The sequence below is a fragment of the Amphiprion ocellaris genome, chromosome 17 (genome assembly GCF_022539595.1).
Source record: "Amphiprion ocellaris isolate individual 3 ecotype Okinawa chromosome 17, ASM2253959v1, whole genome shotgun sequence".
Classification (NCBI taxonomy): Eukaryota; Metazoa; Chordata; class Actinopteri; family Pomacentridae; genus Amphiprion; species Amphiprion ocellaris.
In genome coordinates, this window is record NC_072782.1 from 27780325 (window position 1) to 28923453 (window position 1143129).

At 38.3% G+C, this 1143129-nt stretch overlaps 23 protein-coding genes across 52 annotated transcripts in view; 10 read left to right on the forward strand and 13 right to left on the reverse strand.

The window, feature by feature from the left end:
- The window catches only part of akna (AT-hook transcription factor), a 31553-nt gene extending 2712 nt beyond the window's left edge, over nt 1–28841 (reverse strand). The window contains exons 1-22 of one of the 7 annotated variants that reach the window (XM_055004122.1): nt 28688–28841; nt 20248–20821; nt 18026–18951; nt 15332–15406; nt 13219–13281; nt 11943–12099; nt 10918–11018; nt 10200–10259; nt 10007–10125; nt 9729–9894; nt 8734–8903; nt 7606–7770; nt 7152–7386; nt 5915–6021; nt 5489–5721; nt 5267–5390; nt 4592–4726; nt 3438–3574; nt 2027–2152; nt 1116–1199; nt 838–936; nt 561–666 (exon numbers count right to left, since the gene is read on the reverse strand). In XM_055004122.1, coding sequence (XP_054860097.1) covers nt 561–666; nt 838–936; nt 1116–1199; nt 2027–2152; nt 3438–3574; nt 4592–4726; nt 5267–5390; nt 5489–5721; nt 5915–6021; nt 7152–7386; nt 7606–7770; nt 8734–8903; nt 9729–9894; nt 10007–10125; nt 10200–10259; nt 10918–11018; nt 11943–12099; nt 13219–13281; nt 15332–15406; nt 18026–18951; nt 20248–20590 — 3731 coding nt within the window. In that variant the 5' untranslated portion in view covers nt 20591–20821; nt 28688–28841. Of the gene's footprint in view, nt 1–560; nt 667–837; nt 937–1115; nt 1200–2026; nt 2153–3437; nt 3575–4591; nt 4727–5266; nt 5409–5488; nt 5722–5914; nt 6022–7151; nt 7387–7605; nt 7771–8733; nt 8904–9728; nt 9895–10006; nt 10126–10199; nt 10260–10917; nt 11019–11942; nt 12100–13218; nt 13282–15331; nt 15407–18025; nt 18952–20247; nt 20822–25884; nt 26131–26211; nt 26346–28295; nt 28651–28687 lie in introns of those variants that run through there. The other 6 variants (XM_055004121.1, XM_055004117.1, XM_055004118.1 and 3 more) reach the window with 6 other exon arrangements.
- Nucleotides 28842–51048: 22207 nt separating this feature from the next.
- Nucleotides 51049–255405, reverse strand: whrna (whirlin a). Of its 3 annotated transcripts, none has more exons than XM_055019461.1 (12): nt 253893–255405; nt 170324–170542; nt 162002–162127; nt 112748–112956; nt 107318–107354; nt 81823–82035; nt 76469–76690; nt 72085–72159; nt 69232–69811; nt 65942–66114; nt 60583–60705; nt 51049–51798 (listed from the first exon to the last, which is right to left on the reverse strand). In XM_055019461.1, exons 1-12 carry the CDS (start codon nt 254634–254636, stop codon nt 51616–51618), a joined length of 2904 nt encoding a protein of 967 aa, XP_054875436.1. In that variant the 5' UTR covers nt 254637–255405; the 3' UTR covers nt 51049–51615. The 3 variants fall into 3 exon arrangements, with proteins under 3 accessions (XP_054875436.1, XP_054875435.1, XP_054875437.1); XM_055019460.1 differs by having other exon boundaries at nt 112748–113019; XM_055019462.1 differs by lacking the exons at nt 65942–66114; nt 69232–69811 and having other exon boundaries at nt 112748–113019.
- Nucleotides 146462–151270, reverse strand: LOC111565396 (girdin-like). Its single transcript, XM_023265449.2, has one exon. The coding sequence runs from the start codon at nt 150393–150395 to the stop codon at nt 148650–148652; it is 1746 nt and encodes a 581-aa protein (XP_023121217.2). The 5' UTR covers nt 150396–151270; the 3' UTR covers nt 146462–148649.
- A 7295-nt stretch (nt 255406–262700) lies between the features above and the next one.
- On the forward strand, nt 262701–265715 carry LOC111582695 (myosin-9-like). The gene is made up of 2 exons (XM_023291520.3): nt 262701–265113; nt 265683–265715. Exons 1-2 carry the CDS (start codon nt 263545–263547, stop codon nt 265713–265715), a joined length of 1602 nt encoding a protein of 533 aa, XP_023147288.2. The 5' UTR covers nt 262701–263544.
- Nucleotides 265716–280122: 14407 nt separating this feature from the next.
- Nucleotides 280123–320598, reverse strand: man1b1a (mannosidase, alpha, class 1B, member 1a). 8 transcript variants are annotated; one of them, XR_008604560.1, is made up of 17 exons: nt 318409–320598; nt 318201–318305; nt 310993–311101; nt 308961–309166; nt 307411–307556; nt 307096–307214; nt 306570–306761; nt 303495–303643; nt 301900–302088; nt 301199–301389; nt 300075–300195; nt 299667–299861; nt 294972–295103; nt 292688–292775; nt 285989–286044; nt 285572–285884; nt 280123–283957 (listed from the first exon to the last, which is right to left on the reverse strand). XR_008604560.1 is itself a non-coding variant. In XM_055019342.1 (16 exons), the coding sequence occupies exons 1-15, from the start codon at nt 318529–318531 to the stop codon at nt 286004–286006; spliced, it is 2106 nt and encodes a 701-aa protein (XP_054875317.1). In that variant the 5' UTR covers nt 318532–320598; the 3' UTR covers nt 284120–285884; nt 285989–286003. The 8 variants fall into 8 exon arrangements, 6 of the variants coding, with proteins under 6 accessions (XP_054875317.1, XP_054875316.1, XP_023147286.2 ...); XR_008604561.1 differs by lacking the exon at nt 280123–283957 and adding an exon at nt 284123–285474; XM_055019342.1 differs by lacking the exon at nt 280123–283957 and having other exon boundaries at nt 284120–285884.
- A 1440-nt stretch (nt 320599–322038) lies between these two features.
- Nucleotides 322039–461933, reverse strand: si:ch211-196i2.1 (collagen alpha-1(I) chain). Of its 3 annotated transcripts, XM_055019253.1 has the most exons (68): nt 461624–461933; nt 424386–424533; nt 424025–424183; nt 420168–420360; nt 411631–411765; nt 411240–411320; nt 391609–392256; nt 388814–388858; nt 388386–388505; nt 385652–385690; nt 385504–385557; nt 385363–385416; nt 381082–381189; nt 380931–380984; nt 378299–378352; nt 377893–377937; nt 377385–377438; nt 376854–376898; nt 376723–376776; nt 376220–376264; nt 376056–376109; nt 375910–375954; nt 374885–374938; nt 374342–374386; nt 374202–374255; nt 372413–372520; nt 371965–372018; nt 370619–370672; nt 370353–370397; nt 368058–368111; nt 367261–367305; nt 363507–363560; nt 361511–361564; nt 361356–361409; nt 360009–360062; nt 359769–359822; nt 357148–357192; nt 356351–356395; nt 354892–354999; nt 354704–354757; nt 354566–354619; nt 353777–353830; nt 352065–352172; nt 351438–351491; nt 351232–351339; nt 349398–349451; nt 349241–349294; nt 347079–347132; nt 346923–346976; nt 346312–346419; nt 345314–345367; nt 345171–345224; nt 344936–344989; nt 342385–342438; nt 342012–342065; nt 341865–341918; nt 341642–341695; nt 340385–340438; nt 340110–340163; nt 339913–339966; nt 339397–339414; nt 339161–339214; nt 336544–336606; nt 336169–336334; nt 334038–334147; nt 329216–329296; nt 327608–327790; nt 322039–326014 (listed from the first exon to the last, which is right to left on the reverse strand). In XM_055019253.1, exons 1-68 carry the CDS (start codon nt 461742–461744, stop codon nt 325865–325867), a joined length of 5457 nt encoding a protein of 1818 aa, XP_054875228.1. In that variant the 5' UTR covers nt 461745–461933; the 3' UTR covers nt 322039–325864. The 3 variants fall into 3 exon arrangements, with proteins under 3 accessions (XP_054875228.1, XP_035813685.2, XP_035813686.2); XM_035957792.2 differs by lacking the exons at nt 411240–411320; nt 411631–411765; nt 420168–420360; ... (1 more) ...; nt 424386–424533; nt 461624–461933 and adding an exon at nt 401098–401269; XM_035957793.2 differs by lacking the exons at nt 411240–411320; nt 411631–411765; nt 420168–420360; ... (1 more) ...; nt 424386–424533; nt 461624–461933 and having other exon boundaries at nt 385504–385564; nt 391609–391819.
- A 1754-nt stretch (nt 461934–463687) lies between these two features.
- On the reverse strand, nt 463688–724923 carry cacna1bb (calcium channel, voltage-dependent, N type, alpha 1B subunit, b). Of its 8 annotated transcripts, XM_055019121.1 has the most exons (53): nt 724776–724923; nt 722945–723260; nt 714950–715270; nt 712772–712877; nt 701192–701331; nt 625739–625830; nt 625353–625505; nt 618043–618230; nt 586140–586243; nt 583948–584063; nt 583745–583834; nt 577797–577886; nt 574526–574744; nt 574333–574445; nt 574130–574242; nt 572424–572555; nt 564204–564233; nt 560653–560725; nt 560298–560415; nt 554167–554234; nt 553931–554037; nt 550199–550261; nt 549460–549501; nt 545716–546402; nt 541239–541444; nt 539125–539254; nt 537527–537656; nt 536788–536847; nt 533565–533671; nt 532612–532623; nt 525525–525621; nt 519960–520120; nt 518804–518941; nt 516273–516474; nt 515644–515808; nt 513084–513194; nt 511059–511142; nt 507778–507894; nt 507035–507100; nt 504028–504119; nt 503796–503946; nt 502969–503096; nt 498426–498522; nt 492512–492617; nt 492277–492384; nt 490673–490782; nt 489483–489655; nt 487892–488021; nt 487682–487792; nt 484250–484288; nt 480676–480934; nt 470169–470392; nt 463688–468138 (listed from the first exon to the last, which is right to left on the reverse strand). In XM_055019121.1, exons 1-53 carry the CDS (start codon nt 724834–724836, stop codon nt 467575–467577), a joined length of 7620 nt encoding a protein of 2539 aa, XP_054875096.1. In that variant the 5' UTR covers nt 724837–724923; the 3' UTR covers nt 463688–467574. The 8 variants fall into 8 exon arrangements, with proteins under 8 accessions (XP_054875096.1, XP_054875097.1, XP_054875098.1 ...); XM_055019122.1 differs by lacking the exon at nt 532612–532623; XM_055019123.1 differs by lacking the exons at nt 498426–498522; nt 532612–532623 and adding an exon at nt 500207–500303.
- Nucleotides 724924–726508: 1585 nt separating this feature from the next.
- ehmt1b (euchromatic histone-lysine N-methyltransferase 1b) lies at nt 726509–753486 on the reverse strand. The gene is given in 27 exon segments (XM_023289625.3): nt 726509–727893; nt 728898–729073; nt 729218–729296; nt 731629–731715; nt 731968–732083; nt 732170–732247; nt 732348–732492; nt 733805–733975; nt 734130–734284; nt 734373–734477; nt 737612–737713; nt 737954–738076; nt 738177–738283; nt 738434–738516; nt 740356–740571; nt 740661–740893; nt 741941–742218; nt 745584–745703; nt 746194–746299; nt 746404–746475; nt 746768–746920; nt 747432–747580; nt 747713–747965; nt 749518–750002; nt 750084–750174; nt 753285–753353; nt 753355–753486. Coding segments are annotated over 27 exon segments (4074 nt in total). The 3' UTR covers nt 726509–727703.
- Nucleotides 753487–773610: 20124 nt separating this feature from the next.
- ssna1 (Sjogren syndrome nuclear autoantigen 1) lies at nt 773611–776094 on the forward strand. The gene is made up of 3 exons (XM_023289624.3): nt 773611–773900; nt 775102–775301; nt 775847–776094. The coding sequence occupies exons 1-3, from the start codon at nt 773849–773851 to the stop codon at nt 775937–775939; spliced, it is 345 nt and encodes a 114-aa protein (XP_023145392.1). The 5' UTR covers nt 773611–773848; the 3' UTR covers nt 775940–776094.
- A 2687-nt stretch (nt 776095–778781) lies between these two features.
- tprn (taperin) lies at nt 778782–806828 on the reverse strand. Its single transcript, XM_023289623.3, has 4 exons — nt 804464–806828; nt 785730–785931; nt 782872–782999; nt 778782–780005 (listed from the first exon to the last, which is right to left on the reverse strand). Exons 1-4 carry the CDS (start codon nt 806633–806635, stop codon nt 779943–779945), a joined length of 2565 nt encoding a protein of 854 aa, XP_023145391.2. The 5' UTR covers nt 806636–806828; the 3' UTR covers nt 778782–779942.
- A 1769-nt stretch (nt 806829–808597) lies between these two features.
- Nucleotides 808598–813179, reverse strand: tmem203 (transmembrane protein 203). Its single transcript, XM_023289635.3, has 2 exons — nt 813035–813179; nt 808598–810214 (listed from the first exon to the last, which is right to left on the reverse strand). The coding sequence occupies exon 2, from the start codon at nt 810028–810030 to the stop codon at nt 809614–809616; it is 417 nt and encodes a 138-aa protein (XP_023145403.1). The 5' UTR covers nt 810031–810214; nt 813035–813179; the 3' UTR covers nt 808598–809613.
- Nucleotides 813180–813287: 108 nt separating this feature from the next.
- On the forward strand, nt 813288–822599 carry alad (aminolevulinate dehydratase). Its single transcript, XM_023289632.3, has 12 exons — nt 813288–813445; nt 814935–815060; nt 816447–816497; nt 817990–818086; nt 819449–819584; nt 819667–819750; nt 819983–820071; nt 821048–821103; nt 821194–821281; nt 821366–821452; nt 821556–821685; nt 822157–822599. Exons 2-12 carry the CDS (start codon nt 814942–814944, stop codon nt 822213–822215), a joined length of 996 nt encoding a protein of 331 aa, XP_023145400.2. The 5' UTR covers nt 813288–813445; nt 814935–814941; the 3' UTR covers nt 822216–822599.
- Nucleotides 822600–826391: 3792 nt separating this feature from the next.
- npr2 (natriuretic peptide receptor 2) lies at nt 826392–911247 on the forward strand. Its single transcript, XM_023289615.3, has 22 exons — nt 826392–827383; nt 845288–845469; nt 849427–849540; nt 850814–850949; nt 851886–851980; nt 859257–859392; nt 862949–863033; nt 870501–870621; nt 871844–871918; nt 872830–872907; nt 877261–877365; nt 880021–880092; nt 880834–880993; nt 881085–881240; nt 885529–885697; nt 898705–898851; nt 899455–899578; nt 902549–902617; nt 903999–904173; nt 907461–907559; nt 909823–909914; nt 910651–911247. The coding sequence occupies exons 1-22, from the start codon at nt 826690–826692 to the stop codon at nt 910711–910713; spliced, it is 3147 nt and encodes a 1048-aa protein (XP_023145383.1). The 5' UTR covers nt 826392–826689; the 3' UTR covers nt 910714–911247.
- spag8 (sperm associated antigen 8) lies at nt 895664–954544 on the reverse strand. Of its 5 annotated transcripts, none has more exons than XM_023289617.3 (9): nt 954455–954544; nt 953715–953857; nt 922166–923229; nt 920218–920377; nt 919919–919964; nt 918249–918363; nt 914957–915019; nt 914340–914451; nt 895664–899206 (listed from the first exon to the last, which is right to left on the reverse strand). In XM_023289617.3, the coding sequence occupies exons 3-8, from the start codon at nt 922232–922234 to the stop codon at nt 914344–914346; spliced, it is 561 nt and encodes a 186-aa protein (XP_023145385.1). In that variant the 5' UTR covers nt 922235–923229; nt 953715–953857; nt 954455–954544; the 3' UTR covers nt 895664–899206; nt 914340–914343. The 5 variants fall into 5 exon arrangements, with proteins under 5 accessions (XP_023145385.1, XP_023145387.1, XP_054875204.1 ...); XM_023289619.3 differs by lacking the exon at nt 895664–899206 and adding an exon at nt 910770–914246; XM_055019229.1 differs by lacking the exon at nt 895664–899206 and adding an exon at nt 946608–946661 and having other exon boundaries at nt 910770–914451; nt 954455–954543.
- Nucleotides 923247–931146, reverse strand: LOC111581443 (girdin-like). The gene has a single exon (XM_055019227.1). The coding sequence runs from the start codon at nt 931132–931134 to the stop codon at nt 929908–929910; it is 1227 nt and encodes a 408-aa protein (XP_054875202.1). The 5' UTR covers nt 931135–931146; the 3' UTR covers nt 923247–929907.
- pmchl (pro-melanin-concentrating hormone, like) lies at nt 939190–939915 on the forward strand. The gene has a single exon (XM_023289633.3). The coding sequence runs from the start codon at nt 939253–939255 to the stop codon at nt 939775–939777; it is 525 nt and encodes a 174-aa protein (XP_023145401.2). The 5' UTR covers nt 939190–939252; the 3' UTR covers nt 939778–939915.
- A 34246-nt stretch (nt 954545–988790) lies between the features above and the next one.
- Nucleotides 988791–992970, reverse strand: ccnb1 (cyclin B1). The gene is made up of 10 exons (XM_023289614.2): nt 992813–992970; nt 992443–992571; nt 991602–991700; nt 991320–991508; nt 991062–991220; nt 990729–990965; nt 990501–990641; nt 989774–989884; nt 989529–989629; nt 988791–988996 (listed from the first exon to the last, which is right to left on the reverse strand). The coding sequence occupies exons 1-10, from the start codon at nt 992831–992833 to the stop codon at nt 988933–988935; spliced, it is 1251 nt and encodes a 416-aa protein (XP_023145382.2). The 5' UTR covers nt 992834–992970; the 3' UTR covers nt 988791–988932.
- Nucleotides 992971–996060: 3090 nt separating this feature from the next.
- On the forward strand, nt 996061–1005020 carry zfand5b (zinc finger, AN1-type domain 5b). The gene is made up of 6 exons (XM_023289636.3): nt 996061–996388; nt 999797–999981; nt 1000108–1000264; nt 1001076–1001179; nt 1002102–1002230; nt 1003429–1005020. The coding sequence occupies exons 2-6, from the start codon at nt 999825–999827 to the stop codon at nt 1003575–1003577; spliced, it is 696 nt and encodes a 231-aa protein (XP_023145404.1). The 5' UTR covers nt 996061–996388; nt 999797–999824; the 3' UTR covers nt 1003578–1005020.
- Nucleotides 1005021–1010100: 5080 nt separating this feature from the next.
- On the forward strand, nt 1010101–1030298 carry tmc2a (transmembrane channel-like 2a). Its single transcript, XM_023265984.3, has 21 exons — nt 1010101–1010237; nt 1012285–1012489; nt 1015083–1015121; nt 1015223–1015664; nt 1017725–1017880; nt 1017972–1018062; nt 1018143–1018224; nt 1018319–1018425; nt 1018570–1018668; nt 1018907–1019049; nt 1019937–1020084; nt 1020255–1020443; nt 1020537–1020716; nt 1022457–1022615; nt 1022712–1022840; nt 1024950–1025017; nt 1026432–1026671; nt 1026941–1027066; nt 1027325–1027403; nt 1028595–1028706; nt 1028833–1030298. Exons 2-21 carry the CDS (start codon nt 1012453–1012455, stop codon nt 1029075–1029077), a joined length of 2871 nt encoding a protein of 956 aa, XP_023121752.2. The 5' UTR covers nt 1010101–1010237; nt 1012285–1012452; the 3' UTR covers nt 1029078–1030298.
- A 1860-nt stretch (nt 1030299–1032158) lies between these two features.
- LOC111565877 (annexin A1-like) lies at nt 1032159–1042190 on the forward strand. Of its 2 annotated transcripts, none has more exons than XM_023266368.3 (12): nt 1032159–1032306; nt 1032662–1032773; nt 1033868–1033973; nt 1034146–1034240; nt 1035230–1035343; nt 1036610–1036700; nt 1036931–1037067; nt 1037345–1037438; nt 1038845–1038940; nt 1039774–1039832; nt 1041082–1041204; nt 1041328–1042190. In XM_023266368.3, exons 2-12 carry the CDS (start codon nt 1032705–1032707, stop codon nt 1041382–1041384), a joined length of 1041 nt encoding a protein of 346 aa, XP_023122136.2. In that variant the 5' UTR covers nt 1032159–1032306; nt 1032662–1032704; the 3' UTR covers nt 1041385–1042190. The 2 variants fall into 2 exon arrangements, with proteins under 2 accessions (XP_023122136.2, XP_035802174.2); XM_035946281.2 differs by having other exon boundaries at nt 1032244–1032306; nt 1032695–1032773.
- Nucleotides 1042191–1042925: 735 nt separating this feature from the next.
- Nucleotides 1042926–1056460, forward strand: slc30a5 (solute carrier family 30 member 5). Its single transcript, XM_023265862.3, has 16 exons — nt 1042926–1043452; nt 1043949–1044071; nt 1044187–1044253; nt 1044824–1044909; nt 1045035–1045122; nt 1046154–1046241; nt 1046362–1046438; nt 1046545–1046715; nt 1047453–1047741; nt 1048925–1049133; nt 1050425–1050582; nt 1050660–1050789; nt 1052682–1052931; nt 1053009–1053235; nt 1053833–1053961; nt 1056172–1056460. The coding sequence occupies exons 1-16, from the start codon at nt 1043382–1043384 to the stop codon at nt 1056340–1056342; spliced, it is 2334 nt and encodes a 777-aa protein (XP_023121630.2). The 5' UTR covers nt 1042926–1043381; the 3' UTR covers nt 1056343–1056460.
- A 256-nt stretch (nt 1056461–1056716) lies between these two features.
- On the reverse strand, nt 1056717–1076525 carry LOC111565806 (MAM domain-containing protein 2-like). The gene is made up of 15 exons (XM_023266096.3): nt 1076303–1076525; nt 1076082–1076192; nt 1069784–1070064; nt 1067790–1067874; nt 1067499–1067636; nt 1066574–1066851; nt 1064966–1065059; nt 1064454–1064600; nt 1062682–1062801; nt 1062381–1062526; nt 1060881–1060977; nt 1059367–1059525; nt 1057849–1058102; nt 1057157–1057241; nt 1056717–1057063 (listed from the first exon to the last, which is right to left on the reverse strand). The coding sequence occupies exons 1-15, from the start codon at nt 1076331–1076333 to the stop codon at nt 1057017–1057019; spliced, it is 2073 nt and encodes a 690-aa protein (XP_023121864.2). The 5' UTR covers nt 1076334–1076525; the 3' UTR covers nt 1056717–1057016.
- An 8308-nt stretch (nt 1076526–1084833) lies between these two features.
- On the forward strand, nt 1084834–1117058 carry LOC111586680 (amyloid-beta A4 precursor protein-binding family A member 1-like). Its single transcript, XM_055019324.1, has 13 exons — nt 1084834–1085123; nt 1091604–1093606; nt 1095797–1096201; nt 1098443–1098482; nt 1098663–1098808; nt 1106252–1106284; nt 1106513–1106599; nt 1107499–1107699; nt 1110254–1110433; nt 1112870–1113082; nt 1114056–1114175; nt 1116064–1116204; nt 1116610–1117058. The coding sequence occupies exons 2-13, from the start codon at nt 1091681–1091683 to the stop codon at nt 1116679–1116681; spliced, it is 3564 nt and encodes a 1187-aa protein (XP_054875299.1). The 5' UTR covers nt 1084834–1085123; nt 1091604–1091680; the 3' UTR covers nt 1116682–1117058.
- The last annotated feature ends 26071 nt before the right edge of the window (nt 1117059–1143129 follow it).

Below are 1143129 nucleotides of genomic sequence, written 5' to 3' on the forward strand. Positions count from 1 at the left end.
GAACATTTTGATTGAAAAAGAAGAATATTGCACAGAACAGCAATAGAAGAATGTCAATATCCATTTTGTTGACATTTTTCTCTTCTTTTCCTCCAAGTTTGTGCATTATCTCTTGCATGATATTATCAATACAGCTTTGTGTCATAATCCAAATATTACAATTTATTTAAAAGTATAAACGGTAGATTAAAAATCTAAAAGAATGATGTCAAAAACATGTTTCTTGAGGAAGAGCTGCAATATAAAGTGATAAAAACTTGTCATTGCAAAGATATTGCAGGAAAACGACTTCATCGGGTCATTTTTGATCCACTTATGCATCTAAGGGTTAAGAAATTTCAGGTTGTTCATTATGTTCTGTTCAAACATACTTCATTAAATGTGAACATTATCAGGATGTACTTGTTTGCACTAAAACAAAGGGAAAAATGTGGAGTTGACAGTATTTTTGGTTATGATGTCCTGATTTTATTGGTCTCTCGAGATCAAATTGGGCTGAATGTGGCCCCTGGACTATAATGAGTTTGACACCGCTGGTCTACGGAGTTCAGTTTACTTACAGGAGTGGCGTTGGACCGACCGGCCTGTATTCCAGCAGCTCAGGTGAATCTGCAAAGTATCTCCTGCTCATCGTTCTGTCGGGAGACTCTGAGTGTCGGTGGCAGTCTGAGAATCACAGAGCAAGTCAGCAGCTCCATTCAGGTAATTAAACTCGTTTCAGTTACTGCAGACTCTGATCATTTATGTGCTGAACAACAGCGACTGTACAGAAAAATGTGCTGCTGACACACAAACTGTAGCCTGGAGTTTACAGAGATAACACGTCTTGTCTCTCACCTGGCTCAGTGCATGTGTTCGGTTCAAGGCGTCCACAAAGAGGACACCGACGGCAGCAAGTGGAGGGAAGAGTCGACTCTCTGATGCCACCAGCTGGACCTGGAAGTCCAGAAAAACCAAAGGAGGCTGATCAACTACTCAAGCAGGACAGGTAATGTGGACAACGGCTGCAACATGGGTTTTAAATAAATCTAAAAAAGCAGATTTTACCCCCTTTTCCCTGAATGTAAAGGAGGTTATGTTTGCAGAGATTTGCTGCTCAGTATCGGTTTTCTTACGTTCAGTTCGTCGTCCCCTGCGACCCGACAAACACTGAGGACAAAGAAAGGCTCGACTTCTGCTGCTGTCGGGTTCATCTGCTGCTTCAGACACAAAGAGAGAACATTTAGAGGACAAAACTGTGTGCCAAAAGCTTAGTTAATTTCTATTAATACAAACAATAAATAAAAGGTGGTGACAATTTATGTGCTGACTTTAGCCACACTTCGTCCTTTTTTCATTTGATTTTTTAAAACAATTTCAGATAAATGTATGTATAGCATAAATATTGGCAATGGTGTGCATCTCTCAGAATGTTAACAATATCCTGTGTATACAATAATATTAATACATAATATTTTGTTACATTTAGGTATTGAGGTCAGAAATGTGAGTTTATTTAAATCTCACAATGCACAAATAAATAATAATGCATCAGAATGAATGTTGTTGCTGATCGCTGATATATTCCAGACTGTGCTAATTGAAAAAACTGCCTATTAAATGCGAAATAAATCAGTTTTAGTGTTTTTTCTTCATAACATAAATGAAGATGATATCATGTAAACTTTATAAAATCTTAATATACTGAACACTATGTATTTCTAATTGGTTCTTGTATTTAAAACATGTAAACTAGCATGAACCCATGTACCCAAATCTAAAGCCAGTTCAGGAAATTTTACTAGTTTTATGTGCTTAATATGAATGTGGCAAAATGCGTAAAAAAAGAAATTCTGCCATGATTTGCATGTATTTTGAATTAATTCAGGGCACAGTTGTAGGTAATGCTGTTCTGAAATCCATCAGTAAGACAAGTAAGGTTCTTCAAGTACTGCATCGAAGACACAGGTTGTGTCAGAATCAATCAAAGTGTCTGAAGTTACATTAGAGGTTAAACTATGTACAGTGGAGAGCCAGATGTTCTTACCGGTTTGTGTTCTCCTGCTGCGGACTGAAGTCGTGTGTTGACAGCTGCTGTCTGGTGCTGCAGATGTTTGAGGACATCTGGACACCTGAGGATGAGGAGAGGACGAGTCCAGCTCGGATTTTCTCACTGAAATAAGAAACGTCAGATGCATTAAGTGACATGTCGTCATGCTAATACCACACAAACTTTCATAGGATCAGTGTGTCAATTTATAGAAATTCTACCGTGTGTATCTAAGTTTGAAATGCAGCTTCTTTACTGGTTTGGTTTTTCACGGACCAAATTTCAGACCAAATCCCTTGTTTGAAATATCTTAGGACTCATGTTTGTATGTTATAAACCATTTTTTCTGCACATTTATATATTCTATGCCATCTGGACCTATAAGCAATAAACGACAAGGGGGTTACAAATTTGAAGGGACGCTTCGATTTTAACCGAAACAGCTTTTCTACTGTTTATGGTCGGGAAACAAACAGACCAATTGCATGCGAGTTAAGCCATCCCACCTGACGCTATCCAGCCAATAGGACGATGGAAAGAAAAATAAAAATAAAGAGAGCAATACAAGGGAATTAAAGAGAAATTGTTAAAGATTGTTAAGATTTATTGAGATTTATTCACTACTGTTCAAAAGTTTGGGGTCACCCAGACAATTTCATGTTTTCCATGAAAACTCACACTTTTAATCATATGCTAACATAACTGCACAAGGGTTTTCTAATCATCAATTAGCCTTTCAACATCATTAGTTAACACAATGCAGCATTAGAACACAGGAGTGATGGTTGCTGGAAATGTTCCTCTGTACCTCTATGGAGATATTCCATTAAAAATCAGCCGTTTCCAGCTAGAATAGTCATTTACCACATTAACTATGTCTACACTGGATTTATGATTCATTTAATGTTGTCTTCACTGAACAAAAACTGTGTTTCTTTAAAAAAATAAGGACATTTCTAAGTGACCCCAACTTTTGAATGGTGGTGTAAGTTGTACAGTTGGTTGAGGCTGTTCAGCGAAGATGTCAGACAGTTTAAGAAATAGGGGAAAAAGCTGTGGTTAAACTTTATTTTTGTCAAGTTATGAATTTTATTAAGACGCAAAGTTTTTCAGACGCTGTTATATTTATTTTCTCATATCTTTAAATGCAGCCCTTCTTATACTTAGTGAGAGAAACACATCATACATATCTACAGTCTTATATTTCTGTAAATGTTAACAATAAATATTGCCAAAATGTATTTTAATCATATTGAATATGCAACTACTAGGCTACCTCAACATATATCACACTAACTCAAGTTAGACGTTGTGATGTTCTGAACCTTTGCTTTAATAAATTTTCTCTATGAATCCTACTTCTGCTCTAGGTGCTACTAGTAAAATGTGGATTATACCGTGTACTTACAGATGTCTTGTTGTGTTTTTTGTGTTTGTGCAGAAGCTGATCTGGTTGTTCGTCTCAGCACAGATTCCTCTTGTACTTCATCAAGTGACCGAGCTTCTCTTCTTCCACAGCTGGCTTCTCTTCGTTGCTCCACAGTCCTGAGCAGTGACAAAAAAGTCAAATAAATACCAACACACATAAAAAGAACAGATTACAGGTAAAGTATATAAGGGTTTTTCTGCCTCAACTCACAGAATGTCCAACACCTGACCATATTCAACTTGACAGACTTTTTTTTTCGTTAGGTGTTGAATATTGATTGAGTTGAGGTGTTTGGTTTTTGAGTTATAAATTCTTAAAGAAAGTGAGGTCATATCCATTTTGGCGGCATTTTCTATGCACAAATAGACAGATCAATGTTTAAAGTGGCATAACTTGGGAGATAATGTAGCTGAAGTCCTGAAATTTTGCAGCATCATTGATAGTCTTCAGTGGTACAACCCTGCTTTGATAGAATAACACAAACCAGTTACATGATGGTGGAAATTTGGTCCAAAACTGTAGAGTATGGTGCTAGTCAGGCAAACTTTATGAGAAAAAAAATATTTAAATTATGTTTTTTGGAGGGCTGCACAGTGGATTGGTGGCTAGCAGTGTTGCCTTGCAGCTAGAACATCGCTGGTTCGCATCCCAGCCTTCCCGGGATCTTTCTGCATGAGTTTGCATGTTCTCCTGTGCATGTGTGGGTTTTCTCCAGGTTCTGCAGGTTCCTCCCACAGTCTAAAAACATGCTGAGCTTAATTGGTAACTCTAAATTGTCCGTAGGTGTGAATATGAGTGTGATTGTTTGTCTCTAAGTGTAGCCCTGTGACAGACTGGTGACCTGTCCAGGGTGTTACCCGCCTTCATCATAAGTCAGCTGGGTTAAACTCCAGCCCCCCATGACCCTAATGAGGATTAAGTGGTGTATAGATAATGGATGGATGTTTTTTTTGCATACATGGCCAACATTAGGACAATCACTGATCAGGTGTGATGGTGAAACCACTCCAGTTGTATAATATTGTTACTGGGCTAAAAGAAAAATCATGTTAATCCTCTTGTTTCACTCTACAGACAAACTCTCAACATCTGTCCAAAAGTGTGTTGCTACACTTTGCAGGGTAAAAACCCACCTGATGCGCGGTGAGGAGGTGTTGAGAGCTGAACGAGCTGCTTGCACAGAGCTGAGAGGTTTCTTATTCTTCAGACAGCTTTCCAGTCTCTCCTTCAGTCTGGTTACTTCAGCCTGTAGTGTCTGGATGGCATCACTAAAGAAAAAACAACACACAAAAGCGGACAAAAAAGATGTTTAAAATCACGATAAACCATCCAGTTAAAGGTCAGAATTATTCCTCGTCACACCAAGTTGTAAAGTCAAACTGCAGTAAAGTCCAGGTGCTTTAAATTTCTGTGCAGGTGTCAGTCCAAATGTATTCACACACACTTTTTAAAATGAATCATGCAGAACCACACCACGCAGGAAACAACAGAAGGTACCTCCTAATATGTAACCTCATTCAATAGCAGCAGATTCTGTAATAAAGATACAATAATAGAAACATTCAGCATGGTGGAGCATTTCATGGACTTTCAGGTATTATTGTAATAACCGTTATCCATGAGAAATCATTCACTGTGTGATTTATAGTATCACTGTGGCTCTGATCATATATTTTCTGCAACATTCTGCACTCTTTGGTAATGTGGCTTTTTCACTTGTTCACTTTGAGTCCCACTCAGGAAAACGTGGCCTTGTTTGCACAGTATCGCCATGGTAGCAGCTGCTGCACGCACACACACACACTCACTTGAAGTTCGCGGCCTGAGAATTGCCATGGTGATACCGAGCAGCCCGTGAGGAGCTGGAGGGGGGGCTGTGGAGGGAGTCGATGGATCTGTAGCAGTGGTCAGAGTCCTCAGAGCGAGTGGACGCTGCAGAGAAAGGAAAAACTAATAAATAATAAGAGTATAAGGACAGCAGGTTTTAGTGTTGATTAAAAACAGTCACTGGATTCAAACTGGAGACTCACTGCTGTCACCGTCGGCCGGTGTTTGTTCTCTCCGACTGACCCAACGTTGTGGAGAACAAGAGAAGGTTCGTCTCCTCCGTCCTGGTCTGGTTCTCCTTGGCTGATCTGGGTTAAACTGGGAGTCCAATTTTGGCTCTGTTGCTGTTGGACGATGTGATGATGATGAAGATGGAGTAGAGACCAGCCCTGTCTGAGGCCTTCCAGAGTTTCCCTCCTGAGGCACTGAAGCATTGCTGCATCACAGTAGAACATTAAAACACACAAAAACAGATGACCTGTGAGAAACAGACTAAAAACTAGACACTGTGTCACACTGAGGAAGAGGAAACATCAATGTGTGGCGTGTTTATTACATGGTGGGGGATGAGGTGAAATGTATGGTGCAGTAAATAAGGGAGGTGATGTGAGGCAGTGTTCTCTGCTCACCTCTCTGATGCCCTCTGCTGGACAGGACTGGAAGCTGCAGCAGGAGTCAGGCGGCTGCTCTCTGAACCAACAAAACCGCTGTCCATCTCTGGAGAGATGATCCCATCCTGGTCGACACAAAACAGATAACACAATATTTAATACATACACTATCAAAAGTTTGGGGTCACCCAGGAAATTTCATTTTTTCCATAAAAACTCACACTTTTATTCAAGTGCTAATATAATTGCACAAGGGTTTTCTAATCGTCAGTTAGCCTTTCAACACCATTAGCTAACACAATGTAGCATTAGAACACAGGAGTGATGGTTGCTGGAAATGTTCCTCTGTACCTCTATGGAGATATTCCATTAAAAATCAGCCATTTCCAGCTAGAATAGTGAATCTATGAGCCTAATATAGTTTACTACAACTGTTTTTTCTTACTACCTGTTCGAAAACACTTTAAATCAATGTGCACTGAAATGTGTAAATACTGTACCTTGACTTTTAATACATTTATTATGTCTATAGATATTAAAATTAGGATTGTTCGTTTATTGCATTGTAGAGTCTTCTAGAGTATATATTAACCTTTAATATTGATGTTAGTCTAGTTACTAACCTGCCTTTTTTCATCTTTTTGGTTTTTTTTGTTGTATGTAACCTGTTGAATAATTGACTTTCCCTCAGGATAAATAAAGTATCTATCTATCTATCTATCTATCTATCTATCTATCTATCTATCTATCTATCTATCTATCTATCTATCTATCTATCTAGACTGTATTTCTACAGTTTACTACATAAAGTCTGGAAGCATGTAAATGTTTGAATCGCTGTATAGAGGTTAAGGTTTAATGTTAGTTTAAGAAGCAGATATCTGCAAAGTTGCAGTTGTCTTTGTGGAATTAATACATTTCATCTTTTCACTTAAATAGAAGGTTTTATTAATTACTGCTGCGGTTAAATAAGTGAACATTTAGAAATCTGAATTTACATGATCTTCTTAATGTAAATCATATAATATCAGGAGAAATGGTGCTTATTCCCTCTTCCCCATTACCCTAAGATGAAGAACGTCACACTGAAAAGCCAGAATTTTACAATTCCTGCTATTATTAGTATAATTATACTATAAGTTATGAAGTGATATATTTTAAACCTTACCAATGCATGAAATGCATTGGTAAGGTGCATAAATAAAAAATCAATGACAGGTTGTTATTTATGCTGGTAGTTTACAACATGACTGACCTGAGAATGTGCTCTCCTGCTCCCAGTTTGACCCTTGGAGCTCATCCTCTCTGCAGGAATATCTCCGAGGCTGCTCAGACTGCTGCTGTGGGACTTTCTCAGATCCAACCTACTTCTGCTACTGGGAGGAACTGGGGTGGACAGACTGGAGGCGCCGTATGAAGGAGGACTGGACCTGCTGCTCCACTGTTTACCGGTGTCAGCTGGAGAGTCGGGAGGGTCTGAAGTGGTTTCACTGTCAACAGAGAAGCACAATTTAGTCAATAAAGCCAGTGAAAACAGCTTCCTTTAAAAAAAAAAAAAGTCCGTTTGTAGATGTGGTTTTTGCATGTTTTCATTTTTAATTTCTATTTAATCAAAAGGTAGGTGAAAAATCAGCATCATGTTACCATCAAAGCTAAAAACATATATTTTTAGATGCAGGAACATCTCAGAGCTGCTTTCTAAGACTAACCTCTGTGGGAGAGTTTTCCAGACTTTGCTGTTTTCAGGTTCTTGATCCAGTGTCTCGTGCTTCTTGTCCTCAGGCTGCAATTCAGTTTTTAAAGCAGCAGACGGAGGAAGTCCTTCCCCTAAACTGTGGTCTAGAAGTTTAGGAAGCCACTTGAAGCTTTGGTAGCTAAACAGAAAAAGAAAGAACATTTAGTGTGAAATATGATTTAAGATGAAATAACTTCAAGCTACAAGGCTCCTTGTTTTCCACATTTAACCCTCTGGCATCATTTTTAAAAGGTGACACAAGACAAGAATGCCCTTAAAAAAATACTCTCCTACAAATATCTTCTAATAATATTATCAATTACTTTCACGGATTTAGATTTTTTAACCAACAGCAGTGTTGATCATAACTACCAAAAATTCATTTCTCAGAACTTTAGCCCTTTAAGTGACAGTTTGTCTACAAGGTGTCCCTCTTGTTTTTTTTACGGCTTTTTTGATAACCACAATCTGGGATACATCAGTGATAATCCACACCATTAATTCTGACACATTATTGTTTTTTGTACAGTGTCAGATTTGAAAAAAACAAAACAAAACACACTTACACCGCGAAGGACCAAAATGTCCTCGTTAAAAATCTCCTATAAACCCATTTCAACCCTGTTATTGCTTCTTTTTTTTAAGAACAAAACCCCCACAAAAACTGATATATTTCCCATAAAATAAGTCGATTTTTTGATAATCACATTCTGGGATATGTAAATGATTAACAACACTGAGTCTGATGCATCATAATTGTTTGTGCAGAGAACAAGTAAAAGTTAGGACCTTAAGGGAAAAATATCCCTATCAGAAACTGCCATAAAAATATTACACATTGCTCTTTTTTTTAATAACAGTGTATTGCTGATGCATTCTTAGAGCCTAGGTTAAAATTTCAAAAGTCACACCTTTGCCAGGTTTTAGGCCACGTATATTAATTAAGCTGGAATTACTTGAAAAATGAAACATTGAAGAACAAAGATGTCACTTATGATCACATGATGTTTAAGAAAATCACAAGATTATTAAAGACCTGCAAGTGCTGAAGATTTTTTTTTTTTTTTTTTTTTAAGAATAAAAGATTTAAAACATTACTCACTGATCTGGCATGGAAAAGTTATGCTCAACATATCGGAGTTCAACATTTGGAGGGTTGAGGTGGAGAGAATTCAGAGTTTCTTCATCTTCCAGTTCGCTCTCACTACTGACTGAACTCTCTTCTATTTGTGCTGCTTCACCAGGATCAACCAGCAAAGGCTCAGGAGGGATCTGGAAGGAGATGAAGTCAAAATTTTATATAACATTTAGTGTTTTTTATAGCTGGAGACTATCTTTAAAAAACAAAATGGTCAAATAATTTAAATAAAAAACAGCATATGGTACTTTTTTTTTACTGTATAGTTGCATAAAACATCTACATTTACAGACCTCGTATATTTCTGTTTACATTAGAATTACTACAGTCATTAGCATAATAACTGTACAAATTTCTCTTCGTGGCTAAGCTACAGAATGCTGTTATTATTATTATTATTATTATTATTATTATTATTATTATTATTATTATTATTATTATTATTAATAATAATAATAATAATAATAATAACTTTATTTCTATAGTACATATAAAAAAACAGAGCTTACAAAATGTTTTCCAGATTGGGCAAAAAAGGAAAGAAGGATAATCAGGAAGACCACTGAACAACAGAAGGCTGGGTTGTCCAAATATGGTAAAAGATTTTCGGAATAAAGTAGCACAACAACAGCAGATAAAACAATAAAATGTCATAATCAAATAAGGAAAAAAATTGCAAAGAAAATAGAGTATAAAATCATAAACACAAAGCTAAAATGCTAATAGTAGTAGTAATGGTAAATTAGTAAAATAAATAAGTAAATATATGAAGGCTAAAAAAGAATAAATTGACGAATAAAACAAAAAAACCCAAAAATCAATTAGAGGATAATAAAAAGGCGTGATGTAAAAGAAGATACTGAAGCTGTTAACTTGTGATTTCATAGCATTGGCACAAAAGATGGATTTTCACTACAATAGAGTGCATTAATGTTCAGAATAATTGATGGTGTTGCTACCTGTGGATGAATCAGGGATTCTGCGGCTGCAGAAAGTGTAAATGAGGAGGCGGGTTGAGGAATGGGTGGAGCCTCACAGGTGGGTTGTTCCCATCTCATCTGCTCCACCTGCTCCTTCAGCTCATCCATGCGAAGCCCACACTGAAAGATCAGCCCCTCCAGCTCCCTGATGCATAAACATGAACACACAAACAGAGTAAAACAACTAAAGCTGCAGTGAACACAATAATAAAATGCAAAATCTCTGGCTGTTAATGCATTTTGGACGTCACTGTTACCGTTCAGGGTCAAAGTCGCTGATTTCTACTCCTCGCTGCTGCAGGACTTTGTGTTCATCTCTTGCTAACAGGTAGCCTTTTTCTAAAGAGTCGAGACCCTCAGACAGCTGAGTGAGACCCTGAAGAACAGTGTCGGTTCATTATACTGAATATGAGGTGACTATTAGGAGTTAAACTGTATGTTTGTTCTTACCTTCATTTGCTCAAAAGGTTTGAGTTTCTCACTTTTCAAGAGATGCTCAAAAGTCTGCAGCTAAAAGGAAAAACAATATGATTACTTTCCTGAATCTCCACCTTCAACATCCTGTAAATTAAGGATCGACCGATTTATTAGGGTTTTTTGTTTCTGGTTTAATGTGGGGCCGATACCGATATTGATTATTGATTAAATGTAATGTTTTAACAGGATGTGAGAACCTATCATTCATAACTAGACTTCTTCATTAATAAAGGTGACTGTAACTGAGTATGTAAAATAGAAATAGGAGTGATTAAATTATCGCCTCTGTTTATGAGGGATCGACTGAGATTGATGTTGCAGTGACATATTCTCTAATATCACTTTCATTTCCCACTAAGGTCCATATCTTCAAGCTTTATAAATTATTATTTCAGACTCTGCTCCAGGTTGATCTGTGGCTGTCTTCTAACTCAGGAACCGGCTGTTAGCATAGCATTAGCCACTGTGAGAGAAGCTAATTTCCTGGTTTGTGTTTCTTGTTCAGTTTTTGCTGCTTGAGAGACATTTCTGAGAGCACAGAGTGACGACAGAGAGAGAGAGAGAGAGAGGAGGCTGAATCAGACCTGAAGTATTTCATTTATCAATAATTGGGCAGGCTGGTAATCGGTTGATCCCTACTGCAAAATCTGTAAGGAGTTTTATCTCTGGTGAGTTTTAATAAGCCAGTTACCTGCTGGAGGAACTTGTCAGTCTGACTGAAGATAACAGAGGTGACCTGCTGTCCTGGCTGATGAACTGGACTTCTGGGAGATGCACAGGCAGCTGAACTTCCTGTTTAATGGACACAAGTTACAGGAATAAAGATTTATTTGATGCAAGTTAAAAACAAAGATGCAACTTAAGCAGCAGCTGAAGAACCATAATTGAGAGTTATCTTAGCAACTGAGTAAAAGGATTGATGTAAACAGGAAATACGAGATGCAATGACAAATAGCGGATAATAAGTTACACTTGATTATACTTATTTTCAGACATTATTTTAGGTTTTGGATTTGGTTTGGCAGTTTTTTGTGTATTTTACTTTCTCTTTTGCCTTAATGATAATGTGGCATGTCTGAAATAAATCAAATAAACAAAAAATAAATAACTGGTTGCTAGTATAGCTGTGACTCAGCATTTGCTGTTTCTTCTATACTGATGAATCAAAATTTGAAATCTTTGGTTCAGTAGGAGTAGGCGACAGGATGGTTCCTCAGTGTGTGACATCAACTGTCCAACATGGAGGAGGAGGAGGTGTGATGGTCTGGGGCTGGGGTTTTTATTTTGTTTTTTTAAACAGATTTTTTTAAACTTCATTTGTTTATTTGTTCTATGCTTTCATTTCAGAGTACAATGACACATTAACATGAATAATTTGCAAAAAAAAAATGAAAAAATTGGGGTGTTCTAAAACTTTTTATCTGTAGTGCATGTTATATGTTGGTTATTTGCTCATTTCTGTTTGCAATTTGTGCTTTTGTTGCAGTTTTACGGTGAAATATGATTCTCCTTTGAACACATGAAAAGTTGAGTCAAACTGTTAGCTAGCCGTCTACCTCAATTCATAGCACTTGTTTGTATGAGCATCTTGAGCCATGAATGTAACATCACTGTGGTTCCAATAGTTGAGATGAAGCCTATAAGACTTGACTTATATGATACACAAAATAATACATTTAACAGCAAAGATGTTAATATCAAATGGAATAAACATACCTTGATGAGAGCTATGTTCATTTGGATGAAGAGAAGGCGACGTGATCTCTGCTTTCTGAGCCTGAGGAAAATCCAGCTTTATGAACTTTGAGGCGTCGTGGTTCAGTCCGGCCTGAACCAAATGACCTGGCTTTGGAGGGTCTGAGTACAGGTTGACCTGGTGGACACATGAAAAGAAGGAGCATACATGATCTATATGGAATCAGCAGTTATTACTATATCTGCTTGCAGCTAAACTTCTCATTTGGGTGACATCCTGGCACATTTTTTTCCACCAAAACGGTAACTTTAACTGCAAGACGTCAACATTTTTAGATTAATTTCTCACTCTAGAGATTGAATCAGGCTGAATTACATCCCCATCTAGTGTCTTAAAACTGCATTTTTTCTGCCCATTAACACAAGTGAGACCAGCTGAATTTAAACTAGACGATGCGACAAAGGGGTTAAATGCACACACCACCACCCTTGCACTTAACACAAACGCAGAATGAATGAGAATGAATTAAAGCTCCTCGCCGATAAGCCTTCAGCAGTAAATCATATTGACCTCAAACTGACCTCAGCAGACACACACACACACACACACACACACACACACACACATTCACACAAGGCAAAACATACAGAGAAGGCCGTGAGCTGTATTTCACCCACAGAGCCACTTCCATTATACAGTTAAGAAACATAAAATGGATCAGAAAGATATATAACCCAACCTAATAACCTCATTTTCAGATTGGAATGATCAAATCTTTTATCAATTGGATGCAAATTAAGCCTCAAAAAACATCAAATAAACTGAAAAACTGAAGGATTGGAGATAAAATGTACTAGAATATATTTATGTTATGCAATTTTGCATCAAATATCTTCAATCAAAGATGATATACTTACGTCTCAAAACCAATTTCAGCAAGTAAAACTGCCTTCAACATTGTTTTAACAGACTATTTTACAGGATTCATCCATTAAAAACATCAGAAAAACCTCCTCTTTTGAATCTATCAGTATATTTCAGTGTTAAAGCCACTCCTGAAGCCCTGGATGTGCAGTTTTAAAGGGAGACAGATGGCGGTTCGGCGTTTGCGTTGAAGGAGATGGAGGAGAGGTGGGGAGCTCGGTAAGCTGATTTTAGTTGGCGCTGATTGTGGAGCTGCTGCTGCTCCGACAGAAATGGGCCAACAGTTCGTTAAAGGAGCTACTTCACAACACTCCAACGCTGCTCCCGTCTCCCCTCCATTTATTTCTCAGACTTCTAATCATTTTGACGTACTGCTCTGTCTGTGATGTCCTGACACTGTCTGGACCTGCACTGCTGGTTCGCTATAATTCTGTCCTGTGGAAATAAATACAGCATAGAGGTAAAAACACAAACACTATTGAACATTTAAAGCTAAATCTGTGACTATATTTTATGAACACTGCTTAAAAAATGAGTTTTCTTAGACACTACACTTACCTTGTTGACCATTTAACTAATCTACCATTGATCATTTCATCTCATGAAGCAGTGACAAGGTAAATTACACCCTAATTCTCTGTTCATGACAGCTGTACGGGGTATGAATATTTATGTACCTCACCTGCTTTTTATTGTATTAAAACCTAAAATTATCCATAATTAGGAGAGTGGCAGGTGGATGCTGGAGTCACACTAACTGCTGTTTAGTAAACCTACAGGTGATGTCACATCCAGTTTTATATGTATTTTATATTCACATTTTAACAGCTTGGTTTCTTTCATGGCACCATATAAATTATTATTCCTTATAGCTGATTAATAATAGAGCTCTGCCTCTTTCTCTTGCAAATGATGAAGGCCTTGTAACAAAATTTATAGCAGATACAGAATATGTGGATATATCTTGGATTTATTCTGAAAGAATTTACCCAGAGGCTTTTACTACAAAGCAAGTCTTAGGTTTATTCTTTCAGCTGCTTAGGAAACCATTATAAAATCATTTTTCAAACCGATAAGTATCATAACTGCAAGTCTTTTAAGGTCAAGGAGGCTTTAGTGTTTTCATCAGGTTTTGTTTTAGGATTATATCCCTCTATAAAGGCACATAGAACAATAACATGGAGTTGAAATCACCTGCAACTCTAAAAACTCTTGTCTTTCCCTTTCACTGTTTTCCAAGAGAATCGATAGGTGAGTAGATGTGTTGTTTTAATACGTGTTGATCTGTTATCTCAAACATAACTTGTTTTGAAATAGGTTAAGAGTTTAGTATAAGTTAGAAGTAAGAAGTGAATCACGTCATAGTCCTGAGAACACAGAGTTAAACCTGAAGTTACCTCATTAACCTCAAATCCTGTTTCGTAGTACGGGCCTCTGGTTATTAGGCAGTGAGGTACATGTAGTGCACCATTACCATTTATTACACAGTATACTTCCATATTGATTTATTTTCTTAGAGCAATGCATCTTTTACATTTTATGTTTGTACTTTCTCTACTTATGTTTATATTTTAAGGGCATGTTTGTCTACTTATGTTGACCTACACTACTGTTCAAAAGTTTGGGGTCATCTAGGCAATTTCTTGTTTTCCATAAAAAGTCACACTTTTATCCATGTGCTAACATAACTGCACAAGGGTTTTCTAATCATCAATGAGCCTTTCAACACCATTAGTTGACACAATGTAGCATCAGAACACAGGAGTGATGGTTGCTGGAAATGTTCCTCTGTACCCCTATGGAAATATTCCATTAAAAATCAGCCGTTTCCAGCTAGAATAGTCATTTACCACATTAACAATGTCTAGACTGGATTTCTGATTAATTTAATGCTATCTTCATTGAAAAGAACTGCTTTTCTTTCAAAAATAAGGACATTTCTAAGCGACCTCAAATTTTTGAACAGTAGTGTTTTTTAAATTTCTAATATTTTGAATGGGAGCAACTGTAACATAAGCAATTTCCCCAAAACAACAGTGTCTCGGTAACATAAATAATACAATGAATGAATAAGTTTAACGTTAAATAGAGAAAACAGACTGTGAGAAGATCAAATTTGCCTTTTTGATACTTTTGGCTCACATGACTCCTAATATCAAGCCCTATTTTGAAAGTAACAGTACTGTCACAGCTGTTCCATTATGTAATAAAAGCTGCATCATTACTGAAGTGACTCAGCGTTTCTGGTATTTATACATGATGCCATCTGTCCCTAAAGACTAATTCAATAATTCAATAAAAACGCCCGTATTTGAAGACAATAAACTGTCCATCATTGTGAAGCTTTCTATTAACTCAGATCTATTATAATGACTTAAAAGTGAGATCAGTAATAAATCCGTATTTGCTGTTTTTTAAAAAACCCGCACCAGTGCACACCATTAAAAAGTTGATAGATTAAAGTTGAATCTGTGGATTAAACTACCTTGGCTTCCACACGCAGACGATCAATCGTGTTCTCTGCCTCAGCGTACTTAGTCAGCAGACTGTTGTAGGCTTCCTGCAGAGAGAGGAAATAAGAACGTTTAGGAGAGAGAGCAAAAAAAAAAAAAAAAAAAGATGAATGAAACAGAAAGGGAAGCAGGGCAAGAAATGAGAGTATTGAATGAACAGAGCAGGATGTAGGTACTGTTCAGTGTAGTTCACATTGTAAGGCTGTCGATAATAAACACAGAACCACCCAGTGGACAAACTTCTGTGTTGATTTGTGATGGATTTTTTAAAGATTTTTTAAGATGTTTTCAGCGTTCTGCAATATTTTAAATAACAGTGTTGTGCAACGCAAAGCACATTTTAAAGAAATATCCAGACTTATCCATCCAGAAAAGTGATTAACAGGTAACTTCTATATTACAGAATGACTAAATTAAAAGTAATTTGTGTTTGCTTATTGCCTTCATCACTTCCAATCCATATCTCTGTAGAAAGAACCATAAATACAGAAAAAAATAAAGCTGTAATAAATATTTTCATTCAATCTTAAAATTCCACATTTTTTAGAGCAATTTTTGCTCAACCATCTCTGTTTTGCCTGGAATTTTGATTGCATAAAATATGAATATTTATAAAGATATTTTTGGATATTTTATAAAAGTGGGGTCAGAAAATGAAACATATGCACATATTGAAAACCATGAAGAATAAAGAACCACTTTTCAACTCCTGAACTACATAGATTACATTATGTACCATTAGTTTTTGTTTTGGTTTTTTTTTGGTCAAACCTGCTCAATCATTTATAAAAGTTGAACAAAAATAACTTTCTTTTTTAAAATTTCTGTGATCAAGTACTTCACATTAAAAAGTATTCTACATGTTTAGTTTTGTATTCTTGAGACGTGGTTCAGAAAAATCACTAGTTGACTTCTGGATGTTATTTTTTTTGTTAATATGCTCAAATATGGGACTTTTCATAACTTTTTATTTTTAACTCACCCATAATCGGACACTATTTTATCTTCTTGTCCAATATTGCTGATTCTACATCAATGACATAATAAGAAATAACACTGAACATTTTAAACTTTTACCTTTAATAGTTCCTGAGACATTTTTTAAACAGCCTCAAATTTCAAATGTGTGAAACGGTGCTGAAAGTGGTCAACAGGCAACGTTTCTTAAAATTATCACTCCACATATTTGATTTATAAAGCTGAAAATTCACAGAAATAATGTCAAATTATCACAGTTTATAATTAAATTATATTAATAACATGTTTTGTGTTCTGAATAAATATCAGACTTGTACTGTCATGCCTGTTTCTGCAGGGTTTTTTCCTACAATACTACAACTTATTCAGTGTTATTAATGTCATAGTACGGTGTTTCAGGTATAAACATAAGTCTAATGTCCTTATTGTAGTAAACTGATCAGCAATGAATCCTCATACAGGGCTGATAGCTTTAAAAAAAATAAAATCTCTAAACCTTTTAAGACTTCAATCTGAGGGAGATTCGCTGTAATCTAGTTACTGTAATTACTGTTTATGGTTCATTACCACTTCTAAATTTCATTTCTCTTCTTTGTGGATGTAATCATTTAAATCTCTTCAACACGCTCAATATAAAACAAACTTTGAAACTGAATTCCCCCTCAGTGCACCCTGTGTACCTTCCTGCTCGGTACATTGTGTCTTGTTATTTGACCTGAGCGCTGCTACAGAAACAAGGAGAATATAAAGTGGAACAGCTGCTGTAATTGCTGCCTCTGGGAGCGAACAACGGTGGCAGAGAAGTGGCTGCAAGCTGCAGGTGGCACTTTGTTTCCGATATGAGGCCTAATTTGAGACTGAAAATGGAAGAATAAAGCGGCGGGGGAGTGAAATTATATCCACAGAAATACTGACTCGGGAAGGTTTGCAGTGTTTAAAACCAGCCTCAAGGTCGATCAAAATCACCTCATATTTATTTTATTATCTCATTTATTGTGTTGTTTTCTGTAGTGTACTTACTGTTCTGTGGTTGTTTTTGTGTTAGTGCTTCGGTATAACAGATAAGAATTAGCTGCAAATTAACTCGAGTGTGATTACTGTTAAGTGCTTTCTGTGAAAAAACAAGGAATAAAATTAAATGAAATGAGGACATTTCTATCCTAAGACATTTAATGGCAGTCTTCTTTTTAGGGATCCTGGTTAATTAAGACATTTTAGATGATTAACATAATGCGATATAAAGCATTTGTCACTGTTTTATTATACCTTGAGCTGGTCATAAAACACATTTTTAAATGTTCTTCAAGTTTGCAATTTGTCTAACGAAGTGGTATTCGGTCTTTAAATGCATGATGGATCCTGTGCGATCACACAGTTAGGGGTGCAAATGTCTAAAATATGCAGAAAAAGAAAACAATTTTGGTAAACTATTTCAATGTATCACAAGTTTCTTGCTCAACTTTCTGCACAGGAGCATTAAATTCTAGGCGCTTGTGTCACTATTATGTTTGCATTGTTGCATCCTGTGAGACATTTTCAGCTTTTGAAACCAACTGAGCCTAAACCAGTCCTTTTTTTTCATGATGAGATCCACTGTCTACTTTTGAAAGCAATTTTGAAAGCACCCACACTAGTTTTTTCATGTAAATTTCTAAAGATCACCTTTTACTTTAAGTCTCTACTTGTACCTGAAGGTGTTCCATCAGCGTGGTGGCATTTCGCTTGGACCTAAAATCCAGAGGCACAGTGGAGTTGGCGGCACCGGCTGGAGATCTGTCACAGTCTGATGAAGCAGGAGATCCATCGGTGTCCAGCAGGACTTCCTTCACGATGTCCGCTGGGGATTTAAACATTAAGGCGGGCTCAGGAGACAGAGAATCCGATGTGACGGTGTGTGAGATTCGGCTCTTGGGGGGTTTGTAGGAACCTTTGGGGAAGCGAATTTTGGATTCCACTTTGGAGAAATCAGGCGTCTGGTAGCTCAGAGGTGCTTTTCTGCTCTGTTTGGATTTAACGGAGTTGTCACTGATTGTACTGGCAGCATGAGTCCTTGAATATCTAGCATTTGGAGAGAGATTCACTGTCCTCCTTGGCTGCTTGTGACCTGACTTTTCTGAAACTTCTCCAGGGTTTTTACTGACTCTCCTGTAATGATTTGACACAACTTCCTCTGAAACTCTTGCTTCCGGCTGAGGAGAAGCTTCAAGGTTTATCTCAGAACGGCGAGGACTCAACTTGAGGCTTTTATGGCTGCAGTGAGATTCTGAAAGACTTTCTGTGAAGCCCATTTCTGGAAACGTTTCGGCTTCGATTCCTGGTGCAGCAGCTAATTCCTCAGGGGTGAAATGCAGAAGATGGAGCAAACTGGGGGAAGTAACTGAAACTGGGCAGTGATGATTGGAGAGTCCAGCAGGTTCTAGACTATAAGATGTTGAGCTGATCTCCTCTCTTGTCAAACCATTTGTAGCTCCAAGCTCTCCCGGTGTGCTCTTATATCTGTGTTTATTAGTTCTCCTGCCTTTCCTCTTTCCCTCTTCCTCCTCTGTTATATCCAGGTGTCCGTACCTCTTCTTATCCTCTGTTCTGGCTTTTAACCTACCTATCACGTCAAAACCTGCCAAAGACAAGAAAATATTAATGCTGGGATGAAAATGATTTCAGAATATGCAGTTAAGAATAGTCTCAGTGCAGCATGTTTTCAGGCTTTTCCTCCCAAACTACAACCCACCCCTTTTCCATAAAAAGCTTCAAATGCAATCTAACTAGGTTGTATCTAGTAATATTTTGCAAAACTGCAAAACAAATTACATGAATCGAGTTGTGTAAACACATTTGGGGAAGCCGTTTTCCACATTTCAGCACCGATATTGGTCCAAAAACATCCCAGAGAGCGAAATGGCCACAAAACATCTTTCTCATTCATTTTGCTCTTCAACTTCATATCTACCACAAACCTAAATGTCCATAAGTAATAGATCTTCACTGCGATGAAGACAGACTGGAACAGGTCAGATTAATGAGACTCACCAAAAACTACTATAATGTTGAGATTGAAAAAAAAAAAAAAAAGAGCTACAGTGTTGCTTCCAGCTGTTTGTAGGAGTCTTTCAATTTATTTAATACCTGCAGCAACAAATAGCAGCAGGATCCATAAGACAGAGTACATTAAAAACTTATGAATATAAATGATCCCTTTAAGGATCTAACAGCAAGTCACACTTTTCTGACAGTTTATTGGCTGCTGTTAAATATTTTTTTTATACAGCAGCTGTCCTCAGGTTGAGGTCGTGATATTTTTACTTATTTGTTGGTGAAGTAGTAGTTAGATTATCAGTGATATAACTTTCACCATTCACTTTTTGTTATTTCAACAGTTTGATAAGTGTATTATTTTAGTTTAGATTGTGCAATCTTGTGTGTATGAACAATAATGTGGAGGTACTGTGGCTTTGTGAATTACTGTGGTGGGCATATCTGAATGAGAAACATTAACAAATTAAAGCAGGATTTGACAGATGTCTCTTTAACAGACAGATGATGATGAAAAGGGCTTTCTTCAAGCTTCCCAGTTGTCAAAACCTGCTGCTTTTCTTTGTCCTGTAGGATTGTAAACATCTTTTTTGGATTTTAAACATAACAAAACATGCAATCTGAGGTTATTATTGTCAGCTTTAGAAAATTGCAGTGGGCATTTTCATTATTTTCTGAGGTTTTATTGAAGAAACAGCTAATTAGGAATATACTGGGTGATTTTGTTTGATAATGCTGCAATCCTAGATAACATAATTCAAGCAGCTTTCAGGGAAATGGTCTTTGAAATACATAAGGACAGGAATTACAGCAATAAAAATTGTTAAACTGAGATATTAAAGGCTAAATGAAGACTCACAGGATGGCAGTGTTTCCTCACCTGCTGATTCTGTGTTGGACAGACATTCACTCAGGTTGTAGTTCAGCTCCTCAGGTGGTTTATTCCTCTTACTTCCACTCAGGTCCGCCTCCTCTTTAATGTTGGGTCCAGGATCCCCTTCTGGATCTACATCACCATAATCTTCCCCCAACCCCACATCCTCAAAAACCTCTGACAGTCCAATGATGCCATTCTCATCCATCTGGCTCCCAAAGTCATCCTCCCTCGCCGGCTGGCCTTCGTCCTCATCCTCCCAGGCGTCGTCGGAGCTGTTCAGTGAAGGCCGGACCGGGGCAGGGGTCCAGAACGGAACCCCTGCTGTGGTTTTTCTTCTCGTTTCCATTCACTTTCCACCAAACTAATGCCTCCTTTGGTGAATCAACCAGGCATAGGAACCTTTTGCATCTTTTCTAGTTTCTCTTCCTCTGCAGTTAGGGACACTTCTAAAGCCATGCTGGATGAAGTTTAGACTTTGCAGTACATGTGTTTAAGCTGGTGGAGGTTCAGACGTACAGCTACAGACTCATCTACTTCCCTTCAGTGTCGGGGAACAGGAGGCCTTTGGATGCAGTGCCTGAAACACAAGATAATAACTGATATAGTGACGTTTGTTTGGCATCAATAACCACGTAAACCATTAACTGTCAGACAGAGGACAAGTTTTAATAATAAAAAAGCTGCACGGCATGATGAAATATACCCCCCTCCAACGGATTATGAGGATATATTATTGTATTTTTAGCACTAGCAGTACCTCTAATTTTAAAGACACTGCTTATTTCTAACCCTATAAGTCGCTGAGAAGATATAAATTAGATGTAATATAAAATGTGTTTCAAACATTCTTACTGTGAAATATGTTTTAAAACTTCGACAATGCAAGACCATGATACACACGAAGATGTACTAAGAGCCGCTGCATGTTATATTTCCACAGGGGAAGGCGCACTTCACATTTCCTAGAATAGCATTTTCTTGACTTAAACTTGGCTGTTTTGAACTGGACTCGACTAATACACTGATTTAACTACTTTCTGCTCCATTCTCCACTTTGTCTGCTCTTTACATTATTCCCTTTCTAGCAACTGGCTGGAAAATTGTAGAGCCTCTAACTTAAATGCAGGGGTATGCAACTGGAAAAATAGCAGAAGCTGAAAAGCAGCTGCAATAGCACAGATTAAACTTGATATAATTAGTCAATTAAGCAAACAATGAAAAAAAAGTGGTGGTTTTCATCATCTAGGACAGTCTGTCGTTTTGTGTTGGACTGCATTTTTATAATCTAAATCATTAACCGAGGAAACAATAGCTAAATTAATTGCCATAACTAAACATACTGTAATTAAGAATAACTGTTAGCTGCAGCCTCACAATAGATGAAAGGGTTTTGGTGCAAAAATGTTGGTTATTTTGGCTCATAATTCCTATTAATCTAAAATTACATTCATTTACACCAGGACAGCAGCCCAGTAGTTAAAACTGTGCTCATATCAAAAACTAGAAGAAAAAACAGACTGTTAGAGACACACAGCTGTTTTCCACTGCAAAAAAAATCCACACATATATTAGTTTACTGCATTTGTCATAAATACTGTATATATCGGCTACCGTGGAGGAACTGCTGCTGTGTAAAGCAATTTTAGATAAAGGAAGCTATTTCCAAACAAATATATAATTTCCAAACCCAACAACTGACAAAATCTTAATTCTCAAGTCATAATGTAGTTAAAATTACCATAACATAATTCATAAACAATCATATTAAAGCTTAATTTATTCAAAATAGGTTGAAGCCAGACTTATTAAACAGTTTTAATAAGAAGTACTTAGGTCAACTGTACGCTTTAAGCAATTATTTGGCTTCTGTCAGTAAAAAACATTTATAAAGTCTTCATTAAGAACCCAGGTTGCATAATTTTCCCAAGAACTGCACACTTTCAATGCATTTTACTCACAAATATAGAGATCATCAAAAAACATTTGGCCTTTTCATGTAGAAAATAAGAAGGACGTGGAAGCAATCAGGCAGACTGAGCAGCCAGAACTGTTTTACTTGTGAAAATGTGCAGTACAAAAGTAAATGCATATATTGTAGGATGTCATGGTTACTTTTTGCCTGACATCTGGTGTGTGTTGCATCACTTAAACACTTGTTTCCAAGACGACGTGAACTCTGTTAGTCCAAACCATTGATAAGCTTCACTTTATTGCCCCCCTGCTCAAATCCTGCACTATCAGTTCACAGCATTCAGCATTTACCGACACAAATTTACCAACACCATGTAATTTGTCTCGTACTTTGACCACAGTTCTTTAGTATAAACATGCACAGTGCACACGCAACAGACGCTGGATTAGACTTCTAGTTCACAATGTAAATTCAAGTCCCCCAAGTATTTGCCTGGAGCAGCGATGCTCACTATGGCAACTCCACAACAAGAACCCGAGCTGCTTTCAGCGTCTGCAATAAAACACGTCTGACGAGTCTAAATGTCGTGTACTAAAGCTTTAATGCAAAGACCTCACCCCCAAAACTTTCTACTACAATACTATAAAGAGGGAATTTATGCCAAACACAGATTGTCAAATGTTATCAAAAGACATCAAGTCAGTTGGTATTAAACTTTGGCTGGATACATTCTAGTGAAATGATCATCATGGTGTAAATTTGTATTTGTTGCCCCCCACCTCCTAAAAAAATGCACTAAAACACATTGTTCTGATGTAACATAATAGTGGCTGATACACCAGCTATTGCATATGACATAAATTTATACAAAAAGGCATAAATTTACACCCTGCATTGGTTTTTAAACATGTATTTTTAACACATGCAGGTTAAAAAAAACCTCAAATCACAGACCTACAAGTACAAACTTGCTCTAAACTTCATGCAAGGAAATCAGGATTTTAAAACAGAACAGAACGTGCAGTGCTTTCTGTACAGTAGAGCTCAGATTCAGAAAAGTGTCCCCATGTCTCTGTCAATATCCCAGATTACCAGAAGAAGATTATTAGCCTGGTGCTTCTTACTCCACATGCAAACCCATCAGCAGAATTAGGTTTTTTCTTTGCTCACACTCAGGGGTTCATCCCCAGACACTTGTTGTGATTGTGTGAGAAACAAACACAAGGCTCAGTGTGTAGCGCTAACAGACTCACGGCGTGTTCGGTCCTTTCATACACAAATCAGCAGCGAGGCTCCACACGGGCCAACATGGCAAGACTCACCATGCATTTAAAGTAGACCACAGGGAACGAGAGTATGCAGCTCCGAGAGGCAGGTTCAGAAAAACAATGAGTTCAGAATAGAAAAGATCCAGAGCGCACGGTATAATTATGACATTATTTCTACATCTCCTTCTTCCTCCACAGAAAACACAGGAATGTAAAGTAACAAAGACTAAATCACTGTCAGGAGACAAAACTAAAAAAACATGAGCTGTTGCTTGAGTAAAACTTCAAAAGTACAACTTTTATAACAAAAATATTAACACTTGTACTTTGCCTAGATGTCTCATGTTATGCAATTATAACTGTATGTGCAACCTCAAGTTTTAGTGGGAATAAATATTATTTCACAACATTTATAGCCAGGTCATTATCGAACATGAGAACTAGTTCTCAACTAACTTATCTGGTAAAATGAAGATTAAATAAAATAAATAAATAAAATAAATATCTACAAATTCTAGTTGAACTGCAGAAGATTTTACATGCGAATTACGAGAGAAGAAAACAAAAAATGATGCAGTTATTGTTTAAACAGGCCAACAGCACAACGGCATACAAGTATTTGGACAAATTACATATTTTGTTGATTTAGGGAGTAAACATCAACAAAATTACTTATTTTGTTGATGTTTACTCAACTAAATATGCAATTTGTTGTTGATTGTTGTAGATTTTCGGAATAAACATCAACAAAAGTACATATTTTGTTGATTTTTGGAGTAAACAGAGATAAATACAAGTCTTGCAGCAAACAGATATCTGAAGAAATAAAGAACAACATTTCTGTTCTTAATGTTTTCAATACCGATATACTTTTAACCTAAAATTTCATGAACCTAATCAAAAAAAACATCACACAGTATTTGTGGTACGTGCAAAAGCTTGGGCTACTACTAATAATACAGAACTTTATTCATTTTTAAAGCCTAAAAAGACTCATTAATAATTGTCATTAGGAACAGTCTGCTGAAAGGTTCTAAAACTTCACTGACTCATAGACTCTTTAAGTAAACGGCTCAGAATCTGAAAATGAATCTAACTGATGCCGACAAAGCATTAGAACGCAGAAAGAAAAGCCATGAAAGCGCTTATATCATCCAATTTCCAATGTTTGAAATGTTATCAGGAAAAGGAACTGTGGCAGTCAAGACAAGATCTGTGACAGCAAGAAAAACTTTCAGATAAAACTGCACATATACGGGGCAGAAACAGAAAGCAAAACCTCCATGAGACTGTAAAGTAGCTGCAGGTAGTTTGTATAAACAGAGTCTGCATGGAAGTTATCTTATCAGGAAAGACAGCTGAAGTACAGACAGCAACATCTGGATGTAGATAAAATGATCTCTCTGACAAGTTGTGTTTGAGAAGAGAAAGAAAGAGCCTTAGACGAAAAAAACACACACAGCCAGCTGTTCAGCCTGGAGGAAGAAATATTCTGCTTTAGATTTATATTTCAGCCAGTGGCAAAGAAAAAGCTGCACAGACAGGCAAGAATAGATTTCACTAAATATTAACAATTCTGGATGCAAATCTCTTGCAGCCAGTGAGGATAGTAGAACTGAAAGAGGCAGCTTTGCACAGGACATTTATCTAATAAACAGGGATGCATACTGTCTGGTGCTACTTAAAATCTGAACAAGTACCAAAAACCTGGCAATCAATAGACCAGAATTTGTAAGAAGTAATTACTTTGCTGATTTTAATCAATACTTTGCAAGCGTTAGGATATTTTCTTTCAAAGTAATTCCTAAAGACATGTCTGAGGCATAGACGGCTATAATGATAATCATGATATTTGTGGTATTGTATGCTCAGATCAACACTAAGTTTTTACAAAATCAGGCTTTTTTGACTGTAATAGTAGGAAAAGTGTAGCTGTTTAAAACGACAACTCTGTTGTATTCAAATTCTCCAGTGTGCCTTTACAATGTAAGGCTGATCCTGACAGTGAAGCACACCAATGGAACATATTCACTGTTAATTTAACCACTGACAGCTGTGCAATTCCTACAGTAACACGCTACAATGTCTCAATAATGTTATTAAAAATAGCACATCAGTCCCTCTAAAAACAAGAAACCTTATTCATAATATTGAAAATGCTTTGGTATAATTTGTTAAAATGTTGAGCACAGCGCTTTTAGTTGTGTATTTCTGCATTTTGATATTCATACCTCTACTAGCAATGGTTCTTAGCTGCCTCTAACCAGCCCTGTTACCTTTTACAATTGGATTTTCAGCTCTATATTGTTTCTATATCACAGTATATTGGGCCAACAATAGCTCTATGAAGAACAACCCCAAAGGAGCAGCAACAAACCCCTCGTGAAGCCGTTACTAAATCTTGTAAAGCTGAAAGTCTGAGCGTCTCTACAGTAACAATAAAGCAAAGGAACAACTCACCTGTTGCTCCGCTCGAACTCCACGTTCATTCCCCAAAGAACTAAGGATTTATCTCAGCTACCAGATGGGGGGAATTAAGCTGCTGTAAATCCCTTAGAGGGGGCTTCACCAATTGCAAACAGACAACGATGATCAGCAAACATGCAGAACATGAAGCAGACAGCAGGAGTCTAATCATCCGACTGTCAGGGAAGCTGAGACCGAGTCCAGGACGGACAGGTGGAAAGGGTGGAAAACCAACAAGAGGAAGGAGAATGAGACAGGAGAAACGGGAGGAAGGAGGAATTTCTGCCAGGTTCTACTTTCCGAGTCAAAGCTGTCACAAACCTGGCGAGCCCAGTCAATAGGGACACCGCATGAATGTTCACAGGATGATAGCAGCTGAATGTTGAGCTCGGTGAACAGAAGTGTAGCTGGAGCCGCCCCAGAGAGCTACAGTGATCTGTTTAGGATGGCCGAGTGACTAAGATATGACAGCTAATCTCCTTAGGAGGCACAAGGAGAGCCGAAGACACCGGATGCATGGTGCAGATGGAGCTGGCAAAGACTCTGACTAAATAAAGCTCTATGAGCATTCAAAATACTGCTTAATAACAAACTGACCGATCAGTCCATTCCTATTGCTACTTACACAATATAGCACCAAAACTATGGCTGAACGATTTTGGGAAAATATGTAGTTGAGCTTTTTCATTTCCAACATAAATTTTAAAAGTCAAGCTTAATTCAACATGCATCATGTGAGGAGCTTTGTAGGAGCTTGCCTACAGGAGATAATATCAAAAGCGTGACTGTCACACAAAGATGACAGCAAGAAATTCCACAATATTAACACACCAGCTAAAGCCCTGGGGCAGAAACGCTTCTTAATGTCTGTGAGTTATTCCATCTCAAATCATCAGCAGCCTTCTGATGAACCATCTTCGACGTACGAACCATTTTTTATCACAAAATATAGACAATTAAAATGGTATCTGTTAAATTATAGATTGATATATTATATACTCATTGACCCATTTTTCTGAATGACAATATCTCAGGAACTATTACAGACAAAAGACTCAAATTTTCACTGTTATTTTTCATCATATCATTCATTCAGAATCTACTATATTGGACAAGCAGATCAAATAATCTCTGACTATAGAGGAGTTGAAAATTTGAGAAAAAAAATAAGAGCGGTCATTAGAAAGTCCCATCTTTGAGCTCACAAACAACAACAAAAAAAATAACACAGATGTCAAGCAGTGATATTTTATTAATCATATGTAGCTTCATGCCACAATAACACAAAACAAAACATATAAAATATTTTTTAAGATGAAATGCTGAGTCACAAAAATTACAAGAATGTCTTTTCTGTTAAACTGTTATAACTGACTGAGCAGGTATAACAAGCTGCACCACAAAAATAAAATACTGCTAGGTAGTCTAATCCAAATAGAACAGAACAATAAAAAACATAGATTTTCTTAGTTATATTTTGAAACTCTATTTGGATTAGACTGTTAAGCAATATTTAATTTTTGTAGTAAAATCTGGGCAAATAAACTGCTGAAAGTGGGTTTTTATCGCTAAAGTATTTGATATATCAAGCTAAAATTTCACAAATATACTTTTAAATATCCATACTTTATGCTAAAAAAAATCCAGGCATATCCGAGGTGCGTCAAGCAGAATTTTTTCAGCAAAAAAATTTGATAATTTGAGATGAAATGACCCCTATAATAAATTGCAGCCTCATCAAATTGCAAACTGCACTCTTTCAAAGCATAATTTCAATTTTTAAAATAATAAATTCTTCAGCTCTAAGCCAAACTCGCGTATAAAACCGACGCTGGTATACAAAAAATTTTTAATATAATACACATGACAGACCTGCCTTATTTATTCACAAAATACAGTTGAATTTGGTCGCATACAGAAAACTGTATCCCATTTTGCTATTTAAATATTCATCAGACTGTATTGTAAAAATCAGTTGGAGGAGATTTTCTGAGCTGATGTGTGTCTTACAAAAAAAAAAATCCTGTTTCCTGCACGGACCTTGTGAAAACATATTTTCTCTGCCTGAGAGCTATGTGAGGAAACCCTTACAATGAGCCCACAGAGTCTTTCTAATATAGTTTCAGGCAATGCATGGATTAGAGGAGAAGCTACAGCATCAGTGCACTTTTAAGAATGATTTCCCACAAGCAAGAAGTATAAAAACACTTCTACAGCTTTGCAAAAAACAAACAAACAAAAAAAGAAACACTACCAACTGTTGAACCAAGTTCTAAAAGTCAGGTTGGTGGGCTGAGGGTCAAAATAACAATACCATTTGAAGAAAAACCACACAAATAAATCTAAATAACCATACTGTGAAGGTAAATTAACTCTAGTAAGAGTTGCAGTGCATTTAAACTTACCTCATATTAGATGTGCAAACCTTCACATCGTGGACAAACAGACAGGTTGGCTTAAACTGTAGACACGCAGATTCAACAATAGGGGGTCGGTTGCCTTGAAAACCGCAAAACTAAAGAGAGTAAAGACCCACCCCTGTGTCACCATGACACACACGACCACAACAAACCACCCAGACACCAGAAAAGCTGCCTAAAACACTCCGCAGCTTTTAAATTTTACTCAATTTTACCAACGTCTGAATTTCGTTAGTCTCTGAGTAACGTCAACGGTCAGGAACTGTAAGCTAGCTAGTACCAGTTCAAAAGTTACTTCACGTTACTTACTCCTAAACTTGAAGCAAACACGTCAAAAACACAACTTAAAACACGTTCCCGCCACTTAGTGTCGATACCTTATTTTTGAAGTTGGTAGACTGCGGACTTTATCCACAGAAAGCCGGTTTTTGTGACATTTATGAGGCTAATTATCATCTTTTGGAGTCTGGCACTGACTCTGCTGCAGACTAGTTACCCGAGGCAGATACGTGGGGGAAAACGTCTCCTCAGTTTGGTTCGTCAGGCATTTTTTAAACAACCAACTGACGCGAACAAGTATAAATTTTTGATGAAAAGGGTGAAAACTACCTGAAAATTCACGTTTCGAGACTCAACCAAAACGTAATTGTTGAATTTGTGTAGTTTGTGGCGAGTAGTGATACCTGACAGACAAGAATGAGGAATAAAGGCTCAAATTACCTTCGGACGCTGGAGTCAAATTCTGAGCAATGATTGCTTAAGATGAGGCCCAGGGGCGGGAAGAAGCTCTGATTGACATTTGGAAGTCACACTGCAGGATGCAGTTCAAAGATGACGCCACTAGAGGGCGCCATGTTTCAGTCTTCTCCTTGTGTGTAATTATATCAAACTTCATAATTACGTTTGATATATTTTAGCCTTTTATATCACAGGTTTGAATTAAATATATATATTTAATAACAAATATAATTTTAATTCATTAGATTTTTGTCTTCAGGGTGGCAATGGGGAGCCATAACTTAATTTCAGGAATTTCATTATAAGGCTGTAGCACAGAGGCTAGTTGAAAAATGAGTCAATATGAGAGTTGAGAAATCACACACTGTTCTAATAAGTAAAGATTATTAATTATATGATGTGCACAAACTAATACAGGGACAGTTAGGGTAAGTGTTGCTAAATTTGGACAATTCCGCAAAAGATATATCTTCAAGGAATACATAAAATAACCCAAAATCAATACTTCATAACTATAAAGGTAAAAAATTAGAAGTAACATTACATTTCACATAAATATTTTAATTGTGACATTGGATTTTTATTGTGTCCTTATCTGAAGACATTAAAATGCTGACTTTACTTCTGTTCTTTAATTTGTCATTATTTTTTTAATATCAAAATAGAAGTTGTCCCATTTTGCCAGTAGCTCCTGTAAGAAAAAAAATGTTTTTTTGTTTGAGATGTTTAGTTTATTTAGGATTTCAGTGTTGACAATTCTGCCCATGTGTTATAATTCATCAAAAAAACAGCAACTTATTGTTCCATAAATTGTGTTTTCATTGTTCATTTGCTACCTGTTACCACATTTTCACATTTAATGAATAGAGAGATCACATTTTATCATGCATGAGAAAAATAATGTCAATTATCCTTCTCTTAAATGGAAAAATCTCCCAAATAAACAATTTAAAATGAGCGAAAAGTATTCTGATTTTGATAAATACATCAGACTTTGACAGTGAAATAACATCCAGTTGTGATGCAGCTGAGGATGCAAGGTTCTAGACTAATTTGATGAAATTTCTCTGGTTTCCATTTGTCAGATTGTGTCTCAGTATCGAAGGAGCTCAACCTAATCAGTGTAAAAGTCTTCAGTTCAGGTGAGAAATGACTTTTTCAACATCCACAGTTTGTTTTATGGCTGTACATGAAAATAAATTGAACATGTCTAATAATAACCAATAAAAACAAAAAAAGACAAGAAAAAGTGCTTTGTTTGATAAATAATTGAAGAGAAGTATTGAAAGTTTGAGTTGCTGTTTATTGAAACGGACCTTAACGTGTATTTTAACTTTAATATTTTAGATGGATACGAGAAGAGTCTTTGCCGTGGAAATGACTCCAAATGTTGCTTTTTCAATCCAGGTAGCTTTGATATGACCTGTACTAAGGCCTGCATGTTGAAAAAAAGCTGCAAAAAATCTGGATTTTGCTCTAAAATGTTGATGTAAAACAGAATCCGAGAGAACAGAATTGGACAGATCAGTACAAAAGTGACTTACTAAGTAACACTAAAAAAAAAAAAAAACTACTTAAAAGCTGAAAAATTGCAAAAAGATGTGTAGAATTTCCCAACATGCAACATGCATAATGTTACAACTTGGCTCCAAAAGCCGCAACAAAACCAGGAGACAACAATGGTGTGGTGACTAAAAAACAGTTTATTGAGTGTGACAGGCTCCACCTGCCCACCTTCAGCATTACTTTTTACAGGACATTCAGCTTTCCAGTGGCCTCTGCCTCTACAGAAGTGAGAGATGTTCTTCTGATCCCTCTGTGCCTGACTGCACACAGACTTGTCTGTTCTATTCTTACCTACTGACTGATATTTACCACAGTCCTGAGCTCTGTAGTCACCCCGATGTGTTAGCACAGGGGTGGCCAATTAATTTTCATACGGGGCCACATGAGAAACTCTGATGGTTGTTAAGGGCCGGACCAGTACACTTAAAAGCTATGCTCAATATATATCTCAATAAAAACAGTAAATGAAACAATACAATAATATAATGAAAATGTGGAACACAGAACACAACTATTTCATGAAAGATTTTGTTTTTTCATTCAAACTATGACTGCTGCCTATTGAGTTGTAGATATTTACTATCATAAAGACATACTTAAATGTGAAACTGATTTTTCAAGTGCTTTAATTACTTTTCAGCAGTCACTGTTTTTACAAGCGAAGTAAGTAAGCCATCACTCAGAATTTATTCTACAACAATATGACCATCAGCTGGCAGAGATTTGAAACTTGCCTTACATCATGTCAGTTTTTGTTCATCATGAACGCTATGAGGTGTTGTCAGTTTTTCTAAATCTACATTAAGATGACTGTGAAGCATAGAGAAAGACAACAGCTCCCCACTACACTTAGAGTAATGTTCAATATATCTCAATAAAAACAGTAAATTACACAACACAATGATGTACAATGCCCAAGTCTTGAATCTCTGCAATCAGATCCCAAACTCGTTTAAGCACCTTGTCCAGGCTGATCCATCTGACAGCTGTCTGGTAACCAAGGTTACCATGTTCACTCTCATCTCCTCCACAAAGACAACAAACTGTCTGTAATTCAATGCTCTTGCCCTGATGAAGTTAACTACTTTAGCTACAACATCAGTCACGTGGTTGATTTTTAGCACTGACTTACACAGCACCTCCTGATGTATAATACAATGCAAAAATATCAGTTTCTGTTCTGGATTTATTTCAGTCACTTTATCTTGCATCCGTTTCAAAAGTCCAAAATTTTTCCCTGTCAAATTTGGACAGCCATAAGTTGTAACACCAACCAAACTCTCCCATTTTAGTCCCAGCTTGTTCATGCGTGTATTTACCTCAGTGAACAAATCACTCACCGTCGTGGTTCCCTTCATTGGCTGAACAGCCGACAGCTCCTCCGTCATCTCAAAGGTTTCTGTTAGTCCACGTACAAAGATGAGTAACTGGGCTGTGTCACGGACATCACAGCTCTCGTCCAGAGCCAAGGACAAAACGTCAAAATTGTCCACTTTGTTTTGCAGCTGAAGCTCCAGATTCTGGGCGCTGCTCTCCACCCGCCTCGTTACGGTTCGTCTCCAAAGGGTTACATTAACGAACGCTCCTTTTTTCTCCGGGCATATAAACGCTGCAGAGTCCACCAGACATTCTTTTATAAACTCTCCATCAGAGAATGGCTTATTGTTTTTGGCGATTTTGTAGGATACTAGAAAACTCGTCTTGACTGCTGCATCCCTTGATATGAGCTTTGGTAAAACAAAGTCATTGCTGCTTTAGCAGTTTAGCTAGCAAACCTTCAGATATCCTCCCCGCTCTGCATCAGTCAAATGTTTGTACTTCTCCGCCATGTTTGGTCTCGTAATGTCGATTCAGATTATAATCCTTGAGCACCGCGATCTGTTCTCCACAAACTAGCCCACAGCTTTACCTCTGACTTCAGTGAAGAAATACCTGGAAGTCCATGTCTTGTTAAAAACTCTGCATTCGGAATCAATCTTTCTTTCTTTGCCGTTAGCTGACATCTTCCCGGGCTGAAGCTGACCAACAAACCAATCAGCATAAACCTTATGCTAAGTACGGAAAGCACGCGCGAAAAAACGTTAACTTACCAGATCTTTCAAAATAAAAGCAGTGCAGGGGTATTGCTTGCATGTATTGTGATGATATATATTTGCATCGACTTTTAGTATTTTCCAATGACTTCATACGGGCCAGTCAGGGTTGTCCGGTGGGCTGGATGTGGCCCGCGGATGCCCAGGTCTGTGTTAGCACATAGTCATCAGCCAGAGTCGCTGCTTCCTCTGCTGTCTTCACCTTATGTTCACCTATATAGACTGCAATGTGAGGAGGAACTGAGTCCTTGAACTGCTCCAGGATTATTAAATCACACAAAGCATCATATGTATGAACATTTAGTGAAGAACACCATCGATGGATATGAGTACTCAGCTCCCTGGTGAACTCCGTGTGCATCTGGTGACCAGACTTTTCCCAGGACCTAAATCTCTGCCTATACGCCTCAGGCACTAACTCATATGTTTTAAGAACAGCAGCTTTGACCAAAGCATAGATTTTACTATCTGCCACACTGAGGGCACAATATGCCTCCTGAGCCTTACCTGTTAGAACACACTGCAGGAGTAACGTCCTCTCAGCATCAGACCAGCCTCTGGTCTCAGACACTCTCTCAAACAGAGAAAAAAGTGTATCAGGATCACGTTCACAAAACTGAGGGAACAAATGTAGATTCATGGACACGTCAAATGAATGTGGACCAGAGGAACCCCCAGGAGTCTGACCCACGACCCCAGCAGAACTCAGATTCAGTCTGCGTTCCTCCAGCTCCAGTCTTTTAAGCTCGACTTGTAACAGCAGCAACCTCTCCAGCTGCTCAAATGTTAAAGTCGAGCTGCTCAGAGCAGCTTCACTGTCAGCAGCATCAGCCTCACCAGAGTCTAAACTAGCTTCAACAGCAGTCATGACTCAAACAGACTGACTAAACAAGCTGATACAAACGTGCTTAACACAGCTGATCTCTAAGCTGACCTCTGTAGCTCAAACAGCAGACTGGTCACCGTGGTTCCGTCCTTCTGACTGCCTCAACCAGAATCTAACTGGACTCTCCCCCCTAGTCTTCAGGTGCTACTTGTGGCGGGTATTTATGCACTATACTCCCACAGGCCTGGTGAAGCAACCAAGGATCGGCAACTCCACCTGCAGCCTCAGACGTGCTCCCAAGACAACTGCTCCAACCACGTTCCCACCACACTACCGACCCCCCAACGGACTCAAAACCACAGCAACTTACCAACGCTGCACAGCTACAGAACTCAGAAAAACCACCACTGGCATCACAACCTGGCGACAAACTTCCCCTGAGCAACTAAACAGAATATTCCAAGAGCTGAGTGCTCACTCCAGAAAATACTCACCACACATGTCTCAGAACAGCCGCAACGCTTCGTTCCTCATTAACTGGTGAATGAACAGGTCGCACACAGCGTCACTCCTGACACTACAAAGCACCTGTCTTCATACACAAAGCACAGTCTACACCCACAACAGTACTCACCCAGAAAAGCTACCGTTGTTTACCCTGGTTAGGACTGTTAGGATGAGCCCCCGTTTGTTACAACTTGGCTCCAAAAGCCGCAACAAAACCAGGAGACAACAATGGTGTGGTGACTAAAAAACAGTTTATTGACACGCAAAACAACCAAATGGGCATTAAAAACCAAAACCAAACCCAGAATCATGCTGCTGGAGCCCCCACACAGCAGCAGCTCCTGTCAGAAGTGGGAGACGTTAAGTCCAGCTGAGCCACTAGATCACAGGTGTGGCTCAATCAGGTGACGACTGGAACAAGCACACCTGGTGTCCAGGTGGAGGGTCGGCACAATAATGAGTTAAAACTTGTGGGTGTACTGGTCAGTTATGGGGATTTAAATTAATAACAAATACCAAAATATTGACTACAAATTTTATTTACATTTTTTATGTATTTGTGCAACATATGTGCTGTTATGTAGTGATTTTAATGTCAGATTTAGTCAGATTTAAGCATGTGCAAGCTGCCAACAAGCTTTTATCTCTGCTTTTTAATGCTAATTATTAGTTTGAAAGTCTAATTACATGTTATTTTTAAGCTAGGGCTTCAATATTGCTATTTTGCTATGAGCTCAGATTTATATTTGAATGTTTGAAATGTGTCTCTGAAAAATATAGTTGCACCAAAAGGCACTAAAGGCTCATGAATGCTCTTGTTAGAAATCATAAAAACAACATTGACATATTCATATTTTTTCCCACAGCATCATGATTTATTGTTTCTCTGTAATCTTTCTTTCTTTCCATAATTTTAAATCTTATTTTCAAAAGATGCTAATGTGTCATTTTTATATGGAGCTTTAGTGCAACAATAAAGCATAGAGGTTTGAGGGTTTGTGCATAGAATTATTCATACAGTTTGATTTCATGGTTTTGTTTGTCACTTAGTCTGATGAGTGCATTTGCAATTACACACAAAGTCGGTGTTTAAATGACTCATTAGGCTGGTTTGATGCAGAACAATCCGGCATTTAAGTGGCTGAAAGATTTGCACATCGTTCCTAAAGCGATGCATTGAATTTGTCAGGAACAGAAAAAAAATCATTGTTAACTTGATTTCAGATTGTCTGCTCCGCCTGCAAACATCCATTAAAGGCAGAATGCCAAAAGAAAATATTCTTTCCTAAAAAAGATCCCGGTCCTGCTAGAATTGGCTGTGGTTGCCATGGTAACAGCATGTGTGGTTTTTAATACTACGGACTCAAAAATACAGCCGGTGTTTCTGTTGACAGAGAAAAACAGGAGTTATTAACTCCACATCTACTGTAAACACTAATGCATAGAGCTGTAATGTAAATACACTCAATAGGTGCAGAAAACTAGCATCAAAATGCTGATAAATACTATAAATTTTCGGTTTGCGTTCAGGAAGATCTAAAAAAAAACAAATACACTAATTTTACAGATCATATTCCAAAATATCCAAGTTTCAAAGGTATTTAACATAATTCTGAAACACTGAGTCCTGCTGTTTGCTGAACAAATAGCATTAAAATCTCAGTTAAAATATTTTCTGAACAAGACTGATGAATTTCTGTAGCTGCACTATGTTGTTTTTTGCCCCACGTTGAATTTCTATGTTTTCTGGTTCATTATGAAGGTTTAGTGCTTCTTCAATAAGCTGCACTTCTGCATTTGAGCCTCTAGATGGACCTTTGGTTACTTTAAAATAAGATTCATTCAGTATATTAGAGCTAAAACACCTGCACAGGTTATATTGCTTTACAGAGATGCAGACAATTACTTGGGTTTATATGACTTTATTCATTTTAACTTCCTGCTGAATGAAATTCTCTTCTAATGAAATGCAAATTGCAAAAACAGGTGAAGAACATTTTTATTATTATAGTTTACCTGCAGAATTTACGCCTGTGTGCTGTAATTCTAATTTCTCCTGCAACTTTAATTGTTTATTCTCCTTTTTAATATAAAAATGACAGTTTTTCCATTCTGTTTTCATTTTAATTCCATCTCCCTGTAGCTAAACTTAATCTCAAAATTACTCAAAAACATGGAAGCTTTTGATGAAAAGCGGATTTTTATTCAACTAGCACATTTATTCTGACTGAAAATGACAAACAACCCACAAAATGATATTGTGATGATGTTGATGCAAAATTTAAACTATTTCCATTTCTAAAATTAATCACACGTTAAAATTGTTTCAAACTATAGAAATAATGCAGCTTCAATATCTTTTAAAACAGTTCAGCTAATTTCCAGTATGTTCCACGGCATTCTACTATATAACATAATCCATAAAATGAGAACAGCTGATGCAGTTGTTCAAATAAAAGCCAAATAGCTTAGAGAACTTCTATTAGGGTCCATTACAGCTGCTCACAATGTTCACACTAGAAACTGATTCTAAACAAGAACCAAACAGAGTGCTCCACCCTGCAGTTTGACGTCATCTGAAACTGCATTTTTTATCAGTAGACTGCAGTTTCAGGGTGAAAATGTTCATCTGTGGAGTTGACATCTTGTTTTGGTCATCGGCCAGTATATTAAAAACACCATATAGGCTCGTTGACATTGTTAAAAGCTTGATTTTCACTGGAGGGGGTCTTTAAGTTGTCGATATATTTCAGGCTAAGTAATGTCCTGAACATGTGCACATAGTTCTGCAAAGTTCTCATAATGTTTGCTGTTGGATATTTATATATATATACTCATTATCATTAAAAAATTTGGGGTCACCCGGACAATTCCATGTTTTCCATGAAAAGTCACACTTTTATCCATGTGCTAACATAACTGTACAAGGGTTTTCTAATCATCAATGAGCCTTTCAACACCTTTAGCTAACACAAAGTAGCATTACAACACAGGAGTGATGGTTGCTGGAAATGTTCCTCTGTACCCCTATGGAGATATTCCATTAAAAATCAGCTGTTTCCAGCTAGAATAGTCATTTACCACATTAACAATGTCTACACTGGATTTCTGATTAATTTAATGTTATCTTCATTGAAAGAAATTCTTTCAAAAATAAGGACATTTCCAAGTGACCACAAATTTTTGTTGGTAAGTCATTGGAGGACTCAAAAAGGTCTTGAAACATTGAATGTTGGTTTGAGAATGTTCTTCCTTTATCATAGAACATAATCTGACAACGTCCTCCAAATATCCTATGAACATCACAGTTTATGTCAGAACTGACTTTTAATCTCACAGAAACTTAGAAATGAATATCCTTAAAATGTTCTAGAAAATAATTTATCTAGAACTTGGAGGTAATGTTGGCCAATGTTGGGAAAACAGTCTCTGCTTGCCACAACACAAGGCAACACAACTAATTAGTTTAGTTTTTGTTTAAACTTTCTATACAGATGTCCTTATAAAATCACCTCAGTTATTCAGCAATGATAGACTTTCACAGGGGATCTGGTATATTCCTGCCTTTTTTCATATCAATTCATTTAGCAAAGAAACAAAACACTGCAATTCAGCCTTTTTCCAATATTGTGCAGCTCTAATGCATGGCTACCAATAACAACCTTTAAAACCAGGTTCTGAGAGGTGATTTTGAGTGCAGATGACAGACTGAAATCAGTAAAGGTGTTTTTCAGTCCATACATGAAACTAAATACTCAGTAACAGCATCAGCTCCAGCAGTTTCTCATTGTTGTTGGGCAGAAATGCAAAATGGCCAGAAAGCTTGTGGACACTTGAACGTTATACCAATATTTGTGCTGAACTCTCCACTTCTAATCCACAAGCATTAATTGAGAGCAGCAGCGACAAGAGGCTCCACTCTGGGAAGGTTTTCCATCAGATTTTGCCTGCAGTTATTTGCTCCCATTCAGCCACAAGAGCTTAAAGTGAAGTCCAGAACTGATGTTGACCAACCGGCTCACAGTCGGTGTTCCAGTTCATCCCACAGGTGGTTTGCAGAGGCCAGACAGGCTCTTTCACATTAAATTAGAGAAAGGTTTAGCTCTTTAGGGATACGCAAGTGGAGCAAACTTCAATCTAGTGTCTGTAGTATGTTTATATGCTGTAGAATTAAGATTTCCCTTGAATAGGACCAACAGATCAAGCTCATTTCATGAAAAACAACTTGCACAATTTCAAAATAAAAGCACACAGTTTGCGAGTTTTTGTGCAGTAATCTTTATTGAAAAATTAAACACACTTTCTGTACAAACAGCATGTCGACACGCCTCGTTAACAGGAAGTAGGCGGACTGACAGGAAGTGGAAAAGAAAAACCATCAAAACCAGTTAATAAAGCAGGAAACCAAACCGGCATCAACACTGGAGTCAACAGGTTGGTTTATGGGTGCAAACCGTCGCACGTCGCTACAGCAACAAGTTCAGTGATGGTGTTCGGTGTCAGAGTCGAGGACAGAACCTCTTCGTCTCAGTGTCTGATTAATGAGACTGTCAGGTGCTGCCATCGCTTCCCTCCATCATCCTCCCTGCTGGATGAACCTTTAATATCGGGCCAAAGAGAAGGTCGAGGCGCTATCGACATGCTTCTGCCATGTGGGTCATCACGGAGGGAAGTCACGGAAACTTGGGGCGATTCTTCAGGTAAAACACAGTTTATATACGTCTAAGCAGATAGATGTTGGTTTAATGTCTTCATGGCTCTTCAATTTCCTTCATTTATCAGTTTTCACACCTAACTTTCTATAAAACACGTTCAATCAGTGTCTTGCTAAAGGAACTTTGGCATTAATGGACACCTTTACAGCTGTTGGAGAGTCTGAACCAGCAACTCTCAGGTGACTGGAAGGTCTTTACTACAGTTGATACATCTTTAATGAAATTAAAAAATGGAAAAACAGAAACAAATCGATATTGCAACTTGTCTAACATTTTGCTGCAGTCCTGTGAAAGTCATATCTCCAAAATGCCAGCCTTCAAAATACTAAAGAAAAGTCACATTTGTACTTTGTGTGTAACTAGGGTTAGGTGTTAAATTTTTTATTTATTTTTTTTTTGGCATTTTGGTGCTGACAAAACTTGTTCTTAGAGCTAAGTGTCAAAACCTGGATTCTTTTTTACACATTTTTTTTTAATAAAACTGGGACATAAATTGAAGTGTGCCAATTTAAGACTTTATTTTCGAGATGTTTTTGTCTGGTTGGTTGTGTGTAGACAATTTTTATATGTAGGATGTGTGTCTTCTTTACTAAAAGATGAAACCATTCTTTTATAAACCCTAAACAAATTTAAAAGACCAAAACCAAGGATAATTTGACCCTAAACTCTACATTAACCAACATGAATGCACCAGTTTGCATGAATCTTTTTGAGTTACACCAAACTTCAAATGAGATCATGTTCAACTAACCAATTACACTGAGTTCAGGGAATTAGGTTTTCTTCTCCAGTCAGTGGCATTTTTGAAATCTCTAATTATCCAGGATGTTAAACTAGAGGAGAAACATCAAAAATAATGTTTGCAACTCAATGATTAATTTAACTCAACAAATTTGATTTCTTATCTTGCAAACATCCATTTAATGAAGTGTTTTATATTTGAAAATATAATCAGAAGGACACCATCTGTAAAAATTGGCTGTGATTTCAAAAATGGCTAATGCAATATGTTTTCCAAAACTCTGAATTAAAGCTTCAAGTCTACATTTTAGTCACATCTTGATCGCTTCATTTCAAATCTATTGAGGCAAAATTACAGAGAATCCAAAAAAATAGCCTCCAGCTGATGTTCTGTTTACTTCTGTTTGAACCGCATTTACCACAAACTTTAGTTCCCGACTCCTCTGGGAGTTGATTTAGCTAAAATAGCCATTTTTTAAAACTAATTTATGTCTTCATTAGGACCCAAAAGGCTCGAGGCCAAGTGTTGCAACAACTGTGAAATTAACTAACACAATGGAAGCTGGTTGTTTGGTGATTTGTCAGCAAAATGGACATTGAATAATATCAGCTGAACCCTTTAAACAGGAAAAGTTTGGCACCAAGTGTTCTTCTGTTGCGCGTTATTAGGGTCCGAGCACCGAATGGTGCGAAGACCCTATTGGAATGCAAGGAATTATTATTAGGGTCCGAGCACCGACGGTGCGAAGACCCTATTGGAATGCAAGGAATTATTTATTATTAGGGTCCGAGCACCGAATGGTGTGAAGACCCTATTGGAATTGGTCGGGTTTCTTATTATTTTTATTTTTTCTCCGGGACAATGAATTGCACTTTTGGCGGCTTTATCATACCCCAAAACGCGTCAAACTTGGCATGCTCATCAGGACTGGTGAAAAATTTGATATTTTAGGGGAGGTGCGCATGTGTGTGGCAAAAAGGCTCCATAGCGCCCCCTACAAAGTTGCAAAAAGTGGTCATTAGGCCAACTGGCAAAGTGTTTCATCTACAGCTACAAAATTTTTTATGCATATTCAGCACATCAGGAAACCCAAAAAAGTCAATCATGGCCATGCCCTAAACCCAACAGGAAGTCGGCCATCTTGAATTAGCTGTAAATTTTTTGAGATTAATAACTCAGCGGGGGTAAGTCCGAGAGATGCCAAATTTGGCCAGTATATGCAACAGCCCAACCTGATAAAACGTTATCAAAATGCTCTGCAAAAGTCAAGGGCGTGGCCATGGCGACTCCCAAAAATACTGATCCTTTGCCATGAAACAGGAAGTGGGGTCTAAATCTCTTGTACATAATCCAGTCTGCCAGAAATTTTACGGCTGTGATCAGAGTCCAGCCCTCCTCGCATCCATAGGCTGAAATGCACTCTTGGTCGCAGCGCCACCTGGTGGACGTGCGACCTGGTGGATGTGCGTGGATTCGCCGACCGGCAAGGATGCGAGGACCCGTCCAACGCTGCTTGCAGCTTTAATTTTTAACTTGAGTTTGGACTCGACAGTTTTTGTCAGGAGGTTGGACTTTAGGCTTTGTGCTGGAGGGTTGAACCCTGATTTCCAAGATTTTCAAAGTGTACAGACCTCTTGAGTCCTGAGGAGATGAGCTTTCACACAGTCTGAGGACTGAAATGTGCAAAGTGTCTTAGTACTTCTGTGTTAGTTAGAAATTTCAGTTTAATCGAAGCCTTAAAAGTTGTGAACATGAGTCTTGATTTCACATTTAGAGTATCTATTTGAGTTTAGGTGAGATGTTCACCTGTGTGCTATTTAGAAATGGTGAAGAAACTTTGATTGTATTCACTGAAAAGTATAGTTAGTGGTGATCAGAAGGTAACATTAGTTTGATCAATGATTTCAACTATTAGTAGACTTTATGAGGGAAGCAGTTTTGAGAAAAGAGTTATTAGTAAATCAATTCATAGTGCAACCCAGAACATTGAAAGAGGAACTGTTTGAAGAAACAACCAGATGTTTTTGTTTCAGAATAGAAAACGTTTTAAGATATGTAAATTTATTTTTGTTTTTCTGGATTTTGTTATTGTGTCTTCTGTGTAATTAGATATTCAAAAGTGTCACTGGTGTTTTTCAAATTTTTTTTCTGTATTTAGATTAATCTTAAAAGTTTAGTCTTGGTCTTTTGTCATTCTTCATGATTTTATAATATTAGATGTACAACTGTTTTGTCTTTTTAATGTGTAATTGTTGAGTGAAAAGTATTATTGGATGTGATGAGTTAAAATATTATTTTCAATATTAAATGTTTAGATAAACTGTTGTAGTTTGTAATTTTAAGAACTTGTAGTAGATTTTAATGTGTAATTGTATATTTAAAGTTTTCATAGTAAATAGTGTTTAATTCTTAGTAAAAGTGTTATTGTCTTTAAGGTGTTTATTTGTAAATAAACATTTAACTATTTAAATAAGTGTAGTAGTCTCTTTCACTTTTTGTTTGGATAGGCGTAGTGAGAGACAGCCAGACAACGGGGTTAGAAATAAGAGGTAGGCCAGCGCATACAGCATGGGGTGTACAAGCGGGAGTCGAACCCGGGCCTCAGCGGCAGGGACCAAGTACATACGTCAGAGGCGTAACCCGTAAAGCTACATGAGCACACATGTTCTGGCCTTGAAAACGTGTATAAATCCAATAGTAAGTCCAGGGGTGGGGTTAGGGTTAATGATCAAGGTCCTTACAGCTGTAATACAAAAATCGGGAAATTTAATATTACACAAAAATATTTTTCATTTTAATACTAAGCAGCCGAATATTCAGAGAAATTAATTCGCGGTTTTTCCGTCCGCATCGTGGTTGAAAAAGTAGTACCTTTAGGTTAGCTATATCGTGGTTGAAAAAGTAGTACCTTTAGGTTAGCTATATCGACGATGCGGACGGAAAAACCACAACTTTATTTTAGGAATTTTTTGGTTGTACTGACTTATTATTAAATTATGAAAAAAATGTTAATTTTTTTTATCCATTCTTTTGGTACATTGCTACTGTCAGGACCTTCGTCTGTAGCCCTAACCCTACCCCTAGACTTTCTATTGGATGAATACACGTTTAAATGCACATAACATGTGTGTCCATATAGCTCTACGGGTTAAGCCACTCACGCATGTACTAGGTCCCCAACGCTGAAGCCCGGGTTCGATTCCCGCTGGCAACCCCCAGCTATATTAGTTGTTCTCATTTTTTTTCCTACCCCATTGTCTGGCTGTCTCTCACTACGCCTATCCATCAATTAACTGCAAAACACTACAACACTTATTTACAAATTTCCTGTTTATTTATTAAATACAATTCTTAAATTTCTTACATCTTTTTTTCCCCCCCACACTTTATTAAAGTTTAATTGTCTTTACTTTTTCCCATTTATTTAATTGTTTCTTTTTTATGTCTTTGCTTTCTTTAATCTTCTTCTTCTTTCTAGAATTTAACACCAACCTTAAATTTTGGGTAATTTTTAGACATTTTGAGAAGCTATAAACTCAAACAGAGTAACACCGACAGATATGAAATTCAGACAGGATGTACTCCAGGCATGGGTGATCAAAAGTTATCAAAATGCTCCGCAAAAGTCTGAGGGCGTGGCCATGGCAGGCTCCTGAACTTTGATGCTTCGACATGACACATCAACTGCTGTGTAACTGCCCTAAACATGCTCCAATCTGCCTCAAACTGTGCATGTGTGATCAGAGTCTGACCCTGATCACATCCATAGGCCAATATACACTCTCGGTCGCAGCGCCTCCTGGTGGACGTGCGCGGATTCGCCGACCAGCAAGGACGCGAGGACCCGTCCAACGCTGCTTGCAGCTTTAATTTGTCAATGTTTTCTTGGCGTGATGAACAATTTTGAAAGATTTTAATTAACCTGAGAAAGAGTAAAAGTCCCAGAAAGAGGAACAATTTATTCTGCAGCTTGTGTTAAAGACCTTACACAGCAAATTTAAATGAAGCCATTTAGAGATGCAGCATTTTGGGTTTTTACTGGACAGATTTACCATCTTTTTATTATTGGCATTAAAATGTTGGACACTGTGCATGTTTTTTTTTCTCTCCTTCTCTTGTGTTTCTGATGGGAGGCGTCATTTATGCTTCCACATTAGATTGTTCAACACAATTTATTTCCACTGAGAGAACAAACTCCAGCTATAATCTGCTTAAATATCTCACTCTGTATTATACTCATATACAGTTAAGTACACAAACAAACACTGATGCAGCCTGAATTGTAACTTTATAACAGATTGTCTTCTAAACCTTGTGCAGCTTAATTACAACCTTTCCTTGGACGCCCAAAGGACGTTTGATAGGGGGGTATATACTCATCTGGATGAACCTTTGGAGCCGTTCACTGCTGCATTTAGTGCAAAAATTGGCATTAAATGTGTCTCACAAGGATGTTTTTGGATGCACATTATTGCATTACGTTCCCTGAACCGCTAATATTTTATTCACAGTTGAATCTCCTCAAAAAATATCTGGCAGCAGCACATGTTTGCAAAAACATCTCAAATCAAGAAGGTGCTTTCAATCACTTACTCCAGCTAGAATGGTCCCACTAATTCCAAAAACAAAATAAAATCTGAATAAATGGAAATACAGAACCATTTTCAAGGGAATATTTAAGGATTCATGATTGAAATGTGTCAGTAAATTGCAAAAAAGGCAGAGAATTGCTCTAAGAAAACTGTTTTCCACAACAGATGAAGGAGAAAAACACTCATGCGCTTCATCTATTTTTGTAGAACTGTTATTAATAAAAAGCACATAAAGTCAGAGAAAAGGAAAAAGATTTTCCTACAACCCTCCCAGCGGATTCAGGCAGGGGAATTATCAATTTTGGCAAAATCACAATGGAGATAGAGTCACTCCTCCATAATCCTCGAGGGGAAAGACCATTCTGACCTCTGTGGAGATAATAATGTATTTATGCCATTTGTGGAACTCAAAGAACAATTTAGGCCAATAAAACCGATAAAAGGGACATTTTTAGAAGAGAGAAGCAGCGAGAGGTTTGTCTTTGGGCTAAAGAGGGACGAGAAAGAAGAGAATAAATGTCTGCTTGCATAATATAGAAAAAACAGCAAGTGCTCAAATTAGAATATGTAAAAGCCTGAGATTAATATTGCAAAGGGAGTTGGAGAGAAGAGAAGATTTTGGTCAGGATGTGATCGAAAATATGGGATGCATGCCAAAAATGAAGGTTCATCCATTACAACAGATTACTTTATTTTACTATGTTGTCAATTTATTTTCAAATAAACGCATAAATGTACCAATTTTGCCAATCAGTCTACACTCAGAACCCCATAATGCCAAAGTGAAAGCATGTTTTTAGAGATTTCCAAAAGGCTAAAATTGGAAATCTGTCATTTATTAAAGTATGTAGATCCATAACTCAGTGTAAAGAAAGGAGCTATTACAGATTAAACCCATTTGCTGCCAAAGAAAGTTTGTAGTAGCCCTTTTATTAGAAGTTTTAGCTTACAGTCTTCTTTGGTTCATCTCTACAGGCTTTGTGCACCTGTTTTGGGAAGTTTATCCCATTTTAACCGGCAGATCCTCTCAATCTCCATCAGATTGGATGGGAAGCGGATGTGAACTGCCATCTTTAGATGCCTTGAAGATGTTCTGTGGGTTTTTAGTCCGGGTTTGGTTGGACCACTCAGGGCAGCTAGAGTCTACGGTTTCTTTGTCCCAGTTCCATCCATGAGATAAACTCACTTTATGCTTTTGGTGGTTCCAAAACCTGGACATTAAGAAGAGCAAAGCATTCTTGTCTAAGCAGTAAAAGGTGAAGGTGTGGTATCCAGCTCATTTTCTAACCTTAGCACTTGCCTTCAGATAAGATATCCCTATGAAGATGTATATTATGACATCCAAACTTATTTATTGAAGGGGGAAATATTCTTTTTTTTTTGTAGATGTTATCTTTGTGTGTCCAGTGTGCAATTGGTAGGGAAACCTCCCAGTCTCAAGCACTGAAAGTATTGTTGTTTTGTTTCTTTTTCAAACAAAGTACTTCCAGAAACAAGGGGAATATTGTTTATTGTTGCCTCTAAAGCTTTGGAACACTTTACCCCTTAACATCAGATACATACTACATTAGCTTAGCATTTACTTCAGCTTGAGCTAACATTTAATACGTTCTGTTCATTTGTGATTGTCTAATTTACTGTTTCTGTTTTATACTATAGATGTGCTCCATAAATGAACCAGACTTAACTCTACTTGAGACCTGTCCAGTATTTTCTTCGCTATGTAGTTCAGTTTAATGTTGTCCGAAAAGTTTAATCATCCTCCCAGTCTGTGTTCTCTGCACTCTGGACCTCTGTATTTAGCTGTGATCATCCTTCCTATTATTTCTAAACAGCCTTCATGTTGCTGCTGCTGCTGCTGCTGCTGCAAAAAACGACCTCATGCATGATTATGCCACCACCACGCTTCACTGTAGGGATGATATTAGCTGTACCAGGCATCTAAATAACTCCATTTTTAATTTACAAGGTCAGAGAATCTTCTTCCTCATGTTCTCAGAGTCCTTTAAGTGATGTTTGACACCACTCAATAGTCTTCACCTTCTTCTGTTTAGCTCTACAAAGGTATCGAGCTTAGATGGTCATCCTTTAATAAGTTCCAAGTCCAGGATGTGTCCCGGTGGTTTCGAACTTTTTTCCACAGTGAGGTCATTGCACTGCTGGGAACTGTCAAAACTTTAAATGATTTTATAACCCTTTTTTATATCCTTGTCTGTGTCTCACCACAATTTTATTATCAAGGTCTAAGCTACATCAAAATCATAAAAAATTTGCCACAGGTGGTCCGGTTAAATCTTAGAGACAACTCAAGGACAATTAAGGAAAACTCAGTGCAACTGACTGCAATTTGTCACAGCAAATGAGAAAATTAATTGTCTTTATTTCAATAAATTGCCAAAAAAAAGTCTCTTTTTATGCTGTCAGTATGAGTTATTGACAGTAGATCGGTGGGAGGAAAATGCAAACTGTATCTGTTTAAAATTAAAGCTATGGAACAATTAAGCATGCAAGAAGTGAAGTGGACTGAATAATTTCTATTTTACACATCAGAAACTGATTAATATGGGCATAACCCCAACAATAAAGGCTGAAAATGCACCAAAGGAGTATGCAGGTTTCTGTGTCTGTGGATATCTCCCATAGTAACCTTTTTGGAGGGATGTACTAAAAAACAGTGAAGTGGCTCCAACAGCCCCTGACAGAATCCCCATTATTATATCTGCTGACCAATAGCAAAGATCACCTATAAAAACATTCAAATCCATCCTGCAAAAAGAATGATTGTCACTGTTGAAGAGTTATAGTCAGACTTACAGAAGGCTGAATGCTAAATATGCAAACTCAGTGTTTAGTTGTGCAAAATCAATTGACTCCAATTTGGCAAATTTGACTTATTTTTTAACATTTATATAAAACTTAATTACAACAGTAAATCTATTTTGAAGGAAGTCCGATTGCAACTATTTTATATATTGAATCTCTATCAACATATTTGGTGAGTCAGGAATATGTAAATACTGAACAAATCTGTGACTTTTCAGCCAAAATATTGGATCGTACAGTGCAAAATTCACAATAACCAGCAAAAACGAGAACATTTCACTAAATTTAACTAGAGTTCTCAAAGCGGAGTTCATACAACTTGAATCCTCCAAACCACCTTCCATGCAGTTTAGAATCATTCATTTAGAAAAAAGGCTGCCTCTCAATATAGCCTGGGGAGAGATTATGTTGCATCTAAATTTAAGTGGGAAAACTACTTATTTGGTTCAATATAAATGCAATTTCTAGGAGACCTAACTGGCACAAGGTAGGAGCCAGTTTTTCTGTTGGATAATTAATGCAAATTGCACCATTCGATTCATTCTCAAAACTGCAAGGTTCCAGATGTACATTAGCTGTAAGCTAGCAGGCAGTGGATGTACCAGTCTAGACACCAACTGATCTCATCTTGTCTTTGCGGCTTTTAGAAAGCCCTGTGATACATGGAAATCTTTGTTGATAGAGATCCATGATTTCAAATCAGTTTTCCATAATACATCCCTCACATTGTTGGAATAGGGTGACTACTACGACTAATTCCAAATATGCCTCATATACACTACCGTTTAAAAGTTTGGAGTCTGTTTGTACAGGGAGAACATGCAAACTCCATGCAGAAAGATCCCAAGAAGGCTGGGATGTGAACCGGTGAACTTCTAGCTGCGAGGCCAAAGTGCTAACCACCAAGCCACTGTGTAGCCTTGATTGAAATCCATTTAGCTAAAGAAATGTTGGTAGTTTTAGCATCAGAGCAAACTACGTTCTAACAGATGACTCTAAAAACTTTAAGTGAACTGTTGGATTCTTTCAAAGCTACATGTCCAGTTCATAATTGGACATTACACTTAGAAACATGCCGGATATGGGTTTGACCTTTAAGAACAGACTCCTATCACTGCGTCCCTAACATTTGTTTTTTATTCATTAAAGGCTGACATTTTGGCAACAGACAGGCGGCGGCGAAAACGTAAAAACAAAGCCTGAATGCGCTGCTCTCCTCTTTCTGCTGTCAGCACAATGATTCAGGAGTCTTTGATAGCGATTTCTCACAGAGCAGCACCGCCAGGATTCTTCAAAAAAAGCCCAGATGACCAGACTGCTGCTTCCCTGTTTGTGTCTCATACAACAGCTCCCCCGGTGACCTTTACGTTCATCTTTATTTGTTTTCCCGCATCTTTTTTCCCTCTCCTCGTCCATCCATTAGCTGCAGACAGACACACTCTGCTCACAAGCGTTGGATTAATTACTGTAATTACTTCATATTTCTACCTGATGTTTGCTGTACATCTGTAGTCCTCAGAGGAAGCAGAGCATCTCCACAACATCTCATTTGCTGCTTTGGTTGCTCTCGCCGTCATTCTCTCTACCTCATGGCTTATCTCCTAATTGCTTTTCTATAAATGGATAAAATATGAGCGTGCACGAACACGCCACATTTTCCACGTGTGAAGGAGCGTTTCAGAAAATCTTTGGCAGTGTCGTCCTCTAAATGTCTCATTACTCCCTTCTCGATTGTAATTGCTGCAGCGAGCGTGGCTTCGAACCCCCCCCCCCAGGGTGAATATAATTAAAACTATGAAATTATGAAGTAAAATCATGAATTGTTATTCAGCTGAGTGGTCATAGGGGGGAGAGGACATCCACAGAGCTGCCAAATCTGAAAAAAAAACATATTGTTTTACGCATAAAAAGGAATTAAAAATTATTTTAAAAAATACATTTTTACGAAATGAAACTCAATTTTTTCTGCTATTTATGCACATTTTGCTTATCTACCTATTAGAATATAGTGTTTTTGTGTGTGCTGGATTCAAATTAGCCACATATGCACACAAAATTAATAATAAATGATGCCCAGCAGCACTGAACTTTCCTCTGACTCATGTTGTAATTCGCTGCTGATGCAAACCGAGCATGCTTCTTGCAGTTCTTTCAAATTAAAAGCATTCCAAAGGCAAAACATGGAGTGGCTTTTATTGTGAAGCAATAAAAAGTAAAGTAAGTGTCACAGTGGTTAGTCTAAACTAAATAAAAGGAAAAATAGAGCATTTTTTGGCATTTCTTTGACACAGGAGGGGATTGAAATGTTGGAGGGAATCAAAAACTGAGCAGCAGCTGCAGTTAGATGAAGATTTGTTTGAAACTGTCTGTTTCCACTGCAGGAACTTGTGGAGAATTTTTAGGAAGCCTGAACCTTTGAGGGTGTTCTTGTAGTCTTTGTTTGTTCATGTCAGATTTTAATTTCTCAGGTGTAATATTTCAGTTTCATGTGAAATATTTAATTTTTCTTTTTTTTTATTTTTCAAGTGCAATATTTCATTATCATGTGGGATTACTTTTTACCCCGTACAAATGCCAGTATTACTTCTAACTTTTCTATTCTAGTTTTATTGTAATTTACTTATTTTAGTCATTTCAGTGATGTATCGAACAACAATGCAAAATTCACCATAAGGGTGAACAAAACAAACATCCAATGATTTATTTCCTACATGCTCACAAAGCTGAACTTACATTCAGTCACTATTGTTAGTTGAGTCATTCCAGAATTGGAGGACATTTGGGCTTCGAAATTTTTGAAAAATAAACCTTCTCTTTTACAATTTTCTGCTCCATATTCATCAATAATAGGTAATAGGTAATCCATGCTAATGTTAGCATTCACTAGTTTCTTCTTCTTCTACCAGCTAAAAAGGTCATGCTAACAGGGTTGTTGTGGGACACATGTTCCATGCATAATAATTATTATTTAAAATATTATGTTGATTAAAAAAATGTTCCCACAACTATAAGAGGCATCAATGAACAATATAATACCAAAACAGGAGATGTAAATTTCATCTTAACTGTTTTGTTTGAGATTCAATTTGGTCATCTGGAGGATGTGACAAGAGAAAAATGGCATTTTAGGGGGAACTCCTGACTTATTTGGCATTTTGGAAATATTTTCAAACATTCTTTTCTCGCTTTTTTTAGATTTGGTCTCAGGACACGTACATTTACACAAGAACTGCAAGTTTTAGTATTTTGTAAATGGGTTATCTGAAATTTGATGAGTGGGATGTAAAATATCCTTCAATTCTGGAATGACCCAGTTGCTGCATTGAGGTTTGGTGTCCATGTTGCTGTCAAAGAAACCCAAAAATAGCCAAATATGGAGCCCTTTCTGGAATTTTTCGCACCATTTTGCACCAACACTAAGTTCCTGCAGTGGAAAGCAGCTTAATGTAACCTTCTATTATTGCTCTACGCTCTTATTTTGCTGAAAACTACTTCTGCTGTGTGTAGCATAATGCTAATATCAAATTATTGACTGATTGCTGTGTTTGGCTGCAGTGTAAACAGATATAACAGCTGCTTTTAGTGATTTTATTGACGCCTGAGCGGCAAACACTTCTCCTCGTTGACATTTACTGTTCCCGAGCTGCACTCAAATCATTATTTTATACTAAACTTCAGGGATCTTAAAGCAGACGCAGAAACATATATCTATGAGGACGACTACATAAAGAGTTTAGGTGTAATAAAACACAGAATAACCAGATTTTCTGCTCTGCAAAGCAAAAAATGTGTTGTTTTCTTGTGGAAATAGAAAAAAGCTTTTATTGTGGATGCATATTGTTTTCACACATAAACAGCGTTTTGAAATGTGGCTGCTTAGTGTGAAGGACTCACAGATACACGAGCAGAAGTGCAAAAGAACATAATGCACATTAGTTTCCCGTCATTCACGTGTGCAGTTCTTTTTTTAATGTCAAACAAATGTGGATTTCTGTCAGTGTTTTAATAATTATTCCTTTGTGTGAACAGGTGGTAATAATAGGAGGATTTCTGTAAAATTTGTAGAATTCTGAAATGCGGCGACGGCCTGAATTATCTTCATCTTTCAAATATATTACTATATGTTGACGATGCAACAGAGGTTACAGGTTTTTAATTCATATAGGAGTATTTTATGTGTACAGTATATATATATATATATATATATATATATGCATCTGTATCTACATTTGTCCATTTTTACATATACAAATCCAAACTTGTAAAGTCAAGCGTCAAATCAGTCTCACATGTGCGGTTTTCTCTCAGACAGAAGCAAAAGTAGGTCAAATAAAATTAGTTTTGGGAGTGTTCTGAGTAAGTTCCGGTGTTTGGTTTTTTTTTTGCAAATCCACTAGTTTTAACGCTGAGAGAAGAAGAAAATTTAAAAAAGAAGAAGAAAGTGTAGGTTTCACAATTTCCCACTGCAGTGCTTTAAGGTCTCACAGTGGGGAGGTAAGAACGTTGAGGAGAATCCTGGAGGGAATCCACAGCGACAGTAATGCCTTGTAAATCGAGTGTTTCGGGGGTTTGTGAGAGAGGAGGAGGGCTCAGAGATCAGGTGGTGGTTTTTTTAATCTACGAGTTGTGCCTTTAAAAATCAACAGACGCTCGAATGTCTCCCCCTCGTCACCATCATCCTCTTCTGTCGGTGCTACCTTCAGCTATAGGGCCACATTGAACTCAGTCACCAGGAAGTCCACGTGGTCCCTCTCTTTGGTCTTGAAGGCCTCGGCGATGAGGCGGGCGGCGTCCCTGTGCTCGCGGCCCCTCAGGGAAACCCCGTTTACCTCCAGGATCACCTGACCCACCTTCAGCTGGCCGCAGTTATGAGCCGAACCTCCCCTCTGAGGAAAAAACACAGAAAACAAGTGAACTTTAATGGAGAATTTCTTGAAAATGAACCACTTGTAACAATAGATGTGTTCACAAATTTATAACAACAAAAGCACTCAGAGAGCGCAGTACTCTGCCAAGGCTGGTCAGTCATTGTATCATTTCCAGTGGAGCACAGGTGTGTGTTATGCAGGTGTACTTTATGTATGGACACCGAATCAAGCAAGAAAACCAATAATAATAATAATAAACCAATAATTCTGGTACATAAAGTGCTTCAGTCTTCATAAATTGCTCACAGACAGATATTTATCCTCTCAACATGAAAAGCAACACTACCTCTTCCAGTGGCACTAAAATTGCTTCAAAGTAGAGACTCCAGAAATGTCCAGAATGAACGTTTAATAGAAGTAATTTCCACAGAAACTGGTCTGAGTGGTTTGGACTGTGATTAATACTGTGGAGGCTGCTGGTGGTTTCCAGCAGTCATGACTTCGTCACTTAGAGCAGATCAGAAATATGACTTTTTATTCAGGGAAACAGTGGTGGCATCGAATATTCGGAGGATCTACGTTGTTCCAGTGGCCTCTGAAGCTCACTGCAGGCAGAAATGAACCTCAGTTTGTATTTTTTTTGCAGATACTTCAGGTGTCATCTGATTTCACTGCCAAGAACCTGAAGCCTGAATCCACTTTGTGAACAGACAACAGAGTTTTTTTTTTGTTCTCTGTCTCGTGTTTTCCCTCCGGGTGTCTGTTGGAGATAAAAATCTTTCTAATCACAGAAGAAAAATGTGAAAACATTTCATTTTGTTGATCACACACTTTGTAAAGACATGAGGCTGCATAAATTAGCTGTGAGCTCAGAGCGCTGAGCTGCAGGGCAGAGTTTATATATTATAGTAGATAAATCAGTGCTGCTGATTTCTCACCAGCATTTTATCATTTAAAAGCTGCCATAAAGTTTATTTAGCTTCTGTTCACTGCTGTGGAACAAGGAAGGAGATTTAAGCAGCGATCTGCAATGAGAAGGTCTACATTAACGGTTTGTTTTGTGCTTATTTGCTCAAAAATGACAGTAAAAGAGCCAGACATTATCTGACTAAATGTAGTTCTATGAAGGAATATGATTTGAACCATTATTCCAACTCAAATCATCAGTAAACTTCTGCTCAGTCATCTCTAATTTACTTGATGCTTTATTATAAAGTTTGGATATTTAAAATGGCATCATTGAAATTGTAGCTCAATATATCAAGGACTCTCAAGGTTTATTGGGTAAAAGAATCAATTGTATGATATAAAATTTAAACTTCTAACATTAAATGTAAAAATATGTATTTTTCTGGGTGAAAATACATTTCTCTAAATAAAAGTAAGCAAACATTCAAAACTCAGACATAAGAGATTTTAGCATATATTTTTCAAACAAAACAATTCATAGCTCTAACTTAAAGTAAAAAAAAAAATTCAATTGAGATACAATCTTAAAATGTTGAGCTACTAAGAATCAAAACTCTGAATAAAATTCAAACCGTAAGATTAAAGATTTAAAAACTGAGATATTGTCTCAATATTTTGGTACAACTTCAGATGTGACAGATAAATTATTGACAAAAATGTTGACATGAAAACTAATTAGATAAAAAAAATCCACTGCAAAATTCAAAATAACAACATTAAATGTAAATACACCAGGTAAAATCTATGTTTCTTTATTTGTGTAACATTAAAGTTTTAATCTTTTATTTTTTTTTTTTTACTAAACAATTCAGGGTTATCATGTGACATAAAAACATATTTTTAGGTAAAAATTCAGAAATGTCACATTAATTAATTTTTAACATAAAATGCAATGCATTTATTAGTTTAAAAATCAACTATAAAGTTGAAAATTCAAAATTATACACAATTATTATGAGGTGAAATCAAAATTTCATTACTTCTTTAACATTAAAGATTTCTCCTTTTTTTGAAAAAACAATTTAGGGATATTACATTAAAAAAATGACAAAAAGTGACAAATTCTAATATAGTCAGGGTTATAACATAATAATAGTAATAATAAAATCTTAAAATATTAGGTTAAAAAAAGGTTAAAAAAATAAAAATCTAATCCTTAATATTAGAGACTTAAAAACTGTGATATAGTCTCATTTTTAAGTAAAAATCCAGAAGTGACATAAAAATTCAAAAATCTAACAAAAAATGTAAACAATTTGACATAAAATCTAAATTGATTCAATTAAAAACATCAACTGTATAAGATTCTAAATGATATTAAATGTAAATATAAAAGGCAAAATCAAAAATGTTCTAGCTAACAATTCAAAACTATAACATAATCGTCCATTTATTTAGCGTAACTTTGAATACTGATAATTTTGCTGAGATAAAGTGTCACCGGAGAGTCTCTGCTCCTTGGAAAAAAAATACTCAAATGTTGCTTTGAATTTTATTTGAAGCCCCCCAAACTATTTCTTCTTAAATTGGACGCAAAGTCGTGTTTTCCTTTAGAGCGACTCTGACTGTGGACCTCATTTCACGCAACTATAGTTGGTTCTGAACTAAACTGGATCATCACGTCTGTAATTTAGGCTTCAGTCAATGATTACCTTTAGCTGGTGGAGCGGTCAGTCATAATGGGAGGACGGCAGCGATAAAGAGCTTCAGCAGCAGCGATAGTGGCTGATAATGACCAGCAGCAGGGTTTTATCCGTATTTCATCCTTGTCGTGCTGATTGAGGCGACCGGAGACGAGAACGTCGGCGCCCAGAGAGACAGAAAGCACAGAAGCCGGCGGTTTGTTGTATCACTGAGTTTATTTTCAATGCTGCAGAGAGACGCCGCTGTAAAGGCCACTCGCTTTGATGTGATGCCATCATCTGTCCCCAGGAAACCGCCGATGCCCAGCGGAAAGCCGAAAACCAAATTAACCTTCTTCTTCTTTCCTCCTTCCAGAGCGGGTTTATCATCCTGCTGCTCGGTTCTGACGGATGCACGGCGTCCTGCCTTGCTCAAGGGCCTAATATCGTTGAGTTACAGCTCCCCGGATGACAGAGCAAAACTTTTCTCGGCTTTTGTTCCCACCTTGATCGTGTCCTTCCTCCTCAGTAACCTCGAGGCTGTCGTGTTATTAATGACCGTAAATAACTGTGAGGCCGAACTGCGTTATTGTTCGGGGATGTAGCAGCGGTGTTGTGTAGCTACGTAGCTCGTGGCTCTAAACATCAATACAGTTCAGAAAAGTTTAAAAAAAAAAGAAAAATTGACAACTTTACTCTGAAATTAAACTCACCTGAATAGTTTAAATGATCCTAAACTGAGCCCTAACTGAGACTTAACCTTGTTTAAAGTGGCCTCTTCATGTCTTCCTCCCTAAAAACCACTGACGCAGGGCTAGAGTTCCCATTTCCTCTGCTATTAACCAGCGCAATGAGGTGCAATTTTTTTATGGGTGTCTCAGTGAAGAGTCCGTGAAGTCGAGAGGGATTCGTCAGGGGTCAAACCATTTCAGTGGCATCATTTCTTAAGGGGACCACATTATGCAAAACACACTTTCTCATTGCTTTTGAACATAATTAGGCGTCACCAGTGTGTCCAGAGAGGCACAAAACACGTTAAAAGACCTTCCATTCATTTATTTTCTGTCTCTATAGATCAGAAAGTGCTGCTGAATTAGTGTTGTGATTATCAAACAGGATAATCTGGCTCCTCCTATAGAGCAGATTTAGAATAAAAGATACTGGGAGTACCACAGACATGGCAGAATAAGTGATTTATATCGTATTTTGAGCTGACATTTGAAAAACACATTTGGGTTACACGTCAAAATTACATTAACTGGTTAAAAAGGACCCAATATGGGAAGTTTAAGTCTCTGTGTGATTTTAAAACCTTTAAAATTGAAGTTAAGATTCTTGACCTGTATATTATTGTGATGATTTAACTAATAAATGAAGGAATCTCAGTGTGTATGTGTGTGTCTGTTCTTTGCATATCACAGCAAACACATCTGGTCCGCGTCAAACTTTCCAGGTGTTTTGCTGAGGACTTGAGGAAGTGCAGCAACCAAGTCTGGACTCCAATATTACATTTCTACACAACTAAACTTCATTCTCAATTACGTTTGGAGAGAAACTACGTACGACTGCTGGTGACGTAGTACAAATACATTTCAAACCAACCTCTTCCATGTATTTTACTGCTTCAGTGTCGCTCTTATTTATTCAGCCGATCAAATATTACAACGGGTGGGACTTGTTACCACGGTAACCCAGAAAATGGAGGAGGCACTTGAAACATGTAGTAAATGGGTTGTGATTTTTTAAACCTAGCCAAGTAGTTTTGCCGCTTAAACCTACTCAGAAAACTGAAAGTAACACGGCAGAAAATGAAACTTCTTGATAATCACAGGAATTGGAGTTAAATGGTCGCTGGTTTATACCATCATCCACCCCTCCTTCCTTCCGACTTCGGTGTTGTTGTTCTTTGAAATGGCCTGCCTTTCTCACTAGGTCGCAAATTTATTTCAAAACAAAACGTTCCCTTCGAAAACTGTTTGAGAATGAAGTTTAGTTGTTCAGGATCATAATTTAGTCCAGGCATTATTGAGTTTGAAGTACAATGGATGACCATTTTGGGGGAACAGCGTGTTGTACTTCACAGTTTTGCAAGGATCCACGTGACTTCAGCTTCATCATCTCCCCAAATCCGCAAAAGTCCACGTGCAGACATTCGTGTGCAGCCCAAAAACTATCAACTATGCTACAACAGCCATAATGCTACAATGAAATAGGTAGATACAACCAACGGCTGATGTACACAACATTCTCCCAAGCAGACTCCAACGGACAAGAATTGTAATGTATTAGCAACAGCTGAAGTGTTTGGAAGCAGAGTGGTCTAACTCACTGTCTGTAGTTTTTGAGATAAATGGGTTCAAAGTTTTGTTTTTCAAGACTGGTCTAACATTCCACTGTAACGCTATATTTGAGGTGTGGGTTAGACCACTTTGTCACTAAAAATTAGTCCATAAAAGATTACAGAAACTATATAAACCTCAGTTTGGATTTTTTGTGGGTTAGACCACTCTGTTTCTAACCCCTCACTATGAGTCTATGAGTAGTAGAAACAAGGCTGAAGTTGCTCGTAGGGAACTTCCATGACTGATAGTTGGAAGCCAATCAACTATCAATATCTCAACAACATGAATTTAACTCAGTTATCATGATGCTTCCTGGTTTTGAGTATGCCATGTGCTGTTTGCCACATGAATGACACAAGTAATCAACCCACAGCTTTAGGTAACCCTGAGTTGAAACACTTGTTCTTCCCAAAAACTCAAGAACTCTGGTTGCTGCATATTAAGCATCATGACACACTTTCTCATGGTGGCCCTTTACTAGTTAAACTCCCATAATGCTCTCTGCTTGCCAACACAGAACTGAGGGAAGTCCAAGTGGCCACCGTCTCTGGTTACTACAGTGTTAAATGGTAAGAAACTCCACCTGGTGGCACAGTGAGGTACTGCAGCTGAGCTCGAATACATTTTAAAACTTGTATGTCTGCTGGATTATTGGCTCATATTTTTCAATCAATTAAATTATTAACAACAGTTAATCGATTAATGATTAATCATTAACGTCTGTAGTTGCTAGGCAACAGAATCTAGTTATATTTCAGGCCTGTAAAAGGTTAGTTTTATACTATACTTGGCCTTGTAATGTCTATCTCTGTAATTCGTGTGTCCTCCTGCTAATATGAGCATCTAGCGGCTATAATGGACCAACGCTACCAACTTCCACTGTTTGTGTCAGAAAAAGACACGAGGCGGAAAAAAGAAATCCACTAAAGCGAAACAAACTGGCTCTGATAATTAGACGGATGGTTTCACTAAATGCTTTACATCTTATCTGCAATTTGCTGTTCATTAAAGAGCCGTGCCTTGTTGTCCGGCTGAATGAACCACCGAGGAATATATAATAACCAAAGACACAGCTGTGATATAAAATTAGCTGAACAGTGTTCAAAAAACAAAAACCAGAGCATGGCACAACATTCTCCTGCATTTGTTGTGGATTTGTATCAGAAGCGCTAATGGGAACAAGAGCAGTTTTGCGATCTTATCACAATGACCTTCCCTCCACCAAATATCCAAATTACCGCTTAAACCCACAACACCGAACCTCCACTTCCTCCTGTGAACAAATCCTCCTCATTAACGCTGCTCTCGCTTCTTTTGCATCTTTTACTTTACACTTGCTGTCCCCCTTTTCTTTCCGGTGCGCCATTTGATTTTGAATGTGCTGATTTCCAATCCTTTTATCCGTCCCCTCGCAATCAGCCACCCTTTTTTATTTCAATCACCACCTCTGTGGAGTGGGAGGCTGAGAGGAGCTGAGAGCAGGGTGTGGACTGGAGTCTGAAGCTGGTCACTGCTCTGATCTTGAAATTGTAACTCGCTGGTTCTCCATGTTTGGACAGCGATTAGTGCTGCAGATAGTCCCGAGCTAATGCAGCCTTTGTTGACTTGCAATTCGCCATGTGAGTCACAGCAGTAGCTTCCTTCAGAGGTGACTCATTGCTAGCTAAGCTTTCAATATTTGGATTTCACTCTGCAGCATTGAAAACTCGAGGAATGTCGCTGTTCTCGCTATGCAAATGTCAAATCTTTGCTCAAGATATAGCAGCACCTCTATTTAGTCTCGTCACAACTGAACAGAGGCTATCATTTAGATTTTACATAGAATAATCTGTTCTTTCTACCGCCTGCTTTTATACGTTAACATCGCCACACATTCTCCCTCATACAGAACAAGTAATTGCCCAAATCTCCAGGCAGCCAGGCTTTATTCTTGTAAGCCATTATTGTTGTAATCATCTTTGCAGACCCCCAATGAGGACAAAATTAGCAGGAATCTCAGTGTGAGTTCAGCTGCAGTCCAAGTCCATAGAAAGCCTTAAAGGACATCAAATCCCACCTGGAATGTGGGTGTGTGGAACCATGACGGAGAACCCAAAATGCTCCCAGGAAAGCAAACACAGGACGACAATATGAGGAGAATATTAATGAAAATGGAGCAGACTGTATGATAATAAGTATACTGGTTTCAGAGAGGTGAGCCTAGTGATGGTTTTATTTTAAGGATTAATTTCAAATGGCAATCTATGGAGAAAACTGCAGTTCCTTAAATGGCCACTAGAGGTTGGATCCAGAAGTGAGTCAATCCCCCTAGACCCCCATGTTAAAATGTCCCAACTTTATAGAACAAATAAACATGTTTACAGCCTGGTACATATAATGCTTTGGTCTGTTTAGCTAATTTTGCTGTTAATGACAACTGCACATGGGGGGAATATTTAGAGAACTCATCCCAAAACCTGCCAGTGGATTTGAAAGGCATGTGTTCTTTCTAAAAAAAAATCAACAAATTACATAATTTGTCATAGCGAGATGCTGCAAAAATTTCTTCAAAAATGGTAAGATTTTCAACTTTCTAATTGTCTTCAAATCAATCATATGTGACATGCGGTTACGTTGTAAAAATCAACCAAGTCTAAACTTAAAATCGAAATAACTCAAGACTTTGTTCAACATGTTTCTTCTAAAAATTCAACAAAATAAATAATTTGCAACAGATTCTGTAAAAACAACTGGGAAAACCAGGAGTGACTCAGCGAAAATCAATGGTCACATGACAAAAATTCAGTTGAACTGCAGGCCGTGTTTTCACAAAGCAAAGAAGAGGGAAGAACTGAAGCAAATCAAAGAGATGAAAACTAAACCTACTTGATCAGTAAAATCATTAAAGCGTGGCTCAAAATTTGTATACCAAGGAGCAAATTGCCAGCAAGTTGTTGGAAAATACACTCAGTATAATGAAATATCTTTGTAGAAATTATGTACAGAGTACTGAGAAAAACACCCAGAACAAGCACACTCCCTCATGCAAATGGAAATCCCAAACATCACTGGTCTACCACCGTGGGAAAATGCACCCCACCACATCACAAAAACATCAAACAATCAGGAACATCTTGAGGAACATGACAATTACCCAAGATGTTGATTTGATCGGCAAACTTCCTAGACCTCATTCTGATTAAACATCAACAGGTTGCAGTGGAAGAAGTTTGATTAACTGCACAACCCAGACTACCTAAAGGATCCACTGCCAACATCCTGGTTCCAGACCCCCTTTTTCACCACATAAGGGGGACCAACACAGTGTAAGACAGGTGGTTTTAATGTTATGGCTGATTGGTGTATATAAATATGGTCTCCTTTATGCTGCTAAAACGCCTCTGATCCAGTTGGGCATGGACACAGGACCTCTGGGGATGACCTGTGACAGTGAATTCTGTGGGTCCTGTGGGTTGCAGGGTGGGACCTACATAGATCAGGCTTATCCTGGCACACCCACAGATGCTCAGTAAGATTTGGATCTGGGCAGTGTGGAACCCGGGTGAACACATTAGCTCTGTCATGTTCCCTGGGCCACTCCTGAGCTGTTTTTGTGGTGTGTCGGGGTGCATTGTCCTGCTGAGCGTGGCAACTGGGATCAAGGACTGCTGCTGCAATGGGGGGTGGGGGGTTGCTTGATCTGCGATGTTTAGGTGGATGATAGATGTCAAACATCCACATGAATGTCAAGACTCAAGGTCTCCCAGCAGAACATTGCATTACAACAAGATGATCGATGCTACTTCACCTGTCAGTAATGTTGTGGCTGATTGGTGCATATAAAGACAAGACACTTTTTGTTCAATGACTGTTGCGTGTTCTTGACTCACCTGTATTGTGACAATCCGTGGTAGCGGTTGGCGAGTGTTGGCTCCGCCCTCGATGGCGATTCCCAGGGTGCTGGCACTCTTAGCCACCCTCACTAGTGTAGACGTGGGCTCCAACAGCCCCGGCTGAAGCAAGGGAGAAATTTAAGAAAAAGAACAGCATTAATGCATATTTATAAACCTCAATATATTCATAACATTACACAGCCTCTTGTACCCGTCTGCCGCCTCTTTGTGCGCCATGCATATATATTTTTTTCCACCTTTGTTTGTTTTCTCAGAGCAGAAACACTCAAGAGTCTTCTTACGCATCCATAGAGGCCACGACTCTACATTAGCATGTACATATTCAGTCCTGGTCATATATTCATCTGTCAAGTGAGAAGACAAAACACTCACACATTTTTAATTTTCATTCCATTTCCAATATTTAGTCATTTTTATGTCAGCTCTTGTTTAGCTTCTGTTCCCCTACAGGGTTTTATTTCCTCCTGTGTAAATGAGCTGAAGCATGTTTCTGGGGTTTTACGTCCAGGTTACAGTTTACAGTGTCAACTAAAAACATCCTGCTGATTTAGTGGTTAAGATGCATGACGTATAAGTGCAGACTCTGCAGTTTGGCCACTCTTCCTCCCCCCACCCCATACATTTAGTGCTACACTGCAGCTGTAAAGTAAGTAAAGCTACATTAATTTCCTCTTTATGTCACAGAAACAGGTCCAAAGCTGACAGAACCAGAAACACCCTGCAGAGTAGTCAACATATTAGCAAACAGTTGATCATTTACTCCTCCACCAGACACATAGCAACATTAGCATTCATGTGTGGATTCACTCTCCTTATAGCTCTGCTTAATTTCCATCAGCTCCGGAGAAAAACATCATTTTTACCTGCTTAATGTTCAGTCGCTAACTTAGTCTGTCTGCCGTTTGGTGTTGGCAGGATATCAGAGCTGTTATTGCTGTGGCTTTAAAACCACAAAAACTACAGAATTTCTTGCTATGACTGACTCTTTTCACATTACAGAGTTGTATAATATATTGTTAATCTAGAAATTCTTAACACATTCAAAGCTGTGAATATTTTACACATTTAAAAACCCTGTGCAATATCTGTTTTTCTATATAGACTAGAATATGCGCTATATCTCTATTTTTCTACTTAAGGACAAATCTCTGCAATATAGATAATCTGTGCAATATTAATACTTCTCTATCAGTACTCTTTCATGTGAAGTATCTTTTTAGAAGACAAAGAATCTGTGCAATAGCACTGATATGTGCAATACTGTTATGACTAGAACTAGTACTTTGCTTGAATATATGCATATATTTTTTTGTACTGATATTCCTTAAATGTTTGCACACTACAGATTTCCCCCTTCTGGGATTAAGAAAGGTTATCTTTTCTCATCTCATTTTATCTTATCTCCATCTCATCTCATCTCATTAATTAGTGAAGGTTAAGCCAAAACTGATGATTTTTTGTTGACTTTCAAGAACTATACATATCGACAACATTGCTATGCCGCTAAAGGTTGCTTGGCTGTTAAATGCTAATTAAGGAAAGTTGTGAAAAGCTTATTATCTCGTGCAATAGCAGATGTTAATTTATGTAAATATATGAACAGAAACCCCCAAGCATGTTTTAGCATTTTAGAACATGACACTTTTCTTCAATGACTCTCAGCCATTTTTCCATGAATCTGCTTTCTGTAGTGTTTCGTCTGACATACAGATGAGAAGACTATAACAACGCTTAAAACCGTCTTCCATAACTTCACCGAGGAAAGTCTTTACGAGCGTATAACTTTGCTCTTTTCAGCTAACCTCTTGTTTGACACTTTAGAACAAGCACAAGGTAAAAGCCTCTGCTCCATGGTAATAAAAAAAGCAGCGCTTTTCTTTATGACACTAGTCCATTCAGCCTTCAATTCTCCTTGGAAAAAAAAAAAAAAGAAACACTGAATCTAACAGCCCCTCTTATCATAAACAATCAGACTACTCTCATCCCTACTTGTTATTCCTTCCATCAATCAATAGGAACCAGAGAGCGATTTGAGGGTTTCATTACATTACACTGCGGCGAGTGATTAAATAAATGATGGAGCATGTGACTGGATGAATGACATGAGTGAGACATAAAAAGAAAACAAAGGAAACAGAGTGTGATTGAGTGAACAGGGGGAGGAGAGAAGAGATCACAGTTAGGATTAAAGAACAGACTCTGGAGGAGGATTAGCAATAAAGAACATTGATTTGTCAAACTGCAACTCTGGGCTTGTTTTCCAGCTGACACACAGACACAGACACACAGACACACACACACACCACACACCACACACACACAGGGTAGTACTTCTATTCTTGTGAGGACCCGCAGTGACATAATAATGCATTCATTACGCTTTAAAAAACCCCTACGGTAAAACTCCAGGTGTTTTTTTTTACCTTGTTGACATGACTAAATGGTGTTGTTTAAATGCTAGATGACGCATCAGGAGCGAAACAAGCAGTCAACACCATGATTGAGCAGTTTTCTACCTTGAAACAGCAGATGACAGTCTCAAAAATACCGATTTAGACAGCAAAGATTTCATATGTATAAAGAACCAATCATTATTCTTCTAGATCAGGGGTCACTAACTGGCAGACCGCGGTCCGGATCCGGACCCAGACGCCGTCTTATACGGACCAGACCTGTAATCAGTAAATTGTAACGGGATTTTAAATTTGACCGGTCGCTTCTGTTTTACCGGCACAGCTTTCCCAGTGTTTACGGCATTAGTTAGCAGCTCAGGAAACACACAGACCAATTACGTACGAGTTCAGCCATCCCACGTGACGCTACTCAGCCAATGACGTCTCTGCATTGCAGCTGCTAAACATCACAGCTCTGCGTTCAGAAAACAGTTGAGAGGTGAGAGACAGACAAAAAAGGAAATGTGACAAACATGACAAAAGTGAATATGGTTCCAGAGTGACCAATGAGCTCCAAATGTGTTTGAGAACGACCCTGACACCATTCAGACCACAATTCAAAAAATACTGGCAGGGCAAACTGCAGCTCAGTTCTCCCATTAAGCAGCAGGGACATAAGGGGAGTAACAAGACAGGGAAAAAATGTTAAAGTGTTCAATTGTTTACATTTTTTGAGATTTAGGTATTGTTAAAGATGTATATAAGCTGGTTTGGGTTGTTCAGTCATTATTTTTTCAAGTTCTGCACTTAATTTTAAGATGTACAGTTATATCAAAAGTTACTTGTTAATAAATGTTGTCAAAATGTTTTTGAACCGTACTGAATTTATTTGATTTGATGGTCAGTTATTGATTACATGCACACGCTAATAAAAATTCTAGGTTACATCATCATATATCGCACTAATTGAAGTTAGACTTTATGATGTTCCGGACCTTTGCTTTAATACATTTTCTCTGACTGGACCTCTTTGAATTTTAGTTAAATACCCCTGTTCTAGATTATCAGTTTATGGTTCTAACATGTACGCCTGAATAACTCTAATAATACAGCTTGTTTCTGCGTGCTGTATAGTAGGTTTGCAGTGTCTGAGCAGAGTCTGGTAGAATCAGGAAACCCTAAGAAACTCTGAAGATATTTAAGGAACACTGCTCGCCTGAAGGGTTCCTGGAGGAACCTTTAACAGCTCAGTTAAGGGAAGACGTTGCCGGAGGAACCTTGTTAAAATAGGTTCCTGGAGGTCTAACAGACACTTTTATTTTAGTTATTTTACTTTATTTTTTTGTATTGTTCTTTTGTACACTCCACTATTGTTTGAATATATATGTATACATACAATACAGTTCTAAAGTTTGGCATCACTTAGAAATGTCCTGTTTTTTTCAATGAAGATAACATTAAATGAATCAGAAATCCAGTCTAGACATTGTTAATGTGGTAAATGACTATTCTAGCTGGAAACAGCTGATTTTTAATGGAATATCTCCATAGAGGTACAGAGGAACATTTCCAGCAACCATCACTCCTGTGTTCTAATGCTACATTGTGTTAGCTAATGGTGTTGAAAGGCTAATTGATGATTAGAAAACCCTTGTGCAGTTATGTTAGCGCATGGATAAAAGTGGGAGTTTTCATGGAAAACATGAAATTGCCTGGGTGACCCCAAACTTTTGAATGGTGGTGTTCATGTAAAATAGCTCATTTTATGATAAAGGGATAGTAAGGTTGAAAGTATTACATGGTTTATTCATAGTCAAGTAGAAATTATTTTTCATTACCCACTAATGAAGAAAAACATACTAAGAAATTATTTTAGGTTATAGCTTTTTTGTCATTAAATTATGAAACCCTTGATGTTGCAGATGTTACCTACGAAATGCAAATTTTACAACGTGGTTTTGTATTTTTGGGCAAACAAGGATCCTGTCCGACTTTTTTTGGGCCACTTTTTGGCTTTTGTTTGACAGGTTTAGTTGAGAGGCAGACAGGAAAGTAGTGGAGAAGAATGGGGGGGGAGACCTGCAGCAAAGGGCCATGAGCTATCTGGGCACAAGGCTCTTGTCTGATAGGATCCTGTTGGTGGAAAAATAAGAAAAGTTTCCTCATATTTTTTAGGAACATCTGCAATACTGTTTACTCATCTGGATTATGTTAATAATAGGTTCATAACAGAATCCTACACATCTCAAAATTAAACTTTTTAAGAGGTTCCACAAGTAACCTTTGCCTCCTCAAGGAACCACTTTTAACTCAAAAGGTTCCTTCACAGTGGTGAAGAACCCTTAAAGTTCCCCAAAACTCTTCTTATTTTAAAAGTGTAGGTGAGCTGATCAAACACGTAACTTTAATTTGCAGAGATGAGGTTTCAGAGAGGCACTTTAACTCTAAATCAAGTTCTGACCTTAAAACAAAATCATAAACGTCAGAGAACTCTTGGAAGAGGTGAGGATTTGACCAAATGTCACTAATTCACATAAATGTCCTCGTTTTCCAGAAACACCTGTCGCCAAAGATGTCTTGACTTTCTAAAAATGCTCTCATTTTAAAAAAAAGTCCCGTCTTCTTTGAAAAGGTTTTCAATTACCAATAACTAAGTTTACTTTCTAAAAGTGCCCTTGCTTTCCTAATATGTCCTCGCTTCCCTGTTTCCAACAAAATGTCCCTAAAAGGCCATAAATATTGAAAATTGTCATCACTTTTCAAAACTGTCATCGTTCTTCAAAGTAAAAGCTTTGCTGAAATTCTAAGTTGTTTCAAACAGCGGTCCTCACAAAGACAGAAACACGACGTCAGTGGCTGCTAAATCAACCAACCACACATTCACTCCCTGCAGCTGGAGCATCATCCATCCATGTTTGAGCTCCTCTGAGTCGCCCCCTCACCGGTTTGGAGGGGTTGCTGTTGTCCCCCCCGCCCCCCTGGGGGTCTCGGGGGAGGCGGGTGCGTGAGGAATGGGGGCTACTGTCTTTGCTGACGTGTCCTGACTCAGCTATGTCCACGCCGCTGTCCTCGCTGAGGGTTTGTCCGCTGTCTGACAGCTGAGACAAGGCGCCGCCTGAGGGGAGGCAGCAGACGAGATGTCAGGAAAACTTAGCACAACACTGGACCTCGGATATCATGTTCTAACTCGACTCTTTTACATCAAGTTTAGTGGAGGATTAAAACACTTTTTCTTCGATCAAAATGTTCCCAAATAAACAAACTGCCCACATTTGATCTGATTTTACACAAAGGCTTGTTAAGATTAGTGATGTTTTGCAAACAGCAGCCATCGTACACAGCGTTCTCTATAATCACTCATTTAAGCCCATTAAGCCCAAATAAATACAGATTATACACACAGTATTAATACGCTTCCTCATAACTGACACAGCATATTTTTGATAATTAAACCTCAGAATCTACTCAGTATCAGTAAATTAACCCCAAATGCACTTCATCTAATCTGAATTTTTCATGATAAAGTCTGAATCTTCAAAGCCTTCATAGTTATTTATAGATTTCTTAGTTCTTAGCTTAGCATTAGCAGCATAACAGGATTTTGTGCTAACAATTATGATAATCAGATGTTCATAATGTTGTGATATCTCTGGCATCCTCTAAATACACAGCGCAGAAAAACATTGTTTGTGTTTTGTTGATTTAAATGCACAATCAGGTTTTCCCAGGTTATGAAACATCAAAAGTGATTGCAGGATGTGGAATGATAATCTGTGTTTGTCATAAAATTATTACTTGATAAACAGAAAATGCATTAACCAGGTAAATATAAGGCCTGGCTCCAGAACAAAATAACTTTAAGTGGATCTGAAATAGCTGGACTGCACCTACAATTGATTGTCGTCTACCAAAAACTGATTATCGTCCAGTTTATATACATTGACAGCTGCTTTTATATGAAATAAACTGCCAGATTCACAGAGATATATGTGTGTCTGTAGAAAAACAAGGCTGTCTTTGTGAAACTTTTCTTTAACCAAATAATCCAAGTAAAAGATATAACAAGACATGTTTCAGTGTCCTCAGACATCACATTTACATGGGTATATGCAATAGTAATGTTTGTTTCCAATGTTTATATTTGTTTTTTTTTCAGATTCATGTCCGTGTTTAGGACGCCTACAGTATACTTGGAAACTAGACTGTGACTAACATGATTCATGGATGATTTATATGTAAAAAAAAAACTCCAGCAACAGCAATGAAAAATAAGATAAATAGGTTGTTTCAGCTGGAGAAAAGCTATAAGGAGCAATGTGTTTGCAGCTGCAGTTCTCTTTATGAGTCAGAAATGCGTATTTCCAAACATGTAGCACAATATGGCATCGTTTCTGCAGGAATATTCTTGAAATTCTGTTATTTAAGTATGAGATACCGAAAAAAACACCTGTATTGATGACTTGGATATTGGTTTAGACACATTTGCAAAGGTTATGAGTTTGCCTCGCACTTGTTGAAGTTTTGATTCAAGATGTACAAACTACACTTGCAACCCAGTTTCCACAAAACTGCGTTCCTATATAATTAAACTGCATTCTTGGATGATTCTTCTATCACAAACCTGTTTCTAATTTGCCCATTTTTGCCATTTATTTTACTGCCTCACTGTCGCTCCTTTTCAACCAACCAATGACATATTAGACGAGGCGGGACTTGTCACCTTGGTAACCCAGAAAATGAAGGAGACGTTTTAAACATGTAGTTAAAGGGCTGTATTTGAACCCAAACCATGAGAATTTTCTCATCAACCAAGTCATTCTGGAGCCTAAATGTAACCAAGCATCATACATGTTTAACCAGGCAGTTTTGGTACATAAAGGGGAGAAAATAATAGTTGTAAAGGTATGATCTCCTAACCATCATGATCTATTTTTCACAAATTACTGATTAAATAGATATAAACATGCTATTACAGTTGTACAGAGATAAAGGAGTGGTGCTTTCTGTTATGGCCTGGAATTGTGTTGGTGATGAGCCCATTGGATACACAGACAAAAGCTAGAGAATGAACTCAGACTGATGTAACTTAATGAATGAAAACTATACTTTGTTATTTTTTGAGTGTTTTTGTTGTGTCTTCCTGAACCAGTAGAATTTACCGGAGGGGGAGTGAAAACTGAAAGTAAACTAGATGAAAGTTAAAGCTAAGGTTGATGGTTTCTTGCCCATCATGAGACACAAACTCTGGACTTCCGGGGTGAAACGCTGGTCACTAGTTCCATCCATCCGCCCTTTCAACCCCTTAATGTAGACTTTCCCACCACTTTCATTGGAAAACAAGATTACACTTCCTTTAAAACATAACTGAGAATGCAGTTTAGTTGTGTAAGAACATCACTTTGTGAAGACGATTGAGATGGTTAGTCTAATTTTGACTGCAGTCTTTTGAACAACTTACTATTGTCTCTATGATCTGAGCTGAAGTCTGCAGCTGTCCAGGTTATTTTGCTGTTGGTGTTTGATTTCCAAACACTTTCAACTTTTCCTGTTAGGACATTTGGACATTTAGCAAACACTAGTACCCTGAAGGGGATTAGCTGCAGTTAGAAGCACCTGATGCATCAAATCTGTTCATTGTTAATCACCATATTAATCAGTGGTGTCCCCAATAATTACTCTCAATTAAATGACCAACCGCTTGTTTTTAAACTTTTAACAATGCTTTGGCACCCTTTGGAGAACCAGGCTTGATAATAACTGTTGGTTTTACATTACTGCTGCTGTCTTTTAGTTTCGTCATACTTGAATGTATTTAGATTTTATTTTTCAACATTTTTTGGACATTTTTTTAGAATAAATAGCTCATAAATTATTTGAAAAATTTATAGTTGCGACCCGTTATGCCACACAAACAACTTTTAAAAACCTTCATGTTGGATACACCATTATAGGGTGGCTGCTCAGGTGTGTTGTTCACTAATTGCAAGGTTGGCGGTTCGATCCCCCGCCCCCTACATGTTGAAGTTTCCTTGGGTAAGACATTGAAATTGGTGTGTGAATGTTTATGTGACTAGGTGAATGAGAAAAACACCGTAAAGCACTTTGAGTACTGCTAAGGTAGAAAGGCATTCTATAAGTTCAAACCATTTACTACATATTTCCGGTTCTATATTTGCTAAACTTTCATCCTGGACATACTTCAGGTTCTGACCTGCAGCTCTACCTTTCTTACCTCGAGCTTGAGGCAGCGGTCGAACCTCGTTGACGTCAGGTTCTGCATTGGGCCTGTGAACCTCCACTGTAACAAACTGCTGCTTAGTGGCAGCAGATGAAGCAGGGGAGGCTTTAGACATAGAGGCTGGTTTAAGGGGCAGGGCAGGGGGCAGAGTAGGAGCAGGGAGTGGAGGTGGAGGTGGAGGTGAAGGGGACGGAGCGGCAGGTTTGGTGCCTCTGCTGGGGGACTGAACTCTAGGAAAAGGGCCAATGTTGTGCTGGGCGACTCTGGACAACTGAGCGGATGCTATTTGCTCTTTTTTGGGCGGTACGGTCGGCTCTCTCTTTCTGATGGTGGCGTACTCCCGAGACGAGTCCTTGGGGCGTTTGTGGTGCAGTGAGGGTGAGGCGGCGGACTGTCCCGGATCTCTGCTGTGGTTGTGAGAGGTCGGTGCAGTGAAGTACAAGCCTGAGTGGGAGGATTCGGACGAGGGACACTTGTTGAGCAGATCTCGTCTACTTGGACGCCTCTGCACCCCTGGAGGGGGAGGAGGCTTGAAGGAGGGGGGAGACTCGGCTGTGGTGGACTGAACGTCATCCTGAAGTGAGAGGATATATCCGTCATCATTGATTAGGGGTGTGACAAAATACTGCCATACAAGATGTAACCTTGGAGCTCAAAACATACAGTCTAATCAGCTCCGTCTCTGGAGATGTTCTCATTTTTATATGCATTCATTAAATTTCAGAGGTTATAATTAAATCTGTCCAATAACACTGTCAGGCGTTTTTAACAACTGCCTTAATATGTTTACAGTAGAGTTGGGCGATTGGATGAATCTATCGGCTATCAAGTTTCTTGGGGTGAGTTTGGTGATTTTACTTTGCAAATTAGATGATTTGCTTCCTTTAGAATTCAACTCAGTAACTGATTAACCTGTAAAGCACAATCCAAAGCATGCGTTGATAGGAACTGGTCTTTGGACTGCAGGTCAACAGAGGTGATCCAGTTACTGTTGCAAATTTGAGTGTAAGGGATATCAAAATGTTGTTTACTGTGTTTGCAGCCCAAAAAAATCCATTAAGGCTAAGTTTGTGCAATGTTTTCAAGGTGTCCCTCTGTCTTTTTGGTCCCAAAAGTAAAGGATAGTTATCAACTAGGAGTCAGGCCACTAGAGGTTTCCCTGCCACAGTTAGGAGCTGCAGATGATACTAAAAAGGTAACATGACACTTTACTACATTTAATAACTGAGTTGGGTCTCCGATTGACCGCTCTGTGTAAAGAACAGATAGAATTACTCATCAGAGTTAATTTGAATGCATCAGATATGGATTAATTTGTGCAGAGATGTTCATGATATCAACTATTCATGAACTACAGATTGAATGCATTATGATTCCAACGTGTCTAAGAGACAGTAGGATGCATTGCTACAATTAAATAAGATTATACCCATTTTTAATAATAAAGAAGTTGAAAATCAATGTGTGGCAGCAATGTTGATACTGCGGCGAGTCACCACAAATGAATCAGAGGATGGGAAATGCTCATCTGTTGCTATAGGACTCCTTGATCTTGTTGGACTAATTTTAACAAATAGCCCAATCCCAGTTCACAAACTTAAAGTCTTAAAAAAAAGTCCTGCTCCACACTATAAAATTAGTTTCTGTGAAGATGTTTTCTCCAAACATTTGCTCCTTTTCTGTGTATTAACATCAACAAATTATAAACAGTTAACTTTAGCTCTGTGCAAAAGGAATCCATTTACCTGTAGTTGGATCAAGTGTTGCTTTTATATCTCAGAGTTTTTTGATAATTTTGCTACCATCCCAATACAGTGCAGCTGAATGTTTACTCCATTGGCGGTTAACGACTACAAGTTCAGTTTTTGGCAATTTGGGTTGAATTCCAATTTAACATATTCTATTGTCTATAATAACATATGATAAATAGTTGGATAGGTGGAATTTGAATTTTACAGCTAAAAAAAAATTTGATTTATAACTTAAAAAACATGAAAGCTTTATCCAAAAATGAATGTATTGTTACACCCCTAATATGTAACATGCATTCAGAGAACAGATACTGAAAAGCAAAGAGTGTTTAGAATGTTTCATCATGACTCGTATATACATTCAGTCTTGCACTCAGTTCTACCATTTCACCAGCTTTAGTACCAATGAAGAAGAATTGAAGAAGTTAAAGACTTCCAAACCAGGTGGAACTCACTGCTGCTTGTTGGTTTGATGCCGCTGGTTTCCTGTATTTCCAGGTAAAAGTGCTCAAACACAAACCAAACAGTGGGATGAACAACACCGAGAGTGAGACACGAAATGAGCGTAAAGGAAAGTTTAACAAAACAAAAAGTAAGGTATGATTTGAGTGGCAGGTAGCCTTGGATGACAGCAGACTAAAATCTTTCTCCTTTACCTCCCTATTGCCTCCTGCTGTTCACCATAAACAAATGAGACCTCCTGATTGATTGCTTTGGAAACCGAGGCTGCCATGCAATCTCTATTCCGTGACTCTGTGGTGCAAAGTGTAAATTCAGGAGAGAATTGGAAAGGCCACAGAAGTCACGTCTTGATTCACTTCTTTCTACGGAGAAGAAAAGCTACATCGGCACTTACAAAGCGCTCCTTCTCTTTCTGTTCCCATTTGGCGCCGACACTTGTTCCACTCCAACCTCTACTAATACAAAGCCTGCAGGTCAGCTACGTCTCAAGCACCTCTATCCATCCAAAACCCCCTCCACCGTTTTTTTTTTTTTTCCAATCTCCCTCCCACCCCTCTTCGCTGTGCTCCCCAGTGCAGTATCCATCTTTATCAGGCCGAAGCAGGGGCTGTGTTGGCCTGTCTGCAGGGCTCACCAGAGAGATGTCGGTCAGCAGCGTGTTCAGACTCTCCGGAGGATCCTCCTCATTAGTCTCCACCACGCTGTCGTTCTGAGAGATTCAGGGGAAGAAGTGGAGGAAGAGATGTGGAGGCGAAAGAGGAAAGACAGAAAAACAAGAAGAAGGGTCGGGTGTGATTAAAGCGAGCCAGAGAGAGCGACAGATGTGTGTTTATCCCAAAACAAATGTCAAATTAGATTTGCTGGGGAAAGACGTCACTTCTGCTGCTTTGCTTTTTTTTTTCCTTACCAGAGACCATAAAGACAGCAAGCAAAAGAAGACATGCACACACACACACACACACACACACACACACACACACACACACACACACACACACACACACACACACACACTCGCAGCTATAATGTCTTCTTTCACAAGCAAAACACACATGCTGTGAAATCGATGAAGAACCATCAACCCAGTTCAAAGCAGGATTTGCAGGCTCGGTCCCAGTGGCGTGGTGGAGAGGAGGTAATTTGCAGCAGATCTGAGAGCGATTTCAGAGCAGAGGAACTGAGTTCAGAGAAACGCTGCCCTTCATTTAACTCTGCCACTAAACCAAAACAAAAGCCCCATCAATTCAGCTTAATTACCCCTCGCTGCCGCATGTGGAGCACTTACAGCCAATATATCTATCACAAGAGTCAATCGGCGCGTTACATATACAGTAAAGCTGCTGTGCACGATAAGCAGTCAGAGCACGTTATGTTTGTGCGTACGGTTTGAATGATCATCCAGTTATAATCCAACATTCAGGAGACAGTTGGGAGTTTATGTGTTGTACTGGTTCATTATTATAGGAGACATCTGATCCTGCAACAGCCATTGTTTTGTTGCAATATGGTCCTTGAGGCTTCAAATGCCACCATTGTGGACATTTCTGACGGTGGAGGTTCGTCCCCGCTTGCAGCAACCGACAGACTGCAAGCTGTAACTGGCTCTACATGTAGCCTGACATGGCTCTCACACCGCAGGAGTTTCAAAACAGAATCTCAAATCAGTTTCGCACATAACGAGCAACTTCGCAGACATTTTTCTCTCTAATCTCAATCTTGCACGTGCCGCAGGATTTGAAAATAACAGGACATCACACACTGCAGGATATTCTGAGGATTATCGTGTCAGAGGTGATCTCACGGGGAAACTGATGGAAACAAAATGGAGACTGTGGTGCGACAACTTGCTGAACACTAATTATACGTTGTGGGAAGAAAAAACAAAAGAAGACGTCTGACAGAGTTTGAATGAGATTTTCTCCACATGGGCTGCTTATTCTGTACTTGAGATTGCATCTGTCGCTAACGTTAGCCTCAAGAGCTAGAATGTCACTTTATGCAGTTGTGATAATCCCGATTTTCACTGCTAAATATCCAACATGTTTGATATTACTGAGGTGGCCCTTTCAGATTTGTAAACTCGTCACATTATCAAACACCAGTTCAGGCCAAGATCCCAATTCCTTCGGCTATGGAAAGAGATAGTAAAACTCCTTGTAGTGTGAACTATTCTGGACAAAACGTTTTGTTCCAAGATCCGAAACTTATGATTGTTTGGAGGGGCTAAAACACCCAGCAACTTGTTTAGAAGAAGCCCAGCGTAAGTCACAACAGGAACTGAAACTACACTATTGCACTGTCCATTGCACTGCATTGCTTGTTTCTTAGTGTCTTCGGCTTTTTGCTTTTTTTTCTGCTGTGCCTTGAATGTTTAAAACAGCATTTCAATCCCACCTATGTTTTGCATAAATGACAGAACTGACAATAAAGTTGACTTTGAAAGCATTGTGATAGCCCAAACTGACATGTTTAAAGGTAAAAACTGTGCAGTCCCTCAGTTAACTGCACATATGTGGGGGCTAAGCACAACTTGCAGTCCCATTTACCAATAGTTGCATGCAGTGTTGTTTTTATATCTCAGGGTTTTTGAGATTTTTGCGACCATCCCATCACAGTGAAGCTGATTGGTAGTGGAAAAATGGTGTTTTGCTAAAATATAACATATTTCATTCCATTGCCAGTGAACAGCAACAGTTCAGTTTTGGGTAATTTGGGTGGAATTCCAATTCAAAACATTCTATTTTCCATAATAACGTGATAAATAGTTGGACAGATGGAATTTGAATTTCACATCTGAAAATTTTTGACTGCCAAAAACCATGAAAGCTAAATCCAAAAATTAATGAGTTGTTACACCCCTAATATGTAAGTCCAAGATCCTAGAACTGTGATTGTTTGGAGGGGTTAAAACAACCAACAACTGCTTTAGTCTATGCCCAGCATAAGTCACAACGGGAACTTAAAACACTGTGACAGCCTAAACTGACATCTTAAAAGGTAAAAATTGTGAAGTACTGCACAAATATTGACCAAACTGTGAAAAATGAATACTGTTAAAGGAGGTTATCCTTCTCATTCTGATTTTACTGGCAACCCAGGTTTGTCTTCATCTGCAACGCAGAAAACCTACCCAGGAATTAGTCTGATTCTTAAACCCTGTGCACATTTACAACCCCATCTTCATTCCAGATCTGGACCATACACCTAAACTTGGTTCTAACCCTCCAGGGGTTAGTGGGAATGGTTGGATACTTAGCTGTGATGGTTAAGGTCAGGCTGATGGGCTAGGAATCAGTGAATGTCCTCAAAAAGATAGCTATGTGAACATATATTTGTGTTTATGTGTGTGTGGATGCATTGGTATTCACCTGACTGTATACCTGGATTTGAGTGTGGCTCTGAAATCCAGTGTTTTTATCCTCCCCAAAACCACCCAGCTCTCTAATCTGCTTTACACAGCAGTGGTTGCAGCCACCCGTGGGTCCAAAACAGCACAAACCGACACACAGGAAGAATTACCGACCACCACACACACAGTCTCGCTCGCACATGTAAATGTCGCTTCTCAGAGGGGAATGTAGAAAGGCAGCAAAACCCATCTGAAGCATCTGAATGAGAGGTTCTGTTTGGTGGATAAATCTGTAGACAGTCAACAGCTTATCTCTGCTGTCAGCTTAGACGCTGTGTTTACTGTACATGTATGTATCTGGTGTGCGTGCCATCACTCATCTTCATCCAACCAAACACACAATCTGACGCATTAGCCACATGCTAACACGTTTGAGCTGTGCAAACTGAACAAAAAGCCCCCAGCTGTAATTAAAGACGCAAACAAAACACGCTGGGACTGACAGAGCAAACCGCCGTCTCTCATTAGAAATAAATCAAAATATGAAAAGTGAGCATCTTTCGAGCATTTCACTGAAGACTTAGAGCCAAGTTAATGTGCTTTGCTCGATTGAAGCAGCCTTGAACTGCCAGGCGGGAACAATGGCTTCCTCTGTGGAGCGGCTGCAGTACGTTATAGAATATATTAAGCTCATTAGGTTACTGTCACGAAAGCGTCTGTTAAATGAATGTAATGTAATGACTGCTGTCACTGCTGTCTTGGGGTAATAACATTAAAGAGAAAAATGGGGGCCGGCGCGTTATTTACCGAAAACTCAGCTCCTCCGAAGGAAAGAATAAAAACCTCAGGTGCTGCTTTGTTGATGCCTTGTAACAGGGATTTCATCGACACAGAAACAGCGAGAAGCCTAAGACAAGGATAAAAGCCTGACTCGCCACAACCTGGACTCCGTTCTAGACACTTTCTTTAAAAGCACTACAGTTTGTTGTCCAAATCAAGGTAAAGAAAGAAGAAAAGCACTCCAAACAAATTCACTGCAACAAAAAAAACCCCCAAAAAAACCCCAAACCGAGGTGAGCTGCTGTATGTGTGCTTGGTTCACGTCTACCTGCAGGGAAACTTTACATCTCTTTGCTCTGCTGTGTATTCTGTAAGTGTGGGTTTGTGATGGAAAGCATTCATCACTTTGGGCAGTAATTCCTACCTCCATCATATCTATCAGCCAGAGCAGCCTCTCCTGCAGAAGAGGTAGGGGGGAGAAGGTGTGTTTTTTTATGGGAGAGGAGGGTTATTGAGGTGGAAGAAAAAACACAACCTATCAAACATCAGCTGAAAGACTTTTCAATCTCAGCGGGGAGGCAGTGAAACGTGTCATTGTGCAGCCCAGCAAAGTCCAAACCCAAACTGGATATTTTTTTGGAGGAGAATCTGGTATAATCTATGGAAATATATCACACTGTCCTCTCACAGAAACTAAAAATGCAACACTCGTATCTTACTATTTGCAGGCTGAACTGCAACTTTGCCTTCAAACGTGTAAGAAAATCCTCAAATTACAGCTTCAGGTGTAAAATTAGCAATGCTTTCACCCAAAAAAATTTTCATTTTTGACGGTTTAAGCAGACGTACTCTTCAGAAAGAGCCACATAATGATTCTACTGCTGCCTACCCGTGCAGAGCTGAGGGTGGTGTTGGTCATGAAGCTGGCCGAAGACGACGTCAGGGTGTCCGGGTACGACACCATGGACAGGGAGTCCGGCTGCAGGGCCGAGGCTCCGGCCGTCCCCTGTCGAGCTTTCAGAGCCTGAATCTCACGTCGAAGCACCAAACCGTCGAATCGCTCCAGATCCTGGGCGGTTACCAGACCTCGAACCTCCGACAGCAGAGAAAACTGAGGAGAAAAGAGGAAAGAGACGGTTGATCTTTGGATTCTTCAGCATAACTTTAGAGCTAATTCTTGTTGTTTCTGCAGGTTAGAAATGTGTTTTGTTTATCTCTACTCTTGTTGAACGTCTAATCTTCGCTGTGCAGAACAACATATGTCATTTATAGTGTAGTAATACTGTATTTAGACTTGTCAGTTAAACTTTATCGCCTAATGTACACATCTGGCACCACATTCCAGCTGTGCTTAGTCAAAGCTCCGTCGTAACATTCACCGGCGATGTTTCAGACGTGCTGTGTCTGCTGTTCGACTGTCAGTTTAATAATGCAATTTACAGTTGTGGATTTAATTTGGTACCAGATGTTTTGTACATGAGTTAATTCTCCATCTACAGTCATAAATGTAAATCTACAGTGGCAAGAGAAGTGTGCAAACCCTTTGAGATAACCTGGTTTTCGAGATTAATCAATCAGAAAAAGTGATGATGGACAAAAAGTGATGGAAGTAAAAAGTTAATTTAATTCTCAGGTGTAAACAAACTCGATGCTGTTACGATCATTTGTGTTTTTATTGAACGCACTCATTAAACATTCACAGCGCTTGCAGAAAAAGTAAGTGAAACCTTGGATTTAATAACTGGTCGAAGCTCCTTTGTCAGCAGGAACGTCCAACAACTGTTTCTTGTAGCTGGAGATCAGATAATCAGGAGCAACTTTAGACTATTATTCTGTACAGAACCATTTCAGCTCAGACATGTTCTTGGTGTGAAGATTTAGATTTAGATTTGGGGGCGGTGGATTCCTCCTCAGTGTCCTGCCATAGACACCTTTAAAGTTCAATGATTTGCATACAGTAGAGAGATTGTCACCATTTCTAATAATTCCTTTAAACTTTAGCTGGTGGCTTCACTGACTGTATATCAAGATAAATGAACCCTCCGAGATGTGACCCACAGGTTTCGCTGATCAGTGGATTTGAAGCGCCAGTCGTTGCCTTGGCAACTCCTACATTCTCCAATACAAAAATGAGCAAAGTGGTGGAGTATAAATGGAGCTGAGGTGTCAAAGAAACATTTCTGGGCCATTGATTGACATATAAAACAGGCCAAGTCATTAATTATATAACATTTTAAGCCTTAATACAATTTAAATGGGTGAGTTACACATAAATTTACCACCTGTACAGTTGTCATAAAAGAGAAATTAGCTAAAGAGACCAAAAATGTTTTTGTACTTGCTGTAAATTAGTTTATTTTGGCTGTAAAGCTGGATATTATAACATGGGAGTCTGTGAGGATTGACTCGCTTTTGATATAAGCCTCAAGTGGCCATTTGTGGAACTGCAGTTTTTATCATTTCTGTATTAGTTCCAGATGTTGCTGCTTGATAATTCGTAGGTTTTCACTGATGATTCTGCATTATGTTGTTGGATTATCTAAGCTGGATGCCCACTTCCATGGAGAGGAACCACAGAACTGAATCATCTCCATTTATAAACAGTTTGTGTAACTGTGGATGGATGAATATCTGTCAGTATTAGTCATTCTCTATCAGTATTTGTATTCTGAAAGAATACTATTTATATATTCAATACTGTTATTTCCGCATCCAAAGGAATTTGGACAATGTGAATATCTGCATATGTAAGAAGTAAAACTTGTCTAAATTTTTTGGTTTATTTTAATTTTTGTATTGATATTTGCACTATCCACTTTGCTGCTTTAACAATGCAAATTTCCTCACTGTGAGGCTACTAAAGGCTTATTGTATTATTGAGATTATTCTACAATCCTTTCCAGCTTCATGCAAATGAACAATTCCCGGTGTTAAATCTTCTGAGATGTGTCGAAATGTTGGAGTTTTTTAAGAAGTCAAAGTAACTCTAACCTCCACCTTCTCTTGCTTCATTAACTGGACTTCAGATTTGCCAAATCTTGACTCTAAACATATTTTTCTTATATAAATGCCCTGAGGGTTCAGATATATTTTCTATCCTACACTGTGAATATCTGAATATTATGACTTCAGTGTACACAAAAGCAGTAAAATGAGTTACTGTTGTTAATTTAAAAAGATTTTGTATTGTATATATTATAGGTTAGACAAAGATGCCGGCATAATTGAACACATTTCTACACAACTCCAGAAGGTTTATGTGTGTTTTCTTGCTACTGTTTCTGTCAGTAACTTGTAACTGCTCCTTTTTTGTCTGTTCATGTCATGATGGAAAAATAAAAAAAATAACCTGCACACAGTTTTAACATTAAATTATTGAGTTTGACTAGCTAGAATTAAAATTGCATATGTCAACAATGTAATTTTGAACAGTTGTAATTACACAATTTTTATTCCAGATTTCTGTAATAGCATTTAGAAACAGTTAAAGATATTGGGAATTTAGTTTTGGCTGGTCAAATAGTACTTGCAAATATCTCAAACATCATTATGATTAATCTTAATTGTTGTGCGTGATGCTGCTCATCTTGTTTTCCATTGGATATTGGCCCAACAAAGCATTTAACTAGTGTTAGCAGAAGTAATGGTGGAAATTTTGGTGGATACGACCACTAGAAAATACTGTAAAATAGGAGGAGGTCATCAGCATAATGAGTGTGGATGATGAAAGTTTCCCCATGACAGATTTGTGGATCAAATTTACTAGTTCTCTGCTCTGACATGGAGTTAAACAGCTGCCATATGTAGTTAAGTTTGCAATGCCACAGTGGGCTGTAGATTCTGATGCCACGACAGATAAAATATATCTACAACTTCATTCTAACTACTTCAAATTTATCTACAGTTGACTTGTCGATGTCTGTAAAGAGAAACTGCATCGCCATGAATGGTAAAAGTGACGTCATAGATATCAGCAATACATTCAGTCTAGTTAATAAATGCTAAAACAGCAGCTGAGCAGCTTGGTAATGTCTGCTGGTCAACGTAGGATTTATGGGCTGCGACCAAATTGCAAACTGGTTTTGTTTGATGGAAATGGAAAGATATGTACAACGGAGCAAACTATGATGTAAAGTATTGTGAATATGGTTGTATTAGTCATTAAAGAGAGCAGAACAGAAGTTTAACAGGCTGTCTCCTTCCCTTTTAGACCTTTATTATCTGCTTCATTCTCACTAACTACAAACAATAAAACAGATCTGCTGTGTTTGCGTGCAGACGAAGTCAAAAACAAATGAAATGCGTCATTAGGGGCCAACTTTAAGTTAATTGCCAATAAGTTAAGGCATTTGTATGTGAACACGAGCGAATATTAGCACCTCAGAGCTGCCTGAGGAGAGCGGATCAGGGAAAAGAGCTGCAAATGAGTCGATATATCTACTGTATGTAGGGTCCTGTGTATATCGTCTATTAAAATGAATACTGCAGAGGGGACTTCTACTTAGATAATTGGACTCTGTGCAAACTATATCAGACATAATATGATATTAAAGCAAGTGATTTTACTTGTTTCAAAACAGATCTTTAAGAGGTCTTTAAATATCGGTTTGGTTATCTTGAAAAATTACACTGAAATACGAACCATTGATCCCAACTTTTAAATATGACAAAGATAAAGCTGATCATTTTTGAGGTCATTTAACCCAATAAATGCCTGGATTTGTGAAGGGTGAGGGAAAAACAACAGAAGAGCCACCCATACTGACTTTTAAGATGATTCTGAATTATATTTTTGTTAGATTTTTGAGAATATCTTATTAGGGTCTGAGCACCAAATTGTGCGAAGACCCTATTGAAACCCATGGACTTTCTAGACTTACTTTTTCTGACTCTTCATTTGAACTTTTGAAGGCCTAAAAAGACTTGAAAATGCGTGAAACTTTGCACACACATCAGGACCAGCAAAAAAAATTTGATTTTAGGGGAATAGCATAGGTGTGAGCCAGAATAGCTCCATACTGCCACCTGGAAAATTTCAAACATTTACTACAGCCAGTACGTGTCACCTAGAGTTATGAAATTTGGTACACATATATAACTCATCAATATGCAGTGACAGCCATACCCAAAACCCAACAGGAAATCAGCCATTTTGAATTATGTGTCATATTTTGGATGATTTTGTACCAATTTTGCACATTTTTAAAAGCTATAAACTAAAACAGGGTAACTCCGACAGAGCTCAAATTTGCCCAGGATGGGTGATCAAAAGCTATCAAAATGCTCTGCAAAAGTCTGAGGGTGTGAAAATGACGGCCCACAGAATTTCAATGTTTCGCCATGAAACAGGAAATGATGTATAACTACCCTGTACATAGGGCTGGGCGATAAATCGATTTTATCGATTAATTCGACTTTGTACTTAATGTCGATTTGTTTTAATGAAAATCGATTTTCTCATCAACATCCGCCACCAACGCCTTCCCGCTGGGCTCCCGTAGTTCAGAGTGCGGCCCCCTCCCCCCCACGCTTGACACGCAAACAACATGGCGGTGAGCGGGGGCGCGCGCTCTGAACTACGGGAGCCCAGCGGGAAGGCGTTGGTGGCGGATGTTGATGACAAAATCAATTTTCATTAAAAAAAAAAAATCGACATAAAGTACAGTCGAATTACTCGATAAAATCGATTTATCGCCCAGCCCTACTGCAAGGATGCGAGGACCTGCTCAACACTGCTTGCAGGTTTAATTTTATTTTGAAGTTTTATCATTTCCACTAAATTTCTAATACATGATCCAACCACAACTTTGATTTTGATTCATTTCTGTGTCATTTTTGTAAAAATCCAAATAAAACTTAACCAAAAACAACCCACGTACTAAAGAAGCTTTACAGTATCTCCAAATTCTGTACAAGGCAGCTGGAAAAGCTTTCTGCGGGCTTATGAAACAGCAGTGTATTTGAGAAATTGAAAATAAAATGCCTTTGATTTATTGTGTTTTCTTATATGGTGAACTGCTGCCGACTGTGAGAAAATCCAGAGACTTAAGAGGCGGCGAGGACGGAAAAATACAAAACAGAGCTGTGAGCGTTGGCAAAAAGCCTTGGCATAAATCTCAGAAGGGTTCATAAAACTTCAATTCAAACCACACAGCAGCCGCACACAGGTTCCTACAGAAAGAAAACTGATTATCTTCTGATCTTTTCTCTTTGCCTTCTCAGACAGACGACCAGCCTCCTCACCTTGGCGTGGGTGTTGAGCAGCTCAAACAGTGCCATGACCAGCTGGTCCACGCCGATGTGCCCGTCCCGGTACTCCTCCACGTAGTAGCCCATGGTCTGGCGCTCGGCCTCCGTCAGCAGGTGGCGGGCCTGCTCCTCCAGCATGGCTCTAGACTGGTTCACCAGACTGGACAGGGTCACCTGGGAGCCCGCCACGCCTTTATAGAACCCCGGCTGGAGGAAACAGGAAAGAGAAATGAAATAAGACCAAAAAATCAAACAAGTTTTTTATTTCTTATTTTATATATGTGTGACTGAGGGAGGAGGAAGCTGAACTGAAGGGGTAAAGAACAGGTCAGGGAGAGAACAGCGGTGGTGGTAAAATGGGATTAAAACTCAGAACTTTAAGCAGTTTCAGTTAGTACTTTTGCTCCTGAGACATTTCTACTCAGTGTGGGTTCAGTTTTCACTGCAATATAAAGTCCTGCAGCTCTATGGAGACAGAACAACCATTGCTATAATCCTGGCTAACAAAGCAAAATATAAGTCATTTTCTGTGTAGTATGACACAGATATGCCAAAAATCATAAAAAAGAGAAAACAAATGTTTAATTTCTTTATTTATTTCACAAAAATAGGGAAAAATAACTATGATTACAAACAGAGAGAACTAAAAATCATCTTCTGTGCAGCATGATACAGACATACTGCCAACAATCATAAAAAAAAGAAAAAAACAAATGTTGAATCTCTATTTATTTTACAAAAATAGAATCAACATGTTCCAAGTTCATACAGGTGTTACTAATACTGGAAAAAAAGGTGAATCTACATACTACACAAACCTTCATTTTGAATGTCTCCATACATCAATTTGCTCTACATAAACGCAGCTTGCAGTTCATCCGAGTAGAGTTGAAAAGTTCCTGATTTTTTGTCATGTGACTGCTAATTGCAGCTGCATCACTCTTGGCTTTACGGTTGTACAGAATAAAGAAGGATTTTTAGGTTTTTACAGAATCACATTGGTCCAAATGCTTTATTTTTGGCAAATTTTTTGAAGAAAATGTAGAATAAAGTGATTTTGACAAAAAAAGTCATGATTCTAAGGTAAGATCTGGGTGAGTTTTAATTTAATTTAATTCTTCTAAGAGTTATTTTAAATCTTATTTTATGACAAACTCTGCAGTGTAACTTTTAAAATGTCCTTGCTTCCCAACTTTTGTTTTTGATTCTTTTACTTTTCTGCATCCTTAAATTTTAATGACCTTTTTAATGATTTTATAAATGTTTTCTTTCTTTTTATAATTGTGTTTTCATCTGCTGTTTTAATGTCCTTGTGAAGCACTTTGAATCACCTTGTTGTTGAAATGTGCTATATAAATAAACTAACTTTAACTTTAATTTTGGCAATTTATTATTAAAAAAATCTTTTATTCACGTTATCTTTAAATGTGGCTTCCCAGTAACATAAAGGACAACAGAATTTTTAGGTTATAACATAGCTTCATTTTTGGCCACTTTTTAAATGCAACATGTAGAACAAAGTGATTTTGATGGAATACTCAGTTTTTAAGCTGAGATTTGGTCAAACTTCCTGATAAAAACACCACATCACAGATGGGTTGTTGCAAAGTTGACAGTCTGATGATTCTTTCTGTTTTTACAGTTTGTAGCTTTGATAAAACGTGTAACTGTTGGGATTTTTCTAAAGATAACACGTCACGGTTAGTTAGTCAGGTTTTAAAGATAGCATGTCTTTTGAATAGGAAGGTTTTGGGGTTCAGATGGTTAGAAGATGTTTTCAACAATGATGAGGAAATGATGAAAGAAAAAGAATGAGGACTGAAAGAAGGAATGAAAATAAAAAATTAAGGGGGCAAAGGGAAAGGGAGAAATGTGTTGTCAAGTATGAAGGTAGAAAAGATGTAACGCAAAATTGAGGAAAGAAAGGAGAAAAATGAAGTCGAGGGAAGTTTAATGAAAGGGATGGAGGAAGAGGACAGGCAGATGTTGATTTGACATGAGCAAAACCTGTAAGAAAGATGGAGGAGTAGAGGAAGAAGAGGAAAAGAAGGAGAAAGAGGTGATGGATAGGGAGGAAAGACCGGAGATGGAGGAAGATAGCGGCCAAGACCCAGATGTGACAGAGGAGCAGGAGGGTTAGAGTGGAAACAAAGGCGGGAGACAGATCAGGGCGGACAGAAAAGGAACAAGAACATAAATTACACCCACATACATCGAACTAACCATCAGTCTTTTTATCCCAAATGTATAAATTATCATCCTACTTCCTTCTCCCTCCTGTCCCACTGTCATCCATTATCATTAAAGCTTTGTGGCGCTAACACCACAGCTTGCAGCAGGACAGAAACTGTGCTGTTCACACATGTGGGTGGCAGGTTTCTTGTGGTTTTTTTTGCTTTCATATCTGTCCCCGTTGTGCCAGCTGGCTCCTCTGCCAATCAGAAAAGACTCGACTCTGGCACTTGAGAAACTTACGAGCTGCCAATATCACTTCTGCACTTCTCTGTATCTGGCTCCTTTCTCCCCCTATCGCCGCCCGTTCCTTTTCTTTTTTCTCCAGTTATCTGCTCGCCTGCATGTGGCTTTTTCTTTAATTAACTCCTTAATCAAAGACGCCACTTCAAAGTCACAGCTTTAGGGTCCGTGTCTGCCTGTGCGAGGCGGAAACAGGAGAAAAGAAACAGGCTCGGTGCCATATTTACCCTCCTCCGTCTCCACTCGGCACCTTCACCTCCTCCTCAACTCTCGGCCGACTGTATTATCAGCTGTAGAGTCCTGGTTTGACCAGAGCCAACAACTGTTTAGCGCCCAAGGTGAACGGTGACGCTACCTCGCACGAATCCTAATCGCTGCAATGCTTACCGCGAGCGTTTCTCTGAAAGGCTCGTGTCCTGGATGCTAAACTCAAGGGTGCATTGGACCACAAAAGTCTGTCTCTGGCTGTCGTATTAGAGGGCAGATTGGCACTTGAGGGACTTAATGAAATCGGTCGTCACTCAACTGGAGTGGAACACCTGCGGCCTGCTGCTAACGAGGCCTGCTGGAGGAAGGCGACGCCCAGAGACGAAGAGCTTTCTTTTTTAGGACTGCAGATCTGGTAAGGCGGGTCGGTTCGCTGGATCCGGTCCAGGTGTGAGGTCATGCTTTGGCTCGGTTTTGTTAAATGCCAGATAATCTGATTATTCCTCTTATCGCAGTGACAAACAACAATGCCGGCGACCACCGCGACACCCAATCGATACAGAGGCAAATCAGATAAAGTCGGATCCAAAACTGGCTCGGTTAAATGCCATGTGCTTTATCTTTGCTATAGCTTAATTCCACTGGAAAATACAGGGCAGACATATAGTAGAAAGACAATTTTACAACAGACATGAGGCAGTTCTTTGATGTGTTTCATAAACCTCTCTTTGCCGGCACTCTGCTGGTGTCAGGGTCACATCAATGTACTGTACAGCACATTACACTTCCACTGCGCCTTACTTTTCTGAAAACCTGCAGCTCAGAATAGCTCATCTAATGACTTTTATGCAAAACCATCCTGAAAAACAATAAGCAAATGGCTGGCTGAGCTGCTGGGTATAATAGACCTGCATGGTGGTCAGAAACCTCTTTGCACAAACAAGCAAGAAAAAAACCAACCAAAAAACAGCGATGACTAATCCTGCTGGATTGGAGGATGGTGCTAAAAACATACTCCAGAAATGAAGCACAAGACTCACTGCTGGTTGAAAAGATCCACTTTGCAGAGATCCAGAGAAACAAACAGGTCGGTGACTGTGGGTTCTAAAAACAGCCTGAACTGTTTGTCACTTCCTTCAAGCACTTAAAAGCACTTTAGCATGTTAATAACTTTGAGCTTTGTCCCTTCTGTCCTTTCTTTCTGTACCTGAAAGTATTTCTGGTTCTGGAGCTGAAGCTACTGGTTCCACCAATTGGTCCATGGTTGATGATCTTTTTGTTTGTTTTCTGTTTGTCTCTGTCATCCTGTTCTCTCACCCCTTTAGCCTCACCCCGACTAGTCGAGGCGGATTGCCGCTCTCCCTGAACCTGGTTCTACTGGACATCTCTTCATACTGAAAGGGAGGTTTTCTTCTTCTTTGTCCCCAATTTTCTGCTCAAACTAAATCTTTGTCAAGTCTTAACATTAACATTGAAGTTTGTCATTGAAGTTAGCTTGAATTTCCCTCGGGAATAGTAAAGTATCCATCCATCCATCCATCCATCCATCCATCCAGACTAATTTGTATTATACAGTTTTGGAAAAAAATACTTGAGCACCTGCTGTTTTCTTTACAAAGTCTATTTAACAAGTCTTCAACGATATTTTGTTTGACTTTTATCGTAGTGGTTAAGCATTTACATCTTCTTATAAAAGACATGAAAAAGTCTACATAAAATTCAATACATACAGTGAATTATGATGTTTTGAAACTGTAAAATTGTCAATATTATCATTAGATGGATAAAAACATTCTTCCAATCATCACTATTTTGAGCATAAACGGCATATATAAAGTCAACAGATAATCCAACCTAAATTATGGTTCAATAAGGTCTCAAAGAAGAGATTTATGAGGTGACAAGAATAAAGCCATCTTAGTGCTTAATGATGACAGATACAGCATTAGAGCAATAGTTAACCAGCTCAGAATAAGCAAAATTAGTCAATTAAAAACTTAAGAAAAAAGGGGCAGTGTGGCTCCACCAAGAATCACAAAGGAAAAGGCAGAAAACTGTGGTCAAAGTGGTGTATTATTATTTCCAGAGCTATTTATAATATTGTACGGTCGTATTTCTCTACTGGAAAACCACTTTGGCTCAATGCCTGTTGTTTTAAATGTGCTTTATAAATAACACTGAATTTACTTGACGTGGCTCAAACTATTTTCCACACAACCCGGTTTCATAGAAGTCAAGATGATCTGTTGCTAATTGATTTTCAACAATTATACCAACAAATTGTGATTTTTGCTGTGTTCTGTTCTGTATTAATCGACCATAACAAAGTCACAGGGAGGGGCTAATGATGGTTAATTAACAAGACTTGATTTACTGTGTTCAGTAGCAGCATTTACCACAAATTATATTTCCATCCATCCATTATCTATACACCGCTTAATCCTCACTAGGGTCGCGGGGGGGCTGGAGTCTATCCCAGCTGACTCAGGTGAAGGCAGGGGACACCCTAGACAGGTCACCAGTCTGTCACAGGGCTACATACAGAGACAAACAATCACTCTCACATTCACACCTACGGGCAATTTAGAATAATCAATTAACCTCAGCATATTTTTGGACTGTGGGAGGAAGCCGGAGTACCTGGAGAAAACCCACGCATGCACAGGGAGAACATGCAAACTCCATGCAGAAAGATCCCGGGAAAGCCGGGACGCGAACCAGGGATCTTCTCGCTGCAAGGTGAAAGTGCTAACCACTATACCACTGTGGAGCCCCGCAAATTATATTTGTTATTGCAAATGAGTTGCATGCAAAGGTAATGTTTCTGAGACGGGTATGTTTGAATAAATTAATTAAAGCATGGCCGATGACAACTCTCGATTCTGACTGGTTGGAAGGTGTGGACTAACTTTTATTATTTGGATAGTTTAATCAAACATCTACAACACAGGTGTTTGCAGTTTTAAATTATGTGCTTGTATTAAAATGAAGGTAAGAAAATCAAGGCTTTGTTAAAACACTGAACTGTGTCCATCTCTATTAGATGTGTTTAAAACGCTGATAAAAACTGGAAAGTGGACTTTGTGTTGTCAAAAGTATTGATGTCAACACTCATTTTTAAATTGATTGTTATCAGCATGAACCAAAGCTTGATCCTTTGTTTATGTCTGCTGTCACACAGTTGTTGTAAAAGGAGAGCTCAATTTGTGGCACAAAATTAGGGTTTAAATCTTTTAATAATTTTCTTCAACAATAGTCCACAGTTTTGTCAGTAAATCTACGATTAATTGGTAGCACAATTTGAGTATCATGGATGTTTATCTTGTGCCAATGTTGTGTTTATTCAACAGAAACATATCTTTAGCTACGAACATGCACATATGCAACTGGGATATAGAAATGTGTTTTAGTCAATCCCAATTTATTTCAAACAAATGAGCACTGGCTGGAGGTCATTAAGCGTCTCAGAATTCTTTGTCATGGTGGCCCTTTATTAGCTAAACGACAACCCAACAAAGCTCTCTGCTGCCAACACGGTACTGTCTGCAGTCCAAGTGATCCCGTCCATGGTCGCTACAGTTTTAAACAGTAATAAGCTCCACCTGGTGGAACAATCAGGTACTACAACACATTTTCTGGCATTCATGTAAAGAAAACAAATTTCTGTAATTTTTTTTGGAGCTTGTGGGGTCACTCTACATCCTCTCAACACTACTTTTCAGACGGTTCTTCTCTACAGCTTTACAGCAAGGTTTGTGGTCAGCTATGTAACATTCAGGAACAGCTTCAAATGTAGTTTTTTTTTAATGCATTGCAGAGTTATTAACTTGACAGGCATTGTCACATTGGATTGATTTTGATAACTTTAATGCACTAATAACTCAGACTGGATCAGGGCAATCTAGCATATTAATATCGCATAATAGTGATCTGTTAACTGTCTAGATACACCACCGTTCAAAAGTTTGGGGTCACCCAGGCAATTTCATGTTTTCCATGACAACTAACACTTTTATTCATGTGCTAATATAATTGCACATGGGTTTTCTAATCATCAATTAGCTTTTCAACACCATTAGCTAACACAATGTAGCATTAGAACACAGGAGTGATGGTTGCTGGAAATGTTCCTCTGTACCTCTATGGAGATATTCCATTAAAAATCAGCCGTTTCCTGCTAGAATAGTCATTTATCACATTAACAATGTCTAGACTGATTTATGATTCATTTAATGTGATCTTCATTGAAAAAAAAAGGTTTTTCTTTCAAAAATAATGACGTTTCTAAGTGACCCCAAACTTCTGAACGGTAGTGTATAATGGGGTTTAGTAACAGCTGGGTTTACGTTCCCTGAGGTTTAAATTTGTTCTTCAACATTCAGTCAAATTACAAGAACTGTTTTAAATAGTTGTAGAATAAAACAAATCATACATTATTAACCTTACTGCTAATTATTGCAACAAACCAAGAACAACCAACCAATAGTTCGTACACTGCAAGGTCAGAGTGTGTGTTTTCCAGCTCTCCTTCCATTAACAGTCAGATAAATTTTTTCTTGCTAAAGTGAAAATTTCAACAGTTCCTCACATCCCTGCACTCTTTGAGTCTGTGAAGAAGATTATGAAATTATTTTCCTCACAGGTGCTTTCCTCTAAAAATAACAGGAAGAGGAAGATGACTGGAGATTGCCATGTCAACGCTGTAAAAACTGACTGCACACGATGATGCCACAGATTAAGTTTGACCTCGCAGGACACAGCTTAGTATTAAAACACAAAGCCCACAGAGAGAATGGGGGGGAACCTCTGCCATGTTGTAATAATACAACCGCAAAAACACCCAATAAATTAGCTCCATCGCTGGATCCCGGCTGACAGAACTTCAGGGTCTCTGTGTGTTAACTTTATAATGGCAGTTCTAACAACATATTTACTACACAGGTGTTCAAATTTAATCATATTGCACGCTATGAAGCCATAAAAGAAATGAATGATGGAGTCAGATCTTGTCCTCTGTGCACACATCGCCAAGAAGGGAAGTCAACTGTGCACTTATCTCGGTTTAGGACTTCTAATCAGCTTCATTAAAGCGATAGGTGGTGGTCACTAATCACCGCAACAGTTTCCTTTCAGCCCAGTGTGCTATAAATCAGTGTGTGTGTGTGCGTTGTTTTGCTGAGAGCGCTGCCACATCAGCGAAATTCTTCCACACGCCAGAAAATAAATATTATTACACGTCTGACTAATAAACAGAAGCAGAGATAATTTACACACAATTGAAATGACTACCGGCAGAAGAGATTTGGTGCTTCTACTCAAGTAATTTTAATCCAATTCGTGTCTGAGTGAAAATATTCAATTAACGATATCCACAAACTGTGCTGATTTAGTTGAAATATGCGGCCAAATACAGTTCATTAAAGATTTTGGATGTGACTGATAAATCTGTGAAAATTAACTAGGAGAAAAGTCTGCATTACAGCTTTTCTTTGTTACAACAGTATTATTCCAACACAGCCAATTAAACAGACTCTAAAGTATCAGATGGATAAAACCAAAAAGACAGTAGGTTGAAATGAATTCAAAGTTGATTCTTCTTTCAGCACTAGCATCTGTGATTTGTTCTCTTTTTTCCAAAGAGAACAATGAGGTGTAGTTATGAATATCCTATGTAAGATGATTCAGCTGATGCGAAAGATGAAAAGAAGAGTTTCACAACGTCAAGATATTAGTTAAACAAGCTAAAATATGCTAATTAAATGCAATAAATTCAAAATACAGACGGGAAACTTGACCTGTTGATGCCGCAAGATGAAAAGTTTCAAAGTTATCACACTTTTTTGCCGGATTTGAAATTTTATAGCCCATTAGATGAATAGAATCAGCTGCTTTACACCTCTAGATTCAACTGTGCTGTAGCCGTTTTTACTGTTCCCTGGCTTTATTCTTATTTTTTTGACACGATTTTCAGCTCCTAAGAAAACCTGTAATTATATATTAAATCCTGCGGCTCGATTGGGAATTGTGAACTATGACTTTTGAGTGACATATCATATAATTTTTTTACGAAATACGTAAAAAAAAAAGGGGGGGGGGGGGGTTAAAAATAGGATTTTGGCATCACAAGTGTTGCCAAAATCAAGCCATTTTTGGAACCCTGCGGCTCTGATATATTTTGCAGTAGAAACTTAATTCAAAGTTTAAACAGTTCACAAAGCCTTAAATGTTATTCCTCTAAATCTGTGTTTTGATGTCTTTTATGGTTTTTACGCAGTCGCAGTTTAAGTTTTACAAATTTTTGTAATATTCAGATTTTTGGTTTAGTTAAAGTGGGTGACATCATGTGACGTGCTGGATTTTCAAAATAAAATGGACTGATATAGTTTAACTGAAGAGTTTGGAAGTAGAGTGGTCTAACCCACTTTCTGTATTTTTTGAGAAAAATGGGTTCAAAGTTTAGTGTTTTCAAGAACTGTCTAACATTGGAGGCACCACTGTAACGCTATATGTGGGTTAGATCACTTTGCAACTAAAATCTAGACCATAATATATTACAGAAATGATATAAAAGTCAGTTTGGATTATCTGTGGGTTCGACCACTCTGCTTCTAACCCCCTCAATTATAGCAGGCCATGTCAACCAGAAAAAACTGCATCTGACACTTTGCTGCACTGGTTTTAAACCTCAGCCAGATTTACAGCAACTCTATTACTGAGGTAGATTGCAGCCAACAAACTTTGTCTGTTGCACTTCTGTAAACTATTATGCTAAAGTATGTTAAACATATGAGTTTGCCACTAGAGGCTGGTCAGGTTCTAAGTTGCTGCTGCTACAATCATCCACACTGTAGTTGCAAATACAGTTATTCAATCACACAAGAGGTGCTACTCCCTGCTGTAATTCCTGCTTAGGCACAGGAATTAATTTAGTTCTTTTGTTTTAATTTATTTATTGGATGTAGTCTGCATCCCTTTGTTCTTCCTCTTGAGCCCTTTGCTGTTACCCAGAGCCCCTATTCATTAAAATATATTCAACTGCATTCATCTGTCTGTTTACATGTTGCTCCCATTTCCTCTGGTGAGATGGGACGTAGAAACCAGTAAGTGCCCTCCTGCACATAGAAAACGCATTATCCTCCATTGTGATCTTTCATAAATAAAAAATAACCCCGATTACGCAGGTCACCTCATGTATTCATGTGAATAATTGCATGTAAAACCCACAAAATGTAGCTTGTAACTGTGGTTATCATAGCAAACACACAAACCATGAAGGTTTTTGAACTGATATTCAAACTTTGATCAAATCAAGGTTAAAATCATGACATTTTATTAAATAAATGACTTCATTCTACATGTCTACTTTAAAAAAATGCCAAAAATAAACTTTGCTCTGACCAGATTCTGAACAAAAAAATGTAAAAAATTCTGCGATCTTCAGTGCAGCTGTGAAGGAATAAACAACTAAACTGTGACCAACATTTACACGAAAAAAGTTTGGGAACTCTTTAGCAGAACTGGATTGAACTGCAGGCTGTGTATGCATGAAGCATATAGGATGGAAATATGGAAACGAAAAAACGTACTAGTAAGTGGTAAAACATCTATCGTATGTTGTCAGTATTGGCAGCACCCATGGGCAAAATGCTGTTTCTAGGTTTTTAAAGACTTTTGTAAAATAAACTATGAAAAAAACTGCTTTTATTGTATTTTTCTAATAACTTATGGTAATATAATTCTTCTGTGATGCAAAAAGACAATCTTGCGCTCTCTGTATGTTCATGTTGCTTTTAAAAATGAGCTCACAGTGACGAAAAATGTAACAGGATAAAAAAAACAAAACAAAACACCAAAAACTGCCTTGAGTTCAGAGGGTTATTAAGTTACTGAGAACAAAAATAGTTGAATTCTTCACGGGAGGAATTTGGATGTGTGCAACAGATACAAGAGCAATCCATATAGTTTTGACAAAGATATGGAAAGTCAATTTATTCCTGTCACAACCACAAATGTCAACTTCATATCAATAATTCAGAGAATCACCACAGTAAGGGATCCCTGTGTGGGAATTATTACATTTTGACATCATTTTATTCCAATCCATCCAACAGTTATTCCAATATTTCATTCTGGATTGAAGCTCTGTGCCAACCAGCCTCTAAACTGCACCACTAACACAATTAAAAACTGGACTGTATTCGTAACAAGGTGATAAATGTGTCGAGGACAGGTTAAATCTGTCCTGAACATCACAATCTCACTGAGGTGAAAACACGCATACAGTACCAAAAAGTCATCTTTTCTGTGACAGCCATGTTCCAAATGCTGGAATGAAATGTCAACATGAAAGTCAGAGCTTTAGATTCCCGCTGGAAGACAAGGTGTCTTGTTACCGTCACAGACCTCCTGCTTCAGAGCGTCACCCGTGTAGTTCCCAGGAGAACCTTTTCATTCTGTTTACTCTTACAGGCTCTATAAGTCTTGATCAGACTCGCTGTCAGAGTATTTATATTGCTCCTGAGCTCCTTCCAGCAGCTTTCTGAGGCCATCATGAGCTGCGGTGCAGACATATTCGGCTTTGACTTGAGAGCATCAGTGCAGAAGGACGACAGGAAGGATCTGTTGAAATCAACCCTCCAGCTCTGAGCCCAATCAAGCATAATCCCTGTGATAGTTCCTGCTTATGGTCGGCAGAGTTTAAATCTGGATATTATCTGTAGAAGGAATACAGCAAACAGGCTGCATGATGCTGTAAATCTGAACCACGTCATCCAACATGTCTGTCAGATACACAGTGCTGCCTCACTTATGATTTATTTTCAGGCTCAGATGAGCACGATATATAGTTTATACATCTGTTTACAAGCTTGAAAATCAAAAAAATATAAAAATATCAGCTTTGATTTTGTGCTTGGTATCTGTGTCTATGCTGACTTGACACTGTAAACTTCCCCCGTTGTGATCCGACAGCCGTGTAGTGGCATTTAACTGCTTCACAATTAGCATCCAAGCTTTTTGAGCAGCTGCCCTTTAAGAGGTTTGTTATTTAAATCTGCATTATTATTATGGCAGATCATCCATCCATTATCTATACGCTGCTTAATCCTCTGCAGGGCTATGACAGATCATATGCATCAATATTTTAATGATAGGTAGTTTATTTAGCCATATTTGCAATGATTTAATAATTTATTTTATTTTATTTTAGAAAGAGCTGAACTGGTACTTCTCAGTGGACGTGACGGATGGACGTACAGAAAGATAGTAGATGAATTTAACGCATGTCATCCAAGGAGGATTCCACTTGGCTTTTCCACGGTGTTTAAAGAAACAGGCAGTGTCATGGACGAACCCTGTTCTGGATAACCAACTGCATCAGCCGAAACTTAATAACTGGTCATGGCTAAAATTCATGCTAGCCCGAAAAAGATCACTTCTGTAACCCCATCTTTCCATATGTCCATCCTTCACATCCACTGAGAAGTACCAGTTCAACTCTTTCTTCCTTTGACAAAGCCATAGAGTTAAAAACATTATAGTTAATGAGTTTTCCTATGTGTCCAGACTTTAGGGACACCCTGTATACTGTCAGAAAATTCCAAGTCATGTAGTTTCATTGGATGTGTGCTACATTGTGGCTGCAACATATATTTCAAGAGCAGTTTTACTGAGATGAAGGGATGTGAATTTAAATGCAAAACATGCCAAGGCTAAGGTTCAGCTTCATAGTTTTCAGTTTTAAACAGCAGCAATTTGTGAATTTTGGTAGTTTTCATTTGAATTCTGGTTGTGGCACAATTCAAGCTCTTCAGCTGTGGTCCTGCAAGATTCCATTCGTTTTGTTTTTGCTCTTGAATCATTTTATAAAAGCACTTTACATTCTAAACACCATGCGTTATATTTGTAAAATCATCTCTACCTTCTTATGTCATTTGCACATCCAAGCACATTCTCATTTGCATGCTGTCATTCTCATATATTCTGTTCCTTTGTTCTAGATTATATTTTACATTTTTTTAATCTTCTTTCACTTTATTTTATTTCTTTAAATTTGATTTTACAAATTTTTAAAAATTGTATTAATTATTTAATTTAATTATTGAATTTATTTTAATTGAATTAAATTATTTTATTAATTTAATTATTTAATTTATTTAATTGTATTCTTTATTTTAATTTAATCATTTTTATTTTATTAATTTAATTTATTTTGCCTTCACGTTACATCCTAATATTCTGTGTTGTTTTGCTGTTTACCCCTTTGCTGAATCTCCATGCTCCTTTAACTACTTAATTTCCCTCCGGGGATTAATAAAGTCGTCTAAGTCTAAGTATTAGTCTGACCCACCGGGTATTATAAACCAATCATTTCACTTGGCTTTCTTCCTCTCATCTGTGTATTACTATTTTCCATCGCAACAGGAAACAACAACCTCCAACCAACAACCTGCCACACTTTTGCTGAGGATTTGAATCTTGCAATGAGGCAGCAATGATAGTTTTTTTTTTTTTAAGTGAATCATCCATTTTAATCACAGCGCTCATCACTCTCCACCAAAACAAATCCACTCATCGCTATTTTGAGGTAGCATCAAGGCTGTATCCTTCCTTTACCTGTGAATGGTTTGAAAAAAAACAAACAAGAGCCATTTTTTCTTCCCTTTTAGCAGAATAATAATATGGTGCAGCCAGATCTTTACATCCTATAGAAAAGCAACAGCACTCTTGAATTGTTTTCATCACCATTTATATCTAGAAGTAGTTCACCAAACCTCTAAGTGATCGCAGACTTTAACAGGTAAAACTGTGTTTGACAGACAAAAGCGATATTTACTCTGATTATTTGCTGTAATACATATTGCTGTCACTGGAACACCATTCATTTGCTGCAGATCAGGGCCCAAATGGGGTCAGAGTAGAACTAATGATTGAGGATCGCTGTGTGACTTATCCTTAATTAATTAGCTTATCGGTCTGCTTTGGCCTTTGGGCTTCAATCACAGGAGGGAGGACCGACGACGTGACCGCCGGGATGAACCCAGTCTGCAGGCAGGATACAGAAAATTAGAAGACAAACACAAAGCTCTGAGCCGGTTTAAGCGGCCCAATCAGCAGCAGATCAACCTGAGAGGGATTAATATTTATGCTGAGGACGTGTTGACACAGTGTGGGGCTGGCGGTGGGGGTCGGAGGCTTCCTGGCTCACATGGAGGAGCTGCAGTGCCGTGAATTATCACCTTCCTCCCTTCTGCTGAGCCCTGAAGCCCTGCTGCGATATATCTTACCCTCCTAATGCTTCCCTGCTCACACAGTCAGTCTGTATATCTGAATACCGCCACACAGCAGACGCTCCACCTGCATGGACTTTAAGTGTTTAGGCTTTTACTCTTTGACTCTGCTCATCAGAACCGTTGTTTTTATGTCCAACGTTTCTTTACTTCCTCCATCTGTGCACCTACAGAGAACACTTGATGTTCTTATAATCTACTTAGGGATTTAAAGAGGTGCTGCAGAACAGACCGCTGGTGATAGCAGCTGGATTTGTAATTCTATATTAGAGAACCTGAATATAAAACATGATGAAATATGTGGTCAGCTGGGAGCAGATGTGTTTCCAGAACTTATGTTTATGTGCATTTTGAAGTATTTGATGAGGAAAAGTAAAAGGAAATGGTGAAATTAAAAAAAAAGGTCTAATATCACAAAAAAAAGTTGACTTACGATGGTTTTGGAGTCTTTCAAAAAGGATTTAATGCGCTTGACATGTTTTCTGAATAAGTTCTGACACTTAACTCATATGACTAATGGGCTGTTTCTGTTTCTTTCATTGTCTTTGCTTCTGGACACCCTGAAATGTGGTTATTAATGAAAGTATTTTTCATGCTTTTTATGTTGTTTTTTTTATTTATTGTGGCTTTTTTAGCCTATTTATTTACTTATTAATCACAGGTCTATCTTAGATTTTGACTGCAAAATGCATGCTGCTGGACCAGGGTAATGAATTTTGCTCAGTCCACATTTTCATATCTGTTTTCACATCTGGAACAAACTCCCTGAAAGCTGTAGGTCTGCTCCAACTCTCCCTTCTTTTAAATCAAAGCTCAAGACTTTTCTGTTTGCCACTGCTTCCCTATTATAGCTTTTTTTAAAAAAAAAACTTTTTAAAATGCAAATTGTAATTTTATTTTTTAATATATTTCAAATTTTCCATTTCTTTTATGTTTCATTATATTTGTCATTTTAATTGTGCTCTTTCATGCTTGTCTGAATGGTTCCAATGCTTTGAATGTTTTAATGTAAAGCATATTGAGTTGCCCTCGTGTATGAAACGTGCTACAAATAAAGCTGCCTTGCCGTGCACATTTTTGAATGAAAATAAACTGAACAGAATGTAGTTTTGTTGTGAAACCAACATAATTTCTGGCCTGTCATGTGGCGGGAAAGGTAAACAGAGTCCAAAGGACTGGACTGGACCAAGTTCAACATAACCAAGCTTTCTTTGTGTAATTCGGCTCGACAAAAACTAAAGCCTCAGTCAGCGTTAACGGGTATTACAAAGGTGATTATCAACTTTCTTTGTTAACTCAGGTTTCCAGCTTCAAACTATGTGTACCTTCACATAAAATGAGAATTTTAACGCATCATTTGACTCTTCTTCCACACAAAATAAAATGATTGTGTATGACGGTTAAAAGCTGCTACTGGAAATGATGCAAGATGGGAATGCTGGTAGAAAAGTGTTAAACATGTTAATATATATATTTTTCCAAACAGTGCAGCTGCACAATGAAGTTATTAAACTTTAAAATTCATATATTTATTCATGATATTATATTAAAGTGCATGTAGATCTGACACTGTCCCATAATGAAGGAAATAATTTCAATTTGTGGCCAAATCAAAGTGAGGCTAATGTTACTGACTGAATATTCTCTGTAATAAAACCAGTAGAATTATTAGTGTTCCAGTGTTCTATCAGCTGTTGTACCAGCATGGAAACAGACCAAACATAAAAACATATTAATACGATTTCTGCATCACCAGCTGAAAACATGTTGGGTTCCCATGGCAACGTGATGCAAACAGTGTGTGATACCGTAACTGCTTTATTCAGTGGTTTTAGTAACGTACAGCTCAACATATTTACAGATAAAATTTTTTCCTTCAGCTAAGAATCTGTATCGCTCATAAATAATCGCCAGTAAAAGCTAGTACAGCCCTCAAGTCTTAGGAGAAGATAGAAGCCTTAAACTAACATCCCATGATGGACCAATGAGCATTAGTCTCGGTAATAAGTTTCCTTTTATGTCCATCTTTACTTTCAGTTTCAACTGGTTTTCTGGTTACGTTTAGGCCCCAAACTACAAGGAGTCCACTGTCCTCAGTTTGAGGCTGATCAAGGAAATAGCGCTTAATAGGAGAGGAAAAGTGGACATTCAATACAAACATCCTCCTTCATACACAAACCCATAGAAATGCATACACATTAACATGTACACACATATATATATACACACAAAATGGCTTCCTCCCCACAGGATTCTTTGACCTGGAGGGTCCGAAGGTACCACTTTGACCAAATAACATGAATTTCATGGAGGTCAGTCTATAGGACGAGGGTTTCAAATGGACGCACAGCTTGTTTCTAACAGCACGATAGAACACCAATGATATCACGGTGTTGACACTTTAATAACAGTGTCAGTGTTAGTATCAGACCGCCTCAGTGGCCATGAAGAGTCCACGTAGAGGACAGAGCAGAGGGGAAAATAGCTGGTTTACAGATCAGGTGGTTCAGTCCAAGGGTGAACGCATTTATTTCTATGGGGACATAAGAGTCCAGTGTATTGTCCAGAGAACTATGTTGCCATGGATTGTTTTTAAAATTAGTTTGATGTTAACGAAGTGTTTGATGCAACTTACGTATTTAGTTTTCCAAAAGTTAGCCCTATTTTCATTGGTTACTAATCTAACTATGAATTACCAGAACGTAGCATCTCCCAGTCTTGAAGTCCCTCTCTTGTCATTGATTAACCCTCTAAAAATTCATCTATGTGCATCAAAGTTGCATAAAAATAATTCCTTCAAGCCTTAAAACTGCTTCAATCAGATCTATAAAGTCCCTGCTATGGACAGAAACATATTACACAGGCCAAAGGGTTCAAATTATGAAAGCCTGGAGGATCAATGAGCTCCGACGTTAACGGTTCTGCTCTCGTACTGGAGAAATTAAAAACATAGATTTCCTATTTAATATTGCTACATAAACATTATCTTGCACATTTTTTATCTCAGCAACTCTGCTTCTGATTTGTCTATGATGCATTTTCAGAAGGAGTCTCTGAAGCTGAAGCGCAACAAGTCTTGAAACACAATCAATCTGTGGAAACATACAGCGAAAGTCCTTCACACACAGTCAGAGAAATGTTTTCCACTGCTTAGCTTCTAGTTTTATACATATTTATATATGGGTTCATGATTATAAGTGACCGTTGTGCAGCTGATTGTTTAGCTAGAGCATATTGTTCATAAATTCAGTTTCAGTTGCAGAGCAGGAGCAGAATTAATGATTTGAAGGCTGCAGGAAAACTGTCTGGATGTTGGTGTTGGCAGTGGTAGAGGAATTGCCCAAAACTTTATTCTTAAGTATTAACAGATGAGCAAAACTGCTAAAATCACAATGATATGCATCCCTTCTCCTTACCTCACCAAAACCTCAAACACTGTAAAACTACTCCACACAATTCACTAATACATGTTCAAAGGATATACTGATTCTGGAGAAGAATAACACACGACCATTCAAGTTGACAGGACTGGTTCTTTAGTAAAACCTAAAAGTCTGAATCTGTGTTTTTGTCATCGATGCAGTTTCAATGTCTAAATGCTCCGCCATGGTGCATAAAAACACCTAAAGGACATGCTAACACTTTTTTTTTCTCGAGAAGTAGTCTTTAAGGAGTTCTTGAGGATGTTCCAAATGGATGTTGCAGTTTTAAGTGACATGTCTCAAGAACTATCACATGGATTTTCATTTAGTTTAAGATGAAATAAGATTAGCCTTGATTAATGCCACAGTTGGTAAATTTACAGTGTACAGTAGCAAAGGGGATAGTGCAAACATGTAGGAAACATCAGCAGGAAATAGAACTAAACTGGGGTCACTTAGAAATGTCGTTATTTTTGAAAGAAAAGCATTTTTTTCTTTCAATGAAGATAGCATTAAATTAATCAGAAATCCAGTCTAGACATAGTTAATGTGGTAAATGACTATTCTAGCTGGAAACAGCTGATTTTTAATGGAATATCTCCATAGCGGTACAGAGGAACATTTCCAGCAACCATCACTCCTGTGTTCTAATGCTACATTGTGTTAGCTAATGGTGTTGAAAGGTTCAGTGATGATTAGAAAACCCTTGTGCAGTTATGTTATCACATGAATAAAAGTGGGAGTTTTCATGGAAAACATGAAAGCGTCTGGGTGACGTCAAACTTTTGAACGGTAGTGTAATTACCGTCACTTTGGGCGTATTAGCGAGCTGATGTTAGCACTTAGCTACAAGCACAGTGTCCCAGAACAATAACTTCCACAGTTGTCGTCAATAACAACAAAGACAATGAAATAATTCAACAAAATTGCTCTCAAGCCGGACTGACTAGAAAATTATCCCATTTAAAAACCTGCTGCAGAGCATCATAACCTCGACTAGTCGGAGCATAAATACCATTTTAAATAGCAAAATGCGGAATTGCTATCCATGAAGTCCAGGGGCACAGCGTGGATTGTTCTCATGGATTGTCTTTGCAGTGCAGGTTGAACACCAGCTTGTTTTATTACCTTTGCCTGTTTCTCTGCTCTGCTGCAGATGGAAAAACAGGAGGCCAGATAGCGGAGTGGAATTTATTAGGAAAGTAAAAGCAAGTATCAGATGTTTCCTCAAGAAGAAGCTCGACTGGACGAGACGATAACGGATGGAGTTTACAGATCAGACAGTCACGCTATAGGGGATGTTTACAAGTTTGGAAATAATCAGGAAAATCCTTTAAACTGATTTTTGTATTAAATTTTCCAGCTCTTGTGGTATTTGTGTCTGGCAGACGATGAGATGTGAAAACTTGTAAAAGCGCAGGTGTTCTTGCCAATTCAATTTGCAAAGACACCAGTCAAATAACTGCAACATCAAAGCCTCCGATCCAACCTGAACTTTTGTCACGTCACCTCAATTTCACAACGAAGCGCGGAATAAATCAGAAACGCCAAACAAACAAACTAAAAGGCACAGAAATGAAATAGATCCCACGCATGGAGCTGTGCAGAAGGAGGGGAAATATTTATGAATTTTCAGCAAGGAGAATGCAGAGAAGCAGTATTTCTGACCTGATGTTTTTAACAGCATCATAGTCTCATATCAGCGCTTGCTGATGGGCTCTTTTGGCAGCAGTGCTAGCAGTTTTTCATTTCTTTTTTTTTTTTACTGCACACATGGAGAAGAAGCCAGTAAGATGGTGAATGTTCTGTGAAATCTCAGAGCAGATGAAAGACACTAAGTGTCATGAATTCTCCAGGCTGAACAGAGGAGGATACTGAGCTGAGATGGTTTTTCACACATGACTGATTGTAATGCAGCGAGTCCTACAGGCCCAGAATCCACAGATTAAGTCTCTATACGCTGCAGGAGCTGCAACACTTTGGCATCAATAAATGAAGTATTATAGTATTAGAGTTAATAGGTAGAGAATAAATGCATTAGTTATAGGTTGAAATGCTTTGAAATAATCAATGATATACTATCATGCAAATAACCTCATGCAAAAAACATTTCAATTAACCCCACAAAGAACTCAGCTGTTTTAATGGTAATTTCTTTAAGCTCTTCTCTTGGTCATTAGAATGGTTTTCTATACAAACTGTACTTTGTTTTGTTTTTTAAACAGCTCATTCTATCCAAATCCTGCATATCTGACATAATAATGTTAGCAGAATGTTTTTATATTAGTCTTTTTGTTAAAGAAAAACATCTTGGGTTCTGAAAGTGTTCTGTTTTTACACGTATCTCTTCATAGAACGCTGGTAGTAGAGATTTATTGTCAGCATAATTGTGTAGGAGCAATATCAAAAGCACGATGGTGGGATTCTCAGATTTAGAAATTGGGGAAAGAATATACACAGTAAAAAAATGCAATTTCTTTGATAATTTACTGTTATTTTAAAGATTTTCTCTGCTTTGTTAAATTATAGACAATAACAAGTATAATTACAGAAAAAAATATAATTCACAAATTGACTATAAAAACAGGTAAAAACTGTAAAAGTCATTAAAAATCTGTAATTTTATAAATAGTTAATATTTTATACTTCTTTTTTTTACACTGTTTGGCTATAAAATTACGCCTTTTTTTACTGTATTTTAATCAGCAAAAAACGCTAACTATTTTACAGATATTGATTACAATACAGATCACAGATATGTCACTATTTAAAAGGAAACTTAGGTAAAATACAAAAACAAAAATATGGTCAATATTTTTTTAAATCTGTTTTGTTAAATTACACATAATATCTAGTAAAATCAGAAATAAATAGTATTAATTGACACATTGACTGTAAAAAACAAAACAAAAAAGTGTAGATAAAGTCCACATCAAAAGTGTGTATTTTAACAAATAGTAATTAATATTTTTTACAACGTGAGACCATAAAAATACAGAGTTTTATCATATTCAAAGCTGCTAAAACATGTCATTATATTTCAGAAATTTGCCTCAATTTTCACCATTTTTATTTCTATTTATTTTTATGAATTATTATTTTTTTTTTTTTTTACAGTTTTTTATTTAACTTGTTTTGGCACCTTTGCTGCCAGATTTTCACTATTTTCTCATGAATTAAAAAAAAAATTATCTTTTATTTAATCTGTCAATAATTTATTGTCTAAAGTATTCACATACTGTAGGTTATTTGCTAACGTGGAGATTTAACCAATTGTTTGACCACAACTTTTACATCATTACAAAGAAAATCAAATTCATAATTTTGCGTTTATTTTTTATAAAAAGTGGGATACACCATCAGCCTCATATATACTTTATGGTGCACAGACAACGAGTGTGGAGGAAAAGTTGAGTTCTGCTGGTTGTTTTGATATGCAGTAAGACGACTGTACGAATCGATCTGAACTTCATGACTTATTCAGCCCAGAAGCAGGAGTGTGAACGGCTGAGTGAAGTTGTTATTTCACATCTGTCTTCATAACATTATTACTTGGGAAATATGGAACCGGCATAATTACAAAGTTGCTGTTCTGCTCTTTCCATTAATATGATTTTAACATATCTATGCAACGACAAGACTAATATGTGTGGAGATGAACAGAGAGCCGCAATGAAGGTTGCAACTCTGATTAAATTTGATGGAAATTCAAGATTATTTTCACACTTTGTCTCACAAACGTGCAACTGGAGTAGCTGGAAAGGTCAACTCACAGCGTTTCATTTAATATGCACCACACCTCCCTGCAATGAATACTTCGGGAGCAATTCAGCCGAGGAGAAGGGATGTGGATTTGGATGCAAAGTGCGTCCAGTGGGAGTTAATAAACAGCAGATAAAATCGACCAGCGGATTTGTGGAATAATAAAAAGTAATGAAAGGACAGGAGTTTGTAGTCATACCAGGGATCCTATAAAAAATACACATAGCGAAGAATGATGAAAAGTGGATGTAAATGGATGCAAATGTGAGTTAGAGAGAGTTTCAGCAACAAAAAAAACGATAAAAATTTTTTTTTGCTGATAAAAATAAAAGAAACAGAAGGAAAATAAGAGAAAAACTGAGCTTTCTCTAAGTTTTCTGTGACACTAGAGACTCCAGTTTGCATCTTGTCTTTCATGATTCCCAAACTGTCACTTTTCAGATGAATTTACTTGTTTAAACTTCAGATCCTAACCATAAAGTTGAAGTGTAGTGACCAATTTTGACTGTTCGGCTATTTAGACAACTGAAATTTAAACACTGCAACCTTTAACAAAATCTATGTAAAGGACATTCTGAAATTTGTTTGTAAATATGATAAATGTCAGGAAAAACTTAGAAATAATGAAAACCGACTCTCAGTATAATGCTAAACTGGATTAGCATTAGCATCGGCAATTCTTTCACTCGTTTCCTTGTTACTGCTGCAGCTACAAAACTTTTTTCTAATAAAAATAAGAAAAACAGAAGGAAAATAATGTGAAGTGAGTTTATTGGAAGCTTTTAGACACCAGTTTGCTTCATGTCTTCTACTGAAACTTCAGATCTTACCCATAAAGTTGACGTTTAGTGACCAATTGTGTCTCTGGCTATTTAGATAACTGAAATTTAATTGCATACAGTGGAAATACTGCAACTTTTAATAAAATTGCTGCAGAGGAAATTCAGAAGTTTGTTTCTAAATATGATAAATATCAGGCAAAAATTATAAATAACAATGCAAAAAGGCTCTCTCACTATAATGCTAAACTGGATTAGCATTAGTGCATTAGCATCAGCAGTTGTTTCACTTGTTTTTGAGTTACAACTGCAACTGTTGTTTGCTAACTCACTACGCAAACTTATCTTTCCTGGATGCCACAATTTGAAGAAAAGCTCTGTATTCTTGTTTAAACTTCCTAGAACTGATGAGATGATGAAAAGGTGAATCGATTTTGTCACATTGATGGAAAACTGAGGATCACCATCATTATTCACCTCGAAATATATGAACTTGTTTTTAATCTTTTAAATTCAGCTGGGTGGTTCAGTCTTCTGCAGCATGACAAACCAAAAAGAACACATACTTTTTTCCCGCTATAGCTTCTGACTTTAACATTGAGGCTAAACATTTCTGCAGAGTTTCCCTTTTATCTCTGAGCTCTTGATCAGTTAGCGGCGCCTTTTACCTCACACGGAGCATCGGAAAAGGGAAAAGCTTCGACAGTAATCGCAGACACCACTCTGCGGTGCAGCTAACGGGTCAAAACAAAGTCTACAAATTACTTTTAAACCCCGAAGTCTGGAGGAAACAAGCTCCCCTTCTTCTAGAAATGCCTTCGATCTATGTCCTCGCTTACAGTGTTGCTTCCTGGCCTCTGTCAGGAGAAGACTGTCCATCAGAGTTTCCATAATGAAAAGTGAGCTTTCCCTCTCACCTTCCTCCCCCTCGTTCTTTCTCTGCTGTCAGCCGCTGTCTCCTCCAACTTTCCTCTCATTTCTACATTCAAACACACTCTCCTGTTTTGCAAAGTCACGATCAAAGTCAGTAGTAAAGACAGTGGAAGTGCGCTTTCTGAACGGAGGATAGCTCTAAGATACAAGCTAATAACGCAGTCTCTGGATTGATGATATGGTGATCATCGTATTTAGCATACTGACTTTAAAAGGTTTCAACATGACGTCCTACTAATACACTCTATTACACAAAACTCCAGGTGATCTTATTAGCCCAAATCTGAGCTTGAAGTGCTGTTTAGCTGAGCAGCTCTAAACCCCAAAGCAGAAAACCTACTGTGACAAACCAAGACATTAAAGCACATAAAAAGGTGAGACCTGACAGGTACGGCTTGTTCTTTCCCAATCAGTAGCAAAAAATAATCATTTCTGGTGGCATTTTTATTCCTTTTGTAAAAAAATTGAAACAGCGGAGAGGGGCAGGAAAGTTGAAGACCAAGAATTAGGGAATGAGATGCAGCAAAGGATCCCAAGGCAGGAATTAAACCAGGGGATCGCTCAGGACGCCAACCGCTCAGCTAAAGGTCACCTTACTCACTAAAAATCTGCAACAAGAATAGCTTCGCTTAGTCAGATCATTCTGCAGTACAGAGGCAGCACTTTATGCTTTAAGATTGTTTTCCAACCCACACTGCCAGACATGATTTATTATGATATATGCATGATGTGGTGACATATTTATGTTTGACATGCTTTAATTTTGGTTTTAGGTAAAGGTGCAGTTAGACAATTCTGCAGTACAGAAGCAGCAGAATGTTTTTAGATTATATTCGAACAAACACTTCCACTTGTGGTTCATTATGATACAGGCATAATGTGGTGATATATTTATGTTTGATATGCTTCAATCTTGATTTTAGTTTGAGGTGGAGTCAGACCATTCTGCAGTACACAAGCAGCAGAATGTGCTTTTAGATTATTTCCCAACACAAACTTCCAGCTGTGATTCAATATGATACTCAAAATGTGGTTACATATTTATGTTCGATATGTTTTAATCTTGATTTTGGTTTGAGATGCTGTCAGACCATTCTCTGGTACAAAAGCAACACTTTATACTTGTAGATTAATTTCCAAATCAAATTTCTACATGTACTCGAATATGATATACGTGTAATGTAGCAATATATTTATGTTTAACAAGCTTTAATCTTGATTTTAGTTTGATGTGCAGTCAGACCATCCTCCAGTATAGGAGCACCACAATATGCTTTTAGATTATTGTCCAACCTTCACTTCCAAATATGGCTGATTATGATCTATGTGGTTTTCTATGCATGTTTGGCATGCTGAAATCTTGATTTTAGTTGAAGAGCTGTCAGACCATTCTGTAGTACGGAAGCAGCAGACTATGCTTTTACATTATATTCCGACCCACACTTGCAGCTGCGATTCTATATGATATATGCAAAATGTGGTAACATATTTATGTTTAACAAAATGTAATCTTAATTCTAGCTCCAGGTGCAATCAGAGCATTCTGCAGTGCAGAAACAGCAAAATAAAGCTTTAAGATTATTTTGCGCCCCACACTTGCAAATGTGGTTCATTATCATATATGGGATTATATATTTATGTTTGACATGCTTTCATTTAGACTTTAGTTTGAGGTATAGTCAGACCTTTCTGCAGTACCGAAGAAGCAAAATAAAGCCTTTAGATTATTGAAATTTATATTTCCCAATGTGATTACGTGATTGATTATATGTACATAATGTGGTTACATACTTGTTTCATATATTTACATTAGACAAGCTTTAATCTTGATTTTAGCTTGATGTGCAGTCAGATCATTCTGTAATACATAGGCAGTAAAATATGCTTTTAGATTATTTTCCAACTTACACTTCCAGATGTAGTTAATTAAGATGTATAGATAATGTGGTGACATATTTGTTTGGCATGTTTTAATCTTGACCTTAGTTCAACATAAAGCCAGACCATTCCTCAGTACACAAGCAGCACAATAAAGCTTTTAGATTATTTTCAAACCCACAATTCCAGATATGGTTAATTAAAATATATAGATAATGTGGTGATACATTTGTTTGACATGATTTTAGTTTGTTGTATTGTCAACCTATTCTGCAGTGCAGATCACAACACCTCCTTTTTATTCTGCTATAGGGGAAAAAAACCTCTGACTTTTTTTTGCGTGACTTTAAACTAATCACGGTTGTATGAGGCAACAATAAGTCCATGATTCAGCAATGGCCTAGCATTAAAATAAGAATGGGGGCTTGTTTTGGTGGAACATTTGCACGCAAGGTGGCGAAAACTGTAAAAATGGCTAATTCGCAAAAAAAAAAAAGAGCAGAGATGCCTTACTGCATGAGCCAAAGAGTTCTCGTTGTTTCCCCGTCATGAACGAACTTTTGAAAATGTTTGGCGAGTCAGACCACTGCAAGAGTAACCGACGACCTCAACATTGTCTCCTTTCCATACCATTCTCCAGGTCAGCATTGGCATTAACAGAGAATTGGACGACCGGAGAGATAATCACCCCCCTCGGGTACTTAGCGCACGCACATACAAAGAGGAAATTACTTATGAAGCTCACCTTTCCTGCTGCAGACGCTCCTTGGTCCATAGAGAAGCTGCAGAGAAACAGATGAAGAGGACAAATTAATCACCGAGGGAGAGTCGAGTCTTCCAATTTAATGCGCACCAACAAATTCCACGCATTATAGTCACAGAGAGGTCATCCTGCAACATACTCGAAAACCAAGAGTCATCATATCTGACGATGTAAGAAAAAATCATGATCCATTCAATAATGCAACAGGTGTAAAAACAACATAATTATTTCTATAGGAGGCCTGATGCTAAAGAACTGTACATGTACTTAGATGAAAATGATGAAAATAGTAATAAAGTCATTAAACTCTAAATAAAGGGGAATGATTCTAGCTCTGTTCAAACTGCAGTAACGCTCTTAAAGACAGCTTACAGAGCATGAGCAGATTTTATTTCCTTATGACCTCTACATTTGACACATTTCGCTGGATTTAAGATGTCTTTTTGGCCTTTTTACAGACACTAATACAAAAAATGATGTGCATATACAGTCAGTAAACATATATGAGTGTTTCATAATCAGCATTAAAGACGTGAACTTCCAGAGTGACTAAAGAATTAATAGTGAATAATATATTTCACCAGCTTCCTAACATATTTGAGCTTGGCGTGGAAAAGAGGATTTGAAACATCTTGACTGACAGCTTTTCATCTTTTTTAAATGTATTTCTTATTTAATGGAGACTGGTAAGTGCACGGTACTCCAGATTTTTAAGTCTTCATCGTGACTTTTTTGTTCTTCAGAGATGCTGGACAGAAACGCATTTTAACAGGGGAATGTGAAGCGTCTGCCAGTGAGGCTTTTCAATACATTTAAAGCACGGACAGTGAAATGCATGTCGTGAAAACACACCAACACTTTTTTCCTCTCTCTCCGATGACATAAAAGGAAGGATTTTGAAACGTATGTCATTTTTTTTCAGCCTCATACTCCCGCTCCACTCGAGTAGATGTCTTCACATCCTCAAGCGCCCGTAAAAAGTTAAAAAAAAAAAAAAAAAAAAAAGGCTCTAAATCCACGAGCGAACGTGACAACTCAAAGCACAGCCTTCAGGGGCTGAGAAGTAACAGAGAATTAAACCGGAGACCAGAAAATACTGCAGTCCCACAGAAAAACAAAGCGCGTTGACCTTGTTTTGGGATTCAAATTCAATTAGTCCAGCTGACTTTGGAGACCAACTCAGCTGTTTATTCTCTCTTTTTTTACTGATTCTGCAAATGTCTGCTCCCCGGATGCCCTCATTCATCGCAATGCCAGATAATTATCAGGCTTTAAAGAGAAGATATTTAATGAAGCAGTGTGAATGTGTGCAGCACTTTAAAGTTACTGAATTCAAATGTGTAAAATAGAGCAATGAAACAAGCAGAAAAATTCCTTTTTTAAAAGCTAAAACTGCAATCAACACACCAACTTTTAACTTAATCTCCTGTCCCTGATGCAATTACTATCATTTAGAACTAGAAAGACCTGAAACAGATGCATCCAATAATGGACATTTATGTACAGCCAGTTATGTATCACAGTAAAGATCGACATTAAGTAGTAAAACATAATTGTAGGGCAGTGGGGCATCTAAAATGTCAACTTTTTAGCTTCCTCCTGGAGCATTTTCTGAAAAATTTATGGAAATTTATGTGTGCATCCAACATGCTAAAGTGACGAATGAAGGCAAAGACGAAAAAACATCAGTATATCCAGTTTTTTGCCAAATCTCCTGCTTTATATTCCATTTTTTCTTTATATGCTATTAAATAATCTCAAATGAAATTTCAAGACTCTTTGGAAATTTGGAACTCAGTTTGCATTTGTGGAACTGCTGAGCCACGATGCTGACTGCTCATTTTGCTCATTATATGTCTTTCATAGTCCAAAAAACATCATATGGACATGCTAACATGGTAAATAACATTCTCCAGAGGGGGTTGTTTCACTTTCTCATAACCAAGCTAATCAATAAAACTCTTTTTTAAGGCCAACACATCAACTTTTAACTTAATCTCCTGCTCCTGATGCAGTTATTCTCATTTAAAACAAGAAAAACCTGAGACAGATGCATCCAATAATGGGCATTTATGTACAGTCAGTCATGTATCACGGCAAAGATAGACATGAAGTAGTAAAACATAATTGTAGGGCAGTGGAGCATCTTATGTCAATTTTTTTAGCTTCGTCCTAGAGCATTTCTGTATTTATAAAAAAGTGCATGAAAACACAATTTCAAAATTCATATGTGCATCCAACATGCTGAAGAGACTGTACATCATCACAAACATACCATCAACGTGGTAAAGCATGGTGGTGGCAGTATCATGATGTCAGGGTTGGCAAGAACTTTCAGTATTTCAAGTTGCATGCACCAGTTTTTCAGTTATATGCTATTAAAAAACCTCAAATCAAATGGGACTGTTAATTTATTTATTACATTTATGCAAATGTGCTGATATTAGTAGTAGCAGTTTAACCTAAACTTTACAGAGTGAAATGAATCAAAAACCATCTGTCACTTGCTTCTGCTGGAAACTGCGGTAATGACTCTGATGATACATCTGGGATGGAGGGAGCCGAGCAGAAATTCGTTGTTACGTAAATATTAAATGCTTCTTATTGTTTTGGAGAGGAGATCCATGTTGTTGGTTTGGTTGTGTGTCACTGAGCTGATGAGAAAACGAGTCTGGCATTTCCATGACACTTTAATTTGGTTGTTGGGCAGCACATTTCTTCCAGGTTGTGAGCAGCAGATGCATGTTGTTCAGGTGTGGCGTTTTGAAAGAAGCTGCAGATTGCATGTTTTTACCACAAAATAAAACGAGCGAGAGTGTTGTCATGTGAATGATGGATGTCTGAGCACCCTAGATGGTTAAATTCTGTGACTATATTCAAAGAAAAACATGATGTTTTACCGTGTGTTCACTGACATCAGCACACCTTCATTTGTTGGCTTTGGGCTTCAGGCTTTCAATGATTTTAGAGGTGAAGAAGTCAATTTGCAGTATTTTTCTGTGTTGATAAGGCGACTAATTACAGTTTTTCTGTGAAGCATTTCCATTCCACCATGTTACCTGCACTGAGGCAAGTTTAGTGAATGTCAGAGCAACTGTTAATAATGAAACTCGTGTTTTTTTAAAGGCCAAAATCACTGCTGACATATAAAAATTAATTAATCTTCATTTGGTGATTTCTGCTGATATTCACCTTTGATTCTGACATCTTTTGAGACAAAAAAAATACAGATTCTACATCTTCTCTGCTAATTAATGCTGCACCTACAAAATCATCATGTGCAGTTTCTAAACCTACTGTGACACATGTAGCAGCAGAAGTGGAAAAATACCATAAATCACAATATGTCACTTAAATTTCCAGACCAATATTTAATATACACTATTGCATATGTTATTCTAGCTCAAGAAAATACACAAAATTCTCATGTATTCAATAAAATCTTTACAAAACTGTACAGTGCAGTAATACAACAAGTTTATTTTGACCTACTTTGTTTCTTTAGTTCTGATTCTCAGTCCAGCCTGCAGAAAATACGCTTATTCTGAGACAAATCTAATGTACAAAGATTGATATCACTCTCATGTCTGGATGTTTAATGGAAGCTACAGACATGAGAATGAACTAAGTTTAGCATTAAGTGCAGAGATTTCAGGAAATTAGAAGAAACTTTCCAATCTTCTGAAAGTGCATAATGTGTTGGTTTTACACGACAAAACGTCATTTACGGTCCATCTGCGGTCATTGATTAGCTCCTGAAAACTCATCTCTGTGTATCAAGGTTACATATTTAAAAATTTATTTCCCTGGAAATGATACCTGTCTGCTTTAAAATAGTGTAGATGTAACTCTGCACCGCTACTTTCTCTAGAATTGGCAGATCTATGAATCAAATCAAATGCATTTATATAGCATGTTTAAAACAACAAAGTGCTGTACATGTTATATGACATACAGCAAAAAAATTAAGTGCAAAACATCAACATAGGATAAAACTAGTAAAATCAAATTTCAAAGCTAAATAACTAAGAATGAACACTAAAACAGGCGAAACAGGGTAACAGCTTGTAAGATCAATTTCTAGGCCCTGAGGAGTCGCCAAAAATCATCAGAAACGTGGACGTCTTAAGGCTTTTGTTCAAAACATCAATGGAGGAGGAACATTTGATTGAAAGAGGAAGCTTTGGAGCTGCTACTGCGAAGCTAATCCTGCGACTTGCTGCAGCTCGAGCACAATAGCTCACCTACAAGTCTACTTAAACACCATCTATGCTACATGGAAAAGCACATATTTGCTGTAATATTGAACTAATTCAGTCATACAGGTTCTAAGTGGAAACTGAAGGCAAATAAGGAAATATTAAGTTTGGACCTGCAGGTTGATAAGACAGGATCAGTTCTGTAAGTTTGTTATGTATGACACCTTGGAAGTTTTGGAGATTGTTGTCAATACACCGCATTTTAAATGTGGAAACACTGAAACCATGGTTATGACTGCTTATTTTACTCATGATATTGTAGCATATAAAAAATATTATATGGATGTGTTAGCATAACTAATTTGAAAACTATTAAAAAGAAAAATCTAGAAATCTGTTTCATCGAGACAGCTATGACTCCTCTGAAGGTCTTACAAGTTTCAGCAACTCAGACATCCAAGTTTCTTGGACTAGAATTGAGCTCTTTGGCCTCAGACTAGACGCTACGTTTGGCGTAAGGAACACACCATCAACATTGTGAAGCATGGTGTCAGGGTTGGCAGCAGGCCCTTTAAGGTTAAAATGAATGCTACAAAGTATAGGAAAATCACTGGAGGACAACCTGATGGAATCTGTGAGAGTGAAAATTACTGCTGTGGCACATTTTTAATAGGTGTCCAAAAGCTCTATTTACCCCAGTAGTACACCACCAAGTGTCCACTATAGAGGACGTAAAGAGGCACTGCCGAACCCTTGACAGAATGAAGCAGGTGTTGCAAATGGATGTTTTTTTTTTTTTAACTTTCTATTAACCAAACCAATTAATAAATTGTAAAAAAAAAAACTACAATTAAAGTGGAAATCTAGAATCTACAGTTAAAGGTTGATGTAGCGCCACCATCAGCAAGTCAGAATGACCATCAGAATGCAGGGTTTAATGGGGTCCAATCACAACTCACCCTGCCACACTGCTGTTGGCCGAGCTCTCTATTGTTTGAATTTGTGTTTTTGAGAAACCAGTATGCTTCACTTTCAACGGTGAAGTGCTGAGCCATGGACTACTTATTTTGCTGACGATATATCTTTTACAGTATGAAAAACATCATATGGACAACAAAGTAAAAAACATCCACTAGAGGGGTTCTTTAATTTTCTCGTACCCAAACCTATTAACAAACTGTAAAAAAACTACAAGTTACCAGTCAAAACTCACCCTGCCACGCTGCTGTTGGCCGAACTCTCTGCGATCTGTGAGCTGGCGATCCACTTGGTTTCGCCCACCACCGTCCTGGCGTGGGGCAGCCGTCCGACGTCCTTCACCGTCATCATCAGGTGCCGCGACGACTTCAGGACCCGGACGGCTTCGTCGTGGGGGATGCTGAGGAAACTGCGGCCGTTCACCTCCAGGATCTGGTCGCCGATCTGCAGGGAGGGAAAGTCACAGAGAGGCGAGGTCGGGGGGATTGAGGGTGGACCAGACAGAGACTGTCAACATGCACAGGTATGGAGGTCGGAGAGAGGTAACGTAACAGACGGAGGTGGCAGAGGCGTACGAGAGGTTTAATAATAAGGTTGTAGGGTTCTCGTTAAAAGTTGTGGCTCGCTCAGGTTTGGGCAGTGAACAGAAATAATTACACTAAGATTAAAGGAGTCTCTGCTCGCTGACAGGTTCAAGACTAGAACTGTTTAATATGTAATTGAAAAGGCTTTCATATGTAATTTCACTTTCTATCAAAGAATGGAGCCTGGAGGTAGCGGCAGGAGGAGAATAATGATGTCCATACTAAACACCACCTTGGACTATACCTTTTGTCTCCTATAATGAGCTGATGTATTGTAGCTGTAACCCTCTGAGGTATGAATGCAGCTGAAGGACCATCTTTTGATTTGTATGTCTACCTTGCTTGGATTAATCTCACTGGTATTAATCGTGGCTCTGACATGTTGAGCTGTAATCTCTCTCTCACATTAGAGGTCTGCACATCTACACAAAAAACCCAAGAAAACCAAAACATATGCAGTTTGTACTCTGCAGCACACGTGCAAGACGAGTCTTTATTGCAACCTTTCATCACAAGTGGCACCATGGCAACAAAGTCTGCTTTGTCACTTAAATGTAAATGAATGTTCTGGGTAAAGGAATAATTTGCTCATCTTAGTGCCTTACACTGACTCTATTAACTTTATCTGTCACTATAAGTTTGTATTAAATTAGTCACAGGGGACAGACTTGCTACTCCTCTTTTACAAAACAGCAAAGAGTTGCCAGTCTTTTATATTACTCTGTCTGGCATTTAGGCGTGACGTACTGCTTAGCATTTTAGAAAAGTCCCAAAATGTCACTTTCCATCGCTTTTGTTTTATTCTATTTTATTCCAGCCAGCCAACCGAACCTCACAATCGTTCCAGCGTTCACCGGGAGCAGAAACCAAAGCAAACTGGAGATTAAAGACATTCACATTCTCATACGTTTCAGTTTCTTGGGCGTTTTCCAGCAACCTGAGGTCACCTGATGCCATATCTGTCACTATTAATGCACAGCAGCAGCACATCTGAGGTCATTCGCCACATAAACCTCCACTGCTATCAGCTTTTGCAGTGTACAATCATTTTTAGCTGGGCTGTTTGATTGCAAAGGACACAAAAACACAGACTGTATTTACAAAAAGCTATGAGAGAACAATACATACAAGCACCACTGCAGTAAGAACACACTCTGAAGCCACGGCAAACACTTTTTATTTGAGCTGTGAGGTGGAGCTGAAGCCTCAGGGACGAGAGACAGATTTTAACACAGATTACAAGCTGTTTGTTCCAGCTGTTTGCATTACAAAGAGGCACTAAAAAGGAGTCAACTATCCGCTGCTTATGGCTTTTTACAGTATTTGACAACCCTGGAGCGCAGTTTACTCTGAGCTCAGATCAGTTTATCAAAGTTCCGTTTGGATTTGACACAGCTTGAGAGCAAACATCTGCAGAATGTACACAAAAGGAGCAGACACACAACACAAAGCCCCTTTTCTCGCCTTGTTAGTATCCCCGCCAACATTCCCACTTCAGTGTGGTCATGAAAAAAACATTATATGTGTGTGTGTTTGCTCTAAAAACTGAGCGACTGTGCAAGAAAGACACTAATGGAAGAGGCCACCAAGACACCTATGACTCCTCTGATGTAGTTATAAGCAAGACTACAGTCAAAACTTTATGGGAGAGTGTTCAAAAAGTTCATATTAAATCTCAACAATAGTTTGCCAGAAAGCATGTGTGAAATATTTTTTTGTTTTGATGAGACTAAAATTGAGCTTTTTGGCCTCAACGTTATGTTTATCGAACACAAAACTCAGGCTATCATCACAAATACACAGTTCACATTGTAAAGCATGGTGGTGGCAGCATCATGATGCTAGGGTTAGCAGCAGTTCCTAGAAGGTTTGTAAAGGTGGAGAGTAAAATAGCTGCAGCAAAGTATATCCTGGAGGACAACCTGATGCAGTTGACTAGAGGACTGCAACTTGGGAGAATATTTGTTTTCCAGCAAAAGTGTGTAAGTATTTCCTGAATATTGAGTACACTACAAAATGTCTGTTATAGAGGGCATAATGAAGGATTGCACAACGACCCTCTACAGGATAAAGCAGGTGTAGTAAAAGGATGGATGAATAATGAAAAGCCCTTTTCAGACATATGTTGTGGGGAGTTGCTGGCGTCATGAGTCTCTTAAAGTGACAGAATTGTGACATTTTGACAGATTTCACTTTTATCTTAATGTTCCTCACAGCTTCACTCAGATATAACCAACACAATGATGGAGAGAGCAATCATATGTGAGTGATATTTGTCATTCACACATGATTAGACAATATGCCAAGTGATGTATGATGCACAATTTTGAAAAAACAAACAAAAGACTAAATGGAAACTAACAGCAGCTCATCAAAGTGTCAAAATTACTAACAGCTGAATTTATTCATGATTTAAACTGGAAAATTCTGTCCATACTTTGCCAACAGGAAAAGAAAACTGTGACTTCCTGTTAGAACCTGATCAATCCAGTTTCCATGCTGAAGATCATTTCTAATTCTCAGTAAATAATAAAGTTCCTGCTCTTGTTTTGCACTGTGTGCAACTCTTTTGCTATGGAGACACTTAGATGGATCCGATGCTGCAGGTATTCAATAAACTCAGAGAAAAGACTTCTAAAAACAGCTGGAAGCAACAAACTGAAGTGTGATTCTGTCTTGGAGCCCATCTAATGTAAAGAAAAGTACACTGGGACCTGCCATTAGATAAGAATTGGGATAATTTCTACCTACTAGATATTAATTTACATCACAGCAGTGTTGTTTCACATCTGCAATTGCTTTGGAGACGCTCATGTGGATTTTACTGCTGTCTATTGCTGCAGGTATTTAATAAACTCAGAGTAAAGAGTCTCCCTGTGATGTTTTCAGATGAATAATGGTGCTGAAATGTTGAAAAATTGGAAACGCCTTCCATTAATCACTTTTCACAACTCAAATTGCTGTTGTTGGTAAATGCCCATCTGTTAATGTGACTGAATGCAGTTCAGACGTAAACCCAACACTATCAGTTGCCATCAGATTAATGGAAAGGAGTGCAATTCTGAAAGGGGCTACAGATTAAACAAGGTAACTCTTCAGGCAACTCTCTGTTAGGAAGCTTGTGCAGGACTTTGACCAGAAATTAATTTTGTTTTTACAAGTGAAATGAGCCAAAAGTTATTTATAAATTAGGTGTCTTCTTGAAAAATGCTCCACTTCCCCTTAAGTAATTTATGTTGTACTTCATGTTGGCTGCCATTGTTCTGTTATTAATGTATTTATTTAGTTTATGCTACATACCATGACATTATGGCCTTGAGTGAATACATCAGAGAAGATCTGAGGTTGTTAGGAATCGAAGAAGAGAATCTGCTCAACTATGCATCCTCAGACCGGAGCAAAAGTGTTTAATTCAGTGAAACCTGAGGAGGTTGTCGGGTTCACGGTCGTTGGTTTTGTTGCTGCTCTACCCTCATTACTTTCACTTGTGCCTTACTCCTCACCTGCTTCAGGATATTCTCCCCATTTGTTAGATTATCTCTTAAACATCCTTGTATTTCTTGATTCTGTTGACTTGGATTTGTTTTATCATTCATCAGCATTTGTTCTTGAACTCCTGAGCCACCTTTTGCTTTTTCCCATCTAATTTTCATACATTTTCAAGTAAGTTTTCTGGATTAAAGTTTACCTTTTGTTCCCTTATTTCCTGCATTTCAGTCCTCTTGATGAACTAATCATAACACGCACACACTTCTTATCCAATGAGGCAGAGCTTGAGAGGATTAGTCCGGAAGAATGGAAGAAAATGCTTGAATTCAGGAGCGTAAAGCTTCTAAACACTCGTCTAAGAAGATTTAAGGGTGCAGACATTTCTTCTAAAACTTACTCAATAAAGGCATTTAATGCTCATGTAGATGAGAGTAGGGTTGCCACTAAAGACCATTTTTCTAATGACTAATTTTCCACCCAAGAAAATACTTCATTTACGATAATTTTATTTTAACAAACTGTAGTAAATCTAAACAAAAGTTTAGATGTGAAAGTGCAAAACTGGAGAGTTAAACTATAAACTCCAGAAACGTTAGCGGTGCAACACCAAAACGAAACCTTACCAAACCCCTTAACAAAGTGAAAAGTTTCATCTGTATATTAAACAAATTGCAACATGGACGCGGTGGATATTTTAGAAACACGAAGCAGCTAAACAAGTTGTTTTATTCTTATTGTGTAGTTGTTCATAGAGCTGCTGTTGCCTTTAACTCATCTGTATGATAAGTAAGCTAGACATTACAACACTCAGAGCACCGACTTTGAGTCGTAATAAATGTGTTTTAGTCACTATTTCATGTTGTTCGGTTGTCTGACAGCAAAAACACAAAAATATGCCAACGAGGACAGCTTTAATAGGAATTTAGCTGTACTAAAATACAGCATTTGTCACTGACTAGTTTCTATATTTTTTCTTCATTGTCCTACTGCCTTCATTGAAATTCTGCACAGTGTACAACCACCTTCATGATCCCGTATTTCTGAAGCTTCTGGTTGGAGTCACCAAGTTGGACTCTGCTGCCACCATTGTCTAAAACTGTAGTGTGACTTCAACTGACCAATGAGTGCTACCAAAAGCGACAATTATGTAGTGACACTGCAGAAAAACAGATTAAAGGAGATTAAAATCACTGCATTTTCAGCGTTGGCGTTATGGCCCGTGTCGACTAATCATAGCACCTCTAGATGAGACAGTTTTTGATTAGCATCCTGTTACATCACGGCTGCTTCCTGCCCAGGATGACAGAAGATGCAGGTGTAAACAGTTAAATTAATAACTCAGATTAATGATTGCTGGGAGGACCAGACAGAACACCATCAGTGTTAATGTTATGAGTAGCACCTGTGCTTTACCTCCTCTGACACATCAGACATCTGTGGTGGCAAAAGCCTGTTAATCACTGCAGTGAAAGAAAGAAAGCTGGAATCAAACTGAGAATGTTGCACCTCCAACACTCTCTATTCTTTATTTTTTTTGGCTTGAATGAAGGCATGACTCTGGCAGAATAGGTAGCAGTGACGGTAAAATCGTTTTCAAACACAAAAATGTGATTAAAACTACAGGAGGTAAAAACACCTATTGACAAACCCTCTACTGGTGTCAGGACCGATAGAGTTAAAGCTCTGTTGTGTGTCAGCAGCAGTTAATCAAGTCAGATTATTTGCACCTCTTGTATTTGACAAATGAAACCAACTTTGATTCTGATTCTAATTGCACGCTGATTAAGTTTTATGACCCGGCGAGCTACATTCAAACGCCACATCACTAATTACAGAGGAACGGATTAGAGGATGCCGATATACAGTATTAAGTGTCAGATCAATCTGGTTATTATTCTAAAGGTTCAAGATGGGGGAATCGATATTTCAGAGCAGCTTTCAGTTCTTTTTTTTTTGGCATCTTCTTTGGTAACTTTACGGAGAAACAAGAAATCTTGTGATAACATTAGCTCCACATGTGGTTAAAGGTGGTGCAGCTGCCATCATTAAGTTGCCACTGATGTTTTTTTCCTCTCGCCTCATTATTCTGCTGCTCCATGCTCCCCTCCTCTCCCTCATTACACTCCTATTTGAGAGTAGATGGGCCCTGTCCAGAGTTACAAGCACTTCATTTTTTGTGATCAATCTCTGCAGCACACATGAGGGGCCGCTGCAACGACGAGTTCTGGGCAGTGAAACAACAACCGGTGGCAACGCCGTTTAATTCAAGTGCTAATCAATGCGCCAGTTTCATAATAACACATTCTTCATACAGAAGGGAAAAACAGCTCCAGCAGCAGAGCACAGTCCTGTCGACTGCAGGGAAAATCCACCAAAACTTTCCCAATTATGAACCCTAAATGTTGAAAATGCTTCTTCTTGTGTGAACACATGTGACAGGAATCACCAGAGGGAGGGGAAATTGTGTAGAGAAAAGTTTCTTGCATGATGGATTAATACAGTACAACTACAACATCCTGGAAGTGCGGCAGTGGCATCTCAGCTGGCGTATTTAAATGATTTAAGCAGCATTTTATAGCTTTTGCAACAAAATAAAGTCCAATAAACTGATACATGCTGATATCTAGTAATCATACTGCTGCGTAAAAGGCAGTCTTGCTAGAAAAAGACCAAAATAAAATATTGTCTGTGTAGTTAAAGCCTCATCCACAACTTTAAAACCACCGAGATGCCAAGTGAATAACCTTGATAATTTTATTGCATCATATCCATCAAAAGATGGGATGTGTTAGGCACCAAGTAAATTTTTGAAGTTGACGCACTGCAACTAGGAAAAATGGGCATCATGAGGATCTTAAAAGCCCCAAACTGTGAAGGCTGGAAGGTTGGGCAGAGTATCTAAGTTAGTTCCTATCAAAAGTGGTCCAAAGAGGGACAAATGTTGAAATGGCATTGGAAACAATGGCGCCACCAAACTGTTATGGCTGAAAGGTTGTATGAGAGCGTCTAAGGGTATGCAGTGCTTAGTTCTTTCCAAAAGTGGTCCATGGAAGGACAAACATCGGCTTGGCGTTGGAGGCATGGGCGTCACCAAACTGTTAGGGCTGAAAGGCTGGTTCGGGACTTCTCCTTGTATGCAGTGATTAGTTCCTACCAAAACTGATCCAAAGAGGCATAAATGTCAAATTGGTGTTGGAGACATTGGCACCACCAAACTGTAATGGCTGGACGGTTGGGTCAGAGCATCCCCTGGTACGCAGTGGCTAGCCAAAAGTGGTCCATAGAAGGACAAATGTTTAATTGGCGTTAGAGACATGGGTGCCACCAAACTGTGACGGCGGAAAGGGTCAGTGGTTAATTCCTACCAAAAGTGGTCCATGAAAGGACAAACGGTGAACTGGCGTTGGAAACATTGGTGCCAAAAACTCAACAATGAATGTAGGAGGTGAATGCAGAAGAACTACTGCAGCACAAATTGTTAAAAACCTTCATGATATGAAAGAAAGGTGTTACTAAGTAGCTGTATATCGGTGCATACGCTAAGTCCTGTCCACCCCTGGAAGTACCTACAATGGGCAAGTGAGCATCAGAACTGGACCCTGGACCAATGGGTCTGATCTGAGAACTCTCATTTACCAGATGTGTTGCTTCCGTGGTGACAGGCAACAAAAAGTACTATGAGGAGAAGGTGATGATTTGGTGAAACCTTGAGTCTCAGCCTTCATCTGGATGATGATCTAAACACTGTTCTGAACCAAACATACCCCTTCATGAGAACAGGATTCCCAGACAGTGGCCTCTTTCAGCAGCATTATGCTTTCTCCCACTCTGCAAACATTGTTCAGGAACGATTTGACGAACTTGACAAAGAATTCAAAATATTGACTCCAAATTCTTTAGATCTCAAACTGATAGAGGATCTGTGGGATGTACTGGCAACACCTGTCAGATTTCTAGGTCAGTTTTGGTGCCTGATACATGTGGACTAAATGGGTCAGAGCTGTTTTGTTGGTACAAGATGGACTTACTGTTCATATTATTCTGCAGGTGGATTTAATGTTGTGGCTGACTGGTGTATGATGTATATGTAGCTTATCTCTGTTATATGGAGCTCCAATGTTATTCAAGACTATCAGTTTTCACTAATTTTCTAGATAGCTTTAGATACAAAAACTTCATAGTTAGGTTTAGAAAAATACCCCACTTCTTCAGACATTTTTACACATCAGAGGCTTTTTTTTGTTAAGGTTGGGAAAAATGTCATGATTTGGGTTCAAAGATGACCCTTTCACTACACATTTGAAGCTTCTCCTCCATTTTCTGGGTTACCATGTTGACAGTCCCCCTCTGTCTAATATATAATTAGTTGGCTGAAGAGGACCAACAGTAAAGCTATGAAATAAATGGCAAAGATACGTTGGTTAGAATCAAATCTGTAATACTTTACAAACAAGCAGAAAACAAGTTTCCCTCAAAATGTATTTGAGAATGCTGTTTAGACGTACAAGAATGTAATTTTTTGAAGACAGAGTTGATTCAGTTACAGTAATTCTTGTCAACAAAGAAGCCTAGTTATGAATAACAGATTTTCTGCTATCACATGCTGTTACAATATAACATTTAATTTTTCAAAATATTGGTTATTGGTTTTACTTGATTACCAGTTATCGTTGTCGTCTCTGAATAAAGAAAATATCAGTTGATCCCTGGTGTGAATTCACAGCAAATGTAGGTAAATAAAAGATTTCCACTACTCTGCATAGCAACATCTGGAAATGCCAGAGTCATTTGGGCAGTAAGTGGTGCATTTTTCTTGTTTATTGCATTTCAGCAGTCTTTTGCAACATGTTTATTGCATGTGACGATAAAAATACAATTTATCTGTCAGCGCTGGTTCCTTTATTACCTCAAACACACATACTATAGTTCTTTTTTCTCCTGCTGCTGTAGATACACCAGAGAGCAACAGCTGTGTCTTATTATGGGCTTCTTTTGAACAGTGCAAGTATACAGTTAAAGAATTGATATAAAAGTAATGCAAGGGTTTGAATTTTGAATTTCCCAACGTCAAACGCTCCACATCTTTTTTGACAGCTCTCTGTTGCCCACATCCACAGAGTTGGCATCCTCTGCTGTAAGCTACTTTCATTCATTAGATCATAATAAATTCCGCCATCTACTCCCTAATGTCAGTGAGCCTGCATTATGCCATACAATGCCACTGCAGCAATATCAGCATCAGGAGGGAGTCGGACTCATTAATCAGCAGGCAGATCACTCTATAAGCTCTGCAACATGATCCGCAATAATAAAATGAGTAAACATATAAATCGAGTAATATAAGTTACAGAGCGACTGACAAACAGGCAGTAAAAAGATGAAAAAAACCCTACAGAACCCTTCACAACTATCCCCTCCCTCCACAGTGCCGCCTTACAAATGCTCCCTAAAAGAAGAGGATTCTCTCCATTTGTAGACAGATTTAAATGCAAATTAAAGTACATCACTTGGCAAGTGGTAAGTGATGAATCATATCCCCTATCTTCCTCTGCTCACACTAATTGCTCCCAAAAATCTATTCTGGCTGCTTCCTCGTCTCTCTCGCTTCTCTTTCGGCTGTTCCCAGGTGACTCTGCCATCACAGGAACACAGTTTTATCAAATTAAGCCTTTATCCAACTGTTAATCCACTATTTCTTTCTCAAAATCTGGCAAAAAAAAATGCAACAGTAGATGCGACGTGAAAGAACAGTCGTCAAGAATTGTTAGCTGATGACATTTGCAGCACTTGATGAATCCTCTGACTCATCAAACAGTGAGGTAACACTTCATAACCATGGACTCCTCTCAGCAACTGACTGAAAATTAAAGCTATTTGATGCCTACGAAGCAGAGTACGGCTATAAAAAGATGCGGCGCGTTTCTGGCTTGCAATTTCCACTATGCGAAATGTCATTAGGAAATGGCAGGTGAGGGGAAGTCAAGACAAGATCTGGGAGGAAGGTGGCTTTGAAAAAAACTCCATAATACTGTATAGGAGCTGTAGGAAGGTGTAGCTGATACAGGAGGGATGTTGCATTGATGCACAAGAGTAAAACCTTACATGCAACCTCATCACAAAAGTCAGCAAAGCAACTACTGGAAAAGTCATTTTGGAAGCAAATGGCGTGGACAGACAAGGTTAAAATTGAGCTCTTTGGCCACAATCGCCAATAATGTGGAGCAGTATCTTGCCAATTTTTAAGCATTGAGGTGGAACTAATCTGCCTTAGTTTAGTGTCGAAGTTAGTAGCCCAGAAAACACTGTATGGATACAAAGAAGGGTAATTTACACGTAATATCAACAATTTCTGGATGCTAATATCATGCAGGAAGTGACGCTAAAAACAGACGCCTTCTACCTTAAAATCCACTGTGAACTACATCAAGAAAAGCAATCAAGAAAAGAACTTTCTCTAATCTTTAACACCGATGCACACTGACAAATAAACTTCCTCACAGGCAACCTCATCACAAAAGTCTAAAGTCTGCAAAGCAACATCTGGAAAAGCCCTTTTGGAAGCAAGTGATGTAGACAGATGAAGTTGGACACAATCAGAAAGATGGGGGGGCAGCATCTGGCTTTTAAGCACTGAGGTGGAACTAATCTGCTTTGGTTAGGTGTGGAACCCAGTAGCATAGATAACAATTCATGGATTATTAGTAGTAGCATCTGGATGCTAATATCATCCAGGAAATAAAAGTAAAAACAGGTGCCTTCTACCTCAAAATCAAGAAAAGCAATCAAGAAATGGACTTTCTCACACCTTAAATCCACAAGACAAGCTAGAAATATCTCCGGGAGTCATCTGTGAGAGGAGAAAATGACTAAACCATGAATAAAAAGATCAAAAAGCATTTATGAGCTGTGACATCTGCAGTTCAGGGGTTACTAAGTTACGATGTCACAGGTTGACCAACGTTTAGCACTGATGAGCACTGATGCATTAACTTCTTTACCTGCAACCTCACCACAAAAGTCTGAAGCCTGCAAAGCAACACCTGGAAAAGCCATTTTGGAACAAAGTGATGTGGACAGATGAAGTTGGTCACAATCGCCAAAAATGGGGAGCAGCATTTTGCCAACTTTTAAGCACTAAGGTGGAACTACTCTGCTTTGGTTTGGTGTGGAACCCAGTGACATAGAAAAAAGCGTATAAATTAAAAGAAGGATGATTTGATGTTAATGTCTACAACATCTGGATGCTAACATCACGCAGTCGGTGCAGGAGCTGAAACCATAAACAAGCAACTTCTACTTCAAAATAAAGAAAAACAATCAAGACAGCAAAATTCTGTCACACCTAAAACCCACAAAATAACATACAAATATCTCCTGAAGTCATCTGTGAGAGAAGAAACTTGCTAAATCAAGAATAACAAAACTCAAAAAGCCTTTGAGATGTGATATTTGCAAGACGGGTTACTAAGTACAGATGTAGCAGGATAAACATACTTGATCACATGCCATGATTTCATTTGTTTTTCTCTATTTTTTCAGTTCATAAAATAACAACAGTGCATTAAAACTGGACAAAAGGCTCATTTTGTACTCTCTCCATTCTGTAAGGGTTGTAGCCTGAAGCTTTACATGCAATTGAATGCGACTGAAAGCACCAAAATCATCAATTTTTTGCAGCTAATGCTCAGTTGAATCGACATGTCTGTCTTTGAACCTCTTTTCTAAAACCTTGCAGTAGTTTTGTGTGCACAAGAAATCAGAAGAAAATGATGAAATCAAGAATAAAAAGACTCAAAAAGCATTTGTGAGCTGCTAAATCTGCAATTTTGGGGTTACTAAGTACTGATTTGTAGGCTGCCTAAACCTCTACACATGCCACAATTATAGTTTAATTAGTTTTTCTTTACTTTATCAGTTCACGAAACAGCAAAAGTCCATTAAGACCATAACAAAAGCTCACTTTGTAATGTTTATTTTCTGCTCAAGTTGTTGCCTGAACTCTTGCATCCAACTGAAAGCACCAAAATCACCCATTTTTTGCAACCAATCCACATTTTTTATTTCTTTTTTGAAAACCCCACAATACAGCCACATAGTTCTGCTTCTGCACCACTATTTCATGAACCGTTGTCCTGGTTGGTACAAATGTGGAGCTGTTGCAGGAAACAAGAGGGCACAAGCAGACAGACTATTACGCTACCTTTGAATTGTCAGATTCATCCGACATTATCGGAGCTCAGTGATGAACAGTCGGGGTCAGACGGCTGAATGGAGGCCGACACACAGAGCAGAGATACAGGGATAAAGTGACTGCCCTCAGACAACTGATCCCTGAAGCTGCGTTAAGAACAGTGAAGCAGCTTTATCGGCTCCTTTGGCTCTTTTTTCCCTCTCAGATACTTCCTTTTCTGTCTCAGATCTTTTTCTCTGTCTTTTGTTCATTCATATATATATATGTATATATATATATATATATATATATATATATATATATATATATATATATATATATATATATATATATATATATATAAATGTAGAGAGAGAGATTCTTTCTAGATCACTCACACTCGCATTTATAAATCAACTGCATGAATATTGAATCGATAAGAAGTGAAGCAACAATAATCTATTTCACAAGTTGAGCACATTTTTATGCTTTAAGCTCATTTCTTTTGATCGATTGTGATTTTGGCTAAAACACGACTTACTGTAGACACAGATGAACGACTGAAGCTGCTCAGATTACACATTGCATGTAGTTTAATTGAAAAAAGAGGCATGTGAAAGACTATTTTACATACACTCACTGGCCACTTTATTAGGTACACCTTGCTAGTAAAAGGATGGACCTCCTTTTGCCTTCAGAACTGCCTTAATTCTTGGTGGTATACTTTCAACAAGGTATTTAAAACATTCCTCAGAGATTTTGGTCCATATTGACACAGTTGTTGCAGATTTGTCGGCTACACATCCATGATGCCAATCTCATGTTCCACCACATCCCAAAGGTTCTACTAGATGGAGATCTGGTGACTGTGGAGGCCATCGTAGTACAGTGAACTCATTGTCATGTTCCAGAAACCAGTCTGAGATGATTTGAGCATTGTGACATGGAGCATTATGCTGCTGCAAGTAGCATCAGAAGATGGTCCACTGTGGTCATAAAGGGATGGACATGGTTAGCAACAATACTCAGGTAGGCTGTAGCATTTAAATGATGATCAGGGGTCCAAACTGTGCCAAGAAAATATCCCCCACACCATTACACCACCACCAGCAGCCTGAACCGTTGATAGAAGGCAGGATGGATCCATGCTTTCATATTGTTTATGCCAAATTCTGACCATCTGAATATCACAGCTGAAATGGAGATTCATCAGACCAGCCATCTTCTATTGTCCAGTTTTGGTGAGCTGGTGTGAATTGTAGTCTCAGTTTCCAGTTCTTAGCTGACAGGAGTGTCACCAGTGTGGTCTTCTGCTGCTGTAGTCCATCTTCTTCAAGGTTGGACGTGTTATGTGTTCAGAGATGATATTCTGCATTCCTTGGTTGTAACCAGTGGTTGTTTGAGTTCCTGTTGCCTTTCTATCATCTGGAACCAATCTGCCCATTCTCCTCTGACTTCTCAAATCAACAAGGCATTTTGGTTCACACAGCTCACTGGATATATTCTCTTTTTCAGACCATTCTCTGTAAACTCTAGAGATGGTTGTGTGTGAAAATCCCAGTAGATTAGCAGTTTGTGAAACACTCAGACCAGCCCATCTGGCATCAACAATCATGCCAAACTCACTTAAAACCCCTTTCTTCCCCATTCTGATGCTTGGTTTGAACTTCACAAGTTGTCTTGACCATGTCTACATACCTAAATACATTGAGTTGCAGCCATGTGATTGGCTGATTAACTATTTGTGTCAACAAGCAATTGAACAGGTGTACCTAATGAAGTGGCCAGTGAGTGTATCTTCCTTCTAACAGCTTTTAAATGAGTATAATTCAACATTAACTGTGCTACAGGTAGCCTACATGTAAATATTCACTCATTTCAATGCTGTAAAAGACTGGAAAAACAGCATTTATAGCTCAGTTTATTCAGGATTTTGTTGTTCTTGGTGCAAGGATTTGCTTTTGGAGTAATCTAAAAGGCGACTAGATGTCCCATCGCACAGTGTCACCGCTTCAGTCGCTTTGTGTCACGTCTTGCCATCTAAATAATCACTTTCTCAATCACAGCTGCATTCAGAGCCGCTCCATCGTGTGCTTTTTCCAGAAGAAGTGGAGGAAACTGCGTGGGCCGCCTGTGTTCAACTGCTGCCTCTCACATTTCAGCCCTCCTGACATTTCCTTCTCTTCGCCTCGGTCCCTCAGCACAGTGGCAGATAGCTTCAGTATCGACTCGCAACAGATTGCAGTTTGTAGATGGACCACGGCTGCTTCTTCCAAAATTCAGTCCAAAAGTCTAAAGTCTAGACACCACATTTATCTTAAGTTTGGAAACGATTAAAGTTTAATTAGACCCTTTGGCTCCCTTACCTTTCATTGTATTGTTCATAATTGTCTGTGCTGCTTTTATTAACAAGTCATTTCTTGATTTCTTGACTTTTATTATGTGGACTTGTCTTTCCGAACACAGTCTGGTTCTCCGCTGTTTAATTTTCTCTCCTTTACCCTTTTTTTCCTTCTTTTCTACTCCTTCGGTCCTCCTTTTGTCTTTTTAAAATCACCTTCCACATCTCCCTCACACTCTCTCCTTCCTCTGACCTTTTTTCTTTCCTCTCATTATGTGTCGTCTCCTTTGTCATCTCGACTCCAGAGCTCTGTGAAGCTAAATTACATAGAGATGTGTGTGCAGAGAACCAATGAGGTGCCTAAAAAAGCTGAATATTCCACACTGCATGTGTCAAAAGTGCTTTTAGGAGGATATTATCACCTCCAGAGGTCGACCGATATGCTGTAAAATTGGCCAAAAAGTAACCATTTGCAGCAGATTGTATAAAAATACTAAAGATTCTGGGCAAAAATCATGATAGACTCAACTGCAAGCAATAGTCACATGACACAACCTCAGGAACTGTTAGGTTGAACTGCAGGCTGTGTTGACAGAGCATGGAGGAGATAAGTATGGAGGTAAATCACAGTGATTCAGTGCAAATAAAACCAACTTGATCAATATAAAAGTGCAATATGATCTAAAAAATGCAACACAGAGGAGCATATTGATATATTCAGCATGGTGAAACATCTTTCTAGAGCTGATGTGAGGATTGGTGCAAAAACCAGCCAACATTTACTGTAATTTTTGGGCAACACCAGTGGGCTATACCTAAAGACTTTAACTTTAGTTTTTTCTTTTGCATGATTTATGGCACTCCAACTTTGTCATACTGCCCAAAACACATTTCTGAGTTCACTCTATTTCCAGCCATGTTTGTGCTGTTTCCATAGAGGAAAAGGTTTTATTATCGCAGTGAAAAATAAGTCCACAGTGAGTTAAAAAAAATAAACACCCAGAAACCATTTGGAGCTCAGAGAGTTAAGACGGATCATGACTATATTTCGTCTTTCTGATATATATGTCCTATTCAAGACTGTGTAAATTAAAGTCAGTCCATCAAAGACTACTACAGACCCATAAAGAAGTCGTTTTTATTTCTACAACCCAAAATTACAAATCACACATTGGCTCAAGGGGCTTTTTGATCTGCTCAACATACAAAATGTATTGCAGCTAAGGCAGAGAATATTTTATATAGGATAACAGGACACTTCTGCAACTAGAAATGATTAGTCATAAACCATCCACAACAATCCCTCAGTCAAAAAGATGTCACATCACTTATGAGTACAGCAGACAAAGTAGTTTAGCCTCAGTGAGTTAGTTCATCCTCATACAGCAGAGTGTAGTAATGGAAGAGAACGCTGGTATTGATCGTTTTCTGCTTTGCTGATTCATAGCCGTGATATTCAGGCTATCATGCTTTATTAAAAAGGTCACTGCATTTTTCAAACTGACAAACACAATCCTGAAAGCAGATAATTGTATCCAACTATAGTCCTCCCAAGTCCCTGCTTTCAATAGCTCTAATTCTCATATCTTTTGAGCTACTCATAACCTATAATATGCAGAAATTAATTAATCGAACCATCTGTATGCGACGGCTGTAAACCATTTAAAGGTTAAATCTTTACTCTAAGTAAAAGCTGAGCTGTTATCTCCAGTACCCTTGAGTTGTATGATGAGATTTTAGATTATCATGGATTCTGAAATGCCAGAAAGAAGGAATATCTTGGATTTAGCAGGTTTATAAAGTTTTCCTTCCACCTCCTGATAACTTCCTCACTTGAGGTCAAGTTTCTCCACCTTTGGTTCTCCAGAAACTCTTTGAGGCCGACTGAAATTTATTTTCCAAGGCCTCTCCAAACTCCTTGCTTTGGATTTTCTGCAACTGTAATCACTGCTGCCTTTTGCCTGCCAACATCTATCAGCTGAGTCAGGAGTCCTATGAGCCAACTGGGCCCAACAGAACTCCTTCCTCAGCTTCCTTCACTACTGGTGTCCGCCAGCAGGTTCTTGGGCTGCTGCCCCAAACTCATGAAGATAGGAATCAAAATCACTGCAAATGGGAACCTCTGCTATGTATTCCCAGAACATCACTGCACACTTCCAGTTTTATCTACAACTTGATCCAACCCACCACCAGAAGGTGACAGGTTGACAGACTAGCATCTTTCTTCGCCCATATTCCCAGAACATACGATCTCAGGTCAGATAAAACAACAATAAAGTTCATCCTTGTGTCACGGTTATGGGTTTATTTTATTTTGACAATCCCTGTCCTTGCATGTCTCTTGCTGTTTTATTTCCTCCCTTTATCCATTTTCCCTTCCTTTTTGATTTCCCCAATTGAAGGGTTTGGAAGCAGAGTGGTCTAAACCCACTTTCTGTAGTTTTTGGAAAAAACTGATTAAATTTTTTGTGTTTTCCAGAATGGTCTAACATTCGAAGCGCCACTGCAGCGCTATATTCGGGTTGTGGGTTTAGACCACATTGCCATTAAAATCTAGACAATAAAATATTACAGAAATTATAAAAAACTCAGTTTGGATGTTTTTTGGGTTAGACCACTCTGCTTCTAAGGCCCTCAATCAGTCTCACTGGTGTCTAATGCTGTGTTGATATACAATCCTGCATCTTCCTTTGTTTTCCACTGGTTCGGCTCGTTTTGTTTCACTGTCTCCTACTGTAAAGGTAATCTGCCTGGTTTTTCTCATGTTCCCCGTCTGCTTGTTATTCGTACATTTAGTCTTTTGTATCCAGTCTAGTTCCCTTGTGTACTCTGCTATCTGCCAGTTTTGCTTTGTGTACTTCATGTGTTTTTATACCATTTTTTTTGCACTTCTGGTTGTTTGGATTCAGTTTTTTGGATTACTTCTATAGTAATCCCTTGGACTTTGAGTTTAAATTATTCTTGACATTTAGTCATGTTCTGTTTGCTCCACTGCCGTTGTTGGCTCGATTAAGTTCAAAGTTTCTTTTGTTTCACCTGCCCGTCTGTGGTGTCTGCATTTGGGTCCTTTCCTAAGCAATCCCTAACACCTTGAACTTTGGCTAAAGGAGATCCTTGAGTTCAAACATGGTGTTTGTTCCAGAGAAACCACAGATAGCAATGAAGTCCCAAACTATTTTGCCATTCTTTCCAATTATGCCACTATAGATTTACCAATCATTGCCAAGGTAGCAATGAAATCCTCCCAATAATCTATTAGCGGCTTTCTTCCAAAACCCTACCTACTCGCTCTAGGAAGGTTGAAAATTAACTTTTGGTTTAATGCATCCTGAATAAGGAGGGACCACCCTTTATCGAGAAGTTTGGTTCCAGTGTCGACTGTGACTGGACATGAGCTCAACTATATCTAATCTCAACCTCCTGCACAAGCTGTGGCTCTTTTCCCAACAGCAAGATTAGATCTCATGTGCCAAGAGCCAGTTTTTGCTGCAAAAGTCTATCATGCTATCTTAACAAAAAAGGTCATTTTCAATCAAAAAATAACAGAAGTGATTTACTATTATATGGCTTTGCATCCCCTAACAAAGTGCTTCAGTCCAAAAAACAAATCTATTTATCAGGAATGGATGTGTAAAATTCTTAGTTGTGACTAAGCTGGCTCCAAAAAGTCCTTGGCTCCCTTCAGCAAGCGGCAATTTCTCTACAGACGCACTAAATCAGTCATTTTTTCCCAATAAGTATATTCTAAATAGCTAAATCCCGTCCCTCTATTAAGTGTGCTGATGGTCATTTTGGGAATTATTGATCCGTTAATAAACTTTAAAAGCTTGTAGAAGACTTTGATGTTTGCCAAGTGTCTGTGGATTGACAGTTGTGATTGATAGTTAGCTCGACTGATGGTATAATGGGCTCTTTATACTCACTTTGTCTCTGACTTCTGGTGTGTCGGTTAAAAGAATACACAGCAAGTTTTCCCTTAGAGGTCCAGTTTGACTGAGTTTGTGGTTGAGGAGTTACATTAACAAGACCCTCACTGTAGTCAGGCAAGATTTTGGCTTGTTTTTGGTAAAAATACCTGCCTTATTTGTGCAATTTATCCAACATCGGCCCATTTACAGACTAGTTTGTGCTTCCAGTAAGCAAAGAATCTAAAATTAGCAGGTTTAACATGTTATTGATTAATGTGAGAGCAGATTAAGGCCATTTAAGGTCTCACTTTGGTCTGTTTAGGAGTCTTTTCTATAGATATATCATTGCATCATGTATACCCATTATATAAACTCCATATGAAATACATTAGGAATTAAAAAGTGAAGTTCACTCAACCAGAGGAGGAACTGTTGTTTATTGTGCTAGGTTTCATCCTTGCTCTCCTGTATATTTATATATTGACTGTCTTTGCACCACTACTGCTCTTTCAAAACAAGCTGATCAATGAAGCAGGAGGAACGTCTTAATGATGCAACTGTGACAGCAGAGAAGCTCCGTGGAGCGAGACTCACTCAGTGAAATCTGAGTGAATAAACCTGACTGGCTGATCCTGTCTGAGCATACTAATAACCCACTCATCCAGACTGCATCACATAATCCCTCCAACACACTCAAGTGTTTAACTTGTGGCCAAAAGCTCAAATCGATGTGAAGATTCAGACCATGTGCGTCAAAGCAGCAGGAACTTGTTCTACTGTCATCAAGCTTTAACAAAGAGGTGATGTTGGTCGAGGACACAGTTCCTCAACAAAACAAACCCATTATGCAGCAGGAGCCACAGTCTGTGAGGCTTCTTTTGAGGGTTGGGGAGCATAATGGACACTCAAAGATGTCTGGATAACATCCCCAAAGACAAAGGAAACTCCTGATAACCTGGAATCACTTATTTAATGATCCACTTATTGTTTAATCTATGAAATATGTGAGAAAGAAAATCTAAGAAACCTTTTTACTTGACAAAATGCCTAATTTCTTCTTGAAATTTAACATTTTCATTACTTGATACTGCACTTATGCAGAACCTTGTGAAGCAACCTTTCATTCATTTAGTCGTCAATAGACAAGAGCTACAGTAGACATCCATGTTAGGCTTGAAAATGCTTAATGAACGATATTTAATGTGTTAACCTGCACTTAGTGACAAAATATGTGGATTTACTTTTACCTTTGTGGAACTGTACTGCTTACTAAAATGGGGTTATTTTCTGCCCAGAGATTTATGGTCCACACAGAAAGAGCTCTACAGACTTTGGTGATTGTCGGCTTTAGTCTGAAGGTTTACATTTGTGGTTCAGATGGAAAAATCTTCACAGCTATTGGACAGATTGCCTTGAAATTCCTTAAATATGTTCTAGGATGAATTCTAATAACCTTTCTGACTTTTCTTCTAGTGGAATGTTAGTTGATCGTTTCCCATTTTGGTCCAGATTGAAACATCAAATTGACTGATTGCTGTGAAAGTTTCTACAGTTCACATTTTCAGGACAATGTATTCTTCTGACTTTGACAATCCTCTGGCTTTCCCTTTAGCCTGAGGTCTTTTTGGTTTTATATTGAAATATCTTGACAATTATTCATTAGCATGGATTTACAGGAAATTTGATAAAGGTTTTTATATGATAATTGTCCAATACTTTATGATGGAACACCTACAAAATAAATGACATTAAATGACAGTCTGAACAGTCATGTTGGAATTAATGCAATTTTTACTCCACTACAGATGAACATTCGTCCAAATTCTATGCTGGCCAGAGTTATTCAGTGAATACAAACATGTAAAACTGCCGTGGAGGTAGTCAGTAGAGCGACAGTGTGGTGTTAGATCTTAGAAGTCAGAATTTTGCTGATTTTCACTGCACATCAAATATATAAATGAAACAACAAATGCTGACTTCAGTGGCCTTCATGTCCAAATCTTACAGTTTTGACCAGTTCTATATCATGAGGAATGGACTCTGACATGGATGACATTTAAAAATAGTGTCAACGGCCAAACAAAACAACAACAGCAACAAAAACCTCAGATCCAAGCAATGAATTCAAATGAAACAGCCAGTGTGATCGTTATGCAGCCTTTATCTTGGTATGTATACGTGCAGTTTCATTTCTAACTTTCCATTTCAATAAAGTGGCTCAGATTTAATATTTTATGCTCTATGACTATAATCACTGATAAAGTCATAAATTTATGACCATTAAAACATTTTGACAAATTACTTTCTGTGACTGATGCACTTCAGCTAATTGATTATCTAATGATGGAAGCGATTAGCTTCCTTTTAAATAGAGATGTAGAAACTGAAAGCTATAAACTGTGTGCATGATTTCAAATGTTTTACAAGCAGGACAGTGCAATTTATTATTACTTTTCATTTACATTTAAAACATAAAAGTGCACTAATAATGTCCTCAACAACCTTGGAGGTTCTGAATTAGTCAATGTAACTTCTGACAGTTGTTCTATAACTTGCTGACAGTTCATGGATCTCATTCTTTGTAGTGTTCATCCTAACGGTTTTCTGAAATGGGAACGAAACCTTAAAGATCTACATTTCCTCACCGGAAAGGCTTATAGAGAAGAGATGGGTCAAGAAACAGAAGGTAGATATTAAAACAGAGCGGTGAGTGAGGAGGTTTCATGCCGTTTTAGGTTCAGCTCCCATCTTGATCAAAGAAGTTCGTAACTGTGAGTGAGTCTGTTTTTCTGCAACGTTTGTATTTACTCAACACCTTACAAAACCTTCAATCAAATTCTCAGTGACAGGTTTAGTAGTCTGGACCTCAGCTAAAAGGCTCACAGACGAATTATGCTGATCTACTTTGACTATCCTGTTAAACATTTTAAGGGATCCACTTCTGGAATCAATTAAAGCTGCAGCAAAGAGGGTATGTGAGTTGTTTTCCTGTTACTGAAACTAGAAAAAAAAAACATTTCCAGGCTTGTAAAAGGTGAAAAATGCAGACAGAACATTTTTTTAAAAAAGATAGATCGCTTAATGAGTGGAGAAGCAACAAGGACGCAGCACAGGTGTAATACATCTTTTCAGATCCTCCAGTCTTTATTATATAAGAGATAAGTTATATATGAGGTCTGAAAATTGCTTTCTGTTAGTAAACAGATAATCTGGGAACTATTCAAGTCTTTTTTTGCTCTAAATAGTTATTTAAATCAATACAAAGTCTGTGCGACCAGATAAAGTCATTCAGTCTGTTTAATGGCAAACTTAGTGCGACTGAAAGGCAAGTTCACTTCATAGACGGTATAAAAAATGGATGTGGCCACTGTGACGCCACCTATGGGTTTGAAGCCGACAGTTTTGAAGCCTTGAGCTTGGACTTTAGCCTTGGTCTTTGGGAAACCAGACGTACCAATTAAAGGGGATCTCACTGAGAACTAAAACACACCTCTCTTTATCATCTATTTTCCTCTAAATGGGACCACAATTTACAAAATAAACGTCATGCTGTACTTGAAAAGTCTTAAAAGTACCAATTGAGACCATGAACTCATTAGGAAAATGTTTACTGAAGTAACAAACCAAGTGAGAAGTTGGGTTATTTTCTCATTGATGTCTATACAATTAGACTCATTTCTGCGACTGGAGGAGTTGCCTCCTGCTGGCTGTAAGAAAAAATGCAGGTTTGAAGCACTTTCACAGTCGCATCACAGTCTGTGGTTTCCTTATACTCACTAAGCTCCCCTTTTAAAAACATTTTTTATTGATTTAATAGTTCATTTTAGTCTCTTGAACCCACTATTTACTTATTTCTTTACTCATTTAATATTACTACTATTACTAACATTTTAAGCCTTGTGTTGTTGGTTGTATCCTCTTTTTTCTTGTAATTAACTGTTCTTTCCCTTATTTGGATGTGGCATTTTATTATTCTATCTGGTGGTGTTGTACTAATTTCATCTGAGAATCTTTCGCCATGTTTAGACTGACCAGCCTTCTGTTGTTCAATCCTGAGTATTATGTCAACCCTATTTTTAAAATATGCTACATAAATAATAATTATAAATAAATAATTATTATAGAAACACCTGATGAGGTACATTAGATCCTGAAAATCATGCAAAGTTGCTCTCCTTGCATTAACTGAACCCCTAAAAACTCACTTCTGATCATAAAAAATACATATTTAGAGGTTTTCCCAATGAAAACACACCCTTCATCCTTTAAAATGGCTTAAACATTACTTTCCACCTTTCCTTTAATATTCATAGTGCCATGAATATTCAGGTTGGTCCCTGTATACCCAGAAGGCAAATAACAGCAGGAAGCCAGACAACAAGGCCAAACGAAGCACGGCAAATGAAGATAAAGTTAAACCAAGATGCAAAATGTCGATATGAAGTACAAATGAAACAGTAGAAGCAATCAAAATCCTGAAGACGACATCAGATAAAAGCAGCTCTATAAAAAGTCATGAACTTCATCTCCAGGTCATTTCAGGGCTGAGGGGTCCTGATGGCAGGAGCTTGGTCACCCTCACATCTAAGCCACGAGGCTCATATGAGCTCAACGTCTCTGCTGAACCAGATGTGCTTTAAAGGTGGGCAGTAAAATCAATTCTCCAACAAACAGGAGGTCGGTGGGGGGAAGGAAGGATTGGAGCGATGTGATGTGAGCTCTGCTTCTTGTTTTAGCAGATCTGCTGCTTTCTGAACTAGTTAAAGGTGAGGAGAGTTTTGGTTTCTGCCAGAAAGAAGGCAGTTAGAGCAGTCAAGAGAAAACATGTGTGATTGATGTTTTCCAGGTTGGAGTGTGAGAATATCGATTAAAGTTTGGAGAAAGTTCTTAACTGAAGGAAGCAGGACTACCGAACAACTTTCTAACTGACAGGACTGGTTCCTTAGGCTGGGTTTATCTGGAACCACAAAGTTTTTCAGACTTTCATCGATACACTGGAGCTTCAAAGCAGAAAAGCTCAGCCAAAGCACAGACTGTTGATTTCACGTATTGTTTGTGTGTTTGTGTGATTTTGTGTGGATGCCACTGCAATACTAGATTAAAAAAAAAAATGTTTTTTCCATGTTTATCAGTTTAAATTTTACACCAAAAGATAAAATACATCATCACAGTTATCTTAACAAAAAAACATAAAAACACACCACCGGCTCAGATTCCTAGACAAAACTGCCAATAGTTAATGAAAACCTTGTAGCAGGTTGACTGATATTCCCAGTTCTACATAATCCAGACAGCAAATCTTTTAAATTTTGGTCAGTTTTTGCATGAGGAATATTTGAAAGATATTCCAGTGACCCTGAGTCAATCAACCCTCAACTGTTGGTACTTTTTCATCAATCCAAAGCAGTAAAATGTTCTTCCACGAAGCATGAGTAAGAATACCATACAGTCTTTAGATTATTAGAGTAATATGTCTATTTTGAAGGCCAAGGATGACACATTGGGTCTATCTCCAGCTCCATATCCAACATTTTCTTTTAAATTTCAGATAAAACATAAGACCACTATCTTTGCAGCTTATAGCTTAATCACAAACAACGAGCCAAAGTACCAATTTTGGTCTTAGATTTAAGGTACAGGGTTATTCAAAAAGAATGAACCAATGTCATTCCGTAACATTTTAATAAGGAAAGCAATAGAAAACTCCAGCCAAGTCACAAGTATTCTACTCACTGTAGCACTTGTTACATTAAACTATAAATATGTTAAAGATAGACCAGTATCAGAAGAATAGGACGCTCAGAGCCTGAGGTCTGAACATCAAAAGAGACACAAACAGAAAATTTTGCCAAAAGGTGTATAATAAACAAACGTAGTGCGGTTGACTGCACAACAATGACAGTACAATTAATGAAAAATAATAAAGCGCGCACAAATGACAAAAAAACCCCAAAGTGTCTGAGTCCAGTCTTTTAGTCTTAAGTCGTTGGATTGATCGTTGGGACCCAATCCAGGTGTGTGTGTCTTTTATGTGTCCTACCGCACTGTGAAGGCAGTAAATCCTTTGTAGGAACAATCATCCTTCTCTCTGTCGCTCAGGTTCTTGTAGGTTGGATCGCCATCCAGTTAACTGGAATCTCGGTTCTCTGACGGATGAATCCTTTAATGGATGCTCTGCTGGATGCTGGACAGGTCCAGAAATCCACCCTTTACCAAAACCTGACCTATAGACAGGTCATACATCCATATAAAGTGTTGTCCACATATCAAATTAGGCTACACCTTACTTCAGCACTTGGCATGAAACTCTACCAAGCATCAGAATAACCTCTGATTGAATTCACAAGTTTCAGTTACATCTGTTGTACAACAATTAGCAATTTCTCAAACTCAATTGCATCCTAAATCATCACAGTTACAGTTTTAACAATATTAACAACATGAATTACCCCGGTTTAAGGTTAGAGATAATTCATTTCCTTCTATAAGACACATTATGACATTTTACCAAACTGTAAACTGCTGAAGCTCAGTGTGAAAAAGCTAAACTCCATAGCAAGACAGTATAACTGACTAAATTCAGTAAACATGCATCAAACTTAAACCTAACTTATTTACAGTAGCTCAATTACACATCATGGCCTTAACAGAGTCACTTTTAACTTCATGGTACAAATATTCACACTTCCACATGCTAAATACATGGATTGCTAAGCACATTTTTCCGCGGTCCAAATGCTAATGCTATTAGCATAGGCCTACGGGATTTCCCATTATATCCGTTAGCATCGCGACTAGCGCGAGACAATTTTTCACTCGGAAATTTCCTAAACACTACCAACAGATAGCGGACTTTTCTTGACTCACCAGTGAATCCGACAACTGTACCCTCAGTCATGGACAGTAAGGTCGAAGTTAACTACTCTTAAATATTCAGTTTGAACAGAGTTTAGCATAGCAGGAAACGTGTCCGAAGCATGATCAGCAAGACCATAGACACATACACTAGACGCCGCGGAGCCTGTCCCCGCCCACCGCTTTGATACGTCAGAGCGGCCGCCATTTTGTGAGGGTCAAGTCTGCCCTGTCAATCTAAACAAGTCGACGTGACAGCGATGCGTTGTATATATGTCTATGAGCAAGACGATCTTCAAACGACACAGCAAGGGATGCTGGGAGTATCGCCTGGCTGATGAGCGTAGTCCAGCCAACTAGCTCCCCCTAGTGTCAATTTGTGGTAACCCTGCTAAAAACACACCATTAACATAGTTTGACAGCTCCAACCAGCAATCTCTTTCTCATTATAGCCTGAGCTACATCACAATCAACTTTTATTTGATGTTTAAGATCATCAAATGACATCGAATAACAACAGCGATCAACTCAGTGGATCGTAATATGCTGATATGCCTCTGGGAGGAATTCTCTTATCGCAACGATGTTGCCCGTGCTGCAGGTGGCATCATTGAACACTTGTAAGACAGGACATAAAAGTTGATTCTGAATAGAAAACTTGTGACTTGGCTGGAGTTTTCTGTTGCTTTTCCTTCATAAATATTGCATAATGAAACCGACTCATCCTTTTTGAATAACCCTGTACATTAGAGAATGAACAGGGTTGAAGGGAACTCTGTGGTTTGGCAGATATATGCAGTGTGTTTATAATCTTAAGCCTTATAGCTTTAGCATCATTAAAGACTGAAATTGATTTGGCACATCTCCAAGTATCTTCACTCAAAAACAGCATCAACTATTGATGCCGCTACTAGTAGCAGCCTCACTGCTGATCACTACTTGTAGCATATTAAAAAAAAAAAGCATAAGGACATGTTAACAAGGTTAAAAAACTTAATTTGGACGGGTCTTTAATCAAATTATTATAGGTGCTGGACTTCTGCATAGATAAAGAACTATTTTCTACTCAAGGTAACAGTTTTTCTGTGGTTATTTGCTCAATTTCTGCATTTTTTTCTGTGGTTGGAAAGGAGTTGAATTTTAAAGGTTTATCACTTAATAACTGATTATATTTTTTAGTCTTAGTCACAAATATGCGAAACACCTAAGATCTGGTGAGTCTGAAGCTTTATGACAATAAAAAGCTGAAAATACATACATAAAATAAGTAAAATATTATGATAACACAACACTAACAAGGTACCTACTTGTAAGACGGAACTACAAGATGATTTAATCTTAACTGAAAAAAGCTGATTTCACTTTTTCCCTCTTAACCATATTTATTTTCTCTTTACTATAATGTATTCATAGTATTTCTTATGAATATGGAAATTGGGAACTACAGATAAACTGCATTTCCCTCGTGTACCTGCATGATGAAGCACAGGAGTGTTGTTCTTTTAGTTCTTTTCTGTAAAACATTTGCTTTAAAAAGGATTTTGATAGTTTAAACACTTGCAGCTACACCTGGAGTTATCTTCCGAGTGCAATCAGTTCTAAAAAGTAGTTTTAAGATAAAATAAGCATAAAAATAAAGCAAATTTGCCAGATTTAAAAGCAGGTGAACAGCAGTAAATGTGCCATCTGGGAGGTTTCTGCTTGAATTCCAATGAGGGACCAGTTTACATATTTTAAATCAAGGTTTCCTCCAAACTGAACACAGAAAAACGTGTTACCGCTGCAGACTGTCCAAAAACACCCAAAACTGTAAGAGAGGAGCAAACTGGGATGTAGCGAGCATCGGTTCCTTCTGTGTTATTGCCTCTTTCGGAGCTGGGATGTGTTTGCATGGAGCCATTCAGTCGGCAAACACGACCCTTGGAGCTCAGTTACCAAGAGTCACTTTCACACAAAATGTGCCGTTTGCATTTACCAGAGGCGCCGTCTGAAAATCCACCGAGCATTTCGTGTTTGTCGTCTGTGCCGTTCACGTGACAGAGCGGTCGCTGCGACTTTGTAGCCTGTGCCAGCAGATACGATACAATTAGCAGCGTTTGGCTCAGTGGGGCGATTGATAATGTGGAGGGAACTCTGCAGGAGCCACATCACAGAGAAACAGATGGGATGGATGAATCCCTGCTTGCTCCTTTAGTCTGAGTCTTAATGTGGAAGAACATCGCAGTGTGTCTTCAGACCTCTCAGGGCCGATACATGACCTAAGTAGTACAAACAGAGCTGCAATACTCCGTCTAATCTGAGATCACATACTACCGGTCAAAAGTGTTAGAATGCCCCAATTTTCCCAGTTTTATTATTGAAATTCAAGTAGTTCAAGCTCATTGAATAGCTTGAAATGGTACAAAGGTAAGTGGTGAACTGCCAAAGGTTTTAAAAAAAAGGTAACGTTACCAGAAACTGAAAAATAAAGTACATTTCAGAATTATACAAAAAGGCCTTTTTCAGGGAACAAGAAATGGGTTAACGGCTTAAAGCTGTTCTGCAGCAATGGAGGTTGATCAAGCCTTGAAAGTTGGTGCTACCAAGTCCTACAGGCGTCCCAACTTTTCTAGATTACTTATAACACTAACAATATAATAACTTTATTTGTATAGCACCTTTCAGAAGAACATTCACAAAGTGCTTTGACCGGTAGAGCATAGCAATAAAAGAAAAATAAAAGAGAACTTTAAAACAAACAAACTGGGGATTCTTTTTAAACCTCATACACGGTGCAGACTTTTAAACCTCATGCACCAGACAAAACAGCGACTATTCTGTGTTTTGCAAATTTTTAGTGCCTATTAATCATATAACCACCAATCAGGCATAACAGCGATAAGTTAAATACGTTTTAATACGAGCTCTGTTACATTTTTCACAAATCTATACTTTCTAAAGAATTTTCTTTCAGTTTTTGTTTAATTAATGCATTTAAAAATCTAGAAAATAATCCAAACTCCACTGAAAATAAACGTTTCTTGGTTTAAAGTATCACTTATACTGGCTATAAATTGTGCTAAATGCAAGTCTGTTGAGAACAGAACAAAAAGTTGAAAGAAAAACAGTGAGAGAAAAAAAGGCAGTAGTGGTTAAATGTGAAGAGCAGCAGTTGTTATTTACTCCTCAGTGATCTCCAGCGATTTGGGGAAATGAGGAAGCCCAGGTGTCTGTCAACAGGCCAGACTTTGATCAATGGGCCTTTGGGTAGCAATGCCACTTTTCTGTTGTCTGTGTGGTTCCACTGTTGGTGCATTTACTATTTGAATCTCATGTTTATTAAAGCTGGAAACAAGGGGCTGCATTCTCTCTTTTTTTTTCCAGCACAGCAGGTGCTTTCTATTGGTGTGGGCACCACAGTTATATATCTATAATAAGTACAAATAAATGGCTCGCTTGCTTTTAAAGTGGTTTCCAGCTGTGCAGCCAGAAATAGTCTAATGTGGAACTGCTTCTATTCCACACAGAAAACACACGACAGCCCAGTTTCTACTGTACCAGCAGCCTGGATGTGCAATTAAAGCACTTCATTTTTGGTGTAAATGTTAGCTGATGAATTGTTTATTGCACAGAGAAACAGATTTGAGACACAATTTGTGTTGTTGTGTTGGTTTGAAATGAGTTTTAGCTGACGTTAGCTAGTTGCTAATTCTGGTCCTTGGAGTGGCAGGAACCCAGCAGCGTTCCTTATTGTCTTAACCAGCTAATAAATTAGATTTATGTAGGACTAGAAGAGTCCTGTCTCTATGTTTATTTTAATCATAGCATTGAATTGAATTTATTTATTTATTTAGCTTATCTCATTTTATTTCATTGTATTTTATTTGATCTCATCTGGTGTTTCTTCATTGCATGTGTATTTAGGACAGCATTTCTTCAGTTCCTCAATCCATTCATTGATAACTTGATTATAGGAGGTTGTTTGTACTGTTTTATTGCATTTCTATTTCTGTTACCTGCAAATTACTTTGTGTTGCATTTCATTTGTATGAAAACTGCTCTACAAATAAAACTTCAGTGATTGATGACATTAAGGGAGGTGCTTTTTTTTCCCAGCTTTAATCATGTAATTCATTCATTCATCGTTATAGTTAACTCTTATATCGAAGCAGTTTCTGGATGTTTTTTCTTTGCTCCTGTCACATTTTTGGACTTTTATTGACTCCATTTAAAGTCCTGCATCACTATAGAAGCACCAGAACAAAACTAGAAGTAGAGAGAAAATGTCTTTTGTGCAGTAAAACACAGTTATATTGCAATAAATAAATAAAAAAAAAGAAATCAAATTTCTTTGTCTATTTATTTTACAGAAATGGAGAAAAAAAATGGAATCAACATGTAAAGAAGTTTAAGTGCCCAAAGGTGCTGGGAAAAAAAAAAAACTGTCCTGATAAGATAAGCAACAAACTAAAACTTCACTGCAGTAAAGTTGGATTTTTATCGACATTTTGATGTGTAACAGTTGCGAAAATATTTTTAAAAGTACATTTTTTTGTAGTATATTGTTTTTTAGACTTTTTAAAATGTATCTAGACATTGCAAATCTGTTAATAATCCCAATTTTTACAACATTTATTTTTTACTTTTTAACCTTTACTTAACGCCATTCCATGTGTTTTATTATTTCCCAGGTTTCTCAAATAAACTAGATTTTCAAAACTAAACCTCATTTATTCCACATTAAAGTCATGATTTCTTGCACTAATCAAGATTAAAGTAACACAAATCGAGGATAACCGTGTTCTGAAAACAGTAATACGCTGGAGGGTTGTTCAGCAATGTGTCATTTTTCATTTTTATGAAACCTGTAATTTTCAGATTGGACACATTTGGCTGCAGCTCTGCTTTATTCGTCCATTGAACCGACTATGAAGACACCTCATTTCTCTACAAACGATACAGAAAAGGGTCACATTCCCAACACTCTGTATCTTTTTTTTTTTTTTTTTTTTTTTTTGGCAGAAAGGCTCTTTCAAAGATTACTTTTATGACACTTGTGCTTTATTAGACCACTCGCGGTGAAAAAGAGGTGGAAAAAGATGGGCAGGAGGAAATGTAACAAAGCAACAAAAGGATCCCGGTCAATTTCAAAGCCATTACAGCAGAACCGCCATGATGGCACACGAGTTGTTGCTATTTCAGATTCTGTTTTATACCCTTTTATCTTTCGAAGTAAAGTGAATCGATCTGAATCTTCTCTCCTCTCGGCAGAGAAATGCTTTCTGAGGAAGCAAAAGGGAAAAGTGAACAACCTTCTCTTCATGTATGTTTCAAGACGGTTCTGATATCTTTATAAACCTGCTGCAACATCAAGCGCTTCATCACCAACAGCAGTTTGAAACAGGTTTGTTATACACTGCCCGTCCAAAAAAAACAAAAACAAACTCATATACACATTTTGTTGGACCACCTTCAGCTTTGAGAATGGCACACATTCCCCGTGACATTGTTTCAATAAGCTTCTGCAAAGTCACAGCATTTATTCTTGTCCAGAGTTGCATTAATTTTCTACCAAGATCTTTTATTGATGATGGGAGAGTCGGATGGCTGTGCAAAGTCTTCTCCAGAACATCCCAAAGATTCTCAGTGGGGCTGAGGTCTGGACTCTGTGGAGGTCAATCCATCTGATGCTCCTTGATCCACTCATTCACAATGTGACCCCATGAATCCTGGCATCGTCATCTTGGAACATGTTCATGTCATCAGGGAAGAAAACCTCCACTGGTCATTCAGTATATTCAGGTATCAGCTGACCTCATTCTTTGGGAACATAACGTTGCTGAACCTGACCAACCCCAGATCATAACTCTAACCCCCACAGGCTGGTAGACACTAGCCATGATGAGGGCATCACTTCATCTGCCTCTCTTCTTACCCTGATGCCCCCATCACTTTGGAACAGGGTAAATCTGGACTCATCAGACCACATTTGTTCCTCAAAGATGATGGTTCTCCACAATCCTTCCAGGTTTTAATAATGCGTTGGACGGTTCTTAACCCCATTTCAGTAGTTTCAGAAATCTCCTTAGTTGTTTTCTTTGCTTGATGCAGGCCAATAATTTGACCCTTCTGAAACAGATTAACATCCTTTCCATGACCACAGAATATGTCTTCCTACATGGTTGTTTAAGAAGTGAGAAGCTCCTCACTGCATCAGCTAGAGTTCAATAAGTTGTTGCAGCTGAAACATAATCATCATTGCAGTAATTATCCAATGGAAGGCTTTTACCTATTTGCTTAGTTGAATCCAAGTGGCATCTTTTTTTCTGGACAGGCAGTGTATTTCTGTCAGCAGTTGAGATGCTGTGTTTATGCATTGCGTGGCTCATCTTAAATCCTGACGAAGTGCCAAACATTCAGGGTCAGCTTGAAGTAAGAAATTCACTTTTTGAAGCTGTCGTTATAATATATTATAATGCAATAACCCTTCCTCATTGTGGATTTGCTTGAAGCGAGATCTTTTAAGCTGTTGTTCTGTTATGAGACACACACCTGAAACCTCGCTGCTCGCCAAGTGCCTTTTTTGTTCTGATTTGTTTTGTGCTCTTTCTGCAGGACTGCTTTATCATCGAGGAAGGATGGAAAAATCACCTCTGTGTAAATTGAAAATGCTTGGCTTTAATCCAGCGACGTGTTCGGCCCTCTCTTTATTCACTTAGACATGCTTTGTGTGCACACAGTGTATAGGTGCACAAAAAATGGACTAAAAGCAAAGTGTAGGGCCGAGTATATCCATTCTCACTTGCAGATCACTTGCAGAGACTTGCAGATTCTTAGTTTTGAGTCCAGTAGCAACAAAACAAAGAGATCTTAAAGAATCAGAACGGGGTCCGGTTGTTTCTCTGGTTACCTTCATGTACTGACAATCAGAGAAGTCATGACCTTTTCCCCCTTGGCTTTAATTAAATCAAACCAAAGCAGGCAGATGTCAAGAAAAGGGCACTGGGCAAGGCTGACCTTTCTCCTCCTTTAGAGCTGCAGTGAGCGTCCAGAAGAGCAAGGAGACCTCATTCACTAAACAAACACTAATATATACTCAGACATTTTTTGCATGTATTTTAAGCGTCTTTTCTCGCTTGAAGCAACAGGAAAATATCGGAACGAAGGCTGTTTTTTGAGAGCACAGCAGCGTTTACACAGCAAAGCTTTCATATCGGGAGAGGCCGAAGGCCGACGCGGCGACATCTCGGTTGGTTGTGATGATTATAGAAGTCTGGCAGTGATATAAGTCATCCATCACAGTCGTACCATTCAGATGAGAAGCAGCCAAAAGGCAGAGAAAACAGTCGGCTGCAGGGTGAGAAAGTGAAGCATTGAGGAAGAAAAATGTTGAGTCGGTGACACTGTTGATGGTGCACAATAAATCGCTCTGATTTGTCATGAAAAAGTATAAAAATTCACAATCAGATGGAGTAAAAAGTTGACTTATATCAACAAGTGGTTTATATTGACTATTAATGACATTTACTGACTCTGGCCATCGGTGTCATTAAACAGATGAATAAATACACTTTACTGTCCCACAGGGAGACTTCTATTGGGAATTCATATAAGTATTTAGCACCTACAACAATTCATAGCCCACAGAATTGTGTCTCATTTCACATAGGCAACATTTACAATTAATAAAACGAGAAAAGAGAATATTATTATTAATAATAATACATATTATGCATATGGTGCCCTTTAAGACACTCAAAGATGCCTTGCAAAGGAGGAAAGATTGCAAAAGATAAATAAAATGGACTGGTAAATAAGCAGCTATAATCACACTACTGCTGCTGTAAAATAAGAGGTAAAAATAAATGGATAAAACTGATAAATGAAAGTGTATAGTAATAACAAAATTCGAGAATGAATACTAATAAGTATGATGTATGAAATCATATGATCCTCCCACTTCTTGCTATTTAATATCTTGATGGTAGATGGCATCTTACCTAAAATTCTTACAAGAAAAGTGCCTAATTTCACATGAAAAATGGCTACAAACCCCCCCCAAAAATCTAAAAGAGAGTAGTTTAGTTAGTGATTCTGTATAATAAAAGGTAACAAAATAAATAAACAGATAAAATTGATAAATGGAAACTAACAGACATAATAAAACTTTCAAACTAATGTCACTGACTAGTGATAAAAACCAGGTTCAGCTTTTATCTTCAGGCTCGTAAAGGTGTGTTTCACATGTTTGATGACATCGTGTCCATCTTATACACTCAACAGCATTAGTATTATAGGAAGTAGTAAAGGGATGTATCACCAGTTCTAAAAATACAGATTTTTGACATGGACTATGTTTTTGCTTTTTTGTTGTTTTTATTGTGATTTTCACGGTACAATTTTTAAAGCTTCACTGCATGTTTTTCACACTTCATATATTTTTACATTGTTTTTTTAATTTGAGCACAGTCTTTTAAAAAAAAAATTGCATAGTGTATTTTTGCCATATATATATATATATATATATATATATATATATATATATATATATATATATATATATATATATATATATATATATATATATATATATATATATATAAAACCTGTATATATAAAACCTGTTGCATAGAGGATAATTTTTTTACACTTTTTGCATATTGTCTTGATTTGCATTTTTACATGACATGTTCCTTTGCACATTTTATGTGCTGTAAATTTTTGCAAACCTTTGTTTTTTTGCATCATAGGAAGTAGTTGAACACTGTAAATGAATAAAATGCTGTTTCAAAGAACTTTTTTTCTTATATTTTTCACATTGTACATTCTTTACAAAACATGTTTTTTTTTTAAACCTTTTGCATGCTGGATATTTTTAACACTATATTTTTTGTACATTGTGTAGTTTTATTTTGCATATTTCTTTAAGTTTAAAATAATCTTGTTTTTTTTATTGCATATTTGTATGATGCATTTTCAAGAACTAGCATTATGTTTTACACTCTATACTTTTATTATACATTAAAAAAAAACTTTTTCCACACTGGATATTTTCTACACTGTGTATCTTTACATTTTTGTAAAATTTTTTAAAAAGTATATTTGTACAATACATTTTTTTTGGAACTTTTTGCATACTAGATATTGTTAAAGCACATACACTGTATATTTTTATGACATATTTCTTTGCACATTTTGTGTACTGTAAATTGGTACAAAACATGTTTTATTTTTCATATTTGTATATTGCATATTTTTACCATATATATTTTTAACCATTTGTATACAGGATATTTTTACAGTCAATTTCTAAATTACATTTACACTTTTGTACATTTTTTACAGTGTGTATTTCTACAATACATATTTTAAAACTTATTGTACAGTAGATATTTTTTAATCTGTATATTTTTGCATTAGATTTGTTTCATCATATTTTTACATGACATATTTCTTTGCACATTTTGTGCACTGGAAATTTTTACAATACATGTTTGTTTCTTTTTACTTTTTCTACTTTAGGAAGTAGTCAAACACTGTCAATGAACAAATTGCCATTTCTAAAGATCCAGATTTTTAATGTGAACCTTGTTCTGTTTTTCATATTTTTTTACATTGTATATTTTTGCAGTACCTAAGTTTTTAACCTTTTGCATACTGGATGTTTTTCATATGCTTTGTATGCTTGTTTAAATTTCATTCTAGCATGCTGTGTATTTTTTATATAGCATATTTATGCCGTACATATTTATACCATTTGTATTACAGGATATTTTTTACATAGTAAATTCTAACATACTGGATATCTTTACAACTCCTACACTGTATATTATTAGATTGCATAAATTATTATGTTTTTTACACAGTAACTATAAATTGTTGTATATAGTATATATGTATATTTTCACATTACCTTTGTTAAAACATTTTTACACACTGTATATTATTTACACTGTTTACTTTTGAAATTGCATCTTACAAGTTTTTAGAATGTTTTAGTACTTCTGTCAGCAGATTCTCTGTCTAAATGTTTTATGTTCAGTAGTAGATGTGCAGTCATGATTGTAGCGCCTGGAACAATTTCCTGCAAAGAATCAAAACACTAAACACACATTTATAATAACCTTCACAACGTTAGTTTTGTTGACATCAGAACCAACAGTTTGTACAACAACCAGCAGCCACAATGTGGTGCAGTTAGTTGTATTTTACCCATAGAGGCAGACAAATGCTGAAATATGTTTAGTTGTTTGTTTTATTTTTGATGATTTTATTTTTTTTTTTTTTAAAGTTGAGATAATTTAGAGTGTCCAATTAGCCTAATTTGGTTTGTGTTTTTTAATGGTGTGGGAGGAAACCGGAGTAACCCGGGGAAAACCCACGCTAACACGTGGAGAACACAGAACTCCACACAGAAACAGGAGGAGGTGTTTCTGTGAGGCTACAGCGCTGAACACTGAGTCACCGTGCTGCCCTTTGGATAGGGGAGGACAGAGAGGTGAGAAAGGGGTGAGAAAAGGCTGAGAAAGGGGTGGAGAATGGGGGATAAGGTGGATGGAGAGGTGATGGTTGGAGGTGGCAAGATAAGAAAGATGGAAGTTAGACTGGAGAAAGATGAGAGGAAAAGGTGTGTAAGGTGAAGAAAGATGAAAGGAAAAGGTGTAGAAGGTGAAGAAAGATGAGAGGAAAAGGTGTAGAAGGTGAAGAAAGATGAGAGGAAAAGGTGAAGAAGGTGAAGAAAGATGAGAGGAAAAGGTGTGGAAGGTGAAGAAAGATGAGAGGAAAAGGTGTGGAAGGTGAAGAAAGCAGGTTTAGTGGAACCAGCTCCAGCAACCTGCTGACTTCTTCTCTTTTTCCTGCTTTTCCATCTTCTGCTCTTCCTTCTCTTTTGGCTCAGTGTGTTTGAAGAACCTGAAGAATTTCTTCTTCTTTTTCTTGCTGAGAAGCTCCTGCAGCTCCTCATTTTCTTTCTCCAGTATTTTAGTAACTTCCATCATCTCTTCGCTCTTTTTGTGAAGGGCTTGACATTCCACCTCAAGTGCCTTCTTATCCAGGTTCAGATGATCGTTCTCTTTCTGGAGGTCTCTAGTTTTGGTTTCCAGATTTGCTTTTTCTCTGAGAAGGTCTTTGTTTTCAGCCTCCAGGTGCTGTTTTTCGTTCTGGAGGTCTTGTGTTTTGGTTTCCAGATTTATTTTTTCCAGGTGAAGGTCTTTGTTTTCAGCCTCCAGGTGTTCATTTTTGATCTCGAGGTCTCTAGTTTTGGTTTCCAGATTTGCTTTTTCTCTGAGAAGGTCTTTGTTTTCGGCCTCCAGGTGCTGTTTTTCGTTCTGGAGGTCTTGTGTTTTGGTTTCCAGATTTATTTTTTCCAGGTGAAGGTCTTTGTTTTCAGCCTCCAGGTGTTCATTTTTGATCTCGAGGTCTCTATTTTTGGTTTCCAGATTTGCTTTTTCTCTGAGAAGGTCTTTGTTTTCGGCCTCCAGGTGCTGTTTTTCGTTCTGGAGGTTTTGTATTTTGGCCTCCAGATCTTCTGGCTTCGTGGTTTTGTTCTGCAGATCCTTCTTCTCCATCTGTTCTTTACGTTTGGCCTTCAGATGTTCGGTTTGCTTCAGGAGATCTGCATTTTTTGCCTCCAGCTCAAGCTTCTCCAGTCGAAGCTTGTGACTCTCTTCCTGGAAAGCCTTTTTGTCATCCTTCAGTTTTTGCTTGAGCTTCAGAAAGGCCTCTTTCACCTTTGTATCTACAAGCTCTTGCTTTTTGTCGTTGAAGACGATCATCAGCCTCTCATTCTCATCCCCCAGTTCTTTGGCCTGCTTTTGCAGAGCTTTTGTACTGGATTTGAGTTTTTGATTCTCAGAAATCAGAGACATCATTTCCTCTTCAATTTGTTTTTTTTCAGCCAAAATACTTTCTTTGTTCTCAAGCTTCCTCTTCTGTACCTCCAGTTCTTTCTCTAATTTTTTATATTTTTCCTGGAGTTTCTTCTTAGCCTCCTGCAGCTTCTTAATGTCCTTCTGAAATTCTTTTTTTTCTTCTTTGAAGGCTTCGTCGTCTTGCTGCATGCCAAGAAAGTCATTCTGTTCCATTTCCTTTTTCATCTCCAGGGCATGGATTTGCTTTTGGAGATCTGCCACTTTTGCCTCCAATTCCATTTTTTCTTTCTTCCAGAGAACTTTTTCGTCCTTGTTCGTTTCCTCCAGGCTTTTCTTCTCATCTGCCCTTTTGTCCACTTCAACCTCCTGGATGTTTGCAGCTTGTTGTACCTTTGGTGGAAGGTCCTGGTCCTCTGCTGAGGCCTCGTCCATTTTCTGGTCATTGGCCTCCAGCGGATTTTCCATGGCCTTTCCCTGGATCTTCAGAAGGTCTTTCAGCTTGTAGACCTCTCTGGTGAGCTGCTTCTTACTATCCATAAGCTCTTTAATTCTCAGCTCCATTTCTTCATTATGGCCCTTCAGGGTCAATATCTGCTCCTGATGACCAAATGAGCAAATTTCTTGTTCTGAGACGCCACGTTTTCCATTTCCTCCACGGCGAGAGGTGTTCCTATTTTTTTGTGCCATTGCACCGATAAACAAAGAGGTGTGTGTAGAAATTAAATTTCAGAGATTGAAGTCCAGAAAATTAATCCTGCGTAGGTGTCCTTGGTTTTCTGTGTTTGGTTGCTCAGTAATTCCAAAGTAAATCACTTGGCGAAGGTCTGGGAATGAGTGAGTCCTCACTCATCAGCCCAGTTTATATACCTTTGGATTCTACTGTGACATAAATTATGTCACTGTGACATCATACACCACTGCTCATACAACAAAAAGAGTTTTGGTGTATGATGTGATGAAATGATGATGCAATACATGGTGATGTTGCCCAACAACAGGGTGGAATTATGCTAATGTTGATGCTAATGGCCCCAAAACAACCCCAAAAACACTGCACTGCACTTCCTGTGGTCGTCAGCGACATAGCTGCTGAGTTTGAAGTGGATCTGATGCAACCTTGTTGAGATATGTGAAGATAAAACACATCCTGAGACTCATTTCTCAGTGAGATCAGAAACAGCAGAGAGTTCTAGAATCCTCCCTGTTCTCTGCATGCATTGGAATCAGCCAAAGAATGCTGGAGGCTTTTTGGACTTTTCACACATTAGTTTGGTTTTCTTTTCTGTCTTTTCTCACCCTCTACTCTGGATATATTTCTGGTTCCAGAGCTGCACTTGTTTTATCTGCAGTTACTAGTCTCATTCACCTGGTGGTTTTATTATTATCTCTCTGCTCATCTTTTCTCTCTCCAGGCTTCTCTCAGCCCAACCAGTTGAGGCAGATGGCTGTCCTGCACAAAGTCTACTTGGACAAACTACCTGAAACACGTTACCAGAGATGTTTCAGGGATTTTGAGTCATTCTGCGCTGCAGATGCTTTAATTGCGTTAATTTTTTAAAAATTTTTTTATCAGATTAATCATGATGATGGATTAATCCACGTTATTTGACAGCCCTAATAAATACTAAAGTCTCAGTGTATGAAACCCAATGAAATCACTCTTACGTGTTGCTATTTAATATTTTGATGGATACCTGTCTCCATATTGGGGATAATTTACTCTTGTAATGAACACACATTCAATAATTAAAGTACAAAAATTCATGCTGAAAAAAAAAATCACATCAACAATAATTACAATCAATAAAAATCTGAATATAATCGACCAGCAGTCTCTCAGTTAATATAAAGTAATAAAAGACAGTAATTTTAAATAGCAAAGACAGCCATAGTTAATAAGAGTTAATAAAATAGACAAAAAAAAACTAATAGAAAAACAGTGGACTTAATAAAACTTTATAATGAATACTAAGAAATATTGAAGTCACAGTATATGAAAGTCAATGAAATCACAGTCCTCTTACTTGATAAATTATCCTTATAATTACATTAAATTCATAAATTTATGAAAAAATAAATTTTAAAGAAGTGCCTAATATATGAACAATATTAATTACAAACAATAAAAAAGAGGATATAGTTGATCAGCAGTTTTACAAGTAATAAAAATGAATAATAAAATTATAAAAAAGAGTCGTTAAATATTAAGAAAAGACATAAAATCAAATGATTCTGTAAAATAATTTCAATAATAATAAAATATTAATAATAAGCAAAGGCACTTGGAGAGCAGTACTCCACCAAGGCTGCTCAGTCGTATCATTTTCAACAGATAAGTCCCAGCAAGTCCACAGCGGTGGATTTGTAGCAGGATCACAATCATGTATCGTCAGCAGGCAGCTGACGTAGTGTTCACTTGTTGTCATGGTTACAGTCACGCCGTGATGCTATCTGGCAATGATACAGAAATCTTTAACAAATCCACAGATCCAGACTATAAGCTGCATCACTGCCATGATTGAATCACTTGGTCCTTGTGTCATTCCTGATCTTCCCTGAAAACTTCATCCAAATCCATTAATCTGTTTTTGAGTAATGTTACAAACAGACAGACAGGCAGACAAACGTATGCCGATTGCCACATAACTCCGCCGTGTTCCTTCGCAGACTAATAAAATGGACAAACAGATGAAATTGATAATGGTAAGCGGACGTAATAAAACTTGATAACATTTATTAATTCATAGAAAAATTCTTCCAAAAAAGTGTCTAATTTCACATGAACAATAGTTACTATCAATAAAAAGAGGATATAATTGACCAGCAGTTTCTTAATTAACAAAAAGTAATTAGAAGACAGCTATGGCCGACCTAGTGATTCTATAAAAGGTCATAAAAAATAGATAAAAAACAATAATGAATGAATGAATGTATGAACGTAATTTGCATTTACAGTCACAGCTATTTAATATGTCAGTGGTTAAAGGGAGGAATAAATTCTCACACTGGTTCACTTTAGCGTCCTGAACCTTCTCATCCTCAAATTATAGATTCAGAAAGTGTTTTCTATCAGTCAAACTACTGCGCCTCCCTGAGCATAGATTTCTCATTAAAAAAGACTGAGGCTAGTAATTAATTCATTGTTAGTCCCATGATCTTTGTGGCCGTTTGATAAAACCTGCAAGCTCAGAATTTAACAGTCCTGACAGGTTACTTTACTCGTCTGCCATATTAAATTAGACTCTGGAAAATGATTTGATAAGACAAAAACAACACTATTTACACCAGCTAAGTAAAAGTCTGCTCTCAAATTAAATTTTCCATTGCTGCCCAGATCGAACGCTTCAAACATGAGCCGTCAATGCAGACACCGAGATATTCATATATTCATATCCAAACGACAACATGTGAGGACTTCAAGAGCTCTTCTGCTCTAATCTTTCACCCTTCAAGGCTTTTATACTCGCTAACACACGATGCTCAGTCTCAGATGTGCAAAAAAAAAGGCTGGATCACAAAGAGAACAGGCTGTTAACCTCAGCAGTAAAAGGAAATGTTGTCCAGATGAGATGCAGAACAAAGACAAGACCATTTCAACACATAGCAGTGGAGCTAAGTGAGGCTAATACAGACGTGAAAACACCTGTCTGTCACCTAATACATGACCTTCTGCTCAACAAACAGACACATGATGTCTAAATGTCAAGGGCTTTTAGAACAGCTGATAGTCTTATGTGTATAGAGATCAATAATAATCGTGTCTCATACAGCCAGTCTTCCACCTCATCAAGCATTTATAAAGTTCAGGATGCATCTTTATGCTGTGAAACATGAAGGTATAGTTTCCACAAATTGGTGTTTTTGGAAATGCTACAATTTCTAAATTGGTTTCATTGCTAATAAACACTTTCTTTAAAGCCCTCCTTTACTGAAAACCTAGTTGTTGTTTTTTTTTATCTTAAGTTTATATGGTGTTTTTTATATGCTATAAGACATATCATGGACAAAATAAGGAGTTTTTGTGATGGCTGAGCATTTCCACCAAGAAGACACCATGGTCTTAAAAACTTTCCGACATAATAAACCTAAGAAACCAATCCTGAACTTGCAGAGTGGAGCTTTCTGTATCTTTATTTTTCTTAAAAACAGGTTTCTGGTTCTAACGTGATTGGCTGAAATACCTCAGTATAAGTATTTAGGGGTTTAATCATGTCTGAAAGGGACTTTAATTACATGTCAATCCTATAAAATGACAAAAAACAGTAAATCACATAGCAGTGGGGATACGTGAGGCTAATACAGATGTTAAAACTCCAGGATATGTTACTATACGGTCAGAGATGAAGGTATAGTTTCCACGTGGGGTGTTTTTAGTAACACTACAACTTCTGATTGTTTTCATTGCTAATAAACACTTAAAAGCCCTCGTTTACTGAAAATCTAGTCTTTTTTTCCTTTTTTTTTACCTTGTTAACATGTTTATATTGTGCTTTTTATATGCTAGAAGACATATTGTGGATGACATAAGCAGTTTAGGTAATGACTGAGCATTTTTCCCGAGAACCTTCAGTGTACTGATGACAGTCTTAAAGACTTTCCTACATAATTAAGAAACTTGCGATTTTGCAATTTAAAATGTTTAAGTGTTGAGTTGTAGGTGAGCTGGTGTGCTTGAGCTACAAAGAAAGAGGCATGGACTTTATAGATCTGCATTCTCTAGAGGAAGCAACAGTGGAAAGTTGCATCTACGACCTTTTAATGCATGAAGGGATTACTTTAATGGAGAAAATAATGCAAATTTGGTACACAGAAATGAGTATTTAGAAGGCTAATCATGTCTGAAATGGAATTTAATTACTTGTCCATCCTATAAAATGCCTATAAAAGGACATAAAAAAATCTGTTTTTGTTAACATGTCTGTATGGTGTTTTTTATGTGCTAGAAGACACATCTTGGACAAAACAAGGAGTTTATGTGATGGCTGAGCATTTCTGCCTAGGATCTTCAGTGTACTGATGAGAGTCTCAGAAACTTTTAGATGCAACAAACCTAAGAGACCAATTCTGAACTTGCACACTGGAGCTTTCTGTATCATTTTTTATAGAATTGGTTTCTGGTTCCAACATGTATGAATTACTCCAACATTACAACTTGCAATTTTGCAGTGTAGTTTTCCAGTGTTTAATGCATGAAGGGACTACTTTTATGGATAAAATAATGCAAATTTTATACAAAGAATGGAGTATTTAGGGGTTTAATTATGTCTGAAAGGGACTTCAATTACTTGTCAGTCCTATAAAACGCTAAAAAATAAATTATGCTGAAGAAGGCAGATGGTGGCATTTTAAAGAGCCTATATTATAGTTTTGGGGGGGGGGGTTCTCTTTCCTGTGATGTGTTGTTTAGCTGCTTTTGTGTGCAGGTCAAACTTACAAAGCATAAAGTCCCATAGAAAACACTGCTCTTTACCAGCCTCAAATGCCTTGTTTGATGTCCAGGCTTTTCCTGTTACTTACTGACATCATCATGTAACAAATCTGCACAGTGCCTGTCTAGCAGCTTCCTCGTATTTCACTATTATTTCCTCACTAGAGCTGCTTCTATCACTAAGTACATTACTATAAACAAAAATCTGGGATTACAAAACTCAAGTAATGTTGCTTTACTTTGTCAGGTGATCTGACCAATCACTGGGGTTTTTGAGAGTGGGTCCTTTAATACACATTAGCTAAAACAAAATGCTATGAAAGTTATGCTGCAGCAATGTATGAGAAAAATAATGTGTTTTTTGAACATTAAGGCAGCAAACACAGTCTAATAGAGCCAAAACACAAAATTATAAACCTGCAAATGTGCATAATGTGGGCTCTTTAAAGTTCCAAATGCGCTGAAATCAGAGTAAACCCTCACATTTAAGAAGCGAGAACTGTGGCTGTTTAGACTCTGTTTATAGCAATTCAAATGTCTTATTTTTGAATATTTAAAGTACATTTTGTCTGTAGATATGCAGGTCTTCATTAGCCTGATGGCTGCAGCTGTACCTAATTACGACAGTCCTTTCTAGCTGTGCCAAAAGTCTCCAAAAAAGAATTAATTAAAATCTAATTTGGCAAATTCAGGCTGTTTTTATTCACATGGTGCGACTTTTGATTGATTTTTAAATGTCTTTTTAACTTGGAAACAACCCGTGAGCAGCATTCAGAGATTCTTTTAGGGAAAGTAGATATGTTTTATTCATCTTTCCGAAGTCGAGCTGAGGAAGAGTCAGGTTGACATTAATAAACTTGTTAGAGAAAAGGGTCCCTACTGTAAAGAAGAGGTACAGTTCAGGGCAAACAGATGCGATAAATCACACAATTTGACGTCTTTTAAGGAGTCTAAACTGGGAGCAATTGAACCTTCAGTCTCTGGAGGCAACAAGAAGCTCATCAGTTAATGTTAACCAAGCTGCCATCTACCAGCACAAATACAGAAACACAGACAACAGGGGGAGAACACATCGATATTAGAGTCAGCATTTTTCCCGAGAACCTTCAGTGTACTGATTAACTATTGATCCATACAGCTCAGATCATGAGGATGTGAAATGTGTATTATTGTGAACTATTATCCAACAACAGCAGATGTTTAATTAGGCACTTTCAGGAGCAACAGCTAGATATTTCTTTATTCCTGAATGCCTGGATTCATATTAACTCTGCATATTCTGACGGACTTTGTTTGCAGTAAAATGTATTTTAATGATCTCAGCCAGAGACACCAGTGACTGTGCTGCGAGTAATTATTGTAAATCTATATTCCAGGTGCAGATGAGTCCCTGACCCATTTTAATGGCTAAACCCCATGATGAGTTGTTTTTTTCCACCTGTTCCCTTCCTTTCTGAGTGCAGCCTCAGTACAAACTGTATCTGTGGGAGGTTTCGCTGTGCTTTTTCCCCGTCTCTTACTGTTTCCTGACCTCCCCTTCAATTTGTCGAGACGCTGCCTGGCATTTTGGCCCTGCAGGTAAATCCAGGTGTCCGCCGGAGCATCACTCTAAATCAACAAAAGCCTGCACGCAACACACCCTGCTTTATTCAGATCTTTGTTTCTCACACAGAACCCCCGATTCAAGTGTAAATGTGCTGGCGTCAGAAGTGCCTCGTGTTTATTCGAGTGTTTCCAAATGAAGAAATTCTTCCCCAAACAGGAAGCCACAAAAACAAAGAAAAGTGGGTTAAATTGGGGCAAAAGAAGAAGCCGTCTAAGCTCGGAAAAAATCCGGTTTGACAGTTTGTGAAACACTCTCTTCAAATATGGACAAAAGAGCGCGGCACCAGAAGCAGCGTTAAGGACTTCTTACATATGAAAGAGCAGAGAAAGTCGAGAAAATGCACTCGTCAGAACAGACAAAGCCTTTTCTGCTCTTTGGTTTCTCTCTTTTGAGCAAAAATGCTGCTGGAAACACTCGACATCAGGAGCTGATTGCGTATGCCTGTGTGGGCTCTCTAATGGGCGTCTGAGTAATTGGCTGGTTGACTGGCTGATCACTAACAGGATGAGATGAAGGGCTCAGGGGAGGAGATGTCCGTCCTCGCTCTGCTTCCGTTGCCATGTCACTACGACAAACACAAATCTGAGAGTAAAGCTGAGCTCTCCGAGGACGAACGTTTGTCTTCTAAAACATCACAACATCTGTTTGTGCCCAGTTCACGTGTTGTACAGGAAACAATCCACTGTATGTAACTGAAAACAGCATCTATTAGTAATTATGATAATAAAAAATGAACAAAGATATTCTCATTTTTATGATGCCCTACAGCAACCACACACAGCTCCAGCTCATTGCTGATGTTTGAAATAATTTGTTTTTCCAACAATTATTTATTTCTGCAACACTGTTTGCTTTTCAGAACCCAAATCAACTTTTTTTTTAACATATGCAACTTTTTTATTTGCTCAAACTTTTAAGGCAATTAATTTTTAACAGCCCATATGGTGAAGAAGAAGAGGCAGCGGCAGTTTGAGTGAAAATACCTTAAAAAAAAAAAAAAAAAGTGACAGAAAAAGTGGTTTGTTGTGAAAAGCTTCCCATCTGTTGTCATGTCAATGCTACAGATTCGGTGAAGAAGCTCTTAAAAGGAAATGTCACCAGAGATGCCTGAATTCTTTACAGAGCAAACAGGAGATGTGAGAACCAAATCTGACTCTTCCAAGAATGTGTGCAGAGACATCAGTTAGAGATGAAACCACTGAGAGCAACAAGCACCTCTGTGGATGTTTGGAACTTTTTTTTTAGCCCGATTCAAACATCATCAGGCAAATAAACGGACATTATCTGTAGTTGTAATAGATATTAGCAATAATATATATGACTAGAGCAGAAGATGTGTTATAATCCAGGTCGGTTTTATACATTTGCTGATGCTGTGCTGAAAAAGTTGAACCTATCAATGGATACTAGCTTGAGATACTTTATTATTTGGTCCTAATTGTGGAAACCTGCTTCAGAAACATTAACACAACTAAAAGATGTATGTCTGAAATCTTGTCCGAATGTTTTATTTAAATTTTTCGTGTAGTTTTAATGGTGTTTCCTGACAAACGGGGAAAATAAATGTTCTGTATGACGTGTGGCCTTTATTCTATTGGATTGGTGTAGTTACAGTAATCAGTGAAAAACAGAAAATAAGCCAGTTTATGTAGGCAATGTGAATAAAGCATATGTGAAATCCACAAAACAAAGCTTTGGATCATGTGGATAAGTTGCAAAACATCTGATCTTTATCTGAATTTAACTGCCTGAGCTTCCACAAACTTCGACTAAAAGTAAAAACTAAACAGAAGTGAAAATATAATAAAATGTTTCCAGACAGGACTCAGACTCCAGCCTCTCAGGTGAGACACTGCTGACCTTTGCATCAATTCTACACCTCCGTCGTCCTAATGCAGTCATTTATTGTTCTGTGAGAGGAAACACTGAAGACCACCATTAAATTTGGTGACAGCATCATTAAACAGGGTGATATCAGCTGGTAGCGGCCATTTAATGGCTGACAACAACAAAAACAGGTGCACTTTTAATACAAGCACTATATAAAAATACATTTTTTAAGAGTATTTAAGAATTATTTAACAGATTTACTAGTTCTGTGAAATTACATATCTTGTGAAATCAAAGAATGAAGTATTACTTAACATATTAACCATAAAACACACTAAAATGGTAAATAACGTCCCCATCAACAATCGATATTCTTACAACATTTGACAATAAAATGAGAGTTTTATTATTATCTATTAATATTTCAGAAATGGTAAATTATTTTTTTAGCTGTTATTTTACAGGTTTTTCCTATTTTTTTTAATATTACAGATAATACTAATAATATATATTATAAATAAAATATAAAGTGTGACCATAAAGCTACTTAGTTTTACTGTATTTAAATAAGCTAAAAAATATCATTATTTTACAGATATTTGCAGTGATTTCCACACTTTCTACAGTTTTGCACAATTACAATATTGTATATTCAATAACGCACTGATTTCCATTGTATATTTACAGATGGTGTGGAATTAAATCTGTACCAGCAGTTCTATATCAGACCTCTGCATGAAAAATTGATGACTTCCTGCAAAGTTATCAAAAGTTATTACAAGCTGGTTGGCTGATAATATTTAGTGGTAAGTAAGGTTTTTTGGGGGTTACATGGAAGTTAATGGGTGGCTGCTATGATTATGTTAAGTGTTTGTGAAAGGATTGATAGATAGATATTTTAGTTTAAGTAGAAGTTCGCAGATGTTTGGCAGTTTTATTCCAGGAGGTTGATCTGGATTCTCTCAGCTGCTGTAGGTGGTTACTAAGAAGCAGCCACAGTGGGTAGTTGCTTGTGTTTTTGGATTGATTAGTGGAAAAAAACTGACCTTCACAATCACTTGTATGTGTAGATTCTCAGTCATCAAAGTCATGGTGACACTAAGAGCTTCAGTAAAAAAAAAACAAACAATTGATTCTTCAACACCTCAACAGATTGGCAGATTTAAAACCTGGCGTTCACTGGGAAGAAGGTCCAAGAAAAAAACAGAAGTAGTCACATGAATAAGAAACTTGGATAACACAAATTTGTAAAATTTGTAAAAAACAAATGAATCAACTGACACAAGAATGGCTGGAAGCACAATAAGATGAAATTAAAAACCTGAATTGCCCCGAAGATGAGAAGGAATGTAGATTGTTTTGCAGATTATTCCAGGTAAATGTTCTGTATTCTACACTGATATAAAGTTAACTGAAGGAGGAAATTGCATATAATATATTTGGTGGTTTCATGGAGCTTCAACTGCTTTTGCATTCATTTAAAGTAATATAATTCCGGTTTCTGTCTGGGTAGACTGAGACTTTATTTTGATGAAGTCAAACGCTGCATAAAGCAGTAAATTAAGCTTTTTGTTACTGGCAGAGCAGACGGTCTCACTGAGCCAGACAACAGCCTGCGACACAACACAAACTCTGAACCACAACCCACATTAGCTTCCTGCCAAGCCTCCGTCTTATCCAACTTAATGATACGAACGAACATCTTGTCCTGCACCTCGGCGTGTTGAACAAGTCTTCAAACAAAACACTCACCGCTATTAACATTAGTTTTCCTGCAGGACTGCAAATTAGCCGCTCAGCTGCGACACATTAAACAGCATGTGGAAGCACCTGCAAATACCACCTCAGTCTCTAGATGCTGCTGTGCTGCTTAATCTTAAACACAACCAACAACACACCTTGTAGCAACGACCTGCAGGTCACAGAGCAGATTTGTCTACTTTTTCTTTTGTTGTCAGCGGTGTAAAATCTGGCAGACCGGCAGTTTGTCAATCAAACACAAATACTGAACCGCCCCTCCAGCTGCTTGAAGCAAGCAAGATTTTTTTCTTGTCTATAGGTTACTTGAACGCATTTGGACCTTTTGAGCCTTGGCTGGTTTTGGGCTTTGGTCTCAGTTGTGATCAAAAGTTTACATTCTCTTCTACGTCATGGCAATCATGAGGTTCAGTGACTACTATAACTCTTAGTTTTTCTTCAATGGAATGATTGAAACACAAGCATCTTTGTCACAAAAAAAACCAAAACAATCGTGCATTTTAGTTATTTCACAGATTTTACAGGTCTTCTGGAAGTAGTTTGCTGCTGATCACATGGACAAAGAAAAGGACTTCTGGAGAAAAGTTCTGTGGTCAGACGTAACAAAAAATGAGCCACAATGACCAGAAAAAAAATGCTTGGAGGAGTAAAGGTGAGGGGTTTTAACTTCAAGAACACTAAATCTACTGTCAAGCATGGTGGTAGTAGTATCATGCTCTGAGGCTGGAGCTTTACACAAACTAAATAGATTAATGAAGAAGAAGGATTAGCTCAACATTTTTGAAGGAAACCTAAAATCTTCAGCCAGAAGGTTGGAACTTGGACACAGCTGGGTGTTTCAAAAAGACCCCAAACACACATAAGAAGTGGTAAAGAAATGGTTCATTCAGGCTAGAATGACGGTTTTTAGACTGGTCTCCCAAAAATCCTAACTTAAACCCAACAAGAACAAGTGGACTGTGATGAAGAAACAAGTCTGTGTCAGAAAGACAACAAATTTAGTTGAAATGTGCTAATTTTGTCAAGAGGAGGGTCAAAGATACAACCAGAAGCTTGTGGATGGAAGTCAAAAGTAAAATAGCCAAAGGACATTTAATTAAATATGAGAATTGCTGGAAGTATATTTTGATTCAGCAAATTTTGTCATATTTGCCAGAAGACCTACAATAAAGTTATGAAAGAATCAAAATACATGATTCTTTTCTATGTAAAGTTTTGTTTGTGTTCATTTTTATTTGCATTAATTTTTTTGTGTTATCCTTGAGCCAAAATAATGTAATGCAGCCGTTGAGAGAACAATGACATACTGTTTGTTCTCATTTAGTGCTTCATCTGCTCGCAAACAAAAGAGAGCCTGAACCGAATTTTGTTCTGTGCAAACCGCAACAAGCTGACAAATATATTAGCCTACATGTGTTGAGGCTTTATGTTTTTGTATAAAGATGTTAACATTCAACATGACTCTGCAAAAAACAAGCTTTTTGCAAACTTTTGCAAAAGTTACACAGCCCAAAGTAGTACGAATTTGCTAAGTATAGGAGAGTTATGTGCATTCTCCTGCAAACACATCAACAAAGAGTAAAGCATACCTAAACCGTTGTATAAAATGCCACAGAGGCCACTTGTGTGAGACAGTGAGTGAAAAAATAAAAAAAATAATAAAATCTCTACCTTAAGTCCTCCGCACTCTGCTGCTGATCCTTGGTCCACTCCAGTGATGTAAATACCCAAAGCGTACTCCGCTCCTCCTCGGATCATCAGACCCAGAGACCGGCCGTCATCCAAAACCAGGTTGACCTATTTAAGGCAGACAGAGAAGCAGATAAACGGCTGAGGATAAATATCTGAGATGGTACAAAGGGGATGCCTCTGAAATATCAATGTTTTAAAGGACATTTCTGAGTCCCAGCTGTTTTGCTTGATGGGCTGCTAGAGTCGCCTGTGGTGTCAGGCTGCTGTGAGGAAATGAAGATGTGAAATTCAGCGCATGGAGGAAAAGAAAAAGAGAGTTTCTGGAGCTACTTGAGCGCTGGTGAGTCAAGGTTAGATATATGGAGGCTGGATCTGTTTAAAATGGAAGAACTGGTTGATCAGTTTGTTCACAGTGTTAATTCCCCTGATAAGCAGCTTGAACAATACCTGACACAGTTTGAATTCAAATAAATCACCAACTGGAATTATCTTCTCTGCGGCACCAATAAATTAAATGTGCAGCGAATTACTGAAGCCTATGGAGTTTATATGACTAATCAAGGTTTTAAATTTAGTTTGTTTTAAAGGTAACTTATTGTTTTACTGTAGAATTAAATGAAACATTATCTTGTGCCGCCACCACCATGCTTCACATCATGATGCCACCACCATGCTTCACATCATGATGCCACCACCGTGCTATACATCATGATGCTGCCACCACCATGCTTCACATCATGATGCTGCCACCACCATGCTATACATCATGATGATGCTGCCACCACCATGCTTCACATCATGGTGCTGCCACCACCATGCTTCACATCATGGTGCTGCCACCACCATGCTTCACATCATGATGCTGCCACCACCGTGCTATACATCATGATGCTGCCACCACCATGCTTCACATCATGATGCTGCCACCACCATGCTATACATCATGATGATGCTGCCACCACCATGCTTCACATCATGGTGCTGCCACCACCATGCTTCACATCATGATGCTGCCACCACCATGCTTCACATCATGATGATGCTGCCACCACCATGCTTCACATCATGATGCTGCCACCACCATGCTATACATCATGATGCTGCCACCACCATGCTTCACATCATAATGATGCTGCCGCCACCATGCTTCACATCATGATGCTGCCACCACCGTGCTTCACATCATGATGATGCTGCCACCACCATGCTTCACATCATGATGCTGCCACCACTGTGCTTCACATCATGACGCTGCCACCACCATGCTTCACATCATGATGCTGCCACCACCGTGCTTCACATCATGATGCTGCCACCACCATGCTTCACATCATGATGATGCCACTGCCATGGTTAATATTGCATGCATGTTTAATATTCTATTAAGATAAGGCCAGAGGGAGTTTTATAATTAATCAGTTTTATTTGATAAAGTGAAGTCTAACCTGCCTGTGCATTTATTCAATTACCCTGCACGTTTATTCACTTAATTATAATTCTTTTCTAATTAATTCTATGGCATATTTTATCTTTTACATGTTATTTATAGTCAATCAGTTGCAATTATTCAGTATGCACTTTTCTCTACTTCTCTGTGTTGTTTGATTTACTTAATTTATATGTTTTCACGCTCATGCATTTTGAATTTTATCATTTATGTGTTTTATGTTTTGCCTTTAAAGCACTTTGAATAACTTCTGAGTGTAAAAACATGCTATAAAAATAAACTTGGAATTGCAACTCGAATGACCTGAAACCTATTTTCCCTTCTCAAAATGCTGCTTACAGACGATTCGGTTGAGGACATACCAGCCCAGCGAACTGCAGCTAAACAACCTCCAGTTAAAGGAAAAGAATGAACACAGCAGAGCTTAACTGGATCCAAGGAGGGTGCAGTAGTTTCTACCCAGCAGGGTTCATCTGAGAGGTTTCCCTCCTTCAGAACACACACAGCTTTGGGCTGAGTGTTAAATGTGCTTCTAAGGAGGGCAGGAAACCCCAAACACTTTCTTTTTCACACCAGTTTTTTAAAATACTATGATATATTTGAGACAGTGCTGCTCGCCTCAACAAGGACTTACTAATCCATTTATTATTTTTATTTACTAGTGAAAAGTTTACATGCAAACAACAAACTATAGACAATCAGGGTTCACTGACTGTTTTCTGCACTGATAAGATGTAAATATGATGCTTTCACATCACAGTAGAGCTGAACTGACACATCTCATCAAGAGTAGCCCAACAAAAAGCTGGACCTACACTCCCTTAAAATAATCTGAAGGCATCTTAATGTTCTGCTGAATAGTAACTTTTCATTAAAGTCACAACAGTAATCTTGCTAGGTCAGATGTAGTAGCATTTCTGTATGATTTTTCAACACAAGTTTGAACTGTATGTTATTTAGCGATATAGGGATGTTATGAACTGTCACAAACAAGGTCATAGTTTCTGAATCATGTGTTACACTGTGGTTGTTCTAACTCCACCACAGCTGTCAGTATTTTTATTTATATGTATTTATATGGACAGAATATTCCGGGTTTAAAATAATAGGCTATTAGTCATCCAGACAGTTTAATAAACTTGCTTTTATTTTAGATTTATACTTCAGTTTATGTACTGTCCAGTCTTGTAGGATCTTTGTGTCACTGTAGTGGGAATGTCTAAATGAGACCATGGGGAACATGAATCTGTCTGAATGACAGAATGCCTTCACTTTAACACACTGATAATGGTACCACTCAATGTCTGAAAAGGGCTTCTTCTCTGCACATAACTTCTCAAAATATAGTCCGGAAGCAAGAAAGAAAGATGAATGAATGAATGCTAATTAAAATAGTTACTAAAATCTAGCATAAAGATGGATGCAAGTGTGTCCTAAAGCTACAGATGTTTCTTATATTTATCATACATATTCTTAAATTGCATTACTTTCTGTAATTACTAAGATGAAGCTGAAATTCTACAGATAACATAAAATGACTGCTCCAGTAGTAGTAGTCGAGCAGCTTTAGTTATTAACCGCCCTGCTGCCTTGATCTATGAGCGACTTTGAAACACTCGGGTGGATCTCGTTGCAGTGTGTGCTAGCAGCGATGCGGTTTGATGAAGGGTTCATTTGTCTGATAAAAGTGCTTTATTGTAACCCAGCGGCAGAGATTCTGGGAGGTTTAATCTGCTCTCTTCTCCGGGTCGACTCATCAAGGGCGTCTCTTTACTCCTCAGCTATTTGCTTTGGCCCGGGAGCCTTCAGTTCCCTTAACAAAGCCAATCTTTTAATGTCAGAGTTGCATTTTTCATGGGTTTAAACAATGCTGTTTCTGATTTTTTTAACCATTTACAGAAGGTCTTCAACATATAAAAGGTTGCATAATTAGTCAAAAGAAACTTTGCAGAGTTATGTGACGATCAGCGTTGGTCTGTTGTCTGTCTGTTTGCAACACTACTCAAAAACAGACTAAGGGATTTGGATGAAATTTTCAGGGAAGGTCAGAAATGACAAGGACCAAGTGATTAGATTTTGGCAGTGATGCGGCTTTTAGTCTGGATCCACGGATTTGTAAAAGATTTCTGTATCATTGTGAGATAGCAGCATGACGTCACTGTAACTATGGCAACAAGTGAACACTACGTCCGTGGATCCAGACTATAAGCCGCATCACTGCCAAAATCTAGTAACTTGGTCCTTGTGTCATTTCTGACCTTTGAGTAATATTGAGAATGGACAGACAGACAAACAGACAAATGTACACCGATGGTCACATAACTCCACCGTTCCTTGGCAGAGTAATAAGCAAATGCTGCATTTCTAAAGAAAATATGCTGCATTTCTGACAATGCCATATGGGGGAATGAACAACCTTGGCGGAGTACTGCACTCTCTGAGTGCTTTTCTATTTTTTTTCTATTTTCCAGTTTTCTAACACTCTACATGGCAGCGCTAAACAAGTCATGTAAATGCATCACCAAGGATAGATAAAAATGTTGTGCTTAATCTATCTTTCACTAAAATTTTTACATTTAAACAGCAAAAAAGACCACATTAAATCCCACAGTATGCACAGGTAGAAGTTCTTAGCTGCACCAAACTTTAAATCACACTTTCCCTCCATCACAATAAGGCCCTTGATTGCTTGGTTTGATCCTAATGCAGCTGTCTCTTGCCAAGATTGGAAAAAGAGCAGGGGGGATCAGTTGCACCCTGACAGCTACAAGATGGCACATATGCAAATATCTCTATGAAACAATGTCAGTTTCATCCCTCTCATAAACCCGCTGGCACAGATTTGGCATCTGGCTCAGAAGTCTTACTTTCATTTGCTGCATATTGTGCTGCCGTCCGTCATTTTTTTAATAAGAATTGTCGGCCGACTGGAGGTGAGCCAGCCACCTCGGCTCGCCTTCAGGAGGCATTCATGTTCTCTGTGACATTTATGCCGGACATAGGGAATAGTTTTAATTACCATCCTACTTTTTATTGGCGCCACATCGCAGCTCTTAAGGCTTGGAGTGTTTTCTGGCATCAGTTGTTATCATGGAATCAGTATGCTCGTTGTCCCTAATAGGAGTCCCAGTGGTCTAGTGTCTCTCTTTTATAAGCAATGAGATCTGAGGCGCCGTTCGTGGAGTCTTTTGTCTGGGAGCCCATTTGATCACAGGACGGACTTGTGAATTGCATTGTACGTGTTATAGTGAAGGAAATTAGTAGTGTGTCTGTAAAAAGCTTGATGTCATGATAAGACCGGAGTCAGCGCTTGTATCATGGTAAACAGCTACCACATAATGAAGAGGTAAGTGCGGTAGTAACATTCAAACACCAAGAGGTTTGCGATTGTGATAACATTATTACATCATGCGCTTGCTTGTTAGAAAATAAAGCACAATTGGAATTTGACGACGCAGTGAAAGGCAACCAAAACACCAGTTACAGTGCATATAGAAAGTATTCCCCCCTCCACTTGCAAGTTTACAAGTACCCTTTTATTGCTTTTCAAAAATAAATCTTGGGGAATATAATTGGGTTATTTTCTGGCAAGAATTTACAAAAACATACTCTTTGCTGTCAAAGTGAAAAAAGACTTCAACAAAGTATTGAGTTAAAAAAAATAAAACAAAGTAAATGTGACGCATTTTTGGCCACAGTTCAGCATTGGTTTGTGGGAAGAAGTCTCAATCAGCTTTGAACATTTGGACACAGTAATTTTGCCCCATTTTTCTTTACAAAGCTGTCAAGTTTCACAGGGATTGTGAGTGAACAACTCTTTTCAAGTCCAGAAACAAATTCTCAGTTGGATTGACCTCTGAGCTCTGACTTTGGCGACTCCAGAACATTCACCTTGTTCTTTTTAAATCATTTCTGTGTAGTTTTGGACGTATGCTTCGAGTTATTCTCTTGCTGGAAACCAAATCTCCTCCCTAGTCACGGGTTTCTTACAGACTGCATCAATTTGTCCTCCAGGATTTCCCTATATGTTGTTGCATTCATATTACCTTCTAATTTTACAAGCCTTCCAAGCAGAGAAGCATCTCTACATGTCCTGATGCTGCCACCACCATGCTTCACATCATGATGCTGCCACCACCATGCCTTACAGTGGGGTTGGTGTGTTTGTAATGACGTATTTGGCTAAACATAACGTCTAGTCTGAAGGCCAAAAAGATCAATTTTGTTCTCATCAGACCAAAGAAATCTCCTTCCAGTTGACTTCATGGTCTCCCACATGCCTTCTGACAAACTCCTGACAAGATTCTTTCAACATTTCCACTCTCCAATAGTTAGATTTACATATGTGCTATATTCCATCCATTTCTTAATAATGGATTTAACTGTACTCCAAGGAATATTCAGTGACTTGAAAGTTTTCTTGTATTCATCTCCTGACTGATGTTTTCAATAATCTTTTCATGAAGTTGCTTGCAGTTTTCTTCACTGTACTCAGATGATCACGATTACTGTAAGTGTGTGACTTCTACTTCTTGCACCTGTGCTGAATTAGGTGAGTCATTTTAAAGGCTGGCGAAAACTTCTGCAATCACTTCTATTATATTTTATATTTTTAAATAATTAACAATATTTTATAGAAATCTGTTTTCACTTTGACGTGAAAGAATCATTTTTGAAATTTCTTGTCCAAAAAAAACAAATTAAATTGATGATTCAATGTCAAACAGCAATAAAAGGGGAAAACTTCTAAAGTGGGGTGAATACTTTTTACAGGCACAGTAAAATATCAACTGAATTCTTGCATAAAAAGTGAAAGTAGGTGATTAAAATGTGCACTAAAGGACTGCCTGAAGTTATCTCTGACAGGATGTAACCTTTTATAAGCAGCAGTGTGGCGTGTGAAGGTGGAACAATTGGTCTTAATGAAGAGTTCCTCCACTTATGGTTGGATATGAAAATGCATGAACACACTGTGAAGCAATAATTCACTTCTGCTTTTTTAAGGCTTTTTTCCCCACATCCTTCACTGCGTTGTATTGATATATTAATTTTTATTTAACAATTAACAAAAGACATACTTTCAACTATTATTCCATTACTTTTACAGATGTTTTTGGAGTTTTGCTGTGGTAATAAATAATCATTTTGATATTGTGACAGTACTAAAGTAGAGCAAAGTTTATTATTCATCCCTCCAGCAGAGCCAAAGTACTGTTAGAAGTGATTTCAATACTAAATGGACTTAAAATAATGACATATTTTCTCCTGTCATGTGCAGAAACACACCAGACAAGCAGCTTTAAATCGCTGACTTACAGATGACACACATACATTATTCAAATACTGGAAATAGACCTTAACATCTAAAGCAAAGTAGCTAAAACAAACTATCTACTAGAGACTGGATTAATATTTCCTGAACGTTATCGTCCTATACAGGCCGTATTAATGGAGCTGACGCAGTTAAGATTAATGTGCGGCTATCACCAGCTGAAAAATTGAAAGTTCTGATGTAATAAATCTTTTAAACAGCTCTGACAGCTCCTTTCCTGCAGGTCATGAGGTGATGACAGGGTGAGCTTTTTGGTAGCAAAACCCCCGTTACTGTTCAAGGTTTTGATTTTGTTTTTACAGTAATCATCATCGTTTGCTCATTACTGAAACTTATTATTTATATATATATATATATATATATATATATATATATATATATATATATATATATATATATATATATATATATATATATATATATATATATATATATATATATTTCACTCTGCCAGAGGTCAGAAGGTTGAAACTAGATGATAAAACAGTTTGCTGACTATACATACAGTTAAAATTCTGGAAATGTGCCATCTTAGATATACACAGTGTGGCTTTGATGGATAGTTTAGAACAGGGGAGTCAAATATGTGGCTCGCGGACCAAAACCAGCCCGCCGGAGGGTCCAATCCAAGCCTATGACAAGTTGTTTTGATCATAAAGTAAAATATTATATTCTTCATTGTTCTTTTGTGCCTCATTTTTGTAATATTTTGTCTGTTTTTGTTGTTTTTTTTTGTCCGATTTTTTTGCACTAAAACAAAGGAAGAATTTGGAGTTGTGGTTATTTATAGGTTATGATATGATTTTACCGGTCCAGCCGACTGAATGTGGTCCCTGAACTAAGATGAGTTTGACACTCCTGGTTTAGAAGAAATCTAATGCAACCACAGCAACCATCATGTCTTTTTAGATTAAAAAATACAGTTGTTTGATGTGTTTGTTCAGTCAGCTGATGGAATAGTTAATATTCACTATTCATGTCTGACTGAAACAAAAGTTACCTTCATGTTTATACAATTAAACATTAGTCAACAATGTTGCTCAGGAGGAGCAACAGAATGAAGAGTGTAGATCGGAGTCCAAAGACTCAGAACTGTAAAAAGGATCTTTGCTCCTCCAAACTCTTCGCTGTGAATAGAAGACTCCCGTCTCAGCGTTAAGGTCGTCTCACAGCGTGACGCCTGTTTCTGAAGCAACGTTTTAGTCGACACCAGTGGAGGATCTGACTTCTTTTTAGGATATGTGTTACAGTGTTTATGATCTATGGATCAAACATTTTAAGATTTAGTTGCTTACTTTAGCTCAGCTTAATCTGTCCATAAATAAATATTTGATTTTATTTGAATTTTTTTCATCATTACTTTCAGAGTTTTGAGGAAATTGTAGCAATTATCAGTTGCAAGTGCAAGATAGTAACTTTTTTGGAACATTCAACCTATCAGAAGGGCATAATGTATGCACTATGAGGTAAAATGTGTAAACGCTGCTCTGTTGTTGCAGTGTTTTGCAGGTAATGCTGGTACCTTTTTCTCGTCTCCCTCCTGCAGTAGCTGCATATTGCTGCGTCGCTGGCTCTCAGTTCGTCTCAGGGTGGCACTCCGATGCTCCGGCAGGTCCGGAGGAGGCGACACGCTCCGGCCCTGAGGGTCGACCCAGGTATAAACATGGTTGGTGACGTAGCCGCCGGGAATCCGCCCAACTGAACGGACCTGGAGGCAAAGCTTTTTACTGCCCTTCAGCACCTGGGGAGAAGAGAAGAAAGAATACGGGTCTTATTTAAAAAAAAAAAAAAAAAAACTCAAAAATACGTGTTTCCCAGGACATGCATGAGTGTAAGTTGTCAGTTGGTTTAATTTGACTGGATAAAGCCATGAACACAAATGCACCGTGAGGTGTTAGCAGGAAACACTGAAGCATGACACAACTAGTGACGATTATCAGCCTGACTGATTATCATGGCCAATATTTGGCATTTTTCAGACTGTCTGTACTTTTATTGACAAATTAAATGCTTTACTTCAGGTCTGATGCAGTCTCCTCTCTCTAACTGTTGTCAATCTGTTGTCTTTAAAGCAGAAACTGCAAAAATTGAACAAGTCGTTGCCACAAAAAAGTAAATTAGCTCCTTTCACAGTGGGTAATGCTATGCTAATGGCTCGTGGCTAAGTTAAAAGGCAGACAGATTAACCCGAAGCAGAGTCTGGAAAACAATAATTAGTACAATCAGCTTTAGGATCTGAACTTTAGGGGGCAATAAAAGAGATAAAACCGAAAGATTAAGAAAACAGAGAAGAACAGAAGGAGACAAACTGATCAATCTCAGTCGATCAAACATAAACAGAGGAGAAATGTAATCACTCTTATTTCTACTGTACATATTCCGTTATAGTCACCCTTATTAATGAAGGAACCAAGTTATGAATGACGGGTTGTCTGCTATCACATGCTGTTAAAACATCACATTGATTGTATATCGGTCCCAAATATTGGATATCCTTGATTACGGATAAGTGGCATCGGTATCGGCTCAAAAATCCCACCATCGGTCAATCCCTAGATGCGACATATAAAAGAGGCTGAAAACAATATTTAAAGATCACAGAGAAGAGTAACCAATTCTTGCAGCGTTTCACCAGAATCCAAAAAACACCCCAAATTACCAAACTCCCACACAAACACACTCGCACAATTTCTGAGGCATTTCTAGTGAAAATTGCTGCCGGCTGTGCCTCATTGCCTCCTGATAGCCTGCTGTATGTGCAATCCTCCTGCAGATCAATGCATTCCCATGAGCCCGGTGGCCTGGAGGAATCAAAGTGAATGGGGTTGAGGCTCTTGATGATCAAACAATCCTTGTGAACCAGCAACACAAACAGGACTCTCCGGCTTTCTTCAACACTACTAGTTTTCCAGGTTTGTCAGCCTGAGTATAGACGTAGAATCTCCGAGGTTGTGCAGAAATGTCATCCAAACTTGAGCGAAAATTTCTAGGATTATAAATACAAACACAGTATCCCTCTAGTCTCTCCTTCAGTGTCTCTCCCGGCAGTCTTTCTTCTTCCTACAGTTAGTGCAAGAATCTGCTAAACGTTCCTGCTGAGCTGCCTATTAACATACAGTACGCTGGAAGCAGCAACTCAAATTATTACTTGTCGGAGCGCTGTGGATTGCAGCGGAGGCCAATCTCATCGAGCACAACGATTTCGTCGAATCAATTTCACAATCTTGATTTGTGCCGAGAGATAATAACTTCAATTCAGAAACTCAGACAGCACCAAAGATCCCTGATTGTACCAAAGACGCCTTTCATCAGTTTCTGCCTCGTCCAACGCCTCGTCTCTTTGTGGTCAATGTAAAAGTTTAGATAAAAACTATGCAGCGGATAAGTTCGGCAGCACAAGAGCAATTGCACTGCGAGTGGCCTTTACTCACACAGGGAGGGAAGATAAAGCGAGAAGCAAAAGGACACAAAAAAATTTCCAGATAAAAAGCGAACAAAAGAGCATGAGGGTACAATGGAAAATCGGCGGAAAATGTTCAAATTTTGAGTGTGGATGACATCTCCATGATTAATGAACAATGTAAATCACCAGTATAAGATTTGTGTCACATCACCCAACCAGAGAGTCGAAAAATACAACAAGGAGAGCACAATATGCAGGTTTGTTTATGCTGCAAAACAGGAAACTGGACTGACAGTCTGACTGGTGTCCATCAACTTTTATCCATACGAAGCAGCAAAGTAGATGTTTTTAAGCACTATATTTCCCCACATCATGACGCTGCCACCACCATGCTTCACATCATGATGCTGCCACCACCATGCTTCACATCATGATGCTGCCACCTCCATGCTTCACATCATGATGCTGCCACCACCATGCTTCACATCATGATGCTGCCACCACCATGCTTCACATCATGATGCTGCCACCACCATGCCTCACAGTAGGGAAGGTGTGTTTGTGATGATGTGCACTGTTGCCAAACACAGCTCTGATGGTCAAAAAGCTACATTTTGTTATCATCAGACCAAAGAACCTTCTTCCACTGCACTTTAGAGTCTCCCACATGATTTCTAACAAACTTCAGTCTACATTTTTTTCAACAGTGGTTTTCTCTTTTCCACTCTCCAATAAAGCTTTGACTGGTGAAGAACAGCCAACAGTTGTTGCATGAACAGTCTCTCAGAACTCAGCCACTGAAGCTTCTAGCTCCTTCAGAGAGTCATAGATATCTTGGTGGCCTCGGTCTCTTTCTCATAGTTTATGAGGACGATATGATGTAGTTAGATTTACACTTGTGCGATATTCTGCTAATTTGTTAATGATGGATTTAACTGTACTCCAAGGAATATTCAGTGACTTGAAAATTTCCTTGTTTTCATCTGCTGTGTCCAAATTTTGAGTGTGGATGACATCTCCATGATTTTTGAACAATGCAAATCACCAGCATATGATTTGTGTCACAACATCCCACCAGGGAGTCGAAAAATACAACCAGGATGGCACAATATGCAGGTTTGTTTATGCCGCAAAACAGGAAACTGGGCTTGAAAAAAACAGCAACTTTAAGCAAAAATGTGGAAAGTTCAGGCAAAAAATTAAACCTGTTAAAAGTTGACAGTTTTATTGATGACTATCAACTTTTATCAATACAAAGCAGTAAATTTTTTTTAGTGTTATAACTGCAAGAATGATGCAATGTGAAGGATGTAGGACATTGTACACTGTTATTATGGAACTGGGGCAAGGCTATAATTAAGTTGGGATTAGTTGTTTTAGAGGAGAATAGATAGCGGTGCAGAAGAACCTTTCGAAAATACAGTCTGAAGCAGGTATTTAACTCAAATTACTGAGGTGACGTTTTATGTGTTGATTATTTGCTCCGAGCTCACCGGCTTCTCTTTCAGACGATTTGCCAACCGGCGAGCAACACTTTGATTTATAGCTCCAAACACGTTCCATCGAGGCATGTGCTGGTCTGAGAAACTTAACTGCATGTAAAGGAAATGGAGAAAGAAGGCAAAATGAGCAGTGTTTAGATGCAATAAGAAGCCGGAGAGCAGGGGGAGTCAAAGATGGAGGGTAATGGAGGCAGCCGAGGGAAGGCAGTGGGTTTTATAGGCTGCTGCATCCTGTGAATCAGAAACAGTGGTAATCAACGAAGCAGCTGTGGTACAGTGGTCCTAATGCCTCATCCCCGGAGGAAAGTGCTGATGAAGCTCACCATCGCCGCCGCTCAGGCAGGACAAACAGCGCTGGGAAGTAATGGAATATACGGCAGGGTGTAATCAGAAATGGCAACGGCAGGTAAACGGCTCCGAGACGACGCCACGGGAGAAACAAGGCAGTCTCAGGAGGGTCCAGGTAATCCATTTCATACCTCAGAGCTGACTGCACAGAGACCACCCAGGTCCATCACTCAGAAATACACAGTCATGGTCTGTAGCAGGTTTAAAGGTACCTGGTGTCGGGAAAATTACCCAGGAAGAAAGTACTCATGAGCCCCGGGGGACTAAACTATGAAGCCTGGTGATATAAAGACTGTATTAAATGGGCCCAGTGGTACTGCAAAGTATTTTCAACAGGAATAGCTAAAGCTCCAAAATTAATAGAAAATCAATAAGGGACATCATACGCATGTGTGATGCAAATGTATAACTATTTGAATGGTGTCAAAAAGTCCACCGAAATCAAATAAAGTTGGGAATTTACACATTTTAAAGTTTGAATTCATTTTTTACCAATCCTAGCTCATCTGTGGTGCACCAACAGTTAAAGCATACAGACAGAAATGCGTAAATAATACAAATATAACTGAAAAATGATAAATCAGTCAGTAAATCTGGGGAAAGTGGACATCAGCGCTGGTAGTTATTGATAAGGAGCAGCTGGATGCTAATCTACAAAAAAAAAGTCTGTCTGATTCCTGGTTCTAGGAAACACTGACTTTTTTCATCTTCATTTAAAACAAACAGTTTAACATACAAGTTCCACCTGTGAACATCAAAATTTGTGAAGTACATGAGCCAAATGCTAAAAAGGAAAATCTGGTAAAACAAACACTAATAATGTGGTGGAAACTTACAGCTAGGTTCTAACCCTAAATAATAGAACAAATACACTGCTGGGTTGTCATTAAATGTAATATTGTTTAAAATATAGAGAACATAAGTGCATCTCTACGAAGAGGAGGAATTACAGCTTATATACCCTACCGTTCAAAAGTTTGGGCTCACCCAGACAACTTCATGTTTTCCATGAAAACTCCCACTTTTATCCATGTTCTAACATAACTGCACAAGGGTTTTCTAATCATCAATTAGCCTTTCAACACCATTAGCTAACACAATGTAGCATTAGAACACAGGAGTGATGGTTACTGGAAATGTTCCTCTGTACCTCTATGGAGATATTCCATTAAAAATCAGCTGTTTCCAGCTAGAATAGTCATTTACCACATTAACTATGTCTAGACTGGATTGCTGACTAATTTAAAGTTATTTTCATTGAAAAGAAACTGCATTTCTTTCAAAAATGAGGACATTTCTAAATGATCCCAAACTTTTGAACAGTAGTGTACATCATGACAGTGAATCCAAACTCTTTTCCTTTTGGTTCGATGGCAACTTTCAACCTGGTTGTACAGTTTTCCTGACTATGTAAGCCTCCAACTCCTACATTCTTGAAACAGAACCTCTTCCTGGGGATAAGACGTCTTGTTAAAATAACCTGCGGCCTCAGTTACACTCCATAAATTGACTAAGGAGCTTCTTTAGACTGAAACCTTATCTTTAAATCCTGTTGTACTGTGATGCTCAGAAAATGACTCATACAACCCAGAAGAAACTGATCATTAATAAAGGACTGATAAATAAACAAATAAATGACAACCTAAAAGCTCAAAATTGGTTTGACTTTCGTATAAGTATGGAAATATTTTGCCTAAAGAAAGGATGACATTGACCAAAAATTGAGACTTTGTCTGCAGTGTCTTTTGGCAATAGTTTCCCCCACACAAAGCAACAAAGCTAATTTGCTTTAGCATTTAAATCAGCAGAACAAAGCTTACTGTAAACTTGCAAAGATGTGATAAACACACAATTTAGTCATTTGACAAGTGGTGCCATTATGCACCTATTTATCTCAAGATACCACCTAGAGCTGTATGAAAAATACAAGACATGAAACAAAGCTGTCATGAGTGGAATATTACACACCTACTAACAGCTGCACATAAATCTGACTGTCCAATCAATCAAAAACAAGAAAAAACTGAAAATCCACTGTTTGGCAGCCCTTCCTCTCTGCAGTAAAACCACCAAGCCAATTACTATTTAGAAAATATTTCATGTTTAAAATGAATTTAATGAAAGTAAAGAAGCTTTGTACTGACTGGAAGTGAGTTATTAATATCTGACAACAAGAATAACTACTGCACTTCTTTCAAATAAGAAAATGAGGTAATGGTACAGAAACGGTTTTCTTCCTTTAACTAAAAGATTGAAATCAAACAAACTCACTAACTGTGTCTTAAAAGTCACCGAACCACGCGACAAAACTGCTCGGATGGCAACTCTGAGCTCCAAATGGAATTAAACTCCCACTTGCTCGTCCTTTTTCAAGAACACAAAGTCTCTGCTTTCATGAGAGTTCAGATGAGGTTTGGGTTTGGACAGGCGGATTTATGAGAGTAAAAGAAAATGCTCTGCTTGTCTTCTGTTGCTTCTGTTAAAAGCATTTCTTCTTCGCCGCTGGCAGATGATTTGGCTACGGAGCTGAAACCACTCACTGTTAATTGCTGCTGCTAATTTCACGCGCTTGATAAGCTGTCATGGGCGCACACACACGACTCAGATGCATCAAAGTGTGCAGTCTGAAAGCACAAACAAATGCATGAAAGCAACACGCACAGAACAAGTACAATCAACCGACACAGCAGACAGGTAAATTACCTTTCACCTTGTTTATTTACTGTTGTCAGAAAACACCTGTCACCTACAGGAAATGTGTAGCACACTTTAAAAAACACATCTACTGACATGAATCCACCTCCGCACCACGACTACAAACACATGAGGCTTAAAGTGTATTTTTAAAGTTCATTCGTTCATTTATAGGGTCATTCCAGAATTGGAGGACATTTGAGCTTCAAAGTTTTTGAAAATTAAACCTACTTTTTTACAATTTTCTGTAAAATATTCATCAATAAAATAATAAATTATCAAAGGCTTGATTGGCTCAGCTTACATATCAATGGTACCATTTTTATTCCATGTTTTCTGTGTTGTTTGCTAACCTTACTCTAATCACAGTAACAGGGCTGCTAATCCATGCTAATGTTAGCTTTTTCTCAGGAGTAGAAGCTAAATATTTAGCTAGCTGTTACTGCTGACCAAGAGGACAAACTGACTGATGGAAAACAGTAAAAATAATTTGTCTTATCCTGATAATATGAGGTAGAGTGAGATATTCAATCAAGGCTGACAATGTTATGAAAATATGAAGAAAAGCATTCACAGCGCAGTACTCCGCCAAGGCCGCTCAGTCGTTGCATGATTTCCAACGGATAAGTCGGCAGTGGTGGATTTGTAGTAGGATCACAATCGTGATCGTCAGCAGGCAGCTGGCGTAGTGTTCACTTGTTGTCATAGTTACAGTGACGCTGTGCTGCTATCTCGCAATGATACAGAAATCTTTAACAAATCTGTGGATCCAGACTATAAGCCGCATCACTGCCAAAATCTAATTACTTGGTCCTTGTGCCATTTCTGACTATCCTTGAAAATTTCATACAAATCCGTTCGTCTGGTTTCGAGTAATGTTGCTAACAAACAGACAGACAAACATATGCCGACTGTCACATAACTCCACCACGTTCCTTGGTGGAGTAAAAACAGAAAATAGGACATAGCTTTGCTCTACCCATTCTTTAGGAAAACTGTTTGATGATGTTAATTCCAGTGTTCATTCGCTGTTTTCTTCTTCTTCTACCAGCTAAAAAGGTTATGCTATATAGTTAATGAGATCTTCTACGTGTCCAGACTTTCTTTGTGTCACTTGGTACAACAGACCGAGTGACAGAATCTTGCTGGTGCAAAGTACAAAACAGAAGGACAACAACCAAATTAAGAGAGTAATTCTGTCCTCACATTAGCTTAGAAAGGGTTGGGAGATTAAAATGACTGATTACTCTTCGCTGGCTCTGCTGCATCGTGGGATCGTAGAGTGTTTGTTCAGTGGCTGCAGTGAGTTGGAGCAAAACGGGAATGCTGTTTGTTTGATGGCTTGTTGGAAACCGGCGTATGGCCAGGAGGAAAGCGGATCTGTCAGCAGCGCAAATGGATCATAACCGTCGATGCTGTGCAGCGTTAGCACAATTTTCAAAGTCCGATCCATCTATCAGCTGCATGTGTTTGTGCCTTTGGGAAAACGGCAGTGGGGCCCGTCGATGAAGCGTTTCCTCGCCGCTGAGCAGCAGCAGAAGAATAAACGCAGGGATCGCATGCGCTTATTTCTGCATTGGCTGAGTTTGCATGCACTACTCTGACAGGTAAACCAACGACATGCCAGTTTTACAACACATTGAAGTCAGTATACGGTGCAACAGCAATATTCTATTCCCAACGCAGGACTGACATTATTGCCGGTGGTGTTTTTTTTGACAATGCAGCAGATCAGCAGTCAAATCAAAGAAACCCAACTACATCTACTTGGAGAAAAGCCCACAAAGTAAGCTTTAGGTAAACACGGTAGTAGAGGATGAGCAAGGAAAAGAGCTGATGTCAGACTAAAAGACAAATACTGAACATGAGGGCCTTATTTAATTTAGTTCCAACTATTCCAGTCACTTTTTGTCCAATAAAATTGGAGGAATATGTATAAAAAGGACAATAATTCCTTCCCTGTTCATCTGAGGTTGACACAAAGACCCTCAAATTAAGTGGACATTCTGGTATTTGTCAAACTGGGAGTCGTTATCTCATATTTTTGTCATGTAGGGAGAAAATTTCATTCAGATTGCAAGAAAAGGTAGAAAAAGTGGCCACAATCTGATTATTTTTTACTCAAATCTGTTTTTTTTTCTAATAATATGAACAACACAAACCATATGATATCTAATCTGTTCCATTCGGACTTGATCCACTTCTATATGTAGTCCTAAATAAGATTTTCAATGCTCAGTCTAAACAGTTACATGTTTTACTATGCATAAGTTTAATTCTTGATCTAAATTAAACAGAAGACTTATAGAAAATTTCACATCCTGTACACTGGTCTGGAAAAAGAAAAATCGCTCGAGACTAAAACTTTTATTTGTACCAGGCTACAAACATGTTTATTTGTGCTGTAAAGTTGGACATTTTTGGAGACAGCCTCGAGTGGCCATTTGTGAAACTGCAGTTTTTGGTACTTCGGATTTGGCTTCCTTTTTTCCCCAATAACCTAATCTGTTCCATTCTGATTTGTACTAATTCTATATGTGGTTCTACATCAGACACAGTTTTTGTGTAAAGCAGCCCCAGTCTAAACAGTTATATGTTCTACTACGCTTATGTTTAATTCTTAATCTAATTTAAACAGATGAGTTCTATAAAATATCAGACCCTATACACTGGTCAAGAATCTGAAAAGTAGCTATAGAGACTAAAAGTTTTATCCGTACCAGGCTGTAAACATGTTTATTTCTGCTGTACAGTTGAACATTTTAACATGGGGGTCTATGGGGATTGACTCATTTTTGGAGACAGCCTCTAGTGGACATTTGTGGAACTGCAAATTTTGGTACTTATACATTGCTTCTATTTCTTTTTCCAGGCTTGGAAGTCGAAGCTGCTATTATAGAATAAAATCTTGGAAAATCCAAATTTCTTGTATTGTGATATCCATAATCATGACTACATAGCAATAATTCACTGCTGAATTATTACGCAGCGTTTAGCTGCACCCAAAGTCTCCGTTTACCAAATTTTATACACACAGTCAGTAAAACCTAAACTATATGGTACTTTTGCCATTTTATTTTTGCAAAATAAAAACTTGTAGAAATGAACCATCCTCTCATGTTTACCATTACTTCTTTAGCACATGAGTTAATAAGAAATATGACCTCCAGACACTAGTTTATGTGTTTACCTTCAGTTAGACTCCAGAACAAGTTTATCTGGTAAGTTTAGCTTTCTTAAAAGCTTTTGGAGCTGTTGGTTTGTCCCAAAATCTTAAAACAAAACAGCCACAAAAATATGACTTTAGCAACCAGGTTCACAAGCATTAAAAACTCCCTTTAAAGCATTTAACTTCATAGTAACAGCTCATTCACTGCCTTCTGACCGCTGTGTATAATGACCCATTCGTCTTGTACATTAGTCCTGTTTTGCCACATGCGTAAGCCTGCACATGCACATTTGTTGGGACACAGAGCAGCAGTTTAGTCCGCAAATGAAGTAAACACTTAGAAGGATTAATGAGTAATTGACAAGGCCGCAAACACAGAGACTTAATGGAGCCAAGTCATCAATCACAGGGATTAGCCAGAGGAAAACATCCACAATGCACTGCCCGAGCCATCTCCGCTAATCCTCCCATTCCCCCAATCCATCCCGCACCCGTTTCCTCGCTTTAATTTGAATAATGGCCTCAACCACCTGCACAGGTTAATGCGCACGTCTCAGCAGGACACATAGAAAATACAAACAAGTCTGACAGCGAATGTGCCGGGAGAAGATTCAGGATGCAGTGATTAACAGATCAGAATAAACGTCTACATCGGGGCGTTTTTTTATCTCTTCTTCATTCAACATTTTCCGCAGTTCAGCCCATCCTTCCGTCACAATTTGGGGCGTCGCGCTCTAAGATATGAATCATAATGCCTACAATGCCGCTATGGTATTGCTATTTATCATTTTAAGGTGAACGGAGGGAAAGATTGATGCTGGCTTTATACAAATGACAGCGCAGATAACAAAGAATAGCTGTTATCACTGACGGTGCAAGAAAGGAGGCAACTCTGCAAATCTGCCGTTAAAGACTTGAAAACAGACCCGTCAACAGTTTTTTGTCACACAAAACTCTTTCCCACCGTCACGCTGTGCACTAGGACATCCGAGGAGGGAGTTCTCGCTGTAAATTGCCTCTGCAGAGACTTTTTTCTTCCCGAACTTTAGGGTTAATGATTTCTTTCTTGAGCAGCTTCTAGGGTTGGTGAGGAGCACAGGTTTCTGGATTTAATTGGTTTTTATATCTAATCTTTTTCACACAGTATCCGTTAGCGAGAATGGAAATTGACATAAAACATGAGAAACATACAAACTCAGTACAGCTTGAGATTTCTGGACCTGCAGGCTGATACATTAAAGATAGAGTTGTCATGGACATTTTGAGAAACATTATGTGAATCTCCCATATTTCTGCATAAATATGGACGAAAACATCATCAGATTTACACACAAATTGAAAAAGCAGCTCAAGAAAAATAAATTAAACAAATGAGATAAAAACGTTTGGTCATTTAGTGAGGAAATTGGGCCATTATTACATATTTGTAACTGGCAAACCTTTGATTTCAGTATCTAGTGTGCAGAAATAACCACAAGTTGTTGTTTCTGATCAGTCCTGCACATCAGCTTCATTAGTTTTTAGTCCATTTTTTCATTTCCTCACATGAATTTTTAATTTTAGCTGCCTCTGCAACATTTCGAATACCACTGGCATGTGCAAGAATGTTATTTCTATTTAGTAATTCGGTAAATCTTGGTTAATTACTCCACCAAGGAACGGAGTGATATGACGATTGGCGTTGGTTTGTCCATCTGTTTGTTTGAAACATCACTCAAAAATGGACAAACAGATTTAGATGAAACTTTCAGGGAAGGTCAGAAAATGACACAAGGACCAACTGATTAGATTTTGGCAGTGATGTGGCTGATAGTCTGGATCCACAGATTTGTTCATATCATTGCGAGATAGCGGCACAGCATCACTGTAACTATGGCAACAAGTGAACACTACGTCAGATGTCTGCTGACGATGACATTACTGAGATCCCCCCCAAAAAAATCGACCGCCACGGACCACAAATTTTGTAAAGATTTGATCCATCGGAAATCATTTCTGATATTTTTTAATTCTGTACTTAATATCCTTAATGTACTACATTTGCTGCAGTAACAGAGTACATTTCCCCACTGTAGGATTAATAAAGGCTTATCTTGTCGGAATAAGATCAGGAATTCATTCTTATTTAGGTGTTCTTTAGTTGAACAACTTGTGTGTTCATGTTGGATGTCATGCTGTGTGACCCACTTTCTCTTGAGACTGAATTCAGAGACCAATGATCTGACATTTTCCTTCAGAATTTGCAGCTATAATTCACTTTTCCTTCAATTATGGCAACACATGCATCAGGACTTTAGCAAGCTAAGATATTAGCACCACCCTAATTCAAAGATTAAATCAGGTTCTTATGTTAAAATGCATTTTTTCCCCCTTTTTCCAAACATAAAATTTTTCATTCTTCTTCTTTTAAACCAAGAACTCTGACAGCATTCCAGTATAATCTGGCACCGAAAAGGAAATTTGGCTTTAAAAAGAAAACCTGAATTGAAAAAGAAACATGGGAACTGAATCGATTCATATTTTACTTTATGATCAAAACAATTTGTCTAGAAATGATTTTAAATTTATAGTTTTACAAATTTACAATTTGCAGTTAATGTCTTCTCTGTAATTTTTACACATTGCGAAGTTGTACTACTATTGGACCCTCTGGTGGCCTGGTTTTGACCCGTGGGCCGTATGTTTGACACCCCTGTTTTAGAAGGATGGTTCTGTAACCTTTTCTAACTCTTATTCTGAGATTCTCTGTGTTTTGTTCCTTGGTGTGTGTTTGTGAGTAGGTTGTGTTTTTTCAGTTTTTTCCCTTTTTCTCAGGTTACGCCTGGCAGGAGAGTCCAGGTGAACCTCCTTACAATCAGCAGGGATGGTTAAAAGCTGCGCTAATATGATCACGGTTGCCAGTGGGCCGGATCAGCTGCTAGTGTGTTGAGTCGATGTTGTAGCATTCTGCTAAAAGCCAAGAGTGCGGTGCTTTGATTATGGAGTGGCTTTGTGTTTAATAAGCTTGCCTTGTGTTGAATTTTGCTTTTTTTTTTTTTTTTGTAAGTAAGTAATTTTTTTGTTACACCTCGGTTTACGATGTCCTCGACCTACGGCATTTTGTCAATACTTGGCACTAGATGGCGAGCGGCCATGTGTGCTGTCTTCACTGCAACATAAAAGCTGCAACTGTCCAACTAGTTAAACTCGTGCTTGCAAAATGAATCGTAACAAACTTGACTTCTTTACTGTGGCTATTGATACATATTACAAATAGAGTGAAAACTGCAACAAAAACAGAACACAATAACATAAATACATGTAAATAAATCATTTTAACTTAACCAATTAGTCCAAAAACTACGTTAATTACTTGTGTCATTGCCTCTGTGGTGTTTACAAAGTAGAGAGTTGTGCAGTCAGAAAACTATGTACGTGTGTAAAGCTACACATCAAAATAGCAGACAGGAAGTGGCAACTGTCAACTTCAAAATAAAGGCTTTTTCAAAATAAAAATATAACGATGATTCTGCCTTAAGGGCAACACACCCTGAAGTGAAATTAGATATAATAAAATACTTGGAACAGGGCGAAACACCGATGAACATCGGCATTATTAGATCAAGTTGTTAAAACAGCGGAACATATTCTGTTATATTCTTGTAAGATGAGTCATACATGCATGAAAGTCATTGTTATTCATGACTTTCATAAACTGATCAATATCATGACGTCTGTAACGGCTTTGTTTCCATTTTCTCCGGAGGAAGTCGAGGACCCCCTGTACTTGTTACTCCTCTCATGCCCTAGTTCTCAGGGACATAGCACCCTGAAATCTTCTTCAACAAACTTCCATTAGCACGTGTGAATAGATGTCTGTTCTCTAAATACTTAATCCCACTGACTGAAAACTCCCGACTCTAATTACACCTTTAAATTAATTGCTAGTCTTGCAATTTCAAACATACTTCAGGCACTAACAGACATGCAACACTGATAAATAACCATGTGCAAAACATTAGTCGTATTTAAATTAGTTTCTGTTTATTTACTTGTAGCCTTTATGCAAGAATCCGATGATGTTTTTTGGTCATATTTAACAGGAAATATTGAAACTCCAGCACTTTCCAATGTAAATGACTAATTATGTGTTCATCAACGTGGACACTGAAGTGCTTGAAATTGTTCAAAAAGAAAGAAAGTGTCAAGATGGCGAGCAGGGCTATGGATCAATCCTCCCCCTTGGTTCCGTCACCCCACTGCATTAATCAAAGCTCCCCGGCTGCCGCTCATATCTCCTGTATTGAGCACCACATCTCTCAGTGGCTGTTATTTACGGCGCCTCCTCCAGGACACAGACGCCCGACATCTTTCAATGATATTTACTCAGACCGAGAGAGAGCAAGACAAAGAGGGAGGACAGATAATGAGGGCAGCCGATGCCAATTCACTGCTCAATCTCTGCAGTCACAGTCCCACAGCTCTTTAATGTGTCTCAAAATAACGAATCTTCTCTCCGTCCCAAAACTGTACAGCTGAGAACTGCTGCATTCATCATTCAGGTTTTCTAAAGGCGCGCTGTACAATAAGAAGAACAAATATCTGTAATATTCCAACGGGAAAATCTGGCAGCAACGGTACCAGAATAAAATACTTAAAAAATTGTGGAACAATGCAACATTGAAAAACTGGAGAAGCCAATTAAATGACTGCAAGCATGTGCAAATTTTTTTTTTTTTTATTTGATTCAGATAAAGTAAAATGGTGTAATTTTACAGCCACACATTATAAAAGAACAAATTACTATTTGATGTTATGTACAGTTTTTCCTGTCAACATGTAAATGAATACTTCTACATTATACTGTATATTATCTGTAATTTATCAAAATAGGGAAAATCTGTAAAATAACAATTAGTTTTTAGCCATTTTTCCATCCCTATATACATTTTATAGTTTTACATTACATTGCTGTACAAAAGATTTAGTATCTATATAATTAATTGTGTATATTTTTGGCTGAGTTAAATACAGTAAAAGTAGTGTTATATTACAGTCGAATTTTGTAAAAGAATGAATCACCATTTGTAAAAATACAGATTTTTGATGTGAATGTTATTTACAAGTTTGCCCTGTTTTGTTTTTTTCCAATTATCATGTAAATTACTTTTCAATTAAAATATTTTTTCCGTGGTTTTACTAGTTATTATATGGAATTTAGCAAAACAGGGAGAATCTGTAAAATAAAAGTAAATTATATAAAAATTCAGTTAAAAACTCATAAGACTTGTTTTTGATGTTCTTTACAGCAAAAATCTTCCTTACTAATTTTCTCTTAATGTCTGTATTTTTACTGTAGAGCTGGATTGTTTCACACACTGACAGAACCGGACGGACCAGATCGGTGAAGTAGACATTTTATCTTTCACACTCTCAAAAAAGATATTGTTTTACAGTGCATTATTAGCAGAATGAATCTGCACTCAACTTCGAGAAGCAGCAGCAGCAGATGAAAAATTTGCATAATTAAACACGTTCAGAGAGGAGCTGTTTATTATGCCTGTCTGCTTCTGGTTTGACATCTGGGAGGCCGTCACGCTTTGCATTAAACTCACCGCTACGTTAACAGACTTTGTGTTGTTCTCAAGTCCACAGCAGCAGATTTTCATGGCTGCAGGTGACGGCGGCTACTGATGGCTTCACATGAATCAATTAAAACGCTCAGAGGCGCATTGATGGAGCTCCATGTTTAGATGAGAGTTCCGCCCGGAGCCATCGGAAATGTGTCTGAGATATCAAATGGGCTGGTTCTGAGTAATTATCGCTGCTTTGGCTAAGAGCCTTACTAAAGGATATGCCAAGACGAATTGAGTTACAACAGTCACAACTGTAAATCCAGAGAAAAGAAGTGAGAGTGCTTAACTTAGAGTGAAAATGTAAATGAGGCATAATGCATTCCTTAATGAAGCACAGTGCTGCCTCATTCTTTCAGCTTTAGGTTTCAGGCTAAAGATGCACATTATCACAGTTCTAAAGTCTCTCTGGCCATTGATTAAACCCTTAAAGATTCATTTCTGTGCATCAAACTTGCATATTTTGAAGTTTTGCCCATGAAAATAATCCATTTTTATCTTAAAATGGCACTTTAGATGTAACTCTACACTGATGCTGCCAACAATTCTGCTAAGTCTCTGTAAAACTACAACATAGAGTGGTGAGTTGTAACACTGGAGTGATTCAGTCAAACAGCTAGAAACCGATTCTGCATAATGACAGGATTGTATCCTCAGGTTTGTCTGAATCCATGTTTCAGAGATAGTCATTAGGACACTACAGTCATGGCCTTTTTCACTCATTATATGTCCTCTCGCATGGAAAAAAAAAAACACCACATGGACATGCTAACAAGGTCCACAAATCGATTTTCACTGGAGGCTGTCTGTAATAAACTGACAAATCTGACATTAATAGAAGATAACAAACAAAAATAATCATCTTCTTCTCATTACCTCTATGCTGTACCATCTTCTTTCCCTTTTGGTGTGTGAATTTGGTGGAAAAATAAGGATGAAAAAAAACGATTAATTCAGAATGGCTTTCCCTTTATCTTTATCGAGCACTTGTTACTCATGGCTTGTCAACCAGACCAGAGAGAAGCAAATCTCCAATTCATAAGCTTTTCTGCAAAACATTTTTGGAACTACTTACGATTTATCACCACAGTTGGCACTTAAACATTTATATGAAGAAGAAAGTTGGTCATTAACTTCCTTGGATGTTCAAGCTTGTGCACAAACTAACTAGGGATGCACATTTAAGCAATATTCATAACTGATAGACAGCGGTGTTAATAATAAAAAAAAAAGATTAATTGATAAAACGAATGTACTCCAATCCATTTGAAATTATAGAGATCTGGCTGAAAGGCATTAACCACCACAGAAGTCTTTGTCATGGTGCTCCTTTACTAGCTAAACTCCAACAAAGCTCTCTGCTCGTAAACACAGAACTGCTTAAAGTCTGAGTGAACATCTCATCCAGGAAATAAACAGCCAATTGACCACAGACTTCCATCTCATTACATGTGGTCCTCGGTTTACGACGTCCTCGACCTACGGCGTTTCATTGTTATGTCGGAACTGGTTACATGGAACTAGTTGGCGAGTGGAGCAAATGAATACGTTGTCATGTGGCACTATAAGACAGCTTTGTTTACATTCGCAGGTTGTACGCCACCTTGGATTGTGCTACATTTGCAAACTTTTTTCCCTTCATTATGGCTCCCAAGCAAAAGTCTGACTCTTCTGACGGGACATTATCAGATCAAGTTGTAAAGACAGTGCAACATATTCTGTTATCTTCTTGTAAAATGACTCACACATGCATGAAAGTCATTGGTATTCGTGATTTTTTTTGAAGAACTGATTGATATCGTGATGCACGCTTTGCTTACATTTTTGCTACAGTTTTGCTGGAAAAAAAAATTGACTTATGGCTGTAGGAACGGAACGCCGACGTAAGTCGAGGACCCCCTGAATATAGTAGGAGGTGGCACCTGCAAGAAACTACAACTAATATGCATTATTTTTTTTATCTTCGGTTAATATATTTTTGTTGGTGAAATTATTAACATAAATGAATCAATTAGTGATTAAACACCCCTAAAACTAACCTTAACTGTAGATAACAAGTGACTTCATAATGATCAAGTGTAAGTATTATTTTGAGATCAAATCGCTGTGAAAAGATTAATCATGTTACAGGTTATAATTCATCTTAGTAGTTAAAAACTATTTTATTCAAAAACATTTAGTGTATTTTATTAATTTCAACAATTAGCGACCAGGGAAATTTGTATTTCTACGTCTGTTTTCATCTGAAAGAACAGACACTCAAAAGGCAAAAGTAGGTTTTTACATTTCACTCTGCATGTCAGCTGCAGCACTTTCAGCTGGATTAATGGATTATAACAAACAAAGATATTCATCCTCTTCTCATTACCTGTGTGCTTTACCATCTTCTTTCCCTTTTGGTGTGTGAATTTGGTGGAAAAATGATGCTGAAAACTTGGCATTGTTAGTCACAGCTTGTTGGCCAAAAAGTAGAAGAACCAAATCTTCCATTTTTGAGCTTTTTTGCAGAACATTTTTGGAACTACTTATGATTTATCACTACAGATTGGCACATAACCACTTACATGAACCCTTTTTTAAAAAAAAAAGAAAATGCCACTTTGATGCTGTCTTTCATACCTTTGAATATGTGTTGTTACAAAGTCTTGTAGGTTTTAGGAGAAATTATAACGAGTAAAAGATTTGTGCAACAGAAACCAATTTCATCCCACTTGCAGGTGGAATGCTGTCAGATTTATACACCTGTGTCATCAGGGTTCAGTTTCAATTCCACAAAATCCTGACAGCACATGATGGTGAACAGAAATTGATGTAACTCATAATCATGAGGCTCGGTTGTTTGAAATGTTCAACAATTCCTCTTCGCTAATCCCAAATATTCTCAGGTATTTGTCAAAAAAAATAAATAAAAACTTAAGTGAAAAAAATGGTGGTTGCCACAGCAACCGGTCAGCATGACTGTAATTATCTGTAGTCTGACGCTCGACAAACCCATTTTTTCATGCACTACTAATCTTTAAAAAAAAAAAAAACAAACTAAAAGATTGCCGAGGCGAGCTGTGCTTCAGGATAATCTGTTAAACAGAAATTAAGTGTCGCCATGACGATGATGTCAGTCGCTAAAGGACATTTTCAATCACTGCGTTCAGGGCTCGAACATCGGGGGTCACATCTCTGTCGGTGGGTGGCAGTTTTAAGCAGCAGCAGGCCACCTCGCTGCCCACAAACACACCAAACAAGCTTGTCAATCTGAAGGCTTTATTCATCTGCCCTCATTTCCTTAAAAGACACCACTGCAGGCAAGAGACATGAATTATGGAGAGGAGCGACTGCAGCACCTAGGCAGGAGCTGGAGCATGTCTGAACAGTATATAAGCCGGTCTCATTACGCCCCACAAAACTGTGAGTGTCTGCAAGTGTGTACGACTCACGTGTGTTTCCCCCCCCCATGTTTGTGTGTTTATCTTTGTTTTCAGGCGAGTTTGTTTGTTGTGTGTGGGAAGATCAAAAGGCGGTGGAGGCTGTGAAGTTTCTGCCGCGGTACCTGGATGGGAATGTTTTCACGCCCGAAGAGAGAAAAAAATGCACAGTTTTCGTCTCCATACATAAGCCGTCCGAGAGTCAAATCTGAATAATCTTCTGTCTGAAATTAAATTGCATTATTCCCATGTGTTAGAAAATGTAAATCCAGAGCTGGCAGCTGACGAGCCTTCGTGCTATTAACCGATGTGAGTCCAAAGACGTGGGCTCGCCGCTGTGTTCAGGCTGCCAAGCAGAACAAGAAGAGGAAGAAGATGACCCAGGGTGGTGATCGGCAGTCTGGTTTATATATGGCAGGAAGAAAAATTAAAGTTCGTTTGAAGCGGTAAGAAGTGAGTTATTAACCACCCAGACTAATTTGAAAAGTTAAAAAGAAAAAAAAACATCAGTAACTATGTAGGATTAGGTTAACTGTTCAGAATGATCTGAGTTTGTGGCAATGTTTAGATTTCCATCAGTTTGCTGCTTCGGACTGCTACTCGCAATAACAAGAAAAGCACAGTACTCTGCCAAGGGTATTCATTCCTCCATATGGCAGTGTCAGAAATGCAGCATTTTTTTTGTAGAAATGCAGCATTTTTTAGTTAGTTATTGATGATCAGAAATCACAGCAACATAAAAACCTAAATATGTAGTGGGTGGTGGGAATTGATGAGACTTAGAAACACCCCCACAATTTAATCAATTGTTTCTCACATCATTTCAAATGGATAAGTCCCGATAAGTACACAGTAGTCGATTTGTAGTAGGATCGCAATCGTGATCGTCAGCAGGCAGCTGACGTAGTGTTCACTTGTCATAGTTACAGTGACGCCGTGCCGCTATCTCGCAATGATACAGAAATCTTTAACAAATTCATGGATCCAGACTATAAGCTGCATCACTGCCAAAATCTAGTCACTTGGTCTTTGTGTCATTTCTGACCTTCCCTGAAAATTTCATCCCAATCCATTAGTCCGTTTTTGAGTAATGTTGTGCACAGACAGACGTACACCGATTGTCAAAAAAACCCACCGCGTTTCATTGGCGGAGTAAAAAACTAAAAATAAAAGGCATTTTTAAGTTAAATCAGCGATTCTAATTCAGTAAAGTTCATGTCAAATTCAGTCGATATCTCATCATGGCGTGCTGAAAAATGTTTGTGCACAGTTCTGGCTCTGTAAATTAGTATTAAAAGTGCAATTACAAGAACATACTACTCAATATTTTGTACTATTTTTATTTAACTATATTTAGATCCTATGCTGCTTAGACTTTGCATGCTGCTAAAAGACACTTGCCAAACATTTTACATGATATTTTTATACACAATCACCATTAAGTGTTTATTCTAACAGAGGAAAGTTGCTCAGACCGATCCACACATCACTGTTTCATTAACTTCCTTGGATGTTCAAGTTTCTGCATTAACTAAGGATGCACATTTAAATAATAGTCTTAACTGATAGTCAGCAGTGCTAATAACCCAAAAATGATAAACTGCTAAAACGAATAGACTCCAATCGGCATGAAAAGACAGATGTCTGGCTGGAAGGCATTAACCACCACAGATGTCTTTGTCACGGTGCCCCTTAACGAGCTAAACTCCAACAAAGCTCACTGTTCGTAAACACTAAGCCCTTCAAGTCTGACTGACCATCTCATCGAGGAAATAAACAGCCAATGAACCGCAGACTTCCACCTTATTAAACAGTAAGAGGCTCCATCTGGTGGCCCAACCAGGAACTACAGGTAAGATTTAGTACATTTTCTGACATGCATGTCATTTGTTTTTTGTCTTATTGGGTAATGTATTTAATATTTCAATGGAAATGGATCCCTAAAGCTAATATTAACTACCGTGAACAAGTTAACCCATTATGTAGGTCAGATAGAGGATTATTTTGACATCAGACCACTGTGAAGAGATGAAAAATTTTGCTGGTTATTTACTGTAGAAAATTGCAGCTTGCTTGAATTTTCCAAAGTGGATAAATAAAGTATCTATCCATTTATATGCTTGTTGTGTTTGATGCTTTGAATTTTGTTGATCCAATCCCTGAACAACACAATTTTAGTGGTTAAAAATTATTTTATCAGGATATTCCAAGACATTCACTGTACTTCATTCATTTCAACTATTATCAGCTATTTAAATTTGCATTTCTACCTGTGTTTCCACCTAAAAGAACATACACTCAAAAGGCAAAAGTAGGTTTTTACATTTCACTCTGTGTATAAAACAACTACATTGAGTTTCTTGTCAGCTGCAGCACTCTGAACTGCTGATCTGAAAACATCCGAATCAGACAGTTTAGCTGGTGAACCTTGTTCTTCAATGAAACTGATAACAGAACACTGTTGTTGGCTTCTATGCTACAGTTAGCAATGTGAGTGTGTTTACACTGAACCTCTGTGCTGCTGCCAGCTCAGCTGTCAATCACACAGGGGCTCTGGTCCGCCTCCTCAGGAGCCTGAAGCTCAGGGGAGTTCTTTAATGAGAACTGACCACATCCAGGGATCACTTCTGCAGCTTCAACCAGCCTTTAAGCGTCTCCGCTGAGAAAAATCTTAGTTTAAATAGGTGTCAAATAGATTGATACCTTCGTCACCTTTATCCCGCAGAGCAGAGAGGAAGTAAGCAGCTGCAGGCTTCTCATCAACATGCCTGTCAAACAGGAAGCAGAGGCCTCGGGAGGTCCCACATCACTGGGGAGGACGACACACAAACACACCACACACACACACACTTCAGGTACACAACATGAAAGGTCTGTTTCACATTGTTGTTTTATTCCAGCAGACACGCCAACACACAACTCCTGCAACATGCATACTGTATATGACACAGCCTTCGTCCTGGGTCACCTTTCATGTGCACAGCTGTGTTTCAGAGTGACACCGGGAACAAATAATGCCACAGATAATTACTAAAACACAATATCGCAAGCCAGTGAACGATGAAATAACCAGAATATGGAGTGAAATTATGCGCATGATGTTAAAAGTGGGCGTTTTTGCAAAAATGAAGTAAAGTCATATTTTAGTGAACTAAAAGGAGCATCTGGCCTCATGTTGGATGATAATAACAGCATCATAAACCAGAACTGCAAGTCTGTTAAACTCTGACAAAGATCTATCAGTTGCACCATTCTTGCCAGATAGTTTTGCAGGAAGATGACATCCACATTTATGATCCAACTTGCAAAGCTCTAACTGGTCGACTCTTTCTACACCCAGTGAAATTAACCTTTAGGTGGATTCTTGGCAGTTCGAGAAAATAAGGAAATCATTGATAGATGAGTCCTTCCTGTAGTCATAACTGTCCTATATAACACAAGAGTTTTCTGATCTGACAACAGCTTTAGAAGGATGATAAAATATGTACGTGCTTAGTAAAACCACTACAAATCACAGGATCTGTTTCAAATTGTGCTGAAGTTTTGGTTTGGTTAGGCTGAGGTACAAAAACACCACCATCAAAGCCAAAAAAAAAAAAACCTTTTTTGGGTTAGAATGACAAATTTATTAAGATTTGAATACCTGCATTACTATTATAGTAACTACCTCTCTGACTACCAAGAAATTCAACAGTGACCAACTGTTCTTGTGGTAAAGTCCAATGTTTTGTTGAGCCATCCATCCACCCAACTTCCTCTTCATGCAGATTTCTTGATTCAACCTCACCTAAATACCTTATTTGTCATTTCAGGCTTAACAAATGTTATTTTCCATGTATGGATCCTGTTGCTTCAGAGACATTTATGAATCATTCAAACTCTGACCCGAAGATGGGTCCAGATAAAAAGTCAACAAGGTTCTTACAAGTTACCCCAAAGGAGACACGAACACCGAAATCTCACACAAAACCACAAATTCACGGTGGAGGTCAGACGGATCTCTAGAGTCAGCTGGTTTTTATTCACTCTGGACCAAAGACCGAACAGCAAACACATAAAAGACTCGATTCCTATCACACTAAACAAATACGACTTCCCACAGCACACAACAAGGACACGCAAAGCTCCGCAGCTTGACGGGATTTGATTTACCGTCCTGCTTTACTGCGTGTTTGATTTAGGTTTATACATCAGAGGAACAAGGATGGGAGGATCTTCAAATGAGCCAGAGAGAGAGGAAACATATTTGTTCTGCACTTTCCCCTAAAGTCTTACGTGTCTTTTGTTACAGGGAAAATGACAAGGCACTCGGAGACTCACGGCTGTAAACCGTAAGCCTCTGCATTATCCTGCATTAACGCTGCATCAACGCTGCATCATCTCCAAACATGAGCCGGGAGAATCAGTAGCAACAGCAAAGCCTTCGTGCACGCAAGCTGCTGCCAATAACATCAGTCAATCATAAAAGGATTACACATTTGTTTTTCGATATTACATTGATTTAATGTCTTAAATTAAATCATCCTTGTGTGGCCGGTTCTTCCCCAGCACACATGATATTTACTATTGGAATCTTAATCAGCCACGGCACATGTTAATCAATACCATGAAACCGAGAGCCTCTGCTAAACCAACAGATTTTATCTTTTGGCCGTTTGTTTTTCAGCCACAGTAAAGAAATGTAGGAAGCAGCTCTGGAGAAACATCGGTGGGACTCTTAGTTCATCTCAAAACTAAGAATGAACACACACAAGCACAGCCAAACATCACAAAAGCATCCAGGTAATAAACAACTCTGATCATCGTCTGCCAAAAACCCACCTGATCCACTTCCTGCTGAACAACCTCAGTGTGGGAAACCTTTCAGGGACACGAAGAGCTGCCACAAGCTAAAGCTGCATCATCAAAAAACAAAAAGCACCTCTTCTAAGAAATCCTTAACTTTGTGTTCTTTATGAGCGCCCGTTTCCCCCACGTGTCTGTCGAGTTAAAAGGCATTTAGAGCTTTTATTCGTTATGAGTTTATGAACATACCGAGGCCTTTTACGGGGCCGGTAGTAGGCTGGGCGAGCTGTCAGGAACACTGCAGTCAGCACCAATAAATAAACAGCGCTCAGGACTGAGTGGGAGTGGATGGCACACAGGTCCGTGGAGGACACTTAGGGTCGCAGCCAATTAAAACATACAGCTGAGTGGGACAGCTGGTCATGAATAATGCCTCGCAAACCAACGCAGTTTACACAGGTGAGCAACCTGTGTTCACTCACAACGCTCAAGCTGCTGCATCTAAACTGAGAGAAACACTATCACAGCTCAGTCTCTTTTCTGCCGCATTGACTCTCTTGTTCTAAAAGGATAGAACCAGTGACTGTGGCAGATTTGAAAACACAATCTGTGCAATGGGGTTTGATGGAAAAATCCAAATGTGATTTTTGATTTGTGCTGAGTCAAGCTTCAGATCAATGTTGTAAAATCAGACGAAAAGCAATGAGAATGAAGTTTACTAGCAAAACCACTGACATGACAGTTTAAATCCAGGGTCATCAACGCTGCACAACGGGGAATCCTGAATTGCAGCCTTTGCGATTTGCTAATTACATTCTTTCAAAAGGCGAAATCAATTAAGCCCTCGAAGGTCCTGACAAATAACCTGTTTGCTATTTAGATAGAATAGGAGGACTTGTTAAAGAGACCACAGAGCCTCTTAAAACTGTACGGATTAAAGGTATGATTTATTGCTGGTGTAGGAAATGAGCTGCAGTGTCTGTGCACCTCAAACCACTTTCAGTTGACTTGAAAGCTACAGCATCTTAACATGACAAAGATCTGTCAGTTGCACAAATGTTTATTATGATTGTTGTGGCAATTTTGTTGCCATTTTTCATCATTCTTCATTTGCAGGAAGAAGACATCTAAACTCTCCATCCCAGTTGCAAAGGTCTAACTGGTTAACTCTTTCTACAGCCAGTGAAAATGACTGTGATTGGGATTAATGCAAGTTGTAGAGAATCAGTAAATCAGTAACAGGACTGAGAATCAATCAAGTCCTACCTTTTTTTGTAGCTTTCTAATAATACCACAAGAGTTTTGTGATCTGACAGCTGCTTCTGAAGGATGATAAAATGCATGTGCCTAGTGAAACCACTACAAATCACAGGATCCGTTTCATATTGTGCTGAAGTTTTGGTTTGGTTAGGTTGAGGCACAAAAACACCACCACCAAAGCCAAAGAAAATTTGATTTTATGGGCTAAAATAACAAATTTATTAGGATGTGAATACCTGCATTACTATTATAATAATTACTTCCATCTGCCTACCAAGAAACTCAACAGTGACCAACTGTTCTTATGGTAAAGTCCAATGTTTTCTTGAGCCATCCATCCACCCCAACCTCCTCTTCATGCAACCTCACCTAAATACCTTCTTTGTCATTTCAGCCTAAACAAACACCATTTTCCATGCAAAGATTCTGCTGCTTCAGAGACATTTATGAATCATTCAGACAAAGTCTGACCTGAGGATGGCTCCAGATAAAAATTCAACAAAATTCTTACAAGTTACCCCAAAGGAGACACGAACACCGAAATCTCACACAAAACAACAAATTCATAGTGGAGGTCAGACGGATCGCTAGAGTCAGCTGTTTTTTATTCACTCTGGACCAAAGGCCGAACAACAAACACATAAAAGACTCATTTCTTATCACACTAAACAAATTCAACTTCCCACAGCACACAACAAGGACACGCAAATCTCCGCAGCTTTTGACGGCATTTGATTTACCATCCTGCTTTACAGCGTGTTTGATTTAGGTATTCAGCAGCAAGGAACAAGGATGGGAGGATCTTCAAATGAGTTTGGTTTGGTTGAAGTACAAAAACACCACCACCAAGGTGAACAAAGCTTGTAGGTTGGGTTAAAATGGGAAATTTATTGGGATTTGAATAATAATTACCTTTCTATCTGACTTTCAAGAAACTCAACAGTGACCAGCTGTTCTTGTGGTAAAGTCCAGTGTTTTGTTGAGCCATCCATCCACCCCTACCTCCTTTTCATGCAGATTTTTTTTTATTTAACCTCGCCTAAATACCTTCTTTGATAGAAGTAAATTCAGCCTAAACAACTGCCATTTTCACTAGCAATCTCCATGCAGAGGTTTAGTTCCTTCAGAGATATATACGAATCATTCAGTCTGAGTTAGATGACATCAACAACAGCAAATTATTAGAGTAATTAAATGGGAAATGACTCAACCCATTAGTGCAGAAAACAATACAGACCAATATTAGGGTTTTGAAGATTTTGTCTTTGTGTTCTTGGAACTCATTTGTCACCGGGAGGCAATTAGCTTCTCTGCCCTCCCAGTAGGAGCTGCTTAAGCCTTCAGTGGTTTCAAATACTTATCTGAACTGTTCAATCCAAACTGCAAAGTCTTCTATCTTTCAGCCAATCAAGCAACTGAGGAAGAGTGATGGTTCCTGCAACCAGCACAGGCTTTAAAATCTGAGATGTTTCATGTCTCATTTCTATTCTGAGTTTCATCAGCTGAAGTTAAGCTCAGCCACAATAAACATCTAGTTGACTGACATGGTACAGGAGGTGCTTTGAGTACACCTTGTAATTTTTTCATGATGTGGGAAAATATTAAAAAAAGAGAGGGGCCTTATTCACAGCGGATATTTTGACTTGTCATAGCAGGAAAAGCACTAGTAACACTAATAACATCGGTAATGGCTGCTCCAGTGGCCTTCGAAGCCATGACAGAGAGACAGCACACAATTGCAGGACCCTAATACTGAAGCAGCAATTATAATTCTATTACCTGTGCTTGCCCCACTATGACCAAAGATGTACATAAAGACGAATGAACGCTCCATGACGTCACCTGCAGGTTTCCTGAGCAACAGTTATGAAGATCAATGTGGCAGCTGCAGATATTAGCACCTGGCAGTGACTTACTTTCTTCTAATTCCTAGCTAATCCAAAAACTAGCAAAAATATGAGGTGTAAGAAGAGATGAGGTGGACCATGCAAACCTCATTTAGCCATGGACTGCCAAGTGACGGTCACACACCTAATTGTGTCCATCTTTAAGCCCTAATACAATTTAACGGGTGAGCTGTATAAAAATTAATTACCCCTACAGTTGTCATAAACAGAAAAATTTGCCATAGAGACCAAAACTGTTGTTTTTACCAGGCTGTAGATATGTTTATTTCTGCTGTAAAGTTGCCCATTTCAACATGTTTTGTCCACTCACTTTCACTCCAACCCTAAGTGGCCATTAGAGAAACTGCAGTTTTTGGTATTTCCACATTGGCTTCATATTTTTCAGTCCCAGATTTTTCCAGTTGATTATAACATGTCGAAATGTCTTCCAGGAAATAAGTCTACTGCCAGACTTTCTCAGAACAGTCCAGGGATGTTCGTTTTTAATATTCTAACCCTCACCTGTGGTCATGAAATCTGATAGAGGGAGGTTTTGTCTGAAGGGTGCCTCGGATCAGCCTTAGAGATATAATGAGGAGCTCGGTCATCCTTTAAGTCATGAGGAGCCAGCTGAGACAGTGTGTTCATCTGATTATGAAACCTCCTCAGTGCCCTCCTTTGGAAGTTTTCTGAGCAAGGCCACTTAAGAGAAGACCCTGAGCTAGACCTTGAACTCGCTGGGAGGGATTACATGCCTTATCTGGCATGAGAGCACCTTTAGATCCCCTAGAAGGAAATGAAATGTCACAGGGGAGATGGACATGTGCAATGACCTCTTCTCTTTAAAGACATTCTTGCACTATTCTTATATCTGTTATCTTATTATTCTATATACATTATTTGTGCTGTAACAAGATAGTTAATCAATTGTGTTGTGTGATGACAATAAAGGCATTTGCATTTGAATTCTTTGCCTGCTGCCACCATGACCCAACTCCAGATAAGAAAAAAGAATGGATGGATGTTACTTCAGAAAATGCCTTGAAGAGATAAAACAAGCGTGTCTGAAGCTATATTTAGACTAGATTTGTTTCCCTTGGGCAAGCTGGCTGATTTTTATCATCACCTGTGCTGCTCAGTGAAAACCTGTAAGCAGCGAGGGTTTGAAATTTCAGCTATAAGCAAGTACTGATATTCTCTTTTAACCAGTCCTGTACATTGTTCATATCTATTTAAAATCTTACCAAGGAGCTCACGGATTGTTTTAGTCCCGAGCTCTTCATGTTATATGCCAAAAAATATGCAGTTTCAGCCACTGTTAGATCCATTATTTATATAATTTCAGCGTTAAAATCAGAATTCATGCAAATAGAGCACAATAACCTGGTCAAACATTTGATATAAAGATACTTCAAAGCAAGACAAAACCTGCCTGCAGCTTCTTTTCCATACAGATTCACTGCACTACTCAATAAGTAAAACAAAAGCGCTCAGTTCTCAGATGTTTCAAAGAATACAAGACCAAGAAAAACAAATGCACATGTTCTTTTCAAAATAGTGAAAAGTGCAAATATAAAAGGCAAAGTGCTAAAGCTGAGGATCTTTCTTGATTGCAAATGTGAAATGTATTCACATTTATTTTACTCATCTACAAAACAATCAGGGAAGACACCTCAATAGCTCTCCAACCTCCTACACCCCTCCCATAACAACTACCAGCTGAGGTCCAGTGATTTCTTAACACTCTTTATCCCCAAGGTTTGCACTGTCTTTGGCCGGAATTCCTTTCGTTTGCTGCAGCGATCGATTGGAATTCCCTCCAAAAATCTCTGAAACCGTCATTGCTTCCATCACCTTACATCTTTAAGCAGAAGCTGTAGCAGACTCTAGTTGACCACTGCACATGCTGACTGTTTTCATTGAATTGCTGGCATTAATTTAGAGTGTTTTTAATCTCTGTTTAAACATTTGCGTGTCCTTTTTTTGTATATGTATTGTTTGTTTGTTATCCTTCTGCCTGCTGAGGCCTCTTGCCAGTTTATAAAGAATATATATATATATATATATATATATATATATATATATATATATATATATATATATATATATATATATATATAAAAATAAAAAAAATTGATTAGCATCATGGCTAATCATTTTGAACATGGCTCAAATCCAATACTGGATATCTATGTTTGCTGCTACTCACACATGACAGCGTAGAACAACGTATTGTACTTTAACTTTCTGACTTTCTCTACACTGTTCTGCAAGTCACTGCTCTGCACTCCAGAAAACTCACTGCTGCTGCTCCTGCTGTTCATTTCATTTGGGTACAGGAGTCACAGGGTCAAAGCCAAGGAGCCACGTCAACACTCGTATACATATTCTGCATTCCCATAACATTCCATGGGCTGACTGAGGCACAGATGAGACGGTATTTTTACTTGTTTACAAAGACGCTGCAGCACTATGGTGATACCCAGCCAGCTATTCACTTTGTGTTTTATATATTTAATGTTATGTGCCATCCGGAAGGAGCTGCAGTACAATATTTCTGTTACAGTAGGTGCTTTAGAGTGTAGAAAGATGAAACTCAAACTGAAAACTTAGAAATTTCAAATCTGCATTTGAATATGAGCTCACCAATCCAGTGAACTGGGTTTATTTCAAAAGCCGGTACAATTAAATCTCTTGTTAAACTGACAAGTGCCCACTAACATCAGAATTAATTACAAGCAGGATGCGAAATATATTCCAGCGATTCGAGCTGCGCTGTCACTGAAATTTCACGGCTGTCAAACAGAAATCTGTCAGAATCGTGGACCTGTTCACACTCCACAACTCTGTCCTCTGTAGACCTCAGAGCAGGCGGCACTGCAGTAACTTCCCGAAGACATCAGCATCCTGTCAAACAACCCTTCCAGCCTCCCGCAGTGCTGCTCTGTCCTACAAGCGGCGATCGCCCTGCAACACACAGCTGTTTTTCAAGCTTTCAGTGCTCAGCTATGCAGAAAATTAACTCCAGCGGCTACAGCACATCCCCGCAATCCCGTCTAAACATTCTCCACGTCTATCCATTTCCCTACATTTCGCTTCCTCCTCCTTTCTCTGCCGCGCGCACGATCGAGATGACATTTCCTGTACGGCCTCAAACATCCATCAGCACCTTCACATCAGCGGCAGTCAATCACCTGTCCCGTGTTTTCATTTGCAGGCATGCATGAGTCGAGCGTCAGCTTAATATTCACAAACGTCATCAGTCAAGGAGCCAACAATTCAAACAGCGTTGAAAGCGCATCATTGGCAACACAAGACCAGTTCAGCAAAATCTTCTTGACAGCTTGGTGATTTTATGACTTTAATTTGGGTTTGATGCTGCACCGAGAATTTATAAATAATGAAAACTGGTCTTCTGGCTTCAGGAGCTGACCATGTAAACACAATATTCCCCTCGTTGCATGTCTTGCACCCTTTGTTACCTCTCCAGCATCCATGGAATGATAAAAGGCATGAAAATAAGAGTCCTAAAAGTACATTTTTTGCAGTAGTTTGCGCTGCTGTGGGCTGGACTGTAGTGTAAGGAGGCAGATGCTGCATTTTCCCAACACACAGTGCATTAATTGAGTGAAAAAAGTTAATAAATAACTTTAGACGACTACCACGAGGAAATAAAATCAGACTGAACATACCAGCTGGGATGCAAAGATCCCTTCTAGTGCTTCTCATCATCTCTCAAACAGTTTGCCTCGGCAGTGAAAGTGATGCCAGGCAGCAGGCCTTTAGAGGCGAATGGGCACACACATAGAAACACACAAAAACACACACACACACTTGGTATTTCATTCTGCTGTCAGCTGTCTCCGTCGCTGCGAGCTCCTTCCCTCCTCCTCCACACACACTCATGGCTGTGGCAGGTCTAAAAAGACGTGGGAGGACAGGGGATGTAGAAACAGATGGGTGCTGGCACCAGCCGAAAAAACCCAGAGTCTGACAGTAATGGGCCTGAAGAGAGACGGGAAGGGACGGCCCCATCTGGGCCCCGATACCGGTCGACCAGCCAGAAGCAAAGCACGGATTTAGAAAGAGACAATAAAATGTCCTGTCGCCTCAACTCAGTCGGGCTGCAGAAAGTGTTCCGCACCTCTGATCCGATTTACATGAAAGTCTTGGCCTCCAGCATGTAATAGCGTGAGGCTGTAAATCTGGAGATTGTTGCGTTAATGTTTCTGCCTCACGCATGGTTTTTAGTGGCCATAACTGTATAGAAAATTCCTGCAATACACAGGTGCAGCAGTACACTACAGCTGACCGTATTATCAAGTGTGTTTATGGTTATTTTCTGCCTTCCAGGGGGCCACTCCTTTCAGCACAGCGATAAAGTCGACGTGTTGAGTGTTATCAGAGATAGTAACATGAGGTCTGGCTTTCTATATCATTATAGTGACTCTAAATACAGTGTTGAATCCTGTTATTGTATCATTTCAAATGTATGAGAATAGCATCTGTGAATACACATAATCTTTCATTTCCCAGTGAGTTTCCCCTCAATCATCCGAACAAATGGATTCATCAACTAAGAATCTGGACCAGGATCAGATGTATAAAAAGGTTTAATACATACAAGAGTGTGTTTTACAGCAAAATTACAGGCTGGTGACAAATTAAAGGAAAAATCTGAACCCTGGTGTCTCTGTTATGCTGCAGGAAGTAATCTACCACCATGGTTTGGGTCCATTTGTCCCCTTAGAGGAGCGGTATCCAACCACTGGGCTGCAGACCGGTACTGGGCCCCATCCTTCAGAGTCTACACTGTTTTATTTTGAAAAATGACTACATCATTTTCCTGTCACTTCTGTCTGTGCTTGTTTCCCACACTTGACACTGCCAAAATTAATAAAAAACAAATGTCTCTGGAGAGCTTCTTTGAAAAGACCGAAAGGCTGAGACAGAAGTAAGTAAGAAGTAAATACATATTTAGCAATAAAAAGTAATTTTATTAATTTAGGACACTTTATGTGCGCGATGGCCGGTTTGCAGAAGATTGTCTTCCTTGAAACTGGTCCATGATGCAAAAAAGGTTGGAGACTGCTGCCTTAGAGGAAAAGGTCCTTGCAAATAAAAGCAAAGTTGCTATGAGTGATCGCTTTTATCCTACAGGGTGCGATCAAAAAGTTCTGGGGCTGTCCGTGGTCAAAGTGCAACATGAGCAAGTCGTAACAGTCATAAGTCAGAAGACCAAATGACACAGCAGGATTTGTGTTACACACATTTTTGTGACCACTTTTAGATGCCCAGTTGTGATTTTCCCAAAGGCTGGAACAAATAAATGTCTCTTTTTCTGAGTCGGGATGAGCCAACCTTCATGGTGAAGATAATCACTGGCAATAACAGGTTTGTTGGTGTCTACCAACAAGAGAAGAAACGGCAGTTTTCACAGTGGAACAGCTGCAATGTCCAGAACCAGAAAGCACATTCAAATTAAGGTTTCCATTCAACACTTGTATGTAAGAAATTGGCCACATATGGCTAATGTACAACCTTTACTAATACACATACGTCATTAATTAAGGTGGAGTATGACTGAATAAACTATTCAGAAAGACCCAGTAAGGCTGCAAAGACAACAGAATAATAATAAAGCCAAGTAAATTTAGTGCTTATGAAAGCAAAGTAAATAAAGAAAAAATGCTGCTGAGTATGTCTGAAGCAATGAAGGCAACATAAAACAGGCTGAGTGGAAAATTTGATTGTATGTTTGCTATATTTAAGGTACTATGTGAAGCTCTATGATAAACTCATCCAAATTGTCCAAGATGCCATTAGTGCTGCTCAGCTTCATGTCTTATTGTTATTGTACAGCCTTGTGGAACAGTCACTTTACATTTCCTGTACTGATGAGCATGTGAAAAGTTGTTTAAATTTTCTTGAGAACATACAGAAATATAAGACAGAAACATTTCAATACTTTAAAAAAATCTCCCATACCCTACTGGTTCCCAAATCTCCAGAATGTTAAATTCTAACATATTATCGAAGTCAGTTTTTCTGAAAAGCTAAAACCCTGCATTGTTTACATTCCCATTTAGCAGCAAGCAGTTTTCCATTTCCTGCTGTTGCTGGTGAACCGATCCACATCTCTGCACATTATCACCACGTATTGATCGGTGTAGAAGTGTGAAACCAATGCACACGTGAATGTGAATAATGTGTCCATATGCACAAGACAAACACAACAGGGAGCCATTTCTAGAAAGCAGTGCCATAGAGGTCAACAATTTGGCAGTTTGCCTTTAAATTTTGGCAAAAATTTGCTGTTCCAAACACATAGGAAGACACGTATGTACAAAATATACTTGGTATATGTTCTGCCAACACATTATAGTTGCTCTATCAGATCAAAAGATGGAAGCTTAATTAACCAACACGTAATTAAAAGGACTGTTGAAGCAGATTATTGCTCAGATTGCTTTGCCAACAGCTATTTTCCTCTCAAAGACACAGAGAATCTAGATAATAAACATTGACAGAAAATATATTGGATTGTTAATACAGTAAAGATGATGAATTTTCTCATTCACATAAAGGAAACCGCCTCTCCCCAGGATTTATTGTGATGAAACAGGATAGCGTGAACGCTGCATTATTGTTTGATCAGAATACGTGTGATTAAGGAGGACACTTTACAGGGAATTATTAATTTCCATCTGATCTGCGAATTGGAGATGAAACCGAGCACAGGGGGGAAAGTGATGAGAGTTGGGTGGAAATCCGAGATGTCAGGTGATTTCATCAGTCTGTCAAAACTCGACTTATTTAGAGTTTCAAATATTCTGTCTTAGTGACCCTCCGTCTAACTTTCACCATCATAAAAGGCAAGTCTAATTACGTTCACAGTCTAGGAGGATGTAGTTAATTTAAAACAGATCATTACACACTGATACTGCAAACTATTAAACAGTGGCTGAGCTGCTTGTAGGCTATTTCCACTGCAGACATCTTACCTTGTTACAGTGGAAAATAAAGAGAGCAAATAATAAAAATAAGATGGATGAGTTCCATTTAGCTTCATCAATTTAAGGTCCTGGCATTGGACATGTTTTGGCTCACTGAGAAAGAGGCCCAGTTAATAATATTAGCATCACCTGTCTACAAACAATGTCTACAGTCTTTTATCAGATCCAGTATTCAGGATTTTTCCAATTACCACTATTCTTTTGAACCAATTCTGATAAAAAAAACAAAACAAAAAAAAAACTTGTCCTTTGGCTCTGATCTCTATCAGTAGTCACGACACTGTAGTCTCAAGCAAAGAATTAATGTTATGAAGTTCTCTTTTGACTAAACATTTCTAAAACACAAAAAACCAAAAGCATTTCTGTGAAGTTTTTCATTGGATTTTGTGGTATTCTAAATTTTTACATCAGGATTTTCATTTTCACTGCAAATGTATTTCGGTTCCAAAAGCATACTGGTTGCCAATGATTGGTATTGGCAAAGATAAAACCTTTTTTTCAATAGAAATTTAATTTACATCTAAATTATTTTTACAAAAATATTTAGTGACGAACTGAAAACAAACAAAAAAAGGGTATTTTAGAGCCAAGACCACCATTAATTTTGACATGAATATTGCAATTTCAAATCTACGCAAATAGTTAAAATCTCTCTCTAGTCATTAATTTAACCAATAAAACCTCAACTCTGTGTAACAAAGCTGTATATTTATACATTTTTACCATGACAACAACCTTTCCTGCTCCAATGGCTGAGATATAACTACAGAAAGTGCAAATTTATGAAGTTCCTGCCTTTGTCCACTAACTGCAGCTCAAGCACAATATCTAGAACTCTGTAGAACTACTTACGCTACACAATGGCAAGCTGTAATATCAGAGTGATTCAGTCAAACATGTTCAAGCCAGAAGCCAATTCTGAAGAACAACAATGATACAGAAAGTCCCACACTGCGAGTTGACAGAAGTAGATTGTTTGGTTTGTTCTGTATGAATCCTTAGAAATCTGAATTCTTGTTTTGTTTTGTGTAAATGTGTCATAAATACACATTTGCACATAAAAAAACACCATACAAACACATTAACAGGTTAAAAGCTTGATTTTCACCAGAATGGGTCCCTAAATAACATTAAAATACCACCTGGACATATCTTTTCAAAACCTTTTTTGGCCTGGTAGCTTGTGAATTACACCAGAATGTTGTTAAATGCCAACCAAAGTTTAGAGCAACACTTCATAAAAATATGTGGTGATATTTCATTATAGTACAAAAAAAATGTGCTGCTTTCTTTGATTTACCATAAAATATTAGCTTTATGAGCTTTATTTTTCACAATATACTATAAGCAGTTTTTCGACAAATAGAGGAAAGGTAATAAAATGATGAATTAGTCCTTCAGTAGACAAAAAAGCAAAAACATCCAAATATCTTAATTACATAAATGCATACACACAACTGTAGCAACTGAAAATATTTCCTGTATGTCTAATCTGTATAGAAACAGCTGTTGAAGGTCAACATCTTTTCAAGTAAAGACAAAACTTTGTGTTTTAGAATAACTTGACAAATTGGTGCACAGTTATTCCACAGAGCAGCCAGATATTTAAAATAAACTTGTGATTTTACTATAATAACTGTTCAGCGATGACCGAGTCCGGAGACGTGACTCAACAGGCGACGTGTCATCCAGAGTGACTCACCACAGCCAATTAAATACCAAACAACTACCTCTGCAAAACACAATTAGCCTGTAAGGTAATCTGCTTAACACAAATCGCAGGACAAACAAGCGCTGTGACATTTACACACATCTCTCAACTTTTACCAAGTGTGCGACAAAGAAACAAGCAGAAACACAATCTCCAAGTCCTAAACTCACAGGATAAGACGTCAATACTTGCCTAAATCATTAATGATAAATTCAAGCAACTAATTCTGCTCGGTTAGAGTTAGAGAAGGATCATGTGATCAGAGTTGGTTGGAGATCAACCCGAGGCCCCCAGCAACCCAAGGTGCCAAAGGTACCGCAGAAGCCCAAGGTCTCCCACCAACCCAAGGTCCTCCAGCAACATCAGATACCCAAGTACCAGCTCCAGCGAGCCGAGATGGTACACTATCCATTCAAGAAGCCAGGCTACCAGCCCAAGGTGTTATGCCAGAAGCCCCATTAGACCAGTCACTGACCTTAGCAGTTTCAGGTTGTTAAGGTTAGAGTTGCTAGGGTTAGAGCTGATCTTGTTCTCTTAACTATGAAGTGTCTCCTCATAGTTAAGCGATGCTATTTCTCACTTTTGGGAGGTATTTTCCATTTTTTTTTTGTTTGCTTTTTACTTTATTTTTCTGTTTGCTCTAACTACAGTTTGGAGAGATGTCAAGGAAACTGAAATTTTCTAATTAGAATAAAGTTTTGTGTCCAAGACTTGTATGTAAAAAAAAAAAGCAACATAGGATTAATTTACAACCTTATACATATCCCCATATTCACCTTTACCCCATTAAGTTGGAGTAAGAGTAAATAAACTATTCAGAAAGACCCAGTAAGACTGCACAGAAAAACGATGTAATAAAACTGAGTAAATTCAGTGCTCAAGAAAGCAAAACTAATAAAGAAAATGTGCTGTTGAGTAAGTTTGAAGTAATAAAGCTACAATCAAACAGGCTGAGTGGAAAATTTGAGAAAAACCTTTAAGATTGATGCAATCTGTCAAACAAAAGTAGAACATAAAAGCTGGTATATTTCTAACATACGTTTGACTTTAATTATCCCCACATCAGAACATTTAATAAAAAAAACAACAGCCTGGTACAAATACAGAATATTAAAAACACATAAAACCAGTTCAAAGCTGCTTCTTTATGCCCCGTGTAAGTCCTGAATGTCTCTTTCAGACATTTCAATTTATTTCATGACATCTCCTGAAATGCTTATTCCAGCATTAGATCACTGGAGGGAGAAAAATGGGCTGCGAACGCACTGCAATGTTGTGGAAAATCGATCTGTTGAATATGACAGTTTGATTTCCATTTACGACAATATTAAACCGTGTACTGTGTGAACATTTCAAGTGCCCCGACAGTTTTTTTTTTTTTTTAATGAGAGACCTGTACAAGAGGAAGTAGAGCCACACAGCTTCACTTTCCAGCTAACCAGGCGGCGCACACTCCTGGCTGACAGTCCAGAACAAATCTTTTCTACTTGAAATGTAGCTTGAAATTAGCCACAGATGCGCCTGCCTGCCTCAAAGTGCCTTAATGTTTGATTTTTGGCTTTCCTGGCTCTTGGACTCGCAACATATAGAATATAGTGTGTAGAGAGATCTGGGCTGCAACCTAAAACACATTCTGTATTTGTGAGAAAGTTTAATTAGAAGTTTGGCAGAAAACAAGATGAATCAAGTAGGTGATTTCAAAATAAGGTGGGCAGCATGGTTGAATTATGTACCATGGTAGTTGCAGTATCACGATATGTGTATAGTGATGATAGAGTCGCGAACAAAAGTTTACTTACGCTTGTAAAAATTACATATATCATGCCAGTTCTGAGTTTCTAATGACTTTTACAACAGAATTTTAAGTGATGAAATCATTGAAACACATGCTTCTTTGTCACGAGTCAGACGAAACAAAAATTTGAGGTATTTTGGTCGCAATATGCAGAGATATGTTTCAAGGAAAGAAGGTGAGACTGTTAACCTGAAGAAGACCAAACCTACCATCAAGCATGGCAGTGGCAGTATTATGCTCTGGGTGAAACTTTACACAAAGTAAATGAAATAATAAAGGAGGATTATCTCCACATTCTTAAAGAAAACCTAAGATCATAAACCAGAAGGTTTAGTCTTGGATGCAGTTGGGTGTTTTAAGACAGAAGACAATGACCCAAATCACACAAAATAAGGTAAAGAAATGGTTAAATCAGGCTAGAATGATGGTTTTAGACCAAAGTCCTGACTTAAACCCCTTCAAAAACTTGTTGACTGTGCTGAAAAACCAAGTAGATGCCAGAAAGCCAACAGATTTTAGTTTAACCAACCAGAAGCTTGTAGATAGTAACAGCATGAGGAGTGAGCAGCAGTAAAAGTACATGCATACCTGCACATTAATGTTAATAAGATGCTCCTTGAATAATCAAAGCTCATGAAGTCTTTCAGATACAGATATAGAAGTGGAAAATCTGTTTTCTTCTATTTAAAAGCAACCAAACCAAAAAAATTAAAAATGTTTAAAGGTTGCATATTCTGTCCAAAATCAGATCTTCATTCAGGTGTTACATTTTTAATAATCAAACATTCAGACATCACAAATAGCCTGCTTTTTTTAAACAAACTTTCAATGTCCCGTGTTAATAACTAAGCAGCCCATTTAGACATCTCTCTACACAAAAAAACAGCTTTTCTAAAGAATTCCAGCAAAAAAAGGAGATCTGAGGATGCAGACAGCAAACAGAATAATAAAATCTTACCCAGTCATCACAAAAATGACACATCAGAGGATTTAATGTTGCCTGTAAGATGTAGCCGCATCATGTAAAAACAAAATGAGATGCGAAGCTGAAAGTTTTCTGAATTTACGCCTCAGAAAAGACTCTTACTGATGTTACCACTCTGATGTGATGATGCTTAACATGTAGATCTTAAAGTAAAAACTGCAGAAAAGCCAAACAGTTCACTCTCATCTTACATTCAGGGAGTTATTCAGGCTCTAACTCAAACAATCAAGTCCTAAATTTGACTAAATTTCAAGCTGATTGGTTTCAATTGTAAGTTTTAACAAATAAATTGAGAAAAAGGCTGAACGAGGTGATATGAAGTTCAGAAAAAATAAAACATTCATATGAACACATAAGGAACTCTTCATTGTGTGAAACTGAGGACGTCACTCTCACCCACATAAATGGTAAAGGTTAGTAAAAAAAAAAAGCTACAGACAAAGATATAAAGGAGCATATTCATAAAATTGATTGAAAAACCAGTTGTTTAAAGACCCAGACAGACTCTATTACCACAGAATTTAATGTGCTGCTGTACAAATGGTTCATGCAAACCTATTTTACTCACCAGGTCAAGACAAATGTTCCCTAATGTTCCATAGATTTGTGCAGAGAGGAAGATGGTTACATTAATTCAGTGTTTCTGTGAATGCACAAAGTTAGAGCGGTTCAATGTACAAAGCTTTATAACTGGAAAGGAAACACCCTGAAGACCTTGTTGTAACTCCGCAGCAGCAGCTGCTCATCGACTGTGAAGTTTTATAGGCCAGGAGGATATAATTGGAGTAATACAGGAGAACATGGACATAATCTAGCTTCTTCTGGAGTGTGGATGAAGGAACTGGCAGCCTGTCTGACTGTGGACAAAAACGTGGCTTCTCAGTCATGAAAACAATGCATTGATATTATTTCTTTTGAATGCATGTATGTTTTTTGTCTTTGTATCAGGGTGTGTTGGCAGAACTTGTTGCCGAGTATTGGGGTGTTCGACATTTCCTTCTGTGTGAAATTTAATGAATCCCATGTTGGACATGAATAGACGTCCGCAGCCACCACAAGGTAGGGTAGTGGGGTTCAGGGGGTGGAGAGCTCTGGCTTTTCTTTGGGCTCTCTTCATCTCTTCTATTTGTCTTCTGGAGATTTTGACAGATGTTTTGTGTGGATTGTTCTTCTCCAATTGGTTCATTCTACAGCTTCCAATTGACTGGATTGATTTCTGTCCTCAGCAAGGAGTTTCTGATCTGATCCACATGGTTTCTTGCCAGATGCGAGGTCCGAGAAGATTTCTTTGCGTAGGTGTCTAGCATTCGGGCAAGGTTTCTAGGCTCTCAATCTTTGAGTGGAGGAGAACTTCATTGTTTGTGATCCTGTCCTGCCATGTTATCCAAAGCATCTGATGAAGTTTCATTTGATGGAATTGTTCAACTTTGCGGCTGTCCCCTCGGTAAAGTACCCAAGTCTCACAGGCGTAACGGCGAGTCGAGACTATAGCAGCTCAGTAGACCATGAGCTTGGTGGTTTGTGTTAGCCCAGGATTGCTGATGGCTCTTTTGAACAGCTTCCTGCATGCTACATCTTAATCAGCAAATGCATTTGATGTTAGTACGCTGCCAACGTATGGAAATTGTTCAACATTCTCCAGGTCCAGTCCGTTGATGATTTTGGCTTCAGGTGGTTGTTGATGCTCCGGTTGTGGTGGGAGCAGGATTTTGTATTTTGCCACGTTGATGGTGAGTCTGTAGTGCAGGTACGCTCTGGAGAGGTTGTCCGCATGTATTAGGGTAAAATACGTATTAACCAACTTGCCAATGTTTAATGTACAAAAGACTGTCAGAGATGACTGGTCCACTGGTTTTTTGATTTATTACAAATGGAGGCTCTGTTTCAGTGGTGGAGCTGGAACAACATAAATTGACTCCACACTGTGAATTCACCATTTTAACTGGACCCAATTCAAATGGCTGATTGGAAAAGTCAGTGAGCATCTGAGCCAGGGTAAGTGAGCGTGTCTGCCAGTAGCCAGTCAGCATCAGCTACACCTTTACAGCCTCAGAAAAAAAGGATGAAACTGGCCCTGATCTGAAAGTGATGATTAATGTAACACCAATATTTTTCAGCTTTTCATCTGAGAATGTACTGGCACAAATGGCAGACGAACCTTATCCAGGATGAGGGGTTTACTGTAGAAAGTGTGTTTGAGCTGCAGCTGAAGCACAGTATGTAATTTATCTCTCCCTTATCTGTATTTTGCCCTCTTAAAATGATATTCCAAAGTGCAAAAATGACTGTGTTTACTTCTCCTTTAGCACTGTGACTCTGATATTTATGTTTTTTTCATTTTTTTCCTCCAGAAACTCAACTATTTTCTTCGAGAAGGAATACAGAGTAGAGAAAATGAAAGAACAGTGAGCCTGAGGACAAGAAAAATCATGTTTTACATTTGGGCAGTTGGAAAAACTGAAAACTTCAAGCTCACTTTTGTTAAAATCAAATTATGGCAATGCAGATTGAGAGGAATCAAATAATTTAATTTCATCTAACTCAAACCAGTGGCATTAATATCACTGGATAAACTTAAATTGGTTGCATGTAACAAATTGAAGCAATTAATTTAAGCAACACCAGAAATTCTCTGTTATCAGTGCATGACAAAATCTGATTTCTCATGAGGAGTCTGTGGAATATTCAAAATCCTGAAAACCAGACTGAATAAATGCACCTTTTTGAAGGTATGATGTGCTTTTAGAATCACAGAAACAACATGGACACTCAGAAAACCTCATATCTAAGACCCACTTGTGCATCCGACAATAACAACAGAATAAATCAAAGGAAGAGACCAACAGGTACTCGGTCTACCTTCCTTCCCAGCTTTCTGTGAATGTTGTGCATCATTTGTCTCACCAGGAAACTGCCGAGCAGCAACACCGACGTCCGTCACACTTCCTGATTATGAGTCTTAATGTTCTGCTGTAGCTGCTGAATCCTGTGTGTGTTGAACCTCCTGTGTATGCTGGGAACCACATCTGTCTACATGAAAGTCAGCTAATTAAAAAAACATATTAAATCTTTCATCCCCATGTTGATAAGAGAGCAGGGGCACAACATGCGATGACACTTCAGAGGAATCCGCTCAATAATCCGCTGACAATGTCAAGATTGTTTCCGGCCTTTCGGCAGTTCGATGTGAAGAGGAAATAAAATGTGTCACTTTAGATACGAGTCGACTTACAAATGACACCTCGAGCTCTAGTTCAAATCCTTTATATTCAAAATTGCTGGAATTTTAACTCCATTATCTCAGTGTAAGATACATTATGATCCTATTTAGAAAAAATCTGCAGTTATGCCTTAATAACAAGAAGGTTTTGCACAAAATTCACATTATTTCGAAGTTATTCTATCATTCCACAGCTGTTATATTCACAGATCATTACCATACATACTATAAATATTGCACAAGCTTCTCTGTTGTATATTCATAGTGGTTATCTCAGTATGTATGCGTAGATACAAGCAATTAGAGTGGATAAATGAACAAATTCCTTTAAAAGGTTAATCATGACACTCGGTAGAGACCAGAGAAATGAGAATTTCTACGCACTGATATTTTGTTCTTGCTGCATACGACACGAAAGTCTTTGAATCCTACAATTTGAATAAATGTGGGACAGCAGGACCTCCTCCACCTTCTAATAGACTCAGTCACCCATTATCCCCCCTTTAATAGAGCTCCATTATCACCTGATTTAATAGTGGTTGTGCCACAATTTTGCTCTTACATAGAGGTACAAAAGTCCACATTTAAAGGCTGAAGAGAAGTCAATGGACTCTCACTTTCACACACCATCTTGGACCTTTATTTTCTGACTGGACTTTCATTTTAACACTTGTTTTCACTACTTGTATACTTGTATTTCTTGTGGTTTGACTGAGTTTTAGCAAAAAAAAAGTACTTTGTTAAGTTTAGAAAGCTACATTTACTACGTGTTACACAGCTCCATTTTAGGTGGCATCTACACTCAGAAAACAGATTTCACGTACACTATTCAAGCCATTTACCACCGCATAAACTCAAGAACCGTTTAAAGTTGGACCAAGCTTTTGTGCATGTTCTGACTGCAAAAGATGCCCCGCTAGGACTTCATTCAAGGCCATTTTTGGTTGAGGAAAAAAAAAGTGGCCCTGAAAAAACTATTTTGTGAAGCTAAATGCTGGTTGATTGGTTAAATTTGGTGAGGACAAAAACAACAAGCGTCATTTTTCTGCCTCATTTAGTAGCGGTTTTGTTCTCTTAAACATCGCCATCAACAACGTAAAACAAGCCAACATGACAAAACCTAAGTTGTTCTATTTCCTGTTTGTTTATAAAACTGGAGTTGCATCCAGTAACTTCAGTGTGGTGTTGTTTTGGTGCGTTCAAAGTTAAGGTAGTAGTTAAACCTGTTGGATACTATACTGCAATGGAAGTTTACCATTTCTGAAAACATTCATGCTAACTTGCACCTGTTCCTACAGTGGAAAGCAGCCATTTTTCAATAATCAGAATAGTTGAAAAAGTGTTTTCCGGCCACCTAGAAGCTACAGGATCTTGTTTCTGGTTTTTTTTTTTTTTTTTTTTTTTTTTTAAATAGAAATGGGAAACGAGGGAAAGCAAGAAGATATGTATTTTCCTATTTTTTCTTTCACGTTGCTGAATCTTGTAAAGTAGAAGAACAAAAGAAAAAGCAGAATAAATTTCTTCTATTTTCCTGCCAGCACCAGGGGACTGGACGCTGAATATAATAAAGATGTATGGTTTAGTGCTATCCTTAGGAAAATGTTTTATTCTGATCTTACCGGCACACCTTCTTCATCTTTTGTTGTCTCAGATATACCTGTCATCTGTCACATAAATAAATTATCAATGTGCCAAGTTACGGGCCCAAAGAAAGGCAAACACTCGATGTTGTACAAAGACTCACAACACTGCAGAGCGCTACCTCGAAAAATACTGTCCATTCTTCTTTATTACATTTAGGACTTTTGGAAAAAAGCTACAAGCCCAAACTGGCCAATCATCAAGCATGGTTCACAAGTTCTGCAAAAACTGACAAAGGATCAAAGTAAATGTCTGAGTGATCTGAAACAACAGGATTCCTGTGGGTTGTGTACATTTTAGGTGTGGGCTCTTTTGTCGCTTTTGTGTTCAAAGGAAAACAACTATCAATGCAATGAACCTGTCACATCAGTATGCTGCCCTGCAGCTTGGACTGACTCTGAGGTGTCTGGAGGCAGCCTGTAGTCCGCTGCCAGCTTTATCTGCAGGCAGGTCGGCTGTATAATGCAACAGTCAAGACCAAATGTGAGGATATAACAAACCAATGCATCACTGTGTGCTTAAATGAAGTTGTAATCTAAAGCAAAAACAATCAGAGTTATTATCTCTTTTGTTGAATGTCACTATGTTCACAGGTTTGCAGAAGTGTTTGGACTTAATCAGTATGATCTGCTAATCATGATTATTTTGATCAATATTAAACACATATATTTATCACAACTATTCACTGATGTTCGCACATTGACATTTAAATAAATAGAGTGCTGGTTTTACTTTCATGTTGTGCTACACTCATGCACAAATCTTTGCATCAAAATAAGACAGAAAATAAGGTTCTTCTTCACCTGAATTCGGCACAAAATGGCAAAATATTGATAAAATTGTACCCAAAGTGCCTCACTTGTTGAACATTTGCTTATCGATAACCACTATAATTTGTCGTTGTTCCAAAAAAGCCTTACATGCAGGCTACAGTAGAAGCCAGCTGGGCAGCTGTGCAGAGAGAAGCCTCGAGTCTCCACTCAGTTACTGCAGCACAGCAGCTCTGTGACCAAAAATTAGCAAGAAAAGAGCAAAAAACCGCATTCCAATGTCAGATTTACTCAAGTTAACCCCTTGACGCCTGAATTTATTTACAATTAAATTTTTAAAAATGTGTGTTTTTGCTTTCCAGTGGATGCTAAAATAAGTGGAGATTGTTAAGTTTTCTATTACACATAGAACAGATATATAAAAATAGTAATAATAACAGATACGCTATCTCGGCTGCAGTCTGAACGAAAGTGGAATGTTGCGAATTCATGACAATAGGCGTCAAGGGCTTAAAACCAAATGATGCTTTCTATAATTGATATGATATGGAAAAAAAATGAAGATTATGATGATGGTGAAGCCCTGAAGTGTAACATTACATCAAAAACATGTTATAGTAGAAATTTAAGTGAAGTAGTTAGTTGCAAAATAAACATATTCACGATCTAAAATGGATTGAAAAGCATGTTTGTAAATGAAACTATAAATCTGTCCATAAATGTGATGCCAACTTTAATTCATATTGTCAGGATTTCAGGAACATTACAAGCACAATAAATCCAAAACTACAGAGAAAACAAGAGTTAAATAGAAGAATGAGTAAAATGCTTTGCTGTTTTAGAGAGTGTATCCATTCGGGACTTTGCTTTGGACCTTTTCACCCACAAAATAAACTCTCACTGGCCCACATAAAGAAGAAAATTGGCAGGTCAACACCAAAAGAGGGCTACTATCACCCATGAGCCTTGCAAAAAAGTGTTGCAGCGCTTGTGTAATACAGAATCAGTCCTCCCTCGGCACACGGTCACATAAAAATTCTGTCACAAAGGAAAAAGGAACACTCTAAAGTCAAACTAGGTGGAACTAGCCAGGGATGACTGATGGAAATGAGCCAATAGTGCCAACTCTGGTTCATTTACAGTCACTTTTCTGTTGATCAATGAACACTACCCTTGTTAAGTAAATGAATAAATGGAATAAAATGAAGACACAAAACAAGGTTGCCAGGTTGCACGCATGTTAGGTGTAAGGATTTCATATTACCAACGGTGGTTTAATGCCATTGTGCCGCATTGGTGACTCAAAACATTACAATCACTAACAAATAAACCAAATAAATCAAGTGAAGGACCAACAGCATATTAGGCAGAGTGGTCATAATGTTTTGGCTCACTGGTGTAAAAATGGTACCGATATTTTAATGTCTTGTATCCTTCCGGGTGGTAAATAATAATACTTGACTTCATGCCAGCCACTTTATGGCCACATCTAGAGTGAAATAAAAATAATGCTGCAGAGTGGATGTTAAATCACTTTACTAAGTCGAGCATTTTAGACACATTTTCTCATTTTAGCTTGCCGTTTTACGATGACACATTGATTCCTTCGGTTAAAATGGAGGTATGTTTCCTGACCCTCGAGCTTTGCCTCTCGACTGCGAGGCTCGAAAATGTGGAGTGGGATCAAGAGGGGCCACATCGGAACGAGTCCAGCAGACTGTGAAAAAAACATGTGAAATCACAAAAGGAAAACATCCAAACCGCTTTTCTGCAACGCACCTGAGACCAGACCGCACATCGAGATCGGCTTTTGTGAGGTATTTAAAAGTCTAAAGAGATAAAGAGACGCTGAATAAAAGGCAGGCAGAGAAGGACTCTTCAGAAAAATAGCTCAACTGAGGCGGAAGTACAGCAATTATAGACTTTAAGTTCAAATCTAAACAACATCAAAGACAGGCAAGTTCATCAAAGACAGGCAAGTTCACAGATCAAGTTTCAGCTTATTCATCCATAAAATCATAGAAATTCCTCTGCTGGCATTAATATATTTAATAATAAACCAAAACATGGACCAGCAAAGATGCATTAAAAACATTCAATTAATATGAGACAACCATATAAGAGTATACTACTAGTGTAAAGATGACAAACTGATTTACTAATCTGCATTAACTACAATTTTAAAAGTCCTTTTATTGAATAGTGTTTTCTAGTAATCAAATATGAGTTGTCTACTTTATATAAATTTAGTATCTTTGATGCCGAGTCTCAAGAAAATGAGTAATGGCTAGATTACTGGACTCTGTTATATAGTTAAGGGCTATTATTCTGGTGGGACTCATTTAAGCATCATGGAGCTTTGTATTTAAGGTTTGAACAGGGGTTTTTTAAGCACAACTATAACCTTTTCCTCACGCTAACCAAGCAACATTGGTGCTCAAACTTATTCAAGTAGTTTTGGAGCATAAACAAAAGCAAACAGAAACTAAAAATTAAAGTAAACAGTAGGTATGCAAATTTTTGAACAAAATTATTAGCTGATAATTAACTGGTAAATCGAAATGAACATTGTTCGTGTGCCGCGTGCCACTGCGTCTCCAATGGCGGGTTTTGTCGGCCACTAGGTCTCAAATACACCATTTTAATGCACTTTTGCTTCACTACAAAGTTAAGTGTTCTGGCGGGTAGGCATTAAACGTCACAGAGGACTTTGTCATGGTGGCCCTTCACTAGCTAAACTCTCACAGCATTCTCTGCTTGCTGAAATGGCAGTAGACCAAGTGACAAGCTCATCTGGTAGTACAGTATCAAACAGGAAGAGGCTCCATCTGGTAGCGTAACTGGGTATTACAGCTAATCTACAATTCATTTTCTGACCTGTATGTCCTTTGCCTTCTGCCTTATCAGTGAATGGTTAAATACACGGCAAAAAAACGATTGACCGATAAATCACTAACATCACAAGTAAACAGTGACTGAAGAGATCTTTTTCTGAAACCTAACCAAGACTTTTGGTGCCTAAACTGAACAAGGTAGTTTAAAAGCAGGCAAAGCCAACTACAAACAAATGTAAACAGCAAGTGGAAATGTCACAAAACAATGGTTCCACACGAGACTTGACCTCTAGTATCCAGAGTATGGGTCCTGTAGTCTTTGCTGCCTTTTTTATGTGTAAAGTAAAACATACTCACAAGTTGCACAGCGTAAAACTAGTGTATCGCATTATGTGAACACAGGGAAATGGAAAGAACAGGTCAAAAGAACTCAGGCATCTCAGTTTAACAGCCTCCATTGTGAAGCTAATCTATTTTTTGTGCTACTGACCTCATTATGACACATTTTGTTGTGCCACTGTGTTGATTATCCACATATTAATTATCACAATTGTAAAACAGCTGCAGGATTCATCCCTACAATCAAGCATCTGCATTTAAACAAACTTTGCATGAGGACGTCACCCACATCTGATGTGATTACTCACAGGCCATTGATCTCGGTTTCCATCTCTGCCTCTCCGCTACCATTCCTTTTAGTCTCGTTTGGTAACAGTGATTATCTAAAGCTAATTAAGCTTTGACCACACTCCAATGACTAACGCTGCTAAACAGCGCAATAGCACACCTTGTTGCTTTCTGGCACATAAAAAAAAGCCTCGGAGGGAACAACTTATGAGCCATGAGAGCACATCTTGCACATGTACTATACGGATGTGTCCTTTTCGTGATGGCAGCTTCTGTGCTCATGTTGGGAGTTTGTCTGTATTGACGAATGGTCCCCGCTGCGGTGAGGTGATGATGATTTTATGGCCCACATTGCCACAGAGTAATCCATTCCTCACTGTGCTGGTGGATCCTAATGGCCCGTCAGAGGGTGGTCGGTGTGGAGGGGATGTTCTGCCCCGGCACAGATATCGACTCCATTGACTAACTGTGGCCTCTGAGCCTGGCCTACTTCTCCTGGGTGCATTTAGAGAAACACCACCGAGCTCAGGGGCAAGCCGATAAAAAAAAATAAATAAATAAAAAAAAAAAAAAAAAAAAAAAACACGGGGCGATGACGTATCGATATCCACACGTGCTTCTGCATATTGATTTGCATTCAAGGACATGTGTGCAGGGACAAGCTGGATCATCACAGTACACACTTAGTTTATTAAATTGTGTATTCAAGATCTTTTTGGTGCCAACTTTTTTTTAAAATTTTCACCTCCTCTGGTGCCTCCATGCACCTCAAAGTTACTTAAATCAATTACTCTCTCATTTATTAGATGATTAAACATCATAATCTGCAAAAAATAGAACAGTTCAGATGAAAGAAAAGATAGAAAAATGAGAGAAAGCAATCAGCAGAGTGTGTATTTAAAAGTCTGGCTTCACCACCTTCTCTCCTGATTAAAATATAGTCATGTAGTGTTTTTTTTCCCTGACTGAGCCGCTCTAAATACCCTCACTAGCTGTCTGACACCATATGTTCCCCCTCCATCCCTGACAGGATATATTATTCACAGGACCACGTCACTGTTACCATCAGGAGAAAACAACTTCTCTCTGATTGACGACATTTTTAGACAATATCATGTTGACTGTTGACGTTAAAGTGATAAAAGTCAACAGGGGAAGAGTAACTAGACAAGGAGGACAGATGCTTGTGCCAAATGTTTCTGTTCAGATTGTGAACGCTGCCATGGTTTCACTAAATTCGACTCCTCGCATGCTGAAAAAAAGACGACAACAGTGTACCTTTACTCGTGTATTTCTTGTTGAAACAGGGGAAACACGATGAGAAGTCATCAGAAACTGTGAGGCGACAAAAGAAAAGCCGTCTGACTCGACAGATTGGACCGCCTGGACCGATTCCTCGACAAAGCGAAGGTGATGGTTTTATTGGCCGGAGATTTATTTCTTGTGCAGGATGAGGTCGGCGTTAAAGGATGGCCATTTTTCCCAGAAGTGACAGTTTTCCGGGAGTTTTTTCACTTCCTGAATCAGCAGGCGTACAAAGATATGCAAGCGTTTGATGTATATGTTTAAAGAGCAAAACGGCAGCTTGGCAACTCCTGTGAATAAATTTTTGACTAAAATCTGTCTATATTCACACTACAATAGCAGGTTGATTAATTTTATACTCGCCTCAAAAAACACAACTTTGTCATGATGTCACAAAAGTAAGAATATAGATACTGTAGGGGTTGAAAATCTATATTTATACTCATATGACCGACTGCTGTGTGTTAAAGAGACCAAGAACCAGAGACAGATTATTTCTCTAGTAGCTCAGACCATTACTCACAGTGGGGGGCACACAAACTGACATCTCATTAACTTTTTTTTTTTTTTTCTGTGTGGAAAATCGCTGTAGGTCAAACGGTCCTTTTATTTTTTTTTTCTATCATTCGCTGATGGAGTCTTGACTGCTATATAAACGTACACCATGAGGATACAATAAGGTTTTTTTTTTTTTTGCAATGTCAAACTGATTTTACAAAAAAAAATTGGAATGATTGTTTTATTTTATGTTTTTTTTGTGTTTAATTTTTGATATTACAATTTAACTTGCATTCGGGTTCGGATAAAACTCCAGTTCTGCAAGCATGTCGAGTCAAATCTAATTTTACGAGTTTATATCACCCATGTAATTAGGTATATAGCATATGAAGCACATTTGAAACAACAGGAGTTGAACCAAAGTGCTGCACAATAACAAATAGCAACCTGTAGGACATAGTGACTAATCTGAGTAAAAATATAATAAAATCAAGAAAAACAAGAAAAGCACCCAGAGAGCGCTGTACTCCGTCAAGGCAGCTCACAATCATGTGATCGTCAGCAGGCAGCTGACGTAGTGTTCACTTATAGTCATAGTGACGCCGTGCTGCTATCTCACAATGAAACAGAAATCTTTAACAAATTCGTGGATCTAAGCTGCATCACTGCCAACATCTAATCAGTTGGTCCTTTTGTCATTTCTGACCTTCCCTGAAAATTTCATCGAAATCCGTTACTCTATTTTTGAGTAAGGTTGCCAACAGACGGACAGACAGACAAACGACCAATCGTCACATAACTCCACCGTTCCTTGGCAAAGTAATAAAAGATACAACTTCATAAAAGAGTAAAAGTCAGGGGGTTGAGTGTTGACAAATTATTTCAGAAGTTTCTAAAGTCACAGCAATTCTTATATGAAGAGGCAAACTGTTCAAGAGATCAGAAACAGCTTCAGCAAAAGTTCGATCCCCTCTATATTTGTATCTAGAACTCGAAAATTCTAAGAGCATCTGGTTGGTCGACCTCAGATCTCTACTCGGGTACAAAAATGTAAAAGTTCTGCTAAATAGGGAGGTAATATCCCATTATAAACCTTGAAAACAAACAATAAAATCTAAAAAAAAAAAAAAAAAAAAAAAAAAAAAAATCAATCCGGAAACTGACAGGAAGCCAGTGGAAGGAAGCCAATACGAGCATTTCATGATCATGTTTTCTTTTTCTTGTTAAAAAAAGAGCAGCGGCTGCATTTTGTATCAAGTGCAGGTGGTTTGCTCCCACATACAAAGAATTACAACAGTCCAGCTGAGCGGTGATGAAGGGATGAAGAACTTTATTGGCTATGACAGTAAATGGCCCTATTGGTTGTGTGTGGAGGCCAGACTTTGGTGCCGCCGCTGCCAAAAAGGAATGATTGGGAAAAATTACAGCCATCGGTGAACAATTCATTTCTGCTACATAACAAAAGTATTCTTGGCCCTACATCCCATTCCAGGTTGCTCCTGAAGCAGCTTTGTGCCCTGAAGGAATGTCTACAGCTATCAGCCTGACCCAGTCCTGCTCAGACATCCCATCCACAAACCCATCGTATCTCAGGGAACTTAATCCTCCTCTCTGAAATGAGCGCCGCACATGACTGCATCTACTTCCACAAGTGCTCTGAAAAGAAGTGTGGACTCCGTGTCCCACAAGGATGGAGTTATGTAAGGTAAAACTAGCAAACAACAAAGGTCACTACAACAATACCACCTAATACTGCACAGTCACCACAACAGACAACACTCTTATGTGTGTAGTATGGCTTGTAGTGAACAAAGAAAGACACAAAGATACAAAATACCAACTTTTTTCATCAGAATTTCTGCCTTAGTGCAACCTGCTTACACACAAGAATTCACCATTATGGAAAATCATGCAATGTGAAAAAAATTAGTGAACACCAACTTACTACATCACAACCACTCAGATTTAAAACCGCATAATACTGTAAAGTCACCACAGCAGAGACAACTCTTTGATATGGTGCAATATGGTAAAAATGCAGTGAAAAAAAACAGTTTTATCAAGACTACTACTCAAAAATTGACTTTTTCATCTTTAAGTCTTACAAAAACATATAAAAACAAAAACATATAAAATCATCCATTAGATCTTTTTTTAAGTACGTGTTTGTGCAAGCTGCTCAAACACGATAGTTCACCAGAACAAAATCATGAAATGTAAAGTAAAACTAGCAAATAGCACCAGGGTACTGCATCATAACAACGCTTTTTTGGTGGAATATGTTGGGAAAAAAACAGTGTTTTTAAGAACACTGCTCAAAATGTTGACTTTTTCTTGTGAATTTCTGCTTTTTAGGCTTCGAAAACATATAAAGTCATTCTGCACTGTTCGTGCAATCTGGTTAAACACAATTATTCACATCAATAATTCAAATATGTACAATATTTATACTTGTCTATCAGTATTTCTACTCATTAAAGAGTCTGTGCAATACCATTGATGTGTGCAATGTTGTTATTTCCACATCCAGAGGAATTTGGACAATCTGAACTAGTGCTTTTGTACTTAGATGAACTGTATTTGTAATGTGACGATCATGACCGTTAATCAGCCTCATAATAGACCAGTAGCTTTCTCTTACTTTGTTATGATATGGAGGTCTAATAAAACCGAGGTCGTGAGACTCCTCAGCCAAGGAGTTATTAGACCGTGAAACTCTGTTGTCTTTTTTCCCATTTTTCGACTCATATCTCTTTTGCCGCTGTAACAATGTAACTTTCCCCACTGTAGGATTAAAAAAGGCTTATTGTATCATCATCACCACGCTGAAGAAACAATAAAAGTTAAGTTAAAACTCCAGAATCACGACTATTTAATACTGCATAATCACTACAACAAAGACAAACTCTCCTATGTCTTGTAATGTGATGGTTTTGTTTTGTTCTTCCTTCTGAATTTCTGCCTTCAAGTCTTAGTAATTGTAAAATATTAAGTATGACAAGGAATATTGAGCATGAATAATGTGCAAAATTCACCCTGCAACTTGCTCTTTACAGCTTATCTCATTAATCCCACTCTCCATATGCTCGCACACTAAAGTAGACAACAACTAGCCATGAGACAAAAGCTACATGCTGCCATAAAGTTATCAAATCACTGATTTATGATTCTTGTAAGAGGAGAGACGTCGTATAAAAGGGGGGAATTATTGCATCCTTAACCGCAGATATCACAGCAACAAACAAACATTAAAATCTGTTCCAGACAAAGCTGCTTCCAGCCAGTTTTTCAAGAGTTAAGCTGATTAGCTGGCCGCTGGCACTGATGTGTGTGTCTGTGTGTACATCTATCTTTGTGTGGACCAATCGGAGTTTTAGGCCTTGGGATGGGAGGACGTTTTGGGGAAGGGTGGGGGTGGGGCTGGAGGGGTGGGGGGGGTGGGGGGGGGGTATTTTAGTCAGGATTTAGTTTGGGAGTTTGGTTTAAGGGTAGAATCAGGGCTAAGGTAAGACTTGGGGTTTAAGTTTTGAGGTGAATTTAATTAAAGGTTTCAAACTATATGCTTAAATTTGCTGCTTCTTCATGTATTAAGACATAATTGCAGATTACAAATCAAAAAAAAAGAAAAGAGAAGAAGGGATTTAGAGGGAACACAGTGCTTTATAAGGATTTATCAGCATCCAGCAGCTTGAGAAGCTCCAAAAGAAACCTGTATTATAAAGTGTAGAAGAAGAGCACAAAGACAGGTAAGACTGGGGGAAAAGGTAGAACTAAGAGAGCAGCCAGTTCTCTGAGTTTGTTTCTAATCCAGTTTAATTAAATTAAAGTCCTGTGGCATTTTATCACAGCAGGCAGAGTGGGGAAACAAAGTAGGGCCGACGCTTCCAGAAACTCCTCTGAAACACAAACACTAGAACAAACCACACACACTCTGAGATCACACTAAGTCACTCAGCTGGACTCTATATAAAGCCGTGTGGGCAACGTTGTGGTCATTCAATCATCCCTCTCAATCCACTTTCCCCAGTTTCTCAACCGACCTCCTCGACAGAAGACATGTGGGATGTTTTTCTGAATTGCTCTTTGGTGCAGCAACAATTGCTCCATGACATCCTGTCCATCAGTGACTCACTGAAACAAGCTGGTCTGCCTCCGACTGGATGAAACATCTGCAATGTTCATATGTGCAAAAAAGGCCACTTGGCCAAAGAGACATCTACCACATAGCCTAGTTTTTGCACACATGCATATTTTTCTGTTTACCACTGGTAAACACTTGTGTATATTGTTTATACTGCTTGTAATTTCCCGAGCACCAAAGGTGTGTAGGACCCTCTTGAAACCCATGAGTTTCTTCTTTATTTTTTGTCCCATTTTTTGAATGGCAATTTTAAAGGACTACAAAAACTTGAAAAAAATACTTACAAATACTAAAACGTGTGAAAATTTGCACACACATTAGGACCGGTGGAAATTTGATATTTTATAGAACTTGCAAAAGTGTAAGCCAAAATGGCTCAATAGTGCCACCTGGTGAATTTCAATCAGGCTCTACGACCAGGACGTGTCACCTACAGCTATGAAGTTTGGTATGCATCAGTAACTCATCACAGACGCCTAAAAATATAATTGACAACCATACCTAAAACACAGCAGGAAGTCAGCCATTTTGTATTATGTGACATATTTTGGACAATTTTGGACCAATTTTTGTATATTTTCAAAAGCTATAAACTCAAACAGAGCAACCCCGACAGAGCTCAAATTTGGCCAGGATGCACACCAAGCATGGGTGACTAAACATTATCAAAATGCTTCGCAAAAGTCTGAGGACGCGAAAATGGCATCTGGCGGAATTTCGACAATTTGCCATTACACAGGAAATTCTGTATAACTAGCCTATACATGCTCCAATCTGCCTCAAACTTTACATGTGTGATCAGAATCTGGCCCTGATGTCATACCTAGGCTGATACACATTCACAGCGATAGTGCAACCTGGTGGACAGGTTTGATAGGTCGCCATCAAAAAGGCCTTAGCCCCAATTAAACCCTCAGTCACAGTGCCACCTGGTGGACGTGCTTGGATTGCTGACCAGCTAGGATGCGAGGACCCTTCCAACGCTGCTTACAGCTTTAATCTTTCGTTGACTTCCCTGAGTACTAATTTCGTGCCACCTCGTGAATACGTGTGCTGGCATGGCAATAAAGCACCTTGAATCCTTGAAAGTCATTGTGTCATATTTAGTGTTTCCCATACATTCTATGCACAGCAGTGGCAGTATCATTAATCAATACAGCACATAAAGTGATTACAGCAAGAACATAACTGAAAAATAAACACTTCTGATCCAGAATCTCTTCCTCAGGACAAGTTCTTTCAATTCTTTGAAGATATGAAGATCTAACTTTTCTACCCATTCTTCCCCAACTCACAGCAGCTCAAGCACACCAGCTTTGCTACTACTCTACAATACACAACGTCAAGTTGTAATATTGCAGTGATTCAACAATACATGTTTGAACTTAACTATTCTGAAGAAGAACAATGCTGCACATACAACGCTAAAAGTTGACAAGATTGGCTCCTTAGCTGTGTTGTTTAAGAAACACCAAACGTCTGAATCTGTGTTTTTGAGACTGTTCTGCTGAGCAATGGTGCTGGCTGCTTATTTTGCGCACAATATGTCTTCTAACATACAAAAAAAAACACCATCTGGTCAAGCTACCAAGGCGAAAAAATGTTTTCTTTTTAGTCCACAAGGTCTTCGGGATTAACATGACCCACTTGCACAAGCAGCAATGTACAACTTGGAGACCCTGCTTTAAGAGAACTTTTTGTATTCATTCGATGGTAACAGCTGAAGAGATCGAGGAAAACAAGGAAAAGAGAGCAGATGGCGTGAAGCAAAGACCTCAGCTTTAGTACATAGTGTTCAGCTGTACCAGGTGAGCTACAGGGACATGACCCCAGCTGTATACTCATGTTAATTTATAGCTGTTCTGACTAACTAAGCTCCATATGTGTTCGGTTGTAACTTATTTGAGGAGCTGGAGGTCCAAGATAAACAGGCAAGAACACAGAGAATATCAGAGGTAACCTGAATGTATAATTTTTGGATGAATTTGTGCAGAGTTGTTCATGATACCAACCATTCATGAGCTCTAAACTGATTTGATTTTGTGGGGAAAAGCCGACAGCAATCCTTCTTCCAATGCATGATGATGTTTTGTTTGAAAATGTGTGACTTTGTTTGTGTGAGAAAGGAGATAGTAAATCCATCAATCAGCTCTACAACTAAATGAGATTTTACCCCTTTTAATATGTGGCTGTCAGTGTCGATACTGTGACGGCTCGCTACAAATACATCAATGTATGGGAAACACTGATACCGGTCCCTTTCACAACAGACATTGGTCTTGTCTCAGAAAAATACAAATTAACAATGACTTTGTTTCATTTAAGTGCTTCAGTGACAGCGTGTCGACACGGGATCAACGCAAGATGGACGACTGAAAAACATGGCTGAAACGCCTCTGTTGTAGATAAGACGCCAGAGTTTCTTTATCACACTTCTCAACAAATTAATAGTCTAAATCCTACAGAGGGAAACAGAATAGAACAGAGCAGCAACAATCAATGATGTCTAACCAACTAATCAGTGCAGTGTTCTACATTGGTAAATCTTGGGTTCTGACATTCTTGTGGATGTTATTACCTTATGTTCCATCTTTACTTTATGCACCTTGTATTCATTTACTGAACCTACACATCACTTTTTCATATATGTTCTGCAATGTCCAATATTCAGAACGCCAATATCAGTAACATGATTAGATACACCTGTACATCGGACTGTTCTACTAAAGTTCTAGATTTTGTCTGATTTTGAGATGCACTGACAGGACTCCAGCTTAATTACGTTGTGCACTGGCCCATAACAATAAAGGAACTCTTTTCTATTCTATTCTTTGCATGACCCCTATAGCAAAAACAGTCCCCAACACCAAAGTAGTAGCACAATGCACCCCATAACACCACAAAATCTGCTCAGAAACAGTTCGAGGACCACGGCAAAGAGAATGGCTTGGAAACAGAGTGGTGTGTCAGCTCCTACAACCCTGAAACATCAATGGACACCCCAAGAGGTTCATGCCCCAATGGGTCAGAATTGTTATGACAACATAAGGGGAACCTAAGCAACATTAGACCGGTAGTTTTAATGTTTTGGCGAATCAGTGTACTGTCTAACTGCAATGGCAACGTATACTATGACTTACAGGGATCATTACCTCTATTGATAAGAATATGAACAATAAAAATATAGATAAAAAGTACCTGCTGCAGTTTGCGTTTGGCACCAAACGTTTGATTTGTTCCTTTTGTGTTGTGGCATTTGGCATCAAGAAAACTTGTTTTAATCCCGATCTTAGACTTAAAGTGACTGAAATTTATCAGTGTCGTCACGCTTTAGTGGTGACAGCAAGAACAGCGATCATGCTGGTATCTTCATTAAAAAGAATCAGCAATGGAATAAATTGTACATCAAGAGCAGTTTAATTTTACGCATGATCTGCAGTATGATGATGATACAGACAAATATGAAAAATTTGCATATTGTTAATATTTTAGAGGTCCCCCAGAATGTCACAAATCGAATGAAAACATCAGTGGAGGCTGCAGTTTGCACACTTGTTAGCCTTAGGTTAAAAGAAAAACAAAAAAATGGAAATCAGCATATTAAGGCCGTACCAAGGAGTACCAAGTGGCATGCGTCTGTATCAAAAAATGACAAAGAAAATCCCAAATTGTCATTGAAAGTCTGGTCAGATATTTCCTGATTTAAATTATTTCAAAAAACTTGAAGTATTTTTGCAATGTTCTTGTGCACTGTAGCTTGACTTTTTTTTTTTTTTTTTTTTTTTTAAAGATCATCCTGTTATTTTAATGAATCTTAGAAATGCTAATTAAGTAAGTCAGCCTGAAGAACAGAAGGTTTTTATTGTGAATCTCTGTATCTGGGACATACGGATGAACTAAAAAGACGTTTCTCTCACACCTTTGTATTAGCACCATACATTTTTTAAAAATAGTCAAAATACACTATAAATGTGGTAGCAACTTGTAAATTGAAAGTCATGTATCGTGCTTAAACAAAAAAAAAAATGTTGAAATTTTTCAACTACATCCAACCCTAAATCATATAATCATCCTGTTATATAAAGCTCAGCCCTTTGTCATCCACACATTACAATAATACTGGAACTGCTGAACAGGCTGCTCGGTTTCATGCATCACCACACACTTGAACACTGTGTTACGTTGAGTCACTGTCCTCAGGTAAACCGCTCGGCAAACTCAAACAGAACCCCACAGTTTCTTGCTTTTACCTTGAAATTTCTCGCTTTCTTGCATGACAGGAATACGCCCACTACTTCCAGTCTAATGACTCACATGCAGGGCACTCAGTGAAAGCTTTAAATGGCGATGCTGTTACATGATAGCGGCGACGCAGACTGACACCATGAGTAAGTGTTGGAAGTGGGTGACGACGGCGCTGAGTGCCAACGAGGACCTTTTATGATATAATGAACCTGACGACTGCTTCACTTTGCATTCATTACACCCGTCAGGTACAAACCGACACCTCCTCTAGTGCTGCAAAACTGCACCATTTTTGTTGTTTAAGCAGTTACTTGTGCATTCAAACCCGTCACTCTGAAGTAACAGCTTCCATATTAAACGTCCAAACATCTTCTCACTCTGGTTGTAGCTTTATGTTATGTAATGTATTGTTGTTGTTTTTTTTGTATATTCTGGGCATTTTTGCTTCAAACTTACCTTCTCCTGACTCTGACTCACATGGAGGAGTCTAAATTGGCTTTCGAGGGTCTACTTCCTGTACTCGATTCTGTCAGCGATTACAGGGAAGTGGTGACGTCTTAGGAGAGAAAAGGTGTCTGAAAGGGTTTTACAAAGATTATATCCGACCCAGGTGCTAAAGCTTTCGATCAATCCAGCCCAGTTTGAACAATCTTTTGACCTGTAAATTACCAGACTCAGCGGCTAGTTCGACCACTTTCCCTATTCTCCCAGTCTGCTCTTCGTTGTAAATAAGTTCTAGGGACTCTAAAGCTCTGAACCCCAAGATATCTGGGCATTTTTTTGTTCTGGTCACTGTGGCTTCCTTTTTCACAACAATACCTCTATAGAAACAGCACAACCTTGGCCAGAAGTAGAGAGACCTCAAAAATGCATTTTGTGCAAGTATGGAAGAGCACTTATTAAACATGAAGTCTGTCTGAGTTTACATAAAGAAGGTCTCCAAGATAATATCTACCTGCCACGTACCTTGAAAAACTGTGCTAGGAGGGGAACTGGTGCTGCCTTAAAGGGCAAAGCGTGGTGACAACAAATACTGATTCGAGTTGCTTTGAAGTTAATTAATAAAGGAAAATCTATTCACTGTGTTATTTTTGAAGTGCTCTTTCTCGGTGGAGGTCTCACTGACATTGATATCTCTTTTCCAACAGAGATCTCAACAGAATGAGCAATGATGACTATAAAATGATGTTAAAAACGGCTTGCTGTTCCTCTCCCTCTCATTTTTTCCCCCCAGTCTCTTCCCATCTTTTTTCCCTTGCATTTCTTCTACACTCCATCCATTCGCTCTCGAAGCCCTTATCCGTCAAGCGGTTGTTGCCCGGCTGTCGGTCTTCTAATGTGAGGTGGGAAAGGCAGGATGAGAGGGGGGGGGGATTGTAATCAAGGCCAGACACCAAGTATGAGTCAAGAAAAGCCATCCGGAGATGTCACAGAGAAACTGACTAAACGCTTCCTCATCCCTCCTGGAGGTGTCGCTTACAAATGCCTCCCGGCAGGTGTTCAAGACCTCGATGTGGGTTCCTGTCCACAACCATCACATGCACACACACACACACACACACACCAGCAAAGGCACCTGCTCGTCCTCATTCTCGTTTCCCAGCTGGCTTTGCTCTCTCACAATGACGGAGGCAAAAAAAAAAAAAAAACAACTCTGCAGAAAGGTTAGCAGCATATCTCCAAGAAACAAGACTCAGGTATGATGTCTATGCACCAACCAGCCACAACATAAAACCACTGAAATATGAGAATACTACACATCATCTTGTCAAAATGCAATGATATTTTGACACGTAAAATCCATGTAAACACTGTTCCAGGTCAAGCCAATCCCCTCTGCTGAACAATATGCTCCAACACGCTGCAAAAACTGCTCAGGAACACGACAAGGTGTTGACCAGGCCACCAAACTCCTCAGTTCCTAATCCAATCAGGCTTCTGCAGGATGTGTCGGAACAAACCTGATCCGCAGAGATTTCACCCGGCAGCCCACAAGACCTCAAGGATCTGCTGGTGTCAGACACAACAACACACCTCCAGAGGTCCTGTGTTTGTACCTTGTCAAGTCTGAGCTGTTCTGGTGGCACAAGAAGGAGTTTATTATACAACTAAAGTGCATTTTTTATTACGTTTTGAGGAAAACTATCACAACTGTGCTTCTAATCAACATATCTTTGCTATTTATTTTACAACTTCACTGTCCCTGCTTCTCAAACAATCAATTATATATTAGATGGGGCGGGATTTGTCACTTTAGTAACCCCAGAAATGGAGGAGAAACTTCAAACATGTAGAGAAAGAGTCATATTTTAACCAAAAGAATGATATTTTTCCAATCCGTAACTCAGTATTTTTGATGTCTAAACGCAGAACAAAGCGTGATCGTTTCCTAAGCCTAACCACGTAGTTTTTCTGCCTGAAACTTAAGAAAGAAAGTGATAAAAGAAACTTAACAAGGCCAGAAAACAAAACTTAATTCTGGTCTCTTGTCCGTGTTTCCGGTGAAAGTCTCTTCTCTAGTTTATACCAACTACGCTTCCTACCTCCTAAATAGATTTTATCACAAAGTCTCTTTAAAATGTATTTGAAAATGCAGTATAGTTGTACAGAAAATTGTGCTGGTAGGTATTTAGATATATATTTACACACATATACAACCCATTAATAAAGAAAGCAACACCACAGTTAAGAACTTGACAACCCAATTGTTTCAAAACTAGTAGTTTATGCTTTTTCTTCTGCAGACTGGACCTTCAAGCCAATTTTCTGAAATAAAAATGTAATATTTTTAAAATGAGTTGCTGCATTCTTCCTTAAGAAACTTTACACATTTTTTTGTGTCATTGCTCTTTATTAATTTTTAAAAACTGTGCTATCTTCCGATTAGGTTTAACTTTCTTTACCAGTATTACCATGTAGAGCTGCAACAATTAATCAATTAGATGTCAAGTACAAAATCATTTGTCGACTATTTAGATCATCACGTAATTAGTTTGAGTCTTTGTGAATATTTTCTGGTTTCTTTACTTCTCTATAACGGTAAATTTTACAAAACAGATGTTTTATTTTGGCTTTGGAAAACATTGATCGACACTTTTTACCAAATTTCAGACATTTTCTAAACCAAATAACAAATAATAAGCAGCGAAAATAATAGACGCAGCCCTATTTTCGTGTCCTTTTTATACTTCACCCGACAAAACACTTTGTAGCCTGTTCTTTAAACAGTAATCCACAATTACTGTAGAATTTAGCAATAAGTTATTATTATTATTACATTTCAGCCGAGCGTGTTCGGCACAAAGCAGCAACAAAACTGAAGGACGTTTCTTTTTTTTATTGCTGTCAACCACACAATGTCTGTCTTTTTTATTGATATGATTACTGATTAAATCCTAATAACGTTCTACTCCTTTTTTTACCCCCAACAGGTTTTTGGCAAACACAACGTAAATGTAAGAGTGTGTGTTTGAGCTAACATCCATGTGGGCGCCAACATGTGTGTTTGACCACAGTTCGTACAGGGCCGGGACAGAAAGGCTATAATGGGTGGTGAATGGCGTAATTGCTCCACCGAGGGAGCCAATGATCAGAGGTCCGCCGAGCTATTATCACAGCCTGGGCGAGACCAATTGCTCCTATGAAACCTCCTCTCTGGCTCGTGTGGAAAAAACCAGAGCTGACAGAAGGCCTCAGCCTCTCGTGGCGTGATGGGCTCTCCAGACAAGCAGGGACTAATGGCAGACGGCGGAGGTCAAAGCAGAATATCAAGTATTGATGTATTAAAACCATGGGCCGAGCAGATATCCAGCTGCTTTCATAACAACACGACTGAATGCATGAGAGGCAAATGAGAAAACGTCCCGCAGAGACGCGAGGCAGAATGACCAGAAATTGAGCTGTCTGTTGGGGAGAGGGGTCTCACATCGCTGCCTATGGTCTGCGGTGGGGGTGTGTTGTTGCTTGCATGTGTCTGAGGCTGCCTGGTTAAGGTGTAATAACTCTGTGCTGCTGATAGCCTTGGGCTCAGAGAGGGAAGGTAATAAAGCATAAGAGTACTCACCCGGTTCAGACGAGGCCCCACAGAGACTGTTACATCTCCCCAACACTTGATCTGTCCTGAACCTGAACTTGACTTCCACACTCGCTGTGGAAAATTCTGCACCGACGCACAGCTCCACAGCCGCAGGTACACTACAGCTGCTGACTAAGCTCCACACACACACACACACACACACACACACACACACACACACACACACACACACACACACACACACACACACACACACACACACACACACACACACACACACACACACACACACACACACACACACACACACACACACACACACACACACACACACACACACACACACACACACACACACACACTCTCAGGGGAAGTTAATGGGGTGACAAGCTGAGGCCAAGGCCTGCATTACAACCTGGGCTCGACGCCATGTTAGCCAGCCACACACTCACGTTGTTATTCTGTACAAAATGATTAAAGACACAGACCAAACAGAAGCAAAAGACCTTGTAAGAGGAACGAGCTGTGATAGGTATAGATAAACACTGCTAGGTGGGAACAATGAGAGCCCAACCTGCTGCTAAAAGATAAATCAGACCATATTCAAGACTAGGTTTTCGTTCTGGACCACCAACTCTGTTTTTTTTAGGAGAAATGAGCTACTAGTTACCTAACTGAACCTTTTGTTAAAAAAAAAAAAAAAAAGTAACCATGAAAACAAACAGCTAAAATGTTCCCCCGAGAGTCCAAATTGAATTTTTTTTTCAGTTGTTTCCAACAAGGACAGTGTGCATGCACTGTTGTAAGAAAAAAAAGAGATATAAACTGTGAAAATCTGGCAGGAAATGGCGCCAGAAAAAAACTAAACCAGTGAAGTACTGCAATGTTTAAAAACTACGGGGAAGAAAGTGAAAATAATGGCAAAAATCTGTAAATAAATTATATTTTTAGTGAAATTAAAAACTGAGAGACTGTGTAATTTTACAGTCACACATGTAAAAGAACCAGTAAGCATTTGTATAAATACAGATTTTCAATGTGGACATCATTTACAGTTCTGGCCTATTTTGTTTCTGTCATTTTTGTTAGTCAACATTTTTCTTCTGTGATTTTACGAGACATTATCTGTAATTTAACAAAACAGGGAACACTAGTAAAGTAGTTGTTTCAAATTTATTGACCATTTGTCAATCTTAATATACATAATTCTTTATTCAAATACACCTGAAAATGCAGAGTAAGAACAGAGTAATTTTATGGTCAAACACTGTAACAACAACAACAACAAAAAAAACCCACTATCTATAAAAATACAGATTTCCAAGGTGGACACTACTTACAGTTTTGGCCTGTTCTTTTTGCAGGCAGCATGTACATTGATATTTCAATTTTCCATGATTTTACTAGATATTATTTGTATTTTTACAAAACAGGAAAAATCTGTAAAACATCAATATTTATGCTGATTTAAATATGGTAAAAATATCATAATATTTATTGCCAAACACTGTAAGAGAACAAATTACCATTTAGATAAATATAGATTATTTACAAGTAAATTAATATTTTTTTGTGATTTTATGAGCGTAACTAATTCATTGTACCTGCTTTTTAGCCAAACAATCATATATAGATGTGGCGGACAGAGGAGAAGCTTCTGAAACGAGCAGTAAAAGAGTCGTATTTTGACCCAAACCAGGACACTTTTCCAAACTCTAACTAAGTAGGTTTGGTGATTAACCTTAACCAAGCTTCTAACACAAAGCATGACATTTTACCAACCCTAACTACGTAGTTTTGAGCCTAAATCGAACCAAAAGGCAAGTGAAAACCCAGAGTAATAACAATAACAAGAAAGTCATTCAGAGTGCAGTACTCCGCCAAGGCTGCTCAGTCGTTGCATGATTTCGGACAGGATAAGTCCGGATAAGTCCACAGTGGTCAATTTGTAGTAGGATCACAATCATGTGATCATCAGCAGGCAGCTGACGTAGTGTTCACTTGTTGTCATAGTTACAGTGACGCCTTGCCACTATCTCGCAGTGATACAGAAATTAACAAATCCGTGGATCCAGACTATTAGCTACATCATTGCCAAAATCTCATCAGGTGGTCCTTGTGTCATTTCTGACCTTCCCTGAAAGTTTCAACCAAATCTGTTGGTCCCTTTTTGAGTAATGTTGCTAACAGAGAGACAAACAGACGGACAAACATATGCCGATAATCACATAACTCCACCGCGTTCCTCGGCAGAGTAATAAGAAGATAACAAAAGTTTCTAAATTGAAAGAATAATTTCAGGTAATTTAGGGCAGTGGTACCCATCCAATAATAAAAAAAATTAAACAGTTTATTTTTTATATTATTTCCGGCAGAGTCTGCGGAGTGTTTTATTTTGAAAAATGACTAGATCATCTTCCTTTCACATCTGTCTGTGCTTGTTTCCTGCACTTGTTTCCTGCACTGCCCATTAAATAAGAAAGCTATCAATCTAACATCTGCCAAAAAAAAAAAAAAAAAAAAAACATCTCTGGGGAGCTTCTTTGAAAAGAGGGAAAGGCTGACAGAAGAAAAAGTAAATACATATCTAGCAATAAAAAGTAATTTTATCCATTTTGGACATTTTTTTAAAAAATAAATGAAAATTTAAAAAAACGATTATTATTTGCTATGTGACTGGTCCATAGAATATTAACTTGCTTGAAACCGGTCTGTGGTGCAAAACAGGTTGTAGACTGCAGATGTAGGGGATAAAATCAACCGTTAAAGCAGACTTCAGTGGTGTGTCGACCTTTCTGTGTCGCCTGCTCAGCTCCACACACTGTCATTCACTCTCCCTTTCACGTAATTCTCTCCTGTTCAGGGATCGCATGGGTCAAACCGGTCGAGGACACGCAGGACTGAACAGGACGCTGGTGATAATTGTCTATTGGATTCTGACAAAACACACCAGCTGTGGACGGATGAAAACGTCCAGCTCAATCTCCCAGAGTCTCCCCCCTTCTCTCCCTCCCGCAGTCCGTTAAAGCATCTCGACCAGAAATAATCCAAAGATGAAATAATCATCTCCCCTCAACACAGAGTCAATTATACATCCACAGCTGGTTTAAAGTCTTTAAACCTGCCACCTTGTCTTCAGTCATAATCTGAGCCGAATCTGCCTTTATCGTGATCACAGCTGCTTAGTTTGACCCTGAGAATATCAGAGCAGAATTACTGCCCATCATGTGATGCCACCCTTATTGTCCTTCAATCTTCCTAACACCCGCCAGCCGTCCTCTTCTATCAGGGTAATTGTCTCTGTGTTGCAGTGCAGACAGATCAGCCGCAACCACTATGATTTAAAAATGGAGAAAAATATGTGAAAGCACCTAAAATGTTACATAACTTTTCACTCCCTTTAATTTAAATCATTTACATAAGCGTGGGTTGCAGCCATGCTGTGTTTACTAGAAATAAAACTTATTTATTCGACTTATATTGACCTTAAATTAGGCTTTTAAAGTATGAATATATTAGATTTTACACTTCAAGCAGTTCCATTTTTACACACACAAGCACTCACTTCTTATAGAATATCTCAGTAAATGCTCTATTAAAACAGGACTTAATGATGTATGGTTTACTGTACTATGTGTGAGTGTTGTGGTATTTTATTTTTATTTTCATCTCATTGTATTTCCATTAATATGTTTTATCTCTGTTTTAATCTGCAATATAAAAAAAACAGTGACTTGATTCGACTATTTTTTTTGTACCGACGGCTCAACAACTCAAATTCGTCTAAACTTTTAAATGTTCCAACAGTGTGTAAAAAAAAAGACAAGCAGGACTTTAACTTCTGAAACTGTGGATTTTGAACAAACCTCCCTTCCACTTTGCAAGTCAAAGGCCTTCGCTAACGTCCTGTGTGAAGCTGTTTGTTTTAAGATTGAAAACCACACCAATAAAACGAGCATTAATCAACTCGACTCACAACAAGACAACACCCTCTTAAATTATTCACACTCAGGAGCCCTGGTCAGGCTCGGCTGATAAGACTACAACCTTCCATTAATGTGCGTCACTTGTGCAGGGACTCAACGCCTTATCAAATAATTACACGGATCACTTAAAATGAGAAACAAAGCTCGAGCCGATTCTCACCGTTACTTTCACACCTCCTCCTCCGCATTCTCAACTCTTTTTTTATTATTAATATTATTCCTTATGTGTCTCCTTCAGGGTGTTGAAAGGCAACAGATGGTAAGGAGGCTGGAGGAGAGTGTGTGGGGCTGAAGATGGGTAAGGCAGCCCCATGGTATCAGATGACCAGCAGGGCTCCTCTCTGGTTGTCCCAAACATAAAAGTGACGTCTGGGCCTGTTAACGGATCACTCCTGGCCCTCATTGTGTGCGCCGTGGAGGAAATAATCTAATCTGACAGATGCACAAAAGAGGATTTAGGTTTTCGCTGGTGGTCTCTATCTCTGTATGTTAGTAATTAAAACTAGATCTTCATTACGCCCATGTGTTTCTACTCCGCCCCTGCCCTGATAACTCGCACATCAGAGAGCTCCACAACCTCCCAGGAAGTCCTTTTCTCAGGAGGAGATTATTTAAATCATCCTGTCTTGCACTTACGTAACTCGGCTAAATTCTTCCTCTGGTAGAGCAGTCGCTGAATAGCTGCTTGCGTCAGGCGGTGGAGGAAAATCTGCCAGAATGTGTGCGATTCAGAGTGTGCACATCTCTATTATGGTGTAGTAGGACTCACAAACCACAGCGGGAACCGCAGAGCTGCCATTGCGAGGACACAAAAAGTTACTAGCAGCTCCTACAGCAGCCGAGCTGACAATAACATGTAACCGTGCAGTGGATATGTTAAACTTGCCTGGTGCTGTCCCTCGCTTTACACGATCAGTACGACAGGACTCTTTTTAACCCACTGAACCCCAAGCAGTTCACTGTAATATAAAGTCCTGCACTTCTATGAAAGCAGCACAACCATAGCTAGAAGTAGAGAGAACTCAGAAATGCACTGACACAGTTATAATGCCATATATGATGGAAAATAGAAGTTGAATTTCTCTAAATTTTACTTTGCAACTACATAAAAAAAACTTCAGCATTAGCATATACAATGTTTTTCAAGTGCCAACAGATGTTCCTAGTACTTGAAATAAAAGCAACTCTACATATTGTAGATGTTTTATTAACTTATATTTTTAATTTTCCACATTTGTCTCCTGTTCAGTCAGTCAGAAGGTTCCTGAATTTTTGCTACTTCATTTTCTTTCACAGTTGAGTCACTGATGGTTTCTCATTTGTGCCAAAGATTGCAGAATTTTTAGTTTTTTACAGAATTTGGTTAGAGAAAACAATTTGTTTTTTGTTATTTTTTAAAAAAATAACACGTGTAATAAAATTATTTTGATTTGGTTAAGTTTCTCGATCGAACAGCATGCCAGAGTTTAGGAGGTTGAAGGACAGTTACAGAGATCAAAAGCAAAAAATTCTCAGTTTTTACAATTTTTGGCTTCAGTAAATGGAAATAAATGGAAAAGTTTGGGCCTTTTTTTTAAAAGACAGTACACTTTTTAAACATGGCTGCAGTTTTTAGGGTTCAGAAGTTAAATCCAAAGTTGAATCGGGTAGAAGACTCAAGATACAAGATTAGAGATGTGGTCTTACCATCTTGCTTGTAAAAATAAACTTTTTTAAAGATCTTTAAAGCGGCATGGTTGAGTTAGGATAGGTTTAAATCAACTACGACAAAGATTGAGTTGAGTAAACAGCTGAATTCAAAACAGAATTAACTGTGCTGCTGCTCCACATAATTGGAACTGTAGTAGGTTTCTTTTAGTTCAAAGTGCCACTTAAAAGTTGGGTCTAATTTCATTTTCCAATCCAACAAACCAGATTAGACACATGGATTAGATTAAAATCAAACTTACTCCTGTTTCAGATTCCCTTTAGAAAGTTAAAAAAAAAGAGAGAAAAATTGCATATCTAATTGGAAAAAAAAGCTTCCTCTAATCATGTATCTGTCATTCCAGAGAGGTTTCTGTATCTTCCCTCTAATTGACTGCCTGAGCAGGATAATAATCACCTGTGTGTATATATGGTATCTGCATACACACCTCTGCATTTCCTCAGCTCATAATTACACCTGCCACAAAACCAAAGTAACAATCAAACCTGGCAAGTCTTTATTGATATTCAAAGCAGGCCTCCTGCAGCCTCATGACTCCCATCATTGATGACATGGAGCCTCAGAGAAAAACACCCCACATAAACCCCTCCTGAGGTTAGGGCGAGTGGTGCTACCTCTAATCTAAGTTATCAGCCTATACTGCAATTTGCATTCGAATGAACCCGGCCTTTGTCCTACCATGAATGTTTTACTTTAGAGCCTGAATTGTAAATCCAGTAGTAAATAATAGTCTCATACTCAGTTTATGTAATCAGCTTATTTGAAGTGGTGAAATTTAAATGACAATCAGCCACTGAAAACAAGCTACAATGAGTAACACTGATCATACTGTTGCAATCCAGTGTTCTGCTGGAAAATCTTGAGCCCTGGTTTTCATGTGGATGTTAATTTGACATGTAACAACCACCTAAATATTGTTTCAGGCTACGTAACCCACCATGGCAACAGAACAATGCACCCTTACCACATTACAAGGAACAAAATCAGGAGTTCAAAGTGCTGACCGAGGTTCCAACCTCTAACCAGCAACCCTCAGGACCAAAACATCCAGAAGTCTGATGATTCAGAACCACTTTGGCTGCACAAGGGCGACCTGTATATTATTACAAAAGTGGTTTTAATGTTGCGTTGGGACACGTACCACCAATCTCAATATTATTTCAGATCAAGTAACACTCCTTAGCAACAGCACAATGCTGAGCCACCCCAACGCGAAAACTACTCAGGAATGGCTCGAGGACCATGACCAAGAGTTCTCGGCATTTATTAAGCTTCCAAACACAATATTACACAAGTAGTTTGAATGTTGTGTTGTGACACTTAATACCAACCTAAACAATATTTCAGGTCATGTAACTCTCCATGGCAACAGCACAATGCACTCCCACCACATTGCAATAGATCAGGCATGGCTCGTTGAACATGGCCAAGAGTTCAAGTACTGACCCAGCTTCCAAACACTAACCAGCAACCCTCAGGACCAAAACATCCAGAAATCTTGTATCTTCGCCCCGCGATGGTTCAGAGCTTTTAGGTGACAGAACGGGAACATGAACAATATTACCAAGGTGGTTTTAATGTTGTGTTGTCTTCCGTACCACCCACCTAAACATTGTTTTGGGCCATGCACACCCTCATAGTGATAGCACGATGCACTACCATCACACTGCAACAGCTAAGGAATGACTCAAGGAACATAACCAACAATCCAAGGCATTCATTATGCTTCCAAACTCCACCTGGCAACCCACAGGACAGAAACTTTCAGAAGTCTGGTGTCTTTGCCTTGATTGTTCAGAACTATTTTGGCAGCACAAGGGCAACCTGTACAATGTACAGTGTATAATAACAATAACTCAAGTCTGATCAAATATTCAAAGGTATATATTCATTTCTTCTTTCTTCTGTGTATCTGTGGACGAGTCATGGGGCAGCAGGTCATTCCAGACATCCCTAATCCCAGCAATGCTTACCAGTTTCTCCTGGAGGATCCCAAGTTGTTCACGGGCCAGATGAGATATACAATCACTCCAGTGAGTTCTGGGTCTACTCTGAGGTTTCCCTTCCATGTTCAAACTGTCCAAAGGAAGTCGCCCAGGAGACACTCGAGTCAGATGTCCGAACCACCTCAAATGGCTCCTTACAACAGACCACGTTATTGGACTGAGGCAAAAAAAAAAAACAAAATAAACAAACAAACAAAAAACCCAATGTGGATATCCTGATTTACAAAACAGATTTACACTAAAAGCCTTATTGTTTTCTTCTCAAACCTCAGCTTCAATTTCACTGAAGTCCAACAAAATAAAACAATCCATATGTCTATGTGCGTGATCACCATACAGTTGAATCCACACTTGTTCAGTATAATCTTCATGAACCTTCATCTCAGGAGTGTTATATGAAGTAGCAAGCTTTATTTGGTAGCTAGGAATACCTAATAAACTGGCAATTGAGTGTATACCCACAGGCACCTCTGTGTACCATCTGTGCAAACACTACAAATGCAAACAACTTCATTTTCACATGAGGTGTGACTGCTGTGGACTCTCCCAGGCCTTAATAAAAGCAGATTTCTGCTCAATTCAAAGCACTCTGGGGACTAACAGAGTAAGTCATTTCCTGCCTGCAGACTGAAGTGACTAGAAATGGAGGGATTCAGCTCATTGACCGGATATTAATGGCTGCTTCCGGTGATTTAGCGCCATGGAGTCCAGGTGATGGATTGGGGACACCTTCGCTGTGAACTGAAGCATTTGGTGGCTCCATTGTGAAGCAATTAGACCGTTACAATAGAGTCACTTTGGCAGGGAATCTGTCTCAGGGACCCCAGGTGGGCCAAGCAGAGGGGAATAAAAATGGTACGTTAAGATGGACAAAATGATGAGATATTTGACACCAAAAGGAAAAAGAGAAAAAGATGAGATGCTTCTGATTCAGTTTCAGAAAAAAAAGCTCAGAGGCTAAAACTGTAATGTGCACGTGTAGCTTTTCTCTCATGTATTTGTGCAAGAAAGCAAAAGAATTAAAGACTGTCATCTTCTGTTTGGTATGAAAAACTAAAACACAAAGGATGAAGAAGCAGAGGATCAAGAACAGCTGGATAAAGTACTAACAAGCGTAAAAGATTATAGCTTAAAATTCTGCAAAGGACATTGTGTCCTGCCCTAAATGGGACTGCATTTAAGCAACAATAAGAACTCCTCTTAGTATGTTTCCATCATCTCCCACTTACGCTGAGGCCCCAAAGCCAGTAAACATTTCAATATTCATCAGTACAACCTGCCACAACACAAAGCCAGATGAAATTGGTCCCCACCCACTTAATTAAAGCAATTTATAAATATTTCACATTATAATTACAGAGACAAATGCAACCGAGGAGCTACGACAAACCCTTCTCGTTTTCCTAAAATGAATGGACAATATTGTTAAATTCAACAATGACCGTGATATAAATGACAATATTTTCACATTGCTATTGATATTCACTACAATATAGCCAACGTCAGCGAAAAAAAATCCAATGTAAAATGATCAGCTAGTGGTGTTTCTATGCACTGGACTGTGTTCCATTGTTATGTATTACAGACAAAGCTTCATTATTCATTGTTCCGCTCAGCCATTATGTTTCTGCTTCCTTTCCCTTCCACACTCTCTTCCCACTGCAAACTCCTTAACTGCAGTCAAAGCATCGAGCCAGCATTCAATCTCCTCCACCCTCCCTCCCGATTAAAACTTTAAGAGACCTGCACTCCTGTTCACTACCAAAGTAAGCTGAACAAATGCACCCTAAAATAGGCCGAAGCAGATCAAAACGATGGTGACGTGAAACTGCCACGGACACTTTATCAACAGCAATAGAAAAAAGATGCATTAGATGCCATTAAAGCACAAAATGAAAAGTTCCAGCTGCATGAAGACATCTAAAGTGTGCTCTCCGTCTGGTTTACAGCAATCCAGCATTCATATCTCTTTATAATGGAGCTCCTTGACCCTCCATCGCTTTCCCTGTTGTTTTCATGCAGGTTTCCAAGAAGCATTAGTCCACGGGCCTCCTTTGGTTGGCAAGAAACAGTGGTTGCACTTGCAATACAGCCTTCACGGTCAAAAACTATTTCTCCTCCCATTACCTCCACCTAGGCGGTGCACACCCAGCGGTTTGACAGACTCAACGCTGGGGAGCATGGAGGCCGATGCAGGATCCCTGAGTTTAACCTGCAGTCTTATTTTAATGAAAAACAGAATGAGATGATTCCTTTACCGTTATTCATATTTATTCACATGTAAATTCAACTATTTATACGTTTTTCATTGTTGTGCTAACTTTAAAATGACTTTATGTGTAAAATGATGATAGGCTAATGTACAAAAGAGAAGACAAATTCTTGGAAACAGGGGAGAGCCTAAACCCCACTTCCATCAGCGAAGGCGTTAGAAGCAGAATGGTCGAGTGTTATATAATTTCCGTAATATTTTATGGTCTAGATTTTAGTGGCAAAAGTGGTCTAACCCACAACTCAAATATAGCGATACCGTGGTGCTTCGAATGTTAGATCGTTCTTGAAAACACAAAACTTTTGATCCATTTTTCTCTAAAGCTACAGAAAGTGGGTTAGACCACTCTGCTTCCAAACCCTTCTAATTATGCAGTCAAGAGTCCCACTTTAATGGATTTCGCAGTGAACCACCTTTTCATAAGTAAAAACCTTTATGTCCCTTTCTTTTACTAAAACTGATCAATTATTGGTCAATAAATGGTCCAAATGGATCAATATTGGCTGTAATGGAGCATGTTATCTTGTTAAATTTTCCAGCTATATCGCCCATTCCTCATCTCATATTGTAGAGGTGCTTTTGTGGAGAGGATGAGAGGGGGTAAAGGACTTTTTGTCCAGGTGCTGTTTATCAAAATGCACTTCTGTTGGTTAGTGGGAATAACGCACTTCGCACTGTTAACATTTATTCACTGTAGGCCGAGAAAATGTTTCTCAGTGGGATAAAGCTTCCAGCATTTCGAGTGAAAGCTGTAATTCCGAGATGGTCCGATGTGTTGTTTTAACCTACAGAGTAATTGGGGTGACAAAGGAGGAGTCGCTTGGGGTGAAGTCAGATTTAGAGGCTTCTTCTTTGGGAAGTTTTGGCTGACGTGACGTTCCAGAGTCTCACACAGCAGAACTGGAAATTTACCTCCGTCCTTGAGGAAGACGGTTCAGGCTGTCAAATGGGAGAATGATAATATGGAAGAGAAGCGCTGATCGTCCAAACTCCAGCTGTGAGTCATATACAAGCACACAGAGTCACAAGTGGAAGCCGGCCAGTTCAAGCTGGTGGCCAAATATCTGCTGGCCAGTGGAGCAGCTAGGTGCAAAGTGTCTCTCTGAAGGGTAGCACAAGGGTAGTTTTTGAAGTATCACCCCATTCATGTTGTTAAATCAGAGAGTCCCAGCCGGTGCAACACTTCAATCTACCCTTCATTACAGGGAGCTGTAGCCCAAACACAAAAGTCCTGAAACAGCTCCATTGTTTATTTTGCAACTTCACCAAAAACCCAACAGTGAGAGCAAAGTCGGGGTGTATTTTCAAATCATTAAACTTAAATGTGTTGGAATTTTAACAACAAATTGCCTGTTAAATGTCACAAAGCAAAAGTTACATAGCAATCACCAACTTGTGTTTAATGGGGCCTCAGCTGTGCTACAGTGAGCTGCAGACACTTGCTGAAAGCTGCAAAATGTTATACATCAGCACTTGTTCATTTGAATTTGTTGACTGCCCTTCAGAACAAAACAAAGGATGAATTTGCAGTGACAACAAAATTGCCAGCACACTTTCACTCTCACTGGGAACGCTGAATACTACAAATTGAGTCTTTACGCCAGTTACATGACGGTCTTCTTCCTAGCGCATTTGTACCGAGAGAAATAATACATGACGAATACTCGAAATCTAATTAAGCAAAAACTAATAAGCAGATGAAACAAATGGAAATTGCTGTCTTGAGATACTGCTAAACTGCAATTATGTACTGCAATTAAACTGAATGAACTTTTATTAAATTCATTGCGTCGGGAGAACGAAAAGCGAAAGTTCTTTAATCGTCATGTCAATTTCCCCTGACAAATTCGTACTGACAAGTCGCCAGTTATTTATTCTTTTTGCAGTTGTCTTTTCTGCCTTTGCGGCATGGAAAATCGATTCTAATTAATACTACCATGTAAAAAACAAACATAATTAACTCTGGCTAAAGCCTTTAGTGTTCAGATTGTTGTTTCTACATAACCCCTAAAATATTTTCAACATTAAAGCTTTGAGAGCGAGTCGGAGGTGCCTTCATTTAATCTAAAACACAGACTGTCTCTGCAGCTTACACAAAGCTCCTCAATGAAATATATTCAGTGCAAGACAGAGGTGATGTTCTCCAGTGTTCTTCCAGCCATTTAGACGGCACACCTTTCATACAAATCACCGCATAGCGAGCTCAACCTGAACTGTATACTGCAGACATAAATTATTTGTAGGAGTGCAAACATTCACCCATAAATGAGGCTCTTGTGATATAAAATGCCATCTGAAACTCCAGCAAAGTGGTTATGTAAACCAATTGGCTTTCAAAAGACTTTAATAAATTGAGCCGTGGCAAAAAAGAGGCCAAAAAAACAACTTATCAACTTGTTTAGTCTATTTAGTGAGCATTTTGTATATCCTGGAAGGCTTGCTGAGCATTTTTCAGCAGTGCTTTAACACATATTACTGTCGTGCATGCTTTACTGAATGATACTTGATCAGTTAACAGCTTTAACTGTGTTGCTAAAGGGTGTGTTAGGCACAGTTGTTGAAGGATTGGATTAAAGAGAGAGGAGAAGCAGTGTTTGGTGTAGAGTAAATAGCACAAATGGCAGCCTTCAGGGTTCCTTTAGGCAACAAGATGCTCTCTGAACTTTAGTGACTTGGTACGCAAATCTGTTGCTCAGTGTGATTAGATAAATAACAACACGAGTATGTAAACACCAGGCCAGAGGGCAGGCCGAAAGGAACTCAAGCTCATTTATTCCAGGCTGATTCATGCAGATGTTAAAGTTGCAGTAGGTATACATCTGGGAATGGCAACAACAAACAAACAAACAAAAAAGAATTTGAAAATATACAACCCTACTTCTGGGATAAGAGGGAAAACAAATCCTCAAGATAAAAGTCAACATCCATTTGTGGCTTCACAATGGACTCAAACCCTGCTCTCCAGATTGAAAATCATCTGTCAGAACCCATTTCACAACAACTTCCTGCTCTTAGCACCGATGTTGCTCTTTTCTTGCTTAGATTTTCCTAAAAATGGAGGATGAGGCGCATAAGTCGAAGGACCAAGTGATTAGATTTTGGCAGTGATGCAGCTTATAGTCTGGATCCATGGATTTGTTACAGATTTCTGTATCATTGCAAGATAGCGGCACGGCGTTACTGTAACTATGACAAGAAGTGAACGCTACGTCAGCTGACGACCACATGAATGTAATCCTACCACAAATCCACTGCTGCAGACTTATCTGTCGGAAATTATACAAGGCATAATTGATTAAATTGTTTGGGCGTTTCCGAGGCCCATCAATTCCCGCCGCCCACTACATATTTAGGTCACGCGATTTGGTATCCATACATAACGTTCACATGCATAACACACGCCTGTGGTCAGCGCAAAGCAGTTTTTAATTAAAGATTTCATTGGTTTGAAATGATACGACTGAGCAGCCTTGGCGGAGTACGTGTGGGCACTTGTGGCACATTTTAGGATTTTTCTGTAAATGTTTGTAAAATAAACAAGTACAAACATGCTTTAATTTTTCCTTTTTTAGGACTTACAGCACTATAACTTTCTTATTCTGCTTAGAAGAGACTTTTTAGTTCTCTCGACTTCTAGTCATGGTTGTGCTGTTTCCATTGAGGTGCATCATTTTATTTTGCAGTTAAAAATGCATCTACAGTGAGTAAAAAATGACGGTTCAGAGGGTTAAGTCCAATATCGCACCGCCAAAGGCCCTCGGATGCAGGCAGTGAACCCCCCAAGCCTGACAAACGGTCTGAACTGTACGGATGGAAAAGGACTTTCTGAAGATACAAAATACTTCCTGACTAGTCCTGCTGGAAAAGTTTTCCACGTGTAGCTTGTCTGTCAGTCTCCAACTTCCACTTTCTCCTGTCAGTCTCTTATAGTGGTCAGAAATATTTTCTCTTTTATCATTTCTCTCTGTCTTTTTTTTCCTTGCCATGACAGTCTCTGAGAGCAGTGATTCTTGGCAGCTTGGCAGATTATTCAGTCTGTGGTCTCTCTCTGCAGTAAAAACATCAGGAGCTGCTTTCAATTCATGATTCCCGCTTTAAAGTAGTTACAGAAACAGTCGGAAACTCTGGTAGGTTACAATATCAAACAATGTATAACTTTTTTAAAACATACAGTTCAAAACATATTAAATGTGTGTTAAATTAGTCTAATTTCTCCATACTTACATTCAGACCTATTAATAAGGGTCACTTTTCCTGAGCTTCTTGCACCATCTCCACATTATTGCAGATATTTTTCTGGACAATTTCCATTTTAAAACTAAAATTCTAACACAAAAATTACTACAAACGTGGCAACAAGCACACCAGGCCTGTCTACATCAACAATAGATCAAACACCAGAGAAAACTGTCATTTCATCGTCTCTGTGGATTTCAAACCAGGGATGCAGAGGCTTTTGCATGATGACGAAGTGGTGCAGCAATGCTAAAACTTGTACATGCTAGTGCTGAACATAAAGTGTTGTATTTGTCCAGCATCGCTGTTGCTGCTGTAGACAAGGATAAAACTCTTGCTTGCAAACAGAGTCAAAAACCATTAAATGCATGCTATTAAAGAAAGAATCTTCAGTTCTGAACTTTCCAATCAGACGAACACTATACAAAACCTGTTCAGCATCAAATGTGAAAGTTAGCGACAAGATAGCGAAGAAAGTACAAGTTTTGGCAGATAAAAAGCCACATATTTTTCTAAAACGGCGGAAACCAAAGCAGATATGAGAGGGGGGTGAATATTCACACTCCAGGCTCATAGCAAACACGACTGCAAATGATAAACGATGTGTAAATAGTCTGTTTTTTAGCAAACATGTCAGGTATAAACTCTTGCCCCCCGAGCAGACAAAAACAGGCCCGACACAGCTCCAGAAGGTCAAACAACACAACTAATCTGATCATTCGGAAAAAAAGTTTGGACTCTGTGTGCAGCTGAATTTAATAAGTCCTTTCCTCTACTACCACTTCACACCCACAAACAGCATCAATAATCCCACACAAACAGCATGATTGGCTTTAAATAAGCCTTTGCATCTCATTTTGTCTGCAGCACATTACTCATTCACACTGTTCTCTGCCTGCTGTATGCTTCCACTCAGGCTTAATCCACTGTACTTTAGCGAACTTGTGCTGCCTCATGACTTTGGGGACGGCCTCTGAAAGCAGCAGCTTGTCGCTTTGCCCAGACGACGCGTCAAAAAGCTTACAGCTGAATTTCTTTGCATCTCTGATTTTCTCCTCCTCCTCCTAAGAGGCTGCCTCGGTCTCGGAGTTAGCTACCGAGTCAGCATTTAGCCGGAGCAACCTTTTCATTATTGTCTTCTCCACTGGATGGTCAGGAGATATGACAGGATCGGGATAAGAACATAAATTGTGTTATTCTGGAGCCACAACAACAAGACAAGTGGTCTTGTCTCGCCATCAGCCTGCACAGACTGCATGTCTCTTGGACTTTTTAATTAGATTCAACACTGGGGAGGGTGTGAGGAAGAAACAAAAGGGAAAACATGGTGTAGCGAGACACAGTGAAGAAGATACAAGACAACTTTGCTGTCTTTGTTAGTTCTGAACTCTCTCTACAGTATTCCCAGGAAATCTGTGGTGTCTTTTGAACTGTTGCTTCTATCGCAAACATGCAAAAAGAGCAAAGGGGTGAGAGGATTTTAAAAAAAAAAAAAAGATGACGGCTGATCGCTCAGTCGACACCTTGGCTGCTGTCTGGCCGTGACATTGACATGCACAGACTTGGCCACCAGTTAGAGGAATGCGAGCCGATTGGCCTGGAGCAGCTCTGCAGACTGCTAATGGTCAGCATGTTGATTAGATGCTAGGAGGCAGATAGGAATCTCGTTATACTATTAATTGATTCTGCTCAGAGCCGATTGCGAGATCGTGACAGCGGTTCGTCCTGTTTGATGCTGTCAACATGCAGACCGGCGCCACAGAGTTTGCAGATGATAAACACACTTTGCATTTTATTATGGGACCCCATGCAGCATTTATCTATCAAAAAAAAAAAAAAAAAAGATGACTCTAAACTGAAACCCAACTGATTAGGAGTTAATGAGTTGGTATGATTTCACCAGAAGGCCACAAAGCTTCAAACAACCACCAATAATTCCCTCATAAAAGGTTTTGTGGCCTCATCGCATGGTGCTAAAGTTTGAGACACAGTTATTTGTGGAGCCAGAGGTTGCTGAAAGTTTCACACTAGCGTTAATATAAGCTGATTCTTGTGTCGAGTTAATGAGAGAACTTTAACTGAACCGTGCGCCATAAACTAGCTACAAGAGGCTAAAGATGTTCCCGGAGCTGCAGAGTCGAGTTCATCACTACACCCACTTCCACATCATAAACAGTCATTTGGCTGAGCATTAAAATAAAAATACTGATTATGGAGAGGAGTTCAGTTCGAGGCGAGGAGACAGAGTCGCTGTCGCAACCGGATTCATCAAAAGCATCCAGACGGTGGCTTATTCAAAGGTGACATTTCATCTGTCACATCCGCCAGAAGCTTACATTCACTGAGCTAATCATCCACTTGGCTGGTAGATTTTAATAAGAGAGCAAATTTTAAAAAAACAAAGAACTTTATGATGAGCAAAAATGGTTGAAATGAAAATACAATGAAGAAATGTATCAAAATCGTACATGTTAAATCAGAACTTAAAGAGAAGTGATGTCCTTTATTGTATAAGGATTGCGTAACACTGATTCAGTCATTGATTAAATGCAGTATTTAGGATGTTCAAACAAGGAGTGAGTGCTTTTAGAATCCATCAGCAGCTCAATAGTCTGACTACATCTCCCCTCGGTGAAAGGTTTGCATAATACAGAGGTAGTGGAGACGCTCCAACTTAAATTTAGGACAAGTGTTTTTCATATTTCCAAAACTACACACGGAATCGCATATTCTGCTTGTACAAACACATAGCTGAAAGTATATAAGGCGGCACTGCACAACAAACTACAAACAACATCCCCTCCCATCTTCTCCAGAATATTAATCGCAATGCACAATGTTTGGCTGCACCACACGATGGACTCGATGGTGAGCCTGGCACAGTTTAAGAGGTTAAAATGATTACAGTTCTGAAAGCCTGTCACATTTTCGACTAAACTGAGAAGGTATAAAAATAACTGAACTCAAGCATTAATGACCTCCAGGGGGATTTTTTTCTTAGGTGGTTCTCCTGCTGGCTGGGTGCCTGGTTTGTCGGGCTAATAACAGCAGCAGTGGACGCACGATAACTAGTAGTCATAGTCCTAGGCTTCATGTAGCCATTATAGACAGCAGGGATTAAAACAGAACACACAGCAGGATGAAAACAGGATTTGCACATATGGGAATAAAGGAACACTGAGAGGTGATGACAGGTGGGCAACACATACTAACATGTTTCATTCATCTTCTGAAAATCAAACACATGATGGATCTAAGAAATGACCTGCACTTCTTCATTTACAGTAGAGAAATGGACGTCCTTCGATCCACAGATGAGAGAAATGTGTGTAAAACTGATAGAAGAAAAACAAAAAAAAGTCAATTTTGTCATTAGTATTCTGTCCGATGCGGTTTGAGATCACGTTTGAGACTTTTAGGCTGCTGGTCAGTTTTTAAAAGACTATTATTGCTTCTCTTCAACATACACTACCTGTCAAAAGTTTGGGGTCACTTATTTTTGAAAGAAAAGCTGTTTTTGTCAAAGATGACATTAAATTAATCAGAAATCCAGTCTAGACATTGTTAATGTGGCAAATGACTATTGTAGCTGGAAACAGCTGATTTTTAATGGAATATCTCCATAGAGGTACAGAGGAACATTTCCAGCAACCATCACTCCTGTATTCTAATGCTACATTGTGTTAACTAATCGTGTTATTGATGATTAGAAAACCCTTGTGCAGTTATGTTAGCACATGAATAAAAGTGTGCGTTTTCATGGAAAACATGAAATTGCCTGGGTGACCCCAAACTTTTCAACGGCAGTGTACATCTCTACAAAAAGCCACGTATCACTGCACAGGGACTTCCTCAGTAAGCTAAGAAAGTTACAATATGTTTACACCATGAGATAAATCAGAACACAGTGGAAAAATAACAACAAATTCCAAGTAAAGCAGTGTAAACCAGAGGAGCCATAAATGTCAGGGGGTTAACATAAAATGCATCAAGGGATTTTTGACCCTGTTAAAGCCTGAAATCTTCCCAGACGTAACCAGTGAGGGGAAGAAAAATACATGACATAAAACACCCCCCTCATCTCTTAGCATTAAGCAAAAGCCTATAGGTGCAGTATTTTGGATTACATGCAGGTGGGGGGATTGCCTTAGGCCTGAGCCCTGCATAAAGTGAATTACAAAAACCCACATGAGAAGAGATGGAGCATGGGTGACGTTTTCGAGACCAGTGAAGGTTAGAAAGTACTCAGTGTGAACTATAATCCACAGTTGCCATAAGGGAACACACTGGTGACCTTTCAACTGCAGGCGAATAATCACGATTTTTAAAAAGCAGCTTACATATATCTGGCGCTTCTGGTAGCAGTGAACAGAAAAATAACTCTTATGTTCTCTAAGTAGAGGCTAGAGCATGGAACCATATCTTATTTTTGTCTTGATCAAAGTCTTATTGGGATTAAAATCTTATTTCTATAAAGGAAAATGCTACAAAAGTACTTTTGTATATTACATGTCCAGATGTGCATTAAACTGAAAACAACTTAAAAAGATAAAAACACCGAGTGCTACTTTACAGATCTGCTAAAACTGACTTGTTAAAGAACTATGAAAGCCTGTGAAATGCAGTGAAGCGCTGGTGTGAATGAGCGTAATCACAAAATCGATCAGCACTGAGGACAGCGGCGAGAAAAATGGAGGTAAAAAGCAGTCGGAATGAAGAGGAGAAAACGCCAAGATGATTTTTCAGCACCACGGACGGCTCACAGGACTCATAACCACCAAGGTCCTCACAAGGTTTCCTCCTCAATCAATCCTCGCCGTGCACAAATCAGACGCTCTTTTATCACCTCATTTACTAATAGGCCTTCTTTACTCTGAGTGACATTAACAACACAGCTCGGGGAGAAAGTAGTCTTCATGCTCGCCGCACAAACACACAACCCAGCAAGCAGCAAACATTCCCAACATCACCTTTAGGTCCAATCTAACCTCCAAAGAAGGTTTTAGGGATGTTTAAGTTTACAAATAATGTTCCTGTAATGCTAATTAAAACAACATTTTAGCTGCAACATTCAGAGGATGTTTGGAGAATGTGGTCAGAATACGTTCCATGATAACAAAAGAAGGAACGTACATTCAAAATAATAGTAGGAGTCAGCTGACTTCAGTAGAAATCAATTGGACTTCTCCTGTAGGTTCTTGAAGATGTTTTATCTTCATCCAAGCCTTCAGAACTTCAGAACTAATGTCTTCAAGAACCTACAAGAGAAGTTCATCTGATTTTTTACTGAAGCTTCTACCATTATTACAACCTGGATGACTGAGAATCTACACAGACATTCAAAAAAGTGTTTTCCAGATGACAGAACGTGCAACATTGTGCATGCAAAGGTGTTGCAAAGGGTTTAGGGATGTTTATCTTTCCAAATAATGTTCCTGTTGCATTAAAAGTTAATTCAAACAACATTTTAGCCACAACTTTCAGATAATATTTGGAGCACTTTGTCAGATTATGTTCCACGATAACAAAAGAAGGAACAAACATTCAAAAAAAAAAATGTCTTCCAGATGGCAGAACATGCAACATTCTGCCTGCAAAGTTGTTGCAAAAGTTTTAGGGATGTTTATCGTTTCAAGTAAAGTTCCCTGAATGCTATAAGTTAACTAAGACAGAACATTTTAGCCGCAACAGTCAGAGGACGTTTGGAGGAGGCTGTCAGATAAAATTCCACAATAACTCAGGAACAACGTTCTCAAAACAACATTTTTAAAAAAATGTTTTCTAGATGACAGAACGTGCAACATTTGGCTTGCAAAGTTCTTGAGTGAACAAGTTACAGAACGTTCTTCTAGAAAATGTTCCCACATTGTTCCAGGATGACAATAAAGAAAGGTAAATTTGCAATGCAACACTCAGAACTTAACATTAGAGCATAATGGTCCTCGGACAATTAAAACAGAATTTCCCTCTAAAAATCTAGCTAGAACCTTCTTAGAACACCAGAGGATGTTGTCAGATTATGTTTCATAATAACAAAAGCAGAATGTTTTCCAACCAACATTCAAAAAAAAATTTTGCCAGGTGACAGAACGTGCATCATTCTGGAGGCAAAGTTAAGCGAGAACAAAACAGAACTTTCTTCTAGAAATCATTCCAACAATGCTCCACAACAGTGACAAAGGAAGAACATTCTCAACGCAACACTCAGAAAACTTCAGGAAATTTAGAGTATATTGGTTCTAGAGTACAATTTCTGTAGGTATCTCACTTTTAAAAGGAACATCCTGGGAATTAAAACAGAACCTCCCACTAAACCCACTGCCATAACTTTCTTAGAACAATACTTTCTTAGAATGGTACTTTCTCAGAACATTGGAGGATATTGTAAGATTATGTTCCATGATAACAAAGAATGTTCTCAAACCAACACTAAAAATCTAAAAATGTGTTTTCTAGTTGTTATCGAGGCCTCAGATGACAGAACGTAGAACATTCTGCCTCCAATGTAGTTGAGAGAACACGTTACAGAACGTTCTTCTAGAAAATATTCCCACCATGTTCCAGGATGATGTTAAAAGTAGAACATTTAGAAAACTTTAAGAATGTTATCGCCAAACATTTGGAGAATCTCTGCAGTTATGACACCTTTAAAAGAACACTCTGGGAATTCAAACAAAACTTCCCACTAAAACTGTTGCTAGAACTTTCTTGGAACTTTGCTTTCTCAGAACATTGGAAAATGTTGTCAGATTATGTTCCAACATTGAAAACATATTTTGCAGATGCTATCAAGGCCTCAGAGGACAGAATGTGGAACATTCTGCCTGCAAACTTTCTAAGGGAACATATTACAGACTGCACTTCTGGAGAACATTCACACAATGTTCCACAATGTGCTGGTACATTCATAATGCAACACTCAGAAAACCTTTTTAGAACCTCCTTAGTTATCCTTCCTTTATTAAAACCATTCTTGGATTTAAGAGAACTTCCAACTAAAACCATCGGTAGAACTTTATTAGGATGTTACTTTCTTAGAAGGTTGATGGATGATGTCAGATAATGTTCCACTATAGCAAAGGAAGAACATTGTCAAACCAGATGACAGAGCATGGAACATTCCTGCAAAGTTGTTGAGGGAACACATTACAGAACGTTCTTCTAGAGAACATTCCCACAATATTCCACAGTGTGCTGGCACACACATAATGCAACAGTAAGAAAACTAATGCAACAGTCAGAAAACTTTGAGAATGTTACTACCAAACACTTTTAGAACCTCTGTAGTTAAAATAAAATCATTGCTAGAATTTTCTTAGAACACTTCATTAGAACGTAGGAGGATTGCTGTCAGAATATGTTCCATGATAACAAAGGAAGAACATTCTCAAACCAGACAACAGAACATGCAACATTCTGCCTGCAAAGTTGTTGAGGGAACACATTACAGAACGTTCTACTAGAGAACATTCCCACAATTTTCTGATACATTCATAATGCAACACTGAGAAAACTTTGAGAATGTTATCGACAAATATTTTTAGAACCTCTGTAGTTATCCTGCTTTTAATCGGAACACTGTGGGAACTAAAACAGAACCTCCTGCTAAAACCACTACTAGAACCATCTCAGAACGTTACTAGAACAGATAAACTCTAGCTGGGGCAAACCTCTAGGGTTACCAGCTGCTCTGAAGGTGTCTGATTACAGCTTCCTAGAAGCAGTAGAGGACAGTGTACGCTCCAGTGCTGCCACAACACATGAACACTGATCATACAAAGAACCACAACAGCTTCCAGGCAACAGAACTAATTTCCCTCAACAAATAAAGGCTGTTTTTTTAAGGCCAAACGCATAATTAACAAGGAGCAGGAGCTTATCACCCAAAAGAAAAGTAGATTTAGAGGTTCCCAGGACTCTGATGCTGCAGGGAACGAGAAATGTGCAGCGTGAAAAAGATGATTAGGAAAAAGAAACTTGCCTTCACTGCTTCAGCGTGGGTGACTTTCTCGAACACTTTGTCGTTGACTTTCATGATCTGGTCGCCGATCCGGAGCCCCTCTTTCTCCGCCAGGCTCCTCGGCTCCACCAGGGACACGTAGATGCCGACGCCGTGCTCCGAGCCGCCGCGGATGCTGAAGCCGAGGCCCTCGTTGCTCTTGTGCCTCTTCATGGTGACCTGCCGCAGCTCTCCAGGCGGCTCGTGGATAAAGTTCCTCCCGAGTAGCGGCACCAGGGGAGCTGTCCCGTCGCTGCTGGTGCTGAAGCTGTCCGGCGAGCCCCGCAGCGCCACCTGGAACTCCGGCGGGTTGTTCGGCGAGAAATGCCCGGGGGGCGTCGGGCTGGCGCTGGGGAAGTCTCCCGGCGGCGGCTCGGCGTTGCCATTGCTCGCAACTAAATCCGATTTCAAATAGAGGCCCTCCGAGGTGTACTGCTCGAACAGGAGCTGGTCGGAGCGGGGGATCACCAGCCGCAGCATGGGCAGAAGTTGCCGCTTGCTGGGCGCGTTGAGGATGACGTTGAGGGTCTGCACCAGGTCGTACACGTTGCGCTTGGAGTGGTACACGTTGAGGCAGTGGATGAACTGCTCCCTCTCGAAGTCGTTGAGCAGGAGGTTGAGCGCGTTGTGCAGCTTCTTCACGTTGGCCGACAGCGTCCGAGCGCTGGAGGCCAGGGAGTTTGCCGAAGAGCTGAGCGACATGCGCTCCAGGTCGGTGCTGCTCATCCTGGCGGTGGGGTGACCGGGACGCGGCGCCACACTGGTGCGGGGTTAGAGGGGGCGCATTACGGGCTGGTGGCGCGGGATCACACCGGCGCTTGGCATCACGACCGCTGGAGGACTTGCGCTCCGGTTCTAGCCATGGCTCTGACGGATGAACCACAATTTGAATCGAGTCCAATTAATTTGTTTTCCCACCTGACACTAATTAATCAGCAGTTAGCGTGAAATCCAATCACCGGCTGTTTTCTTCAAACTTCACCTGCGGATCGGTGCGTCGGGACAGAACATGCAACAGCCTCGTGGAGCCTCGTCCCGCTCCGTCACAGAGCTCAGTAATGCGCCACGCAAAGCTGTGAGCCTGCGTGTCATTAGCTGCCGTCTTATTTTCCAGGAGGTCAGGTGGCCGCCGAGCCGCCGCTTCTCTGGTGTCCGCCTCTCCGGGGCTCGACAAACAACACCACAACTGCAAATTACTGGATATCTGGTCCAGCGCTGCGCAACCAACGCTACAAAAGAGATTCCCTCGCTGCAGAGGAAAGAGAAAAAAGGGAAAAAAGTTATTTTTGTGCTCCTGCGCTGCGTCCTGAGGAGTTCACAATATCCAGCTCCGGTCACGGTTTTAGTTCCAAACGACGCCAAACCGCGTAAAAGCGTGCGCGTGTATATCCAGTTGTGTTTGCGCAAAAGCTAGCGCAGTTTGTTTGTCTGTTGGTGGTGGTGTTGTTCTCCGGCAGATCAGTGTGTCCGCTTCAGACGTTACTACAGAGACTGAAGACAGCGGCTCTGACCGTCCTCTGTCAGGAAATGACGCAGAGCCGCGCAGCCAATAACCAGCAACATGCGCTCTGGAACAACCGACCGCTAAGTTACAGCATACAGGACTTTAATTAGACTTAAGTCAGCGGCTTGTGAGTTTACGCTAAAATGTCGATTCTTTCTTTGTTTTAATTCTTCAACTCATAACCAATAAGCAGGTGTGGCCATCAGTGTAGATTTGTGGGTGGAAACTGAAGATCTGTTCCCTCATGACGCAGCAACGTCTCCAGCAGAGACAGGTCTGATCAGCATGTCCAACACATATGTTCTGAACATGCACATTAAACATGAGTAGAAATCTGCACTGTTAACGTCCAGGAGGTCATAAATTAACAAAATTCATTTAGATGTGAAAAGGTGCAACAAGAACATCTGAAAAGTTTATTCCCTCAATTTAGGTCACAAAAGAACACAGATAAGTAAATCATGGCTGCACACTGTAAATAAATGCTTGTAAATTTACCATGACTGGATCTGTCTGAACCAGTTTACAAAACACCGAATCACTGTAAATAAGTTAATCAGGAGAAAACTGTATTTTTTTTTAGGTTTTTTCGCTTGAAAAAATAGATTTTACTACTCTTATTTAATATGTGCATAACATTAATATTGTAACTGTTGCACGTATTTCTCCAAAATAATACAGTTTATCACAGTTAAATGTACATACTGTTGTGTGGATAATGGAAACATGTTGTAATATTTTTAACAATTAACATATTTGGGGAGGACGGGGGACACACGACATGTTTTTTTTTTTTTTTTTTTTTTAAATGAATTTAAATGCCCAATGAGCTGGGTACAGACCTGAAAAGGAGTAAGTCAGACACGTGGTCAGGATGGTCCAGAGGCAACAGAGAAACACCAAAAAGCAGATCTGCAATGAATTAGAAGCTGCTGAAACAGAGCTGTCAATGTCCACATCAACATGAACTGAGAGGCTCCATGAAAAAGGAAGTTCTTCCTCTAGAATCAGAACCTTAAAGCTCCACTAAAGTGTTGATCACATGAACAAAGAAAAGACCTTCTGGAGGAAAGAATAGGGTAAAGAATTATCTAAAGTTTAGCTATTTAGCCAAAATGAGCAGAAATATGTTTGGAGGACAGAAGGTGAGGCATTTAACCCCACAACACCAAACCTACTGTTATGCATGGCGGTGGCAGAATAATGCCCTGGGGCTGTTTCACTGCCAGTGAACTGGTGCTTTAAATTGAATAATGACAAATGAGGATTACCTCCACATTCTTCAGGAAAACTTAAGATCATCATCAGAAGATTGGGTCTTGGGTGTTCCACATCAAAAATGGTAAAGAAATGGTTAAATCAGGATAGAATGAAGGTTTTAGACTGGTCTACCCAAAGTCCTGACTTAAACCTCATCAAGAAACTGTAGACTGTGAGGAAGAAACACAGTTGTGTCAAAAAAGTCAACAAATTTAGTTGAACTGCACCAATTCTTCAAAGAGGAGGGTCAAAGATACAACCAGAAGCTTGTGGATGCTACTTGGTTTAGGCACAAATGACGAAAGGACATTTAACCAAATACTAGAACTGTTGTTTGCATATTTTTGACCCAACAGATATTGTCCTTTATCCGGAAGATGGATAGTTAGTCTAAGAAAGATTCAAAAAACATGATTGTTTTTAGTAACAAATATGCATGTGTTTAAAAGATTCCAACATAGAAGATTCTGAGTTATAGGAGTCATTGGAAACTCGAGTCCCATGACTCTTTACAAATGTATATAAACTTTTGTTTACGACTGTATGTCTAAAAATAGTTTTCCTGACCATTCCTTCCGTTGCTGGACAGACATCCATCTTTGTCCACGGGTCTCTTGGAAGCATTTAACTAGCTGCTGGAATCCCTGATCCATGAGTCTTCCAGCTGGAACCAAAAAGCAGCAAAGTGGAGTCAAACTCCCAGAGTGATCAGTCACAAGTACAAAATGGTGATGATATCAACTGTAAATGAAGCCTGAGCTCTGAGGCCACTGTGTTGACAAATGGCCCTGTGTGGTTTTGGCAGAGTTTCAGAGCTGAGCCTCCCCTAAATTCTACTGCAAATATTCTATCTGCTTTATCAACCAGTAACTGAAGCGGTAGTAAGGTTGACCGGGGCAAACTGAACACCGTCTGTTGCTTTCAAGAATGATTGTGTCATTTTAATTTGAAATTATGACCCATGATGTGCTGGGAGATGAAATCACGAATGTCAAAGCAATTAACGAGGTTGAAAATGGACCAACGGACTTGGAAAATGGGAACTAGCTCAGAAAATGAAAATGTTCTTTGGAAATGAATCAATAAGACTGAGAATGCAGTGAACAACAGAGGAGAAAATGAGGTTACGGCAGAGCTCTACTGATATCACAGATGAAGTCAGCACTATGCTTCTTGAAAGTGACACAGCAGAACTGTCAGCAAGCAGCAACCCAGGCAACAGAGATAAAAGCAAGAGCATCTGATAGTATATGCATGAATTTAGAGGAGGAGATTTATCAGTTAATGATTTCCTTCACTAGGTCAATCCTCCTCCTCCAAATAAGCTCTTTGGAATGCTGATATTCTTTCAGTTTATGGTTGAAAGTGTTTATTATTAGGACAGCAACTACAATTATTTTCATTAGAGATTAATCTGAAGGGAATTTTTTACATGAATGGATTAATCGTGCCTACTTGTCTTATCAAAAACTGTGAAAACCCACCCAAAAATAATTGAAATGCAAAGAAAAGCAACAAGCCCACACATGCGAGAAGCTGAGACGAGAGAGGATTGCCTGACAAATGACTGAAACAAGTCACTGATGATCGAAACAGCAACAATCAATCAGCAAATTAGTTCATCAAAGACTTGTTGCTACATCAATGAGCAAATGCTCCCAGGATCCGTGATATCCAATCAGTATGAGTATTTTTAATGCATAAAAAGAAAAAAAAAAAGCAGTGATGATGATGCTAATTAAACCCGCCATTTCAGATGTCAAATAAGGACACACTGCACAGCCAGAATGCATGAGAGCACATTATCTTTTGTCCAACTTAAGGGAAATCCCAATACAACACATGCTACATATTTTTCAAAATAGCGTGACTTCTATTGTCAACCGACATGCCGTTGCCCTCTAGTACAAAGCAAGATCTGTAAAGAAATGCTTGTCACAATTTGGTGTCTGAGATCCTGACTGACCTGCACAGAACTCTGATCTGTACTCCATCCAACACCTCCATCCCAGGCTTTATCACCCAACATCAGCTGCACACCTCGGTAATGCTTTAATAGGAGAAAAATGCCTGCAGCCAGAGTCCAAACTCACATGGAAAATCTGCTGTTAGAACAGCATGTTAATGGCTTGGTCTTGGTTTGGGACGCTATACCCAGGTATCACATTGACCCTGTAACACTTTAATGTGCACTATCTGTTTTGGTCATGAAATTATGTAAGTGTGTTTGACTCAGGTGTATGACTAGCCTCATGGGCACTTCTGTAGTCACCAGAGAGAAGGAAAGATTATCTAAACTTGTCTGAGGAAATAGAAACTGTATTTTCTTTAACAATTTTAATGGTTTTGAACATATTTGAGCAGGAAAGCTAACAGTTAGCTAAAAGGTATGGATAAGCAGTAAAAAAAAAGTAGACAATGCATAAATGGCTAAATTAGATAATGCTGAAAATGCTACCTACAATGTGACTAAAATTATTAGCTCATGGTCCAGTTAAACAGGTAAACTTGTTTGCTAAAAGTCTGAATAAATATAAGGAACATGATAAGTAAAATTATGGATTAACAGTCAAAATTGTTGGTTAACAGTATACAAGGTGAGCCATAAGTTTCCATACATAGGAAAATATATAATGTATATTTTTTATGTTTCACATACCCTAGAAGATGCATTTGACGCTATCTTTGGGGGCACTTGAAGGCCACAGTGTATCAGGTGAAGATACGAGACATAAATCATCTCAAGGAACGTATCACCAACACCATTACAAGCATAACTTCAACTGTGCTAATGCGAGTTCATCAACAGTGGAAAACACATATTAATATGTGTTTTCGAAACAATGGTAGTCATATAGAGCACATTATATCAATAAAAATGGTTGTCCAACATAAAATGTTTATTTTTCCCATGTATGGAAACTTACGGCCCACCCTGTAGATAAATACATTTAAGTAAGCTTGAATAAGTAGTTGAAATAGCTAGCTACAATTAGGAATAAACTGCTTGTAATTATTAGCTAAAAGTACAGCTAGCAGTTGAAGCTATTAGCTAATAGTATGGATAAACACAGGAAACTGCTCAACATAATAGATAAGTAGCTAGAATAGCAAGCTAAAATTAGTAATACATTGTTAGAATTTATTAGCTCAAAGAATAGCTAGCAGTTGAAGTTGTTAGCCAGCAGTATGATAAACAAATTTAACTGATAGCTCAACGTAATAGATAAGTAGCCGGAATAGCTAGCTAAAATTGGAAATAAACAGTGGCTAAAAGAAAACCTAGCAGCTGAACTTGTTTGGTAACAGTATTGATAAACAAATTAACCTGTTAGCTCAACATAAGATACAACTAGTTGGAATAGCGAGCTAAAATTAGGAATAAACTGTTGGAAATTAGTAGCTAAAAAACAGCAATCAAGTGAATTTGTTAGCTAACAGTATGGATAAACTAGACAGACTGTCAGCTCATCAACTGTAGCTAGCTGGAATAGCTACAGTTAGGATTAAACTTTTGGAGATTATGATTAAAAGTACAGCCAGCAGTTGAACTTGCTAGCTAACAGTATATTTTTTAAATATATTGCTTAAGCTAATAAATAATTAGCTCAAACCAAACTGACCTGACAGTTCAACTGGATAAAAAAATATTTTAACAATAACCAATTTTAGATAGTTAATTCTTGAATAGCATCCAATTTACAATGAGTTCAAATGAAAGCATGAGGCATGGTGTTGATGAAGGGTTGTGGTGTCCATCTGACAGGCCTGTGGGGATACATCAAATTAAAAAGGTTGAAAATCACTGCTGTACGTAAAAGTGACTGTAGCTGCTGGGGTAATTTATCATGACCATCATCACAATGACCATCATCAAAATGAAAATAATGAAATAAATTGTGGCACTGCACACAATGCAAGGTATCACAAGTCTAAATGAGGGTAATCTGTAGGAAGAGAAAATGATTTGAGAGTCTTGGTTTCCTAAATAAACTTCTTGTCCAATGGCACAAACTGAGCCAAATCTTAACAAGCTCTTTGTGTGTGACAAGAGTTATCGGTAGAAGCAGCCTGGTCAGACATTAATCAGCAGCAAGGACGAAAAATACTGTCGAGCTGAAATGACACGCTGCAGAAAACAATAACCAAAATGTTTTCAATTACAGTTTTCACAGAGACAAACAATAAAACGTGAATATGAAGCAGTGCAATTACAATGACATGACCAATTGGAAAGTAGTAATTTTAAGGTTTGAGACATCACAGTTTGTCTGCATCGATTGGGTCTAATTGATCCTTCGGGAAATGAAAACAACACAATACCACTAGATCAGTCCTACACATTTTCTAGCTTATCTAGTGAGAATCAGTCCACCACAGTTTTCACTGAATGACTACATTATACTCAGCACTTAAAGGGTCAGCTCAGGACACCAAAATATTTTCTCTGTAACCAGTAAATGTATAGTAACTGGAGGTTGTGAGACTGAAAAAAAAAATGCAACATACATGAATACATTGTACTTAAGTACTACAGTATGTCATTCTTAAACAAATATATTTATTATTACCATGCAATAAATGTCAATGCAATGCCTCAACCTTAGTACAGTGTTCTACTATTAAAGCCATTTTCAGTCCAAAAATCCACTTAACCTGTTTAATCCCAAATTTTTCCCTGCAAAATAACTGCATGCATTTTACTCCTTAGACCTTCCTAACACATAGTATGTATTTTTTTTTTCATTTCATATTGGTTTTGTTTGTGAAAATGCAGGTTTTATACTTGGCAACAATTGTTGCCAGTGGGAAACCGCATAGTCTAAATTTACACAAATTCTTCAGAGTGACCTATTTACACATTTTTTAAAAAAGGAAGAATAACACTAATACGTGTAATATATTATAACTAGGCATGGTTATAAATGTGTTCACAACTTTATAAGATACATAGATACCATGGTAATGCATACCAAAGAGAACTAAAATTGACAAAATTGCAATTATTGCATTTCAGTCTCATAAAAAGATGCATTCAGGCATAAAATTCTCATCATATATCAGTACACGACCCTTTTAAAAATGTATATATAATATCTCAATTTTATCTGTTAATTAAGGTATTTAAACAAATTATTCTTGTCCAAGTTTGAGGCAGACATCTCCTTCCGTCGGTGCAGGCAGGAAGTAAAGAGGCCTAGTCATGTGACCATTCACACTAGCTACATGACATTGATGCAATTTAGAGGAGACAAACTATTCTTTGATTTTAAAACTAGCATGAGCTGTCCAAAGCCAAAACGACACTTTTAGAGAATAAAAATTAAAAGAACAATGAGCGGCAACAACTGTTGCCAGTGGGATTAAACGGTTAACAAGATCTTCTCAGCATGAAGCTGAAAAATAAATGCCTACTGGTGGTATTAGTGTATTTTGCCACATAAGAGACGGATAATTCAATTGGAAGTTAGCAGAGATTTAAAGCCCAGCTAAAAGAGAGTGACCATAGCACTGTAAATATCCAACTATTTGCTAATATATCAATTTAGAAGGTGTCAATGTGTCTATGTTGTGTTCACAGCTTGTTTCTGCTGCTACCAAGCAGCGAAAATAAATCAGTTATTGCAGGTTTAAATAGTTCAATGTATTTTTTATGCCTCTGCACCAGCATACATTTATCTGTCTACTTGTCCTATTTTCATAAACTTGATAGCTCAAGAATAGCTTGAGGAAATTTCTTCAAATTTGGCACTAACATTAAATTAGACTCAACAATGAACTGATTATGTCTGTGTAAAGTGTAAAGCCTCAGTAATGCAGGTCATTGCAATCCTGGGAGATTCAGTAAAAAGCAACTGGACTTAAACTAAAGAAAAAGTCCAGTTGCTTTTTACTGAATCTCCTGGGAATTAGCGTTAACATGAGCAAGACTGAGCAATATTAATTTTCATTTAGTGTAACCTTTATGTCCAACTGATGAGTTCAGGTTCAAGATTCACTCTTATTCTGTTCTTTTTTGTCTCCTCCATCTTTTCTTTAGCAAGTAAATGCACGAAAACTTCAGCTTTGTCAGGATAAAAATGTTCAGCAGAACCAGGTTTGTGCAGAACAGCCATCTGCCTCAACTGGTTGGGCTGAGAGAAGCCTGGAGAGAGAAAAGATGAGCAGAGAGATAATAATAAAACCACCAGGTGAATGAGACTAGTAACTGCAGATAAAACAAGTGCAGCTCTGGAACCAGAAATATATCCAGAGTAGAGGGTGAGAAAAGACAGAAAAGAAAACCAAACTAATGTGTGAAAAGTCCAAAAAGCCTCCAGCATTCTTTGGCTGATTCCAATGCATGCAGAGAACAGGGAGGATTCTAGAACTCTCTGCTGTTTCTGATCTCACTGAGAAATGAGTCTCAGGGTGTGTTTTATCTTCACATATCTCAACAAGGTTGCATCAGATCCACTTCAAACTCAGCAGCTATGTCGCTGACGACCACAGGAAGTGCAGTGCAGTGTTTTGGGGGTTGTTTTGGGGCCATTAGCATCAACATTAGCATAATTCCACCCTGTTGTTGGGCAACATCACCATGTATTGCATCATCATTTCATCACATCATACACCAAAACTCTTTTTGTTGTATGAGCAGTGGTGTATGATGTCACAGTGACATAATTTATGTCACAGTAGAATCCAAAGGTATATAAACTGGGCTGATGAGTGAGGACTCACTCATTCCCAGACCTTCGCCAAGTGATTTACTTTGGAATTACTGAGCAACCAAACACAGAAAACCAAGGACACCTACGCAGGATTAATTTTCTGGACTTCAATCTCTGAAATTTAATTTCTACACACACCTCTTTGTTTATCGGTGCAATGGCACAAAAAAATAGGAACACCTCTCGCCGTGGAGGAAATGGAAAACGTGGCATCTCAGAACAAGAAATTTGCTCATTTGGTCATCAGGAGCAGATATTGACCCTGAAGGGCCATAATGAAGAAATGGAGCTGAGAATTAAAGAGCTTATGGATAGTAAGAAGCAGCTCACCAGAGAGGTCTACAAGCTGAAAGACCTTCTGAAGATCCAGGGAAAGGCCATGGAAAATCCGCTGGAGGCCAATGACCAGAAAATGGACGAGGCCTCAGCAGAGGACCAGGACCTTCCACCAAAGGTACAACAAGCTGCAAACATCCAGGAGGTTGAAGTGGACAAAAGGGCAGATGAGAAGAAAAGCCTGGAGGAAACGAACAAGGACGAAAAAGTTCTCTGGAAGAAAGAAAAAATGGAATTGGAGGCAAAAGTGGCAGATCTCCAAAAGCAAATCCATGCCCTGGAGATGAAAAAGGAAATGGAACAGAATGACTTTCTTGGCATGCAGCAAGACGACGAAGCCTTCAAAGAAGAAAAAAAAGAATTTCAGAAGGACATTAAGAAGCTGCAGGAGGCTAAGAAGAAACTCCAGGAAAAATATAAAAAATTAGAGAAAGAACTGGAGGTACAGAAGAGGAAGCTTGAGAACAAAGAAAGTATTTTGGCTGAAAAAAAACAAATCGAAGAGGAAATGATGTCTCTGATTTCTGAGAATCAAAAACTCAAATCCAGTACAAAAGCTCTGCAAAAGCAGGCCAAAGAACTGGGGGATGAGAATGAGAGGCTGATGATCGTCTTCAACGACAAAAAGCAAGAGCTTGTAGATACAAAGGTGAAAGAGGCCTTTCTGAAACTCAAGCAAAAACTGAAGGATGACAAAAAGGCTTTCCAGGAAGAGAGTCACAAGCTTCGACTGGAGAAGCTTGAGCTGGAGGCAAAAAATGCAGATCTCCTGAAGCAAACCGAACATCTGAAGGCCAAACGTAAAGAACAGATGGAGAAGAAGGATCTGCAGAACAAAACCACGAAGCCAGAAGATCTGGAGGCCAAAATACAAAACCTCCAGAACGAAAAACAGCACCTGGAGGCCGAAAACAAAGACCTTCTCAGAGAAAAAGCAAATCTGGAAACCAAAAATAGAGACCTCGAGATCAAAAATGAACACCTGGAGGCTGAAAACAAAGACCTTCACCTGGAAAAAATAAATCTGGAAACCAAATCACAAGACCTCCAGAACAAAAAACAGCACCTGGAGGCCGAAAACAAAGACCTTCTCAAAGAAAAAGCAAATCTGGAAACCAAAACTAGAGACCTCGAGATCAAAAATGAACACCTGGAGCGCGAAAACAAAGACCTTCACCTGGAAAAAATAAATCTGGAAACCAAAACACAAGACCTCCAGAACGAAAAACAGCACCTGGAGGCTGAAAACAAAGACCTTCTCAGAGAAAAAGCAAATCTGGAAACCAAAACTAGAGACCTCCAGAAAGAGAACGATCATCTGAACCTGGATAAGAAGGCACTTGAGGAGGAATGTCAAGCCCTTCACAAAAAGAGCGAAGAGATGATGGAAGTTACTAAAATACTGGAGAAAGAAAATGAGGAGCTGCAGGAGCTTCTCAGCAAGAAAAAGAAGAAGAAATTCTTCAGGTTCTTCAAACACACTGAGCCAAAAGAGAAGGAAGAGCAGAAGATGGAAAAGCAGAAAAAAGAGAAGAAGTCAGCAGGTTGCTGGAGCTGGTTCCACTAAACCTGCTTTCTTCACCTTCCACACCTTTTCCTCTCATCTTTCTTCACCTTCTTCACCTTTTCCTCTCATCTTTCTTCACCTTCTTCACCTTTTCCTCTCATCTTTCTTCACCTTTTTCTTTCATCTTTCTTCACCTTACACACCTTTTCCTCTCATCTTTCTTCACCTTCTACACCTTTTCCTCTCATCTTTCTTCACCTTCTACACCTTTTCCTTTCATCTTTCTTCACCTTACACACCTTTTCCTCTCATCTTTCTCCAGTCTAACTTCCATCTTTCTCATCTTGCCACCTCCAACCATCACCTCTCCATCCACCTTATCCCCCATTCTCCACCCCTTTCTCAGCCTTTTCTCACCCCTTTCTCACCTCTCTGTCCTCCCCTATCCAAAGGGCAGCACGGTGGCTCAGTGTTCAGCGCTGTAGCCTCACAGAAACACCTCCTCCTGTTTCTGTGTGGAGTTCTGTGTTCTCCACGTGTTAGCGTGGGTTTTCCCCGGGTTACTCCGGTTTCCTCCCACATCATTAAAAAACACAAACCAAATTAGGCTAATTGGACACTCTAAATTATCTCAACTTTAAAAAAAAATAAAAAATTCATCAAAAATAAAACAAACAACTAAAAACATATTTCAGCATTTGTCTGCCTCTATGGGTAAAATACAACTAACTGAACCACGTTGTGGCTGCTGGTTGTTGTACAAACTGTTGGTTCTGATGTCAACAAAACGTTGTGAAGGTTATTATAAATGTGTGTTTAGTGTTTTGATTCTTTGCAGGAAATTGTTCCAGGCGCTACAATCATGACTGCACATCTACTACTGAACATAAAACATTTAGACAGAGAATCTGCTGACAGAAGTACTAAAACATTCTAAAAACTTGTAAGATGCAATTTCAAAAGTAAACAGTGTAAATAATATAAAGTGTGTAAAAATGTTTTAACAAAGGTAATGTGAAAATATACATATATACTATATACCACAATTTATAGTTACTGTGTAAAAAAAATAAATAATTTATGCAATCTAATAATATACAGTGTAGGAGTTGTAAAGATATCCAGTATGTTAGAATTTACTATGTAAAAAATATCCTTTAATACAAATGGTATAAATATGTGGTGCTTAAACTAAGTCTAAATTTTAGCATCACTGGTAACAGACCTTACTTTATTGTCTATTTTCCTCTAAACTGCTTCATAATTTATGGGTGGGGGAATCTGGCTCCAAGCCTTGGGAGATTTAGCTTCATACATGCTGTGCGTGAAAAGCTCCTAATGCACTCAGCAGAAGTCTGAACAAATACGCCTAAACTACTTGCTAGATTACATGTCGGTCATCAATGGTCTTTCTGGGATTTGTCACAAAACACATTTTTGGCTGTAAATGAAGAGTTCATGCACCAAAGAAGACAAAAATTCACACAAACATCTCATAAAGTAATAACTGGTGACATTTTCTATCCAAAAAAATTAGAGATAAACCTAACTGTGGCATCATTATGTTCTGCAAAAACACTTCCTTGGCTATTTCCTGCCAAAAACTCAGGAAAAGAAGGTGAGGTGGTAAGATTTCACATTTGGTGGGAAATGGAGACACTAATCTTGGATAACAACCTTGAAACTGTGGTGACTGTAGAGATTTTTTGTGCTGCTGGGTTAAAAATGTATGTGAAATATCCATGATTTGGAATTTGGAACTTCTTTGCAGCAATACCCACAGTCTTAATACCCATTTTGTTTGCGGTTGAGGCCATGTTTTGCTTTGTTTCCTGAACTTTAAAACACCTCTAAACACACTATGAACACACGCATCCACAGCTACACTTCCAATGCAACTGATTATTTAAAGTGTGTGCGAGTTAAAATTGCGAGTGGTTGCATTGTGTTAGTGCACGATGATCATTAAGCTGTATTGGTGTCGCTCTAATCGGCACAATACTTATTTAACTTTGGTGTACTGCAGTATTTACAGCTAAGAATACAGTTTTCTCATGAAATCCAGAGTGTACTTACATGTGTTGTTTTTTCCACTCATAGAAAAATATCCCTCACTTTCATCTGGGACAAATCTGACATTACATTAAAATGCCTCAGTTTAACTCTTTTCAAAATATTTTTTGGTCACACACTTGTCTGAGGACACTGCAGCCACCAAGCAGCAACTACCGCAGCTTTCAATGAGGGGCATTTAGGGAACTTCGGTAAATTGTAGTGTCTATCGATAAGAAAATGTTCAGCAAGTGATGTGCTTTGCCTGTAACAAAGTGGGAGGTGCGACCAAAAGAAAGTTGGTCACACCGGTGCTACCAGAGTGAAGCCCTGATAAGCCCTGATATTCATCAGTTGTTCTTGTTAATAAAGACTCTTTTTTTCTAGTGTTTAAGCATCTGATTCACCAGGTTATGACACCTGCAACTTCACTGGTGGACAGATGCATAAAAGCATGAGGCAGGGATCCTAGTTTTTTGTCTGAGCAGGAGGTCAGAGTTTGTGTTTAAAGTTGATCGATGACAGAAATTACAGGAGTTCAACAGTGGGACACAGCGTAAAGCCAAACTGCACAATAATGGACAGAGACACGCATTGCACAACAAAGCAGAGAGGTGGAAAAGACGCTGAAAAATCACAGTGTGGGACAGAAAGTGAATGACTGAGAGAAAGAGCAGGACAGACAGAAACCACAAAAGGAGAGTCAATGAACACAATGAGCTCCTCTGAAACACCCACAGAGCTAATGATTTTGGCTCTTACCAATTTTCACTGCACAAACTCGGCGCTGAACTCCCAGCACTGCGATCCCAGGGATGGACAAAGACAGACTCTCTCATGGTGGCAGAATAATTACTGCGTTAATGAAGCGAGGGCTGCTGCGAGCCAAACCACTGCATTGCATATGATTTGTATGTGACCGCATATGAATGTCAAACAGAAAGAAATGCAGCTTCTTCCCTTTACCTCGTCAGTAGGATCAGGGCACGTTGCTCCAGAAAAGAATTTCCCAAAATAAATAAAGGACACCTACTCACAATTAAATTTCATGGTTAAGTGTAATCATTTTGAAGGCTCAACAAGGATTAAATACTTCGCTTAATAGGCTTAACTGCTTATGATTAAATGCTTAACAGAGTCATCAATTTTCATCAAATGGGAAATAAATAGGCTCTAAACAGGTATGTATGTATTGAAACAAACGTCCATTACGTTTAAAAGTATACTAATCAATATATTTATGTTAATTACTGGTTAAATGGCTAGGGATAATGTGTATTTACCCAGTGAGGGATGAACAAAATTTATCTTATCTAATCTTATTTTAAGTTATCTTCTCTTAAAGGGCTTATTCAGAAAGAATTACAACACAACTCTGCAGTTCCTGTCTGTGTTTTAGGTTCTTTTAGCTCATTGTTTGGGTTTTAGGGCCCACAGCTTTGCGGTTTTGGTTTACTCTCAGCGCTATTAAAACCAACAAATATACGGAAGGACAAACTTACAAACTCACTAATGAATACAGTGAAGCATTTAGCAGCTAAAACACGTTTTTCCTCAGGAGCTGGTGGAGACCAAAGCAGGGTTAAAACTAGAGCAAATATTCAATACAATTCAATTAAGTCCAATGTTATTTATAAAGGACCATTCACACCATACGTCATTTTAAAGAACTTCAATAGATTAGTAAAGACCTTGCAAATTTTAAAAAGACAGACCCAACAAATCCTGAATATCTGTTTACTGAGTAAACAGTCTATTTAAATGGCATTTTTTAAAAATTTAATATTTGATTTAAAAGTGGTTATGAGGTTTTTCTTTATATATATTTTAGGACGTTTTAAATAACAAAAACTTTATAGTGTCTCCTGCACCCATAATGTGGCCTGCATCTGTACCTCGTATAAGAAGTATTTCAGTTAAATTTCATTGTGTTGTTGGGTAACAGCTAAGGCTCAGTTCACATCTGTGTCAGTGTAGCATCATTTATTCTCGCTTGCTCTGTGTGAATAATCCGGCATAAAACATTTGGTTTTTAACTCCAACTAGCTGTTTGTTCTTGCCATCCAGACTTATATCAGGTACCTTCATAATAAGAGATCTCAAAATAAATATTCTGATACCACCGTAACAACTGAATATTAAGATATTCGGGTCCAACCCTAGAAACTACACAGGATATAGCCAGCTAACAACATAATGCTGCATATTAACAAAATTAAACAACAGCAGCTACACAGACTTCTACCCGACTTAATGTTATTAGCTCCAGAAAATACTAAAACACATCAAAAAGGCCTTTAGTTAACTGTTGTTTAGCTAATTGTTTGTTCGTTACTTGTAAAGGTAAAATCAAGCTAGCAGTCACCGACAACGTGGTGAGTTTGCCAATGTCTTTATCACAAGCTGATCTTCCCAAAAAAACATGACATGAAATAGACCTGAACCTATTCTGAACTCGTACACTCCATTTACTTCTTTCAGCATTGCCTGCACACTTGGAGTAGACTATATTAGCAACCAACCGTAAGAAAAAAAAATACCACCAGAGTTCAATCAGCACAGTCCACCTCCTCTAATTTAACAAATTACACACATACAAGAAACTGGTGTATAAAAGTGTTTGTCATCTGTATGTGAGTCAACAGCAGAGCAGTTTGTAATAGAAGGCCGACAGCAGGGAAGTGGAATTGAGAGTCTGGAAGCATTAACGCTCTCAGACTGCAGTTCCACCGTAATGAGTCACAGAACATTGAGCTTTTCACACTGATTAACTTTAAAATACAACTCTGACTGTTCAGCTGAGGAGAGGTTTAATTTGGTTTTAAAGATGCCCCTACAGTGAAACTCAAGTTCCTTACCTTGTTAACACGTTCATATTAGGTTTTTATATGCTGAAAGACATATTAATGGTAGAAATAAGCAGTGCCAGGGTTTAGCAACAACACTGGAGGACAGTCAACATGGATTTACACTTCTAGGGTTTTACATGTAATCGACTAAAGGAAGCAATCATGTCAACTAGCAGGGTGTGGCTTTCTGTATAATTATACTTCTTAAACACGGTTTCTGGCTCAAACATGTATGTCTGAATTACTCTAATATTTAACTTGTCATTTTGTTTATAGTGGTTTTACTGAGTTTGTAGGTGAGATGAGGAGGAAGACGCTTCATGGATCTGCAAATTCTAGAGGAAGCAACAGTGTAGTTACTTCTAAACCATTTTAAGACAGAAGGGATTACTTTCAAGAAAAACCTTTTAATAAACGTAATTTCAATACACAGAGATGGGTTTTTAAGAGGTTTAATCAACGACTAGAACAGAATTTAAGTTGGAGCCTTCATATTTGCATTAACGACACTGCTCTAAGTATAAAAGCTAGAACAAAATCAATTCAGTTAAAGTGTGGAGACTTCTTTAAAGCTTCTATTTTAAATGTCATTTCAAAAACTGAAATGTTTTACGCAACTCAAAAACAGTAACTCTACCATCTACCAATGTTAAATAAACACACCGAAACTACAGCAATGCTAGCTGATCTGGACCATAGATGAAGGCAACTGTTATGTGCAACAATAACATGCACAAAGTGACAACCTAACATACTGATGTTTAAGAGGTGAAAGGTTTATTATACTGACCATCTTTATTGATCATGTCAGCATTTTAATGTAGAAAGTATAGCTGTGGCTGGTATCAATAATAGGTTCAAAGTTAACTTGTCATAAAGCATAATGATGCCACTCCAATTGAAGTGAGGAGATCCTGGTGATCTTGAGGTGTAAATGAATATCTGTACAAACTTATTTGTGATCTAATTAATAGTTGTTGACATGTTTTAGGGACTGATTAACACACAGGCATCTCAATTATCTCTTTGATCCAGTTGATTAAACCTCTAATCACTAATAGCTGGGTATCACATATTTACTAGGGCTGGTCCGAATAGCAATTTCTTCTTCTTAATGAGGAATATCCGGTTTGTCAGGGGAGGGTGCAGTTACAGTTTTGTTTCCACAATCTAAGTGGGTCAGACTGGACTCTAGTAGAGTCCGCCACATACTACCTTTGTCTTGTCTTCATGACAGTAAAGCAGCTACTCGGTGCGGCAGCGGCGTTGACTAGGGTGGGTTATGGGTGATGGGAGAGATTCAAGCAAGTATTCGGCTCTCAAAATTAATATTTGGATACCATCACAATGACCAAATGTTCGGGTCCAGCCCTAAGACTTACAAGTTTTTTTAATTGAAAAAAAAAAAAAAAAACTTCCTGCCTTAAAACTGTGTAAATCCCACCTTTCCAATGCAGCTCAAGCACACCAGCTCACTTACAACTCAGCACAAATACAGTAAAAGAACTCTACGCTACTCTATTCTGTAGGGCTGGGCGATATGGCCTAAAAAAAAATCTCAGATTTTTTCACAAAAAATCTCGATTCACGATTTATCCGATTTTTTTTTTTTTATCCCCTACCTAATCTCTGCACGCCGGAGTCCAGTCTACTTTATGCAATTGAGCTGCAGCCCTCTTCGGGTAAACACACTGGATCGCAGCTGGAAATGCGCCGCATGTGGCATGCTGGTCCGGTTGCCGTGTGTTTCCAGCTGTGATCTGGTGTGTTTACACGGAGAGGGCTGCAGCTCATTTGCATAAAGTAGACTGGACTTCTACTTTATGCAAATTGCATGCGGCGTGCGGAGATTCCACGCATTGTGAAACTGTCCTCAAATTTCTAAACTAGGCGTCGGTGACATAAAATGAGGACAGATTCAGCTGCTGCACGGCTTATTTCTCGCCTCAAATGCTTTCAGAAATACTTTTCGCTGACGTGTTTTTGAAATAAAAGGGGAAGTTTGCGGCCGAGCCGCTGTGTTTATCCGACTTGTCTGCAGGACTGTCCAGCTGAAAGCTCGGTCACATGACCACGTAGCGGCCTGCTGTTGCTCAGCGCTGTCATGTGACCATGTTGTGGTCCGCTAGTGACCGCCGTCCGTGCGATTTTCAGATGTGGTGCGTTGCCGTGCGGGAAAATAGCATCTAGTGGACACGTGTCTTTAGATCTGCACCGCTCGCCGCCATGTTGTTTGTGTATCAAGCGCGGGGGGGAGGGGGGCGCACTCTGAACTACGGGAGCCCAGCGGGAAGGCTTTGGTGGCGGATGTTGATGAGAAAATCGATTTTCATTAAAACAAATCGACATTAAGTACAAACTCAAATTAATCGATAAAATCGACTTATCGCCCAGCCCTACTATTCTGTAAAGTTGTAAGAAGGGGAGGTTCTTTGACTCCTTCCAACTTTCATCAAGTGCTTGATCACAGGGAATCTAAAGGGAACTTTGGATTTGTTGGATACTGTTTAAAATGTGAAAAGTCTTCATCTTAATATGTGAAGTGCTATGAGATGACATATGCTGTGAACTGGCGCTATATAAATAAAATTCATTGAAATGAAAAGAACAGGAATTCTTTCATAAATGCTGGAACCAGAAACCAACTCGGAAGAAGAATAATGAATGAAAGTCCCAACATGTAAGTGAACAGAACTGGTTTCTTAAGTCTGTTGTGTATGAAACTCTGGAAGTCTGAATCTGTATTTTTGAGGTTGTCATGCCTGTATGTGTCTTATGGCATACAAAAACATGACAATGCTAACAAGGTAGTAAACTAGATTTTCATACTAGGGGCCTATAAAAGTATTGCGAAGAACCAATTTAAATTTCTCCTCAGTGCCGACACAAAACGTGAGTTTTGGTAGCGACTCCAAAATCACACTTTTTAAAATGCCTGTCTTTGAGCAACACATAACCCTTTTGTTCCTCGACAAGAGACGACAATATCAGGAACTATGCGATCGCCAAAGAGAAGTGAAATGAATTTCAATCTGCAGCTCAATAATCTGCTTCGCCCTGTAAGAGTTCGGCGATGACATCTTTGATAGTCTCAACAGAAACTGAACAAGCTTTACGATGTTGCAACTGCTGCAGTGTATTGATTGAGTGTGACGGTACAATAGATGGCAGAGAGAGCAGGTGTTACTTTTATTGTGCCCACTTAGATTAACTGTGGCATTAGAGAAAGGCTTTGCATCAATACAACAGGCCGGTAATAAACTATTGCAGCAAGTCTTTAGTGATTTCTGTTGCCGTTTGTGTCGTCTGCACTTAACCTTCTAGCATAGCTAAAGCATAAGTCCATTCTCCAAAAAATAAAACTTAATATTTTCAGGTATTGTGTCTAAAATCAAAAGAAGAAGACAGGAAGGCAGATCCTGCTGCGTCAGGATGTGAATGAGCTGTACTTCCTTGACAGGTGTTAAAATATAAATGCCTTTCTGACCTGAACTGAGCAATATAAAATTACACACACTTTAGTTTTTTAAAATGCGGTTTAAATTTCTATAAACAGATGTTGAAGATACAAAAGGGCGGCACTTTTGTGGATTTGCTCTCTAGTCTATCCAATTTTCTACGTGAGCAGCTCCCCTGCGGTGAAGCTTTGATGGAGTTAAAAGAAACACCTCGACAGGCTGCGAGGAAAACCAAAGACAGTCAACATGTGAAGAGAAATGAAGCTTTAATTCTGTCTTTTCTTCTTTAACGAGGCGGGCTGCAATATGAAATTGATCCACGGGAAGTCCTTTTAAATGTAGAAATGCATAAAAACAAACACAGAGGAGCTAATAAGGTGAGAGGACGTGTCAACTTGGATGTTTTACTGTATAAAACAAGCTAATTTCTGTATATATTGAGCACATAGAAGCTTCATAAGTTGATGTATTTTGTCTTCCTACATCTAGCTAATTAAAACAATTCATTTCTGTTGAGGTAAGTATGGTATTACAATGTTAAGATGGTGGTAGAGCTGTTTTTCTACTTGCCAACCTACTTCTGATCCATCTCACCCAACAACAACACATCGATCTGCATCTAAAAATAGACTGTGATTGATTATTTGATCTGACGAGGGGTAACTGCTGCTGCACTAACAGCAGCCCTGGATGGATGGGTGACACACTTTCAGACAGTTTCCAGAGACAAACGGAAGCACAGCTCATCGTACAGGCCTGTCATTTAGCTCACTGGAAAGGGCCTGGTCAGATAATCTGCAGAGATAAGCTGGACATCAATCATGAATCACAGTAGCGCTGTTAAAATCTGCACATTCACATCCCTGCCGCCGAGCGGATACAGCCAATCTCCCTGATCTGGCTCTGTAAACAGAAACCTGGCAGCTCCAGCCCTGCGGCACCATACATGACTAGAAATAACCTGCAGGCTGCATTTCAAAGCCGCAATCAGGAGCTCAGCTTTGATCACAGCTCCTAGTCTGGCAGCTTACTGTTCTGTATGAGAATGAGAAGCAATTACGTAATTAACTGTACCTGAAAAAAAAATACTCTGACACTTGTTTTCCTTCCAAATATAACCTCCATCTCTCTCCAGCGATGGATCCAGGACTGCAAACTGAGCTCCAACCAAGACTCCTGCCTTCATATTTACATGTATGCACGCTTTTTGTAAACTGAACAAGTGTAGAACTAAAAGATAAAACATTTTGGCTTAATGAGCAGTTTACTAATATATGCATCTCAGGAGACGTGTCCTCGTACTGAAGCTCGTCTGACTTTTGATGTACTGCTGGCTAGTTAACAAGATGCATGTAAATAATGCAATTTTAGAGGAGTCTTGTCTCTTCCACTAGACTAAACACGACCTGGACACTTATCTCTACTCTCTAAATCTAGCTGTTGGGTTCATTTGCTAAACTATACATGTGATTATAACTTATGTTTGTACAATAAAGCAGGTAAAGTGCTGTGAAAAGGCTCAAGCGGTGAGATCTCGCTCTTTTGCTTTTTTTTACAGCTAAAATAAAGGGTTCTCATTTTAGAAACTGCATTTAAAAGAAAAAAAAGAAAAAAAAATATTTGGCTGCAAGACTAAAATATGCATCAATCTCATACAATGTTGACACCTCTTTTGTGGAGTTAAACAATGAGAACATCCATCCATTATCCATTATCTATACACCGCTTAATCCTCACTAGGGTCGCGGGGGGGCTGGAGCCTATCCCAGCTGACTCGGGCGAAGGCAGGGGACACCCTAGACAGGTCACCAGTCTGTCGCAGGGCCACATACAAAGACAAACAAGCACTCTCACATTCACACCTACGGGCAATTTAGAATAATCAATTAACCTCAGCATATTTTTGGACTGTGGGAGGAAGCCGGAGTACCCGGAGAAAACCCACGCATGCACAGGGAGAACATACAAACTCCATGCAGAAAGATCCCGGGAAAGTCGGGACGCGAACCAGGGATCTTCTCGCTGCAAGGCGAAAGTGCTAACCACTACGCCACTGTGCAGCCCGCACAATGAGAACAAATGCAGACAAAAAAAAAAAAAAAAAAAAAAAAAAAAAAAGCGTTTTCATCCTCTCTGGAATAATTTAGTCCAGATTTGACTTGTCAACAAGTATTGGTTTGGATCTGGATCTGGCCTAATGTGTTCCAGTGGTGTCAAAAAAAAGCAAAGAAATCATCTTTTTTTTTTGCATTTTTCAAAGAGAATAAACATTTCACAAATCAAAAATTATGTTTTAAAGATCATTTAGTCTATCTGAGATAACGTAGTCCAGGTTGGACCCGTTTAAACAAAGCGGTTTTTTGATCTAATGTGGTCCAGACGCACAAAAAGCAGTGAAACCTCTCTTTATTCACACATAGGATAAAAGGTTTCACAAATCAGAAGCTGTTTTAAAGACTGTTTAGTCTCTCTGGGATAATGTGTTCCTCATTTGACCAGTCAAAGAACAGTGATATATAATCTGGATCTGATCTAATATGGTCTAGATGTGGATAAAAAGCAGTAGAATCTTCTTTTTCCATTTTCAGATAGAAAAAAAAGGCTTCACGAATCAGAAACTGTGTTTTAAAGAATCCTTAGTGCAATAATCTAGTCCACACCAGTATCTTTAGTGTTGTTGTTTTTTTTTTTTTAAATCTGCACATAGTCTAATGTGGTCCAAAAGAGACAAAAAATGTAGTAAGATGTCATTGTTTTCATTTTTACAAGTAGATTAAATGCTTTAAAATACATAAACTGTTTTTAAAGATTGCTCAGCATCCCTGAGATAATGAAGTCTAGTTGATCTGACCTGTCTGTGGAGAGTGGGTTTACTGTGGTCCAGATGCAAAGAAAGAAAGCAGTGAAATGTCCCCTTTATGGCAGTTTAACAAATAATATAAAGGTTTAACAAAATCACATTGCATTACAGGCACCAATAAAACTTTACCTACAGTGTCTAACACGGTTTTACAGCACTGAAATCATAGACTGTGAATAAAATGTGGAAGAAACAATCGCCCGGCTTTGGAAGTGAACTTCCAGTTGACTTTTCCCTGAACGGCCGAATGGGAAGCAAATTTTAGAATGGTCACAAAACTCTAAATGACAGTTTATATACATTATGTTAGCAGCAATAAACAGCATGACAGTATGCTAATAGTAGGTTAGGACAGTTATAATTGTCAAACAAAAGTAGACAGCAGCTAATGGACGCCAACCAGACAGCTCAGCCTCCCCGCTGTCCAATTTGTTTGCTAATCAAACTGCGTCACAAATTAGCTAAACGACTCGAATTAAATTGTTGGCCCAAAACAGCGAACTCACCTCGGTTACACGAAGCCGGGAGTCCGGCAGGTTGTATACGAGAGTCTCCAGAAGTCCAAAAAATCCTGTTCACCGCCTGAAGTGTCGTGAAAGACGTTTGAACTTCCTCCACAAACCTCCGTGAAGCGAAACGAGTGTTAAATGCTACCGTGAGCAGCGCGAGCTAGCTAGCTTAACTTTTAATGTTACACCAGCAGCAGCCGATGTAGCATCAAGCTAACTTCCTGTTTACAGCTAAAAGGCGTGAACAAATTCTTAAAAGTAAAACCAGAAATAACATTTAAGTAACATAAAGTTGACACGTCGCAAGAAATTCATCGTTTAAGGCACAATAAATATGAGGGAACAACATTACTCAAAATAATAATGTCATTAACAGGGAGATAGTTTTTAAATGGGAGTTAAATTAATTTTGAGTGCCAAATGTTGCCATGAAAATGTTGAAACTGACCACTGAGAAGTTTTTTTTTTTTTTTTTAAACTGAAGAGCAAGTGTAAATGTGCTAAAATTGCACAAAGCTGAAGTAAAATATTCTGTGTGTTACCAAAAAAAAAAAAAGCACATTTCAGTAATAGATTTTCTGAGACTTGACATATTTGGTACATTTTTTACTCTCAGCCATATTTCTGGGGCATAATTTACAGTAGAATATTGTAAACAGAAACAAATTAAATATTGAAATATCAGGTTTAATAGAATATATTTTAATGTACGCAAATATTTTCAAAAATGACGTAGCTAGCTAGCTTAACTGTTAATGCTACACAAGTGGAGGCTGCGCTAGCAAGCTAATTTCCTGTTTCCAGCAAAATCGAGTGAACAAATTCTGACAAAAAAACCCAGAAATTACACCCAAAGAACACAAAGTTGGACAAATAACACAAGAAAATTAGCGTTTAAGGCACAATAAATATATAAAAAATACATATGTATATATTAGTTAAACATTGATGTAAATAATGTCATAGTTCAGTGTTAAATGCAACCCTGAATATGTACAAATGAACCAGAAAATAGTTTAAAATGTGAACATGCAAGACTGTAAATATGATCATACTGTACAAAGCTGAAGTAAAATAAAGATTCTGTGAGTTACAATGAAAAAATAACCCAAAATGTATGTTTCAGTTGTAGATTTTAGGGGTCTGGGCTTAGTTGTGACATTTTTTACTCCCAGCCATATTTCTTGGGCTTAATTTACAGTGGAACATTGTAAACAGCATCATCTAAAAGATAGAAATATCATTTTTAATAAGATATATTTTATTGTACACAAATGTCTTCAGAAATGAGGTGATTTGGGATTAAATTCATGTTGTGCTCCAACTGGTTAGCACAATGCTACAATATAAATATTCACACCATTGTGAAACCTGTAAGAATATTTTTTAAATTTATAAATGTTTGCCAAATAGAAAAATCTCATTTAGAACAACCACATTTTCAAACTTACAAATTTATTTTTCCAGATCAGGAATTATGTAATTAAAATAAATAGATAGCTAAGCAAGCTAACAATTAATTGCTAAGTTGCTAAAGCTAGCTTTAGCTTCTTTTGACAGTTTTTGGATAAAATTTTATCATCCAGCTACCATGAATCGTTTTAAATTTTCCTTTTTGTCATTATTAAAATGTAGCTGAATACTTTGCATGCTAGCAAGAAGCAACATATTTTCAACATCTCAATTTAACACAGATTTATATTTCCTTAAGTCACTTTTAAAACCACTTTTTTTTTTTTTTTTTTTTAAATTTAGGCTATAAAACTGCAATGTTTGCAAAACCAACCTCTGTCTACAGTACAGTCTATAGTCTACGTACTGCATAAAATAATTTCTGGGATAAATTAGGATATTGATAAAGCCATAGCCATTTTTTTTCCTGCAGATGCATGTATGAAAAAGGTTTTTAATAATTACCATAAAGCTTATGTTTATAATATATACAGTGCAGTAACCTGGTTGCGATCAATGAATTCCTACGGTGATCTTTGTCAAATTGATTTTACTGTAACTCAGGTTATTTTGGACAAACAGCAACCAGAGCTCTGCCTCCTCCCATCTTTTCTCTTAATTTCTCATCTGAGAGACCACAGGGCTGTGGCTGACATTCAGCTGATGGATGGCGGCTCACAGCCCAGCCAAGTGCTGAGGTCTCTGGATGCCCAGATGAGTTCAGCTGCCTGCGATCAGAGCTGCACCACCCATGGATCATCCTGGTGGAGGAGAAGCCTGCAGGATGGAGGACAGTGGAGGGGAAAGATGGTCGACTTCTCTGACAGCCTGGAAAGAAACTGAACCAAATGCCTCCAAAAGCAAACATTCTATGCAGCTCCATCATTTATTATGTGGTATATCCATGTTAAATATCAAGACCCCACATTTTTAGACTTAGATTAGACTTTTATAGATAAACAAGTGTTTGCAAATGCTTTTATTTTTTTTCATTTAAAGAGTTTTTCTGAGTGATATATAGCAGCTGAAGTATCATTTAAACACCTTTAAAGTTGAACTGTGAGGGTGTCCTGTGTTGATTGCAGTTCTGTCGTAATAGGATATTTTAATATTCCAAATTATGCAATGTTTACATCTATGTTTGCTAGTTTACAGTCTTCTTTTATATTGCCTTTAGAGCTGCATTGACAGTTTTAGTATTTTCCAGGCACAAATTGCAGACAGATTATTGACTTGGACGATTATCTCATCCAATATTCAGCATTTTTTTTCAAATTTTTGGTATCATTATTGCTTTATTTCTGATTAAATAAATTACTTTTTAAAATGTTACAGCCGAGTTAAAAAGCTAAAAATCTGGCAGCAAGGGTGCCAAATAAAATACGCTAAATAAAACAAACAGTAAATGAATAAATAAATATGACAGATGGTCAAAATAATGGCAAATATTTGATATATAAACAGAATTTTTCTGTAAAATAGCAGCAAGTATCTGTTAACGAATAATGTTTTTGCTGACATTTTACAAACACTGTTAAAAATAAAACAAAATGAAACAACTAATCACCATATCTAAAATACAAATCTTTATGTGGACATTATTTACCGTTATGGGCGTTTTTATGGTTAACATGAAAATTCATACTCATGTCTGTGATTTTACTAGATATGATCTAAAATTCAACACAACATGGATTTTCCCTGTTTAAAAAAATAGTTCAACACATTTAATCCTTAATATACATATATTTTCATTTAAATAACAGAAAATATCTGTACAATAACAATACTGTGACCATAAAAAATAGCACAATTTCACAGTCAAACATTGCAGAGGACAAATTACTATCAGTTCACCCTGAAAACATAAGATAAATGATAAATCAGGTGACAACTTGTGCATTTACCTTCATCCTCTCCAATAAAGACACTTTGGTTCCACCTCCTGTTGACCCTGAAGAAGAATTACAGTCTGAACCAGGCTTCTTCTGTGACCTTTAACATTTTACAATCACTGACTTAAACACCTCGCCCCATTAAAACCGGGTTAATGACCAAAGTCATGGCGATCAAAGGCACAGAACGACCATGAAGAAGCCAGTGTCACATTTGTTCTTTAGATGCCTGACAAGACTTTTGTAGCAGCTTCAAATCCAACCTTCATGCAGCCTCATCCCCTAAAGATCCATTCTGTACACACAGACAAGGAAATGTGCAAAATACCAGATTGTTGAGAAAACACTGAATATGTTACAGTCAAAGTAAAGCAATTCTAAGACTTTTTTTGACCCAATTTGTTGGCAAAAAGCTGCATGTTCTGAGTGAAAATCCCTCTAAACTCAACCTGAGGCGACAATTAGTTTCTGAAAATGTATTCTTCATATTCTTCAGGGAGGAGGATGCAGCTTTTAGCCTCGGGCTAACTCTGTGAGCCAAAGCACTGACTACTACGGTACAGCCCCACAGTCTCCCTCCACAGCAGCACAGACCTGAGAAACACCCAAATCTAATTATGCACTGAAGAATTAAAAGATGTTGGATTATGTTTGCAGTCGGAACCATCTGGCTGCAGCAGTGATTCCCACACAGGTCGCTGCTAAAAACTCTAAAGGGATCAATGCAAAGTGATTTCATGTGGTTGCACAGAATCAGGGCTTCTATTGACATGTCGGTTGGTTTGCATCATTTTTTATTAAAAGTTATTTTTTTGGCCTTTTTGTGGGCTTTATTAGATAGGCGCAGTGAGAGAGAGAGACAGGAAACAGGGGAGAAGAGTCAGGGGAAGACATGCAGCAAAGGGCCACGAGCGGGAATCAAACCCGGGCCAGCTGCGTCAGGGACCAGCCCCTGTACATGGGTCACCTGCTCAACGCGTTGAGCTATGCGGGCACCCGGTTTGCATCATTTTTAATCCGATCCACCGATGTATTTTGCCGCTGACATCATTTCTCATGATAGGAATTTTCAGCATCAATATTTATTAAAAGCACTTTTTGTTTCAAGTGGACTCATATGAAAGCTACTGGATAACTGGAACCGGCCAAGAAGACTGTTCTCAGGACTGTAACCACTAAAGACACAGACTCTAACCCTTAGTATTAGATATAGGTTTGGAAAGATTTAATTTTGTTACACAGTCAGTGAAAAAAATGAGCAACAAATAGAAAATGTGAAAAAGTACAATAATTAAAATGTTTGGCAAATACATATTTAGTCGTTATTGTGATATTTTTGAGTTTTGAAGACCCCTAAAGGGGATTGGGACTCTAAAAGACCACATAATGCCATGAAAGTTGGAGCCTTTAATGCAGAAACAGCTTAAATTATCTGTTTTCTGATGCAGGAAAGCCTCATGTTTTCACTTATGAGGTCTGATTAAAATCCTTACATTTATATAACACATAAACACACATAAAGAGTTTTACCTGCAGCGAAACAAACCAAACAGTCCTTTTCTATTCGAAGCAGAGCCCCATTTCTGCTTGGTCACTGCTGTGTTTGTGTCCGGCATGGTAATCAGATGTATTCTTGCTCTAACCATATGTGATATTAAACATGCGGCCTGAGATGAAAACCTCAGACAGAGAAAATGTCAGAAGACGTGCGTGTTGTACATTTATTGTAGTCTCGGATTTAAAGATTTAGAAATGTCACACGGGGCTGCAGCAGCTGTCACGAGAGAGACGACGCAATAAAGGTGTCGGGAGGCTGGAAATTACCCGAGTGTTTCCTGCACATTCAGACTGTCACACACAGCTTTGGCCTGTTATTGTGGCCTCCTGCGTTATTACGTGGATTTCTGTGTCACTTTTCATTCTGATTTGCGACACCACAACCCAGAAAGAGCGAGTGGACCTTTTATATTTGGATTTTCATTTACTTATGGCCTAATTTGATCATTAAAACCACACAAAAAACAGTTTGGCCTCCCGGAGTCACTTTAAAACTTTAAATTTTAACTTAAAACACATGAAAAAGTGATCATGTTAAGTGCCGTGTTTGCTCCAGCTGCATATGCATCAATCTTCCCTTTCTCTAAAACTACTAGGAAACATAATGCAGTTAAAAGTACATTTTTTTCTGTGTGACATATACTATAGTTGAAGAAGAAGGTAGTAAAAAGTATAAATATCCAAGTCAAAGTACCTTAAAATTGAACCCAGAGAGGGGGAGCGAATCTTTTATAATTGGATTTTCATGTATTTATGGCCTAAGTTAATCATAAAAACCATATGAAACAAAATAAAAAATTTTAAATTTAACCTCAAAACACAAAAAAGGATGATTATGTTAAGATCTGGTGCAATACAATGTACTGTAGTTGCTCTAGCTGCAAATGCATGACTCTTCTAGACACTGACTGAGGCTGAGCTGATTTTACTGACTTTATATACTTTACCATATAGTAATTCATTGTACTATACATCAATAAATTAATAAAATCTGCCGTAATGTAACTACAGGTACATGTAGTGAAGTATAAAGTACATTTTCTCTCTCTGACATGTAGTACAGCTGAAGCAAAAGTTAGCATAAAGTAAAAATACTTCAGTAGCACCTAGATCTGTGTTCAGAGGTGAAATCTGCAAGATTTTGACTGAATTTCTGTGGATTTCTGTGTCAGTTTTCATTCTGATTTGCGACACTAGACAAAGCGCATCTTTCATATTTGGATTTTCATGTATTAATGCCCTAATTTGATTATTAAAACCACACGAAGAACAGTTAAAACTTTAAATTTACACTTAAAACACACAAAAAGGTGATTATAATAAGAGCTGGTACAATACAGTGTCCTGTATTTGCTCCAGCTCCATATGCATGACTCTTCTATTGTAGCTCATTGAGGTAGAGCTGATTTTACTCACTTTATATACTTAATTGTATTTTATATTTATAAATGAATAAATTCTGCTGTAACGTAACTACAGGTAAACGTAGTGAAGTATAAAGTACATTTTCTCACTCTGACATGTAGTACAGTTGAAGTAAAAGGTAGCATAAACCAAAAATACTCAAGTAAAAATACCTTAGAATTGTGCTCAAAGCTGTAATATGCAAGATTTTGAACTCAAAAAAGCAGCAAATAACCATCTGCTATGTAAAAATGTAGTGAAGTAATGCCATTCTTGGCAACGACTCAAGTCTCACCTCAATGTGGGTGAATTTTTATTCATTTATGGCCTAATTTGATCAGTAAAACTGCATGAAAAACAGTTTGGAGTCACTTTGTGCAAGAGTTTAAAATCTCGAATGAATCGCTGCATGAAGAGAAGATGTGTGGAGAAATTTTAAAGGGGAAATGTTTATTCTGTTACGAGTCTCCTCTTTCTCTCGTTTATCACTTTCATTTCATACCTGTATCCCCGTGTGCAAAAACTATGACTTCTGTTATCTGAAGATGGAAAAACATTTCCTGGCAGAGCGCTGCTTGGTGCATTAACAGGCGACTGTGAGCCCATTCATTAGAACCATTAGTAGGTGCTTCCAGTGCAGACGGTGATGGATGGTTTCTTCTGCCCCCTGGCGTTGCAGTACTGAAGCTATCTGCAAGTAATTAAGACGACAGCAGCTGCAGTTGGTGTTTCAGTGTGTGAATACTTGGCATGTTATTCCTCAATTCGTGGGCGTTAAACTGCTGCTGGAGAAGAATTTGTTCTATTAGGGAGAGTTTCAGCGAGATTTTCTGACTATTTCTTTAACAATCACACATACTGGCCACATATGAACTAAGAAATGCTGCAAAAGTCCCACATTTCAAACTTTATTTAAGTATAAATATGTAAGTACAAACAGCAAAATGTACCAAAAATGTGAAACTAGTTTGTCAGTATTCTATATTTTTTATGTTATACTCTTGAGTTATTATTACTTATTCATTAACACACAAACAGCATTTAAACATTGCAGCTCCCTGATGTACAACTGATTTTACTCACTTTATATACATTCAGGTGGCTTCCTACCCTTTATAGAAATTCATTGTATTTTACATCATTCATTATGTCATAATATTTAAAAGTTCTAATCTGCTGTAAAGTAACTACAGATAAATGTAACAGAGAAAAATTTAAATATTTGTCTCTGAAATATAGTGGAGCTGAAGTAGAAGGTAGCATAAAGGTAAAATACTCAAGTACAAGTAGCTTAGCAATGTGGTCAGAAGTGTGGAAGATGCAAGATTTTGAACATAAATATAGCATTAATATTATAGTAAACAGCAACCAGCTATGCAAAGATGGAGCAGAGAATGAAGTTACACAGTCTGAACTACGCTGTTCAACGTTTTGGCAGCTGGTTCCAGCTGTGCATATATGCTTGTGTATGTGAGTCCCCCCCACTGAAATTTTTAAAAAATAAACACACTGTGTGGCCTCCCACATTACAAAGTAAATGCAAAAGCACAGTCCAGTCTTCAGTTGGTGCCCTAAAAATCTAAAGAAATGAAAACCAAAGCACTTTATTCATGTTTTTTTTACCTAATTTATGTGCACTTGTTTCATTTTCAGCTTATATTCAGCAAAATGTGCTTAAAGTATAAAACTAGTTTGTCAGTGGTCTATTTTTTTCTATTGTTTGATTCTGGTTATTGATGATGCATTAACACACAAGAAGCATTTTAATATGAAGCTAACTGAGGTAGAGCTAATTTTACTCACTTGAAAGAATTCATCAGTTTGGCAATTCATCATATTTTATCTCATTCATTATGTTTGAAAGGTTTTAAAGCCCTAATATGCTGTAAAGTAACCACAGATAAATGCAATGAAGTCAAAAGTACAATATTTCTTTCTGAAATATAATTGAGTTGAAGTAAAAGGGAGCATAAAGTAGAAATAATCAAGCACAAGTACATTAGAATTGTATTTATATGTGTAATATGGAAGATTTTGAACACAAATATAACATTATTATAATGACAAACAGCTATCTGTTATGTAAAGATGAAGGTTTGAGCTTCTCTGTTCAACGTTTTGTTAGCTGATTCAGTGTGTACATGCGGGATCCTCCCATTGAAACTGTTGGCCTTTAACACAGTTTTAAACACTGTGTGGCCTCCCACACTGCAAAGCAAATGCAAAAGTGCAGTAAAGTGTTCAGTCAGTGACCTAAAAATCCCCCCAAAAATTAAAAGCTAAGTATTTCACTCATGTTATTTACCTAATTCATGTGCATTTGTTCCATTTTTAGCTTCCTGTGAGAGCTTCTGCTGCTGTTTTGAGGTTTTCTTCTGCCTTTTCGTCTCCGCTCCAGGCTTTACTTGTCTATTTCAAGGTCTGTTCCTGTCCAAAAGATCATGAAAAGAGAAAAACACGAGCACAGAGAATGACAGACAGATGAAATAATAATAATGTTACTTAACGCTGACAACTCTCTACGGCCAGTCAACGCTAGCGTGGACTGATGGTTGCATCTGGATTATTTTTTGTTGGCTCCCCTTGGGAAGGTGTTGCTAATGTGACATCCAGCAGTTCTGAAAGTTGCAGAGAAAATGTCTGAGTACAGTATTTTAACTTAGTTACTTTACACAATTGCAATTGTGTGCATGTGGGCAAAGTCTGGGCTTTTTCCACAAACCTTTTCTCCCATTTTTCACAGTAATTCTACAGCATCAGTGTAGCATCCAAAATGCCCTTGAGGAGAGATTTTCAGAAAAGATACACCTTTATCAGTACGATATGAGGCTGCAAAGACACAGATTTCACAGGAGAGAGAATTCAAAGGCAGAGAAATGCAACCAGGCTTTTCTAAAACATGTGCAATTAAATACAGATCAAGAAAAAGACCAGAATGTTCACTGAAAAGCTTTATTGAAAAATTCTGTGGGCATGAAAAAGTCGGACTTGAGTGAACATTGCAATAAGCCACGAGTTGAGTTGCAAAGTGCTGAATCACTCGTCTGTACAGTGAATGCAGATTTGATGAATGGCACATTAAAGGAGGAAAGTTTTGCAAACAATGCACTGTGGAAGCTAAAAAACAAACTGCTCCCAGCTCCAAAAACTCATTTCAGTACAAAAACGGAATAATTACAGGAAGTAAATAAACACTTCAGCATGTCTTCAGAATATGCAGATGAATTATCGACTCTCAGACTAACATACTTGCTGGTCATCATGGAGCAACGTGACCGCTGTGTCAAGGTGTGTTTTTTTTTCCTCCAACATGGCTCAATTAGTCGATGCAACCAGCAAAAACAATATTGATCCGAGTGTTTGGACCCCGACAGGGTCACAGTTAGTGAAGCATCGGCCTCAGCAGGCAGGAAGCTACAAACACCGTCGCTTTATTGCCCGCATCTCTGGTGAAATAGTCGAGCTGTCATTCTGCTATGGCTTGGATTCACATTAATCAGAATAATCAGCATCACACGTGTGCGATTCAAGCAATCAGCTCACAAAATACTGTACAATAAACCCTCCGTTTGCTTCAAAAGACAAGATTTTGCAGTGCAACACTGGCAGAATCAGGTGTACGACAATTTTATAAAAGTGTGAGATCAGGTTGCCCAATTTGCTTTTAGGAAAAAAAAAAAACAAAAAAACACGCCGTTCTTTTATGTGGAAGAATCAGCCGTGAAAAATAATTAGAGAGTGAACTGAGAAAGCAGAGTGATTTTAAATAGCCTCTGTGGGGAGCTTAGTGTGCAGCTAAATGAGTCATTTCTGGTCTTTTATCTTCCCTGTCACCATCATCAACAGAAAAATCATGAATATGTGGCCTTAAAAGTGGTTTGTCGCTAAAGATAAGCAAGGTTTAGATTATTCATAGTCTATTTTCTAACATCCTGACATTTACTGAATCTGCACATTATTCCACTTCTGTGTGTCGACACAGAACACGGTGGAACTCTCGGCTTTATGAAGGTTTTTCAGTAGCAGTAAAACTTAATATAGGTCAAACTACCAACAAAAGGTTTCCTTACATCTTAAAAATCGCTTCTGAAAAATCCCATCTCGTAATAAGACACTACAGGTACCACATTTTTCTTATCAGTAAATCCAGTGAGAGTTTTACCGTGCATCTAAAGCCCCGTTTATCTTTTCCCTCCGTGCTGTAGATCTTCATTGCAATCCAGAAAAGATTAAAAACACATCAGTGAGACGCGCTGTTGCACCGGATGACATGTAGACTCCTGGTGAGCATCAAATGTGTGTTAATCCACTGCTAAAATAGTCCCTGACAATTGTGTTATTTGAAAAAAACAACAGTTTTGAGCCATTTTCAATATTAAAATACAGTTTATTTCATGTATGTGAACATTTTTAAGGTTTTGGAGCTTTAGTTGTGAGCAGATTTGGGACTAAAATCAGAAAGTACTGAGACTCTGACTAACACATTGTTGGTTTTCAAGGGATTTGAGGAGAATTAAAAAACACAGAATAATGCCAGCCTTATCCTTTGAAGTATGAAAGGTTGCTGGCAGGATTAATTGTGGTGTAATTAAATTGGGAATAAAAAACCATATTCAGACTAAGACGTCAGTGGCTTTTTCTGCAATCCATGAGATCTGGAGATGCATCTATCAGTTTCTTTTAGACGTAGACTTCATTTTGTCAACATGTTGGCATTTTTGCATGACTGAAAGAGATTTTTAATGAAAGAACTGGAGATTAAAGTACTCAGGACTTGTCTTTTCTGTGAAAGTCACACCGAACATTACAGACAAGCAGCGACTCAGTGACACTTCTAACTGCCGTAACTCTTCCTTTACAGTCAAGTCTAGTCGTCTGGTCACATTAGTGCTCAAGGTTAATAGAGAAATTAAATGTATGTCTTGTTCGGCCTCTTTGCTCTCGAATAAATTCCTCATTTTAATCGTCGCTACTTACGCAGCAGGAATTAAACAGATTTAATAAACCATGAAATACTGTAAATGACACATTGTGAGTCGGAGAACAGATGTTAGCATACGAGCATTTTCATTTTTCTCACTTTGCTGTGGAGGACGAAAAAATCATAAAAATCAGTCAATTATCAGACTCCATGAATGTTTAAGAGCCATTAATGGTAGCTGCATGCAGGACTGAAGTCTTTACATAGAAGATTTGGGAAAATATTGGGATTTAAATCAAGATAAAACTGAATTTCTGGTCATTTTTGTTCATATCTGGTGGAAATTTCTCAAAAACTCTTTGATGGGTTGCAATGAAAACGTCTGATTTTGGCGATAATTCTGTGATTTTTCCTCTGGTGCCACCATGAGGTCACATTTGGATGGAAAGACCATAAATTTAGCCATGAAAAACAACCATAACACCAGTGTAAGTAGCTTAAAACTAAGTATTTTTGACATAACAGTAAACAAAAGACCAGAAAGTTCTCAGATTGATTCAGTAGAAACCATTTACACAAAATATTTACACCCATGTTGTGTTGTCACCCACCCCGAGTAAAAATACAAGCCTTAAATTAAACTTTTCACTCAGAAATAAACACCACTGATGCAGCAGTAATTAAGAAACCAAACCACCATTGATAGCAACAACATACATCTATAGAGGCACAGCAGAGCAAGTGTAGTGCACATTCAATGACGTGGGTCCGTATGGCTCTCTGGTGGACGATTTGGTGCAAAATGGCATAAAAAATGGGGTTTTGGAAGCAGAAGGCTTTCAAAACTGATGTTCCAGGTCTGACACATGATAAAGAAGCCGCCTCACGCTGCTCTACATCAACATCTGACAGGGACTTGGGGTTTTGCAAAACAGCGATGAATCAAATTCCTTCAACAATCCAACAAAAAGATAGAAATTCACTCCTTTAAGCAATAGCCTGTAAAAAGAGGATGAATGACTGACTACGGGTCCAAAACATGGGGCGACTATGAGCCACCGCTCTTTACCAAAGTCTGCTTATGAGAAAATACAGTTTCCCTGAGGTATCATTAGTCATCTCCATCACTGAACAGCAAGCAAAACTTTAAATACTAACCAACAGTGTATCTTGAGGGGATTTGGACCATTTGAATCTTCTAAACATCCACGCCATAATTCTTCATAATTCTTCAAAGTAAACATGTCGGGAGACTATCTGAACTCAGTCATCGTTAATTTATTTCTATTTTCTACTTTGTCACATGAAACTCCTGCAGGATCACAACCCTCCGACTCCCAAAGACTCGCCATAAATGCATCCGACAGACGATTTATGTGCTACGCTTGCAAGAGCTGCGGCCATTACTGCAGCAGCAGAACTAAACGCATTTGCACTGATGGCGAAATCTCGTTTTTCTGGGTTAATTGCAGTCAGCTGTGCCTCCTCCAACTGACCAACCTCCAAAATCAAGTGCTGAGAGGAATAAAGTTCAGTGCACCGACTAAACCCAACAGGAATTTCTTTCTAGGCTAATTAAATAATCAATCTTGATAATTTAGTGCATTGCAATCAGGTGAAATAGAACACTTCCTACAAAACCCTGAACGCATGATTGTGTCAAAGTGGAATCAATAAGCAGAACCGAGCTGTGGTTGGTTGGTTGGTTGATTACAGTCTTATTCCCTCGACATGAAGCTCAGAATGCCACTGAAACAAGCGGATTCACTGGAGGTTTGATAAAAGTTGAATATATTACACAGAGTAGAACTTTGTGGCTTTTACTTTCTCACTAAACTTTACCAAAAGTTTCCTTCTGGAGGAATAGAGAGCAGCACAGAGCAGGACTGGATAGATTTCTTGATTAAAAAAGATCCAAACAGCAGTTCCCTGTACAGTTATTAGAGTGTTTTATGCAGGTTACTAGTGAGGTGCCACCGCAGTAATGGAGGGTACATATACTTCACCTTATAGCCTGTATTTGTCTATGAAAGAAGTGAAAAAACCCAGCAGACTGATAACATTAAGGCCACAGACAGTCCATAATTCAACAGACTCTGTACAAGACAGTGTGCTACACAGTCTCCATACCAAAACAGAATCTGATGCTGTGAACACGCAACAGTCGAGTCCTTGAATATAACAAGACTCCCACTTTTTTCAAACCTTAACTTCCACAAAAACAAACACTGTCTCACACTGAGATCAATACCGTATAATGTCGCCATGTTTGTTTTGATCTAACTTCACAGCTAATTTAAGACTGCGTGTCGGCCCTCGTTAGTTTTCCTTCATATAATACAAAACAAGTGTGAATATATTCAAAATCACAAACCGGGACCAGAGATGACGTAAATAAGCCAAACGACAAATGCTCCTTTACAGCAACAATGCAAAATAATAAAATCACAGAATATAGGAATGTATTCATCACTGAAACAAGCTGTTATTAGGCGTGTAGCTAAAATCCTTCAGGACGCATTCATTTCTTAGACAACACTGATCAGCCACAACATTAAAACCACGGCTATTTGAGGTGAATAATGCTCATTGCATGCAGCATTATGGTGGGAAACGTTGGGTCCTGGTATTTATGTGGATGTTATGCCGATACCCATCATGTATCTAGATATTTTTGTAGACTAAACACATCCACCATAGCTTCCCGCTCAGGACCTGCTTGAGGAACACGACCAAGAGTTCAAGGCGTTGATGCAACCTCAAAACCTTCCAGATCCAAATTAGCTTGAGCTTCACAAGATGTGTTGAAACAAGTTTTATCTACAGAGGATCTACTCTGCAACCTACAGGATCCAAAACATCCCCTACCATCCCAGTGCCAGACACCATAAAGATGCAAACAGATGTTCCTCATTCATACCCCAATAGTTCACAGCTGTTTTACTGGCAAGAAATTGACCTACACAATATTAGGAAGGTGGTTTTAAAGTTGTAGATAATTGGTGTAGACATGAACGAAAGAACCGCAACAACTCTGTCTCTAAATGGAGAAATCACAAGAAAATTATCATGAATGTCTTCGAAGCATTACCATTATTACCTTTTATTTTTCCAGATCTAAAGAATTGCAGCTACATCAGCAAAACTGATGCCATCTATCACTAGTCTGTCCAATCTTAGTAACAATGACCAAGGTAACTAGTGTTGTTTTCATCTGGTAGCTTAACAAATCAAGCACAAGAGGACTGAAGTCTGAAAACACCCAATGAGAATCAACTGGAAGCTGGACGAACTAAAAGAATAAAATCTGTCTGCAAATAACCAAACAGGGTTTAATTAATTATACCACCAATATGGTTTTAATTTATTATAGCTCGCCATAATTGTACTAGTACTATACTTGAAGTCTTTAAGACAATCCTGCCTTCATTTAAGACATGCATGTTCAGTATTATATTCTACCGTTCAAAAGTTTGGGGTCACTTAGAAATGTCCTTTTTTTTGAAAGAAAAGCATTTTTTTTCAATGAGGAAAACATTAAAATAATCATAAATCCAGTCTAGATATTGTTAATGCCGTAAATGAATATTCTAGCTGGAAATGGGTGATTTTTAATGGAATATCTACATAGGGGTACAGAGGAACATTTCCAGCAACCATCACTCCTGTTGTGTTAGCTAATGGTGTTGAAAGGCTAATAAATGGTTAGAAAACCCTTGTACAGTTACGTCAGCACATGAATAAAAGTGCTATTTTTTATGGAAAACATGAAATTGTCTAGGTGACCCCAAATTTTTGAATGGTACTGTATATATTCTGAATTTACCTCTCAGTTGGGTACTGATCTAGTCCCTTGGTGCTGCACTAAAAACCCTTTAAACGCAGTTTTTCATTTGTTAGAAACTACCAATGTAAGACAAATAAATGCGACTCCTCCACCATAACTATCTGTGAAATATACATTGCTGAACAGTTGAACATATTTCTTATCTTTTGATCACTGGCTATTGCACCTTCAAATATCAGTGGTTTAACACAATGAATTTGTTCCTTCGCAGCCAGACGATGCAGGACGAATGAGGGGGCAACAGGCAACAAACATACAAAAACTACCCCAGTCACCCAAGTAATAAAGTGTGCCAGCTCGCCTGATCTGATTGTTAAAAAGTTTTACATTAGAGACCAGCTCTGTCACGAACCTTTTCCTTAGGAAAAATAAAGAAAATCACAAATAAAGACCAAAAAACCCCCCAAATCAAACTCCTTCACATATTAAAGCAGGGGTGGACAGCACAGATCTGCTTCAGTCAGCCTGGACGGTTGCTTTCAGACTCTGTGGTCCTGATGTATTTTTACAGACGTCTCCTGCAATACGACTTCACTTCGGTGGCGACGGCCATATGGGCAGAGGGTGAGCCTCTGTGTTGAAGATATATTTGTCTAGACTGAGCAGCTTCATGTCGTCAGAGAAGAGCAGATATAAGTACTTGAGCGTCTCACCCAGGAAGAAACTCTCCATCTTGTCCCGAGGTCCGGGGTTAACGGGGTCACGGACGTTGTTAATGGACGTGTAGCCACCATCAGGGATCTGCAGGAGTAGTGGAGATGTTTGGTCAAGAAGTTAATAACCCCACTAGGAGGCAGAGGAATCTATCTGGATGCAAGTTCCCCCAAAAACAACAAACGGAAGACATGTTTCAGACCATTTTCTATTTTATTATTTTGGAGGATGTTTCTCCTAGCCAGGCAGTGGCAGGGCAGATAGGACTTAAGTGATCAGGTACCTCTGTTCAGAAAGACAGCTTTTATTTATTATTTTTATCAGTCTGCTTTCTCAGTTAAAGCAGTGAAAAGTGGAATTCCAAAGTATTAAAGATTCATGAAGCTTTACGGTGTTTAAGACCAGCCTCAACATCTGGCTATAGCCAGGACAACACAGTCATTGCCAATGCTTAACTTTTATCTATTGCTTTTATTGATTGTATGTAATATCTCACACTGATGGACTTTCACGTTTTGTATTGTTTAATATAGTTTTGCTCTGTTGTTCTCTTTTTCTGCTCCTGCCCAGTGACAAAAGATGCTAATTGGCTGCTAGCTAACTCTGGTGCAATTACTGTTAATAGTGCACTGTCCTTTCAAAAATAAATGAATAACCTAAACTAACCCTATGTGCCCAAGACTAGTAGTACATGGGGACCTCTGCTAATTTGTAATATTGTGGAGGTTGCTTGTGTTTTTTTATGTAAAAATTCCACCACAAATCACCTGCCACATAGAATTAGCCCCGTGGGCGTTGGCTTCTGTAATTTAGGGTAATTTTAGTATTTTTTTGGCTTTTTTTTTGTTTTCTCTACATATTTCTTTGCCTATTTTCCACTTGTGAATTATGGAGGATGCTTTGGCAATTCCAAATGAAATCTGGTAATTTGTAATCATCCTGGAGGTCGCTTGAGATCCTATTACATCAAATTTGCAATATCTGTAATTTTTAAAGTAAAAATTCTACCACAAATCCCCTGCCACACAGAATTAGTCCTGTGGGAGTGGGCATCTGTGTGATTTGGGGTAATTTTTTAGTTTTTTTGGTGCATTTTTTTATTCTCACTACATCTTTCTTTGCCTGTTTTTTCCCCCTCGTGAAATATGGAGACTGCATTGGTAATTCCAAATACATTCTTGTAATTTGTAATAATTGTGGACATCGTTTATGATCTTAATCCTAAGTGAATTTACTATAGCTGTAATCTTTTAAGTAAAAATTCTACCGCAAATCCCCTGCCACATAGAATTAGTCCCAGAATTAGTTATTTCTGATGTTTTATTTCAGTTTTTTTGTTTGTCTGTATCTTTCTTTGCCCATTTCCTGGCTCATGAATAATGGAGGGTGCAGTGGCACTTGTAAATGTATTCTGGTAATTTGTAATAATTGTGGAGTTCGTCTGTGATCATAATCCCATGCCAGTTTGCCATAAATGTAATTTGTAAATCATACATTCCACTGCAAATCATCACCTGTCAAGCAGAATCAGCCTTGTGGGAGTTGGTCTATGGTGCTTTGGAGCCATTTTTTAATGTTTTTTTTGCATTTTTTTTGTTTCTCCACTGCGCTCTTCTGCCTGTATCCCTCTCCTGAATTACAGAGGCAGCCTTGGCAATCTTAAATGAAAACCTGGAGCCTTTTTGGTGCAAATTGAGGCGTCTCGTGTTGCTACAGACCATGGAGACCCATTCGCAGAAATCCCAAATCCATCAGAGGAGCGAAATCTCCACGGACGATTAGATGGATGACATGCACAGCAGCATGGGGTAGGGAACATTCTGCTGTCTTTCAACAGGCTCGACAGCTATTATGTGGCAGCTTATTAATAGCAGATCCGTGGATAATGACTTCCCTTATGCTGTGAGAATACATTGCACGATTCACAGACGTGGGGGGGTAATTTCTCAATTTACACGACATCCCCAGGTGACACTGTGCAAATAGAGCTTTCGTTGTAGTTTTCTAATTTAACCTCCATATTTCCCCCCAATAATCTGTTCACACTGTTTTACATGTAATTTTGATGTTGGAAGAAATCTTGTTCAATTAAATCCAGATTGTCAGCGCACTTTTATGATTGAAAATCCACCTTACGACGACGGAACTGGACTGTATAGAGTGCACGCAATACTTTTTAGCACTTCTAGGCAATCAGAAGGCAAGATATAAGACTTTTAGATGTAATTAAGCTGTTAATAAAAGTAATTAAACTTGAAGATAAGGCTGGTCTGTGCTCTGTACCTTGGTGTATTTATTGAAGTTCTGCAGTATGTCCCATCCCCAGTCTCTGTACTTGGTGTCCTTGGTGAATCTGTACATGTAGAACAGACTTTCCACCGTCTCTGGTCTCAGCAGGTTGTGTCTGTCTGCAGGCTGGAGGACACGGGAGATGTTGTCAATAAAAAATTATAAGAAAAAATAAATAAATCAGATAAAGATCAGCTTTGTAGTTTGACTCCTAATTTAACCAGAGAGTCTCACAGAAATTGAAAATGCCACTTTCAAGAGCTCTTATCATGAGAGCAGCATCAATGAGTGGAGCTACATCTAAGATTAAATGCAAGTCGAGGGGCAGACAGATTCAAAATTCAGCATATGACTGAAATATGATGGACATCTTGGACAGCTGTGGCATGCGGATTTGTGATGCTTTCTTCAGAGAACTGAGATAAAAGTAAAACAAAAGCAAAATAAAGATTGTTTTGCTGAGATTAGTTATGGCTTCAAGCATGGAGAATCAAGAAACAGCAATGTTTTCAAAACCTCCTGTGAGTCTAGAATCTTTAAAACACAAAAATGTTACCCTTAGGTTCACTTTTAGGTCTTCTTATGCACCTCTTTTTGTCAACAATGGATTCAAGTGAATAAAACAACACATAAATAGACAAACAAACTATGGAGTGGTTATGAAAACGCTGCTCACGGGAGCAGCCAATCAAACTGTGATGGTCTGAGGCCGGAGGAATTATCTTTTACATCTTTCTAAAACAAACCACAGTACTGAGAAGTCCACAAACATAGCCAGGCATTGTATGTTCTCAAACAAAGCCTGACTTCTATTCCTTTGGCTGTATAATGAAGGCAGAATTAGAATTGGAAAACAGCCCCGAGTGTCATGCAGCATAATTCAACAGCACCACAAACCACAGCCCTCAAAATTAATGAACACCTTCGTGATACAGTTTAAAACCACACTGTAACCTTTCTGGAGGTAGAATTTAGATTACTTTGGCCTCCAGCTCTACTGTGAGCAACCTTGAAGCTATTTCAGACCAGGATATATCCTTTAACTCTCACAGAAACCAAGTCTCCAGTAGGGCTTTTTCCTCCTACATAAAATTGTCACAATCAGGAACATCAAGTCTCAGACTGATGCTGAAAAACTATTCAATGTGTCTGTAACTTCTAGGCTGGACCACTGTATTCCCTTATTACCAGGATGTCCCAATGCCTTGTTGAAGAGTTAATCCAAAATTCTGCAGCTAGAGTCCAGACACAAACCAGAGACAATGATGTTGTTTCTTTCACATTAGTTTCTCCATGTAAAATCCATAAGTTATCCATATCCAGTACGTTGGGAAGGGCATTATGAGAGTTTCTGGATATGATTTAAAAACTTACATTTAATCTTATATTGGCCGAAAATTGGGAACTTTAATTGAAACAGAGCCTCTTTTCCTCTGTTCTGCAGGAAGCAAATATTTAAAAGCATGTTTGAGACTATGTTCATGTCATCTCTACTCTCAGTTTACCGCTCAGCCCTCAGATTCACTACCGGTGACAGTTATGCCACTCATCATTGCTTATTGTAGGAAAGATTTGGCTGGCCATCCTTAGCAATAAGGTGAGAGACATTGGTTTCTGTTTATTTATAAGGCACTGAATGCTGCAACACATAACTTTATTGTTAAACTGACTCCCAAAATAATCATTAAACTCGTTTAGATGACTGATTAATGCTAAAAATTTGGCGTTCTCACACCAAAATCGATAAAACTGCTTTTAGCTTCTCTGCTGAACACACTTTAAACATTTTGCAGCAAACACTGAAGCTTCTCAATGTGACAGTTTTTAACTTTCTTTGTGGTCTCGTTGATTTTCATTCTGCTGACTATACTCTTGACCTCACTGTAAATGAAGGCATGTCTTCAGTGATTCCTGGATATTTAAATAAAGGCTGAATGAATGAAAGGATGAAAAACGTTCCTTAATGTTCCTAGGCTTTTTCATTAATAAGGGTGACTATAACTGAATATATAAAATAGAAATATTAGTGATTAAATTATCTCCTCTGTTTATGTGGGATCAACTCAGACTGATCATTTTGTCTCCTGCTGTTCTTAATATTAACTGTTTGATCCCTTTTATTGCCCACGAAGGTCCACACATTAAAGCATTATTAATTATTGTTGTCCAGACTCTGTTTCAGGTTAATCTGTGGCTCCCTTCTAACTTAGCCGCTAGCTGTTAGTATAGCATTAAGCCACTGTGAGAGAAGCTAATTTCGTGGTTTGTGGCAATGGCTTCAATTTTTGCTGCTTGAGACACATTTCTGAGACCACAGAGTGAAACAGGGAGAGGATACTGCATCAGACCTGAAGTAGCACATTTAAGTTATCAATAATCAGTCAATAAAGACACAGACATCGATAATTAGAAAAATGCAGAATATTGGCCCTGATAATTGGTCAATGGTTAGAGCTGCTCGTGTGAGGTGACCCTGAACCATCCTTTAGTTCTGCTGCTATAGGAGCTCAGTCTCCTTCACTGTCCTCTCTGTAAATTCCATGAATTTATAAACCTCTGCTGCATATTCTGTGTTCTCTCCCTCTGTAGGTTGAGCTTCGTCCTCTTTGTCCTCTTTCTACCTTTCAGCTTGTATCTCTGGCTGCAGAGCTGCATGTTTCTGATCCTCGGTTACCGGCCTAAACAACCTGCTCCGTGTTTGTTGTTTTTCAATGCTCATCTTTTTTCCTCACCCCATCTGGTTCGAGGCAGTTAGTCGACACAATCCCTGAGTTTTTTCCTGCTAAAATAGAGTTTTCCTGCTCAACTGTTTGCTGAAGGGGGAATTGTTTCTCTCCGTAATATTGTATAGTCTTGACCTTACTATAGTAACGTCCCCTGAGTGAGCATCTGTTATGATTTGGTGCTATAAAAAGAAAATTGGATTGAAAACCTGACATGAAAAGCTGAATTAGTTTTATCTATGAGGACCAGATGGATAAAAAAAAGTCTGTTTTATATTAAAAATCTGTTATAAAATAAACATGAGCAGGCGGGTATTTAGCAGTGGTTAGTTCACTCTAAATTACTCATGAGGAGTAATAAAGCCCTCAGGATCTAACATTTGTTCCTTTAGTCTTTAATCTGAGAATATGAATGAGCTGAAAATATGCTAAAAGTGTTTCTTAATTATATTTGAGGTTAATGAAGGCAGCGGTGGGAGAGAGGAGCAAGAAAATACAGGATGTGTTGATAAACCTGAAGCTGTTAATGAAAAACGAAATGAGTCCCGTGAGGGTGAGGAAGGTGATGGTCACAGCTCTCATAACAAACGATTGCAATTTTAGTCTTTTTTTCCCACGTTTGCTCAAAAATACGTAGCGAGTTCCAGCTCTTCTTGTTTAAAAATTGCTGATTGTGTTTTGAGCAGTGAAAGAAAGACATCAATTTGAATTCACAGAAGATGAAGAGACTGGAATGAGAGGAAACAGTTGCTGTGATTGCTGCTCAGTAGAACATTCATTGTTGTATTTATTTATTTGTTTGGGTCTTTTAAAAAAAATCATCTGCCATTCTTGTTATTTCTGGATTTAGAGAAATGTTAAATTGAGTTTTTGGGATTTTTAAACAAACTTTGAACAGCAACAGTCATGTAATATAGTCTACATGCACACACAACTGTATAATTAGGGAGGGTTGGTAGTAACAGAACTTAAATGAGGAACACCTCGACTGATACAAGGCCCCACAAGACTAGCATCGTTTCTGCATTAATGGATCAGACCACGATATGTCCTTAACTTGCACATAAACCAACTCTTTAGCATGAAGTGTCTCCTTCATTCATTTATGTAGGTCATTTTTGTGGGACTTTAGCTAAATTTTATCATGAGTTTTTGAGAATTTAGAAACAAACCTAGAGGGCTTCAGTCAGACACACCCGACTCAATGAGATTACATTTGAAAAGCACCGCTACTGCCACTACTGCAACTACAACTACTACAAATAATGATCAAAACATTAATAAAATTGAGAAATTAAGTTAGAGGACAACCAAATAACATCTTTGCTAGGGACAGACTGATTTTCGCAGCCGATATTTGATAGTTTCCAAATCCTGGCAAATTTTTGACCAATTATTGATGATTTAAAGCTCTACTTGAGGTCTGATGCAGCCTCCTCTCTCTGTGTGTCGTCACTCTGTGCTCTCAGAAATGTTCCTCAAGCAGAGTCAAGAAACAAGAAACACAAACAAGGAAATCAGCTTCTCGCACAACGGCTAACAGCTACGCTAACGGCTAGCAGCTAAGTTAGACGGCAGCAACAGATTAACCTGAAACAGAGTCTGGAAAACAATAATTAATAAAGCTATAAAATATAGACCTTAGTGGGCAATACATGTGATAGAACAGTGAAATATTAAGAAAATAGAAGAACAGCAGGAGACAAACTGATCAGTCTCAGTCAAAAGCGTCCTAATTTAAGCTCTCCTATTTCTATTTTACATATTCCCTTATAGCCACCCTTATTAATGAAGAAGTCTAGTAATGAATGAAAAGTTCTCTGTTATCACATGCTGTTAAAACATTACATTTAATGGATATCGGTTCCAAATATCGGTCATCTGCCTTTCATGGTCAGCAATAATCGGTACTGGCTCCAGAAAACCCATATCATTCGATCCCTAATCATTGCCCTCTCAGCCTCACCTTGACGACAACATCTCGCCCGTCACTGGACTGCAGGCTGAAGTGTGCGATCTCAGGGCTCAGTCCGGTCTCCATCTGGACGTACATCTGGTGGCAGGTCTCCATCAGCTGCACAGCCAGATCCATGTGGTCCCCTGGGAGACCGTTATGGGCCCCCAGAGCCAGAGTCCCCGGCAGGAAACACACCAGGTGATCCTGATCAAAAAAGGTACAATCACGAGAAAAAAGAGGCAGAGAAAGAATTAAAAAGTCACGATGAGAGCTGGAATTGACTGGACTGACTGCAGATTGATTGAACAAGATAATCATTAACTGTAGATAACTTGGAAGTGTATAAAATAACCTACGACCATCATGTTCCTGTGCTGTGCTTTCTAAACACAGTAAACTTTGGAAGAGCATCTGTACCATCTTGGCGTTGAAGCGGTTGTGGGACAACTCTCCAATAAAGGTCAACATGTTGGGCCCCGTCTTCCTCACAAGGTGTTTTTTCACTCCCTCTATGGCCTGAAGGTAATCCTCCAACAGACTGGACAAAACACATAAAGAGTCAACATTAGTGGCATAAATACGAGTCAGGATTATATCAGACCTATGAATCAGTCTGTAATGACTCGGTAGGAGGCTGGGTAATAAGATGTCACAAATAACACAATAATAGATTTGTCTTTGGTGTCTGATAATGACTACAGTGACAGGAATAGCAGAAGAAGTAGAAGAAGGACGAGAAGGACAAGAAGGAGGACAAGAAGAAGAAGAAGAAAAAGAAGAGGATGAAGAAGTAGAAGTAGAAGAAGAAGTAGAAGAAGAAGAAGAATCCTGCAACAGGTGGTTTTCTCTCCAGACCTCTGACAGCAACCAGTCAATGTCAGTCAGGGATTACATGAGGAGAAACTGGACAATGAAAGAACCAATCAGGTATATCAGGTATCAATCAGGTATATCAGGTATCACCAATAACCGATGCCGGTTATTGGTGATAAAGACAGACTGAGAACCAATATTTTTAACTGATAAACAGTAAATGCTGTATATTAACATGTGACACCTGCAATTCAGTTTCTCATAACTAGGCTCTTTTATTAATAAAGATTACTACAGCAGAATACGTACATAAATACATTATATGTTATGTATTAACAGTGAAGACAAACTGTCATTCATAACTAGGATTCTTCATTAACTATGTGAGCTGTTAGTGTAGCTTTAGCCACTGTGGAAGTAGTACAGAAGAGTACAAAAGTGAAAAAGCCTACAAAAAAACTACGAGAGAAGTCCATTGAATGAATGAATCTTTAATATTGCATCTTTATTACATGACTTTGATGAATTCTTGCCTCACAAGCCGACTATTCTGACCTAATGTCATGGAAGACATACTGATGTTTTGTACTTTGTAAAGTGATTTTAATTTTGTGAATTTACAGTAAGCTGGCTTTTTAATGGCTCTGTTGTTGAAGTTTTTACCATCCATTATTTCCTCTCGGAGCCACAGAAAAATTAATGCCAAAAAAACTTAAAGCTGCACTCACTCGTCTTCAGTTTTTCCTCCTTGGATCCACTGTTTGAGCAGGTATTCGTAGTAGCTGTCCGCCCTGGCACCGAGCGTGAACACTCCTTTGTGGGTGAACTGGCCGCTGTTGGTGTTGATGAACATGGGCACCAGGCCGTCGTGTTTTCCCGGCAGCGTGTGGACCATCTTCATCACCTCGTTGACAACCTCCTGGAAAAGGTAAAAAGAAAAAGAGTCGACATGAGATAATGAACCCACCAGCTCCACTTCAGTTACCGCAGCTATTATGTTTGAAAAATACCGCCATAAGCAATCTATCATCAGAGAATTATTAGCAATTTCACACTTTGATAACACTGAGCTCATCAAAAGCTTATGTCAGACAGTGACTCTGGCTGCGGTTATGATGGGAATTATTCAGCTTCCTGTCAGGCTGAGTTGGAACATCTCCGGTTTTGGGAATTACTCATAAACTGACAACGTGACGGATTTAAAACAAATCTTTGCTCGTGCTTGTCACTTCAGTCCCATGAGTGCCGCTCAGACGTACTTAATGCTGGGTTTTAACTGGACTCCAAACCCTCCATCTTAACCCAGGAAACATTCATATTAACTGCCTCCGATCTTCGTCCACTCCATCTCAGAGAAATCAAAATGATATGAGCCACTCGTTCACACATACAGGCTGGACTGTAACGGAGCCCCTCCTGGTGTCCTGACCTGGTACTGAGGTTCCTGAGTGAGGCGGCTCAACTCTCTGAACTCCAGCTGGATGCTCGTAACTTCGGCCACTGTGCTGTCCGACGTCCATCTCGGAGGGTGAGCCGTTCCTTTTCCGATGTTGACGTCCGAGAACGGGATCTTTGAGGGTGTTTTGAAGGCGGGCATCAATCTGGACCCAAGGTCTTTCTTTAAAAGTAGAGAAGAAACTGAATTAAAAACACCATATATCTGTTCCAAGACTAAAGTTTTATTGAATTTGCTGTAAAAAAAAATGCAACTGTCTTGCAGAAACATTACAACAACAAATCAATTTCCTGATAGTGATTAATCTAAGAACTTGGGGACGCTTTTTGTTTCTAAGAATGCTGTTAAATTTCTACATTTTCCTCAAACGTCTCTTTCCTCTTAAGCTCTACTAGAACTACTATATATGTAAGCGTTAGACAAAATAAGCACCAAAACTGAAAAGAAAAGACTGACCACTTCAGATCTACAGTGAGTCACTTCTGATCAATCCTACACCCTTAATTTGCACACTGGTGTTCTTAAAAACAAAGGAAGGTAAGAATTAAGGAAGAGGAAAATACCATTTGTCTATGTATGTTCATATGTATTGAAAGACTTAAGTATAATTGAACTTGTTTTAAAAAAATGCAACTGTCTTGCAGTAACATGACTGAAAACAACTTAGTTTTCTCATGACTTTGGATTGTTTTGTTTTGAAGAATGCTTTTAAATTTCAACACGAGTTAAAAATTCTTAAAGAAGATGAGGTCATGCCAACTTTTCAGTAGTTTTCTTTGCACCCATTTGTGAATCAACGTTTGAAGAGCCACAACCTGAGAAATAATGTAGCTACAGTCCTGGAATTTTGCAGATTAATTGATATCTACATCTGGTCTCCAGTGGTTCTTTAAGCAGCTCCTTCAGCAGCAGACTGAGACATCCACCCTGCAAGAAAGAGCGCTATCGCAGGTCCTTCATCCCATCTGCAATAAGACTTTACAACATCAGCATCACTGGCTGATGTTAACATAAACTGGACTATATCATTACCACCCCAAACCATAAAATTTGCACAGACATTCTTGCACTGCACATCTTTGCACTTTTAAACTTTATTTTTATTTTTATTTTTTCTGTTAAAAATTTTGCCACCCTTGTATATATTGTAAATAAAACTGCTGTAACAATGTAAATTTCCCCTGGAGTGGGGAGAAATAAAGAACTTTATCTTTATCTTATCTTACAACCCTGCTTTGGTAGAATAATACAAGCTAGTTATATGATGGTGCAAGTTTGGTCAAAAAATGTCAATGTTTCTGTCTATTCCAATATTTTACCAACAATAAAAACATTATTTTTAACCCTGAGAGGCAGATTTTCACCAATAGGAACTTTAGAAATGTAGAGTACGGTGCCAGGCAGAAGCAAACTTCACAAGAAAAAAATATTAAAATTACATTACTAACATATTTATGCAAAAAAAAAAAACAATGCATGAATTTTTTTGACCAATCCTACACCTCGTTTACACGGTCGTGTTCTCGGAGACATAGAACAGTAGGAATGGCCGATGTGGGTCAACTCACAGCTTTCTCCAGGAACAGCTGGTCTCCTGATAGATGGTAGCAGCTCAGCAGCCCCCCCAGGATACGTATGGTTGTTTCAAAAAGGTTCACGTCCACATTCTTGTCGAAGGACAGCTCCTTCTCTACCCAGCGCCTCGCTTCTGCAAACTCTGTGTCAATTGAGATGAATTACACCCGCGTGAAAAGGAGGGGAAAAAAGAGGACAAGAAAGAAATACATTTGTGTGGAGGAGTTTTTGCCTCAGGTGACGGCATCAAGTGGACTCGAGCCAGAACCCCCCACCGAGGCTTTGTCAGAGAAGAGCGAAACTCCGACTTAGAAGATGTAAGATCAAGATGCAGCACCAGCAGAGGGATTGCTTTTTATCCTACACATTCGCCTTACTTTTGCATCATTAACAACAATACAACTGTGCGATGCCAGCAGTGTGTGATATAACCTTGAGCCTCCAGACCTCTTCATCGCATTTCTTCATAACTCCACACCTGCAGGTTTTTATTTTTTCATACGTTGAGCCTCAAGTTACTTCACAATTTGTGCAAATCCCACCAGAGCAACAACAGGCTCGACATAGCTTTGTTCACGTACGTAGTGGAGCTAACCAACGGCTACAAACACACTTTGAAATGCAAAATCGATGGACTTTAAAGCTTGTTACGATCAAATGGAGAGCTAACTTTAGGAGATGGAAACAATTATATAAACTAGGGCTGCAGCTATCGATTATTGTAGTAATCGAGTATTCTGTTGATTATTCTGGCAATTAATCGAATAATTGGATTCCGCGCTTGGCATGTGCGTTATAGCATCAAAAGCGGAAGTGAGTGACAGAAACAAATGTCCAGGTGGAACACAGACAGACATCTGCGGTGTATCGTACATATATAGTATATTACAGGGGTATTATACATATATAGTATATTACAGGGGTATTGTACATACATAGTATATTAAAGGGGTATTGTACATATATAGTATAGTAAAGGGGTATTGTACATATATAGTATAGTACAGGGGTATGATACATATATAGTATATTACAGGAGTATTGTACATATATAGTATAGTAAAGGGGTACTGTACATATATAGTATAGTACAGGGGTATTATACATATATAGTATAGTAAAGAGGTATTGTACATATATAGTATAGTACAGGGGTATTATACATATATAGTATAGTAAAGGGGTATTATACATATATAGTATAGTACAGGGGTATTATACATATATAGTATAGTAAAGGGGTATTGTACATATATAGTATAGTACAGGGGTACTGTACATATATAGTATAGTAAAGGGGTATTGTACATATATAGTATAGTACAGGGGTATTATACATATATAGTATAGTACAGGGGTATGATACATATATAGTATATTACAGGAGTATTATACATATATAGTATAGTACAGGAGTATTGTACATATATAGTATAGTACAGGGGTACTGTACATATATAGTATAGTACAGGGGTATTATACATATATAGTATATTACAGGAGTATTGTACATATATAGTATAGTAAAGGGGTACTGTACATATATAGTATAGTACAGGGGTATTATACATATATAGTATAGTACAGGGGTATTATACATATATAGTATAGTACAGGGGTATTATACATATATAGTATAGTACAGGGGTATGCAACTAAAACTCAAAGCCATGGGAACCCCACATGTATTTAGTTGGTGATGCAGAAATCGCATAAATATGTTTTCATGTTTGGTCAGTTTAAACTGCTGGTGTTGCAGCTGATAGAACATAAATAAGAAAACTGATCAGTTTATTGGTATTTATTACAGAGAATATTTAATCAGTAACTTTAGTTTCACTTTGATTTGGCCACAAATTAAAGTGATTTCCTTCATTATGAGACAGTGTCAGACCTACATGCACTTCAATACAATACCATGTATGAATATGAGTCTGATAGTTTTATTGTGCAGCTGTCAGTGAGAAACAATCAGCTGTATTGATCGGTAAAATAAATATATTAAAGCAGGTTTTCTACTAGTGTTCCTGTCTTACATAATTTACAGTCGCGGCTTTTTACCATCATAAATTTGTATATTCCTCATTGTTCTCCATTAAAACAATCTGTTGACTGAAAACGAGTCAAATGATCGTTAAACGCCCTTGTTTGTGTGATGAGTTTGAGGCAGAAAGTCTGAGTTAACAATCACTTTACACATTTAACACTCTTGATACACTATGGCACTTCACACAAACACTTTTCAAAACTTACATTTTGTGCTTTATATTATTGTAATTTCTACTTTACAACTAACCCGTGTAATTGTGTATATTCCACTAACCTTTGTTTATTGTACTCCAGATGAATAAAGTAGATCTTATCTTGAGTGCTAGCCCTCTCACCGTCTAAGAACTTTTTAATGACTCCAACTTTTGATCCAGAATTGATTTTTGACTACATCTTTGACAAAGCTGCCTGATCATCACTGGCCTTTGGCGGGCAGACTGAGTCACAGCTAAGGTAAACAGACTGAGGAAAGACTTTGATTTGTCAGTTAAACAAGGAAAGAGCAGAGACAGGCACCACTGCTGCACATTCCTGATATAAACAAACATGGCAGATAATCAGGTGCTTTCCTAGCTAAGTTTAAAGTGGTCCAGTAGTTTGCAATTACACCAAGATAACCAAGATAGAGTAGGAATGCTGTACCTAAACAAGAAAATTTAGTTTTGACAATTGGGCAAATGCACTTATCCAACTCTCTGTTAGCTTAATACCACATTTATGTCTGTACTGTAAATGTAAAGTTAGAGCTAGCTGACGGTTAGCTTCGGCTCAGCACAAAGATGTGACTGCATCCATGTAGAAGGAGCACAAAGGTATAAAAGAATCTGCTGCAAGATCAATAATTTACTCCTGAATCCTGGCCATACACATGCTGCTTTGTAGAGTTTCTCTTTGTCTCAGTACAAACCTAGAAGTCTAAGAAAATCCACAATTCAACATCTACATCTTATCTCTATGTTGGTGCTTTATTTGAGATGTTAATATGCCTTAAAACAGACAAAATAAGAGGTTTATAATACCTTCTTTCAGGCCCATAATCCACATAGTGTCCAAAGAATCAATCAGCGTCAGACCCAGGCCGAACCACTCGCTGAAGGACTTGGAGATGGGCTTGAGCTCATCGTGCCCCCAGGCGTGGTCCTTGTAGCCTTTCCACGCATGTCTGAAGGCATCACGTACTGCCTCCAGTCGGTCTGCAGGTCCAGTAGAAACTACAAACAAAAAGAGACGAAAAATAATGAAACTTGAAGTCTGCGTTTCCTCCAGGAAGCCCTTTCAACACTTGTTTTTTTAATAATCTGCAGTAGAGGGATTATTCTGTCCTTCATATGTGCCGATGCTTTGAACATACCAGGACTTTATCTTGCAGGTTCAAATATTAAGGCAAAAGCAGGTGCTGCGCTTTAAACAGCATATAGCAGTAAAGCTGGTCAAAGCTACATGAGAGAGAATCTGTTTTATAACTTTGTATGTATGAAAATTTTGCACTTTTTTTATTAAACTTGCTAAGAGTTGCAGCTTTCAGATTTAGGATGCAGCGCTGACCTTCCAGTGGGACAGTATCAGCGGGGTTCACAGGTGCTGGAGGCGCTGCCGCTTCCTTCTCATTGGCCGAAGGTGGAGGCTCTGTGGCCTGGTCGGCTTCGATCATCGCTCCTCTCCAGCTGCGTAATAAAAATTTAAAAATACCTTACGCCTGAATTATTCATACCTGCTTCTCTGATCCATACACTACAGCGACAGCCGCTCGGTGCAGGTGGAAAACATTTGTTTACTGAGGGATGTTTTGTTAACATCCCAACAGAACCGTCTGTGCAGTTTTTAAAAAAAGGAAAAACAAGCAAACAACAAACGGGTCACCTGACAATCTTCTTTTCTTTGCCCTCCTCTTCTCCTTCTTCCTCCTGAACCGCTTCCTGTTCTTGCTTTTCCCCACCGACTGTGTCTGAAACATTTCCGTCTTTCTGCAGGTTCGGTGGACCTCTTCTGTTTGGAAATGTCTTTTTCTGTGGATAAACAAATGGCTAGAGCTAGAAACAAGGGAGATAACATGAACACCTCGTAGCAAAGGACTAGTAACTATTTAAATATATGGTCCACTGGATGTGAGCGTCAAACATGACCTTTTAAAATGCCATTTAAAAGTACCTTGTGGAGGTTTTACAGAGTTCCAGACTAACTTTTTACACTGATTGCACTGGTGCACACAACCTTTTCGTTTAGCACGTCACTTAGCTACACCAAAAGTTTTTCACAGCATTTTAAACTTTACATTTATTGTCAGTTTCTGCGCTAATTTCCTAACACAATACACAAATGGTTGTAAACACGAATAAAAGTGCAGATAAATGATTTGTTCCTTTTCCTAAAGATGATCTGAGCCTTAACGTTAGTAAAAGGAAGAAGCAGTGGTAGATTTTACTATCATTTCTTGGAGACATTGTGCATCTTTAGTGTTTCAGTTTGGAACACCGATGTTCCGGCAGCAAAAACTCTATAGCTGCACTCTTTGCAATAAATGCAAGTCATGATGTTGGTTGTTTTGTCACAGTGTTTCCCACAGGTTGGGAATTTACTGGTGGTGGTGGGAAGAGTGTAACCTTGGTTGTTTTCTGAAGTTGCATTTAAAGATGCCTCCTGCAGGCCTCACGTGTAAATTATAAGCAGATGCTACAATTTACCGATGTTCCTAAGCCTTCCGCATGCATCAGTAGACACCACAATTTACCGATGTTCCCTAAACGCCCCCACATGCATCACCCAGACAGGTGTGTGGCCAAAAACCAAGTGGATTTATCTACCTGGGCAGGCTGCCCAGAGACACAGACAGACCTCCTAAATATCAGGCACACCGGTGCGACCGATGAATACGTTCTGTTGACAGATTTTTGGTTGCAGTGACCAAAACGGTCGCAGTCTGGAGCCCTGTGTTGAATAAACTACTGTTACAGACCCAAAACTACAAATATTTAGACTGACACTAAGCCAGGACAGGTTCTAATGTGAGGATTTGTGGAATATTTCACTTTTTTTGCAGGAGATTTCCCTATTAACAATAATTTGGAGTCATCAGTGATGGATACACAGCTTTAGAGAACCATAATATGGACAAAACGGGGTGAGTGTGAAAGTATGAGCATCTCATGCGCTTCATTAAAGAGATTACAAAAACTGTTGTGTTTTATTATGTCGCCTTATTAATGTGTGATATAAATGTGATGCGTCTGACTGTAATGCAAGACTAAATATAATTAACATGCTTCATTAATATGATAGATCTCAAGAGGTAGGACTGCTTTCTGGTAATAAACTGCAGATAACAACTCAATCATGGCCAACAAGCATGTTTATATTTTAATTAATGTTATGTGATGTTCTTGAAGTCAAAAAAGCACGAATAAAAGTCTAACCTTAATGGGAGGTTTTGGCAAAATGGGGACATTTGGTCCTCTGGGGTCCACAACAACATCCAGAACAACAGCTGGCTCCAGATGTGGCCCAGCAGCAGGAGCTGGAGCGTCTCCTGCAGCCGGACCCAACACCGGCTTCACACCTGGAGGGGCGGCCTTCAGCTCTGGGTCATTCAGCTCCAGCCAGTCCTCCCTGTCAGACAATCCTAGACACAAGAAAGAGACAAGAAACAAGACCGTGTTTACAATAAGCCAGCAAACAAACTATAGCTATTAACATATGACGGCTCAAACACAGTGGTTCTGAAAGTGTTTCTGTCCAGCCCAATTTTGGAGGACCAAAACTTTCACGCCCCCCGCAATAACGTTGTAATCTGGTGCATGTGTGCAGATACTGTGCGTCTGTGTGTCTTCTTAATTTGTGTGGTCTCATACTGTCTATCACGAGTGTTTTCTGACATAAAACACACAGGGGTCTGTCCTCATCTCCTACCATATTCGCTGTGAAGCCAAGAGCAAGCTAAGCCTCGTCATATTTTCTTGACTTTTTTTCAGGAGGTTTGTCTCCTGCTTTGTTTTCCTTTTCGTTCCGGTAAAATATTTCTCCATTCTCTGCAATTACTGATAGCTCATCACCGTGGGTGGAGCAGAATGAACTGTGGACAGTTACCATAACAGTGCAGTTTGAGTGTTGTTGTGTGCTGCGAAAAAAAGCTGATGTTAAAACATGTAGTTCCACGTAGACGGACCTTTTCCTCCCAGTCGCTTGCGCCCTGTGGTAACTCTGCGCCCCACATTTTGAGAAATACTGTTCTAACATATGACAGAAAAACTGAGACTGAGAAGTTTGAGCAGCCATAAAGTTTATATCCTTTACCAAAAGCTTAGTTTTCCAAGTTAGCATTAACCTTTTGAAACCCAAAACCAGTCAGTGGGTTTGATAGGCATATCTTAAAAAAAAAAAAAAAAAAAGAATAAATAAATATATATGTCTGTGTGTGTGTATATATATATATATATATATATATATATATATATATATATATATATATATATATATATATATATATATATATATATATATATATATATATATAAAAATAAAAATAACAGAATGCTATAATGACACCATTTATGATCGTCAAATACTGTAAAAACTGAATTATTGGATATTCAACTTTGACATTCCTGAAACAACTCACCTGTGTATTGTATGTGCCATTCCATCAAAAAACTTGACCAAATTTAAGCTAAAAATTGCCCTTTTTTCATGTTTTATTTAAACATAAATTGTTTGCACCAAATTTGTCAAGAAACAAAAAAATTCTGCACTTCTTGGCACAAACATGAAGCCATTAGTGACTCAGCTGCGACGGACAGTGGCATGACTAAAATTCCGCAACTTTTCGGCTGAACTGCAGGACGTGTTCACACAGACCAGAAACAAGACAAGTATAGAATCATATTAAGAAATTCAAGTAGTAAAAAATAGATATACAGTAGATGGAGTCACATTTTGTGCTGTAACAGTAACACTTGTGGCCACTTGGAAAATGTTGCAAATGCTTTTTTTTTTTCTTTAAATAAATAAACTTTCATTTCCTCACAATTTTCCCTAAGATGTATGGCGTTTTAACTTTGTCATGCTGCACAGAAGACATTTTTGAATTCCTCTATTTGTAGTCATGGCTGTGCGTTTTCTATCGAGGTGCAGGACTTTACATTGCAGTAAAAAACGAGCTCATAGTAAGTAAAAATGTGACAGGAGAAAAAAAACACCCACCAACTGTTTGAAGTTCAGAGAGTAAAAATGAAAAAAAATCTGTTTTATCCACTCATTCTCATCATATCCAACATTCTAAACCAAGAAAAACTATTCACCATCAGTGTCTCCTTCTGTTTTGAATTTGTCAGACAGAATATGTGAACGCCAGTCCATTAGCTTCAGCTAGCTAAGCAGCAGCACCATGAAGATTACTGACAGATTCTGAACGTGTGCATGTGAGCTGAGCATCGAGTGGGCTTTGTTTACCTCTCCACTGCTCCGTGATGCTGGGGTAGGAGAGCAGTCCCAGTATGAGCAGCAGAGCCAGCAGGAACAGGATGAGGCTTCGCTGGAGCCGAGACAGCTGCTTCCATTTCTGTGGGCAGATGAGAAAACAGCGCTTACTGCACTGAAACACGTCCAACAGCTCCGACTTGCAATCACGAACGCCTCAAAGCAGACTCTAATATCCTCCCACACAAATCTGTTTATGCCTTCCTTTAAAGTAGCACAGTTAAAAAGATGGCTGACTGATGGCCCTCCTTACCCGGTGTAAATTCAACATGTCTCTCTTGCCGTACGTACACTGACAGCTCACAAATAAAGCATCTAACAAGCTTGAGCCAGCAGTGTACAGGGAGGAACAACACCAGGGTCTCTGAGGGTTTAAGGCTAACAGGCAGGCTGGTGATACTCTGCTGGCTGCTCTAATTAACACCTGTGCAACACCATGAAACTATTGAGCCACGACGAACACACAACAGACTTTATCTCAGGGGACGTTTTCTTTTTACTTTGCTATGCTTCTTTCAACATAACAGCATGGGGACAGTCTGTACAGTGCAACGGCGTGGAAATGTTTTCTTGGAAGTTGGAACCACTAGAAGACTCAATGTATATACACACTTTTTGACAAAGTCAGATTTACAGAGAGACTTATAATCTAAACCTCCAAAGCGAAAAGGAACCCTAGAGAATATTTTGCTTCAGAAAAAATACTGTATTGTCTGGCCATTATTGTATATCCATGTAAACTGAACAGAGATGCACATAGTTTCCGGAGGGTTTACCAAGTCAAATACAACCCATTTCACAGTCATAAAAGTCAAAAGTATTCGAGTGTAATGGAAAAACCAAACACACAATGAAGGGCAGAATGAATATTTATGATAGTTTCATCAATTTCAACTATTAAACAATAATTTCTAATGATATAATTCATGCATTATTGTACCCTGAATGTGGATAAACAACAAAAAAATGAATAGATCGATGGATTCATTAACCAAATTAACATTACTAATTAATTTCAGAGCAAAATCAGCACTTGCCCATGAGATATTAATCTGATGGTGCTGGTTGAAACTCTAATGTGAAATAACTCTAAATAACACTAAATGAATACAATCAACTCCAAATTAACTAACACAATATCTAAGTTGAAAAGTATGAACAAACAAAAAACCATTATTTTGAGAGATTATATTAAAAATATAAACACCCAAGGTAAGAAATTCAAAGCAACAAAAGTGAACACAGCTGAATTCACTAAGATACAAGCTAGAAAGCCTTAACATTAGTTTGATTGTATGTTTTCAAGTTTGTTTGGAGGGAAATTAATTAAATGCTTTATAAGACTTTTTAATATCTGCAGATATCTTGTAATTATTGTGTCACATAAAACTAAGTACAACTGTGATCTTCAATTGGCCTAATTTGAATGAAATGACCGGTGAACAGCAGAACTTTCTTCAATTTGGACCTGTGAGTTTCGTCTAAATCCGCATCTGCATCATGGCTCCACAAAATTCCAGAAGAATTAAAAGAAAATTTAATTGTGAGATTTCACAATGATGGAAAAGGACACTGGAAGATCAATGGCCAACCAAAAATCAGTGAAACACAGTTGCAGCAGTAATTAGGAGGTACAGAACAAGCTATAGTGCCATGGACAGTATGCTACTTGCACAACTGAACTCTGAAAAACAGATGGGAAAGTGGTTTAGATATGGTGGAGTGGTGATAGAGTGAAATCTGAGTTTTATGACAGCTTAGACAGTCAGAAGAACATTGCAGAGCAGCAACCTCTAAGGATGGTGTAAAAATCGTTGCTTGCTCTTCAAAACAAAACTTGTAAAAAAAACTAAAACCACAAGTTTGAACTTTGCTAAAAAATATAAAAGTAGCCTGGTGAATATAAGAAGCACATTATTTGGTGAGATGAAGATAAATTTGTTTGGCTCAGACGGAACCCAGCATGTTTGGTGTGAACAAGACCAGGGCTACGACAGTGAATTCATAGTCCCAACCGTGAAGCACAAAGGTGGTAGTGCGATGATACGAGGCGGCGTGAGTGCAAAAGTCGTTGGGAAAGTAGTGCCATAAAATGCCTGTGGATACACCAAAATATCTGCAGTCAAGGTGAATCCCAGTCTGCAGAAAGTTGGCAGAAATTGAATATTCCAGCATGATTACAGGAACAGACACGGAAAAGCTTCTGAAGAAAACAAAAGGAGAAAATTATGATCTGGCCGAGTGTGTTGCCTGACTTTAAATCCAACAGAAAACCTTTGGGGTATAGCTGGAAAAGAAAACTCTCATTAATAGAAGGTGCACTGGCTTTTGTTGCATTGATTTCCTACTGTGGGGCCTGTATAATTCAGTGAATCTTAACTGTTTGTTTTGACTGTTGCATAAGATCAAATACCCAACTTGAAGCGGTGCAATTACAGTAAAATGGGGCAATTTTGAAGGCTTGTTTTGAGGGTACTGAATCACACTCTTTATAAGACTTTTCAAAACCAGCACATAGATTGTGTAGACATTATATTTCATTTTATAAGTTGGTACTATAGGGTGTCCCTAAAGTCTGGACACATAGGAAATCTCATTAACTATAACGTTTTTGCCTCCACAGTTTAAATATGACTTTGTTGAATGATAAAAGAGTTGAACTGGTACCTCTCAGTGAATGTGAAGGATGGGCATATTGAAAGATAGCAGATGAATTCAACACACCTTATACAAGGAGGATTCCACTTGGCTTTTCCACGGTGGCAAAGGTGGTTAAAATGTTTAAAAAAACAGGCAGTGTCATGGACAAACCCTGTTCTGGATGACCAAATGCATTAGCAGAAACTAAAGAATTGGTCATGACTAAAACTCATGCGAGGCCCCAAAAAATTACTTCCCTAACCCTAACCCTACCTTTTGATATGTCCATCGTTCGTGTCCACTGAGAAGTACCAGTTCAACTCTTTCTTCTTTCTACAAAGCCATATTTAATCTGGGGAGGCAAAAAAATACAGATAATGAGATTTCTTATGTGTCCAGACTTTGGGGACACTCTGTATACATTGAACAAGAGTGTACCAAATCCTATGCTTCCACCTGATATATGCACCAGTGAAAATGTGGAAAGAAACCAATGTAAATAGGGGAAAAGTGCTTAGTGAAGTCCATTGCTCCATATGAGCAGTCAGCACCGAGCCAACAAGCCACTCAAAGGAACATGATTTGCAGGGAATGGTTTTTTTTCTTCTCAGGAACCACGAACTGTCATCAAATTTGACGACCGACGGGTTCAGAGAAGTGCCGAGGCAGATCGACAGCCCCGCTGTAAAGCTGGCTCCACGGAAGAAAATGTCCCTTGATATACTGCTGAAATAAAACCTTACAGATTAGTCGATACGAGCACTCGTTTGCCTTTTCAATCCGGAGAGCAGAATGGATTCCATTTACGAGAGTCAACCGTGTCGTTAAAAAGTGATCGAAGTAATTATGTTGAAATGATTTAAGGAGTGTATTTGACTATGGTTCTCAGCTACTTTTTAATGGAAAAATTAAAGGGGGAATTGATTTGAACATTTGGAAAAAGTATTAAAAAAATGACCATGAAATAATGTGTATAAAATGGATGTATATCTACGTATGCACTACAATAACACAGAGCAGATTGTGCAGCAGAGTAATACACCCACCTCAAAAAAGCAGCTTGATCATTACATCTCAAAAAGGAATAGCAGACAAGCTAGGTCCAGTTTAGAAATTAGAATATGAATCTTAACTAGTGATGTACTGATCCTGGGGCCAATCAAGGCAATTTTAACTGATCAGTGCTGGCACAAACCAAAGCCTGATCCTTTGCATATTTTTTTTTCTTAAGAAATACAGCATTTGTTTATTAGTTATTGATGATCAGAAATAGAATAGAATTTGGCCATTTAATAAAAATGCTGCCACAAACAAAATGACCTTGCGCTGAGCACTGCCATGTGTTATGCATGTGTACATTATATACAGATAACGACTCATGTGACCTAAATATGTAGTGAGCAGTGGGAATTGATGAGACTCTGAAACACCCCCACAATTTAATCAACTGTTCCTTGTACGATTTCCGACGGATAAGTCTCGATAAGTCTGCAGTAGGATCGCAATTATGTGATCATCAGGAGGCAGCTGACATAGTCTTCACTTGTTGTCATGGTTACAGCGATGCCATGCCACTATCTCAATGATACAGAAATCCTTAACAAACCCGTGGATCCAGACTATAAGATGCATCACTGTCAAAATCTGATCACTTGGTCCTTGTGTCATTTCTGACCTTCCCTGAAAATTTCATCCAAATCCATTTGTCTGTTTTCGAGTAATATTGCGAAAAGACAGACGGACAAACATATGCAGATCGTCACATAACTCTGCCATGTTCCTTGGCGAAGTAATAAATCTGTTATTGCCTAGTAAACAACAAACATCTGATTCTTGTACTTGCATTTCCATCTAAGTCCCCAAAACTGACTGCATGAACATGGAAGTAATGACTTAAAAACCAGTGTAGTCCCACTCTGGGAAGGTGGTAGGACCAGTTGCACAGGATCGAATGAAGAAACCTTTGAACAAAAAGCATTACTGGGATTTTTAAAACCCCTGAGCGCTGGCAGCAAACACAAGCAGTGATAAGTTGGACATAATAAACCTGAAAAACCTGAGTTTGAAAGACAGCAAAGGAGACAAGAAGACGCATAGAAGATGTTGGTTTAAGTGAAAAAAAACAACAAGATTAAAGACATTGAAAGAAAAGAAAACACAGACAGTGAGATGAGCAGGGTGGGTTTTATCTCACCGTGGTGATCAGACACATAATGTGCTCAGGGGATGCTTTCATCTGACGAGTTTTAATGTTCGGGCTGCTCCAGAACAAAGACGAAACCTCAAGAAAGAAGCCAAGGAATCGATTTGCCACCAAAACATTTCAAAAACTTGCAGCTAATCGATCAAATTCAGAATTAAGACAGCCGACTAGACCAGTGAGGTGAGACAAAATACATAAAAGAGAATAAAGTAATTAAAAGCTATTATAAATATCTCTGGCTGTATTAGAATTATTTCAGGCCATTATAATGTTGCAAAACAATGAGTAGGGCAGCTTTATCAACTAATCAATCAATGATTCTGTACTTTATTTGCACTTTTCAGAAACATAGAATGGTTCTACACATGCACAGATCACTAAATGATTATAAATTATAAGAACCGGCAAGATTTCTGCAACAATATGATGGAAAATGAAATCTTTAATATTTAACTTAGGTGATTTGTCAAATACGTTATTATTTAGTTATTTTCTGTTTTTGCAAAATTGGATTTTCAGACAATGTTCTGCATCACAGTATGAACATAAATGACAAATTAAACGCCAACTTTGCCTCCCTGGATCAGAACAGCTCCAGAGTTCCTTTTCAATTAGTTAATTTTCTATTAATTAATTCTCCAAGCAGCGACGTTAATTAATTTTAAAGATATAACGGTGGGTATCACTGTGTAACACACTTGCTGCTCAGCATTGCATGAAGGCCACAGCCATTGATTCACTTCCTTTTCATGCTTATCAATGTGCTTTTATGTCACGCATTAAAGCATCTGCATGTTTTTCCACATATATATTAAGATTCCTCCTTTAATTTGCCACCTGCCAGTGTGTTGCACACAGAAAATTACATGTGCTGTGAAACTTTATCTGTATCTCCGCCGCAGACGTTAACTATGTTTCAGCAGCGATTCCTGTGAACCGACAGGTGAGCATCAGAGCTCTTTGAGCTCTTTGTGAATTGCAACAACCTCCTAACAACGGCCTCCGATTTTTCATAACTGCTCTCTTTTGAAAGACGGAAGCCAATTTTCTCCTCACAGTGGGGTGACAAAGCTTTATATTCATGTTCGCGTTCTTGAAGATATAGTGGGGCAACAAGGCCTCCGCGAATTTCAAGATTTACAGAAATCCTATAACCTCCAGCGCACTTTTCTTTTTTTCTGTCTGTTTTTAATCCAGCATTGGGTGCAGCAGTGCATTCTCATCACAATCACTCCCTTCACTTGACACTCAGCAAACAGTATTGTCTCTGCACTCTATAAATTTATAACTGAGGCTTCATGCAACCTTTGACTCTTAACACACAATGAAATACATACATTAAAACTTCCAAACGTCTAGATTGGCATTCAATATGGTAAAATATAACCCAAAAAACACAGAAAACATCCAAAAATACAGGATAGATGTACTCACAGGTTGTATTTCACACAACAAATCAAGCCAAGAGATACTCCAGACAACAGAGTGGCTAGAGGTTAAACAGATTTTGGATAAATAACTCAACTTTTACATCTAATATATCTGAGAAAAGTCTCCTCCGACTTCATGACGGCTTCTCTTTGGAGCTAAATACAAATTTCAGGTGTCTTTCAGTGGGTCTCGCAGCTCATCTTTGTAAACCACCACATGCATTGTCAGTAAGAGAACGGCTCTCCTGGGGTTCTGCACAGCTGGAGCTCTGATAACATTATGCCGAAATATTACAACCCAGTCAAAGCAAATAGTGGAAAACAGTGTTGTATTATAAACAATAATGGTCTTTTTCAGTTTTGCTGTCATGAATTTGCTTCCTGACTCACTTGCTTAGAATATTAAACACATGTATATGTGGATTCTCTGGTTAGTTTATACATGTACTTATCTTGTATGTACACTTCTGGTTGTGTCTGTGGATATTATCGTGATAACAGAGAAGATTATCATAATTATCTAATTCCTTTGTTGTTGATTTATGTAATATAATCCTTGGCCAGCCGGGGAACTGTGCTGGGATGAATGGTTAGGTTGTGGTGGAAGTTTAATTATACGTACACGGCTTTGGTTATCCGTGTCAGGGGATTAGAGAGTGGGAGGGGAGTGGGTTGGTGGCAGGAAATAAGAAAAATGAGGGTCGGAAAATGAAATTCTTGTGTTTTATCTTGCTGATCATATACAAAAATAAATATGTGATCACAAATAATCCCCTTGAACAACAGACCGGTGTGAGTTTGAGCTTGAAAACAGACTCATTTCATGCATCACAAATATTCATGCGTCATAATGGTGAAACTTATTATCTCCAAGTATGATCTACATGTCGAATACCGATAGAACTCACCCTCCAGCAGGACTGTCGCCGGTGTTTCCCGTTGTTGTAGGCGTGGCTGTGTGGGTCGCTGAGCGTCAGAGAGATGAAGTCCTTTCTGGAAGGTGGATACATCCTCTAATCGGGGCGGACAGTCAAAGGTCATAGAACCTGCAGCCAGAAAAACTAAAGAATCTGTTAGTTTTGCGGGGCTACATGGCTTGGCGGTTAGCACTGTCACCTTACAGCTAGAAGATCCCCGATTCGCATCCTGGCCTTCCCAAGATCTTTCTGCATGGAGTTTGCATGTTCTCCCTGTGCATGCGTGGGTTTTCTCCAGCTTCCTCCCACAGTCCAAAAACATGCTGAGGTTAATTGATCATTCTAAATTGTCCGTAGGTGTGAATGTGAGAGTGATTGTTTGTCTGTATATGTAGCCCTGTGACAGACTGGTGACCTGTCTATGGTGTCCTCTGCCTTCACCCTAAGTCAGCCAGGATAAGCTCCAGCCCCCGCGACCCTAAACAATAATAAACAAGGTATAGATAATAGATGGATATTAGTTTTGCATGTTCCGAGCCAGAAACATCTTCAGTGACTCCTCACACCACCACAATGGACTGTTCTCCTGCAGAGTCTCTGCAACATTCGGTGCAGGACCACTAGGTTCTGTAACAGCTTTTAACCTCAGGTCACCAGACTGCTGAACTCTTAATGATAATAATGACAATATGCTGCTCATTATCTCTTCAGCTATATTCTTACGTACACTACCGTTCAAAAGGTTGGGGTCACTTAGAAATGTCCTTATTGTTGAAAGGAAAGAGGCTTACTTTCAATGAAGATAACATTAAATTAATCAGAAATACATTGCCCCGTCAGGATCAATGAACTATTTCTAATTCTGATTAAAATAGATGTAGAAAGGTGAAAGTCAAAGTAGAAGTCAAAAATCATAAAATCAGAACAAGAAAATGCTATAAATGAAGTAACTAACAGTACATCAAATAGACTGATACATGTAAATAAGTGAATGAATAGAGAAATTAATGGATAAAATTAGTTCTAAGAAGAGTAATATACACACTACCATTCAAAAGTTTGGGGTCACTTAGAAATGTCCTTATTTTTGAAAGAAAAGCAGTTTTTTTCAATGAAGATAACATTAAATGAATGATAAATCCAGTCTAGACATTGTTAATGTGGTAAATGACTATTGTAGCTGGAAACAGCTGATTTTTAATGGAATATCTCCATAGAGGTACAGAGGAACATTTCCAGCAACCATCACTCCTGTGTTCTAATGCTACATTGTGTTAGCTAATGGTGTTGAAAAGCTAATTGATGATTAGAAAACCCTTGTACAATTATGTTATGTCATGAATAAAAATATGAGTTTTCATGGAAAACATGAAATTGTCTGGATGACCCCAAACTTTTCAAATCGTGTTATTTAGAATCCAACACGATTTATGAATGGGTTTTATATATCTGCAACTATCCTATGGGCTACAATCTTTAAAATACAGTGGTCACAATTGGAATCAAGTTATTTTACAGCAATAAAAACATTTCAGTCACAATATAAAGGCTGCAAATACTTTTTGGCAGGTGGAAAACTGCACAATTTGAGTTTAAAATGGGGCTATAACGCTATTTCAGACAGTAAAAACGGCTGGATTGATTATATTATAGTGCATAGAGCAGGTAGGGTGACATTTAGGCAGTGTCTGTGTCTGTGCTGATGGCTGCTAGAGCTACTGAGTTCTAAAAACCATTACTGTCAGGAAAACGTGCCATAATTAAACTCAAATGTAGTGATGCACCTTAAGGTGGTCTAAGCAGAATTTAATCAGAGTACCAGCAAAAACAGCAAAGCTAAATGTGAAGTAAACAAACAGGCAGCTCTATGAATCTTTCATCTTGTAATTTCTAAAGTTTCCTCACTTTAAATGACTGTAGATATTAAAGGATTCAATCAAATACTAGCAGGTTTCTGCACAAACATAAAGATAACGGTACAATTCTCATTATAGCTATATAGCAGCAAGCTATTGAAGCTAAAGAGGCTATTATTAGCTACTTCTAGGCTACTAAACGCACCATAAACATAACATCCAGGTGAGGACTGAACCACGGAGCTTCCTGAACTCACCTTTGAGCTGCTCGGCTCCTCGCAGCGACGCTCGTCTCCAAACAGCTGTTAGCCTGCTAGCTAGCAGCGGCTAGCTCGCTGCTCCGGCTCGGTTCTGAATGGAAAAGTGCCGCAGTTCGGATGAGAGAGGGCGGAACGCGCAGTGCAGCCGTCCGTGGGACCGTCACACGGCCGGTACCGCTGCTACATGAAGTGACAAACGAGCTAAACCGGAATAAACGCGGCTAAAGTTGAGGGATAAACAAGCTGACAGATGCTGAGGAGAGATGACGAGGGATGACGTAGGGTCATGTGACCTGCGCACGTGCTCTGAGAATGGGAGGTTAACCCTTAATTAGATCAATAAATAAAGAAATAAATTATTAAAAAGTCCGGATATGATCTGTAGTTTAACAAAACAGGAAGCAAATATGTACATTAACAGTCTGAAAATTATTTGGCATTTTTCAATCCTCAAAATATATGAATTCTATTTAAAATAATGGCAAATATCTGTAAAAAAAAATTTTCCGATTTAAATACAGGAAGTTTGTATAATTTCGCTGTTAAATGTCAGAGAGTATTCAATACTGTACAAAAAGCCTAAATACTGTATAAAAATAAAACAAAAATAAATCCTGCAAACCAAGGACATGTGGTTCAAAAAATGTTACAAAGTGATGAAGAAATGTGAAAATAATGGCAAAATTTAATTTTATCAACACACATGATAAAATAACAAAAAGAAAAAAATACATATTATAATGTGAACTTTTTTTTTACAGTTTTTAATCTGTTTTTTGTTTGTTGTTATTTTTACGCTAACAGTCAATAAAAGGTTTGTTCTGTCATTTTACTCGATATTATGTGTAATTGAACAAAACATGGAAAATCTCTAAAATAACACATTAAAAATTATTTGACATTTTTCCAGCCTAAAAACACATACATTTTCTTTCAAATAATAGCAAGTATGTGATTTAAATACAGTAGGCTTGTGTAGTTTTACTGTTAAATGTCAGATAGATAGATAGATAGATAGATAGATATCGATAGATAGATCAAAGAATAAAAAATAGGAAAAAATACAGATTGTGTTTGTTGTCTTTTACACTAACAGTCAATAATAGTTTTGTTCTGTCATTTTATGTGTAATTGAACATGGAAAATCTCTAAAATAGCACTTAAAAGATTATTTGGCATTTTTCAATCTTCAAAATACTTTTTTTCAAATAATAGCAAACATCTGTAAAAATCCCTTTTTTTGGTGGTTTAAATACAATTTAAAAAAAATGTGATTTTAAAGTCACATGTTAAATAAAGCATACAAATCCAAAACAATACAGAAAAAAACCTCACAAATTATCATTTGTAAAAATAGAGAATATAAGATTATTACATTATTTACAGCTGGTTTTTAATGGCTATTGTGAAAATTATTTTTTTTCTGTAATATTACTAGCTGTTATCTGTAATTGAAAATTTGTAAAATAAGTTAATTTTTCCAAATAAAATAGTTTAAAACTGCTTTGTCTGTTTGGTTGTGTTATGGGACTGAAGTTACAGAAGGGAATATTTTATCTGTCAAGCTAAATATTACACCACGTCTTTAAGCTCTTTTAATTCTTTCTTCCTGACTTTCCCACCATGAGGTTGCCTTTTGTGAAATGGCGACATCATCACAGTTTGACCAAATATGTGCAAAACTTAGTATGATAAAAACACACCGAGTCCACATATGGTTAAGTATTTTTGTTTTAATTCAGCCGACACAAATTCTTTGAAGGAGCTGACGGAGGGATCACACAAGACAGATGTCCAGCATGTCGTTTCATACTTTTAACGAGGGATAATTTGTACAAAACATGTAAAGGAACAATGATCAGTCTCAGCCAGCTAAGGCAATCATATGAAATGCTGGGACAAATCTAAATACAAAAAAAAAGAGGAAATATTGCAAATTAAACATGAGGGCCAGAACCAACATCAGCTGTATGTTCAGCTCTGGTTCTCCTCAGAAACTGCATGAAAATGAAGGAAAGCTTTCCAGCTGCAGAGATGCTGTTTGTGGTGGATCATATTAAATACGCTCTCACCACTAACTCCCTGAGATCTAACTCAAATCTTCTCCCTGCAGACTGAACATCTCCCACTGCTGACTGGCTATGAGGTTTGCTGCTCTTCCACCAGACACCAGCGCTCCTCAGATGGAATGGAGCAGAAATTCAGGTCGACAGCGATCGCTAAAAGCTAAGTGGGCAGTAAAAGGTCGGGTATTTAAGGGCAAAGAAGCTCTGCAGGGCCGGTTTATTAATATTAGCGTCAAACTAAAGCATGATTTAAACAAAGCAGTGGGAGAAATTACAGTTCTGTTCTGGGAAGAAGTGGGAAAATGTGTAGAATAACCTCAGCTTTACATAAAATAACACTTGTCACATTCCTAACACGCCTTATTTTAACTGGATTGGTAAAAAACAAAACAAAAAAAAACGCATTTAATAAACATCATGAGTTCAAATTTTATTAAAGCAGCAACGATCAAAAATCTTCAGGGAAAAATGTGAAAAACAGACGATTAATCAGGCTGAATTGTTACTTTTGTTAATTCCCCAGATGTTGTGTTCATGCCAGGCTTTCCTCGCATAGGATTTTTAAAAATTAAATATGTATGTTTCTTCTTTTTATGCATTTTCCTCATGTCAGATGCTCCCCTAACTCACCACTGGTTAATGCAGCCTGTGGCGATCCTATAAAGCTGCTGCATTAATGTTATGCAGCTGACCAGAGGGTTTAACGTTGAATGAAGATCAATGATTGAACCATGTTTATCATTTTATGAGCGAAAGGATGCAAGAGTTCATCTATTTGGCGCTTTAAAGAATCAGGTGTTTTTATATTATTCACTTCCTGTCATCAAATTAAAGGAAAAGAGCAAAACCTGCTCTATTTTTTAAATATTTCACAACTTTCCTGCTCTGTTAAACTCCACTGTTTCCCTCTAAAGACTGAGAAACTGCTAATAAAAGTGGTGTTTAGCGTCCTAATTCCCAGATATGTGTTGGCACTGCAGTATGGAGCAACCAATAATCAATCAGGAGTTAATAAATCAGCTATTTGGACAATTTTAGAGCTGAGAGTTATACATTTGGTGTCCACAGAGCTGCATTGAGAAGCAAGTTTAACACCAGTCAGGTTTTGTTTGCATCAGAGATTACAGATATCATGAGTGGTTTTTAACTTTCTTCGTTAACCCAGTTTTCTTCTCCAGACTCGGATAAAAAGGGATTTCCACCTCTGTGCCTCACTGTCAGGATTATGCATTCACTGTGGTAGTAGTTTAAGTAATTTAAGTCTTTTTGACTAGTCTCGGACAAGTTTTGCGTCCTTTGGGACAATTTTTGTCTTGTTTTGGAAAGAAATTATGTAATCATGGACACATTCTTAATAAAGTTTGGTGTACTTCAGGTAATTTATGAAATTTTGAGTAATCTGGACAGATTGTATGTCCTTTGGGACAATTTTCAAGTCATTTTATACAGGTTTTGAGCTATTTTCAGTAATCTTGGACAGGTTTTTTGTCATTTGGGACAATTCTTGTGTCAATTTGGACAAGTTTTAAAAAATGTTGGATGTATTTTAGGTCATTCAAGTAATTTTGAGTCCTTTGGGACAATTTTGTCTCATTTTGGAAAAATATTATGTAATCACGGACACATTCTAAATATTGTTTGGTGTATTTTAGGTCATTTAAGTCATTTTGAATAATCTTGGACCAGTTCTAAGTCCTTTGGGACAATTTTCAGTCATCTTGGACAGGTTTTGCTTCATTTGGGACAATTTTTGTGTCAATTTGTACAAGTTTTAAATAATGTTGGAGGTATTTTAGGTAATTGAAATCATTTTGACTCTGGTTTTGCACTAAATGGACCAATCAGGTGCCGCCTACCTTAGTAAAAGGAATGGGTTGTTATGATAGGGAGCTATGAGGAATATTAAGATATATCATGACACAATAGAGGACTGCTGGTAAAATAAAATTCAATCATGTAAGTTCACATATTTATTTTACCACTTATTGAGAAGACGACGGCTGCACGTTAGAGCTCTGAAACTTTATTTAGTTGAACAGAACGGTCTACAAAGTGAGTGCATTTAGGTCTAAAAGTGCTCCATAATGAAGGATAATCGGAAGTTTTTGGTCAAATTAATGTCACTGGTTGAATATTCTCTGTGATAAATACCAACATACTAATGAATTTTCTCCTCTGTGTTTGATTAGCTGCAGCACCAGCAGTGGAAAATGCTCTTGGAGGCAAATTAGAGCCAAACACAACAACACAACGATGCATTTTCTGCATCGGGTTACCACGGCAACGTGATGCATACAGTTCGTCTGCTGTAACATTGCCTCAGCGGAGAATCTGCGTCACGAATTGGTGAGGGGGAAACGCTTTTTATGGAAGGTTCGAAGCCAAAACTCTGAACAGAACCATGTCAAAAGCAGGTCAACCATCAGTTACCATGGTGATGTAACTGTGCAGCATCAGTTACCATGGTTATCCAACACCAACAAACACTGACACCTCTGACTTTAAGCTCCACATACCTGCTATAACCCACTAATCTTGCTTCGTAGTACAGCCTTCAGTTAGGTATTTATTTTTTGTTCCAGGATTTTTTTTAAGTTTTTTTTGTGTGCATTTATTAGCTAAATTGTGGAGACGGTTCTGACATTTGGAGGAAAGCGAGGAGTGTGAACAACATGCAGTGAAGCTCCGTGGCTGGGATTTAAACCAATAACTTCCTGCTGTGTGCATTTGCAAACATGGTTTTCACTGCAGCCCCTGGTGAGCATTTCTGACTAGAAACTACAGATTGTGGTGATGAGGTGTAGTTTTTTTGAATAACTCTTCGAAAATCAATATTGCGTTGTTGGTTTTCGTGGATTTGTCCTTTAACTTTTCTCATCTGAACACTTGCAAAGTCCAAACACAAAGAGGCACATTTGGCGCCCACACGTGTCATTAAAGTACCTGAGAAATACAATTATGTGAAAAAAAAAAAAAAAACAAGAACCAATGCTTTGTATTTTGACAAGATGACATATCGACAAGTAAGATCTACTGGCTTTGGGATTAAATAATAAAACTTGATCAGCACCTTGAGTTAAAGTGAAACGTGGGTTCACCTACAGTACGAAAGTACAGTAACAGACGAGGAGCCGTGTGCAGGAACACATTGTTAGAAGGTCAGTTATATACACACTGAAAGCTATGACAGAATCCCTAAATACACAACAAAAACATTAAAAAAAAAAGAACATTGTATATAAAGGATAAAAAACATACATTATTAAATTATTTAATACAAGATAAATGTCTCTGTAAACAAATTTGACTTCTCCGTGACATAAAAAAAGCGCACGTGTGCCCTTTGAAATTCATTCAGACGGAGTCACTCAACTCGACAGATCGGATCCTCCGACGGCTGGAGGGGAAGATGATCTTCAGAAAGTGGGAGCTGCAGTCGTCGTCTCCGTGTTTCCAACGGAGGTTAGCGACTTCTAGCTGAAACACACCGGACCGACTGTGAGGCCGAAGAGGTGGCTGAAGTTTCCTCCTCCCATCAGAGCCACGTCCCTCAGAGGAAGCAGCTGCAGGTCCTCAAACTCAAACACCGACTCCCGAGGACCAGAAAGCGTCTCCTCTCCAGGCTGAAAAACAACAAAACACAACAAATCCTTTTATTTTTACCATAATAAGAATAAAAATGATATGTAGCAGGAACACTTCAGCATGTTTAATCATTTCTTTGGTATAAGGTCCACATCTGAGGGCAGCAGAAAGAGATGTTACTAAATTTAAACTCAAGATCTACCTTTTTAGTCAGACTTTTGATTGATTTAATGGATTTTATTTATACTACTCTTTAAAAGTTTGGGGTCACCCAGACAATTTCTTGTTTTCCAGTAGGGCTGGTTACTTTCTTGTTTAATTAGTTAGTTGTTTGGTCTCTTAATTGTCAGAAAATGGAGGAAAAATGGCGATTAAGTCCAAGATGGCGTCCTCAAAATGTCACTACAAGTGGTCCTCGGTTTATGACGTCCTCGACCTACGGCATTGTGTCGTTACGTCTGGCCTGGTTACGTGGAACTAGTTGGTAAACGGAGCAGACGAATACGTCGTCACACAGCGCTATAAGAAGGCTTTGTTTATATTCGCCGCTTGTACGCCACCTTGGATTATTGGATTTAAAATCAGCTGTTTCCAGCTAGAATAGTCATTTACCACATTAACTACGTCTAGACTGGATTTCTGATTAATTTAATGTGATCTTCATTGGAAAAAAATGCTTTTCTTTCAAAAATAAGGACATTCCTCAGTGACCCCAAACTTTTGAACGATAGTGTATGCATTTCTCCTCATAGAACTATTTCTATTCATTCGTTTCTTTATTTGCTTATTTACATATATCAGTTTATTAAAGGTACAGTTTATTACTTAATTTTTAGCAATTTTTTTTAGCATTCTGATTTCACGATTTTTGACGTCAATCTCTATTTTTTTCCAAATTATAAATATTTCATTGATCCTCAAGGAGAAATTGCTTATCATTTAAAGTCTTAGAAATATAAACATTAGAAAAATCCATAGATGAACATAAGTAGAAAAAGGAAAAGCAGAAAATGTAAAATGTGTATTTTCTAAGACAATAAAATGTAAGTCTACAGTGTAATAAATACTGTGTTTTTGCACCAAAAAAGTAGTTATTGCACATTATTGAGGCTTATCTCAAGAAGTGAAATGAAGTGATAACATCTTTAATCTAATTTAATTTAATTTGTGTTTATTTCATTCTGTTATATCTGTTGTTTACTCATTGCACGTTATTTTAGAGTGTTTTTAGTCCTTCGTTTACAACACAAAGTCAGGGGTTGTTTGTATTGTTTTATTGCATTTTTATTTCTTAATGCACTTGTGTTACATTTAATTTGTATGACAACTGCTATACAAATATAGTACAGTAGCTGACTGATCAGTTCTCTTCCAGATCTTTTCTTAATTTCTAGGGTTTTTAAGGCTCAAAACCAAATCGTCTTTAATCACAAACCACCACCGGAGCTTCTTCACTAGATCCAGAGATTTGAAGCTCCTTTAATGAATTTTTTTTTGCAGCTGCTGCATGATCTTGACAGTAATAAAACCACAATTCCATGCAAACATAGTTGCAAAAAGTCAACAGAAGGACATCTAATGCAGCAGCTACACTAGTTCTTCCACGTTTAAACAGCTTTTCTTTAACCTACCTGACAATCTTTCAGTGCTCCAAGGTAACTTTGCTTCCTGGTGTCTGTGAGGAACTTGACGTCTCGGTCCGTCTGGCCCAGTCGATGTCCTGGATGGCAGGAATACGTCACCTTCTGGATGGCGGTGCTGCTGTGTAACCTCAGGAAACGCAACTGGACCACGTTGGCACCTGGATAATAAAACTAGTAAAAGACAACAACATTAAAAAACAAACCCTAATTGAATAAACAATTGTCAAAATTATAGTACCTTTAATTGAAAAATGCTGCTCCTGCTATTGTAATTATTTTATTGTTCATTTTATTCTCTTTAACCATTTATTAATTTACTAATTTATTTAATTTATTCACTATTACCACAAACATTACTCTCTATAGCCTGGCTTTTGGGGTTGTACTCTCTATTTTCTTTTATTCCACTTGTTCTATTCCCTTACTATGGCATTTTATTCAATTATTTCATCTGATGTTGTTGCATTGATTGGTCTTGAAAATCTAATACCATGTTTAATTCTTCTTATTTAATTATTTAACTTAAATGAATTATTGATCCTGGAGGGGAAGTTGTTTGCATTATAGTTGCTCCCATTCAAAGTCTTAGAAGATTAATCAGTGCAAAAATACATAAGTAGAAAAATATAAGCATAAAATGTAAAATGTGCATTTTCTAAGACAATAAGATGTACGAATACAGTGCGATAAATACTGTTACTGTACATTAATGAGTCTTAACTCAAGCAGTGAAGTACTAACATATATTTATTTTAATTTTATACTATTTATTCTATTTATCTTATTTCATTTTATCTAAATTGAAATAAAATAAAGGATTAAATTGTATTGAATTCTAAAATTTTTATTTAATTCTTATATTTCTTCTATTTATTTCATTTTATCTAAATTAAATAAAATGTAGGATTAAATTGTATTTAATTCTTATATTTATTCTATTCATCTTATTTCATTTTATCTAAATTGAAATAAAATAAAGAATTAAATTGTATTGAATTCTATAATTTTTATTTAATTCTTATATTTCTTTTATTTATTTCATTATATCTAAATAAAATAAAATATAGGATTAAATTGTATTTAATTCTTAAATTTTATTTAATTCTTACATTTATTCTATTTATCTTATTTTATTTCATTTTATCTAAAATGAAAAATAATAAAATAAAGAAAAAAATGTTATTTAATTCTTGATTCATATTTAATTCTTAAATTATATATCATTTTATTTAATTCTGCTGTAATTTATTTCTTAATTCTTCTTCTATTCCTCCTTAGTATTCCTTTTGGCCTGTATATGAAGCACTTTGTAAAGTCCGTTTTAAAATGTGCTCTATGAAGAAAGTTATTATTGTAATTATTTGGATATTGCACTTGGAATTTTGTGAATATTTCAATTTAGGTAACGTCAAACTCACTAAAACCATCAATAAATGCCGTTTTTATCATCGTATCATAAAACTGTTTGGAAATAAAGGCATCTTGCGCTCATTTCTGTGTCCTTTCAACCTCATACAACCTTAAAAACTTTTGTCCACCTCCCTTCACTATCCTCAGGCCTTAGCATCAGTGTTTTATTCTAGTATTTTCACTCACCTGAAACCCTCGATCCAGCCTGCTGAGCCACTGAAATGATCCCTCTTCAGAAAAATCCTCCATCCAGGCTTTCATGGGCAGCTGCAGGCGGAGAAAAAAAGAGAATCTGAATGCAAAGTCCTGCTCACATGTACAGACGCTTGTGGAGGTCACCAGTGTTCAAACTCTCAGCTGTGAGCTCTGGATTTGTTTGCAGCTCAAACGTGAATCAGAAGCAAAGTGGCTGCATTAGTAAACAATACATTCACTTCCAGTCATCTGAGACCAACTGGTTGACTGACTGAGTCCACTTTTTTTTTTTTTATGTCGGACTGACAGTCGTGTGTTTTATGTTTTCATAAAAACTGAAGTACAGAAAAATGTTAATAATAAGAAGAAAATCTTTGTATTGTTTAGCCTCACGTCGCTCCACTTCTTCCCATGAGAATGTCTAATTTTTAATGCACTTACTGGAGATGAATTTATTGATAAACTGCGGTTAAGTTGCACAAAAGTCAGCATATTTCTTGGCATCCCAAAAGACTAAAGAGCAGGAAGGTCAAACAGTAACTTTGCTATTTCTGATTAATTTTGTGTACACCGATCTGCCACAACATTAAAACCACTCACAGGTCAATATTACCGACCATTTTTTTGGGTCTTGGAATTTGTGTGGATGTTCTTATTTCCACTGCAGGAACTTGCAGGCTGTTTTAAGACAACCTGAACCTTTTGTGCATGTTTTAACTGCAAGAACCACCATGTAGAACCTCTTTTTGGGCTGTCTTTGGAAGGCAAACAAAGTACCAATGCTAGGATCGGTGCTCCTGGGTGGCCTTGATTAGAGATGGACCGATTGTTGGCAGATTGTTAAGGCAGCTACACATTTTTCTAAATATCGCCAAATTAAAAGCACTATTTTGGGTGTGATACAGCTGCTCTTTCTCTGTCTGTAGTCACTGTGGTTTCAACAATGGAACAAAATCACAAGCCATTGCCACAAACCAGGAAATTAGCTCTTCTCGCAGTGGCTGATGCTATGCTAATGGCTAGCAGCTAAGTTAAACGGCAGCCTCAGATTAACCTGAAACAGAGTCTGGAAAACAATAACTAATAATGTTGAGTGATAGAACAGAGAAACATTAAGAAAACAGAGAAGAACAGCAGGAGACAAACTGATTAATCTCAATCAATCGATCGATCAGTAAACCTATTGCTGGAGTTGCCTTATTAATGAAGAAGCGGTTCCAAATATTGAGTATTGATCTTTCATGATGACTGATAATCAGGATCAGCCCTGAAAAACCCATACTGGTTGATCCCTTGTCTTGATGTTGATTGGATAAACCTTGGAGACGACAATGAGGGCAGATTTTCCGACCTCTTGATGATCTCTTGAGAAGCTATCATCAGCTTTAAGGTAAAACTTCCCACATAAACCAACATCACCCTCCATTGGTACAACCAGTTACTACTAATAGTCTTTGTTTTGGTGCACTTGGAGTCCAAGTTGTTGGATCCAACACCGCAATGAAAATAAAAAGGCTGAAAAGTACAATGATGGGGTTGTTTCTAGGAACATTTGAGACATCTCATGCCCCAAGTTCCTGCTTTGGAAAACTGCCTGTTTTTGCAGACTAAGCACAAGCCTCCCATGGCAACAGCATTTCCCGATAATAATAGCCCTTCCCACCAAGATAATCCACCCTGCTATACTGCAATTATTAGTTACTAGATGTAACTCCAGCTCTTTGAACACTCATCTCCCTCTCTGAGGTTAAGTAATCAACATTGGTCTTTTAAAGCAGGAAGAACATACCCTGGAGTAGATACTTTTTTGACCCCAAAAGAGGTTCTACAGGGTCAGATCTTGCATTTGGAACCTGCACAAAGATCCAGGCTGCCCTAAAGCAGCCTGTATATTCCTGCAGTGGAAAACAACCTAATGTTAAGGTGCATATTACGTGTCAAAGCAACATCCACAACCTGCAAACATGTGGACTGAACTTTATCCAGCACATCTTTGGTACTCTCTGGTCTAACCTGTACAAGAAGAAAACAAAACACTTTAATGTCAGGATCCTATTTCAAACCTTATACAACCAATTCAAAGGTTCAAGTTCAGTTGATCTCATCTTTTCTGCTATATCTGCAGCTGTGGCTTCAACCTTAGCATGAAGAAACTGCATCCAGCTGTATTTTGTAGACCCCTTTGCATTGTCTACAATTTTCTGTCTGCTTTCGGTATTTTGCGATCACAAGCTAACGGAATGCTAACCTCACTCCCTACAAATGCAAGATAATCCAAGCTAAAGAGGTATAAGCTGGTTAAGATGAAGGTTTCTTTCCAATTTGCACCAAACATTTAGTATCTAGCTTCCTACTATCCACCTTCTTTAGTATGTTACACTTTTAGCCCAACTTACATATGAAACCAACCTAGAAAATACTACAACGTGTCAGAATCAGCTGCTTTTCTCTCAATTTAACTTGTATATTAATGTTAATACTGATAGTTTCAACAATATGCAAAACTAAAACATGAATTTTTGGAAACAAATATAGTTAAAATAACTGACATTCCACAAATCAGAAACAATACAGCAATCCTTAGGTCCAGAGAGAGAACAGGTTGGTAAATGTAAACCGCAAAGAAACTTGTGTATGAAGATCTACTGAATGCAATAATGTCGGCTACAAGGGCTGCAAAGAGTTTTAAATGCCCTTCATTGTCTTAATGGAGATCTCATATAAAGGACGCGCTCATTTCTACCATAATGGCCACTGTGAGGGCATCTCAGAGGACATCTCAGAGGACACAGTATCTCATGTTCTTTATGCTCCCACACAATGACCCTGCAGGTCACCTCATCATGTTCTGTTCACCGGAGGAGAACTCATCACGACATTATGTTTCCTCTCATGTGGGGGCACTGGAGAGGGCACTGATTGTGTTCCTTTACACTGAAAGGCCACCAGATTCTGCACATAAAGTATGTTAGAGTAAATACCAACCTAGCAACAGTGAATGGCACTTTAAAAAAAAAAAAAAAAGCACTTTAACATGTTTTTATGTACTTTGCAAGGCGCGTTATGTTCTTCCACCCATGAGGGACCTTTAATCGAAAAATGCAGCTCCTCATATTTTATTTATTGCACTATTTTCTTTTACCATGTGTTTATTTTATTTATTCACTATTACTACTAATAATACTCTTTTCAACCCTCTGTCTAACTCTTAATGTTCTTCCTGAGTATTCTTCTTGTCTTTTTTGTCCTGTCTGTAAAGCACTTTACAAAGTCTGTTTCAAAATGTCAAGAAAATATCAAGAAAGTTATAATTATTTGGACTTGGACTCGTCCATACTGCAATTTCGCTAATATTTCGAATCTTACTGCACCTCGTTCACTATAACCATCAATAAATGCAGATATAGCAATAAATACATCATAAAACTATTTGTGAATTAAAGCATTTCTTAAGCCCATATCTGTGGCTTTTTAACCTCAGACGACCTTTAAAACTTTCGACCACCAGAATCAGTTTTATTGTGGTGTCTGAAGGACTTTGCTGTCACATATAGAGACACTTTATATGGCTCTTCATCCGGATTCACCCGTGACAACGTTGGTGCACATTAGAAGGCTTTTCATCGTGTTTATTCTGCACCTCAGAGGGAACTTTTGCAGCACATTGTTTCCTAGGAGGTATTGTGAATGCAACAGATGGCGGATTTTAGCAAAGAAAAGTCAGCAAATAAACTGGTTTCGTGATTTTTTGTAACTCTTTCACTGGAGAGATGCAATTCTAGAAATACTGAAACAGCTGAAGTGTTATTTGAAATAAAAATAATGAATTACTTGAAAAAGCAGTTAAGATGAAAGTCATGTAGGTAGTCTCAGTTTCAAGTTTCAGTTTAGGTGCCAACTTAATGTATAAAAAATACATTTTCATCAACCTTCCTTTGCTATTCTTGGGCCTTAGAATCAGTTTTATTCTGATATCTGAGGGACTTTACTGTTGTATGCAGAGGAAGTTTACATGGCTCTTCATCCTGATTCACCCATGACAGGCTTTAAACAACTTTGGTACACATTAGAAGGCATTTTATTATGTTTATTCTGCCCCTTAGAGTGAACTTTTGCAGTATATTTATCCGTATGAGGCATTGTGAGTGCAGCAGATGGTGGATTTTAGCAAGAAAAAGTTTTTTTGTGACTTTTTGTAACTCTCTCACAGGCAAGTTGCAACTATAGAAATACTGAAACAGCTGGAGTGTTATATAAAACAAAAATGTTGAAATACTTAAAGTTTGAAGTTTCAGTTTAAGTGCCAACATATTATCTAAAAAAGTAAACTTTTGCCTACCTTCCATCGCTATTCTGTGTGTTTTATTCTGGTATCTGATGGACTTTACTAAACATATAGAGGCTCTTCATCCTAATTTACCCATAACAGGCTTTAAACTACTTTGGTGCACATTTGAGAGCATTTTATTATGTTAATTCTGCACCTTAGTGGGAACCTTTGCAGTATATTTATTCCTAGGGGGCTTATGAGTGCAGCAGTTGGTGGATTTTAGCAAAAAAAAAGTTAGCAAATCAACTGTTTTCATGACTTTTTGCAACTCTTTCACCGCTACTCATAGCCAGACAAGGAAATTTCCTGTAAGGTTAGAAACTGAGTTCATGTTCAAGCCAAGCTACGACAATGTGAGCTGCCTGACAAGTCGTCAAATTGAGATTCGAGTCCTACAACGCGGCGACATCAGGTTTAACGGCCGACGCCATTGATCCGGCGGCTGGAATTTCCTGCAGCCTTCCTCGGGTGGCATCTCCGTACCTGAGAGTCCTGAGGATGAAGGCAGGTCTCTATTGAAGTGGAGGTGAAGCTGCAGTAGGCCAGCAGAGCGTCGGCCGGGCTGCCCTGGTTGGGGTCGATGTAATACATTCCTGCAGAGAAAAGGTTAGTGAGAGAGAGCTCAGTGAGAACGGCAGGGATCAAAGTATTGTGCTGACAGTAAGACTGCTGCAATACGGGAAACACAACATACTGGAGTGGGCTAAAGAAATATTAAGTGTGAAAAACTGGCAGCGTGAAGGAAAATATCCTTTTTCTAGGTAGTATAGGAGCTCTAACTTGAAGAGAAAATGTGAAATTCTCGATCTTTAATCAGAATCAGCTGCAATATTTAGATATAGATGTCATATCAGTTCTTTTATACACTTTGTAACCTGGTCACATCATCTCACCAGGGCGATCAGTATGTGTCAGAAACCTTTCAGCAGCTTCCTAGATGTTCCTTCAGGACTAGATCTTCTTCTCTGCAGCCCATAAACCCCTACAAACACAGGATCTGGTGCAGAAACTGTCCTGCAAAGCCTACAAAGCTGCAGCTCCATGCATTCATCCCTTCATGTTATATTATACACATCATATACTGTCTGCTGAACATTACAATACCAAAAATGGCTTTAAAAATCTTTACAAAAGACAAATGGATCAAAATAGAAAAAAAACACATAAATATTGTCTTACAAAGTGTCTATCTGTGTCATGTAATGCTGCTGACAATAAAAGTCGTCCAGTTTTAGTGGACTGTGACACCAGTGGCAGTAAAACGTCACCAGTGCAGTAATTTAAGGCCACAATTTTATGTTTGAGTAGCTTGAAGAGCACAATAAACCAGAAACATTTCTGTAGTGTTCTTATTCTCAATGCTAGAGAGGTTAGCGAAGTGCATCAGTGAGAACAATAAGTTGCGGTGGTGCTAAAATAAAAGCTCATGATATTGTTGTGGCATCATAATAACATCTATAACATAAATATATTGAGGAAGAGGCTATAGTTTGGTCTTTTTGGGCCACAAATTTATAAGAAATTTTTTTTTTAAAAAAGTACAAGTGCCACTGTAATAACATAAATGTAGTTTACTTTACATGTTAGTGGTGTAAATGCTGTGGTAGCTCATTGTATTTTTACTATGTAGTTAAAAAATGCAAAACATTTATTTATAGAAGAAAGTCTGTGTGATTGTAGGAAGTCTCAGTTTTAAGTTTCAATTTATTGAATAAAAAAGTAAAAAAATATAATAATGTAAGAAAATAAAAAGTATAAAACCAATTAATTCTTGCCACATTCTGTCATTTCTGTGAAATAAATTAAATTACATTAAGTTAGGTGCCAACTTATTATATATAATATAAGCTCTAAGCAAAGCTCTAAAAAAAAAGCTAAACTATACTAAATGTACAGTTTGCAGGACAATTATGTGCAAAGAAAATGAAACTCTCTTGAGTCTTTAATTTGTATGTCACTTTTTTTATGCTTAATCGTGTACGTGTGCTTAAAATGAAAATAAATGTACAGAAAACCTATTCATTCTTGCCACATACTGCCATGCTGTGAAATACATTTACTTTACTGCCAACTTATTATCTATTATAAGCTCTAAGCAAAGCTAAAAAGGGCTAAACTAAGCTAAATGTACAATTTGCAGGATAATTATGTGCAAAGAAAATGAAACTGTCTTGAATCTCTAATTTGTGTCACTTTTTTATGCTTAATGTTGTACGTGTGCTTAAAATTAAAATGTAGAAAACCAATTCATTCTGCCGTGCTGTGAATTAAAATAAATTAATTGAAATTAGGAGCCAACTTATTATATATTGAAGCTCTAAGATACACCTAATTAAATCTAAACTATATTGAATGTATAGTTTGCAAGATAATTATGTGTAAAAGAAAATGAAACTCTCCAGCCTCATTTTCTTTGCAGATAATCATAGTTAATGAAACTTTTATCTAAAATCTAATAAAGTCAAAATGAACTCTTCTCTCTGCTTAATCCTTCTCTTGTATTACATTCTAAAGCTGTAATGAGGACGATGTAGACGTGTGAGGAAGCTCCAGTTTGGTATTTCAGTCTGACTTTCTGCTTGTTTTCATATTTTGATGGTTTAGTGAGACTGACCGCTGCTGTATTCGGGGTGGCAGATCCACAGCTCCAGGCAGGTGGTGGCTGGACGCTCTTTGCTGCCATCAGGAGGATCCAGCAGCAGCCGGAGCTCAAGCTGCAGAGAATCCAGCAGCGTCTGGATCAGAGGGTAGTTGGGCTTATCGGACAAATACATCAGGTCCTGGAGATGAGGGGAAAAAAAACACACTGGTAATATGAAGGTAGAGGGAAAATGTGAGTTTTTTAACGTCTGTGTCTTCTCCTGTTTGTATAAACACATTCCAAATGCTCTTATGATCAATTTTCCTGTGATTCAATCGTGTTAATGGGCATTAATACGACTGAATCACAGGAAAATGTTTTCAGAGAATCAGTAAAGAAATGTGTCACCTTGAGTTGAGTCAAAGTCATGTTCAGAGGTTTTCCTGGAGGTCCGGGAACACCAGGTGGACCCTAAAACACAAAATACAACACTATGCATCACATAATTATCAAAAAATTGCTTGGTTTTTTTGTGTGTCTTAACAAAAACAAGCATTATCTCACATAAATGGCACTAATTTTGCTTTATTTTGTCTTGAAACTCTTTGATTTAATGTGAATGACTCAGTAAGATTAAAAAAAGATGTAATATTTAGATTTTTTTGTAAAATCAGCAATGTGTTCAACCCATTTAATGCATATTAGTCAGTTTTCATAGTTTTTAACAGTATTTCATGTGTCCAATGTGTCTAGAGACCAACAGAATGTAAGAAAGTACCCTTCCCTTGTTTCTACATCGATCAGAAATCATCCTTTTGTCTCATTTCACTAATTGTACATCCTCGACTCCTTTCCTCGCATCTTAGTCCCTCCTTAGTCCTCCTTTCATATGTGTGCAGTATGAGGTAAAGAACAGCTGTAGCACACATAATAGTACTACACAAATAAAGAGTGACATATATTGATATTGAGAGAGATATATCTCAACATGGTTTGTATATTCCAGCTGTTTGTTGCCTCTTTTATGTCACAAATGCAAACACAGCTGTGCATCTGTACTCACAGTACCTCCAGTAGCCTCTTTGATCCTCCATATACATTTTAGGAACTGAAGCATTCTTTGTTTTGATGCACAAACATGGATTTACAGGTCACACAATGAAGGAACGAGGGAGCTACAATTAGCAAAATGAGAGGAGTCTTATGTTAAGCCTCCTTACCTCCTCAGTCCTCCTGGAAATCCGTCTTAAAGCATTGTATTTCTGATTCATTTAATGGTATCTTTATTGAAAAAAATGCTTTTCTTTCAAAAATAAGGACATTTCTAAAATACCCCAAACTTCTAAACACCAGTGTATAAAAGAGGCACAGCTGGACCACATAAACCAGACTGACAAATGTGTCTATAAAATTCATCCTTCAGTCTAAATAAAACAAACCACTCATTATTTCTATATTAGTCATATGCCTCTTTAATGCTTCACACCATATGTGAGTCCTCATTGTGAATTGAATTCTGAGTAGATATAAACTATAATTTATCATGAAGACTGTTTTGTTCATAAAATACAGCATTAGACTGAAACAAAACAGTGGACAGATGATGCAGATATGCAACAAATCCTATTTAATTGATGTCGCTTTCTGATTATGGCTCCAAAATGAGGACGTTTCATTTTGTTAAATGCCTGTTGCCTCGACTAATCTCTCCTTGGTTCACAGTTTAGGTGAGGAGACTAAAAGACAAGAAGTGGAATCGAGAAACGGAATCGAGGAAACTGAGAAATGGGAAGAGGGAAGACTGAACAGAGTTGAAATGCAACCACTAATTGATAAGATATCAACTGTTAAATTCATTGCCAACTATTCTGATATCACTTAACTGTTGTGAGGAATCTTTCAGGACAAAGGTTCACTGATTTGGGCTTCTTAAATGTGAATATTTTCTAGTTTCTTGCTGTGGACTAAACAAGACACTTGAGGACTGAGTCATCTTGTGCTCTGGGAAACACATTTTTCACCATTTACTGGCATTTTAGAGACAAAAAAATACATTTTTTAACAATAAAAGTAGTTGTTAGTTGCAGCCATGTGGCCTTGTTCCTGAAATGTTGCAGCTCAGTTGGATTTAAAGCTGCAGACAGTGAAACTTTCTGTTCGGAGGAACCGAGGAAACTGAGAAATGAGAAGACAGGAATGAACAGAGAAGAGATGCAAAGATTACACAACTAGATATCGACTGCTAAATTCATCTTGAACTATTTTGATATTGTTTAATTGATTTGAAGGATCTTTCAAGAAAAAAAGCTTAAAATCCTCTGATTCCAGCTCCTTAAATTTAAATATCTTCTAGTTTCTTTCCTCCTCTGACAGAAAATTGAACATCTTTGGGTTGTGGACTCAACAAGACATTTGAGGACTGAGTCATGTTGTGCTTTGAGAGACAGATTTTTCAACATTTTCTGACGTTTTAGAGACAAAAAAATACATTTCTAACAAAAAAATAGTTGTTAGTTGCAGTTGTGTGGCCTTGTTCCTGAAATGTTGCGGCTTAGTTGAATTTCAAGCTGCATACAGTGAAATTTTCTGTTCAGAAATATTGTCGGTAAAATTAATGATCTTTTCATAATTTTGAATTGAAACTTCAAAAACACAATCTGGGGACACATTAGGGATCCTTACAATTCTAAAGATACTATAATTAAGACAATGTCTTACATAGCTGAGAAACTGCTAAATTTATCCAAAAAGTTAAATTTAAATTACCTAAAAGTAAGTCCAGACACATAAAAACACAAATTAATCTCATATTGAATGGAACTAAATCCTCTTGTATTGTCAATTGTATGAGTTAATGCATACAGTTGTGCTCACAAGTTAACATACTGTAGCACGATTTGTAAAATATACATCATTCTTTAATGAAAACATGAATGATCAGAGCAAATTCTATCATCAGGAGGTCATTTTTTTTTACCCGTTGAGCCTAAATTCAGGTTAGTTTTCTCCTCTGAGGTGAACTTACCGGCAGCCCTCTCCTGCCTGGAAGTCCAGGCAGACCTGGGTAACCTTTCAAACCCTGCGGGGACAATTAAACACGATGAGCTCCACATACGTGTAAAACCACACTTAAATTAATAAATAAGAACTGCTGCAAGATCTCATTAGATTCAACTGGAAATGTGACAGTTTTATGATTACGTGTCGTCAACGGTTGCCGCTTCACAGCTGAAGAGACAAGACGAGTCGATGATATCGTACCTTTAATCCAAACAAACCCTGCAGAGGAGAGAAGAAAATGGCATCAGTGTGATTTCCCACCACCAAGAAGGAGCTTCCGAGTGCTTTTATCTGCTGCGTTAGGAACCTGTCGCTGCACATTTTATAACCCGAGTTGATGCATTATTTTATTTTTTTCCTCCAAGACACGGAAGTTTGAACGATTCAACACCCTGACAGATAACCACTTTGCAGGAATGACAGGAGTTATTATAAAACCATAACATTTCCTGCACCCATTCCACTTTTCCTTCCATTTTTAGACATAATCTGGCAAAAAGCATCTGAGTGACACGTGAATGGCTTGAATTTAAAGAACAAAATGTGAGAAAGAAGTTAAAAAAAATGCATTTTCTGCAAAAGCGTTGTGCATCCAAAGGGAAGAAAAGCACATGCTGGCCAAAAACGAAGCAGACACAGTAAATACAGATAAACCTCCTGTTCTGTGAAGTGTTTCAAAGATTTAAATGTATTTCTGTAGTCTGAAGTGACACTTACAGGAAATCCAGGCATCCCCATCGTCCCCCTCGACCCCGGTGGACCAATGTTTCCCTAAAAAAAAAAACCAGAAAATAAAGACACATACACATCTGTCAGTGCTGCAAAATTGAAAAACCACATTCAAAGATGGCAAAATTCCACTTTTAAAACACAAAACATGAGAAGACTTGCTGTAAATCTGCAATTTTGTGTACCTGTTCTCCCTTTATGCCCTGTGGACCCGGGAATCCAACAGCACCACGGATACCCTGAGTCAGGAAATCACAAAATTATCTCTAAAAGCCCCAATAAATGAAAGAAAAACCATCTTGGTGGATGCAACTTGGAGAGGATATGTTGTATTTTTACTGTAATTATTGGTATACTCATGATATTCGCATCTTTACTGTATCTGCCATCAGATCTAATTATTTCTTGTTTAGATAATAAGTTGATGTCCTTTTTAACACATTAAATCTTGATCTTCTACCTTCGTTCCATCACGTCCAGGAGGTCCATCCAGTCCCATGTCTCCTTTCTCACCCTGAACACACAAACACTGTAGTTAAAACCTTTAATTTCAATCCAAAGGCACATAAACACATTAAGAAAATTCAAGAATAATGTGGTTAAAAGTTCTGCTGCAGCCAAAACGGAGTTCAAAAGAGTTGTGTGTTTTTAATTTTTGATAATAGTACATATTACATTATAAAACGGCTTTTTGTGCCACTTTCTGCACTTTGTTATTTACAGGTTATGACGTTGTTGTGGTCTCATACTGTAGCTGCTGTAATTTACAGCTGCATAGATTAATCCATTAGTAATCAGCTATTAAATTAGCTGCCAATCATATTGAAAACAAGTTAATTCATCTGAGTAACTATTTAAGATAAAAAAAGTCAAAATTCACCAATTGCAGCTTCTTAATTTTGATTTTCCTAGTTATTCTGTGCAGTTTTCTGTTTTCCTGCTGCCATTACACAGCTATCAATACAACGTTCATCTCCTCACTGTATATTCTTATTGTATTTTTTATTTGCCACTTTTCAATTTAGTAAAAGTTTTATTCACAGTAGATTTTACACAATGATGCATTTTCTATCCTTGTATATTTTTCTAATATATTTACACTCTTGTTCAAAAGTTGGGGGTCACTTGGAAATGTCCATATTTTTGAAAGAATTTTTTTTAATAAAAGATAACATTAAATAAATCATATGTGTATATATATATATATATATATATATATATATATATATATATATATATATATAAAAAAGACAATGGTACTGCACAACTTCTTCCATAAGTAGAAAAGTAAAACTGATGATGCACAGATTCTTGTACATGTAGAGTAATCAATATTGAACAGGGTATTTTAAACATGCAAGATACTGATAATGCACAAGTTTAAATGTGTTGATGTTGCACCAGACTTAAATGTATCAGTTTTTCCATGGGTGCGCTACAAAAACTTGACTATTACAGTGAATGTTTCTTGGTTTTCTAACACCTATGTCAATGTTGACAGAGAAAAAGGTACATTATGCATCTATAAGAAGCTAATAAACCCAGGATTCTTATTGAAGATCTTATTTCATCGAATTTAGGATAAACCACTGTTACTTTCCCACTAAAAACACCTTGTTCTGTTTTAACAAGCCAAATGGAGTCCAATCCTGCTGGGTTTTGTCTCGAATACAAAGCTTTTACTGAATCGGTGTGGAGTTTATTAAGTCTTGTTTACCTCTTTCCCCTTGTCACCTTGATCCCCCGACTCTCCACGTAAACCAGGGATTCCCTTGGCGACAAACACACAAGAAATCAATTTACCGACTGATCAAAAGCACTCGTAGAAAACCTCCAAACCACCGAAGCATGGAAGGGAGACCTGAAGAAGCAATTCCAGAGCCAAAGAGTAGATATGATCAGCTTTGACGTGTGGTTTGGTGAACGATAAAGTGACTTACGATGAGGCCCGACCACCCGGGTACGCCAACTGCTCCTATGTCTCCCTCTTCACCCTAGACGACAAAAACACAATCTACTGTAGAGTCGTGCATCATAATAAAAGCAGGTGAACATGGAGCCGGTGGTGGTGTTTCCATTTCTCCTACCTTTGGTCCTCGGTCTCCCCTGGTCCCTCTGGCTCCAGCCTTCCCTCGTTTCCCCTGAGGACGCCATGTTTTTCAATGAGGTGAAAAAAAACCCAATAAGACAAAACCAGCTGATGTTTTATGTATGAACCTGTTCATGTCAAGATGCCATGTTTGGCCACTTATGTTTTATGCAAACAAGCCGATAAATCTATTAAAATTCCTGTCTTTGACACCAAACAAAGGACGTTTCTTGACAAATCTGTAAGCAGCAGAATTAGCTTCACAAATAGAGATAATGACTTGATGTTGACCTTCCTGTGGATTCCCTGTTACACCTCTACATTAGTTATACCTGCACAGGTTTCCCCACAATGAAGCCCAGAGGACTTACCCTCCTTCCAATGTGACCAGTTTTCCCCGGGGGTCCAATCACACCATCGTCTCCCTGCAAAGATAAATCGAAACACAATCAATGAAAAGGAAAATTGTTTCTCTCAGAGACATTTACCAGCAGCTAGAATGCAAAACAGACATTCTATTTGTATAACAAGTGATTAAATTTCAACAAGAAGGGTCAGAGACTACCAATTCATGTTCATGTACATTGTATATGGAGAAATTTAAATAAAATGTCAAGTTGGAGGGTTGAAACCGGAACAATAGGCCATCCTCTGGTAAAAATATGCAAACGCTTCTGCAAAAATAAGTGTTATTTTTGATGCTGAACATTTCGAGGTAATCGGACATAAGTTGGCTAACCTCGTTCTATACCATACTTTGCATGAATTTCAAACAAATGTAGGAAGTGGGGGCACATAAAAATGCAAATATGCTATATATTAGTATTATATCACTCCAATGGACCCACCACCTGCAGAAAGGCCCATATAAGGTCCTGGATATGGTGGATTGGATGGCAGCCAATGATGGAGCCCAGTAACCTTAGAAACAAGATGAGGAGCTCCGCCTTTCACAACTGCTGCTCCTCTGCATTAAACATTAAGGCGTAAGGACATCTGTCAAGGATGCCTCCCAGGATGCCTGAGATGTTTTGTGCACGGGCGACCAGGAGACCAAACTGCATACTTCTACGTACTGCAGCTGCCTTGACAACACATGCTTTCAAATGGGACAAACTGCTTCATCATAATATTGCGCCTTAAGCCATGACGGCCGGAAATCTGCAGTGTGAAATGAACTGTCATCTGTTTGTGTGCTCTTGGCAGCTAATCTTGTTTATACTCGCATGAGGCACCACAACATATGTGATGCAACTGTGAAGACAATTGTGGGTGAGAATGACCAGAACAGGATGCCGACTTGCATACTTCAAAATCAGACAAGATGCAGTGCTACATGTGGGTATCTTTGGCACACTACTGCCACACAATATATATGGACAAGGGATGTTCATAGTTCATTATTTAACCAATTAAAACTATATTAACAGATGGGACAGAAGACAAAGGACATATATGTCAAAAAATGTTACAGGAACTCTTGAGCTGAATTCACAAACTGGGTTATGACAAAATCTTACAAAATGTGTGCAGTTAAGGATGTTAATGATTATCGTTTAACTGATAAACTAGTGAGGCAGAAGACGAAGAACATCCATCCATCCATTATCTATACACCGCTTAATCCTCACTAGGGTAATGGGGGGGTGCTGGAGCCTATCCCAGCTGACTCGGGCGAAGGCAGGGGACACCCTGGACAGGTCACCAGTCTATCACAGGGCTACATACAAAGACAAACAAGCACTCTCACATTCACACCTACGGGCAATTTAGAATAATCAATTAACCTCAGCATATTTTTGGACTGTGGGAGGAAGCCGGAGTACCCGGAGAGAACCCACGCATGCACAGGGAGAACATGCAAACTCCATGCAGAAAGATCCCGGGAAAGCCGGGACGCGAACCAGGGATCTTCTCGCTGCAAGGCAAAAGTGCTAACCACTACGCCACTGTGCAGCCCCAGACGAAGAACATACAGGTCAAAAATGTATAATACATTAGCTGTAGTACCTGGCTGTGCCACCAGGTGGAGCGTTTTACTGTTTAACACTCTTGCAACCAGAGGAGGTGTTTACTCAGACTACCATGTTGGCAAGCAGAGAGCATTGTTTAGCTTATTAAGAGCCACCATGAGAAAGTCTTCTGTGACACTTAATGTCTACTGACCAGAAATCTAATATCATCAGCAAAAACGCATTAAGATAGCATCACTGTGACCTTGTAGCGGATTGTCTGCACCAGTTGGTGGTCCATGTCATGTGATAAACATTGTGGGAGGAGCTTATGTTACCTGGTCAAGGTAGATCCATTAAGACATGTAATGGTGTCTGATGTTACGGATAAATTGTGTTATTTGGTAAGGTCACTGAGTATCGGTTAAGGAAATTGTCAAAAATTTGCATCTGTAATTGGAACAAACTAAATATTTTTCTTGCTTACTTTATAGTATTGCAGTAGGAATATTGGAATGGGTTGGTTTGGGAGTATCATAACCGAAGAGTTAGAGGAACTGATGATTTAGGTCAGATTGACTCTCCTTAGGCTGCTGCCCCAACAACTCAGACCTCAGATAAATGGCAGAAAATGGACGAATAGATGGGCCAGATTTATACTAGATTGATGGAGTATAAGAGCTTGGATAAAAGCAGAGCCAATCTGGGTGTTTCCAACAGTCTTTGTGGTAAGCTGAGCTGACTGGCTGCTGCCTGTAGTCTTATATTTGACTGACACCTTCTAACCTCTATCTCAGCACAAAACTGCCTTTGATAAAGACCTAAAGTATTGAACTGTTTCATTAATTTGAATGTTTTAATCATTCTTTGAATTGAGTGAACTGCTGCATCTTGCAACAAAACAATAAACACCAAAATATGACAACAAAACAATCTGTACTTTTTCTTTGGTTAATATGAGGATCTTTACCTTCTCCCCCTTCATGCCCTGTTTTCCTTCAGGTCCTGGTTTTCCTTGAGCTCCCTGCAAAGAAACATTTCTGTCTTATTACTGCTGAGACAGAAAAAAAAACAATCATACACATGCACAATAATTAACCACAACCAAACATCTGCTACACAGTATTTATAAAGCAGCTGTTGGGAGCAAAAGTGAGGTTTGGTGATCTGTAGTGTTTTTGTGCTGTAAACATTCAGACACTTACAGGAGCTCCGGTGGGACCCGGAGAACCCTGGAGTCCCATCTCTCCAGGAGGCCCCTGACAAGGAAAGGAAATAAAGTTAGGGTTGTTGTGGGAGGAAATAAGTGGCACAAATAGATCAGATTAGATATGTGTTTAGTTTTCACCTCCAACCCTGGCAGAGCTGGTGGACCTTGGATTCCTGGAAGACCATCCTCACCCTGCACGCGAAATTTAAATGATAGAGGTATGTTTTATAGACTTTGTCTGTTTAACACCTATATTTGCTATACACAAATATATAGCCATACGTTCTTTTTACATACATTTAGGTCACATACAGTACATACACTATATGACCAAAAGTATGTGAACAGTTCATTATCACACTTGTAACTGATGAACTTGCCTCCACACTTCTTGTTTCAGAGCTTTCCACTAGATTCCTGAACCTGAATTAATAAACAGTCTAAAGATGCTCAGTTTATTATCTTTTAGGACAAAGAGAAGTCATAAATTTACATGTTTGACTCCATTTAACAAGACAGAGAGAAAGAAATTGTTGATAAAAGGTCATAGTGAATCATTTTAGGCATCAATGCCTGAAAGGTAAGTTGTAGTTCCACTTTTGAGCTACTGCCACTATCATTTTTGAGTTGATGCTTAAGGATGTACGTAAAACCCATTGACTAGAAGCAAACAAATGTACGTGAAAACAGGTGTCCACATGATTTTGTCCACATATGGCACAAAAAACCCATTAACCTGTTCTCCAGATGGCCCCGTAGTCTTCTTATTAACCCATCGATCTTATTTAATTTCGTTTTTCGAAATTGTCTTTTCTTATTTATTTTTGACAAAACAACCCTTTGGTTCCACTCCTGTTGCTTTGAAATGTGATTTTTAAACAAATTTAATGTTGTCTTTTGTTAACGTAGCTCTGTATATTACTGCTGTCCTTTTGTTGCTCTTCTTTACCCTCACCCCAACTGGTCAAGGCAGATATCTGCTCTCCCTGCACCTGGTTCTGCCGGAGGTTTTGACCTATTAAATGTACGTAAAAGCCATTGACACCAAGTAAAGGAACGTACATGAAAACAGGCGTCCACATACTTTGGCCAAACAGTGTATATATGGCACAACAAAAAAACAACAGAACACTAACCTGTTCTCCTGGGGGTCCTGGAGTTCCTGGTTCTCCCTTCTCTCCTTGTATCCCAGGTTCTCCTTTAGCTCCCTGGTCTCCCTGAGGTCCAACTTGTCCCACCGGACCCTGCCATGAAGACGTAACAAGTTTGTCAGTTTGTTTTTCATTTGTTCTTGAAATCAGATTTTTTTTTGGCATCTACAGAAAGTCAAAATACCACAAAACTACAAACAATACACTTGGCAAGACAAGGAAAAAAGCCACAGCAGATGGACCACAGATATTTTGCTATGTTTGCTGATTTTCTCTGCCTCTGTTGTAGGAAGACAACCAATTTATACAGTCTAAACTCTGTATTTCTGTGTATTTGTTGTGTGTTAGTGCATCATCACATCATAATTACTAATAAAATGTAAAATATGGAGACAATTAGTTAGATGTTTGTCTGAAAACTGCAGTCTTCCAATGAATGTTTAATTGGCTAATATTTGCAGTGACAGAATAGAACAAAGAGAAAATCATGAATGTGTTGCAAAAGAATAACTTTAATGCAGCTGCTCAAATATTACCTTGGTAACATGGATGGTAAATATCAAATAAAGTCAACATCTTCTTGACACTAGACTTACAGGTGGTCCGAGTCTCCCACTGTCTCCTCTGACACCTCGTGGTCCACTTAACCCCTATGAATGAAGCAAACAGAAAGCAGTATTAATGATTTTTCTCAGTTACTACTGCACTGTATGACATGTTTTATAAGATGTTAAATGAAATCAACAGTTTACCTGCAAACCCTCTGATCCAGGAGGTCCAGAGGTTCCAACAGGCCCAGACTCCCCCTGCAGAGATGGATGAAAACCTTCAAACATTATTCATTGGATATTTCTTCTAATGCAACTGATTAAGTTCAACCAGAGGCCAGGAGGTGATGCGCTGCATATATAAAACATGTCATTAGAAGCAAAGATCCATCCATCAGGTGATTACTGAAGAACCTGCACTGATTAAAAACCTGCAGCAAGTCTTGAAATGACCTTGAACAGAGATGTTCCTGGAGAGCTTTTATCCTGGGGATGAAGGATTCTCACGAAAGCAAAGCCATAGGTGCTTCTTCTTTCCAGTTTACACAAATAATGTATGATGATTTTGATGTGATTTTCACAATAACTTTCAATTGGATTTATTCTTAAATGTACCTGTGGTTGTGCACCCCAAACCGATTTAAAAGACAAATAAAGAATTAAAAATGAAAAATTCAACTAAATGCAACAATGTAATACCTATTTGCAACACCAGGTGAAGCCTCTTACTGTGTAACGCTGTAGCATCCAAAAGAAGTTGGAGTATGATCAGTTCATGTTGGGAAGTAGAGAGCATTGTGTGAGTTTAGTTAGCAGTGAGCAAAATGACAAAGACTTCTGTGACGATAAATGCCCTCCAGCCAGAGCAATTGTATATTATACAAAGTGTCCAGTTACAACTGATGCTCCCCTGTTGCTGTAATTACTGCACCAAGGAATGGCGGAGTTATGTGACGATCGGCGTCTGTCTGTCTGTCAGCAACATTACTCAAACCTGACAAATGGATTTGGATGAAATTTTCAGGTAAGGTCACAAATGACATAAGGACCAATTGATTAGATTTTATAGTCTTTTACAGTCTGGATCCACAGATTTGTTAAAGATTTCTGTAACATTACGAGATAGCGAGACAGCGTCATTGTAACTATGACAAGTGAACACAACGTCAGCTGCCTGCTAACGATCACATGATTGCGATTCTTCTACAAATCCACCACTGAGGACTTATCGACTTATGAGTCAGAAATGATACAAGGAATAATTGATTAAATTGTGGGGGTGATTCCCAGTCCCATCAATTCTGCTACATATTTAGGTCACGCGATTCGGTATCTGTACATAACGTACATATGCATAACACACGCCTGTGCTCAGCGCAAGGTCATTTTGTTTATGGGTACATCTATTTTAAATGGCTAAAATCTATACTGCCGTGATTTTTGTAACAAATTCTTTCAAGATTTCATCTGCTGGAAATGATAAGACTGAGCAGCCTTGGTGGAGTACTGCGCTCTTTTGATTGTTCTCTCCTCAACTTTTACCTTATTTTTAGTACTTTTGTTGTGTTTTTTCCTGATTACTGTATAGTGACAGATAAGATTCACTTAAGTCAAATTCCTTGTATGCGTACGAACTTGGCCAATAAAGTTGATTCTGACGCTGAAGAACTGTGTTTTTTCATTATTAGGCAACTCTATGTTTCCATATTTTTCTGCTTAATTGATCAGATAAGTTTCTTGCTTGCTGTAATAACACCCCAGCACATACAATGGCATTTAGGCAGCAACACTGAAGCTGCCCTGTAAATCTCCCTGTAATTATTCACTCAATATGCAAGAAAAAATACAGTAATTCTCCAAAGGAAATAATTAGATTTTTGGTGAAAATGAAAATAAAATGCTTCAGCCTTTATTCTCAGTGATTTCATTGTAGAAACTGTGAATTTGAGCAAAACAGCTCAGCGGTTTGCATTCAGAAAAGAATTTCGGATATTCAGGCTTCGCAACACTGCAGAAGATGGAAATAATTAAAAGTCTCTGCTGCTGTGTCACCTATTAAAATGATGCACCTGAATCCTGAAGCTACAGCTGTTTAATAAAGTCAAAAAGACACAGAAGGCAACACTTTACAGAATGCACAAGATAAGATTTAAAGATTTGTTTAATGCTGTTAAAGTGAAGGAGACAGAGCTGATTAAACTCCTGCATAAAACCATTAAATTACCATAAATTCAGAATGATGAAGGAGTTGTCTAGTCTGTAAAATGGGACTGTGATCATTCCTGTTAGCAAAAATACCATCAGTAAAAGTATTGTGTTATTTTGTCATGATAGCAGCTTGTTACTGAGAGATTTATTTTTGTTACCTTTTCTCCCTGAGGTCCATCTGGTCCTGGAGGCCCCCGGGGGCCGGTGGTTCCCTGAAACAATCAATAGACAAACAGCATATTGATCAGCTAAAAATAAATATATCAGTCAATTAACGTGTTCAATAAAGGTGAATTCAAATACGATCAAACCCACCTGTAACCCAGGTAGACCTGCAGGACCCAGTTCTCCCATCAGCCCCGGTTCACCCTGTTGGAGGATAAACATCACATGAAGAACAATTTCCAATACTTTAATCAATCCCATAATGTAGAATTTATGCGAATAAATCTGAGATAAATGTGCTTTATGGGGAGAATCCATACATTAACTCTGATCTCTATGGTTTTGTTACAGACAATACTCTCATACAGTGAGTTCATCAATGGTAATCTTATATCTTAATTCATTCTCCGTGCTTTAATATGGCACTAGAGATAAATCAACACTTTAATCATCCTCTTGGGAAAATTCAAGGTATCCAGTAGCTCACACACATTACATTTAAGAAAAATGAGGAAACTAATGTGCAAAACAACATCCAAATCATGCTGGTAGAAGAAATAAGGTGCAAGATTGTGCTGGTATTTACAATAAACACAAAAAGAGTCTTAAAAATCTGAAGAACGGTGTGAAAAATACATTCCATGTTATCAACTTTGTCCTCTCTGCAGGGATCTCTTGGTTGTCTCTGGCCTCGACAACCTTCCAGTTGTTGCTGCTCTCTTTATTATTGTCTCAATTTTCATTTCATTTTTTAATTCAATTTGCTTTATCGGTTTGAATATCAAGTTAATAAGATTGTCACATTGTTTTTTAAATCAAGGATGGAGTAATAAAAATAGAGGTAAAAACAAACAATTTATTAAGTGAAAATGAAAAAGAGCAACAGAATGTGTAAAATGTCATTTGTATAATATGTCAGTATAACGTCATATTCAGTGACGTTTTAATTATTTCCCCCCTCAGCTTATGAGAATTATTCACATTCTGCCCAGCAGGTGAGCTGAATGCCTTTGTCTTAACTTTGCTTTTCATTGTCATTTAGTTCGATAAAGTTTCTGGTTAAAAAGTCAAACACTTTAAAGTTTTCTTGTCTTAAATCACTGTATTTTCACATTTTAAGGACAAGTGAATCTCTGACCACAAACTCTTTTTGTTTCTGTTTTGACTTCTTTTGTCATCTTTTAGGATAGCATAGAATTTCTTTTTTGTCACTTCAAATTTACAGCAAAATCAATAATCCCTTCGTACATTATAAATAAATACAATAAGTAGGTAGTAGTTTTCTCTGTTCTCTGCTTTGAATCTTTCACAGCAAAGAGACACTTTTCCACTTTTAGCTTGTAGTTTAGGGTCAAACGTGAGGGAAGTTTGTCTTGAATTTTGGTTTAATTCATCCAGTGTTCCAGAAAAGCATCTTTTGTTAACACCCTGACTTCATCTGTTACTGTGTTGGACTTTTACTCTTCTTATTATCCCATTGATTTTATTTAATTTTGTCTTTTTGAAATTGTGTTTTCTTATTTATTTTTTAAACAAATTTAACTTTGTCTTTTGTTACTGTAACTCTGCATCTCACTGCCATCCTTTTTTTCCTCTTCTATTTCCCTCACCCCGACTGGACGAGGCAGACATCTGTTCTCTCTGAACCCGGTTCTGCCCAAGTTTTCATGCTGTTAAAAAGAGTTTCTTCTTCATACAAGTGCTCTGTTTAAAATGAGCTGTTGGATTTGCTGGGTTTCTTTCTATTATATAAGATCATAAGTTCTTGATGTGATTGTTTGAGTTGATCTAAAATTATTTAGGGTTGTTAACTGGTGGTATTTGAACACAAATTCACTGAATCAGTGGTATCTGACACCACTATTCCTAAAATTAAGCAAAATAACCCTTCCATCTCACTGATGATGTACTGAAAGTCAATATAGTTCACAACTAAAGATGTAAATTGTCATTAAAATGCAAAAATACAACAACTGTAACTTACCATCAGTCCAATGTGGCCCTTCTCCCCCTTTGGACCTCTGTTTCCATTGTCTCCAATGGCTCCCCAGGGACCTTCCCGACCAGACAAACCTGGAGGTCCAAGCTCACCCTGCAGCCCCCAAACAACCACATTCTGATCAGAAAACACACAAAAAGAAATCTTCCACAGATTAATGCAGATTAATCCAGTGAAACAGTAAAGTCCACCTTGTCTCCTTGGGGTCCAGGTTCTCCAGGTTCTCCAGGATGACCGACGTCCCCCTGCAGAGGATGAGCAAAGGGAAGTTTTCTTTCTGCACGTCACAACACCTGACTCATTTAATGCTGCTGGGAAATTAACATTGTGTTTGCTAATTCCAGTGGGTCATTTAAGAAGCATTTGCACTCTCTGCTAGCCCTGTTTCTGTTCTCAGCACAGATGATCTGAAAGTATGTCAAGCCTGCAGCACACTGGCTTGGTGGAATGTACATTTACAGGTTGTTTTGCATCAAATAATAAGCCAATTCCATCTCTTTCTGACCTTTTTCTACAATAAAAACCCTCAGAGGAGTCAGAATCAAGTCATCATCACATCATCAGGAGCATTTAAGCTCATGCCTTTTTATTTCACAAACTATCTCCTTCAGCTGAAAGTCATTTATTTCCAGCAAGAAATAAAACAAGCACATCTGTTGGCCATCGCTCTGGACAGACTGTGTGATGCCATAAAGTGAGCAGGGTGGAGGTGGAGGTAATGCTGATGTGATGAGGTCCTTAAACTGGAAATATCACCTCCTGCAGAGTAGCTGTGAACATGTGCAGTCATTTGAGGTGAGCAACCAGCAGATACCGACCTCTTTACCGGCTGCTCCAGGGGGCCCCGGGGGGCCTTTCATGCCCTCGTGTCCTCTCTCTCCGGGGGGCCCTTGAGGTCCAGTTTTCCCACAAGGACCGAGGTCTCCCTGTCACACATGACAGCACCAGAGGACAGCAAATCAGACGAGGTTATTGACTTTTCCATCCTAAAACACATTAGCTGTCAAAGGTTTCTGCCGCATTAAACAAAGTCACCTTGGCTTCATGTTGGACCAAACAAACGTTATTTAACCTCCCAGAACCAGGTCGTATCTGGTCTAAAAACACTATTTGCACCATTTTTTTGAAGGATGCCAACCACTGGACATTAATAAACCCACAAACTATGAATTTACGTGACCTACTGCTACATATATTGCTGCTGTTTGTCTGATACATTTGCACTTTCTATATTCTGTTTTCATATTGCACTTGAGTTTGTCTTGAATTGTTTCTTGTTTTAATTGTCTTAAATGTTGTTACGTCGCAGGAGCACTTTTTAAATTCTGTTATATTGTTGTCTAACCTTAATATAAAGATGATAAAGCTACAATTACTTTCAGTGAAGAGGTTGTCTGGTATTATGACTAAAATATATGCAGTATTTTTTAAATTTAGTAGAATTACACTTGAGTTAAATCAGATTCAATACCATTTCTGTCACGGTTACAACATTATTATTTATACAATAATTTAAGGTTTTAATTATGTAGAAGTAAAGGTATTTTTTAATCCCGTTCTGTCATTATAATAAAAATAAGGATGCCTGCATTTAAATTTTCACTACTTGTTTCTTCTAAATGGAGTTCTAGGTTGTGGATTTGAGCATTTTTAACTGTTTTACAGCTGTTACTGGTTAAATCTGTATATGTGTTTCCAGGAAATATAAGAAAATAAATACCCTAGAACTTAAGAGACCTGTGTGCAAGATTTAGTGGCATCGATAACAATAAAACAATAAAATATAATAAAAACTATATTAAAATAAAAGGAGTCAGGTCTGTCTCCAAAATTAATATCACTGTTGAGTTTAAGCCACAATGTCTATATTAGTTAGGTTAAGTACTTTAACATATAACAGTATACTGCATTAATTAGGTTATTTTCCATAGTTGATAACTCTGCAGCGTTTCACTATAGTCAAGTAAAGCAGTATTTTATATATTTTTTTGTAGGGTCAATCCTTTATAAATAAATTAGCCGGGTATAACCACATCATCTTTAACCCTACTGGGTTTTAACTGATGTAACTCTCGACCTGATTTAACTATTTCATCCAGTTTTTGTTGCAAACTTATTAAATTGTTGAATTTGCTCTCCAATTTTGTTTTCAAAATTCTTCTTCTTCAAACATGGCGCCATCAATTCATTCTCAGTGTTTGATTTGTCCATTCTGGGCTACTGTACAAACACAGCAGTGCTACATAGCAGAAGAAGAACTATTCCTCATATATATATATATATATATATATATATATATATATATATATATATATATATACACACACAAATGTCTCTTTCAAAGCTAAGGAAATACAGTTCACAATTTTTATTTTCAGGTGATTGTACACTAATGAAAACATCATTATGACCACTATAGTCCACTTCCGCTCAGAGATACTCCTAAATCCTACACATTGCTCCTTTAAGTAGACTGTAGACCGAACAAACTCTAACGTTAAGACTCTTGAGTGATGCTGTTGTCACTGACCTGGTCTCCTTTTCTTCCAGGTGGACCTTCGATTCCCGTTTGTCCTGGAAGACCCTGATGAGACAAGAAGTAAGACCATCTTTGAGAGATGTTAAACTGGAGCGGACATCTTTAGAAAGCACCACTTATCAGGTACTTATAATGCAGTAATGAGATCCCTTCAACACAGTTTCATTAACACCACGAATCATCTGGATATTTGGTCATTAATGTACCATTAGCCATGTTACTTAGGAGTTACAGTACATATACAACAACATAAAATATCAAAATATATAACTATAATATATAATATACTATAAATGTTTCTTAGACTCTTTATCAGATCCGATGAAGCTTCTTGGATGAAACATCTTCAAGAACCAAAAAGCCAAGTCCAGTTGTCTTCTACTGACACATTTGAATTGTTATATTTGGGTTCATTAAGTATATTTTATTTTATATTTGTTTTATCTACAGAGCATATACAGTCCATGTTTTGGTTATTGCTCCAAATTTCAGCTAAAATGTGATGTGATCAAGGTAGTTTGTTGCTTATGTAGACAAGATTGTGCTTAATTGTGTTTTAAGTTACATTTGACCCTTGAACTGTTGCTTTACCGTCATCTGTTTGTTTGTTTGTAATTAAAAGTTTCCTGGGTTAAGTGAGAGTTAATAGCTTCGGCATGTTTTAATTTTCATCCTGTAAGTAGTTTACCTTTAATTTATGTCAGAAATGAAGGACAATATGAAGAACCGTGAAGAAATTTGTTTTAAAAAATAATTTGTTCATGACGAAAATAAACCAACCTGTTGTCCGTCTTGTCCTGGAGGCCCTGAATCACCAGGTGGTCCAGGTAAACCCTGCAGGTTTAAATAAATAAAGGTTGTGTGAACAGAAATCTCACAATAAAACATTCCATAACGGTTAAATGTTGTGTAGTTTACCTTCGGTCCTTTTTCTCCTGCTGCTCCTAATAATCCATCATCACCCTGCAGACCCTGAAGAGACCCAACAAACATTTAGTCACTTCTTTATGAGCTTCTGAGCTCAGGAAAGACTTTAGACAGTTGTACTGGAATGAAAATAAAGAGACATAAAGAAAAGCAGCAGTCGATGGTAGGTACCCACTCACTGGGATTCCTGTTGGCCCCTGAGGCCCATGAGGTCCAGGAGGTCCTTTACTTCCTCTGGGTCCAGGTTTTCCTGTGGCTCCATTAGAACCTGGGACACCCGCAGGCCCCTAAAAATCACACATAACAAGAAGAATATAGCTGGTAACTGTTGGAATTAGGACCAATTTAAGGCCTTTGTTTCAATTTTGTGTTGCTATTACAAGTGAATTGGACAAAAACCTCCAAACGTACCTTTTTCTGTCATATTTGTCCACATTTTACAAGCAATTGTCACTTATTTTAATCCTTTTACCATCTATTTTAAGGCAAAGAAGCATCTGGCAGATGTATCAGACATGTATACAAGCATATGTGTAAACAAGTGTTTTGTTTTAAGCATCAGTGGAGCAGAACAAAGAATGATGATTGCTGACACTTTACTGATAACTTTGAGCACTAAAATAACAAAAACAGCTGTTACAGGGACATTAGTGATCATAAATCTTTATATAGTGTAAAATCAGCTGTTTTTATTTTACTACATTCATTATTAAGTGTGCTAATTAATAAGCATGGAAACACAGTTTATGCTGTTGCTCAGGTTTATTATTATAGATTCTTCGGACACGATTTCGGGTGCCTGTTTGCAATTTGTTGTGGGTTCTTTTTAAGAAAATTGTAAAAAAAAAAAAACTATTAAAAATCCACATTGAAATGAATGTAAAGTCAAGTCAACATAAACGCCATGATATTAACAAACAGAACTTCTTTTTGTCTCTATCACTCCCATGTATTGATGGGCAAACCATCTGGATGCTTGGGTTGATTGTCAAAATAAGAGTCCACACTCACTAACTGCTTAGTGAGAAGCTCTACTGTAAACTTCACTTAATTTTTATTTTATCATTTTTAAAATTCTCAGTTCGATATTCTACAGAAAACACTTGTATTTACGAGTCAACAGGATTCTGTGAAGTGCGCCACATTTTGAAAGTAAAAGCTCAGCGATGTTAAAAGGAACTGATCAAGGTTTGTGACGTATGCTGGCTTTTCAAAATAAAATGCACTTGCATAAAATTCTAATTTGTGTATAATTATAGCAGGGCATATTATTGGCACACTTAAAATTTATTCAGAAATGTTCCAGTATTGTATTGATATTCAATGTTTTCCATGAAGTGATTCAGTTTTATATCTTCTAGTGTGATTCTGATCAAACAGAGCTTAAAAAAATATGATAAATCTGATTTGTTAATGACAAAATATGCAGAATTTTCAATTTAATTCCTAATACCTGCAACATGCTTCTTCCTGTGGGTGTGAAACATATAAATCTTTGTTATTTTTGACACCACATCTGAACAAATCACCTTGTTATACACATTAAATTAAGGAAAAACGGCAGTAGTGTGCGTCTACAATTAACAATAATCCCCACTTGTGAAAATGCAGTCCTGTGAATGTTGGATGCAAACTTACCGATGCTCCTGGTATCCCTCTAGGTCCTTCATCTCCAGGTCGACCCTGTTGGAAACAACAAAAGATGTGATGAAGATACAAAAAATCTAAAGACATGACCTGATGCTTCTGAAATTTTCCCAGTGAATCCAACAAGAGTTGCATCAGCCTCATTACAATGCAATGTTCTGCTGGGAAACTGTGAATTCTGGCATTTATGCAGATGTTACTTTGACTTTTAACAGCGAAATAGTCAAAACAACAGCAGAGAGAATAAGCTAAATATTTAATCTGGTTTAAACCGTTCATATCTGAGATACTAGCAGTTGTAAAGTTACATAAGTTCAGTTTAGTTTATTGTCATTAAAACAAGTTAAACATTCAAGGGAACAAAATTCATTACAATTTTCCAGCAGCGTACAGAATAAACAACATTCTGCAGTAACATCTAAAATACACCTACAATAAACAAATGATTAAATCACCTAAAAACCTATAATAAGTGAGGATAATAAGTAACATTTATTGTTTTTAATTGTTGGCTTTTCCACTATGGATGCCTTTAAATCTCTGAAAGAATTTGCCATATTTTGTTCACATTTTTCTCTTATTATATGAATTTACATGCAAAAGTGTCACAGTAAACCTAATATATAGCATTATTCACCACCAGCAGCATTTACAAACTAAATTTCTGCCAATAAAGCACTACACAATTCAAATTAACACTGGAATTACTGTTTAAATCCACTGGAAATGTGGATAAAGTGAAATAGCTCTCCTCACTGTGATTTAATGGTATAACCAGTTTCTCTTACCTGAGGTCCCCGAGGCCCTTTTTCTCCTGGAGGACCCGGCAGACCCTGAAACACAAAAACAGACGAGTCAGAACCTGCTGATTGTACCTTCAATTCACACATCTGATGAAAAAAGGTGTCAAAAAAATAACAAGCTCAAAGACTTTTCTGTAAAGTCGAAACAAACATTTCTGCTGTTCAGTCATTACAATCTGTTCAACTGTGTATCAAATCTTTTACTGAGTAACTTGTCAAATCACTAAACCTATAAAATAACATGAATAGAGGCAGATAATTAACTTTTTTCATACTGGTTGGTGTAAATATTAAAAAAGACAGCATCAATAATTATTTGAGCTAATATTACATGATTCTCCCTTCACTCCTTCTGTGTTTACAGTCATATTTTATTAATTCACCTGCAGCAACAAGACAAACAACAAAGGCAGATCTACAGTCGAAACCAGACGTTTACATACATTGTATAAAAAGACACATAACCTTTATTTTCTCACTGTCTGACATCAAATCAGACTAAACTCTTCCTGTTTTAGGTTAGTTAGGATTACCAAAATTATTTCTATTTGCTAAATGCCAGAGAGATTTTTTTAGAGAATGGTTTAGTATTTTATTCAAAGTCAGAAGTTCTTGTACACTAAGATTAAGGTTGTGAAGGCCCACCTTATTAAACATGGAGCTTATTTAAGCATTTCTATCTGTAGATATGTTACATGTGTTGCATAAAGGCTTGTACTTGCATTTCTGGAAATATTTAAGTCTCAAAAACAGTAGATTATTTCATTATCTGTTTCTTATTCAGCTTTCAGTGGTTGAAGTTTGCTGCTTTTCTTGCTTTCAAAGACTTTTATTTGGGTCGTTCCATCTCAAATCATTAAAGTTTGAGAAAAAAATCTGCTCAGCCACGTCTGATTTGCCTGGAATTTTTAGAGCATAAAATATGGACATTTATAATGCTAGACGTGAAACTATAGCTTCATATATTCACTACTTTCTGAAATAGTTGGTAAAAATTGCCCATCAACCTGGTTTCTGCATGCTTTTTTACACACTGAAACTTGAGGCTGTTTGAACGACAATATCTGAGGAACTATTAAAGATAAAAACCTGAAATGGTCACTGTTATTTTTCATCATGTAATTGATTCAGAATCTGTTATATTAAAAAAGTAGATCAAATAGTCTCTGATTAGTTTATATGTGGAAAAAATAAATTTAAGCCGTCATGAACAGCCTCATCTGTGAGCACAAATTAATTAAACAAATTTATGACCACCAAGCATTTCATATTAAAGTATGCTATACATTTAGTTTTGTAATTTTGCGACATGCAGCTGGTTCAGAAAATATCCATAGCTGAAGTCTGTATTATCATTTCTTTTGTTAATTTGTGCTCAAAGATGGAACTTCTGGACAATTATTTTGTCACATTTTAACTGACCATTAATCAGAGATTATTTGATCTGTTTGTCAGCATTACAGATTCTGAATCAATGACAGGATGACAAATAACTGTTAAAATATCAAGTTATCTTTAATAGTTCCTGAGATGTTGTTGTTAAAAGAGCCTCAAATTTCAAAACAAGACAGTCATCTACTACAGATTTCCTGTAGTCGACTTTCCAAGATAACTTATTTTTTCCTGTAATGTTGGAGAAGAAGGTCAAAATATTCTGTGATCGTGGATGAGTTCAGATATTTTGATAAATGAAGTTGTCATGAAAAGTTCGATCTTTGAGCTCTTATTACTCCGTCAAGGAACGCAGCGAAGTTATGTGACGATCGGCATTGGTTTGTCTGTCTATCTGTCTGGTAGCAATATCACTCAAAAACGAACAAACGGATTTGGATAAAATTTTCAGGGAAGGTCAGAAATGACACAAGGACCAAGTGATTAGATTTTGGCATTGGAACTTTTTATGATGGCATATTATTTGATCTTCTTGTCCAATGTTACAGATTCTGAATCAATGGCATGATGAGAAATAACAGTGAACATTTCAGGCTTTTATCTTTAATAGTTCCTGAGATATTGTTGTTCAAACATGGACTTAAATTTCAATTAGCAAAAAACAGGCTTAAAGTGGGTTGACGTGCAATTTTTGAAAACATATTACCTTGGAAAATATTTGATATATGAAGCTAACATTTAACAGATATCTTTATGAATATCCATATTTTATGCTATAAAAATTTCTGGCAAATCAGAGATGGGTGAGCAGAGATTGTTCTAAAAATGTGATGACTTGAGATGGAATCACGCACCTTCTTCATAGTCATAGTATGAGTGTGAGTCACAGTTTCCTGCAGCGTTAATGGAAACTGTAGAGCAGATTTCACCTGTCCAGAATATAGGACAAGGACTGGAGCAATTTATTTGTCTTCTCTCACCTGGATGTGCCATCTCACTCATTTCACCCTCATATCTGTCCCCAACAAAATCAGCTGCTGCCTCTATAAACCGGGAATCCCTGCACACTTCACTGGTCTGTTTTTATGAACTCCTTGGTGTGACCCTCGTCATAGCAGCTCAACAACACCCAGTCCGCCTCTCATGTACCCGGAATAGTTCCCAGAGGTTTAAAGTCAGGAAATAAAAGAGAAAAATAAAGCGCAGACACTTACTGCAGGTCCCGGCTTCCCAACAGCTCCAGGTAAACCTCGTAGGCCTGCCTCACCCTGGTGCAGGACAACAGAAAGAACATTGTCAAAAATGTTTAGGACGAAAACCTTCCCCCTCTAGATGGCTGTACGTTCATTCAATTATATCATTAACTCATGTAGAACAACATGTTGGCAGCTTCTTGAGTATTTTAACATCAAAGAAGCTTTAAAAAAACGCATTTAAAAGAAGGACGATCTTACCCTTTCTCCTATGAAACCTGGAGGTCCTCGCATCCCCACATTCCCCTGGATTCCCTGAAGGATGGCAGAAACAGACATTAAATATCAGTTAATGCCACAAAAACTGTACAGATGTGCGGGATGTACTTTATTAGTTTGGTGGTAAAAAACCTAAAGCAACGTGTTTTGTGTACAGTTTATAGACCTGACTGTCTGTATGTTTCACAATTACACAGTTAACTGGTTTGTGTTTCGAGTGAAGCATAAAAAGTACCGAATCATTCTGGGAAATATTAGGAAATATTTTTCTTCCAATTTTGCAGAGTTACAGTATTAACCCCCGTTGGAAGTTCTCACCTTTTATAGCTTTTCAAAATTTGATCATAGTCAATTTAAATTGTCTTTTTTTGACCAGAATTTACCAAAATAAAGTCTCTTTCATGTCAAAGTGAAAAGAGATTTCCACAAAGTGATGTTGATTAATTAAATTAAACCCCTTTTGAGATAAGGCTACAGTGTGGAGCTATTCAGGCAACTAATAGCTCTTAAAATCACAAAAAAGTATTTTGAAATGGTTATTTTTCTCAAATTTTATCCAAATTTTCATCTGTAAGCTTTTAACCTTTTGAGAGTCTGGCTCGTCACTTGTGCTCTCTATGCTAAACTAAGCTAAGCTAACTGTATCCTGGAAGTGCAGTAAAGTAAAGCAAAGTAAATTAAAATGTGGAAAAGTGAATTAAAGTGCAGTACAGTAAATTAAAATGTGGAAAAGTGAATTAAAGTGCAGTACAGTAAAGTTAAAATGTTTTTAATTTCAAAGGAAATTCTTGTGCCAGATATTGCCCAGAAAACAAAATTACACTCCAAATGAAAATTCCAAAAAGGAAAAAGAGGAAAATATATTTACATTTTAAAAAGTAATAAAATTTGTCCCGTATTTATTATTTACTGAAACTAAATATTTGTTTAGTAGAATCCATGAATAAAGTTTGTATACTTATCCAAAGCCTTACAAATCCTCTCTTGTTTTTGATTTAACTTCAAAAAACTCCTCTCTTTGTATCACAGCTAAGTCAGGTTTGATTTTTTCCATGAAAATACTCCTTTTACACCTTAATCCAGTCACACCTATTAAAACTAGAAACCTAATCTGAAGTAGAATAATGACACAGGAAGTCCCGCCCTGCAAGTTTACAGGATTGAAATTGGTTTTTTAGACTGTCATCGGTACACTGTGATGATATTTTGCATATAAAAGCACCATCTAGACAAGCCAACCATGTAAATAAACTTGATTACATGACATGCAGTGATATAACGTACTGTGCAGGTGCATCTCTTGTATCTAGCGGCTGAAGAATCACTTACATACATGCCTACTGGGCCCTGAGGTCCCTCCAAGCCCGGCTTCCCTGTAAAACCCTGAGAAAACAAACACACACATCGACATATTGACAAACTACACACATGTAACATAGATCTCAGTGTGTGTTAAAGATAATGGAGGTCATGACTGCTGATACCTTGTCTCCGGGGGGTCCTGGAGAACCTGGAGGCCCCGTCTTCCCCAGTGGGCCCTGTCAGATAAAAACACAAGAGCCGATCAATACCACGTTTATCTGATCGGCCAATCAGATTTTGAGAAAATAAGAATGCAGCTGATCCTAAATGGAACACAATACAGTATTATCCCTGTCATATATTTAGCTTAGCTTAGCATTAAGAGTGCAGGAAGGGGGGAACCTTAAAAATGTGTGTTTACAGGTTGTATATGTGGATTTAATGCATATAGGAATGTAAAATATATAAGCTGTGTTTTTTTTTAGGTTAAACATTTTTGTTACGTAATGATAACCTGTATTTCTATAGCAGCTTGCTAAACTGGAGTTACAAGGTGCTTTAAAAAAACATTAAAATACGCAAAGCATTAAAAGACAATAAAATATGATTAAACACAGAGATGTTACTTCTCTCATATTGTGTCTTCTAGCTCATAAAAGACACCATATGGACAATTGAACGAGGTTGAAAATTTGATTTACACCCGAGAGCCGATCAATATCATGTTTATCTGACCGACCAATCAGATTTTCAGGACACTGACAGAGAAAAGAAGCATGCTGGTGATTCTAAATGGGATAAATTTTGATTATCTGACACAATTCTGATCAGGAATTAAATAAAAAATTTCATATTATTATATTTCGTTTAGCGTTAATAGTGCAGGACGGGCAGAACTGCTAAGCTAATCTTAAAGAAAAATGTATTTACAGATTGTATATGTGGATTTAATACATGTAGAAATATAAAATAGACAACTATATGGTTTTTCGGGTTACACATTTGTACTATGTAATGATAATAAACTTTATTTCTATTTCAGCTTGTTAAACTGGAGTTACAAGGTGCTCTACAAATATACAAAATGTGTTATTTCACTCGTATTGTGTCTTCTAGCTCTTAAAAAACACCATATAGACATTTTAACAAGGTCAAAAACTTGATTTACACCTGGGAGCCGATCAATACCATATTTATCTGATCGACCAATCAGATTTGCAGGAAACTGACAGAGAAAAGAAGCATGCTGCCGACTCCAAATGGGATATATATCGATTATTTGACATTATTGTAAACAGATGTTTTCTGTCTGACCAGGAATTAAATAAAAAGATCAGTATTATATGATATATTTAGCTTAGCATTAACAGTGCAAGAAAAGGGGACCTTCTAAGCAAACCTTAAAAAAAAAGTGTTATTTACAGGTTGTGTATGTGTATTTAATGCAGAAATGCATACATAAAAACTAAATATTGTTGTTTTTAAGCTATACATAGGTGTGATGTAACAATAATAAATTTCATTTGTGCAGCAGCTTTTGAAACTGGCGTTTAAAGCTGCTTTACCAATACACAAAGCAAAGATAAAACATTAAAAGAAGCCAATGATTTATGGAATTTACGCATGTTTACATATATTTTCATAGAACTGGACCTTGTGTGGAATTTTTTGCACTACTTCAGCTGTATTTTATGTTCAGTAATGTGCAGTATCAATTTTTATATTTCTTAAAATAAATAATAATAATAATAATAATAGTAATAATAATAAAATAATAAGCTATCCCACTGTTTTCATAGATACTATTTTCTTCCTACCAGATGTTATATTTTAAATTTGTGCATTTATTATACTTAAAAAAAAAAACATCTGATTGTGTGAATGCACTTAAAAGATTGCTGCTTAATTTTGTTGCAACTATATTCAGTATTCAGAAAAGATGGTGCTTCCTTAAAAAGAGCAATAAAAGCACATCAGTGGAAGAACAAAATGCTATGCAAATGCTTGTCAGCTATTTGTAGCGACTCAACAGAAGTTTCAGGTTTTCTACATCGTCTCCACAGACTCTGCTTTAAGTATGTCTTACAAAATTAATTTTTACATCCTGTCAGCTCCTCTGTTTAATACTGTAGCTGCAGTCTTTAGTTTTCGAACCACGGAACCAGAACTAAAGCCTACCGGAGAACCTGGCAGGCCATCTGCTCCTCTGTCTCCAGCTATTCCTTGAAAGCCCTGGAAAAACAAACAATGCCAACAATGACGGACGTACAAAAGAAACAAGAAATAAAACATGCAAAGCCAACTAATGACATAAAAGTAGAAAACAAACTGTAATTTACTCCTTCCAGTTAACAGCCACGCAGCCAGCTGTGAAATTCTCGGGTTAAATGAGCTGATGCAGTATTTTACTAATAGTTGCTTAATCTGCCATTTAATTGTTTCTCGGCCAATTCATTAGTTGGGATTTATGAGGCTGCTGCATAAACGTCATTATGGATAAATGACTGGTAATTAGGACTTTTATTTAAGACTCTTTAACAGTTAACTTCGGTAATTAATGTGTTGACTGTAAAATTGCTAAAAAAGTTGGTAGCCAGCAGCAGCAGCACATCAGGAGCTCTGAAATAGTCAAGAGATTAAGAGTTTTGACAGAGTTTTAAAGGTTTTGGTGCCTTAGTTTTACTGTGATGATATTTTAGGCATCATCATTTTAATTTTAGATCTGTGGTAAAAGTGTGAGGACAACAACCAGGTGCACAAAGAAAATAACTTCCCTTGAACTTATATGGCCGACAGTCAGGTCAATAATATATTTGACCCAATTTCCAGCATTTTGATTCTGTACACCACACCACCATAATGAAACAGTCAAGATGTCCTTTAAATGCAGACTTTCAGCTTTAATTTTAGGGTATTTACGTCCAAATCAGATGAAAGGTGCAGGAATTGGAATACATTTTACATGTGCCTCCACCTTTGTAAGGGACCAAAAGTAATTGGACAATTAGTTGGTCAGCTGTTCCATGGCCAGGTGTGTGTTATTCCCTCATTATTTATTTACAAGGAGCAGATCAAAGGTCTAGAGCTCATTTCAAGTTTGGAAGCTGGTGAGGTCAACTCTCAATATGAAGATAATAAGGAGCCATCATTAGGCTGAAAAATCCAAACAAACCCATCAGAGAGTTAGCAGAAACATTATGTGTGTGGCCAAATCAACTGTTAGGTACATTCTTCAAAAGAAAGAACGCACTGGTGAGCTCAACACCAAAAGAACCCAAAGATCACTGAATAAAGCTGTGGTGGATGAGAGAAGAATCCATTCCTTGGTCAAGAAAAACCCCTTCACAATAGCCAGCCAGATCAAGAACACTCTCCAGGAGGTAAAAGTCAACAATTAAGAGGAGACTTGATCAATACAGAGGGTTCACCACAAGTTTTAAACCACTGGTGGGCCTCAAAAACAGGAAGACCAGATTAGAGTTTGCCAAAAATTTCTGGAGTAACATCCTGTGGACAGATGAGACAAAGATCGACTTGTACAACAATGATGGGAAGAAAGGATTGTGAAGAAGGGAAGGAACTGCTCAAGATCCAAAGACACCAGGTGGTGGTAGTATCATGGCCACCTCATGTGAAGCATGGTGGTGGTAGTATGATGGCCACCTCATCATCAGTGAAGCATGGTGGTGGTAGTATCATGGCCGCCTCATCAGTGAAGCATGGTGGTGGTAGTATCATGGCCGCCTCATCAGTGAAGCATGGTGGTGGTAGTATCATGGCCGCCTCATCAGTGAAGCATGGTGGTGGTAGTATCATGGCCACTTCATGAGTGAAGCATGGTGGTGGTAGTATCATGGCCACTTCATGAGTGAAGCATGGTGGTGGTAGTATCATGGCCACCTCATCATCAGTGAAGCATGGTGGTGGTAGTATGATGGCCACCTCATCATCAGTGAAGCATGGTGGTGGCAGTATCATGGCCACCTCATCACTGAAGCATGGTGGTGGTAGTATCATGGCGTGGGCCTGTATGGCTGCCACTGGAACTGGTTCTCTTCTATTTATTGATGATGTAACTCCTGACAAAAGCAGTAGGATGAATTCTGACATATTTCATCCAACATCATCTGCTCATATTCAGCCAAATACTTCAGAACTCATTGGACTTCGCTTCATGGTGCAGATGCACATTGACCTTAAACATACTGTGAAAGTGACAACAAGAATTTTTTAAGGCAAAGAAGTGGAATGTTCTGCAGTGGTCAAGTCAATGATTGACTGTGTTTCAGTTGAAATGCTGAAAATTGTCAGTGTCCAAATATTTATGGACCTGATTGTATACAATAGCTGTGGCTTCAAGTCTTCTGGGATAAATTGGAATACTGACTAATTTCTGGTATTATTGTCTAATACATCAGTGTTCGATTGATCTGAAGGCTGAACGCAAGCAAATTTCTGCCGTCAGGATCTAAAAACTCCTAGAAAAAGTATGATTCTATGTGCGTCTTCCAGCTAAATGCAGCTCATGTGCTTCCAAACATCCAAAGACCAAAATGAAGCTGGAGAACATTAATGATTAATTCACAGATTTATGACAAAATGTCCAGGATGTGACGCTCGGACACCAACTATGTCAACCATCACTCTTGGATTGATACTCTGATAGATTTGAACCAACTATTTGATGGTTTTGTTTGAGTTTATTCTTGTTTGAAATGAGCCAGACTGTCAAGTTTGACTCTGACTTGCAAACATCGCAGTATTACACCATCATGAGATGAAAGCGGCTGCTTCAAGGGATGATGGGAAATATTTGACTCTCACCCAATCTAACTGCTGGTGTCGACTCGACAACATGACATTTGGTAGAGACTGTTCAGTTTTTGTTGAACTGGAGACATTTAGATTTTATTTGTCTGATTTTGAAGGTTTATTCTGTTAACAGAACATATGTTGTGTGGTTGATAGTGACGTTTATCAATCAAATACATCATAAACTGCATTCAATATAATTCTTGTCTGTTGTACATTAACATTGAGCTAATTGTTGAATTAACAATGTGGTGAACGGAAGGATTGTTAAACCAACATCTGTGTGTTTCTTTCTTGTATTTCTTTCCTTAGTATTTGAGTTTTTTAGTTTATTAACATAGTTTCAAATGGATATGCTGCTGATTTATATACAAACTGTTCTGATTTACATGAGAATTCATGTATAATGGAGGTTGAACAAAGAACAGAGATCAAAGGTCGCCTGTAGAGTATTTTAATATGCTGCCCTGTCAGAATAAGAACCACTGGAATCTGTATGAACTCATATATGTGTCTGAAAACAATTTAAATAATTGGTGTTCCTCTGGAAACTGTCCATCTTGACCGCTGACAGTTCACCGGTGCAGCAGTGCCTTTCAAATGAGCCTAATATTTGTTTTTCTCACATCTTTCCTCACTTCGACACCTGATAAAGTGTCGAAACATTAATTTATTTGCACTGTTAAAGCTGTGAATTATTGCTCCGGTTTCATTTTATTCATTTCTTTTCTTAATGCTTCCAGTTTTGGAAGATGTTCGTTGTGTCCGGAACCATTTAAGAGCATTTTTCTGCTACATTAATCATCTGTAAGCCTGTTTTCGCCTAAAACTCCGAGTCGACTCAGCTGATATGTTTCACTGGCTGGTAGCAGAATCTGTTCCGTCTTGTTAAGAATCTATTTTTTTTTTTTTTTAAGTGTTTGTTGCCAGCTTTACTGCCGCCTCATAGATCTATAAAACCTGCCATCATTTTTAATCCCTGGCTGCCTTGTAAAGCTGTAACAAGGTGTTATTATTCTGTTGAACCCTGCAGGTTTGTGGCGAGAAGCCAGAAAAAGAAGCAGAATGGAGGGGATGATGTCATGAGCGGCTGAGGTCAGCGGGCGGCCAACAGTCTTACCGTCGGTCCTTTACTACCAGCGCTGCCAGCTGCACCCGAGGGACCCTGAAACGTAGAAACACCATCAGAAAATACAGACAAAGCAATGTTTCCCAGCAACAGAGGTCAATAAAAGTGCAAACAGGCTCTCAGTATTACTTGTTCCTGCACATCTTCTCAAAAAAATTCAATATAACACCAATTATAATGACGTAACAACAATCACAGTTGAGTAAAATGCAAGTTTTCACTGTTAAATTCATGAGATACTGGATATAGAATGAACTCTGCACCTTTTTCCTCCACTGTACCGAACAAAGGCTGCCTCCTGCTGTCGAAACCAGCACTATTATTACACAACAGCACCTTTCACTCAACTCCACAGTCAGTTTTGACAGTTTGAGGGCAATTCCATCTGAGCGACTCTTTCAGTTTGTCCTTAAAATCTGCATTCGACAGACGTGGAATCTTAAAATGCACGACGCTCTTCTCTCCGAAAGACAAATCTGGGACTAAACCCGACTAATCAAACGTGTGTGAAGCAAATTCAGAGATTTATCCTGAATAATAAATGCTGGTGCTGCACAGAATGAGGCAGGAGTTTGTGAAAAGCGCACACACAAACACACACACATATATATATATATATATATATATATATATATATATATATATATATATATATATATATATATATATATATATATATATATATATATATATATATATATATATATATATATATATATACACACACACGCACGCATTCAAACAGCATTATCAGGTGATGGGATTGAAATATGATAGAGAATGGGAACCTGTGTACCAGGCTTTCCTTCTGCTCCCTTAGGTCCAGGTGGGCCCGGCAAACCCTGCAAGGACACAAACAAAAACACACACAGACACACAAATAGACACATGCAAACTTGTTTACTCTGCAGATCTATGACTGTCCTGTGATACATCAGAATGTTGGTTTTTCTGGTTTCTATCTGCAGGTCAGTGAGACAGATGAGGACAAAGGGATGTTTTGGTTTATCTACAACAGCATCAGATACATGGAGCAGGAAAGTGTTAGCATATGTGCACTGAGGTGAACCAACCAAATCCTCACATGCTCTGCTTTAAAATGTCTTAATTATGGTTAAAAGAAAGGAAATTAAATTGGATTTAAAAGTTACTAGCTCTGTTACTGAGACTAGTTGGATGAACTGACCTCCAAAAGACAAAAAAATAAAGAAAAAATCTTTTTTTTCAACATTTTAAACTAGATTATTGTCTTTTTTGAAGCCCCATGCTTCAAAACTGTATGACACACATTAACACAAAATTTAAGTACAATAACAATCATACATGTCCAATAATGTGATGATGTGAAATGACTGATGATTGTTTATGTATGTATGAAATGTTTTTATTACATTTTTATTTCTGTTGCACTCCAGGACACTTTAGGTACTTTGTTCTTTTAATATTATTTTGTTTATGTTTCATTCTAGTTTTTAACTTCTTTATCCCAGTCTTGTAACTTTTTTACGACACCTAAGGTAGGATTGCACCTTCAAATCTATTGTACATGTACAATGATGATGACGACATTCTATTCAATTCAAAGCTTGGGCAGCTCTCATAACTTTTACCAAGGTCTTCAATCCTACATAACTTGTTAGCATGATGGCTTTAAAAAAAAAAAACATCATTAGAAAAGACAAGGTTACGCAAATTTCACAACTTTATAAATACTCAGCAGTCATTGGCTCCTCTGAGAAGTTGCCTAGTCCTCTAAAAGTTAGAATAACTGATGCAAACAAGGCAGGAGAAGATGACAAAGTGTCCTCGGGTAGCCGTTCCTCAGTTTATAAGAACATTTTCTAAGAACTGCTAGTCAGATTGCTAGAAATGCAAATCAAATCCCCTACTTGGGTACAAAACACCTCCAAGAAGCTTTATTAGACTCTGTAGAGGTTGTGTTTTGTTCTTCTGTGCAGCAACTTCTGCACAAATATGAAATTCATGAGAGAGTCATTGGGAGAAAACAACAAATTTCACCATCTGAAGTTTGCAAATGAACATCTAAACAAGCCTGATGTATTTTGGAAACAAATCCTGTGGACTGATGAAGTTCAGATTGAACTTTTTGGCTGCAATGTAGGAAGAAAAATGGTGCAGAATTTCATGAGAGATCACCTCTCTGACTGTTAAGTCCAGGAAGGATCAGTCCTGCTTTGGGTTTGTGTTGCAGCTAGTGGCATTAATAAAAGGATGAATGGATTCTATTAATAGCAGCAAATTCTGGAAGTACACTGTCTGTTAAACTGCTTAAAATGAAAAGAGAACGGTTTCTAGAAGAGAATAATGATCCCAAACACACCACAGTGGACTGTCTGGAGAAGCACAAGATCACCAAAGAAACTCACAGAACTAGAACCTTTCTGTAAAGAAGAACTAAAAGCCTCTCAGCTGTTGGTCAACGAACTTCTGCTACAGATAGTTTTACTTTTTGTTGTTTTGATAGTGCAAAAGATGGAAATAAAGACATAATATTGCCTAAACTATTAAGCAAATGTAGCATCTTCAACTTGTTTGTCTTTTGGAAATCAGGTCATCTCTTAGTCATTTAGATGTTTGCAGTAGAAGAACATTTGGATAGAAGTGCCTAAAGTTTTGCATATCACTTGTCTAACAGAATATGTACACTTTAGTTCAAAAGTTTAGGGTCACTCAGAAATGTCCTTATTTTTGAAAGAAAAGCAGTTTGTTTCAAAAATGAAGATAACGTTAAATTACTCAGAAATCCAGAGTAGACATAGTTAATGTGGTAAATGACTACTGTAGCTGGAAACAGCTGATTTTTAATGGAATATCTCCATAGAGGTGCAGAGGAACATTTCCAGCAACCATCACTCCTGTGTTCTAATGCTACATTGTGTTAGCTAATGGTGATGAAAGGCTAATTGATGATTAGAAAACCCTTGTACAGTTATGTTAGCACATGGATGAGTTTTCCTGGAAAACATGAAATTGTCTGGGTGACCCCAAACTTCTAAACGGTAGGGTATATATATTTAAATATTGAACATTTGACCAGATCTATGTTGGTCCGCAGACTTTACCGATGGGCCTGGTTGCCCTTGGTGACCCTTCTGACCAGCCCAACCCTGGAGAAAAGAAAACAGAAACAAGAAGATGGACTTGAAATAACTGAAACTGGAATAAACATGAACTTTACACATAATATCTGCAAAAAATATATGTCAGAAAAATGAAAATCTATATTTTTTTTAACTGCAAAAACAGCCACAGCGTCCTCACAGATAGAGTGCCTCAATAACAACAGCATGATAAAGTCTATTAAAAATGAAAATAAACTGTGCCGTACCTTGTTCCCTCTGGGTCCTGGTTTGCCAGTTCGTCCATCTGGTCCTCTGTTCCCCTTTAGAATGACAAAAATAGCAGTAACTTAGCATCGATACTCATCTTAAACCGTCCTAACTTGGGCTAAAAGCATTCATTTGCATATTATTCTAACCCTATTTTCCAAATATATTAGCTATATGTCAAAATATGTTTTGTCAAAAGTTACATTTGGTGCATTTTTGTAGAAACTGTAAATCGCAAATGAGTTCTAACATATTTTAGTGTTACTTAATGTATACTTATGGCCGTTGGACTGATTTTTGAGTCACAAAACACTGATTTCTTCATGATTAAAATAAGTTAAACACATTTTTTCACAGAAAAAATGCTGAAATCAAATAAAAATGTGTACAAATACATTTTGCCAAAAGAAACTTGTAAAAAAGAAATTAAGCTTTAAGATATTACACTGAATGTACATTTATGACAATAGGATGGATTTTTGGGTTACAAAACGCTGGACTGCCAAAGTTTGACTATCATTTTCTTCATGGTTAAAATCAGTTAAATTTGTAACAGAAGAATTGCTGAAATCAAAGAAAAAATGAATATTTAGTTTAGTTTGCACATCATAGATTAGTTGTATAATGTGTTTCTGTGTTTCTAAAACACCTTGAAGCCAAAAAACTAACTCTGATGACATCAGTATTAAGGTGTTTTCAGCAATAAATGTTTAAGAATAAACCTGTTACAGATTAAAGGTGTGAATGCTTGAAGATAAAGTGAAGTTGCATAATGGGAAATGTAAGTTTTGCTAGTTTTGTTCCCCAGCTACAGATGAAACTTCTGGACATCTTGGCTGCTGCTGCAGCTTTATGGAAACAACAATAAACTGCTGTATTTTAGGAGACAATCATTATTTATTTACGTCTCCGGAGAATGAATCTGGAATCAGTCAGAAATGATGACACAGCTTGGAGTCATTAGTGCGACTAGAGGGGGGATTAATGAGTTGGTTTTTAAAACCCTTTAATCATCAGCATCTCTAAACTTTTACCTCGTGTCTCAGAGAAACAACACATGATTCACGTTCCTGCTATTTTTGTTCCAACGACAGCTAAACATTTGCTAACAGAAGAACATAAATGATTCCAGTTAAGACTGTTTAATTTGAAGATTCATTTAGACTTGCAAGTTTTCTACGGTTTAATTGAAAACATTAGATATTTATGAGCAGAAACAGTGAATTTCTGCCATTTATTCCCAGAAGCGGAGAGGTAAATCCACATCCAGGAGGCTCTAACGTTACACAGTTAAACGTGGATCAACACATGAAGTCATCTGACATTTGCTGGAATCATCGCTGACCTTCAACCCTCGGCTGCCCTGTTTCCCCTGAGGACCAGTTTCACCGTTTGTGCCCTGAATGAAGAAATACAAAAACCAGTCAAGCGTTTAGTCATTTTTCACACTCACCAGGCGAATTCTTTCACTCAGCTAGAAGGAACATGTAATACAGTATTATGCTGCAGAAACAACGAGACACATTTTTTTTCTGGGGCATTTCAGCTTACAAAAGCTACTAAAACAAGCAATTTACTAGATCAATTCAAGATAGTTTGCTGATGCATACTATTTTACACTTTTAAATGTGATTTTCTTAAGGTTTACAGTGACACAAACATCCAATTTTGACCAGAATGACAAAAAAATACGAGTCAAGATCAATTAATATGATTTCTTTCATGTAAAAAAAATCAGCCTTTGCACACAGTTTTTCAATCTTAATTTCTATTCTAACAGAATCTTTTTTTACCTCGGTGCCTCTGGTGCCCGGTTGGCCCTTTGCTCCTGGGAAACCTGGGAAGCCGATGGGGCCCCTCTCTCCCTGAGGACCCCTAATACCTGCTGCCCCCTGAATACCCTGAGAGAAAAACACACACTTCAGACTTCTGTTTTTACAGACTCACTTAGAAAATAAAAATAAATTAGATGCTAACGGTGCAGTTTCATATGCAATAGTTACTCTTCCTGAGGTAAACATAGAAAACTAGATCCATGAAGTTACAGAAATTCAAAGCAAAAAAGAGAAGATTGCGTGCATATACACATATAAATGCATGTTTTTATGTATGAAACAGGTGATAGGTTGCAGCACTGACTTGTTATAATCAACACTGAACAACTAAAGGAAGATATTCTGTCTGCTGCTAAACATAAAACTCTCTCATATGGACAAATTTATCATTGATTACTTGTTTTACTATTAATATGTCACCTGTCTACATGTATATGTGAAATTATATCATTAGTATAACTAACATGGCTCAAATTGCCATAATAAGGTGTCTATAAAATATTAAAGGAACAGCCACTAGCAATGAATTTTTATTTATGACTAATATCATACTGTCAGTGGTGTTACTCCACAAGTGCAACAGAGGAGGACACTGGACACAGATGAGTATAAAGTCCAAGTTCAGAGTTGTTTGAGTGATAAATACTATATTCTGGAAGTTGCTGTGACAAAAATCTGAGAAATTTCATTGTATCTCAGTATTAAATGTTCCTTGGACAGAGTCTGCATTACTTGCATGACAAAAGTATAAGAAAGCAGATAAATGCCACAATATCCCTCATGTATGCCACGTAAGAACAAACGTGTTTGTACAAGTGGTTATTTTAAGAGGAAATATCTTTGAGAATGGTTTGGGACAATCCTTATCAAAAGTTCCTCCACAGGAATATCCAAGGTGTGTGCATAACTACATATATTTTATGTTATTTGTCATCTAAGGTAACATTTGGCTGCAAACTCACATATTCTAAGCTCCTGGGATGTTGTTACCAACCGCCAAATGCTAATACTCTGAAGAACTGTGTTTTATGTTCCAAAAAAAATGCCAAAATACGTCAGGAAATACATTTTTGGGAAGCAAACTCAGTGTAGATTCATCAATCTGCCCAATGAGGAGGAAACATCCTGACATTTGGACAAGTATTTCCACTAATCAATGATGAATTCTAACTTTTGGTCTTTGAACTACTGTTGAACATTAAGGTTATTGATGTCTGAACCGGTAAGATTCAATGATCAACATTACAGTTACAGCAGGAAAAGACAAGATAATCCCAAGATATTTACAGTTTCACATAAAAAAAAACATTTTAACCAAGTTGCAAACCAAGTATTACTAAATATATTCCATTACATGTAAGCAGCTGAGACTATACAACCCAAACTATGATTGAACAAAACTGTCTGTTCAGTCGAGTCTGTGGAGGCAAAAGCTGAAATAGTTCATGTAAAATACACTTTATGCTTTGTTTTTTTTGCATAATTTATACAAATGTGTAATAATGTGCTGGTCAGTGAGCTTTAGAGGCTCTTTGGACGGAGCTGGAGTTGCTGTTTCATGTCTTTCTGCAAAGCGAATCTAAATGACTGTTGTTTGAATCTTCAGTATTACCCACACAGACATGAAACTGCTGCCAATTCTTTTCTGTAACTCCCAAAAAGCAAGCAAATAACTAACTATTCTTTCATATACATACACACATAATCTCTTTTCAGTGTTATTAAACTATAAATTGCAGCTTTCTACCTTGTCGCCTTTCGGTCCTGGATCCCCCTTGTCCCCATCTGGTCCTCTGACACCCTGTCAATGAAAAAAAAAGTTCAAATGAGGTTCAGACAGTCAATTTTTGCAAAAAACATGTCTGTAAATCTAAAATGAGCACCCACAGTTAGTCCAGGAAAACCCACGTGGCCTTGTTTCCCCGGAGCACCCTGTAAGAAAAAAGGTTTCAAACTCTCAACGAAGATCAAATAATTAATTAGAAATGATCAAAGTCATCAGATTTAGCAATTAAAGCCTAAAAGGCAACTTCAGAAGGAAATTATAGGCATAAATGTAAATAATAATCAGGATAAATAAAGGATTAAATGAGTTTGGAGAGCAGGATGTTTGAGAATAAAGGAGCTCTGAAGGAATAAAGAATTACTGTGTTTATTGTGTTACTCATTCAACAAATAAAGGATTATTGTGCTGAATGAGTAAAAGCCATCAGAGAATAAAGAGTAAATGAGAAACAGCATCACGCCATGATCCATTTAAACCAGCAGGTGGCACTATGAGGCTGCAGCATCATTTCTAACAGCAGTGAAAAACCTATTTTACAGTCTGACAGTTTGATCAAAGTCGCAGTAAATCTTTAACTTGCTCTTACATGCAGAAAGTCTGTTTGTGCTTTTTATGAAGCAGCAAGCGTTTCAAGTAGGACTCACCATTGGACCCTCGAAGCCAAGATCCCCTCGGGCACCCATGGGCCCCACTGGCCCCTGATATAACACAAAAAGAAACAAAAGACCAATAAGATGCTGCTTTTTCTGTTCACATATGAAGACTTGAACTGCCAGCTGCCTTTATTACACTTGAAGATACACTGGTGAGGACTTGTTGTAATGCATATAATGTAAATTAAAGCTTGAATGTTGACATATAAATGAATATTTTTGATTTTTGTAGTAAATTGGAGTGTAAATCTAGTGTCTGAGGCAACATTCCCACATTCGAGTGCTATTTTCGATGTATTTTACATCAAAAAGCAATTTTTTTTGACAGTAAGGATGAAAACAATCAAAGTAATGGAGATGGAGAAACTGCAGCAACTAGGTATGTTGGGAAAAAAATAGAACTTTTTCAAGAACAGCTTTTGATGTACCAGATTAAAAAAAGTAAATCAGCATTAAGAGAAAAGATTACAGTCCATTGGTGCAGCTTTTCCTCATTGTAGCGCTCTAAAAGAACAGAAGGGACTGAACTGGACTTCTGGTTGATATTTGTATGTCTGTGCAGATTCTCAATCATCCAGGTCACTGTGGTTAGAAAAGCTTAGATAAAAATCATTTGTATTTCTGATTTTGGTCCTTAAAGACATTTCAGTTATTCAAATATCCAATGGAGCTTCTTTAGTTCTCTTGAAACGTCTTCAAGAACCAACAAAAATGCACTTTACAGCTACAGCAGAACTTGGGATTCAGATTCCAGCTCCAGATATGTTCGATCTCACTTTTACCACAATGCACCAAACAAAAACATCCCATAAAACATGACAGCATCTTTCATTAAACACATTATACTCTAGTAAACGCTGATGTTGTTCAACCCTCCCACCCTGTTCTTGTGTCAGGGCTATTTACCAGACGTTTCAGCGATGATTTTTCTAAATCGACCTTTAAAACGGCACTTCAGTCGTATTTTCAGCCAAAATATTGAGTTTTCACAAACAAAATCTTTACAACGAACTTACGGGATCTCCTTTAGGTCCAGCAGCTCCTGTCAGCCCTGGATGTCCCTGTTAACATAAAGTCCAACATTAACCTCCCGCTCTTTACTGACAGGAAACTAACTAAAACGGCATCCCAACGACCTTTAAAAGCCTTGAACTTTACTCACTTGGGGCCCTCGGAGTCCTGGAGGTCCCATCTGTCCCTCCAAACCTGGAGGCCCCTGAGGGCAAGAAAAGGAAGGTGGCACGTTTTATGTCAAACAGAGTTTCTAAACATTTCCACAAAGATGAATAAGTGCAGAATATAAACAGAACTGAGCTGAATATATACCTGAGGGCCTTTGGGGCCGACGCTGCCGACAGGACCCATGTCACCCTGAAAGACAAAATGAATGATTTATACACAAAGGAAAGAACCTGAGGACCAAGTTTGGACTTTCAGGTTAATGTCAGAGCAAGTTTTCAGTCATATAGTAGAAAATGAACACATTTACATTTGCTTTATTTTGATTTTAGAAAGTGTATTTTCTAAATCAATGCTGGAATTAATAACAAATACCTTCCTTGATCATCAGAAACTTCAATTTTGATTAAAAAAAAAATGTTTGGGTTGTAGCTTCCATGTCGGAATTTAATGCCTTTTCTCATATATTGCATTGTAAATTGATTACTTGGCAAGTAGGTAATGGAAATTTGCCACTTTTTTTTTTACATTTTAGTGTTAATTTCCAATAGAAAAATGGAAACTATACTAGTAATTGACACTAATTATTAGATTCATGTGTAACTTGCAGGTTAACTATGTGATAATAAGCATTTAAAGTATAATTGTACCCTTGATCCATTAACTCCTTGAGCGCCGACTCGTCCTGTAACACCTGGTGCACCCTGTAACGCACAAAATATCATGTTTACATTCAAAAATGACACAAATACTTTATCATCTAATTCATCTGTCTGCTTACCGGCAGCCCTGGAAAACCTGGAGGTCCATCTAATCCACTCTCCCCCTGGTGATAAACACAAAACAACATGATAAACTGTCCTGTTTATTACATTTTACAGCTAAAACACTCAGGCCAAAACAAAAATATCAATATTATTTGCAATATTACTTATTATTCGATTAGTTTTATCTTATTTTATTTTATCTTATCTTATCACTTCAGGGCATAAGTCAATATTTGCACCTACTATCATCTTAAATATATCAAAATTTGTGTGAATGAGTTGCTTTGTGTCGTGTTTGCTTTTGGTATTAATGTGACTTGTTTTAGTTCATTGTACAACTAAATGTGCATTTTTAGTTCAAATATTCCGTTAAATGTCTGGCTGTGCACACAACAATGTAGCAAAGCAGTAAAGTTGAAGTGAGTTTCCAGAACAAGACTGAACAGTTACCATTTGTTCTGATGAACATCACTCATGCAAGGTGCAAACTCATAAACTCTGACAATTTTTCCTCTTTAAAAAACTAACTTCAGCTCATCACTCACATCAGGTCCAGGAGGCCCCTCTGGCCCGGAGCCACCTCGGACCCCCTGAGGCCCCTGCAGAGGAGATTAAACATGTCAACTTAATAAATACACACAGTGTATTCAGAGAGGGGATTAATGATACAGATTACTGCCCACTGGTCGGAGCGCCTGTTTGAAAGCTGCGAGCCAAAGCAGAATCAAAGCAAGAACCAGAGAATGGGAGTAAAAATGGGAGTCGCTGCTGTTTTGGAGCTCAGAGTTCAAAGGCGGGCTGGATTAGGGATTAAAACGGATTCAGGAGCGCATGTTTTTCTTTCACAAGAGCTCATGGTTTGCTTTGCTGTTTGTGTATTTTACACCACAACGAAAGAAAGAAACCTATCAGAGGAGGACAGCTTGTTTTCTGTCATTGTTTTAGTTCTTTCTGTAAAGTGTTCTTGTGAATGAAATGTTCTTAAACCATGAATTGCTTTATGAAATGGAGAAAGGGTGAATAAAACTACAAAGATGTTGTAGAATTACTCACTGGTGGTCCGATAAGACCAGGTGGACCAGGAAAACCAGTCGAGCCCTGGACAAGAAAGCAACAAAATAGACAAACGTGACAACTTATTTAAGCAAAAACAGAAATCATAGCAGCTCTGGGTGATGATTTCTGTCTCTTTTACACATAAATTCACACACTAACAAGCCAAAACATTATAACTCTTCCCTATTTGTTCCATATCCAGTAATTTAATTATGGGAACTTTCCTTTTAATCGATGCCAGATCTTCTTTGCGTGCCATTCTTATGAGATTATTCGTGTTATTCACTTTATTTCAGAGTTTTTATAATACTTTAGGTCATCTGCGCACTTCATTAAACCAACTATCAGGCCACAATCTACGTAATATAAAGGATGGACGATACCTAAAAGCATCAAGTGTTACCTTCTCGCCAGGTTCACCAACTTCCCCTCTCGGACCACTGAGACCAAGGAGACCCTGAGGAGGTAAATTAAAAATTGTAAAGTGTCCGAGTCATTTCTTTCTTGTCTTGTCCTGTCAACATGCGTGTCAGTCAATTTCACATAAATGACATTTTTAATTGAGTTTTTTTCCTCTCAGAGAACAGCTAGAATCCATATTTTTGTATTATGATGCAGCAGGTTTTACCTCATGGTTTTAGTTTTCAGGTTTGTAGAAACTACAATAAAAAAAAGTGTTGCTGAAATTTTCACCTTTAATTCAGACTTAGAAGCTGTAATCTGCTGTTTTATTTGAAGATAAAGTGAGACCATATTGACTTTGCCCGACCTGGACTACATGTTTTTTCTATATATGCAATTGAGTGCCTGGCTTTTCTCACATCTTCCTTTTAAAATAATTACACCGCATAATCTGAATTTCTTTAGTCAGGATTTGTTAAACCTGGCATGAAATAGGATTTTAAAAAATCCCGACTTCTATCATGAACTTAGTGGTTAAGTTGGTTCAGCAGCTGATCAGATTTAGTTGTGTCTGAGTTAAAGATATGCACGCTAAAAGATTAAAAGATATCGTAAAAAGCTTAATTTAGCTGTGCTACTCTGATTTACCATGAAAATGACTTAAAGAAATGAACCTCCATTTCAGTTCAGTGAAGGTGTAGATAAAGCCTATATTCAAAAAACCTACTGCACTAAATTGAGTTTAGTTCCTCTTCAGTCATCGATGAAACCCTTAAAAACTCATTTCTGTGTATCAAAGTTACTAATTTATGAATGTTTTTCAATAAAATATAATCCCTTCCTGCTTTAAAATGTCTTAGATGTAAATCTACAGCTGTAAAGTCTCAGTCTTTCACTCACTGCAGCTCAGCACACCAGCTCACCCAATGACAAGTTGCAATATTGGAGTAATTTAGTCGCACATGTTTGAACCAGAAACTGATTCTGAAGAGGAAAAGTGACACAGAAAGCTCAACACTGCAAGCTGACAGCATTAGTTTTTCAGGTTTTATACACATGAAATGATGATGGAAGTCATCAGTACACTGCAGTTTCAGGGTCCTTGAACTTCCTGTTTTGTCCATGATAATGTCTTTTAACATATAAACATCACAAAACAGACACGTTACCAATGGGCTTTAAAGTCTTTTTAGCTGCACTACAAAAATCCTCACTCAGGAATTTTCACATAATCTCCAACATGACATAACTATTTACAGTGATCACAGTCATGTATACTAAATGTTTTCTTGCAGGAAAACTAATCTCAAGGTCTTAAGACCACAAGAAGTGGCTCTTCAATCATTTTTTTGACCAAAATGTGCCTGTTCGAGGGGCAGAATTTGAACTCCTTGTCAGAATCCTGCTTTCTTTGGTCAGAAAGTTCCCTATTTACATCAAATAATTAATATATTTACAGAAACAGCTGTATTTTGGGCATAGTAATTGCATGACTGTGTGTTTTGACAACACTTAAAAAAAATAAGAACTTATAGTGTGTTTAGACAACTGGTGAAAAAAGCAACTGGCTACAAGTCATTTTCAATGGAAGATGCCAACCCAAAGCCACAAACTGTGTGATGTGCTACCAATCAAAGGTATTTCAGGGCTCAAAATGATGCACTGAAGCATCACTGGACGCTTCCCTAGGACTCTGCAAAACCTCCTGTTCGATTCTATGTGAAAAATGCTGTTAAAAAGTTAGCTGTTAGCCAGTTCCCAAAGATAATTAACCTCACTTTTTGTTTTTACAGCATCAACGTGCTCCTGAGCAACACTTTAATCCTCCGATTGTCTTTATTTACAGGCACCAAAAAATATTGTTTCATTGTCTGAAAAAAATCCAAAAATTCAGCAAAAAAATTCCCCAAATTTCTGAAAATTTGTAAAACCTTCAGGAAGAAAATTCCAATAATTCCTTAAAATTTTCCCTGAAAAGTTTTATTTTTAAAAAATCCCCCAAATTTGGGAAAGAAAATTCTTGTAATTCTTTTCAAAAAATGAGTAAAAATCCTCCAAAAAAAATCCTAAAAATATGTAAAGTGATTACATATATATGAGTACAGCTTCTAATATTTTCTTTAAGAACATTCACATAAAAATCAACCAAAATCCAGTGAAATTTGCTGGATTTTGGTTGATTTTTATGTGAATGTTCTTAAGAAACATTTTTAACATTTCTTTTTTTCCCACCAAAAAATGTTCAAAGACTTCCCAAAAATGTTGAAAATGTGAAAAATGTGGACATCAGGTGTTTTGCTGTAAAAATATATTTTTTTTCTCCACATTTTCAAACTTTAAAAAGGGTCAATTTTGACCTGCAGGACGACACGAGGGTTAAAGTTGATTCAGAAACAATTTCGTCATTTACCACCTGGCTGCTTGTAGTGTGAACACATGATTAAACATCTTTCATTAACTGGTTGGTCTTTAGATGAACACCAAATGTACAAAATAAGAAAGTAAGTCTGAAAGATGGCAGCAGACTGTATACAGTACAACCACATGTTCCTGACCTGACACATGCAGAATTTCACAACAGTAAATCAGACTTTTCCTCCTTGCAGAAGCAGCTGTGAAGTTTAATTCCTCACCTCATCACCTTTTTCCCCTTTGGATCCTCGTTCTCCCCTGTAACCCCAAAGGCCCTGAAGGAGCAGAGGAGACACAAGATGGAAACATTTCAACAGATGAACACATAATTTACCATCTTTAACACGGTCATGCTATACTTGATGTGCTAACCGGTGGTCCAGGAGCACCAGGTGACCCCTGCTGACCATCTTCCCCGTTTTCCCCGTCTCTCCCCGGGGTTCCTGCTCGTCCTAGAGGACCTCTGGGACCGATATCTCCCTGGAAAAACAAAATTATTCATGATAAGCCACTGCTGATCATCACTGCTTCTTTTTCTGCATGTTAGCGAACACTAAAACATAAAAAAAACTCAACCAAACATGAGATACAACAAGTAAAACCTCTTGACGGCTGTGAGGAGCTTCACAGTGACGAAGCTCCATTATAAATTAAAGACTTGCAGTGTGAAGACTCCAGCACTCAGTGGATCCATTCATCACTCCGCTGAAGAACAACACTGTCTAGAAGGTTTTGGTTTGCAGTAACTCTGATCTGCAGACAGGTGGAACACATGCACAGACCCTCAGTGAATGGATAAAACACCTGTGTTGGCACCGGATGGCGTTACATTGGAGAGGATCATGATACAGTGTTGGACATGCAGAGACTGGATTATTTAACACTGGCTGGTTCACTGACAGCAATGCACCCTTTTAGCAGTCATAAGCTTTACAGAAACATGCAATAAATGGGTTGTAATCCATTATAAAGTCATAAATTAATTCTTTTTAACTGTATGTTGATGTAAACTATCTGTCAACAATTATAATTCTCCTTGTAAAGACATTTCTAATATTATCACAACTTTTTTTTAAACTTTATTTTCATATGTGTTCATACATTAGCCTCCAATTATTGGTGTCCACTGGAGTTAACATTAAAACACTTACTACACTGGGTTTTAACTCATTTACTATGTGTATGTTGGATCAATTGGCTCATTTATTCTATAAAAGGCCTCATTTTCCCAAAGCTTGGGTGGTTTTAAATTGCTTTTTTGTCCAAAAACCTCAAATATATTAAGATTACAATGAGAAAAAACAACACGTGAAAAATTCTCAAATGGCTACAACAATAAATCTAAACTCTCTAAGTTGTTGTTGATGAATTGGCTAATTACTTCATCTCTACTCCTTGAAGCTAAGCTTTTTGGGTCTTGTAATGTGCACCACTTACATTAACAAGGGTAATAAAGCAGCAGCATTTTTTCAGTCTTCTGTCTTTCTGTCACTTGCTAATGCCAGCATTTGAAGGGTTTGAAAGCAGAATGGTCTAACCCACTTTCTGTAGTTTTTGAGAAACATGGGTTCAAAGTTTCGTCTTTTCAAGAGCGGTCTAACATTCGAAGCGCTACTGTATCGCTACATTTCGGCTGTGGGTTAGACCACTTTGTCACTAAAATCTAGCTCATAAAATATTACAGAAATTATATAAAACTCAGCTCAGATTGTTTGTGGGTTCCACCACTCTGCTTTATTTTTCTACTGGTCTGTGACAGAACTGGTGACTGTCTAGACTTGCGGTTCTAAATCTTTTTTTAGCTCATGATCCTTAAAAACAAACAAAACCTGCAGATCACATCACCCAGCAAAAGTGACAATTAACTAAATGAAACTTTTTGTTGCAGAAATACTTCTTATGACTTCCTCCGGTTTATTGTGAATCCAGTGACTTATGCTGGAAATCAAACAGGCGTCAAACAAACCAACAAAGTCGTGCGTTCAGTACGTATACATGTGAAACTAGAAGTGAGAAGTAAATGTGGTTATTTATGTGCAAACTAAAATATACATTTCATTCACACAGTCACGTAGACACAAGCAACAACAAAGAGTAGATCAATATTCTCGGACACAGTGGTCTAAACAGAGCCAACACCAAAGGCGACTGAGTGTTTCCAACTATCCCAAACCTCCCTGTTCCTCATTATAATGCTCAGACCTCACACTGTACACTACACTCTGGCTTCAGTTTCCATGTACACTTCCAGGATTCATGTTTATATATTCTGAGATGGTCTTTCAGATGGATCTAACACAGTTAAATTAACTTCTACCTTTAGAAACCCAAACAAATTAAGTCAGAGCCACAATCTAAATGTAGTAAACTTGATTAACTGAGCCTCAGTATAATCACATAGTAGAACTTCTTAATTTAGCAATAAAATACGTTCAGAGTTCATTCTCTGAACATGGTTACATCATAGGGAGTTTTCATGCCCGGAGGGTTTCCAAACACCCACTCCCTGCAACCACACTCCAGCTACATTACACTTCATTCATTTAGAACAAGCTGCACGAACAAGCTTTGTTCAGTCCCACAAAAATCTGTTTTAAACTTGGACCACCGTGCCAAAATTTCAACCAAACACCAAATATGTCAGATTAAATGAAGACAGAATGAAAAGAAAATGATGCCCAAAATCAATGAAATGTAAAATGAAGTAGAAGCATGATGGAGCCTGATAGAAAACCAAACCTCAATAAGTTCTTAGAATTTTAAGAAACTCCAATTCAAAGAATAGAGTTACATCTAAAGATAAGTATTAGTGGTGGGATGTGACTAAAAAAAATTAATCTACTTAATTACAGGCTTTGTAATTACTTAATCGCAATTAATTGCAATTTTGTCAAATACCAATATTTGAATAATAAGTGAAGTTTTTCAATTCAAATAAAATTGTAGTTAACAGTTGAATCCATGAATAGACATATATGTTTATAATTAAAAAATTATTTTAAAAAAGGAAAATGGGACATATAGAAAATGGTGATTTTGATGATTTAAAGCCTGAATTTAGTTTTTTCCACTGTATGGCACATAAAATCAGCATAAGTAGTTCAAGGAGCTTCAGAAAGTTGAAAATCCAGAGATTCATTCTGTTTTCATCTTTTCTGGGTCTGATAAATGGTGTAATTTTGATGGTTCTTTTTATAGGAATATCAATTTTTATTTATGTAATTTTTTTATAAACAAAAAGTTTATAATTAAGTTACTAAAAGAGATATTTTTGTTGTTTAGGTTATTCCTCCTCCAAGGAGGCGGAGCCTCGATGGAGTAAAAACTTAAACCACAAAAATGTTTCATTTCTATTTATCTGCATTTTTCATCTGTCTGCTACATTCACAGATTACTGCAAATCTAAGTGCAATTATAGCGATTTTATTCAACATTTAAAGACTTTCTGTAAACTCAAGCACTGTCTAGAAAAGTGGTCTATTATGGGATGGCTACACCGTTAGCCGTTAGCATGACTCGTAGCTAACGTTAGCTCTGGTGCTAACACCAACATGTTTTACATTGAGGTGATACCGTCGGCTTGAAGTGACGCAGTGATCAGAAAAATCTTTGTTGTACAATTTGCTCACAACCAGGCTTTTATCCAAGCTGCCATCAGGAAGATTTTTAAAAGAAAACTTTCTGTCCAACAAGCTCAACCTCATCTTCCTTCACTGTTCACCAGAGCCTGACTTCACTCAGTGCTTCCTGTGCTTCTTCTTCATGGCTACAAACAGACTTTAGGTTCATTACCGCCACCTACTGGGCTGGAGTGTTCATCAGAGTTACTGGTGTGCCAGAAATGAGGGAACTGAGGAGGATGCAATTAATTGCGATATTATTTTTAATGCGTTATTTCCCCCCTATAATTAATTAATTAATCGAAACTAACGTGTTAAGGTCCCAGCCCTAATAAGTATGTTTTAGGATGGACAGTCTTAATTGACAGGTTTTTCTGCTCTAATGTATTTATTTATTTTATTTTTTTTTTTTTGCCGTCTTGTAGCCGTGGGACTTCTTATTTAGGTGGAATCTGCAACTCCGGAGAAACATTGTTAGCATGTGCCAGATTTATTGCTGTGGTAAGCTGTTTTAACATTTAATAGCTGACTTTGACGATCCAGAACTAAAATTACATATACGTACAATATCATTATGACTATAATTACATAGTGACTAGCCAGATTTGTTATTCCAGATACATATAATGTTATTCTGACTGGTCACAACAGCTAGAAATATCTTTAAATCAGTTTTCACTGTTTTACATAATAGTTGCAGATATATCATACATTAATATGAGTAATTCCAGATGTTCTTGTGTAAGATGCTCCTCATGCAAAGTTTCCCATCCAACCTTGGCCCAACAAAGCATTTGAACAGTCTTAGAAGAAATAATGGCAGTGGCTCTGGTGGACAAGATGCTTAGAAAATGCTTAGAAAATGGTGTGACATATAGGCAAAAATTATCTGCAAGAAGTTTGAGGAGAAAGAGAGCTTCATTAATCAGAGAGTTGCACTACCACAAATTAACCCTGGCCTTTTCTATTAATAAGTTGCTTTTATCCTATCTTAGTAACTTCTGGATCAGGAAGTGTTGATTTGGCTCCTTACCATCTCTCCTGGCATCCCTGGTTGTCCTCGCTCTCCAGGTTCACCAGGTGGCCCCTGAGAAAGAAGACCGCTCTAATACATGTATTCATGGTCGTCATTTTCTTTTTCTTTAAAAACTGCGAATATGAGCAAATCTCTGACCTGTAAGCCGGGTTTGCCCATCTCTCCAGGTGGTCCTGCAGGGCCTTCTTTAGTCTGCAAGCTCAGAGAGAAGAGAGCAGCCTCAGGTTCACATGAACTAACAAAACAGCTGCATCCCAACATTTAAAGATTATCACAGCATACTTACAGGCCAACCAGAGAGAAGCATCTGGTAGAAGTTGGTTTGCTGCAAAAAGAATGGAAACACAGGGTAAGTTATAGACGCAGGAGTAAGAATAAACTGAAATGAAACAAGAAATTATACCAGTCTTCATTCATGAAAACATAACTTTTATCAAACTCCAAAGTCACTGCAGGTAAAAATGCTTCTTTGCTTTATCGCTGACCCTTACTCAGGATGAATGTCCGCATATAAATGGCCTCCACAGGTCGTCCACATAAAGTTCAAAGCACACACAGTAACAAATCCCCTCCACAGAACATGAGCAGACTTTTATTTCTGCCATCTTCTTTCAATAACAGACTTGAAGTCCTCCATCATGCTGACATACTGTGTGAGTGAGTATTATACAACGTACAGCTGTGGCCGATGCAGGGAGATTAAACAGATGAGGACGGAGCATCGGCTTGCACGCACAATAACTGCAGGGTCAGAGGTTCTACAGATAGTCTGGGGATCTTATGGGTCCAGGTACGACGGAGGATCATTTGATGTCCTGACAATGAATTATCTGAGCACTAAAGGAGAGAAGAAAAAACGTCTCTTAAGCTCTGGATGGCTTTCACTTTGAAAGAACACTAAGAATCCTGTTAGCTTACCAGGATTTAGATTAAAATGAAAGGTATCAGTTTCAACTCTCTGCTTTCAGTAATGAGATCAGTCGAAGTCCTTCACGTATCTGGATCAGCCCGCTATAACAAAAAGGACTTACTGGCCGTTTTACAGCAGCTTGAACGTGAGTGCACCTGTAGAACCTCTTTCAAGCTTGTAATAGGCTTGGAAGGACAACAAGCACCTCTCAAAGTCAAGCTGCAGTTTTCTCTTCTCAAACAACACCAGCAACAGAGTAAAATTCACCCCATAGGCTAACATAACAAGCCTCATTTATTCTGTCCCCTACGTGCTCATAGAACTGGAGTTATGTCCAGTAGCAAAAAGCAGCAAAGCGGTAAGATCCTACACCACAATGGAAACAGAAAGGGCTGACTTTGTGGCCTTTCCTGAAATACTCTGAGTTCCTGCTGTGGAAAGCTGCCTATAAAGCCCAAACACCAAAGCCAGAGGAAAAACTTAGCCTACTTCAGAAGATGTCTTCTAGCTGCTCCAAAATTTACTTTAAGAAATGTAATATCTTGTTAGCATGATAGCCCCAAATAAGGAATAGTAGCTGGATTTTGTCACCTAATTCAGGTGTCATCATACTGCTAATGTTTAGCATGTTATATGCTAACATTTGCTGATCAACTGTTAACAGTATATAATAGACGAATGTAGCCACCGTGACCTCATCCACTGGTTTATCCACTACAGTTCTGAAGCCTTGAGTTTGGGATGTTGGCCATTGTCATTTTAAATCTTTTTGAAATTAGATGCTATTAATTAGAGCGGATCTGACTGAGAACATGAGGACATGATTTATACCCCTATGGTAGCAAATTCTCAATCATGAGATAGCACCACACAAAAACATACCCTGTGTTATGATGCGATTTACTCTAAATGTGACCATAATTTACTAAAAGAACATGATGCTGTCTTGAAGATGACTTCAAACTACATATTTAGACCATTAACTCATTAGACGAATGTTTACAGAGGTAACAAACGCAGGAAGAAATGGGTCCTTTTCGCATAGACTTCTATGCAATCGGACTTCTTCTTGCAGCCAGAGAAGTCGCCCCTTATTGTCTGTTAGATAGAAGGCAGGTTTACGGCCTTTCCTAACTGGCTTCACTTTTACACATGGAGGTTACATCCAACTTTTACATTCAGATTACAACAATTAAGACATAAAATTATTATGTTAGTAGTTAGTCCCGGGCTTAAGGAAGCCATCTATATCAAATTGGAACAGCCATCTCTAAACAGAGGCTGGGGTTTGCACCTCTAATGCAGTGATAAGGTCTCTCCCCGGAAAGTTTCGTCATCGTTAAGGTCTTGGTCACTCCTGACTTGGCAGATTCACATCCTTTGTTGTGTAAACTGGCAGCTCCATCACCATGATTGCTGTCGTTGGTGGTGGACCACCTGATTTCACAACAATTCACACCTGGAAGCATGTGAGTCCTGGGTCGTTAATGGGTAGCTATGTGACCTGGAGTGACTATATATTCTGTAACTCCCCATCAGTCAGTTAGAACTGAAGAAGACTCTTGGATGAAGGTGAAACGTCTCCAACAACCTTCAAGAGAAGTCCAACTGATTTTTTACTGAAGCTCCTACGATTATCATGACCTAGATGACTGAGAATCTTCACAGACATGATGGATAAATGTAATATTTTTATTCGCTGGCGACTTTTTACACACTTTTTTTTTTTTTTTTTACACAGGTGAAACTGAACCAACTTTCACTACATTTTTTTGAAACAATATTGATGTATTTTAGTTCAGAATCAAAATGGATCTCGGATCGAATTACTACCAACAACCTGGTCAACCAACGGACAAATTGATAATGCAATCTCAAGGCCCATGCCACTAAAGATAACAATGAATGGCAGAAATTAAAACACTCTTTCATTAAACTATTATGAAACTAAGTGATGTTTCTGAGAACGTGATTTCACAAAATATGATTGAGTATGACTGTATGGCCTTTTTTCAAGCCCAAAGATGTGCAGGTGGAAGGACTACACGATGACATGAACTTACCACAGCCTCTTGTAAATATACTAAGGAATAAAAGAAGTATATTGTACCTGGAATGCCGCCCATTCCTCAGCGGTGTTTTTCCACAGGTACAGGGAGGGTAACCCCGGCGGTCCAGGAAGTCCCGACTCCCCCTGTTTCCCTGGACGCCCTTCAGGGCCCGTCTTCCCCTGAAAAGGAAGTTGTACATTATGCAAGACGAATCAGTTCACATGGGACACTATTACAGCAGTTCTTGTTTGTAACATTACATCATAGGAGTGATTTGATATAACACTGGGGTTCTGGCATGAACACAGGAGTTTATAGCAGAACGCATTAAACTGTCTGAGGTCAAATGGAGCCTTAAAACAAGATACCACCTCGGATGTTATTTCAGAGCTGTGCAGAACAGGAGTGAATATAAATCCCGAGGAGGTGAGTGGACCGAGTTAACACATCATCATAGATTACTACATTGTAAACAAGCTGGTGTTACCTTATCACCTTTAAACCCGGGAAGGCCAGGCTCGCCCGGACAGCCCTGTGGAAACAGTAACTCTTCATAAAATTCAGAAGACAAGAACACTGTGAGGATAAAGCATTTTTCAAGTTACAAAATAGTATTTATGAACCATTTCCAAAACCCACAAATAATTAATTGTTCAAAGTGTAGTTCTGCAACACTGTAGAAGCAAAAACAGTGACTTCCAACATGACCAACCACAGGAACGTGCAGAAACCTGCTCTTGTAAAACACCAGTTTGTGGTCTGTTGAAAGGCTAACCCATTTCAATAAAAGGCTAAGAGAGTAGGGTGTCTAGGTACACGGTGCAGTAAGTGTACATTTAAATCACTTGGAACTTTGTGTGTCCTTTACAAGCTATGTTGTTTTGGTAGTTCTTGTGGGATCAGGAAAAATTTGTATATGTGGCAAATCCTCCAAAAAACTTGCAATGCATTTAAACAGAAGACGAGTTTTCTGCATGTTTGGTGATTCCCTGAAGCAAGCTTATTTAAAATCTGAATAATCTGACATATTTCCATTGAAGTTGGAAGTAGGGGTTGACCGAATATCAGCATAGCCGATAATCAAATTCAGTATTTGGCACTTGCATTGTTATTTTTTGCTGTATTGGTTCTGGTGCAGCTATTCCTCTCAAAATAAAGACAAATAAATAAGACCCAGCCATTAATAGGTTTCATGTCATAGTCTATGTTATTCTTAGCCTTGATACAAAGATTTGCATTTTTACTCCAAATATAAATATTGCTTATTACTGCTTTCTTTAAATACTAATAATTAGTATTGGCATCACTCCTGAAAAAAACAAAAAACAAGCATGTCATTCGACCTCTAGTCAGAGGTACACTGGGATAACCAATCAATAATACAGAACATGTCTTGAATAGATGATGCAAAGAAAATTGTGGCCATTATTTTCTACAACAGGACATCTGGCAGTGTACTATCACCTTCATGCAATGGCTCATCACTAAAAGCAGGCAAGGAAATCCAGTTTACACATCTCAGTTGTAGTCTGTGAACTCATGGCTTTGTCCATTTCAATAAAAGTTACTGCTGATAATCTATTATTTATCAGGCAAAGTGTAGAATCAGGCCGATATACTGATAATATTGTAATAAGAAGTTATTGCAACTTCTGCAGTGATTGATACTGTTGGTTAAAGCTATCAAAATATTCAATCAGTTGTTATTCTCATTAAATATATTGATAAGGACGAGGTGTTCTTTGGTGAAAATGCCTCAAAATTCATCCAGTTTAATTGAGCCTCATAAAGAGGCTGGACAAATGATGGTACCCCGTTTTCTTTATGTCTGTTTTTATTGTGATATTTAGTCTAAGTTTTGTTTTCTTTCAAAAAAAAAGGTATCAAAACTACTTATTATTTCAACTAAAAGATCACGGTTTTGTTTAAAATACACCCTTTCACAACATGAATCACATGTTACAAGGCAAACTTGTAGTTGCCTGAAAAACGAGCGACGATGACGACACAAGCCAAAAACAAGATAAAAACATAATGTGACACATTAAGAGTGACACCAGAATGAAATACTTGTTTTAGTCACTTTGATTTCCGATTGTATTACACCTATGATTTCAATACACATTTCAATACTCAGAAAAGCTTATTTTCTGTGGACAAGTCATAGAAATGCATGTACTTCCCTGAGACATGCTTTTTACAAAAATATAAGGTTTGACACATAACTTGCAGGGACCAATTCTACAACCAGAGAAGCCAGCCAGGCTTTAGATGTTGTACACGAGCAGAGAGAAGCCAACAGGACGTCTTCCCTCCTGTTCCCTACAGCCGGCTCCAATCACAGTAATTGTGCTGAGAGATCCTGTGGATTTTATGGCAGCGTGACTCCAGATGTAACCAGATGTGCTGTGTGCTTTTGGTTCTGTTTGCCCCGCAGCCCCTGTAATGGCCCACCTGTTAAACCAGCTAAGCCTTCCGACTGGATGGCTTAAGTTGACTTCGCTCCTCCTCTACACCAACCAGACAATTTGGTAGCCAGAGGTGAAGATTGTCATAATGACTAATGCTATGACAAACTGTTGAAGCTCCTTTACAACACGGCTCTCTGAGTGCTCACATCACGGCATCAAAGACATGTGGATGGACATATGTTTGAGCAGTGTAATCATCCCTGATCAGAGTCAGATGGCAGCGGATGGAGAACAGCTCTTGTAAGCCGTAAAGCATAAACAGTCGTCACACTTTCTCTATTCACATGGCTTATCCCAACTTCTTCTTATATCTCATCTAACAACGCATGGCTCTGATATTATACGTCCAATTACTGTTAAATCAGTACAAAGGGACAAGCCTTTGGTTTGGTAATCAATATCAATATAGTCAGATGGTGCAGGTCGGGTGAGTAAGGTGTATGGAAAAACAGTTTAAAGCCACATTTGACTGCTTGTTTGATCGCCATTTTTAGAGTGATGATAAGGTTGGTGCATGCTGTTGAGGAGTATCTGGAGGCTCGAGATGTGAGCTTCTTCTGTGAAGCTTGCACATTGGTGGAACAAGTGCACTGAAGTTAAAGGAGACTATGTTGGGAAAAAATGCAAGAACAATCCTTCTCCTGTGACAGATTGTGGTGAGGCTAAGAACTTTCTGAAATACCCTTGTACATCAGGCAGAGCTACGTAGGTTCTTTTCTTTACTGTCATTTAGTAAAATATGCATGGATTACACTTGGATCCATGCAAAAGCAAGAAAACTAAGAAACAAGAAGATTTTAAGAACATTTACCTCTTGCCCCGAAGGACCCATTCTGCCTGGTGGTCCCCTCTGGAGCCGGTAGATTTTACCATCCGATCCCTGAACTAGGTCTCCATCTCTGGATACAATAGTGACTATTCCAGTGTGATCATTGTCTGGCTGTTCAAAGTGTGTGGGGATCTTTGTGGTGATGGGTTTTCCTTCCTCCACCTTTGCAGATGGAGCAGAAACAATGATGTGAGATGTGGGTGAAACAGTTCTGGTCTCTTCTCTTGGTTTGTTGGGGTCTGTGGATGTTCTGGGATCTGAAGGGGCCTTAGGAAGCACAGGAGACCCTAGTGAGGGTTTCTTAGAGGAACTTCTGATGTCTAAGTCAATGATATCATTGGAAGGTTTTCCAGGGAACAGCGATGAAGTCCTCCCACCAGAATCTGTCTTCTTCTCTGTTGTAATGTTCTCCTCCTGATTTTTAGATGATAGCTCAGGCTTCCCCTTAGGTCCATTTCTGGTAGGTTTCCGATGAGGGTCCACTTGGCCGCCATTTTGAAAGATTGGATCCAACAAGTCGGTGTCCTCGTCCACCAGAAAGACGTCCCCACGACCTGCTGAACCTTTGCGATTGGGTCTGGAAGGCAGCGTCCCGTCCCCTCGAGCACTTCCCCGTCGCAGGAATGCATTCTGTTGAGAAACAAAAACAAGAATTAGGAATTATTCATGGTCCATGTCTCAGACATTATTATAGCGGTTTTCTGGTTTGAATCATGTTGTGATGTAAGTAGATGTATGGGGTGTTGTGTGGCTCTGCGTTACTGTGGTAGACTGTCTCAGGAGCATTAAAAATCCTGACAAACATCATCTTTCCAGCATCTTTGGATTGCAGTTTTGAAATTACTAGCAACCGCTACGCTTAGACAATCAATAGTAAATAAAGTAGTGCTACACTAAGAGTATAGACTGTGTACCTGAAGATGATATGACAAAATGTCATCTGAAAATTCTATAACAGTATTTTAAGATTGAAAAGATGAAAGGAATTAAAGCCATGTGTACATTAAATCAAATTTTATTGTGAATGAAGAAAAGTTATGTAATCCAGAAATATTGAAGTTGTCTTGACACGATTCCTACTTAAAGACCTAAATTCGCCTCAAACCACAGACCCGTATCCACGAAAGAAAAAAGCAAAACACTGCTTCAGACTCTCTTCCCATCATCTCTTCCCTGACATCTGGTTTCATTTCATCTGCCTTCAAGTCAATTAGTTCCTCATCTTTTCAAAACAGTTACCATTAACCCATCTGCCATCAGAAACGGCACACCACTACTGATTTTGTCATTTCTTTTCAAAACACTTGAATGGTACGTCTCTAATTAGCATTTCAGCGGTTTGCACTGAGTTCCCTGCTAAGCCACACCGCTGAGAACTTTGAGAAAACTCGTGAACCTTTCAGGACTGCACTCTGTTTGCTCTTTGACTATTACTGCAGGCCAGGTATCACGTTCACATTTGCATCTTTGCTATGCTGTGGTTGGGATTCCATTGCTGTTGTGTTGTAAATACTGACAATAAAGCTTTCCAAAACTATGAAAGGAAATTCCCTACCAACCAAATTCTAGTGCAGTCCCTGAAAGCCTGTACATCTGTTATCCCTCAGCTGATATTCAAGTTAAAGCATGCATCTCTGCTTATCTCTATTTGGATCTTCTTTCACAAGTTTAACATAAATCGTGACAAGACGGAGGTGTGCTGCTTTTTTGTACCTGTTCTGTCTGGCAGACCTTTTACCTCTATTAAAAGCACTACAGTGGATCATTTCCCTGTTCAGGAGCCTTGGCATAGTTCAGGACAAATTAGACAACCTGAAAATTGTTCATAGACTCTAGTTTCAATCCTGTTCAAATTGCTGACATTCCCTCCTCTCTCACTTTGACTCCTCGAGGGAGTTTATATATTTTAGAGCTTGTTCTCGAAATGTTCTCACTGTAAATTTAGCTGTAAATCAGCGTGGTCTGTTGTCAAAATGTAAACTTATCATTACTGACTCCCACTTTGTGGCTTCTTTCTCTCAAAACAAACACAGCAGTTTCTGTGGTATCCAGAGGTGATGATGCAAAGACTCCAAATTAACAACACATCAAACGGGCCAGACATTTTCTCTGGCCGGTCATGCCACAACACACACATACACGGCAAAACACGCTAAAATGATGGGCCTCAGGGATCGGTGGCGTAGCGAGAGAGGCCTTTCAGGGGAAGGGCTATAAATTCTGTTTGATGACCCTAACGGGCTGAAATGGAGCACTCTAAAGTGGAGCTGAGAGGCATATGGAGAGCAGGAGGACAGGAAGACAAAGAGGCATGGGTGTGCATGGTCTGAGGATGAAAGTGCAGAGTTGTACCTTTCAGAGTGTATATGTCTACTGTAGATAGGTAAATTACAGCAGAGCAATGGAAAAAGTCTAAGTTGCATTTTTGTGTGTAATTTACCCATTTTTTCTTGTAACATCAGAGGTTTAAACAAGAGTATTAGCATGAAAATAGCACTGAGGTAAAAACTAACTGTATGGGGACAAGGAGGCATTATTCCTAACCAATTTGCCAACCAAATGAAACACCACATGAGCTTTGTGAACCCATTTCTCATTAGGGAATTATTCAAGTGCTTAATGCAATGTGTAATTTATTTTGGTCCCAAAACAGCCAGCATTTTTTAGGACATCTGAGGTCTTGTAATTGAACCTCTTGGGATATCGATGAGATGATCCATGACTCAACAAGAACATTTTCATACATTTCTACACTTTAGGCTTTATGTGTTGCCCTTCTGGGTGTGAATCTGTAATCAGAATGTCTGTGATAAGTGTTTCACTGGATGATGACAAACATTTTCGATCTTGAAAAACACAGAGTAGACAGGAGGGCAAACTAGAGTACTGTCACTGAAGTCAACTTGTTTTTTGTCACTGGCAGTCGATTTAAAGATGCAACAGTGCTACTTTGTTGGGTTAGAAGTCTGCAGACTGTTCATGCATTTAGAGTAAACTATCGTCATATTTTCTGACATCTCAGCCATATTAATCCTGCAAAATAAACACTATTTTAATTGTTCTTTCTGTTTCACATCTGCTATCCCCACACCACCCTCACCCCAACCGGCCGAGGCAGATGGCCACTACACCTGACCCTGGTTCTGTTGGAGGTTTGTTTTTTTGTTCTTCCCGGTAAAGGGGAGGTTTTCTTGTTCATTCTCAAGAGGAACTCTAAAGAAAACCTGGTTTTATTGGGTTTCTCTACAAATTTTGAAAGGTCTTCACCTTACTATGTAAAACACGAACTGCTGTCATGTTTTATGACATCACAGCTGAGTAATTCCATCTAAATAAATACTATTTTAAAGGCCACAGGAAATGTATACATTTGGTTCTTGGCAAACTTAGAATTTGTGGTGTTTAGGTGAACTATAAATTGGTGTGAAGATTCTAATATGTGCCAAGAAATACCATTACACCAACAACAATGTGTGCTTTTGTATTACTTTTCTGTTTCATATGCTATCTTGCTATTCCCACCTTCACCTCAACTTGACGAGGCAGATGGTGGCCCTCCCTGAGCCTGGTTCTACCAGACGTTTGTTTTATCCTTCCCTATAAAGGGTCATTTTTCTTTCCTGCCTACTGTCTCCAAGTGAGTGCTCAAAGGGAATCCAAAGTAAACATTGATTTTGTTGGGTTTTTCTTTGTATAAATTTTGTAAGGTCTTCACCTCACTATGTGAAAGGCCTTGAGATAACATATGTTGTGAATTGGCGTTATCCAAGTAAAACTGAATTGAATTGCTTTGACAGGAGACAGCAGACATTGGTTCATGCGGTTTACTCAAAATTTTGACCTTTGCATCAGTGTCTGAGAGCTAAACCAAAGTTTTTGTGGGAAAAAGAATAAGACCTGGAGGAAGGGAAGGCTATCAAATATGTGGAATAAAACGGAACCAGACACATTTTATGAGTTAGATTAGTTAATACAGAAGAGAGCTCAGGTTTCCGTTTTGGTTACAGATATTTTTCAAGGCAAAAATCAATTGAGCATGCTCTGATTGTGTTATCAGAAAAAATGATATGGCCAAACATTAGCCAGAAGCAGGCCAATAGTCTGCTTTTAAACACTGTATCTGCGATGAAACCCAGCCAGCGAGGGTCTCAGATAGGCAGGAGACCAACACGGTGCCCCAGCTGAAAACAAAGGGCCTTTCTTTCTCTTATCCCAGGCCACATTCAGGCTACCAGCCCCGACTGATAGGCTGACACTGGATCTCCTCTGGTCAACACCATCCCCTCAGCTTATCTCCCCTCCAGTCTGTCAGATATCTCCATGAACGACAGCCCAGACCATACTCAGTCGGAGCACCACGATACAGCGGCCAGTCAGTCAGGAGCCGACAGTTATCTAATGCCGCAAGTTTTCATCAAAGGACTGTAAACTCAGTGAAACATCCATATTTAAGTGTATGGCCAACCTCTCCTGGTCAAGTGGGATCATATACAGATTACAGAGATTTGTATTATGAGTATGTTCACTCAATCATTTCCTTACTAGTAAATTACAATTTTGAACAATATTGTCAGTTCTATCCACATGGAATCTACTTTTTCTTTCATTTCATTGTGGAATTTTTATGGCACAATGTTAACTCAACATCAGGACACTCAACTGAAACAGTAAACAAATTATATAGTAAATTTAAGGAGTGAAAGTCCAATTAAACCTAGATTTATGCATCTGTATTAACTGGCAAGGCTTCCAACGTTATATGCATTTCTTCTTGCAAACAAATCCCATTAAAAGAACAAAACCAACCTACAGTTATTGTCCATACAGTAAAAAAAAAAGAAAAAAATCTATGAGTATCAGTTTTGCACAAGTTAACATATCCCTTCACTACAATCAGCAGTAACAGATAAAGTAAGTAGTCTTGCCAGTTTGACTAACATTTGCAAAAAATAATAAAATGCCCTGTGAAATTCCATATTTATGGCCAATTTTTACAGATTTATGTCTTTAAGGAAACGGGGGGGATGAGGGGATGAGGGATGAGTGCCACAAGCGGGGGTCAGAAAGCACTAAAAGCTGTACCGAAGCATTGTTGGTTTTGGTCTTTTGAAGGGATTCCTGACAGTGCTCTTCACCAGCATCAAAACACAAGACGAAGGTACATCTTTTGGAAGGACGGTGTTTATCCTTCCAGTAGGGTTTCAGAAACTTGGAGGATCAATGTACGGAGCACTGAGGCTGTTCTAGTGGAATGGTGGTACAACATCTTACTAATACATTTTATGTTCAACACTGACTCCACAAAATTACGATCCTATACAACTAAACTGCAGTCTCAGTTACAGTTTGAGGGATATGTGTTTTCTGCTGGGTCACATTTGTTGGTAACATACCACAAATACATTTCAACATGATGCACCTTTGCCATGTATTTTACAGCTTCACTTTTGCTCCTTTTCAACCAACCAATCATATATTAAAGGGGGATGTTCATATTTTAACCCGAACCATGACATTCTTCCAAACCTTAGCCAAGGAATGTTGGTGTCTAACCTTAACCAAGCTTTCAACATGTAAAATAGACTAAAAAAGATTGATAGTTGAGTGAAACCTCAAAATAAAAAACCACTAATGGTCTGTCGTCCATCAATGGACACAAAGTTGGTGAAAGTCCAGTTGCTGATTTATGCCTCCATCCACTCCTGTTGCTTCCTAATGTGGACTCTGTCGCTCTTTCAAACTTGCTGCCTTTCTCACCATGCCACAAGTATCCAAATACGTTTATTTAAAAAACTAGATGACGTTCCCTTCAAATCGTAATTGAGAATGCAGTTTAGTTGTATAACGTAGTGCACAGTGTGTTGGTTTGTCTTTTAACCTGTATTCACACTGTCAAGAAACTGATTTATGGTTAGACAGTTGATATCACTGGTAGATAAATATGTTTTTATAAAAAATCTTTATTTATTAAGGAGAGTAAAGCGCTGTTTTGCATTGCATGTTCTCATTATATTCACACATTCGCACAAATTTAGACCGAAAGGTGCAGAGTACAACTTGCAGTTTGATGTGTTGGCCATCAAAATGTCCTATTAAGCAGTTGGGGTAAAAGTTTGGAGTAAATGTTGGACATACTAACATGTGGACCATCAGACCGGGAATCAAACTGCCAATCTTCAGATCACCACCACACCTCTAAAACCTATAAGTCACCAGTGTAGTAGTGAAGATGGTTAGCCACAGAGAATTAAACTGATGGGTTGTTTTTAGGAGGGAATCTGTCTTTTAGTATCATTAACATCCCGTTAAATATTCCAACATGAGATCAAACCAGTGTTAAGGGTCAATCTTTAGGACAAAACCCTGAGTCATCAATTTGAAAACAGCAGTTTTAACAATAGTCTACACAGCAAACGTGGCGCAGCACGAATCTAGTAGTTATCCTGTCAAACTGAACTCTAATAATCCCAGCAAAGAACTCTCTGAGCCTCTACAGCTCGGTGTTTACATTCGCTATCTCTTCTAAAGGCTCTGTAGTAGCAGGCTCAAGCAAGCAAGCATGTTTCTGCTCACACTGTGTGTTTTAATGCCTTCGTATCTGAACCATGCTTCTACTGTCAGTGGAAATGTGCAGCGCTGGCACAATGTGAGGACGTAATAATCTTGGCCTGATACTGCAGATGAACAAATGACAGCCAGGATATCAAAAAGTTCAGCGTTTGTCAGTGGCTGGAGGCTGATGAACATAAAGAACGATTTTACAAGCTGATATAAGGCTTCCTTATTACTCCTGCCAGATGACAACTCTTGAGTTTTTTTGCTTTATTTAAACTGAAAGCTTTCATACTCATGTGTTTTCAGGGCCCTGGAAGACAGTTTATTGTGGTAAAAACCTTCGTTTTGGACGTACTATTTGGGCTTTTTGATTTAATAATAGCTAATAATTTGAGATGAGGTTGTGAATGACCACTAAGTAGATCATTTTCTTTTGTATAAATAGCATTTGACTAAATGATCCACACTATTGCATTGCAAATAATCCATACTGTAATGCCAAATGAACTGAAAAGTAGCTAATTTATTAGACAGTGAGACATATTAACATTTGCATTAATACAAATGAAAACAGCAAATAGAAGTGAATGGGACTCCCTCATGTATTAAAAGCGTATCAGTGTCTCTACATTTGTTTTTCAATGAGCTCTTCCAACCTTCAAGCCTCCAACCTGCTGGGACTTGAATCCTTCCAATCCATCACATTGTCTTACTGTATTATTGTCTCAGTTACAGTATCATAGTGTGACAGTGCAGTTGGCAGGACACGGAGCTGCCGGGAGAATCTGTGCAATCGCATCAGCTCTATGACAACAAAGTATTTACGAGTGCTGATTCTCGATGCCGATACAAAACAAAGATTCAACTTCTGTCAAACTCTCGACGAATACTTGTAAATGTTGGCTGGGGCAGATGTTGTCAGGACACACCTGGACTGAGATTAATGGTTATTACTAATCACTGTGCCCCTCCATCAGCACAAGAGTCGGTCTGCACATGGAGCTGACAGATTCTCAGTTATGAGCAATGAGAAATCTATGGAGGCCTCACAGTCTGACACAGCGCTGCAGGCTACACTGTTATCATCAACACACACACCCACACACACACACAGACAAAGAACACTTGCTCCTACAAAGCGCTAATCAAACGGCAAGGTCCGTAAATCTCACCAAGACACAGGTATGCAGATGCTCTCAGACTGGCTGGGTCTTGCAAACACGAGAAGGCAGTTTATTCTGTAAAGATTCACGATGACAGTGGTCTGATGTTTCAGGAATGAAGATGGGAACGCTGCACACTGATAAACCGGATCCAAGAGTCATGATAACTTTTATTTATGTAATTATTTATGCAAAAACACCAACAGGGAGGTCGGCTGTGTGTCTGCAGTATGAACACCTACCCTGTCTGAGGCGATAAGGACAAGAAACACCGTAATATAAGACTTTATTGCTATAAACATGCATGCTAACACTCGTGTGTGTTCATCAGCATTGTCATGTGCACACAACTTAGCGTGTGACTCTATTGTGCAGCTCAGTGGCTCAGCAGGTCAAGTGTGGCATTAACACCATCGCGGTCTGGGGTTTTACTTCCAGCAGGACCACCCATGTTAGCAAGGCCACCGTTAGTCGGGATCAAAGCGTCCAACAGTTCACCAGTGGTGGTCCTGGGATACACAATAAGATCACCAAGAATGTAGGAGAGAGCAAGAGGAAAGATCTGAACGTTTCGCATACGACAAAACGAGCTGTTTTCCACTTAAATTGTTCCTACAGATGCAGATGAGCGACCCCTCCAGAATAAGTTGCATCGGTCTAATGGAAGTTTTGAATAGCGGAAACAGAAACAAGTGTGTGTTCACCACCAACAACGCTAATTCTACTTCTAATAATGTGATAATTTTCTTTATATAGCATTTTTAAAAACAGGGACACCCAGAAGTCATCAAAAGTCAATGGTCAAGTCAAGGCGCCATCGTTTATGCAGCATATTTTAAACAGCCAATGAGCAAAAGTGCTATCCACTAGAAAGAAATACAAATAGCACCATAGGTTTACCCAACAAGTGGAAATGTGCTCTGCAGCAATGAGAACTTCTTACAAATTCTGACTGAGATGGATCCAATAAATTCAGCACACTGGGGTCAAATACATGTATACAACTGAATAACTTATATATGATGAAGGTTTCAAGGTCAAAACATCATTTAAAAAAACACACGTACCCAACATTTTGCAGGATTTTCTCATTTCTGCTCAGTTTTTCAAATTTTTCAAGACGAAAAGATGTGGTTACGTAATAGAATTTGAAATAATATGCATCGTATTTGCTAATATCACAAGTAGATAGTTGCAAATCCTGTTTTGCCTCTGAGTAAAACCATGCATCCTATGTGTACAGTATTAACTATGCAAGCAGTGTCCATATTAGCCAGCAATGAAATCAATCTCAGCCTTAAAGCAACAGCATGAATTAAATTTACTATTTTTCCATTTAGCTGGTTATGTTCTCAAATTCTAATTTATTCTTTCATTATTTTAATAGAATTAAAGCCACCAGATTTGGAGATAACGGTGAAACTGATCATCTTTGCATGAAAACTAATGCAAAAATGTGAACAAAGCACGACATTTATATGCTTTTGTTGTATTTGTTTTAAAGACTAACACTGATAAGGTTTTCCATCTTTGCACACAGGCGCATCTTCAGGGTATTTCTGAGGCGGATTCAAAGTTTAAAACCACATCAGGTGCAGATTTGTACTTTCAGCCTCAGAACCAACACATCCTAAGCCGAGTAAAATCCAGTAAAACCTCCACCACTGCTCAGCTGTATTCACAGTATTACACACTACTACAGTTTGCATCAGCGCAGAAGAATCTAAAGTAAAAGGTAACATCTGTGGACTACCTTTCCATTCCGCCGTCTTTGACCCTGCACATGCAACCCCTTTAAATCCAGCAGCAGACATCCCAGCAGCAGGTACCATCCAACATGGTGGAGCATGACTGCAGGAGACTCTGCAGGTCCGTCTGCACCTCGGCTCTGTTGTACCCACAGCAGACCTCAGCTCAGGAGGCTGATCCAGCCAGCAGCAGACACACCCACACACCTACCAGCTACCACCCAGCAGCCACACATCTTCCATGATTTAATACATGTAATCTGGCTCATGTAGACTCTGCAGCCCAGCCCTTTAGCCCCTCAGGGTGGGAGGATGTTGGGAAAGATTAAACCAACACAGAACTGAGAGTAGCAGCTGTGAAGCAGTCACATTTGACATTCAAGCCAACCCAAAATCTATTTTTTGCACCCACAAAATGTCAGATGACTTAAACTCATGAATGCCAGAACGGTTCGCCAACTCTAACCAAAGTAGACTGGAGTTGAGAACGATCTGATCGCAGCGAGATACTGGCACAAAACTCCAACCGCAGCATCACGGGCAACTGGAAATGTGCTTGAGTGAGTAACTCACTGGGGACGAACACGATGTGAGGGAATCCTCACTGCTTTCACACATGGATGGATTTTTGGTTTTACACTAGGAGAGAGAAAGAAAAAAGATCTCGGTGGGGAGTTAGAGGAGGGGAAGCCACAGTGCCCAGATCGAGTGAAACAACCACAGCTGAGAGAACATTCAAGAGGAAATATTCACCGCGGATTCTCTGAGGTTTCGCTTGATTTACGTGATGGTGTTGGGGACCTCCTCTGCATGAAAGTCAGAAATGGCTCCTAGTCGCAGTAAGCATGACTTCATGTCTATTACGAACAAAATGAGAGGTGGTGCAGCATAAACAGAGATATAAATAAAGTGCAGCAGAGGGAGGTTGATTTGGGGGGAAAAGAACCACTGTGGGGGCTTTAAAACTGCAGGGCAGATGGGCAGAGGGGAAATCTTTTTCATTCTAAACAACTTCCCAGCACATCTTTGTCCTCCTCGCCGCCGCATAATGTCTTCCAGAGACATCTGCACCGGAAACGTCACAGAACTTCAACCGCTGGGACCTGCAGTGAGCAGATTCTGCTGATGAAGCGCTCCAGCGACAACTTTCCATCACCTGGCATTTAACCACGTCTGATTTATCCTTGCAACGCGCATACAGCGTTCTAAATTACAGTTCTGCAGAGGAAAATTATTAGTATGAGCATGTTGGGTTCTGCACTGCTTAGTTACAAAGAGAGAGAAACAATCAGGGGAAGACTTTTTCCCTTTTCTCTGTTTCCATCTTTGTCCCTAAATCCTCCTTCTCTTTTATCTGAGCTTCTCCCGCTCTTAACAACCCTCTTCCTCTTGTGCTCCAAGATTGGAGGGACTCGTCTGTAATTATTTTATATTGGAAGCAGTTATGAACCTCGAGTGGATGATAAATTTATGGCGATGAAAGAAAAGCCTGACACTGTGCAGAACTGTCCTGTTGGTAGAAAAACATAAAAAGGCATTCCAGGATAAAGTGTGTTTCTTCGTCCTTGTGTTCTAATTAGGGAATAGTTTGTTTGGAGTGTTGCGTGACCTTTGCTGAGTCTTTGATGCATCATGCAAACACCACAAAAATGTTTTTTTAGCTCCAGAATTCATCCGACCAGAGGGATTGGAGAGGATTGATTTCATATTAACTCCCCCCATTATACTGTCTTGTGCAAGAAATTAGTTGCGCATCCTGCTTTCTTCTCTTTGTTCTTGTTCTCACATATTTCTGTTGCAGTGTGTCATCTTACTGCAAAGCAACAGTTGAATGCATGAACTGTCCCCCAATGAGTTTCCTGTTGCACTTTCAATGAAGCTAATTTGGCAAAATGTATTGAAAATGCATTGAAGATATTTTCTCTTCTCATTGTTTTGGACTCAAACATATATTCAACACTTATAAAACTACCCAACATGGGCCAATCATCTACTGTGTTGGAGATATTTTACATTTTCAGTTCATAACCTCAGGACTAAACTGGATTCAGTCGTCTGGTGACGTTCGGGGTAAAAAAAAAAAAAAATCAAACACAAGCTCTGTCATGTTCTTTCTCTCTCGCTGTTTCTGACAAACATGCCCACAGTGGATGGAACAGATCTGAAGTTGCATCATTTAAGAGCTTCTGCAAGAATGCTGTTAAGTATTTTTCCAATTAATTCGCTGTCTAGCTAAAACAAGATAATAGCCATTAAAAGCTGCACACTGCACAACTTGGTTGATTAAAAATCGACCAAAGATATGAGATTTTCGTTTAAAATCAAGCAAATCAATGAAAGGCAGCACATCCTCACATTTCAGAAGCTGCAAAGAAAACCCTGCAGTTCTGAATAATGTGGCTCATGTTGATTTTGAGAGTTTGAAACCATCAACTCTACTCCGAAGTTCATAGTTCTGGCTTCATAATTGTGTGTTTAGCTAAGGTCCCTGACCTCCAGGAGTGTTTAACATCTTAGTGCACATTGGAAGAGCTGCAGATTAAATGGTTGGTGTCTCCAAAGAGAGCACCTGTGAAGGGAGGCCCCGGACAGGACATGCATCAAAGTCAGGAAACCCCGACAACCAGGCCCCACAGTCAGAAACGCTGCGCTTCAAAGACGACAGCAGCAGACCTTAGCGGAGGAGAAATCGGTCGTGTTAATGTAGTTCTGTTGTTTTATTTACTTTTTTTCCTCCAAACGTGAGGAGAACCAGAGACGAGGCAACTGCACCTCCACAGGTCTGGTTTGGGCGGATTTAATGAGAAACAGACTGTAAGAAAAACAGGACGGTGTGCAAAATCGTTCTATCCTTCATTTTACTTCTTCTTACATGATAATTGGCAATTATCAGTTAATTTTTATATTCCTCAACACCAAAATTGTGTTCAAAGTGTGCTCTTACTCATGCACTACGTTGTATTTTCGACCTACAAGTGCAGAAAGCAGCTGATGCACTTCGGACGCTACTTGGACATAACGCTGAAACATAATTATGTTCCGGATATTTGTAATTATCTGAGTCACATAAACAAATTCCAGAACATCTGCACCACATTTGAGGCCTTGGACACAACAACACTGCTATTCTTGGATTGTGATGGAAATATTTTTCTGCAACGTTGAAATAAAAACAATTGTGTGCACGTGTAATTGTATTTTCTGCATAATTGAGTTCTACTGGATCCATCTACACCAGCATGATGAGGCTGTAACTACACTAATCATTAGCTATTGTGGATGAATGTTGCTCTTACAAAACAGTCAAATATGTATATTTAAATCATTTTTAAAGCAGCAGCCAGTGGTCCACCCACAAGGAAGTACCCTTAAGGCTTAAGTCGACCGATGCAGGGTTACCACTTCTGTACACTCATTTCTAGTGTGTTTCATCATGTTTTGTGGTGCACTAAATAGTGGATGAAATTTTCTAGCTGAGATTCAAATACAGTGGATTAAATAGCAGGTGAACGAATGTTTCTACCAGGGAAGAGTTCAGGGTAGCAAAACAATCAAACAAAAGCTCCGTCATGCTCTTCCTCTGACAAATGTGCCCACAGTGGATGTAACAGTATTTATAGTTGCACCATTTATGAGAATAAGAACTTTCTGCAGCAAATCTGATGAGTTCTTTTCCAAATAGTTAGTTGCTTAGCTTAAAAAAAGACATTTGCATTGTACATCTCATTTGACCAGAAATTGAGTTTACAATCAAGGGTGTCTTGTCATGTTTTGTAGTGCGCTAAACAGTGGATGAAATTTCTTCATGAGAATTCGATATAATGAACTACACAGTTGGCAAATTAATGTTTCTACCAGGATAGTCTTTAAATTGTTTGTTTTGTCCAACCAGAAGACCCAAAACCCAAGAAGATACCTAATTTACAATGATTCTAGATATAAAATACCCAATGTACTTCCATCCATCCATTATCTATATTCCCCTTAATGCTCATTAGAGTTGCAGGGGGCTGGTGTCTATCCCAGCTGACTCAGGGTCTAGGCAGGGGACACCTTGTTTAGCTCACCAGTCTATCACAGGGCTACATATACAGACAAACAATCACACTCACATTCACAGCTACGGACAATTGAAAATCACCAATTCACCTCAGCATGTTTTTGGACTGTGAGAGGAAGCCGTAGTATTCGGGGAAAACCCACACAGGCAGAACATGTAAACTTCATGCAGAAGATCCCAGGAAGGCAGGGATCTTCTAGCTGCAAGGCAGTAGTACTAACCACCAAGCCACAGTGTAACCCAATGTATTTCCAACTAAATGGAAAATAATTGCACACTAGGGTTTGAACACTATATTAAAATGGTGGAACCTACGCATCTGGATGCCAACTAGACATATTTGGACACAATGAGAACAGAGTGAAACTAACAGATAGAAGAACACAGCGACCTGAAAACACAGGCAGACATATACAGCCAGAGGAGATACATTCAGTCACAATAAAGAGAAACAGATATACACAAACACATGAACACAGAGAGAGATCCATAATCAGAAAGAGGTGCAGTCAGCTAAAGGAGATTTCACTATTAAGACCGATCTGTTGCAGCTTGTTCCTGCAAACAATCTACAATACAAAACAGCAGTTTCTGTCTTCTGCATCATCACAAAGGCATCCCAGCATCATACTGATGGAGAAAGTGTGCGAGCGGTGGAGCTGGCATGGCACGGCATGGCCTGATTTTCCCTTTGTTTTCATATTCAGGATTGTAGTAGCTCCTCTAGCTGAACACTACTGAAGAGAAGCAGATCCTCACTGATTGTTTTAGACGTTTTTCTATAGACGCAAAAATGTAAATTCAGACCAGCTTTGCTTCTCCTTTGTTTCTAACTGTAGATCCTTGAATGTGTTTCCATTTCAGACATGCAAAGATCCCAGAAACATGTCAGTGGATGCATTTTAAGAACTATATTTTGTGAAACTACCGTCATAACAAAGCCAGATGTACGGCACAGGATGGCAGAATGAGGCTCATTGTGGACGTACCGATCAGATTAACAGATTCATCATCATCACCATGAGATTAACAGGGAGGAATCTAAAGTGGAAGCAAATGTGTGAGCAGCTAGAACAAGGAGAAATGTGGAAATGTTAAAAAACGTGATGACTTGTAAGTCTCTATTCAACTTAATTAATGTTGTTTGTTTTGTATGTTATGTTAGCACCACCTTTTCACATTTAATCACCCTTTAATTAAAAAAAATAGAACTCTGATGGCTAAAACCAGCCACCAACACATCAACATGAACACCGAACCCTCCGTCAGGTTTGCCTGTTGACAAATCCAATAAAGTTTTATGGAAACAATATGACTACATTCTCAAAAATGTTGTCAAAGGAAAGAAAAACATTAGAGCAGTTTACCATTCCACTTGGAAGAGAAAGCAAGAAGAATTTGGACATTATGGTCTCTTCTGACAGCCATCCAAACATCCATTTGATTATCCAACAGCTAATTATTGATGGTTCAGGAAATAATTGGGCGTTTCCTCCCTCACACTGTGAGTCAGAAGACAGTCAATCTGCCAGCTTGTTGTTCAAACTGGGCTCCAATCAGAGTCTCTAAAGGTGTTAAAGGTCACCAATGAAGATGCATGTTTTGCCAGAAAGTTGCCATTTTCTGGGACGTTTAAGTTTCCATTTTATCAGAACTTCAATAGCATGAACACACAAGTTTAGTCAGAAATGAGGCTGTCATAATGATGAATTTTTTGTTGACATTTGGCGTACAAATAAGTGCAAGGAAAGGTGTAACTGTCTCTATTAGCTTTAGATTGTGCCTTCCACTATTGTGCTGCACATCCTCATTTGATTTAAAGTGAATCAACTAAATCCATTACGTTAATTATCAATAGATTTTCAATTAAAGTCTCTCAAATACTATAAGTTAAGCTCCATGAGATGAACAGTTAGTGCCATTAAACCACAGCAGAAGCAGCAGAAATAGATGCAGAAGTCTGTTAGTTCCATACAACTGTGCATATACAGATGAATGTAAACTATTCTAATGACTGGAACCTTACGTCAACTCCAAGTGTGATCAGGCAATTGTGCAACACTTATGACAGGTCTAGTCAGAAGTTACCATGAAAATATGTAGCTTGCACCCTGAAAAAGAATATTTAAATACACCACCGTGCTATAAAAGGGTGCACTGGGCCTGGGTTGCAGTAAAAAGACAGTCAAAAGAAGACCAGGAACCACATGAATCCACACTTCCTTCATCTGGGAAAGTGAGTGGTATGGATTGTACAGCTATTGTTTGGTCCATTAGAATGAAATGCATATTTGAAAGGATGGAAAATGAAGGCAAAGCTTGTGGAACGTCCAGTGTATAGGAGGACTGGTCTTTATGATGTACTGAGGAGTGTTATGTGACTATAGCAGACTCCAGTCGGCTGCCTGGACCAGCTTCGCTTCATTAGACTAATGTAGGTGCTGCACTTGAACCGCATATCCTGACTGATGCAAAATAAAGGAGCTGCCATTAACATTTTGTTATGATAAAAAAAAAAAAAAAAATACTCTTAATGGTCACCATGGGGATTTTTTTTCCCCCCAATTTTGTCCTCTACGAAAAGTCACAGTTCATTTGAATTTTGCCCATATAGAAGAAGAATAGGGGCTCCACCCAGCTCATATGCCATGTGTTTTGGTCCTAAAGGTTTACTTTGATACTGATGACCACCAAATACAATCTTGACTTTCGAAAATTAACCTGTTTTAATCCAGGTGAGCAGCCAACACAGAGTGCCTATAAAAAATACTCAGCCTCCATTGAAGTTTTCCCTTTCTATTGCACCTATGACTCCTCAAGAAGGAGTTACAAGCTCCTGCAACTGACATAGTGGATACAGCAACTGTTTATGCTTTATGGGAGAGTAGCAAAGAGAAAGACGTTGAAAAAACTCTGAAGTCAACTAGAAGAAGATTCCCTGGTCTGATGAGACCAAAATTGAACTTTTTGGCCATCAGATAGGATGTTATGTTTGGCAAAGGCCAAACCTTTCATTGCAAACACACTATCCCCACTGTAAAGCATGGTGGTAGCAACATCATGACATGAAGCATGGTGGTTGCAGCATCATAAGTTGGGAATGCTTCTTGGCAGGAGGCCCTAAAAGGCTGTAATGGTGCGTCTACTAAATACTGCGTTGAAGGGAGTGAATACTTGTGCAATCATTAAATTCCCAATATATATTTTTAATTATTGGCATTATGTTGTCGAAATCTGTTTTCCCTTTGACATGAGTCTTTTTATTTTTTAAATTCTTGTCAAAAAAACCCAAATTCAGTACCGGTGGTCTTACTACCTGTCTCCCCCGCTGCTCTCTCCTCATGGGCCGGATCCACACCAGACTGCCTCTTACTGTGCACTTCACACACTCCACACGTCACTGTATATAGTTAGTCTTAGGCACATATAGGGACACAACAGCTAGGGCCCCGAGAGCAGGTGGGGGCAGGAATGATGGGCTCTGTGGTGGGGCGGATGGCAGGGCTCTACGGCCTTGTCTCTTCCCCATCACCCTCTTGCTTGCCTCCCCTGCTCTCTAATTTCTTTTTAATGCACCACATACACTCACACCTTGGGGGTAGGTCTGGGACGGCTCGGGGAACTTGGGCCAGGGTAGGCTGCAGAGTAGCCATCCTCTGTGGTCCTCTGGCCCGCCCCCTGGACGCCTCGCCCAGCCTCCCCACTTTTAATGCACCACATGACACTCAGGGTTACACTATCACGGTGCAGGGATAATGTCTCCAGTCTGGGATCGGGAGACATATTAACAGGGAGTAATGGGGGGATCTCACTAATATGGCCTCACTGGTGGGACCCGGCCCCCTTATAGCTATGGTGTGGCGGGGGTGGACCATCATCCGTGTTGCTGTGGCTGGGGGGTCCCCGGGACCTGGGGGCTGTGGTCGGGGGGGGTTCTCCTGCGTGCCCGACGGGTCCGGGCAGGTGCGATGGCTCTTGGTGGGCTGCGGGGGCTGGATTGGCCGTCCTGGTGGGCGCTGTAGCTGTACTGCGGGCTGGTGGCATGTGGTGGCTCTGTCCTGGTGGGTTGTCAGGGCGCATTGCGGGGAGTGGGGGCCCTGGGTGTACTGCGCTCACCTGGGGCCTGGTGCGGGGGGTATGCGGGGTGCCTCCCTGTCGGCGTCGCCGGGCCCCACCACACTGTCCATTTTTACCCTCTGGACTCACATCGGGTCCCGGCTCCGATTTCCTCTGGCCGGCTCCCGGTGGTGGCCTGCCTTGTGATGGGCTGGTTGCCATCCCTTCGGTGGGCCGCTCGGCCCCTGTGTCTGGCTTCCTGGCTGTGTGGGGCCGTTGGCCCCCTCGGGGGAGGGGGAGGGGGTGGGGGTGGGCGGGTCGGGTGGTGGGGTGGGGGGTTTGGTGGGGACTGGGGTGGGCGGGGTTAGGGTTTGGGTGGCGGGTGGGTCCTCGTGCCCCGGGCCACCTGGGTCGGTCTGGGCGCGCAGGGGGTGTCAGTAGCTGCTCCCTCTTGTTCTCCGGGTTCGCGTCGTTCACGGTGGCCCCGGTGGCTCTCTGGGGGTGCCGCCCTGTGGCTCCTACGGCCCGGGGGGAGGGATGCCCTGTTGGCTTGGCCCTGCCTTGCCGTGACTGCTGTTCTGGGCTTCGGGGTTCTTCACACTTGCATGTTTGATCAGGTCTTGCCAGCTACTGCTGAGTCCCATTTCAGCGAATGATGGGACCCACCAGAATGTGCTGAGAATTTCTCCAGTCTCTACCCTAAACTCATTCTCTCTCGCACTAGTATCCTTTTCTGGCCTATTCTATTCTATTCTATACTATCAAGACACCCACAATTATGGTGCTCAGTACCATTTGTTCATTTATTATTGAATCTCTTTTTCTTTTGTGTTGGTTTGGTTTTCTTTTCTTTTTTCAAATTTTTATTTTTTATTTTATTTTTTTTTATTGATGGGCAATTAGTAGTTGGGCATAACACACCACCTTACAATCTTTAATTGCAATAGCAACGCCTGTTATTTTCTATCCCTGTTCATCCTGTTCGTCCTGTTCGTCCTGTCCAGTCTTTGTTTCCCCCACACATCACTGAGGTGTAGCACTGCCCTCCCTGGCTCATAATAGGGAATTCTAATAAAGAATATCTGCTTAGCTTTCAGGGAGGGCCGGTGATGGTCACACACATGCACTAAATATTAAAATATTTGGCTGCAAGACTAAAATATGCATCAATCTCATATAATGTTGACTCCCCTTTTGTGGAGTTAAACAATGAGAACAAATGCAGACAAAAAAAAAAGAAAAAAAAAAAAAAAAACCCAAATTCTATTGCCCGTAATCCATTGTTAAAAAGGAATAGAAGGGGAAAACTTCCAAGGAGGGTGGACACTTTTTATAGGCACTACATGTACACAGTATAAACACAGCATTTATAAAGTGAAATTTAAGTGAATGTACTAAAAAAAAAAAGTTGTTTTGTATTGGTTACTTCATATTTCCATATTTTTCTAATACTAAAAGTAGAAAAACACCAATCTATTTCCAGTTTATAGTACAGAGCCCTTACTATAATTTAGGGGAGCAGACTTTTAGCTTCAGCATGTGCTTGAACCCTTCTGCAGACCACAACAAAGAGTAGACAGACTGATGGGCCAGAAGGCAGACAGGTCACAGTAGTCATACATGCACATATGCACACGTAAAGTGGACCAGTCAGCCGAGGACAGGAGGTCTGAGGGCTGGATGGGGCCTCCGATGCCTGAGGCTCTGCACCACGACGCTAATTACTGACAGACGCTGGACGGGTGGTTTCACACACACACAAACAAAAAAAACCGAAGCCAGTGAAAGCAGACCAGCGGTATAAACACAACTGTAGCTGCCAGCCTGCCCACAGCTGGATAGAATCACCACCACGACTGGTCAGCTGCCCACACTCTTCAACTACAGCTTTGGGACGCAGCTGGGAAACAAGACGACTACATGTTTGTTTTTTTTTCTGGTTTGTTTTTAACACCTAAACATACTGGGAATTTGTAACACAGCTTTAAAAAGTTAATAGTTCACACTCCAGACACCCAATATCCTACTTACGGTTCGGCCAAAGCTCAGAAAGGACTCGTCCCCGGGATCCCCCAGCAGGTTCTCCAGGTCATTTGAGGACAGCAGTATGTTCTGTGTGGAAACAAATTTTAAAAAACCACAATCAGAGACTAAACTGATGAACAACCAAACACTCTAGAGTTGTTAAATTCACCAGACTGGATCGAAACCACAGGAGTCAGTCGAGTTTTTGTTTTAAATCCCCTGGTGATCTGTTTTAATGCTTATATTACAGTACACAACAGGTTCTGCTGTCAACGTATTAACTGCAGGAGTCGGAGTGTCTGCCTGGGAGGCTTCAAAGGCTTCACCTGAACCACCTTTCTGTGTACACAAGTCAAAAGAACAGAACTTTTTTCCTCCTCCATTCATCTCTCCTCACCTCCAGGGCGTTGTTGGTGCGTGGAAAGCGAGGAGGTTTGGAGGCGGCGGCGCTGCATCGGGGCGGGTGGTGGCTGCAGTGCTGCTGGGCGGCATCTGGGTCCCCCATCAGGAAGGACAGCTGTTGAATGTGACCCTGCAGAGACGGTAAATACACCGTGAGTAGCATGAGGACACAACAACACATTCATAGAGACAATAAAGAAATGCAACAGTCGCTGAGTCTGGACAGTGTGATGCGTTTTCCACTCCTTGAGCATTTGGTTCCACTTTACATGAGACGCAGTTTAGTTATGGGGATGTAAACATGCAACTTTTCTGAAAGATTTTCACAATAAAAATAAATACATAAATAAATCGCTGCAGTATACCAGTATTACAACAACTGTGATTTTTTTTTTAAATCATCATCCATGCTGAAATGCACATGTAATAATATTTTTTTTAAATCAGTAATAATAACAACATCAATAACAATAATATTAACAATAATAATAATGACAATAATATAAACAACACTAAAAATTATAATAACAGCAACAATAACAACAGTAATAATAACAATAACAATAATAACAACAACTAGAACAATAGTAATCACGATAATAACAATAATAGGAACAGTAAAATAACAATAATAGTAATGATAATAATAACAACAACAACGATCATGACAATAATAACAACAACAGCAATAACAATGATAACAACAATGATAATAGTTATTACAATAGGTTTGGTTTCAGACTATCTCCATCTTCCTACACTCATAAATCAATGGAAATTATTTACAAATAAAGACAAAATGCACAATAAACAAAGTTGAAATTTGCCATTTAAAAAAAAAAAAAACTATAAATATTGCAAAATTTATTGTTATTGTGATTACTTTTGGATAATTGTGTAGTGTGGGCTAACCCAGTACGTGTTTGTGGTTAATTTAATTTCAAAATGCATCTAGATAAGAAGAAAATGGGACTATACTTGGTTAAATGTGTTTGTTAAGGCATCCATGTCACACTGAACTATTGCCTCAGAGGTGTTAAAGTCACATTTCAACGTGTCGCATTAACTTGCTTCACACTGACTGTGGCTGCAACTGTCATGTTTCAACTACATGGATATTTTCCAATTCTCACAGAGTAAAACAAACACTGGAGTCTTTTAAACCAGTGCCGCGCTTTCTTTTAAATAATTAGTTCTTGCCTCACTGCCACCAGTCAGTAAACCAAGATGGATCACTGGTAACCATGCTACAAGAAACATAAATAAAAATGGAAACATGCCAAATAAGAATGAGCCAAGAAACTCAAACGAATAATGTCTGGTTCGTCTGGATTTTGCAAGTGATTTTTTTTTTAATGCCAGCACATAAAAATGCACAGAATGACAAGACAAGCTTTGCAACATACAAACACAAAGGGAGTTTCCTGTAGCACCTGATCTGGATGTTATCATCCCAATAAATGGCCATTATCATCACAGATCATTTCCACACATACAAGCCAACAGTGACCCCCTTCACCTTCTATTAGGCCAGAGGGTGCGTTGTCATTCTTTCTAATGACTGATAAACATCTGCAAAGCATCTGGAGTCTTATGTGGTCTTGTGAAGAAGTGCATGTAAATTTCTACCAGCAAACTTCCCTGCTGTCCGATTAATAAAAGTACATTTTATCTTAATGTCAAATCTCAAGTGGAGCAAGAAGGTGTTTTTAATCCAAACCACTATTCTCTCCTATACCTAAACTAAGTCTAGGTCTAAGTTCTACCAAGTGGATAAACAGTAAAACGACTGAAAAAATGAACTAAAATAATGGTACTACGTGGAACTTAAACACAGTCAGCCCTTTCATCCTCCAAATGCAGACGCTTGCTGCTCTTTGCAAGCAAAAATTTGCGGCTGAACTGCCATTATATGAGGTGATAATGGAGTGCCATTAAATGTGCTGATAACAGCCTACTGAGAAGGTGGAAGAGGTCCGTGTAGAAACATATGTATGAGAATGATCTGCAGCGATAACGGCCATTTAAAGGGCTGATAACATCCGAGCCATACATTTCACTGCAGTTCCCAGAGACCTTTTACTTTACCACTGACTCTCTGGCATCAGGCCAAACAAGACAAACAACATCAACAGGCTGTTTGCTAGAATGTGTGCAAATGTTGAAAGTAGATAAAAAATGATTTTATGACATGTACACAACAGCAACAATATTAAAACCATCTTCCTTGCACTGTATAGGCCTCCTTAAGATGCCAAATCAGCTTTTAGACATTGAGGCAAAGACTCCAGAAGACGTCTGAAGGTGTACTTTGGTATCTGGTACCAAGATGTCAAAAGGCTATCCTTTAAGTTTTGACCCGGTCACTGGTTTCTCAGTTCCCTCTTCTTGGACCACCTTTGGTTTGCACTAATCACCTTATACCAGGAACACCCTACAAGACCTTCTGTTTTGGAGATGTTCTGACCCAGTTGTCACAGTTTGGCCCTTGTCAAAGTTGCTCAGATCCTTATGTTGCCTACTTTTCCAACACATATCTTGAGGAACTCACAATAAATCCTACGTCTAATGAGTATCACTGTAAGGAGATAATCAGTGTTATTCACTTCAAAGGCAGGTGTAATGCCGATATGTATACTACAGCCAGACTCACACTAGAGGAGTTTTAAAGTCTTAACAGAATTAGAAATCTGGCTTTATCACACAAAAAAAGAAACTACACAAATCATTTTCTCTAATCTCAGACATGCACATGCAAGGTTTTTAAAATATTATTAGGATTTTTGTGGCAGAAAGAGCAGTGTGTCATCTCATGTGATCTCACGGGGAAACAGATGTTAACAAAATGGAGATTGTGGAGCAACAACCTGCTATTCTATTAATAATAGCTGGCAATGAGAAAAACAAAAGCAGAACGAGTCTGTATGAGAAAAATGGTTTGAAAGAATCAGCTAGGTTTTTTTTTCCATTCTTCAGCAAGAACTGAAGGTAATATCAGTTCTATTATCTGTGGCTAACATTAGCCTCAAGGGCTAGAGTGTTTGGAACATTTGCTGCTTCAGGCGTTACTGTGATAATCATCCAGATTTTCTGTCCAACATATTAAACATGTTTGATATTATTCTGGTGACCCTGATGAATCTCCAAGGAGTATTCAGGTTTCAGACTGGATCTGTAAATCGTAACGTGACTAAAATAACAGACTGGATTTCCTCTTCGATTGATTGGAAGGGGTGAAAACGGGGTAGAATGCCCTGAAACTCCTGTCATAGGAGCCCAACTTAAGTGAAACCACACATGAATGTAAATCAACTGTACCTGTAATAATAAAATGTAAATTTCTCATTGTGTAGCCAAATCCAAGCATACAGCCCAAGTAAGGAAAAAGAGAACCCATTTAAACATGCTTTTTTATCTCAGCTGTTTGGAATTATTCCTCCAGATCCAGTGTAAAGAGAAAGATGTTCTGTACATAACAACTGAGAGGGAACTCCATCTGACAAGTGTTACTTTTTTATTTGATGCAGAGTTGCATATACAAAGATGTTTCATGTCCTCTGGAGAAGAACCAAAGCTTAAATACCTAGAAATAGACATGAGATCAAACGACACGTCTGCTAAACACATACATCTGATGTACATTTTCATGTAGTAATATGAATTCTATTTATCCAAATGGCGATTGATATATTCAACAGGCTTGTCTTAAAAGCAAACACAGCTGCAACGGATGGATCATACAGTGTTGCAGCATCTAAAAAGATGCAACATGTACACAACTATGGACAACAAGGAAGTATAATTGGCTTCACTGCAACTAGACAAATTTTCATCACGTAAAGCACTGATCATGGTTTCCCTGCTTTATTCTTTCCAAGATAACTCCATCTAGGATCAACTAATCAATCCAAATTAGCTGGATTGGAATCAACAGGATTATTTTAGCCTGAAAACAGCAAGCTAGCCTGAGTTCTTTAAGAAAAATTTGAAGCGGAGAGCATTTTTTGCTCTTAAGCTTAATCAGACAGGGTACAGTGGATGACAGTAAGACTTACAGATAAGAGCAGTCTACAGTCATATATGGTTTAACTGTTCTTCATAGAAAAAACGAACCAGACAAAAGCATGTCAGCACCTCTGGGGATGGAAGTGCTTCGTTCTTGGAGCTCAGTGAGAACCTGTCACCATGGGATGTATGGAGGCGGACAATCCATCTTAATTGATGCTCAGAACAAATCCAGATGCTGCCTTTATGACGCTGTGATGCTCTGTTCGCTCTGATCCTCAGGCTCCATCAGTGTTTGTTGTAACAGGGACAGGATATCCACAAAGTAAAGCAAAGCTGTGTGCATTATGAGCCATCAAAATCAGCTTTTCTTGGAAAAGTTTCAGTTTTTTCCCTTTGAAACGAAAACTTAAAGGAGCAAAGAGGGCAACACCACAAAACAGTGGTCTCCCAGTAGGTTGTAATAGTATACATACAGAGAACACGCTAAAAATACATGCAAATATCTAAAACCAAATGAAAATCATCTGTCAGAATGTAGATACTGAATCCTCCTCTGTCCAAACACTCATCACCATTTCCTCTGTAATTTAACACAACACCGGTGGAGGTAACTGAAGCTGCAGTTGGAGCAGGTTGCACAGATTTCAGTGCATACTTAGTAAAAACAAACACATGGTATCTAAGCATTATGGGGTACACATCTTCGTGTCTGTGATGAAAAGAGAATGAAGCCACGGGGCTGGAATAACTTCTTGTGTGTTCTTTCCATTGTGCGTTTGTGCCGTGGTCACGCATGACTTTTCGGATGAAATAAAAAAGAGAGTCATCCGGACGAAAAATGTGCATTATTAAACACAAATGCAACATCTACAAGAGAGTCTAAACAGAATACATGTAATGAGTTTAACATAATAGCATCTGGTGAGGTTTTGCAGAGTAACAGCTACACAACAGGCCAGAAGATCGGAAGCAAGATCAAATTTGTACAAAATAAGATGTACAACAAAATAAACATGATTATTATATAAGGAGTCCCACATCAGAATAAATTTTTTCTAAAATTATCGGGAATTTGTATCTGTACTCTTGCTTCTTTAATCAGCTGTTTCTTTCTGTGGTAGTTATCGAGGTAAGTTGAGATTTATTGGGATTTTTGTCTGCAAACTCCCAAAGCGAAAAATGCAAAATGTGATTTTTTATTTTTTATTTTTTTTTACTTTTGCACTGAAGTTGTGACTCTTGTAAATCTTCTCAACCTTAAAACTAAGTTCTTCTTTTCTTTTATGGACTTCAGCAATTTCCCAGTAACGTCAATGTATACACTACTGTTCAGAATTTTGTGGTCACTTAGAAATGTCCATATTTTTGAAAGAAATTGTTTTTTTTTTTAATGAAGATGACATTAAATGAATCAGAAACCCAGTCTAGACATTGTTAATGTGGCAAATGACTATTCTAGCTGGAAACAGCTGATTTTTAATGGAATATCTCCATAGGGGTACAGAGGAACATTTCCAGCAACCATCACTCCTGTGTTCTAATGCTACATTGTGTTAGCTAATGGTGTTGAAAGGTGAACTGATGATTAGAAAACCCTTGTGCAGTTATGTTAGCACATGTTAATTTAAACACAAGACACTTGTGCTCCAAACAAAGAGGATGTGCACTTAATGAAAGACCTAGGATCCCTGACCCATCACTATACACACCAGTGAGCAGTGATTCCTAACACATCTCTGGGGTCATCAGGTGGAAACCTCCTTTCAACAGTGTTTCGCCCATTTAGTCCCACAACATCTCCAGGAGGCTAGGCGCTGAACTCTGGCGTCCCAGTTCACACTGCTCCTACACAATCCAAACAGCATTGTCACATTCAACTGACCCAGGCCCGTTTAGGAGATGCTCCAGGTAGTGATCAGTGCCGATGCTACCAGTTAGCTAGTGCAAGATGCTGAATACCTATTGTCAACTGTAGATCTGCCACAAACGACGCGTCGACGAATCGCCTGAGCACGATACGTCATCAAAAGCGGAAGTGAGCGCGCAATGCAACAGAAATCACCGTCCGAGTGGAGCGCGGATGTCCGCGCTGTATCGTAAACGCGGATGTCCACGCTGTATTGTGCGTATATAATATATGCATATATTATATATGCACGATACAGCGCGGATGTCCATGCGTGTTCCGCGCTCCACTCGGACGATGATTTCTGTTGCATTGCGCGCTCACTTCCGCTTTTGATGACGTATCGTGCTCAGGCGATTCGTCGACGCGTCGTTTGTGGCAGCCCTAGTCAACTGCTTAAAAAAGAAAAAAAAAACCAAACATAAAGGCAAGGAAACTATACTTACAACCCCTCCAAGCTGCAAGACTACAACCATGTCCAAAGCAAACTTATCATTGACAAAGAAACTATACAAGCCAGCCAAACTTGCTAGTGCTACATGCTAATGCCAGTTCCTAATTGCTAAGATACATCATTACTTCAGCCAAGCTCACCACAGACAGAGACTATACATGCAGACTTCATCTAGGATGCAAGTACCAATTTCTAACTGCTCATTGCTACTGCTACCTAACAAGAACAAACAAACAAACAAAAGAAAAAGACACAGCCACTACCTTACACCATAGCCTTACCTGAGATGGCCGCATGGTCCCAGGGAGACTCCAACAGGCCACTCCCCCAACTTATCTACACTTCCTCTTCCTGGATCTCTGCAGGCGGGGAAAGCAGAGTGAAGGAGAGGGCTTGTCCTCTGCCTCCCTCTACTCCCTCACTGCCCCTATTTTACCCCCCAGCTATTATTAATTCTCCTAATCCATCTCCATTGACTAGACCTATAGGAGCCACATGTGCCATGTCCCTCACCGTCTTCCTGAGACTCTGCCCCTGCACTCCCAGCTCCCTCAAAAGTGAAATAGGTGACCCTGCAACAAAGCCTCTACACCCCACCTCAACTGGGCCAACTCTGGTTCTCCATCCCCTCTGCTCAGCCTCTGTCTTTAAGTCTGCATATCTAGCCTTCTTCCTCTCATAAGCTGCATCCACTGAATTTTCCCACAGGACTGTGAACTCAATGAAATACAGTCTTCTCCCCCTCTCCAACAAATTTCACCACTAATCTCTCCTTACAGAACCTCCAGAATTCACCTGTTTTCTCCTCTCTTCAATTCCTGCCGCTAAGCTTCTCAGCACCTGATTATGCCGCCATGTATACCGGCCTTGTGCTAAGCTAATTGTGCAACCAGACAGAATATGCTGTAAGCTTGCAGAACCTGAGCACAGCGGGCACGATTGGTTGCCATCTACCCAGAGTCTCAGGTTCTGGGGGGATGGCAACACATCGTATGTTGACCCTATTAGAAATTTAATACGACTTTCTTCCATATGCCACAGGTCCCTCCAGCTAAGCATCCTCTTCTCAACACCTTCCCAGTTCAACCACTGCCCCTGTTTGGCCTGACCAACTGCCTTTGCCCCCCTTAGCAGTTCCTCTTGTCTACACATCTGTTCCACTACGAGCTTTCTTTTCTCCTCCAACACTCCAACACTAATGGTGTTGAAAGGCTAATTGATAATTAGAAAACCCTTGTGCAATTATGTTAGCACATGAATAAAAGTGTGAATTTTGCATGGAAAACATGAAATTGTCTGGGTGACCCCAAACCTTTGAACAGAAGTGTGTACCTAAAGATAAATTGAGGAAAATGGTGCATATCAATGAAAGCAAAGTCCAATCATACAGTAAATATATCCTACAATCCACAGAATTCATACTGGTTATTGAGATAGACATTGTGAACAGAAACTTGAAGTTGCTTCCAAATGTTTGGCCTGTAGTGTAACAGGAAGTGGGACTGATGATTACAGGATACAGTATCATGGGTGTTTGAAGCAAAAATTACTCTTTCCCCTTATTGAGGTATTTCCTTCCAGCTGTTAGCTGAAGACATCCCAACTACAGTCACCTTAAATGAAGTTTTAGAACCTATAGATCACCTCAAATTATCCTATCCTATCCTTAACCTTTGACCTCTGTTCCTATTTGCTTCTCCCAAACTGAGGCTGGGAGCTCATTCAGGCCCTCTCTGTCCCTAACATGACCCCAAGAAAAGGCAGATGCTGCAAGAGAAGATACATGATATAGAGACAATTGCTGAAAGAAAAACATGACTTGGTTAAGATTAGATACTGTTTAGTCTGACGTTACGGAGTAGACAAGTTGTCTCCATATTGGACTGTAATCAAAATATGGCATTCCTCCCAACTCAATATATACCCAAGATTGAAGAGAATCCTCAGAATTGATGCTGCCAGCGCTCATATCAGTGTGTTGTATCATTTCTCCTGATATCAGCAAATCTTATTCTCAACCTAAGCCATCTGAGTCTCCAGAGTGTCTCTGAATCTGCCTCCTCGTTCGCTTCTCAACATCGCAGAATTCCCTCACAGGGTGGGGTTGCTTTTGTGTGTCTTCATGTTTCCCTTTATTATCAGTGGAAAAATCAGAGTCACTTACTTCAAATGGCGTCTCAAATCCTTCACTGATGCCTCCGACCATCAGCAGCCCGTCGTTGCCGATGCCCATCCCGTGGTAAACCCACTCCACGCTCTCCACCAGAGAACAGTCCACGTACAGCGCCAGCCGCCTGGACGACACACCGACGGCCACATGGTGCCACTTTCCATCGGACAGACCGCTAACTGGGAACCTGACGGAGGAACATGAGCCAGTAAGTGATCACATGTGTCTTTAAATTCATGTCTGAATGCAACAAAGAATATAAAGGATGAGTTCAAGTCATGCTCAACATGCTGTGACTATTGAGATTAACTTTGCACAGACTTCTTCCACTCAATGCAGCCAAACAAATACACAAGGCAGCTCTTTTTCTTGCTGTCTGGAGGTTTTCCAGTTTGCATATGTGCAGGCAGTACAGACAGGTGACAAATTAAAGGAAAAACTGTCAAACTAAGGACAGTTTCAATGTGCCTTGGCATCAATTCTCCGATTCCCTGGAGCTGTAGCGGAGGGATCAACATCATTCTTCCAAAAGATATTCCCTCGTTTGATGTTTGGATGATGGCGGTGCAGAGGATCGTCTGACAAATCTCACTAACGTGTCCAAATGGGTTCACATCAGGACAATTTCTTTTCCTATAAGGGGAAGAGTCAGCCCAAAACATGCCAGCAAAACTGTTCCCACAGCATAACTGAACCCCTGGATCATCTCAGTTTAGGGGCCAAGGGCTTTTTTTTCCTTTAATTTGACACCATGTGTACTCACAGCAGTGATGTTCACCATTCAGGTGCAGACCAGTTCCCCTTCTGTCCTGCAATGCGATCGGGGTTAAGTCATGAAAACAAGCAAGACTGTGGCTCAGGGAGCTTCTTTAAATCGTTAATGGAAAACATTTGACCTGATGAAGCGTCTCTGAGCCAGATGCCACATGGCTGGTAGCTCCAGAAGTGTTATTGTGTCTATCGTTGGCAGAAATAAATCCAAAAACTGCTCATCTGTCATCGTGTAGCTTGTCAAGATAAAGCATAAATATAAATGTATTTACTTATTGCCAGGTTCTGCACAAGGGTTCTTCCTGTTAAAAGGGAGTTTTTTCTTGCCACTGTCGTGTTAGGGCTTGCTCTGGGGGTTCAGGCATATGGGCTCTGTAAAGCAAACATGTATACATGTTTGCCAAATTGAGAACTTTCTTTAAGAACGTAAGACAGAAAAAGACACTGAGGATAATATAGAAAGTCAGAGCAGCTTCAACTCCACTGTCAAAATCCTCTCAGTGTCCTCTCAATATCTGCAGCACATGTAGCAGAGTGTGGAGTCAAGCGGTGTCTTGATGTTGAGTTGCGAACCAGTTTCTGAAATTCATGGCTGGAAAATTAATAAACAATGACCTCACTATTTTTCCCTTTTCAATATAACTAGCATAAATGTTCACAATATCAGCTAATAAATGGATATCAGCGTTTTCTACTCCATAAAAGAGGTACTGGCCCCAAAACCCAGAATCGGTCAGGCTCTAATGCGTAAAAGTTACAATGCAGGAAATGTAGTGTGAAGTCAAGAAAATTAACTCCAATACATCATCATACAAGTTTTTTGTTGCTCAATATAGAAAGAAAACTCGCACGGTTCTCGTTTTCCATGACTAATCTAAAAGAGAGGTCCGTCTGATATAACTCACGCTGATTTAAAGGCTCTTGGACGCTTTGTTCACAACACAGTTTGTTGGCATGAAGGCTCCACATGTGCTCAGCAAAACGAACAAAACACTGAAAAGGAAGGTTTGGCTGCAGAAAGAAATGCAGGATGATGTTGACCTAAAACTGGTACTTTGTCGCGCAATTGTTGTCCCTACAGGAGGAAACATGACTAAATTATCTGACCTCAGATGCCTTTTGTCAGCGTTTCACCACATGAGAAAGGTTCCAAACACAAATCACTGATGCGATAACTTTTCATCCCTCATGAAAGACGTGATACCAATCAACACAGTTACCAAAGCGGGTTTTAAAAACATGATGCGGCCGCTTGACAGGTGGTATTTAACGCCATCACGCACCTATTTTCCTCAGTTTGCCATCCCACAGCTGTATGAAAAAGGCATACTACAAGTTGAAACAGAGCTGCCATGAGCTTATTCCTTACAGATGTCTCACCGCCTACTTTATTATTAAGGATGAACAATTGAAAAGTTGCCGTTTGCAGATTGGTTTTTTTTGCTGGATGGAAACACTGGCTGACTGGGGCTCAGACAATCTGTTGAACATGAGGAACAAGTGGATCAGGATGCAGCTTTGACCACAAAATGCATCTTTTAGTTATTTAGTTATGCCCAAATTTAATTTACAATTATACCAACTGTTTCCACTTACATGACTGTTCAAAGGTTTGGGGTCGTGCAGGCAATTTCATGTTTTGCGCAAGGGTTTTCTAATCATCAGTTAGCCTTTCAACACCGTTAGCTTACACAATGTAGCATTAGAACACAGGAGTGATGGTTGCTGGAAATGTTCCTCTGTACCCCTATGGAGATATTCCTTTAAAAATTAGGCATTTCTAACTAGAATAGTCATTTACTACAGTAGCAATGTCTAGACTGGATTTCTGATTAATTTAATGTTGTCTTTATTGAAAAAAAAATGCTTTTCTTTCAAAAAGACTGACATTTTTAACCCTATAGAGCCCAGCGTAGCGCGGGTGCTACGATTGCATATTCATTTTTGATTGGTGGCAGATTTGAAACCAGATAAGATAGATGAATCATTCTTTTTGCATATAAAATCTGGGGAGTTAGACTAGCATTTCACACATTCACCATGTCTAAGAGCACTTTTTCGTTGCAATGATGGGTTTGTAAAAATACGCAATAAAGCACATATAACAAAAATCTTTATAAACAAGACGATGGGATATTGGACAACTTTTTTTTTACACATTTAAGGGACACAGCTATGCAATTTCTGTATTTTGAAATATGTGGAAAAAAAACAAAAAAGACTTCAATTTTTTCTTAGGTTTATTGTACTTCTAAGCAACTTATTGTAGTAGTTAAGACATAAGTCAATATCTGTTCTTAAAATTTGGGATAAAAGGGTCATATTGCTGTAAAGCAAATGTAATGCAAATAAAAATACTCATGCAGTCTGTAAAAATTAAGAATGTGTCCTGTTAGGTCTTAAAGGGCTAAGTGACCCCAAACTTTTGAACAGTAGTGTATGCACACGTACCTACCAAGACCTGTAAAGTGACTAATTAATGTGAGTTTAAATATAAATCACAGCTCAAACACACTTGATGAACATGCAGCTTTAAAATAAAGCCAGTGATTTGCCAGCAGTACAAGATAAGTACAGTATCTGTGTGTGTCTATCTTTTGGCCCAGTCCTGTTGTTCTGTCTTGCCGTGATGTATTGCTTCGAGCTTTTGTGGTTACCGAAGAGGAGAAACCTGCCAAGAGACGCCTAATAAATCATTTCACCAAAGAGACAGCCAGATGCAGTCATCTTCAAACAAAAACACACACACAGCGAAGAAAATAGACTTCCACAGACACATTTGCATATATTACCGGAGCCAAGAGGCAGGAGCGGGCATGAGCGGCTCTCCATTACCTGAGACGGATGTTGTAATCATCTCGACATCTGGATTTGTTTGGATAATGGGTAATGCATTTAAAAGAAGCATGCACTTGTTTGGAGCTGGTAGGTTTTGAGTAATTTCACCCGATTAATCACGAATAAAAAAAAACAACCTGCCAAAGAGATTTCACAGCACTCAGGACGTTAATACCTTCCACTTAATTTGGATTCATCTGGGGATTGGGAAGGGAAATAAATAAACGGGGAAGCGGCCTCACTCGTAGTGTCGCTGCTGCGTTCCGATGAAGATGACGGCGACGGCGCTGATCCGCAGCTGCATCGTGACGTGGCTGTCAGGGCTGAGCATCGTGAAGACGCTGTACTCTTCCCTCTGAGGGCTTCGCAGCTGCACCAGTAAACTGAACTCGTCCTCAAACCTGAACACAAACGGACACCATTCAGCTGGTAATTGCTACTCTAAACATACAGAACGGTCTCGTTAAGGTTGCTGCTAATTATGGTGCCATACAGTAAAAACATACAGCTGGTTTATGTTCAGGCTGTAGGCAATGACAGCCTTCATCTTTACATACGGTAATAAAACACCACTAATAAAGAGGTAATGTAGGGAAGCTTTACCCATCGGTGAAGATCTGTCTCAGAGGCAGAGCCAGCGTTGAATACTGTCCCACCTGTAGCACCGGACACCTGCCGGCCTCCTTAATCATGGAGGCGTTTCTGCTGTCGGACACTTGAAAAGAAAGTTCCTGCAGGATGTTCACCTCATCTGTAAAGAAACACATGAGGAAAATCAACAAATGTGCATCAGCTGAGCCTCCAAAGGCCACAATCTAGTCCATGTGGCCAGGCATTGTCATGTGGTTGGTTGTGGGCTGAAACATGAATTTTTCTGAGGATATTTTTGACTATGTTGGCAAAAAAGAACCACTGAAAGTTGGAAATGTAATCGTAGATCTACAGACCACTACCATGGAAGACTTTCATGATACTCTGATGATTCTAAGGTGACTTCTGGAGTAACTAGAAGTGTTATTTTACATCCATTTGAAGCCACAGACAGCAGAATCAGCTTTTATTGTTGACCTTGATAGCCAACATTAATAAGAACAAAAGCAAAACAGAAATACAAAAGATATCCAGTTTGTCATTAGTCATAGAAACTAACTTTATGAAAGGCATAACTGAACCAGCAAGGCCGTAATGTTCAGATTTGGCATAGTAAACACTGAAGTATATGGGCAAAATATGTACATGTGATTACTTTTGACAGATTCTGTATTTGTGATTTGATTTGTGGTACAACTTTTTTTTTTAAAAGTCAATTCTTTATTCACTGTGTAGTATCTTTAACACATGGGGTGGAGCATCATTACATGAGATACCATCAAACGCATGGCAGTCACACAAGGAGAAGGCATGACTTTTTTTAAAACTTTAAAATGGGTCAGTTTGACTTCCAGCATAACTGGAGGGTAAACTAACTCTGTTTTTAGAACATCAACATGCATCTGTCCCTATAAATTCCTGTCTTGGGTTTTTGCTTGCAACAAAATGGCATAATTTAAACTTGTAAAACAAGTGACATGACAGATTACTTGCTGCCAAATGTACAAGCTAGAATGATTAAATACCAAAACTGGGCTTGTGTCATTTGATCTGCAGCATTTACACTACCGTTCAGAAACTTGGGTTCATTTAGAAATGTCCTTATTTTTGAGAGAAAAGCAGTTTTTTTTCAATAAAGATAACATTAAATGAACCAGAGATACAGTCTAGACATTGCTAATGTGGTAAATGACTATTCTAGCTGGAAACAGCTGATTTTTAATAGAATATCTACATAGGGGTACAATGGAATACACATTTTGATGCAAATTGTGCCAATCTGCATCCAAAGAAAGAAGTATTTCAGCTGCGTCCATCTGTCCCAGAAATCAACAAGCCAAACTATCAAAACTGACTTTCTGCTTTTAGAACACCGACATGCATCTCTCCCTTTAAACTCCTGTCTCAGGTTTGCCTGTAATAAACGGTCCTTTCAGTTTGACATGAGAGAAACTGACCTGCACAGACCTCTGACATCAACCCTCCAACATCTTTAGGACGAAGTGGAACTAAAAGACGTTTAATAGTCAGGTGTCCACATACTTTTGGCCGTGCAGCAGAACAGTGTTTTCAGATTAGGAGACCCAGGCGGCCACCAGATCAAATGTCGGTGCTTAAAATCCCACTAATGGCTTTACTAAAAAGCGGAAAACCACTCGGGGTGTTTTGCCTTTTAAAGCTGCAGATGGCTGCTACACATTCCAACCAGTTTTTTTGGTGCCCTTCAGTGCCAAACGTTGTTTCCCCCCTCCTCACCCACCGGCTTATTTCCTGCCATTACATTTAAGTTATAGTGGAGTCTTTTGTTTTCGCCCCATGCGAGCAGGTAAAGTGCCATTCGTCATGTTTTTCCCCACAGGTGGCTTCTTCGGTTGGCCTGCGCTTGAACAACTCCTTTATGAGGATTATGAACGCTGCTCTTCATCATATTTGGAGAAAGTGAGTCACCGTGGTGAAAGAAAAGCCTGCTATTGTTGCATGCTGATCACACTCTAACCTGGGAGCCGACTGAGATCACCAGAATGCCAACGTCGTTACATCAGAGGTGGGTCCGAAGACTAATTACCAAATTAGGTGCATTTGAGCTGCATGCATGAAAAAGAAAATCAATTTGTGATCTCTGTAGGCAGCGGGGTGTCCAAAGATTACAATGGCAGCATTTATATATAAACCTCTGGGATTAAACCACTACAGTATGAACATGTCTCAGAGCGCCTCAGGACTGTTTCCACAGATACGGGATTGTTTAAGCAGATTAAACTCAAGGCCTCTCAAGCATTTCTTATGAATGAATCCATGTCTGTCAGGCCCTTTAGAGACCTATTTGCTCTGCGCACTCATCCTGACAGCAGAACCAGCAATGAAACGGATTCAGAGTGCAGTGTAGTCACACTCTGCTACCCTGCACGATTGAACTATTGATCTGGTGATGCACTAAAACTTCCAACAAACCAATTTTCTGGGAATACCCGAAGAGATATGGACAAGAAATGAAAGAAAAAAGACCTTAAAATAGTTGGTTTTGCACTTTTAACCTCCAGCCATGAGGGATGTGTGATATATTTTTATATATATATAGCACTTAGGTCAATGAATTTTGCCTAATAATGGGGAAATATGATTCTTAAGGGCTAAATATACCAATTATGGATGCAAATGCACCTTTTATTTACTTTAGTGTCTGTCCATATGCTGTTTTTTATCAGGTGGGGAGAGTTAAGCCATTTTAAGGCAGGAATTGGTTATCTTTGTTTAAGAAAAGCTTCTAAATATGTAGGTTTGATAGACAGAAATTTCTTTTTAGGGGTTAAATCATCGACTGGAGACAGACTTTATGCATGAAGCTTTGTTAACTAATACTGAGGAGCAGCACTCAACCTATAAGTGTCTTCTGTGGCTCTCAAGTTTGGAAAATAACCCCAATGATTTCATCCAATGAAGCAAGATCTAATGAAAGTTGCTTTTTTTCTTTATAAACTCAAGCGCCAGTGCCTATCAAATGCATTATACACAGGATCTATAAATAAAGTTTATAGATTAGGGGTCAATCTATTTTTTAAGGGCAACATTGATGCAGATCAACAACAAATATTTGGCATCAACATACATTTGCAGTATAAACTGAATCACATTAGTACTAATACCAGCATTTTTCACCAGTATTGCAACATTTTTAACAGATCATAACAACAAATCATTTCATGTTTTCAACAAATTATTTTTCACATTTTTGTGTAATGGCACGGTGTTTTGAATGACAACATATGTTACCTCTTTCTTTGTCTGTAAATGTGTGTTAGTGGGAAGCCTGGCATTGCAGAGTTTATCATGTCTTACCTTTACCTTGCAGCTCACAGTTCAGATGGTTCAGTTTCCCAGTGATGTCTGTTAAAAATGCAAGGGCAAGAATCCACTCAGTGTCCTCAAGCAGCAAGGTGTCTTCCCCTTTGGACTGCATCAACTCTTTGATTTCGGCCAACAGTGACAAAAAACGCTGTAAAACTGTTCCCCTGCTGATCCATGGGGTTTCTGTGTGTAGTAACAGCTCACCATGTTCAGCTGACAGCTCCTCCAGCAGCACCTTCAATGTCCTGGTTGTTTGGCTTTAGAGCCATTTATGATCTTCACGACACGAGTCATCACATGATCAAATCCGGCCACTTTTGTACATACATATGTCCTGCTGATGAATGATGCAGTGGTAATGTAGGAATGTTGCGAAGTTAGCATGGAAGCTTTGTAGCGGCTAACGTAGCGTCTGTCCACATTGCGCCGCTTTGCCGTCGCAATAGTCGCCCCGCAAATAGGACACATACATTTATCTTTCACTGTCGTGAAAAAGAACTCTTCCTCCCAATCATCGTGAAAATAGTGTTTTCTCTTTCACTTCTCTGTCATGTTTTGGGAGTAAAAACCAAACCTAGCTTCCCGAAGTGTCTGCGTCCGGACGCTTCAGCAGTGACGTGGTGGTTTGACATGCGCAGTGAACTTGACTCGGACATGGTCAGAGTTTGTTGTTCTTTAAAAAAAATAATAATAAAATAAATGTTGTAATTTAAAATCTGCATTAATGTAAGTATTTCCGATTTTAAAATAACAGCAACTATAATATTTTTATAATATTTTATAGGGAATTTCATGGTGACTAGTGTTATTTTTAGAATGTGTTGGGGGCAACTCACGTGGTCTCTGCGGGCAACCAGGCGCCCGCGGGCACCGTGTTGGCTACCACTGGTTTAGATTATGATTCTTTTATAAATAAGCAAAAAACGAAGACCATTATATTGTTTTCTGCCTGATTTCATCCATCACTTCTCTGAAATGTATATTTAGATTTGTATCAAATGTATATTCTGCACGGTTAATAGTAAAATCTCATTTATCTGGCTTTGTTTTGACCCACGATGACATAAGCTTCGAACAATTTACAAACTGCAGTGAACCATAATAACAACAACATTGGCATCAATCACACAATCCGCCGCCTCCCATCATGTGACGCTGAAGAGTGTGAGGGTTTGCTGATGCTACAATATCTCAATGAGCAGTAATCTAATTTATAGCCTGCAGGAACTGGAGAATGTTCTCACACACTTACTGATCTAAAGCTGAGATGGTCTTTATTAAGCTCCACTTGTGTGGGAGCTTTCATGAAAGAACATTTCATGTGCCAACGTTGTGCCCTGAAGGAAAACCCAGGAACATACTCATGGGCTTTCTTTTTTTTCTTCCTTCTTCCACCCAACACTGTAATCAAAGGATCAAGCCATTACGATGGGGGGAGGGAGGGAGGAGAGAGGGAGGATGCCAATCATGCCTGTTCTGTTTCCTGCAAAAGTAAAACAGATGTTTGAGTGCTGAAAATGTGTGAACACTGAGAAGTTTTGAGGGGTGGCTCAGTCTTTAGGGAACTTTGCCATTTTGTTCTGTTCAGCTACAGTTAGAGGAATTCATTATCTTGTATTTGTCAGTGTAGAATCTATGAAAAAGTATTTCAACTTTAAAATAAAGAGGTGACCAAACTGCATTGAAGCTATCAGCTCTAGCTGCTCAACATAGTTTAGTGACAAAATGTCATCAAATTGAAGGTCCTGTACATAACAAAAGGTCTTTTTGTGAGTTACATGGCCAGTTACACTTCCGTTTTACTTCATGTTGAGTGAAACTAAACTGGTAACTACATGAGGACACCAAATTTTGCCATTCTGATTGGAATGACGTGAGTCAGACGTGTGATCCCTGGTTTATTTATTTGGCATTTTGCTTACTTGTTGCACAAACGAATTGCCAAATCCAGACATCGAATCAGGCGGCTGCAGGAAAACACTCCTCCCTAAACTTTAATACTTTGAATTTCTTAGTTTGAATCCATTCCTTTTAGGGTTATGGAGTCAGTAGCTTTCATGCACTGGGTGAGAACCCTGCTAGTCTAATACATGGATGATGAACACCTTTAAAAGCCCATTACAGTCCAACGATTGGACTTCCCATGCATTAGGACCTCCAGGTGAAACTTTGCGCTAGCAGGTGAAAAGAAGCAGTTGGTGCCAGCTATAAAAGAACAATTGTACAGTTTGTCAGGTGGTTGAACAACACTCCCTCTATGGAACCACCATCAAGTGTGGCCATTCAGAGCAGCCATAAACACTCCTGCCTTCCAAGAAGTGGTCTTACCTTGTACAAAGTAGCTCATTATGAGCCAAGCTTCAGGCCTTGACTTTAACTGGAACAACTCGAGCAGCACACTGAGGAAGTTAGACATTCATGGCCAGGGCAATGTTGTCATGATACAGTAGGGATAACCACCGAAACTATAGTAGGAAATACTATTTTGTGGCATTCTTAAAAGCTAAGCCCTAATGTATCAGTAGACGGGTAACAAAACAAAGGAAAATACTGAACCTTTGACCCCTATAGTGAGGGGATCTGGTGGTTCGGTTATGTTAGGTGGCATTTTACAGACATGCTTTGGGTGCACTTGTCCCTTTAAACCTTGATTATACTCGCTTGCAGATGTGCAAATAGACATCTGTAGACCCCATGGATGCGTAAATGTTATACTACTTTCTACTCTGCTTGAAGGGTTGCTTTCCACGTGTGCACAACAGGCTGGCATCCACATATTCAACACATATTCACTACTACCAGTTATCCACACCACTGGCCTTGTAATGTATACACTACATGGATGGACCACGCTGGCCTTGGAAGGAAGGATCACTGCAGATCAATATAAAGTTGTTCTAAGTGATCAACTTTATCCTATAGTGCAACATTTTTATCCTGATGGAAGTGCTCTCTATTAGACAGACAATGGCGACATCCACAGGTCACAATGGTTCACGGAGTTTGATCGGTATGATGCAAATTTTGAATAACCACCTCCTCTGGTTGCTACACTGTTAAACAGTAGGAGACTCCACCTGGTGGCACTACAACTAATTGACAGTACATCTTCCCGCATGTGGGTCTTTTGTTTTCTGCCATATCTGGTAATATATTTTTCTCAACACATCATCTGCTATGGCCCAACCCAGATGAACACCTTTTGGAGATTTTGGACAGTGCTCTCCACCAAAATAATCAAAACACCAAATCAAAGAATATCTTTTGGACGAGTGGTGTTTCATTGATGCAGTAGCGTTTCAGAGACTTTAAAAATCCATTCCAAAGAGCATTGGAGCTGTTCTGGCAGCACATGGTGGCCCATCACCTTACAAAGACATTTTATGTTGGTTTTTCCTTTGATTTGTCTTCTGTCTGTAAATGCTGGACTCTGTTTAAGGAGAATAAACAGTAATGTTCCCAAAAACAAGCAATAATTTAGTGTAAATCAGATTTAAAAAATGGCACGTTGCGGGGATAAGCCAAAGACCAACATCAGAAGGTCAGAATAAACAGTATACAGTGCTGCACGAAAAAAACTGGTCTAAACAAAGACAACAGCTGTGTGCGATCTTCTTTTTCTGTTAGCATGCCATGTTCTGATCCTCCCAATAAATCTCCTGAGTAGTCTTCTGATGAGGGAAAGTGAAAATCTGTTTAATAAATGAAAACTTTCCATTGTCACACAATAACTTATAAAAGCCTCCAGAGAGACATATAGACAAATAGCAAGAACACACCACTAATTCTGTATTTACTCTACTTCAATAGCTACTACAGCTATTATTTTCCAGAAACACTTTGATTTACTTGAGAACACTGAAATAACTCAATGAGTCCTGACAATGGATGTGTAACAATGAATACAAGTCAATCTTTATCAACAATGAGTTAAAGACGTTTTCCTCATTGATGATCATCCAGAAAGTACATTCTTGTACTTTAAACACAATACAGAGTTTATGAGCTGAATAAAACTCTGACAGGATGATTGTAGGTAAATCATCTGTGATCTTTTTGGAAGTAGTTTGGTGTTTATGAGTCACATACTGATTCTTATGACTGCTGCACCGCTCTGTGAAGCTGCACTAATTCAGCCATTCAACATGATTTCTACGCATGTCAGCAAGTGCCACCAGATGCAACAGTTCTGAAAAAGGATTAGTGGAAACGTTTGACAGATGGAGAAGTTTCAAACCAGAAATGTTCTACATAACCATGAAAAAAAACCCGACTTTGAACATGTTCTTTGTTTTCCAGAGCGAAAAACCTCAAACATTCAAATATTCCCATTTCAGAGAGATGATGCCTCGCCGTGAACATGGACACCAGCTCCTTGGAACAAGATTTTCTCTGGATGTGACTTGCAGAGCAGAGTGAGGCCAAGAAAAAAGGGAAGCTGTTCACTCCACCAGATTTCCAATTCCAAGGCGTGGACACACCTCACTTGATCGTACTAATTTTTTGGCTCAGACTTCAGTGGAGCCAGTAAGGAGCTTACAAACTTTACGACAGGCCATTACTGTAGGTACCAAAGCTCTGGTCCACGGTGAGCCAACAACAAAGAATGGCTCGCAGCCAGAATAAAGCCAGTCGACACTTCCTCTATTTTTGTAATTCTCCAGAGTTGCAGCAATTAGCAGGCTTGGCTGAAGCCCAACTCTGAGCCAGTCCACTGCAGCTACAGATGCAGGGTCAGTCTGAAAGCAGGGACAAGTAGCTAAGACACTGTAAACAGCTCAGAACTGATAAACTGACACATGACATTTAAGGCTTACAATAATTATTTAAGCACTGGTTTGTTTGATTACCTGAAAAAGGAATGTCTAGCCTGACATTAGCTGGCCATTTCCCAAATACATGATCAGTCACAAGACTGAAACCAGCTGCCTGATATTGTGCAGGTCCCTTCATGCTGCCAACACAGCTCTGATGAATGTTCTTTATATCGTCTATCAGCGGTTTTACTGTTGTGTCTGTGTTCAATAAAACCAGCCATGGTTTGCTGTGTTCTGCTGAAATTACAGTAAATGTAAAAGTGCAGGAAACACTTGTAGTTTACAAGTGGACCAAGTGTTGTGGAAGGATTGATCGCATGGCCCATGAGAAGAACTTTTGCCACAACAAACAGCTTGAGAAACAAGACCAAGAGCCTAGAGTGTTGCTATGAGCTGTTTTGACACCACAAGTGTGATCTACATAATATTACGTAGGTTGTTTTAATGTAATGGCTGATCAGGATAAAGACCTTTTCTATGAAAGGTTTGGTCCTGTTGATTTCATAATTACCAGTGTGTTTTCAGTTGATGATTTCCTGTGGCAGCTGTGGCTTAAGGGATAGAGCGGGATGTCTACCGATGGTAAGGTTGGTGGTTCAATACCTAACCCCAAAATGGGATGTCAGTTCTGCCACCACTGGTGTATTCATGTGGAACTTTGGAAATGAAGGCTGAAAAAACACTACATATATGTGGCTTTTAATCTTTAAGACTGAGATCTATTTTATGTTTTGTTAAAACAGCAACAACAGAATTTCCATGAGACATTTCTGCCATAGTGTAAGATAAGATAAACCTTATCGATCCTTTGTTGTGGAAATTCATATGTCAAAGCAGCTAGCTAAAAATGAAGCATAGCAAGAAACATCTGTAGTCTGATAGATGATTATTTTGCTTATAAAAGACGGGAAAAGATGCAGCAATGTCTTTAGAAATAAATGTTAAAAAAAACTACACTATATGTGAGCAAAAATGCCCAATTAGTCATATGCAACATCACAATTAACATACAATTATTTTCCCTTTTGTGGAATTTTCACAACTACATGGGCTGAAGTCGAATAATTTACACCACTTCATCTTGCAAGCCATGACAATATAAATGTTCTCAATTAAAATCGATTAGATTAGACTTTGTCATTGCACAGAGTACAATTACTAAGACAACGTAATGCAGGATAGCATCTAACCAGAAGTGCAAAAGCAGCAGTAAAGTGCATCATATACAGTATAAACAGAAAGAACATTATGGGCATTATTAGCTTCCTTAGGGCTAGCATCCCATGTTATTTGCAGTTATCAGGTCGTAGCATCAGTGCTGTGCGGTTTCCTGAAAATATAGCAAATCAGACTTTTATTTGTCACCTGTTCACTGAGATTTACAATGTGCTGATCCTCTCTATAATCAACAGCAGCTATGGAGGTGAAGCAGCTGTTTGAGTCATGTGGGATCACTGAGGGTCACTGATACCGGATACAAACATTGAAAGTTCCCTCACCTCTGACCACAGGTTCAAACTTTCTCCACAGCACATTGACTCTGTGAGCCGATCAGCGTTCTCTTCTCAAATCCAGACAGGCACATTTCTACTGTTTACATTTTACACTTAGTGCACTGAGACAAACGCCAAGGAACATGGAGAACGGAACCCATAGTAAAATATGTGCAGTAAGTCATGCTAGACACTATGTAGAGCCGCCTGGGCAACGGGATTCTAGTTAATTGTGAAACTAAAGGACATCTGCTAGACTAAGACGATATTTTGAACTTCGGATGGGTCAAAAAATCAAAAATTGACCTGTTCATTCATACAATTTACACTGTAACTATCTGGACTGTCTCGTTGTCTAATCACGGTCAGTTGAAAAAACAACTTGTACTTCCCTGAAACATTCCCACAAAGATGTCAGTGATTCATAAACCGATTGCTGTCCAGGATTTATTAACCAACAATACCAAAAATGAGTGACATGTAATCTGTGTAGCCCTGAAAGTGCCAAGAACTAAACAGCAGACAGACAAGGTTAGCTACTGGCTCATCAAGAAAGCGGAACATTAAAACGATAAAGATCTAGATATGTTTTTCTCAGGAGTTGATGGAAACCAAAGCAGAAACTTATTAGGAATAGACATGACTCCAAAAAATACTATCCAGGATGTATGCAAGACAAACAGATCTGTCAACTTGTTGCAGAGTCTGACAAAAATAAAAAAATAAAAATCTGTTGCAGTTAGCTACGTCTTGTACGTCAAAAACTGAAATAAACAATTTCTGTAAGTTGTCCAGAGAACCACTGGTTAATGCTGTCTGGTTACCGTGGCGATAATGACAGGGACATGATAAGACATCCTCCCTTAAATCAAACCCTCTCCGCCTGGTCTGGCCGCCTTCCAGCGGCGGTAATCAGTGGAAGTGGAGCCGGCTGCCACGCTGTCCTGTGCCGGGATCACGTTACTCTAATAGACTCAGACGGACCAACAGATAGCTCAATTACTGCGCTGCTGCAATTACTGGCCTCTGCTGTGGTGGAGCCCGAACAGGCAGAAAGATTAAAGACCTCCACCTGCTCTGGTGGAGAATCACTGGCTCTGATAAGTAGGAAACGAGAGACGGAAAGTTGGAGTGAACACAGGAAACATAAGAAAGTCCATGTTCCTAAACAGTCATTCAATCAGTCGGTCATCAGCGAAGCTCCGAGTGATGAGGACACCTACCTACCAACACAATGAGCTTGAAATGCTCACAGATGGAGCACCCAACACTGATAGAAGTAGAAGAACCTCAAAGAACCTGTTGGGGTTCCTCACCATCACAGCTGTGGAGGAACATGTTGAGTTCATAATGGTTCCTTGAGGAACCCCTGCAGTAGAAGTCACTCGATGCAGAAAGAACTGTTTTGATGGGTTTGGGCTTCCTTTTTGACAACTTTACTCCTACAACACTCCATACATAATATAGATATTAGGCAATATTGTAAATATGTCTAAATAAAATGTATACTTTTCTATATCAAGACAAATAAGGACATTTGTCTTTAAACCTAATAATGCAAAACCCAATAATCCAGGACCCAAGCACCTCTCTACATGCTTATTATTATTTCTAGTGTTATACTGTATTTAGACATTTTCATGATCTTTGCTGGTGTAAATACCAGCACAATCATACAATCATCAAAGCCAATACACCACCCTGAGGTTGAGGTCAAAAGTGATGCAAAATGACACAACCAAATTTTTCTTTGTCGTTATTTATTTTACTTTTTTATTCTTTATTTTACCAGGTAAGATCAGTTGAGAATAATTCCTCATTTACAATGATGACCTGGCAAGAGGCCCCAGCAGGAAGAAAGATAACAAATAAACAATACATATACAAAAAATAACACACAGGTGTTTAAACAGAGATTAAAAACACCATTGCCAGCAATTCAATGAAAACAGTCAGCATGTGCAGTGGTCAGCTAGGGTCTGCTACAGCTTCTGCTTAAAGATGTAAGGTGATGGAAGCAATGACGGTTTCAGACATTTCTGGAGGGAATTCCAATCGATCGCTGCAGCAAACGAAAGGAATTCTGGCCAAAGACTGTGTGAACTTTGGGGACAGAGAGTGTTATGAGATCACTGGACCTCAGCTGGTAGTTGTTATGGGAGGAGTGTAGAAGGTTGGAGAGCTATTGAGGTGTCTTCCCTGATAGGGTCTTGTAGATGAGTGAAAGCCAGTGTTGGAGTTACCTAGTGTAAAGGAAGGGCCAACCTACCAGTTTGTAAAGGTCACAATGGTGGGTGGAGAAAGGTGCACCAGTAGCAAGACGGATGGCTGAGTGATGGAGGACATCAAGCCTGTTAAGGGCCACTTAGGGGCCATTTTAAAGATGACATCACCGTAGTCAAACATGGGGAGGATGGTCATCTTCACAAGAGTGTTTTTGGTAGAGTATGTAAAGGAGGCCTTATTACGGTAAAGGAACCTGAGTCTGGATTTGATTTTAGCCTGTTATGAACTTTCATCAAGGTTTGCATTTAAGTAAAACTATCGAATGTTCAATTGAACTATTCTTTTATTCCTGAAATACGTAGAAAGATCCTAATTTGTGGAAATATTATATTGTATACATGCTGAAGTATTGCAATGTGCTCCTAACTCTACAAAAAATCCCTCAGAAACCCCTCTAGAGGTTCCTGCAGCAACCTCTTCTCTAAACCGACCAGTTAAAGCTTCCTCCAGGAAACTCCCAAAGCAAGCAGGGTTCCTTGAACATCCCCAGAGTTCCTTGAGGGTCTCCTGATTCTAAGAGAGTAATGGAAATACCTTCTGTTAGTACAGTCAGCCTGCTGACTTTATGAGGCCTGGCTATCAGAGAGCCAGAGATCCGATGTTGGGATATGATTTCAGGAGTTGTCCCTGACAGTGCGTATAGTGGGCTTATGTAAGATCTGTGTTTGTGTGAAGACAGGCTTGTTAAAGTGAACTTATGGCCCAGCGGAGGACTCGGAGGGAGTTAAGTGGACTGAATGGATCTAACAGCCATGTTGTTAAGTCTGTAGGTAACAAGGCTCAGATATAACAAGAAAACCTACAATATTTCATGTGGAGAAGCAGGAAATATGTGTGCTCTGGATGGGGGAATTACAGCGCCTCCAGGGGGATGGTTTAGGGGCAATGATGTTAAAAAGATACAGCTAGAGGAACCAAAATATTCAAACCAGAGTTGCAGCAGTAGTATGTAAAAGACAGTCAGCATGTTCACTATCATACATTCTTTCTAATCTGAACTTCTGGAAACTCTACATGTTGATCACATCTGCTTTTTCCCCAGTATTCTCCATTAGATCATATAATTAAATCCTACAGAACATTATTTTTCTGGTTTGCTTTCAAGGCTAAATAAACCTTACGGCACCTTTGCCCCTGATCGGACGGACTCGTTCTTTCTCCCTGTGTATTCAGAGCGATTATCTAATCACTCAGTCCTGCAGGGTTCAGAGAGACATAAACACTTCCTGTGCTGTTTTTCTCTCACTTAACTGCAGTTGTAATCCCTTCAAAGGGGGCCTTAAGAACACTGGAGCCAGTCATCGGCAGAGTAAATTAAACATTATAGTGGCAGAAGTTACAGCAGAGGGGGAGCCCCTGTTTAGAGTAAAGCTACATCTGCAGGTTCCCATATAGACTCGACTGTGTGGTTCAGAGCAGCGCACATGAAGTTTCACTGACCTAAAATGTAGTGATGGTGAAATCAGAAATCTAAGACATATATCTGAAGAAGTCAGCATGGGATGGAGTTGTTTTTGTGCTCTGGTTAAACTCACTAAATCTAAGTTTACTACTCATATGTAGTACGCTAAAAGGCACTTTTCTCTTATAAAACATACTAAAACACTATGAGAAAGGAAGATTGTTTCTAAATTTTACAGATAAACCAACACTGGGCGATATGGCTGAAAAACGACCACTGATCATTTTTATTACACTTTATAATTAATTCTATTTGAAGGATGTAAATAGCCCTGGCTTACAGAGCTGTCTACATGCCTCTTCTGTGGAAAATTAAAGGTGACATTGAAGGTGATACACCCCTTGGGAATAGTGATGTAACTCTGACCCAACATCCATGTTGTCCAATATTTCTTTTATGTAAAGTCATAAACTTGTCTGTATTTTTATTTCCCCTAAGGGAGAGTGTGTGTTTTATGTTTTGTAAAAGATGTGTCTTTGCGAACTGAAACAAAATGTAATAAATACATGTGCATAAAAAAGAGATCATTTTAATGTGAATACAACAATAAGAATAAAAGCACTCAGAAAGCACAGTACTCCACCAAGGCTGCTCAGTCGTATCATTTCCAATGGATGAAATCTTTAATAAAAAGTTACCTTGTAGTGAGCACATTTTATCATTTAGCTCTGCAGCAATGCAAGGATGTGGTCAGTCGAAATACTGGCAGTTCTGTGTTGGAAAGAGAACCACCATGACAGAGTCTTCTGTGATGCTTAATGTCTACCAGCTAGAGCTCCCCTTCATAAAGACAGCATCACTGTGTCCTCGTGGCTGATCTATGCTGTTGGAGCAGCTTATGTTCCTTCATCTCAGTTCATCAAATTGTTTTTACAATTTCTGCTCAAACATGTCTGATTTGCCAGTTTTTTTTTTTCTGATGGACATTTATAAAGATATTTGTGAAATTTTAACTCGATATAGCGAATATTTTCCAAGATATATATTTTTTCTCTAAATTGCCCCATTTAAGCGAGTTTTTAAACATATTGACATTTGAGGTCATTTGAACAACATCTTATCTGGAACTATTGAAGGAAAAAGCCAGAAAGTTTCATTGTTATTTTTCATCACGTCATTGATTGAAAATCTGCAATATTAGACACTAAACCATACGTAGCTACAGGTCACAATAATACAAAACAAAATATATAGAAAATGTTTAAAATGAAGTACTTGATCACAAAAATGAAAAAAGGAAGTTATTTTTGTTCCTAACTGACTGAGCAGGTATGACAAGTTCCAAAACGGTTCGCCAACTATAGATAAAAATAGTCAGGCACCATATTAAATATGTATAGTTAGTGATAAAAAGAAGTTTCAAGAAACTCAGCGATGGTTGTGCAGAGGATCCCTCATGCTTTCAGATGAAATAACCCAGCAGCATCCCTGTAAAACCTTTACAGTTTCCCAGAACAACTTCAAGGAACGAAGACATAACAGCCACCAGTCAACACTTGCCCTGATCTGCTTCTAGTCTTGTGCTTGGAAATCCATCCGAGGACCCCAGAGGAGGTGGAAGTAGAGACGAACATCCCCTCAGGTCACATTCTCTGCTGGAGTGAGTATCACCGATGGCTCGCTGCAGACCCTGACAAATATCCATCTCAGTTTAGCTGTTTGGGTTTTCTGCTGATTTCATCCCCTGACACAAACAGATAACCTCTAAGTATCTATCTAAGCTCCAAGAACAATTAGCCCATTTTTTCCCCCGTCTTCCCTTCATGTGCTGACAGGCACTGAACTTGAGACGTTAAACAGCCGAGCGAGATCGCTCCGGCGGCGTAACATTAGCTTCTCATGTTTGGTGAATAACATCGGGGCAGAGGGCAGGACAGAGATAGTCTGACTGTGGGGCACCGAGGCCATTAATCACAGATTTGTTCTACTTTTCTGACACATGCACCTCTAAGCATTATGACCCCGAGGTCACCCAGCCTGAGGTCAGTGTTTGTTTCACTTCAAGGTCGAAGAAAGAGGGCTGGAGATGAAATATCGAGCCTCAAATGGAATAAAAGGATGATGTACAACAACGAGGCAGGTATTTGTGCTCCGATGTCACATTTATACCAAGTTTGTGGTCGTGTCAAGTCAAAAAATCTCCTCATAAATTAATATGCAGGCTCTGTGAACTAATAATGAGCGACTTGTGGTGACCAGAAGCTGAAATATAAAACCAGAATTGACAGACTCTCCAATGGAAATGATCACCTGCAGCTCAAGACAAATGGAACTACATTAACCGTGTACGACAACTGACATTATTCAAGCTATTAGAGCGTCACGCTGAACGCCACAGCGAACACGGAGATTTAGAGACTTCAGCAAAAGCAAATAAGCCGCCTGTTTGCACAGATGTGAGGCCTGACAGCTTTGCTTTGCATGAGAGATGTTTCATTTCTCGCTGAGCGGATGCACAATGCACATCCAGCTCCAGGGACAGGTTACATCCCACCTAAGGGGGCTGCAGAACAGATGAAAAGAGGTGAAAGGGTCTCAGCAGACGAAAACGAGATCTACATCTGGAGAAGTCGACTTTGCAGACACCCAGCCCCTCAAGCTGGACTCTGACCAAGCACATAAACAACACCTGAGGTAATCAACTGGCCGGCAGAGCTGCATGAGGTGTTCTTACATCGTGTTAGGCCAGGTATTTAGTCAGATTTATTTCAAGGATCGAGCTTCAGAGCCAGAGAAAAGTAAGAATATGAGGGCATTATTCGCTCATTAATGCTATTATACCGCTATTGTTTCTTCCTCGTCGTGTCCTGACCTCCTTTCTGTGCGATTTCCAAGAACCAGATGAGGAATGTGTCGGCCGAACTCACGGCTTTCGGGTACATGTCTTACATACCAGTTAGAAAAATAAAGCTTTAGAGGGCGTGGAGGGCAGAACAGCCTGTAAATTAGCATTTTACATGAGATGAGGAAAGCAGAGAAGGGTGTTTTTGGGTGGGCGAGGGAGTTTTTGAGTCAGGTAATGAGCCTGCTGTAACACTCGAAGGAGAAATGGAAATGCTGAAGAGTGAAACGGGGTGTGCGTTGGACGGCGGACAAACCTCCAGATCCCAGCACGTACCGAGAGATTATCAGGGGATTGGAGGGAAAAAAAAAAAAAAACTTATCCTAGGAAAAGAGGCCACTATTTCCACAGAAAACATTAATATGAGCGTGAGCACTCTCTCAACATACTGAAATTAAATTTTAATTTACAGCACCCTCGAGTTTGTTGATTTATTTTCGTGAATGTTGCCCTTACCTGCCGATCCTGCAGCCGTGAGCCGCTTTAGAAAAACAGATTAGAGTTTCCGAATCACATAACCGATACTGTATCTACTTCATGTTACGCTGTAAGCATGTTTCTGTGAAAGCGGCCTGATTCGAGGGGCTTTTCTCCTCAAGCATGAACACGACTTTGCTCTGAGACAGACAAACTAAATAGGATCCAGGCCTATCAGTGTTGGGGAGCAGCTCTGATCCAGACTAGCGCTGCTGCTGTCACCTCTGTACAAACAGAACTACATGTCTGTCTTCATGTGGCAAACACTCCAGACTTAACTTATACATCGTGTTAAATCGACTTGTTCTATGTCAAACACTTCTAAAGCAGCGCCCACATGATAATCCTGCATCTCCAGCATGTCAAGAAAGTTCGTTAAATTCCAGTTTTTCATTCGGCCCAATGCTTGTAGAACGTTATCGTTTGTCTTTTCCAGTGACATGGCTCAGATGATGGGGAAAACCCAACAACGGTTGGATGAACTGCTGTGAAATGCATCCAGCCGGTCATTTATCCCATAACATCTGCTAGTCAGATTGGCACAGAATTTTGACGTTGATGATTCCCAGAGAAAGGAATCCTAATGACTTTGGTAATCCCCTGGTTTTTCCTTACAACACCCCGAACTTCACATTTGTGGTTTCGAGTGAAATGCCTCAACTATTGCCCCGATTGACGTGCTATCAAAGTATTTCCATCATCTTTAGTTGTGTCTCTTGCTTAAGGCTAATTGGCAAATATTAGAATGTGAACATTAAACCAGCTAAACACCAATCTGTGTCAAATTGGCACATTGATGACTGCTGTATCTGAGTATAATCTAACAGAATTATGTGTACATTCGATCCTGGCAAATTACACAAGTTCAGTACTCAAAGTATTAATAGTAATTCAACTGGAATTCTCACGTTGACGCAGTTTGTTCTCGACTCCTCTAGAAACTTTGGTTACATCTTTAAGGAGTCGAAGAAAAAAAAATGAGGCTTTAGTCTTTTTATGCTGTTTTACAGAGTGTAACTAGGTTTTCCGTGTCTTTGGCTCAGACAGTAAGGAAAACCACTGGTCTTTTTAACTTTCAGTACAAATCCTCTGTGATTCATCCCATGTGATCTATTCTCAGTATGAGCTGTCAGGTAGATGATACACAACAGAGCAAACTGAACCACTTTAAAAACTCCTGTGGGCCTGCAACAGTTGGGATTTTAAACAATAGCCTGAAATAAGAGGTTATAGAGGTCGAAAGGACAAAACTACAAACTAATCTGTGCCTCAGATTCAACATTTCTTTCTTTATGTCTTTTTAATTATCAATTCTATCTGTCTATCCATGTATCATCCATCCACCTGCCTATCTACCCACGTACCTACTGGCACAGCTTAAAATCTCTACATTAAAATCTCTTTTTTAAGGGAAACCTGACCAAGAGGATACACATTTATATAGGAAAGGTCAAGAGTAAAACACAGAAGAATAACCAGGAGATTAAGATACACAAAACAAAATCCAGTTTAGGAGAAGTTATTTCACTCTTCAGTTTCACATCTTTTGACCAGAGCTTTGAACTCTGTGAAGATGAAATCAATGATGATCTTTTAGATCATCATTTATTACTCTGCCAAGGAACGTGGCGGAGTTATGTGACAATCGGCACACGTTTGTCCTTCCGTCTGTTAGTCTATCTGTGTGCAACATTAATCAGAAATGGGCTAACGGATTTGGATGTGATTTTCAGGGAAGGACAGAAATGACACAAGGACCAAGTGATTACATTTTGGCAGTGATGCGGATTATAGTCTGGATCCATGGATTTGTTAAAGATTTCTGTATCATTGCGAGATAGCGGCATGGTGTCACTGTAACTATGACAACAGGTGAACACGACATCAGCTGCCTGCTGATGATCACATGATTGCAATCCTACTACAAATCCACTGCAGACTTATCGGGACTTATCCATCAGAAATCATACAACAACTGACTGACTCTCTGAGTGCTTTTCTTGTTATCTATGTGTCCATTTTAGTGTCCTTGCTGTGGAACTATTTTTATTAGACTAACCTTCTGGCAGTACAGGTGTTGAAGAAGGGTCAAAGGGTCGGAGGCCAACAACAGAAGATATTTTTACCCTCCCAAGAAAGGGTTTGGGAAGAAGGTGTTTTGTTCTTATATAGTATGGAACTAATAATGAAGTTACATTTACTTCTATGTATAGTAACCAATGAAAAAGATTTTCTGACTGTTTGATTCATTATAAAGGCGGTTGCAAATTTCCATGACAACTCTTCCAAAACAATGATGCTGCAGTGTGATCTGAAGGTTATTCCAGAACCAGGAAGCAAAACAGGAGAGCAAATCTTGAGAACCATATAGCCTTTAGATTTCAACAAGTTTCAATATGTATGATGTAAAAATGTTCACTTCATCACACAAAAGAAAGTGTGACAAACAGGGCAATAAACTGACAAGTTAATCACTCAGCGAAACTGGGTCTTTCAGATTTTGTCTTAGCTAATCAACATAATAACCACAAGTAGACGACAAGGAGCAAACCTACACTAATGTTTTCCCCACTGTACTCTACTATCATCTACATGCAAGTTTGAATTTTTTCCTGTCTGACCTGAATTAAATTTTATTTATCGCGCTTTAATCTTGGTTAATAGTAGCTGATTAAATATTAAAACTCAAAGAGTAGAGCTAGACATCAGTTCTAAGATCATCTGAAAGGCCACGCTGTCATCATAACCGCTGCCCTGTCTTTTTAGGGTCAACATCATGTTGCAGGTTGGGGTGGACGGGGTAAGAAAACACCATAGTTACATTGACAAAGTCATTAAAGTGCTTGTAAAAACCTCTAGTAAAGAAACTTTACAAGACTCGCTCAGGTCTAACAAACAGACTCGTCCTGGATGAGTCCTGACCCCGAGAGTCGAGTGCAGCTCAGTCGGTTACTCATCAGGTCTCCAGTCAAACAAAGACTGGAAGAACATTTAACCAACGACACACAGCTACATCTAGAACCCACAATTTTCCAGAATAATAGACTGGAGTCAGTCTAACAAGCTGTCATTCACACATGAATGCAGAGAAATTAGTCCTAGAGAACTGTATGTCCTCAAACTGACCTTTTTTTTTTTTGCTAAGCCTGATGGAAACTCAATCTACGGCAGGTATGAGGCCTGCAACATGGTAATGACAGCCACACTCAGACGTCCTGAGAGGCACAGATAGCGGTGGTTTTCTCTTCAAGTCTGTCGGCAGCACAGACCACAGCCCATTACGTCACTCTCACCTAATCAGGAGGGATGAGAACACAGCCGGGTCACGAGAACCAGGTTATCCTCGCTTAACATAACTGGGCCTGATCCCAGGAAAACATGGAAAAACACAAAGACACTGACATGATGTTAAGGGTGATGCATGACACACGACTTTGCACAGCGAGGCCATTATCCATGCAGGCGCCTGTTGGAGACGTTCATTTAGTTTTAGCCAAAAAACTGCACAAGATTTCTACTTAGGTACAAATATCTGGTGGATGAACCATCGCTCATCATTCAGCACTCCAACAGCTGACAGATGCATGGCAAGAAAACCCAACGTAAACCACCTGGTTCCTTCCAAACAGGCCAACAGACTCTAAATTCCATCCTTGAGATCCAAAACGACCTGTTCAATTACATTCTCGGGAAATTATGTTCTTGAAACTTCACTCCACACATCGTCTGAACAAATCCAAGAAACCGAGACCTTTGTGGGCGCTAATGAAAAATGACAACCACATCAATGATATCGAAACGCTGATTACATACCTGCAAAACAAAGCCGACCGCCTTAAAAAACCAAAGCTAATGACAGTTTTTAACACGATTATGTTGGATTTATGGGATTTTTGTGATGAAGCCCCTTATTTTGGGGGTAATAGCTGGTTAAGCTACAGTATATAAATTACACACTGTGAGGATTTTACCGTGTCACTTGCTTTAATGGTAACTTTTACACCTCACTCACAAATACAAGTTAAAAAGCAGGAGGCTGACTCTAAACCTGTCGTGAGTGTGATTCTTGCAGGAATGTTTAGCCTTAGGCACCATTTACACACTTACTTGCTACTACACTAGCAGAATTTTATTGGCAAAAATCAACTTTGCTGGTTTCAATGCACTATTTTTCTTATTCCAGCTCATTAAAGACACAGTATACTGCAGAAAACTGGGATTCCACAGACATGAATAAGCCTTGTGGCACCTCTCATGTATCACCTCCATCTCTTTCAGCTCTTAAATGTTGGTTCAGTTCACGGTCTGCATGTGTGAGAGGGGTTAATATGTATGTAAATGAAGTGCAGAGTGTGGCAGGAATGTAGCTGGCCGAGCCTTTATCTGTAACATGTCAGTCTGCACATGTACAGTCTCATGTCTCCTGGTATGCGCTGCAGAACCAGAGGCCTGAGACGCACAATCGGTTGCCTTGTGTGGGTCCCGACTGTCCGCATTGTTCATTGTTCACAGGTTGTTTTGTCAGTGTCTACATGCACCGTGCAGCTAATGACGGTGCCACGTTAGGAGACAAAGAACCCGACTTCTTTTATGTGAACAGGATAATAGTTACCATGTAAAAAAAAAAAGATGTGAGTATGTGCCTATAAAAAGCAAAACCTGTGCCTGGTTTAAATTTGCAACCCACCTCCTTTCAAGAAATCTGCTTGTGCAGCAATACACTGCTCCCAGTGCTCCTGCAACATTTTTGCAAGTCCTGCTGTGACCACTTGCAGGTGTGCATTTGCAGTTTCACCATGGACTTCTGCAAAGAACAAATTTGGTGTCAAAATTATCCAACTTTCATGTCAAGGATCATTACAGGTGACCAGAGTTGCATCCATGGCTCCAACTCACAGCGCAAATACCTGTCTTCTGTGGAAGATCCTACAAGATCCAAGACTGAAGACAACACATGACGTCTGTATTTTTGTTTAATCTGATGTGGATTTGTCTCCCAGGGTTAGAATGTCACACATCTGATACATTAGAAGGTTTCCCATGGTGCCAAATCACAGGTTCTTTAGCCACATCAACAGAATCGTTACTGTCCGTCTGCCTTACTTAAGAGATTTGCCTCTTTGGGATTCCTGTAAAGTTAAAGTGTCATCATTTTGACACACTGGAGGAGATCCAGAAGGTTTCTTGGTTTGATCTAAATGTGTTACAGAATAGGACTTATGATTGTGGCAGGAGCAGTGGGAGCTGTGCATCGCTGAACAAGGTGACTATTTCAAAAGTTGACCAAAATTAAAGCCGGTATGTTTTTGTGTGTGTGTGTGTGTGTGTGTGTGTGTGTGTGTGTGTGTGTGTGTGTGTGTGTGTGTGTGTGTGTGTGTGTGTGTGTGTGTGTGTGTGTGTGTGTGTGTGTGTGTAAGATTGTTAGGGGGGGGCGCGCGAAGGATGGAAAAATTGAAAGATAGCAGATGAATTTAATCCTTGTGGACGTGCACATCACACATTTGTGCACATCTATGGAGGCAAAAAAGTTATGCTTAATGAGATTTCCCATGTGTCCAGACTTTAGGGACACCAGTATAGCTAATATTTACTGGTGATAAAAAGGAAACCATGAAGGCATATAGGTTCTTTCTTTGAGTCTCCAGTGCAATCTAGTATGCAAAATAGTACATTGCTGCACATATTTTAATGAAAGATACCCCCTAAAAAAGATAAAATACCCCTATGAAGTCACTTTTATATGTAATTGAATCCTCTAAGCATTGCATTTTAACTGATTTGTATAAATCTGGCAATCCGGCAGTAAGATAGCGAATTAAAACATTTCCAAGTGTACTTCAGGTTTGCTTAGGACTTTGACGCTGATGCATGTACAACCCAGACTGTGGCGCTGATTATCAGCTTTGCCTTTAAATAAAAGTCTAATGTGTCCAACAGACAAACATGTGGGCAACAAACCCATAGGAACACACTCCTAAACATTAAGCAGAAAAAAGATGGTTAAAGTCTGTGTTTGGGGGGGAAGCGTCTTGATTAAAGTGGCACGGTGCCACGATGACAAAAGAAATCAAATTTAAGCTGTGGTCTCGAGAAACGAACCCTCCAGGGTTGACAAACCTCTGGACTGAAATGACTGAGCAAAGGCTTCAAAACAAATCAATCACAATGAGGTAAACAAAAGCTTAACAGGTTGAACAGGTCCTGACACACAGCGGCTGATGGGAGCTTAAAGGCGAGGGCATGGAACAGAAAAAAAAGGGGGGAAAACAAAACTAATTTGAAGTTTTTCCCTCTGGCTGTCCCACGTAGGATCTGCTTGAGTTCTGTTAGTCATAACACAGTCGTCACCTCGGGTCCTTCATCAGTCAAGTTCAGCCGAACCGATAAAGATCTGCACATGTTCATCATGATCGAGGACATTTATGAACATGTCATTCCAGCCTATGGCACTATTGATTCAACCTAAAGACCTCTTCGTTTCATCAGGCAGGTTTACAAGTTCATTACCGGCTCCAAAGAATGAGTCTCGAACACAGAATAAAGAAAAATAATCATTCAACTACCCACAAGCCACAATGTTTTTTTACGTTTTCGTAGGTTTGCTGAAAAAAACGGGCCTCATAAAGTGTCATTTTGAGCGGAGAGGTGGGTGAATGGCATGTTGAACGCTGTTTATTTTACCACGTGGCGCACCTTGCTGATGTCACAGCAGGTCAATGAAAGCACAGATGGTTACAGAACAGACTGTCAGTGTCAGGAAGTCCGTGCAGCAGCTCGAGTATCACGATAAGTGTATTTAAGATCCATTTCATTTCTTTATGTGGCAGAAAAAGTTCCTTTACCATGAGGTAAAATGGAAGAGGGATAAAGTGTGAGTGTGCCTCACTGGTATGAGACAACATTGCATCACCTGGCTTCTATTTTGCGGAACACAAGCGTATGAAGGCAGTTACACATGTCACAGCTGCAGCAGTTAAAACCAGCCTCCTGGCTTTTTTTTTTTTTTTTTTTTTTTTTAAACGATGAATTACAATAATATGATAGTTTAAATGCGTCCCGTGGGGCAAATGGTTGCCAAATAAAGTCGGGCCCTGCTATTAGACACCAATCTGCACCAGACCTCGGATTGATGAGCCAAAGTCATGCCGAGTGCTGTTAATGAGATTTGCTGCTCACAACCCTTCAGATGGAGGCAGCCAGACGTTGTGGTTTTGTGTTGGCAACAAGAGCTGCACGATATTAGCAAAAGAAACAAATCACACAGAGACAAGACTAAGGAGACAACCTTTGAAACCCTGATCCCATTTAAAAAGCTGCACTGCCTACAACACTGGACTGTTTTGGCCACTTGAGGGCAGCAGAAAGAATCCACAACACTGACATCAAGTATCATCCAGCACTAATATTAGCATTTATTGGGTGTTTGTTTCCACATGGCGGAAAAACAAAACAATAATTACCCTCTTTAATCACCGGTCATGGTTTAAAAACAACTCCTGAGGGGACCGTCAGGCTCCACTATGTTGACCAGCCTGTCTCTAACTGCATCTGTCTTGTGTTTGATGCCGAGCAGGTAATGGAATTATGGGGTTTTTATGATACTACAAGAGCAGCGACAGTAAAAAAAAAAAAAAAAAAAAAAAAAAGCAGTCAAGCTGCAAGCCAGACAGCTAAACAATGAGCTGGGACCTGCTGTGAAGCTCGGTGAAGTCAAAAGAAGCTGCAGATTCACTGTAGGATCATAGAGATTCCTTTTAATGGTGTCATTTGATGCACTGTCAGTGATTGAATATTGATTATAGCTGCTTTGAGTTCTACTTAATAACAATCTGTTACAAACTGCTACAAATACTGAAATAATTACTACCAAACTTCATAAAAAGTTTATTGATGCAGTTGGAACAAGCATTTTATTGATTATTAACAGCTCTTTTTGTCTGACATTTTTCTGCCTACTTAAAAACATGCTGCGCTCAAAGTTCTTTTAAAGAATCCGAACCTTGATCCATTATATTATAGGCCAAATCCTAAACTTCAACAAGACTTTGATCAAAAGTTCTAGAAAAACTGTGTCTCTACCTAACCTTTAGCTTTTAGGTGCCATAATTACATCTTTGAAACATTTCAGTCCTAATTTGGATCTTTTTACAGCACAAACTGCCCTCCTCAAGATAACCAATGACTTCCTTTTAGCAGCTTTTAGCACAAATTTAATGTTTTTGACTCAGCAGGTCATGCAATTATAACTGACTGTGTAGAAACCTCAGTGCTAAATCCTACCTTTTAGAATGAACCGCAAGGCTCAATGTTGGGCCATGTTTTATTTTCAACTCATACACGTTTCAAAGTTCGGCCAAATTCTTTAACGTCACAACATGTCTTTTTGTTTCTACGCAGATGACACACAAATATACCTTCTTTTGAGATCTGGTATTTCAAGAAGCCTACATGCTGTTTTTTCAACTCAATAAATCCAAATCAGAACTCATATTGTCCACTTCCAAAGCTGTTCCACTGCTAACGTGACGCCTGTTTCTGAAAATTTTGGGGTGTACTGCTTGATTCAAATCTAATGTTTGAGCCACAGATCAGAAAAGTTGTCCAAACCTGCTTCCTTCCATTAAAAAAACAACTCCAGAATGAAACTAAACAGAAATCTTGAAACCTAGCTCATGCTCTTACATCTTCAATTGGGGCCCTTCTGGTTGTTTCAAAGTAAAGGATTACATCTAAAGGAAACTTTAGGTGCTTTTTCTATACGAGACCCTCAACTTTTGCCTCAACAATTGTCCCACTTATATTTTTTGACAGTTCTGACTACAAGTGAAATTTGGCTTCTAAAGGAAAAAGCCAAAACCATGAATATTGACACAAGTTCTATTAAATGATCTCACCATTGGTTTCAGATGTGTTGTAAGTGTTGGAATGAAGAAAAGCTCATGGAGGGTCAAAATGGGAATAGTTCATCCTCAGGGGAGCATGGACATGATCAGAAAATACAAAAACATTATTACTCCGCCAAAGAACGCAGTGGAGTTATGTGACAATCGGCGTACATTTGTCTACTAGTCCGTTTGTCTTTCTGTGTGCAACATGGAATAACAGAATAACAGATCTGGATGAAATTTTCAGGGAAGGTCAGAAATGACACAAGGACCAAATGATTAGATTTTGGCAGTGATGTGGCTCATAGTCTGGATCCACGGATTGGTTAAAGATTTCTGCATCACTGCAAGATAGCGCCACGATGTCACTGTAACTATGACAACAAGTGAACACTACATCAGCTGCCTGCTGATGATCACATGACTGCGATTCTACTACAAATCCACTGCTGCAGACTTATCAGGACTTATCTGCTGGAAATGATACAATGACTGAGCAGCCTTGGCGGAGTACTGCGCTCTTTGAGTATTTTTCTTGTTGAAAGAGTGAATCTAGAATTCAGCATCAGGAGACCATGAATAGTTACTCCGCCAAGGAACGCCACGGAGTTATGTGACGGTCGGTGTACGTTTGTCTGTGAATCTGTCTGTCTGTCCGTGTCCAACATTACTCAAAAACAGACCAACGGATTTGGATGAAATTTTCAGGGAAGATCAGAAATGACACAAAGACCACCTCGTTAGATTTTGGCAGTGATGTGGCTTATAGTCTGGATCCACGGATTTGGAAAAGATCTCCCATTGCGAGATACAGCAGCACGGCGTCACCGTAACTATGACAACAAGCAAACCCTTTGTCAGCTGCCTGCTGATGATCACATGACTGCGATCCTACTACAACTCAACCACTGCCGACTTATTGGAAATGATACAAGAAACAATTGATTAACTTGTGTAGGTTTTTCTGAGTCCCATCAATTAACAGAGGCCACTACATATTTGGGTGCTGCGCTCAAAGTTCTTTTAAAGAATCCGAACCTTGATCCATTATATTATAGGCCAAATCCTAAACTTCAACAAGACTTTGATCAAAAGTTCTAGAAAAACTGTGTCTCTACCTAACCTTTAGCTTTTAGGTGCCATAATTACATCTTTGAAACATTTCAGTCCTAATTTGGATCTTTTTACAGCACAAACTGCCCTCCTCAAGATAACCAATGACTTCCTTTTAGCAGCTTTTAGCACAAATTTAATGTTTTTGACTCAGCAGGTCATGCAATTATAACTGACTGTGTAGAAACCTCAGTGCTAAATCCTACCTTTTAGAATGAACCGCAAGGCTCAATGTTGGGCCATGTTTTATTTTCAACTCATACACGTTTCAAAGTTCGGCCAAATTCTTTAACGTCACAACATGTCTTTTTGTTTCTACGCAGATGACACACAAATATACCTTCTTTTGAGATCTGGTATTTCAAGAAGCCTACATGCTGTTTTTTCAACTCAATAAATCCAAATCAGAACTCATATTGTCCACTTCCAAAGCTGTTCCACTGCTAACGTGACGCCTGTTTCTGAAAATTTTGGGGTGTACTGCTTGATTCAAATCTAATGTTTGAGCCACAGATCAGAAAAGTTGTCCAAACCTGCTTCCTTCCATTAAAAAAACAACTCCAGAATGAAACTAAACAGAAATCTTGAAACCTAGCTCATGCTCTTACATCTTCAATTGGGGCCCTTCTGGTTGTTTCAAAGTAAAGGATTACATCTAAAGGAAACTTTAGGTGCTTTTTCTATACGAGACCCTCAACTTTGTAATGACCTGCCTGAAGAGATAAGGCTACAGAACCAGTGACTTCTCTGAAATCATTCCCTAAAAAACATTTTTATAGAGTTGTCTTTACGTGATGATGTCATCTTTTTTTTTTTTTTTAACTTATTACTATGGTTTTACTATTTTTATTATTTGCATGTTTTAATATTGACATATTGCATTTTTGGGTCAGTTTTCTTACAGTTTTAACTTCATCTTCAATGTTGCTATGTTGACTTCTGGGTATCCTGCTATAACTTTGTCTGTCAAAACCCTTCATAAACCCTTGTTTTTTAACAATGCTAAATCAAATAAAGCTATTATATTATTATTATACCATAAAAAGGTATTTCTAACAGACCATAATACTTTTCAGTCTAAGAAGGCTCAAAGTATACTACATTATTCATACTTAAACTGATGCTCTGTTGCACTACTTGTATCCCAGCCAGTACAACCGTAAAAATGAAAACACATTTAAAACTGGTTCAAATCAAACCACTTATGGTTATTCAACAGGTAAGAATGTAAACTGACGCAGCAGAAATAAAAATAAATACGGCTGCTGGCAGCTACCTGCAGCTCCAGGTGCTCTGTGTCCACGTTAGCTGTTAGTCAGAAGCACCAGGCAGGTGTTTAACATTTGAAAACTACAAAGAAAGGAAAGTGCAGCACAAAGAATGGACACGATTATGCGTGTCAAAACTTTAGTCTGAGCGGAACCACAAACAGAAAAGCTCGGGACAAAACAACCAGATCATTAAAATGAACTTTCCACATGAGAGTTTCCTCGTGTCTGACAGGCTGCGATGTGTCTGTGGGCTGTTGAAGAAACGACGCCGCAGAGTCATCACTGAGGTAATGTTGTAAGTGTTCAAAATAAATAAATAATCTGAATAAAAAATGCCTTTCTTTTATTCATCTCCAACGCCAAACATCTGAGGGACTTTGTCTGAACACTATCAGCCCACTCTATCTGCCATCTGGTTCCAGTTGGCTTGAGAAGAGATCACAGATGAGGGACGAGGTTGTGGTCCAACATGTGGTTTGCACCTAGCCCTCTCCACCCGCTTTTGTTCACACAAAGCTAACCACGAGCTGCGACCTGCTCCACACCCACAAACCAGATCGATGAGCCAGCCTCTTGTATGCTGTAGGGAATGTCACCGCCACTGCACATGTGGGCCTCAGCCTGGTTGAGGGCTGGTAATGGGCTCCAGATCAGGCCTCACCAAGCACTAAGACCCAGGGTCAGGTTTCATTGGATGCAGATGCCCGGTTATGGATCTGGCATTATATTGGCAGTGACATCATGAGCTCAACCTGCTGGAAGCCCATCAGTATCTCAGTGACATGGACGCTGCTTTGATCTGGTTTGACTCCAGGGCTTCCTGATGTGACATAAGTGTTGCAGAGCGAAGCACAATGAGTCTAAATGACAAAGATTCTCCAGAGAAAGGCGGGAAAAAATTAAACAATGCAAGACTTTTGTTGTACACTTTCATCATACTTAACATCTTGAACCAAGATTTAAATTCTAACCAGCAAACCTTGAGACGCTGCGACGTTCAATGTGTAGTATTGAATAAAACAACCTACATGATGACAAACTCCCTATTTTCAGACCCTAACCAGGAGTGGAGATCAAAATATTATGCAGAATGTGGCACATTACTTACTTAAGTGTCTCCAGAACCACATTTTGCCAACATGATACACAGACTGACAAGTGGTGAAACTGCTACCAGTGGTGCTATCATGGCTAGTAATTAGGATTCATCCTCTTAAGACCATGAATACAGAACAGTTAAGGGAAAAGCTTAGCACATTCATAAAAACTGACTACATTTGCAGCTAATTGCTAACCATTACAGCTTTAGTGAGGACATCATTGCAGTTTCATGGAAATCTGGCTAGTCATTTTGGACACAATACAAAAGATCATGAAGCCATTAAAGGTTAAATAACCTGTTTGGTGGCAATAAAACCTTCTAAACCTCATGCCCATATGGTGCTTTTTATTTGTTGGAGGACAAATGAGTCAAAGACGCAATCAGCACCATTACTGAGTGTTTCCACTTTTAATCTGATCATACAGGCCGTGATGTTCCCAATAGGTTGACGTTGTGACCAAACAACAGTGATTTTGCATTATTGCTTAGTCCTATTCGGATCAGTGCCTACAGATGCAAGAAAATAAGTCAGAAGGAAACCAAGTAACATCCTCAAAACATCACAACATCACTATGTTGCTGTCCTGCCTCATTAGTACTCAACCATCATTGATACATTATAAATTACATCTGCTGCTGGTGCTCACAGAAGGTCAAGACAGTTAGTCAGTGATTTCCACTTCTGAAGCGACTCTGTGGTGCAGCAGCAGGAGAGGTTTGGAGATTCTCAGACACTTCTTCTAACCATCACAAAACTCTTCCCAGCAGCTGCTCTGCAGACTTTACTCCAGCGATACTCATCTCACAGGGTCACAGGTTACACTCAGCTATTCCAGACATATGGGAGCATCACAGCTGGATATGGCTAACTGGAAGGATGGATGGATGGAAGGACAGATGAATGGATGGATTGGAAATGACTGAAATGCATATGCCATGGAGATACTGGTGGGCAGCTGTGGACCAAGATTCTTTCTTCATTCATTTTTCATCATAATTATAGAGAACTGCAAAGAATGGAGGAGTATTTTCACACTAAAGCTGGAAACTTTAAGGATTTCTGGGGTCTCTGGAGCTAAAAGTCTGGTCCAAACCATGATCACAGCCTCAGACCAAAAGTACACATAAGTATGTGGAGAGTTTCCCACATTATGGGCAATAAAGGCCCATAAAAATCAAAGAAATTCTCTTCTGGAGGATACATGAATGTGCTCAAATTTCCGATTTTATTTATTAGTTATCTTGCCCAAAAAGTTGACAGTTTGGCCCAACTTCGTTCTCTGAGGAGCACAAAAATGCTCCTGACAGAATTGTCCCACTTATATTTTTTGACAGTTCTGACTACAAGTGAAATTTGGCTTCTAAAGGAAAAAGCCAAAACCATGAATATTGACACAAGTTCTATTAAATGATCTCACCATTGGTTTCAGATGTGTTGTAAGTGTTGGAATGAAGAAAAGCTCATGGAGGGTCAAAATGGGAATAGTTCATCCTCAGGGGAGCATGGACATGATCAGAAAATACAAAAACATTATTACTCCGCCAAAGAACGCAGTGGAGTTATGTGACAATCGGCGTACATTTGTCTACTAGTCCGTTTGTCTTTCTGTGTGCAACATGGAATAACAGAATAACAGATCTGGATGAAATTTTCAGGGAAGGTCAGAAATGACACAAGGACCAAATGATTAGATTTTGGCAGTGATGTGGCTCATAGTCTGGATCCACGGATTGGTTAAAGATTTCTGCATCACTGCAAGATAGCGCCACGATGTCACTGTAACTATGACAACAAGTGAACACTACATCAGCTGCCTGCTGATGATCACATGACTGCGATTCTACTACAAATCCACTGCTGCAGACTTATCAGGACTTATCTGCTGGAAATGATACAATGACTGAGCAGCCTTGGCGGAGTACTGCGCTCTTTGAGTATTTTTCTTGTTGAAAGAGTGAATCTAGAATTCAGCATCAGGAGACCATGAATAGTTACTCCGCCAAGGAACGCCACGGAGTTATGTGACGGTCGGTGTACGTTTGTCTGTGAATCTGTCTGTCTGTCCGTGTCCAACATTACTCAAAAACAGACCAACGGATTTGGATGAAATTTTCAGGGAAGATCAGAAATGACACAAAGACCACCTCGTTAGATTTTGGCAGTGATGTGGCTTATAGTCTGGATCCACGGATTTGGAAAAGATCTCCCATTGCGAGATACAGCAGCACGGCGTCACCGTAACTATGACAACAAGCAAACCCTTTGTCAGCTGCCTGCTGATGATCACATGACTGCGATCCTACTACAACTCAACCACTGCCGACTTATTGGAAATGATACAAGAAACAATTGATTAACTTGTGTAGGTTTTTCTGAGTCCCATCAATTAACAGAGGCCACTACATATTTGGGTCACGCAATTCAGTATCAGTATATAACGTACACATGCATGACTGTATGAACAGTCTTGGCGGAGTACTGTGCTCTCTGTGTGCTTTTCTTGTTGAAAGCATGAATTTAGGATTCAGCCTCAGGAGACCATGAATAGTTAAATAATGTCTCCATTAGCTTCTAATGTCTTGTAGATGGATTTTAGACACTGAGAAATTTCAAAAACTGACAGAAGCTCAAAATTGTGAAGGGCTCATCCTCTGTGGAGCATAAACATGCTCAGAAAATACAATTTCAAAGTGCGAAGAGGACATTTTGATTGGATCATAGCAATAAAATGTTTCCTTTCACACAAAACAAACATGATTATCCATACCAACTTTAATGGAAATGCAGCATTACTTGCCTTTCCATCCAACTCAAAAAACAAACATTTTTACTGTGTAATGTTGGTGTTTAAAAAGCAAAATGTAGTAAAATTTATATAGATTTTGTGAAAAAACCAATACACTTCCTCTCTTGTGACAAAAAACAAAACTGTTTTATCACATTTTGCTGTGACATCTTAGAGGTTTAGCACCACCAAGTGTTTCATCTCGTGCTAAACTTCAGATTTTTGGTAGAACAAAGAAACATCTAACCTGATGGTTTGTTACACAGAAGATAACCTTTGAGAAATTCTTCATTCAGGTTATTGATGAACCACATGTCTATAGTCATTGATCACTGGCAAAGACATCTGTAGCTCTCAGTTTGTAGCTTGAACCCTGTTAAGTTGGATTCTCTCATGAATATGATGAGCAAATCTCACGAGAATCCAGTCGCTTAATTGCATTTTAGTGATTTTACACTCATTTGGTTGAATTCTCTGCAACATTTGGGTTAAAACCTGACCGATACCTGCACATCTTCCTCTAAAAACCACATATATAGTGGCACAGAATCTATACGATGCCTTCAGACTTGATTACAGGTCTGCACACACTTATCTGTTCACCATCGGTCTAATAAACTGCACATAAAGACGGTGGCTTCAAAGTCTAATCCGAGCCGCTTTGACAATGACACCTTTGTACAGGAGATAAATCAGCTGCCGAGGAATTCTTGGTTAAACATCATTGTGCGAATGAATGTAATTCTTCAAATGTGAGCTAAAGGAATGGTCCGTGCACAGTGTACGTGATTTATAGCAGTCACAGAGAGTTCAGGTATGAAGGCGAGGGAACGGTGTGCAACAGATCAAGGTAGAGGGCATTTATAGGTCTTTCTGTTGCTTGTTTCCTCCGTACTTTTCCTTAAACTGCAGTTATAGTTGTATTAATGTAATGATGGGTTGGTTTTGGAAGTCAAATATGGAAACAAAGGCACAACCTCCGCACATAAAGCACACATCTATGGCTTCATAAAGCAGATTTAAGGTGTTATGGGTAACTTGAGGTCACTAAAAATCTCCTCACTCGTGCATCTTGTCAACACCTGCACAGTTTATTTAGTTTCCATTTGTAGACGGTAATCTGATAAACATCTGCAGATAGAAACGTCACAGCTAAGTAACTGGTCCAGGGATGCTTCTTATTATGCTAACTTGCTAACCTCACATCCCCTCTCGTCCCTCCGCACACAAATTGTTTCCATCTGATGATATGGAGGATCTGCCAATTACTTAAATTCACAGTGAGGAGGCTTCAGGAGGAGCTTTGAAACGCATCCTACACTTAAGGCTTTTATCGAGTGCTGTGGTGAATAAATGCTGGACAGGTGATGCAGCTGTGCAGCACATCAGAAGAACCTGGCGTCACTTATGAAAGGAAAGATTTCTCATTAGGAAGCTCCTCATCTCTTCCTAACATCCTTATTGGGAGGAGATAGCATCATGAAAAACAGTCCTGCTCTGACTCAGTGTTTGGTAATAAACTCACAAACTCCAAAAATAATACATTTAAGCTTAACAAAAACATTTAATGATAACAGCTGGCATCAGCATTTTTGAGTTATGACCTCTTCTAATTAAATTACGTTCAACCAACAAGCTAAACTGAGTTACAGGAATTAATTTTCCCTCTTCAATCAAGCATATTTTTAATTATTTTAGTTTTAACTGTCTGAAACCATCCACAAATGTTCAGATAGAAGAAGAGACTTGAAATCTTGAACTGGAAAGTGAAGAAAAATTAAGTTAAAGTCAGTTTTAAGTTACCTCAACTTGACTTTAGTTTGAAATCGACTAATGCAGAAATTTGAGTTTAAATTACACACAATATTAAGATGATGCAACCTAACCCATCAAAATACTGTTTAAAAGGTTTGTCTACATCAGTAAATTATGTATTTTAGTCTATGATTCCACAATTTCATTTTCCAAAGTGACGTTCACTACCATCCAGTTTGGGGTCACTTAAAAATGTCCTCATTTTTGAAAGAAAAGCAGTTTTTTCCAATGAAGATAACATTAAATGAAATCCAGTGTAGACATAGTTAATGTGGTAAATGACTATTCTAGCTGGAAACAGCTGATTTTTAATGGAATATCTCCATAGAGGTACAGAGGAACATTTCCAGCAACCATCACTCCTGTGTTCTAATGCTACATTGGGTTAGCTAATGGTGTTGAAAGGCTAATTGATGATTAGAAAACTCTTGTGCAGTTATGTTAGCACATGGATAAAAGTGGGAGTTTTCATGGAAAACAAGAAATTGTCTGAGTGACCCCAAACTTTTGAACGGTAGCGTACATCTGAGAGAAGATAGAACACAAGCAAGGACCTAGTCAGGAGAAAACAAGCATATATTTAAGTTGTTGGAATAGTTTCCTTGGATTACTTGTAAGATCGTACGTATTTGTCTTTTAGAAGTCTTAGGTGTTCGACAACTTTCCATCATTTTTAGGGTGTTGCGCTGCTTCAAAATGAGCTCCATAACACTTTGTTGCTTCAGATAAATAGTAAATTTCTCTCATACTCTGGTTAATTCGTTGTATCAACAGGAATCAAAAATTCCTAAATTAGTTCATCTAAAGCAGATCAAGAATTAGCGGATGAACCCCAACAATAACAGAGCAAACGCAAGATTCTCACAGCAGAATAACCGTTGTCTTTTTGGCGATGCACAGCGAAAGCTTTCTACAGCAACCCTGAAACACTGTGAAAACATCCATCTGCAGCCTCACCAGGTCTAATCTGAGCTCTCAGCTGTCCTCTGGTCTCCTGTGAGGCTCGAAAACACTTTGATAGCAGCAGGAAAACATGATGCCGATAAAACAAGTGATGCTGTGGAATCAAGTCATCGCAAACTGGCAAATCTCCAACCGATCGAGGATCAATTTCTCCAGTTTCAGAGGATTAAACGGGTGAAGTTTAAACCCTATCACTGCACCAACAGCATTGATAAAACAAAGAAGATCCAGACAACGAAGGCTCTGACGAGACAACAGGGCTGGTTCTGGAAAACAGTGTTGTGATTAACTAAGTCTGCTTGGCACAATAAAAGCATTCCTCGCCATTTAATAACCGACTTTTGGCTTCAGCTTCCACATGTGTTTCATGAAATACTCGACACATTTCTGTGAGAACGACACATCCAGCAAGTCCAAACGTCTCTCATCGCTCGTGTAAAAGTGATGAAATCGACTTTAATCCAGAGAGAAATGATTTTATCTCGGATCGGTTCAGACGTCTGATAACGGTACAGACGATTAAGATGCACGAAGGGAGCCAAGACAGCAGCAGTAATAAAAGCTTAAGGCTGTCGTTGAAGGTGGAAAGAATATAAATGAGTCTGATTTGCAGCTTAAAGGCTTTAAATTTATGAGCGAACTTGTTGGTGAAGAAGAAATGACAACTGTGCTCCAAAAACACTCCTTAAAGTCGTGTTTTCGCCTTTGAGAAGCTGTTCGACTAATTGCAAAACGCCGTTAAAAGTAATAAGTCTGTCGTGAAAATAGCTGAAGCCTCATTGTTTCATTGTGGTTGGAGTTTTTGCAGCTGCCAAACGAAGTTCTTCACTGAGTCTACAAGTGTTTCTGGGTTGATCTGAAACAGGGAAAAGAGCCGCTTGGAAGGAGTGAAGCTGCTGAGTGTCAGAGGAAGTTTTTCATCTGGATCCAAACTGAACTCAACAAATGATGTAATGTGGTCCAGCTGATAAAGTGACTAACAGACCTGCGCTGCAGAGGAGGATGCAGGCTTGTTTTTAAAGGACACATTCAGATAGGGCACTATTAATGAAAAGTAAAGCAGCTTTATGTCAGATAATGATAGATTTCAGGTTTAAGTTTACAGGCTGCATCAGTAAACGACACAGATTCACAGTGATTTTTAGTCACAAAAAAAGTTGATTTTGGTGAATATTTCAAGGCTGAAGTTTACAGGAGAAATGCATATTTTGTGAAAGTTAATAAAAGCTGTTGTCAGGAACCCAGAATAGGTTCTCAAAGAAATGGTTTTACTGCAATTTTGCATGTCTTTAATGCAAAAGTACGGTGGCCGAGTACGGTGGCCGAGAGGTGCAAACCAAATTTACATAATGCAAAACACTTTTACAACTTCCAAGACAAATTTACAAGCGACAAAACACTTTTACAAGTCCGAAAACACTTTTACAAATCCAAATTTAACCGGAAAGGGAATGTCCCAACTCCGGGGTATAACCGGAAGTGACAACAGGAGCGGCTAATGCACTCTGTCGGTCTGATCTGCGACATTTAAACACTCTAAAGACCGACCACACGAAAACCAAAACCGCGTCAATCGGTTCATATGTTACCCACAAAACGGGCAAAACATCACTGTGGTATACTGAGATTTAATATTATTGTTTTAAATGTTATACCAAGGCTTGTTCCAAGTTAAATGTACAAGTATACTGTGGACAGTAATTCTTACAATGTTATATTGTTGTTATACGGTTTCTCCAGTAGAGGGCGCACGAGCGTAATGTTACCTACTGAATGTTACTGTTGTGAGAGAACCACAGAAGAAGCGGTACCTAAAAGATATGTGCTTGGTGGTTGTGCACGAGCTTCAGTAAAAACAACTGAACTAAACTTGAGATGTTGTGCAAAGTTATTTGGGCCACGATGCAACAATCACCCGCTCGCTTGGTTCACCATTATCAACAACGAAAAGTTGCATTAGCCGCTCCTCGTTGTCACTTCCGGTTATACCCCGGAGTTGGGACATTCCCTTTCCGGTTAAATTTGGATTTGTAAAAGTGTTTTCGGACTTGTAAAAGTGTTTTATCGCTTGTAAATTTGTCTTGGAGGTTGTAAAAGTGTTTTGCATTATGTAAATTTGGTTTGCACCTCTCGGCCACCGTATTCATTCAACACTAGGTGACTTTCCATGAAAATCACAGCAGTATCATGTCAAATAATGGAAGACGTTTGCAAGTATTTCAGGTCTAAAGTTTACTGGAGAAATGGATGCAGGAACCAGAAAAGGTTCTCAGAGGTTCAACGATGCAGAAAAACTGATTTGACTTTAATTCTGCATGTCTTTAATGTAAAGTTGCACATGATAAAGAAGACTGCATGAAGACTTTCATTTAAAAAAAAAAAATCATGTTTAGGGATGTTAATTTGCAGTTTTTGGGATGCAAATGTGAAAAAAAAATGCATGAAACAGTTAACAATAAATCTAACATTAACTACAAACGTTGTACATGTTGTGCATTTTGCATGTTAAAAATTCTGTCATAAGACTGAGTGTATTCTACACCTGTGGATCTCTTCCTCCGGAGCTCCACAGGTGTCCTCCCTCCTCTCTTACCTGCCTGCAGCATCCCGGAGCCAGACTCTCCTCCGAAGTCCTCCGCTGCTGCATCGTCAGCTGAGGAGGAGCTCAGCAGGCCGAGGAGGAAAACGGTGCATGTCCAGCAGCAGAGCAACATCTTCCAGCTGAGAGCGACTTTGCAAAACGAGGATTAAACATATGCAAAGCAGGAAAAGAACAAAAAAAGTGCCAAAATATGTTTTCTGGAAAAAAAAACCTCCAGTCAAAGTAAAGTCACAGTGAACGTTGAGCTGTTCATCTTGTCGGAGAGCAGAGGAACTAACTTCCCATCCTCCTCTTCCTCACCTTCTCCTCTTCTTCTCTCCTCCTGCAGCTGCATCACATCACCGCAGCACAAGCCCCGCCCCTTTCTTTGTAATGCGAACCAATTAAAATCCTGCAGGACCTCCGCCCATTTTCTCCCACAAGCCTTTGTCCAACTCCACAAATGTTTGATCAGAGATTTTTTTTTTTTTTGGTAAAAACCCACCCAGATGCATTTGAATTTTTTTTTCTAATCTCCTCATCAGCAAGCTCAGATTTCCAAAAGAGCAGGAATGAAGTTTATTCGAATGAAACATGTGCTCACAGGCTTCCAAATAAAGCGCTCAGGATTCAGACAAAGTCAAAATCAGACCAGAAAACACAGTAAGATGATAAAATGTTGCACAAAAGCTAGGAGAGATCCACAGGTGAGTGGATGTAGGTGTGATAGGGGAGAAGGTCAGGATACTATCAAACTTCTGGTAAATGCTACTAATTTCTGACAAACTTGATTGGCTTTTAAACTAAAATTGTGAGGACCCTCCTCTTGGACACCAGGTGTTCCTGTTCAGAAGCTGAGGGTCGTCAGCTGATTGAGCCACACCTGGGATCAAGTGGCTCAAATTGCATCAAACCTCCCTCACTTCCAGCGTCTGTCTCTCTCTGACAGGAGCTGCTTCCTTCTGGAGCTCCAGAAGCCTGGTTTTGGTTTGGTTTGGTTTATAGTCTTTCGTGCACTTTGTTGGCTTGGTTTTGCATTACAATAAAATCTTTTTTTTTTTAAGTCACCACCCTGTTGTCTCCCTGTTTTGTTGCAGCTTCAGAGCCGAGTTGTAACAAAATGAATGTGACAGCCTAAATTAGACAACCAACACAGCTACCATGCACCAAATACTGAAGTACAGCCTGACCATTTACCCTTAAAATACAAAATATTTCATGCAGTGCACATACAGCCGGGACGCTCTACTTCTTGGTAATATTGCACCCTAAACTCTGACTGCGTTGCTCGTAAATCAGCTGACGTCTGAAGTGTGAAATCGTCTGTCAGTGAACTCTCAGCTTGTTTATACTCATGCAAAACAGCGAAATGTGACGTAACTGCAGAGGATTGTGGCTCAGAAAAAAAAACATGCTAACTTTCATACTGCAAAATGTGATGGAATGTAGTAGTAGTGACATACTGGGACATACTGCAGGTGTGTTTCAGTAGCTATACTGCTTTACTATATAGCACTCTAGAAACTGATTTAATATAGAGTGTATTATTTTTGTATGAATAAATTGTATGAAGCTTTTCATAAAAAAAAAAAAGTTTAGGGATGTTAACTTGCAGTTTTTTGTGGAAAAAGTGCATGAAACTTCGTCAGGCAACACTATTTCCTGAATTAGTTAACAATAAACCAGAAAAAAAATATACATCTATATGCATTAGATTGATATTAAAGTTACTTTATTTCAGACTCAAGTCTAATGTAACTCTCACTGAATATTTACCTTCTTTATCTTTGACAAAAACACTATTCAAACTGTTTTTCCACCATTTTCCATGAGGAAATGGATGGAAAAAAATGCTTAAATAGTGATAAAAACACTACTGAAGGTGTTTTTCCATCCATTTTCCACCAAAAAACTGCTGAAATACTGTTTTTTGCCCACCAAAAGAGGGTTAAAACAGACAAATAACTCTCAATAGTAAATATGGAGCATCAGATTCTATCCTGGGTTCAGGTCCAGTAAAATGTTGTCCAACCACGAGACAATTCAACACAACATTCACACATCTACACGCTGCAATTTCATAATCATACCTCTTTATTCAAGGACTTATATTCATACAAAATCTATAGGTTCAGTCGAAATGACTGCAGGAGACAGTCAAGTAACAGATCAGGCAGCGAAGGATTCAGCCACTCCAGAACCTCTTTTCTGACAAAGAGCCTCGGTTCCACTTTGGTGGTTCTGTGAGAAGAAAATGTTTTTCAAGCTTGTTTTTATTTTCATTTTTTCTTTTACCTGAAACCAATACATTTGTGTGTGTTGAGATTAATCAGAAAATACAAATTGTACAAATCATGGACTCAATGAAGCCAAACAATACCACTATTATTATTAGTTTTTTTTTCTCTTTGTGTTTTTTCGCACATGCACAGTTTCTTTTTCAGAACATGCAAACAGGACATGTCCAGAGGAGGGCAGCCATAGAAAAGAGGAAAAACTTGGCACCCGGTTCATGTGGGGCTCAGTGGAGGAAATGTAGGATCTTTATCTTTTTATAAAATCTACCATAGATGAACATAAACTTCTGTTCCAATATGGCAACTTACAATGAGACAACAGGCAACCTGTTGGTACAAACAACAACCACACAAACATTTAGACCCTTCAAGTCTAAACTGTCTCCACTTAGATCCATCAATAGATTGCACACTTAGAGATGAATAAAATGAAATCTACTAGTATAGTGGGACAAAATCAGATTTGGATAGAAGTATTTGCAAATAATTTACGTGTTCATAAACTTGCCAGGATGATAAAATGAGCACCAAGGTCTGTATTTCTACTGGTAAAAATTAAACAAAAATGCTAAATATCTGAGAATATTAACTTGTTCCAATTAAATCTGAAGGATTTTGAGATGTTTTGTGAACCAACTCTGACAATCAGGACCATAATCATTACTTGTAACAGTCTGATGTACAGTTATTTATTAAGAAATGTCTTTTTAACACATTTATCTATGTAGCTCAAAGGATAAGGTCAGCAATTTCTCATTTTTTTGTATTTTTTAAACACAAAAATAAGAACTGAATCCACAATTAACTGATTTTTAATGCCATGAATTACACGTTTAGCCAGATCAGTTCTGCATAATCCACTATTTCGTCCTGTTTGAGTTGCGTTTGGGAAAACAACAGTTCTTCAGCCATTTTAGGAAATGATACCAGTATCATCTTTGTTGTCGCCCCATAAAATGCTTTAAAATATCCGCATTGGCCTTAAAGTTCACAGTTCGATTTGAAAACGTTGCATAAATCAAAGTCAGTTGTAAGTTGAAGTTATTTTGTCTGGTAAATGTGCACTTTTGAAAAGCATTACACTTTATGTAATACATGTAAAATATGTGGAAGAGTGGGTCTCTCAATATGTTAAGTCCACTACAGGAGAGACTTCTAGATTTGGTGGGAAAAATACGCACATATATCAGTACTGTCTTCTGCAATCTACCACAATGAGCTGGAAAATATTGGAAAATCCAATATAGGCAAATATCGTCCATTGTGCATCAATAGAAACATGTTTTTGAGACTAGTTTTAAAGACTTTTTTTTATCTTAAGTAGGAACTGATGAACAGGAGACAAGTTCCTTCCTGAACATAAGTGCATTTCGGTGAAAGCACGTCTTCATGCTGCCATAAAAACACATTAAATGTGCATCAATCTACAGGTAGAAACCAACAAATGCACGATTTACTGCTTTCTTAGCTGAGAATATTTCTGAAAAACCCCAGCAACCAGCTCTTTTCACAAATTTTTGAGTTTTTTTTTTTTTTTAAAGACTTATATAAAGATTTAAATCATTAGAACAAACAAGCTTTAGACTAAAATCTACAACCAGTTTCATTAGAAAGGTGCACCAGGCAGGGACAAATGGATCAAAGGTTTTAGACCCTGTCTAACCTGCAAGAATACATTTATTTGTGACATTTCAGTGCTAGATCTACAGTGGTTGCTTGCACATGTTGGGAAACCCACCAGAAGACACGACATCTCTTCACTACGTTTTTGTGACGTCGAACGTCGAAGGTACACTCGTTAACTTTGGCTCCTAAGTGTGCAGGAGTCAGTTTAAAACAAAAACAGAGAATATTGCCAGCCTTATCCTTTAACAAGTTACGTCCAGTCCTGTGAAACGAGGTAAAGAGTCAGAGTGTAGCAAAAGTGTTGTATAATGGTTGGTAACGGATGAAATTTAGAGCTTCAAGTCTCTCTCTAGATGTAATCCTCTCCAGAACTCCAATGGTGACACAAAAACGCTTGGTGAGCACAGACATTAATGTGAAAAATGTGGTTCTCCCGGCAAGTTTCAAACCCACTAAAATTATTTAAAAATACAACTTGACCCAAATGTGGAAAGAACACAGTTTTATATTCTGGGTGGTTCTATCTGAGTAGGCGTCATGCAGTCAACTTGCCAACCTCAAAAATGCCCTGCGATTCACACCATTTGTGCCTCAGCGTGTGTTGTCGGTTAACTGTACATCGTATAATACATTTAGAATTTACAGCTCTTCACACGTAAAATGTAAAATTTGGTCGCAGTCACACTAAAGCCTGAACCTGGAGATTCCAGAGGGTAAAGCTACAGGGCAAGATGAAGTGTCGTCTTGTTGCATAGCCCTACTTTTAGTCAACAGTCAGCAGCAACAACACAACTCCTTATTGTACCCGTGAAACTGCACACAGGTAACCTCACCTACAAACCCTCACACAATACTGCTCTCAGAGGAAACAGACGGGAAGAAAAGGAAACCCTTGAAATCTGGGTAAATATGGCCGAGATGAGATAAATACCGTGACGAGGCAGGTGTTTCTGAACTTTTTTGTCGATTATTAATCAAAAAAATGGCACTTTTCCCCATCCAGAGACTGTTTTCTACCAACTGGCTGGCAGTATATTTGAAAGAGAAAGGCAAAGGCTTAACCACACACCCTTAAGCAAAAGTACAGACACTATTTTTTTTTTTTTTTTTTTGACAACCCTGGCATGCACTACATTGCTTACTTTGGATCTCTAATTCTGACTTACCTACCACAAGATTCAGTACAAAAAAAGACTATTTTTGCATTCTGTCCTTTCTACCAGTTTGTTCTGTCCACATCTTGTCAGCTGAGTACACACTTAGATCCTGTATATTCAGCTCCAAGCCAGGCTGCATCTTAACACATCGTGGAAAACGAGGCACTTGGTATTTTAGCCACTTAATGTCAGAAAAAGAGTTGTCCTATTCCCTACGTGCACTCAAAAAATTTACACCTGGTACAATTTACAAAAACGTGATCGTGAAAACTCGGCTTTAGAGCAATTCTGACCCACGTCTGATGACTTTCTGTGTTCAGTAGGTATATGGCAGAATTTTTAGACCAGAATAAAAAAAAGTTTCTCTAATCCGCTCGGGTCAAAATTCGACGATAACCCTGTCGTAGTAAAAAATCAAAGGAGAGGAAGATAACTTGGAGGGTGAAACGGAAACAAAATGAGACATACGGTAATAAAAACTCAATGAGGCATTCTGATCAGCGTGAAACAAAGTTCATAGTTTCACCCAAAGAATGAGGAGATTTTGGCTTTTGTCTTCTGCTCCACTGAATTCACTGGCCAAGGCAAAAATACTTAAGGGTCTTGACATGTGCTATAATTTCAGTGCAAGTAAAGGGGGTAGAAAAAGTTTATATTCCTTAAAGAGGTTGTTGTATTAAAAAGAGAGTAACACTACAAAGCTGGAATGATTTCTGATCCCCCTTTTACAGCACTTCCCACTGACTTTGTACCCTCAGCATGTTTTCAAGCCGACCGGCCTCCGACTGCAGCGGCTCAACGGACTCGACACGAGCGCTGAGCAGCACTTACTCGCTGCTCCTTTCTAGCTAACAGCAAACTCTTTCCAAAGTTTCCCGCCATGTTAGCACCAGTCATCTTCCTCCCTCTCCCTGAGACACCCTCTGTTCCCAGGCCCCGATGCAGAGTTGACCCCGAGGGTGAAGTGGTACCCGTTCGGCACCCCCCCTGCTCGGCCCTGCACGGCCGGCGCCGTCACAGTCGCGGCGGCAGTTCCGTGCGAAACCGAAGTTGTGGTGGAGGCGCCAGTTCTGGCAGAGTGTCCCCCTCCATGGCTGCTCATGGCGTCCTGGAAGTCCTCCGTCTCTTCGAGCAGAACCTGCTGAGAGGAGTCCAGCTGCTGACGGTTTAAATTAGGGTCCGAACCGATGCGGGTGACTGGAATCGGGGACTCTTCTTGGGCCCCGAATAAGCGATCGTGCTCTGAAAGGCCACGGCTGAAGCGAGTCTGGTGTCCTGACGTAGCGGCGCCGGTGCTGGGCGGCAGAGGCGAGGAGTTGGAGGTCTTGTAGGCCACAGCAGGACGAGGGGTGAGGGGCGTCTGTGGAAGCTGCCGGCGACTGCGGCCCGGTGTGCTTGAACCAGAGGGGAGCGTCACGGGGCCAGCTTTGACCACACTGCTACCATGCTGAGGAAGCAAATAACATACACAGTAAATGAGTTGGCAGCAAGACCATGTATTGAGACTTAAAGATTAAGTTCTAAACATAAATAAAGCAGAAAAATCTGAGTAAACTACTACTTTTCATGTAAAGAAGAAATGACCTCAGCCACAGCAGGTCAAGTTTTATGTACACACTACAGCATGTTAGTGCATGTGAGTTCCTCCCTTTGAAACTGTTGGCCCACCCTGCATTTATAAACAGACTGAGAATGATTACCCACACTGCACCATAAACACAAAAGAATGGAATATGTCATTTACATAAGTATCCAGACTCTTTAAGCTCTGGAGTGGCCTACTGCTATCAGTGTTTCTTGAGATGCTTCCCCAACTTCACTGGAGTCCATTTAACTCAATGGACAGAATTAGGAAAGGTACACACTTGTCTTATTTCAGTGAAAAACAAACTATGAGTTTGTCAAAAAAAAATGGACAGATGATGGTCTAAATGCTCAGGTCTGTGGAAGGATACAAAAAATTCTGATCATGGTCAATCAAAGTCGTCTGAGACTCCATCGTTTACAAATGGAAGCTATTTGGAACCACTAACAGTCTTCCTAGATCTGATCACTCAGCCAAACTGAGTAATCAGGGACATACGGCTTCAGTCAGACAGGTAACTAAGAACCAAACAGTCACTATGAATGAGTTCCTTTATGCAGGTGGAAGAAACTTACAGAAAGACAACCATTGGTGCAGCACCAATCAGGCTTTTATGGTACAGTGGTCACATGGAAGCTTCACCTTACTAAAGGCACATGACAGCCTGCTGGGAGATTGCCAAAAATGCCTCAATGACTCCCAAACCATGAGAGGGAAACTCATCTGGTCTCATGAAATGAATATTCAACTATTTCTACAATTCGGAATGATATGTGGAAGCAACCAGGAGTGAATCGCCCCATTTTTATAAGCCCTACAGTCAAGCATGGTGGTGGCACCATCATGCTGTGGGAGACTAGTCAGGCTAGAGGGAAAGATGGATGCAGAAAAATATAGAACAATCCTGCATGAAAACCTTCTCTAGACAGCGCAGGATCTCCATCTGGCGATAAGATTTACATTTGAAGACAACGATCCAAAGCATATCCCCTAGAAAAAATAAGAGTGTTTTAGGAAAACTCTGTGAAAGAGGCTGGACCTGAACCTAACATTGCATCTCTGGAGAGTCCTGAAAATAGCTGTGTGCCCACGCCTTCAATCCGACCCGACTGCACTTCAATGATTCTGCCAAGAAAAATGGGAACAACAAAGAAAGGTGTGCTCGGAAGATATGAGGCTGCCACCGCTGCCACATGAGCTTTAAGTACAAAGTGATGGATCTTATGTGCTGATGTAACTGGGATATGTCAGACTTTTATATTAAAATTCACAACACATCCCCAAAACTAGTTAATACTATGTGTTTGTAGAGTATTGTGTTTAGATTGATGAGAAAAACATAAATTCAGTCAAATTTTTGATGAATTTCAAATGTAAAAATGTGGAAAAACTTGACAGGGCCTGAACATTTTCCAAATGCACTATAATTATAGAGTAAAATTAGTAGAAAGCAGAAACATGAATAAAATCTTATGCATAGAAACTTTGTGGCTTTAAAAGAAATCTGAAGACATTTGCCACCTTTCTACTGATGTTCTGTTAAACCTTTCCTGCCGACAGCTTCACATCCTTCTTGCTTCGGGGCCTTCAGTCTACTCTTCAGAGGTGAAACACATGATCAGTTGGACTGAGAGCTTGTGACTGACTCATGACTCAGGAACTTTCCACTCCTTAGCTGAGATTTGGGATATTTGTTTTGCTGCACTGTTCCCAAATTGGGTATTATGAACACAAAGGGCAACAATCCCCACACTGATCACCTAGTAACCCCAAAATCTAAGTTTGAAACCGTGTATCATATAAAATGCAACATGTGGGAGTACATTGCGAGAACAAACACGTCACAGTTTGAACCGCTCAGCTGTGAAGCCCCGTGGCTTCAGGTGACTGACCTGTTTAAGGAAACCAGAGTCCTGTCCTTCACCCGGAGATGTGGATCGACTGGGACCGGCTGACTTGGCGTGGCACTGCTCCCTGCTGCCGTAACGCTCGCAGGAATAATATCGCTGCTTCTCCCCTGCTGAGGAGTGGTGCCTCCTCTCGTGAGGCCGGCTGCGATCCCGCTCCCTCGCTCGTTCTCTGGACAAACCTTCGGCCGAGGGGTCGGTAAAAGAACCTGGAAGACAGTACCATCAAATTAAATGAGAAAGAGCGGGTAGAAGATACAGAATAGGGTTGAGATTTCACTTTTATCATCTTTACCCCTTTTTGAATCTGTGAAAAAATAAACACTCATACAGTCAAGGCCCATTTTTTTTTAGTTTTGTGTAAAATTAGGTCAATTTTGGCTTTTTTCTTCTGCCGTCTTGTGTTTTTCCAATGCACATCAAGGAAATAAACACGTGTATACCAAAAACATTTGTAATTGCAACAATTTCTGGGAGAAATGGTGTATTCTCTGGAAAAACTCCAGGGGTGCCAATAATTTCGGCCATGACTGTATATGAAATAATGCAAGTCTCCTTAATCTGTTGCAAGAGTTGTTGCTCTGTTTATCCACACAAAATAGAGAAAACTACCAAAACAAGCTACACCGCCGTGGCGTTTAACCATTTTTTAAGCTCGGTGGACTCACTATTAAGGGAAAATCCATGGATGAAGGTAGGGATATTTCCTCAAGTTTTTAAAATTCCATTGTACAGTAAAATCGACACACATTTGAAGAGTGTGAGATAAGAACTTGCATCTGAACTGCAAATTCTACAACATAATTTAAGAGTACATTGTGGACTTTTTGACCACTGGTGACCTAATGGAGCAACGTTTGTACAAGTGGGTTTCTATTTTCTGTGTGTGCATCCATTCAAGAATTAGGCGATACCATATACAGTACTGTTCAAAAGTTTGGGGTCACTTACAAATGTCCTTTCTTTGGAAAAAAAAGCAGTTTTTTTCAATGAAGATAACATTAAATGAATCATAAATTCAGTCTAGACATTGTTAATGTGGTAAATGACTATTGTAGCTGGAAACAGCTGATTTTTAATGGAATATCTCCATAGGGGTACAGAGGAACATTTCCAGCAACCATCACTCCTGTGTTCTAATGCTACATTGTGTTAGCTAATGGTGCTGAAAGGCTAATTGATGATTAGAAAACCTTTGTGCAGTTATGTTTAGAAAAATGGATGTGAACAACACAAGATGTAAAAATAGAACTCCAGTTGACACCTTTTGGCCTTTTCTCATTCATTCACACTTCAAACATATGATTCACATCATTTTTTTCTTATCTAACCACCAGGAATCCGTTGTCCTACTGACCTCTTGATAACCGTCACAATAAAATGCCTGCAACAGCATAAAAGAACCACTAGATCCCCTCTATGTTGAGGTCAAGCTTTCAGGTCTGCACTGTTCTCATGGAGAATGACTCATCCAATCATATCACCCTTTTTCCACATGTATAGACCAGAGCTTGGTTTCTGCACCACTGGACTCTCAAATGTGCATTCATCTTTGTAATGGAGGATTTATGCACTGCAACAAGACTATAAAATATCTCTTTTATACAGACTGTTCCTACTTTTTCAGTCACCTGAGGAAGTGTTGATGTGTTTTTCTGTACATATGGCACAAATGTATCAAGCGTTAACTATCAAACCACAGTTTCTGACTAAAGTTACTGATGTACTTCCCACAGATTAAATGCAGATGTCAGTTTAGTCACTATTCCTGCAGTTTGTGACTGACTGTGGCCCAATAATTCAACTCTGCTTAGATCTTTTTTCCTCTTGGCATCTTGATACTAAATGAGAATCAACTGTTCCTCAGCATTTTCATACATGCCACAGAGCATGACTGGACAGTTAACTGCACCACGTAGTGCACATAGTGTTCCTTGTAGAGTCGGACTACAGCATCTATCTACATCAATTTAAAGTAAAACAATGACAAAATACAATTCACGTGAAATCAAACTTTTTAAAAAGCGTGTTCAGAGGGAATTCAGGACATCCTTGGATCTTGGATTTGTTGGGATTTCACTTTTATTGGGTCAAAACAAATTCAAAATTATTCAGGTTAATCTCACTAATTAATAACACTAAAGGGTCTTAGCTTTAATATTAAATTAAGTAGGTTAATCTTCAAAATTAATAATACTGTACGGTCTGAGCCTTATTATGTATTGTACTTGGATAAAGTAGCGTTTTATATCATTTTTGTAAGATTTAACTCATTACTATGTACATTACTTTGGTAAACTTATACTTTTGGTGGGATAATTTGCAATGTCAGTCATTTTCCTTTTTAATGGAAAGCACTTTGGCGCAATGGCTGTTGTTTGAAATTAGCTCTGTAAACACCAGTGGTTTGTCTTGACTTCACTAAACTTAAGAATAAAATGGAGCCAAGACTGTGTTCTCCTGAATAAAGAGCAAATAATAAACCAGTTTGGATTAACATTCTCAGTTACACACAATACAAACCAACATGTATATAGACCATGAATACAGATTTAGTGCAAATATGTAAGCAAATAAATTTAGTCATTGATGCATGACACATAATGAACTGCACATTACCCCTATTTTGTGAAACTTTCACCAAAAATGCCAGAAAACTGGATCGACTATAGACCTTGCGAATGCAAAAGTGAGACGCCTTGTGGCCAGATAAGTTCAAGCAAGCATATTCTGATAAAGATTCAGAAGAACCACAAGAACCAGAACCAAAACTAGTCATCATATCAATCTGTAAACATTGACTCTGCAGCCAGAACCAGAACCTATAGTTGATTTTTACACCTGATCTACCAACTACAAGTAGGAGTCCAGAACCACCGACAAGTGTCCACTGTGTTCAACACTCAGTCTTTAGCTTATAGTTTGTCGTTAATTTAGTTTTAAGTGTTTCTGTCTCTAGTTATTTGTCCTCCTAGTTAAAGATTTTCTGCATATTCACTAACCGCCTTCACAGGAATAAACAGTCGTACTGATTTAAGAGCAAAGAGGACTGAAAGCTCATCGAAGAGTTCAAAGTGACGCAAAAAAATCACTTCACATTGCGTCTAAACTAAGTTTGCACATTAATTCTACTCCATCAAAGAATGGCAGAGTTATGTGACAAATCAGCGTACGTTTGTCTGTCTGTCTGTTAGCAACATTACTCAAAAACGGACTAACGAATTTGGATGAAATTTTCAGGGAAGGTCAGAAATGACACAAGGACCAAGTGATTAGATTTTGGCAGTGATGCAGCTTATAGTCTGGATCCATGGATTTGTTAAAGATTTCTGTATTGTGAGATAGCGGCACGGCGTCACCGTAACCATGACAACAAGTGAACACTACGTCAGCTGCCTGCTGATGATCACATGATTGTGATCCTACTACAAATCCACCACTGTGGACTTTTCAGGACTTATCCATCAGAAATGATACAAGAACAACTGATTAAATTGTGGGGGTGTTTCTGAGTCCCATCAATTCCCGCCTCCCGCTACATATTTAGGTCACATGATTCAGTATCCGTACGTAACATACACATGCATAACACACGCCTGTGCTCAGTGCAAGGTCATTTTGTTTGTGAGTACATCTATATTAAATGGACATGTTCTATGGTGCCGTGATTTCTGCCATGATTTTTTTCAAGATTTCAACCACTGGAACGATACGACTGAGCAGCCTTGGCAGAGTACTGCGATCTCCGAGTGCTTTTCTTGTCTCATTATGTGGCAGCTGTTCTCTTCAACACTCACAAAGTCTATCCCACCTACAGTCACTACACATTAATGTAAAACTCAACATAGCTTGTCTTATTAAATAATATCTGTATTCTTTATTATTACACTCATGCATTATACAGGGTGGGCCACAAGTTTCCATACATAGGAAAATGTATAATGTATATTTTTTTTATGCTTCAGATACCCTAGAAGATGCACTTGACACTATCTTTGGAGGCACTTGAAGGCCACGGTGTATCAGGTGACGATACGAGACATAAATCTTCTCCAAGCGATTACAAGCATAACTTCAACTGTGCTAATGCAAGTTCATCAACAGTGGAAAACATGTCTTAACATGTATTTTCGAAATAATGGTAATCATATAGAGCACATTATATAAATAAAAACAGTTGTCCAACATAAAACGTTTGTTTTTCCTATGTATGGAAACTTATGGCCCACCCTGTAGATACTATTTGCACATTCTTGGCCATATTTTGTACATAATTTTTTTTAACCCAACAGGTCTTTTAATATTCAAACATCTTGTTTTATTTAGTTCTTACGACAGAATTGGCTCTAATGTTGTTTATATATTGCGTTATTAGTTTTCTATACTTGTTTTTCTCTGATTTTCTATGTCATGATTGTTGCTCCGCTACAATAAGAACAATTCCTTGTATGTGCAACCTAACGTTGGCAATAAAACTGATTTGAATTCTTATACTGGAGTGATTGATTTTGGATAAGTGATCTAATTTAGGTGACATTGTGATCAATGTTTTCGCATGTTTCTGTAAATTAAAGTCAAATGACTCATGTGTGTAAATGTCTCTTTCTAGACTCTAGCTGCATAAGTTGAAGCCCTGCAGTGGAATTACTTCCTTCAGCGCTGGAATAATTCCCGTTTTGAGATTAAAACCATGATGACAGAAACACAGAAGCCTTTTCATCCTAATCTGATGTGTCAGATCTGCCTTTCGAACGACAAGCTCTGAGGCCTGAAACCTCCATTCTCTCTCCTGCTGTTTCCCTACATTTAATAGACGTAGAGACTCTGCCGATGTTCTGCTGAATCACCAGGACGCTGCTATAAATCCAGATGCTGGACCTGTCCGCTGTGGCCTTTTATCTCGGCAATAAAGCCCAGCTGCTGCCCTCCAGTGTTGACACAGAAAACACCCAGGGAGCAGCTCGAAGCTCTGATCGCTCCAACAGACGACCCTGACGGCAAACAAAGACCGTGGCCTTCTACGCTGAAATCTTTGAACCCGTAATATTATATTAATGAGCCTTTGCATGAAGCGTTGCACCTGTGGTTTCGCACGATTTGGAACAGATTTTTTAATGGTGATTTATACAAACTACAGAAACTTGTAAGTCATTTCCCAAAGCATGCGACACCGCAGGCTAAATTTCTGCCTGTTAGGCAGCGACTGATTCCAATTTATTTTACTACAGAACATTGCTGCTTTATTATATGTAATATTTTGTGGTTAAATTTATGTTCTCGTGACTTTGGAAGACTTTCTGAAGGTCTTTCTTGGTGGTACGTCCATAGAATATTGAAAATTTAAGGACCAGCGCAAGAAAAGTTGCAAATAAATCTAAAAGCAGAGAAAATTCAAATCAAATGGACAACGTGCAAATGATATATGGTGTAGTTTTTGTCATTTTGTGACATAAAAGCTAATCTGAGGTGTTGGAACATCCATGAATGCACCAAAAATGACCCCAGCGAACAACTGTATGCAACCCTGAAAAAAGGAGATATCTGTTATAACCTCTAACAAAAATGGCTACAAACATGCAAAATGCTTGCAAAAGAAGGTGTATTTAAAAAAAGCAGTAATGCACATGAAGTGTAGTAATAAGCTGCATCAGTAGTGCGAGTGTGGATGCGACTACAGTGTACTGAGAGGCGTTGGAAGGTGCACTGCAGAATATTAAATACATCGTAATATACCTGAGCAGGACCAGTTTAAGTCACATTTATCTCATTGAACACAGACAACCTGAACTGATGGTCTCTAAACGCCCAAAGATCCACGCTGGTTCCTCGTTTGAACTCTACATAAATAATATCACAATAAAACACACTTAAAAGATTATTTTTTTATGGAGGTGACACTGTTTTATGCATTTGGCTTCTCTTCAATTCAAGCTATTTCAAGATTACTGTTTGCCTTAAACATTCTTCAGACTTTCCTGCATAATCCAAAGCTTTTAGCAAATGCTAACATGCAATCCTAACAGCACATAAATAGCTTTTTCTCCCTGTTATACATACACCTGATGGTAGTGAAACTGAAAATGTTCCCTCTGGTAATTTGACCACATATTAGTCTCACTGGTAAACACTATGGAGTGACAGTTCCAGAAAATAGAGATAAAAATGGGTTTCTTATATTGAAAAACAGCGTGTTTTTGTCTTGAGAAACAGGAGATGATTTAATATTACACACAAGACCAAAATCACAGCTGGAAAAGAAGAAATTTAGATGTATGTGTGTATATTTACAGTGCACATGTGTGAGAGCGGACACAAAAGCAGAAAAATATGAAGTTGAACTTTTTTTTTATCATTTTGCAACAACAACAGTACAGACAAGACAGCTCTGGCTCCCTTTTATAATTGTGAGGGTTTTTCCAGCTAATAGATGTGTTTGGTGAGCGCCAAACAAATATCAAATGATGACACCAAAATGATAAGAATTAAGAAATTGTTCTGTAGTCATTTATCAAACAACAGTTAACTTAAATGTGACATTTTTGGCTTCCAGCATCTAACTCCTGTTGGCTTTAGACGCTGTATTTTAAAAATATACCATCTTTGGACGATAAATATTACAAATATAACAGCTTTAGATGCTATATTTTATAACTATATGAGCTTTGGATGTGAAATATTACAAATACAGCAGTTTTCGATACTATATTTTCTGGATATTGGAGCTATGGATGCTAAATCTGACCAATATAGTAGCTTTTGATGATAAACCTTCTAAAATTAGAAGTTTTGGATACAATATTTTACAAATATGAGCTTTGGATGCTAAATTTTTACAAATATAGCAGCTTTGGATGCTAAATGTTCACAAATATAGCAGTTTTTGATGCTATATTTTACAACTATAGGAGCTTTGGATGCTAATTTTTTATTTTTATTTTTTACAAATATGGGGGTTTTGGATATCAAACTTCATAAATATGAGCTTTGCTTGCTAAATTTTACAAACATGCCTGTTTTGGATTCAAAATTTTACAAATATGGCCGTTTTGGATGCAAAATTTTCGAAATATGGCTGCTTTAGATGCTAAATTTTACAAACATCGCAGCTGTGGATGCAATATTTTACAAATATAGCAACTTTGGATGCTAATTTTTTTTACAAATATGGCAGATTTGGATGCTAAATTGTACAAATATGAGCTTTGGATGCTAGATTTTACAAATATGGTCATTTTGGATGCTAAATTTTACAAATATAGCAGCGTTGGATGCAAAATTTTATAAATATGGCTGTTTTAGATGCTATATTTTCAAAATATGGCAGTTTTAGATGCTATGTTTTCAAAATATGGCAGTTTTAGATGCAAAATATTACAAATATAGCAGCTTTGGTTGCAATACTTTACAAATATGGCAACTTTGGATGCAAAATTTGACAAATATGGCAGACTTGGATGCTGAATTTTACCAATATAGTAGCTCTGTAAGCTAAATTTTACAAACATGGCAGCTCTGGGTGCTAAATTTGACCAATATAGTAGCTTTAGATGATAAATTTTACCAATACAGGAGCTACGCTGTATTTTAAAATATATAAGCTTTGGATGCTATATTTTACAAATGAGACTGGTCATAGTGTAGTTTGATAAACAGGGGTCTGATTTACTCAAGCACAACAGACAGAAACAGTCAGAAATCATAAGGAAGTGTATAGATTACTGTCAAACATGGCAACAACGACTCATTGCTTTCACTGTATGCGGACCGATCATGCTTGCCGTTGTGGAGAGTCACATCCACGAAAGGCCCAGTTGGATTCTGGAAAAAAACCCTGAATGTGAGTGTTGAGATCGGAGGGAAAAAAAGGGAGCAACCGATAAAGAAAAAGACGAAAAGAAATCTCCGGCAAAGCAGATTTTCCTGTGAAAGCTCTCACAACTCTCTGTGCTAATGAGATGGAAAGCCTGACATGTAAAACCCCTGGTTGAAGCGCTGCAGAAAACCCTTCACCTACATAACCCGATCATGAAACTTTAATCCTATAAAGAATTTCTGCTGCTACGTTAAGACAGAGGAAAGACCAGCCGCCTATCTGTCGCTCCATTAAAGTCATGCCAAGTTTCATGTGAATATTCTCCTGCTGATTTATATGACTAAAAACTGCTGTGTTCATTTAATTAATCCTTCAACATCCTTAAACGGGCTCCTTATATTGAAAATTTCATGAAAGGAGCTAATTTTAAACTCTAGGAGGGGACTTTTTTAAGACATTGCCTGTTTTATTAGTGTTGTAGGTGAGTCTTTTGCTGAACAGCAGCCAATTTAATCAGCTATACTTACAGGATAATGACATCATTAATTTCCCTCCATTTACTTTAAAGACCTTATCGTCGGGCAGCATAATTGGACCATAAGCAGCGGCACAACAAACGTGTTTGGCAGCAGTTTGGACAGTTAAAAATGTGACCTGATGACGGAGTTGGAAGTCAGTCAACTGGCAGCCGATACATGAAAAATATGGGCTTCTCCAACAACATGAATGTCTGAGCATATATTTATTGTAATCCATCAAACAGCTGGGCCAATTAGCTGGCATTTGCAACCCTGGAGACATGTCACAACTTTGGATTTACATCCATTATTATCACTCTGCATGGGTTTCCATCATGATCTGCAAACATCAGATATCCCAATGCTTTTCTACTGCCAACAACTAAATAAAATGCAGTTGCCATTTTTGATCTTCATGTAATATTTTCCTCATTTTACAAAAGTAAATTTGTTTTGTTTGAAACTGGGTTCAGTACCATAGAAAGATTCTTGATGATTAATTTGGTTATACATGAATATTTAGTGGGACCGCATGCAGCAGTTAAAAAAAATAAAACTGGTTCAGAAGCTTAATTATAAAAGTCACTCACAACATACTTAATGTCATATGTTTTCCCTGTTTTGATTTTAACCGAGTAATAGCTCAAAATTGCTTGTGAAATACTGTGTCAAGTTAACTTCTTTTTTTTTTTTTTTTTACTGTGAGCATCAGCAGCCATCTTTCTGGTCCAGCAAATGAAGTCAACACAGAAATACCAACAACTGCAGTTCCTGGAATGTCCACTAGAGGCTGGCTCCAATCCCCATAGACCTCCATGTTTAAACGTCCAATTTTACAGCAGTAACACACATATTTACAGCCTGGTATAAAAACAGTTTTGGTCTATCTAGCTAATTTCCCTGTTCATGACAACTGTACAGACAGTGAATATTTTATATGAGTCACCAGTTCAAGTTGTATTGATGCGTAAATTTGTCCATAATTAAAGCTGTGGCTGCTTTGAGTGACAAATGAGTGTTACTGTAGGACAACCACGGTTTAAAGATGTTTCCATCGTCTACCTATGCTCTACTCATACTCCATCGGCTTGCTAATTTCTAGATTTGCCAAGAGTTAGGATAAATCAGTTTACTGCTAAGATGGCGATGGCTGGAGCCACCACACTGAGCTTCAAAACAGGTGTTTAGGAAGCCTATGGGTGGTTTCACTGAGAGTTTGACAGTCTGGGTATCAAGATGTAATCCATTTTCTAATCAAATACCAAAAACAAAACAAGTTAACAAGTCTTTTTTATGAACCATGTTTCCAGCGTCCATTATCATTAAAAATCAAATGTAAGAAAGTGTAAAACACTTTTACATTTGGTGTAATTCCATTTCTTATTTTTTAGTTTCAACCAAAATTACAAAACAGCTCTTTTTATTATATTTCCATTGAACATTTGTGAAGTAAAAACCACTGAACAATGAAGGGAGGTGAACAGGAAGGGACATTAGACCGTGTAAGATTGTTACTGTCATCAGAACAAGACACTCAGAATGTTTCTGTTGCCTGCAGCTTCAAATTAACCAAAAATTAGCTTGTTTTTGTGATATTTAATGATGATATATCAGTTGCTACTATTAGAACCGGCACACCTTCCACTGTTCACATGAAGCAGAACATACTGTGTCAACATCCTTCTTATCCACAGATGCTGTATTTTACACATCAGGCTGGTTCTGGATATGCTAACTAAGCTCCATTGTTTCTACTGGACCCAAACACTCAAGTTATGGTCCAATAAAATGTATTTTCATGCTGTAATAGTTGTCATGTTTTGCCAGTTACTTTAAAGATAACAGAGGATCCATAATCTGTATTTGGGAACATTCAGGAAATGTAAAAAAATAGCTACTTTTTGGTTTAAAACAAAAAAATAATTACATTAAAATAAAATGTTTTCTTGTTGTTATTGGTATTTGATCAGAAACGGATTATACTTTAGCACTCAGATCTTTGTTCGGTCCATTTTTGTAGACAGTCAATGATCTAAAGGTGACCTTACAGTCCAGTGTTTTAATATTCTGTTCTGTTCAGTAACTATGAAAGCTGAAGGCGGTTCAAAATCAGTTGTTACAATTCCACATCTTTTCTAATCACAGTGTTAGTTTGACTCACCAACAGTGCTGGACGGCTGCACCGATGCAGCTCGATCCAGAGACTTCTGCTTCTTGTCTTTGTCCCGGCGTCGATGGCAGCGGTGGTGGTGGTGATGGTGGTGGGTTCTGTCCTGATCCTGGATCTGTCCGGGTCCCGAGGAGGACTGGGCCTGACCGGGCCGCTCCAGGTCGTACTCATTCAGCCCGACCTCCTGTTGGTGGCGCTGTGGCGTCAGTGAGGACGCCGAGCGTTTTATAGGACTGAGGTCAACAATCGGCTGGAAGGGGAAGACAAATGTGGAGAGGCGTGATGAGGAAGCAGAGCACAGAGCAGGAAGTGGCGGTTTCACCCAAAATCACTGGAAAATATTCACAACACACACATGACACAACCAGTGGACGGAAAACTTTAGTCTAAAGACCAACGTTGAACCCGTTCTTCTCCAGGCACAGATGTTAGAAGAGTTTGAGAAGAATGAACACAGATCTGTGACAGAACTCGGATACTTACGGATTGTAACTCACAGAGTTTGTAAGCAGACGACTCTGCTAGAGAACAGAGAGGAGGTGGGGTGTGACACTGGCCTTACGGCATTTTACTCTTTTTCAAGTAGCCCCTTCCAAGTATAAATCTGTATAAATAGCTAGGCAACATGTAACATTCTGTTTAAAGGAATACTCGACTGAAACCCTGTGATTCTATGTAAGCATGAAGCAATATTCAGTGGGCTTGAAAAGTGGTTATGAAGAGCTAATTCAGCAAATTGAGGTTTTGGCAATTTACACCCATCTGGCACTGTTTTTACTGCTTTATTCTCTAACTTACCAAGAGGCTGGTTTAGCATCGAGTAATATATATGGCTTATATGTTTACTCAGAAGTTATTAGGCCTAAGAAGGCCTCAGAAGTTATTAGGCCTAAAATTCTGTATCTTGTTTCTTCACAGATAAAGACAACTCTATTTAGCTTGATTCATTCTTTCAGGGAGATTTCACTGTAAAAATAAACAAAAAATAGCATTCTAAATACTACTAGCATCGACTAGCAGCATCCCAATCCTCTACTGTCTTTCCATGCCATGTGTACAGTAGGTTCCAAACACATACACTACCATTCAAGTTTGGGGTTGCTTAGAAATGTCCTTGTTTTTGAAAGAAAAGCAGTTTTTTTCAATGAACATTAAATGAATCAAAAATCCAGTCTACACATTGTTAATGTGGTAAATGACTATTCTAGCTGGAAACAGCTGATTTTTAATGGAATATCTCCATAGAGGTACAGAGGAACATTTCCAGCAACCATCACTCCTGTGTTCTAATGCTACATTGTGTTAGCTAATGGTGTTGAAAGACTAATTGATGATTAGAAAACCCTTGTGCAGTTATGTTAACATGAATAAAAGTGTGAGTTTTCATGGAAAATATGAAATTGTCTGGGTGACCCCAAACTTTTGAATGGTAGTGCATTTTTGCCAAAATATGGCTACATTTACATATTTAATCCGCTGATATGGTTAGCTGTCTACTTTCTACATTTGGCTATGCTTTCTGCTTGATTTTGTTGGTTGCACAGACTGTATAAAAAAGATGAACACAGCCAAGGGTCAATGCCAAATTTCCTTAAACTTGCAATCTTTATAACAGCCAGCAGGGGGTGACGCTTGTGATTGAAAATCAAAAGTCAGATTGCATAAAAATGTAGGAGAAAGTGACCCGACTTCTCACTTAATTCATTACCTCAGTAAACATTTTCCAAATGAGTTTATTGTCTCAATTGCTAGTTTCAAGTCTCCTTAAATACAACATGATGTTTGTTTTGTAAATTATGGTCCTGTTTAGAGGAAAACAGATGATACAGCTGGGTATGCTTTGGGGTAGTGCTATCTTGTGACTGACAAGTTGCAGTCATATTATGCAGAGTCCTCAAGTCGAGTTCTCATTACGTCTAGTTATGGCTAAACACCAAACTCGAGGCTTCAAATTGGTAGACTACAAACAAATGGATGACATCATGTTGCCTGCATCCATCTTTTATAAACAGTCTATGGCTGGCTGCAACAGATAAATAAAAAACTAGCATCTGGCTGTGGAAACTAGCTGTAAATGCAACATTTACATATCATCACTTTTTAAGTTATTATGGCAAACTAATTAGCAAACACTGGTTAATTTCAGCATTTAACAGAGCGATATTAGCATTACTCATGTTTGTGTACACCTGATGAACTTAAATCCAAGACTGACACTCCTTGTTGCTGTTTTTGGTCTCTACCAACTCCTGAGGGAAATATGAGGTTCTATAGCAGCTAAATACTCCATTATGTTTACCAGCTAGTTTAGTTTATCACTACTAGTGACATGTATGTTAACAAGTAGCCATGTGATCCATTGCTAATCCAAAACAAACTGATTATAGTAGAAGTATACAATGGTGTATTCCTTTGATATCTTTGATTTATTAGTTTTATCTCTATGGATTAGTGCTTTGATAAATGCCTTGAGGACAGTGACACTCACTCACCTGGTTCTTACCTTGCTGACCAGTACAGCTACTAGGCAACAAACTGGTGTGACAGGGAACTGAAACAGCAGCTAACTTACCACCCCACCTGCTGGTTACTAAGTGTAGTTAACATTTGTGGAGATTCAAATACAACAATCTATATTTTTAGGCATACTGACCCAAAATCTGTAATTCCCATTGGGGTCCACTAGTGCTAAAAATATAACAACAGTCCTGAATTCTAAGGTTTTGCATTTAACAGATAGCATGTTTGTGCACTGATTGCTGCTTTCAGTGATGGGGTGGTTGTGCTGTTCCTCTTGTTCCTACCTCACAGTTTGGCCTGTAGCTACAGTCAGAAACACCAATATCACAACACTGCAAAAAGTTATTAATATTACCGAGTCATTTTATCCACTATGCAGTCTTAAAATCTTATCTTTAAGTGGTATAATATGATAAACTCCAACTTAAATATGCTCTATATATTTCTATTCACATCACTGGAAGGAATAGCAACGCGAAAGAAGCACGTTTGGTTTATTTTTGCATTTTTTTTGTGGAAAAATAAGATTTTAAGACTGAACATAACAAGAAATGACAGATAAGGTTGGGTGTGTTTCCAGTGTGAAAGAAAAGATTAATTTCAAAGCAGAAAAAGCAGCAGTACTGTCTCTACCTTTTTCACAATCACACACTAATTTACAAAAATAACTACACACTACTACGAGTACAACACACACATACACACAACCACGTTTTGACCAAAGTGTAGTACTGTACTGCTGTAACTAATGGCTGAAAAGCAGGACAGAGTGCTTGAAGTACCCTGGATACGCGTAGAAATACTTCTCCAGGTATGGAATCTGGGCATGTTTGATGGAAAATGCAAATTGGTATGCAGGAAGTATCGTCAATTTTAATGGAATGACTAGTGTGGAAGGTTCACTTTGTCCATGACGGGCGTGAACACGTGATGATATTAGCACATGGAGGCACACACAGACTTGAGAGGAGAAGAAGAAGAAGAGGGATAAGACGAGAGGAGGGAAGAGGAGAGAGAAAGAGGTGGCACAACAGGTGGTACATACTGCCAGGTGGGTCCCAGGGGCGTGGCGAGGGTGGCTCCGCTATCAGACAGCACACACAAGAGGAGGTGGGCAAAACATTAGCAGTGAGCATCGAAATCAGGAGAAAACGGAGGACAGAGGAGGAGAGACTCAACAGGGGACGAGGCTGGCGATGTTCTGTGTGTTCTTGTGGTCAATAAATCCCTCGAAAAGACATAAACCAACAATGTCTTGATGCTACTGTAAATACTGTGTGACTATAAAAAGTCTTCATCTTTTCCCATTTAAAAAATGGATTTAAAACAAAACAAAACCTGGGTGTCAACTTTGATAACAACCTCAGCTTGAACATGTTAGCTCAGTCTTGTTTTCTCAGGAGACTCTTTAAGTTCAGTTAAATTTTATCCAGTAGAAATCATCAGTTATACAGGTTTTAATTTCATATCATTTGGACTATTCTAGTCTTATACAGCACCTAAAAATATTCTCCCCATACTTGGAAGTTTTCCCCTTTTATTGCTTTTTAACACTGAATAAATCATGGACAAGCTGGGGTTTTTTTGGCAAGAGATTACAAAAAAGACTGTCTCATGTCAATTTGAAAATAGCTTTTCTAAAAAGTAACGTCGCTCCATTATCTACACAATGCTTAATCGTCATTAGGGTTGCGGAGGGGCTGGAGTCTGTCCCCGCCTTAGGGCAAAGGCAGGGGACACCTGGACAGGTCACCAGTCTATCACAGGGCTACATATAGAGACAAACAAGCACACTCATATTTACACCTACGGACAATTTAGAGTTACCAATTAATTTCAGAATGTTTTGGACTGTCTGGAGAACCTGGAGAAAACCCACACATGCACAGGAGAACACGCAAACTCCAAGCAGAAAGATCCCGGGAAGGTGGGGACGCGAACCGGGGATCTTCTAGCTGCAAGGCAACAGTGCTAACCACCAACCCATTGTACAGCCCATAGTAACATCAATTCTTTAAAAATATCAAGTGTAAGATAGGGGGTTGCATAACTATACATCTTCTTTGAAGACACTGAACTAGATGTTACAAAACTAGAGAAGTTAGGATCATCTGAGTGCTTTGAATGTGTCTCAAGTAATTGCAGTATGAAGACACTTGTATTTAGAAGATCCAGTCACTGGTGAATCAGTAGTACTGGCTATAACTATACCATGAAGACAAAAACACATGCCAAGCAACTCTATGAAAAAAGTCACTAAAAAAGCATAAGTCTGGGGATGGATACAAGACAATTGCCAAGTCACTGAATAGTCACTTTGAGATGCAGTAATGTCCATTAAGAAATTGATTATAATGTCCTGAGGGACCAAACAATAACAGACTAGTGAGGGAAGCTACCGAGACACCTATGACTCCTCTGAAGGAGCTACAAGCTTCAGCAGAAGGGATGGGAGAGACTGTTCATACGACTGCTGCCTGTTCTTCACCAGGCAGAACTTTATGGCAAAGTGACAAAGAGAAAGACACTGTTGAAAAAGCTCAGAATAAATCTCTACTGGAGTTCACCAGAAGGCATATACGAGACTCTGAAGTCAACTGGAAGAAGAATATTTGGTGTGATGACACTAAAATTGAGCTTTTTAGCCATTGGACTAGACGCTACACTGCACATCATCACAAATACACAATCCCCACTGCGAAGCACGGTGGCGGCAGCATCATGACTTGGGGATGCTTCTCAGCAGCAGGACCTGGAGGGTTTATAAGGCAGAGGATAAAAATCAGTGCAGAAACATGCAGGGAAATCCAGTCCTGTCTTCTCAAATGTCTGTTTGGACCCACACTCTCTATAACAACCGACCTGAGTAGATAATATGAGTGATTTATATCCTTTTATAAATGTGTGTTCACAGGGTTTTTGGTCTGTTAAGTTGCATCTCCACACTCCTTTGACAGAAAGGCATTCTCTTAGCTTAATTTTTTTTAAAATTTTAATTATATTTTATTAATTACATTGCCTGCATATTTAGCTGTTTAGCTCTTAACTTTAAAACCACTTTTGAATAGTTTAGTCTTGCTTTGTTGCCTTGTACTGTAGTTCATTTTGACTTATTCTTTTGTCATGCTGCAAGGAGAATTTAAAGCAGCTTACCCATTTTAAAATGGTTTAAAACTAAAAGTTATGCATAATTAAGGGTTCGGCCTAATGATCTACTCCTGCTATGTTTTAATTGTTGGTGATAAAAACTTAAAACAGGGTCAAAAATGTAATTTAGAGTGTCCCTAAAAACTATGTATGTACTATATACACCTATCTGAGTAATGTTTGCTAACAAAAACTACCATGCTCGGCTGTATCATGAAATTATTTAGCTTCTATAAGAAATATAACTGTTTATATGTGAGTAAAAAATGCTAATATGTGACTAAGACATTGTTGGATTTGGCATTTCATTGAGTTTCTTGACAAAAAGAAACTACAGAATAACTCCAGCCTGATCTTTTAAAGAGCGAGAGAGAGAGTGAGAGTTCAAAAAGCAACATAAACATAAGGAAAGCACGTGTTCAGTGCTGTAGGAGAGAGCAGGGCCACAGAGAGACAAAAAAAAACACAGACAGACAAACAGCAAAGCTAAACAGACAACATCAGACGAGTGGAAACAATCCAGAAACACGGAAATGATGGACAGAAAAATCATCTTAATGTGACATCCAGACGCAGCGACTGCAACTCACATAAGGAAGGTAATTAAAAATGACTGATAAAAAGCGAAAATCAAAAAAAAATGAGAGAATTACTGCAGGCATACAAAAAAAGAGATCTTATTATAGGTGAGTATGAAGTATAGTGAAGAAAAATACTGTAGAAAATATAAAAAGATGAACAAATTAAGTTTTATAATTGCTGTATTGATGAGGTAAATCAAATATACAAAACATTTTTTAACAATATACTAGAGTTTCCTAGAAATTAACTTTCTGATGTATTTACATGATCAGATTAGTTCATTAAAGACCACACTAACATTAAACATGCTGTAATCAGATTCTATTTCAATACAAAATGCAAAATGACAAGAGAAATTGCATCATTTCAAATGTATAACCAGAAAAAACTAAATATGAAGAACTATAGACATAATAAACAATGTGGGTTTCCACTGTCAAGCAACAACTGTCAGACTGTAGAGGTCGGGGTCAGCAGGATGAACTGATGTGGTCTGACAGAGAGCGTCTCGGCTTCGGTTTGCTCTCGGCTGCTTTCACTAACCGGCTCCTTTTAGCCTTTTCCAGCCGTGTCCAGTGTTTTCTAGATCAGCCTTTTGTTGGACTTTTTTACATCTAAGGTATCAACAGTTTCTGGCTTTTTAGAATCTACTATCACAAGATTGTAGCACAAAAGCACAGGTGAGGAGAGATGCTTCATGTGAGCAGTAAAAAGAGAGATATTGCATGATGAGTAGTGTAGAGCTTACATAGTACTCAGCATTGAGTCGGGGCAGAGATGCTGCTCTGCTGTGGCCATCCAGGCTCGGATATCCCTCAGTGTCGGAAATGTTCTCCACCGGCTTCATTTCAACCTGTTCCTGAAGGAAACACAACGTACAAAGACAACGCAGGCATCAGTGCAACTAAACGTACACTAAAACAGCAAAATAACATGCAGATGAAGGTGTTTTTGGTACCTGAGGTCTCGTGGAATATGGCACATCCTCCGACTGGCCTCTCTGCAGCTTCTTCCGGCCTTTGGGCCTCTGAGTGGCCTGAGAAACGTCTCCAGACTGGGAGTGCTTGATGCCGCTCCTCTGGTTCAGTCTGTATATGAAAACACAAGATTTACAATTGTAATATTGGAGGTTATTAGTGTTTTGGGATCAGGAACCGGTCTCACGTAGAGGTTTTAGATCAGGTTTGTAGTATTAAAGCAACCTGAATTTTGTTGTTAGACTAGAATTGAAAACATATTTGTAACTTGGAGTACAAAATAAGAAGGGAAAGAGTTTTGAGAGTTTTTGAAGGCATTGTCAGTGGTGTCAAAGTGTCAGAGTTAATTATCTGCAGTCTGACTGAAGAGAGCGCAGCAGCAGAATTCAGCTACATTAACAAGTTACAGCATCTGAGCCCGTAGTTGAGATTTTTGACTCCCGGAAGGTTCTGTAAAAATATAATTTCTGAATTCTTCCAGAGGGAAAACAGTTTCTCCTCAGCTGACAGGAGCTGATTGATGTGTCCAGTCAGCCATGTTCTTTTAGGATGGAAAACATCTTTATTTTACCCAAATTTGTTGCACATTAGTACCACTACAACTTGTCTGACTTAAAGTTAGATTTAAAGCCTACCTTTGTGAAACCAAACACAGATATAAACAGAGGAATGACTACTTATGAATTCACATGATTTATTGGCTCAAACATGTGAAATCAGTATCATGGTCTTTGGTCCAAAAAATTCTCCATTCTTATTTGTTTTACATATCAGTTTGCAATGTAAACATACGGCCAGATAAAGCTGTAATTGCTGCTGTTATTGTAGAAGGTGTTATCGTATTCTGTGAATACCCCAACAAGGAACATTTAACACATTCTGCTCGTGATTTCAGATTTCAAAGAGCTTAATGAGTTCTCAAAATTAAAAATACTCATAGGAGACGAAGACAAAAAAAGTACATTCTGATAATGTTCACACTTAATGACATATCTTTTTACAAAACAATATGGACAATTTGAAATTTCTTAAGAAAAGTAAGTGCAATTTAAACAAAATTATGCCTCATTTTATCATTTACACATTACAACTTACAGACTGCAGTGTATCTAGAACTCAATAATACAGTATTTTGCTTTATGATCTAAATAACTTGTCAAGATCTAGATATTTGAAGTTTTTAGTTTCACAAATTTACAATTTGCAGTTCATGTCTTCTCTGTAATTTTTTGAAATTTGCCAAGCCATTTGATTGACACCCCTGCCATAAACTCTGGCCTGACAATTGTACCCCTCAAAAATATGTCACTGCACATCATCTGGAGTGTGTTTTTTCAAACTACACCTTAGATACATGCCAAACTAAAATATGCTCTAATACCTCATTTAGTTTAAAAAAGAAGGCTTCAAACATCTGTGCTGAAGGACTAAAAATGCTCATTCTTGCCTGGTTGTTAGAAAACCACCTAAGTTTCAGGTACATTTTTCTGATCAGCTAAATATATATAAAGTTGTAGTATTTTATATGGTGGAACTCTTGTTTCTAGTGTTTTCTGACTGTCAGCCACTTACATGATGTCCCGGCTCATGGTGCTGCTGGTGAGGGTGGTGGTTGGTGGGATCTCGGGTTTCCTTTCTGGCTCCGGTTGGGGTGTGATTGGCTGTTTGAGGCTTGGAAACGGCGGTTCTACTTCCTGGATGTGAGGGAGGGGCAGCACAGGACGGAACAATGCTCCCAGTTTACTCTGCAGAAGTAAGAACAACAGCAAGAATCACAAACTATGGAACACAAACTATGTGACCCAGTGCTAGGTTGGCTAATTGCGTCACACATACACAAAGCAATATTATCATTAGTTTTAAGTCATGTCTCTGACCTCAAGGTGAATGTAAATCCAATAGTCACTCTTTTTTAGCTCTGTTTTGATTGCTATCACCTCTTAATGGACATAAACATATCTCAACAACAGTCTGCGTTGTTCACCAGCTAGTCACAGACTGAATCTGACTGAAGTTTGGTGTTCTTTAGGTAGCATGGGTGGGTTTCTTGATTCTATTTGTTTTAAATAAGTGTCTACAACAGCTATAAACTAGGCTGATAATAACAGGGAATTGGAACTGAAAGAGAAACCACATTGTATCCAGTAAACCAAAGCAATAAGCTGAAAAATGCAACATAGAGCGAATTGAAACTGCAAAGCTTTTAGGTAATTCTGATAATTCTCCATAAGGATCATGTGAGGCATCTCTGTAGTACCTATATTTGTTTTTATCCATTGTTAAAACATTGACTACATAAGCTTTAAATGTACAAGATGTGGAAAAAAAGAAAAAAAATGTCTTATAATTTTTTTGTGCCATATTTGCTGTTAATTGATTCATTTTTCTATAATTCCATCCATAAATATTCAAAGTGTTCAATAGAAATTTCCAAATTTGTCTATTTTTTAAAGTAAACTAAAAACACTGGACAACAACTACATAGTTTAAGGTACCATAAAGCGAATGAAACACCTTACTTTTCCTGACTTAGTCCTAAAAAATACAAAAAAACTAAAGAACTTTGATGCATGTGCCTTAGGGTTTTAAGTCTGTAGGTAAGTGTCTTAGGAAATGTGTGCAAAAAGATTCCAAATCTAATACTCAACCTATTCAGCAACGAAAACTAGACTTTAAATTCAAATACAGACTTATCTCACTCACTGAGGTACATTCGGTTTCCTTCCTGTCTACGTACTTTCTATATACTGTCATTTTACTACCTGAGGTGCCCCTGAAGGATTCTGCTGCTGCAGTTTCTTGGCACGATTCTGCTTATAGTAGTCGAAAATCATTAGAGCTGCATAGACTTTCCCCACTGTCAGCTCGTTATCTGGAAGATCAGAAGGAAGAGTGAGTGACGGTTACTCTGAGTGGACAGTAGATGGCGCCAGATAAGCAACAAAGTAGAACTTGAAGAGTGGAACAGATTGTGGCTCAATTACGAGAAAAAAAAACAAAAAACAGTAAGAACCAAACCACAAAAAATATACATTCTATCAAATATTTAGTGCGTTGCCTGTTATTGAGTCATGAAGTTAGTTGTGTTTTACAGCGTATTCCAATCATTTTTCTCTAGAATCATTTGCACAATCCAGAAAATTGAGGAAATGTGTACATTTGTATTGGAAACAAGTTACAGTTATCTCACCACACTGACTTTTTAACTTGTTTTGAGAAACAAAGACCTGGAAAAAATGGCTCAGAAACAGATAAAAACGAGAAAAGTCTTGATCTTAACAAGTGGTTTTTCATTCATTATTGCCTCATAAATGTTTTTATTAACCCTGAAAACCCCAAAACCCACTACTATGTTTGAAATGTGAGTTATGTCTTTTAAAAAAGGCAGTGAAAATTAAAAAAAAAAAAAAAAAAAAAAAAAATCAACAGATTTTCAACTTTCCAACAGTCCTTGAACTGTTCCTCTGTGGTGTGTGGTTTCATCAGGAAAATTAACTAAATCTAACCTTAATACTGTAATATTACATCAAAATGACTTCATCATACATGTCTCATTTAAGAGCATGCCAGAAATAAAGTGTTTGCACCAGATCCTGTAGAAAAAAAAATGAAAAAATGTGTGCTCCTCAGTGCAACTGAGACGTTTTAAGTGACTCAACTGTGACAAACAGTCACATTCGGCTGAACTGCAGGGAGTGTGTAGAATAGAAGATAGAAAGAACATGGAAATAGTAAAATGTCTTGAGCACGTAGAACTACTATTTTTCCACAGTAATGGTGTCACTTGTGGGCACTCAGAGCAATAGTGGGCACATTGGTAACATGTTTTAGAAATTTTGTAAAATAAAAATTGAGGAAATTCTCTTTTTTTTCTTGTTCATGATATTTGGCATTACAGCTGTCACAATGCACAAAAGATGGTTTTCCTACTTCTAGCTATGGTTGTTCCATTTCCAGATCACTACAAGAATATATATTGCTGCAAAAAAATTGATAACTGAGCAAAAAATACTTAGAAACTGCATGAGTGAGTTAAACAACTTGAAAAAGATGCAGCATAATTACTGAAACTAGCTTTCCATTTAAGGAATCCCTATAAAGGAAGACAGATTAAGGCAAATCAATGAACTATAATCAAGAAAATGTTCAACTTGACTGGACACAAGTTGAAATTGCATCCTAGTTTTATCATCGTTCTAGGAAAATAAGACATCTGGGACGCGATAATAGACAAAAACGACAAAATAGGAGATGGATTTGTGCAGTAAACATCTGCTTACGTAAGAAAGACTTAAAGATGAAGTGAGAAAAGCAAACAAGAAGAAGTCAGGTCAGTAGAGTCTATTAGAAGCGAAGCAGAGCTTACATTTATGAGGCGTCACCAGCAGGTCCACGGTCTTCTGGGACAAGTTGGGCCAGACCCGGTTTATCTCCCTCTTCAGGTCAACATCACAGAGCCGCTGAGCCAGAACCCCTGAGGATGGACCCACAAACATGTCACATCAGATCCAGAGAGCAGCGATCAGCGCCGCTCACATTCACATCAGAGCTGTCAGCGCGGCCGCCAGGGATTCTGGATTTTGTAGTTTTTAGTCTCTCACCAGATGCCAGTTTGATCTCCAGGGCGGTGCGAATCAGCGCCATCAGCGTGGAGGTGAACTGCACGGTGTTGTCATCCGCGATGGGCATGTTCATCCGGACCAACCGCTGAGGGCAACGGAAGCAAAAAGAGGAGGCCATGAACCGGGAACACACAACCGAGAGCTCCAGGAAAAGATGGAGCTCCACCATAAATGAAAGGAGCGGTCATCAAAACACTGGCAGCAAATCTAGACTTCAACCAGGTGAATAAATCCTCTGTTTATTTTATCTTGTGGACAGTTGGTTCATCTTGACTTTGATTTTTTTTAGTCCAGCACCAACAGGAACTCAACCCTCAGGCGTCAATTTAAAAAACTCACGTCAAACACAATGCCACAAAACATTACATATCAATCTTATTTTTAACTTTTTTTTTTGTCTGTATTTGTTCTCATTGTCTAACTCCACAAAAGAGGTGTCAACATTGTATGAGATTGATGCATATTTTAGTCTTGCAGCCAAATATTTTAATATTTAGTGCATGTGTGTGACCATCAACTTTAACTTTCAATTATGTATTTGTATTAATCTACATCAGTCCTGATCTTAATTATCAAATACTAATTAATTTTCAGGATTTTAAGCCTACAAATGCTACGTTGTATAAATGATGCCAGTGTTGACTTTTATGAAAAACACGATAAAAAATATTTATTTTCCTTATAGTAAGTGCGAAGTGGATTTTTTTTTTCCACAATCTGCCATGTGTCAGTGATTAACAACATTGATTTTGATACATTATTATTGTTTATGCATTGTAATATAAAAAAAATGCAAAAAATCATAATCAGGACCTTGAAGACAAAAATGCAAAAACAATGCCAAAACAATGTTAAATCATAATATTATTTATTATTATACGTCCAAAGATACTCACTCTGTTTTTTTTTCTTACTTCCAAAGCCTCTTATTAGTTTCAGCTGAACTTTTAAATGTGTTATTCAACTAAGGCTAAAGTCCAAATCACTTAACTAGTACAAAGAGAAACAACAATTACAGAGTAATAACTGATAATTATTCCAATGTAGATATGAGTTTGTGAGTATAATAGAAAACTAAACTCTGAACCTAACTTTTAATAGTCTGTTTCTGCCTATAATAGAGTTCTGATAACCCCATTTAACTAACAGGCATTAGTCAATCAACCATTTCTAATCAGCTACTTTCTGGAAACAAGTCTTAAAACAAGAAAGAACTTATACTAGAATCAAAAAAACTGAAACCCAATTTGCTTTTTGACAAAATCAGGTCAGTGATGGGTTGAAAAACTCCTTTTTTTTAGTGATTTATCAAACAAAAATACTAACATTTGGAGCTTCAAGCTTCTCCGATGTTAATATTTGCTGCTTTTCTCTGTTTTCTATCACTATACATCAAATCTTCTTGGAATTTGGACTGTTTTTTGGACAAAACAAATTCGGGCTTGAGCTCTACTTTCATTATTTTCTGATACTGGAACACTGACCAAATGATGAATCGGTTAATCAGCCTCACATCGCTGCCTGGTCCTGTAATTACTAGCAGCAACTACTTGGCAAGCTGAGGCTCCATTATTAAAACATGAAGCAGCCTTTTTACAGTCGATCACTTAAAATTCATCAGGCATTGATCGTAAAAAGCATAAATCCATGACATGCACGGCCTCAGGATTAATGCTAATGACTCATGCATGTTGGAATTAGTAGAAACACGAATGTACAACATACAGAATCCACAATTACAAAACCAGAAACATCAGTGGGACAAAAGAGGCAAACTATAACTGATGGTTCCAATTTTCTTCAAGCCAAATGAAGGCCAAAGAGATTTAAGGAAAAGTATAGCAGAGTGTAGAAGATGAAAAGATGGAGACATGAGAGGAGGACGATGGGCAGAACACGTGAAGAGTTAAATCAAGTTCCCAGAAACAGAGATGACAGACATATGGGTCATTCCAGAACTGGAGGACATGTGGGCTTCAAAATGTTTGAAAAATAAACCTTTTCTTTTACAATTTTCTGCTCCATATTCATCAATAATAGGTAATAAACTATCAAAGGCTTGATTGGCTCAGCTTCCACATCAATGGCAGCATTTTTATTCCATGTTTTCTGTGTTGTTTGCTAACCCTACTCTAATCACAGTAACAGGGTTGCTAATCCATGCTAATATGATCTTTTTCTCAGCAGTAGAAGCTAGATATTTAGCTGCTGTTACTGTTGACCAAGAGGACAAACTGACTGATGGAAAACAGTCCAAAGAATTAGTCTGATCCTCATAATATGAGGTAGAGTGAGACATTCAATCAAGGCTGACAATGTGATGAAAATATGAAAAATAGAAGAGAGGACATAGCTTTGCTCTACTCATTCTTTTAGAAAAAAATTCCAGCGTTTCATGTGATTCACTGGTTTCTTCTTCTTCTACCAGATAAAAAGGTCATGCTAACAAGGTTGTCGTGGGACATGCGTTCCATGCATAATAATCATTATTTAAAATATTATGTTTTTTTAAAAAAAATTTCCCACTATGACAAGACGCATCAATGAAAAAAAAAAAATCAGAAAAAGGAGATTTAAATTTTATTTTTAGCTGTTTTATTTGAGGTTCAATTTGGTCATCTGAGGGGTGGGACAAGAGAAAAATGCTATTTTTGGGGAACCCCAGATTTATTTGGTATTTTATAAATATTTTCAAACATTCTTTTCTCCTATTTTTTTTTTTTTTTTTAAAATTGGTCTCGGGACAAGAACATTTACACAAAAACTGCATGTTTTACTATTTTGCACATGGATTATTTGAAATTGGATGGATAGATATGATGTAAAATGTCCTCCAATTCTGGAATGACTCCTAGAATAAATGTAGAGGACAGAAGCTTGCAGACAAAGACTTTACATTAGAGGTGCACAAAGTGAAGCTACACTTGAGGGAAAGTTAGAGCGAAGAAGAAAAGGATCCAAAGCCCCAGAGAGAGAAAGAAAGAGACAGTGAAGCCGAGCCTGGAGACAGAACATAAAAGTGGAGCGTAGAGGGTAACTGTGACTATCAGGGGAAGACGTGTTCATTAAAAACTCAGGGAGGTTAACAAGGAGCAAAGAGATGGGAGGGAAAATAGAATAATGGGGGAAAATAAAATCACTAGCCTTGCTTTAAAGTGCTGCTCTCTCCCTGTGTGTTCTCTGTCGATTTGTGAAAAGACGAGGGATATATTTGGACATGCGACCACGTCAGACGGAGACATTTTTAACTGGGGCGAGGGCAGCGCCGCTTTAACTGTGATTCGTGTGGACAGCTGTGCATGAACTGGAACCACTCACATTTAGTCTGCATGCTAAGAGGTTAGCGGCTGGCAGAGGAGCTACCTGAGAATCGCTGAGGTGTGTTCACCACTTCCTCTTTCACATAATCACATGGCGAAGGTTTGCTTTCATTCAGCGCAGGAGCTGATCAGGATCTAAAACGTCTCATCTTGCAGGGACACAAAATCCCTCAGTAAATCCTCATTAGCATCTGAATCTAGACTAGATCTTGTGCTAAAATCACTTGTTCTTTTGAAATTCGTTACTCCAAATTCCATTTTAAACCGTAAATAAGTTTTTAAGACATCCTGTCATGGCTACCATTATCAATTTAGGGAGCAGATAGACTCTATAGTCCAGTTTTTCAGAAGAAATCAGACTGGATTTTTGTTATCAGGTTGGATCAAATCTTGAAAATGGGTTCTTCAAAAGAATAAAAAAAAAGGACCTTGATTGGATTACATCACAAAATCCAGTTTCTATTTTGATCTGGATCAAACCTTCAGCATGTGTAATTTAAAGCTCTTCAGTGGGATCAGCCAAGAAACATTTGGATTCTTCTGATTTCAGGAATAGGTGGATTCTGGGCAGATTTAGGAACAAAATGTAATAAAATTTGGTCAAACTCGACAATTCTATAATACAGTATGGTAGTAAATACACTTTATTTGCATTTTCTAATTGGTTACTGTAATATAGTAGATAAAGCAGACTTTGTTGTCATAAAATAATCCCTCAAACTGTCGATACATAACAAAAATAAGATTTTTACATTACATTTTACATTAATTATGAATGTTATTTTGCCTTCTACACGAGCGGTTTAAGGTAAGACTTGCAAAAGCTCTTCATTTTGTTAAATACCAGACATTTTGAAAGTAAATGTAATGTAACAGACAAACATTTCTGAACTGGGCCAAAATTTTAGGGAATTAGTAAACATTTGTATTTCATGTATTTAAAAGAAAGACTTATTTTTTTCCCATATTATAAATTCATTCACTGTTTTTACCTCTGTTTTTGGTCTCCACCAGCCTCATTTGCAGCCTCTGCATTTCATACGTTTACCATGATAGTGTTTGCTAAAGCTACAACCATATTCCAATGTTAGTTTGCTTGTAACACATGGTAAACATGTTCACATTAGAACTACAATGAAAAGTAATGTCTCCGTATACTAGCATGCTAACATTCGCTAATTACACTAAACACCAGGTGAAGTGGAAGCCGATGGGAAAAATAGTTCCAAACTAACAGTACTCAAGTTGCAGTTTAAACCAAAACGATGTCAGATTAATTCAAGTGGAGGGAGGCAGTGGGCAGAACACTCAACTGCGATTGGTCGGACAGCAGAGCTCATCTAATATAGCGCAAATCGTTAGCATCCATGTCTGTCCAGATTTAACCTTTTGAATATAAAATATCATGGGTTCGTTCATTTGTCCTATTAGATATGAAATTTTGTTAAAATTAGCATTAACTATTGGTTTATGGCCCAAAAACTGTTTTGTGAAGTGACAGTGACCTCAACCTTTGACCTTTAGCCAATAAAATCCCATCAATGAATCCTCGAGAATAAGTAAATATGTCCACCAAAATGCTAAAAATCTCTTGAGCCATTTAAGAGACATTATTTTCACCAGAATGGGACGGATATAGAAGAACGGAAGAAGCAACAATTCTAAAACATAAAGCCTCCTGCCATGTTGCTACCACGGAGGCATTAAACTGATGCCCCTAGACATCAGATCTCACCCTCTAGGGACAATAAACGTCAAAATCAAACATCAGTTTATCTGGATGTTGCCTCCCTGAAGCCCTGCAGGCTGCTGGAAAATCAAACCGCTGCTTTTTACCAGTTAACCAGCAGGGTGCTTCTTCAAAGGTGGCTGTTTCCTTGATCTCACAGATATCTACAGTCGTCCCATTTAAAAAAAAAAAAAAAAAGAAATATAACCGCCTGCATTCCATCGTACTGCAGACAGAATATACTGTACTCGTATAAACGTATTTGTTCAATCTAAGGTTCCTGAGGTCATAAATTTGATTCCAGAGAAGGATATCTGGCTCTAACCGCTAGATGTTCCTCTTCCTTCACCGGCTAGTTGGTATTGTAGCCTGTGTTTCTGCTAATGGTTGCTGGGCAGATGGCGTTCAATGGATTTATCAGAGCTTGTTTGCTGAAAACAGCCACCTGCTGCTGTTGGAAATGAGAGTTGCTGAGGCTGCTGGAAAACCAAAACAGTAAGCAAAAACAGGCTACAAAAAAGCTCCACGGAGCTGCAGAAATGGTCATAATTTACTGTGGATTCAACACACTGATTCCTGACATATTATACGTAGACCAACACAGTAAAAATACGTCCCGGTTGGGTGGGTTTTTTCTTGCTTTTTGGTTCTTTTTCTCATCTCTCTTTTTGTTTACCAGTTTTCTACATTAGAAGAACAGAAGAAGAACAGAAAGAACATCACAGCAGCAGGCCGGAAGACACCGACCGCGACAGAAGCCTGAAGGTGTTTGACAGGAGGAAGCAGGAAACCAGCAGAGACTGCAGGAGGGAGGAGGAGGAGGAGGAGGAAGGAGGGATTCTACCTTATAGGCGACTCGGGGCGGACATTTCTTCCCCAAACCTAGCGGAGGGGACATGTCGCGGAGCATCTCGTACATATTGCGGTAAGTCATGCGGCCGCTTCGGTGGAAACAGGGATGAAGATTTTCCAGGGTGGGGAGGTGGAATTAGAAAGGAGCAGGAGGGGGGAGTTAGATCAACAGAAAGAATGGGAGAATGGGAGAGAGGAGGAAAACACAGAAATCCTTGTTAATAAGATTTCCAGGATATCATGATGTGGATCCGGGTTACAGATTCAGGATCCCAGAGGAGGAAGGAGGAGGGAGGAAGATGCTCCGGAGGATTCCTGTTCAGAGATGTTGGATGGAAGGATCCTGGTGGAAGATATGCAGCTATGAATGAAGAGTTAATCTGGAGTTAAAGGAATAATCCGCCAAAAATTAAGCCTTTTTAGGAATATTCACTCCCTGAAAGCTAGAAAGGCGACTGAAAGGTTTGTAGATTAAATTTCATAGCAGCTGCAATGGAAAGCTGTTCTGTCTTTTGGTTTTCTGCAGCTTATAGGTGTTGAAAACCACCTTGATGTCTTTTGCTTTCAAAATGGAAGCCAATTTGTTTTTCCTCAAATGTGTGACATTCAATAAAAACTAAAAATGATGAGCCTCACATGCACATCTATTATCAGGAATTAACAAGAAGCAGTAGCATAAAGAAAAACATTACAGTAGTTTTCATTTTTGTGGCTAAATCTATGAATTTGTTGGTGCTTATTTTGAAAATTTCAGATGTTTTTCTATAGGTTTTAGTTAATTTAATTAACTAATTAATAATTAATTTTAATTAATTCCCAACATGAAGCTCCAACTACTTTTTTTTTTTTTTTGCCAAAAATGTGTCTAATATACCTTAAAACCCTTCACACTACCCATTGTGGTAACTTTCCTTTCCAACTTTCCAACTTAAAGCCAATAAAAACTCAAAATGTTGAGCCTTAAACATCTTTCTTCAACAAGAAGCATTGACATTAAGAAAAATACTACATTAGTTTTCATTATTGTAACTAAATCTGTGAATTTGTTGGGGCTTATTATGAATGTTTAAGATGCTTTTTCTAGAAGTTTTGGTTTTAATTTCCAAACAAAAAGCTTTAACTGCTTACAAATCTCCCTCTACATTTACATTTTTGGCCAAAAATGCATCTGATATACCCAAAAACCAACAACGTTCTCTACTGTGGTAATTGTCCTTTTGCATCACACAATAATTTTTTGTCAACAAAATTAGTTGAAGCCAATTAGGAAGTTTTAGTTTTTATTTCACAACAAGAAACTCTCATCTACAGCTACTTTTTTTGCGGCCAAAAATGCATTTAATATTTCCTAACCCCCCCCCAGTCTAAAGGAACAGCTTCAACCTTTTGCCTCTCAAGAAGCTGAATATTTCCAACTCAAAAAACAGATTTTCAGCGGAGTATTCCTTTCAGATGCCCTCTGTTTTTGTAGAGACATCAGCAGGAACCAAAGTGGAAACAAAGCACACAATGCTCTCTCTTCTCTACCCTCTCCTCTGCTTCCACCAAACATCCTAAGACATCCCATCCGATGCCTTTTGTTCGAGGCTGACTTGGCGCATTGTTTCCCGCATTCGCCATGGTTACCTGCCGGCTGGTTAGTGGAGGACTTGATGTATGCATGTGTGTGTGTGTGTGTGTGTTCGGGTCATTCTCCGACAATCATTCACAGTTTGAAAAACCACCACAGTCCCTTTAAACAGCTAAAAAAGGACTGTGTGGCGGGGGGCAAACCTTATAAGCCACCCTGCTGGGGCACTTCTTCCCCAGGCCCAGGGGAGGCGAGATAAATCGCAGCAATTTGTACATATCCTGATAGCAAATCCTCCCGCTGAAAAAGATGAGACACGTTCAACAGGTTAGATCATTTCATTACATCTGTCTTTGATAATCAGTTAACAGGAATTAACAAGAAGCATAAAGAAAAATATTACACTAGTGGCTCTGTTTTCAGTTTTCATTCTTGTGGCTAAATCTGTGACATTGTTGGTGCTTATTTTAAACATTTTTGGTGTTTTTCTATTGAGTTTTAGTTTTATTTCCCAACAAAATCTCCCTTTCTTTGGGCAAAGATGTATGTAGTGTACCCTGAAATCCCCAACCTCCCTACTGTGCTAACTTTCTTTTTGCCTCACACAATAACTTTTTGTTTAAAATATTAGTTTAAGCCAATTTGCTCTTTTTAAATCTGTGAAAGCCAATAAAAACTGAAAATGAGGATCCTTAAATGCATCATTTGAATCAAGAAGAAGCAGCCGCATAAAGAAAAATATTAAACCTGTGGCTCTGTTTTCAGTTTTAATTTTTGTGGATAAATCTGTGAATTTGTTGGGACTTATTTTTAAAAATTCTGATATTTTGTAGAAATTTTAGTTTTTATTTCCCAACAAAATCTCCCTTTTTTGACCAAAAATGCATCTAATATACCCTAAAACTTCCAACTTCCCCACTGTGCTAACTTTATTTTTCAGCACACAATAACTTTTTGTATAAACAGAAATAGTTTAAGCCATTTTGCCATTTACAAATCTCTGAAATGCAATAATAACTGAAAATGATGAGCTTTAAACGCACTTGTTCCTGCTATAACTGATAATCACTTAACAAGAAGCAGAAAGAAAAACATTTTACTTGTGGCTCTTTCATTTTTGTGGCTAAATCTGTGAATTTACTGGTGCTTATTTTGAACATTTTTGATGTTTTTCTACAAGTTTTAGTTTATATTTCCCAACATGAAGCTCTAACTGCTCTCTACAGCTACTTTTTTGGACAAAAATGCGTCTATATACCCTAAAACTCCCAACATTCCTCACCGTAGTAACTTTCTTTTTACAGCTCACGATAAACTTTTGGATAAAAAAATGGTTTAAGCCAGTTTGCTCTTTTTAAATCTGATAATTCAATAAAAATGGAAAATGACGAGCCTTAAATGCATCATTTGAATTAAAAAGAAGCAGAAGCAAAAAGAAAAACATTAAAACTGCGACTCATATTATGGCTAAATCTGTAAACTAGTTTTGTAAATTTGCTATTTTCAAATCTGTGAAATCCAGTAAAAACTGAGGATCTGTTATCAGTTAGATGGAATGAACAAGACGCAGCAGGCTTGTGAATAAATCTGTGAATTTGTTGCTTACTGTGATTATTTCAGATATTTTTCTAGAAATTTTAGGTTTTGTTTCTCAACATGAATCTCTGTTAAATAAAAGTCTGTTAAATAAATCTCCTTTTTCTGCCAATAATGTATGTAATATACTCTAAAACCCGCCTCTACTGCTCTCCACAACCACAGTTTCACCAAAAAAGCGTCTAATATACCCTAATATACCCCTCTACATCCCCCACACAACTGTCTTTTTGCAGCACACAATAACTTTACGTCTAAAGATGAGTTTAAGCCAATTTGCACTTTTCAAATCTGTGAAATCCAGTAAAAACTGAACATGATGAGCCTGAAACACACTCGCTCCTGCTAACAGATAATCTCTTATGAATTAGCAAAAATTAACATGAAGCATACAAAAAAAACATTATGCTTGTGGTTCTTTTTTTCATTCTTCTGGTCAAACCTGTGAATGTGTTGGTGCTTATTTTGAATATTTCAGATGTTTTTCTAGAGTTTTTAGGTTTTATTTCCAAACATGAGGCTCCAATTGCTAACAAATGTCCTTCTACAACTACATTGGTGGCCAAAAATTGTCTCTAATGTACTCTAAAACCCACCACAACTGTCTGTGTTCACTTTCTTTTTGCATCACACAATAACCTTTCCCATACAAAATTAGTTTAAGCCAATTTGCTCTTTTCAAATCTGTGAAATCCAATAAAAACTGAAAACGGTGAGCCTTAAACGTGCTCGTCACAGCATCCTGACATAATGATGAGTTAAAGCGGTTGAGAAAACACTCCGGATGCTACTGGAGGCTCTCCTGAGAGCGTCTCATTTATATTCAAAGGAATAAATAATAATTCCTCCCCCGCAATGTCTGTCAGGTGACAGCAGTTTCATATTTCACATCTCACACCTCTTCTGGAGTCCTGACTCACCGACAAGCCTTCGTTAAAACTTAATGAGCCTTATATAATCTGGCATAGATTAGACTTCCAGTGAAGGTAAGCTGGTTGGTGTAAAGGCCAGAGAGGCTGCTGACATAAACCTGTATTTCCCCCAACTAGAAGGACAGAAAAAGTCAGAAACAGGCAGACTGAGGAGCTCTGGATGCCGTCGGCTTATCGGCAGCGAGGGCTGAGTGGACGTGGAGCAGAACGATGGATTTACATGCATCAGTCCAGCCGACAGGAGGTTCGTCGCCAGCTTCAGCCAACGCTCTGCTCAGGCTTAATGTCGTTCACACGTCGCTGCTAAGACAAGATTTCACAGCCGAAAGTCAACCTGCTGGAACTAGGAGTCAATCTAGAGGGGTTTCCTGCTCCCCGCTCTACCTTCTCCTGCTAAAACAAACACAGGAGCTGCACTCATCACTGGAGGAACCTACCAGGCTGCCGGGTCGTACTCAGCCCACACTCGGATAAACTCGTCCAGGTGATGAGGTCCGAGGATGGAGGCGTCTCTGGTCAGATACTCAAAGTTATCCATGATGACGGCGACAAAGAGGTTCAACATCTGGGGGATGGAATCAGAACCAAAATGAACAGGTGAAGAAGATTTCTACTGATTCAAGCTACTTCCTCTTAGCTCTAATCTAAGAAAACTGTCTTACACAGTTAGGTAATTAATGGATTTCTACTTATTTATTTCATGTTATTGTTTATTTTTGCAGCGATGGCATGCAGCTAATTCACATGCAATGTCCTGATCAGATATTTCTGACTAATTTTGTAAATTTCTTGTTTTTTTTTTTCTGGTATGATAATATATTCTCTAGGTTTTATGTTTTTTTTATTTTCCAACACAAAGCTGTAACTGCTCTCACAAATCTCCCACAACCACTTGTTTTAGCCTTGAAGAAGTCAGATTGTGTTCTTAGCTGCTAAACTGACATTAAAATCCTAAACTGTCTGTCATAAATTACTTAACATTTGCATATAAAATTAGTTTAAGCCAATCTGTGTCAGACAGAAAAAAAGACAGCCACATAACACAAACAACACGATACGTAAAAAGTCCATTTTGCTTGGAAATTTAACTTGTGCAAGAAGTATGTTCATTTAATTGTTAATTTAAATTCTTAATTGTTAATTGATAATTTAAAGGTTAAGTAAAATACTGTGAAATATATACAAACTACCTTTTATGAGACATGAAATAAAGTTTAAGCCATCAGCTGATGGACTAAAACATGCAAAATCGCCAACTTCTGACCAGAAACGAGCAGAGGAAGATGAAGGAGACAAAGTAGAAGTATGCAAAGTCGCTGCCACATTCTTTCCCTGCAGTTCCTGAGAGTTTATCACACGGTCGGTTACTGAGACAGGCCAGCATGATCTCATGCCACGCCTCTCCTGTCGCGCTCCTGAAAGACATTCAGGTAATACATGTGAAAACTAGAAATGCTGCGGTCACTGGGTTATTTGAGTTTGTGAAGCGGGATTACCTGAAGAGGAGGGTCAAGGCTTGGAAGAAAGTCTGGAAGTTGTTGTGGTGGTTGATGGCGGTTTCCTCGTTCAGCTCGATGTTACCAAACACCTGAAGCAGCAGGAGACCGGGTGGTGTTACACAAGACAAAAACACTCATTTAAAGCCAAACACTGCGGTTATAATGAACCGATGCAGTCAAAAAGGGTAAAAATAGTGCTCAGACTGAGATCCGAACACATCACAGCTTCTCTTTAAAGTCCTGAACACCATTATTCTCAATCAGCTTCTTACTTTGAGTGATGGAATCCAACATGGATGTCATATTTTCTGTCCTCTTTTGAAAAAAGTTCTAACAACTACAGCTATTTCACAAGATTTTTTTGTATCTCTGTAGTTTTCTTGTTGCTCTGAAGCAGCAGGACTCATTTGTTGCATGTTACTCAGAATCAATCAGGAAACAACATTATGATCACAGTGTTTGGTTACTGTCAGACACATCAGATTAGATCACACTTACACACTGCAGATGGTGCAAATTTGTTTGCAAATTAGTTTTTCGCTGTTGCTAAATAATATTGAAGAGTTTCTTTCAACTTGATTGTTGCATTTTTTTAGTCATCATTTTAGGGATTGCAAACCTTGTTGTTAGGGATTTCTACCAAATTTGTACCGAAAATTCAAACCAAGACATGAGGCTTCATGCAAAACAACCCAAACAGCACATACAAAACAGAAAAATCATAAAATTCAGCTCAAATGCAAATCATATCACATTTTCGGTTGAGAAGTTGTATTGAGTGAGCAGAAATATACTATAATTTGACAGGAAGATTTGCCTGAGTCTGATAAAAAACATGCATTTGCACAAAAAAATACATGAAATCTGTCATTTTATTTGTAATGATTGTACAAATAATCATATCTACTCTCATTTTCAGCATATCTATCTAGTAATTAGGTATGGTGAAGTACAGTATGGAATGCAAACAGTGATTTATTGTTCTGAATTGAATTTGAAATGTGTATTTTACAGTCTTATACATACGATCTTGCAGAGGAGTAATTTTTAAACCAATAAAGCAAAAGACAATTTTCCTTCTTTGCTGTTTTTCTGAATCTGTTGTGTGTCATCTGTAATTAACTGTTTTATGCATTGCCACTTTTGGTGTATTCAGCATTTATCTCGTTTGTGGTTTTGCTGCTTTTGTCAACATGGTTTTCTTCCAGCAAATCTTTATTTATCTGAATGAAACTGAACAGTGCAGCACACAGACGGCAGATAACTGCCACAGCTCATGACTGTCCTGCAGTGAGTCCATTCTAACAGCCCAGAGGCCTTTTTTAAAATATTTATCTGCCTCCTGGCGTGTCCAACCTGCTGCCTATAAACACCGACTGCTGGACCCCAGAGACGTCTGACAGCAGTCAAATATGCATGTAGCACCTTGACCCTGTACAGGAGCAGCAGCTGGTTGCTTTTACAGCACAGACAATATGAAAGTACTGCATTTGAGATTCAGTAAAATGAAGAATAATGCATGACAAACGCACACACCACCATGTCTATTACACAATCCAAGGAAGGGGGGATCTAGACCACTTTAGACCAGGTCTAGAATGGTCCAGGTCCAAAAAACAATGAGTTTTGGTGCATCAAATCTGTAACAGATTGTTGTACAAAGGCTAAAGACTCATTAAAGCATACTTTTTAATTTGTAAAACAATTTTTTTTTCTGTTAGAATGCAAAAACATGGAGATTCTAGTGCATTTTTTGGGATCTGAACCACTTTAAACCAGATCCAAATCAACTTTAAGCTCTTAGGTTATCATTTATTTATCTGTCAATCATGGGTTAATCTTATGTTAATGATCACTAGCTTATAATTCTTGTGTGTTCAGAGTTACAGCTTGCTAACAGTGATGTAAGATGTGTCTGTTGTGCAACAAGAGCCAAAAACAGAGATCTCAGGTCTTGTCAGGTTTAAAGTGGTTTCTTGGTCATCTTATGTAATGTAATCGAGGCCACAGTCTTTCCAAGAAAGTGCTTTAGTCTCATCTCTAGGAAGCTGTTCTGCCCAAGGAATTTATAATTTATGAAATGAAAAACCATAAACTTAGAGCCTAGTTACAACAAGCCAATAGGAAAAGAGTTAGTTTTTACTGTCATGTCACTTTTATTCTCCATATTGTATACAGTATTAAAGCAACCCAGCAGTGTGTTTGTTTTCTAATTTAAGTATAATTTTTACCCCACATTATTTGGGAATCGGAGTAACATTTCCATGACAGTCCAGTTGTGTGTGCATGTTAGTGCATGTGAGGCCCTCCCGTTGAAACTGTTGGCCTTTACTGCACTTCTAAACACTTCATTATTATTATTATTATTATTTTAGATTATTTGCGTAATTTATGTGCATTTGTTTCATTTTTAGCTCAGTGTCAAAGTGGGCACTGTTATTTTGCTGCTCTTGTTGGCTTTGGAGTATGGAACCTTTTAGACAGAAAAAGTGTCTATGTAGTTAGCTAAGTTTACTAGCAGACTGTAACCAGGGCTGGATTAACAGCCCCAGATTTACTTCCTGTTTGACTAATGGTTAATTTTCTGGAAATTTGAACCCTAGTAGAGTACTAGCTATGGTGGCTCATCAATACTATAGCTTTTAGAGGGACTATGCAAGGTTTTTTGAGCTGCTTCAATTTTCACGTAATTAATGAATAAAATCTTGAGTACTGTGCTTTAAAGGACATTAAAGGCACTGTAAGGCTGCAATGAACAATTCTGACTGTGCAAAGATAAAAGAAATAATTAAAAATCATCAAACCACATGCACTGTTGCCATATTTAGGGTGACAGCTGTCCCTGACAAACACATGTAGCAAAATTAAGAGAACTGGTTGTTAATTAATAGAGTGCATAAATGCAAATTAAGCTGCAATGTCTGTCACAACCTCACAGTTGTCTGAACGACAGCTTGGTTGGAGGTTTATATCACCGAGTCCTGACATTCAGGTCACAACTCACCTGCATTCCGATGATGGCGTAGATGAAGAACAGCATGGCGATGAGCAGGCAGACATACGGCAACGCCTGAAAATAAACACATAAATACAGCTTAAAGATCCAAACACTTTTCTCTCTGTGATACACAAACATTTCAGAAGCAGCTTTTGATCTCTTTTTCTCGTCTGTGCACGAACACAGACTCACAAATCTGATTCTCCACAGAGGACGAGCACCCTAGTAAGATTTTACAGCCTTATTTAAGAGTCGACCCGACCTGCAGGGTTGATCCTTCTAACCAGCTATTTATATCTGCTGCCGCCGCTGCCGGGAGGAGGAAGAGGAGGAGAACGTTTGTTATAATTAAATCGCCACCTTTTAACAATCTATAGCTACTGTCCATTTTCATTGGGCTTAAAAGCTTTCACCACTGACATTAAACCTGCTATAAATTCCCTCAGCTACAGCCGTGGCGCTCCACATTTAACTCAACTTGTCCTGAGGGATTTGGAGAGCGAAGCGGCGGTGTGTGAAAATCAGAACTGCTGTCTGCTGAGAGCTATTTAGTTCGATTTTAAAACGAACAGAGGAATTCTGCAGCGTGTCTGGACCTGTTTTTGAACCCTTTTTCAGCATGATATGCATTTATACGTCTGCAAATCAATCGAGGAAAATGTCTCTTTCCGTGAACCGACTTACTTCATTTACCTTTCCAGAGGTTCACGCTGTGAGCTTGTGTGTTTAGATTCCGCTGTTGTTCTCACCTTGAAGGACTGAACGAAGGTCCACAGCAGGATGCGGATGGTGTATCCTTGTCGCAGCAGTTTGATGAGTCGAGCCGCTCTGAACAGCCGCAGGAAACTCAGGTTGATCATTTTATCCTGAGAAGAAAAACAAAAACTCTGTGAGGTGTTGGCGGAGAATTGAGGATTTAAAAAGCAACAGAATTTTCTTCATTAAAATATAAAGAAGAATTCTGATGGAATAAAACACACATTTCCTCAAGTTATTAGACTTGAGTTGGGTGTCAGCAATAATTTAAAATAGTACAAGTTCAAATTAGAACTTGAGAAGGTTTTGCCTTTTTGAGATGGATCGATCAAAACAGTCAAATTCCTTGAAGATTCTTACAGAACAGACCTACTGGAACTTTTATGATGATGGTGAACAGTAAAATTGGAACAACAGTCAAAAACCACCAAAGCTCCAACTGACAGCAGAGTTTGTCGGGCATCAGGTTGTCTCCAGTATGAGGCAGGAAGTTCATAGTTTCTAAACTCATTTGTGTACTTGCCAGGTCCACACAGCATGCAGACTTACTTACACTAGCATTCAAAAGTTTGGGGTCGCCCAGACAATTTCATGTTTTCCATGAAAACTCACACTTTTATTCATGTGCTAACATAACTGCACAAGAGTTTTCTAATCATCAATGAGCCTTTCAACACCATTAGTTAACACAATGTAGCATTAGAACACAGGAGTGATGGTTGCTGGAAATGTTCCTCTGTACCCCTATGGAGATATTCCATTAAAAATCAGCTGTTTCCAGCTAGAATAGTCATTTACCACATTAACTATGTCTAGACTGTATTTCTGATTAATTTAATGGTGTCTTCTTTGAAAAAAATGCTTTTCTTTCAAAAATAAGGACATTTATGAGTGACCCCAGACTTTTGAACGGTAGTGTATGAATAAATGTGCATGCTACTGGAACTTGACAAGTTTAAACGTGAGTGATAAAATGTTAACTTCCAGTCAGTTGTGTTGTTTGAAAACATTCAGTGGCATAAAATGTCAGGACCACCAGCAGTTGGGTTGGGTTTTTTGACTTTTGGTCCAATCTTACTGTTCAGCTGCATCAAAAAACCCAACAGACTTAAGCCTGTCCTTGAACTTTCGTCAAGAACTTTGATTATTTTGATCAAAAAGGCAGTCTGTTAAAGGTTAAACCTCCATTTTCTTTAGTGCACCATAAGTAACTTTAATCCAGGTTTGGATTAAACTGAGGTTGGAAGAGAATTTAAAATGGAATTTTAAGTTCGATTTTGATGCAGTGTAATTTATAGTTAAACAATGATTTAAAAATGAATCATTTTAGGTAGAAACCAGCCGTTGGGTTGCACATAACTGTCAGTGATTGTACCAGAACTGGTCAATGTTAGAAAACACGCTCTTGTGTGCACAATCTCAGGTCTATAGCAAAAGTTACTTAGGCTTCTTTAAAACCATTATCATATTGTTACCTTTATAGCAATTCAAAGTGGGTTAAACAGTTGAATAAATACAAGTCAGGACATCATGGTGGAGCAGTGGTTAACACTGTCACTTTGCAGCAGAGTGTCCTGAGTTTGAACATCAGGCCTTTCTATGTGGAGTTTCTCACACAGATCAAAGACGCATTTTAGGTTATTCTGTGATTCTAAATTGGCTGTAGGTGTAAATGTAATTGACTGTCCAGGGTGTGTGCAGCTTCTCGTCCATCCAAAATGTCACAAAAACACAATAATGCTGGTTGAAACAAGCTTTTTCATGCAGAAATCTTCCATCTAACTCTAATCAGTTCCCTAAATCCAAGCAGCACTGATGACAGCACCTGGATCACATATATGGAACTCTCTTTTTCCTTTAGGAATGTCATGGAATTTAAATAATGACTTACTTGCCCTGCAAAAAATGTCAGCTTTCACAAGCATGAAGCCTGAAAATAGTTTCACCAAGTGCAAAAGATTTCAGAAGGGGTGAAATATTGTGATCTAGGAGAAATATGAACCAACTATTTTCTAGGATTTTGCAGAATCTGAGCCGTTGTTCTGTTTATAGCTCAAGAATTTGATGCAATCGACAGCAACTCTATCGGCTTCTCCTGATTAAATGGCATGTCGGGGTGAGTATTTCGTGCAGCGTAAAGATTCATACGCAGCTGTAATAGCTCTGGGTGGTCTTGTTAGTGTTAAATAAACACCTTTCACACAGTTTAATAGGCCTTCTTCTGTTATATCACATAGAGGATTCTTTAGGTAGGTGCTTTAAGCCGAGCCTGTGGGAGAAAACAACACACTGACGGGGCAATCGACAAAACCAGCGGCGGACAAGAAAAGCCACTTACCGTCTAGAGGTGTCACATGTGACAGAAGGGGCAGAGTGAGGGCACAGGCACCAGGAAAGACACAGCAGAAGATGGAAACAGCAACAAAAGAAAAATAGAAAAAAAGGAAAGCGAGAGAAAAGAAGACTAATGATCACATGAAGAGAAAAAAGTCACACAAAGACTTTGCAACACAGAAAGCTACAATAATCTGCCCCAGTCCTCAACAAATGCCATAATTAAATGCATTTTTCCTCAAATTTATTGTAATTTTCTGATATTCTAAAGAGGAAACTGCATGTTTGGGTCTGTGACAGCAGCAACACTCCTCCTGAACTGTGGCTGCTGTGGTTTTACGCATTGACTTTCATGTGTTTTTTTTTTTTTTTTTTTTTTTTTTTTTTTTGCTCTGTTGAGCTTCTGAATCGAGGACTGAGACTATGAGGGCATAGCAAAGCATGATTTCTACATCCAGGATTTTGAAGCTGTAAAACAGTAAAACACCCATCTCAAATAAAAACAATCACATGTAAATTAGCTCACACACTTCTGATAATCAGACAATCACTTGGCAGGATTTACTAATATTTTTTGGCTTTCAAACTGTGGAGCGAAATAAATAATTTGCAGACAACAAGCCTTGGACGCGACGGGTGTTTTTCCTCATTTTCTAGCTTTTCATACACAAAAACATCAAAAATGGACAATAATCAACACTTAAAGTATATTATGTTCGCTGCATAAGCAAAATATTTCACACAAACTGCTCTCCAGCTTCTGCTTGTCACAGCTCCACTAATTGGACTAAACCTGCACAGCATGCCGCTCTGCCACAGCGAACCTGCAGCTGCTAACATGCAGGAAGCTTGATACTCATGTAGGAAGTGACCCGTGGGGGGCCGCTCGCTGTAACGACACTCTAGGTGGGAGGAAACCTGTGGCGGCTGCAGCTCTTACATTTATCTCCGTGACCAAAATGTCTGTGATGCTTCCGATCACAGTCACAAAGTCAAACACATTCCAGGGCTCCTTCAGGTAGTTCTAAAAGACAGAGAAGACACAGAAAATACAAAGTTTACCAAGCGTAAAATACAATTATGGCTGTTTTTGTTGTGTTTTTTTTTTTGTGCCGTTTAAACTTTATGTAACGAAAATTTACCTATTGCTTGTTTAACCCTCTGAACCCCCCCAAAAATACATTTGGAAAGGTCCAAAATGCCTAAATTACACCACTAATCAATTAAAATTTAAAAAAAAAAAAAAAAAATCACCAAATTTTCAAATTTCCAACAGTTCTTAAACCACACATATATGACATGCCATTCCACCAAGGAAAATAACCAAAAATAAGCTTAAAATTGCAATATTGAATTAAAATCAATGTAATATTTCATTTAAAAATCCACAAAAAAAATCAAGAGGTTTAGAGGGTTAATATCTTCCTACACTTTCGCATCAACTCTAAAATGACAAATGGCTGCATTCATGTACAGCTTTTATTGGAAATGCCTCACATTCAAATGTTCACACCCACCAAATACAATGAAACTGCCATACAAGGTGTGTATGTGCGGCAGGAAAATGTGACGTAACAGCATTTATACCTTTAACAGACACAATTAAATATATGAAACAGAGCTTAACCCAACATTTAAGTTAGGAAAATCCCAAACTTTAACTTAAAATGTTAGTGAAAATTCTACTGTGCAGTTACTTTGTTTGTTTGGTCACTTTTACAGATTAAAAAAGTAAAAACTAATGGTGTTGGCAAACAAAAAGTGTACTTGAATAGAAAATACACTACTGCTGAAAAGTTTGGGGTCACTTAGAAGTATCTTTTTTTTCAATTTTTGTCAATGAAGATAACATTATGTTAATCAAAGAAATCAAAAAAACTGGAGGGTCAGTGATGGATGATGATGCTCCAAGTGAAAAAGCAAAGGATCCCCCACAGTATGATAATGCCACCTCCATGCTTGACAGTAGCTACACTATGGTTCAAAAGTTTGTGGTCACTTAGAAATGTCCTTATTTTTCAAAGAAAAGCAGTTTTTTTCAATGAGGATAACATTAATCAGAAATACAGTCCAGGCATTGTTCATGTGGTAAATGACTATTGTAGCTGGAAACAGCTGATTTTTAATGGAATATCTCCATAGGGGTACAGAGGAACATTTCCAGCAACCATCACTCCTGTGTTCTAATGCTACATTGTGTTAGCTAATGGTGTTGAAATGCTAATTGATGATTAGAAAACTCTTGTGCAGTTATGTTACCACATGAATAAAAGTGTGAATTTTCATGGAAAACATGAAATTGACCCCAAAACCTTTGAACAGCAGTATATATAACAAACACCTCAGATGTCTCCACAAATGTGCACATATGCAACAAATACTGACACAATCTGGTGTATAAATGAGCTGCTGCTGCTGGATGCCTCCAGACTGGCCAATCATGCAGCTCCTGCAGGCTGGAGGCTGCTCCCAGACCCTGCAGCTGTATACTGAGGAGGAGCAGCAGCAGCAGCAGAGCGTTTATAAAGGCAGATGTGCGCTCAGTCGTCTGGGCTTAACAGCTAAACAGGTGGAGGTAAGTGGTGTGTGAGAAAAGCTATTTAATAAATGGGCCTCGTAAATGGAACAGAGCCAGAGATGAAACGCCTCGCTGCAGGCCAGCGGGCGCCATGTTGGGAGGAGATTTATTCTTTTCTGTGCGCTCTTCTGTTCATCCTGTTTTTGTTATTAGCTCACACACTTCCCCTGACTCTTTAAAATATTAAATATTTCTGCCCAAGTTATAGCTTCTTGAGCAAGTGAAATCACAAAGCATCAAGAAATAAATCCATACGAGATTCACTAAGAGTCTCCAAATGATGCAATTTCAGGCCGCATCTTGGAAACCAGTTAAACAGTCACATAAACAGAAACACATTATGGCAGCAGATGAGTGTTTGCAAAGTGCAGCATCTGGTCTGCTCACCAGCGGGTTGAAGGCAATAATCTTCAGGATGCACTCCAGAGTGAAGAGGCTGGTGAAGACGATGTTTAAGTATTTCAGCATGGCCTCATACAGGTCTGGAGCTCCGTAGAACTGAAGGAAAAAGGTGGACAATACACAAAAAACACATATCTGGTTAAAAAAGTGTGTATAAATGACTTTATTTACTGTAACTTCACCTGTGTTAGACAGGTCAGACAGCTGCTGGAAAGTGTAAATGTGCAAAGGAAGCGCTGCAGATCTGATAAACTAACATCCACTATGAGATGTTTACGAGGTGAAAATGCATCTGTCAGTGCCAGCTGATGTTTAAATTTTAATCCTCTCAAGTATCTTTGCAATAAAGGCAGCTGATAATGACACTGAAATTATCTGGGGCCTTTATGTGTCAATTTTAGCCCTCAGTTTCTTTAACTAAGGCTTAAGAAATTGTTGTATCATGTAAATGCTTTTCGTTTCAAGGGCTCCTCTCTGGCATGGATCTGCAAAACCGGCTGCTTCAATGCTCCAGAGATTTCCTCCTCTGAGAAAATGATGAGTGAAGGAACATGCCAAGACACATGGCAAATATAGCTCTGTTTCCATATAACTGTCAAGTGAATTTGAAGTGATTTTTTTGAAATGTTGCAAAAAGAAAATGAAAATTAGGCTCGTTTCCATCGACTGCTTTGGAGCAAATGAACGAGGCTGCACGGTGTCACCAGAAGGTGGCGATAGAGGCTACATGGCTGTAATAAAGAGAGTAGAAGAAGAAGACGGAAAGAAAACCAGAGATGTGTTGTAATATTCATACTACCATACTATAAAGCCAGGAAAATATTTAGTATGTCCCAAGAAGCAGTGCGTTAAATGTAGAATGTAAAAAATACATGGACGTCCAATGACATCAGTTCAGATTTCAAGCCAGCATGAAGTCTGCTAAACGACATAAGCACAGTTACAACGCATATGTCACGCTGTCTAAAGTAGTCCACTCAAATTACATGCTGCTATACACTGCATGAAACAGTACATACTTTGTGAGGGAAACTGCAGTGCACGCTTAAAGTGAAAAGAAAAGATATGTGATTTGGAACGCCCAGTTGTTTGCCAACTAGCAAAACAAAAAGAACAAGAAAAAACAATCAAAACTTTGGCCATTTATGAGAAAAATGAAGAGCAGCCTTCAGGAATTGCTTTGAATTCGGCAAGCTGCAATTACTCTTTCATCAGCAAGCCAGTCACGTGAGTAAAAAGAAATCCCTCTCCCGCCTCCAACTGGTCCAGAACGTAGCAGCTAGGCTTCTTGCTGATTTTAACAGATGACATCACATCTCCCCTGTTCTAACTTCCCTCCACTGGCTCCCTGTATGTTTTAGAATTGATTTTAAGATTTTACTGATCACTTTTAAAGCTTGCCAGGGCTGTACCCCTGGCTATATTTTAGACATGTCAACCCCGTATGTCCCCTTGCGCAGCCTCAGATCCTCGGATGGGTCCCTCTTAGTCGTTCTAAAGTCGAGGCTTAAATCCAGATCCGATTATTGGATATTCGGGTCCAGCCCTAGTTGTTTGTTTTTCTTTAACCAATCAAAGTTGTCAAAGGTGGAGCTAAGCGAAGGATCTGGCTTCAGTGTTCACTCAAAATAGTGACGGGTGGTGGAAGATTTGCATGCAGGCAGGCGAACACTGTGATTAAATGAATAATACAATTCAACTCTTCTGCAAAACTTGAAATTTTTAGTTTGGTAGGTTTCTGGTCAGAGGTTGTTGTTTCCTGTAGTGAAGAAAACATTTACACACAGGTAACTGGAGGAGGGACAACACTGACTAAAACGATTGGTGGCTTATATTCGCATTTTAGGCCTATTTTTTTGGCTTTATTTGACAGGTTAAGTTGAGAGGCAGACAGGAAACCAGGTGAGAAGAATGGGGGGGGCATGAGCTGGAATCAAACCCAGGCCGCTGCGTTGGGGAATCTATCCCCTGTTTATGGGTCACCTGCTCAACCAGTTGAGCTATCTGGACGCCTTATGTCCACATTCTAGACTACCGGGACACAAAAACTGCAAGTATAGAATCACCAGTTACTGTATATTCAGTTACTGTATATTCAATAAAAACACATAAAAAGTTTGGCAACTTTGCCCCAACATAATGTTGAAAAAGCATTTTTTCCACACTGTTAGTGCACCAAGCTTATAACAGTGTAACAACATGACTGGTTGCATATTTTTTGGTTCAACTGAACAAAGCAGATGGTATACAATCGCCATCTTTGGTGTTACAGAATTGCGCTGAATTTCTTCTTTATAAAATCTCTGCTTGTGTCTCAAGGCCAGTCCAGTGTTGTAGCATCTTTGTCTTAAAAACTAAATAATTTAACAGCACATTCACAGAAACATCTTCTGTAGTCGTTTTAAATATTTCACCAGTGTGTTGTTTCATATTGGGAGCTTCATAAGTGTCACTGAGCCAACACAGGAGTTTTTTTTTTTCCTCTGGCTGTGAGGTATCTGAGAGGAACTGGCGCTGAGCCTCATTAGCAGGAGGAATAACTGACCTTCATCATCAGCACAACCGTGTTGAGGGCGATTAAAGTCATGATGGCGTACTCGAAAGGAGGCGACACCACGAATTTCCACATCTTGTACTGGAAGGACTGCTTGTTCTCTGGCATGTACCTCGTCAGCGGCCTGGCGTTGATGGCAAAGTCGATACAAGCCCTCTGTTTGTGGAGGAGACAAAGAAGAGAAACAGACTGTGAGCGCTGTGATACTGGACCTTCACATCTTTCATCACAGAAAAAAGTGCTGGAATCCAAATTAAAAATAAAAGACAGCTGGCGTGCCACAAGAGATTTTTCTAAGTGTTTTGTAATATCAAAAGATGAGGCTACAAATTGAGTCTCTGTGATCACAAGCCAATACTTCACAAACACACAAAAAAAACACGACAGGGTTTTTATAAAGTCCCTGTGAAGAGGAGATGAAAAGAGCGAGGACATAAAACATGCTTTGGTTCTTTTGTAGAGGTTTATTCTGTATAAGGGAATGTTAGATTTAATTTGCCTCATAATGATAGCAGAGGAGCGGCGATTTCTTATGATGCAAGAAGATAAACAATTTCAGATAGAGTTATTTGTTTTCCATCAGAAAAAGCAAGAAACTGCATGATTTTCCACTTTCCCACCTCGTTCTTCTCCAGGCTACACTCCGACATGGCCTTGTCTCCCTGCTCCTGGAAGGTGATGATGATCAAAGCCACAAATATGTTGACAAAGAAGAAGGGAAACACCACAAAGTAGACGACGTAAAAGATGGATGTCTCCATTCGGAAGCCCGGGCTGGGACCCTGATCTTCGTACGTGGCATCTACAGAGTGTTTCAGGACCCTGAAAAGAAGGAAAAGTTACACTGATTAGAGATTTTCCACCATGTAGGAACACTCAGGGGACAGTAAAGAGCTCAGACCATAGCTGTAGATTCAATAACTTTGTGTCTTTCAACCTGTATCCAGCTTGATCAGACTGTTTTCCTGGAATTGACCTCAAATTGTACTTCTACCCAACTCAGAGTCTGGCTAAACTGCCTATTTAAACTTTAAATCTCTCCCTTTAAATTACATCTATTTCATGAGAACCTCCACTGTTACCACACTTTACCTTCAATTCACTAAAACAAAACCTATGGAATCGAGCAAGCTTGATAAAATATTATTGGAATCGATCTTATAACCCGTCAATAGTGGTTATCGACAGACTTTCTGAAGACGCTCTGCGAGCTTTTAAACAGCTTGTATGTGAGTTGTTGCTTCATGAAACTGTTTATACATGTGTTTGCTTTCAAATAGCAGAGCCCTTTTGTGGTTGTACTAAAATTGTAAAGAAGCAAGTTGGATGAAATTATTATAGAGCACAAATTCTGCATTGAGAGGAGGTCGGGGTGCATGGATGGGTCAACAAAACGTCAGATGTAAACACAGGATATTGCGGTTTGTTCTATTTTCAAGCTCATTTAAATTCAATGGTGTGTTGGACACCTTAACCATGTGTTGGTATGTGTATTACTGAAGTTTTTGACTATTAGCACTCAAGGCTGGTGGGCTAATATGCTAGCTCTCACGCCTATGTATGTAATATAATGCAACTTTGCTCTTAGGTGCTCTTAGCTTAAATGGCTGGAGGCTCAACACTTACTACAGAGCAACTGCAAGACAAAGATAATCTATAAACAGTAGCACTGTGCTTTAAATCAGCGTATTTGTCTAAACATTCATGTTGTAAAAATAAAAGTGATCCAACTTAGTGCTTATAGTAAAAAATGCCTTAAGAAAACAAACATGGATGCCTGATGTCAGCCAGAATGTGCTATTTAATTTAATTAAACCAATCCACCATCTACTCAGCTCCCCAGACTTTATTTTTTCAGGTTTGCTTTTTTACTTCTGTTACTTCTCTGGACAACTGCACTTCTTTTTTTCCCCTTTTGCGTGTTTTACTCTGTATGCAAATTTGCATGTGTGAGTCCCTACATCTAATTGATGCTTTTGCCAATTCAAAGTTTTTGGGAAAAAAAGTTTGGAGGTAGTCTAAGGATGCTACTGCCAACATGTGGTTAACTGTGGAAATGTTAGACACCAGAGAGGGGTTCTACTTCCTGTGTATTATTTATTTGGACAGCATAGGTTTAAAAGCTTTTATTTTGCTTCGTCAGTCTAGCTTAGCGTGTTTAAAACTTCCAGTGAAAGTCCTCCTTTGTTGTATTTATTTAACCTATAAATAGCATCTTCTGCCCTTAATTCCTGCTTTTCTTTCGTTTTCTTGATTTGCGTTACATATCTATTTTCATTTAAGAACCAATTTAAACTTTGGATAAACAGCGATTCCCTTCCCCCCTAGATAAATGGGTTTTAACACTACAGCATCTGAGCATCTGTAGTGTTTTTAGGTTAGATTTTTGTTGCCTTTATTAGTTAAAGTGAAGACAGAACGCAGATATGAGGGAAAAAAAGAGCAAGCTGACTCATGCACGAAAGGTCCAGGGCTTCCATTATTTGCACCTATGTGGGAGGAACCTTAACTACTCCTCTATCAGGTCGCCTTTAAAATGTTTCCTTTAACAGAAATGATCGATTTCTAATAACAAAAAGGTTGCACAGTGGTCACTTTGGTACTCAGAAAGCAGCTTATCACTGGTTCATATAGTTATTCCAAATCATAAATTGAGACCCTTCCCTTGTGGTCATGGTGTTATTAAACCGTCGCCATTTGTTCCGAAGTATGTGATTTTAGGCGATTGTGACAAGTTCGCTCTGCTAAATACGATGAATGAAAGAAGCTCATTGGTTTCTTTCATTCACTCACGGCTCATCACAGATATGATGACGGTGATTGTGGTGATTTAGCTCAATAGCAGACTAAAGCTTCTTTCCAGTGAGCTGTGATTGCATCTTTAGTGAACACACTGTAATTAAGCCGGGGAGGAATCAGGAGGATTCGATCTGCTGCTGCAGTATTTACCTCCAGGTGTGCTGAGGGTGTTTCAGGACAAATCATTAAAGGAAATTCTAGCATTAGAAAGAAAAGAAAGCTTCCAATACTCGAATACAGATTGCCAGCAGCACATAGTCGTCTCTAAACCAACTTATTTATTTCATAGTTACGGTGCAAATGATCATATCCAGCTGGCTTAAGTTTATTCTGTGAATAACAAATGACTTACACTGGCCAGCCCTCTCCGGTGGAAACAGTGAAGAGCGTTAAAAAGGCCCAGAGAACGTTATCGTAGTGAAACTCGTATTTCTTCCACTCTCTGGGCTGAGCGGCAACGTCGTCCCTGTCGTAGTCCAGAAACTGACCCCTGAAATGGAGCGAAGACAACAAAGACGATCGGGAGAAGAGAGAAAAAAAATGTAAAAAAGGTGTTCAGAATGTTGGTATAAACTCACAACACTGGTAGTAAACATCACGGGTGGAAGTTAAAGGGAATGTCTTACATCACCATTGAAAAGTTTGGGGTCACCCAAACAATTTTAATGTTTTCCATTAAATTTACAATTTTATTCATGTGCTAACATAATTCTACAAGGGTTTTCTAATCATCAATTAGCCTTTCAGCATCATTAGCTAACACAATGTAGCATTAGAACACAGGAGTGATGGTTGCTGGAAATGTTCCTCTGTACCCCTATGGAGATATTCCCAAAAAAATCAGCCGTTTCCAACAAGAATACAGAGGGTCCTCGGTTTACGATGTCCTCGACCTATGCTGTTTCATTGTTACGTCGGTTACAGGTGGGTCCTTGGTTTATGGCGTATGGAGTTTCACCATTGCATAGAACTAGTTGGCGAGCGGAGCAGACTAATACACGTGGCGCTATGTTTATATTTGCCAGTTGTAGGCCACCTTGGATTGTGGTTGTTGTTGTATTCATATCATGTTCTATAATCTTCTTGTAAAATGACTCATACATGTATGAAAGTCATTGGTATTCATGATTTTTCCGAAGAACTGATCGATATCGTGATGCACGGAACGGCTTTGTTTACATTTTCGCCAGAGTTCCGACTTACAGCAAAAATCGACTTGTGTCGGCCCGTATGAACGGAACTTCAATGTAAGTCGAGGACCCCCTGCACTCATTTACCACATTAACAAGGTCTAGACTGTTTCTGTTTCATTTAATATTATCTTCAATGAAAAAAAAAACTGAATTTCTTTGAAAAATAAGGACATTTCTAAGTGACCCCAAACTTTTGAATGGTAGTGTATGTTTTTCTTAGAAGCTGACTTGGGCACAATCCAAATCTCTGTCGCAATAAAATGTTCAGTTACTTGTGAACATCTAATCTTGAGGAAGAGTCTGTTTGTTACGTACCGGCAATCTTTCTCCAGGCCTTTGGATTCGTCAGTGCAGTAGAAGAATTTGCCCTTAAACAGCTGCACAGCAATGACGGCGAAGATGAACATGAAGAGGATGTAGACGATGAGGATGTTGAGGACGTTCTTCAGAGAGTTCACAACGCAGTCAAACACGGCCTGAAATATATCCACACCCAGACACGCATCAGAACAATGTATGGAAGACTTATATGTACATCTACATTCAGTTTTCAGGTGATCGTATTGGCTTTCTGAGAGACTTTCTGAACACAAGATGCAAACTTTCTATAAGCCTGTTTGCAGCTTTTTGTTGCATGACATTGTCCTTAATTATGCCCAAAAAACATGCTTACTTTGAAGTGAGAAAGCTATTTTTGGATGTAATAATTATGCAAATGAAAAGTCAGGTGAAAATATCATAGAGCAAAAATTCTACAAATAGAGGAGATCGGGGTGGATGGAAGGGTGAACAGAACATCAGCCTTAAAAACAGGAGATGACTGTTTGTTGTCCATTTCTAGCTGAGTTAATTTGGTTCGCACACTCCAGTATTGCTCTGTCAAACAAATCTGTGTGATATGAAGTGCATGTTACTTGTATTTTGCTGCACTGATTGTTGGCAATGTTGTTGTGGAGCACCTTTTAGTTAAATGTCTGTATTTGTAAAGTCTTTTCTGTTGTGGCAGAATTTATCTGAGAATTTCTTTACACTAAAACAAAATTTCTGAAAGGATAGTAAACGAAACAAGCTGTTCTTATTATTCAAAAAGAAATTGGAAAAAGTAAATAAATTCTATATTTATTTGCAATATTGTAGAGTTTCCTAGTTTGCTAATTGTTTCTCTGAAGGACTTTTTGGGCAGAGAGAGGAGGTCGGGGTGGACGGATGGATCAAAAACCCATTAGACTTGAGCACAGGAGATTGCTGTCTGTTTTCCAACTCAGTTAACTTTGTTGGTTTTCAAAACCATTATTGCAATTTATGTATATCTACACACTTTTTCTTAATTGCCTTTAACTGTAAAGTTTTTGTTGCCGTTGACAGTGTCCTCGCACACAGAGATTTTCTGAAAGGATAAAAAATTAACCAAACAATTTTCTCATGTTTTTGATTTTCAAAAAGAAATGGCAGTTAATTATTTATTTGTAATAAAGCAGAGGTTTGACTGAAAACTAAAATCATTAGTTTTCATCTTTTAGTTTTCTTGTAAATTCAAGAGATGCTCTGATTTTCAAATTAAACAGCATCTCTTTTGCGTATTCATATTTTTTGGAAGGAACATACGCTGTAGGTTAGTCTTTTCTGCACAACCTTTTCACAATTAAAAAAAACAATATTGTAATGCTAATTTACAAATACCGTAATTTCCGGACTATTGAGCGCACCGAAATATAAGCCTCACCCACTAAATTTAAAAAGAAAAAAAAATGTACATATACAAGCCGCACCTGACTATAAGCCGCAGGTGTCCACGTTGTAACATGAGATATTTACACAGAAAGTTTTTTAAAAAACTTTTAATTAAAGTATGCTTTTTCCGAACAGTGCCTGTAACATCGCAGTAAAACGCATTGAGTCAGTTCACGCGGCCGACTCCAACCTCTCACCATTGATTCATTGATATCAAGCTTACGCTCTATTTCCTTCTTCGACAGGCAGATCGGTTGTCTTTAACTTAAAAACTGTTTCCGACCCGATTCTGCCGGCCGCCGAACCGCGGTTGGGCAGCCTCGGGTAGCGCTAGCCCGCTTAGCTTAGCGGTTGGGCAGCCTCGGGTAGCGCTAGCCCGCTTAGCTTAGCGGTTGGGCAGCCTCGGGTAACGCTCGCCCGCTTAGCTTAGCGGTTGGGCAGCCTCGGGTAGCGCTAGCCCGCTTAGCTTAGCAGTTGGGCAGCCTCGGGTAGCGCTAGCCCGCTTAGCTGAGCGGGGCTCGTTAATGGTAACCGCCAGATATAAGTCCGGACAAACTTTGCAGGGGAAGAATTAGGCACTTTAATGAACCAGCAGCAACTGTCCACACTTACAGTGTATCCAGCGTGCACTGGCTTCCCACTCTTGTCCTGTATACCTGGCTATATCATTATGGTGCATCTTACTATGCCTCCGCTTCCACACTCATCTCTGCAACGCTCCTCCTCACGTGTGACTGACTGACTGACTGACTGACTGACTGACTGACTGACTGACTGACTGACTGACTGACTGACACACACACACACACACACACACACACACACACACACACACACACACACACACACACACACACACACACACACACACACACACACACACACACACACACACACACACACACACACACACACACACACACACACACACACACACACACACACACACACACACACACACACACACACCGCAACCTGCCGATGGTAAAGGAGAGCAGACTCGGCCTGCCACAGCCGCATCATATGCATTTCTTTGTGTGTTTTCCATGATGAGAGTGTGTGCATGAAGCGCAAAATGACTGATTTGAAGAATTTAGTGTGTGTGTTTGATTTATTTCGAACAGTTTCATTGGTCCACTGTGACCTGTTCGGTAATTTTATTGGTCTGATGTGACGAGGCTAAATGTATTGATGGCATGAAGCTCGCACGTAAAAATCTATACATTAGCCGCATCGTTGGCCACAGGGTTCAAAGCGTGAGAAAAAAGTAGCGGCTTATAGTCCGGAAATTACGGTAAACACTACTTTAAAAATTGAATTTTTTTTCTAAGTTTTTTTTCTCCTCACATGCTTTTATTGTTGCCAAAAATGTATTAAAAATGATGTACAATATGTGTGTGATTTAAACATAACCAAAATATTTCAACTCCAACTATTTGTGATTAAAAACTTTTTTAAAGCATTTTTCCTTCTTTTTTTCACCCTGCTTGCCGCCTGCTCTGTGTGCTTCTCATTTTGGGTTCGCCACTCCCTCCGCACCGTAACACTACTCCAACCATTTGTGGTTAAAAACTTCTTCTTTAAAAAAAAACATGTTCTTATTTTCTTTCTCTTCACATTCTTTTGTAGTTTGGACATTCTGAGCTTTTCATACTGTAAAATAAACCTAAAAACCGGATTCATTAGCATGTTTTGCTTTTAGCCAAAACACTGTTAAAATATGTAAGATAAGTAACCACAATCAAAACACTCCTAAACCAACAATTTGTGGTAAAAAAAAAATAAACTTGGTCCATGAATGAAAGCGCTGTTCCAGTCACCTGCAATGTGTCTGAAAAGTTCTCCAAATTCAAATTTATGCTTTATTCAGACCTTGACAGTGAACAGGCTGTTGAAGCAGTAATCATATGCAATCAGAATGTCTAAAAACTCACTTTTCATACATACTCAGCCAGACCTCTAAACATCTTTCAACCTGCAAACAACCAGATCAGTTCATCTGAGTACAAGCAGGGATGTCTGTCGATCATTCAGCATCTCTGTCAGTTTGTGCTCTGAGCTCTCAGTGAGATGAAGTGCTTTTTGGATCCGTCCTGACATGTATGCAATCTAACCAATGAATCGGATGCAGCATGACTGATGAGCATCAAGTTTTTTTCAGATTTTACTCCACAGTTGGGACGAAGCATATTTTGTCCCGCTACTTCTGCTGCTAGGCTGTCAGTCAAACCGCTCCGTCCAAGTATCGGAGCTGAGTTGTGGACAGGCATCAGTCTGCCAGCTCCCATCTGTCTCAATCCTCTCACTTTTATTACTCCAATCAAATCTCTCATCTTTTGTCAGATCCATTACTTTTGGATGATCGGCTGCCTTCACGCACCAGAGGGAAGCTGTCACTTCTGCATCAGAGCAAACAGTTGAGGCCTTGATGAGGGTCACAACAGCAGCAGTTTTTTTTTATTTGTTTCACAGTTTCTTCATGTCACTGAGTTTTTACTGCACTTGTGATACTGTGGCACCTTGAATCTTAAAGTTTTAAACTTTCGCATCCTTGGTGGTCAAATATTTTGACTGAGAAGTCAGACTTTTTATAAACTTAAAATGAAACATGCTATAATCGTATATATATATAACATACACTAGGAGTCAAAAATTTGGACACACCTCATTTAATTTTTTTTCTTTTTTTCATGACTATTTACATTGTAGATTCTCACTGAATGTATCAAAGGTATGAATGAACACATATGAAATTATGTAGTAAACAAAAAACTGTGGGCTGCACAGTGGCGTAGTGGTTAGTACTTTCACCTTGCAGCGAGAAGATCCCTGGTTCGCGTCCCGGCTTTCCCGGGATCTTTCTGCATGGAGTTTGCATGTTCTCCCTGTGCATGCGTGGGTTTTTTTCCGGGTACTCCGGCTTCCTCCCACAGTCCAAAAATATGCTGAGGTTAATTGATCATTCTAAATTGCCCGTAGGTGTGAATGTGAGAGTGCTTGTTTGTCTCTGTATGTAGCCTTGCGACAGACTGGTGACCTGTCTAGGGTGTCCCCTGCCTTCACCTGAGTCAGCTGGGATAGACTCCAGCCTGTTTGCTGGTGACACGGTTGGGGATTTATTCAAAATTGAAGGCACTCTGAACCAGCATGGCAACTACAGCATCCTGCAGCGACATGACATCCCATCCGGTTTGTGCTTAGTTGGACCATCATTTATTTTTCAACAGGACAATGACCCCAAACACACCTCCAGGCTGTGGAAGGACTATTCGACCAAGAAGGAGATTGATGGAGTGCTGTGTCAGATGTCCTGGTCTCCACAATCACTTGATCTAAACCCAATCCAGATGGTTTGGGATGAGATGGACCACAGAGTGAAGGCAAAAGGGCCAACAAGTGCTCAGCATCTCTGGGAACTCCTTCAAGACAGTTGGAAAACCATTCAGGTGACTACCTCACGAAGCTCATGGAGAGAATGCCAAGAGTGTGCAAAGCAATAATCAAAGGGTGGCAATTTTCAAGAATCTATAATATAAAACATATTTCAACTTATTTCACACTTTTTTGTTTACTACATAATTCCATATCTGTTCATTCATGGTTTTGATGCCTTCAGTGAGAATCTACAATGTAAATAGTCATGAAAATAAAGGAAAACCATTAAATCAGAGGGTGTGTCCAAACTTTTGACTGCTAGTGTTTATGCAGTGTAGTTGCTTTAGTAAATTAGTGAAAATCCGAGATCTCACATAATCTTTAGTTCTGCTGCTGTGACCAACTTGCCTGAACTACAGCAGCCAAATTGAGTCAAATTTACATATTTCTTCCCAGTTCCTTTCATTAACATAATACCATTACTTTGTTCTACAGTAAGTGGTTTTGCACATGCACATAAGTTGAACACATTTTCATTAAGATGGAAGACAAACTAGATAAAAAGCTCCACATCTCCAGGAACAGACGCTGCTGCAGCAACCTCATTTCAGCTACAAAGCACAATAAAGAAAACAACATCTAAATGACACAAAGTTTGTGACCAACAAGAAGAGGAGCCATTATGATTTGACAGCCAACTGAGCACCAAATAATTACCAAACTGCATGTTCAAAATGAGTCTATTAAGTGAGGGGACAGACTGTATTTGTGTACCTTCAGCTTGGGAAGCCTCTTGATGGTCTTGAGCGGCCGCAGGACTCGGAGGACCCTCAGAGACTTGATGGTGTTGATGTCTTTTCCTTTGGTCCCTCTGCAGGTTGAAGGTTGGGTTAGTGTCTAGGAGGACTGAGGAACATGTGAAACCTTTCAGCTGCTTTAGAACATGTTTCTGTTCTGTTAGTAGGGGACATGCATGTGGATGTTATTCTGCAGAAACATGCTGCAATTCCATCATCTTCTCACACCCGATACTTTCTTTTTACCCTTCTTTCTGCATTTTAGTTTTCTCTTCCTTGCACCTGTTATTTCTTTTATTCTGCCAATTTTCACTTTGTTTTTGTTTTCTTGTGTTGTTTTTCTTTCATTCATCACATTCTTCCATTTCTTCCCTCCTTTGTCCATCTGTCAGTCTTTTCTTTCCTTACTTCCACCTTTTCTATCAGTTCGTTTTTCCAAGTCTGATCTTATCTTTTGTTTGTTTTTGTTTTTTCTTTCTTAGTCTGACTTTTTGTTTTCTTTTGTTTGTAGGTCTGACCTTTTCTTTTGTTTTTTCTTTCTTTCTTTTTTCCTTTTTCTTTCTAGGTCTGGTCTTTTGTTTTTGTTCTTTCTTTTTCTAGGTCTGACTTTTTCTAGTTAGTTTTCTTTCTTTCTAGGTCTGTCTGTCTGTCTGTCTTTCTAGGTCTGATCCTTTGTTGTCTTTTGTTTGTGTTTTGTTCCTAGGTCTGACCTTTTCATTTGCTTGTTTGTTTGCTTGTTTATTTCTTTCTCTCTAGGTCTGGCCTTTCATTTTCTTTTGTTTTTTTGAGTGTTTTTTGTTTGTTTCTTTTCTTGTTTTGAAGGTCTAACATTTTCTTCCTTCTCTTTCTTTTATCTGGTCCCTTATTTTTATTCCTGTCTTTCCTTTTATTCATACATTAGCATTGTTTTCTTGAATTTTTCTTTCTTTCATCATATTTTTATAATCTGATCCTTCCTTTGTCCACCCTTCAATCTTTTCTTTCCTTACCTCCATCTTTTCTATTAGTTCCTTCCTTCCTTCCTTCCCTCTCTTTTTTCAAACCATTTCATTTTTTCCTCTGCTTCCTTTACTAACTTACTAATCTACATGATTTAAGATAAGAGCTTTTCACACAATAGTGGAATTAAACTCTACACTTCTTCACCATCTAGCATCATGAAATAGCTGCAGTGTCTTTTTCCACTGCGGTTGTGCTTCTTTCAGCACTTATTCCTCCACACAAAGCTGTTTCTGCTGAATAACACATAAAATATCTCGTGGTTTTCACGGTAAAAGCACAAAGAATCCGCCCCTGGTTGCAGGAGGCAGTTTTCTTTGCAGGAACCACTGACGTTTTGTTATCTGGTCACCGGAGTGGGAGGCGGGAGGCGGAGGTGTGGGGGTTTGAGAACTAGCTGTTACGTTAATAACATACAGCCGAGCCATCATTCCGTCAGAGTGACATTGGCCAAGGACGATGGGAGACAGTGAGGGTTTTAATTAATCAGTGACACAGACACACAATGCTGCTGTCGCTCTCCATAAACGCCGTTTCTTGTTTGTTTATTTCTTGGCTTCGTTAGAAAAAGAAAAAAAAATCTGAGCACCAAAGCAAGTGTGTGTATCTGTGTGTGTGCAGCTAATATTTCATATATGAAGGACACAAGCAAAGAAAAACAAGAGTCTAATAGTCTTGTTGGTTTTCTTTAGAGGCCCTGCTGTTACTGATACAGCATGTTACTGATGTTTTAATTACAACTACTCCTACAGTACGGAAAAAAGAAGCTTTTTTCACTCATGTAAAAATGCACAAACAGGCCATTAAGTGGAGAATATATGCAGCTTTTACTCAATATGTCCTTTTATCTACACTATTGTTCAAAAGTTTGAGGTCACCCAGATATTTTCATGTCTTCCATGAAAACTCACACTTGTATCCATGTGCTAACATAACTGCACAAGGGTTTTCTAATCATCAATTAGCCTTTCAACACCATTAGCTAACACAATGTAGCATTAGAACACAGGAGTGATGGTTGCTGGAAATGTTCCTCTGTACCTCTATGGAGATATTCCATTAAAAATCAGCTGTTTCCAGCTAGAATAGTCATTTACCACATTAACTATGTCTAGACTGGATTTCTGATTAATTTAATGTTATCTTCATTGGGAAAACATGCTTTTCTTTCAATAACAAGGACATTTCTAAGTGACCCCAAACTTTTGAACAGTAGTGTATATACCATACTGTAAATAATGCATTTTACTGCTGCTTTTGTACTTCTGGTTAAATGCTAAACTGCAGTTGATTAGTTGGTGTGCTCTGTGCAATGACAATAATGTAAAATTTAATCTTATTCTAAATATGCAAGATAGATACTGATTGGTTTCACTGGTTTCTGGATGGTTTTACTCTTTTGGTCACCTATCCAAAACCAGAAACATGGATTGAAAAATATGTTTATCTTCTCTAACATCAGCAGTAACTGTCTGCATGCTAGGCTAACTACAGCAATAACTAGGGGTCTACCGATATGTTTTTTTTTTTCAGGGCTGACACGGATACTGATTATTAGGAATCAAGGAGAGCAGTAACTAAGATGAAGTTTTATTACACAATCAGATGGCTTTTAACACTGTCTTCTACCTCTTCATCTCTCTTCATACTCTGATTTAAATATCATAATGTGACACACGTTCTCACTCTTACAGCCTCAGATCGGTCTGTCAGTGCTGCAGAAACTCTCTTTAAAGACTCCTGTCAGTCCACTGATGCATGAAAAACCACCAGTAAACCAAGCCTCAAACCTTTACTGGCAGAAAACACATTTAGAATAATGAACTGATCTATTTTCTAACATGTAGCTGAAGGAAGGATGGAGGTTCCAGATATTTCAGGATCGCAGGACTTTTTTTTTTTTCTTTCTCAATGAAAACTTCTAAAACATGCGGCTGTCATGCGTGGATAACCTGGATAATCTGGCATGCAGTCTGCTCAGTCAATGCCAGTCCTGCTATTCAAGGACCTCGACACATTGAGATGGCAAAGAACAGTCTCCCAATAGCTTTCAGAAGGCGATGATGTGATGTGTGCGTGTTGGTCGCATGTTCACGTCATTGTAATGCGTTCGGCAGCAGCCATGGCAGGTCATTTTCAGCGACTCTGGTCCTCGAAGCTGCTTCCTCCTGAGAGCGAGCAGCATTTCCTGTTTGGATCCGACATCTAATCAGGAGAACTTTACTGCCTCAGCCAAACAGGATGCACAAGAATCCAATTAGTGCAGGATTTTTTCATAATAAATGTGCCTACATATTCAAATACAATCCAAATAAACTCGTTCCTTTGTGGTAATTTGTACGAGTTTACTTTGACTGCTATGAAAACACAAAAATGCAGGTTAAAAATCCTACTTTTCAAAAAATATCTGCAGCACAATGTGCTGTAAGTCAGCAGATTTTTTTTTCATGTTCATTTAGAGCATCTGGTGCATAATCAGCAGCTCATTTGCATTTTTTCCTCCACTTTACTCTCCATTACTGGGAGTATTTTTTATGAACTGTAAACACTGCAAGAGGACGTCCTGTTCTAGCCGCTTCAAAATATAAAATGAAGTACAAATTTGGGTAGAAAGTGGGTTTATTTGTCACCCTCTTCTAAAAATCTCTCACAAAAATACCAAAAAACAACACGGATCTGTATTTTTTTAACAGAAAAAAACACGTGTCTATTATTTTCCTTACATAAAGGCTCTTAACGATCAATAAAAAAAGTCAGTCAAGGTGAGTTCAGGTGAGAAGCTATAATCCTTTATCAATTCTCCTCTAAGTCCACTGCATAAAGAAGGTGAAGGTTGTTATCGCTTAGCAATTTGACCCATTAAACTCGCTTTAGTTGTGGTTTAAAGAGCTTTAGATAGTGTGAAATGATTGATAAGGTTTGTGAAAGTGGAAAAAGACTGAAAATAGCAGCTATACGTTGGTCTTCTGAAAGCTATGGGGTTAAATTCCCAATATTGTCTTTTTTATTTGGTTTTGATGCCCCAATATTGGGACAAGAGGATCATTTTCCAAAAGGAAAAAGGGCAAGGAGGGAGGGAAGTCATGGTCATATCCCAAGCAGCTTGGGATGGTGGTCGACAAAGTTAACTAGGAGTTTGATCAAATCTGTGTTTCACATGTGGAGGGGAGTAAAAGGGGGGATACGGGGGTCAATAAGCAAAAGGTAGAGAGGGACAGTTCCCACCTGGCCACGCTTTGTTGCGATCTGATGAGAAAAAGCAATGATAAGCAAGCAGACAGTAACACAAAAAACAGACAGCAGCATTTAAAGAAAGCAGATATCACAGAGGCATGAAGATACAGCAACAGTACTGGAAGTTCAGACTTACAACATCGAAAACACAGAGACAGAGAAGCACTTCAACTAATCGTTCTTTGGAGGAGGGAAGCAATAGGCAAGTCTGATAAAATGTGTGGACCGAACAGTGTTTGTGCTGTCGAACATGGGAATAAATCACATTTATAGCCAAAGGATGACGCCATGGATGGTGTTTCAATGTGGGGGAAGCAAAGATGAGAGACTCTGTTGATGAGAACAATCTGCTGTATGACTGCGTTCACGCTGCAAGTGAGAAAATAAAATCACACTTTACCCCTCAGTCCAAACCAACTATGTAGTTCTAAATCTGTTACATGCAGCATCAGAAAACTCAAGTCCTGACTTCATGTTTGGCTGTCTGAGCAGCTTCTGTAACTCAATACAATCTACCTCTTAATATTTCCAATTTTTTTACAGTTTTTCAAATAGGTCTAGTGAAGAGATTTGAATGGGTCTACAAGACTTGATCAAGGACAATAGACTATACATTAAAAAAAAAAGATGAACAATGTGACTACCGTTTTGAAGCTTCAAGTTTCGAATTTTGGCCATTGTTTTTTTGGGTTCTTGAAGACTGATGTGACGAGTGTAGAGAGGATCGGACTAAGGACTGAAGGAGTTGTCAGAGCTTCGGTAGAATTCAACTGGACTTCTCTTGTAGGTTCTTGAAGATGCTTCACCTTCATCCAAGAGGCTTCTTCAGACCTTAAGAACTGAAAAAGCTCTGAAGAACTGAAAAAGCCTCTTGCCTGAGAAGTGAAACATCTTCAAGAACCTTCAAGAGAAGTTCAGTTGATTTCTACTGAAGCTCCTACAATTACCACGACCTGGACGACTGAGAATCTGAGAAAACGAACAAACTCAAGGAGACTATACATACCCTAAAGCCTACCCTACTTTATCGTCTTGTTTACTCTAAATGCAACCATAGTTTATCAAATAAACATCATATTGTATTAAAGGAAACTTGAAATTAGCAAAAGAAACCATAAACTCATTAGGAAAATGTTTACTGAGGTAGCAAATCAAGTGAGAAGTTGGGTCATTTTCTAAAAAACTACAACCAGAGGAGTCGCCCCCTGCTGGCTGTTTGAAAGAATGCAGGTTTAGGAACTTCCACATTTGCTTCACTTTTTAGACCCAGAGGCTACATCCATCTTTTACATATAGTCTATGAGTGAGACTCAAACTGAACCAGGTTGGGTCTTGGTGTACTTTTCTAAGGTCTATGTGTCAATATGTCCAAATCTCATTGGATCTGAAAGTATTTAAGCATATTCTGAAGTCAGTAGCACATGTAAAAGTAAGAATACTACCAAATGACAGTTATTCCTCAGCAGTTTGATAGACTGGTATGTGATTGGTTCGACATTGAGATAATTACAGCATGTTTTGCTGTGGGTGCAGGATCAAAACAACAGAACTCCTAATCGTTTGCAGTAACAATCCTGAAGCATAAAACTAGCTTATGGCTTTTAAATATTTTATGACTTATGACTAACATCTCTGTCTGTAGCTTGGCACTGGATGTTTGACTGCTGCCTCTCTCTTGGTCTGTAATTGCCCTCAGGTCATTAAGATTAATTCATGCACACAGAGTGTAGAAGGTTTCCACAGGTCGTTTTCACGTCAACATTCTGGACACACACAAAGACCTTGTGTTGTCTTCTTTGCCCAAATTCTCTATTTTTTTCATTATGAGGGGAATCCTAAAGTGAGCACCTGCAAATAACTTACAGGAATAACTCTGCGCCCAACTATTAATAAGCAACACCCGATATGTTATATAATGTTATGCATTGCCTAACAACCTACAAAAGCCAAAACTATGAAAATATGATTTATATTGAAGTAATATCAAGGTTTCAAAGAGGCAGAATTAACTTTCAATCCTTGCACTGTGAATGTAGCCTGTAGCACACTTGTGTTACATGAACGTGAGTTGATGAGGAAGTCGATTAGAAGGAAAAAATGCTGGCGAAGACGTGAACGTGGGATGGACAGATGAAAGGGAAGTAGTTAACTCTTCTAAATAAATGAATCTCAGTTTTCTGGTTATGTCAGGACGACGTCAATACATACTAGATTAAAATGATGCAGTAACACGATGTATAGGACTTATGTTTATGAATCTACTGTGCATTACTGAGTTACATCAACCTACACATTAATTACACTTGAATCCCTTGTGTCTGAAAGCTACAGCTGCCATTCAGTCGGGTACCACTTTTTAAAAAAATTCCCGCTCTTATTATGCACAGCGGCACTGAGATCCATTTTGTTCCTGAATATTTAGAAAACCTTTAGAGAGCTTGAACCTTTGAAACTGTCACTATGTCTCTGACAGTCCAGTATTCTGTTCAATTACACTATTATGCACATTGTTCCTCCTTAACACACGAAATACAGCCAATAAACAGAAAAACAGGTAATTGCACTTATGTAACCTAAACACAGAGGTAACGCAAACATGCTTATGTAACACAAACAGAGTAAATGTCACTGTCTTTAATCGCGACTGTGGCGGCAAAGATAAGAACAGCAAATCACGAAATATGACATTTGCTCGAAACATTTAGCGGCAAGAGAGGAGGGCTGATGGAGACAGTGTGGCTGAGATGGACAAGGAGGAACAAAGATGACACAAACAGGAAGAGATGAATGTGGACAGATAGACGGACAAGGCAGAAAGAGCAGACAATTACCCCATAAGGCTCCTGAAAGCAAGTCCAAACCAGAAAACAAAGAAGAAACGGGGGGGGGGGGGAAGTGACAGAGAGAAGACAAAGACAACAGATAAAACACAGAGAGAAGCATCAATCTACAGGCGGCAGAAGACAGAAGAAAATCAGAGTGACAGGAAGCATTAGAAAGAGGAATACACAGGCGACAAATTGTTGGGAGTTTGAGTCAATAGTGGCAAATAAACTTTTTCCAGCAAAACATACAAACACTTTCTTCCTCCAGAGACCCAGACTACAGGTCTGTTAAGCTTCAATAACTCCTCCAGCTATGATTTACTTCAAATTGGTTGAAAGGTGCTGAGATCAAGTGGGTATTTGCTGTTAAAATACTTACTGAAGTGCAGAAAACAGCAACAAGGCTACAAGGAAGACTACATTTCCTGCTCAAAACAGGTGAATACATGTAAAAAATGAGCCGCTGCCTATACAACACGTGGTCTACCTCGGTAAAAAAAGCTGCTGCACAAGAGTTTAGACTTCTGTTATAAAGATTATAGAACACATACTGTATAAAGGATTAATTGCAAAGCTACAATTAAGGGGCAACGAGAGCCTGGCATTTACAAGGCAATCAATTCTCCTGAACCCTATCAGCCAAATTGAGCATGACCCATTTGCGGACTAGCAGGAAGAGGCTGTGGAGACTTTATGTAACAATGAAAGAGGACTTTGACATAATCATGTTGGAAAAATAACCTTAGACTTCATGTTAAAATAATTGGATGAGCAGATTAAAGTTGTTCATTGGAGCAAGACACACCTATGCTGGCCTGCTCTGGATAGTGAAGAGAAGGTTAACATGACCGAAAAATACTTTAATACAACATAACCAGTGATTTGTTAGCCATAGTGTGGTTGAAATATATCAAATTTAGAGACTTGCTGTGATTGCAAAGGAGGTAAATTTGACTTACGAGCAGGCGAAGGCCACCAGAGCTCCACTGACCACAATGAAGTCCAGAATGTTCCACAGGTCGCGGAAATAGGAGCCAGGATGGAGCAGCAGTCCCAGATCAATCATCTAGACAAGCACCACGAACAGTAATAAAGTAATGTAGAAAATCAGACACTATGACAGTGTTATATCAGATAAGACCCAGTGAGCACCAACTGGGATTTCTACATCAATTTCTAGTTGAGAACTGGATGATTCTCAGTCATCCAGGTCTTGGTAGTCCTAAGAGCATAACAAGACATCCTGGTACCATTTAGGCACAAATGGTACCAGGACACCCCAAGGATACAACACCCAATACCGTAGTTATTTGGAGACTGGGTTGGACTCTATGGATTGTGTATTTTAAGGGTAAAATGAAAACCAGGGACTCCCACCAGTTAGTGCTGAGGAACCTCATGGATGAGTAGTAAAATATCTTTTAGAACAAAAAAGGGAAGACCTTCTTCTGAAGCACTTAGGACACCTCTGTGATGTTTTGAGTGAATTCTAAGGCCTCTTTCAATCAGATAAAATGAAGTGTATCACAAAACACACTTCTTTAATCACTGTAATCATTTGGTTGAAAGAGAGACAATATTCACGAGTGTGAAGGTATTTCTCAAAGTTATCTTGCCTTGGTAGTTAAAAGGTGGTCTGCACAAAGACGCAGATTCAACACATATAAAGTGTAATAAATATAGAACTAAACAGGCTGTGAGCTCCCAACAAGAAGCTTCCAAGACACTGTAATGGGTGCGGTTGTACACATTACTATAAAATAAGAAAGTAGATTTAGTACTACAGTGTGCATGTACGAATAGTTATTGGGTACAGCTTTGACTACTCTGAAGGTACAAAAACGAACTCCCACACACGGTCTAACTTGCAATCACAAATGTACTGGTGCAACATTTCGGGTCTAGCACTGGAACATTGCAGTTAGACAGTGTGCAGGAATGTGTTTTTAACCTTGTGAATGTGCTCTTCCTTCTCCTACACACCTACCTCATGAAATAGATGTGTGAAGAGTTCCCTTGAGTTACTACTCTGAAGGTAGAACATTCCCTCGACCCTTCTAGTATGAACAGTATAATCCTGTTGTTGCTGTGTAGGCACCAAACTGATATTATTTGAACATTAGGGCATGAAAAAATTCACGAACGTAACCTGGTGGTCTAAATGTAAATATTCAAATATCACCTTCAAATAGACCCAGCTGAATCTAGTGGTTGGGTCGTAACAAGTGGGAGCTCGTCCGGGATCTTAAATGGTTGCAAAGCCAAAGGTAAAGTAATTTAATTGCTTAGTAACTTGTTTTTGTTTCATTGTAGGTAAGTTGGAAGCTGAAATCATGTCATTTGACATCAGACATGTCTCACCATTGCATGGAGAACATGTTTAAAGTTTGATTTGGCGACCACCCAGTTCCCTCCACCTTCATCCAACTGGTCGCAGCCATCATCTCACATGAAGAGTATAAAATCCTCAACCAAACTCTCAGTCAGGGTGGCTGGGATTTAATGTGACCAGTTTGCCCTGGTGCCTCTTGAGGGGTGGCTACTTGGAAAATATAGTTTCTGTTAGCAGCTGCTAATTCTGTGGGGAGTTACTATTCTTGGTGAAGACTGTAACTTCTGTTAGCAGCTGACTAATTTGGAGAGAAGCTACTCATGTCCTGTGTGAGTCTTGTAGACACTGAGGGGTGGTGATTCGTGTACTATGTCTTGTGAGTAATGTGTGTTTTGAAGCACCAGTTATTTAGTTAATTTTGCGTACTCAGCACTCATTTGTATTAGTTTCTGTTGTTTGATGTGGGTGTTGCTAGTTTAACTTTGGCTAAGAAGTTTAATTATTTAGTTTTTTTTAGCTAGGTTGATAACTTTGCTAGCCTTTGTTTGGTTTTATTACTCCACCAAGGAACGTGGCAGACTTACGTGACGATTGTGTACGTTTTTGAATCTGTCTTTCTGTTCTCAACATTATTCAAAAACGGACTAACAGATTTGGATGGAATTTCCAGGGAAGGTCAGAAATGACACAAGGACCAAGTGATTAGATTTTGGCAGTGATGCGGCTTATAGTCTGGATCCACGGATTTGTTAAAGATTTCTGTATCATTGCGAGATAGCGGCATGGCATCACTGTAACTATGACAACAAATGAGCACTATGGCAGCTGCCTGCTGACGATCACATGATTGTGATCCTACTACAAATTCACTGTTAGAGATTTATTTGTCAGAAATGATACAAGGAACAACTGATTAAATTGTGGGGGTGTTTCTGAGTCCCATCAATTCCCGCCACCCACTAGTTATTCAGGTCACACCTTTTGGTGTCCGTACATAATGTGCACATGCATAACACATGCCTGTTTTAAGTGCAAGGTCTTTTTCAATTAAAGATTTCCTCTGTCAGAAATGATACAACGACTGAGCAGCCTTGGTGGAGTACTGTGGTCTCAGTGCTTTTCTTGTTCATTTTGTGCACTCAGCACTCAGTTGTATATTGTATTTCTGTTGTTCGGTGGGGGGTGTTACTATTGTGTTTCAGCTTGGCTAGGGAGTTTAGTTGTTTTGTTTTTCTTTAGCTAGGTTGATAACTCTGTTAGCTTTTGCTTGGTTTTATTTGGCTTTTTGATTTAGCAACATCCACCAGCCCCGTTTTCCTTTGTTTGATCACTTTCATGTTAAATTTGCCACTGAGCAATAAATTTGCGTTACCTAACCAATGACATCTGGTTGCTTTTGTTACACCCAGATGATCCTAGTGACTGGGTCATAATAGTTGATGAAAAAATGTTCACCTCAATTGTTTTTTAAATGTGTTTTGGGTGGAAAAATGTTCACTATGGATAAATCCAACCACAAAGCCAATTAGCAGTGCTGAGGACATGACAATGCTGTCCATGATGCTGTGTACTATCCTCCTCACTGAACTCTGATTTGGCAGTCAGCAGGTGAAAACAGAGTTTGGACAAAACCCAACACAATTTGGCTGAGAATGATTATAGCGCACCATGAAGCAAGTCCTAATTACATGAAAACCCATTAAAATGCTGTGATCATGTGTAAACTAAACATCTAATATTTAAACATGTAAAACTGTCATGTTTTTTGACCAGTAAATTACAAAAATCTGGCATGGCAGGTTTGTCGGAGCTCAAATCAAAATGTATCTTGACTTGTACATCCTTCTCACCTTAATCACCATCTCAAACGTGAAGACTCCAGTAAAGACATAATCCAGATACTTGAGAACCTGCAAGAACAAGTGATAGAAATAAATCTTTTAAGAGGACTCATCAGTAGATCCAGTGACAGATGTTTTCAGTTGAACACTCGGTGTCTTCTACAGAAATGCACATGTTCCCGTGTCTTGTCAGAGGTCTCGAGCTCTGTCAGCTCTGCACAAACACTCACTGCCTGCACACCCACAAACAACAACACACTCACATGAATAAACAACGCACAAATGCACGCACACAGCATCACCTCAGTTTCCCTCTGTGCCCCTGACTAGAATACTAATTAGCTGTGCTTGTCTGTCAAAATGAAAAAAGCTGGAGTCACATGTCTGCGAGCTTGTGTTTCATCCCACCACAGGCTAAGCTGTCACGCAGGGAGATGCAGGAACACTTTGCCAAACTGGACATGCACCACATTTTGGCACCATATTAAAAACTCCCAATGCTCAGGGTCACTTTAGAATTAACCAAAAAAGAAATTAAGAAGCTTGTTTTTGTGCTTGCTCCCCGTCATGCACAAACTGTCAAACCCTGTAAGGAAGAACTTCTCAATCAGTCCCAACAAATTAGCCAGTGCTTGTGTGTGAATCCCAATTAAGTTCAGCAAGCAGGCACATTTTTATGCAAATCTGTTTATCTGTCCATGTTGTGTCCTTCCAGATGTTTATTAATGAAGATGTCAGAGTGACTCACGTTGTTTCGAGGTGCGTTGGCCTGCACCGGGTCCTCGGCTGCCAGGGCGATGCTGCTCATGGTGATGACCATCAGGATGCACATTTCAAAGTAGCGGAGGTTGACCACATAGTGACACAGCCGACGCACCCTGCAAGAACATACACATGTTCAAGAATGTACTACACAAATGTACTACTGGACAGCGCCAGCAAGGCATATTTAGGTGATGTTCTAGCAGGCTTTGGACAAATGCATATACTGCCTTGTCAAAAAATGCAAAAAGGTGGACATTTATCAGGGTCATCTGGCTTCACTGTGTCTTTTACTGGAATAAATATACAACAAGAGAAATCGCCCTTTCTCTACTTTGTGTCTTCCTTGTAGTTTGTGTTTTATCATCTCTGCAGATGTCTCTGGTATTACATGTGTCTGATCTGTAGCCACTGGCCTTATTGACCTCCAAAATGTTCTTTGTTTTCCTCTGTATTGTTTGTCTGTTCTCCATCTACTACTACAGCTTGTGCTATTTCAGTTTTTGCTGAAATTGTCAAAAAGATGCCAAATACTAGCTTAAAGGTACTGTTCTCTTCACCCTCTCATTCCCATCCTCACCCAGCAGGTCGAAGCAGATGGCCACCCTCCCTGAGCCTGGTTCTGCTCGCTAAATGATGCAAAATGCTTGCAAAAAGATGCTAAATGCTAGCAAAAAGTTGCTAAATGCTAGCAAAAAAAACATGGTAAATGCTAGCAGAAAGATGCAAAATACTTGCAAAAAGGTGCTAAATGCTAGCAAAAAAAATACAAAATGCTTGCAAAAATATGGTAAATGGTGGCAAAAAGATGCAAGATGCGAACAAAAAGATGCTAAATGCTAGCAAAAAGATGCTAAGTGGTAGCAAAAAGATGTAAAATGCTATCAAAATATGGTAAATGCTGGCAAAAAGATACAAAATGCAATAAAAAGATGGTAAACGTTAGCAAAAAGTTGCTTAATGCTAGCAAAAAGATGCAAAATACGGACAAAAAGATGGTAAATATTAACATAAAGATGATAAATGCTTGCAAAAAGATGCTAAATGCTAATAAAATGATAGAGTTTATAGTGTTGTGGACTGCACAGCATTTAAAAGCGTTCCTAATATTTTGCCCACCTCATGTATGTTAATAGTGGATTTGGATTGCTCTCAGTTGAAAATACTGCTTCAAGGTGGTGTGTAAATTCTAAGAGTGCAAAAAGATAAGTTTTGTCAGATCTTGACTAAATGGACTGTGCAACCCAGAATGTCTGCTTTTACTACCTGGAATTAGACACAACCAGCTCTCTTGATCTACTTTGCTATTTATTCCTTTTTTTATGAAGTGATGATAAGTACAAAAGTACTTATCTTTTCTATACTTACAAAAGCTCCCTGGTTCTGCTGTTCTTACGGAATAACAAAAGAGTGATTAAAAAATGAAAATATTGGAAAAGCAGTAGGGTTTTTAATGATGTAAATATGAGTTGGAAATTGTAATAACCTGCTTTTTTCATTGAATTAATGAAAATTGAACAGAAAAAGGTGTAGATAGTGGACAGATAAAGCTTCTCACTGTGTCGCCTCGTGGTTGTAACTTACGGGTTTGTTTGCCCGAAGACGAACATCGAGCTGTAGGGAAGAATCTGCCGAGGCCCATTAGCAGCTTCCTCCTCTTCCAGATCTTTCTTCTCCTCGCTGAGCTGGAAGTTGTCACAGTCGATGTTGTTCACTGGTGTGAAAAACAAAAATATGCTCACTTAGCTCAAAGAAGCACCAGCAGTAAAAAGGGAGGTGTTTTCTATGGATATAAACTGCAGGACTTTGGTTTATGTGGTTGTTTTATGACTGAACTTACTCTGCATCCTTCAAAATATATAATCCATCACTTGAATAATTAGACGTTTGGTGGTTGGAGGGTCAAGACTGAGCATGACAGCTGCGTTATGAAGACGGGATGTTAATGCAGAGAAAATAGCACAAACATATGCTTTAATAAAAAGAAAGAACAAAGAGCTGCGGGATTTCTACAAAACTAGGTAGAAAGTTAAATGAAGTCTTTTCCTTCGTCAAATTATCTGAAGTTTGTGCATAAAAGTGCCAAAACAATCCAGATTCAACTGTTGTGGCATCACTGATGGACTGATTTTTACACTGCATGTGGGCTTCATTACCAAATGAAGCAAACATTTCAACTTTGTATTTTAGAGCTTTTAGTAATTTCCATTGCATATGATAACATCTCACTCACAGGTTTCTTATGATGTGGTGACTTTCTTAACTTCCCTTAATTAGCTTGAATAACTTAGCAGTCAAGTGATGACTAGAGGAAATATTGTGGAAAAAATAAAATGTCCACCTTCCTATCCTTGCCCACTTGATGTGCACCCAATAACCGCCCCAAAATGTTCACCCTGGACTTTATACTGGGCAAAAGCTGCATGTATCTCCTATTTTCATCTAATTTTCACTGTTTATAATGTTCATACTGTGCACTATATACACTGCAATCCATCTCATAGTCGTTGTTCATACTGTTTGTAGTGTACATACTATTAATAGTGTATAAATGGGTCATTCCAGAATTGGAGGATATTTTGATTTCAAAATGTTTGAAAAATAAACTTTCTCTTTTAGAATTTTCTGTTCCATGTTCATCAATAATAAGTAATAAACTATGAAAGGCTTGATTGGCTCAGCTTACACATCAATGGTACCATTTTTATTCCATGTTTTATATGTTGTTTGCTAACCCTACTCTAATCACAGTAACAGGGTTGCTAATCCATGCTAATGTGATCTTTTTCTCAGCAGAAGCTAGATATTTAGCTAGCTGTTACTGCTGACCAAGAGAACAAACTTGATGGAAACTGATGGAAAAAATAAAAAGAATTAGTCTGATCCTGATAATATGAGGTAGAGTAAGACATTCAATCAAGGCTGACAATGTTATGAAAGTATGAAAAATAGAAGAGAGGACATAGCTTTGCTCTACCCATTCTTTTGGAAAATTGATGATGTTAATTCCAGCGTTTCATGTCACTCACAGGTTTCTTCTTCTTCTACCAGATAAAAAGGTTACGCTAACAGGGTTGTTGTGGGACACACGTTCCATGCATAATAATTATTATTTAAAATATTACGTTGATTAAAAAAAACGTTCCCACAATTAGAAGAGACTTCACTGAAAAAAAATACAAAAAAGAGGATATTTAAATTTCATTTTAACTGTCTTATAGAGATTCAATTTGGTCATCGGGGTGTGAGACAAGAGAAAAATGGCATTTTAGGGGGAACTCCAGATTTCTATGGTATTTTAAAAAATATTTTCAAACATTCTTTTCTCCCAGTTTTTTTCAGATTTGGTGTCAGGACAAGTACATTTACACAACAACTGCATGTTTTAGTATTTTGTACATGAGTTATTTGAAAATTGACGGGTGGGACGTAAAATGTCCTCCATTTCTGGAATGACTTGTTTACCTTGTTTACACCACTATTTAGCTGTATCTCTATATTCATATATTAGTATGTTCATAGCGCTCTGTCCATACTGTTGATACTGTAACATACGGTACATAATGCACTTTACTGCTGCTTTTGCCCTTCTGGTTAGATGCTAAACTGCATTTCGTTGTCTTCGTACTTGTACTCTGTGCAGTAAAGTGGAATCTAATCTAATCTAATCTAGTGTGTCCCTGTGGTGGTGCACTCACTGGGTATGATGGTGGTCTCTCCAGGTGGTGCGGTGATGGTAACGGGGATGTGGATGGCGTTGCTGTTGAGTCCGGCCTGGCTGGCTCTGGTCGAGTTCTTCTGGTTGTCGGCATCTTCCTGCTTTTCACCCAGACTCAGGCTGCTCCTCATCGGCTGCAGAGGGCTGCAGACGAGTCCGTCCTCCTCGGCGTCCAGCTGCCTCTCCCTGTGGAGAAACAGGCATCTTATCACAGGCGTTGTTATACTTTTGCTCTCGGGGTGCTTCGAGCTTTTTCTAACAAACGACATCCACGAATATATCTAATAGTTTCTCTGTATTCTTGAGAGAAAAAATAAACTTAAGTGGCAACAAACTGGACAAACATTTTCATATCATTTTGTCCAAATACACAGTTAGATGGTGTTTAAGTGCAATTCGCCAGTGATACTCTATTATTCATGCTATGTCTTACAGTTAAAGTCAAATTATAGTGAATTTCACTTGACCAATGGGTTTCTTCTGACTGGAAATGGCATAAACAAGTGATAAAAGACAGCCAAGTAAGATATTGTGTTTATTGTGTTGGAGATGTCAATGATACATTCTATTTCTAGTTGAAATTATACAGCTTTTTAAAATAACATTTTTACTAATTTCAAACACAAATAATAATAAAAACAAACTTTATTTTTCCCACGGGGGCAATTCAAGGTACATGGAGCAACAACTGTACAAACAGGTGGTTAACATAGGTTAAAACTGAAAATGGAATATGCTGAGATAAGAATAAAGTGAAACATTGTGTTCACAACAAATAATGTACATAAGGTGCTAAAACGTTTCAGAGGTGCAAAGTGACTTTACACAAATTAACAGTGCAGTTACATCTAAAGATGCCATGTTGAAAATTACTCATACCATTTATCAGTGATCAACCTTTATTTGCAGTCAGGAAAACAACTGTTATAGTTGCTAACAGTCTTTTCTTCATGACTCCATTTCTCCTCTTCCATGATGATCTCCAGGTCTTTGAGGTTGGAAGGTTTCCTCACCGTCACTCTGGTCTTCAGTTCCCTCCACAGATTGTTGATTAAATTCAAGTCTGGACTTTAGCTGAGCTGCTCCAAAATGGTATCATTGGTCTCTATTAACCATCTTCCGACCACTTTAGCTTTATGTTTTAGATCATTGTCTTGATGGAAGCTTCAGTGCTGGCCAAGACCAAGTTTTTCTGCAGACTGCTTGAAGTTTCCCTACATAAATCTTTACTTTGTCCTCTTTTCTCATGATGCTGTTTACTTTGGCGAGGTTGTCTGGCTCGTCGGCTAAAAAACACCTCCAACACATTGCATTCTTACCACCATATTGGACTGGAAAGATGATGTTTTGGGGTTGAAAGGTTCTCTTTTCTTTCGCCAAATGAAATCCACATCTCTGTATCCAGACAACTGCATTTTAGTCTCATCCAACCATAGAATTGGTGACCAAAAACTGTCTTCTTAGTCCAGGTTGGAGCTTTTGCAGAGGCTAGACAAGCTTTTGGTAATCTGTCGTGGAGAAGTGAGGTCCTTCTTGGTTCAGACTTGTTCAGTGTCTATTGGAGAGTGTCACTTGAAATGATGGTTTGGGTGGTGATCATTGGATTCTTCTTGGCCTGTTGTACCACCATTCTTGCCAGTGCAGGAGTCTCTTTTGTCTTCCTACCATGACCTTAAAGATTTATCACAACATGCAACTCCTTGTAGTCTTTGAAGATGCTTTGCACTGAGGTCACTAGCGCCTGAAAACACTTGGATATGACTTTATAACTGCCCTTACTCCCTCTTCAGTGAGCTCACTAAGCTCTTCGGTTGTAGTCATGGCTTAGAGTTGATTAATACCTGACTAAAGAACTACTGCATCAGATGTTATGAACTTATCGTTGATTAGGATGCTTTAGAACATGGTATTATTGACCTGTACCTTATAGAAGCTACATTCTCTCAAGAATTTCCCACAACTTCTGTGGGTATTATTAATTTTAGACATGGCAATATTGGTAAAAATATGATTTTCATCCAGAAAAAGTCTATTGGTCAAATAAATATTCACGCTAAATCAAAATTTTGCATAACTATGAATAATTTGGGGCTTAACTATAGATATGGTGTCTTAAGAAGTGACATTCACACCTAGAAAATCTACTACATTATTAATTAAACCAAGTCAGACACACAGAGAGAATGTGAAAGAGCTTTAGTGTTTTGATGTCATGACGAACCGCTGCTACACCTGACCCTAATTTAAGTTTTTTAAAATAGCCCATGAAGATAGAAAATGCTGCAAAACTCTTCAGGGCTGTTTTCTCGCCTCAAAGTTATTTATGAACCACTGCTGGAGGAGTTAAGAGAAATGTTCTAGGTCACCAGAGAATGCAAATCACAAGTAAAGGCCAATGAGAGCGTGAAGAGTTCCGTTTCTGTCCAGTCAGCTGGGTTGCTGTGTAGAAATAAAATAATATTAGCTCTCTGGATGACAAAGCTGCCCTTTCAGAATAAAACGTGATGCAAGGTCACAGATCCAATATGAAGAATGAAATATTAAACAGAGGGATTACAAACTGTAAAATCTGTCTGAGTCACATTGCAGTTTGTGGTCTGGTGGTGTAACGTTGAATTAAACATGCTGATGAAACACTCAAGAATAATAATATATTAATTTCAAAACAGAGTGCATCAGAAATCAAACTGAAACAGCAACAATATGTATGAAATGTATGAGTTTTAAAAGAAATGAAAGGGAGGAGAATATTTCCTGTACCGAACCATACTAAAAACCTACAATAATGGATTTTTTTGGCCATTTGGTGTGGGCAGAAACAAGTTGTGAATACAACATTGACATAACACATTTAAAATTGACTTATCTTATTTACACATCTACTGTAGCAGTTAGCGAGTCAAAATACCATTTTTTAAAATACTCTGTAGAGGTTGATCATTTTGTTTTCATCAACAATTTGCTCTAAATGAATGACAGTGATCAAGATAAGTATTTTGATTTACCAAATTTAAATTATGCCCATCTCAAGCATAGACTCTATGTAAAAGGTTCACATAGAAACTAGAAGCTGTGATAGTATCCATTTGTTTGTGGGCTACCATTTCGAAGCTTGAAGCTTGTATTTTACAGGCACCATCTTTACTCTTTTAACATCAGATCAAGGAGCACAATGTATGTTGAAGTAGCTCTGCCTTAAAACACACCCTGCTTTATCTTCTATTTTACTTTAAATGGCATCATATTTTACAAAACAAACATCATGCTGCATTGAAAGAGACTTGAAACTAGCAATTTACACCATAAACCTATTTGGAAAATGTTTACTGAAGTAGAAAATCAGGTAAGAAGCGGCGTCATTTTCCCATTGATTTTTATACAATTGGACTCCTTTGTGCAACCAGAGGAGTCTCCCCCTACTGAACATCAGAAAGAATGCAAGTTGAAGCTATGTTCATCTTTTATGTGAAGTCTGTGGTGTCAAGCATCCATTGTTATGCCACACTATAAACAGAGAAGCAGAACAGTAAGTTGTATTTAAAAGCTACATAAGAAAAATGCCAAAATCCTGCATTATTTAGGCACAATGCACACTCAGATTATTGTTTTTTTTAATCTATCTATATGTTACTGTTTACCGTTATGCACAAAACAACTTCAAATTCCTTGTATGTGAAACTTACTTGGCAATAAAACATTCTAGATTGCGATTCTAATTTAAATATTTAGTTGCTATACAGTGTATTTAAGTAAATTGATACTCACAGCTGATTTAGCACAAAAAGGTTCTCAGTAAGTGTCAACATTTATCAGATATTCCTGACTGAAACGGTCAAATTATAGACAACCTAAGCTGATCATACTTCATATTCTGACCCAACTTGTAATTGCAGACTTCTTTTTTTGATAAAAGCTAATTGTGGTTTAAATAATTTTGAATTTTCCATACACTACCGTTCAAAAGTTTGGGGTCACTTAGAAATGTCAATATTTTTGAAAGAAAATCATTTCTTTTCAATGAAGATAACATTACATTAATCAGAAATACAGTCTAGACAGTGATAATGTGGTAAATGACTATTGTAGCTGGAAACAGCTGATTTTTAATGGAATATCTCCATAGGGGTACAGAGGAACATTTCCAGCAACCATCACTCCTGTGTTCTAATGCTACATTGTGTTAGCTAATGGTGTTGAAAGGCTCATTGATAACTAGAAAACCCTTGTGCAGTTATGTTAGCACATGAATGAAAGTGTGAGTTTTCATTGAAAACATTAAAATTGTCTGGGTGACCCCAAACTTTTGAATGCTAGTGTATCAATCTATTAGTCTGAAAGTATAAAGTACTGATTTTATTATTATTAATTAAAAAGCTACCATATAACATAACATTTAAATTGCATTTCCTGTATAAAAACACTTGGATTTGTAGAATATAACATCTTGTCAGTCTTACCTGTAACCTTTGCTTCCATTCTTGCTCCTCTTGCAGTCGTCGCCCAGAGTCGACTGAGCTCTGGACATCCGAGAGCACCGAGCCTTCCTCTCTCCATTACTCTCCCCTTCGCCTCCCCCTCTCCCCCTCCGTTCTGCCTGGGCTCCATTAGCCAACATCCCATTCCCTTCTTTGGGTGGACGATGGGAGTGATGGTGCCGATGCCCTCGTTCATCCCCGGCCTCCTCGTCAGGAGATCCGGCCTGGTGGTGTCGGTGTCCCTGGCCTCCATTTCGACTCTGGCTCCTCTCCCCTCTCCTCTCCTTCGTCTGATGGCCGTCGCCTCTGCTGTGATGGGTGTGGTGCCTCCCGCCTCGACCCTCGCCTCCGTCCCCGTTCCTCTCGCAGTGCCGGTGATGCTTCCTGGGATGGCCATTGTCTCCTGGCCCTTCTCCAGCCTCCTCCCGCCCTCCCTCTGCTGGGTGCCAGCTGGGCTTGTCCCCGTTCCGGGCCTCCACCATGAGCGGCCGGTCCAAGTGGGTCTTCATGTCGGGGTGCAGGTGGAGGGCGGTGGACATCCGGAGACGTTCCTCGGGGTCCAGCTCGTTGAACAGGGCCTCGCTGCTCGCCCTCATGTTGTGCCTCCTCAGCTGGTTGGTCCTCTGCTCCCACACCGACATGGTTTTAGCCGAACGCTGCTGCTCTTTGCTGCAAACACCAAATCCACAGAAAAAGCCTCTTATGACAAAGGAAAAGCAGTGACATATTCCAAGTTTTGTACTTCTTGTTGGATGAGGTTTGGGTGAACGTCGCAATCCACACTTTCATCCATAGCCACACCAGCTTCTCCACACAATTTTTATTGAATAATACTCACCAGAGCCTTAATGAGGTGAAATAAATAAGACAGAACCAGGTCTATGGATGCAGCAGCACAAATGTCCACCATGGTAAAGCTTTCACTTACCATGAGTGACTGTTACATGGAGAAACAGCTCAAATCCAGCATGAAATTAGATCATTAGAGTTCTGGAGACGGTTAAATTTCCTCCGGTTATGATATGACCTGGTCCTCAACACTGAAATCTCTCAACATGGCTTTAAAACAGGTGGAAAATTAATGGAATCACACTTTTCTGGAGATCAGACTCAGTCTATGAGAAGATATGAAGGTTTGTGCAGATGACGGTGTCAGAAAAGAGGAAAAAATCTGCACTAATGTGGTCATTTTTGTCTCTGGAAGATGTACTGCTCCTTTGTTTGGATGGAAAAAAGCAAAGGACAAAACCTCTCTGCACTGTTTTCATGCATTGCTATTTGAAGCTTCTTCCGCTGACGAACATTTTAACTAAAATCAGGGTTTTGTTGAGTATAGAGAAGCATGTAAATTCGTAAAAACTTCTTCCACAAACTCAGGGAAAACTTGCTTTTCTGGGATGAAATCTCAATATAATCAAAGTTTCTTTCAGTCTAACAAATATTAAACTATTTAGGTTTAATGCATGAAAATTACCTGAGAAAAGGGCATCAAACAAACACATCTAATTCATCCTAGAATCTCCCCAAGACTTTGAGCTTCATATTCCAGGCTTGAATTCATCACATATGTGCAGATCAAAAGCCCCTGATGCCCTTTGAGGATCCTACTGGTAGAAATTATTGCAGAACTTGTGGAAAAAAACTTCAGCTGAGTTTGATGGTGCAACCTATCAGTAATTCTCCAAAAAATCACAACATTAACATGAGTGTACAGTTTTACATTTTTATAATTCTTCTTCCTGCCCATACTGGCCACAAACCTCACTGACGTTATAATCAGAGAAAGTAACAGAGACCATGTAGATCTTTCTTCAGATTCAGTGTAACTCAGGTCAGTTGGGAATGGAACAGGCAGGGGAAAACATGCTATGATTTATGACCATTTCTCACATTCTGTAGAACTTTTTAAGGCAGAACAACAAGCAGATTCCTAATTTGAGATTTTCCATTAGGAAAATTAATCAAATCTAAACAAATCGCTGCATGTGTCACTTAAAAAAGAATGCCAAAAATATACCAAATACACTAAACAGATTATGTAAAAAACTAAAAATTCTGCATTCCTCAGTGCAATTGAGAAGTCATTAAAGACACAGCTGGTACCAACAGTCACTGAACAAAAATTCTGGAATTATTCAGCTGAACTGCAGGCTGTGTTGAGTGGATAGAACACAAATAACTATAATATGTAGAAACACCTGTAGGCACTTGCAAAATATTGTATATGCTGATTCCAGGTTGTTTTTTGTTTATTTTTTTAAGTAATTTTTTGCATAATGGGGCAGGCAGGGAAAAAAAATCGAAACAAATCGTTGCGTCTCATTTTTTTTTAAAAATGCCAAAAATACACCTTTTATACTAAATATATTCTGTAAAAAACTAAAAAAAAATCTGTTTCTCAGTGGAATCAAGAAGTCTTCAATGATTCAGCTGTGACAAACAGTCACTTAAATTAAAATTAGATTTTTTTAAACAGCCTAATTCCTTTGTTTGATACACATACTAATCTAGCTAATTATTCATTTAACTTTTTATCATTTTTAGTATTTATTTTAATTTACTGCTCTGCCTCGTTTCCTTATGACTTGCTTGATAGTCTGTGTTCGCAATGTTCTAACTGTCAAAGCACCTTGTGAACGCTGTTCTTAAGGGTGCTGTATAAATGAAGTTATTATTAGTATTATAATAAAGCAATCTAAACAAATCACTGTATCTCTTTTTAAAAAAAAAATAAAAATGCCAAAAATGCACCAATTACACTTAAAAGATTCTGTAAAAAAAAAAAAATTTTTAATTCTGTGTTTCTCAGCGCAATCAAGAAGTCATTAACAACTCAGCTGTGACCAACAATCACATAACAACAACTCAGGGACTATTTGTCTGAACTGCAAGCTGTGTTGACTGTGTGGACACAAACATATTAAAAGTGTCGGTAAAACAACTTTTATATGTAGGGATTTTTTTTTTTCAGTGATGGTAACACCTGTGGGAACTTGGGAAAATGTTGTTCATACGGATTCCAGATTGTTTTCTGAAAATAATTCTTGTGAAATGGGGCAGGCAGGGAAAAACAGGCTATGATTTTTGACCATTTCCCTCATTCTGTAGAACGTTTTAAAGCAGAACGATGAGAAGAGTCCTAATTTGAGACTTTCCATCATGAAAATTAAGCAAATCTAAACAAATCACTGTCTTATTTTTTTTAAATGGCAAAAACACAACAATTATGCTTTATATATTCTGCAAAAAACTAAAAAAAAAACAAAAAACCTGTTTCTCAGCACAATAGAGAAGTCATTAATGATTCAGCTGTGACCAACAGTGACTTAAGAAAAATTCAGAGACTATTTGGCTGAACAGCAGGCTGTGTGGTGGAAAAACGCTGTTGATGCTCATTCCATGTTTGTTTGTTTTTTGTAAAATGGGACAGGCAGGGGAAAACATGCTATGATTTATGACCATTTCTCACATTCTATAGAACTTCTCTAAGCAGAACAACAAGCAGATTCCTAATTTAAGACAAAGATGGTCTTGGATGATTTCTTAATATCATCAGAAATGAATGAAAAAAAATAATCAAAAAGACCATCAAAACTCATGTGATGTGTCCATATTTCCATCTATCATGTATGAAGGTTTGCATACTGTTCCACATTTGTGCACAGTATGACTTGTTTTCTACAACTTTATGGGTTAGTTAAGTTGCTTCCAATTGGTTGGCTGTACCTCAAGATACGTCGGGCAGGTGAGGAGTAGACAGAATAACTCCTAAAAGACAGACAGAGGACACACAGGACAGACATCCACAGACAGACAGGTGAGCTACAGACAGACAGGTAGCGTTGGAAAGCGACACATTCAATTAAGGAGTGTTACTCTGTGATTAACAATGAAAAACACACCAAAAAAGGGCAGTTCTAGTCAGAAATTAGTGCTATGTTTAACGCTGGGACAGCAGCAGCTCTTTAAAGCGATGTCCGATAGCAAATGGACTAGAAATGTCAAACTGCCTGCGGTGATCGCAACGCTCAGAGGAATTAAACATTTATAGACAAATTATTCACATCAGAGAGCGAGAGATGGATTACTGCAGGCAGTAAACACAGATCAGCTGGTTCAAGCTGCAGGGAAACACAACTGTTTACTGATTACACTCAGAATTACACCCACACCGGCCTCGCAGCTTCACATGTGGCTGTGTTTTTCTGCTCTCTGGAGGATTTCTGTGATGATATTTTATTTAAAGTATAAAATATAAAAATCTTAAGTACATTTCACTTTACCAGCTATGAAGTTGTGACAATTTATGGGAGTCCAGAGGAGGAAAGAGAACAAAGAGGAGTCAGAATAGGACAAAAAGTGGAGAGGAAATAGGAGAAATCATGGAAAAAGACAAGAGGAAGGAGAGAAGAGGAGCGAAGATGAGAGGAGGAGGAGAATATTGTAACAGAGAGTGATAACTCACGGTGACTGAATGCTGCTGACGGACGACCTGCGAGAGAGTGCATCTCGATTTTGCTTTACAAAACTGTACATGCAGAACAAAAACAAAAAGAAAAAAATGAGACACAAATGTGGAGGGGACAGGTGGACGGTCTGTCTGTCCCTCCACCTGTCCCCTCCGGCTTCACAGTAAACAACTAATCTGTGCAGCAACAAAAGCATGTCTGTCAGCAGTGGCATTATTATGACAAAAAACTGTTCAGGAGTTTCATTCCAAAGCAAGAAATTACATTTTACTTGTACAAATTAACTTTATAGAGACTCATGTAGATTAAATTATTGTCCAATTGAGAGAGTATTTTTGGTAATGAAACCCTGAGTTTCTCCGAAACCACGCACAGAATGCACATAAAACAGCAGCTGCTAATGAACTCACTGAAGTTTTACCACACTGTTCAAAAGCACAAATTAAAAATATTCAGAGGACACTGAAAAACAACACACAGGGTCACCTAACAGTAATAACAGTGACAAAGTGGGATGATATCCAGTGATTTATAGCAGAACTGACCTTGTTCTCAGCTATTAAAGAGAAACTCAGAGATGATCAGTTTGTCAAATGAATAAAAGTCTTTGAGAAACTGAAATATTTAACACAATTAGTTGAATCTTTCTTGTGTGAGGAGAAATTTGCATTCCTTGTAAACAAAGCAGATGTACACTACCATTCAATAGTTTGGAGTCACTTAGAAATGTCCTTATTTTTGAAATAAAAGCTGTTTTGTTCAGTGAAGATAACATTAATCACTAATCCAGTGTAGACATTCTTAATGTGGTAAATGACTATTGTAGCTGGAAACGGCTGATTTTTAATGGAATATCTCCATAGAGGTACAGAGGAACATTTCCAGCAACCATCACTCCTGTGTTCTAATGCTACATTGTGTTAGCTAATGGTGTTGAAAGGCTAATTGATGATTAGAAAACCCTTGTGCAGTTATGTTAACATGAATAAAAGTGTGAGTTTTCATGGAAAACATGAAATTGTCTAGGGGACCCCAAACTTTTGAACGGTAGTGTATGTCACGGAATAAGACACATCTGAGCTGTTAGCATTGAGCTTTAAGGCTATAAATCACTGCTTCGTTTGGGAAAGCTCCAGTTTCACACCACTTTTCTCAGCGTTGGTCCAGCCTCTAAGACGAGGCAGCATTCGGAGGTGCAACACGTCTCCTCGTTAACACAGGAGCTGTCAGTCTGAGGCTGCTGGGCTGCTGCTGGTGGAGGAGAGGCGGCCGGGCGAAGGTTTGAGCCTGACAGGAGATTTCTGTTCTTATAGAGACATCACTGTCATTATCCTGTTCGAAAAACTCTGAACTTCTCACAGTTGACGGCAAGTTTTTTTCCCTTTATCTTGTTCATGTAACTCTCCTGTCTTTTTCTGTTTTACTTTGATCTTTCTTTATCTGTTTCCTCAAGTGTCAAAAATTAATTCCGGGGATAAAAAATTAAACTTAAAAAAATAAAAAATAGATAAATTATTCCTTTCTTGACTTGTAAATGTGTTGAGGTAGATGCTCAGTGTGATCATCAACCCAAAACCTATCGGTAGGTTTGAAAATCCAAAAAACTAATCGCCAAATCCAAGCCAGAAACTGTGGAATTGTTGGATTTTCTACTTTTGAATGGTCCTTGAACTAACCATGAGGGATGTGGGCTTTCATGAAAATAAAAATGAAACAAATCCAAGCTTAAATCATGATACTTAACCAAAATCACTGAATATCTCATTTTAAAATTTGCTTAAAAATGCACAAAACAGATTCTGTGAAAAAAAAAAAAAAAAAAATCTGCTCTTCAGCACAATGGAGGAGTCGTTAATAACTCAGCTGTGAACAACAGCCATTTAATAATTCTGAGACTATTTGGCTGAACTGCAGGCTGTTCGGACACAAATACAGAAGCAAATAAAGATCTATATTATATAAAAATCTATAATATGTAGAGGGACATTTTTTCATTGCGAGTAACACCTGTGCGCTTTTAGAAAAATGTTGCACATTCTGATTCCATGTTATTTTCTAGTGTTGTAGAATAAATAATCATAGAAATGCATTATTTTTCCTTTTCTTTACAATCTATGGCATTAGAAGTTTGCTACGAAATAGTTCTCTGTACTTCTTCATGGTTGTGCTGTTGCCGTAAAGCTGCAAGACTTTATATTGCAGTGAAAAATGAGGCCACAGTGAGTAAAAATGTTCAAAGCTTTATGTAAACAAGGAACACTAAAGCTGCTATTCATAACGGTTTTGAATTAAAGGCGTCCTATGGCGTTTTCACTCATGTTAAATTTACAGTCACTTATGATAATTGTTTTCACGTCTATGCATCAATTAGTGTTCTTAATCATAGTCTTAATGGTTTTCATTGTACAATCAGTGTATCGTATCTTTGATTGAAGTTTGATTTGAGTTTTGATTTGGGTTTTGCCTGGCGATAGCATGTGTGTCATGGCCAATCTGCGCTTGTTTTCGTTGTGTATCAGAATACAGACAGTTAACAACTCATGTAACTTGAATTTTTGAGGCCTTACAAATGTTTCCAATGCATTTGTTTTCTTGTAAAATATTAGCAAAGCTGCTTTTTGTTTTTTTTGTTTTTTAAATCCATGTTGGCCCCTCCTCCAAATATGATGCAATACCACAACATATTTGCCAGTATCAGTATAATTTTCCCATAATTCACTAGTGTCCAAAGTGGGAGTGGGGACTTTTGGATCAAGAGATGTGGTGGGCAGGATGCTGGGTAATTTCCAGAAAAAAAAAGATAAAAATAAAAAAGCTAGACAGGGCTTATTTTTGACATTATTTTTACTATAGATATATATATATATATATATATATATATTTTTTTTTTTTTTACTATAGATATATATATATTTTTACTATATACTATATTTTTCTATATATATATATATATATATATATACACACATACATACATACATATATATATATATATATATATATATATATATATATATATATATATGTGTGTGTATATATATATATATAAATATAAAATACTTGAGCTCCTACATACTGAATGTGTAGTTGGTGCTACAGCTTATAAACAGAGATTACTTTGATTGAGGTAATCTGCTATTAGCTTTATTAAATTACTATAAAATAATATGGTTGTTAGGCTGTTCAACTACCTCCAGCTATAGCAGATATTTTAGGTGTCAGAGGCTGAAAGTTTGGGAGCACTTGCAAGTTTTGCATTAAAAAGAAAATAAATACACTTTACATTAGACATCTAAACGCATGATGCAGGAATTGTCTAAGCTCGACATCCAATGAGCCAAAACCTGTTTAATCTACAGAGCTGAGACGTTTGCATTTTGCTGGAAACATTTCCAGAATAACTTGATTGTTCAGACGCAGCACAACTGCTTTAAAAATGAAAACAATTGCCAGCATTTTGCAGAAACTCAGGGGTAAAAATAAAACAATAAAGCAGGAACCGCTGGTGGAATCTCACACGTGCTGCTGAGTGAAGCTTCCTTGACTGCCTCTAGTACTGAATAAACAAGATAACAGCACAGGAGCATCTCATAATGAAGGAGGATGAGGAGAAATCCAGAAGATACACAAATCAAACACAAACACCAACAGACACATTTGAGACCGAGCGGGAAGAACGGCACTGGACGACAGAGCGACGTTAGTTATTAGCGTGATGGTAAACTTACGCAGCGATGGAGATGTTGGCTGCAGACATCGGACTCACTTCCTTCACCTCCAGAGCTTTCTGCAGGGCCAGTTTCTTATTGGCTGCCTCCTCCTGCTCCTCTTCGTCCTTTAGCCAACGATAGCAAAGACATAAAAGGCATTGCAACAGATGTGGACATAATGTTTTTCTCAGGTTTTACAGTGATTCAGTAGAAAGAAGATCATTTGTGGTGTTGATGTGAGCAGGTCAACCCACCTTAGTCAGCTCCTGTGCATTCGCCAGGTTGTCGACAGCGATAGCCAAGAAGACATTCAGGAGGGTATCTGAGTAACACTCAGGAGAAAACACAGCTGGACAGGATCCCGGAATAAAATATGCATCGGTTTGATTTTGATCTGGATCTTACTGCAATAATGGCACTTTATGGCCTCTTTTAAAGTGTAAGAACTGATCTCTAACTGGAAAAAAATACTGAAAATGGCTCTTTTTTGTGTCTATTTCTGAGATGAGGACTCTTATTCCAGCCAATATTTAGGAATTCAAAAGGAAATCTAACTTATGAGGAGCAGTCAGGCCCTCAGATGGAGGTATTAACACACATTTCACAGGAGAAGTTAAATGATGTCAATGAGCTTCTTGAAAAATCTGTAAGAATAATTAACTATTTTTATGTATGATGCAAAAGACGCCACATGCTCTTCCTGCAATTCGATAAAACACAATAGTCAGGTCCTAAAACGGACACATAAACACATTTTTTTTTTGCAGGAAAATTGAATTAATATCAATGAGGGTTGTGAAAAATGTGCAAGAATTAATAACTATGTTCTATGCATGATGCAAAAGAAGCTGCATGTTGTTTCTAGAATTCAGTAAAATCCAACAGCTCGGCCCTCGGACGACACATGAAGACATAGTTTGTAAGGAAATTTAATTGATGTCAGTGAGGATCTTGACACTTCTGCAAAAATTAACAATTTCTTAAGCATGATGCATAATAAGCCACATGCTCTCTGCAAATTGTAAAATTACAACAGCCAGGCATGAAGATGTAAACATAAACACACTGTAGGAAAAAATAATTGATGTCAATCAGATCCTTGAATAATGTATTATCCGTTTCTATGCATGATGCACAAAAAGTCACATGATCTTTCTGCCACAGCCAGGTCCTCAGACAAGACATGTTTAGTTTCTTAAAAAAATCTCAAGAATGAATCTATTTTTATGCATGATGCTAAAGAACTAACATGTTCTCTGCAACAGTCAGCCCCTCAGATGATGTAAAAACACATATTTGCAGGAAAAATCAACGGATGTCAAAGAGGCTCTAGAAAAATCTGTAACACAAACAATTTTTTGTGCATGATGCAAAAGAAGCTGCATGTTCTCTCTGCATCTCCCTATGTGAACACAATAGAAGTATGTTTATGACAATAAACTTCATGAAAAATCTGCAAGAAATTATTTTTTGTGCATGACACATAAGAGGCAACATGTTGTCTCCAGAACTCAGTAAAATACAACAGCTCAGGCCTCAGACGACACATAAACACGCATTTTGCAGGAAAAATTAATGGATATCAATGAATTTCTTTTAAAAAATCTGCCAGAATGAATCTATTTTTTATGCATGACGCTAAAAAACTCACATGCTCTCTTTAACTTGGTAAAATACAACAGCACGGCCCTCAGACAACACAAACACACAAATTTTGCAAGAAAAATGAAATATGTCAATGAGGTTCTTGACACTTAATTACCTATTTTGTGTGCATGATGCTAAAGAGGCCGCATGTTCTCTGCAGCAGTCAGTCCCTCAGATGATGTATAAACAAACATTTGCAGGAAAAATCAACGGATGTCAATGAGGCTCTAGAAAAATCTGCAAGGAATAAACATTTTTTGTGCATGATGCAAAAGAAGCCCCATGCTCTCTCTGCATCTCCCTACAATAAACACAGGCGAAGTCAAGAATTGAATTATTTAATATAATATAATTTAATTATATTATATATATATATATATAATTTAAATATAACAGTCATCAGGCCCTCAGACGACACAAACACATATTTTGCAGGAAAAATTATTGGATGTCAGTGAGGTTCTTCAAAAATCTGTAAGAATTAAAACTACTTTTTGGCCACGATGCAAAAGAAGCAGGGAATGCTCTCCCTGCAGCTCCAAAAACTCTGTCACCACTGATCATGACTCAAACTTTGATCACTCGTGCAGCTCCGCAGATATTCACATTAAGTTTGGAGTCTTGCATGCACTAAAGATACTGTATCTCAGAATCTGAGGTGAAAACATTCAGCTCACAGGAGAAAAACTCTTGATTCTAATGATGCCGTGATGTTTCATTTCATCCCTCCCTTAAACAAAGGACATAAATATACAGATAAGATGCATACAGATTCTGACTTACGGTGTTTTATAAGTTACAACCAGTCCTGCGCAGGTGAGGTCTTAAGTATTCCTCGTCAGAATCAGTGTCCAGTTCTGGTTTGTGTGGCTGAATTACTCCATTATTGCAATTTGCAACTGCATAATGGCGAGGAGTTTTAAGGTGCTGATGAGCTGGTGTGCTCAGGCTGCAGCAAGAAGCATTCTAGGGAAGCAAAGGAACTAAATGGAAGGTAAGATATCTTAGAGATACTGTTTCTCATAATCTGAATGAAAAATGCAGAAAAGCTCCTGATTCTAATGATGCTAACACATCTCACTGCAAACAAATACTAAACAAAACTGTGTTGTTTATTTTCTGAAATACCAATAAGCAGTCAGTGGAGCAGTTCAACTTTTCGAAGGAGTCCCACTTCCACTCTGTGTTAAAATCAAGCGTCCTGCCCTCCACTTTTGCCTCCTCTGAGGCTGTCTGGGTCGCTGCCCCTGATTGCAGGAGTGGGAACAGATGTGTTGGATTCAGGCCACCAGCTGCCATTCATCACCAAAACTCCACCAGCAGGTCCACATCACTCACTCTGGCTGAGCCCCAAATCACAGACTGCTTCTTATTACTCTGAGTGCAGCAGTTCACTTTACAAACTTCAGACAGTTGCATGCTGTAGGAATACAGTTGCAACAGGCTTCTTTATCATAATGTAGCATCTTAAGCTCATCCATTGCAGAATACAGTGCAAAATTAGTTGAGATTCTAGCATTTGTTGCATTGAAATACAATATATCTGCACATACTACATTTTTTCCCCTGGTTTTCTATATATTATTGCAGCTTTTAGGAATCGGGTCAACCAGCTTGATGAGCCGTATTGATCAATAAGACTGAATGCTAGCAGAAAATATGTACACTACTGCTCAAATGTTTGGTCTCCCTTAAAAATGAACATATTTTTCAAAGAAAAGCATTTTTTCCCAATGAAGACAACATTAAATTAATCATAAATCCAGTCTAGACATTGTTAATGTGGTAAATGACTATTGTAGCTGGAAACAGCTGATTTTTAATGGAATATCTCCATAGAGGTACAGAAGAACTTTTCCAGCAACCATCACTCCTGTGTTCTAATGCTACATTGTGTTAGCTAATGGTGTTGAAAGGCTCATTGATGATTAGAAAACCCTTGTGCAATTATGTTACCACCTGAATTTAAATGGGAGCGACTAAACTGGTTCAGCCTAGTGGGTGGGTGAGTCTTCAAATCGTGGATGAACTCCAAGTGAGGTCAACAGCAATCTACCAAACTGCAACTCTCCAGTGTCTCCGTCGTCCTGACTCATGTCTCGCCAAGGAATTAAAGTTCTGGAGCAACCACGTGGCCTCAAATGGTGCGCTGGAGTCCAGTGTTTGGTACCACCTCAGCTGCCACTCAGATAAAATTGCCCTTAAAGTAGGGGCATCTTGGCAGCTACGTAGCCAATGATGTCTCCCTTGATTGAGACATTAACAACAGGATTCATGCTGCTGCAGCGGCTTATGGCAAGCAAAGTAACACATGTTTTTGATTATCACAAACTCCAGTTTAACACCAAGATACAGATCTACCAAGCTATCACTATGCCAACACTCTTGTATGGTTCTGAAATGTGGTACCAATACCAATTGAAACTATAAGAGAAGTTTCATCAACAATATCTGCGTGCAATCGTGAATATGAAAAAGGTTGATTGTGTCAGCAATGCTAAGGTAGCATCGAAGCTATGTTACACCAGAACAGATTTTGATGGTTAGAATGGACACTCTTCATCTACCTAAACAGTTTCTCTTTAGCCAGCTATCCTCAGGAACCAGAAGCATTGGTGCGCCTAAGAGGAGATTTAAGGATGCCCTGAAGAAGACCTTCAAAGACTGAGAGATTGGTAGCTGAGATATAGCCCCTCTAGACAGACTAGTGTGGAGGAGAACGATTCGTGATGGCGTGAAGTCTACAATTCTACAATTTCATTTAGCAGACGCTTTTATCCAAAGCGACGTACATCAGAGAGTAGATACAACACAAGCAAGGATCTGGACAGGAGTCTTGAAGTCCTATGAAAGAAAAGGAGGAAGACTGAGGAAGATGCCAAACGAAAGACTGCTGAGGCCCTCAAACTGTGACAGTGTTCTGAACAGACGCCTAAACAAAACTCATCTGGACCGCCATGCTCGTGCCAAGTGGCAGTGATGATATATTATTTTAGTATAATATTTAAATGCATCCATCTTTCTAGTTCGTCCTGTTTCTTCCAGCCTGCAGTCTTCCCTGCATCAATCACTACATCCATTCAGCCTCCTCTGTTCTCTGGACTCCACTCTGTCTGGCTCCTATTTTCAAACCCCCTGGTCGGTCTCCCCAGGTGGAGCCTCAGGTCTGGTCATCTACAGCCTGACCCTGCCTCAGTCTCTGCCCAGAAACTCAGCTCAGCTCATTTCTTTCTTCTAATTATCCATCTGCTAACAAACTTTTTGTTCTCCAGCCTCTGTGTTCTTGGCTCTCTCTGTAGCCGTAAGGCCGAATGAATTTTTGAGTATTTAAGGTGTGAATATTAAGAGTGGAGAACATTCTCCCTCAGTGCAATTGAATGAAAGACAAAAACAACCAAGGAACTGCTCACGCTTGCATATGCAAAGATGCCATTTGGTGAAAATCAAGTTTTTTACCTTGTTAAAGTATCCATGTGGTGATTGCTTATGTGTTAAATGACACATAAAGAGCAAAATTTCACCTAAAACCTGCAACGTACCGATGACAGTCTCAAAAATATGGATTCCAGAAACTCCACCTTGGAGATCAGAACTTAGTTTTTTCTTCCAAACCCCCACAGGCCTGTAGTCACTAGCCATGAGCGCATCACGTCATCTGTCTCTCTTCTTACCCTGATGCATCCATCCCTTTGGAACAGGGTAAATGTGGACTCATCAGACCACGTGACCTGCTTTCATTGCTCCAGAAGCCAATCTTTTTTTTCATTTACCCTCACTGATCAGTGGTTTTCTTAGAGCTATAGCTGTTTCATCCCAAAACTTTGAGTTCCCTTCACAATGAAAGTGTGGAAATGCTCTTACTTCCACTATTAAACATAGCCATGCGTTCTACTGTTGATTTCTTATATGATTTCACCAAACGTTTAAGTGATCTCTAATCACGATCATCTAAGAGTTTGTTCCAACCATATTTGTTCCTCTAAGATGATGGTTCTCCACTATCCTTCAGGTTTTAATAATATATTGGATGGTTCTTAACCCGATTTTAGTAGTTTCAGAAATCTCCTTAGTTGTTTTCTTTGCTTGATGCAGGCCAATAATTTGACCCTTCTGAAACAGATTAACATTTTTCCACGACCACAAGATACGTCTTCCAACCTGGTTGTCTAAGAAACGAGAAGCTCCTCACTGCATCAGCTACAGTTAAATAGGTTGCAGCTGAAACGTATTCATCACTGCAGTAATTATCCAATGGAAGGCTCTTATCTTTTTGCTTAGTTAAATCGAAGTGATGATTTTTTTGGACAGGCAGTGTATAATTTGCTGCTAATAATGACTTAAGTTGGACTTCTCATGCTAGACTTTTACATGTAACAGAGCATGTTTATATTGCTGTAGTGCTACTTTTACTTGAGTAATGGATCTGAATATGCAGACAAACATACAGATTTATGCTTCCAGTGTTTCTGCAACATTCTTCTTCTTCAGTTTCTGGTTCTGGCATGTGCACTTCAATTACTCCAATATTGCAACTTGCAATTGTGCAATGCAAAGGAGTCCTACAGTGTTGATGAGCAAGAGCACAGTTTACAGTTAAATCAAAGCCATTTTGAGGCACTGACGGATTATTTCTATGGTAAAAAAACGTCTAAATATGGAGCTTTGATACACAGAGATGAGTTTCTAGAGGCTTTAAAACCATTTACAACCAGTTTTGCCATGATTTCAAAGAGGATACAGTTTCCAAAGAGCGTGAGGACGATGAAGTAGATGGAGGAGAACATGCCGCGACGAACGCCTCCCTGAGACTCGATGCCGTGGTACATGACGGCGTTCCAGTCCTCACCGGTCAGAATCTAGAGGAAGATGAAAAGAAAAAGACGCTGAGAGACTCACACAGGCTGTAAAAACGCTGTGCAGAAAGAAATTAGCTCACAGAGCGAAGGGTTATGAGCACAGACTAATTGAAGGATTATCAGCGAGCTCATTAGGGCGCAGGAGCTACGCAGAGCAGACATTTGCTCTAATTAAAACCACAGATAAGAACTTTCTTCTCCCATAATGTCAGTGTTTGTTCGGAAAGCGTGTCTCACCTGGAACACGGTGAGGATGGCTGCCGGGAAGGTGTCGAAGTTCGTCGTAGGAGTCTCGTCTTCAAAGTTAAACCTAAAAGAAGCAGGAAAAAATGACATTACAAAGAGTAAAAACGCGTTCAAAGTGAAGCTCCAGCCGGGTGTTAATGGGATCTATCCTGCAGGTCAAGAAAAACATTTGGATTAATAAAGTTAAAACAAGGCGACAGAACATGTTTCTGGTGAAGAGAAACATGACAGAACAACATTAAAGTCACAGCTGCAGTGTTTCTTCTTTTTCTTCTTTTCTGTAAAACTTCTCGTCGATTCGTCACCCAACACCAACACACACCTGTACTTCCATATTTGTGAGGACCTTCACAGACATAATGCATCAACCGACCCTAAATCTTAAACTTAAACCTTAGCTTTGTTGTTTTAACATCTTTAGCTGAGGTTAAATCAAATAAACACCAAATCTCAGTATAGACTGACTTTAAAAGTTCCTTCTACCACAAGACTTTAGCAGTTTTACTACGTATATGGACCTTTTGTCTATCTGCTTTTTTTTTCTGAATTGTCAGCAAAGCTTTCTCTGTTAGCATGAAGCCAGAACTGTTTTCTTTCTGTTAGTGTGTCAGAGCTGCAGCTGCTGTGGAGTTTATTTTACTGCTGGTGTTTCATTCTGATATCAGCTCTTTATTAAGTTCTAGATGATTTATTCGGAGCAGTTTATTAAAGAATATTGCTGTGGTGTTCTTGGCACTCAACGGCATTTTGTTAGCTTTTTTTCTACTTTTCCACTTGTTTTAACACAATAACAGCTGCCTATCGATAGAAAAGGAACTTATTGGTTTGCTGCTAATACTTACCTACTTCAGGACCTCTCATGCAAGACTTTTACACATTTACAAGTATTTTTATATTGCTGTAGTGGTATTTTTACTTGAATAAATGATCTATATATGCATGTAAAAATACGGATTCGGGCTTCAAGCATTTCTGCATCATCTTGGTTCAAACATGCGGTTAAATTACTCCAATATTGCAACTTGAATTTGTACAATCTAAAGGAGTTCTACAGTGTTGGTGAGCTGGTGTGCTCGGGCTGCAGCAAGAACACCTTTCACCTTTTATTTTTATGTTAAAAACATCTAAATATGGAGCTTTGATACACAGAGAGGAGTTTTTAGGGGTTTAATCAAGACTGGAGAGGAATTTTAAAGCAATTTTCAACCTAAAACCGCTGCAGTTTTGCTGTGATTTCAAGAGGATACAGTTTCCAAAGAGCGTGCGGATGATGAAGCAGCTGCTGTAGAGTTTATTTTACTGCTGGTGTTTCAGTTGGATATCAGCTCTTTATTAAGTCCCAGATGATTTATTCTGAGCAGTTTAATAGTGTGTATTGCTGTGATGTTCATGGTGGTCAAAGGCCACTTGTTTAGCGTTTTTTTCTGATTTTACAACTGTTCTAATACAATGACGAGCGCTTGACGATAGAAAAGGAACTTTTTATTGGTTTGGTGCTGGGCCCTCAGAGGTTCTCGTCCATTCTGATGTATTAGTTTATGTTTCTATTGTTTGTTTTGTGTAGTTCTTTATTTTACTAGTTCTATCAAATAATAAAACCATCATTATACAACACCATCATCTCCCCTTAAATGACCGATTTTACCTCAAATCTATATAAAGTTACTTCACTTTTGCTACATTTCTACACAAGTAAATGTTTACTACTAATACCTTTGAAGTAGTATTACTTTTACTTGAATGTTTGAGTATTCTTTCCATCCCTGAAAAATCTTCTACTCACCGAGTTAACTGCTGAGATCTGACAATGAGGAACGTATAGAAAGGTTTTCTGTGCAATTTAGGATTACATTCAGTGGTGGAAAGTAACTAAGTACGTTTACTCAAGCGCTATCAATAAATACAATTTTCATTCACTTGTTTTTTGCTTGAATATTTCCATTTTAAGCCGCTTATTGCTTCTCTTTCACCACATTCTTCTAACAGCTTAAGCTACTTTTAAGAAGCTCTTACAAAATACAACAAACTTTTAAAATACAGCTCATAGTTAAAGTTTAAACGGTGTTTTAAATTTAATTTTAATTTCAGACATCTCACCAAAAGCAGTTAGAAGTCGAGTCCGCTAAATTACATTTTCTTCCTATAAATATCTTACATGATTTCATTTCAATAAATGTTTAAACAATCCAACATCTCCCCAAAAATCTAATTAGTAGTTTTTCTTTAATACTTTAACTATCTTTTACTGCTAATACTTTTATTGCATGAGTAGGAACTGTTATGCAGGACCTTTACATGGAATTGAGTATATTTAAATTACAATATTGGTACTTAGATCTAAAGATCTAAGTACACCTTTCTCTACTGTCAATATTGCGTGTACATGACACAATGTTACTGAACTGATGGCTAAACCCCACGAATTGAAGACAGTTTCAACAAACCAGAGTTATTCTTTGACCATAAAAACTCTAACTCTTATTGTGACTTTAATAAACCAAGTACTGATCATCAAATTGGTCTTTAAATGAATGAAGTGACCAGAACAACGTGTCCAGAAATGTCTCCCGTCCTCACAAAGATAGAAGCACAACACAAGTCCAGGTTCGGGTTTCTCAAGATTTCCTCACAGCTTCAGGACGTTTTCTCAAACATGAAGGAGGTGGTTTTTGTACTGACGATGGCTGGGACTGAAGAACATGCAACAGCAGGTAAAACACCAACCACCAACTCCAAGTCACAAGTCCAAAACACGCCGAAGCTGCTGCTAACGGCTGCATCGCACCACACAAACAGTAGACACAACGATGCAGCGCGTCAACGAATCCACATGTCGGATTAACCATCTAATATCAGCTAAGATTGAGGAATGTTCTCTTATTTCTGAGTCTTTCTCTGTGGCAGCTGCGACACCACAGAAGAAGAATATATCAAAGCTATCTGGTTATGTCGAGTAAATCTGAGGAAAATGCTGCTTTTCTGCGGTGTCCATTGTTTCAGAACTGTAGTTACTGTGAAGAAGCAGGTTTCTATAGATTAAAAATGGCTGTTTTGACATGTATCTTACAGTTTCAGTCTGTTTTGGACTCGACATAACACACTGAATCAAAAGTTCAACAGGGGGAGAGAAAATGACAGAAAACACGGAAACTATAAATGAATGAATGAATGAAGGGAGTTTTTGTCTTCACAACCTAATAATGCCACTCTATTGCAATTTTTTCATGTTTTTTTGTTGCATGAAAACTTCGTTCACACACTTTCTACGTGTATTCTCTGCATCAAGTATTAGAGAATAAATAAAAGACAAGATTTCATGACCCATAATCTAATATTTGTATCCAAAGTGGATTCAGCGATCTGAACCCAGAACTGCTGGGTTTGCACAAAACTGAAGCACTTTGGGTATTGAGATTGCAGGTTTATTTGTGGTGTTCCTTTATAAATAAATTAAAAAAGTTAACTGTTTCCATCACACATGCAACACTTTCTACACAAAGAGTCTAAATCTTTGCAGAAAGCCCCCAGATGACCCAACAAACCTGCCAAAACCTGAATCCGTGGTCTTGAAACTATAGAAGACAGTGAGAGAACGACACAGAGATGCATAAGGACGGTTTGTGGTCATTCAGCTGAACAGAACCTGCACTGTTGTACTGTCATATTAAATATATATAAAAATATAAGTAAAAATAAGGCAGGTACAAGAAATATTTGGGGTTGGAGAGAAGAAGAAAGTAGGAAAGAAGGAAATAAGTCAGTGAATTTACAGCATCCAGGCAAAAAGCCAATAAAGACAGGTACCTTAAGATAATCAAAAACTGGATTTTTTTGATAAATATGTGAATGTAGATGCTGCTTGAAGTTGTTTTGTTCTGCTTTTTGGATATTTTATGACATTACTCTTCCTACCTAATCAGTATATTTGAGTCATTTTATGCAGATGATGCACTCCTTTTCTACATGTAACAGTCACTAATCATGGATAAATGCAGATGTTTTATGGTATCTTATCAGACTACAAGTATGTATTAATTCAACTTGACAGCAAAGATCATCATTTAAAGTTCATGTTTAAGATTTTATCAAAATTTTAATCTTGTGGTCACGACAGTAAAAGTTTATGTCTGTGTTACTATTTCTTAATCATTTATGGTATCTTTCGCATTCATCATTGTTTTCAGGTACAATAGAACAGTTAAAAACTGGATTTTTAAAAATATAAGTATGTGACTATAGATGGTGCTTGAAGTTGTTTTGTTCTATTTTTGGGCTACAAAAAGACCTTTTTATTTATGTTATGACATTATTCTTGTGAACCAGTATATTTCAGTCATTTTATGCAGATGATGCACTCCTATTCTACATATAACAGTCATTAATCATAGATAAATGCAGATGTGCATGGTGTTTTATGGCATCTGATCTGACTACAAATGTGTGTAGATTTGACTTGAAAGCAAAGATCATCATTTAAAGTTCATGTTTGACATTTAATGTAAAATCTTCTGTAGTCACGACAGTAAAAGTTAATGTCTGTGTTTGACTCTTTCTTAATCATTTATGCCATTTTTCACATTCATCGTTTTCTACTGTGGAGTTTAAGTTACTTAACACTGTATTTTTATTTATTTATTTTTTTTTTACACAGCAGAGAAAACTGTGTTTAGTCAATGCTGAACAAGCAAACACATAATAAATACTGTCATATGTGGATGTTAACAAACAAACCAAGTCATATTTTTAAAGTTATTTTAGTCTTAAAACCTGCAGGGCAGAACTTTTGTCTCCTCCTTCTGGCAGCTTTTTATGTTTCTGAAAACAGACTTTTTATCTGAACAATTGAAAACTTTTCTTCAATTCTTCTTAGATTTTTTCATCATAACATCCACAACAATCCTAATTTATAACTGTTTCTGTCACTACAGAGCTTCCCACTTTAGCTCTGGAAAATCAGTCATTGCTAGTTGAGATAAAACACATTGCTACTGGTGCAGGAAACCAGAAACTAGATGGAAAATTCCAGTATACTGCAGATTTAGCTGCTGCTGACAGGTTTAGTCAACTCATCTTTCAAGGTCTTGAAGACATTGGATGCTAATTTAGATGTAAAAGTCCTACAAATGTTATTTGGAGTTATTTAATTTATATTTTCTTATAATGGGATAGTGTTGGTTTCTTCTTGTGTTCATGTCAAAGCTGCAAGTGAGTTTAAAGGAAAGTCGTGATATTTGCAAATTTGGATAAATACACTGAGGTGAATGGTGCTTTAAAATAAATGCCTAGTGTGGGTTTACTGCCTGATAGCAATCAGAAAGTATCAAATATGAACCTTCACACCCACCTTGGATATGTCTTGATATCAAGGTGCGTGAAAGCAAATTTGACTTGAATACTGGACCTCGACAGACAGAAGAATCCCAACAAAGTTTACATGCTACACTCAAGCAAGATGCATGCTAGAGCTCAGGAATTATACAGCAACGTTCAATCAAAAGTATTCTTCAAATAATCATACATGGGTTCAAACACTATAAATTCATCATCATTCTGCTGCATAAACCAATTTAAACGTCGTCTGCTGTTAACTACCATATAATTCCGAGCATGCGTTAAATGGTGCAAACCAGCCTGAGGAACAAAACGGGAGAAAATGTGTGTCTGGGTCCAAAACCCACATGAGGGAAGAGAAGATGGAGGGAGAAGGAAGGAAGGAGGAGAGGATGTGGAGGATGTTGTTACCACGACGACCGTCTTCAGAAACGACAGCTGGTTTCTCAGAGCAGATCCAGTGATATGTGCACATGTATGTGCGTGTGTGTATGTGTGTGTTTGCAAGTGATTCACGTGTGCTTCATCACGACCGGTTATGAGTTTTAGAGGCTGATACTGACATCAAATACAAATTTTCAAACCAAAAAGCATCACAAAACGAACATTTTCTGACAAATATCAACACTACTAATACACACAATTTACAGTGAGTGTAAATAAATGGTAAATTTAAAAAATGCATTAGCATATTGTATATGAAATGCTTCCAATTACACATTTAGAGCTGTACAGGGGCTATCCCATCGAAAATCAACGATCTCCTCGACCATCACTTATTGGTTAGAAATGTTTTTTTTAACTATGAATATTGAAAATGATATCTGTGAAATTATACCTTGATATATGAAATACTTTCCTATATATATATTTATTTATTTATTAAATTTTAATTTTATGTTTTTTATTGCTGTGCACTTTCAGCAGATTATTTCACACATTTAAATTTGAGTGTCTGAACGACAATATCTTAGGAACTATTAGAGATAAAAGCCTGAAACTTTCAGTTATTTCTCATCATGTCATTGATTCCGAATCTGCAATATTGGACAAAATATTGTACAAAAATGGTAAATTAGACAAACTACTAATATTATTATTTTTACGGCAAACCTTGTCATACCTGTTCATATACATATACACATATATATATACACTCACATATATATATTTCTTTTCATTTTTGTCACTGAATATTTTATATGTATTCTATATATTTCACTTTGTATTACTGTGACATGCAGCTATATATGCTTCAGAAAATCACAATTTTGACTTCTGTATTATCAATATTTGTGTAATATGAACAAACAGAATTTCTCATGACAATTTCAATAATTTTTCATATTTCACCTCACCCATAATCAGAGACTGTTTTATCATCTTGTCCAATAATACAGATTCTAAATCAATGACATGATGAGAAATAGCCGTGAAAATATCATGTTTTTATCTTTAATAGGTCCTGAGATATTGCCATTGAAACATAACCTGTATTTTTAATGTGCAGCAACAAACTATTGAAAACGGGTTGACTGAGAATTAAAAAAAAAAAAATTATTTTTTATATATATATATATATATATATATATATATATATATATATATATATATATATATATATATATATATATATATATATATAAAAGTGTTTGATATATCAGGCTAAAATTTTACTAACATCTTTATAATTATCTATATTTCATGTCATGAAATTTTCAGGCAAATCAGAGATGCTCGAGGAGAAACTGTTCTAAAAATTTGATGATTTGAGATGGAATGACCCTCATATCTGTTCCTACAGATACAACCATAATACACACATATGCAGCATACCTGTAAATACTTCAGTATATCCACAGACTTGTAAATATTTGAGTTAGTTAGGGGAAATTTACAGAAAACGGTTTCAAACACCACGTGTGTTCAAATCCAAGTCCATATAGAACTGCCTTTCCCAGTTTACATGTGTAAACCTGCACAAAACCTTGATTTTAACCTCATTCAACACCTTTTGGATGAACAGGAGAGCAAATTGTAAAGCTAGATTCCAAAAACTTGTATTTTCCCATTAGAGAGGAGGCTGTCAGAGTTGCAGATTAATTCCTGTGGTTTAGTAATGATCACATATGGGTGGAACGATCAGGTAAATTTTGGCATAAATCAATAAAAAACCCAATTTCTGCCTGTAATATGAGCTCATTCTGGCTCTAATATGGACTGTAGATGCCCAGAGATGGGGGAGGAAGGGGGTGAGGGATGAGAGGGAAGATGGGGGAGGAGCCACTAATTCTATCAGCCTTTTCTCTCTCGGTATGTCATCATATTCTCCTTCTACTTTCTCCATCTCATTACTGCCTCCTCCATCAGCGTCTCCACCCTCACCCCAGCCTTCCTCCCCTTCCTCACCTCCTCCCTCCTCCTCCCTCTTCCCTCCCCTCCCGCTGCAGGGATTAGTGGACCCAGTGCAGGGAGGGCCTCTGTTTACTCTGATAATAGGGATTGGAAGCGTGCTGCTCGGCTTCCACGCATCGTCCGCCGAGACTTCATTAAATCAATCCAGGAAGCAGCAGCCCTGCAGGGCGAACTCCCCTCCAGCCTCCCTCGCTTTCAATCTAATCCTCGGCACAATAGCAGAGGTGGGCTTCGTACAGGTGACGGCTGCACGCTTCTCCGAACACGTGGGGTGGAGATATTAGGCTATGTGAAATGAAAAAAAGACTTTTACTATATGAAAAGAGACAGAATAATGAAGGAGGAGCTGAGTATGTCGGCGACAACGCAGACGTTTTGTGAGTTTTACAAGCAAGAGGCACTAAAACTGCAGCCAAATTTCAACTCTTTAGTGTCATTTAATCGCAAATGATCAGGATTCTTCTGCTCAAACATCTGATTTGCTTGAAAACTTTTTTTTAAATTATCATTAACGACAGATAAATTCCAGTCTTGAAGGTGAAAGTCTTGTAGCTTGTCCGATTTAAACTTTTTCAAAATAAAAGCCATTTTTGAAAGTGTTACTGTCACTTGGAAGATTTTTTTGTCATTTTGGGCAATTTTTACCTTAATATGCACAATTTTGGGTCAGTGCAAACAGTTATAAATTCATTTTAGACCATTTTTTGGTTATTTCGGACAAGCCATTTAAATTGGATCTCATAAAGCTCCATGAATTGAGGCTGTTTTATTGGCCTGAACCTCCACAACGGAGGTGCAGAATACAAAGTTAGCATAAAAGCACAACAGATCAAAATAAACCAGAGCTATCCCTTAAATTCTGGTGCTTTACTTGCATTTTGGCAGCTTCAATAAAGCTTTAATTTTATGTAGAAACAAGCGTCACAGAAAAGCCCCTTTTTAAAAAGTGTTTTGCATTTGCTACTGTCTATCTTGGCCAGGACTCCCTTGCAAAAGAGGTTCTTAATCTCAGTGGGATTTCTCCTGGTGAAAAAAGGTTAATGAATATTTAAATAATAAAGAATTCACAGTCTTTTTCAGTTTCAGTGAGAAAATACATTTGTCACGAGACAAAATGATGTTTCTTTCAAAAAGTAAAGGAGAAAGCATTTAAGTTAAATGTTATTTCTGGGAGTCGGGGTGTCTTTTGTGACTGTTTCATATCCATCAAACACTTTTCTCTGAGCTACAGGTGTTTCAGAATGGAGGAAACTTATCAAAGTCAATGCTTAAGACGTACAGACATGACAAATATTACAATGTGTGAACTTTAACAAAGGAGGATTTTTTTTTTCAACTACAGATTTAGGTTTTGGTGAGAAAATACGTCTGTTTCAAAACAAGAATGCGGTTTAGTTGTATGGGATGTCATTTTACGGAGAGAGGGCTGAATTAGGAGTAGTTTTAAAAATGAGTAACTGTAGAAACATTAGCACAGTGACACAGATCCTGGAGGGAACTTCAACCTAAGAAGACAAACTCTGGGGCAAAATAACTACAAAATGCTTTTTGTTTTTCTGATCTTGGCTCGCAAATAGGTTCTGGATTTGATGGATGTTAAGAAAGAATTGCAAGATTTTTGAGAATTAAAGGTTAAAATTCCACTGTTTGTTTCCAAAATCATGATATCCAGGAAATAGTGACAGCTGATTATTGTATTTACAGATTAATTTACCAGTTTTTTGACTAAATGCCATGTCTTGAAAATGTCAGAACTGAAGGCAAACCGGCTGAGACTCAGAGTAAACAGTTATTATTTGATGCGATCATATAACAAACACTTGTACAGTCTGAGCTGCAAATGTAAAAATGCCATCACTGCTGTGTCGGAGTTAATCAACAAAGAAGGTGTGCAGCTCTAAAACTGAGAACTACAAAGCAGCAAACACAAGAAGAAAATCATTATTCTATTACACTAAATCCTGCACATTTCCTTTGAGCTTTTCGAGTATTTTTTTTCTCTCGATGTCCTGTGAGTCTCAGCAGGAAGACAGTCCTATGCTTCAAGCTGTTTATCTTCCAATTCTCACCATTTTACCAGGAGATTACTTTTTGGTGTTTTGTGAGCAGGAACATAATCTGTGAGCCAAAAATAAAGTCTGGACAGAACAAAACATTTCTTCTTCTTAAAGAGTCATTTATCTTTGAAATCATGTGTTTGAGGAAGAGTTGGTTTTAATATAAATAAACTCAAGGTTGTCTGTATTTTGGCTAACAAAGTAGACAAAAAAAAAGAAATTATTTGCCATTTTTTGGCCCATTTTTAGATTTTAGAGTAAAAAGAAAGCGACCAGTTTTGTGTCTCATCTGCTGGAAGCTCCATGTGGACGTCAGACTCATCTCACACTTGTCCATCACTGGAGACTGATGTGATGTTAACGACGTCGCAGACTGATGTGAAGCTGGGCGCCATGGCAACAGCCTCCCGCTTCAGAGACGTGCAGTTGTGGGTTTTTTGTGCGAAGGTTGTCTGTCCGAGGCGGCGTGATTTCATGTGAAGGTGGCGTTTCACTTGAGAATATGCACAACCTGCTGCAGCAGCGATGGGGTGAAATAACAAGTCACTGCCGCCTTTAAACACTTATTCATAGTTTTATGAATGACTCATCGATCCAACAACCTGCTGCAGCTGTAGCTTCACACCTTTTAAATATTATTTTTGTTCTTAAGCATGTTAGTTCCTCAATATCCCAATTAGCAGAATTACAATTTCATTTTTTTGATTGTTGGAGCTGAACTGGTGAGGAGAATCTGAAGCAGCTGTATTGGACAAAAATGACAATAATTGTGCATTTTTTACTTTAGTATATTTTAAATCACAGTATATTTTACACTTTATTGTGCATTTTGTACTTTAGGTATATTTCTTTTTTTAACCGGATATTTCTGCTTATTTATTACTCCGCCAAAGAACACGGTGAAGTTGTGTGATGATCGGTGTTGGTTTGTCTGTCTGTCTCTCTGTCTGTCTGTCTGTTAGCAACATTACTCAAAAACGGATTTGGATCAAATTTCTAGGGAAGGTCAGAAATGACACAAGGATGAAGTGATTAGATGTTGGCAGTGATGTGGCTTATAGTCTGGATCCATGGATTTGTTGAACATTTCGATATCATTGTGAGATAGCAGCACAGCGTCACTGTAACCATGACAAGTGAACACTACATCAGCTGCCTGCTGACAATCACATGCTTGTGATCCTACTACAAATGAACCACTGCAGACCACTACCTTTTTAAAGATTTCATCTGTCGGAAATCATACAGCGACTGAGCAGCTACTGTGCTCTCTGAGTGCTTTTCTAGTTTGTATTGTGTTGGTTTTCACTTTACTCTTGCTACTGCAACAACAGAATTTCCCCTTAATTATCAATAAAGTATTTCTATTCGATTCTATTGCAAACATCCACAATATCTGGTTCAACTCTGTGCTTACACGTAGCTATTATCAACATAACTTTATTTAAATGATCTAGATATGTTTGTTTGGCATATTTAACCTGTCTGACCATCTGACTGCTCGTTTTCCAGACCATATTTGTGTTAAAATACACCAAAAGACCATAAATGACAGAAAACTAAACAACAACAAAAAAAAAAAAACTGCAGATATTTGACGATGTCTAACCTTGTAAAGAAAATACCGAGCGGCCAAAGCAGTGTGTCTGTGTGATAGGAGGTGATGTGGGTGGAGATAGAAGGCAAAACGTTTGGATGTCAGGCCTTTGATTAGCCACAGCCGGCCCAGAATCATGAGGTGTTTCTGTCATTAGGAGACATGGAGCTCCTGCTGAGAGTGATATCAAAGAGCTGCTGCAGATCTGCCAACTACCTGCTGCGACATGTCTGTCAGGGATCACATAGAGGGAGGAAGGTAAGGAGGGGAGATGGATGGATGGATGGAGGGGAGGAGGAAGGGAGGATCTGAGTGTGTTTGGAAGGAAAAAAAAGAGCAGGACGGGTTGGAAAATTACTCACTGTCCTCCAAACAGCTGCATCCCCAGCAGGGCAAACACCACGATGAAGAGGAAGAGGAGGAAGAGCAAGCTGATGATGGACTTCATGGAGTTGAGGAGGGAAACCACGAGGTTCCTCAGTGAGTTCCAGTATCTGGGAGGTAAAACAAACAGAGGAATGATGGTTTTAGTCATGCTGGGACATAAAATAATTTGCTAAATTCAGACAGAAGGAACAAAAGAACAATTCCGGTGAAACAACCAAAACAGAGCAGGAAAGAATAGAACAAACAGAAATAAGAGCTGTAGGTGGCATCAAACAAATCGATGCGGAGATACAGCTGCCAGTTCCAGTGAATCGCAGGATTATGGTGAATGTAATGAAACAAAACACGAACAGGAATGCTCGTTCAAAGAGAAAAAGAATTAAGAATGAAGGACAAAGTTTTAGCATTTGGCAGGTTCTGAGCAGAATGCGTTGGATGTTTTGTCAATGTGAAGACGACGTGAAAAAAAGGACCACAAAACGAAGTTTGCTAATGAACTCCAGCCTTTCTCTGCATGATTTTCACCTAATACAGTTTCAAGATCACCATATCTTTGTGTTTGGTTGTTTGTTTTGTGATTTATTTAAAAAGAAAAAACAGTCCAGGTTAGTCATTTTTAAGTGAGTAAGTCCAAAGATTCTTAATGCAGAGCACTAAATAAATTCATCCTTCCATCAGCAGCTCAATATGAAGCTTATATGGCAAAATATTTCCATGAAGTCAATGTAAAAGCTGCAAACCTCTCACTGAATTCTACTTTTTTGCCACATTACATATCTTTTTATGGAACATTCAAAGCCATGCTGTGATGAAAAGTGTATTCCTTCAATGATTTCTGTGCAGATTTATTCTGTTGTTGTAAAATCCTTTTGATGGCAGAAGAATGGGCAGTACAATATGTATAATATTTATATATTCTTGTTTGACTGATTTATGATTTACAAAATTACAAACTAACTGGACATCTGAACCAGTTTTCAGGCTTTAGAAAGTTCAAGTGATTTTAGCCAATCACATGTCTTCTTACTAAGATGAGATCAGAAAGTCAAAAGAGTTACACAATCCAAGGATTTGGGGGTACAATAGGAAAAACAGAGGACTTTTATTCTGAAAAGTGGGGTCTGAATCCCATTTGAAGCGATAAGTGACGGTTGACTTTTAGTTAATGTTTGCAAGTTTGAAATGAGTAAAACAGAGGACTTTTATTCTGAAAAGCAGGGTTTGAATCCCAATAGAAGCAACAGGTGAATGTTGACTTCAAGTTTGAGTACTTTTGCAAGTTCGAATTGTGTAAAAATCTAATTTTTTTTTGCCTTTTCTAGATGTTTGCTGACTGCAGCTCTAAGGGTTGATAGCTGCAAAATAAGTATTGTACTAAATATTTAGGCTTTACTTTTTGATTCCAGAAATGAACAGTTTTGTTGTCTTCACCCCGACAGTAAGAGCTAAATTTGTGCTTCCATCCAATTATAGGTGGAAATACCTTAAGCTGCATTCGAATAAAAAAAAAAAAGCATACAAAAACGGTGAAAAACTGGCAGCAAAGGTGCCAGAAAAATGAGTTTAAAAATGCTATAATATGCAAAAAAATGTAAAAAAACAACAGTAAATATCTGAAAAATATCAACATAGGGTAAGTTTTTCCACAATGGAAAGTAAGTTTTCTCAGCAATTCACTAACTTGGTGACTTTGAAAATCCTGAGCAGCCTCAAAGCTCTCAACACGCTGATACCAAAGGATGCTCCTGGTTTGATCATGTCCCAGATCACCTCGAAAATACTCCCGACGATCACCTGGAGATGACAGCAGAGAGGAGAGTTACATATCTTTGTGATATCAAGCTGTTTGAAACACTTTAAAACACTTCAAATCTTCAAACTTACCCCAAAGTCGAAGCAGTTGAAGGAGGAGTGGAAGTAGTTTCTGGCTCCGAGTCCGTACATCTTCAGCGTCATCTCGGTCAGAAACAAACCCAGAAACACAAACTCTGCCGTGTCTGGTTGCAAGAGGAGAAACTTGTTATTTATGGTGTGAATAATAAAAGATTTCAGGCGTGTATTTGTGTGTTTTTCTTACAGAGAGCCCTGGTGAGCCACTCGGGTTGGTCGTAGTGGACGATGGCGACACACAGAGTGTTGAGTCCCACCAGACACAGAACGATCCAGTAGAAGCTCTGAGCTTTCACCATCCGGCGGATGAAGAAGCGAATCCTCTTCTCTTTGCGGCGGAAGTAAGACGAGCTGTCCAGTTTACCGCTCTTCACGCTGGCCCGGCCAAACGGGGAGCCGGGAGGAGCTGAAAACGAAGAGGCGAGAAAAGGAAGAGCGGTTAATCATCCGTCAGGTTCACAGTTTTCACGGTGAATCAGTCGGTAGTTTCCTGACGATGAGCTGGATTCTCACTCATCGACACGAAAAGCTCTAAAGCAAACAGTCTTCACTATGCTTTCAAATCACACCTGATTTTCTGCATTTTATTACAATCACAAGTGTATAAAATCCACATATGTGCGCATGTAAACACAAATTACACGCCTTGCTCCTTAAATCAGTAAAAAAAATCTAAACGTAAAGATGTCAAGTTGTGGTACTGTCTGCATGTGACTCCTTTCAGCTGATTTTTGATCATTATTTCCTTTTTTAATCATCATTTTTATTATATTTTAATAAATTCCTTTCAGCTAATGTTTTTGTGCTGCATAGTTTGACTTTTTGCGTTACAGAAATCAACACGTGTCCCGTGTTCACTCTGAGATATTCATCCTGCTGCAGACTATTTTTATGTCAGTTTTCCTGAGTTACATCAACATTGCACAACAAAATGCTAAAAGAAATAGCTGTACTGTCCAGGTTTAGAGCTACTTTTGTGCTGCTATCCAATCATAGAACCTTTAGCTGCACTGGGGAAAAAACATGACAAGTTGAAAGCAAGAGTGAAGAAATAGTGAACTTGCAACATTCAAAAACAATACCAGCATATATCTGAAAAATAATGGGATCTTTAGCAGATTTAAATAGAGTACAACTGTGACTTTATGGTCATACGCTGCAAAAATTGAATTACTATTAGTAAAAATACATATTTTGATTGTATTAAAAAAACTGTTTGCTTGTGTTTTTACAGTCAATGTGTAAATTAATACCTTTTTTTCTGTGATTTTACTGGATGTTATGTGTATTTTAAGAAACAATAAAGGCAGTTTTTAATTATTTAAACTTAAAATATAAACAGATATATATTTAAAATTGTTCAATCCTTTTCACATAATTTGTCTTTAAAATAATGGCTAATATCTGAGAAATAACAAATTTTTTTCTGATTTAAATGTTGTGGTAGAAAAAAAACCTATAATTTTATGTTCAAATGTTGTAGAACCCAGTGAAAATAGATGTAACTTATTTCATTTCACTTCTTTGCACTGGAGCCACAAACGACGTTTAATATCAAATGAATGAAGAAAGAAACATGTTGCCTTGAGTTTTAAGAACCTGCAAATATTATACAAACATCTGATTTACCAAGACAATGTGGTTGATACTGGTTTATTCTTCAGCGAGTTTTAAAATCTATGGTTTCTGCAGGATTTATTTTTGACAAGCTGCAGGATTTTCTGAATAAAATACTCTTTTTGATCTTTTAATGAAATATTCATCCAGTCAAACATACTATAAACGAAAAAAAACATCAACTTGTTTCCAATAAAAACCAACAATGTTAAGGTTTCAGTGTCTAGGACTAGAATTAAATGTGTCTCGGTTAATTTTTAATAATTTTTCTGCATTATTAACTCAATTTAAGATGATGAAATTTAATGAAACCTGACAAATGACTTGACAGGAAAGTAACATTTGCAGTGAAACCTGAGGGAAAAACGATCTTTGTGAGGGAAGCTACAGATCTTGTACCGTTTAATTTATTTAAGGGGTTCTTCTGAAGGATTTTCAAAATAATATACAGCTATTAGCTTCAGTTTGGCTATATTTGACATCTTAATGAAATATTCAGCTAGTTGAAAACATCATAAAAGAAAAATATCAACCTGTTTCCAATTACAAACCAATAATGTCTCAGTCTGAGTGTCCAGCACTAGAATTAAATGTGTCTCAGTAATTTTCAATACCTTTCTGCATTTTTACTCATTTTAAGATGAGAAAATTCGACAAAACCTGAAAAATGACTCAATAAGATGCAGATATTTGCAGTGAAATCTGAGGGAAAAAAACTATTTGTAAAGGAAGATCAAGTACTGTTTGATTTATTTAATGGGTTCATCTGCAGGATTTTCAAAATAAAATACTCTTTTTTCCCCCCATCTCCTTATGAAATATTCAGCCTGTCAAAAATATTCTAAAAGGAAAAATATCAACCTGTTTCCATTAAAGGTTTAGTGTTGCCTTTTGAAACATTCTGCACTGCTGCAGGAGCTAGCATGATTTTAACTCTTTAATATCAAACAAGAGTCTGCAGGAACTTTGTGCGACTTACAGATATTATTTACAAAACTCTAAGTAGATTGTTAAATAATCTACGTAGGACATCAGTTTAGAGCAAGTTCCTAAAGCAAATTACTCCTCTGGATGTCAGAAGCGGCAAAACCAGAGCAAATCATCCTGAAATCACTGTAATATAAGTTTGTATTTAAGGGATTTTTTTTTTAATCCAAATTATAGTTTCCATCAGTTTAGAAGCATGAAAACCGTTTGTGACCAAGACTGTAAGCTGATAAAAGAGTATTTACTCACGGGACGCACAAAAACAAAAATAAAAGCATAAAATCACCTCCGTGAAATTTACCTGCAGCTGCTCATTAAAAAATATGCAGCAAAAACTGCACAAATTATGCGTGAAACGAGTGAGATGAAAGACGGAGTTTGACATAATTTCCCTCGGCACTTATGGAAAACAGTCATTAGATAAAAAAAAAAAAGTTGCATTTTTAAATTGAAGGCAACAAAATGGTTTCAATTATGGCGCTGATGCTTATTTCCAGCCAACAGACGACCGATTACATGTTGTCTTTGTGAGGAAGTCCATTAATATTAAAAAGTATAATTCTAATGTGCTGCGGGTGATTCTCCTTTTAATTTAACAGTCTAATTAGGGAAGTTAATTAAAGTCCCTCAAGGTGATGTAGTTCTGCAGCCCGGAAAAGCTTCAGGATCCACAGAATGTACATTATGAAGACCTTTAGCCTCGTGTTTCATAGCGCTGACGTGTTGATCTGATAAACGGAGGTTACGTTCATCCTAGAAGACAGGTTCCACAGAGGCTTTTATTGTTAAAGGTCAGCGGTTGGCGGAGGTCAGAGGTGAACTGCTGCTGCTGGTTAAGAAGATGGAAGATTTACCGACAGAGGAGATGTCAGCGAACGGATCTTCTCCTTCTTCTGCACCGATCAGGTCGTTTTTGCCCTTTTTCACTTTGCCTCGCTTTAGGACTGCAAAGAGAAGAACACAGGAGAAGAAAAGGGTCACATGTGCATCCTTAAAAACCAACCTGAAGATGCAAACCATGCCTTTTTTATTTAAATTACAGTGGAACCTTGCTGGCAGGATGAGTGGAACAGCGGGAGAGGAGCTAACTGGAAACTATGAATAGCAGGCATCAATCATGTTTTCCATCCATCCATTATCTATACACCGCTTAATCCTCACTAGGGTCGCGGGGGGGCGCTGGAGCCTATCCCAGCTGACTCGGGCGAAGGCAGGGGACACCCTAGACAGGTCGCCAGTCTGTCAATCATGTTTTCCATTTGGAGATTTTCTGCCTTCCTGCTGGAAGTCAGCCTTGGAATGAAAAACTGCCGGCGAGACGTGAAAGTGATCGTCATGTGACCGTTGTTGCCATTGAGTTGTGGGAGATCTAAAATCCTTCACGTCGGCTAGAGAGGGACGAGGCTGGAACTAATGAATACAGCTTAAAAAATAAAGGACGCTCCAGGTTTATTACATTATTATCAAATTTATGTCCATAATGTATATAAACCTGAATTTATTTGGAAAAAAACAGAAAAATCTCAACCTGTTTCCAATTAAAAAAAAAAAAAAAAAGTCAAACTGAGTGCCAAATTAAATATGTCTCCGCTCATTTTAATAACTTTCCTGCATTTTTACTCATTTTAAGATGATAAAAATGTAACGAAACTTGACAAATTATTTGACAATAAGGAGATATTTGCAGTGAAACCTATGGAAAAAACAATATTTGTGAAGGAAACTACAGATCTGGTACTGTTTGATTTATTTAAAGGGTTCGTTTGAAGAATTTTTGCAAAATAATAACTACTTGTTTGTTTGTTTTTTTAATCTCTTAATGAAATATTCAGCCAGTCAGACTTATTATAAAAGAAAAATATCAGCTTGTTTCCAAATAAAAATTCATAATGTCTCGGTTTGAGTGTTGCTACTTGAGAATTACATGTATCTCAGTTATTTTTTTAATAAGTTTTATACATTTTTTTTCATTTTAATATGACGAAATTTAACGAAACCTGACAAATTACTTGACAAGAAAGAGATATTTGCAGTGAAGCCTGTGGAAAAAACAACACTTGTGAATGAAGCTACAGATCTGGTACCGTTTGATTTTTTTAAAGGGTTCTTTTGAAGAATTTTTTCAAATCAAAATATAGCAATAACCATTGGTTGGGCAATTGTTTATTCTTTTTTAATCGTTTAATGAAACATTCAGTCAGTCAGACTTACTATAAAACAAAAATGTCAGTCTGTTTCCAAATAAAAATTAATAATGTCTCGGTTTGAGTGTTGCTACATGAGAATTTAATGTGTCTTGGTTAATTTTTAAGAAGTTTTATGCATTTTTACTCATTTTAAGATGATGAAATTCAACAAAACCTGACAAAGTATTCAATAAGAAATAGATATTTACAGTGAAACCTGAAGAAAAAAAATATATTGGTGAAGGAAGCTATAGATCTTGTACTGTTTGACTACTCTGAAGGGTTCTTCTGCAAGATTTTCAAAATAAATTACAATTATTATTTATTTCTTAATGAAATTTATCCAGTCAAACATACTGTAAATGGAAAAATATCAACGTGTTTCCAAAAAAACCCAATAAAGTTTCAGTGTTTGTCACTAAAATTAAATGTATCCCGGTTAATATGTAAAAAAATTCCAGCATTTTTACTCATTAAAGATGATAAAATTTCACATAACCTGAAAAAATCCTCAATAGGAAGGAGTTATCTGCACTGAAGCCTGTGGAAAAAAACTACTATATTTGTAAAGGAAGCTACAGATCTGGTACCGTTTCATTTATTTCAAGGGTTCTTCTGAAGAATTTTCAAAATAAAATGCATTTTTTTTTATCTCTTAATGAAATGTTCAGTCAGTCAGACAGACTATAAAAGAAAAAAACAACTTATTTCGAATTAAAAATAAAATATTTTATAGGTCTGAATGTCTAGAACTAGAATTAAATGCGTCTCGGTTAATTTTTTTTAAAAATTAAACTTAGAATTAAATTTACTCGTTTTAAGATGATAAAACTTGACAAAACCTGAGAAACGACTCGATAAGAAGGAGGTATTTGCAGTGAAGCCTGAGGAAAAATGTATTAAGAATAATATTTGTGAAGGAAGCTACAGATCTAGTACCGTTTGATTTCTTTAAAGGGTTCTTTTGAAGGATTTAAATAATAAAATACAGCAACTACCTTCAATTCAGCTATTTATGTTTTTTTTTATCTCTTAATGAAATATTCAGCCTGTCAGAAACACTCTCCTCAATTTATCATCATGAAAAGACAAGTCATTTTGGAATAACAGGCAGCCTGGATTGACACTACTCGTACCTGTCACTCATCTGCAAAAGGCCAAATTCATATTTTATGCTCCAACAGCATCAGAACGGTTTGTGGACTCAAATGTTTTAATCCTTCATTTGCAGCTAGCTGAGAAAATCAGGCCGCCGGCTGCTGTCACTTTGGAGGAATCCTCAGCGTACATGTGTGTGTTCTAGTGATTTTACTTGAACAAATCCAATCAGAGCGCCGCTGTAAATCCCACTAATTAACCCCCTCGTCTTCACACCGGGTCTAATGGACGGAAATAGTGGCAGGAGAGGCAGAAACAAAGAGTCGGCTGCTGAGAGGAAACCACGATTAGCTCTCAAACATCAGCGGATTACAGCTCATTTTGAAGTAGAGTGAATGAATGAAGACCCACCTGACACACATTTTAGGTTTTATATGCTCTATTGTGGCAGCAAATCCATTAAAAGTAATTTTTTTCTTATGTTTGAAGGACAACATCCTGCCAAAACCAGAATTTATGGCATGTATGTTGCCCAGATTCATATATTAGACGTTTTACACTTATCTTGTTAGGTGACTATTATTGTTTGGCCAATTGAAACATATTCAGTAGGAAAACAGTTTGTGTGCACATATGTGTATAAAACTGATTTTTTTTTTTTTTTTTTTTTTTTTTAAAGAAATTGCTTGACAGAACTCCACAACAATCTGGTTTATAGATGAAACTTAAATTAATTAAAGCCGGGAAACAGATTAAAGACACTAAGCTCGGTGATCAGTCTGATTTAAAGGCAAAAGTAGAATTTTTTGAGGAATAAACTGAGATTGAAGATTGAATTTTGAAGGATAATACCTGTTATTTTTACGTTTTGGAAACACTGAACATGTACCGTATAAAGGCTGTTTTCAGAGCGGCTGTATTGTGAAATGCGTCTTTTTAACCGTGAAGTGTTTCTGGTTTTCAGTTTCTTTTTTCCCCACTGTGGTTCATTTTTCACTGCTATGTAAAGTCATGCATCTCTATGGAAACAGATCCACCATGAAGGATTTATTTTAAAAATAACGTGGCTTTCAAACCTGCCGCTGAGGTTTGGGGTTTAGACGGTTAGTAGCTAGAACTAATAGAATAAAAGCCAGTAGGCTCATCAGAAAACCAACCATCCCCGTGTGAAGGTGGTTTAATTCGAACAAATACAGACACTTTACAACCAATTTCTGTGCAAGACAGCCGTGGACACCTCTTACCAAAAATATGTAAAGACGACAAGTCTGTTTTTACCTCTTCAGCACAGATCTTAGTGCCATTTTAGCACCACTTGAGGCCAATTCATGCTTTCTGCAAGGGTACTTGTGATGTAAATGTCTTCACTTGTCTTGAGAGTCTGTGAGGCCTGTCAGCATGCAGCCATACATTTCTACAACAACTAAAAACAAACTTAAATCATGTGTTTGGGATGCTGAGAGACAATACAAGTGATTCTCCACCATCCACACTTTTATAATTCCCCATTAGAAAAGTTGTAATTGAAGTAGCTGCTGCTGGACTTTGGAGGAGCTTTGACTTGTTGGTGATTTCCATCGATGGAGCCAAAATACCGGAGGAAGTCCTAATTTTCTAGATGCTTCTCTATGTGCTTTCTTAACATGCTACCACAGACCAATCTGCTGCTGTTTCCACACGATTTTTGGGTCATTCCAGAATTGGAGGACATTTTACGTCCCATCCATCAAATTTCAAATAATCCACGTACGAAATACTAAAACATGAAGTTGATGTGTAAATTTACTTGGCCTGAGACCAAATCTAAAAAAAAAAGCAAAAAACTAGGAGAAAAGAATTTTTGAAAATTTTTTTAAAAATACAAAATAAGTCTAGACATTTTCCTGTTGTCCCACCCCCCTGATGACCAAATTGAATCTCAAATAAAACAGTTAAAAGGAAATTTAAATGTCCTTTTTTTTGGTATGATTTTTCTCATTGATGTCTCTTGTAATTGTGGGAACATTTAATATTACCACATAACATTTTAAAATATAATTATTATGCAAGAAACGTGTGTCACAACAGCCCTGTTAGCATAACCTTTTTAGCTGGTAGAAGAAGAAAACAATTCATCATATGATACGCCTGACTTAACATCATCAGTTTTCCGAAAGAATCGGAAGAGCAAAGCTGTCCTCTCTTCTATTTTTCATATTTTCTTAACATTGTCAACCTTGATTGAATGTCTCATTCTATCTCATATTATCAGGATCAGATTAATTCTTTTTACCTTTTTCTTTACTGTTTTCCATCAATCCGTTTGCTTTCTTGGTCAGCAGTAACAGCTAGCTAAATATCTAGCTTCTACTCCTGAGAAAAAGCTAACATTAGCATGGATTAGCAACCCTGTTACTGTGATTAGAGTAGGGTTAGCAAACAACACAGAAAACATGGAATAGAAATGCTACCATTGATGTGTAAGCTGAGCCAATCAAGCCTTTGATAGTTTATTACCCCTTACTGATGAATATGTAGCAGAAAATTGTAAAAGAGAGAGTTTATTCTGCAAAAATTTTGAAGTCAAAATGTACTCCAATGCCACCAGGCTTATAGCAAACCAGCACGGTGCCATTGTAGCATGAAAGCATGAGTTGGCCATTATAAGCTTCTCTTATTGTTGGTGTAGCCAGTTTCATTGATTATGGTGGAAGTGTGGTAACATGGAGCTACAACAAGGAGCCAGTTAGCTTAGCTTAGCATGAAGAGCGAACGGCTAGCATGGTTTTATGTAAACCGTGTCAGCTGCTTGTAGGTTGTTCCAGAAGTGGATTTTAAAAATGGTAACACACAGATACTAAAACAAAGTCGGAAGTCTACTATCGATGAGCCAAACTAGTTGCATTTGGCTTCTAACGCCTCTAAAGCTCATTAATTAACAGTTCATATCTGCTCTTTCTTGTCTTGTTTAATCTGCTCAGAAACTAAACTGTAAAGCTGACAAGTTGCAGCATTTGATGCCCGACTGTTTCTGGCTGGAGCATCGAGTTCCTGGAGTCCTGTCACCACCACACGGCTCCCAGCCATCTTTTGGTTTTTTAATCTATTTCAACATTTGTCTAAGAAAGGGAATCATTTGGATGTGAGGAGTCAGAACAACATGTCCAGAGGTAAAGGGGAGGAAGATCACACTCATGATGATGGATTTGGGTGATTTACGCTACTGTTCAAAAGTTTGGGGTCTCCCAGACAGTTTCATGTTTTCCATGAAAACTCACACTTTCATTCATGTGCTAACATAACTGCACAAGGGTTTTCTAATCACCAATTAGCCTTTCAACACCATTAGCTAACACAATGTAGCATTAGAACACAGGAGTGATGGTTGCTGGAAATGTTCCTCTGTACCCCTATGGAGATATTCCATTAAAAATCAGCCGTTTCCAGCTACAATAGTCATTTACCACATTAACAGTGTCTACAGTGATTTGGAGACAATGAATCGAACCTCTGCAACAGAAACTCTGGCCTGGTTTTACCTGGAAGGTTTTGTTTCCTCTTGTACCACGCACCGTCCAGCGGGGATTTCTCCTCTGCAATCTCATCCTCTTCCTCCAGCAACACCTCCTCTGCAGCAGCATATAGAGAGAGAAGAAGGGGAAAAAAAACGAGACTTTCTATCAATTTGTCATGATTTTTTTTGACACAACAGCTCTCACGCTGTTTCACAGATGAGTCTAACCTGCTTTGCAGATCCACTCCAAGTATCCGGTGAGCTCCCTCTCAATCTGCTGCTGCCTGCGAAGCTTCAGGAACTCCTGCCTCTTCTCCACACGCTCACGCTCTTTGGCAAACTCCCTGTTGAGATGGAAAATGCAGAAAGCATAGATTGATTTAGCGTTTTACCACGAGCAGTAGCTTGGATTTAAAGCTTTTTTCTCTGTTTTGCCATTTCTGCTGGATGTGGTTCCTGCCAGAGAGCCTGAAACTGATCTACATTTACAGCAACAAAGAGAAGACACTGCATCACGGATGTAGTAAGGATGAATTAAGATGACATCTGGGCAGCTTTTGAAGGAAAAAAATAGGAAAAAGGTCACTGGTACAGCTTCATTATTCTACATTATTCAAAAATGGACAAATGGATTTGGATGAAATTTTCAGGGATAGTCAGAAATGACACAAGGACCACGTCATTAGATTTTGGCAGTGATGCGGCTTATAGTCTGGATCCACGGATTTGTTGAAGATTTCCGTATCATTGGCAGACAGCAGCACAGTGTCACTGTAACTATGACAACAAGTGAACACTACATCAGCTGCCTGCTGACGATCACATGATTGTGATCCTACTACAAATCCACCGCTGTGGACTTATGTGTCATTGTACAAGGAACAACTGATTAAACTGTGGTGGTGTTTCTGACTCCCAACAATTCCCGCCACCCGCTACATATTTAGGTCATGTGATTTGGTGTCTGTACATAACGTGCACATGCATAACACACGCCTGTGCTCAGCGCAAGTTTTGCTTTTTTTTTTTTTTTTTTTTTTATTAAAGAAATGATACAATGACTGAGCAGTCTTGGCGGAGTACTGCACTCTCTGAGTGCTTTTCTTGTTTTGGAAGTTTTATAGACACTGGAATGTGTAACTGGAGAAGGAAAACAGTGTATGATGTACTACAATAACACACCACATGCAGTTTAACCCTTAGATGCGTAAGTGGGTCAAAAATGACTCAGTGATGTCGTTGTAATGAAAAGTTTTTATCATTTCATTTTCCAGTTATTTCTCAAAAAACTATTTTTTGATATCATTCTATTGACATTTTTTAGTTTCCTTTAGTACTTTAAAAGAAATTGCAATATGTGTATTATGACCCCAAGCTCTTTATCACTGATAGTGTCATACAAGAGGTAGTGCACAAACTTGGAGGAAAAGAAAAGTGAAGAAGCAGAAAAATGTCAACAAAATGGATGTTGACATCCTTCTATTGCTGTTATGTGTAATATTCTTTTTTTCAATCATCAAAATGTTCAAAATCTGTTATAAAATTGAAAAATAAACATATTTCAAACATGAAATCATTCTTGTGTCCACAAAAACATAATACAAACAATAATGCAAATGATTATTCTGAACCAAAATGACAAAACTGGCATAAAAACACATTGATTTCACCCACTTATAGAGGAGTGTAGGGTCCATTCACTGGAGCATCTATTGGCTGTATGTACTATGTACTATGTAAATTATATTGATCTCACATGAAAAGTTCAGCAAAATACAATTGCACATAAGAGAACATTACGTCTGAAATCCCTGATAAAAATAAGTTTCCAAAACTGCATATTTATATTAGTTTGTTGCAACTGATATTTTTGATTCGATAATGACGTAAATAAATCTTCAAAAAACTCATCAACTGATCAGTTTACTGTCAATATGTCCACAAATAGGAACAGCAAAAACCATCAAAAAAGCAGACTTTGTATGTCAAAAGACAATATTTAAAATATGTCTTTTTGTTATATTATCACATAATTTTACCCTTTTTCAGGAGAAAAACTTATTGGCAAGACTCAAACCATTTTGACCCAATATCAAACTATAATTTCAAAAATATCTCTACCACTATCCAGATTTTATGCAATAAAAATTTCATGCAAATCAGAGTCACGCAGAAATGGTTCAAAAAATGTAATGATTTTATATACCTCTTACTGTTTGCAATGCATTTAAAAAAAAAAAAAATCTACGTTTTTACATCTTTTTCAATCCACTTGTTGCACTTTTTAATCCAAAAATTCCACACAAACAAATTCCATCATCTTTTAATGGACAATAAAGATCAAGTTTGGTTTATAATCTCCTTTAATTACATGCAAGTGCACTGTGCTATTTTTATGTTTATTTTTTAAGAAAACTTACCCTGAAAGGACACCGAGCACCAGGTTGAGCATAAAAAAGGATCCGATGATGATGAGTGGGATGAAGTAGAGCCAGTTCCAGGTGTTTCCCACCACATCATTGGTCTGGAAACAGAAGAAAAACACATTACAATTAGCACAAATGTAGAAATCATTTCATTCTGAGATACACAATCAGTACATTTAAGCTTTTAATTAGACTGTGGAGAGTTCAAATGGAGCCACAGGGATTTTTTATTGTTTTTTATCAACAGCTACACTTCAGTAATGTGCAAACTCAGAATACAAATTCCTTATAAATGCATTAATATCCTCATTCGACATTTAATTTCTGAGTGCTGCTAAATAAAGGAAAAAGGTGAAAAATGAAAGCTGATGCAGGAAATCAAAATGTAAAATGTCACCAAAATACACCTGAGGATTGTTGGTTTATTGTCTATTTAAAATAACTCATGTGAATGTGTCCCTGTGTTATAAACTACATGCCTAATTTATGTTATTTTTAGTCAGAAATGTTGATGGTTTGAATGAAGCAGCTTTCGAAGACAGTGAATGAATGTCTCTCTCATTTCCGCTCCATAGCTGTGAATAGAAATCTCTTTTTTTTTTTAACTCTACAACTGACTGAACAGAAACGTTTGCCAACTCGTCTCATTAAGAAAACAATTTGAAAGAAAAAAAAAACTATTAAAAAAAGTCTGCCATAACAGTGAGTTTCTAAAAAACCCAGCAGCTAATGTCATACTAGCAAATGAACAATTCTGAATCGTTACAAAACAGAAATAAACTGTTCCAGGACACTTCAACTGTTCAAACGTGTACAATTCTATTCCTGCTAATAGAGCTTCTTTTGTGGAAATGCTAAACTTATAAATAAGTATTTCACAATTTCAATAGAGTTAAAAGTCTTTTTTAAAATTCACTTCTAGTAAGGAAAAAAGTTTGAACTGACTTTCACCTGGATTTTATCTCCTAAAACAGCCAAGTAAACAAAGTAAAAAGCTGTCACTAATAGAAAAGTGTTACTGCAAAAGTGGCAATAAAGTGGTTCAGGTAGTTTATTTCATATAAATAATAATGAAATCACTATGTGTAAAGTGAAATGAGTTGCTCTCAGTGGCAAACCCAGAGACTAGCGCTGCATAATATATAAAAAGACATGACACTGGGATATTTTGTTTTTCTGAAACTTAAAAAAAAAAGGAATTTTCATATGATGACTTAAAGAACAGTTTGGAAATATTTTTTTTAAATGTATTTACAGAGGAGTGCATCAAAAATATTATTATTATTATTATTATTATTATTATTATTATTATTATTATTATTATTAATAATAATAATAATAATAATAATAATAATAATAATAATAATAATAATAATAATAATAATAATAATAATAGCCAAAAAAACTTGAAAAAAATTAAACAAGCCATTTGGAATCTCTCTCATATTGTGGATCACTGGCAAAGGCATCTAAAATGTTGTTTGTTTGTTTGTTTGTTTGCTGTGGACAACATTCAGATCTGACTTTGCATTGAGTTAAACTGTTAAACAAATTAGTTGCTTCATGCAGTTGCAATCGTTGCTGTTCCTGTCAACAGAACACCCATTTTTGGTCAACATCATCCTTTCTGTAGAATATTTCCATACAGCTGGTATTTAGTTTCTTCATTTTACAAACAAATCTTCTTTTTTTAGTGTTTTTCTGCATTTTGCTGTGCAGATAAGGAACCTGCATGTCAACAAACTTTATCATTTTCAAATAACATCAAAAAAAGACTTTTGCAGATTTGTTTTTTGTTGTTGTGTAAAACCAAGCTTCTAAAATGTAAAAGTGTCGAACAATTTAATTTTGAGATGCACAGTCAGTACCTTTAAGCTGTTAATTAGACTGTGGAGAGGTCAGGTGAATATGCAAATACATTTTTAGTGGTTCTATCAAGAGCTAATATTAGATACATCAAAAATGTCCAAACTTACTTTAGATCTATGGAGTGAAAATTTCATATAAATGCATTTATCATAGATTCTACATGTCAACAAACTTTATATCTTTTAGATAAAATTAAGAAAAAAAGACTGAGTTTTCTTGTAGATTAGAAATGTTGGTGCAAAATGTTAAAAAAGCTTCTAAAATGTAAAAGTGTCTAGTAAAGTGGGATCTTCTCCTAAACGTAAGCATGCAGTTTTTGTGGCTAAACTACACCAGAAACCGAGTAAAACCTTAAAGTAACCACAAAAGACAAAACTTAATTCTAACAAAACCTAATTTTCCAACACGTCACAGGTAGAAAACTACGTTAATTTCCAAAATAAAATGGCATTCCCTTCAAAACGTGTGTCAGAATGCAGTTTAATTGTAAAAGAACTTAATTTTATGGAGACTCAGTTGAAAATAAACAATGCTAATGTCTTTTTTTATCCAGAATAATCAAACCTGGTGATTTTAATTCAAGTCCTGGGTATTTTATGGCACTGCTGATTCTTAAAACTGACTACAAGAGGAATAAACATTCCTGCTAGTTCCCCAAAAAGGTAAATCATGGAGTCAGCATCTTCTTCCGCCAGACCGAGCCGCCGAATGATGAGCTCCGTGAAACACGGCGACATTTTGCCGAGTCGAAGCTGTGAATCGAGCTTTTGGGGCGGCTGAATCAGCAGGTCGGAGATCCACGGACGTACAGTAGCAGAGCCTCGGTCTGAGCCATCAGCCGCCCACTCGGCTGCATCGCCTCCTTCTCTATGTTTCCAGCATTTCATCACCGTCTCATCATCATCATCTTCACGTCTCTGCACCTTTAGTTAAATTATCCAGCTATGAATGTTTCATGAAAGTCCTTTCATCTTCTCTCTCTCTGTCTCAATTCACTCCACAAGCTTAAAGTTAGAGTTGGACACTTTGGGACATCAACTTTTTTTTGCCTTTTTTCCTAAAAAGATTAATGCATTCTCAAGTTGGTGCATTAAATGTAAGAAGCTGAAGCTGATCTGTTCACTTCAAATCAAAACATATCTATTGACAGTTGGATAAAAGTAATTATCTCAAAGAAATAACTTCTACATTAAAAAACAAACATCAATTCTGTGGTGTTTTGCAGGTTTTGAATAATGCGAATCGCCATCTGTTGGTTTGTTGTATGTTGATGTGTTTTGTTCGTCATTTTGTTTTTTTTCTGTATGTTTATGCTGAAAAATAAACACAATGTAGACAAAAAATTAATCTATTGAGTATTGAGTATTAAGTATAATGTCCTATTTCTGCGTTGTTTCTTGTTCTGCTTGTTCCTGTTAATTGAATGATTGCTCTGGAGACTAAAACCAACTTGTTTAAATGCAATAAAATGTAAGATTACACAGCACTAATGTGCTGTTGTTAGCATTACCGCAAACGTGATGTATATTGAGATGTCTATTTTGACTGATGTTATGTGGAAATACAGTCTTTTGATGTAAGGTTGTTTTCTTTTTTCGGACCCCAGGAAGACTAGCTGGTGCCGTTGGCATCAGCTAATGTGGATCCTCTTGAATAAATAAATAAATAAATAAATCTACTAAAACAATGCAATTAGTAAATCACTAAAGCTACCATTCCGTTTGTCTCATCCAGAATGTTGTTTTTTTTTTTTTGCATTTTTTCAATTACAAAGTATACCTTCTACAGTGGATTTTTTAGCAGTGAAAAATCCAGATTTTATCTTATCATGTTTTTTACACTCAACAACCTTCTTTCCTGTTACTGTTGCTTAGTAATGAAATATTAAAACAGAAACAAGTGTTGTTTCTTTTCTTCTCCATTGATGCATAAAAGAGTGACAGAAAAGCACTAAAATAAATGTGTTGATTTGAAATGCTTTCGTCATAGATCAGCATAATCTACCAAATTATTTCAGCATGAGAAGATCTGATTATGACTGCAACTGTAAAAAACTAATATTTTATGAAATGATGTGCTGCTTAGATGCATTCTTCTGCTGTATAAGACAGTTTTAGCCTCATTCTGTCAGGTGTAACCCTTAAACTGACTTAGCAACAAGTAAAAAATGAACATAAAAACATATTTCAGAGCATTAAGCAGACTAAGAAGGCTACAGCTTCAAATATTTCTCACAAGAAGACCAAACTATAATCCCAAACCAAAATGAGGAGTTTAAAATATAACACAAGCTAAAAATGGAGCAACAGCAGCAGCCAAAGTCAGGACAGAAAGCTACAAAAAACTACTGGCTGTGTCAATGCATAATTAATATGCTTATCAATATCACTGTCCCGATGTGTGTAAGTGCTGAGACGTAAGATTCTTATTCAAGATTCAGTTTTCATTCCCTACAGGACTAAACTACATGTACAACAAAATTAAAGATATAGTCCTTCATGCTACTTAGAAAAAAAGACAAATATTACTGAATAAATAATAAAGTAATAAGATAAAGCTATGTTCATGGTGATGTGGTGGATAAATGTCATCCCTGTGGTGTTTCAGCTGCAACCCAGGAGAGGTTAAACAGTGGCAGAAAATTAGGCTTTAGAGCTTTATTCTGTTTCTGTTTTAGGATTATATTGCTCTACAAAGACATAAAAAAAACTGAAATTGCTTGTAGCTCAAATAAAACACTTCCAGGAATATTATTGCTATTTTCTAAGAGAACTGATTGGTCGATATATCTGTCATTTTGAACATAACCTGCTCTAGAGCAAGCTAGGAGTTAAAGCAACCATGGAGATGTATCATTAGTGTTAGAATTGAACAATTTTTCTAGTCCTGAAAACCCAAATTAAACCTGAATTTACCTCAATAACCTCAAACCCTGCCTGTCCTCTACGAGGTGATAATATATCGGTCTGCAGCTTGTCGTAGTGACTTTAAATAATTTTTTTTTAAAAAGTCACATTCAGGCTAAAAGTTTCCCCCTTTTCATTCTAATAAAAAACCAAAAGCGATATTAGGTTGGGAATGTGGTGACATGCGCTTATCTCCTGTGTTTGCAGCAGCAATGTGGATGCCTCCGGGGAAGCCTGAGGCAGGGCGAGGAAAAGAAAATGAAGAGGTAATACACCGAGTTGCATCAGCTTTCACTCCCACAGTCAGCAGGTGAGGAGGGAAGACTTGTCTTATTCTGTTGACACAGCCACTGAATTGAGTTGAGCTTGTGCAAATGTTTTTCAGACACCAAAATGCAGCGGAGGAAGCCAGAGAGGAAGCTGCTGCTGGATTTCGTTAGATTAGGAGGCTGAGCAAGCTGAGCGCACAATCTGATTTAGTACTACGAGTGAGGGTATTTATGGCTGGTGATGGAAAATTTAGGAATTTGTCAGTGGTTATTTTGGAATATTGCTCTGAATATTAAAATAACTGATTAACGTGTCTAAAAAAAAATCTGTAATATAGATAGAAAATCAATTACGCACGCTAATTTTCCAGACCTGAGTGCCAACTAGCAACTTATTTAATCAATTTACTGTTGATTTACTCGCTGTTACATTGACAGAATCAGGAAATATCATCATCTTTGCACCTCATATTTATTTACTGAAACTACACATTTTTGCGTATGGGTCAATATATAATTGAGGGATTTTTGAAGTCCAGGGAATATATCTTGCATACATTTTTATTAAAAGGCAAAAAAGTTTTTTTATGTTCATTATGATCATGTCTTTACAAATTCCATAATTATTTATTATGGAAACAATCATTTATTAATAAAAACAAAAATACTGGATATCACTAAAATGTCAACTAAATAATCGTCTGAATTGCATAACAATCACCTTCTAATTAGCTAAACATTAATAAAATGAGCTTATTCAAAAATAGTTTGATTGTGTTCTTTTTATTAAGTTGAGATAATCATGACAGATGTTTTCTTTTTTGGCAATATATCAAATTTTATATGGAAAATAATAAATTCTGTCTGTGTCCGAGAAATCACCTTTAAATGAAGTTCCCAATTACAAAAACACCTCTCAAGGAAGTGTGTTAATTCCAGATCACATGACCTGCTCCACATGATGTCATTTCCTCCTGAAGAACAGACTGGCCAGACTCCAAGGCTTTCTGAGTTATTTAATATAAAGTAGTCAACAGGTTTACTACAATATCTTTATAAATAACTTTCAATTTCAATTTTACTCAATTGTATATATATTTAGAAGAATCTTTCTTTAAAATGCCATGTGGTGTTTGGTTATAGGCGGCCATGTTGACTTTAGGCCTGAAAACAGCAAAACCTGTCAACTATGTTACAAAAAGTCCTGCAATTATATATTGACCCATATGCTTAAATGGAACTGCACCTTGAATATTATTTTTGCAATACTTTAAGCCACACTGTTTCCCATTTATGTTCATATATCTAGAAGTCCAACATCAGTTACACTCCTGTTTTTATAATACAACAAATAAGTTTTAAAGGTTTTCATAGATGCACTTGTACGTACAAATTTACTTCTATATTTTATATGTGCATATCCCCTTCTGTACTTTAACAATGATGATTTCATGACTGATGTCTTCTCTATTCTAATTATCAGCAACAACACTCAATAAAATCACCAGCTTTTGGATCACATTTTTCTTTTTCTCTTCCTATTATCGGGTGTTTTTCAAAGCCGCGTTTGTTGCCAAAAAGGACCTGCACCAATTACTTTACAGTCCAGCAAAAGAACAAAGACGCAGCGTCGCTTCAGAGAGGAAATAAACGGCCGGTGTCAACATTGTGAAATACTGTTTGTCTCGTCCAGCTGTGATGGGATCCAAGACATCGACCCAATAATGGCTGGAAGAAACCAATCAAAGTGATGATAATTTATCGTTTCATTTGACGTCAACACCTATCTGTCAGAGTTTTGATTTATATACCTTTGGTTTGACATCTATATAAAATACGGGTGCTGTTCCTGATCCTGAAAACTTCGATTATATCATGCAGGTTGTATAACGCCACCAGCTGTGACTATGTTGCTGTGTAATTCAGGAATTAGAAAAGAAAGGAAGCTAAAAGAAAAAAGAAAGAAGAAAACGACCTGTACTATGGCCTCTGGGCATCGTGGAAGGACATCCATCACTTCAATTTATCATATGTCACTCCTGGATGGAGGGTGTGATCTGGTATTCTATATAACAAACAGCCTAAGGCGCCGTCAGCCAAACACATCTGAGCTTCCATCTGCATTTCATATATTTTAGATTTAGGCTATGATATAATCTATAGTGAAAACAGCAAAAAAAAAAAAAAAAAAATGAAAAAAAGCTCATATCTGTGTGCCATTTTCTGTATATATATATATATATATATATATATATATATATATATATATATATATATATATATATATATATATACATATATATGTGTATAATATACAAATAATATATGCTATTTTGTTAGTTTTTTACTTGGGTACAATCTGTGCAAAAATAATTTCTCTATTCGTCAAGAAATCTGTGCAGTATCACTGACGTGCAATAATGTTATTTTTAGAGCTAGTGCTTATGCATATTTTATTTTTAGTTTTTATACCACATTCCTAAAATCTTTGTAGCTGTAACACTGCAGATTTCACCACTATAGGATTAATAAAGAGTCATCTTATCTTACCTTATCTTGTCTTTTCTTGGCTTAGCTTATCTTATCTTATGTTCACTGTCTGTAGCTTTAAATGCAGCTGAAGTGTTGCTGTCGCCACCCCCTTCAGGAAGAAAACTCTCTCTGTCTATGATTGACAGAACAGAGTAACTTAAACTGCATTCCAAATTGAATTGCATCATATTGTTTGGCATCATATTGTATCATAGCGTATCATACAGTAGAATATCGCATCGTAGTGTCACATATCGTATCGCATCATAGCATATTGTATCGTATTGTAGCATATCATGTCGTAGCATAGCGTAGCATTTCATATCATTTCGTAACGTATCGTGTATCTTCAGCGTCTGTAGCTTTAAATGCAGCTGAGATATTGTTGTCTCCGCCCCCTTCAGGAAGAAAACTGCGTCGATGATGACAGAAGAGAACAACATAAACTGTGTTCCAAATCAAATACTTTTTCTTTTTACTTTAAGTACACACAGCAGCTTTCCTTACAAAATACATAGTGTCTCATTCAGTATGTGTACATTTAAGAAGTACTACTTTGGCAGCTTAAGCTTGATGCTGTGACGTTTGTGACGTTGCTGCACAAAGCATTGATTGTGGATCAGAAATTATCTCATATTCTAACAAAAATGATGTCTGCAAGGTGGCTGAGGTTAAAATGAGGAACTAAAAGGCAGAATAAATGCTTTATATCTCTACTAATCGTGCCTTGTTGACATTTTCTGCAAGTAAATTATGGAAAAATAGTTTTCATACTGAACTTTATACATGAAGATTAACAAATCTTGCAATGCATGAAGTGACAGAGGTAGTTCTCGATGTAAAAATGTTCGGCATAATGTGTGTATGAGTCATTTACACACAAAAGCTCATTAGTTGAGTCCACTTTTAAATGCATCTGGGGTTATGCAACGGGCTTAAAACGCAACACATGCACAGGATAAGAGCGAATACAGGGCATATGGTAAGTAAGGCCACTGGCTATACTAATTTAGTTCATTAGCAAACTGCTGATGCACTGTGCTGCCTTTAAGCAAGGTACGTCTAATGACACCATATGTTGCTGAAGCACGACGTGGAGAAAACAAATATTCGAGTAAAGTGTAGTTAAGAGTTTAATGTGGTGATTAGAAACAGTGAAATGTTAATGGGGCCTGCAACAAAATAAAACACTGAGAATCAAATGTGAAGATATTGTTCAGAGAAATGGGATTATTAGATCTTTAGTGTGCAAACTAATTTATGAGCCCTGAGAACATAAAAAGCACAGAAGAAAATGTCCTCTGTGAAATGGATTCAGAACATCATGAAGGAAGTATCAGAAAAACAGAAAATTCAGACTCTAAGGAATCACTGATTGATGATAAACTGAGCCAGAAATCCTGGTGCAGTCATGAGTCTCAGTTAAAATTTTAAAGGTCTCAAGTGCTGAAAATACATTTTTATGAAAGACACTTATTACTGCTGCCATTCCTCTATCCTCACAATCTGACAGTTTACTTCTCTCCTGCTCTCTGTGCTCACCACAAACAATGTTTTAGTTCAACCAGATTCCAAATAAAGCTGTATATTTACATGTATAATTATCGCCCAAGAGAAAGTTAGAAGCAACAGAAAACCTCGATGTCACACTTTTATTCGCATCTGTGTGAGCTGACTTGCAAACAACTGTAAAGGCATTGAGATATACTTACTCCACAGCATATAGTACAAAAGAAAATGATTTAGTACGTCCCAATGCATAGTACGTCTAACGTAGTATACCAAAAATACCAGTACTACATTAGGGTTTTGCAATATGCAAACTGGCATGCTTTTCTAGCCTTTCCGACTCACAATCCTTTGCGCAGCAACGTTAAAATGTCACACATGAATATAAACAAGCTTAAGCCACCAAAGTAGTACTTCTCAAATGTACACATACTGCATGAAACACTACGTACTTTGTAAGGGCAGCTGCTGGTTTACAAGTCAAAAGAAAAAGTGTTTGAATGCAGTTTATATTACTCTGCTCTGTCAATCATAGACACAGAGTTTTCTTTCTGAAGGGGGTGGAGACAGCAACATCCCAGCTGCATTTAAAGCTACAGACACTGAAGATGCGATGAGATGCGATGCGCTATGATATGATACGCTATGCTACGATATGATACAATACGAAATGCTATGATACCATACGCTATGAAATGATATGAAATGAAACACTAAGTTACGCTACGCTATGATACCATACGATGCGATATATGATACAACATGATACGAAACAATATGATACGCTACGCTATGATACGCTATGAAATTATATGAAATGATACACTATGATGCGCTACGATATGATACAATACACTATGATATATGACATAGTGATTATATAATATGATATGATACAATACAAGACAATACACTATGCTACGATACAATATATGATACATTACAATACGATATGCTATGATATGATACACTACAAAATGATACGCTAAGATACGATATGCTACAAAATGATACGATACGACTAGCCTTTATTAATCCCACAGTGGGGAAATTTTCAGCATAAAGGGGATAGTGCAAACATTTAAAGTATATCAGTACAAAAATAATTAATAAACCAAAATACACATAAGTAGTAGTTCTACAAATAAAAGTATGGCACATATAAGTGGTATTGCCCAGACTATTTCATGAATAGAAATACTGGGAGATTTGTTCGTATGTAGAAACTGTCTTTTGATAAAAGTCCCACAACCAGGAGGTATACAGTCATGGTGAAATGAACCATCCGTTATTAATTTGCTAAAAATGGGAACAATATGGGACCTTTAACACACAGTTTAACATGATTACAATATCACCCTTACTGTCAACTTAACAACAGATGAAAACCTCTATCACAGCAGAAGCACTGATTGATTTAGGGTCAAAATATGTTTCTAATCTTTTAATTATGATGATATAAACCATCCAGACATCCAGGTAATCTGATCTGTTTACTCTCCTTAAAGACAAAGCTAAACAGGAAGAAGCAGCACTCATTTAACTGCAAGCAACTTCCAGAAAACTTAGTCTCAGTTCTCAGAAATCAAGGCTTTTCAGTTTGCCACCACATTTAATTAAACTCATAATTTATATTTTGTACGTTATTCTGTTTTATTCACTCTTTTAAATTCTATTCATATTCTTCTCATATGTTTTTGTGTTATGTAAAGCACTGGAGGAAGGTTCTATACAAGTAAACTTGCTTTACTTGGGCAGGTCGTGGTCACATCCTACACTTTGTTAATGTTTAAAGACAACTTTTGGTAATGACTTATATTCAGCAAATTCAATGTTTTCTTTGTTTTGTTTTTTTCTTTTACATGATATCGTTATTTCACCTCTGTTTTTTCCCATGAGTCATCTCTGGCTGACAACTCTGAATGATAAACGAGGAAAAAGCTGCCATGAAATTTGGAGTCATGCATCATGCGGTTGCGGGGTGACAGCGTACTCCCACTCTCAGCTCACAGAACCACCATCACACACAGGGAAAGCCTGCTGAAATGAAGACAGCCACTCTGAATCGATTCAGCAGCTCCTCGCAGTCCTGAAACATCCACAACCAGCACAAGTGACGGCAGAGGAAAAGATCTTCAGAGAGCTCCACAAAGGCGGCAAATATACACCGATCAGCCACAACATTAACAAACCTTGAGTCCTAACATTCATGTGTATGTTTGACATGTACCACCCACCTAAACATTGCAAGTCAAGCCACACACCAACCCTCCAACCCCCACGGCAACAGCAGTCCTTGATGCCAGTTGCCATCCTCAGCAGGACAATTCCTCTATCCATCCATCCGTCCATCCATCCATCCATCCGTCCGTCCGTCCATCCATCCGTCCATTCATCCATCTTCTGCTTATCTGGGGTCGGGTCATGGAGGCAGCAGACGAAGCGGTCATTCCAGACATCCCTCCTCCCGGCAATGCTTTCCAGTTCTTCCTGAGGCGTTTCCAGGATAGACGAGATACATAATCCTTCCAGCGTGTTATGGATCTACCCCAGCGTCTCCTCCAGGTGGATGTACTCGGAAAACCTCCAAAGGAAGCCTCCCTGGAGGCATCTGAATCAGATGTCCAAACCACCTTAACTGGCTCCTTTCGACACGAAGGAGCAGCGGCTCTACTCCGAGCTTCATCCTGATGTCTGAGCATCTCACCCTATCTCTAAGAAACTCATATCGGCCATTTGTACCCGCGATCTCGTTCTTTCAATCACTACCCAGAGCTCATGACCATAGATAAGGGTTGGAACGTAGATGGACTGGTAAATCGAGAGCTTCGTCTTGCGGCTCAGCTCCCTCTTCACCATGACGGTTCGGTAAAAGGACAATTCACTTCAATTGTATTTACATAGCGCCTTTATATAGCGCCAATTACAATTCAGATTGTCTCAAGCCGCTTTACAGAACCCATGTGCCTAAATACAGCCAACACATCCCAACACACCACAAAAGCTGCTCAGGAGTGGTCGAGGGAGCACGACAGAGCTATGGGGTTCACCCCGGTTCCACACTCCCCAGATCCAAATCCCACTGACTACAAGCTTGTGAAGAAAACAGAGCATTTAGCAGAAAAAAAGGGGGTTTTGTAAGAATTAAAATTCACCAGGTTGACACAAGCATGACTCCAAATTAATGATCCTGTTTTCACTGAATGTTGTGCCACCAGCTAGTTTCTCTAACAACAGTTTCGAAGCTAATCGTGGCGATTTCAACTGTCACCATCCTGGCAAAGAATTATCTATCCATACAACTAAACCACACTTTCATTTACATTTTAGCAGAAATGTGTTTTGCCACAGAAAAATAAGAGTATGATGTAGTTGGAAAGGCCTCCATAAACCTTGAAGGAGTGACAAATCTGAGTCAGGACATAGAAGAGGAGGATGGAGGCAAATGTTTGATCTAGTCTTATACTTTACATGATTGCTCACCTCACATAAATTTAGTCATCTTCCCAAGTTCGCGAAATGTATGAGGGCAACAGTGTGCATTCTTGACAGTAGAGTGCATTCATAGAATACATAAATACGACCTACTGAATGCAAAAGAGTCTTTCAAGCGGACTGCAATGGATTAGAAAAGCAGTATGTAGCGAGATCTGCATGAAAATATGCATCATGTGGACCCTTGTGTACTCGCAGAAAAATGAAAGGTATACAACTGGCAAGTCTGCAATAAATGGCAAATATATGTTACTTTGAAACATAATCTGTCAGAAAATATCCTTTAAAGTGCAACTGACATGGCAGTTTAGTTGTATAGGAATGTAATTTTTGAGAATAGGGCCTCCTAACTGTCAACTAATCCAAAAATTAAAGAGGTGGAACTGAGGTGAACTATGGACAGTCCTATTATTGCCCACTCTTAATTATACATCACTTCCAGCCTTAATACAGTTTACACAGGTGGGTTATATAAGAATTCACCCTTGGTACAGTTGTCATGAATGTGATATTAGCTACAGAGACCAAAATCATCTTTTGTAGCAGGCTGTAAACGTGTATTTCTGCTGTAAAGTTGGACATTTTTACATGGAGGTCTATGGGGATTGACTTGATTATAGAGCCAACCTCAAGTGACCATTTGAGGAACTATGGCGTTTGGCGCTTTATTGTTGCTGCTTGGCTTAACTAAATGTTGAAATATGTGACCGACATTACAAATTTTGTCATATAAAGGTGTGTTTTGAAATTCTGCTTCCCCTTGGTAGCCATATTACAAAAAATAACAAGTGTTGCTGATTTGAATGCTTCAAACTGTCTTATATTTTTTCTTTCTGAAATGAAACAAAGCATGCATGTGTTTGTTATCCTTTTATCCTTCCCATTAAAAAAAATAAATCAAATTACTTGTTGACATGGTTTACATATTCACTTCTAAACCGACTGCACACAGCTAAAAAATATTCTTGTGTCATATACACATTCAAAAGTTTGGGGTCACCCAAATAATTTCATGTTTTCTATGAAAACTCACACTTTTATTCATGTGCTAACATAATTTCACAAGGGTTTTCTAATCATCAATTAGCCTTTCAACACCATTAGCTAACAAAATGTAGCATTAGAACACAGGAGTGATGGTTGCTGGAAATGTTCCTCTGTACCCCTATGGAGATATTCCATTAAAAATCAGCCGTTTCCAGCTAGAATAGTCATTTACCACATTAACATTGTCTAGATTGGATTTCTGATTCATTTAATGTTATCTTCATTAAAAAAATGCTTTTCTTTCAAAAGTAGACACTTCTAAATGAACCCAAAGCATTTGAATGGTAGTGTAATAAAATGTCCAAAAACATACATGTACACACCCAACAGAACTTGATAACTTCAGCATCTTTTTTTGGATATTTACTCTCAGGTTGTCCACTGATGTCCAAGGATTCTCACACGGACGTGACTGAATCGTCCCTCAGTGCTGCTCTATTTTTATAGGAATCTGACAACAGACCTGACAGCACATGACAAGGTCAAGGTGCAGCCATCTCTCTGACTCATACGGCTCTAATGAAGTGAGAGGAAAAGGTGCCTTGGACCTTTTAGCATCTCACAACATTGAACCACTCAAAGTCTCAGTACAAAGATGCTACGAGGCAAGATTTCCAGTGTGGTAAATAAATAAAAGCACAACTACAAGGATCAAACTAAGATCTAGATTCTAACTGATGCATAGTAATACATGACATCACCTTTCTCTAACAGAGCTAGAAAGGCAGAGGAGGAAAAAAAACAAAAGTCATGTGATGTAATGTAATTATGTATAATTTTTTCAGTGTGAAGTCTGAAAATGACACAGCAGAAGTAATTAGGGTCGCTTCTAATTTGATGGCAGCCGCCGGGTCGCCAGGAGAGACAGAGGAAATGTAATAAAATCACAACCCATGAAATGAAGATTGCCACATTATCAACGCTGAGAAACCACCCACACATCCTGCTGCTGCTACAACAGTGTCGCCTCCCCACTGACTGGCTCAGAGCTAAAGCTGCATTCACAGTGTGAATAAAGGCAATGCTCTGCTGTCTTTTGTAGATCACTGTCATGGCATTACCGATGAAAGAGAGAAGGAATGGAGAGACAGTACCTGCATATTGCATTGTGAGAAATTCTGCATTGATTTGGCTCATTGTTTCCACTTTTTACCACTCGTTTTGGCATTTAGCTGATTAGATTTTTCATTTTGAACATTAATAATAAATACATGTTCAGCTAAGGTACAAGAGCATGTGCAAAAATCAGAATTATTTATTATTTTCATCAACTGCTGGTGACTTCAGCTTAATGGGCACCAATGTTCATGAACATACATGTTTTCATGTACTTGACTACATGGCCATTTTTGTAACAAAAATCAACAAAAAGTTATATCTGCGTTTGCACTACTTTCCTGGTTCATGAACAGTTGTTCCTGTTGGATCCACTTCATTTTAACACTGGATTCAGCTGGTTTTATTTTTGTACTTCCTATTTTGTTTATTCGACTCCAAGAGAGCCCTGCACAAGAACTCCAATGTGCCTAGACTGTCTGTGCAAATATGGCAAATGAAATATCTTGAATCTTTTAGACTCAACAGACCACCGTTAGAATTGAACAAAGAGATGGATGTCGCAAACTGGACCTTTGAGTCAAGTCAGGTCGGCATGCTGGATTGAATTAGTGGGTTTTAACTGCAGAAAGTACAAAATACAAGAATTCACGTTCACATGATTTAGACACAAAACAAGTGTATTTTATGACCAAAAAAAAAAAAAAAAAAGCTGCTGGCTGTTAAACTTGGCAGTTACTATAAATGTGAACTAATTCAGTTTAATGTGTGAAATAAAGTTTAAAAGCAGCTTTAAAGAGCTGTTAACTTAAATATGATTGATGGCAACGGTTAATTTCAAAGCCAACGGATTTTTCCCTCATATACAACACTATCCCCCATCCCCCTCATCCCCACTCTCACCCAACTGGTGGCAGCAGATGGCCGCCTTCCCTGAGCCTGATTCTGTCAGAGGTTTTTTTTTTAATTCCTTCCCACCGTCACTCATAGGGAATTCAAACGCATCTTTGTATTGTTGGGTTTTCCGCTCTCTGTAATTCATAAAGTCTGTTCCTTACTATCCTAAGCACTTTGAGATGACATATGTTGTAAATCTGCACGATATAAATAAAACTGAATTGAACCTTACACAATCAGAAAGTGAATAAAGATATGAGCATTTGGTCCAATAAATATTAAAATTTTTTGAAGCATTTTGACTTCATTTAGCAGTTAAAGTAGGCAGAACATGTGAGGAAAGAGAGCAGGCTATTAACAAGCAGCAAAGTCCAAACCAGCCAGACAGTGAACCAGGAATTCAACAATATAGTATGCGCCTAAACCATTCAGTTATTGGGTTAGCTTGAGCATCTACTGTACTGTAATTTCTACTGAAATATCATATAAACAGAAGTATAACTTTTTGCCATTCTGTTTTCTAAGAGAAACATTTGTCTCATCCAGACATGGACCCTTATGCTCCATAGTGGAGGCGGACAAATACTGTTTTTTGGTATCATTGCTGTTACTGATTATAGGGAGCAAGAAACTCTGATATTGTCAGCCAGTAGCCTTTATATGTATGATAAAGTTCTATACACCTAAAATGATGGTATCGTTAGAGTCTTAGAGTGAAGACACTTGGAGTTTGACACTGAACCACCATCTCCTACATGTGCTACAGACAGTGTTGAGAGTAAACAATGTAGTCAGAGCTGTTCTACTGAACAAAATATACGAAATATACACCATTTCTAAATCAACCCAAGCATCTGCTTCTGCATTATGTTTGGTAAATACCAAGTTTTCGTATCGGACAGTATTTCAGTTGGGCAATAGTGGTTAATATTATCAGCTCATCAATAATTTGGCCAAGTTCTACCTCACAGGTGCAACAGTAAAGAAGCCTTTTTCATTGTACACTATGTATACACTCTCAAAAACACCTTACATTTAAAGGGCACATCCACCAAACAAAGACAACGTCAGAGTTGTTTTTACAGTTGTAGTGAAATGCCGCTGCAAATGCAAAAGAATGTTGTATAAAGTCTTTTGTGTCTCTCCCAGGAGGTGTGCACAATCCCATAAACTGCCTTAAGTGACATTACTTGTCAGCAATAGTTGGGAATGAAGACTAGAAGACGGAAAACAAAACAACAACTGGTGGTGTGGAGACAGAATTTGAGCCACTATAGTTTCTCTTTTCTGCTTGAATATAGACAGTACGACCATAACGCAACTGAATCTAAAAGCAAAACTACATTATTGACAACGCAACTCGACCGCTAAATTGCCAGGAAACTTCTGATGTGCAACTTTTACACCGGACACACTTGATGGTCTCCTGACACCTACCAACAATGTTGTTTTTGTTGATACTGTTCTACCCAAATTTGGCAGTTATTGTTAAATTATGACCACAACTACTTCCAAACCTTAACTCCAAATTACAAACACTGTAACTTCAACTAAATCAGGTTGCAGAGGGATCACAATGTGAAAATTATGCCAGAATTAACCGATATCTGACATCTAAAATGAGATCTGAAAGCGAGTGGTTTTTCACACTTCCTGTTTGGGCCTTGAGGCTATTCAAACCGTTTATTTTGCACCCATGAAAAACAACTGTGTACTAATAAAGACATAATACATCCAGGCAGTATGAGCATGCCTTCAGTAATCTGTCCTCTCACTAAGATCCAGTTTTCACACTGACTGTTATTATCACAGCAGGGGGACGTTCAGTGGATGTAGGTGAAGGAGAAAGTTCGAAGAAAAATCCAGCAAATGACACAATAATTTGTGGGGATGATGCTTATTATTTTTCCTTTTCTTCGCACACATCTCAACTGTTTCCTGCTCCACATTCCGCCATAATCTGGCCTCCAGCATTCTGGAGTTGCGTATCAGCAGCATCCACCGTGCGGTTTAGCTGCTAAAGACGACACTGATAGGAGGAGGATATTTTTCTCAAGTCAAAAGCTCTGCAGCAACTGGCATCATTACGATCATTAGCATAAGCCCAAATCTCTCCTTGTTTCACTGCCTTCCCCTCTGCTCTGCTCCGTTCATGATTATAACATCATGAAGGAACGTCGACTCCGTTTGGTGACATTTTCTCCCTCCCAGGCTCTTCGGTGGGTGTAATGACTTCAGTGAGGATGGATTTTAACATGTAACAAGGCCTTGGGTTTGGTCTCTCAGCCTTCTTTAGGCCCCTCAAGAGGACTCATTATTTTCGATGACATGTTGATGCATTATTGGTGCTACAGGGTATCTTGAAATTACGACTACAACAATAATTTCTCTGACAATTCCCTGACTGGATCATGATTAAAGAAACCCATGTCGACGAGATGACACAATACATGCACAGCAATCAGCCACGTTCTACCAAACTGAACTAAGAGGTTGGTTTTCCAAGCATACATGGCGTTAAACACCATACATCCATTAAAGATCCTCTTCTGTTGTTGATTTAACCCTTAAAAATTCATCTTTATGTATCAAAGTTACATATTCACAAGCTTTTCTCCCCATAATTAGTCATTTCCTACCTGTAAATGGCTTTAATGTAACTCTACAACACTGCTTTCTACAGAATCGTTGCAGTTCGAGCATGCCAGCTTATCTGCGAGTGAAACTATTTGACACCACACAATGGCAAGTCGTAGCATTAATGTAATTAGGCGAGACATGTTCAAACCAATAACTGATACACAGGAAGAGTAATGACATGAAAAGCTCCACCCTGCAAGTTAACATGATTTGTCTTCTAGCGTATAAAAACATCATAGAACATGGAAACACAGTAAGAAACCAGATTTTCATGAAAGGGTAGCTGCTTTCAACAATATTCCTATGTAACCTTTACTCATATTGTGTGGGAGACAGACCCCAGTTGGTACAAATTCCAGTGAGTCAATGAAATATGTAACGTCAAAGCTGGTTTTGAGTTGTACCGCAATGAGCTGAAGGCCTATCAGACGCCAAAAAACTTTACAATTTAGAATAAATGAATAGAGTCACCATTCATGTCTCAGGGCAATGTGTTGTGTGCTTGTACTTGTTTGATTGGCCTTGATGATTGGATGATGTTACACTGTGACGATAGGTTAACATAGTTAGCTTCAGCATGAGGACACTTTGTAGAGAATACATCAGGACTGGCAGGAAGACATTAAGCATCAAAGACATCTTAGTCATGGTACCCGCTGCTAGAGAAATTGCTAAAATGCTCTATGTCTGCCAATACAAATCTGCCTGTAGTCCGAGTGAACGCCTCCTCAGGTGGTTTTTGCCACCTTCTACAGTTTCTGGACACTTTTCGGAACTTTTGGTACATCCTAACCTCTCCATATTATATTTCAGACAATGTCAGAGCTTCACAACACGGTTCATGATCACCTGACGAACATTAAAGGACAGCTTGGATGCAGAAAATGCTTTTTTCTTAATGCATTGCAAAGTTTTTCAGTTGTTGAGCATACAGAGTTCATATTTTTGAGTGATTTTGACAACTATAATGTATTTTAATGTAGTGTGTTTCATCTGAGAAAATGGTATTGGATTGGGACTTAGTAAAACAAAATATTAAATAACTCGGATCAAAAACCGACAACAAACCTAAGGAACCAATCCAGCTGCAGGTTGGAGCTTTCTGAATTGTTTCTGGTTTGAACATGAATGGCTGAAATACTCCAATATTACAACTTGCATTTGCATAGAGTGTTTGAGCAGAGTTGTGGGTGAGCTGGTGTGCTTCAACTGCAGCGAGTGGGGAAAGTTGAAAGGTAAGAAACGTAGGAACTTAACTGATCTGTGCATTCTAGAAGAAGCAACGGCGTAGAGGTACATCTAAGGCATTTTAGAGGTGGGGGAAGGATAATTTCCTTAAAGAAAACATTTAAATATCCACTCTGATATACAGAAATGAGTTTTTGGAGGTTGAATCAACCACCAGAGAGGCATTTTACACATCTTCAAACTAAAATTCCTGTCTTTTTATTTGATCTGCTCACTGGCACCAGTACCAACATGCTAACACCATCACAGCCGTTGCTATTGTCAGTCTGAAAGCAGCCTCACTGTCAACCACTCCCTCCAGCTGAGGAATAACACGGCAGACAGCAGTGTTTCGTTCCACTACATCAGCTGCTGGGACACCATGGGATCCTGCAACATGGCCTCGCCAGCGGAGGCGAAGTAACCAGGGAGGTGGGGGGGTGGACGGAGGCGAGAAAGGAAGGAGCAGAAGGAGCAGAGATGGGGAGGACGAGGAGGATGGGGGGAGGCACTGCGTTTTCTTTTGCACCATTAGAAAAGAAGGCCTGAGCGATTCCCCTCTGGGCAGAGCAGGCACAGTCATCAATCTGCAAGGTTAACACTGGGTTACGGGGGAGTATATAATCTCCCGAATGCAGCCCCTGCCTCAGTGCTATTCTAGCTTTATGTTGTAATAGACTTCACCCCCCCCCATGCTTCTATATTGATAGTGCATCTACATGTGTAGATTCGGCACATTAATGGTATGACATGCATGCACGCTCCACTGCTTTGCTATAGCTCTTTTCTGCTACATGATGTTGTCTGGGGTTCTGTCACAGTTTAACTCTGTTTTATGTTCTAGTTTTCACCCCCGCCTCCTGTATCTCCCCATCCATTCTCCAGATGTCATCGGACTTCCATTCTCAGCTGTGTAACCTGTCTGTCACATCCAGGTTATTCCCAGTCAGCTCCACTGTGTATATAAAGGGGTTGTACAGTGAAAAAAAAAATGACGTTCTAATTCTTTTTCTTGACACTTTTCTTTGACCACAAGGGAACATCAGGAGGTTGAAGAGGAGAATTTATAAGGACACATAAAAACAGAAAACCACCTTAATAAAGGATCAGACTTTTCTTACAACAGGCTACATGTTAGGGTCTTCAGATGTAATTGGATTGAAATGTTGCAGATATGCCACGTGTGGTGTGTTGCTTTCATAGACTCTATATAAAAGATGGATGCTGTAACTGTGACGACATCCATCGGTGTTATGGACTATTGTTCAGCCACGAGTTTGGAATTTTGGCTGTTGGCATTTTGTTTTTTTGAAGCATCCAAGAGGTGGTTCCAACAATCACAACAGATGCTTCTATATCAGTTATTTTACGGTAAATGGAACCATAAATTACAAAATCAACACCACACTGTGTTGAAGAAGACTAAAAACTAGCATCTGAGACCCTAAATCTATTAGGAGAATGTTTATTCTCTTAGAAGATATAAACAAGGAGTAGGTTTTTTTTCATTAAATTCTATACAATCAAATTTTTTTGATAAGTACAGGAGTCACCTTCTGCTGGTCTTCAGAGAGAATAAAGGTTTAAGTCGTGTTATTGGCTTCACTTTTTAGACCCAAAGATTATTGTAAGAGCAAGGATGGTGGCTTTCCTTTTATTAATTTCTGTTCTTCTTGAGTTAACCCCATCTAGTGGTTGAAGGATGGGGACAAAAGCGAGGGCGGCTGCTGGAAGGTGTGGCAGTCTTTGACTGCAACTCACATCCAAGGCTTGCACCACATTCATCCTGACTATATCTTTAACATCCTAAGCTTTTTTGTCTCTGAGTTTTGAAGAAATTTATGTCACAAAAACTACTAATCTCATCTTTTATAACGACTAAAAGGTTTTTATAAACAACTGAACTGCATTGCTCATTACATTTTGAGCGAGAATGTAATTTTGCTTTGTAAAAAAAAACGTAAAGCGTGACCTGTCTTGTAGTGGTAAAAGCAGCCATTTTGAATGAACAAACAGACAAAGTCCATGTTTGGTAGGAGGACATAACTAGAAACCAGAATTTCACCCAGAGGAACAGAGTTTGTGTAACACTTAAAGTGCTTCTGTACTGTCTTTGTACTAGGTATGGCAGTATAGTTACCTTTAACCAAAGTACTACAGTAGAAAGGAGGATAGGCCAGACCAGAAGACTCTAAATGCGCAGGAGCCCAGGGTGTGCGATAACAAGGGAGATGACACAGTATTAGAAGGCAATTTGCATTTAATTGCAAAGTTTAAATTGTGAAGAGGTTTGTGCAGAATAAAAAAATAGAATAAAAGATAAATAAAATTAAATAAAAATAGTCATTTTTGTCTTTAGTGGTTCTTTTTTTTTTCAGTCTTTCAGTGTCAATTGTTGAGAGTTCAGTGTTCACGGTTATGTGTTTGTAACCAGTTGGGTTACAAGCTACCAGTTTGTTCGACTCTTTGGGCTGATGCTCGCCATCCAGTACTGGAAGTTGATCCTTGGTTCTTCCCAAGATTTCCAAATCCGATCCCAAAAAAAAAAAAACCCCGACCTGAGGAACAGGTCAGACTAAAGCAACTTAAACTATGACCTGCAGTGTCTATAGCTTGTTACCCTGTTTGTAAAGGATTTACAATAGTTTCTACATTCTTTTTCCACGTTGTACAACAATTTATAATTCAACATCAACCTTCTACATTACCAAATTACCAATAAATGAAATTAAAATAATTTACATTTAGTAATTAAGTAATTAGTTTCTCTGCTCAGTATAGGGTGAATACACCTATAAATTAATCCAAAACTGCTTTAGAAGTGGAATAGAAATACAACTGGCTTGTAAATGTATCCGAATATATCAAAATTTAGGCAAAGTGCTGGTAAATGCACTTGACATTAACACAGATTCGCTACAGTGTGCTGACACAGATTAGCGCCATAGAAAATAAAAACGAGTGCTAACAAACACAAAATACAGCACATTTCACAACTTCACAACATAATTTTCACAGGAACCTTCAAGTAACATTTGTTATCTGGTAAAATAAACCCACTGTTAGGCGTGTGGCCTCACAATATGCATTTTGTTTGAAGAAAAGCTAGTAGAAGTTCCAATAGGAGGTTAGCATTTAAGCTAGCGGCGATTAGCATGCTAAATTAGCGCGCGCGCGCGCACATACACACACACACACTCAATGGGACTTACCATGCTAAGCACCACGCGCAGCAAGGGGAATTCCAGCTCACGAGGGTTCACAGCCTTGAATCTCTCAATGTCTTTAAATTTAACAAACGAGTTGTCATTATATTTATATATTTCAATGCTTACACAAGTTTTAGTGTGTTTCTGCTCACCAAATCTCCGAATTTCTCCACAAAAGGCTGCTACCGTCGCGTTAGCTTTTCCACCATCGTAAAATGATCCCTCCCGGTCCGCGGATCGAGCGTGTCTGAGAAGCACGTACAGGGCACGCACAGCTCGGGAGTAGGACGAGAGGTGACCCCTACCTGATTGGCTGATATTGACATTGGATATACGGCCATTGGCTGTTTAAGTTGTCAAGCAAAATACCTAAGTTAATTTAAATATACGTATTTGTTTCTTGTGTTTCTAACTATTTATCAACATCTTTAATTAACTTCTCTTTGAATGTTTTAAAAATATTTTTATTTATTTATTTTTTTCAAAGCATGAATATTTATAGTTTTATTCCCGTTTTTAACACTGGGTTACATTTGCACTTCATAATGGACTATCAGTCTCAAAATTAAGTCTTGTTTACTTTTACTTGCTCTCTGGCTCGGTTCAAGCACGGAAACTACATCGTTTGGTTTCGGGAGATATCACACCATGTTAGAAGCTTGGATAAGGCTAGGCACTAAAAATTACTTGGTTATGGTAAGAAAAAATGTCATGGGTTGGGTTCAAATACGACCCTATCACTACATGTTGGAAGCTGGGTTACCGGGGTGATGCCTAAACTAGCATCAGATTGATTGGCTCAAAGGGAACAACAGTGAAGCTGTAAAATCAGTGGTAAAGATACGTTGATTAGAAACAGATTTGTGAAACGCTACAAACAAATGTACTCTGGCAGCGAATACATTTCCCCTTAAAATGTGATTAAGAATACAGTTCACTTGTATTCAAACGTAACTTTATGGCAACTTGGTTGTTTATATACAGTCTATGGTTGCTTTCAAAGGAACTGTGGGACGACTTCAGGTTCTTTCCTTTGCTAAAGGATGGATCAGTTTATTACCTGGTAAAGGAGATTAGAAAAGCATCTTTCATTAGTCTATAGAACTCTATCAACTCTTATCAAGGTTTCAACATAGATACTTTGGTTGATATTGTTGGAAACAGTCGGAACCTTCCTCTACAAAGAAGACAACTCTGCTGCAACCCTGCTCTCCACTTTCACTTCTTGCCAGATTGTTGTTGTCAGTTTGCCTGAACCCTCTATCCTTGTTTTTCAGTCTGTTTTCCTAGATTACCTGTTTGACCATTTTCCCTCCTGTCTGGGCCACAATCTCTGCCTTGCCATCTGGATTTGTTTGCCTGCCAACCTGCCTACAAGCTCCTGTTTTTTTTTTTTTTTTTTTTCCAATAAGCTACTTTTAAACTCTTCCTGGCTGCCTGGCTCATTCCACCGTTGGGTTTTCCTCTCTGCTCTCCTGACACAACACTGCGAGAGTTTGTTTGTTTTCTGTTGTTGAGAACAAACTTTGGGTAAACTTTGTTGGAGCTGCAGAATATTTTGGCCTTGCTTGGATGGAAACTTCAAGTAGTCTAAGTCAGGGCTAAGAATGCTGTCAGTCAAGATGAATCATGTCATCAGTTCACAAGAAATACAGGAAAAAACAGCAACCGAATATACTACTTATTCTGCAAAGATGACTGGATAAAATAAGTATATTAAATATGAATAAATAGCCCAACAGGAGTAGAAAAAGGCTCAGAAAATGAGAAATGTACAATGAAACAGCTGAGAAAAACACTGTTTTGCTGCACTGAACATCATAATGGGCCTAAATAGCACCAAAAGCTACAGTCGTTCTTTAAAGGTCAGCTTATTAAGCATCTCATCAGGGCCAGTTATGTAAGTAATAATACTAATAATGAGGTGTCCTGATATAAAAAGTAACACATAAGGAGGAGAAGGCTAAATCTGTTCCAACAACATTTTCATTAAAACCTACGTAGATGCATTCAGGAGTTTAGAGCAATAGAAAAATAGGCACAAAATGGTAATAAGCAAAAATGAGACTGAGGTGAATTAGAAAAACTCTTCAGCTGCCACACTGTTGGATTGTAGAGAAAAGTCCACAATAATGGCAGTCTTTCCAATGATGAACCAGACTCAGAACCACTTCTAAAACTCTAATTACAACGGAGTCATTAAGAAAGTTGAATTTCAATGCTAGTAGCTCATAAAGAGGGTAGCGTTTGTATGCTAGATATCTATTGGTGTCTCTCTGCATCATTAATTATGCGAGTTTAATGCCAGTGTGTCTTCATGTCTCCTAATGCATTTGTCTTAATAAACCATAATTCTAGCATTATTCTCGGTTACCCACTCACCTATTACTGAGCTGCTGAATTAGTAGGGGAACAGCATTAATTGTGTGATTGTCTTGGAACAATCCCTCTAATTTAACAAATGCTGCAACAAAGCACTTTAAAAGAACCGATTGGACTCCATTATTGTTACATTAAAGCACCAAAGTAGATCCTAAAATATGGGCGAAAGCAGAAAAGAGACTAGTGTTGGTATGGTTACAGCGTTGTGCTTCCCCTGATAACATTTATTTGTTTTTAAATAGCTATTTGCAGGTGAAGAATTCAGGAGAATGCCGTACTAACATCACACAAACAGGGACTCTTTGTGTCTTTTCTGTGACAACGAACACAATATACAGACTGTTAGTGATTATTCTGCTGATTGAGGCTCAATACAGCCAATTAAAGCAACTTTACTGCATGTATAGCAACACTTTACTGTGACTGCAGCTGCTAAATGTGTCACACACTTCACACAACAAACCCACTAGTGTGCATCACCAATTTCCTTAAAGGCGATATGCAGTCATCACATTACTGGTTAGGAATCATAGTAACTATATTAATTCAAATCATTTCATTATTTAGTGGTGGAGGAAGCACTGAGATTCATTACTGAAGTAAAAGTACCACACAGTAAAAGTCTTACATCGAAAATGTCACTAAAAGTAAGCAAGTGTGGCTGTTTATATCATATAACATTAGATCATTATTATTATTATTATTATTATTATTATTATTATTATTATTATTATTATTACTATTAATCGTGTATTATTGCAAAAGCAGGATTTTTTCTAGCAACTAGAAACCTGAAACTCAAAGAATCAGAACTGATAAGCAGAATCATTATAATATAAATACAATATTGCCTTTGAATGGTGCGAGCAAAACAAAACAGCTCCTTCTCCCAACAAGAAATTGGATAGACAATGTGAACCTACCAGTCTACATTAATTCTTATCTAAAAGACTCGAGTATACGACTACAAGAAGTCCTAAACAAAAGTTACCAAACTGACAAAAACCAACCAACCCAGTTTCTTACAACACCAACAGTTTGGTCTTACCAACCAATCACAGCGCTTCACTTCCAAAGCTGACACCCTGAGGAGCCAATGGGATACTCAGGGATGCTCAGTCGTATCATTTCCGACGGATGAAATCTTTAATAAAAAATGACCTTGTACTGAGCACATAAAATCCTTAAAACCAGCAGTCAGACCAAGTAAAACACTCCCAACATGGAAATTGTCTTATAAATGATCAGAAATCTCTCCCAACTTAAGAAAACAGACTTTCATGCATCTAAATCAGTCTCGTCTTGCAAAGGAACAGACTGAAAGAACTAAATAAAGCCACAGAGAACAAGAAGATTAAATTAATGAGTAGAAAGATAAAGACTTGGTTAGACAGGTGGACGTAAAATAGAGCAATAAAAGCCGCACAAAAAGGCTGCAAGTACAAATAGCCGGCGGATCAAAAGGACCGACTTTGAGCAAACCATTGGAAGCAAAAGACCGAAAACACAAAGAAAAAAGTTCCGACTGAGAGAAAAGGCATTCTTGGATCACAACAGTGCGGGACTGCAGTGCTTTAGGATAATGAGGCAGAAAAAGCTACGGGAGATGTTTGCCACGAAACGAGGAAGAGCGAGAAGAAAAAAGGAGGAAACATGACTGGCTAAGTGGCTCACATATTCTGAGCCAGTTAGCTGCTCTCTCCTGGGAGACCGAAAAGATGAAGGAGAGGGAGAAGAAATGAGGCAGCGAAAAGGAAAAGGAAAACGCGCTGAGGGAATTAAAAGAGGATGTAAACACAGTAAAGAGGGAAAATGAAGAGAAAGGGGGAAACATGAGAGGCAGGATTACATGTGGGCATCAGATAATAAAGCAATAAGTTGAATGGATCAATGATTTTCTGTCACCCGCCACACATACCTGTAAGAAGAGTTTCTCTTTTCTTTGCATGCATTGAAAAGAGGATCTTGCACATAATAAGAGGAGAAATTGTAGTAGAGGTTATGTATTCCTACTGATTTTCTGTTCAGAAACGGAGACATAAACAGCGCAGAGGGGATTTACAGCAACAGTAATGAAGACTGTAGAGAGAAAGGAAATGTGCATTAAACACAGGCGGGTATATAATTAAAGAATGATAATTAAAAGTAAAAATGAAGCAGTAAGGCTGCTAATGAACGCAGCATCTCATTAGCTAAAACCTGAATGAATAATAGACAGATGAGGTGGTTTGGGTAAATATAAAATCACTACAGGGGGAAAGTAAACTATTCTTTGTTTTGTTAAGATATTTACTGAGCATGTAGCTGCATTTACCTCAGCATTAAAGTCGATATATAACATTCAACTTTCTCTTCCCTTTGCTTTTTTTGGGTAACCCCTTAGTATTAAGTTCCAAACATTACATTCTAAGTTTAGGAATAATATTTTAAGTTATAGAAACGGCTTCTCTCAGGTTGAGTTGACCAAACTAAGTATTTCAAGTTAAGTTATAATCCAGGAACCGACTATATAATAAGGGTTAAAACTATAAATTCCATGATTTTTCAGTTCAGCTGTCCCTGAGTGTAAAGCAGTTCTTTACATTAAATCATTAACTTGCCCTGAATGTGTTTCATAAAGTCAGATGCCTTCAATTTAATGTATTTTCAAAAGCAACACAGTTACCTGGTCAAGAAAGCAGGACCAGATTTTGTTGCATTAAAGTTCCTTTTCAGTCGATGATTTAACAATTGAAAACAAAGGAGTTTGCATGTTCTCCCTGTGCATGCGTCAGTTTTCTCTGGGTACTCTGGCTTCTTCTCACAGTCCAAATACATGTTCAGGCTGTCAGTAGGTGTGAATGTGAGTGTGATTGTTTGTCTCTATATGTAGCCTTGTGACAGACTGGTCACCTAGAATGGTTCTTAATCTGGTGACCAGGTGACTTTGCCCTAAGTCAGCTGGGATAGTCCGCAACCCTAATGAGGATTAAGTGGTGTATAGGTAATGGATGGATGGATGGATGACTTTGCCTTCTGTCTCACCTGCTGTATATCACATAAATAAGGCCTTTCCTCTTCATAGACTATCACTCCCACCTGTTTCTAACGGTGCACGCAAGACTTTAACTTTAAATCTTGCTCCATATAAAGTTAAAAACTGCTTGTAACAAACAACACACCAACTTATCTTCTTATGACAAACTCTACACCGTAACCTGAATTGAGTAATAAATAAAATAATTGTATAAAATAGAGGTTGTACATCGCTAGTCCACAAGTTGTATTCAAGTATCCCTGCACCAGAACTAACCTTTCAAACCTTCATACTTTCAATGTTTTTTGGGTCTTTATGTGGAACTTTGTGTTCTATTTTTTCATGTGGCGGTTACTGCTGGAGCAAAATATGATGCTTGTAATTTTAATTTGCGAAAACAGAATGAAACAGATGAAATTCTGGGTCAGTCAGTCATTGTGGAACCGGCTCAGTCACTCCTCCGTTCTTTAGTTCTACTTGGCTGAACAGCCCTCACCCTTTAGGGAATCTTCTCTTTCTGTTTGAGTTTTAGGATCGAGTGGTTTTTATGAGGCGATATCATGCTTTTGACTCCACTGAATAAACCAGAGAGGTGCCTGTATTTAGATAACAAAACTGTTTGGGTTGGTAACAGAGAGAAGAAGCACTAAAACCCTGTGATGCTTGGGGAGGTTAACCCAGTGACCCAGTTGTCCAAGACACAAGATCTGCTTTGAGTCCAGACAGACAAAGTTACACAACCTTAAGTCCTGCTCTCTGAACATGTTTACTCTCAATGCACGGTCAAATAAAATGCAAATATAAAAGGTCGTGTTAATCATCTTCATTCCATTTCCCACAGTTATCCACAATTCTTTTATCTTTTGTTATTTATTACTGTCTGTCAGGCCTCCTCTTACCTTTTGTTGTCACACCTTTTCCACTTGCAACTGTTTGCCAGTTTATTTGATTCAATTACTCTTTGGGGTTTTTTTGTCTTACCCTGTTACTGATTAGCAACCAAACACAAATTAACCACTATTCCCCCTTGTATTTACATACGGGCCCCTCTGAACCCTCTGACCCACTCTCTGACCATCCCTATAAAATGGGTACTCTCCAAATGCTCTGGGTTGACTTACCTTCACAGACTCATGCTCTGTGTTGGTAAGCCCACCATAAGCTGGAATACCAATAAACAGCCCACTACAGCAAACTTTGAAGGACTAAGAGTGAAATTTCTTCAACAGTACACTAACTCTGGACAGGTACAGTGTCCACTGCTCCACTGCTGCTACATTACAATCCATGCAGAACTCAGACTGACACTTTTTCCCTGTTCACTTGTTCACTGTTTCTGAATTTCAGGACACAGAAAGGCAAAGGTGAGATAGTCTCAAGTTTGCAGATTTATGACGGTGGATGGATGTGGGGTATTTTTGTAGCAAAACTATTTGTAAATGTGTATGGAGAGTTGTGTGTCTATATATCAATCTGTGTGTCTGTAGTAAGATTTGTAAATGTGCAAAAGAATTTGTAAATGGGTACTGAGATTTGTCAGTGCAAACCGGAATCTGCAAATGTCTTTTCAAAATTTGTGCATCTGTAATTAGGGTTTCAATGTACCAGCCAGAATGTACGAGCCTGTGAGCCTGAGCTCAGGGCACAGAAACCCCTGAGATACAAATCTCTCCTGGCAGAAGTGTAGCAAAAGTCACACGTAAAACGACATCCAGTCGTGAAGTCTGCTTGATTTGTGACTGATGTTTGTGGCCAAATACTTTGACTTTTCATCTGTTAATATCTTTGAATGCATTTATAGATCTTTGCATGTAAATTTCAATACAGACTAGCAGATCTTTTACACATTTGAAAACATAATTACAGATACACAAATCTGGAAAAGACATTCCAGTTTGGATTGACAAGTCTTAGTATTCTTTTACACATTTACAATAAGAAAAGCACTCAGAGAGCGTAGTACTCCGCCAAGGCTGCGCAGTCGTATGATTTCCAACAAATGAAATCTTTAAAAAGTTGGTGGTTGTCAGCAGTGGATTTGTAGTAGGATCATAATCATGTGATCATCAGCAAGCAGCTGATGTGCTCAATTGCTGTCATAGTTACAGTGACACCGTGCTGCTATCTCACAATGATACAGAAATCTTTAACAAATCTGTTGAAAAAGACTATAAACTGCATCACTGCCAAAATCGAATCAATTGGTCCTTGTGCCATTTCTGATCTTCTCAGAAAATTTCATCCAAATCCGTTATTCCATTTTTGAGTAATGTTGCTAACAGACAGGCAGGCAGACAGACAGACAGACAGACAGACCAATGCCGATTGTTGCATAACTCCACCATGTTCTTTGGTGGAGTAAACATCACTACAGATACACTCTCTCCACTGCTCTCCACTCCATTACCAGCTACCGTCAATGTGCCCTTCAGCAACAAAACAGTCGTCTAAACACTCTAGGGAAGCAGCTCACATGTGTAGAGCTGCGCCTTCATATGAATGTTAACAACATGGCTGGCGAAAAAAGAGCATGTATGCTGAAATAAATCATCTTCTGAATGAATTATTCATGTTTTAAAGAATTTGCAGCGCTGCTAATGGCTCCCAGAGGCCAAAACATTTGCTAAACATACAAAAATGCTTAATGGCAGAAATAACATGATTCTGCATGGCTAACTTTACGAACGCCGTGAAGTCTGTCCTGAGGAAACGCCTTGAGGTCATTAAAACCAATCATTTCAATGCAAATAAGTACACATCATTAACAAAAGGCTTATTATGTTTTGTTACAATTTGTGAAATCCAATTATTAAACACAGATTTGCCACAGGAAGAGTTTATATCCTGTGGTGACATTTTGACTCTGAAAAACCCAGAAAAATGTCATGTACATTTAGCCATTCATTGTTTTAATAGTCTGGATTAGACTGTTTTCTTAGACTGCTTGTTGTCTTCTTCTGGAAAACATGCTATTTTACTGTCTAATATTAGTATAGAGATGCATACCTGTTGACAACAAAGTGGCAATTACAATTACTTTAGTAAGAATTTGTGGTTCTAGTCCACTAAGTACACATTTCATACCGTTCTCGTTAGTACTATGCTTAAAATATGAAGGAAGAAATGTTTTATCTTTGAAGGTGAGCTTACTTTGAACCAGGACAATGTATGAAGTTTTGCTGCCAGCTAAAGATGTCAGATTTGTGCGCATTCTTTATTGTTATTTTGTACATTTGTTCCAAAAAATTCAAACTCTTTTCCATCTTTGTCTTTAACAACTAAGAGTTTACATGTAATGTGACTTTCGCTTTGTTTTGCATTCCTTTTTAACTGTAAAAACCCAATGGGAGCTCAACAGGTTGAGCAAGTGACCCATAAACAGGGGCTATAGTTCCGGCGCAGCAGTCATTGGTTCAAATCCAGCTCATGGCCCTTTGCTGCAGGTCTACCCCCATTCTTCTTCCCACTTTCCTGTCTCTCTCTCACTGCTGTTCTATGAATAAAGCCGAAAAAGGTAAATTAAAAAAAAAAAAAAAAAAAAAAAAAAAAACCCACACAACTTTAAACTTCTTTTCAACCTCATTTGTTGACTACATCCTTCTGGTTAGCGATAAATCCTGGAACCTGCAGGTTATTTTTTGACTTTCTGCTCCAATCCACAACAAAGTCTACTATGGATCTAAGTGTGTAGTGGACAAAGTCACCATTAAAACCCCAACAAATAATAGCATAGCAAAGATGGCAAGATGTTCAAAGTTGGTATAGAAGATAAAAAGGCAGACCAGATGAATTTAAGGCTTATAGTATAAAATAAGTCAGAGATTTTGGTATGTACAGACTTACGCTGTAGAGGATGTCCACCCAGCCCTCCATGGTGATGCACTGGAATACCGTCAACACTGCAAACAGGATATTGTCGAAGTTGGTGATACCAAAGTTGGGTCCGGTCCAGTATTCTCGGCACTGGGTCCCGTTCGGACAAATTCTGGCTGGAGGCTCGAGACCACAGGGCCAGTCGGCTGCTCTCTCACCTGGTCAGAACAGAAACACAAACAGAAAAGACATGCTGGTTTCTGTTTTGTGTCTGCACTTATTATTCCTGTACATTGTGTTTGTCTGATCTACAAATTTTTTTGAATGTACTATACAAACATGCACTCGAGGTTGGCTTAAACATCAACTTCTCAGAAATGAAATGCATGACAAAAACAATGCCAATCTCCAACTCACATTATACAAGTAACTGAATTTGTCTATCTCGGTCACAAACTGTCATCAAACAACAATGAAATGGTCGCTGTACAGCATTGCATCGCTTTAGGTTGGGCAGCTTTCAACAAAAGTAAACAAGACCTAACATCAAAACAAGTTCCTGATCATCTGAAATACAAGATTTTTGACACTCAGATCATGCCAGTTGTGTTATACGGTCTTGACTGTGTTACTTGGAGAACAAAATCACTCCAAAATCTCACTGGATTTCAGAACCACATCATGAGACGTCTCAGTAACCGTACTCCTATCAATGAACTACTCAACAATACCAAACCAAAGCCGATCACATCAGTTATTAAATTTCATTCATGTGCTAACATAAGTGCACAAGGGTTTTCTAACCATCAATTAGCCTTTCAGCACCATTAGCTAACACAATGTAGCATTAGAACACAGGAGTGATGGTTGCTGGAAATGTTCCTCTGTACCTCTATGGAGATATTCCATTAAAAATCAGCTGTTTCCAGCTAGAATAGTCATTTACCACGTTAACAATGTCTAGACTTTATTTGTGATTCATTTAATGTTATCTTCATTGAAAAAAAAAGATTTTCTTTCAAAAATAAGGACATTTCTAAGTGACCCCAAAGATTTGAACGGTAGTATATGTCTCGAAGGAAAGTTAGCCAGTAAGAGGAACAAAGGTTGACAACCCAAAACGCTGGCTCAACAACGTCCACTCATGGACTGGACTTGACCTTTTATCTCTTAACTCAGCTTTGTGGGGAAAATATCTCATGTTGATGTGCAATGTACAACAAGCGGAAGAAGCAACTGATGATGATGATGTGTATTGTAATACCCAAAAGGCTTCATCAATGTCTACATATTTTGAGTCTATATCTTCAACCGCTCAGCATATCTTCATTATATACCCTGTCAGTTAAGCCTGTAACTCTTCTAAAGGGAAACACTCGGCGGTATCCCTCACGGCTGCCCCACCCTTGACTGACTCCTCTAAATGAGCACCATTGACCTCTTAACATTGTAATGCAGATCCAGGCTGCAGCCTCATTCTGTCAGTCATTACACAAAGCCGGAGACCACAGGTGAAGGTTGGTATGATGATCGACCGGCGGATGTCGAGTGGTTTGGCTCGGCTGAATGCAACAGAAGGCTGCTGGTGTCACAGGTGAAGCACATAAGCAGCAAATGTTACAGCTCCTCATCTACATACATAAGACCTGAGCTCCATCAAACATCTGGAAGGTAAATATGCTGTCACATTCTCCTTTTAAATAACAAACATCATGATATACCAAGACATTTTACATGTTATTTCCATCATTTTCTGTATACTCTGGGAATGGTTTGACTATTTTTTGCCTTGCCCAGATGGTGATGAAATAAAAGGAAAGCATCAGCTCAAAATTAACACTGATCTGCTGGTGGGTTATTCCACCTCAAATCATCAGGTTTCTTCTGCTCAACCATCTCTGATTTATTTGAAACTTTTTTGTCATCAACTGTGGATATTTAAAATGGGATCTGCTAAATTTTAATTTGAAATACTAAAAACTTTCAGAGATAATAAATTAAAAAAAACATGCAATGAACGATTTTCAGCATGTTTTTTTGCACATTTAAATTTGAGGTTATGTTTGCAAGGAATTCTTATTTTGCAAGTTCCCTTCACACAACTGAAATAACAAATAAAAGAAAATAAAAAGAAAATAAAATGAACAAAAATTGTTAAAAAATAAATCATATGAGCAAATGTTTTAGAAAAAAAGCTTGACACTTTCACTGTTGTTCAAAAACATCTGAAGGTGGCATTTAAAAACAAAGTATTTCATTTATTAAGCTAAAATTAAAAAATATATATATTTCGATAGATATCCATTATTTATGCTGCCAAAATGTGAAAAAACTGACATTTGTATACAAAAATAAATATGGAAAATTTTACATCTAAGTTTAGGTACTTTATTTAAAAAAACAAACAACTGACAGTGGATGTGTACATTTGAAAAAAGCGTTTTTCATCTGCATGATAATATGCTAATTTCACTAAAGGAATGACCTGATGTTCTCTGCAAATAGGTGGAAAACATATCTAAACATTTTGGTATCAGTTGTTAAGCAAAATGAGTTGGAAAATATCGAATATTAGCAAAAATCTACAGGGTGTCCCTAAAGTCTGGACATATAGACTCTAACTGTAATTGTTTTGCCTCCACAGATTTAATATGGCTTCGTTGAAAGGAGAAAGAGCTAAACTGGTATTTCTCAGAGAACATGAAGGATGGACATATCGAAAGATAGTAGATGAATTTAACACATGTCATCCAAGGAGGATTCCACTTCGCTTTCCATGGTGGCAAAGGTGGTTAAAAAGTTGAAAGGAACAGGCAGTGTCATGGACAAACCCCGTTCTGGACGACTAAATGCATCAGCCGAAACTAAAGGATTGGTCATGGCTAAAATTCATGCTAGCCCCCAAAAAAATCACTTCCCTTACCCGAACCCTATTTTTTGAAATGTCCATCCTTCACATCCACTGAGAAGTACCATTTCAACTCTTTCTTCTTTCGACAAAGCCATATTTAATCTATGGAGGCAAAAAAATTATAGTTAATAAGATTTCCTATGTGTCCAGACTTTCGGGACACCCTGTAATATCATGTAACTGAAAATAAAGAGATTAGATGCACTTGAAACTGCTCTACATTTCTATTTAGAGGCTTGGTTCCACAGTTTTAGTTACTAAAAGTCAGTTTCTGTGTTTTCCTATGAAGCAGTCAAGTGAACTTGTGGAAACTACCGGAGCAAACTCAGAGCTACAGCTGCACGAACAGCTGCCAGCACACTGTGGACCATCGAGGCCGAAAAGTCTGAGTCACGGCACGATTTCAGTGACGCTGGTCTTTACCTGAACAACTCACTGTGACAAATACAATCCTGATGACACACACATTTTATATCCACCTGAGCATTTGTTGTGTCTTTCTGAATGAAGTGAATGAGTCGTGGCAACAATGAATGATTAAATTTCATCTATTTCTGCTGTGAAGTTAAAAAAAAAATCAGTTTCAGCTTAAGTCAGCTCAGCATTTCAAAATGTTTCTTCCCACCTCTAAGTTTTCGGGGTTTAAGACGTGACAGTGGTGAGCGGAGGGCTGCTCAGAGTTTGTTTAAATGATGGCTGAGCACACGTGTCAGCAGATGGGGATCGGAATAAAGAAGAAAAACGCTGAGTGTAACAGATGCCTTGTGCATCTCAGAGTTTCAGAAGGGATAGTGGCTCGATCACGAGCCGTGCCAAGTTTTAACGATGATATGCAGCGCCAGATTGCACAGCCAACATCCCTCTGGTGTCACTCCAGTAAAATATGTCCTTTCCTTCCCACTGACAGGTGCTGTGTCAGCTGGACTCAGCATCCACGGACGACACGGGAACGTCATAGGACAATGTTTTCTTCAGCTGAATCCACTTCCTTCATTAAAAGTAGAAAATAAAATAATGCATATGTTGGTATCTTGCAAAATAGTTGCATCAGGAACTTTTTTTATAGTATTGTGAGCTTGTCAGAGTCACAAGATAAAATCAAATCCCATGTGCCAGTTAACAAATTTATAGGAAATCTGATGGAAATGTGAATTAGTTTAGTTTAGAAAGTTTTAGAAATGCGATGTCGGGATGTACGTTGGAAATAGCTGTCATGTAAATACTGTTAATGTGATTTTACAGAACATATTAAATCATTTTGGACTGTGTTTACAATCTATTTACTGTCACAAGGGTAATTATCCACCGCAATCCGTGTCCAAGTCTATTATTTCCTCCCAGTAATATGTTTATTATTTATCTAAAGGCAGAATTAAAGAGGACAAGAAACTATTTAGTATCATACAATAGAAATAGAAGTCAAGGTCGTGCTCAAATGCAGGGACACTGATTAAATGCAAAACCAAAGTTCCTTTTCAGAAATATGATACAGACGTCACACTGCTGCTTCATCAGTCCAATAAAGTTTCGGCATTCTGTCATTCAAACATCGGTTTAATTTAGACCCACCACAGCGACAGAGAAAACCACATTACACATGAGATAAAAGTCAAACGTGAGATTAGAAAGTACACCCAGTGATGTCTAATGCCTAACAAAGACTCAATACAAACAAATAACAATCCAATCAAACTGTCTAATGATGATGATCAGCTTGATCCAAACCTGCTGCTGCTCTTTGATGAAAATAACTCACATATTCTACACATTAGCAAGTCATCACCACTCCTCACATGGCTACAAACACACTCTGGGTTAAATTTTACACACGTTTACACAGATTTTACAACCGGCCCCACCGACAACCCCGAAGTCGCACCTTCACACTCAATCTGACACCAGCAGCGGGGAAATAAAGCCTTCTTTACACGACGGGTGATTTCAGCTAAGCACCCCGACTGTTTTCTATAATTACTATAATGCTTTAGTGTAATAACGACCCACAACAGTCGCCAGGCTTTCATGCATCAGAGACGTATTTGGACGCTGTGCTAACTCTCACACATGGGAGGAGACTTTTTGTTTCCTCGCTGCCTTTCAGTTCCACACATTAAAAGGAACACAGATTTTGGTGTCTCGTTACTGTGTCGACAACCATTTTATTTACTGTTTTTCAGATTTATTCGCACTACTTTTCTCCAGTACATTATGCTTTATTCACCCCACATTTTCAGCTGTTTTGCCTCAATCAGGGCGACGTGAAGGAAATAGAACAAACAGTGAAGAAGCTGCAAATTAAGAACGTGGTGTGTGCAAGAAGCAATGCTTATTTGAAGTTCACCCCATTAGAAACTGATGCCTTCCCATCCGTTTCAAATGTATTAAAATATATTAGCAGACTTGTGAATCATTAAACCGAGTATTTGTGTATTTCTATGTATTTATTTGTGGAAAAAAGTCTTTTAACCTATTATTTATTGTCACCAAGATGACATTATGAGTTTGCCGACACTATTCAGGGTACCTCTACTGAAAAATTTTTTAAAAACAAAAAAACAAAGGATTTCACATACAGGTGTAACTTCGTTGGACATTAATTACGATTAAAATTGCCATATTTTCATATTTTTCCAGCAGTATAACCTTTGCTTTCTTTAATATCTCTGCATACACAAGTACAAAAATCTGTCCAATAAAGACAAAATCAATAGTTTTTATATGAGTATTTCTGTTTATGGAAGAATCTGCGCAATATCGTTGTTTGAAACTATACAAATATGTGCAATTTTGGTATTTTCTGGATCCAGATGTATCTGTGCAACATCTGAGTTAGCACATATGGAAGAATCTGGATAATAGCAACAGTATTTATGTATATTTTTTCTTTATTTGTATTTTCTATTGAAGTTTCCTACATTTTTGCACTATCCTCTCTGCGGTAGAATTAATAAAGACTAATTTTATCTTATCTTCCTGTCTATTAACTATCTTTTAGCCAGTTAAACACTCATATTGTCATGCAGTATTTCTTCTCTTTAGTTGTAAACTACATGCATACATATAATTTAACAAATAAATAGGTGAATAAGGCTTCTAGAATTACATGAACTGTCAAAGTAGTTCATTTAGTTAAATTAGCTTGAATCCAAAAGAACAGAAATACACACAAAGGAGCACTTAAACCCAAGTTAATAATAATTGATTACTGTGAACTTTATGCTCTACATTTGCTGAATATCATGCTTGACTTTTGTGACACTGGTTGCTTGTTTTTTGCCTTTTCCAGAATTTTGCCTACTGCATTTTAAATCAGAATTAAGTCAAAGAGAAGGAAATGACCATTCGTTACTGTTTGATTAATTAGTAATGAAAAACATGGAAACTTTCTATGAAATTTCAGGACTTGTAACATGAAGTGTGTCCGAAATGTTGTTTTTTGCAGATTTTCCAGATGCATCTGCATTTTAACTGTATTAATGTGCAATTCAATTCACTCATGCAGACGTTTAAACAGTCAAATTTCAAGATTTGACTTTCATACAAACAATGATAAAATACAAAGGCCTCTAGAATGAAATGCTAAAGCCTGAAACTCTGTAGTACGTATCGGAAAATGTTAAATATGATTGCATGTATTGAAATAAAGCTTAAAAATATACACTAGCGTTCAAAAGTTTGGCGTCACTTAGAAATGTGGTTATTTTTGAAAGAAAAGCATTTTTTTTTCAATGAAGATCACATTAGATGAATCAGAAATCCAGTCTAGACATAGTTAATATGGTAAATGACTATTCTAGCTGGAAACAGCTGATTTTTAATGGAATATCTACATAGAGGTACAGAGGAACATTTCCAGCAACCATCACTCCTTTGTTCTAATGCTACATTGTGCTAGCTAATGGTGTTGAAAGGCTCATTGATGATTAGAAAACCCTTGTACAATTATGTTAGCACATGAATAAGAGTGTGAGTTTTCATAGAAAGCATGAAATTGCCTGGCTGACCCCAGACTTTTGAATGGCAGTGCATAAAGCAGACGCTCTCCTCATTAGTTCACATTTCTGATACATTAGAGGAATGCAACTAGTAAATTACAACCTCATTAACCTCAATCTGAGTTAGCGTTCAATCGGGAGGCCGAGAACGAAAGCATCTCTATCGAGTTACAGCAGAAATCATCAATCAGAGTCCGAACGCAGAGAGAACTCCATTCATCAAAATCAACACGTGAAAAATGGCCGTCAGGAATTCTGCTTGTTTGCAGCTATGAGTTCATACACATCTATGAAACATTAATGCACGCCGACACAAATATGCAATGCTGTGTTATGTTCTCATCTGTGACAAATGTTGGAACACACAGCCGAGCAAAAAGGGGAGAAAAAATAAAAGCTTCTGACAATCCACAAAGCCGAGCGGCTGCTCTCACCGGTGTCGATCTTGAAGCAGGTGGTGTGGAACTTCCCCATGTAGAACTCCACGCCGATGATGGCGAACATGACGATGGCGAAGAAGAGCAGCAGGCCGATCTGCAGCAGAGGAACCATGGCCTTCATGATGGACTTCAACACCACTTGGAGACCTGAGATACGGAGGTAGATGGGAGAAATTATAGGATACTACTGCACATGAAGGACAGAGAAAGTAAATGTATTAAAGCACATAAATGCATACAAATGATGGGAAAAATATATGCATGAAATCCTCCCCTTTTTTCTCATTTTCACTCCCTGGCAGTTTGTAAAAGTCTCTCTGTCTGTAGTCTGATTTCTTCTTAAAATCCTAACATCTCCACATGTTGACTGATTTACTTACTGGGGATTCCTGACACCAGCTTCAGGGGTCTCAGCACTCGAACAGCTCGCAGCGTCCTCAGGTCAAAGTCGGAACCCACCGTGGCCAAGATCCTGTAAATAAACACAAGAATAAATATTAAAAGAATTTATCTACACTGTGGTAGGGTGTTAGTCTGTAAAAACACAAATACACAACAGAGGCCTCAGTTTATAATTTAAACATTACAATTTACAGATCACAGTTTATCTAGAAAGGTACAAAACATTCAGTCACAGGTATCTGGCACTGAAAGACATAGAATTTTACTTTTAAAAAAGACAAAAAAACAGCAAAAACAAGACAAAATATGACAGAAACGAGACACAAATCGACAAAAGAACAATGAACAATCTAGTATTTTACTTTATGATCAAAACAACTTGTCATGGTCTAGGAATTATTTTAAATTTATAGTTCTACAATTTACAATGTGCAGTTAATGTCTTGTCTATACTTTTTACACTTTTTAAAATCGTCCCATGGGCCGGATTGGACCCTCTGGAGGGCCCGTTTTGGTCCGCAGGCCGCATGTTTGACACCCCTGGTCTAAAACAATATCACATTAATTAACAGTGACAGAGGAAAGTGTCTCAGCACCAGCAAAAATAATGGTTTTGCCTGCGCCAACACAACACAACACAACACACAAGAAAACAACACGACAACACAAGAACACAACATAACACAACATAACACAACACACTGGCCGGTCACGTGTGTGTCATTACATCATATGCTGTTTATATCTGCTTTTACCTACAAGTGGAGAAGCGACATACTGTGGCAGGTCCTTGAGTGTTTGTGTGTGTACATATGTGTGTGTGCGTGTGTGTGTGTGCATGTGCATGTGTGTTTATGTGCACACGCCTGATGCTGAGCCACAGCTGGCAGCCCTCATTACAGGCTGAACACACAGGAGGAGACTTAAGTGCTGCGCTGAGACAGAAAAAAAACCACCAGCTCGAGGCTACAGAGGAGAGCGGGAACATGAAAATAGGAGTAACTGTGAGGAAACGGGGAGTTAGTGGACCTAAACGGGGAATTTTATTCATCTAATCTGGAATCTAACATCTATTTCCTGCTTTTTTTCCCCTCCACAGGTGCAGATTCAACTTTGAAGGAAATCAAATGTTCCTTCCAATGCTTCGACACCATCTTGACACCGGGCTAAAAGTGATTTTTATTTCATTTCACGCTAGACTTAATCTCGCTGTCATTATGTCGGGCACGATCTGTGGAGCGAAGCCGCTGTGCACAAACAAAGCCACTCAATATCACCTCCCTGGAACGTCTTCTTCTACTGTATCTAGTAAATAAATCTGACCGGCGATGGAAACGATGGTTAGAGGGGAAACTCGTGTGATAATCACAACAAATTTCCATTCAGTTCCCTGTTTAATATTTAATCTGCTGGGGAAAAAATGTGGGCAGAAGTCTGGAAACAGAACTGTAGCCACCAATAAGAAAGCTCAGGTCCTGTTGTTGGAGTTTTTAACGACATGAAGTGGAGTTTATGCTCCACAGTTATACATGGAATGACACAGAGCAGGTTTAGGTGCACAGATTTTGAAGAAAAAGGGCGCATTGGGGAAATAATAATACATGTTCATTAAAAAAAAGTAATGCAACTACACTTAAATTTAAAGCTCTTCTTCGCATTTGTTAACAACTTTTGACATTCAGTTATCAATCTGGCTGAAAATTGGATCCAATTCAGCCTTTTTGCGATGATCGGTATCGATACTTTTTCATCTGAAAGAGATTTCTGATAAATAAATGAATTTAAAAACATGCAACTTTGGCTCTAAACTCCACCTGTAGTCACAAATCTGTGGTCTTGATCAATGTGTCGTCCAACAGCGATTAATAATCAATAAAAACTGAAATATAAAAGCTCAAAGAAGTGCTATTTGAACCAAAGGTATTTCATTATATTTTCTGTTGGAGGTTGTGTTATTCTAAGATTTTGACACGAACATTTGCATTTTTCATGCAAATATAACGACTCCAAATATCCTTGATTACTAATAATTGGTATCAACCCTGAATAAACCATATCAGCCTTAATCACAGGCTTTTTTGTGTTCATTTTTGTATGTCATTGTAGTCTTTTTTTAAAAATATTTTTAGATGAAAACCAACAAAACTGCTCTATTTTCATCTATAAAGCTCTGCTGGGCTAACTCCCAGAATACCTCAGCACCCTTCTCACCTTTCAGTTCTAGTTACTATCTGCTCACCTCCAAGTGGCTGCTTTTGAAAGTTCCCCGGACTCTAACAGACAAACAGGCAATATCATGCACTATGGTCATTAAATAATCTTTTAAAAAACTCTTAAACTAGAAACATTCATATCTATCAATGAGTTTAACAGCATCATAAAGAATACAGTGAAGGAGGACAGTCAATGTTCTTCTTGAGATGTCCTTGAATAGCTGTCAATCTGTTGTATTGTTACACTGTTTATTGTATATTTGTGTATCATGTATCTGTTTTGTATAATTTTTAAATTTTGTATGGCTGCTACCATGGCCAGGTCTCCCTTGTAAAAGAGATCTCTAATCTCAATGGGACTTCCTGGTTAAATAAAGGTGCATAAATAAATAATAACAATAGATTAAAGATCATTAAATTGGATTATTTCACCAGCAAATATAAACTTAAGTGACAATATACGTAATCAAAACATATGGTATTTGTCCATACATGACTCTATCTTGGTGAGTATATAATCTACTATTTTATATGATATATTATAATTAGATTATCTAAGCATTTTTGGTGGTTTGTCAAATATTCTTTGGGAATTTAGAGATATGAGCTCAGTATTTCTGCAACTGGAGGAGAAATTCTGTCTGTTTTGACCACATTCATTGGCTTCTATATTGATTATTTGATGCATTTGGCAGAAAGGAAGAACTGTGAAGCAACTTAAAGAGAAAAATTTTGAAGTTAATGCAGCAAACGGTTGAATGCTAGTCTCGCTGTACCAACTCATTCCGTAGAACATAATTATTCTGCCTTAAAGGGGAAAAACAACACTCTGACGTGTGTATTTTATGATCCAAATCCTCTGCAAAATTAATTTTTGCGTTTCTTTAAAAACGCTGCTTACATCGCAAAGAAATCGCAGCGCAGCGCTAGACGAGGAAGACGTTTTTTTTTTACATTCGCCGGTTGGACGCCATATTGGATTGTGCTACATTCACTTTCTTTCGTTTGTGTTGTTTTTTTGGAAACCTTTTGCCCTTCATTATGGCTCCCAAGCATAAGTCAGCCTCTTCTGATGGGAGTACTTCGAAAAGAAGGAAAGCCATCTCCATGGAAGTGAAACTAGATATAGTAAAATGCTTGTAAAAGGGTGAAAATCCTGTTACGTCGCGTCACAGGAACAGAATTCTGATGTAAGTGGAGAACTCCCTGTATTTTCATAATTACGCTGCTCAGTTAACACCTTTACCTGCATTCTACAGCAAGCAAATTTACAGCGTTTGCACAGTTAAGAACTTTCCACTGCATGTTTTTGGCGTCCCTATTGACTTTGAACCCGACAACTTTGTATTGGGGTGTTTTTCTTTTAAACACATTCGAGTGTACATGATATTATTTATAACATCCCAAACGGGCCTGTTGTTAAGCCTCTCAGTTAAGTAGAGTCAGGAGAACCGACGCAGCCAGAAAATCCTCAAGGGTGCGGTACCTTTTATGTAGGAGGTAGAATCCACTCTGAAAGGAAATCTCCACACAAACACACACGGAAAGAAAAAAAAAAAGTGGAAAACAAGAAAGGTCGCTTATCGCTCCCTGGTTACCGGTTGGCATGGCAACCAATAAAGCACAACTGCGCTTTATGGCCACATCATTATGAGAGAAATCAGTTGTGCTTGGATGAAAGTGCCCATTTGTGATATAAAATATACTGTTTTGTTTAATGCGTTTCACACACTGGCTTCTCTCCAGCAGTGATTTATGTCAAATTGCTGCTTGTTATAATTGTCTCATGATTTTTTTTAATGAAATTTATGATCTATATTTATTGGAATTTTGCAGTTCTGCATTGGAACTATAAAAGAAAAAAATGGTGACAAGGGGAAACCATAGAGTGAGAGATCGGAGCTGAGGGACGACTTGGAGTCGACACAATGATGAGGACTGTGAAGGAAAAGCCTCTTAGCAGCGTACTACAGTAATACCCACCAACATCGGAAATGTATTTTCACTTAGAGGAACTTCTCTGTAAAGAATTAAATTAACATTCAAACTCTCTGTTGTGCTGAAACATTCGCACCGAGTGGATGAGTCTCAGTGTAGGACCGTCTGAAGGCATAAAAGATCCGTCAACCCTCTGCGAATCAAAGGCAGAGAAATGCAGCCTTCTTGTTTTAAACACATTTGAAGGTCACTACTGCTTTCTCATGTAGCATCCCGCGATCCATAAAGTTTAAAATAACCTGCCGCAGGAATATTTCTTCCACGTTTGTGAGTGGAAATAGATTTTTTTAAAAAAGAGCACTGAGCAAAGCTTTCAAAGTCAGAAAAAACATCAAAGTATAGTTGTGCTATTTCAAGTAGATGCAAACAAAATCAGTAATAATGATCAGAAAGTTATGAAAGCTATGTGTTGGCTATGTTTCGTGCTTCGGAAACCTAAAAACATGGAATGAAAAGGATAACTGAAAAATCTACAGGGTGTCCCTACAGTCTGGACACATAGGAAATCTCATTTACTGTAATTGTTTTGCCTCCACAGATTAAATATGGCTTTGTCGAAAGAAGAAAGAGTTGAACTGTTACTTCTCAGTGGACGTGATGAATAAACATATCGAAAGACAAGCTGATTTGAGGATGTAACCCCCCACTCCGTTTGTCCCGTTTGCCTTTCCAATGCGCCGACCCACTGATCTATGTGACATCAGGAAGTGGGTTTTATCTTGAAAATAATTTTATTTTTTCAGTATCTCGTGAATGGAAGCTTGTTGAGACTTGGGACCGAGACTGGCGTGTTCAGTGTGGCTGAGTTATGTCCGACGGATCACACTTCCAAACCTCTACGACGTTCAGTTGGGGAGATATTTGCAAAAATGTTCGCCCGTTCACTTTCAATGGGGATACGCGGAAGCAAAATTTTGAGACACCCAAAATTCACCCTAGAGAAAGTGGTTAGGAGCACATTTCAGACCATTCTAAGTCATCTGGGATAGGTTTGTGGTGACACTTTTTTGGGTTCTATACTATTAAAATTTTCCTAAGTGTGAATTAGTGCCAGTGCTAGTGTTAGTGTTGGGGTTGGGTTGGGGTTTGAGTTATGGGTTAGGATTAGGGTTTGTAGGGTTTGGGCTCGTAGGGTTACAGCTAGGGTTTGGGAAGTGGTTTTTTGGGACTAGCATGAATTTTAGCCATGACCAATTCTTTAGTTTTGGCTGATGGATTTCATTGTCCAGAACGGGGTTTATCCATGACACTGCCCATTTCTGTAAACTTTTTAACCAGCTTCACCACCATGGAAAAGGAAAGTGGAATCCTCCTTGGATGACGAGCATTAAATTCATCTGCTGTCTTTCGATATGCCCATCCTTCACATCCACTGAGAAGTACCTTCTTTCAACAAAGCCATATTTAATCTGTGGAGGCTAAACAATTACAGTTAATGAGATTTCCTATGTGTCCAGACTTTAGGGACACCCTGTACTGCGTGTTTGACTAGAGATGACAATCCAAAAACAGTAAGTGCAAGCACATTCGCTAAGTTTATACCAACTAAACGCACATATTCCAAATAATATAACGCAAGCCCAAATATGAAAAAGCAATCTTTGCAGTGGACTCAACAAGAAAACAGATTAGTTGTTTGACTTCACATGTGTAACAGCTGCAATGATAATGTGCACACACTTCATTTCCAATTGTAGTAGTAATTTGGCAAAAATCTACCTTTGAATTGCACAAAGTTACAGCAAGATTCACTATTTAACAGCTCTGTTTTGTTTTAGATCCATTTTTAGTGTAAATTCTCCACTTTTCAAATCTTCACAGGAGCCAGATGTCAGTTTCCACCAACTCTAACGACTCCCACACATCAAAGGAGATGCCCAGGTGAAGCTGTGATTCCTATTTAGAGCCGTTTTCACTGTGACAAAACACAATTTAGATGAAGAAACAACACAGAAGAAGCTGCTAAAACATCAAAACAAGAGATTCATTAACACCTAAGCTACAAAATCATGAACTAATTTTCCTGTGCTTTTTTATAAAACACTAAAACTTTTCTCTCCCTTTCTGCATAGTGAAGGACGTTCTGAGCCAGTTTCTGTCAGTGTTTCTACAACATTACAGTTCAGTAGTTTTTGTAGTTACAGTCCTGTGTGACCATTACTAATACAGAACACCTTTGCAGCACTCCCTCACAACATCCAGAATCAACTCATATACTTATAACACACACAAATTCTGAGAAAGTATCCAACAATGACCTATAACTACACTCTAGCAAAGACTGGGATCTTCCCTGATCAGCCATAACACTAAAACCACCAGTGTAGTGCTGGGACGTGGACATCTGAGGTTTAAATCTCCGAGAATCTGACTTGTTTCAGCTCATCCTGCAAATGCTTGATTGGACTAGCATTTGAATAGTTTGGAGTCTGGATTTGGGCTCTTGGTCGAGTTCCTCAAACCATTTCTGAGCAGGTTTTGCATTGTCGGGGGATGCAACAGAAAGGGTATTTGGTCAGCAATAATGTTTAAGTTAGTGAGAAGTGTCAAAGTAACATGTAAGGATAGATTGATTATCGTCCCGGCTGATTATTGGGGTAGATATTTGGCATTTGTACGATTAGCTGTATTTTTTTTTTTTTTTTTTAAATTAAGGAAAAATTGATAAAATAAATGTACTACTTTGGGTCTGAAACAGCTGCCTCTCTTTGTTTGTAGTCATTCTGTGGTCTCAGAAATTTATCTTCAGCAAAGACACAACCAAAACAAAATGAACAAAAAGCACAGACATTGGGACAAACCAGGAAATTAGCTACCTCCACAGCTGCTAATTTAATGCTCGCGGCTAAGTTCGAAAGCAGCCTCAGATTAACCTGACACTTTGTTTGAAAAACAATAAATAGTGATGCTTTAAGATATGGGCTTTTGCGAGTGAACTGCAGGAGACAAACTGATCAGTTGCAGTTGGTCAAGAATTTTTTAGCATCCTGTGATGACTCCTATGGCTAGTATACATATTTAGCTATAGTAAGCCGTGTTAATGAAGTATCCTAGTTATGAATGAATTCCCTGCCAACATATACTGTTAAAATCTAATATTTGCTGTGTATTGGTTCCTATTATTGGTCTTTCTTGATGACGAATAATTGGTATCAGCAGCCAGGACTTAAGATTTGCCAGCAGAACAATGTATTGTGCTATTATTCGGTTCATCTCTAAGTGGTTTTATGGTGTCTGGTGGAGTATAGCTTTTATTGCTGCTTTGTATTAACAAAATCTTTCACAAATGATCACTGCACAGCTTATGGCATCTTAGTTCATCTGTTTTAATTTAAATTTGACGACATTCCTTCTACTCTGCTGCCTGGAAAAGAAAAAAACTGCTCAGTATTATGTACTTCTATCTGGATTCTTGATGATTTGTGGTTGAAATTTCAGGCTCAGAGTTCCACACTTTGCCAAACCAGATATTAAAAAATGCTCACGTGACCCAAGCAGGAGCAGTTTATTCAGAGCAAACCACTGTGGCTGCAAGAACAGAATGAACAGAGCACATAAAAACATGAATCACCCACTGTGCTGCTTTTATCACAATCAATAACTCACTTTGTTGTGTTACGTACACATGTTTGTGTGTTTGCACGTTTGTCCATGAAGAGAAGATCTGACGACTGTGTAGACAGAAGTCAGGTAGCAGAAGCTTCGAGTTTTAATATCCCTTTATCATCGCCGCAATATTTCCACGAGGGCGCCAGATGTCGGCACAGGAAATATGAAAGGTGATGCTATCGAGTCACACATGGAGACAAATGTCACTTTTCTCTGTATTGTCAGGTACAACCAGTAAAGTATGTTTCAGTAGGTCCACTAAACCACAGCAAAATGTTAAAAACAACGCAGATAATCATGCAAAAGACGTGTGATTTCCACACAGGTGTATAAAATCCCGCGTAAAAGGTCCATGTTCTGTGTATTTCATCAAGCATAAATCCAGATCCTGTGATTCAGCCTTTATCACCGAGATAAAAATAGAGCCTGAACTGCTTTAACATTGCAGAAACAATGGCAGAACCAGATGGAGAGATAAGTGTGAGTCATGCTGCCCATCAAAAATCTGGAGGACGAAACTTCAGTTCATCTTGTTGCCTATTATTTGTGCTCTTTATACAAAAAAAAGGCAAAAAATGTCAAATACTTAGATGCAAAACAAATTCTGGCAGAAAAAGTGAGTCAGTGCCTGATAATCACGTTCCCTTCCTGGTAAACTGACAAGCTTTCAGAAGTGAATTACTCGTCCCTCCACACAGGAGGATGGATGAGCTTTAATAAACATGAATGTAAATGTCTGTCAGCAATTTCATGTCCAAATGTTAGAGGTAAGGTAGTGTGTGACTCATCAGATGTTGACTATGTGTAAAAACCTGCAATTAGCTGCTAATTTTCTGCAGTTTTTTTTACTCCCTTTCTGCTAACTGCGAGTTACCATTTTCAAAATCTACTTCACTCCAAGGAAAAACAACAAAAACCTCCAACATACCACACTGAAAACTTCAAGTTTTGCAGAGGATGTGGATCATTCAGTGAGAAATCTATGCAAATCTTTTATGGTGAATTAGCCATTTTAACCACTGTGCAAATGTTCCACCAAAACAACTCTCTCCTTACTATGTTAAAGGAATGCTGTAGCTACATCCTTTGCTTAGCTCTTTCCAGTCCAGTTTCTATTGGTTTCAAGAAATTTTTAGCAACTATAGCAGAATAATAATGGGGTGTTTTAATCCAGAATGCTAAGCGAGACCCACCTGCCAGGACATCAAAAGTTCATTTATTAATACATTTTATGGCATCTGTTTAATTCATGCAAGAAAAACTGAGGTGTAAAAACAACACATTAAGGTTTTGTGCTGAAAGGCCCTTTTCTTAAAATAAAATACTAATTTATGTCCCACGCTGTTTAATTATTCATTTAAAGACGAGCAAGATGAGGACAAAATAAAAGAAATGAAATGAAAAACACAGATGTGGAGTCTGGCAGAAGGACGTAGCTGAGAAAAAGCAAGTAAAATCCAGAAACGGAGCTTTGTGTTGAGTGATGTAGTTTAATTACTGCGACCTGCCCAGCTGGGGGCCGGCGGCTGTGATTGAGTTTTTCACACTTTCTGGTAAGACGAGACGGAGGCTCTCAGAGGACAGACCAGAGAACATGGTGCTGACAACCCGACTGTATATCTGCTGCCTGTCTGCCGGAACATCACCAGCTGGTCTCAGAGCGTCCGTCTCCCCGCCTGTCTGTCTGCATTACAACACAACTAATACCTGCCAGTCGGTCTGTAGCTGTCGTACTGTTATGGCAGAACTCAATCATCTTTTCCTCACTAATACCACTACTAGTACAGTCTTTTTAAAGCTGAGATTACTTAGCATTTCCCTGCCAAACACAGTCCAGAACCTCATTTTTCCTCAGCATTGTGAAAAACCTGGACTGATAAGGCCGTTGTCTGTATAAGCAGACATCACTGCCAGTAAGAAGCAATTTTACCACTGAGGAAAATAATAAGATAACAACAAATGTGAAATGTGCATTTAGGGATGTCATGTTAAGAACTTCTTAAAAATTCGGTACAATAAAAAACACATGTAAGCAGGCTACTTTTACTTTGCCGTTTGAGTCCGAAAATATCGTCAGTTTTTGTTGTTCTTATGTATATGCACATATCTGTCAGCGTCTATTGGACTACAATTAACACAGAATCAAATGTTATTGATCTAGAAAGACTTATTTCTTCAGTTCTTTATTTTTTTAATACGGCTACACAATATATTGTTTCAGCATTGTTGTACAATAGTCACATTGCAGGAAGTGCAATGTAAAGTATGGCAAACTACCTCACACACATCATGCTTAAACTATTTTGCTGCTTAATACAGAAACAAAACTCACATAGTTCTCATGTTTCATGACTAAACTACAAGTGAAGTCTGTTTAATAGAACAGAAGTTACTGCAATTTAAGGAAGTGGATACTTTAAGGGTTCTTGGATACTTTAAGGGTTCTTGGATACCGGATTCTTGGATATTTAATGCTCCTTGGATTCTTTAAGGTTTGTGGATACTTTAAGAGTTCTTGGATACTTTAATGGTTCTTGGATACTTTCAGGATTCTTAGATACTTTGAGGGTTATTGGATATTGTAAGGGTTATTGGATACTTTAAGGTTTTGTGGATACATTAATGGTTCTTGGATATTTTAAGGGTTCTTGAATGCTTTAAGGGCGCTTGGATACTTTAGTGGTCCTTGGATACTTGAAGGGTCCTTGGATACTTTAAAGGTTTGGGATACTTTAAGGGTTCTTGGATACTTTGAGGATTCTTGGATACTTCAAGCGTTCTTGGATGCATGTATACTATAGTATTTCTTTTAAATTTTATTTACAAGACACGTGGTTTGATGACATGCAGGTTCCACACGTGCACGGCAAAGTGAGTGAGGAACAGGAGAGAAACACTAAAGGTTGCAAAAAGAAACATCAGTAGTATGAACATATTTCAGCCATCCAAAAGGACAGTGTTGACCAAAAACAGGTATTGGCTTTGTAACCAGATTGAACGAGGTAACATGACTGATTTGTATTTAATCAGCACCTTGAGCTCTTTATTAAGCCAGAACTGAATGCTATCCAAAGTAAAAAAACAAAAAACATTGCAACTCCTGACAGACATGATACCAACTAACACAGTTACCCAAAGAGCCTCCCAGAGCTGTATGAAAAATAAAAAAAAACAGAAGCTAAAACAGACCTGCCACAAGTGGAATATTATGCAGCTACAATTAACTTGTAGTCCAGACAGACAACGGAGCTCTACAGAAGTCCGACCATCCGCTATATTAATGAGGACAGACAACTGAACCATTTGCAAATTGCATTTCTTCCTGGATGATCATACAAGTAGGAACATCGCAGCTGGGATTAAACAAATAATGGCTGCTTGGAGCCTCGATGAAAAGTCTGTATGTCAACAGATATGGTGCTGAACAAGTGGACCAGGCTGCAGAGCTTTAAACACAGACAGGAAGTTATACTGCTGCTATATTTACGAAGAAGTTTTTTTTTTCATTTTGGAATGTATATGTCCAGAACATCCCAGTCAGTTCCTCAGTTCAAAAAGCTTTTAAAAACCCACAGGAAATCATCTGAATACAATTTTATTCTTTTCCTTATGATCTATTCTTCCAGTTTTTAAGGGTGCACCATCTTTACTAATGTTTTATTGTAGTTCTTTAATGCTTTATGCATGTTAATGCTTTGAAAAGTGCCTTATAGTTGCAGTTTCAAAAGGTACTGTAGAAATAAAGCTTATCATTATATTATTATTACTATATATCACAGGAAAAACAAATTACTGTCAAATGATTATCTGACTGACTGTTGTGTCACTGATGCAGACATTCATGTCAACAAGATGATTCCTCAAGGTTTTACAAAGAGTTGAGTAAACCACCAACAACAACGACACAAATTTTCACTTTAGCTTTTATACCAATATGAAATTAACGAAATGTGCATTAATTTTAGATAATTTTGTGGACTGAGATGAGTTTTAGGCAATAAAATTATTGGTTCTGTCAAAAACAGACATTCAAAAGTATAAATTATGGCTCAAACTATTTCCAGAAAAAGCAGTATATCACAATGCAGAAAGATATGGTCAAAAAAATGACCAAGACAATATATTCGAGTTGAGTCGATGCTCGTTATTATTGCTGTGTCTCTGTCTAGACTGCCTGAGCTAAAGGTGTACAAAACAAGTCAAAGCTTATCTCTGGGATCTCTGGTCTATTTCATTACAACAGTACATGCATGTGCAGACAAACACAACACAAGATGCAGCAAATTAACCTCACCATTAGACACACATCATTTCTTGCCAATTAGACCTCATTTCTACCATCTCCTTGAATAGAAAAAGAGCCAACCAATCATGAGACGGACTTGAGTGTGTCACATCCTGTTTGTGGACAAAAACGCTGTGTGTGTGTGTGTGTGTGTGTGTGTGTGTATGGGGTTGTGTAAATGGTGGTGGGCCGTGTTGCGGTGACGTTATTCGATGTGAGTGGACAGCTGTGACAGTCAGGAGAGCAAGCGTTTTCCCACAATGCACACGAGGACAGAAGGGGGTTCTCATGAACTCATCGACGCTGCCAGAGCCGCTCGCCATCAAGCAACGGTTGCCGTGGTACGAAATTAACACAGCACGCACACACAACACACACAACACACACACACACACACACACACACACACACACACACACACACACACACACACACACACACACACACACACACACACACACACACACACACACACACACACACACACACACACACACAGGTTTCCTCCTTATTAGAGTCATGAATAAGTCAACAGACTAACAAAGCAAAGTGTGTTGAATCCTCAGGCTACGCTGTGGTGTAACTCCTGACTACAGTATGAGTTCTGGTCCAACAACATCTCTGCCTCTAAATACAACACAAACAGTTCTATCAATATGTTGCCAGGTTTCAGAAAAGTGGGTTTCTATCCACAGGTTGAAACTGTGTACAAAGTTGATAGAAAATTGTAGAATCAAGATTTTTTATTTGCCATTTGTGCGCAGACAGTCTGTTAGAATTCTTGTGCAGGGCTCTCTTGGAGTGGAGTAGAAACACCAAATCAAAACAAGAAGCACAAGGGTAATAAAATAATGATACAAAACATGATAAGTAAATCTGAGTGCTGGAGCTGAGGTGTGAAAACTAAACGAGGAGCACATTGTAAACATTATCAGTAATAACAAAAATTTATGGCAGAGGGATGTTGCAATTGTCCAAGAATATGTAGGTAAATGTATGTAAATTAGTCTTACATAACATTATTAATAACGCAATAGGAAAAGTTTACATAAATATTTTTTGGTCTTTTGGCTGTTTTCAGGAAAAACCTCACTAAATTTACTTTTCAGCTCTTCTCTCATTTTCTTCTTGGGATTCTATTGTTTGATTTACTTTCAGATGTGTCAGTCCTGCCGTCCAACTGCTAAGGTTTTAACGTTTATACATCATACATGTTGTTGTATTTATCACCTGTATTTTTACAGGTTTCTGCAGTGGATGAGAAGGAAGTGTTTATTTCACATACTGGTAGTAAACAGGTCAGCAAAGCATGCCCTGTAAAGACCTTTGACCATCTTCTCATCTAGCTCAGAGCAGACAGGCTTTAAAAAGCAGGATTAGCTAATTTAATGTAACATGTAAGACTCTACACTCACATTACTCAACAACATCACCATCAAAGCCAAGTTTTTCATGGACACTTTAGTGGTTCTTGGACACTTTAAGGTTTTCATGGATACTTTAATGGTTTGTTGATACTTAAAGGTTTCTTGGATATTTTAAGGGTTCTTAGATACCTTAAGCTAAGTTTTTATGCCTCTGTGCCCCTAAAAGCCATGAATGATGAATGATCTTGGATATTATAATGTTTCTTGGATACTTTAAATGTTCTTGGATACTTTAAGGGGTTTGTGGATATTTTAAATGTTCTTGGATACTTTAAGGGGTTTGTGGATATTTTAATGGTTCTTGGATACTTTAAGGGTTTGTGGATACCTTAATGGTTCTTGGATACTTTAACATTTTGTGGATATTTTAAGAGTTCTTAGACACTTTAAGCTAAGTTTATATGCCGCTGTGCTCCTAAAAGCCATGAATGAAAGTATTGTTTGTGGATTTTCTGTCGATTCTCCAGTTCTCGCAAAAACATCAATATTATAAAATGCCGAAATTATTTATCCAAAAGATCAAAGGTCAGTAACACTTTCCTGATCGTTTTTCAATGTCATAACTCAGGAACAGATGACAAAACTGATGTAAACTGGTATTTGCCCATTTGGCAGACACATACAAACATAGGGAAGTAGTTCTAGTTTTACTTTGTTGTAGCCTGACAGTCATTTCAGAAAATCTCTAGGTAACATGAACGTACATAAATATTTTATTGTGCTACTATAGCTCCTCTTCACCAGTGGTAATAGTAGTGTTATACTAATACTATTTCACATCTCTTAGACTGATGAGAGGAGTAGCAGTGGCCAGAAGTTTGTGAGAGCTCCCATCCACATAGTACTTGTTTTTGGGGCAGTTTCCCCAATCTAATGTTGAAAAAATTGAACTCAACCCTTAACAATTTGATCGAGAGAACAGATGACTTCCAGGTTTTACATCAGACATCACAAATACTTTTGTGGCTTAATGGTATCAAACCCTTGAAACCAGGTGTCAAAACCTGGTGAAGAACCTTCCTAGAGTAGTTTAACAACTGGACAAAGATTTTACACATTAAAAAAAGCATTAGAAGTACCTGCAAGAAGTATATTGACACATTAAAGGACTATTCTGTAGGATTTAGTGGCATCCTGCAGGGAGGTTGCAGCAGCACTTTATAAAGCGCCGATTCATAGCATATGTCATTTCAAAGCATTTCACTTAGTAAGGCAACAAATTTACATATTTTAAGACAGACAGAGAAACCCAACAAATCAAAACTTTCCCTGAATTCCCTTTGAGTAAGCACTTGCAGATGATGGGGAGGAAAAAACTTCCCCTTTACCAGGAAGGACAAGAAAGAAACCTCCAGCAGAACCAGGCTCAGGGAGGGCGGCCATTTGTCTCGACCAGTTAGGGTGAGGGTGGGCAACATTCCTCCCTTTCTTGCATGTAGGACAGCCTAAATCAGGCAAATTTCAACATAAAGATGAAAAAAAAAACAACCTCTAGAGACAGTTTTGGTTCTGAATTCCAGATAGAAACATAGTGGGCTGCAAGGAAAAGAACTTGCTCCATATGTAGATATGAAGGGCTCACTGTAAGCTAATGTTAAATAATATTTATAGCTTATACACTAACTGCAACATGATTGTGAATACTTTATTTCATTTCTGCTAAAGCCTGCCCTTTAAGCAGCAGTTTGTGTGTTATTTAGGTTTTATGTACATCTCTGCTTAAAAGTAAGCAACGATTAAAGGAAAAAGTACATTCCAAACTCTGCAGGTGTGTTCATCTCAGTGCAGGTGGAGGTGTGGGATGTGTTTTAGATTCCGATCTGGCACAGTCCTGCCTCGGTAAACATAAACATCATCTGAGTGGTAATTAACCCCAGTAATGAGGCTTGATTTGTGAAAACAGAAAAGGCAGCTTGTTCCTCATGTGTCACGGCCGGATCACTTAAAGTGAAATCACAACTGAGACCCATGTTTGGTTTGTTTTCACACATGCTGTAGCTGCCTGAAGTGAGTAATGACAGAAAACAGAAAGAGAAAATAGAGTGAGGGGGAGGTTGTGGTGTAACGGAGGGATGGGAGGTTGCGGTATGGGAGTCCCTTCAGCTCAGCAATGTGTCTCAACAGTTTGCCCAATTTTAATTTTCATCTGTTCCCCTTTGAGAGTCTATTCATGCCACCAGATAGCCACGTAACCAGCCTCACCTGGTGATTAATGACCAGAGAAAACAGCATTGCAAAGTAGCCTCCTAGATCCTTAATATCCCTACACTCAAAAGAAGTTGTGTTTGAATCTACTGCTTTGTATTAATTCCCTGCAAAGTTGAACAGTTAAACAATCGAAGCAGCTCGGATAATAGAACCTGACAGGCCTAAACTGGTTTTCGGAAAGATTTTCAGACATTCTGACCCAGAACGGAACCTTCAACGGTCCGAGGATGATTAGATCCAACCTGAGATAAGGTTGGACCCAAACAGACCCAAATAGAGAGAAAACACCAACCCTGGCAGCGGTGTGATTCACCACCACTTAATGAGCAGCCGTGGCAGCAAAATGTCATTTTTCCTGCAAACCCAGTTCACATTCTCTGTCTGCAGAAACCACAAATTATTCTCCTGTGAGTGGATCCACTCAGGTATTACACGTATTGACACACAGAACCGAGACGTGCCGGTGAACTGCCCGACCCCATCAGGCTTAATATCATTTGGACCAGACCCTGCTCAGGTCACTAAACAATTGCACCCATGAAAACTTTATTTATGGACTGTCTGATAGTAAGAGTTCTCATTATAATTGGTATGGATCACAGCCACACAACCCACAAAAGCATTCAAAGGCCAAATGTATCTAAAATCAACACATTTTTAGGGGTAAATCTGAATTAAACAGTGTGGTGGGCACCCAAAAAATCAAATAATCAATACTGCAATAAAAGCATTTCATGTGTTTTCCACTGCTCAGGTGGTCATCATACTACAAACTAATTCATACATGAAAACGGATTAAATTTAAGGTATTCTGTGCTGTTTTTAGCCACTAGTGGGTTTCCAGTGTTTTCACATTATTCTGCTACCTGATTTTTTTAAAGTATTGTAGCAAGAAACTTTGCAATGAGCCAAAAACACGAGGAGGCAAGAACACTGTCACCCAGTAAACATAAAAATAGACAATACAGGTTCAAATTTGCAAATGTTTTATGAAGGGAAAAATGCATTCAACACATACTCATTTTGTTGAGAAAGACTTAGTCTGACATAAATGTCCAGAAATTCACAGTCTACTCCCCTCTTGCTATGCATGTTAGCACTGATAAAATCCCTTTTTCTATACAGAAACAACAATCTCCAATAAGCAACCTGGATGCTAAAAATGACAAGTTTTGTTGAAAGTTTGAACTAGACAACAACAGGTTTGCTTGTTTTTTCTGTGAATTAGCCATTTCAGTGAACCTAACCTAACCCTATGCTATTTTTGTAAGGGCACCAACACTACATCCTGGGCTTAACGTTGCCCAAGATGACTGATTGATTTAAAGAAACACAAACAAGTGTTTTCTTTCTCCGTAGCAAAATGACGATGAGGTGCAGTCAGACCATTTTCCAGCACTGATAGATCTATTTCGACTAAGTAACATGAAATATAACATTTTTAGACCTTCAAAAACATCTTTTTTGTCCAATTGGTGGCTCTAGAAACAAGTTACAAACTCAACATTAGCCAACAGCTGACGATTTATACATCAAGCAGTTATTGAGCAACATAAGCAACTGCAATTTTCTCTTTGTTTCAGCTATGCTCTTTGTGTCAACCAACTCCTGAGTAAAATATGCATCTTCTATGCTCTAGTGTTCACGAGCTAATCGCTAACTGTGCCTGTCGAAAACAACGCAGTGACAGAGAACTTAATCAGTGAACCAGAGGCGATATCTTTCTGTGTGCTCATGACCACTTTCTTCCACATTATGATTTCACACATGGCTAGAATAAACATATTGACTAGGCACTTTAGCCATTTGAGCCTGAGGCTATTTTCGGGAAATTTCAAGACCTTTACTTTTATGCTCTTATCTTGGTCATTATGTGGGCTACCAAAACTATTTTGTAGTAAGAAATTATTATGCTTCCACACACATATCACACTGTAAAATACTGTCAGTTGATGTGTGTTTTTATAATTGTGTGGATTCTGGAAATATGACAACCGTGATGATGGGAAACTGTATAGATACGTATTTAAGGCCCATTTTGCCTCACAGCCTTCCAGACTCCAGGATCGCACTACCTTCTTCTGCAAAGGTGGCCTGAACTCGTCTTTTGGCCACAACTTTTTAATAATTTTAATAAAAAGCAGTAGTAGGTAGTCCCACATTATGAAATGATTGAAGCAGAAGTGTGAAAACAGGTTTAAAAAATTATAAAAATGCAGAAATTTGATCTGTCTTTAGAGCATTATTACTTCTATATGTACAAGCACATTTACAAAAGCCTGGTTCTGCTAATTCTTGTGGTGGGATATTAAATTATAAATATACAGATATGAAGATCTAGATTGATAATAACATATCTATGGAGTGATGAGTTCATGAATAATTCAAATGGATAATCAGTGTGGAGATCGACACAGAGCTGTATGCAGGTTTTAACTAGGATTAGATTTGATGTAAATCCGGCGATTTTTTCTTGGCATCACTTCATCGTGGAGACGAGCAACTAGCAGTGTTGGAAAGGTCAAGTTGTGCAGTTTCATTTGATATAAGCTACACCTCGATGCAATAAATATTTCAAAAAGCAATTTAACCGAGAATAAATGAAAGAATTTGGATGCTACTGTCACACAATGACATATACAGAAGAAGAGGGAGCTGCAAAATAAAACACAAAAACACCCAGAAGATCACGGAAAACAAAGAAGAAATTTGTTTTCTCTCACAATTTGACGTCTGCCATGAAGTCTTGTACCATATGTGGCATTACTATGGAATTTTCGTTCAGCTTTACTTTGGTTTCTACTTAAGGGGATCAGAGTTTGTTTGCAAAACTGTCCAGGTGTTCCAATAAAAGTGCTGCAGATCTGATAACCCATCATCACATATGCATCCAAACAAGAAGCAGATGTGCGACACACCGGCAGCAGGGAGCTCAGAAACTTGTCAAAAGTGTCAAAAGCGAAGTGCCAAGAGAGATCATCTGTCACTGTCTTTACATATAGCATCAAATACAAGTAAGAAGTACTGCCAGTGGATTTAAAAAGCAGCTGCTGTACAGATTTACAAGGTTATTTCAGATCTAAAACATTACAGTCGCTGCCATTTAGCTGTAGTACTAGCAGAGTACAGTGTGTACGTAACAAATCCACTATGGCGTCTGTATGAGGTCCATTGTTAGAGGACACTTCCCCCCAAGGAGACATCCTGACGAGATGGGCTGTGATTTATGTTTGGGAATGCAATCAAGCTGAGCAGTCTCCGCTGAACCCTTTCTGGACGCGACATTATGGCATGCATTCATCGCATGGCTCAACAGTCACTGTAAAGATCTCGACTCAGAGTACATCACTGAGATTGTAGCCTGGAGGGAGGAGGGCGTCGATGAAACCGGACTTCTATATAAAACAGTCTTCTGTCTGACCCGCCTCGGTTTAGCGTCTAAGCACAGTATGTTTCAAAAACACAGTAAAAATAGATTTTTTTTCCCCCTTTAAGAGGGCAAATAAAAAAACGCCCAGAGAGAAGAAGAGCAGACGTAAACACATGAAAACAACATTAATAAAAAGTCAGATTAATATAAAGCCAGACGGTAAAGATATTGCTTGAAATATATGACGGAATTTATTCATTGCAGTTGGAAGGAGGTCCGGAAGAAATGATCTATAATATAAATAAATACTGTCTCATTTCTTTTCCACCTGCAATCCTACAAAGACAAACCTCTGCTTAACGATTGGAAAAATGTATGTATTTCACCAAACTTTGCCATTACTCTGTCACATATCACGTCATATGTTTGTATAACTATCATATATGGCTTTTCAATCACATATTGCAAAAGAATTAAAGGTCCGAGAATGTTTAGCTGTACAGCATGAATAATGGCTGATTTATTAGTGTTAAAGATCATGATAAAGACATACAAAATGGCATGAAACAGACACACGACAAAAAATGACACACAAAAGGATAAGAACTAGAAATGAAACAGCACAAACCAAGAAACACGAGACAGAACAACACAAACAAGACATAAAATGACAAAAACGAGACACAACATGACAAAAATGAGACACAAAAGGATAAAAACAAGACATAAAACAAAAGCTATCAGACACAAATTGGTAAAAATGATACACAAAAGAGATACAACATGACAAAACGAGACAAAAAATGCCAAAAATGAGACACAAACCAACAAAAAATGAGACAAAACAACAAAAACAAGACACAACATGACAAAAGCAAGACACAAAAGGATAAAAACAAAACAACAGATAAGAGACACAAATTGGCAAAAATGATACACAAAAGAGACACAACAAAAAATGATTAAAAATGAGACATAAACCAACAAAAAACTAGGCAAAATGACAGAAACGAGACACAAGGATAAAAACGAGAAGTAAGATTTAAACTAAAAAGTTAGTTAAAATCTGGAGTAATGCTCCCATTCAACTGTTTTATGAAACTAAACACCATTAGGTGATGTGGGGGAATTTAAGTCCACACAGTTGAGGCCAGAATTAGTCACGCCAGCCCCATATATTGATTTATAGTGATTTGATATTTGACGAATTGGAAATTACATAAACAAGCAACAAAAGACAATAATACATTATGGTAGAAATCATGATCTAACAACATTTTACTAAAAATCACATGTCCGAAGTTGAAATTGTTGTAGACTATTGAGAAAATGTAGCTTTTATGCCATTTGAAATGGTCCTGGTCATTTAAACCATGTCCCAGAGCATTCAAATACACTAAATTTTAAATTTAAAACATCTGATTCTTGCTATTAGGGTCCAACATTGACAGAAACTTGAATACTATGACAGAAAAAGCCTATGAAGTCATGAGTCAAGTGTTTCCAAGTGCCAGTTACCACAGTGGAAAGCAGAATCAAACAGTACAAGGAGCGCCACATTGTGAGAAATCTCAAAGGAAGCCAGAAGTGACCCCTGCAAGAGGCCGAGAAGAATCTGAGGATCATCGTCAAGGTCGTCCATGAATCTGAGCTGTTCTGGAACCAAAATCTCAAGACAGGCACTGAACACAGCTGGTCTCTATGGAAGCTGACCAAGGAAGGCTTAATCTCTCTGAGAAAAAAACACACAAATGCTCAGCTGGACAAAGTAGAAAGTTTTTGGTGGAAATAAAGTAGAAGCATTCGACCCCAAGAACATGGTTTGGGTGTGTTTTTCAGGAGAATGGGCCAGGCAACCTCATCAAACTAAACAGCATTATAAGAAACTTATGCAGGAAAACATCAGGTAGTTTGTAAAAAAATAGCTTATATTTTGGCAGCATCAGATCTTCGAACAAGACATAATGATCTGAAACATTTGGACAAAGCTGTGAAGAAATGGTTAAAAGAAAACAATAGTAAAATTTTGGAGTCATGACCTGAATCCCATTAAGATTATGTAAAGGAAACTGAAAATCTTTAATCTCCAAGACCTGGAGATCAACACATCAGCAAAATATCTGCAGAACGCAATTATATTTGTTTGTTGTGGTGGCAAACAAAGGTTTACTCATCATTGGTGACATTTTGGATATGGCAGACACCAAAAATGAATAGTTAAATGTTGTCATTACCCTCTGACAGAATGTGTTAGTATCATTTGTCACTCGTTTATGTCATTTCAAGCCTAAAAAAAGATGACTGGCTACATAAAAAATTCACTATAAATCTAAATTTGGCATGAGCCTGAGTGACCTGCCTGTGTACTGCGCATTGCAAACTGCATACTGCATGCATATTATATAATAATCCAATGGGGACTCATAAGTGCAGGAGTCATAAGTGCAGTTTTCTATACAGTACATTCATGTAAACGCATACAAATCATCATAATTGACTTTGAATGTGCGTAACAGCTCATATGGTTACCAGCTACAAAACAGAATATATATTAGTCTGACCACAACGTTCACCCAGTCGACTGATGGAAGGAATCCATTATACGTGTAATTAAAGGCTTCATAATTACAGTGATAGATTTACTGTCCTGAGGTCGTCTCATATACGACTCTGAACTACATGATGTTTTACGTTCTGTGTTGGTATTCTTTTTCATTCTGTGATTGCCATATTGATTGCAATATATTTGGACTCATTTTCCAGCCTAATTTGTTTCTCTCCTTAATTTGTTTTTCCTCACTTGCCAGCCCCTGTGGCTCCAGAGGCAGTTTGATCATTACAGTACAATACCTCTTCACATCATCGGTGCAAACGTTGAGTCTGTTTTAAACATCACCTCTCTTTTTAACCAGCTTACTGTGAACAAGCTACTTTTGATTTTTACACCTTTGACACTTATTCTTTGTGTTGCTGGTGGTGAAAAGAAACTCCAGGCCCGGTGACATGCTAACAGCCAGGCTGTCATTCACAGAAGTGTAATCAGTGGGGAGATCTGTCTTTCTTGGAAGAAAAACTCCCTAATGTGCAGCCACCACTCGCTGAATTTGGATGACTGTCAGACTCTGTCAAAAACAGATTCCCAGACTCTCATTCTTCACAAACATACACTAGATGACAGGATCAGAACTGTAGTACATTCCTAAAATCGAGGTCACACGATATTGCCAAATATATATTACACACATTCAAAGTCCAATTATGAATATTTCTGCTGATCGTGGCAGAACAGCTGTGTGCTGTGTACAGCAGTGACATTTTTTTTTGTTTGTCTTGAAATGAGTGCAGGTCTTAGTCGCCAAAATATGTTAATTAAAAGAGATGAGAAATGATAGAATTAAATGTTCTTGAAATCCTGTGTCCATGGAGAAGTGAATATGTCTGAAATAAAAACAGGAGTCTGACAAAGGGCCACAACCTAACCTTTAGCTGAGGCCCCTGAAGAAAGAAATATGACTTACATTAACAGTGTCTATAAAAAGCATTCACCCTCGCCCTTTGGAAGTTTTCCCTTTTTACTGCAATAGTGACTATGCAAGAAACAGACTAGTGAGGGAGGCCACCAAGACACCTATGACTCCTCTGAAGGAGTTACAAGTTTATGGTTAAGATAGGAGAGACTGTGCATACAAAACCTGTTCTTCACCAGTCAAAGTTTTATGAGGAAATTGACAAGAGAATCCATTGAATCAAGTACAAAGCTAACAAGTAGGCTTGTGGGAGACTCTGACGTCAACTGGAAGAAGGTTCTTTGGCCTGATGAAACCAAAATAGAGTTTTTTGGCCTTCAGACTAGACTCAAGATGTTTTATGGAAACCAAACACTGCTCATCATCACAAATACACCATCCCCATTGTGAATCACGGTGGTGGCAGCATAATGAAGTGAAGCATGGTGGTGGCAGCATCATGAAGTGAAGCATGGTGGTGGCAGCATCATGATGTGAAGCATGGTGGTGGCAGCATCATGATGTGAAGCATGGTGGTGGCGGCATCATGATGTGAAGCACGGTGGTGGTGGCGGCATCATGTTGTGAAGCATGGTGGTGGCAGCATCATGTTGTGAAGCATGGTGGTGGCAGCATCATAATGTGATACATGGTGGTGGCAGCATCATAATGTGATGCATGGTGGTGGCATCATGATGTGAAGCACGGTGGTGGTGGCGGCATCATGATGTGAAGCATGGTGGTGGCAGCATCATGTTGTGAAGCATGGTGGTGGCAGCATCATGTTGTGAAGCATGGTGGTGGCAGCATCATAATGTGATACATGGTGGTGGCAGCATCATAATGTGATGCATGGTGGTGGCAGCATCATGATGTATAGCATGGTGGTGGCGGCATCATGATGTGAAGCATGGTGGTGGCAGCATCATGTTGTGAAGCATGGTGGTGGCAGCATCATAATGTGAAGCATGGTGGTGGCAGCATCATGTTGTGAAGCATGGTGGTGGCAGCATCATGTTGTGAAGCATGGTGGTGGCAGCATCATAATGTGATACATGGTGGTGGCAGCATCATGATGTGAAGCATGGTGGTGGCAGCATCATGATGTATAGCATGGTGGTGGCGGCATCATGATGTGAAGCATGGTGGTGGCAGCATCATGTTGTGAAGCATGGTGGTGGCGGCATCATGATGTGAAGCACGGTGGTGGCGGCATCATGATGTGAAGCACGGTGGTGGCAGCATCATGGCATGAAGCATGGTGGTGGCAGCATCATGATGTGATGCATGTGAAGCTAAACAACAAAGTGGATGTTCTGGAGTGGCCAAGTTGCAGCTAACAGTGCATCTACTAAATACTGACTTGAAGAGGGTGAATACTTATGCAATCACACAAATCAAATTTACTTTTTATATTATAAATAAATTAACATTACTTTGAAGACTTACTTTTATAGGCAGTGTGTACAATTTAACTTATTTTACAGAGATGAGGCAAACGTACAGTCGCCTTTGCGTTTTAAGAGTACGAGTGCTGTGCTCCAAATATCTGCTCCTTCTGCCCACAAAATTATGTCAGCCTTTAGCAGAACTAAAACAAATCTTCTAAAAATGTATAAAGAGCTCCAGAAACACAAAAATCTAATTACACTCACTGAAGCTCAAACGTTGAAGGCTTCTGAGTATAAATGCAGAGGGCACAGAACAGCATTATTTTTGTTTTCAGTGTAAAGCAAAACAGACGGAAAGGCAGCTTTCTTCAAAAAAACAACAAAGAAATGTGAATCTAAATACATAAATCATAAATCTGCTGTGCAATAGTCTGGCTCAGTCTTTCATCCAAAGATATGGGAACATAAGAGCAACACAGATGGTCTGATTGTGTCTTAATATGAGAACTCAGCAAAACCAAAGCTTTAAGAAAACATGGTGAGCTAAAGAAAATAAATGCAGTACTACACACAATAAATAATGAGTTGTCACTGTCACAGTCATGTATCATAATAAATCTGCATCAGGAGATCAAAGTTCCTCCATAGATCTTATGTATGAACAAAGATAAGGAATTACTTTTTATTTCTGATGGAAACACGTGTTTTATGACACATTAGCTGCAAAATACATGGGTTTAGAAGCCTTAAAAGACACGTTATATGTTAAAACAGTCGAGTCGATAAATAATACTGTCTTATTTGTCTGTTAAATATGACACTGGAGCTAAGAGACAGCTGAGCATAAAGAGTCAAAACAAGAGGCTTGGCTTGGAATTGGAAAACAGCTCAGAGGGTGTAGAGTCAGCAGTTATTAATGGAGGATCAAACTAAAGAATCTTGACAGATTGACTTAATTTTTCAAAATGGAGTTTGGTTGGGGAGCTAAATTATACTTTCCTCAGTGTTAATGCTAAGTCCTGTCCATTTCTTGCCTGATCGTCCGGATTAATTATGTTTTTTTTGTGAGCTGCAAAACTACAGTGGCTTTTTTTCCTATAAACCCACAAATTAAAGTTTTGACAGAAAGACAGGAATTACAATAAAGTACAAAAATTAATTCCTGATCTGCAAAAGTCTGAATAAGTTGTTTCAAAGGTACATAAAAGCTGAGTAAAACTTAAACCCAAGTGATGGTTTCAAGCCATGCGTCTGCATATACTTAGCAGTAATCGGTTCATTAATGAGGAACAAATTAGACAGAGTTGACCTTAAAGTTTAAGGTCAGTGTTTCTTCTGGGATACCAACTTTGAACATATACAGCTCAGAGGTTCAGCTTTGTTTAGAGAGTCACCAGAAGGCCTCAGAAATTCATGTTTCCTGGTAACCGGCTGTCGGACAGACTCGGTCTCAATGGGATCCAACCGAAGAAAGAGAATTAAGTGGAGTGGAGCTAAATGAAATCTGCTGCGCTGGAGGCACCCGGGTTTTTTACAGGTGACAGAACATAATCTATGTTAATCAATTTAGTCTCTGTTGACAAATTAAATTTTTTAACATTGAGATTGTCGCACTGTGGCAAAGCATAGCAAATATAAAGCTAAGAAGGGTAAAAAAAGGCTATTTATTAGCTTCATAAACCTAGGGGATTCTGTAAAAAAAAAAAACTGGACTGGACTTCTCTTTTCGGTAAAAAGACGTTTCACCTTCATCCAAGAGTCTTCTTCAGCTCAGAATTATATACGTACATATGTATAGATTGTCATTACAGGAAAATATGTTAGATGAAAACATGAAAAAAATATTACAGACATTTTACAGATATTTGCAAATATTTGAAAGAACAAATGTGTATGTTATGTACGGTATTTTTTTATAATTCACTGTTTTACAATATATGACTGTAAAATTATATTTTTATTTTATTTTAAAAAGTTTTTTTTTTTTAATTTTTTTATAGACTTTTGCAAGATTTTTTTTTAAAAAGGTCATTCATTTTTTAACGGATCTCAAAATTAATATCCGGATACCACCGTCGGGACCGAATATTTGGATATTCGGGTCCAGCCCTAGTTAACAGCTAATCTGTTAATCTGTTAACTCCATCACTCACTTACAGTAGCATCACCGAGAACAAACGGAGAGTCTTCCTTTGATGCAGCACAAACGGACCCGACTGCACTCTACCTGCCTCTAATCTGTTTACATGCTCTGGACTCCTGATTTCACGTCGAAGCCCCTCCAGGTCAGTTATTTTCACAAACAGCCAGAAGAAAAGACCCCATTTAACTACCTTTTTCCATTCAATGCAGAAAATCGTTGCTAAGTCGAGTCACAAAAAGATAAAAAATACGATCTCATCATCAAAACAGGATGTTCAGTTGGCACACCTGAAGCGTTGCAGCACATGTACAACCTTTAATTGCTCAAACTGAACGTCTCTCACGAGGCAAAGTGAGATTTCACATCACTGAATTATTGACTTCATGAAAGGCCAGTTTGGTGTTCTCGGTCTGCAGTCAAATCTAAATGGTAGATTTTTTTTTCAATCCACTGTTGGATGAGAGAGATGAGAATATAAATATTTAAAATCAGATTCCTCCTGACTGTATTAATGAGAGATGTGGATAAATTATTTGTGCATTACAGAATCCCGTATGTCTTCAGTGGAGTCGTGACATGTCAGTTATATCAGTGCTGTTATTTTTTGATGAAACATTGGCATAAATATTTATTCATATTGATGTTATTTATTACTAATATGCTTTTTTAAAATAAAAACCCTCGATGTTACGCCATTTCTTCGAAGTTCACATTCAGTAAAGAGAATCCCCAACATGACAACATAAAAGCAGCATTTGTTGTATTTATTTTCATCGAAAACTGTTGGAATTGCAGGTGATGATTTTCAGAATGACTTCAACAACGGTCACTTCCTCTGTGTCATTGAGTCAGTGTTATGAGGCTGTGAGTTTACAGCGGAAGTTGAAATGTCAGTTCACAAAATTTCACTTTGTCCTGCTGGAGAGAATAAAGAGACTTAGGCAATTCAAAAGTGACCCGAGTGTCCGCTATCAAAGAACCAGAGGTATTTATTTTGGCTTGCTAATGTTATTGACTAAATCTGACAATGATTACAGGAAGTCCTTGACTTATATCAGAGTTCCGTTCCTACAGCATGACATATGTTGATTTTCAGCCTAAGTCGGAACTCCAGCGAAAATGTAAACAAAGCTGTTACGTGCATCACAATATCGATCAGTTCTTCAGAAAAGTCATGAATACCAATGACCTGTATTCAGGTGAAAATTTCCAAAAAACAGTCGAGGCCTTAACCAAAGTATTTAGGCAATGGTCCACTGCATACACGACTAGTCTTGGGTGCCAAAGTTTTGCATTTTCTTCCCCCAACTATTGAATCCTTTGCTGTGTTGTTTTCAGCAAATATGATTCCTCCAGAACTTATTTAACAAAGCAAAGGAGTCATAATTACATACTGCAAAATCAAGGTGTTTTTAAGCGATCAGTAATGGCGCAAACACAGTTCGATCCTTTGTTGAGTTCTGCTGACAGGTGTTCCAAATGGAGAGCACAATTTATGGCAGGATGCAAATTCTGAATAGTTTTCTAAATCAAGAATCGGCAGCGTTATCAATCAATAATGGATTAATCAATAACACAAATTTAACACAAAAGATGATTGTCCTGTGCTGATACTGGCATTTTTGTAAACTGACACATGGTATCGGCCGCAAAGATTCAATACGACCCTTAGGTATAGAATTGCTGTCCCAGTTGACCTCAGCTTTCAGCTCGGGCAGGAGGGCATTAAGCATCCAAGAAGTCTTTGTCATGGGACCCATTGTTAGCTAAACCCCCACAATATGCTGCTTGCCAACATGGTACTGCCGGTAGTCCAATTCACTGCTTCCTCTGGTCACTACAGTATTAAACAGTATGAGGCTCCACCTGGTGGTGCAACCAGGTACTACAGCTAATCCACAACACATTTACTGACATGCATTTAAAGAACACAGGTCTTAGTCATCTGTTAGAGCTTGAAGAGCCATGAATACCCTACCCTCTCCACACTACATTTCAGAAAGTGTCCTCCTGAAGCTTTAATGTTGTGGAACACCTATTTTTTTTCTTAATGCACTGCAGAGCATTCAAACATACACATTAGATTTATTTTAATAACTTTAAGTGTGTATTATGTAGCGAAATGGCATCAAATTAGGACTGGGTAAGGGTAGATAATAAAGAACCTTGATCGGAACTATTGTAAATATATTTTGTAAGACACATTGTTGCACATATACACCCGTACCAAGCAAAGTAAAGTGTTACAATACGTACATTTCATGTCAGAATAAGAAAAAAATTAACCTTCCACTTCAATCTACACACACAGAGCAAAATAAACTCATGGAAGCAGGCAATAGCTAATCAATGCTGAAAATGAACCGTTGCAGACAGTTTTTTTCTGGACACCATCACCCATAAATCAGCTTGTCTATACGAGGCCATTACTCGGCCTTCAACTCATTAGCAACAAGAGGATAAATCAACATGTTGGCGGCTGAATAGTGACGGCCTTATCACAGAAACTGCAGACAGCGGTGGAGGCAGCGGAAGGCGTAACGAAGGTAAAACTGACAATTAGGGTGACTGCTCTTTCAAAAGCATATTTTGCTAAAGGGAACAATCTTGTTGGATGTTAAGTAGAAAGGTCTTTGATGATCTGAATGATATACTGTACGCTCAAAATTATACACCTTTGATTATTGCTTATTATATACACTACTGTTCAAAAGTTTGGGGTCACGCAGGCAATTTCATGTTTTAATGAAAACTCCCACTTTTATCCATGTGCTAACATAACTGCACAAGGTTTTTCTAATCATCAATTAGCCTTTCAACACCATTAGCTAACACAATGTAGCATTAGAACACAGGAGTGATGGTTGCTGGAAATGTTCCTCTGTACTCCTATATAGATATTCCATTAAAAATCTGCCGTTTCCAGCTAGAATAGTCATTTACCACATTAGCAATGTCTACACTGTGTTTCTGATCAATGTTATCTTCATTGAAAAAAACTGCTTTTCTTTCAAAAATAAGGACATTTCTCAGTGACCCCAAACTTTTGAAGGGTAGTTTAAGTATGAAAGTCTCAAACTTTCCCAAAACCCAATAACGTACACAGCAGATATTTATATTTTAGCTTTTAGTCGGCAACAATGAACTCTAGTGGTGAAAACTTCCCGCCTTCTTAAACGTCTGACAGCATGTTGCATATAATTACCTGACACGGTCCAACACACACGTAGGTGAGTCAGTTTAACCACGTGAAGCTTTTAATTACAGGTTACTGCTGTGAACTGCTAATCACTCATAACATGTACAAAGGTGTGGGCACAACCTGTCACAAGTGCTGACATGTGACATGCATGTATTTACACCAACAGGAAGCAAATTAAGCTTATGAGCAAACTTGTGATAGAGGTTTTCACATGCAATAATTACATTTCTATACAACTGAACTGCATTCTTAGTTACATTTTGACATATTATTTCCCAGGTTATGTTTGTTTGTCACATACTACAATTACATTAACAATAAATTAGATAGAGAAGGGATTAAAACTAACTATGCTAATTATTTATATGCAGAAATATGAATCAATATTTGATTAAATGAACACATAATTTGAGCACAGTCGACAGCTGTCCTGTGAAGACATTGGCATTTTAGTCAACTGACATACAATACGGGCCACTGGCTCTGTTACATATAACTGCTGGTCGGAAGTCATTAAGTGTCACAAAGATCTCTGTCATGATGGCCCTTGATGAGTTCAAGTGCCTGTTTACTCTAGTCGCTACAGTAAAAGGCTCCACCTGGTGGCACAACCAGGTACTACATCTAGACTACAATATTTGATATGTGTATTATGTAGGACAATTGGTACTGGATATTAAATGACTTGCATCGGGGAAGAAAAAAACATAATAATTTGATCGAGGCATCCCCGCTAAAAAGAACAGTTGAGAATGCAGTTTAGAAACAAAATTTTTGGAAGACAGTTAAGCTTTGGCAAAAATCCATCTAGTTTAGTTCTTTAAACATGTAACATATGACTGAACCAACACCAAAACATTAGATGCAAAAGCATTTCACCTGCAATAAATGTACGCATAGTGTCTGAAATGTTTTTAAAAAATTAAGTTGCACCAACAATGGTCACGATTCAAACATTTCTTTATTTTTTTCTTCAATTTCCGGCACTTTCAGATGTGTAATAAATTCATATTTTTGCATTTAAATAGCTGTTTTTCTGTTATAAATTAAAGAAATGGATAGATGCGAATAACCTGCATTGTACAAGTGAAAAACTTTGATTTGCTGTTCTTGTGGATAAGGTATTTATCATGTTGTGGGTCACATTATGGTGAAAACATCACATGAGGTTAAGGTCGAAGGCTGGAATAAGTCACCAGGAAATTCATGTAAGTGAAATTTAAAGTCATGAATATATGAATACACCTTTTTAGTTGCTAAATAAAGGACAATTTAAGAGCCAGAGAGCAATTCTGAATCCATTTTTACAGGATTCAGACACAGAATAGCAATATTTGTGCCCCTACGCCCAATATGACAAGAAGGTCAGAACTGTTGTTTGCGTTTGTATCAACATTTTAGAAATCTCAGATTATGGTGTGACTAGATGGAGTTTGAGGTCATGAACAGAGAGAAATGGGGCCCAGCGGCAACAGGGAGGTTCTGTGTTGAGATCGTGCTAAATAGGGTGGAAAAAAAGCAGGTTACGCTTGTGAAAAAGTCGCACCTGTGCCACCTGTGCGCTGAACTCACAGGTCCAGACAGGTGACGCTGAGCCGGCAGCCCGCAGACTAAACACAGACGCACAAATACACACCGTGATGCTGTGTGTCGGGCTGTTTTCTGTACACACTGGCTACAGAGCCTTCATGATTAATCACATTCAATCTCTCTGGATTATTTACACACCAGCAGCGGCAGCAATACATCATGCAGCTCCTGACGGCCGAGAGGGCTTTGTGTCATAAAAACAACTTGCACACATGATCGTATAAGAACATTAACCACACGTGCACAAAAAGCAACTTGTCAGTGGCTGCATCACGTCTCCTTTAGCCAGACCCTCCCCTGCGTCCCGCTCATATGCTCTTCATGTCCCACTATTATGTCGGTGAACTGGAGCTGAAGGGAAAGCGGGAAACAGAGCGGAGCTGCTAATGCAGAGCTGCTGCATTTACGGTCGGAAAGAGCGTTACAGGACGGCAAATAAAATAACAACAGCGCAAACAAACAACATAATGCATCTCATGGAGTCATTTGGAAAAAAAACAATCATTTAAGGGCATTAATTACAATTTACATTCGCTTTGATTAGGCTCCATTTGTTCTATAGTGGAGCTAACTCAGATGGATTTAGACATTTCCCAAAAGAGAACTAAAGACAGTAAATATTGGATTTCAGTTAAAGCTGCACCAGACAGAAATCTGGAAATGTCTTCACAGAGGACTTGAACCCACTTGAAAGACATTAGATCAACTTCTCACTGTTGGTGACGTTGCTCTATTATAATAAAAAAAACTAATATTGTGAACTTTGTTTTCAACAATATATATTCTGACATGAAAAAATACCAGGATTTTTACCAGATGACGTAAATAACTCTATTTGGAAAGAAGTGATCAGAAAATGTAAAAAATATTGTTACAAAAATAGCTGTTTGGAACCTTTTTCATGATGTAACACCAGCAAAATTATCCAAAATAGTGCTTTGCTTACAATGACACTCAGATTTTACTTTGTGCTCATCGTACAAAGCATCATGCGGCTGATTTAAATGGTCAAACAACTGAGTTGTGTTACCTCACACGGTGGCAGAAAATTGTAAGAAACTGCAAGCAGAGTACCTGTTCTTAGTATGGACATTATGTTTGTCTTTGCAATTACATCTGCTTTTTTTTTTTTTTTTTTTAAAGTGTTTCTGTCCCGTTTCTCACCATTTTTCTTTGTAAATGCAGGGTCTGCATGTCAACGAATTCTGCTTCCAGTGAATAAAATTTAAAAATCCTTAAACTGGAATAAATAATCCTCTATCAGACACATTTCTGTTGTACATTTGTCACTGAAAAAGAAAACTACAAGTTTTTGTTGCGTGTCAAGCAGAAAAAATGTTGTCGCCCCATGCGTTGATCTATTTCACACTGCAACTACCTCTCCTAGTCTTCAACAGAAAATCAATTTGTTGATTAACTATTTAGACCATCAGTTAACTGGTTTGAGTCATTTTTATAAGAAAACAAGTCTAAGTTATCTGACTCCCACTTTGTAAATATGATTATTTTATGGTTTTTTTATTCGTCTTTGACAGTAAACTGAAGATCTTTGGGTTGTGGATAAAACAAGACATCTGAGGACGTCATTTTGGGCTTTTAGAAACACTAGTAGACTTTTCTTACCATTTTCTGAAACTTTATAAACCAAACAACCAATCAGTTAATTGAGTATAATCAAAAATGCAAATAACCTGCTCCATCTAGAAATCATGGCATTGAGTACATTGACTTACTGCTTATTTATCTAACATAGTTTTGACAGAACAGCTACGCTCATATCTTAATTAATCCAGCTGTCTACATAAGGCATGTACAGCTTCAAGTCTTTTTTCCTATGTTGGTTTCTCAGCGATGGCCAAAAACATTCTACGTAGAAACAGACTGAAGCTGCTGCTATGCTAAAGTCTTGCATTTGCTCCACAGTCTGCGCAGACACAGTAAAGGTGGTACATAAATCTCCTATAGACCAAACTAATGATTTTACCATTACAACCAGTGCCATGACTCATGTTTGTCTGTCAGAGTTCCCTTTGGCCCTCAAGTGGCCAAAAAAAATCAATGAATGCTGCTGTAAATTTGTAGGATAGCAGCCATAAACAAAACTAAACAAAACATTGTTGGAGAGCCAAATACAGAGATGTTTTCGGGCTTCAGGAATAATTTTCAGACTTTTTCACACTCTGTTCTGCTCCTTTGACTGCTGGCTACATGTTTGTTCACTATAAATAAGTGTTGCAGGTGCAGGGATAGAGTTGGAGTAAAGGGATTACACTGCTGCTTCCAAAAGAATTCAGATCTTATCACTTTTTGCACATTTTGGACTACTTGTATTGCAAATCAAGTTTTATATCAATAAAACTGGCATTTTCCATCAATCTACTATGAATAAATATATTAAAAAACTCAAAAACTGAATTCTCTCAGTTATTGAATTCAATCCAATACTTTGTTGAGGCCTGTTGTAGCCATTGCAGCATCGACTTTTCTTAGGTAAATCTCTGCAAGCTTTGCATGGCTGGATTTGGACAGTTTATCCTATTCTTTGTGGCAGATCCCGTGAAGCTCCAGTGGCTGGACTCCACCTTCTCAGTTTGACCAGACATCCAGCTTCATGAAGGGTCCAGATGGTTTCAAACATCTTCCATTTAACAACGATTGAGGCAAGTGTGGTACTAGCAACACTCAAAACTGTAGGATAAAGTTTTATAACCCTGCTTTGCTCTGTGCATCACCAGTTTTATCATGGTATTCTCAAGAGACTTCCTTGGACGTCATAGCTTGGTTTTTGTCCTGAAGTGCAGTGTGACTCAACGGATCTTGTAGGTGTTTCGAAACTACGTCCACTTCCTTCACTTTGCCACAGGTTAACTCTAATTAGATTCTAGACACCACAAGAATTAATAAGTAAGCAAGATGCATCTGATCTTAATTTCAGATATTTTAGTTTTAAATTTTGAAAAAAATTGCAAAAACTTTCAGAAGTTACAGAATTCAGAAATGCCCTTTAAAATTACATTTGCAATAATAAAGTCAGGGGTACAAAAAGTCAAACGGTCTAAGTACATTCTGAAGTGACTGTAGCCAGGTATCCTAGTTCTGATGTCTGTGTTATTACTGAGTGACTGAATGTACCGTGCATCTATGCTCACATAGCCCGAAGCTGAAATCCATTCACATGTGCCTTCATGACGTTATGGGACTCTATAGATACACCATTTCAAACAGCATATTCCATGTTCAAAGGCCACTTAGCGCAATGGGGAGTCTTGACTTACATTCCAGTTGATCTCTTGAGACTCAGAACAGTATAGAACCAGGTTATGGAGCACGAAAACATTCAAGAAGAAATGATTTGAAGTTTTCTACATGATAAAATGAGGACAAGTGCATAACATCAAAAGCTAATACTCAAATGTTGCATTATAAAAGCATTTAGTGACAGTGTAAATGAGAGTTTGCATCACAAACCTCTACAAAATGTTTAATAAGCATAAATCGATGTACTTATCTGTTCTTGTTCAACAGGATTTCGCACCAGAGGACAAGTAAATGTTCATACAGAGACGTGTCAATGCTGTGATTTACTGTAAACAAAAAAGAGAAATCAACAAAGACAAAGCTGAGGGCTGAGCAGTGTTTTTTAACTGAGGAGGAAATGGAGACGGGATACGAGTTCATAAGAATGAATCGAATCAATCAGCTGGATCTGTTTACCAACCAGCGCTGTGGCCGTGAGCCAGTGTGAGTGTTTGTTTCGGTCTGTTTGCCAGGCTGTCCGTCACGCTCACGACACATAAAATCAGAAAATCTGAAACAGATTCTGAAAGAGTTTCGCTGCAAAACGAGATATGTTTAGCAAAATGAAACAGTTATTTGACAAACACAAATGACACTTGAATTGGACACATGCTGCTGCTACTTCTTCTTCCTTTTCAGATGATTATTGTTTAATTTTCCAGTAGAATCATGTAAGAAACACACGTGGCATCAGAAATACTTCATCCACCAGCTTCATGGTCACACTGTCATGAATGAATCAGGAGAATTACAGGGATGCGCAACAACAGCACTCCAATTTTCCAGCTAAACGCTGATAATTCAAATCTTCTGCAGAGGAAATGGAGATCCGTGATGGAGAACACTCCAATTAACCATGCAGGTGCATTTTTTCCTGTCCTACAACCAGGATGAACATGGTTTATTCCCTGTGTGAAGAAATTGAGGCTTTCACACCACATCAAACACTGAAATGTGAGTCTTAAACCTGCTGTACTCTGAAAACAAACGGCCGTTAAAGGCTCAAGTGTGTTTATAAATGTTCAAAATGGTGATAGATGAAGACGGGAGGAAAAATTTGCTGCTTTAGTGAAGAAGGAGACGTGATTAATCATACAAATATGGATAAACGGCGCGCCCTTTTGGAAAGTCTCTACTTGTTCACATGAAAAGTGCTGGCAGAAGTTGAAGAATGAGGAAAAAAAGGAGGTTGGGAGAAAAGATCAAACCCTGCTGACACTCTGATCTCTGCATGAAAGTTTGATTTTAGATCAGATTCAGACCCACCACAGATCGAGTTACAACATCAGAAAGGTTTGGAGTTTCTGATGTGTTTGTGGATGCAACAAAAACTTCAAGTGAAGAATACAAATTCCTTTTACAGGTAACAGTGAGACATGCAGTTTATTATGAGTTGTAGAAATGTCACAATTGTGGTTCATAAATTGTCGTTATTAACTGCAAAACTACTCGTGCATTTCAAAATTGAGTGAGTTTCACACTTTCTTATATAGCTAAACTGATACTATACTTTTGAGGCTGATTTCAGACAAATTTGTGATCAACTACTCTTTATGTAGTACAGTTGTGCTCCTTAAGGTTACATACCTTGGCAAAATTTGTGAAATATTCTCCATTTTTTCAGAAAATATGCTTGATCATGGAAAAATTTTCCTTTCATTTGTGGTTAGTGGTCAGACAATGTTATTTATTATCATGCAATTGCATTTGCTCTTTTTAAATAAAAATAATGACAAGCTGAATCACCCAAGCAGCCCTGATCAAAGTATACATACCCTTGAAGCCCAAGAATTTACAGGGCTCGGAAGGTTTCTGGCAAGAAGAACGAGCAGCTTTACCATCTGAGAAAATAAAAGGCCCCATCAGCGACTATCAGAAAAGACCACAAGCTGTCATTGATGCTAAAGGGGCAATATTAAGAACTAAGGGTATACAAACTTTTATCTATTGTTATGCTTTATTATGTGACAATCATCGTACGTTTGTCTGTCTGTCTGTTAGCTACATCACTCAAAAACAGATTAGCAGATTTGGATGAAATTTTCAGGGAAGGTCAGAAATGACACAAGGACCAAGTGATTAGATTTTGGCAGTGATGTGTCTTATAGTCTGGATCCACGGATTTGTTAAAGATTTCTGTATCATTGTGAGATAGCGGCACGGTGTCACTGTAACTATGACAAGTGAACACTACGTCAGCTGCCTGCTGATGATCACATCCTACTACAACGTTGTGGAATTATCAGGACTTATCCATCAGAAATGGTACAAGGAACAATTGATTAAATTGTGGGGATGTTTCTGAGTCCCATCAGTTCCTGCCGCCCGCTACATATTTAGGTCACACGATTCGGTATCCGTACATAACGTACACATGCATAACACGTCTATGCTCGCGCAAGGTATTTTTTTTATTAAGGATTTCATCCGTCAGAAAGGATATACCGAATGAGCAGCCTTGGCGGAGTACTGTGCTCTCTGAGTCATAGTTTAGTTTGAATCCCATTTAAAATAAAAGAAATTTACTTTAGATGTTCATTCGTGTTTTCATTAAAAATAGTACATATTTTTACAAATTCTGCCAGGGTATGTAAACTTATGAGCTAACTGTATACACACTTCTCAAATGATGTAAGGGTATACTTCATTCTTATGTCATTTTGTTCTCAATAAATTACACAGTGTATATCAGTGATGGGACAGTGGAAAACAAAATTATTAACCCAGATTTCCCAGAAGTTCAGTTGAATTCATGCTGTTCTTCGATGATAAAGTGTTGCCTTAATTTTTTGAGCAGTAAATTTAAACATTTACATCCAGTAATAGTAGCTATATTGATAAGGAAAAATGAGCTTCGCAGTGATAGATTACACAAAATAAATTGCAGCTCACCGTGCTCAACTCCGCACCACTATCTGCACTCTGCTACATGTGCTGCACAGTGTTAAAGGAGTTGGAGCTGCTCTGCTGGGCAAATTATGTGATAATGCCATTTCTAAATTATCCCAAGCAATTATTTCGACATTAGCTATCCATCCATGCATGCATGAACGTCCACATGATTCATTAAACCTGAATCATGCATTCTACATTCATCCCCACATCTACCTTAATCTGGATCCAGAATAAAAACATCTTTTTGTAGAAGAAGATTCTTCCAGAAGATGCAAACACAAACACGTTGTCAGTTAATATGAGTGCATCTGACATATCTACCCTATCAAAAAACTATAAGAAACTGTCAGAAAATTGGTTCACTTGTCACCTCTTTTATATGAGCAAACAAATCTCCAACCTTCTTCAGTGTATTTTATTGCACTGAATCCATCTTCATAATGATATAACACAGAGAGCTGGAGAATGGCATGGCATCATCTAAATAAAAATGTCAAAAGCAGTCAAAAGTGTAAGCTGTATTATATATATTTTCCCATCCAGTCTCTATCAGCACATGTGTCCTTTGGCCTTTAGTAGATAAGCTGCATAATAATTGTGTGCTATCTATATCCGTGATGACTGAAGAGTGCGTGTACGTGGAAGTGTGATGCATTATGTGTGTTTGGTCAGAGGGTGTGTGGATGTGTGAGTATCTGCAGGCTTGTTCGGTGGTATATTAACATGTACATATGTGCTAGTGCCAATCATGCTCGCCTCGCAGCTCCCCGAGGTTCAGGACCAGCTGGCCGAGTGACAGCGGAACATGCTCCAAAGCCATTTCACAGCTTCCTGTCTGGGAGGGAGAGCAGGTGTGCGATTGGCCGATACCTCCAGCTAAAGAGACGCCTGTTTGGACACAAAGTCCTAACCGGCTTCATTATAATAGGCTGAAAAAAGAGGGAGAAAAAAAACAGAAAATAGATCCAATTTATGCCTTCAGAGAATGTTGAGTTATTGTCTTTGACGTAAAACCAACAAACAGCAACAGCAACCAGAGACTGAGGAAATCACGACCCAGAGACACCAGAATGTGCCGTCTGACCACAAACGGTAGAAATACCGCAACACCACCAGATCAAACTAAATTATGAGGAGTTTCAACATCATCAGAAGAACTAACGTTTACCTTAAGTACAGATGGAAGAGGAAAGAACCCAAATCCAGACAACACAGACAAACAGGTGACATTAACAAAAGAAACTTAATTAAAACTCATTTAACAGGGTTAACAAATGAGTATTTAGGTAAAAATGATATTCTGTGTATAAAATTGGTGACTAAATACCCAGCTGTCAGCTAGATTGGCAGCTGAAACTTAGCCGTTATCAGTGTACCGTCTCCTCAGTTTAGCTCATCAACATTAGAACTGTTGACCATTTGAAATTGGAGCTTTGTTGGTGTCATAATCCTTTATTTGACACTACAGTGACCTTCCTTAAAATGTGATTACACAAACAAAGGACGTCTGAGTGTGTAGCTAATGTTTGGTTAAAATATTGCCCTTGTGTTGCCACTTACATTAGTTAACTGGGTCCAAATAGTATGAACAGGCGTGTACATTGCCGTTCAAAAGTTTGGGGTCACCCAGACAATTTGATGTTTTCCATGAAAACTCACACTTTTATCCATGTGCTAACATAACTGCACAAGGGTTTTCTAATCACCAATTAGTCTTTCAACACCATTAGCTAACACAATGTAGCATTAGAACACAGGAGTGATGGTTGCTGGAAATGTTCCTCTGTACCCCTATGGAGATATTCCATTAAAAATCAGCTGTTTCCAGCTACAATAGTCATTTACTACATTAACAGTGTCTAGACTGTCTCTGATCAATTTAATGTTATCTTCATGTAAAAAAATTTTTTTTATAAGTTTTTCTTTAAAAAAATAAGCACATTTCTAAGTGACCCCAAACTTTTGAACGGTAGTGTATGTGTGAGAATAACAGAGGTTTGGCTCTAAAATGATAAATTTTTAAAGAATATTTACACCAATGCGCCATATGTGGCGTTTCCAGCAAATTTTTAAAAATGCAGCAGAACTGAAATGAAAAATCTTCAGAGCCAACTTATAGATTCAGATATTATTAATATCTGAATCTAGGAGAAATTAAAAATCCAAAAAGCAGAACAACACAAACTTGATAAACGTAAGGAAGAAGTTAGGAAAGTGAACAGGAGGTAGGTAAACAGACAAACAGGCACATGAAAGCAAAAGACTACCATTTATACAACTATACAACTACTGAGGGCAATCAAAAAAGAGGGAAAAAGAAACAACGGGTAGATGTAAAAAAAAAAACAAGCGACGAACAAGGAAAGCCGAAAAAGAGGAAAACACTAAAGACAGACATGGAGGAAGGAATCTAATAAAACAAAACAGAAAACAAAGACGACAAAAATTCAAGAAAAAACTTTTTAATCACTAGGAAAAATATCGAGAAAAACCAACAGAACATCTAAACCGTTCCGCGTTAGGTTTGTTGCAAGCAAAGGAAAGGACTTTTTTAAAGACGTATTCATAACAACTGCAGCAAACTGCACTAAAATACTGATTTGCACAAAAGTTAGACAGCAAATTGTCTGCAAATATACCTAAAAGAAAAAAGAATGAATTTTAGATGCAGCAAAGTTGCATACAAAGTCATTGGAAAGTCTAAATTATCAACTAAACAAATGCAAAAACACATTTTTAATTTTAATTTTTAATGACTTAAAAATAACACAAGTTGTACCAAACTTCCGCACATTGAAAATTAATAACACACAATGACTAAGAGACTAAACTAAATGAAATTAACCCCTTAACTTCCACTGTCGTGAATTCGCAGCATACTACTTTCATTCAGACTGTAGCAGAGACAGCGTGTCCATTCCCCCAGTGCCGGTTTGTGCATATTCAATACGTACCTTGGAACCTTTGCAAGCACTGGTTTCTCGTAGGACCGGTCGGAGTGGGACCTAATTATCATATATCTGTTATTATTACTATATATCTGTTTTATGTGTAATAGATAAATTAACAATCTCCACTTATTTTAGCATCAGCTGGAAAGCAAAAACATGCAAAAAAAGTTTTTTTTAAATTTAATTGTAAATAAATTCAGGCGTCAAGGGGTTCATGAAATATAAGAAAAGATGGTGATAAAATAACGTGCCCACACTGAAACTAATTAAAAATGTTTAAAATTGAGTGGAAACATTCAAACAAATCCCAGAATTTGCTTCATGAATTTGGTTTAAAAACATGAACAAAAGGACAGAGAGTTCAGCCAGATGAAACTGACCGGTGTGTCCGGTGCTATCTCGGTTAAAGACAGTGTACATCAAGATAAATAGTGGTCAGATTGAGAAGCTGTCGATGCTTTGTGGCTGTACTTGCATCTGACAACCCTTTGTGCCTTTAACTTTCTCCGTCATTACTCTTTCTAAATGTCAGTAGCTGCTCTCACAGCACAGACGCTGCCATTAACTCGTATTTGTCGTCAGATGAAGGAGTGATAATGCCGTCAGGATTTATCTGCAGCACACCTCCTGAGTGGTAAGCTGTGATCAGGTTTCACGCTCAGGCTGACATTTAATGACAGGAATAGAAAAATATGCAAACACGAACAACTATATATTCATATATAGGTGGGAGACAAAGAGCCGGACAGACCTGACTGTTCCTAAGACATGAAGAATGATGGTGGAGCTCAGACCTGGTGGATTGTCTGATTTCAAAGATCCTGCAGTTCTAATGAAGCACCAACTCAAGCAGCATACTCGGTGTGAAGAGCCTGTCAGAAAAGTTTCCGAAACCCTCTCAGCCCTGCACGGTTTGATTAAGGGGGTTTATGTTCGATCATTTCGGTCTGAAACTGACAATCCGATATTCACACCCACTTCACACTGCGATCGGTCAACTGTGTGGAGGTGAGAAAGGAGCCGGGGTTTGAAATTCTCACTTAATATCTCGTTTCTCAACGGTTTAGTCACTTTTTTATGTGTACAACCGTGTGCAACTCTAAGAATAAATGAAAATATGTGTTGTTTTCTCTATTTTTTTAAATACTATACTGTTTCTCAGAGATTTGCACTCTGCATTCAAGTACTAGAACTATAGTATTGATCAGAAAGAAGGGAACGTTCCTTCAACATTGGCTAACATTACCCACAAGTTCTACTATGTTGAAGAAAACATTGTAATCCAAAGCTCCAGGAGTGTCTTAAGGATGCGTTTGATTTCAAATAATGTTTCTATAAGGTTGTAAATCAGTTAATAATGTTTTAATTGCAACATTCAAACCATGTTTGGAGGATGTTAGTAGAGTTGTTGATTATGTTGAACAACAAAAGAAATTGATCAAGAAATTGATTATGTTGAACAACAAAAGAAAAATGTTCTTAAAGTAACATTCAAAAATGTCTGCAAGATGTTATCATGTGTTTTTTTTAATAAAACGTTCCTATAATGTGACATATTAACAGAGAACATTTTCCCTGTAGTGTTTTAAGGATGTTGTAGGGATGTTGTTAAGGAACACAAAATAGAACGTTCCTCCATAAAACATTCTGACAGAGTTACATTACACGATAAAGAAAGCAGAATGATCTCAATGCAACACTCAGGAAGTCTTAAGGAGAGAATCTTTATAGGACTTTGTCCTGCTTTGAAGGAGAATATTCTGAGAATGAAACCGCTTACTGAACTTACTACTAAAAATGTTGCAAGAACTTTGAAGCAGAACTTTATCAGACTGTTTTTTGAGGACAAAATAAAATCCAGTTGGGCTGTTGGTATAGAGACTCAGTCATGTAGATCATAGTAATCTTAAAAACTTTAGTAAAATACAACTGGACTTCTCTTTAAGGTTCCTGAAGACTCTCATTTAAGGGTCTTTTTCAGTTCTTCAGTCATAAACTGTAGAAGCTTCTTGGATGAAGGTGAAAGGTCTTCAAGAATCTAAAAAAGACATCCAGTTGCTTTTTGCTAAAACTTCTCACTGGGTTGATCTAACAAGTGCATGAATGACAACTACCTTGGCTTCAAATTGAATAAAATTGTTTACTGTTTTAAAGAAAAAAAAACACAGAAGGTGCAAGTGTTTGTCTCCTGTTGACGATTTAAACTCATGCTTACATTGCACCTTGTAGAACTTTCACTGGTATATTACTGTATTTACACCGATGAGCCCCAACATTAAAAACATTGCAACAGGAAGTGAACAACATTAATCATCTTCTTACCAATCAATGTTCTGATGAGGAACATTGGGTTCTGGCTTTCAGGTGGATGTTACCTTACCACCTAAACACTGCTTCAGATCATGCCACACTGCAAAAACTGCTCAGGAATGACTCGAAGAACACAACAAAGAGCCTACAGTGTTGATCAAGCCTCCAAACTCCCAAGATCCAGAACCATTCAAGCTTTTGTATGATGCTAGGCAGCTGGTTTTACTGTTGTGACTGATGGCTGTGATTATAATTGATAAAGCCGATTAGAATGTGACTAATTGCGCTAAAGGCGAGCTGAGTGAAAGAGCATGTAAGCCTACTGGATCCAACTGTCATCTAAGAGAAAGTGGACATGCTTAAAAGTCACTGGGGCAAAGTGAGGGGCAAAGTGAGGAGCGACGAGGCGAGAGACTCTCCGGCGACAGATCGCACCTCGTCACCATAGAAACTGGAAGACGACATGACAATGCCTCTATTGGGCTCGTGGAAGATACACAGCGGCGGCGGGGAATCGGAGTAAGAAGGAGATGTGGGTGAGAGAAGAGAGGCAGGTGGGTGAGGGGGAGTCAGAGGAGTGAATCACATATTTCTGTTTGTTTTGTTAATTCCACTCTGTGCTGTGGTCCCCGGACATATGGATCTGTTTAATCATTACACTATGAGACACGTAGAAATGAGTCACACGCTTAAGCTCTGTTTACATCCAGGCAGATGTTGGTTATGAAATTAGGTGGAGGAGCAACATTTATTTTAAATACAGTAACGGATTCTGCAACGACTTCTTCCATATGTCACTGAAATTTAAAACACAAGCAGTTCTACATCCAACTTAATGCAATCAGACCTAAACCAGTTTCAGAAAGCAGACAAACCATCCTCAAACAACTCATTTCAGTACAGCATTTGTCCCAAAATATGGCAAAATCCCCTCACATATAGCCTCAATTTCTTTTAAATCCTACCACCAATGCTTCTGTGGTTCTGGGTAAGTATACATTGACAGTGATGAAATAAAAACAAGATAATCCTCTGTGGAAAGTGAAGGTAGCAAAAGAAAAACAGACAGAAACCAAGGATATGAGTGGTAAAAGCACGTCAGGTGGTGAAGTGGCAATAAATGGTATATTTATATATAGAGAGACGCTTTGATTTCTATTTATTTGTGTAATTTAAAGAGACTGCCAGCTTAAATCACAATGGTAGTGTTACTAGTTGACATAAAACAGTCGTCAAAACATCAGAAATGTGAACAAGTCTTCATCAATCGTCCATTTATTGCCTTCATTTTTGTCTTCTCAGGCAATGTTTGTCCTCAAGTTGTGTATTAAAAACAAACCAGTGAAACATGCCAGCCCAGCAGCACTACACCAAAGTCATCAAGGTACATTCAACTTCCAGGTAAGCTAACTCTGCACGTTAGCAACTACATACATAAAAGTCCACCAACAGGTATGGGAGTCCTGAGATAGTCCAATGATTCCAAAACATATTGTTGGATTTGGTGGAAATCAGTTGCAAATTCAGTCATTTGGGGCCACAATAGTGACAAAAGGTCTTTTCTGTAGGCTAGCATCAAAACAAACCATTTGTCAAGTAAAATCATATTAACTCCATACACAAGGTACCTTGTAATCTAATGAACTGATTACCACGTATACATGCCTTTTCCACCACACTACAATTGACTTTGCTTAAGAGCCTAAAGTTCCTCTCTGGTCACTGATTAAACTAAAAACTCATCTCTGTGTGTCAAAGTTACATATTTGGTTGTTTTTCCCATCTAAACAATCACTTACTGCCTTAAAATAGCTGAGATAAACCTATTACACTTCCCGTCCACACTTGCTGCAGCTCAAGCACACCAACTCACCTATACCACTGTTCAGAGACAGTAAAGCTGCTCTGCTACACTATGACAAGTTGTAATGTTGTTATATTGGAGCAGTTCAGTCATACGTGTTGGAACCAGAAGTCAGTTCTAAGATGAAAAACACAGAAAGTCCCAACTTGCAAGCTCACTGAATTGGTTCTTGACATTTGTTGTACATGAAACGTGCAGTGTCAATGTGGAAATCAGATATGGCGTTACCTGCTTATTTTGCTCATGATGTGTCTTCCAGCACATAAAAAACACAATATGGACATGTCAACAAGAAAAAATATGATTTTAGCAGTAGATTTTAAAGGAAAAAAGGAACATTTTGATAAATATAATTCCTTAATTCAATGTTAAGGTGGGGCATGAATATCAAGGAATATGAATCTTATGTTTGTGCATTAGAGTTGGGGGAAAAAGGCTGGATAAAGTTTAATACCAGCTTAACTACAACAGTGAAGCAGTCTTACACAATGAATCTTGTTTATTTAACCTGAGCAGTAATAAATCCAAAAAATATTTGTGTGATTTCAGTGGAGGTTACATGAAAAAGCAAGGTAACACAGTAGAAACATGTACGTACGCAGAAATCGTGACACAGGCCACAGTGGGGAAGTTCATTGTGGAAATTTAGGGACTTGCTAGATGCTGCTAATATTTAAATGTCATTTTCTGGGACTGGAGGACTCGGCGGCAGCGAATGACCCCGAGGTGATTGTCAGAGACGAGACAGATGAAGAGATAAAGAGATCGACTGAAGAAAACAACCAGAAACACAGGAGAGAAACAAACAGCAGGAGGGAGAGAAGAACCAAGAGACAAACAACACAGACAAAGATTTTATGACTTGCATTGACGTCAGAGCTTTGTTGTTTAATGGACACTTTTGCACTGTGGCTCCAGAGATGACACCAAAGAGGTGATTCATCAGAACCACTGACTGTACAACAAGTATCCACCAGGAAGCAATCATTTAACTAGACTCTAACAGGACTAAAAGCCTACAGCCAGACCAGCAGCTCCACCATGTAAACGCCGATGTTAAACAGGTAGAATGTTTGACATGTTCACTATCATGTAACATGTCAGCAGGCTAACATCTGCCACAAACTTCACACGAGACTAATAGGAGTCTTGTTAGTTCAAAAATAAAGATGCAATATTTCAGTCTGGACCAAAGACAGTCCAGTTAATGAGTCTTTTGTCTACTGATATATTCACCAAAGTGTTGTTTCATAATATTTAATCTGCAATATCTTGATTCCAAAGCAGAAAACCCAGCAGAACAGATATTATATAACAATCTCAGTGATTAGTGTTGAAGAATGTTGCATCCTCTGGCAGCTTTAAGAGAACTCAGTCCAACTGGGCAGTTGTGTAGGCTCAGACAACCTCATTTCTAAAACTCCTTTTCAATAGCAGGAAACTTAACAGCACAGTGAAACCTGCATTTGAAATATCTACATGGATATCTGCAGCCTACTGAGCATTGTTGCTAAACATGTCCATCCCTTTATGACCACAGTGTTATTATCTTCTGATGGATGCTTCCAGCTGGATAACAAACAAAGCTCAGATCATTTCAAACTAGGTTCTTGAAATTAACAGTGAGTTCATTGCACTCATTTGGGATGTGGTGGAATGGAAGAGTCATTCGTGGACAAAGAAAAGGCGTTCTGGAGGAAAGTTCTGCGCTCACTTGAAACAAAAATTCAGCTATCTGACCACAATGAGCAGAAATATATTTAAAGAAGAGAAGCTGAGGCGTTTAACCCCAATAACACCAAACCTACAATCAAGCATGGTGGTGGCAGTATTATGCTCAGTGTAACTGGAGCATTACACAAAGTAAAAAGAATAATGAAAAAGGAGGATGACCTCCACATTCTTCAGGAAAACCTCAAGTCATCAGCCAGAAGGTTGATCTTGGACACAGTTGGGTGTTTCAACATGACAATGAGCTGTCAAAAGTGGTAAAGAAATGGTTCAATCAGGCTTGAATGAAGGTTTTAGACTGGTGTCCCCAAAGCTCTGACTTAAAACTCATCAAGAACTTGGGGAATGTGATGAAGAAACAAGTCTGTGTCAAAAAGCCAACAAATTTAGTTGAACTGCACCAATTCTGTCAAGATGAGTCAAAGATACAATTAGAAGCTTGTGGACGGCTACCACAGCACCTAGTTGAGGTGAGAAGCATTTCTGTATGTGTATTTTTGACCCAGCAGATTTTGTCATATTTCCAAAAGACCTATAATGAATCTATAAAAGAACCAAAATGCATGATTGTTTTTAGACAAAGATGCATGTGTTTTATATATTCCATCATAGAAAGCTCAAAGTTATATGAGTCATTGAAAACTCAAGATTGCTACGATATCCATGGTCTTTACAAGCGGATGTAACTTTTGTTCATGACTGTATATTTACCATTTTAGGCAACTATCCTAATCCTTATTACCTCAGCAATTTATTTTTCTTCAAACTATTTAATTTCTGTCTCTAACGCATACACAAACAGCTGTACATAATACTTGCATGTGTAACTGTAGTGACATACTACTACAACGGAGAAGTTCAGGAAATGTCTGCAGGGCTAAATTTAAAAATGAATTAAGCTTTATAAAACTTTCAACTGCAGTTATTTCTAGAGACGCATCAATAAAGAAGGAATATGTACTCGGAGCTCTTTTGACAGAATTTACAGCTATTAGTCTGTAATTGTGTGAAACACGAGTATATAACATGCATTCTAGGCCCAGAAAGTTTTGCAAGTTGCAAAATGTACATGAGTCTGAAACTTTTCTATTCAAACAAGCAGAAGCTAAGTAGAGCTTTTTCTCCCCAGTGGATCTGATATTTATTGTGTTGGCATGAACAGACAGAAAGCTAGTCATGGTCAAGTATTGCATATATTCTGTGCTGTATATAATCTTTGAACCTGTGAGGAAGCTAGAAGACAATAACTTCAGTGTTGCAGAGCAATAAGGGCTGATTCCCCACAGGAGCCATTCTCACAACATACGTTGTGATTTATGTCTGAGAATGTAATCAAGTCGGGCCAATAACGTCCTCAGCAGGAGCATTTCTGGAAAGCAGCATGAGCATCAAATTATAGAACACATTTATATATGAGAGTGCCTCGCTGTAAAGGCTGGAGTCATTCACTTGAGCTGGGTTTATACTGTAAACCTGCTTCATGAAGAGGCTAAGTTCACTGCTATTTATTACGGTTGCTTACACTTTTTATAGCAAGTTGTCAGTCTGCAAGAGTAGATGTCAAACACAGAGGAAGTTTAACTAACTCCTGGTTGAGTAAAGCTCAAAACTCACCAAAAAGTGAGTCTGATGCTTGTCAGACTTAATTTTCAGACCTGCTTGTCAGCAGGCAGCTGTGAACTGGCAGCTTATCACACCTGTATGGCTTTTTGAGATTTTTATCAGTGTGATCACAGTTTCTAGACAATATATGTGTAGATTATGTATGTCATCCTATTATTTAATACGTTTTTAGCCTTAGAAAGTATGCATGTATATTAACTATATTACATTTTGGCTTGCAGCACCCAGATAATACAGAAAACCTGATCAGACTAATCCTACCGTTACTTTGCATCATTTTACATCAAACGCTTTCTTGTTATTCACAGTCGTGATGAAAGAAACAGAGATATACAGAGATGAAGAAGAAATCAAACAGGAACAAAGCCTTCAGATGCTGCAAAATTACTCATTCACAAGAAAACATCCTGCATTAAAATGTTGCTTTGGTGAATTTAGAATGAGGAATGAGGTACTTCAAGTATCAGAAGCACACAATGCATTAAAATGTCCCCTGTGACCGCCGTACTACATCATTAAATTAGTAGTATTCATGCATTAATGATGCATAATTATGAGAAATGATCATCACAGCTTCCCATAATGCCGCAAACACAATGCTCAATTTAATAAAGTAACAACAACAACAGACTTCAGTGTTCTTTCTGAACTAACAGTCTGCCTCATGGTTTTAACGATGATGACATGTTTTTAAGAAAAATGTTAATATTATATTTAACTTCTAAATAAAAAAGAGGACAATACATTGCAAAAATACAACACTGCAAAAACTAATTCCTGTAAAAATCTGGCAGGATTCAGAAATCTGTGGAACATTCAGAAAATGTACAAACCTCTGAAAATAATATCTGTAAAATAGTGATATTCACAGAAGATTTAAACACAGTAAAGACTGTGTTATTTTACAGTCAAATATGGTTTTTAAAAACTTGGGTAAATTTGCAAAAAAAAAAAAAACTAAAAATAATAATAATGCAGGAGCTAGAGGCTGAAACAGCTAAAAAAAAAAAAAAAAGACCATCATTCAGTCCTAAACAGACATAATTTTTCTTTCAAAAAACAGCAATTACTTGTGAAATATATTTTCTAATTCGATTTTTATTATATTTTTGACTATTTACTATTTTAAAACATAGTGTAATTTTTTGATGAAATGTAAGATTAAATACAGATTAAAAACAGATTTTTTTTTTAGTTTGGTCCTGTTTATAAATACATAAAGATAAGTCAAGATAGAAAATAATGATATTCACAGCAGATTTAAATATGGTAAAGATTATGGTATTTTAGAGTCAAACATGGTTAAAAAAAATTTGGGTAAAAATACAGGGGCAGCATTTTTCAGTCCATAACAGACATATTTTTTTCTTTCAAAAAAGCAAAAACTTGTGAATTTTTTTAAAAAATTTATTTTCATGATATTTTTGGCTATTTGCTATTTCAAAAAATAGTGTTCTTTTTCAATGAAATGTTGTAAAAGACATCAAGATAAGTCAAGATAAGATAAAACATAATGATATTCAGGGCAAATTTAAATACAGTAAAGACTGTTATTTTATGGTGAAACAGTTAAAAAAGTTTTGGTAAATTTGTTAAAAAAAATAAATAAATAAATAAAAATACAGGGCCTGGGGGCTGAAACAGGAAAAAAAATTATATTTTTTCAGTCCTTATTAGGCATAATTTTTCTTTCAAAAAACAGCAAATATTTGTGAAATTTTTTTCTACAATTATTTTTATAATATTTTTGGCTATTTACTATTTTAAAGATGGTGTAATTTTTTGGTGAAATATTGTAAAAGACTTAAATAAAGATTAAAAACTGACTTTTTTCATCTTGGGCCTGGGTTTTAGCTTCATTTTGACCATTCATGTCCACTGGGCATGCTGGCGTCAATACAAACATGAAGCAGGAAAAACCTACTGCTTTGTTGTTGTCGTAGAAAACACTTTCCAAGGAAGAACCACAACGGTGAAAAATTAATACCAGTGACGTCCTGAACTGCAAAACAGTTGCTAGTATAGACAACAAGAGCCTGTAATTCATTATTCATGGTGAAATAACCACTGATCCAAGCAGTCAAAATCTCCATTATAAGGCTCCTAAAAGGGCGAAGTAGTGTGGATGGAAGGCATAAATATCGCAGAAGTTATGCATTTAAAAATGAAAACGTGGAGTCGCTGTAACCTGAGTCTGCTATAGGTGTCCCTGATATCTGACAAAAACACTCTTCGGTGCTGGTAATTCACAAATACTTTCTTTCTAAAACCCAGAAATGCACTCTTGCATTAATTTACAGAGTAAAGCATGTTTTTCAGCAGTAAAAACAGTGAAAACATTAAAATACTTGATGCAAAATCTTACGTTATGTCTGCTGGGACATATTTCGGACTGAACAAGAGTCCATAAAGTCCAAAAAGCAACAAATATAACACATATATACAGTACATATAAACATACATGGATTATAGACATCGATTTACAGCATGGTAATAAAATATTATTCATCAATTTGCCAATTGCACTGGTAGCATGAAATTTAGCACCTCCTGTCTTGTCGTGTAATTTTTATGTTGAGACAGGACTTAGCTCTGTATTAGCTTGGGGCATGTCCAAAAAGCTAGCTACCATATACTTCCATTTAAAACAAATGAATTTCCTGCTTTTATTTTTTGATGTTTGATGTTTTTAGGCCTTTTTAGCTTTAATTTCCCATTTAAAACATTGGGGGAAAAAAGCAATTAAAAAAAGTCATTAAAACAGCAATAAGTACATTACTTTAACGAGGTTAATGAAATATTTGCATTACTTACTATATTTCTGACAAGGTAACTAATAATCTTGAATCCACTACATTTTAACCTTCCCAATACTGTACATGCATAGTGGTGCCCTGTTCATCTTAACACAGACATTATTTCTTCCTACAGCATTATTTTTACAGTGCAGATTTATTGCTTGGACGTGCTCTGAATCTGTAGCAAACCTGGCGGCCTTTCTCGCATGATGTTCTCGTCTAAATCTGGCGGCGCAGTCAGGCCCATCTCCGGATCATTAGTGACCATTCTACTGCTTCTATCTGGCGCTGATCATTTTCATAAGTGGAAATTATGCTGCGTTTGATTCAACCTTTTACCTCCATCCCTGGATGTCTGTCATGATTACCTTCCACCTCTACCAACCTGTCCCTACTGTCTTTTCGAACGCTGCGGTGGCTAAAAGGCCCACTTACAACCTCAAATGTTCTTCCCAAACATCTCCTCTCACAAATGCAGGCAGATATTGTGGTGAAGGAGTGGGAAGTGAGTGGAAATGTGAGGCGGCAGAGAGAGATATTGATTAAAAGGCCAACACAGTGTGGTCGGCAACATGTTGGATGTGTGTGTTTGCTGCTTTGCCTTCCAGGAAGAACTGCTTTTTTTACAGGAAAAACACAATGTTCAGGAGGTGAATAAAACCTAATATTTACACTTGTTGGCATGGAGATGAGGTAAATGACTCAGTCATCGCACAGCTGCAATTGTGTATCAGTCATGTTCGCTGTTTTGGGGGTTTTACAGTGCTTCATGACAGCATAAAATAAAGACTTGTTTATTTTCTTAAGATAAGTCACGATGAGACGAGAGAAGTCAAGACAACTCAAGATATGTCAAGATAAGTCAAGACATTATAAATCAAGATAAGATGAGATATGTCAAGATAAGTCAAGATACGATAAGTCAATATAAGTCAAGGTAGGTCCAGGTAAGTCACGATAAGATAAGTCAAGATAACTCAAGATATGTCAAGATAAGTCAAGATAAGTCAAAATATTAAAAGTCAAGATAATATGAGATACGTCAAGGCAAGATAAGTCAGGATAAGATAAGTCAAGATTACATAAGATATGTCAAGATACGTCAAAATAACTCAAGATATTATACGTCAAGATAAGATGAGATAAGTCAAGATAAGTCAGGATAAGTCAAAATACATCAAGAAAAGTCAATTTAAGTCCAGATAAGTCAAGGAAAGATACATCAAGATAAGTCAACATAAGATAAACTACACTAAAATATCAATAAAGAGATTTCTTTGTGGTTAAGAAAGATTAACCACAAAGGAAATTCACATGCCAATATTGCTCAGAAAAAAAAGAACATGACGTAACATAGGGAATGCAGTGCCTATAAATGTAGAAAAGCAATAAAATAGTGATAAGTATGATATAATACTGACATTCAGTAAGAAAGGTAAAACAAGACTAAGAATAGAACTGTAAAAATGAATGTTGGCAATTATGCTAAAGCATTGAAAATTGCCTTTATTCTTGCCTGGTTCTACTTTGTTTTTAGTAAATAAGTCTTTCAGGATTTGCATTTGCACTCCTGCTGTGTCGCCTGGTTTATCTCAATCACATGAATGACAAAGATGCGTTATTTCATGCAGAGTTTAAGTCGTGGGTGTGCTACTTTTCCTACAGCTGAGGCACAATCTGACGGAAAACGTGATAGCGAGCGTATCTCCTAAATGGAGCCGCTGGAGGAGGTGTCACCTTAAACAAAGCATGGATCCGTCAGGGCATGGAAGTTCACTGTATTATTAACCGCTGAAAAGATAACGATGCCACGGAGAGAAAATGATACCATCAGACATTAGCTTCTGGCTGCTCTGCTGTATATTAAGTAAACTGATGGAATTCATCGACCTTTTTTTTATCCCTTTGCATCTTTGCTTGGCATCAGGACGAACCAGGCTGTGTTGGTATCACCATGTGGTTGATGTAGGCGTACATGCCGCATCCGGTGTACGTACTGGCTGAGATGCCTTTTAAATGGTGAGCAGACAACCACCTACTCAGTGCACCGCAGGCGTATGCTGGCATGGAAATGGAGCAGACCCGCACTGTATGTAGTCTAATAGGGGCAGGTAAACTCCCACAGTACTGCTGCAGGTGCTGGATTTGTAGACTCACTGCGATCTGATGCAGAAGTGCAAGGTTGTATTGTTAGACTTTTTAATACAATATTTACTGTAAATATCAGCTGTTTTTGCACCTTATTTCTTCAACTAGCACGATTTGCATGTTAATAGCACTTTCTTTTGTACACTGGTTTCCTTATTTTTCTGAAATTTAACATGTGTGAGCTGCTGGATACCTTGAATTTTACCAAGACAATGAATATCCATCCATCCATGTATCCATGTATCCATCCATCCATCCATCCATCAATCCATCCATCCACCAGTCCATCAATCAATCCATCAGTCCATCAATCATCCATCCATCGATCTATCCATCAGTCCATTCATCAGTCCATCCATCCATCAGTCCATCAATCAATCCATCCGTCCATCAATCCATCCATCCATCCATCCATCCATCCATCCGTCCATCAATCCATCCATCCATCAGTCCATCCATCCATCAGTCCATCAATCAATCCATCCATCCATCAGTCCATCAATCCATCCGTCCATCAATCCATCTGTCCATCCATCCATCCATCAATCCATCCGTCCATCCATCCATCCATCAATCCATCCATCTATCAGTCCATCAATCCATCCATCCATCCATCTATCAATCATCCATCCATCAACCCATCAGTCCATCCATCCATCCATCCATCATCCATCCATCCATCCATCCATCCATCCATCCATCCGTCCATCCATCAATCCATCCATCCCTCAGTCCATCAATCCATCCATCCATCCATCCATCCATCCATACAACATATTTGCATCAAAATATCTTAATATCATTCAGTTACCTGATTCAGACGTTACTAGTCTATTGAATAGCCAATTATTATCCTACATAAGTGCCAGTATGGACCTGCTCAACGTTTTAGTACGCTCAGTAGGCCTGTTATCCATTCTGGTCATGAACAAACAGAAAGAAACCCTGATAATATTGGTGTTCTCTTTCAGTTGTGTGAATAAGTGCATGTGAAATCTCATCTGAAAAATGTACAAAAATGGAGCTATGTAGCTTGTTACCAGAACAGAACAGTGTTATTGTCATTCTACCTAACTGTACAATGAAATTTGCTGCTCAGTTCCTACAAAATGTTTCAGACACACACTCACGCACACAAAATCTGTAATAAAAAATTTGAAAAATTCAATAAAAGCAGCATCAAAGCCAGTGGTATCATGGTAATATAAATCATTTTCAGTGTAAATGTAAATATTGCACCTAATGTCCCTCATCTTATTGCACATTGTGACATGTTAGCAAACCATGACCATTTCCTAACCTAATCCATGTAGTTTTGCTGCCTAAATATAGCCAAACACCAACTGAAAATGCAAATAAATACGGAGTAAAAAGCAGCAAGTGAGTGTCTAATGAGAAAATCCATTGACTCAGACCTCCTCCATCCATTCTAACCTCCAATTAAAGCTTTTTTTTGTCCTGTAAGCACAATATCGTGGTTCTCCATCTATCCATCCATTGTCTTCCGCTTATCCAGTGCTGGGTCACAGAGGCAGCAGGCGAAGCAGATCATTCCAGACTAGGGCTGCCACAAACGACGCGTCGACTAATCGCCTGAGCACGATACGTCATCAAAAGCGGAAGTGAGCGCGCAATGCAACAGAAATCACCGTCCGAGTGGAGCGCGGAACACGCATGGACATCCGCGCTGTATCGTGCATATATAGTATATGCACGATGCGGCGCGGATGTCCGCGCTGTATCGTAAATGCGGATGTCCACGCTGTATTGTGCGTATATAATATATGCATATACTATATATGCACGATACAGCGCGGATGTCCATGCGTGTTCCGCGCTCCACTCGGACGGTGATTTCTGTTGCATTGCGCGCTCACTTCCGCTTTTGATGACGTATCGTGCTCAGGCGATTAGTCGACGCGTCGTTTGTGGCAGCCCTATTCCAGACATCCCAATATCCAATATTGTGATTCTATCACCATTAAATATGGTGAGAACTGGTCGCCTATCCTCTAAAAACTCATGTTTGGGCTCCCCATTAAGCATCCTTTTTTTGTTTGGGTAGGTTTTCCATGGGTCAGTTTCAAATCTGGTCCAAAATTTCTATGTCATCTTAAGGGAAAGGAAAAACTCGAGTGAACAAGCAAAACTAAACAAACAACTGAGGCTAATCTAGAAAAGAAAGCTGGTGTTACTTTAATCAAACACTGATGGATAATGCTGTATATTCAGTCCGCTCTCCTTATGTGCTAAATTCTATTGATGGTATTGGAACCTTTCACCTTTATTTACAGAGCTGTTTTAAAGTGAATGAAAAATGCTAAATTAGATGTGATAGATTGCACTGATAGCAATGCTGTGAAGGTGAAAGACCTTGACAGGGCTCCTTGAAGGACAAACATCCAGCCTGTCTACATAGGGGGATGGTGAGCCACTTCTTTTCCCATTTACACTCCAGTATTAGTGGGACTGTGCAGAAATGTCCTGGGAGTTACACAACACATAGCTCACCTGCTTCTCCTGGGACTTTTCAGTCTCAGCACACAAAGGAAAAGACTCAACTGGATTTTTTTCTTGTATTCAATGTTCTATCTTTGGAGCAGAGGCATCGCAGGTCAGCTAGGTTGGGGATTTGGCTGGGAAAGGTGTTGAGATGATGATAATAACAGTTACCATTCAGACTACTGCAGTGGATTTTCTTTTTCTTGGGCAGCAATGTCAGAGTTGGTTCCGCCACCATTTCGGTGTCTTGCGATCTTTGGTGACCTTTGACAACAGGTCCAGTCAACCCAGACTATAATCCATGGTGTGTTATCAGCCAACACCAAAAAACTACTCTGAACTAGAAAATTGAAGTTTAATATTCAAGTGATTTGTGTTTAAACTGTAGAAGAATGATACAGAAAGTTCCACCCTACAAACTGACAGGATTGGTTCGATAGTTAGCTATGAATTAAATTCAGAAGTTTGAATCTATGATTTAGAGAATGTCACCAGCACACTGCAGTTTAAAGGTGGAAATACTCACTCATCATGTCTTCTAGCACATAAAAGAGCATCACATGAACTAGATTTTCACTCGAAAGTGGCTTTCAAGTGACTCAAATTCTCAGATGCACACTCATCCACGGCCTTACTGGTTCCAGTAGTGTGAGGCTCTAAAGTGTGAAGGACGAACAAGGTCCGGGACCTGATCGATGCTTAACATCGCCACTGTCGGCGTTAACATGCTTGTACAGTCGCCCACACTGCTATGTGGGCGTTTGGCCTGAGGGCCTGCCTGATCACAAGGACCAATAAAGAGAAGGAGATACTCAGCTGGCAGATTACTCAGGAGATATTGCTAATTCTCTTCACCTACCTGCCCTAACCCAGTCTGCACATCCCTCTGGAGTCAATATTGACTCACTGTAAATTGGTGAATTGTGTGATAAAGCAAAGAATGGCATCGACGGGGCTCGACCGCATCGCTTAAGTGTTGTGTTTTGCTCAAAACATACAAGAAGCTCTCCTTGTTTGCTCAATTTGCTTACAAGAGGCATGGGATAATTAGGTGTTAGAGGATATTAAATTAGCAGCAGGGAAACATGAGCACTCAAACGGCAAACCTGAAAACACCCACTGAATTAATGAGACTAAGGAAGACATACTTGAGGAGATAATTTACACCAGAAGCATCTGAATCGCTGCTCATTATTGGTAACATTTGCTCGAAGGTTAGATTTTGAATTATTTGGACAATACAATGGATGAAGTGCAAATAAAAGCAAACAAATATGTCCAAAATTGATGTCTTAAAGTGGTTTAACAAACATCTCTACTAGATTATATGTTTATTCTGCTCAAATTACCAAAGAACCCAAAAGACAGACACAAAGCCTCCCTGGAGTGTGGTTCCTGAAGCCTGGTTACAAGGGATTCTTTAGAGGAAGCACAAGCTGGTCATTATATCAATAGACTCCACTGCCAAGATCAATAACTGAGGAACATAACAAGAAAGAACAGGACAGAAGATCCTCTCTCTCTGCAGGACACAGTACAGATACTGTACACTAAACTGCAACTTTGCTGAAAGTTTGTAGTGTTTTCACAAAGACTGCTATCAAAAGATGTTTGACATTAAAGAAGGTTTGTTGCTACAGTGAGGCGTAGTATTATTGTGTCTGTAATTTTTGGTTTTACTGTCATATTTTGTGTGTGTGCATAGAAGTTTGATAGACTACAGGGTTGCACAATATGTTGTTTAAGCATCGACACTGCACAAGGTGAAGTCAAGGAAATTAACAAAAGCACATCATGCAATAGCTTTTTTGGAGAAACTTCTAATTTTCCATGACAATCTGTTAAAGAATTATGTCTCATAGAACATTATTTAGTCCAATTTAAGGGTTTGTTGACATGTAGACTTTGCGTGTGCCCAACAAAATCAGCAAGAAACAGGAGAGAAACACTGAACATGCAACATTCACTATACAGAAATAAATCAGCTTCAGAAAGGATAATATTGACCATAAACAGGTATTTTATCAGCAATACCTTGCAAGAAATCTATATATTTTGAAAGTCTGACCATATGAGAAGGTTTCAGAAAGGTTTTTAATGAATTATTTTTATTTTCTATGGAGATGCACTCCCTTATAAAAGCAATCTATTTATTCTACAATGATTAATTCCCTCCAAATACAGATATTTAAGTAATCTGGTCAAAAAAGGCCTGTATCATTTCATATAACAATATCTAATAATTTATCGAAGAGAAGCAAAATATCACAGTTTCAATGTTTTTCAGCGCCATGCAGTGCTAAGATACACTGTGTCAATTAATGATGTGCTGTTCGGCATATTTTTAAAACTTGTTTTTACCCGATTCTCTGCATATTATATTTTCGCTGATATCCAATATTTTCCAACACATCAGTGCTGATACGCACATATTTTTCCACTTAATTGCACAGAACATCAGGTCTCTCCTGCAGTAGAGTTTACATATTATTATAACTGCTCCTACCATTTGACGTATTTATTGTCATTCAGCGTTTTCAAACCAAACTGTGAACTTTTCTGCCCAACAATGACCATTCTGGGGCTATATATTAAGTTTTAAAGCCAATGATGCGCCGATTTAATCGTGCATCCTTAATGTCCTAACTGCAGCGCTGTACTTACAAAGATAAGACTCACAATTTTGTTCTACATGTCTACATATATTTTAATAATACAACAAGCTCCATTTAGGAGGAAAAACACAAAATTTACAACGAAAATTAATAAATTTAAAGAATACAAATAGTTCAAATTAATGATTAATGATTTTTTGAGATTGACGTTCAGGGATCACATCAGTGACAGCAAAAAAAAAAAAACTGTAAGCATAAAGCGCATACAGACACTCAGAATGGTGTTGGATACTATAGCAATATGTGTATAAACTAAGCTAAGCTAATCTAAGCTAATCTATTTTATTGTCATTGCAAATGAAGATGAATAAATAAGTCAAGCCAAGCTAAGCCAAGCTAACCCAAGCTAAGCAAAGCTCAAATAAGATAAGGTTTTATTGTCATTGCAAATTTGCAAGAAAATCCATCGATAATCTCTTAGAGCATAACAGATCAATAAGTTAAGCCAAGCTAAGCTAAGTTAAGCTAAATTACGAGAAGATAACTTCTTCTATTGCCACTGCAAATTTGCAACAAAATTCATCAATAATCTCTTAGAGCATAATAGATGAATAAATAAGTTAATCCAAACTAAGCCAAGCCAAGCCAAGCTAAAACCGTACTAATTCCGGAGGAAAACCTTTTACCAGATATTTCACAGAAAAAACTAAATGACATAACAAAAAAACATAAGAAACAATAAGATTTAAATACGGTATATTACTGAAATGATGCTAACTTAAGGCTAGAATAGAACAGTAACAAGTAATACTGGCAATTACACCGAGTCAATAAGTACTATCACACATGAAAGTGAAATACTGCACCAGAGAAACGAAAATGAAATGCTACACATGATACTAAAGTTGTACTGAGTGACTTGTAAGTCCATTTAAAACTGATAAAAGAGAAGACAATGTGATGTGGTGCACACTGTGAGCAAAGAATGAAGTACACAAGGTTATGTAGAGAGCTGCAGGCCTTTGCTCTCAGCCTCTTATCGGCCTCATCCTCCCCCCTCTCTGCTGAGCCCTGAACCTCTCTGAGAGCGACTCCCTCAGTTATTCACGGGGGCCGAGAGGGGTGAACAAACAGAGCAGCCTCTCCAGCGAGGCGAGACGGAGAGAAGACGAGGCGGAGAGGAGGCGGAGAGGAGGCGGCGAGCGCCAGCGTCCTCCTGGTGGCTCTAATGAGACAGAAGGAAAAAAAACCTGGAGGAGGAATGTCGTTTCTCTCAGCGTTAACACTAAACTCCGCTCGGCCCACAGCTGGAAGAGGACGATGAGCAGGAGATGCCGCAACTCGCTCCATTACGTCGGTGTTTGGGAGGAGACGCCGCAAAAAAAAAAAAAAAAAAAAAAAGCTGTTTTCCAGTCATTTTAGGAGCTCAGAAGAAAACAAGAGGAGCCAGTTCATCCATTATGCCAATGATATGGGGAAGTGGGGCCCATTTTGTGGTGCAGCTGCTGCCCTGGCAGGTGAACTTTGGAGAAAAGATGCTGTCTGGAGACCAGAACATGACGTGGTTTGATAATTCAATATTCAGGCTGATTCAGTCTAGTTGCATTTGGATGTAAGAGGCTGTGGGAGGGCAGGGTCAATACTGGAAAGAGAGGAAAGCCTGCTGCCAACAATAAAGACCAAGCTAAACGTATTTGTAAATCTTTACAACACCAAGAACTATTATGTTTTCTGATTGCAAGAAAGACAGTATATGTATGCAGATGTATTTGTATTGTACTGTATACTGTTTACGTCTTTTGACATGACTTCAAATTTTGATTCAAACTGATTCTTTTTACCACGACTTGGAAGCATTTAAGCTCTACATATGGAAACAGTTTAAGTAGGACAAATCAATTTATTTATTGTAAGCCTGTCCTAAAACGTATCAGCATTTAATGTAAAATACTGCAGCCTGATAAGGCAAATTCTATGACTTTACACCAGTTATCAGAGCTGAGTTCTGGCTTCCATTTAGCTAAAAATTCACCTAAAATCAAGTCTTTTTCACTTTATTAACATGTCCATATGGTGGTTTAATATGCTGGAAGACACATCTAGAGTAAAATAAGCTGTCAAACACACAGCTAAGTGCTTTCACCTTGAAATAGGAGTGCAATAGATTTAAACTTGCATAAAAAAAAAACTTAAGGAGTCAAATTCTATCAACTTGCAGAACGGGACTTTCTGCAGCATGATTTCTCTGCTAAGGATTGGCAGAGTTATACAGCTGCCTGCCTGCCTGCCTGCCTGTCTGTCTGTCTCTGTCTGTCTGTCTCTGTCTGTCTGTCTCTGTCTGTCTGCCTGCCTGCCTGCCTGTCTGTAAGTCTGTCTGTAAGTCTGTCTGTCTGTAAGTCTGTCTGTCTGTCTGTCTGTCACATTACTCAGTAACAGATCAGCGGATTTGGATGAAATTTTCAGGAAAGGCTAGAAATGACACAGGAAGCAAGTGATTACATTTTGTCAGTGATAAAATTAAAATAGCTTTTCTTTAAAAAATAAGTAAATTTTTAAGTGACTCCAAACTTTTGAACGGTAGTGTACGTGTATGTTTCGTGTTTTTTGCATCTCCTCTAGATTGTTCATTATCTTTAATTATCTTTAATTTAGAAAAAGATTAAATTCAAGGTGCAGATGATAGTTAAATGAAATAAAAATACACTTATTAAGTATGCAAAGCTGAAAACTGAACAGAGGAATAGCCTTTTGTGGTATCTTTTCCTCACATCTATAAATTCTGAGTGAGGCATTGATAAAATGTCTGAATTTTACTTAATAAATCATTTTATCTGTAACAGTTCTAACGAGTAATTATGTCTGACGTTCTATCAGATTGAGGAAAACTTCATTGTCCATCAGCAGATAAAAATTAGGTACTGCAGCCTGTAAATGTTAAAGAAGTATCACCAGAACTTATCAACCATCTGTGAAAGGTAAGAGTTCAGCAGAGTCATTCTTCAGGATGGTAAAGTGCACTAAATAGTAGTTTAACGCCAACATTTCAAGCTGAATCTAGTTGTGGTTTTTCTGCAACCTCTTCGCTCTGAGAACGCCTTGATACAAAAGCGGCTCCGATGATGCACTTCAGGAATATTCAAGTTGTGTGTAGGTTTGTGTCAGAGGTGACCAGCATGTTAACTTCCTGCAGGCTGATAAGTCTTCATGCTTCTTCATGCCAACGCGTCGACATGATGAACGCTGACAGTCTCTTTTGTGCTGCTGACTGCAGGCTGCAGCATTTAAAGGTCTTCGTTATTTACCATAAACTGCGTGAACCTCCAGAGTCCAGCGTTTAGCCTGACAACCGCTGGAGGAAACCTAACCAGGAGGAGTTTTAAAAGCTTGGTTTGGATCTTCTCCAGGTTATTTATTAGATTTGATTTATCTTTGGACTGACAAACACAACCAGCTGTCTTTTTAACTGAGATTTGCCCAATTTTAGCCATTTTTAAGCTTCAATTTGTTCTTTTTTTACTGTTTTTATGCTAACCTATCTGCATTTTTATTCGCTGAGCTTTATTGACTATATTTTCTATTTTATTATATATTATAAAAAGTGCATTATCAGATCCAGATACTGTAAAAACAGAATAAAATGTCACTTATCTGCACTCTTATTCAGCACAACCAGCTGTTGTTGGAAGTGAGACTTGTCCAATTTAAGCCATTTTTAAGATTAAACATGCCCTTTTTCCACAGTTTTTAAGTTTACTTATCTGCACATGAATTCACTTATCTGTACTTTAATTCACTTAATTTATTTTCTATTTTATCACATTATATATTTTAAAAAATCGCTAAAATTACACAATTTATCAGACCTAAAAACAGAATGAAACATCTGATTGTCAACTTTCCAATGATCCATGAACATATCAGGTGTGGCATATGTTATATATGGGGAAAATAACCAAAAATAAGCTTAAAATTAAAAATAAACCAACTGCATGTACGACTGACAAACCAAGCCTCACTCGGCTGTCACATGATAAAAGTTTCAGGTTTACTGAAGAGAGCAGACAACAAGACAGCAAAACAAAACCTACTTAATAAAATGAAGGCAGCATGGTAGAAAAACTGTATAAAGAGGATCATGCTGTTGAAGACACATCCAGCATGGTGAAACAACTTTCTAGACGTCATATGCAGAATAAACACCTAGTTTTCAGAGATTTCAACTGTAAATACGCTGAGTAAAGTACCCTCTCTGTCACATGTGGAGCCCCTGTTTCTCTTTTTTTTAAATATTGTCAACACCTGTGGGCACTTGGACAAATGTTTTCTTTAATTCGTTCATTTTAATTTCTAATTTTAAGATCTTTAATCTTATTCTTCAGTTTTTGAACTCCTAGTTCCTTTGTCTGATGTGTGTCCCAATCTAGCAAATTATTCATTTAACTTATTATCATTTTGACTATTTTTTTTTTATTTGACTGCTCTGCCTTGTCTGCTTATGTCTTGATTGATTGTCTCCCTTTTTTTTTAACGTTTGGACTGTCATCTTGTGGATGCTGTTTTTAAGGGTGCTATAGAAATAAAGTTATTATTATCATTATTATTATACATGCTGTACATACTGATTCCATTTTTTTCCATTACTAATTAAAGAAAATTGGTGCTTTTTATGATTTATGGCATTAAAACTGCATTATAACTGAGTTCTACTTCCTTCTAGCTTTGGTTGGGTTGTTTCCATTGAGGTGCAGGACTTTGAATAGCAGTGAAAATGAGCCAAAACAATCAACTGAAGCCCTAAACATGCATGTCTTGGAGACATTGTGTGTCTACAATATAAACAGGTGTGAGTCTTTCTTTTGTCTGATTGTAATAAGATGTAGGTGGAGTAGCTGTAAAATTCCTCATGTTTTTCTGACAGCAGCCTGTTGTTTGTGATTATCTCCGGACTGAATCATGTGTGAAGAAGGAACCCTGCCAGTCTGCCACATCAGCTGTGCTGCACTGCACTTCCTCTGCCTACAGGAAATGATAAGCATCATTTTCAGCCGCGCATGACCGGACCCACAACGCTGTGTTGGTGTGTTTCTTTGCTTGTGCAGGAGAATAAACAAGAGAGGAGTCACTCACTGTTTTTCATGTGCGACACACACTTCACTTGTATGTGTTATTCACATCAATTAGTCCAACAAATCTGTGGCTGTCGTGTGTCTCTGTGTTCCTGCCAACTTTCCACCGAGCCAAATTAAGTCACAGATTTCTTTCTAAAGCATCTATATCATGAGGCGAGGCTTTCCGCCCCAGGCTACGTAATACAACTGTAGCAGATGATGCAAACGGCGAGCGTCCTGCCAAGAACCTGCCAGATACATGTCATCGGGATAATTAGTCGAGCGGCTGCATGTGAAGCCATCTAGCTAGCAGCCATTTTAGTCAGGACAGAAATAGGCAGCAAGGCGAAGGGACAGATGCAGGCTGGATTTTTTTACACCCACAGTGTTATTCTGAGTCACCTTGGCTTACTGTATTTCTGTGCTCATGAATATTCATGAGCCGGGGCTTGCCTTGCTAGTCGGTATGAGCTGTCATTAGTCAATTTGTCAAGTCATGCAAGGAGTCATATCTACATCAAAATACAGGTTGAAACTGTCAATGAGGAGTCAATCATGAACCCAAAAGTCGAGTCAATCCACCTTTTTCTTTTCCCCTCATTTCCTGACATTTTTCCGTTACTGGCTTCGGAATAAATCACAGAATGCCTCCAAAAAACACATTTAAATAGCTCTTTTGCAGAAAGTGCTTTACAATTCTCATTTCATTTAACGATTCACACACATATTCACACCTCAATAGCAGGAAACTACCATGCAAGATTCTATTTTGGGGGGGTGCGTGTTAATTTGAGGACACTTTAACTTGTACAGGAAGGTAAAGATCACATTACCAACGCTGGTAAGTTCAAGGGTTTAAAACTGATAATAATCTGCTGATTATTTGGGATAATTACCAAACCTGAGACAAACACAACATGATGTGGTTCTCAGTCATAAGTGGCATTGATTGAACCACTAAGAAACCAATAAGTCAATGTGGTCATAGGCAGTATTTCACCCTGTTAAAACCTGTATCCTGGGATACTGTGATCGACATTTATCTACATTTTATAGAATAAATGCTTCACAGAAGAATCCAATAAATAATAAAAGTTTAATCAGCTGTGAAAAGCGCCAGTGTACCCAGCCCTCCTTCACTTTGTATTCCTGACCACATCTCTGTGAGCGTGAGCAGCAGGAGGGAGGAAGAAGCTGACTGGGTTTTCTGTTGTGTGTCCAGAGCTGGTATCAGTCTGCTACAAACATGGCTTCAGTAGCACTCAGCCGGCGTCTCAGAGCACACAGTGTTCACCAGAGCACTCACTGAACAGATCGCTAACTGGCTAGAAGGCACTGAGAAGTACAGCTTGTTCAGAACACACAACCATCGCCGGAACACAAACCAACACAACCACACAGCTGCCAGGTCACTGACCACATCTGTCAGATCTGCAGATATCAAGATGAGGATCAACAACATCAGGATCAAACCGGACACCTCTGAGGAAACAACACACCTGGATTAAAAACAAAGAAAGTGAGCAGAGAGGTAATCTTGTCTGAGTCTGAACGCATCTCAGAGACACAAACCATTGCCAGACAAATCGAGGCACATAAGTGAATTACCACTACAGACTCCCAGGATGCAGCTGAGTGAAGACACAGACAAACCCTCCCTCTGAATATTTTACCACAACTGATTGGAATAAAAAGTAAAAGAAATGCTAAATGAAACCATGCAGCTCTGCCATACTCTATTTGTCCTCACTAGTTGATGCATATATGTGATTTCCCTATGAATCTCAAATTGGAGTAGGGTTAAATCAATTACCTGTATATTTTGTGTTTTACAGATTATTGGTATCTGTAAATTTTTAACAGATTATTGATATATTAAATGCCCTACTTCAAGCCTGATGTAGCCTCCTCTCTCTTTTTTTTAGTCACTCTGCAGTCTCAGAAATGTCTGTCAAGCTGCAAAAACTGAACAAAAAAAACAAACCAGGAATTTATCTCCTCTCACAGTGGCTAAGGCTATGCTAACAGCTAGCAGCTAAAATAGAAGGCAGCCACAGATTTGCCTGAAACAGTCTGGAAAACAACAGTTAATAATGATTCAAGATCTGGACCTTACTGGATACTAAAAGTGATAAAACAGTGAAAGATTAACAAAATACAGAAGAACAGCAGACCTAACTGCAGCATCAATCTCAGTTGAACCACATAAGCAGAGGAGACAATTTAATCGGAACCCAGTTATGAATACCAGGTTCTCTGCTATCACATGCTGTTAAAACATTGCATTTCACATATATGGGCTCCAAATATTGGTAATCTTCATTTCTTGAACACCAATAATTGGTATCAGCCCTGGTAAACCCGTATCCATCGGTCCATAGTCTGCAGCTACCACCAAGAGAAGAAATAACAGTTTTTACGGGGGAAAATCTGCGTCCAATCCTGGGAAAGAAGCACACCGGGAGCACGTTTGTTGTTTTGGCAACATCCACGTGGTTGTGTTCTGGGATTTATTCCTCCAGGAACATTCAGAGGAAACAATTCAAACTGTGGCACAATGACGTGTGGATGTACCAAGACGGGTTTTTCTGCCCTCTATATTACTACTACTTACTTTGCCACAATGAAATTCTGGTTGAAGGTTCTCCAATTTGATAAAGTTGAGGAAATTCAGCGCTCAGTGCAAGTGATGGTTTAAATTTTTACACAACTGAACCTCCACGCAGCGTTCCAAGCATTGCAGGAGCACTACGAGCAGTGTTTAGCTGCACAAGGAGACTGTGTTAACTTGGATGGTGGCAAAATGTAAATCAATTATCTTTTTTTTTTTTTAGGTTATAGACACTGAAGCTTTTCCCACCTTGTACTTAGACATTGTGGTGTTTGAGCTAAATGCTACAATCAGTATCCTAACATGTCACTATAATGCTAACCTTGTTCTCCGTCCTAGTTAACTACAAAATGCACAAATGAAGTTGGTTGGAATATCATTGGTTTTGAAGATTTTTGGTCATAAACCTGATGTCAGTGCCCAAAGTCAGGAAATACCCTTAAATCATTACAATTAATCCTCCATCTAATGAAAATTCATGCTAATCTACCCAAAAGAGGCTGAGATATCTTACTCTGGTGCCCCTAAAGGAACAGTCAGGGAATCCCCATAGTCAGTACTATTCCTGCTCCAGGGACAATTATGGCCTAATAAAAATTTTATGACAATCCATCCGATAGCCGCCAAGAAATTTCAGGCCTCACTGACCGACACTGCAGTCCGTGGAGTCAAGCTGTCACTAAAAAGAAACAGATTCAATGAAGGGATTCAAAAGAAATCCAGCTCTGAAAAGTGGATTCATCACTAAAAACATGATAAAACACTATTTAGCCCTGAAGCTAACCTCAGCTCTCAGGTGACACACAAACAAATCCACAACGGACACACCTACAAGATCAGACAGCAGCATTTTGGCACGTGTTCAAAGGCAACATTTATTCATGATGCCTGTCGCGGGGCATAAGCTAAAGTAAACCCACCCTCTGTAGTCCCTGCAAGTGTACTTTGAAGCCTCCTATTGTGTTCGCCCATCGCCTGAGAGCCACATGAAAGCGGATCACAACTTTGAAGTCGACGCGAGCCGCCGACTCTCGCCTTCGACCACTTACGGCCGGCCGGGACTCATGGAATCAAACATATACGGATAAATAAATAAAAACAACTGGTCTGGCTTTGTTTCCCTGGAGATGACAGTGGGATTATTGTTCTTGGTGACTTCAGCCCGAAGCCTCAGACAGCCGTTGCCATAGTGTTTGCACGGGCAGTAAAAGGCCATGTGAGGCTTTGGTCAATAACGGCGATGACTGGATATCAAAGGCCAGGAGGCAGGAGAGGTTAACTGGAGGAGGCATTTAGATGAAATACAAGAAGAAAGCCTAGATATAAGTTCTGTAATGTACAAATGAAAGTACCAAGAATGTACTTTTTTATCCCTAAACTTAAAAGCATGCATTTTTTACATGCTCAATGTCAAATACTAGCTGTTTCCTTTCAGTAGCCTGTGACTTCTGGATACTTGAATGACTGAATGTTCCAGTTTGTGAAAGCTATATTTAAGCACCTGAATGGCCTTGCAGTTGATGGACTCCCTCAACTGAACAACAAATATCATAGCAAAAGGAGCCACAACCAGGAAAGCAAATAAGGCACGATACACGCCTCTGATCGCTCATCTTTTACAGTACAAACATGGAGCGCCTTTCCATCCGTGGCACACGATCAGAATATCCAAGTTAAAAGCGAAACAAGATGGAAAAAAGTGGAAGGTTACAATTTCACACCGAGTTAAGTACAACAAATAGACTAGATAGAGATATGCATGAATGTACACAATGTCTGAGTGCATGTAATGAGTTTTGGTCTTTTCTGCTGTTTTTATCCTGAAGCTGCTTCATTTATTTGTTTGTTTATTTGAATTTAAAGCCCAACAAGGGACACAGATTAGTTTCAGCTGGATATCTTGTTATTAAATCTGCAGAAATTCCTTATGTAACGGCGCTTGTCTGCACTGTCCATGATAAATGAGCAAACTAATGAATAAAGTCTGTTCTTTTAAAATAGATGTTGGGTGCTTAAACAGAACAAAGACAGAATGTTCAAAGGATGTTTAGAAAATGCTGTCAGATTACACTACCGTTCAAAAGTTTGAGGTCACTTAGAAATGTCCGTATTTTTGAAAGAAATGCAGTTTTTCTCAGTGAAGCTTACATTAACTTAGTCAGAAATCTAGTCTAGACATTGTTAATGTGGTAAATGACTATTCTAGCTGGAAACGGCTGATTTTTATTGGAATATCTCCATAGGGATACAGAGGAACATTTCCAGCAACCATCACTGTTGAAAGGCTCAGTGATGATTAGAAAACCCTTGTGCAATTATGTTAGCACATGAATAAAAGTGTGAGTTTTCATGGAAAACATGAAATTATCTGGGTGACTCCAAACTTTTGAACAGTAGTGTATGCATATACTGTTTGTAGTGCAGATGAAACAGAGAAAACACCACAACTAGGTCTCTTTTTGACCACTGTAAATGGTCAATTTGAGTCAATTTTCCAAAGAACTCTAGCAGTAAGGATCATAAAAACCTAAATTTTGGTCCATTCATTGAATAAACCCATAAATTCTCATCTCTGCATATATAAGTTTCATATTTAAAAGTGTTTTTCCATTAAAATATCATAAAATTGTCTGGGTGACTCCAAACTTTGGAACAGTAGTGTATGTTCCACAAAAACAAAGGAAGAACGTTCTCAAAGCAACAGAAACATAAAACGTTCCAGTAATGTGATACGTTCACAAAGATGGAACATTTAGCCTGCTATTCTTCTACAAAACCTTCCTACAATGAAGAATGATATCAAAATAACATTTCAAGAACATTAGGGCGCAATGATTTAACAATCACTTGCAAACCACAAGCTAGTTGTAGTTGTAGCAACCTGTACATACAATCTATGCATTTTTCACAATATTCTGCAAATAAACTCTGCAAATAAAGATATTTTATTTTCTGTTTTTTTCTGTCCAATCCAAAATTCCCCGCTGACATCATCGTAGTATTCTCAAGAATCATTAAAAGTTACTGAACTGTTTTTACAGCCCAATGAAAGTTATCTTAGAATCCTGTATATACTTGCAGTAACAGTGTTGTTGTATCAGAGATGGCTATCTGATGGATAACTGGTGAAATAAATGTGAAAATAACAGGAACCTTGCAGCAGCCTGCAGGGCTCAACGCTCTGTAAGATCACGGTAAAGTATCATACATCACTTTCTTGGCTTTCAGAATAATGGCTGCACTTCAGACTGTAAGAAACCATTTTCCCTACACTCTCTGCTCCTCTGAAGCAGACATTACTTGAAGTGATTTTCTTCTCCAGTAGAAGGAAAAACCTGCTGATTATTGACTCCACAATAAAAGGTCTCCTATTGAGTTTGACCTTCAAAATTAGAAGAGGCATGCTATTTTAATTTCCTTTGTTTTTTTGGAAGGAGGGTGTGTTTACGAATTTTGGATGCTTCCGAAATAAAAGGAGAGCAGGCATCTCACTATTTTTTCTCATTGCGCTCGGCATGTGATTGCTTGTGTCTGGATCCTCGTCATGGCTCGGTAATCCTGAGCTCATTGTTCCATTGATTGAGCCTTTTCCAACCGGTGCAGATTTATTCTCTTATTAGGGGTTCCTAATGCTTGATCAGGGCAGATTAAAGGTCTGCCTCTGCCTGCAGCTACACTATCATTTAGAGCCTTTCATTAGCACTGGATGGCTGTATCAACATAATTAGCACGAGGATGGAGCGTAGAAGAGAACCAAAGCCGTTTCTTAGTGAAGCGGAAACACAGACGCCTCTGACTTACAGAATACATGATCATTAACGGAGCAAAACTGAATGTGTTTTAATTTCAAACAAAGCAGTGTTATTTACTTCTCCTCTCCTGAGCAGCGCCACAATTACATCCTCTCAAATTAGATTTCTGACCAGCAGGATCGATAGAAAACCATGACCGGTCATTTCTGATTGATTAGCTTGCATTTTCACATTTTTTTAAATCAATCATTCATGCGCCGATCGATGGGACCCAACTGAGGCAGCGTTGCATTCATCTGTGGGGTTTTTTCTATTCTTAAATACTTTATAATTATCATTTTATACACCGCAACCGGACTGTGATTGTGATTCTTGCCTGCAGGAGGCTTATTCCTTCTCTGAGGACAACATAAGGCAAAAACAGAGATGTTTTTTTTAACACCCAGGTGTGCATTAAAATCCGTTTAATCCTCTTAAATTCATCGGGGGGAAGCTGATCGTTTGAGGATGCGGTTAAACGTCTTTTATTGTTTCATCGTTTTCTCACAGGGTTGCTCCTAATGTGACCCCTTTGAGTTAAACTCCATCCAGAGGTGATGCGATTGATTTCAGATTGACGTTGCCAACACCTCTGGCCCTCGGATCTCGCAGAGGGCGTTTCGAGCACAAAACAAACAGTGTCTCGCACACGCACACGCACACGCACACACACACACAAACCGCCGATTACATCAAGGCACATTATCTGCCACGGTTGCCTGGCAACCAAACAGAGACACACACATACACAACATAATGGTTAATTTGTATCCAGTTGTGTCAGCAACGGGTAGCCAAAACTGAAGAGCGATCCTTCTAGCTTCAGTTTCTGGAAGGCAGGAAACCTCTGAAATAAACGTCGGTTTTTGATACACGACACTGTAAACAATAAAATATTCATATATTCGTATTCTGTATTCATGTTCAATCCGCCTGCATCTTCATGTAAACACTATTTTGTTCCTTAAACGTGCTGCGTGGGACGTGGGAGCATTAAATCCATTGACAGATCCGAACCCAGTTTTCCCAACTTAAATGCAGAGTGAAAGAAAAAGAAAAGGCTGATTATGACCTAACTTGTATTGGCTTAAAGCTCTGGACCCTGAAATGGTTTCTGGGCAATTTTGTCACATTTTTACTCACTATGGGTTCATTTCTTACTGCAACATAAAGTCCTGCACCTCTTTGGCAACTCTGGAATTTATTTTTTGGAGTAGGATACAGTTATAATGCCATAAATCTTTTTTTTTTAAAAAAGGAAGAAATATAAAACGTCATCATATGTACAACTTTTTTTCAAGTGCACACAAGACTGGGGAAAAAACAAAGCTCTGCATGCTACAGATATTTAAACTACAAGTTAGTTGTATTTCAAGCAACCTATATGTTTCTCACACTACTCTGCAGTTTAACTCTATCTTCCAACAACTTGATGACAATCTGTATACCATTTTGTAACACTTTTGCAATCATGTTTTTGCTTGTTTTGCCCTCAGTCCCCTTTAATTATTTTCATACTTGGCTCATCTCTATATAATAATCACTATGTTTGACACCCATTATTCACAGCTGAATTAATTATTTCATGTATTTTTAAAAGGATCTGGTTCACTTTGACAAATCCTTAAATGACACATGGAGAATAAAGTGACTTGGATGATATATTACAACTTTAAGCTTAGATTTGCTTAATTTTCCCAATGAAATCTCATGTCACATGATTCATTCAAGGGCTTTTGGAATGTTGGAAAGCCAATGATCCTTTATGTTTTTACAGTTTCTGGGTCTAATATAAGGTGTAATATTGGCATAAATAAACAGCAGTTTCCAAAACTGCCAGTATGTTTTGATGGTTCAGATGGTTCAAATGCAAGAAATACAACTCAAAATTCTTGTGTGTATTTCAAATTTTTTTTTTTTTTAAGCCCCTTCCTTCCCTACCTTCAAGGATGTTTTTGCCATCATCTCTGACACTCATGGCCGCTGCCTCTGCAATCTGTGTTCTATTTGTCATTCAATATTCAGCTTGACTCATGCTTTTATTGATGTTTGCAAAAAGCAATTATTCATAGCACAGGTCCAGTCTGAGAGTCATGCAGCAGCAAGGCAGGATGACAGAAAACAGGCATTCATCAGCACGTCTCTGACATGGAGGGACTGAAGAGTGGCGTTATTATAATTATAAATGGAAATAATATTAGAAGACTGACTGACTTCTTCACTACTGGGAGTCAATGTTTAGATAATCAACATGGATCAGTACTTTCTAGGATTTGGTAAGGTGTCCTGTTTCCTCAGAATACATTGATACTGCCAAGATCAAAACAATACTCCCCCAAAACATCATTTAGCAGCTTATATGCACTCTCATTTTCTCCTGCCTGGCAACTGCAATTCACTCTCCACCTGCCTTAAAGATGCAACAAGGACTCAGCAGTCAGACTTCTTACTAAAGCACACAACTCTGGTCCTTGCAAATTACACTGGCTACACTGAATTCAGTTTAAGATTCTCAAAGACACTTCTAAATCTCTGCATGTTCTGACTCCACTCCACATCTCTGAACTTTATTCTGCACCTCGACCCTCATATTTGAAACCCAGCTACTGCTAAAAGCCCCACAGTCCAGGCTAAAAACAAAGGGTAACTGTGCTTTTCACCTTTTTAATTCCAACACTCTATAGTCAGTACAGCTCCTCAGTTCAAAAAGCTTTTAAAAACCTGTAAAGACGAGCACTTGCATAACATTTTAATTCTTTTTTCCATATTCTATTCTGCCTTTACTAATGTTTTATGTATTTCGTTTAGTGTTTTATGTCATGTTTTGTGGATTTTAATGCTCTGTGCAGCTCTTCATAACTCTAAAATATAGTTTTATTACCAACAAGGTAATGATAGACTGAGTGAGTTGTGAATTAGCAGAAATTTGGCCATCCCTGTGGTAGAAAAACACAATTATTGGATGAATCCCTAAGTGTACCATCAGAGCACAACTTCAGATTACAAAAGTGAGGATGTCTGTATGGCTGAAAAAAATATATCTAATGTACAAATATAATACTTAGAGTTTTTATTATGCCCAAACTAGCAGACTGGTGTAAACTGGGATGGATTCCAGCTACCTTATGGGATAAATTAGGTATAGCTAATGAACGGATGGATGGATTGTTCCGTTAGGAAAATGACTAAAATATTGTCAACAGATGGCGACTTGACAAGCAAATCAACAATTTTGAACTGTCTGAGAACTACAATAAGTGTCAGTTTGTGTGTAAATGGGTACGATGGCAGTCTTGGAAGCCACCTTTAAGCAGCTGTGAAGGACACCGCATTAAGAAAGTTTTTTTAAAAAGTTTACACTGAATTTGGAAGCAGGAGACGTAAAATGTGCTGTTGGAAGGACACAGGAGGGAATAAAAGTTTGTTTGAAGGACAACTGAAATACGTGAAAGCTCTCAGAAAGCTCTCTCTTGGAAATAATAACTAGAATCTAACAGGAGCGAAACTAACAGCGGCATGTCGTCGTATTAACATCCTTCTTAGTCCAGCTTTCTGCCGTCAGTCAGAGGCTGGAAAGGAGCACAGTGCCGCCTTCCAGACAAACCTTTAGTGCTGCCGAGGTTGACATCCCAGCAGCAGCAGCTCACATCTATTGACCTGACCGCTGCTCCAGCATTGACTTTTCATGGCTCCTCTCTCATAATAAGAAACACAGGCCATTACAAGCCTCCAGAGCCCTGGAGTCTGACAGCTCCCCTGCCGGGCCGCCGCTGAGAGCCGCTCACATAGAACAGAAAAAACAACTTTCAGCTATAAAAGTATCTGTCACCAAACTCTACAGTCCACTTAGCGAACAACATGTACTACTGACATGTACTCAGTCTTACAACAGACATAAAACATACACTGTACTTTCACTGTGGCATGTCGATGCTTTGGAACGAGGCTGGGAATATGGAGTTTCTTCACAAAATCATCAAGCTCAGGCTGTATCTAGATCAAGGCTCTCGGTTAAGGATAGATCGATTGCCTGTATTTAGCATTTCTCCAATTATTCAAATCTGTGATTTTATTGTCTAATTATTGATGAATTAAATGCAATACTTCAGGTCTGATACAGAATCTGTTCTCTGTCTGTTTCACTCTGTGGTCGCTCAAGCTGCAAAAACTGAACAAGAAACATCAGGTATTCCCACAAACCAGGAAATTAGCTTTTCTCACAGCAGCTAAGGCTACGCTAACAGCTAGCAGCTAAGTTAGAAAGCAGCCACAGACTACCCCTTAATAGAGTCTGGAAAACAATAATCAATAATGCTTTAAGATCTTTAGTGTACAATAAATGTAACAGAACAGTGAAAGATTAAAAAAAAAAAATACAGAACAGCAGGAGACAAACTGATTAATCTCGCTCAATTCCACATAAACAGAGGAGATAACTTAATCACTCCTATTTCTATTTTACATATTCAGTTACAGTCACTCTTATTAATGAAGAAGCCTAGTTATGAATGACAGGTTCTCTGCAATCACATCCTGTTAAAACATTGCATTTAATGTTTATCGGTTCCAAATATCGGTTATTCTTGATTGCCAGTAATCGGCATTGGTATCGGCCTTCAAGAAAAACCCCTATCAGTCGATCCCTACTCTCTGTACCAAGTAAGTTCATCCATAATTAACTGGGAAAACTGCTTCTTTATGAACTTGTCTTTGTGCACAAGGACAAAATCCTCTTTAGACAACATGTAAGCTCAATCAAACTGTTGCCACACAGTTCTGCATGTGGACACGAGGTTCCAGTAGCACCAATATTAAAATCTAGGACAGAAAGTGAAAGGCCAAAGCAACAAAAGTTCACCATCACACTGTTTGTTCCATCCTTTACAGGTTCACACATACTATTGTCTTCATTTAATGTTTTATCTAATGTTTTGTGGGTTTAAATTTTTTTGCAAAGCACTTAGAGGGCTCCAGACTAACTTTTTCACAGGTAGCATGGGTACAACCAACTTTCTCATTTGGTCACACCTCCCACCTTGTCACAGGCAAAACACATCATTTACTGAACATCTGCTTATCGATAGACACTACAATTTACCAAAGTTCCCTAAACGCCCCACGTTTCAGGCTGCAGGAGCTGCTGCTTAGTAGCTCTGGTGCTTAGACAGGTGTTTGACCAAGAGTGACCCTGAAACGAGTAAACTAGGGTGTTGTAATGTCACATTTGTTCAATGTATAACCAAATGATTTTTTTTTACTTGTGCTGTTTTACACCAAAGTTATGAAAGTACTACTTTCCACCACCATGGTGAACACAGCAGCTGTCTATGCTGGTAAGACTGACACCAAAACAGCTTCATGATCATCGCACCAATGCAACCAGTTGAAATTTTAACTTGGACACTCTCAAAAAAAAGTCGCAAATGTGACCATTTTGGTCACAGTCTGGACCCTAGTTTTGAAAGGCACCATAAAAATAAAGTTTTATTACCAACATGGGAACAAGAGACAAAGCGAATCATTCCAAATTTAATTAAATAACCCAAAAAGTGAATTATCAGAAAAATCTAAATTATCTCATCAGGACGCACCGTCAGGGGAAGAAAGTGAAGATATCCATGTACAAATATAATAATAATATTATTTATTACACCCAAACTAGCAGATTGGTGTCGTTGAGACAGATGTTTTTGAGTTTCTTCACAAAATATCATTGGAAATCATCCAGCTCCTGCTCAATCAAATGTACGACCCAAAACCTCCATCTACACTACCCGTCAAAAGTTTGGACACACTTTCTCATTCATTTGAATGAGACTTTCTCATTCATTTGAATGAGAAAGTGTGTCCAAACTTTTGACTGGTAGTGTACATCATCTAAGTTCATTGGTATTTAACTGGGAAAACCATTTTCTTATCTTTGTCCACAGGGAAAACCATCTTTAAACAAGAAATGAGCTCAATCAAACTGTCACCACCAAGTACTGCATGATGGACACAGTGTTCCAATAGCAACGGTATTCAAATCTAGGACAGAAACTGAAAGGCCGAAGCAACAAAACGGTTTTCCCATCTTTCACGGGCTCGGCTTACTTGTTTAATAACACACATGCTAGCAGGCCGATGCTCTAACTGGAAGAAGGTGATTCCTCTACGCTCTCCCACAGATACACAACAAAAGAAGCCACTCTTTCACTTATGACTCCCATCCAGCTGACACCCAGCGGGCGACTCAAGGGACTCACCCCGTCAGGACGACCACGAAGTCCATTACATTCCAGCCGTTGCGGAGGTAGGAGCCTTTGTGAAACGCAAAGCCCAGGGCGATGATCTTAATGGCAGCCTCGAAACAGAATATTCCAATAAAGTAGGGCTCTGTGTCGTCCTACAGAAGAGACAGAGAGGGAGATGAGATCAGTGGGAGAAGATGTTTTTGTTGGAGGTAAAAGAGAGTTTAATGAAGCATTCAGTGAAAGACAGCAGGGGAGGGGAAGTAAAAAAGAAGAAAAAGAAGAAAGAAACATGGCTTCTTTTTACTTTTTTGCACCAGTGTGAGCAGAAGTGAAGGAAGTGGAGGATTCTTCTTTGGAAGAAAAGAAGGTAAATACAGTGAAAACAGATATTCAGGAGCACAGCATGATCTTATTGAGTATGGTAAATCAGTGGAGCCCCGGGGAGGCACATTTAATGCATTTAAATATGGAAAATAAACAATTTCATTCAATTGAAAGCAGACAACGACGTGTGCAAAATAAGCATTTTCCACAAGGCTGTATCCTGTCAAAATGTCACTTTGGATGTGATCAGCGGTGTGACTCGTGTGAGCGCAGGGATCAGAGTGATGAAAGGCAACTTCTACTGCACTGAAAAAAGAAGACTTCGAACAACTTAATTGAATTGTTTCATGTGGTAACATCTAATTATTTAAGATATTTGAAATTAGGTTACTGAGTTACATTAACAATGATTTAAGTTACATCTACTTAATAATTCAAGTAACATGTACTTAATAATTCAATTATTCTCAAATCAACATTTTGCATTAATCCAACTTAAAATTAAGAAAGTAAACTTTCAGTTTTTCCAACTCAGTAATTTGCATAACCCAAAAGTAAAATAATGCTCCTTTCTAACCTAATATTATGGTTTCATGAAAATTACTTTTTGTAGTAACCTTGAAATGAAATTTAATTTTAATATAACTAAAATTACAATTTTAAGTTGGCTGAGAATATTTTAAAAAACAAAAAAAAAAACAAAAACCAAATCTGATCGGGTTTTTTTATACTTTATTGTGTAAATGTTAAATTCACGGCCAACAGGGCACCCGTATAGCTCAACGCGTTAAGCGGGTGACCCATGTACAGGGGCTGGTCCCTGACGCAGCTGGCCCGGGTTCGATTCCCGCTCGCGGCCCTTCGCTGCATGTCTTCCCCCGACTCTTCTCCCATTTCCTGTCTCTCTCTCTCACTGCACCTATCCAATACAGCTGATAAAAGGCCAAAAAAATAACTTTAAAAAAAAAAATAAAAATTCACGGCCAACACAGTGCACGTTTGTCCTTTTTAAAACACATGCACAAAATGCACAACTGTTAGTAAGACCACAAAGTAATTTTGTTGGCAAAGTGCAAAATAGTGCATCAAAGTATCACACAAATATGCCTAACAATATCAACACATACAGTGTTCTCACAACTATGAAAACGTGCCAAGACTATGCAGAAACCTCTTTCATCAACTAAAGCCAGTGAATATTATGGATCTGAACACTACAACTGAATAATGGGGATGAAAAAATATGAACACTTCTATGAGAGTATTAAATCACAGTTACACATGGTCACAACTGTTTGTTGTGTAACTGAACACACCAAATTGAAATGCTACCTTTCCCTACAAACAGAAGGAAATATGTTTGGAGAAAACAAACTTCTGCCAAACCATGACAAAATCAGTGTAAAAGCACTTCAAATTGTGGTTTTCAGGAACATTTGTTGAGTCTCGTCGAGCATTAAAATGAGGCCCAACAACCGAATGAGACACGTTTTTTAAATGCATTATGTGCAGACACCATTGTTTTTTCACAGTATGGCACTAGGCCGTTTGTTGGCCCAGAGGAGGAATCCATCGTAGTGTATCGTTACTGTGAAGTTTGAAGTTTGCCATACAGATTATAGACTTTGGGGGACATCTTACGCTGATCAAGCTGCATCAGGATTTTTTGGAGTACTTCAAAAGTGAAGCGAAGGGGTTTTGGATAAGCTAGGTTTAGTGCATAAATCAAACCTAAAAGCATGGCACAAGCTGAGGCAACCGAAGTCAGTTCATGCAGTACTTCCGTGCCGTCAATGACGATGCCAATGTCTTCAGGTGGCTCCTGAAGTCCTTCCCCCTCCTTCCGAATGACAAACACTGCCATGGTGAGCTGCTCCAGCTCCCTCTGAGTATCATCTGTTCCAGAGTCCTACAGAAGGGTACAGGACACAAACACAAATCATCATTTGCCTCACTTCTTACTGTGATGAAATTTCTGGGTGATATCACATTATCTGTTATGTGCTGGGCTATTTCTTGACTGGGTGTCATCACCCACCCACCCACCCCCCCCGCAAAGCGCGTTGCCGAAAGACGTCGGCGGCGGGATGGCCATCACGGCGGGCGGCCATCACAAGCCTCGGCGCGCGACGCGTCGGCCGCTTGCCTACCCCTGCCCCCCTACAATTTTCTCAACGGATTTACACGATTCACAAAAACTATACTTTCGGCGGAAAAAAACTCGGAATTCCGCGGATCCGCGAAAAATTCTCATCCCTGGTAGTCGCTTTAGATTTCAGGGAGTTTACACACAGCTCTGGACACCCCTGCAATTTGAGCTGAGTCCTGTAGTTTGCCATTTTGTACTTCAGCCGCAGTCACACTGGACACCACGCCAAAAGTTGTGAAACCGATCAAGGTCCCAACAAGAGGCCATGTAATCCTGTTGACAGGAAGCTCTGGAGTACAGAAGTCCTGAGGGTTAAAGATATGTAGTTAGTTTGCGCAATCATATTATGATAGAGTGTCTTTCATGATGTTTACAGTGTTCATCTGCATCTATGTACTTAAACAAATGAAATATATGTATTCAGACTCATACTGGAAGTGTGCTGGGCCAACAAAAAATCTGACAGCTCTATTTTAAGAGTTAAATAGTGTTATACTTTTTTCTATAATTTCAAATTTTGACTTATAGACATTTGTCCTCCATTCTACAAAGACTGAGTTGTGCTGATTATACCAGTGTGATTGTGTATGACGTGTTTGTCCATTTGTTTGTGCATGTTTTTAATTGCAAAACTGCACATTAAACGTTGGTACAGTTCATGCTGAAACAGGCCTGTAAACAATCACCTGCATTTCACTATTATTGTAACTGTTGACATTACTTTTATTTTTTCGGAGGGACAGAGCTGGCACAACACGAAGCTGGGACACAATTCACACAGCAAACAGTCATCACTACTGCCTCCATGTGCAGCGTAAATACGACAGCAGCCCTGTCACCGAGACACCGCACACCATATACTCCCTCTCCCTCACCACAACCGATCGGTGTGTACGTGCGCCGCACGCACCCTCTGTCCTCTCCCTCTTAACGTTGAGTATATTGAAAACGACGCAGGCGGCAGTAAATTCACGCATCCTGGAAGCACCACAGTTAAAACATAATCAACCTTCCCTCCCACATTACCTGTGGCCATGAGGACAATCCAAAAGCGTGACCGCATGAACTGCGCGCGCCGACAGGCATGCGAACCAACACTCATGTATAAATGGGCGCGCCCGAAGTCGTCTCAAGAGAAACGCTCTTTATAGCTTGCTGCTATAAAGAGCTAATGTTACGGAATAACTACACTTAAGTCAACGCCAATACGCTGCATGAATACACAACATTACGCTACGATACTAAACCAAGAGCGTCCCGCCCGCAAACAACTAACTGACCTGTCCAAGTTCAAACTACCAATTGGTCTGATAATGAACAGCTCAAGGAAAGCCCCGCTAGCAGAATGCTAGCGGTAGCTAACACAGCAGCAGGGTACAGCTAATTTACTGACCCGCTGAAGTATCACTGGAGTATAAATTTTCTTGATATCACACATCAGTGAATTGAACATGAATCTATAACAATAGATTTTTAACAAAACCAGCAAACTGTATTGAAATTGTGCTAATGTAAAACTTGCTAATGTCCGCAGGACTGAAAGATAGCCGGTTTGGCTCGGTCAGTTTACTAAAAACTTAACAAATTTACCAATACAGTTGGGCCATTTTATATACAACATATTAAAGGATTTATTTTACCTTTGACTTACCTTCAGAGACGACGGAAAAGATGTAATCCTTTGCTGTTGAGAAAATGGCGCAACTGCAAGTAGAACATTCTGGAGAAGGCAGAGACGTCATGACGTCAGACGCACAGCATCATGAGAAACCTAATTGGTTCAGGTTGACTCAAATGAGAATAGCAGGTTAAATGTGTACTGAGGGAACAACATGTAATTCCAAGTTGATAAATTTCACAAATGTAAATTGTCTTCACGAAAGCAGAAATCTAAATGAAACTCACTCAGAATTTTACATTACTTCAACTACTGCTGAAATACACTTTTTAGAGTGTGAGGCGCCGCAAAAAGAGGACTTTAATGGAGCAGAGTGCTTCTCTTTTTGACCACCAGCGTTACCAAACCAAGCCAAGAGGTCAAGTGGACTATCTCAGTCTAAGAAGTGGTCACTTTGAGCAAAAAGTGACCACTTGTGAGACCATTCATTTCCTGTATGGTGTCACATACAGGGAATGTATGAGACATAAGGGCCTTTTGGGTTAATAGCAAAGGCATAGGGACCAAAATGGGGAAAAGTGAGCCACAAAGAGACTGATATAACCCCGCTGCTCTTAGGAACAGTACAGGAAGTCATTCCTCCCCACTGCAAAAAGACTTTTCAATGCGTCTGGCAGGTCACAAAAGGGCTTTATCATTTTTCCTGTTGATGAAACCACTTTACATACTGGACATTTTACACGCTAAATGTCATTCTTTATATATATAAACTTATCTGCACCTACTTATATCATTTGCACATTCCTGTATCACTGTTGTATATTCTGTTGATTTTTTCTATATCATATTTTCTATATATTCTATATATCATTATCTATATCTTATTTAATTTTATTTTACCTTTACTTTATACCCTAATATTCTGTGTTGCCTTGTTGTTTACCTCTTTATTGAATATCCATGATGCTGTAACAACTTGATATCACTCCGTGGATTGATAAAGTCATCTAAGTCAAAGAAAGCCAACCAACGGTGAGCTTGACTGGTTTATATGTCCCTATGGTGCATCACGAGCAAAAATAAGTTAAATAAGGGAAGTTGGGCTTCGAGCTGAGCATCTAAAACCAGTTTCAAAGCTCTAATTCTAAAGAAATCATTGAGAAATTTTACATTCAGTTCTGTTCACAGTGTTGGTTCCTAAACAAATTTCACTTGCGCGAGTCTAAAAACAGAGTAGTACTGCAGACACCTACTGTATATCCACCACCATTCGTCTATTGCATTCATATTAATAAATCTTAAACAAGCATATTTTTCAGTTTATCTACTCAGCTGTTGTTTAGTTCCTTGATTAGCAGTTGAAGAGCACAAAGTGTGTGATTGTCTTCACAATCTCCTTAATTTTGTTGTTACAAAACGCTATTATTACAGCAGTCAAATGTTTAGAAACCAGATAAGACACCAAGATCGCTATTGTAAAGATTACTTTATCTAGCTTGTGTTTCTGCCTGTAACATTTATTTATGTTATGTAGAATTTCACACAATTCTTCTGTGAAAACGCAGGACATTGCAGTAATATTACACAAACAAGGACTTTTTCCAGTTGTACTACAATACAGTAATGTATATCATTATATGGCTTCTTATGCATCAACGTAAAAGCAGGATTTGACTGTTGCACTAACTCTAAACACCTAAAACTCAAAAAAAAAAAAAGTGAAATCGATGAACAGAACCTGAATCAGAATTGTTAAAATACAAGCACTGAGCCAAACAAAGGTTAATTTGTAACAATTAGAGGGGCACTTGGGGCAACTAAATAGCTACAAAAATGAACAATGGACCTAGCAGGACAGTTGGGGGGTTGAAGGGGCAAAAAAATTAAAAGCATTTGTGGCAACAACAATGTCCCATGTACTTTTGCAGACATTTGGATTCACTAGACTATGTAAGTAAAATCAAGAAAATGTGCTATGGTATTGAAAATACAAGTACTAGTGCTAAATTCTCCAAAAAATGTCACCTGTGGCTGTTATACTATAATACAGTAAGACTATCATTCGATTTTTATTACTTGTGCTTCAGTGCAAAAGCAGGATTTCACTGTTCTAGTAACTCTAACCACCTGAAACTCCAAGAAACCTGAATCAATGAGTAGAACCAGAATCAGAAATGTTAAAATACAAACTATCGGCCGAATAAGGAAGCATTCAGACTGACCAGAGAGGCATTTGCCACAATTAAAGGGGCACTTGGGGCAACTAAAGTGCTACACAAATTAATCCTGAAATTGGGAGATAAGGCAGACCCAAACACAGCTGTCAACTAAAGGGAATAAAAGTCAACTAGCAAGACTCTTGGGTTACTGTTGTAGTAACTGTAAAGACCTAAAATTCAAATAAAGTTGAATCGATGAGCAGAACCTAAATCAGAATTGCTAAAATACAAGCAATCAGCCAAACAAAAGGGCATTTGGAATGACGAGATGGGCACTTGGGGCAACTAAAGTGGTGCAAAAATAAATTAGTAACTCTAAAGACCTAAAACTCAAATAAAGTGGAGTTGATGAGCAGAATTGTTAAAATGCAAGCAATGAGCCAAACAAAGGGACATTTGGAATGACCAGATGGGCACGTGGATAAAGTGCCCAAACAACAACCACTGGGGGAAGTAAGACAAAAAAAAGGTATTCGATATTACAAAAGTAACTTTGTGCAAAAAATTCAATATAAAAAAAAAAATACATCTTAAAAGAGCATTTCCTATTTCAATGACAGAAGTATTGCACAAATATTGACCAAACTGTCAAAAATGAACACTGTTTAAAGAAGCTATCCCTCAAATTGTGATTTCGGTGGACCAAAAATGAACCACGGAACTGGCAGGACCAACAGACTGGGCCAACAAGAAGGTCCTATGCACTTGTGTGGACACTTGGATCCACTAGATTAGACTCTTGGGTGATTTAAGTGCCCTTTTGGTGTGATTTAAGACAAAAATGAAGCATAGAATAACGGAAATGTGACACTTAGAGCATAAAAACAAGACAAAGTTATTTATACCTGATCATATGTGCACTACACATGACCAGACATGTCTTATTTAGGCGCTGCACGATTCCCTGACAGTGTCAAACAGTCGGCGGTGAGTGAAACATTTCCACGGTGTGCGAGTTAACCCTGGGCTTCGCTGCGAGTGCGAAAGCCGGATCAGGCGTGTATGACGTGACACTTTTTCCTTTGCCTTCCATTAATATCCCAAAGAGCCCGGAGCGCTGCAGGAGGCACCGAGTGAGGAGGATATCTCACGCCTACGCTAACCTCGCTCCCCCCCGCCTCGATTTGTCTCCCCTGCTCCCAGCATACTACAACCTGACAGACAGCGTCTCCCAACCCCCAGCATCAGCCAACATAAATAATCACATAAAAGCAGCATGACAGGCACGAGCACTGTAAGAAATGTGACCTTTTCTATAGCGCCGGCCGACTGTGGGCAACAACCCGTGAGGATAGACATGTTGGATGAAAAGTCACTGGGTCTCTGTGGAGCAGTTTGTTGTCATTGTTGGGAAGAAAAACATTCACAGGCGTCCAGTGTGGTGTAAAGTTAAATTAATGTTGGTTTCCTATAAAAAGATCCATACAGGAAATTATTATGTAATGTCAGAGCTGGAGATACACTACCGTTAAAAGTTTGGAGTCACTTAGAAATGTCCTTATTTTTGAAAGAAAAGCAATTATTTTCAATGAAGATAACATTAAATGAATGATAAATCCAGTCTAGACATTATTAATGTGGTAAATGACTGTTGTGGCTGGAAACAGCTGATTTTTAATAGAATATCTACATAGAGGTACAGAGGAACATTTCCAGCAACCATCACTACTACCAGTAGCTTCTAGTTTGCAAGTGATTACATTGTTAGATCGTTATGCGCTAACTTTCTAAAAACGTTTTTAAAATGTTATTTTATCAGTCCTCGTTGTGTTGAAGGTTTTATACAAGAATAGTCGGCTAAACGTTCCATCTTTGTTAACATATCCCATTATTGGAATGTGTTCTATGTTTCTGTTGCTTTGAGAACGTTCTTCCTTTGTTTTTGTGGAACATAATCTGACAAACATCCCTTAAACTTTCTTTTTCTGTTTTAACATTACAGGAACATTTTTGAATATATTCTTAAAACGTGCTGAGATAATTGTAAAAATGCAAATATTAAAATATACACTACTGTTCAAAAGTTTGGGGTCACTCAGAAACGTCCTTATTTTTGAAAGAAAAGCAGCTTTTTTCAATGAAGATAACATTAAATCAATCAGAAATCTAGTCTATACATTGTTAATGTGGTAAGTGACTATTGTAGCTGGAAACAGCTGATTTTTAATGGAATATCTCCATAGGGGTACAGAGGAACATTTCCAGCAATCATCACTCCTGTGTGCTAATGCTACATTGTGTTAGCTAATGGTGTTGAAAGACTAATTGATGATTAGAAAACCCTTGTGCGGTTATGTTAGCACATGAATAAAAGTGTGAGTTTTCATGGAAAACATGAAATTGTGTGGGTGTCCCCAAACTTTTGAACATGTTGTTATTGATTCGTGTATGTATATACTGTTAGTAGTGCAGATAAAACAGAGAAAAACACCATAACTAGGTCTCTTTTTGACCACTGAAAATGTTCGATTTCAGTCAATTTGCCAAAAAAGTCCAGCAGTAAGGATCATAAAAAACAAAATTTGGTATTAATTCTTCAAGTCTGTCTCTATTCATTGATTAAACCCATAAAATAGCATCTCTGCGTATGCAAGTTTCATATGTAGAAATGTTCTTCCATTAAAATAACCCCGTCCTGCCTTGAAATTACTTAGATGTAACTGTAAAAACTTCTCTGTGTAATTAGGTAATTCAGCCACAAATGTTCTAAAGAAGAATAATGCTGCAGAAAGTGATGTCCTGGAGGCTGATAGCATTGGTTCCTTAGGTTTTTTTACTGTAAATCTAAATCTGTTACACTCAGCCGTGTGTTTGACAGCTTATTTTATTCAAGATGTGTCTTCCAGTGTATAAAACCACCATATGGACATGTTAACAAAGCGAAAAAGACTTGATTTTAGGTGAATATTTAGCTAAATGGAAGCCAGAACTGTGCTCTGTGAACCGGTGTGAAGTCATAGGATTTGCCTTATCATGAGTCTGGCTGCAATATTTTAAATTAGATGCTAAAAAACAAAATCTGACTTAGGTTTTTAGGATATCTTTGCAATAAATAAATAGATTACACCTACTTAAACTGAGCTTCAATGCTTCCAAGTCATGGTATAAACAATAAATTAGGATCAAAATTTCAAATCATGTCACAAGATGTAAACAAGAATATAACAACAGACAGAAAATGGTTGTTTGTGGATGTTTTTACATTTAAATGTCTACCTCATGTCTGGGTGACTGCAAACTTTTGACTGGCAGTGTACATTGGGATAAATGTCTACTCTGGTCGTGTGTTAACATCTATTATACATACATCTAAAACACTCCTGAATTATGAATACGCCAACAGAAAACAGCTGGTGAATCCTCAGAGGACTCTTCTGACGTTGCCTCCACTTAAAGCCTCCTAGCTTCATAAATAATAACAGATCTCTTGTTTAAATTCAAAGGAACCTCATCGTGTTCGTGTAACTGCTCTGATCGTTGTTGTTTTTTCGTTTGTTTACCTCGTCCTCGCCGCTGAATCTGCAGCCGTCGAGATAATTCCAGAATAAGAGCAGGTGGCGGAGATATGAGAGGAATTAATTGACTTTTTCACACCAAGCTGTTGCTCTTTGTAACACTCGCCGGCTCGCTATTTTAAGACAAATTCCCCCCAGAGCTGCAAACGCCATGATAGAACACGGAGTGCTGAACCATGAAGCCTCCATGCAGATTTATTTCTTCCTTGCATGTGCCACTTGACCTCCCTGTGCAGCCGTCGCTTTGGTTTCTGCTTAGCCGCGACCGTCAGAGTTCACATGTTGGTTTAAGCTAAATCCACATGTAAGCAGCAAAGGGGAGGCAGGCGATCAAAGATTGATCCACCAATATGGAGCAGGTCCTGATCTGGTTTGCACGCATAATTTTGAATTATTCAGAGCCTTTTAAGGCCAATATGAGTTGGCCGATGCCGATTATTGGTAATTACGGAAGGCTGATAACCAATATTTGGAACTGATAGGTTAAATGTCGTATTTTACCAGCATGTGATAGCAGAAAACCTGTCATTTATAACGAGGCTTCTCCATCAATAAGGATTACTACAGCTGAATGTGTTTGCCAACAATAGGAGTGCTAATAGGATGCTGGGATATTCTCCTCTGTTTACTAATCGATCAATCAATCGATTGTAATTGATCAGTTTGTCTCCTGCAGTTACGTCTACCTTCTTCTGTTCTGTTCATCTTTCACTGTTGTATCACTTTTATTGCTCACTAAAGCGAATATCTTAAGGCATCATTAGTTATTGTTTCCAAGACATTGTTTACGGGAAATCGTCAAATTTGCTGTTGTTTTTTAAAATAATTATTCTTTTTGTACAGGGTGTCCCTAAAGTCTGGACACATAGGAAATCCCATTAGCTGTAATTTTTTTCCCTCCACAGATTAAATATGGCTTTGATGAAAGTTGAAAGAGTTGAACTGGTATTTCTCAGTCAGCGTGAAGGATGGACATATTGAAAGACAGGGTTAGGGTTATGGAAGTGATTTTTTAGGGCTAGCATGAATTTTAGTCATGACTAATTCTTTAGTTTCGGCTGATACATTTGGTCGTCTAGAATGGGGTTTGTCCATGGCACGGCCCGTTTCTTTAGACTTTTTAATCACCTTCGCCACCATGGAAAAGTCAAGTGCAATCCTCCTTGGATGACGAGCTTTAAATTCATCTGCTATCTTTTCATATGTCCGTCCTTCACATCCTCTGAGAAGTACTAGTTCAACTCTTTCTGTGGAGGCAAAAGAAATATAGTTAATGAGATTTCCTATGTCTGGACTTAAGGGATACGCTGTACTGTCTTATTGTTATTGCACAGCCTGCAGAACAGCCAGATTTCACAGCACATGCTGTAAGAGCGTGTGATTAATAAAAACTCGTGGATTTTGAATCTAATCTGTCCCTGCCTGCTGTAAACCAAAAAATAGCAGGTTTTTCTTGACAACATCAGTGGGTGTGTCATTTTCCACCTTTAATTTTAATGGTTCCACTCGAAACTGGTGGAAACCAAGCTTCCAAGAACCCTGAAGGAAACCGGTTCAAGAACCAGAGCTGATCTGGTGGAAAAGAAGTATTAGAGGATCCAGTGTGCTACAAAACAGAAGCAGGAGGAAGAGACAAACACACCTAATGAGCAAAGACTGCTGCTGTAATTACGAAGCCGACGCAGATCAATTCCTTGTAACTCCGGGACTCCTGACAGGAGGGAGAGGAAGGAAATTAAGGAAGTGACCTTAAATAAATGCACTTACCAGGCGCTCTGACATGGGCGTCTTGTCGCTGGCGGGGAGATGCTGCTCCAGGGCCAAGACGATGCAGTTGGCGATAATTGTAGCGAGGATCATGTACTCGAATGGAGTGCGGGAGGTTAAGGAGCGGTTCAACATGAAGCTGCATTCATTTCACATCACACCTCAGTCACAGCTGCTTTCACACACACACACACACACACACACACACACACGCACACGCACACGCACACGCACACACACACACACACACACACACACACTACTGTATTCATGCAGATGTTCAGTTCAATACGGATGCATTGCTTTACATTGAGTAAACATTTAAGTTCTGTAACGTGATGAAATGAGGATGCAGATGGTGTTAAATTGTTATAATTCATGCCGTCGTGTGATTAAACTTTAAATTTGGACTCATTCGGGCCACTAAAGCATAAACATTCCATCATGCTCCGGCTGAAGGCTTTTTAGAAAGAAAAGCTTCCTATACATGTGCTCGACATCCTTCCGGATGGTTGACCTTTTCCAACTGTTTTCAATGGTAGGCTCATTCTGCAATCCATTTCCACTGGGTCAGCGCCCGCGGGTCAGGGCCCATTGAGGGCCTATGAAGCACAGGGGAATAACTTACGACCATGAAAGCAAAGACGCAGGACATCAACCATAGAAAGACGCAGCTAGTCTGATTATGTAACTCGGAAGCTGCTTCCCTGGTCAGAAATTTTCAAAGAATATGGGTGGTATTTGCTGCCCTTGCTGCGTGTTATGTGCTTCATTATTTGGGTCCTGCAGAGAAGGATGTTGACTTCATATCAACCAGTCGAGGGCGCGGATAAATTGATGAGCGCTGCTATTTGATTACGGCTAATGTTGTTCTCTCCCACAGAGCAGATCCAGCTGTCTGCTCATGTTTCCCAGTCTCGGCCACTTCACTGCAAAAACATATTCGCTTTAATGGGACTTTTAATTTACAGTTAAGCCTTCAAATCTTGAACGTCGCAAAAAAACACAGTACGAGTTGGAATTTTTTCACTGTTTGCGATCAAAATTGACTGTTATTGTTTATTTATGAAAAATTCTGGATTTTGAGGCATTCTTGAAGGATTGCATGCATGCTCAATCTATTTTCTTGTCTTTTAATGCACTTTTATGATCTTAATGTTTACTTTTTATTTTCTAAGTTTTATTTCTATGATTTTAATGTATGTCTACCGTTAAACAATTTTTCTGAATTTATTTACTTGCCATTGCGTTGTGTATGAATTGTGCAAGTCAAATAAATTTGCTTTGCCTTACCTTAAACAGTATTTCTTTACATTTATACTTGTCTATAAAGTTTGAAATTGCACATGAATCACTTTAAAAATTACAAATGAGCTTAAAAACGCATGATTTGGGGATTACTTTCAGATTTTTCCTTCTCTTTCAACATGTTTCTTCTATTAAGTGTAGTTTTCTCACTGGTTCCAAGATGTTTTACCAGATATAAGAGATGAAACAGATTTGAAGGGGTGACTACGGACATTTTTTGCAGTGTTGTGCGAGTGGCGTGGGCGACTTCAGCACCATGGAGAGGTCTCCCAACTAAGACAACGAGGCGGTGCTGCAACCGTGGACAACCGGTGCGTTTTTTTTTCAAGTAAACTGCGCTTTTTTTCTCTCTCTCTCCTTTCATAATGACCACATAAACACGGGGAGGGAGAAGGAAGGACGCATGAGCGCTGACTCGCCATCGCCCTTTTTACGCACGCAGTTTTCTATTGATTTGACTTGTAGCTGCGTAAATCGATACCAATGTTTGGTCATTGCAGCGCGTAAATTGTTGTCCAGAGAGAGTTGACAGCTGATATTGTGACAAAAGAACTTATCGGATAGATCAGTGGGGGGTGCGGGATAAACAAAGGCAGATGTGGAGTGTTGGCTTTTTTTTTTTTTTTTTTTACTGCGCGCACCTATCGGGGGAAAACATCTCGGCGTCATGTTGAGATAAGAAGCGCAGCGACAGGTGCAGGCAGGACAGGAATAAAGGAAGACAGTGTGGCTGTTGCTCCTAAACCTGCTCATGCAACAGCCACAACTGTGTAATCCACCTAAACTTGACAAACAGGCCCGCGGGCGGTGGTTTTGATTCTGCTTTTGGAAGCTTTTGGAGGCACCTGCTGCCTGCTCCGGGAAGGATATGGCCACTCTGTGATTCGCTTTGCGTACTTCCTGATCAGGTTGTCCTCTCGGAAGATGAACAGGGAGCGGTTGACGGTGAAGCAGTTCTGTTTGACGGGGTTCGGGTTGTAGATGGCCATGGTCCGGGCTCTCTGGGCCATCGACTGCTTGTACATCCTCTGGCCGCCCGGAGCGCCGCCGGGGCCGCCGCCGCCGCCACCCCGGGCGCCCCCTCTCCCAGCGCCCGGTCCGCCTCTCCCTCCACCTCCGCCGCCTGCGCCTCCTCCACCGCCTCCTCCTCCTCCATAGCGGGTGGGTAGATCTTCTGCGAAGCGAGCCATTCTGGAAACGCACAGATCCAAAGGGGAAAATCCAAACTGGTGTCAGTGGTGGAAATGGAAGGGAGACGCATCACAACACGCACGCTTCATCCAAACCAAATCACTGCTCAGACTGTGGAGAGAGAAAAAAGCGTTTGGAGATTTATATAAAAATAAACCGGCTTCAGTGAAAACCATGTTCTCTGGATCCTCTCCGTTCATTCATCTTCTGGGAAATGTAAAAAAAAAAGAAAAGAAAGATAAAAAACAGTAAAGTTTGCAGCAATAAATAAATAAAATCACTTCAGTGTTGCATCCATAACCAGGAATCTGAGTGGAAATAAAAATCACATCAGCCGGTTTCAGTCCACAACCCTGACAGCATCGTTGCCAAACACCAGTTGAAATGTTCGTGAAGAAAAAAGAAAAAAAAAAGCAGAAAAAAAACACTGAAATCCTCTTTTTTTCCCCTTCCTTCAGTCGAAAGCGACAATAAAAGAATCCAAACAGCAGCAGTAGTCCTGTGCTTTCTGTGTGATCGCTCGCTGCATGGGGGTTGAAGGCTATAAAGCAACTCCTCAGTGGAATAAGGAAGAGACCATGTGACCGCCAGCAGCCAATCAGAGAGCGGAGCGCTCAGACGCGCTTCACCGTCTGCTGGCTGCTTCCAGAGAGACTGGAGCGTTAATGAAGTTCACAAGAAGCCCTGCGGGGCCGAAACATGAGCGCTGATCAATTTATCTTTCTGCGACAATACGGGGGAAAATGTTACTTTATGCAGATCTGTGCGTATAAAAGACTCACCTTTAACATCTCATTCTGCAGAACATCTCGTGTAAATCACACTGTGGGGTTTGATTTAGCAAAAAGAATTTAAAAAAAACATGTAAATATCACGCAGCTCTGCCAGGAATTTGACTATATGTCAGGAAAATGGTGTTTTAATCATGAAAAACCAGCTGGCAGGTTCTATTCCATGCATGTGGTGAAAGAAATGATTACATAAAAACTACATCTTATTAAAGTGTCCTGTTACTTTTACTAATTTTTACTGCATTTTTCATATATTTCTAGTCTCTGTTTCTTGTCCACATTAGCCCCACAGACATATTAATTTAATAAAACATAAATGAGACAAAACGACAAAAACAAGACACATGACAAAAACGAGACGTAAAAGGATAAAAACAAGACATAAACCCACAGACGCGAGACACAAATTGGCTGAAAAGATACACAAATATACACAAGAGACACAACATAAAGAACAAGACAAAAATGAGACATAAATCAACAAAAAAATTAGGCAAAGCAACATAATCGAGACATGAAGGGATAAAAACGAAACATTAAATGAGACAAATGATCCACAAACCGACAAAAAAAATGACAGAAAAGAGACACAACATGACAAAAACGAGACACAGAAGGATAAAAATGAGACATAAAACTAAACACGAAACACAAATCACCAAAAACGAGACACAAAGTGACAGAAGAGACACAACATGACAAAAACATGACACAGAAGGATAAAATCAAGACATAAACCAACAAAAAAAAGACAAAAAGGAGACACAACATGACAAAAACGAGACATAAAACAACAGATGCGAGACACAAATTGGCAAAAAAGATACACAAAAGAGACACAACATGAAAAAAGACAAAAATGAAAAAAATCAGACATAAACCAACAAAAAATTTGACAAAACGATAAAAACAAGACACAAGACAAAAACGAGACATTAAATGACAGACACGAGACACAAATTGGCAAAAAGGATACACAAAACTACAAAAAAGAGACACAGCATGAAAAAAATGATTAAAAATAAGACATAAACCAACAAAAAAATGACAAAAGAAGCAGAGTATGACAGAAACAAGACACAAAAGGATAAAAACGAGACATAAAATGACACAAAAGATGCACAAACCGACAAAAAGACACACAAAATGACAGAAAAGACTAGGGCTGGGACTTTAACGCGTTAATTTCGACTAACTAATTATTTACAGCAAAAATTACGCGTTAAAAATATTGACGCAATTAGTTGCATCCTCCTCAGTTCCCTCATTTCTGGCACACCGGTAACGCTGATGAACACTCCAGCCCAGTAGGTGGCAGTAATGAACCTAAAGTCTGTTTGTAGCCATGAAGAAGAAGCACAGGAAGCACTGAGTGAAGTCAGGCTCTGGTGAACAGTGAAGGAAGATGAGGTTGAGCTTGTTGGACAGAAAGTTTTCTTTTAAAAATCTTCCTGATGGCAGCTTGGATAAAAGCCTGGTTGTGTGCAAATTGTACAACAAAGATTTTTCTGATCACTGCGTCACTTCAAGCCGACGGTATCACCTCAATGTAAAACATGTTGGTGTTAGCACCACAGCTAACGTTAGCTACGAGTCATGCTAACGGCTAACGGTGTAGCCATCCCATAATAGACCACTTTTCTAGACAGTGCTTGAGTTTACAGAAAGTCTTAAAATGTTGAATAAAATCGCTATAATTGCACTTAGATTTGCAGTAATCTGTGAATGTAGCAGACAGATGAAAAATGCAGATAAATAGAAATGAAACATTTTTGTGGTTTAAGTTTGTACTCCGTCGAGGCTCTGCCTCCTTGGAGGAGGAATAACCTAAACAACAAAAATATCTCTTTTAATAACTTAATTATAAACTTTTTGTTTATAAAAAAATTACATAAATAAAAATTGATATTCCTATAAAAAGAACCATCAAAATTACACCATTTATCAGACCCAGAAAAGATGAAAACAGAATGAATCTCTGGATTTTCAACTTTCTGAAGCTCCTTGAACTACTTATGCTGATTTTATGGACCATACAGTGGAAAAAACAACTAAATTCAGGCTTTAAGTCATCAAAATCACTTTTTCTATATGTCCCATTTTCCTTTTTTAAAATAAATTTTAAATTATAAACACGTATATGTCTATTCATTGATTCAACTGTCAACTACAATTTTATTTGAATTGAAAAACTTCACTTATTGTGTCAAATATTGGTTATGGACAAAACTGCAATTAATTGTGATTAATTGATTACAAAGCCTGTAATTAATTAGATTAAATTTTTTAATCGCGTCCCACCACTAGAAAAGACACAACGTGAAAATAATGATATATATAAGGACAAGACACAAACCAACAAAAAAATCTGACAAATCAAAACAAATAAGACACAACAGCACAAAAACGAGACACCAAAGAAGAAAAACAAGACATAAAACAACAAACTAACAATAGTTACACATGAAGCAACAAAAATGGCACAAAATGCCAAAAATGAGACACACAAGGATAGAAACGAGACACAAAAGGATAAAAATGAGACATAAACCAAAAAACAATTTGGCAAAATGACTTAAACAAGACACAACGTGACAAAAACAAGACACAAAAGGATAACAAGACATAAAATCAAACAAATGAGACAAACCACCAAAAATGAGACGCAACAGGATTAAAACGAGACAAAAACTAACAAAAACGAGACAAAACGACACAAAACAGAGACAAAAAATAACAAAAATGAGGCACAAATGGATAAAAACAAAACAAAAATTGACAAAAGTGAAAAAGGAAAGGAAAGAAAGAAGACATAAACCAACAAAAAATGAAACAAAACATGACAAAAATGAGACACAAATGGATAAAAATGAGACATAAAATGAAACACGAGACAAATCTCCAAAAACAAGACACAACATGACAACACTGAGATACAAAAGGATAAAAAATAGACAAACTTACATTACAGTCAATGCAGTAACACAATAAATACAGTCTACTACTGTAAAATCTAGTTACAGTATTAAACCTCATATTCTACTGTGTTAAGGTATACACTAAATGAGTATTTGGGACTGTTCTTACTGTCGGCGTTGTTCTTAGACACTGGGTTTATATTTTAATGATCCATTATTAGTTATTTATTACAGGAAGGAAGTCAGCGGCATGTTTATGGTGGCTTCACAGACCTCCTTAAATCAGGCAGCAGCCTGTTTACGTGAACATTAATTGCCGTTGGGAACGTTTTGTGTGCGGCGTTTACCGGAGACCACGGTTATGCCTTCACAATTAGATTAGAGTGAACGAATTAAAACACAGCATTGAAACTTTCTACTCCGATCTGAAGCCTGCGTTGGAGTCTTTGTTTTTAAAAGCAGTAACGTAAAAATAGTCTCTGAGCCGTGTTCTTACTGCAGGACATGGCTTCATCTAGCTGTGAGTCACCTCCTGTTAATATTCAGAGATTCCAAATATGCTGTTCTGGGCTTTTGTTTTCCACCGAAACAAACGGCTGATAATAGGAAACTCCTCTGCATTTTTCTATTTCTTTGTCCTAACATGAATTACACGACCAAAAGTATGTAGTCACTAAAATATCACCTAGAAGAGCAGTAAACAGTGTTGTGTCCACATGATTTTGGCCAAATGGTGCAAACTCTGATGCTGTTTGAGCAACGGTTTTTAAAAAGAAGTGAGACACAAACCTATGATAAAGATATACAAAATGACATGAAAGAGACACATCAGAAAAACGACACACAAAAAGTTAAAAACAAATCATAAACCAATAAAAAATGAGACAAAACAACACAAAAGATGACAATGAGACACAAATGGGTATAAATAAGACATGAAGCACCAAAAAATGAGACTAAATATGACAAAAATGAGACATAAACCAACAATAAAATGAGGGAAAATGACATAAATGAGACACAAAAGAAAAAAAACGAAGCATAAAATGACAAGACAAAGACAACAAAGTGACATGAAGCAGAGACAATATGACAAAAACAACACACAAAAGGAAAAACAGAGAGAAAACATAACAAAAATGAGACAAATGGATAAAAAGGAAGCATAAAATGACAGAAAAGAGACACAAAATGACAAAAACAAGACACAGAAGTATAAAAACAAGACATAAACCAACAAAAATGAGACAAAATGACAAAAATTAGACATAACATGACAAAAACAAGACAAAAAGGATAAAATCAAGACATAAAACAACAGATGCAAGACACAAATTGGCAAAAAAGACACAAATCAACACAAAAAAAAGACAAAAATGAGAAATTTTTTTGGGGTAAAACGACATAAAGACACGAAGGGATAAAAGCCAAGCATAAAAAGACACAAATGATGCACAAACCCACAAAAACTTAAACAAAATGACAGAAAACATACACAATATGACAAAACCAACACAAAGGGATAAAAACAAGACACAAACAAAAAATAAGACAAAACGACACAAAACACAACAAAAAATAGACACAAATAGATAAAAACGAGACATAAAACGACAAAAATGAGACACAAAAGGATAGAAACAAGACATAAACCAACAAAAAATGAGACCAAACATGACAAAAATGACACAAATGGATAAAAACGAGACATAAAACTAAACACGAGGCACAAATCGCCAAAAATGAGACATAAAACGGCAGAGAAGAGACACAACATGACAAAAATGAGACACTAGAGGATAAAAACAAGACATAAACCAATACAAAATGAGACAAAACAACAAAACGAGACACAACATGACAAAAATGAGGTATAGAATTACAGAAATGAGACATAAACCAACAAAAAAAAGAGGCAAAACGACATAAACGAGACACAAAGGGACAAAAACGAAGCATAATATCACACAAATGATGCACAAACTGACAAAAACACACACTGAATGACAGAAAACAGACACATGACAAAATGAGACACAAAACGCTAAAAATGAGACACAAAACCTCAAAAATGAGACACAATAGGATAAAAACCACACACAAAATGATACAAAAGAAGGAACATGTTAAAAACTGAAACAGAGTTGGGTCCACATAACGTTGACACTGTTCAATTAATGATTTTCCAAAAAGAAATTATGCTATTTTCAGACTGGATGAGTTGAAACTTGGAGCAAAACTACATGAAAAATTCAACAAAGGTTAACAATTTCAGATTCTGCATGTGTTCTCATATTTAAAGCATTCGGCTCAGTCTAATTAATCAACTACGTGTCAAACTACAACAGTTTACAGACAGATGGATGATCTGACAGGTGGGAAAGCACAAGCACAAAATGAAAAAACAATCCAGGAAGTCTGGTTTGATATTAAACGGTGCAGAGAACCAAGACACTCAGTCTTCAGGTGGAACATTATTAAATTATTCCTGGAGACCGACGCAGAGCAACTCATAATTCTTCATCAGGCTCCAGTTGAATTGATTAATAATGTTATTTCATGTGAAATGTAGATGGAGTGCCTTATTTTTCCTCTACATATATATGAGAAAATATGTCATTATTATTATGCATCATGAACACAGATTCCCTGAATACGCCTGAGGAGACATCTAGTGGTCTAGTTACGGTACTGCAATGGAAATTCTATAAATTATTGTACTTTAATGAAGAAAACGGAATGTTTCATGTGGAATATGTTGTTTTTAACTATTTTGTGATTTTTGTGACGATTTTGTTTCAACATATCGTGTGTCACAGGACTGCTAAATTATTTTTAAATGTTTAAATTGCACTCTAGGTCCTAATAAAGACTGCCTGAATTGAAATTGCATTGGTTTATGCATGTCTTGGACTGCTGCCCAAAACTTTCATTAATAAGAAGTTTGAGAAGAGTTGAGTTTGAGAATATAGTTTGAGATCATCATCAAAAGAGGGGAGGAATTGCTGTGGAAATAATAATGCTCCTTTGAAATGGCTTCTCCACTCCAAACTATCCAAAGAGATGGAGTTGGTTATAGGATTCTTCTGTAAACGGTGTAAATTATTTAAAATATGACTGATATTTTCTATTCCACAGACGCTTTAGGTAGATTTGCTCAAGTACTGCACACTTTGCACTTCCTATTCTACTACTTTATTTTAAGATGTAGATTTTACACATTTGATAATATGTCAAGCTTTTAAAATACCACATACAGTTAAAGATAAAACCAACTATTCTGGCTTCTGGTATCTGAAGAAAAACAATGCGCAGTTAGGGTCACATTTCAGATGTCTCAGAGTTCCTTAAAGTTCCAAACAGCTGCAAATTGTCCCTCTGAACTGCTCAAATGGTTTTGTTTCAGTAAATGTTCACATGATCCAAAATCTAACCAGAGAGCCCTCAGATTTCTGTCCTCACATTTAAAATTGGATCAAAAGTAGTTCAAAGCAGCAGCAGTAGCATTCTGCTGACACACTGATGTCTCTGTATTATGTATAATGATGCCATATATACCATTTAATAATCAGTCAGCGGCACCAAACCAGGACTTTTACTTTAACCCCATTTTACACCTAAAACCTTCATATAGTTTCTTAAATAGATTTTTTATGCAGATATTTGACTTGTAAAGGAGTCTGCATTGTTGTATTGGTACTGCTCCCTCTACTGCAAACAGGAAGAGCCTCAGTTCATAACTCGCCAAAATGAAACCGGAGGCCTGAAAGTTCATTTATGACCAAATGGCAGGTAAAATTGGTCATGATAAATAGTGAAAGTGAATATTTACTTGATATTTTACCAACCAATTCAGTTTCTGTATATATTTTTACTGTTTTTCTCATTTATTCTCTCCTAAAGCGGACATAAATGCATACCTGTCATTCATAAGTATGTATTCTGCAGGTTTATTTGTGTCTCACCTGTAGGTTCCTATGGTGTTGTTCAGGCTGTCATGGTTCCTTACAGCCTGTCGGATTCCATCCCTCCTCCAGGCTCTGCTGACTCCATCCAGGTGTAAAACGGTGTCATACTTCAGCCCGGTGTCGGCACCAGCGGTCCTCCACGACGGCTCCTCCGGTTCTCCGGCGGTGGTTTCCTCCTCCTCTACGGGCCTCGGCTCTTCCTCGATCCGCTTCACGGTGCGGGGCCTCCGGTCAGGTGACCGTGCCCAGGTGTCCTCGTACTCCGCCCCCAGAGTGAGCATCCTCCATGAGCCGAAGGTGGCCGAGCGCACCGCTGGTGGGTCAGAGATATCGACAGGTTGATGTCTTCCATTTGTGATATATTTTTACACAGTTTTACACTCTCCAAAAGATTAAAAATATACCAAAAACACACCAAAACAGTTCGGCGTCAACGTCCATTAGCATAGCATTAGCAGAAAATGCTACTCAAAGGCTACTAACTAGCTAGTTGGCTAGTTAGCTAGGCCGCTAAAGTAGTCGTTAGAGTCACAATTAACTCAACTGGACCAGAAAAAATATGTAACTGTCGAGAGAAACTCTTCAACCCACCTCTGTAGCATGATTAATATTTTAGTCCCCTCTCTTGTATGTTTTTTGCCTCCAAAAAACTATAAAGTAACCACAATATGGCTAAATAAATACAGGTGCGTTTGTCGAATACGGTTAGCTGTGACCTTTGAACTGCACACTCATGACAACAAATAGCTACAGACTGTTAGCAACAAAAATACATTTATTTATCCATTTTTTTTTTTTTTTTTTAGTATTTCGACAGTGGAAAATTGATTTACAATGCAGACATTAATTTAAAATTTTGTATAAACTATTTTTGTCCCAATTTAGTTTGAATTATTGAGATAACTGGGAGCTGACCCTGAAGTAATTAGTATTTTATACACAAAACATATATAAATATGTGAATTATAATAATATATATAATAATAGCACTGTTTTCTGTGATTTAACTAGATATTAATTAACAAAACTGGAAAAAAGAGTTTACCATTGTTCAATCTATTTCAAATCATTTTAAATATCTACTTGTATGCAGATTTAAACGTGATTTTTTTAAAAAAAATAGAGATTTAAAGTTGACTGGTTTTTTTTTGTTGTTTTTTTTTTTTAATTTTTGTTATTTTTATATTTTTTTTAGGGTTCAGACAGAAATCTCTGCCGTTATTTCCTGTAACCTAACAAAACAAGGGATATCTGTAAAATAGCAGTGCAATGTACAAAAATTACAGTCAAAAACTGTTTTTTTAGAACAGTAACTTGTTCCCCAAATATAAAATTCAAGTTAAACTTCTTTTCACACCATTGCTTGAGATATTTACACTAAAGGGAGCTTCCAGGGAGCAGTGCAGGCAGTGCTAATAGTATATCCCTACACATGAAAACTGCTTCGACAGGGATTTGGCCTCATTTAAATCAGGTACCGTGTCAGTAATTTTTGATTGCACCTTAAACATGCAGTTTTTAAGTCCTGGTGACCACTGACTCTGCAGTTATGTGTCTCTCTCCATTAGTTTAGATAGAGATCTGGTATTGTTTGCTAAAAACAGCTGCCCGGGGGTGCTATCAAGATGGCAGTTTTCATCAATCTCCCCTGATAATCACAACAAATGTTACTGCTAGTTTCCCCAGTAGATCCACAATCGAGATCCTGACCCTCCAGCAAACCAAGAGGCTCCAACTCGTGGGCCCTAATCGTTAATAATAATGCCACAAAAGGACATTTTTGAAGTAAATATACTGAAATGTTCCAAAGAAATCAGAGTGAACATACCATAAACCACCGTAGATCGCCTCTCTGCCCATCTGGAGTTGTAAGGGACTGACCTCTTCATGACTGATCTCCAGGTGAACAGTAGAGAAAAGCAACGTTCGGACCCTCACACTCTTCACGTAGGTCTGCAGACTGACTGGAGGAACCTGCGTGGCACCAGACTGGGGCACAAAGTTTTTTCCCGCCTCGGAATGCGGAAAGGCTGCTTCCTGTCCTGCCAGTTAAGAAGCCTGTTATCAGACCAACCGTCTTTGATGCTCAGGGAGAAATTTCTCTGATTCAATTATCGACTTTGTTTTCACTGTCCGCCCTGGTAATCAGGAAGGGAGCAATCATCGGCCGGTTTACGAGACCTAAAAGGCCTGCAGATGCACGGCCGCTCGCTTCCTGCTGCTCCCTGGTGCTACAAGCGGACATTTTACATCCAAATCCACTGGGGTTTTTTTGTATGACAACAGCTCATGGTGGAACTTTGGTGGAGTTTAGCTGCAGACTGGGAAAGATCTGAGGAGACTGTTACAGGCTTGTACTTTATTTGAAGTTTCTCCTTAACTTCAGAAGGAAATATGATAGTTTTTTCTTCTCCAGCATCTAAATTATTGCACTTTTAAGGTGCCATACCCAGCAATATATGTCCAATTGATTTTTATATATTCAAAATTTTATACTGGAGTGAACAGAATAGTGCCAATAGTCTGAAAACATACTTTTGATTTGTCTTTTCTTTTTTCCATCATCATGCAGACCTGGAAACTACTAAAATGGAATTCTATAGTGTGTAGGATACCTGGAGATCTTAGGCGAACACAGTGATATTCTGGGAAATATAAGTTAAGCAGCATCAACATATTAATGGGAACAAGTGTAAGGTGTCGCACTTTAACAGGCGCCACACCCAGCATCAAACATTTTGGTTGTGCTGGCTGCCAAATATATGTCCAATTTACTTTTATGCATTTAAAATTCTGTATTCTAGAAAACAGAATAGTGGCAATGGTCTGAAAACGTATTTTTCTGTATTGTCTTCTCATTTTTCTATACTCATGCAGACCTGGAAACTACTAAAGTCATATTCTACACTGTGTAGAATACCTGGAGATCTTAGGTGAAACAGTGTTTTGAGATATGTAAGTTAAGCAGCATAAGCATACGAACGGGAACAAGTCTAAGTTGTCACACTTTAACAGGCACCACTGAAATATGAGGCAGATCAGTCATTCCCTACTCACATCGTCTTGAAAAGATGGCACTAAGTAGGAGTGTAGCACCTTTAACAATGAGCGTTTTAACCAAAGTATCTTTTTAATTCTTAAATTTCTCCTTTCTAAAGTGCTCTGAAGCTACCTCGGCGTATGAAAAGCTCTCCAGAAATCACAGCACAAACGAGAGGCTTTAAAAACCTGAATTAATTAAAGCGAGCCGAGTGTGGGAAGCGTCAGCCGCAGCTCTTTGAATATTTCAGCGCCGGGACCTGAGCCCATCTGTCAAAAGTGGGCCGCCGCTCGGTTCGTTCGGGGTCAAACCAACGGCAGGCTTCAATTTGAAGATCTTTCAGTAATGCATCTGCGGTTGACAAGATAAGGAGCAAAGAAGCAATATCCCTGGATATGAAGAATTCCTGCAAAATGAGAGCGCAGAGGAGGCAACGTGATATTTAAATCCAACCCTTTCACTTAACATGGTGGCAGACGGGTTTGAAGTCATGCAGACTGCAGCGAGTAGATGGATCAGGATAAATGCATTAGTATTAAATTTATTGAAAAAGATACAACCAATCAGATGGATGGTTCACGGTCCAGAAATATGTAACAGAAAGTAATGGAAGTGCATTTTTATAACCTTTTTTTTCATTTATACCTTTCAAGACTTTGCACAACAGTCACTGCTTTACTAACAACATTTAAAACGATGGGTTGGCTTCTGTCGGAAAATCCATGAAACAAAATTAAAATCTAGCTACTATAACTACGATTAGAAAACTGGAGACAAAAATTAAACATAAAAAACTTAAAAACATTCTCTTATTTTACAAACTATGTTCACTTGGGTAATAAAAATGAGAACAAAAGTAAAAACCTTTTGTCAGCACCATTTTCTTGTTTTGTTTTTTTTTCTTACTCATTTTCAGTTTAATTGATTCCTCCACCACTGTGGCAAAGTATCTGACACATTTCAATCCCCTTAAACATGCGCAATAAAAAGATCCGCCAATTTATTCAGACTAGAAACGCCTCATCTTTGAGGAATGGTTCAGCATCTTTCAACTACACGATCTATATTCACTTAAAAAAAAACTGTCCACCCTTTGCACCACTTCTTTGTCCTTTACATGTTAGTTAATTCATCAAACCATCTTCAGCTGTGGTTGCCGATGTGGGACGCTTTCTTTCAAACACTACAAGAAAGATGAAATGACACGAAAAATTGGCATCTTAATTTATCAGCTAATTTTGCTGGAATGGTTCATGGTAAATGACCGCAAAGGTCAAAAAAGTTGAGGTTGTCTTCGCGAAAGACAACAAAACCCTAATCCACAACCCCAAATTCCTCGATCATGACTCTTACAAAAAGCCACTTAAATATGTCAACCAATTATATTTAAAAAACAAACAAAAAAAGACAAACTGCACAGTCCTCCTTCCCAGCAACGTTGCGTATGAAATGTAAAGACGGTCCATTAGTGTCTCTGTGGTGTTTGCTGTGCGTGGCGTCGCTGCCCTCTGCTGTTCACGTTACAGACGGTGGAATAAAGGAGCAGAAAGTTCTTCCAGGATTTGATTGTGCATCTGTTCGGTGTAACAGTTTTATACAGGTTCTCACGACGGTCGGTGGTCCATGGTTTTAATCAGAAGCAGAGATACAGTACAAGAAGTTCATCGATAAAAGTTTAAGGAGGAGGACGGGGACGGGCATCCCGGTAGGAACGTTTTAGGAAGGACTGGAGGGGCTGTTGGAAGAGCTGGTGTCGGGCGATGCACTGGGCTGCTGCTGCTCCTCCGGTGTGCTGTCGGCCTGCAGCGACGCCATGGCAACCGACGAGTATTTACACTTAGAGGAGCCACATTCACAGCTGAAGGTCTTGCTTTTGACTTCCCAGAAGTGGTCACCATAGTTAAATCTGAGAGGAGAGGATGAAAAAAGCAGATTTTTACAATGGGAATATATAAAATATGCCTTTATATTAGCTGCAGAGATGGAACAAAAAACGCTGGCAGGTTTATAAAAAGTCTCAGTGCAAGAAAGGTTAAAATGTAGTTATTCTGCATGGATTTGGACTAAACTAGTATGGTGTAGAATGACACTTTGGAACCGAAGAAGAAAGATTTCAACATTTTTCTTCAATATTTACCAGTGTTTCTAACAGCTCTAGCGCATAAAGTGTTTAGTACAGGGGAGGAAAAAATATGATATTTTTATGAATACATTAATTATAATTCTATATTTTTTTGCATTTAAAGTCCATCATCCTCTTAAACATTTTACCAGAATTTATCTGGTGCTACTTTTCCACCCTGGTATGGGGATCTTTACCTCTTATTATTACTGTACAGTAAAGCTATTTAAGGTTAAGTTACATCATGACCAAATTATAGAGTACAGAGAACTTGCATTTTACATCACAAACAACTGAGAACCAATATTTTTTTTTTTTAACCCATTTCTCAGTTTTTGATTATTTAATGTTAATATTCCTTCAAAAAAAGGCTTTAATTGTGTCCTCTTGCAACCAAAGGTGCTCTGCATGGAAGTGGTGAAAAATCCAGCAGGTCGGTGTCAGAATTATGCCACAGACCTACAAGAAGGTGTAATACAAGCTTCTAAGGTACTCATTTTTTCCACAGAAAAATATCACATTTGAAAATAAAATTGTTCAATAAACGACCAAAAAGTACAACACCTCTACCTGGAGACATCGTTTCAAGGAGAATCAAGTGTTGCTTTGTCCAAATTTTTCAACAAAACCAACAATTTCCATTGGTTGAAAATTAAATCTAACTTAATGTGCTGTCATGTATTGATATTGGACTCAAAAATCAGGCTCTAGACGTCACACATGGATTCTGGTGGTGAACAGGAACGAACACACGACATCCGAGTGGCACAAAATAAACAGAGACCCACCCGAGCTCTTCTCCAGCCTTGATGTTTTCACTGGCAAAGAAGGCAATGTGTGGGAATCGAAGGTCCTGGTGCGTCGTGAAAACTCGACAGGCGAACAGGTTGGGCTCGCACATGTGGTTGAGGAAGCGGCTGATGTTGCCATAGAAACGGGCATCGATGCAGTACATATCTTGTGGCTGGGAGGGGAAGCAAATGAAAAGATCAGCTTCAAGTGCACAGATAAGAAGACAATGTTAAAGTCGCTTTTAATTATTTTTCAATTCGCAACTATTTACGAAGTAGTTGTTGAACTTTTCCAGAAGTTGCCGTTTATATGTCACCTTATCATCGAGGCTGAATAGGTAGGCGTCGTTTTGCCTCATCTCTGCTTCTGCTTCAGAGATGATCTCACCTACGTACCTGTTCAGAGGCAGATGATCTGTCAGCAGCGTAAACATTTTAATACCGACGCGTCACATGTCACGAACGCGGAATTATAAGGTTTCGTTTGGGGAGACTGCACGTCTGAGATACCAAACTTCAAAGATTTCACGGTGCTGCACGTAAAACAGTCTGAAATAACCAAAAAAAGAGTTCTTTTTAATGAAATAAATGACACTGCGCATACATTATTCATCACTGAACAATCATGAAGAAAACTGCAGTACCTTCTTTTCCAACACATGCAAGTTAAGATTAAAAAAATCTGTTTTATTTAGTCGACAACGTTAAGATCAGGATCTTTGATACTGAAGACAGCTGCCAGATTAAACTGAGGTGTTTTGTATTCGCCAACACAGAACCCTAAATTAACTTCTGAACACGATAAAGCAGAAAGAATACTTATGATGCATTCACAGTCTGAGCTGCTACAACAGGAGCTGGAAGAGAGAAGGCTTTTAAACTGGGGCTAAAACTCTGACAACACACCTCCATGTTAAGTCTATATTTTTTGAATTAGTCTGCAAGGATGCAAGCTGTTGTGATTGTGCACTTTTGTGGGTAATCCTTATGGAGAAGCTGTCAAATTACAATAAAATAATACACCAATCAGCCACAACATTAAAACCACCTGCCATTAAAAACAGTTCAAACCCACTGAAGCCTGGATTCTACAGATCTAAGGTGTTGTGAGCTATCAGACACCTAAACGTTGCAACAGGTCCTTTGAGTCTTGGAAGTTGTAAGGTGGAGTCTCCTTGGATCAGACTTGTTTTCCAGTACATCCCCACTGGAAATGAATGTGGAGAATTTGGAGGCTGAAGTCAACACCTTGAACTCTTGGTCATGTTCCTCAAACCACTCCTGAGCAATGTTTACAGAGTAGCATTGCAAGTTAAGACTTGTCAAAGATCATCTCCACTTTCTGCCATTTCTTCCCAAAGTAAATGATGCAAACGCTCCTGGAAATCCATATGATGCAAAAGAAAATGTGATTCTTCAGACCAGACCACCTTCTTCCATTGCTCCATGGTCCAGTCCTGATGATCCAGTCCCTTTGTTAGTGCTTTTGGTGGTGAAAAGACTGCCAGTACTTGTCAAAGTCACTCATATCCTTGTGCTTCCAACGCATAAACTTCCAAAACAATCTTCACTGGCTGCCTCATATATACCACTTCTTGATAGGTGCATTTTTTTTTTTTACTCCAACAATATCTTTATTTTTAGCAATCATACTGGAACAAAAAACAACTACAAGAAAGAATAAAACACACCAACAATGACATTATTCATCAATAGGGGGGTTAGAAGCAGAGGGGGTTAGAAGCAGAGTGGTCTAACCCACACCAAATCTGAACTGTGTTTTATATCATTTCTATGATATTTTATGGTCTAGATTTTAGTGACAAAGTGGTCTAACCCACATCCCAAATACAGCGTTATAGTGGCGCTTTCAATGTTACACCATTCTTGAAAATACAAACTTTGAACCCATTTTTCTCAAAAACTACAGGAAGTGGGTTCGACCATTCTGCTTCCAAACCCTTCAATTTGTTTTATCCAATGTGTGATAGTTGGTGTGTGAGTTTTTTTTCCCCCCAGAACAGAGCTATCACCTTTTTAGCATTTAGAAACTTGACATTCATCAATATTTGCTCATTTTTTGATAGTTATGTTCTTTTGGATACAGACCAAGTAGAAACAACTTACGGTCCAATGAAGGTCTTTTTGAAATAATCTCCTCACATGTACACTACTGTCCAAAAGAGTTTGGGGTCACCCAGACAATTTCATGTTTTCCAGGAAAACACTCACTTTTATTCATGTTCTAACATAATTGCACAAGGGTTTTCTAATCATCAATGAGCCTTTCAACACCATTAGCTAACACAATGTAGCATTAGAACACAGGAGTGATGGTTGCTGGAAATGTTCCTCTGTACCTCTATGTAGATATTCCATTAAAAATCAGCTGTTTCCAGCTAGAATAGTCATTTACCACATTAACAATGTCTAGACTGGATTTCTGATTAATTTCATGGTATCTTCATTGAAAAAAAACTGCTTTTCTTTGAAAAACAAGGACATTTCTAAGTGACCCCAAACTTCTGAACGGCAGTGTCGCTCCGACTACTTTTAAAGAGATAAAACAAGTTGTTCACTTCATCTGTCAGTCGTTTTAATATTGTGGCTGATGGTGTACAATGTTTTTATTTAATTTTTTTTTTGCTGGCACAACAACAGAACCTATGTCGAGAAAAACTAAAACGCACCAATGAAAAGCCGTCGGTATAAACAGTGTTTGACTTACTCGCATATAAAGGTCCCCTGCGGTATGTCCTGCAGCGCCCGGACACCCCAGCCTTTCTTACTGGTCCTGAAGAGCTGAAGTCTGGTCCTGGAAGAGCCACAGTATATTTAAACAACACTAGAGCTGCCGTTTACCTTCACATGGGAGGTACTAAACTGCACTATAACCCCATAAGGCCCTGCAGGTTGGATCTTTTTACACTGTTTCCTACCACAAGAGTTTGTAAGACTGTTCACATTTTTCAATTCTGAGACACACGACATATAGAACCTCTACAGATAAGTACAGCTGATTTTTATTTAATTATTTCTATTTGTTTACATGTTAAGCTGCAAATACCTGAGTCCATTTTGCACCACTCTGTTCTTGCAGGTCCTCCAACAGGAACATGCGTGGTTGCACTCGAAGATGAGAGGAGGCTCCTCGCGGCAGAATTCAGGTAGAAGGCAACCAGTCTAAACGTGACAGAACACACTTACAGTATAAGATTTCACTAAATGGAGCTGCATCCACGTTTACTTTGTTGGATATTTGTCCTCACCTTATCGTACCAGCAGCGCAGACTGAGCTGTCCACACATGCAGATACTTGCAGAACAGTCTTCCTTACAGATGCAATACTGATAGAGAAAGAGAGAAAAAAAAAAACAGCAGTCACTTCACACTGCAGAAATCCTTTATTCCCTTCAAAATGCACGATGACGTTGGCTTTTAACTCACTTGCAAGTGTGTGATGTTCCTGTCAATATTCATCGGGGACGTGACACAGTTTTCTGGGATGTATTTGTAGTCGTCTGGGTACGGTTCACTGTCGACGGCGTTCACACAAGGGATGGGAACTCGCTCCTGGCCTAAAGCGATGTCACTGTGGATAGAAACACACCGGTCAGAGGCTGTCGGGGGGTTGAAGGTAAGAAAATATGAAACAAGAGAGACTAAGCTTTAACTCTCATATATGTGTATCTCAGTAGTTTGTGTAATATCAGTTTCTCTATTGTGTGTAGGATTTAATGTCATGTGCAGCATTTAACATTTTCATTTCTCAGGTGCAGTATTTCACACTGTCAATCTAACGTGCATCATTTCATTTTCATCACATTTTTTAGGTACAATATTTCATTATCATGTGTGATATTTATATACTTCTAAAAAGTATGTGTTGTGTTATTGTTTACTCCTTTATTGAATATCCATGCTGCCGTAACAACTTAATTTCCCTCAGTGGATTAATAAAGTCATCTAATTCCTTATTATTGGGGATCAATCGATACGTCGATGCCGATAATTGGTAATGAAGAATAACCTTAACTGGAACCGATATAAATTGCGTGTAATGTTTTAACAGCATTTAACAGCAGAGAACCTGTCATTCATAACTAGACTTCTTTGTTAATGAGGCTAACTCTAACTGAATATGTAAAATAGAAATAGCAGTGATTAAATTTGGATGTTCTTGACTGAGATTGATCAGTTTGTCTCCTGCTGTTCTTCTCTCTTTTCTTAATATTTCACTGTTTCATCATTTTTATTGCAAAATAAGGCCCAGATCTTAAAGCATTACTAATTATTGTTTGCCAGACTCCGTTTCAGGTTAATCTGTGGCTGCCTTCTAACTTGGCTGCTATCCGTTAGCATAGCATCAGCCACTGTGAGAGAAGCTAATTTCCTGGTCTGTGTTTCTTGTTCAGTTTCTGCTTTAGAGACATTTCTAAGACCACAGAGTGATTAAAAACAGATAGAGGAGGCTAATCAGACCTGAAGTCGTGCATTTCATTTATAGATAAATGGTCAATATGATGTCAATATACAATAATAATACCAATAATCGGAACAATGCCAAATAACAGCCAGGCCAGTAAGTGTTCACTACTTATTACCCTAGTATAATTGCCAGTATTGATTTTAACTGTTCTATTCCAGGCTCATTTTAGCTGACTTATTTCAGTATTTTTTGTCACTGCATTTCTTATGTCATTTAGTTTTCTTCTGAGCAATATCTGGCATAAGAATTTCCTTTGGAATTAATAAAATTGTATCTCATCTCACAAAAACATCCTGAAAAGCATTTTTCTGTCCACCTGTATCCTCTGCTACCTGGCACCCCAACAGAACCCTGGTGCATTTTTATCGCTGCTATTTGTGCTCTGAATGCCGGCTTTGCTCGGTGTAATTTCAACCTGTGAAGGAGCTTTTCTCCTGCTTGACTGTGCCTGCTGTTCTTGGCGTCCCTCTCCTTCCTGTTGGCCTGCAGGGCTGCCCAGGCCTTCGAGTTGTGGCTGCAGCAGTCCGGAGGAGTTTCTCCCTCTCGGTTCTTCAGAAACACATCCGCTCCTCGAGACAGGAAAAGCCTGAGGAGACAAAAACCCCCACAAAAAAACACATTTAACCGATCGGCAACGATAACCCTCTTCTTCATGAATCGGTCCTCTTGTCTTTAACCAAGGTTAAAAAGAAGCCAGTTATTCAGTGTTTTTGTTCTATTTCCTGCAGCTGGTGACTCACGTGACACAGTCGAGGCGATTCTCCCGAGCAGCGATGTGCAGAGGAGAGTCTCCGTGGATGTTGACGACCTGCAGATTACAGTTGGCATTCAGCAGCAGCTCGGCGATCTCCACACTGCCAGAGAACGCTGCCCAGTGCAGGCAGATGTTCTCTTCCTAGAAAGGTAAACAACATTAACCAACAATGACATTCTGTTTTATTCTTCCTACAAAGCACCCAGAATAAAGGGACTTCTAAACCGACCTTGTCCCTGATGCTGATGTCGGCTCCTTTGGTTAGAAGCAGCTTCACCTGGTTGGCGTGTTTGTACTCCGTGGCCCAGATCATGGCCGTCCAACCGCCGTCATCCTGTGGAAAAATGAAGCACAAATTCAGTCCAAGTCAAACAGAACAACACACTGGTGACTCCTGGCAAAACCTTGAAAAACAGAGACAGGTTTTACTTTCAAGTCCTTAGTGACAATCATCTTTTCAGCAAATTAATCAAAGTCATACACAATATGTCTTTCAAATTTTCAGCCCAAAATACTGCAAAAGTGGATTAATTAGCAATTATTGTGTAACTCCTGGTTTTAATTCTGCTCTAAACTGACTGTTTTAGTGTTTGTGGCTTTAAATGCACTTAAGCTCCTGCTGTCCCTGCCTCCTTCAGGAAGAAAACTCTCTCTGTGTCTATGATTGTTAACGCAGATGAAATTGAGTGTGTAAGGCCAGGACATTCTATCACTTCTAACTTTCTGAGTGATCATTTTACATGGAAATATGACAGAATCCCTATCACTGATATTGTTTGTAACCTGTGTTGGGTGACTTTAACAACAGCACTGCAGTTCATCATCAGTATTTTGCAGTGCAGAGCTAAGGATTGGAAATGGCTCTAAAAGTTACTGCCAGTTAACATCTACCCCTTAATAGATGCGTTTCTGTCACTATTTCAAATCCATTCCAATTATCTAACAACCAAAACAGAAAAATATATAAATAAACAGCTGTATTGGGAATTCAAATCTATTAAAATGTAGTTTTTGTGAGCACAGAGAGCAGGAGAGAAGCTAACAGATGTAAACATCAGCTGAGCTCAGAATGTACTAAAGCACAACAGGCAACATGAAAACATAGTTAACCCCCTATACCTTGTTTTTGGGCTTTAAATAGCTCTTAAAGTTTCCACTTTTACTGATTGTTCCTCAGCTTTGCAGTTTACACAGAACTGACCTGTGGACTTTCGATTAAAGCTAGTTCTAGCATTAGACTAATTAGTCGTACAACACGCCAACACTAAGGTTTTTCTGATTGTTGTGGGGACATTGCCTTCAAAAATATAATTAATCGGCTGTGTCTTCAGCTCCTCAGATGCTGGGAGTGCATGAAGACTCTTGTGTTCACTCTTGCAGCCAACAGCAGAACATTTGTTGAGCTTTGTTTCTAGCTGAGACTTTTTAGAGTTATTCAATATGGCCTACAGAGACTTTTGGCCCGAGTTATTTAGCCCCGCTTTTCTTGTCTAGATTGTCCAGCCAGCTCCAGTCTCATACAGTTAAGCCCTAAATTATTCATAGCCGAGCCAAAATTTGATTGATGGTGATATTTTTATTTGACCAGTAAGGTTTCGTCTGACTGGAAATGACATGAACAAGTGATAAAAGACAGTGAAACACTGTGTTAGAGATGTTAATGATAAATTTTAACTATCTTTTGTTGGTTTTTATGGAATTTTACTAAAAATGCCATGTTCTCGGTAATCAATCTTACTGCTTATTCTGAGTAGTTCACCTTGCAAATAGACTAGCAACAGGAAGTAGGATTATACCAAGTTTTAGCTGGACTATTATTGGTTTCTCTTCTCCTACTTACCAAAAGAACAAAAGTTTGACCAGCTAGTTGAGTAGGGGATAGAGGAATAGCAGCAGCAAGTGTTTGCATATTATCACAGGTTTTATTTTACACCTCCAGGTTTTTAAGACATGAAAAACACAATAAAAATGGATTTTCAGCATGTGGGTCCTTTAAATACTGTTACACTTTTGGTGCAAAGGATCATCCAAGGAGACGCTGGGTCACTGCATCACAGATTTACTGATGGTTCTCTACTTACAGCAAGGTCAGACAGCTCACATCTGACATAATGCAGTCCTTCCTCCTACCTCTGCTAATCTCCCACAGCTGGCTAAAGCTAATTCACTGGCATCAAAGTAGATTTGGTAAAAAAAAACAAAAAAAAACAAGAATTTTATTTATTGACCTATTTTCAAATTAAGTGCTCTGCAGTAAAAAACAAACAAGGAAATAAAGTAATAAATGAAAAACATGAATCTAAAACAAGGTAATTGATTTATTTAATGAAAGCATATAAGCCATATCCAACATACAGTAAATTAATTATTGTTCATCCTTATGAAAACAGTCATTGCTGCAAAAAGAGCCCCTCTTCAATCAAATTTAATTACTTTCGTCTGATTTCTCAGAGCAAATAGCTAAATATATGTAACCTGAATCTGAACCTGCATCTAGATGGAAATTTCAATCTTACAAATGTCAATTTTCGTTAAAGGATTTTAACCATTTTTGTTGAGAGCATCTACTGTAACAGACCTCAGACTTAAGATCGGGTTCTATATCTTGAAAATACAGTATGTTACTTAAAAATACCTTCAGTCAATGCAAGACCTTAAAGAAATAGTTTGCCCTTCTGGGAAATATGCTCATCTGCTTCCTTGCTGACATTCAGATGAGAAGATCTTATATCTGCACAGTAAACATTAAGTGGTTGGATGAGGAGCACTTTTTCCTCTTTTTCCTGTGTTTTTGTGAATGTGAGTCACTTCTAATCTCACTAGATCAGAATTAGTAATAATTTATTTAGCACTTCTAAGTCTGAACTGGATGCCGTCACATTAATGGATTGATATGTACAAAAATTTACAGAGTTGATTTTTTTTTAATGTATTTCAGCACCAGTATTTGCCCAAAAAACAATGCAGAAAACATTTATGTGCATCATCTGAACATCCACATATGGAGGAATCTTATACTAATGTGTATTTGTGCTCTTTTTTTACTTTCTTACTACATGTTTGTATTGTCCATTTTGCTGCTGCTACACTACAAATCCTGACATTGATGGATTAATAAAGGCTTATTTTACCTTGTTTTAACCCCATGGTGGCAACAACAAGGTGAAATAAATCCTTACTTTTTTGTCACAGATTGCAAATTAAATAAAAGAGATGCAGTATATTAATTTACTAGCTTGAAGTGTGTGGCCTGAAGTTTGAAATGAGAGAGGCTAGTTTATTTCCCCTGCTTCTTACTGCTAAGCTAAGTTAATTACATTGTGGCTATAGCTCTTTCATTAATGCACAAGGCGCTACAGGGCTTTTGACTTTCACGCCAGCATTTGTCCCAAAATCCTGAGCTTTTTATTTAAATATTGCAGCCCCTTCTCCTCTTTTTTGAAAGAAAAAACACGAAATTGTACTGACCTGACAGTTTATGTCGATCAGTCCGGTGGACAGAAGGTGCTCAACAATCTTGTAATGTCCAGACTTTGCAGCTAGGTGGAGACACGTGAACCCTTCAACGTCCTGAAAGCAGCAGATAATCTGATTACTGACCAGTTCAAGTTTTAAGATAAACATGCTCCAAATATAAATGCATGCACGTGGTAAAAACATCGGCCACTTCTGAAAGCTTCTTGGCAAAGAATCCAGTATGATTTCTTTCAAATTAAATTTTGCTTCTTTTTTTCCAGCTAAAAAAAAAAAAAAAAACTGGCTGCTTGATGGAAACTTCTCGGACTCTGGAGAAACTCTCTGCAGGTTTACCTTGTGCGTGGCGCTGGCTCCAGCCCTCAGCAGGTACAGAACCACCTCCATGTGGTTGTTTTCACAGGCCTCCATCAGTGGAGTCCGCTGGTCTTCATCACACATGTCCAAGTTTGCACCGGCCTGAAACATCACACAACTTATGTCAGCTTCTATTAAAGAACCAACAAGGGTCACCAACAAATCTGTCATTTTTCAGAGCAGACGTGAAATCTAATCTTACTTGTACGAGCATGTGGCAGATGTCTTTGTGTCCTCCCTCAGCTGCTGCATGCAGCGGTGTGCGTTTGTTCTGAGACTCCATCTTAAAATTAGGGTCGATGCCGTCCACTGGAAGGTAAAGGAAGGAAATTATGTCATTACAAACAGCATTTGGATATAAAAAGAAAGTGAAACGGCGTATCTATGGGGAACTATAAGATGAAAAGAGGTACAGGAACCTGACATGTTCATAAACAGATTAAATGGGGTTTCACATACCCAACATTAGCAGGACTTTCTTCAGCTCTCCCTGTTTGGCTGAGAGGTAAAGTTGTTTGGGGTGAAAACGGAGCTTCTTGGGCCTGTTCAAAGTCAGCACAAGAAAGAATATTGTGTCTTAAAGGCAGGTTATTCTGACACAATTCACCAAATTCCTCATACCCAACCATCTTCAATTTGACTGTTTTTATTTTAAAGTGATGAATATTGATCAAGTTGACCATGTGCACAATCTGGGCTCTTTGGTAACACGAGGTGAAGTCATGTTGATTTTTCTTTTGTTTTCTTCACTCCATTCTATGAAGCAATGTTCGAAGTGCTATGACTTCACAAATAATGTAGCAAGAGTCCTGAAATTTGGCAGACTTACTGATATGTACATACGGTCTCTAATGGTGCAACCATACTTTGAGAGAATAATACAATCCAGTTGTATGACAGTGCAAATTTGGTCAAAAAATGTCAATGTACCATCCATAAAACCTTTACTTTTCAGTGCCATAACTTAAAAAATAGTGTAGCTACAGTTCTTAAATGTTGCAGGTTCATTGATATGTACAGAAAAAATGCTGTTGGTGCCAATCACAGGAAAGAAAATGTACCTCTTTGGGTGGAAAACAAAAGTTTTATGGTTGGTAGAATACCAGAGTAGACAGAAACATTGGATTTTTTTTTTTTTTTTTTTTTACCAGATTTGCACCATCATATATATTTGTTGTTTTCTTATTCAATCAAAGCAGTGTTACACCATTAAAGATCTTATATACACTACAGTTCACAAGTTTGGGGTCACTTAGAAATGTCTTTATTTTAGAAAAAAAACAAACATTTTTTTCATTGAAGATAATATTAAATGAATCAGAAACACAGTCTAGACATAAATGACTATTCTATCTGGAACCAGCTGGTTTTTAATGGAATATCTCCATAGAGGTACAGAGGAACATTTCCAGCAACCATCACTCCTGTGTTCTAATGCTACATTGTGTTAGCTAATGGTGTTGAAAGGCTAATTGATGATTAGAAAACCCTTGTGAAATTATGTTAGCACTTGAATAAAAGGGTGAGTTTTCATGGAAATTGTCTGGGTGACCCCAAACTTTTGAATGGTGGGGTATTTATCCTATTTTAACCATCACATGGCTGCTACTACTGTACAGTTATTGCTTCAGTTCTGTGTCCAACTGCTAGGTGACTCCAAACTTTTGAATGGTATCGTACATACTAATGTGTCTGCAAAAGTTCAGGTCTCCAGCTACATTATTTCTCAAGTTATGGCTCTTTAAACATTGATCCACCGACTGCTGCCAAGAAAACAACACAGAAATCCACCCCTTCAAGAATTTCTTACTCCAAAAGTTACAACATCTGCGACCAAAAATGTCACAGATTTACTTATTAACATGGACATGCACAGAAAACTGAACTTTTCTTTTTGAATTTGGTGAATTGACATGGAATGACTCAGGTGCAGACGTTTTGATTAAATGGATAATGCACGTGTATGTTATGTACGGATACCAAATTGTGTGATTTAAATATGTAGTGGGCGGCGGCAATTGATGGGACTCGGAAACACCCCCACAATTTAATCAATTATTCTTTGTATTATTTACAATGGATAAGTCCCGATAAGGTCGCATCAATGAATTTGTAGTAGGATCACAATCATCTGATCATCAGCAGGCAGCTGACGTAGTGTTCATCTGTTGTCATAGTTACAGCGACGCCGTGTCGCAATCTCGCAATGATACAGAAATCTTTAACAGATCTGTGGATCCAGACTATAAGCCACATCACTACCAAAATCTAATTGCTTGGTCCTTGTGTCATTTCTGACCTTCCCTGAAAATTTCATGCCGATCGTCACATAGCTCAGCTGCGTTTCTTGGCAGAGTAATGAAGGCAAATCACAAACGTACTTCTCTGTGTCGAGAGCCACCAGGATACTCTCCAGAGTTTCTCTCGGTGCTCCTGAAGGGATTGTGGGCAGAGCTGTTGGTCCCATCGCGGCCTGCAGAGAGGAAGTCCTAGAAGATCCAGGAACAGGAGAGGCATCCGGTCCTTGTGCAGAACGAACAGACAACGAACTGTCGGCTCGACCGCTGGCTTCAGCCCCGACGGCCAGGTAAGAAGAGCTGGAAAACGAAGGAGAAAATATCTTCTACTTGCAGTCCAGTTTCGTCTTAAAAAATGAATAAGCGTGGAGCTACAGTCGGTATTTTACCTGCCGGTGGTGGTGTCTGCTCGGCCCTCGGGGGCTCCAGGCGTGGCCGGTCCGTGGGCGACCGCAGGGGGAACGGTGGAGGTGGTGTCGGCCTTGGCGATGGTGACCTCCTTGGCCTTGCTGGCTTCTTCTCCACAGTGAGGACAGAAGCTTTGACCTTTGAGCATTGAGGCACAAGCACGATGGAAACGGTGGGAGATACTGATGTCTGGTTGGCACTCCATGAACGTCCCCTGCACAGGAAAAACATCTATGAACAAATATTCACAAAAAAATGAAGGTCCTCCAGATCTAGACCTTTTCTATTTTTATCGATAAAAAGCATAATTAATTGAAATTAGGCTTCAAATCCAATAATTTATTGGAGAAAACGTTGGCAGCTTTAAACTATTTTTATTATTCAGTATGCGGATTAACAGCTGGTATTATAATAATTCCATAACCCATTTTTATAGGCATGCTTTTATGTGATGTTGTCTATTTCTATATTTATTTCTGTTATTATTTTTATCATCTATTTTTATCATTTGATTTCTTTTTACTTTATTTCTTTTTTGTTTATTTTATTCTCTTTTACCCTTTATTTATTTACATATTTATTTACTACTACTATTATTTTTAGGCTTGTGATTATGCCCTATTTTCTTTTATTCCACTTGTTCTTTCACTTGACATTTTATGTTCTAATCCAGTGTCATTGTAGTAACTTATTTTGAAAATCTTTTATTTAATTTTATTTTATTTTTCCCACTGTTGCCTCCTTGGTCATTCTCCTTCTGTTTGGACTGACCGCTCGTCTATTGTTCAATGTACTTTTAAAGTCTGTATTTTAAAGGTGATACATAAATAAAGTTAGTCGTAGTAGTAGGATTAGTATTAGTATTTTTATAACCTGAAATGAGGAAGTTTTGACTACACCTGATTTTTTTCAAGGGAGGGAAGTACAGAAAATTTGCCCCTTTAGTTAAATGACAATCTCTTTAGTCTCAATTATTTCTTGTTGTTCTTGCCTCTCACTTATATTTACACCTAGATACAGGTAAAGAGCTGTGCCCAAAGGTTTACCGTCTTGCTCAAGGGCACATCAGCAGCAGGCTTGTTTGTTGACACTTTAATTTAGCGCAAATTCCTCATTCCCCACAGTCGTGTAAAGACTGCGATCAAATGTAGAAGACTGTATTGGGTGAATTCTATCTTACGTGACAGTAGCTGCTGGTTAATCCACAGAGACAAGACTAATCTGCAGCTGGAGGCCTCAAGCCGATCAATCGTGTACTCACAGCTCTGCAGAAGAAGCCGCAGCCCGGACAGCACTGGTGCTTCACCATGCCGTTGCGATGGTCATCGCACAGAACCAGCAGCTGAACGGAGTTGGACGGACGCATCATTTCGTGTTTCAGCACGGCGTCCTGGCAGCGGGTCAGCTGTCCGTCGACGCTCTCCGTGGCCATGCACTTCCTGTCTGCCAGGATGAGAATCTCTCGGCTCTTCGGCGTCTCCATGCGGCAGCTGCAGAGGGGAAGCTCCTGAGCCTCCTCGACCACTGACGCCGAAATGTCTGAGAAGAAAAAGTCTTAAATTATTCTAGTTTCATGTAACAGGAGATGTTAATTTTTAACAAATTTCTGTTTTTTTTTTTTTTTTTAATCTTAAACTTAGCTGCTTAAACTGTTTTGCCTCATTTTAATATTAAGGCTGGGATTTTAACACGTTAATTTCGACTAATTAATTACATTAAACAAATAACGTGTTGAAAAAATAACGCATTTAATCACACCTTTCTCAGTTTCCTAATTTCTGATGCACAACGATAACACTGATGCACACTCCAGCCCAGTAGGTGGCGGTAACGAACCTGAAGTCTGTTTTCAGTCACAAAGACGTTGCACAGAACGAGCAGCCAGCGCACAAGAAAGTTTGGTGAACAGTGATGGAAGATGAGACTGCATTGAGCTTGTTGGGCAGAAAGTTTTCTTCTAAAAATTTCCCCAAAGGCAGCTTGGATAAAAGCCTGGTTGTGTGCAAATTTTGGAGTTTTCAGATCACTGCGTCACTTCAAGCCAATGGTATCACTTCAGTGCAAAACATGTTGCTGTTAGCACCAGAGCTAACGTTAGCGACGACAGTCCTAGTACCGGCAAACGGTGTCGCCATCCCATAATAGACCACTGTTCATGACATTCAGTGTTTGAGTTTACAAAGTCTTAAAATGTTGAATATAATCGCTATAATTGCACTTTGAGTTTGCAGCAATCTGAATGTAACAGACATGAAAAATGCAGATAAATATAAATGAAACAAACATTTTTGTTGTTCACGTATATGTCTATTCATCGATTCAGTCCTCAACCAAAATTTACTTTAATTGAAAAACTTTGGTTAGTTTTGAATATTACTATTAATTGTATCCCAACACTATTTAGTTTGTGTATATTGTCTTCTACAAACTGATTGCTTTCTGTGCTTATTTCTGTTGCTGCCTGACTATACAGCACTTTGGTTAACTCGGGTTGTTTTAAATTATTAAGAGTTTGAGCAAACATTTATAGTAAAGTTTTAATACTCAGTTGTTCCTTGGTTGGTTCATATCCAGCCCTATTGACTGACAATACAGTTTGCTGCTCTAAGAGGGAAGAGCGTTGACATCAGAAGGAAACAAATATCTTTAAAAAGTAAAGTTTGTTAGAATGAACAATGATCGGACAGTTGGTGGTCTGTAGACCTTGAAATGTGTTTCCTGACATCATATTATATTTAAGAAAAAACGGACAACGAAACAGAAGGGATTTTTACATGCACCAAGCCTTTTAAGTATTTGACGTTTTTTAAAAGAGTGGTGCCTCATTAGTGCAACACCTCCTGCAAGCTACAATCTGTGAACTTTTAGACTTTGGCGTCCCCAGTGGTAGGAAAAAAAGAAAGACGTGGCAACCCATGACCAGTCTGTGATCAAAATAAAGGAGTTTAAAGCAACAAAAATATGTCAGAATTGGTGATTGCAATGACTAACTGTTAACTGATTAAGCATCCCTTTAATAAGTATAAATTATAGTAACCAAAAAGGCAGAAAACCAGGGACACGCATGTCAGAAAGTGTACTGTAGATTTGCTGTGGTGCAGGTTTTACCACCAAATGGAGCCTCATACTGTTTAATGAGATGGAGTTACAGGTGTGTTTGCTGACCGCCCAGAATCCGTTGCACCAAACAACCTGCTGTCTGTGCTAGCCTAGTTGGTAAACTCTGCAGTTTAAAGTGGTAAAAATGTTAACACAAGCATCGTGGTGAGCATCTGTTAACAGAGAGCGTCTCTAGCGTTCAAACTAAAGCCATTAAGCGCATCAGCTTGGCTCTGGCTAGAAATCCATTCTAAAAGGTGGCAGCAAATGTCGGTTGATTTCCTCGACTGACAAAGTTCCTGCAACAGTGTTTGTTCCAGTTGAGCGGCTGTTTCCATCAGTTGGATTAACTACAACGAACAAGTCACTCTATCATGTAGATCAGGGGTGTCAAACATATGGCACGCGGGCCAAAACCCGCTCGCCAGGGGGTCCAATCCGGCCCGCGGGATGACTTTGCAAAGTGTAAAAATGACAGAGACGACATGAAGTGTAATTTTTCAGTAAAAATAACTGTTATTATGAATTTGTGCACTGTATTGTCACAACTTTTATGTGTTTTTTTTATGTATAAATTTATACATTTACAAGGCAGGGGGATAACTGAACCTTCTTTCTGTAGTTTCTATGGTGTGGTGGTCCGAGTTACTACACAGATGTGTGAATGAATGTAAACTTAGAATAATTTCTTGATCTTAATGAGTTATTTTGATCATAAAGTAAAATACTATATTGTTTAGTTCCAGATACCTGTGACTAAATGTTTTGTAGCTTTTGTAGATAAACTGTGATCTGTCAGTTGTAATACATAAATGATAAACTGAGGCTTAATACTGTTGAAATTGCGCTAGTTTTTCTTAAGAAACTTCGATTGTTCATAATGTTTTGCAAAAAGATAATTCCTTAAATGTGAACTTTTTCAGAATGTACTGGTTTTGCGGTAAAAATTTGGAGTTGTCATTATTTATAGGTTATTATGCTGTGATTTTACTGGTCCGGCCCACATTAGATCAAACTGGGCTGTATGTGGCCCCTGAACTAAAATGAGTTTGACACCACTGATGTAGATCGGCTGTGAGGATTATTCTGATATCGAGCCACTGTGCAGAGAATAATAACTGTAAAGGTGATTTGTTGTGTTTAATACTTTGTATTTCCGGCCTATTGTAGAATAGTAAGTTCAAATTAAGTCCTTATTTTTTCGTTATTTCATTCAGTTGTCTCCATATTGGTCTGTAATCTAAATTTGACCTTCTCCCAACTACAATATATACTTAAAGATCAGAGAGAATCCTCAGAACTGATGCTGGCATTGTTTGCATGTACTGCTGCTCTGTTGGTGTCATTTCTCCTGATATCAGTAAACTTTCCTCACAACTAAGCCATCTGAGTCTCCAGTGTTATTATTATGACTTGCTGTGGAAGACTGCAGTGCTTCTGCTCCGTTTAATACTTTGTATTTCCAGTGTACTGTTGAATAGCAGGTTCATATTAAGTCCTAATTTTTTTGCTATTTCATTTCTAAGTCAAGTAGCCTGGTGTTTAACCTGATGTGTTCTTCCTATGTAACCGAGCCAGTTGTGTTAAAAATGGTTTAATCAGCATATGAAAAAAACATCCTGCGTATTTCATTCATTTCAGTTATTAAACAATTACTAACTGCTGTAAGGAAATAGTTTAAAATGTTCAGCCCTACCCAGAATAATGAGCAATCACCTAACAATGTCACTCTTTGAGATGAATAATTTCATGGGATGATTATTACACACAAGTTTAATGACCTCCTTCGTTTCCTCTGAGCTCACCTTTGTTGTCTGAAGGCTTGCTGAAGTTGACGGACTCAGGAGGGAAAATCTGTGTGAACTGTTTGTCATCACGAGGCTGGGCCAGAGCTAAAGCCTGAGGCTGAACCGCCACCTCCGGTTCTGAGGAGAGCGACAACAAACGGTAAGACAATGCTTCAATGTTTTCCAGAGAAGTTGCATAAAGAACAGAAAATACAGTTTCAAACTATAATTGCAATCTCGTGAGAGAAAACATCTCCACCCAAGCAGTTAATGAATAGAAATATGTCATTTACAACAGGTGCAACCAGCTCACACTCGTCTGCATGGAATCAGTTTGAGGAGACAGAAGAACTTGAGGTGTTTTAATGTCATCAGAGCTACAATAATGTGAAGATTTACCACCAAAACAAACTATTTTAGTCAATAAAAGCTGATGTTTGAACCCTGTAGGGTCTCAGAGGACTTTAGGCTGCAGCAAAAGTGTAAATTCAGGTCTTCAACTTTCCAAAAAATAAATCTGTTTCCCTTTTTATGTCTATTACAGTAACAGTCTTTTCAGATAAGTGAATGTTGCCGACAATAGAAGATTCAACATGAGGACTGCATGTGGATGACAGACGGCGATCACCTTTAGCCTTCATCCTCCTCTTTCGTTTCCTAGAGGGCTTCAGCCAGGCGCTGTCTGCTTTCATTTTCTTTTTCAGCGTTTTCTTCTTCAGACTCGATTCTGTGCTCTGAAGGAGGCAGACGGAGGTAAGTCAGAGATGATTTCATATTTAAGAGGTGAGATCTAAAACCCTGGTGTACATTAGGTGGAGTGATGATGATGAGATCTTACCAAGTCAGACTCTGTGCCTTCCTCCTCTCCCTCCTCTTCTCCAGATTCTTCTGACTCCTGCTCATCCTTCACCTGCACCGATAAAACACAAATATTACAACACATTAAAGCCACACACCTGAATAAAAATTAGATTTAGTCTCAGGAACACAACAGCACTGTCTTTTTTATTACCTCAGAGCTCCATTGCAAGTTTTTTTTTTTAGAAACACATTTTTCATTGGTTAATTTTTGTTGTATCAAATATTGTATGAAGAAATCTTCAGTGTTATCGGCACCATCTATGTAATTTCTGTTATTTTGACATCCCAACTACATATGATGTCAGGATAACATGAAAAAGAAGCAGCTTTTATTGTCCAACCTGAGCTGTGGGTTCAGATGTCTCCTGGACGACACTGGCAGGTTTTTCCGCTGGTTGCCGTCGTTCCTCCTCCTCAGACTCCAGATCTTCCGACTCTTCCTCCTCGGACGCGTTTCCCACCTTCTCCCCGTTTATGTTTGCCACCTCTTTAGGCTGTAAGAAATTAAGACGAATCAAAAGCTGCATTTAATCACCTTCCCACACGTCAAAACTATCCCAAAAAAAAGTCTGTTTCGTGAGAGTAGGGCTGGCTCGAATAGCAATTTCTGGGCTCCGGATATTTGGCCCCGATTAGACAAATATCCGAATATTCAAATCAGATCGTAATGTCCAACTGCGGGGGGTGGAGGGGAGAAATGGATGAAGGGACGAGTTGAATACCGATCGCGTGAAATCATCTGGGGGGGTGGGAGATCTCAAAATAATTTTTCGGATACCACTGTGACGACCGAATATTCGGGTCCAGCCCTACGTGAGAGTTAATGTTCAAACCAAAACTCACAGCAACACAAACTGCTTTCAAATCAATGCTATTGTTTGAGTTTATCTTTTGGTGCATTCATTTATTGACGTAGATGGATCACTTGCCAACTAAGGCAACTTTAATTTGATGTTTTTTCCAAAAAAAGATGTCAGCGAGGTGGTCAAATGAAAGCGTACAAACCTGTGGGCTCTTTGCAGTTTGCTGTAGCTCCTTAAACATTTCCAGAACTGTCCTCTGCTTAAGCACTTTGGTTTTCTTCTTAGGAACCAGGCTGTACGTTCCCATCCTCCTCTTCTTCTTACGGGACGACAACCCTCCTGAGTAAGAGCCTGAAGCACAAGAGAACAACGAAAAACTGTCACCAGACGTTATTCTCTGGTCCAAAACAGTGATTAGATTCCTCCAGAACTCAAGAACCAAGTCGTTTTTTGTCACGTGACGCTGGAATCTGTCTGTCTAACCTAGATGGTGCTTGGCTGGAGCTGGAGAAGCTGAGGGAGCTTCAGGTTCTGCAGGAGCTGGAGGCGGCGGAGGTGGAGGTGCTGGTGAAGCCGATGAAGCGGTTTGTGCTGAAGCTGGCATGTCCGGTGAACTCTGAGGTAGATGGTTCTGAGTGGATGACTGCTGTGAAGATTTTTGCACGTCTGGTGCGACGTGAGGCTCCATTTTCTCCATTTTGGCACTCTTTGCTTCCCTTAATTCCCTGTTAAGAAGCTGAAGGTGACAAGAACCAGAAGCATTTAGGATCACTGCATTATCAAGTCCTGGTTAGAGCCCATTTGTTCCTTAGAAGATCTGTTGCTTTGTGTTTTTTAACCAATTTTCACCTAAAAAAAAAAAAAGCACTTAAATTTGTTGCTTTTGACATGTAACATATAGATTTGTGCAGTTATGTCCACAAGAAGACATTTTCCACACAATGCCCTCTTGTGACATCTATAGATCATAAAATCCTGCTCAAAAATTCAACACTTTCTCCTCACTTTTCTCCTTTTAGCTACTTATTCAAGTTTTTAAACATGCAACAAGTTTTCTCTGATGTAATGGATCACAGTTCACTGCAGTAATGCCACAGATTTCTTATTTTGTGTGTGATTTTGCACCTATTTGCTTTGTTTTATTATGATACACTGTTTGGCCAAACGTATGCAGACACAAAGTAGTTTCAAACTGGCCAAGATAAGAGAAACTCCTAAAGAAAGAGAAGTTTTTGGTAAAAGACCTACACAAACTGCCAAAACCCTGCAAGTAATTCACACAAGCTTTGAAGAAAAGCGTAGAAATACTGAACAATTTAAAGTTATACATGTTGATGGTTGCAAATTTATAGATTTAATCACCTTCCCACAAGTTAAAACAATCTAAAATACAGGCTGGTTTGCACAACTGCTCTGAGAATTATTAGTCAAACCAAAACAAACAGGAACACAATGTACAACAACACAAATTATATCAAGTAAGTGCTATAATATCTAACTTTTGGAGCATGATTCATTGAAGCAGATGGGTCACTTTTCAGCTCATCACTTAGCAAATGATCAAATCTGCACCATCTCTTCATTTTTGACTTCTCTCTGTTGACCACAGAAAGTGAAGCTTTGTGAACAGACCCTTAAAGAGGAAACTCTGACAGACTTTTTGAGCCATTTAGGAGGAGTCACAGTGATAAGACAAGATCATTTGTGTACAAGGCCCCTTATCTATAAGGGAAGTCTGGATGGGACAGCAGAAGATGATATTTTAAATAACTTTGCGTCAGCAGTCTGGGGAAAACCCTCTCCTGTTTCATCACCATAGTGCCTCCATATACAAAGCTAGACCCATAATGAAACAGTATTAACAGTTTGATGAGGAAGAACTTCACTTTGCTGACCAGAAGCCTGATCTGAACCATCTAACACCTTTAAGATGAACTAAAACAGACTCTGAGCAGGGCGTAGTCGCTCAACATCTGTGTCGACTTCACTAATGCTCTTCCCAGATTCCAAAATCAGGTGGAAACACTTTACATAACAGTCAACAGCAGAATAACGCTCATCGTACGGGTTTAATGTCCACGTGTTCACATACTTTTGGTAATTTAGTACAAAGTCCCCACTTGTAAAGATAATGATGTTCTGCTGCTGATGTGGCAGATTCGTTCCAAGCAGGTTGTAAAAGTAATTGTGCATAATACATCTTTAAAATCAGTTTTTGCACAGTAAGATGCATATAAAAATCAACGTAAACCAGAAATGACAAATGCCAGCTCCAGGGCCTGGCTTACCTTTTGTGCCGGGCTGACAGCAGGTCTGGAAATGGTCTTGCGTGCTCTGTGAATGGTGACGGGTGCCGGAGATGAAACAGTGCCGTTTTTAGTGTCTGTTGTGCCCTGTCCCGACGTAGTCCCTGTACTGGAGGCAGTCCTTAGTGCACCTGAACCCTGTGCACACCCTGACGACGACGACGAAGCGGGTTTGGCCGTGCTTCCCCCTGACGGCGAGCCCGAAGGCAACCAGTTAGTCCTGTGAGGGGTCGCAGCGCCACCGTCCTGCTGCTGCTGCTGCTTAGTGAGAACGAATCCGTTGCTTCCAGTAACAGAACCATGTGGCGGCTCCGTGTCCGACGTGCCGTTTTCATTGACCAGCAGTACAGTCTTGTTGCTGCCCGACGTCAGGCTCTTGTGCCTCGTGTCGTCACATTCGATGCCGTTGAGCATCGCCTCTGCTGCGGGGGAAGAGGCCAGTCTGGCTGCTACCTCTTTGTCTTCGTCTGGAAGCAAAGACACAAATGCAAATTACAAAGTGAACCCAGCATTAAATGAAGCGCTTTGGAGTTTATTGAGAGTAATACCTGACTTCTCCGCTCCATTGCTTGCTGGGTCGAGTCCCTCTGTCTTTGTGGATGCACCTTTATCCACGCTGCTCTTGGCTAAACCAGCGGGCTGGAAAAGAAAACACAAGTGACTTTAGAGCTGCAACTACCATCATTTGTTTGCAATGTTAATTACGACATGGTGCAGACAACATTGTCAATTAATTGCTTAGTTTGCAAAGTGTCCCAGAACCCAAAATACAACTTTATTGTCTGACTCGTCAAGCACCCAAAGACATTTAATTGACGATATTGCTGCTGAAGTAATTACTAAATGTATTTGGATTAATTCTTACTGCAAAAACACCAAATTTCTGTGGTTTTAGCTTCTTAAAAGTGAGGATTTTCTGACTTCCTCGTGACATTTCTGACCTGCAAAAACATCCAGTAACATCTGTGAATAAAAACAGTCTTTTGCTCAATAAAACCTATTTCTTTGTGCTTTCTGGTAATGTGTCATTGTCAGAAAGACTACAGAGTAAAGCCCAGAAATAGGGACCACCCCTATTCACTCTCATTGTCCGTCTTCTCCCTTTCTTTGCTCCGGCCAACCAGTATTAGCAGCAGACGCCTGCCACGGCTTCAAAAGAAAATCCCAACCACCCATTCACCATCTTTATCTTTCACAGAGGCAACAGCAGGAAATGTGAAACTGTCTGTTCCTCCTGAGCAGACCGTCAACCTCGCTCTGGGAGAAAAAATGGGCCCAAAGGAAACAAGAGGCCCGAGAGAAAAACCATCACGAATCCACACTTTTCTGCTTTTCTTTCAGGGTCCAACTTTGCTCCTCAAAGCCTTTGTCCCTTCACTCTTAGGCAGCTTTTCAATGTAAGTATCAAAAGGGAAGGGGACTTAGGTCAGTCTGACCTTGAAGGACGGCATAACCAGCACCAAGGACCTCATGGGAGACAGAATAAAGGCAGATATATGAGCTCTGATTTGGGGTAGTGGTCATATATAGAGAGAAGTAAACAAAATGAAGCAGGTAGTGAGTCTGAATGTCTCAAATAACTAGAGGAAACATGATTTCTTCAATCAAGGCCAATCAAGAAAGCTTCACTTTAACAATCTAACTTCAAATTCTCCTCTACAAGGCTCTGACAGTCAGTGAGAGTCCTGGCCTGCTCACAATCGACATCCCAACTAGATGAGCCACCAGACTTCCCGAAAATCATTTCCCGAACATTGCATCCCCGAGCCTGAACACGCACCTTGTCAAACAGCAACAAGGTCGAGGCCAAGGGCTGGTCTGTAAGCACAAAAAACCTGAGGGTGTTTCCCCAAGAACATCTAGTTTGGGACAAACCTCTGTGGTGTCTCATCTGCATGAAGGAGTCTGGTGAACACGTGTGAAGCATGAACAAGAAGAAGAATCCTTTAGCTCCCCTTTTTTCATGGATTTGAGAAAACCAGCAACAAAAAATAGCAAGGAACACCAGGCTCATCCCTCCCCCTAGTGGTGGAAAGTGGAACCTGCTCACAGGAGACAGAAAGGAGAGGGGGGGAAGGGAGGCAGAGAAGGCTGTCTGCAGATCTCCGCCATTTCGCAACCAGATTGTTTACTGACAGAACGCGGCCATTGCAGCAGTTTTCCACTAGATGGGGACTTAAAAGGTCTGGGAGCTCGTGGATGAGGGATATGGAGGCTGCTGAACGAAGCTCCAAAGGTGAAGCCAAGGCTATGAGAGCTGATCAGGAGCTTTAAGGCAGCTCATTAAAAATGGAAAAGATGTTAGAGGAGACCAAAGCTTCAGGCATGGCTGCAAAAATGAAGGCCCCAGTGGTTCCGGATTCTGCGGAGCTGTACATGAGCTGATCACAAATATTAGAGGAAGCCATGTAACATTCCACTACATTATAAAGTGTACCTGGCATGTGACATGGCCTGGGCCTGACCTATCTTTAGAGCTGTTGCAAGAGACCTGAAAACAAGTCAGAGCTACCTAAAGACAAAACATGTTACACAATCTGCTGTTACAATGCCAGGGACCGGCAGCAGGAGCCAACACCCCAATGACATAAAACGATAATCTAGGCAAACACCTAACATGCAATTAAGATAAACCTATTTTTCTGAACATCTATTTGAGCTGCTTGAAAAAAGAATGATGTTTTTTGAAATCTTTTTAGAGGCCTAAAGAGGTGAAACCGTTCAAGATCTGACAACAACAAAGCAAAGTTTGGGAAAAAAGTCACAAAAATGACAGGATCAACCTCAAATCCATCTAAGTTTGAGGACTAGTGTTCTGAATAAATGTAGTAAAGAATATTTTTTCCCTCAAAAGCAATAAATATCAAGTAAGGGGCATCCTGGCGCTGCTGACTATGCAGTTGCAGCAAATCAAGTTTGAGTCTCCTGTCACTTCCCAACTCTCAACTAGCAAGGCAAAAAAAAAAAAATGGAACACCTCAGTAGAAAATCTCAATATAATCTCCAAGAATATGCAAAAAGTTACCCTGTCTGTGACTAATAGTGCAAAAGAACCAGGAAATGAGCCAGAAAGCTGCTCAGAAGATCAAATCCACCAGCTGGTAAACACAGAAGCAGCGCACATCATCACTGTTTAATGTCTTTCTTTTGAATTGACAGACGGCAACGGCAGCATATATTCCTGATCACATAGCCTTTGCTGCACAGACAGCAGGTTTCCAGGGACCTCAATATACACTGACCACTGAGAGAGCAAAGAGGAAGAGGAGGGAGAACAGAAAAAGGTGCAGCCAAAAAGGAGTTTCTAAAAAAAACTAACAACATCAGGGTAGTTTCCAGATCTTCAGACTTGTCTTCCCGAATCGAGAATGACATCATATTTGTCGTGCTGTGATTGCTCTAAATACAGCTGTTGTGCTAATCCATGAGGAGCTCTCTCCAACAACAGGATCCAACACTCAAATCTGTCTTTGATAAAGCAGCTCTGCTAACACATAACAACAACAACGAAATCACTGCTCCTCGAGATCAAGTCTTCGATTTCAGGAATCAAGAGCAATCAGCTGCAGCAACAGCAAACTGAAAGAGAAGACAGCAAGAGTAAGTTTTGTAGAAAATGTTTTTTTTTTAAAAAGGAAACTGGGAAACAACACTATGTATCTCCTCAGACCACTAAAAAGCCAACCAAGGGTGAAGAGCATAAAGCTGTCGAGTCTTTTTCCCTTGTGTGCCTCCAGGAAGCATCATACCTGCTTTCTTCTCATGGCCTCCATTGAGAAGAAGAAGGCGTCAGAGAGGGAGTGAGGCAGAGTGAGAGAGGGGGGAGGCAGTGGGAGAGAGAGAGAGAGGAGAGAGGGAAGGAAGGGGGAGGACGGAGAGCGAGAACGTGTCGAACAGATTGTTCCTCTTTTCCTTTTCTTTCCCCGCATGCACATTCACCTCGCCGGTCATGTGACCTGGTGGCTCCCTCTGTCGGTCTTCCTCTTCAGAGGGTCTCCACCGAGCATGCTCAGTCAGCTCCAACTCTATAACCACTCCATTTCTGCAAGCTGGAAGACCTCGATGCCAGTGGAGACAACCAGTGGAACCAAACTCACAGAAAACTGCCGCCCAACCCAAAATATGTTCAGTGTTCACACCTCATGCTGCTCCTTTCTATTCTTCATTTGTTTCTCTTTTGTCATGCAAAGGTGAAATCTATTCTGCTCAATGAGGTGTTTCAGGAAGCGGAAAAACAAGCTCTTATAGCTAATGTGCAGCCACAGTAGGAGGAAGGTGGAGGTTAAAAAAAAAAGAATAAAAGGCTCAGAACCAAATGGTTTTCCATCGCAGACGTCAGGCCACTTCCCAAACCTCTCAACAGGAGAGTCTTTTGTCTCCGCCGAGCCTCAGGCTAACGAATGAACGGAGCAAAAACATGACACTGCTAGGCCATGAAACAGATGAAGTAACAAGCAGAGCTGCCGAAAAAAGAGTTCCAAGAGATAAACTACCAGCTGAGCACAATGTGTCAGAACAAAGGTTTTCCGAGCTTCATACGTGATTTGTTTCAATTCATTCTAATATTCAGTTGATTATTTTCAGTGCGTATTGTTTGCAGCACTTCCACTCATGTCTCAAATGACTTGCTTTGTTATTTGATGCATAAACAAAAGAATAATCAGCAATTAATCACACTTCAAAGTAAGAATTCACACACATCTGGCATTTCTGCCCAATTAGAACAGTACAGGTTCATTCCTATGCAAAGTCAAGCAGGTTTTGTCCTCAGGGGACACGTCAGGTAGGTAGTAACTCAGATCTAGAGATGTTGGTGGCATCTAATGTTTCACAACTGAACAATGACAACCTAACCCCGACATGTGAGCTTGGTTTTGTGCATTCAGCGCTATGCAACACGCACAAGATGCAGGAACTGATGAATCTCATGTACAACCAAACCTGAAGTCTACAACACTATAATGTGAAACTCATTAGTTACAGCATTACAGGTGTTTGAGCCCTCAAACATTAATCAATTCATCGATTACAAATCAAAATCTCAATTAAAAAAAACAAGATTGCAATGTTTATTATCACCTTATTTAACTTTACACAGCTTTTGTGGCAACTGTTCTATGTCCTATGCCAATAAAAAAATGTAAATAATACATGTTTAGAAGTCAAAATATGGAGCAATTAATATTAGATGGTATCTCATGTTATAATGTTTTATAACACTTTTTAAATCTGCTGCATGGTGGATATTACACTGAGGCTTAACGTGAAAAATTTGTAGCCCAAATCCGATTGGAATATCCACCAGAAAAATCCCAATTAGATCATTTCCCCAGATCATTCACCATTGTGCCTAGCTAAGCCACTTTAGTCAGTATAACTAATCTGGTAAGTTATGATTTTACAGATCTAAACTTACACATCGAAGATCTCATCCAGATATTTTACTCCAAGTGCCATAGGGCCCATGTCAGAGCAAAGCGGACGACAAAATATAACAAGCTTTTCAGCTGTCAAAGCAGCAGGGCACTAAGAATCGCAAATTCGGTCTCATAAACTATATAAAAGTTATGCCAGACATACAGAAGTGACTTAAACCTGCATTGTTTGTAATGGCCACCAGGCGGCAACCCCTCTGGTTGCAACTGTATAGAAGTCTATGAGAAAATGAAACAACATCTTACTTGATTTATTACCCCAGTAAACATTTTCCAAATTAGTTTATGGTTTGAATTACTGGTTTGAAGACTTTTTGACAACAGCATGATATTCATTTTGTGAACTATGGTCCAATTTAGAGTAAAACACATGATAAATCAGGGTGTGTTTTAGGGAAAGGCTGCCTTGTGATCGTAAGGTTGCTACTGTAGTGTCCACTCAGGTCCAACTGTTGCTTGTTACCTCTGGTTGAAAGAGGTCAAGATGCCAATGGCCTAATGCCAAGCTGAAGGATTTAACACTGTAGATCACAAACAAAAGACTGACATCACATCCATGTTTTTTATATAGACGATGGTTGCAAAGATCGGAAATAACCGAAAGGGAGCCAACATGTCCCAAAGTTGGTAGAAAAGTGAATGACTTTATTTAGTGTTTCTATTGGGCCCAATTTGTCCATTACTTTAATTTCCAACAAAAAAGTACAGTGACTGATCTGAAGAGTTTAGTGTGAGTGCCTTTGATTTAATTTGAATAGCTTCATTGATCCATTGTGACCTGTTCGGTAATTTCATTGGTCTGATGTGACGAGGTTAAATGTACTGGCGGCATGAAGCTCGCCCGTAAAAATCTATACATTAGCATCATTATATAAGCCGCAGGGTTTAAAACGTGTGAAAAAAGTAGCAGCTTATAGTCCAGAAATTACTGTAATAACATTCCCATCAGCCTACTCTACTTTGGGCACAGCTACAGCTTGAGTTTTGTTCCAGTGGTCAAATGCTAACATGCAGCATTCTAACGCTACATTATGTAGCTTAAAATGTTCAACATGGTACCCATTACTTTCTAAATATCCACCTGTTAACATACTAATGGTCCTCTTAGCTCAGAACACTGTTGTAACACTGCAAGACTCAGTCCTGTTTTCATTTATCTTATTGCTTCCGAAATTTTGTCCAAAAACTGCTGAATTTTATCTTCTTCTAATTACTTTGGCTCTACCCTATTCTCTGAACTCTGGTTAATATGCAATAGCTTTTAGTTTACAAGGTGTTCTTTCAAAAGTGCAAGTGTCAGTTATTCTTGCATGTTATTCTGGCACCAAAGCTAAAAGTGGAAGCACTGGTCCATGCTGGATCTTTCAGTCCGGCACCAACCAACCACACAGCCATACTGGTAATCAGATATAATTTTGCCATTCTGCTTCTCTTCATTCGTTCGGCTTGAAACTTCATTTATGGTTGTCCAATCACTGTTAGTGAACAGACTTTGTTCTTATTTGCTCTTGCAATTCAGTAGTTCTTAGTCCCACTGACATAAATTGCATTCAACACAGAAACCACAGTATCAGTTGCTAGGAGTCATGAACTCAACCTTCCTCATACTGATGAGGAGGTCAGGAACCCTATGATCACAAAATATGTAAAGAAGGATTTGACTGATGAGGACTCTACCGAATCATTCTGTTAGGGTCACCTGAAAACTGAGAAAAATTGCCCTTCTTGCAATGAATTTGCAGTGAGATCCCAACATGATACTGCAGCAGTGACGTCTAATGATGATATCCAATCAGTCAAATGATTTCAGACTCATTCATTGAAACCAAGATCTCCACAGCTAGATGTAAAATTGCATCATGAATGTTCATGATCCTTAGAACATGATTCCTAACCATTTTGGTGAGTTCTAAGACTTTCTCTGTGGCATCACTGCCCGTCAAAACCTCATCAACCAACCAAACAACACTGTTCAATGACAAAGTTCAAAACCCTAAACCCAGACTTCCATGGAGGTCTATGTTCCTAAAGGAGTGAAATCTTGTATTTTTGGGAAGATTGCCATGAAATTGACTCAGAACTTTCACTATTCCAAAGGAAAGAACCATTTTAAATTAAATCACCCCTTGTCATTTTCTGTATCGTCATCACCTGGACCAATTTAAACTTTATCGCAACTATTGGTAAAGAATGTTCAGTGTTATCAGTATTTATTGCTCATTCCATAGAGTTGGAGCGTAATAAACATTACAGACAATGGTGAATTCTACTAGGGTCTTTGTGCCAGAGCTTTCAATAGTGCAGCTGCTTTAGAGTTTTGTTTTATGTGAAAGGTGACCGCAAAGCATGGACTGTTTTTCATATCTGTTAATTACCAGTCACGTTCTTTAATTGTCTCTGAAGTAAACTGAAATGACCTCATGTTTTTGAGCCCTGATCTAAGTCCTTCAATACTTTGTGTCTGCTGCTTGAGATTTACCACTTTTATTTACCCAAATGTTGATTCAAGGTGTAGCCTTCATCATCTGACACACCATTTTCTCAAGATTCAAGTACAGGAGGTCCCGGTTGTGCATTGAAGCCAGTAAGTTGAAATTACCAGTGTGCTATGAATGATAATCAGCTTATTTAGTGGCATTAGAAGAGCTAATATATACAAGCTAAGATAAACAGGTGACAAGCACCACAGAACAGTCTGGAATATTTTTACTTCTTTACTACATTTGCTTAGCTGATACATTTTTTATGTAAAATGAGTGCAATGCGGACAGAGTGCAGATCTACTTAAACAGACGCAATGCAGATGTTCTTTTATAGACATGATATTGCCACTATATCTATTTATACCAAAGAGGATTTATTACTGTGATAGGGTGGAAGAAACTACAAAAACCTGGTCACAAAGTGGAGTTTTATTCCTCAGAAATGGTCTTTGGCAGTATAAAAAAAGCACACTAACCCACAACGTTCTAACTAACGAAAGCAACAGTCACCACCACCTGAAAAAAAGAGAAGCTTCTAGCTGAAGATTGCATTTTGCGATAAGCAAAAAGAGAAGCGCTGGTGATCGGGATGCAAATTTAAAATAAAAAAAAATCCTAACCAACAACTGGCAGCCTCATAACTGATAGAGCAACAATATGAAGTGAACTCAATGGACATCATTCTGTGTCCAAATACAATTTGAATACAGTCACTCCAGTAGCTTAAGTCACATGACATGGCCAATCCAATGGCCTAGAAGTGAAGCAGGTAGGTAGTGCACTTTGGCTTGCCTACTTAAGGGACTATTGACTGGTAGGCATGAAGCATCACAGAAGGCTTTCTCATGGTGGCTGTTTCTAGCTAAGCTACCACAATACTCACTGCTACCCAACAGTCCAAGTGACCGAACTCACTTAAGTCTTGATTATACTTTCTTACAGACACATACCGTACTTTACAGACTATAGGCTGCTACTTTTTTGTAGGGCTGGACCCGAATATCCGAATATTCGTTTGTGACGGTGTTATACAAATATATTGAGATCCCCCCCCCCAATCAATGAATTGGCATCAATGAATCGATGGTGAGATGTTAGAGTCGGCAGCGTGAACTGACTCAATGCTTTTTACTGCCGTGTTACAGGCACATTTATTTAATTAAAAGTTAAAAAAATCTTTCTGTGTAAATATGTCATGTTACAACGTGGACACCTGTGGCTTATAGACAAGTGCGGCCTATATATGTACAATTTTTTTTCTTTTCAAATTTAGTGGGTGCGGCTTATATTCAGTTGCACTCAATAGTCCGGAAATTACAGGACTTTGTATTGTACTACTTTCACAGTCGACGACAGTCCATCTGAAAGATATGCAAAGTAGATATACGTATATTCCAAACATGCATGACTGCTGAGCATACACACTATTACCTTTGTAGAATAGTTATTGCAGACACAAGTTTAGTTCGGCATGCAAACATCTACAGATGGGTTCAGCCGTCACATACTCATGGATATGGAAAGTGTTACCCACTGAATTTGCATGTTTTTGAGGTTGTGGTACACTGTACTCCACAACATTCACTTATGATTTTAGTCAACAAAACAATACCTGTTGAAACATCCACCCAGTAAAAATCCATTTTTTAACTTTCAGTTATGTCCATATGGTGTTTTTTATATGCTGGAAGACGAATCATGAGCGATAAACAGTCAACGCCATGTCTAACTTTCTGCTTTGGAACTGAAGTGTATCGATGATGGTCTCAAAAAACACGGATTCAGACTTCCGAGGTTTCATACAAAACAAATCCAAGGAACTAATCCTGTCAACTTGCAGGGTGGGACTTCCTGTGTCCTGCTGGTGTGCTCAAGCTGCAGCAAGTAGCAAAGGGATGGGTGTACAAAAAGGCAAAGACTTCATAGATTTGCGCATTCTAGAGAAAGCAATGATGTGGAGTTACATCTGAGCCATTTTCACCATAAAAAAAAAACTCTAAATATGTAACTTTGACACACAGACTTGAGTTTTACGGGTTTAATAATTGACCTGAGAGAGACTTTAATCTAAACAGTCTCAATCCCAGGCAACACTGCTTGACTGCAGATCTTCTGAGATGCAATGGGCTGCTGACTGGGGTATTTTCTTTGTCTGATCAGACTTGTCTGGATGGTTTTGTAAGGTTATGCGGCATGCGTGAGTTGCGCACAAACGCTGACCTTCATTAAAGACAAACTCGTGATGGTACTAGTGGATGCAGGCAGTACACTGGGCTGCACTGTGTCTTTGGGCTCAGTTCTGTCTTTTAACCCTCAAATAAATCGATCTGAAACACTAATCCTGTTTAGGATTGTGGAAAATAAGAATAGTAATGCTTGTGTAAATAGACTTTTCATATCAATTACACCTTGTCTGGGGTTCTGTGTTAATGAATCTTTAGTCTGCTAATAATTTCTTGCAGTTATCAGGAAATATTTGCCATAACGGTGCCTTCTTGTGGCATCAAACCCACACATTTTTAGAAAGACGTTTAAGATAATATACATATATAAATATGTCAGCTCCTGGAATGAAAAACTGCTTCCCATTCCACCGAGGCTGTTCTGCAGCTGTGTCTACTGTTTGAACGCAACTGAAGGAAACGCACACATGTACAGGAGCGACCAGGAAATTAGAAACACCTGTACGACGTAGCGCCAAACTGTGCAGGAGGCTGTAGTTCGTCCTACCTTACAGCAAACGCAAAAAAAAACCTGAACATTTTAAATGAAATATTAGTAATATATATTACATTAATGGAACAGTAAACTATGTCATCTGCTTGGTGGTTTGTTTTGAAGCATTTAGTGTGTTTGTCCTACAGTTGGTAAAGTCCTATCTGCCCTGACAATGCAAATGAAGTCTGTTACAACTTGCAGCGCTTCTACAAAGTAGGCTCTTCACCTGGTAGGGCCGAGCTGTTTGTCTTTCGTCTATGGTTTTCGGTTACTTCAGCATGTGGTTGGGTAGCGAGACAGCAGTGGCACATTCCTCCAACAATCCAGGGCAGCCACATGGGGAGGAACACGTTTCCCACTTTCACTTTACTTTAACAGTGAATTTAACATCAAAGCTTCGGTAGCTGGACCACATTTCAACTTTTACAAAGGCTGATTTAAATAAATTACGGAATCTGACACAAACTTGGGGATCAGATATAAGAAAAGAAGCATCTGCCAGAAAAGAACAGCGACAAAGTAAAGCATTTTGCTCAAAGATGAGGGGAAATAATAAATATTAGTTTACAAGTCATAATCAGTGCTTGTTGTATGTTTAAATGAACTAAGACAGATAAATAAACATCTCATCGTTTCGCCTCTCTAGCCTTTAGGGCTGCATTAAAAAGAAACAACACTGTCTAATAATCTGTTGATTGTTATTTCAGTTAAACAACTTTTAAGGGGTGCAGTTTTTTCATTATTTATTAGTTTTTTTCTATAAACGATTAATTGAAATATTATCATACCTGAGCTGCAATTTTTTTTATAAGGGAAAATGTGTCACAACAAATATGACATTATTGTTTCAAATGAAGCATTGTGGTGCTAAAGAGACGTCCCAGCCTACAAATCTTATTCTTTATTTGTAAGAGAACATGCGTCTTTAGAGCAGACCACAGCAAAAATTTGTTTAAGTGGAAAAAATGACCATTTTCACTAAAATCACGACTCGTATCTGCCCAGATAATGTGATTTTTTTTCCTTGCATATCATTCAGCAACTCTGTCAAGTACAAGAAAAAGTGAAAAAATACCATTTTAGCTTCAATTCACGCTGCAAAATACTGAAACTGTTTAATTTATCTACATATTTGAGAAGCTCGAATCAACAAATGTTTGATATATTTGATCAGCATTTCATCAAATATAAAAATAGTTGCTCGTTAACTTTGTCAATTAGTAAATCATTTAATCGACTAGTTTTTTCAGCCCTATCAACATTATTTAATCTATGAAATGTCTATTAAATTGCATAATGCAAGTGTATTTACTTGGGTTTGAACGTTCATCAATTTGGCCAGATACTATATCTGATATTTATTCTGAAAAAAATTTTTCTATTCAAAATGCACCACTTTGGCTCTAATGCAGATGCCTTTCAGTATCTGTTTCACCACTGATCATAATCTTATTAGTTACAAGTCATGAGGAACCCACATTGACACTAGCGCTGCAGCTAACTATTATTTTCACTGTCGATCAATTTATCGAACATTGTCTAATCTGTGGAATATTTGATCAATGGATTAGTTGTTTGGTCTGTATAGTGTAAGTTAATTGTGAAAAGTGTCAATCAAGCTCAAAATAACATTTTCTAGCGCCTTGTTTGGTTTACAAAAACCAAAATTGTGCAGTTTACTGTCACAGAGGGGCAAAGAAAAAAGTTTCAATTTACAAAGCGGGAATCATTTTCTCTAACAAGTAATAAATTTATTTATTTTTTATCATCAAGAATATTTTGTCATTATGCAATTAGCTTTTACCAGCCACATAACAAAATTTGATTGGTAGTACTGGCTTTAAAGTAAACATTAAAAGATGCGGACAGTAAAATATTCAGTGCATCACCAGATGGTCCAATCCGGCCCATGGGACGACTTGAAGTGTAAAAATTACAGAGAAGACATTAATGGTAAATTGTAAATTTGTAAAACTGTAAATTTAAAATAATTTCTAGACCATGACAAGTTGTTTTGATCAGAAAGTAAAATACTAGATTGTTCTTTTGTCATTTTGTGTCTCATCTTTGTAATTTTTTTGTCTTGTTTTTGTTGTTTTTGGTCTGACTTTTATCATTGCTCATGTTTTTGTTGTTTCTGGGTTTTGTCGTTTTGTGTTTCCTTTTTGTCTCGCCTGTGTTTTTTGTCTTATTTGTGTCATTTTGTGTTTTGCTTTATTTGTTGTGTATCGTTTGTGTTGTTTTGTGTTTTTTGTCTCGCTTGTGTTGTCTACGTTTCTGTCATTTTGTTTCTAGTTTTGTCATTTTTTGTATCGTTTTTGCCATTTGTCCATTTTTTTGTCGCTTTGTAACTTTTTTGTCAAATTTTTTGTCTGTTTTGCTTTGTCATTTGTCTCATTTTAGTCGTTTTGAGTCCCATTTTGTCATTTTGTGTCTAATTTTTGTAATATTTTGTCTTGTTTTTGTTGTTTTTTGTCTTTTTTTTGTCTGACTTTTGTCGTTTTGATCATAACTGATAATAACATATCATTCACTTCCAGATACCTGTGACTAAATGTTTTGTTCCTTTGTACATGTTGTGATATGTAAGTTGTGATGTGTAAATGATAAAATGAGGCATAAAGGTACTGAAATTTAACTTACTTTTCTTAAGAAATTTCAAGTTGTTCATAATGTTTCGTAAAAAGAATTCCTTAAATGTTAACATTTTGAGAATGTACTTTTTTACACAAAAACAACGGAAAAAATTGCCGTTGTGGTTATTTATATGTTGATATGCTCTGATTTTACTGGTCACTTGAAATCACACTGCGCTGAATGTGGCCACTGAACTAAAATGAGTTTGACACCCCTGTTCTAGGGTGACAGAGTTTAATTTTTTTTTTTTTTACAGAAAAACCCTTTTAAATATTAGTTATTACTCTCCTAGATTACTCAGACAGATCATCAACCCCTACTATTTACATAAATATAAATACGTGTTATGCTTTCCATTGTGCAAAGGCGGTGGTTTAAATTTTAAGAAATGCGTCTGAAAAAACAGAATTGTCTTCACATATGTGCTTTAATTTTTTTTAAATGTTGATGCAACTTTGAGGCCAAATGCATCACTAAAAAAAATGGAAAGTTGTTGTCAGTGGTTCACACCTTTGTGTCCACCAGGAAGGAGTTGGAGCGACCTCTGCCGAACACCACCGAACACTAGCTCTGAAACACACTCAAATTAAACGCAACAAAGACTGAAGCTGCGACTCATTTGCACTTTTTCTTCACAAATTAAAAAAAAAAGATGAGTTAAATTAGTGCATCTTTACCTATTAATGCCTCCATCATGTAAAACAATGAAGCAAACCAAACGTGAGCAGCTTCACAACCGCATGAGAGTCGTGACAATATGTGCAGATAGCAATAAAAGGCGAGTTTGTGTGAATTAAATATTTAAAAATAAAAAAGTTGAAGGTGGAAATGAACCATGCAGAGCTGGTTTCGGAGCTGGCGCCATATGTGTGCAATGGGAGGTAGTGGCTGCCAGTGTTGGCTTCATTTGACTGTACCGTGTGGCTAACACACAGCACAGAGAAGACAACAGTATCAGCTGAACATTTAGTCATTTTCCTCTCATTTACAACCAAACTAGCCTCAGTGGTTGAGAGAAAATAACCCCACTAACGTGTTTTTTTTGCGCGAATTTGAGGAAAGTGTGCAGCCTGCTAGCTAGCATCGCTGCTAACTAGCTAAACAACACTGTGCAAATTAGCCGCTAGGGAGCCGGTGACACGCAATTTGGGTTCATTTGAGATTAATATCGGTTTCAAAATTCACGTTAATGCGTGTCTGCGGTTTATTTTGAACCGCTAAAGCTGGACACAGGGAGGAGAGTGACATGAAGCCCGGACCATGAATGACGCGACCCCGGCGCTGAGCTGACAACGCGCCTGCACGGAACATTCAGGTTCCGGGGCGCAGCATCTTCCTGCACATTCAGTTGCCCTCCGGTCCAGCACAAAAGCAGAAGACTCCGGGCTGGCAGCGGCGAAATTTACCGCAAACCCGCACCGCCACGCCAACAAATCGCCGCGTTAGGAAGCGGAGCTGAGGCCGCCGGGACGGAACACTATCCTGTAGGCTGGGAAAGCTGTGTGGAAGTAAAACAAGGCTGGATAAAGCTCACACACTCACCTCGGTCCCAACCGAAGCCATGGTGCCTGGACGTAAACTCCGCCCACCGCCGCTGACGTCACATTTATTGATTTGTGAACAGTGTAACACCACACCTGAGAGTTTATCAATAATCCTGTCAATACCAATGGTCACGATTAGGCATTAAATATTTAGATAACTGGAAAGAAAATGACTGTGCAACAACAGAAAATAATCACAAAATACAGCAGACAGCCCAATAAGCTGCTTATCTACAGCATTTAAACCCACTTCTTCTATCTTTTACAGATTTAAACACAAATCCAAACACATATCATTTAGAAAATGTATTTTTTACATGCAAAACTTTGTGATATTACAGCATGTACAACACTGTGCCAATTTTCCATCAGACTTTGTACCCTGGTTGCTCCCATCTCAGCATTAGTTGGTGTTGGATATGACGAAGGTCAGGCCTAAAAGAACGAAACACCTGCATAAAGCCATGTGCAGGTCTTTCCGGTTTTTCCATATCAAACTTGAAAAGCATTTTTTTCATAGGCTGGCATGCCTTTGTGCATAACGACACATGCCTTTAACAGATTAGAGGTTCCTGCAAGTCAAGTCCAAAGTCAAAACCAAATTTTTCAATCTATTTGCACTTTTCTTCAAATATTATTTCATGCTGTTGCAATAAAGTCCCTAATCGGTCATTAAATGAAAGTCAAAAAGTAAATTTCTGTGTTATTAAAATTACTTACTTAGAAGTTTTGTCCATGAAAATAATCACTTCCAGCCTTATAGCTTGATTATAATCCTTTGTAGATGCAAACATAGACAGGTATGAATGTGTAGCAGACAGTACAATTGGAATTATATTATTAGGATGATTTGGTTTCATACATCCACAGTAGTTTTAATCTACATGCTGCATGCTAAAGCAGAGCATGAAATCAACATTAAAAAAAGCATTTTAACTTTCTTTCAGTCTTTGGTATCAGATAGAAGAAAAAAACAAAATAAAGAAAATTGCTCAAAGATGAGGGCAGATATTAAATATATGTCCACAAGTCAAGTTCAGTGCATGTAGCATGTTTGTATGAATTAAAACAGATAAATAGATATCTTTTCATTTCACCCTGTCTTACTTTTAGAGCTGCTTTAAAGAAAAACAGCACCACTGTCTCATAATCTAATGACTATTTTTTCAATAAACAGCTTTCATGGATCGCAATTATTTTCATTTTTGGTTAATCAGCCATTTATCTTCTCAAATGATTGGTGTATTTTTGATTTTTCTGTGAAGTACAGCTCAACAAACAATCAAAATATCATCAAAATTGCGACATAAGAGCTGCAATTTTTTTAAATAAAGGTGAAACATGTCACAACAAACCATTTTAAATGAGGCACATCTCATTTTATGCAGATGTAAAGGAACATATTTGTTTGATGCAGAAATCATATCATAATTTTGATGTTTGTTTAAATGGAAAAGAAGTGAAAAATGACCATTATCCTTGTACTGCAGTTGCAATATTTGCCAAAGCAACACGCTATTGTGTCGTTTTTGCACGGAAGCTAATGTTAGGTTGCACACAGCCATCCACAGAGGGGTTCTTGTGAACTCTAGCAGACTTTAGGAGATGATGAAACTGACATCACACTGTCTCTAGTGCACTCACAAATGCAGAGCATACACTGCCTGTCCAAAAAAAATCGCCATTTGGATTTAACTAAGCAAATAGGTAAAAGCCTTCCATTGGATAATTACTGCAATGATGATTATGTTTCAGCTGCAACAACTTATTGAACTCTAGCTGATGCAGTGAGGAGCTTCTCACTTCTTAAACAACCATGGTGGAAGACATATCCTGTGGTCATGGAAAGGATGTTAATCTGTCTCAGAAGGGTCAAATTATTGGCCTGCATCAAGCAAAGAAAACAACTAAGGAGATTTCTGAAACTACTAAAACTGAGTTAAGAACCGCCCAACGCATTATGAAAACATGAAGGATAGTGGAGAACCATCTTAGAGGAACAAATGTGGTCGGAACAAACTCTTAGATGATTGTATGAAACCAACAGTAGAACTCACGGCTATGTTTAGTAGTGAAAGTAAGAGCATTTCCACATGCACAATGTGAAGGGAACTCAAAGGATTGGGACTAAACAACCGTGTAGCTCTAAGAAAACCACTGATCAGCGAGGCTAAACAGAAAAAAAGGCTTCAGTTTGCTAGGTAGCATGAAGATTGGACTCTGGAGCAATGGAAGAAGGTCATGTGGTCTGATGAGTCCAGATTTACCCTGTTCCAGAGTGTTGGGGCATCAGGGTAAGAAGAGAGGCAGATGAAGTGATTCACTCATCATGGTTAGTTCCTACCAGCCTGTGGGGGTTAGAGTTATGATCTGGGCTTGGTCAGGTTCAGCAACGTTATGTTCCCAAAGAATGAGGTCAGCTGATACCTGAATACACTGAATGACCAGGTCTTTCCATCAGTGGAGTTTTTCCTCCTTGATGGCATGGGCATGTTCTAGGATGGCTCTGCCAGGATTCATGGGGCTCACATTGTGAATGAGTGGATCAGGGAGCATGAGACATCATTTTCACACATGGATTGACCTCCACAGAGTCCAGACCACAGACCACAGTAATCCGACTCTCCCATCATCAATACAAGATCTTGGTAGAAAATTAATGCAACTCTGGACAGAAAGAAATGCTGTGACTTTGCCGAAGCTTATCAAAACGATGCCACGGTGAATGTGTGCCATACTCAAAGCTAAAGGCGGTCCAATGAAATACTAGAGTGAGCAACCTTTTTTTTGGACTGGCATTGTATTATTGTATTGTATACCAGCCTTAGATATGTATATATAAGGCTGGTATTATACACTGATCTGTACATCTATGTAGAGCCATAGCTCTAGATGTGTACTACAAAACGTACAGATCAGTAAATTCCCTCCATGCACCCCTCTCCTACTCACTGCAACTCAAGCACACCAGCTCACCTCTGCTCAAACATTGTAAAACTACTCCATGTTTCCCAATGACAACTTCTATTATAGTAATTAGACCTAGAAACTGGTTCTAATGAAGCACAATTATACATGAAGCTCCATCCACTGACTGAAATGGTTCTTTCACTTTGTTGAAACTCTGGAAGTCTGAATTTGTGTTTTTGAGGCTGTCATTAGTACACTGTAGCTTCTTGCTTTGTTTGTATGTCTTCTAGCATATAAAAAAAACACCAAATAGAAGTGTAAACAAGGTTTAAAAAGTAAGGAAAACACTGTCATCCAAGGGAGTCTTATATTATGAAGCTGATGGCTGAAAAATTCTGTCCAGCTTTGCAGATGTAAACACCTAAAGGGAAAATAACTGAGAAAGTCCTGTCAGTTGTTAAAAGTCTGCAAACATCAGAGTAATCAGAGGAAAGAAACTGGAACCAAACTTGTAGCCTGCAGCAAGTCTTCACCCAGGAGGGGAAACAAGACTAAATTTTGACTGGAGGAGTTCCCAAATCATGAAACTAGACCCAGGTTAAAACACAGCAAGACAAGACAATTTCATCACTAATGCACTAAAGAACAACGCTGACCATGTAAATCTGCCTCATACCTGCTCTTTGTAGTCCTAAAGTGACGAGTATTTGGACCGATCAAGTTCTCCAACATGCAGGATGTTCTGGATTAGAGAGTGAAAAAGCTGCCAGACTTATCTAACCAGAGAAGGAGCCAAGAGGAAGGCAGCAGAACCAGCAGAACAACTAAAGGTTATCCATCTTATTCAGGAAACCAGCAGCATTTTGTAAGCTGATAGAAAGAGAGTTGGACTAAACACAGCTGAACTTCACATCGTAAATAAACACTCATCTTTTGGATGTCCCTCGCTTTCTGGAAGGTTTTATTCATTTTTTTAGGGATTTTACTGTTTTATTTACCTCTTAAATGACCTCATTATTGTCTGTTAATGCGGATCTTTACCATACATACTCAAATTACTTGGAAAATCCAGTTTTATTCACTGTGCAACTACAAGCTAAAGCATTTGTAACCTATCTTATTTAGCTTCCAGCTGCTCTTGTTTTTGTTGATTGATGAGTTTTTGAATCTTAAATGCATTAATTAATTTTTTTTTTTTTTTAAACTAACTTTGCCTTTTTAGGAGTTATTTTAGTGATATCCAAGTTCATTTGTGCCCTGACATCTTTTATTCTCTCACTCGGCTACACTGTAAATGAGGCCTTCACGAGCTTGTATGAATTAAATAATGAGGCAGATATAACAGCTGAACACACTCATGGCATTCTTTCCACAATGGAAATCAAATATTCTTCAGAAAGTTCTTCCCAGTTCTGTTGCAGAAGTTTCCATAAATGTGTGGCTCTTGTAGGTTGCTTTGCTTTCACTCTTCTGTCCAGTTCATCCCAAACCAGCTCCATGGGGTTTCAGTCTGGAGACTGTGCTGCCACTCCATGTTTTCCAGCTTCCCATCTTATTCTTTTCTCCTAAGGTAGTTCTGGCATAGCGTGGACTGAAGTTTTGGGTCATTTTTTGCTGTAGGATGAACCTCTGACCAACTAGGAACATACCAAACAGTACTGCATGGTGCTGCAGAATGCTGTGGTAGCTGTTTAGGTTCAGGGTTCCTCTCATTCTGAACAAGTCACCGACCCTGGATCCAGCCCCAGACCATAATGCTTCCTCCTCCATGTTTGACAGTTGATGTTCCACACTGAGAAACCATCCTTTCTTCTACTCAACAGCATACAAAAATCCTGTGTGATGAACCAAAGATTTCAAATGTTGATTCATCAGTCCATAATACCTTCTTCCAGTCTTCAGTAGTCCATTGGTCAAGCCTCTTTTTCTTATTCTGACGTCTTAGCAATGGTTTTCTTGCTGCAACTCCACGTGTCAAACCTGCAACTCCAAGTCTTTTCTTCATAATTGAAACTGAGACTTCTTACTACGACCACCATGAAGCTGTGCTTGAAGCTGTTGTCCTGTGAGCTCCTATCACCAAGCTGTTGACTCTCAGAAACTTGTCTTCTGATTCTGTTGTGGCTTTGGGTGTTCCAGACCTCTTCCTCTCAGAGTTTCCCCCAGTTTCTGAGCCTTTTGATGGTGAACAAAACTTAATGACACGTTGACTTTTCTTTGCAGTTTTGCTGTAGGCAAGACCTACACTACCGCTCAGAAGTCTGGGTCACTTAGAAATGTCCTTATTTTTGAAAGAAAAACATTTTTTTCAATGAAGATAACATTAAATGAATCAGAAATACAGTCTATACATTGTTAATGTGGTAAATGACTATTGTAGCTGGAAACAGCTGATTTTTAATGGAATATCTCCATAGAGGTACAGAGGAACATTTCCAGCAACCATCACTCCTGTGTTCTAATGCTACATTGTGTTAGCTAATGGTGTTGAAAGGCTAATTGATGATTAGAAAACCCTTGTGCAGTTATGTTAGCACATGAATAAAAATGTGAGTTTTTATGGAAAACATGAAATTGTCTGGGTGACCCCAAACTTTTAAATGGTAGTGTACATTTTTAAGTGTTATGATGGTCTGTCTTCTATTGTTAATTGCCTTTTCCTCGCCATTTTTATAGCAACACACTACTTTCTGCAGTACAATACTGCTCAAATAATGCTCTGGAGGGAATGGTACCACGGTGTACTCCAACACTACTTTTATGCAGACAGAGGTGTCGGTAATCTAGAAAAGTTAGGACACATGTAGGATTTGGTAGCACCAACTTTCAAGGCTTGATCAACCTCCATTGCTGCAGAACAGATTTAAATTGTGAATCCTTTTTGTATAATTCTGAAATGTACATTTTTTTTCAGTTTTGGGTAACCTCACCTTTTTTTTTAACCTCTGGCAGTTCACCACTTATCTTTATACCATTTCAAGCTATTCATTGGACTTGAAGTACTTGAATTTCAATAAAACACTGGGAAAATTGGGGTATTCTAAATGAAATACAAACACAGCTAAAAGAGAAGTTATTATACAGAATACTTATGACAGGTGGAAAAAAATCAGAACTATGATGTAACTGTTTCAACCATAACTCCACACAAAACTCAACTACTCAAACTGGGCCTCGTTCTCTGACAATGAGTCCTCACTGTTCCAACTTTGTGAGCTGGCGTTGACTGTACGGAAACAGAACCATGATCTACTTCAACCTGTGCGACCTCTGACTGAATTCTGTCTATTTTAAGTCCAGGAAGGTCTGAGGACAGAAGCTGCAGCTGTGCTTTGGGTTCATTAGTGCTTCCCCATATGTCTAAGAGAACAATGGTGCTGGTTTATCCAGTAATTTTATACATTTGGATGCTGATAAGTAAACTTAAACGCAGCCAGCTCCCGGTATAAGTGACACTTTATATACAGACCTAAAAAATATATAAATTTCACCTTAAAGATATTGTTTGCAGTGGATTGCTCTGGACTCTGCTCAGAGGTCAGCTGCTTTTCCACTCTGTAAGTCAACAATGGTAGCCAATTAGCAGCTTCAGGAACATTAATATTACATGAGCCATCATACTGGAGGCACCATTACATCTTTAACCGTCGTGTTTTCTCTGAATATGAAGATTCAAGGTGTCAAAGTGCAAATCAAACTGCTCGAAACTGTTGTTGGTTCCTACCTTCTTAAAAACTGCTGAACAGAAGCACTCAACCATCTATAAAAGCAAGTGTCTCCTGGTGATGTTTCTTTAATGGTTTATGTATGTTTATATGTGCAGTTGAACGTTTCCTCATGTTTTATGCTGTTTCAGTTGAATAATGGACTGCAGCACCATAATCAAGAGTGATTTTCCATTAGAAACATTCATTTTCACATTGTTTTCCTTCCTTTACATCTGTTATATCCAGTAATTACCTGATATTCCTTATGAGTCACCATTTGGTGTTTGAAACTGGAAATTTAGATCCAATTTGGTGGTTTAAAGTCTTCATTAGTAACCTAAAAATCTCTTTGCTTCCATCCTTTATGTAATTCAGTAAAGTGTCTCCTATAATAGGGGAGAAACATAGTGAACATTAAGACTGAAAACTCTCTCTTGACCTTGGAAACAAAAGCTGAGAAAACAGTTTCATCACGACGTCCCTTCTGGAGCCGTTCTGGACCTTTTGATCGCATCACATGATCTTCCTCAGCAGATGGAGTTGTCATGGAAACTGTGGATGTTCTAATTTCCATTCGTCTCAGCGTTTTTAAGGACTTCTCGTCCACTCTGCCTTAAAGGCTTCGACTGAATGGGATCGACTGATGGAAACACTTGAAGAGACCAGAGCTGCTGGTGATGTTAATGGTAGCATCTGTGTTTTTATTAACAGTTTTCACAGCACACTCAACACAGGTGTCGATAATGACACTAATGCAGGTTATATTTAGGTACAGTGCTGTTAACAACACGTTCTATTTCATGTCAAAATGGCTGCTGGCTGTGAAAATGTCTGTGACTGTGAATACTCACAAGGCAAAGACACAAAACTAAAACACTTGTGAGAAAATGATCATTAATGAACCCACAATTAATGCAGCAAGAAAGTCTTTTTACAGTTAAGCAATACTTATAGGCATAATAACAGTGTTGTAATCACTTAAATCCGCTTTAAAAGACAGAATTTTGTTTATTAAATAAATAATTTAACTTAAAATAATGACCCGATCTGCTTAAAAAAAGTTGTTGTTGTATCAGTGTAAAACCACCAGGTGTCCTCATTGTTCACCACCTGGTTTGATTCCTTTTCTGACTTGTGTTTTAATAGTTTCATACAAGTTTTTCAGTGCAGACATTTTGACTTGTAACAGCAAGTAAAGCAAAGGTATTAATTATATTGTTGCACTGTCTCAGTGAGCCATGGCAGCGAACAAGTGTGCAGAACAGGCATCAATAATACACCTGAAAACTTATTATAGCAAATTTCCTGCTCCGATAACTCGAAAATATCAGTTGTGAAAGGCTTTGTTCTTTATATTGACTGCACTGGAGTGCTATCAGTGTGTTCAACAATTCAGTTGTCACTGAGTATCTCTTCTTTCTGTTAATGATTTCAATATATTTCTCTGTAAAAAAAAAAAAGATAAAATCAGTCCATAAACTGACAGTTCATTTTTTTTAGCCACCAGAATTCTTTATATCAAATACAATAAAATTTGTGGCAGAAATCACAGCACCATAGAATGTGGCCATTTAATATAGATGTACCCACAAACAAAAGGACCTTGCACCGAGCACAGGCGTGTGTTACGCATGTATACAGATACCGAATCGCGTAACCTAAATATGTAGTGAGCGGCTGGAATTGATGGGACTCAGAAACACCCTCACAATTTAATCAATTGTTCCTTGTTTCATTTCTGACAGATAAGTCTTGATAAGTCCACAGCGATGGATTTGTAGTTGGATCGCAATCATGTGATCGTCGGCAGGCAGCTGATGTAGTGTTCACTTGTTGTCATAGTTACAGTGACGTTGTGTCGATCCAGACTATGAGCTGCATCACTGCCAAAATCTAATCACTTGGTCCTTGTGTCATATCTGACCTTCCCTGAAAATGTCATCCAAATCCGTTTTTTTGTTTGTTTTTGAGTAATGTTGCTAACAGACAGACAGACAGACAGACAGACAGACAGAGACAAATGCCAATCGTCACATAACTTGAACGTTCCTTGGTGGAATAACTAATGTATGTGGACAAATGGAAAAGGAAAACAGAAGAACTCTGTACATCTCCTAACAGCAAACTGTAAATGAAGAATCTGTTCGAACATATTTTCATTAGTTAAAGTGAGTATTATTCAGTATAGGTTGCTGATTTAGATGAAGCTCTTGAGCTGATTTTGAGAGATAAAACCTACTTTAAAGATCAACAGAAACAAGTTTTACAAACTGCTGGACAATGCAAAATTGACCCAGAACGTGCAGCTGATCAAAAGAAACTAAAGACTGGATGGACAAGTCTCAAGCAAAGACACTTTTATATGTTGTGTATTTATGTTATGTAATTTAAATTATAATAGAAGAAATTAAACAAAATAAAACAAAACAGAACAAAACAAAAAAAGAGTAAAAACAATAATAACATTAAAATAATAATGGATAATAATAATATTAAGAAAATTATAATAATGTTTTAGCTCACTCACCGTTTCGCTCTTCAGGCCTTCCGTAGAAACACAGTGAAGGATACTTCCTGGCCGCCAGGGGGCGTATGCGCAATAATAAGACGTTAAGCGGCTACAAGTAGCCGGAGAAGAAGCGTCCTGACCGCCCGGTAGGTCGGTGCTGTACCCGGTAGTAGCTTCGGTTTAGTTGTCCGGGAAACCCGCCATGTACGAGCTTCTCTTTTAAAGCTCCTGGCTGAAGAAAAGCGGTTGAATGTTGAGCTGAATGTCTGAACTCCGGCTCGGTTAGCTTAGAAAGATAAGTTACCAGCTAGCCGCTAACTAGCTTCCAGCGTTAGCCTCGGTTTATCAGGAACGTTAGCTAAAGTCCGACATGACACAACAAGCTGCGGCTCTGCAGACCTACAACAACGAACTGGTCAAATGTAAGTCACTTATTTTATTTTTGGGTAACTAATTTTACTCATTAGTACTCACTGAAAATAATGTAAGTCATTGTAGGAGACAACTTTTTAGTTGCTAAAAACTTGGATATTTTGGACCACAAAGATCTTTTCTACTTGTCTGCTTGTAGTTTTCTCCTTAACCTCTATTTTATTCTTAGTCATCTTATTTGTGAATATGCTGCTTATCTAAGCTTAACTTTAACGTTGCTCCAAATCTCTTTTCTAGTATTTTCCACACATATGTTGAGTCTGTCAGACGGTCTGTGATGCTGCACTTCTCTGTTCTGCTTTCAAACGCCAGCCAGCAGGATTGTACTGTACAATCTGATTAACCTACAAAGATTATGCTGTCTATCACCTGGAAATCACTCTTTAACTCTCTGCAGACCAAACTAATGCCACCACATGACTGCTGACAGCTATGAGCTTCAGATATTTGGTCTAGTTTTACTTTATTTCCTTCTTTTCCTCTATTTATTTAAAATATAAGTGCAGCTAAACCTACTCTTGCCGTGACACTTGTCAGCTGCTTAATCTGTTTCTAGTCTGATAGGCTGCATGGCAGGTCACCAGGCCACGTTTCAAGGCTGAATTCTATTTATAATTAGTTTAAGTTACACAGGTTTGAAATGTTTAAAACTGCCAAATACTGTATGTAGTTAAGTTAAAGTGGGAAAAGAGTTTAACATAAGTTGTGGTGCAGAAATGTTGCTAATAAATCAGTTAATCAAATGCAAGCTTCAGCATTACATTAGTTACTTTTATCTTCATGTGATATTGAAATGTGCATTAAAAGTGTATAAATGTGCGATTTTCTGGATTGAAGCCCACCAGAAGTGAACATTTAATTGGGTTTAAATCAAAAATCACAGACTGTTGCAAAAGCTGCTATTTAAGGTGTGTGTTCTGCACCACATCTGACCCATAGTTTAAATTGTCAACATTTTTACAAATTCACACCGTCCTCTTTGTGTGACATTTGTGCTCTTGATGGTATCTCACATGTTCGTGCTCCAACAAATATTTTCGAAAGTATATTAATCTGTGAATATTGAGCTGAAACTGTCAGAAAAAAGAAAAGTCACAATCAGATATTTTCAACAAGCATCACATCTCAGTGGACTAAGATCCAGAGAGGCTCAGGTGTAATAAACCTTTTTATTTTTTAAATCTCCATCAGGTATTGAGGATTTGTGCTCAAAGCGGGATGAGCTGAACCGTCAGATCAAGCAGGAGGAAGAGGAGAAGGAGCGACTTCAGCACGACATCAGAGTCCTCTCAGAGAAGCTGAGCAGAGTCAATGAAAGTCTCGCACAAAGACTCGCCGCTCGAGCAACATTCGACCGAACCATCGCAGAGACGGAGGCTGCCTACACCAAGGTGTGTGTTTAAACTCGGCAACTGTGAGCAGATGCTGTTTAACGTACAAATACTACTGTTCAAAAGTCTGAACACTTAGAAATGTCCTTGTTTTTGAAAGAAAAGCAGTTTTTTTCCAATGAAGATAACATTAAATGAATGATAAATCCAGTCTAGACATTGTTAATGTGGTAAATGACTATTCTAGCTGGAAACGGCTGATTTTTAATGGAATATCTCCATAGGGGTGCAGTGAGTTTTACTTAAAGAATTCCCATCGTACTTTCCTGAGCTGTATATATTACACTGTTGTGATGTAAACCGTCCTGTAGATGTCAGTGAAATCCTTGTTTATCTGCAGATCATCCTACAAACTGACCCTGAACTCCCTGTTTGTTCAAACTAATCACTGCAAACAAACCCTCCTGAGCTGCTCTGATTAAAAAACAACAAACCTTCACCCCTTTTTAAAATTACTTCTGCAGCACACGTCACACCAGCACTTTCTGCACGCTGCTTCTTGCTGTCTATACAGAATGTTTAATGTGTTTGATCCCCTCGTATAGATCCTGGAGAGCTCCCAGTCTCTGCTGAGCGTCCTGAAGCAGGAAGCAGGAAACCTCAGTAAAGCCACGGAGCCTCGCAGGAAGGAGCACTAATGTCAGCTGAAGATCACTGAACTCTTCTTCTGACCACAGCAGCACACTTCTGCACTTTTCACCAGTTAACACCCATCTCTGGACTATTTGTAATATATTCGGTTGTTTATTTGTAAGCTTCTGTGTTAAATAAATGCATTTCTTTACGTTAAAAATTGTGTTTTTTTCCCCAGCATGACAATGGCACACTAACATGACTTAGATTTGTTCAAGTCTTCTATTTATTGAGCTTTCATTTGTACAAGTATGACATCACTTTTTTCTTTCTTTCTTTTTTTTTTTTTTTTACTTGCCCAAAAATCATTGACAATAACTTTACAGTAAGCACATCTGCTGCGATGTAGATTTACAGAGGAGGGAGAAAGTAAAGGATGAAGGAGCTTCTACCACAGAGCCCAAAACACAAACTGCTCACTTTGCAAACAGGAGTGGACAGATGGGAAAAACACTGGCGGTCAGAGACGCTCCAGAAGCATCTAAAGCGTCTCTTTGTCCCCCGTTAATGGCCTTCAGAAATGCTGGTGGTCATTTAATAAGACGATCAGTGAAGTTTCCCACAGTTCCTTCTGCCTCTTTGGTCCTTCATTTCTCAGAAAGACAAAAGAGCGAATAAGATTCCCGTAAAGAGCCGATGACGACGGCGGCGTCTTTTTGGGGACGTTTTGGTTAAACTAAGGCGATGTTGACCACAGATGGAGGCGAGTCATGTGACCGGTAGCCACGACTACACAGCAGGTCTGAGCAGGGATTTGTTTTAAAGAACATCGAGAAAATGTTTGGAAGTTTTAGCTGCGTCACTACAAATACATGCTTCACACTTTTGCTGTTTTCAGATGCATGTTTTTCTTTGTTTCAAGCTGCTTCTGGTTTTCAGAAAGCAGCAGATCTGAATTATAGTTCCTTTACATTAAGATAATGTAGATTAAGTTTAAAAGTCTCAGTGCTGTACTTTTAATGTTTATCAGAATCGGCTGCATGGTGCTTGATGAGATTCGTAATCTTGCTTAATTACAAGCTATATTTAGCAAAATAGAAGGATATTGGATTGAAAAACAGCATAAAAATGGAGAAATCCATTCTTAAAATCCTCGACTGTGATTTGTTATTTATTTGACAAATTTTAGACTAAAGTTGTGTAGTTCAAACTTTAGTCCAAAATGTGACAAAAGGCAACTTAGTAGAAAGCTGTGACTATACATATTTACAACTAGAGTTCATTTCTGGTATTGATTCTCCTCTAGTTGTTATCTGTAGATTAAAAAAAAAATTATTTTGTACTGACATTTTGGTTATATCTTGTTTGACTACAAGCCACGTTTGGCAAAATAAAAGGATGTTAGATGGAAAAAAACAACCTTAGATAGGAAAAATGGAGGAATTAAGTCTTATACTCCTCGACTTTGTTATTTTTTTGTTCATTTATTTGACTAATTATGATGCAATTGGACATTTTTTGCTGCTTTTAGACTGTGGTTAAATTGTGTAGTTTAAACTTTAGTCCAAGACGTGAGAAAAGGTGACTTACATCAACTAAAGTTAATTTTAGGTATTGATTCTCCTCTAGTCGTGATTTATAAAGGAAAATCTTTACTTTGTACTGACATTTTGGTTATATTGTATTGAAACTTCAATATTTAGGCAAACTGATAGAATTGGCTGCGTAGCAATTGATCAGATTCCTAATCTTGTTTGATTACAAGTTAAATTTAGCAAAATAAAAGAATATTACATAGAAAAAATAACCTAAGATATATAAAATGTAGGAATTGAGTCTTAAACACTTTGATTTTGTTGTTTTTTGTTCATTTATTTGACAAATTATGATGCAAATTGACACTTTTGCTGCTTTTAGACTGAAGTTGAGTTGAGAAGTTTTACTTTTTGTTAATGAGAGGAAATATTTTTGCAAAAAAGTTACAATTTCAGATGCAAATCAAGCTAGTTCGAAGCTACATATTAGGAGTGTTTTAGTGGAATCTTAATATTCTTTTAGATGTGAAATTCTGGACATCTGCAGTGGCTTAAAAATACATTCAAACTTCTAAAATAGAAGCATTTTTTGTGCATACTTAGCAATAATGTGAAGTATATGTAGTAAATTAGCTAAAACAAGCATAATTTTCAGTTCTTTAAATCTGCTATTCATCAAAAAATGACAAATTAGGTCAGAGGGACGATATCAAAGTTAAAAATGAAGGATTTTTAGCAGGATTTTAGTGGTTAAAGCCTCGACCTGTGTGGACAAACTGCACTTGGGCTGCTGTATTTTGGTCACAGTGACAAGGCCGACAATCATAAGACTTTTGATGCAAGGCTGTGGCAAAAGTAGTATTAAAAAAAAAAAAAAGTGGACATGGCATTCATCGGCAGTGCATTCATCATAAACAGCTGAAGAGTTCGGTTTCAAAATGGGACTCTAGAAAATCGATTTGAAAACCAAGTGGTCAAAACTGTTCCTCGTCTACAAGCTTAGTGGTTTTTTAACAATATGAGACGAAACTCTTCAGCTTAGGCTTCCTGTTCTTTTAAGTGCACATTTCCTCTGTCGCCTGTTGTTTCCTCATGAGGTGCAAAACAAAGCTAAAAAGCATGACAGTGCAAAAGACATTTAACATCCAAGACTCCTGACTGACGATACAAATAACTCCTAAATCCATCGGACAAAGACGAAGATCTCCTAACAGCAAAAAATCCAAGCCAGAGGACTGAACGGAATCCCGTCTGATCGGAGAAAAAGAAAAAAAAAACAGAAACGACGGGAGATAAATCGTATGAAAATATGAGAAACTGTACAACAATACTGGCCGAAAAATCGATCCTGGTTGTAAATAACGAATGTGTGTGAGGCTTTTACAGCAACACTTTAATCAGTTGGCATTATGAGTATAAAAAAAATCTGGAAATGTGGTGCATATAAAACAATCTTAATAATAAAAAAAGAATTACATATTCTCCCAAACACACACAGTCTTGCATTCGTTCTCACAAACCTTCAGTGGACCGAGTTCCTTCTCTGTGGAATGTCAAAGTACATGAGGTCCGTTAAAAAAAGCGAAATGTCTGGAAATATTACGGGTTTTTTTTTGTACATGAGCAGGTTTGAGACATGCAAACTTCAACTTGTAAGCAGGAATAAATACACGAGAAGCCAGAGAAAGATCGATAATACGGAAACATTCTACAGTGTGATGATTCTCCACCAGCGACGTACAGACGTTATTGGCCAAGGTCACTTTTTCAAGCATTTATCAAAGAGTTGCTACTGGTTGACAGAAATCCTCCCGCCGGGGTGCATATGTGTTGAAGTTTGCTTGCCGTTAAACACTTCTACCAAAAAAACGTCCAGCAGCTTCGACACAGCATAGTTCGCCAGAAAAATAAAACTAAAAAACAGAAAAAATAAAGGCATACAGAAGCTTTACAGTAAAAGAGGAAACCAACGGAGGCTGAAATCAAAACATGCAGGTACAAAAACGACAAAAAGGAAATAAATCTGCAATTGTGGCACCCTTTCACCGTGTTTTTTTTGTGTGTGTTTTTGTGTGTTTAAATCTACCTTAATCGATCTGTTTTCTGACTAACACTGAACTCCACGCTGGCGGCTTCCTGAAAACCCTGAAACGAATCCGGCGAGGAGGCAGGAAAGACGCCTTCGAGCAGATCAACTGTCGAGGAATCGGAAAGACAGTCCAGCTGCTTTTTTTCCTTCAGCTTGAGGAATCGAACAGCAGCCACCTGGCGAGAAAAGAAACCAACAAAAAAACAGAAGCTCTTCTGCTCTTGATATGCAGGCTGAGAAACGTGGCGTGTCGTCGTGGTACCGTGGCAGGAAATCAGCCAGAACAAACAGACTAACAGGATCCTGTTTGGGATCGGGAAGGTGTGCTTTAGGTCGGCTGGAGTGTGGAGGTCGGAGGCAGCTGAGGTCCGGCTGGATCCTTCTGGAGCTGCAGGTCTGGTCCCACAGGTGAGATGCTACTGTACAGCTGATTGGTCGGACGGATCAGAAGTAAAGCGCTGGTTCGCTGCTGTAGTCGGACAGAGAGGAGCTGTCGGCCGGTGTGAGCTGAGGAGGAAACGCATGTTCAGGGCTTTTTTTTCGAAACTAAAGAGCTGATTTTAGTATATAACAGACTCCATCTTTATGCATTTTCTTGGATGCATTATTGACTTCTTGGAAATATACACTGCCTGGCCAAAAAAAAAAAAAGCCGCACACTCCAGTATCTTCTTGGAGCGTCTTTAGCTTTGAGTACGGCACTCATTCACTGTGGCATCGTTTCAGTAACAACTTTTACAAAGTCACAGCATTCATTTCTGTCCACAGATGCATCAATTTTCTACCAAGATCTTGTATTGATGATGGGAGAGTTGGACGGCTGTGCAAAGTCTTCTCCAGAACATCCCAAAGATTCTCAGTGGGGCTGAGGTCTGGACTCTGTGGAGGTCAATCCATCTGATGCTCCTTGATCCACTCATTCACAATGTGAGCCCATGAATCCTGGCATCGTCATCTTGGAACATGTTCATGTCATCAGGGAAGAAAACCTCCACTGGTCATTCAGTATATTCAGGTATCAGCTGACCTCATTCTTTGGGAACATAACGTTGCTGAACCTGACCAACCCCAGATCATAACTCTAACCCCCACAGGCTGGTAGACACTAGCCATGATGAGGGCATCACTTCATCTGCCTCTCTTCTTACCCTGATGCCCCCATCACTTTGGAACAGGGCAAATCTGGACTCATCAGACCACATTTGTTCCTCAAAGATGATGGTTCTCCACAATCCTTCCAGGTTTTAATAATGCGTTGGACGGTTCTTAACCCAGTTTTAGAAGTTTCAGAAATCTCCTTAGTTGTTGTCTTTGCTTGAAGCAGGTCAATAATTTCACCCCCAACAGATTAACATCCTTTCCATGACCACAGAATATGTCTTCCTACATGGTTGTTTAAGAAATGAGAAGCTCCTCACTGCATCAGCTAGAGTTCAATAAGTTGTTGCAGCTGAAACATAATCATCATTGCAGTAATTATCCAATGGAAGGCTTTTACCTATTTGCTTAGTTAAATCCAAGTGGTGACTTTTTTTTTTGGCCAGGCAGTGTATGTTTAAGCGACACTACAGCATCCACACTGTAAACTTCATGAGATTTCTTTCTTGTTTATGCACCAATCAAAACAGAAAAAAAGACCACAAGCTGCAAAACATGCATGTAATTACACTGTTAATTACTGCTGTCGGCCGGGGTGTATTTATGTCATTTTCAGAAACTTGAGAGCTGATTTTATTATAAAACAATAATCTTCATGCGTTTGATTTTTTGCTGATATACTGCAGTGTGTGTACACTTTGTGTGTACACTTTTGAGTTCTTGCCACCGTTATGTATTCTATACTACGACAGCATCCACACTGTAAAGTTTAGGAGCTTTCTTTCTTGTTTAAGCACCAATAATATACAAAACACACGTAATTATACATCCTATCTACTTTTCTGGACTGCTCTGTAGATTTTTTGGTGTCGGAGAACAAATAACTGCAAATTATGTAAATACATGGTGTTAAAATCCAACTTTTTAACACAAATGTTCCATTTTAATTGTGATTATCTTCCTGAATTTTTGCCACAAAAGAGTGCAGCTCTAAAATCTCAATGTAAGTTCAGTATTTTATAAGAGTTGCAGGATCACTGCCTAAAAACAGAAGCTACCTACACTCATATTATTTCCCTTTAATATACTGAATATTTAATATATACTTACAGATGCAGAAAGCTTTGGAAAAATCTTTAGACCAATGAAATCAGCGTTTTCTGTCTCTTATTTGATTCTTATTTGAGCTTTGACATTTTAACAGTAAATAAATAACAATAAATCAGATTTTCAAACTGAATTTCTTGTATGTATTGAATTATTCTGACTTTTTCCATGTATTTTCGAAGATGCTGTAATTATATTTAATCACCTGATGATAAAATACTACCAAACTTATCAATGCTGAAGACCTATTTTGTAGACTTTGTAAACTTTAGAGAACAAGACAGAGACAACACACATCTTTCCATACTATGTTTTCCTTCTTCCGTACGTTTTCAGAGCTAAAAAATGCCAAAAATCTAATTCCATACTGAGCCGGAACCCTGAATGTAATTTGAAATCCTAAAAATAAGTTGTTGAGTGAAGTTAATCTTTAATAAAGTCCTTCTGTCCAAATGTGATCAAAGAGGAAATGTGAAATGTTCTTTTTATTTACAGTAACTGACTCGCACACTTTATCACCTGTACCGTCTATAAAACCATAAATTCTGCTTTTAGTTTTCGCTGACTTTGCAGGAAATGTGTAATGAAGGTCTCAGGTCACAAAACTTTCCTCCCCGTTTACATACCGGAGGACGTCAGAAAATTAGACAAAGCTCCTAATATGCTGTAAAGCAGTCCAGAATAATATAATCTGAACAGTACAGGTGCTTAAATGTGCTTAATAAAGTGGCTAATGAGTGCATTTTCCACATATAAGGATTCTAAGATCTATCCTGCGTGTTAGGATGGAAAATTATCACTAAAATTCAACAAAACTGCAATAAAACAGCAAGTTTAGCTTGAATTTAAGGGCATATAATTAAAGGTAGTATCTATAATCAACAATATATCCAAAATTAAAGGAAAAATAAACAAAAAAGTGCTTTAGATGTAAAATATGCAGCTGTTCCCTGTTTTATGTTGCAGTAACTGAAAGTATTTTTGGATTGTGTGACTGTTTTTCTGTCTAAAACCAGATAAACTCCACAGAGTGACGGATGGATGTTAGTTTTAGGTGCTGAAAAAACAGCCACATCTGCTGCTCAGCTCAGAAACATAAACTGTGCGTTCAGCTTTGACGAACGGACGTATTTTATTTATTTATTTTCCCAATTATTTAATTCCTCACCATGACTTCCTCCGTCATCGTGGTCTGCTGGGAGCTGCTGGTGTCGTCCTGGTAAACGCCGTCATCATGTTTGTGCTCCTGCCAGGCGCTGAAGTCCACCGAGTGTTTGGGAATGTAGCTGGAAAGATCTGCAGAAAGAAGGAAAAAAGGATAAAACCAATACATTGATGACCTCCTCGTTTAACAGTGAGTCCATAACCTTCCCTTTCTGTGTAAATCAAAAAATGTACAATACAGCAGTATCATACACACATATAAAGATGCTTTATGAAACTTTTTGAGAGAGATTTTTAAGATTTTTGAGTTAAAAATTACAAGTTGATGTAGTTAACAGTTTGTCCAGTAGGTGTCTCTGTCTCCAAACTTTTATGTTTCCTGCTTGGTTCCATAGAAATGAAGGCACTGACTCTGTTACAATAAAGAAGCAACAACCTGATCAGAGTAGTTTTCTGATTTTTAGCGCAGAAAAGCTCATTTTTGCCCCCATTTTCTATTATTTTCCTCATTTTTTGGCACAACCTTCTGTAATTTATCTCCTCAAAGAGGCATCTTATTATTCTGGAGATATTCACAAATTTCCCACTTGATCAGTTTGTCTCATTCTACTTGTTAAACTTTGAAAATCTGCTGTTTGATGTGCATTTTCTATGACAAACATACAATTAGAATGAGAAACCATGACTGAACTTTTAAGCTAAAAGGAAAAAAAATATTTAAAACACCCCAAAACTAAGGCAACGACAAACAATTAATAGAAATACCAAAATCCAAATCGTACAAACTGCAAATTTTTTGATAAAAATATAAAATATGTCACAAAATGCTATTAAAAATAAAATATTCTGGTGCTACAGAGATGAACAGGTCTATAAATTATGTTTTCCACACATAAGGGACGCACTTGTTTGGTTCAGATTGCAGAAACTACCACTTCATTGGTCTTTTTTCAGTGGAAAAGAAACACAAAAATGCTAATTCCCACTAGAATCATTAATCATATGCAATGTGGAAATAATTTATAGAATAAAAACATGTTGGCATGTCGTTCAGGATTATTTTAAACTAAAAAAAATGAATAAAAATGACTGAAAATTGTCAGCAAAATCATCTCCACACCTCCATGACTCCACCTCAGCCTGAGCGATGCGTTAAAAACTGTACAAAGCAGAACCTCCTTGTGTAAACTGATTGAAAAATGACAAACACTCAGAAGATTATTCCTCCTTCCTCAACCCGATTCTCATCTTTCAGGACCATTTCTCTTCCGTTTATGTATATAAACACCATAAAACACGTCAGGAGTGGTGTCACTGACACTGAGTTCATTTAAAACTGCTGCCTCTCTCATCTTTTTACTCAGTCATCAGTTGTCCATGATGGAAAATGCTGACAACACGGTGAGAAAATAGATTTCTACTTCATTCCTCAAAGAACTAGAGGAGTTCCCTTTTTAAAATGCAAATTCAAACACCAATAAATGTAATATTCTTGCTCTTTCCTTCAGATACACTTTTTAAGACACGTATTTATTATTTATCCACCATTTTTTTAAATTAACATTTGGGTTCCTGTTCACCTAATTTCTGTTGTTTTCTGTTGCTAATCCTTTCAGGTAACTTAATTTTATTACGCATTTTGTTGAAATTATCTCCTGAAAAACAGCTTGTAAATTCTGCTTTGACATAAGCAACATAAATACACTTTACTGCATGATTTGGATCCATTATCATCCATTTTCTTCATGGAAAGGGTCCGTCCTCTGAGGAACATGAATGTGCTCACTAAAATTAATGAGAACGCTGCCAGAGAATGCTGAATTTACTGAACAAAAAAACTAAACAACTGCAACACATGATGCAACAAAACAAGATCCACAGAGAGACAAATGGATGTTAGGAATGTTATGAATCATCCTCTGGGGATCACGAATATCTGCAGTTAAGTTAAATTGAGCTGAGCCATAGATATTTTGGTATGGACGAGTCGAAATGTTGATTTCATATTAGATTCAGTTGATTTAGGTCGTTTACATCTACTGAGGAAAGCTCGGAGCACTGAAAGGGTTCATCCTCTGAAGGGCATGAATGGGCTCAGTAAATTTATTGTTGCGAGACTCACCTAAATATTAGAAAAATAAAAAAATATGCTGCTATTTTTTGTCTCACGCCATTCTTTTGAACAAAACAAGCTCCACAGAGTGATGAATGGATGTTAGGATTGCTAGGATTCATCCTCTGGGGATCATGAATATCTACAGTGAAGCTAAATTAAGCTGAGCTGTTCGGTTTCAAGATACCTTCTTGTTACTTCTTAGGTTGAAATTTTAATCTAATGGCTGATTCAGCTGAATTTTTTTAGGGTTCTTCCTCTGGGACCATGAATATTAGGAGGAAATTTCACAGCTAATGCGACTGATAGCAGTTAAGATGTCAGAACCAAGGCGTTGGACAAAAGACAGATCATTTCAGGTTGGTAGAATACTGACTTTTGTGGAGAGGGAGTTTGTGCGCCATTCTTTTGAACAAAACGAGATCCACGGAGTGATGAACGGATGTTCAGGATCATCTCTGGAGATCATGAATATCTGCAGTGAAGCTGAATTAAGCTGAGCTGTTCCATTTCAAGATATCTTATTACTTTTTAGGTTGGGATTTGAATCTAATGGTTGATTCACCTGAACGGTCCAAGTGTTTTAGGATTGTTCCTCTGGGGACTATGAATACTAAGTGGAATTTTCCCAGCCAATGTGACCAATAGCAGTTAAGATGTCAGAACCAAACAGTTGGACAAGCAACAGATAATTCCAGGCTGGTAGTTTAGTGATTTGGTATCAGTTTTGTGTTTTTCGTGGTCCCCACCGTTGCCGTTGTTGCTGTGGGTCGGCGATCCGGTGAAACTGGGTCTGGGGATGTGGATCCGTCCCACCATGCTCGGCTGTTCGTCCGCCAGCTTCCCGTCCCGCTTGTCGTCGTCATCCTCCTCGCCGCTGTCCCAGACGCTGCTCTCCGATGGATACTCGTACGTACTCTGGAGACTCGACTCGTTGAAGGAGATCTTGAGCTAAAAAGTAAACACAGAACAGTTTGACATTACCGAACTTGTGTTTTTCCTGATTAATAAAGAAAAATGCCACACAGAGATGACAAACACTACAGATACCACCAGAGGGTAAATGCAACAAATATTCCACTCGTGTAGTAAATACACTGTTTCCCCTGCCACCATGTTTTATTTGCTCTTCACTGGCGCTGCGATCAGGAAAATGACACCAAGCAGCAGCCAAATGCCAGCAAACGTTGGCTGTAGCTGGTAAACTTGCACCTCTGCCTGGTGGTGGTTTGGATGGAATATTTAATTTTTAGAAATCGAGCTTGTTGGCAGAAAAGAAAAGGAGACAGACATATTTTTTTCTTGGTCTGCAGCAATGTCTAGGTGTCAGAGTAACATCTATATGAATTAAAGCTGGATATATTGTGCCATAAGACACCAGACACTGCACAAACGCCACTCACCAACAAAGATCATGAAATACGGCGCAGATGAAACACAAAATCAAAATCTACATTTTCTTACAGTTTCGGTGTAAATTCAGCTGATGATTCACATTTAAAAGCCTAAATGATGATATTTCCTAATCCCATGTCAACAAACGAAAATCATTTTCAGTTTGTTTGGCGGCTTGACTTCTGCATTTTTTTGTTTACAGCCCTGATTTGTTTACAGAGACAACAACCTGCTCACTATTTGTTCAAGAGGCCAAACTTTACAGCCACCAACCAAGGCTTCAGACTCTCAGATATCCTCTCAGCTGCTTCAACACTGCTGCAGCTTACGAGGCCAGTTTACAGGTTATTACTTCCTTATTGCTGCACATTATCGTGTCTCGGCCTCTTGCTGACACCACAGTAACGCTCGTTTAGATCCAACCGCCTCATGACTTATTCAGCAGAGCTTTTAATTGGGGAATCTCGGAGAAGCAGTTTGTTGATGCTGCGGCTGCTCGGACTGTAAGTGGGACAGGTGTCGGCCTCGCAGGAGCTGAGATCGATCGACGAAAGGTGTTTTTTTTTGCTGCAGGAAGGCCAGTTCTGCAACGCAAACATGGATCCGAAGGTCGAGACGAGCCCATTAGCACTTTGCTGCTACGTGTAATCCAACATGAACCGTGCAGGAAGGTGGTTTTAGCTGCGTTTATTCTCAGAAGTGCCATGAGTACCATAATAAAAGTATCATTAGTGTTGAACAAAACCTGTCAAAACTCAACAAGCTGCAACATTCGACTCCTTTTTGGTTGCTTTCTGCACAATACAGCATTATTTCTTTACGTCTTGGATCAACATATGCAAAGAAAAACAATTTTTTGATTGAGTATAGATAAAAGAAGGTCCAAGCTACAAATTTATGACAATAATCCACAAATTAAAAAGGACAAAACTCCAAAGATTTGAGTACAGTGACACTATTTGTTCTAAGCAACAAATAGTGCTTAGAAAAAGGTTTCCAGGTTTTCATCAATTGTTGTAAGATGAAAGCTTACAGGTTCTGGACAAAGACTCAGTGTGTAAATTGAGTCCAGTTTTCTCAAAATTGAAGAGTCCAGATGAGGATCTACAGAGGAACAACGACCACAATCCACAGATTAAAATGCACAAAACTCTAAAGATTCTGGTTCAGCAACCAACAAATAGTGCTTAGAAAAAAGTTTCCAGATTTGGGCCAGAAATGAGTTGTTCTAAGACGAGCGTTTAAAGGTTCTGGACAAAAATTTAGTTTGTAAACTGAGTCCAAGATTCTCAAAATGTACGACGAAGTTCTATGACAGACTAGAAATCAAGAAGAATGATTGGAAATGTTCAAATAATGGTGTTTAGATTCAACGGCAACCTGTCAAAACTCAACTAGATGAAATGCAACTCCTTTTTGGTTACTTCCTTCACAATATAAGAATATTTCTTTATGTCTTGCATCAACATATGCCAAGAAAAAAACATTTTTCCACCTATTTCATACAGTTTCATTCTGCAGTTCTGTTTCAGTGCCGAGTTCTCATTTAAAGAAGACAGAAAGACCATAAACGGTCTATAATAAGTTACTATTTATGTACTCTGGCCACATGTAGGCGTTGCGAAAAGCTTTTATTTTCTCCTCCAGAGTTGCCATGGAGATCCCAGCTGATACACATAAAACGGGAGGTTTGTCCATGTCTTCCCCCCCGAGGCGTCAGCTGACTACTCTTAACGTACTGTACCTGGCTCCATCCACTCTGATCCAAATCTCAACTAATCTCCATCACAAGGCCACAAGCCAGCAGCTCCACGTCCACCTCAGGAAGACCGATCTGAGTTTAACCTCCACCTCTGAATGTCACGCTGTTTTCCAACGTCCTGTATGACTCCTGAATTACCCAGGTCTGCCATTACACTGAAGTTTATGAGAGTAAATACGTAATAAAAGATGGTAGATTCTAGATGAGGATCTACAGAGCAACAATGACGGTCGGGAAATCATGAAGAAGAGTCTAAGATGTTCAAACAAGGGTGTTTAAATTAGGTACAAAATGTCAAACAATCTGTCAAAACTCAGCTCCAACGAGTGACTCCTTTTTGGTTGCTTCCTGCATATTATGGTAAAGTTTCTTAGGTCTTGCATCAACATATGCAAAGAAAAACACATTTTTCCACCTGTTATACGTTTGTGTCAGACGTTAGTTGTTCTAAGAAAAGAGATTGAAGGTTCTAGACAAAGATAAAGTTTGTAGATTGAGATAAAGATTCTCAAAGTTAAAGACCAACAACTGCAGATTCCAGATGAGGATCTACAGAGCAACAATAAAGGTTGAAAATTTTCAAACGATGGTGTTTAGGATGAAGATAGGCACAAAGTGAATTTCTGCATTCAAGTCTACAGACTCAACTTTACTGTAAAATATGAATAAAACTGAGCATATTGTAGCTTTGCTTTAACAGCTGTAACATGTATTTTCTCAAGCATATAAAGAAGGTAGGAGACGAAGGGTAAAGTGTATAAAGGGGCAAAAAACCAGGTAAAAATATTCATAGAAAATGTCTCAGCACTGACATTTGAACTTTGACCAGAACACAAGTAACAAATCTGTTTCAACCCAGACAGCGTTGCTTCTCAGTGAAGTGAATTTTCAACGAAACATGAGCTTATTTTTATCAGTTTTTGCTCCCGACATCCAGAAGAAAATATTAGTATTCAGCAGCGGTGATGCCACAATCCACAAATCCTGATATACATACAGTCTTAACACCTTGAAAAGCCCCGACAGTCCCAGACATCCTCTATTTTTAGCCTCCAAAAGTCCTTCTTTTTTTCCACTTCCTGAGTTAAATCTGCTAAACTGGCATCCTGTCTTAGAGGAAGTCTCTGGATGCCAAAAGCGAGTCCCATCAATAAATCAGGCTCGCCGCTGGGCTCGCTTCCTCTTTCACTCTTTCACTTTTCTTTTCGTCTCATATGAGACTCCTGTTAGACGAGACTCTCTGCCGCTGATCCGAGTCACAGAAACCTGTCGCAACTCAGTGAAGATCACGGAGAGTTTTTCCATCCTGCTGCAGAGAGTTGTGGGTCTGTGAATGATGAAAGCCTGAATCACCACGGAGGCAGAAGTGATTCGTCTTCTGTCCTCAGGCTGTGGGTCGAGCCAACCGAGGCCCAGATCAGACTTTATTCATCTTATTCAGGACGCTGCAGCATCGACTGGACACTAAAAATAGTACAAACTGTAAAAGTTGAAAAGCATGTTTTTTTTTCTTCTTGTTTTGTCTAAACTTTTCTTTACTTTTCTAATGTAATTTCAAGATTTTATATGAAACCGGACATAAAAATAAAAAGAGAAATGAAGAAAATGGCAGGAAACATCTTTTTAACCAAAAAGGAAAGAGGAAAAAAAAGTCCATGCGACAGTTTGCCTGTTCAGGAAGCAAGATGAACCATTTCATCAGTTTGGTGGAGTTTTTTTCTTGCTTATTGTCAAAAAAAGAACTGAATATGAAATATAACTGACTGATAGGTTGGAGAGCTGCAGCTTCAACACAACCAGACCAGGAATAAATAATATTTTATTCCATCATTGCATTGTTTAGCTGTTTGCTTGTTGTTATGAGGCCCGAACAGACACACAAAAGAAGAAGCGAAGGCAGCGAGGACGAGATGAGCTTATGTCTTGATGAGTGTTGCCAACGGGCCGGTCGGCACCGAGCCAGGATTTAGTTTCCAGGCCACCCAGCACGTCGTGTCCTCGTTTGGTGAAAAAGTGGTTCCTGCTGAATAAACGGCAGCGATGGGACTGAATGGAAGAGCTCCACTGAGGATGTGGCTGTGTGTTTGTGTTGACGTGACGTTACTGGGTGTGACTGAGGCGTGTTGGTCATGATGGTATTCAGCGTGCACCTGCTCATACACAGCTTACGTATGAAAGAATAGAACTAAACGCTGCAGCCGCTGAAGAGAACTGAACAGGCTGAAGCTGCTCAGGATGACCAGGTGCCTGATTAGAGTTAATCTGCAGCAGGTAGATAATATTAGAACAACGAGGCCTGGAGCTGCAGCTGCATTAACAGGATAATAAGCACTTAAAGGCAGCAGGTTCGACCTCCTCGCTGTGCTGTGGATTAAAATCACTGGTGGGTTATTAAATCTCAAATCTGCTGCACGGCCATCTCTCATTTACTTTTTAATTAGTTTTATATTGTAAACTATGAAGATCTGAAATGATATCTGTGAAATTTAACCTTGAAACATCGATAAAAGACAGAATATTTCCTAGTTACACTACTGTTCAAAAGTTTGGGGTCACTTAGAAACGTCCTTATTTTTGAAAGAAAAGATGTTTTTGTCAATGAAGATAACATTAAATGAATCAAAGAAATCAAGAAAAACTGGAGGGTCAGTGATGGATGATGATACTCCAAGTGAAACAGCAACGGATCCCCACAGTATGATGATGCCACCTCCATGCTTGACAGCAGCTACACCACTGTTCAAAAGTTTGGGGTCACTTAGAAAAGTCCTTATTTTTGAAAGAAAATCATTTTTTTCAGTGAAGATAACATTAAATGAATCATAAATCCAGTCTAGACATTGTTAATGTGGTAAATGACTATTCTAACTGGAAACAGCTGATTTTTAATGGAATATCTCCATAGAGGTACAGAGGAACATTTCCAGCAACCATCACTCCTGTGTTCTAATGCTACATTGTGTTAGCTAATGGTGTTGAAAGGCTAACTGATGATTAGAAAACTCTTGTGTAGTTCTGTTAGCACATGAATAAAGGTGGGAGTTTTCATGGAAAACATGAAATTTCCTGAGTGACCCCAAACTTTTAAAGGGTAGTGTATATCTTGAGAACTCTTTTGAAACTCCAGGACTCCATCTGGATTAGACTAATCTACAAATATTTTATTGTTTTTGTGGAAAATCAGTTGTAGAAGTTCAACAAAAATAACTTTTTCATTGAAAACTATTTTATATGTTTAGTTTTGTTTGGTTTTATTGTGACCTGCAGCTACATGTGGTTCAAAATATATCACTAGTTCAGTTCTACATTATCATTAAAATGAGCTCAAAAATGGCACTTTTCAGGACTTTTTTTCATATTTCAAGTCACCCTTATTCAGAGAGTATATTTATAAATTTCCACAATTTATGCTATAAAATTTTTGAGCAAATTGTAGATGGTAGTGCAGAAATTGTTCCAAATATGTGGTCAACTGGGATAAACGACACTGGAGTGAACTACAGGAATGCATCAAAGTGTTGGGTGAATTTTAATGTCATGTTTTCTAAATCTTTTATCTTTTTCCTTGTCTTATCTGATTTTTACCGCATCCTACATTTAGAACATTAATAGGAACACCTGACTTAACAACCTTTAAATGATATTGTAAATAAAATATGTCATATAAAAATCCTGACAGTAAGTTTGGGATAAACATGGCACCTTAAATGTCCCCGTTTAGTTGTGATTTTACCTCTAAATTTCTCGTGTTTTCATGTCATAAAATGCTCAATATCTCACCAAAAACTAAAACCAGATTCGAGGGTTGTAACTTTGCTTTACACACATCTACTTCATATATATAAAGTGTCAGAATCTACACACTTTGCACCTCTCCTACACATACGTACAGCTGTATATGGTAGTTAAACACTATTTTTCTTTCTTTAACTAGCTGCGCTTGTTTAAATACATGTGTTTGTTGAGAGCAAAGTCAAATTCCTTAAATACTTACAAATACACATAAAGCTGATTGTAATTCTTAAGTAAATAAAGTAGCTCCACCTGCAGCAGCTACAACATGCAGCTGACACACTGATAAGTCACGATTAATACTATAATAGCATCATACATAATAATGTATCGGTCAGAGGAACCAAAACAGAACTTTTACATTTAAACTTTAACTTCATTTTGACACTTACATACTTTTATTTCAGTATATTCTTCATGCAGGATTTTTACTTGTAGCAGAGTATTTTTACATCAATCTAACAGTACTTTTACTTGGATAAAGCATCTGGAAACTTCTATGAACAATGTTAGGGTAAAAATTATCTCAAAACCTGGACAAGATAAACTCAAACCGTCTTTATTTTTGTAAATTATATGATCGGATCCTTTAAATGTGGACCCAGACGAGATTATTGGTAGCTCCCAAATCACTCTCTGACATTGTTTTAGTTAAATTTATCTTTCTAAAATACACAAAATAGCTTATTTATGAAAACTACATGAGACATTGGTGCAATAAGTGCAACATTTAGTACAATAACGTGTGTTTTCATTACTATTATGTTATTTTCAGTTGCAATTACACTAGATTTGGTTGGATAGTCCTCTTTGTGAACACTTCCTGTGTATCTTTGACATAAAAAAATCATTAAATCATGAGGTTATGTTGCTACAAGAATATGATTGAACCTCTAATATGTAATTATGAGCAATTTGTTGAATAACACACACCTCAGCAGCAAATTACCTTCAAAGATCCTACAAAAAAAAAAAAAAAAAAAAAGAAAGAAAACAACTTGTTCGCTGCAGAGATTCAGCTCTGACCTAAATGTGAGACCTTTATGCTGCTGGATTATTTCAGTGAAAGGTCAGACTAGAACACACCTAATGAAAAACAAACCCTACAGCTGTAATCTGAAGTAGATTCAGGTCAGAAAACACACGTGTGATTGTGTAGGTGTTTGCAGATTCATCACATACGAGGTGGAATCAGTGTTCAGCTGGAGGCGACTATCAGCGATTTAATACGACGACACTGATACAAGTCTGTGTGTGGGAGGCTGCACATCATTTCTGCCAAATGTGAAAATGTGTTTACACTGACAGGAATGGAATAGTTGCCCTTTACAGCCCGACTGTGTGTGTTTCAGGATTATCCGACTGATAAGAAAAAGGGATGGGACACGTTCACCAAACCTGTCTGCTGCAGCAAACCCCGTCTTAATGATTGTTTATCCCGTCTAGGAATGAATCACCCGACACATAATGACAGAAATGCACCAACTGTATATGTAAGGCGACACCAGCAGGGCGGAGATCGAAACTTATCAGCAAATCTACACCTTCCACACACATGTTCAAAATTGAACATTTTCTAACTTCTTTCATCCTATTTGACATTAAGCTGAATATATTTGGGTTCGTGAATTAAGACATTTGAGGACGTCATCTTGAGTGTTAAAAAACACATTTTCCCCCATTTTCTTATACTTTATAGACCAAACAACTAATCAGTTAATCAAGAAAATAACCGCAGATTATCAAACAGTGACAAGAGCCGTCATTTGCAGCTGTAGCCACCAATTTTTCAAACACAAAATTTCCTGCTTGGTCGGTATTTTATTCACAAATCCTAAAATGAGCATGTTTAAAAGGGAAACTGAATGTTTGTTATGTGGCTGTGGAATAAAACGTCTGATCAGTGCTGCTACAGGCCTCAAAAATAAGCAAAAAAAGATCCACACAAGCAAAATGAAAACATGTTTGTGGAGCTGATCTGACCTCGGCTTCACTCTGAGCTCTTCAACATCACAGAGTTCAGCTGTTTGGATCTCCACCCACAAAAACACTGATCTGGGTTTGCTGATTACAGAAGGCGCTCACCGTTTGAACATCTTCATTAAACCGTGTTGGGCGTTCAGAGAGTCGTGACGGCGACTTATCCACCGATTACAGAATCTACAGCATCAACACTGACGTCAAAATGTGTGTGTCAGGGAGAGTGTGTGTCCTTATCCTGAAATCCTAATGACGGGATTGAATGGCCGCGGCTCGTGTTGCCCTGGCGACCGGCGCCATGGATATGCAACAGTGGGGAAACGGGAGAGTGGAGGTGGAAGGCAGAGAACATGGCTGCGAGACGGACAGCGCTGTGGAAGACGGGAACACAGAAATATCATCTGCACAAGGCCGAGGACGAATTAGCAGCGTTCAGGTGCATCACAAACAGCCTCAGTTTGTGGGGAGAACATTTGAATGAAATTTACATCATCAGCCACCGAAAGCTGCAAATGCAGATTTTGCATTTTGAGGGATGCGTTCAGGACAGCTAGGTGGGCCTTTAACAAACATTTCACCTTCCAGTTAGCAGCAAACCAATCCGGTTATGATGCACATTCACAGTGCAGATAAAAAACAAAAGCCGAGGCCTCCACCTTCTCCTCTGAGTCGCCCACTCGCTTTCTTTTTGTAACTTTCCAAAAAGCCTCGTCTGTTAGCGTCCTGCACGCACTCCACAGACGCACACATAAACACACACTGAATTAAACATGACGATGATAGCGGGGCTTTGCTGGCTGAATTCTAATTACACCGACTTTGCAGCGCTGCCTGAGGTCTGTGTGGAGAAGCTGCCAGCAAAGGTGTCTATGCAGAAGCACAAATTAGTTTTAGAGAGGATATAAGTGTTGGTGTCCACATCCTGCAGCCAAAAAAGAAGAAAAAAAAGAAGAGCTTCTTAAGAGGAAACCGCATTTGCAGCGCCTGTGATATCACTATAAAAAACAGAAGCAACACCTGACAAACCGCAGACTAAAGAGTCATTCTGATGTTTTCTTTTAAAGATTGTGGGAATCCAGAGCGGCTTCATGTGAACAGAGGAGTCCTGTCCTGCACTGCAAAAGTTCCCGTTTCTCACTTGACAAGATAACAGCTCACAGCCGACTTGTGGTTGACAACAAAAAGCTTTTATGCAGTAATTAGATATTTGGGATGTGGGGGAAAGAGCACTAAGTGATGCATCAGCACCACAGGAAGTTGGGTAACAGACAAAGAAAGATGGATTCAGGCCTTGAATGTTCTGTTTTCTGTCCTACTGTAGCTGAATGTTCCTTTCAAGGCAGAACATCTGTGTTTTATTAAATCTAGACGCCTAAAACATTCATCAAGAGCAGTGTTTCAACTAGAAAATGCTAAAAATAAAAGCAGCTTTAAAGTTGCATCACTTTCATATCGTAAAAAAACAAATTTCTAGACTCCAAAAACTGAATTTAAAGCTCCACCAGCTGAAATTTTATATTAATAAATAAAAATCACCATTTGTAACATGAGACAAAAACCTGCAGAGAATTATCACCCAACATTGAAGTTTAGCTTTCTGTTATTTTAGCCTCTTTCAGCTGTTTTGGTTTAATATCAGCAGTTAGCAGCTAGCAGTTAGCGGCGAAACAGCCATATATAGAGGGCAAAACAGAGGGCAAAATGAGAATAAATACTGTAACATTTATTAGGAATCCAAAAAGAAAATTCCACAATATGTTGCTCAAAATGTAGAAATAAACAACTTTTTGCTAACACGTTTGCCAAAAATCTACTAATGCAGCTTTAATATGCTAAATCATTCAGTGAACTGTGTCCAAAGTAGCCTGCAACTCTAATGCTAGCAGTTAGCAGCTAGCCTTTAATGGCCAAACAGCTAAATGTATTTCTTTCCAGGGGTTACCATGAAGCCAAAAAAAAAAAGCTAAAAGGGGAATAAACACTGTCACAAACTAGCATTTATCAGGAATCAGAAAAGATAATTCCACATTATGTTGCTTCTTGATGTGTAAATAAGCAATTTTTTGCTAACAAGATAGTCAAAACTGTTAAAAAAAAAAAAACCCAAAAAAACAATATGTTGAGTTTTGTGTTCAACGTTGGCCAAAAAAATCCAGTAATGCAGCTTTAAAATGCAAAATCATACAATGAACTGTATCCAAAACTAAATTCCGGGACCATACAACATGTTAAAGAGCAACTTATTGCCCCGTTTCAGTCTAAACAGAGCCACTTTACTTCTTGTCAACATTAGAATCTTGATCTCTTTTGCAGATTTGAACTCTAGACTTAACCTTGAATGATTTTCCTGTGTCGAATCGACACAGAACCAAGCAAGTATTTATACTTGTGCACTGGTGTTTCTGCATCGCTCTGCAGTTAAACCACCAAACCCTAGTTAGCAATGAGGTTTCTGTTCATTATGTTGTGTCTTTGCGTACTTCCAACAATAGCAGCTGAAACAGAGTTGAACAACAATTACAGCTGGTGATACAGTAGATGTTGAAACCAGCAGAGTCTCTACACGCACTAATAGAGCTGTAAAAATGATCAAATGACATACGACAGCGTTGTCACAATAAAGGCCTTTGTGTTGGCATTATGAGCAGACCAGATACAGTTACAATTAGGGAAGTGAGCACTTATGAATGCACAAAGACAATAGGTGCTACCTTTTGGCAAATATATTGATTTTGCCAAGCGGACTAATCACAGTGGTTGCAGTCGAAGTCTCCGTGATGTGAGATTACATCTCCAGAAAGATCCTCATGATGCTAAAGGATTGTGTATGAAGTCATGTAGATTTAATAAAGTATAAATCAAGCTTCAGACTCCAGATATAAAGGTGTTTTGAAGGTATTTCCTTCACATAAAAACCTTCCAAAGAGAATTTAGCCAGCAGAAAAATGACAAGAACTGAAGAATCAATGTTTTTTAACCAGTGTTGGTTATTTGTGTTCCATTTGTACAAGCAAAATAGACATTTTTGGTTGTCAAATGCACAGAAATAACAGGAAAATGCATACGTATCTGTCAAATAAGGTAAAACAGTCTCAAATTTAGCCTCAAATGGAGCACAAGGCTACAAACAAACTGATATTTTCTGTAAACAATCGGGCAGAATTAGTCAATTTATCTCAGAAAAAGGCGTTGACATTGCAATAAACTTATCAATCAGACTCAGTTACTATAAATAAAAGTACAATTCGGTGACTGTAGATACAGTTGACTCAGTTGATTCTCCCAGTACTTCACCTCAGCCTCAATAAAGATAAACAAAACTCAGGATAGCAGGCTTTTATTTTGATAGGACTCATTTTTTTAAAGAGCGACGGGGGTGGGGTGGTAAGTTTTCAGGAAGTGCAAGGGAGGAGAGATGGGGAATGTCTGCCGGGTGGTAAATAATTAAACACAATGGACTTTCACACCTGTAGTGCAGGCGCACAATGTAAATGTAGGAGTGTGCCCTTTCATTGGCCTTCCTGTGTTACAGCGAGCCTTTAACCGGTTCAGTTTGGGTATTTTTAACCTCCTGCATGCATCGCACTCAACCACAAGGAAAGAAACTGTGGGTTTCTCTGAAGCCAGATAAAGGAAACATACTTCAAACTCACGCACTGAGGAATGTTCTCAGTGCTGTGACTTTGTAAAGTGGTTTAACCGAGTTCGGTATATTCATTTCGTACGTGTTAACTGCAAAACATGTCATTATGGCTTATTTTTCTTACTTTAGCTGCACTGCATCAAGACATACACAAAGTTTGGGGTCACTCAAAAATGTCCTTATTTTTGAAAGAAAAGCATTTTTGTCAATGAAGGTAACAATAAATTAATCAAAGAAATCAAGAAAAACTGGAGGGTCAGTGATGGATGATGATACTCCAAGTGAAACACCAAAGGATCCTCACAGTATGATAATGCCACCTCCATGCATGACCATAGCTACACTACCATTCAAAAGTTTGGGGTCACTTAGAAATGTCCTTATTTTTGAAAGAAATGCATTTTTTTTCAATGAAGATAACATTAAATGAATCATAAATCCAGTCTAGACGTTGTTAATGTGGTAAATGACTATTGTAGCTGGAAACAGCTGATTTTTAATGGAATATCTCCATAGAGGTACAGAGGAACATTTCCAGCAACCATCACTCCTGTGTTCTAATGCTACATTGTGTTAAGTAATGGTGTTGAAAGACTAATTGATGATTAGAAAACCCTTGTGCAATTATGTTAGAACATGAACAAAAGTGTGAGTTTTCATGGAAAACATGGAATTATCTGGGTGACCCCAAACTTTTCAATGGTAGTGTATGTGAGTATATTTTAGGGTTTGGCTAGTTTGGTTAATTTGTCTCAGAAAACAACAAAAAAAGCTACATTATGGTGCCTTTTAGTGCTGCTTTAACACTTGTTCACATTGAATTCTCATTAATAAACCAGGAGGTGTAAATATGAAGTCACATTCTGGTGATGTCAGTCTGCATCACTGGGGCTACGTGGCCTCAAAGTGGAAACTCAAAGTGACTTTACTCGTCCTTTTTCACGATTATTTATCTGCCTTGGTGTCATAAAGTCTGAGTTATTAGTCAAGATTAGAACTTGCTTACTTCCTGATGTGTCGGGGAAAGTCCTCTGCTCCAGTGTGCTGATGCTTGCATCTATTATCATGTTTTAAAAAATGATTTTGCGTGACGATATACAGCATCTATGTAGATCAGATGAGACAAAGGGTGCTAAACTTTTAGGTCCAACATGCGTCCATGACTGCACATTTTCTAGGGGGGTAATCAGACTATTTCAATAATATTTCACAATCCGTGTCAGACTTTCTGGCTATAAATCCACCAGGAAAGCGTGCGGCTACTCAGGTAGATGAACTAATTTCTCTTCTTGATTGCCTCGTTGTAACTATAATCACAGGTTTGTGGATAGAGGACCTAAATTTGCAGCTAGATGAGGAGTTAAAGTTGTCCATTATACTAAAGAAAAATAAGCTAAGACTGATGCTGATGAGAACAACATGTGTACTGGGTGTAAAGAATCAAATAGACTCAGTTCTTAAACCTGCCAATGACGCTATAATTGTATTTAAAACTCTCTCTGAGGTTTTTCTCATTTGAAATGTGGTTGCTGAACAAGCGAACCTTCCAAATATATAAACTAACTGCTATTTCCTTTGCATCTCTGACTGCAAGACGGCTACTTCCTCGTATATGGAAAGATGAAACTCTGCCCACACATACTAACTGGATTAGAGATGTAATGCAGTTTTTGCAGCGAGACAAAGTTCCATCCTGTCTGATGGGATCTACTGATGAATTCTCTATATAAGACCTGACAGAGGTTCATCTCACATGTCAAGAACTGCAAGGTGGACATAAGGCTGTAGCTCAAATGTAGCTTAACTGACATGTTGCATCAGTTACGGCAAACTTTCCAAAGGCGCTTCGCAGTATTTCTCATTCATATGAACTCATTCAACTCACATGTGGAGGAATCGAACCACCAACCTTATGACTGCTGGACAACGAGCTTTATGTGGCTGCACACATGAATCCATACAATCCAGAACAATCTAGGCTTACAGTTGGACCATTTTTCCAGTACATTTTTGCTTTATATTTAGATTTTTCTGCCAGATTACAAAGCAAAACTGTATCACCTAAGCCACTGAGGTCTGCAGCATACAAATATCAATCAAAAATAACGTTAGCTGAGCTGTTTTCAAGAAATTTGTGGGAAAAAACACACCAGAATTTGCAAATATAGCCCTCCTACAGCTCTCTTGTCTCTATCCCATTCACAACACATAAGAAAGACACACTTCTAATGTACAGAAATAGTCAAGTCAAGCTTTAACATTAACTTCTGGCGCTCTCCTGAATGACAGTCATCCACTCAGCCACCATATTCTACTGTCAGTCTGGACTTTATTGCTCTTTGTTCTCTCACCTGATCTGAGCTAAAAGACCTCAGATTGGCCAAAGTCTCTTGGTGCAGACTTCCAAGTACAATAATACAATAAAACCTGGTCTTTTTTTTTATAACTTTTCAAATGCAATACCAGAAATGTAGCACTGTTACTCTGTACATAGTCTTATTATATGACTTTCTTATCCTAATTGTACTTCTGTCTATGTTTAATTTGTATCTAGCGACTGTGACATGTGAATTTCACCTGTTACGGATCAATAAAGTTTATCTTATCTTAAATTCGAAAGCCAGCAGAAGTCGAGTTTCCTCTCTGATCTCTTCAATTACAATATTCTAAAAGTTTCTTATGGTATTTTTGAATAAAAATGCCAAAAAATATCTGCCTACTCCAGCTTTAAATGTGAAAGTACCTCTTGGAGGTTGGGAATCACTTGGTTTTGGAAGCCAATTCCAATGCTCTGCTAGTAAATTCAGTGGTAGTTGAGCCTTTTTATTAACGTTGAAACCTTCCATCTACTGTGAAAGGGCACTAGAACCCGTTTGGAACCACACTGAGGTGGTTTTAGTCCAGTTTAGTCGGCTCAAGCTGCATCCATCCAATCAGGACTCATTCTGAACTAATAGAAAATAAACTGAAAACCTACTTTAACTTCTACTACAATAACGACTCATTCATCTGCATAATTATCCCTTTCAGGAACAAACACGCACACGAGCCTCTTCACCAAACCGAATAATCATCGGCTTGACAGAACGCTCGTAATTGCAGCTAAACGTGCTGCGACAATTTAAATATTAGCAATCTGAGCGGAATACAGAAACCCTGAGCGGTGGAAAAGAAGGCGGAGTGAAAGCTCTCGCTCTGGATGCTGTGCTGACAAACACTCGGGTCCCTTTTCCCATAATAACCAGTCACAGGGAGCAGCAATAACAAACCACTCCGCCCCACTCCCGTGCGTCTCGTTGCCATCTCAGCTCCACAAAGATGCAGCGTCGACCACAAGGGAAGCAACAAAAATCCACCAATTTTGCCCGCACTCAATCAGGACAGCCCAAACCAATCAAATCACAGATGGAAAGTGAGTCAATCCTGGCCGACGTCTCGCTAAAAAGTCGATTTTATGCAAATGTGGGGGAAGCGATGTGGTACGAGAAGCTGCACTTGACCTACATAGCTCCTCCACGGTTCCTTTCCCCAATAGAGAGGAGATCACAGGAAGCTGGGAGCAAAGGGACCGGCCTTATTAACCAGCAGGAATAAAGCAGCGCTGTGGGTAGAAGGGAACAAAACAAAGAGCAGAGTGGAATCAGGCTACAGGGGCTCCGACAACATTGTGTTACTCTGGAGGGTTCACAGATCAGATCATGCAACCATAGGGCGAAAACGTTTCTGGAAAATCTAGAGGAAGTTCTCAGCTCCTGACGTGCACATGGAACATTCTTCTTCAGCTCATAAAAAATGGTTTGTTGGAAAAAGAGAAGAAAAAAAAAAACCCCTCAATCCCAGACCAGAACGCTGAGCTGAGGCCTTCTCGGAGGCTGCTCTCTAACAGAAGCGGCACTGAACACAAAAATTCCACACAAATTATACAGGCCGGGCCAAGCCTCGATGCTTTGTAATTGCCAGAGCAGCCCTGCCCAGAAAAAGAAAAGAAAAAATCTGGGCCTTGATGATGACCAAGAACAGAAAGTGTTTTTGGTTTTGTGAGTGACGAGGACAAAAGACAGGATGTGTTCTTGTGTCACGGTCGGTGGCGTCAAACACGCACGGACTAATCTGCAGCCCGATAATGTGTCGTTACGAAGCCAAAGCCACAGAACTTTATTTTAAATTCTAGTCAGAGTCCCAGAGTTTCCAGAAATACGGCACTGAACTGCAGGGAGTTGTAGAGAAGAAACATATGAAATTAAAGTCTAGCATTGTGGGTGTAACGGTTTCACTTTGACTCACCAGAGATGGAAAAACTAAAATACAGCTGCCAGTATATTTGCAACGCTAGTTCCTAATACCTTAATGCAAAAAACAAGAACATGTTTCTCTCCAGATGGTTTTTTTCTCTTTAGAAGTAAAGCCAAAGTTCTAAATTCTTACATGTTTTGTAAAAACAAGATGCCATGCTAGAAATTTGGAACTGAAAAGACAAAAAATAATCCTGTCGCAATTAGTATACAATCACAATTATTTTGCAAAATTATTTCTGCAGACTGGTTTCTGTTGGAGTTCATAAAATAGCTGGATGAAACTAACAGAAATGTCATTTTAAATAATAAGAAACCCACGGCTTTCAACAGGGTCTTTGCATCATTCGGTGCTTGGACCCCGATTACTATTTCTGTGTTGTTTTCAACCGCTTGCACCACCTTTTTCTGGTTTATCAGCACCAACTGTTTATCTTGGGATGCTTTTAATTTGAAAAACTGCGTGTTAATGAGCATCTGTTGACACTGAAGTCTTGGATTTAGCTGCAGACAAATCCCAACTCTAAAAAAGCAGAAATAAGTAAATTGAAAAGGGCGATTTAGTGGATTTGCAGCAAAAATGTGACATTCAAAGATGCTAAAACCACTAAACTAATAGAAGCATATAATGATCAGAAAAAGACAGTTAAACTGTTATTTGTGATTATTTGTATGACACCAGGCCTACACATGATGCTTTAGTTTGGTCCTGCTCAGTCCAAAGTTGTGCAAAGGAGAAGTTTAAGGGCAAGATTGCTTTAATATTAGTGTTTTGTAGGGTTTTTGAAGGTTTACAGTTTCGTGTTTCCTCACTTGTGTGGGAGAAATGAGACTAACTTCAATGGGACTGCAACATAACCCTCGATAAGGCTGGGTTTACTGGGAGAGCAGCGGATTACAGCACACCAGGTCAAGGAAACAGGACTGCAGGCCAACATCTGAGTGGCTGTAGCGCCGGCCCAGATTGAAGAGCTGCCAAACGGCTCAAAACATCCAGAATTAGAGGCGATGTGGTGCTTTGTGGATCAGAAAAGTTACGATTCTGATGTAACTCAGTGCCTCCTTGCACTGCGTTTTGCTTCGTGTGCAGCTGGACGCTACTGCACACCCTAAAAAACAGAACCAAGACGTCAATAAAAAGCTGTTTCCTCTCCACTCGTGGTAAAAACCAGAGCAACACAAACCGCCAACGTGCTGAACATAATGCTTGGCACGCAGGCCGATGCAGCACGGAATCTGAAAGCAGCCCGCAGCACCTCGCAGAATTAATTAGAAACATTCTCCGATATTTAATTAATCCCTAATACACATGAAACACGAGCAACATGCAGCAGGACCCTCAGCAGCAGGCGCCAGATATGCGATTGTGATTATAAAAAACGCCCAAAACACAAACCCTGCTATCATTTAATTAGGATTTCGCATCACGCCTGGGAATATCTCACAAACTGAAATGAAGAAAAGAAACAATAAATGCATCCCTGACAGACCGGGACAGGTCAGAGCCGAATCCAACTGAGCCAAATCCTCGAGAACCGAATACAGCCTTGATGAGATTGTTCAGTAAATAGGCTTGGAGGGTCATCTAACTCAGTAATGCGCTCTGTGACAAATAACGTGCTGTTGCAGGACGGACGGCAAGCCAGAGGAAAAAAAAAAAGAATCGGCGCATGTTGTTCCAAGTGGCTGTGTAAACACACGCTTTTAATCCACTTAGGCACTGAGGCCTGCAGCAGGTCAAGTGATGGGACGAGGGGGGGATTTAGAGGAGCAGACACACTCGCTGACAACAACACAGGAAAATAAGGATTAACGGGAAAACCAGCCTCGAAAACCAGGTGATGGCAGCGTGCACGGACTTGGATAAAGAACAGTTAAACGACTGCGATGCAAAGAAAAACACAAACAGAGCTGCTCTTGTGTGACGCTTCGCTGCTAAATTTAGATCAGAGGAAACTTGGATGATCAGCCTGGGGGGGATTTTGCACGTTATGCATTCAGGAAACAATAAAATGAGCACTTTAGGATGATCTAGGAATCAGGGCTGACAGTGGCGGCTCTACACAGGGGCCTACAGGGGCCAGTGCTCCTGTCCAAATGTCGCTGGCCCCTGTGTTGATCATAGAATCCGGACGGGTCAAGGCCTTGGATCTCAACGTATTTGAGGACCAGTTTGCCAGACAGCATCACTCTGGTATTCTGCTGTTATAGTCCTACGATTTTGACTGTCAGGAAACCAAACCACTTTTGTTACATGTGACTGATTTCAAATATTTCTGATGTTCCACATTTCAGCACCGGCCCTGATAACCTCACTGTTTCAGCTGATGCATTTCTTGTAAAAAAAAAAAAAAAAACAGACCGCTTGTTTGATTTTAATATAAAGTAAAATAAAAGCCTTTAGTGCTTAAATATCATTGTTGTCTTTTTTTTTAATGTGCCATTGTGATTAAACACTGGCCCCACTGTGGCCCCCCAGTAAAATTTGTCTAGAACCGCCACTGAGGGCTGAAGCAGAAAAAAGCAACAAATGCTCCAGATGTTTGACATTTTTGGAGGATTAATGTACTTTTCTCTGTGTGGCCCCCTGCCACAAGGTCTGGCTGAGTGTTTGCTCACCTTCTTCCCCATGGAACCCGTCTTGGTGAGGCAGGACTTCTCCAGGGAGAGGTACCCTCCAATCACCTCGATCTCCTCCACAGCAGGGTAGCGTTTCTTCAGCAGGGTGCCCAGCTGGGCGTAGGGAGCCTGGGGAGGCGTGGAGCCCGGCGTGGCCTCACTAGGAGCTTCCTGCTGGGGTTCCGGGGAGCTTGGCTGGGCGTCGGGCTCCACCTTACGTTTAGGCACCACAGTGAAGGTGTTCCCCTTCCTCCGCTGCACCATGGGGCTGGGGACGGGGACTCTCTGCGGGGGCTCCACCTCAATGTCGTCTATGTTGGTCACTGGGAGCTGATCGGCGGGTGGTTGATCCGGATTTGGGGAAGGCGTCGAAGGAGCAGAAGATGGGGCAACAGAGCGTGACGAGACAGGAGAGGTAGGGGGTGAGGATGGGAGAGCTGGAGAGGATGGGGGTGAGGTCAGGGCAGGTGGAGAGATGGGAGCTCTGGATGGAGATGAAGGTCCAGGGGTCAGAGTTGGACTTGTGGCAACAGTAGGTGATGGTTCAGGCTTGGATGGCCTCACTACCCTCTCCACCTCCTTCTCCTCTTTTCTCTTCTGAGGGGTGAGGATGTGGGTGTGGGAGCTTGGCACTCCTGGTGTGGACACCTCCACCGCCCTGTGGGAGGGGGAAGACTTGACCGGGCCTGATGGTACTGGGCTGCCGGCTGCAGACAAGGTGGTGGCGAGGCGACGCTTGGGGATGACCGTGAAGGAGTTCTTGGACTGTAGGCGCAGGTTCGCCAGGGCCCGGGCCTGGGCATCCCCGTCTGGGATCCGGTCCAGGTCCGGCTTCGGGGAGGGACGGATCTCGAACTCGGATGAGGAACGGGTGGCCTTGGATGAGATGGGACTCGAGGGGGACTCGGCACGGGCACGACGGGTCTCCGGAGAGCATGGCACCTTGGGTTTGGGGGTCACCTCGGCGGCCTCCCAGTCTCTCTCCCTGGTGGGTTTGCTTGGACCCCGGTCTGGTTCGTCTCTGGGGGCGGCACCGTGGTGGACCCCAGTTTCCTGGAGCCGCTGGCGGAAGGAAGACACAGACTGTGGGGGCCCGGCAGGGCGCTGGGGGCTGCCCGGCTCGGATGTAGCAGGCTGTGGCTTTGGTTTGGAAGACCAGGGGCTCTGGAAGACCGGCGAGGAGGGCTGGCTGCTAACTGGGCTGCTGACCGACGGGCCCGGCCTGGGCTTTGGCACCGGTTCTGGCTGTGGCTTGGGCCAGAGTCTTGGCCTGCTGCTGGCACTGCAATCCAGCTCCAGCAGGTTCTCTGTGCTGTGGGACTTCTTCTGCAGCTTCCCGTAGTTGCTGTCAAACTTCTGCAGGATGCGGCTGACCCTGCCCTGACCCTCACCGCTGTCACAGGGGCCCTCATGGTCCGGGCGGCCCAGGGTGCTCAGGTTCTCCTCACTCTTGCTTAACGTGGTGTCATAAATGACCACCTCCTTGGCTCTTATCTCGGTAACAGCACTCCCTCTGCGGTCCAGAAGGTCGTTCAAAGAGCTGTAACTACTCACACCGTTCTGCTGCCACTTGGAGCCGCTTTTACCGCCTGCTGCCTCCGTGAAGTAATCCGGGTCCGACTCTATGATGATGATGTTCTCGGCTCGGATAGTCCGTATGCCGGGGACGCTGCCGTACAGCTCCAGGATGTGCTGCACCGGCCGGGCTGCGTTCTCTCGGTCCTGCTGCCTCCTCCGCTCCTTCTCCAGCTTGATGAACGGGTTCTCCTCCAGCGGCCCCAGGCTCTCCTGCAGCACCAGGCTCTCGTGTCGGTCCTCCTCCCTCGGTGTCGTCCTCTCTGCTCTCGGCTCTTTGTTGTTGGCGAAGTGTTGGCTGGCCGGGGTGATGGTGTAGTTCCGCCCAGACCCACCACCGGTCGCCCCGCTGTCTCTTTTGGGTCCACCAGCGGCACCGCCACCGCCTCCACTACCGCCGCTGCCGTTTACATTCCCCGCTGCCTCGCCGTTTATCCGCTGCGGGCCGCCGGGGCTAGCCTCCGCGGCACCGGCTCCCCCAGACCCGCCGCCCTTCGCCTTCCTCCTCTCCAGGATTTCTCGCTTCCAGGCCGGCATCCTCGGACTCTCTTGCCCGGCCTCTTGGCGGAGGACGCGCACCTCTCCCCCGCCGGACATGGCGGAGGGTCGCTCGGAAGGGGGGAGGAGAGGAGAGAGGCAGGCTCCGAGGCGGTCCGGGGCGGCTGTAAAAGCAGTATCCGGCTCTGACTGCACCGATCACCGCGCACACATCCTCCCGACCGACCGTCTGTTTTTTCTCTCCTCTCGCCGCTGCTTCTCTCCGTCTGGCTGCCTTTTCTCCCCACAGACTCTGAACGCGGCCCCGCCCCTCCGCAGCGGCTCCGGCTGTCCCACCTGCGTCCTGATTGGGCGATTATTTTGTCGGACACGCCCCCTCCACGCCTATTTCTATTGTTGACTTGGCAGGAGAGGCCTGTCAATCAAAAATGCTGCGTTCAGGCTCAACCTACTTTCTTTGATGACATTTAATCAGCGAATCAATCTTAGATTCGGTGATTAAACATAGATTTGCTGTTAATTTTGTTTGTTTTTATGCTGGTATATTTTATGTTAAGTACAAAGAAGCTCCGATAAATTAATTTCAACAATAAATTAAAGAAAAAACGTGCAAATCTAGGTTCTTTTAAGACATCAAATGCGTCCAAAGCACTATTATTACTAAAATCCCATAAAAACCAACATTTATCTTTGTTGTTTCTATATAATCTGCTGAATTGTGATTTTATTGCACTTTATAAGAATTTTAACTACCCACAGTCTCCCAATAGTGCCCCAAATGTACCTATTTTTGTTGTGTTTGCACAATTTTCCCCAATAAACCCGATACATATATGTATGTATGTATGTATGTATGTATGTATGTATGTGTGTGTATATATATGTATATATATATATATATATATATATATATATATATATATATATATATATATATATATATATATATATATATATATATATATATATATATGTATATATATATATATATATATATATATATATATATATATATATCTGGTGGAGGGTGATAACAGTTCACTCAGCATTTGAAGGTAATGCCACCTGTCGATAATCCCGGTGCAGTGAACTGAGCTGAGAAGCAGCCGCTGCACATGAATCAGCACTTAGGAGGCTATTCTTGGGTACTACAAGAGATTACTGTAGCTCATACAATATTGATCAACGAGCCATAATTAAGAACAGCAAGGCTAAAGAGTGCACGGGAAGAAACTCATGATCACATGCTTCAATATAAAGGTCAAACGGGCACTATAAACTGTATGCATATTACTTCTGGTGATTTAGTTGGTGATGATTAAAAGGATTTTTCATTCTGTTGCCTACATAATAGAAACAGCTGTTTTGTTTTCTGGTTGGTATTTTTGAGTCTAAATTATTTAAAATTTTACTGTTTGTATTCATTCTAAACAAAACACAGCATCTAAATCTTAATTAACCTAATAAAATTAACAGAAATTGCCAGAAACCCAAACTTTAACAAGTAAATTTTAGGCTCAACAGAAACACATAACAGTTTGGGGAAGTGGAGTTTTCTCAAAAATAAAAGTATTTTGAATTTGCAGCCTTAAGTCTCTGTATTTGTCCAGACGTTTAGTAGAAGGGAAAAACCTTAATGAAAGATGAAGAAAAATGAAGTTATTGCAGCAATTTTGCTAAGTTACCTCACTTTAAACTTAGTTTCAACTCAACTAATGCAGAAATTCGAGTTTAAATTTCCCACATTGTTAGGCTGATTCAACATAATGTAAACTAACATTGTCAAAATGATGTTTGCAGCTTGAAATTCTTGTCTAAAGTAGTAAATTAGTTGGTTTTTATTAAATTACGTGATGAGAATTGGTCCCTTGAATCACTAATATGAGGATATGCAGTGTGTAAGTCTGCAAATCTGAATTTAATGTTAAAAAACAATCAGAAATATTAACATATTCACTAGTCTGGTCCTTTAAGTTTGTCTCACCATTTACAAGGCCAGTATCGCCCCCTTGTGGCCAGGACATAACCCACACCCACATTTAAATATTCATCAGACATCGGTTAAATGTTGATGTTTTATTTACATATATATACAGATGACAATAAAGGTGCCATAGCAAAAACTTAAGAACATAAATAAGGATTTGGTGAATTTCTTTCCAAAAATCAACATATACATAATCCACAGAATTTCACATCAGGAATTACCTTAAAATGAGGCCTTAAATACATGCGGTGCATACACAGGGTACGATGGGAAACGGATCAAGTACATTACATGTTGTGAAAATAAACAGCGGTTCTCGGGGAGGATGTGTGCACACAATCTTGTGGAAAAATCACATTCAGTCCTTCTGCATCGGGGTGAGAGTGAACAGAGCTTGTTCCAGTCCAGACCGTTCTCGCTGATGGAGTTTAGGGAGTTTCAGGGGGACGTTGAATGAGCAACATTCTCAGCAACAGGCAACAAAGTGACACACGAGAGAATAAATTAACCAGATGTTTATGGGCGAGCAGTGTCTTCCTTTGGGGATAAAAGCAACAAAGCTGCAACAACTCTTTGGAATCTCACAGTCTCGAGTTGCCTTAAGATCTCCCCTGTTTATTAAATTTACACGTGTACTGTGCACATACGCATTAAACCATAACACTGGAGTACATTTTCCTCCTGGCTCATCGTCTACCACTGATTGCACAACGAAGAGGCACTCCTGTGTTCCAAATACACACCTGATTCTTTGTAGTCATAAAGTTATCTATCCTGATACAAAATGAGCTCAGAATACTTTGGGTCAATTAAATCTCTGCTTTTTGTTTCTTCTTTTTTCGAAATACTGCATTTGAACTCGAGCAGGCAAGGAGACTACTGCTGATTTTGACGCTATGAAAAAAAAATTCTAGAAAACTAGATTTTAGCGTAGCCTGCAACATGAAAAACTTGTGTACTTTTTTTTTTTTTTTTTTAAATGTGGGAATGAGCCAAAAGAAAAGTGACACAAATGTTACGCTTTAAATCTCTATCGGCAGATGAACACTGCTCTCTCTCCTGTGTTGTCAGTGATGTGAAAACACTTCCACTAATTGACCCGACACGCTCGAATCATCAGCAGCTGCAGCAGGATGAACAGTGGCGAGACGATGAGGCCGAACCACAGGTCTCTGGCTTGTTCTTGTTCGGCTAACTTCTGGCACAGCAGGACCTCGCAGACCAGCTTCAGGCTGAGCACCGTCAGCACCCAGAGGAGCCTCAGCACCGCCAGACGCTTCTCGTTCTCCTGGTACAGCCGGATGGACACGATGGCCGTGAAGTAGGTGCTGAGGCCGTCGGCGGCGAACAGCGGGACGAACACCAGCCACCAGCTCAACGACGGGGTAAACATATCGGCTCGCAGAGCGACCAGCATGCTGAAGATCAGCAGAGCCAGCAGGTGGAGGAAGAGTTCGAAGGTAGCGAAGCCCAGCCACTGGACCAGTTCCCTCAGGGAGAACAGCATGGTTGAGGACAGGGAGGTCTTCAACCAGGGACGGACTGACTGAGGACGGCTGAGTCAAGCACTGGGCAGCCCTGGTTAGGAGTCGAGGTGCTCCAGGGTTGGTGTGGCCGAGGCGGAGGGCAGGGGTCGCTGGTTATCAGGTACTGCAGAGATGACCCACTGCTGGCTACATCTTCAAATCCACCTACAGAAGACAATGGACAAGTAAATGCAAAAGTTGCTTCCTGAAAACGCTGCACTGAGTATGACAAAGTAACTGGAGACCAAAATAGAGCATTGTGCTGCATTTATCAACACTGGTAACTAACAGACATCCCATACACAATCAACAATACACAACAGAACTGCTGTGGAATGTCTTTTAAATGTCAAATGATTCAAACTTGTATCACCTCACAGTAATTAATCCTGGACGCTTTACATTCCAAAAGCCATTCATTATATCTGTAAACTCACCTGCACCCATTTATGTCATTTGCACATCTAAGCACATTCTCATTTGCACATTTCTGTATCACTTTTGTATATCTTGTTGATTTTTCTTTCTATTTTCTATACTTTTATCTTATTTTAGTTTAACTTCACTTCATACCCTAATATTCTGTGTAGTCTTATTGTTTACCTCTTTTTTTGAATATCCAGCTGCTGTAACACCTTAATTTCCCTGTGGGGAATAATAAAGTCAGTCTAAGTCTAGTTGCATCACTTCAGTTAAACAGTAAAGTATTTGGTCTTAAGTACATTTAAAAACTCGTAGCATATTAAAAATACAGACCCCACAGTAGAAACTCAGTGCAACAAAAGTCAGTTCACCTTCCTAATCTTTTGTTTTTCAATACTTCATATGTCCACCTTTATATTTGATGTGAGATTCAATCAACCTTGGCATGAAAGATACCAAATTTCTGAAGAGATGTTCTGCCAATTTTCAGAAACTGTGGATTTGTGTTGCTCTAGATTTGTATTTAAAATACCATATAGGTTTTCTATTGGATTCAAGTCTTTGACGCACTTGGCAAGACCATAGGTTTCATTTTCTTATTTAGAAACTTCTGTGTGATTCTAGTTGCATGCTTTAGAGCGCTATCATGCTGGAATATTCCTTTCAGACTGGGAGTCATCTTGTCTTCCAGTATTTTGGTCTGTGCACAGACATTCATGGTACCATCTATAAAATATCATCACCCCAACACCCTTTGCACTCATGCAGCCTCCTATCACACACACTGACTTCTGTGCTTCACTGTCAGGACTATGTGGTCACTGTGTTCATCCTGGTCACATTTACACCAAACAAGATGGACCCCATCTGAACAAAACACATTAGTCTTGGTCTCATGTGATTAAAACATGTACTCCCAGCATTCAGTGGGCTTCTTATCGTGTTCTTTAACGAGCAAGGGTATTTTTGTTCTGTTCAGGTTGACACTATACAATGTTCTGCTCACTAGCAAAGTCGTCACATAAGCTCTGATTTCCACTGATAAGTTCTGTGAAGCACCTGCCTTTCTGTTTTTCAGAAAAAGATGCAAGTAGGAGATCATCTGAGGTTTCATTTTTGGAGGACGATCACTGCAGCTCTGATTAACCACCTGGAGGAAAGACTGCAGGTGTCATTCTATTGGTCCATCATAGAGTCTGAGCTGATGTACTGCATGACTGAAGCCTGCTCCGCTGCACACAGGAAGGCTATGCAGAGGGTCACCAGGACATCTAAGAGAATAATCGGCTGGCCTCTGCCCCCCGGAGAACATCATGACCTCCTACTGCACCAGCAGAGCAATAAAGATCTGAGCAGACAAAACCCACCCTGGCCAGCAGCTGTTCAACCTGCTGCCATCAGGGAAGAGACTCAGATCCTTAAAATGCAGGACAAACAGGCCGAGAAACAGCTTCAGACTCCTGAACTCAAAACACCTGAAAACCTGAACGCACAGTGTCACTTTTAATGGTTCAAATGCTGCTGATGTGCAATCTCCTGCCCATATTTATTTTATTTTAATGGTTTGAATTTCATTTACCTCCTTCACTGTATTGAGTATATATTGCCTCTTTTGCATATGTTGTCATTTTTAATAGAGTCTTGTTTTACATGTGCATTTGATTTTACCATTTAATCCTGTTATTTTACTCCTAGCTTGTCATCAATGCACCGTCCACTGACAGCTGTTTATATCTTCGTCATGCCCTCATGTATGATGGCAATAAAGCTATTCTATTCTATTGGCTTCGTCTGTACCACCTGATTACAGCTGCAACTGTGTTTTGACAGACTTTCAGATGGTAACTGATCTTCCTGTATCCTTTTCCATACTTGTAAAGTCTTAATTTTTCAGACTGTCTGGCATTTCATTTACATGTGAAGCCATGATGCAGACATGAAGACTGAAAAAGCCCATAGATCCAAAACTGAGAAAGCTATGGTGCTCACGGATCATTTTATAACAATGTTTATGCAGTTTAGTCAATTTTGTTTCAGTGATCACAGGTTTTCTAACTTGTGTGTCAGCAGTCACAACAGTATTCACTTTTGCTTCATTTAGTTTGCACTTTGGAGCCTGTAGTGTCAAAAAGTCTTTCTTAAGTATGTTTACCGATTATTCAGAAAAGGAAATACTTCACTTGTCAGCTTGTCAACTTCCATATTGTACATTTTAGATCAGACAGGGCCCGAATCCCATCTAAGTCAGAAAACATCCAGTGAGGCTAGCCGGTGATTTCAGCTATCCTCCTCACTTTGTGGCGTTGTCAGTTCATTATTCACCCTGACTAACCTAAATTCCATTAAGATTATAAGGATATTTTCAGTTTGCTATGACACACGCTGTAAAAAAATAACGTTTTATATCAAAGCTGAGCTCCAATCAGTGATTCATAATGTAGCCGATCCTGGTACTACAATGTAATGCTAACCACAGAGCTAATATCGAGGCCCGAATTACGCTCACGACGCTTATATACACATAAACAAAACATATTTTACTGCGGCAACACTTTGACTCACCTTATAAACAGTCGGGCGATGTTTTTTCCATCTAACTACATGCGAAATCGCCAGTACACAACGATGCTATGAAGCTGTTAGCATCGTAGCTTCTGCTTGTTTCTCGCTACTGGGAAATATCGCGAGAAGACTGGATTCGACGGTGGCCGAGAGGACTAAAAAGAAAATTCCGGGTTTTTAAAATTCTTGCTAGTTTTGAAGCTATTTGGGGGTTTAACTGTTGAAATGCTATAAATATCGAAGATGGTATTTTCTGCTATGTATAGATTTAAAAACAATTTTTAACTTTAATATAAGCAACAGTCCGAGTCAGTAGGCGGCGTCGTTGGACTCCAACAAACAAACCACCGAAGAAGAAGTACCGCTCAGTAGACTGAAGTGTGGAGAAGTCGGTAACTCTCGTCCTTACAGGTAAGCACGCTGACTCAGTTTAATAATCACCATTCTATCATGTATTTAATTAGATTCTGACAAATCTATGTCATTACCTGCTGCTACTTGTGGTTATTTCACTCTGCGGTCATTACGAAGCTATTTTCTAAGCCAAGGTGACAAAATGTCCTGCTGCATTAGTAATGTTGACTTACCTGCTCTGATGAATAAAAGTTCACTGCTCCGTCTAACAGGAATGATTTGTCATTTTAAAGTGGCAGTTTGGCTTTTGCTGATTCATATCTGAGGTCATAAATGTCTAGAAATTGCGATTAGATCACGTTAGCCCTGCAGATCCTAATAGAACATGGACTCATCTGTATTTTCTTTCATTAATTTCGTTTATTTTAAATGTGCTGCATGTAATTAGTGTGCGTATATTTCCACTGTGTCCTGCTAAGTGATTGCTGATGGAAAACTAAATCAACTTTGGCACATTTTCATTCAAAAATGACCAAATTAATGTTTTAAAAAGCTGGTTATGCATCACTCTTATACATTACAGTAGATGAGGACTAAAATGAGACAGAATTCATCTAAAATGTCCAGAAACCTGTCCAGAGCACTTGAAAACTTGCCCACAACAAGTTAAAATGTGTCCAACATGACTTGAAATTTGTCCTAAATTACTTGAAGCTAACATGAAATTACTCAAAAATGCCCAACATTATTTAAAACTCATCAAAAATGACAGAGGTGTGTCCGTGATGACTCAAATGAATCTAAAATGACCAGAAACCTGTCAGAATACTTAAAAATTTGCCCACAATGACTTAAAATGTATCCAACATGACTTGAAACGTGTCCAAATGGCAAAAAAATGTCGTGTCCTTAATTTTTCCAAAATGTTTCAATATCTGTGAAAAATGTCTTGAAATTTGTCCAGCATGACTAAAACCTGTTCAAACTGAGTTTGTTTTGTCTAAGTGACTTGAAATGTGTGACTGTAAACTTGTCCAGAATGACTATAAACTGCCCGGAAAGACACATAATTTGTCCAGTGATGCAGAATTTGTTGAAATTGTCAAATAAATTCATCCGACATGACCAAAACCTGGCAAAATGACTCCAAACTCACCACTACAGTAGATGAGGACTAAAATCTGCAAAGTGCAAAGAAGAAAAATTCTAAAATTGCAAACATGACATCACAATCTGATTCTTCTGAGTCAATAAAATCACTTCATGAAATCATTAAATCATCTCCAAGCTCTATGCATGAGTTATTCTGATCAAAAGGGTCAAAAATAGCCTGTTAAGTTTTTTTAAAAAAAAGTTCTTATTGAACAGAAGCATCCTGCAGTCTGTGGACTTGGAGCCGAGCTGCTGTTTGGAGAAGCAGCGCCATGCATGCTTGCTCCGTTTAAACGGTGGCTGAGCAGAAGCAAAACACTGTGACTGCAGGATTGTCTGTCTGCCTGTGAAGTAAAGAAACGACGGGTTCTGACTGATTTTGTGTCCGTTTCAGGGTAAAGATGCAGACGCCAGCGGAGTCAATCATCCACAGCGGATATTTCCACAAAACTCTCCGATACTGGCAGAGCTGCGCCGCTGATCTGAGACCTGACAATCTTATCTACCCCATCTTCATCACGTAAGTCTGTTTAACTTAGAGTCACAAGAAAGACAATTAAAACAAGTGTTCTGAAGGCTGACTAATGTCACAGAGATCAAGTGTCAACAAATATGAAATGGTTTGGTATTTTAAGTTTAGTTTAGGAAGTTCTTTTGCCACAGGTTATGTAGAAAAGTAAGCAATTAGATACAGGTACAAAACATCACTGAAATTAAAAATTAGTGAGCTAAAATGAGACTACAATAGAAAAGTAAAGAGTAATACTGGCAAGGATTCTGAAAATGTGTCCTAAATTTCCAAAAACTTGTCCACAATGTCCTTAATTTGACAAAAATCTGTTGAAAATGATGTAAAACTGTCCAACATGATGTGAAATTTGTCCAAAGTGACTTGAAATATATTCAGAATGACTGAGTTTGGTCATAGTTAGTGAACTGAAATAAGACTAAACTAGAAAAGTAAAGGGTTATGCTGGCAAGGATTCTCAAGATGTGTCAAAAATATCCAAAACTTGTCCACAATGTCCTTAAATTTGTTCAAAGTGAATCCAAATTTGACATAAAAATGTCTATAAACTTGTCCAACATGACTTGAAATTTATTTAAAACGACTCAATTTGGTGAAAATTAATGAACTGAAACAAGGCTGAACTAGAAAAGTAAAGAGTAATACTGGCAATGATTTGCAAAATGTGTCCCAAATGACAAAAAAAGTTGTCCACGGTGTCCTTAATTTGTCCAAAGTTAATCTAAATTTGTCTAACATGACAAAAATCTGTTGAAAATGATGTAAAACCGTCCGACATGATGTGAAATTGGTCCAAAATGACCTGAAATTTATCCAGAATGACTCAATTTGCCGAATATTAGTGAGCTAAAATGAAACTACAGTAGAAAAGTAAAGGGTAATACTGGCAATGATTCTCAGAATGTGTCCAAAATGACAAAAAAAATGCTTTTAATTTGTCCAAAGTTAATCCAACTTTGTCATAAAATGTCCATAAACTTGTTCAACATGACGTAAAACTGTCCAACATGACTTAAAATTTTGTCCAAAATGACTTGAAACTCATCCAGAATGACTGCGTTTGTCCAGAATTAGTGAACTGAAATAAGACTAGAATAGAAAAAGAGTAATAAGGAAGTGAAGTCATACTTCCTTCCTTATTTTTCCACTAATACACACACCGTAGTAAAAATATTGCACATGAAACAGGAATATTGTACCTTAAAATGAAATATTACTCATGATGCTGAAGCTGATTTAGCACAAATGAGTGAAAAAAGTAATATTGTAAGTTTTATATCTTTAATGAGATTTAACTGTCTGATGTTTAGTACATTACACTCAGAGCTTAAACTGAACTAGTCTTTATCCTGTTTTTTTTGTCACTTTCTGCTACAGAGACAGTGAAGATGCAGTGGGGCCAATCAACAGCCTCCCAGGACAAGCAAGGTAAGACTCATAAATACAGTCCAGGATAGAATCAGGTGAATTAAAGTGTTAAATTCAACAAAAAGAGTTTCCCCCTGCAGTCAAACCCCCTTCAGGGTGTTGTCTTGAGATAGAAGCAGGGTGGACCCAGAGCCAAATACTGGACCTGGACTGAGATAAGAAGAGAATCCGTTAGACCTTTATTACTCACAAAACCAAACTGCAAACCTGTTTCCTTTATTGACTTCAAACTTAACCAAAAAATTATCAGAACATGCCCATAATGACTTAAAACTGTCCAAAATGACGTGAAATTTGTCCACAATGACTTAAAATGTGTCCAACATGACTTTAAACTTGTCAAAATGACAAAAAGTGGTCCACAGTGTCCTCAATTTTTCCAAAATGACTCAGTATTTATCAAAAATGTCTTTAAATTTGTCCAGCATGCCACCTGTTCTAATTGAATTTGTACTGTCTGGATGACATAAAATTTGTCTAAGATGACTGTAAACTTGTGCAGAATGACTAAAAACTGTCCAGAAAGACACAAAATTTGTCCACAATGTCCTAATGTGTCCAAAAGCATTCATAATTTGTCAGAAAATTAGTTTGACATGACAAAAACCTGGCAGAAATGACTTCACACTCACCAATGTGACTTTAAATATGTCCCAAATTACTTGTAGCTCTTACAAAATGACTTGAAACTTGTTCAAATTACTCAAAATTTGTCCAGACTGACTTAAAACTGTTCAAAATAACTCAAAACTCTGTAATGTGACTTGAAATGTGTCCTAGATTACTTGAAGCGAACCCAAAATGAGTCGAAAATGTCCAACATGATTTAAAACTCATGGAACAACACGTCCTCAGTGATTCAAAATTAATCTGAAATGCCAAGAAGTCTGTCCAGAGTACTTCAAAATTTGACCACAATGACTTAAAATGTGTCCAATATGACTTGAAACTTGTCCAATTATTAAAGAGTTGTCCACAGTGTCCTTAATTTTTCCCAAATGACTCAATATCTGTCAAAAATGTCTGTAAATTTGCCCAGCATGACCAAAACCTGTCAAAAATGAATTGGTTCTGTCTGAGTGACTTTAAATTAGTCTAAAATGACTGTAAACTTGTCCAGAATAACTATAAACTCTCCAACATGACCTGAAATTTGTCCCAAATTACTTGAAACTCATCCAAAGTGACTAAAACATGTTCAGAATGACTCTAAATTCATCCAAAATGCCCCAAAACCTGACCAAAGAGACAACAAATAGTCTACTGTTGACTCAGAATTTGTCAAAAATGATGTTATCAGTATTTCATTATATAAATATGACAGTTATTAATGAACGGTCATCTATTTTGTTTGTGTATTTTATCCTCTTTTACCCTCTTGATTTCTCTACTTTTGCTTCTGTGGTCTTTTTTGTATTTTTTCCTGTCTGTTTAACCAGACTGTTGTTTGAAAGGTATCTTCCTTTTTTGTCATTTTGTCACCGTTTTGTAGATATGGGGTGAACAAGTTGGAGGAAATGTTAAAGCCTCTCGTGGAGAATGGCTTGAAATGTGTCCTGATTTTTGGCGTTCCAGCAAAAATAGCAAAGGTAAGTAGAGCTGAAAAAAAAGAGTGTATCTGAAGTTTTGCTAATTTCATTTAAAAATGTCTCAGAATTTGTTTTTAAAAAAATGTCCATGACAAAAACTTGTCCGTAAACTCAAATCTCACCATTGTAATTTGTCCAAAATTACGCAAAACTTGTCGAAAATGACAAAAACATGTCCACAATGACTCAAAAAGTGTCCAACATGACTTAAAACTTGTCCAGATGGCAAAAACTTCTCCACAGCGCTCTCAGTTTTACCAAAATGACTGAATTTATCAGAAATGTCTGTAACTTTGAACACCATGGCAATAACCTGTCCAAAATGACCTAAAACTATTCAGCGTGACTTGAAATTTGTCCAAAATGACAAAATCTTGTCTACCATTAACTCAGAATTTGTCAAAAACTGCTTGAAACTTGTCCACAATGACTCAAAATTGTCCCAACATGACAAAAACCTGTCCAAATTGACTCAAAATCTGTCCAAAATGAAGAAATGCATGTCCACAATTACTCAAAATTTGTTTAACAGGTCTTGAAACCTGTTCAGAATGACGTTATGTGTCCACAATGATCCAATTTGTCAAAAATGGCTTTGAAATGCGTCCAACATGACTTGAAATCTGTCGTCCAAAATGACAAAAACGTGTCCACAATGACTCAAAATTTGTACAACCTGACTTGAAACTTGTGCAGATTGATTTAAGACGGTCTAATATGGTAAGAAACTTGTCCACAATGAGACAAAATGACTCAAAATGTGTCAAAACTGTAAGTTTGTCCAACATGACTCAAAACTGTCCAACATGACAGAAACATGTCCACAATTACTTTAAATTTGTCTTGAAACCTGCCCAAAAAGACATAAAACTTGTCCATGATGACCTAATTTCTCCAAAATGACTCAAAAATTGTCTGTAAGTTTGTCCAACATGTCAAAAACCTGTCTAGAATTACTCAAAATTTGTCAAACAGGTCTTGAAACCTGTTAAAAAAGACAAAGAACTTGCCCATGATCACCTAATTTGTCCAAAATTTGTCAAATGTGACAAAAAACATTCAAAAACAACTCAAAACTCTCCAATGTGACTCAAGATTTGTCCTAAATGACTTGAAACCTGTCCTCAATGCCCTGAATTAGTCTAAAAGGACTAAAAACCTGTCCAATATGACGTAAAACTGTCCAACTTGACTTGAAATGTGTCCAAAATGACTTGAATGGGGCGACTTCCTGAAGCCAGTTTCCAGAGTTTAAGCTCTTATATCGACATTAACACCCGTAGATTAGCAGTGACACATCCAGAGATGCACTAAACGGGTTCTTTCACATCCAGACACTGATCTGTTGTATTTCCTGCTCAGGACGACCGAGGATCAGGTGCCGACAGCGACGACACTCCGGCTGTCCTGGCTGTTAAGAAGATCAGATCTTTGTATCCGGAGCTGCTGGTGGCCTGTGACGTCTGTTTGTGTCCGTACACTTCACATGGACACTGTGGTCAGTTTCTCCTCTTTACATTTACTTTAGTAGTGTAGTTATGTCCAACACATACTCAGGTTTCTTTCTTTACTTTCTTCAGGTATCCTGAACAACGACGGGACTCTGAACAATGACGCCAGCTGTCTGCGTCTGGCTGAAGTCGCTCTGGCTTACGCTCGAGCTGGTAAATCTTCTCTTTTCGCCAGGATTGTTTCTGTTTTTTAGGGTGGAACAAACAGGAATCTCTGCTTTTCCTTCTGCTGGCTGAGTCAATCTTATTTCTTTACTGAAGATCATCTTAGAGTAATGTTTTTTTCATGGTATCAGCTGACAGAGACGCTGGTCAATAGTAATTCTTTATATGATGAAGTGGAATTTTACTGTGACACTGAAGGTCAACTTAAACCGTTCTGCAGGTTGTCACATCATCGCTCCCTCTGATATGATGGACGGAAGAGTCAGAGCCATAAAACAAGCACTGATATCCAACGGGCTTGGAAACAAGGTAAATGTACTGCAAATAGCTCCAGTTTGAAGAAAGGTACATGTACAAACAACATAATAAAATGCTCGGAACAATTTGTGCTACAGTAGCTCTTCAATCCGATCAGACCAGTTTTCCTTTGTTGTGACTCAAAACCGTTCAACATGACAAAAACATGTCCATTATGACTCGAAATTTGTCCAACATGACATTAAATTAGTCCAGCATGGCTGGAAACTGGTCCAACATGACTAAAAACTCGTCCACAATGACCCCATTTGTCCAAAGTGGCTCAAAATTTGTCAAGAAAAATCACAAAATCCTGTCCAATGTGACTTGAAATGACCCAAACATGTCCAAAATGGCTTTAAATTTATTCAAAAAGAAACTGTCCAATGACTTGAAATTCGTCCAAAATTAATTCAAACTTGTACAGAATGACTTAACTTTTCAACATGACAAAAAATTGTCCACAATGACTCAGTATGTCCAAATATGATTGAGACTTCATCAAAAATGTCTGTAAATTTGTGTAAAATGATACAATCCTGTTGAAAATGACTTGAAACTTGTCTACAAAGACACTAAAATGTTTAACATGACTTGAAACTCATCCAAAATGACTGAAACATGCAAAAAAAAATGACAGTGTCTATAAACTTGTCCAAAATGACTTAAAATGGTCCTAAAGGACAAAAACTAAAACAAAATGACTCAAAATTTGTCCAAAATGACTCCAAATTTGTTTAAAAAAATGTCTATAAACTTGTCCAAAATGACTTTAAACTGTCCAAAACAGACACAATAACCTAAAACTGTTCAACGTGACTCGAAACTAGTCCAAAATGACAAATCATGCAAAAAATGACAAGCCTTTGTCCAGATCAGTGTCAATGGCAGAGAGGAGTAAGGCATTAGATTATGAGGATCATTTTACTGCTAGTTTTGACATTAAAAGTACATCTGTTTTTGGGTTTTCTGTGTTCTCTGTCTGCAGGTTTCAGTGCTGAGCTACAGTGCAAAGTTTGCCTCCTGTTACTACGGACCCTTCAGGTGAGTCAGATGTCAGGAACCAGTGGAGCAGCTTTAGAGGAGTAAATAAATAAATATAAATAAAAAACTTCCTGCTGTGTTTGTGTCCAGAGATGCTGCTCAGTCCAAACCCGCCTTCGGGGACAGACGCTGCTACCAGCTGCCTCCTGGAGCCAGAGGTTTGGCTGTCCGAGCCGTGGTAAGGTGTTACATATGTGAACATCTGGATTAGTGGTGACGTGTATCTGGAGCAGCTGAGGGAGATTTTACTGTTGATCTGCAGGAACGAGATGTGAGAGAAGGAGCCGACATGCTGATGGTGAAACCTGGTCTGCCTTATCTGGACATCGTGAGGGAAGTCAAAGACAAGGTAAGATGAGTTTAATCTAACTGATGCAGCAGTGAGGGATTGACAAAGATCAGCACAGCATAGATCTACCACCAGTCTTGTAACAATAATTTGGTCCCTTCAGTTCCCGTCTCACCCGCTGGCGGTCTACAACGTGTCGGGGGAGTTTGCAATGATGTGGCACGGAGCTCAGGCCGGAGCCTTTGACCTGAAGGCTGCCGTGATGGAGGCCATGACAGCCTTCCGCAGGGCAGGTAAGAGGGAGAGTTAAAGCTCAAACACACCTGAAAACAGAGTCAATAAATGGTAAAACTTCATCCTGGCATTTTAATGTGCACAGAAGGTTGAGCTTGAAGTCACATAGTGCAGATAACAGCGTTTTTATGCTTGTTGGATCGTCAAAGCTGTCTGTAAACTTGTCCAAACTTACATAAAACCGACCAACATGACTTGAAATTTGTCTAAAATGAGAAAACATTGTCCACAATTTGTCCAAAATGACTTAAAACTTGTCTACCAAGACTCTTTCTGTCCAAAATGACTTGAAACTTGTCAAAAATGATTAACGTTACATGAAACTTGTCAAAATGACAATAATATGTCCAGAATGTCTCAAAATGTGTCCAAAATGACTTGTGTGAAAGTGGCTTATGTCAATATGCATCAGTGTACGTTTAGCTTTAGACGTAATCAGACTTGATGCTAATAGTTTTTCTCTAATGTAGGCGCTGACATCATCATCACCTACTACACACCTCAGCTGCTCACCTGGTTGAAGGAATAAAGAATGAAGACCTGATGTGGACCAACAGAGAGACTCAGTTAAGCTAACAAAGAGCGCTAAGGGAAGTAAAGCTAATTAAAACATTTATTTTTAAGCCTTTTTCCAGCTGTTTGCAGACTGTTTATCACTGTTTATCTTTTTAAAGTGAGACCTGTATCTGTTAGTCTAAGCTTCTGAAGGGCTGATACGGGGAATGTAAACCTCTATTATTGTCTATTTTCTAACAGAAAACGTATCTTTGGGATCTCTCCTCACTGATGGGATTATGAAATGTAGATTTGTATGAATCGTTGGTAAATGTGTGGCTGCTGCCTGACGTGGTTCGTACGTCGTCTCTGAATAAATAAGCTCTTATTGATCAATAAATAAAACAATCCAATCATGTCTAGAAGAGTCTGGGAGTTATTTAAAAACTTGAACAGTATTTTATTGAAACCTTTTTAACGTCCGTTATTGCATAGAAAAGTGGCAGTTTATTGATTCTGGATGTTATTTTGTTTGAGGTAAGTGGATGTTGACACATAAAAATAATTGCTAATATTGTGTTTGTGTCCGAAACTCACATTAAATGCAAATAAAGTACATTAATAGCAGTTTAATTTGTATTCCGATTGGTGTAAATGTCTATTTTTCTATTGCTCACATTACTCAATATCTCAAATTTGCTGTTTTGTTGCCATTATTTTAGAATTTCTTGTCTTTTAATGCACTCAAATATGGGTTCATGCATGAAATGAAGCTTTTTTTTAAGGGATTAGATGCCATTAAATTTTTTTTTTTTTTACAGAAATAACCATTCAATAGTGTTATTTACATTCTTTAATAACATCTGTATATACTGCAGTAGTTGTTTGTATGATCAAATATTTCTCGTATATCGAACTTATTAATAGTTGTTCAGGAAATATTAGGTATAAAATGTATATTGGGTTATTTTATCTTAAATCATCAGGTTTCTTCTGCTCGACCATCTCTGATTTGCTTGATTTTTTTTATCAGAAACTTTAGATATTTAAAATGGTTTGTTTTTTCTAAAAATTCAGTGACTTGTGATTGACTGACCCAAGTTTTAGGACAAAGTATTGTTCTTGTACTTGTAAATTTTGGACTATTTAAAAAACATCTGTAATTTTATTTCATTTATCTAAATTTTTACATTTAGAGGTACAATCTGTGAGTAAGTGAAAGCTAAAATCCTGTTAAATAAAGATAAATGAGAAAGGAACTGATGAAGCAGAATAGAAGCTTCCTGCGACCACCAGAGGGCAGCGCTGCACGTCAGAGTGGTGAGTGATGCTTTATTCTGATTTTATTCTACTATAAGTGGCAGATTTATGTAGTTTAATATTCCTACATACATCTGTGGACATCTGTGTGATTTATTTTTGCTGAATTCTGCCTAAATATGTGAATTTCATCATTTTTTCTTTGCTAGTAAAGCTGTTGACAAGTGGCTGTTTGTAATGTTTGCACTGAATCCCAGTTTTTGTGTTTCTTTTTCCAAGAGTGTGTTCTATCTGTGTACTTCTTCCTGTTTTGATGACAGCAGAATTACTCACTGCGAACCAAACGAGCTCCGAGGTGGAAGCTTCTTCAGAGCCCTTGACTGCTGACTTTTGAGCAGAAGAAGCCGTGAAACCTTGAATCACCAACGTCTAATTCGAGGTGCTGAGGCGTGGGCGGAGGTGAAAGCAGCTGGACAGAAAATAGAAGATGATGTTCTAATTGGCTGCATGTTTCAGATCTGCAGCTGAAAAAACATGAAGCTAGAGTTCATTCAGATAATCCAGAGGATGCAGGAAGAAAGAAAGAAGAGTCCACTGACCTCTGATCACTGTAGGATGAAGGAGAAATGTGAGAAGAACAGACCAGCAGCTCTGTCTTACAGAACGTCTACATTTATCATCAGCAGTTTTCTAATGTTAACTCAGAGCTGTGACTTTCCACCTCACGATGCTGGATGATGCATCTGATAAATGCAGCAGCTTCAGCTTCACAGTGGACGACTGGAGGGTTTAAAGGCACATAAAGGTGAAAACATCCAGGATTTCACACTCAAAATGCATTTACTTAAGAAAAAACATATTTTATCGTACAGTGAAGGAAACCTCCAGATAAAAATGTAGGGTTGGCACACAAAAACCTAAAGTTACAGCATAAATTCAGGAATATACTATATATATATATATATATATATATATATATATATATATATATATATATATAAAAAAAAAGTGTTTCCTGTTTTGTTCAATTACAAATAATATCCTGTAAAAATCACAGAAAATATGTTAATTCACATGAGGAATTAAATAAATAAATAATAAATCATGATCAACAATAAAAAGTAAAATAAAGTAAGAGTATTTTTTTTGTCTTTTGGAGTGTTTGGCTAAAAAAAAAATGCTGTATTCTTTGTGCATTTAAATCCTCCACAAATATAGTTATTTTACAGATATTTTCTGTTATTTGAAAGAAAGACTGTCAAGGACTGTAAATAGTAAATAATTATCAGAATTTTAAAAATTGTAAATAATATGAACACCTTTTTGTAAATTGCAGATAGTATCTAGTGAAATCATAGAAAAAAACTATTAATTTATTTGATGACTGTAAAAAAAAATTGTACTTTTATAAACACTAATTTGTCTTTTTGCAATGTTTGATTATAAAATTCCTTTGAAAAACTTATAATGAATTTAATTTCTAAATAATTGTAAATAATTTTAACACTTTTTCATAAATTACAGACAATATCTAGTAAAATCATGAGGAAAAATATTAATTTGCATGATGACCGTAAAAAAAAGTAAAAATGTGTTTTTTTATGAACACTAATTTGTTCTTTTATAATGTTTGACCATAAAACTACACTATTCTTTGACTGTATTTAAATTTTCCATTATTTGAAAGAAATGTGTGCATATCAGGTACTAAGAAAACGATAAGTGGTGTTGTAAAAGTTTTTTAACCATATTTTCATAGTTTTGTTAAATTACAGATAACATCTAGTAAAATCCTTGAAAAAAAATTATTTATATATTAATTGTAAAAAAGAAAAGAAAAACAAACAAAAAAGAAACAGGCCAAAATTGTAAATAATGTCCACATCAAAGTTTTTACAATTTTCTACAAAAGTTCTTTTACAATGTTTGACTAGAAAATTACACAATATATTACCTTATTTAAATCAGCAAACACTATTTTGCAGCTATTTGCTATTACACAAAAATAAAAAAAATTACACTTTAAAGTGAAATATTGCATTGGAATTCAATGCACGGTTAACTAATTCAGTCAAACTTTCTTTTTTGATTTTGGTGACAGAGAAATGTAAAATATGCTGTGTAACAATCTGAATAATAATAATAATAACATTTTTAGCTTTTGTTTGTAGATGCTGAATCCTGACTAGCAGGTACTAAGGAGATTTTGTGCAGAAATAAACTTTTACAATTAAATCAGACCCCTGAGACATAATTAAAGACAAGCAGGAGGTGCAGTTAGTTTGATAAACTTCCATGTGCACATCAATCAAATGAGTAAATCAATCAAACTAGAGGGACTCAATTAGCGAAAAACACCTGTAAACCCTGTTATGAACCTACAAAACTCAAAAATGTTAAGACATGGTAACATTTTCTAGCAAAAACATTAAATCCATTAAAATCTGCTTCTCCAGCAGTAATTCTTCACTATAGCAGGGTTTTACTGTAACCTGTGAGATGACCGGCAGGGGGCGACTCACCTCCAGGTTTATTAGCGGAGTTTTCACCAACACGCTGCAAAAAGTGTCAAGTATTTAACATGTAAATTAGTTGTGTCTAAATTTGCTCCACAGTCTGAACTTTCATTACGCACCAACAGCCTCCATCTCCAGGAACCTTCCTCTTGTTGCTGCTGCAGCTACATCAGCTTCAGGTTATTTTAAAGACACTCACTTTAAAAGTCACTTCAGGTCTGCTTTGGTTCGTAAAGACGCAAAAGAATCCAGAAAATTCAAATAAATTCACATTTACTGCTCAATTTCTGCAGCGGAATCAAATGAGGTTTTCCTGATTCACCAGAGGAGGGATGGTGGTGATTTATTGACAGCGTCAGCTTCGCTCTTCTTGCAGTGTGTGACGTGTGGGGGCCGAGCAGAGGGCTGCTCTGATTTAACTTACAGTCAACTGGATGGATGTTATCACTCTCTCACAGCCCGGCACGGTAAGGACCGCGCCGCGACGGAAAACTCGCTTTAGGAAGTACGAGAAGTTCCTTTAACGTGGATTTTACGCAGCGCGGACGCATGGCACAACCGGACCGGCGCCTCAGGATGATGCCTCGACCGACTCTGTGCCACTTTTGAGAGAGAAACGACCGGAGAAGGAGGCAGAGAGCGGAGGAGACCTATGGTGTAGATCAGGGTGCCACAGCCGGCCGTGTCTCCTCTCCAAACGGTGCGCTCTCCCTCCGTGGCCACGAGCGAGAAATGGGATGCAGAAGCGCGCTGGGATGCTGCCTGCTCGCGGCTCTGTCCTGTTGCCTCCCGCCGGGCTGCAGAGGTAACATCACCGTGGCAGTGATGCTTCCGGACAACCACCTCAAGTACCCGTGGGCTCTGCCGCGCGTCTTCCCGGCCATCCTCATGGCGCACGAAGACCTGCACAGCAAACACAAGCTGCTGCTCGGCCGCTCCATCAACATCCTCAACTACAGCACCGAGGACCCCGCGGCGGGCTCCTGCGCAGAGAGCCGGGCTCAGGTGGTGGCCGTGGACGCGAAGCTCTACATCCGCCCGGACGCTTTCTTCGGACCCGGGTGCGTGTACCCGCTCGCCTCCGTGGGGCGTTTCGCGTCCCACTGGAAGCTCCCGCTGATCACGGCCGGCGGACCCGCGTACGGCTTCGACAAGCGGGACGAGTACCGGACCATCGTGCGCAGCGGGCCGTCCACCACCAAGCTCGGGGACTTCGCCAACGTCCTGCACACGCACTTCAACTGGACGTCCCGCGCCGTGGTGATCTTCCACGACCTGCGGCAGGACGACCGGCCGCACTACTTTCTCTCTGAGGGGATTTTCCTGAACCTGAAGGAGGAGAACATCACGGTGGAGGCCCAGCCGTACGAGGACGACTACAAGTACTACAAGGACCTCATTACCTTCATGAAGGAGCGCGGAAGAAGTAAGTGGGGTTTAAAGTTTGGGGAGATTTGGCACAATTGCGCAAAACATCCCAATTCAGAAACATGTTTTTGCTCAGTTTCTTGCATGAGAGCTGTTTGTTTCTTTGAAGCCTGTGATCTTATCTGGAAGCAAAGCAGATCACCAGCTGGCTACTATAAAGATAATGTCAGTGGATACAGGAGTGAGGAAATTTCCACTAACTGGATGATGCGTAAAAGGAACAATTTACGCACAAACATATGGAAAAAGTGTAGATTTGAAATGACCTGTAAGGCTGCATCATCAATTTAATTTGCAGTTTTGATTTGAAGTGTTCTACTAAAAAAAAAAAAAAAGTTGGATTTTTACATTTTTTTTTTTTTTTGGAGATGTTACAGAATGAGGTCACAGAGGTGGAGTGGAATAGGTGCAGGGGAAGCAGCCTGTTTATTCCGGGGTTGTTACGCAGGAATGTTTAGGCTGTGGGCAGTCTGCTGTTGGTTTATTGCCTGTGGAGGACCACCACCTGCGTTTTTAAAGACAGGCACAGGCGGAGGTTGTGAACAAATGTGGAGCCCTCGCAGCCAAAACAGGCCCTTGGACGCGTTGTGATGAAAAAAAAACAACGGGTGGTGATGTCAAATTTATGCAGCCTGGTCAGTCTTTAGAAACTCAAACTGTGCAGCAAAGTTTTTTTTTTTTCTTTTTTGCTCAAATCCCTAGAACTGTATTTAAATTCTAGCGGAGGCCCTGCAGCGTGTGGAGAACGCGTTTTGGAGAAATTGCATTTACAACACAAACATACAAAGAATCATAATTTCCCCCCTCAGTGGAAACTTCAAGGCTTCAGCGAGGAGCTGGATGGAAGTGAGGAAGAGATTTCCCAACTGTAATGTTTCTATGAAGTTGCGAAACGCTCAATTGGTTGAATCAAAAATGATAATAAAACATTTTTATGTGGCTGAAGCGTAAATCACGCAGCAGGAAGAGGCTGTTTGCTCTGTTTTTAATTAACTGGAAGTATTGTGAGGCAGACTTAATCATTGTGTGACTGAGTGTGTGGCTTCAGCTCAGTTAGACGTGTGTCGTGTACAATTTGTAGACATTTGGCAAAAATAATGCACTTCTTATGTTAATTTTTATTTTTTAAAACTGCATTGTGTTCTGGTCTGAGCAGTGGCTTTATCGGAAATCATCACTTACAAATGTTTTGGAGGCATTAAGCTGGAACAAGTTTAAGCAAATCGCATCACTTTGAGTTATTTTTTATTGCTAATATTGCATTTAGAAATAATAGCAGTTAATTTAAGCATTCTTCAATATAATTGTATATGCTTTCTTTCCTGGAGTTACATGAGAAGGCTGTTATTAGTCTTTTGTCTGTGTATTTAGCTGGGTTAGCCTAGCTTAGCATAAAGAAAACAGTTTATAATGCAGCTAAACCTCATTATTTAACTAGTTTGTTTAATCTGTACTAGTTTCTGGAGCTTCATCAAAGCTTAAAGTCCATGTTTGGCTGATTTAACCCTGAAAGCTAATCTCAGTGAGGCAAAGTTTAGAGTTCTTTCTCCCAAAAAATGCTGATATTTAGTGCTAAAGTGACTTAGATGAAACTTTACACTGGTGCTTCCAGTGGAAAACGCAGATGTATGAAGTTAGCACCCTTTTTTTCCACCTACTCCTCCGCTGTTCACTGCATTTCAAGCACACCAGCTCACCGATAAATCCATTCAAACGCTGTATTCCACAGTACAAAATGGCACATTGCAATACTGGAGTAAGTCAGTTGTAGATGTTCGAACCAGAAACTGATTCTGAAGCAGAATAATGACGCAGAAAGTTTATTATTGGAAATCTGAATCTGTATTTTTGAGACTATTGTTAATATGCTGCAGTTTCAAGGTGGAAATGCTCAGTCACTGCTTATTTTGCTTATTTTATGTCTTCTAGTAGATTAAAAAAAAAAAACTTCATCAAATAAGGTAAAAAACTTGATTTTTACTGGAGGAATTCTTTTAACCATGGCAGAAATACTACTAATAATGTCTTTGTAATGATAATTTGTGAGATTTATTCCTTCAGTTTGGAGAAAATATCTTTTAGATTGATGATTAGATGCTTTTTGAATGTTCACTACCGCTCAAAGGTTTGGGGTCACCCAGACAATTTCATGTTTTCCATGAAAACTCACACTTTCATTCATGTTCGAACATAATTGCACAAGGGTTTTCTAATCATCAATTAGCCTTTCAACACCTTTAGCTAACACAATGTAGCATTAGAACACAGGAGTGATGGTTGCTGGAAATGTGTAGCTACGTTCATGCATGGAGGTGGCATTATCATACTGTGGGGATCCTTTGCTGTTTCACTTGGAGTATCAGCGTCCATCAATGACCTTCCAGTTTCTCTTGATTTCTTTGATTTATTTAATGTTATCTTCATTGAAAAAACTTCTGCTAAAAAAATATGGACATTTCTAAGTGACCCCAAACTTTTTTTAGCGGTAGTGTGTATTTTGACTAAATCTGCTAAATGACCAGTAACTTCAACCATCAGGTGAAAGACAAAGAAATAAAGTAGAATATTTCCCGATGAACTAATGTGCTTCCAATCATTGCTTGTTTGTTGTGCCAATCTGACGTTTTTCTCACATTTAAAATAATCTGATCTTTAGATTCAGTCTTCATTAACACATAACTGACCCTGATATTCAGCTACATATTGCACGAGGGGTACGTTGCCGAAATATTTATCTCCTATAGACTCCTGGGAACATTTGGAGGGAATCATTTCTGGAAGCTGCTCAACCTCTCAGAGCGAGAATCTGCTTCCAGCCATTAAATCTTGGAGCATTATGGTTTCTGGCAGGGCGACACGAACCCGACTTTGAAAACATCTTAATCTGTTGTTACAGTAACAGCGTCAACAAATAGTGGAATAAATGCAGCGTGAAGGTAATTAAAGGGGGGAAAAAAGAGGTGAAAGGTGCAGGAGGCTAAACCCCCTCCAGCTCCCTCCTTCCCACATGAATTATGGAGCTGCCACAGCGAGCTGGAGGTCATGGAAGCTAATGGTTTTGTCAGGGCTTGTCCTGGCGCTCGACTCACTTTTATCCTTGCAGATATCCTCCGGGCTATCGGCTCTGTTTTAGTCACCTGATTGCAGACCAGGAGGCGTTCAAACGGCGAGAAACTGAACCGGGGTGAGGAAGGAAAACCGAGGCTTTTAATGTGAAGCCACTCTGACAGCTGACCAAGTTATTGCACGCTCCCACTGCCACCTCCAATTCCCCAAATTCCTCGTTTTAATAGCTGGAAAATGCAGATGTGGGAAGAAACCAGGTAGAATTACTCCAGTTTTGAACAACTGTTAGTGTTGCCTTTCATTGGAGAGCTTCTTTTAGAGCCAATTTTGCACCTATAAACTATAATATCAGCTAATTATTAGTTCAGAAATCAAATATATACAGGAATGTTTGCTTATTGATGGTTTTTACTCCTACTAGAGTAACAACAGAGACTTTAAATCAGCTTATATTCTCTAACTTGTGTCTAAAATGGGTGTTTCTGAAGGGTTAATCAAGATTAATTGACATTAAGGCTTCTAAAGGCCTTTTTAATTAATAACTCACAACGCAAACCTGTTGTGAGGATGAAAATATGACGGGAAACCAACAGGGACATCATGACCCAGAATCCTTTTTATTATCACATCACATTTCTGCCACTGCTTCCCAACAGTATACTAATATAATAATTCCTGATGGTATAATTAATTCAATTAATCCGAGTAGAACCTGCCTGAGCAGCAGAAAACGGATGTCCCAGATTAATTAGTTTAACGTGATTTACTTATTTTAATTCATTTAGGATGTTGGTGTTTGTCCATTTTTAGACTCTGAGCTTCCTCAATACTGCAGCTCACAGTGATGTCGACAAAAAAGAACCAATCACTATCACTATCAATTTTAGTTTATAGGTGTTCAGCATCTCCCAGGATCCTATAATTAACCACAGATCATTTTATTACAGCCCAGAGCAAGCAGGAGAAATTATTTAAGTCTTTTGTCAATGGAAATGAGACTTTTTAATACCTTCTAATATGTTTTTTTTTTTTTTAAATAGGCAACTGATTTAGGTGCTCTTTCAGTCTTTTTAAGACCAGCGGAAATTGTTTTCAACTATTACTGCAGATTTTGTGGAAAATAAAAGTGAAACTGACTGATCAGGACGAAATAAATTGGGAAGATATCTTACTTTTCATTCTGACTCCCTGGTGAACTCCATCTGAGAGGAAACAGAGGAAGAATAGACACAAAAATGACAGAAACGTTGGACTAGTTTCCACATAGCTCTGTGTTCGTAGACGAATCAACCATTTGGCGTTTCAATATGTTGGCGTTTGTGTGATTCTAAACTTTGGCACCAAGATTTTCTTTTTTTTTTGTTACAAATGCAGCTTTTATTGTTAATAATCAACATTGTTTTTTGAAATTTCCCTCACCAGCAAGTATTATCTGGCTAGCTGCAGCTATTTTTGTGATTTGAATGAGCTGACCCTTTTAAGAAAAGGTCTCCACATCCTGCACAAAGAGCCTGAACATTGTGAGTCCATCCCATCACGCCGGTCGGTGACACTCTCGCCTCGATGCTTTTTGGTCCGTTAATGGCACACAAGAGGGAAAAATTTCAGCTCTGTGAGTGGAAGACCACATCAGGCTGCTTTCTGAGTACATATGCCAGTGATTTGTAGCTCCCAGTGTGAGATGAGACGAGCATCTCCTCACAGCGAGGCTCAGGTAGCGCCTCGGTGTAATTACACAAATCCTGTTTCCCGTGAAAACGCAGTCAGCCGTAGTTAGTTAGATGAACTGCTTGTTGCTTTTACACATTCACAGTTCTCTGTGCAAAGCAGAGCCACAAAGGCGACAGACAACGGAGTGATAAAAGCCCCTCAGACAGATTAGAAGATGAACAAACAAGGAGCTGGAGGCTAATCTGCTGTCAAAAAGATTCGGCTACAAGACAAACATGACACATGTTGGAAAATCCTGCATAATCTGCACGACAAAAACATCTTGAGTGCAGTAATTGGCTGACTTTGTTTGTGCAATTGTCTGTGATTATCTTTGAAGCATCCAAAACAGTGAAATGTCCCAATTTGCAAACCAAACCCAACAGTGACAGTGTAATTAAGAAGCTAAATCACTCGAGTTTATTGAGTCTTCAGCTCTAATTTTCTAAAAACAGGTTGGAAAACGTCCCTAAAGACAGTCGATGCTTCACGACTTTCCTACATAAATCACATTGTCCCAAGGCTTCTCTGTAATCAAGTGTCATTTACTCGAAACTCAATCATCTTTCTTTTAGCTTTTCTTATCTAGTTTCAGCACACTTACACACTCTGCTAAATAAAAAGAAGGAAGCTGCAGTGGGAACAAGTAAATGATCATTTACTCTGAGGCGCACTGAGACGACAAGAACAGAAAATAAAGGACGAGATGGGAACTTGCAGCAGCAGCGGTAATAACAGCAGTGAAGTTATTCTCTCCAGTGAGAGTTAAATGGCAGCAGGAGGCAGAATTATTTTGGTCGTTACCTACACTTTTATTTACTTGAGGCCATGTTGGAAATGTCTCCCTGTTTGCTGTGTGGATATTTATCCACTGTCTGGATGTAAACTCTATTTACTACAGTGTGCAGAGCAGCGGTGCGCTACGTTCTGCTTATAATCCGACAATGTAGTTGTTAAAGGCGGAAGAAGCACTCAGATCTTGTACATAAGTAAAAGTACAGATACCACAGTGTAGATATATACACCATGCACTTAAATTTAGACTTAAGTAAAAGTAGAGTATTAGTATCTAAAAGTGCCAAGCTAAATGGCATATTTTTGAATAATGTGTATTATTGGATTATATTTATTGATGCTTGTAAAGGTGATTTAATTACTTTAGATAGTTTATCTGCTGTAAAATGTAATATATATATATATATATATATATATATATATATATAAAAAATAAATAAATAATAGAAAACCAGAAATCTTACAGCAATGATGCCAAAAAAAATGTTAAAAACTGTAATGTTCAAACTATAAAAACTGTAGAAATAACAGCACATATAAAACAGCCTAACAGTCACAAATCCTGAAACAAGAAGTTATTATTTTTTAAATAAAAATATAAAATAAATAAATAAAAATACAGAGTTTGATGTGGACATTAACGTCAGAGAAAAAACAGAGGAAATCTGTCAAATAACAGTTGAAAAAAATATTTGCCATTTTTCAATCCTTAATATACACATTTTTTATTCAACATAATTGCAAATATTTTTTAAATTAACATTTTTGATGATATAAATACAGTAAAAAATGTGTAATATTTGCATTAAATGTTGCAAACAAAAAATTATCATTTAAAAACTACAGATTTGTGATGTGGACATTACTTAGAGTTTTAACCTCTCTGTTTTTTATAGTCAACATGTTAGTTCTTATTTTCTGTGGTTTTACTCGATATTATCTAATGAACTGAGAAAAATCTGTAAAATAACAATAAATAGTTAATAAATTGAAGCAATGTTTAAAATATTAAATAATAAATAAATAATAAAAACAAAACATTCATTATTTTGCAGTGCAACTTGTGAATTTTCTCTCTGGAACCAATAAAGGTTTATTTAAATCTATAATATTACATCATAATTTATTTGTTGATTGTAATTTGTATTATTCAACTAAACCTGTGCAGTAGCATAAGTTGTCTGATACATTTAGTGGACTGAAAAGTGTAATTTCCCCCCTGAACTGTAGAAAAACAAAGTAGCAGAAAAGGACAAGTAGCTCAACATTGTACCTACAGTGCTTGAATAAATGTGAACCACTGCAGAAATCTCAGTTGTATAATGAGAAATTTACACATTCACAGCCAACTGGACAAAGAATTCGAGTTACTGAATCAGTGATTTCAAACATGGTGTTAGTTTGAGGCGCTGTTGAAACATTTTTCATTATGTTTCTGTTATTTCGTCCACCTCATGTAGACAGATGAAGGTAGGAAAAACAAAAACGGTACGAGCTTCATGACTAAGTTGTACCAGATAAAATGGCAGCTGAGTAAGTGATAAAACTGTTGACAGGAATAATGTATGAGTCGTCCTCGCGTGGAGCTCTGAAGTTGTATTTAACATTAAATCTCCGTCCTCGGTGATTTGGCAGCACAGTGTGGTCTTTTAACAACAGAAGTCCCAGAGAGACCTTTGAAATCAAACATGCAGCGTGTTGACACTTAGCAGGAGAGACGTGACGGCAAAAAGACCAAGTGCTATTTCTCTATTTGTCTTTAGGGATTTACTGCCTCATGTTGTTTTAATAAAGAGAAAAAGAATGCATCACATCTGTGTGTGCATGTGTTGTTTCCCGTGAATGCTTCGTGCCTCGCTTATGTAATTTGAATCATGGAGGGAGAAGGTTGAATCTACAGTGCTTTTATGTTGAGCAGAGAGCGACTGATGTGGTGGGTTTCAGGGCCAATACTGACACTGATTAATTTGCAATCAAGGAGACCGATATAACACCAATCAGCCTCAATATTAACACCACCTGCCCAGTATTGTGTTGGTTCCCTTTGTGCTGTCATTGGAGATACCCAGTCTACACAACATTGTGTTTCTATACGACTAAACTATATTCTACGTGATGTTTTAAGGGAAACTGATTTTTTTGCTGGATTGTGTTTGAATGTGTTTCTAATCAACGTATCTTAGTTGGAATTGGGTCTTGTTACCTGGTAACCCAGAAAAAGGAAGAGAAACTTCAACCACGTAGTGAAAGAGTCGCATTTTAATCCAAACCGTGACATTTTTCCAAACCTTAAACAAGTAATTTTGGTGTCTAACTTTAAACCAGCTTCTAACATAGAAGTGTCTAACAAAACGTCATATTATCCTAATCTTAACCGAGTTTTTGTGCCTAAACCGAACCAGAAATCCGGTAAAAACTGAAAGTATGTGACAGAAAATGAAACTTATCTCTGACTGATGGTCCATCAAACTCTCACTCCCCTCAAAACTTTTGTTCTTGAACTTTGTTGATCTTTCAAACTGGTTGCTTCTCCACCCCGTCACAGGTCACAAATTACGTTTCTGTTAAAACAATACCATGTTCCCTTCATAACATAATTTAGAATGCAGCGTAGTTGTATTGGATCGTAATTTTGTGGAGACTGGGTTGGACGTAGACTCTGTAACTGGGGTGCCCTGTGGTGTCTGGCACCAGGGTGCTAGCGGCTTTTCCTTTTGGTTCAGTGGTTTGCAAATTGGGGCAACCATGAATCAAGCTGTTTCTGGTGCAACTTGGGGTCGCTTGACAGGGTCAGAATCTGGAGAGTTGGGAGGTCAGTCAGCACCTTGGACTCTTTGTCTTGTTCATGTAGATGTTTCTCAACAGTTTTTGAATGTGGTGCAACATATTATTGCTGCCATTGGGTTTGTGCTTGGTATGGAACAATGTTTAGTTCCATAAGTGCACATTAGTCTGATACACCAGGGGTCAACTTTGGGTATAAGCCTTCCATTTCATTTGGTTTCATCACTTAGTGTCTTACAACTGTGACTTCTGCAGTGGTGGATGCTTATTTAAGTACTGTACTTACAGTAAGTACATTTTTGGGCTGCTTGTGGTTGTGAGTTTAGTGATTTCCTATTACTTTCACCTTCCCTTTCACTATCTGCTTGTACAGTTTCCTCTTGGCTACAGGAAACAGCATCAACAACCTCTAAGCACCAACTTATGGCTATTTAAAGGCAAGTTTTGCTAAAGACTTGGATCATGCTAGTCTTACTTGTCTGGCTGCACCTCATTATTATTCTGCTATAAAGGAACAAATACAATCTGGATCGTTTGTGTTTCTTTTACACAGTTGTGAGCACAGTTAAGCGAAGGATGTGGTTTTGGTGTTCCTCAAAATATTTTGATCGTGGAATTGTTTCAGTGGAACGTTTGCATGCAGGGAGATGAGCCCTGTCAATAAAATGGATAATTCACTGCAAAATGTGAGCAGGGCTTCCTCACTCCAGGGTCCAGATGCTCTGCACAACTTGAATTTTTCAGTTTAGTAGGTAGCTCAATGGAGAAGAAAACAGTAGGACACAGATAATGGACGGAAGGAAGGATGAAGTCAACTGGAATGATTGGTGGCTATATAGACACATCCTACATCTGGCAATAAGGCAGGCGTGCGTTTTTTTTTCTTTTACAGCATATTAACTGTTTTAACCCTCGTGTCGTCCTGTGGGTCAAAATTGGCCCAGTTTAAAGTTTGAAAATGTGGGGGGAAAAAATATTTTCACAGTGAAACTTCTGATGTCCACATTTTCAACATTTTTGGGAAATCTTTGAAAATTTTTTGGTGGAAAAAAGAAATGTTAAAAGATGTTTCTTAAGAACATTCACAAAAAAATCAGCGAAATTCGCTGGATTTTGGTTGATTTTTATGTGAATGTTCTTAAAGAAAATATTAGAAGTTTTACTGATATATATGTAATCACTTTAGATACTTTAGGATTTTTTTTTGGAAGATTTTTACTCATTTTTTGAAAACATTTACAAGAATTTTCTTGCCAAATTTGGGGGATTTTTTTTTTTTTTTTTAAATAAAACTTTTAAGGGAAACTTTTAAAGAATTATTGGAATTTTTTTTCCTGAAGGTTTTGCAAATTTTCAGAAATTTGGGGAATTTCTTTGCTGAATTTTTGGATTTTTTTTCAGACAAGGAAACAATATTTTTTGGTGCCCATAAATGAGGCCAACAGGAGGGTTAATGACAATATTTGCCTCCCAGCATGCAAATGTTCCACCAAAGCAACTCGCCCATCACCATTTTGCAAGTACACCATCGTTACACCCTGACTTTGCTCCACCTAAGATGATTGTAACCAGTTTAAAGAAATATAAACACACCCGAACATTTTCCCACTACAGCAGAATGATAATGAGGTGCAATCAGACCATTCTCCAGCACTGACAAAGTGCTTTGGAGATGCATCTGACTATGCAAGACTACTGGACCCAAGGTTTCTCAGGAGGACATTGCATTTTAATGAGAAAATCAATGTAATCCACTTCACCTGTCAGTGGTGTTAATGTAGTGGCTGATCGGTGTATATTTGCAGTAAAAAAAAATCAAAAATTAATGCAAACTACAAAGCAAAATGTTGTTAAAATGCCTGTGCTTATCTATCTTTTAGCTATATTCAATGAAAAGAGAACTTTGATATTTATGCTTCAGTTTTGATTGGCTTGTGACCAATCAGATAATGCCAAAGTAGCACATGAAGCAAATAAATCTGTTTTATTGGAAATCAGTTTTTTTAAAAACACAATACCGATCACTGGAATAATTTTTAGTATTCAATCATCCTGCTCAATGTTCTATTGGTTCTTAGAATTGAATGGCTACTGCTGAAAATATAATCTATTTTTTACATGCATATAAGAGAGGTGTGATGGAATCAATGAAAATGAAGTATTATAGTTTTAACAGCTGTCAGTAAAAACAGGTGTTCTATCTGGTCTACATAATAGTGTTATTATCCTCAGGAGCAGTGTGATTTATCCTTAGAAATCTAGAAAACGGTAAAAAAATTCCTCCTCACACGTCTTTGGTGCAGCTCTCAGACTTATTTTTCTTATAAGATTCATAAGAAAGGAGGTAATTCTAGGTTTTATCACATCATCTATATTTTTCTTGGTGCCGGTTCTTATTCAGAAGCCTGGTTTTAAAATGACTGTCATTAACTTGCAAAGTGTCAGACTGCATTGTTGTAAGGAGGTAATGTGCATCTACATGCACATTGTTTGACGTCATACTTCAGTGGTGAGAGATGTTTAGAAATGCTAATTAGTTTTCAGATCTGGGTCAGCGTCGAAACAGACACTGAAAGCAACAGGATGCAGAATATATGCTAATTTGTAAAATAGCAGTGTAACAATACAGTAAATTGGCATTGAGTAGTCCTTAAAATAATTCAGCCTGGTATAAAAAAAACTACATTTTTTGTCTCTCCATTGAAATCTGTCAACAAATGTTTGAGATATCTTTTCAAATCAGACAAGCACGAACAGCAGTGATGACAAAACCGCGTTAAAGGAGGTAGAAATGAGGCTTGGTTATATAAAATTATAAAAACAATCTTAAAAATATGATAAAAATACAACTTAAGAGGCTAACAGGAGATTTAATGCAGTGCAGAGAGCAGAGAAGGAACAAGGTTGAGTACCTTGTTGGAGTCTGTGAAGTGGAACAACTTGTACGAAACCATTTAAGATGCTTTTGTGCAAACTGAGACCTCATCAGGTCCGTATACAGCGCAAATGCAACAACACTGGAGGACATTTTCTCCCGGCTGTGTGGTGCATTTATGTTGGGAGTGGTCCAGGAGACAGCCGGACTACTTGGCATCATGAACCATGTTGGAAGCGATGAGAGTTGGGGTCGAAGCAGCAGCAGACTTTGGTCTAACACATGAGGAAATGTCTGCTAACTGCGAGCGCAGCCTCAGAGTTGGCAGCGAACCGCTCTGACATCCACTACGGGTGGAAATAATGCTACGTTTTTTTATTCATGACTCAACAGCAGCAGGGTGTAGGTGGCAGGGTGAAGGTAGTCGGTATAGAGACACTGTCAGAGCCTGAAATAAAGGTCTCAAGCTCTCGATTCCTGTAGCTGCAAACAAAGAGGAGACTGTGAGGAAAGACAGTGAATATCTAGAGCCTCAGCAAAGCTAAAATCACCGAGTTTCCATTCATGTTTGAGAGTCAGTAGTTTGCTGGTAGGGATAGAAATGTTTGCTGCTGCTGAATACTGATCACATATTGAATTGAGTTGGTATTGAATGTCAGATTTCTCAATTTGTTTTCCTAAATCTTGATTTTACACCTTTGTGGATGCTCACACGGATGGCTGTGAACACCACAGATGCGTTGTTCTTATGTCAATGATTGGTGTCCGCAAGAGCTTTTATTTTCATGCTTTCTATTCATTCTCTATGTCAGCAGCCATGCAATGCATTGTGGTAGTGCTCTGTTGCATTTTCAGGAACAAGATGCCACATTAGCAACAGCTTTTTTTTTGCATAAAATTGAGGTCTAGGCTACTTTATATAAATTAAGGGGGTCCGGCACGACTTGCCACCTATGGAAACTCCCACTAAACTTCTCATCTGACTGTTTTTACTCTAAAATGAGCATTTTGGTGAACCATTTTTGTAATATAAGAGAACATTTTCTTATGCCATGTTGATCTAGTTTGAAATCTGGGAGCAGATAGACCCCAAGTGAAGCATTTGTTGAATCTTGTGCATTCAGTGTTTGCACAGTTTAAAGAAGTTTTAGCATTTATTGATCCCTTTTTTTTAATTTGGTAGGGACAGTGCACATTAATGAACGCGTATTTGTACAGCAATGGATGCAACTATGCCGGATTATAGCAACAATGCTAATTTACATCCACAGTTCCTAGGTAAAAAGAAAAATAGACATACCAGTAATATTTAGGACAGTAAGTCACAATAAGAGCACATTGCAAAAAGTACACAAAGAAAACATAACAGTGAAACATACAATAAAACATAGGGCAATAGGTTGCAATAAAAGGTGAGTAATTCACAATAAAAGGTCAATAGATCACAATAAAAGGACATTACAAAGTGTACACAAAGAAATTATAGGTCAGTGTTCACAAGATTGGTTCACTTTCAGCCACAGTTTAAGGTGAGATTTGAAAGTTCCTGTTTCAGAGAAGGAAAGTATCTGTCGTTCTGGGTACTTGCACATCCATTAAGTGTACGCACCTTGTCGGCTATTTGACAGATCCGCAAGAAGGCGATGGTCCACTAGGGTTGTCGTGAGGAAATGGAGGTGTTAAACTTTCCGAGCCCGGGAGTACACGGGTCAGTATGATGTAAATTTCATTTTCCTTCAAGGCTGATATTATATTTTCCAAGTCCAGAAGTACATGAAGGTCCACTAGGGTGGTTAGCGTGGTGTAAATGCTGTCATGCCCCAAAGGCTGGTGTTTCTTTACAAGTCTGGCAGCACAAGGGGGTGCATTAGGGTCAGAATGAGGTACATTTTGTTACTCCTAAAGGCTGGAGTTATATTTTCCAAGTCTGGGAGTAAACAAGGGTTCAAGAAGGTCAGCGTGGTGTCACCTTCAACATCTTATCAAGTCCTTGAGAGTCTACACAGACCCCCAAAGAACAACATGCTTGGCAGTAGTACTTGCACAGAGTACATAAATACGATCTACTGTGCATGAATACAATGGACTCCCACTGACTATAAAGTAGTACTGAGTATAAAAGTAGTACGGACATTCCCTAAATGCATGCCAACCTGTATGGAATTGGAATCTTCCCTGTGAACTCCAAACAGACTAGAAAGTAGCAGAATAACAAGAACCAGTGTTTGCAGCAGTCCATTGGTAAGAGAAAATAATCAAGGCTTTTTACTACTTTTTAGTCCACTTGGAGGACTTTTTTCAACAAATGTAGATCAGTGTCTATGTATTTCATGCATCAACACTTCTCTTGTAGTACGGACTTGGATAGAGGAGGAAATTCATGTCACATTGAAACTAATGTAGTGTTGTATTTAAGTAAAGCTCTTGTATGGCTGCGTGTCTGTAGACATTTCCTAAAGGCTACTAAGTCCAAAGTACTGCTAAAATATTAATAGATTTACAATGTTCAGCCATATGTTCTGCAGCTCTCTTCTTTCTTTGGTTGTTTCCACTCTGTGAAGTCCTCTGAACTGATACTGACTTTCATCTTGGCTCGCTTGTGATTGATGTTTTTTCATTCTTCATCTGCTACACACAAATGTACTGAAGCCTTACATTTATTAGAATCAGACATGGCAAAAGTTGAAATATGCGCCAGCTGTCAAACTGTATTATGCACTACTGGTGCTATGCTTTTCCTTTCAACATGTGAAATTCCAAGAAGTTGTGGAAAATATCAAATAACTCTGGCGTTAACAGGGATTATTGGTATTGTCAGAATGGTTGGGAGCTCCTGAGTGAAAAAATGTGATTGCAAAGAAACATGTAGATATTTGATCAAACAGAAGTCCGACCACAGGAAATGTGTCAATCAGAATCTCTATCAGCACCAGAAAAAAGAAAAATAGAACTAAAAGAAGTTCTGTAGGTCTGTTTTTGTTGTTATATTCTCAGTATCTCCTGTTCATTTATTCCTAGCTCACTGTAGATGTTTAGAAATTCCACATAGGTCACAGCTGAGGTAGAGCACATCAACACTGAGGCAGCAGAGAGGAAATTGGAGGATTTAGGTGGGTTGCAAGAAAATCAAGGCGTGTATACACTAGCAGAGACTGGTAAAGAAACTAATGAAACTCCACCCACTTGCAGCAGGATCCTCCCACTGCTTCAGACAAACATTAAGCCTCAGACGCCAAGCTCTCATTTGTACTCCTGAGGTCTGTACTAGAAAGCAGGATTTGAGGTTAGCGAGGTAACTTCAGGTTTAATGGAGTTTTCAGAGCTACTCCTAACATGATCCAGAGAAGGTTATGTTTGAGATCAACACGTATTACAACATCGTCTAGTGACCAATCAATTCTCTTGGAAAATGGCGTCACTATTCCTAGAAGATCCAAAGCTCGGCAGGCAGATAGTGAGAGGATCTCTGAAGAAGGCAGCAGTTTTAGAGTTGCAGTTCCATAAACGTTTCATTGTTTGTTTGTTTTTTAGCATTTACATAAAAACATAATCCTAAAACAGACTGATAAAGCACTTAAAGTACTACAGTATTTCCATCTGGGGATTGATAAAGTCTGTCTAAGTTTAAGTACTAAAGCAGCTTTACATAAAGCTAGTGAATAAAAAATATAAAAAACATGTGCTCTTTACTTGGTCTCAGAACCATAAAACGTTGCCAACAGCTGAAAGAACAAAGCTAAAACTGTCCTATGCTATGAGATTGAATATGAGATTACTGGATCCATCCTCCACATCACCACTGAAATAATTAAAATTTTATAACGATTATTTATTCTTTACATAATTTATCTTTTCTGTGAGAAGCATAAAGGGAATACATCTGTATTGTCATTATACAATATTCTGTTACATAATATTGAATAAGAAACCTACATCTAAGCAGCTTATACATGCATTAAATTTTATTCAGATCACAGTTTTTATTTGATACAGCGGTACTAATAAGTCTGTTGGTTTGTCTCATTCATTTAGGATTAAAATTTGTTTCTTCTTGTGAAGAATATGTGGCTCTAGACATATCCATGTTTGTGATTGGTCATCTGGTGCCAATACCGCCTCTTTCATGTAAAAGTGCTCACAGCTAAAATCAGAAACCAAACTTGGTTGATTTACCAAGTTGATAACCAGTTTTGTCAGACTGCTTGTTGGGCAGTGGTTGTTAGATTTAGTGAAGCCAGATAATAAAAAGATATTCTGGGTATTTTGTAGTAAAGGCCTCTGCTTTCCAGCCTTAGTCTGACTCCCTGTATGTAGACTATAGGCATAAGCATGCAATTGGCTACTCATTTCAGTCAGCTGTGTCCTTTCCTCCTGCTATCTGTGTTATTGTTTCCACAATCCACTTCACTATGAGAAACAGGTACTACAACCTCCAAGCAGTAACCTACTACACTGAAAATCTGAAGTTTTGGCGAGGATTTGGACGATGCAGTGAGGCAGCACTGTTAGTGTTTATTGGTGAATTATCCATTTTAATGACAGTGCTCATCTTACATCTCCAGCTAGTTCAGAATGCTGCTGCACGCTTTCTAACTGGAGCACGGAGAAGAGAACACATCATACCTCTTCTGGCATCTCTCCATTGGCTGCCTGTGCACTTTAGAGTCCATTTTAAAATTCTTTTATTTGTTTTTAAATCTTTAGATGGTCTTGCCCCACCACACCTCTCTGAGCTGCTTTACCCTTATACTCCTGCCTGGTCTCTCAGGTCAGCTGATCAGCTGCTCTTGTATACACCTAAATCTAAGCGGAAGCTCAGATGGGACAGATCCTTCTCTGTGGTTGCTCCAATTTTGTGGAACAAATTGCCTTTGCACATTAGACAGGCCCCTTCACTGTCTATTTTTAAAACTCGTCTTTAAACACACTTTTATTCCCTGGCTTTCCATCCAGCGTGAGACATTGATTTTATTTGTTATTAGTGCCTTTATTGTGTATTTCTGATTTTATTTGCCTTGTTCTGGATGTACAGCACTTTGGTTCAATCGGTGGTTGTTAAAAGTGCAATATAAATAAAGCTGGATTGGATTGGATTGGATCTCCTTGCATGCCAATATCCCACCAAAACACTTCTACCCGTGACTGTTTTGAGTGCGTCCTTTGCTTAGCTACACCCAAGATGATTGTGATTGGTTTAAAGGAATACAAACAGGCCAATAGCAGAATAATAGTGAAGTGCAACCAGACCACCATGTAAACACAATGGGCTGACTAAGTGAAATTAGTCCAGCTTTAGTTTTTACATCTTTCTTGTGTTGCAGATATGAACTGATTCTGAATCTGACTTACATCTGGACTTTATTCATGCATGCACAGCTCCTGTAAGATGTTAAGCAAATAAATAGTCAAATATGGCTGATTGGTGGCTGGCTATTATTAAGTGCTGCAATCTAGAAAATTCTTGACACGTGTTGACGTGGACTGGAAGCATTATGAAATTTCGCTGCAGAAGCAGTTGTTACGAAATTTTCCGACTGTTTAACGATGGGTTTAGACTGCACAATATCAGCCTGAAAGATGCTGAATGTAGGGTCCAAAAATTGATCCTTTAATCCCTGTTGACTGTATGATGCAGCAGCTGGAATGCCTCACGAAGTCCTGACAAAAAGACTAACATAGCAGATTTTTTTTTAACTTCTGTTGTGTAACAACTTCTACAATGTGTTTGTAGCACTGACCAGCACTGCGCACAGTATGGTGAAAGAAAGACATCCTAAGGGATAGACAGTGGTGGAAGAAGTTTTAAGATCTGTTACTTCAGTAAAAGTACTGATAGCACACTTTGAAAATACTCTACTACAAGTAGAAGTCCTGTATTCAAAATCTTATTTTGGTATAAATGTGTAATTATAGCATTACTTACTCACAGTATGAGAAAAAAAAGTAGTCACTGCACTGTAAAATGGTTTCTGTTAGTGTTGTTTTTGGGTTAACATTGTTGTTTACTGTTGTAGATGTTTAAAGTTAATTTAAACTACTTTATATACTGTTGGGTAGATTTATCTACAGCAGTGCATCATAGCTTCAACTTCCTGTGAGAACCATATGTCTCAGAAAAACAACCGACTTATCAGCTTTGAGATGATGCATTTTCCAGCTAATTCAAGAGTGTTTCAAAAGTAGTACATATTTGGAGAAGTGGGAGAATGTTCCAACTTACCAAAGGATTATTCAACATTTAAAAGCACCAAATTTGGAGGGAAAATCTGGAAAGCAACTACTGACTAAAGCTGTCAGACTTTAGTAGTGGGTAAAAAGTGCAATGTTTACCTCTGAGATGTGGAGCAGAAAAAAATTCAAGTTAAGCACAATTACCTCAAATTTTTTACTCAAATGCAGTACTGTAAAAGTACTTAGTTACATTTCACCACTAAGGATAGACCAAGGATATTCTTCCCAATGGCATTGTTCAGGTCATATAAGATGGCAAGCTGTGACCAAATTACAGTCTGCCATGTTTCTCCGCCAAGTCACAACAAGAATTTATGACTCACGATCACCCAATCTGACACAACGACCTTCTCAACTCGTGATAAGATGGAGAAATTTACTATGTTCAACTGAAAATCGGTAAAGACATCTTATTCATTGCTGTTGCTATTCTGTCTGCAGTTGTCTACATCTGCGGTCCCTTGGACACGTTCCTCAACATCATGAAACTGTTCCAGAGTGAGATCCAGGACCCAGAAAACTACGCTATCTTCTATCTGGACGTGTTTGCTGAGAGCTTGACGGATCGCAAACCGTGGCAGAACCCCGAGTCCGACTGGGCCGATCCCATCGAGGTCTTTAAGGTAAATTAAACACTGAAATTACATCCACATGCACGTGTACACTCACGTTTTGGATTAATCAGATGTGAACTGTCACTGTTTAAACAGCTCTGTAATTGGCAATAATACAAGACCACTATTTGGTTCAGGAAATGGAGGTCTGTGACTGACGTTGTCGTAGTTAATTGGGTGTTTCAATTAAGTTCAGTGTAGTTGAGTAAACATTAGCTAAAGTCCTGGAAAGTAAAAGACGGTAAAGCTTTTATGGTAATGAGAGACACGTATAACAAAAGCTTAAATACACTGATTAGCTTAAGAAGTTGCTTCAGTTTTTCCAATGGGTGCTCAAATTAAAGTCTCCCGTTCCCAGAGGACTCAACCCAACCCCCGTTCACCACTTTAGGGAGTGAAATTCTTGCATGACATTAATGAATGAGGGGATGTGTTTTCACAGGAAGCTATTTAGCCATACAAATTAGTGCTCGGAGAAATAAGAAAGTAGGCACAGATGTGTCGCTTGTCTAATTTACCTCCTGAAATGTCACACCGGCTTCTCTTAATTCTCTTAATTCAGTCTTCACAATGTTTTGGAGATGCTTTGGGAATATAAATACGGCATAATATCAAACTTATTAAGGCAATTGTTGTCATAATGGACTGAATTAAAAATGCTAAAATCTGTTCAAACATTAACTTAGGATGGTTGGTGGTATGTTATGCATTGCATTTGACTTAGGGGAGGTCTAGCGTTGTGTTTAAATGGACTATTCCCAATGTTTTTTTCATTTACTTATCTGTAGTAATTTAGAAATACACTTCTAAAATGCATAACTGCCTTGCAAAAGTCAAATTTTAACCTGAACAAATAATAAAATGTTTGATCATAGCACATGAAACCAGTGACTGAGTATTAGATGTTGTCTCCAGATACCTACGTCTGCTTACAAGGGTTGGATTTAATTCAAGAAGGAAGCAATTTTGAGATCAGAGACCAGATTTAATGACTCATTGACGGATTTTTTTCTCTTGTTGAAACCGTGAGCTGTGATGAAACAGCTTCAGCGATCTGACTGGGTGTTTATCTGGATGTGAACTGTTCCTAACCTTGGCTCGAGAACAAAAATTTGGCTCCAGTGTTGCTGATCATGCAAGGCGTTAATTTGTCTGCAGGCCATAACAGGGCTCATTATGGCAATATGCTTTCCTTTAGCGCAATAATTGCTCGAGGAAGTTTTGTGGAGGGGTTCCAATTACTGTTGTAACATGAAAAACAATCTGTAGCTTTTTTTCCAAGTTAAGCACGAAGCTAAAAGACTTCGTAAAAATGCCAGAAAGTTGTTTTCGTGACTGCAAATATGTGAACAGAATCAAAGTTCAGCTGAAATGTCTCTCTGAATGTTTGATTTCTCTATTCAGACACTTGATCAAACATTGAAGGCTCCTGTTAATACTGGTGTTGTTAAAGCAATTTGTACCCAACATTTTTTAACATCATGAAAGCTGTGGTGAGACAGGTTCCTACACAGTCTGTCACAAAACACGCAATTTAGTGAAGGTTTGATTTAATCAGTGCACCTTTTGAAGTAAAAAGAATAAAAGCTCGGAAGCAATTTGTTTGCAGGAATCTGACAGTGAAAACAGTGTGCAGCAAAACAAATGTGTGTCCCTATAGGCAACAGCAAAGGAAAGAAACCACTGTTTGGCTGTTATTATGAAGCAAGAAACTGCTGCTCCTGCTGCTACTGCTATTGTTGCTGTGGTGTCGGTATCTTAAAATGTTTGCTCTGCTTGAGTCATGATTCTTTGTGCTTTCAAATGATGTGCAATTTGATTCATAATGCTCTGATGCCATTCAAAATACCACGGCAGACTGTTTATGTGGCCCATATTCAAGCTGGTCTAACATAATGCTTTTGTTGTATAGAAGTCAAAACCTTTACAAATAAAGTGCACCTGAAATTTTGTATTCAGCTGTAGCATTATGCAAGGATTTTCTTTCTTTTTAGAGTAGCTGTCATTTTGCCAGAAAAATGAACAAGTAATAGTCTATTAGAGCTTTGAAATGTTTGCTTGCAGAGTTTAATACAAATCAGCACATAATTTGTGCAGTTAGGCGTAATTATATTTGATAGAGTGATGCATTTAGTGTCTCATTTTATGATGGTAACAGTAATTTCTAGAAAATTAAGAGAAATAGAGGAGCCCAGGAGTGTTGCTGTATCCTCAGTTAGCAAGCTAACACTTCAATAATGCTAACACTTTGACGTGATTTGCACCAAAACTATGTAAGGCAGTGATAGCAGTAACATTGGTATATTTTGTGTTTTGCTTTAACAAAAGCTAGGAACACAAATTTTATTTGTTGCTATATATATGCATATGTACATCTTAAATTTAGCCGTCACATTTGTAGAACATTGCAGTAAAAGCTAGCGACGTTGGAGTCATTGTTCGGTTTTACGGTAGCTGCTAGGCTTCTAATTAGAGGTAGACCGATATATCGGCCGGCCGATATTTTGGGCCGATATATGGACTTTTTTCAATATCGGCCATCGGCCGATATTTACAAATAAAAAGCCGATTTGTGATCAGGCACCCATACGGGCAGCTGCCGCGACCGCTTTTCTCTTAGAAGGACCCCCGGCACTCAGAGAGCAGAGCATGAGCGGAGTGAGTGAGCCAGCCAACAACAAGCCTAACCCTAACCACTTTCAGGTTACTTTTTAATTGTATTTTTTGTAAACTTTAAGTATTTTTTTATGTTATTGTACTTTTTCACTTTTTGTGTTCAATAAATGTTAGAGTTCTACTAGTGTATTTAATTTGTAATATATACATGTATATACTTTTAGTGTTTAAATTGCCTTTTGTAATCGATGTGCTTTAAAAAAAAAAAAGGATATCGGCCTTAAAAATCGGCTTCTACAATCGGCTTTAGATATCGGCCGAAAATTTTTTTAAAAATCGGTATCGGCATCGGCCTTTGAAAATCCCATATCGGTCGACCTCTACTTCTAATGCTGTCAAGTTAGGGTATTTTACAGTGAAAAAAGTGTCATTTACATTCAGTCTCTATTTTTGTTTTGTTTCTAGTAGTAGTTTAAAGCTCAAACGTGAGTGATGACAGAATGCCAGCCGCTCAGCAATGAATGTTAGCTCTGACTTTACCGTTAGCATGCTAAAAGCTACGCGGCCGTTAGCCTGTGAGTCAGTTGTTTTCCTCTTATGCATCACAATGAATGTTTGTTTACATGATGCCACTACTTTTTTTTTTTTTTGAAAAAAACACAAAGAGCTATTTGTATTTTTTTTTGTTTTGTTTTTCGGGATAAACAAAGCCCAAGATATGTCAGTTATTAGCAACAACAACAAAAAATCCTCGCACAAAGGAGTGTGAAGACAAAAATGTACACACCATAAAACTTGAAATAAAAATATCATACATTAATTTCATTTTTCAATCATGTTTACTGAGTTAGATTTTTTTTTAACCACCATCAGTCGTGATCATAACTGCCAAATACGTATTCAATTTCAGTTTGTTTACATCACTGTTTAAGAAAATTCCAAAAAATACATGCAAAGATGATTTTTTTGGGAATATGGATTATGTATAAATATGTTATATTATGACTATTCATTGTACCTCCATGTCTGTATGATACTGTAGGTTTATGAACATGAAAGCTGTATATTTCTATTTATATGCTGTGTATGTAAAAGTGTTTTGGATTTGCAAGAGTCAACATTAATGACCAAAACAAAGACAATGCAGAGATACAATATTAACACCAAGCTCCAGTAGTTAAATGTGCAACAGATTAATTTTATATTAGAGTTCCAACACAAAACGCAACAGAAATGTGTCCGATACTGTGAATATGTGTTGGAACTGCATATTTTACAGATGTTTCTTAAGGTTCCATATCTAATACTGTAGTTTTGATCATGTTTTTTCCCTCTCTGTGCCCCGTCCAGTCTGTATTCGTCATAACATACCGGCCTCCTGATAACCCAGAATACAAAGACTTCCAGAGGAAACTCCACGCCAGAGCTCAGAGGGATTTTGGTATCCATTTGGAACCATCGTTGGTAAGTTAAAGCCTCTGAAATCCTTCATCACAGCCTATTTAATCTTTTATAGGGTTCTCTGTGCAGAAAAATACCCCACTGTACCCTGTAATTGCCAGAATTTAATGTTGAATGATGTTCACGATAATGTTCGCAATTAATGCTTTTATTATTGTTGCTTTCATCTCAACTTTTACATAAATGAGCTTCACGAAAGTACAATCGTCTTTACTACTTTCCTTGGCTAAAACTGTACCCCTTTAAAGGTTCCATATGGTGAAAATCAATTTTACTGTGTTTTGTGGTTATTATAAATTTGGAGCTGTAAAGTGAAAGCTGTTAAGATATGAAAACATTTACTTCTCTATTTCCTGCATAGCCGCTTTAGCTAACTCTGAAATAACTTGGCAACAAGCAAAACACACCAAATGCTCTGTTGGCTGTAAGAGTGAACAGAAGAGTCTTCATGCACTCCCAGCATCTGAAGACTGAGTGAATTACATTTATTGTTGATGGCAATGAAAAACTGTTCGTGTTAGCATGTTGTGTGGCTAATGTTAGCATTAGATTTGATATTAAGTCCACAGGTCATACCTCTGTGAAAACTGAAATCCTGAGGGACATTCAGGGATCAGGGAAACTTTAAAAGTAGAAAGGTGTGAGTGTGAAATACTTTGTTTTCATGAGGAACGTTGTGCTTCAACTTTAGCTGGTGTTAGCATCTGTTAGCTTCTCTCCTGCTCTCTGTGCTCACATAAACTGCATTTTAATCCAGCAAATTCCCAGAAAAGCGGCTCTTATTTGCGTAATTTTCTGTTGCCAGATGATGGTACAAGTATGAAATAGTGGCTAAAATGCAACCAGTTAAGACAATGTGTTAACCATTTCCCACACTGCTAAAGTACAGATTTTGAAACTGTGACATTTTCTGACAAACTCACCAAATTATTTACTGTGAATTTAGCAAGGTTTCCACGTGAAATTAGTGCTTCAAAAGAAAGTTAGAAGTGCTCGAAAGGCCAAGTCTCATACCCTCATTTATGTCTGTCAGCTGCTCTGTCTGTCAATCACAGATGCAGAGAGTTTTCTTCCTGAAGGGGGCGGGGACAGCAGTAGCTCAGCTTTATTTAAAGCTACAGACACCAAAACCAGAGATTACACAGTTATAGTGAAATTAATAATCTTTTACATGTTTTGAGCTGAAAACTGGGCCATGTGAGACTTACTTAATATATATTAAGTAATTATCTGATTTTTAGTCTTGCATAAATTCCTGTTGTCTCTGTTTTTGCAGATGGATTACATTGCCGGCAGCTTCTACGATGGTTTTGTGCTGTATGCGATGGCCCTAGATGAGACGTTGGCGGAGGGCGGGGCCCAGAACGACGGCATCAACATCACAATGAGGACACAGAACCGACATTTCTGGGGTGAGAAAAGTGTATTACCGGCTTCATACATCTACAAACCTTTTAGAAGTTTCAATAAATGACTGACTATAAGTGACTTGCTGTATATTGGTGCTGTTTTACTTCTAATAACTGACCAACTTATGTGACCATATGCATGATGGTAACTTAATTTTGATAAATACATAAATGCAAAATGTCCACCTCCACTTAAAATGCTGCCAATCCTTTCACCATAAAGGCTTCATTTCAGATCAAAGGGAACAGCACTCTCTGATAAATATGCCGCCTGGCCCGTCTGCACGATATTAGAAAGCACCGCTGAACCTAAAATGCGATTAAATTTGCCCTTTCAATGCCGCAAATTATAACGTTATTGAACAGTTATCACACAACACTCCGGCTAATAGTCCATTTGGTGTTTGATGTGGCTGCTCACACACTTCCCTGTTTGCTTTGCTGGCTGCCAGATCTCACGTCGGACTGGGGGAGGCAGAACAATGGGATTTTGTTGCTTCAGCGTGAGAGGATTGATGAGAACTGGTTTGCTCGGCATGGTGGGAAAAAACTGAGAAAATAGGGCCCATGTTGAGGATGAAAATGGAAACTTTGGCTTTATTATTGTGGGAGTTTTGATAATGTTAATGTTACCTGGCTTAATGGATAAATAAGCTTCTGGATATGGCTCAGAAAATTCAATTTTTATAAAGGTTTGAAGTCGCATATGTGTTTGAAATCTTACTGCAGAAGTTGCTAAATGAGCTATTTGTGATGTGCATTTTGTAACAATGCTGAAACTAAACGTGGAACAATCGTGGTTTTTAGCATTATCTGCTTTGCAAGACAAGTGTTTGCAAGAAAAACACTCAAAAAACTTCTATGTGCTTCCTGAATCTTTGTTAAATAAATGTAGCCCCGCTGTCAGACTATTAACGAGGATATTTTGTGTGTTTTTAGGAGTGACAGGAGTTGTTTCCACAGACGACAAAAATGCCAGAAATATAGACGTGGACCTGTGGGCGATGACCAACCAGAAGACAGGAGAGTATGGGGTGAGCCACGGTTTTACTGTTTCACTGAATTTTGACTGATATTAGTGGTAGTAGATCAATAAACTGACTATTTGATAGAAATTATTCTTTTATCAATCCTGTAATTTAAATAGTTTTTATTGTTTTCAGTGGTGTATAAAGTTAATTAAAACTATTGATGTCACACTGTAAAAAAACATAAAAGTCCTGTATTTAAAAATTTACTTAAGTAAAAGTATATTAGTACCATCAGGACAGTGCAATTAGAGCATTAAAATGAAAGCTTTCAATACAGAAACTTGTGTAGTATTAGATAATTTCATTGTTATTCCATGTGCATTATTATAAAAGAAAGTTGAAACTGTTGTAGCCAGTTGAGGTCTAATTTTTAACTTTTTTTTGGTATAACAGTGCAACTAATAATTACTGCCATCATGGATTAGTTTGCTGATAATTTTTTCCATGAAGTGATTGACGTTTGATTTGTAAAAATTGTGTTTATATTGAAAGATGTAGATAATTACAATTACCACATGCTTGCATCGTCCAACTAACAGTCAAAACATCAAAATAATGAAATAATTAAAAGAAAAAGCAGCAAATTTTCACATTTATGAAGCTGATAATTACAGAAAAATTACAGAACGATCATAAAACTAGTTGCTAATTAAATTTGTGTCAGTTAATTAATTGATTAATCTACTGTTGTTTCAGCTGTACATGTATAAACTGTCGGGTAGTTTAAGTAACAACTATGACTGATATTCAAAAAATGAAAGTGTTTAATACAGAAAAATCTATCTGTACAATAAATTAGCAAAGACTAAGCAAGATTTTACTTTGGCCGGTTGATTTGGGGCTGATTTTGAACTTACTTCAACTAATAATTAGTGTCATTGTGAATTAGTTTGCTGATTCTTGTTTTTCCCAATAATTGATTAACTGTTTGATTTGGAAAAAAATGTGGTTATATTGAAAGATGTTCGTAATTACAGTTATCCCAACTAACAAATAATGAAAGGAATGAAAAGAAAAAGCAGCAAATTTTCACATTTGTGAAGCTGATGAGGATGTTTTCACACACAAAATTACATAACGATTATCAAAGTAGTTACTAAATAACTTTCTGCCAGTTAACTAATTGATTAATCAACCGTTGTTTCAGCTCTACATGTATAAACTGTCAGGTAGTTTTAGTAACAACTACAACTAATGAATTCTTTTATGTACAAAATTTGACAAACAAATGAAGTCCAGTAAAGTACAACTACCTCAGATTTATAATTAAGTAAATGTACTTTGCAATGTTCAACCAGAGATTTAGTATAAGATTCTATTTATGTTCTATATGAATATAAACAAGCTGCAAAAAAAATCTTTAATATGAACTTTTTCTCATCTTGGTGATGCTGTCATTTCTCTAAAGATCTTAATTTGTGGTGACACTTTACTAAATTGTCATAAATGCAGCCGATTGGAGAAGAATAGTTTGACCAGAGCTGTACATTCAGCAGGATGAGAGGATTTAAAGAGGAAAATATTCACATTCATGTTGTAACAAGCCTCTGTTGGGACTGTAATGACAGATAGAGGAGCAAAACACCCGGGAGCAAACAGTTGATAAGCACATTTCACTGCGACAGTTTAGCCGCCAATGGACTGAACTGATAAGGAAATGAGGGACTTAGTAGATCCTTGTCTTGCTTAGTGGAGTTTTATAATATACATGCTGATTGTGGGTTTGTCTGAGCATCATTAGCAACAACCACAAGAAATAGATGCATATTTTTCTAAACTTAAAAAAATAACATTATTGGGACACTCTAATGGCTCTGTGTACTCTCATTTCTTCTTATCTTGTCACTTTTAGTTCTCTGATTAAAGGAGAAGAGGTCAGACTTGTTTGACTACAAACGCAGTTTATTTGGTAAAAAAAAGTAAATAAAAATGTTGTAGTTTGGTACACAGCTCCTAAATTAGTCCATCTGGGGAAACAAAAAGTACATTTTTGGAAAAACTTTAAGTCTAACTGATAATATGATTTAATTATTGTAAGTTTCTTTGGTGGAGGATTGTCTTTTATTGGCTGTTGATCAAATTACTACCTAACTACTGTTAGAAATGACTACGTACAGTAATTTTAAATGTGGACTATTAATGATGATTCGAAAAGTTGTTTTTCTTGTATGTGGTAGAACTATAAGGGAACCCGCCTAAAACAGGGGTGTTAAACATGCAGCCCGCGGACCAAAACCGGCCCTCCAGAGGGTCCAATCCGGCCCGTGGGACGACTTTGTAAAGTGTAAAAATTACAGAGAAGACATTAACTGTAAATTGTACATTTGTAAAACTGTAAATTTAAAATAACTTTTAGACCTCAAGTTGTTTTGATCATAAAGTAAAATACTAGATTGCTCATTGTTCTTTTGTCACTTTGTGTCTCATTTTTGTAATATTTTGTCTTTTTTTGTTGTTTTTTGTCTTTTTTTTGTCTGACCTTTGTTGTTTGTCTCATGTTTTTGTCATTTTGTTTTTTGTTTGTCATTGTGTTTATTTTTTGTCTCGCTTGTGTTTTTTGTCTTATTTTTGTCATTTACTGTTTTATTTGTTGTTTTTTTGTATCGTTTTTGTCGTTTTATGTTTTTGTTGTCTTGCTTGTGTTGTTAGTCTATTTTTTGTCTTGTTTGTGTCATTTTTTGTCTCATTTTTGTCATTTGTCCATTTTTTTGTCACTTTGTAACTTTTTTGTCTAATTTTTCGTCTCTTTTTTGTTTTGTTTTGTGTCGTTTCTTGTATTTTGTGTTGTTTTGTTTCTCATTTTTGTCATTTTGTTTCTCATTTTTGTCATTCTCTCTCATTTTTGTAATATTGTCTTGTTTTTGTTGGGTTGTTTTGGCATTTTTTTGTCTGACTTTTGACGTTTTGATCGTAAAGTAAAATACTATATAGTGATACCTGGGACTAAATGTTGTGTGTCTTTGTAGACACTCTGTGATCTGGAAGTTGTCATGTGTAAATGCCAAACTGAGGCATAGTATTGTTGAAATTGAATTTATTTTTCTTAAGAAATTTCAGTTTGTTCATAAGATTTTGTAAATAGATAATTCCTTAAATGTTAATTTTTTGCACTAAAACAAAGGAAAAGTTTGGAGTTGTTGTTATTTATAGGTTATTATGCTGTAATTTTACTGGTTCGGCCCACTTGAGGTCAAATTGGGCTGAATGTGGCCCCTGAACTAAAAGGAGTTTGACACTCCTGGCCTAGAATAAAGAGTTAGAAACATTTTAGTGTCCATACAGTGCAAATGTTAATAATAATTTACATTTTTAATTGAGGAAAACCTAGTTTGTCTCCTACAAAGCAGTCTTTGTTGTCAGCTCTACCACTGAGGAGTTTTTTGATGTATATTTCTAAAGTTTTTAAAGAAACAATGAAAGATTAATTGACTTCATGCGCCCCAAATTACTGCAACTATAATTTCTCATAATTAGTTGTGTGCAGTTTAAAACCACCATAGATTCAGAAAAATCAAATGTTCGACATCTCAAATGCAGAATGGATGTTAGTGTGTGTGAGATAATCTGGGGTCTTGACGTCTTTAATGATAAGATGTATAAAGCCTCAAATTTCCCTCCGAGTCTGATGAGAATATTTGTGTATGTTGTGTTCTGAAAACCCTGCTGTGTTTTTTTATTTTATTTTCCCCTCTGAGGGCAGGAGAAGTGGGTTAGCTACATTTGACTTCAGTTAGAATTTCATAGCGGCCCTGAGAGACTGTCAGCGGGACTTCCTGGTCTCATTTATCTTTGGCTTTTAATTGGTCGATTCAGATGGCCGATTGACCCGAGTAGCCTGCAGCCTGGTTCAAAACATCAGAGGAGGGAAGAGTTTCAGCTTTCAGAGAGTTTCATTCGTTTATTGAAATAAGCAATCCTGAATCAGAGATGGATTGTTTATTTTAGATAGATAGATGGATAGATAGATGGATGGATGGATGGATGGATGGATGGATGGATGGATGGATGGATGGATGGATGGATGGATGGATGGATGGATGGATGGATGGATGGATGGATGGATGGATGGATGGATGGATGGATAGATGGATGGATGGATGGATAGATAGATAGATAGATAGATAGATAGATAGATAGATAGATAGATAGATAGATAGATAGACACTAACAGTCAAAAGTTTGGACACACCTTCTCATTCATTGGTTTTATTTAATTATTTTCTACATTGTTGATTAATGCTGAAGACATTAAAACTATAAAAGAATATATATGGAATTATGTTGTAAATGAAAAAGTGTTAATCTACAATGTAGAAAATAATACAAATATATAAAAAACTCTGAATGAGGAAGTGTGTCCAAACTGTTGACTGGTAGTGTACATGCATATTCTGTTTTTTATTATAGATATTTTCCATTGCGTTCTTCTTATTCCAATAATCTGTCAAATATGTGATGATGTTGCTATGTAAGTAGTGTGTAAAGTGTAAATAGTTGTGCACATTCTGGTTCTATATACAGTTCCCTTTAATTTGGATGTTACTTAGGCTCTTGGGCTTCTTTAACAGCAACATTGTTGACACTTTTTCCTACTCAACATAAAAACAACACATAAAAATTAATAAAATAAAATAAAAACACATAATAATAGCTAAAAACTGACCGATTTGTTGGGTGTTTATGTCTATCTATGTGCGGTCCTAACTTTACATTATTTGGGTTAATCTCCATAATGAATTATATTTATTGTAGTCAGACAAAGCAGTATTTTATTTATATATTTTTTAAAGAAAGACATATTTATTTTTTAAAAAATCACAAATTTTTACGGCTGTTTTAGCAACCTTGTCAGCGAAATGTTGCTTATTTGCACATTGTGGGCAACAGTAATGTGGAATTTTCTCTTTAGCTTTACGCTATTTATTCTCCTTTCAACTCAGTTTTGCTCTGCATGAACTCCTGAATCGGGCTACTAACTGCTAACATTAAAGTTGCTGGCTTTAAAAACAAAACAATAAGCTAAAAGAGGCTAAAATGCTGCAAAGAGTTGAGCTTCATTGTTGGGTGATAATTTTACATCCTAAAGCTGCATTAGCTGATTTTTGCATGGTATAAAACAAACTTTAAACACAAAAAACCCACAACATATTATTGCTTTTTACAGTTGTTTTGCAGATATGTTAGCATAAAGTCACCTACACTACCGTTCAAAAGTTTGGGGTCTTAGAAATGTCCTTATTTTTGAAAGAAAAGCATTTTTTTCAATGAAGATAACATTAAATGAATCATAAATCTAGTCTAGACATTGTTAATGTATTAAATGACTATTCTAGCTGGAAACAGCTGATTTTTAATGGAATATCTCCATAGGGGTACAGAGGAACCTTTCCAGCAACCATCACTCCTGTGTTCTAATGCTACATTGTGTTAGCTAATGGTGTTGAAAGGCTAATTGATGATTAGAAAACCCTTGTGCAGTTATGTTAGCACATGATTAAAAGTGTGAGTTTTCATGGAAAACCCCAAACTTTTGAACAGTAGTGTAAAAATTGATGCAGCGGAACCAGATATCATTTACTTTCTTTCACCACAATGCAACCCAGCTGCAAAAAGTTTGACTTGATTCAGTATATCAGGTTTTGTGCAAACAAAACAGCTTCTTTTACACATGCAGTAGTTTTCCCCAGGATTTGTAAACAGACTTCGATGTGTACAATCGTTAGAGTTTCCCTTTAATGCTACAGCTCATGATGGTATTTGAGAAAACAGTGTGCCTCCAGCTTTTTGGCAACGGTTTGTGAGGAACTGTTTCTGTTTCAACGCTATTCTTGCACAAATCCAGATCCATTAAAAAAAATCATCATAGCATATGGATGTCATAGGTATCTAAGGTGTGTATTATATTTTACATTTGAGCGCTTTTATTTAGCTGCACTAGAAATAAGCTCCATCATCCACACTGACTTTAGACATTAGCTGTTCTAAAAGGATTGCTGGTAGTGAGTGAAAGCGGTAAACACAGGCCCTGAACTGCAGCTATTTCAGACCGTGCAGCCTCTGAACCTTCACCCATCACATTCGGTATTGTTTTGATGACCCTCCTCAGGGGCGACGGCCTTCGAGGTTTTAGCAGCGAGGATGCAACATGTCGGGAGCAGGGGTGGAACACATAAAACCTCCTCGGGCGACTTGGAAACACAGGAGTCGTGTTTCACAGCAGGACAACAGATGCTGCTCATGGAGCTGCACCGTCAAAATAAAGCTGTTCAGGATGTTGGTCAAACGCTGCTGGCGTAGCTGCAGTTTGTTCTGTAGTTTAGCATAAACGTTTCATTGAAAGACTGGAGAAATAGCAAGATGCTTTCCATTAAACCTCCAGAATGTAACTTTAAACATTAATGCAGTACAGAAATAAAGAATTTTCTCTGGTCTTAACGATCGCAATTTGAGTTTTCCAAAATGCTGTGTTTTTTTGTAACTTAATTATTTGATTAAACTGGCACAGCTCACATTTAGTTTTCTGATTTTCCCTCTAACCTTTATATAGGTTAAATGTCTCATTATGATGAATTACATAGACCTTCACATTATTTTAGGGTATTTAAATCAGTGAAAAAACAAGTGATTCCAGGAAAATATATGTTAATTTGAGGGAACAAGATAATTAAGTTTTGATTGCGGTAAATGAGGCTTTTTAAAATAATTATGTTTGATTAGTTCAAACTAGACTGCGCGATCTTCAAACCGTAACAATAACACCATAACTTGGTATTTTTATTTTTTTGTTTGTATGCAAATTGAAAAAACAAGACACTACATGTTGTTTTGTTAAATTTAAGAGGTATCAGTAGACACGTTTCCCTGTTTTAAGTCTTTATGCTCCTTTAAGGCTGGTTGACTGCTGGCTGTAGCTTTAGATCTAATGAGAGTGGATTGATTTTCTAATACAGCATAACATCTTAGTCTAGTGTGCTAGCATGCCTGTGTCTTAACATTTGCTAATTAGCACTAAGCAAAAATATGTCAGAGGCGAATGGGAATATTAATTGTTCCATAGAAATCTGTTAGCTACAAATGAAATTGAACTCTTTCACATCCAAGCTAATTAAAGAAACTCTTTGTGAGATGTTGCACTGGCTGAGACAAGCTAGCAGCTAGCCATTGCTGACACATATTGCATAGTAATAGCGACATGGCTAGTTGTTTCAAAGATATTACACATTTCTATGGTACGTTTATATTCATCTCTTTAAATCTGTATTCTTCTGTGTGTTTGCAGCTCGTCGCCTACTACAATGGCACCACCAAAGAGATCATCTGGTCCCAAACAGAGAAGATCCACTGGCCCAGCGGTGGTCCACCTCTGGATAACCCTCCCTGTGTGTTTTCCACAGATGACCCCTCCTGCAATGATGGTATGACAACTCAATAAAACATTTTAAACCCTCTGTGTGGATTTAAATCTGCCTACAGATGATTATACCTGCCTCAGGTGAAATATCAGCTAGAAACCAGAGGCATAAGGTTTACTAATGCACATCCTGATTTCACAAGAAGAATTATGAGAAGCAAGTTCACGCGCGGCTTTGACATAAAGTGAAATTATTCTGCACTTAATAGCATATTTTTTTTCTCCCTTTGACTTGGGTAAGATGGAGTTGCTCATCAGATGGATATTACAGTGCACTAATGCATTGTTTATATTATCACTGTCATTTCTACGGGGCTCGTGATACTTTAATTGATGCAGCAGTGATAGATGCCTTGTTCTTCTTTAATTTCATCCCAGCTCCTTCCCCCAACGAAGTGAAAGGAGCCAAGTGTAATATTCGCTGGAGTGACAGGCAGTGAAAGATAAGTGCTGGAAGTGGTCTTTGTTGTATGAACAGAGTGACAGTTTTAGAGGGAACCGTCACAGATGATATACCGAGCGGGAAAACCACTGCAATTATCAATGTATCGTGGTATGAAGGCAGGGTAATGAGTCGAGGAGAAATAAATCTGATTCCGTCCCTAAATTCGAAGCTGACCGTGAGTAATTTGCAGAGCCTGGATGTCGCCTTTTGCCAGTGTCACTTCTGGCATCAAGGAAAATGGATGCTCAGGAATTTATTTCACCACTTCTGCTTGATTCAATGGAGATAATTGAAACGAATTATAAGCAGCAAAACCTGCAATTATTAGCACAGAGAGGCCAGTAGTGGGGCTTCAATTAGTGCAATTACTGTCATCAAAAATTAGTAAGTAAAGCAATAATTGTAATATGCAGGCACTGGTTTAATCACAAACAAAAAGTGGATAAACTATGGTATTTGTGAATTTTACAGTATGTTTTCTCTACTGTACATTTATTGTCCTCAGGATGTGTTTTAGTTCAGTAAAACAATAGAAACATCGATAAAAGTCCTTCAGATATGAACAGGAGGACTTAATCAGGTTAGAAACTGTATAGCAGGTACAACAATGAAGCTGTGAACTGTATTTAATGGACTCAGCAAGACTTTGTAAATGTCTGCATTAATAAAAAAGTCTTGTCATAATGGAAAAGTTGTCAGATTTGATGCCATCATGTCCACGTGTCCATTGACCATATAATTTCAGGACAGTTCACAGAGTAAAGTTGTGCTATTATAATATTATATTATAGACAGAAGCTCAATATTACCCTTTAAACAAGCACTTAGTGGCAGTGGGGAAAAAATAACTCCCTATAAACAGGAAAAAAATTCCAGCAGAACCAGGCTCAGGGAGGGCAGACATCTGCCTCAACCTGTTGGGGTGAGGTGGGAACTCTTGCTATATTAGCTCAAGATGCTCAGCAGAAGCGGTGTTCAGATGGATAAATTGTTGGTTTTGGCTCCACACATTTTGTTGGATGCTGTAATATTGAAAAATCTAAGCTTTGGATTGCTGTTGAAACCTTGGACAGACAAAACTAAATCTTAACAATCCTGTGACTTTTCCTCGAGCACCACTAAGTCGCTGACACCAGTGAAATGTCAACTTTTGGGTGGATTGTCAAGAAATCTGGTTCAGATATGCATCTTTTTAGAATGTTGCTCAGTTACTAATTTAATGTATTTTATGCATTTGTGTTTTCATATGTGCTTTTCAGGATGGGAAAAGTTTTATTGACAAGACGTTTTCACATACATGGAATCTGACTTGGTGTTTTATTGCATTACAGTTAAGAGTAACATATAGATTTAAAAAGTGTTGCCAGTCAGTAGGCAGTAAGTATTAACCAGGAAAAATAACTTCAAATGTGCCAAACAATAATAATAAGATAATAATAATCCTATACAACCATACAGTGCCTATAGAAAATATTCAACCTCCTTGGAAGTTTTCCTCTTTAATTGCTTGTTGGCACTGAATCAGGGTCAATTTAATTTGGCTTGTGTGGGAACAGATTTCTACAAAGTCAGTTAATTGAAGCTAACCCTTTCAATGATTTCTATTTTATTGTCTTTACATGTAATTAAATTTAATTATATATACTGTACTTACACCACTGTTCAAAAGTTTAGGGTCACCCAGGCAATTTCACCTTTTCCATGAAAACTCTCACTTTCATTCATGTGCTAACATAACTGCACAAGGTTTTTTAATCATCAATTAGCCTTTCAACACCATTAGCTAACACAATGTAGCATTAGAACACAGGAGTGATGGTTGCTGGAAATGTTCCTCTGTACCCCTATGGAGATAGTCCATTAAAAATCAGCTGTTTCCAGCTAGAATAGTCTTTTACCACATTAACTATGTCTAGACTGGATTTCTGATTAATTTAATGTTATCTTCATTGAAAAAAATGCTTTTCTTTCAAAAATAAGGCCATTTCTAAGTGACCCCAAACTTTTAAATGGAGGTGTATATCTGCATCAAAGTATTGTGTATGGTCTAAGAATGAGATGCCTCAAGGAACCTTTTGGGGTTTGTTTATGTTGAGGAACCTTCAAAATGCTTCCTTGAGGAACCCCTAAGAAAGGTTCTTCAAAGAACCATTTTGGGGGAGTTTGAGGTTCCATTTTAAACTATATTATTGTTATTTATATATTGTTTTACCCCCAAATATAAGAACAATATTACGACAATATTTGAAGTTGTACTGAGACATACTATATACATTTTGTCTAATGGAGATCTTAGTGTTGAGAGTCATTTGCATATAAATCTGTTGGTAGAAAGTCAGACAAGATCCCAATTTGCCCAAACATACAAAACCAGCCTCTAAAACTTGCATTAATATCTTCGGTATTGCTTAAAAGTTGCTCTATTTTTTAATGCCAGAAAACTGTAACCTAAAATAATTCCTCAGTATACTTTATGATTGATAAAAAAAAATATTCTGACTGGTGATTCACTGCAAATAATGAGTTATAAAAACACAATCCTGACCTGTCACAGCATGTGTGAGTATAATTAAGGTTTCACTATGATTGTAGGTCACATAGGAGCCGGTAACTATAATAAAACTACTATAAAATCTGTGTTTTCTGAGTGTTTATACAAAAACTATGAACCAAACTTAAATTCTGCACATGAATAATGTAACTGCCAGTAAGTTAGAAATCTTTAGTTTGCCCGTTTTATGAATGCAGTGAAGTGGAACATGTTCTGGAGATGATTGGTGTCAGAAATGATACATCTCCAATCACAAAAATCAGCTCATCCGCTGATTTGCTGATTAGCAGCAGGTGGTATAATTAGTCTCCATTAGGGTTTTAAATATACACGAGGAGCCGTGTGATTGTGTGAAATTGTTGCCGGCGTTTTGCGGTTTGACAGACTGCTAAAGCGGCGCAGCTGTAACTCAGGAAGTCACAGCTGTCTTTCTTCACATCACACTCACACTTTTAATTCTTTATTTTCAAAGATATGAATGTGGACATCTGTTAAACATATGAGAGACAGCCGAGCGTGTAACGCTTCTTTTTTTTTCTCTCTTCTCTTTCCTCCTGTTTCCAGGTCATCTGCCAGTTCTGGGTATTGTGGCTGTGGGTTCTGGCTTAGCGCTTATCATATTTGGAATCTCCAGTTTCCTCATTTACAGGTGAGTTTAATCCTCTTCCTGTCCGTGCTGCTTGTAGCTCCAACGTTTTGGGTTTTTTTCCCATTATTTTACTCAAAGACAGACAGAAAAAGAGCAAGAAAGTGCAAGACAGAGACATGTTTGAAGCAGGATTCGCTGCTATAGGTGGGAATGTGATATGTACACGATTGTTGCTATGGTAACAGCTCAGCAGGTGAGGTTTGTCACCAAGCTGCCAATGAGCTCATGAACTGGCCCCAAACAAGGCCCACTGCTACTCTCGCTTAATGCTCATTAGTGTGTTCATTAGCTTTCTTTCCTTCGCGCTGGATTGAAGCTTAAATGCCACTTATTTTAATAATTCACACGATGCTGATGTCAGGTGGAAAAACATGGGGTCTGCTGGGGTTGTGTGTGTCGAAAGGATTACATGCTAGTTTGCAGGTTGGCTTATAAAACCCCCATAAAATCCTATTAGAAGCGAGCACAAAGACGCCTGATTTCTGCTAAACAAACACTTGCACGGCAGAAATGAAGTCATTCTTGAGAGGCAGAGTGGAAGTAAGTGCTCAGCGCCCCAATTAGGGGGAAGGAGACGCTAAAAAAGCATGAAATATATGTAATAAAAACAAATAAATAAGGTTGACGCTGAGGAGTTTTCAGCCTTAAGTGTCTTGGGTGGTGGGATTAAAGGAATTTGCAGGCTCGGATTATTTAATTTGACTTTTATGGGTAACTTTTTGACATTTTTATGATTCAGTGACAGATAAAAATAACTTTGGAAGCTACTCTGAGCTGATTTTATTCCAATCACAGCATCAGGTGGCATCTTATGTAGAAATCCCTCAGACTATGTTCACACTGTGCATGCCATTTACTGTTAAACAAAGTGGGTCTTAACATTATGTGATTAGGTTAAATAAGTGTTGGTGCTTAATTGTTAATGCCGCCCCCGAGCAGTTTTTTTCAGCTGTATGTTCGAGATAAAAATAATTGCCTGCTGCTTCTGTAATGGTTCTGACTCGGCGTTCAGCTGTAAAAACAAATTCAAACGAAACTGTTACGGCGTCCCAAGTGGCGCCGTCTACATGTTTATGTTGCAGCATTAAGCCTCGTTTAATTACACCAGAAGTAAATTGTGCATGCCCCAAGTAATTAAGGAAAGGTTTCTACACCCCACTTAATGTCACGGCTAATATCTGCATGAAATGGAAGTAAATAATGTTGCTATTTTTTCCCTGTTTTTACTGCAAAGTTGTCGGTTAATGATATTCTCGACTAGTTTTGATTTTGAGAGGAGCTGCGTCGCTAACTAACAAATCAAGCCGGTAATCTGATTACTTTTCCAATACTGACCATTAACACAAACAAGTGTTAATCAGCAGCCAATCAGAGTGGATTTTGATCAGAGGAATGGTGGAAGAAAGACGGAGGAGCAGCTACCCACGTGAGGTAAATCCACTAAGCCTGAATCTGAGTTGATCATTGCTGCAATAATTACATAACAACCAGATAATTAGACACATTGTTTGGGCCGCTTAATTCTGAAATAATTAACACGTCCTTCTCTGTTTTTTTGCAGCTCACAGTTCAGCAAACACAGCTTGGTTTCCCAGCTAGTTAGCTAGTTTTCCTGGAATCTCTGCCGGTGAGTTTGTCTCCTTGGAATCTCTCTTTTTATATCCAAGTACAACATGTTGGGACTTAAGGCAACAAGTGTCTATTTCTGTTATGGGAATCCAACAGGGGGAACTCTGTGATGGATTTTTGGTCCTGACCTGCAGTTTTTGAACTTTCTGCAGAAGTCTGTCTATATTTAGATTCATTTAGTGACAGTTTTTTATATATATGGAAAGCTGCTGGAGTGTTTCATTGGATTTTGTGTAAATGTAAACCTCCTGCCTGCAGCTGAGCATCAGTGGGGATTAGAGCTTCTTGTGTGTCGGCTCTCTTTGATACCGAAGGCTAACAAATCACTTCCTGTTTTCGCAGACACCAGTGGAGCTTTTTGCTGATGGACGGAGAGGCAGAGCTGTTTACAGCCGTCTGAAAGATCAACCAGCTGCTGAGGGGGCCTCCGTTCTCACTACTTGACCTACAAAAACACCACTAAGATGCTAAAAAACAGTTTGGAGTTTTGTCACTGTCAGTCCAAACGCTCAAATCCAAAGTTTCTCAACCTTTAAGTGCAATTTACACAATTGAGATATTTAATTTTTATATTTTAATAAGAAAAAAGAAAAGAGAAAGAAAGATTATATATTTACTGCTGCTTCTATGATTGTTTTTAATGCATATAATGAAATATTTTATACTTAGATGAATTATATCTGTCATTTCTTGGAAATCGATTTCAATGGTAAGAAGAAAAGGTTGAGAAACACAAAGCTAATCTGGCACAGTTAAATAAGCCCTATACTGTGAAATTACTGCTATATTTTGTATTAGGGTGGCTGGTTTATTCGGTTTGTCAGTAGATTACTCTTCTGCCAGCATTAAATTTGGTGAATACGCAATTTAATAAAAGGAGACCTGTGTACTGAATCATCTGCTTCTTTGTATTGCTTTGACGAAAAACATCTGCACTTCAATAAAAGCCATTTAAACAAGTCATTATTCCTTAAATTTAGCCTCTAAGCATATTTTTTTCTCTTGAAAACAAAAAGATTAGCGAGTAACTGAAGGAAGACAGGAGTAAGCAACACAGATTTGCTCTCAAAGGAATGTATTAGGACTTGCTGGGACAAAGTCGTTTCTCCAGCATACATTGTCACAATAAAGTGATTTTACATTTCATGCAGTGATTGTTAAATTTTGTCCCACAGCGCTTTACGCATCTGGACGGCGGTGCGTTTTGGTTGACTTTGGAGTGCGAGGGGATGTTGAGCAGAGCGGCAGTGGCTCTGTTGTTTTAATGGAGGGGTTTGGTCCAGCTGAGGTATTCACAAATGGGACTTATGAAACAATAGACCCAGTGTGGAGCTCCACACTTTGCCCCTCTGCCTGCCAGAGGTCTCTAAACGAGGCTCTTTAAATAGAAAAGTACCTTCTTTTTTTTCTTCTGCTGCTGGTGGTAGATGGGGCTGGAGGGCACCGGTGGTTTAATGGTGTTTCCTGCACTCAAAATGATCACGACTCGGAGTTTCTACAAACACAAACAAGATTCTCCTTTAAGTTTCTGGACAACACAGTTTGTCCTGGTGGAAAAGCAGCACAAGTATAAAAAACTAGACCCTTTTGGGGCCAGCTAGGACGGTTTCAGGGGGGGAGAAGGCTGGTGATATGCAAACGCTGCAATAATTTCCTGCAGCCATCTGGAAGTGTTTTACACCTTTTAGATTGGCTTGGAATGTGTGGGCTCTGCTCATTTTTCATTTCCAAGTGCTTCAAACTGAAAATGAATCTGCTACCACCCTTCTAAAAGAAGAAGAAAAAAAAAAGCAAACAAAAACAGGCTCTAATAACTCTTTTTTTAAAAAAACTGTGTGAGTTTTATTTTCCTATGTGTTTTTGCTGCAAATTATTGAGTGTCAAGAAACAGCAGCTCCTGTGAGATTTGTTCCAGATGTGTTGAGATGCGCTGGAATGCTTCTTCCTTTCCGTGCCGTCAGGTCAAAAATATCACTCAGAATATGTCGAAAAATGATCAGATTAATTGCCCCGGATCAGCTGTGCAGATATTTGGTAGTTGTTGGCCATTTTGGAACAGTTTCTATCCATATCTGCTTTAATCCATCAACCCATCTGCACCATAAAGTATCTGAATGAATGATGGATCTAAGTGTATTATCTGGACGACACCAGAGTTATCAGTGAAAATAATTTTATTCAACAATCTGGTGACGAAATATACTAAACCCAACATAACCAAACTCTAATTTAACTTGAACCTCATCTTTACCTCCAGATAGTGTCGTAAATGAGTTTATTTGATGTACGGTGGACCTTCTTAGCACTCATTTATGGTATAATTGCACCCTTCCCCTCATTTTACCGTCAGACTTAAATCTGTAGTGTAGTTCTGCATAATTACCAGATAACAGTTAAGTTTTCCCTCCGTCTGTCCTTTTTCACCCTCATGTCCACACGTTCTCCTTTTATTCCCTTAATTTTTCATTCTTTCGCCAGTTAAATAGCATTTAAACTTCAGTAACGTCCGGTTTTGTTGGTGGAAGTAGCACCAGGTCATCAAACCCTGGTTGAGATTAGCATCTTGATGGACAGTTTCATCATTTAATACAACTAGGAATTATTCAAACCAATCTAAAGGATCAGTATTGGGGGAGATCAGTCACTGTTGGAGCAACCTACTGCTACTAACATTAGCACGTTTCAATGTATCTTTGCCATTTTATGTACCTGTTTCAAACATGTAATCAAAGGGTTGTATTTTAACTCAAACCACGACATTTTTCCTAAACCTGATTAAATTTAACCAAGTTTCTAACATGTAAAAGTACTGAACAAACTATGGTATTTTCCGAAACTTAACCACATAGTTTTTGTGCCTCAACCGAACCAGAAAGCAAGTGAAAACACCCAGTAATTTTTAAGAAAAAAACTAAATCTAACTCTGAGACTAATGGTCTTTAGTTCACCACAGGACGCAAACATTGGTTCATGCACCCAACCAATGGTATATCATAAGGCGGACTTCGTCGCTTTTTTAAACTGTGCCTTTGCCTCCACATCACGTCACAGTTTATTTTATTGTATTTAAAACCAAACTTATGTTCCCTATGCATCTTCTCTGAGTACGCACTTTAGTTGTATCAGCATGTAACTTTGTGGAGACTGGGTTGGCAAAGAACAGGTACTGGACTTGTCTTTTGGTTCTTGAAGATGTTTTACCTTCATCCAAGAGGTTTCTTCTGTTTGGAACTCAATTGACCTTCGGTTCAGGAATAAAGAAACCTCTTGAATGAAGGTGAAATGTCTTTAAGAACCCAAAAGAGACGCCGAGGTGCATTCTATAGAAGTTCTCGGGATTGCCAAGACCTAGATTACTAAGAGTGTACGTACACATAAATGGTTGGAGTTGGGGATAGGTTTAGGCTAACAAAAGAGAAAGCACCACCAAAAACAGGCCATATCTGCTAATTAATGTCAGTTGTTCAACTAATTGGACATCAGGCCAAAGTGAAACTTGTCTGTTGTCTTGTTAAAGTGACTTCTCTTTGGGAGATTGTGTCATTGTAGTTTCAAGAGTCATTCTTTCCAGTTAAACTTCCATTTACATGTTGTCAATAACTGAGGCTTAAAGTCTACTATTTTTGCACCAGGATCTTCAGTATTTGGATCATGTCATTTGCAAAAAATCAGTGTGTCAGTTAAGTAGGTTGCAGCAGTAATTTGTGTCAGATCGATCTTCAAGCATCATTTAAACAAATAGAAGCACTGGTGTTAGCACCGTAATGGCTGATACCCATTACTTAAGGACATCATATATTGCATATTTATATTATATTAATACGTATGTGTTAAAATTGTGCTAGTAGCTTTCAGTTTGTTAGGCGTTTATTAGCTGTCCAGTGAGTTTATCTTCTTCACCAAACATGCCTGTTACATTTTTTTTTCTATTTGGCTGAGTTTTCATTTCAGTAATTAAATCTGTCCATGCTGAGAGCCAGGATGTTTTGCCAAATTCTTATTTTTACACTCAAAAGGCAGGACGCTGCTTCCCATGCTTAGTCAGAATAAAACCGCTTCATATTAGTGGCTAATGATTTAGTGGCGTTCGGCAGCTAATGCAGTCTAAATGATTATCACTAGACATCCTGTTCAGACCATTCACTCCATTATTTTAACATCACCCAGGTGAGCAACATAATCGCTAATCACTCCACCACTAATGCTTTTTCACTATAAAACGTCACACTGAGTTTCTGTTTAATTTGCGGTTCACTGTGTTAAGCTTTCCATCGTTTGACAGTTAGTTTCTACTGTTTTTTTTTCTGTTTTCAGTGCCGAAGTCATGATTTCTAAGGCTGTTTTTTGGTGCTAGTTATGTAATACTTGAGGCAACGATGCCAAGATGACAAATAATGACTTAATTTGACCACTTCTTCAGGGCAAAATCAACTCTTAGTAACTGTAATCCATAACAACAGTAAACATGTAAACATGATGCTTTGTGTGTTACTTGATCATACAGCAGTTTACAGCTGCATGTTGTGTGGTTTGAAGCCCAGAATGAGGACAACAGCAGCGTTTATACAAAACTCTGCAACTCTGCATTTGCATCATGATCAAAATAAGGTGTTAACACCATCAGACTTCCTCCCTTCTATGCAACAAATCTAAATCTGGTTGGAGTTTCTAGGGGGTAAATTATTGACCAGATTCATAGTCAGCTGATTTCATACCTTTTGACTCAAATGTTGTTCCCATTACATAAAGTTCCAGTAGATCTGAAGCGCTGTGTGATGGTTTCAGCCATCCATCTTGGCAGTACCTGACTCCCGCTAACTCCTGGTTAATCTGAAAATGAGCAAATTCGTGGAGTGTGAGTGGAGCTGAAGTGGGTGATGGCATCCAATTGCCACTTAAAGCAGCATTGTCTTTAATTAAGTATAATTTTAAGCCACAATTTAAACAAGTTAGTTATATAATTATTTAGTCCCTGTACAGTTGCCATGAAAGGGGAAATTAGCGATAGAGACCAAAACTGTTCTTGTACCACTCTGTAAACGTTTATTTCTGCTATAAAGTTGGACATTTTAACTTGATGACTGACTCACTTTTGGAGCCAGTCTCTAGTGGCCATTTGAGGAACTGTAGTTTTTGGGTGCTACTTGGTTGTTACTATGTTTTATAATCACATATTTGTTTGAAAGAAAGAGTCCTTTGTTGAGGGCAGTAAAGATACTCCTAAAAGAGTAGTTTTCCACTTTAAGAAACTGCCATAGGTAGAACATATGGGGCAGTAGAGTTAGCTTCTTATAAGAAAGCAAACACAAGTGTACATGCATCATCACACATGCATAACTACATGCAAACACTGGATGTGAAGCCAACTGTAATCAGTACCTCAAGAACTACCACAAGGAAAGTGATGATGTAACACACTACATTTGTTATTTTGTATTAGTGAAGTGAGCAATGATATGTGTGTATGTAGACAAAATTCCTGATGTCTCAAAAGTCAATAGAGGCCATACAACACTCCATTATTGGACCTGCCATTGTGATTTTAGAAGAAAACAAAGAAAAAACTGTGAAAAAGAAGAAACCCTGTGCATCATCTGCAGGTGATTCAGAGAAGAGCACACATCTAAATTCCTCAAAATAAAACCACAAGTGGACGGCCCGACTTGCCTCTCAAGTATTTTTATTCATTTCTTTGCTGCTTTGTGGTAAAAACATCAGCTCACGACCTCTGTAATGACCGCAACGCTCGGTCCACTTTGTGTGCGATAGTTCTGCTGCTCTTTGTGCTGCCGTGTCCTTGTTGACTTCACCACCTGGTTTTGGGGGTTTTTTTTGCAGGAAACTGAAGCTGGAGAAAGAGTTGGCCGGAATGCTGTGGAGGATTCGGTGGGAGGACCTTCAGTTCGAGAGCCCCAATAAATACCACAAACGAGCTGGCAGTCGACTAACCCTCTCGCAGGTAGAAGATCTCGAACAATGCTGCTGCAGGTTTATGTACTTTTACTGCGGCCAAAGACAGAAAAATTAATGCTAAACGTGCAGGTGAGGCAACGCCCACATGATCTCATATTAAAGCTGGCAGCCGTGAACCTTTCTTCATAATGTCGAGCTTTATATCGCATTTTATTCCATCAGTGTTCCTGGCATGGAGTCCAACGTGTGATTAACAAGTTGTTCATCTGGCACTTTGCTTTGCTACATTTGCCAGTAGGAAAGACTCAACAGTGGGTGCACAGTTTTCATTCATACAGGACTTTATTTGTGTTATTATCAGTCTGGAGACATCCCTGCTGTAAAAACTGGACCCACCAGGAATCGAAAATGCTAATGTAACAAGTTCTGAGCTGTTTACACGCTGTGCTCTGTGTATTAAAATGCAGTTCGTGGTTTTTCTAAGAAAAGCTGCAGCTCCGAAAGGGTCCAAATCCTTTGTGAGTTTACACATTCCTGAAAGCTTTCCCGGCAGTTTATTGAAGGTGGCTGTTTTTCTTTACATTTTCTTCTTGCAGTGGCATATTAAATGATTGTTAAAATAAGCTCTCGCCTGGCCCAAATCCTCACGTACATAATACCTCATCACGTTCCTGGAGTATCAGGTTCTGTTGTCTAATGCATCTCCTCCTGGGTTGTGTTTCATCCCACACGTGCGAGCGTTCATGAAAAGCACATGCACACACCTTTTTCATTACTGTTTTTCGGTCCGGTTGCTGGGACAAAGTGTGTGTGTGTGTGTGTGTGTGTGTGTGTGTGTGTGTGTGTGTGTGTGTGTGTGTGTGTGTGTGTAAAACACAGCCATTTTCCAAAACCGATGTATTTTCCAGCCATGTGTTGCCAATATTTGCATTCTATACTAGTGTGTAGTCGACTGTGCTTGGCTGTCTGTGTGCAGCGCGCCCACTTGATTTTTTTTTTCACTCTGTGTGCACTGCAGACGTTCGCCCAAGGACTCGAGCTGGAAAACACTTTATTTTCTCAAATATAAGTAAAAACGGCAATTTCATGTTGTGCAGAGAAAATTTATTTTGGCGCCCGTTTAAGAATATACGCTGCAGCTGAGTGGAAGCAGCACAGTCTTATTCGAACACGGTTTAATCCTCTTTGCTCTAATCTACACAATCTGACTGACATTTTTTCTTCTCACTACTTCTTTCTTTCTTTTTTTTTTCTCTCCACCTTCTCAGAGAGGCTCCAGCTACGGCTCCTTGATAACTGCCCATGGAAAATATCAGCTATTTGCAAAAACGGGCTATTTTAAGGTAAGGCTTAGCGAGTTCTGACATTTTCAACTCCTGCGCACTCCTTCCCCACCCACACATGTGCAACACTCGCCGAGAGAAAGCCGGAGAGCTGGAGAGCAGAGAGAAAGAGAAGAGTGTGGGCGAATTTAGGTAGTTGGTTTTAATGCGAGCTGCAGAATGCGTCAATTTTCTTCTTTTTTTTTTTTTCCTTTCTCCGTTTCTACACTCCCCGCCTCGCAGTCTGGACATGGCCATCAACTTGTTGCTGCTGTTAATTTATCCGTTTAAGATGGAGGAGGTGTGAGGAAATGTGACAAAAACTAGGTTTGCTGAATAATGAGATGGCAGGCTTTGCTTTTTTATAGCTGAATGATGAAGGTTTTTTTTTTTTTAATATAAAATGCTGATGTCATGGTGGACTATCAGAGGCTCAAATTCAATATAGGAGGTGATTAAATCTGATAAGAAAACACAAACAGATACAAATAAATGCTGAAAAGCAGCGTTTTTATTCTGCAAAAAAGGCCAAAAAAAGGTCCCTGCTTCCAAACACACAGCCACCATCAGCTCCTTGTAGAGTGTTTCATATTGAATAAGAGTTAAAACACCCACATGGCCTTGTTTCTTAGCTGCTACGACAGTATCTTTCTCCAGTCTGTCACATTTGCGGCTCTGAGGAATTCACCCTGCTTCCTCCGTTTACCGATCGTCACGTAGCAAACAACAACAGTTCTTCTTCTTCTTCAGCAGACGACTGAAATAGGCCCCAAATGTACCTGTAGGCCGCTGTTCTGATGCTCAATGATTCAATTTCACCTTTTTTTGGTTTGCGTTTTTTATAGTCTGGTGTCGTTTTTACATCCAGAGGTTTGTTTTTCGTATAATAAAAAGTGATCTCAGTGTCATCTGTCCTCTGGTGTTGCTCGCAGGGAAACCTGGTCGCCATCAAGCACGTCAACAAGAAGAGGATAGAGCTGACGAGACAGGTTTTACTGGAGCTCAAGCATGTAAGTGTTTGTTCTATTCATCCTGTGGGACAATTGATTTGATTATTTTGTATTAATGGAGTCTGAGCAATGGTATTTATGGATGTAGACAAAATTCCTGATGTCTCAAAGGTCATTAGAGACCATAATAACACTCCATTATTAGACCTGTGATTGTGATTTTAAAAGAAAAAAGAAAAAACTGTGTCTTGTCTAATTATTGAGCACAGAATGAAAAAAAAATCATCTTCTGTCGGTCCAGAGAAGAGAACACATCGCTCTACTTTTAGGATCCTTTCATGGGTTTCTAATTGCTCTCTGAATAAAGTTCAAAATCCCATTAATCACTCATTAAACATTACAGTAACTGGATTGTGTTCGGGCAAAAGTTCTGACCTACTAAGCCTGTAAGTGTACGAGGGTGGCAGGATCTGAGCTGGAGTTTCTTTTTTTGTTTAAACTGGCTTTTAATGGAAAATTTCTATATTTCCTGGATTGTATTTTTATGTTATTTAATTTATTATTCCCATCTCATTTTATGTGTTTTTCCTGTTCGCTGTGTAATTTTATTCCTCCCTCATATTCTATGTTTAACCACTTTTCCACAGTTCTACAAATACAGCTATTATAAATGTTGTTAGTACCACCCATCTAGCATACTTGTACCAAAGAAACATCAATATGTAATAGACAGACAGCTACTCAATTTTCTTATTAAAGCTGGAGCAATCACCATTTTTATACTAACAACAGTGTAAATGGGTTGATTGTAGTGATAAACACAATTTTCATTCAGTTTCCCCTCAGTTTTCAAGAGCACTTCAGCGCCTTCCAGCTCACTGTTTGGGTTTGATGACCCTCCACTTAACTGTTTTCTGTCAGTTTTTCTCAGTAGCATTGTTTCTAACAACACCAGTGAGTTTAAAAACCCACCGTACGCTACCTGCACAGCTCAAAATGGAAGAAAGACAAAGATGGCAACTAGCTCACATTATCAGATGTGGTAAAGACCAAAATAGAGGTAGAATTAGAGGACGACCGATGAAGACCTCTGCTAAGAAGAATAATCCAGTCTTCTATGATATCCCAACTTTTCTTTGCAAAGTTTAGCTACATTTTTTGGTTACTACAGCGCCTTCTTGTGGTTAAATGCCCCAAAATTGCTTGTGTCCATGTATTGAGTGCATTCCGAAACCTGCACTACCATACTATAAAGTACGCCAGACAAAAGATTCAGTCTGTTCCATTACATAGTTTGTCAAATGGGAAAGATACCAGGAAGTCCTACTAAATCCAGCTGCATTTTGAATCATGCAAGCTAGCATGCTAACCTGGCCATTCCGACCCACAATCCTTTGTGCAATGGAAGATACGTCTGCATAGAGCACACAGACAGAACTATGGATATATGAACAACACAAAGCTTAAGGTGCAATATTATGGTGAAGTAGTATGCCCAGATTGTACACATACTGCATGGAACAGTGAATACTTTGTGAGGGCAGCTGTAGTACTTTTTCCAACACAGTGCAAGTTTGGTTTTGATGTATTAAAGTGTTGTTGAGTATGTTTAGCTGCTTTGCTAGCAGTCAGCTAGGATGGATGAACACTTTCAAAAAGATAATATCCATAGGATACATTTTGTGAGGCTTAGTTTGAAGGTCACTGGTTCCTACTTTGATGAACTTTGGACCAAATTTGCTGTGTGAATTTTTTAAAACCTTTTTCATAACTTGGTGGAAATTGAAGTCTTAAGATGCATTGAACTTTGTTGATCCAAGGACTCCAGAAGTACATAATTTGTGGAAATTGCACATTTGGTTCAAAAGTTATGTGCATGAATGCAACTCTAGCTAGCTGACGCTACAGTGCTCAAGGCTCAAGCACCAGAGTTTGTTCTCCCTCAACACTAATGTTCGTAAAAAACTGCACAAATGATTATTTTTGTGTAAACCTGCTGACAGATACACAAACAAACAAACAGTACTGCAAACATAACCTCCTTGTCATAGGTAATTAATGCTCATACAACTGTAAGGGTTGGCTGACTGGTTCCCTGTCAACTTAAAATAGAATATGTCAATGTTTTCATCTTGTTTGTCTTGCTCCAAGTGGCAAAAAAGGGCAGGTTTAGGAAACACAATGACATAATACAAGTTGGTTTGTCAGTAGAACATATTGGTGTGTTCTATATTCTGCACCTCAGAGGATGAACTCTGATGGTTATTGCTCTGTTGATGCCACAGTATGGTTGAAATTTCTATCAAAAATATCAACATTTAATAGAAACACTTCAGTGGAAGTACTTTTGTGAGCTTATCCATGCTGACAAGAGGATAAACTGTATCTAAAAACAGCACACATAGGTTTCCTGCCACCTAATTATGCTTAACTTTAAGGCTCATTGGGTGATCTATATAAAAATTCAACCTCTGTAAAGTTGTCATAAATGAGGAAATTAGCTATAGAAACCAAAACCGTTTTTATTCTAGGCTGTAAACATGATTATTTCTGCTGTAAAGTTGGATATTTTAATATGGAGGTCTACAGAGATTCGACTCACTATTGGATTCAACCTCTAGTGGCCACTTGAGCAACTGCAACTTTTGGTTTCCCCTTAGCATGAGTCTTTGTTTTCAAGAATCATAACTTTTCCTAGTTCTTTATTCCAGCTCCACTGCTATTGAGGATCTAAAAAAAAAAACCTAAAATGCATCTTTGTTCCATCAAACAATTTTGAATTTTGGGAGTATAGCAGTGATACAGACAGTAGATGTTGAACACAGTTTCACTTTTTAAATTCTTTTTCTCCCTAAATCCTTGTATTTGGCCATGAAATCTTTTTTGGTTGGGTTGTGCTGTTGTTTGAGTGCTTTCAGTGGCCTCTGTGTGAAGAGGGTGAAGAGGGCCATGTGCTTAGACCTTGTGGGAGAACTAAATAAAACAAAACAACCCTTCAGTTCAACAACTCGCATTATCCAATCACTTATTCACAAACATTCACTGATGTTCTAAAGCTACTATTGAAAGTCCTTCATAAACTCCAGAGAATATCATGAGAGGGGAATTATTGGATTTTTTTTCTGATTCTGTCAAACATTGAAATCGTTATTTTTGTTTGCAAGAACTGGCAGCTAGCTAATTATTAGCATGTTCACAGGGTGGCTGTGCAGGATGTAGCTTGAGTTCACATCCTTTTTAACACCACTGATGAAAAGGTCCCCTCGGCTGGGAAATATTTACGAGAGAGCGATAAGGAAGCCGGGGCGAGGAGGGGAAAAAAGTCTCACAATTCATGTGGTTTGGTGATGGAAACACGGTGGGGCACAGGGAAACCCGTAACTCGGAAATTACAGCGGCGGTCACAAAGATGGATGCTTCGTGGAGAGGCCGTTGGAACATCTCTGCTCGCTGTGTTTTTGTGCAGTCCGACGGAGGCTTCCTGGATGCCTCTGCGGCCTCTCGGTCAGTCGGCAGCCTCACAGGGGAGGGAGGCTGCTGTCTGAGCTGGCAGCCTCTCAGAAGCCCCGCGGGCCTGATCGGCTGTCAAACCTCAGCTCATGAAAAAGCCGACCAGATGGGGGGAAGAGACGGGGCTGCCAGTGGAAACTTAACCACTTGTCTTCCAGCTCTCCCCCGTCCTCCCTCCCCTCCTCAACCAGTGTGCAGCAGGGGAAATTATATAGGCCAAAGGGTAGGCTAACATCTCCCGAGCCATGAAACAGGAGCGGCTAACTCGCTGGTTTTGGTGTCAGAGCTGCTGTCAATCAGTGAAGACGTTGCTGAAATTTCAAACACCGTTTTTGAAGTGTTCGAGGACAACAATGTTTCCGTAAACGAAAATGACAGTTTTTTGTTTCTTCTTGGAGGCAATTAGCCAGAAAATGTTCCCTCTTAATCACTAAACCTCCACGTTTTCATTCTTTCTCACCTTCTCAGTGATATTTCATATGCTAACACCTCTGTGCTTCTACACATTATGCCTGTTTCGCTCTGATATTCCTGCTCGTCCATCCTCTCAACACCTTTTTTTCCCCCTTCATCCTTTGCACACTGGCTCATTCATAACCTCCAAGGGCAAATTTATGCACATGCACATGCTTCAACCGGGTGCCCTGAGCAGGAATGCGTCCCAACACGTAGAAAAAGACACAGTGCCAGCGAGCCGACTGCAAATAGACTATTTTGATGAACTGTTGGCAGTGTTATTCTCAAAACTCTGTATATAAATGAGCCGTCAGTGCTCTCCTCCCTCCCTCCCTCCCTCCCTCCCTCCCTCCGGCCCTCCGTCCTCTGTTTCCATGGGGTTTGGGAATGTGATGTTTGGAAAGAGTTGCACTCACAGTTGCAGCGTGTTTGTGTGGTTATTTTCAGATGAGAGACGTTCAGTTCAACCATCTGACCAGGTTCATCGGGGCCTGCATCGACCCTCCTAACACCTGCATCGTGACCGAGTACTGTCCCAGAGGCAGCCTGCAGGTAACACCCCAAATTAAAGTCATTTTCTTTACGACCTTATAAAAACTCTGCAACCTAAAGTCCCCTTACCGTAAAAAAAATGTGTTTTACCTCTTGTTACCCCACTTAAATGTTCTTTAGTTTGACTGTACGGACTCATGTTTGACACTAAAAGGCTGTTTTCACCTTCATCTGCTGCTGGAGGAAAGTTTGTGTGTTCACCTTAACTTCTGAGTTTATGTACAGGAGGCTTTTGTGGCAGCACAACTAGTTTGAAAGCCAATTATGATCCACAAGTGTGATGTGGAAACTTTAAACCACCAGCACTCCTACACTGAGAAAAGCTGTCAGTGAAGTAGGAAACATCTTGTTTTCGATGCTTAAACTTTTCAAATGACAAATGTTTGAATATTCATAGATTCTAGGTTTTTAAAAGAGTAAGAAGCAGCAGATGTCAGTAGCTGTGTTGCAGTAATGTACTTTCATCCTTATTTTAAGTGACGCATTGGGAAAAGTTAATGGAAATGGCAAAATTTACACTCACTTGAGGTGCGTTTTGACTTTTTTGAAAGAGTTTATTTGCATAAAAGAAGATGGAAACATCTTAAGGCTACATTGGAATAAGTTCAGATGTAGCGAACATTTAGCATCCACGATTAAATGGAGGTTTCAACCTATTTTGTTGTCTTTGGCTCCACACAACATGAAACATGTTCCATACCAACTGATATGATGTGAATAATTAATCATGTCTGAAGACAAAGTTTTGTTTGTTTCCTGTTCATTTTTAAAGGCATTTAGCATATGAGGTTTGTTTCTGACTTCTTCTACTTTTTTAAATTACAACCATTCATAAGAATGTAGCTTATAGTGTCACCTACTGGCAACAGTATACATTTCATTTGCTCCAAAACAGTTACTAGAATCGATAATTATGTGATTTTTTTTATGCCTTTTTAGATGTGTGTTTCAAACTGACTTGACAATTACACAGCTACTGAAGTGCTTTTATGCTATTTGAAAAGAGTCTGGAAAGGATATTTCAGATTGTAAAAGTAACATTTGACAATTAAATTACTATTTCATCATTGTAGGGCGACCAGAAAGTCTTCAGAGTTGTAATTTTGCCAGGACTGTAAAATTATCTGCACTGATCGTTTAACAGACGTAGAATTTCTCAAGAATTTTTTTGATTCTCCTAGTCAAATAGCAGAAAATTAAAGAAACAGTATTTGATTCCTGCTGAGAGTTTGACGAGAGGAATGATGCCACTTTCATTTCTGTGCATTAAGTCAGAAGTTGTGAGCTTAATATAATAAAATGAACGAGGAAAGAACTGGCCTACTATTGTCTGAAAGTTCAAACATCTGCTTCCCAGCACCTCTAAAGCTCACAAATTAACATGTCTGCAAAAGAAAAACACAGAAATATAAAAATGCAGCGCAGTGATTTCCTAGAGACTACACTGGTTGCCAGGCAACCACAGATGATGACTCCAGAAAGCCAGTGCATCAGGCTACAGGTCACAAATTGAAGAATTGATTATGGAAATGACCGACAAATTACGTTAAATATTTATTTTACAAAACCAAATCCACAAAACTGTTTTTCAGTTCCTTTTTTTTTTATGTCATTGAAGGCACCACATAGACTACCGTTCAAAAGTTTGGGGTCACTTAGAAATGTTCTAATTTTTGAAAGAAAAGCATTTTTTTCCCGTGAAGATAACATTAAATGAATCATAAATCCAGTCTAGACATTGTTAATGTGGTAAATGACTATTCTAGCTGGAAACAGCTGATTTTTAATGGAGTATCTCCATAGAGGTACAGAGGAACATTTCCAGCAACCATCACTCCTGTGTTCTAATGCTACATTGTGTTAGCTGATGGTGTTGAAAGGCTAATTGATGATTAGAAAACCCTTGTGTAATTATGTTAGCACATGGATAAAAGTATGAGTTTTCAAAGAAAACATGAAATTGTCTGGGTGACCCCAAACTTTTGAACGGTAGTGTATCTGCTAACAAACAACAGATGAAACATTAGTCAGATGATGGACTTTTTGTTTTGCACCCTGAGAGTAAACAGTGTTAGCTTGGACAGTCTGTTCCTGGCAGTGTTTGTGCTAAACTCTGCCCACCAACCAACTGAAACCACCTTATTTAGCCTGCAGTGAGATTACAATACGTGGACTTTGCCAGCCTTTGAAGTTTGACATATTTTTGTCTTAAATTTACTATTTGTCTGTTTTAAAATTCCAGTACGCGGTGCTTCAAGTGAACTTGCTCTTGGCCTGCACCCGTGACATGCCAGCAGCTTCCTAAAATGGATGAGCTGGGAAACGATGGAAAACTCAGAGTTGATCAATCACACTTGTAGAAACAGATTTCTGCATCAAAGACAGATCGCTGCAACTTAGAAAACGTGGGTGGATGTCAAAGTTGGACCCAGACTCCAGCTGCAGGCCCTTCTGAGTTATTCATTAACATCCTGCAGCGCCACATGCATGACCCTGAGACTAAAAAAAAACTTTATCTGGCCTTTAGGTGGTTCTGTGTTTAGTCATAGATAAATGTTGAGGCTTTCTTGACTGCTGAGAAGTTTAAAAGATGTTGTGCAAACTTTATTTTTACTTGTCACTAATACTTTTTCGATTTCATTCGTGTTTTCCTAGGACATTTTGGAGAATGAGAGCATCAACCTGGACTGGATGTTCCGCTACTCGCTGATCAATGACATAGTGAAGGTACATAACCGACTGAAAAACACTGTAAACAAAAACCAGAAGTCAAAGGCCGGACAGAAGCATTGATTTATATGCTTTCGCATAGATGTTGCCAAAAAAGGTCACTTTTCAGTGTTAAATACGAGGCTTTGTGTGCCTCAGAGATGCACACAAAAATGTTTGGGTTGCCATGGTTTCACATAGACAGTTATTGAGAGTTAAGAGTCAGTGAAGCCCAAAAAAATGTATTTTTGGCTCAGCGCAGTGCATAAAACTACAGTAAACATGGGCATCATACAATGCAAAATAGGACAGAAACATAATCATAAAGTTTGCTAAAAATTTCCTTCAGCTTAATCAAAACTAATCACGGGCGTAATTCAGAAGACTCTTTTTAATCCGACCCAACAAAGAGGCTTTTTATGAGCAGATCCTGGATGGATGTTGAACTACATGCCTGACGAAGCGTTTCGGCTAAATTGCTCCACACAGATAGCAGCGTTTTGCACCGCTGGAGCTTTGAGGGACGTTTGACTCACCATTTCCACAAAATATTGAACATGAGTACATTCATTCCCAAAGGAATTAACAGTAATTTCACAGAAATTCCCCCGTGACGGCGCTCGTCCTTGAAACACGGCCTCTTTTCAAGACTTCAACTTGTCATTGCTCCCATATGTGTGGATTTTTAGTGCTTTGGTGTTGCTGTAAAGAAAAATAAGAAGTGAAAACACCCTTTAATGTTCGACTTGTCTGCACCAGGGGATGAACTATCTGCACAACAGCTACTTCGGCTGCCATGGAAATCTGAAGTCATCTAATTGCGTGGTGGACAGTCGGTTTGTTTTGAAAATCACGGATTATGGCTTGGCCAGCTTCCGTTCGTCCTGTGAAAACGACGACTCGCACGCACTCTATGCAAGTAAGTCATTCACATTAAAAAAAATAAAAGCACCGACTAATGTTGCGTTTTCAGACGTTCTCTGAGTGTCGGTTTCTTCTGTTTGGTTCAGAGAAGCTGTGGACGGCTCCAGAGCTGCTCATATATGACCGCCACCCTCCTCAGGGCACCCAGAAGGGTGACGTGTACAGTTTTGGCATCATCCTGCAGGAAATAGGTCTGAGGAATGGACCTTTCTACGTGGAAGGGATGGACCTCAGCCCCAAAGGTAAACACAAGTGTCTTTTATAGGCCTCGAGGAAGCCAGTTGACCTCTGTGGCGTCAAATGACCGGAATCCTCTAAACCAGCAAACACACAGCAAACTTAAACACAAAGGGAAATCAGAGTGATAAACGCACACAAATTCTGTCACTAATTCACAAACAGAAACCACATTTTTAAGCTTAGTTTGCTTTGGTTCATGCGCTAACATTTGAAAATGGACATCGGGAAGGTCAGACCGCTGAAAAGCCTCGGCAGACACAAACGGAGAACACGTGTTGGCCAGATGTCAGGGCAGGTAGAGTCCCAAAAACCAACAATCTCACTTGAAAACCACTCCAAATGAAGACACAATCCAGCAATGAAAGCAGCATGTCGTGTGTTTTACGCCTGGAAGCAGCTTGACCTCTTTCTGAATGTTAGTTTAAGATGCGGCAGGCGTTTTCTTCCACCCTCTACGTCTATATAATCCATTTTAATGCATGCAAGACATGCCATTTATTTCAAGCTGATTCCCTGCTGTGATCTACCGTAGCAACACAACTGAGGAATATTAATTACAAAGTTCAAAAAGAGCTGGAATGAGTATTCAGAGTGAGATAGATCAGTGGATATTCTCTTTAATTGACTTTCACTTTAATTTACAGCAACAACAAAGCAATGACAAACACACACACAAAAATAATGGTATTAAAGAGGTTGTAACTTTGATATCTTCCTGTTTGTTGTGTTCACTCAGACTCCGATTAGCTTTGGTTCATCTTTAGAATTAACCGCAGAACAGAAATGAAAGCAGGAATGTGTGCATGACGAGAATAAACAGAAGGAACAACTACTGTGACCGTGAACAAGTGTTGTTTTCAGGCAGTTGAGAAAAAATGTAAACCCGTCCTTGGATTGAACAAAAACAGTAAAAAAAAAAAAAAAAAAAAAACAAACAAAAAAAAAAAAGCAGAATATTGGACAACTGTGTGAAGTCACGAAGGCTGCAATTTACAATTATTAATTCATTTATTGTTCATTCATCGCTTATTATTTTCTTAATTAACCAATTAGCTGTTTGGTTTATAAAATGTTAGAAAAAGGTTGATCAGTGGTTTCTGAAAGCCCCAAATTATATCTTCTAATGTCTTGTTTTATCAACAACCAAAAGGTATTCAATTTTACTCTCATAAAAGGGCAAAAAAAAAAGAGAAATAATTAAAACTTGAGAAGCTGAAATCAGAGAATTTTGACGTTTTTGCTCAAATTGGTGAATTAAAATGCTTGGTGATTAATTTAACATTGACTTCTAATCAATTATTTGTTGTATTTAAGTCAGTTTACACCATTTTGCTGTTAAGTACAATTCTGGGGTACTTGTACATAATTATTTTCATTTTCTGCCACTTTATACGTCTATTCTACTACATTTTACTCGACTACATTTCATTGATACTTTCATTTAATGGTTTGTTTAGACTGGATTTCTGATTCATTTAATGTTGTCGTCACTGAATAAAAATGTTTTTTTCTTTTTTTAGGACCTTCCTAAATGACCCCAAACTTTTGAATGATAGTGTATGTTCAGGATTAAAAACACAAAATATGATCAACAGGTAAATGATATTATTACTGTTAGGGAAAAAACTACCATGCAGATAAATAAAGTCATTAAATTGAGCTTCACTTTAACCATAAAAGTAAGAAACACATTCATGCATTAATAATTATTACTGAAATGAGCTATTTTGCATTATTAGTCCTTTAAATTTTGGCTTTTTAGGCATATTTAGATATTAATACTTTTGTACTTTCACCCAAGAAAGAATTTAAATGCAGGACTTTACTTCTAACAGAGTATTTGTACTGTGTGGTGTTGTTTAATTCTTCCCCCTCTTACATTGGCCATCTGAAACCTTTCATTCCTTTGTGTGAAAATGATATATTAGTGCTCCAGATTGGCAGGTTGAGCCTCGAAAGCATCAACAAAAAGAAAAAAATCAGACAGAAAGCGGTGTCTTTGGACATCATCCCTCCACACCGACCTCCTGCTTTGCAGTAGCGTTCTCCGATTGGAAAACTCCTCATTGTTATTCTGCTAAACGACCTAATCTCTGGCTCTCCGGCTTCTTGCACACATGTTGGCGATTGCGGTTTGAACCCGTTGCTTCACCGGAATCCACTTTCGCCTCCTCAAGACGGCAGGAAAAACTTCTAAAGCGATTCAAGATCAGCTCCTGCACGTGCTAAAACTTTCCTGGGGTTCTTTCTCCATGCCGAGACTTTCATTAACCTTTTATTCACGGTCATGTTCGCACAAGTGGCCAGTGCTTATCCATTAACGGGCTGAGAGCACTGAGAGCTCCGCCTGGTTGAAAATAACTGTAGACTCTTCAAATTACTTTTTATGATGATGCTAATAACAGAAAGCGGAGGATGTGGAGGAACTGTTTTGGGCAGGATGTCTCTCACAGACTTTTAAATTGATAATGATTAATGGATACAAGAGGGGAAATCAGCGACAACAAGGAGTAGATGAGCGCTGCTGGATATATTAATGCTCATCCAGCAGAAATAGCACATTAACAGACAGAGCTATAAAAGAGCAGCAATGATACTGACAAAAGCAAAAGTTCACTGTGTCTTTGCCATCACCGAGCACAGCAGCTTCTGCACTTAGAGACGCAAAAAAAATCAGAAAGACGTATTGAATTCCCTGCAGAGGAGTTTTTAACAGGAAGATGAGTATCAGTATCATGTTATTAGTTAAATACAAGCTCGAAAAACTGTGTTTTGATGCGTGAACTAAAGGACAACACACAATAATAAAATGAGCTCCCGGAGACATGTTTCTATGTAATCAATTGTTGTACTGAAGTCCTGCATTAAAAATTTTACCCAAGCAGAAGTACCAAAGTATTAGTAACAAAATACAGGGGGTCCTCAAATTACGTCGGAGTTCCGTTCCTACTGATCAACATAAGTCGATTTTCGCCGCAAGTCGGAACTCCAGCGAAAATGTAAATAAAGTCGTTGCATGCATCACGATACTGATCAGTTCTTCAGAAAAGTCATGCTCCAAGCTTTTTATTATTTCTAATTTCACTTCCATGGAGATGTCTTTCCTTTTCTTCGAAGCGCTGCCATCAGAAGAGTCTGACTTGCGCTTGGGAGCCATAATGAAAGGAAAAAAGTTAGAGAAGTAACTAGAAAGCTACTTCGTAGAAAAATAATGCAACTCTGGACAGCAATAAATGCTGTGACATTGCAGAAGCTTATCAAAACGATGCCATGGCAAATATGTGTCGTTCTCAGAGCTAAAGGCAGTCCAATAAAATATTAGATTGTGCGACTTTTTTTGGATGGGCAGTGTATATCTGTGTTTTATCCTTATGAGGTGATATTGAGTCTTGCTTTTGCTGCTGTCAGAGCCGTTCACCGCCCATAATATGAATGAAATGGTTAAATAAAGTGTGTAATAGAGGCTGTGAGGACAAATTGATCAATAGAGTAACAGTGAAAAAAAAACAATACCTTCTGTGAGCAGCAATGAGAGATATCAGCTAGTATATTTCTTATTAATTATTACTGAAGCATCATTTACTGTTACTACTCATGTTCTCTTGAATATATTCTTAGAAAGGTCACTTCTGCCAAACACAGGACAAACGATCACTGTGGTCTTTTCATTAGCAGAAAGAAATGTCTTTACAGCGATGCATTTTTTAGATAAAAGCCTCGACCGGCCTAAAAAGGGCTTTGAGAGCACTTTGATATTTAGGGAAATTACTTTATTGGCTTTCTTCACCATATTTAGACGAGCCAGCAGCTGGAAACAAGAAGAAATAGCTTTGGCTCGGTCCCAAAGATAATCAAATGTGTGTACCAACATGGGTGGGGGGTCTATTTCTCAGGAAACGTGGGATAATATGTATAATATCTTCTCATCTTAGCATGGAAACAAATAAACCTATTTATACTCAAAAATGCTGAAGTATTCCTTTAAATAGCCATTTCAAGCTAATTAGAGGAAGTCCAAATCACCAAATTTGGAGATTTTGGGAGTTTATTAGTGCAAGTATTAGAATATAAAATGACAAAAAGTGACATTTTTGAACGTTTGAGTTGTCACATTAGACATTTCCTTTTTTTTTCATCCATTTTATGTGCATACATGTGACACTGGTGTTCAGCTGCACGTTGCACAGCATCTAGTCAGTCAGCATGAAATGTGACATTACTCTGATTATTATAATTTCCTGCTCATGCAGACACACGCAGCTGCTGAATCCTCCGTTCTCGGTTTTACAGAGATCGTACAGAAGGTGAGGAACGGTCAGAAGCCGTACTTTCGGCCGACGACCGACAACAGATGCCACTCGGAGGAGCTGACCATCCTGATGGAGGGCTGCTGGGCCGAGGATCCCGCCGAGAGGCCCGACTTCGGCCACATCAAGATCTACATGGCCAAACTCAACAAGTAGGAGGCACATTTCACTTCTGTTCAGAACCAAATCTGACAGTGTACCCAAATTATACACAAAAAAACTCAGTGGTTTGATGCTATTCTGTTGTAGTTTGGCTGGTAAATGTCACTAGGAGCTGGAAACCCTACTTGATTAATTCATGTTTTCCACACTTCCACCCTCTTTTCCGCTGCTGAGATAATTGGACAAATTGAAATCGACAGCAGCAGCTTTTCCCAGGCTATCAGTGTCTTCGCTGCCAAACCCAACAGTGTGTTGAGAAGCTCGTTTCCCTCCAACGGCCGTGATAGCTGATAAGTTTAAGAGATTCATAAAGACAAACAGGAAGAAGAATCATGTTCTCAAAATCACCAAGACAATTTCAGATAAAAGGCTGTTTGTAATTCCTGACAGGCGGCGAGTGTGTGTTTGTGTTAGAAATGGGAGTGTGTGAGAGATTCTGGTATTGTTCTCAATGATCCCATGAATCATTCATGAGCATATTTTGGTTCTGAGCGTTATGTCGACGCAGAAGGATAGGCATGCATGTTTTCCCTTGAGTGGGGCAGCTCTGTCAGAAACAATTACTGTAGGAAGCATCTCTGCTGAAGCAAAGTGACACTAAAGTGCACACACATGCAAAAAAAGAAATACACAATTTATAGCACATTTTTGGATTTAAAGTAAGGGTCTAGCGGAGTTGTTTCGGAAAGTGTACAACACCAGATCATCATTACTAAAGCTGATAATTCAAGACCAAGTACATCACAGCAGTCTTTCGTTTCAAATAACTTCTACAAATCTTAATTTTCTCTGGTCAGATGAAACTAAAATTGAGTTATTTGGCCACAGTGACCAGAAATACATTTGTAGGAGAGAAGGTAACTTTAACTCCAAGAACACCAAACCTACTATAAAGCATGGTGGTGGCAGTATCATGCTCTGGGCGGATCTGGTGCTTTACACAAAGTAAACTGAGTAATAAAGAAGGAGGATTACCTCCACATTATCCGGGAAAACCTAAAATTATCAGCCAGAAGGTTGGATCTTGGATGTTCCAACAAGACGATGACCAGAAACACACATCAGTGGTAAAGAAACTATTAAATCAGGCTTGAATTAAGGTTTTAGACTGGTCTCCCCAATGTCCTGACTTAAACCCATCAAGAAACTGTTGGCTGTGATGAAGAAACAAGATAGTGTCAGAAAGCCAACAAACTTAGTTGAACTGCACCAATTCTGTCACAACGAGGGTCAAAGGTACAACCAGAAGCTACCAAAAGAGCCTAACAAATGTGAAAATAGTCAAAGGACATTTAACCAAACATTAACATTGCTGTATGTACATTTTTGACCCACCAAATTCTGTCACATTTCCAGGAGACCTATACTAAATCTATGAAAATGCATGATTATACTTTTACTCACATGTTTCAGTGAGAGTTGTATAAACAACTCAGAGTCATAGGAGTCACTGGAAACTCTGGACTGCCATGAAATATGTGTTTTTTTTCAAGTGTGTGTAAACTTTTGCTCACAACTCTATAAAAACACAATATAGAAGTAATACACTCTTCATCAATTAGAAAAAAGTGCATCCTAAGTATGAGATGTGGATGCAGAAAGCATGTTGTTTCACTAATTGTTGTTCAGCCCCACAGAACTCTACTTAAAGCCCCTGAGGTATTTATCTGCAGCATAAAACTGATATTCATGACTTTAAAAAAGTGACTAAACTCCATTAATGTGCTACGTGGGTGTGGTTTGATCAGATTTGAGTGACCGAACAACCCGCTGAGTGTTATCAGACCCTCCGAAAATCACCGCTAAATTACTGGCAACAGCATTTGCAGTTTAATTTGAGTGTCTGAATTCTGAGTGTGTGCATTTATTCACTACATAGTCTCAATAAACACATTGAAGGGGTGAAATCAGGGTTCGGGAGATTAAGCTCTACGCCTGAGTGAAGGCAGTGTGCAGCCACCAGAGGTTGTAATGCTCCGCCTGCCAGCTGCAGTCGATCTTTCTTGTCTTGTAAGTTGTGGCATTGAGATCAAAACATGGGTCATGGTTCATTACCCTGAATGGCAGCTTGGAGCTTTCTGCTGCTACTACAGTCGTGTTGTGTGGGATCAGGTGAAGAAACTCTGATTTATCGAGAAGTGCTGATATTTTACCTCTTGATAACAACACAGACGCAATCAGGCTATGTTGAGCTTTAATTGTTCACCTCACAGTCACTAGGGTTTACGTTATTTAATTCCTGTTGTGAATCGGAGCGAGGGTGGGAACGTTTACGTCGTCTCGCTGCTGAATAGGAGACTATAGCTGCGTAATCAGTAGCCAAAGCAATCATGTCTTTCATTCAGCGCAATAGCGAGCGGCAATCACAGCAAACAGTGGGAGTGCAGTGAAAATGGCTTCACGAGATGTATGCTATTAAAAAAGAGAAAAAAGAAAAAATCAATGAGCTTTCCTTCCCTTTGTCTGAGTTTTTACTCAACATCTACAGCCTCTACTGGCAATGGAAATTTACAGGAGAATATCTCAATAGACCCAACATGTAGTTATATTTTTATGCTTTGTAATGTTGGTGGTTATGAGGAGAAATCTACGATCAGCTATGTAAGAGAACAGGTTGTCCATACAGGAATACAGCAATAATGAGTTTTTATGCTCATTTTGAAGTATCATCTTAGAAAAGGTTAAAAACGACCGCAAAATTCACAAAAAACAGCCTGAAATTCATACAAAAAAAAATATTTTCTAAGCTCAGTTTCAGTGTTTTTTGACTTTAAATAAAGAGTTTCAAAGACAAGTTCTGACATGGGCCAAAAATGTAAATAATGTACGCATCAAGAGTCTGTATTTTTATGAATACATACTGATAATTCTTCTTCTGTAGCATTAAACATTAAAATGATGCAATTTTTATGGTATGTAAATCAGCAAAAAAAACAAGCACTGTTTTAGAGACACAACTGATGTTTCTCTTTTTCATTAAATTACAAAATTATTTAGTCAAATCACAGGAAAAAGTATTAATTTAGACACTGAACTGTAAATATTGTCCATATCAAGAGCCTGTATTTTCACTAATAGTAATTCTTCTTTTTTTTTTTTTTACGGCATTTGACATTAAAATGACTATTTTTTTAGGTATGTAAATTAGCAAAAAAATAAATTAATTAAAATCATTATTTTAGACATTTGCATTTATTTGAAAGAAAACTTATATATAAAAGACTGAAAAATGACCAATCATTTTTTAAAGTGTAATTTTCCACATTATTCTTTTTCCTCGTTGTCTTCTCCTTTCATTAAATTACAAAATTATTGACTAAAATCACAAGGAAAAAAGTATTAATTTACACATTCTGTGTTGTTTTATTGTTTACCCCTTGCTGCTGTAACAACTTAATTTCCCTCCGGGGATTTGTAAAGTCATCTAAGCCTAAGTCTAAAAAAAAGAGGCCAAACTGTACATAATGTCCACAGGAAGAGTCTGCATTTCCTTAAATAGTAATCTTTTACAGTGTTTGGCGCTAAAACATCCACTGTTTTACAATATTTAAATAGTTAAATTACTTAAAAATATAATTATTTTAAAGACATTTACAGTTATTGGAAAGAAATATTATATATAAAAGACTGAAAATGGTAAATCATTTTTCAAACTGTTATTTTACTGATTTTCCTCTTTTTCATTAAATAATTAAATTTAGTAAAATCACAGAAAAGATGACTGAAGAAAAAGCCCAAACTGTAAATAATGTCTATGAGAGTCTGTGTTTTTACAACTAGTTATTCATTATGTGTGACCTTAAAACATACACTGCTTTACAATATTTAAATCATTTAAATTACTTAAAAATATTATTATTTTACAGATATTTGCTCTTATTTTTTTTTTACAATTTTTATATTCCATTTTTTTGTAATGTATTTTTCCAGCACCCTTGTTACATTTGAATCAGACGTCCCAGATTACTTTTTTTCTTTAATGGGTGTCTTGTTTTTGTTTCCTGCTCTTATTTTCATTTTTAGATAAAACTGCAGTGTTAGAAATAGTCAATAGAGTTAATATAGTTAATAGCTAAAAACGAAACTTATGTGAAACAGGAAGTGTTCTGTGTTGACGTCCTGTGTTTTGTCGACCCAGCCTCTACCCTGACCTCCTCCCTGCATGGTTTCAATCTTACTTATTAACTACATCAATTTACTTCCTTCCTATTACTCCTGTTTGAAATGTAAATTTGTAACAAAAGTTAACATCCAGAAGCTACAATCCTACAGATTCAGCAACTGCACAACAACCTACAAACATGCATGAACTGATTTGATGGAGTAGCTTTCTAAAAGCAGGTGTTGTGAAAGTGACCCCATGAACAGCTCTGTGTGGTTGGTGTATTTTTCCTCTCAGCTTGACCTCTCCTCTGTTAGCTCTGTAATTCAGCCCAGGATGGAGCCCGGTGATGTATAGCTTTCCATTTGGAGGAGCTTGAAGTAGAGAGCTCTCTATGATTGATAACCTCAGAAGCACTCAAGGATGCCTCTGACAGCTGGATGCTAAGTCCCTCGTCATGAGTACGAAGCCCTTCACCTCGGAGGCCTGTGCATTAATGCACTGTCTGCTGGTTATTTTCATTAGGTAAATGTATGTTGTTGACGTGGCGTGATGGATATGCTGTTATTTCTGGTGTGTGTATGAGCTTGAAGGGCGCGGTAACGAGGAGGGTGTTCGGCAGTAAACAGTTTGGTAAAACCCACACTGGGAGCTGACCTCTAACCGTAACATAAAGTTTCTCACACTGCAAGAAAATACGCTTTTTTAAAAATCTTTTATACTTTTCTGAGGAAAGAACTAATGTCAAGCACGTCAGACCACATATTGAAGGAAAATATAACTTCCTGAAGTGTGTTTGGCTTCTTTGTAAACAAAAAAGCACTCAGAGAGCAAAGATCCGCTAAGACTGCACAGTCCTTTGTGGAAATGTTTGAATTTTTAGTCTGCGTCTGGCTTCGGATGTGCATCAAAATACACAGTGACAGGCAAACATCCCAACTGGCTGACGGTGGACACGATTTTCTTGAACTGTGTAATTCTATCTGGGAAAATTAGAGCTTTCCACAAGTGAGTCAGACTGATGAGACGCGAGTTATTTAAATTTGTAAAGTAGCTGCAGCTTCGCATCTTGTTGAAATGGCATCAAATTTTCCAGGATCACTCGCTGTGCATGTGCCGTCTAAATTTGGCTGCAGTTGCTCAATGTGTTCAACATGTTGCAGCAATTATTTTTTTTTATTTTGAGTATGGCATTGATTTCAGGGGGAACTGGGAAAATACTGTTTGATTTTAGCTTGTTGGGTTGTGTTCAAAGCAGGTTTGAGCTTCAGAAGTGGTACAATAATCCAGTAATATTCCAAAATATTAATATGTTAATGCTAGTCTGTAGTTTAGTTTCACATTTTAATGTTGTGGTAACCTTCTGTTCACTAGAAGGCTTTCTAGGTTGAAAAAGCAACTAATTTATTGACAAATTTAATATCAAATTAAACCACTCTTTCCAGTAGAGTTACCCACTATTTCCTTCCTGGGAATTAGTTAATGGTTATGCTAAAATGTCCAAACTTTTAAAATATTGAATTTCTTTTGGATAAAAATTCTCTTCTCGTGGAAACTTTTAGATGTGGGCATTTCAGAAAGTAAACTACATTAAATTTAAGTATGTATTTCAGAACAAAGTGCATTTGTGTTTGGAACAATCTGAACAAGCGTCACGCAAACAGTCCCTGAGTTTAGAAATCCCTTTTAGAAAGCCTGAGGTTCACAGCATTTACATGAACACAGAAAGCAAGGAAACCAACTTTCAACTGGTCATATTTTACATAATCTAGTTTATAATTGTTTTAGAACATAATTATGAGTCCCTTCTGTGTTTACAGTCCATGAAAAATATGAGAACTGTTGTTCTTTTCTTCCACCATGGATTAAAAAGCATGACTCTGAATGAGCCAATCAGGTTTGCAGCCTGTTGTGGTGTTGCAACAGGATCTGTACTGTCCTCAGCTGACTCCTCATCCTCCTCTGACTGAACAAAGGGCTCATCTCATTTCACTAATTTCAGCGTCCTCGTCTCCTCTTTCCTCCGTCCTCCTGCCTGTGACCCAAAAATCAATCTCGGTGTGTCATCACAAGCTCAATTCCTAAATGCATCCTGGAGGAGAGAAGATCGGGGAGGCTGCAGGAGGAGCTGAGAGCAAGGACTGAACATGACAGGGCTAAAACCTAGAGGGTGGTAGAATTAGCAATCTGTGGAGGATTCTGAGCTGAAACTTGAAATTTGGGGACGTGAGACTTATGCTAACTTGTTTAAAGGGTTTGATATGGAAATTCTGAAGATTGAGGGTGGACAGAAGGGATGCTTGATTTGTAGAGGCTGGTGTAGAACCAGGCAGAATGAATGAAAGCTGCCTCGGTTATAAAGCGCACCAATTGGTTCGACTGGACTGAAGTCATTAATGATTGGACAGACAAGGGACTTATGGCTACTGCTGATTGTGTTCCTGCCTCAACTACTGGGAAGGTCCATGTCCTGTTCAGAGACGTTTATGGTGAGATGAAGAACCAGCTTTTAGCTTTAGTATATACACTGATCAGCCACAACATTATGACCACTGACAAGTGAAGAGAATAGCATTGATCATATTGGTACTATGTGGTGTTCTATTGGAAAAGCTTGGATTTTGTCATACTTGTTGATAAGACTTTGATACTCAAACATTGAAACTAAACATTGTCCCAGAACAAGCACACTCCTTGATGCAAATGGAAATTGTAAATGTCACTGGCCTACTCCCGCAGGAAAATGCACCCCACCACATCACAAAAACATCTAACAATCAGGAACATCTTGGGAAACATGTCAATCACCCAAGATGTTGATTTGACCTCCAAACTTCCTAGACTCCATTCTGATCAAGCATCAACAGGATGCAGTGTAACAAGTTTGATTTCCAGAGGCCCGACTGCACAACCAAAAGTACACAAAGGATTCACTGCCAGTGTCCTGGTTCCAGACCCCATAGGACACACTGAGAGGTCCTCTGGTCCAGGCCCAATGATTCAGAGCATTTTTGACCACATAAGAGGGACCAACACAATATTAGGCAGGTGGTCTTAATGTTTTGCCTCATTGGTGTACATTCTGTACATAAATTAGCCTTTATGTTTTCTCTCTATATCCAGTGTGTTCTCTGCTCTTTTTGCTTATTTCTGTATTCTGCATATTTAATATGCTGCTGGTTTCTTGAATTTCCCTCAGGATCAATAAAGTATCTACCTACCTACCTATAAGCTACAAGGTGCTGTTATGCACTTACACTAGAGTTTAAAGAAAGTTTGCATCCAAATAACCTACGTGAATAGTGATAATCAATACAATACCGATTGCATCAGATATGCCTACCATGTGCAGGTGATGAAGGAGCAGCTGTTACTTTCAGATACATAAGCCCACTGTGCAAGAGTTGTGATTTAATTTTGCTTTCCATGAACTATGATAAACTAAAGCAGCTTGAGGGCTTGTGATGACATTTCCGACAATGTTTTGTTCGCCAAAACTGTTGTACGACGTTGAAAATGCTAATCTTGAAATACTTTGAGCGCACCTGTCAGATATGAGTTAGCTCGACGCACACTATTAGTTTCAATAAAAATTTAGTTCATAGTTCTATTTGCGATGCTAGTCATTACCGGGTCAGATAAAAATGATGCACTTCATTTGCACACCAGTGTACCTGTTGCATTTTAATCTCGTTTTGTAGCTTCTAAAGGGAATAAAGTAAAACTACTGGTCCAGACTGGTTAAAATCTCCAAGCCAATATTAAATCTACATGTTTTTTAAGCAAAATTTTCAATCAACTAAATTAATGTAATTTTATTAATCGTTGGTGAAATGGTCCATAATTCAAGACTTTCATAACAGTAATGTTAACTTCTGCTTCGATTTTTTCTGATCACATGCTGAGCTGCAGCGGCACATTGGAAACACTGAACCATCATTATCTCAGCAGCATGAGGGCTGCACCTGTCCTGTCTCCACTTACTGCTGCTGAAAAACTCTGTGGCATTGCTGTGTTGTGTTTATATCAGGAACAATGATGACAGCTGTGTAAAAGACGAGCATTTCACCTCATCAAAATGTCTACTATTGTGCTTTTTATATACTAGAAGACACATTATGAGCAAAATAAGTAGTTAAATCCAATAGCTAAGCCTTTAAATTGTCTCAAAAACACAACTTCCAGGGTTTCATACACAACAGGGTGGTACATTCTGTATCATTATTCTTTTTTTAGACTTGGTTTCAGGTTTAGACATACAGTATATGGCTGAATTACTCCAATACTCCTACTACAATATAGCTTCACAGATCTACACATTCTAAATACAGCAACAGTGTAGTCACATCTAAGTCATTTTAAGGCAGGAAGGGATTATTTTTAAGGGAAAAAAATCAAAATTTGTAAATTTGATACACAGTTGAGTTTTAATGGGTTAACCAGCTAGACTGTATCTAAACCTTTAACCAAACTGGGTGAAATTGAGATTCAGTCACCTACTACAAGAGTCTCTTTCTCATCAGTCGTCCCCATTACTGTTAGTTATTGGATGAATGGCGCTAAACTGTGGCTGTGCGCTGCAGTAAACAGTGCGTAGCCTGTGTGATTGCATCCAGTGTGTTAATAGTCATCAGTCTTTCATGTCTCCCTCTGATGTTGTGTTCTTTAAACTTAAACAACACGTGGGAGTGTGTAGGATCTGTGACCCAGTAGAAACGTGGCAGCGTGCCAGACATTGATGCTTTTAGCCGCCACGGTGGTGTGGATGACTCACCTTCTTGCTCCGTCGGAGTAAATGCGTGTACATGCATGTGTGTGTGCGTAAGCATGTGAATGTAGAAATCTCCCGAGACACAAACATTATACAATACGTGTATTATATAATTGTGGACTAACTGTGAAATGATCGCTGTAGTAACGACGGAAATAGAGATCTGTCACCAAATGTTCGCAGCATCTGTTACTCCTTCATGTTGGAAAGGAGCTCTGTGTTCAAACATGAGCAATACTGTTTACTAACAGATGCTGCAGTGGAACAGTTACATACATTAGTTGTGTTTTAACTGTACCGCTTACACCGTTGGAGGAGAAACAGCCACTCGCATACACCTCTTTTATTGTTGTTGAACGTTTATAGGCAATAAAATATCACTTTTTTGACAAGAATTTACCCCCAAAAATGACTCTGTCATGTCAAAGGGAAAACATATTTCTACAGAGTAATGTCAGGTAATTAAAAATATAAAACATAACAAAGTGAATAGTTTTTGTCCCCTTAAAGTGAGTATTTAGTAGATGCACTTTTGGCTTCAATTATATCATTGAGCTCAAGTGAATACCCTATTTACCCCCATTCTTCATTGCACCACCCTGTCAGGTTATACTGGGATCATGAGTCAACAGCCCTTTGCAAGTCCAGTCACATATACTCAGTTGGATTGACGTCTGTGCTGGACTCCACAACATTCACCTTGTTGTCTTTCAACCATTTCCGTGTAGTTTTGGCTGTTTCCTTCAGCTCATTGTCTTGCTGGAAAATAAACGTTCTCCCAAGTCGCAGGTCTATAACACACTGCATCAGGTTGCCCTTCAGGGTTTCTCTAGACTTTGCTGCATTCGTTTTGCCCTCTACCTTCACAAGCCTTCCAGGGCCTACTGATAACAAGCATCCCCACGTCACAATGCTGCCACCTCCATGCTTTACATTATGATGTTGCCACCACCATGCTTCACTTCAGGATGCTGCCACCACCATGTTTCACATCATGATGTGCCACTGCCATGCTTCACATTATGATGCTGCCACTACCATGCGTCATATCATGATTCTGCTACCGCCATGCTTCACATCATGATGTTGCAAACACCATGCTTCACATTATGATGCTGCCACCACCGTGCTTCATGGTGATGATGGTGTGTTCATGAAGATGAGCAGTGTTTAGTGAATGCCAACCACAGCCTGTAGTCTGTTGGCCAAAAACTTAGATTTGTAGTATCTTCTTCGAGTCTCCACATGCCTTCTGGCAAACTCAAGTTTAGATTTAAGATTAGCTTTTTTCAATCCATCAATCAATCAATCAATCAATCAGTCAATCAAAATGTATTTATAGAGCACTTTACAACACCCAAGGTGACCAAAGTGCTTTCCAGTTAAAGTCAAACAGTAAAATTAGAAATTTTCAACAGTGTCTTTCTCTTTGCCACTCTCCCATAAAGTTTTGACTGGCAAAGAACAGGTAACAGTTATTGTATGAACAGCCTCTCCCATCTCTGCCACTGAAGCTTGTAACTCCTTCAGAGGAGTCATAGGTGTCTTGGTGGCCTCCTTTACTATCATCTTTCTTGTATGGCTTCTTAGTTTTTGAGGACGGCCTTCTCTAGGCAGATTTATACATGGTCCATATTTCTTCCATTTCTTAATGATGGATTTAACTGTACTCCAAAGGATATTCAGTGGCTAGGAAATTTTCTTGTATCCAACACCTGATTAATGCTTTTCAATCACCTTTTCACGTCTTGGAATGTTGTTTAGTCTTCTTGGTTTAGCCAGGACTACTGATTCATCAGTGACTTGCCCTTCTAGATACAGGTGTCTTTATACTACGTTTACCTGCAGCAATGTTGAAAAAGGTGAGACATTTGAAGTCAGTGAGTGAATACTTATGAAATCCCATATCTGACATTTTACATGTTTAGGTAACTGACGTTACTTTGTAGAAATCTGTTTTCACTTTGACATTTAAGAGTCTTTATTGTGAATTCTTGCTTGAAAAGCCACATTAAATTGATCACGAGTCAGTACTGAAAAGCAATACTAGAGGGGTGAATACTTCTTACAGGCACTGTGTTTCTGAATGAGGTGTCTGTATAAGAGGCATGCACAAGTTCTGCAAAGGTCAGTTTGATCGTCATGGTTGGCACTACACAGCTTGTAAAAACACTGTACAGTTCGTTCTGTTCGTCTGGTAGAGCTTTGTCAAGTCTTAGAAAGTAATCCTCATGATGTCATAACTGTTATATCAGCATGGGCTAGAAGATTTAAAATATTATAACATAAAACTGCGTTACGAGGGAAAGCCGAACAAAAAAAAAATGTCATTTGTAGTGTTGTTGGAGATATGGCATTTAGAGTTTCTGGTTGGCTCCAACCAGGACCAAAAATTCAGGATATCTCAGCCTCTGTTGCTCATTTTTAATCTGTCTATTGTGAGTTTTGTCGGCATTACGGAGCTGCAATATCAAATCCAAACAAAGCAAATACCCCTCAGATTCTATAAGTCTGGATTAAGTCATCAAGCAACTGAAGTCCTCCGCCTACCAGCATGTTGAAGGCTCTCCCAGCTTTTCCCACAATATACAGAATATCATTAACAGCTTCTTACATGAACTAAGACATCTCTGCTTCTGTTAAGCCTGCTGTCTCCACCAGCAGTTATGAATGGGTTGATTCTACATGAGTCAATGATTAGACTGGGCCACTTTGACATTTAAAATCAGTACAAAACTATAATTTTAAAGAGTTTTTGGCATGTTTTGCCTTTATTGTACAGTTCAAAGCAAGGACACAGATTTAAGGTAAAAATGAGGGTTATGATATGTAGCACGGTGGTCCTCGGCTAAAATCAAACCAGGGACAATACAGTTATGGGGTAACCATGCGGCTTACAGTTTTGTTTAGTTTTTTTTTTTTACATTGCAGATTATCTGGAAAAGTTTTAATTTTCATTTTGTGTGTTTTATTTATTTTTTGTACAAAATTTTGTTAAAAGTGATTTGAATGCAATCACTAAACTAATAGGAAGCCAAGTTGTCTAAAATCAGTTAAATTGCCACTATATTTGTGACAGACTTTACATTTACATTGCATTATGGGTCATGAAAATTACCTTGTGACTACGTTGTTGTTTCTTCAGATAGAAATAGTGCCTAAAAATAAACAGGGTCACTCCATCTCAAATCATCACATTTTTAGAACAATTTCTGCTCGACTATCTGATTTGCTAACATTTTTGTAACATAAAACATGGAAATTTCTAAAGACATTCCTGACATTTTAGCATCATATATCAAATTGTTTCTGCGCTAAAGATTTTTTCGCAAACTGAAGTTTGGAGATATTTTTGAACAACAACATCTGAGGAACTATTAAAGATAATAGCCTGACATTTGAAATGTTACTTTTCATCATAACACTGATTCAGATATTAGACAAGTAGATTAAATAATCATTGACTGTAGGTGAGTTGAAATATGAAAAAGGAATAACACGGTCAAGAAAAGTCCCATCTTTGAGAACATATTAACAAAAAAAATGATAATGCAGAAGTCAACTAGTGATATTTTCTGAACCACATGTAGTTGCATATCAAAATAATATGAAACAAAACATATGTAATACCTTTAATACGAAATATTTAGTGCCAAAAATGAAAGGAAAGTTATTTTTCTTTTTGAACTTTCATAACTGATTGAGCAAATATGACAAGATGTACACGTACAAAAATATTGCTAGTCGTATCCAAATTTCCAAATATTTACAGTAACTAAGAAAATGTATATTTTTTTTATATGATTGTATTTTTCACTTTTGGAAATTCTGGCATCTATTTTTAAAAGTACCCGAGATGTTGTCATTCCAACATAGCCTCTAATTTTTGTGTGCAAATAAATGTGCTGAAACTGGGTCAACTCGCAATTAATGTAAGTATCTGGTATATCAATCTGAAATTTCACAGATAACATTTTAAATATCCATAGTTTATGTTAAAAAAAAGATTCAAGCAAATCAGAAATGATTGAGCAGCAGGAACCTGACACACGATACCCTAGTATCTTTGAATTTTTGTTACCGTGTGTTTGTTTATTTACCATAATGGTGTTTTTTCTCTACAGGGAGGGCAGCACCAGTATCCTCAACAACCTGCTGTCCAGGATGGAGCAATACGCCAACAACCTGGAGAACCTTGTGGAGGAGCGAACACAAGCCTACCTGGAGGAGAAGCGCAAAGCCGAAAACCTCCTCTATCAGATTTTACCACAGTAAGACAAACTGATATTCACACTTCTGTCATTCCTACCAAAAGACTCCAATTAACTTGAACTCAGCGCGCAGATGCCTGCTCAGTTCAGTGACACGTTGCCAACTATGCTAAATCCCTGTATTAATTAAACACTCCGAATTCCTCCCAACACTGTATTTTATTAACAGATACACATTTCCCCGCGGTGCGATCTCACTGCAGATGAAAGGGAACACAGGGAGCTGACAGGCGAATCGCTCATTAAGCGGAGACGGTGGAACAGACATGATAGTGAGTTTAGGCGTTTGGATAAAACCACAGTCGCAAATTTATCCCCTTTGCCTCCTTCGCTTCGTCAAAGGACAGAAAAGGGCCTGAGAGAAAGGACAGATATTATTTCTCAACAACAGATTAAATGACTTCTGCTGCAGTGTTTCAGAAAAAATTAACATGAGTGGAATGAGCAGAGATAAACCTGCCGGGTGTTATGTAACTGTGTTTGAGTTAGACCTTGCAACATGACATGCAAAATCCTGTTTTTGAGAACTACTAACAGAGAATCCTGTGATTTCTCTGAGCGTTTTTGTGGATCTTGACCTCTTGTCTCTTTCTTTTTGTGCAGTTCAGTAGCAGAACAGCTAAAAAGAGGAGAGACGGTTCAGGCAGAAGCCTTCGACAGCGTCACGATTTACTTCAGCGACATCGTAGGCTTCACATCCATGTCTGCAGAGAGCACGCCACTACAGGTGCACATCGATCGATACCTCCACCGAGAGATTCCCGCTCTGTAGCTTACTGCCGCTCAGGAGCGAGTTCACCTCTGCTGACTTTCCTCCACATCTTCCCAGCTAACCTTAAGACGTTTTTTTTTTTTTTTTTTTTTTAAATCAGTGGTCGTGATCACAGTTTGGGAGAATTCTCCTTCACCAGGTCTCTACCTACAGCGTGTCTCATAGTTCCCACAGTGTGTGTTCCCACACAAGAGCTGCTGCGACTCAAAATAGTACAGTTTTTAGATGGAAGAGTGTGTTGACGCAGAGTTGAGTCACGTTATGCCACCACATATCTCACTCTAAGCTGAATAAAAAGCCAGGTTTATAGACCAAAGACACCATCAGGCTGCAGGTGACAGGTGCTAATGGACAGTCGCGCTTTTACACAAAGTTTAACCATCTAGAGAATTTGATATTTTCATCTTTATCACATTTCTCTTCTAAAATGTGTAGATAAACAAGATTTATTCATCCCAAAGGAAATTCTTGTGCCAGATATGGCTCAGAAAAAACTAAAACATAAGAAATGTAGTGCCTAAAAAGTAGAAAAACAATATGCACTTATATAAAATAAGTAAGCTAAAATAAGGCTAGATTAGAACATCAGGAGTAATGAGGACAAGTGATGCTTCTTAAAAACACCAGAAAAATACAATATGTATTAACATCCACTCTAGTTTTATGATTCTAGATAAATGAAGGCCTTCCAAAATAAAATCTAAACTAGATAAATGCTGCTTTCTGCATTTTTTGGTGATCATAAAGCAAAAAAAATCTAACATAAATGGGTTATAATTTACCATGTGAGCACTCGTTAGAATATTTGTGTTTCTTATTAATATTATGTAGCATTTGTTAGAAATCACAGCTTCTCCTGTGTTAATTATGATATTACTTCGGCTGTGTTTAAATATTTTGTCATTATCTGTTTGTGCAGCTGCCTCCAGTCATGGGAGCCCACAGGAGGAGTATAGTTGTTGACATGCATAAAATTATAAATACTGCTTACTTTTTAATGAAATATTCATATATTGTTTGGAAGAGAAAGGGAGGTTTCAGAAAAGTGTTACTGTGCAGTTTTTGGAAGATTAACTGTACTCTAAAGCAGAGATTGAATACGAGGTGGCCGCACTTTTTACAGCCCTGATTAGTGACCTGTCAGCTCCAAAAACCTCCAGTCAATCAAATGCTTCGCTCTGTGATTGCAGCGGCCCACTGTGTGCCCAAACGGCCATTTTCCAAACGTTCGAGGGTCTTGCTGAGAGCCATCAGTCACCCAAAATGCAGTTTGTGACCATATGATGGATGTCGCCTGCAGCCAGAGTGAAAATTTTACGGTGTAATGCAGGAATCAGCTGCCATGTCCGAGCTGGAAAGATTTCCAATATAATGAAGCTGTCTGCAGCATAATATACTGTATGGAGCTGGAATGTGTATGAATGACAGATATTAATTTGAGAAAATACACAGATATGAAAGATTGGATGGACGGATGGACGGACGGAAGGATGGGTAGATTAGGTAGATGTATAGATGGAATGATGGATAGATGGGTAAATGGATAGATGAATAAATAGGAATATGATAGACAGATAGATGATAGATGGGTAGATGGATAGATGGTTAGATGGATGATGGATGGATGATGGATGGATGGATGGATGGATGATAGATGGATAAATAGGTAGGTGATAGATGGGTGGATGGGTACATGGATGGATGGATGGATGGATGATAGATGGATAAATAGGTAGGTGATAGATGGGTGGATGGGTACATGGATGGATGGATGGATGGATGGATGGATGGACGGACGGATGGGTAGATGGACAGATGGGTAGATTACGTAGATGTATAGATGGAATGATGGATACATGGATAGATGAATAAATAGGAATATGATAGACAAATAGATGATAGATGGGTAGATGGATAGATGATAGATGGATGGATGGATGGTGGATGGATGGGTGGATGAATGGATGGATGGATTTATTAATCCTGAGGGAAATTCAAGTATTCAGCATGTTACATACAACAAAAAACAAAACAGGCAGGTTAGTAACCACATTAACATTAAAGGTTAGTATATACTCTCAAAAAAACGTGCTCTACGATGCTAGAAATACAACACTAATGATTTTAAAATCTATAAAAATACTAAATGGATTAAGAGTCAACATACAGTATTTACATATTTCAAAGCACGGTGATTTAAAGTGATTTAAAGTGATTTCGACAGGTAGTAACTAGACTAGTGTATGTGATGCTCTACTTGAACACTCACAATGACAAATAGGTCATAAATGGGCCCATTTCAGCAGATAATTTAACAAATCGTGTGACTGACCTCCAAAAAACGTAACAAAATGGCAGCAACAAGCAGTAAATGTGTGAATATATGTAAACAATGCAGCTATTAGAGCATTTACTGTGATTGCGGAACGTGTCTTTAATCAGAGTTTACTTGGCGCAGCACAAAATGTCCCCAGCTGGGTCTTATTTTGGGTTTTTAAATGTAAAATAAAGCCTAAATAGCGATAATGGTCTCTGAATAAACAGCCCACCCCTGACACTGCTGCTGCTACATTACAGCTATTATAAGCCAATACGATTTTGTAAATGTAATGCAGCCTGTGTTTGTAATATTCCATCTGTGGATTTGATTTATGATCCTGTAAACGTGTTTGTCAGTGAGCCTCGGCGGGCGATCATCCAGCGACAGAAATAATGCGAGAGACTGTGAGGTTTCGCAGACGCACTAGACTCCCAATCTGTCAGGGTTTTACCAAAAGAAAACACAGTGTAATGTTGGATTTACAGCCTGTGTTTTTACATTTTTCATTCATAATGCTTCTAGCTGCCACAAAGGATTTAAGCTGAAAACTCTGCTTCTTGTTGGTTTATTGAAATCACATCTAAACTGTTGGTTGTCTCCTGCAGGTCGTCACTTTGCTCAATGATCTGTACACGTGCTTTGATGCCATCATCGATAACTTTGATGTGTACAAGGTAAGTCAGGATCATCAGTCAGTTTGAACCTGGGATTTCTGTCTTACTCCATATTAGAAGGAGCTGTTAACCTGTTAACACTTGGAGAGCTAATTACAGTAATTGAAAAGACACACTGTTAAAATTGCGCAAAAATGATGTTACACAATCACCGACACCACAATAAAGTGAATATAACGCCTGTTTTTTTTTCTTTTTAGAGATATTTCTTCTGCATTTACACTGATTTTGTGATGTATTGTAGATGATTGTTGTGCTATGTGTCACAGAATTGCTGTCTTATGATGGTATCGTATTATGATTTCACCCCTACTTCTTTTATAGGGTCATTCCATCTCAAATTAAAATCTCATTTTAAGTTATTTTTATTTGAACTATTTCTTCTCGACCATCTGAGATTTGCCCAACACTGTTATAGCAAAAAATATAGATATTTATATAGATATTTGTGAAAGTTTAGCTCCATATTTCCAACACTTGGAGATTTTTTATTTTTTTTAAAGCCCGCTACACGTTTTTTGCTGCAAAGAAATCTAAGGCTGTTTGAACAACCATATCTCAGGAACTATGAAAGATAAAAGCCAGAAACTTTAACTGTTATTTGTCATCATGCCATTGATTCAGAATCTGCAATATTGGAGAAGTTGATCAAATAATCTGATTATGGGTGAGATGAAATATGAAAAAAAGAAAATAAGCCATCATGTAAAATACCATCTTTAGCCACACATTAACAAAATAATAAATAATGCAGAAGTCAACTAGTGATATTTTCTGAACCATATGTAGCTGCATGTCACAATAATACAATGACAACACATATAGAATACTTTTTAATGTGAGATACTATAAATACTATGAAATACTACAGCTATGAAAAGTTGTACCACAAAAAACTAAATATTACTAGATAGCCTGATCCAAGTAGAACAGAGTTCTGGAGTTTCAAAATGGTTCCCCAAATGTAATTAAGAAGACATATTTCTTTTTTATTATGGATATATTTTTACATTTTTGGAAATTCTGGCTTTTATATTTGGTCGTTCCTGAGATACTGTCATCCAAACATACCCTCAAATTCCAATGTGTGAAAAGATGTGCTGACAGTGGGTTGAAGGGCACTTAAAAAAGATGTTGTCTCTGAAAGTATTTGATATATGGAGCTATAGTTTCCAAGATACCATTTCAAATATTGGTAGAGAGAAGTTTCAAACAAATCAGCGATGGTCGAGCAGAAGGCCCCTGATGATTTAAGATGGAACCCTATAATGTGTGAGCTCCAACAAAAAATACAGGCTCGATGCTGGGAATGACTAAATGAAAAAAAAAGGTGTTTTTCTGTATTTTTTAATGATCTGATCTCCTGTGATTGCCCCCACAGGTGGAGACCATCGGCGATGCCTACATGGTGGTGTCGGGGCTGCCGGTGAGGAACGGGAAGCTCCATGCCAGAGAGATCGCCGGGATGTCGCTGGCTTTGTTAGAGCAGGTCAAAACGTTCAAGATCAGACACAGACCCAACGACCAGCTGAGACTCAGGATAGGAATCCACACAGGTGAGACTGAAGTCTAAACCCGAACCTGGAACTGACCTGTGTCAAAGTACACTAACTCAAGTTCTGTATCTTTGTACAGTGGTGAGCTACTTGTTTTTTTTACTTAAATATTTCCATTTCTAGGTGCTTCATCCTTGGGTCGTTCCATCTCACATCGTTTAATTTTAAGAACAATATCTGCTTGACCATCTCAGATTTGCCTGGATTTTCTATTGCATAAAATATGGATATTTACAAATATTTACAAAACGGACTTCCGAAGATAAAAATGTTTTTAAAAATGCCTGTTGACCCACTTTTAGCAACAAAAATACATATAGAGTTATATTTAGAGAACCATTTTCTACCTGGATTAATCAGTATTTATGTTCCAGATTTCAGCTCATTTAAACAACATGGTGAGAATTAGCAGTTAAAATTTCAGGCTTTTATCTAGAACAGTTCCAAAAAAATGTGCTGAAAGTGGGTTGAAAGTACTTGATATACCATGCTAAAATTTCACAGATAGCATTCTAAATATACAGAGTTCATGTTAAAAAAGTTTCAGGCAAATCAAAGATGGTTAAGCAGAAGGAACCTGATGATTTGAGATGGAATAACTCACTTCTACTTCACCAGAAACTCCACTTAAAGCGATTAAAACATTAATGCATCAATGATTATAATCCAATAATATGAGCTACATTATTCTGAAACGGATAGTTCTGCATCATGAATATTGTTAATTTAGATTTTTTGATTATATTTTGATGCTTGAATACTTTAGCTTAACAAAGCTTTGAAAGCCAGATTTAGTTATGCAAGAATAATTGCACACTGTAGTATTTGGTGCTTTAACTGCAGCACAACATCTGAGTAGTTCCTCCACAGCTGAAAGTGACACATGGTTCTCGAATTGATCGCGAATAATGTCTAGAAGTTCAACTTGCTGAGGCACTGAACAAAGCACAGCGTCATTTATTATCTTTCAGCTGAGTGTTCTTCTGCTTAGGAGGGAACATTGTTAACAATCGATCAGTAAGTTCAGTTGCATTGATCTCAGCCACACTTGTCCCCATTTCTGTGGCAATTTTCCTGCTGCTACTTTCATTGATGTAGCTACTTTCTTTTTTAACTACCCCATTCTTGATTCTGCTCCACCAACAGCTGAGTGGCCCCTGATAGGAAACTCACCAGTAATGAACAACACCAGACTGTTTAGAACAAATCGAAGGTCTGAATCAGGCTACTTGATTACTGCTATTCATTCTCAGCTCCCACTGCAAGGAAATATACAATAGTTGGCTGTGCAAACATATATATTGTGTAAAAATTGATCTGTTCAATGTAAGGATTTACTGTGCTCATTCTGACAACTAGGAGTTCTCATCTTATGTAGGTTACAATACATAGAAAATGCAAAAATTATTAAGCCTCATTTCTTTGTGTACGCACATTTTTTGAAAAATGTATTGTTATTTAGCATTTTTTTCCTTTTTTAAATTACAGATAATAACTAGTATAATCATAGCAAAAAGCAATATTTTACATATAAAAAAAAACAGGACAAAACTATAAATAATGTCTTCATCAAGCATCTGTATTTTCACAAATAGTAATTTGTTCTTTTACAACATTTGTCCATGAAATCACTCTATTTTATCCAATATTTAAATAACAAAAAAAATCTATAATTTTCAAATATTAGCTGTTTTTTGATTATAAAAAAATCTATATCAAGGATTAGGAAACATTTTTAACTATTACTTTACCCATTTTGTTAAATTATAGATAATAATGTGATAAAACAAAACAGTACAAGATAAAAAATCCAGGTAATCTGTATTTTTATGAATGGTAAGGTTGTGCTTTTACAGGGTTAGACTGTAAAAATTACTCTATTTTTACTGTATTTAAATCCGCAAAAAATATTGTTATTTTACAGACATTTGCCCTTTTTTAAAGGCAAAAATTTGGTGTATTAAGGACTTTAAACTGAAAATAATTTTTAAACTATCAGATTTCCCTGTTATGTTAAATTACAGATGATATTTGGTAAAATCACAAGGGATAAATTATTTATGTACATGTTTAGCGTTAAACAGAAAACATGTCAAAACTGTACATTTTGTCCATATCAAAGTCTTTATTTTTACAATATGAGTGTAAAACTGTACCGTTTCATTGTATTTAATTTTTTTTTTTTAAATCATTATTTTAGAGATATTTGTACCAATTTGTGGCAACCTTACTGCCAGATTTTCATTTTTTTATGGGATTTTTTTTTTACTGTGATTTTTTTTACTTTTTTTACTGCTTATAGAAAGACATTATTTTAGCTGCTTTTCATACAATAACACAAGTCAGAATTATGTAACAATTTCTCTCTTTCAGTTTACATTTCTTAACGTCTACACAAATCAACAAATTCCATAATCAATGACAAATAATTTTACTGTGTGATAAGTGATTTTTGTATGAAATAGTCTTACGACTGTTAAGCGAGAACTAGTTTTAGGATTCGAACATACTGGATTATAAATAGACATATGTGACTGAAGTGTGAATCCAGGTCATTGCATTACATAACAGTGTCTGTCTAGAAGTACATGTTTCTCACGCGTCCCCAGATTCTTGTAATTTACAGCTCAGAGATATTTTTGTTATAAAGACACTGAATGGAAAAGAAAATCTATTTAGTGGTTTGTCTACCTCATTTGGTAAAAATGTCTCATTATAATACAACACAGTTCAACAGCAGCACATTCTAAAACCTCCAAAATGACCATAAAGTTGAGTAAACACGTCTTTAAATACTTTTAATTAAACATTTGAATATTTTAAGGATTTATTGCCAGGCTGTTGTGTTGGTTGTGCATCACTCACAGGGCAGTAGTGATTTGTAACTTCCCACATGCCCACGTACAAAGTGGACATAAACACTCAGGATGTTCTATCCTCGCCTGTCTGCTGCCTTTAGTCTGACGTAATTTACAAGAGGCTTCTGACACGGTATTTGGACTGTATCGGCTCACGGCAGCGCTGTTTGTGCTCTTATTCAGATGCTTGACATGCAGCAGGACTGGGTCGGCGTGCGTAGGCTGGTACTTAGCATTGTCAGAGTAATTTAAAGCTTTCTGTGCACAAATTCAATTCACTCACACCTCTGTCTTCCTATCTGACAACATTTACACCGAGGTGGTTGTGCAGTAATGAAAGCAGCTCTGGACATTCCAGGTGTGATTGTCTTTTTTCGTTTGTCTTTTTCTGGTGTAAAATGCCGACTGTGTTTGGCTCGTGTTTTCCAGGTCCAGTGTGTGCCGGTGTGGTTGGGCTGAAAATGCCCAGATACTGTTTGTTTGGAGATACTGTCAACACAGCGTCCCGAATGGAGTCCAACGGAGAGGGTGAGTGTCCCGTCTCTGGCTTTTGATCTGTTATTTTTCCCCCTCTGATGGATTTTATACACAGATCCAGATTTTCAACAGGAAGGAACATTATTTACACAAATCTATGCACCAGCGACACCGTTGTCATTATCTATCATTTATGAGGACTTGCAGCTTATTTGTCTTTTCTGTGAGATTGCTTTGATATTTCTTTCACTTTTTCCTTTTTTAGAAGTTTGTCCTTTCCCAAATTGATATTTTAAAGATAAAGCGGTGTAAGATAATTCTGTGTCTGGACTATGTAGACATTCAAATTAACTTCTATTGTGAGGACACAATTTTTTAAAGAAGGAGGTTTTCCTAAGCACAAACTTGCAAATACATAAGCAAATTAACTATCAAAAACTGATTTAATTGTTCATTTTAGTCAGCTTTCAGCTTTCAAACTCATTAGACCTGCAGTCTGCTGTTAGTTTATTTATTTATTTGTTTATTTATTTAACTTTAATTTTAGATTTAGTTTTTTTAAAATGCCTTGTTTAATCCAAAGATCTTCAGTTTAGTGTCACAGAGGAAAAAAGAAATCAGAAAAGGAGCTAAAATCATTCAATTTAGAGGGTTTTCTTTTTTTGATTAAAAGTTTTCTCAAACTACAGGAAACATAATTTAGTCAGGATGATCAAAAATATTCTGAGTTTCCAGAAAAACAGGTATTTTTAAGTAGAAAACACATTTGCAGACCTTGTAGAGCAGAAACAATGCACTGGAGCTGCAGGTTTTATCATTTCTGCATCAAAATCAGACTTTATTTTATGTTTTATTATTTGCCTTTTACCTGTAAAGTGTCTTTGAGTGCCCAGAAAAGCGCTATACAAATAAAACGTATCATTATCATTATTATATTACTTTTTGTAGGCTAAAGATTGGCATTATTCAATACAATTCTATTTCTTTGCAAATTACATTTCAAAAACCCACATACGGTGCTGAAACAATTAACTGATTAATCAGTAAATGGACTGACAGTTAAAACCAAGCAAATGCTAGTCAAAGAGGAATACAGATCAAATTTGTTGTGGACTATTTTTATCTGTGAATTATTACTCACTCGGTGTATGTGGGATTTACTCAAAAATAAACTACAGCGTGTTTTATTGAAATGTCTTCACACAGCAATGTAACTCTATGGCACAGAAGAATAATAATAGTATATCAGGATTTGGATATTCTGATATGTTTTCTTGAGTATTATAGATTTTAGTATATGATGAACAATATTTAGCATAAGTGCAAACGTGTTAATTACACTTTTTCACAAATAATGAAGGTCCTAGTAAACAATAAATACACTACCGTTCAAAAGTTTGGGGTCACCTAGACAATTTCATGTTTTCTTTCGTTCATGTGCTAACATAACTGCACAAGGGTTTTCTAATCATCAATGAGCCTTTCAACACCATTAGTTGACACAATGTAGCATTAGAACACAGGAGTGATGGTTGCTGGAAATGTTCCTCTGTACCTCTATGGAGATATTCCATTAAAAATCAGCTGTTTCCAGCTAGAATAGTCATTTACCACATTAACAATGTCTAGACTGGATTTATCATTCATTTAATGTTATCTTCATTGAAAAAAAATGCTTTTCTTTTAAAAATAAGGCAATGTGAGTGACCCCCAAACTTCCGAACGGTAGTGTATGTATTTTCATCTTCCTGTCTTTACTGCAACTATCATTTTTTCCAACTATCCTAAAGTCTCTGTTAATGTAGTTGGATGAAAACACAAGTCAGTAAAATAATCAGATTTCTAAGCTGAGTATGAGAAGCTGTGACCTGCTGAGTGTAATACTTTCAACACTGACATTTTTGTTCTTAACTGCCAGTGACAGGAGCTGCTGTTATAAAACTGTGGTTTGATATTTTGCGAGTGTATCATCAGATGTATTGATTAACTACTGAGTCGCTTCCTGGATTGTGCCTCCTCTGGTAAATAATTGATAGCACTTACAGCTGAGGGCCCTTACCCAGCGATATACTGTACAGCCTGCAGCTCCAGCAGCGTCTCACATCTCTGCACAATATGCATTAATTGGACGAAACAATACAGATTTTCATCATGTTGGCATTATAACTGCTGGCGCCTGATGGAACTAAAAGCTTATCCATCGTTTTCTTGCCTACTTCACGTCTTAAATATTGAGATAAAAGCAGTTTTATCAGCTATTAGACTTGTAACTTGTCATTGACACTCAGTAAATGTTGAATTGTGTGTCTTGCAGCCTTAAAGATCCATGTTTCATCGGCCACCAAAGAAGTGCTGGATGAGTTCGGTTACTTTGATCTCCAGTTACGAGGAGATGTAGAAATGAAGGTAAGAGACTTTTCTTTTGCTTTTTTGAAAAAATATCGACATCATGCTAAGCTTACACCGCAAAAAGCACAGTAAAATTATTAATTTGCAGCTTTCACAAACCTTTAGAATAGGAAGTTATCATTTAATGCATACTTTATATATAAAAAACTCTCTTGAGGTAAGAAAATATGCATTGGAACTCCCAAAAAACAAAGAACCACATGCTGCCTCATGAATAAATCTACAATTAACGATTTTCAGTCATAATAAGCCTGACAATTATTATCATGATTAATAGTTTACACCATGAAGTCAGCCTGTAACTACGACTGAGGGCACTGAGGTTGATTCTAATAACCTAAAGAGGAGGAATCAATACCAATAAATGTGATAGCTTTTAGTTAAATAAGTAAAATCTGCTGTTTTAGCAACAAGAGAAAGTTTTAAAGCTGCACTTCTTGTAAGAAAAATTAAAACTGTTGATTTATTTTCTGTTTCTGATTACTTTATCATGGAGAAAACAATTACTTTTAGCACCAGATTAAAGAAAATGACCATTTATAAAAACAAGATTTAAACCTGGCAGCAGAAAAGGCAGTTTTAAACGTGTACATGGTTGGTTCATGCACTAATGCATCATTTTAGACAAAGGTGGAGCTTCAGGGTCATGCTTAAATGAAGGGCAGCCTCATAGAGGGTATCAACCCCCCCTTCATCTCCACTGATGAACCTATTGATTTCTGTGTTTTTCCAGGGCAAAGGCAAAATGAGAACGTATTGGCTTCTTGGGGAGAAGACTGATGTGTATGTTATCTGAGAGGCCTGCTGATAATGTGGCAGCAGCAGCAGTGGACGCAACAGCAGAAGCTCCGCTACTTTATTTGTTCTAGAATAAGTCCTTAAATGGTGATTTCCCTGCAGAGGAAAGGTGAATGACACCACAAAAAAACCCAGAGGGAATTCCAGGTATATTTATTACCTGCATACTGTAACTGCAAAAAATAAATAAAATAAATACAAAGAAAGAAAAAAAAATGAAAAATAATGTAAAAGTTGTTTTTGTAAGAAGAATTTCTGTCCTAAGAGTGGGTACTTTTCACGGATAAATTCTTATTTTTTGTGCTTTCTATATTAAGATTTGTATAATGTGTTTGAAAGTCAATGATGTCTTACTATTTCCTTAAAAAAAAACATCCATTGAAGTTTTGGAGGCACAGCGCTGCAATCAGTGTCACTGCAGGGGTTCATCAACCGTGTTACACAGTACAAGATAATATGTATATATGTATATCCAAGATACTGTAAAATATTTTGTTCAATAAACTGAGTAAAACCCTCTTTTTCATTTACAGACCTGGTAGCATTTTTTACATTTCTTCGATATTAATATTTGCTTGAAAAGAATAACTTTTGGCATCACGCTGATCATGTATCTGGGCCATATCCTCCTGACAATACTCACCCAAATGTTTTCATCCCATTTTAACCCAGAAAGAATTTATAAATGACCTTGTGCCATCCCTCCGAAATATTGGATGTCCTGCTGGGATTGCACTTTTAAGAGGCAGAAAGTGCAGCAGGCAGTTCAGAAGAGGGGCAGTCTACCTGAAATAACCTTTTCAGAGCTTCCGCTGCAATTAAGCTGCACTTTAAAGCTTATTAAATATCAGATTTGTGCCAATTAGTTCAGCTTTAGCCAACATATATATATATAAATATATTCGTCTTTTCACTTTACCAAACTGCTAATATGTTATTACTATGGTTAAAAATACAACAAGTGAAGAGGAAAAGAGCATCATGTATCTGCAGGCTAATTAACTGCGAGCGGTTGTGGACAGATAAGAAGAAGAAGGAAAGCGAGTCAGTAGCAGGCAGCTGTGTTTTCGTGGTAATGACATCACCGCTCATTAGATGCTCATTATCAGTTTTGGAATGAGCGCTGTGCGTGTGCGCAAGTGTGTGTCTTTGTGTGTTTGCTGTGTGCATTTTCATCTCTGCAGGAGAACATCTTCCCCTCCTGCTCGGCTGTAATTACCGCCCACTTTCTCAGCCACACTGCCGGCGCCTGTTAGAGCCAAAGCGAAGGTCTCTGCTGAACCCCACGCTGACCTGCTAACTTCTCTCAACTGACCGGGCTGTCTGTCATCTTGTCATCTGTTATTTTTCTGCCTTCTTTTTTTTTTTTTCACACAGCTGAGACCTTGGAAGTACAAAAGCAGTCCTCCAAGCACGCTGCAAAAAAGTGTGCATGAGTCTAATCGCTCTCGGAATCGCTTTAAATAGCCGGAACGTCTAAATTTATGGAGTGATTTTGTATCTGTTAAAGCTTTGCTGAGAAATTTGGTGATTCCCACATGAATCAACTAACATTTCTGGCCACAATCATAGTGGCATTTTGTTGTGTTGAGGACAGACAGTATGTTTCTGCTGCATGTTCCTAAGATCATGTTTAAATACAGATAACAAAAATATCTTCTGAGCTGAAAGCAGCCTCACCGGGTCATCTGTGAGCCCAGATCAGATAAATGTTATCTCTATATATCTACTGTATGGCATACCTGCACATGCATAAGCAGCAGAGGGACACACAACTCCAACTAAATGGGAGAAAGCACAAATGAAAATTACCGTATCGCGTTTCATTTGAAATGTTAAGCACAAATCCGCTCCAAGGTCTTGTGTTTTCAGAAGCAAATTGGTTTTCCTCTATCACCCCCTGAGATAATGAAATGTTTGGAGAGAAAAAGCTGCATAAATATAAGCTAAAATTACTTGTCACCATAGCTACCGCCTTCTAATCCCTACTGAAAGCTCAGAAAAGAACTACAGGCTGGAGTCGTCCTCTGATTGACAGAACACGTATGTGACTCTGTAACATAAATGGTGATTCCCAACGATGTTACGTAATGTTACATGTCTTTATACTGCACAGTCCTGTAAGTACACGTTTTTCTCTTTTTGAGTCTTTTTTTAAGCCTTTATTTGATGGCATTGGTGGAGAGAAATGGGGGATGACATGCAGCAAATTGTCTGGTCAGTTCAGGACATTTGTGCCCATCTGCTACACGTCCTAAACACTGTTATCTGGTCGCCTCAGTACAAATCTCTGTAAAAGGTGGTGAAGCGCTCGTCTGTGCTATTTTTCTTGTTATTCTGCTCAAGGACGACAGCAAGATATTCTCGGTGTAGGAGGAAAATGCGGCTTTTGGTTGCTCAGCACCGTTTGATTGCAGTAATTAGAGGTTGCAGAAGGCAAAAGAGAAATTATGGAAAAAGATGAATGGAACTTGTAAACAAACCCAGGGCCAGGCAGCATGAGGAAGCAGTATAAACAACAGTGAGGTACAGGTACAGAAAGTACTTCAGCTTTCCCCGTCTGGATTTCTGTAATGTCCTTTACACAGTTATTACTCAGGCTTCCCTTCATCGCCTTCAGTGGATTCAAAATGCTGCTGCCAGGAGCATCCCCGCTTCAAATAAACAACATCATTTAACTCCCATTCAGGCCTCCGTGCACAAGCTCCCTGTTTGCTTTTGCACTGATTTCAGAATTTTAATGTTGACTTTTATGGCTTTATATGACCAACGCTGCTTATATGAAGAAGCTATGAGTCTTCTGCTCATTCCTGGAGCCCAATTGGTGGTCCAGGCCCCATGTAACTACAGTTAATGTTGCTTATTTAACATATAAATACAGCTATTATTGGAAAGTCTAGTCACAGCATTAAATGGTAAACCTCAAATACGACCGCAGAGTGCTGCAAGTAATCAGTTATACTGTAATTGGCTGTTTAAGTAAATTGCAATTGTAACACTAAAAATACTTTTACAGGGAAATTTCTTACAGTGCAGACAAATAAATGTGATTCAGAGTAAGTAGGATTCATGGACCTAATGTTCTTCACCACAGTGGCTCATTAAGTCTGACTTTACGATTGTCTCAACACTGCAAAATGAGTCATACTGTCGTATTCTGCGGTATTATAAACTCAGTAAATATTTAGTAACAACTAGTACATGAGAGCTAGTTTGTGTGGTGCAATGTGCTTTAATTTGGTGATGTATAAACGTTCACTTCATACAGTTTAGTACAAATTTATAGCTAAAGTAAACCTGAAAATAACATCTGGTGCTTGATTTTCCATACAGATTTACTCATCCAATCTGTTCCCGTGTGGTTATGATATTTACATGTTTCAGTGAATATTTGCAGGATTAGCAGCAGAAAACTGGCAGTTTGCATAAGTCTCTATATATTCGATATGTTGTTGCTTCGCTGTTTTTTACTGCAGTAAATAATGTGTTTGTTTTCCGTTCACAGGTGTCAGAGTCGCTGTGAGATGAGCTCTGGGGATGCAGTTTTAAAAAAAGAGAGGGCTAGTAATTAACTAGGAATTAATCTTAACCTTTAAAGTAACCTTTCAAGTGGTAATAACATACTGTCTCAGTCGTCAGCTGGGAGCTTGGGTTCATCCAGCCGCTCGCTGATGGGAGTGCTGAACTTGGCTGACTTCCTGAAAGGTGCTTGAGAGGTCTGAGCGGCGGTTACACCCTGGAAAACAAAACAGTACGAGAATAATCTAACACTGATCAATTATTTCTTGATTTCTCATGTGTAACATGCACAGAAAGACAATGGGACTCAAGATTCTGATGCAAAATAATAAGCATGCAAGCACACATTGCACTGAGAGGCAATAATAGGGGGAAAGAGCTTTGAATACAGCGCATATAATCATCTTCCTCTTGACCTTGGCAGATAAGTGCAACTCTTCTTAGAGCTGCTGCTTTCTCTTCTGACATATTATACGGTGCCATTAGTGACTGTATGTTATTTTTAAAAGAGAAAACACAGCACTATGCACAGACAGACTACAGACCTAAGTGTTCATCATCAGACAGAGACAATTACTCTGATATGGATCATGTACCTTCTGGCCCATGAATAAATCTCTTAAAAGAGGCTGGAGCTATTTGATAATCCACATAAGAATATAGAATGACAATAAACAAAACAGGACAATGTATGTATAAAAGATGACAACAGTCTGGCTCACCTGTACCCGCTGGTAATTTTCACTCCAAAATGAGATGGCCTGGTCAGTTTTATAATCATGTACCTGAAAATGAGACGAGAACACACTGTCACATCACCTGCACTGAGAGCCCAGGTTTCTTTTTTCTATTTTTTTTTTTTTTTTTTTCTATTCTGAAGCAGTGTGGACTATTTTAGGACGAAGATGATGTACTTGTGATCTGAATTATTTTTGGTGTTCTGCTTTTCCGCAGTCCTCTTTGTGTTGTCTGTACCTCCTCCGTTTGTTATGCTGTTTTCCTTTTGCTAATGAAAAACAGGAACACGAAGGAATGGGACTATATAAGAAGTAGAATGCACTAGAGGAAAAAATAAAAATAGTAAGGTTTGATATCAGCTGGAGGCTGTTTGAGGCCATTAAGTATGAATTCCATAAAAGCAGCGGTCAACTTGACACAGTATCATGAAGTAGGATTAATGGGTTAGCTGACTATTCATGGGTTTATCTTAAGTTCTCTGATATCACCAGGCTGGCTCACTGTTAACTGAGACACGACGTACAGCATTCAGCATAAAGTGCCCTGTGCAATATCACTGAAATGTCAAAGTGCTTCTAAACTGTATCACCTCACAGTAATTCCAACAAGCTGAACAGTAAAGTATTTGCTCTTATGTAACATTAAAAACTAAAAGTTTAAAGGTACTGTAATAAAAAACACAGGCCTGACAGAAGGGCCTCGATGCAACAAAAGCCAGCACTCGTTTCATAATTAGGAATAAAATCTTAAATCTTTTTAAACTCTCCATGTCCATCCTTTATTTTGGATGTAGTCAATCCTACTCAGCATGCAGGATACCAAATTTCTAGAGAGATGTTCTGCCAATCTTTTTATTTAGCTGTTTTTTTCCTGTCTTATCTATATTTCTCCTTAAAATATCCCAAAGGTTTTCTATTGGATTCAAATCAGGCAACATATTTGTCCATGCCATCATTTCCACTTTTTTCTTATTCAGGAAATCTTGTGTCATTTTGCGCTTTGAAATGTTATCAGGTTGGAATATTTCCCCTGTTCAAGTCATCTTGTCAGCCAGTATTTTAGTATATCTACAGGTATTCATTGTGTAATCTGTAAATATCATCTCCCCAAAAACTATTTGCACTCATGTAGCCCAGTATCATCACACTCCCTCCTTTGTGCTTCACTGTCAGGACTATGCATTCACTGTGGTAGTCCAGGTTAGCTTCACATCAAGCATACTGGACCAAATCTGAACCAAACTATTTTATCTTGGTCTAAAGTGAACAAAGATCGTTCTCTCACCAATCACCAGGCTTCTTTCTAGGTTTGTTAAAAACTTAAATCTTGCAGTAAGCAATCGTTTTCTGTTTGCATACTGTCCATGTTGTTATGCAATTCCACAATTCTACAATTTCATTTAGCAGATGCTTCTTCTGAGAGTAGATACAACACAAGCAAGGATCTAGTCAGGAGAAAACAACCTGGATAAGTGCCTTAAAACAAGTTCAAGTGTGATAATAGGACCTTGGTGTCTACAGGCAGTGCAGACGTAAGAGGATGTTTTTGTTTTTGCAGTCTGTCAAGTGCAAAGTTGTTCAGTGAAGAGCTGGGTTTTTAGTCTTCTCTGAAAGACTGGGAGAGATTCTGCAGATCGGTTATGAACTGTCCTTCACACTGTCTGAGCTTTCACAGGAACTCTGATTTGCTTTGGTACCAAGTCTGAATCACTTGCTCATCTATTTTTTAGAGCTTGATTGATTGTGCAAGAAGTTTACTGTTCGTAGAGTCATTTTAGGACGACAATCACTGTGACTCTGATCAGTGGTAGTACGGCTCCTTCACTACAGTCATTCTTTAACTGTGGAGTGATATTACACACATGTGTACTCACTTCCGTTGTATGCTGTATACTGCACACCTAAATTATTATTTAGGTACTACTGACCATTCACAGCCCGAGCACTACTCGGGCTGTGAATACATCTATAAAATATCTTCTGTGGTACAGGAGGAAGCTTTCAATAGCCTGATGAAATGACTCTGAAATTGCTGCCAAGAAGCAAAGTGCAAAATTGTTGGAGAACCCTTTTAAGTTCAGAGGCTCTGATCAAAATGAGTGTCTACCTACTGACAGTCAGATCACTGGACTTTCCTGCTTATAGGATCATGACGTGGGCAAAAATGAGACTCATTACATAAAAAATGCATTTTGACATTTTCATAGATCAAAAGAACCACTTTTCATTGTATCATAATTATGTCAGAAATGGATTAAACTTTTCTTTACACATTTCTATGTTCAAAATAGATGAAGTAGCAATCAGACAGGGAGTAGTTTATACTAACAGACTAATGATAATTATAGGTAACCACAGAGCCTGATGGATGGTGATTGCTGCACTATAATGATGCTTTGATTTTCTTTCCTTTCTGAAAGGATTTCAAACAGCTTTTACGCTGATATTCCATCATCAGGGTAACATGAGACCTATTATCTCCTGTGATGTGCAGGGCTATAATCATGGCTTTGGTCAAATTGCCTGTGATTGGCTCGTAATTAAGAACTTGCTTCTATCACATGAACATTTTCATCACTGCACCATGTTTACCAACATGGAGCCTCGTGAAAGCCAGACAGTGACGGTTCTAATTGATCCAGACTCAGATGAACTTATTTTCAGATTTCACACACTGGTAATGGTGCCTCGATCAATGTTATCAGTGACACCTGGGATTTTCTTGCAAGTCCAAATGTGTGTCATTAGAAAGATCTATTGATTAGAACTTAAAACAGTCAGCAACCTGTCTCCCCACTTATTTTACTACTGATATTAAAGACTTATTCAGCATATGTGATTTTCATGGGTCACTTGTCATCTAATTTAGTAATTTACAAATTTGAAGAATGGCAGAAACAAATAAAACTGGACGACACAGGAACAAATATCAATTCTGTATTTTGAAGTTTTAATTTTGCTCTTTTTTGTGAAACACCTTGCAACCTTTGAAAGGCACTACTGAAATAGTTTGTTATTATTATAGTACCCAGTGACATAATCAATCCTAAATACAATAAAATTATATTTATCCTTATGTAAATTAACAGTTATGTGGAAAATGCACTCATCAATCACCCAAATATCAAACTGCTGCAACATATTGAACGTTATGGTAATGTCAGTCCAAATACTAAAGCAACATTTTAGACACTTAAAACTATTAAAACAATTTTAATATTCAACACGTTCATGAATTGCCTGCCTACAGACTGAGAACATACACCTGCACACTTACTTGTGTTGTTTCAGGTGTAGAAGACACAAATCCCTTGACACAGAAATCCGTCTGGGTTGTGGAGCAGTATTCAGTTTTGGGTATCGGCGGATTCCGTTCAGCATGAAGCTTCTCGCTGTGAAAACAAGAAAACAGGAGCTGAGCACCAGGCAGCACCGATCTGTGATCTAAAACATTTCTTTTTGTTTTTCTGAGGAGTTACATGAAGTCGCTAAATGAGTACATGAATACATTTAATTAGTATAGAATTTGTTGAAAAGTCCTACACACTCATACTGCATGTTTTCACCTCTTCTGGCATTACTACTAGATCCTGTAATGTTTAAGACAAATAACAAAAACAAAATAATGAGTAATATCACTTCCTGTTGCAACCCAGCACACTAGGATGAAAGCAAAATAACAGCCAGGTGGATGCTGTTTAACAAGAGTGGATATTGTTTTTTATTGAAAGTAGGTAATTCACAAACTAAGTCACCAAAGAAGAAAGAAAATAATGCAGCAAAAGGAGGTCTTCCACCGGAAGTTAAACACACTAACCCAGAGCGCATTACCAAAAAAACCCCTCCAAAACCAGTTCCTCACTTATCATATCTACAGTATCCAAAACAAAAGTACAAAAGTGAGTAGCACCCCTATCAAACACAACAGATAAAGCCCAAACCTCCATGAAAGCAAGTCCCAAAGACAGTTTTATCAATTTACAACTAATAAAGTTTTCATACAACACTGAAGCAGGTTACTCCCACACAAAGGCCTTAACACTCCTAATGTAAATATTTAAATTATATCTTCTACCTCCTTTTTTAGTTAGGGAAGCCACCTTGGAGTGACAAATGAACATGCCCAAGTCAAAATAACAAATGGGTTTCTCATCCTAGAATTGCCCAGACATTCACCAAAGACAGCGTGAGCAAACACAAGCGAAGGGTACAATTATGTGATGTTGCATTCACAGAAATAGAAAAGGTGCAGCTTGTCTATCTCCAGCAGGTGCAAGAGCACCAGCAGTAAAGTACACTCTGTTCATTCCCACACAGTCTTGCAAGGAGGTCTAACACAAACAAGTGTGTGGGAGAACTGATGGTATGTGGAGATGTGAGAAATCGGATCATTTCATGACACTCACTAGTCATCATATACACAATATGTCCAAGCATACTGAGGTGATATACACCATGAAAAACAAAAGGCGTTGTGTTTAACATAACAGCTAATCAGTCTGAGCTTTCTGCTGGGCAGCAGCCTGGCATAAATCAAGCAGCACTGGTGCAGCGTGTGCTTATAAAATCCAGGAAATTTGCTGTATAGCTCAAGACAGGGATGTCTCCTACTGGACAAACTGTTTTCATCGAAGACATGATGCTTTGTATTCTTTATGGGCAGTTAACTGGTGCGGGATGTTAATAACCACATCTGTGGGGTTAGACTTTATAAACCCCATTTGGATGACTGGCCTCCACGTAAAATAACACCATAAAATCTGATTTAAAGGGTATTACAGCTGCCATTGAACAGTAAAATAACCCCAGACATGTAAATATTACATCATTTTCCCTCCAACGTGTTCCCCTCTAGACACAGTCAGGCTATGTTCTTGGTTTCCACAAACAAACCACTTCCAGACATAATTTATTAGGCATCAAAAGACGTGTTCATAGTTGATTTACCTTATCATCTGGGCAATGTGTTTTTCCAAAAGCTCGCCTCTGATGCCTGAATCATGGAAATATAAAAGAGGAGATGAACTGAGCATGCATAGCAAGTCAACTGAAAAAAGATTCAGAAACTAAATAAAAAGAGGTCAGAGCAGCCCTCAGTGTCTATGCTGTCGTCTGGTATTCTATAAGACACCTCCACCTGAATAAAATCCTTTCAGCTCTTTTTAAATACTTTCCTGGGCACGGCTTATAATGGGATGAGACGCGATAGTTTCATACTTTTGCTGGTGGAAGACAAAGACACGTACCCCGTAACCTCACCCCTGGACTCTTGGGGGCTGCATAAGCTGCTTTCAGTGTAGTCATGGTCTCCATTTTAGACTCCTGGTCCATAGTGAGGATCCCTTTGTGTCCATGTCTCTGGATGTGTATCTTTGTCTCCTCTGCATCAAGACCTGCAGAGGCTCTCTGAATAAAAGGACAAAATGAAAATGTTAGAATCTAAAGCAAAGATCTGTTACCTTTGTAAAGATGGTGATGGTGGGCTTCAATTTAAGATGAATACTCTTGCTTTCAGTTTGTGTAAAACATCATATTTGTGTCTTGTGACACTGATACGGAGTCTTTATCATTGCATCAGCTGAATTGTTGCTCTTGCTTAGGATTAGAATTGAAATAATTAGTTGATTAGTTATTAGTCAAAGAAAATGTATGGGCAAAAGGAGAAAATAATAAAAAAAAAGTACTCTTCACAGTATCCGAAATGCAAAGATTTCTCAAGAACTGAATAACTCTGAGGTTTGTGCTGTTATTTAAATTGTTTTAGGATCTTGTGATTGGCAAGTTTTTGTCATTTAATAGAACAAACAATTAATCAGTAAAGCATGTGCAATCCCATACATAAAGGGGGTGAATTTTGTCAAAATGGGACACCCAGTAAAGTGGTAAAGTTGAGCCTTACAATGAGTATCTTGTTTTAGGGACACATAAAATAACCAAAAAGCAATGCTTAATGTGTTCCTGAAAAGGCATTTGGGAAATAAAAGAAGTTCTCAAAAATGTCATAAAAGTGAGCGTGACATCGTGTAAATTGCATATTGATAAAATGGGACATTACTCTGAGCCATTTTGACAGAAAAAAGGTTTTTGCAGATCACAAAATACACACTGTCTTCAAAGAAATCAAACTTCTAAATTAGATCAAGTATAATTTCTCTTAAATGTTATAAGATAGCTTGCTAGTAACTCAACTAAGAAGAGCAAGCATAGCCATGGTTTAGCTCACCTACTTAGAAAAAAGAACCATATCAATAAAAGCTCCAGTTAGTGTATATATATATATATATATATATATATATATATATATATATATATATATATACATATATATATATATATCTATATATCAATATCAAATAATTTGAATACAGATTAAATTTAGGATTAATAGTAATAATTAGTAAGTAGGCCTACGTGGTAACTGTTGTCAAAACTATTGTGAAAGGCCTGTTTGAATATTATAAAAAACACAGAAGGTGAACACTTTTCAGTAGTTTACATAAGTATTTTAGTTGTGTTGTATTTTAATTGGGTGCCATTTGAACATACTAAATTCCTGACATTAATTTATCTTCTATAGTTTTTAATATTAAAATACATGGTGTCTTATTTTGCCAGTAGCGCCAGCAATACAACCACAACACACCTGCAACTTCCCTCTAGCCGTTTAAAATATATATATAAACACTGTATGTAAATGTTTTATCTAGTGTGAGGACAAACATGTTACTCAGAGCAGAGAGAAAAGTGGTAAACAAGCAGTGTGACTTGACCTAAACACAACTGAAGCAAATTTTTAAGTAGCAGCAACCAAAATACAGCAAGTGACTGAATTTTAACCACAAAAAAGTCTTACCGTGGCAGTGTAGCACAGATAACCACAGTTTTCTGACATGACAAACACAGGTGCTACTAATTAGATTAATTGCAGGTGAGCTCCAGGTGTGCCTGAGCCTCGAATGTTAGCCAACTGATGCTACAGTTGCTGGAAAACTACGTCAAAAGATGTCAGCTGTGGCTCTGAACGGTCAAACCGTTAAATGTTGCTACACAACATCACACAGAACTGTTATATTAAACAAACAAATGACTGTCGAGGTAGTATTTTTTACTTTCCTACGCTTTAATTAGCAGTTTTGGGTGAGTGCTAACGTTAGCTAACCCTCAGAAGGCTAACTTCGCCCTAACTCCACTCACCTCTTCAACCCGGTTGCTCAGGAGACATTTTCCAACTTTACTCTCCTCACCGGCCGGTTGTTCGCTCATTCTAGCGACAAGAAAACTGACTAAAGTAGACCAAAACGACCCTACAGACCGCCGAATAACCGTAAAAGTAGCTCCAGCGTTTTCTACGTCCCCTCGGTGAAGTTACGGCTGTCGCTTAGCAACGGGCTTCGGTTGACAGCAGTGTCGCCACGACAACGGAGACGTTGCCTCGAACGGAAAGAAAGAAAGAAAGAAAGAAGTTAATTATTAAACTAATTTTAAAAAACAAATAAAAATGTACAGGCAGAAAGACACAAAGACTGACTTTTTTTCAAGATTTAATAATAAGAATTACTCTAGTTCTCATCAGTTGAACTATTGCACTATATGATCCAAACTGTTCTTCTAATATTTATATTCATTCTGATGCTGGTGTTTTTCTCCCTCCGTCTGCCTCCTGTTGTTTTTGCACTTCCCTGTATTTGATGGTTTGCTATTTTTCTGTTGCGGTGTGCATTGAATTTTAATTTCCTACATGCTGAGTTTACCTTTAATGAAACAACACGTCTTCTTCTTCTTATGTATATGTCAAAGTAATGTACTGTCAAACATCAGCAAAAGTCTATTAAACATCTCTTCTGATGATTATTCCCAAAGGACACAAAGCACATAGTGCATCTGAATTTATGAAAACAACTGGTTGTGTGTTAAGAAAACAGCAGCAATTATGAAAGAAGGTTTTTTGAGTTCGGAGGGTGCACACGACACATTCTCTGGGATGAGCTCGGGAAGCAGAAATTTGTGGTCTCCAGGAGACGGCAGTGGGTGAAGGCATTGTCCCATGAGGTGCAATTAAAGCGAACAAAGATGACACCGCTGTCATTTGATCACCTGGTGAAATGGTTTTACATCCATCCACTGATTGATCCGTCCAATCACCGCCCATTGTTACATCCATCCTGCTGAGCCGAGGGTTGTGGTGGCAACTAGGAGGAAAGTTCTTTTTTTTCTTTCCTCTATTGAACTCTCACATTCCTGGATTATATTAGGCAGTGCTGGGTTGAAAGTAAACAAAAGAAATAGCAATAAATCATCAGGAAAACATGGAGGGAAGCATGGTTTAAGTCATTTATATGTGAATGTGATTGATAATTAAGGATTTTTCTGAGCACAAACTCAGCTGCTGCACCTTAATTTTGAAATAAAACTGAAATTGCTTGATTATAACATGCAAAACTGTTTATAATACCGCTCATCGAAAATCTGTCATGCATCTCTCGGTACAGTACAGACACATTCATGTCATAGAACATATGCTACATAGGTATATTTCTACTGCGCTAAAAATCTGTGCATTATAGTTAGTAATCTGTGCAATATTAATACTTATGTCAGAGAGAATCAATACCACTGGCAAAGGCAACACTGTGTTTTCTATAATCAGTACTTAGGTAGATCTCGGTTTAGTTTGATTTATTTTTATTTTTTGTACATTTCCTAAATGTTTTGCACTTCTTTGCTTGTTTGTTCGTATCTTATTTTATCTTGTCTTGTCCTGTCTTGTCGTATCTTATCTCGTCTTATCTTATCTTGCCATATCTTGTCCTATCGTATCTTGTCTTGTCGTATCTTGTCTTGTCTTATCTTGTCACAGCTCGTTTTATCTTGTCTTATCTTGTATCTCATCTTCTCTTGTCGTAGTCTGTCATATCTTATCATATCTTATCTGATCTTATTTTATCTTGTCGCATTATTTTATCTTATCTTATTGTACTTTAACTTATTGTATCTTATTGTATCTTGTCGTTTTGTGTCTCATCTTACCTTATTTTATCTTCTTATCATATCTTATCGTATCTTGTCATATGTTATTGTATCTTGTCATATCTTGTCATATCTCGTCTTATCTTTGCATAACTTGTCATATCTTATCGTATCTTGTCATGTCTTATCGTATCATATCTTATTGTTTCGTGTCGTATCTTATCTTATATCATATCTTATCTTGTCTCATCTTATCTTGTCGTATCTTGTGTTATCTATTCTTATCTTGCCTTATCTCATCTTGTCTTAGCTCATTTTATCTTCTATCTCATCTTCTCTTATCTAATTTTATCTTCGATCTCATCTTGTTTTATCTCATTTTCTCTTCTCTGATCTCATCTTGTCTCATCTTATCTCGTCTTATCTTTTCATATTCTGTTGTATTATATGTTATCATAGCTCATCTGATCTTATCGTATCTTACTGTTTTTTATTTTATCTTGTCTTGTATTATCTTATCGTATTGTACCTTGTCTTATCTTGTTGCATCGTAATTGTATCTTATTTTTTCTTGTCATATCTTGTCTTATCTTGTCATATCTTATCATATCTTGACCTTATCTTGTCTGATCTCGTCTTATGACATCTTGTCTCATCTCATCTCATCTCATCTTAGTGCTCTTTGACAAATCCCCTCAGCTACTTTAGATTCTATTTGTCTCTGTTTTCCCACCACCTGCAGTCAGTAACATCATTCTAAAGTAAAACATCACTTCACATTTTCACCGGCTCTCCTCTGAAGGTGAATGTAATTTGCAGCCAATTCAACTATCATCATCACTGGAAGGAGAAAAACTCCATCTGAATTTTTTTTTGTCTTTTTTTTTCTCTTCCACTTGCTCAGTAACCTTGTTGAATCGCTTGTTCATTGAGAATCATGTTCCATTTCTTCATATCACTGCAAGCACAGCTAAATTTAACACTCGCTGCTTGTTACCGTGGATATGAACAGGAGAAACAAACCACTCGGTCTGTTGCCGAGAAACAGCAAGAGGAGTTTTCTCTGTCAGACGGCCCAGAGTGTCTGGAACAGTCTATCTGCTCAGCATGAAGCTCGGTCGGTCAGAAAGCAAATCGATGCTTTAATGGATGCTGGACCGTCGACCTGCGCCTCGTCCCGGCATGCAAACCACAGGTGAGCTGTGATTACGTTGGTGACAAATACCACAATCACTGTAGCGTGTGTGGCAACAAAAGCACAACGTGATGCTGTCACTGACATCAGAGGGGAGGCAAAGTCACTCAAAGTACTTATTTCATCTGAACGAAACACTTTAGAGTAATTCATGAGATTCTGTTGGGTTTATTTAAGTGGCAAAACGCAAAACAAACAGCATGAAACTGAAAAAAAGGGATATCCTACTCCTACCACCCTCTCTACAAATACATATTTGCACTTATACCTCATGTAAATACTGTTTTTAGCACCTTATGCACTTTATTGATTGCTGTATATGCCTTAAATTGCCCCCAAGGAGACAAATAAAGTGGGGAAATTAGAATGTAAACTTCAAAATTGGTTTACATATTCAGCTTTAAACATGTTTTTGGACATTTTAACATGGGGACCAATGCAATCTAGTCTCCACAAAATTACATTCCTCTACAACTAAACTGTATTCTCTATTAACCCTTTGATGCACCGTGTGGGTCAGGAGATAACCATTTTCCATTGGTTTTGGGTCATTTTGACCCATGTTGCGCATCAAAGGGTTACAGTCATGAACAAAAGTTTACATACACTTGTAAAGACAATGTATATAAGGGTAGTCCTGAGTTTAGTACGACTCTTAATTTTCTGGTATGGAATCAATGAAACACGTCACGATCATTTATTTTGGTTATTTTAAAGGTTTATTTTCGGTTTTCTAGAAATATGATAATAATCTACTGAGTCAAAAATATATACAGCAACTTCAGTTGTCAGTTTTGGTGATGTAGACAGTTGTGTTGTGTACACTACTGTTCAAAAGTTTGGGATCACCCAGACAATTTCATGTTTTCCATGAAAACTCACACTTTTAACTTTAACTTTTTAACTGCACAATGGTTTTCTAACCATCAATTAGCCTTTCAACACCATTAGCTAACACAATGTAGCATTAGAACACAGGAGTGATGGTTTTACCCCATTAACAATGTGTAGAAATGAAAAAAAAGAAAAAAAATGCTTTTCTTTTTCAACCAAAAATCAACCAAAATCCAGTGAATTTCGCTGGATTTTGGTTTATTTTTCTGTGAATGTTCTTAAAGAAACGTTTTTAACATTTCTTTTTTTCCACCAAAAAATGTTCAAAGATTTCCCAAAAATGTTGAAAATGTGGACATCACTGTGAAAACATATTTTCCCCCCACATTTTCCACCTCTAAAACGGGTCAATTTTGACCCGCAGGACAACACGAAGGTTAAAGCCCTTTTCAATTCTTATGCTCTTAAATTCTGATTGGTTCATGGAAGTAGCTCTGATAAAATCCTTTTTTTTTTGTCACCAAAAGGCCCAAAAACACAAATGCAGGAATCTGTGGAGTGAAATAACTAATATGTTCATATTCTTTGCAGATCTTAATGTGTTTATGAAGACATGCCTCGTAGCAGGAAGCTGATTAAGAAATAATTTTTTCAGGCTTCCCCCAGCAGAAGCCTGAGTGCATTAGGAGCTTTTCAAGTAGAGCATGTATGGAGCTAAACCTCCTGAGGCTCGGAGCTAGACTCCCCCAGCAGCATTAACATTGTGGCTGGTGTGCGGTCACTGAGGCGAGAGCGAGCAGGATTTGGGATCAGATTCTCCAAAATCCCATCCATGTAGTTCACTGTTCCACGAAACCACGACGCAGAGAGAAAGTCTTCACTCTGTGTAACACACAGAGCACCAATGTTGCTATTTTTACATCACATTGTGATTACATGTTGACTGACCATCTCCATGGCTACCAGCATCTCTGCAGATATATTGATGAGGAATGAATGTGCCTCTTTGGGTTTTTCTTTTTTCTCTCTGGCATTCGTCTTGCAGCTCAGATGGGCTCCCACTCTGGAGACGCCGCTTTCTGTGGGGAGTTTTATACTTGGTGCTTTCAGCCAAATCACCCCTGAGACGTGGCACCACGTCAGCTTTCATCTCTTTACTTTCATCTTCTGCTACAGTCACATCCTGACCCTCAGACCAGCTCACACCTCTGACGCTATGAGCCTCAAATGACTAAAAACCAGGTTCGGCTTTTATCTTCAGGCTCGTAAAGGTGTGCTTCATGTTTGATGACATCGTGTCCATCTTATATACTCAACAGCATTAGTATTATAGGAAGTAGTAAATGGATGTATCGCCAGTTCTAAAAATACAGATTTTTCACATGAATTTGTTGTTTTTATTGTGATTTTCACATATTTTTACAGTACAATTTTTAAAGCCTCACTGCATATTTTTCACACTTTATATATTTTTACATTGCATGGTTTTACAGTTTTTTTATTTAAGCATGATGTGTTTTTACAATTTTTTTGCATAGTATATTTTTGCCATAGCTATATTTTAAACCTGCTGCATACAGAATATTTTCTAAACATTTTTGCATTTTTTGCATATTGTTCACATTCAATTTTTTGTACACTAGATATTTTTTTAATCTGCATATTTTTTCATTAGATTTTTTAAATTGTATTTTTGCAAAGCATGTTTTTTTGTATTAAAGGAAGTAGTTGAACACTGTAAATGAACAAAATGCCGTTTCAGAGAATCCAGTTTTGTAATGTGGACTTTTTTTCTTATATTTTTCAGATTGTACATTCTTTACAATACATATATTTTTTTAACCGTTTGCATGCTGGATATTTTTAACACTGTATATTTTTTGTACGGTGTATAGTTTTGTTTTGCATTTTTCTTTAAGTTGAAAATAATGTATTTTTTTCCTTGTATATTTGTACCATGCATTTTCAAAAACTATCATTAAGCATCATATGTTTTACACTGTATACTTTTACTATACATTTAAAAAAAATAACTTTTTCCACACTGGATATCTTTACATTTTTGTAAAATAAATAAATAAATAAAAAAAGTTTATTTTTACAATACAGATTTCTTTAGAACTTATTGCATGCTAGATATTGTTAAAGCACATACACTGTGTATTTTTATGACATATTTCTTTGCACATTTTGTGTACTGTAAGTTGGTATAAAAAATGTTTTATTTTTCATATTTGGATATTTTTACCATATATATTTTTAACCATTTGTATACAGGATATTTTTAACACAGTCAATTTCTACATTACATTAAAACAAAAATCACAGTACATTGTATATTTTTATCAGACACATTTTGAACCTGTTGTATACAAGACATTTTCTGCACTGCATATTTTACATTACATTTACACTTTTGTACATTTTTTACAGTGTGTATTTCTACAATACATATTTTAAAACTTATTGTACACTAGATATTTTTTAATCTGTATATTTTTGCATTAGATTTGTTTCATCATATTTTTACATGACATATTTCTTTGCACATTTTGTGCACTGTAAATTTTTACAATACATGTTTGTTTCTTTTTACTTTTACTACTATATTTGTATTATAGGAAGTAGTCAAACACTGTCAATGAACAAATTGCCATTTCTAAAGATCCAGATTTTTAATGTGGACCTTGTTCTGTTTTTCATATTTTTTTACATTGTATATTTTTGCAGTACCTAAGTTTTTAACCTTTTGCATACTGGATGTTTTTCATATGCTTTGTATGCTTGTTTAAATTTCATTCTAGCATGCTGTGTATTTTTTACATAGCATATTTATGCCGTACATATTTTTACCATTTGTATTACAGGATATTTTTTACATAGTAAATTCTAACATACTGGATATCTTTACAACTCCTACACTGTATATTATTAGATTGCATAAATTATTATGTTTTTTACACAGTAACTATAAATTGTTGTATATAGTATATATGTATATTTTCACATTACCTTTGTTAAAACATTTTTACACACTTTATATTATTTACACTGTTTACTTTTGAAATTGCATCTTACAAGTTTTTAGAATGTTTTAGTACTTCTGTCAGCAGATTCTCTGTCTAAATGTTTTATGTTCAGTAGTAGATGTGCAGTCATGATCGTAGCGCCTGGAACAATTTCCTGCAAAGAATCAAAACACTAAACACACATTTATAATAACCTTCACAACGTTTTGTTGACATCAGAACCAACAGTTTGTACAACAACCAGCAGCCACAACGTGGTGCAGTTAGTTGTATTTTACCCATAGAGGCAGACAAATGCTGAAATATGTTTAGTTGTTTGTTTTATTTTTGATGAATTTTTTATTTTTTTTTTTTTAAAGTTGAGATAATTTAGAGTGTCCAATTAGCCTAATTTGGTTTGTGTTTTTTAATGATGTGGGAGGAAACCGGAGTAACCCGGGGAAAACCCACGCTAACACGTGGAGAACACAGAACTCCACACAGAAATAGGAGGAGGTGTTTCTGTGAGGCTACAGCGCTGAACACTGAGCCACCGTGCTGCCCTTTGGATAGGGGAGGACAGAGAGGTGAGAAAGGGGTGAGAAAAGGCTGAGAAAGGGGTGGAGAATGGGGGATAAGGTGGATGGAGAGGTGATGGTTGGAGGTGGCAAGATGAGAAAGATGGAAGTTAGACTGGAGAAAGATGAGAGGAAAAGGTGTGTAAGGTGAAGAAAGATGAAAGGAAAAGGTGTAGAAGGTGAAGAAAGATGAGAGGAAAAGGTGTAGAAGGTGAAGAAAGATGAAAGAAAAAGGTGAAGAAGGTGAAGAAAGATGAGAGGAAAAGGTGAAGAAGGTGAAGAAAGATGAGAGGAAAAGGTGTGGAAGGTGAAGAAAGATGAGAGGAAAAGGTGTGGAAGGTGAAGAAAGCAGGTTTAGTGGAACCAGCTCCAGCAACCTGCTGACTTCTTCTCTTTTTTCTGCTTTTCCATCTTCTGCTCTTCCTTCTCTTTTGGCTCAGTGTGTTTGAAGAACCTGAAGAATTTCTTCTTCTTTTTCTTGCTGAGAAGCTCCTGCAGCTCCTCATTTTCTTTCTCCAGTATTTTAGTAACTTCCATCATCTCTTCGCTCTTTTTGTGAAGGGCTTGACATTCCTCCTCAAGTGCCTTCTTATCCAGGTTCAGATGATCGTTGTCTTTCTGGAGGTCTCTAGTTTTGGTTTCCAGATTTGCTTTTTCTCTGAGAAGGTCTTTGTTTTCGGCCTCCAGGTGTTGTTTTTCGTTCTGGAGGTCTTGTGTTTTGGTTTCCAGATTTATTTTTTCCAGGTGAAGGTCTTTGTTTTCGCGCTCCAGGTGTTCATTTTTGATCTCGAGGTCTCTAGTTTTGGTTTCCAGATTTGCTTTTTCTCTGAGAAGGTCTTTGTTTTCGGCCTCCAGGTGCTGTTTTTCGTTCTGGAGGTCCTGTGTTTTGGTTTCCAGATTTATTTTTTCCAGGTGAAGGTCTTTGTTTTCAGCCTCCAGGTGTTCATTTTTGATCTCGAGGTCTCTAGTTTTGGTTTCCAGATTTGCTTTTTCTCTGAGAAGGTCTTTGTTTTCGGCCTCCAGGTGCTGTTTTTTGTTCTGGAGGTCTTGTGTTTTGGTTTCCAGATTTATTTTTTCCAGGTGAAGGTCTTTGTTTTCAGCCTCCAGGTGTTCATTTTTGATCTCGAGGTCTCTATTTTTGGTTTCCAGATTTGCTTTTTCTCTGAGAAGGTCTTTGTTTTCGGCCTCCAGGTGCTGTTTTTCGTTCTGGAGGTTTTGTATTTTGGCCTCCAGATCTTCTGGCTTCGTGGTTTTGTTCTGCAGATCCTTCTTCTCCATCTGTTCTTTACGTTTGGCCTTCAGATGTTCGGTTTGCTTCAGGAGATCTGCATTTTTTGCCTCCAGCTCAAGCTTCTCCAGTCGAAGCTTGTGACTCTCTTCCTGGAAAGCCTTTTTGTCATCCTTCAGTTTTTGCTTGAGCTTCAGAAAGGCCTCTTTCACCTTTGTATCTACAAGCTCTTGCTTTTTGTCGTTGAAGACGATCATCAGCCTCTCATTCTCATCCCCCAGTTCTTTGGCCTGCTTTTGCAGAGCTTTTGTACTGGATTTGAGTTTTTGATTCTCAGAAATCAGAGACATCATTTCCTCTTCGATTTGTTTTTTTTTCAGCCAAAATACTTTCTTTGTTCTCAAGCTTCCTCTTCTGTACCTCCAGTTCTTTCTCTAATTTTTTATATTTTTCCTGGAGTTTCTTCTTAGCCTCCTGCAGCTTCTTAATGTCTTTCTGAAATTCTTTTTTTTCTTCTTTGAAGGCTTCGTCGTCTTGCTGCATGCCAAGAAAGTCATTCTGTTCCATTTCCTTTTTCATCTCCAGGGCATGGATTTGCTTTTGGAGATCTGCCACTTTTGCCTCCAATTCCATTTTTTCTTTCTTCCAGAGGACTTTTTCGTCCTTGTTCGTTTCCTCCAGGCTTTTCTTCTCATCTGCCCTTTTGTCCACTTCAACCTCCTGGATGTTTGCAGCTTGTTGTACCTTTGGTGGAAGGTCCTGGTCCTCTGCTGAGGCCTCGTCCATTTTCTGGTCATTGGCCTCCAGCGGATTTTCCATGGCCTTTCCCTGGATCTTCAGAAGGTCTTTCAGCTTGTAGACCTCTCTGGTGAGCTGCTTCTTACTATCCATAAGCTCTTTAATTCTCAGCTCCATTTCTTCATTATGGCCCTTCAGGGTCAATATCTGCTCCTGATGACCAAATGAGCAAATTTCTTGTTCTGAGACGCCACGTTTTCCATTTCCTCCACGGCGAGAGGTGTTCCTATTTTTTTGTGCCATTGCACCGATAAACAAAGAGGTGTGTGTAGAAATTAAATTTCAGAGATTGAAGTCCAGAAAATTAATCCTGCGTAGGTGTCCTTGGTTTTCTGTGTTTGATTGCTCAGTAATTCCGAAGTAAATCACTTGGCAAAGGTCTGGGAATGAGTGAGTCCTCACTCATCAGCCCAGTTTATATACCTTTGGATTCTACTGTGACATAAATTATGTCACTGTGACATCATACACCACTGCTCATACAACAAAAAGAGTTTTGGTGTATGATGTGATGAAATGATGATGCAATACATGGTGATGTTGCCCAACAACAGGGTGGAATTATGCTAATGTTGATGCTAATGGCCCCAAAACAACCCCAAAAACACTGCACTGCACTTCCTGTGGTCATCAGCGACATAGCTGCTGAGTTTGAAGTGGATCTGATGCAACCTTGTTGAGATATGTGAAGATAAAACACATCCTGAGACTCATTTCTCAATAAGATCAGAAACAGCAGAGAGTTCTAGAATCCTCCCTGTTCTCTGCATGCATTGGAATCAGCCAAAGAATGCTGGAGGCTTTTTGGACTTTTCACACATTAGTTTGGTTTTCTTTTCTGTCTTTTCTCACCCTCTACTCTGGATATATTTCTGGTTCCAGAGCTGCACTTGTTTTATCTGCAGTTACTAGTCTCATTCACCTGGTGGTTTTATTATTATCTCTCTGCTCATCTTTTCTCTCTCCAGGCTTCTCTCAGCCCAACCAGTTGAGGCAGATGGCTGTTCTGCACAAACCTGGTTCTGCTGAACATTTTTATCCTGACAAAGCTGAGGTTTTCCTGTATTTACCAGCAAAAGAAAAGATGCAGGAGCAAAAATATGACATAATAAGAGTTAACATTGAACCTAAATTCATCAGGTGTACATAAAATCAACACTGAATGAATATTAATGTTGCTCAGTTTCTGCTGGATGTTTAAATTGACAGCTATTTGTGAATGCATAACAATAGACTATTGTGCTTTTCTTTTCACTCCTGTTCTGTTGCTTTTCTATTATTATTCTATCAATATTCAAGTCTATTTTTGGCATTTTATTAGTAAAAGTTCCTTAGATTTCTCTACATCCATCGTTCCTTACAACTTGTCTCCAGCAGGTTCTATCTGAAGACATTTACATAAAAGTTGCTGCTTGTTTTATTCATGAACACCTGGCACTAATTCACTGGAGGTGTGGCCTCCAGGTTTGCCTCCAGCCAGTCAGAGTACTACTTAATGAATAGTGCAAATTTCCTGACATGGCATCGTTAACACAGGTAATTACTGCAGCTGGAGATGTGTGTGAACCAGAATCTGATGCTGACTAGGAAGAGGAAGAACCTGCTGTTGCCTGGTTGAGATCTCCAACATTCAGTTCATTCCATCTTCTTAATACATGATGGTTGTATTGCTGAGGACCAAAGGAAGTTCTGTGCTGACTGTGAAGTCTTTTGGATGAAATCTGCCTCCTATTTTGACTAAAAGTTGTTTTCTGTTGCCTTCTTACAACAGTATGTTTTCAATTTCAATCTTGTTGAGCCATTTTCACAAAAGCTCGCCAACTGCAGCTCATTGTGAACTTATTAGTGCATTATACTGTATATAAAAGATAGATATAGCCTCCATGTCTGAAAAGTGAAGCCAATACTTGTGTCTTCAACCTGCATTCTTTCAAAGAGCCAGCAGACGGCGACTTCTCTGCTTGAATAAAAGGCCCAATCGTACAGAAGTCTATGTGAAAATGATCCTTCTTCTGACTTAATTTATTCCTTCAGTAAACATTTTCCACGGGAGTTTATGGTCTCAGTTGCTAGTTTTGAATCTCCTTCAATACAGTATGATGTTTATTTTGTAAGTTATGATGCAGTGTAGGGCTGCACAGTGGCGTAGTGGTTAGCACTTTCGCCTTGCAGCGAGAAGATCCCTGGTTCGCGTCCCGGCTTTCCCGGGATCTTTCTGCATGGAGTTTGCATGTTCTCCCTGTGCATGCGTGGGTTTTCTCCGGGTACTCCGGCTTCCTCCCACAGTCCAAAAATATGCTGAGGTTAATTGATTACTCTAAATTGCCCGTAGGTGTGAATGTGAGAGTGCTTGTTTGTCTATATATGTAGCCCTGCGACAGACTGGCGACCTGTCTAGGGTGTCCCCTGCCTTCGCCCGAGTCAGCTGGGATAGACTCCAGCCCCCCCATGACCCTAGTGAGGATTAAGCGGTGTATAGATAATGGATGGATGGATGATGCAGTGTAGAGGAAAATAGACAATAAAATTACCTGATCATTAACACGTGGTGCTAAAAATTAGATTTAGTTAAAGCACCGCTCACTGGTAAGTCTCCAAAAATGAATTAAAGCTATGAATGTTGTCATTTTTCATGTACTTTGGAATATGTTTTTTTCAGTTCTTTCAAAACTGTTAAAAACAAACAAACAAACAAAACCTCTCCGGCTTGAAAAACAAATAGCAAAACAGTGCAGGTTTTCACACCCCGAACCATATGTGAAGATGCCATTAGAAGTGGATTAAAGTGTCTTGGACTAACAGGGTGCTTTTAATCTATGTAAACACTTTCCAGCAACAACAATTTTCCCACCTCAAAATTGAACAACTTTAAAAAAAACTTTGTTAAATTACTTACATTTGAGATAAATTTGTTAAGTAAGGAGGAGTTTTGCAGGACAGGAGGCACCATGCCATGACCGTAATCCACTCTAAAGTTCACTTTTCCACTATGGTGGCATGCTTCGTAAATAAGGAGGGAAAAAAGAAAAAATAAAGGACAGAAGAATAGGCAGAGGAAAGAAATATAGGAAAAGAAAGATGTCCGAACACCCTTCGTCAAAACCTTTATCTGTCTAGATCTCACATAAATGTGAAGAAGTAACAAATGGAAATAAATAATAGGGAGCTACTTTCCAACTCTGCCTTGGTGTAAAAGCAGAAATATGGTCAGATGTTTGTGCCATCAGAAACTGAAGTTTATTGGAATTCAGTTTCAATTTATGTGATTCAAATTCCATTTTTGATGTTAATCATTTAAGTTGAGCAATTCAGACTTACATAAAAATCAATAAGATTCAGCTTCAAGTGGCAGAAAGTCTCCTTTGAGTACATCTGACCGCAGACAGAACTCCTTGGCCTGTTAAGGAAGTCCTGAGCGCATGTTATTGCGGTGCAGAAACCCTTAACCTGTCTGCGAGCGAACGAAAACTGAGATTTCAATCGGTCGGACCTCAGAAGCGGCTGGCAGGACGCGGCGTGTTGGAATTTCAGCAGCATAATTCAATTTGTGCCTGTTAATACATTCAGCGCTGTCGGATCCGTGTTCTGTATTTACGTAGCTGGAATAACACTCGATCCTGCGTCGTGTGGCCCGACGCTCGGTACCGTAATAAAGAGAAGCTCCGCTGTGTTGATCCTTCAAACATCCCCAGCCAAGGCCTTGTGTTTTGGCTGGCTCCCACCACTGTAGTCAGCTGGTCAGCACATCTCTCGCTTTTAGAAGTCGGTTTCTTTTTCTCCTTCTTCTTCTTCTTTTCGGCGAGGTGCAGAACACAAACACCTTCAGCAGACGGCTTCACACCCGAGGGCAAACATGGAAAATCTTCCCTGCCTCTGCTTTTACAGGAATGTGGGGAAAGTTAGCGGCTTATTTTATTAACACACATGGAACAAAGTGTAAAAGTGCATTTCATCTGCTCTTTTAACCCTCCTGTTGTCTTCACTTACGGGCACCAAAAAATATTGTTCCCTTGTCTGCAAAAAAATCCCAACATTCAGCAAAAAAATTCCCCAAATTTCTGAAAATTTTCAAAACCTTCAGGAAGAAAAGTCCAATAATTCCTTAAAAGTTTCCCTTAAAAGTTTTATTTAAAAAAAAAAAAAAAATTGGCAAGAAAATTCAAAAAGTGAGCAAAAATCTTCCAAAAAATCCTAAAAATATCCAAAGTGATTACATATATATCAGTAAAACTTGTAATGTTTTCTTTAAGAACATTTAGAAAGAGTTCCAATTCTGGGTGAACCAGCAGATGAGTGTTAATATTTAGTTTTATGATTTTTGCAAGTTTTTTTTTTAAAATGTATATATATATATATATATATATATATATATATATATATATATATTGGGATTAGCTTAGAATTTTTTGGGATTTTTTCTCAGCTTACTATAGTTTTGATTGTTGTAAAACAAATTACTCAATTGATCTTTACATTTGATCCATGTGAGTATCTTGGAAAATTATTTAGATAGATTGTTATCTCAGCATAACCATAACTCACGTTTTATTTGTTAAATCTAATAATTTTAAAAAATGATATATAGCATGATTAAAACAACCAGAGTTGACCAAAGTGCTGCACATGCTGTCAGACAGGCAGCAACAAAATGATGTGCAAAACCTTCAGACCTCAACGTGTCACCTTCACTTATCAGTTTCTACTTCCTGTTAGACCTTTCTTATCTTTTAAAGCTGGGAAAGGCAGGTTTCACTGGCATCACTGGGCAAAAAATCCACTTAAACCTTTTAGATATTGTAATTCAAGTGTTCTATGAAGAGATTTTTCCTGGTTCAGTTTTAAGAGTTTTAAAAATCTAAACAGCGAAGGGAGATTTTACTGAATTACAGAGCACACGGAGGACTTGTGCATCACACCACTGATAATTACAGATGAAATGTAGCCCAAAAACAACCTGAAAAATTGATTTCTGTCCTGGATTTTCTACCAAATTAGTCTGAACAAGAAAAGTTCAGGTGAGTCTGAAGCATCTGATGAAAATGTGTTTGTCACAATTATCAGACTATTATAGAGTTTAAGCATAAATTAATCAATTTACATCAACTTGCATTTAAGAAAAATGCTAAATGTCTACTTGCATTCAGAAAAACTGCAAGTAAACTTGATTTTTAGGTCTTCTGTTTTTGGACATTGTTTTGTTTTTCTGGTCTAAGGGATTCTTTGTGCCTTTTTAAAATTTCTGCTTACTATAGTTTTAAGATTTAGCTGCGTTGATCTTGATGATTGGATTTTATGATTTTCTCTGAGCCTTTTGGAAACTTTTCCAACTGTTGTATTTACATGGACAGTGGTCTAAACATAACTGCAACTCAAGTTTTATTTGTTACATTAAATTAAATGAATTTGGATAACAGGTTGCATGCTGGTCCGGTTGCGGTGCATTTTGAGCTGCGCTCTGGTGCGCCTCCCCGGAGTGGGCAACAACTCATTTGCATAAATTAGACTAGGTTTTTACTTTATGTAAATTTGATGCGGTGTGTGGGGGTCCAATGCGTCACAAAACTTTTGTCAAACGTCTAAACTAGTTGTGGGTGAACTAAAATGAGGACAGATTCAGCTACTTCACAGGTTATTTCTTGCCTTAAATGCTTTCAGAAATACTTCTCGCTGAACTGTTTTTTCGTAATAAAAGAGAAAGTTTGTGACTGAGCCGCCATGTTGGTCCAGCTTGAAATCCAGGAGTCGATGCGTTTGTCCAGTCAGGAGCAGGCAGAATAGTACAAGAAGAAGGTCGGCTGGAGTTGAACACCAGCTACTGGCCTCAAGTACACGCACACAGATGCAGTGCATTTACATATGGGAAAAACGCATCTAGTGGACACATAGCATAATAGTTTTATCCTGTCTTGATGTTTTCCACATAATTTAGTTGCTGCCTGTCTGATAAAACTTCTAAAATCAAAATTTAAAACAAAATTAAACAGAATAAAGTGCTAAAACAATCTTTTGATGACCTTAACCAAGTACTTTTAGTTGTTCCAGTCTGAACTAAAGTACTAAAGTGCATCTTTGTCTTGCTGATCACTAGAACTCTATGTTCCCTTGTATAATGCATTAACACATAATCCTTTTTCTTTTATTTGTATGTTTCTGTACATTTTATTTTTGGGTCGGTGCATTATGAGAAGGACATGTTAAACCAAAAAACAAACAAACAAAAAAAAAAAACAGCTGGCATCCAAAAGATATTTTCTATTGTTACTATAGCAACAAAAAGAACATTTTCTTCCCTTGACAAATGGACAGACTGTGTGTAGTTAATAAGACAGGGAATAAATGAGAAACCCTTCTGAATATGATCTTTTTCATTAGTCCTGTTACTGGCAGGCGACTCGTGTGGATTTGAGGTGTTAGCAGAAAATAGTTATCTTTAGGGATAGCACAACCATTACTTTCTTCATTCCTAAAACACCTCCGTTTTACAGAATACATGTGGTTTTCATCCAGAAACTGCGACAGGCTCTTTTGCACCTTTAACACCCGCTGCATAGGAAGAACTCCACCCGGCCGTCAATGAAATGTCCCAAAACCTGACATCTAGGAATGAAAGATAAGATTTAAACTAAACTGTCTGACTCCAGAAAACCTCACAAAGACAGAAACAGGATAATTTTCAAACACCAGACTTTGAGAATTATCCACAGACATGGTTTCTTAATAGGAAATGGTCCATAAAACTTCTACCCTAAAAATAAAGCCTTTGTTTAATGACGCCAAATTATGTGTCTAGCCATCAAAGCTTTGCAAAATCCTGTCAGTATACTCGCAAATCCATTCTCTGTTAAATTACAGTGTTCAACATTGTCAAGTGTAATGAGCTTGTCATGAACATAAGGTTGTTAGTACATCATGTGCTAAAAGACCTCAGTTTGAGGAGGATTTCTGAAACGGCAGATATTAAATTATCCAAATCACCAATAAAAAAAACTTTATAAAAATCTGTCAGCATGTTTGATCCGACTGGAACGTCATCTGCATAAATTACATGAACTCGTTTCGTATGGATTTTATGCAGGTGCAGGTGTGCAGCCCTCCTGCAGCGCCCATCTGGCAGCCATAATTAGGCAGCACTGTAATCATGTTGAGGTCCAGCAAGAGATCAAACCAGCTTCCTCTTTTGGGGCTTCGGGAGCAGATTCTCCCCACCAAGGAACATTTTCCAGCTTTTTCTTCCCTGACACGTCAACGGAGAGCCTCTGCCACGACGACGCAAACACTTCAAGAGCTATTTGTTCCTCTTTTTCAGCACTAATCCAAGGTTAAATCCCTGATTGAACATCGCTGCAACAATGCCAGGAGGAAAGAGTTTTTATCAGAGAGTATCTGACACCACAAGAGCTTCACGGGTGGGTAATCCATCCGCGTTGTTTTAAAGGGCAGTAATTTTGGATTAATGTTTTTCTTGGGTGTCGCTCATTCATAGAATTCCCACTGTTTCGTCGTCAAGTGGCTAATACGAGGCGCCACGTTGGAGATTTTTAATTAACTTTCCACCAAACAACGTACTTGAACTCTGTGAGAGTTCTACCCAACTGCTTTTTAATGCTTGTGACTAATTTCCTGAACGCAACGGGAGGAGACATGATGACAAACCATTCAACGTGGCCGATCTGATGTGTCCGAAATGGTATAAAAGCCCACGATGCCATGTCAGAGTCAGAGCAGCGACGCAAGACTTCGAGGAAGAAATTCAACCTTCCAAGCCAGCGCCTTACACCTCCTGGAAGATCTCCACCATGAGACAGTCGCTCATATCAATCATCTTGGCCACTGCGCTCTTATTCGAGAGTTACGGTCTGTCAGCGGCGTTACCGATGGGCAAGACTGAAGACGGCTCCTTGGAGCAGGAGGCTTTGCTGCTGAGCGACGAGGCAACAGAAAACGGCCTCGTCGATGCGGATCTGGTGACGAGAACCAGAGGATCAAAGCTGATCATCATGGCCGCCGATCCAAACCTACTGAGGGACCTCCGGGTGCTGCATAGCGGACTTTCCCTCTACAAACGGGGAGCCGACGCCGACAATGGCCAAGTCACCGAGCACCGAGACGTCGGACAGGACCTGAACATCCCCATCCTGAGGAGGGACACTATGAGGTGCATGGTGGGACGAGTGTACCGGCCCTGCTGGGAGGTTTAGGACAGTTTGTCTTCAAGTCTTCGAGGTATCCAGACGGAGGACAACCGCCGAATCCTTTCCTGTTGTAACATAATCCAGAAATCTATGTATCTATATTTAAATTGCTGCAGATGATATAATAAAAAACTGTGAATTCTGCCTTATGTCTTTGGATGTTTGGTAGCTTTCTTCTACAAAAGCTGCTGAAGGTCATTCCTTCAGATTCATTCAGAAAATGCAGTAGTTTAATCAGTGAAGCTGTAGAGGAGCTGGAAGGTTTATTATTGGACTGAACCAGTCTAGCTGTCTTCCTTTGCCTCCAGTGTTTCATCTTCAAGCTTCTAAAGTGTTAAGCTACTTCTCAAGACTCTAAGAGTGTAAAGATTGCCATTTAGTGCTGAAGATACATTCATAACCCCAAGAATATTAATTGTATAATCTTTAAGGACATTTCAGAATTTAATTTTAGCCCTGTTAGCAGTTTTTATTGTAAGCATTTATTTTAATTTTCTTAATCCTTTTTCAGCAATGTAAACCTAGTGTTACCTTGTGGCTGATTTGGAGTTGGTTCAACTTGCAGACCTTCTAAAAACTGGTTCGCTTTTTCACAAAACCTAGTCGTGTCATTTTGTCACTGCGTATGTGTGTTAAAACACCAGTTTCATCGTTGATGGTTCTTCTAGTTTCACCTAAACTTCTGTTGAAGACAAGAATGGAAGGAGACAGTTTGTTTCTCTCATGAATGCCGCTAAAAAAACAATAAGGTTTTTGCAAACAGACAACTGGTCTTTTTCCTCTTTCTCCTCACCCTAACTGGTTAAGGCAGATGGCCGCCCACCCTGAACCTGGTTCTGCCGGATGTTCCTTTTTTTTTTCACCTTTCATGCTCGAAGGTAATTGTTGGGTTTTGTTGGGTCTCTCTCTAAAATCTAAAATTGTAAGGTCTTCATCTTAGTATGCGTAGTGCCCTGGGATGCTATAAATTAATACCATATCCATGAACCAAACTGAAATTGATAAACATGGTTGCTTCTCGCAGTAGAGGCTACAGTATGGTTTAAACTTTGTAGGTCTAATTCAACAAAAACATCTGTTATAGAAGGAGGTGCTTTGATAGCCCCTATGAGTTTCCTAATTGTGGTTCCCTTTCTTCTAAAATTGCACACAGATCTGGACAAAAGAGTTTGTTGCATCAGATCCTGGATACTCGTAAATGACCGCTGAGCTACGTCTGTTGTTGGATGTCTGCCTGCAGGACAAAGTCGAGATCCTGGAAGAGCATTTAGAAATCATACGAGCGCTCATCTTCCTCAAGAATTAAAGAGTGCGTTGTAATAAAGCCAGAGCCTTCAGCTTATGTGATTTCCTCAGATGTGTCCGGTAGATCTGCACACAGGATTTATTAGAAAATGACTTTTCCGTCCATCAGGATCAGAGTCAAGATTACAGACGTGTAATTACAGATAATATGGCTCATTATAGCTGCTGTGGTTCATGTTTTGCAAAATGCTAACAAAGAAGATGCACATATTCTGTCACAGAGCTTTAGACATTCAGGTTTGATCAGGTGGCTTTTAATGTATGTTTAAATCTACAGAGAAATTGTTTTCTGACCTTTTATTGCATCTAGATAAAAGATGCCTCCTGATTTTGAAGATGTTTTGTCTCATTTTCACCTTTTTAGCATGACAAATTAAGATTAATTCAACTCCACTAAGGATCTAAGGATTTACACTACCGTTCAAAAGTTTGGGGTCACTTAGAAATGTCCTTATTTTTGAAAGAAAAGCAATTTTTTTTTCAATGAAGATAATATTAAATGAATGATCCAATCTAGACATTGTTAATGTGGTAAATGACTATTGTAGCTGGAAACAGCTGATTTTTAATGGAATATCTCCATAGGGGTACAGAGGAACATTTCCAGCAACCATCACTCCTGTGTTCTAATGCTACATTGTGTTAGTTAATGGTGTTGAAAGGCTCATTGATGATTAGAAAACCCTTGTGCAGTTATATTAGCACGTGGATAAAAGTGTGAGTTTTCATGGAAAACGGGAAATTGTCTGTGTGACCCCAAACTTTTGAACGTTAGTGTATATGTTAAAGGTTTCCCCAGCTAATGCAATGAACACTGGCTAACATAGTTTACAAATTCTAAGAGAATGCTTCATTCAAAGGTTCAAAGAACATTATAAGGATATTTACTCCGTTATATAATGCTCCTATATAGATAAAAGTTAACTAGTTTTAATGTTCAGAGGATGTTTTAAGGATGATCTCAGGCCCACAGGTGGCTTTAGATGATAAAAAATGGAAAAACATTCTAGAACCAATGTTCAAAAAACATTTTCTGGATGTTATTGAGGTCTCAGATGACAAAATATTTTTCAGAAAATGTTCATGTAAAGCAATAAATTATTAAATGCTACCTATAGGGATAACTTTTTGGAAACTAAATAAAAACCTCTGAATGAAAATATTTCTGGAACCTCAGACTACTTTTTCAGAACGAGTTTAGACGTTAAGCATTCTAACGGGGTGTGACGATCTCGAATGTTTATGGGTTGAATTTATCAAACTGATGAAGAAAAACAGGATTGTTTTGTAATGCAGCCTCGCCTTAATCATCCAAACTATGTGTAATTGCTCTCTCTTTATTCGTGCAACAGTACGTGAGGCCTCAAACTGTGGAAAAACAAGCTTCTCCACAATCACCCAGAGTTTACTTCAGCTGCAAAACGTGAGGCAAAGATAAACAAGCTGTCTGAAATGCTAAGAGATAAATATTTACTAAAGGATAATTATTACAAGGAGATTTTCAAGACACCAAGAAACAGCATCATATGCAACTTTATGACTACAGATGCAGCAGGAAACCTTTTTTGGATTGTTGGTTTTATTAAATATTGACTTTTGAGTCCAACAGTTTTGTTTATGGAGGACATTTATGATGAAAATTATTTTGGTATTATATATAAGCTCAGCATATAAATTTCGTAACACCACCACTTTCCTCAATAATTCCTGAAATATCAATTTTAATATCATTTGCAATATTTCATTTCCATGTACAGTATGTAAAAAATAATGTGCAACATTTGACTTTTTAGGTGCAATATTTCAATTTTATGAGCAATATTTCATTATCATGCATCGTATTACTTTACTACATCAGAATCATTACCAGTAGGGACGTCCCCAATATTATATAATATTATATATATATATAATATATCTGATATTGGCATAAAAATGTAATAACGGTCAATATAAAATAAATATGGCATAAATAAGGTATTTTTTCCATAACTTCGTTAAAGCAGTTTTCTTATTTTGCACAGACAGTGTTAACATTTGGAAATCCTTGTTGCATTTAAGAATGCATCCAATGGGGCATCACAATAAAACTAGGCATGATGTGTCAATTCCATGACAGGAGATATGTGATGTTACCTAAAATTAGTTAAATAGCCCACACATATCGGTATCAGTTGATATCGGAATCGGAAATTGAGCGTTGGACAATATTAGCATATCGGTTATTGGCAAAAAAGCCAATATCGGACATCCTTAATTACCAGTATTGCTTCTTGCTTTTCTATGCTAGTCTTATTTTAGCTTAATAACACAAGATGAAAGTTTTATCTTAACATCAAATTCTGAAAAATCACTTAAGTACGTGTAATTAAACTCCTCTGTCACCAAGGGTTTAATTGATATACGTTCAACACATTCCATTTGAATGATCTGAATGTCTTGCAGATTAATGGGGTTGAATAATTTTGACTGCAACTGTGCTTTTTGGCCACATAATAAATGATTTCTGTGGATAATTTAACACCCAAAACATGCAAAAAAAAAAAAACAAAACACTGCAGAGTGATGAGTGCATGTGTGTGTCTTGTACTGTAAGTGATAAAGCTCACAGCCTCTTACCAGCAAAGCTAAAAAAGAGGGTTTTTTTTCTTTCTGCAGGATTGTTGTGGGTCTGTCAAAGAAAGCGGCTTCGGCCAACAACTGCAGAACATTCCTCACAAATTACAGAGTGAGTCAGCAGAAAGGAGGATGTGTTTCTGGGAATGTCTGCACCTTTTTGGTATTTGGGAATAAGCTTCTGGTTGGAAAAACAATTAGACCAAGAACATCGGCAGATCTCCAGCACGTGAAGAGGGGAACGCTTACTCTGACAAAACGGCTCCGAGGCCACAGTTTATTAAACTGAGCCACTATAGAAAGTATAACTGACTGTTTAATGACAACATGAGGAAAGATTCTGCAAAGTAAAACACTTAAATCTCTTAACTGCTGAATCACAAAGTGTAAGTGATTATGAGAACTAAATTTAAAGAATCTCCAGCTGTTTTATTCGCACGATTTTCAGCCTTTGTTGCTGGAATTTCTCTTTATGAATAGCAGATTGTCAGTCAGTATGTTGGTTCACCGCTGTTATCCCGCCTGAAATATCTCCATGACTACTTGATGGATTGCCTTATAGTTCTGGAGAGACATTCGTGATTACAAGTCTATAAATTACAAACACTTTCAAGATATTCAGAGTTTTATTCTGGCATTGTTGGCAGTTATTATTGTGAGTATATCAGCATTTACACTTAACCTCTTTCCAGTAATACAAACCTATTGCTAATTTTAGGTTGGTTTAAAGTTGGTTCAACTCACAAACTTTCTAAGAACTGATTTGCTTTTCCATGCACTTTAGAGCCATGTCATTATGTCACCGTCTATTTGAAATTATTGATGGTTCTTCTAGTTTAATCTAATTTCTGTTGAGGACCACAGTGGAAGGAGGCAGTTTTCTTTCTCCAATGAGAATTTCTGGAAGGCCAATAAGGTTTTTGCAAATGGCAGTTGGTGTTTCCAATCTGAAAAATCGCCCTAAAAAGCTCGATTTAATCCCTGAAATCTCATCTCTGTGTATCAAAGTTATATATTTAAAATGTTTTCCCAACAAAATAATCCCTTCCTTGCCTAAAACAGCTTGGATGTTACTCTACACCGTTGCTTCCTCTAGAATTCATGGATCTATACAGTCTTTGTATCTCTTTCCACTCAGTCTTGCACTATTTGCTGCAGCTCGAGCACACCAGCTCACCTAGGACTCTGTTCAAGCACCGTAAAACTGCTCTGTAATCCACTCATACATCTTCAAACATTTAAGTAGACATGTATGGTTGTTAGTAAGTAACTACCACTACTTGTACTAGTAATATAGTAACCAGTAACCATAAAGGATTGGTTCATTATATAAAACCCATATGAAACCTATATGAAACCCCAAAAAGGTCGGCCTCAGTTGAGCAAACAGCATCCTGGATTTCACCTCTTTGACCTGTTCAGTGCTACAAACCCATCAGAACCAGGACAAACATGTTTAAAAGCAGTTTGTTCCCCAGAACCTTATTGTACTTCAATACACACCAACACCCACCAGACTCCCCCAAAACACATTTAACCATTGTCAAGTGCATTATCCAGTAGTTCATTGAGCAATAAGAACATTTCACTTGTTTATCTACTCGTACATGTTATGTATTGTGTAATAGATTGTTCCTTTTCTGTTTAATATACATTTGTCTTACTTGACTGAAAGTTATGTTTTTATGGATGCTTGATCAGAATGGGTTCTAGGAAGCTTGGAGGTCAAATCAACATCTTGGGTGATTGACGTGTTCCCCGAGATGTTCCTGATGTTTTTGCGAAGTGGTGGGGTGCATTTTCCTTCGGGGCTAGGACAGTGATGTTTGGGATTTCCATTTGCACAAAGGAGTGTGCTTGTTCTGGGACAATGTTTGAGTGTCTAACTCCCATCAACAAGGATGCAAAAATCCAAGGTTTTCCAGCAGAACACCACAGAGTATCAATATGATGTGTGAATGTTGTGGCTGATCGATGTATAATGACAATAAAGGCTTTTTCTTCTATTGTACTTTGAAACTGTGTTTTTGACGCTGTGTTTGGCACACTGCAGTTTCAAGTTTCAATGTTTAGTCAAAGAGGGCTGCTTTTTTCTTTACTTATGAGCCAACCCTGTCTTCACAAAATTATGTTCCTATACAACTAAACTGCATTATGAAATACATTAAGAAGCTAATTTAGTTTTCACATAAATGTAATTTGAGACCTGTTACATCGTTTGAAAGAATGACAAAGCCCATATGAACACTTTTACATGTTAGAAGCTTGAGGTTGGGCACCAAAATTAGTTGGTTAGGAATGGGGAAAATGTCACCTTTTGGGTTAAAATATAATTCTATATATTTGAAGTTTCTCCTCCATTTTTTGTTACCGGGGTGACATCTAATATATGATTGGTTGGCTGAAAAGCAATGACACTAAAGCAGAAAAATAAATGGGAAAAATACATTGATTAGAAAGATATTTGTGACGCATTACAATAAAAGTAATCTAGCAGAAAATATGTTTACCCCAAAATGTAATTGAGAATGCAGCTTAGCTGTATAAGAACATAATTTTTTGGAGACTGGGTTGCTTGTATCATTAAACAAACACCATTTGGTCATGTTGTCAAAGTAAAAAACTTGATTTTCAATTGTAGAGGTCTTTAACATATCAACTGGTGGTCATAAAGACATTTGCAAACAACAGTTGGTGTTTGTGAACACTGTACACAGGAAACCTAGACAAAGACTGACTGGTTCTACGAGTTCCTCTCCATACTGAACTTCTGATTTTTCTTCTTATTCGGACCACTTAGAAAATGGTGTTTACAAAGTTTTAGTTGGTCTGGTTGGGGACGATAATCCTGCACTCAGCTCCTAACATTGGTTGGAGACCAGGACAGTGTTGGTGCCACTCTGGAGCCACTTTACCTGGATGAAAGTCGATTCTTTGGCTGCTGAGATACGAAGAACTGGTTTGAGTTTCTGCGGAAAAGAGGCAACAGAGCTCAAGTTGGCTCTTTATTTGTACAAAAGCTTTTCAAAGACTAATTAATGACTCATAATGCCGGGAACAAGCACTAATGTAGTGTAAGCAGAATTATTCTAAATAAACCATTTCCAACAGTGTGTTTTTTCAAACATTATGACATAATACTCTGAGTCCTTGGCTCTGGATAGAAAACGCTGTGCCCTTTAAGATTATGACAAATTACAAGAGGAGCCTTTTGGCATTTTCATACCTCACAACGTACGCAATTCAGATAAACCTTTTATGGGAAGGTGTTTTGTTTTACTGATAAATGCCAACAGCAGCATCTGGAAACTGTTAAACTAAAAGCCATGCAACCTTTTTTTAAACAGTAGTTGGTTATAATGTGGTTTTTAATGTGACATACCAAGAGTGTTATTGGTTTGACAGATTTCAGGAGACAAGAGTTTGCCAGAATATCAGATTTCAATCATGTAAAGATGGCAAAAACACCAGAAATTAAGAAAAATGTTGGTGTATATTAACATGTGGTATAATATAGGTTGGAGGAAATGCTGTTAATGAGATTTTTTTCATGGTGGTACTTCTCAGTCAGTTGAAAAATAGATCTATTTGTTGCATTTTGTACCTTATACTACTATTTCTGCAGTCAAAGCATCATTTTTTGTGGGATTCTCTGTTAATATTTCCCATGAATGCAGTTTGTATGCAAGCAGGTTGGTTTTCAGCATCATTTAGTTAAAATGTTTCGTTGCCAGAAGTCACATTTGTAAGCCAAAATTGCTTTACTGGCTCTCCTAACTTGTAACTCAAATATTTAGGGACTAAATATTTAAATGACATGCAGTTTATAGCAACAGCAACTGCCAAGAAGCTCTCACAGCACAGTGAGACTATGAAACACAGTCGAGATCAACAGATAAGATCCACCTCGCTGTGTTAAATCAATAAAGTCATCCAGACAACCGTTTCTAGTTTGGAAATTCAACAAGCACAGGCAACCTGATGAAAATATGAATGTAAATTTGACGTAGATCCTCTAATTATCACATAATCGCAACAACAGTGTTCATGGAGGCCGTTGATTATTAACGGTTTCCTGCTGAGCTTTTCTATCACACTTCATAATAAACACTTGGACCATAGCCGCTGCAGTTAATCGAGGGATTAAAAGACACTTTGTATCCTCCGCAGGCAGCCATTGTAAAGCTTGCTTGCACTGCCTGTCGTTTCTTCCGGAAGAATGGCACTATTAATAGGCGAGGAACAGCGGGAGAAAGGTTAGCTATCCATTGAAACTGTCCTGGACTTCATTATCAAAGGATGGCAAAGCACAGCAAGGGTGGCTGTCAGGTTCCTGCTACAAGCTCAGCTCCATTTTCACCGGAGCTGTTCCATTTAGGACAGTAAGAGGCCTCTGGACAATCACATTAAATGCTACTTCTTGAGTGGGAATTTAAAGGAAAAAATCTGAATATTTGCACTTTAGGAGGGCAGTAAATGAACAGAAAGCTATCAGATTATCTGTTGTGGAGAAAAGTCAAAAATATTCTGATTATTGATTGGATTTTTGGTGAAAATGCCTGTTTCCACATCTAAAAAGCACCAATGTCAATGTAAAGATGCTTGTTGTGCAGCTCTGCAAACATTAACAAATCCATTAGTTTCTCCTTTTGAAACCTGAACCTTTTCTGAATGTATTTCATATTAAATAGTAGACATGATAAAAAAAAAAAGAATACACAGCTAAGCACAGTATAAAGCAGCCATAGAAACATGATGCTGCCACCACCGTGCTTTACAATGGGGACCAAGCCAAGAAGAAAATGAAACACAAAAGTAAATGAAACTCAATTCTGAACCTAATGATCTCTCATCCATTACAGGACACAAACCTCAATCTTCTCAGTCCAGTTGATGCTTATGCCATCGACCACCACTCCTACTTCCATACTGGCCACCTTTCACACCATGTCACAGGTCACAAATACATTTATTTAAAAAAAAAAAAAAAGTTCTCCCCAAACATAACTGTGTTGTTCCATTTGGACTATAAGAGCCCTCTGGACAGTCAGATTAAATTATGCTTCTAGAGTGGGGATTTATAGGAATGAATGTGAATATTTGCACTTAAGAAGGGCTATAAAGGCACAGAATTGGCTCGTATGTTTTTCACGGTGCAGCTTTAGCACAAGATACAAGTCAGGATGAACAACATTTGATTAAAGCATCATTAATGCATCAGGATTTAACAAACGGGGTGTAAACTGAGGTTCTGAAATGTGTGAAAGTCGCGGTTAATCGCAGCTTCACTTACGGCGACTTAATGTGTATATTCAAGATTGTACAATATCAAAATAAAATGGCACCAAAAACCACTTAACCAAAGTGTTGACTTGACCAAGTCCAGAACATTTTCCAGGTTTATGATAACGGGAGCCTGAATGGAGGCTGGATGCTGTCGGCTGCCTCTCTGACATTTAAACACAGCGACTGTACAGTTACAGGGTGGAGTTTCAAGCTATAATATAGGACAAAATATGCATAATGTTGTTTTATTTCATCACAAATGTTATTTTATTTCCATGACACTAGGTGTAAAGGTCAAGCGTCATTCTGTATCAAGTCATCAGACTTTTACAACAATATTCTGCTTCATCATCCTCAATTTTCCTGACATTTTATAGCATTAGATATGGACATTTATAAACATATTTGTGAAATTTTGACTTGATATATCAAATACTTTCTGAGATAAAACTGTTTTTAAAATTGACCCACTTTCCGCAACAACAAAAAATATAACTATAAAACCCACCAAAAATAGAACTAAAGATGTGAAATATGTGTCCCCAAAAAGTTATTTTCATTTAACTTTTATAACTGATTGAGCTCAGTTATGAAAGTTAATTTTTGTAGTAAGTATTTCATATTGTAACGTATTCTATGTTTAGTTTTCTATTATTGTGACATGCAGCTACATATGGTTCAGAAAAAATCACTTGTTGATTTCTGCAACATTAATTTCATTATTAATGTGAGCTCAAACATGAGACTTTTAAAGATGGCTTCCATTTTTTTGCACACATTAGCTCATCCACAATTAGAGATTATATATTGTAATATTGCAGATTCTGAATCAATGAAATGATGAGAAAAACTGTGAAAATTTTAGGTTTTTATCTGTAATAGTTCCTCAGATACTGACATTCAAACAGCCTCAAATTTCAATGTGAGAAAAAACATACTAAAAAAAGTTTTCAACCATTTTAAATATCCATATGTTCGAATAAAAAAAGTTTCAACTAAATCAGAGATGGTCAAGAAAAGGCCTCTAATGATTTGAGACAAAATAAACCTAAACCTTAATAAATGTTTTGTGGGGTTAAAGGATCAGGATGTTATAAAGTTTTGTGAGCATGAATGAGTCCACATTTAGCTGCTTCAGCATTTGCTAATAATACTGCATTATTAGACTGTTATATTATTGCAACTTGACCTATTTACTGTCTTGGGGACACAATAAAACACTTTATGTGCACAAGATGAAAATGCTTAAGGGGGGGTTGTAAAAAAGGAAAGTAAAAATGTGCACAGTGAAGAGAAAAGCCCATCACTCAAACAATTTTTATATTTATGTATGTCCTCTAAAATAGCTGCTGTTGGGTCAAAAGACGTATTTTCAGCCATCTTAAGACTAAATGATAAACAAGAAACATTTAAAATGATGCATTCTGCTGGAAACAAACCGCTGCGGCCACGAGAAGCAAAAATTAATCACTCTGGATGCCTGCAGCACCTTTTAAATCTCGATCATCAGTTCCTCATGTGGCTCTGAGCAGAGTTGGTGGTATTTAACCAGGGATGGTTTTTACACGCTAATGTTTTGGACAGAGACGCTACTCGAGCTGCAGCAGCCAAAGCCTGCAATTGTGTGGAATGGCTGAAACAGCTGACGCAGTGAAAGGAGGTGAACACATGAGGGCTAATTATAGCAGGAAAGGAGTCATCTGCGTTTGGTTTCTGCACATTTTTGTTTGTTCAACGGCGCTCGCTTTGCGCAGTTTACAACAAATGGCGTTCAGCCTCAATGGGGCACCTTGGGAAAAAAAAAAGAAAAGAAAAACATCTGGAAGCCATTTTGGTGAAGTGATTATTCTGTCTGGCCTGTCAAGATAAAAATCTCTGCATTGTTTTACCAAATTACAACAACAGTATTTCTGATTTATTTATGCCCCTGAGATATTTTATCCAAGCCTACAAGTGTGGAGCTGAATAAAACAGTGTTCCATGTTTAACCCTGGAACAGCTCTTAGAGTGTTAGTATTTTGAGTGAAGTTGGTAATCTTAAATATCTGGAAAATAAAAAAAATAGACTGTGTGACTTCAATGGCAATGTTGTAAGTGCAATGGATTTGCTGTTTTGGAGAGAAGCTTGAAGCAAAAGGGTGAAATCATTCTGATTATACATTGGATTTTTTGGTTAAAATGCCTATTTTCCTCAACTAGAACACAATGAACAACATGGACATCTAATTATAGCAAAAGATGATTGTTGTACAGCTATACAAACATTAATAAATCCAACAACTTCTCCTTTCCAAACCTGTAAACTTCTTGACTGTGTTTCATATTTATTTTGTTATGTGAGTTGGTGTTGATTGTTTTAATTTGTTGCAGTTTTAATGTTTTTAGGCTGCTGTCTTGACCAGGCTTCCCTTGAAAAAGAAGTCACTGTGTCTCAACGGGACCAACCTGGTTAAGTAAAGGCTAAACAAAAAACATAAAAAAGTATTTACAGGGAAATTTTGCCTTGGATTTTACAGCTCTGTACAACTACAGACAGCAGAAAAAGGCACAGAATAAAATAGCCATAGAAACATTCCGATACCAAGATGCTGCCACCACCGTGCTTCACAATGGAGACCTAACCAAGAAGCAAGTGAAACCTGAAAGTACATGAAACTCAGCTGGGAGACTCGCGGTCACTCGTCCATCACAGGACACAAACATTCGTCTTGTAAATGAAAGTCGAGCTGCTGGTTTATGCCCCCAACCACCACTCCTACCTCCAGCCTGGCAGCCTATCCCACCACATCTCAAGTCACAAATTATCTCCGAATTGTAATTTAGAATGCAGTTTAGACAAGGAGAGACTCTACAGTAAGAAGGTCAGCCATTAGACTGGAGGCTGTTGTAGAGAAAAAACACTCGAGACCACTCATGGACCATAAATCGCAGGTGTCCAGTTTGATCAAATCACATTTTAAGATCTCTAAATAGACAATATTCGAAAAATATGAATGATAATGAAATGTAAAAATCTGTTTGTTGAGTTTTATAGCATCTTGATGGTTGGAATTTGTGGTATAAAACATGTTTAAAGGCCGGACAGACACAGATTAGTGTAAGAAACATTTTCATTTTAGGTAACTTTTTAAACAAAGGACATATTTTTATAGTTTCACAATACAGGTACTATTAAAAAAGACTTTATGTGAGTTTTATATGCAATATTAAAAGGTCACGGACAGATATTGGCATTAATATTTCCTAATAAATCACATTTTATCACCTGAAAAGATCTATTTTTGGTGAAATAGATATATACTGTCCATTCTTTTCAAGGTGAACATCTGCTCAACCATCTGTCTCGAGCTGTAGCCTTCATATTTAACCTCTAGATTTATTGCATTAAGTGCAGCGACAATGACTGGCTCTGTGTGAATGAAACCCGATACCAAGATCTAATTTGGTCCAGCTCAAGTCTTCGTTCCCAGATACGATCAGTGCAGTGGTTTGGTCAACCGGTTACATGACATCTGGCGCCACAGGGCTCTCCAATGTGCAGCGCTAATTGGATTCCACTCAGTCACTTTAAATAATCAGCGTAACCACTCAACATGTTGGACCTGCTTTTAGTCACCAGAGGATGAAAGCATCAGATAAGACGTCCAACGCTGACCTGGTGGTTTTAGAGGATTACTGCTGAGTGAGATGGATTTTAATGGTTAAACTTTCAGGAAAATATTTATTTTTAAGTGATGCATTTATGGTGGTATGTTCTTTGATAACTTTTGTGCATTTTTGCTCAAACATCCATGGCGCCTCTATCGGCCTTCAAAGCAAAAACCTAGTTTACAGGAGCAATTTGAGGTTCAGCAGGGGCAGATCTAGAGGAAAATTAATAGGGTGGCAAAGGGGTGGCAGACACATTTTAGGGGGTGGCATATATATATATATATATATATATATATATATATATATATATATATATATATATATATATATATATACACTCTGCCAAGGAGGCGGAGCCTTGGTAGAGTCATGTGATGACTGGCTTTGGTTTGTCTGTCTGTCTGTTAGCAACATTACTTAAAAATGGAATGATGGATTTGGATGAAACCAACCAGCAGGTGTTATCAAATTGACACAAATACTGCTGAAATAAGTATGTTAAATAAGTAAATATCATTTGTATTTGTCAGTCAATCCTAAACATGAGTTGTTCTTATTAGCTGTCAATCACAATATGTGATTTGATATGTCTAGCACAAAGGGGAAAAGATTTAAACTGAAATAAAGTCAACCTTATACACTTTGAAGAAGTTAAAAATGTTTCTTAAATATAGCAACAAATTAGATTAAGACTAGACAATGTCTCTCTTATGCACTGTTTTGGGAAATCTGCATTTGTGTGATCTATACTTATGTTCAGCCTGCCACAATGATTACATTATTAATTCATCTAGAACAGAGTCAGAGTCCACATAATTTTATTTATTGTCTTAGATTTGTGGTTTTATTTTTTGATGCTCTTTATTTGAGACATTTCTTACAATAATTCTATAATTCCAATATTTGGATATTCTTAACAATTAAGGATCTACTTATCATCTTAAAATTAAAAGACTAACTACATCAGATAATAATTTGTCCAAAAAGGTAATTATTGTGACAGGTGTACCTCTTACTCAGATATATTATACTAAAGCAATATTCATAGCATGTGGACCAGCTGGACCAGAGATAGTGTGATTTACCTTTCTCTGTCTGAGCTCTGCATGCCTTCATTTCTTTGAACTCTTCCTCCTCCATCTCCTCTCTGGGATGCTCTTCCTCCTCTCTTCTTTTAGGCTGGGAAAAGCTGCTGGTGGTTCCCTTCCTCTTCATTGTTTACTGTCTCCTACAAGAATCACACTGACTGAACTATGTTTTTTCCTTTGATAATTTTCATTATTAACTATGATACAATCTGATGTGTACAATTTAAACCTTGAAAGAGATACTTAACATGTAAATGTTTTTTTCAGCTGTAAACTAAATGATATGACTGTACTGTGATGAAACACATCAATGTTGGTGTTATTATGATCTTGACATCAAAATTATAAAAACCAGCATTAAACAAGCAGGATGTAGTTTTCAAACAGTGCATGAAAACCTGGTGTGACTGGGGGTTTGGTTACACTTTAATGTCATGTAAAGTCTTAGTGAATGTGTGATTTCTTTTGACTTACAGTCTGTTGTCAGAACCACAGGCTGTAATTATCTAAAAACAAAAAAGAAAAACTTCCACAGACGATCCTCCACCATCGTTCTGTGGCTGTTCTCTAACATTAGCTAGCTACAGAAGTAAAAATTAGCAAGGCCCAGGCTCACTGGAAACCGCGGCTCGTCTCACAAGCAAACACTTTATGTGAATTTAGACACTATTAGCATTTAATACATAGTGAACAGTTATATTAGCATGTAGTCTAACCCAGTCTAACTAGTGTCTTACTGTCACACCGAAGTCCAGCTGTCATCCACATGAGTGAGGTCTAAGAGCAGCCCCCTCAGGAGGGTCGTGTCACCTCGTATCTGTAGCAGCATAGACTGTACAGGACGTGACGTCTACATGGTGCATTCGAAAGCACTCGGACATCGGAGTTTCACACGTTATTCGTCTTTCCTGGACTTTCGCTCTTTACGGCCGGCCACAACCTTTCATATACATATTTTTGAATTAGATCGTTCAGAACTGGGGTAGGAGCAGGTAGTCAGGCCCTATAGTTAAAGAACCACAAAGGCCATGTAGGGAGGAGGTCAGGGTGAATGGATGGGTGGACAAAACACTGGACTTAAATGCAGGTTGTCGAACAGTATGCATTTCTTTTGACCACAACCTCAGCCTTGTGTTTATCACTGTAACCATGACAACAAGTGTTCTCAATGAACAGAGGTGGAGAACATATGTGCTATATTATGCTCCCGTGGGTTGTATTCAGAGGGGAGGAGTAAGAAGTCTGCATTGTTGCTCAAGGCTGAGGAGTTGTTGGATCTATGGAAGGCTTTCTGTACTAAACCTGTGTGTGTTGAGATTCATCTGCCTGTGATGCTGAGGTAGATCAGCTGTTCAATTAAAACCAATGAAAACAGTTTTGCATCTTGCCCCGTTATTATTCTAAGTTTGTCCATCCTCAAAGATAAGATATGATAAGACATACTTTATTGTCCTTACCATGAGCAGGAGACGAAATTTTACAGCACTGTACATGACAATAAAAAAAAGGAAAAAAAAAATACACAGCTAGGCACAGAAAAATAACCATAGATATATGAAACCATGATAATTAAAGTACTCCTATCTAAACCCCTTTTCCCCTTTATTTGTTTTATTACCATTGAATCATGGTCAATTCAGTTTGGCTTTTTGGACAAGAAATTACCAAAAGAAAAATTCTTTAATGTCAAAGTGAAAACAGAGCTCAACAAAGTAATGTTAGTTGACTAAAAATAGATAATATAAAATAAGTCAAGTGGTCTTCCAGGATTTCTCTTTGTTTTGCTGCAGTTATTTTAACCTATCCCTTCACAAGCCTTCCAGGGCCTGCTGCAGAGAAATATCATGATGCTGCCACCACCATGCTTCACATCATGATGCTGCCACCACCATGCTTCACATCATGATGCTGCCACCACCATGCTTCACATCATGATGCTGCCACCACCATGCTTCACATCATGATGCTGCCACCACCATGCTTCACATCATGATGCTGCCACCACCATGCATCACATCATGATGCTGCCACCACCATGCTTCACATCATGATGCTGCCACCACCATGCTTCATATCATGATGCTGCCACCACCATGCTTCACATCATTATGCTGCCACCACCATGCTTCACATCTTGATGCTGCCACCACCATGCTTCACATCATAAGGCTGCCACCACCATGCTTCACATCATGATGCTGCCACCACCATGCTTCACATCATGATGCTGCCACCACCATGCTTCACATCTTGATGCTGCCACCACCATGCTTCACATCATAAGGCTGCCACCACCATGTTTCACATCATGATGCTGCCACCACCATGCATCACATCATGATGCTGCCACCACCATGCTTCACATCTTGATGCTGCCACCACCATGCTTCACATCTTGATGCTGCCACCACCATGCTTCACATCATAAGGCTGCCACCACCATGTTTCACATCATGATGCTGCCACCGCCATGCTTCACATCATAAGGCTGCCACCACCATGCTTCACATCATAAGGCTGCCACCACCATGCTTCACATCATGATGCTGCCACCACCATGCTTCACATCATGATGCTTCCACCACCATGCTTCACATCATGATGCTGCCACCACCATGCTTCACATCATAAGGCTGCCACCACCATGCTTCACATCATGATGCTGCCACCACCATGCTTCACATCATGATGCTGCCACCACCATGCTTCATTTCATGATGCTACCACCACCGTGCGTCACATCATGATGCTTCCACCACCATGTCTCATGTGAACTCTTCTGGTGAACTCTAGTCCAGATTTAATATGAGCTTTTTTCAGCAGTGTCTCGACTGGTTTAGAACAGACAACAGTGAATGTATGAACAGTCTCTCCCATCTCAGCTGCTTGAAGCTTGTAACTTCTTCAGTGGACTCATAGGTGTCTTGGTGGCCTTCCTCATGGCTCTTTTTTGCTCAGTCGCCTGATCTCAGACGATCTCGTTTTCAGTATTTGTGTGCTTTCTAACACCAAATGGCTTCACCTGTGTTGAGTTAGGTGAGTCACTTTAAAGTGGTGAACATTTAAACAATCATATTTTTTATTTAGTGACAGAACTTTTAAGAAATCAGTTTTCATTTTGACATGACAGAGTCTTTTTTTTTGTAAATTAAACTGACCATACACCCCAACAAAAGTACCCAGAGAACCTGACGTCACCCTTGTAGATAAAATATAGACAAGACACAGCAAGAGTTTGGATTTAGCTGTTGTTTGTAGTCTGAAAATAAAATGTCTGAGGGGTCCTTCAGGGTTTTGTTCTTTCCTCCTGATTGCTTTCACTGCAGTTTTAACCAAACTGTTTGTTTCTGATTCTGGCTGGACTGTCCGGGTGCTGCACCATGCTGCCATGTTATATCTAATTAGGCTCTTTGCACAGGTGTATCTTCACTGTTTCTTTGCTCATAGCTCCCCAGTCAGCCTCGTCTCTCCTCAACATGCATTTTAAGGAATTAAGACATCCTTCAAAACGGCACGCTGATATCGATTTGAGGGTGCCAGGAAGAAGGACTGTTTAGACGAGGTAGCACAAAATAAAGAAATGAGAAGAGCCAATTATGTCCCTTTAAGTGAGCGTTGGATGCTGCTGAGATGTAGGGGGAAAGATAAAACTGTTGTATCAGTGTTGTGTTAATTATTGTGTATAGTTTTAAAGCCTCATCGCTGTTGAGTACCTCAGGAGGGGGCAGGTTCGAGTTAGATGAGGCTGAGAAGATAAAATGCAATTCTCTGAGGGGAACTGGGGCTGCAGCTTTCATTAGAGTTTCTTTTTATTCCTTCATTTGAAGTTATTTTGTTGATGCTCCCAGGGTTCTTATTGCCTCATATATTTGTTAATAGATACCACCTTTATGCTCCCACTCCTGCCCATCGACTTGCCTCTTTAACACCCCCTTTAAATTTTTCCAAAGTCAAGCGAGATCATCTGCCCTTCTCCCACTCAGAAGTAATTGGATGTGTGGCTGGGGAGGAGATTAAATCATAAAACCTATGATATGGATGAGATGCTCTCCTTCCTCAAGGCTGATATAATGGATTCATAAAATGTCATGGTGTTGCTTGAAAACTAGGGTAAAAGAAGAAATATATGGAAATTAAAGCTGCAAGCAGCGTTGGATGGGTCCTCGCATCCTTGCTGGTCGGCGAATCCACGCACGTCCACCAGGAGGCGCTATGACTGTGGCTGTATTTCAGCATGTGAATGTCATCAGGGCGGGACTCTGATCATACATGTAAAGTTTGAGGCAGATTGGAGCATGTTTAGGGCAGTTACACAGCAGTTGATGTGTCATGGCGAAGCATCAAAGTTCAGGAGCCTGCCATGGCCACGCCCTCAGACTTTTGCGGAGCATTTTGATAACTTTTGATCACCCATGTGTGTAGTACATCCTGGCCGAATTTCATCTCTCTCGGTGTTACCCTGTTTGAGTTTATAGCTTTTCAAAATGTCTAAAAATGATCAAAAATTTAAGTTTGGTCTTAAATTCTAGAAAGAAGAAGAAGATTAAAGAAATAAAGTATCTAACAAAATGCCATTAAATCAAAGGGAAAAAGTTAAGACAAAAAAACATTTATAAAGTAGGACAAAAAAAGACGTAAGAAAATCAAGAAGTTTATTTAATAACTAAAGATGTAACTTTGTAAATAAGTGTTGTAGTCTATTTCACTTATTTGATCGATAGGTGTAGTGAGAGACAGGCAGACAACGGGGTAGAAATAAGAATGAGGGCAACTCATACAGCATGGGGTTGCGAGCGGGAATCGAACCCGGGCCTCAGCGTTGGGGACCTACTACATGCGTGAGTGGCTTAACCCGCAGAGCTATATGATCACACATGTTGCCTGTCAGCAAAGGTGTATCAATCCAATAGAAAGTCTAGGGGTAGGGTTAGGGTTACAGTGGCAGGTCCTGACAGTAGCAATGTACAAAAACATGGATATTAAATTTACATATTTTCATAATTTAATATTAAGTCAAACTAGCCAAAAAATTCTTAAAATGAATGTGGGGTTTTCCCGGTGGATTTTGGCCGTGCTATATATAGAGCGGCCAAAATCCAACGGGAAAACCTGGGATTAATTTCTCTTAATATTCGGCTGCTTCGTTTGGACATTAAAAATATTTATGTGTAATATTAATTTAACCCTATTTTTGCATTACTACTGTAAGGACCTTGCTCTGTAACCCTAACCCTACCCCTAGACTTTCTATTGGATTTATACACGTTTTCAAGGCCAGAACATGTGTGCTCATGTAGCTCTACGGGTTACGCCTCTGACGTATGTACTTGGTCCCCGACGCTGAGGCCCGGGTTCGATTCCCGCTTGTACACCCCATGCTGTATGCGCTGGCCTACCTCTTATTTCTACCCCGTTGTCTAGCTGTCTCTCACTACGCCTATACAAACAAAAAGTGAAAGAGACTACTACACTTATTTAAATAGTTAAATGTTTATTTACAAATAAACACCTTAAAGACAATAACACTTTTACTAGGAATTAAACACAATTTACTATGAAAACTTTAAATATACAATTACACATTAAAATCTACTACAAGTTCTTAAAATTACAAACTACAACAGTTTATCTAAACATTTAATAGTGAAAATAAGATTTTAACTCATCACATCCAATAATACTTTTCACTCAACAATTACACATTAAAAAGACAAAACATTTGGACATCTAATCTAATATTATAAAATCATAAAGAATGACAAAAGACCAAGACTAAACTTTTAAGATGAATCTAAAAACAGACTAAAAATTGGAACAACACCACTGACACTTTTGAATATCTAATTACACAGAAGACACAGTAACAAAATCCAAAATAACAAATAAATTTACATATCTTAGAACGTTTTCTATTCTGAAACAAAAACATCTGGTTGTTTCTTCAAACAGTTCCTCTTTCAATGTTCTGGGTTGCACTATGAATTGATTTACTAATAACTCTTTTCTCAAAACTGCTTCCCTCATAAACTCTACTAATAGTTGAAATCGTTGATCAAACTAATGTTACCTTCTGATCACCACTAACTATACTTTTCATTGAATACAATCAAAGTTTCTGGACCATTTCTAAATAGCACACAGGTGAACGTCTCACCGAAACTCAAATGGATACTCTAAATGTGAAATCAAGACTCATGTTCACAACTTTTAAGGCTTCCATTAAACAGACATTTCTAACTAACAGAGAAGTACTAAGACACTGTGCACATTTCAGTCCTAAGACTATCTGACATTTCAAACTAACAGACAACTACACATGGACATAGAAGACACGAGTCCTTGGACTATCTGAAGGTTCTAGTTTACACACAACTACTGTGAAACTTCGAAAATTTCAGCCCTCAGACTGTGTGAAAGCTCATCTCCTCAGGACTCAAGAGGTCTGTACACTTTGAACATCTTGGAAATCAGGGTTCAACCCTCCAGCACAAAGCCTAAAGTCCAACCTCCTCACAAAAACTGTCGAGTCCAAACTCAAGTTAAAAATTAAAGCTGCAAGCAGCGTTGGACGGGTCCTCGCATCCTTGCTGGTCGACAAATCCACGCACGTCCACCAGGTGGCGCTGCGACTGAGAGTGCATGTCGGACTATGGATGTGATGAGGGCCGGACTCTGATGACACGTGTAAAATTTCAGGCAGATTGGAGCATGTTCAGGCTACTTCTAGAGCTTTTCCTGTCCATTCACCAGGTGGCGCTGCGATCGAGAGTGTATATTGGCCTATGGATGTGATCAGGGTCGGACTCTGATCACATGTCAAATTTCAGGCAGATCGGACCATGTCCAGGCTAGTTATAGAGCATTTCCTTCCATCCACCAGGTGGAGCTGCGACCGAGAGTTTATGTCGGCCTATGGATGTGATCAGGACTGGACTCTGATCATACATGTAAAGTTTGAGGCAGATTGGAGCATGTTTAGTGCAGTTACACAGCAGTTGATGTTTCATGGCGAAGCATCAAAATTCACGAGGCCGCCATGGCCACGCCCTCAGACTTAAGGTGAGCATTTTGATAACTTTTGATCACCCATGCCTGGAGTACATCCTGGCCAAATTTCAGCTCTCTCGGTGTTACCCTGTTTGAGTTTATAGCTTTTGAAAATGTACAAAAATGACCCAAAATCGTCAAAAAGTATGACATATAATTCAAAATGGCCGACTTCCTGTTGAGTTTTGGGAATGGGTGTCAATTACATTTTTGTGTGTCTTGACGAGTTACATAAGCCTACCAAGTTTCATAATTCTAGGTCATACGTACTGGCCGTGGTAACTGTTTGAAATTTTCCAGGTGGCGCTATGGAGCCATTTTGCCACACACATGTGCAGTTTCCCTAAAATATCAAATGGGTTACGGGTCCAGATATGTGTGGTAATTTTGGCGAGCATTTGAGCATTTTTAACCTGTCAAAAAGTAGTTTGTTTATTACGGCAACGATGCATTGCCACGGCAACAGTGTTGTATGAATCGTCAAAATCTTCACACTGTGGCATCGCCTAGGCGTAACCACTCAGTTGACCAATTTTCGAGATGATATGACAAAGTTTCCGGCAATGGTAGGTGCAAATGTAATGACAATTACTTCCTGTTGCCAATAGGTGGCGCTATGAGTATTTTTAAATTTATGAATGTGGATGTGTTCAGACCCGGACTGGTGTCCTCCATATCAAGTTTGGTCCAGATTGGACCATGTACAGCTGAGATATAAATAATTCAATTTTCATGGCGAGAAATCGAAATTCGCCGCTCTGCCACAGACACGCCCTTTGACGACGAGTCACCATTTTCTCTGGGAATCATCATCAATGTGTTCAGGCTTATGTCACCAAATTTGAGGTGAATCTGATCAACGTGCTAAGAATAGTACATCAAAGTGTGAAAAATGTCAATTTCCTGTTACCACAAGGTGGCGCTATGACTGTGAATGTATATAACCACATGGATATTGTCAGAGCTTAGAGAATTGCTTTCAAAGCATATAGTTACTCTGGATGGCATTACATTGGCCTCCAGTACTACTGTGAGGAACCTCGGTGTTATCTTTGACCAGGACATGTCCTTTAACTCGCACATAAAACAAATCTGTAGGACTTCTTTTTTCCACCTGAGAAATATTGTGAAAATCAGGAACATCCTGTCTCAGAGTGATGCAGAAAAACTAGTCCATGCATTTGTTACTTCTAGGCTTGACTACTGTAATTCCTTATTATCAGGTTGTCCCAATAGCTCTCTGAAATATCTACAGCTGATCCAAAATGCTGCAGCCAGAGTACTGACGGGAGTTAGCAAGAGAGATCATATTTCTCCTATATTGGTTTCTCTTCATTGGCTTCCTGTTAAATCTAGAATAGAATTCAAAATCCTTCTTCTGACATATAAAGCTCTTAACAACCAATCTCCATCATATCTTAAAGATCTGATAGTACCATATTATCCTAGCAGAACTCTTCGCTCTCAGACTGCAGGCTTACTTGTTGTTCCTAGAATCTCTAAAAGTAGAATGGGAGGCAGAGCCTTCAGTTATCAGGCGCCTCTCCTGTGGAACCAGCTCCCAGTTTGGGTTCGGGAGGCGGACACCCTTTCTATTTTTAAGACCAGGCTTAAAACCTTCCTTTTTGACAAAGCTTATAGTTAGGGCTGACTGGGTGACCCTGACGGGGTATGCTGGTGTTTTCATTTGCACAACTGACTTCCCCTCTTGACGTCCCTTTAGTTTGCCCCTAGTTATGCTGCTATAGGCCTAGACTGCTGGGGAACCTCTCTTGATGCACTGAGCCCTTCTCTAACTACCTATGTATTTACTATATATACCATTATTGCATTACATTCACTCTGTTTCTTTCTGTGTCCTTTCTCCGAGTGTCCCTGGTCCCAGAGCTGGATGCTGGATGCTTCAGATGTGTGGCTGTGTTTTATGGTCCTTGTGTCCCACCCCCCCACCTCTCTATCTCTACCCCTCTATCTCTACCTCTACCCCTCTATCTCTACCTTTCTACCTCTTCTGTCCCTCTCAACCCGCCCGGCCAGCAGGCAGATGGGTCCCCCCACATTAGAGCCGGGTTCTGCTCGAGGTTTTTTTCCCTGTTAGAAGGGTGTTTTCCTTGCCACTGTCGCCTTTTGGCTTGCTCTGGGGGTCAGGCATATGGGTTCTGTAAAGCGTCTCGAGACAATTTGACTGTAATTGGCGCTATATAAATAAAATTGAATTGAAAATTGAATTGAACTGAGAGCTCTCAGCAGTTTTCTACCCATTTAAGAACAGGACAAACCGAACAAGCTGTTGTATCGATTTGTCCACGATTTCCTCTCATGTGTCCATTTTAAGGAGTTTGCAGTCAACCAAGGCCGACTCAGAATCACTCCCACCGGGAAGATCTGTGAAGGAAGGTCCACCCGGCTGGTCCAGAAGCTCCGGTCCAGCAGAGCAGCGTCAGGATGGAGACGTAACCGGGTGAGTTAACTAGAGAGGCGACACATTCACATAGAAAATCCAACAATTCCTTCTGTTTTTACAGTTTGTGACTCTGGTAAATGGTGTCATTTTTCAAAGCTGGTGGGTTTTGGGCTTCACAGATTGAACCTAAATGCTTTTCTTAAACAAACTGCTGAGCTGCTGCACAGTGAAATGTTTGAGTGGAGCTCAGGATGAAAGCATCAGAGCTGTTTTACATGTTTTTATGTTCAGCTAATATCATTTCCTCTGGACAATGTTTGTGGTGTTAGAAGTGGACGTTTGTAGGGAGTTTTCAGTTGTGATACTTTAATGCATAAATATTTGCAGTGGTGGTCTCACTGCAAGCATCTACTGATGTCACCAGTGAAGTAAATAAAAACAGCATTTGTTGAACTTTACGCCTCTCAGTGTCTGCAGTTAGTTTAGCTGAATCAATGCAAAGATATTTCTATTTTTCTACATGACAGGAATGTCAGTGAAATCCAAATGCTAAGAATAAACAAGTGATCTGCCTGGTCACAGATCCCACTTTAATCCAAAATAAAGATTTTGCAAGGAAATGAACTTGAAATATGAGCCACCAGTAAAAGTTGTGATCAGACAGAAGGGCCTGTATTTTATCTTTGGAGAAGTTTAACATGTAAGTTTGTGCAGCTGATCAGTGGTGAGGCCTGTGGATGACTGGAGATGTGTGTGGACACTTAGACGAAGCAGCAAATGTGTTGAAAATGAGTTGTCTTCTCAGAGTCTTGAAGATGTTTTGTCAGAGCTAAGAAAGAAGTAAGAGATCCTGCAGGTGATTGTTGAGTGGTGTTGAGGAATTTGAATGTAGAGGAATAGCAAAGAGATTTTGAAGATATTTAAGCCATAAGTTGTATTTTATTTGTTTGCTGTTCTCTCCCATTTGTAGTGAAGAGAAGTGATTTGACATGAAGAATGTGATTTGTGTGGCTTTGAAATTGTGTTAAAATGTAAAAATGAGTGATGAGGAGAAGAGTGTGACTTTTTAGTATTGTGTTTTTTAGCGTGTTCTTTAAAAGTTGTAGGTAGATCATGTTCTTTTTTTGATTTTGTGGATTGTTTTTTTTTCTTTCAGTGTTGATGTCACCGCCTTGACGAATAGAAGAAAAGCCTGTATTTGGGTATGTAGGACCGGTAGTCCAGAGGTAGTGATGGTGGTTTGGAACCTGGAGAGTGCAGGTTCAATCCCCCACTCTGCTCAAGCTTTTTTTTCACATTTGGGTAAAATTCGCCAAAAATCTTCTTGAAACGCTCTTTCTCCACCTCACTGACCACTGCATTGTCCATCTCCCCTCCCCCATCAATCAATAACCCCACTGACCTCATCAACCACTACAATCATACTCTCTCTTCCTGTCTTGATCAGCTTGCTCCCCTCAAATCCAAATTAGTCACTTTCTCCCACTCTGCTCCATGGTACACCCCCGAACTCCACCTCATGAAAGCCCATAAACGACAGCTGGAACGTCTTGTCAAGAAAACAAACCTGACAGTTCACCGTCAAGCCTACTCCGACTTCCTCCAACAATACAAAGACGCCCTGAAATCTGCACGGTCCACTTTCTACTCTGACCTGATCAATACCAGCTCCAACAACCCCAAGTCCCTCTTCTCAACTGTCAATAAACTCCTTGCCCCCCCGGACACCGTCTCAAACTCGTTCACCACCGACAAGTGCAACCTATTCCTCTCTTTTTTCCATAACAAAATCAGCTCCATCCACAGCAGCCTTGTCACCTCTCCCACCTCACTTGATCCCCCCTCTCCTCCACCAAACCCTCTGAACTTTCCCCCCCTGGCCCACTTCTCGCCCGTTTCCCCCCTGGACCTGCCCAAATTCATCACTGGAACTAAAAACTCCACATCCTGCCTGGACCCCATCCCCACTGACCTCCTCAAAAACTGCCTCCCTGTTATCTCCCCCCTCATCTCTAACATCATCAACACTTCCCTCAGTACTGGCTGTGTCCCCTCACCCCTCAAGCTCCCCTCTGTCTCCCCCATCCTCAAAAAACCTGGTTTGGATCCAACCTCCCCTCACAACTTCCGGCCCATCTCCAACCTCCCCTTCTTATCCAAAACATTAGAACGTGTCGTCGCTGCCCAGTTGAAAACTCATCTCACCTCCAACAACCTGTATGAAACCTTTCAATCCGGATTCCGCTCTCATCACAGCACTGAAACTGCTCTCCTCAAGGTCACCAACGATCGCCATTGCCGCCCCCACACTCTGGAACTCCCTCCCCCATGCCCTCCGTGACTGCACCAACCTCAACACATTTAAATCCCTTTTAAAGACTCACCTTTTTAGATCTGCTTTCCTTAAGTGATTCTGTATTTTATCTTGAACTTGTTTTACTATCTATTGATTTTAATTAACAGTTTTGTTTTATCTTATTGTATTTTATGTACAGCGTCTTTGAGTTTTTGGAAAAGCGCTTTATAAATAAAATTTACGCTCTTTACGCTCTTTACGCTCTTTACGCTCTTTACGCTCTTTACGCTCTTTACGCTCTTTACGCTCTTTACGCTCTTTACGCTCTTTACGCTCTTTACGCTCTTTACGCTCTTTACGCTCTTTACGCTCTTTACGCTCTTTACGCTCTTTACGCTCTTTACGCTCTTTACGCTCTTTACCTTTTTCAGGCAACTTCTTGTTTTTGCTGGAACCACCCTTCAACTCCAATCCACTGACACTCCACACCACAGACCACAACCTTTCCACTCCACTATCATCCTCCACAAGGTTCCCAGCGGGGATTCGAACCGTGACCCTCCACATGACAGACACACAACCTATGTGTGAGCTATCTTTCACACAAGGTCCTTCGTGGACTTTTTTGTAATGATGGTTGAAAGAGGTTGTCATACAGCCAAAGTATGTATATATTGTAAATAAAGCTACTGTAACAATGTAAATTTCCCCTGGAGTGGGGAGAAATAAAGAACTTTATCTTATCTTATCTTATCTTAAAAAGTGTCAAAAGAGCCCTGGGCTGGATTCGAACCAAAAACCTCCTGGATGACAGGCAGATAACTTACCACTGCGCTATCCTTCCTACTGGGTGTAACTGTTACTTTTCATAAATGATGGTACACAAAACTATTAAGGAGGTGAAGATAATAAAGGTACTAAGGTGGATTTCACCCGGGCACCTTCAACATGCCAGGCAAAAAACTTACCTCTACACCACCTGTCCTACAAGATGCTGTTCTAACTTTGCTTAAATGATGCTAGCAATTAGTACTGGAGCATCCAAAGGACACATAAAAAGTGTGAGTGGGGATTTGAACCATGGACCTTCAACATGTGACGCACAGAACTTACCTCTGCACCACATTACCTACAAAGTGTTGTTGTAAATTGTCTTAAATGATGGCATCAATCAGTACTGGAGCAATCAAAGGACAAATAAAAGGTGTGAGTGAAGATTTGAATCATGTGAGGTACAGAACTTACATTGCAGGTTTGTTTCTGAGACTGAATACACCCAATCTCATCTGATCTGCAAAGCTAAGCAGGGTTGGGCCTGGTTAGTATTTGGATGGGAGACTACCTGGGAATACCAGCTGCTGTAAGCTTTTTACTTCTCCTCACAACCTGAACAACACACTGCTGGTCATTCACTAGAGACAGCTATCAACTAAAACCTCTTGGTTTCTTTATTATACACTCTATGAGGTGGAAAAGCTGCAGCTCATGCTGATTTATTGCTGGTTCTGGTTGGAGCCAAAGAACAAAGGCGTCACCTGTTGGAGCAGCTGATGTCCTGCAGCCTCTTCACCACAGAAAGCCTCTGACAGCTTCAATTCTTTACACTCTGACTGCAAGACACCAATCACATAGGAACATATACATGTGTGGAACAAAGAGCTGAGCTGACACTCAACGTGTTTGACCATTTATTGATAAAGACATTCAAACATGTCTAGAGATAGAACACCAACGCACAGTGTAAGAAAGGTCAGAACAGACTTCACCTGCTCAGGAAACTGAGGTCCTTCGGGGTGCAGGGAGCAATTCTGAGGACCTTTTATGGTTGTGTGGTGGTATCAGCCATCCTGTATGGAGTGGTCTGCTGGAGCAGCAGCATCACTGCTGCAGACAGGAAGAGACTAAAGAAACCGGTTAAGAAAGCAAGCTCTGTCCTGGGCTGGTGGTAGACAGGAGGATGATGACAAAGCTGTTGTCTATCATGGAGGACATCTCCCACCCCCTGCAGGAAACAGGACCATCACCGGCAGCTCCTTCAGGGACAGACTGCTTCACCCACAATGTTTGAAGGAGGTCCTTCCTTCCTGCAGCAGTCAGACTGTGTTCAATCAAACCTGCTCCCAGTAGTTCAGATCACCCATGAAGTAACTGCAATAAAATGTAAATAAGTCAATATGTGCAATTTCACAAGATTTTTTTTTACAAGCATTTCTATTTCTTCTCTAAGGAGAAAGCATCTATTTATATCTGTGCACTGAGTGCTGCTTTTCTTTTTACTTTTTTTCCTATCTGCTACTGCCACACCGAAAATTTCCCCACTGCAGAATCTACCTATCCATCCATCTATCTATGGTCCATCTACCTCCCTACCTATCTATCCATCCATCCATCCATCCATCCATCCATCCATCTCTCTCACAGGTGTGGGGGTTGATTCACCTGTTCTCAATCACCTTAATCCACGAAGGCCCGGTTCTTCATTCTTCCGCTCTCTGCCAGACCAGAGACTTTGAAACCAGAACCTTTCTCCTACAATTAGTCTGGTTTCCCCTTTTTGTTTTCACCTTGGTTTAGTTATCCTTTCTGTGTTGGTTTTAGTTTCATTCGTTAAATAAACTCCTTGTAATCTTTGACCTGTGTCTGCAGATGTCCTGTGACACCAATAATCCCATCTGATATTTAGCATGTTTTCAATTATTGGTCCCATTTCTTAAAAAAAAAATAAATAAAAAAAAATAAAAATAAGCCCCCTGAAATCTGATCAGATAAATGAATGTGAAACTACTTTGGGTCTGCTGCAGCTGCCTCCCTCTGATCTTGTTCCTGCCCACAGCACAATCTGATCAGTGAAACACTGAAGGACAACTTCAGCATGTAAAACATAAATAAGCAAAGGCTGCAACTTGTGATTATTTTAATTTTAACTTAACGTTATGTGCTGTTCAAAAACTTTATTTTTTCTGCAAATGTGTAGTGATTCCAAATCTTGGTTATTGATCTCCTTGATTACAAAAAAAATCTGTATCGACCCGGAAAAAAAACAAACATGTCAGGCACCCTATGATGTTAACTGTTTGCCTGAATGTTTTTGTTTAAAATCCTCAGTAATAACCTTTGACTGGTTGCTCTTAACCCTGTAAAACTCACTGCTGCAAAAATACAACAACAGCTTATTTTTTAATTACTATTTTCTATTATATATATCTGAAATAAACCCTAATCTGGGGTCTGACAGCAGCGTGAGGTCAAAGAAGCTGCCATCAGCTGCTGCACTTCTGTCCATCCAGCGGATGGAGCCATGGAGCTGCAGTGAAGTGAAGAGCAGCACAAGGCAACCACCACTTCCATCCACTGACGCATTCAATTTGACTGACGCTAATGTTTTATTGACTTCCAACCACTAAAACAATAAAAGCTGCACGCAGCGTTGGACGGGTCCTCGCATCCGAGCGGCCCGACTGGCCCACGCATATCCACCAGGAGGCGCTGCAACTGAGAGAGTAAAGTTTCAGGCAGATTGGAGCATGTACAGGCTACTTACACAGCACTTCCTGTTTCATGGCGAGAAATCCAAAATGGCCGCAAAGTGGTGCAAAGATGTGATTAGGGCCGGACTCTGATCATACATGTAAAATTTCAGGCAAATTGGAGCATGTACAGGCTGGTTACACAGCACTTCCTGTTTCATGGCGAGAAATCCAAAATGGCCGCCAAGTGGCACAAAGATGTGATTAGGGCTGGACTCTGATCATACATGTAAAATTTCAGACAAATTGGAGCATGTACAGGCTAGTAAGACAGCACTTCCTGTTTAATGGCGAGGAATCCAAAATGGCCACCAAGTGCCACAAAGATGTGATTAGGGCCGGACTCTGATCATACATGTAAAATTTCAGACAAATTGGAGCATGTACAGGCTAGTTACACATGACTTCCTGTTTCATGGCGAGAAATTCAAAATGGCCGCCAGGTGGTGCTATGACAGTGAGTCTATATCGACCTATGGATGTGATTAGGGCTGGACTCTGATCACACATGTAAAGTTTGAGGCAGATTGATGCATGTCCAGGCTAGTTAGACAGGACTTCCTGTTTCATGGCGAGACATTCAAAATGGCCGCATTCTGCTGGTCACCATGGCCACACCGTCAGACTGTTGCAGAGTATTTTGATAACCTTTGATCAACCATGACTGGTGTCCATCCTGACCAAATTTGAGCTCTCTCGTGGTTACGGTGTTTGAGTTAATAGCTTTTTAAAATGTCCAAAAATGACAAAATGTCCAAAATATGAATCATATTTCAAAATGGCCGCATTCCGTGGCTCGCCATTTCCACGCCTTCAGACTTTTGCGGAGCGTTTTGATAACTTTTGATCACCCGTGATTGGAGTACATCCTGGCCAAATTTCAGCTCTCTTGGAGTTACGCTGTTTGAGTTTATAGATTTTAAAAAATGTCCAAAAATGACACAAAATTGTCCAAAACATGACTCATAATTCAAAATGGCCGACTTCCTGTTGCATTATGGGTAATGATGCAAGAGGCTTTTTGTGCGTCTTGATGAGTTACATATGTGTGCCGAATTTCAGAAGTCTAGGTCGAACGCTGTCCGGGGGCTGAATTTTCGTAATTTTCTAGGGGGCGCTATTGAGCCATTTTGGCACGCACGCGTGCCATTCCCCTAAAATATCAAATTTTTCGCCAGTCCTGATGTGTGTGGCGATTTTCATGCGTTTTCGTGTATGTTTAGAGCGTCAAAAATGCGTTTTCCCCGTCCGTAGAAAAAAGTATAATAATAATAATAATAATAATAATAATAATAATAATAATAATAATAATAATAATAATAATAATAATAATAATTCCTAGGTATTCAATAGGTTCCTCGCACCACTTCGTGGTGCTCGGACCCTAATAATTCCTTGCATTCCAATAGGGTCTTCGCACCGCCGGTGCTCGGACCCTAAAAATCACCATTAACCCCAAAATGAGTCCTTCTGTTACATGAGTTTCATCATCGTGGTTGAATCTCCAGCATCATCCGCATAGATTGATGAGATTTATTAGAAGTTTAAGATTCAAGATGAGACTAAAAAACATAAAACAGCTGCTTGTTTGACTTTATGACATTACTGGTAGCACAAGGCTGTTCACCACTTTAGTCCAGGTTAGTATGTCTTGGTGTTTCTTTGGATGGACTTTAATCCAAACCATGATCTTTTCCAAAACCTAACCAAGAACTTTGATGTCTAAACTTAACCTTCCTGTTGTCCTCATTTACGGGCACTAAAAAATATTGTTCCTTCATCTGAAAAAAATAAAAAAATTCAGCAAAAAAATTCCCCAAATTATTAAAAAATTTGCAAAATCTTCAGGAAGAAAATTCCAACAATTCCTTTAAAGTTTCCCTTACAATTTTTTTAAAAAAATCCCCAAATTTGGCAAGAAATAAAAATTTTAAATATAAAAAAATAAAATAAAAATTGTAAATATTTTCAAAAAATGATGAAAAATCTTCCCCCCCAAAAAATCTAAAAATATCTAAAGGGATTACACATATATCAGTAAAAGTTCTAATATTTTCTTTAAGAACATTCAGAAAAAAATCAACCAAAATCCAACGAATTTCACTGGATTTTGGTTGATTTTTTTTCCAAATGTTCTTAAAGAAACATTTTTTTTGACATTTTTTTTCTCCACCAAAAAAATTTCAAAAATTTTCCAAAAATTTTGTAAATGTGGAAGTTTTCACTGTGAAAATATAGATTTTTTTCCCCACATTTTCAAACATTAAAATGGGTCAATTTGACCCGCAGGACAACACAAGGGTTAACCAAGTAGCTTTGTAGAGTGAACCAAAGCCAATAATGGCTGAAAAAGACAGAAAAATGCAATAGAGTGTTGTAATAACATCAACAAAAAAAATAATCACAGGACTCCTAATATGGAAGAAACTAAGTTGCATGATGTGGATGCAGATCAACGGAAAAGAACAGACCAAAAAACATACAGATCTCATATTTAAACCCTTTAATGTAGCTTTTGCACATTTTGGTGTGAGATTGCATTGGCCTAACCCTCTGAGAAGACCGTCCTATCATCAGAGATCCATCCATCCCTGTCCTGCAGACATCCAGGCAGTGACAGAGCAGATATTAGCTTATGCTGGCGATCTGAAGACATTTCCAGGCCTCTTAAAGCCCAGAGGCTGAGAGTCGGAGTGACAGTCCGACTTAGAGAAAGAAAGATGACTCTTGGCATCTGGTTTGCTTTCGTCTGTCTTGACTTCGCTGCTGACTGTGTTGATTTTTTGCTGTCTTTCAGTGTTTTCGCTGCAAACTTCCCAGAAATGAGACAGAAGCGGCAGCAGCAGGAGGGCAGAAAATACCAAAAACACACCAGGCTTATTTCTTACGCTCTAAAATTCTGATCCTCTCACAGCGGTTCCAAGACTTCAGGATATAATAACAAGTAGTGAGAGAACATTTGAAGACAAGTGGTTGTTATGAAGCGACACCACATAAATACAAGTCAGGAGAAGAGGACGATAAGAGCAGCTAATGACTGTGATAAAACAGAAGACCCAGTGAAGTGATTTCAGTCAGGCTTTACTCCACTTCACCATCTCTCACATCTTTTACAGTCGTGTTGACATGAGGACGGCTGTCAGAGTCTGAATTCCTTCAGATTTGAAAGGCACTTTGTCAACATCAGGCTGAAGAAAACTACCTGGTATGAAACGGAAAATGTGTAATTTCAGCAATCCATCCATCAAAACATGCACTTTTCGGTGTTTTCAGTAAATGGATGTGAAGTTTCTTTTTTTTTTTTAATCTATGATTTATGTTTTTTTAGTTACATTGTTTGATTTGCAGATGTGAACAGATGTGGAGTATATATGCAGAACAAGCATGTGTCAGTCTCGCAGAGTCAAACTGCAGCTAATCCTGTCAAAATCGGTCACAAAATCTTTGAAGTTTTCTATAGATGGGAGACTTCTGTTGTCTCATCTTGGAAAATAGAATTTAGCTTTCTTTTCAAGAGATGAAGACAAATGAAGCAGATCCATAGTTGCTTTATTACTTACATTAAGTAAAAAATGTTCCTTAACAATCTTTAAATGTAATTTTCTCTTATTTTACAGATTTCACCTTCTTTTGTTAAATTTACATGCTCATAACCAGTGAAATGTATTTGTATTTTGGCAAATGGTAACTTGTTCTTTGATGAAAAACACCTATTGTTTACTCTGAACTAGCAAAAAAAATCATGATTTTACAGATTTTTTGGTAAATTACAGGTAATATCTAGTAAAGTTACCCAAAGAAAGCATTTAATTTCATTCAAACTTTTACTTTTTGCAACTAGTTTGAAGAATCTCCACCATTTTTGGGGTTACCAGGGTGACAAGTCCCACCTCATGCACTATATCACAACATATTTGTGACAAAAAAGCAGAAAATGGCAGAAAACACGTTTTTCTCAAAATGTAATTGAGAATACAGATTAATGTATAGGAACATCAACTTGTGGAGACTGGAATTCTTGTGTTTTAACCATTATTATTATACCAAATACTTGTATTGGACTAATATTTTGAAAAAGATCACGCTTTGGTCGACACTTTCACAATAAATGCATGTTAAAAAGTTGTTTAAGTTTAGGGACAAAAATTACTTGGATAAGGTCAGAAAAAAAACACAATTTGGGTCAAAATATGAACCTTTTGCAACTAGTTTGAAGTTTATCCTCAGTTTTACTGGGTTACCATGGTGACAAGTCCCACCTCATCTAATAGATAATTGGTTGGCTGAAAGGAGCGACAGTACAATAATTCAATAAATGGCAAAGATATGTCAAAATGTCATTAAGACTGCAGGTTAGTTGTATAGAAACATAACTCTGTGAAGGCTGGGTTGGCTTAGCTTTAGGGAAACGACACGGTTTGGATTAAAATATGAACCTTTTACCACTAGTTTGAAGCAACGTCTTGATTTTCCAGGTTACCAGGGTCATGACTACCAACTAACATATAATTGGTTGGCAGTAAATGGTAAAATAATTCAATAAATGGCAAAGATATGTCAAAATGTCAGTAAGAATGTAGTTATTTGTACAAGAACATAATTTTTTGGCAACAGCGCTGCTAAAACACGTTGGTTCTTCCTTTACCTTCCACATGTATATCTTTAGCATACACTATTGACCTGAAGCGCCTCTTTCTTAATTTTTCATCTCCATTCTCTCCCAGCAGTCATCAGTCATCATAAACTGTGGTTACATAAGCTTGACCTGCCCCCCTACCACCAGGTCCTGCTGCTGAAGTGACCTGTAGAGGCCGAACGCTCGTCGCCGTCCACATCCGACTCCATCATCCGGTCCCCGATGCCCTCGTCTGGCTCCATGGGGCCGGGTGACATCATCGTCATCTCCCCCATCTCCCCCATCTCCCCCTGCTGCCTCTAATGGAGGCATGGGGCTGGTGGAGGGGCCTTGTGAATAATTTAGGAGCTCTGGTGCACTTTATAACCTGGCCTGCAAGGCTAGCCGGGACATTCGGCCTAAGTGCATTAGTATAATAGTCAGGAAAGGAAACTAGCCTTTATTGACTAATATAATCAATAACTGTGCCTGTCGAGTCCCCCGAGGTTCCTGTTTGTTCCTGCCAAGATGGACCAAACTACCAGAAAACACTCGTAAAAGCCACCAGAAAAGAAAAGAAAAAACTGACCTCATATAATCACGCTTTGAGGAAAATCTGTTTATCGCTGATTCTTGTGGAAACAATGAGCAGATGTTGTCTGGAAACAAACAGCTGATGAAAAACTGCAGTAATTGCATTCATTCATTGACGCTGTTGAGCAGAGAGCCATTTGTAACAATCACAAACATAATTTCCTCACGTCAACTAAAATAAAGCCTCAGTGGTGGACCATTTCACCAAAGAACGAGGCTTCAAATCAAGCAAAGTCTGTCATTTTGCAGAAACGAGCACCTTGATAAATAGTGTAATTATTCAAGATGTCTTGACTGAGATGAGAGTCCTCGAAATACTCGTTCAGAGGAGGAGCTCACCTTCATGGGGTGAAAGCTGAAGAAAGAAATGAGTCCATTTTAATTTACCAAAGTGCTCACTCAGCAGTGTATACAGCAAGACCACTGTTAGAAACAACCAAAATTAACAGGTTTTCACTCTCAGATATGTCTGAAAGCTGCTTACACTGGAAATATTTGTAGCATATGTTGATTTATGATATTTACTTAGAGGAAATATTCCTACAAGCAGGTTTAATATTGAAATATAGATGATTAAAGTGGAAGGAATTCCCTTTCTCGTCCAGTTTTGGTATATAATCGTGTTTTTAGGCCACATGTTATGTGTTTATGTAGATATGAGGATATATATGTCTGAGTTTTGACTTTTCAAATGTGTTTACACTGTTTTATCCATATATATTTAGAGTCAGAGTCACTTGTTATCATTTGTTTTCAGTTACAGGCTCGATAATCAGAAGAAAACTACTGTTTGGAAAGTATTTCCACATTATTACAAATTCATATAACCATCTGAGTGAACAAATGAATTCCATCCACTGCATTCTGAAAAAGATTGTAATCCATTTACCAATTTATAACTTTATTTCCTCGTGGATTTAGCCAGAAATGACACATTCTCTTGCTCATTTTGTTTGACATTAGAAAAAAATGTAATACATTTTGGGTATTACAATAAATAATCTGAAATATTCTACATAAAAATTGACAAATATAACTGATACTTGGTAAAACATCTATTTTGGTTCATGTTACCTCTGGCTACTATTTCTCTCTGGGGAAGAAAAAAAGAATCCATTTCGAGAGAGAATATTTTATTTTCAGGTGGTTCAAAGATTATTAAAGATTTTGGAAATAACTTTAGTATAGTAAGTTTTGGTTACCATTTAAGTTTTAAGGACATTCATGGTCCCCAGTGGATGAATATCAGTGACTCTGATATTTCCTCTAGTGCCACCTTGAGGATGACATTTGTGTATTTGAGCACTGATGGAAAAGCCTTGCTGGACTTCACCCAAAGGTTTCCTGAACAGCAATTTTTAAACTTAGTGGCTCCTTCTGTCACCATCTTGGCAGTGCCTGACTCCTAATAACTCCCAGCTCATCAAAAAACAAAACCACAACAACAACAAACAAAGGGGTGGACCATGGACTGTCCCATTACATCACCTACCTGTCATACAAAGCAGCAATGCCCTTCAGTATGCAGAACTTTAAGCCTGAATACAATTTAAACAGGCAAGTTATGTAAAAATCAACCCCTTCTACAGTTGTAATAAAAGTGAAAAGCAATGATAATTATTTTTTTATCTTTAAGACAAAAATAGTTATTCTGAGAGAGAGAGATACTGTACATTCTTTAAAATAGCATAAAACCCAATTACTAATGTTGGCACCATAATAAAGGACAACGTTTGTGGGGTATTTTTGAGATTTAAGAAGGCTGTTCACCTAACTCTAAAACAGAAAATTCATCTATATAGTGATTTTAACAAGTTTGGTAGCAGATGGTCAGTATATTTCACCATAATCTGTGGCTAAAACATGAGTTAAACTGGGTGAAATTTTAAAATTGGATGGAAAAAGTAGTCCCTTTTATGTTTTATCACGCAGAGATCTGGTGGATTCAGGTGGGATCGGTTCACATAGAATCAGCGGAGGTGTCAAGGTCCAGTGACGGATGTTCTTTGTCAATCTGCCTGTCGCATGCAGACAAACAGAGGAGGTCGAGTGACCCCAGAGGTTGATTTACAATGTGTCAGCAGGAGCAGCACTGCAGCCCTTTTCCCTCCTTCAGCACACTGGAAGGATTTATCACAGATCGGAGGCAGCCTGAGTCACCAAACAGGTCCGATTACAACACTGGAGATACCAGGACACATCTTTAAACACCAGTCACGCTGAATCACTTTAAACTAAAGGAAGAAACCCTGCTGTGGCTACTTTATGTGGGAAATAATCATCTGAAGGCATCAATAAAGGTCTGCTCTTTGTTCAGTGGGAAGAATGGCTCTTTTTTAGGGTTTTTGTGACAAATACTGAAAAAAACTCAAAGAAACTACATCACGTAGCGTTCTTGCTATGTTGAGATAAATAATGCACAAAGAAAACTCCAATCACAGGACTTCATGCACAGTCCTGTTCTCATCATTACTGATCTGTAAATCAAAACAAACACTGGCACCATTCCCTCCAAGAAAATCTGTGTGATATAACCTCTGATAGTCACGGTGCATAGTAGCATTAACTTAATCACCAAGTTTCACCATGACGTAAAGTTAAATACAGGAACATACGGCATCAACAATGATGAAATTAAACTCTAAGTGATCGATGGTGATGAGGTTAGAAAGCTGTATTTCCTGAAGTGGATAACTTAAATCCCAGGAGGATCTGCAAAGGTACAGTATGTTTCTTTATATTTACAGATTTAGTAACACAATCAGAATTTATACTCAGACATCAATAACTGAATGAACTGCAATAGTTTTGACTCATGCAGCAGAGTTTCCCCAGAGACTAAGAACCTTTTGAAGAGCTCTGCTCCTCTGCTTGCAATTCCAACAGAGTTTTAAAGCCTACTCCCAAAAACATAAATCCTTCTTTCTGAGAGGGTCTGCTTTAAAGTTTTAAGGTAGTCGTAGTAAAAATTATTCCTTAAACCATTTAAACACTTTTTGAAACATTAGCTAATTTGTCTGATCTTCATGCAGCTTCAGAGGACATTATATATGCAGATAACAAAGGGCTGAACAGTTCCTTTTGTAAGTTTCTGGACATTAGTTCCTAGAACTACAATACTTTTGGTGGAAATATAGGTTTAGCAATAGTTGAACTACACATTTTCTACAGCTGGACAACACTGACACTTGTTCATAGACAGCACAAGGCAGCTTCCCACTGCAAGAACTTAAGGTATTTTATGAGGGGCCCCATAAGCAACCTTTCTGTTCCCATTTCAGTGTCGAATCCAACAGCTTAGACCATAGTGCTATCTCCACGTTCTTCAAAACAACTACAAATAGTTGGTACTAGATGTAACTAGTTCTGTGGACACGAAGGAACTGGAACAAAGGAGGTTTGTTATGTTACACATACAGTGAATTTTACATTGTTGATGGCAATGTTAAAAAGGAAGACCAATATGTCTGTGTAGATTCTCAGTCATCCAGGTCATGGTAATCATAAGTGTTACAGCAGGTTCAAAAGGCTCAGGAGCAGGAAATGAAACACCAGCATAAACACTTAAAAAAAAATATATATTTTTATTCACAAGAAACTCAATACAGGAACCGGAACTAGAATCTTAGACAAAGAGGAACTATACTACTAGAACTAAGAAACAAACCCATCTAGAGGTACAGAGGAATAACTACATGAACATGGAAACTGAAACTAAGGTTAACCCACGTATGGTAACACCAAGGTAGGGAAACGACTGAAAATACAAAACTAACCCAGCCTAGACTACCAGTAATTATAAGCTGAAACCCCTGACTAAAGCTATTCTATGCAAAGCATAAAATACATTAAGTTAAATACGGAACGCTGATCATTTAATTCGACGTATTAACAATACAAATAGTCTGGTGATACTAGGGCTTGGAGACTTAACTGATGAGCTGAGAACAGTCCTTTTGGTTTGACTTCATCCAGAACTCTCCCTCCTGGTGTTCACCATGTGCTTGGTAAGGTTGTGTCTGTAGAACCCAGTCGTGGCAGATGTTTCCAGAGAAAGTCCCCTTTCCAGGTATACGTTGATGTTCCCAGGTTAAGATCCTCCGGAGAAGAAGGCAGAATCCATGGTAGGGTGGAAAACCAGCAGACGAAGGAACCCAGGCAACTCAGCAGGCAGGAATCTGCTTTCTAAACACAGAAAACAGAATTACTGGCAATTCTACACTGGTGGCAAGGACAGTTCTACTCCCAGCACTAACTGGAGATTAGACGACGGTCCAGCTTCAAATGACGGGTGCCATCTGCTTTTATAGAGACGCTCAGACCAGTCACTCAGATCCACCTGCAGCTCGTCTGCTGATTACGATGCATCACACCTGCTGCTAGCTTCACCAAGAACACACCTAGGAGAGAGAGAGAGATATAGAGAGAGATAGAGAGAGAGAACTACCACAGCCTTACGCTGTGGCTGTGACAAGGAGCTTCAGTAGAAATGAACTGGATTTCTTTTGTAGGTCCTTGAAGATGTTTCCCCTCTTGTCCAAGAGACTCCTGGACTTCTCCTCTAGGTTCTTGAAGATGTGTCACCTCTCTTCCAAGAGAGACTCTTGGACAAGAGGTGGAACATCTTCAAGGACCAATCAGTATTTGTCTTCTCACAGTTTTAATCAATCAGCATCAAGACTTGGCAGGAGTTAGTAAGTGCATAAGACATAAATTAAACTAAGTCTGGTACTGCTCAGGAAGAAAGACTTAGCTGGCATGGATGGAACCAAAGGAGGTCGGAGCTCAGGTAGGTGGTTGAGGAGAGCCAGCGGTGGTGTGGCGGTTGCAGGTGGCTGGACAGCAATTGCGTGGCAGAATTCCAACAGCTGGGGACCAACTGCTCCTTGGTGTCAAAGGTGGCTTTGCAACCAGAGTTCGTGGCAGGGCAACAGAGGCGGCAAACAGGTGACAGAGGTGTAGGAATGGAGAATGGGGGAACCAACACTGAAGAACGGAACCAGCAGAATCCGAGGAAAAGAGACCACATGAAGAATTGCCAGAATTATCAGGGAGCGTGAACCAAGAATCTAGGAGAATATAAGCAGGTGGGAGTAGGTCTAAAACAGAGCAAAAACAAGATTACAAGAATGCAATAAAAACCAGTACTGACTCCAGATACTGCCACGGTCCAGCTCCAAATGAAGAGTGGCGTCAGCTTATATGGAGGAGTTGAACTGGTTGATTAAACCGCTCCCACCTGCTTGTCAGAGCTCACACTGATTGGGGACGTGAATCACCTGCTGCCAGCCTCTGTGCCCAAGCACACCTAATTAGGAGGAAAACCAAAACACACAGAGGAGGGAGAGAGAACTGTGACTACATGGCACCTGCAACCACAGGTGTAACACGTCCTGTTGGAGCCATTTTCCATTGCAGTTTTTTCAGATGCAGCTTGGCAGGTAGTGAGCCAGTTAAATCAGAAGACATTCTAAATCAAATATTAATCTGACCTTGAAATATTATTGCTCGATTGCAAAGTGAGACTGTCATCATTGTGCTCAACCCTTAACAGAACAATGGGAGGTGATTCACATGCTGGCGAGCAAGCTGCAAAACAAACAAACAAAAAAAAAAGCTGCCATCTCATCACAAGTGGGAATTACAGAAATACTCCTCAACAAGTTTGGAATGCATCTGTTAGATCACTGATTGAAATGCAAATCAGACCTCAGCACCTCAAATCCAGCTTTATATAGCATCCGACAACAAACTGCTGCTGCCTTAGTCAGAATGCAGCTGGCTGCTTTTATGCTGAGGTAAACTACAAGTCTACTGGCACTTTAAAAGTCACTGAACCAAACCTACTAATCCCCACATCTTGTGTAACGACGGCCAGTGGAAAAAATCTCAACTGGTCCTCTCCTCTCCGCCACCACGCTGCTCTGAACTGGCTTAGAGGCCAACAATAACCTCTGGGGGCTGAAACAAGATAATAACTTCTTTTTGTCTCCCCATAACATCATTTCTTGCCAAAGCATGCATGTAATAAAGGTTTGGCTTCTATGGTAGGCTTTATTTGGACTTAATTTCCCCACTGCTGTATCCAGGCCGTTGGTTTTGTTGTGTACTGTAAATAAATGGTTGTTATAGGACTTTTTTACATGATGACATTTGATGTAAAGTGGCTTCAAGGATATTTTTGGTTCATTACACCTTAGTTTCAGCTTCTGTTTGAAATATAGTGAGCAAAGTCCAAACATATGTCATCTAAGGGCACGTCAAATAGTAAAATAAAGACCTTATAATGGCCATAGTAGTCAGTAGTAGCTGTTCTGGAGATCATCAGCAGACTGAGTTTGTCCAGTTGTTATAGAAGTGCAGAATACATTTCTATTTTTACTCCCAGGCCTTTGAGGGCTTCTCATTCACGCTGGCTTAAATCTGAAATTAAAATTTTGTAATAGTTGCACTTGAGTATTTACTCTTCATACTACTATGTACGTCAACTTTATGCCACTTCAGAAGGAAATATTGTACTTTTTAATCCATCCACTACATTTATGTGACAGCATCTGTTACTTGTAAGGTGAAATGTTAATGGTAACAATTATTATATAATATATTATATTATATTATATTATATTATATTATATTATATTATATTATATTATATTATATTATATTATATTATATTATATTATATTATATTATATTATATTATATTATATTATATTGTATTGTATTATATTATACATACATAGATAGATAGATAGATAGATAGATAGATAGATAGATAGATAGATAGATAGATAGATAGATAGATAGATAGATAGATAGATAGATAGATAGATAGATAGATAGATAATTTCATAAAACTAGGAAAAGTTGTAAACAAACAATTTAAAAATTCCCAGTCATATTGTAAATGGCAGCAAATATCTGCAAAATAAGTATATTTTCTGTTGATTTAAATACAATTTTTTTAAAATCCAATTTTATGGTCACACATTGTAAATGAACTAATTAATATTTGTAGAAATATTGATTTTGATGGAGACTTTTCTATGATTTTATGGTTCTTATCTGTAACTTTTCAAAACTGGGAGAATCTGTAAAATAATAATAAACAGTTTTTTTTTTAATACTGCCAAAAAATGGTAACAACTCTTTTTTAAAAAAAACAAAACAAACATTCTTGCTTTTTTTTTTTTTTTTTTTTTACAGAAAATGCATGACATGCACAGTTTTTCAAAAACTTAAAGTAAAAATTACCCAAAAAAAATTTGTACCGTGTACTTCTACATGACTGTTTTATGATTTTTAACTAAAGGATCAGAAGAATTCTTCTAAAATGAACACGAAGCCAACCCAAGGGCTCAGAAAAATCTTTCAGTCTGCTGATGAAGACCATGAGGTAGCATCAAAAGCTCCAGAACAGCTACGAAATGATCTAAAACACTAAATGCAGAACACATAATAAGCACAACAACATGAATACACTTTATGTGTACAGCTTTACATGATTTATTTTTTTAGTTCACGGTTCATGCAAATCTTTGTTCAAACATAGTGTCCATCAACCTACTGTCTGCCTCCATCCAACCAACATTCAGGTCCTTGACTCAGAAGATGACTTCCTGCTCTCATTCAGTCTGTTCTCAGAGAAGTTAAGGTGGTCTGCAGAAAACCTTTTTTCACACCTGCCTCAAACGCTTCACTGTTCGGGCCACAATGGGAGCCTTTCTTCCCTCTGAGAGACGTTGAGCGTCAAAGGTCAGTAAAGTTCAAGAAGCACATGATTTTTATTTGAAGATCTATAAATTGTGAAAATGAACGCCTCTGTGTTTATTTGTGCTTCGCTCCACTCTCCAGTCCAGAGGCCTCATTGTCCATGCCAGCTGCCAGCCTATTAGCACCCCACAGAAACCCGACCAGGGCTGCCATGGGCCGCCTGTTTGTTTGACTTTGTCATTATTGAATTGAGACACGCAGACGTTGGTGGATGGGAGGTGAGAATGGGCACCGAGTCATGTTGAAGGGTGCACTTGTTAAATCTCGGGCCATCTTGGACGATGTTTAGACTGGGAAGGAGTTCCAAACTTTTAAAACTCTCGTCTTGGACGATCGGCTTGTGGCTGAGATCTGTATTGCTGAAATACTGGGAGGACCGAAGCCAAGCTGTGCATTCTTTCTGGACCTCAGTGCTGACTCGCAAATTCATTTAATGGGGAGGGCTTGAATAAACATGGAAAAGGACAGAAGCTTTTGGGCTTTAAGGAAGCTGAAATGTGCTCGAATATATAAACATCCTTAAAGTGCTGTCACTAAATGTGTGTTAAATGTCACTGATCCTGTAAAACCTTTGAGTCTGTGTGATATTACTGAACATATATTAGATTTTTCAACTTAAATGATATTTAGACCTGCATTTATTTGTAGTCTGCCTTGCGTACATTGGTTTTAAGATATCCACCCCATGTTATTGCTAGCCAGGTACAATGTGACCTCTGTTAATCATCTCTGAAATGAAGTCCCACCAACCATAGATAATCAACAAACCTCATTCTGAGCAGCTGCCACTGCAATTGCTTTCTACCCAAGAAATGATTCCAGTGAATGACCTAACATTGGTAGACCAAAACGACATCTACTGAGAGTGGGTCAGAGTCATTAAACAGGGGTCAGTGGATCGCTGGAGAAAAATCAAGGACGTTCACACCCGACAACACAACTATCATCTATAATCACTGCTTATCACAGTAATGACTTCAGATGAGGCTACTGGGAATGTAATGCCACTAAAGTTAATGCTACACCAACTCATCTTGAGATGTTTTGAGATATTTCACTGAATAAGTCAAAACACTGACTTGCCAGTCGTTTGGATTTATCCTCCAAGAGTACCTGTGTATGTTTTATGGCAGTCCATCTAAGACTCAAGACGTTTTACAGTTGCCACGGTGGTGCTGCAGGTGGATTCAGGATATACCAACATTACTAATTAGATTCATCAGTCCTCCATAACAATAACACATTTCAGGCTTTATGAAAATTGTGGACTAAAAGCCGTGTCTCTAATGTCAGACGTGGCAAAAACCCAACTTTCTGCCATTTCTTCTGCACATTTCATGTCACTTTTTACTCTCTTTTCATTGTGGGGAGCAGCAGTAATCTCCAAACAGCAACCTCCAAATTGATTATGTCTAATTTTTGTGAAAGCTTTGGATTATGCAGTAAAAGTGTGTGGGATCCATCAATTTCACACTTCCTATGTGAAACGCCCCATGTTGCATTCTGGTTGCATTGCAGTGCAGTTTAAGCTACTGACCTGGAGTTGACTGCAACTCATTTGCATAGAGTAGACTTGACTTCTACTTTATGCAAATGAGGCGAGGGAATCGAAGGTCCAACTTTCGTAAAACATCTAAACTAGCTGTTGCTGAACTAAAATGAAGACTGATTCAGCACCCTGTTTCTCGCTTCAAATGCTTTGTTAGATGTCTGGCCAGGTAGCAAGCTAACACATGTAAAAGCTAATGTGTGAATTCCCAGAACTATTCGACAGAACGTTTATGTTTGTGTCGAGACCTTGGGAAGAGAGGCCCATCTAGGAAACAGGTTTCTGTCCATGTAGGAATGTAAGGTGTGTTTTAACAGTCAGGTAGCTTGTTGTACGATGCAGTGTGGGTAAATATAGCTTAGGTTTGTTATGTATTCCCCCTCAATGGTGCTAAATAGAAGTTTTGAAACAATTTTACTCAGTTTTCCCCGATGAACCCAAATGCATGTCTGAAAAATACCATGTAGCGTCTCTTTTTAGCTGCAGTTGTCCATTAACTGGTGGCACATCTGGGGGTCTTTCTTTAACCCCGCACATAAAACCAAAGTTATTTTCATAGCCAGATACCACAAGACTTGAGTGATGACGTGTTTTTGTAATTTCAGTGAAGTGAATTTTAAGGTCATTTGCTATTCGTGGTGTTCCAGTGTTCGGCAGTTGCACTGTCCCGAACTGTACAGTCGCTATCTTCAATTTTCCGTCATCATAAATGTCACGCAGCTGAATCTCTGACAGAAAAGGCCAAAAGAAGTGTTCCAGGCAGCTGCGAGTGAAATGCTTTGGAGCCTCTGCACAGGAGGAATCTGTCTTGTAAACTGATATGGCTGCCCAGTCATGACCTCAGCCTCCAAGTATGAATTCTCAGTTTGATCTGTGGGTTTAAAAGCCAGGCTTTCCAGGATAACTGAGACTAATTATCATGTGTCTCTGTGGAAAACAACAGTGGGCTTTGAGCTGGATGGATGAAAGTGATGTGCTCTTAAGGTGTCTATACGTCACAGTTGTCAGGGAACAGATGAACGGCTTTACAGGACCTCAGATCAGTGCGATTTCATACGTATCACTTCTAAAAGCATCATCGTTTGGCTGCGTTTCTGCCTCAGGACGCTGTGGAGGGACCTCTGATCTTTCATGTGCAGCTCACTCCTCATATTTCACTCGATGAACCCTGTGCATGAACCACAATAAACCCAAACTCCCAATGTGCCAAATAATGTTTTTCCCCTTTCAGCAGCAGATGATTTGTGGCTCTCGGCCTGTATAGCAACAGATGTAGTCAAGCTGTTATCCGGCGGCCTTTAGGAGCCTCATGATCCTGATGATGTGCACAGCGACTCACGTCATGCAGATGGCAGGTGGTCTTGTTCGACAAAGCTCTCCAGGCTGGATGATGGAGGGGAGCGCTGCCTCCCCCCCGAGGGTCTCAGCTGTGAATGGGTTAAAGTGCTAATAGCTCCCACTCTGCCCTGTCCATTAGCTTTAACTACTTGTGGCTTGATGTGATGTAATTGAAACAGTGAGGAGTCTCAGCATCTGCACCTTGCACAAGATCTGCACGTGTCACACAAGAATTAGAGATTATAGTCTCACATATGAGTCACGACACTCGCAGCATCCCAAGTATTATATATATTATAATCCATGGGGTCTTATATTCTAAAGGTTTTAAATAACAATAGCTTTTAAAGGACCAATAGAACTCTGCAAAGACTGATCACATCTCCTACCTTCTGTCTGAAAGGGTTTTTTTATGGCACAATGACTTGATTTATTCATGGGGGTCTTATTTTAAAGACTTGATCCCATCCACTCCTTTTTATAGAGAAAAAAACATGTTAAATAGACCATTACAACTCAAATAATGCTGTTTTTCACCCGCCAAAAAAGTGATCACATCTCCTATCTTTGGCGTGAAAAGGATATTTTTGTTTTACAGTGACTTTATTGAATTCATGGAGGTCTTATTTTAAAATTTGTATCCCACCCACTCCTTTTTTTTTTATGAGTACAATACTTTTAAAGGACCAATATAACTTGAATAACACAGTTTTTCTTCTGCAATAATTGATCACATCTCCTACCTTTTGTCTAACAAGTAATTTTCTTATCAAAATGACTTTAAGTCATGAGAGTCAGATTTTTTTTTAAGTCTCCCACCCACAAATCTTTTCCCAGTAAAATACCTTAAAAGGACCAATACAGCTTGAATAATGCCATTTTCCAACTGCAAGACAAGTGCTAACATCTCCAACCTTCAATTTGAAAAGGTTTTATTTATACGAAAAGGGCTGGATCTTTTCATGGGGGTCTTATTTCAAGGTTTTAACCCTTTTAAAACCTAATCAAATACCTTGAAAAGACCAATACAGATCATATAATGCAGTTTTCCACCTGCCAATAAGTGATCACATCCCCTAACTTTTATGTACAAGGTTATTTATGTTTTAAAATGACTATGTAATTTGTTGAGGTCTTATCTTAAAGATTTTAGCCCATCCACTCATTTATACAGAGTGAAATACTTTTAAAGGACCAGTACAACTCTATAATGCAGTTTTCTACCTACCATAAAGTGCTCCTACCATCTCCTACCTTCTGTTTGGAAGTGATTGTTTTATAAAATATAAAAATGACTTTATTTAATTCATGTGGGTCCCTTTTCTTAAAGATTTTAGCTAATCCAATCATTTTATTTATTAAAACACCTTTAAAGGACCAATACAATGCAAATAATGTAGTTTTTCTTCTGCAAAGAGTGATTAGATCTCCTACGTTCTGTCTGAAAGGATTTTTATTTTATACCAAAATGACTTGATTTTGTTCATGGGGTCTGATTTTAAAGATTTTAGCAAGTAAAATACCTTTAAAGGACCAATATAAAACATAGAATGCAGATGTACATTTGCCAAAAAGTGATCCGCCAGTCTGAAAGGGTTTTTTTTTTTAAATGAATTGACTTGATGTGGCGTAATTGATGCAGCGAGGAGCCTTCACATCTGCACCTTACACAATCTGCATGTGTCTTACAAGAAAAGAAAAGATTCTGGTTTCACATGAGTCACAACAGTTGCAACATCTGATTTAAGTAGAAGTCTGGAGATTAAACTGAGGAAACGTACAGGAAAAAGAGAGATTTTTAGTGATTTCTGATAAGAAAGAAACCGAACATCCAAGAAGTATAATCAAATTCTCAAAAACGTGTTGCCACTATCACAGCAGGAAAAGAACAAGTGTGCATCAAATTAGTGATGACAGAATTCTAATTGGTTGTTCTGGTTTCTAGGATCTTGGTTTGTTGCATAAGATTGTGCAGTTTGGTAACTTGTGTGATTATTTTCATCTTGGTCAAGTGTCTTCTGTGGTTAAACTACAAATGGTTTGCAACACAGCACACATTACAACCCCACTGAAGACCGGATGCTCGAAAATGACATTAATGTTCATTTAAAGGTGGAGTCTGCAGTTATGAAGAAGTGAAAACAGAAAAATAGCAGAGATCATGGAATGGAAATCGTCAACGTGTAGCAACAACATCTGAAATAACCAAAGGTGGCACCAAGTGGTACCAAATTTAGTTAGTTTAAACTTTGAGGCAACCACCAGTGATTCACGTGTGTCACCATTATAGAGTTCCCCAAACATTTACCACAAGGGAACAACAACTTTGGTTCCCTTTATTGCAACTACATCAGAATGGAAGATCAGCTCATCACTTTGGTCTCCAGCAAACCTAAAGTGCACAACTCTGCTCACAATTTTGATTTTTGGAAAAAACTTTGATTATGTGTGAACTAAAAGGAATTAATTGAGGATGCATTATATTAAGCATAGATGAGCCAGTTTAAAACATTTGGGGTGGAAGTATACTGCCCACAAAAATTAAGGGAACACTTAATCACAATATGACATTAATTCAACTAAACTTCTGGGAAATCGATCTGTCCACTTAGGAACCATAACTGATTGTGAATCCACCCTCAGTGGGTTCATAATTTTATTTTACATTCTCCAGTCATTGATATACACTAACTTATCGAGAATAAAATGACATAAGAATGAAGTGTTCCTTGAAATTTTTGGATCAGTGTATATTGCAGGGTTAAAGAGGCAACCACAGTCTGCAATGTTCACTAGCAACCAACTAGAAGCTACAAATGGATGCATCATTTTAGATGTGGCTGGTGCTCAAACATAGTGAATCTCTTACAGTTTACTTGTACATTCTGTACACAGTCCCTAGATTTGTAAAATGGAATCAAAGTGGCTCAGACCAATAAAGACAGTGATATTTCAGTATATCATGTGCTCATTACAGGAGGAAAAATACTAAATCTGGCACACTAAATTTTAACTTTTAGAATTGCAGACTCCCCTTTTAAAATGTACAAAATATTTGGCAGCTTAGATCTTTGTGGTTCTCCAGTGGTGGAACAAGTTACTAAACTGTTCAATCTGCAGAGTCTCTCAGTCTTTAAGACTAAAACAAAAAACACAGCGTTTCACTGAACACTTTATAGCTATACTGTGGCCACAATTTTTTTTTAAAACCATATCACCAGAGGGGCTCTGTGCTTTGGCACTTGACTGGAAAAAAAACAAAACACATAATCCTGTGTCTGCACTGCCTGTAGACACCACGGTCCTATTTTCAGACTTGAACTTGTTTTACGGCACTTATCTAGGTTGTTTTCTCTTGACTAGATCCTTGTGTTGTATCTACTCAGATGTATGTCGCTTTGGGTAACAGCATCTGCTAAATGAAATAGTTCACATAAACATTGAGATCAATTCAATTTCTTTAACACTTGGAGCTTCAAAACAAAAACCAAAAATTTTATAAAGTCTTCATCGGCATCATAGAACCATTAGGATGAAATGTTGATAATTTTATTTGAATACTTTACTGATAATGTCTACCATAACTAAGGTGTGCAAAAATGCATTCAAAGAATGACAAACACCATTATAAGGTATCTTGTTGTATTAATGCACAAAAATACAACTAATGTGTCAGAGTTAAATTTTAATGCCTTCTCCAATTTGTCAGCTGAGTTTAAAGAACTTTGTATGAAAGTTAAATATCACAACCTCAAGACAGCGCTTGTCTTGCTCAATACACTTTCCCCATTTAGATTAAAGGCTGACATCCAGGAGAGTCACCTCAACCTCAATGCCTTCATGGATTTGTGCCAACATGACTGGAAGTGACTCAGAACTGGTCTTCCAGCAGCCTCTAGTGGTGCTCAGAATCAATGACAAGTGAGCAACTTTTTCTGGTGAAAACCATTTAATAGAAGCTTTAAGAACAAGACATTTAAGAAAGTAAAAATCATTTTAAAAAGTATTGCTGTACATATTCACTTCCACACACAAGAAAAGAATCCCATCAAAAGAAAAAGACTTAAAAGTGTCATCTGTCCACAGGACCCTTGTACACGATCGACCATTTTGAAATCCTGCCACAAGTTTCAGACCTGCAACATTTGGGAGCAGTTAAAGCAATAAAATGACTTTTAAAAAGCTGGATTGTGCATCTTCTGTGACTCTGGTGAATTTAGTGTGATAACATTGAGTTGGGATATTTAAACGGTGCTCAAGGATAGTATTTTTAAAGTTCAGTCGGCTACCAAATGGTGCATCAACAGTTGTAAACAATGAAAGGAAGCAAACTAGCTGCAGAAAACAAGACGTGTTATTACAGTAATCAGTGGTAGCCGACTGAATCTCCCAGCTAAATGCAGACAAACAGGATAAGGACCTTCAAAAACAACAAAGAAAAAGTTTCTGCAGCCTTATTGAACTGAACTGCCATTTTGTGTAGCTAGCCTTAATGTGGAAGACAACCAGAGATTAAAAGTTATTGCATCCTTTGAAAAATTCTCCCTAAAATACACAACAAATCACTGACATGGTCCTTGGTTCACAGATTGTTCAGTCGTGGTAGAAAGTTTAAGTTACATCTGTACAAAAATCAGCACATGGTGCCAAAGTTATTCGTCGACTCACTGAGTGAGCTGCTTCGCAAGATCCTTCACCACCGAGGACTTGAGCTGCGAGATGGTGGCGATTCTCATCTGCTTCGAGGTCGAGTATTTGCCTTTGATGGCCTGCAGGAAGGACAAACTGCTGTTAGAAGTCTGTCAATTAAGCCAGTTGGTGAGGCTGAAATTAAAGCTGACTGGAGCTTAGAGTCCACCGATGAGATAATACAGCAGGTAGGTGGAAGATCACAGGAAGGTTAAACGACTCACCATGTGCTTAGTCAGACCGTCATTCACTCTGACGACATTCTTGGCAATGTGAGCCATAACAGGAATCAAACTCTCTGCTGTGTAGTCCATGTAGTGCTGCAGTGTGGCGTCCTGGAAAACATTAAGAGCGACATTTCAAACCTCAGCAAGTCCCCTACTAGGTTCAGTACATTTAATGCACCAATTATACACACTATTTACTATATTCCATCTTTATGATAATTTTTGTATCAAAATGACCGTTTTTCTTTCATGGTCGCTACATTTAAATATTTTAAGCATGCACACTCCTTTTTAAACCAAGTAAAATAGCTTTAAGAGTCCAATACAAGTCATATAATGCAGTTTTCCTCTTGCCACAAAGTGATCACATTTGCCATCTTCTGTTTTTATTATCAAAAACTCAACTTAATTCATGGGGTTCCCATTTTAAAGATTTTACCCCATATTTTGCTCAAAAGGTCATCTGCACTTTTGAGCAGCAACCCATTCTTTGCAACAAACAGCTTAATAGACAAACTGTTTGGTAATGCTGATATAGCCAAATGCATTTTATCAGTACGTGCTAAAAACTGATGCAATTGAGAGGAAATACCCCAATCAGGAGCAGCCATTTTGTGTGCACCTCCTTTGCCATGAATGCCTTACATCTTAATTTTGCCCTAAAACCCAGAATCAACTAAACTTTAAGCGTTTAGAATTGCACTTCAAACTTCTCTACACTGACCCATTCGCCTGCATCCAAAACCTTGAGCGTAAGCGCCAAAGCAGCACTCGCCACCATGGAAGGTGGGAAATGAGCCATCTCATAGTCGACCATGGTGAGCTCCAGGAGGTACTTTGCCAGGGTGTGTTGCTCAGCTGTAACCTGAAGAAAGAGGCAGCAGAATTAATGCCACCTGCAGTAATGTGCAGCACAAACTCACAAAAATGGAACCAAGATGTCGATACAAACCTCATAAATCTTTGAGGCCCGTCTGAGGAACTGCAGGGGAAGAGGACGGCCCAGTTTGAACTTCAGCACCCGCAGGATGGTCATCTCCATGTCTCGGATCTGGGCGGTGGTGTAGGCCCTGTCGGTCACGTAGGCGAAGTCGGAGATCTCTGGGGGATACATCTCCTCGTACTTGGAGGCGAGAAACATGGCCGTCACACCAACCAGCTGCAGCTGCTTCTTGGGGACTGGGTGGTCCTGTTGGAGGCAAAATCAGAGGCAAGTTTTAGAGACGGGGTTTCACAGGAGGCTCAGAAGGTAGGAGAAGCTGCATTTCTCATGGGAATTGCTCACCTGAAGAAAGCGATCGATGATTCCTACAGTCATGTACATCGTCTCCTGCAGCAGACGGAACTTCAAATTCACCTGCACCAGCCAGTCGATGAGGATGGCTCGCATGTTTCCAGTCACCTCCTGACCCTTCAGATAAGTGGGTCTGATGTTCTGCTCGATCTGATTAGAAAGGAAAATGGGTTACAACCAGAAAAAGCTAAAGAAAACAAATGAACATTCTTAGAAATAATCATTTTTGGTGTTACTTAATCCACTTGCCTCAAGCTGACGGAGATACTTGTAGATGTCCTTCACGTAGTCGCTGCAGAGCATCGGGTTGTCGTGATCCTCTGCATCTACATCCCTGACGGCGGTGTGAAGCATAACATCTGAAAACGCCTGACAGAGCTCAGCAGGCTCACAGCCAGAAGTCTCCATCGGGGTGGGTGATGCTGGTTCAGGTACAACCTGGAACAGTGGAGATACAAACATGTGTTCAAGCAAACAGATGCACCACAGCCAGCAGTAAACTGATCACCTAACAGGGTGTTTGTAGCTCACCTGCACCTCAGGCTCAGGAACCACGACAGGTTTCGGCGGTTCGGCTTTCTCAACTTTGGCGGCGACTTTGGTCTTCTTGGTAGCTTCCGTCTTGACATTCTAAAAGAAGGGGGTTTCATTTCAGAGCTTAAAATATAAGCAAAAACAGCTCCATAAGGATTAATCCTTCAATCCAACTAAACCCAGTAGATCTTGTTTAAGATTTGACCATTTCTCCAGTAGTTTGAAGTTGCAGGTCAATGAATGTCTGACAAAAATGGTTTTAAAAGTTCCCCTTGGGTTCTAAACAGAGCAGCAGCTATATTAACAAAGCTATTCCATCCATAAAATATCAAAATGTGGAAAAATGTCTAAAATAGCATCCTCAAATTTCTTGGTTTTTGTCACAACCCTAAAATGTTCTGGTTACTGGTACGAAAGGACAAAACAAGCTAGAGAATGGTCAAATTAAATAAACTAGAATGAGAATTTTGACTTGAATATTTACTTTCAACATTCGGCAATTGATTTTATCTTCTAAATGTTGCAATTCTACTTCTGAAATGTGCAAAAAGGGCGTTTTGTTCCACCATTTAACCTTTGTGCAGACAGCCATAGATAACAGCATTGCTATCTGCCCAGCTGCTTAAATGCAAAAACATGCTGAGCTACTGGAAATGAACTGGTACATTTTCACTTTCACACATCTTTAGAAATCTGGAGGCCTTGAATGAGGAAAAACTACGGATTACTTTGCATTTAGGGTTTTCACTTGTGTCATTAAACTAAACTAATCTGCATCCAAGGCTTATCCACACACAAACACTATAGTTTTTAATAGAAAAGTTATTTTTATACCTACCTTTTTCTGTACTTCTTTATTTGCTGCGATGTTTCCAATTTCTCCCAGGGCGGCCCGAGGCTTCTGTGCGGGCCCGGCCACCGAGCAGGCCTTTCCGGCGAGCTCATTCCTGGTAGAAGCCAAGCGGTTCTGCAGAAACACAAAGAAAAATTAAATAAAGCTGCATGCTGCTAATTCACATTAAAATAATGCTCTTTTACTCGAATTATAGTACAGCTGTAAGAAAGGCAATCATTCAGCGACACACGAGGGAATTTAACACTACTAATATATTTAAGAATAATCCGATAAAGACACATTAAATCATAATATATTTCAATGACTAACTATTTAAACATTATATAAATAAATTAAAGTTAAAAATACTCACTCTAGTCACTCGAAGAGCCATTTCAAAGTGTGCGTTGCTCCCACAAAGCAAAGGAAGAGTCGTAATGGTGAATGCTGCGGTGTACTTTTTTAGATTCAGCGTCTTGGTTTAAATCCTCGCTGGCTTCAAGCTCATTGGCTGCTCTCTGAATTCTCCGAGCGTCTGATTGGTTGAGCGCATCTGCTTCGAATGCGTTCCCCGGACAACCAGCGGTCACATGACTCGCATTCTCTTCGTTCACTTCCGTCTCCGGTCGCGTCCTTCTAATTTTTATTTTTTTTTTTTTAAATCTTTTTCTATTTTTAATAAACAATAGATAAAATACATTACATTTTAGCTGTTTATATGTGGTATGTCAAATAAAAATTTAATTAAATTAAAAAAACTAAAATAAATGACGCGTTTATAATCGTCTGACAGAGTTTCATGCAGTTTATGAGCGTTTTGATAAGCAGTACTCTAATAACTGACCAGGACTGCCTCCCTAAATTTATGCAAACAGTGATATAAAATCTCAGCGCCAAGTACTTTTTCTTATTTTCAATTTTTAACTCGTTTGTAATCAAATAATAAGGTAAAAATACTGCATTCCTATTTGTTTCCTGCAAAGAACGCATTTGTTCTTACCAGTCTTTACCAATGATTGGTATCAAGAATTTTTTGGAGGCATTTTGACAAAAAAAAAAACAAAAAAAACCCACAACTTGACCATTACATGGGACAAGAGTATGTTGAAATAAGACAAAAGTATATGTAGACTAGTACTTGAACAGATATAGACTTTCCATAAACATAATGTCTTTCTTTCTTCCTTTCTTACTAACACGTGACTACAGAGCAACACAATATTTTTAGATCATGAATTTCACAGTTTACTGTATTATATAAAGGCCTAGAGAGGAATAGGCATTGCAGATAAAGTTAGGCTGTGAATGCTGTGGCATGTGGCAGTAGTCAATGACGCACTTGTCACTATTAAAATAACATTTAAACGGAATAAGGTCTGTATCTAAGGCAACTAAAACTTAAATGATCAGGTTTTAAAATGCCCATAAGGTGTCCCTAGTTTCACCATGAACCCTGTGACTCTAGCATGAAATATGAGTAGTGTTCTGTGAGCTCCCTGAACCTTGGGTGTTTTGATTCCTTAGACTATGCATCTGAGACTATAGATTTAAATGCTGTATGAATAGCTCCAGAACAAAATAGTTGTTTGTTTATTTGTTTTTACAAAAGTAAGAATATGAATACTGATACATGGCCAATAGATTTGGATCAGTTGATCTTAGTTATTTATTTGGAGTGTTGTGTTAGGCGACTTTATGGCAGAACTTTCCCCCTCCATCAGTACCTGCATGTCTTCATGTCTTCCTGAGAAATAATTTTTGAAAATCTAAACTCAGAATTAGCTTTTGCCACTCAGTCGACAGTAGGTTTTTCAAGAAAAATAAGAAGCACGTTACAAGTCAAATCAACAGCAACTGTGGCATATACAAGGAATTATACAAATTATAAAAATATTTACAGTGTGCAAGAATTCTTTACATATATTTCTATAGAAATCTCACTGTGTAAAAAGATGCAACTTCAGTCGTAGAAGGTGAAAGCCACGGGAGATCCATCCTACTCGACTATATAATTCCTCCCCCTTCTGCAATGAGGGATGCGTGATCTCATTCAGTGTCATGTTCAATATTATCACACTTTCCTATATCTTCTGCAATTTTTTTTTTTTTTATCAGGTGCAATAGTTTACACTTGTTCAGAGAATATAAACCTAGCAGGGCTCTTAGATCCAAGGACTCAGGTAAGCTAAAGGCCAGAGTCCAGACTAAACATGGAGAAGCAGCATTTAGCTGTTCTGCTGCAAACAAGTGGAACAAACTGCCAGTGGAGATTAAAATTTCACCAAATGTAAACACTTTTAAATCCAGGTTTAAAACATTTCTTTTCTCATGTGCCTATGCATGAAATCTGCATGATATTGTTTAACTGTCTGCATCTCACTGTAATGCTCCTAATGTTTTATGAAAAGCACTTTGAATTGTCTTGGACACGAAGGGTGCAATACAAATAAACTTGAAAAAATCATCATTGTCAAGTGCAATACGTCTGTTTGCTTTCAATTCACCTTCTGGTTATCTATCTGTTTCTTGTTATTTAATTTACAGTTTACATTTTGTACTGATGTTAGTTTCATTCAGGAAAAAAATCAACCAAAATCCAGTGAAATATTTATTTATTTATTTATTATTTATTTATTGTTATGATTTGTTTATTTATTTATTAATTACTTATTATTACTTTGTACTGATGTTATTTTATTTTTATTTATTTTTTATTATTATTTATTACTTGTTATTATTTCATACTTATGTTTATTTATTTATTTTAATTGTTATTATTTTTAGACACTATTCCTTGCATCCACTTAGACACTTCTGCATTTTGTGTTCTTTTTTATTATTATTATTTCTGTTTAATTACTAACCTCTCTGTAACTGTTTATATTTCACTAACCCTTTGTTTCTTGTACTCTGGCAAAACAATTTCCTCCAGGATCTCATTTTATCTTCCTTAATTTACAGTTTGCAGTTTGTACTTATGTTACTGTATTTATTTTTTCATTATGTATTTTATTTATTTATATACTATTTATACTTTTTATTGAATTTTTTAAACACACTATTCCTTGGCATCCACTTAGACATTTTATACACTTACACATTTTTCATTTTGTTCTTTGTATTCTTTTTTTAAAAAATGGATTTCTATTTAATTTCTAACTTCTCTGTAAATTTCACCAACCTTTGCTTATTGTCCTCTGGCAAAACTATTTCTTATCTTATCTTATCTTATCTTATCTTATCTTATCTTATCTTATCTTATCTTATCTTATCTTATCTTACTTTATCTTATCTTATCTTATCTTATCTTATCTTATCTTATCTTATCTTATCTTATCTTATCTTATCTTATCTTATCTTATCTTATCTTATCTTATCTTATCTTATCTTACTGTGCTTTTATTTCGTGTAATGCCTAGTCAAAGCTTGGTACTTGAGGTAAAAAAAAAACAACCTGGGTGACCCCGGAGCTTACGAGGCGCCTTTGAAGGCAACGTTTCCTTTCCAAGTTGTTTTCTCGGATTCACCCACATCACCTCTTATTGGCTGCACTACATTTAATGAGGCAACAACAGGATCTGACTGCGTGGTGGAAGCTGGAGAGGAACTGGCTCCCGTAAAGCCCCTGGAAATCTTCGGTGGCGGCGCTCCAGCTCCGCGGCCTTCCAAGCGCAGGATCACAGTTTCCGTGACGTCCGCCGGCGACAGAGAGGACGTAAACGCAGCACGTAAAACAAAACAGATGGCAGCAGGAGGACGTCAGCCGAGCAGCTAGCAGCCCGAGGCGGACGGGTGCCCACACATTTCCCCGAGAAGACCGAGGAGAAGAGACACTAGCGACCACTCTCCTAGACGGCCCTAGTTAGTTAGCTCCCAGATTAAACAGGTTATTCAGTCAATTGGGAAAAAAAAACTCTCCTGAAAAATCGACGTTTCTTTGACAAAGAAGGTAAGTAGTTAACCGTAGCCAGCAAGCTTACGTGGTTGTTTGGGAAGTTAGCACTGAAAACTACTAAAAACTCTCTTGAAGGCACCTTTTCTGAACCAAACAGTCACGACATTGGTGTAAAATTACCCCAGTTAACTAGCGAGGATTTAAAAAAATACTCCACTTTGTTAACTTAACACGTGTCGACGAAAAGTTTTCTTCACCAACTACGTGATTATACATTAAATTACTTTAAATTTCCCCACAGGGTAACATCTACTGATTACCCCTAAGATTAACTTTAATATATTTGTCGTTTCAATCTGTCTGAAAATAGAGAAATCTATATTTTACTTGGCTAATGTTAATCTGCTAGCAGCTCTTCCAGTATCTATGTAAGTTTACTGCATCCTGTTGGCTAACTTACGCTGAGGTTTTTTTTTTTTAAACTTTTGTTTATTTTGTTAGCTTAACCGTTTTAGTAATCCTTTTATTTCTCGTTTGAATACACATAAAGCCACTTATTTGTCGGTTAATGTTGTTGTGTGTAGCTCTAATGGGCTACGGAACTAAAACAAAGACAAAGCAAACAACCGTGCTAACAGTGGTGTTTTAACTAGCCCCTAGCATGCTAACATTAAAGGGAATCGGCTAGCTGTGGCTAACTAGCTTACAAGCAGTTGGACCAAACCGCAGGATCTGAGGTTTAATTGTGTGTGTCTTAACTAATATTTGAAACTTTTCAAACACGACTCGATTATAAAAATGTCCATGCTAACGTGGGATTGAGTTTTCGAGCGTTAAACGTTAGCAGGCAGACATTAGCTTGCTAGCATGACTCAGTGGATTTGTAGAAGTAACACGGCGATGGCCCGATGTTTGTCAGGAAGCAACCGAGGACTGTAGCTCAGATGGGTGATAGTGGTTAGTAGCTTGACTAAACAAAGAGTAGGGAAGTTGCTCTTGTTATTTATGGCATCTAACTTTAAGGTGATGTTAGCCAGGTTGCTAGTTAGTAGCACTAATGAACACTTCTGGGTTGTGGACTGATTTTGCCTTTTGTCTCTGTGATAAACGTGCTTGACTCGGTCTACAGGTGTTGTGGTGATTTGTGTACAAATTTCAGGATCTGTTCTGCCTTCCTGTTTATTCCGCCAAACTTTGTGGGCTTTGGCTGCCTTGTTAATGCTTCCTCACAAGGAGAAACTTGCTCCGACTAGGATACACATCTTGGCACGACACCAGCCCTGACTGCAAGACTCCTGAGGTTGTCTATAAATAGACGTGTTCACAGCCTTACTGTATTGAGGTAACTCGTGAGTGTGTGTGTGCCTTTGAGATCAGTGTCACATTGCGCTCCTGTGACAGTGGAAAGCAGTCATCCACAGGTCCATGTGAGCCCAGAGCTGCATGCAGCACTGCAGTCTGCAGGCTCGCACACGTGAAGCTGCAGATTGCAGTGGTGTTGTATTGACAGTTTTGGGGAGAGGAGGAAGACTCTGATGCAATTCACCGAAACCTGAACCTTGGTGGCGTAAATATTTCCCTTTTTGATTCCCGCCATATTCTGACAAAGGCTATAAACAGCTTCTGCGACCCTTAAGCAATATCACCACCACTTCCTTTAGAGATGCAAGGCTGATGCAACTTCATGTTTACATGACTTGCTGTCCTTGGACTTTGAGTAAACAGCATTTGTGCCAGGGTTTGGGAAACTTTGTTCTTTACACATACGTCTTTAAGAGGCACATTTTTGATGCTAAATGTTGAAATTTCTACTTACCATATGAGTAATGCTGACACTGGTGCTGTTTTGATACATTTTTCAGTGTCGGACTCCCTTTGAGTGTGAAGAGTGAAAATTTGTGCTTATTTTAACCAAATCTTGACTGTTTTAGAAACGCCAGTCGCCCAAATGTCTTATCAGCGCCTGTCTTTGTGAGCAAAGCTCAAAGAGGCTGCCTTTATTTGCCGCTAAATACCAGAATAGGTTGCAACATGACCCTCGAACTATTATCCTGTGACTGACATTCCATGCAGGCCGTGACACCGGACGGAGCTATCCCATTTGATTATAAAAGAAGAGATGTGGCTTAAATCACTCCAAAAAAAGTTGACCTTCAGTAGCATTATTATGTCACATATAGTATATTGATTGTAGGGGTAAGAATGAACTTCTCTTGACCACAAATCTGAGCAGACATTTGATGCTAAGTTTGTGTGCAATTATTAGTCATTTGTGCCATTAACGTATTTTACTTTTTTGTAGTTTCATAGCTTAAATGACAGAAATCTCATCGTTCTGGTAGGTTGTTGATACAGCTGAACATTTTTTATGATGTAGTGTTTAAATTTAATCTATATTGATCATGTTTAATTATCTATTTTAGATAAAGACGCGATGAATAAAAGTTGAATATGTCTAATAAGGAAAGCCACCAGTTGGGGTGATAAGAGACCAACTTTGTGCCAATGCAACCTAAACTTTGAGTTTTTGTTGTGTGCTTTTGTGGCAGTTTGCATCTAATGCAAGTGAAACTATTTCTTATTGTATTGATTAAGAGTCTACCGGTGGTGCATATTGTTCAGGACTAATAGTGGACTGTCTGGGCTTTTTTCCTTCAGCTGCTGAAGGATTAACTGGGTGGAGAGAGTGGCTTTTGTCAGTGAGGATCAGTGATTTCCGGCTGTGTAAATTGGAATATAATGTGTTTATTACAGTATGTAGCACAACAGCTAATCAGATGTAATCATGTTAATAGCTGATAATGATTACAAGCTAACGAATGATAATTTGGCTCATATCATGGTATGAGGATGTTGAGTGAAGTTAAACCAGAGTTGAGTGCGATTTAGCAAAAAAAAATCTCCAGTTCAAGCAAAAGTAGGAATGTTTTGCTTGAGAAAAGGCGATTTATTGACTATCACAGAAGTTGTCAAGTCATCAGACTGATAGTGTCTGCTCTCAGCCAGGGTTATTGATCATCTTCACAGTGTCTGAATAGTTTCTGAGCGAGTGTACGTTTTTTTCTTCCTTTTTCCTGCTCAGTGGTGTTGAAAGTAATTCTTTCTGGAGCTATATTTATACTTTCTTCAGGTCACTTTTTCCAGATAGATAGATGCTTTATTTATTCACTTTATTCAGCAGCTTACATACAATAAAAAAGGCAGGTTAGTAACAACATTATTCACATTAAAGGTTTGTATATACTCTAAAAGACACACTCTACAATACTCTAAATAAAATAACTTCTAAATTTAATATCTATAGAAATACTCAATGCAAACCCAAAAGTCAGTGTACAGTATTTGCACATTTCAAGGCAGAGTGATTTAAAATGATTCAGTCAGGTAGTGAAGAAAAACAGTTGTGTGGTAAACTATGCTAATAGCTGTGCTAACGGTGTGTGTCTTTGTTTGTGTCGCCAGGTCAGCTCACCAGGTTGCAGACAAAGCTATGGCCCAGGAGACCAATCAGAGCCCGGTTCCTATGCTCTGTGCCACCGGCTGTGGTTTCTATGGCAACCCCAGGACTAATGGCATGTGCTCTGTGTGCCACAAGGAGCACCTATCGAGACAGAACAATGGAGGAGTCAGTTCTCTGAGTGCCGTGGGTGAGACCTGCTGTGCCTGTCACAGTTTACTTTCTTTCTTTGTTTCCTCCAGCTGCCCGGCTTTTGTCTCCGGAGTCTGACTGTGACGTGCTTTGTGATTTTTTTTTTTTCTTCTCCTCCCCTCAGGCAGCAGCAGCAGCCCCACAGCTGAGGCTTCCGCCATCCAGAGGTTAGAGGCCACGTTGAATAATGCCGCGGCCGCTGCAGTCGCTGCTGCAGAGGTGGCAGCTGAGGCCGCCGCCGCCGCCTCGGCCGAAGCTGCTGCCGTCACCGAGGCTCTCAGGTGAGCAGGAATTATACAGTAGGATTCAGTTCTCAAAACATAAATTGAGTGCACAATATGCCTGACATTTAAGGGATGAGTGCTTTTCCTAGCATGGCATCTTAAGAAAACATGAGCAAACATCAACATTTGTAAAGTTTATGGCATTAAAAAGTGACTTTTCTCAACTCATAAACATCTCTATTGTAAAGATACAAGGGTTTTCTAATCATCAATGAGTCTTTCAACACCATTAGCTAACACAGTGCAGCATTAGAACACTGGAGTGATGGTTGCTGGAAATGTTCCTCTGTATTTTATGTAACCTTTATTTTACTAGGTAAGTTAGTTGAGAACTAGTTCTAATTTTCGATAACGACCTGATCAAGAAGCGGCAGACAACAAGATGAACAGCTGGTTACATATACAGCAAATCAGACAGTATTACAAAAACAAAATAAAGTCTTTTAAAAAACAGAAAGGCTAAAAAAGACTTTTAAGAAATAGAAAGGCTTAAGCAGGTGCAGTGGTCTTGAAGTGTTTCTCTCGCTGATTTTTTTTTTAATGACAAGAGTGATATGTACCCCAATGTAGATATTCTTTTAAAAATCAGCCATTTCCAGCTAGAACAGTCATTTACCACATTAACAATGTCTACACTGTATTTCTGATTAATTTAATGAAAAAAATGCTTTTCTTTCAAAAATAACAAGATTTCTAAGTGACCCCAAACTTTTGAATGGTAGTGTGTACATATATACAAAAAATGGGGTTGTGTAACTGTTGCAACATTAATCTTCTTACTTATTGTGTTTTCCTTCCTTTTTTTAAGTGGAATTTCAACTACCATATCAGTAACACAGCAGATGACAGAGATGAGTCTGTCCTCTGAGGAGAAAGAAGCATCAGGAAGCAAAGTAGAGCTCACAGAGCCAGGTGGGGACCAGTTACTTATTACTGACACTGGTAGTTATTGATTGTACACTGAGTTCACTGGGCGCATCTGTGCATTATAATGCAATAAAAGCTAATGATATAGTCAGCTTTTTCTGTCATTTAACCGTAATACGAGAAGAAAATGTTTCTACTAAGGTATATTTTACTTTAATATGTCTAGTTGTATGTTATCATTGAGAACAAAGTTATCGGTCGGTGTGCAGAACTGTTTTATGGCACTGTCGCTGTGAAAAAATACCTTTATGTGACAGATATTAAATTCTCTGTCAAACGCAGCCACTTTTATTGTCATTTTAACTCTGTTTCTTGCTATTATTTTTGGTGTAATGATTCAATGAATGTGCCTTATTGCAATATATATTTGTGTTACGTTCTAAACTTGTTTTTTTTAATCACAGACGCTGTTATTTATTGATTTTGTGTAGTTAAATTACTAGTACTGGGTGCAACTTTGCAGTATAATGCAGTCCTGTGAGAAATATTGTGACGCTAACGGTATAATCAAATTTTTCTCATGTTTCACCATGAAATGAGAAAAAAATTGTTTCTACTGACGCAAAAATAACTTCAATATGTCTAATTGTATGTAATCATTGATAGCAAAGTTATGTATCAGTGTGCTGAGCAGTTTCTTTTTTCATTATGAAAAATTAGCTTTATGTGACAGATAAAACAATCACTTTATTGTTGTTTTAACATTTTATCGCTGTTATTTTAAGCGTAAAGGTTAGAAAAATGTGCCGTATTGCAAAAAATGTCCACTTTGCATTGTAAACATACACAAAAAGAGCTTGTAGTCTAAGAAATGCCTTGTGTTTTTTACTGACGGATGTGTAATACTTCAGTTTGATGAGTAAGACGGACATTTCAGCAAGTGAAATGCTTTTTCTCTGTGTTCCAGTGGTGACTCAGCCCACCATCTCAACCCCTCACCCCTCCACTGCTGGCAGTGAAGAGTCCAAATCCCCAGAGCCCCCGAAGCCCAAGAAGAACCGCTGCTTTATGTGCCGCAAGAAGGTTGGCCTTACAGGTAAGAGACGGCACTGATCACCGGTTTAATGTCGTCGGAGTAAAGTTTGAGCCTCTGTGTTCTGAGAAGTTTAAACTCAGGTTTTCAGACGGGAATGTTTACTGTGGTTGGACTCCAGTCTGCATCCTAATTGCTCTGAGTTGCTGCTATGTGGCGATTAAATCTGGACAAACTAGAACGATTTCAGCAAAGTATATCTCATAGACCTACAGCAGAACAGTGAATACGCTTTATAAGCTCTACAATGGCTGATTTTACTGGAAAAATGGCAGTTGTATCACTACATCTACTGCAAGAAAGAACAGAAATGAAATAGGAAGACAGCGTTCAGGGTTAATATTGGTGTTGATTTCAGATTTCCCAGAAGTTGAGGGTGTGTTGGAGCCATAACATTTTCATGAGAGTAGGGATCGACTTATATGGGGTTTTTAGGGCCAATTCTGCTTATCAGTAATGGAGAAACACCGGCATTTTGAAACGATGTACATTAGACATAATGTTTTAACAGCATGTGACACCAGAGAACCCGTCATTCATAACTAGATTTCTACATTAATAAGGGTGACTATGACTGAATATGTAAAATAGAAATAGGAGAGATTAAATTAGGACCCTCTTGACTGAGATTCATCAGTTTGTCTGCTGCTGCTCTTCTCTATTTAATGTATCTTTCGCTGTTTTCTCACTTTAATTTCCCTCTAAAGTCCAGATCTTAATTTATTATTGTTTTCTAGACTCTGTTTCAGGTTCATTTGTGGCTGCCTTCTAACTTAGCCATTAGCATAGCTTTAGCCACTGTGAGAAAAGCTAATTTCCTGGTTTCTTGTTCAGTTTTTATGCTTGAGAGACATTTCTGAGACCACAGAGTGATTAAAAACAGACAGGAGGCTGCATCACACCTGAAGTATTTAATTTATTAATAATGGATCAGTGAAAATCATTCTATCCATAGTTATATCACTATTTATGCAACACATAAAGAGCCAAAATGAAATGAAAATAAAATCATTCAGGGTTAATATTAGTGTTGATTTTAGATTTCCCAGAAGTGGAGGGTATGTTGGAGCCATAATAGCATTTTCATGAGAGGTTCAAATGAAAATATTGATGTATTTCTTGTCAGTGTGACAGTTTGTCTACCTCCAGGGGATGTGTTGTCGGTTTTCATTAGATTTTTTTTCCGTCTGCTGCGTCTCAGGTTTTGACTGCCGCTGTGGGAATCTGTTCTGCGGACTCCACCGTTACTCCGATAAGCACAACTGTCCGTACGACTACAAAGCCGAAGCTGCCGCCAAGATCCGCAAAGAGAACCCCGTCGTGGTGGCCGACAAGATCCAGAGAATATGAAGAGGACTTTGAACACTGAGAGGCTTTCAGAAGTGGACTTGAGCCCAACCTTCTCCTTGAAGGGCCTGTTTTTGTTTTCCGTTCCTTTGTTACACATTCAGGACTTTTTCCCTCCACAGTGCATGAAAAGTTCACATCCATTTTCAGCTTTCATTCTTGTTTGTGTGTGAGTTTGTTATTTTTTTGCAGGGTTGTGTTGAACAAAGAAATACTGTATGAGAGGATGAAGGTGACGGGAGGCGAAGGAAAAAAAAAGATGAGTCTGTTTCCTCCTGAAATCGCTTGAGCTCTGTTTGGAAAAAGGGGCTCGGACTTTCGGAGCCTGTTTGAAAACTGTTCCTGCTGACGGTGAAATCTCGGCCGTGCTTGCTCTCTGCTGGCTTGAGTAGCAAAAATAATGGATATCTTGCTTTTTTTGTGTGTGTTTGACCTCAACTCCTGGAGGTTTTGAATCGATCTGAAAATGCTTCTCTGTGCCACCAGAATCACACAGCTCAGACTTGTTGCTAGACTCTAAGGAAAAAGCCTTTTTTTTTGCTGATTTTCTGACTTTCTCCTCTGCCATTGATGACGCTGTGGCTCTCTGCTCTGGATGGACCGCCTGTGGACTCCCGTGTTCTTTATCTTTTCGGTCTTTTAAACCGTCCACCGAGGATACACGTCGCCCGGCTGTTTTCCAACATTATTTTGCTTTTATTTTGTTCTCCAGAGAAGTGGCGTGTTGTTGTACAATGAGTAGCCTTCGGAAGGGTTTAGCTCCACTAACATGTTCGTCTTTTACTTCACTATTGAATGTTTTCTTCTATTTTTAATGTGACTTTGATGAATCCGCGGCGTTGGGAGCGCTGCGTACCGGTGAATGAATATCATACGAGGCTAAACGGTTGTGTGCTGCCGCGACTTAGTGAGACCAGTAGTTTATTAATAATTTTATCCATTTTTTTTTGTTGATTTTCTTTCTCTTTTTTTCCTTTTTTTGTTTTGGTCTGGCTGCTTAATCTGTGTGTTTTTGTTTTTTTACCCTTTAGTTATACAAGTTTGTACAAACCTCTTTATTTATATACTGCAGTGCGCGTAATCTTCCAATAAAACAGAATAAATTGTACGACGTAAATAAATTATGTTCACAAATATACCATAAGGGATCCATGGCCCTTCATCTGATGCCGCCGTCTTCCCATTCAGTCGGAACTGTTAGCTTGGGTATACAAATGATTCAAATATCCTGAGAAAAATGCACATAGAGGAGACAAAATATTAGTGTTTAATGTACATTTTTCTGCCAATTGTTGGAATATTTCTTGTCTGCTTTACTTCTCTTCCATGGATGAGTTTTGTTACTGATCTCTTTCTTTTTAAAGCTCCGCTGGTCATTGATTAAACTCAAAAATTCAACTCTGTATCAAATTTGCACAATTATAAAGTTTTTCAATGAGAAAGATCCTTCTTAAATAGGATTTTTTCTTTATTATTGTTACATATGAATCCCTAGAAATTTGAATCTGTATTCTTGAGGCTTGAATTGCTCAACCGTGGTGTTTCTCTCATGATGTCTCTTTTTGTGTAAAGAACATTACATAAAAAACGCTATTTTGATGTATTAACTTGGTAAAAAAAAAACTCTCACTGGATGGGATCTTGAAATGATTTGCAACAGATAAAATAAGATAAGCCTTTATTGATCCAACAACAGGAGGATTTGTAGCATTACAGCAGTAGAAGAGATCATGCAAATGTGTTGGAACATCAGTAGAAAATGAAAACATACACAAGTATTGCTGTACAGATGTTGTATGTGGACATTCAGATGTTGCACAGCTTCCTCTGGATGTGGAAAATTCCATTATTGCACAAATAGGAAGAAAACGAAAGAGAAAACATTCTTCTAAATAACTCAAAAAAGAAACACTACATACACTACTGTTTAAAAGTTTGGGGTCGCTTAGAAATGTCTATTTTTGAAAGAAAAGCTTTTTTTGTGAAAATAACATTAAATGAATCAAAGAAAACAAGAAAAACTGGAGGGTCATTGATGGATGATGATGCTCAAAGTATGATAATGCCACCTCTATGCTTGACCGTAGCTACGCTAAGTACGCTAAGCTAAGTTTGGGGTCACTTAGAAATGTCCTTATTTTTGAAAGAAAAGCAGTTTTTATTCAATGAAGATAACATTAAATGAATCAGAAATCCAGTCTAAAATTTACCCCAATTCTGGAAAAACTAACCAGGTTTTTGAATGGAATTTTTGATTGGAATGAAAAAAGGTTTGTACAAATGTTGATCATTAGGGAAATATAGTGAAAATCTTTTTTAAAAAATCAAAATCCAAAATTCGCTGGATTTTGGTTGATTTTTTTGTGAATGTTTTTAAAGAAAATACTACAAATTTTAATGATATATATGTAATCACTTTAGACGTTTTCAGGATTTTTTTAGAAGATTTTTACTAATTTTTGGAAAATATTTACAAGAATTTTTCTTGCCAAATTCGGGGGATTTTTATTTTTTTTTTAAATAAAAAAACTTTTAAGGGAAACTTTTAAGGAATTATTGGAATTTTCTTCCTGAAGGTTTTGCAAATTTTCAGAAATTTGGGGAATTTTTTTGCAGAATTTTCAAATTTTTTTTCGACAAGAAATCTATTTTTTGGTGCCTGTAAATGAAGACAGCAGGAGGGTTAAATAAAATCTACCATAATACAACAGTTGCACTGCACCACAGGAGTGTCAGAGGACCGTCTGTATTCATTTAAAAGCTGAGCGTTTACCTGATGCATAAAGCGAAGTTTCCTCGAACCGGCTGAGACGTTCTGCAGAGCGTCCAGCTGACATCCAGCTCCATGTGACTGTGGTCCCAGCAGGGAAACTGGATCTGCAGCCTCAGGTCACGTTATGACAGCTGCTGCTGATGCTGCTGCTGCTGCTGCTGGATGTTTTCATACAGACACACGTGGACGCCGTCCTCATTCATCAGCACAAGAAAACACCACCAACACAGACGGCCTCCCCCCTCACCACCTCCAGGATTAGTGGAAATAGTCGGCAGTCCAGAGAGAACTCTGACCAGCAGCAGGTTTATCTGGTCAGTCGGTACACAGCAGGTTATTTATGGAGCCTCGCTGTTTCCTCTGGTGGCAGTTTGGGTGTTAATGATCCTGCTTTAGCCACAGTTAAATAGTTTTACTAACAGGTAGGTTACATTATCTGAAAAATAAACAATTAATTACAGGTAGTGTCAGATTTAAAAATGACAAAAATGTCTTTTTCTAAAATCTGCATTATAATGTAAGTATTATATATTATTATTTTTCACTTTCACTAAGTTAGATTTTTTTTTTACATTATGTCACTCATTTTTCTTTACATTAATTTAGTGGTAAATTCCACTGTATATTTGATTTTTTTTTTTTTTATCAGAGATATGTCCCTGATCAGCAACAACATTGATTCTGAAGCATTTTATCATTATTTTTCCAGTGTCAAATTGTAAAAAAAACAAACAAAATAAAAAAAAAAGAAGTCACGTGTAGGATCTTAAGAGCAAAAGTGTCAGCAATAGAACTGCCATGAAAATCTTATATATTATTATTATTTTCCCCTTCCACTGAGGTCGATATTTCAACCCACATCAGACCTGACCATTACAAAATGTTTATCGTCAGGATTTTTAACTTTTAAATGTCATTTTGTTTGTATGGTGTCACTATTGTTGCTTTTTAATGAAAAAACAAACAAAAATATTTATTTTTTTTAGCAGTGTTTGATAAAAAAAGTTACACAATAAGGACCTTAAAAGTAAAAATGTTGTCTTCCAAAAAACATTAAAAAATAAAAAATGCCGTATAAATGTTATATATTAACATTATTTTCCAATTTATTGAGTTAGATTTTAATTAACATCAGTCCTGATCAAAACTACCCGATATTCATTATTTTTTTAGAATTTTATTCCTTTAAATGCAAGATTTTTTTAAATTATTTTTTATTTTTAACATAATGTCACTGTTGCTTTTATGAACAAACACAAAAAATATTTATTTTACATATAACTAGTGGTCAATTCTTTTTCTGATTATCGTAGTCTGAGATATGTAAATAATTAGCCACGGTATTGATTCTGATAAATAGTTTTTTCCTCAGTGTCAGGTAAAACAAAAACAAACAACAACAAAAAAGAAAGCAAAAAAAGTTACACAACTGGGACTTTAAAGACAAAAATGTCCAATTTTTAAAAATGTTATATAATAACATTATTTTCCTATTTATAAAGTTAAATTTATTTATTTTTAAAAAATTTTTAATATAATGCCACTGTTGCTTTTATGAAAAAACATACAAAAATATATTTATTTTCCATATAATTAGTGGTAAATTCTGTATTTGATTATCACAGTCTGAGATATGTCAGCAATTAGCCACAGTGTTCTTTTTTTTTTTTTTAAATCAGTTTCAGATTTTAAAAAAGACAACAAAAAAACTTACACAATTAGGACCTTAAAAAACTGTCATGGAGATGTTATATATTAACATTATTTTCCAATTTATAGCGTTAGAGTTTAAACATCAGTTCTGATCATATCTTCCAAATATTTATTTATTTTCAGAATTTTATTCCTTTAAATGCTAGTTATTTTACATCATGTCAATGTTGGTTTTATGGAAAAATAATTCATTTTATTCATATTTTTTTTATTATTATTATTTGATTAGCACAGTCTGGAATATGTAAATGATAAACAATAACACTGATTCAGATGCATTATTATTTTTTTGTGCAGCGCCAAGTTAAAAATAAATCTCACACTTCAGACATAAAGGACAAAAATGTCAAAAACTGGCCAAAAAATATTAGATATTAATGTTTTTTCCCCGCTTAACTGAGTTTAAATATCAGCATCAGTCCTGATCATATCTTCCAAGTATTTATTTATTTTCAGGATTTTAGCCCATTAAATGCTTTTTAGTTTACATCATGTCAATGTTGTTTTTATGGAAAAATTATTTATTTTACATATAATTAGTGGTAAATTCTTTATTTTCCTATCACAATATGGATATGTCAATTATTAGAAAAAGCATTTATTCAGATGAAACGTTATTACTTGTTCAGTGTCATTTTTATTTCAAGTAAAATGTAATAATATTATATATTATTATTTTTCCACTTTCACTGAGTTTTAAGTCTTGATCATAAGAACCAAATATATTTATTCATTTTCAGGATAATACATCTTAATATTTTTTGCTTTTGCTACTAAAGTTGCTGCTGTCGGATGAATTTCGAAGTGAAATGAGAGCTGTGAAGTCCAACAAATGCTCCATAAGTGCTACATTACACAGAAATAAATCTCTCCACTGAATTATTTCTCCACCTCTCTGCAGAAAAACCACGACTGCACTCAGACAGAGTGAAAGTTGAGCCTCTTCAGTTTACATAACGCTGGTGTTCACTGCAGGTCTGAGGCTTCGACAAACCAGCAGAACAATTCTCTGCAGGAAAAAGCATCTAAAACAGGCTGAGGGGTTTTAATTCAGGGCTCAGCTCCAACAGTCATGCATCATAATGAGTGTTGAGTAATCTGCAGAGAAACGAGGACAGAAGGTGTCAAAGCTTTCACATCTCAGTAATCTGCAAATGAAATATGGAGGCAAGGAAAGGTCAAGATCTTTCAGAGGATGTTCAGGAAACATTTAAAGATCTTGTGCTTTTAACTCAGTAATTTGCATAAGTGGCTGCATAAAAAAGATGTTGATTAAAATAAGAGTTTCATTAGTTCATTAGCACCAGATATGTAAACCTCCTTCTGCAGCGATAAAACAGACAAATCATGACTAGCAGGGTGGTTAAAGTCAGAATACCTGCATCAGTTTTAGACAAATTTTCAGCAATGGTGCAACAAAAAGACAGAAACTGAATTTTTTGTGTGCAAATTGTGTGTGACGCTCCTCCTGCTGTATGAACTTTGATAAAAGAACAATTTTAGACCCAGATTTTACAGATAAATGCAATATTTTATGCCTAAAATTCCTTCATTGCACATTTTTAATCTCACAGGAAGAGTAATGCGCAGCCACACATTTTTAAATCATTACTTAACATTTTATCCTGAACTTAGAATCCTATTATACTTATATATACATGTGTCTGTATTTAAAGGTGGCATACAGAGTTCATGTCAGATTAGAACCGTCAGCGTCATTACTGTTTAACCACTAGGTGGCACAACAGAAACATAATCCCATTTAACATACACTAAGATTAGAACAAAGACTCAAACATTACTGTAAACTCCTTATTGTAATGTAAACAGGGTGCAGAGTTGGAGTAAAATTCTAAAAATCTTGATGAAATTTTCAAAAATGAAGGTTAAGCCCATCAATAAGGACGGCTTCAGTGTGAAAACTAACTGCCACGTTTCCCTGTACTGTGTATTTTGATGTTATTATGGTTTACCGCCACTAGAGGGCGCTGCGGCGCTAGAGTCAGCCTTTGTATGCTGAGTAAGAGGTTAATTGCGCCAGAAGAAGCGATCTCTGCGAGAGAAAAGGAAGCATGAAAAAGCTAAGACAAAAGGTTAAAACTTTAAGAAGATTTAAGATAAATAAGAAGAAAGAAGAAAACCCAGGATAATTCCTCTCTCGGTACTCAGCCAACGAGGTATTTTGTCCGTTTTATTTTGTAGTAGTTTTATTTTACCAATTGTCTTTATTTGCTAATTGTTGTCTCGTCTGTGTTTTTTAGTTTTCACGGTGTAATTTATGAATCTGTGGATTCAGTAAATTCGTCAGTCTTGTGTCTGTCGGTACCTGGAGGAATTATACTAACTTTAAACTAAGCTTTAAAAGGTGTGACTATAAATTCTACTTAATATAGAATGTTTGATAGATGTGCGGTCAAATTAAAACACCATCTAGACTTGATATATTAACATTTTTTATGTTATTCATGCATGAAATATTGATTGAACAACATCTGATGGTGTTTGAAGACAGGGTCGTTAAAAATGTTCAAAAACAAAACATGCAAAACAACCCCAAAGAGACACACAATGACCAAAGTGAGATTATAAGCAAACAACAGGATAGGTAAGTGGCCAAAATGTACGAAATAAGATATAAAATGACCACAAGGACACCAAAAATGTCCTAAACAATACATAAAATGACAAAAACTAGATACAAAATGATCAAAGATACACTCAAAATGTCCAAAAAGAAATGCAATTTGACCCAAACAAGATGCGAAAAGTACTGACTGTCCAAAACAAGACATAAAATTATATTAAAAACAACCACAAGGACATAAAAATGACCAAAATTTTAAGAACAAGATGCAAAATGACCACAAAAACACCAAAAATGCGCAAAAACATGGTGCAAAATGACCCCAATGAAACACACAATGACCAAAATGTGATTGAAAATAATCATAAGGAGCTCTAAATGGTCAAACTACCAAACAAGATGTAAAATTACCACAAGGACACAAAAAATGTACTAAATAAGACATTAAATGACCAAACCCAGATGCAAAATGGGCAAACATACACTCAAAATGTCCAAAAAGAAATATAAAATGATCCAAATAAGTTTCAAAAGCACTGAACGTCCGAAACAAATCATAAAATTATCTTAAGAACAACCACAAAGAGATAAAAATTACCAAAATTTACAAAACAAGATATAAAATGACCACAAGGTCTCCAAAAATATCCTATACAAAACATAAAATGACTAAAACCAGATGTAAAATGTCCAAAGATACACTGAAAATGCGGAACAGGAAATGGAAATTGGCCAAAACAAGATGCAAAATGATAGTTTTACTTCTGGCACTGATGAACTGTAAGCTCGGAGTATTTAACATATTCATTAAGCTCGAGTTCTATCTGTTAAACTTCTGTTTTTGCTGCCAACAAGTGGCCAAAACAATCAATTAAATTCATTTAGAAAAGATGGAAAAGGACTAGCAAAGAACCATAGCTCACAAGCCATATACTCTATAGAAAATTATATATATTGGTCCAAAAATGTTTCAAATAGCAGCAGTAATGGAGGATCTTAGATTATACCATCAAATACAATCAGTTTGTTGACCAGCTGTGTTCATATTCTGTAAAGTAAAGCATCACCTGGACTCAGCACAGGCCTTAAAGGCTGCACTTATCTCACCTGTGGGAACCGACAGGCGTGTAATGGAATCATTTAAATGTGAAAAATGAGCTCTACTCTATTATTTAATGAGGCTCGGAGGTGTCGCTCTGCACGGTTTCCTGCACAAGTCGCTGTCAGTCTGACTCCTGTATCTGCTGTATTCCTATTAAACACAAAAAAAAACGTGTCGTCAGGTCAGATCAGGGGATCCACTGATGAGCCTCACGCAGAGAAACTTACACCTTCATTAAATCTTTAGGCCGTCTGGTCTTCTGCTGCCGTCTCCAATAACAAGACGAGTGAGAGTGTTTCAGGCCACTTTGGATGTGGTTCTTTACGTTCATTTAGGGAACAACCATTCAGCTAAATGCAGAGTAAAGCCTCACTTCACCTCTTAGAATCATCTTAAATCTGATATTAACTACTGCTGTGACCTCCAGCTGTTTATCATCACCTCCATGTGGATAGATTTAAATATAAACGTCCCAGCTCAGGGAGAATGATGCATCTTTTCTGCTTGATAAGTCACAGGGATCACCTTTGCTTTCCAGAGTTTGCTGCACCTGTCGACAGCAGGTCACATGCAGCAGTCGTCATAGTGACGGCGATTTCAGACACCTGAGTCTGGTGCTGGCTGGAAGCCGAGGCAGCCGGACGGATGGATAGTTAGAAGGTAGAAGCAGCAGAGGACACCAGGACAGACATTATTTTTATTCATCATGCCGAGGAAAAATGATGCAGCAAAAATGGACGAAGGTGAGCTGAAGATCAGAGGACTGGAGGAGTTGTTTTTTTTTGTAGATTGTAATGATTTAAATTGTGGTTTTGTGTGCAAAACAAGTTTGTACAAGGAATTTCTGTTCTAAAATGCACATTCTATTGACTTTACTGTGGATTTAAACTCCGTTGTGAGCAGTTATCATCTTAAATCAATGCTTAAACACCAGAGTTGTGGAGTCAAGTCATGGAACTTTGGCTTTTTTTCCACTGCAGGACCAAAGTGTTACTCAGTGTGTAGCTGCCATTAAAGGGTCTCCTTTAGGTTCCATTGGTTTCCACCAATTAATTTGGGCTAACAAGACCGGGTCCTCTATCTAAATGAATGGGGAGAGAACCTTAACAGCAATTTCAGTGGTCACTGGGACATAAATAATGCATGTCTGCTAAAAACGTTGCATGACTTTGCACAAACAATAAGGTTTAAATTGTGTGGGGTTTTTTTCACAACAGGTTATGCTTCCACTATTTATTCGACAATTTTACATGACTAGGCTTAAGTTAGTGCACAAGATGATTGGCTGGATGTTTTTCGGGAGAGAAGACTGCCATCTTTGGTATTATGGAATTCTCCCACCAATTTCTGTTTAAGATGTTCTTTAATCCTCGTGTCGTCCTACGGGTCAAAATTGACCCATTTCAAAGTTTGAAAATGTGGGAAAAAAATATATTTTCATAGTGAAACTTCTGATGTCCACATTTTCAACTTTTTTGGGAAATCTTTGAACAGTTTTTGGTGGGAAAAAAGAAATGCTAAAAATGCTTCTTAAGAACATTCACAAAAAAATGAACCAAAATCCAGGGAATTTTGCTGGATTTTTTTCATTTTTTTGTGAATGTTCTTAAAGAAAATAGAAGTTTTACTGATATATATGGAATCACTTTAGATATTTTTAGGATTTCTTGGGAAGATTTTTGCTCATTTTTTGAAAATATTTTCTTGCCAAATTTGGGGGATTTAAAAAAAAACTTTTAAGGGGAACTTTTAAGGAATTATTGGAATTTTCTTCCTGAAGGTTTTGCAAATTTTCAGAAATTTGGGGAATTTTTTTTGCTGATTTTTTTTATTTTTTTCAGACAAAGAAACAATATTTTTTGGTGCCTGTTAATGAAGACAACAGGAGGGTTGAGTGGTGAGTCCATCCCCTAAAGCACCTCCAGCCAACACAGTCTCCACATAATTACATTCCTATACAACTAAACTGAATTCTGAAGTATGTTTTGAAGGGAACATAGTTTTGTTTTTAAATAAATGATAAAAATAATTTCTGACCTACCACATGGCGGGTTAGATATAACCTACAGCACAGGTACAGAACCACTGAGTGGAACACCAAACAGCTGCCAGCCATGACTAAGATTGAATTCTCCCACGTTGAATCGTGGAACTCTGGAGTGCGATGGACCATCTCAAGTCTTTCTGAGGCTCCAACAAAAGCAAGTGATTACACAAATCAGGGAATTCAGTAACTGAAGGACCTCACCAAGCAAACAGGAACTCTCTGGGTGACCTGACACTTTCGATCCGTTTGACTCTTGCACTCGAGAAAGACGTTACTTCTTCAAAAGTTGTAACCCATCCAACACCCAACAAGAAAGAAAACTGTAAATGCAATGACAACAGTAACACATCTGAGTTTACTCAAGGCGTTGCTTTGCGGTAAATGCTAACGACACTTTGCTAACATGCTCACAGTTGCAGTACTGACATGTCCACCGTCTTAGTTTGGCATGTTGACAGCAGCAAATTCAGAATACATTAATTTTGAAGAATTACTGCATCAACAAAGTTATTACAGTTCATTATGATGAGAATAAGAATCCAACAACCGGAGATGGTGAAAAGTGGTGGAGTGAGAGAGATACTGACATTAGGTTTAGCTTTTCAGCACAAGGGGTTGCATGAATGTCTACTGGAACAACCCCATAATCGACCATTTCAGCCTTTTTGTAGCGATTTTAACTCAGAATTTGCCAAAACAACCACAGATAGTAGTTGTATTACTTCAGTTTTATCAGTATGTAGGACATAGAATAATAGACGGCTTATTCTTTTAACTCTAAGGGTGAATTTTAAGTTGGAAATGGTGATGTTTATAAGGACAAGACTACCACCCAAGAAAAAAACATTGGGGGAAAGAGCAAGAACTTGCTTGTTTTTCCTCTCCAAATTCAACCAATCAGCGTTTGTCTTTGAGTTCAACCAATCAATGTTGAGACACAGGTCTCTTAGAAGTATACCTTCCTTGGAATAGTTACTTCTTTCTCCTTGAAAACAGCCCTAAAAGTGGTTCTACAGGGGCAGTTCTGCACTTCAGGCTTCTCTCAAACCACAAGAAGTTCCTGCAGTGGAAAACAGTCGATTTCCATCTCAAGAGCCATGACTCCTTCAGTAGACCTAAATTGGTTTGACAAAATTGGACTTTTTGGATGCCAAACTACTGAAATCTCTTTGTGAAATGCTCACTGTTGAACAGGATTCTAATACAAGATATTATATAGATGGATGTTCTCAAGGTCTGTTGAACACGCTGAATATTTTACTGTGTTTATTGTGTTTTTCTACCTTCAGTTGGGATAGAGATAGATGGGGAGGTGAGCGACAGTGATGGTGAGTCAATATATATCAGCATTTCACGAAACAATGAACAGTGGAGTCTGATCAAATGTCTAGAAGATCAAATGTGGTGCCAAATGTGCTCTATAATGTAGACGGTGTGGCCCAGAGGAGAAACAACAGGAGGCAGGCGGCTGGAAGAGGAGGTGCAAAAGGACGAGGCCGAGGCAAGAAACCAGCCAGCGATGAGGAGGAGGAGGATGACGAGGAGGAAGATGAAGCTCCCAGGGGACGAAGGGGAGCGAACAAGAAGAAACCAGCCAAGAAACGTGGTGATGATGACAGCGAGGACGAAGCTCCGAAGAGGAAACGAGGAGGTGCAGCCAACAAGAAGAAAGGAGGCAAAGCTCAGGACAGTGACGAGGAGGACAGTGATGCTCCGAAAGGACAGAAAGGAAGAGGGGGGAAGGGAGGAAAGAAAGGAGGGAAGGAGGAAGAGGAGACCAAGGGGAAAAAGGGAGACGCCAAAGGAAAGGACAAAGGCAAAGACAAGGATGATGACAAGGACAAGAAAAAGAAGAAAAAGAAGGATGACAGGTAGGAAAGAGGAGGACAAAACAACGTCAGATACAGTAAACACCATATTTTGACTTAAATTACTTTAACAATATTAATACCAATGCATACAATACAAATACACTAACCTGTGATCTCTTACCGAGTCATAATAGTAGTTTATAAACCACTATTGAGATACCGCACTTTTAAACAGTGTTAATTGCACCACAAATGAATGGATGATGTTAGCTTAAATATGACATTTTTCATCTTCTATAAAGTTTCAATTCTTTCACCAAATTACATAATAATTTATGAATTACACTGACATACCTTGTTCGGAAACCTTACCCAACATTTATCGGCCAAAATGAGAAAGGTTCATCCTCTGAGGAGCATGAAAATGCTCAATAAATTATCCGTCCGTTAGACTTTGATATCTGTTATGAATTATTACATGTGTCTCCAGCAAAACCTAGCAAACTTTTGCCAATATTTAGTGTCAAAAACACGTGCATTTCTTAATAAATTATCTATGCGTTAGAATTTGATATCTGTTGTGCATCATGGAATGTGTCTTCAGCAAAAATGTTTGGAAATCTTTCAATTGACATTTGTGCTTTGAGAGGGATGCTAGCAGAAATCAATAATACATTTTTGAAACAGGGTTATCATCTGTCAACCATGACTTTACCCCAACAAACTGGCATAGTATTCACAGTTATAGTTATCAAGATATGTCTCTAAGCACTGAAGTGCTAGACAAACCAACAGACTGACCTACATTACTAATTACACAGCTACCAGGTCAAAACCATTAACTGGATATAAAAGATGGACGTAGCCAACATAATGTCACCCACTATGTTTGAAGACTACCATTTTGAAGCCGTGAGTTTGGAATTTAGCTCTCACTGCCTTGTTTTTGGTGAAAATGTACATGACAAGCAAGAGCTGGATCTGACTGAAAACCACAGAACACAGAAATGACTTGACAAGGCAGCCATGCCCTAAAACGTACCCTGATTTGTTGGCAATTTTACGCTACATATGGCAATAATTTACTAAATTAGCATCTTTCTGTATTGAAGAAGATTTGAAACTAGGGATTGCGACCATAAACTCAACAGGAAAAATTGTTTACTGAGGTAAAAGGTCAAGTGTAACCTTCTTGTAGGCTTCTGTACAATCTGCCTTCTCTTTGCAATCCAAGGAGTCGCCCTCTGCTGGCTGTTAGAAAGAATGCTAGTTTAAGTCACAGATGCATCAATTTACATCAATCTTATGCCGTCTTTGGCCAAAATGGTATAAATGCACTAGTAATTAGCTATCTTTCCTATCTGATGTTTCCAAAGTAGGAATCTGGGGTAATGCCTTAAAATGAATCAATGTCTACTAGCATCTTTTCATCACTGGTTGCACATCTCTGGGAGTTTTTTAGTTTTTAGGTCGTGGAATTTTCTACCAATTTGGTCAAAAATATCTCAAAACCTATATTAGATGCAATGTTGTTAAAGAGTAACTGAACGAATCCTGAACGTTTAGTTTTAGCTGAACTTCTCGTTGTGCTCTTGTGATGATATCTCTGTTGGGTGGGATTCATGGATTTATCACAAGAGTTGAAATCAGCGCCTCAGTTTTCCAACCAATCAACAAAAGGCTGTGAAAACGCTGATGGGACATCTAGAACTGCAAAACAGGGCTGGTTTTAATATTCAAAATCCGAATTTTGAATCCTTCAAGGTTATTTCTGAAAGTTTCCCAGCTGTAAAATCTGTCATGTACATCTCTAGTGGGGAAAAAAAAAAACTAAAAGCAAATAAAGAAAATGGAGAATTTTGTGGCTCTGGTTCTCCTGAAAATATCCATGATCAATGATCCACAGCTTTTATGCTACATTCATTCATCCCCAGAAGATAAATGTTTGGGTATTTCTTGTGCTTTTCATTCCTGTTAATCATTTCGAGATTTCTCTGAATGGATTTCCTGACTTCTATGTAGGGAACTGACGACTTACAAATAGGTTTCTGCATTGAAATCTGTGTATGAACTCTATGAAACCTCACTTTATCTTCTATCTCTGTCCATTTTTGTTTTAGTTCATCTGATTCCAGTTCAAACTCGGATGAGGAGGAGGAGTCCATGTCGGAGGGCGAGATGGCCCGACTGATGGAGGAGGTGGAGGAGAAGAAGAAGCTGATCGCCAACATCAGGAACAAGCCGTGGAGGATGAAGCGACGGCTGACACACCTGAAGTCAACTCTCTCACAAGCATTCAAAACTTCTCATGCAGGTAATATTTATATTTGACTGTTTTACTGGGTTCTAATAAGTGTTTGTTCACAGGGAGGCTCAGGCGTTCGTGGATAAGTTTGAAGGAGCTTTGGGCAAAGGAAAAGGCAGGAAGTGGTACGCTTATAAAGTGATGATGACGAAGGTGAGGCACAGAGTTCAAACTCTCTCTGCTTTTGTGTATTTCTGCGTTCTCCTGCTATAATTTTCTCTTTTTTGTCTCAGAAATGGATCAAGTTTCAGAGGGATTTTGAGAACTTCAGAACAGCCTGTATCCCCTGGGAGAGGAAGATCAAAGAGGTTGAAAGTAAGGTTTCTATACACCATAGCTTTGTTTACAGAATGAACAGCGGCACCCTATGGACAGATGTTGAATTTAAAAAATGTGTCAATGTCTTCAGGTCACTTTGGGTCATCCGTGGCGTCTTACTTTATCTTCCTGCGCTGGATGTACGGCATGAACCTCGTCCTGTTTGGCTTCACTTTTGGACTCGTGGTCATTCCAGAGGTGAAGTCTTTGTAATCCAGTTTCTGGGGGTTAAATACATCAAGAAGAATGAGGATACACTATATGTTTTTGGGCTGATTGCTGGGAAAAAGCTTATATTTGCATTTCAAGACCATAAATAAAATGAATAATTAAATCTTGCAGGTCCTGATGGGTCTTCCATATGGATCTATCCCCAGGAAGACGGTACCCAGAGAGGAGCAGGACACAGCTCAAGACTATTCTGTCCTCATGGACTTCAACGTGAGTCAAATATATGATGAATATAAATGTTTTTTTATGATTATCAAATGCGTCTAAATACCCTGATTAATATAAACTAGACTAAGGATGTAGTTCCTACTATTTTAGTACAACAAAGAGTCCATAAGTACAGAAACTAAGTTGATGTAGCTTCTAACTATGGTGTGCAAACCAAGCAAAAAAACATGAGTGAGGACCAACGTAAAGGAGAACATTAACAGCTCTCTTTCTCTCTCAGGGATACTGCAAATATTCAGTCTTGTTCTATGGGTTTTACAACAACGAGAGGACCATCGGTTTGCTGAAGTTCAGGCTGCCTCTGTCCTACCTCATGGTCGGGATCGGTACATTCGGCTACAGCCTGATGCTCGTGATTCGCACGTGAGTCTGAAGAACGGCAGCATCCAGCTCAGGGAACTGAATTTGTATATTTACCTTTTAGATATTTGCTGTGAAAGAAGTTCAGAAAAATGCAAGAAAACAGTTTGCTTTAGCTACATCAGAGCAACGTCAGTATTCACATTTTCAAGTTTGATTTCTTGGATGTTTTCACTAAAAATGGAGGATAGTTTGATTCGTGAAAAATGGCTTTCTCTGGAAAGTTCTGGTAATGTTTTCATTGGAAACTTTAATTTAGTTCCCTAAATAAAATATCAAGTTCTCTAAAGATGCTCTTATAATGTTCTTAAAACAAATGTTGCATAGAAAAATGTCCCTCTTATTTTATCATGTGAAATCATGGCAACGTTTCATAGAACGGTGTTTTCAACAGCAACATCCCCAAAACATACCAAGAATATAACAGGCACAATGTTCCACCTTCAACCTTTTGAGACCTTGATAACATCTTGAAAACATTTTTTGAATTTTAGTTTAACAATTTTTGTTATTATGTAAGATAGTCAGACAACATCCTTCAAGCATCCTCTAAATGCTAAAACAGTTTTATTCCAATTTTAACCTCATAGGAACATTATCTGAAAATATAAATATCCTTAAAAAATTCTCGAACATTAGATTAATATGTTTCCTTTCAGACATTATTAGAACTTGTATGTAATGTTAGCCAATGTTGTGAGAATGTTCCCTGGAGAACCATGTCGTAAGTGGATAATTTATACATTAAAGGTAAACAAATTTAACCAGCAAATGCAGACATTTGGATAGAATGACTGCAGTGGTTTAATTTTTGCTTAATTGTGCAAGAAACAAGATTATTTTAGGATTGTCTGACCTCATAAGGATGTTTTTGCGTGTTCGTTTGTCAGAATGGCCAAGAATGCTGATGTTGGCGGTGGAGACGGAGAGGAAGGAGAGTTCACCTTCGCCTGGAAGATGTTCACCAGCTGGGATTACCTCATCGGCAACGCAGAGACTGCAGACAACAAGTACGCCTCCATTACCACCAGCTTCAAGGTAACCACAGCAACCTTACAGCCCATAAGATGCTCAAATATCTTTATGCTTACGAAAGTGTGCTGAATATACCTTCCTTGCATGCTATATTTTTACCAACCAGTGGAGCTCATGATGGTGAAAGCGTGCTCTTCTAACAGTCAACCCTCTACATGTTTTGATAAGAACAGGAGTCCATCGTGGACGAGCAAGAGAACCAGAAGGACGAGAACATTCACCTGAGGAGGTTCCTCAGAGTCCTGGCTAACTTCCTGATCACCTGCAGCCTTGGCGGCAGCGGCTACCTCATCTACTTCGTCGTGAAAAGGTCTCAGGAGTTCGCCACCAGGGACGACCTCAGCTGGTACGAGAAGAACGAGGTAAAGATGCTTGTTTATTGCTAAAGCTCTGTTTGTGTGGCTTTCACAGATAAAAATATGTGAATTATTGGTGATTTTGGGCTGTTTGTCCAGCTGGAGATCATCATGTCTCTGCTGGGTCTGGTGTGTCCTCCTCTGTTCGAGACCATCGCTGAGCTGGAGGACTACCACCCTCGAATCGGCCTCAAATGGCAGCTTGGACGCATCTTTGCCCTCTTCCTGGGAAACCTCTACACCTTTTTGTTCGCCCTGTTTGATGAAGTCAACACCAAGGTATGTGTGAGTTTGTCTTCTCTTTCCAAACTGTCCAACTGGGCACATTTTCCACAGTTACGTTATGGTAAGTCTTGTTTTTGTTCCATGAGTGGCTTAAGGATATTGACCAATCAGTTTGTCCAAATCATATTTTGGTCCAGAGTGAGATACAAAAACTAGTGGACAGAAATCTATCGAGCTACTGTAAATACTCATATTTAATTACCAGTTTTCCAGTTTTTACCATGTCCCAAATACTCAAATTATTTCCAAAATGAGTTAAAAAATGTCTAAAATGCCTTCAGATGTGTCCAAAACAAGCTAAAAATGTCAAAAATGAGTCAATTTCTTTCCAACATGAGTTCTAAAATGACAATTTTTTTCCCAAAACAAGCTAAAAACTGTCTAAGATGACTCAAATCGTTCCAAAACAAGTAAAAAATTGTCCAAAATGGTTAGAAATATTTCTAATGCAAGTTAAAAATGATCTTAAATGACTTAAAATTTGTCCAAAACAAGCGAAAAATGTCCAAAATGACTCAAATTATATGTACTTCATCATACATCCATCAGACCCCAAAATTTCAAGGTGCGCACATGACATTTTGTACATTTAAATGACCATGTTCCTTCAACTTTGGGTTAAACTTTTCTAACTTCACTTCTGTATTGTGGACTGTAATGAACATTTTGACAACTAGGGGACTCTCGGAAAATGCTACAGACTACTTTTATCCATAGACTGAATATGAAAAATGGGCGTAACCTCCTTGTCTGAAAAGGAAAGCCAATGAAGTGACCTAAAATAGCATTCTTTTTAATGACCAGCAGGGGGCGACTCCTCTGGTTACAAAAAGAAATCAGATTGCAGAGAAAATGACCCTGTTTCTCACTTAATTTAACATTTTCCTAATAATTTTATGGTCTCAATTGCTAGTTTCAAGACTTTTTTAATGCAGCGTGGTGTATATTTTGTAAATTGTGGTCACATTTAGAGAAAAATAGATGATGCAGCTGGTTAGGTTTTAGCGTGAGGTTATTATGTGGTTAGCAGGTTGATTTCGTATTGATGTACATAATCTACTAGAGTTCCCAGATGTACCCTTTCTGGTTATGTCTGGTTGCAAAAGAACAAGATGGTGAGGGCCAAATACCAAATGCGAGGTTTCAAAGTCCACAAATTGATGAATCACCAATCGGTGACGTCCTTGTTGCTAGACTCTGTGGTTTTACCAGAATTCATCAAGCCCCAATGAGATCCTGCCTTCAAGCCTGATGTCATTACAGGTCTGGACTAAAACTCTCGATCTTAAAAGTTAACCACAGATGTATAAAGAAAGATGGCATTGCCGCTGCCAAACATCTCCTAGTGGTCATTTGTGGCATTGTAAGTGAAAGAAGTGTGCAACCAAAAAAGCTTTTCCCAAAGGCAGTTATAAAAGAGTTGCCCTTTAGTCTTTCTATCCATAAAGACTCCACAGTTGGAAAACCTTCCTAACACCTAGAAAAAATTTGTTTTTTTTTATACTGTAAACAAAATTTAAAGCTTATAGACACAGAGCATGTGTATGAAAGTAAACCTGGAAGCTACAAACCAATTGTCTGTTGACTCAGAAGGCACCATCCTTGGCATCCATTATCAATTTCTCCTTAACACATCGATGAATTTGACCATCTTTTGACCACCTTTCCTTTGTTTGCTGTATCTGTTTCCTGTAAAGAAATATTCTGGCTGATTAGCGTCTTTGTTCCCTTCAGCTGGAAGAAGAACAGGCCATAAAGAATGCTTCCATCTATGCCATGAAGGAATACTACGCCAACTACTCACGTTTGGTCAACGACAGCGAGGCCACGCCTCCACCGATGAACCCGGCCGATGTTATCAGAGGACCCTGCTGGGAGACGGCCGTCGGCATAGTAATGGAAATAAAAACTAAGCTTAAACACCTAGATACAACACTAACTGCTAAAGAAGGCATTAGATAGCACTAATGATAAACTGTGCTGTTGCAGGAGTTTGTGAAGCTGACGGTGTCGGACATCCAGGTGTCCTACCTCACCATCCTGATCGGTGACTTCGCCAGAGCCGTCATCGTCCGGTTCCTCAACTACTGCTGGTGCTGGGACCTGGAGGCTGGATTTGTAAGTCCGTCAGCTGCTGTGATTTGAAATCTAATGTGGATATGACAAAGAAATAGTCCACAGCTCCTCCTTTTAGTGCTCCTCTTAGCAAGTCAACACTGCAGAACAGGCCTTTTTGACAGGACCGGTTCAACATTGACAGAGGATTAGGAAAAGCACGGGTGTTACTGATAAGACTAACAATGATTCTGTTCTATTCAAGCGTCCTAATGAGCCGTGACAGGGTGACGGCGAGCCAGCGTTTACAATGGAAGCCTGAAACTGAAGCAGCTAAATGGAATTCAGCCATCATTCATTTGGTTCCTTACACTTGAGCTTTGCTGACAGGCCAAAATGACTTCTATTGAATTTATCAGCATATATAAAATATGATGTATTTTCAAGTATTTAATGTTATGTTATGATTTAAACATTCTAAAATGACTCAAAAAATGTTAAGCATAAGTTAAAATTGTTTAAAATGCCTTAAAATTTGTCTAAAATAAGCTAAAAATGTCCAAAATGACTCAAATTATTTCTAGCATGAGATAAAAATGCTCTAAAATTACTTGAAATTTGTCCAAAACAAGCTAAAAATGTCCAACCTGACTCAACATATATCTAACATGAGTTAAAAATGGTCTAAACTGACTTGAAATTGTCCAAAACAAGTACAAAATTGTCCAAAATGACTCAAACTATTTCCAATACCAGTTAAAATTTGTGTAAAATGCCTTAAAATTTGTCCAAAATATGCTACAAATGTCCCAAATACTCGGATTATTTCCAAAATGACTTAAAAATTGTTTAAAATTACTTGAAAATTGGCCACAACAAATATAAAATAAAAATATCCAGAATTATTCAAAATATTTCCCACATTAATAATATTTAAGTGTCTGTGCTGTGGGCTGCACAGTGGCGTAGTGGTTAGCACTTTCGCCTTGCAGCGAGAAGATCCCTGGTTCGCGTCCCGGCTTTCCCGGGACCTTTCTGCATGGAGTTTGCATGTTCTCCCTGTGCATGCGTGGGTTTTCTCCGGGTACTCCGGCTTCCTCCCACAGTCCAAAAATATGCTGAGGTTAATTGATTACTCTAAATTGCCCGTAGGTGTGAATGTGAGAGTGATTGTTTGTCTCTGTATGTAGCCCTGCGACAGACTGGTGACCTGTCTAGGGTGTCCCCTGCCTTCACCTGAGTCAGCTGGGATAGACTCCAGCCCCCCATGACCCTAGTGAGGATTAAGCAGTGTATAGATAATGGATGGATGGATGGATGTCTGTGCTGTTTAGAAATATTTCACTGGATCATCATGTGACCATGTAAAAATCCAGGTTCGATTTTATATAATGCCAGTAAAATTAGCATTGGTTGTACAGCTAACCTGACAATAACTGGTCAGAACTAAATTATTCTTACATTAACTTTATTAGCTGCAGCTGTCTTGTCTTGATGTATAACGTCTTTATAGACTCGCTACCTTTTAAAGTGGAGTAGCACAAAAAGGCATTTTAAATCACTATTAATCATGTTTTATGAAATGAAGTATACATGTTCTAAGTTATTTTTTTACAGCAGCCATGCAGACATGAAATAATAGATAAACATAAGTTTCACTGATCACATTAAATAATGTTCTATAACTTAAAGCTTCATTAGTGTTATTAGTAGTGTCTTATTTAGTGAAAATGGCTGCTGTGGAAAAGTTCAATTGTTTATTTGTCTTTTGTTACATCCTAAATGTGTCAGAAATCTAGAAATGCCTCTTTCTTCTTCCTATAAAACATAAAAATACTCAGTTGATTTCAGTGTCGCTTGTAAAATTTTGTACTTTGGTCAACAAAAGCCTGCAAAACTAACGGAATCCCATCAGCATTGGACTTTGTGTTTAGTGCTAATTTACAAATATCAGCATACTAAAACTAAAACTAAGATAGTGAACGTACAGCAACAACAATTCAGCCTCACAGAACCTCCAGCACGTCTGTAGCTGCCTCTTAAATCAATAATCACTGGAGAAATATGATATCCTTATTTGTTTCTGCAAACCAGTTCTCTCCCTGCTGACCCGAGGACTTTTTAAGTAATTTTATCATTCAGGGAGTAACGATCGTCTCTGGTCTCTTTCAGCCGTCGTACGGAGAGTTCGACATCAGTGGAAATGTTCTCGGACTCGTCTTCAACCAAGGGATGATCTGGTACAGACTGTGTTTACACTGAGCATGCTCAGTCTGCGCTGTGTGTTTACATGTGCAGGTGTGTGTCGCTGCATGGATCCGGTATCACTGAGCAGACAGACGGAGTCCACAACTCTGCCAGCGATGGGCTTCAGGTTGCACTGGACCGGCTCTGCATGGCTTCATTATCAGCTCTATGAACGGAAATAGTGTCACTGGTTATATGATACATTTAGTAGTAGGTCACATTAGTGTACACTGTATTGTTTTTTCTTTTGAAAACAACTTTATTACTTAAGTTACACCACATTATATTATATTCATATTTATAATTTAGCTGTTTTTCATTACAAACATTCATATAGTGGCTATATTTTTATTATGGCTTGTGGACCTAATAGATATATTCATGAGAATCAGGTGGCAGATTGTGATTTAAGTTTATCAGCAGATACAAAATATGATGTATTTAAAAGTATTTGACAGGTTTTCAATTTATATTTCTCTTAACAACTTAGAAACAGTCCAAAATGACTCAGTTTATTTCTAGCATGAGTTAAAATTTGTCTAAAATTACTTGAAATTTGTCCAAAACAAACAAAAATGTCCAAAATGACTCAAATTATTTCCAACACCAGTTAAAAATTGTCTAAAATGACTTCAATTTAGTTCAAAACATGCTACAAATGTCCCAGATGACTCAACTTATATCCAGCATGAGTTAAAAATTGTCTAATGTGACTTGAAATTTGTCCAAAACAAGTACAAAATTGTCCAAAATGACCCAAATTGTTTCCAACACCAATTAAAAATTGTCCAAAATGACTCAAATTATTTCTAACATGAGTTAAAAATGGTTTAAAGTGACTTCATTGTTTTCCAAAACAAGTGAAAAAAGTCCAAAATGACTCAAAATATTTCCAATACCAGTTAAAATTTGTGTAAAATACCTTACAATTGGTCCAAAATAACAAGTGCAAAATTGTCCAAAATGATTCCATATAATTATAACACAAGTTAAAAATGATCTAAAATGACTTAAAATATTTCCAAAGTAAGTTAAAAATAGTCTGAAATGACTTGAAATTTGACCAAAACACACTAAAAATTGTCCCGAATTATTTTTTCTCCCAAAAAGGTGCATTTTCCTTTAGTCCTGAAAATATTAAACTATCATGTTGCCCCACAAAAAGTCAGAGTCCTGGAGTTGAGAGACTCTGCATTCAATTTAATTCAATTTCATTTATAGAGGGCCAGTTCACAACACGTCATCTCATAGCACTTCACATAGTAAATTAGTATTATTAATTATTGTGTCAGGTGTTTTATGATAAATGGAACTTCTTCCAGTGACTATGCAGTGCTGTCATGCCAAGTGTTGTACAGGAAAAACATCGTTTCACAGTAAAAGCATCTTAAATATGCTTGGTTTCAGGATGGGAGCGTTTTATGCTCCAGGTCTGGTCGGCATCAACGTCCTGCGCCTGCTCAGCTCCATGTACTACCAGTGCTGGGCCGTCATGGCCACCAACGTCCCCCATGAGCGAGTCTTCAAGGCCTCCAAGTCCAACAACTTCTACATGGGTCTGCTGCTGCTCGTCCTCTTCCTCAGCCTGCTGCCGGTCGTCTACACCATCATGACGCTGCCGCCTTCGTTTGACTGCGGGCCTTTCAGGTAGGAGCAAGTACAAAAGTACCTAAAACGAAATAAATGAGAGTCTGTAGAGATGAACAAGAGCTAATGGGGTTGTTTCAAATGAAATCACTGAGTTTTAAGATTTATTTCATTTGAAATATTATTCTAAAAGTTCACAGATACCATTTTAAATATCCATAGTTTGTGATTTAAAAAAAACCCAAAACTTTGAAGTACATCAGAGATGGTTGAGCACAAGGAAACTGATGATTTGTTGAAACACAAGTGTGACTGAGTTGTCATCACAGCGGGAAATCAAAGATGTTTGATGTTGTCATGGAGACGATCGACCTGGACCTGCCGGCCTTCATGGGGACGTTGTTCAGCTACGCAGCCAATCCAGGACTCATCATACCGGCTGTACTGCTCATGGTGTGAGTGTGGACACAGAAACACAGACAAATCCCTTTCATTTTACTCATTTTCTATATACATTTTATAAACTCTGATGACGGCATGTTGCACATTCTTATGTAAGTCTCTCTGGACAACAGAAATGTTCTTAAAAGTGCCAACATGAAGGTGCAGTTTTATAAATAAATTGCTGTTGCTGTGTCAAGTCAGCAAGTTAGACTCTCAATGTTGTCTTTGAAATCACTGAAAACACAAAATCTGTCATCTCTCCTCTCTAGACTGGCCATCTATTATCTGAACTCAGTGTCTGAAGCCTACAAAAACTCCAACATGGAGCTGAAGAAGAAGATGCAGATGGTGAGTAGATAGAAATAATATACAGAGTGGTGATGCTTTACAACTGCACATAGCTAAAATGATATAAAAAATACTATTTCACCTCCAGGAACAATCATTTCAGTTGGACATTTGGTCAGGTTGAATGTTTTTTACCCTTACATCATTACAAGGCCAAGATTTATTTTTTTGTCCTGAAATTAAACCATTAAAAACCAACGATTCCTGAATACCATGATTTCTTCTACAGCCTCAGCCTCAAATTTTTTCCAACAGGAGGTAAAAATGGTCTAAAATGACTGAAAATATCCCCAACACATTTAAAATGGTCTAAAATGGCTTAAAGTTTGTCCAAAACAAGCTAAAAATGTCCAAAATGACTCAAATGATTTCCAAGCTGAGTTAAAAATTGTCTAAAATGACTGAAAATATCCCCAGCACCACTCAGAAATGGTCTAAAATGACTTAAAATTTGTCCAAAACAAGCTAAAAATGTCCAAAATGACTCCAATGATTTTCAAGACGAGTTACACATTTTCTTAAACGACTTGAAGTTTGTCCAAAACAAGCACAAAATGGTTCAAAATTACTCAGAATATTTGTAACCGAAGTTTCAAATGGTCTAAAATGCCTCAAACATGTCCAACACCAGTTAAAATAATCTAAAATGACTTAAAATGTGTCCAGAACCAGCTTAAAGTGTCCACAATGACACAAAATGTTCCCAACACTAGTTCCAAATGGTCTAAAATGGCTTAAAAATAGTCCAAAACCAGTTCGAATTGTCCAAAATGAGTCAATTTTTTTTCAACACCACTTAAAAATAGTATAATATGATTCCAAATATTTCCATCACCAGCTAAAAATCATCTACAATGGCTTAAAATGAGTCCAGAACAAGTTAAAAAAAAAGTAAATATGAAAATATCATGTTGCCCCACAAAAGGCCCTAGTAATACAGTTGAGAAAGAAATGTTTTTTTCCTGTTTTGCATCAAATACCTCATTAAAGGAACCGTTTAGTAACTTCTACCACATTGGTGTTGGTCTTTATTTGACTTTTTGTCCACATATCACACATGAAAACCAAAGCCAGCAATAAATAATCAAGCTAACATGGATTTTCTATGCATCCAAACCCTGTTAGAGCTTATTTTTGGTGCCACTGAGCTCCAGTAACTACTAAAACACATCAGTGTTTCTTACTATCCAGGCTCGAGATGAAGAGAAGAACCGGAGGAACAACACCGACAGCACCAACCAGGTCATGAAGGACCTGGAGGACCTGCTGCCCAACCGATCCCTGGCTCCTCCACCAGAACCGGGTCGGTTTCCTCCCGAATGCACCAAAACATGGAACACTGAAAGACTTAGTTGGTCGTGGAACTAACATGTTTCCCTGGAACTCTAGAGATTGAACCGGGTTAACACTTCCTTCTCTATCCAAACAGAAAAACCTCCAGAACCGGAGCCGAAGCCGACTAAGACCAAACCCGGGGCGGCCGGTAAAGGCGTAAACCTGCAGAAAGACGTGGCTCTGGCTTCACCCAACCCCAACGCTCGAGGGCCGGTGAGTCGAGCACCAGGACCGAGAGGACCAGGACCAGGACCAGGACCAGGACCTGGACCTGGACCTGGACCTGGACCTGGACCTGGACCGGGTCGAGGCCGCGGCAGAGGGCCTCCTCCGAGATAACAGTGTGAGAAAACTTTACTGTAGGTTGTTTTTATCCCTCAGAACTCCTCTTAGAGAAGCAAAACAGGTCTAAACACATTCAACAGGCTTTTCTCAGATAGTGGTGTTTAAAAAGGACTTTTAAGAGGTTTTCATGTTTCCTGACTGGCATCAACAACAAGTATTTTTCTTTAAACTGTAGCCTGAAGTACAGTTTTGAAACTCATTGCTGTAAAAACCTCAATTTTGTCTTGAGCAACCTCTAAAGTCCAAACAAAGACTGTGTTGATCTGTGTTTTCTAGGTCTGTTGGCACCTTGTTGGGCCTTTTGAGAACATTTATGACCCAAATATAGTCTTTTGGTTCAAGCTTATTCATGAAATACAAGGAGAACTCGCTTGTTTTTTGTTTTGGCTGGTAGGTTTCTGTTGAAATCTTGTATGAGGATGCTTTAAATGTGATTTTGTAAGCTAATATTTGGTTTCCTCCCTCTCACAGTCTTCATTAATGAATGGTATTACCTCATTTGTCATGGAAAAACTTAACCAAAGCAACTTTAAATTAACCTTAAATTAAGATTTTCTTGTTTTCGAGGTTAAAGATGAACTTTTATTCTGACATTTAATGTTGCTCAGGTTCTTTATTAGTTCTCAGTGTACATTTTGAGCTTGTATGAGCATTTTTTAACCCTATTTAAATGTGAAGTAAGCAATTCCTGAGAGAGTTTGTAGATATTTGAGTGTTGTATTTTCATGACAGCGACACAAACAAATGGACTACAAGTGACGAAAAGTGAAAAGTTCCAGCCGTAAGTTCATGAAAGTGGATGTTTTTTCTTGTAGTTGAAGGAAATCAAACGTTAGAATATAAAATGTCATCAATTTTATGAAAAAACGTGCTTAAAGTGGGTCATCGGGCAATTTTTAAGAAAAAAATTGAAGTTTTTAAGAATTTCTCAGTAAATATTTGATACATGAAGCTAAAACCCAACAGTTAAAGTAAACAGATGAAGCCAAGCTAGTTATTCAGTAATTAAATGTCAATTTGTTAATAATATTGAACACATTTCCACACTGTTATAAATTTGGTTTGTTCATATTCTTCACGTAAACACAGTTTGTGGCTACGACTGATATTCATTCTCACATTCAGTCTTTTTTGATTTTTTTCTAACTTTTTCTTACTTTGTAATTCATTGTATGATTCTGACTTTCCAATAAAGAGTAAAATCTTTTAATAACATTTGCAATACATTCATTTTTATTCATTTATTTCTCACAGTGGTGGAGGAAGTTTTCAGATCTTTCACTCAAGTAGAAATACTAAATTCTAATTTGTAGAAACACATTTTTGATCTGGACATTATGATATCAGCCTTTCCTAGGGCTCATCCTGTGAATTAATATTTTTTTTCTGGGATTTTTACCAGATATTATGTGTAACGTAACAACCAGGAAAAATCGATATAAATAACTGTAAAATGGGAAATATCTGTAAATTAACCTTTTTGCTCATTTAAATAGAGAAAAAATAGCGGAATTTTACAGTCAGACGTCGTAAAAGAACAAATTACCATTTGTAATGTGGACATTATTGACAGTTTGGACTATTTTTAGGCTTAACATGTAAATTATTACTTTACCCTGGGATTTTAGGAAGAATTTACCAAACAGGATAATCGGTAAAATAGCAGTTAAAAAAATGATTTACCAGATTACCACTGTAAAAATATACATCATTTTTATTTTGAATGATAGCACATTTCTATAAAATGATGTTTTATAGTGTGATTTTATGGTCAAACTTTGTAAAAGAACAAATCATATTTTGTTAAAATGTACTGTAATTTAACAACCTAGAAAAAATCTGAATAGGATTTTTTTTTATCCGTTTTCAGTCCCTAATGTGCAAAATGTTTCGTTTATACATATAAAATATATACATAAAATATATTTACAATAAAAATTATATATATATATATATATATATAAAATAAAATAAAATATATATATATTGTTGCAAAAACTAATAAATAAATAAAATGTTATAAATAAAACAATAATAATATAACAATATTAATAATAAATAATAATATATTTTTAAAAATGAAAATACACTTTTAAAAATACAGGTTTTTGATGTGGCAGTTATTTAAAGTTTTGGCCTAAACATAAGGCCTAACAAGTAAATAATTACATTTTATTCTATGATTTTACAAGTTATTAGGTGTAATTAAAAAAACAGGAAAAGTCTTTATACTAAAAGCTTTTTTAAAAATTGCTGTTTTTTAGTTCCTAATACACACAATTTTTCTATTAAATAATGGTAAATATCTGTAAACTAACATATTTTTCCTGTTTAAAATATTGTAAAAAGTGTAATTTTGTGGTCAATTACACTGTTTAAAAAAGTGGTATAAAAAACAAAACAAAAAGCCATTTGTAAAATGACAGATTTTTTATTTTTTATTTTTTGAAAGAGGACGCTATTATTTATAGCTTTGGCCTGTTTATTTTGGCCGAAACATGATTTTACTAGTTATTATCTGTAATTTAACAGAGTTGATAAGAGAGAATTATCTCCCTGAAAGTCTGAGTTTTGCACTACTGTCAGAATAGATGCAGCAGAACCAGATGTGTTGTGTTTTTTCTTCTTTCATATCAAAACCTGCTGCCTCCTACGCCTCCACACTGAGTGGATATAATAATATAGAAGAGAAGCTGATGAGGGGTGGGTTTCTTCTTTCATTTCCAAACCTGACGTCCTCGTCTGACTCATCTGAAAACCTCGAATCACTCCACCTGCCATTCTCCTTTAACCACAGACTTCATTTAACAAAAACAGAAAAATGCAGAACATCAGGTTCAACCATGTAATTGTCCAAAAACAACACATCGTCTCAGGTTTGTGTTTGTGTGTTTGTACTTCAGCAGCTCCTCTTAAACATGAACTCCCTTCATTTAGCTGTTTCTCTGCATGTCCAGGTGAATAATAACGATTGATTAAAGGCTGAAACACAAGATTTACTGCACAAGTCTGAACAGACAGGAGAGTCACCGAACCAGTCGGCCAGCAGGAACGTCGCCTCAGAGGCTGTTGATTGGCTGAACATCCGCAGGTGGAAATAAAACCACCTGAACATCCTGCATGCAGGCAGAGAGAGATGGGTGGAGACTCTGCAGAGTTAAAAACTCCACCTGACAGCTCAGAGCTCCAGACTCAGGTGTGAGGACAGACGTCGTCTGCACAGGTGAGGATTCAGGATCCTTAAACTTGACAAAGAAACATGAAAATCACCTCCAAGCCTTAAAGTTAGGAGAATTTGGTGACTCCAGGGGGAAACACAGGTAAAGTGAGGCAGGTAACTTGTTGAAAGGTGATGAGAGGAGCCATGATGAGGATCCAGCAGGTGGATGAAGGAGATAAAGGTCAGGATTTAGATGACGACTGACAGGCTGGAGGTGGAAAGTTCAGGTTAGAAGTTCAGACAGACTGGAGGAGATGAAGTGAAGCTGCTGACTCACACCTGCTTCCATTTAAACAATCACACATAAAGAGAGGCAGCAGGTTGCAGATGTGGAGCTTCTTCTCTTTTCTCTTTACAGTGAGAGCTTCTGTTTGTGGTTTTAACTTCCCAGCCAAGTAAAGATGTCCATCTTCGGAAAGTTCCTCAAAGGCATCGTCCGTGACAGAAACCCCACAGACGACACGGTCAAGGTGAGCAGCAAAAAAAACCAAACTGAAACACCTTAAAACTGTAAAATCTCTGAAAAATATTGGCAAATATTTGTCAAATAAAATGTTTTGTTGACTTAAACACGCTGTATTTTTTATTTTATAGTGACACATAAAACAACAAACTACAATTTGAAAAATATAGATTTTTGAAGTGGACATTATTTACATTTATTTACAACATGTAAATGAATGGTTTTTTTTCTGTAATTTTACTAGATATTGCCCGTAATTTCACAAAACTGGCAAAATCTGTACAACAATAGTTGAAAGAATTGTTTAAAATTTTTCAGTCATTAATTTCTCATTCAAATAAACCCAGATTGTAAAGTAATTATGTATTTTTAATTTAAATACTGTTGAAAAAATTGCTGTCATACACTGTAAAACAAATTACTATTTGTAATAGTACAGATATTTAATGTGGACATTATTTACATGTAAACAAATGGTTTATTTGTTGTAATTATAATAAATATTGTTTGTAAGTGAACACAACTGACAAAATCTTTAAAATAATAGTTGAAAGAATTATTTACATTTTTTCGAACATTAATTTCTCTCTCAAATAACAACAAATATCTGTAAAATTATTTTTTATTTAAAAGCGGTTTTAAAAAATTATTTGCAGTCATACATTTTAAAAGAACAAATTACTATTCATAAAACTTTCATTTTTTGATGAGTTTGTTTTTTCTTTACAGTTTTGGTCTGTTTATTTATTTATTTTTTATGATAAACATGGAAGTGAATGACTTCTTGTCTGAGATTTTAACTAGATATTGTAATTTCACAGAACTGGGAGGAAAAATTTTGTAAAATACCAGCCAGTTACTCATAAAAAATTACAATTTAATAACTGGAAATGTTGTTTTTTGTTTACAGTGTGGTAAAAACCACTCCTGAAAATGCACCTCTAACTCCAGTTTTAATGAGAAGCCGTCTGTTTACTGCAGTATTAGGAATTCAAATGACTACTAACAAAAACTCTGAAAACTTCTCTGTAACTTTTGATTCCAAACTGTTTGCAGCAGCCAGAGTTAGTAAAACATCTGGATTTGTGCTTGTTGTTGTAGGTGAAGGGTAAAGTGAAGCCTAAATTTTACGGAACAGTCCCTCCGTATCCAAACTTCAACGCCAGCAGCGACGCTTCAGTCCTCCAGAGCGCCATTGATAGCAAAGGTCTGAGCATGTTTGAAGTCATCCTCATCCACAAATGTTCCTGTAGAGAGAGAGATGAAATGTGCAACCATAGGCACATATTTAATGTTTAAGTGGATGTTGATGCACCTTTTTGTACTCTTAAGACACAAAATTTCACTTTAATGAAACGAGAGTCCAATTTGTCCTGCAGATGTGGACGAGGACGTGATCATTGCAGTTCTGGTGAAGAGAAACAACGAACAGAGGCAGAAGATCAAGACGGTTTATGAAGCTTCTACTGGGCAGGTGAGTCATGAAAACAGTCAAATATGTACAAATACCACGAAATCAGCAGCAGAAGGAACCTAAAAGTCACTCATCATTCTGATTTCACAACATAAACTGGTTTGAACTACAATTAAAGTTGGAGTTGCACCTATTTTCCCACATTAACCCTCTTGGTTTAAGGTCTTGCACACATATATAACAGAAACCTTTCTGGGCCTTTTGTTGACATTCAACACGGTTTTAAGCTACTGTAAAATGATTTTTTTTGTGAAATATATAAATATATAACATATATATATATATATATATATATATATATATATATATGTATTATATATATATTATATATTATATATATATTATATAAATAAATGAGGGAAAGTTAGTGTCAGGATGAGTTTTCCAAAACTCCGTTTTTGAGTGTCTGAATATCTTCAACCATGAAGGACTTTCACAAAAAAAAAAATTTCATTCAAAAAAATTCATTTTCAGTAGCTTAAAACCGTATTGAATGTCAACAAAAGGCCCAGAAAGGTTTCTGTTATATATGTGTGCAAGACCTTAAACCAAGAGGGTTAATGTGGGAAAATAGGTGCAACTCCAACTTTAATTGCAGTTCAAACCAGTTCATGTTGTACCGTTTCTAGTACGTTGGGGAATAATGGTTCAACATCTTCAGAACGTCTTTAGTTGTTGTACCTTTTTTAAGAAGAACATTCTGGGAACTAAAAGCAAATTTCCTCCTAAAAATATCAGTAGAGTTTTGTAGAACCTACTCAGGTTTTTGGACCAAAAACATTCTAACTGGGAGGCACTAGAACTTTGTTTCATATTTGTGATTCTTGTGAACTTCAAAGAACCTCCAAGCGAATTCAGTGTTCCATCATCCTGTAATTACTCATTACAGTGACAGTGGACCCAGTGAGTGGAATTTAAAAGTCATTTCAAGGTATAAAAAGAAGATCTGACTTCTGCTATCCTTCATGTTTCTGATCGTTGTGTTTCAGAGGCTGGAAAAAGACCTGAAATCAGTTCTCAGGTCAGATTTAGAGGACGTCTCTCTGGCTCTGCTGATGCCGCCGGCTCACTTTGACGCCTACCTGCTGAGGAAAGCCACCAAAGTAAATATTATTCTACATAATGTATCTTATATTAAGAGCAATATTTCCTGGTCAGTCTAAAAACCCTTGTTTATTTGGTACTTTACATATAGTTTTGCTACTTCTCTGTTTCTACATTAGACTCAATAAAATGTTATGTTTGTATCTTTTATTTGAGTTTAATTTGAGCAAAAATGTAAATGTCCTTCTTTACTGGTGTCCAAAGTACGTTTTGTTAAATACTGCAGTTAAGTATAAATTCAAGGTACTTGTACTTGAGATTTTCCAATCGATGCAGCTTTAGGCTTCTACTTTCTACCTCTTGGACGATGTAGTTAATTTTCAGATTACAAATTTTAATATCTTTCCATTTCAGTAAAACCGTGCGTCTCGCAATGCGCTGATTTTTAGTTTAAAAACTTTCCTAATAAACTGAAAGATTTAAGTTAGGACATTTTTTTTAAAGATATATGAACTATTTTTAAAAAAAATCTTGTATTAGCTGTAACACTCATTTAAAGGAAAAAACATTGTATATGTTATACTCAAAGGACAGCAACACTACAAACTAAATGATCATAAATTTGATGCATTCTTGTAGATTAAACTACCCAACACAAAATAAAAATGATTTTAAACATGCACAGCAATGAAATGCAGCAAACACATTATTGCAGTAGTAAAATTACTCCAAAAACATTATATATTACAGTCAAACACTGATGGAGAACTTTTCTCTACAGAATAAGGTATAGTATTAGTACTGTTAATCAAGTATTAGTTGTATTTTATATCATTTTTATCACTACTAATGCCCAAAACAGTCCTGTTAATGAGTTTAGGCAAATATCTTCACAAATTTGCATCCATTATCAGTTAGTTGTGAATAAATGACTGTAAATACAGAATTAATAAGATGGGTAAAATGAATTATTAGAACAAACAAGTACAATAAATGTAGAAATTACTACAATTTCTTGTTGTGCTATAAAAATATCCTTATTATGCAAGATTAGTATTCTTAAGTGGAGAATTTTTACTTGCATAGTGTAACAGGAAATACATTATCAATAAAACAATTTAAAAAATCTAAATACTTAAGCAAATGTAGGTGTTTTTGAGGCATTTATTGACAATCTAGATAAACTAAAGAAATATTCCACAGAAAATATTTAAAGCCTGTTAAAATTAACTTGCTTTGTAATGTACTGTTGTAGTTTAGTCAATAAATATCAGCTGTTACTGTTTATTTGATTTAGATTTCATCATTTGTCTCTAATTGAACAGCGTCTGGGGACAGACGAGGACGTCCTGGTGGAGATTTTTGCAACCAGAACAAACCAAGAGATTCAGGAGATAAAGAGGGTCTTTAAAGAAGGTTTTTAACTGGGACACTTTGTTATTTGTTCGTCTGCATGCTGAGCTTTGAATTTTTAACATAACATCTTTGGTATGTAGCTGACAAACAACAGAACAAATTCCTACACAGTGCTGCACTGTAATCACACAGTTATGAGGCTTTTAAACAGCAGCTACTGCAGTCAGTTTGTGCTATTTTACTGCTGCAAAGTCTGTTATCTTTGCACTGAGATGTTCTTGTTTTCTCAGAGTATGGAAAAGATCTGAAGGAAGTTATTGAAGACGAGACCAGCGGCGACTTCACCAAAGCTCTTCTGGCCATGATGGATGGAAAAAAAGACGAGGACCACGAAGTAGATGTCGATCTGGCCCGAAAGGATGCAGAGGTAAAATAAAGAAAACCAGATTTTAAACTTTAAGCTGCTGGCATTAATCCAAAAGTCACAATTTTGCAGTTTAATTCTACAGGAAAACCTCTTCTTTGTTACTGACACAGGAGGAAGTGGTGCATTTATTAGGGGCAATTTCAAAATAAACTACAGTGTGGGTTCATGATAATTGGGGAAAAAAACAGGTCACAGACAATCCTTGTTCATAAGTAGAAGTATAAAACATCCCCTCATTTATAACTTATTGCCAGAATGTTTCTCTTTCTACCTGCAGACTCTGTTCGAAGCAGGTGAGAACACTAAAGGAATCGACGTCTCCACGTTCATCGACATCCTGACCACACGGAGCGGCCCTCAGCTCTCTAAAAGTGAGTCCTGGAAATGAAACTCGGTCTGTTGGGTTTGACTCATCAGACACCTTCATTCAGGGTTAACACACACCTGGACAAACAGGTGGAACCGCACTGATCCAGGTAACAGGTGGAACACACCCAGCACTGTGGGAACAACACACACCAACCTGATTTTAAATTGATTATGTTGTCTGAGGACTTCACATGGAGCAAGACATTCTGTTTAGATTTAGTCTCCAGTTTTACACATGACAAATGGTGAAAAAAGCAAAAATAGATACTGTTGCCTTTTTAATATGATGGTGATGGTGGACAAAGACTGGAAATGTTGGCAGCTTGCACTTAAAGCACAAAATCTGCATTAAAAACCTCTAAAAACAGAAGAGTTTATGCCACATGTCCACATATTTACACTCTTAGAAGTAGAAGAGCTTCGAGGAACCTTGTATTGTTCCTCACCATTGCCACTGTGGGGGAACCTTTTGAGTTTCTTGAGGAACCGAGGAGCTAATCAGAAAGGTTCTTCTAAGAAAAATTTTGTGTGGTTTTGAAGTCATTATTGGCATCGTTTTCATTATTGAGGGATATTTTCTTACCCTAAACATAAGAAATAAATGAACAAAACAATATTGCAGAGGTTCCTGAACAAAACATACTTAAACATACAAAAAATCTAAACATTTTGGCAATTAATGATTTTGGAATTTGTTTTGAGTCTGGAAATATCCGAGTTTGCCCAAATATACAAAAACTAAAAGCTTGCATTTAGTGAGTAACCTCTCCAATATTAGACAGAAAGGTTCCGTTATTTATTGGCAAAAATAAACAGAATCTGAAGTAATGGCTCAGTATATTCTTAATTGTTGGAGCTTTTTAAAAATGTTTTATAGTTGACTACAGCTTAGATTTATAAGACTTTCAGCCTTGTCACTCTTTTTCAAAAAATAATAAAATGAGCCTATATTAGTGTGTGATTAAATACTGAAATCTAGACACTTGCAGTTTTAAAATTAAACAAATAAAATATAGTTTCCCCACACCTCACTCTACAAAGAAACTCCTCCAGGAACTCCTTTGACTTACAAGAGGTTCCTCCAACAACCTCTCTATCAAACCGAGCTGTTAAAGGTTCTTTAAAGCATGAAAGGTTCTTTAAATATCTCCAGTTACTTAAGGTTCTCTTAATTCTAAGAGAGCTGAGGTGCTGTGCTGCTGTAGAATTATTTTTCTTTCGGATCTAAGATGAACATTTACTTGGTGACTCATGAAATCTGGATGTTTTTGTCTATGGATCCTCTGAAACTGCTTTTAAATTCCACAAATGTTCTAGCACTCTCAGAACTTGACTACACTTCCTTTCAGAGGAACATCTGCTTTCAGTTATCCTTTCACCTGTAAACATCTGTCTGTTCACCTGCCAGCGTTCCAGCAGTACGCTGCCGTCAGCGACATCACGTTACCTAAAGCCCTGAACTTAGAGCTGAGTGGAGACATTGAAGACTGTCTCATTGATATCGGTAGGTTCATGCTGTTTTACCTTTCCCAATTAGTGGAATGTAGCAGGATTTATAATTTCAGTTTTGCAGTGCATGCAGAAAAAACATGTTTTCTAAGTCTTGAGATATCAAGATTTCTGTCTGTTTTTGTGTCGTCTTTCTATAAAGGAGGCAAGGCTCAGTTGGATAACAGTGATGTTGCACATTTTGGTGATCCAATCAGAAATGATCATTACATAATATACAGTCTGTAACAACAGCTGAAAGCTGTTTCTGCATGTTGACAACTGAAACACGCTTGCACAGTGTTTATGGAGTAGATAAACTTAGCATTTTATTGTTCAAGTCTTTAATTTTAATTGTTGCACTGTGTATAGTAAAAGCAAATAGCTGCACATCTACACACCACTGAGGCATGGTGGTGGCATCATCGTGATGTGGAGATGCTTTTAGACAGCAGATCCTGGAATGATTGTAAAGGTGGAGAGTGACATGAATGCAGATAGAGAACTGTGACAAAACGGTTTCACACTAACACTTGAAGGAATATGATTGTACTGTTTAGTTCCAGCTGCAACATATGGTGTCCAGAGAAAACACTGGAAAGAGGGTGTCTATAAAGAACCAGACTGGGGGAAAAAAAACTTGAATGCAAAAATTTCAAAAATAATTTCCAGCTGAATAAAGGAGATTTGAATGACACTATCTACACATTCTCTGGCATTTTGTGGAGCTTTTTAAACTTTGGTATGGACTCCTGTAGCTACAAGAGGAGCTATCTGTGAGCAGCATCTGGACGCTGCATGATATTTTCAGTTTGTGACTGTATGTTTATATCCCTCTTTGATGTCTAGTGAAATGTGCCTGGAACACACCAGCTTTCTTCGCTGAGAAGCTGCATCTGGCCATGAAGGCGAGTATGACCACATCTCCGCTGCTCTTCCTCACCATATGTTCCACTACAATATCTGTGTGTGGTAGAGGCAGCAGTTCTGACTTTTCCACACTTAGTCAGGAGGTTTTGATTTGCTTGAAGATTTTATTTACATAAATGTGCAGTGTTTCATTCCCTAAAGGGGTAATTTAGGTTTTCACTGTTTCCCTAGTGACACACGCTTGTCAATTTACTCTACTAGCAGTTTGACAATCAGTATGTCTCCTTCTGTGAAAACGGTAAAATGTGGTCTAGTTTGAGCGCTCCAGAGTCTAAATAAATACCTCTTGGTTGTCTTGGATTGGGCCTGACACTGTTTTAAACAAAAGTCTGTGGAAAAAACTGGAGGTGTGGATTTGGAAAAGTATTTGGTGCATTGAATGAACTGTATGAGGTGCATTATGGGACATAAAGCATCCAGTATTTTTGGAGAGTAATCCAACAGAGCCTCAAAGGACATCTCGGATAGTTTTGATAGTTTCTCCTTCACTGTCAAAAAATCAGCATTCAAATGCAATTTTAGTGCTGTGAAGAGCATGCTACATCAAGAGTAGGTCATATAAGCATAACCCTAAAGCCATGTTGGCCAATCATAAGCTGGGAAAAATCCACTAATCCTGGGTCTGGAAGATAAAAGTATGTTTTCAGAACAGACTTAAAAGAGATCTTTTTGGCCATCAAACTAGGCGCTACATTAGCCAGACGCCACACTGCATATCATCACAACACACCACATGCACTGTGAAGCATGGTGGTGGCAGCATCATCATGTGGGGATGTTTCTTGGCAGCAGGCCTTAGAAGTTTTATGAAGTTAGAGGGTAAAACGACTGCATCAACGTATAGGGAAACCCTGGAGGACAACTTGATAGTCAGCAAGAGATACGCAACTTGAGAGAAATTTTGTTTTCCAGCAAGACAATGACACAACAAAAGCTACACAGAAATGGCTTAAAGACAACATGAATGTTAAGTGGTCGATCCACTCCCCTGAGACGTTAATGACTATTTTGCAGCTAACTCTCACAGGACAGATTCTGGAGCTTTTACCACCACAAGAGTTTGTGTTCCATCTAGAAAAACATATCTGAAATATCGTTGACCATATACAAATTAGGCAGCAATGGTACAAACCTTTTCTTGATATTATTTTGGAATTGAATGACAACACTTGACTGACCAGTACATTGTAATGAGATGTTTTCCACCTGTTGCATCTGTTTTTCCAGGGTCATGGCACCTGTGAGGACACTTTGATCAGAGTACTGGTGAGTCGCTCTGAGGTTGACCTGAAGAAGATCGTGGAGGAGTACCGGGCCATGTATGACTTCAGTCTACAGGAGGACATACTGGTAAACACGTAAATAATCAGATGTTTCCAAATGGTTCATGAGTGATGTGTTTTTCACTAATTAAGTAAATATGATTAATGTATAGTATTTCAGCTGACCATATATTTGTCTGTGTTTTTACAGAAGGACACTAAGGGACATTATGAGCAAGTACTGCTGGGATTGTGTGGACCTTATTGAAGTTTTATCATCACCGCTTTGGAAATGGAGGCCAAAATAATCTCAGATGCCACTAAAATCTCACATCTTTAATAATCACGATGAATTCTTGACTAATCTGTCCTACTGAGCTGATGTTCAAATAAAGCCATTATCACAGCAACAATGCTGGAAGCATCTCATACCTTCTTTCTGGTAAAACCCATTTGTCTCAGCTTTTTTCATGTTCTCAGATGTTGTGTTTTTACCTTTTGGGAAGATGCTGTAGTCCCATGTTTGATATATTTGGTAAACAATTGTAAGTGATGCTGAAGACAAAAAGAAGGCATAAATATTTTTCTGTGATCTTTAAATCCAATGCATAACATCTTAGTGTAGTCCTGTTCCTTAATTTCCTCATTTATCAAAATCCATATCTGTTTCAGCACATGAGAGATGAGAATAAGGTAGCCTTGTACTTTATGTATTTTTCTTTTCCTTCTGTTTTACAGTGAATTCACTTGCAGGCTACTTCTAATTGTGCATTGAACTCTAAATTTGCATGGTCAGTTACATTAACTTCCTATGTTTTAATGTGGAGGAGAAGCGGAAAGATTGAAAAAGCACGAACCATATTAATTAGATTCTCAGCTAAGGAATTATATTGGCAAACTTGTTGAGCTTTGTTAGTATTCCTACCAAACCAAGCTGTGCTGTTACGGTATTGTGTACTTTGCCTTGCATGGCCATGGAAACATGTATTCAAATTAGTTTTTATTTTTGGTTGAAATTTTAAGTCATAATTTGTAATATTACTTCTTCTCCATTAAAACAATCTGCTGACTGAGGTAGGTGGCACATGTTTGGTCCATTTTGTGCAGAAGAAGAATCACATGACATCTTAAATGCCCAATTTTTTTATGTCAATATGCCCCAAGATCGAAGAAAAAAAAGTTGTTCAACAAAGAAAGTTGATAACTACCACCGTGATACGATCATCTCTGACTGAGGTTTTAGGTTTTGTCGAAACGGCGCACACAAAGAAGGCCTGGCTTTATCGAACTACCCCTATGTTAACACTTGTGTGCTCTGAAACTTTACTTATGAGATTAGGGGTGGAAAATGAGATTTCAGGGCAACATTTTGGAAGCACTGTGTTATTAGGGAAGTCAGTAAGGAGTCAGTTCTACAACTAATAGAAGCATAGATTACTTTTTGTAAGTCTTGCTTGGACATAAAGGTCTAAGTTTGTTTTTCAGTAGCCACAATTAGGATTTAGTGGCAGTTTTTGTGTGGTTACTGAAATCTAGAGCCTCATCCTAAGATTTTTGACCTGGCTGTTAGTTTTCAGTGTCCTGAACTCAAAGGAAGTGTCATTAAAAGCGTCAAAAAATAAAAACAGTGAAGTGAAATACAACATTTTAAAACAACAAATTACTTGAAAGATGTTTAGTCGCCATAAACTGCATTTAAAGTCTATTTTAGTTTTTTTTCACCACTGCCATTTTCTTCCCAGTCTGCGCAGAAAGCCGAACTGCGCAGGAGCAGCGCTCGCGAACACACGCCAGTGACGTGGACTGTTTACCGTGTCCGGAAGTGTCGTGGCTTCATGGACGCCTCGGATGCTTTATCTCCTCATTCCGGACTTTTTCCTTCATTTTGATCAACGAAACTTAAACACTGTGATTTTTATCTGGCTCTAACTAAGCGCCCACATGTTTTTCTTTGAGCCACACCGGACTCAGAGGACTAACGAAGCCGGAAACTTTGGATTTAATCCTAACTGGCATGCTGTTTAGCTAGCCGGCTAACGGGCTAGGAAGGCTGGCAGCTGACTGCAGCTTTCTGATTGTGTCCAGTTTGCTTTAAAGACTAAAAAAGTCACCACAGGAGGATGAACAAGAGGCAGAATCGGCTTGTTTATATCCTCCAGCGGTGAATAAGCTGCGGTTTGTTGTCACTATTTTGGGAATAGTGATGTAAAGGATTTTGGGAGCATAAATTCTGTTGCTGGACCTGGAAGTTTTTGGGGCTTGAAAATGGAGGATAAATACAGCAGCAACGTCCTGTCTGGGGGGAAGCTGGGCATGGTGGAAGTACCTGATTCCAGGTATTTCTCTGTTCTCTTTGGATTAAGTTAATCTCATGTGATTGAGTCAGTTAAGTCTTATCACTGTAGCTGCAGCACCAGCTGGAACTTCTCTGGTGTCACTGTTGAGTATTTTTATCAGTTTGTTGCTTAGTTGTTTGAGTGTATGTGTCCAAACCAGTTAAAATCACAATAGGTTAGAGCCCAAATACTTCATTCAGTTGTTTGTGTCCCAATATATGCCATTCATCCTCACATTTGAGAAGCTAGAGTGGTCATTTTTGGTTGATAAATGAGTTTAATGATTAGTTTATCAAATGTGTCAATCATTATCCGTTGACTTGTCGATTAACTGGCTTAGTGTCAACACTTACATTGTAAAATAGTGCAAAAACTGTCCTCCTGCATGCAACTAGATGCAAAACCTTAAATAGGACAGTGTGTTTTGATATTTTTGCCCCCTCAGTCACCCACACAAGCGCTGATATATTATTTTGCTCTTCTTTGTCTTCTGCAGGTTAACCAGGTACATTGTTCTACTGGTCATCTCGAAGGTCCTCAAGGCTCTTGGGATCTTTGAGTCATACGATATCCTCAAAGTTGTTCACATAGTTCAGTTTATCTTCATATTAAAATTAGGGTAAGTCCTCTGACTTCTCTTATGTGCAATGATTTTATGTCATTGATTGCTTATTGTGATTGTTTTTGGATTTATAAATGTGACAACAAAGTGATCCTTATCTCTTTTTTTATAGGAGCGCTGTTATTCTGCTATTCTTTCAAAAGCCTTTTTCATCTGGAAAAGTCATCTCAAAAAGACAGGTGTGTTGGATTAGTTTAGTTTGTGAGCTTTTAAGCCTCTGTTTTATTTGAGCAAATAAATTGGTCCCCTGTCAGGAAAATTCTTCAGTGGAGTCCTGACTTCTCCAAATTAATACTCAAAGTCGTCAAAGCAAAGTTTTACTTACGCAAAGAATTAACCTGCACCGAACACAGTCTGAACAAGTGACTGGCAAAGGTGGAAAATAGCACAGCTTTTATACAGACACATAAACATGAGTTACACATCTTGGTATGTGTTATCTCTAGGTCGCTACAGGTGGGCGGTTAGGACTGGTTTGTTCTCCTGTGCGAGCAGTTTGTGTCCTTGTTCAATACAATAATTTTCATAACATCTACACCTTTATGTGCCAGCTCAGTTTCATTCAATAGTCGTGACACATACATGTTTGTTAAATCTTCTGCACACCTCTGAATGTTGTTCTGTTGCCTTTAGAGTTCTAAATATTTTAACATTTAACTTTACTAAAGTAAAAAGAAATGTTTAAATGCTTAAAAATCAACCTGCATAGTCATTAATCTGATTTCTTTTGAATCTGTTTTCCTTTGTAGTGGATAAAATTGCTTAAACACGCTGTTTTCAGCTGTGTTATTTCTCTCCTGGGTTTCTTCGGTCTAACTCTCTGTGGACCTCTGAGGTAAATATCTTGATGTTTCCTACAATCTGAATACAATAATACTGTATGTGAGAATATTTGTGTGCTTTTAGCTGTGAATGTTTGTGTTTAGGATGTCATAAACATTTGAATCGTGTCTTTCTCAGGACGTTATTGCTTTTTGAGCACAGTGATGTTGTGGTCATCGCTCTGCTTGGTGTTCTGTTCACAAACTCAGGAGGAGGACCTTCCAAGGTACGGAGCTACATATTCATAGACCTGGTTTGAAATGGTTAAACTATTTTACACTGCACTATTCATTACATTTTGTCATGATAATGTAATATAGGTTTTATTACAGGTATATATTTACCTCAAAACAGATTTTTTGCTTCATATGATGATGTTTGGAGTAGAGTTGAATGCAGCTTAGTTCACTAAAGCTATTCTTGTTGTGTGTTGCTCTGTGGTAAATTAGAAACCTGTAGCAGTCAGAGTCTGTTTTTATGTAGTATAATGGCATGTTGTATTTGTATTAATCCACAGAGCAGTTTGACTAGAGTATGCAGGTAAAAGAAGCTACTCACTAATTTAGCATTTTTTGAAAGTTAATTTTACTGTCATACAACAAGAGTCTACTTTTCTGCATTTTGTCCATTTTCCTATCAGAAAATTTTACTCGTTATTAATCAACTGAATTGATGAGATACTGGAAGATGGTTTTATCACTTAAAAGAAGCCTGACTGATCGGGAAACGTGAATAGTCAGACAGTCAAAAAGTGTTGTAAACAAACTCAGAGATTAACGAAACGTATTGGAAAAAGGAAAGAAAGCCGAACTTTACAAGGACAGCTCAAACTGTCAACAGTAAACACCCACAGTCGTAACATTTTTGGTGTGTTCAGTTTCAGCTTTAACTCCAAATAGCCTAGTTTAGGTGATTTTACTTCCTTACAACCTGTCTGATTGTCAGCAGTTATTTTGGTGACTAGAAAATCATCAGAAGTAATAGAAATAAGACTAATCCTCAAAGTAAGAAGTTGTAAATAACTAAAATTCTTCTTATCAGAGAGCATTTTTTTTGTTTTTCTCGTGGATGAAGACGGTGTATGAAGGTCAGCAGTATAATTTAAACGTTTGAAAGTATTTAAACAAGAAAGTGGAGGTTACACTGCTTCATTAGGAGGTAAATTTGGCCATATCTGAACTGAAACAACTGTAATATAACTCTGTGGTTGTGGTTTGTAAAATGCATTTCTGTTGTTTTGTCTGTGACTTTGTTTAGACCAGAGGTGCTGCTTTCTTCATCATCGCTGTGATCTGCCTCCTGCTGTTTGACAACGATGATCTGATGGCGAAGATGGCCGAGCACCGTATCCTTTGAGCCTAATAAAACACAATAGTTGCATCTGTTTTCACTGTTTATTGAGGTGATCTCTTAGTGTTGTGCTGATGATTTGCTCTGTGTTTGCCTTGACTCGTGCTGTAACCAGCTGAAGGACATCATGACAGTGCGCTCACTCACTTCCTCTACACTGCCATCGCATTTTTAGGAGTTGCAGATCACAAAGTAAGCAAAGCCAACACTCCAACTTCAAATTTTCTGCTTAATTGTGCCTTCAGAAGCACAGTAAAGTGTTGCCTGTGCTTTAAAAAATTCCTCCCGTTCTTGTCAGGGTGGTGTTGTGCTGCTGGTGGCCTCTCTGTGTCTGAAAGTCGGCTTCCACACGGCGTCCAGGAAACTGTCAGTGGAAATCGGTGGCGCTAAACGTCTCTACGCCCTGGACAACCTGGTTTCTGCGATGGTGCTGCTGCCCTGGGTCATAGTGCTCTCACCAACCACAGAAGTAAGCGACAACAGGCCATGTGACAAAATGAGAAAATACTACATGCGTGTTACACATTTTGTCATATTGGGGGACTTGGAGAAGTCTAAAAGATGTGAAAAAACTCAATTAGAACAACATTTAAGACGCAAGAAGATGTTTTTTGTACTTTTACAGCTTTAAATTTAATCAGGGAGAACTTATTTTTTATCCAACAGAATAAAAGATGAACCACAGGTACTGTTTCAAGTTAACAAATTGCTGCCTTGGACCTGTAATCTAAATTATTTCCCCAGCTGTTGATGCCACTCAGTGTTGTGGTCCTTTCCATACTTTAATATAGAGCAAGATATCATCACATCCGTGGATCCAGACTATAAGCCACATCACTGCCAGAATCTAATCACTTGGTCCTTGTGTCATTTCTGACCTTCCCTGAAAATTTCATCCAAATCCATTTGTCTGTTTTGAGTAATGTTGCTAACAGATGGAATAACAGAAGGACAGACAAACATACACCTATCGTCACATAACTCCGCTGTGTTCCTTGTCATAGGAACAATAAATACATATAGTGAAATATCTACAGTATGTAAAGTCACCATGTTTTGTCCAGTGTTTGTAACATGTGGGCACTTTTAAAACAAGTTGCACATATTGATTCTGTTTTTTTCATACTTTCTCTGTTTTTACTTTATCACTTTCATTTGACCTTTAAATTTAACCTCAGACACTGTTTTCCTCTGGTTCTCATTCAGAGCAAAGTAGAATCCTGGTCGTCCCTCGTCCTGCCGTTCGGGATGATCATCTTCTCCGTCATGATCCTGGAGTTTTACGTCGAGGCCATCTGCTGCGCCAAGATGGAGACGCCGAGATGCGCCCGATACGGCGCCATCGCCCTCTTCCTGAGCGCTCTGCTGCTGGCAAACTTCTGGACTCATCCGCTGACGGACCAGCTTCGCTCCATAGGCAAACCTCCTCAGCAGGTCAGCACTGAGCATGTGCTGTCTGGAGGAGTGCTGGTCAGCGCCATCTTCTTCATCATGTGTGAGTAACAGCACAACTTTGGACTCTTTAACAGAAGGGCTGACATGCATTCATCAATTCAGAACAAACAAATACACAAATACTGTTTTATTAGACTATGATTACAATGCGAAAATAACCTTAATTTCTGCACACTTTCTGCCTTTCTTCATCTATTTCTGCATCGTCAAGTGTTCTCTTTTTTTTTCCTTTCAATCCTGAGACATTTAATGTTCAAATTAACACTTGGTAGTAGAATTTTTTTCCAGATATTTCCATGTTCCCCCTCCTTAAATGTAAAATAAAAGTAAACAAACTTTAAAGAGTCACTCAACCAATGGAACCAGTTTTATGTTTCTCTGGAAGGAGCGTTTCCAGCTTGATAAAAATAAACTTTGACATCTTTATTATCTGAGTTTACACATTTTTAAGATAAAGGTTGTGCTAAGTTTAAACTAGTGTTATCAGACAGTGAGTAGAAAAACAAACCTGTACAAATACAGAGAACACAAGAGCGGTTGTAAACATATACATATTCACAAAATCATAACCTTATAACCTTTTCTCCCAGTTTAGTCCAGCAATAAAGGTCATATCTACATTTCAAATGGTGTGTGCAAACATGATAGTTAATACTAGGAATAATAATAATTTGAGATATCACAAAAAATCTGGAGTTTCAATGACCTCTACATGAAAACACATGGTAGCTGTACATAAAGAGGAATGGAAAGATGCTGTCTAGCACCTTTTATTTAGCATTAATGGAACTGTATGATGCATGTGAGCAGCTTTAAAATGAAAGTTTTTGCATTAATTTTAACCATTTTTTCATATTTCTTTTCTTTTATCCAGTCAAATTGGTACATTTTGCTGAAAGAGCCCACATAATGCTTATTTACAGGATCATCATTTTAGTTTTGGAGCCTACTAGAATTATTCACATGATTTAATCTTCAAAAGAAACATGATTTTTCTCTTTTTTTTGTTGCTGTAGCACCATTTTCAACCCAGTTTTAACTTGAATCAAACCCAGAACATTTAAACTCCTGTAGAAGTCGCTACGTTACACATTTCACAATATTTTCATACAATAACATCTCATATCTCTGGCCTCTTTACGTACAATAAAAGCTAATCAAAGCTGTGAGATTACCCTTAATTTCTCTGCCCTTTCTGCCCGTCTTCATCTTTCTCTCTGCAGCCTCCAGTATTCTCTCGTCTCCATCGAAGAAAGGCCAGAAGGGCACCTTGGTGGGTTATTCCCCTGAAGGGACGCCGCTGTACAACTTCATGGGCGACGCCCTGCAGCACACGTCGCAGTCGCTCCCACGATTCATCAAAGATTCGCTGAAGCAGATCCTGGAGGAGTACGACTCCAGACAGATATTCTACTTCCTCTGTCTCAACCTGGTACGTACAGTCAGATGGACGGAGCAGCGCTTACACCCAATAAACACATTACAAAAAAATAAACTACGAAGACAATACACAGTGTGGGATATAACGAGCACACTGATGTACTGTTTTCCAAATCAAATACTATGAAATGTATTGATCTGGATAAAATTAGAATTGCACAAATAATGTTTAAAGCAAGCAACATTGCAAAGTACGAATTAAGAGAATTGCACCATGAAGAGTAGATGTTTATCATTTTAAATACAAGAAAAGGTTGCTTATAATGTAATAATGTAAAAACAGTAAATGTGTTCTTGGAGGTTTGATGCAAAAAGGAAACAGTAAGATGTGAGATATACAGATATTTACCGGGTAATAATATTAAGTTAAACTCATCCTACTTGTTTTCAAACATTATTTTAGGTTTTGGATTTGGTTTGGTTGGTTGTTTTTGGTGTTTATTTTATTTTCTCTGTTGCCTTTATGATACTGTAGCATGTCTGAAGTAAATAAAATGTTATCATTCTAATTTTAATTTCAAATTTCTCATGTCAAAATGCCTAAAAATAAGAACTATGTAAACAAAATACACGACCAACAAATTCTTAGAGGTACAATAGTGTAAATGGGACAAAATGACAAATAACATGACAAAGTAGTACTTAAAGAAACTGCAATTCTGCATTTACAAAGTCTTTAAATGTGAACTATTTAATAGAGATTGAGAATGTATTGCAGGCACATTCTTATAAAATGTTCCTTCTCTACTATAACACCATAATGTTGCTGGTGTTTAAAGATGAAAATCACAAAAAATCATGACAGTAGAGGTCAAAACTGCTATTGAGGCTGTGATTATATTTCCTTTTCTTATTATTTCTGGATGGAAAAAGTAGTTTGAATGCTGCAGTTGCACAAAACATGTGCAGGATGGCTTTTAAAAGCTGATTTTTCTTCTATTTTTTCAACATAATTTATATTGACAGGCTTCTATAAATAAACCTGAGACACAAAATTGAATTAAATTGCAGAAAAGATGAAATTTATTGTCCTTAAGGCATTTTTTCATCGACACATACGGTTATCTGCTCTTAAAATACATCTCACAATGTAAACTCAACATATTCAGACTGCTATCAAGCAACAATTTGAACAATAAAATGGCATTCAGATGATCATATCAGGAGAAAAAGAATCAAATGTTATTTCAGTTTACTTTCCAGATGCTCATTAAATGTCAGTGTTGGTGAATAGAGTTGGATTTGTTTTTATTTCATAAAACTTGCTGCTATGCGTTTTTCAGGCCTTCACCTTCGTGGAGCTGTTTTACGGCGTTTGGACCAACAGTCTGGGATTAATCTCCGACGGCTTCCACATGCTGTTCGACTGCTCTGCTCTCGTCCTCGGCCTGTTCGCTGCCCTCATGACCCGCTGGAAAGCCACCAGGATCTTCTCCTACGGGTAAAACACATGAAGAATAATATCATAATAATGCGTTTCAGACTCAGCTGGATGTCTGATCAGTCGTTTTTTTGCAGGTACGGTCGAGTTGAAATACTTTCCGGGTTCATCAACGGCCTGTTTCTGATGGTCATCGCTTTCTTCGTCTTTATGGAGTCGGTCACTCGTTTGTTGGATCCTCCGAACATAAATACAGACATGCTGACGGTGAGTAAACTGCTTCTAAAACCTGAGATGCTTCTTGTTAATATGAACATCCAGTAGTTAATACAGCTGCATGTTGTCTGTTCAGACACATTCCTTCTCCTTAAATGTAAAATAAAGGAACAAACTCAACCAGTAGGTCAGTGTGGAAACTGTTGTGTAATGTTTTATGTGGGGCTCTTTCCAGCATGATAAAAATAAACCTTGCTGTCAGTTTTATCTTGATGTACAAATGTTTAACTGAAAGGCTGTGCTGAGTTTAAAATAGAGTTGTCAGACAGGGAGGATTTAATGGAAAGATGCTATCTGGCACCATTTATTTAGCATTATTGGAACTGTACGATCCACCTAAGCATCAGTTTGAACTGTTCTTTTCATCCTCTTTTCTTTCTCATCCAGTCAAATGGATGCTTTGTACCTAGAGAGCCAATATTATTCTCATTTACAGGTTTATCATTTTCATTTTTGGAGTCCACTATATTAAATTTACATGTTTTAATCCTCAAAAAGCACACTGTTTTTCTCATACTGTACGTTTCCTCTCCTTGCCTTCTGTCTGAATCACTTTGTTTTAGCTCCTGCCTCTTTATGAACTCCAAAAAGCCCAGTTTGAACCATCCAGAACTATTAGAGACTCCTGTAGAAGTCGCTATGTGACTCAAAGAGTCTCTCTGCATTGGTATTTGGACAAAGCTCTGGCCTGTTGACATACAATCAAAGCTAATGTTAGCAGACGCCGCTGTATTTGAGGAAATAATTGTGGACTGCGAGGAAGCTGACATGTTAAACGAGCTGCTAAGGAGCCCTTATGCAAATATGTTCAGTGTTGATGTCGAAAAGCAACGGAACAAAAGCCTGGATTTCAAATTAGGTGATTCAGACCGATAAGGTGCAGTGGGAGATAATTTTGCGTACATGAAAAGCACCCTTAAACACCATCAAGGAAGCGAAACACCAAAAAGCATAAAATGGAGGGAAGCACTTTCAGAATGAATTGAGAATTACTTAGATGTTGTAAGATATTGTTGAAGATCTTCAACACAACTTAAATTACCCACAGAGGTGAAGGGAAGTAAAGGTAAACATGGAAAACACTAGGTACCAGACTTATAAGCATAGTATACTGTTTGATTGTATAATTTGCTCAAACTCTAAATGAAATATATTAATATTTTAAGATTTTTTTTAAAAAACGCTTTTGTGCTGGAGGCCATAATTATAAAAATTTAAATAGAACAATACTTGAAACTTTTAACTTTGTGTATAATGAGTCTAGAATATGTTAATAATATAGTAACTGATAGAAGATATTAAACTTTATTGCAATACATTTACCATGTTGAGATGCACCTATATTTAATGAAAGTTACCTCAAACAAACAGGGATGTCTGGTACACATTTTCTGGAAAAGCTTAACTTGAAGATAAGATAAATGGGGAATAGAATCTGAAATGCTTTTCACTTTCAGCCTGATTCAAGTCAAATCCTTTAATGGCTCCTACAATAAAAACATTCAAACAGTCCAAAGAATAAAGTAGTTTAATATGATTTACTGAAAGTAGATATTTGTTCCTTTAAGCTTGCGACTCTACAAAGCAAAATGTCAAAACCAAGTGTAATTTTTGTTTCTAGTGATATCTAGAAATATGTCCTGATTAGTTTTGGTACACATTCCTCAGATTTACCCAGGACATGCTTCATAATAATACATTTGGGATATTGGTTCATATCAGTAAAAGTGTCTCTTTGTTAAGTTTTAATCTTAATCTCATTTTATTTGTTATTTCAGTTGTGTGAAGGGAACTCGCAAAATAACAGTTTCATCAGTCAGGGTGACCACTGTGTTTGTGCTGTGTGTATGACAATAAAGTTCTTGAATGTTGAATCTCTGCAGCCGGTGTCTGTTGGCGGTTTACTGGTCAACCTGGTGGGAATCTGTGCCTTCAGTCATGCCCACTCCCACGGTGGCAAAAGCTGCTCATCACAAGACCACGGTCACTCGCATCACGGCCACTCCCACGGCGAGCACAGCCACGGCGGTCACGGACACGGTCACGGAGGACACTCTCACGGAGGACACGGACACGGAGGACACGGACACTCCCACGGCTCAGGAGGTGGAGGCATGAACGCCAACATGAGAGGTTTGTGTTTTTCAGTCTCCTCACATGAAGTTACTGTTTCAACCCGACAACATTGTGATGTTTTTTTGTCCTTCCAGGCGTTTTCCTTCACGTCCTCGCCGACACTCTGGGCAGCGTCGGTGTCATCATCTCCACCATCCTCATCCGTCAGTTCGGCTGGCTGATCGCCGACCCCATTTGCTCGCTCTTCATCGCCACGCTCATTTTCCTCAGCGTCATCCCGCTGCTGAAGGACGCCTGCGAGGTTCTTCTTCTGCGAACTCCACCAGAACACGAGAAGGACCTGAACAGTGCGCTGGAAAAGGTAAATGAGGACAAACTCACTCCAGATTTCTTTAACAGGTCATGAGCTTAATGCTCATTAAAATAACTGCGTATCTATTACAGGAATATGCAGCCATTAAAGGAAATGTGTTTTGTTTTTTACATATATTGAAGGAATGATGTCAGATTATCCTCTGTTGCATATTGATTACATCTAAAATCAGTTGCATGTGATGCTTTTTACCTCCACTGGTGATATTATGTCATGGAGTCATGTTTATTTGTTGGCTTATTCACTCAAAAACAACATAACAGATGGTTTTAATTTGGTTCAAAGTTAAACTATGAGCTAAGGAACAAATTTCCGCTTCTTTTAAATAATCTGCTCATAATTGAATAATGATGAGAATTGCGTGGGATTAGTTTCTACATTTTAGAGGTTCAGAGAATGTGCCCCAAATTACCCATGTTCTTAAGAAAAAGGCTAATTTCTTGAGATGGAGTCACAAATTGCATCAGAATGAGGTAACTCGCTCTAGGAAGTCCTTTGACGACTGTCATCTGCAAGACTTAAAACTTTATCACCACATTTGCGGTTTAAAGAACAGTTCTCCTTATGTTTATTTCCTTGTTTCAGATCGAGAAGATCGAAGGAGTTTTGTCGTACAGAGACCCTCATTTCTGGAGGCATTCGGCCAACATGATCGCTGGAACCATCCACCTGCAGATCATGTCAGATGTGGTGGAGCAGAGGATCATACAGCAGGTGGGTGTCTTGTTCTACTACTTTATTTTGTGACAAGTTGTATGTTGTTTCTGTACAAACTGTGGAATCACTGCAAGCTCCATATCTGAAAACTGTATGTATATAAAAGATGGACAAGCCTCCAGAAACCTGTTCCATAGAGTTATTTCCCAAATAAACCAGGATTATATCAATTAACCTGACTTACTTTCAGGTTATTTCAATTCTATAATGCAACTTCATGCTGGGAAGCGTAAAACGCATTGAGAAAAGTAGGGATTACAGTCCAAACTCTGAATTTAATGTACCCAACAAATCAGTCAGGGATAAACTGGTTCCATAAAGGTCAGGTTAAGTTCAAGGGGTCAGGCTAATTTAATACAGGTTCAAGCAGTTGAGATAATTGTGGACTTTTCTCAAGTAGATTTTCTGTAAACTTAAGTTTTTGGACTTTAAAATATGGCAGCACATCAGAGTCAGCTGTAAAATCTTGGCCTTTTTTGTCAGGTGAGTATTGCAAGAACTCTGATTAATCTACAAGTCAGGCTTAAACTGGCGGTTTGCTTGACAGACCGTTAACATAAGCCAGCTGAGTAACTGAGGTTGAAGTATGTTTAATGTGCTTTATGGGACGGAAATAGCTTGAAAGTTATGGTGTATGTTCACAGGCTAAAATAATTCAGTGCAACCCATTCATTGTCTATTTTAGCCGCCCTGCAGTGCATTCTGGCAGCTTCATATTGCGTTTTGAGGGACGGGACCCCACGTTGCCTGCTCCTCATTTGCATAAAGTTGAGATTTATACAAACTATGAGCGTCAAACCCTTTAAACTAACTATTGTTAATCTAAAATGACAGCAAATTTAGCAACTGCACAGCTTATTCCTCACATCAGATGTTTTCAGACTTATATTTTGCTGAACTATTGTGATAATAAAAGTTTTGGGGCAGGCCACCACATTGGTCCTGTTTGAAATCCAGGAGCACCACCTCTTTCCAATGTGGTTTTATACTGCAAATGGCAAATAAACTGAACTGAACTGAGGAGCACACACCCTCCAAGTAAAGCGTCTTCCAATCAGATGCAGCCAATGTTTGCGTGGCCATAAGTTTGTGAATCCTGTGTTGATTTCTGTTGAAGAGAAGATGCAAATTGTCTGTCATGACACTGCCGAGTTATACGCCCATCAAGTGTCCAATGTTGTGGTACCATAAGTCAGACTAACTGTGATAAGCTTAGAATTTGATTAATTTGCTTTAAGTAACAGACTCCAGGTCTGCAAAGTGAAGCCAATATGAAAGTGCCTTAAACCTGCATTCTTCCTAACAACCAGCAGGGGGTGACTCCTCTGGTTGCAAAAGAGAAATCGATTGTATAGAAGTCTATGAGGAAGTGACCCAACTTCTCACTTAATTTGCGACCTCAGTGAACATTTTCCTACTGAGTTTATGGTTTCAGTCGCTAGTTTAAAGTTTACTTTAATACAGAATGGTGTTAAGTTTGTAAATTATGGTCCCATTTAAAGTAAAGTAGACGATAAAGCGCTGCTTGCTTTAGGTTGTAGCTGCCTGATTAAGGAGTAATAGATTGTTGCCATTTCATAATGTCCTCAAATTCTCAGGCGGATACACTCCACTTGTCACATCCGGTTTTAAAAAAGCAAAATGGCGTTTCCAAAGATGGCAAATTCCAAACTTGAGGCTTCAAAACAGTAGTCTGCAAATCAACGGGTAACTTTTTGATGTCTGTGATCTAAAGGCCTAGCTTAACACTAAATGAATCCTAATGTTTAGTATCACCCAACCTTTTTTCAACCAAATATTTCACTCTTTTGCAAGAATCAAGGTGTCAATGGGCAGTTTAGGAATGCAGATAAATGCATATTACATTGTTTTAATAAGAAATGAAGAAAAGAAATGAAGGTTGCCTGCACAATTCCTCAATGCCACAAGAAATGTTTTATTGACCGACAGGGTTTCAGTCCCACTTAGATCTTCATCAGGTCCAAGTTGGAGTCAAAATATCTGTCAATAGTAATGTATATTGTGCAATTTTATGCAAGTAATCCACTAGTTTTTACTTCTAATGTGCCCCTTGCCAGGAAGGTTAGCTGTTTAAAGACACTTGATTTCCATAGTCAGTCCAACTTTCTCCGGGGTTGTCAGGTTTGACAGAGCGAACAGACCGTTGGCTCTGATTTGATTTTGACCGTCTTCCTCCTCGTCGGTAGGTGACGGCCATTTTGAAAGACGCGGGGGTGAATAATCTGTCGGTTCAGGTGGAGAAGGAGGCGTACTTCCAGCACATGTCTGGACTCAGCACTGGATTTCAAGAGGTTCTGGCAATGACGCAGCAGATGGAGTCCATGAAATATCTGAACGACGGGACGCGCATCATGTAACGCTTCTATCGGTGGGACCAAAGGAAACTTTAAGGGCTCAACTCCGAGTCTGTTTCTCATTGAAATGTACAGTGTATGTATGTATGTGGTTTAAATAAATCTGAATATATTGCTTTTATTTTCCTATCGGCTACAGGTTTTTTCGTTGTCATTTAACAAACAGGAAATAACCTTTTTGTTTGAGCAGACATCTAAACAGCTCATATTTCTTGGCTCAATCATAACTGCAATATTGACCTTTTAATACCAATATCAACCTTTATTTTCTAACTAACTGGTGCAGTATGGTGCATTGTATTCCCACTAGGTGACAGCAGTATCAAGTATTTCTCTTGTCCACCATATTATGAGTGAAAGAAACACAAAAAGCCATGTTTTGAAGAACCTTCTCGCTTTATTAGAGCAATGAGCATTAATCTAATGCATATAAATGTGAAGAAAAACACAGTTTAACACGCTCTCTGTTGCTACAGTGCAGAGAGGAATGCTGACATCTGATATGTGTTGCTCCATAAAGATAAACAAACTACATGAGAAGTTTCCGTTGTCTACATGTTCGGACTGACATGTAGGAGTCAGGAGTCGACAACACTTTGAGTTGCCTGTAATGTGCAAAAACAAATGTAGGGAGGGGGTTCATGCATCCTACGCAGCTGGGTTCTGTTCTCCTGTTTCTACTCGATCTCATTGGAGGTTCCCACGGTGGCCATGATCTCCATTTCTGCAGAGGAACAAAAAGATCAGGAAGCTGCTGCAGATCCTAAAATCACTGCATTTTCTTTAGCAGTGTTTTCAAAAGTAATCATTTGTTTACCTGGGCAAGGTCCACCTTCCAAGATAATGTCATCAATGGCGATGTCACTCCTGACTGAGGAACCCCTGGTTGCTTCAAACACAATCTGGTACAGAAACACAAAGCTTTTTTTAGCTGCTTAATAACTTTTTGAGGGTGAGGTTAGCGTGAAGGTGGTGCTAAAATAAAGGTTATGGGGTCAAAATGAAGAGATCCGTCCACTTGCAAGCAAGAATGTGGAGAGCAACAGGGCTCTTCCTTATTTCTCAGTTTGTGAGTTCCTCTCCTCAGCTCTTCTCATTGTATCTTATTCCTTGCTACCTGAGATGTGAGATGAAGAGGTCGTGAGTTGAGGCAACAGGCTTTTAACAAAAGGAGACTTGGCAGCTCTTGTTTTAAAACGACATCCTCACTAAGAGCTACTCTGACAAGCCTCTTCTGTTCTTGAGTTGCATTTCAGGAATTGAGAAATCCTTCAGGGTAGAATGCTGAAATCAATCAGAAGCAAAAGGATGGATGACAGAGGTCATGAAGAGGCTCAAAGCAGAGAGGTGAGATGAGCTTTAACTATGGTAGAATACCTGTATAAGAGTGAGGTTTGGCCTGTTGGTTTGCAGAGGAATTGATGCATTTGCATTCTTGAACCTGGAAAGTCTAAATATAAACCAGTCTATAATTAAAAACCATGAGGAGAGGTTTCATTGCACTCTTGCCTGATGCTGTCTGTCACACTGGTACTCCACTTGGGCCCTCAGCCAGGCGATGCTCTGCTCGCCGCTCCGTTGCCACAGCAACCCGTCCTCTCCATCTTTGTGGATGTGAACTCTGAGCTGGCCTGTTCCCGAGCCGTACATGTGGTAGAAGAACCGCAGACACTGAGGTCCTCTGGTTCCCCTGAGAGGACGAGACAGCAGGCGGACGTTCTGGCTGGGCAGCATGGGGGACGCCTCCATGTACAGGTAGTATCCTGACAGGTAAGAGAGGGAGTTTACAGGTTTATGATGGGCTCATTCCATCGAAAATCAGCAAACTTCTAGAACAGTCTCTGCTCAGCCATTTCTGATTTGCCTGGAACATAAGATATGGATCTTTATAAGGATATTTGAAATTTTAGCTTCATATATCAAATACTTTCAGAGATAATTGTGGGGAAAATAACTGCCCATCAACCCACTTACAGCCCATTTTTTGCACATTAAAATTCGAGGTTGTTTGAACAACAATATATCAGGAACTACTGAAGATAAAAGCCTAACATTTTCACTGTTATTTCTCATCATGTCATTGATTCTGAATCTGCAATACTGGACAAGTGGATCAAACATCTCTGATTATAGGCGAGTTGAAACTGAAATTGAAGCCGTCATGAAAAGTCCCATCCTTGAGCTCACATTAACAAAACAAATGATAATGCAGAAGTCAACCAGTGACATTTTCATATGTAGCTGCATGTCACAATAATACAAAACTAATCACACAGAATAGTTTTAATATTAAATACTTGGTCAGAAAAATTTAAAAACAAAGTTATTTTTGTTGATCTTTCATAACTGATCGAGCAGATTGGGCAAATTGTGCCACAAAAACAAATATATTGCTAGGTGGTTTAATCCAAGTAGAGCAGAGTTCTGGAGTTTTACAGTTGTTCTCCAAATACAACTAAGAAAATGTTCTTTTTAGTATGGATATATTTTTATTTTGTAATATCCTGATGTGACCAGGTATATTAGACTGTCTGTCAATATTTGTTTGTCAGACCTGCTCAATCAGTTATGAAAGTTAAAGGAAAATAACTTACTTCCCCATTTTTGTGATTTGATTTGTCATGTTAAAATTATTCTATATGTTTTGTTTTGTATTATTGCAACACTCGGCTAGATATAGTTCATAAAAGTTGATTCTGAATCAATGACATGATGAGAAATAAGACTCAAACTTTCAGGTTTTTATCTTTAATAGTTCCTCAGATATTGTTGTTCAAACAACCTCAAATTTCAACATGAGGCAGTTTTTAAAATAAGTTTTTATATCAAGCTAAAATTTCACAGATAGCATTTTAAATATTTTTACTGTATGTTTCAAATGTTTCAAGCAAATCAGAGATGGTTGAGTAGAACATCCCTGATGATTTGAGATGGAATAACCAAATGTTGACTTTCAGTTACACTGTGTAATGAGCCTTTGTGTGTTTTTGTGTTACAGAAGAGACCGGAGGCAGAGTTGACCCTCACCCAGTCCGGTGGTGTGATCTCCTCTGGGTCCGGTGTACGATGTCGGGGTGTTTCCTCTCCTCCACTCCCAGTCACCAGCATCACTCAGCTTATCCTGAATATAACCACAAAGTCCTGCTTCAAAGTCACAGTGTCCAGGGAGAGGCGACGACAACGAACCTGCAGGAGGCAAACAATGGAAGTAAGATTAAACGGCAGTTCATTGTGACTATACAAAGTGAACAAAAAGTCAGTTTTTGAATGAATTGCTAGATAATTTCATTGAAAACTGACTTTTTAATTCTCTTGACTGGAAACATCAAGCTGGTGTCATTTTCTTGAGTTTTTGTTCTGTTTATTTCTTGTTTTATTTTGACATTCCCAGTCCTTGTGTGTCTTATGTTGCTTCACTTTCTCCAGTTATCTGTGTCTCCCTCCTCTTTTGATTGCCCTGATTAGTTTCACCTTTATCTTGTCTCCCTAATTAGTTTTTTGTGTATAAATAGTTTTGTCTTCCACCAGTTTGTATTTTGCATTTCGACTTTTGGTTTCTCTCCACTTCTTACTTTTGATACTCACGTGGACTTCTAGTTTGGATTTTTTTCTTGGATTTCCAATTATATTTTGCTTATTTTCTTACTATACTGTCTTTCCACCTTTTGTAAGTAACTTTTGTTTGATTAGAATTTCTTTTTGCCACAAGCTGCCTGCCGTGTTTGGATCCATATCTAAACACTCCATGAAAACTTTGTTAATCTTGGATGAGTTTTTCTGTATTTACTCAACAAATATTGCAGCTATCAACGACCCAAAGCAAACAGGTAAGGAGTTTATTTACTCTGCACAAAATGTTGGGGCTCCTACCCAACGCTCCCTGTGCACTGCACATCTGGTGTCCTGGTATCTAATGTTTATAGTACAGTTATTGTTGCAGAAAGTATTAAAGTAGAAAGATAGTTTATTCATCCACTTGGGGAAATTCAAGATGTCCAGCATCTCACACGTTATATTTAAGAAAAATAAGGAAACCAGTGTGCAAAAGAACGTGCAATTAACATGCAAGTCATGGTAGTAGAAGACATACGGTGCCAAAATTGATGGTATTTACAATATAAAAGACTAGAACAGTATATAAATACAATAAATAGGAAGCAGGATAAAGGATGGGCACTTGGGATTATTGGGTTTTTAGGTTTCAAAAGTTGCTGCTATTGTGCTTCAGTGACACAAATTCCCAAATAAATCTTACAAAAACCCATATTGGGAGTGAAGACTTCTAAAACAGCCTGTGTTGCTCATTAAAAACAGACTTGACTCTGAGGATATTGAGTTATTCTCCAAAAAATCTCCAAAATCACAGCTGCTGAATCATTTTGTGTACTTTTATGCAAAATGTAGTATTTTGGTGACCATGTAGCACTGGTGGATGTAAGATCTTGAGTGTTTTCCAATTTTACAAGTCAAGTAAAACCAACTTCTACCCTGACAAACTTCCACATTAAGAGTATTTTTAAAAGTGCGGATGATTATCTTACCTGCCGTCAGCTCACAGTCCCCGAAGCTCAAACTGATGTCGTCCAACGCCACCGATCCACAATCCCAGAAGCTCCTGCAGGTGCTGACGAAAACCACCTGAACAGTGAGCGGAGACGTCAGCGGTACAATGGAAAATTAACTGTTTACAGATCAGCTCCTGAATAGAGCCAAAACCACAGACACTATGTCTGGCTTGTTGTTCGTCAGACTCATGAATCCTTTGTCAGGATGAAAAGAAATCATCAGTGCAGGAACAAAGGACCAGTGTGGGGAAGTCCTTTGAGCATTTTGGCATCTGGATGAAATCACTTTCATCATGCAGAGCCCATTATGATGATAATGGAGTCCTGAAAGAGCATCTGTTTGGTAGCCAAAATAAAAATCAGAACCCTAAAGGCTCCAACACCAAGACAAGGTTGTAATTTGTTTCACTATTTGGTGTTTCCATCTGTTTGGAATGTTTGCTCATCTCTCTTCACTGCATTCATTCAATTTCTTACTTTTTTTGATGATCCCTCTGATTGTTCATTCAGGTTTAAGTTGCTTAAAGACTTCCTCTGGTGAAAATACAGTTTTTTACCTTGATGGCGTGTCCATAATGTGGTTTTTTTTTTCATATTTTAGAGCAGAACAAGCAGTTGAACATTTCAGAACATGGATTTAAACTTCCATGGTTGCCAAACAGACTCTAGTTTTATTAATTCTTAGGAAGATGTAGGGGGGAAACTCTTTTTATATGGAATTCGATTGGCTTGTTTAGAAAACGTGGGTCTTCTAATGGTTTTTAATTGGTCTAGCCATACTTTGTACCATGTTAAATTCACAGGCAAAGCGCTGGTTGCCATTTATGATTATTTCTTATATATTGTCATGTTTTTAGTAGTTGTCAGGTTAGTTGGTAATCTGCTGAGTGTTTTTTGGAGATTAAAGTGGTGTTGGCCTCCAGTAGCAGTAATGGCTAAAGCGGGTTTTTCCATTTGCTGTGACTGGATTTATGTTTTACTGTTGAGGCACTGGTGTTAGTTTGGGTGTTTTCTGGAACAAAATGGAAAATATTTTTGGTTACTGCTTCACTAGTAGCACACTCAAATTAGCAGACAGCAGCAAAACCTCTGGACTTTTAGCATTAGTGACCCTGATTTTCATAAATTAGCCTGCAGGAGTAGTTCTTCTGTGCTATCTTCCAGTCTTCCAACTTTTTTTTACCCTTTTGCACCATTTATCCTTTCTTTTCCTTCCATCCAGCCTTCACGTTTCTTTATTTTTCCTTCACTCCTCTGGCTTTCCTTCCTCATTTAATTCCACTTGTGCTTCATTATTATTCCTTTATTCTGCTTGCTCCTACTTTCACTATTTCTTTCATTTTCCTTCCTGCTTCTTCCCTTCATTCACTCTTTCCCCTCTTTTTTCATCCCCCTGTTTATTTTCTCACTCATCCTCCGTTGATTCTCCATCCACATGCAGACTTGAAGCGATATTTCCACTTCTTCTGGTCTGACCTTGGCAGGCTGCGACGTCTGGAAGGTGACGTCCGCCGCGATCCAGATTCCTCTGGACTTCTCGCCCTGAGTCCAGATCTTCTCTTTGCCGCCGCTCTGCTGCTGCAGCAGATAAACGGCCAGAGCCTGGTCCGTCTGGTTGAAGCCTGCAGTGGAAGCCAGGAGTTATTTCTGGTCGCTGAGTCAGTCAGACGCAGCGAAACATTCACACATGGACTCAAACACCACTAAGATCAAACACAAGGAATAAAGAGTGTCGATGATGATCTATCAGTCTGGCGAGCTGCTGGGTGCCGCTCACCCCTCAGGGAGAAGTAGAATCTGAGGCAGTACTTCATGTTCCCTGGCAGAGTCGGACCGACCAGGCGGCTAACGTAGCCGGAGCGTGGGCCGAGCCGGGAGTGGGCCAACAGGAAAGATCCTGGAAGCAGAAGACAGGTTTTGTTTTCTTGCAGAACTCAGCGTCTTCCTCTCAAGCTACTGGCTATTAACGCCTCAGTTCAACTCCCTTTCAACAGTTTATTAGCTGCCTATTTATTTTATCCTCTTTAACATCTGCATCCAGCGGTTGGTTTGTTCCCTAAAACTGCTTATAGGTCAATATATAATTGTGGGACTTTTTGTAACATAGTTGACAGGTGTCATAATTGATATTTTTGCTGATTTCAGGCCTAAAATCAACATGGCCGTCAACCAAACACCACATGGCAAAGATTCTTCTAAAATATTATATATGCATTTGAGTAAAATTGAAAGTTATTTCTAAAGATATTGTAGTAAACCTGTTGACATGCCATAAATCCACACTTGACTCACACACTACTTTATATTAAATAACTCAGAAAGCCTTGGCGTCTTGCCAGTCTTTTCTTCAGGAGGAAATGACATCATGTGGAGCAGGTCATGTGATCTGGAATTAACACGCTTCCTTGAGAGGTGTTTTTGTAATGGGGAACTTAGTTGAAAGTGATTTAATTTGTTATTTTCTGTATAAAATTTGACATATTACCAAAAAAGAAATATCTGTCATGATTATCTCAACTTAATAAAAAGAACACAATCAAAACTATTTTTGAATAAATTCATTTTATTATTGTTTAACTAATTATAAGGTGGTTGTTATTAAATTCGGACGGTTATTTAGTTGACATTTTAGCGATATCCAGTCATTTTTTTTCCTAATAAGAGATTGTTTCCATAATAAATAATTATGGAATTTGTGAAGACATGATCATAATGAACATAAAAAAACATTAGTTTTTCTTTACTGTTAATAAAAATGTAAGCAAGATATAGGCCATGGACTTCAAAAGTCACTCACTTATATATTGACCCATATATTGGTTTTTTTTTTTCTTTTCTTTTTTGGTTGTAAGCTCATAAACATGCAGCCAAAACCAAATCACTGGCTTATCAAATTGTAATGGCTTTCATGTTGGTAAAAAACATGCAACCGGTCTTTACGATTAGCTTAAAAATCCAATATTCAGCAAAATCTGTAGCTACTAAATGCTTCACTGTGTTCACCAGCTAGTTGCTAATTGAGTCTGTCCGGTAGGAGGTGGAAATATTTACTGAGCCAGACAGTTAATGTGCTGCACAACCAAAACTCTGACTTAAAGGAAACAGTGAATGAATGATTTCAGCATCTCTCCAGTCATTTGGCTCAGCGATACCGTTTATTTAGCTCTGCACAACTGTAACTGTGTCAGTATGTTATGTAACAGAAGTGAAGCTCTTGTTTGTTTCTTGTCAAAACAGGCCATTTATGACTGAGTTCACTCGACTGTACAGATTCAGACATTATGATAGCAGAGGCTAATGTAGCCCTGAGGCTCTACTGGTCTATGGAGCCCTGGTAGCTCCAGAATTCATAGATTTTTTTTTCATTTTGAATCCTGTAGTCCTCTGGAGCCACAAAAGGCTTCGTACAACTTATTTTCACACGTTGTTGGACTCCCCAAGACCTGCATGCAAATTTTTGAAGTGGAAAATCAGTGCAGTTTCCATTTAGTGCAGGTTTAGATATTAGACGAGCTATAAAATCCATACAATCAGTTGCTTTGCTCAGACCTGCCCCTGTGGTGTGGTCTCCATTCCTAAATATGTTGGGCTTCACAGACACCCTCCTCCATGATGAACCTAATATCTCATCCTGGATGTAGTGGCAGAAACCCGACTCGAAATCACAGTTGGCGGTGGACGGATCAAAGGTCGGCTCTGTGGAACAAAAGCATGAAAGCAACAGTTTAATGTGGTCAAAAACCGCTTTTACTGCTCCTGTTTTACTCCTTTAGAAAGATTCACATTTGCATTGCATTTGTTATGGGTATTTATAGATCCCTGAGGAGGAATTTTTCAGTCACCTCAGGCCAAACTCAGTATTTTTATCCTCCACTACATGCAAACCACTAAAGCTGGATCTGTCAAACATCTCATTGCAGCTTCTATGCAGCTAGTCCTTTTGAAATCCAGATTTATTATTGTATAGCTGACTTACAACGTTCGCCAGAAAGCTTTACCTCATAACTGAGACGTTTTATTAGCGACTTTAACATGGGAACAGTGGTTTGACTTCAGCTCACCAGTGTCTGTGCTGCAAAAGTCTGGAGAAAAGGAAATGTCATCAAGTGCAACACGTCCGCCTCTTTGGCTGTTAAACACCACTTCAAAGACGACCTGAAGGAGCAGACGCACACATGGAGACACAAAGTCATGAACACAGCGGCACGCATGATGTGCACACGGATGCAAACACACTCAGATTTACATTTTAAATATTACTGTACAATTTTATTCAACTCTTTAGTTCGCACAAGTGTAACTAGCTAACTAAGAAACACTAAAAATAAAAAAATAGATGCAGTTGCCACTTTATTAGGTACACCTGTACCATCTACTACAAATTCATACAAATTATATTTATGTCGTAATCGTACTGGACCACATTATTTACATTTTTTGTCCTTCCTGCTGCACGAAAAGGGGCCCAATTTTACTTAACTTCTAAAATAAAATACAATCCAGTACAACACAATCACCGACTATGATCCCTAAGCTAAAATGCATAATTTAATTAATGCCATGATGGCAATTACAGGGAAATGGTACAGATATTTTTCCCATAATGCTCTTCGGTGAACTTTCAGAATGTTAAAATTAGCATAGAATTTCAGTGGTATTCAAAGGCTGTTAAACAGTGAATAACCAATGAAAATCAACATTTTCTGTAACACGAGATGTGACAACAATGACTATAAACCGAATCTATATGCACAATATTGTCCTGTTCCAACTACACGTGTCTCAGAAAACAAGGTAAGTAATGTTCTATCTTATATCACAATTTTAGCGCTTCCAGACTGATGCTATCACGAGAAATTTACTTGGATTGAGTCACTTTTAGCAGCATGAAAAACACATCAACATGCACATTCTGCTCTATCTCCAGCAATGACCAACCTTCAGGTGCATAACATTTACCTCAACCATCTTGCAGAACTGCAGGAAATTGTGGAAAATTGCACCCAACAGAATTCAGTCAAAAGTAGCACAAGTTACCATTTTTCATTAACTATTCACCATTTTATCGTCATCAAGCACAGCTGAAAGTTGATGTCCCTTTCAAATGCAAGATTTCCCAATGGAAACATTGTCATTGGCTACAGTAAATGTGTTTGGTAGGGAAACCAACTACTGGACAAAAAACTTCTTTATGGTAGGTGGCCCCTAAATGTTGGTCATCACTGAAGGTAGACCTGAACATACTTTTAGCTGAAATCTACAAACTAATCTGCTGTAAAAAGTGACAATCGCAAACCACATTTCTTGTGACGCCTCATTTTTTGTGATATCTTGAGTTAGAACAGACCATAAGACTAACAGAGAGTCAGTAAGCTACCTACACATCAAAATACTACCACAATATGGTACCTGACACAGCAGTTTCTGATCTAAGTATCTATCTACAAGGGTCTACATTACATTAGCCACCATGAACTTCTGGTAATTCCAGACCACTTGAGACTGTAGCGGTAAAACTCCTAAGTCTATTGAACTGACTTTAGTTACTACAGCTACTACTAATGATTCATCGACCTTTACACTTGTAAGAAGGCAAATGTGTTGTCACTGTCTTAAAAGTTTGTCAGTTTATGAAAAAGTCTTCACATAAAGCTTCACTGTGTACTGACCTGTATGGAATACGGTGCCTTCAGGTCCAGCTGAACAGGTATCCACTCTCCAACAGTCTCGCCCCAGTCGTCCTGGTTTTCCTGACCCGCCCTCCACAGCTCCTGGTACTGGCCCAGTCGGTCCCGGGTGAAGACAGAGAACAGGTTTCCTCTCTCCTCGCTACGTTGGTACTGGAAACTCAGGCAGCCAGACATCGGCACCGTCGTCATGGGAGTCACCAGTTTGGCCACTTCTTTGAACGTCTCGGCGTAGACGGAGTCCACGTACATGAAGTGACCTGAGAAGAGTTCAGAGACTTCAATGACACAACCCAGTAAGCATCATCTACCACTACATTAAAGTTTTTTAGTTGTCTAGATTGCATAGTTTGGTGTTTTGTGTATTTCACAGCACTTAAAATCACCATGTTTCTTTCTGAAAATGGGTTTAATTACATGTTTACTGTTCTAAAATGTAGTGTTATCTGTTGGTCTCTACTTTCTAGAGGCATTTGAAATTATCCTGGCTACTTGTATAAACACAGAAACAAGCAGAGATGGCATCACAGTGCAACAGACATAAAGAAACGAGGAAAGTATTGAGAGATAAACTAATAAATTGTAGGTTTCGACAGAACCTGCCTTCCACCACAACTGACTGCTTGCTGAAAGGGAATCCAAAGGCAACTTTTGATTGCTAGATTCTCTGTTCTTTAGTTAAAATTCATAAGGTCTTTACCTTACTATGTGAAGTGCTATGAGATGACATATGTTGTGAACTGGCATTGTATAAGTAAAATGAAATCAGATTTCATTGGTATCTGTATTTCCATGAGATTTCCTTTAAGTCTGGGAGTAAATGTTGATGAAATACACTTAAATGATGGCTCATTTAATCTAAAATGAACAGCTAATTGGGTATGAATACAGTGGAAATCCCACTCACCTGTCTTGTTGTTGTAAGTGTGATCATTTGGTATATTGTTGAGCAGCAGCTGGACTCCACCTCCTCCCACATACCAGTTTACATTGGCATTCCACTGGTTGCTGTATCCGCACAGGTGAGACTCCTCAAAATCACACTCTAAAAGGAAACCAGCAACAGAACATCCATTACATGGGTGCGTGTGAAAGGTTTTCATGCATGCAGATGGCTTTTATCCAGACATGTGTGGATCTTGTTTTCCTTTTTGTTTAAACTGAAATGTGCGAGTGATGTATGTGTGGAGTCACCGACCCAGGCAGTATCCGGGGCTGATGTGGATCTCAAACGTGGCCACGCTGCTCCCAGCAGTCGGCCCGGGTTTACCTTCGATAACAACCTAATCAACAACACATGTTCAGCTAATACCCAGCAATAAGGAGTGACACCGCAATGACATCATACAGGGTCAAAAACAGTGCACACATGAAACGTACAGAATGTAATTTACTGATGAAAGCTGTGGTGAGCAGCAGGTTAGATGTGAAAGCAGAGTCGACACAAAGGAAGACAGAGGTATTTGTTAAAATATGAGGTCAGGCCTTGTGCATGTGTGAGGTAAAGTAGAATCAGTTTGCAGAAAAATTGTTGCTGATAAAGGAGTTCATGAAGCTGAACTATACAGTAAATGTGCCGTAAACACCAAAACTATAAGCTAATGAATGCTAAAAAGCTCCACTATGACGTGACCAGTAACAGCATATTTTTCATTGCTGTTGCTTGTGTTCTGTAATATACTGTAGATCTCATCTGTAAATCATGTTAACTACATCCTAGTTTCCAAACAAGAATATTGAACACATAAAACATATCTAAACCTCACACACATAAGCAAAAACAAACAATACTATAGTATATGTTATGCCTGATTACACTGTAAACTGCTTTCATTATTTGATCACTAGAAAATTCAAGTTTGACAAAGACACACTTTAGCTGTTGCCAAAGATGGACATAGAGCTATGTGTTCCAAAGTTATTTTGTTCCGAAACTGGACCTGATCAACATAAATGTTAAAAAAAAACAAAACTATTTTGCAGGGAGTGACTTGTGAAACTATAAAGCCTGGCTAGCTGTTTCAACCTGTTTCCAGCCTTTATGCTAAGCTAAGCTAACTGCACCCTGACCCAACCTCTCTTCTAGATCTTGAAAGAAAACAAATAAACATGTCTTCAAAATGTGAAAGTATTCTTTCTGTCTGAAAAATAAAGTGAGTAAAGTTGTTTTAACCAAAATAATGGTAAAAAGTTACTTTTGTTACGGTCATTTGAGCTTTGAAAAGCAGACTGTCACTTCTGTGTGAGGTTAAGGCTGTGTGAGTTTGTTGTTTTAAGGAAATGGAAGAACACTTCAGCAGTCAGTGTGAAGTCTAAACCTCTGAAGCATTAATTTATTTCACCATGTTTATGTGCCGAGGGGCCCACACATAGCACAGGTCTGGCTCCAAACCATGTAGGTCGAGACCCCGTCACAGTCAGCCCTGCCTTTGCATATGATGTAAACCATCTGCTGTGCTACTCTCACAGTGTTTGGACAATGATTACACACTTCGCATTGGCCTCCATTTGGGTGTGCATGCATAATGTCAACCTATATCTGTCGTAGCAACAAGACGCTGAAATGTTTTCTGCACCGATGTTGTTGTTTTAAGCTAAAGCAGGTCGGAAAATCAGCTGTGACTTTTTTAGTCTTTGACATTCTAAAAACAGATAATATATAATAATGGTTTGTCTTATTTATGTGTCTTTTGACCCAATCCAAGAATTTGGTTTTCCATTTCACCTTGCTTTGACCTTGTTTTCCTTCATTAAACAACCTGTGCAAATGATTTTGTGCAAAATTACAACTTTATTCCCACAATGTTGCACCTTTTTCTTGCATGACTTCAAATTTGTTTCAAAATATTATCAGTTTTTATTCACCTTTAATCTATAAATGGTGTGATGGGAGTGAGCACTCAGGAGAGCAGAAGTTGCTTTTAGAACCACTTTGAAAGTCTGCTCATGTACTGTATATGTTAACTTTGTGGCTGGATGGAGGTTTAGTTTACATAATGTAATGGAAGCTCTAGTCTGAAATGTGCATCCATCTCTTTGTAATTTCTGATCACATTAGGATCTTGAAGCATCAAAATATATTTGAGGATGAACATTTTCTATTTTGGACCATGAAGGACCTTTTTTTTCTCTGCTGCTCTCATATTTCCAGCTTGTTAACGACGATAAATCACTATCTAAAGGCATTTTTACCCTGTAGGGCTCAGTGCTGTTCTGCAGGTCCATGCTTGAGATGACCCAGCTGTCGGACGGTTCCTGGCTGCTCCACAGCGGTTTATCGAAACTCTCTCCGTTGGTGCGTTTCAGGACCTCCAGGCTTCCCGACCCGGTGATCTGGTAGACGAGCCTCAGGCAGCTCCACTCGCTGTGCTCCAGAACCGGACTCTGCAGAACCCCTGTGGTCTCCCGCGGTGGTTCTGCACCTGAACCGGCCTCCTGGTCGCTGGTGGCACCGTCCACTGCGACAAAACGGCCTAAAAAAAGGTGAATCGGATGCATGAAGCTGTAAAGCTATTACCAGAGATGCAGCATTTGGTTCAGCAAGACATAATAACTACAAACCAGGATTTCACAGGGAATTATTTTTGTCTTTCATGCCACTATTGGTTTCCATTAATTTATTACTGCAAACATAGAAACCTGCTTAAGACAGTGTTTGTAGGGCACTAATGCTAAAAGTTTAAAACACTGCAAGTAGTATGAAAAGTTGCATAAATATCTGATCTAAGAATCCACAGATTATTACTCCGACAAGGACTGCAGTGGAGTTCTGTGACGATTGTTTGTTTTTCTGTCTGTCTGTTAGCAACATTACTGAAAAATGGATTAACGGGTTTGGATAAAATTTTCAGGGACGGTCAGAAATGACACAAGGACCAAGTGATTAGATTTTGGTAGTGATGTGGCTTATAGTCTGGATCCATGGATTTGTTAAAGATTTCTGTATCATTATGAGATAGCAGCATGTCATTGTAACCATGACAACAAGTGAACACTACGTCAGCTGCCTGCTGATGATCACATGATTGCGATCCTACTACAAATCGACCCTTGCAGACTTAACGGGACTTATCCATCGGAAATCATACAAGGAACAACTGATTAAATTGTGGGGTTGTTCCCATCAATTCCCCCCGCTGCTACATCTTTAGGTCACGCGATTTGGTATCCGTACATAACGTACACATGCGTAGCACACGCCTGTGCTCAGCGCAAGGTCTTTTTGTTTGTGGGTACGTCTAAATTAAATGGCCACATTATATGTTGCCCTGACTTCCGATCATCAATAACTAATAAACAAATGCTGCATTTCTACAGAAAATAGGCTGCATTTCTGACAATGCCATATAGGGGAATGAACAGCCTTGGCGGAGTACTGCGCTCTCCGAGTGCTTTTCTTGTTGTGATTGTAGTCATTTTAAAGATACCAGCTTGTTGTAAAAACATAACCCATGTTTACTGGAACGAAAAATACTTCTGACACCTTAAAAATATGAAGCCTACTTCCTTGAAAACAATCTGTCAGCACAATAAAACAACTCTCGGTGCACAAATTTCACTGCAAACTTCATGGTTATGTTTGTTTTTTTTGTCAATTCCTGCATCATAACATTGAGAGTTTCACCACTGAACTGAAAGCAGCTACCAGCGCTTATCAGCCATATGCTACAAGGCAGGTGGCAGCTTACCTGATGAGATTTTAAAGAAAACAAACCAGACTTAAAGAGAGGTAAACAGAAAAAATGACATATACAAAACTAGGACACATCAACATGACAGAAGTGGTTTAAGTAGCTTATAAACACTGCTAACAGGAATGCAGTTCAACATACGACCCTTTAGTTTCAACAAGGTGAATTTATGATTTTTTAAAAAATTGAAGTTCATTTTCCTAAAAGAAAATGTGTTAAAATATAAAGTTTTGTCTTGTCAAGGTAGAAGCAGATTATAATTTAAATTTCTGGCAATCTTCATAGTTTTTACCTGCCCTATAGAATACATGCGCAATCAGCAACGCAAATGTTTGGCATGTCATGTAACTTCCTAAAGGAGGTCATGCTATAGTTTCTTATTTACACCATGTTCGTGAACAGGAAAGCTAGTTGTGAGTGTTTATGAACTAATCCAAGCAAAGTCATGCAGACAGGTGATGTTGGAGGAGCGACTCGACTTTGTCGCCATATAGCAAATAGCATTTCTACCATCATATTACAGCATATTAGTATTCTAACATTTGATTACTGGCAATACAAAATTACAACTTGGTCATAAAGCAAAGAATTAAACACATCTGTCACGGGCTTTTTGTTTTTGTTTTCTGTTTCCTTCCTGTTTTATAGTAAATACACTTTTCTTTCTGTGTTGCTTGTTTTTTCACTCCCTCCCTTCGTCTCTATTTCCCTCCTTTTTTGATTGTCCTCATTAGTTTCACCTGTGTGTCTCCCAATTCCGTTTTCGATGCATAAAAAGTCTCGTTTTCCCTCTGTTTTTCTCAGTTCGTCCTGTTGGCTACCTGATGTTCAGCTGCCTGGTTCTCCTGATGCTCCTCACATGCATCTCAGGTTTGTGTTGTTGTTCCTTCTTGATTTCTGTGAATATTTAGATTATGTTTTCTATTACTACTTTCGGTTGTCTTTTTCATTTATGGATGTATTTCTGCCTGCATTACCAGCCGTCTTTCGTTTGTTCACCTACAACACTTAGTAAGTTTCTTTATTGAAGTTTGTGTCGTGTTTGTTTCGGCACTTGGGTTCAATTCTGGCAAGTCCTTACAGGAGTATTGCTATTTCAAGCATGAGAACTAACATGGTTAAATAAGCTGACTCCTTAATTAAAACCTTTAAGTCCATCTGTGGTCCCTGATTAAACCATTAAAAACCTATCTCTGTCTATCGAAGTTACACATTTAGAATTTTTTTCCATGAAAATATTCCCACAATTCCTTAAAATGGCTTTGATGTGACTTCACAGTGTTGTTTTTTTGCAACCCCTGCCACTTGAGCACACCAGCTCACCTATAACTCCACTAAAACATAACAACTATTCTGCACTACACAATGCCAATTTGTTGTATTGGAGTTATTCAGTCCCACCCTTCAAGTCGACAGGATTGGTTCTTTAGGTTTTTTTTATGTATGAAAGATTTAAGATTATCATTAGTTGACTGCAGTTTCAAGGTGCAAATATTTAGCCATGGTGTTGACTGCTTATTTTGCAAATGGTGTGACTTCTAAGATATAAAAAACACCATGCAGACATGCTAGCAACTATAAAAGACTAAGATTTTTGCAGAATCTATTCAGAGCTGCAATCTGCTCTTCAGCTGGCTCCTGGTTGAAATAAAATACGTGGCATTGTTGTGAAAGTTGTTTGTCCCAGCTCCATCTCGGCAACATACGACATCAATCATTTTCCAAGCAGTTTCTTTTCATATAAAAAGAACAGTACAGAAGGGAATCATGTTCAAATCTAGATCCTGTTTATATTGGAATCTTTATCAGGAACAAGATCCAGAAAGCTCAACTTACTGAATGGGACATTTTGCATTATGATTTATGTCCAGATTTGAGACGTAAAATCCACTTCAGCTACTGTTTTTAGCTGCAGGGCGCTCTGAGCTCTCCTCAGCAGTCTGTCATTTATTATTTGTCCCTGTGGAATGCCCTGTTGCCTGGGGCTCCTAGATCCTGACAAACACACTTACTGAGCTCAGGTCACCTTTTGCTTGGAAAATACAATTGCTTCTTCTTTTGTTGCCAATAAACAATTACAATTGTTTGCAAATGTTTGTATTTACATATTTAATTGAACCAAACTTAACTTGACTGAGCAGATTGCACTCAAACTGACGTGAATCTTGATTAAATCAGTATTGATTTTTGATTTAGAGGAAAAATCAACATAGAAAGTGCTTTGTATTTTTGATATGACTTCACCTCTCTTGTGTGCACAGAAGGGAAAGTAATGAGAAGCGAATAAATGAACTGAGCGAACCAACCACAGTGACCTTTTTAACAAGCCGGCGGCAACGAGGATGGAAACAGGAAGAGAGAAAGTAGTTGACGTATCCCAGGGAGAAAAGCGACAAAACAGAAAGCGCTGAACGATTTGCAGACAAGTATGAGTGAGGATTATGGTGGGAAAAATAAAGTCTGAGGTGGTTTTTCCAACTGGGTCTGGTAGCAGGATGTTGCCATAGATGTAGATTAGAAATAGTTATAAATTCTGTTAATTTTTTCATGATTGCAGCTTATAAAATATACACAGTTTGTGGAAACCAATGCTTGACTAAGGAAAAAAATGATAAACAGATAATTGGCTGCTTTTCTTTCTTCAGGTGTCCTAATGCTGCTGGGTAATTGTCTGTAGTTAGCCTAGCTTAGCATAAAAACTGGAAGTATGGCAAAAAAGACAGGCTAGTCCACTCCAGAGTTTAAAAAAAATACACCTACAGCAGCACTAAAACTCGTATTGGCACATTTTAAAAACAAAATTGTAAATATACCACTTTTAGAGAGAGACTTCTGTGCTAAAAACAATTTATCCATCCATCAGTAAGGACTAGCAAAATGGTGGAGCTGCCTCTAGAGCGTTTGAAATCCTCAGATAGCTACAGCTTTTTGTTTTTGTTTTTGTAGTGGTGTTGTTTATTGGATGAGTTGATTCAAAGTAAGTATTTTTAAGATTTGTGAAGCGTTTTAACTTAAAATGCTGATGTATAATCCTGCATAATGCTTACCATCATCACAACTTTAGCTTAGCATGTTAGCAAGCAAATATTCACAACAGTAGCAGCACTGTAGGCTACATTACTTTGAGCTAAATGCTAATGTCAGCAAGACAAGATACTACAGTGGCACTGCTTCTATGCTAGTTTCAGTTTAGCCTTTTAGCATGCTAATATTTGTTAAATAATGAAAAGTACAGCTGGCAGGAATTTAATTTGCCTGTAAACAAACAAAAACAAATTAGTTTCAGCTAAATTCTAATGGAGACATACCACAATGGCAAAGCTAATATACTAATAGAATGTGTAGCAGGTGTTTCCCTTATTCTAAGTTTTGTTTTGGCCTGTTAGCATGCTAATGTATTTGTTATTTAATCACAAATAACAGCTGAGGCTAACAAATTGTCGTTGGCTTTGTAGGTGTTCATGAACCAAAATAATGGACTACTTAAAATTTTGACCTGATTCAAAGTTCATTTACATCATTTTAATTTATCCTGAGGGAAAAAGTGAATTTTACGGTAATAGATTCAATACTTGTCAACACATTTTAGTCAAAACAAAAAGTATCAGCATCAAGCTAACATTTGAAATGACACAAAAATGTATATTTTATCTGCTGGACAGATGCAAGAAATCACTGCATCCGCCTTTTGTTGGACAAGAAATAGTTGCAGTATGTAATTAGCTTTTGCTAAGCTAGGCGAATAAACACACAGTTATGTTATTTCTATTTGTTTAGTTGCCGTTCTACCTCTGAGTGACTGATTTTGGTATTAGTATAAAGACCAGTCAAGTTAGCCTCTACAGTCAGTGCACTTTAATATTTCAGTTGGTTTAATTGTGTTTTAATTCTGACCAGCAGGGGACCACATGTAAAAATGAGCTTTAGTCTATCTCTGCTACTGTGCAGCGAATTGTTTTTGTTAACTAGTTCAGATTATTATTGTGCATGGTCCCTTACAAAAAAAAATAAATGTTCTGGCACAGTAAGACCAAGTGCAGGAATTATATGGCCTCCAGATCAGAATTTCACCAGAATTTCCCTAGAAACTTTGTACAGATGGAGCCAATTCACGCAGAGAATTAAGTCTGGCTGCTGAACATGAACCACCTGTGAGCCAGAATCAACAGCTGGAATCACACCAGAACTTTTCCTGACTCTGTCGTATTTTTAGGAGTTTGGCAGAATTAGTCGGCCACATTGAGGTATTTTACGTTAAGGTTTAGATGAGATTTGGAGACACATTGTAAGTCTTTTTTCTTTAGCATCAACATAATCTTAATCTCTTGCTTCCTGTCACAACTGACATGACAAGATCCTGCTGCTGCTGCTGCACCAACAAACTTCAGTGCTTTTTGGCAGCCAGATGCTTCTTAATATTTTTATGTGGACTTCACTTACCACACATTTGTTTTAAAAGCAATTGGGGGTAATGACAGTCATGAAATCTAATCTCCATTCATCTGCTGCCTTTGATCACTTTAAATAAGGACAGTGACATAACTCAGATATGGGTGTGTGCGGCGCTCATTTATATCAGCTGCACTACCAACCCTATGAGAATGCTTAAATCTGTTATTTCACTGAGTCCAGATGTTCGTGGAATCAATGCGGACCAGATGGGCTCCTTTTCACCAGCGTGCTTCAGTGGTGCAGCCAAAACAGCACCAAAACTGCCACTATAAGAGCCAGTTAGAAACTTCTAAACTGAAAAAAGTCAAAGGATCGAAGATGCAGCGTGGCATCTTTTAAAAAAGTACCATCTTTGTGCAGCGTCCAGCTCGTAAAGTCTGCGTCTGACGTGTATCCGCAGGTGTTGGACTCAAAGTTGCATGAGCCTGGCAGCAGCTGCTTGTGGGCTTGGATGGTGGCTTTTCGAGCGCAGAGAAAATGAGAAAGAGGGAATGGTAAGTATGAATCATAGCAACTGGCATCAACAGAAACATGCCCTCATGCACCAGCACTGGCACAACGTACTCACCAGCTAAAGTTAAGAGGTAGAATGGAAACATCGCAGCTTTCTATGGAAGAAAAACAAACAAAACAAACTAAAAACCACCCTCAGAGGAAATAAGTAAAAAGAAGTTCTTGCATCCAGAGTTGTGGAAAAAATAGAAATTGCAGTAAAGTTTGCTTCTGAAGATTAGTCTTATGCTGATCGGGCTGAGTGTCTCTCCAGCTCTCAGACCGGCAGCACACTGCAGAGTTTCTGCAAGGAGGTGGAGATGTGGGAGTGATGAAGAGGAGGAGGAGGAGGAGGAGGAGGAGGAGGAGGAGGAGGAGGAGGAGGAGGAGGAGGAGGAGGAGGAGAAAAACCAGGGTCAGAGATGAACTGATGGAAGATGAGGAGAAAGAAGTGGGCGGCAAAACAGAGAGAGATGAGAGAGGAGGTGATAAAGGAGGAAACAAAGGACAGAAAGTTGATCATAATGTATAAACAGGGAGAGTATTCTGTATTAAAACAAACTGATGAGTTTTACACTAAACTACTGCAGAGTTAGAGGTCCAACACCTTCCTCAAATGCACCTCAGTAGGAGATTTTCAAAGTCATTCTGCTCACCTACCAGATTTATCCTGCAAGTCTTGACTGTCAGCTGCTATCACCTTAATGAGAATAAATGGGACTGTCCTTATCAGATAATTAATTCATTTTAACACTTAAAGGGGTCTGTATGTACATTTGTCGACATATGGCCTCCTTGTGTTTGTGTGACTGTTATCTAACAGAAGATACTGGTCCCAAAACATCTTGCACTCTTAGAAGAAGAAAAGCCTTGTGGAACCTTTAAGGGTTTCTCACTATTGCCACTCTAGAGAAACCTTTAAAGCTGAAAGTGGTTTCTCAAGAAAATTATTATTATTATTATTATTATTGTTATTATTATTATTATTATTATTATTGTTATTGTTATTATTATTATTATTATTATTATTATTATTATTATTATTATTATTATCAATTATTGTCAAATGCTCAGAAAAATGAATAGCTAGCTAAAAACAATGGCTTCAATGGTTAGTTAAAACTACCAAATAGATTAAAGTACTGCATTAGCTAAAAGTAATATATAGATAAGCATAACCAAATGAATGATTTGCTAAAAAAAATAATAAATGCCAACCTATTTTTTTCTTTTAACTGTTTATTAGGTTTAGCTAACTATTTAATACTTTTAACTAAACATTAATTACTGTTACCCAGCTGTTTGCTATGTGTTGCTAACTATTTGTTACCTTTAGCTACCTATTTAGTACTTTTAGCCAACTATTTGCAACATTTCGCTAACTTTTTGTTACTTTTAGGCAAATGTTTGCTACATTTATGTATTTGTTACTTTTAGCTAACTATTTATCTTTTGCCAGATGTTTGTTACATTTAACACACTGTCACTTTTAACTAGCTATTTGTTACTTTTAGCTGTTTACTACATTTAGCTCACTATTTGTTACTTTTAGCTATTTACTATTTTTAGCTATTCATTACCTTTAGCCAACTTTTTTTTTTAATATTTAGTCCACTATTTCTTAGTTTTAACTATCTATTTGTTCCTTTTAGTGAATTGTTTATTACTTGTAGTCAATTTTTTGCTACGTTGAGGTAACTGTTACTTTTATTATTTTTAGCTATTAATTTCCATTAGCCTACTATTTAATAGTTTTATGTGAAGACTTTAAACTTTTAGCCAAGTATTTATTACTTTTAGCCAAATATTTATGTTTTAGCCAACTATTTATTCCACTTAGAAAACTATTTATTACATTTAGCTGTTTCTTACATGTAACTAACATTATATTACCATTAGCTTACTATTTATTACTTTAATCAACTATTTTATACAATTTATTACTTTTAGCTATCTATTTGTTACTTTTAACCATTTTGTCACTCTGTCTTCTAACAATCACCAAAGTAATTTCTTTAAATTGACCAAACCTTAAGTGTAGGCAGCTGATCAGTCATTTTTTAGTCATCACGTGTCTTGAGAACATGTTCTAAATGCACCAAATAAAGTCCAGAATTGACTTTTTTGCAAATTTTACCATGTTTCCCTCTTCTTCCACTGATTAGGCCAAGAATGAGGATTTCTCAGTTTCTTAGTTCCACTGGAGGAACATAGTTCTATCTCAGACAACAGTGCACCTGTTTTAAACTTCATAGCAACAGTTTGGGGACACCTCTTTCCCTTTTCAACATGATAATCCACCTTCTGCACAAAGCCAGGTCCATACTGACATGGTTTTCCCAGTTTTATATGGATGTACTTCACTGGCTTGCATAGAACATGACCTCAGCTGCACCTCAACACATTTAGCAAGAAATGGAACTAGAAGCAAATCTTTTAATTCATTTACATATAATTTTATGTATATGATGCCAGTTCAGATAATAAGGTCAAGACTTTATGATACTCTAAAGAGAAACCCAGTGATTCCCTTTGAGCAAGCACTTGGCAACTTGCTATAGCATCATCTTAATGCCAACTGCTCTGAATCATGTTCAGCGATACCATATGCATGTTGAGCGTGAACACATTTTGGCATATAGTTTGTATTCTGCATGTCTTGGGAATGGTATGCTAGAACTGAATGAAAACAAACCTTCCTGCGGTGATGTGAAGGCGCTTCGCTGTTTGAGGCGAGGCCTGAATACACAAATGATCTACGACGTACTTTACAAACCAGAAGGGTCAAAACATTTTGCAACCATTTAAAATATTTCTCCTGGCTTCAGCCTTGAACATCTCGCAGGCTTTGTGTAGCTGTGATCGAGAACAGAAAGAAATCCTGCCTTAATCCTACATGTGTCCTGGACAAAAGTTTACAGACATTCTTAAGCGTTGAAAAAATCGGACTCAAAATTAGAAAAAGAACTGTGCTCATCCCAAATGCAAGAAATACGACTTTTGGACGAGTGATTGGTAGAACAACTGAACTCTCACAGTTCAGTGTCCTTGCAGAAGGGGAATGAATTTGAGCGATAGAAGAGGAAAAAATGCAGCATGCTGGATATGGAAGATTAGACTTAGTTGTATTTTTTTAGAGGAAGAACTCCCATCCACATTTGTGTTCCATCTGTCTGACATGCTTTCTCTTCTGCCTCGGTGTTTTTTCTCCTCTTTCTGCAGTTGTCTCGTACATGGTCAGCACTCTGCCTTGCTTTCTCATTTGGTCATCAGCATTTTAACAAGGAACCAAGAGCAGTTTTGGGCCAGATGGGGAGATGAATTCTCTCCTGATTATGTAGCCAGAAAATCTGACTGCAGCCATCAATTTTCACTGAGCAAACACTAGAGATCTGACTCATCTCCTGCTGGGTTTTTAAAGAGAAAATGACTCAAAAGAATAATTATTTTTAAATTTAAACAGTGCTAATTATTTTCTCATGAACAATGAAAGACTTGGTAGCATTCGTCTTTTTGTGTCCACAGATTTCCGCATCATTCAGTCACACAGACAAATGTAATTTTCAACTGCTTTAAATTTTCTATCTTCCATCAGTCATCGTCTCTTTCAATTTCCTGGTTGTCTGTGGAAACAACAAGACAGAGCTTCAATAGATAAGTGAAGGCTGCCAGAATCTGTCATGTGCAGAGGTTATTGTTTGCATGATGCTACAGTTATTACATGTTCTCTTCAGTATGTGATTCGCTGCCAAAGGGATCACCGAGTTATGTCCCCTCTGGCCTCCACCCTTCAGCTGGGAACACCCCAGACCAGTGCCTCCAACTGGAATAACTGTTATCACAGGATATTTTTATGAGAAAAGGTTTGATCTTTATGTAAAGCCCATAAATGAGAGTCGTCTGTGGTGGACAAAAATCAGTTTTTGCAGAGAAAACCTGACTCCGATGCTGCACTTTTACTAAGCCTGTTGGGAATCCGAGTGACCATTTATAATAATGATCACTCACATGTCAGGCTCAGTGCTGTGAAATGTAATTTCATCCTTGTTTTATGTAATTCCACCCGTTTTCTATTTTGCAGTACCACTATTGTCTCCTGCTGGCTTTTCTTAACACCACATTTCATCAGAATGACTTGTAGACCACCAAGAAAAACAGGATGGAACAGTCAATAAAGACTCTGCCCTGTAATTATAATGGTAAAACAGTCAATGAAAGGTAATTAATCTGAATTACACAAAAAGTTAAGATCCTTTTGGAACCTTTAATCTTCTCATGCCTTCATTATACCACAAAACAAGACAAACGGCAAACCATACAGCATTTTTAAAGAAAACATTTCTGTAAGTTGATCATATCAGAAATGATTTACCAGTAGTTTGTAAAGTTTTAACTTGTATAGTGATTAATGTAGCAGTGGATCGACTGACTTTTAGAGTGACGTTGCCATTCACGGAGCCTCTAGTATGACAAAAAAACCCATGTACTGGAGATTTATGGTTGTTAATTAATGTACCAATAGTATTATTTTGGCAGAAATCTGTAATTTGTTTTGCAAAATTACAGTTATATTTACTGGTAATTTACAAATGATGCTAATATGCTGTCTAGCCCCTCCATGTATGAATGATTAAGCATTTTAATACTCCCCAACATCACTTAAAATGTGTCAAATTGGATTTTTTTTTCAATATTAATTATTTTGAGTGAGATATACAACCATACATTGTTGTATATCTGTTTTATGTGTCTAATTGTAACAGGAAACCCCGCATTCATGGTTTGAATTGCACCTTAAGGTAAAATACTACAATTTTGATTCATAGATATCACCCTGAAACTTTCCCAGTTGATTACTTACATTAAGAAAAGATTTTATTCTGTCAAAGGAAGTATATATATATATATATATATATATATATATATATATATATATATATATATATATATATATATATATAAATAAAGTATATACATCCATCTATCTAAACTACAGTTTGGCAGTAGAAAATAATCTTTTCACTGGCAGAAAAAACTGACAAAAGCCACACTGGAGAATGTTGATTAAAATAGTTTCTATTCTTGTAGAGTATGTCTGAACAGCTATTCCACAGATGACAGGCATATTTTCAACAAAATATGTCCTTTTTGAATTTCTGGTGCAATTTTTCAAATATTATTAAAGATAATGTTTATGCAGCAATACGGAGAAATGTTTGCAGACTGTTTCCTGCTGGTTTGAAATAATTATTGTAAGTTATATGGCTTTGATTGAAGTTTGAATAACTGTGGATTCCCTGCATGAAAGGGATAAAGAGGACTCTTGAAGAGCATGTAGCCAGAAAATAACTGTATGGGGTAGCTTCTAGGTGAGGAGAAAAATAGGGAATCCTTCCATGATAGATAATGACAAAAAACACATGGTAATGTAACACCATCCTGCCATTGCTCCCATCCCATCCAGTTGAAGGGCGCCACCTGCAGACCAACTGAAATACAGGCCCTGGATGGGTAAACATGGATCCTTTATGGTTGTCTTGTGAGCATACTGGGAGCTGGAGTGTGTTGTAAATGGTTTCCACTGGTTTTTGTGCGTGATGGGCCATGATGAAACATTAATGTGTATTAATTCCAGTAATGGGTTCAGCCTCTGCTCACCACATGCTGTGTACCTGGACAGAACATATACAGTATAACTTCATTTATGTATGTATGCAGAGAAGAGATAGAGAAAGGGAGTGAGAGAGCGAGAGAGAGAAATTATTGATGTCTCTTCTGGAAATAGAACAGCAGTGACCTGGACTCTGAGCATGAAATATAGGCTGTGTGACATGAGTTAATGCCAGCAGCAGAGCGATAACGTGACCTCAGATACTCTCTGATGACCTGATTCTGCACGTTGCACTCTATATTCTGCAGCCCCGTGATTGGCTCAGTTCTTTAAAATGTGTCACACACGCCTCCATGTTCGCCCAAAAGTTCACAGCCTGCATTTTAGAAAAAAAGAAGTGTGCAGGCTGTGTTGTTTTCGTGTGGGATCGGAGATGTGAGGCTGCAGAGATGGTAATAACAGATTGGATGCCATGGTTACCACTCGACACCATCGCCATTCTTCATCACGTATTGTTGTCACGGTAACGGGTGCTCCTGCAGAAAAGGTGCACGTGACCAAGGTGAGAATGCTCGACAATATAGACACTGACTCTATTGATGTGATCCACCGGTGACACCGGAATGTGCCTGGATCATCGTACCAGGAGCAACAAGCAGCACTGCTCCCTGTTTCAGACTCTGTTCTGTACATTATATATCAGCCATGATGAATTACTGTATGTCTTATTAAACTTTATGACCGTTACATAAAAGCAGGAAAGGTAGCAAAAAAAATGGGAATAATTCTTCATGAATTTCTCTTTTGTCACCCATTAAAATATACATTAAGATTAAGCCACCAACGTGTTAGATGAAGACAGACGCTGGTAAAATTTAGTGTTATAAACAGATGCCCCAATGTGGAAAGAATTTACTAGCAGGTAAATTAAATCAGTGCAATGAAATACGAACATCAACGTATGTGGGAATACTGCAAGAACTGTTTGACTTTTGGCATGATCTATGATCATAAGCTGTAGGTAGTGAGCAAAAGAACGATGTTGCAGATACAAGAGGCCACTGTAAGCTTTAAAAGATAGCACAAAGGGGTTGGACATCCAGAGGGTACGAAATACAGTCGCTGCTCGTTCATATCGAAAGGAGCCAGCTGAAGTGATTCTGACATCTAATTAGGATGACTCCTCGGTGACTTCTTTTGGAGGTTTTCCAGACACGTCCAAACGAGAGGAGAACCCATTGTAGACCCACGCCTTTCTGGAGGGATTATATATCTCATCTCCTCATCACCCCAAGATCCCCCAACAGAAGCTTGTGAGAAGGACATCTGGAATGACCTGCTTCACTTGCTGCCACTGTGACCTAACCCCTGATAAGCAGAAGAACTTGGATGAATGGATGGGTTTTTATTGGACACATATTGAAGGTTTAAGGCATTTTACAGAGCAGATATTTTAACCAGACCCAAATGTGGGGCCATGGGAACTCTTGCTGAATGCAGTGCATGGTTAGTCATTCAGGCAAAGGGGCATTAAACAGTGATGAAAACTGTGCTGGGCTTTGGTGCAGTGTTGGTCTGTGCAGCTGGTTGGATGCCTGTCATTGCGGCTGGACAAATTCAGTCTGTAGTGTAATGTCCAAGTATCATTACATGAATAGCCAGAACTGGTTGAGGAGGCCAAAGTGGAACACTTAATCCCGCTGCCTGATTCACCATCACTGTGGCCTATTACTACAAGTGGCAGATGACTTCCAAAAAGAAGAGATTATACTCAAGTTGTCTATACTGTGGAGTAAGGCATGTGTTTTGTACCTCACTGTTTGAAGACAGAATAGCAAGAATATTCCTGCAAGAATAATGTCATATTTTTGTATGCTTTGAGAAATTCTGGGTCAAATGGCTGGGTAAATGTTCTGCAAAGACATACTTTGCCTCTGCCGTTACCACAAACTTACATAAAGTTATGTGGATTTGCACATAATGACTGCTAAAAAGCTGTTGTAGGGTCAGATGTATATAAATGGGTTTTGGCAACCGGCAAAATGGACACTGACAAAATGTGTATTTTTCAAAAGGTCAAAGAGAGTATAGAATTGATTCTTGATTGTTTAGATACATAATCACATCCCATTAGAAAATAAATTGAAACTAAGCGGTGAGCACTTGTTAGATTTTTACAAGCTTAACAATAATAATGCCAGAATGCTGTAAATGTAGAAAATCCATATTATATACACATCAGAGTGCACTAAATACTCATAAATACACAGGTTGAATGTTTTCAGGTTGCCTTATAATGAAATATGTAAGTTCCTCTCTGTATGGCGAACTGAAAGACCAAACTTGGGTAGCCTATTACAAAATATATTATTAAAAATAAAAATGTTTTATTATTAATAAGCTGAAAAAAACAAAATTTCAGACTTTTAAATTAGCTAGAATTTAAAGAACCATTCACAGGCTATCTTTGCTGAGTGGAAGGAACTAGAGTATGCCACTTCCGGCCGCCATCTTAGAGTAGCGGCTGATGAGTAGCGTCATACCTTATTTAATTTAAGAGTTGGAAATTAGCTTTATTTGAGCTAGAAAGTCTTTACAGAAAGTTCTTAGAGCCCTTTTTAACGGCAGTTGGTGATATTCAAGACCTATTTTTGCGAAGTTTGATGGTCATTTATCTTAGCGAAAATTAATTTTTGTCCAAAGGTAGCTAGTTTAGCGGAGCCGTTAACTAACTGCCGTTAGCTAACTGTCAAAACATAGCCGAATGTTAGCCAACTTCCTTTTTTTTTTTCTTAGCAGACAGACCTGTGAAAACCATGTTTGGATAGAAAGGAGAGCCGGTGGGATTTAATTTTTCTACCTGGACAGCTCGTACAGGTGTTTTACAAGGAGCAAGGGCGCATTGATTACACTTGGAAGATCTACAAGCAGATAACAGCGACCCCATCGACGGAGGCTGACAGCCGACGGTGTAGCAGCGCAGCGGCTCTCTGCGGGCTGCTGATGGAGGAGGAGGAGGAGGAGGAGGCGGGATGGAGCCGCACTCGGGGCCGTAAAGAACCGCCCGTGTCTGCACCACCGGCATCAGCAGTGTTTATAAAGGCGCTTTGTGCATCGCTAATCCGCTCTGATGTCACGGTGCAGAAGGAGGGGCTGAGCTCTCCGCTTTAATCCCAGCAAGTTGTCAGGAGGGACAAACCGAGCCGAGCCAGGCGAGAGCGCACAGGGACAGGGGCGATGTGTACTCCAGCAGCCGGAGCCGGGCCTGTCCTCCACTGACATGCAGGTAAATGAGTGAATGTCACGTCCGACAGACGGTCAGCTAACGGGGAAACCCGGGGTTTTAGCGTGTTTAAGAGTGGGCCGGGACCGAGGAATGTGTTCGGGTTGTGTTCACTGATGGCGGATCCGACACCTGCCTAGATTTAATCCGGACCGTCATAGAAAAGAAAAAGAGGCTTTTAGACAGGTGACAGTTTGCTGCACATTTATCTTTTAACCAAAACCACGTCAGGCGTTTGACAACTCGGGATACAGTGAAGAACAGTGTGTTTGATTCACAAGAAATGCGCATCTTCTAAACAGCACTGATCATTTAGGAACGAACTGGACAACATGTCAAAGATTTGGATCACTCATTGATAATGAGCACCCTTCCCAAAGGTCAGGCTTGTGGCCTTTTAACATAATAAACCCGTTCAGAGCCATGGTAGGGGATTTAAGGAGCCCAGTAAGCCTTCAAAATAAAAGCACTTGCCAGTTTGGCTCCTGTTCAATGATTAATCTTCTCCCTCCAGAGCAAGGGAGTAGTCTACTTGTAACACAATACAAGTAATGTGGCTGTTGATGCATCCCAACACGGGCCATATGCTTGCTGAGTGAGTGTGTTCTGTCACGATGTGGTGCTGTGTTTGTGTGCACGAGAGGGAGGAAGAATCGTGTTGCCAAGAATAGAGAGGTGAGGACAGGTGCACCTCACGATTGGTGGCATTATTTATTGATCTGCTAGTTATTTTCTTAGTTACTCGTGCTTTAGAAAATGTATTTGCGACGTCCTCAGTCCAAATCCCCACAGGCGCTTGGTTTTCTTCAATTTGCTGTTACATAAGGCAAAGAAAATGCTAATTGTCACAACTCAGAACCTTGCACAGTCAATTTTATACCTGAAATATGCAAAACCATCATCAAAATTGCTGTCTTAAATTGCTGCCAGTTAATCAACCAGAAAAAGTCTGGATTTTAGGACAGAGCGGAGACTTAATTTTAAGTGCAGCATTGGGATATGGTTTTAAACTCATGATTAAATGTGTTGATACAATCTCATAATGCGATATGAGGCTAGATGCCCCCTGTATGACGCTGGTTATTAATTTTATGGATGTATCTTAAATCGCACCTTTTTCTTTATCATTGCGGTCTGCAAACCAGATAAATTTAGGTTATTGAATATGAAAAACTGCCTCAGCAATATCCAGGATGTTTTTTTTAACCCTTCTTATAGCCAGAGTTATTGTTAATTTTTGTATTTGATAAACAAGATGTTAACAGTAAAAAATCAGAAATCAGAAAGGCTTTATTGCCAAGTAGGTTTTCACACACAAAGAATTTGACATGGTGTTTTAGTACATAACAATAAACAGTAGAATATAGATTTTAAAAAGTGTTGCTAGTCAGTAGTCGGCAGTAGGTGATGCCAATAAACAGATAAATATCGAATTTTTTGAAGTGACGATGTTTGATAGTCTTACAGTCAATTGTTTTTCAGTAATTAGATTTGTGTCAGTACCTCAAGAAAACACAAATAGCATCATCAGCCAGTCAGTGCCTTGATACCTTTTCATAATTTCCTGACATTTTATATACTAGACGATTAATCTGTTAATTAACAAAACAATGACAGCTACCTGATTGTCACATGTGGTTTTCACTGTCACGGAGTCCTAATTCGAAGCGTGTCATGAGGAAGGTTAAATGCTCGCAAGCGGATGTAAACATTCAAGGTTCTTGCAAGTTCGTGCGGCACACGTGTGTCGTTGTCAGTGTTTGTTTGTCAGTGTAAGATCAGTGAGTTAATGGGCTAGTAAATCCCCCCACCCGGCAGCTTTCACTGAAGCCTGACAGATGGAGGCGCAGCGCTCGGCTCGCAGCTCCTCGGGCCCGGTCCGACTATCCGCCGCCGCTGCCAGGGCCATCTGTGACCCGGGCAACCCCTCCTCCCCGACCGCCCCCATCGAGTTGCCCAGCCACCGCCATCCAAGCCTAAATTCCAGACCGAGAGGGACATTAGCTGCTCTGGGAGTCCACCCTCACTCCTGCTGTGTCCCATCATGTTCCCGCCCTAGCAGTTGGGCTCAGTGCTCAGATTACAGGATCTACATTAACCTTTACCCTCTCTGTGTCTCATCTGTGGCCAGTGCTTTCAATTCTTATATTTCCAAATTATTCACCTGCAAATATAAAACAGAAACCAGTATCAAACATGTTGATTCTTAACAGCTTACAAGGGGTACTGCTAATTCACTTACATAGATTGAATCGATCAAATAGAATGGAAATAAAGTTATTATGAAGGTGAAAGCAAGAATTAAGAGCACAAATGACTCCATATTTGTTTATAAAACATGCTAAGAATCTTTATTTTTTTTCCCTTTAGCAACATTTTCCTAGTTAAAAATAAAAATGCATAAATTCAGCTTAAGCCAATTCTCCTAACCAAATTATGTTGCATTCTTATGCCTGTTGCAATGATTATGCTACCACTAAAGAAGCTATTATCAATACTTTTATAATACTAATGCCTCAAATGACAACAGTGCGACGGCGGGAAAGTGGATGATGATGAACCTCCAGAGAATTATCGCCAGAATCTTCAGCTCTCCTTGGCTTTACTCTGACCTAATAGTGTCTTTAAGCTCACTGTTTAGCTGTTTTGGCCTGCAAGTTAACTCTTTTGGTAGGCAGCTGTTATTAGAGAAGAAGCTTAAATCCTGTGTTGATTATCTGCCCAGCAACAACTGAAAGACACAACAACTAGTTAGTGAACACATTGGAGTGTTAAAGAGACATATGTTCCCCTTAGGATTTCTTGGAGACCAACAAAGAGAAACAGGAATGTGAATATTGGATTTCAATTCCTCAGGTGGTCAAAAATATGAATAATGATGTTGCTTTTTATCTGTTTAATTAGTAAATAAGCTAACACATTTGCCTTATTTTGTTAACAACGCTTGTTTCTTTCCAGTTATCGCAGGTTTAAGGTTAAAGTTAAAAGAACGTGATAAAAATTAACACTTGATTTTGCTCCTTGGCTCAGTCTCGGCCACTTTTTGATGCAGAATTTTAAAGAATCATAATGGAATATTACGCTCTTTTACCTTATCTTACCTGCTCTGGATAAAAAGACCTTTGATTGGCTAAAATCTCCAGGGCCAGACCTTGTAAAGCCTGAAAATGAAGCCAAAAAAGGAGAAAGTGCAGAAGTAGTATGCTCTTACACCACGTGAATTACAATTGCCTTAAAGGTTAGGAAGGAATTGGAGCCAAGGAGATGGTTAAAAATCTAATTTTCTCAGACACCACTTTCTGTAAAGGTTAGTGTGGAATTTTTTTCCAATGATGACCGATAATACGATCTACCTAAACATAAAGTGCAGTACTGATGCAAGAAATCTTATATCCTGAAGATCTTTTATGTATAGTTGAGGTTGAAATTTAAGGATAACACTAGATTTCTTGCCTCAGACTGGTTTGGCTCACCTTTTTCTCAGATTTTTGCTGTGTATTTGCAATAATCTCAATATAAAAACCACATTAATGGTCTAAATTCCTCTTCAGATCACTTAAAAAGCAGAGATGTACAGCAAACATCAAGTGCAGATTTGAATAAAGGCTTCTAAAAGAGAACATTTCTTGTGTATATGATCATACATTTTTTATTCTTCAGATGATTAAGGTTGGATAAATAATTTATGAGTAAAACGTGTGTTGTAGAAACAATGGGAGATGCTTTTAAGTTTTCATGTAGCTCTTCATAAACAAGCCTTTTTTCTTCCTTTAAATCAGCAGTTTTCCCCCATCAGTGACCTTTTCTTGAAGCACTTTATTGTTCCTGAAGCATCTAGCAGGGTTGCGTCCTCGCGTCTTTTCTCAGCTTGTTGACCTCGGACATGGCGAGGCGTGGAGATAACCGATGGATACCCCGATAGCCTCGTCAGATTAAATAAATATCAAAACTGAGCTTCTCGTTCGCACAGGCCATTTATTATTCAGATCGCTGGCCTATCCATTCCTCTCTGTCAGGTCTTATCAGATGGCAGATAAAGGTCCCTCCTTGTCCTCTTGCCCTGCCTCCTCCTCATCCTCCTCCTCCTCATCGTCCTCATCCTGTACTCTCCCATCCTCTTGCCATCTGCCAGCTGCTGGTGGACGGATGAATGTGGCATGGATTAAAGTGCGGTGTATCCCAGAGGATTTAGATTTTTTTGCTATTAGCGGTATAGAGACGGGTAGTTCCCGATGTGATTTTCAGCTATCACTGCGATATTTCCTTTCTTTGACAGATGCTCATTAGCCATAGTAGCATGTAAACTCACAAAAAGGAAGGACCTGCATATGTACACTTGATTTATGCAATTTAAGTTAACTGTCAATGTCAGGACAGACTTACTGAAAGGGAGGTAATTAAGATATTGGAGCTGGTCAGTGGTGGAGGCAGATTACAGTAATAAATCAGTCTAGGTAGAAAGGGAATGGCCTTGAATTTCTTTGGCTTGTAAGTAGGGTTGTTTCAAACAGTCATATGCATTTTTTTAAACTTTTAATTAGTTGATTAAATGCCTCAATATGTTTCAAATTAAGCTGTGTAATGTGTCATCTAACCTAATCTAAAGGCAAAAGTGTCTATATGTGTGGTTGCACTCAATACGTTAGCTGAATCATAGTACTTTTCTGTTTTAGCTGAAAGAATTCTGTCTTTAGTAGCTTTCCCATTTACACAGTCAGTTCTTCCAATGGGGACCTCTGACAAGCAGTTGTGTGAGTAATGACTAAAGAGACCTTCAGATTCGGCCCACTTCCACACCTCCGCTAATAACTATGATTCCACTGTTGTAAAGGGAGTTTCAGTCCAACAAGGACACTGTTTAATACATGTTGTGACCTCAGCAGTATATTTTATAAAATGTCATAAAAAAGTGCGAAACAAAGGTCACCACATTCACTTCGGTGGTATCTTTATTACCTAGTGTGTGACCAACAGTTCAGAAACCCAAAGAAAATGAATTTGCAGTGATATGAAACAGTAAAGAGTTGAAAATGGGATTTTTTTCACATATCTCTGACAAAATGTTTGATTTAATAAACAAGTTGATGTATAAGCTTGCTGTTTTGCATGAAATTCAGTCCAAAAGTATGCTTTGAAATGCTAAAATATCTGATCACAAAGTAAAAAATATAAAAAGTCGACATAAATAAGCTTTCAGTGCCACTTTCCAATACACTAGTTTTCAGAAAGTGTTGACATTTAATATTCACATGATAATGCTTGTTTTGCATTTAACCTTTAAGCATTCCTTGGACCTATTATTTCTGTTGACTATTCATTTCTTGACATTTCTTGTTGATAACCTGAGTCCATCTTTGAGCGGTTGTGCTGTGAAAAAGAAAGATATATTTTTTAACTGGTCCCTGTACGTAATACCTACAAAAATCAAAGAAAAAATAGTATTAATTTTCATGTTGATTGTTATAAAGGAAAAACAGGCCCAAACTGTACATGATATCCACATACAAATATCTGTACTTTTTTAAAATAGCAATTCGTTTTTTTTCACAGTGTGTGACTGTAAAATTAAATGTAAAGTTAAATACATGTAAAAAAGGAAAAAATATGTATTTTAAGGATAGAAAAATGGTAAAAGAATTAATGCAAAAATACACTGATTGCGTTGAATTGCAGTTCACAAGACAAGTAATTGTCTTGTGAACTGTAAAAAAGAAAATAGATAAAGACAGGCCCAAACTTCAAATATCCATATTTCCTATAAATACTAACTTGTTCTTTTTGTGACCATAAAATTACACATTTTTAAACTGTAGTTAAACCAGCAGAAACTATTATTTTACAGATATTTGCTGTTATACAACAAAATGTGTATATGAGTATATGTGTATATTTAAAAATGATAAATACTTTATCTACTGTTATTTTACATATTCATCCATGTTTTGTTAAATTACCAATAATACCTAAAAACAAAGCACAAAAAAAATAGTATTAATTTACATTTTGACTTTCAAATTAAAAGACCCTGAATAAATAACAAAGAAATACTATCCACATGAAAATTAGTATTTTTAAAAATAAATAGTCATTTGTTCTTTTACAGTGTGACTATAAAATGACACTTATCTTTTAACTGTATTTAAATCAGCAACAAAGAATATTATTTAGCTGAAATTTGCAATTGTAATGAAAGAAAGATGTGCATACAAAAGTTTTTAAAATAATATGCAGTACATATAAATATTTTTTTTTTCAAAAGTAAATTAAAGTATTAATTTACATTTTGTCACATAGAAAGACCAAATATGTAAATACTATCCACATAAAAAATATGCATTTTTATAAAGTCATTTGTTCTTTTACAGAGTGTTATTTTTTTTACTGTATTTAAATCAGCAAAAAAAGTATTATTTTACAGATATTTGCTGTTGTTTCAAAGAAAGATTGTGTATTGAAGTATTTGTCTGTTCTTTTTCATTACAGATATCTAGAAAAATCATCGTTTCCCTGGAGACACGATGAGCATGTTTTGAAAACTGGAGTCAAATCACACCCCAGCCATGAGCCACAAGTATCAGGGAGAGGTGACGGGCAAAGCAGGCGAGGACCACAAGGCGGCGCCGATACCCCAGAGGAGCAGGCAGCCCCACGGGACCTCCGCCGATCCTCCTGTACGTCGGTCCTGGAGGCCGTGTCAGATGCTCAACCAGGACGGGGAACTGGATCCCCATCATCACCCCCATCATCACCATCATCACCCTCCTCACCACCACCACCATGGACGTGGACCCCCTCGGCACCGCAGGCGGCCTCCATCGGGTCAGGGCCACAGCCAGGCTCAGAGTCCTGGTGCGGGTCCAGCGGCGGTGGTTCCATCGAGGCCAGACGGAGGCGAGAGTCCGGACGCTCAACCTCGTCCCGTCCAGCAGCACCGCCCTGCTGTCACCCGCTACCGTCGCCATGGTGACCCTAACCCAAGACTTAGAAGTCACCGACAGCGGCAACCATTCAGAGAGGTCCACGACTCTTCACCTGGTGTGGAGGACAGAGAAGGCCCAGCAGAGGTGCAGCAGCACTCATCAGCCGATTCTGTAGTGGATCGATCACAAGGGACGGGATCTCCTCACCAGACTCCTGTTGCTGTTGTTACCCCGACTCCCCTCTCGCCTGCTACCACAACCAACAACGATCAGCTTCACCCCCAACATGATGCTCCTGCTGCAGAAGAAGACCTTCAGGAGCATGAAGTGGAGCATGAAGAGAAAGCTGAGAAAGTTAAAGAAGATGTGGAACAAGAGCAGGTGGTGGATGATGCAGATTGTTCAGCCGTAGATCCTTCCAGCTGCAACCGTGATGACGAAGCAGAAGAATTTGCCGAAAAGGTGGAGGAGGATCAGCAGGAAGTGAGGGACAACGTGGAGGAGGATCAGGAAGAAGTGATGGACAACGTGGAGGAGGATCTGGAAGAGGTGAGGGATAACGTGGGGGAGGATCCTGCAGCTCAGGGAAGCGAAATCACAGATCTCTGCTCTGACACAGAGAGCGCCGCCTCGCTCAGCATGGACGGACCTCTCCACAGCCCGCCGCCGCTCCAGTCACCGACTCCTCCTTCCTCCCCAGATGTTCCACCGTTCCCACAGCTGGACCACTTCAGCGAGGAGCCCAGCATGAGCCCCATACCCGACAACGACCTGCTACCCGAAGAAGAAGAAGAAGATGAAGAAGAGGAAGACGAGGATTGCTCTGAATCGTGCTCGCTGTCCCACTCTACTTCCTGCTCTGAATCTTATCCAAAAACCTATGCAGACTTTTATACAGAGTCCCACCAAAAGTCTTACTCAGAGCCGGTTTACGAGTCGTACTCAGAGCCGAAATCACATCCCAACTCTTTCCCCGAACCCTTGAAGACCTCCTACCCCGAGCTGTACAGGGAACCTCGCAGGCAATCTGGTCGGAGGTCCGAGGCCCAGCAGGAGCCCCCTACCAGCTGTAGACAGGAGAATGTACATAAAGGGGCTCCACACTCCCCCAACAAGGGCTCCCATCATGCCCCAAGGCAGGGCAGGGACCGCGGGTCGCATCACTCCCCTCTGGACCGCTCTGTCGGCTGCCGGCTGCACCACTACGACGGTCAGTCAGACGGCGAGGGGAACAGTGCCGATCAAAGCCCCGTTCCCAAAAGTCGAAGGCAGGCACCGAGGCAAACGGAAACCCAAGCCAGGACCCCGACGTCTGGGCAGAGCAGCTCAGGTGAGGCCCACGATGAGCGACACGTGGTGGGTTTCTCTGGAGAGGAAGGTCCGAAGGGCTCAGGAGATGCCATCAGCCTGGCGATTAAAGACATCAAGGAGGCGATAGAAGGGGTGAAGACGAAGACGGTGCGCTCTCCTTACACACCGGACCAGCCTGTGGAGCCAATCTGGGTGATGAGGCAGGAGGTCAGCCCCACGGAGGATATATACCCTCTGCAATCTCCAACCGACCATGTTAGTATGACTTATTATTAGTGCTTTCTCTTAGGATGATTTCTACCAACTGGCTCTAAGCAGTTAAGGCTTCGTCTTGTGTTGGCGGCAGCTAAAAATAAGATTCATCAAACACAAACTGAGCAGAAAGGCTGAATCTCTGCTGATGCTGCCGTAATCAGCCAGCAGCCCTCATAGTGATTCTTAAACTGCTGAATGTTTGTGCTGTTAAGAAAAAAAAAAATTATCTGACATAATCAGAATTAATTCCCATAAATTTCCAGGTTTAGAAAAAAAAAAACCACCAAACACTCAAAGGCACATGATGTAAGAACTAGAGGAACAGTTCAACATTTTGGAAAATATGCAGATTTCTTTCTCTCTGAAACTGCATTTGAAAGATTAATATCACTTAGTAATTGAGTCAGATTGTGTTTTTTTCTAGGTTTGCATGACAAGCATAGGCAAGTGAATAAAGAAGGAATTGTCTACAGAGAAAAAATACACATACAGACAAATCTAAAGCCATATTTATCTTTTTTTCAATTTTGTTTGTTAAAGAAACATTCGTCATGTGATTACTCTTTAACTTTAAGGTTATTTTTCACATTTCTTTTAGTTTTACATTTTTATTTCCTAAAGTGTTTAGGTTTAGGCAATGATTATTATAAATATATTACTTTTTTAAAAATCTTTTTGAATGTTGTTTGCTGAACAAACTCATTAGAGAAGGCATTTTAGTGTCACATTTTAGGATTATTCTTCACATTTTTTTCTAGTTTTATGTATTTATTTCCCAAAATGTTGAGGTTTTGCCTGATACTATTCAATAAGTTTAGTCTGCAGTACTGCAATAATTGTATTAGTTTAAATTCTTTGAATCTTGTATGCAGAACAAATATATTATTGATGTGATTTTAGTGTCACGTTTTAGGATTATTTTTCATATTTCTTTTCAGTTATAGGTAGTTATTTTGCATGATGTTGCCCAGTGAGTTTTGTCTGCAGTTTTACTATGATTATTTTATTTTGAACTTTTTAAATCTTTTTTTGGTAAACAGACACACTAGAAATGTAATTTTAGTGTTACATTTTAGGTTTTTTTTCGTATTTCTTTTAGTTTTTGGCATTTCATTCCCAAAATGTTGATGTTTTGCCTAATTTTTCCCATAAGTTTGATCTGCAGTGTTACAATGATTATATAGTGCTTATCTCTTTCAATCTTGTTTGTCGAAGAAACACATTAGAGATGTGATTTTAGTGTCAGAATTTAGGATTTCTTTTTCATATTTCTTTTAGCTGTAGGTATTTATTTTCCAAAATATTAGATTTTTCTTGTCATTTCCCTCACAGTTTGATCTGCAATCTTGTGATGGTTGTTTTTTTTAATCTTGCTTGCAGAACAAACACAATACAGATGTGATTTGAGTGTTACATTTTAGGGTTATTTTTCTTTTTTCTGCAAGTTATTGCTATTTGCAGTGAATGAGTTACATATATATTTATCTCTTTACTGTTGTTTGCTGGATAAACACATTAGAGATGTGAATGTAGGGTTAAGTTTTAGGATTATTTATCATTTTAATTGTAGGTATTCCTAAAATGTTTTCCCTGAAGGTTGACCTGTGAGTTTAGTCTGCAGTATTTCAATAATTAGCTCCTTTTTTAATCTCTTGGCTCTTGTTTGCCAAACAAACACATTAAAGATGTAATTTGAGTGTTACAGTTTAGGACTATTTTTCATATTTCTGCTAGCTAAAGGTATTTATTTCCTATAATATGTATATTTTGCCTCATGTTGCCCAATTAGTTTAGTCTGCAGTGTTGCAATGATTCAATTCTTTTTATCTCTTAAATCCTTGCTGCTGAAAAAAACACATTAGAGGTGTGATTTTTAGTGATACGTTGTAGGATTTTTTTCTAACGTTTCTTTTAGTTATTGTATTGATTTCCAAAAAATGTTTAGGTTTTGCCTGACTTTGCCCACTGAGTTTGGTCTGCAGCGTTGCAATGATTAAATTATTTCATGCCTTCCGGGAAGTTGTACAACAAGATTTACATCCCTGGCTCTCATTCCATTTAATGATACTTGGACTGAAGCCCAAACACTGACGCATGTATTGTCTGAACAAGGTGCCCGCGTTAGTAGCTGTAGATGGATTACAGCTTTCAAGGTTTTTCACATCTTTATTCTCTTTCTCCTTCTCCCAGTCTTCTCCTCACTCCCCCTCCCAGTCAGCTTCCGAGTCTCCGTCCCGCTACGCCTCCCAGCCGGTTCGGGATCCGGTCAGTCCTCTGAGAGCCGAGTCCTCCAGAGCTCCAAACCATCAACATTATCACCAACAACAGCCCCAACACAACCACCACCACCACCACCAGGGCCACCAGTCGCAGCAGAGGGAGGTCGCCAGGCCGCCGCAGACGTATACTCAGCAGCAGCCGTATCCACACCTGCCACCGAATCAGCATCCACAGTGTCAACATCAGCAACAGCAGCACCAACAGCAGCACCAACAGCAGCACCAACAGCAGCAGCAGCAGCATCTTCCCCCTCAGCAGCAGCCGCGAACACAAGTTCAGCCACAGTCACCTCCTCAGAAACCGACTGTCCAGGAGGTGAGAGTTTAACCTCCCAGTATCCATACCAACATACTGCACTGAAAAAATCCTTTTTTAAGACAGTTTTTAGCTGTATTCTTTTAACAACTTACTTTTAGTTTGTCCTGTTCTGCTAAATTACACATAATAAGTAGCAGGATCACAGAAAAACTAACTATTGATGAACATGCTAACTGTGAAAACAGAAGCCAAGACTGTAAACAATGTCCACATCAAATGATAATTTATTTTACTTTATTTAAATCAGCAAAAAATAACATCATTCTGGAATTATATGCTGTTATTTGAAAAAATTATGTCTGTTCGGGTTTGAAAATTTGTAAACAATTATTTAAGTGTTATTTTACAGGCTTTACCAAATTATATGTAGAAAAATCACAGAAAAATAGCATTAATTTACCTGTTGAGTACAAAAAAGAACAAAAAATGCATGTCCAAACTGAACTATTCACTTTAAAAATGTGTGTTTTCATAAATAAAATAGTGTATGACCATAAAAAATATTTTTGCTTTACTGTATTTATTTCAGATATTTGCTGTTATTTGAAAGGAGAAGTCATGCATGTAATGGATTGAAAAATGGTAAAAAAAAAAAAAACAAAAAACGATTTTTTTTGTTAATTTACAGATCTTATTTAGGAACATTAGAGAAAAAAATGTTATTGACATGTTGACTGTAAAAGCAACTATCCAAAACTATAAATATTATCCACATTACAGTCTGTATGTTCACAAATAGTAACTATCCAGTTTAAAAATGCATAGTTTTCTAAATAAAACCATGTATGCCCATAAAAGGTTTTTTTAAAATACTTTTCAATTCAGATATTTGCTGTTATCTGAACGAAAATTCATGTATGTAATGGATTGAAAAATGGTAACAAAAATAACAAAAAACAAAAACAAAACAAAAAAACCCTGTCAATTTAATATTTTTTTGTTTGTTAAAATATAGATCATATTTAGGAACATTACAGAAAATAATATTATTGACATGTTGCCTGTAAAAACAACTATCCAAAACTGTGAATATTATCCACATTAGAATCTGTATTTTCACAAATAATAATTAGTTTGTAACTGTAAAATGACAGTGTTTCACTGTATTTACAAAAACTTCATTATTTTACAGATATTTGGCATTATTTTCTTCTTTTTTTTAAGTGTTTAAATGTCATAGTATTCCACAGTCTTTTAACATATTTTTTTGGCATCTTTGCAGCCAGATTCTCACAAATTTCTTGCAGGATTTTTATTTTACAGTTTGGCTTTGCCCTGCGATATTCTTTATAAAGCACAGATCACATCAAGTTTGTATGTAAAATCCAATTTTCCAATTTTTAAAAGAGTTTTAAAGTACTGATATCTATTTTTAAATTTATTATTATTATGATTAAAAATAACTATGTTCCAGATGTTTGCCATTTTTACAAGAAAAATATGTATATAAAGGATTGAAAAATGATAAATATTGTTTAGCTGTAATTAAAAAAATCTTTTTTGTTAAATTATAGATATTGAACATTATTTACAAGTTGACTTTAAAAAAAAAAACACACCAAGACTGTAAAAAAATATCCACATTAAAATCTGGATTTTTCTAAATAGTATTTTTTTTCAATTTGTAATTTTAATGATTTGCTGCATTCAAATCAGCTAAAAATATTATTACTTCACAGATTTTAGGTGTTATTTTCACAGACTTTTTTTGTGTTTGAATCTCCCAGTTTTTTAACATATATTTTTGTGAGTCAGACTTTCCCTTATTTCTTACAGGATTTTTATTTTACAGTTTGGCTTTGAGCTTTGATATTCTTTGTAAAACACAGATCACATCAAGTCTAGTCCAATTTTCTACTTTTAAGAGGTTTTAAAGTAGTGACATCTATTTTTTTTTATAAAGATCATGATATGGCAATGAAGTAAATGTAAAAGTTACCACTTGCCAAGTTTTGCTAATTTTAAGCTTTTAGAAATAATCCTCTGACCTTCAGCCCCATGAAAGTCATTCCAAATCTTGACAAATTTTTAAAAAATCAATGGTTGGGGTGTGTAAAACCGAGACTCAAGTATGACGATAAATCTTGCACAGGCAGGAATCTTTTATAAGGTGTTGATCTGCCAGCAGCTAAATGGCTGACAGCAGTAAAAGTCCTGCAGAATTTCAATGAGTACGTGGAGACCCGCAGTATGTGAGTAGAAATAATAAGGATGTTTTTCTTTTTTGTGCCTCCTCAGATTCGCAGATCTCTTCCCCCCTTTCCCACTTTTGTTGACGGTGAGTGGATTCCCATGTGAAAGTTACGCTTTCATTCTCAGCTCCACCTCTCTTCTTTTTATCTCAGATCAAGACGAATACTTGAATAGTTTGGAATCTGCGTGGGTTTAGTTGATTTTCTGTGCACGATAGCTAGCATACATGTGTGTGGCTAACTCGGCTAACATCTGGTCCCTGCAGTGCCGGGGCCATGTGACCCAGAGGACCTGATCGACGGCATCATCTTTGCAGCGACATACCTGGGCTGCACCCACCTGCTGTCGGAGAGGACACCCACGAAGAGCGCCCGCATGCAGCAGGCTCAAGAGGCCATGAGCCGAGTCCGGGTGAGTGCAGGTTTCATTTCTTCTGTGTTCATATCATAGCAACAGAGGAAGGACATCTTTTTCTGATGCCTTTATTCACTATTCCTTATAAAATACACACATGTCAACGGTTATTTTCCTCCACCATGAGTAGTTGTACAGTCTTTTCCTCCCTGATGCATTTACTCGCTATTAATTATATATTAAACACTGTTTTTTTTACTCTAAAGTGAACAGTAAAACGGGATTTTTAGACACATATCAGTTTTCATTATTTTTAAGCCATCACTGACTTGTAGTCTTCTTCTGAATAATCTCCCTGATGCATTTCCTTAATATTCCCTATAAAGTAAATACTGAACTGTTAAGTCTACAGTAAACAGTAAAATGTGATTTTAGATACATAACAGTCATCATTATTTTCCACCATCATGGGTAGCTGTAAGGAACATTTTTTAAAATGTTTACTCTCTATTCTTTATATGAAAAACACTGAACTAAACAGTAAAATGTGATTTTAGACAGATATCACTCTTCATTATTTCCCTCCATTGCTAGTGTTTTTCTGAATAGTCTCGCTGGTGCATTTACTCACTATTAATTATATAATAAACACAGATTTTTTTTACTCTAAATTAAACAGTAAAATGTAATTTTAGACAGCTCTCACTCTTCGTTATTTTCTAGCATCCACCAAAGTCCACCATCTATAATGCTTTCATCTCTAAAATACAGTTTATCGCTTTATGGAATCATAAAATGTCAAGAAGACTTACTTTTTCATTCCATTTTAAGGATATATGAGGACAAAATATAGTAGAAAATTCCTTTAACTTCAAACTTTAAGGAGTGATGTCAGTATTTTTAAACATGGATCCTATTTTTTGGATTATTTTTGGATGTAAATGATTAAAAGGGCCAAAAATGTTTTGAATCAGTCCAGTATGGAGCGTTACAGCTGCAGTCAGTCTGAGTGCATTTGTCCATTTCAAAGTAAAACTGCTTGGTTTTCACACTTACAGGTTCAAATTGTTATTGTACGTTTCTGACTATGTTACTGAGAGGCACAACTGCATCTAACATTTAACAGAAGTCTCACTCTGAAACCTTGTGGGTGAGTTGTTGCATTTAGACGACAGTGTAGAACAACGTTACACAGTTCAAGTACAGAAATCTTCACTAGCTGTCAACTTAAAGTTTTAAAAAAGCAAGTGCTTGTTTGGGTTTGTGAGTTTCTGTATTGTGGTGATAAAAAGATGTCACACTCACTTTCACAGATGACCTTTAGGGGACAAAAACATGCTGAAGTTGTGCTTCAAATGGATAAAAACACTTCAGTCTGTACACTGAGTGTGTTTGAAGTGACCATTTTTTGACCGGGGTGACTACTGCCAGTCAAATAGGAGAAGAAATCCTTCAAAAAAAAAAAAAAAAAAAAAAAGCACTTATTTGTCGAGGAAAAGCTCTTTTCCAAGAGTAGAGAGGATCTGCTGCAGGCAGAGTGGAGGCATTGTTATGAGTTATATTTATTCAGTTGACCTGGCATCAGCGCACAGGAAAGTACGGCAGAAATAAGACAAAAAAAAAAAATAAGCCAGTGGTTTGTAGAAATGCTCTGTATTTGCATTGCAGTTGTTTTTCAGTTATCCATTGTAACTTTCTGGCTCTGTATCGGACTGATTCCAAACATTTTTATGCTTATTAATTAATCATTTCACTAAAAAATATAGGAAAATAAAGCCAAGGTTTAACGACCCTAAATGTTTACGTGTTTGAGATAATAATAGAACTCACAACACAGCTCCTACACAACATCCTGTACGTTTTCACTGACATACCATCAGTGATGTAGCTCAGGTTCGCTTCATATTCTGGTCTTTTAAAGTCAGCAGAAAGCCTCAGCAGGCGACACGGCCGGCGGGCGAACATCCCCGGGTTTATGCACAGTGCATCATCCACAGATCACTGCTTCTGATCCAGAGTCACACAGGCTTTTCTCCTCAGCTCCACTGGACGTTATATAAACCACCGTAGGAGCCAGCGACTGTACTTTCGTCTCCGGTCACAGTGCATGCACTCAAACACGCATCACACAAAGGCGGGAAATACTTCTGACTTCAGTGATCAACTGGAGCGAATCAATGTCGCTGGTATCAGATAGGATTTCTTGTGGTTTTGTGTTTGTTTGCTAACATGAGAAGAAGGATCTGGAGAGGATACTAGTTTGAGGCAGTGGTGCCAGTGAGGGTGAGGGCACGAGTTAGGTCTCTTACAGTGACTTTTCAGATGTAGAATTATTCGAGTACAAAGAGACCAGCAGCGAGATGCTTTGTTGGAGAGACGAGTGGAGAAAGTCAGGAGGAGGACGGAAGCCGAGCCAGACTCTGCTTTCTGGATGGTTGACTGACAGTTCCAGGACATCGCCTCCGCTAAGGTCTGACAAACCTACAGAGGAGGGAGAAGGTTAGAGACTGTACAGAGATGAGAGGGATGTATAAGTTGTTTTTTATCATCTTTTTTTTAACTGGCACAAACAGAGAAGCTGAATTCAGGGCTGTGAGTCAGGATGCTGCGTTTTACTGCCTGGTTTAAAATCTGTAAAGCTTTCAGTGTGGAATGGATTCATTAGCATCCTTCTGTGTGGAGCTGCAGTCACGTCCACACTCTAGACTCTGTGTCTCGTAGATTTCTTTTATTGCACCGCTTGTGCAGCAAGTGTTGACTCAGTATCAGCGGTGGTTTTATCCATTTATGTTGCTCATGGTGGAAAATTAACAGATCAGTACTGAAAATGTATTTACAGTAGCTCAGTCGTGTCTCGCTGATTCCAGGTCAGTTTAATAAGTTTAGCATCTGTACCAACATGGAGAAAAATCACCTAAATGAATATTTCGTGGCACTGTGTTGGACAAATATGTTGCATTTTATTATTTTCAATGCAGGAAGTGGTGATTATCTGTAGTAAATTATCTGTCCCTATGTCAAAAAATTGCATCAGGCTATCTTACAATCTGTGCCGCGCCTCACGGACAATAGCCACAAGGGGAAAAAACAAAAAAGATCACAAAAGCAACTTTGTACAAAAAAATTTAATGTAAAAATGCTTCTTAAAAGAGCATATCCTATGTCAGTGATAGAAGTAGTGCACAAATATTGACCAAACTGTCAAAAATGAACACTGTTGAAGGAGGTTATCCCTCACATTGTGATTTCATTGGCACCTCAGAGAGTGTCTGGAGTGTCTTAAAGGGGAAAAATAGTGGAATAAACTTCAGCAAAAGCAACTGAGGTGCTTTTTTCAGATGGATAGACATGCAATAGATACGTCATGTGTACAGAAAAGTGACAAAAGATTTAGAGTGTGAACATAAAGGAAGAATCTAAATTTTAACACCCTCCACAAAACCTCAAAAATTGTCCATTACAATTATAAAGCTATAAATATGTGATGTGAATTGAAATTTTCTCACATTTCTGATCATTTCTCTTGATTATATAAGTTATTCAACAGTGTATCATAAAAATAATGCATGAATACATTTAAAAAGCCACAAGCAAAAGAAAAACAGTTTTTTTCTTTGTAACCATCAATACTCAAGCAATTTAAATAAAGTAAATAGCTAATATCTGTAATGTAGAAACTATTTGTTATTTTTAACTAACAAGGATTAGATGCAAATACAGTTAAAATATCCATCTTGGATGTCAAAATAGTCCAGACAAGCTCACAAACTGACATAAATATATCTTTTGTAAATTATCTGTACCTGTGTCAGAAAATTGCTTCAGGCCGTCTTACAATCGGACAAGGGAAAAAGTAGTGGAAAAAAGTTTAGGAAAAGCAACTGAGATATTTTTTTTCAGATGGATAGACATGCAATAGATACATCATCTGAACAGAAAAGCAAAAATAGATTTACAGTGTGAACACAGAGAAAGAGTCAACGTTTAAGTGTCAACAAACAGCCACCATAAAACATTAAAAACAGTATATTTCTGTCTATCCAGTCCTCCTTAATCAGAAATCTAAGTATAAAGCCATAGATTTGTGCATGGAATTAATCTTTTCTCACATTTCTGCTTGTATTATAATAGTTATTCAACAGTACATCATAAAAGTAATGCATGAATACATTTAAAAAGCCAGAAGCGGAAGAATAACAGCATTCCTCGTGGTAATCATCAATGCTTAAGCAATTTAAGTAAAATAAATTGCTGACATCTGTAATCTATACTTCAAGAAATATTTGACACATTTTTCTTTGTAATCATCAGTGCGTACACAGTTTAAATATATTAAATTGCCAATATCTATAAGATATATTTCAAAAACATTTGTTATTTTTTAATTATTAAAATTAAAATGTAAAAAAATCTATCGAACTGACATAATGCAGACTTAAAGCAGCAATATAAAGTTAATAAATAAGCCAAAATAAATTTAATTTAACTCTGTAAACATATATTTTGTGATAAAGGACTACAACAGCCTACAAAGATGGACACTGATTATTATCCCAGCTGTCTGCCGACTAAAACATGAAAGACTGACGGTGACGCGACGATCTGAGCCAAGATGAAAGTTGACGTCGGCCACAGGTCAGGAGTCAGAGTCCATCGAGTGACGACGATGATGATGATGATGATGATGAAGATGCCTGTAGCCTGCAGAGCTGCTGAACTCACAGATGTGTTTTCTACTGACACAGTAGCACCTGGGAGTGTTGATACAAAATATTCTCTCACCGCAGTCAGAAAAATCAGCCTCAATAGAAATCTGATATTCACCATTTATAGAAGTGTGTTTTAGAGACGGCATGAAGTCAGTTTTCACAGCAGGAACGAGCTGCCGGTCTAAGAAACTGAAAAGAGACATGAAGAAAAAGTGATATAATCTCTAAGAAATAACTGCTTTTAAATATCTGATGTGAAAGATAATTCAGCTGTTCTAACTACAATTCAACCTGCATGTTTTTGCACAGACTTCATTTTTAATCATCGTTTTACAGCATTAATCAGGTTTTTGCCGGTTACATAACCTTCATCCATCGCTAACATTTGAGCAGCACAATCTCTAACCAGGAAACGTGAACAAGATTAAAAACAAATAAAATGCATTGTGAGAAAAAGCTGATTTGGTGACACTTGACTGACCCTTTAAAAGGCCGGTTTGTTGCTTCTGCTTCTATACAGATATTTTGTGGACTGAACTGTGATAAAAGCTTGTAGCAATCAGTTATAGTCTTTTCATCCCAGTTTATTCTCTTTCTGCAGCAGCTCATTTCACAGTTTAATGCTAATTAACTTTAAATCGCACAAAAAACGCTCAATGTCTTCTAATATAATTTATTAATCTACATGGATATGCAGTAAATTGTGTTTTATTTCACAGTTGGCACGCTAAAATAGAAGTTTTAAAAACCTAAAAGTTTCGCACTTAATGGTTGCAAAAACTGTTACTTGTCCTCAAATGTACCAAATTTCCGTTAATATCTGAAATTACTCAGGTTTTAATATGAACACATGATGCACTTCTTTGTAATGAAAATTAAAGGAGGTTTGCAGGAGATTTTCTTAATTATTTATAAAAGAACAGCAGTGCTCATAAACGTATAATTTCACGTTTGTAGCTTTTAAGTTGGTAATATTTTAAACCCACAGGATTCATGCATGATAGAGGCAATAATTCAGATTTATAAGCTCTGGTTAAGTCATTTATTCAGAAAAAGAATCTTTACTCTGTTGTCAAAGAGTTTCAGAATTAATTCTTTGAAACAAAAACTTCTCTGGCCGATGTAAGTAGTACCAATGCTAGAATGCCGAGAGCAGATAACCACGAAAACAGCCAAGAGTTTAACCTTGTATGGGTTTAGAATGACAACTAATTGTTATTTCCATTATTGATTAATCTACAGATCATTGTCTCAAGTAAATTGTAAATTTTTTAACTTATTAAACGTGAAAATTTTTTTTTAAAAAGTCACATTTTAGGGAGTGATGTGATCAAACTGTTATTAGTAACACAAGTGTTGACTTACTTTGGTAATAATCTGCCTCTCTGTGGTTTTGCTTCTTTTTTAGACTGAAATATTTCCTTTAAACACCTCTGAATTCTTTTTTTTTTGTCTGAAATATTCAAACTCTGTCCAACTTTTCTGTGAAATTGTGGCTACAGTTGATCCAGTTTTTTAAACTGTGATAGTTTTTCAACAGTACATCATAAAAGTACATTTAAAAAGCCACAAGCAGAGAAAAAAACAATATTCTACTGAGTAATCATCAATGCTTATGCAGTCTAAATATATTAAATTGCCAATATCTATGATATATATTTTTAAAACATTTGTTATTTTTTAAGGGCCAACAAGGATTAGATATAAATACAGTTAAAATGTCAAATAGTCCAGACAAGCTGAGACTTCAGTCACAAACTGACATGAATGTGTAGAAAATGAACAAATCAGAGCTGAAAACTGTATTTTCAATGGCTCAGGTTAGTACCAGTTTAGTTTAATAAGTTTAATATCTGTACTATGTGTCCCAGTATCACAAATTTGCAACTTGTGCAGCTACTACAGTGTCTTAAAAGGGAAAAATAATGGAGTAAACTTCAGAAAAAGCAAATGAAGTGCTTTCAGTTTTCATCTCTGGCAAACCAATATTGTTTGTTTTACATAAAATGCATCGATACTGGTGCAAAACTGGAGAAATTTTGCCACAAACACCAGATTTAAAACCTTGTTCTGTTAAATACACAGAAATTTACCTGCAGCTTGTAGACTTAATCAGCACTGCAGTAAATCCTTCTCTAAAGCTTTAACATTAACAGTAATTCACTACAACAGACTATTCTTGCATCTCTTATTCTATTAAAAGATGTGATGTTAATCCTTCTAAATCATTTTACTTCAATATAACATAAACTGTACAGTAATACTAGTGCGACTTCTTTTGCTTTTGCTGAAATAAACCGTAGTTTGAATCCACGTAGAGGCTCTAATCCCTCTGATATCACGGATTAAATCCCCTTTAATCACATCTGTTCTGCTGAAAAACTGAGCGGACAGGTTTGGATTTTTAACTTTGATTTTAAAGAACAAATTGGTGGCACGATTCAGTCCAACATTAGGAACCTCTGAGCTGCGATGAGGCCAAAAACACACCAGAGTCGCTGTTCCTGTCTTCGGGGTCGTTTGTGTCACATCGATGAAGGGGAGACTTTTGATAATGTTCGCTGCCAAGGCCTCTGGCAGGCTGCTGTTGTTAGAAGTGATAGACGGCAGCATCAGTCCTCCCACACACACAACACGGACCTTTGAGGGGTTTATTTTGTTCCTTAATTTGGCATTTGGGATGGAGACAGCGAACCAGGGGATTTGGTCTCCATCCAGCCGCCTGAAAAGCTGTTTACTGTCTTTGATTTGTTGTTTTCGGAGTGTGTTTTCTGCTTTCTGACCACTGCAGGCGGCTCAGAAACAGGCAAAGAACAGGAAAAAGGTGAGTTTGATCATTTTATTGCAAAGTATCATGATTTATTTGTGCAAAATAATGATTTATTTATGGTTAAATGATGATATTGGAGGACAGATTCATGTTTTTGTTACTCTCTGCATGATTTTTCTTGCTTGTTGTGTACAGATTGCATGATGCTTTTATTAGAATCTTGTAAGCAGCTGCTCAACCTGTTGCTTCTTCTGTTTAAGTCGTCTCGTTGTTTTCCTGCAGAGCCCCGACAGCGAGGCTCCGTCCACCGCTGAGGTTGATCTGTTCATGTCCACGCAGAGGATCAAAGTCCTCAATGCCGACACTCAGGTATAAAAATAACACCAACAAAAACCACTTAAAACACTAAAACCTTCCCCATTTGGTAAATTTGCATGCAAGTTTTCTTTTTAAACTTAAAACTAAACCGTTATTGTGCATTTGCAGCCACAGAAAAAGCAGCTAGAAAACACATTAAACCCCAAAAAGCAAAATTTGGGTTCTTTAATACATGAAATTACCAAAAAAAAAAAAAAATGGAGCATTTTCTTTAACTCTAAAGCAAACCCTGCTGATTCTTGAATGCAAACACCTGTATTTTTCCACTTTTGGCAGAGGCTAGCAGTTTCCACCTGCTTCAAATGTTTGTGCTAAGCTAGGCTAAACTTTCCTCCCTCTATACTAAATGCACACAGTTTAAATATTTATATTCTCCCACTGAGACGGGGACAAATTGAAGTATTTCCCCTACTAAAAGTCAACTACAAGTGGTTTCTGTTTATTAAACCCACCTCTGCTCACTTATATCAACTTTATTTATACAGTTTGAGCAACCTGAATTTTCTGAACCTCTGTATATATACACACTACTGCTCAAAAGTTTGGGGTCATCCAGACAATTTCATGTTTTCTTTGAAAACTCATACTTTTATCCATGTGCTAATATAATTACACAAGAGTTTTCTAATCATCAACTAGCCTTTCATCACCATTAGCTAACACAATGTAGCATTAGAACACAGGAGTGATGGTTGCTGGAAATGTTCCTCTGTACCTCTATGGAGATATTCCATTAAAAATCAGCTGTTTCCAGATAGAATAGTCATTTACCACATTAACAATGTCTAGACTGGATTTCTGATGCATTTAATGTTATCTTCATTGAAAAAATTGCATTTCTAAGTGGCTCCAAACTTCAGTGTGTAATCTCCGGTGTGTCTGGCCACCAGGAGTCTCTGATGGACCTGCCGCTGAGGACAATCTCCTACATCGCCGACATTGGCAACATGGTGGTCCTGATGGCCCGGGGGAAGATGGTCCGGTCCCGCAGTGCCCAGGAGAACCTGGACCACACAGCAGAGCAGACCACCATGAACCACGACGACAGGAGGCTGTACAGGATGATCTGCCACGTGTTCGAGTCCGAGGATGTGAGTTACTGATCAGTTTGGCTCAGGTTGAGCCTTTAGTATGACAGTAAACATGATTGGTTCATATACAGTAACAGCAATTAGTCTATGGCCACTAACTCGGTGGGAATCTACACATTTTCATGTTATTTCTGATTTGATTACAAAAATGCATATTATGGATGAGTAACTGAAACCCCAAATAACAGAACTGGTTTAAAAATCAGTTTTTCTTCCCTTGGTGCTGACTAAAACTTGTTTAGCAGGTGCCAAAAATTCCTCTTTGTTGGAAAAACCTTGCTGTTGTCAATTAAGTGCAGGTAAAGTGTTAAATTTAATCTATGACAGGATACCTCCAGTTCTTGTAAAGTCTGGAAAAGAATCAGATTTAGTTTCTGTACATCAAATTTAAAAGTTTACAAACGTCTTGGGAATCTGATTAATTATATCATCAGAAATTATTGTTCTATACTGTTATGAAATACGACATTTAAATCCTGAAGAATTCATGGTTTTACTTTATCTACTGGTTTCCCATCAAGCTTTCATACTTTGGGTTGTTTCAGCACCAGTGTTAAGTAAGCAACGGTATTGAAAGATCTTAAAAAGTCTTTATTTTACTTTGTTTTTGTAACGTTAATTGATGCAAAGCTTTGTTTTGGTTTATAAACTTAAATTTGTTAAATATGTATATAATGCTGGCAGTGTATATTGAGGTTATTATAGTTGAGCAGAGGTGAGTTTAGTAAACAGAAACCACTTATAGTTGACTTTATTAGGGGAAATACTTCAGTTTGTCTCCACCTCAGTGGGAGAGTATGAATATATAAACTGTGTGCATTCAGTATGGAGGGAGGCAAGTTTAGCCTAGCTTAGCACAAACACTGGAAGCGGGTGGAAACTGCTAGCCTCTGCCAAAATTGGGAAAAAAACATATTTTTTTAATGTCATTTGCATTCAAGAATCAGCTGAGCCCAAATTTAGTTTTTTTATGTTTTCCTTTTACTCTAGTGCGTTTTATAGCTGTTTTGTTCCTCTAAATGCTCAAAAACTTACAAACTTGCAAAGAAAAACTTAAATGCAAACTTAGACAACTCAAAGTCTATCCCAAATTGAGTGTTTTTCTCTCCTGCAAAAACATCTCTGCCAGAACGCCTCGTTTAAAGTCGAGGCTTTTCTTATCTGCATCACCGTGCAACACATTTGCATAACGCCTGAATAGCAGCTCGTTTGGCACAAGTGAAGAAGGAGCAGCTACTTTGCATTATTTCCTCACTGAGCTGCTTCTGTTACAGTTGCATTCCTGTACACGACCTGAATTACCACCTAAAACGGAGCGTTTCAGTCAGAGGCATGATTTCTAGGCTTCCTGCATCATAGTAACAAAACATAGCGAACAAATGAGGAGAGTAGAGAATTTGTTCATGCCTTTTATTGTTCATACTAACAGTGGTGCCTTCATGTCTTTTTCTGATAATCCACTCATGAATAGAAGTTAAAGGTAAAAATGAAGTATAGTCTGACCTAGTATGAGAAAAGTAATGTGATTTTTGAACATTATGGCATACACACATTTTCTAATCAACACTAAAAACAAAATTATGACTCTGTAAATGTGACGAATTCCTTTAACCCTCGTAATGTCCTGGGGGTCAAAATTGACCCATTTTAAAGTTTGAAAATGTGGGAAAAAAACATATTTTCACAGTGAAACTTCTGATGTCCACATTTTCAACATTTCTGGGAAATCTTTGAACATTTTTTGGTGGAAAGAAGAAATGTTAAAAATGTTTCTTAGGAACATTCACAAAATCCAGTGAAATTCGCTGGATTTTGGTTGATTTTTTGGTGAATGTTCTGAAAGAAAATATCAGAAGTTTTACTGGTATATATGTAATCACTTTAGATATTTTTAGGATTTTTTTTGGAAGATTTTTGCGAATTTTTTGAAAATATTTACAAGAGTTTTCTTGCCAAATTTGGGGGATTTTTTTTTTTTAAATAAAACTTTTAAGGGAAACTTTTAAGGAATGATTGGAATGTTCTGCCTGAAGGTTTTGCAAATTTTTATAAATTTGAGGAATTTTTTGCTGAATTTTTGGATTTTTTTCAGACAAGGAAACAATATTTTTTGGTGCCCATAAATGAGGACAACAGGAGGGTTAAATATGAGTTGTTTGGAAAAAGCAACAAAACTGACAGTAAGCTTCACTGTTTATGTCAAAAGAAATAAAATCTTTACATATTGTCAGAGTATTCCTTTAATATCTTCCAATAAAAGAAGGAAAATCAACTACTGATGCTGTAAATCATTATGGATTAAAAAAACACTGTATTCTGAGAGAAAACTTCAAACTTTTGATTCTGAACATTTTTAGATATCTTTTCAGGGTAAAAAGGACAAAAATTACGTTTACGGTCCCCACAAGTCTAGCAGTTTAAAGCATGTGTTTGCCTTTAAATGGGATGTAAATAATCCTTTTAAACTTGAGGTCTGTGCTCAGTTTTCCTGCTGACCGATTTCCCAAAAGGCGGCTGGAATCCATTCAGTCTGATGTGTGTTTGTGTGTTTCAGGCCCAGCTCATCGCTCAGTCCATCGGCCAGTCGTTCAGTGTCGCCTACCAGGAGTTCCTCCGAGCCAACGGCATCGACCCCGAGGACCTGAGCCAGAGGGAGTACAGCGACCTGCTCAACACTCAGGACATGTACAACGACGACCTCATCCACTTCTCCAAGTCCGAGAACTGCAGAGACGTGAGTGGACCAGCAGGGGGCGGCAAACGCCAGATTTAAATTCACCAGCTTCAGTTTCAGCACAAAAATGAAAATATCCAACTTTATGTAGTGATAAACCTGCATGTTTGGGAGGATTCCTGCAGCCTTTGTTCATTTAAAGAGCAACTCAGCCATCAGTTGAGGTCAAACTGTGATTATTTTCTGCTCACTCTGCTGTTAATTTGCCTCCCAGTGGTTTCAAATGAGCAGCTGGTTTAGGAGTCGCAGCTGTGTGACAGTTTAGTAAATAAATAAAAAACCTCAACGTGAAGGTGAATTTGAGGCTCTGATTGTTTGTCTTGCTACTCTTTTTGTTGTTAGAAAAGTGCATTTAACTGGCTGCAGTGGTGCTGTTTCAGGTTGTTTTAATCGTCCAACCCTCTTGTTATGTTTGTTTCTCAGGAGCAGCAATGATGTTTGACCTGGGGCTTGTTTAATTATCCACAAAAACAAAACATCCCCAATAAACATTGTTTATATCTCATTATTAACTCCATTTCTTACATTTCTATCAATATTTAGTGTTCTTTACCTCACAGATCATGGATCGGCGAGGATCAGTCACTTGTTTTTCATAAAAAATGAATATTAAATCTTTTTAAGTGTACATAGGAAAGACTCTCTCTCTAAAGTCACGTAGCAAAAGTAAACATTGGTGTGGTTTGAATGAGAGACGACCGTCTTTTACGGTCAGCAGCAGCTCTGGAGAGACAACTCTCTGCACATCTAACTTTCTCTTTCCATTAACCATCCCTTGAATGATTGTTTTCTCTAGGAAGTGATGTCTGCTAGCATGACCAAAGTAGCTGAGTTTCCCTGCAATGGTGCTAGCCCGCAGTGTTTCCTTGAGTTCACACGCATTTGTTCTCTTGTCTGTCCATGGTATCCTCAGGATCCTGCACATTCCAAAAGGATCCCTTCTCTCTTTATCTGCTGACTTTATAGTCCAGGATTTGGAGCCATATGATGCCACTGTAAAGGCTGCTGATGTCAGTAGTCTGACCTTGAGGGATGAAGGAAGTTTACTTTTCCATAGCTTGGTCGTGTTTAGCACTATACTTCGGGCCATTGCTCATCTTCTTTTGATCTCCTGGGTGTAGTTCCCTTTTATGTTGATGACCCAACCCAGGAACACAGAGTTTCCACCTCTTCTGTTACATCACTGTCCAGAGAAAAGATTCTTTCTGCATCACTGTGGCTTTCATCAACAACCATGATTTTGGTCTTTTTCGTGGTCTTTTACAGACCAGGGTGGTGTCATCAGCACATCTTAAATTTGTTCACCTACTTTAACACCTCCATGGAATTCTGTGAGGGCACAGGAAAGACCTACATATAAAATACAGTAGTTTTACATGACATTGATTTTTTAAAAATTTTATTTGACGTTTTGAAATTGGGGCTGCACAGTAGTTGGTGGTTAGCACTTTGATCTTGCAGCTAGAAGATCCGTGGTTTGCGTTCCGGCCTTCCTGGGATCTTTCTGCATAGAGTTTACATGTTCTCCTTGTGCATGAGTGGGTTTTCTCCAGGTTCTCTGGCTTCCTCCCACAGTCTAGAAACATGCTGCGGTTAATTGGTGATTCTAAATTGTCTGTAAGTGTGAATGTGAGTGTGATTGTCTCTATGTGTTGCCCTGTGATAGACTGTTACCTGTCCAGGTGTCCCCTGCCTTCACCCTCAGTCAGCTGGGATAGACTCCAGCCCCCCGCGACCCTGATGAGGATTAAGTGGTGTATAGATGATGGATGGGTTTTGAAATTGTTTCTTTTTATGGACATGAAAAATCAAGACAAATGAGACGTGGATTTGTGTGGAGAGCAAACTTTATTTAAACACTGTTTCTGAACCCTTTTGAACCACCAGCAGGAGGATGATGGACCCAGCTAAACGACATCCCTTCTTCTCCTGCTGTTATAAGAGGAGCAGCAGTGGAAGCAGCAGTAACAAAAAAGACTGAAGTCCTGAACCCGTAAACCTCTGACTGTCACCATGACATTTATCACAGTACTCAGTACCAGCCGCTACTTCCTGACTCTCCAGAGAGGTGAACCTGAGCAGACTGTCAGTCCACTGTCCTGCTCTGCTGTGTCCTCTCTAAGTCAGTGCTGAGTCTCAATCATCATGCTGCATCAAAATCTGTTGCATATTTTCCTGTGAGTGATAATGTTGTAATTTAAATTGTAGCTTCTAAGGAAATACTGGTCAGACTTTTTTATGTCATTTTTTTCATATGTTGATCACACTTAGTAGAAGAGGTTTCATAATGAAAAATTACTTTAAAGTATTTTTTTTTTTTTTTTTAAAAAGATTTTTTTACCTTTAAAATGGGTCAGTTTGACCTGCAGCAGAACAGGAGGGTGAAACAGTTAAACAGCGATGAGGAAAGTGATTCTACTCAACGTTTCTCTGCAGGTTTACATCGAGAAGCAGAAAGGTGAGATCCTGGGCGTGGTGATCGTGGAGTCCGGCTGGGGCTCCATCCTTCCCACCGTCATCATCGCCAGCATGATGCACGCCGGCCCGGCAGAGAAGTCCGGTCGGCTCAACATCGGAGATCAGATCATGACCATAAACGGGACGAGTCTGGTGGGTTTACCGCTGAGCACCTGCCAGAGCATCATCAAGGTACCGTGGACGTTTATTCCCTTTTTACTTCTTATTTTAATAACAAAAACCTGCATAAGTGTTAGATACAGCTTTAGAAACAGATGTTTTATTTACAAAATCTGCACAACAGGTCTTTTATATTCATAACCTAGTTAGTATTTTATGTTAGTGGTGAAATAATTCCAGCATCTTCTGAAAAAAAAAGCAAAAAAAATCAAATTATGTTCAAAACTGGATGTTAAAATATCAAAATGAATTATTTTGTGCACAAACAACAACAGTAAAGAAGGTATTGCAGTAGATTTGGAAATTTGACACCATTTTCTGACATTTTACAGACTAAATAATCAATTAATTGCAAAATAAATCATGAGATTGGTCGATGGTGATAGTAATTGTCTCACTATTTGTCCTGTAAAGCGTTGAGTCTTGATTACATTTAAAAGTGCCTTGTTAAATTTGCGAGATTTCTGATATTAAACAGTAAAAACTGACTCATACTGAGGAAAGTGACTGCTTAGAGAAGATTAGCATGTTATATATTATTACTTTACTGAATCAACCTCATTGCAGAGCCTCGTCTACATCACTTTAAACTGTACAGCTGTTTATTAACTGTGTTTTATTAGAAGTAGACATAAAAATAAGGAGGTGGATACATGATTATTGCATTCAACAAAGAAAAATGCAGCAAAAAAAATATAAATATATGAAGTAAATGGAAGTAAATAGGTGTCAGAGACCTTCCGCATTATGTAGAGCTTCAATAAAAATAAAACATGAGCAGACAGTACATGAAGCAGTTAATTCGTATGCTTTGTAAATTTGTTTCTGTTTTAAGAAGTTGTAACAGCGACATTTAGGGCAAAAAGTTACAACATTAATGCCACCAATAACTACTGAGCTACATCGCAGCATGTTAGCTTTAGCTCCCTCTAGTTGATGTTCATCTTTTTTCTGACATTTTTCTCTTTTAACTGACCTCCTTCAGGGTCTCAAGTCTCAGTCCAGGATCAAGATGAACATCGTCAGGTGTCCTCCTGTTACCATGGTGCTCATCCGCAGGCCGGACCTCCGATACCAGCTGGGCTTCAGCGTCCAGAACGGCATCGTGAGTACCAGGACTGAACACAAATGTGGCTCTGCTTTTTAAACACTTTGGAGGGGCTTTTATTTTGGTAGTACTGCTCTAAGTTCTCATTTATCCTTCTAAGAGGCAGCATCAATTTCTTAACAACAGACGTGAAGCAGCGATTGATCTAATGATGATCATTAAATGTTTAAATATGAGCCTCCTTTCAGTTACATTTCTGTTTTTTGTAGGTTCATTTTTCACTGCAAAACTCCAAAAACCACCAGCTTAACCTTTAAATTTCTAAAGTGACTCTATCCTGGCTTCACCCTCTGATCTCTGAATTTGCTCCTGTCACATTTTTACTGTTGGCTCATTTTTCACTGCCACATAAAATCCTGCACCTCTGTGTAGAACAACAACCACAGCTAGAAGTAGAAAGCACTAAGAAATGGCTTCTGTTCATCATGACACAGCTCCAATGCCATCCATCCATCCATTATCTATACACCGCTTAATCCTCACTAGGGTCATGGGGGGGGGCTGGAGTCTATCCCAGCTGACTTGGGCGAAGGCAGGGGACACCCTAGACAGGTCACCAGTCTGTCGCAGGGCTACATACAGAGACAAACAATCACTCTCACATTCACACCTACGGGCAATTTAGAATGATCAATTAACCTCAGCATATTTTTGGACTGTGGGAGGAAGCCGGAGTACCCGGAGAAAACCCACGCATGCACAGGGAGAACATGCAAACTCCATGCAGAAAGATCCCGGGAAAGCCGGGACGCGAACCAGGGATCTTCTTGCTGCAAGGCGAAAGTGCTAACCACTACGTCACTGTGCAGCCCAGCTCCAATGCCATAATTCATAAAAAATAAAAGCAGAATTTCTTTGATTATTTATTTTACAAGTATTTTAAAAAGTTGGAATCAACACGTACAACGTTTTATACCCACAGTTGTTACCAAAACTGGAAAAAATGGGGGCTTTTGCATACTACAGATATTTAATATGTACATTTTTACAGCCTCGACGAACGACGCTTCACTATGCTGAATGTATCTTCCAACAACTTGCCTCTCCATATCCGTTTTTTGATCCATGCGGCATTTATTTTATTGCTGAAATTCGTTTTATTTTCCTCTCAGTCTCTTTAGTCATATCTTTTCTGCTCTGTGGAAACACTGCCTGCAGTTCAACCGAAAAATCAATGGATTTTTGTCCTTTTAGGTGCACCAAGGAGTTCAGTAGTTTTACTTTTTTATAAGTTGTGGTGCAAATGCTTTATTTGTTGAAGAATTTTTAAACATTAAACGTGTAGAATAAAGTGATTTTAACAATAAACAACCAGATTTTAAGCTTAGTTTTGGTTGTTTTTCTGAACAAATTAGTTCAAAGACTGCGGTAAAGCAGAAAATCTGCCAGTTTCTTTCAGTTTTTTACAATTTCAGGCTGCTAATGGGTTAAATTTTGGCAATTTTTTTGACTCTCCATGTGTTTTTTATTTTTCCTTGTACCACCAAGGAACATGGCGGAGTTATGTGACAGTCGTTGGTTTGTTTGTCTGTCTGTCTGTTAGCAACATTACTCAAAAACAGAGCAACAGATTTTGATGTAATTTTCAGGGAAGGTCAGAAATGACACAAGGACCAAGTGATTACATTTTAGCAGTGATGCAGCTTATAGTCTGGATCCATGGATGTTTAAGAGTTCTGTATCATTGTGAGATAGTGGCATGGCATCACTGTAACCATGACAAGTGAACACTACTGCCTGCTGATGATCACACGATTGCGATCCTACTACAAATCCACTGCTGCAGATTTATCAGGACTTATCTGTCAGAAATGATACAGTGACTGAGCAGCCTTGGAGGAGTACTGCTCTCTGAGTGCTTGTCTTGTTTTTAACTGTCACACAGATCTGCAGCCTGATGAGAGGAGGAATCGCTGAGAGAGGAGGCGTTCGCGTCGGCCACCGAATCATCGAGATCAACAGCCAGAGCGTCGTGGCGACTCCTCATGAGAAAATCGTCCAGATCCTGTCCAACGCCATGGGAGAGGTTAAAAAAAAACCTTTTATTTTATCCAACATTTAAGAGAAATTTCTACTGAAGACCTCCCTTAATCTTAAAATCTGTTTTAACGTGTATTTTAGTGGCTGTTTGACATCAAATTCTACTTGCTTGTGCCATTTTTTTCAATCACTAACAATCAAAAAACAACAAATAAGTCGACATTGCTCATGTAGTCACAACTTTCTTCAGTTTTTTCTTTTTGTCCTTTGTAAATATTAAAACCTTCAGTATAAGCTTGCTTGTTTTGCTCCCCAGCGGGTGATTTAAATGACATTCATGTCTGTTTTTTTAAATAATACACAAGAATCAAACACACAAACTGTTAAATGATCATTTTCACACTGGGATTCCTTTGAGTGGAGTCTAATTTGCTTTTCGTTTCTGCTCCAGATCCACATGAAGACGATGCCTGCAGCCATGTACCGTCTGCTGACAGCGCAGGAGCAACCGGTTTACATCTGAACACAAACTTTTCTCTCTTCGCACCACATCTGTCCCGTCGTTTTCAGCCCTCCTCCTCCTCATTTATATCACTTGACTTGCCTTAATCTGTACAGTCGACTGTCCGCCGTGCGACAGCAGAAGGCAGATTATCTCACTGTAGGCCAAGTGTTCATGTGACGTTTTCTGTTCAACCAAAGAAAAGAATTTAGTGGATTTTATTGTGTATATTTAGGTGGAAAAATATTACCTTTTGGTTAAAAAAAAAAAAAAAAAAATAGCTGTAATTTCTGAATGTACTCGAATCATGTTGGACCTATAAATTATCAGGGTGACGGAGAAGTTAAAGGGGAATGCATGTACAAATTCTGCTGAATAAACTCTAAGAAACAAAAGACCGTCAGTAAATTTTGTTGTTTTTTTTGTTCAATGGAAAGTCAGTTTAAAAAACAATAATGAAAATTGCAAGAAATGAAAGTATTGAGGTTTACGGGAAACATTTCAATCCTATTTCAGAATCCCAAACTTTTTCTATGAATTTCTTTATTCACGTCTGGTGTCACACTAGTTTGGCTGTTAAAAGTGGCTACCCTCTTTTTAATGGAACTATTCCCCAAGTTAAAAGGACATTTTATTTGATTTGATTGATAGATTTCACTTCCTCTCTCCTCTGTTGCAGCTCTGTACAGAAATAAAGACATCAATAGGTAGCTTTAAGTTAGAAGGTTTCACAACAAACTTCAGAAAAATTTAAATTACACCTTCCAGAGTCACTGTCAGACGTCAAAACGGCATTTTTTGGAAACTTAAAGGCGTCTGTTTACCCATCGTCAATATTTTGTTGTTGGCATTTTCCAGGCATTTTTGGCCAAATATCCGCCATTTAATGCAGTTAAGTGAGTGTTATTTGGGCAAACTCATGCTTAAAACTCTGCCCAGTTCAGAGGATATTCATTCCCAATTCAAGTCTCCACCCTACTGATTAAATTACAAAGAATTGTAAGAAGTTTAAGCATTTAAACTAGCACCATAAAGCTCTGTATGATGAGCCACATCCGATTGGCATCTAAGAAAAATGCTATTTTAGATGACTTTGTTGGAGTTAAACCAGATGAGAAAGCTTCCGGTCCGTGTATATTTTGGTAATTGGATTTTCCGTTCTGAAACGGGTATTGAAAAACAAAAAACAATTGGCTATTTGATTTTCGTTTTAAATTACAAAAATTAAAATTGAAAGACAAGGCATTTTTCCTTTTCACGATGAAAAAGGGATATACGAAATTTTAAAAATTCTTTGATTTTAATTTTATATTTAGAATAACAAAAAAGTAAAATCAGTAAGAGCCGGAAACGAAAAAAGGTCCGTTTTTTCATTTTCTGAGACCGGAAGTGGTCATCAGCAAGTGTGGAGCCAAACAGAGTACGGTGCATAGACTGTGTATATTTTTTTCGTTAGTTTTCATGGTCAAAATGAGAGATCAGGAGGCCGATCTTAAAATAAATCAATATTGATTTTTTTTTTTTTTTTTATAGAGCGTTAAAGTTTTGCGAAGCCAGGGGGCGGGGCTACTTGACTGACCGTCTGGTCTGGAATGATTGACAGGTCCTATGGAGGAGGCAGCAGAGACTCTGCTCTCCTCCTTTGGATTAATTCTGATATAATAACTGTTGGTTTATTTATCGGTGCAGCAGCAGAACCTTTTCCACAGACCGTTTTCCTGCCCGTTGGCTTGTGTTAACCAGTTTTCTGGCTTCGGCTGATTCTACCAGCAGACACTGAAAGGACTCTGATTGTTTGGTAAGTCAATGTTTATTTTCGTATCGGTGCCGCTTTTAATGCACTTTATATGCAGCTTTAGTGTCAGATGTAATGTGTGCCATGCACTCCAGATGTTGGTGGAGTTTATTTCAGTGTGTGTTGACCAGAGAAGAAAGTTAGCATCTGGTAAATATTAGTTTTAATGTTAGCGATACTAATCTAGCTAGCTGCTCCGTCGTAGTCTGATTAAAGCTAACGTAGCATTAAGCTAACGTAGCATTAAGCTAACGTAGCATTAAGCTAACGATGTTTGTGTTGAGTTTCATGTAAACAGCTGAAGTGTGTTGTGTTACTGTAATGTAGTGCATTTAGTTAATAGAACTGTTTATGGAGACGCTGGTTCACATTTTTGTAACGTTTAGAAAACCTAAATGGGATTAAAACGTTAAGGTTCTGTGTTGTCAGTAGTCCTGAATATCTGCTGAGCAATTAAATGTTCATCAGTGATGCATCTTTAGTGTGAAACTTTTACTTTCCACCTATATTTTTTAAAAATGTAGGTCACTTTAAGGCAGTGTTACTCAAATAGTGGGGCGCGCCCCCCTGCGCAGAGGCATGTCAGGGGGGGCGCGGGCGACTGGGAGGAAAAGGTCCTTCAACACGGAACTAATGAGCTGAACTATTGTTTTAACGTCGGCCTGTTTTTCGCGGCGTCAAACAATACTGAAATTGTGCTGGCCCCATAGACTGTATATGCCATAGATATAAATAATAATATTAATGATCTTCTGTATATATCTATGGTATATGCACTGGCCGTTCAGACTCCGAAGTACAGACTCCAGAGAACGGGAGAACGCATCGTTAATGTGCAGACGGAACACCAGCGTACTTGATCACGTCACGTACTCAGCTCATCTCCTCTGATTATTTTTACTAGCAATGTCAAACATACGGCCTGTGGGCCAAAACCGGCCCACCAGACGGTCCATTTCGGCCCGCGGGACGACTTTACAAATGATAAAAATTACAACAACATTAACTGTAAATTGCAAATTTGTAAAACTGTAAATTTAAAATAATTTCTAGAACTTGACAAGTTGTTCACATCATGAAGTAAAAATACTAGATTGTTCAGTTCCAGATACCTGTGACTGAATATTTTGTGTTTTTGTAGATAAACTGTTATCTGGCAGTTACATTGCATGTGTAAATGGTGAACTGAGGCATAATAGGCTACTGTTGAAACTGAACTTGTTTTCCTTAAGAAATTTCAGGTTCATAATATTTTGTAAAAAGATAGTTCATTAAATGTGAACATTTTCAGAATGTACATTTTTTGAACGAAAACAAAGGGGGAAAGTTGGACTTGTGGTTATTTATAGGTTATTATGCTGTGATTTTACTGGTGGGGCCCACTGGAGATCAGATTGGGGTTTATGTGGTCCCTGGACTAAAATGAGTTTGACACCCCTGATCTTTACTGTGAAAAACAACAAAATGGAATCAGATAAAATAACACAGCCCTGCATATTCATGTTTTCATAGTTTTTATATATATATATATATATATATATATATATATATATATATATATATATATATATATATATATATATATATATGTATATATATACGCACAAAGTTATTGGGGGGGGACGAAAGTTTTTTGTCCTGCGAAGGGGGGCCCGACAGAAAAAATTTGAGAACCACTGCTTTAAGGTAAGACGTTAAAGGATGGTTTTCTTAGGTAAATGAATTTAAGGTTTAATTGACTGAAATCTTTCAATGTTGTGTTTCTTTCAGTTTGAAATATCTCGATTTAATTAATACAGCTCAGTCAGTTACATTTTATATTATTAAGAATTCTTACTCAGTTTAACACTAGATGACATCAGTTCATTGAGTATTTCAGAGCCAGTTTTTTTCTTTTCAATTATCGGTATTTAAAGTGATATTATTAAAATATAATTGCAATTAAACAGCAGCAACATAAGAAACGACCAAATATACAAAGGAAGTGCAGCTATTTTAATATAAAAAAAAAAAAAAAATCAGAAAATGGTTAAAGTGCAGCTAAATTTAAATTAGTGAAACTATGGATAAGCAACGTTTCCTTTTACTTCCAGAAAAATAAAAGCCTCATATTTGCTATTTATTAAAAAATCACTAAAAGCAACACTTCCACCAAGTTTGTTTTAGTTTGTTGGTATTTATGGGTGGAGCAGCAGAACATTTTCCACAGACAGTTTTACTGTCCGTTGTCTTGTTTTAATCAGTTTTCAATTCAGTAATTCAGTCCATCACCTGACTGGACAAACAGACACTGAAGGACTCCGACAGCTGGTTGGTAATAAATGATAATTTACTGATCGGTGTTGGTTTTAATGAACTTTATGTTCAACTTCAGAGTCAGATATAATGTGAGCAGTGAACCCCAGGAGTTGGTGGAGTTTATTTGTGTGTGTTGCCTAGAGAGTTAGCATCCAGTGAATATTAGCTTTAATGTGAATTAGCGATGCTAACCGAGCTAGCTGACCAGTCCTGATTAACAGCTAAATGTAGCATCAAGCTAATGATGTGTGTGTTGTTTCCTGTCAACAGCTGAAGTGTGTTGTGTTCCTGTAATGTGGTTCATTAAGTTCATAAAGCTGGCGCTGGTTGACATTAATGTAACATTCAGGAAACTTACATGTGATTAAAACAGTAACGTTAATGTTCTAGTTGTCAGTAATCAGCTTTAATTTGACACTAAAACAGACTCTGATAGTTTTAAATGACATCAGTTTCATTAATTTGTTGAAAATTATCTCCTCTGTTGTTGTGATGTTGCTGCTGATTCATTAAAACCAGATGATCCGTGTTGAAGACACGTTTAGTTCTAGTATCAGAAGTACAAGAAGGAAAATGGAAGTTGAGTTCTGCTATGTCAAAGATTTCAGGAATAAAATAGCTAAATGAGTCTTTATGCCCCAACTTTATTTTACAATAATGAAATAATGAAATAATCACAGATAATAAAAAATATAAATAGCAGAGAAAACCTGAAAGAATAATTTCCTGAAAAGTCTATGAAGGAAAAGCAGCTTTTATTTATTTAAAAGTCATAGTTTAGCATGTCGCTCTAAAAACGTCATTTAAAAAAAAAAAAAAAAGGAGCAACACAGAAGTGCAAACGCTGGTTTCCAGAGCGTTAGACGAGTATTTATTTGAAAGAGTAAATTTACAACAACACAACATGTGAGGGGGTTGAAAGCAAATGGGTGTTAGTAAAAGAAAAATAAATAAACAGAACTAAAAGTGAACTTCATGTTGACATTGATGGGCATTCCAACCAGGAACAAAGTAAAAGATAATATGAAAAAAACACTCTTCCTGTTCACCTCTTAAAACCCAAAAACACACCGCAGTAGCACCCTAAACTAAAACTACCAATGGGTTCTCTGTTTTCCTTTGTGAACAATTCAAAGGTCCCTCTCTATCTCCCCACACATCCACCAACCACTGGAACACATCTCCAAAGTTCTGCTGGGCCAGCTCAGCTTCCCCTCAGAAGAAGTACCGCCACCTGCCAGATGAAGTAGCCTTTTGAGAGGCAGCTGGCATCGTGATTGGACTGTACTTTGGTCTGTTCCAATCCAGCTTCAGCTCCAGAGACGGCAGGCGGGACGAGTCAACGGAGGCCGGATGGACGAAGGCATGAAGCTGAGTACAATCCAGAAAACAACAGAGGAGGAGTGCAGCAGCCCAGAGCCAGAACAACTAGAGTAGCATCGTATCTCTTAGAAAACATCATAGTAGAGCCTTTGGTATGAAAAAAACGCCATCATATACATCGTATATTGTACAAATAACAAGTCAAAGGAAAGAGACATACATTGTAGAATTGTAGTAATTGTGGGCTGATTGATTTACTGATTATCAGTATTTTATTTTTTACTGATTTATGGTAATAAATCAATTTAAAAATGGTGCTACTTTGGCTCTGAACCTTTATCTACCTGTGGTCGCTCTGTCTTCTGGAGTGATTTGATTGGTTATACGTCACGAATAAAACTCCTTTAACTTAACATCTGTAAACAAAACAAAAACATATCAACAAAGTTTTCTGTTAGAGTTTGTGTTCTTCTAAGTTTAACTCCAAGATTTTAAATACTTTCATTTACTGCAAATGAATATCTACTCTAAATGTCTCACTAATAATCATTAGCAGCCTTAAAAACCCACAAAACACCCCTCTATACTCCATCACACTTAGTACAGTCCGGTTCCCCCTTCTATAAATCTGCTTGGAATCTTCCACTTCCTGTTTGTCAAAGAGGCCTTCGACCTGGACAGGTTTTGTTGGAGCTCATGCAACAAACATTTTGGGTAACTGCACTTTAATATGGATGGATGACACTGAATTAGAGTCTGTTTTAATGAGACTGAGTTAAGATGTGTAGCTCTGTCATTAAATAGTAAATTATTTCTCAGAATTCACAGAGGAAAGTCTGAAATGTTTGGTAGGTTAGCGTCCCACATGTTCTTTGGCTCATCTAAAGCTAACTCTCTCCAACTTCTGGATCTCTTGAGTTACTTGTTGTTAAAATATCTTGCTGTAGGTGCTGAAGCTCAGAAAGTCTGAGATGTTTGTTCAAAATAAGCTCATTCTCAAGTCTTATCTGAACTGTCCTCTTTTGTTTGAACTTTCCCTAAACTTAGGAGTTAATGACAGAGCAGCACATCCAGACTCAGTCTCATTTATGTAGAGATTAAACTTCAGTGTCATTCATTGATGTTAAAGTGCAGTTTTTCAAATGTTTGTTGCACATTCTCCCAACCAAACCAGTCCAGATGGAAGACGACGTGAAGAGAAAGCTCCAGAGGATGAATATCACACATTTATGTTGGAAATAAATGTCCTTTAATTAGACATTGTCATGCAAAAGTTGGATTTCCCTTTAATGATGTTCAAATCTTTGTTGAGTGCTTTGTTGATGTTGGTTTCTAAATGTTTTTTGACACTCGGCCCCAAAGATTAAAACCTTCTACGGCTCACAAGCTGCAACAGTTCACACATTATCAACTATCTTTCTGACGAAACTAAGATAAAAAGTGAAAAACTGTCTGATTCCTGCATCATGAATGTAAATCTTTTTGGTTTTTAGGACAGTAAACTGAATATATTTGGGTTTGACATTTTATAAACCAAAACAAGAAATGAGTTAATGGAGAAAACAATCAACAGATTAATGGACAAAGAAAATGTGTTTTCCAACATATATGGCTGAATTACTCCAACATTACAAGATACATACAATTTGAATTCAATTTTATTTATATAACGCCAATTACAGGTCAAATTGTCTCAAGATGCTTTATTTTTATTTTTTTTTGTCATATTTAAAATATGACAAAATAACAAATTGAAACGTCTTGACTAATCCAATTTATTATTTGGTTTTTAACAGACTAATCGACAACTAAAATAACTTTCTCCACTAAAACTAATAAACATGAGGTCAAATAGAAGGAACAGTTTTAAATACTGCAGAATAAAGTTTGTCAACAAAAACTAAATCTGCTGGTGGATTCCATTAAAGTCCTAATAAATGATAATAAAGTGTGATACTAAAGGTTTGTGGTGCTAAAAATGTCCAAGTAAAGATATGAAGTTGAACATCTCTTCATGACAAGTTGTTCTGCCTCGGACCTGGTGGAAACTCCAGAAACTGGAGAAAACCTGTGGAGACTGGAAGAACTTGTGGAGACTGGAAGAAGTCGTGGAGACTGGAAGAACTCGTGGAGACTCGAAGAACTCGTGGAGACTCGAAGAACTCGTCAGGCGGGGGAAGGTGTGGTGGGTGGTGGTGGGAGGTGGGGGAGTAGAGGGGGGAGGCCGCCACCCACCTCCCCGCCTACTCTCCGCCCTGACCCCACCCAGACTCCGCCCTGGCTCCACCCATGTGGTGACTTCAGGAACTACGATGCCAAAGGGACGACGAAATTGTTTCTTTGTATCTGATCTGTAGCTCAGTGAGTTAAGGATTTGCCTATGGAGCTGCAGGTCGCTGGTTCAAGACCAGACACTTCTTAAATTTTCTCAAAATCCTGACAAAGACAAAGAAAGAAAACTGCCAGTGGCGGGTCTTGAACCTGCGACCCTCCGCTTGGGAGTCCTCTTCTTATCCCCCTGAGCTACTCGCTCAGATACTAATTCTTCTTTTTTTTTGCGCATTTATCATCTATTTTTTGTCATTTTCGAGTTTTTTTTTTTTCACCTCGAGTCCGCCTCGACCGTTTTTCTCAGGAGGTTGGACTTCAGCCTTTGTACTGGAGGGTGGAACCCTCAGTTCCAAGACTTTCCAAAGCCTCCACACCTCCCGAGTCCTCAGGACCTGAGCTTTCACACAGTCTGAGGGCTGAAATTTTCTAAGTCCCACAGTAGTTCTCTGTTAGATTGAACTTTCAGACAGTCCAAGGACTGATATCTTCTAAGTTCCTGAGTAGTTCTCTGTTAGTTTGAACCTTCACACAGTCTAAGGGCTGAAAACCTTAAAGTTCTTGAGTAGTTCTCTGTTAGTTTGAACCTTTAGACAGTCTGAGGGCTGAAATTTTAAAGGTTTCTCAGTACTTCTCTGTTAGTTTGAACCTTCAGACAGTCTGAGGACTGAAATTTTTAAAGTTTCTCAGTACTTCTCTGTTAGTTTGAACTTTCTGGTTAACAGAAGCCTTAAAACTTGTGACCATGAGTCTTGATTTCACATTTAGATCATCCATCTGAGTTCTTCTCAGACCTTCACCTGTGGGTTTTTTAGAAATCCTCAACAAACTTTGATTCTCTTCACTGAACAGTAAAGTTTGTGGAGATCAGAAGGTAACATTAGTTTGATCGATGCCTTCAACTACTAGCAGACTTTATCTGGAAAGCAGTTTTCTGAAATGAGTTCTTAGTAAATCTATCCACAATCAAACCAAGAACATAGAAAGAGGAAATGTTTGAAGAAACAACTTGATGTTTTCATTTCAGACTAGAAAACGCTTTATCTGTTTTTGCTCTTTTTGATCCTTTTATTGTCTCTTCTGTTTAATTTGATCTTCTAAAGTTTAACTGGTGTCTTTTCAAATGTTTTGTCTTCAGTTTGATTTTTCTTAAATGTTTAGTTTTGCTCGTTTCTCACCTTTTATTCTTTTCTAATGTCTGATTTGATTTCCAAATGTTTTGTCTTTTTAATGTTTGTTTTTTCAAATGTTTTATCAGCTTGTTTGAAAAATTTCCTTTTCTTTCCCAATGTTTAATTTTTCGATTAAATCTTTAAGGTTTTTCTTCTTAATTGTTTTACCACCTTTTAATGTTTCACTTTCTTTGTAAATGCCTCATTGTGTTTTCTGTTTAATTCCTATTTCAAGTTTTATTGTCTTTAAGATTTAATTTTCTGAATAAATATTTTTTTAATTAAATGTTTTATCTTTTTAAAGGTTTAGTAATCTAATTAAATGTTTTGTATTTTTAAAAAACGTTTAATATTGTTCTTGTTTAATTGTATTTTTTAAATGTTTAATTATCTAAAATATTTCATCTTTAATGTTTAATATTTTTGTTTAAAAATTATTTAATTTCAAATTATGTGTTTTGTATCTTGTTTAATGATCTAATTAAATACTTTGTCTGTTTCATATAATTTAATTGTATTTATGTTTAATTTTCTTTTTACAAGTTTAATTGTATTAAATGTTTTTTCCTTTGATTTAATTGCTTTTTTAATGTAGTTTATTTCTTTAATCTGTTTTTTCTGTCAAGATTTTAACCCCAACCTGAAAAATGAAACAAACCCTTAAATGACAATGAAAATACTTCTGTTGTCACAATCATGAGTTAGTCAATTATTCAGTTTATCAATTCAACTTTATTTGTTTAGCACCTTTCACACAGATTACAAAACTAAACAAGCAAAGAGAAAAAAACTATGATTAAAACTCAAAAACATTTTAAAAAATAAAAGATTTAACATGGTAATAAAATATGTTGTGTCCAGGGGATGGAGGGAGTTTATTGAAGTCTTCTTGGGCTCACATGGTAAATCATTTAAAATATAAACTTGATATTCAGTCTAAGGAAACTGGAAACTGCAGAGCGACAGAAGAACCAACAATATCTCCTGTTTTCTCCTTTAATGAGTCGACTCTTCTTGTGCTTTCAGACCAAAGAACTACAGACTCTTCACAACCTGCTCAAACTCTTGGTACAGGACCTCACCACACGGGTCAAGAAGGTTTCTGTCTCATTTCTACTCTGAAGCTCACCTTCTCCTGCTCAAACTGCTGACAAATGTTTCTGCTGCTCTAAAGTCTGGTCTCCAGAACTTCCTAAAAACTCTCAAAGTCTCTTCTGCTGCAGGTTGCTTTGTAGAAATGTTGCAGAAAACCTCACTAAACCACATGGAGGAGCCTCAAGATAGTCGTCCAAATGAAACCATACAAAAACCAAACTAACACAACCTAAACGCTAAAGTCTCCTGCAGCCTACCAGAGAACCTCTGAGAACAGAGAATCAGGACAGGAACTCTTACCTTCTGGACAACCAACGCTGGTTCTCAAACAAGAATACAGAATGTGTCTGACCAAAAACCTCTGAAGACTCACTACAGCCAAGATAAAGACACAACTCAGCTGCACCAAATCCACTAATCACTGCACACAATAGCACCATGTGGTAACTGTGGCTAAAGAACCACATTTACCAAGACAACTATCCAGTACAAAGCCCTAAAACACACCAAGAAACACATTAAAGATGATTTTACTGCTGGAAGCTGCAAGCCAACACCTAAAGAACAAACTAAAGCAATGGAGCCAAACCCGGTTCTATGGTGAAGAGAAACAGAGGAAATGTTTGGCTGCAGCTAAATGAAGCAGGAAGACACTGAGCTGCTCAGGTGTTCCTGATAACACCAAGCAGCCACCTGGACAGCCAATAGGAACACAGCTTACTGGAAGTCCAGAGGGCTGGGTTAGTGAAGGAAATTTAATTTAAAGTTGAAGCAGAAAGTTAGCAAAGAAAGTTGAAAACCACCTCTGATCCCTGAAATCTCTGAGTTTTCACACAAAGAACACCTGAACATGTCAAACTGGTTCCATAGTAGAACCATCATTGTAAAAACGTCATAGTATGGTGTGTTGCTCAAAAAACATTAGGACCCGGCTGTCTAGGGTCACCGAGGAGCAACACAAAAACAGGACAAACGCTGGTTTCCAGGGGGTTAGGAGGATATTTATTTGAAAGAGGAAGTTTACAACAACACAACAGTTTAGCATGTTACCCAAAATACGTCATAGTACAGCATGTCCCCCAAAAAACATCATAGTATAGCATGTCGCTCTAAAAACATCATAGTATAGCATGTCGCTCTAAAAACATCATAGTTTAGCATGTCCAAAAAACATCATAGTATAGCATGTCGCTCTTAAAACATAATATTACAGCATGTCGCTCTAAAAACGTCATAGTATAGCATGTCGCTCTAAAAACATCATAGTATAGCCTTAAGTCCACAAAACGTTGTTTTGTCCCAGCTGTCTGAAGTAGGTGAGGAGCAACACAAAAACAGTCCAAACGCTGGTTTCCAGAGGGATAGACAAGTATTTATTTGAAAGAGTAAGTTTACAACACAACATGTGAGGGAGTTAAAAGCAAGTGGGTGTTAGTAAAAGAAAAATAAATAAACAGAACTAAAAGTGAACTTCACGTTGACATTGATGGGCATTCCAACCAGGAACAAAGTAAAGGATAATCAATACGAAAAAACACTCTTCCTGTTCACCTCTTAAAACCCAAAAACACACCACAGTAGCACCCTAAACTAAAACTACCAATGGGTTCCCTGTTTTCCTTTGTGAACAGTTCAAAGGTCCCTCTCTATCTCCCCACACATCCACCAACCACTGGAACACATCTCCAAAGTTCTGCTGGACCAGCTCAGCTTCCCCTCAGAAGAAGTGCTGCCACCTGCCAGATGAAGGAGCCTTTTGAGAGGCAGCTGGCATCGTGATTGGACTGTACTTTGGTCTGTTCCAATCCAGCTTCAGCTCCAGAGACGGCAGGCGGGACGAGTCAACGGAGGCCGGATGGACGAAGGCATGAAGCTGAGTACAATCCAGAAAACAACAGAGGAGGAGGAAACAAATGTAGTAGTATATATAAAATATACATTGTATATTGTATAAATAACAACTCAAAGGACAGAGACAAACATTGTAGAATTGTAGTAATTGTGTTCTGACTGATTTAATGATTATCAGTATTTTATTTTTTACTGATTTACGGTAATAAATACATTTAAAAATGGCGCTACTTTGGCTCTGAACCTTTATCTACCTGTGGTCGCTCTGTCTTCTGGAGTGATTTGATTGGTTATATGTCACGAATAAAACCCCTTTAACTTAACATCTGTAAACAAAACAAAAATGTATCAACAAAGTTTTCTGTTAAAGTTTGTGTTCTTCTAAGTTTAACTCCAAGATTTTAAATACTTTCATTTACTGCAAATGAATATCTACTCCAAATGTCTCACTAATAATCATTATCAGCCTTAAAAACCCACAAAACACCCCTCTATACTGGACCACACTTAGTACAGTCCGGTTCCCCCTTCTATAAATCTGCTTGGAATCTTCCACTTCCTGTTTGTCAAAGTGGCCTTCTACCTGGACAGGTTTTGTTGGAGCTCATGCAACAAACATTTTGGGTAACTGCACTTTAATATGGATGGATGACACTGAATTAGAGTCTGTTTTAATGAGACTGAGTTAAGATGTGTAGCTCTGTCATTAAATAGTAAATTATTTCTCAGAATTCACAGAGGAAAGTCTGAAATGTTTGGTAGGTTAGCGTCCCACATGTTCTTTGGCTCATCTAAAGCTAACTCTCTCCAACTTCTGGATCTCTTGAGTTGCTTGTTGTTAAAATATCTTGCTGTAGGTGCTGAAGCTCAGAAAGTCTGAGATGTTTGTTCAAAATAAGCTCATTCTCAAGTCTTATCTGAACTGTCCTGTTTTGTTTGAACTTTCCCTAAACTTAGGAGTTAATGACAGAGCAGCACATCCAGACTCAGTCTCATTTATGTAGAGATTAAACTTCAGTGTCATTCATTGATGTTAAAGTGCAGTTTTTCAAATGTTTGTTGCACATGCTCCCGACCAAACCAGTCCAGGTGGAAGACGATGTGAAGAGAAAGCTCCAGAGGATGAATATCACACATTTATGTTGGAAATAAATGTCCTTTAATTAGACATTGTCATGCAAAAGTTGGATTTCCCTTTAATGATGTTCAAATCTTTGTTGAGTGTTTTGTTAATGTTGGTTTCTAAATGTTTTCTGACACTCGGCCCCAAAGATTAAAACCTTTTACACTCACAAGCTGCAACAAGTCACAGATTATCAACTATCTTTCTGACTAAACTAAGATAAAAAGTGAAAAACTGTCTGATTCCTGCATCATGAATGTAAATCTTTTTGGTTTTTAGGACAGTAAACTGAATATATTTGGGTTTGACATTTTATAAACCAAAACAAGAAATGAATTACTGGAGAAAACAATCAACAGATTAATGGACAAAGAAAATGTGTTTTCCAACATATATGGCTGAATTATTCCAACATTACAAGATACATAGAGTTTTAATTCAATTTTATTTATATAACGCCAAATACAGGTCAAATTGTCTCAAGATGCTTTATTTTTATATTTTTTTGTCATATTTAAAATATGACAAAATAACAAATTGAAACATCTTGACTAATCCAATTTATTATTTGTTTTTTAAGAGACTAATCGACAACTAAAATAACTTTCTCCACTAAAACTAATAAACATGAGGTCAAATAGAAGGAACAGTTTTAAATACTGCAGAATAAAGTTTGTCAACAAAAACTAAATCTGCTGGTGGATTCCATTAAAGTCCTAATAAATGATAATAAAGTGTGATACTAAAGGTTTGTGGTGCTAAAAATGTCCAAGTAAAGATATGAAGTTGAACATCTCTTCATGACAAGTTGTTCTGCCTCGGACCTGGTGGAAACTCCAGAAACTGGAGAAAACCTGTGGAGACTGGAAGAACTTGTGGAGACTGGAAGAAGTCGTGGAGACTGGAAGAACTCGTGGAGACTCGAAGAACTCGTGGAGACTCGAAGAACTCGTCAGGCGGGGGAAGGTGTGGTGGGTGGTGGTGGGAGGTGGGGGAGTAGAGGGGGGAGGCCGCCACCCACCTCCCCGCCTACTCTCCGCCCTGACCCCACCCAGACTCCGCCCTGGCTCCACCCATGTGGTGACTTCAGGAACTACGATGCCAAAGGGACGACGAAATTGTTTCTTTGTATCTGATCTGTAGCTCAGTGAGTTAAGGATTTGCCTATGGAGCTGCAGGTCGCTGGTTCAAGACCAGACACTTCTTAAATTTTCTCAAAATCCTGACAAAGACAAAGAAAGAAAACTGCCAGTGGCGGGTCTTGAACCTGCGACCCTCCGCTTGGGAGTCCTCTTCTTATCCCCCTGAGCTACTCGCTCAGATACTAATTCTTCTTTTTTTTGCGCATTTATCATCTATTTTTTGTCATTTTCGAGTTTTTTTTTTTCACCTCGAGTCCGCCTCGACCGTTTTTCTCAGGAGGTTGGACTTCAGCCTTTGTACTGGAGGGTGGAACCCTCAGTTCCAAGACTTTCCAAAGCCTCCACACCTCCCGAGTCCTCAGGACCTGAGCTTTCACACAGTCTGAGGGCTGAAATTTTCTAAGTCCCACAGTAGTTCTCTGTTAGATTGAACTTTCAGACAGTCCAAGGACTGATATCTTCTAAGTTCCTGAGTAGTTCTCTGTTAGTTTGAACCTTCACACAGTCTAAGGGCTGAAAACCTTAAAGTTCTTGAGTAGTTCTCTGTTAGTTTGAACCTTTAGACAGTCTGAGGGCTGAAATTTTAAAGGTTTCTCAGTACTTCTCTGTTAGTTTGAACCTTCAGACAGTCTGAGGACTGAAATTTTTAAAGTTTCTCAGTACTTCTCTGTTAGTTTGAACTTTCTGGTTAACAGAAGCCTTAAAACTTGTGACCATGAGTCTTGATTTCACATTTAGATCATCCATCTGAGTTCTTCTCAGACCTTCACCTGTGGGTTTTTTAGAAATCCTCAACAAACTTTGATTCTCTTCACTGAACAGTAAAGTTTGTGGAGATCAGAAGGTAACATTAGTTTGATCGATGCCTTCAACTACTAGCAGACTTTATCTGGAAAGCAGTTTTCTGAAATGAGTTCTTAGTAAATCTATCCACAATCAAACCAAGAACATAGAAAGAGGAAATGTTTGAAGAAACAACTTGATGTTTTCATTTCAGACTAGAAAACGCTTTATCTGTTTTTGCTCTTTTTGATCCTTTTATTGTCTCTTCTGTTTAATTTGATCTTCTAAAGTTTAACTGGTGTCTTTTCAAATGTTTTGTCTTCAGTTTGATTTTTCTTAAATGTTTAGTTTTGCTCGTTTCTCACCTTTTATTCTTTTCTAATGTCTGATTTGATTTCCAAATGTTTTGTCTTTTTAATGTTTGTTTTTTCAAATGTTTTATCAGCTTGTTTGAAAAATTTCCTTTTCTTTCCCAATGTTTAATTTTTCGATTAAATCTTTAAGGTTTTTCTTCTTAATTGTTTTACCACCTTTTAATGTTTCACTTTCTTTGTAAATGCCTCATTGTGTTTTCTGTTTAATTCCTATTTCAAGTTTTATTGTCTTTAAGATTTAATTTTCTGAATAAATATTTTTTTAATTAAATGTTTTATCTTTTTAAAGGTTTAGTAATCTAATTAAATGTTTTGTATTTTTAAAAAACGTTTAATATTGTTCTTGTTTAATTGTATTTTTTAAATGTTTAATTATCTAAAATATTTCATCTTTAATGTTTAATATTTTTGTTTAAAAATTATTTAATTTCAAATTATGTGTTTTGTATCTTGTTTAATGATCTAATTAAATACTTTGTCTGTTTCATATAATTTAATTGTATTTATGTTTAATTTTCTTTTTACAAGTTTAATTGTATTAAATGTTTTTTCCTTTGATTTAATTGCTTTTTTAATGTAGTTTATTTCTTTAATCTGTTTTTTCTGTCAAGATTTTAACCCCAACCTGAAAAATGAAACAAACCCTTAAATGACAATGAAAATACTTCTGTTGTCACAATCATGAGTTAGTCAATTATTCAGTTTATCAATTCAACTTTATTTGTTTAGCACCTTTCACACAGATTACAAAACTAAACAAGCAAAGAGAAAAAAACTATGATTAAAACTCAAAAACATTTTAAAAAATAAAAGATTTAACATGGTAATAAAATATGTTGTGTCCAGGGGATGGAGGGAGTTTATTGAAGTCTTCTTGGGCTCACATGGTAAATCATTTAAAATATAAACTTGATATTCAGTCTAAGGAAACTGGAAACTGCAGAGCGACAGAAGAACCAACAATATCTCCTGTTTTCTCCTTTAATGAGTCGACTCTTCTTGTGCTTTCAGACCAAAGAACTACAGACTCTTCACAACCTGCTCAAACTCTTGGTACAGGACCTCACCACACGGGTCAAGAAGGTTTCTGTCTCATTTCTACTCTGAAGCTCACCTTCTCCTGCTCAAACTGCTGACAAATGTTTCTGCTGCTCTAAAGTCTGGTCTCCAGAACTTCCTAAAAACTCTCAAAGTCTCTTCTGCTGCAGGTTGCTTTGTAGAACTGTTCCAGAAAACCTCACTAAACCACATGGAGGAGCCTCAAGATAGTCGTCCAAATGAAACTGTACAAAAACCAAACTAGCACAACCCAAACGCTAAAGTCTCCTGCAGCCTACCAGAGAACCTCTGAGAACAGAGAATCAGGACAGGAACTCTTACCTTCTGGACAACCAACGCTGGTTCTCAAACAAGAATACAGAATGTGTCTGACCAAAAACCTCTGAAGACTCACTACAGCCAAGATAAAGACACAACTCAGCTGCACCAAATCCACTAATCACTGCACACAATAGCACCATGTGGTAACTGTGGCTAAAGAACCACATTTACCAAGACAACTATCCAGTACAAAGCCCTAAAACACACCAAGAAACACATTAAAGATGATTTTACTGCTGGAAGCTGCAAGCCAACACCTAAAGAACAAACTAAAGCAATGGAGCCAAACCCGGTTCTATGGTGAAGAGAAACAGAGGAAATGTTTGGCTGCAGCTAAATGAAGCAGGAAGACACTGAGCTGCTCAGGTGTTCCTGATAACACCAAGCAGCCACCTGGACAGCCAGTAGGAACACAGCTTACTGGAAGTCCAGAGGGCTGGGTTAGTGAAGGAAATTTAATTTAAAGTTGAAGCAGAAAGTTAGCAAAGAAAGTTGAAAACCACCTCTGATCCCTGAAATCTCTGAGTTTTCACACAAAGAACACCTGAACATGTCAAACTGGTTCCATAGTAGAACCATCATTGTAAAAACGTCATAGTATGGTGTGTTGCTCAAAAAACATTAGGACCCGGCTGTCTAGGGTCACCGAGGAGCAACACAAAAACAGGACAAACGCTGGTTTCCAGGGGGTTAGGAGGATATTTATTTGAAAGAGGAAGTTTACAACAACACAACAGTTTAGCATGTTACCCAAAATACGTCATAGTACAGCATGTCCCCCAAAAAACATCATAGTATAGCATGTCGCTCTAAAAACATCATAGTATAGCATGTCGCTCTAAAAACATCATAGTTTAGCATGTCCAAAAAACATCATAGTATAGCATGTCGCTCTTAAAACATAATATTACAGCATGTCGCTCTAAAAACGTCATAGTATAGCATGTCGCTCTAAAAACATCATAGTATAGCCTTAAGTCCACAAAACGTTGTTTTGTCCCAGCTGTCTGAAGTAGGTGAGGAGCAACACAAAAACAGTCCAAACGCTGGTTTCCAGAGGGATAGACAAGTATTTATTTGAAAGAGTAAGTTTACAACACAACATGTGAGGGAGTTAAAAGCAAGTGGGTGTTAGTAAAAGAAAAATAAATAAACAGAACTAAAAGTGAACTTCACGTTGACATTGATGGGCATTCCAACCAGGAACAAAGTAAAGGATAATCAATACGAAAAAACACTCTTCCTGTTCACCTCTTAAAACCCAAAAACACACCACAGTAGCACCCTAAACTAAAACTACCAATGGGTTCCCTGTTTTCCTTTGTGAACAGTTCAAAGGTCCCTCTCTATCTCCCCACACATCCACCAACCACTGGAACACATCTCCAAAGTTCTGCTGGACCAGCTCAGCTTCCCCTCAGAAGAAGTGCTGCCACCTGCCAGATGAAGGAGCCTTTTGAGAGGCAGCTGGCATCGTGATTGGACTGTACTTTGGTCTGTTCCAATCCAGCTTCAGCTCCAGAGACGGCAGGCGGGACGAGTCAACGGAGGCCGGATGGACGAAGGCATGAAGCTGAGTACAATCCAGAAAACAACAGAGGAGGAGGAAACAAATGTAGTAGTATATATAAAATATACATTGTATATTGTATAAATAACAACTCAAAGGACAGAGACAAACATTGTAGAATTGTAGTAATTGTGTTCTGACTGATTTAATGATTATCAGTATTTTATTTTTTACTGATTTACGGTAATAAATACATTTAAAAATGGCGCTACTTTGGCTCTGAACCTTTATCTACCTGTGGTCGCTCTGTCTTCTGGAGTGATTTGATTGGTTATATGTCACGAATAAAACCCCTTTAACTTAACATCTGTAAACAAAACAAAAATGTATCAACAAAGTTTTCTGTTAAAGTTTGTGTTCTTCTAAGTTTAACTCCAAGATTTTAAATACTTTCATTTACTGCAAATGAATATCTACTCCAAATGTCTCACTAATAATCATTATCAGCCTTAAAAACCCACAAAACACCCCTCTATACTGGACCACACTTAGTACAGTCCGGTTCCCCCTTCTATAAATCTGCTTGGAATCTTCCACTTCCTGTTTGTCAAAGTGGCCTTCTACCTGGACAGGTTTTGTTGGAGCTCATGCAACAAACATTTTGGGTAACTGCACTTTAATATGGATGGATGACACTGAATTAGAGTCTGTTTTAATGAGACTGAGTTAAGATGTGTAGCTCTGTCATTAAATAGTAAATTATTTCTCAGAATTCACAGAGGAAAGTCTGAAATGTTTGGTAGGTTAGCGTCCCACATGTTCTTTGGCTCATCTAAAGCTAACTCTCTCCAACTTCTGGATCTCTTGAGTTGCTTGTTGTTAAAATATCTTGCTGTAGGTGCTGAAGCTCAGAAAGTCTGAGATGTTTGTTCAAAATAAGCTCATTCTCAAGTCTTATCTGAACTGTCCTGTTTTGTTTGAACTTTCCCTAAACTTAGGAGTTAATGACAGAGCAGCACATCCAGACTCAGTCTCATTTATGTAGAGATTAAACTTCAGTGTCATTCATTGATGTTAAAGTGCAGTTTTTCAAATGTTTGTTGCACATGCTCCCGACCAAACCAGTCCAGGTGGAAGACGATGTGAAGAGAAAGCTCCAGAGGATGAATATCACACATTTATGTTGGAAATAAATGTCCTTTAATTAGACATTGTCATGCAAAAGTTGGATTTCCCTTTAATGATGTTCAAATCTTTGTTGAGTGTTTTGTTAATGTTGGTTTCTAAATGTTTTCTGACACTCGGCCCCAAAGATTAAAACCTTTTACACTCACAAGCTGCAACAAGTCACAGATTATCAACTATCTTTCTGACTAAACTAAGATAAAAAGTGAAAAACTGTCTGATTCCTGCATCATGAATGTAAATCTTTTTGGTTTTTAGGACAGTAAACTGAATATATTTGGGTTTGACATTTTATAAACCAAAACAAGAAATGAATTACTGGAGAAAACAATCAACAGATTAATGGACAAAGAAAATGTGTTTTCCAACATATATGGCTGAATTATTCCAACATTACAAGATACATAGAGTTTTAATTCAATTTTATTTATATAACGCCAAATACAGGTCAAATTGTCTCAAGATGCTTTATTTTTATATTTTTTTGTCATATTTAAAATATGACAAAATAACAAATTGAAACATCTTGACTAATCCAATTTATTATTTGTTTTTTAAGAGACTAATCGACAACTAAAATAACTTTCTCCACTAAAACTAATAAACATGAGGTCAAATAGAAGGAACAGTTTTAAATACTGCAGAATAAAGTTTGTCAACAAAAACTAAATCTGCTGGTGGATTCCATTAAAGTCCTAATAAATGATAATAAAGTGTGATACTAAAGGTTTGTGGTGCTAAAAATGTCCAAGTAAAGATATGAAGTTGAACATCTCTTCATGACAAGTTGTTCTGCCTCGGACCTGGTGGAAACTCCAGAAACTGGAGAAAACCTGTGGAGACTGGAAGAACTTGTGGAGACTGGAAGAAGTCGTGGAGACTGGAAGAACTCGTGGAGACTCGAAGAACTCGTGGAGACTCGAAGAACTCGTCAGGCGGGGGAAGGTGTGGTGGGTGGTGGTGGGAGGTGGGGGAGTAGAGGGGGGAGGCCGCCACCCACCTCCCCGCCTACTCTCCGCCCTGACCCCACCCAGACTCCGCCCTGGCTCCACCCATGTGGTGACTTCAGGAACTACGATGCCAAAGGGACGACGAAATTGTTTCTTTGTATCTGATCTGTAGCTCAGTGAGTTAAGGATTTGCCTATGGAGCTGCAGGTCGCTGGTTCAAGACCAGACACTTCTTAAATTTTCTCAAAATCCTGACAAAGACAAAGAAAGAAAACTGCCAGTGGCGGGTCTTGAACCTGCGACCCTCCGCTTGGGAGTCCTCTTCTTATCCCCCTGAGCTACTCGCTCAGATACTAATTCTTCTTTTTTTTGCGCATTTATCATCTATTTTTTGTCATTTTCGAGTTTTTTTTTTTCACCTCGAGTCCGCCTCGACCGTTTTTCTCAGGAGGTTGGACTTCAGCCTTTGTACTGGAGGGTGGAACCCTCAGTTCCAAGACTTTCCAAAGCCTCCACACCTCCCGAGTCCTCAGGACCTGAGCTTTCACACAGTCTGAGGGCTGAAATTTTCTAAGTCCCACAGTAGTTCTCTGTTAGATTGAACTTTCAGACAGTCCAAGGACTGATATCTTCTAAGTTCCTGAGTAGTTCTCTGTTAGTTTGAACCTTCACACAGTCTAAGGGCTGAAAACCTTAAAGTTCTTGAGTAGTTCTCTGTTAGTTTGAACCTTTAGACAGTCTGAGGGCTGAAATTTTAAAGGTTTCTCAGTACTTCTCTGTTAGTTTGAACCTTCAGACAGTCTGAGGACTGAAATTTTTAAAGTTTCTCAGTACTTCTCTGTTAGTTTGAACTTTCTGGTTAACAGAAGCCTTAAAACTTGTGACCATGAGTCTTGATTTCACATTTAGATCATCCATCTGAGTTCTTCTCAGACCTTCACCTGTGGGTTTTTTAGAAATCCTCAACAAACTTTGATTCTCTTCACTGAACAGTAAAGTTTGTGGAGATCAGAAGGTAACATTAGTTTGATCGATGCCTTCAACTACTAGCAGACTTTATCTGGAAAGCAGTTTTCTGAAATGAGTTCTTAGTAAATCTATCCACAATCAGACCAAGAACATAGAAAGAGGAAATGTTTGAAGAAACAACTTGATGTTTTCATTTCAGACTAGAAAACGCTTTATCTGTTTTTGCTCTTTTTGATCCTTTTATTGTCTCTTCTATTTAATTTGATCTTCTAAAGTCCAACTGGTGTCTTTTCAAATGTTTTGTCTTCAGTTTGATTCTTCTTAAATGTTTAGTTTTGCTCGTTTCTCACCTTTTATTCTTTTCTAATGTCTGATTTGATTTCCAAATGTTTTGTCTTTTTAATGTTTGTTTTTTCAAATGTTTTATCAGCTTGTTTGAAAAATTTCCTTTTCTTTCCCAATGTTTAATTTTTCGATTAAATCTTTAAGGTTTTTCTTCTTAAATGTTTTACCACCTTTTAATGTTTTTCTTTTTAAATGTTATTTAAAGTTTTATTGTCTTTAAGATTTAGTTTTCTATTTAAACATTAAATGTTTTAATTCAATGTTTTGTCTTTTTAAAGGTTTAATAATCTAATTAAATGTTTTGTATTTTTTAAATGCTTAATTATCTAAACCATTTCATCTTTAATGATTAATATTTTTGTTTAAAAAATTGTTTAATTTTATAATTACATATTTTGTATCTTCTGTTTAATTATCTAATTAAATATTTTGTCTGTTTAATATAATTTCATTGTATTTAATGTTTAATTTTCTTTTTAAAAGTTTTATTGTATTAAATGTTCTTTTCCTTTGATTTAATTCCTTTTTTAATGTAGTTTATTTCTTTAATCTGTTTTTTCTGTCAAGATTTTAACCCTAACCTTGAAAATGAAACAAACCCTTAAATGACAATGAAAATACTTCTGTTGTCACAATCATGAGTTAGTCAATTATTCAGTTTATCAATTCAACTTTATTTGTTTAGCACCTTTCACACATGACAAAACTAAACAAGCAAAGAGAAAAAATTTGCTAAAACTATGATTAAAACTCAAAAACATTTTTTAAAAAATGAAAGATTTAACACGGTAATAAAGTCTGTTGTGTCCAGGGGATGGAGGGAGTTTATTGAAGTCTTCTTGGGCTCACATGGTACAAAATTTAAAATATAAACTTGATATTCAGTCTAAGGAAACTGGAAACTGCAGAGCGACAGAAGAACCAACAATATCTCCTGTTTTCTCCTTTAATGAGTCGACTCTTCTTGTGCTTTCAGACCAAAGAACTACAGACTCTTCACAACCTGCTCAAACTCTTGGTACAGGACCTCACCACACGGGTCAAGAAGGTTTCTGTCTCATTTCTACTCTGAAGCTCACCTTCTCCTGCTCAAACTGCTGACAAATGTTTCTGCTGCTCTAAAGTCTGGTCTCCAGAACTTCCTAAAAACTCTCAAAGTCTCTTCTGCTGCAGGTTGCTTTGTAGAACTGTTCCAGAAAACCTCACTAAACCACATGGAGGGGCCTCAAGATAGTCGTCCAAATGAAACCATACAAAAACCAAACTAGCACAACCCAAACGCTAAAGTCTCCTGCAGCCTACCAGAGAACCTCTGAGAACAGAGAACCAGGACAGGAACTCTTACCTTCAGGACAACCAACCCTGGTTCACAAACAAGAATACAGAATGTGTCTGACCAAAAACCTCTGAAGACTCACTACAGCCAAGATAAAGACACAACTCAGCTGCACCAAATCCACTAATCACTGCACACAATAGCACCATGTGCTAACTGTGGCTAAAGAACCACATTTACCAAGACAACTATCCAGTACAAAGCCCTAAAACACACCAAGAAACACATTAAAGATGATTTTACTGCTGGAAGCTGCAAGCCAACACCTAAAGAACAGACTAAAGCAATGGAGCCAAACCCGGTTCAGTGGTGAACAGAAGCAGAGGAAATGTTTGTCTGCAGCTAAATGAAGCAGGAAGACAGTGAGCTGCTCAGGTGTTCCTGATAACACCAAGCAGCCACCTGGACAGCCAATAGGAACACAGCTTACTGGAAGTCCAGAGGGCTGGGTTAGTGAAGGAAATTTAATTTAAAGTTGAAGCAGAAAGTTAACAAAGAAAGTTGAAAACCACCTTCTGATACCTGAAATCTCTGAGTTTTCATACAAAATGCCTGAACATGTCAAACTGGTTCTATAGTACATGTTGAAAAATCGCATTTTTTTTCGACATAGTATATTATGGCGTTTTTTTTTGCGCAAAAATTCATGATGATTTTTTTTCAAAGAAAACCTTTCTGGAGTGTTTTTCACAGCCTCCTTTACATTATTTCATCATATGGCACGTTTTTACAACATGTTGAAAAATCGCATTTTTTTTTCGACATAGTATAGTAAGGCTTTTTTTTGCGTGAAAATTCATGATGATTTTTTTTTTCAAAGAAAACCTTTCTGGGGTGTTTTTCACGGCCTCCTTTACATTATTTCATGATATGGCACGTTTTTACATGTTGAAAAATTGCATTTTTTTTTCGACATAGTATACTATGGCGTTTTTTTGCGCCAAAATTCATGATGATTTTTTTCTCAAAGAAAACCTTTCTGGAGTGTTTTTCACGGCCTCCTTTACATTATTTCATCATATGGCACGTTTTTACAACATGTTGAAAAATCGCATTTTTTTTTCGACATAGTATACTATGGCGTTTTTTTTGCGCCAAAATTCATGATGATTTTTTTTTCAAAGAAAACCTTTCTGGAGTGTTTTTCACGGCCTCCTTTACATTATTTCATCATATGGCACGTTTTTACAACATGTTGAAAAATCGCATTTTTTTTTCGACATAGTATACTATGGCGTTTTTTTTTGCGCCAAAATTCATGATGATTTTTTTTTCAAAGAAAACCTTTCTGGAGTGTTTTTCACGGCCTCCTTTACATTATTTCATCATATGGCACGTTTTTACAACATGTTGAAAAATCGCATTTTTTTTTCGACATAGTATACTATGGCGTTTTTTTTGCACCAAAATTCATGATGATTTTTTTTTTCAAAGAAAACCTTTCTGGAGTGTTTTTCACGCCCTCCTTTACATTATTTCATCATATGGCACGTTTTTACAACATGTTGAAAAATCGCATTTTTTTTTCGACATAGTATAGTAAGGCGTTTTTTTTGCGCCAAAATTCATGATGATTTTTTTTTCAAAGAAAACCTTTCTGGAGTGTTTTTCACGGCCTCCTTTACATTATTTCATCATATGGCACGTTTTTACAACATGTTGAAAAATCGCATTTTTTTTTCGACATAGTATAGTAAGGCGTTTTTTTTGCGCCAAAATTCATGATGATTTTTTTTTCAAAGAAAACCTTTCTGGAGTGTTTTTCACGGCCTCCTTTACATTATTTCATCATATGGCACGTTTTTACAACATGTTGAAAAATCGCATTTTTTTTTCGACATACTATGGTGTTTTTTTGCGCGAAAATTCATGATGATTTTTTTTTTCAAAGAAAACCTTTCTGGAGTGTTTTTCACGCCCTCCTTTACATTATTTCATCATATGGCATGTTGAAAAATCGCATTTTTTTTCGACATAGTATAGTAAGGCTTTTTTTGCGTGAAAATTCATGATGATTTTTTTTTCAAAGAAAACCTTTCTGGAGTGTTTTTCACGGCCTCCTTTACATTATTTCATCATATGGCACATTTTTACAACATGTTGAAAAATCGCATTTTTTTTTCGACATAGTATACTATGGCGTTTTTTTGCGCCAAAATTCATGATGATTTTTTTTTTCAAAGAAAACCTTTCTGGAGTGTTTTTCACGGCCTCCTTTACATTATTTCATCATATGGCACGTTTTTACAACATGTTGAAAAATCGCATTTTTTTTTCGACATAGTATACTATGGCGTTTTTTTTTGCGCCAAAATTCATGATGATTTTTTTTTCAAAGAAAACCTTTCTGGAGTGTTTTTCACGGCCTCCTTTACATTATTTCATCATATGGCACGTTTTTACAACATGTTGAAAAATCGCATTTTTTTTCGACATAGTATACTATGGCGTTTTTTTTTGCGCCAAAATTCATGATGATTTTTTTTTTCAAAGAAAACCTTTCTGGAGTGTTTTTCACGCCCTCCTTTACATTATTTCATCATATGGCACGTTTTTACAACATGTTGAAAAATCGCATTTTTTTTTCGACATAGTATAGTAAGGCGTTTTTTTTGCGCCAAAATTCATGATGATTTTTTTTTCAAAGAAAACCTTTCTGGAGTGTTTTTCACGGCCTCCTTTACATTATTTCATCATATGGCACGTTTTTACAACATGTTGAAAAATCGCATTTTTTTTTCGACATAGTATAGTAAGGCGTTTTTTTTGCGCCAAAATTCATGATGATTTTTTTTTCAAAGAAAACCTTTCTGGAGTGTTTTTCACGGCCTCCTTTACATTATTTCATCATATGGCACGTTTTTACAACATGTTGAAAAATCGCATTTTTTTTTCGACATAGTATAGTAAGGCGTTTTTTTTGCGCCAAAATTCATGATGATTTTTTTTTCAAAGAAAACCTTTCTGGAGTGTTTTTCACGGCCTCCTTTACATTATTTCATCATATGGCACGTTTTTACAACATGTTTGAAAAATCAATTTTTTTTTCGACATAGTATACTATGGCGTTTTTTTTGCGCCAAAATTCATGATGATTTTTTTTTTCAAAGAAAACCTTTCTGGAGTGTTTTTCACGGCCTCCTTTACATTATTTCATCATATGGCACTTTTTTACAACATGTAAAAACGGAGGAGAACCATACTTGTCGGAATGCATTGTGCAAAGTGTAAAGTTTGGTGGAGGGGGGATTATGGTGTGGGCTTGTTTTTCAGGAGCTGGGCTTGGCCCCTTAGTTCCAGTGAAAGGAACTCTGAATGCTTCAGCATACCAAGACATTTTGGACAATTCCATGCTCCCAACTTTGTGGGAACAGTTTGGAGCTGGCCCCTTCCTCTTCCAACATGACTGTGCACCAGTGCACAAAGCAAGGTCCATAAAGACATGGATGACAGAGTCTGGTGTGGATGAACTTGACTGGCCTGCACAGAGTCCCTCACCTCAACCTCATA

What these genes read in the sequence shown, in the direction of transcription:
- LOC111565396 (XM_023265449.2), bottom strand. Translation starts at nt 150,395, where the DNA reads ATGGCACAAAAAAATAGGAACACCTCTCGCCGTGGAGGAAATGGAAAA.
- whrna (XM_055019460.1), bottom strand. Translation starts at nt 254,636, where the DNA reads ATGAGCAGCACCGACCTGGAGCGCATGTCGCTCAGCTCTTCGGCAAAC. An exon ending in CAGAGTGCGGAGGACTTAAG is followed by an intron (nt 113,020 to 162,001) that starts GTAGAGATTTTA and finishes GCATGTTGACAG; the next exon opens with TCTCTGTCTGGTCCACCCTC. An exon ending in GCCAACAGCAGCGTGGCAGG is followed by an intron (nt 107,355 to 112,747) that starts GTGAGTTTTGAC and finishes GTTTCTCTGCAG; the next exon opens with CTTCTCTATGGACCAAGGAG.
- LOC111582695 (XM_023291520.3), top strand. Translation starts at nt 263,545, where the DNA reads ATGGCACAAAAAAATAGGAACACCTCTCGCCGTGGAGGAAATGGAAAA. An exon ending in AGAGCGAAGAGATGATGGAA is followed by an intron (nt 265,114 to 265,682) that starts GTTACTAAAATA and finishes CCCTATCCAAAG; the next exon opens with GGCAGCACGGTGGCTCAGTG.
- man1b1a (XM_055019341.1), bottom strand. Translation starts at nt 318,531, where the DNA reads ATGTTTTTGGACTGTGGGAGGAAGCTGGAGAAAACCCACGCATGCACA. An exon ending in AGCTGTTCCTGGAGAAAGCT is followed by an intron (nt 302,089 to 303,494) that starts GTGAGTTGACCC and finishes CTACTTTTAAAG; the next exon opens with AAAGACCTTGGGTCCAGATT. An exon ending in ACTTCAATAAATACACCAAG is followed by an intron (nt 292,776 to 294,971) that starts GTACAGAGCACA and finishes CTACTCCTGCAG; the next exon opens with ATCCCTGATGGTGGCTACAC.
- si:ch211-196i2.1 (XM_055019253.1), bottom strand. Translation starts at nt 461,744, where the DNA reads ATGTTGCTCTGCTGCTGGACATGCACCGTTTTCCTCCTCGGCCTGCTG. An exon ending in AAGGGGAAAAAGGTGATGAG is followed by an intron (nt 378,353 to 380,930) that starts GTGAGGAATTAA and finishes TTACCTCCTCAG; the next exon opens with GGTCTCCTTGGTCTCAGTGG. An exon ending in CAGGACAAGACGGACAACAG is followed by an intron (nt 353,831 to 354,565) that starts GTTGGTTTATTT and finishes TTGTCTCATCAG; the next exon opens with GGTCTTCCAGGACAAACGGG.
- cacna1bb (XM_055019121.1), bottom strand. Translation starts at nt 724,836, where the DNA reads ATGAAGAGGTCAGTCCCTTACAACTCCAGATGGGCAGAGAGGCGATCT. An exon ending in CGCCCATGTCAGAGCGCCTG is followed by an intron (nt 701,332 to 712,771) that starts GTAAGTGCATTT and finishes TCTCTTCTGTAG; the next exon opens with GACGACACAGAGCCCTACTT. An exon ending in CCCCTGGGACCCACCTGGCA is followed by an intron (nt 480,935 to 484,249) that starts GTATGTACCACC and finishes TTCCCCTTCCAG; the next exon opens with CCGATTGTTGACCTCAGTCC.
- ssna1 (XM_023289624.3), top strand. Translation starts at nt 773,849, where the DNA reads ATGACACAACAAGCTGCGGCTCTGCAGACCTACAACAACGAACTGGTC. An exon ending in CAACAACGAACTGGTCAAAT is followed by an intron (nt 773,901 to 775,101) that starts GTAAGTCACTTA and finishes AATCTCCATCAG; the next exon opens with GTATTGAGGATTTGTGCTCA. An exon ending in CGGAGGCTGCCTACACCAAG is followed by an intron (nt 775,302 to 775,846) that starts GTGTGTGTTTAA and finishes CCCCTCGTATAG; the next exon opens with ATCCTGGAGAGCTCCCAGTC.
- tprn (XM_023289623.3), bottom strand. Translation starts at nt 806,635, where the DNA reads ATGTCCGGCGGGGGAGAGGTGCGCGTCCTCCGCCAAGAGGCCGGGCAA. An exon ending in CGGGTTCCATGGGGAAGAAG is followed by an intron (nt 785,932 to 804,463) that starts GTGAGCAAACAC and finishes TTTACTTTTTAG; the next exon opens with CTCAAGATCTCCTTCAACGA. An exon ending in CCACAGCAACAACGGCAACG is followed by an intron (nt 783,000 to 785,729) that starts GTGGGGACCACG and finishes TTCTTTCTGCAG; the next exon opens with ATCTTTCCAGCTACATTCCC.
- tmem203 (XM_023289635.3), bottom strand. Translation starts at nt 810,030, where the DNA reads ATGCTGTTCTCCCTGAGGGAACTGGTCCAGTGGCTGGGCTTCGCTACC.
- alad (XM_023289632.3), top strand. Translation starts at nt 814,942, where the DNA reads ATGCAGACGCCAGCGGAGTCAATCATCCACAGCGGATATTTCCACAAA. An exon ending in TCTGGCTTACGCTCGAGCTG is followed by an intron (nt 819,751 to 819,982) that starts GTAAATCTTCTC and finishes ACCGTTCTGCAG; the next exon opens with GTTGTCACATCATCGCTCCC. An exon ending in GTTTGGCTGTCCGAGCCGTG is followed by an intron (nt 821,282 to 821,365) that starts GTAAGGTGTTAC and finishes GTTGATCTGCAG; the next exon opens with GAACGAGATGTGAGAGAAGG.
- npr2 (XM_023289615.3), top strand. Translation starts at nt 826,690, where the DNA reads ATGGGATGCAGAAGCGCGCTGGGATGCTGCCTGCTCGCGGCTCTGTCC. An exon ending in CATGAAGGAGCGCGGAAGAA is followed by an intron (nt 827,384 to 845,287) that starts GTAAGTGGGGTT and finishes TTCTGTCTGCAG; the next exon opens with TTGTCTACATCTGCGGTCCC. An exon ending in CAGGATAGGAATCCACACAG is followed by an intron (nt 904,174 to 907,460) that starts GTGAGACTGAAG and finishes CGTGTTTTCCAG; the next exon opens with GTCCAGTGTGTGCCGGTGTG.
- spag8 (XM_023289617.3), bottom strand. Translation starts at nt 922,234, where the DNA reads ATGAGCGAACAACCGGCCGGTGAGGAGAGTAAAGTTGGAAAATGTCTC. An exon ending in TGAGCAACCGGGTTGAAGAG is followed by an intron (nt 920,378 to 922,165) that starts GTGAGTGGAGTT and finishes CCTTTTATTCAG; the next exon opens with AGAGCCTCTGCAGGTCTTGA. An exon ending in AAAATTACCAGCGGGTACAG is followed by an intron (nt 914,452 to 914,956) that starts GTGAGCCAGACT and finishes TTTGTTTTCCAG; the next exon opens with GGTGTAACCGCCGCTCAGAC.
- LOC111581443 (XM_055019227.1), bottom strand. Translation starts at nt 931,134, where the DNA reads ATGATGTCTCTGATTTCTGAGAATCAAAAACTCAAATCCAGTACAAAA.
- pmchl (XM_023289633.3), top strand. Translation starts at nt 939,253, where the DNA reads ATGTGTCCGAAATGGTATAAAAGCCCACGATGCCATGTCAGAGTCAGA.
- ccnb1 (XM_023289614.2), bottom strand. Translation starts at nt 992,833, where the DNA reads ATGGCTCTTCGAGTGACTAGA. An exon ending in TGGCTCTTCGAGTGACTAGA is followed by an intron (nt 992,572 to 992,812) that starts GTGAGTATTTTT and finishes GTGTTTCTGCAG; the next exon opens with AACCGCTTGGCTTCTACCAG. An exon ending in TCATCGATCGCTTTCTTCAG is followed by an intron (nt 990,966 to 991,061) that starts GTGAGCAATTCC and finishes TGCCTCCAACAG; the next exon opens with GACCACCCAGTCCCCAAGAA.
- zfand5b (XM_023289636.3), top strand. Translation starts at nt 999,825, where the DNA reads ATGGCCCAGGAGACCAATCAGAGCCCGGTTCCTATGCTCTGTGCCACC. An exon ending in CAGTTCTCTGAGTGCCGTGG is followed by an intron (nt 999,982 to 1,000,107) that starts GTGAGACCTGCT and finishes TCCTCCCCTCAG; the next exon opens with GCAGCAGCAGCAGCCCCACA. An exon ending in GCCGTCACCGAGGCTCTCAG is followed by an intron (nt 1,000,265 to 1,001,075) that starts GTGAGCAGGAAT and finishes CCTTTTTTTAAG; the next exon opens with TGGAATTTCAACTACCATAT.
- tmc2a (XM_023265984.3), top strand. Translation starts at nt 1,012,453, where the DNA reads ATGCCGAGGAAAAATGATGCAGCAAAAATGGACGAAG. An exon ending in GAAGATCAAAGAGGTTGAAA is followed by an intron (nt 1,018,225 to 1,018,318) that starts GTAAGGTTTCTA and finishes CAATGTCTTCAG; the next exon opens with GTCACTTTGGGTCATCCGTG. An exon ending in CTGATGCTCGTGATTCGCAC is followed by an intron (nt 1,019,050 to 1,019,936) that starts GTGAGTCTGAAG and finishes TTCGTTTGTCAG; the next exon opens with AATGGCCAAGAATGCTGATG.
- LOC111565877 (XM_023266368.3), top strand. Translation starts at nt 1,032,705, where the DNA reads ATGTCCATCTTCGGAAAGTTCCTCAAAGGCATCGTCCGTGACAGAAAC. An exon ending in GAGCGCCATTGATAGCAAAG is followed by an intron (nt 1,033,974 to 1,034,145) that starts GTCTGAGCATGT and finishes TTTGTCCTGCAG; the next exon opens with ATGTGGACGAGGACGTGATC. An exon ending in CGGCCCTCAGCTCTCTAAAA is followed by an intron (nt 1,037,439 to 1,038,844) that starts GTGAGTCCTGGA and finishes TTCACCTGCCAG; the next exon opens with CGTTCCAGCAGTACGCTGCC.
- slc30a5 (XM_023265862.3), top strand. Translation starts at nt 1,043,382, where the DNA reads ATGGAGGATAAATACAGCAGCAACGTCCTGTCTGGGGGGAAGCTGGGC. An exon ending in CGCCATCTTCTTCATCATGT is followed by an intron (nt 1,047,742 to 1,048,924) that starts GTGAGTAACAGC and finishes TTCTCTCTGCAG; the next exon opens with CCTCCAGTATTCTCTCGTCT. An exon ending in ACCAGGATCTTCTCCTACGG is followed by an intron (nt 1,050,583 to 1,050,659) that starts GTAAAACACATG and finishes GTTTTTTTGCAG; the next exon opens with GTACGGTCGAGTTGAAATAC.
- LOC111565806 (XM_023266096.3), bottom strand. Translation starts at nt 1,076,333, where the DNA reads ATGTTTCCATTCTACCTCTTAACTTTAGCTG. An exon ending in AGGCACCGTATTCCATACAG is followed by an intron (nt 1,065,060 to 1,066,573) that starts GTCAGTACACAG and finishes CTGCTCCTTCAG; the next exon opens with GTCGTCTTTGAAGTGGTGTT. An exon ending in AGACGTCGCAGCCTGCCAAG is followed by an intron (nt 1,060,978 to 1,062,380) that starts GTCAGACCAGAA and finishes CTCACTGTTCAG; the next exon opens with GTGGTTTTCGTCAGCACCTG.
- LOC111586680 (XM_055019324.1), top strand. Translation starts at nt 1,091,681, where the DNA reads ATGAGCCACAAGTATCAGGGAGAGGTGACGGGCAAAGCAGGCGAGGAC. An exon ending in AGGCCATGAGCCGAGTCCGG is followed by an intron (nt 1,098,809 to 1,106,251) that starts GTGAGTGCAGGT and finishes TGACCACTGCAG; the next exon opens with GCGGCTCAGAAACAGGCAAA. An exon ending in ACGTGTTCGAGTCCGAGGAT is followed by an intron (nt 1,107,700 to 1,110,253) that starts GTGAGTTACTGA and finishes TGTGTGTTTCAG; the next exon opens with GCCCAGCTCATCGCTCAGTC.